This window comes from Lissotriton vulgaris, chromosome 10, assembly GCF_964263255.1.
Source record: "Lissotriton vulgaris chromosome 10, aLisVul1.2, whole genome shotgun sequence".
In the NCBI taxonomy this organism is placed as follows: Eukaryota; Metazoa; Chordata; class Amphibia; order Caudata; family Salamandridae; genus Lissotriton; species Lissotriton vulgaris.
Window position 1 is genome coordinate 495,795,802 of NC_141698.1, and position 1,011,119 is coordinate 496,806,920.

Genomic DNA, 1,011,119 nt, shown 5'->3' on the forward strand with positions numbered 1-1,011,119 from the left:
GGCCAGTGGGTTGGGGCTCTTCCGTAAGGGCAAAACTCTCAAAGTCCAAGCGTGCTTCACCTCCCTAGCTCTCCTCTTGGCAAAAAGGGGGATCGCTATGCACTGGAGTACCCCAAGTGGTCCCCCTTTGGTGGCTTGGGTGGGACCGGTTAAGAAGTTGGGCTCAGCAGAGGAGGACACAATTAGGAGGGAGGAGGCACAAGGAATGCGTATAAAACCCATCTGCATGGAATGGTGCACACTACTGAACCAGTCTGCCAGCATTGGGCGAGTACACAACAGACGGCACAATCCCCGACTGCATCTGAGAACTCCAACTGCGCCTCACAACCCAGGTCCCCCCAGCGCAGAAGAAACCGAGTCTCAACGTCCCTAAGAGTCACAATTCAACTGTGCCTCCCAGAGCGGAGCACTGTGACAGAGCGCGGTGCCGCAACTAAATAGTAAGCCCAACTGCTGGCGAGTCAGTGATTGACCCCAAAACCCACCCCCCCAGCTTATGAAGGCACACGACGACGAAGTTCCCTTTGTCCCCACAGCATGAAGCAGACAAACCAGACAGCCCGACCGAATTCCCCAAGTCTGAACCCCCAGTTCGGCATACAAGCCAGTTCATTCTTCGGCTTTTTACCTCACAACATATCACACTGCTAGACACGCACTACAGCCTATCAAGACCCACATAACATCACAAGATGGGTTCGCTCAAACTACAGTTTCTCTCCATTCTTATTCGTGCCCAGGATCTCACCCCGGCTACTGTACTGTAGTATTTGGCTATCAAGCTCTGATCAATTCTTGCTTTTGTAAGCCTACCTATTGTGAAATAATGAAATGCCAATAACATTGTTTTAAAAAAAAATCAGTGTTGTTATTATGTCAGTAATTTGCCTTGGATAAAAGGCTTCCCACATAAATGCTGTGAGGTCCTTTTTAGCAAAAGGCTGCTGATTAGTTCTTCCTCAATGACAACATAGGGTAAATAGTATGAGTAAGGGGGTAGGTCATAGGTTTCTCTTGTTAAAGTTGTCAAAGTTTCTAAACAGGGCTGCCCTTTTGTCTGTGCATGATGACTGCTATGGAATGCTGATGACATCCAGGTGCTCATGCTTCATTATGTAGTTGTTTTGGATACTTCTGCATGGCACCTAGAACAAAGGCTACGTCTGAGCTACAGCCAGAAAATGATAATAGAAAGGGAGTCACCTGAAATCAGTTCTGAAACCTAAATAGGTGATCCTCATGCCTTGTCTAGAAAATAAGTATAAAAGTGGAACTGTGAAATGATCGATCTACAAGAATGGAGGTAACAAAAAATCTTTGTTTATTCAGTGTCTTATTTCCTAAAAAATGTATAATAAAGTAAATGAATAATAATCTCTGTGAGTTTCTATTCTTCCCTGTTTTTGATGCTTATATGTCTTTCTCTGATTTACTGGGAACAATTCATTCATATTCCAATGACATTCAGTTCAATTTATTATAGTGCCATTCCTTTGCTTGTCGTTCCTTGACGGAATACCTTCTTTGATGGCCCAACAGACTAGGGTCCATTAAAGGAAGGACTTTATATTGTCTACCATATTTAGAGCAAACTCTGGCTGTAAATGACAGGAGGAAACTAGCGACGTGTAGGTCTGTTAGCTTTTTTGTTTTTCACAAATAAACTCCTGCTTTAGGAGTTTGTATTTAAAAAACAAGAGATTTTGGAAACGTTTGCTGGCCTGCCATCATGTCTGATAGTACTTTCTTTCAAATGTTTCATGCATAGACAGGAAATGCCATGACAGCAGTTCCTAATATAGAGGATTGTCAACATGGGCCAGCGACAACTCTAAATTTGGCGGGCAGAAGTCCCCGAGGATGGCAGGTGAATTGTCCTCTGCCATACTGATACAGGTAAGTCTATCCTCGAAACTCAAATCTGGCCCAAATATTTTCTTCTTTTTGTCATGAGATGGGAATGAAACCTCTCAACTAATGCTATGTTGGTCACTTCATAAGGGGCTGTAAGCAATTGTTTCTATTTTGATAAAATCACCCAAAATATTAGACGCCTCTATGTCACAGGGATACAATAGTTCCAGTTCTGGTATTTGATTTTATAATTTATTGTTTTTAGGTGTTTTAGTCTGATTTGTGTCACTGAACTGAAATTTCAATATGCACTGATTTGCTGCAGAAAAGGAGGTGTTCTTAGAGAATTACAAATTTTACAATGCACTGATTTGCTGCAGAAAAGGTGTTCTTATATTATGGAGCTTTTTTATAATCCTATATCTGGCCACATACATTTTCATGGCTCTGTAAACAAGAGCGAGTACATAGCTTTAGAAGAGAAAATAGCATTATCAGTCAGGAGCATTTGTGGAGCACACAACAGCTCAATAAATAGTCTCCCAAGTTCACTATTTTGTGGGCCATGGTTCAATGGAGTGGCATTCTGTGCCATGTCAAAGATTAAAAGATTTGGACATTTAAACCTATACGTTTTATATTAATATTTGTGTATTGTACTGTATGCCTATATACTTCGATGGTTGCAATGACAGAATAAAGTTTGATGACTGACTGGCCTATAAGTTAGTGCCTGATTCTAAGTCTAAGTTTTAGCACTAATGTCATGTCACAAAATCACAGGCTTTGTGACCCAAATTTTTTTTTATCATTAAGTACAAAACTCTCTTTATGAATTGAAAAATTCTTTCGACTAGTAAAATAACTGTTGAGATAGTTCTTGAATTGCAAATAGGAGCATTTAAAAAGGGCTTTCCACCCCCCCCATTGAATTTCAGAAAGGAATTTATTGATTGCTTGTGATTACAATTGCTGTGCTAACGACCCCTAAGTTGAGATGGTAAACTGCTTGCGAAAGGGAAGGAACTGCTAAGGACTCATTCCCTTTGGGAATATTTTTGGCAGCCTTAGGGGGGAGAAGTTTTCCAAAACCAGAAACCTTTGTTTTTTTAAAAGAACCCTACCAGCATTAACGAACACAGGCAGCTTAAAAAAAAAAGCTTTACATTTTGGAATGCAGTCATAGAGATAGTGGTGTTCTGTCTATTGCAGACCACCATCTCTGTGATTACTGCCAATCACAGAGGGTCGCAAGTTGGCACCTACATACGGTATATTAATTAGGCAGGTCATTTTGCAACCCCCGGCTATTCAGTGTTTTGTGAACCAACTGAACAGTACATAGGTCAATTTTTAAAATACTATTTCATTCCCAAGAATTATGTGCTTAACTTGCAAACACTTTTTGAGACTGAAATAATAATAATACATCAGAACCCTAACTTTCATGTTAACTCCTTGTTTTGCAGTTCTGCCTGGTGTAAGTGCATGTTGCAATCTGCATAAGGCATAATAAAACAAAATGTAAGCGGTTTAGGCAGCAGCCAGGTAAATAGTGAGGTTTCTCTACTGGTTACGTTATGCACGCTGTCTACTATTCAGCCAGCCACCAGGTACAAAATACAAATTTTGGACATTGCTGGAGCTACAGGGGTAAAATCATGACAGGAGGCGCTGCCTTCCTGCATTGTCGCACTTAACAGTGCTTTAAACACCCGCAGCGTGGGACATTGCTGTGTTGTAGAGTATTTTAGGACCCTAGTGTAATTTTCCCGATTCATGCTCTTATATAGGTATAATTCACCATATCCTTATATAAGCATAGAAATCATCACCATATTAAGACATAGCTCATGCAGCCCCAATGCGGCATGGCTACTTCCACTAGTTCCGAAAATCTACAACGATTTCTTGGAAAAACCCACCTTCAGCAGACAGGGACTTCCCCCTGCTTGGGTATTGATTTCTCCAAGAACTCATGGAGTTTTCAAAGAACTGAGACCCTTTGATGATGTTACTATGTCCAACCTTACGTCAAACTCGGCACCTTCAAGGTATAAATATGCCCACACTTGCCCAAGCAAAGCACAAGGTGGTTTGGAGCAGTTCGACTATCTACTTGCCCGACACAGCTCGCTAGAGCAAGTGCCGAAGGGAGGAGACCCTCCAGCAGACGCACTGAGAAAGACGCTGTCTTTTCTCCTGCCGAGAAATCCAGCTTAGGTGTTTCCAAGTTCCCCTTGCAGGGTGTTGGGAAATCGTGTCCTGAGACAGAGAGATACCAGACCTCCTTCATTCTAAACCAAGGTACGGAGCTGATTAGACCCTAGGAGAAATCTTGGATAGATTCTTGGCAAAAGAATACTAAACTTAAGCTACACCATACTTACTTCTTCCCTTGTACTAGACCTAGGTTAGGTACACTGGGGTAGGCGTATTTTAGATGCACCAGTTGAGTACTTTTAGTATTTATTATTTATGTAAGTATTGTATGTATTTATGGCTTAGAAACCATATCATGCTTATATAGTATTATTTTAAAATACTCTTCATACTGTCCTCATTGTACTTTGCAACCAGTATTACGATTGTAGCGGTTCATTTCTTCTGTATGAGAAAGAAGACTTTTCAATAAATAACTTTTATTGAAAACGCCCGTCTTTCTATTTCTCTACATCTCTGGTGAAATGAAGCATGCACGATTGCCTGAGTGAAATAACTACCTATTGTTTTCGCGACTCTAGAGATATATTTCTTATTCTTGGGAAACAAAGTTGTCATGTTTATGCGGTTGTCAGAAACTAATCCCTTCTTATTCGAGAAAGTTTCTAGTGACCTCTGAACTAGCTGGCACTCACAATTAAGTCAAATATGTTCGATAGAGACCTAGTCGACCTCAGTCCTACGTCTAATCTACAGGATATATTATTCCAATGCACAGAGCCTATTGGGAATATAGGAACTACACTACATGGCGCCCAACGTTTTGTAAGGCACTAATTTAATGCCTGATACCAGAGTTACTCAGTCGTGCTTTTCACACAGACCCCTTTTTTTCCGAAAAAACTCCAATAGAGGTCTGGAGTGGGTAAATAGGATATAATATCCGCCATAACTAAGTAGGACGAAACTCCTTTGTATTAGTTTTTGGTTTGTTCAACGTTGAAGGATACAGTGTTCCAAAATATTGTGCACCTTATCTTTGTTTCCTTGAAACTTGCTCTTCATAAAAAATGAGGGAAAGTGACGAGGAATTAGCTAGAGCTGCAGCAGCAGCACTTGAACAAAACCTAGACACCACAGGTTTTAATGAGAATGACCCGGATGTTATATACATCCCGGCAAATGTAAGAAAAATCATAACTTACAAACTTATAAATAATGGAGTATCATCGAGAGATGGTAAAGTAATCTTTGTTATAGAGGCAAAAGAATATCGGCAGCCAGCTATACACCACATCCTGACATTGAAAGAATGACAGGTCCAGAACTGTTAGCTCAGCTGAAACAGTTAATTAAAATACATAGACAGTTGGTACAATATGTCAAGCGGACTTTAACAGTCCAACCTTCTGTAAGAATTCCACAGTACATCCCTCACCAGGGGAACACAAACAAAATTACACCACAGACTATACAATCAGTCATTGGCAAATTACCCGCAAAACAGGAACAAATTCCGTTCTGGTTAGCTCAAAAAATTACTCAAATAGAGGCAATATTTCTGGATAGTACACCTCATGAGAAGCACAGGATTTTAACAATCTGTTTACCAATGGGGATTGCACCACATGTGGAGGACTGCAACACTTGGGGTACAGTCTTTGCTTCAATCTACACAAAAACACATGGTGTTCCGTCTAATACCAGACGTCCTAAGACAGATTCAAAATGAATACAGACCAGAACCTGCCTTGAATCCTGGTATGAAATTACTAAAAGATTTCAAACAGGGCTCGGCTATACTATTAGCTAACATTAAAGGTGAAGCAGCATCTGTGGCAATCCGCTAAAAGAAACAGATATAACTGAGCAACCATATGAACTTGCAAGAATTATTGAAAAATCCTATGAAGAACTAGGTAGAGATAGTTTGGGTGGGAAACCAGTAAAACCCCACCTAACAGAAAATCCTGAAAAAGGTTTTCTTAAAAATAATCTCACTACTCCTAAAAAGAAGTGGGAGAGCACTAAACATACACTTCCTAAAGAGAAGCGTTCTCAGTCCAGAGGAAGGTCTCCTCAAACGGAGCCCTCTGAAAAGAGGTATAACCTCAGAAATAGGGATAATTTGAGAAAACCTGATAGATATAAAGATACTGATACATGTTCCTCTCCTACCTTTCAGACTTCCTCTCAGAAATCAGAAAGAAGAGGACGTTCAGAACAAAAGGAAGAACGCGTGAAGTCCAAAGACAAACAACACGTTCAGAAAAATAACAAAACTCAATTCTCCAAAAGGAAGGTAGCAAGTCTAAAAATCAGACATGCCGAGGATCTTGAGGACACTACTCAAGAACGGGGAGTGGGCCTAGACAATGCTAGACAGCGCAGCAGAAGTCACCATAGCTCGCAAGATCCTGAAGGATCATCTGGAGACTTGGGACTTGAATTAATGCATTCAAGTTGAAACTGCCGACACCAGGGTTAGTGTACCCCATAAGTTATATGAAATAACACTCCGGATGGAGGGGGACATACCCAGAAAAATAAAAGCACTCTTTTGGGAGAGGCTCTCTAAGGATTATGATATTATTCTAGCTGAAAAAGACTGGCCACCAAAGTTTGTCAGGGAGTGCCCACATGGCGAAGATATCATTATGCTAGCATTCTCAAATCATATTCCAATTCATAAAAAATACACTTATGCCAGTAAATGGGCAGTAGCCCAGGCTCCAGCATTATATATAAATCATGTGGGATGGGATAAGGACTCTCCTCACCATAAAATCCAGTTAAAAAATCAACCCGCTGCACAGAGGCAGTATCCAGTTAAGCAAGAAGCTAAAAAACAGGTCAGGGAGATCTTAGATCAACTTGAATACCTCGTCTATGAACAATCCTTTGTTTCCTGTCTCCAAACTAGACAATACATATTGTCTAGTTTTTAGCTACAGACACTTAGGGACCCATTAGGATGTCGGTCGGTGGCACCACCGCGGTGGTGGCGGTGTAAAAAACAGCTTTTTCCACCCGCGAGCAGCGGAACTCACGTCCGCAACATTAGCATAGCAATACATAGGTAATTTCCCATCCGCCCCGGAGCACTGTGCACCACCATCAAAGTGCGCCCGCCACCGCGGCGGTGGGAGCCAATCAAGACTCTCCGCCGTCCAGAATGACGTCTGCCCGCTCAAAAAATTAGGATGGCCCAAACAAGTCAACGCACCGCAGCTGAGACACCGCCCAGTTTAAGCAGGCGGAAACATGACAGCGGAGCGAGGTAGCCGAGACCCGGACCTGAACGCCATGAACCCATCCCTCCATATGCACCCGGTGATGTTCCTCCTACGACACTATCATCAGATGGGCCGCCGCAGACGCCGCCGCAGGTACGCAACTACACAAATGCAACACACAACACACAGGCCGACACAGGGTACAATCACCACACTGACACCCTGCTGGGGGTCATAACACATCCACAAGGGCACCCACACATCTCCCACCTGACAACATGGCACCCCTCAGCATCCGGGGCACACATCGTCCACCAACCAGCAGCAACGTCCCGGTCCCAGTCACGTCACCGCCGCGGTCAACACATGCACACAATGCAGAAGGCAGGGCCACTCCAAGGCATGGGTAGGGCACAGACACCACAGGACCACACCACCACAAACCACACTGCAACACACCCCATCAAGTGAATCCCAAGAGGGTATGTTTGTTTTTGAGTGTGTCTATAGTAATGGTGAACAATGTGGATGTCGGCCATAATTAGCAAAAAAGGGTGACATTTCAGTTGAAGAATTTCGTAGATTATTGTATGCAAATTCTGCTTCCCAAAGGAGTTTAGTCCAAGAACCTTGCTTTTTGAACACATAACACCTTAAATATTGTTTTAGGATCTGATTGACCCGTTCGGTCTGTCCGTCTGTTTCAGGATGGAAACTTGTGGAAGTGTTACTTTTAATGTGTAAGGCATCACACCAGGTTTTCCATACCTTTGAGATAAATTGTGGGCCTCTATCTGAAGTTATGGATCGTGGCAAACCATGTAAACGTACTACATGTTTTAAGAGTAGTTGTACAAGTTGAGAGGCGGTAGGAAGTTTGTTGCAAGCCACAAAATGTGCCATTTTTGACAAACGATCTACTACTACAAGGATGGTGTTCTTTCCTTGGTCTTCTGGTAGATCGGTGATGAAATTCATTGCAATATCTTCCCCAACCTGTGTTGGAGTAGGAAGAGGATGTAGTAAGCCTTTTTTACTTCCATGTTCAGTTTTAGCTTGAGCACAGATATCACAAAGATGGACAAAAGAAACTACGTCTTTGTTCCAAGTTGGCCACCAAAAATGTCTTCGTAGTAAGTCTTTTGTTTTTGCAATCCCTGGATGACAAGTCAACTGTTTTGTATGACACCATTGTAGGACTTGTGTTTGTAGACTTTTAGTCAGCACATGTATTAACTTCGAGAAAAAAGGCAAATTCTGAAGAATGGTTCTATTTGAACCTTCTTGTACCCAACGTAGGAGTTTTGGTAGGGGCATAGCTAGTCTTATTTGTTGAAAAAAGTTGTCTGGCATTGTGGTACCAATTATTTGGTTACTAGAAAGCATATTTGTGGGCCTTGGAACACTAAGAGAATCATTTTGTTTAATGTCATATCGTGATAAAGAGTCTACTTTGTTGTTTTTGGTACCTGGTCTGAATGTAATAATAAAATCAAAGTTAGTGCCTTTACACAGCGTATAAATTGTATATTTCGGTGATCAATGTATACTGTCACAGTATGTCTTGCTCCTAGTAAATAATGACGCCATTCTTTAAAGGCATGTGTAATAGCCAAGAGTTCTTTTTCTGCTATTGTATAATGAGACTCTGCCGGCAAAAATGTCTTTGATAGAAAAGCAACTGTAACTGTAACTCGTTATTTTCTGTGTCTTTTTGTGAAAGGATTGCTCCAATAGCGAAATCCGAAGCATCGGCTTCAACTATAAAAGGTTTTTCAGTGTCTGGATGTCTTAGAAGTGGTGCTTGAGTGAAAGTTTTCTTGAGAGTTTGGAAGGACAAATCAGCGTCAGGAGTCCAAACAAACCGAACATTCTTTTTTTTTTTTTTTAATTTTTGAAACCTTTATTGTGCAACAGAAGCATACAGGTACGGGCCTACAACCATTCTGGCCGGCCTCGAAATCAATTTGTAGCACAAAAAGCAACCATAGACCAGCTCAGCAGTCCCAGAGATGAAAAGCAGCAAGTATTCGAAATATTACGTATGGGAAAAGTGACCACCGAGCACAGGATAAATTAGGTTAATTTTTAAAGTATTAGATAAGAAGGATCAGACGCCATTCAATCCACCGAAAGCACACAGTGAGCAATGAGCACAGCAGATTATCAACAAAACGAAGAGTCACAATCAGAAGATCGGCACAAAAAAGATGCTTATCAGGATAAAAGCATATATTAACAGTACATACTGGTCATTACCCACCCCATGAACGTGGAACATCCTAACTAATGTTAGCGGTAAGACTAACAACAAAAATGATAAGCAGCGCTACGCCTAGCCACCATACTGACCCAAAAGAAGAAAGAAAAAGTGAGAAGAACCAAGGAAAGAGAGGAGAAAAATAAGGCCCATAGAAACTGAAACAAAACAAAAAACCCAGCCCCCCAACCCCCCACCCTGCACGCATGCAGAGGCTACGGCCTACCCCCCATCCCCCCTAGCAGTGTGCCTGTCGCCCGAAAAACAGAGGCCCGAAATTCAGATTCAGAGAAGGGAAAAAGGAAAAGGAAAAAAGGTTTAATATAATACCGGAGGAGGGCCATCCCAACAGGCTCCCGGTCTCCCCTTCCACGAGTGTAATCGCCACCCCAAAAGAAACAGTCAACTACTACAATCACTCAGTGCAATAAAAATGGGGGTGAATCATCACTTATTGCGCTATGAAGTGTGTCATAGGAACTCGCCAATCCGCTTCCCCTCCAGCCACACAGACATCAAATATTAGCGAGAATCACTTAGCCCTGACCCGTTCTTGTAAGTCCCCCGTGCCATGTCCGCAGAGGAGATCCCGTCTCAGCAGACAAAGGAAGACAAAATGTCCACGCACGGCAGGGGCGCAACTTGCCAACACAAAATGGACGTCGCCGGCCACAGACAGAGTCTCCCCCACTGAAGATCATCACTCCCAGTTTCAATCCCGAAAAAGCATACCACAGCAGAAATACAGGGGCGAGGAAAGAGGCAGCAGTCATAGGAGGCAACAGTGGCTGAACCAGTGTCCGAGTCATCAGCGGCGCTGTAGCGGACGGGGCCACCATCAAATGCTGGGAAAGGCATCCTTCAGAACAATAGAGACATGTGGGCATTCTGCCCCAGGCACCCACACTGTCCGAGATCATCCATTCCCCTCCGCGTCCAAGTAAAGCCACAGTACCCTCCTCAAACATAGGCGGGGGCTATTCCTCGCGTATCTGGGGGCATCCGAACGCAGTCGCCCCAGTGTGAGCGCAATATCGTCCAGCCTTCCACCAAGCGCTCAGGAGCCATCCCTCCAAGCGGACTGGAAGTCACTCAGAGCAGCAAGGATGTCACTGCGAGACAGCACAGGCTGTATTTCCCACATCGCAGAGCTACTCGGGCCTCGCACTCGCCCTCACGCAGCACTTCAGTGGGCAAGGTGTAGCACTCCGTCTTATTCAGGTACCCATCAGGCGTTTCTAACTGGACAGGAGAACAAAGGCAGGGCAGGGACAAGTCCGGCTCAGGCAGACTACAGCTGGAGTCCCGAGGGCTTCCAAAGGATAAGCCCGAAAAGCAATCCACGACAGTGGCCATCTCCTTTCCGACTCAGCACCAGGCACAAGTGCGGGAGCTGCCCGTGAAAACCGGGCAGGATAGAAGACAAAGCCGACACGCTCACCTTCCGCATTCAATATTAATTCCACCGAGCCACCATGTCGAGGATGCACTCCAGCCGCACCGTGTGACAGCCGGGGCACCTTCAGAAAATTCTGCGCTGGAGTTGCTGCGTCCCGGTGGGCCGACTCTGCCCAGGTCCTGCTGGCCGCCGCCGATGAGTCAGCGCCCGGCCCTGTTTATCAGTCGAGGTCTCGGCTCAGGGTCGTTTGAGGCCATCAGTCCACATCGCAATTATGTCCGTCTGCGAGGCTGGTAGAGACTTCGGAATCGCGCATTCAGTATCTGCGCGCATTCACCGTCGACCCGCTGCCTTGTAGTACCAAAATCATGCGCAGGATCGTCTTGCGGGGCTCGGAGGCTTACGGAGCTGGGAGCCTACACGTCCTTGTCGATCGCCATCTTGGCTCCTCCCCCCGAACATTCTTTTTTAACATCTGGGTCAAAGGAGTAGCTAAAGTCAAAAAATGTTTAATAAATCGACTGTAAAAATTAGCAAGAACCGTTGAATATCCTTTAGGGAAGATGGAGTAGGCCAATCAATCGCAGCTTGGATTTTTCTTGGTGCCATGATAATACCAGATGGAGTGAGTATAAAACCTAAAAATTCAACTTCTGTTGTATGAAATTCACACTTAGAAAGTTTACAGAACAAACCATGTGTTCTTTAAGTAGTTAAAATGGTTTTGACATGTTGGACATGTTCTTCAGTAGAAGAAAAAATTAGAAGATCATCAATGTACGCAATGACAAATCTGTCAAGATAATCCAGAAGGACATCATTAATTAAAAATTGAAATGTGGCCGGAGTGTTGCATAAGCCTAAGGGCATTACGCATTATTCAAATAAACCGAAACGAGTTCGGAAGGACGTTATCCATTCGTCTCTAGGTCTTATGCGTACCAAGTGGTATGCCCCTCGAAGATCCAGCTTTGTATAGATAGTGGCAGAACGCACTTGGTCTAAAAGAACCGGAATCAAGGGTAGAGGGTACCTGTTTTTAATGGTGATATTATTCAAAGCTCGATAGACTATACAGGTACGCAATTCTCCATTGCTTTTAGGCACAAAGAAAAGTGGCGAGGATGCAGGAGACTTGGAGACGAGGCTGCAGGAGACTTGGAGGGTCTAATGAATCCATTCTTTAAAAATGTGTCAAGATATTCTCGAAGATGTTGGTTTTCTTGGTCAGTTAGTGCATAGATTCTGCTGCAGGGTATTTTAGCCCCTGCTACTAAATCAATGGCACAATCATAATCCCTATGAGGGGGTAGACTTTCAGCACTTTGTTCACAGAAGACGTCAGAAAAAGATTCATAAACGGTTGGTAATTCTATGTCTTTTTCGGCTGCCGTAGCAACGTAAAGAGTTGAAACATTGTGAAGAAAAGAACTTGGAGATTCTGTTATCCTGTTCTTTGAACAAAAACATTCCTGTTTGCACCAAAGAGAAGTGAATTCTATAGAACGATTAGCCCAATCTATGGCAGGGTTATGCAAAGTTAACCAGGGTATACCTACAATTAATCCAAATTGAGGTGCATCGATTACATCAAATGAAATGGTTTCTTCATGTTTATTATTCTGAGTATTGCAGATGAATATAAGGTCAGAAGTGAAATGAGTGATCATTCCTGATGTCAATTGTGTGCCATCTACGGCATGAACCATTTCAGGTCTTTGTTTTAAAACGGTAGGTATATTCACTTTTTTAGCGAAAGCGGTGTCAACAAAATTCCCTGTAGACCTTGAGTCCGCCATGACTGTTGTCATCAATTGTCTCTGATCTGTTAACACGAGCTGTACATTTAAAATTAGATGGGGAACTGCTAATTGAAGAGTATTTGCTACAGATTGTTCAGGAGAATACTGTAGACTCGCAGACGTCTCCTGATTCGACCTCGAGTCAACTAGTTTCCCAATTTGCTTTCTGTTTTGTCACGTGGCCAAGATACTTTTGGTTTTAATAAACAGTCTCTAACAAAATGGCCTTTTTTCCCACAATAAAGGCAAAGTCAATTTTTTCGCCGACTTTCTTGAGTGGTAAGGTGTGTTTTTTCTCTGGCTTGGGTAAATATTCTGACATCCGTTCTTCTTTTGTTTCCTTTTCGATCCGCAACTCGATGATCTAATCGAAGGCTAAGAGCTATTAAATCAGCACATGAGCAAGGTTGAGGATCGATTGGTGCTATAAGATCCTTTAACTCATCTCTAAATCCTTGGTAGTATAGGGCAGCTCTCTTGTCTTCAGGCCATTATGTTTCTGCCACTAAACGATTGAATTGCGTAAGATAATGAACTAAATCTTTATTACCTTGTTTTAGTTCTAACAATTCCCTATCTGCTGAACCAGTAATTGTTTGCCTATCGAAGACCTTCTCAAATTCACGTTTAAAATGTATCCAATTATATAACAAAGGATCATCAGATTGTACTAACGGTACAGCCCACATAGCTGCTTCACCACTTAAGTACGAGATTAAAAAAGCAATTCGAGACTGAGCATCTGGAAATGAAGCTGGTTTTACCATAAAATGTAATTATACTTGAGTCAAAAAGGTTTGGAATTTGTTTGGTTCCCCAGCAAACCTCTCAGGTGGGGCTAAAGGAACATGTGTTGGAACGGAGACTGAAATAGAAGAACTAGACCCAGAGGTAGTGGACTGAGAAGGAACTGTTGATGACCCTGAATCAAGACGAGTCTGTAATTGAGTTACTTTGTTGGCTAATGCTGCGGTTTCCTGTCAGCTAGCAACTAGCTCTTTTTGCATATTTGCCAACATGGCACAAAGATCATTCATGGTGACCATCTTTTGAGTATTGCTCGGGAGGAACTAAAGTCTCGGGCGGGTTATTCTGTCAGGATCTTTAAAATGAGTTAGTATGGGGGGCGTGGCTAACAGCCGTTCATGGCGGCAGCTTAATAGCGAGGCTCCAGGAGTGAGGCGGCATCCCCCGGCAATCCTGCACATATATCCGATAAAATATTTACTCTGAAGGGGCGAACCGGGTCGAGGACCGAGTGGCGTCCAGCAGGGCAAGTCTGAACACCATACGACATCGGGAAGTGCTGTAGTGCATTCCTATTTGGGGAGGCCTGGAAGCGGCTGCAGGCAGCGGACTGTTGTACAGCAACTGACCGGGCGGAAGTAGTGGTGCAGTGGGGCCCCAGCGTCGGAAGCCAGCGTCGTAAGCGAGACCACGAGTGAGGCTGGCAACAACAGGAAACAAGCACCATCTGCCGCCAACCGGAAAACCAGTGGAGGGAGCGGACATCACCGGGGGCCCATTGGGCAGACAGGAGGCGGTGAAACGGACCGGAGTCTCAAGGAACGGCGTAATAGTGCTGCACGACCCACACCGGCATCAGGAAGATACCCAGCGGGAGGTCGGCAATCAACAGGAGGGACAGCAGTGCTACCACCCCCCCGCACGGTAACTCGGAGAAGGCATCAAAGTGGGGGCGCACGGCGCGACTTGCAGTGCAAAAGCAGTGGAGCACCGCGAGGGACCGCTGTAACTAATGGACCCAGCAGACAAGGTGCAGGAAGCTTAAATACCGGATCACCGGCACCGGGGACTCGATCTCCCGTATGACACCAGGTGAAACAGCATTGGGCTGGAACGTGCCGATAGCGGGACAGTTTGGGCGCGCAGTCAACCCCGGACAGCAACCTGAAGAGAGGGCAGGAAGCAGCGAGGGCCCACAGTGAGGAGTTCAGATCGGTGAAGGGGCCTGGGGGTCTCAGCTGTGTGCACCGCCCGAAGGGCGGCGAATAATTGAGTGGGGCTGTAACGAGTTGCGGTGAGGTCTTGGAAGAAGGCATAAGGCAGAAGCAGCCATTGAGGACGGCGATCTGGATAGTCGAGCGCGAGTATAGCGCAACGGCGTTACTGGTGGCCACACACCACGGGGTCGCAGCTATATAGGGGCCTTCCCCCCCCACACGAGACGGTAGGGGGGACATTAGTGAGAGCAACACCACTGCGTCAACACAGCACGGGAGGAGGCGCGCTCCCTGAGAACCCTGCCCATGTCTAATAGTGCCTGCCCGCCCTACGTCTAGCACTGGCAAGCAAGGGACTTCAAACGACCCTGCGGCTGCGGTCGGAGAAGAGGGTAGGTGGACCGAAGGAGGGCCCTCAAGGCAAGACGAACGCACAGCGAGGGGGCGAGGTGGATTCAGAGAAGACCATGACGGGCAAGGGCCCTAAACACAATTCAACACAGTCAAAACTCGACAAGTTTGCATATGATAGACTCAACCCTCCCCAGGCGGAACCCCGCAATTCCACGGGGAAGACACCAGAAGGAGAAGGGGCAAAAAAAGCTACGCTAGAGGATGTGATGCGTGCCCTGGCACAGGTACAAGCTACAGTAGGAACCACAGCCACAGAGGTCACCCTGATCAGAGCAGACTTCCAAAAAATGAATGAGAGAGTGAAACAAGTGGATGTGGTGAGGAAATCCTTGGTAGAGGACGTGTCGGAACTGCAAGTGGCAATGGAGAAGATGGTGGCGGAAAATAAATCCCTCAGGGAAAAGATGGACGATCAGGAAGGACGCTCGAGGAGGAACAACGTCTGAATACTGGGGGTTCCGGAATCAGAAGGTAAAGGCGCAATGGACCCCTATGTGGAGGAACTGATTAAAACGCACTTAAACCCCAAGGGACTCTCACACTTTTTCTCGGTGGAGAGGGCCCACAGAGTACCCGGTGGGAGATCGAAACGGGGAGCCCCCCTAAGACCGATCCTGGTGAGACTCTTTAATTTTCGCAACCGTGACACAATTCTGTAGGCAGCGAGGGTGTCTCCAGCCATTCAAATCCAAAACTCCACAGTTGCCTTCTTCGCGAACTATACTGCTGAAGTGGCGCGCCGGAGGAGGACTTTCCGGGATGTCAAGAGGGCGTTGCGGGCGAAGGAACTGTCCTATTCCATGTTATTCCCGGCACGGCTTAGAGTGGTCGCGGAGGACAAGGTCTGGTTCTTTGATACCCCGGAGGCGGCTCAGGACTGGTTGGAGGGCTGGAGGACTGCAGGGCAACCCTGCCGCCCGCACAAGAATACCCGAAACCACCGAGAGAACAGCCAAGTGAGTTCACAGTCGTCAGGCAGAGGTGGTGTAACCAGGTCGCCAACGCATGAATCCATGGGAGCAGAAGAGGGTGTAGAATCCTGAACTCCCGGTGGTAGCTTAAGTGCTGTCCGTTGAAGAATTCTGCCAAATGGACGCACTTGGACACTGGCCTGGGGAGCCCGGAGGAGGGCAGGGATGCCGCCTGCTCCGGAGGACACTCCACCCCAGCGCGCAAGTTAACTGTTAAAGGGATGGGTCAAGCACTCTGCTATGTTGGGGAGGCGGACGGTTGATAGCCCGTTAAGCAGGGAGGCAGGGAGGGGGGAGGTGGGGGTGTTTGTTTAGAAGTTTTTGAAGTTCCACAAGTAAGGTCGAATATCGCAAATAGGTACATGTACTGTTTAGGCCATGCACACAGCGGGTGAACCCCGGGAGTAAGATCCGGTTTCCACTACTTTAGGCGCAAGACTGACCATGCACGACTCCCAACTACATACAACTGAGGAGGGGTCTTTGAGTTCACGGGTAGACCCTATCTGACTCATGTCATGGAACGTAAGAGGGTTGGGTGGTAAGATAAAGAGGGGGTTGATGATAAACGCGGTGAAGAGGCAAGGACCAGCTTTGGTGCTTCTCCAGGAGACACATCTCACCAGGGGGGCATCCAAGACTCTCGATAGAAAGGGATACAGGATGGCGGTGCATTCGGAGTTCACCACGGGGATAAAAAAATAAAAATAAAAAATAAATAAGTTAGTATATAATTTAGGTTCCTCAGGAGCAGTACCCAAAAGCCCACCTTCCAGCAGCTTCGGCTCTGCACTGTTCTGCAGAGGATTGAAGTGGCTAGACGAGGGGAGGTAAGGAAGGGTACTGCGGGGAGGGAGATCTGGAACGAAATTAAACACAACAGGAACACGAGAACTCTGACTTGCTGATGAAGATACCTATAAAGATGTCTCAGGAAGGTTTATGGAGTTGGATTCTTAGTACCTAAAGAAAACTATCATGTTACCTAGAATAATATTGAGTTTCATACACTCAGAATATAATTGCCATGTACATAGTGTCAAAATGCAAGAACTAAGATAGATTCTAATTATAATGCTCATCACATTTAGTCAATACCAATTCTGTGTTTAGTTCTGAGAATTCAAATCAAAAGTTCAAATAATCTGTTTATGACCTAGACATAAATATGACTTAGTATTTGACTGACGTATTGTAGAATACCCAAAGAACTAGGTTGGACAATGATATGACAATTAAAACAGAGGATTAATTATTACATGCATTCCTGTTGAACCTTTCATTGCATTGTTTTCACGCTTTAATTAAAACTGCACTCAAATAAACAATTGCGTTATTTCAATTATAAAACCTTTTACATGCTAGATTTCTCATAGGGCTAATAATGGTGCAATAAACTGAGTAATGCAAAAAGAACCACACAATCAGTTCAATATAGTTTAGGAGACTCGAGTATTAATTCTCTGGTAAAGTATGGCTAAAATGACATCATTTTAGGCAAGACGCGCTGTAAAATGAAAACCGCACGAAGAGAAACGTCTTCTTCTGACACGCGGTAAAATGAGCATAAACGACTTTCTCTCACTCCGCTCGGCAAAGTGTTCTCAATAACTCGCACGGTTTCCTGGGCGTGGCTCCTTATATAGCCCCAGGAACCAAGATGGCCTTTGTTTCACTACGGAAGCTGCAAAGGGATAAAAAAGATTCCAAGCAGCATACAGAAAAAACAAGCATTGGTACAAGCATTGACACCTGTAAATAATACATACAGAAATTAGTACATCAGAACCAAGGGTTTTTTAAGTTAAGGCATTATCAGACAGTATTAGTGTGACCTTAATGTAATTGGAGGACATAAATCCTGACACCCTTGATCTTTTTGGCGGTGGGGGGTCTGCTGACTGGCCAGCGGCGTCAGGGGACTCATCCCTCTCTGTTGGCACAGGGGAGGATGGTGCACTGTCATCCTGCAGCACAACAGGAGGGGGCTGTGGTGTTGTTTGAGACACAGGCCTGTCCCTCTGCAACGCCACTTGCTGGCCCATAAGATCCACCATCTGTCCAAGGCGGTTGTCGATGGACCTCATCAGCAGGATGAGCTCCCTTAATAGTTCATCAGACCGGCCACTTTGTCCCTGGACCTCTTGATATGCCTCCACAACTCTGGTGAAGTGATCCAGGGATGGTGTCCACTCCACCCGAGGTCTGGTGGTGACCCTGGCCCTCCCACCTGCCCTGCTGCCACGGTCCTGTTGCCTCACTACTCTTGGTCCACGCACACGCTCCCTGCACTCCACAGTTGCTGGTGTGGGCTGGTCATCCCCTGGGACAGGGGGGGTGCTGCAGGTGGTACTGGTGGTACTGGTGGTGGTGGTGGTGGTAGTGGTGGCAGTGGTGGAGGCAGAGGCTGTGACTGCAGGGGTCTGCTAAGCTGTTGTTGGTGAAGCAGACGTGGTGGTGGGGAGGATGGGGTCCTGGGACCTCTGGGTCTGTGGCACACCAGATGAGCCGGCCCGTAGCTCATCGTCCAAACTGTCCTGGGAGTCAACATCTGATAGTCCATGTACCAGGGGTGGAGACTGGCTCTGCTGGTTGATGTTCTGGTCCTCACCAGTGAGTTCTTCATCACCTGTGGATTAGATGGGGAATGGTCAGTGTTGTGCACTGTGCAAGTATTGTATCATCTTTATTTCATTGACTGTCTGTACACTACACAATTATGAAGTCTCCACTAGTATTATTGATGGCAACACTGTGTGTAATTTCATAGTGCAGAGGAACATCATTTACTCATATATGTCAGGTGTCGATGCATTGCATGAAATTGTTGCTATGTGTAGGGATGCAGGTCTCACACACACACATCAGGAAGAGTTAAAATGGATACCTACCTGTTAGCTGAGGGAGAAGAGTGTTATGGCTGACACATGCTCCTGGGTGGGGGAGGCCTCCATGCTTCTGGAGTGTGGGACAGGGGGCATGCTGGGAGTAGTGATAAAGGCCTCCCACCCCCGAACAGTGCTCCAATACAAGATGAATACCTACCTGTTAGCTGAGGGTGAACAGTGCAATGGCTGACACATGCTCCTGGTTGGGGGAGGCCTCCATGCTGCTGATGAGTTTGGGGCACGGGGCATGCTGGGAGTAGTGATACAGGCCTCCCACCCCCTAACAGTGCTCCAATACAAGATGGCTACCTACCTGTAAGTCTTTTTGTTGAACAGTTCAATGGCTGACACATGCTCCTGGGTGGGGGAGGCCTCCATGCTGCTGGAGTGTGGGACAGGGGGCATGCTTGGAGTAGTGATACAGGCCTCCCACCCCCAAACAGTGCTCCAATACAAGATGAATACCTACCTGTTAGCTGAGGGTGAACAGTGCAATGGCTGACACATGCTCCTGGTTGGGGGAGGCCTCCATGCTGCTGATGAGTTTGGGACACGGGGCATGCTGGGAGTAGTGATACAGGCCTCCCACCCCCTAACAGTGCTCCAATACAAGATGGATACCTACCTGTAAGTCTGTTTGTTGAACAGTGCAATGGCTGGCACATGCTCCTGGGTGGGGGAGGCCTCCATGCTGTGGAGTGTGGGACAGGGGGCATGCTGAGAGTGGTGATACAGGCCTCCCAGCCCCAAACAGTGCTCCAATACAAGATGGCTACCTACCTGTAGGTTTGTTTGTTGAACAGTGCAATGGTTGACACATGCTCCTGGGTGGTGTTGGGGGGTTATACATCTTGTTAGGCTGTGGTAGAGGGGGTATGGTGTGAGTTGTTGTACAGACCTCCCTCCCCCATGCAGGCCTCCTATGCAAGATGGCTAGCTACCTGTTGGGTGTGGGTGGACAGTGTAATGGGGTTTGGGTTGTGCAAGGGAGTAGTTCTCAGTGTGTTGGTTGCCATTTGTTTATATTTACCAGCCTCTATTCCCCAGGCTACTCCTGTGAGACTCTCAGGATGCAGTATGGCAAGCATCTTCTCCTCCCATGGTGTGAATGTTTTCGGTGGGATGTGAGGGCCACTGCCAGTCATGTTCGCCAGTTGCCAGTTCTTGCTCCTCTACTCTTTGACCACCCTCTTGAGATCATGCCACCGCTTCATGATCTCCTTCTTGGATCTTGGGGTGGTCCCTACTGCATTGACCCTTTGGACTATCCTTTCCCACATTTGTGTCCCCTTCGCTAATGGTGTCTGTTGGACCAGGATGCCAAACAGTTGTGGCTCTACTCTCACTATCTCACTGACCATGACTGTCAACTCACTTTCTGTGAATTTGGGCATTTTCTGAGATGTCATGGTGTGTGGTGGTTGAAGTGTTTGTGGGTGCAGGTGTGTGAGTGGGGGTTGTGGTGTTGGTGTGTGAGGTGTTTTGTGTGCTGGGGGATTGTTGGTGCTGGTGGGATGGTGGTAGTGATAGTGGTGGTGGATGTGTGTTTGTGCCATGCTCTTTTGCCTCTCCTGTCAGATGTGGTGTATGGCCTTCTCTTCTGGAGGGTTGCAAAGGATTGTGGCCAGTGAAGGTGGTGGTTTTATACTCAGCTGTGTGGGTGTGTCCACGTAGAATTTGGCTGTCAGGTGTTTTATTTTTGGGGGGGGCATGGCTACTTTGATTTATGCAATGTTTGGCATCGCTGCCATGTTTTGGAATCGTCCGCTATGTTTTTCATGTTCTGTCCGCTGCGGTAGCTATGCTGCCGCTCTTCCGCTATCTCGCCCATTCACTCCTGTGTGCGACCGCGGCGGTCGGAAACAGCTGTCCCAACCGCGGGACCCTCAGGGATATCCTAATTTCCCGTGCAATGTCTCCGCTCTCCTTGCGGCGGGTTGTTGCTTTTCCGCTGCTTTTCCGACTGCCGCTGTCGGTATTTTATACCTCACCGCCCAGCGTTGGGTGGTTTTGGTAGTGTTGCTACCACCGTGTTGGTCTTTTGTGGCGGTTCATTCTAATTTGGCTGCCGGTTTATCCGCGGTCCTGGCGGGCGGTTGTTTTCCGCCTCCATGGTGGTCGGGGTGATTTTCCGCCCGCTATCCTAATGAGGCCCTTAAACTCTTGTTGCAAAACTTTTGCAGTACAAAATGCACAGTGCAGCACTGATGAATAACATCGTTCGCAAGAAATATAAAACTACATTAGACATCTCAAACGGTTTCTTCTGTCAAAATATTTCACCTGAAAGCAGGTATTTTACCGCTTTCTCAATGATGGGGACACAGCGACAATTTTGCCATCCCCCTCAGGGATTCAAGAATAGTCCAGGGTTATTTTCAGCCAGAGTAACAGAGTTACTACAAAAGTATGATGATGAGGCATTATCTTATGTCGAGTCGATGACATCTATCTTACAGACGATGATTTGGACGTACACTTGAAAAGAGTGAACACCATAATACTTGGGTTTGCATCTGAAGGGTATAAATAAAATTTTAAGAAATCACGAATTGCCCACCTCAACGTCCTATTTTTAGGATACGAACTTTCAAGTGAAGGCAAAAGCCTGGCAGCAAACTTTCTAGAGAAATGTGCACTGCTACAACGTCCAAAAATGCTGAAAAACCTACAGTCAATTCTAGGTTTCCTGAATTTTGGAAGAACTTACATTCTAAATTACGCAGAAAGGGTTAAACCTCTCTACGAATTAATCAAAAGTGATTTCAAACCAACTGATTGGACTCAAAAACACACAGAAATTTTGTGTTCAGTGTAAACAACATGTTAGCAAAAACACAGTTACAAGCACGCAACAACGTACGCAACCTTGTAATCCAAATCATCCCAGGGAGATGCGGATTCACATACTTAACCTTTAATGAAGGTAAAAAGGTACCAATAGCTTATAAATCACATTTGTACACACAAGCTGAAATTAAGTTCACTTCAACGGAAAAAATTCTGACCGCGGTTCAAACTGCAGTAGCAAAAGAGAGAGCCCTCGCACAGGAAAAACGCATAATGGTTGTTACGCCTGTACCTGACTTAGAGGCGGTAACAAAAACGAGCATTCCAAATGCTAAAGCTTTACATCCAAGATGGATGCAATGGGTTAATTCTCTTGCTGCAACAGACGTTGAATACGTTTTTGACCCCTACTCGAAAACACAAGAATTTCTACAGTACGAACAAGAATTTCCTCTGCCCGTTGAGATTCTGCCTCTAGAACGAATGTCTGATAGAATATAGAAAGACAAAATATCGACCTACAAAAATATCGGAGCAATAATATCGATGTCAACAATATAGACATCCTATCTACAAAAAGGTAAGTACAAAAATATCGGGGGAAAAATATTAATGTCAAAAATATCGGTTTTTTAAAAATATCGTTTTTTTAATTTAAAAAAATATGTAAAATTAATTTAAAAATACTTAAAAATCAAATTAACATAGTACAAAATATATTATATTATTTAAAATGAATAAGTAATATACATATTTTAATAAAAAAGTTAATTAAACATATGCATATAATATATAATATGTATACTTAATAATCAGTTGTAATATGTATTGCAATAACTTATGAATAATTAAAAAATATTATATATTACAAATTCATCTATACTTTTTTTTTTATTGTTGACAGGCTGACGAGGAAGAAGTACATTAAAGCATAAATAATAAAGTTTAACATATATAAATCATATAAAGCATATAATAGAACGAGTAGGCCATGAGGTATTATTAGAAAGAAAAAAGAGAAGAGAGGATAGGCAAACAGAAAAAGAAAAAGTTATGGCAGTTTCTTTTCAGCAGTCATACAGGTTATATTATCCAAGAGATATCCAATATCAGTTCGTGGAAAATGTTTCCCTACATCCAGAAGAAAATAAAATATAACATTATCGCTCTACAAAGGTTCCCCAATTTTTTTCATGCTTTTTCAATGTGTGTATGCCTCTGATGTTTGCTAAAGCTAATTCCATTGAATTTATCTCGGTTACCAATGCCCACCAGTCCCAAACCTTAGGTGTTTCTGAGCTGGTCCAAGGTCTAGCCAGAGTTAGCTTAGCGCAAGACATAAGTACCTTGGCCAGGGCAGCCTGTGGAAAAGAGACAGGGTAGGTGTCTAAAAGAACAGAGGTAGCCGTAAACGTAGGCAGCTGAATCTGTTTCATTTTCAAAACATTTTCAATATCGCACCAGAAAGTCTTAAGATTGGGACACGAGAATAACATGTGTACCAGATCAGCTGCTTCAGTAAAGCATTTGGGGCATTTTGTGCGGTCACTGTAGGTGTAGGTGTTATTAGAGGACCATTTAGAAATTCTTTCCGGGGTGTAATATAGCATACAGGTTGTTCTGAATTGTTGGAGTCTTAGACTAGATGATCGTACTAGTTTATTGATATTTGTCAGGGAACTCTCTATCTGTTTAGATGTTATATTTGAGCCCAATATTCTACTCCATTTGCCGGCCAACGTGATACAATTGTTTGGTTTATAGTCAGTAAGAGAGCTATATGCTTCGCTTATTACAGACTTGTTTTTTAGTGAATATAAACAGGTCCATATATCACATTCAGTGACCTCCAAGATTTGTTTTTTATTAATCAAATAGTCATGTATCTGTAAATATTTGTACCTCATGTTTTCAGGCAGGTCATATAGTAGTTTGAGAGTGTTAAAATCTAAAAATCCTTGTGTTCCATATAAGTCCCCTAAAACAGCAATTCCTGATCTAAGCCAACCACGTGTAGTGCTATCATTAAAAATGCTTGGAAGGCCCGGATTACCCCATAATGGAAGCTTTGAGTGGAAAAAACTAGTGTTACAAAATAAGAGTATATTGCCCCAGATCTTTGTTATGTCTCTTGCGGTCTTAAATTTAACCCTTTTATAGTAATTAGGATCGTTGGTTCTAAACAGAAACATATTCGAGTTCTTGTGGTCCTGATCTAAAAGGTGCAATCTGGGTTTCGGATTGAAGGGCAAACAAAAAAGGCTCCAGTGAAAGGGCAAATAAAAGAGGTGATAGAGGGCAACCCTGTCGGGTTCCTCGTTGGATCAAAAAGTCTGAGGATACCAGCCCCCCCATAGCTGGTGTATGCTGTTGGGTTATCATACAATGCTTGTATGCACCGCAAAAATTGACCCCGAACCCTATTTTAGACAATACGCACCAGAGAAAGTCCCACCCCACTCGGTCGAAAGCTTTTTCGGCATCTAATAAGATCATACCGAGTGGGGTGGATTCGGTCTCTGCAACGTCAAATGCTGTAATAGCCATATTAACATGTATGGTGGTATCTCTCCCAGTTATAAAGCCATGTTGTTGTGGGTTGATGATCTGAGGCATGATAGGAGCCAGTCTTAGTGCTAAAATGTTGGCAAAAATGTTTGCGTCTGTATTTATTAAAGAGATAGGGCGGTATGACCCTCTCTCTTCCTTTGGTTTGCCTTTCTTCAAAAAGAATATTATTTTTGCCCTATTCCAAGATTTAGGTGTTTTTCCATCTGAGCCTACAGATTGGATAACTTTCAGTAGTAATTGTTCAAGCTCGTTTAGACATAGTTTGTATATTTCTAAGGGTATAGTGTCTTCCCCTGCCGCTTATCCTGCAGGTAAGAAGGCAATGGCTTGATGTAGTTCAGCCATTGTTATATCATCAGACAGTGAATCTATCTCTGGACTGTTCTGGGTATCTACAGTGTGGCCTTCGATATATTTCTGTATGTCATCTGGATGAGGCACCACTTCTGGGGTATATAAAGTTCTTTAAAAATCGGCGAATTGTTCTAGGATATCTTGTGGTTGGGTATAAATTAAATTACCAGCCCCCCGTATGTTTGTAATTATGGAGTTTGCTCTGTCCTCGGCGGCTTTATAAGCTAGAATTTTCCCGATTTTGTCCCCCCCCCCTCATATTGTGTTATTTTAAATTTGTGTAAGTTGTTTGTACTTTTCTAAATAAATTTAGTCTTGGTTTCATTTTTGAGTGAGCAAAGTTTAAGACCAATTTCTGTGCTCGTTGATAGGTTATACCAGAGTGCTGATGATAATAGTTCTTCTTGAGTGGTTATTTTTGACATCAATAAATCGTTATTTTTTTTACGTTCTAGATTTAGTCTGATCACATAAGCCTGAGTAAAACCCCTGATGCTTGCCTTACAGGCCTCCCATAACATAGCAGGTGAAGCTGAATTTGTGTTTATATCTATAAATTCAGTAAGATGTAGCTTTAGTTGTGTCATATAGCGTATATCTGAAATCAGATGTCTAGGAAAAGAAATTGGCCGGGGAGTAGCTCTAATATTTGTTGTTTTAAAGATCAGCACTATAGCATTGTGATCAGAAGAGATTCAAGGGCATAGAACCATGGAGCTATTTTTCAGTAAATTGTCGCTTATTAATGCCATGTCTAACCTTGAACATAATTTGTGAGGTGCGGAATAATAGGTATACCCCGGTTTGTTTGCGTATAAGTGTCGCCAGGCATCTTTAATATTGTGTGTGCGACATAGGTCAAGAATAGATGACCTGGTTTTGTGCATCCTTTGATGACTACCAGATCTAGTTATATCTATTCTGTAGTCCATAATACAATTAAAATCCCCCATAATAATAAGTTCTCCCTCCCAATCCAAAAGTTTATTATTCAGTTGGTTGAAAAGAGTGGGATCATCGGTATTGCAACCGTAAACCACACATAGAACATATTTAACATTCTCAAAACTAATCTGCGCTATTGCCCATCTGCCATCCTTGCCACAAGAGGTTTGTATTGTTTCAGCCCTAAATCGTCTATCCTTGAGAATATCAACTCCTCTTATAGATTGCCCAAAAGTGGAGCAAACTATAATATCGTATCCCAGTTGGTTGAGTAGTTTCTTATCCTTCCCCGCAATATGTGTTTTAGATAAAAGGGCAACATGGGGGTTATGCATTTTCAATTCTTCTTTTATCAAACACCTTTTGTTCTTACTATTTAGCCCTGCTACATTCCAGGCTAAGCATTTTATTTCGTACATCTAGGAAGTAAAAGAAAGAAAAAAATATAAACCTTAATTTTTAAGCTTGTCTCAGATTGTCCAAGTTATTGTCCGTAACCACATATCCTCATACATTGCCTACTTCTAATGCTGTTAATATGCAAAAAAATTCTGAAGTCATTTTGTAGATCCACCCCTCAGCCTGTAAACGATTTTTCCTGGTTTTTCCTCCCCCCCTACAGCCCCCCATTGTGCGGAGAAACCCCCCCCTCCCTCCCCCCTAGCTCTTACCCCAGCCGGGGAAGAGCCGTCCCTCTGCATCTGCTGCCGCTGGAAGGGCAGCCTACGTGGCAGGTCGCCTTAAGAGGCCCCTGTCCTCCCTTTACTTATTATTTAGGCAATTTATAAGCAAGTGCATAAAGGTAAGCTAAACATTTTACTAGTACACAGTGCTACATGTAGCATAGAGGTGGAGCAAAATTAGATGGACCCCCGTATAGCCAATGTTGCTTGGGTATAAAGAGTTCTGATAAGAGTTAGTCCTCCAGTGAAGCCAGTGTTTTGAGTTATACTAAGTCTTAGTCTTACTCTTGCCCGCGCCGATATCAGCTAAGTACGCTTCTGCTTCTTTTACATCTGTAACAAAATGAGTACGTCCATCTTTGATAACATTAAAGCGTGCTGGTTCTTGAAGAAACGCCTGACCTCCACTAGATTTAATTGGGTATATTAATTTGCGTAACATCCATCGTCCGTCCATTGTTTCTTTGCTAAGGTCAGAGCGAGCAAAAATTGAGATCTCGCCAATAGCTACAGGGGTGTTAGGACGAGCTCTCTGCCAAATAGCCTGTCGCAGTAAAAAGTTTCCAAAGAAGATTAGAAAGGGGCGTGGGAATTGATTCTCCCTGTTTCTCTGTATCAAAGGAAGGCGATGAGCTCGTTGAATTTGTGAGTCCCAATCCAAGTCAGCTAGGTCAGGGAAAGCTTTCTGAAACAGACCCACTAAATAGGCCCTCGGATCAGATCCTTCTGCTCCCTCCGGTATGACAAAAAGTCTTAGATTTGATTGTCTCTGACGATTCTCCAAATCTTCAATCTTTTGTTGAAGTGTCACGAGCTGGATCTCATGCTTGTCGGCTGCGAATGCTGTTTTTGTGCTTGTTTCTTACAGCATAACCACCCGTTGTTGCAGTTCCACAATGTCCTGTGAAAGCCCCCCAAATTTAGTAGTAAGTTCTTGTAAAGATGATTGTACTTTGCTATTATCCTCCCTTAATTGTAAGTAATGTTCCTGTGCTTCAGCCCGTTGGTTGCCCAATAGTTGCAGTATTATATCTAATGAGGAAGGGTCATCTGTCTCTTGTCTTTGATTTAGTCTCTCTTTACAGACAGTTATTTGTTTGTTTGTCTCCAGACTGGTATAGGAGGGTGAAGATTCAGAAGGGGGCCTCCAAGAGAAGGGGAAGTGATGGTAATCGCTGTTGTTATGGCAGTAGAGAGTGCGTGAGATTGTAACATCTCAACTTCTGTTATAGGTGAGTCTGCTATAGACGATGGTACGTGGTCTGGTGGTCTGTCAGTTGATATATTAGGTGATAAATTGGATGAAATAGTTAGGGAGCAGCTTTCTAGATTAGCAGAGCTAGTGATGTTACACAAGACTTTTTTATTAGATATTAATTCTGTGGGGCTCGCCCCTGATAGTCTCTGTGTCATATTTTTTACTAAACCTTTCGCTTCAATCCATCTTCTTAGTGGACTTTTGTCCTGTAGAGCCTTTATCAATATTTGGCTGTTGCTTGCAATGGATCTGTTTAATGAAGCACCAGCCTTGCCACATTTCTTTGTCCTAGATTTATTCTTCTGTTTGCGCCCTTTTTTAGCTCGTGTTTTTGTTGCATTGCCTGAACAGTCATCCTTTTCCCCCTTCTCTCTTCTCTCTTCTCCCCTTCTTTCCCAGTTCATCCTCTGTTTCAACTTCAAGGTCTTCGAAGGAGCCTTGCTCTGTCGGGTCAGTGTGCTCCACCACTAGCCCATCAGCCTCTGCCTCAACCATTGAGGCAGTAATATCTGGTTCAGTAGGGGGGGGGGGGGTTGAGCCCGTATTATCAATGCACATAGTCTGGTTATCTAAGCTCAGGTTAGGACAAGGTCTGTCTGGCGTTTTGACCTCTTCAAAAGCGACTAGTTCCCTGGTCGTTAGTTGCTCAAGGCTACTGGTAGACCCTTTAGGGGTCGTAGACGTCATAGAGGTATTGCCATCCTGCCCCCCAGCATTAGCTGCAGCATTTACTTTTCCGATCGCTGTGGCTTGGTTTACGCTTGTTGGGTCGCCCCCAGCTACCCCCCCCTCTTGCTGCCATTGATTTAATTTTGGCTGCGGTCTTGACAGCCCTCTGGCCAGTTTTTTTAGAATGCGCGTTTGGGGGTAAATTAGGAGGTCTCTGTACCTGTTTTTTGGCGTCTCCGCTCTCCTGTCGCTGACCTCATCTATACACATAAAATAATAACATAAATAAAAATTAAATAATTATGCAAAACAAATTTTAAAGAATTAATTTACTTTTAATATTTTTAAAATAATTATATACTACATTAACTAAAACAATACAAAAATATTAAGTAACAGAGGGAATAAAAGACTATTCCAACTCCAAAAAAAAACAATAGTAAGGAAAATGGTGGATAGCATAGGGGTAAAAATTACTATTCTCACTCCAGAGAGTGAAACAGTAGGGAAAGTGTTGGATAGCATAGGGGTAAAAATTACTATTTCAAATCCAGAGAGTGCAACAGTAGGGAAAGTGTTGGATAGCATACGGGCAAAAATTACTATTCCCACTCCCGAGAGTGCAACAGTAGGGAAAGTGTTGGATAGCGTAGGGGTACAAATTACTATTCCAACTCCAGAGAGCGCAACAGTAGGGAAAGTGTTGGATAGCGTAGGGGTAAAAATTACTATTCCAACTCCAGAGAGTGCAACAGTAGGGAAAGTGTTGGATAGCGTAGGGGTAAAAATCGCTATCCCCACTCCAGAGAGTGCAACTGTAGGGAAAGTATTGGATAGCATAGGGGTAAAAAATTACTATTAAAACTCCAGAGAGTGTAACAGTAGGGAAAGGTTTGGATAGCGTAGGGGTAACACTTACTATTACAACTCCAGAGAGTGCAACAGTAGGGAAAGTTTTGGATAGCGTAGGGGTAAAACTTACTATTCCAACTCCAGAGAGTGCAACAGTAGGGAAAGTGTTGGATAGCATAGGGGTAAAAATTACTATTACAACTCCAGAGAGTGCAACAGTAGGGAAAGTATTGGATAGCGTAGGGGTAAAAATTACTATTCCCACTCCAGAGAGTGCAACAGTAGGGAAAGTGTTGGCTAGCGTAGGGGGAAAAATTACTATTCCCACTCCAGACAGTGCATCAGTAGGAAAAGTGTTGGATAGCGTCAAAGTTAAAAACAACATACTTATAAATAAATTAATATTTTAAAATATCAAAAGAATTATTTATTAAATTAATCTAAACTATTAACGAATACCAATAAATAATTATTAAAAACATAATGACCAATTTATAATTAATATCCAATACATTATCAATACCCAACTATAAATTTAATAACTACTTAATTACATATCAATTACTTTACACACTATTAAAGCACAAAAAACGCCAATAATAAAATAATACACTTAACATAATTATCAATTAATCAATTAACTAAAATTAATTACCAATTAACTAAAATTAATTACCAATAATCATTAATTAACAATAATATATTTAGCAAAAACAATTAATTATTACTTAATTACATTTAAATTACTTTCCACCCCATTCCCCTATAAACCCATAACCCACTACAGAATATAATTATCAATTAATCAATGAATTAAGGTTAAATACCAATTAATAAAAATTAATTACCAATTAATTAAAATTAATTTATAATCCCTAAAAAATTATTAATTAATTTAGTATAATTAAATTACTTCCCACCCTATTCCCCTATAAACCCACAACCCACTACAGAATATATTTATCAATTAATTAATGAATTAAGGTTAAATACCAAATAATAAAGATTAATTACCAATTAATTAAAATTAATGTATAATCCCTAAAAAGTTATTATTTAATTTAGTATAATTAAATTACTTCCCACCCTATTTCCCTATAAACCCACAACCCGCTACAGAACATAATTATCAATTAATCAATTAATTAAAATAAATTACCAATTAATAAAAATGTATTACCAATTAATTAAAATTAATTTATAATTCCTAAAAAATATATAATTAATTTAGTATAATTAAATTACTTCCCACCCTAATCCCCTATAAACCCACAACCCACTACCGGACATAATTATCAATTAATCAATGAATTAAAATAAATTACCAATTAATAAAAATGAATTACCAATTAATTTAAAATAATTTATCATTCCTAAAAAAAAAAAAAAAATTTGTATAATTAAATTACTTCCCACCCTATTCCCCTATAAACCCACAACCCGCTACAGTACTAAAATACATTTACTTAAATTACATTTCTTTTTTAAATACATATTCAATACATAATAATATACATAAAAATCATATAAAAATCAATATTAGTAATATCTATACTACTTACATCGATATTAACAATATCGATATTAATTACCTCAGAAATTCTGTCCCTTCGATATTAAAAAAATCGATATTACTTACCTTCTATATTCTGTCCCTTCAATATTAAAACATAGATATTATGGTAAGTCGATATTAAAAAATCGATATTTTGTCTGCATACCCTTTAGAATATTATGGCTGTATCATTTATACAGATGGATCAGCACAGCCCCACAGCCCGCGATTGGGGGTAAACAAGCATAATAGAGCTGCGTGCGGGATTGTTAAAGGTCACTGGCACGATGGTAAATTCCGACTAATAGTCACAAAAACTCAATCACTAGGAGACTGTACAGCTCAGCGAGCTGAACTACATGCTTTCAAGATGGCGCTTGAAAATGCCGATCGCGAATTCCCCACACTCTTAGTGTGCGATTTGCATTTCTGCGTTCAATCTTACAACGAACACTTGCAGGGCTGGGTACAAAATGGTTTCAAAAATACAAAAGGTGGCACAATCAAGCATAAACTGCTTTGGGAACAAGTAGTTCAGTTACAGAAAGAACTACAAAAGTCTCATGTGATCCATACACTGAGTCATCAGCGTGATGGCGTTCACGTTGAAGAGAATTCATTGGCTGATGAAGCTGGGAAGGCAGCTGTGCAAACGGCTTCCGTAGCTGCAATCACTCGTTCAAAAACGAAAATAGACAGCGAAATAATGCAAGCTGTCACTGATTCAGTAAAGGACAGTGGAAAAACACTTCCAAAAGGCTTTCCACTCAAGTACTCATATATAACTGATGCAAATAATGTTCCTTTTGCTTGAATCCCTGGAGTGGGGGATAGAGCAATTCCAAACATGGAACATAGATTAGGACTAATCTTAGCAGCACATGAAGGGCTTGCCTCTGCACATGCAGGTGTTTCCGCCACAGTATCATTATTAAAGCAACGATATTGGTGGCCACGCATGAGGAAACAGACCCGAAGCTATGTTTTGGAATGTGAAATTTGCCAGAAGATGAAAGTCTTTACAGTGAAACGTCCAGCACAGACGCCCCTTCTAATCTCAGATAAACCACTAGCGTGCGTTTACCTGGACCACTGTGGTCCCTTACAGAGGGATGGCAACTATGAATATATCATGGTCGCAGTGGATTCATGCACAAGATTCATTTGGATGTGGCCACAACGCTCAGCTGACGCCCGAACTGTTGTAAAAGATTTGCGAGTCTTTATCGGCACATACGCAATCGGCATGCTACATTCTGAACAGGGTCCTGCGTATAGCTCTCGAGCTTACAAAGAGGCCATGGCTAGTTTGGGTGTTTCATTGCGGTACTCAAGTCCATTCCATCCTGAGGGAAATGCGGTAGTGGAAAGAAAAAACTGTGACATAAAGCAATCTATAACAGCTAGGGTATTAGGCTCGGGTGACGGGTGGGTCAAACATCTAATAAGTGCCCAACGTAGTCTTAATAATCTGCCAAGAAATTCTCTGGGTGGAATCACTCCATACTGTTTGGTACTAGAATGATCATCCAGGATCTTGATCGTCACACTTCAGTGGTGGAACAAAAACCCTTTGATATCAAAGACCGTTTGGCTGTTTTACAGGACTTAATTGAAACAAGGAGAAGTCTAAGCAACACAACATAAAAGCCAACGACCACTGAAGAAAAAACCACCTGTCCCAGCAAGGCCTGTCTGGATTCCAAAGATTGGGGATCTGGTCAGAGAAAAGATCGCAGTGAAGAAGGAATTTGGGACTTCTTACAGAAAACCAGTACCTGTCTTAGCAATCCACGGAACACGATCAGTGTTACTGCCGCCCCTTGCTGGAAGAAAGGAGAACAGAGTTGTGTCCATCGACCTGGTCAAACCACATCATGTGGCCGATAATAAGTAGTAGGCCCAGTGGACTCCCAAGATGTAGCAGACAACCAAATCTGGCTACAATCCAAGAGGTTCAAACTGAAAGACTTATCACCTTTGATAAACCTGCAGTGAGAAAAGAAGGACTATGCAATAAAGCCATGGAACTTGTGCCTCTTGAAACCCAAATATCAGTTTGTCAAGAAACACCTGTCTACAATGATATAGCATCTGACTATACCATCATGATAAAGGATGAAGCAGCCCCAGCGATTTCGAAAAATCCGGATGCAATCCCAACAATTGACAGAACTGCCTCTGGCTATTTCATCAACTTTGATACATTTTCTGAGGATCCCAGTGAACCGGAAACAACGTCAGCAAGTAAAACTTACAAAGAAAAAATAACAGAACTCTTTCTTCAACTTGACAAAACATACCTGGTTTCACCATGGGTAGAATTTTGGATTGTGTTAGGTGTATTTTTTCTACTACTTTGGCTCATCCTTGTTTTAAGTTTGGGAAAGGTGACAGATGGAAAATACAGTACAATGGACACAGTAAGTAAGAATATCAACTTGTTCCTGAAGCCACACAAATCATCTCATCGTGAAAAAAGAGACTTGTCATCAGTGAACATCACAGCCGTTCCTATACCAGGTGGTATAGCATGGGACAGAACTGATTATGACATCTATGGCCCTGTAGAGCTGTTGAAGATTCCACATCAATTTAAGGTTTCTTTAAGACTTTGTTTCACCCAGCACTTTTTCACGATGATTGGGACTTTGAGACTGTTAATAACATGATGGCAGACTTAGAAATGCCAGCACAATTCACAAAACATGAATACTTACAAGGTTCATCAAATTATGAACAAATGTATTGTTTTAATCATTATGGTCCTCATTATTTGCATAGATCAGCAAATCCTAGCTAAGATAAAAGATTAAAACAAACCGTCCATATCTAAACCCAAAACTGACAGTAATAGAACTACAGATGAGGAGATAGACGTGACCTTTATTTTACAACAGAACAGAATTAATCCTGATTTAAAAAAAATGGTTAATCTGGCCTACAGACACGAATAACTGTCAAGATAGATTCCTGAACAAAACACAAGGATTTACAATAACCAGGCCAGACCCAAGATATATCCAGAGACAACATCCAGGGATAGTAACAACATACAGTGTAGGAAAATTATGCCTAGAATGGCTACAGAAATCCACACTTTCAGAAATAAAACAACACTTATCTTCACTTAAAGATGGCATTGATTTACAAGACTTCTTACTTGGACCTCGTAAACCACGTCATAAACGTTTTATATCCACCGGTATATACGCTGCTTACAATGAAACTTGGAAAATCTCGCAAATAGAAACTGCAGAAAGAATACGAGAAGTTGATCGTATTAATTTAGAGAAAGCTCTCTCTGTAGTGGACAATGGGTTAACAACTCTGTCCTCCAGAATTTATTCTTTGGACAGCATCGTATCCTCTGCCATTGACATAATGGAACAAGACCTGCTAATGTTACAAATGGTCAGTCTCAAATACGTTCTATAATGCTGCAAGGCTGGACGTTACAAAATCTCCGTTCAGGCTACGTGCCATAGTGTCTAATTAACACCACGTCATTGTTTACTGCATTTAACCTTACAGATAAACAAATCTCTTTGGCACAGAGGGGAGTAGACTATACGGTGCTGAGCATAGAAAAACTGGAAAGATTAGCATTGACAGTTTCTGAGAAACCAGTCATAGAATGGATAATACATGGCACCATCATGATACCAGTGACGATTTTCAAGTTTCAGTATTGTTTGAAACACATACCAGCAGGCCCATATGAAAGGTTGCGTAAAGAATACATTAGTTCGACCTGGGATTTACCATACGCTCACACATGTTGGAGTGGGGGAAAGGAAATATTTCTTAGTGGCAACAATTACAAACATTCACTAAGCGGTACACTTTTGTGTCAAGGTATTAATTTACATGGAGCCTGTGAGGGTTCTTCAAATACCCTTTCTTGCCACACGTACGATTCCCCGGCAGCAGTGATAAATCCAGTTTTTAGGCAGCTATCCAATGGTAGCTACATAATGTTGAATGATCACAGCGGTTGTGAAATGGTGCCAGGTATAGCCTATCTAGTTAGTGTGTCAGCCAGGGTCACTTGTTGTATGCAAGCATTGTTTCCAAAAACGAAGACAGACGGGTAGTTGTCGCTCTGGCCTTGACTGAACATCTCTTCTATTCGAATTTATACTTTAAGCAGAATGAAAACCATTCTTTTACAAAAAACTGTGCCACTGCCCTCGTCCAAAGAGACGTATGATCTACAAGTTGCAAGGTCCTCTGCGGAGATACATGCCCTATTATCAACAAACTGCTTAATACATTTCGCAGAAATTTTAGGTCGTATCTTAAACATGTCTGATACCAGTGGTATGGCACATGTATTTAAGACGATTTTTTAGGGACTGTTAACACCCTTTGAAGCAGTCCTAGGCATTTGTCCAAATTTCGTGCACTCTGTGTTCGGCGGCCTGCCTCTCATTTTTGGACTCGTAGCAGGAATACTATTTTTATTTCTTCAACTCCGATATGGAAAGTTCAGTCACCAGCGATACCCAGATTACCATGGAAAATGCTCTTCTGGCGATGCGGTATCGTGAACGAATAATGCAGATTCTTGGCTTGGCTCTTTTAAGAGATCTGAATACCACATGGTTCCTTTCATTCAGACCAATATGGCAAGATTGCATCTTACCTGTTGTACGACCCCTACTTTGTGGAGAGGAATGCGTGTTAGACGTTTGTTTGACACTTCCATCAGCACTGCCAACGGATGTTGACGCTTTACTGGGTCCGGTAACGGCTCATGCATTGTGTTGTCCCCAGCGGCTACCAATCCTGATGACGGCATTCATTGAAGTCTCACAGACGCAAGTTCCTGCTTGTGAGATTCATGGACCAACAGGCACACAGGTACCATCTACTGAGAGCATTGCTTCTGCGGTTGACGCTGACAGTGATACTTCTCATCTGTGTACAATTGATCTACTTAATGAAGTGGTTCAGCTTTCACCTACTGTGGTAGACGATTTCTTTGCCAGCTTAGATGATTTGATGTTTTCTCCTGACACCGAGAATAACTTTTGAAATTAGCACACAGCGTTCCATGAACTCTGAATTCGACCTTCGCTTTTCAAAACAAAACTTCTAACTTTAGAACTCTATTTTTTCTACTATTTTGATTTCACTTTTTCCAAAATTGAACTTTTTTTTTTTGGCACTAAGTAATCTGCTTAAAGAAGAACTATTCATAGAGAACAAGAAATTCTTTTTTGAACACCTCCGAGAGACAATATTTGGCCTTGTCCTCCAAAAACAATAACAGTTTATTTATTCTGCTATGGAATGGTCTCGACTTTTTCTTCTGTAAACTTAGAGCCATTTCATGAATGTCGTTTCATGATTCTTTCAGACAGCGTTTCCAATGTTGTTAAATATGCTTTGAATGACAGCTATTGCATTTTTAAAATGCATACAGTACAAATGCTCTTTTATGTGTACAACCATTTTCGAATGCATTTTATGTATTTGTGGGTGGGATTATGAACACATGCTTTAGTTATGTTTTAGATGCTTATAGAGTTAGTAATATCAAACATAATACGTGGAGTGGGTGTTGTATAGCATTTAGGACCCTGGTGTAATTTTCCCGATTAATGCCCTTATATAGGTATAATTCACCATATCCTTATATATTCATAGAAATCATAGCCATATTAAGACATAGCTCATGCAGTACTAATACGGCATGGCTACTTCCACTAGTTTGGAAAATCTACAACGATTTCTTGGAAAAACCCACCTTCAGCAGTCAGGGACTTCCCCCTGCTTGAGTATTGATTTATCCAAGAACTCATGGAGTTTTCAAAGAACTGAGACCCTTTGATGACGTTATTATGTCCAACCTTACGTCAAACTCGGCACCTTCAAGGTATAAATATGCCCACACTTGCCCAAGCAAAACACACGGTGGTTTGGAGCAGTTCGACTAGCTACTTGCCCAACGCAGCTCGCTACAGCAAGTGCCGAAGGAAGCCAACATTCCAGCAGACAATCTGAGAAAGACGTCTTTTCTCCTGCCGAGAAATCAAGCTCCAGTGTTTCCAAGCTCCCCTTGTGGGGTGTTGGGAAATCGAGTCCTGAGACAGAGAGATACCAGACCTCTTTCATTCTAAACCAAGGTACGGAGCAGATTAGACCCTAAGAGAAATCTTGGATTCTTGGCAAAAGAATACTAAACTTAAGCTACACCATACCTACTTCCCTAGTACTAGACCTAGGTTAGGTACATCGGGGTAGGCGTATTTTAGAAGCACCAGTTGAGTACTTTTAGTATTTATTATTTATGTATGTATTCTATGTATTTTATGGCTTAGAAACTATATCATGCTTTTACAGTAATATTTTATAATACTCTTCATACTGTACGCATTGTACTTTGCAACCAGTATTACAATTGTAGCAGTTCATTTCTTCTGTATGAGAAAGAAGACTGTTCAATAAATACCTTTTATTGAAAACACCCGTCTTTCTATTTCTCTACATCTCTGGTGAAACGAAGAATGCACGATTGACTGAGTGAAATAACTTTCTATTGTTTCCGCGACTCTAGAGATATATTTCTTATTCTTGGGAAACAAAGTTGTCATGTTTATGCGGTTGTCAGAAACTAATCCCTTCTTGTTTATTCGAGAAAGTTTCTAGTGACCTCTGAGCTAGCTGGCACTCACAATTAAGTCTAATATGTTCGATAGAGACCTAGTCGACCTCAGTCCTATGACTAATCTATAGGATATATTATTCCAATGCGCAGAGCCTATTGGGAATATACGAACTACGCTAGAGCTGGAGGTACAGGAGTGTATTTGATGGGACTTCAAGCCCCAGTAAACATCACACCAGGAGGCGCCACCTTCCTGCACAGTCCCGCTTAAAAGCTTTTCAAAACTGTTGCAGCGTGGGACAATGCTGGAGCTGCAGGGGGTTATCAAAGGGGACTGTAAACACTAGTAAACATTGTGCCAGGAGCTGCCACCTTCACGTTTCATTGCGTGTAAAAGCGCTTTTTAACTCTCATAGCATGTGAATTGCGTGGGCCCTCACGTATTTCACGGGAATTACAGTTTTTGGGAGAACATTACCACATACCAGACCCGGATTGATACGCAGTGCATTCAGCTCAGCAGAGGCCTTCTCCGAGTGGTCTGTATCTTTATTTTGTGATATTAATGAAGTGGAGAAATTTTCTTCATGCCCAGTGCTGGATTTATCACTACCCTTCCTTGTACGTTTCCTTTCATGTTTATAAGTTGTGATAGCACAAGAGATTTGTCCTGCATCCCATTTCTTTCTTCACTGGGATCTTTTTGATGCCTAATTAAGGTTTCTTTATTTTGCTCCCTTACTTCCATACACTATTGTCCAATAACCCGTTGGGGCTGTTCCTTCCGTTCCCCCTGAGGCACCTTCATAGTGACAGTTGATTCCATGTCTAGTTTCATAGTTAAAGGTATCCTGGGACGGATCTCCTGCGCAAGGCTGTTTTGACCTCTCCCAGAATTCCTTCCATATTTACAGGTAGTTGCACTAATCTTTCTTCCATCTCATCACAGGAACAAATGGGAAAGTCTTTGTTAGAACCGGCTGTCTCTAGTTGGCAGAGGTATGCACTTCTGACAAATAGGGACACACCTTTTCTAGTCAGGGCAAGGGGGATCACACCCTTTGATAACCCCTGCTCACCCCCTTGGTAGCTTGGCAGAGCAGACAGGCTTATCTCAGAGGCTGTGTGTTAAGCATTTATGACCACATACAGTAATAAAGTGAATACACTACAAATGGACACGACACAGTAGTATTATAAAAATAAGGATTTTTATATAAGGCTTAGCACAAGACCAAATAACGACAAAAATATACCACAGTCTTAATAAATACTCTTGGAAGGGAAAATAATAGTTCAAATGTAGTTTCTTCTTTAGCACAAAGTCTTTCGTATCAAAAGCAACGCTTCTTCTTTAGAACACAGTTCTTGGCAACAATGTAACCCACACGGGAGTCACACGACGTCGAGGCAAAGTTAATCCAAAGGTTCAGCGTCGACCGCGAGGAGCGCTACGTCGAGCCCGGAGTCGAGCAGACCCCCACAACACAGTACCTTGGAAAATGAAGCCCACGATGATCAGCGGCGTCGAGCAATCCGGCGTCGCGTCGTCGGTGTCGATCAGGCCTCAGTAGTCGTCGATGTCGATGATGCTGTTGCAAGAGTGAGCAGCGCTCACGGCGTCGAGAGGGCTTCGAAGTCGATGCGATCAGCAGCGGTGCAGACACGAGGTCCCTTGGAGCTGGAGCCGAACTCACTACTCACTGGCGTTGCTGCTGGCGTCGTTCGGGCCCGGCGGCCGGCGTCGAGGAAGCGGGACACTGGAGCCGTGACTCACTATGTCGAGCTGGATTCGGCGACGTCCATCGGCGTCGAGATTGCTGGACTCGTTCAGAGGTGCTGGATTCACAGGTTCCAGCAAAGAGCACTTTAAGCAGATGAAGTCCTTTAGCCCTGTGACTTCAACAGGAGACTGGCACTCTTCCAGCCCTTGGAGATTTTCTTAGCAAGGCGTGAGAGTGCACACACAGTTCCTCTCTCCTGGTTCCTTGGCAAAAATAAAGAAGCAATGCAGGATTCCCCCCAGCAAACAGCACACTGGCAGAAGGGGTAGGCAAGTCCTTGGATCAGCAGGCTTCTTGTCCTTGGTTTCAGGGTTCCTTGTCAGAAGTGATCTAAATTCTTGGTTCAGGGGTCCTTCTCTTGTACCCCTTTTTGGCTTTGATCCCTTTGTCCATTCAGGGGAATTTCCCAACATCCTGGGTCTGTTGTGGGTGGAGACAGGCAGAGGCACCTGGCCTATTCACTGAGCAGGGCTGGGTCCTCAGACGCCCAGCAGGAGGTGGAGCCAGCATTGTCACTGGCAGGAGCAGAGCTATCGGCCTCCTGGTAGGAGGTGGGGCCAGGATCGTCCATGGCAGGCACAGACCCATCAGTCGCCTGGCAGGAGGTGGAGCCAGCATTGTATCGGGCAGGGCAGGCTATCAGCAACTACTCTCCCCCTACTCTCAACGCAAATGTCCCACTCATCCCACACTGGCTCATTCAGACCTCTGGAGCCACCCAGCTCCTGTCACACACACACCAAACCAGCAGAAACCAGAAATGGTTAGACAAGAAAATAGCCACTTTCTAAAAGTGCTATTTTCAAACCCAGAGTCCAAAAACTATCCACGCCAACGGATGCGTAATTAAACCCAGAGTTCAGGGATACCAAACTCGACATTGCACTATGCTCCCCGAGCCAGCTAGGATTATAGCATTAATAATCCAGGCAGCCCATTCTAACTAATGGAGAGCAGGTTACCTCGCAATAGTGAAAAACGAATATGGCGGTAATTCACTATTAGGACATGCCAACTTGGTCAGGCCTGTCCTACCTTATACTTACAACGCACCCTGCCCGTGGGCCTACCATAGGGGTGACTAACATGAAGTTAAGGGAAGGTTTAGGGACTGGCAAGTAGGTGTACTTGCGCAGTCAGCGTGACAGTACTAGACCGCACGTGGGACTGGCAATGGCAGACCCTCAGACATACTTTTACTCGGCCGCTCTTGTGGGTGGCACAACATGTGCTGCAAGCCCACGAGCGGCATTTGTATTTACACGCCCCGGCACTCCTGGTGCACTAGACTAGGGACTGACAGTAAACTAAATAAGCCAAACATGGAATTCAATCAATACAGTAATTTGACATCGGGAGCACTTGCACTGTGGCACTGATCAGCAGTGGCACAGTGCCCAAAGCATATACCAGCAAAAACATCGTAAACAGTGGAGGCAAACAGAAAAAATGGAGGAGAGACTCAAGCCAATGATGTCAGGTCTAACACGTGTCTCCTCCAGCTGAAATGTGGGGAGAACTACCCTTCCCCTGGGGAGTTCTCATCACTAAGGCGGAAAAATCTGGACAGACCATCAGCATTGGCGTGATCTGTACCAGGGCGGTATTCCACCGTAAAGTCCATCCCCTGTAGGGAAATGGACCACCTCAACAGTTTTGGATTCTCACCCCTCATCTGCATCAACCATCTGAGGGGCCTGTGGTCTGTCTGAACCCGGAAGTGAGTCCCAAACAGGTAGGGTCTTAGCTTCTTCAGCGCCCAGACCACAGCAAATGTTTCTCGCTCTATCGCACTCCACCTTGTTTCCCTGGGAAGTAACCTCCGGCTGATGAAGGCTACAGGCAAGTCTCGGCCCTCTTCATTCACCTGAGCTAGAACAGCCCCCACGCCATGCTCTGAAGCGTCCGTCTGGACAATAAATTCTTTAGAAAAGTCGCGTGCCTGGAGTATAGGTGCTGTGCACATTGCAGTTTTCAGGGTGTCAAAGGCCGTTTGACAGGCGTCAGTCCAGATCACATTTCGTGGCTGCTTCCTGGAAGTCAGCGAAGTCAAGGGGTGCACAATGTTACCGTAATCCTTGACAAACCTCCTGTAGTAACCTGTGAGACCTAAGAAAGCTCTCACCTGAGTTTGGGTTTTGGGCGGTCCCCAAGCCAGGATGGTATCTATCTTGGGTTGCAGGGGGGGCCACCTTGCCGCTCCCTACTTGGTGCCCCAAGTACATCACAGAACCCTGCCCAATCTGGCACTTACTGGCTTTGATTGTGAGGCCTGCTCTGCGCAGGGCCAACAACACTTCCTGGAGGTGGCGCAAGTGTTCCTCCCAGCTGGCGCTGAACACTGCGATTTCGTCCAGGTAGGCGGCACTGAAATCCTCCATTCCAGCCAAGACCTGGTTGACCAACCTCTGGAAGGTGGCAGGGGCATTCTTCATCCCAAAGGGCATCACCCGGAACTGGTATAGCCCATCTGGTGTGGAGAATGCTGACCTCTCTTTTGCCCCATCAGTTAAGGCGATCTGCCAATACCCAGATGTTAGATCAAACGTGCTAAGGTACCGTGCAGCCCCCAACCGATCTATGAGCTCATCAGCTCTGGGGATGGGGTGCGCGTCAGTCTTGGTAACTGAATTGAGTCCTCAGTAATCCACACAGAACCGAAGTTCTGGTGAAGCACCAGGCGCTGCAGCCTTCGGGACCAAGACCACTGGGCTGGCCCAAGGACTGCTAGAGGACTCAACCACCCCTAAGGCAAACATTTTAGAGACCTCCTCCTTAATGTATGCTCTGACCTTGTCAGTCACCCTGTAAGCCTTGTTCTTGACAGGAGTGCTGTCTCCGGTGTCCACATCATGGACACACCAATGAGTGACACCAGGAACCAAGGAAAACAGATCAGGAAATTGCCCCAACAGGTGGCGACAATCTTGCTGCTGCTCAAGGGTCAGTGTGTCAGAGAGGACCACACCATCCACTGACCCATCTTGCTCTTTTGCATACAGGAGGTCAGGAAGAGGCTCACTCTCCTCCTCCATTCCAGCATCTGTAGCTAGGAGCATGCCCACTTCGGACCTTTCTAAGTGGGGCTTCAAACGGTTGACATGCAGGACCCTCAAGGGGTTCCTGGGAGATTTCAAGTCCACCAAGTAGGTGACATCGCTCTTCTTCTCCACAACCTTAAACGGTCCAGTCCACCTGTCCTTGAGCGCACAAGGTTCCACAGACGACTTGACCCAAACTTCCTGACCAGGCTGCAGCTCTACCAGAGTGGCATTCCGGTCATACCAACGCTTCATCTCTTCCTGGCTGGCCTCCAGATTTGCCTGAGCAAGATCTCTGAAGCGCCGAGTCTGGTTCCTAAAGGCCAGCATGTAACTGTATACATCCTGGGGAGGTTTCCTGGGAGATTGCTCCCAGCCTTCTTTGACCAGACTCAAAGGTCCTCTTACCGGGTGACCATACAAAAGCTCAAAGGGGCTGAACCCTAGAGACTTCTGTGGCACCTCACGGTAAGCAAACAACAGGCATGGCAAGAGGACGTCCCATTTCCGCCTCATTGGTTCTTCAAGACCCATGATCATGCCTTTAAAGGTATGGTTGAATCTCTCAACCAACCCATTACCTTGAGGGTGGTAAGGAGTGGTGAACTTGTAGGTTACCCCACACTCCTTCCACAGAGACTTCATATAGTTGGAAATGAAGTTGGTGCCCCAGTCTGACACCACCTCTCTGGGGAACCCCATTCGGGAGAAAACACCCATCAGTGCCCGTCCCACCACGGGGGCCGTCACTGTTCGGAGAGGGATGGCTTCCGGGTACCGTGTGGCATGGTCCACCAAGACCAGGATAAACCTGTTGCCCAGGGCTGTCTTGGGGTCCAGGGGCCCAACAATGTCAATCCCCACCCGGTCAAAGGGGATAGTGACCACTGGAAAAGGTTGGAGTGGAGCCCTCTGCTTCCTTCCGCTTTTCCCACTTGCCTGGCAAAAGTGACAAGTCTTACAATGGATGTCTACATCCCTTCACATCTGAGGCCAATAAAAATGGGTGACAAGCCTGTCATAGGTCTTGTCCTGCCCCAGATGTCCAGCTAACGGAACGTCATGAGCCAAACCCAGTAGGAAGGCTCTGAAGCGCTGGGGTACCACCAGCACACGGGCTGACCCAGGCTCAGCAGCCTTAGGCTCGCTATACAGGAGGTCGTTCTCCCAGTACACAAAATGTGACCCTGACTGTTCACCTGAGGTTTGGACTGAGGCCTGCTGCCTCATACCCACAAGAGAAGGGCACATCTTTTGTTCTGTACAAAATTCCTCCCTGGAGGGACCACCATCCTGCTGCCAGTGGGTCAGCTCGGGCAGGTCTCCCAGTTCGGCCACTTGGTCCCCTGTGGGCTCCAGGGCATCCCCCTCAGGGTCTACCTTCCCCTGGACCACGGGAACTATGGAGGCTGGTTTCACACGCCTCCTGCCTCTTCTCTTTACAGCTGGGTCCTGGGCCATACTTTCAGGCTCCGGGACCCCATCAACACCCTTACTTGCTGTCATGGATCGAGTGGTTGCACACGCCCACTCTGGCACACCCAACATTTTCAAATGTGTCTCCCTCTCCACCTTAGCCCAAGGGGAGTCTTCTAAATCATTGCCCAGGAGACAATCAACAGGCATGGCGGGCCTTACAGCAACTTGAAGAGTACCTGAAACTCCCCCCCATTCAAAGCAAACCTGAGCTACCTCACACTCTTTCTGGGAGTTGTCAGCAGCTATCACAGGGTAGAATGCGTGGGGAACCACCTGCTCTCTGGACACCAAGTGACACTTGACAGCTGTCACACTCGCTCCGGTGTCTCTGAGAGCTTCCACTCTATGGCCATTAATGGTCACCCACTTCCTACATTTATTAGTGTTACTAGGCAGAGGGGGTGTAGGGACCATTTGCATGTCTCCTAGAGAGACCAGGGACATCTCTGCGGGACCCCTCCCACCAGGGGCAACCATCTCCTCCCCTCCCAGGGCTACATTCACCAACTGGCGGGGGGGTACACGCGGGGGTGCATTGGAATTCTTCATGGGACGCTGGGGATCATAATACCGGTGTCCCACCTGTCCACAAACGTAGCAGGTCAGTGGGCCCCTATGAACAGGTTTACCTGTCGGGCCCCTGGCTTCTTCTCAGGGGGAGGCTGGGAACCTTTCCCTTGGTTCCCTTGGGGATTACTTTGGGGCCCTTTCTGGAACTCCTTCTGTTTTTCCTTGTCCCCCCACTCTTCTGCTGGGGACCCTGCCCACCTTTGGCCGAGTCTCCCACTGGACCCATGTGGGCACTGGTACTGACCCAGCGGTCCGCCACCTCAGCAAGTTTTCTAGGGTTCGATATCTTGCTATCAATAAGGTGCTGGCGCAGCTCTGGAAAACAGTTATTAGACAAATGCTCCCAAGCAAACAAATGATAAAGAGCTTCATAACTTTCCACTTTGCTGCCTTTACCCAACCATCCATGGCTCTGCAAAAAAAAGACACATATTCAACCCACGTCGTACCAGGCAACTTCTTACATTCTCTAAAAGCTTGTCTGTACTTTTCTGGGGTTAGGCCATACCTTAACATTAAAATAAACAAAGAGGGTGCCAGTACTGTGTCTAGTTTCGAAAATACCAACCAAATTGGGTTCAAAACTAACAAAGATTCAATTGTTAGTCGAATATTGAAGCATATCAAATAAATTTATTTCTTTTTGATAGAGAATATTTTTAGGTATCACAACCACAAGTAACAAAATACTTTTCTTGTATATATATAAAAGACAAAAGATAATAAGAGAAATAACTTAGAAAATAGGACGAACAATCCGTGCAGTGAACAAAAACATCAAATCTTTCAGACAGCGGCCATTCCACATTCATACTCATACTCCTTACGAGACATGACAAACACTGTGCATGTGAAACAAAAGACAACACACAAGGGAGTGAAAAAAGGTCAAAGGCAAAGTCAAAAATGATTCAGCAACAACTAAAGACTGTTATTCAAAATACTAAATATCAAACAGTTCTAAAGCAAGATAGATATATACATTTATTTTTAACCATGAACCTAACAAAGAAGGTACATAAGGCCGACGCGTTTCGAATCGGACCCTTTGTCCGATTCTCATCAGGACCAGGGAATCTGAAAAGGAAAAAACGTTTCCTTTAGTATGTAGCACTTTTGTGGAAAGGAGAGTCAGTGACCAAAAATAAAACACAAACACGTCCTCCTACCTGTGAGTGTTCAAAGATGTGTAAATATCAAGGACAAATATCTGTGGACAAAGATTACCTTAGGGTTAGTCATTTAGAAAGACCTACAGTCGTCTACTAGAGCGGAAAGGAAATGTGCGCAATTACCTGCACGTTATCTTTCCTGAGAGACGTGAATCCAAGTTGAAATAAGTTGTAAAGGGGCCATCAGGATGACGCACTCTCTTTGAGGGCTGTGAACACAAGAACAGGCGGAATACGCTGAATCAAAAATCCCGGAACTCGGGGATGTATACAATCATGGGTGGTTAAATGGAGCGGCAAGTGCTGAATACCTGTGAGTCAGAAGGTTGTGTTCAGCCTCAGGTAAATGTGAACAGCAGATCAACGAATGGTTGCCGCAGGCTGTAAAATAATGAAAGCCTGATTGAGCTCTGGGTCTTAGCGACGGGCGCGATAGATGGAAAAACGCTACGTTGGAAAGCTGATTACCTTTTTAGTTCCTCACGCGGCGTGAACCGGACCGCCGCTCAATGTTCGTGCACGCCGTTGCTCAGTCACTGTGACCTTTGGAGGGAGGCAGTCAATAAAAACACGGAAGCACAAGGTTGAGCTGGGTCACATGAGCACAAATGGGGTTGTGGGAGTTGTAGTTCATGGTTGTCAGAACACGAAGAGCATGACATAAAATTTCAGAAAACTCGAGAAACTTCAGACAGTTCGTTCAGTCCATTGATAACTGTATTGAATTTTAAGATGAGGGTTGCCTCGCGTTGACAGAGTTTTGTCTCCATATCGCCTCCCCGCACATCCAGTTCCAATTTGGACAAAACGGTCCTTTTTATGTCATGTTCAGTATGCCCTTCGGCAGTCCAATGATTCACAAGCGGTGCATTAGCAACCGCCTTTCTGACTCTTGATTTATGTTGGCTAATACGCTGTCGTATTTCTTGGGATGTTTTGCCAACATACAACTTTTGGCAGGGACAAAGAATTCCGTAGACAACATTTCTAGATTTACAATTCGTGAACGTGAAATGTCTCCAGAATATGCCGTTGTACGAGAACACATCTCCCTCAATGGTCTTGTCACAGCAGATACAAGTCCCACATTTATGGTGGCCACGGATGGGCTGTAGGCCAAGTAGACTTCTTAATGTGGGTGGTTCCTTTATTGGTAATGCAGCACGCACTAAAAAATTAGCGATGCTCTTTTCTTTTTTGAACGCGAAAAGGGGTGGTTGAAGCAGACTGTCTTCAAGGTGCCTCACTAGATGCCAGTTTTGATTGATGGTTTTCTTAAGTTGGTTGGCGTGTGGGCAGAAAGTAGTAACGCAGACTGTTCTTTCAAGGTTCAGTTTCTTCTTTTTCTCCAGCAGAGTCTCACGTGGGGTCCACCATGCTCTGCGCATGGCACGTTCCATAAGGCGTTCCAGCAGTTTTTGGGCATGATCAAAATACTCATCTTTTACTGTACAATTCCGCCTAATTCGTAAGAATTGGCCAAATGGGAGATTCTGGTGAAGATTTCTATATAGTGTAAAGCCCGATTTCGGTCTGTTGTTTTCCTGAATAAAGTGGTGGCCAATGTCCCTTCCAGTGAGTAAACTTTAAAATCCAGGAACGTGATTTGGTGGGTATTGTAGTTGATGGTGAATTTAATGTCCTTAGTCCATCCATTCAACCACTCCAGGAATTTTTTGAGTTGTTCTTCTGACCCATTCAAAATGAAAAAAGCGTCATCGATGTAACGCATATAGTTTTTATCTTTGAATGGGTTATTGTCAATAATGAATTTCGCCTCAAATAGGCCCATAAACAGGACAGCCAATTCCGGAGCAAAAGGGCAGCCCATGGCCACCTGACTCATTCAGACCTCTGGAGCCACCCAGCTCCTGTCACACACAACCCAAACCAGCAGAAACCAGAAATGGTTAGACAAGAAAATAGCCACTTTCTAAAAGTGCTATTTTCAAACCCAGAGTCCAAAAACCATCCACGCCAACGGATGCGTAATTAAACCCCGAGTTCAGGGATACCAAACTCGACATTGCACCATGCTCCCTGAGCCAGCTAGGATTATAGCATTAATAATCCTGGCAACCCATTCTAACTAATGGAGAGCAGGTTACCTCGCAATAGTGAAAAACGAATATGGCGGTAATTCACTATTAGGACATGCCAACTTGGTCAGGCCTGTCCTACCTTATACTTACAACGCACCCTGCCCGTGGGCCTACCATAGGGGTGACTAACTTTCAGAGTGGTCTTTCAAGGAGAACACCAGCTGAGTGTCGTCAGCGTAACAGGTCACTCTGACGCCCCATGATTCCACCACTTTTGCCAATGGCTTCAGGTATACATTGAACAGGAGCGGGCTAAGGGCAGAACCTTGTGGTACCTCCCAAGTCAATGGTTTCTTGGTAGAAAGGAAGGAGCCCAGCATCACTTGTTGGAATCTGTTCATGAGGAATGATTTGACCCAGGCAAGAGGAGTACCGCCAACTCCCACTTCTTGCAGGCGAATAAGTAGTGTTTCATGGGAGATGGTGTTGAATGCTGCGGATAGGTCGAGGAGGACCAGCATGGCCTCCTCTCCCCTATCCGTGCACTCGCGAATCGACTCAGATACTTCCAGTAGAGCTGACTCGGTACTGAAGTCCGGTCTGAATCCAGACTGGGAGTCGTGGAACAGCGAATTTGATTCTAAATAGTTGGATAGCTGTTCTTGTACCGCCTTCTCGAGGACTTTGGCTGGCTTGGGTAGGAGTGAGATAGGTTGCTAGTTACTCAAACATGTTGGGTCGACACCTGCTTTTTTTTGAATGGGGATTAGCAATGCGTGTTTCCAGACGGAAGGGAAAGCACCTGAATGTAGGGAGGAGTTCCATATTTCAAGCAGGGGGTTAATAACTAGCGGGCAATCTCATTCAGGATCAGCGCCGGGGCTGGGTCCAGTGGAGAGCCAGATTTACATTTTAAAAATAGATTCAGGGCATACTCCTTGGTGAGTGGTTTAAAAGCTGTAAATGCTGTAGTGCAGGTGGTGTCAGGATCTGAGATGGTATCTGTTCGATTCTGTGCGATTGTTGCCGTAATGTTGGCGATTTTTTCCGCGAAAAAGTCTGATAGGTCTTCACTAAGTGTTTGGGAGGGGGTGACGGCTCGGTCAGAGCGGTGGGATTAGTGAACTCTTTAACGATATTAAAGAGGGCTTTAGTGGAGTTTTTTGCGTTAGCAATGGTTTCTGCAAAGTATACACTCATGGTGTTACGTTTGAGTTTATGGAACTCTTTAAGGGCCTGTCTGTAAAGAGACTTGGTTGCAGTGTCATAGGTCCGACGCCAAAGGCGCTCCAGTTTTTTACATTTGCTTCTGTTTTCCCTTAGTTCCATGGTAAACCAGGGGGCTGATGGTTTTGATCTGCGGGAGGTAATGGTCTGTAAGGGTGCGACTTTCTCGATAGCGGTCATGAGGTCTTGGTTAAAGGTAAGAGCCGCTTCATTGAGATCGTCAGTCCAAGCTATTGATGTTCGATTGCTCTAGGGCCGTACATGAGATCTTGTGCCATTTTCTGCCTTGTGTTCTTATGGCAGATTCCTTTTTAGGAGATTGGAATGAAGACACCTCGAATGGAATCAAGAAATGGCCAGACCATGTCAGAGGTGTGGAAGGAAGGATTTTCAGCTTCGTGCAGTTGGAAAAGATCAGGTCAAGGGTGTGTCCCGCAACATGAGTGGGACCGCTTAGACCTTGCGTCAGATTCATACTTTGCATGGAGTCTAGGAGATGTGCGGCTCGACTGCAGCCACTTACATCTACGTGGTGGTTAAAGTCTCCTAAAACTGTAAAGTGAGGGTGTTTAAGAGACAGATCTGCGGTAACTGCTAAGAGTTCAGAAATGGCAGTCTGTGAGGTATTAGGGGGGTTATAGACCAGGATCCCTGAGAAGATGGCTGTTGTAGTGTCCGAGACGGAGAAATATAGTGCCTCTATGGGCCCTATATTTGTGATTTTTCTCGACGTGATCGTCAGGTGAGTCTGTAGGATTACGGAGATTCCGCCTCCCGTCTTGGAACCTTCGCGGCTCATACCTGTAAGGCGGTAGCCCGGAGGCAAGGCAAGGGAGATATTAGGGTTGGAGGAATCTTTAATCCAGGTCTCAGTCAGGAATAATAGGTTCCAGGAAATGGAGGACAACAGTAGCCAAATGTCACTGGCGTGGCATGGTAAGGAGCGACAGTTCAATAATCCCATAGAATATGTTTTTGTGGGGTATCTGACTGATAAATTATGGGGGCCATTTATATGAGGGGAGAAGGAGAACGGGCAGCGGTGACATTTAAACAGAAGAGGGCTCGTCAGAGAGAGGTTGCAGGGTGTAGAGGGAGTACAAGCTGTCTTTCCTAGATCTATTAGCTGTGATCTAGTCCATACCTGTCTCTGTGCGAGAAGGGGAGCTGGCATCGTGGTAGGCCCTTGGCCCGGGACTGGCGCAGACGGGCGCAGACGGGCTGGCCTTAGGCGCGCCCGCTGCGCTCGTCCGCTTCGCGTCCGGAAGATGGACATGATTTATGGGAGATGATGGACGGCGAGGGGTGTGTGGCCTCAGGAAAGGGGCGTGGCCTGAGGGTGCGCCGATAATGGCGGCAGTGAAGTTTGTTTATGCTTCCGCGGCAGCGCTAAGATCCGCTGCGCGGGCTTGTCAGGAGCGTGCTTGAGCCTCGATTCAGTGTCCGGAATGGAGGTTAGGTAAGTGAAGTTTAAAATACACAACACAAACAGTGACTCTAAAAGTTTTAAAAAATGATAAGTGGTCGTGCTCCCGGCTTCTGCCTCAGGAGATTCAGTCCTTAAGTGGCGCTTGCAATCAGTGTCCTTTAAGTAGTCAAGGCGGGGGCGAGGCCTCAGGAAAGGGGCGTGGCCTGAGGGTGCGCCGATAATGGCGGCAGTGAAGTTTGTTTATGCTTCCGCGGCAGCGTTAAGATCCGCTGCGCGGGCTTGTCAGGAGCGTGCTTGAGCCTCGATTCAGTGTCCGGAATGGAGGTTAGATAAGTGAAGTTTAAAATACACAACACAAACAGTGACTCTCAAAGTTTTAAAAAATGATAAGTGGTCGTGCTCCCGGCTTCCGCCTCAGGATCTATGGGAAGGCCGGGGGGATTAGTGCCTCGCCCGAGGGACTCTTGAAACTGAACTCACAATAGAGGTTTGAATTCGACCCCGGGGCTTGCACGTCCCAACTATTTTTTGTCCCGCTAATAATATGTTTGAGAGATGCTCAATAAACAGATTTTTGATTAGAAAAAAAAAGAAGCACAGTGATAAACTTCTCTGATTAACAGATTAACAGGCTATGCCAGTGTTTATAGAAGTAGCTTAGGCCTGAGCAGCAGCAAGAGAAAAACACGGGCTATGGCTGTAGCGTTATCTGAGCTAAAGCTGAGGCTTAGGCTGTGACTCGGGAGCACGCCAGTCCACCCACAAGCAGCACCTAAACCTAGCTGGGCCACCTCTGCAGGAGTCCTTGTTCACACTCTACGCGTTGTAGCTAATACTGCTGTGCTGGGACTCCACTCCTTACCTCTCCTCCTGTCAAATCTCAGGTCTTTAGCGAGTCCTTCGCAAACCTTGCAAGAGCTCGCCTCGTCACGCCCGGTTCGTGCTGAAACGAAACGGACGACTTGCAGCCTGTGGCTCAATCCAGTCCGATGCTCCAGCGCTTTCACTTTGGGCGTCTGACGTCTCTTCCGTGGCAGGAGAGGCAGTCCAGCTGAGAGAGGGGTTATGTTGTATGCTAAAAAGATCACAATTACTATTTCCCCTCCAATCTAAGCCTTTAGGGGAAGTGTCAGACACTAAAGTGGTGATATTTTTCTATTCCCACTCCGATCCAAGCCATATTAGGGAAAGATGTTGTACGCTAAAGGGGTACAAAATGTTAAAATATATTCATAATCTTTTTTAAAAATCATACAATATTATTAATTATATAACAGGTTATTTAATAAATATAATTAATATATAATATATATCATAACTCATATTTAAATACAGAAAACATCAAAAAGCATAACAAATAACTAAATATATGAAAAATACAAACATCTTGAAATGAATTTATACAAAACAATAAATGATCAAAATGATTTGTAAAACCCTATACATTAAATAAAAAATCCATATCTGATTTACTTTTTCTTCAAAACACCTAGAAGTGACATTTTTCAAATAAACACATAGGGCCCGATTCCAATCTGGGATGTAAAACGTACCATCCGTTCCACATGTACACGCTTAGTACGACCGTACGAGTACGATGCCATGCGTGTGATTTCCAAACAAGTCTCACGGAGTGCAATCCGCACGCCCGAGCCGCACTGTAAACAGTGACTCAGCTGTAAAGGGAAAGCGAAACGTATCGACCGACATGGACCCGGACTGGACCCGAATGACACGTACACTCTCTGTAGGAGCGTACGAGTATGATACAATGCATGCAGAAGGAAAACGACTTGCACAGAGCAAAATCCCGAAGAATGAGACGTACAGGAAACAGTGACTACCATTGAAAAGAGCCCGTCGCGACTGACGCATACGCAGACGCTACAACAGAGCACATCGTGAGTGAGACAGACTCTGAGTACCTCTCAATTGCCCCTGTCAGCGTCATTCTCAGTCAACTGAACATCTCCATCATGCACAACAAAACCTACGTTTAGATCCTGAGAAAACGAATCAAACAAGCAATGTGCAAATCAAGAAAGAAATAAGAAAAAAAAATCATGAACAAAGACACACCCACAACTCCACCTACATTAAGGCCCAAAACCACTACCATGATCCTTTGCCATTTTCAAACACATCACAGCAAAGAAGACAACTACACTGCACTCTGAGCCACACCCACAACTCACTCACCACACAACATCCACACCATTATCATCTCCTAAACACACTCACAACAAGCAAGAGAGACTGACATCCACTCACCCTCACTTACACCATTAAAAATACACACATCAATCTCCACAACCACCCAGCACCATGCCCCCAAAGAAGAAAAGTTGACAGATAGTGAGTTGGTAGTCTTGGTTGATGAAATACTCCGAGTAGAGCCACATTTATTTGGAACCTTGGTCCCACAGACCCCCATGTCACAGAAAACAAAGATGTGGGAGAGGATTGAATTTACTCCCTTCCTGGATCACCCTCGACGGTACTCACCACCATTGATCCTGACCAGGAAGCCATCACGGATCCCCCAGTTACAGGCCCGGATACGTCTCCATTAATGGAACAAGAGCCAAGCCCGACACACAGTTGATGTCATCCACCAGCGGTTTGCTCCTCCTGATCGTCTCTCAGCACTGCCCACGACCCAGTCCTGATGAAGATCCTGAACTAACTAGGATCGAAATGCCGTTGACTTTCCAGCGCAAATATAGGCGCAAGACACAATCCACTTGGAACCACCGTGGACCAAATATTTCACTGTACATTTACTCACCAGTCACTTCGCGCCACCCACGCTGTTTCACATTGTCACATGCGTCGCTATTTTGGTTTTCACTGTCACACCTAGAGCACCACGTACAATTTGGGTTGTTTTTCATCTTTGTGATTTATATACTGCAGTGCTGCAATAACTGCAAATTATATTTCTGTCTCGCTTTTAAATATTTGTACATAAAATGATGCCTCTAGCACATGTCAGAATCATATAGAGTCTCCTTGCTTCCTTTCGGATAATGTTTTTTGCATATCTCTGCTAACTGCCTTCTATTAATACCAGTTGGGATACTATTTTTCTTACATTATTACACCCCAATCCCAACACGGTTGACGGGTACCCCACTCCTGTTTTATCTACAACATCACAATGCTCAAGCATCAAATGACATTCTGGTAAACAAAAATAGACACCTGTTTCTGACAATGTAGGACAATGCAATCTACATACACTCATCATGATGTGCAGTGGCAACTGTAATGTGTGTGAACCGCTGATGTGTACAGAAACATTACATACATTGTGTGTCTCTTCTATCCACAGGGGATGCTGGGGACACAATTTATTTTTTGACATTTGTACAGCGCTCTGTTACCCGTGGGTGTCCTGGCGCTAAGTGTCACTCCTGAGGAAAGGTCGGGTCCGGGATAAGTTAGTGAACAGCCAGGTCTTCAATCCCCTTCTGAAGGCCATGAGGTCAGTCATCTTCCTGAGAGCAAGGGGCAGGACGTTCCAGGGCTTGGTTGCGCCTAGTACAAAGCTTCTTCCTCCCCAGCACACTCTCCTAATGCGAGGCACTGCAATCAACCCCAAATTGCCTGATCTAATGTGTCCAGTCGGGCAATACCAATAAAAGTACTGCCGGAAGAATGATTGCCCCAGGCCCCGTAAGGCCTTAAATACTAGGCATAGTGCTTTAAACACAATCCTTTTTCGCACCGGGAGCCAATGGAGTTTGACTAACTCCTGGGATACGGGGCATATTTTGGAATGCTAAGAATGAGCCGGGCTGCAGCGTTTTGCAGCACCTGCAGTTTGTTCAATATCCCATGTTGGGCACTAAGAAACAGACTATTACAATAATCCAGCCGTGCCAAAACCAGGGTAGTGACCACTGTTTTTCTGTCACTACCTGGAATAAATGGCAAGATCATGTGGATGGGTTTAATTAAAAAAGCAATAGAGGAGGACAGCGCATTAACTTGTGGTCGAAAGGTAAGTTGATCATCGATCAGTACCCCCAGTTTTTTTACTTTGACACAGGAGTGGGCGCAATGCCCATCTGCTCTGGCCACCAGTTTGGGCTCCAAAAGTTAGTATTTGAGCCAAACACTATAACTTCAGTTTTAGCTGAATTCAATTTAAGGCAGTTAACCGCCATCCAGTTTCCGACCGCCAGCATGCAGTCCTTGAAGTTCCTTGCTACTCCTTCTTTCATCCCTGGTAGTAAGGACACCACAATCTGGGTGTCGTCAGCGTACGAAGTAAGATCAAAGCCAAAGGCCCGAATTACTGGGGCCAATGAGCTGACATATATACTGAACAGCGTGGGGCTCAGCGACGAGCCCTGAGGAACTCCACATGGCAAGATGAAAGGTTTCGATTCAAAGTCGCCTAGAGCCACGCTCTGGACTCTGTTGGACAGGAATGCTTTAAGTATGTTGAACGCATTTCCTTGTACTCTGCATGTCTTCAAACGGTCAAGTAGGATCCCATGGTGGACCGTGTCGAAGGCCGCGGAGAGGTCCATTAACACCAGGGCAGCCCTACCTCCTGCATCGGTCACCGCTCTAATCTCCTCCGTTGTTTTGATTAGGGCAGATTCCGTGCTGTGATTGGCTCTGAAGCCATGTTGGGAGGGATCCAGTGCTTGTGTAGCCAAGAGAAAGGAACTTAATTGGGTATTCATCACCTTTTCTATTAGTTTGGCTGGTAGAGGGAGCCTCGCTGTATGGCGAAAGTTGTTTAGATCCCTAATATCCAAGTTTGATTTTTTAAGTAGGGGCAGAATAGAGGCTTGTTTCCAACAAGATGGAAAGCCTCCTGTCATGAGCATATGATTGAAGATGGTCACCAATGATGCCACTATAGGACCTTGGGCACAGCGACAGGGCAAGGATCCAACGGGGCACCTGATCTTTTTTGCCCTACAGTAAGCTCCTTTCGATTTTCTGGAGTGTTCGCCTGGCAATTCGAACTCTCTAGGCCGGAAAAGGCTTTGAAGATTGTCTCCACTTTCCCTAGAAAAAATTTGGCAAGTTCCTCACATAATTCAGGGCTAGCAAGGGTGGCCGCAGATATAGGGGTGGCTAGAGCGGAAACTGTTATGAAAAATTCCTTTGCAGAGTTCTTGGTGCGTTTTATGCGATTAGTGTAATAGTCTTGTTTTGCCATCCCCACCGTTTTTTTGTACAATAGGAGGCTTTGTTTGAGTAGCTTTTTGTCACTATCCCTGTAATCCTTACGCCACAGCCTTTCTAGTTTTTTTACATCCCAACTTTTGATTTCTTAATTCCTCAGAAAACCAAGGGACTGAGGGCTGGGCCCTGGCCAGGAGGCGAAGTTTGGGTGGAGCGAGGATGGCACAGGCCTTTTCGATCCAGCTTGTATGAGCGAGGGCCGCCGCCTCAACCTCTGATGGAAGAGGCTCCTTAGAGGAGAGCAAAAGATCTTCCAGTGCTCGTCCCACAACAAGAACAGAAGAGGAATCCCAGAACCACACTCTGGATGAGCCAGAGCTCCCCGGTGTGGATGCCTCCATGTAATCTTCAGACGAGGATGAACGACCTGCACCTCCGGTGTGGCTCCACTTCCAGCACAGGCAGCTGCAACATCGGCACACCCTACTACCACTCCTGGACCACCTGCAAACACTTCAATCACCCCTGCTAACACAGACAGACCAAGGCAACAGGACAATGACGGCACAGGTACACAGGGCAGCCAGGAGCTGACAGACAACAACACCAGTGCCAACACAGACAGGGGCCCAGTGTTGTCTGTGCCTGCCAGGGCAGGTCCTGCCGTGTGGGTAGGGGTAGTGTGAAGGTGGTCAGGTTAAGGCCACGGCCTGCAGATGGGGCTGGACTGCAGGAAGATCCGCAGTTGGGATGCATCAGAGATGCGTACCAGGAAAGCACCAGAGGATTTGGCCAGGTTGTGGGGATCCTCAGGGAAATACAACAACAGCAGGCTGCATATCATGCCAATATGGACTCCCACATGTCCCAAGCGGAACAACACATGACCCGGATGGAGTAAAAAATTGACAAATTACAACACCTTACGGCGGTGCATAGGGACATACTGACATGCCTCCGCCAGATAGCCAACAACATAACCACACACCTCTGTGTGCCCACTACATCAGTTGCCACTACATCTCCAACTACCACAGGGAGGGAGTTGGACTCTGGCAGAGAGTCCTCCGCACCGCAGCAGCCTGCACATGAGGGTCCCCCTGAGAAGAAGAAGAGGGGTCGTCCGAAGAAGGACAAGTAAGGGGCAGATGGCCATGCATACCCACCAGGACATGACTACCTTTACTAGACATTATACAATGTGTGCAAAGCATTCACCTTGTTGACTGTTGCTAAACTCCCACACATGTGAAGGAGGGTCTACATTGTACCAATGTTCCAAAGGACTGGGGACTTTACTTTAGATTTTTCATCAATCAACACTACCAACTGCACTGTGAGCTTTGGATTCCTATTGCACTGTACAGCACTTTCACTTACGTATAACTTTCCAACACATGCATGTAAATAAATTCACTACAACACAATACATGCATCTGTTGTGACTGAAACCTGGTTTGTGTCATTGAGAGGATGACCTGTGAAAATATGTTGGCGCATGGAAACTACTGCAGCTATGTAAACACAGTCATGTGAGTCATGGTGATGTGACACATGTGAGTTAGACACCCCACTACGTAAACACAACACATACTTCCCATGCCCATCTAGCTCATGTGAACAGAAAATGCAGTGGGATGCATGTACACAACACCAATTCTGAGTCTGTGGCAAGCTGCCCACAGGTACAGCATACAAATGAGTGTTGGATGTGTGGGCACAGACAAAACACATTCCAAAGTGATGCACAGGTTTATTACAGCAGCAAAGGTCATAAGTCCTCAACATATGGGAGGTAACCACACGTGACAGGGAGCACAAAGTCAGCCACTGGTAAACCATGTAAGTCATGGGGTGTGTGGTAAATCATGGTTAGGACAACAGCAGCCTGCAGTTTGAAACATGAATATGTGATTTGGTGGGTCACACGTGACAAAACAACAGCCATAGGACACTGTGGAGCACAGACTGAAGGAGAGTAGGATCTGCTTACTATGGTTACCCCCAATTTTTGCTGGTGTTTCACAGTTTTTCAACTTTAGTCTGGCTTAGTCCCTGCTATCCAGGACCCCAGCCTAGCTGCTTCCTCTCTAAAATGATTGCATGTACTTTAGGTACACTCCAGTTTGGTTACTGGGGTATGTTTGTGAGTCCCTTGTATATGGTACACCAGGTACTAAGGGCATAGGTACCCCAGAGGCCTACCATGGGCTGAAGCATGTATCGAGCTTTCCCAAAGTTGTGTATTGGGTTACTTGTAGCTCAAGCCCCAAACACCATCTGTACCGAAGATTGTGGGCCTACACTCCACAGGTATTCCGTGAGCCTGCTTCGAGCATTTCCGCTTGAGGCCCCTTTGCGATCCCTGGTCCGTCCACTGGTGTGTCCCTACAAAGGTAACTCTACTTTTCCATGGGCTTCCCTGGTTGCTCCAGACATACCCTGACTTCCTACCAAGTGGTGAGCCCCTCAGACCTTGATGGTCTGCACCAAAGCCAATTTCTGCTTTCTGCAGGGGTTGCTGTTGCCAAGGCTTGTTGGGTCCAATCCGGAAACCGATATCGCAGCACTCAACATCCTTCATGGGACAGCTTGTATCCATAACCTGGTTGTCGTCGACGCCTCCAGGTCCTCGTGGCTGAAGAGTCAAGCTTCATCTTCTTTACCTGCAAACACCCGTCATCGGTGGGCATCCACCTATCGTCTTCTTGGTCACTGGCAAGTAGCCAGAGCACTTGTGCTCTCTCGACTGGACTACGCAAATGCCCTCTACACCGGCACTCCGGATTTTTTGATCAGGAAATTACAGGTAGTCCAGAACGCGACGGTGAGGCTCCTGTTTAATATCCCTAGGAGACTCAGCGTTCGCAAACAACTTAGAGAGCTCCACTGGCTACCAGTGGCCCAAAGAGTGCTCTTTAATGCCCTGGTCCTTGTGTTTAAAGCCCTACATGGCCCTTGCCCCTCCTATCTTAAGCACAGATTTGCTTTCTACCAGCCGACCCGCCAGCTGCGATTTGCCTCCCTCAGATATGTGGTTATTCCCAGATTCAAGAAAGTTCGACTGGGGGGGCAGTCTCTGACGGTTTGTGCAGCTCAGCTGTGGAACAACCTACCTGAGGCCTTAAGACACTCGTCAAATCTTGCTAGCTTTAAAAAATTGCTAAAAACTCACTTATTTATGCAGACTATGTAAGCTTTCCCTTGCTCTAGCTGACACCATGACCTTTTCATCGCGCCAGGACAGTTTCGACTAACAGCGCGTGCTACAAATAAACATATAACATAACCCCGACTCTGTCCCCTCTGCCTTCAGGTTCTTCTCATCTTCTTTCCAGGCTCGGATCACACTGGACTCTTTCCACTTGGATGCCAGCAGCACTTTGAAGCAGATCGCCATTGAAAATGACGACGAAACCCAACAACAAAAGACACCTATGCACCTGAATTCCATGGGTGAGGTAACTCGAGTTCTCCGGTGCTCCCATGGGTGTTGATTCTAGAACCTCCTAGTTCTAAAGGGGTTTTCTCCAAGTCCTCTTCTAAGTGCCCCTAAAATTCCCCGTAGAAGTTAATGGTGATTTGCAGCTCTGTTTAGACACTGCATGCGTTCCCCGTGGGTCCCCTGTGTCACTACCTTGGGTGGTTCCTGGTGGCCCCAGCGATTCTACAAGCTCTAAGCCTTGTCTCTATGTCAGTCGTGGTTCTTATACCACTTTTTTAATATATGGTTTGGTACGCCCCTAGGGCTCAACGTATATTGTGCTAATTTACTGTGTGCTATTAAGTTTACTAAATGTACTTTTGCCTCTAGCCTCACAAAGGGACTAGAGGGATGTGTTTAGAATAAATACATATATTTCATATATATACCTTGTGTGGTTATCCTTTCATTTGATCATTCACAAGATTATAGACTGGTAAAACAAGTTGATTTACATTCCTCCAAGACGTAGCCTGAAGGCTGCTCTCCACAGCCACCACTAGGATAGCTTTCTATTAAGGTTGTCTTCAATATACCATCAATAAGGGTCGTTTGGACTGGTGCAAGGTGCCCACTAGAATAGTGGATATCATATGCCAGGCCAACTTCTCACACAGACATACAACACCATTAGAATCACTGAATGACAGCGTACATCTACAATACACATGCCAGACACTAAGCTCAAGATACCTGGACACAACGCAGTTAAAATCACAGCACTGTTTGGTAGTATATATCAATAGTAGGACACATCACTACAAGCAGCCTGTCAATGAGCACACAGACACACTTAAGCAGCAACATTGCAAAACCTACACAAATCAGCCAATTACAAAACATAGGCAACATATCACACTACCATGTGAAAAAGTTGTTGATGAGCTGTGGTCATACATTCCCCTCACCCTCATTATCACTGGCAACATGTCCCAGAGCAGGATCCTTCATGGCAGACGGCTGTTGGTCATCATCATCCAGGATGAGGCAACTCCTTCCTCACTGCCAGGTTGTGGAGCATGCAGCACACAATCATGATTTTTCACACCTTGTCAGGGCATTATTGGAGGGCACCTCCGGTCTTTTCCAGGCAGCGGAATCTGGTTTTTAGTAGTCCAAATGTCCGCTCTATCACTCTCCTGGTCCACCCATGTGCCTCATTATAACGGATCTCCGCAGGTGTAACAGGGTTCCTGAGGGCGGTCAGCAACCACGGCATGTTTGGGTATCCAGAGTCACCTACATACAAACAAACAAACATTCAATGGGTTGGAGAAGTGGGTGAAACTCTAAAGTTACCAAAACACACAAGGGAAACAGATATTACACACCAACAAGCCAGGCACGCTGGTTCTGCAGCTGTGTCATCATGTTTGGTATCTGACTCATCCTCATGATGTAAGCGTCATGTGCAGAACCAGGGAAATGTGCAGACACATATGAGATGGTCATGTCTGGCAGACATACCACCAGGGCATTAATAGAGTGGAAATATGTTCTGTTCCAGTATGTCTGCTCATGTGCCTGTGGTGGTACCAAAGCAACATGTCTGCCATCTATTGATCCTATGACAGGTGGCATTCTTCCCAAGGCATAAAAGTCACTCTTAATTGCAATGAATTGTCCTGGGGTTGGGATGTACTGATTCAGGAATAACAACATTGCCTCCAATACATCGCGACTGAACATGGTCTGCGACATCCCACCAGCACTAGCCACAGTGTACTGGAAGGTACCGGTGGCAAAGAAGTGCAGGGCTGCCATCACCTTCACCTTGGAGGTCAGCGCTGATGGATATGTCTGGCCAGGTTAAAAATGAGGTGCCAACTGCTCCGCCAAATCCTCAATTAGTGACCAGGTGAGGTGGTACCGCCGGATGCAGTCACGTTCATACATGGTTGCAAGGTCTGGGAACGGTCTAAGGACAGCTAGTTTCCTGCAGTACATAGGTGAGCACAGAAAGCTTGTCAGTGACCCTACATATGTGGTGATGACCATGCACAATATCACATGCAACTTCAGAACAAGACACAATAATCTGTTGTGTGTGCTGTTGGCCATGGACAACAATATCAGCTATGTGCCCCTCAAATAACATCTCAGCTCTACGTGTTCACACAACAAGTGCTAAGCTGTGCTGTGAACAATCAATGTGGTCTCTCCCAGTGCATCTTCACACATGTCATGTACCCAAAACACACCTCAGTGACTAGGACAGACAGATGTGTTGCCCACATGACCGGTGTTTAGCTGTCACACACACAACTATCTTGTCTTTCCACAAGGGCACTGACAGCGCCATGAAACCGCTCGGTGTAAGTGCGCTTTAGAATTTTTTTTAACATTATGTAGCATCAGATGTACATGTAACAACAAACCCGCAAAACACACATGATGTGCTACCAGATTGTTGCACAGGCAAAAAATGAATGCCTGTGATAGACAGGCACAACAGCGACTCATGTCAAAAGCACATGGATGGTGATGATGATTGCCAACTACCACAAATAATCAGAGACATGTGGGTAGCATAATATTCACATACCCTGCATAAACACCACAATGTCAGCTGTGGGACACCCAGTGACACACAGTCCTTTTCACATATGAGTCAGGGTGTATGTAACATGTCAGCACACAATGGGCACCTAGAACTGTGTACATGCCTCGGGGTGTGATCTACACAGTTGTAAATGACAGTGGTGATGTGCATACACACAATGGTGTCTGTCCCCATCACACCTTGCAAAGCCTGGGAGTGTGTGCCACTAAATGCAACATACATTATCCCAAGTGGACCCACATACTCACACAGGTAATACATCCTGAGATGTCACATCATACACTGTGTGACAGGCTGTTCATATGCTGTTGAGCAACTGAGTCCATGGTAAGGTATTGTGTGTGTAGCCTCACTAAGCAATTGCCTGCAATGGTGACCGATGCGTGTGAGTTCCCAGGAGATGTGTCGTCCACCTAGGGACCAATCCGTTGCCACAACCATGCTATTGCCTGCAGTGGTGACCCATGTGTGTGAGTTCTCAGGAGACGCGTCGTACACTGACTGAGCGAGACGTGCGCACGCATAGGCTTTTGCTTGTAATGGTGACCGATGCATGCGAGCTCTCAGGAGACGCGTCGTACACTGACTGAGCGAGACGTGCGCACGCCTATGCTACTGCCTGCTATGGTGAACAATGCGTATGAGTTCTCCGGAGACACGTCGTACACTGACTGAGAGAGCCGTGCAAACGTATTGGATAATGGATGTAATGGAGATGGACGCGGATTTGATCGTTGTAAGAATAGTGTCCAAATAAAATTCAGTAGGCTCCCTACAATAATGTATCAACAGCAATGGTATGATGTAGTTGAATTTTTGAACCATGCAGGTGGCGTGTCGAGACCTATCACATAGGTCGCCTGGGACAGATCTAACTCTGCAACACAGATATAAGACTGTTTGTTCCCCAGAGACTTCACTTGCCTGCACCAACTGCTACAGCATTACATCTCCGCTACCACTGCTGCTGTCTCTGCATCCTCTGGCTTCAAGAATGGCACATACTGAGGAGAGAGCCTGAGCCTTCACCAAGGAGGAGAACCAGGCCCTGGACAGCCTCCTTCCACAGTAGAGCAAGCTGTGTGGGAAACCAAGGGAGCAGGTGAGTGTGCAGTCCACTGTCTTCCAAATTGTGCATTGAGTCTGACTAGCACTATTAGCATTGTGGTCAGCAATGCCAAGCATGCTCACTGAGTGTTTGTAACTCTCATACAACTTTGTGGATACAATTACTGTACAGGTGCAGTGATGCCAATGTGTACATTTTATTTCTTGTGAGACTGTTCATGCTCAGTTTCCAGTTTGTTGATGCAGGCTTGCACACAGGACAATGCCCATGGCCATAGTTTCTCTACCTGTACACATCATATTCCCTTTTGATGATAAACATGTATGGTCAAATGTGTGATGTACAAACATGTTGAATGTGTAGAAATGGTGTCTTACATTGTCACCCTTACAGGTTGATGCCCATCACAAACAGGAAATCTGGAAGTCCATCGTACGGGCAGTTCGATCAGTGGGGGTCTACCAGCGCCACACCCACAACTGTCAGAAGAGGTGGCAGGACCTTCGTGGCTGGACCAGGAGGATTGCCAGGGTCCAGCTGAAGCTATTGCCTCCACGCTGATGAGGTGGAGGACGGACACTGACCCCCCACATGCTGAGGATTTTGCCAGTGGTCTTCCCTGACCTGGATGGGCAGTTGAAGGCCAGACAGCAGGAAGGAGGGGGTACATTCATTCCTCTTTGGTGAACTATGGCTAACATGCTATTTGCACTCCCTCAGCCTCCGAACACTCCCACCATTCGTGTGTCTACTGAGACCACACTAATGTGGACACATTTTGTGAATCCCCATTCTCATCTGATGACCAGGTGTGGGCCTTTTGGTGTCTGAGTAGTGTCACTAGTGCTGTGTGTCCTTGCTGTTGTCCAGGGATAATGTTTAGGCAGGCATCTACTACAGGTGCCTTGTTCTGTGCTTCATGAGTGTGGCAATTGCTTGACATGTGTCTGCACATAGACAGCTGTCTGACATGGACTCTGTGTGTGCAATACAAAGGTGTTGTAATTGCTGATCTGAGGTACCATACGTGTCAGAGGGATTTAGCAGCCACACATGCATAATGTGATACAAATGTTGGTGCCTCTGGTTGAAGAATGTCATGGTTGTGACACATGCATAGCCACCTGCCTACTGTTTCTGGTCATCACCTGTTGTACATGGACCAGGACAGGTATGCCAACTCCGCACAGATGAGACACTCGTACCTCCCAATCCTGGCTGTCAGCCAACAATGTGAGCATTCTGACATGTGCAATGGGGTGTCTGCCTCTGTATCATTATGGACTGGCATAGCTTCTTTTACTTCAAGAGTATTACAATGTTCGTAACGGTTTGCCTTATGATATGTGGCTGTTGTAGCAGCGCATGGGGCAAAACATAGGTGTGTAATTACTTGAGTGTGCCTAATGGTGGATTGAAAATTACAGTGCAAGCTGCTTCACTTTCTTCCCAACAGGCTGTGATGTGTCCATGTTTACTGATTTGTGTTAGCACAAACTCAAATGTCTAATTTGGATACCATGTGATCATCTGATTCTTGGTGATGTGTGTAGCAGGGGCTGTACATGTGTACTTGAAAGCTACAGAGTTTGCATTGCCTGCTAATGCATTGGTGTGACACACTGCACACAGTTGGTTTCTGTATGCACTGCCCCAGTGACAGGAGACACCACAGACTTATTGACCAGACATGCCTGTGGCATGTTGTGCCACATGCAAATCAGGATACTGCAGTATTGTCAGTTTTCCTGCATGCACTCTGTTGTAGCATTGACTATCATGACATGTGGCCATCATAGTGTCTTGGAATGGAATCATATCCATAAGGTTAACAGTGTCTTTGGCCATCCCATTTCCGGACACATGTACAGACACACTGGAGAGAGATGTGATATGTACGTAGTGACACATTACACTCACAATCCTTGCAGATCTGACACCTGGCCCTTTGTGGGGCATGTTTGCACATATACTTAGTGACATCATACATGCACCAGACGGATGTGTACATCCCCAGGATGGGTACTTGGGACATGGTTGACTGGCAGGATGACATGTGGCTTGTTCACATATGTCACCTGCTTGGTGATGTGCTGCGATTACAGTCATGTGTCAGCTCAATATAGGTGACAAATGTGAATATGTTTTTCTTCAATGTTTGCAGCAGCATCAACGACTACAGGAGGAGACAGCTCCATGGACCAAGAGGAGCGGCAGAGCCAGACTGTGTCTTCCGCAGAGGAGCTGGAGGGACCCAGTGGCATAGAGGGGGAGGGGAGCCACACTGAGGAACACTCAGCTACAACCACCTCAGCTGAGGACTGATCCAGTTCCAGTGATGACTCCCTTTTGGAGGCAGGTGTCAGCAGCCCCAAAGCAATAGCTAGCATGTCTGTCCCCGCCACCACCACCATCTCTACCTAACCAGCTGCTCCCATCCCTGATGTCCGTGGAGGCTCCCGTGTTAGGGAGCATGTCTCTTTCAGTCCAGACACTGCACCCCCTGCCACCGCCACCCCTGCTGCCCTTAGTGTGGAGTCTGTGGACCTGCTTAAACAGATCCATGTGGGGCAGACATTGATGCTGACTGTCCTCCATTCTCACACCGGTCTGTTGACACAATTGGTGTCCTTCATGGAAGGCAGCTGATCAAACATGTCTGCTCAACAGCAAACCATTCAGTCCATGGCCTTCTCACTAACAGCAGCAGTGTCCTTCCTACAACAGGCCCTAACCCCTCCCCCCTCTGCCCCATTCACAATGCCCACTACTACCTACCCAACGCACACTCACACAGGCACAGGCAAGCACATCATCAGACCCAAGTCGCACATAGCGATGCAACACAAAGTCTAGATGTGCAAGCACGCATACTCGGGGGCCTGACAGCACACACACACAGGGGATAAGGCACAGACACACAGACAAGCATCCATAACCACTCAACAGTCCTCAGATACCCCTCCCTCCAAAACCCCTTCCCTTGCCTCACCTGCAACACCCACATCCCAGCAACTCTTCCTCTGTGACCTTGGTCTCTTCCCCAGTGCTTCATCTGACCCCACTCACAAGGGGAAAAGCTGGTCACCACGTACAAGGGGAAGTTCCCCTGCCTAACGGACACCCTCCCCCAGGTGCAGGGACACTGAGGCCCCCATCCGCAAATCCCCCAGGAACAGGAGGAGCAAGACCCCTCCTAATTCATGCACCACCACTCCTACAGTTCCCCCGCACACCGATACACCATCCCAAAAGTGATTAGGCCCTCCTCCCTACCACATGCACTTCACCCCCACTTCACACCCTCAGCCTGTTCCTGTGACTTTTGTGGAATCCGTGTACCCCCTATCCATCCTGCAAACTTCACCTTTGCCCCAAGACACTGCCTTCGACTATGGGACTGCAGTGGAAAACCCATCTGACTTGGGCACTGCTGAGGTGACAGTACCCACTATGTCAGACCACCCCACTGCACTTGTCACTGGCACTCCTGCACCCACCACCCCTCACCTGCCCCATACTGCTATCCCCTGATCTTGTCCCTGCGGTGCCTATGTAGATTTCTTCATAAAAGAATTTGTACCATCTACAGCCTGCTATGTAAGGGACAGCATGGAGATGATTAATTTAGTGGAACACTTCCCCTATGATCCTGCAATTCACACTCTCTGTACTATGGACGTAGAGTCGCTCTACACTAACATCCCCCAGACAGCGGCTCTCCTGGTCATTCAAAAAACCCTTGATTCACGACCACGTCCACACAGGTTCCCCACTATTTTCATCTTACAGCTCCTTGAGCTATGCCTGTCCAGGAACTACTTTTTGTTTGATAACATATACTATCAACAAATAAAGGGCACTTCGATGGGGGCTATTTTTGCCCCAAATCTGGCAATTCTGTTTATGGATGCACTCGAAACCAGCAACATCCTAACAGAAAGCAATCCTTTTCACCCAGGAATAGTATTATGGCGTCGCTACATAGACAACATTTTCCTCATCTGGAACCTTGATATTCCTACATTGCATTCATTTAATCACTGGCTTAATAATAACTGTGCTGACCTCAACTTCACTCTTGCTTATGACAAAAACCAAATAGCCTTCCTAGACCTAACAATTTTTCATCACAATAGTGAATTACTAACACGCCTTTACAGGAAGCCTACAGAACGAAACACCCTCCTGAGCTATGATAGCAATCATCCCAGGGCCCTGAAAGACTCTCTGCCATACTCTCAATTCCTAAGGATCAGGCGTAACTGTTCATCCAAGGCAGACTACTTTAGGGAAGCCATCATCCTTGCTAAAAAACTAAAACTTCGGGGCTACCCCAGAAAACTGATTAAGACAGCCTCCGAAAGGGCCTGGTACTGCCCTCGAGAGGTCCTCCTGACACCAAAGACAAGGGACAAAACAGAGAGAATAGCCTGTGTAACCACCTTCTCCCCTGTATCCAACAAAATTCGTAAGTCTATCCTCAAACATTGGCCAGCGCTAAACGCAGGCCCAATACACCTAGAGAGACCACTCTTTGCCTTCAAAAAAGTAAGAACTTAAAAGACCACTTGGTTAGAGTGGCCTTACCTGCCCCCACGACTAGAACAACAATTGAATCTAACTGGGGCTCCCACCAATCTTGGGGCACGTTAAGTGTGGCTGTTGCACGGTATGTGAGTTCACGATTGAGGCACGCAATTTCAGCCATAATGGTGTGACAGTAGCAATGAAAAGCTTTACCAACTGCAACAGCTGTAATGTTATTTACGCAATCCTGTGTCCCTGCCCCAAAATGAACGTGAGTCAGACCACTCAAAAAGCGAAGACTCGCATATGTCAGCACCGTAGTCGCATCAGATGTGGGACCCCTAACTCACCTCTTGTTGAACATTTCGCGGAATTCAAGCATACCGCTGATGACATGAAATGGACAATTCTGAAGGCGGTAAAGCTCCCACAAAGTGGAGGTAATCTGGGACAACTACTAAACCAAGAGGAACTAAAGACAATCATACAATTCAACACTATCCACACAGGACTTAACAGAAGTGAGGATTGGACAACCCTCCTATAGCATTCATACCAACAAAAACATTGGCGCAACTTTGTACGATTGGCTGTTGCAATAAGTACTTGGACCCAGACATAGCTTCAACATCCTAAATGTTCTCTGATGTATTCTTGATGTATTTCAGTTTCGACATCCAATATGTATTTTTGATGTAATCGTGATATAATTAATGTCACGTCCCAAACACTCCCTTCCCAGCACAAAGTCACATTTTGGCACTAAAAACTGCACCTTCGCGCCAATTGGCAATGCTTTACCATAGCTCTTAATCCTCCCATTAGCGGCCACATCACTGGCTCCATAAAAAAGCGAAGCAACCCTGGACCCCTAAGGGCCCCCACAGGACCGGACTGGCAATTCCGGGCACCGGGCAATCCCCCGGTAGCCTGGACGGGGTGGGGGCCAGTTTGGTAACAGGGGGCCGGTTTTGTTTTGCTGGGGCCGATTTGGAACCTGATGCGTAACCGAGCAAACAACGTGCAGCTGCTGGAGCTGCACGCAGCGTCCGGGACTGTCTGTGTCCGATGTGATGTCACTCACCTGATTTATTCTATTTATTACAACTGCACCTGTGACCTCTGACCTGGGTTGGGTGGGTACATAGTGATGCGCGGAGCGCAGTGACGTGTACTCTTAGTCTGCGTGCCGCGGTACAGTCAATCACGATTAAGGTGGAGTCTGGAGACAGCGCAAGCGCATTGGGGTCGCGCTGCGCAATACAGATAAGGCTGGCATGGAGCGGAGTCAGGCTTGAGTCTGCGGCCCGGCGCCAGCAGGCCGCAGCACGCAGCAGAAGGTAAGTGACAGGCCATCACCTGCGTGAGTTTCCTGCCCATGCTGGTGGGGGGGTTGTTGGGGTGAGCGTGATAATTGCGAACGGGCCGCAATTTAAAGCAAAAGCAATTAGGCCCCATGCCTACCCATGATGATCGTCAATGAGGGATTGGGAGAAGGAGCAGGGATGAGTAAGCAAGATTGGAAAATATTTTCCTCATATAACAGGGATCTTTTTTGCGCGTTACGCATATTACACAAAAAGTATTTCATCAGTCATCAACGTGAACATTATACGCAAGGGCATTCCTCGCATGCAAAATAACTTAAGGCACCACCCAGAGACTGGTACAAGCAGAAAATGTCTTGCGGCCGCCCACAGCTTCCCAGAAAAGACTTTCTTTGCAGGTCCCCACAGCTAAGCCCAGCTGTAAATCCGCGGGCGATGCCATTACAGTAAACTAGTTCAACAGTAGTGATGTTGCATATATTGTCCTTTACATACATTGGATCCTTGCCCTCTTTATTTTCCTTCCTCCTTTTTTAGGATTTTTTTTAAGCTTTCGCTTTGCCTTGAAATTTGGAAACAAAATATTCAGAGTTCTGAAAATATCCAAAAACGTAAAATATTCCTGAATCTGTGGTAAAAGTAAAAATAAAAAAAATCCCAAATGGGGTTTCCACTTTCCTCGAACAGAGATGCTGCATTTCTCACCCTCTTGGGACAGGCTCAGAATACACTGTTTTAATCAGTTTAGTAATATTGTTTGGTTCGGCTCATCTCCATGTCTTGAGGCAATGGTTGTACTACAGGTTAGATCTATACAGACTTGAATCCTTGTATTATTGCAAATCATGAAGGTCCGATCTGTGAACTCAGTACCAGATCCCAGGTCTTTCAAAAATGCTGGGGCGCTTTACTTTTGGATGGACTAGCAGCTTCGTAATGATCACGGGCGACGGTGTTGGGCCCTTTCTGATGTTCATGCAAATGAGGGCAAAATGAATTTTTTGGGCCCTTGTCACCCACTTTAATTTCGAGAATCATTGCGATTGCGTTGTAGCGACACACTCTGGAGAAGGCACTGTGGTAGTGAGGGACGTGATCGCTTTTTCATATATTGAGCCACCACTAACGCACAAACACAACATGATGCAGCACCCAGACTGAACAAAGCTTCCTCTCGCTTCCACTTATGCCGCCAACCTGACCCTCTTTCTCTCTCCCATCTGGTCACTCTGCACATGGGACTCAGATTCCCTTCCTTACTTCCTGACCATAACCTATCACCACTTACACCCTGCATCATCTCTTAGCACAAGCATGGGTTCATTTAAAAGACTTAAAAAGTCTAACAACCAGATGGCCAGTAACACCGAAGAGCAGTAGTAGTATTTGTAAACGGAGCGACATTCTAGTCTATTTAGGAATATCCAAGAGAGGTTTAAGTAAAGGGCGTGCATCCAGAACTGAGTTATGTAAGCACTTTCAAACGCAATTATCAGGGAAAGGAGGCGCACTGAATTAATTTAACTGTCTACTCTAGGATGACGCAATTTGATCAAGGTTCCAACTACACACTGTGCAGCGCAGCCACAGGACGGTTATCTCATCCATTCCCCCGTACAATACCAAAGAAATTATTTTTTTTAAGAGCTAAGTCAGGACAGTGTATTAAGTGAGACGCATAATTCAAAGCAAGCACACAAAGTCTTTCTAGGAAAAAAGATACAAAGTGAAGTTAAGAGAATGCAGGTGACTGGACTTTTAAACTGATTCCACATTTCTACAAATGATACATATGACCGGACAGGTTTTACTTATGGCTTCTTGTTGTCCTGGGGCCGTTCCTTTCTATGACGGCTGGATAAGAAAAAGTCACCTAAACATGTCAGGCACCCTTTACTTCATCATAACATTAGAAGGGCTTAACACATTTCTTTCTGAAGCCACATCAAACCATTGTTCAGCAATAACGATGATTTGCAGCAATTGAATGGCTTTGCTGAATACAGAAGGGATCTGCACTGTTTTAGAAGTTATTTCTATACACACATTCCAAAAGGGGGGCTTGGGGGAGGGCAGCCGACCCCTGGGAGGTCTCCTCCCCCGGGCTGTTTGGGAGGTTTGGGTAGGGGTCTTTTTCGAGCAGTTTCCATTTGGGCTTCTTTTGGGCTACTTTTGGTTGTTTTGGAGCCCAGCCTATAAATGGGTGGGGCTCCTCCTCCCGGGCACCATTTTAGGATTAGGTGACCTGGTGGCCGGTTGGTTTTGCAGCTAGTTTTTGTCGGTTAGCTTTTCTAGGTCTTTTCAGTCTCGAATTTGTAGGCATTGTCTATTCAGGTTCGTGATGGCTGGCGAGGATTATCGTGTGCTTGAAGTGATTCGTCTGCTTAGCGAAGCGGGACGCTTGGATTTGGTTATCGGTGATCGTGAGCAGGTCGAGCCTCAGCGCCCCCAGCGTGTGGCGTCTGCTAGGGTGTCGGCGGTTGTGGCGGCATGTTATTCTCCTAAACGTCGTCGGCAGGAGGCGGTAAGTGAAAGGGGCCGCTCCAGAACTAGGAGAGCGTCCTCGGGTGTGAGGGCGCGTTGGGGGAATGGTTCGGGGCCTTCTGAGCCTGCGGGTGGTGTGGGACTTGCTGTTGTTGGGCCTGGGTTGGTGGGTGATTTTCAGATGGTTTCGGGTGATTTATCGGCGGTAGCAATACGTGGCAGAGCTGCTTCAGCTCCTGTAGTACGAGGTCGTCGTGCCTCTAGACAGCGTGGTTGCACGCGCCGCTCTGCCTCGGCCTCTGCGGTGACGGTTAGTGACGTCATCGGTGGGGGAGGGGCGGAGGCCATTTTGGAGCGCGAGGCATTGGCGTCTCGACCATTACAAAGCGGTCAAGTTAAGGCTGGGTCTGAGGTGTTTTCTCATCAGGGTCGTCTCAGGTAGGCTGATTTTTCGCCGCCTGTGGACGGTCAGAATGACATTTCACTCACGCCTTCTCGCATACAGAAAGTTTCTTATCCTGCAGGTCCTGAAATTGCTGATTTGTCTGGAGATTTTGGGGGTGCTGCCGCAGATTTGGGTCAAGTTAGCCCTTTATTGTTTTCCCCTTCGGTCTCTGTTAGGGGTGAGGGGGTTTCTATATGCAGTGGTTCAGTGGGGGAGGGTGAGTGGGCCCAGATGGGGGGTTTTGAAGGAGTTGGACGTGTTGAAGGGTCTTTTCCTGTGGGGGAACCTTTGAGTGAGTGTCAATCTGGAGTCAGGGTTCGGTCTTGGGGTGGTCTGGAGGTCTTACCAGCCTTGAAGGAGGGGTTCGGGGACGTCTCGGTCTGGCAGAGGAGTGGGAGCCTTGGGGGTTTGCCTGCTATGTCTGGTGAATTACATTTTCCAGGTTTGCAAGTGGGTGGGATGGATAGGGTTTCGGGTGCCTTTGGGGGGTCGGGGGGTTGGGGGTTCAGGGTCCCCAGGTACAGGGTCCGGCTTCGGAGTTTATTCAGGCTTTGTTGGATTGTAGTACGGATGAAGAGGAATGCGCTCCTTCCCCCTCTCCCCCTCGGCTGAGCGCTGTTCTTAAAGGGAAACGCCCTGTTGGTTCTGTTGTTTTTCAGGAGAGTGGTCGGGGTTTTGGTAGAGCGGCAGGTGTTTTATCTTCGGTTCCTGGTGTGTTATGTAGTAAGGGACCCGGCACATCAGTCCGGCCTTTTTCTTTACAGGTTAGAGATCGGCCTGGAGCAGCGGGCTTGGTAGGGCGGCAGGCAGCCCAGTCACGCCAAGGTGAAGTGCGGGTGGAGCCTTGCGCGGCACGTCCCATACCATCGAGGGATCCCGTCGTGGCCAACACAAGCAGGTTCAGCGCGACCTCGATGGCCCCAATGAGGGACGTCACCACAGGCAGTGTAAGTGGGTCAAGCGCGACCTTACTGGCCTCATCGAGGGATTTCAGCGCTGTTCGTGAGAGCAGGTCACGCACGACTTCTCTTGTGCCACAAGTTCTTCGAGGTTCTAATTTGGTTTTGCCGGCTGGAAAAACGGTTGTAAGTGGTAATAGCGGAGGAGGGTACCGGCGCGTACAGTCGGCCTCCCCGCCACGGTCACAGTTGAGGGCTGGTAAGGCCCATGGAAGTTCACAAACGGTTGCAAATGTTCAGAGTAATGTGGTGTTGCCTGCTCCTCCCCAGTTAGAGGAGTCTTTAATTCTGGATTATGATGAGGATAGCCCTGAGGAGGGCGAGGTGCGGGAAGTTGTGTCCGGGGGGGGGCATTCTCATGTCTCTCGTAGTATGTTACAGGCACCGGTGGTGCAGAGTCATGCGGAGTTATCCAGACCACGAGTGCCCGGCCCCTCGGTGAGGGCTCCTCGGAGGGCGGATGACGGTTTGCGTACAGCATGGAGGACGGAGCCCAGTCAGCCTCCTTTGTTGCGCCCAGGTGAGAATGTCGAACATCATGTGCAACCTAAAATAGTGTCTGTTGGGATTGGGGTGGATTTGGTTTCTGGTGGAAAGGATGGTAAGTTTTATGAGGGTCGTATTGTAAAGGACCAAAGTGTGGGTACGGCCGATGAGGATAAAGGAGTTAGTTCAAAAGTGGACAGTGGTACTTCCACAGTTGGTTTGGATGCCCCAAAAAATGTTTTGCATAGTAAAGAGTTGAAGATCAGAAAATTGCCCTATATGGGTGTTACCAAGCCCTTGGGGGCTCATTTCATGCTTAGCACCAAGGAAAGGATATGGAATGGTGAGTATGTGGAACTGTTGAAATTATTACACAGGGAGGTCCGGGCCAAAGAAGGCTCTAAAGAAGAGGAATACGAGTTGGCTAAGCGCCCGAAAGTTCCTTTGAATATAGAGAACTGGACGGCGGCCTTTTTAATCTATGCCAGCGTCTATTGTGAAAAGTTCCCTGAGCGCTGTGTTTCCTTGTTTAAATATATGGATGTTATTCGAAAAGCACAGATAACGAGGAATGATTTTGCATGGGCGCAGTATGATGAAGAGTTCAGGGCACGCATGGCCTGGGACCCGGAGGCGAAATGGGGGGAGTTAGACACAGACCTTTGGCAGCATACTATGGGTTCCTCTGCTAGTGGTAAGACTATTTTTACTGCTAGTAGTTTGCCTTTGGTTTATCGCCCATTTCAGACGCGACCCACCTGGGGAGGGGTGGGGGCCAGTTCGCCAGCACAATCCAGTTCAGGCACATGTTAGGATTTCAATAAAGGGGCGTGTACTAGAGAATTTTGCAAGTTCCGGCATGAATGTTCTCAATGTGGACGGAAAAATCACCCCTTGTCGAGATGCTGGGGTCCTAGGCCTTCCGGGGGTCACCAGGGGCCACAGCAGGGGTCAGGATCTTATGTTGCACCACAGCCACCTCCAGCTCCCAGGGGAGGGAAATTGTCATCTGGCACTGGGCCCAAAGGCTCATACGCCGGTTAATGTTCTTCATCTGGCTGCCACTTTACAGGACTATGAGCCCGCTGAGCGGCGGGCATTTTTATTATCAGGTTTCCGGGATGGTTTTCATCTGGGTTACGAGGGTCCTAGATTGAGGCGTTGGTCTAAGAACTTAAGGTCTGCAAGTGAGCATCCTGCTGTGGTCCAGGACAAGTTAAATAAGGAAGTGTGTGAGGGCAGAATGGCAGGTCCTTTTGATGATTGGCCTTTAGAGAATTTGATTGTTTCCCCTATTGGAGTGGTCCCCAAAAAGGAGCCGGGGCAGTTCCGGCTCATCCAACATTTGTCTTGGCCAGAGGGTGGGTCGGTGAATGACTTTATCGACAATGAAGCTGCCTCTGTGTCCTATTCTTCTGTTGATGTGGCTATGGCATTGGTGGTAACGGCAGGCCCTTCTGCTTTGATGGCAAAATGCGATATTAAATCGGCATTTAGACTGCTTCCAGTCCATCCTGAGGACTGGAGTCTTCTGGGTATCCATTTCCTTGGAAAATGGTACATGGACAAAGCATTGCCAATGGGTTGCTCTATGTCATGTGCATTGTTTAAAACATTCAGTACGTTCTTACAGTGGTTTTTCACTCAACAAAGTGGACATACGTTGGTCACACATTACTTGGATGATTTCTTTTTTGTGGGTGCGGCAGATTCTTTGGACTGCCAGACTGCTCTGTCAACGTTTCAAACGCTTATGGCTCATTTGGGTATGCCACTGGCTCCTGAAAAGACCATGGGTCCTTGCGCGACCATGTCCTTTTTGGGAATTGAACTTGATTCACGGACCATGCAGACGCGTCTACCACTAGACAAGAAGCAAAAAATGTTGGAATTGGTGGGTGTGATGTTGTCTAAGGAGAAAGTTTTGGTGAGGGAGGTTCAAGTTTTGCTGGGTCACCTTAATTTTGCCTGTAGGGTGGTCAGGGCGGGCAGAACTTTCTGTAGGAGGTTGGGGAGGGCTCTCTCTGGTCATTACTTGCCACATCACCAAGTTCGTTTGTCAGCAGGAGTCAGAGAGGATTTGCGTATGTGGGTCACTTTTTTGCATTCTTTCAATGGTGTACCTTTATGTAGGGAGGTGGACTGGTTGTGGGATGTTCAGATTTTCTCTGATGCGGCTGGCAGCGAGGGTTTCGGTTTGTACTGGCAAGGAAAGTGGTGTGCACAACCATGGCCCGAGAGTTGGAAGAATGGAGGCAGGAGCATTGCATTTTTGGAATTGTTCCCGGTTGTGGTGGCAGTTACTTTGTGGGGCCAGGATTTGGCTCACAAGAAGGTTCTTTTTCGAATTGACAATATGGCTGTGGTTCAAGTGATAAACAAACAATCTGCTAAGGACTTGCAGATCCTCAAACTTATCAGAGTTTTTGTGCTAGGTTGCCTTAAGTTTGACATTTGCTTTAGGGCCCTACATGTTCCTGGTGTGGACAATGACATTGTGGATGCTTTGTCTCGTTCACAGTGGGAGAGATTCCGTGGGCTCGCTTCGGAGGCAGACGAGGAGCCGACTCCCATGCCGGAGCATCTGTGGACGGTAGGCAACACAGGGTTGTTCAATTGGTTTTAGGTTCTTTGGCTCTGTCTACTAAGTTGGCATATGAGTTGGCCTGGAATGAGTTTTTGGCTTCAGGGGCCTGTAAACGGGAGACTCTTTGGCAGAGGTCTGAAGATGTGGTTCAGTTCATTTTGTGGTTAATGGATAAAGGCTTATCCAGGGTTACAATTGCTGGTAAGTTAGCGGGTGTTTCTTTCATGGGTAAGTTGTTATGGGGCTATGCTCCGTCGGCTGGGGAATTGGGTAGGAGAATGTTGGAAGGGTGGTCCCGGGAGCAGGGTAGTGTTCGTGCGCTCAGGTCCCTTTTGTCTTGGCAGAAGTTGTTCAATATATTATCTGTGTTGCCTGTGGTGTGTACGGATCGGACGGAAGCTTGTCTTTTTTCCACGTTGATGGTATGGATGTTTTTTGGAGCGTTTCGGGTGTCTGAGCTGTTGGGCAATAAAGTTTCAAAAGGTATTTTGTGGGGGGATGTTCAGTTGTCGGTTCGGGGTGTTCATATATGGCTGTCTCATTCTAAGACGGATCAGAGGAATTCGGGCAAGGGAATTTGGCTGGAGGCGGTTTCCCCCCCGGAGACTTGCCCTTTACGGTGGGCTCATTGCTGGTGGGAGCTTTCGGGTGGGGTTCTTGAGCATCAGGTTTTTCGACATTTGGATGGGTCTGTGGTGACCAATTATCAATTGCGCATGGTTCTGCGAAAAGCGCTGCGTCATCTTGGACTCGATGACACTTTATATGGTACACACTCTGTCACGATTGGGGCTGCAACTGCGGCCTTTAACAGGGGTTGGTCGAGGGAAGACATCATGGGCTTGGGGCGCTGGACTTCAAACTGCTTTCAGCGCTATGTCAGAAGGGAAACTAGGGGAGCGCTTGCATCTGCTTCTGTTTTGCCTCTCTGATACTTTTTTCTTTTTCAGGTTCTGTGGCTGGTCCTCGCGCCGAGTTCTTAACTGTGTGGATCGTGGGGCATTCGTTCATAAAGAGAGCGCAACTTCAAGCTCGTCTGAGTTATTTTGGCTCAATGTTGGGGATTAATGATCGTTTATTTAATATTGTTTGGAAGGGGAAGGGGGGTATGTTGTGGAAAGACTTGATTCCAGCCCTCAATTCTTGGTTGGTAGGAGGGGTTTGTCCAGTTGTTTTGGTTCTCCATCTTGAGGAAAATGATTTGGGTTTGGTTAAGGGTGTTGTTCTCCTTCGTGCGATGAAAAAGGATCTTTCTTTGTTACATCAGCATTGGTCAGGGTGCCACGTCTTGTGGACCGAGTTGATCCCTAGGAGGGTTTGGAGGAATGCTGTGAAGCCAAAGGCCATTGATAAATCTCGTAGGAAATCCAATCTTGAGGTTTCTCGGTTTTGTAGGGATTTAGGTTTCGGGCGTATTGTGCATAGTGATATTCGGTACGATGCAGTGGAATTTTTTAAAGGCGATGGAGTTCATTTGTCCAGGATGGGGATGGGTTTATATCTCCTTGAGTTGCGAGAAGTACTGTCTCGCTGTTTGACGATTCAGAATTTTTGGGGTGAGTAGAATGTTCTGTTGGTGTTTTCTGCTTCTTGTCTACCGCCCCCCCTTTTTTTCCCCTGGTTATTTGGTTTCTTGTTTGGATGGCAGAAAGGTGGGGGGTCTTTCCCCTTGGGCCATTCCCCCCCACTGCTTTCTGGGTGGCGGATTTTTTTGGATTGCCAGTTTTTGGGCCATGATTGGACCCGTTAGTTTTGATGTTGGATTTGTTGGGGGAAGTTGTACAGGTTGAGTTGGTGTTCGGAGATATGGGTTGGGGGATCTGGATCGGCTTGGGATGTAATTGGGGTTTTGAGTTATGGCTTTGGGAAATGTTGATGTTATAATGTTGTTGTGGGATTGTGGTATGGTTTGTTATGTGATTGGGTATGTACGGGTGGGGGCGGGTTTGATGGAGGGTGAGGGGCGGGGGCGGCTTTTGGGGGTTTGAAAATATACAAACAAATTTGGTAAGGTTTTAGATTGTTAGGCTGTTGCCGAGGATATGTTTTTGTAAATGTGCACCTGTTTCATTAAAGCGGCCTTTTTCACACTCTTTCGGTTTCTTGGTCTGCTCACTCTCCCCCACCCCTCCCTCCCAAGGGGGGCTTGGGGGAGGGCAGCCGACCCCTGGGAGGTCTCCTCCCCCGGGCTGTTTGGGAGGTTTGGGTGGGGGTCTTTTTCGAGCAGTTTCCATTTGGGCTTCTTTTGGGCTACTTTTGGTTGTTTTGGAGCCCAGCCTATAAATGGGTGGGGCTCCTCCTCCCGGGCACCATTTTAGGCTTAGGTGACCTGGTGGCCGGTTGGTTTTGTAGCTAGTTTTTGTCCCTCCCTCCCTCCCTCCCTTATTTTCTGCGATGTTTTTCTGTCTTCCTTCTTTTCTTTTGCATTTATTATTTAATTTGGCGGCTGGTTGCAACAGGTGGACATAGGGGTTTTTTCTGTGTTGTTATCTTTGTCGCTTGGAACAGGTGCGGGCGGATTATTTTGGATTGCCAGTTTTTGGGCCATGATTGGACCCGTTAGTTTTGATGTTGGATTTGTTGGGGGAAGTTGTACAGGTTGAGTTGGTGTTCGGAGCTATGGGTTGGGGGATCTGGATCGGCTTGGGATGTAATTGGGGTTTTGAGTTATGGCTTTGGGAAATGTTGATGTTATAATGTTGTTGTGGGATTGTGGTATGGTTTGTTATGTGATTGGGTATGTACGGGTGGGGGCGGGTTTGATGGAGGGTGAGGGGCGGGGGAGGGTTTTGGGGGTTTGAAAATATACAAACAAATTTGGTAAGGTTTTAGATTGTTAGGCTGTTGCCGAGGTTATGTTTTTGTAAATGTGCACCTGTTTCATTAAAACGGCCTCTTTCACACTCTTTCGGTTTCTTGGTCTGCTCACTCTCCCCCACCCCTCCCTCCCAAGAGCATAATCGGAGAAGAAATGTCAAAACTGGAAACCTCGAAAGCATATCCCATTGGAGCACATAATGATTAATAACTTATAAGCCACTCTGAGAGTCCGGCAACACTAGTAGTCCTACTCCCCCTTTTGCAGGCAGCCCTTCTGTTCCTCCTGCCTTGGGCCGCCGCCCCAGCAGTCAAGTAAGTGTGAAAGTGTGCAATGTTTTATGGAGGTGCTGGCTTGATGTGGAGGGCGTAGAACACCCACACTTCACTAAAATGAGGTAAAAGTGCGTTTTAAAACTATGTGTATGGCCTCTTTCTAACTCAGGAATAATCCTCTGATCTCTCATTTGCGGGCTCACACAAATTTATTTTTCCATTCTACTTATGTTGTTATTGACAAAATATGGTCCATGCCATGCTGACAATAACTGTAAACTCAACTTCCAATCCCAGCTTTCCCTCTTAACAAAAATGTGTGTTCCTGGGCAAAAATTGTTTTTATGTGCGGAGCTTTATGATCTGCTGCAATGAAGCGGTGTTTTTAGAAACAAAGTTGGGTAGGCTGTTAAGTGCTATATGTAACAAAAGCAGACCATTCAGTTAAGCGCATGGACGCATTTTACTTTATAATGTTTTTGTGTGAAAGTATGGCCTTTTAAACATCCAAGGTATCCAGGCACTGGATTGTCCAGTGGGGATTAAACAGTCCACCTAATGACTTTTTTGTTTATTTTGTAATGAATTTATGAGCGTTGTGTAGCACATGGACACTATTATTTTGCTCCCAGGACGTACGTTTTGTCTGCCTTCCTTTTTAGTTCTGCAATCCACAGAAGCCCTACATATACACACTTTGCCGTGTTGTTGACAAATTTAGTTAATCTCCTTAAAAGTTTGTGTGTTTAATAAAGAGCAATTTTCCAGCAAGGTTGCGTCCGAGCACTAAAATACCCTGACAAGTTACAGCGAGGACAACACACACACAAGGTGGGCATGGTGCAATGCCACTTGGTAGGCATACGCCTTTTGGTGCAAGAGCTTTAAATTCTTTAGATGTATTAGTTTACAAGAGTAGTCCACTGTGCCTCGCATCGCTTTCGGCGCCTTAAATTACAAACATGAAGCAGCTTTGAAAAAGTGTGTTTTACCTACTAGCCCCGAAATAGTTATGAGTCCCAGGCCAGTGCAATGCCCACAATAAGCAGAGGGTTCTGGTGTAATGTAGCAGTAGGCATTCTTGGGGCACAGTTGTGCAGTGTGCAGCCTGCAGTGAAAAGTACCCACGAGCGCAGTGTGCCAGGCAAGTGAGTGCGCGCAGCACCAGCACCAGCACCTGCCTAAGACTTTAATACCTCTGGGCACAAGAAGCAAAGCTGTGAAATTTTCACCCGAGTTCTAATTCCAGTTCCCAAACTTGCCTTTATGGTGTGATCATAACCATGAGCTAGCCTCTCAAGTGCTAAAGGAGTGCTTAGAAAACCGTAATGACCAAAACGAAGCACTGTGCACTCACTACAAACTTGACAACCCTGGAGCTTTAAACTTCTTTATTTGACGAGGGCAGAAGACAGACACGAACAGAATTCTGTCTGAGGCACCAAACAAACCCATCTTCGACAAGGAGGAAGGCTGCACCCCTTTAGAGGACTCTCCCCCAAACCCCCTTAGTAGCAGTTGGACGCGCACGCTGCGGTCGCGCGCTAGGCGCCAGGTGGGGGCTGGTCTGGCAAAATTTGCTAGGGCTGCTTTCAGTTCCCAGTCCGGCCCTGGGCCCCCATCACGTCTCTGCCGGATGCCCAATAAAAAGCCTGCAAACCCATTTTGCGGAAGCGATCCGGCAAGCACAGCTCGCTATCGGCAAATTGACATCTCCTAAACCACTCGGTAAGTCCCTCTGCCACTGACCCCTGAACGAGCACACTCTGGACTCGATCTAATCACTTGTTTTTAATTTTAAATTCCCCAGTGGATTAGTCATTCAACTGACCACGCTCCCACAGACGGCGCCATTGTACACGCCGAGCCTCGGAAATAATTAATTCTTACAATTCCCCACCAAACCACGTACTAATTACGTTCTTCTGTCCCTACAGCGATGCAACCGTCGCATCATGTACCGTGCTAAATGCACTCTGCATGGAAGCGTAGCCCTGGCTGTGCCCTCTAATGTCAACGAATCGGAAACTCAACTTCCCTGACGCCTCGTTATAAATAACGGTAAAACGAGATGCCGCATATATCTCGATATGCACAATCACTCTCAACTCGTTTTAAATATCCTTTCCTTTTCGACAGGGACTCCATAACTGCACCACAAATCGTGTGGTTTGATGCAACCCTCCAATTACTACTCCGGCCAACCATAATTGAACCCCCCAATTCAATTACAAGTGGTAGGTCCTTCCCCATTCAGTAATTACTTGCAATACCACCACTCCGGTCGGGTTCTGCACGCCCATGCACCAAACCGGCGGCAACTATCCTACCCTGTCCCACCACCGGACCTGTGACACGAATTCCGCCTTACTCCTCACAGCACGGCGCCACGCCAAATCACTACTGTGCGCCCCAATAGACCGCAATCACCGGCACTCGCAGACCATTCCTCAAAACACTGCGGCCACCTCACAAAATTGGTATAAACATGTGAATTGTAAATATTTTATATTTTTTATAAAATTGTGGTTTCCAATCTATATGCACTGAATGCCCACGCCACCAGGCAACACCCCTCACTGCGGATCCGAATACTGTAAGTAAAGAGCTAGCGCTGACTGTCACTCTAACCCTTCTCAAATTGACTGCACCTATTTTTTGCTTTCCTCCCTGTTTTTCCTTAACAGGCGTCTAAAAAGTCACATTCAGGCAAAATCATTCTCCAAGTCCTGAAGATGATCCCCTTATAAATTGAGCGTGGGATCGAAACGTCGACTCGTTTGAGTAACCATACATTTTACCCCATTCCATTATTGTATGTATGGTTAACTCCAGGACACACTGCCAATTTAAATTTATGACAGTGGCCTGCAAGCTCACCCTGTTTGCCTGATATCTCTTTCACTCTTTGACATTCTTACTTTCCTCTTTTGTACGGTACAGGACTGTGCCCTACTGTAACCTTAATGTTTGGTTGTGATTTGTACTCTTACCTTAAACGATTTATTTGATCATTAAAAATTCCCTGTCCGGCTGGACAAGGGACTGTGAAATATATAGTAGCCCATTGTGGTCTATATAATTTTGTTTACCCTTATTTTCTTATGCTGAGGACCGCTTGTTTCCTTTATAAAAACGCAAAGGAACACAGCACTGCTGGGACCCAGCAGCCAAATGCACCTTCCAGGAGCTGAAAAGCAGGTTCACTACAGCTCCCATTCTGATCAGCTTTTTATCGCGGAGGCCGATGCCTCACAAGATGCTCTAGGGGGTGTATTGTCGCAAAGAGACACAGGAACAGGTCTCTTGCATCTTGTGCCATTCTATTCCAGGAAACTACAACCAGCCGAACGCAACTATACTCTATCTGACCGAGAGCTCCTGACCATCAAGACAGCATTCGCAGAGTGGCGCCATTACCTGAAAGACGCCAAACATCCGGTGCCCATGCACACAGATCACAGGAACCTACAGTTCCTTTGCTCAGCTCGTGCCCTCACATCCAGACAACTACGTTGGACTCTGTTTTTTAACAAATAGGATTTCCACATCACGTACCGACCTGGTAGGGAAAATGCCAAAGCCGACACGTTATCCTGCCTTGGGAACACAGATGAAACCGTGTCTGTCGCTGAGCCAGAACCAATCCTCCCTGGCCATTGTTTCCAGGGTGTGGTTCTTTCCTCTGACTTCCTTTCCCAGCTCCATGACGACATACATCAGGTGGATCCATCTGCCTTGGCAGGACACCATGAGGGCATAACCACACAGAACGGATTTTTGTATAAAGAAGACAGATAATACCTTCCGCAGGTAGCCCGCCAACAGCAAGCCCTGTACATGTGCCACGACCATATACTGTCCAACCATCCAGGCTATCACAAAACCGTGGACCTATTAAAGAGACGTTTCTGGTGGCCTACGTTGGAAGCAGATACCCAAGCCTATATTGCCCGTTGCGCTGTCTGTGCCCAAGGAAAGAACACGTCAGGGCCTTCTGTTGGACTGCTACATCCCATTCCTGTTCCTCCTTGCCCCTGGCACACCATCACCATGGATTTCGTTGTGGAACTGCCAGCCACTGCATCTGGTTACACCACTGTCCTTACCGTAGTGGATCACCTCACTAAGATGGCTCATTTTGTACCTCTAAAGAAATTGCCTTTGTCAGCCAAACTTCCTGTGGTTTTTCTACAGAACGTGGTTTGATTGCATGTTATACATAACAGACCAGGGTTTGCAATTCATGTCCCGCTTCAGGACTGAGGTGTGCACTGCCATGGACATGGATGTAAGCCTGTTGTCCGCGTACCACCCCCAAACCGACGGTCAAGCCGAGAGGACAAACCACACTATGGAGCAATACCTCTGCTGTTTGCTGTTGGTAGTGTATAAGGAGTGGGTTGAGGTACTATGGATGGTGAAATACGCATACAACAATAAGCATTCTGCCATCGGGATGTCTCCCTTTTATTGTCTCCAGGGGAAGCATCCTAGAACAACACCATTGGAAGAACCGCAGAACAGACCCTTGCCCACGGTTCAGGCATACCATGCCAGGCTCTGCGGTCTCTGGCAACAGGCCTGATTTGAGCTGGCCAAGGCCAAAGAGGCCTACAAACAACACATGGACGACCACCGGAAGATAGAGCCCTCCTACAAGAAGGGAGACAGGGTATGGCTCTCCATTCGAAACCTCAATATGCACGGTCCCAAAAAGCTTTTGCCCCATTTTGTGGGACCTTATTCTATTGAAAAGGTGATCAACGCGGGTCCATGAAACAATCTTTGCCTCCACAGATGAAGATACATCCCGTCTTTCATGTATCCCTTCTACGTGCCGTGCACCCTGGGTGCTCAATATCCACTCCTCCTTCTCCGGTCCTTAGGGACAATCACGTTGAGTATGAGGTCCGGGCTATACTGGGTTCCAGCTGTACTAGGGGGAGGCTTTTCTACTTGGTGGACTGGAAAGGGTACGGTCCGGAAGAGCGTTCCTGGGAACCCCTGTCCCATGTACGTCACGCTTCCCGATTGGTTTGTGCCTTCCATGTTCGTCACCCGCTTAGCCCTCACCCTGTCACCCCTGTTTGAGATGGCTGTTGTGGTTCAGGGTTCTGTCCGGGTGGTTTCCTGCCCCCCTTCTTCTGGGTTCCTGGTGCGTGTGTATTGTGAGCACTAGAACCTTCACTCGTGTGGAAGCGAGTTGCTGATTTCCGCGATGCCGGCGGTTAGCGTTCTAGCCTTCCGTGACCGGAACCATCATTGCGTCTCAGCGCTTCAAGTGGGATCAGCATAACAGCAGTGGTTCCCGCTGGGTCGGCGCTTCGTAATGACACCGTAACCTGGACCAGAGCATTCTGTTCCTGCCGCTGTTCCAGGTATTTCAGAGGCCGTGCCGGAGCGCTGCCTCATTCTCTGTTGAAGACTTTTTGTTATGTTTGCCTACTTGCGCCTTGCAGGAGCCTTGCTTCCCCTGCCACTGCGCACGCACTATGAAACCTCAAGGCAGCTAATGTGTGTTTGGGCGGAGCTTTCTGGGGGGTCCGATACCAGGTCCCTGATCGCTCTGAGAGCTCTTCTGTTACTCCGCGCTGGAGCCCTTGGTGAGCATCATTCACCGCGCAGGAGCGCTTGTTATTTTGGGTCAGAGCTGCCCTTGGCACATTGGTAAAAACAACCCATACGTCCAAACATTGCACACACACATACAACTCATTGCCCAGAGCTGTGGCATACCGTCCACAGAACTGCCGCCAGTCTGAAGATTGCCTGTGCAACGAGAACAACAGACACAATGGCAGCTCATCCCGGGCACATGCACAACACCTTTCATGTGGAACTGTACTGTGCATGAATGCTGCATCTAATGAGATCACTGCCAATGGCAGTGTTGCGGATCAGTTTCAGTCTGAGTTTCCGACTTGCGTATGTCACATGCATCCAGCCCTGGTTCCACTGTCGATCATGCACATTCGAGTGGCCCATGGAGGTCGTCCTATCCAACGCAATGGTAGCTGAATTGGATTATGACTTGACTGTGCACCCCCTGTTGGCCCATGAACAAGAGTGTCACCGGGATACCCATGCATGGGATGCCTTGAACTTTGGTGTATGTGCTTGTATTTGTGCATGGGAGATTGCACAACTCCTCGTGTGCAGTGACCACATCGAGGCGCTCCCCTAATGGTCTGTGTTGCGGATTGGTGAAACTGCGTGGATGGAGCACATCTGCCCAGACCAGTTAATGGATTGCCTCTCCCTCGTGTTCCTTGAACTCGACAACAACGTACTCTTGGAACAGATTGCCCATGAAGCTGCGCTCGCATTCATGGACGACTAACTACGTTCCTGCTGCCACATCTGATTGTCACCCACAGCACAGGTCTCCACACCTTGTTGCATCTTGGGAAATGCTCACATAACCCACAACAACAGTGGACATGTCTGCCTTCACCTGTACAAGGTGATGCAGTCCCATGGGCGAAGCTTCACAGCTTTTTTTGACAACATTCCCAATTTGGCCATACTGCTGGGGGAGAGCACACACATGGCAATGTAGTACGACATGTGACCTTGTAGGACCCTTTCACCTGCTCACTGTCAGCAGAGCAGAGAGTTGGCCCAGTCCGTGGTACAGCACCATGCAGATCCCATGGGCTGTGAGGCATGTCCCCTGCCATGGGGCACTGAGCATACGCCAAATAGCACATGACTCATCCAGCAAGGAAAGGTGGGCTGAGCGCGTCGCCATCTGTAATGATTTGTGTTCATTTTTGTCTCCCCATTTCTTGCATCTCAACATGTTCCTATGCTGCCTGTAAGTGTCTTAAGCATTGGTCTGTATGTTGTGGCCCTTTCCTTGCCCGTACTGACACGCACATGCTAATAAAGTCTACGCAACTTCACTAGTGTTCAACTGTGATGAGTTTTGATTAGAATGACAAATCGTGTGCCTCAATGAGCATTGTCCGTACACAGGGAGGGACTGACTGACGCCTGTACAATGGGGATGAGTCCCTATCGACAGCTCCACCTCTGAGCCAGACATTGTGTTTGGGACAGTTGCTAGTAGACCTGTGCACTTACGTGTCTTCGGGAATGTGAGTATGGTGTCCAACTTCTGGCCATGAAGAGCAATGTTATCCATCTAAACAGACTGTGTCCATACAGATGTGTGTGAGTATGTATGCAAAGAGACATTCTGTTGTCACATGTGATGAGGGTCACCACTTCTGGCCTGCTACCGATTTTGTCATTTCTACACATAGCCCTATTTAATACATGGACGTGGGGCTACGTTGGGGGTTGCGAGATTGTTGTTCATGTGCAATGAGGCCACAGCTAGTTCACACCTTCACAGTCATCAAATTGGCCATGTGGCTCAGGCTCAAACATGCGCATTGATATAATTTATCAGGGTGTACCTTTCAGTGCAATCAATGTACCTACATTCATACATACTTTTATACTTGAGTGAACATAGACATGACACATCTGTGTGATTTTGAATGTTTTATTCGGTTCAGTTCATACGTCTTTTTTTTCGAGATATTCCATCATAAAAGACAATCATAAAAACACTCTACTCTTGACTATATACAACATGTTCCCTACATAATAATAAAAATATTAAAACTAGTTGATAAAACCTTGTATACATATGTAATTTCAACACACAAATATTCACTACGTAGAGAGTTGGACATATCATACAAACTCATAAAACATGATTACATTTGCGATTAAAGAGGTACTAGATATATATTACAATTAAAAACAATCAATTTATCAACTCTCATATGGGTATCTGGCTCTAATTATCCATGCCCACCCCAAGAATGTTGCTACCGCTATGGTCACAATCTCTGATGAGTTGGTCCTTAAAAGCCATAGCGCCTCCAGTCCCACCTGTGTTCTCAATTTAGTTCATATCGGTTTTAACCATTTTCTCTGGGGGGCTAGATAAGCGGGGCAAGCAAAGAAAACATGACCTATTGACTCCTTTTGGTCCCTACACCAAGGGCAATACTCTGAAGACTGACCACGCCATTTATTTGTAAAAGACCTCAGGGGTAGCGTCCCGACCCTAAACTGGTGATATAGCTTTCTATCGCTACTCCTAGTGATGGCATCCCAATATTCCTCCAGTGAGGGGTCGAGCTTGTGGTCCAGAAACCTACCAGTCAAAGAGGCGGAATCTATCTGGACAACAAGTTGGTGTCTTACGGTCGCCCAATAAAGTGCTTTAAATTCCTTTTTAGAAGGGAAAGCATTATTTCCGGGGGCCAACCACAGCTGACTAAGGCCCATGTTTCCCAATATAGATTTCACATTTCTGAACCAAGGAAGATTACCTGATCCCACAATGGATGTAAGATCTAAAATTCCATTGGCAAAAGGTGCCAGTTCCGGAGTTGTCCATATTTTCCTCCACAGTGCTACCATCCTAAGCTGCGCCACATCATCAATGGAATGACAACCCAAGTCAAGTAACAGGGGTTTCATAGGGCTAGATTGAGGAAGACCGACCAGATTGCGAAGGAATTTATTTTAAACTCTAACCAACAAGGATAGGTCCGAAAAGCCCCATAAGTCCGCACCATACAGGATTGCTGAACTTATTTTAGCATTATATATTTTTAGTGCGGGCGCTATCCTTTTAGTTAGTGAAGTTCTTTGTTCCTTATTAGGCACCCTGTTAGTTGGGCAAATCTTAAACAGAGTGCATCAAGCTGCGGTTTCCATCTAAGCCTATTTTCTAAAACGACCCCTAAGTAGGTCATAACTTCCACCTGCTCTAGCTCGATACCATTCATACTGACATGACCCATCATGTTTTTTGTTAGTACCATGAATTTAGTTTTACTCACGTTGACCTGATGGTCATTATGTTTGCAGAAGTCCTCGAACTTATTTAATGCTATGTGAAGTCCCTTCTGAGCTTTAGATAGGATAAGGGTGTCATCCGCGAAGATAAGGAGTGGAAACTTTATGTCACCGAGGACAGGGGCATCAGTTGGTGTGTCTACGAAGTACTGCATGACTCAGTTGATAAATAACAGAAACAGAGTCGGTGCAAGAACACACCCCTGGTGAACACCACGTGTAACAGGGAATCGCTCAGTAGCCTGCCCCTGCCTACCCCATCTAACCCTCGCAAAGTTAGCCTCGTGTAATCTTATTACTAGATCCAAAAGTTCACGCGGCATACCCATATTTCCTAGGTTAGCCCATAACTTGTCTCTTAGGACGTGATCGAAAGCGGACTTGAGGTCTACAAACGCTGCATAAATAGTTCCTCCACCCAAGAACACCAGCTTCCAGTATATCAGAACAAATCTAAACACCTGGTCGATTGTACTAACACTCGATCTAAAACCAGCCTGCATGGGAGATACAATATTCTCGTTATCCATCCAGACCTGGATTTTGGCCAACACCATCCTAGCTATGATTTTCTGGATTGCATCTATTAAGCTGATGGGGCGAAAGTTCCCCGGCGCCGAACGATCGCCCTTTATGAATATTGGTAGTATTTCGGCCCCTCTCCAAGATTCTGGGATCCGAGCCCCATTCGCGATGGCATTGGTTTCTGCACTACGGACTGTCTACAGCCCAAGTCTAAGAGGGCCTTTAATAGGTTTCCATTCATCCGTACACTCACATAAAAGGAGGCACCCATCTCTGCGGAGTATAAGACTGTTTTAGGAAGATACCCCACTTCCATCGGTTCTTCAGTGGGCCTTTTCTGGGGGCACATTCTGGCGATATGACCCCATCCTCCACATTCGAAACATTGCGCGCCCCTCATGAGAGGGGAGTCCATTCTGAACGGTTTGGCCTTCAGGTGGTCCACCGTGGGCCTGGTCTTCTTCTCCACCCTCTGGGGGGGGAGTGCCCTTGTTTGTTTTCTCCGTATCCCATCCTATGCCACAAGGCTGGGCCCTGGCATAATTAGCTACCATCTCTATGGCTTATTCTATTGTAAGTCCTGAATGCTGTCTCAACCACCTTTGGGTGGCAAATGGAAGAGCCTCCATAAATTGTTCGATATAAATTTTGGCCATTACTTCCTCCTTGGTGCTGGTAGTGGGTCTTAGCCACTTGTCCGTGGCCATTTTGAGGCGGAAGAAAAGGGTTTCGGGTTTTCGCCCGGGGTTCCTCGTTCCTTACGAAACCGGACCCTATATACTTCTGCGTCAAGGCCCAGGTGATCTAGAACCACTTCCTTGATAACATTATATGGGGTGTTTCTCAGTGGATTCGGCACTTGATACGTGAATTGGGCTTCGCCTGTTAATAACGGGGCTAGGAAAAAGGGCCATTTGTCCTCAGGCCACCCTAATGCTCTGGCCGCTCTCTCAAAGTTTAGTAGGAAGCCATCAGGGTCCTCCCCATGTACGTATTTTTGTAGGGCAATCCCGGAAGGGTGAGGAACATGCGTTCGGGTCTCGGAGTCGGTAGCTACTGGAACGTGGGATATGGGCACGGTCTTCTGGATGTTTTCCATATGGGCTGAGATGGTGTTTTGGAACATCTCTCGATCAGCCTGGGCGGAGGTTAGCTGTCTCTCCACTGCCCACTCCAACTTTTCTTGTCCCTTGATAAGGTGTTGAATGATGGTTTCCATCTCGGGGTTGCAGATGGACTGGGATAGAGATGCCACTTCTGACACCAGTTGTTGCGGGGGCGTGGGATGCTAGGTGGAACAAGAGGAACTGACACAGAACCCTTAAATGTGCTTTTTAACGATGGCTTTATTTTCATGAACACTCTTCTCTGGAGGCTGGTGAATCTCTTTCTGGTGAAGGCTGCTGGATCGGTTCTGGGATTCTTTAGGGTATCCAGCGTATAGCCGGTCAGGCCCTTTAAATCCCAAGCGTAACTCAGCAGAGTAGTGGGGAACGGGCTTCCCGGATGGTATCTCGTGTCGGAGCAGACCCCAAAACAAAAGAAACAAAACATAAGGGTTAGGACAGCCGTCCTATTTGCTCGACTCCCAAAGGGACCGGGAGTGAAGGAAACCGGGTGTTCAAGTGTACTTCCTGTTGGAGCCAGGCTCCTCCTGTGGGAACGTGGCGGGGCGACTCGTGGGGTCGTTGGCCTCCGGGCTTGCTGGAACTGCCACGGAACAGCCGGTCACTCGTCTCCTCGTCTCCTTCGTCCTCCGATGTATCTCGCAATGCTCTCCTTTCTCCTCGCTCTCTCCTCGCCTCCTCGGAAACGCTGTTCGTCGTCTTCCGGGTTCCGTCCTCTCTTGACGGATCGTCATTCACAGAGGGAGGAGTCTCGTCCGGTCGGTGTTCCCAGTTAAAGGCGCCGGTGTCCTTTTCTTCTTCCCAGCTCCATGCGTGTTGATCGTCCTGCTTCCATTCGGGGCTTTGATGAGGTTCAGGCTGCTGCTGCAAGGGGACACAAATGGGTGAAAGGGGCTCGGTGGACCACCAGTCCTGTTGTGCTTCGGGACCCTCTGGTGTGCTGCCCGCCCCGTCACAGCATGTTAACCTGCAATTTCGACCTGGTAAAATAAACCTTTTGTCAAGCCTAAACCATCCTTTTTAACACATATAAGTCCCCCCTTGGGTAGGCCCTCAAAAGCCAAAATGGCAGGGTGCAGTGTATTTTTAAAGTGGGACATGTACTTAAAACGTTTACATGATCTGGTAATGAAAAACCCTTAAATTCGTTTTTCAGTACTGCAAGGCCTACCCCTCCAATTGGATATCCTTGGGTTAACTTCTTTCATTTAGTAAGTGATAACTTCAAGTGGGAGCATGTCGAGTTTGGTGTCCAAAGAATTGTAATTGAAAGCCCTCTTTAATGGTGAAGTTGGATTTTAAGTCACAATTATGAAAAACTCCACTTTTAGAAAGTTTGCACCAGGTATAAATATTGGATCCTTAGAGACCCAACTCTTCAATGTATCTCTGGACTTGTGGAAGTCTCAGACGGTCTGCTGTGCTCCCCTGTCAGAAGGACTGTTACTCTTTTGTACTGTTGCCCTGCTGTCTGAGCAAGAAGGACTAACCTACATATTGATCCAAGAACCACCAGAGAGACTCCAAGGGCCCGTTGGCTGGCCTCCTTAGCAGAACCCTCAGGGACAGAACAGGCTCCAACCACCTTAAACTAAACCTGGACTCAGCTTGCTGTGAGTCTTGTTCCTCAAGTGGTGCCACCTCAGTCCTGGACCCTTGGAAGTGAACCTGAAGGTGCTCTGCCAGCCACGCTGTGATCATGTGGGCAGACCCGACTCAGTTCAATGAATCTCTTTGCAGCTTCAGAACACCCACTGCCTGATGCATCCCCAGCATGGACTTTGCATCGGAGCCCGCAGTCTGCTCAACGGATCCTCGACGCAGGCCTCGTATCGCAAGCCCCTCATATATGGCATCCTCATTTATGATGCAGGACCTCTCTTCACAGTCTCATAGCACCTCAGAACCACTGCTGCATGACACATCCTTAAAGTGGGATCTCGCAACACTCTACAACCAGGATTTAAGGTACTCTTGTTCAGGGGGCCTCACTTGGTCCCAGTATTCGGCCCACACTTCATTGCGGTTGGCCTGAACTTGTGATTTTGTCTTGGTCCGGCATGAACAGATAACAGTTTCTGCTTAGTGCTTCAAGGCGCTATTTTTATTTAAACTTTAAAATAAATTGTATGCCTCCGATTCTACTATTTGGACTTTTCAATCAATCAATCAATCATGGACATTTGTATAGCGCGCTACTCACCCGGTAGGGTCTCAAGGCGCTGGGGGGGAGGGGTCCGCTACTGCTCGAAGAGCCAGGTCGTGAGGAGCTTCCTGAATGAAAGGTGATCCTGGGTCAGTCGAAGGTGGATGGGGAGGGAGTTCCATGTCTTGGCCGCCAGGTAGGAAAAGGATCTTCCCCCAGCGGTGGCTCTGCAGATGCATGGTACGGTGGCCAGGGCGAGGCTGGTCGATCGTAGCTGGCAGGTGGGTGCGTAGAAGGTCAGGCGGTTGTTGAGGTACTTGGGGCCCAGGTCGTGGAGGGCCTTGTATGCATGGGTGAGGAGTCTAAACGTGATTCACTTGTTGACAGGGAGCCATGGCAGGTCTCTCAGGTGACCGGAGATGTGGCTGTGTCGGGGAACGTCCAGGACGAGTCGTGTGGAGGCATTCTGGATGCGCTGGAGTTTTTTCTGAAGTTTGGCTGTGGTTCCGGCGTAGAGGGTGTTTCCGTAGTCCAGTCGGCTGGTGACGAGTGCCTGGGTAACCGTCTTCCTGGTTTTGGTGGGGATCCATCGGAAGATCTTACGGAGCATGCGCAGGGTGTTGAAGCATGATGATGATACGGTGTTGACTTGTCTGGTCATCGAGAGGGAGGAGTCCAAGATGAAGCCCAGGTTGCGTGCGTGGTCCATTGGCTTGGGAGTGGTGCCCAGGGCAGGGGGCCACCAGGAGTCGTCCCAGGCGGAGGGCGATGATCCCAGGATGAGGACTTCCGTCTTGTCTGAGTTCAGTTTCAGGCGGCTGTTCCTCATCCACTCGGCGAAGTCTTTCATCCCTTCGTGTAGGCTGGTTCTGGCGGTGGCGGAGTCGTTGGTGAGGGATAGGATCAGCTGGGTGTCGTCGGCGTAGGAGATGATGTTGATGTTGTGTTTGCGTGCGAAGGCTGCGAGAGGGCTCATGTAGACGTTGAAGAGGGTTGGGCTGAGTGATGATCCTTGTGGTACGCAGCAGATGACTTTGGTGGCCTCGGATCTGAATGGGGGAGGCGGACTCTCTGGGTTCTTCTGGCAAGGAACGAGATGATCCACTCTAGTGCTTTCTCTTAGACTCCGATGTTGCTGAGGGGCTGCACTAGGGTGCGGTGGCAGACAGTGTCGAATGCTGCAGAGAGGTCTAGGAGGATGTGGGCCGCTGATTCCCCTTTGGTCGAACAGGGATCTGATGTCGTCAGTGGCTGCGATGAGGGCGGTCTTGGTGCTGTGGTTGGCTCGAAAACCGGACTGCAAGGGGTCGAGGGATCAGTTCGTCTCGAGGAAGGCGGCAAGCTGTCTGTTGATGCTCTTCTCGGTGACTTTGGCAGGGAAACGGAGGAGCGAGATGGGGGGTAGTTCTTGAGGTCGGTGGGGTCTGCAGTTGGTTTCTTCAGGAGGGCGCTGAGCTCGCGTGCTTCCAGGTCTCCGGGAAAATGGCGGTGTTGAAGGAGGTGTTGATGACGTCCCGGAGTTGGGGTGCGATGATGGAGTCGGCCTTGTTGAAGACGTGGTAGGGGGAGGGGTCGGTTGGTGATCCGGAGTGGATGGTGTTCATCGTGCGGGCGGTGTCCTCGGTGCTGATCGGGGTCCAGGGGCAGAGGGTGGTGGTGGGGGGCATTGGTTCATTGGTTGGGTGCGTGGTAGGTGCGCTGAAGCTGTTGTGTATATCGGCGATCTTGCAGTGGAAGAACGAGGCGAGTGAGTCGCAGAGGTCTTGCGAGGGGCTGATGTAGTTGTTTCCGGAGCTGGGGTTGGAGAACTCTTTGACGATGCTGAAGAGTTCCTTGCTGTTGTGGGCATTGTTGTCCAGTCGCTCTGTGAATGCTCTCTTCTTGGTGGTGCGGATCAGCTGGTGGTGTTTGCGGGTGGCATGCTTGAGGGCAGTCATGTTGTCTGTGGTCTGGTCGTGGCGCCAGGCTTTCTCGAGGGTGCGGCAGTTCTTCTTGGAGTTCTTGAGTTCGTCTGTGAACCAGGAGGCTTTCTTGCTGCCGGGTCTGCTGGGAGCGTTCTTCAGTGGTGCGAGGTCATTTGCGCAGTTGGTGAGCCACTGTGTGAGGTTGCTGGCTGCTTTGTTGGGGTCCGTTGTGCTGGCGGGAGGGTTCTGGTGGAGGGAGGTGGTGAGCTGCTGGTGGTGATCTTGCTCCAGTTTCTGCAAGGAATCTGTTGCGGGTGGTGGTGGTGTTAAGGGTTAATGTGTGGTTAGGGGTTCATGTTATGCAACAGAAAGCTTGAACAGATAAAGGCTATAATTTGTACAAAATCTTGCAGAAATACAGTGGTTTCTTGTTGTTTGTAATTGTGCATTTACCACTGCTTGATTGATTTGCTTGCTGAAGAAATTATTGTAAGGTTTCATAAGAATACGTTGGTTCACAACACGTGTAAACTGTCAGGGGCTTTACGCGTGCAGCATGTGCTTATTTACATACCAGCAGGTATAAAAGCCGGCTCGGCGCTCGAGACGACGCTTCACTTCATCAGAGCTTCAGCACGAACATCAACGAGAAGACCTGTTGCCGCGTCTTGGTTCCTGAACTCCGGGTCCCACCGCATCTTGTTTCCTGATTTCCAAACCCTCTCTGAACAGTTTCCTGCCTCCCGCTCCCTTCCTAACGGCTTACCTGATTTCCCGAAGACTCCGGACGGCGTTTTCGGCTCTTACCTTTCCCGGTGATTCTTGGACGGCTCATCTCCCTGCACAGAGCGCGTCATCTTCTCCTCCCGATTCTTTCTTCTCCGCTCCTCGATCCAGTGCGTCTTCTCCGGCCTGAATTCAAGTAAGGTTTCCTTAACCCCTCAGCTCCTGTGGAAACAGAAGAACTTAGTTAACTTTGCATTGCTCACCTAGAAAGAGGTTATTTCACGGTGAGGAAAAACTTTTGACATTTCTTGACATTTGAAAATCGATCGAAGGGTAAAACAACTTGGACTCAATACTTGAAAGCAGAAGTTTGGTTTATGTAAAAACGGACAATAAGCATTGGAACATTTAAAGAAATGAATGTGAATATTGTCTAAATAAGAATCAGTGTTGTGAGATAAACAATAAGCATTGATAGATACAAGAGTCATAGAAGTAATTAGGCATCTTTAGGGTGCAAGATATTTTCCTTGTTGTTTTCTTTATTTATTTTCCAGATCAGAACCCCCAATCCAGAATAAAACAACAACAATTCAGGTATGCCGAGTTGTTGAAAACAGTTGAAAGTTATTACTAATACACTAATTTTAGATGATACTCTTAACTATTATTAGAACAGTGCTTCATGAATGTTTATTCTAATTTAAGGATTTTCAAGAAAGGAAGAGTAAGCCAGGGCTGAAAACAAAAAGGTATGTTTAACGTGAATAATTCATAATCACTGGTTAAAGTAAAATGACAAGCAAATATATTGATGTACATCATAATTCGCACTGCAGTTAATGAAGGCCCGGCACACTTATCTGAGAAACAACGCGGGATCAGAAGAGCTCCTGTGTTTGTCTCTTTGTTTCTCAATCCACTTCCCCTTTTCCCTTGCGGATAAATTGAAGTACTCAAGAGTTCATATCCTTGGTGCTTTGGTTTGTTCGAGGGGGAGTTGGGGGTTTGCAGCAACGAAAGGAAACAACCTCAGCAGTGTTGTGGTGAAAGCTCAACAGGTGGGTCGTTGTTCTTCTGAAGCTGAAGTGGATGCAGCTGTGGTCAGTCCAGTGGAGTCTGGTGAAGTGGCTGAAGGAGATGTGCTTGCTGGAGGAGAAGACGGGGTCAAGCATGTGGCCGGAGTAGTGGGTGGGGGTGTTCACCAGTTGCTTGAGTCCGAGGTTGGCAAGGTTGTCCAGTAGGGTGGTGGTGTTGCTGTCCTTGTTGTTCTCCAGGTGGAAGTGCGTGGTCCCGGGGATCTGTAGATGAGTGTACCTCTGAGGGTGGTCTTGGGATCGGTGTGTATCTGGAAGTGAAGGTGTTCGGCGACGGTGAAGGTGTCTTCGGGGTGGTCGTGATGTGGATGGTGTTCTTGTGTACGATGGCGATGCCTCCTCCATTCTGGTTGGTGCGGTCCTTCCAGGTGATCTTGTATCCATCCGGGAATGGCTATGGCGATGTCAGGCGCTGAGGAGGCGTTCATCCAGGTTTCTGTAAGGAAGGCGACATCTGGTGATGTTGGGTCGAGCAGGTTCCAGAGTTCGACGGCGTGTCTGTGAACGGAGCGGGTGTTGAGCAGGATGCACTTGAGGTGGTTGCTGCTCGGCTTGTCGGGTGCGGTGCAGGTCTGGATGCAGGTGAACTTGCAGGTTTGGCAGGTGAAGGGTCCGTGGGTGCGTTTCGGGGTGGCTCGGCAGCAGGCGGGGTTCCGGCCAGGTTTGAGTGCGTTGAGGGTGGTGGCGTTGTAGGTCCGTCGCGTGGGCTGGCATCCTCGGGGGCTAGGGGTCCTGGCGCTGGGCGCGGTCTAGGCGCAGACGGGCTTGCCTTTGGCGCCCAATCAGCGCGCTGATGCGCGTGAACGCTGCGGGTATGCGTGGGCTCCGTCATATGTGGCGAAGTGGGAGGGAGGAGCAGCTGGGAGACGGGAGCGTGGTGGCGAATGGGAGGGCTACAGAAAGGCAAAACGGGGCGGGCCGCAGGGGAGCAGCGGCAGGGAGGGTGAAACGAGCGGGAAAACAATGGTCCTAGGGCGGCGGAAGAACAACAGATGCCAGGGGCGGCAGCAGGACACTGTGCAAAGCAAAAACAGTACAAAAATACAGTTAGGAAATGACAATAAACTAATCAGAAGGAACACCTCAGGGTCAGCGGCAGTGGCAGCGGGGGACACCAGGCGCACTCAGAGTGAGCCGCGCGGTGCGAGGATCGATCGGCCCTGGGCAGGGTCAGGTCACAGCTCTCGGCCGCGCGGACAGCTCTCTAAATATCAATTGGGAGGGAGGAGCAGCTGGGAGGCGGGAGCGGGGTGGCGAATGGGAGGGCTACAGAAAGGAAAAACGGGTGGGCCGCAGGGGAGCAGCAGCAGGGAGCGGGGAGCGAGGGGGGTGAAACGAGCGGGAAAACAATGGTCCTAGGGCGGCAGAAGAACAACAGATGCCAGGGGCGGCAGAAGGACACAGTGCAGTGTCATTTTGGTCTCATATCACGTATAACATTTTACTCTAATTGTCTAAATTGTTGTGGAATTTTTCTTGTGTTGTGTTGTGACTTTATTGCTGTTGGTAGTGCTACATAAATAATTCACACATTGCCTGTAAGTTAACCCTGTCTGCTTTCGTGGCAAGCTACCAGAGGGTTAAGTAAATGTTAATTTGGGGTTTGCATGTGGTTCACCCTGACAGAGATTGTGGTTGTTGCTTGAGAAGGGTTTCACCCCCCTCAACTCGTAATCCAATCATCAACATTGGTGTTCATTGGTGACATTAAGACTTGTGTTTGTGCAGTGCCATACAGTGATTGTGTACACTAAAATCCCAGATAACTAATTGACACCAATTTGAGTTTTAAAAAATTCATCTTGATTGTCTTTTTCCGAATTCACTCTCATTCTACCTGCCTATATGTGGCTGCACCTTCAAGAATGGAATTTTAGCTTATCAACCTATAGAGCTACACCGTGGTTCAGCTCAAGTATTCTGGAAGGAGAGGGGACACCCAGCTAAGAAGAACACCCAAAAGCTGGAGCTCCAACAGGCACTGAGGGCCTTGGCAGAAGTCCACCAATCACTGGTTACAGCAGATAAGGAAGATGATATGGGGAGAAAGATGAGGACCTGGGAGCAGGTACTGAAATGCAGCAATCGGGAGGGGGAGGAGTCAACCCCTGCATTGGAACTCCCTGTCAGAACAGAGATCAGTTTGTTCTCACCAGGCATGTCCATCCCTAGAGGCGCTGGTGGACAGAATGGCTGAAAGGGGAGTTCGGGTTGCAAAGGGCCAAGCTCAAGCTGGAAGCAGAACATAGGAAGGCTGAGAGAGCCTTGGCAAGGGAGAAGGCTGATGCTGAAAGAGCCTTGAAGGAAAAGAGACTAGCCATAGAAGAGAGAAAAACTTCCCATGAGCAAAGTCTCGGAGAGATGGCCATCAGAGCTAAATAGGTGGAGTCCAACAATATTGGTGGCAGCATACCTGCAGTTCCCTCTGGTGACAAACAGGTCCTCATTCCAAAAGATCTGGTGCCTATCTTTGTTGTGGGAGATCACATTGACAAATGGTTTGAAACCTATGAGGTTGCTCTTGAGATGAACAGGGTCCCTGAGGAGGATTGGAGAGCCAGTATCTGGAGGCACATACCTAGCAAAGGGAGGGACACCCTAATGGCGCTAGAGAAGGGGGGCAGGAGGAGATTTCCCCCCTATAAAGAACTCCCTTGCCAGAAAGTACGGCCTTGCCCCAGAAAAGTACAAGCAGAAGCTTAGTAACAGTCAGAAGCTTCCCAGTATGTTGTGGGTGGATTGTGTAGATTCCTTTTTCAAGGCAATGGATGGTTGAGTGAAGGACAGTGAAGTGAAAGATTACAAAGATCTGTGCAATTTAGTGGTGAGAGAGCACATATTTCCCATCCCCACCTGAACTGAAGAAGAGTAAGTTCCCTGACCATAAGTCCTCAGGGAAGTGCACCTCTGTGTGCTATGAGGGCCAACAGGTTGGGCACTGCAAGGGTGATGCCATTTGTCCAAAGCGGGCACACCCCCCACACTGGTGGGAAGACACCAGGTTTGGTGAGTGTAGCGCTTGGGGAGGAGATTGCCTTAGTTAGTATGCAGGGTAGTGAAGCGGTTACCCTAATGTCTCTGGGTGATGGTGAGATGGTAACAAAAACCAATATGCCTACCAATACTAACGAATAAAGGCAGTGGGTCACCATCCTTGGGCAAAGGGTGGAAGCTCTAAGTTACACAGGAGCCAGCGTGACAACCGTCAGGTGTCATGTGGTGTCCTCAGAGCAGACGGTCCCTATTATAGTCCACCAGGTAGTAGTGCCTGACGGCCACAAGAGTCACTATCCAGTAGCTCTGGTTCACATTGGATGGGTGGTCCCAGGTTTCATCCATGCCTGTAGATTGTCTGTGTAGTAATGACCTGGATCACACCATCTGGAAAGAGGTAGAGCTCTGGTCTTCCCTGGAGAAAATGTTGGGGTTGCCTTAGTGGCTGTGCTTGAACTCATGGTCCATGGCCACTGAAAAGGGTAGTCAGGAGGACCTGGAAAAATGACCCAGGTACCTGCCAAGAAGTGGAAGGGGAAGGGATGCGGGAACCCCACTCCTGACACTTCCAGGGTCCGGTAGGAGGCAGAACCTGAGAGTGAAACCCTGGAACCTAGAGGGGAGGACACCGTCACCCTGGGAAACCTATCTGAACTGACCAATTGCCAGAAGGAAGCATGTCCCACCAGGGAGGAATCCTGCAGAGTGTGAAAGGAGTGCCCTACTCTGGAAAGCCTAGGCAGCTGGCGACACCTCTGGTGACCACCTGATTTGCTGGGAGAATGGTCTCTTGTATAGCTAGCCTAATGTTCCTGAGGCTGGTACAACTTGTGTGTTGGTAGTCCCCCAGTGCTACAGGGTCTTCCTACTGGAGCTGGCTAATGATGATCCCTGGCAGGTCATCTAGGACAGGACAAGATCTTTTGTAGGCTTGTAACCCACTTTTATTGACCCCAGATAAAGATGGCCTCAGATGCATTCTGTAGGTCATGTCCCACATGCCAGGCCAGTGGGAAGTCAGGAGGGAAGCACAAGTTCCCTGGTTCCACTTCCAGTTGTTGCCACCTTCTTTGAAGGGGTGGGCATCAACATTTTTAGGCCTCCAGACCCCAATATACCTCTGGGTAACAGGTTCATCCTGGTCTTGTTGGACCATGCCACCAGGTACCCGGAGGATATACCTCTGAGGACACTGGCTGCGCCCAGGGCACTGATAGGGATAAATGCCCATGTGGGGTTCCCCATGGAGGAAATATCTGAGAGCATAAATAAAGTCCATGTAGGACGAGTATGGGGTAACATATAGGTTCTCCACACCCTATCCTACCCAACCCAAAGGGTTGTTAAGAGATTCAGCAAGACCCTTACAGGCATGATCATGGGTCTGTCAGAGACCCTGTAGGCGGAAATGTTTGCATACATTGAGGCACCGCAGAAGGGGGTTGGATCAACCAATGTTAACTTCTGTACGGGCACCCTGTCAGAGAGCCTCTCAGCCTGGTGAAGGAGGGATGAGAGCAAACTCCCAAGAAAGCCCCACAGGATGAGGTTAGCTACATGATGGCCCTCCGTAGCCAAGTTTGCTTTGTTTCCTCTCTATCACATTTGTATCAAGGTGTGAGCCTCCCGAGAGTTCCCAGCCAATTATACTTCAACATGGAGTACACTTGGCTGGGAAAGGAGGCCTGATGACCCCTTAAATCAGTCTTTTAGTTTGGGCCCAGCTGGAATTTAAAATAACAAAGCCCCCCTCACACTTATACGTTGCGGCTCTGAACAAAAGCAGACAATTTGCAGGCACTGCTGAAAGTATCCTGGTGTATGAAAATTACACCTAGACTAGTTCAGCATATTTCAGTGAGGCACTATTTCTGGCAGGATAGACGGTGTCCACAATGTGAAAACAAAGGATGGACACCGTCTACCCGCGTGCACCCCTGACTTGTGCCCTGGTCCTAACAGTAAAACTTCCAATTTGTCATTTTATTTTGGAAAAGCTAGTATCCCCATTGGTTAGTACAGAGATACATGCTGCCATTGCAGTCCAGCTAACTTCTGAATGGGAGTACAAGAATGGGCACTTCAAGGTATCAAATTATTTGTGGCATTAAACCTGACTTCAATCATTCAAGCAGCATTTGTAAAGCGCAAAACTGCCACCCCTAAAGGTATCTAGGCGCAGAGGCTACTGTGTCTCAGTCGAAAAGCCAGGTCTTGAGTGTCTTCCTGAAGTCCGTCAAGGATAGTGCTGTTTGGAGGTGTTGGGGCAAATCATTCCAGGTTTTGGCGGCGATGTAGAAGAAGTAGTGGTCCCCGCTATGGCTGTGACGGAAAGTGGGGGGAAGGCACGGGAGTGAGTAGGAATGCAGGTGTCTGGAGGGTTGATGGAATTTCATTCAATGGTTGATGTAGGGGGTTCCTTGATCATGGCTGGCTTTGTAGGCATGCGTGAGTATCTTGAACTGGCATATCTTCTGGATGGGAAGCCAGTGGGGGTTTCTAAGGTGGGGGGTGATGTTTGAGCATTTGGGAAGGTCCAGTATGAGTCTGTCTGCAGCCTTCTGTATGGTCTGGAGTCTTCTGAGGAGATCGGTGGGGATGCCGGCATAGAGAGCTTTGCCGTAGTTGTAGAGTGATGGTCTTTCTCGTGCTGATGCCAGAGTCAAATTTAATGTCACTTTTAAGGTAAGGCCACTTTTAGAAAGCTGCCAGTTTGTTGCTCATGTTTATCCGGTGGCCTTTTTCAACCGCTGAACACCAACACAGCCTTCTGCCCTCATGGGGAGTTGTGTAAATGACTACCCTGCCCGGGAACAATAGAAGGCTGCAGCAGAGGGAGAAGTGACCTCCCCCTCGAAGGAAGTCACAAGAGTTTTGCCCAAGAGGCGATCTTCAATGGAGAAGCCACCTTTGGTGGGCAAGTGAGGATTACACCCAAAGAGGGCTGTCCCTTTGTTCAGGTAGACAGGATGGTGGGGGAAACAGAGATGGAATACCAGTTGCCAAACCAGTTTTTTCGTGGCTGTTTAGTCCACATGTATCCACATCTAGGGTGGGCTTCCAAGCTTCTAACATCCATGGAAGGGTTGAGAGTATGCAGACTAGTTCACTCTGGGGTTGCTAAATGCCACACATAGCCAGAAGTCGTCACAGAGTGGGGATCTTTGTAGCCCATTTACTAGTGACCGCATCATACCCCCGGGGGCACTTTCTGGGCATACATATGACACCCCTGGCACCCTGAACCTCAGATCACATCTGGACTGGAGAAAAGATTGAAGAAGGCCTGCCCTGCTGACCCCTGGACCTGGCAAGAGAGGTTACATCAACCGCCAGACTGCACCTGCTGCTCCTTGGGTTAGTGAAGAGAAGACTGTGCCTGTCTCTTGAAAAAGTTAATTAAGAACTCCAGATGGACAAGTTGAACTCTATGGGTCAGTCAGCTGACCCCCTTGTTCCAGCACCAGGGCCATAAAAGCTGAAGTAGCTCATCCTGGCTAATGAGTAGCCACCTGCAAGGAATCACCGCTTTCCAATGACATATAGTCAAGAAGACCACCGCTCAGGACTCAAAAGTTACTCCCATGTCTGCCAGACTCAGGATAGTCATCAGAGTGCAAAATTGTTGCCCACAACAGACATTAGCCCTCACCAAATGAAACCGTTTTGACTAGAGGTTGGTAACCCAGCTGCTTCTGGGCTTCTACTAGCTCAAATAAGATTTCGAAGACTCCGACTCCTATGGCTAAAGTCACCCCACCTTACCCTTGGACCAAGGAATAACCCCCGGAAGGCCTCTATCGACCGCACAGCATTCAGAGCATCTTTCAGAATCCTGCATCCTCAGCATTAGGTCCTCTCTATTTAAATCTCTAGGAGATTTTGTGTAAAGTGTGGAACTGGACTCAAGACTTCTTTGGTAACCATGTAACTGCTTACATACTCCTTACTGGCCTTCCTGACCTTCTCCCTGTCAGAATTGGTTGCCTCGTCCGGGCCGCAGTGGCCAACAGTGGCCAAGCACAACTGTTTTTATAAACTGGTGTTGTATTTCTTTTGTGTTGTGTGACTTTCTTATTTTGTCATTTGGAGCTTCTAAATGCTTTTCACTAGTTCCTTTGTTTAAGCATTGCTGCTCAAAGCCACAGCGACCCAATGTTGAGGAAGAGATTTTACAAACGAGCCTCACTGGACCCAAGAAGGTTTCATGAACGTATTCCACTTAAGGTTGCACAACCACACAATATAATGCACCAGCATCCGCACACATACAAAGTATGTAAATTCAACATTTTGGTTTCCGATATTTTCATTGCAATATTTGTGTATCACAATATTTTTGTTCCCAATATTTTGTCATACAACTTTTTCTCTTGCAGTGATAAAGCAATGTCTTAAGAAAACTTAAATTTTCCTGTGGTGATAATGCATAATCCACCTCATATTCATCAATGCACCCTTCACCTAACACTGTGCTGCCGATACCAATGGCACCATCACCACTCACAACCTAAATGTCCTCAACCCCATAAGCCACTGAAAGCAACATGTCACTACCAGTAGAGGCATCCTGCAGTCATCACTAAGTTCTCCTGGGCCTAATCCCTCTACAGACCTACAACCCTTGACTCGCTGCCACCCCTGGCGTGCATTTTCACTCCCTCAATTTCTTAGACATCTATTTTCTATCTTACAACAAGCATAGACCAAAAACATAATTCATAATGAAATAAACAAACTTATCGAGGCAATAAACAATCATCCTTCCAACATCATCTTTAGTAAAGGATGGTCATTCCACTGATGTGGGTCTACATCTCTTCTCATGAAGCAGGGACCTGCTGCTTCCTTCCACCATCAACCACTTCAGAGAGGAGAACAACCTTCTGGAATGAAGGGTTTAGAAAAAGCAGATCTGGAAAATAATTACGGTTTCTGCAGAGATAAGCTTGTACTAGAAAAAACCTTGAATCAAGTCAAACTGGACAAGATTCAGAGGAGCAGAAGAAGACTTCCAAGACGTAGGCAAATCCTGACAAAGTTGGTTCAAGGAGGCTCTTTCTCAAACAAGGAATATGCTAGGGAATCAAACTGTAGATGTACCAGAAACAGCAACATCCTTCTCTTTATAATGCCTAAAGAGTTATGACCTAGAAAAGAAATGCGTTCTGGCAGGAAGTAAGATTCAGATATCTTAGTTTGGAGTTTCCTATCAGATATGGTAACTTCAGGACATCAGCTTGTCACCTCTCAGACACTCGTAAATCTGTGCTCCTTTTATTTAGGTAGTTGTAGTCTTCTTAGTTCATTGTAACTGAGCCAATTGGATCAATACACCTGAAAGGGCTGTTCTGGAACTTTTCTAGAGGCACTCTCCGATGGGTCTTTTAAGCAGCATGAAAGGGTGAAGGGGAACAAATCATTAATACATAGTCAGTTTAGAAATGCTGCTTCCTAATATATAATAACCAAAGGACAATTAAGGAAGGTTAGTTAGATGTATTGCAAAGCCAAAAATAACTGAACATAGACACACCTCAACACGAGGGTATAGAAATACAATGGAAACAGCATAAAGCCAAACCTACACACCCACTTCAGATGGTGCAACATAAGCTAAGACTTTTAGTTCGAGAAGGAGGATACAGGCAATCAAGATGCAAGAGTACAGATTTCCCTGCATCAAGGGGTGGTGAATGAATAGCATTTAAATATATCCCTGCTCTATCGCTATGATGGCATCCCTACGTTAATGACTGAGCATTTCGAATCAGGAGGAAAGTTGTCAGTCGTGGAGTCTTCCTAAGAAGTCTCTCCACTGCTGAGATGGGTCAAGCAGCTTTAAACCACCATCACAAGAAGAAGTGTTTGTTCTGAGATGCTTCCTCTCCAAAGGGAAAAAGATGTGAGCTGCTATCCCTAATTCCAACAACCAGTTATCCACAGCTAGGATTCCCATGATGCACTTCTCGCACGTACTCCACAATAGGTACAGTCTTGAGCACACTTTTCCATGCTGTTCTCCATGACCATCCCTTGCAACAATTCGTTCTTGGTTCCCGTGCCTTCTCCTGTGTGAAACCGACTTTTTTCCCTCACCGCATTCAAGCCATGTAATTGTAACTTCTTTTCTCCTTTCCTGGCTGATTTACAAAGACATTACGCAAACAAATGATGGACGGAATGCTGAATAAATCATACATTCACCCACAGTCAAGAGATCTGGGTTACATCCATTGTTCTTTTGCTCACCATGCCACCCCAGTTTAGACGCAGCCATATTAAAATCAGTCTGACCCTGTGCTTCATGGGAACAGTCCAGACCGAACTGCCAAGCCAGGTCCTCCCTGGACCGGAAACAATCATCCTGGGACCAGTTTCTGGGTATTACACTTCATCAGCCAGGCTAGCTTGCATCTAATGGCACATAGAGCAAGGGACCCACGTCTGGTATACCCATCCTACTTAGGGTGAAAAGTGCTATGCAAACAAATGATGGAGGGAATTCTGAATAAATCATACATTCACCCCCAGTCAAGAGATCTGGGTTAAATCCATCGTTCTTTTGCTCACCATGCGCCCCCAGTTTAGACCCAGGGATATGCAAATCAGTTTCGACCCTGTTCCTCATGGGAACAGTCCAGACCGAACTGCCAAGCAAGTTCCTCCCTGGACCGGAAACAAGCATCCTGAGACTGGGTTCTGGTTAATACCCTTCATCAGCCAGGCTAGCTTGAATTCAGTGGCACATAGAGCAAGGGAACCATGTCTAGGCAAACCCATCCCACTTAGGGTGAAAAGTGCTACGCAAACAAATGATGGACGGAATGCTGAATAAATCATACATTCACCCCCAGTCTAGAGATCTGGTTTAAATTAATCGTTCTTTTGCTCACCATGCCACCCCAGTTTAGACCCAGGGATATGCAAATCAGTTTTGACCCTGTGCCTCATGGGAACAGTCAAGACCGAACTGCCAAGCCAGGTCCTCCCTGCTGCTATCCCCAATTCCAACAACCAGTTTTCCACATGTAGGATTCCCATAATGCATTTCTCGCAGGTTCTCCACAATAGGTACAGTCTTGAGCACACTTTTCTATGATGTTCTCCATGAACATCCCTTGCCATAATTTGTATTTGGTTCCCGTGCCTTCTCCTGTGTGAACCCGACTTTTTTCCCTTATCGTATTCAAGACTTATAATTGTAACTTCTTCTCCCCTTGCCTAGCTGCTTAAACAAAGACATTAGTTTGCCTAGGAGAATGCTTCTTCACCTGTAATGCAAAATGTGAGAAAGAACAGCTTCCACAATGCACATGAGACTGACAACATTAATCCTAAAACGACAGTTTGTCAGGGGTTTACATTTCAGGCCTACAACTTTAGCTAACATAAGAGCGTATCACTTAAGCACTATGAGTTTGCATAACTATTTTTCATTTCAACTAATACATTTACTAATTATAGATAGTATCATTATTAAACAAATTTAGTACATGGGGAGTGTCAGACGTCACAACACGGTCCCTTCATGTTAACGCTTCTGCTAGTTACATTTATTTCCTGTCTTAACTCTTCATACTACTTGTCAGTTAACTAAAATGATGTCACGCAGATACATTAACGCAGTTCACAACTCAAACACTCACAAAAAACAGGATTATAGGCGGGTGCGCTCTACGCGTAATTATGATGCACCCCTACAAATGAGTAAAATGCAATGCGAAATTTCCACTCCATCACACCTGATAACAATGATCTGCAAATGCAAATCCCGGAAAACAAAAAAGTGGTGTCACAGTGATATGGAACCATCAGGTTACCCTAGGTTATTAGTAATAGCATCAATTATATATGGTGCTTAAAAACTGCAATTAATTGAATACAATTAATATGTTGAAATTAGAGTGGTTTTAGGAGCACTGTGTACTAGAGTACGATATCGTTAGTAACATGAAAGCAGCTAAGCAAGTTACAACAAAAGCGAAAATATAAATGCTTGCTCTTTCAGTGTGCTACAACATAACATTAAGTTGGCAGGCCTGGACATGAACTAACCACAGAAGGCTGATTGGCTTCACCTTCCGGCATTGTCATTTTAGCTTCATGTGTCTTCTTGGTTTAAGATTTGAAGACAATAGCCAGGGTCGGACTGGCCTATAGTGCATTCCTGCAGTGCAAGAAAGGCCAGTCTGACAGGTTAGTGTGTAGCTGTTTATTTGCTGTTTGTGGGCGAAGGGCTGGTTTTTATTGTTCATTTCCCTGGAGTGGGGTGGAGCAGAGTTGGGTAGACTGGAGTGTGGTAGATTGAGTGAGAAGTGAGGTAGATTGGTGTGGTAGATTGGAGTGGGATAGATTAGAGTGTAGTGGGGTAGATTGGGGTAGACAGGGGTGGAATGGGAAAAACTGGGGTGGATTGTGGTAGATTGCAATGGGATAGATGGAAGTGGGGTACTTTAGAGTGGGTCGATTGGGTTAGATTGGAGTGGAATGGAGTGGGGTAGAATGATGTGGGGTAGATTGTTCCAGGGTGAGGTAGATCTGAGTGGGGTGAAATGGGTAGATTGGGGTAGAGTGAGGTAGAGTGGGTTAGTTTGAAGTGGAGTATAGTATATTGGATTAGGGTAGATTTGGATGGGGTAGATTGGAGTAGGGTAGATTGGTGTGGAGTGGGGTAGGATATATTGCAGTGGGGTGGATTAGGGTGGATTGGGTGGAGTGGGTTAGATTGGACTGGAGCAGGCTAGATAGGAGTGGAGTGTGGTAGATTGGAGTGAAGTGGAGTAGAGTAGATTAGTGTAGATTGGGGTGAAGTGTGGGAGATTGGGGTAGAGTGGAGTGGTGTAGAGTGGGGTATATTGGGTGGAGTGGAGAACTATAGATAGGAGTGGAGTGGGGTACATTGTGGTAGATTGGAGTGGGGTAGATTGGGGTGGACTGGAGTGGGGTGGATTGGAGTAGAGTGGGGTAGATTGGAGTGCAGTGGAGTTCAATAGATTGAAGTCGAGATTGGAGTGGGGTAGATTGGAGTGGAATGGAATGCTGTAGATTAGTGTGGGGTAGGCTGAGATAGATTGGAGTAGATTGGAGTGGAGTGAGATAGATTGTAGTGAAGTGAGGATTGGAGTGAAGTGGGGTAAATTGGAATGGAATGGGGTCGATTTGACTGGGGTAGATTGGAATGGAGTGGGGTAGATTGGAGTGGAGTGGTATGAATGAGTTTGATTGGGGTAGATTGGAGTGCATTTAAGTGGAGTGGGGTAGATTAGATTCAAGTGAAGTGTGGTAGATTGGGGAAGATTGGAGTGGGTGGGATTGATTGGGTTAGACTAAGTGGAGTGCAGTCGATTGGAGTGGAGTTGAGTAGATGTGGGTAGATTGGAGTGGAGAGGGGTGGAGTGGAGTGGAATGGGGTAGATTGCAATGGGGTAGATTCTAGTGGAGTGAGTAGAGTGGGTAGATTGGATTGTAGTGGAGTGGCTTAGGGTATATTGGAGTGGAGTGTGGTAGACTAGGGCAGAGTGAGGTAGGGTAGACTGGAATAGAGTGGAGTGGAGTGTGGTAGATTGGGGTAGGTTGAAGTAGAGTGGAGTGGAGTGGGGTAGATTGGGGTAGCGTAGGGTGGGGTAGATTGGATTGGGGAGGATTAGAGTGAGATAGGTTCGATTGGAGTGGGTTGGTTTGGAGTTGATTGGGATAGATTGGGTTAGATTGGATTGTAATGGGTGGAGGAGTGGTGTAGATTGGAATAGATGGAGTAAATCGGAGTGGGGTCCATTTTTGGAGTGAGGTAGATTTGGTGGAGTAGAGTTGAATAAAGTGCAGTTGTGTAGATTGGAGTGGAGTAGATTTGGGTAGTTTGTAAATTGGAGTGGGGTGGACTGGGGTAGATTGGAGTGAAGTGGAGTGGACTGGACTGGGGTAGACTGGAGTGAACGGGCTAGATTGGAGTGGGGTAATTGGTGTGGTGTGGATGGGCATAGGGTGGAGGGGCACAGAGTAGAGTGGCATGTTGTATCACGGATTGAGTGGATTAGAGTGGAGTGCGTGGTGTGCAGTGGCGTTCAGTGGCATTTCGTAGAGTGTCTTACAGTGGAGCAGGGTAGAGTGGAGTTGAATGCCATAGAGTGGAGTGGAGTGTCATAGACAGGAGTGGCGTGGGATAGAGTGGAAGGGCATAGAGTAGACTAGAGTGTAGTAGAGTGGAATGGTGTAAAGTGGAGTGGCATAGTGTGGAGTATGTATGGTGTATGCACTGCCATTACAGACAACCCATTTTCAAATGAAATGACCATTACATTTGTACTGACATACAACTTTACTGCTCACAAACGATAATGTGTGGAGATGTCATCGCCTAGTGTATCGTATTCAAATAATGTTTCCACCACACTTCAGAATTACAAAAAAAGTGTTTCATTGTACTTTCCTAATTCTGATATAATGTGAAACATTGCCACAGTTTATTTTTGTTGTGTGCTAGAAAAAATAACATCCTACATGCTCTCCTCTCACATGGGTACTCGGCAGGATTGTCAAATAAGTTCTCTCACTTTGAAGTCAGGGAAAGTAAAGTAAACACCAAGCTCTTTGCAAGACAGAGCCTGCCATTAGACCTCTGTCTTAGAAAGTACCACAAATATGACAAAATAAGAGCAAGATTTAAAGGCCTGTTTACAGAAAGCGAGTTCTCGGAAGGATACAGTGAACAAAAAATGCTCATGGAGGCATGAACTCAAGCTGGACAGCCTAAAGCAAATAAAGCCAGCAAATAGAAAGAAAGAAACTGTGAGTTACAAACCACAAAGCCAATAGTATGTAACAGGCGAAATGCATTCTCAGGGAAGCTTTCAGAATACCCACAAGAAGTCGTAAGCAAATTAGACGGTAGGCTTCGACCTAAAAACGAGCAGTCAGGGCCTGTACCATACTGTAGTGTCCTGCAAGGACACAGTCTAGTTGTTTTCATGTGACCTCACACTGTGCATCCACCCACCACAGACGTCACTGGGTCAGGTGACGCTGTTAATAAAAGAGGCCGAGCGCACGTGCTCGTGACCAGAATAACCATCCACTAACTGGTGTCTGTGTCAGTCCTTTTATATACCATGTGGACCTAGGGCCCCATCACCACATTGGCGACGAGGGCGGACGCTAGCCACGCGTGCCGCAGCTGAAAAACCCCGGAAAAGAAGGAGGGAACTGCCCGTGCGAAGGGCACCCCCTGGGCAGGCGGCGGCAGCCGCCGAGAGGCCTGCAGGGCGTGTGCCGAGCCCCTTGGCCTGAACGAGAATGAGAAGGTGACCGGGAGCCCACCCCGCACCTCTCAGGCCTGCTGAAGGCCGCCCTGCCGTGGCGGTGCCCCCAAGAGGATACGCGGACCGACCGGAGCCCACCCACGTCAGCCGCCACTCATCCCGTCACGAAGAGACCTTCGCGGAGCCCACCCGCGTGAGAAGAACAGGCCCGTTGGGCGAAGGTGAGCCCGTGACCAGCACCGAAAGCGGAGTCCACCCGCAAAGGTTAGGAATGTATAATTGCGGCTGCCAGCTAGCACCGCCGAAAACACGTGCAAAGCGGAGCCCACCCGCTATAAACTGTACACGTTGCCCCCAGCAGTGTGAGCGGCTACTGCCCTTAATAAAGCAAGGCCAGAGGAGCCCACCCGCGGCCTGCCTGCATCGTCCCCCACCCCGCGCAGCGTGTGAGTGTGAAAGGCTGCCGGGGTAGAAAGGATCCAGAGGGGAGCAGAGTGAAGGATGCATGGGGCCCGCGGCCGCTAGAAGCAGCGTCAGCAAAACCCCCCCTGTGCGGTGCCTGCCGTGGGGAAAAGACAAAGAAAGCGGGCAGGAAGGACGAACAATAGCGCCACCGCTGCCAGCGGAGAGATGTACCCTCTCCCCGCTACCTCTGAAGGAGCAGATAGCGACCGGCAGCGTGTGGAGAGCTGCCGGAGCTAACACCCACAGCTGAGCCCACCCGCAGCGGTGGAAACACAAGCTTTTCCCATCCACGTGGGGAAAGTGAACTGCATCTGCAGCGGCGCAGCGAAGTAGAGCAACCGCATGGCCCCACCCGCTCTGCCAGCTCTGACCCAGGGAGGCCTCATGGAAGAGAACCGTGGCATGTGAAGTGCCTGCAGCGCCACCAGGCCGACCCGAGCAGCACCGCACCGGCCACGAGACACGGAAAGGAGAAACTGGAAAAACTACCATCCCTGGGCAGAAATTCCCTGAACCAGCTACACACAGGGCAAACCCAGGAGGGGCACCAGTAGCGCTGCCTCAGCCGGCGTTCCCCCCCCCCCCCCTTCGCACCATAGGCACTGAAATGCTTGTGCCCCACTGCCCCCATGCTTAAAAACAAAGAAAAGGGGGGCGTGGCCAAGATGGCGGTGGAGTAGGACGCTTTTCCGTGCCGCTCCGGCGTCGATCCGACATAGCATCTTATAGCACGGTCCTGAGGGAGCGATTTCGCTTTAAAAGTGCTGCAGAAGTCCCCCTGGCATAGCGGAGTGGTTTGGTGCCGTCGGTGGAGCGGACGGGCATCAGGCTCGACCACGAGACCGACTGAGCTCTGAGGCCTGCACGACCCCGGTCTCTCTTGGGTCCTGGCGGCCGCTATGGGAAGAGGGCAGGCCTCCTGAGATCCCGCCCAGGAGCACCAGCGCTGATTGAAAGAGGAGAATTGCACCGTGCCGACGAGGCGGCCGATCTAGCTTCCGGTGCGGCTCGGAGTGCTTGAAGTTTCTGGCCTGTGGCGTGGAGCGAACCCACGAGGCGTTGAGGCGGAGGTTTAACGGCGCCCAGCAGTGATTATCGAGGGGAGGCCCGGTGACGCCCGAGCCCCGGCCGGGCTGCGTACGCCGAGTGCGGCTGTGAAGAATCGGCAACAGGTGGGGCCCTGAGCTTGACTGGTGGTGGAGAGTGGTGCCAGATTGGCGGTGGAGATCGGTGGGCCGGGCGAGGGCGGATTGGCGTGTGAAGAGGACGCGGCCTACGGGATAGCGGCGGCATTCCTGCATGGCCGCCACAGGATTTCGGGCCGTCCGTACTCTTGTGCATCAGCCTTGGCGCCTGTGAAGCCTACAAGCACGTGCGGAGCGGAGGCCTGGGCCGCTGTGTGGGTAGTGTGAGTGATTCGGAAGCACTACGGCCTATAGCTTGATGCTTGAACTTTGGGATCGAAGGCCTCGGCTCTGGACTGGAGCGGGCGGCAGGACCCACCATTTTGATTGGTCTCGTGGCGCCTGAGAGGAGCGCTGCCCGCCGCCATGTCTAACACGCTGCGCAAGAGGCGCCCGGGGAAGGATGGCGCTTCGAAGTCCTCCCAGCAGCCGGCATCTCCAGGGGCTAGTGGCTCGTCGAAGCAGTCGGACGATAAGGCGCCGGTGACGAAGGCTTTTATGTCCGAACTTTTTGCCTCCATCAAGGAAGACATCTCCGAGCTCCGCGCACAATTGGCATCCGACCTACGGGAAGTGCGGAGGGACGTAGATGGTATAGGCGAGAGGGTAGCGACTCTAGAGGACCATGATTTAAGTGTGGCCAATGACGTGCACCTGTTGCAGCAGGATATCATCCGCCTCACCGAACAGAACCTGGACTTGCAGACGCACACAGAGGACCTGGAAAATCGTTCCCGCAGGAACAACATCCGCATTCGAGCTATGCCATGGGATGGTGAGGCGGGCGATCTGCGTGGCTATGTTCAAGAGTTGTTCCTACAGATATTGGATGAGGAGGATGTGCGGGAAATTCAGATGGACAGAGTACATAGAGTGGGGTTGCCTAGACGAGGGGGGGGCCCCCTCCTGACATTCTCGTCTGTGTCCATGATTTCCAGGTGAAAGAGCGCATCCTCCGCAAGGCCAGGGCCATTACGTCGTTGCAGTTCAGGGATCATCGCCCTCAGCTGTATCAGGATTTAGCGGCGTCCACGCTGCGGAAACGGAGGGAGTTCCGTCCAGTGACTGCTTTTTTGAGGGAGTGTGGCATTGCTTACTCCTGGGGACACCCTTTCAGAATCATCTTCCGGTGGCAGAACCGGCTCGCACAGATTCGCTCACTCCAGGTGGCGAAGGACCTCCTGGGCCTGGAGGATGTACCACCCTCACAGGGAGCATCCGCTTCCCCCTCTCGGAGGCCCCACCGCTCGTCTTCCTGGCACAGAGTGGGCGCTTCCCCTGACCGGCGGCGGCCGGATCGCACTACCAGCTTGCAGGAACGGGGCAACCCAGTGGCATCGGTGGCCTCGGCTACCCTGGCAGATACACAGCAAAGTTCCGGAGCAGCGTGACCTCTGTCTTGATGATGGATCGACGCCGGAGGGGTTTCGGCCTTCTGGTCTGGGGGTATGGATGTACTTTTGGAGGAGACACCCTTGACCGTGGCGGCTACCGTATTGGTCCCCCTAACCCACTTCCGGAATGGAAGGCCCCTCGCAAACTTTGATCTTCTGGACACGATGAGTACTTTCTTCGAATTCACATTTTTGATTCTGTTCTTGCTATTGGTTTTTTCTATGAGGGGGGGGTTGGGAGTTGGGGGGTTTGGGTTGTTGGGGGGGTCCCATGACGGTGGAGAGGGGGGGTTGCTGAGTGAATGGTTGCTGCTGTGTGTGAGGGATTCGGCTCGGTGTGGGCAAGCTGGTACTGTGGGTAGGATTGCTATGGATGTGTGGGGAGCTTTGGGCTATGATGGGGGAGAGTAGCGGACCCTTTGGAAGTTCCCTTGATCGGAGGACGTCTGACTACAGGGGTGGGGACTCCTAAAGTGACAGTAGAGAGTTTTGGGGTCCATTTCTATTATGCCGATTAGCATAGGAACCTGGAACGTTAAGGGTATGAATTCGCCGCAGAAGAGGCAGAAGGTGTGGAAATATGTGGTGGATCATCAACTTGATGTAGTGGGGTTGCAGGAAACCCATCTGGCACGGAAGGATGAGATGCGGCTGCGACATAGGGCGTATCCCATTATCTATAGGTCTTCCGCTGCCACGAAGCATAGGGGGGTGGCTCTCCTTTTCCGAGCTGTGCTTCACTTTCAACCTGTGGAGGTGCGTAACGATAAGGAAGGCCGTTGGTTGATGGTCAAAGGGCTTATTCAGGGTCGGCTGTGTACTTTTGTGGTGGTGTATCTACCCAACGCTGGTCAGAATACGTTTTTACAGGATTTGTTGCTGAAGGTCGGAGACTTTGCGGAGGGGCATCTGTTTTTGCTGGGGGATTTTAATCTGGTATGGGACAAGGAGATGGACAGCTCAGGGGGACATAGGGTGGGTACAGGGGTGTTTTCTGCGTCGACGCAGCGGGAGGTGGGGGAGCTGGGGCTGGTTGATGGCTGGCGTTTTTTCCACCCTACTACAAAGGATTACACGTTCTTCTCCCACGTACATCATTCCTATTCCCGTTTGGACTCCATATTTCTTAGCCAATCACTGCGCGGGGACGTGGTAGATGCCGCCATTCTTCCAATATCCGTTTCGGACCATAGTCTGTTGGTGCTTAGTCTTCGCTGGTCGCCGCCCGGTGCGTCGCAACGGAAGTGGTACTTCCCGGCATCGGTGATCAGGGACGATACATCCAATAAAGCCTTGCGACTTGACATTAGAGAATTCTTTGATCTTAACCCCCCGTCGGACACCTCGCTGTCGAACACGTGGGACGCCTTTAAGGCTACGATCAGGGGCACGTGTCTGGGACTCAACTCGCAGCTCAACACCTTGCGGAGGAAGGAACGTGAGGCCCTGGAAGCTGAGGTGGTCGAGCTTGAGCGAGCTCACAAACTCAACCCCTCGAGGGTGACCCTCCGACCGCTGACAGCGGTGAGGGGCAAAAAAAAGGCGCACTACGCCAATAGGGCCGAGCTTACGCTCTTGAGACTGGGGCGACAATCCTATTCATGCGGTAACAAGGTGGGCAGGCACTTGGCGCGGCAGCTGCGGGATAGGAGAGAGCGAGAATATATAGGAGGGATCAGAGACGCTGCAGGTGTGCTGCAACATCGGGACGAAAAGAAGGCAGAAATTTTTGGACGCTTTTACGCCGAGTTGTACACGGGAGATAACCTGGAAGCGGAAACACAAAGAGAGTTCTTGCAACGTTTGCCTCTACCTCGAATATCTAAAGAATGGAACGAGTTATTGGAGGCGCCAATTTCTATTGAGGAAGTTCTCTCCGCTATCAAAAATCTGAAGCTGCACAAGGCCCCAGGTCCGGATGGTTACACCGCGGTCTTTTATAAGACATATGCTACCGAGCTGTGTGACTTTCTCGTGGCTCTCTTTAACGATATGGCGTCGTCCGCAACATCCACAGGGACCCTGGCCGAGGCGGTGATCACGGTCCTGTCGAAACCAGGGAAGGATCCGGCGCAATGTGCTTCCTTTCGCCCCATTGCCTTACTTAACATCGACGCAAAATTATATTCGGCAATCCTGGCGAGCCGCTTACAGGATTTGATGCCGGCGATCATCCACCCAGACCAGTCTGGCTTTATTAAAGGACGCCAGACCCACGATAATACTCGTAGAGTGGTTCACCTCATCGAAAAGGCGGACAGGTTCCGCATCCCGGCTGTGCTTGTGGGCCTGGACGCGGAGAAGGCCTTTGACTGAGTAGATTGGGGTTTTTTGTTTCACACGCTAACGGCTTTTGGCTTTTCTGACAAATTCATCACTATGGTGAAGGCTAATTTTTGCAACCCACGTTCGAGAGTGGCAGTGAATGGCCAGCTGTCGGAGTTCTTCCCACATTCAAGAGGCACCAGACAGGGATGTCCCCTCTCTCCCCTGCTGTTCGCGCTCAGTATTGAGCCTCTAGCGGTGGCGGTGAGGGAACATGAAGGCGTGAGAGGCATACTGTTCACAGGAGAGCAACACAAGATCTCGCTCTTCGTGGACGACATCCTGTTTTCGGTGGCGGACCCGGCAGGTTCCTTGCCTTGCATTAGGGAGATTCTACTTGAATTTGAGGATGTGGCGGGATTTAAAGTGAATTATGGCAAATCATATATCTTGAATTTGACTCTCTCACAAACTGACGTGGCTCATGTGCGGACGTTGATGCCATTGGCGTAGGCAGCCGGATCGATAGTTTATCTGGGAGTCCACCTGACCCCGACGGTGGGCACACTGTTCGCGGCCAACTTCCCACCCCTCTTGACGAAGACCCGGGCCGAATTGGAGAGGTGGAAACCTAAATTCCTGTCCTGGCTAGGTAGGATACACGCGATCAAAATGGTCCTTCTCCCCAAATATTTGTACCTATTCCAAGCCCTGCCTATTCCGCTGGATAGCGCCTACTTCCGGCAGCTTAAAACGCAGATACTGCGATTTGTCTGGCAAGGAGGCCGAGCCCGACTGTCCTTCACAGTCTTACGCCGGCCTCGGTCGGAGGGTGGAGTGGGCCTGCCGGACCTGCATCTCTATTATAAGGCTGCCCAATTGAGGGTAATGGTGGAATGGTCGCAGCAGCTATCAGAAAAACATTGGCTGCATATGGACCGGAGTGTGGCTGGTCGGTCCATTTGGGATCTGGCCTGGAAACCGAAGAGGGATCGCCCCTTGAACGCCTACATCAGTACCCCCACGGGTACTACGCTGAAGGTCTGGGATACCCTGGCTACTGATGAGCGGTGGACGACTTTCCAGTCTCCGTTCACGCCCTTGCATTTCAATCCGGCCTTTCCACCGGCGCTTAGCGAGGGGCCCTTTGACGCATGGAGGGAGGGTGGGTGTAGGGCATTAACTCACCTATTTCATGGCTCTGACCCGTTGACCTTTGCTAACTGTATACGGGACTATCAGGTGCCACAGACCGATAGGTATCGACATGTCCAATTGCTACACTGGGCCACGTCTCCAGGGATACTGGAGGCAGCTACGAGACCTCCCTCGAAGTTCAAGGCTTTTTTGCTGCGGACGTCTACCATGAAGGGAGTCATCTCCTTCCTATATCAATTACTGCTTCAATCCGAACAGTCACCTAGACCACGCTATATAGAGCAGTGGGAGGAGATGGTGGGGAGGGATGTTACCGACGCCGAATGGTCTGTGCTTTGGAGGGATATGACCCAATTTAACCACTCGATCCATCTTAGGGAGGCTCACTTAAAGACTCTCACGCAATGGTATTTATCCGGCTACCTCGGATAAGTGCTGGAGGGGATGTGGACTCTTGGGGGACTTCCGCCACATTTGGTGGGACTGCCCGGTGATTAGGCCTTACTGGGACGAAATTCTCTCACATATCAAAGATATCCTTCAATACCCTATAGAGGACTCTATGGCCTTTGTGCTGTTGGGTCTGCGAGACCCCGGCCTTGAACACCAGACGCGATCTGATAAAAAGATTCTGTGGTTGTGCTTGGGGGCGGCCAAGCTCACGTTGGCGGCAGCGTGGAAACGAAAGGAGGCACCAGCGATTTCTCTTTGGCACGCGAGGCTCTGGAGGCTTTTGAGCTTAGAAAGAATGGCGGACATCTTCCTCAGTAATTACAAGAATTTCAAGCATGTGTGGGGTCCCTTGGTAACCTTCCTATCTAAAGGCTTGCCGTCGGCTGTTTGCCCAGCATCATTGAGATCTCTGCATCTATTCCAAATTTAGTGTGGCTTCTGAATGAATGTGGTAAGTGTGTGTCACCGTCATGGGGGGGGGGGGATTGGGAGTTGCATTTTCTTCCTTTTTTTTTTTTTCTTCCTCTTTGAACCGAGGTGCTTGTTCTCGCCGAGTGGTGCATTTGAATGGTTTGTAACAGCCTGAAGACCTGCTTGCTATGGGACAGCCTGACTTCATAAGGCTCAGCACCGATGATGCTTTTCACTTATTACTTTCCTTCCTGCAGGTACCTGGACTGATTGGCTTGATTTCCCTTCTTTGCGGTGTGGCACCACCATCGTTTTAATTTGGTTTATTCCTCCTGCGCGGGAACATGTGCTTCTTTCCTGTGTTTCTTTTTGTTCTATGAAAAATAAAAATTTTACAAAAAAAAAAAAAACAAAGAAAAGAAAATAGGACTTACCTGACGTCCTGCTCCTGATGTCTAGAGTCAGCAGTGGCTCCAGCCCACTCCTGCACAGTCCATGAGAAGCAGGTCCTGCAAACTGGGACAGTAAGAGAAATGGAAGAAACTCAAGTAGAAAAGAAGCCTGCTGAAGCAAAGCCTAATCATACACTGCCATCTACTGGACACTGGGTGGTACTGCATCAAAGAACCAAACAAGCCCATGACAAGCCAAGAAAAGGAGTACAGGAGGAAAGCAAGCCTGCAGCGACGCGGACGGAGACTGCGACCAACACTCATGGCAAAGTAGCAGTGTGGTGACGCCTGGTGGCCACAGGTGCTCACCACAACTGCAGCGATGACAACAGCACCACGCTGGCCAGCAGCAGAGAGTCAAGACCGTCTACCGCAAGCAGCAAGGTTCAAGGACAACCGCGGATGGTACACGACAGCGTTGAAAGTGAGGAAGCGGCACTCAAGGAACCAGATGCGTAAGTGCGCAGAGCTGCACGCCACGTGGCGACAAGACGCCACCACAAGGAGGGAGAAGGGTGCATGAAGTGCCATAGAAGCCAGTAGACAAGCCACATCCACACCTGCAAGTTTGTGCTGCCGCCACCACAACGACAATAGAAGCATCCAAACCCCAGGATGAAAAGAAAAGCTGCCTTGGACATTGAGGACGGCTGCATTCACGGAATAGTGCGCAAGTGTCCTGTTACCCCACGGCACTCACAGGGAGTCTACCTTTTCTGACAGTGTACAGGGCCTGGCAACAGAAAAAAGGCAAAACTAAGGCACAGTAAGTACCACCACGTACAGCCAAGGATACACTAAGGAATGTCCTGCAACGCCGACCGCACTGATGCCATGACACTACTCAGAGAATAGGAGAACGGACGAAGCACAAGAACACAGCCACGCCTGAATGACGCCACGTCAATTCGCAACCTCCTGAGGACAAAAGGAGACGGCGCAGGAACGCGCCAAAAGCGTAGAAACACGCCACAAGGCGCGAGGGACACGCCAGGAGTGCAAGAACTCCACACCTGCACGCCAGGACAGCAAAGCACTGCACCCGGACGTGCCAGGAGCGCCAGAAATCAGGAGCACCAGAAATCAGGAGCGCCAGAGTGACGCTGCACAGCGACACGCTAACGCCACAGGACAGCGCACAAAGGGCCCAGAGTGAGGCAGCGACATCTCACAGCAACCAGAGCGCCATCATCAGCAAGCATGACGGCATGCCCTAGTGAAGGTACAAGGAGTGGTGCGGAACCCTCCACAGCGCCGACGCAGCGCGCCACCGCTAAAAGCATGAAGACTCACGTTGAAGATGAAGCCGACCCACCAAATGGTCACACCCAAGCAAAGGAGCCGACCCGCCGAATGGTTGCACCCAAGCAAAGAAGCCGACCCGCCAAATGGTCGCACCCAAGCAAAGAAACCAACCCGCAAAATGGTTGCGTCCAAGCAAAGAGCCGACCACCCAGTCTGCTCGCCAAAAGAAGAAGCAACCGAGAAGATTGCAACGACCGGTCCAGTCACAAGAAGAGAAGATCACAGTGTTGGAGAGCCATGCCCAGACCAGAGAGAAACAGATGGAGTGCACGCTGCCTGGAGATTACTGGTTGGGAAGACCAAGACAGTACGGTGACCAGATCGCTTCGCGAGATGGAACAGGGAGAAGAAGGGCGCAACGCCACAAAGAAAGGGAAGAAGACAAGAAGACAATTCGCCAGAGAATTGCAGAAGTGCCACTGAAGAAGGAACCGTAGAGCCAAAGAAACCCGATGACCAAGGAAGGGTTTCCCGATGAAAAGCAAAAGAAGTGATTAAGGAAAGGGAAGATACGACGGCAGGTCTAGTCACCAAGCCAAGTGAAGACAGTGTCCCACCGCATGGACAAGACCAGGGAAAATACATGTAGAGGGCCCACTACATGGAGAAGCCTGGTTAGAAAGAGCAAGCAAGAAAGAAGACTGGACCGCGTTGAGAAAGAGAACGAAGAGGAAGAATGGAGTAACACAACATCACTCCACAGAGGAAGAGAGAGAACCACATTCAGCACACAGGAACATCAGTGCTGTCCAAGGAGCATCGCACCATCCGTGTGGATCCCAGTAATCCCAACAACCTGCATTTGAGGAGACCAACCACTGAAGAACCGTATGGGTGCCCCGTGAACCTGAAGCTTGCCGAAGCAGAGCATACCCGAGCACTAGACAATCCACCCTTGTGGACTACACAAGACTCGACTGTAGCCCGGGCCAAAGTTCCACAGCGACACGCACAGCCCACACGGTCACGTGGCAGTCCAGGGGACAAGGGCCTCGGAGGAATTCCTGTGAGAGAGGAATCTGTATGGGAGAGGTGCAGCAGCGGCAGCTCCACGACAGGCAACAGGAAGCACGAAGGCCCCAGGCGAACACCTGGCACCGAGAAATGGTCTGAAGAAGGCACTGAACCCATGTCCTAACGGCAAGACCATCCTGGCAGATGACATCAACACCCCGAGGGCAACATGAACGACTTGGCGGTGAGTCAGTTGGCAGTTCCTCAGCGACGCCTTTGCGCGGCTCATGCGAAGCCCCGCGCGGTCCACCGGGTCTCATCGTGTCCAGCAAGAGGGTCCTCCCAGCGACTCTAGTAAGAGAAGAGTCCAAGCAGGAGAGGCCAATCTTCGAGGCTCCAGTGAGAGAGGAGTCAGGCAAGAAAGGCAAGTCGGACGTTACTTGGCCGGCAGGAGGTGTGAAAGCATCAAGATCAGCAAATCCAAAGAAAGACCTCCAAGCGTTGTCATTCACCGGACTCGGAACACCGGCGAGAGCCCTCAAGGGTCAATCCTATTCTGCTCCAGATACCCCAAGTGTTTAACAATGTACATAAGCGCAGCAAGACAAGGATGATCTGAAGTACACCGCCGAGGTGAAGCTCATCTGACTGACTTTGTAATCCAGGAACTTTCAATATTCTCCCAGCCGATCGCCTGAAGAAAATCTGTTGGGTTTGTAAATTTGTTTTATTCTGTTTTTCTTGAAGGTTGGACATTGTGTTTTCTCTTCCCTGAACTTTGGGAGGGATGTAGTGTCCTGCAAGGACACAGTCTAGTTATTTTCATGTGACCTCACACTGTGCATCCACCCACCACAGACGTCACTGGGTCAGGTGGCGCTGCTAATAAAAGAGGCCGAGCGCACGTGCTCGTGGCCAGAATAACCATCCACTAACCGGTGTCTGTGTCAGTCCTTTTATATACCATGTGGGCCTAGGGCCCCATCACCACACATACCTTGTAAAGCACCTATACAGATTGTCTTTACAAGTTGACAAATGCCCTGATTTGCAAATATGGGCATTTTTAAGCCATCTGATTCAGTATTTGGGGGCCACTTTTATTGTGATGCCCCGGCCTACTTAATGTGTCAAGGTTAGTCCTGGCATTTTACAGAACTTTTACACTTTAGCACAAACCTACCACAACCAATATGAAGTTCAGAGCTTCTTGGCTTCAGGACAGTAGAGGGTTTCTGCTGGGAGGGCAACTTTAGTATTCTAACGGCAGTCCCGAAAAATGTTGGGAACGTTCAAAACTCGCCAAGTATTCTAAATAAAAAAAGGCTTGAAAAGTTGTAATTTTATATTTCTGTGAAGTGGTGCCCTGACACTACTCACGGCAAAAATCTAGGGATACTCAAATTCCCAGTATGCATCGGGTGATCAGCTAAAAAGCCAGGAAAAACTGTGGAAAGTCACACTTGACTTTTTTCTATTTACATTGCCAGTGTTTTTTTACTTGCAACAAACGAGGGATAACCCTCTGTATCGGAAAAATGAATAACCACAAATATTGGTGGACGGCAGTTAATCGTAGGGTTCTTAGCGGTTGCTGCTCGGAAGCAGACATGTTGACTCCAGGCACTGAGGCGCTTTGTGACACTCTGGACCCGAGGTTTCATTAGCAGAGTGCATTGCGAGGGTAGTTACTGCAAATAGCGCCGCCTTAATTCAAAGCATGCTGCACCGAAGCCACATTTGTCCTTCGCGCCTTTACTGCTCTTAGAAGCGTTGTTTTCAATTTTTACAGCAATTTTTGGTAAACCGGTGAAATGCCACCTCCTTGAAAAGCAGGAATTTAACATTTCAACCTGGCCTTGTTTAGAAGCCGTGTCAATTTCGAATCACTTGACCAAGAAACGTGCAATCTTTGGAGCAATTTCTGTGGGGAAATTGGTAAGTTTTGACACCTTAGAAGAAATAACAATGCTATTAATAATTTTTCATAAATAACAGTTCGGATTGAAATGTCTCAAACAATTTGATTGGTTCAATTAACTTGAGAAAGACTCGTTTCTGAAGGTCGAACTTTCTGGAGCCGGATGGTTAGGGTGTTGTGTAAAGCATTATAAAAGACTTGTGGCATGACGAATTAGGCAGTCGAATTAGTTTACTTACTAAAATATGTTAAACCGCACAAGAGGGTCACTTATTTGAAAATCTATGGCTTTCAGAGTTGTTTGATCAATCGAGTTAAGCAAAAAAAAAGGCTTGCCAACAGAATGCATTCTGGGAGTTGTAGTCTTGATTTTGTTCAATTGCCTTATAATTGACGACAATCGTATGTTAAAATGAAAGGAAAGCAATGCCTGCTAAATGATTTTTTAGGGTGATGGGTAAGACATATTTTGGGACCCACTGATTGTCACAACTTTGAATGTATTTACCTTTTCAGTTAATTCATGCCTATATGAGGGCAAGCAATAATGAATAAATCTGTGTCAGAAATGTGACACACAGATAACACCTCAATTTGCACATCGCCCACTAGTGAAATAGTGCAAAAAGAAAGATTGAATAAGCATAGATAAACTAATGTCTTGTGCTAGCATCTACATTTTTTGTCTTGCGATAACATTTTACCTGCAATTCAGTTTCTACCTCGCCTGTTCCACCATTTCGGTTCCAATTTAAGGCGCATGCAACATTGGGTTCAAGGTCCCCATCGTTCAAGTGCACCCGTTAAAATAATCTTCCTCACTTCTGTCTCTTTATCAAACTCACTCCGTCTCGCTTCCAATTGTTCCCACTGTTGCACGCTACTTACCCCACCTCGCCACGCTTTACCTTTCCGTCTGCGTCTTTTCTCCTCTAGTATATGTTGTCTATTATCTCTCTACCCAAGTGTACCGCCGCTTAAATGGCTCTACTTCTTTCTCTCTATACCTCACTAATCCTCTTCTATGTACCTTGCCTCTCTCTATAACCTCTACCCTCCACTTCCTTCACCTCTTTCTTTGCTCCTCCTCTTTCTCTACCTCACCTTTTTTTCCGGATTCTCCCCTTTCGCTACCTCGCCTCTTTTCTCTGCTTCGCCTTTTTTCTCTCCTTTGCCTCTTTCCTCTTTCTCTCCTTTGCCTCTTTCCTCTTTCCTCTTTCTCTCGCCTCTTTCCTCTTTCTCTCCTTTGCCTCTTCCTCTGCTTTGCCTCTGCTTTCCCTCTTTCCATGCTTTGATTTGCCTTTCCTCTTTCTCTGCTTCGCCTCTTTCCTTTCTCTGCTTCGCCTCTTTCCTCTCTCTCTGCTTCGCCTCTTTCCTCTCTCTCTGCTTCGCCCTTTTCCTCCTTCTCTGCTTTGCCTCTTTCTCTGCTTTGCCTCTTTTTCTGCTTTGCCTCTTTCCTCTCTCTCTGCTTCGCCTCTTTCCTCTCTCTCTGCTTCGCCTCTTTCCTCTCTCTCTGCTTCGCCTCTTTCTCCTCTCTCTCTGCTTCGCCTCTTTCTCCTCTCTCTCTGCTTCGCCCTTTTCCTCCTTCTCTGCTTTGCCTCTTTCTCTGCTTTGCCTCTTTCTCTGCTTTGCCTCTTTCTCTGCTTTGCCTCTTTCTCTGCTTTGCCTCTTTCCTCTTTCTCTGCTTTGCCTCTTTCTCTGCTTTGCCTCTTTCTCTGCTTTGCCTCTTTCCTCTTTCTCTGCTTTGCCTCTTTCCTCTTTCTCTGCTTTGCCTCTTTCCTCTTTCTCTGCTTCGCTTTGTCTCTTTCCCCTCTCTCTGTATCGCTGCTTAAATGGCTCTACTTCTTTCTCTCTATACCTCACTAATCCTCTTCTATATACCTTGCCTCTCTCTCTATAACCTCTTTTCTCTGCTTCGCCTCTTTTCTCTGCTTCGCCTCTTTTCTCTGCTTCGCCTCTTTTCTCTGCTTCGCCTCTTTTCTCTCCTTCGCCTCTTTTCTCTCCTTCGCCTCTTTTCTCTCCTTCGCCTCTTTTCTCTGCTTCGCCTCTTTCTCTCCTTTGTCTCTTTCCTCTTTCTCTCCTTTGCCTCTTTCCTCTTTCTCTCTCTCCTTTGTCTCTTTCCTCTTTCTCTCCTTTGTCTCTTTCCTCTTTCTCTCCTTTGCCTCTTTCCTCTTTCTCTCCTTTGCCTCTTTCTCTCCTTCTCTCCTTTGCCTCTTTCCTCTTTCTCTCCTTTGCCTCTTTCCTCTTTCTCTCCTTTGCCTCTTTCCTCTTTCTCTCCTTTACCTCTTTGCCTCTTTCTTCTTTCTCTCCTTTGCCTCTTTCCTCTTTCTCTCTTTTGCCTCTTTCCTTTTTCTCTCATTTGCCTCTTTCCTTTTTCTCTCATTTGCCTCTTTCCTTTTTCTCTCCTTTGCCTCTTTCCTTTTTCTCTCCTTTGCCTCTTTCCTCTTTCTCTCCTTTGCCTCTTTCCTCTTTCTCTCCTTTGCCTCTTTCCTCTTTCTCTCCTTTGCCTCTTTCCTCTTTCCCTCCTTTGCCTCTTTCCTCTTTCCCTCCTTTGCCTCTTTCCTCTTTCCCTCCTTTGCCTCTTTCCTCTTTCTTTCCTTTGCCTCTTTCGCTCCTTTGCCTCTTTCTCGCTCCTTTGCCTCTTTCTCGCTCCTTTGCCTCTTTCTCGCTCCTTTGCCTCTTTCTCTCTTCTTTGCCTCTTTCTCTCTTCTTTGCCTCCTTGCCTCTTTTCTCTCTCCTTTGCCTCTTTTCTCTCTGTTTTGCCTCTTTTCTCTCTGTTTTGCCTCTTTTCTCTCTGTTTTGCCTCTTTACTCTCTGCTTTGCCTCTTTACTCTCTGCTTTGCCTCTTTACTCTCTGCTTTGCCTCTTTACTCTCTGCTTTGCCTCTTTACTCTCTGCTTTGCCTCTTTACTCTCTGCTTTGCCTCTTTACTCTCTGCTTTGCCTCTTTACTCTCTGCTTTGCCTCTTTTCTCTCTGTTTTGCCTCTTTTCTCTCTGTTTTGCCGCTTTTCTCTTCTTCGCCACTGCTTCACCTATTTCTCTGCTTTGCGTCTTTCCTCTTTCCTCTCTCCATGCTTTGCCTCTTTCCTCTTTCCCTTCCCTGCCTCTTTCCCTGCCTTGCCTCTTTCCTCTTTCCCTGCCTTGCCTCTTTTGCCTCTTTCCTCTTTCCCTGACTTGCCTCTTTCCTCTTTCCCTGCCTTGCCTCTTTCCTCTTTCCCTGCCTTGCCTCTTTCCCTCCTTTGCCTCTTTCCCTCCTTTGCCTCTTTCCCTCCTTTGCCTCTTTCCCTCCTTTGCCTCTTTCTCTCCTTTGCCTCTTTTTCTCCTTTGCCTCTTTTTCTCCTTTGCCTCTTTTTCTCCTTTGCCTCTTTCCTCTTTCTCTCTTTTGCCTCTTTCGCCTCTTTCCTCTTTCTCTCCTTTGCCTCTTTCCTCTTTCTCTCCTTTGCCTCTTTCCTCTTTCTCTACTTTGCCTCTTTCCTCTTTCTCTCCTTTGCCTCTTTCCTCTTTCCCTCCTTTGCCCCTTTCCCTCCTTTGCCCCTTTCCCTCCTTTGCCCCTTTCCCTCCTTTGCCTCTTTCCCTCCTTTGCCTCTTTCCCTCCTTTGCCTCTTTCCCTCCTTTGCCTCTTTCCCTCCTTTGCCTCTTTCCCTCCTTTGCCTCTTTCCCTCCTTTGCCTCTTTCCCTCCTTTGCCTCTTTCCCTCCTTTGCCTCTTTCCCTCCTTTGCCTCTTTCTCTCCTTTGCCTCTTTCCTCTTATTTGCCTCTTTTCCCTTCTCTGCCTCACCTGTTTTGCTGCTTCGCCTCTTTCCTCTTTCTCTGCTTTGCCTCTTTTCTCTTTCTCTGCTTTGCCTCTTTTCTCTTTCTCTGCTTTGCCTCTTTTCTCTTTCTCTGCTTTGCCTCTTTTCTCTTTCTCTCCTTTGCCTCTTTCCTCTTTCCTCTGCTTTGCCTCTTGCTCTGCTTCGCCTCTTTCCTCTCTCTGCTTTGCCTCTTTTCCCTTTCTCTGCCTCACCTGTTTTGCTGCTTCGCCTCTTTCCCTGCCTTGCCTCTTTCCCCTTTCTCAGACCTTGCCTCTTTCCCCTTTCTCTGCCTTGCCTCTTTCCGCTTTCTCTGCCTTGCCTCTTTCGCTGCCTTGCCTCTTTCGCTGCCTTGCCTCTTTCGCTGCCTTGCCTCTTTCGCTGCTTTGCCTCTTTCCTCTTGCTACAGTCTATGACTTCTCATCTTGCCCCTGTATCATTCTCCTGATTATCTCACCTCTCAATTTGTATACCTTTGCATCTAGCTCTCTCTAAATTGCCTCTCTTTACCTTTCCTGTTTGTTTCCACACTCCTCTGCGTACATCCACCTCCTTTTTCTCTCTACATTTCCACCTCCTATCTATTTGGAGACAAGAGAAAGACTGAAAGGTAAAGAGGGTGGCATCATAAAACAGCCAATGTAGAAGGATCAGTGAGGTAGGGATAAAGATGAGATAGATTAGGTTGTAAAGGGATGTAAGTAGACATTTGAGGTAGCCAGAAAGAAAGCTACAGAGACCTGGGAAGAGATGGGTGAAGTAGAGAAAGTGGTGGAGAGGGGATATGAATATAGGTAAGATATATCGAGTGAGGTGCAGTGAAGAGTGAGTTAATCGGAGGCAGAAAGAGAAGTAGAGAGAGGGTTGGTACTGTCGGCTAGGAAGAGAGATGAGATAGGTGAGGAGAGAAACAGAGGTAGGGAGTGGTGCAGGAGGGATAAAGAGCGAGAGAGTCAGAGATAGAGATACACAGTGAAAAGAGAAGAGGTTGAGAACAGACGGAGGTGAGAGAGAATATTTTCAAAGGACCATTGCCCACATTTGTCATCACTTAGAATGGATCTGAGTCCCGATTTGATATCTGTGGTTTCCGGGGACAATGAAGAGGTGACAGTGTGCTCATAACCGAGGGGCGTAAGATCGACTATTGCTTGTAAATTTTATTCCCCAACTTTTAGGAATAGACTTTTAACAAGGACCACCTTAATCTGGGATCCATTTTTCATTTTCTTTCACTTATCTCCCCTTTCTTCTCACTGTCTGTGAGACTGTGAACTCTCTCTGAATCAGCTGGTTCTCTTGGGGTTTCTCCCACAAAGTTTGCTCATCCACTGTGTTAACCCCTTCCATGCTTATGACGAGCCCCAGCCGTCATGCACTACGGTGCTCGTGTGCTGATGACAGCTGGGGTTCGTCACGGCCCGCCCCTGTTCGTGTTGTTTACAGCACACCAGGGGAATCGCGGCCTCATGGAAGGGGTTAAAGGTAGTATGGCTCCTCTTCTATGAAGTACTCAAACTTTTCCAGGTATGAGATCCCACCCCTCCTTTTTGGGTCTCATTTAGGGAGTGCTTGTGTTGTCGCTTCGAGACATACTGTATTCAGGATATGGGCATTAAGCTCCGCCCATTTTCCACCCAAGCATTTTATTGGATCCTTTCAGTATGTTTTGGAATTGTGTTTATTTCATTGTTTTTTTGTTTACTAGTGCCTCTTTAGTACCTCCTTCTCTTTACTGGTAACTTCCCTTAAGGTCCGCCCCTTTTACATGAGTCCTTACTTTGTATGTTTGATTAACTGTTGCTGATAACTATGTATTTAATTTATGCTTTGTTTGTAGTTGCGCTTTTGCTTCGCCCAAATCATATTTTCTAACTTTATTTTTTCGTTTTTACCATCGTGCAATCAGCGCTTTCATTATAGTGGCCACATCCTCCTTATGTGCACACTGCGTTTGATATTTAAAATGGCAGTTTCGCTTTCGTTTTCTTCTGCGCAGCTCACCAAAAACAACTTTTCACACATTATTTTATTCATTTATACAGCGCAACATGCCGCACTTTCACAATAGCGGCCACACACCTTGCTTTTATGCCAACCGCGCTTGAACTTTAAAGTGGTGGCCGCGCTTTTGTTTTCTTCTGCATGGTTCGCCAAAATCAATTTTTCCAACAGTCTTTTGTTAATTTTTACTAGTGCGCCATGCAGCGCTTTCACGTTAATAATATCTCCCACGCGCCTTGCTTTTGTCCTGGAACTGAAGCCAGCACTCACATTTATTACTGGGTCCTCAAGCACACTAAAGTACATTTCTATCTAATTAAAATATTTTTTAAACTATTTTTAACATTAAAAGCAGAAGTGTATTTAACATACTCACACTTTCGTACTACCCAAGTATCAGAGTTGCGGCCTTGCTTCCTCTTACGCAACTTTTCTACGGTGCTGCTCCATGTACATTAATTCGTGTTAACACCCATTTTAGGTTGTTGCTCCATGCTTCGTTGTGCTATATATACTGTCCCTTAGTTTTTTTTGCCTACAGACCTGCGAGTAAAACAAGCATTGTCTTTTACAACGCCAATAGCTCTAACTTTCACCAGTGTGTAACCTATTGCATTGCAAATGCCTATTCTATTTGCTAAGGTTTAGTTGCTCGTTTGTGTTCCCTGTTAGAAATTGAGAACTGACAACAAGCACCAGAAGAAGTAAACCAGGGCTGGAAGACCTGCCCACACCTGCTGTGGGCAGTGCTTAGTTTGTAAAAGAATAAGTGACAGTGTCCAATATTTTGTTTCAAGAACCCTGGCCAGCACTATTGAAGGTCGAGGAACCGAATGCCAATGCTGCCCAGTCTTAATTCTACCTTATGCCTCTTGAGTTTTTTGAGGGAAAATAAATACTGTCCACAAAAAATTTGTGCCAATGGGCCCCACCTGCGACCACCAGCTCAAATTAGGCACTGGCCATGGGACAACACTTGATCACTGCTTTACATTGTACTGCAGTCCACCAGTGACAACTTTCTCATCTATGTTCAATTTCTCCTTCACACTTAGCCGCCACGGTCTCCTCATATCATGCATTGATTGTCCTTTTTAGGTAAAAGCCCACTGTTTTGTAGGACTTCATAGTTTTGATTTTAACATTAGCAACATTTGCCCAAAATCCCACTACACACTCGTGTTGGTTTAAAACTAATAGCAAAAACTGGTTGAAGGTGTTGCACATGACATAGGTTCCTTTGCAGGGGCGTAGCTTGGTCAGTATGATTGGAAGGTATAAACTTTAGATTTCTCAACAATCACATTGGCATATCTTATTAAACTACATTATGAGAAGCAGCACAGGAGTGGGGCTTAGGAGGCGGTGGAAAAAGAGGCGTGCGGATTCAACAATCAATCAATCTGCGATTTGTAGAGCACACTAGTCACCTGTGAGGGTCTCAAGGTGCTGGGGGCAGGGGGGTTTCAGGCAGCTCCGGTCATTCGAAGAGCCAGGTCTTGAGGCTCTTCCTGAATGCTTGAAGTGTCAGGCTTCGTCTGATGTTGAAGTGGAGTTCGTTCCAGGTCTTGGCTGCGATGTAGGAGAAGGATCTTCCTCCTTTTATGGCTCGGTTGATGCGGGGGATTTCGGCCAGGGCAAGGTCTGCAGAGCAGAGGTTTCTCTTGGGGGCGTAGAAGGAGAATCGTTCTTTGAGAGATTGGGGTCTGGTGTTGTGGAGGGCTTTGTAGACGTATGTGAGGTTCCCCTTTTTTTTTCTTTTCTACGGGAGCCAGTTCAGGTCTCGTAGGTGCTGGGTGATGTGGTCATGTCGGGGGATGCTGAGGACGAGTCTGGCTGCGGCGTTCTGGAAGGTCTGGAATTTGTGGAATAGAGATTTGTTGATCTCATAGTAGAAAGCATTTTCGTAGTCCAGCCTGCTGGGGATGAGGGTGTGGTTGACAGTCTTCCTGGATTCAGGGGATCCATTTGAAGGTCTTGCAGAGGGTGTTGAAGCATGTGGAGGACAGCATTTGTCTGTCGGTTCATGGTGAGGGAGGAGTAGAGTATGATGCAGAGGTTTCGGGTGTGGTCTGTGGGTGTGGGAGGGTTGCCAATTGCAGGGGGCCACTAGGTGTCATCCCATGCGGAGGGGGTGGATCCGAGGATGAGGACTTCCATTTTCTGTGAGTTTCGCTTCAGGCACCTGAATTGAATTGAATTGAATATTGATTTATATAGCGCGATTGCTGCCCAATGGGCGTCCAAGCGCTGGGCATGTGGACAGAGCTGGACAGTGCCGAAGAGGTTAGAACTCGGTAGACCTTGTAAACAGAAAGGTCTTCAGTTGTTTGCGGAAGGAGAGCAGGCTCGAGTTGGACCGGAGTTGTAAAGGAAGTGAGTTCCACAACTTCGAGGCGTTCAGAGAGAACATCCTGCCTCCGGTCCTAGCTCTCCTAACTTTAGGTACCACAGCCAAGAAAGCCTCCGCAGAGCGAAGATTTCTACGTGGGTGGTAGTGGGTGACTAAGTTGTCATTGATTGCTGGGCCTGTCTTCCAGAAGGCCCGGTGGGCAATGCAGAGTGCCTTGAATGCCACTCTCTGCCTCACTGGCAGCCAATGCAAGCTTTTTAATCCGGATCTGACTGACTGAGTGCGTGGGATCTGTAGCAGGGTACGGGCTGCACAGTTCTGTACCACCTGTAACTTTCGTAAGGTCGTCTCAGGGGCTCCCACGTATAGGGCGTTGTTTGAATCTAGCCGGGACTGAATCAGACCTTGTACTGCCACTTTTTTGGCTTCCATTGGCAGAAGGGGTAGAACCTTCCTCAGTGTTCTGAGTAGGCCAAAACATGTGGCAGATAGCTTAGTGGCCTGGGTGGTGAAAGAGAGCCTTTTGTTCAGCCATACTCCTAGGCTTTTTACACTTTCCTTAGGGGTAGGAGGGGTGCCCAGACAGGAGGGCCATAGGGAGATGAGTGGCACTGGTGATACTGGGCCCAGGAGCATGAGCTCAGTTTTATCTCCATTGAGTTTTAGAGAGGAGGATGTCATCCACTCCTTGACATCTTCTAGACATTTCATCAGGCCTTCCGGGGTTTGCCAGTTGCCCTCTTGAGCCAGAGAAACCACTAGCTGGGTATCGTCGGCATACGATATGATTTTAATACCGTGCGGTTCGACGACCCCCGCCAGTGGTTTCATGTATATGTTGAACAACGCAGGGCTTAAAGAAGAGCCCTGCGGCACCCCACAGCTCAGTGACTTGCTGGTTGACACTATTTCCCCGTCAAAGATCTGAAAAGATCTGTTGGTCAGGAAAGAGTCAAGCCACCTCAGTGCATCGCCTGTTACTCCGATGTTACGTAAACGGTTCAGCAAGGTGGCATAGCTGACCGTATCAAAGGCTGCACTTAGGTCAAGGAGGATCACTGCCACTGATCCTCCTTGATCTAGTATCCTGCGTGATTCTTCGGTAACCACTAACAGGGCGGTTTCAGTACCGTGCTTAGGTCTGAAGCCTGTCTGGGTCGTGTCCAATAGCAAGTTGTTCTCAAGAAATTGGACTAACTGGGTGTTTATATGCTTCTCCAGGACCTTGCTTACCCAGGGGAGTAGTGAAATAGGACGGTAACTGGAGTGATCTTCTGGATCAAGATTTGGTTTCTTTAATAGTGCACGTACCATGGCTCTCTTCCATACAGTGGGCACTGTACAGGAGGAAATGGAGGAGTTTAATAGATCCAGAATTACGGGAAGGGTGGCTTGCCTGGAGCAAGATCTCCGGGGGAGCTGGGTCACGAGGAGAGCCAGATTTGACTTGGCTTGCCAATTGATTAAGGGTGTCAAGGTCTAATGGGGGGAAATTTTCAAGATTTGGCTGTCTGAGGGAGTGGGGTGTCTCGAAGATGTTTGGTCGCTGTTTCTAGATTTGTGGCTGCTATCGGGAAGGAGGAGTGGATGTGTGTAACTCCTGCTGCTCATCCAGGATGCAATGTCCTTAATTCCTTCCTGGAAGTTGTTCCTGGTGATGTTGAGATCCTTTTGGTGAGGGAGAAGATGAGCTGAGTGTCGTCGACATAGGATACTATGCGGAGTCCATGTTTTCTGACAATAGTTGCGAGGGGGGCCATGTATATGTTGAAGAGCTTGGGGCTGAGGGAGGATCCTTGGGGTACTCCGCATCTGATTTCTCTCGGTTCAGAGAGGAAGGGCAGGAGTCTTATCCATTGAGTTCGGCCTCAGAGGTAGGAGCGGATCCAGTCTAGAAGGGTTCCCTGTATGCCGGCGTCGTGGAGTCTGGAGGCTAGTGTTTGGTGGGAGACTTTGTCGAAGGCTTCTGAGAGGTATAGTAGAATGAGGGCTCCAGTGTGTCCTTGGTCGAGGAGTGTGTGGATGTCGTCCATGGCGGATAGGAGGGCAGTCTCGGTGCTGTGGTTGCTGTGGAAGGGTTACTTAAAACACAATATTCAAACTAACGAACTTTTAAGGCAGACCCGAGGAGGAGAGCTAGAGTGAGTCTATGTGTGCTTTTGTTTGTGTGTGCATGTAAAAATCCAGGGTGAAATCCGACAGACTACCCACCATACCCCCTGAAAGCTTCTGCCCTCAACTATTCACAACAGAATAAATTTTTAGGGGGGCTTAACATCCCCCCAAAATCTATGCCCCTGGTCCTTGGAAGTCATGTTAACTAGGCACCTTAGTATTTCGTTAATCGTTGTGCAACACTTCTCCAATTCTCGGGGTCCTCTCTTTTTTAAGTTTCCCCACATTGGAAATGATGTTGCCACCTGACTTTGAGTCACCTGCACACCAGGGTTCCACCTGTACTTTAAACTTCGAAATCGCTGCTATCGGGTGTTTTACTCCCGTTGGTTCAATGGTGGTGGACAGACTACAACACACAGAATGGACTATGTTGCAAAATGAATGCCTTGTTCTGGAATATGGCTTCCTGATGACATGGAGTGAGCTGGCAACACTAATTGGAACTGTAGTGAAAATAGAAAAAACTCGTAATCATCATCAATGTTTGTTTCAGGGGCTAACCCCATATAACAGGTAACAAATATGTACAATTATGAATAAAGAGATATTAAAAATGCGTTTCCGAAATAAATACAGCAATAAGTGTGTGTCTACTAAGCATTGCACAATGTAAAGTCACATCCTAATCTTTGCCCAGCATCAAAGCTTTCCTTCCTCCAGCACCAAGAGGCAAAAATAAAGCATGCCACGCTGTACACAGAGGGACTGCTTATGCCCTCTTGTAGGGCAACTCTGTGAGGCACACTGATCACACTAAAAACCGGTACAATCGAGTGGGGCGTGGCTAGCTGCTCACTGAGAAGGCTCCGGTGAAGAGGTGACCTTCTAAGCCAATCCGTAAATTTATCCTGCGTGCATATGGACGGCGGGGGCTCCCGCTGAAGCCGGAGACCGAGCAGCAACAGTTGAAGTGGCTCTGGTCAAAATCAGACGACAGGAACTGAGGTCTACTGCAGACGCACAGAGCCGGCCTGCTCCGTCTACAGAAGCCGGTGCCTCGATTTTGGCGCACACCCGGGCGGAATCCGGAGAGGCGGTGCGGCCAGTATGACGGTGGGAACGCCCACTGTCCATCCACCTACAGCGAAGGGGGGCCCGAACACGCACGGAGGCGACAACAGAGCCGCAGAGCCAGCCACAATAATCTGAGGTTCGGGCCCTGCACCAGGGGAGCGAGGCCTACGTGTTGGAGAAGCCGGGGACTGGATTTATTGGGTTCTCCGGGCCCTCTCCACACAGGGACTAAGAGAGAGGACAGAAAGCCGGCCCGAGTGGCAGAGGCACTGCAGAGGGCTCCCCCCCCGGGGCATTTTCCCGGCCAACTGACACGATTGCTGGTCTCGGCAGTGAGGACCCGAGACACGAGGGGAACATTTGATTGTAAGGCCTGCTGACCGCCTTAGAATCGGGGCCTGGAATTTCGGCCAGCACTGGAGCCGGACTTCACCTGGTAAGGGACATCCACAACGCATCCCCCCCCAGCGCCGATATGAGGGCTCGATAACCCCTCAGTTGCATTACATTAACACTGGCAGGAGAGACCTGGGTTTCCAGCAGAATGCTATCCTTTTAAGACTGCTGCTCCCTGGGTAACACGACCGCGAGGCCTGGGCGAATAGAGGGACGCCACCTCGCCCCCCCATTTTTGACTCATCTGCCGGGGGTCCTGCGGGGAGTGCGCCACAGCAAGCGGGGGCCATCACTCTTCAGGGGACCGCAAACCGCAAACAAATCCACAGCGGCAGGCGGGGTCACGTGGCAGACCCCACCGACAACTCTATTCGCCGCCATGTCGGGCAGAGGCCCAGGACTCAAAACACGCAAGCCAGGCTGGATAAATACACCTATGGGAAGGACTTTCCACCGCTGCAGGAGGGGAAGGACTCCTCGGGGAGGGCCAAAGGAGACAACACTTCCAAAAAAGTGACTCTAGAGGACATAATGGCGGCGCTCACCAGCGTACAAACCACGGTGGGTTCCATTTCCGCCGCTGTGTCCCTACTGCGGGCAGACCTTCAAAAAATCACAACCAGAGTTGCAGAGGTTAAGCAGGTCACGAAGACCTTAACTGCGGACACGGCTGCGTTACAGAAAACAGTCTCGCGACTCGAAACGGAGAATAAAATACTGGCCGAGAAACTGGACGACTAGGAAGGGCGCTCGTGCAGAAATAACATACTAATTTTGGGAATTCCGGAGCGTGAGGGCCTCCAGGCGATGGATTTATATGCGGAGGACCTACTAAAAACCAGGCTCTCCACCTTCTTTTCTGTGGAGCGGGCACATAGAGTACCAGGTGGAAGGCCTAAACCAGGGGCGCCCCCCAGGCCGGTGCTCACGCGCCTGTTCAATTTCCGAGACAGAGATGTCATCCTACAGACTGCACGAATATCCCCGCAAATTCGTCTGCACAACTCCTCGATCTCTTCTTCCCTGACTATACTGTGGCAGTCTCACGGTGCCGTCGCAGTTTCTTGGAGGTCAAAAAGGCGTTGAGAGCCAGATAGGTACCTTACTCAATGTTATTTCCAGCAAAACTAAGAGTCGTGGCTGATGGGAAGACGTGGTTCTTGAGACACCTGAGGAGGCCTATGACTGGCTTGAGGGATGGCGGAAAGCGGAGGGACCCCGTCGCGGAAACAGAGGTCAACGCCGTCGGACCGACAACGAAGAAGCAAACAGCCAAGAATATCATCAATCCGAAGGGGACAATTCGCAGAGGGTGGATGCAGACGGCCTCTGCAATGGATGAACCGGACCTGCGGAACGTGAATTGTAACATGGGCACCGGTTTGTAAATAACATGGCGGACAAGCCGACTCTGGACACCGGGCTGATGCGGGCCCTGCCGGATAGGGAAGGTTGCACTCTTCCCGGACTTCTTACCCCCTTCACACAAGTACACTGTTTTGGGTTGGGATGGAGCACTCTGCTATGTTGGGGTGGCGGGCAGTGCGAAGTCCGTCGGGCAGGGAGGAGGGTTGGACTTTGGGGTTGGGTAGTTAAGGTTTTTTGTTTCTTTGTTTTAGTTCACATCGGAAATGACACTATAGCGTGGTATGTGCGGACTGACAGATCCTTACATGACATGACTGGGCTACACACGCAAACACTTCCCACAACTCCAATGGCGACACACACCCCACTAGCTAACGCCCGGGATGAGGCCCCTGAGGTCCCAGTAGCCCTTCTCACACTGCTCACGTGGAACGTACACGGATTAGGGGACAAAGTTAAGAGGGTTGGTACTACGGGCCCTGAAACGTCAAGCACCCACATTAGCACTCCTGCAGAAAACCCACCTCACAGGTGCGGCATGTAAGGCGATGGATAGGTGGGGGTTCAAGATGGTGGTGCACTCCGAATTTTCATCAGGGTTTAGATGAACGGGTATCTTGCTGCGAAAAAACTCTCCCTTTATAGTACTACAAACAAGACATGACGATCAGGGGAGGTTTGCTGCAGTACAGGGTCAGTGAGAGGGTAGACTCATTCATGTGGTGTCGGTATACATCCCCCCCCCGGCGCTACACACGGTGGCATTCCCAGCCCTCAGTGAATTTTTGCTGTCTTTGCCAGAAGGTGACCTTCTTATTGGAGGGGATTTCAATGCCACGATGGATGCCAGGGTAGACCGACAACCAGTGAGGACCTTGACACCGGGGGTCTCCCGCCTACAGAGCTTCACAGAAGCATTGGGACTGGTGGATGCATGGAGGCATGCGCACCCAGTGGCAAAACAATACACATTTCACTCCACGGTGCACAACAGTTTGTCAAGAATAGATTATTTCCTGACCTCCGAGACCAGTCTACAACATATAGAACACCTTGATATTGGGCCCAGGGGTGTATCTGACCATTCACCAGTTGTGTTAGTCTATGCTTCTCATCACACTTCCCGCAAGTGACTTTACCCTATTTATCCAGGGTACCTAAAGGTCCCGCAGGTGCGTAAGGAACTCCGCAGGACCACCAAACACTTCTTTACAGAGAACGTGGCCTCGGTTAGCTCTCCGGCTATTCTGTGGGAGGCCTACAAGACAGTTCTCAGGGGAGAAGCGATAGCCTCCATCACGGGACACAAGCGTAGGAAGCGACAAGACTTCGCAGCCTTGGAACGGGAGTTGAAAGCAGCTGACACTGAGCATACAACTGACCCAACCCCCACATGGGCACACACCCTCCACTTAAAGCAACAACAATACAGGGAACACCTGAGGCACGAAACGACGATAGCCCTTACTGCGACCAGACACAACATTTATGAAGTAGGAGATAAAGCAGGGAAGTTGTTGGCCTGGTTGGATAGACGGGAGCGTGGCACCAGGACTATAGCGCAACTGCGAACTGCTGAGGGCCATCTCACGTCGGACCCAAGGGCCATAGCACAAGCACTAGCTGGACATTTCCGAGCGGTATACCCATCGTCCTTGAATACATCAGAGGCTGAGGCAGCGGCCTTTTTAAAAGACACAGCAATGCCTGGGCTCACGCCGGAAGCTTCTTTGGAGCTTGAGACAGATCTCACGGCAGAGGAGCTACGCACTGCTATCAGATCGCTACAATCGGGTAAAGCACTGGGACCCAACGGGATCCCGATAGAACTATACAAACTTATGGCAGACCCTCTTTGTCCACACCTACTTGATATGTTCAATGACAGCCTGGGGAGAGGGCAGCTGCCTTTGGATCAGAGAATGGCCACGATCGTGGCTATTCCAAAGCCCGGGAAACCGCTCTCTGAGTGTCTCTCCTATCGTCCAATCTCGCTACTCAATGCAGAAGCAAAAGTACTGGCCACTGGCGATGTCCCAAGACTCTTATAAATACTTGGGTATTCATATAACGACAGACCCCGCGGCCTTCCTCGCCAAAAATCTTGCGCCTCCCCTGGAGCGCTTACGAAGAGATGTGGCGCACTGGGAATCTCTCCCCCTGTCACTGTTTGGAAAAGCGGCAATATTTAAAATGATGGCCCTGCCCCGGTTTTTATACGCGCTAGAAAACACGCCGTTTCCCGTACCCTTGAAATATTTTAAACAAATAGTAGCGCTGGTGTCCACGCTCCTGTGGGGCAACAAGCCTGCACGCATTGCACAGGCAAAATTGCACCGCAGTTGGTACAACGGTGGCATTGCACTTCCCAACGTTCACTTATATTACTGGGCTGCCCACCTCAAAATTATCAACCAATGGATACACGCCCCTCAGGCAGATCCAGCATATATGTCCGATAGGGCGCAACTGGGCATGGGAAATATGTTGGCGGCCCTGTATAATAAAAGACAGGCAATGAAGCTAGAGGAACCGACAAAACACACAGCCATGCTGTGGTACGCAGTGCAAGCGCGGTTGGGGTGGAGGGAGACCATCACCAAACTTACCCCTCTTTGGGACGCAAAGCAGTTAGGGACACTTAGGAGCAGCAGGGGCTTTGAACAATGAGAACATAGGTATATCCACAGTGGGCGACCTATGCACAAGGGACCGGTCATCCTATTTGATCAGCTTAGACAACAATACGAGCTTGCACCTACCGAAATATTCCGCTACATACAAATTCGCCACGCACTCATGGCAGTACTACCACAAGATGCAGACATACCTGAGGCTTTCCCCCTGGAAGACAGACTACTCACAGATTTCATGCCAAAACGCGCCATATCATTCACCTATCGCAAATTGGTTAATAACTTACCAGACCCCACTGCGACATTAAAAGATAGATGGATGGCTGACATTGGAGCCATGGACGAGGCAGAATGGCAGGAGGCACTAGCCTCACCCAGGGAAGTGGGAATCCCGGCAAGACTCAGGCTTATTCAACTAAAAATCTTACACTGATCCTACCTCACCAGGAGCACGCTTCACAAAATAGGCAGGACACAACATCCATACTGCCTTAGGGGATGTGGGGACGAGGGCTCATTTTTTCATACAGTATGGGATTGCCCACTGATAACTGACTACTGGCGGAAGATCCTGCGATCAATATCCCAGACTGTGAGTGTCTCCTTGCTGCCTGAGCCACGTCGATGCCTTCTCAATATAGGGGAACCTAATGACTTATCACGGCATGGACCAAGATGAGCGACATTGGGCCTCATGTGAGCTAAACGGAACATAGCGCAGAAATGGGGGGCCACTAAATTACCATCGTTGGAGGCTTGGTGTAGGGACATGTACGTCAATATGCTAACTGAGAGGACTCTCTACATGAATCGGAGGTGCCCCCGAAAGTGGACCAAAATATGGGCAGCCAGGAACACCTATAGGGGGGATATTTGTGATCCAATTCCTGACTCTGATGGCGATAGTTTGGAAGATGAATCAGGAGAAGACTAATGAGGTGGGGTTGGGAGGGAGCAATTTGGCTTATAATATGAACAACTGGGGAGGAATAGGGGAAAATGAGGATTTATGTCAAGATCGACTCAAACTTACTGTAACCTTTGACGATGTACAAGCTGATTGTCTCACCGACGTTATGATTTTTAAACGGTACAATCCACTTTTTCTGTTGTGTAATCAATGTGGGAAAACATTAAGCGAGCTTCGGTTTTTCTCTGAAGGGTACAAATGAGACACAGATCAAGGGAAGACCTAATACTGGATGCTGATCATTTACAAGTAAAACTATTTGTTATACGGTACAGCACACAGGCCCCTGCAGTATGTGAAAACAGAGTGTGCTCTTCCTAGATGGGAAACTAGGTCTAACAAGTGTAGGGAAGTGCTCCTTTTAGGAGCAAGGGCACTCGCACACCCCGAGAGGTGTTATGCCTCATCATCGGGCAGCTCCTCGTTGGGCTGGCACTGCAATGCCCAATGGGCCGCCCAAGGGGGTTCTTTGCCAGAGACCTTCTCCTTTTTTAGCCGATGTGTATTGCATGGATACATAGTGAAATGTGAGTGGAATGGGTGAAGGTGAAGTGTGTTAAAATTGACTAAATGGATCCAAACACAGTTTTATTACTAGAGTCCCATTGTCAAGGATAAAAGTGTGGTGTGAGCGTAAAATGGAAACAACGTTCTATTTAGCTACAAAATTAGTTAATCGGAGAGGTCAACATGTTTCATGCCTATTACAGTCCCTAGTGGATCATGCCATTTTGTCAGGACCAGGACAACCTAATTCTACTCGTCACAGGGATCGGTAGAAGTGTATGTCTTGTATACTTTACATAGACCTAAGGAACGTCTCTTGGGGGTAGACCTAGAGAGAGGGGAACAAAAAGATGCAGAGATGGCATTAAAACAAGTGTTCATGGTTATATATCAAATCCATGTAAAATCCAAACAGGAAGGGAGTATTCGGCAGGAGTCTGATAGCTGAGTTGCATGGGGATGAGATATATATATAATGACTTGTACTATGATAATGATGACAATGCTGCAAACTCAAAAAAGAGTGCAAATGTTGCTATATATATATATTTTGTGTAATATCAAAAGGTCTCTTAAGGTGGTCTCCCCTTGGGTTCACAAAAGACCATACCACATGAGATTTAATTCCACTTCACCTTGCTGAATTGAACCATCACCAAGTGGTTGCATGTCCTCTTGCACTTCCAAGTGCTTCATAACACATTGTTTGTGCCCCCAGGCACAGAGAAAGTGTTAAGTCACAATTACCACCAATTAAACAATGTCTGAGGCCACAAACGTTATAAATCATTCAGATACAGATGTGTCTAAAAAGTCAGAGGTTGCGTTTAAATATGACTCATTCACATTTTCATTGTGTGCTTTATCTCCTTTTGTAATATTTTTCTTTTGCAATATCTGCTTTTAAATGGAATTGAACCCCGACACTTGGGTCATTAAACCCTGACCAAAGATTATATCTCTTACTCAAATAAGCAAGTCAAAACATGAGCATGCACCTTTTTGCTATATTTGATAATGAATTATATATAATATTTCAATATTTGAGCATTTGTTTGGCGCATACTTGTTTTGGCATTTTTGTGTATTGTTTTGAAGTTTAAACAGTGAAACTGTTTAGTTTGGGTATTCCCCCGGACTCCGTGAGCCGGTCCCTGGATTTCAGTACTGATTCAATGGAGGTCCACAGAAGTCAAAAGTTTAATAACCTCTGCTTTAATGCATTTTACAACAGAAGCACTTTCAAAATTGCAGAAACAACCCACCAAGGTTTCTCAAGATAAACCGCTTTAACAAAAGCAATAGTAATACCACAAATAAAAGACCCGGTTATCTCAGAGGTTTAACAACCCTGCAAAAAAGAAGTGCTGTGTAGCTTTAGGAAAGTTTTTTAGGTCTCTCCTAGGCAGCGCGCATGCGCTGCTCTAGGAGATGACCTTTAGAAATTGGTCATCTCTTTTTCAGCGCTCTTGCTTGTTCTAGCATCCATCTTGCGGGAGCGAGCAGCAGCGAGTGCGCGAATTGAAAAACACGGATGGTCCGTGCGCCGCTGCTCGCTCTCGCAAAGGGTATGCTAGCACAAGCATGAGTGTTTAGCACAAGTGCTTTTACAGCTTGCATCTGTTACCCTGACTGCTTGTCCTCCAGCTGTGAATGAAACACTAAATACTCGTTCACAGTTCGCCTCTAGAGCCTGCAATATACTTGCAGCTGGGGCACCGTTTCACAGAGATGTGAGATTGACCCAGTTAAGTTGGTTCTGCTCAGGATAAAAGGAGGCCGTTTGCACATATTTTGCACATATTTTTCTGGCTTTAGAGCCCAATGGCTTTTTCAGAGAAGTGTGAAAGTGGCCCCTGCTCTGTGTGTTCATGTTGGATATTTGTCCCCGTCCACCTGACAGTTATTTATTAACACCTCAGATGCCACATTGACAGGCAGATTCACGTTAATGAAAAAGCAAGCATACACTTGGCCATAACTATACAGACTTTAAAGTATTGTGGACATTGCAGGCAATTAACGCATATGAATTGGGCACAATATACTGTTTTGCTTCTTTGCAGTGTTATCATAAATTGCTTTACCAGATTCAATTGCACATGTTTTTAGGCACCAGGATATGAAGTGATTTTCCCTAAATTATTTATTTATTTATTTATTTATTTATTTTATTTATTTATACCATTTATAAAGCGCACTGTTACCGAGCGGTGTCCTGGCGCTGAAACGATATGATGTCTCCCCAAAGTGACTGTCGGTTTCTAAAGGCCGAAAAGCCAGGTTTTGATATTTTTCCTGAAGGCCATCAGGTAAATTATCAGACGTTGAGCCGAGTCTCCAAGGCCGGCAGCTCAAGCTGCTTGGCCGCATCTCCTCCCCTGCAAACAGCATTAAAAATATTACATTTGGGGGGGGGGCGTAGCCAAGATGGCGAGCGGGTAAGTGGTGTTGCTTTGTCTCCCTGCTCGTCGATGCCCGAATTGCCCTGAGACTGAGTTATTCACCCCCTTATCGAGCGTCGGGAGTAGAGGAATTGCTCCCCAGCACGCCTGCAGCCTTGTAAGAGGGAAATTGGAGCTGGGGACCGAACGCTTCCCCTGAGCAGAGCAGGGCGACATGATCGGAAGAAAATGATGCCCGGACTCTGGTAGAAGCTGGCGCCTGGCAGGCAGAACTGGGGGCCGCCACTGAGAGTGGCATTGGAGGTGCTGCGGAAGCCGACAGGCGAGTGCTTACCTTCATTGCTTCACAGGTGGCTCCACCGAGTGTGAAGTGGGGTTTCTGCCCGCGTGTGAGCCGGAGGGTGCGGAGACGCGGGAGCGGCCTGGGGCACGCAGCGAGGCCATTGCCAGGGGATAACAAACTGAGTCGCACCACGGAGCAATGGTCAAGAGACAGGTTGGCGCTTCACGGAGGAACCGGCTGCCAGCACCAGGAGATCTCTTCTCCCTTCCCCTGCGGTAGTGGCGTCTGGAGAGCTGAAAGTGAAGGGGCATAGCACCTCTACGGACGCCTAACACCCCCAGCTAGACGCGACCAGCGGTAAGGGGTGTCTTGAGCTTTTAAGAGCCAAAGCTGCAGGGGAGGATTTTGGCAAGAGCAGTTGGCTGGTTCCCCTTCCGTGTAGCGGGCTGTGGTTGGGCTGCAGAGCCTTCACTGGTTTTGCTGCAGCAGAAGGGAGGAGTGGCAAGAGGTCCGGCGGACCATGGGCCCTCGATGGGGACCACTCTTTGAGACTGCATTTGAGGCCCAGACTAGGCTGGAGGCGTGGTGGCGGGCGCTGAGGACCAGCGATCATGAGGGCAGAAGATTGAAGGGGGCGCAGGCGGCGTCGTGGCCTGGGCCTCTTCCATGACAGTCTTGGGAGATCTGCCTACACTTGGGCTTGGTGGATTTGATCCTGTGGCAGTTCCTGGGCACGCTCCATAGGGGTAGACTGTGGGTCTCAGGGGGCACCGCGTGGCCGGTCCGCGGGTCCCCTTCGACCCCATTAGTGACTCTGCGGAGGGAGGCACTCAGTGCCCGGAGGACCCTGAGAGCCTGGCCCCCTCCTTTCGAGGTGCAGCTATCGGTCACTTTCGACACGCAGTGACTAGAGTCGAGGAGAGGCCCTTGAGGCCCTGAAGTGGGTGACGGGAGACCATCTCCCCAGGTAGCGGTGCAAGACCCCGGCCCCACTCTGCACCCGAGAAGGACATCCAGTGCAGTCTCCTTTGGGCAGTTATTCCCACTACTTTTCCATAGTGCTGTGGTAGCAAGGATCTCACAATGCGCCTCACTAACGCCACAGGTTTGGAGGGGCCCTCACTCGGCGATTTGACCTGCCCAACTGAATCCACTGGAGGGGCTGGCCTGTCAGAAGCCATGTCAATGCAATGAGGAAAGAAGGAACGTACCTTGAAGGAGATGTTATCTAAACCTTCCCAGGCCAACGCCGAACCGGAAGAGGTTGATGCCCCATAACTAAATCCTTCTTGGAGAAATTATTCAATACTCTCTGTGAGGACTTCCAGACCTGAAAAGTGAGGTGGCGGGGGAGGTCCGTGAGCTCCGGCGGGATGTGGGCTCCCTGGGTAACAGGGTGACAGCCATTGAAGACCAGGAGCATTCCAAATGCGAGGAGGTCTCGCAATTGCAGCAGGAGGTGATCCGCCTGCGGGACCAACAACTAGATCTGCAGGCCCACGCTGAAGACCTCGAAAACTGCTCTCGGCGGAAAAACATCCGAGTATGTGGGGTGCCATCTGAAGCAGACGGGTCTGACATCATCCAGTACCTGCAGGGCCTGTTCCGCGAGATTCTGGCAGCCTCCCCCGAGATGGAGATACGCATAAATAGAGCACAGACCTAGGACTCCGCCGCCGGATATACTGGCCTTCCTCCCGGATTACTCCTTGAAGGAGCGCATCATCAAAGAATCTCGCCTACAACACCCTGTCCGCTACCATGGCCATCACATCACTTTGTACCAAGACCTTGCTGCCAGCACACTGCAGAAACGGAGGGAGTTTATAGACGATACGGCACATTTGAGAGAGAAGTGGGTGGCATACTCCTGGGGGCATCCCTTCCGCATAGTATTCAAATGGAATGGCACACTTCAACAAACTGACTCGCTCTCCGAGGCCTGTAAGATGCTGGGTCTACCACCTCCGAGCCCGGAAACAGAGAATCTATTGAGTCAACGCCGGTCCCCTGCAGGCTGGCAGATAGTGAGGAGAGGGCCATCTGCAGGGGCCTCTCAGGGTCCTGACTCATAGGCAATGGCGCAGGAACACAGAGATGCGCTTGCCATAGTTGTCCAAGATGCAACCTCCCAAGATGGTGTTTGAGACAGACGGTGGGGATGTGTACACTTTCGGGGCTTGAGGGGCGGGCGGGGGAACGAAGGGTACTGTTGAACCACTCATGCCACAAGGTGCCCTGGGACACCTTTTTTTTACCACGAGCACACTGCCTTTCTCAGTGGGCTAGGACACTTTGTGGGGGGAAAGAGAGCAGGGGGGAGCAAGGGTAAGTGGGAGGAGGTGAGGTTCTATTTCTCAGCCTACGGACACGGGCTCAGGAATGGCTTGATTATCTTCCCTTGATATGTTGGAATCTGAGTTAACCATCCTTACCCTTCACGTTAAAGGCCTGAATAGCCCCAATAAGCGACGCTCAATACTGTCATACTTAGAAAACTCTGGGGCGGACCTCTGCCTGTTGCAGGAAACGCATTTATTGGCACGCAACTGGCATAGAATGAAGGCTAGAGCATTCCCCTATCAATATTTTTCCTCCACACCCAATAAGAAAGCGGGGGTTGCAACTTTAGTGTCCAGACACTTTAAAGGGACCGTGGGGGACAAGGTAGCGGAACTAAAAGAGCGGTTGCTCACACATAGGTTTTGGATTAATGGGCTGGCTCTCACAGTGGGGGTTATCTATGCACCAAATACAGTTCAGGAGGCTTTCCTCCGAACCGCCTTGTCCGCGGCTCTGGAGACGCAGGATCGATTCATTTTGGTAGGGGGGATTTGATTTAGTAATGGACACCCACAATGATAGATCTGGCAGCCGGTACTCTGACGGGGAGCTCTCCTTGGAGTGCAAGCGCTGGTTGCAGGAAAGGGGGCTCGTAGATCTATGGTGCTCAGCACACCCCCAGACCTCACAATTCTCCTACTACTCACATGTGCACCACACCTATGCCAAGCTTGACCACTTTTTAGGCTCCACAGAAGTTCAGGGGCAGGTAAAAGATGTCTACATCACAGCGGAGGCACTTTCAGATCACGAAGCGGTGGTGGTGATACTAGCGGAACCCCGGGTGGCTAGGCCGGCGGAAGGGTGGAGGTTGCGGAAAGCTATGATACACAAACCGGCAGTGAGGGAGCAACTCCTTGGTCGCATTAAAGAGTACTTGAAGGTTAATGATACTCCGGAGGTTTCCATTGTCACGTTATGGGGGCACTTAAGGCGGTTGTGAGGGGTGACCTAATTGCCATAGCGGCTGCACAGAAAAGGGAGCGAAGAACAGAACGCGAGGAACTCACGGCTCAAGTGCTGGCATTGGAGCAAGCCCATACTCGGACGGGAGTGCAGAGAATTTGGCGGCGACTGAAAAATGCTGGTGTCCTGCTGGCGGGGCTCGACTTGGATAAAGCTGAATATGCGGCTCTCCGCCTTAAGCATTCATATTACATGGGGGGGGGGGAAACAAGGCAGGCCGCCTGCTGACTAGCAGATTGAGAGCACAGACGATACAGGCCAAGGTAAAGGAGCTCGTGGGACCGCAGGGTATTAAAATACAAGGCGATGTAGAGATAGCATGGGCCTTCTACACAGGGGACCCCCCCAGCTGTCCCACAGGTTGATCCCTATCTTCAGGGTGTGCATACTACGGCGCTCAGCCGGCACAATGCTGAGAAACTCTACAGCCCTATTCGCATTGAAGAGGTCATAGGAGCAATCTCTCACCTTAAACCATTAAAATCGCCGGGCCCGGATGGATTTTCCGCCAGGTTCTACAAGGCCTTTTGCACAGCTACAGCGCCAATACTCGCCAGGCTCTTTAACTCCTTCACCAGCCCAGGCACAATTCCTCCAGAGATGCTCACAGCATTGATAGTGGTGCTTCCCAAACCTGGCAAGGACACCACTAAATGCGGCTCCTATCGGTTGATATTGCTGCTTAATGTTGATCTAAAGTTATTTACAGACATCTAGGCGGACCGTCTGGGACCCCTTATGCCTGCTATAATTTATCCAGATCAAGCCGGATTTATCCAAACCCGGCAAAGCAGCAACAATACTAAACGTATACTCCATCTCATTGATAAAGCCCACTGCACTAATATGGATGCTCTCCTCCTCTCGGTGGACGCTGAAAAGGCGTTTGACCGGGGTGGACTGGTGCTTCCTGGACAAAACCTTGCTTCACTTCGGTCTGGGGGAACGGTTTGAGCGTGGGTCCTGAGCTGCTATACTAAACCTACGGCCACTATTAGAGTGAACGGGGTAACCTCCACACCTTTTGAGATACAGCTGGGGACCCGGCAGGGATGCCCGCAGTCACCCCTCCTTTTTGCTTTATATGTTGAACCGCTGGCCCAAAGAATCAGAGACAATCCGAACATAGAGGGTATCCCTTTTGGGGGAGAACGGCATACTATCACCTTTATGCCGATGATATGATCTCCTCCTTGGAGTCTCCAGCACATTTGCTTCCTGCTTTTCTGAAGGCGTTGGAGGCTTTCAACCACGTCTCAGGCCTTCGAATTAACGTGGTGAAGTCGTCTATCCTAACATTCTAGGACTTGGGAAATTCGCCCCACGCAGCACATCATACGCGGGAATACCGACATATCCCTCCATCCCCTACTTGGGCATTGACTTGGCAGCCTCTCGGACCCAGACACTTCATCTTAATTACTCCAAGCTTCTTAAGCAATTTACGAAAGACTTAAATGACTGGCAACGCCACTCGTTCCCTCTACTGGGGAGGATCGCAGCGATCAAGATGTCCCTTCTCCCTAGGGCACTATATCTCTTTCAGACTATTCCAATCTGGCCGCCTGTGGGAGTCCTACAAACGCTACAAAGGGACCTTAATCAATTTATATGGGGAGGCAAGAGACCCCGGTTACGCAAAGACTTGAGTTACCTAAGGCCAGACGAGGGGGGATTGGGCATCCCTAACCTCCGGAAATACTTTAGCGTGGTGCAATCGCACTACTCGGTGAAGTTGCAACGACCTGAATCGGAGAAAAGATGTTTTTATGGAAGAAAGGGCGCTAACTAAACTACAATTAAGGAAGGTCCACTTTCTCAAGCGACTGGATTGACCTCCTAACTTACGGGTCTCTCCCATTACACAAATGGTATTGAGGGCCTGGGACTGCGTGGTGGAGTGGCGGGGATTGATAACATTTCCCTCCCCCATGACACCCTTATTCGACAACAGAGAATTTCCCCCAAGTACGGAAGCACAGGCATTCTCACTCTGGAGGAAGTCCGAGTGCACATTGGCTGGCCACTTTTTCGACCTACAGGGCATGCTTCCCTTTCAAGAACTGCGAGCGGCGTATGGGCTCCCCGATACAGAGTGCTTTCGCTATTTCCAACTCCAACACTGCCTTCTTCACGCTGAGGTCCATCCCAAAGTAGCGAGGAAGCTAACTAGGTTTGAGAAATGGCTATACACCAAAGAAACTGATAAGAAAATGATCTCAGAACTCTGATATGCTTCGACCCAAAGCCCCCACAGAATCCACTGCAGGCCAGCGGAGATGGGAGAAGGAACTGATGAGCAAAGAATGGTCAGACATTTACTACCAAGCGAACCACACCGCCCGCAATACGGCTAGCAGGGAGGCTGCAGTTAAAGTAGCTATGTAGTGGCATCTGACCCCGGCTCAATTGCACAGAAGAAACCATGAGCGGAGTCCACTCTGCTGGCGAGGCTGTGGTGAAGAGGGCACTCTGTTGCGCTTACTATGGGACTGCCCTGAAATGGAAGAGTATTGAAGTTCTATCCTTGACGACATTGACCGCCAATTCAACACAGTGATACCGCACTTCCCGCTGTAGACTGTGCTGGGCTTGCCCAACCCCCTGACATACCCACTTCGATAGCGACGAGGAAGACAAATGGGTTTAGCACTGGGAGCTGCCACCCAGAACATCCTATCACACTGGGGTTCCTCCACGAAACTGACACCCCTGGGGTGGCTTCACAGATTATGGTATACTATAGGCATGGAACGCTACACGCCTCCCTATCTTACACTCTGGCCAGCTTCACAGATTCTTGGCAGCCACTGCTCTCTTTGCTGGCTCAGGACATGAACGAGATCACATGCCCTAAATATCTCGGACTTCTCCGACTCACCAGCTCGGACGTCCCGACAGGACGAATCGAGGACGCTCACTGATCCCTATGATATATCTCACAAAGACAGCAGCGGCACACCAGCTCGGGGTAGGGGAGGGGGGAGTTGTTCTGGGGGAGGGGGGGGATCGGAGGACTGTTAATTTTGTAAAAGGCATTGCACTATTCAATATAACCAATTGTTCCATTTGACACTGCTGATCTGACGGCATGGGAGTGGACCTTCATGGCCATGATTGAAGAGTGACTTTCATCAGATGGAATGGGTCTTACATAGGGCCATGGGTACAACGCTGTATTTTTGCTTCTCTTGATTGTTGAATGTACCATTTTGCTGAAATGCCAATAAAATACAGTGAAACATACAAATATTACATTTGTACCGAGTAAAATACAATAGTGGCTCATAGAAATAAACTCTAGCAGGCTCCTGTAACTTTGTTTCAGTTTGATGCAAGTTTGCACACCGGGATGCATTCTCAATTCTTGATTATTCTAAAATGCTACTACCAGTCCCCCAGAATTAATTTCCCTTATCTATAGCGCAGTACAGTAGTCGCTCATTAGCTGCTTATGATTTCTTAGTTGTGGGTGCAATATTATAATCCAATTCACATAAATCATTCAATGTGGTGATGTCCCCAATGCTTAAATCCCAGTCCTCACCCACTGTAGGTGCTCGCTATTGTTGTCATGTGAGCCTTTCACTTGAAATGTACCCGGTGTGAGAGGAAGCTTGCAGTTCTTGTACCTTTGCTGGATCTGAGTACAGGGCTTTGGAGGTGTGTGTTTGGGGTGTATATCAATAGGTTATACTAGCAGTGTCCATGCTATGACTTTGCCTTCTGTGAAGGAAGCCTGCCATGGCTCTGTGTAGGAGGGAAGCTTGTGCACTGCTGTTTGTGGTAAAATGGTTCTGTGGGTGAAAAAAACAAGAACTGCTACTGTCAGTGCTGTGCCTGAGTTGTGTGTGAGGGAAGCTTGCACAGTTGAGGGAGTACCTGTGCTGTGTAAGGAAGCTTCACCGACTGTGCCCCCTACTGTGTCCCTGTTCTGTGTCTCAGTAAAGCTTTTGCTGATGCCATGTTGTACTTGTCCTGTTGGATTCTGCTCACTATTCTGCAGTAGCTCTGTGTATGAGTGAATCTTGCTTTGCTGCTTCCTCTGCTGTCCTTGTTGTGTGTGTAAAGTGAAACTTGCATCAATATTTAAAGGTGGGTGAGCCAGTGATGGCCTAAGAATGACTCGGGCCAAATGATTCTTGCTCCCCATTGGCCAGTAGGACTGTAGAGCCATTACCAATCTGTGCCACACATAGTCTTTAAAAACCTTAAAGAAGTTCTGAAAAGAAAGACATGCAGCATCCTGCTAAACAAAGGGTATTTGGCAAGTACATACGTTCCCTTAGCCTCACTCCAGAGAAATTGAAGTTTACATGCATAACGAGCAAGAGTAGAAGGGGTTGCATTTCATATATTCCCATTTAATGTACAGAATCCCCACAATTGTAGCCCTTTTCCCCAATTAATGTACACCTTTCAGTTGCTTTCTAGCTAGATTGTGCTATACAAAAACAGTGCTTAATTTGACCAGGTGGTAGCCGGTGGGTGCCACTGGCACTCCTTTTTGGGCACATGGACTTATTTGTCCAAATCAGACATTTGTCAAGAGCAACAGAGGGGGAAAAGAGCGGAAGAGAAAGACGGAAAATTCATCACAAAGAGAGAGAGAGCAGGAACTTGCAAAAGTCAGATAAAGGGTCAGGGAAAACCTGGTAGTGGATTAAAGAGGCATTAGGCAGATTCAATACTACGGAGCCCTAGTGTTGTGCGCGCCAACATTTAATTGCTCAGGCCTTACGCTTCTGAGCAGAGTTTAAGGTACTAGTACTCATTCTTTTACAAATTAAGCACTGCATAAATACATCTATCTATCTATATACACACACCCCACCCCCCTCCATATATATCAAATGTTTGTATCTTAACCCTTTCGATGCTGATGACGAGCTGGGCTCGTCATGGTGCACAGTGGTCGTGTGCTGATGACGAGCCCAGCTCGTCATAAAACAATGAAAAATAGCAATTTCCAGCACAGGAGGGGAATTGCCTTAGCAGCGAAGGTGTTAAGACTGCACCCCATTGGGACCATTGAACACAAATTCTTGCTGATTTATTTGACTCTAATAATGTACTTACATTCTCCCCAAATTGTTTTGTTTGTTAAGGAAGAAGAGGTCATTCATATTAACATATAAATATAGTGTTGGATGTTTTTATTATGAAAACAACACAGATGTGCATTGGCAGTTGGTGAACTTTAAAAGTGGTGGGGCAGAAATACTTTCCCCGAATAAGACCGAACGAATGTGCAAGACGTACTTCCTTTCAGAGGGTCCGGGAGTGTTGATGCCTTTGAGAAAATGTTGACACAAAAATCAGAGCTAGTTGGTGCATTTTATAGCACATACATTTTTTAGATAAAAACAGAGATTCTGAGTGGCACTAATGATATATTCCAACGATAAGCGTGGCTCAAATCCACCCGAGTGACTTACCGCACTCACCTATAATTACCAAGTAAGAAGTCAGCCGGACAGTGGAGAAGAATAAACAAAGTATTTTATTAGGCCACAAACTCCCATATGAGAGGGCCCTGTCTGACCTCACCCCTAAGAGTGCGCCGAAAGGACGGACTCATCTCATCACAGCAATACATTATAACATGGTACAGCAAAGTAAAACACGCCCATACTGGAAAAGTACTGGACCCCGGAGAGGGTGAACAATGGCCTCGCACAAGAGGCATCTGCACCTGCAATAGCAACATTTGGGTATCTCTGCCCAAGGCCGCGGAGCCGGGCCTCAGCATCTCCAGCGCATGAGAACATTACTGATTAGGTTTTTGTTATTAGTTTCGGTCACAGTTAGCTAAGAAACGAAAACTGCTGCGTTCAGGGTTTTTCCTATTCCTACGGGAGGGGGAATGAGCGAGTGCGACTCCAAAATGGTGGCACACAAGCTAAGCTAAGAAAACTGAATAACATCACACGCATACATGAATAATGATATGGAGAATATAAACGTAAGTGCATAAATGAATACATCATTAGTTAGACACATTATGCTAACTCATAAATGTAAGTGGGCGGGGCATCGGAAAATGAAACCTATCAGACCCTCCTTTTAGCATTATGTGGCTAACATGGGCGTAGCCTTTATTAGCTAAAAGATAAGGTCTTTACACATCATGCTAGTGACGGGGAAACATATCAATCAAAAACATCATCATCAATAAGCATCAACCAGTGAACATCATGGAGCTCCATGTCATTAGAAACAGGATACTGGCGTGTCGGTCTTTTTGGAGATTGCAAATTACTGGCACACATGGAGCAACAAGGGGGAAGGCAATAAACACATAGGCAACAAGTCAGCAATATACCCACTACTCCTAAAACACCCATCAAAATCTTCCAGCCCCAGGAGGAGAAAACACCCCACAGCCATTTCTGTAGTGACCAAGTACCAGTGTCCTGAAGTTCAGTCGCTACTCTATGAAGTTTCTGTACAGCTAAGTTAACCGTGGGGGCCGAGTCAGGAATGTACACACAGCAAGACGTCCTGATGACGCGACAGGCTCCACCCCTATCAGGAAGAATGACGTCAAGCACCATCCTATTCTGAAACGTAAATAATCTCATAGCCTGCATCTGAACAGACATATTAGCTGCAATGTCTGCCTCAGTATTCACTACTTTCTCCATTACCCTTGACAGTCTCCGAATAGCCCTACTGTTAAATATGGGACCCCAGAATGGTAGTAGACCCTTAGAAAAGTCTGTCCATTGCTGCAAAGAAGTATCAGTCTGATCCACATCCTCAACTTGGTGTGCCCTCCTTTGACGCTGTCCAGGCATTATAGCAAACCGACGATGAGTCTTATGATAGTCTGAGGGTGCTACATAGACAGGAGGAAGCAGGTAGGTCAGATAGCACACCCCACCCCAACCCTCAGGCAACCACAGGTATCCATTATCTCCACAAACAAAGTAAATATTCGGGGGAGTGACCAAAGAAGGACTAAAGAGCAAGCAAATCGAAGCAGTCACATTGCAAGAACTATTCCCAACCTTTATAGGGCCCCTCCCCAGGATACAGAAGAATGGTGAGGGCCCAACAACTGCCAGGGGCACCAAAGAATGACTACTACCATTTGTTGCAGGAGGCTGTCCATAAGCCAGAGAAGAGTTCAACTGTAGAAAACTCTCCCTAACCTTGTCAGTGTCGTTAGGAGCCACAACTCGTCCCACTTTCTTCGAGCATGTTTCCAGAAATGTCTGATCGAAACGTCTGTCAGTAAACAACTGTCCAAGAGAAGGGGTGGCATAGGGCGTACTCGCATTGTCAAAGTAGATCCTCTACTAGGTAATCGAGGATCTAGAAAATCAGGTTGTTGAAAGAATTGCACCATGCCAATTAAAGTATACCATCCCACACAACTATTCACAGGAGTTAAAGGGAGTGCCAGCAATCTATCCTTTTCATAGGCAGCAGAAGGTAGCAACCCACAAACCCAACAATCTGTCACATTATACACAGCATGGGCATGATGTAGAGTCTTGATAAAAACATTATCACGGTAACCTTTTCACAAACATTTTTCACCATAATCAACAGTAACCATATTGTGCTCGGGAAGGGCAGAAGTGGTAGGGATAAACATATGAACAGGATAGGCTTTATCTAAGAAAAACAGTATTCCAAGAATTATTAGAAATACAATGATGAATATCACAATGGCCACGATTTTTCCTTTTCGTGGCAGGGCGAACCATGGAGAGTCGGGTTCTGGTCTACGAGGAGCTGCAAAAGGCTGCTCCTCCTCAGGAATGGGACGGCCAAAGGGGTACATGTTCCCTAACGAAAAGTCCAAAACTAAACTAAAAAAAAGGTAATCAAACAGTCACAGTCACACCGAAGCCGGACAGGGGGTTCTTCACCCTCAGAAGGGATCTTCTCCCTGTGTCCGTTAAAGCCTCACAGGTAGGTTTCTATTGTTCGTTACCTAATCCCACGACAGAGTCGCACAGCTTTTGCAACTCAGGAGCACTTAATCCGGGCCCAGGCGCAATCCTAGTGTCCCATCTGACAATGTCTCGACAGTGCACCAGGGCTCTTCCAGCAGTCCGTCCCTAACACTTAACTATTCTTCAGCACAGTTCTCTTCTAAGTCCCTATCTCAGCCCTTCTTCCAGTGCTCAGTACTCCTTTCTTCCCTTCCTGGGCCTCAGATAATAACGAGTGCTCCCTCGCACTTCTGGATCTGTGAACAGAATGGGGGGCTCAATGGCAGGGGACTTATCCACTGATGTTTGCTCACTGTGATCAGGAGAGGCCTCACCACTTGCAATCAGAGTCGGCCTCTTCTCCTTTTGATCCGGCTCCTCACCTCTCAACGAAGCATCTGAGAAGGGTATGTACTGAGGAACTACTTCACCTTCGTCATCAGCGACGCCTTTTCTCACCCATTCGTCATATGGCAGTGGCAGTGGGACGCACTTCACGTGGGACGCATGTGTCCACGCCTTGCGCCCCTGGATCCGGAGTGCGGTGCGGGTGGTGAGGAGAACTTGCCTCGGCTCCGGCCACCTTGGATCCAAGCAGGACTTCCGCTGGTACTTCTTAACGACAACCCAGTCCCCGGGTTGTATAGTGTGTCCTTCCCCCTCCGGCCGCGGCTTCAGGGTGTCTGCTACCTACCTGCTGATGAACACAACGGAGATCTTTAGTCAAAGCATACAGGTAAGCTATCAACAAAGGGTATTCTATTTCTGAGAAACATTTAGGTCTAGGGACACCCAACACATTGGCTGGATGGCCGAAAATGATCTCGTGGGGTGAGACACCTGTCGTAGAATTGACTGTCACTCTAGTGGAAAGCAAAGCCAGGGGGAGTGCGTCTGGCCAACGTAACCCTGTACTCTCTTGTATTTTGGCCATTTTTAACTTCAGAGTCCTGTTGAACCTCTCTACCCAACCCGCAGCCTGGGGGTGTCGTGCTGCATGACACTTCTGTGATATCTGTAGTCCCTCACATATCTTTGTCATCAATTTGGCATTAAAAGATGTGCCGTTGTCAATCCAAATCACCCGGGGCAATCCGTAGCGAGAGAAATATTCCTTTATCAACATCTTAGCTGTTGAGCTAGCTGTACAATCCTTAGTTGGGAAAGCCTCCACCCACCTACTAAAGGAACATACCACCACCAGGACGTACTTAAGGTTATTGACTCTCTCCATTTCAATATAATCCATTTGGATCACTTCAAAAGGAAAAGAAGGAGGAGCAAAATTGCCAACCGGAATAGGTGTTCCCTTTCCAGGATTATGTCTTAAACAAACCATGCACTGCTGCACTAAATGGGTTGCCATCTTGGAAATGTTCTTATTACTCCACACTGGGTCTAGTAATTTACATATTCCTTTCGCACTAATATGAGCTGGCCCATGAGCCATTGTCATCACCACTGGGAGGACATATGCGTCCGGGCGTAACCGTCGTCTTTTGTCTGACACATCCGTCCAACACTCATCCAAGTCCAACCGTCCCCCACCATCCTTCCATGTCCTCAACTCATCCTCAGTCGCTTTTTCTTGTATGTTCCGCACACTTTGTCAAGTCAAGTCAAGTCAAGTGATTTATATAGCGCACTACATACCCAGAGGGTCTCAAGGCGCTAGAGGAAGGGTGGAGAATTACTTGTGGAATATCCAGGTTTTAAGCTGTTTTCTGAAGGCTAGGTGGTTTTGAGTAAGGCGGAGGTGAATGGGAATGGAGTTCCAGGTTTTAGCCGCTAAGTAGGAGAAGGATCTTCCCCCCATGGTGGTTTTGTTGATGCGTGGAACAGCAGCGAGGGCTTTGTTGGAAGAACGTAGCTGGCGGGAGGTGGTGTATAAGGATAGTCGCGAGTTGAGGCATTCTGGTCCAAGTTCGTATAGGGCTTTGTGTGCGTGGGTGAGGAGGCGGAACGTTATCCTCTTATTGACGGGGAGCCAGTGAAGGTCTTTCAGGTGACCGGAAATGTGGTCTTTGCGCGGAATGTCTAGTATGAGTCTGGCTGAAGCGTTTTGGATGCGTTGGAGTTTTTTCTGAAGTTTTGCGGTGGTACCGGCGTACAGGGTGTTTCCGTAGTCCAGGCGGCTTGTAACCAGTGCGTGGGTGACCGTTTTTCTAGTTTCGGTGGGGATCCAGCGAAATGTTTTTTTGAGCATGCGAAGAATGTTGAAGCATGATGATGAAACGGCGTTGACTTGTCTGGTCATCGAGAGTGAGGAGTCCAGGATGGCGCCCAGGTTCCGTGCGTGGTCCGTTGGGATGGGTGCTTTTCCTAGGGCCGCTGGCCACCAAGAGTCGTCCCAGGCGGAAGGGGAAGTACCTAAGATTAGGACTTCTGTCTTTTCCGAGTTCAGTTTTAGAGGGCTGTGCTTCATCCATTCGGCTACTTCTTGCATCCCTTCATGTAGGTTAGTTTTGGCGGTGGTAGGGTCTTTGGTGAGTGAGAGGATCAGTTGAGTGTCATCAGCGTAGGAGATGATGTTGAGGTTGTGTTGGCATGCGATGGCCGCGAGGGGGCTCATGTATATTTTGAAGAGGGTAGGACTGAGTGTTGATCCTTGTGGCACGCCGCAGATGACTTCGGTGGCCTCTGACTTAAACGGTGGGAGGCGGACTCTCTGAGTTCTTCCGGCAAGGAACGAGGTGATCCAGTCCAGTGCTTTTCCTTGGATTCTGATGTTGTTGAGGCGTTGTATAAGGGTGCTATGGCAGACTGTGTCGAAGGCTGCGGAGAGGTCAAGGAGGATGAGGGCGACTGTGTCTCCGTTGTCCAGTAGTGTTCGAATGTCGTCTGTTGCAGCGATGAGGGCGGTTTCGGTACTGTGTTTGGCTCGGAAGCCGGACTGTGAGGAGTCGAGGGATTTGTTGGTTTCGAGGAAGGCGGCGAGCTGGTTGTTGACGGCTTTCTCAATGACTTTGGCCGGGAATGGTAGGAGCGAGATGGGGCGGTAGTTTTTGAGTTCGGTGGGGTCTGCTGTGGGTTTTTTCAGAAGGGCGCTGAGTTCGGCGTGTTTCCAGCTTTCCGGGAAGGTGGCGGAGTTGAGGGAGCAGTTGAGGATGTCTCGGAGGTGGGGTGCGATGATGGAGTCTGCTTTGTTGAAGATGTGGTGGGGACATGGGTCTGTGGGGGATCCTGAGTGGATGGAGTCCATCAGGCGAATGGTGTCCTCAGTGGAGATTGGGTTCCAGTCATAAAGGATGTTCAAGGGGGGTTTAGGTTCGGAGGTAGGTTGGGTGGGTTGGTCTCCGGGTTGGTTGTCGAAGCTGTTATGGATGTCGGCGATTTTGTCGTGGAAGAATGAAGCTAGGGAGTCGCAAAGGATTTGAGAGGGAGTGATGTCGTTGGAGTTGGCAATGGGGTTGGTAAACTCTTTGGCGATGTTGAATAGTTCCTTGCTGTTGTGGGCGTTGTTGTCTAGTCGGTCTTTGAATGTGGATTTCTTGGCTGACCGATCAGTTGGTGGTGTTTACGGGTGGCGTTTTTGAAGGCGTCTCTGGTGCTAGTGTTTGGGTCTTTTTTCCAGGCTTTCTCAAGGGAACGGCAGAGTTTCTTGTATTTCTTAAGGTCATCGTTGAACCAGGGGGCGTTTTTGCTGCCTAGCTTGATTTGACGTTTTTTCAAGGGTGCTAGGTTGTCGGCGCTGTGGGTTAGCCATTGTGTGAGGTTGATGCTGCTTGGTTAGGGTTCGACGAATAGGCAGGGGGGTTTTGAAGAAGCGATGTGGAGATCTGGTCAATGGTGATTTTGTTCCAGTTTCTTCGCAGAGTTGATTGGGGGTGGTTGTGGATTGTGGTCTTTTCGTAGTTAAAGTGAACGCAGCTGTGGTCCGTCCAATGGAGAGCTGTGGTGCGATTGAAGGAGATGTGCCTGCTGGAGGTGAAGATAGGGTCGAGTGTGTGTCCTGCGTAGTGGGTGGGGGTGTTTACAAGTTGTTTGAGTCCGAGGTTGGCGAGATTGTCCAGAAGGGTGGTGGTGTTGCTGTCGTTGGTCTTTTCCAGGTGGAAATTGAGATCTCCCAGTAGAATGTAGTCCTCGGAGGGGAGGGCGTGTGGGGTGATGAAGTCAGTGATGTCTTCAATGAATTGTGTACGGGGTCCTGGTGGCCTGTAGAGGAGGGTGCCTCTGAGTGTGGTCTTGGGGTCGGTGTGGATCTGGAAGTGAAGATGTTCAGCGATAGCGAGGTTGTCGTCTGAGCTGGTTGAGACGCGAATGGAGTTCTTATGGACGATGGCGATGCCTCCTCCTGTTTGGTTGGTGCGGTCTTTTCGGATGATCTTGTAGCCGTCCGGGATGGCTATGGTGATGTCTGGAGCTGATGAGGCGTTCATCCATGTTTCTGTTAGGAAGGCGACGTCTGGAGAAATGGTGTCTAGTAGATTCCAAAGGTCGATGGCGTGTCTGTGGACCGAGCGGGTGTTGAGCAGGATGCATTTTAGGTGGTTAGTGTCGGATCTCTGTTTGGTGTTTGTGGATTTGGTGTGGGTCTTGGTGCAGTTGAACTTGCAGGAGAGGCAAGTGAAGGGTCCATGGGTGTGTCCCGGTGCAGCTTGGTGGCAGTTTGGTGGGCGGCCGGGGTTGAGGGCAGTGAGGGTTGCGGCGTCGTATGTAATGCGGGTGGGCTGGGGATAGCGGGGGCCAGGGGGTCTGGCGCTGGGCGCGGTCCAGGCGCGGACGGGCGTAGACGGGCTTACCTTTGGCGCACCTTCGGCGCGGCCGTAGCATGTGGACGCTGCGCGTTGAGACATCTGTCATAAATGGAGAGTGGAGGGGGCGGAGCGTGGGAGGGGCAGCAGGGAGGCGGTAGCGTGGGGGGAGGGACGGGCTGGGGGCACAACAAAATGGCAGTAACAAACAAGGTAAACACGACGATACCGGGGTCAACAACAACAGTCAGAAGTTCTAACAATGCAAAGCGCAGGTCAGCGCAGGCGATATAAACTCAGCACAGAATTAAAAAAGCAGCAACGTGGAGCACAGCGCTACGATACCAGGGGGCACAGGCACTGGATCGCAACTTCAGCAGCGAGGAGATGCCAGGGGCCAGGAGGGAGCGACCACCTCTGTCGAAGACAGGCTGGTCACAGAGGAGCGCCGGACCGATATTCAGTTATCCAGTGGGTGGGAGGGGCAGCAGGGAGGCGGTAGCATGGGGGGAGGGACGGGCTGGGGGCACAACAAAATGGCAATAACAAACAAGGTAAACACGACGATACCGGGGTCAACAACAACAGTCAGAAGTTCTAACAATGCAAAGCGCAGGTGAGCGCAGGCGATATAAACTCAGCACAGAATTAAAAAAGCAGCAACGTGGAGCATAGCGCTACGATACCAGGGGGCACAGGCACTGGATCGCAACTTCAGCAGCGAGGAGATGCCAGGGGCCAGGAGGGAGCGACCACCTCTGTCGAATATGAACATGTCAACGTCCGGTACCCACCTAGCTGGTCCTGCCACAAACATTTGTGGGAGTTTTGTCCTATCTGTCTCCTTAGCTGTCTGATCTGCAAATGCATTGCCCTGTCCTACATCATCCACCACAGCTTTGTGTGCACTACATTTGATCACAGCCAGTCGTCTGGGAAGTGTCAATGCTGTCAATAGTCGTAATATCAATGGACCATTCTGGATCCTTTGTCCGTGTGATGTCAAAAACCCTCTCTGTCCACAGTCGCCCATAACTATGAGCCACGCCAAAGGCGTATTGGCTGTCAGTGTAAATATTCACGTCCAGTCCTTCACTCAATTCACACGCTCGCATCAATGCTAATATTTCTGCAGCTTGGGCTGAGTGGTACGGGACCCTAGAAGTCTCCACCACTGTTTTCAATATTGTGACTGCGTATGCTGCAGTTGAGGTTCCATCCGCAAGTTTAAAACAGGAACCACAAACATACAGCTCCCCGTCGGGATCATCTAGGGGGGGTGTCCGTTAAATCTATCCTTCCCTTCGATTCCTCCTCTGTCCGAAACAAGCAATCATGGACTTCATCATCCTTTTCATCTGAAGGGATGGGTAGCAACGTGGCTGGGTTCAAAGTGGCACATCTTTTAATCGTGAAATGGGGTGCGAATAATGTGAGCTCACAACCAGTAAGACGAGCACTAGTTAAATGCTGCGTCTGCGTTTTGTTCAATAAAGTGTCCACAGCATGCAGTACCATTACTGTGAGATCAGAAACCAGCACAAGCCCCGCCAATTGTCTAATTGAGACCGCAGTAGCCGTTGTAGCCCTTAGACAGCTCGGCAACGTTCTTGCCACATTGTCAAGCATAGCAGAAAAATAAGCACACGGTCTCTGTTTCCCTCCAAAACATTGAGTTAGGAAAGAAAACGCGCAACCTTCCGTCTCATGTACATAAAGCACAAAAGGCTTCTGGTAATCAGGAGTCCCCAAAACAGGTGCAAAACACAAAGCAGTTTTTAGTGACTCAAAAGCTTCTTGACATGCTGGTGTCCAGGGTAGGGGTTCGCGCACCTCCTTAGTAGTCAGATACAGAAGGGCTTTGGTTAGTAAGGCATAATTTGGTTTCCACTGGCGACAATACGAGGTTCTGCCCAAAAACGCGCATGTTAGGTACAGCCATGTTAGTTATCGCCTTGATGCGCTCTGGTGTCAACCTCCTTCGATAGGAGATGACCTAAGTAGGTAACCTCCTGTCGACAGTATTGAAATTTAGGAAGGGACACTTTGTGTCTATTTCGACTCAAATGGTGCAACAATTTAACCGTGGCATCTCGACACCCATCTTCGGTGTCAGACGCTATTAAAATATCATCTACATATTGCAATAAAACATTGCCCTCGGGGAGTTCCAAATCATCCAATTGAGCCTTCAAAGCCTGACTATAAATGCTGGGGCTCTCGGTATAGCCTTGAGGAATTCTACAAAATCTGAAGCTGCGGCCATCCAATGAGAATCCAAAAAGATGACGGCTGTCAGGGTGTACCAGGATACTAAAGAAAGCATTTTTCAAATCCAAAACAGAGAAATATCTGGCAGTGGGAGGGATCATGGTCAAAATCATTGTAATATCAGAGACCACCGGATATTGGGGTTCAACCACCTTATTAATGTGGTGTAAATCAATCACAAAACGATAAACATCAGGTGCACCATCACCTGCATCAGCAGAGGGTTTTTTAAGAATCAGTAGAATGGGGCTATTACAAATGTTAGAGGCTGTCTCCTCCACTACACCCAACCATATCAAATCCTGTATTATTTGTAGCAAAGCCATTTCACCATCCCTAGATATTTTATACTGCGGTATTCGGGGCAATCGAGCTCCCACCTTAACCTTGATGGACACAGGGGCAATATCCACCTTTCCCACATCAGTATCACCACTGGCCCACAAAGTCTCCGGAATCCCCACAAACTCAGCTGGAAGAGGCTTGTCTTTAGAGAAGCACTGTTGCGCACGCGCGACAGTAGGACCCAAAGTGACGTACACACCGTCCAGAGAACAGTAAATGGTGGAATGCAATCTCTTCAACAAATCCAAACCCAGCAAATTCTCGCCACAATTCGAAGTCAAAAGGAAAGGATAGTCAACGGTGAAAGGACCAATCGTAATTGTTAGAGGCTTAGAAATGGGGCTAATTACCGGAGTACCTGAGAACCCAACGGAAAAATTATTCCTGCCAGACAAAGCCGCCCCTGGGACCTGAGAACGTGCTACAGAACCTTTCATAGCACCCGTGTCCACCAAAAATTTCTGAGGAGACCCCAACAAATCCGCAGTCACATAGGGTCCACGTTGATCAACATCCACAGAAACTGGTCCCATGCTCTGTCCTATGCTGTCCTAGTTATGGGAGAAGCCAGTCATGTCATCCATTGCGTATGCGTCGTTGTAGTACTGTCTGTCTCTGTCACGGTGACCCTCAGTTTGAAAATGTTGTCGATCCCTCTCTCCGTCAAAGCAATTTCTCCCTGGTCGCCTTTCTTCATCAAACAATGGCCTCACACAAGAGGCATCTGCACCTGCAATAGCAACATTTGGTTATCTCTGCCCAAGGCCGCGGAGCCGGGCCTCAGCATCTCCAGCGCATGAGAACATTACTGATTAGGTTTTTGTTATTAGTTTCGGTCACAGTTAGCTAAGAAACGAAAACTGCTGCGATCAGGGTTTTTCCGATTCCTACGGGAGGGGGAATTGGAGAGTGCGACTCACATGCAGAGAGAAGCACTCCAAAATGGTGGCACACAAGCTAAGCTAAGAAAACTGAATAACATCACATGCATACATGAATAATGAGATGGAGAATATAAACGTAAATGCATAAATGAATACATCATCAGTTAGACACATTATGCAAACTCATAAATGTAAGTGTAAGTGGGCGGGGCATCGGAAAATGAAACCTATCACCAATACGTTTGCAGTCTCCACTATATGCCATGGATGACCCTTCATATCCGGGAATGGCAGTATTGTTGTATTCCGCTTTAGGTGTCCGTATATAGGCTTTCCTGAAACATGTCCTTATATAGGCACAATTCGCATTGCCTTTATATAGGCATAAGAGCCCAGTCCTTATTTAGGCATTAGCCACGCTATCCAAATACAGGCATGGTCACCTATATTCGTCCACCCCAACGTCACAACTAGTTCTTAGAAACCAGACCCTTAGGCTCGGGAGTTCACCTAGCACAGGAGTATTGATTTCTTCAAGAACTCATTTATTGTGCATGAACCGCTATTCCTTAAGGATTCGTTCCTGACGTCTTCCTCTGCCCGACTTTACGTCAATGCTAACATTCCAAGGCACCTACCAGGTATAAATATACCTTCCCTTGCCCAAGCAAGTAGGAGGAGACTTCGACTTTAGAGGAGCTTGTGTCCCGGCCTGACAAGAGACACTGTCATCCCTGCTCACAGAGAATCCAGCTACCAGTGTCCTGACTCCCTTTGCGGGGTGTTAGAGTTCGAGACCCGGAAAGAGATTCCTACCTCTCCTTCTCAATGTATGGAGTGCACTAGAACCTAGAGGGGCTCTTGGCATACCTGACTATAACATACCATACTATAGAAGACATCACCTACTTCTTACCTTGTACTACACTTCGGTTAGGTACATTGGGGTAGAACTACTTAGAGTAGCATCTCATGAGTACTCGCATTTTTAGCTTATGTTATTTATGTATATGAATATATGTGTCATAGCTAAAAGATAATGCTAGTTCAGTATTATTTATTTCTACTGCTTACGCTGTACATAATATATCTCGCATACTGACTTACGATTGTAACAGCTCATATCTCTTACACGAGAAACAAGACTATTCAATAAATCCTTTTATTGAAACGCCCGTCTATTCTTTCTGTGTAACTCTGAAGAAAGTAAGCATGCACGATTAACTGAGTGAAACTGTTATCTGTTGTTTCCACGATTCTGAGAGTGTTCCGATTCTAAAGGGAAACAAAGTTGTCATGTTTATGCGGTTGCCAGAAACCACTCCCTTCTTGTTTACAAGGAGTTTCTAGTGGCTTCTGAGTTAGCTGGCACACAATGTGCAGAACCTATTAGGGAAATAGGAACTACACTACAGTATCTCCTTACAAATGTGCAGTTTGTTGAAGATGAGTCCCTGATGAGGTGGTGGTGTTGAGGCTGAATGGATAATTATGCAAGTGCTTTCACATGTGACTATAATGGACAGGCAAATATTTTGTGCCATTGGTGTTGGGGCCAAATGGTTTATTTCCCTGTTTCAGCCCTTCTCTCTCTCTTACCTGCCTTAACCCTTCTCTCTCCTCCCTCCTTTCTCTGCCTCAGTCCTCTCTCCTTCCACTACCTAAACCCCCTCTCTTTCTATCCAGCGCGGCGCCAGCTGTTGCATGCCTAAACACTTATAAGGTCCCAAAGGCGAGACCTATTAGCTATGCCAATGCTTGTTTCTGTTTCAACCAGAGGTAATGTTGAAGCTTCCACTCTTCCATTCTGTGTTGTTTCCAGGGCACAAGTTGTGGGCACACATGGGTGGACAGCATCCACCCACTATTTCCACAGGGTGAACGCTGTCCACATTTCCAAGAAGTTGCGCCTCACTGTAAAATTGTCGTGTTTATATCTAGGACCCTAATTCGATATTCCCGATTTATGCCCTTGTGAGGTTATAATCAATAATATCCTGATAAAGGCATAAGAATCAGATCCACATTCAGTAATAGCCCATGCATTCCAAAGCACAGCACGGTTACTCCCATCAACTCCTAGAAAGCACACCGCGTTCTTTAAACAAACCAAGCCTCCAGCAGCCCGGGAAATCCCCCCTGGTTTTGTTTTGATTTGAACAAGAACTCCTGAAGTCCAGAAAGAACTGTTAGTTCTTAGTGACGTCTTATGTCCAACCTTACGTCAAACCCGGCACCTTCCAGGTATAAAATACCAACAATTGCCTTAAGCAAACACACAGTGTTTTGGAGCGGAGCTGGCATCTACTTGCCCGACAGCCCAGCTGATGCGAGAGCCCACGGAAGCCGCCCCTCCTGTTCGACGTACTGAGAGAGACGCTGTCTTTTTCTCCAGCCGAGAAAATCCAGCTCCAGTGTTTCCAGCCTACCCTTGCGGGTTGCTGGGATATCGAGTCCTGAGGAAAGAGATCCCAGACCTCCCACATTCTATTACCAAGGTTAGGAGCCGATTAAACCCTTAAGAGAATTCTTGATGCAGATTCTTGGCAAAATAATCTTAACCATCTTAACTTAAACTGCTACTTACTCATCCCCTCCCACGTATTAGGCTTAGGTCGGGTACACCGGGGTAGGCTTAGTTAGAAGCACCAGTTGAGTATGTTAGTCAATGTATTTATGTATGTATATATTTTATCCATTTTAAAGTATCATATGGCTAAGAAACCATATCAATGCTTTTACAGTATTATTTCATAATACTACTTTTACTGTACGCACTTTACTTTAAGTATTGCAATTGTGGCAATCTATTTCTCTTGCATGAGGAAGAAGACTGCTCAATAAATAACACCTTTTATTGAAAACGCACATCTCTCTATTTCTCTGCATTCTGGTGAAACTAAGTATGCACTGCTGACTGAGTGAAATAGCTGTCTATTGTTTTCACACGACTCTAGAGATACACTCTTATTCTGAGGGAGCAAAGTTGTCATTTTTATGCGGTTGTCGGAAACTGAATCCCTTCTTGTCTGAGCCAGGGAAGCGAATCCCTCCCTATTCATTCAAGAAAGTTTCCAGTGACCTCTGAGCTAGCTGGCGCAACCTAAATTAAGTTTAACATAGTCAGTAGAGACCTAGATGACCTCAGTCCTACGTCTACACTGCTGTTTATGTTATTCCAATGCGCAGAGCCTATTGGGAAAATAGGAACTACACTACAAAATATGCTTACATCGTGCCGGTGTAATGTGAAACACCGGTACATATTCATCATTGCGCCTGCACATTATATGTTTTTGATCCGCAGCAACGTGCAGGCGAGGAGGGGGCTCTAGCTACGCCCATAACAAACGCCAAATTTGATGGGTCATTGGGATTCCTTTTGTTCGAGTCTCCTGGCTGGGAGCTCCCACCTGGACAAGGTGCGGAACCTCCGTTGGAACAGAGGAGCATCACCCCACTTAAATTCACCCCCAAAGAAGGAAAATTACCATTTTATTTTTCATCCTCCCATCCTGACGCTCTAGCTTTTCAAATTACGCATCTCTTTTTGGCCAGCCGTCTTGCGACGACCAGCCACACATGCACACTTCGAAACATCTAACCCAGCTGTGATAAGACATCTGGGTCAGAGTAAGTGCAGGACTCCAGTGTCCTTGGGAGCGGTGATTGAGGCCACTCCCTCCAATAAGGACACTGCTCTCACTGCTTGAGAGCAGTGCCAATATTGCTGCCCGGACTGCAGCATCCAGTTGCGATTGAGAAGAGATTCAGAGCTTAAGAAGTGGGAGGTTGTTGGTTGAGGTAAGATTTTTTTTTTTATTATTAAAATATTTGCAAGCACCCGGCCCACCCCTCATCCTGTATATGCTAGCCACCACTGAACTAGTTCCAAATACAGTGGCGGGGAAACTAAGGTACACACCCTGTTAGCACTTCACACATAATTGAGAGACAAGCATTTGACTTTGTTCAGTCCCTTTATAGGAGCTATTCATGCACTGTAAGAATGTCAGATGTCTTGCCCTTTCCGAGTATTTACATAAGATAAATTGCATTTATATCATGCTATATCGCTTATTACCTCTGTCGAGGCATTGTAATCTTATCTTATCTTATTGTTTTGGTAAAGCGCTACAGCTGCCCCGGCAATGAGGCGTCCCGGCGCTGGAACCCAGATCAGATCCTGAGCGTGGAAAGTCCATGGACAGAGGAAGGTTTACAGGCAAGGGAATAGAAAAGTTTTCACTGCTTTCCGGAAAGCAGATAGGTTGTCTATCGAGCGAATATGATGTGGTAGTTCATTCCACATCTTGGCTCCCAGGAACCTAAAGGATCGTCCGCCCATGCGGCAGAGTTTTATGCGTGGGACGCAAAGAAGGTTTTGGTTGGAAGATCTTAGGTTCCGTGACGGCGCATAGGGAGTGAGAAGGGGTTGAAGCAGAGGGGGGGTGTTAAGTTTGAGAATTTTGAAGGTCATGATGAGGGTCTTGAACTTGATTCTGGAGTCAACCGGGAGCCAGTGCAGTTTTCTGATGGTTGCTCTGGCTGAGCATCTGCGGGGAAGGCCGACCAAAGTTCTAGCGGCCGAGTTCTGCACGCGTTGGAGTCGTGCTAACTCACATTTGTTGGCGCCAAGAAGGAGTACGTTGGCATAGTCTAGACGCGAGAGGATGGTGGCTTGGATGATGAGTTGGCGGGTCTTTGCGTCGAAGAAGCCTAGTATGTGGCTAAGGCTTCTCAGTAAGCCAATGCAGGTGCCGGCAACTTTCTTGGTGTGGGCTCGAAAGTTGAGTGAGTCGTCCATCCAGACACCCAAGTTTTTCACTAGGGTTTTGGGGGGAGGGATGGTACCAAGGGAGGATGGCCACCAGTGCTCATTCCAAAGGCTGGTGTTTTTGCCAAGGAGAAGCACCTCTGTTTTTCCGCCATTAAGTTGTAAACAGTTCGTGGTCATCCATTGGGCGACCGCAGAGAGTCCGTTTTTAAAATTAGAGGAAGAGTTGGAAGGTCCGTCTGAGAGGGCGATGGCCAGTTGTGTATCGTCAGCGTACGATACCAATGTCAAGCCCCATTCTTTGGCCACTGCCGCCAGAGGCTGAACATAGAGATTAAAAAGAGAGGGGCTTAACGCAGAGCCCTGCGGGACTCCCTGTTCAATAGGGTGGGGTTTAGATAAAAAGGGGGGGGCAGAAACTCGAAAGGACCTGTTCTCGAGGAAGGATCTGAACCACTCCAAGGCATGGCCAGTTACTCCAAAGGTCTCCAGACGCTTAAGAAGGATGACATGGGATACCGTGTCAAATGCCGCGCTGAGATCCAGAAGGATCAACGCAGCACTTTGACCGGCATCCAGGATCGTCCGGAGGTGCTCTGTGGTGGCTAAGAGAGCAGACTCAGTGCTATGGCCTGGTCTGAACCCATTTTGTGATGGGTCCAGAATGTTGTTTTTGACCATATGCTGGGATAGAGTGCTGTTGACATGCGCTTCAGCGAGTTTGGAAAGCCATGGAAGCAGGGAGATTGGACGAAAATTCTCCGGTTTAGATGGATCTAGGGTGGGTTTCTTGATGATAGGCGAAACCCACGCTTGCTTCCAGGCAGATGGTACACACGCTGAAGTAAAGGAGAGGTTCAGGATGGCGGTTAACGCTGGTAGGAAGAAGTCGAGTGACTCTAGGAATTGAGCCGGGCGCATGGGGTCTGCGGGGGAGCCAGATTTGACTTTATTGCATAATCTGATGAGGATGTCTTTGGAGATTTCTGGGATGTAGGTCAAGGTCGAGTAGCTAGGAGAAGCAGAAGGATTGCTGATGGTATTAGGGTCGTGCTGGGGGAAGGAGGTGTAGATTTTCTGTACCTTGTCAACGAAGAACCTGGCAAGTTCTTCGCATTGTTGCTCAGAGGAGATAGTAGGGAGGGGTGTTTTGCTGCTCTGTAGTTCTTGCACGAGTTTGAAGATTTCTTTCGCTGGGGTGGGACTAGATTCAATTTTGTCGGCGTAGAAGGCGGTCCGTGCAGCACGGATGGCTTTGTGATACGATTTCTGTAACAGAAGGTATTTGGCTTTGTCTTCTTTGTTGTATTCCCTACGCCAGAGGCGTTCTGCCTTTTTGCACTCTTTTCGTAGATTTTTGAGTGTCGTTGTACCAGGGGTTAGATGGCGAGTTACGACCTTTTGTCCATTTAGCAGGGATGAGACTGTCTAGTCCGCCCGTAATCCACTCGTGAAACGAGCTGTAGTTAGCGTTGATGTCGGAGTTGGAGTCAAGGTGGAAATCCCCTAGTGTCTTGTGTAGGTCCTCTTGAGACAGTTTATGCCATGGTCTTTTTAGACGGCTGGTCGGTGCCGTATTGTGCCTGCTTTTGTTGACCGGAATGGCCAGTTTAATAAGGGAGTGATCTGTCCATCCCATAGGAAGGGGTGGCTCTGAGGTGAGTTCTTCTAAGTTAGAGAAGACTGGGTCTAGGATGTGGCCAGCTAGGTGAGTTGAAGTGGAGATGAGGGGGTTGAGTTGCAGTGCAGAGAGGTCTGCAAGGAGTGTTTTGATCGTAGGGTCGTTAAGTAGATCAAAATGGAGATTAAGGTCTCCCAGAATGGTAAAATTGGGGTTTTTGGTTATTAAAGAGGTTGCTGACTCAAGGAGGGCCTCGGTGAATTTTGAAGAGGGGCCAGGTGGGCGGTAGATGTAGAGACCCGACACGGTGAAGTTGGGAGTTATGATAATTTTGAAGTTGGCGCATTCAGAGTCTGACAGATCTTCCTTGACAAAAGAACAGGAGAGCGTTTTTTTGTAGATTATAGCGAGACCGCCTCCTCTACCCTCTCTGTTGATGGCCGACATCAAGTAGTCGTCTGGTAGCATAAGATTGGGAATGGTGGAGGTGCCATCGCGAAGCCATGTTTCACAGAGGAAGAGGATATCTGGATTTTCATCCAGTATTAGGGTGTTAACCTCAAGGTGGTGTTTGACTAGTGATCTAACATTGAGGTGGAGTAACGTGATGGAGGTGGTTTTGTCCGGACCTAAAAGCTGTCGGATGGCGTGGGGTTTAGTAGTGGAGAAACTGCAGGTTTGGCATTGTAGGCAGGTGAAGCCGGGCTTACCTGTAATATTAGCGCAAGATCTTCCGGGGTTCCAGCTATGAAGCGTCTCACTACCGTAGGCTAGGGGTGGTGATGGAATTAGGCCAGGGGGTCTGGCGAGAGGCGATGACTTGGCGATGACGGGCGCAGACGGGCTTGCCTTAGGCGCTCCCGCTGCGCTTCCTATACAGGCACATATCAAGGAAAGGAGGGGGTGTGGCCTGAAGGGGGCGGAGTCAGCGCGCACGCCTGGGAGATTGGCGGCAGCTGAGAAAGCGCGAGGTGGGCGCGTCAGCTCAAGGGCAGCTGTGCGCTGAAAGCAATGAAGGCGCTTAGGTGAGTGTTGTTTTTCTTAAAAGCACAAAAAACAGTGACACCACACAAAGTAAGGAAATAGTAGTTTTTCAAATTTTAAAATTATCGAGTACCTCCAGCTCCCGGCTTCCGCCTCAGGACTGGGTCAAGGGTTTATCCGTTGCCGCTGGGAGTCAGCAGTTTAAGTACAGCCAGCAGGGGGCGTGGCCTGAAGGGGGCGGAGTCAGCGCGCACGCCTGGGAGATTGGCGGCAGCTGAGAAAGCGCGAGGTGGGCGCGTCAGCTCAAGGGCAGCTGTGCGCTGAAAGCAATGAAGGCGCTTAGGTGAGTGTTGTTTTTCTTAAAAGCACAAAAAACAGTGACACCACACAAAGTAAGGAAATAGTAGTTTTTCAAATTTTAAAATTATCGAGTACCTCCAGCTCCCGGCTTCCGCCTCAGGACTGGGTCAATTCAAATACCACTATTTTTTTTTATAGTGTTACTCATCCCAATGCAGGGTGTCTGAGAGCTTTACATCACACGTACACATTACATATACAATAAATCATATAAGTTTGTATATCAATGTACAAGATATGTTACATAAGGCAGTGGGGGTTACAAAGTGTAGAAGTAACATATCATCATTCATAGCTCACTGTATTAGAAGGATTACAATGCAACTGCAAGTAACATAAGGATCTCTGTGTTCAAAGCAGTAACCCACTTGCATATCTACATAAAATAAAATGTGGCATCTGCATGTTACATAATGTGCTTTGCAGGAGGAGCATTAACTTTCTATGCTACTTTGAACCAAAACTGGGTTTAGACAAAACACAGAACGTTCCAACAAGTTAAATAACCTCCAGAGTTATCTTATTATTATTCACTCAGATTTACTGGGAACACATAGATCTCTGCAGCAGGTACCTAAACCCGATAAGATATTTTAAAATTTAGGCTTTGCCAAGCAGAAAATATTTACTGTTTTCCCCTTGTTGCTAATTTCTTTATGACAGACTTTAAAAGAAATAAGTGTATAAGTTGGTGTGGGCTGTGTCACTTTTCTGGCACAATCCTGATGCAATATCTATTTTGGGATTTAAAGTGCCACACAAATCCTGTTTGTGTGGCTTTGTTAAAAAACAAAACAAATGTAAGCCTGTACAATGCCCTGTTTTACATTTTCTTATGGCAGGTGGGCAATACATGGGTGGTGCTTGGGCGTAGGTTTGCACCAAACTGGCGAGTCTACTTGAGGCTGGCGTAACAAGTAGACATATCTGTATTTCTCTTAATTATTTCCTCTGCAGCACACATACAAAGAGGAAATAGCCTCCTTGGATAGTTTTTGTGTGGCTTTGTTAAAAAACAAAAACACAAGGCAACCCATTGCGGTATTGTGTGTGAGGCATTACATGGGTGGAGCATTGGCCTTTCCGTACACCCACCCATGTATTTTGTGTACAAATAATATACACAGTCTTCTTATGAGCAAGCACACTAGCTTTCCTTGGATCAGCTCTTGAGTTCTACTTCCCTGTAAAAGGATTGAGGTTATTCCCTATTTATGTGAAGCAACATTTTACCAAGGCCCGCTAGTGAGTTCAAGTTTTAGAAGTTCCATGATGGCTTTCAGAAAGTCAAAGTGCCTCTGTGCTATAGAGGGCCAGTCAGATAAAGCCTAGTATAGGCTTCCCAGTATTCAGTGTCACCCACATTCGCTGGAGTGGGTATCTGGACTGCCCGGCACTTTTCTGCACCCGGCTGTGAGAAGACTGTATGCTACAGTAGAGGTAGCCACGCCCTCCTCCACCTGCGAGATAAGCCTCTGAATCTGGCAGGAGGCCTTCGTTCCTCCTGGATTGTTGGGGAGTTGAATCATTGCTCTTCCTACACGTGTAATGACTTGCTACTCCTTCACAGTTGCACACTGCTCCCAGGTCACCGCCCTCTCACTTCACCATGGCCCACCTCCAGGTCACAGCAATGCGTAGGGTCACAGCCCTCTTCTTGATAGAGCAAAGCACCAGGGCGACACCTGTCATACAGAGGTCATGGGCAGCACACAGGTTTTCCGCATTCAATTTGTACGATTTCACCACTAAATGGATATCTCTTTATTTCTTCTATTCCACATTAAAGGTCAATGTTTTGTCTTTAATTCTTGGCTCATGAGGTTAGAGTGTTGGTGGCAGGCAGAAGCCACATGAAAGTCAAGTTTCAAAAGCATACTATATATGGCCTAGTTTATTATTATACTACTCCAAGGTGGAGGGAGTGAGAGTGATATTGGGTTCGTTCACTCACCTTTCCAAACGCCTAACCATACCAAAAGAACAGGATGGAACCCCTACTTTGCTTAGCCTATCTCCCCATAACAGACCAAGGGGATAACCCTATGGTATTGAAAAGACTCTCACCCACTAGAATTCCAAGTGGTATGCTTCATCATAGATTCCTCGTCCAGATACCTAGTGTTTCTGGGTGAGCTTGCCCTTGGTAGCCCAGGAAGCTCTTTGGTTATTTGGTGAGATCCTAGATTTAAAATGGTCTAGAGCGCTCAAGAGTTCATTTAATTTTTAAAGGGCACCCAGACAGAGTTAAAAACAGGTGGTTAGGAACTAAAGAAATCAGCATCCTCTGTATTTCTGGGTCAGCATGTTTCATCCATCACATCGGTGCCTCACAGGGCTTTAATCAGGGCCTCACAAGGATTTGTTTACATTCAATTGTGAAACTGCTCTTTACTATGCTCATACATGCCATACATACTACCCATTTGGCCCCTATGTTCACATTTCTTTAGTAGCATCCTGTTCAGTGCTACATGAGGTTGAGGAGTCAAGCGGTCCTTATAGTCCAACATTCATCACACGTCTCTTCCCAGTCATGAACCTATTTGGTTCCTCTTCCCCCGCATCCTAGTTCCTTATTATACAAGAAGCCGATTAAATCTAACACAAGAGATTTATTTTGGATCACAGAATTTGGTTTCGCTTGGAAGCTGTGATTGATCCCAGGTTCTCTGCTTTCAGATTGTTCGTTTCAGACATTAGATGGACATCTCTTTATTTCTCCTGTTTTACATCAAAGGTTAATGCTTTGTCTTTAATTCTTGGCATATGAGGTTGAAGCGTGGGTGGCAGGCAGATGCTGCAACTGGGCACTTTTCACTTCTAGTAAGGGTTGCCTTGCATCATACTGCTTGCTCCTCCATGACCCAAATAGTTCATTTTTTAGCAGAAGTATCTAAATCTGTCACACCACAACAAAAAATGATTTCCAAACATTTGAAATGATGTGCTTTATTTACCAGTTCCAATCACTAAATGTTGAAGAGCTCGTTTCCTTGATAGGAAGTCGGGTTGCTTTTTTGTAGCTCTGGAAATTAGTGCTGGATTTGGCTTTGTTAAATTTTGCCAAGTTGTTAACCTGCTGAGGTACTTGCTTTTTGCCTTTCACCTACTAAAATGCAGCGGTGTTGCTAAGTTTGCAATCTACTGCATTATAACTGAATAACACCTTGTTACTTTTTTTGCTGTGATGCTTTTAGGTCTGGGAGACTGGTGTAATACAGAGTTATGCTAAATGAAATGAAAGATTGTGTGCTTACCTAAGGATGGCTCCTTCAGGATGAGGTTACAGGGAAAGTGAGCCCATAGGTTAGTGGTACTGTAAACAAGTAGATCAAGTAGGTCCTCTCCGGTGCACCATGTAGGCAGTGAACCATTTCTAGGATGTGCAAAGTTCTTATTAGCGTAGTCTAGTTTAGATTCTGAATACTGACCATAGTTTGTGGTATCTCTTGCTGTAACTGCATCTCCGACGTGGTTAGCATTTCTTTGCAAACTAGTAATATGTCCTTCTTTTTTTGAAAGTGCTAGATGGAACTGGAAATGCATGTGCTTTTTTCTTGTGAATTACCTTTGAAACCATTTGCTTCTCATCCCTGGATACTGTGTGCCTTACTATTACTTTAATGTGAACCTGATATTTATGGTCCAGTCTTTATATGTGCATTCTGGTGGTACTGATTCCAAGGTGATATCTCGGGTTGCACTGGTAAATGTCAGGGTAGTTTTGATATAGTTATGCCAACAATAAGAATATGAGAGATGTCTACTGATAAATGTGGAGGTGACATTTTGTGGGGCAGTGTGTCATTTGTAATAACATAAATGCAAAGCCTCAAACGTTTTCTTAGGGCCCTTTTTATGAATGCTATGGTTGCCGTAACTTATTTCTTTCACAACCATACACTTGCTTATTCTTGCAAGTTCTTTTTCATCCCTTTTTCTGCCTTCATCATTGTTTTTTTTATCTCTCTTTCTCCTTTCTTCCCTTTCTAACTTTTTATCTTGCTTGGACCATTGTCTGTTGGTGAAAAATGAGCCCCAATCTCCTATAATGAGTGCAGAAGGGTAAGGTGAAGTAAGAATACTTTACATAGGAGAGCGGTCTCACCTCTAGAGAGCGCAGGTAGCTAAAGCAATCGCATCTACATGGAAATGTGCTGCATTTGGTTGAGTAGGCAGCGGTGGAGTTAGTTTGTTCAATCCTTGGGTAAAGGAGGATTTATGCTGACAAAAGGCAACATTGTTTTATGTCTAGCTTGCAAAAAGTGAGTCACTAATGATAGCCTTCTAAACATATCCTTGAGGTCTTAAGATCTGATGTCACTTCTTGTAATGCCACTTCCTGTAAAGTCATGGCTTGTGATGCCACTTCCTGTGATGTCAATTCCTATGTTGCCACACGTGATGTCACTTTCATGTTGTCTAACTAGGTTAGTCCCATCCACTTCTTTTTTTAGGACTTGTGCCCTGGTTGTTTCTGTATCCTGATTTCATCGTTTGGATGCACCCTGAGAAAGGAGAAGTAAACCCAATCAGATACAAGCAGCACAATGAGAACAGGAAAGGGAATATTTTCGATCACTATTGCGCTTTATCTTTGTTTGTCCTTAACTTGCACTTTTCAACTACTCTCAAAGAAGCTTGCCTGACACATATTGTCCCTAACTAGGGTGACGAGAATTTTAAAGCCAAAAACCGGGACATTTCACGAAAATAGAAGGACTACAGTTTTACTTCAAGCGAGCGCACAGAATGACAGCGCTCTTCAGCGGAAAATTACATAACAGGCAGTTAGAGCATACATAAAATGCAATTTTGAAACCCAGTAACTTTCCTGTTAATTAAATTGCTTTCTTGAAACAACTGCTAACTATCTCCGCTTTGTAAAATATTAAAAAGCACCTCCCACAGTTGTCAATCACCCTTCTCTAAAAACCAGGACAGAAGCTACATTTCCTGAAATCTGCTGGGACAGCAGGTGAAAAACCAGGACTGTCCGGGCAAGTCTGGGATGCCTGGTCACCCTATCCCGAAAGCCCCCTGCCTCCAAGTGTTCTTTCCAGCCGCTGGCTCCTCCCTTTCCCTCTTCACCTTCAAGCGGAAGTGATCATTGTCTCTTGTTTGGGCACAGATCTTTCTCAGGGTCCAACAATCCTTGATATGGTGCCACTATCTGACAAAAGGGAACATAAATGTGTTTAAGAGACAGAAAGATAGATTCAAGACACATTATGAAGAGCCTGAAGATGGTGTACAAGTATTGGTGCACACTGTAGGCCACAGTCAAAACTGACAGTCACTAGCTTGGATATGCAGAATTCTAGCTAACGGGAACCTATGGAATTTGCAAATCTCTGTGATTATATTGGTAGATATTAAGAGTTTGTTCCTTTATAGTTAACTTTGAGCAGCAGCCAATACTGCTTCTCACACATTTGCACAGGATTACAACCTTGAGTTTGAAGGTTCCAGTTGTATTCAGATTGGAGTCAATATTTTGAAAGTTGATAATAAGGTGTTTTTGCAGCAGTTTTTTTTCCACTTCCTGTTGGGCTTAATTAAAGGCCTCAATTAAAGGGCCATTAAAAATCATTATGTTGTATTTTCATTCTGGGTGGGAGCTATCTGGAGCCTAACACCTAAACGGCGTCCCTACAGTGGAAGATATTACATACTGGTGTGCTTATCAAGGTCACACCAAACTTTCCCAAAGACCAAAGTAGACAGGAGTTGGGGATTTTACATGAAAATCTGTCCACTACTGGGACCATCTTGATACAGAGATTTCACATAGACAAATACATTTTCTGTGACAGAAATCTTGAGGAGACTTTTGGATTTTCTTATTCGGATTTTGCTTTATAGCCTTGAAAAAGTCCAGGAGGACAAAACACGTGTCGGCTGCGGTGGTTTGGACTTGACTGTGTGTAATTTTGCCTGTGAAGTAAAGGAAGAATTGAACTTTTATGGACTGGATCTGAACATTTCGACGGCACATTACTTAAGAAGAGATCGACTGTCAGATATTGGACTACTGTATGCTTGAGTGCTTTTTTTTCTCTTTGGACATTGCAACCACACTTTACTTTGTGAAGTGTGGCTGATTAGCACCGAAGATGACTCGACGCATAGCACCACTCAGGGCACAAGTCCTAAAAAAAGAAGTTGGGGGGACGCTCAAAGTTAGATGGTGTCCTCGGAAGTGATGTCACAACAGGAAGTGACATCACGAAAGATAGTCCCTTCTCATTACAGGGAGTCCTTCACTTTGACCATCTATCGCCCCTCCGCGCTCAGGGCCCGGCTGGCTGACTTAGTGCATCATATTTTTTCAGATTTATTAAATTAGTAGAATAATGATGCATATTTAAAGTGCCAAGAAACGACTGGTGTGTGCTTTACACATGGTTTTGTTATAGAGCCCCGCGATCTCACCAACTGTTGCACGGTCGCATTTATTGGTGTCTCTCCATCTCACTGGTTGTCCCGGAAGAGCTCCGGAGCCTCAGGCATCCAACTCTTCTTCCAGGAAAGAACTGTGAGGCAGTGGGGATGACGTCCACCTGGTAAAAACCTGTTAAAATAAGTCGGGGGACGCCGTCCTCCTGCGTGGTACCCCGACTCGTGCCCTGGCACCACTGAACACATATACTATGGACTTTGTGGTTTCTATTACAGCCAATAGTTTTTGATAAATGTGCAGTTATTAAGGCTCAGTCACCATGCTTGTTCTGTATCACTAGGTGCCAACACAATGGAAGGAAGGCAAGACTGTACGCTTGTTATCACTTCACGAGCTAAAAAGAAACTATGATTTGGAGGCTGTTTATTTTTTTTTACTTTGTTCAACCTGTGTATGTCAGCTATAGGCTTGTGCTGTCAAAATGTCAACTGTATCTGTCTGTATGAGTAATTACACTTATAATGATTTAAATCACACTTGTTAACTCCTTCGCTGCTGATGACGAGCTCAGCTCGTCATCAGCCACGGTGGTCGTGTGCGGATGACGAGCTGAGCTCGTCATGTAACGCGGCTTTTAGAAAAAAGCCGCACAGCGCAAAATTAACCGCCGCACGCATGTGGTTAATTTGTTTTAGATCTACTCACCCAAGTGTTGTGTGTCGGAGCACTTTTATATCTCACACACACACACACATTATAAAGAGACACTGAATTGTACAAGCGTGTAAATCAATGTACAAGCAGTTTTACCTAATTAATGAAGGCTACCAGGTGTATGAGTCATATATCATCCCTACTGGTAGGCAGTTTATGCTAATTGTGTTGATCTGGAAGAACACAATAATTTAAAATGTAAGTTAGCGGCTAGGTTGTCTGTAATAATAAGACATAATTACTACTCCAAAGAACCATTTTTTGCACTCTTAGACTAGTGAATGAAAAAGAGAAACAAATAATATTCTAAACCTATGCCTTGCGATTTGCATGCAGCTACTTGGTGTTGGCTCATAGCTCACTGAATTATGTTAGGATTGTAACTTATGTACTGAAAATAGTAAAATGATCTCTGTGACAATAGCTTGAACAGGCACATTAACTCTCTGTGCTACTTTAAGACAAGTCAGAACTGTGACGAGACAAAACGCAGATCTCTCCAGGAAGTGCAATATCAGAGTTATCATAATCCTCTCAAAAAATTCCTGTACACAAAGATCTCTACATCAGGTGATTTAACCATGTAAGATATCTTAAAATGCAACTTGTTTGTGACCAATTATGAGATTCACTGGCACGTTTGTACTTGTTAATTTCTTTACAGCAGAGTTTTAAAAAAGATCTATGTTTACTCTCAGACTCCACCTATCATGACCCTGCCCCTCGTGGCTCCATCCACTTTCTGCTGCCACATCTTGACTCCGATAGTAGAGACTTTGTTTTTAAAAGCTGAAACAACCTAAAAATGGGGTCTGGAAAATAATGTTTCACTTTTTAAAGAATCAGAAAATATATCTTAAATGAATTTTATCCTTTTTCTATTAAATTGCAATTTGTATATTTATACTTTATGGTTGTGATAAACCAAATAAAGTTAATTTTTGACTGACTGACTCCCATGTATAGGATCATGGAGTGGTTTTCCCCATTTCCAGAACCTGGTATGTTGCATTAACAAGGGTGACTAACTATGAGATAGAGTTTTACTATGGGCCTTAGTCTAGTTGGTTTCATCGAATATTAATGCTCCCATAATTCATAGTTGTTAAATGAAACAAGCGGACTCTGATCTTGGCATCTATCGGCATGGAGGGGAGTGATTTGGCAAGCCAAAATCCAGATCCTATCTTAAATGTTACCAATGAAACTCTGGAAAAGACCTTAGATTACCATAGAGTTTCTGGACTACACCGGCATTCTATGATGTTTGTTCCATTTTGCAATGGTGTGGTTATATTGACTTTTAATGGCATTTCACACACGCTTCCGCTTTGCACTTAGCTAAGACCCATCTCAAACAGCAACCAGGTGGTGTTTTGCCAAACCACATAAACTGACCTATTTCTGAACCACTTCTCCTACTGATGAGAAGTGCATTTCCTTGTGACTGTTTCACTATAGCTGTGAGCTGCTCCACTTTCCAAACAGTGACTTTCAGCAGCCCCCTAGATTTCAGCCATTAGCACTGAGGATTCTGGTACTCGTCAGTTTACTTTTCCCATACTGGACATTGGCTTAGACGTCCCAGCATGCTCGGTGTTGTTGACTGAAGAAAGCAGGACTGTCAAAGTCACTCTCATAGCATGTTACTCTCGAAAGTTTGGTGACTTGATGGCTTCATGTCCCGGGGACACTACTTTCCTTTCCTGGTCTTTGCTCTGAAATATCACTCTTCTCAGGTGTGTTGATCAACTGGCTAAAAAAAAAAAAAAAAAAGAATAAAGACGCCAGTTCTCAGAGTGAAATTGTAATTGCAATTTTGTAGCGCTTGCTACCACTGACTAATAGCTTTTCGGCGAGTAGCATGCTACTCCGGAACCCAAAAAGGATTAGTGGTGAATTAGTATAGGGAAATATGAAATTAATTTGAGCGGAGGACCTGTGAGTTTATTTGGCTTGAGAAACAAGATAGTGGAGGGATAGTAGAGGGAAGGGTTTGCGTTTATATAGTGTGTACTGCCCCTAATAAAGTGTTGAAGTGCTTTTTTGGCCAGTAGCATGCTACTCCGGAAGCCAAAAAGGATTAGTGGTGAATTAGTATAGGGAAATATGAAATTACGTTGAGTGTTGGACATGTTAGTCTGTTATTTGGATTGAAAATGGACAGTGGAGGGATACAAGAGGGAAGGGTTTGCGTTTATATAGTGCTTGCTACCCTTGAGGCATTGAAGCGCCTTTTGACTAGTAACCAGGTACTCTGGAACCCTCCAAAAAACGGGTGTGTTTACTCAAAACCCCAAACTGGAAATGTTGTGTCCCAGTGACATGCAGTCCTCTAGTCACCCAGTTCATGGAGGGTACATTACAATCCTCTGTGGGTGGGAAGGCTTCACTTATAAATGGAAGCCCCTCGTCGATGTTTACCATGTTGGATGAGTGTCTAGAAAGTCACGAGACCGTTTACAGTTTAAAAATGTGAAGTTGAACTGTAACTACCGGACTCCTCTCTCAATTGGGCAAAGGTGTATTAAAACTCACTCAGGCAAGAAGGTCCTTCTGGGTTCTTTAATTATTCATACACTGTTTTAACTATTTTTTTGCAGCAGCTTAAAAATGTTGGCGAAGAAGTGCTCTGGATTTTTTTTTTTAGACTAAAGATTTTGAAACCAAGATCGGCATTAAAAGGGAAATCACTCCCGATTGTGTCTGTCGAGGGAATAGATCTTCATCCAATCCCTACTGCAGCTAAGCATGGAGCATTGCTGACTACGAGGAAGTAGGACATCCTACATTACTGGAGTATAATCTAGGTCACTTCAAAGCTAGCTTTTTAAATGACTAAAATAGTTTCACTGCACACTTTTCGTTAACGCTTTTTTTTTTTTTTTTTTTAACAAAAGCCATGGGTACCGCGATCTGTTGCCCGGAGTACAGCAAAGATCTGCCGGACTGCGAAAACAAGTTCAAGGTACGTGTTCGGTCGAGGTGTGCGATTTACGTTTGATTTTGAATTAATTTCACCTCTTTGTGGAAGGAATGTAATTTGTAGTGTCAAGAATACCCTAAAAAGACACATTATTGCTAAATAAGAAAGTGCATTCAAAGATGTTAGGAAGCTGCTCGTTTCTTTCCGCGGCCTTATTTCAGGGCATGGAGAGCGCCCCAGCTGGCAACATTCTATTTTGCCTGGAGCAGTGAAAATATTGTAATTGTTTTAGGTCTTATGTCTGGTGGCATGAATGCTCTATGTCAGGACATCGACTCCCCCACCGCCCCCACCACTTTCACTTTAACCCTTGCATGACCCTAAATTGCCCCTGAGACTTGTAAACTGGGCAGAAAAAGACTTGAACAAAGAAAGCTATATTACAATAAATAAAATGTGTCCATCTAATTCAACCTATTTTTAGCAAGAGATTCTTCTCGTTTGCTTGTGCATAAATAGCTCGCTAACCTGTGAGTGCTTGGCTTCAGACTGTTAGAGCCTAACCTTTAAACCCTGTCTCAACCATAGCTCTACTGGGCTCTGTTGTCAATAGCGACTTCACCACAAGCCGTGGTGCTTGATGGGATAAATAGAAGTGGGTTCCAGCCAGGACTTGGGTTTTCAAATATTTCGACCCAGATGCAAAAGAGTAGAGTTATTTTTTCCAGAAGCATACTTTCACACATGCGTCGTCCACACCACTGTTGGTCAACGTGGGTGCAGGAGGGCAGGTTTCATGGAAGGTTTTCACTGGACTCCTCCTTTTCAACGGGTGAATTATATCGTGGCGCCACAATCTTGAGGTGGACATCAAAAATAATGATTGATAAAGGTTCGGAGGGTAATTGGAAAGCAATAAGTGGGAGGGGAAAAGGTGACGACGAGCAGGGTAAGGAATATGGTAGTTTGAGGGCAAATTGGAAAAAATGAGGGTTGGGAAGAGGAGGTATGGAAGCAGCCAGGTCAAAAAGAAAAAAACCTATTAAGAGGGAAGGGATAAGGCTTATATGGTAAATGGTTTAATAAGAAAAAGTGAAAGTAAAGATGAAAGTAAAAGTTAGAAAGGGTGCCCTCTCCAAGATTTTTTTAAATGAGGGAATTCTAAGATATATCTTGTATTTAAAATTTAAAGACACTGAATAAAAAAATAAAATAAAATAAATCCCTTTTAAGCATCTAGCCTGTCTGTTTTTAACATCTGGCTAAGTGAGTTCCATATGACCAAACCCCGTACATATCGCGTTTCATTGTTTTTTAAAGGAGTGCAATGTTGCATTTTTTATTATTAACTCTAGTCTGGCTGTATTTATTGTAACTATTTCAATTAACTGAATCAATAAGCATTTTATTCATTCGTTCCTATAATTGATGTGTGTGTACATTGTCTAACGGTTATATTACACTGGCAAAACACATTTTCTTTTTCTGTCACTAAAAATATATTACATGGAATTTTGGCGCCACCAAGTGTCTGTTATAACTATTGCAGGCAAGCTAGACACGTTGATTTTGCGCATTCTTGTTTCAGTTGTAACGTTAAGCATTACTGTCCACACATCCACCTTTCTGTAATGTTCAACTTTCTAACGTTGGGTTCTTAATTTTTAAAGGTCACGAACATGGACGACGAGGGCAAGAAGAGATGTTCAGGAGAAATGCACTTTACAGACACTGATCTCATTTTCTATCTAAAAAGGGGCGGCTTTGTTAAATGGCCGTACTATTCCCTGGTTCGCTACGGATATAACTCCAAAGTGTTTTCCTTCATCTGTGGCAGCAGATGTCAGACTGGGGAAGGTGCGTATGTTCGGTTTTACAGTCCTAGATTGAAATTTACTTAAGAAAATCCCATGAAACTTTGTGCAGGCAGTTGACTACTTATTAAGCAAATGACTGAAATAATGCATAACGATTAGCCGAGATGTTTCCAAGACCGTACAGCTAGTGACTTTTAATGTCTTTTTTTAAACCCCTAACCAGGAAGGGCTTAAACATGTGGTAATCTAAGGAGAAGTAGTGCAGATGTAGTATGCTTCCTTCTCTCCGCAAGATCTACTTTTTCCCCTAGACATGTCAACTCGGGGCGTCTAATACTGTCTAATTTTCCAACAAATCCTGACAACGATTGATATTTTTACTGTTGACAGACATTGCTGAAGGTTTTGCTCCGAATGTGCAGGTGGTGGACGCTCCCATCACTTTTGGGGTCTGGGACTTATTCCTTTGACACAGAGCAAGTGAGAGAAAGGCAGAAAAGGAGAAAGAAGGATGAAAACTTGAAAAGAAAGATAGGAAAACGGGGATAAAAGAAAACATAAATAAAAAATGAACCGGCAATTGAGTTGAAGATACAGGAAGTGTAGGTTGGTGAAACCAGCAAGAGTGAGTTGAAGATACAGGAATCGTAGGTTGGTGAAACCAGCAAGAGTGAGTTGAAGATACAGGAAGTGTAGGTTGGTGGAACCAGCAAGAGTGAGTTGAAGATACAGGAAGTGTAGGTTGGTGAAACCAGCAAGAGTGAGTTGAAGATACAGGAAGTGTAGGTTGGTGAAACCAGCAAGAGTGAGTTGAAGATACAGGAAGTGTAGGTTGGTGGAACCAGCAAGAGCGAGATGAAGATACAGGAAGTGGTAGATTGGTGGAAACAGGAAGTGTAGGTTGGTGGAAGAAAAATACATTAGGTGGATCTAGGAAGCTTTGACGTTTGCCAACATTTGAATTCCGAAGCTCCGGTGGGGACTGCTTAAGAAAATCTTTAGAGCCCTGTACTTAGCATTATAAATATAATTTTTTTTTAAATTAGGCTCCCTGGCAAGAGCACTGCAAACATATTATGTACCCTGATGAAGTCAAGCCTATTGGTTTCAATTTAAATTCAGCATTCATAAACTCGATATTTGTGCAGACGCACTCCCTAAGAGAACCCAGCAAGCACTGTAGGTGAGAGGCTAGTAGGGGGGTAAAATGTATTCAATGGAACTATTTGCCCTGCGTAAAACCATGTAATCTTTTGTCAAGAAATGCAAGGAAAAGATATTGCTTTGAAAGAAGTGAAATCTGTATTTTTCCGCTATTGGGCTCTTTATGAGCATGTTTTTATTTTGCAAAGCTCTCAATTTTCTTAGATCCATGTGTCAGTAGCTCAGTACATATTTTCTCTTTGCATTCTAGCACTTACAGTGGTGTTTGTCGAATTACAAAATAAGAATGCAAATTAAGAACGTGATTTTGATGATACACTGACACGTGGAGCTGGGAAACATAAGAGTTGTGAGGTTGTGATCAATCTCTAAAAGGTGTATTCAAATCCTTTATTTGATGCAGAAGGAAGCCCCACCCCTAAGATCTGCAGTAGTTTCGGTTAATGTACCATTGTATTGCCTGTTCTAAAGCTTTAAAGAAAAAGGTAGAAGGGGTAATTTTGGTTGGGATGAAATTATGAGCAATTTTTAATATAGTTTGGAGAAATTAACAATAATTAGTTACAGAGAAGCACTAACATTTTAAAGAGTAGGGTTATGAGAGGATTAAAATATAAGAAATATCCAGAGGAAGACTTGAGGTTTGGGACAATCAGTATTTGTTATGTTTAAAGACCAGTGAAAGGTTCTGGATTTCCTGTTGAGTACTGCAAGGCTTTCTTTACTTTACTGCATAGGAAAATATATGCATATTTTTGTTTTACACCAACTTTCTTTCAACTAGCCAGGATAAAAATACTTGAGTGGCTCATTAAGAGGTATATTTATTTTTACTGGCTCTTTCAAGATTCTTTTGATCAGGAGACCTATTCAGAGCATTTAATATGCATGCAATTCAGAAACTTGACCTTTAAAGCAAATCAAGCAAAGGAGCAATAATAAATTCAATATTTTATTTCAAACTATAATTAGTAACCAGAGCAAGCTGAGCCCCATACCATTCCCTAAATCTAAGCATTAAATCACTCCCTTTTCAGCACTGAAAGATGAAAATAAATCCCATCCCTTTTCTAAATTGCACAGTGCAGTGGTACATTCTCAAAAATAACTCTACGTTGTCTTAAAAATCCTTTTGGCTCACACACTGTTTACAAGTTATATATAGTTGATTTCACAATACTATGTTCATCAATTAATCAGTTCTTTAAAATTGTGCACTTCACACGTCCGTTCGTTACTCCAAATGTTGGACTACACAAGTCATTTATTATGGTTGTTCACACAGCATGTTCTTTCTTCCCAGTAGCCAACACGTGTTTCGTCGAATACATAGACTTCATCAGGGCTACAGTTGTAAAAAGAAATAACAATATAGGAATTCCTAGCTTGGCATTATATAGTACATTACAAGGCAACAACCATTGCCACCATCAATCGTTGTGGGTTTTCCTTAATGAATACGATCATAGTACACAATAGTATTCATATATTTATATGTATATGAGCAGGCATGCAACTGGTTAGACCACCTAGTGTTTGTGTCAATCCTGAAATCGACCCAAGTCAGGGTAGTTATATTAGTTTCATAAATTCATTGGGAAACATTGTAGTAAAACAGTTGTTGGCACATGCAGCGGGAAGGTTTATAACGTTTATACAGTTTGTAAGGCACATTTGTGAAGCTCAAATAAGTGTAAATCACGAGGTCAGGCTATTTTAAAGTTGTACACACATAAATTAGTAGAGGTAAAGTAATACCTTAGAACCACATGCAATGTAGGAAAGTAGGATCTGCTTCTTATGGTTACCCCCACTTTTTGCCTGATGTTGCACTGTTTTTGACTAGTCTGACTGGAATCCTGCGAATCAGGACGCCAGTCTATCTGCTTTCTCCTTAAAATGTTACGCATGTTGTTGGACTTGGCCCTTTTGGCAGGTACACCCCTAAACTTTTTGCTTTTTAATATGACTTGGTGTTAGTTGTTTTTGGCTTTTGCGCACTTTAACCCTGTGTCCCAGTGTAAAGTGCGTGCGCAGTCTGAGTGCGTGTGGTGAGATTGGCCTGCCCTCCCATAGGAATGCATGGGAAATGTGTGTGTCCATGGTAGTCCTGATGTGTGGGGAGTGCAGGGGCGAGTTTGGTATGTGCAAACCCGTGAGATTAAATGCTGCGCGATGGTGTGCGCATATTTAATGTGTCTAGTGTGGAAGTGCCATTTCTAGAAGTTGGCATGTCTGTAGTAAATGTGAATTGACTGTCTGGCTTGTGATTGGCTGGAGCTGGCTGGTGTGCCTGGCTCTAGGAGTCAGGATGGGTCTGCCCGCATGGTGAATGGAGAGATCTGCATGTTGATGAGAGGGAAGAGTGCACCTGGGACCTGAATAGGGCTGAGCCTTCCCTACAAAATGCTGGCTCCGCCCCCTGTGGTGCGACTTATGTCCTTAGCCTGTCCTGTGAATGGGGAGAGGGGCTGAGCACAATAAAGTGCTCCAGAACCAGCTGCGTCTGGTTCTCCCCCTGCCCTGCAGCCTAAGACAAAGGAAAAATGTGTATAAAAAGGGGCTGTGACCCCATGCAAGCTGTTCTCTCTGCTCCTGACTAAAGGGGGGCCTGCTGCTGCTGCTGGGCCCCAGGAGGACTGCCACTGGGGATTGCCTCCCTGCTGGAGGGCCCTGTGAGCTGGCCCCTGGGCCCAGCCTTTGCCCCCCTACCTTCTGCAAGACTTTCTGTGAACTTTTCTGCCAAGTGCTTCTAGGGGCGGAGGAGCACTGTGTTGTTACCCCAAGAGGACTGCTGGGGGCCTGCAGCACGAAGCTGCACCATGTGGGATTCCCCCCGTGGCCCCTTCCGTGCAGAGTCCAATCCTGCAGCATGTCCGCCAATTCTTTTGACCTCCTCAAGCAGGTGCCTACCCTGCATTCTGGCCGTTTATTTTCCCCACTGGATACGGGTGCCACCCCGCTTGGTTAACTGCTTTGGTGGCGCAGGTGCCGACCCCGCAGTGCTTGCCGCCGTGGGTGTTCACTTGCGAGCCGGTGCCCACCCCGCAGATTTGCCGTGTTGATATCCCTATCGGGTGCCCACCCCGCCAGGGACTTTGTGTTACTGAAACGGGAGCCTACCCCGTATTGCCACCAACCTCGAAGAAATCACTGCCGCCGGCCCAGGAGGTCCGAGGCCGTGAAAATCCTGAAATCAACACCGCGGACCCGGAGTCCGCCTGCGTCATCGTTCTTGCCGCACTGTGATTGGTCCTAGCAGGAGAGGCTGCTAGGCAACCAAGGAAGCTTTCCCCGAGCTCACCGCCGCAGGTCCAGGAACCCTAATACGTCACCGATCAGCCGCGCTGGGATTGGCCCAGCGGGAGGAAGAGGTGCCCGGCAATTGGAGGTGCGGCTGAGGAGCCACGCTGTAATTGGGCCCGACTGAGGAGAGAAGCACCACGTGGTCGGGGGATCGACTGCGGCGCCGCGCTGGGATTGTCCCAGCGCTCGAGGAGGACACCGCAGCCAACGATCCCAGAGGGAGCAGCGTTCCCTGGAGCTGCCCGGAAGACACAGCTTCCTGACCCCGCGTGTACCAGGTAACCTGCCCTCAGTTGTGAACTGAGGCCGCCACGGGGGAAGGGAGCCACAACGAGAGAGAATCACCGCTGTGGGGGCATTTGGGAAGAGCATATTTTTACCGTACCCTTCCACAAGTTGGAAGGCAGAGTCTACAGCCATACACCATTTCTTGGTGATTCGGAGCCCACGAGGCTCCAGCGTGGTTTGGGGCATATTTGTTGTAGAGCCCACGAGGCTCCCAGGGGCATTGGTGCATTTAGAGCCCAAGAGGCTCCAAAGATTGTGTGAAGGGGCATTTCAGGTGGCAGAGCGGCCCCGGTTGGCAGCGGGCCGCTCCCACAGTGTGGCAGCATTTTCTTGGTGACTTAGAGCCCACGAAGGCTCCAGCGTGGTGAGGGGGAGGTTGTTCCTGCAGAGCCCAGTGGCTCCCACATGGTTCTTGCCGCATATGGTGCATTACAGAGCCAGAGGAGATCCAGGTGGCACGCTGGTGCCAGGATCAGTTTCTACAGCTGCCCAGCACTTAGTGGGCAGCTGCAACATTTAGGTTGTAGCCCTGACTCTGCTGGACAAAGGGCGTTTGAGCCCCTGAGAGGCCAAGTTGGTCTAGCGTTAGTAAATGTGATTCTTGCGCAAGGTGATTACCTACTGTGTTCACACTGTTTATGCCTAATGTGATTTATGCGTAATGTGCAAGACCTTTATGCTTGTTTTATACCTTTAAATGTGTTTATGCTGAGGAAGTTGTTTTGCCTAGTATAGGTTATGATAGTGAGTTCATGGTTCCCAGCGTGATATATGCCTAAGGTGGGTAGGCTTGCGTAGTGTGTACCTACCTTTTACCAGTGGTTACTGGTTGTGTTCTACAAGTGTTATTGTGTGCTAGAGTTATCCTAAGTGCTATTTCTAACGGTGGCCCATGTGGCCCTATCCTGTGTATGTAATCCCCTGTAAATATTGCCCAGTGGCAGTTGGCACAGTGTATCTGTGTGATTACGATCTAATGCGTTTATGGTAATACAAAGGCTATTTTTATATATAACCTTGTGTGGAGTTCCTTTTTCTGGTGTGCCTAGTGTGTTGCTGCTGTGTGTGTGTTGCGCAAACGCTTTACACATTGTCTCCGGGATAAGCCTCACTGCTCGTGCCAAGCTACCAAGGGGGTGAGCAGGGGTTATCTTGGCGTGTAACTCCCTTGCCCTGACTAGAGTGGTGGTTTCTGCCTGGCTTTGGAGCAAGCCTTACCCAACCAGAAATCCCATTTCTAACACGTTATTAGACTTGGCACCATTGGCGTGGGTCTCCCTTCCATTTTTGCTGTTGCCTCATGTTTTTTTGCTGGTGTTAGATGCTTTGGGAACAGTGCCACTGCTGTCCAGTGCCACAGTGCAAGTTCTCCCTATTGTAAAATGATGTATTAATCAGTGGTTCCATGTTTGGCTATTTGGTTTACTTGTCAGACCCTAGTACAGTGCACTGAGTGTGCCCAGGGCATGTAAATCCAAATACTACTGGTGGGTGTGCATCACTGGTTGTGCCACCCACAGAAACAGCCTTGTAAAATGTGTCTAAGGTCTGCCATTGCAAAGCCTGCGTGCAGTCTAATACTGTCATCCTGACTTGGCAAGTGCACCCACTTGCCAGGTCCTAAACCTTCCCTTTTCTTCATATCAGACACCCCTATGGTAGGGCCAAGGGCAGGGTGCCTTGTAAGCATAAGGTAGGGCAAGCCCTGATGTGTGTGGCATGTCCTGATAGTGAATTACATCCATTTTCGTGTTTCACTATTGCAAGGCTGCCCGTTCTCCATAGGCCAGAATGGGCAGTTAGATTATTACATTCTTATAATCTTTACTGACTCGGAGAACATAGGGGAAATTCGAGTTTAGTATGCCTGGACTCCGAATGATAAAATGCATATTTTAGTGACGTTGATTTTAACATTCTGTGTTTGAAAATACCACTTTTAGAAAGTAGGTATTTTTTTGTGTAACCTTTCAAGCCTGCCTCTGCTAGGTTGTGTATTCCTTGTCTGGAGTTTGTGAGTGATAGGGCTGGGGGATTCCAAGAGACAGAATGAGTCAGCCCAGTGGTGAATAGAGAGATCTGCATCTAGATGGGAGGGAGGAGTTGCACCTGAACCTTGAATAGGGCTGTGCCTGCCTTCCACAATGCTGGCTCCACCTCATGTCTCTGCCCTGCACACTGAAAGAAGAGAAGGAATCCTGTCAACAAAGTGCTCCAGGGCTGTACTTGCCTTCCACAATGCTGGCTCCACCTCCTGTGGGGCGTCTGATGTTCCTGCCCTGCACTGTGAAAGAAAAGGAGAAGTCTGGTAAACTAAGTGATTCAGAACTGGTATGGACTGGACAAAGGCCTCTCTCCCCTCAAAGAACAAAGGATTTTAGGGTATAAATATTTTGACCCTGATCCCATGAAATTTGATCACCTTTGGACAAACAAGAAGAAACCTCTGCTGGGGAGAGGAACATGAAGAAACTGAGGAGAGACTATTCCTAAGCTTAAGTGCTGCTTAGGGGATTGGCCTGCAGTGGTTGCCTTACTGCCAAAGAGAGGAGAAAGAACTTTGTGTACTTTGCTTTCAACTTGTGAAGTATCTCTAAGGACTTGGAAAAGAGCTTGCCTCCTGCTGAAGTCTCAGGGACAACAGACTTCACCCCCCAACTCCCCAGAGTTCTTTGGAAGTGCCTGGTGCTGTTTTGGGCCTTCTGAGGGACTGCGTGTCGTAAGGAGCTGGAAGCGCGACTCAACAAAGAAGAAGCGTGTCACCGTCGCTGCTGCTGCCGTCGCACTTCTGAACAAGGGTGTCGCCGCTGGAGTTGTCACACTGCACCGCATCGAGAGAAGCGTCTCGCAACAAAGAGGAAGCGTGTCGCCGTCGCCTCTGCCTGCCATCGCACTTCTGAGCAAGGGTGTCGCCGCTGGAGCTGTTGTACTGCACCGCATTGAGAGAAGAGTCTTGCATCGAGGAAGAAGCCCATCGTCGTTGCTGTTGTCACACTTCTGAACAAGGTTGTCACTGATGGAACTGTTGTATTACACAGCATCGAGGAAATTGCCTCGCATCCCCAGAGAAGCTTGCCGCCGTCGGAGCTGCTGCCGTAGCATTTCTGAACAAGGATGTCGCCGCTGTAGTTGTCGCATCGTGCAGAAGCTTCACACAAACGTTGGAGAAGAGTGTCGCAGCTGAAGCTGTTGCTGTTGCATCGCTGAACAAGGGTGTTGGCGCTGCAGTCCACGCATCGAACCGAGAACTTCTCGCCTCCCCGGTGAAGCGTGCAGCATCTGGAAGTTCTTCATGTCTTTATTTCTTTGCACCGGAACTTTGCCGCATTTCCATTGCTGCAACATTACTTGTTGTGGAAGCGCAATGAGTCGTAAGGTACATTGACGCAAAGTGTTGCATCTTAAGAGCTGAACTGAACTAAGCTAAAACTACCATCTTAAAGTAACAGTATTGTATATTTTTGTCGTTTATGGTCTTGTGGTAAATCTATATAAAATATACTTAGTTTTGATATAAAACCATGTGTGGTGTCCATTTGTAGTGTTTTCACTGGGTTGCTGTATGTGCTAACAAATGCTTTACACACTGCCTCTGAGATAAGCCTGTCTGCTTGTGCCAAGCTACCAAGGGGGTGAGCAGGGGTTATTTAATAGTGTAATCCCCTTATCCTGACTAGAGGCAAGGGTCCCTATTTGTCACAAGTACCTACCTGTGCCAACTAGAGACCCCTAAATCTAACAATGTGTTTATACCAAAACCCACTGAAATTGCCCCTTTGACATCCATGTTGGCTATCCCAGAAAATGACGGTTCTGAGCCTGATGTCATCTCAGAAAATGATGGTTCTGAGCCTTATGACCCAATGCTACATGTGCTAAGCTGGAATGTCGCTGGCTTGGCTTCCAAACTAAGTAGTGATGAATGGGTCAAGATTGTAAACAAATATGATATCCTTCTGTTTCAAGAGACTTGGGCACCATTAGAGTTATATCTTGAAGGGTATGAATGCCTTAATATTACCTCATCGCCCCCCCTAAACAAGGGAGACCTTCGGGTGGTTTATCCATCTGGGTGAGCATTGCGTCGGGTGGCAGTGTAAAAATCCCCAGCAAAAATGCTACCTTTCAAGCCTTGATTTACACACAGGGGTCTCGATTTGTTTTATTAATTTTTATAATAATGATTTTTTAACAACGCCTAATATGAATTTTGTCAACCTTTTTAACTTTATTTCTGATATACTTAATTTTATAGGAACTCAAAGACTTGCAGGGATTTGTCTGGGTGGTAATTTCAACGCAAAGATTGCAGGGGGAAATATCTCAACTCCCCTCTATCGCCCTCTGGTCAATCCATGCAAAAGGGGGTTTGAGTTACTGGACCATCTATTAAATAGTAGTCTTTCAAACGTAATGGACATCGCAGCTACAAACAATGAGGATACCCCAATACCCACTTATAGAGGTCATGGCTGCGCCTCAACAATAGATTACGTTTTTATAATGGCCACACTAGAAGACTACTTAGTTAAAGCAGAGGTTAAACCATCCACTTTTGGGGATCATAACCCAATCTCAGTTTTATTTAGGGTGCCTCCTGACCTGATCCTAGAAAAGAGATAGGGACCGGTAACCTAGAGTCCTCCACAGATAATTTAAGGGTCAAATGGAAAGGTATCGATAACAGCAGTGTGTTTCAAAAAATGTTAAAAACCCATCGATCACTCTGTGAGACTTGTCTTTCACCTGTTGATCCTAATCCAGAGGCAGTCTCTGATTTAGTTCAAATATGTGCAGGCATTAAAAAACTGATCTCAAGACCTGTACTTGCATCCAACTCCAACCCTAGGTGGTTTAATTGCACTTGCTCCTGGGCAAATAGAGAGCTTAGAGCTGCTCTCTCAGCTTCCCTAGGGATTTTAACCTCATTAGATCACTGAGGCATGTTTACAAAAGAGTGACTAAGCAGAGGAACGACGATATCCTAAAAGAACAATGGAATAACTTGGCTTGTCCTGCAAGATTTAATAACTCAAATTGTTTTTGGGCAGCTGCCAAGTCACTGAGATCACTGGGCAATACACTCACTCTGTTAAGTTGTAACATAACGAGTGAAGCTTGGGTAACCCATTTTTCCAATATATATGCTGCTACATCCCAGTGCGAAGATACCATTGATAATTTCGTTGCTACCCGAAATCATATATCAATATCAGAGGTTGAGAACGCTATTAACCAACGTCTAGGTAACAATGCCCCTGGCTCAGATGGGCTCCCCATTGATCTTCTAAAATTTAGGTCAGAGTTCTGGGCCCCTCTTTTACTTAATGTTTCTAATAATCTGACAATAACTAAAATCCCCAATACATGATCTAAATCTGTTATCGTTCCGATTTTTAAATAGGGAGACACATCCAACCATAGTTGTTACAGATCAATTTCCTTAATAGATAATACCCTTAAGATATTGGGGAGGGTACTATTTAACAAAATCAGAACCTGGGCAGAGGAGGAAAATATTTTAAATAGATGTCAGCTAGGTTTCCGGTGTAATCTTGGAACAGTGGAACAGTGTCTCAACCTTAATTTGCCATGATCTCCATAGCTGAGATATTGAACGCCTCCATTGAGCAGGCCACAGTTCCTGCTCTATGGAAACATGCTATGGTCAGTCCTCTACTTAAAAAGCCGGCCGCAGACCCTATGATATTGGCCAATTATCGTCCAATTTCATTACTGCCTGCCTTTTCAAAAATCTTGGAGAGGCACATCCATAAGGCACTTTCAACCTATGTGGAAAATAACGAGCTTCTTCATCCGTCCCAATCTGGGTTTAGGAGTGGTTATTCCACCAAGACGGCCCTGCTCGGGGTCACAGAAAAGATCAGGGAGCTCATGGATGACGACCAAACGGTAGCATTGGTCTTGTTGGATCTAAGTGCGGCCTTCGACACCATTTCTCACTCCACACTGCTTGACAGGTTGGGGGAGAATGATGTTGAAGGCAAAGCACTGGAGTGGATTAGATCATACTTACCCCTCCGCACTTTCCAGATCTCCTCTTCGGAGGCATGCTCTGAGGTATTCCACTCTCCTCATGGTGTGCCACAGGGATCGATCCTGAGCCCTTTGTTTTTTAATTTGTACCTACGACCATTGGCCAATCTTGCAGAAAATGTTGGTCTTATTTTAATGACTTATGCAGATGATTCTCAAATCCTGTTTTCACTTTCCAAATCTGACTCGTCTGCTCCATCTGCATTAAAAATAGGCCTTCAGGAAATATTTAGTTGGATGTCAGCTAATCAACTTAAATTAAATGGGGAGAAAACAGAGGTCCTCCTTTTAGGGAATAGTAAAGACCTCTGGAATGATCCCCATTGGCCATCGTCATAAGGTAAACTTCCTCCTCCAGCCTCTCAGGTCAGAAACCTTGGGGTCATCATAGATGACAGCCTATCTATGACTCAGCAAGCCAACAACGTGGCAGGCATATGTTTTACCATTCTTAAATGGCTCCGCAAAATTGTCTGGATGCTACCACCTACTACCCAGAAGACTGTAGTCAATGCCTTAGTGACATCTCGGCTTGATTACGGTAACATCTTGTACCTGGGCTCAAACAAAGCAGTAATAAGACGTCTGCAACTGGTGCAAAACACTGCTGCCAGACTGCTTTGCAGAATCCCTAGATCCGCTAGGATCACCAAACATCTTAGGGACCTGCATTGGCTCAGGGTTGAAAACCGGATTCGTTTCAAAACCCTGACCTACCTATTTAAAATCAAAGCTGGCACTGCCCCCAAATACCTACAGGACCTTGCTAAGCCCTACCTCCCCAATCGCAGTCTTCGTTCTTGCACTGCTGCGAACTTTGCGGTACCGAGGTTTAAACGGGCTAGAATAGGCGGGAGATCATTTTCCTATTTGGGCCCAACCCTGTGGAACACATTACCCATTCATATACGCAAGGAGGAAAGCTATATGAATTTCAGAAAAAGTGTAAAAACCTGGTTGTTCGACAAATAAGTGCTTTAAATGCTCTCTATCCAGTTGTGTTTTGTGTTTTGCTGGTCCGCGCCGGGAAACCCTTTGTGGGTAGCTGTGCGCCTTACAAGTGTTATAAAATAAATAAAATAAATATAAATAAATTTGATCATCGGTAAATACACCATAGCTCAACACGGCCCCATCTACCTTGCATTCATTGACCTTAAGTCAGCCTTTGATTTTGTTAATAGATCTCGGCTCTGAAAATGCCTTTTAGACTACGGGTTGGTTGAGGACATAGTGCACGTTTTAGCATACTTACACAGGGATCTAAGGGCACAGGTGAGAATAAGCACGGATGGGGCAGTTTCGGGGGACATAGTGGTCAGAAGAGGCGTACGGCAAGGGTGCGTCTTAGCCCCATTCTTGTTTATTTTATATATTAATGAGTTACATAATATGTTGTCTGACCTGACCACAGATGTCCCAATGATTAATGGTAATAAACTGCCAGCCCTTTTAAATGCGGTCGATGCTGTTTTAATGGGTCGTACACCCAATGCTCTGCGTATATTAGTTAAAGGTTTTGTCGATTTTATGAATGGCCTGAACCTTTGTACAAATTTTAAGAAATCTTTTTTAATGTGTTGTGGTTCTAAATAATGTCTTATAAAAGCTATTACATCTGGTTCTAAAACCTTGCTACGCACACGCACTTTCCCATATTTGGGTCTACAATTTTCAGACAATGGATCTTGGGCACCCCATTGGGTATAGGGTCGGAGCAAATTTTTAAAGGCAGTTGATTCAATTTTAAATCTCCCCCAACCAAAAAGAATTGAGGTAGTGTTGTCCCTACTCAAAATCTCACAGTGTGTACCCACTATAACATATGGGGTTGAAATCTGGGGCTTTATAAATTCTAAAAGCATCCAGGTCGAAGAAAATAGATTTTTTAGGAGAATATTGGGGATACCTATCTCTTCTTCATCCTTTGTCTGCCATAATCAGCTAAAATTATCGTACCTGGAGGATTACATTAGGTCCTGCCCTGCCCTGTTTTGGTTGAAGGTTTGGCAAAACCCGGCAGCCTCGTTAACCAGGGAAATTATAGTCGACTGTTTAAAAATGCGACAAGGGAGGTGATATAACGTGGCTTGGAGAAGTAAAGGCAAGTCTAACTAGAGTAAATCTTAGACACATTTTTCATAAACTAGACCAGTCAGATGGAATTAACAAAAAGACTATTTGAGAAGCTATATATAAATATTATGGGGACATAAGATACGCACGAGCTCTCTAAAGCTTCCGTCAAACGTTATATATCAATGGTAGACGACGGAGGCCCTCCCTCTTATTTACCAGTTAGTTACCTTTTAAGGGATATTACCAGCTATAGATATTGTGTTTCCCCTTAGGCTTTCAACCTAATATTGAGGAATTGTCCTGCCACTGTGGCAATTTAGGTAAGCAATCCATGTTGCATTTTCTGTTCTTTTGTAATTTTTTATCAAAAGTACAGTAAGTATCTCTTGATTCAGATTTTTAGGGCTAATGGAATAACGGAGTTCAAGGTTGCCTATTGGACTATCCTTCAGCTTAATGGGGAAAACTTAACACTGCGTGTCTGTACATTTTTTAAAATGGCCATTCGTTCACGCGCTTCTATGAACCCCTGATAAGCAGACCAGATTGTATTACATGCACTTTTTGCTTCTATGCTGACATAGAAATATGTTCTTTGGTTTTTGACCTGATACTCAAATGTATGGAGTTTTTATTCAATAGCTTATTTCCCCGTGCTGCTATTCTCCCCCAAAACCATCTGCACTTTGCACTTTGGCACTTTATCATATGATGCTGCTATATATACAATCTGACACATCTGTTACAACTTTATGATGATTTATCGAACTGTTTTTATATAGCTAAAGCTTTGATGTATGTTTTAAACCCAGACGATGTTTTATGTAAATGTGTAAGTGATTAATTTTGTGAGAATTGTTTGTGCTTTTTTATGGACACTGTATATCCGAATAAAGATTACTGAATAATAAAAATAATATATGTGTTTGGCATATGAGAAGTATTCCAAAGGAAACCAGTGCAACACTTACCTTTTTAATCGTCCATCGGTGTGACAACAATTGAGATGTCATCAGTGATGTCATCAGTGATGTCACTGACCATGTCATGAATGATGTAATATCTGACATCATCAGCAGTGGATTGCGGGTGCGCGAAATATAGTTAGTACAACTAACTATATAGGAGCAATTTCAATGGTTTTTTAAATGCTAATACCTAACTATAAATGACCTGAAACCTATGGTTTTTTCAATGAATTTGCAAGGTTTTTTAAATGCTAATTCCTAACTATATATGACCTGAAACCTATGTTTTTTTCAGTGAATTTGCAAGGTTTTTTAAATACTAATACCTAACTATATATGACCTGAAACCTATGGTTTTTTCAGTGAATTTGCAAGGTTTTTTAAATGCTAATACCTAACTATGTAAGGCTTGAAACCTATGGTTTATTCAGTGAATATATATTTAATATTATATATATATATATATATATATATAATGTTTATTTTCAAGTTTTTTTTTATATGATTACAGGGGCCGCGCACCGTGAGCGCTCCGTAAACACACCGTAAACGCTCTGAGCTCTTACCCCGACAAATTTTTTAAGTTTCTAAAACATATCTACGTTTTTAACGTAGATTTTAAAGGTAGACAATATCTGCTTAAATGTAAAAAAAAATGTAAACAACTTTTAACAGTATTACTTTTTTGAGTAGTAACAAATTTCGCGAGGGTACGTCACACGTGCACGCAATGTAAGAGCACCATCCGCGCACCATAAATGCTTCGAGCTCTTACCCCCGAAAGTTTTATGAACTTGAAATCGTTATATCTACATATTCATTGCACAATATAAAGGTACGCATTATCTGGGATAATAAAGAGCATGTTAGTTTAAAATTTTAAAGACCATATATAACTTTAGGCAATTATAAATCTCGCAAGGGTGCATAATACAAAAGATTTAATTGGTTTATAATACGTCCTACTCCAATTGTTAAAGACCCACCCATGTTCATCATTCTTCTTAGGCTTTCAGAGAAGCAACACCTTTTTTCTACAGCTCCTAGCTACAGAAAAATACTTCCAAATGGCTGAACATCCAGACTCTGACCATTCTACTAATGAAGACTTTGTTGAAGAGGACCCTCACCCAAGTAAGAAGAGGGAGTCCATAGTCTGGAAATTTTTCAGCTTTCCAGAACATCAAAAGAAGGTAAATGCACCACTGGTCACCTGCAAGATCTGTGACACAGTGTTATCAAGAGGAAATCCAAATAAGAAATATTCATTTGGAACCCACAGCATGGAACGCCATGTAAAAAATATACACCCCAACAATTGGAGTAGAGCTGTGGTGCAAAGATCTCAGGAGGAGGACTCTTCTCCTAGTACATCTACAGCAACAACCGGAGTACCACCAATGTCATCTTCAATGTTGGCGAACATTCAGCCAGAACTGAAAAATGTAATGATGCGATGATCCATTAATTCCATGTCCAGTGTTTCATCCAAAAAATATCCTTCATGTTCTTCAGGATTTGGTTCATCTATAGGATCAATAAACGTTGCTGTGATTTCGATATCAAATGACTCTACATTTTCTGCCATTATCGAAGTTAGTGTACTATTAAAAGAAAGAGAAAGACAGTGAGATGTTGCAGGGTAAGAGTGAGATAGGGCAGAGAAAAACTATTAAATTCTATAAGAAGAGTTACTACTGTGTAAAACACACACCAGAAATTGAACACCAAAAATTCCACACAAGTACCTCAGACACTATAGTCACAAAATGGCCGTATTTCCCTGGACAGTGTATAGTATCAAGCAAGAATTAGAAATATAAAGCACTGCATCTGATGTTGCCCTACTCAATCCATAAGTATAACAGAAAAACATTAAATAACTAACAGAAAACATTTTTCCAATTAATTTAAAGTGAACAAGAGAGTTCTCCTTACACATTAACAACTCACCTTCTAGAAAACTGTTGTACAGTAAAATCTGTCTCAATCTCACACTTCAGAAGTATACCTCAAACACTAAAATCTCAAAATGGCTGTGTTTCCCTCTCATTTTTCATACATATTCAAATACCCAGTGTTGGACCCGGCCCATTAGGCAGGTTCACCCCTAGACTTTTTGCTTTTTCCTAGCCTCTTTCTGGAACCTGGTGTTGGTGATTTTAGGCCTCTGCGCACTTTTTCACTGTGGTACAGTGTAAAGTGCTTGAGCTCTCTGTATAGGTGTGGTGAGTGGCCTGCCCTCCCATAGGAATGAATGGGGAATATGTATGCCCATGGTAGATTCCTGATGCGTGGGGAGTGCAGGGTCGAGTTTGATATGTGTGAACTCGTGAGAACGAATGCTGCAAAATGATGTATGCGGCATGACTGTGTCTAGTCTAGAAGTACTACTTTTGAAAGTTGGTATATTTGTGTAAGTTGGGTCTGGCGTGTGATTGGCTGGTGAGCCTGGCCCAGGAGTGCCTGGACCTGCTGGTGGATGGACTATCTGGTTTGAGTAGGACAGGGTCTGGAGGGTCTGCAAGGCCCCGGAGGAGGGGGTCTGAGTCAGCCGTAGATGAACGGCCCCTCTGCTGTCAGGGATGGGAGGAAAGAGCGTCTGGTGGTGCCGGGCCGTGCCTGCCGCCCACCCTGTTGGCTCTCCATCCTGACGGCCCACTGTCACCTCTGGCCCTGAAGCTGTCAGGAAGACGAAAACCAGAAACATTCCAGTACTCAGGGCCCCTTGCACGAAGTACTTCAAAGGCATTTCTGTGTATAAGAAGGGGCTGTGTCTCCTTCCAGGTTGTTCTTGTTCTTGCTCTTGCGGCTGACTTGGATCTACCAGGGGTGGGCGCTGCCCAGCCCCTGGATGCCCGGATTCCTGGACTCCTGGGGGACCCTTCTGCCCTGCCTGGGCTGAAGGGGGGACTTGGCTTTGCCCCTGGGGAAGCTCTGGGGCCATGGCAGCATGGAGAAGCTGCCTTTTCCTGTGGAGAGCGCTGGAGTTGGTTTCTAGCGCCTGGAGGCGCTGTGCTTCGCCTTGAGCGCCTGGGAGCGCTCTGCCTGCTGTCTAGCGCTGTGGAGCGCTTCATTTCCCCCAAGCGCTTGAGAGCGCTGTCGCTGGACTTTCTAGTGCTTAGGAGCGCTTTTGTGCTCGCTTATAGCGCTGGAGGCGCTGAGGATTCCTGGCCGTATTTACTTAATCAATTACGAGTGCCCACCTCGATCTGCCGCGGAGAAAAACAACCCACGAAGGGGCCGCGACCGGATTGGCCGAGACCTGGGGAGAGCCGTGCTCTGATTGGTCCTTGGACGGGGGCCTGGTCCAGGAGCCGCGCTGTGGTTGGCTGACTCCTGGAAGCTGCTTGCATGACGTGGTGGGGAGCCGAGGAGGAGGAAGGACGCATGGTGGCCGGGAGAGAGCTGTTCCCGCTTCCCCCTGCCTGGGGGAAGCTCTGATTGTCGTTGCCGGTCTCCTGTGTGCAGAGGGAGACCGGAGATTCCCCTGCCGCCAGTGGAAGCCGCCACATTGAAGCCGGCGGGAGGAGCCGCCGTCTGGAGGAGCAGGCGGGGCTCCGGCGGCAGGAGCAGAGAGCCCTCGCGTGCAGCCGCCGCCCCAGGAGACCGGTGAGTGGGGTTTGGGCGTTTGACCGGCCGTGAGACGCTGGTGAATGTAGGGCGGCCCCAGATGGCAGTGGGCCGCCCCCACGTCGCGCAGAGCCTGTAGAGGCTCCCACAACCCGGGGGCAGTATTCGTGACAGAGTCCCCCGTGAGGGACTCCAACGAAGCGAGGAGGCTTTGGGCGGCCCCGCTGGGCAGAGGGCCGCCCCGACGATCGCGGGGCATATTACTTGGAGCCCTGTGAGGGGCTCAGGCCCGCATGTTGTTTAGTGAGCCTGTTGAGGCTCAGAAGGGCGTTTTCCTGATTCGAGTCCCCTGTGAGGGACTCCAACTGCCTAAGTCGTGTTCAGAGCCTGTTGAGGCTCTTGGGGGCCATGTTAGTTAAGCGGGGGCGTCGGGGCATATTGTCGGTGCTCGTCCCCTCCTGCCTGGGAGAAGCTCGTGTCCAGAGTCCGGCGAGGCTCATGGGGGCACCATTGTTTTAAGAGCCTCTGTGGCTCCAACGTCTGGGGCATGTGCTATGCCCAGAGCCTGTGTGGCTCCAGCAGTGGCGCAGTTGGCGCCTAAGGGCCAGTGAGGGCCCTGGCGCAGTTTTGTTCTTCTCCAGGTGCCCAGCACTTTGTGGGCACCTGCCACGTTTAGGTTTTTTTTGTACTTTGAGACTGGCACCCTGACATTGAGACTCAGGGCGTCTGAGCCCCAACAAGGCCGTTGGCCTAGGGACTGCCACAGGTAGTGGCTTATGTGAGTTTGCGCAATGGTATGGTTATTGCACCTCTGAATGTGATCTCTTGCATCATGTGTTATTCCTGCACCTCTGAAGGTTTTGAGGCCTCATGTGATTTTTTGCGCTATTGCTTTACTCTTGACACCTCTGGATGTTTTATGCATTATGTGTCTTTCTTTTCATGCGCTGCACCTCTGAATGTTTTAGTCATCATGTGTCTTCTTGCGCTGCACCCCTGAATGTATTTTATTGCATCATGTGCTCTGTTCTTAAACACCGCTGAATGTGTAGGTCTATACATCATGTGTTTTCTTTCTTTACTACTCCTCTGAATGTATATTCATGCATCATGGGTAATGTGTTCTGATTTATACCCCTAAGTGGATTTTATCCTTAGGTGGTTGTTCTTTCTAATACAGGGGGTCCTAGTGAGGTCCTGGTTCCCTGCGTGACATGCTCCTAAGGGGTTTAGGGTTGCGTAGTGTGTACTTACCTGTCCCCAGTAGTTACTGGATGGGATTCATAACTGTTACTTTGTGCTACAGTGATTTTATATTCTTTTATTCTAAGTTCTGACAGTATTTCATTTCTACTAAGTGCTGATTATGACAGTGGCCCATGTGGCCCTGTCCTGTGAATGATCCCATGTGAATATTGCCCGTGCCAGTTGGCACCATGTATATGTGTGATTTTATCTGATGTGTTTTTACAATACAAAAGTTATTTTTACAATAACCTTGTGTGGAGTCTCTTTTGTGGTGTGCCTAGTATGTTGTTGCTGTTGTGCGCTGACGCAAATGCTTTACACATTGCCTCCGAGCTCAGCCTAGACTGCTCGTGCCAAGCTACCAAGGGGGTGAGCAGGGGTTATCTTGGCGTGTGACTTCCTTGCCCTGACTAGATTGGTGGTTTCTGCCTGGCTTTGGCGTCAGCCTTAGCCTACCAGAAATAGCCAATTCTAACACCCAGCCAATCACATTTCATCACACACAAAATCAAAATCAAAGTAACATTTTAATTGGTTCAAATTATCAACACTTTCAAACTCACATAATCTTCAACCTACCCCCAATGCTCTCTACCAATTACCATACTAATTCTCCACAAAACACCTACTTAAACCCAAAGGTTAAAGAGTCATCACTCAATGTTGCACTCAACCAACATCTAAACACTGAAACTTGTTATTTTAATGTATTTCTATTTTGTCTTTTTGAGCCACAGTCCGCGCACGGTGCGCGGACCCCGCGATTTAAAAAACTTTTATTTTTTATTTTTTTCAACCTTCGGGGTCCTTTACAGACCCCATGACAAAATCTAGGGGGCTCAGGAATCTCTACACTGCCTCCTTGTCAACTATTTCACTTCTGTTTACAACCACTATCATCTGCCACAAAAACAAGATGGCGGACAACACTTCCTCATTTCGACCGACTGGAATGTTGACAGACGTCCAACAGCCAATCAGAATTCACAGCGCGCACGCTAATGCAAGGACAGTGCAAGGATGGAGCATGCCCGGGCGCGCACCGTGTCCCGCCCATAGATATATAGTTTGAAAAAAGTCAATTTTCTCAACAATTACTGGAGGGATTTTCACCAACTATACAAAAGGCACTTCTGCATACCAGGCTCTACCATTTTGCCAAGTTTGCAGTAATTCCATTCAGCCGTTCGGGCTGTAGCTGTGTCTAAAGGTCCAATGGAAAATTGCATTGGACTCAAGTTCACATTCAATTTTCTCATAAACTACTGGAGGGATTTACACCAAACATACAAAAGGCACTGCTCCATACCTGTCCCTACCATTTTGCCAAATCTGGTGTAATTCTGTTAAGCCGTTCGAGCTGTAGCCTTGTCCGAATGTCCCTATAGAAATTAACATGGGGAAAACAAGTTTTGGGACCCCCCTTTTTTCTCGGCCCCCGCTTGACGAATCCCCTTGAAACTTTCAAGGAAGGAGCGGAGCGCAACAAGGCAAATTTAAGGAAAATTACAGGCAGATCCCTCAATCGGCGCCAAAGTTGTTCCCAATAGAATGTTCAGCTTTTCCTATGGTAACTAGGTCCTAACTATATATACCTACTGGCTATCGCCAGTAGGAGAGAGATATATATATATATATATATATATATATATATATATATATATATATATATATATATATATACAAAACCATAGAAATTCGCATACATAGTTAGTTGCCATAACTGTATATCGCGCACCCGCAATCCACTGCTGATGATGTCACATATTACATCATTCATGACATGGTCAGTGACATCGCTGTTGACATCACTGATGACATCTCAAATGACATCACTGATGACATCTCAAATGACATCACTGATGACATCTCAAATGACATCACTGATGACATCACTGATGACAACATCCAGTGACTGTATGTTTCTGTAAAGTTAAAATATGAAGAATGAGTGGATGTATAAGTGTTTGGATGAAGGATTTAGTAGGTGCATGACTGACTGTATGAGAGAATGATTAAATTTGTCTCACTGAGTGCATGGGTTAGTGACTAAACAGTTTTAATTTGTGCATCATTATTTCTGTAGTTCTGTAAACTGCTGCATGTGTTGATCAGTAGCTATATGAGTAACTATATGGGTTATTGATTGGTTGCCCAAATATTTGTATGGGAGAGTGAGTGTGTGTGTGTGTGGGGGTGGCTGGGAGGTATGTGACTCTGTTCATAGATGTGTGAGCAGTTGATTCAGTAGATGTATGGGTTCAAAAGTGCATGTGGAAACAGCTGTATGGGCGGTTGACTGTGCATGAGTGTATTGGTGAGTGATTTGATTTCTCAGTGCTACATGTCAAAGTAAGTACATTTGTAAAACACAGTACATGGAGGGAGTTGACATATATAAATAACTGTGCATAAGAGCCAGTGAATGTGTGAGTGGCTGTATGGATCATTGTGAACTTGTATCAGTGATTGTTTAAGAGAGTAAATATGTGTTAGTATATGTTTGATTAAGTAAGGTGTGTATAACTGTATAGTTGAGGAAATGGAGGTGTGATTGATTCTTTGCATGACTGACTAGGTGTGTGAGTAACTCCATGGATGAGTGACAGTCTGTGAGTGTCTGTTTACACTGATTGTATCTAAGGTTATATTAGAGTCTGAAGAGGTTCATCGTATTATCACATGAATGATATCATCAGTGATGTGATCAGTAATGTCAAATGAGATGTTATCAGTGATTTCATCAGTGATGTCATTTGAGATGTCATCAGTGATGTCATCAGTGATGTCATTTGAGATGTCATCAGTGATGTCATTTGAGATGTCATCAGTGATGTCATCAGCGATGTCACTGACCATGTCATGAATGATGTAATATGTGACATCATCAGCAGTGGATTGCGGGTGCGCGATATATAGTTATTGCAACTAACTATGTATGCGAATTTCTATGGTTTTGTGCGAGTAAATTAAGGTTTTGTAAATGCTAATCCCTAACTATATATGGTCTATAACCAATGGTTTTTTCAGTGAATATATATATATATATATATATATATATATATATATATATATATATATATATATATATATATATATATATATATATTCTTCTTTAAAATACCCTTACCTCATGATTTGTACTTATTTGAGCTTCACAAATGCGCTTTACAAACTGTATAAATGTTATAAACCTTCTGGCTGCATTTTGCCAACACCAGTTTTACTACATTTTTTCCCTCTGGATTTATGCAACCAATATAACAACCCTGACATGGGTCTATTTGAGGATTGACACAAACACTGTGGTGTAAGCGGTTACATTCCTGCTCATGTACATATAAATATATGAATACTATTGTGTACTATGATCGCTTGCAATAAGGAAAACTCACGACAATTGATGGTGGCAATGGTTGTTGCCTTGTAAAATACTATATAAAGCCAAGCTAGGAATTCCTATACTGTTATTTCTTTTTACAATTGTATCCCTGATGAAGTCAATGTATTCGACGAAACACGTGTTGGCTACTGGGAAGAACGTACTGTGTGAACAACCATAATAAATAACTTGTGGAGTCCGAGATTTGGAGTAACGAACTGATGTGTGAAGTGCACAACCTTAAAGAACTCCTTAAATGATGAACATATTATTGTGAAAACAGCTATATATAACTTGTAAACAGTTTGTGCCAATTGGATTTATATGATTTTGTAGAGGACCCTCCTGTCAGGGTTCCTAAATGTGAATGAAGGGTAAACATTCCTCCTTTGTGGGCACCACTCTTTACCTTCTGAACCTGAAAATATTGTGTTCTCTGCCAGGTGAGTGCTGAGAATTCCTGTCTTTTACCCTTCTTGTAGCTGTAACTCTTCCTTGTGCACAGTATAAAACTAGTCGAAATTCACATTGTCTTAGTTCGGCAAGCAGACCAGCTCATGTGATTTGTAGGAAACTGGAATATTATGTGGTATGGCTGGGTAGCCTTAGCATGTAATGTTATCACAATACCCCAGAGATAGTCCTTGGATTCACACTACTAAATCCTCAGCCCAATCCTAGTAGAGACTCTAAGAGCAGTCAGGCTTTACTAGAGGAACATGTGTTAAGCTTTTCCTAGTACCAACATAGACAATAAGTAATCGGCACAACTCATGAGAAATCAGACACCAATTTATAAAAATAGCATTTTATCTTCATTTAAACACCAAAAAAACAGATTTGCATATATATAACTGGAGTTGTGAACTTTTGAAGCAATATTAAATCAGTGCAGTAAAATACATAGGCAAAATAACATTGCAGACAATGACAAAATCTACTAGTGACAATCGGTCACTTGCAGGGTTGAATTACTTGGAACCCTTATAGGGGTATGATCATGTGGTCCCCAAGACCAGGCCACAACAGTCAAATCCATTTTACCAAGACCATGGAGTTTGGATGCAGAGTTGTTCTGGCTGTCATTGGTACTGAAGAGGAGCGGCGGTTGGTGCGGTTTTTACCGCTTACATGGCGCTGCAAGAAACAAACTGACAAAAAACACAATAGGTACACAGCTGCTGACATCGAATGATGTTTGCCTAGTGTTCTCTGTAGATGCAGTATCGAGTGTGGGGGTCAGTTTACGGACGAACTTTGGCAGTGGTAAACACAATGAAAAGCTTCTGGAACTTCCCTTGGCCCGGGGGAGTAACGTAGTGGCCTGAAACTTTGAGTCCGGTGAGTCTACAACACCCACAATGCACTGGACCACCTGGATTTGGGCAATCCCTTGGAGGGCCCAATGGCCAGCTATTCTTGGATCCATGAAGATTTTTACCTGCAGTTTGCAGGGGACTAGTGCCACTTGTCTAGGAGACACTGAGGCACTTCTGGCTTCCACAAGGGTCCCTTTCTAAGGGAGTGTAGGGTTTTAGCTAAGGACGGGGGTTGTTCACTCCATTCCAAGTCTGTTGCTTCAGGTGAAAAGTATCCTTCTTTTGCTTTGTGCTGGTGGGCAAAGTCCTGTTGTCAGCAACACAGGTTTACTCATGGTCTTTTTTGAAGTAAGTTTTTCAGATCTAAGGTTCTGGTGTCTGGGTGGTCCCTTAAATCCTAGGTTTAGATTTAGGAGTGTGGGAGCTAGTAGCCAATGAGCAGCTAGTCTGCCCCTGAGGTGACCACATCTGGTGTAGTAGGCCACCTTTTCTAGCCAGAACCCACTATTTCTGCCCTCCTAAAGATGGCAGAATTCTATTATAGGTGTACAGATTAGGTAGCTCACCCTGGAGCTTGGGCCAACCTTTCTGTAGGTGTTCACCTCCTCCATACCTAATTTCCCTGGGTCAAAGGCAGGGCTGTGTCCTCCTCAGGGGGCAGCCCAGATGCATATCGAAGGTGGTGCAGCCTTTGAAGCTCACCACTCTGATGTATCACTTCACTAGCCTTCTGGGGAAAGGGAGGTGTGAACTCCTTCCTGCCCAGCCTTTGTTCTCGACTACTGGAATTGATCCCACTGCCTGGCAGGAGGTCAGAATCCTGGCTTGGCTGCTGCAGCATGCAGACATGCATGGGCAGGTCAGTCAGAGCACAATGAAGCTGGGGCAACCAGGTGGGTAGCCACTGAGGTGCCACCTTGGTGCATGCCAGCCTTCCTGGATTCTAGATGCGTGTCAGGGGAGAGCAGGCACATTGTTTAAACAACCTGGGTCTGCCAAGGTGCAAGCCCCACTGCCTATCACATATAGTGTACTTTAATGGTAAAGACACCTATAGAGACATATAAGCTTGTACCTACATGTCAACACTATTAATATACTGCACCCTGCATCCTGAGCATAGGAGGCCTTCTCTAGAGGTGACTGACAAATACTAAAAGTAGTGCATTTGGCTGTGCCACACATGATGGGGGGCATTGTTGAGTTCTAGCAGTTTACATTGCTCCTACAGTCTGCAATGGCAGGAGTGCTGTCAGTAGTTTGCTTGGGTCAGATCTCTTGACTGGGGGTGAATGTTTGATTTGCTCTGCATTCCGCCCATCATCTGGGTGTATTTTGCTTTCTCGCTCGAAGTGCTTTGGGTATGCCCAGTAATGGGTCCTGGACTCACTGTGCCACTGGATTTAAGCTCTCCTGGCTGGTGAGGGGTGATGCCCTGAAACTGGTCCCAGAATGCTCGTTTCCAGTCCACGAAGGACCTGGTTTAGCAGTTCGGGCTGGACGGTTCTCATATGTCTGGGTCTAAACTGGGATGGCATGTTGAACAAAATAATGATTAATCTAACCCAAATCTCTTGACTGGGGTGAATGTTTGATTTGCTCTGCTTTCCGTCCATCATCTGTGTGTCTTTTGCTTTCTCATCCAAAGTGGCACAAAACCATGCAGCAGTCCAGTGGATCCCTTTAGCACCTATGCCCCGGGTATCCCTGGCACAATATACTGGGGATTTATAAAGGGTTGAAGTCTGTCAATTGGGATTGCCAATTCACACATAACAGTTTTTGGAAAAGAGCTCTGGCACTGGACCCTGGCGACCAGGCCTCAACATTGTCCGAGTCGAAAACCTGCATCTAATAGTTCAAATGGGGCAAAAACTGGGGGGACATCAACAAAAAGCCCTGTTTTCTTACATGACTGTTTTACAGGTCAATGTTGAATTCAACGCCTGCATTCCCTCCGTTTCAGACAAAATGATGCATGAGTAGAGCACACATGAGCGGCCTACTGTATTTCTCTAATTCAAGAAACACTTTTAAAACAAAATAAACATTCTGTTTAAAATTCTACCAAACCCATAGGAATCGCAAAGTGTGCCATCATTTCTGGAATTAATAGTGTTTCTCAATGTGGAGAGGATACATGGAGGCATTTAGTTTTCTAGATGATCTAATGAGTTATTCAACGCAAAAGCAATTGCCAAACCTGTGTTCATATTGAGTGACCTATTCCTCTTAATGAAGGAGGAATTTCTCTTCACTTAGTGTCTGCGACCTGTAAAGGAACAAATTGGGGAATTCGTTCATATTCCCCACCTCCAACTGTTGCAGCTGGCACTTGGGAAGCTGATTGGACAACTTTGGACTCTAACAGATCACCCCATTGCCTTTTGTATCCTCTTAGTTCTTTCAAGCAAATAAATCCACCAGAAAGCAATATTTTGATGTTCTGCTGTACAAATAGAGTACAGCTACATAGTTAATTGAAAATAAACCTCTAGGAGTTACTAGAGATCCCTCTGGGGAAAATAACTCTAGGAGTTACTAAGCAGAGGACTCTGTCTAGAAATAATTTTAAAAGAAGCTAAATCCAAATAGTTTAGCACTTGGTCAGGCAATATTTTGTACAGCAACAAGTGATAGCTGCTCCTGGCCAGTGAAAAATTTCAATTTCTAGTATGAATATCAACAAATTAGTGAGCAATCCAGGTAGAAACAGATAGGTAATCAGTCCGGGAGGTGCTGTATAGAGGGTTTGCCAATTGGTACCAGTCTAAAAATTTTCCAAATGATGAGTAATGGTTCAAACTTGGAACTCAATAGCTTGGATAAGACTCCCAATCAACTGCACAGCTCTTTCCCTCATATATACATGTCTTTGTCTGCATCAGATAGAATTCCTTCTTCTTTTTGTGTTCCCTGCCAACCTCCACCTCCCTTCCCAACCTGATGCCATAAACGTGGAGGTCATGTCGAAGCTTCCGGCATGGATGCAACAGCTGTTTGCTGCTCCGATGCGCCCCCCCATCACTCTCTTGGTTCAGAGCTTGAGATTCCTATACTCCAACCGAGGGAGGTGTGACACTCCTGACCATGAAGCAATTTCATTAATGATGCAATCATATCATTGGCAAGCCCGACCCATGAAACCACATCCTAGTTTCCCTGGGAGCATGAAGGGAAATGAAAACAGCCCTGTTTTCCAAACTCCAAGGAAATTGTACCAAAAGGGAGGTATCATTGGATAGTTGAGAAACTCAGATTTTATGCCCACACCCAGTTTGGGCACAGATTGGTGTCAAAACCCCCTACTCTATCTCCCAGGCAGGGCAAAAGGAATCTTTTTTGGGGTGGGGACCTGACCTTTCGCATGGTGGACAACCCCACCCCATAGCTTATTTTTAGGCAAATTATCTACAGTGTCTAGTGGGCTTTCTGGCCTCCTCCCCCTTCCCCCAGGCGGAAGACTGGGCAGTACATTGTCCCTGCTGCCCTGTACCCCTGACCCTGGCCTTGAAAGGACCAGGTGGTCCTGCTGCTGAGGCGGTGGTCCATGACAATGTCTGTAAACCATACCCCTTTCAAAGCCTGAAAGGGGCAGAATTGTTGAGGATACTGCTGCATGTGCACACAAAGGACAAGGGAGCATGCTGTGGCCCTTCTTTCTTTACAGTGCTCCAGTGACGAGTCTGCTTTGTGTACAAAGAGACCAGTACCGCCAAATGGCATATTGATTAATGACACCTAGGCATCACATGAAAAACCTGTGGATTTTATTCACGTGTTGCGCTGAAGCACTAAACTGATACCAACTGCCCTGCTTAATAGTCAGTAGTGTCCAGTCCTAAAAGAATGACTTCTCCGCATTTTGGCCAGCCTTAATGATGTGTGCTAGATTGGGCAGTCAGCAAGATCTCACAGACCGCTTCCCAGAATGCATGAGAGTATCATCCATGGAAACAGCTAGCATTAGCAGAAGGAAGAGCAAGACCAGCAGAGGAAAACATATTTTCCCTAAATGCCTCCACTAATTTCGACTCCCTATTGAGAGGAGTTGTAGAAAATAATTTCGGGTTCACCCTACTTGTATATGCTTGGACAACTAGGTTATCTGGACTTGGATGCTGAGGGAGGAAGCTAGGGTCACCTGGAGCAGGTCTGCGGCATCTGGCAAACCACCTATTTAATGGCAGGCAAGAACAAGGCTTGGCCCAAGTGCCCATTAACATGTCTGTGAGGACCTCATTAAAAGGCAAATGTGGCTGTCCAAGCCTGGCCAGGCAGCAGAACCTCTGTCAATATGTTAGTTGTATGTCCTATGCATAATAGCTACAAGTCTCAAACTAAAGCCACATGCTTGACCACTGCAGCAAACTATGCTGATTGTTCAGTCAAGGGACCAGAGGGGCCACACAACCCTCTACCACTGGCCTTTTGTAAATCCATTAGGAGGTTGTCATCATCATAGTAGTGGGACACTTCATCCCCAACATTTCCATTGTCATTGCCTAGGCCATGTGGGCTGCAATCAGAATCCAATCCAAAACGTTTGTGAAGTGCTTGCTGGTAACTCCTAGGTTAGGCAATGTCCTCTCTGAGTCTAAATGAAGTGAGAATGGTTGTTTCAGGTCCTTTGCATGTGACTTTGGTTGTGGTTGTGTTAGATGTGATTCAGCATCAGAAAAAACAATCTTGTCCTCCTCTCGCGTTGCTAGCATCAACGTGACAAGAACCAGGCTAATCTTGGTACTGGAATCAAATTCAGGTAGGGCAAGGGCCCTGGATTTGGGTCAGGAGACGCAGATAGCATTGAGGATGAATCTGCCCAGAATAAGACTGGAAGCCTGAAGGCACACCAAAGAGAGACGGAAGGGGGCAGATAATCACAACATGGTTTCTTCAAAGTCCTCTATCTACTGCAACATTGCTGATGGAACTGGAAATTCAGGATGCATCGGGATAGGTAGGCGAATCAGTTCCTTGGTAGAAGACCAAGGCCAGAAGTCACCTTAACTGCCACACAACTTCTCTGATCGTGAGTGGCGGGATAGGTAATAATACTAATTAGTTTTCTTGTGGTTTTTTTGGGACTTCGGCTTACTGGAGGATTACCTAGCAAGGAAGATTTTTCGTTGGAACAAACTCGAAAGCAGGAGTGTGTCTGTACTCTACTTTGAATGGGAGTGGCAATGTACCACAAGACTTCTCTTCGTGCTTACAAACAGAGTTTGGCTTGGCAGCTCTGAATTGCTTTGGGGTTCATCCAAGCAAAGTCTTCACCAGACTTAAAACCGTGCAATGACTCTAAACACCAAAGATATGCTACATGGGGCTCTGTCAGTCCCTAGAAGGCTTAAATTCTGTAGGTTTCGTTGAGGACATGTTTTTATTCACACAGTGGAAAAAAATTTGAAGGAAAACGTTTGTTGAGGTATAGGTTTGGGGATGCTCGAAAGGAGCCGACATCTGCACACAGGGCGGCACTTATGTGTGACACTAATGTAACTTCTGGGGCGAGATGAAGCCAGTGCGTAATCTCATGATGCCACCTGCTTGCACGCATTAGCAATACTCTTAAAAATCTCTGGATCCAGTTTGGTGCCCAGGGGTATTCACAAGGCGAGGAACCTGCTGTCCTGATCTTACCAAATGAAATAAATAACATACATCATTGCCAAACGTGATTGGTGTTTATTAACTACTAAATGTTTGTGTGCACATATTTCACTCTCAAACAGCACATCTCATGTGCTACTTCTATGTGTGTTGTGCACAAAGGTCCCATACTTCCAACTCCCTCGAACACAGGGTTGCGAAATTCCTCCACCTTCACACCACTTACACACCTCATGCCTCATGCGATAATCGCTTATGAGCAAGTAGTGATGAGAAATGTTAGGAGTTTGATCTCCCAAAAGAAGTACATTAACTCTAACATCTCCCAGGGAGAACGCAGAGCACTAATATCTTTGAAAGTGAGTAAGGATATAGTGATAAAATCAGCGAACAAAGGTGGCGCTATTGTGATTCAGAACACCTCTGACTACATATCTGAGATAGAAATGCAAATCTCTGATGGAGTCAGTTACACCAAACTTACTTCTGACCAAACTTACTAATGACCCAACTTAAGAACTTGCTAGACTCCTTAAAAGGACCACGGATGTTGGACTTGAGGAGGGATACCTCTCTGAATTTGAATGCAATTTCCTCAACAAGAAACAACGCAGAAAAAATACGATTTACACCCTACCAAAGGTTCACAAGTACTCTCTACACCCCCCTGGTCGTCCAATTATATCGGGCTCTGACTCCATCCTGGAACCACTGTGTAAATATGCTGACTTCTACCTTAAACCCTGTGCCGAACCAACTAAGTCCTACCTTAGAGGCACCATGCAAACAATTCGCCTAGTAGACAAATTGGCCTTTGACCCAACAAAACAGTTATTGGTCACTATGGACATTGTGTCCCTTTAAAGTAGCATACCCCAAAAACCTTGTCAGGAAGTTATACGGGTGGTCTTAGACAACAGACCCCAACCCCATCAGGTTCCCACTAATTTCATCTTGACTCTACTAGAAATCGCAATGATGAAGAATTTCGTCATCTTTTAGGGAGATTTCTTTTTGCAAACCAAAGGTGTTGCAATGGGCGCAAGCTTTGCACCAGACCTAGCCATACAAGATCTTCAATGAGAATAATCCATATTGCAACAACATAACCCTTTGGAAACAATATATTGACGCTCTACTCTTAATTTGGACTGGCAATGAAGTACAACTCTGATGGCGTGTGTCTACCAAGAGATAGAAACAAGAGTGTGCAGGAGAAGTGAAGGTTTAAATAAAGTCTGCAAAGAGAGGGCTATGGCATTGATGTCTCTGGAATATTTTATCTGGCGCTGTCACCCTGTCGAATGAGGCGTCGTGAATAATAGGCGATCTACCTAAGTGTGATGTGTTGAAGGACATGTGGCCTAGTGGAGGACAGTAGAAGCTGTTTTCTACTGTAATAAAAGTGGTCAGTGTCACAGATGTGTCCCATTGGCTAAACAACATACTCAGGAACTAGCAGATCTAAGTGTAATCTTAGCTTCGCCATGTAAACAATGGTTGTGGTTTTTGCAAAAATTACAATCTGCCTGAGCCACAGGATACCCATCTCTCAAAGCTAGGGATTTACGGTCATAATTTGATTAAGTTGCACGTGGCTAGTAAAATATTGGGTGCCTCAAATATTTGGGGTGCATGAGGTGTGCCGAGGTTATAGAAGCACTGGGCTGCAAATGGGATTATTTGACCATTTTGCTGGGGGTTAATATGGAATACTGAAGTGTATGGTGGGCTCTTGTTTTGCCAGGGTACAGAGTTGTTACCCCTTCACTGACTCCCCTTGCCCTGGAAACCTTGTTCTGTATGTAAATAACTGTTGCTGCTGGTGCATAGAAGGGAGGGGCAATATTTGCAGTAATAAGTGTCTGTCTCTCCACGACGCTACTCTGCGTTTGGCGCTTTACGGCTACATAGCTCTGACAAAGATGAGTCTTAATGTATTATTGAACCGCCTCTGATTTATGAATTAAAACTTAAAATTATTATATCCTCTGTGGATTTTGGCAGGAAAAAATGACATGATTTAATCACCACTAGTCCTGCGCAGCCGTATCCCAAAGAAAACGGAAATCTAAAGTAATCCTCCCCTCGCGAAATCCTGGACGGTCTGCCTAAGGTAACTTTAACTCACGCCCTTGCCACACACTGGTAATTATCCCACATATTACATCACTCATGACATCTTCTATGACATCTTTGATATTTTGCCCTCGGTATTGGCATAACTCCATTTTCTAGCTTCGATATTCAGGGACATATCCGTGCCACCAAGTCAATGTGACATTCTGAAAATAAGTAAGGCCAATTCTAAACAAAATGATGACTCCAAGACAGAGCCCAAACTGCAGAGAGAAAGAAAAGAGTAATACTGAGCTTGGACTAATGCATGGAAACTAGTAGCAAAGATGGACAAGGTCCGTTATCTATAGATAATTAACTATTGAAGAACAACGTTGAAGAATAACCCTGCCTACCTTCTAGGTCCAACACTGCATTCACTCATGACATTAGCTTCCCTGTATCTCTGGGGAAGTCAACGCTTCGCTGTGGAGGCCTAAATACAGCATATCACCTACTTTCTAGTTACTGTGGAAGTAAGGAGTCAAACAGTTCAAAACCATCTTACTAGGAGCAAAAGTTTGGAAAAAGAGACAAAGAGATGCAAAAAAAAAAGAACCACATCAGAAACTGGTTAAAGGAAATGGTCACTTCAACTGATTGTGACCGTAAGGCTGAGGCAGCTCACATTTTACCAGCTCTTCCTTTCCTGTTTTATATCACATCCTCCATTGCCTTTGATGGGCACTGAGCTGGTCTGCAGTAATTTTATGGAGAAATATGTTAGTTTCTTTGTGTTTTTTTAGTGCCAAGGATAAGGCATCGCAGCACATTTTATGTCATGTTTTAGAGGTTTGTACTGATATCCATTACTATATCCTCACAGTACAATATTAACATCTTTTTTGTCATTGCTCAAAAATAGTGCATCATACAAACCTTGGAGGAACTCGTTGATTAGCTGGAGGTTTACGGGCAGTAAAAAATATACTCCAGCAAGATGTCGGGCTGTCTGCCTTCGTCCCAGTCTGGAAAGTCTCCTGCACCCGGCCAACGGTCCAGCAGGAGGGGTTTGGTTGGCAGCGCTGGGTGTGACAGCCACGTTGTGAATGGCACCAGCTTGAATGCGAGCAGTATCCCGCCCAGTGTTGCTAGATCTCGCGGCGCTTTTGTAAAAAGCGGTGCCTTTTTGCATAAGTGAGGATTTTGCAATTTGTTTTGCAAATTGGGAAATCCTGGAGGGTCTGCTTATTGCTGGACGACCTAGTATAACGCATCTGAAGAAATGGCTTGAAATTGTTGAAGATGATGGATGGGGGGGGGTAGCAAAGAGCTATCTTAACGTTGAACGTTAATGTTCTCAGAATTAAAGGCATGCCGAGATTGGTGATGAGATATCTAGAAGAAATTCTGGCTCACATTATCCTATTGGAAGAGTCTCATCTAACGGCTAGTGAGAGTAGACTAATTTTTCTAAATTAGGATGGGTGGAGAGTTATGCAGTTTCGGACCAGGCAGAGCACTGTAGGGGAGTGGCGATTCTAATAATGAGGGGAGCTCAGGTAGGTGGGTTCTGACAACTCTGATGTGTGCGGGAATTGTATCCAAGCCCCCAGGACGAGACGGGCTCTCAATGGCATGCTTCATGACATCGGCTTCATAGATGCATGGGGATTTTTAAAGGGCCCAAGGAGGGGCTACTTTAAACAGTAAAAAAATATGGAAACTTTTCTAGGTTGGATTATTTCTTTGTGGATAGAGCTCTGGTGGGCAAAATAAGAGGTCAACCTGCTACAGAGGCTCATCTTGGATCATACTGCAGTTAGTATGTCTCTTAAGTATTATGGGGACAGACATAACGCAAGGTGGACGTTAAAAAGTGCTATCCTAGATCCTGCCATTGTCTCCATCCTAAAAAAAGCCATTGTCGATTTTCCCCCCCGTCTCACCTCTCTGCCCCCCACCTCCTTTACCGCTAATTTGGGATGCTTTTGATGCCTATATTAGAGGGGTTTTGCAAAGTCAGGCACACTTAAAAAAAAAAAAAAAGGTTGCAAGAGCAGAATTTAGTAGATTGGAGGAAAGAGTGGGGGTCTTGGAGGCCGAGATGCAGCAGCAAAGTTTGGAGCTTGACACGGATGGGGAGAGGTTATTAAACCAGTTGGAGGAGCTAAGGTTAAATTACAAAATCAAATTGGATACGAAGTGTAGAGAGCGTTGGTAAACCAGTTGCTTGAGACAATTTGAATATGGGGAGAAAGCGGGGGCATTGCTGGCCTGGAAGGCGAGGGTTGAGGAGTCTAGGAATGACATCAGGGAATTGGTCGTCAACTCGCAGAGAGAGGTTTCGAATAAGGTTGAAGAAATGAAGGCCCTCTTGGTCTCTCCCGTTCTCTAAACTATACGCTGAGGAGGCTTACCTACACTCAGAGAGGCTTAGAGATTGGTTGAAAAGTGTAGAGCTTCCGGGGCTCACAAGGAGGGTAGAGATTGTTTGGAAGCACCAATACCAAGGGGGGAAATTAGGGAGCACCTCTTATGTATAAAGAATGGGAAGGCTGCTGGTCCGGATGCAATTCCATCAAAATTCTCCAAGCTTCTAGTAGAGGAGATGTGTTAGAATGGGAACCATTATTTAACTCAATATATCAAGGGGGCAGGGTCAGATCCCAAATGTGTGGAAAGAGGCCACAATTGTGTTGGTTTTAAAACCTGCTAAGAATCAGGCAGACTCCTATTGTTCAATCTCCCTGTTGAATGCAGATTATAAAGTCTTCACAAGCATCCTGGCATTGAGATTGGCTAAGTTAGTTCCCCAGCTGATTCATCCGAAACAGAAAGGATTTGTGCCAAAGCGGCAAATCCATGAACTCACGCAGCAGTTGGCTGGAATTATTGACCTTGCCACGATTCACTCGACCCCTCTGGCCGTGAGCACAATAGATGTGGCCAAGGCATTCGACCAGGTCTGCTGGGCATACTTGTGGGGGATCTTGGACATATTGGGATGTAGCCCCTGTTTCATCTCTATGATTCAGAAACGTTATCGTCTCTTTTGTTTGAAATCTATATTGAGCCATTTGCACAGCTACTCAGAAGAGACAATCAGGTTATCCCTTTCTTCTCCCCCTCTCTTAGCAGTAAGATTGCACCATACGCCGACAACCTGATAATTTATGCATTTGTACATCCGACCCAGTTCAAACTATAGCGTGGAGAGACTGACGGCTCAGTTTGTGGACTTGTCCGAATACTTGGTGAATAACTATAAGTTGGAAGCAATGTGTTGGAATATAGAAGGCTAGAGGGGAGGGGGAAGAACGGGTAGAGATAAAATATCTAGTAATTGTTATTGTCAACCCTAAGGATGAAATACCATTATATAACTTGAAAAGGGTGGCAAAGGAGGTAGATGCTCTATTGTCTAGATGGAAGAACTTGCCATTAACAATATAAAGGCATGTGAATTCCTCAAGATGTCAATCCTTACCAAACTAACTTACCTTTTTCATTCAATCCCCCTAACATTTCGAAGATCAATTATTGATCAGATCCAGGGGAAAATAACTAGCTTTATATGGGCCTCTCGCAGGGCAAGGCTGGCATGGAAAAAGTTGAGGCGCAGGCTTGAGAAAGGAGGCCTGGCCCTCCTGGGCCTGAATTGGTATTGCATAGCTTTTCAGTTTAAAAACTTCTGGATGCTACTGAGTAAGCCAGACTGTTCAGTGTGGGGAATGCTTTTATCAAAAATTATCAGGGAGTTTGGAACTACTGGATTTTTGTATAAGTTTTGAGCCCCGAAAGTTTTCAAAAACATACAATTGAAGGTTCTAAAGACAGCATTAAACCTTTGGTGCAGGGTGAGCAAGATCCTGAGTATTAGATATTATTCCGATTTTGCACCTATATGAGATTCCCTTGTGTTAGACCTGACATCATTGGCTTGAGTCTCTCCTCCATTTTTTTCTGTTTGCCTCCTCTGTTGACGATGTTTTTGCTGGTATATGCTTTGGGCACTGTGCCACTGCTGATCAGTGCCACAGTGCAAGTGCTCCCTATGTTAAATTACTGTATTGATTGAATTCCATGTTTGGCTTATTTGGTTTACTGTCAGTCCCTAGTCTAGTGTACCAGGAGTGCCAGGGCTTGTAAATACAAATGCTGCTCGTGGGCTTGCAGCACATGTTGTGCCACCCACAAGAGCGGCCTAGTAAAAGTATGTCTACAGGTCTGCCATTGCTAGACCTACGTGCAGTCTGGTACTGTCACGCTGACTGCGCAAGTACACCTACTTGCCAGTCCCCAAACCTTCCCTTAACTTCTTGTCAGTCACCCCTATGGTAGGCCTGAGGGCAGGGTGCATTGTAAGCATAAGGTAGGACAAGCCTGACCAAGTTGGCATGTACTAATAGTGAATTACAGCCATATTCGTTTTTCACTATTGTAAGGTAACCTGCTCTCCATTAGTTAGAATGGGCTGCCTGGGTTATTAAGGCTATAATCCTAGCTGGCTCGGGGAGCATGGTGCAATGTCGAGTTTGGTATCCCTGAACTCGGGGTTTAATTACGCATCCGTTTGTGTGGATGGTTATTGGACTCTGGGTTTGAAAATAGCACTTTTAGAAAGTGGCTATTTTCTTGTCTAACTATTTCTGGTTTCTGCTGGTTTGGTGTGTGTGTGACAGGAGCTGGGTGGCTCCAGAGATCTGATGAGTCAGTGTGGGTTGAGTGGGACATTTGCATTGAGAGTAGGGGGAGAGTAGCTTCTGATAGCCTGCCCTGCCTGATACAATGCTGGCTCCACCTCCTGCAAGGCGACTGATGGCTCTGTGCCTGCCATGGACGATCCTGGCCCCACCTCCTACCAGGAGGCCGATAGCTCTGCTCCTGCCAGTGACAATGCTGGCTCCACCTCCTGCTGGGCGTCTGAGGACCCAGCCCTGCTCAGTAAATAGGCCAGGTGCCTCTGCCTGGCTACACCCACAACAGACCCAGGATGTTGGGAAATTCCCCTGCATGGACAAAGGGATCAAAGCCAAAAAGGGGTATAAGAGAAGGACCCCTGAACCAAGACTTTAGATCACTTCTGACAAGGAACCCTGAAACCAAGGACAAGAAGCCTGCTGATCCAAGGACTTGCCTACCCCTTCTGCCAGTGTGCTGTTTGCTGGGGGGAATCCTGCATTGCTTCTTTATTTTTGCCAAGGAACCAGGAGGGAGAAACTGTGTGTGTACTCTCAAACTTTGCTAAGAAAATCTCCAAGGACTGGAAGAGTGCCAGTCTCCTGTTGAAGTCACAGGGCTAAAGGACTTCATCATTTGCTTAAAGTGCTGGTTGCTGGAACTTGTGAATCCAGCACCTCTGAAAGAAACCAGCAATCTCGACGCCGACGGACGCCGCCGAATCCAGCTCGACATCGTGAGTAACGGCTCCAGTGTCCCGCTTCCTCGACGCCGGCCGCCGGGCCCGATCGACGCCAGCAGCAACGCCAGTGAGTAGCAAGTTCGGATCCAGCTCCAAGTGACCCCGTGTCTGCACCGCTGCTGATCGCATCGACTTCGAGCCCTCTCGACACCGTGAGCACTGCTCACTCTTGCGACATCATCGACATCGACGACGACGCCGTATCCTGCTTCGCCTCGTGAGCGCTGCTCCTGCCTGACATCTGTCGACGCCGCTGCAGGTCGCCCCGACTCCGAGGCCGGATCGACGCCGAAGACGCGACGCCGGACATCTCGACGCCGCTGATCATCGTGTGCTTCGCTTTTCCAAGGTACTGTGTTGTGGGGGTCCGTGTGACTCCGGGCTCGACGTAGCGCTCCTCGCGGTCGACGCCGAACCCTTTGGATTAACTTTGCCTCGACGTCGTGTGACTCCCGTGTGGGTTACATTGTTGCCAAGAACTGTGTTTTAAAGAAGAAGAGTTACTTTTATACTAAAGACTTTGTGCTAAGAAGAAACTACACTTGAACTATTATTTTTCCTTCCAAGAGTATTTATTGAGATTGTGGTATATTTTTGTCGTTATTTGGTCTTGTGCTAAGCCTTATATAAAAATCCTTATTTTTATAATACTACTGTGTCGTGTCCATTTTTAGTGTATTCACTTTATTACTGTATGTGGTCATAAATGCTTAACACAAAGCCTCTGAGATAAGCCTGTCTGCTCTGCCAAGCTACCAAGGGGGTGAGCAGGGGTTATCTAAGTGTGTGATCCCCTTGCCCTGACTAGAGGAGGTCAGTCCCTATTTGTCAGAAGTGTATACCTCTCCCAACTAGAGACTGCCAAGTCTAACACCTTGGCATCCCAGAATGTATGAAGGATGGGCTGAGTCTTCCACTAAGTCTGGCAGGGACTACTACCTGGGAGGAATTGATGACCATGCACAGGGTATTATCCTGGGATGTCTTGCGAGCTTAAACCGGAGATTCCCTATCAAGGTTGAAATATGTGCAGCTGCCTTCCTGGCTCACGATTTCGGCTAGGAGACCGGGGTGAGTGGGATTAGGAATTTGAGTCCTAACTCCAGGATGTGGGATCCAAAAGTAAGGAGGTCGCTATGTGGTACTGGAAACTTCTGGAGGCTGAAGACAAGAATAGCATGTCCCCATATCTGGTGTAGGAAGATATTTTCCAGGGAGTGGGCCTACAACCAATATGGCAAAACTCTTTGAAATGATTGTATTTGGTGGTTAAGCCAGAAAATCTCAAGCAATATCACTTGTTCACTATTAACAGATTATTTTGAACCCCCCAAAAGATTGTGAAGTGTGTATCTTAGCCCATCCTCCAATGTAGAAGGTCTGATCTCCTAAGAGCTAACCAAGAGCATGTCTTTTTCACCTGTCCTGGGATTAAAGCATTCTGGGTGGACTTTGAGAGTATCTTAAAGGACATCCTGGTGGTTACTAGAACATTAAGCCACTTATTGGTGCTATTGGGGGTGGATATGACTTTATGTAGTCCATTGAGCAGGGAGCAAAGAGGCCTCTTGTTATATCTGATACTCTTAGCTAGGAGGGAGATCTGTAAACGCTGGATGTATCCATCTCCCCCATGCGTTATGGACTGGCTTAAAGTGGTAAATTGGACTTTTCTAGATATTGAATGCAAGTCTGGAAGATCGACCGAGGTATGGACTGAGTTCATCAGGTGGAGTGGAATCAAGTAAAAAGTTCCGCTAGAGCAAGTGGTCCTATGATTAAACCAAGGCACCGCCCTAGACGATGGTCTGGTAGGCTGGGTCAGTGCGGTGGGGCCTAACATGAATGCAACAGACCACGAAGCAGATAGTAAGAGTAAAGCGACCTGAGACTTGCAGACGCAAAAAAAAATCATACCATTTGCAATTTCCTTCCATGCACCAATAGGTGTTGGCACACGGAATTTCAATTAAGAAGGCTCTTTTAATCAAGGCATTAGTAGATGAATCCTAGTAAGAGTAATACAGTAGATTATGTATTTCCCATTGTTCCGTTTTACACCTGTAGAATATTTACCGTTCATTTAGAGTGGTCTTGAGCAGAGGAAACATAATAGCAGAATCTGTGAATAACTCTGTAGTTTCCCAGTGGTCAGATTCATGGAGAACCTACTAAGTTCAGGAGTATGACTTTAGAATTTTGTGCCCCAGGTTTGTGAGATGCTTGTGAATGAGCTGGTTTAGAAGAACTGTGCGAAGTGACTTAGGCTAATGCTGACTGGTACCATGTCAAATCTCAGTTATGAAACTGGGTGACCATTTTTTCTACCATAAAGTGGTTTCACATGTTTGAGGGACATGCATGCAAACCCAAACGCTCCCACTTTGTTTTTCAATGGTGTATAGATGCGGGTAAGCCAGCAGCTGCACAGAGGGAACCCAACCAGTGTTCAGACTCGGCCCTAAGAACCAAAACACAAGCCGCTCTACCAAAAAATGTGACATCAAAACGAAATAATAACCCTCATGTAAAACTATTAGAATTCTTTTGCTCACATTTTGCAGTTATTTTTAAGTTACAGCTGTGCATGTATAACCACACATTGTAAGTACACATAAATCCTTAACTAAAGTTAGCCTGAAAAAAAAAAGAAAAAAAAAAAAAGAAATCTAAAAATCCTTAAAACATTTGTTTAGGTTTAGTGGTTAATCGTGTGCAAGTGTTACATTATATCACATTCATTTATGACTGTTTTGAACAACTGTAATTAATGGTAATGTTTCCAAACAAAACTGCATTGGTGAGGGGGAGGGATAGTGCGCCTGGTTCTGTTGTGGTTTGAGAGGGGCGCATGGCAGGGCTCTACTTTAGCATGGGTCCTCCTGAGCCAAACCACAGCTAGAAATGTGTCTCAGGCCTTACTTAGCTTGTCCACCCTAATGGCTTACACTGCAGCTCGGGCAACAAAATGGAAACTAGAAGATGTATTTGCTCTAGTTATGTGTTTGTCTAAGAGAGAAAACGTTGTAAATGACACTGTGAATACCCATGGGCTTCATACACTGCCTGTTGTTGAATTGCAGGGATATTTGCCTTTCGGTGTGACCATGCTGAAGAGATGTTTGAAGTGGTGCAAACCTTTATGCACCGGAATCGGATCAGTGTGATTCAAACATCGGAGACGGAAAACCTGGAGTTCGAATCTCCCCCAGGTAGGGAGTACCTGATTCTATTAGTTTCCGGGTTTCGGTAAGAAATCGGGCTTCCCAGCACCAGCGCTCTCTCAATTCATGAAAGAATGTCCTGAACATTATAGGGGTGAGAGAAGTGACGTAATTAGGGTTTAGGAAGACATCTCTGTCTTTGGGTGAAGTGAAGGTGCGCAAATATGCAGACATCGGTTTGTAGATCTCTGCAGATACTTTATAAAGAATGTCCTCTGAGTTCAATTCAATTCCTCAACACTCATTCACATAACTGTATTACACACTCCGTAGTCACCTCCTCCCGCTACTATTGCACTCTAAATAACCCAAGTATTGGCACAAAATCTCTAAAAATGTACAAATAAAAACATTCTATGAGTTCCAAACATCATAGTCACTTTTGCATATTAAAAACACATAAACAATATCATGTGGGTAAACAAAATAACATTTAGACATAAACAAAATATCCTACGAGAGTTTGTGCAGACAGTACTCTTTGTCATTAGATGCCACAATTGGATGCCGTTTCACAATTTTGTATCCTATACACCCCATTAGTTACCACATATTAGTGACCATCTAAGGTGATAGTACAGCAATTACATTTGTGGCCCAATTGGTTGCGTCAACGCGTTTCGAAGGTTTTATCTTGTAACACCTTCTTTTTCAAGACCGTAACTTTTACTCCCGTCTTTGTATAATCCAGAAATACAAATGGATGCAATTATATTACAATTCACATCTTTTTTTTTTCCATGTGATTATGTCATGTCCCTATCTGTGGTATTACCCATATGATTGTCCTCAATTAAAAATAATAATAATTCTTCGACATTTCTCAATATAAATCAAATTACATGAGTTCATAAAAAACATTCTGTGCCAATACCTCTACTTCTATTGCCTCATCTCATTCATACCACTCATTATTTCTATACTTTTTCATTCCGTTGCTTATACTGTAGTCATGGGCCGTCTTGAATTCAAACACATATAGGTGTAATACCAGTGTTGAAATAATCAACTGGATTAGTCAGCTGGATTAATAGACTCCTCTATGGACTACTTCTACTTCTATGGCTTATATCCTTTTCCATTCCATTACCTTTGTTTTAATTCTGGCCCGCCTTGAGTTAAGATACATAAATATAATGCCAGTGTTAAGACAATCATCTGGCTCAGTTAATTATGTTAACAGACTTCTCTGGAAACTACCATACAGGCTTTTATCAATATAGAGACTCACACTTACTTTCTGTTATTATTTGTGTGGTCCCCTCTTTCCCACTTATTGCGATGTTCTTCTCAATGTTACTCTGCTCTGTGGGAACAGATCGACAAGCTGTATTATGGTCATCTTCTCTCTGTTCTAGGCTCATTTGAAGCTTTTATATCTGAAGCCCCTACTTACTAAATTTAATGGCGACGTGTGTCCCCAATTCAGGAAATCCTGTCCTTCTAGCTGGCACTCGTGTCTATTGGGTGACTGCCCTTTAGCTGTAGAGATTTAAAATACATTGTTTTAGTCCCCTATATTTTTGTTGTTACTACCGTTACTCTAAACCACCCAACATAATGCCGACCTTAATTAAAAACCGCTTTAATATCCAAATTGATCCGCAAATGTTTCGTAGTTTAAAATTTAATGGTGGCTGTTACGCACACTCTTCCTTCAAGGAACACCCCTTATTTACTTCCGGGTTCCTAGAGTATAAGGAGATAAATATGGAGAGTATAAGGAGATAAATATGGAGATTGGAGATTACCATTAGTATTTTCTTAGACACTCAGTTAATCTTTACTCAAGCCTCGCAGAGCGGTTTGCATATTGATTTCCAGCTCTGCCAACCGTTTCCTAACTTGTCTCCCTGAGCTCTTACCTCTAGTCAATACGGCGTCTTACTGATTTGTATGCACGCATTTGTTCAAGCTAATTATTAATCTGAAAGATCACAATAAGTGTATCAATAATATTCGAGGGGCATCTATTTCTTTACAGAGAAAAATAACATTATGTAATTTGCTCCTTGTTGGGGTATACTCTAGTAAAATGATGTAGGTATAGGTCAAGTAGTATTTTCATACTTCTAGCCTAATGTCATTAAAAATGGACAACCCTCTATAGATTAACCCCGACAACACAGTGGGTGTATGCGGGGGACGGCTGGGGGCCATCCGAACCCCTTCCACTCAATAAATCGCCAGCACCGCAGCAGAATTTGCGCTGTGGTCAAGGTTTTAAGCATTAAATTGTACTATGTTTTTAACAGTGTAAAGTGTATACAGTTGTGTGATTGGTCGTTACAATTGAACCAACTCCTCCTACTTATGCCTGCCAGGCACCTGACCGACGAATGTGTGTGACAGCACCAGGACATATTATTTAACCAGTCCCCTGCTCAGGCAATGCTGGTTGCACCCTGGACGTAATATGTGGAGGCTGTAACAGAACAGATCCTTTCTAGCAAGCTCCTTGATTATTCAGCTTGTCCGAGGAAGCCATCTAGACCACAAGCTCTTGGGACGTCATCATGATCTTAAAGACACAGGACAGCTGAACTAAAAGTGTTTAAGGACGTCTCCAGGCCATTTCACCAGTGGAACCGGTAGCACATGCCACCAAACTTACTGCATGACTGGGTGTAACCATCGCACCCCCAAACATGCACTGCCCACAAAATGAGTACCACAGAAGGAGCTGTGTCACCTGGATGCATTACTGCCACTGGGTGTATCCAATACTCACAACAGTCATGCAGGAATAGCAGTTGTCTCAGTGGACTTCCTCAACTGCAATGTTTGACTAGTCGTATATAGATGGCAAATTAAAAAAGCAGGGTATGCTTCACTAAAGGGCTCCTGAGAACCTGTGAGAATTCTGCTGCATCCTGGAAAGGTGCAAAAAACTGAAAATCTGGTATCCTGTGGGAACAAATGGTTTAGTAACTATGCAAATGAAAACACTGAAAGGTGAGCAGCTACTAGGATAAGGGTCTCCAACCTTTTCTATAGCAAGAGCTACTTGAGTTCAATCCAAAATCATGCGGATCTACTAATATTATTAGTGTTGTTTAAACAATATTATGTTAGTGGCCACCCTATGCAAGACTCCCAGTGGTGATTGCCTCAGTGCATCAATCAGCTATGCAAGGAGGCTTTTACCAACTTATAATATAGATATATTTAAGAAATTCCACAGTTTTTCTCCAAACATCATCTTAAGAGCTCAGAAAATGCACACATTGTCATCTTTAATACACACTTCTCAATTTTGGAATGCATATGTTGAATTATCCTATTAGCCTTTAATTTAGTAGGCTGGGCTGCACATAGGAGTGCTACTGACAGCTGAGTGAAGAACTACCAGTAGCTCATGAGCTACTCGTTGGAAATGCCTGCGGCATATACAGTTGATTGCCCACACAGAGCAAAGGGAAAGCTGAAATAAAGGAGGAACACTGCATTACAGAAGAGGCCAGAACGGAGGATTAAACAGGACCACATAGATTTGAAAAAGTTGGTAGCAACAGTGGGCAGGGATAAATGCAGCAGAGCAACACAATAAAATAGAGCAATATGCAAGTGCGCCAGAGGCAGTTTGGGCACAAAGATCACAACCAGAGTGGTGCATATAGAAAATCACACCGGAACCTTACTCTGCATAAATACGCCAAAGTCATTAACAACTTTAGGTCTGCTGGGCAGACACTATTTCTATTGAACCTAATTTACTCAGAACTGACTTACTGAATCTAGAGACCAGGAGGCTGGGGCTACATTGGGGCAGTCAAAACCTGATGTCATGGAATTGAAAAAAAGAGTCAAGACACATTAAGACCAGGACATTTACTGGAGCTCAGAGCAGAAGATGGGGAAGAGATGTTGAGAAGAAATAACCTCAATTTTCTGGGATTTCCTGAACGAGTGGAAGAGCCATAAACCAAGATGTTACTGGAAGGGTGGATCATAAAGGTCCCAAACCCATGAGCATTTCTGCTGCCTTCTCCATCGAGTGGGCGCATTTGGTGTTATCATGGTCTCCTGCACCACCACAAGACCCATAATTGCAAAGCTATTGAACTACTGGGATCGAGACCTAGTACTGCTCAACATCAGGAAGAAGGGGAAAACCCAATATGAGTGCTGACCGATTACAATCTTCCCTCAATACACATAGAAGGTGTAAGGACTTTGGAAATCATTCTAGGGGATGGAACAAAAGCTTCCAGCTGTGAACCTGAAATAAATGCAGCAGTACCCTTTTAAACTTGGAATCATACACTGAAGGCAGATAGCAGTTATTCAGTGATCCAGAATTGGTCTGTGAATGGATGGAAATGTTGGACAGACTCAAACACAAATTGATTAATAGAAGTTCGCAGGGTATGGGGTAACTATGACTGCAGCTATCCCCTAATTGGGTTACAGTTATATGTTCGGGTGCCAAGGATCAGAGACGCAATACCCTTACATCCCTTATCGAACACTCCATAAAAAAATAATGTACACACTATGATCCGGCACTCCAACCAGTAAGATAAACTCTTATAATAAACACATTTTTAGAGATGAATCAGCAGGTCGTGGTGTAACTTCTTTATTCAATGTTCTTTTCTTTCTTTAAAAATTATGACACGGAGTAGGCACCACGACCTGCTACTTCATCTCTGAAAATGTGTTTATTATAAGAGTTATATTACTGGTTGGAGTGCCGGATCATTGTGTGTAAATCAAACACAAATTGAGACAATGGCAGAAAATGTAAGATAACCTTGCTCTGAACAACAGTAGTGTTCCCCCAGATTAGTGGTTAGGAAAGATTGGACATTGGGAACAAAATGAGCACAAGCCACAAACAAAGAGGGCCTGGGCTATACATAGAAAGAACCACTCAAAGAAGTGTGAACCTCTGCCGTGAGATACTGGGAACGAGCCTTACCATGTAGAATTATGAGAGCAATTAAGCTGTAGGCTACGACACAGAAGGTTAAGTATAAGAATAAAATATGATTACAATTATGTTAACTGAGGGGACAGGGTGCGACATGGTTAGAGTCCAGCATGCTGACGCACTGTAGAGTGTAGAAGCTCATGCGGAGAACTGGTATTCGAGTCTTGTAAATAACATTAGGACATATTCTCAAATATCTTGACTCTACCTGTCATTGATGTAGATTGAAGGACCTCCAGCTGGGCTGAGCTACACAATGCTGTAGCGATTTCTCTCTGTGAAGTTATAATTCTACGGGTATGGAAGAGAAGAACAATTGACTTGTGTAGGAAAAGAAATTTCCTACCTCTGCATTGGGCTTGAATAAGGAACCCTGAATCTGGGGTGTTGGCACGTTGTGGTCTAGTGGGAGATCAGCACCCCCTGTAGTCATGAATTCCTCAAGGGATATACTGGAAATGCTACCTTTTTTACTTCCATCACCAACTGTCCAACTGTGATTATATGTCATAGGATTATAGTTGGGGATGGAGGCGCAATAGGTAGAAATAGAAATGTATTTTCCCACACAACAGTGTGTTCTGTAGGTCGCTTTAGAAATAAGGATTTTATTAGACATGACAAAGGTCCCCGGCCATTGTTTGGCACTAGTGTATGCAGAAACATGTTGGGTTGATCAGGATGAATTGGTCATTGCACTTAGGCTTCATCCACCCTTTCTGTCTTTTTAGTTATACTCAACCTACCCACTATTAATGGTATTCCTGTGAGTTTATCTCAATATATTTTTACTCTATCTGGAATCCCCTTTTTATCCAATGGTTGCATTATAAAGAACTCCAATGTAATGAGGGTGGACCCGCCTCTGTAGAATAATCTTAACAGGGTGGAGTGAGGTTGCTGATGATGAAACATGTCACAAGATGTGCATGAGGCTTCCTTATCCAGTATAACTGGCATACTTACCTATTTTAGGATTTAGGAGGTAGTTTCCAAGCTGGGTACAACCTTCATCTCCATTGCATTTTTTTGTGTGTCTCTTATTTGTTTATGGATATGCAATGGTTGTACCTCCATCTCGCCTTTTGTTCAAGAGGGAGGTTGTACCTGGCCCAGTTTGCAGAGCCATAGTCAGGCTGGCCCAGGTGATCAGAGGCATATGACCCCAATCCCCTAGGTGGAAGACAGTGGCCCCTCCTTTCCCGTGACTTCCGAATACCCCTGAATGGATGTGACACCCTAAAACCAAATTAAAACCAGGAATGACTACTGCACTGAAATATATAATAGATAGAGTGGGTCTGGCACGTGCCTTGAGAACCCCTGCACCCTACAATGAAGGAATACTATAATTCTCTAATATATCAGGCTGTATGTTAGTAACACCTGGAGATCAATATACATATGTGCATGCCATATACCCACGGATGGTTTTTGCCTGATCAATCACTGTTGTACATCACAAACTGGATGACCACCTAGTGAAAGTATACCAATGTGGGTATTAAAACCAGACGTGTTACAGGATAGGGCTCACCTGGGTAAGATCATAGACTTGATTAACCATTACCTTTAAACTAGCTGGAGCATGACCATCAGCAGGGCGACAAAGTTCGATGTAGTAACAGTGGTACTGAGGATGGAAAGCATGACTTCCATGTATGGCAACACATTTTAGCAGGACAAAACACAATAAATGACAGTAATGACCAAAAGATACCGTGCCAGTGGGAGTTCACATAATGGTCCAAACATAAAACTGTAGGTGTTCCTTATATATTTGTAGTCCAATTCATTTCTTCATTCAGAATACTTGAGCCAATGTCTGTTTTTCACAAAAGTTTTTATTCTTCGTATAGAATATTCTCAGCCCAGGCCATCGTGTTTCGTCCAATAAAATGGATTTCATCAGGGATTCTAGTAATAACTGTAGGAACGGGCGCGGCGGACACCATGTCGTGACTAGACATACGCGAGACGGATATAGATTTCGGATAATATCAGCATAAACATTTCCATGAAGTCTTGGATTATAAACCCTGCACGTTCAACTAACCACGAGTGGCTAACACCCAATGATTTACGGACATAAATCCACATATTGATGAACCATTTGGCCCACTCAGCACTCTTTTGTGATTTTCGAACAAATGAGAAGAGGACTGTGCAACTCTCATTAAGTGGCCTGGGTTGATAAGAGCCACAGCTAGGTTTGAACATTCGTCTTTTCAGATACTCCATCTCCTATATTTTAGCATTTCAATACATTTTTATATATTGGTCCTGATGAAGGTAGCAAAAAGAATGTATGTCCCACCGAAACCTACGTCGACCATTTCCTTCTGGAAATCCGCTCAGTGAAGACCTAATTAGACAACTGTGACGAACATGTGAGACAACTAAACTATACAGAGATTTTGACACATTGTTGTAATTTAAGAAATGCATTTATGAAATGATCTTCAGGTTAAAAAATCTGTTTACTTTCTTTCACTGCCGGACTCCCATGGTTTCTGATAAATTGTACTTTTACTTCACATTGTGTATGCTAGGTAGAATGAGTGGTATGGCATGGAGTGAGTATTTTGTGGTTATGCATAAGTGTGCTAGGGTATAGTAGTTATAATGATTGATCTGTCTTTGACTTTATTTTTGTTAATTCTGTTATGGGAATGAATTTCATTATCTAACTTTGCTATTTGTGAATTTTTCATGTTTATAAATGAATTCTTATTCCTTTTGAAAATGAAAAATAATGAACAAAAATAATATGTTAGTTATCCAAAAGCTATTGCTATTTCTACATGTATTTCATTATAGAAAAGTAAATCTTTCCTTCTTGTGGGGTGCATTCAAGCCGTTGGCTATTCTTAAAAGAAATATAGGTCAGCTAGAGGCCTTCCTACAGTTATTGCTTGTTTCTTCCCCCCTCCTCTTGGACCTGAAATCAAAAACACAACACTCTGCATCTGTGCTCCATCAATCTTGGCCTAAAGCCTTTTTGCAACATTGCAGTGTCTTGGGTAAATTTGAGCAGGAGCTAACTCTTAATAAACAGGTAGCACAAGTAGCAAAGTTGATTATAAATGAAGACTAGAGACTCCGGAAAATTACAGGAACTGGTGCAGGTTAGAGACACCTGGGGGGCACATGAGATAGATAAGAAAAAAAAATACTGCAGACAGAAACTTTACTGGGAAGGGGACAAAAAGAGCAGACTGTCTGTTTTTAGAGGAAAGAACAACCACACATAAGAAAACTATGGATCAGCCTGAGAAATGCCAGCAAAGTAGTCATACAAACTGGCATAAATGATACCTTAGAACACACTTAGATAGAATGTAGTCAACCACAACAATTGTATCATGACATTGTAAATGCATTACTAGATTTGCACTGCCTAAACTCAAGTAGGAACAGAAAGAATGACTAGAAGCTAACTTGGCTAAAGATGGGGTTGTGACTGAGATGCAAAATATGCAGAAAGACCAGGTAGTGATGGCTTCCTGGCATACTTACATCACAACTGCCAATGTATGCCCTGAAAGAAACTCCTGGTAGGGATAATAGATGAACAGAATGACAAAATACTCCAGCATACCTTGGTGAAGGCCCTAATCAGAATGGAACCGTAAACGGCTAGAGTCCCAACTGACTGCATCATATCACCCAGTATCAAAGATAAATAGTGATATTCAGTAGGACATTAGCGAATACATTGAGGTGGTGGAGAGCCTTGTGAGATCTAACCAGTGTGGTTTTGTACTGCACACAAGCACTACCCAGAATCTAAGACTTATCACACACGTGATGCATTTCCTGGTACAGGCAGAGAAATACTATACTATCTGTTCTTGGCGTAGTAAAAGCCTTTGACACAATGGGATGGATATATGTGTTGAACTTTGACATGACTGGTTTAGACCAGGCTTTCTTCCCTGGATTAAGTAATGATGCTCACATCCAGTAGCTAGAATGAAGACTGGCCAGCCAGTGTCCGAGTTGGGAGTTACAGAGACTAAAAAGACAAGGCTTCCTTCCTGCAAAGAAGCGCTGTTCCTGTGTTGTTGCTGTCTGGCCACTTCGCCACACCTCGCGGCCCCCGCTTCGCGGGAGCCGCTCGTAGGCTTAGACTCTCTCTGGGGAACATCCTTTCTGCCTCCCTTCAAGTGCTTTGAGCACCAACGCGCCCCTTGCAAGCTGTCATCTGGTCAACAGGGGTAGAGGCGGGACTGCGAGGACCAGCATTCCTAGCGGCGTGGATCGGCCGCAGCTGGTCCTCTTCCCGCCCCCTCCTCCTCCTCCTCTTTAAAATCTGTGTGGAGTGAGTGAGCCTTGGGACCCTTCCTGCAAAGAAGCGCTGTTCCTGTGTTGTTGCTGTCTGGCCACTTCGCCACGCCTCGCGGCCCCCGCTTCGCGGGAGCCGCTCTTAGGCTTAGACTCTCTCTGGGGAACATCCTTTCTGCCTCCCTTCAAGTGCTTTGAGCACCAACGTGCCCCTTGCAAGCTGTCATCTGGTCAACAGGGGTAGAGGCGGGACTGCGAGGACCAGCATTCCTAGCGGCGTGGATCGGCCGCAGCTGGTCCTCTTCCCGCCCCCTCCTCCTCCTCTTTAAAATCTGTGTGGAGTGAGTGAGCCTTGGGGCCCTTCCTGCAAAGAAGCGCTGTTCCTGTGTTGTTGCTGTCTGGCCACTTCGCCACGCCTCGCGGCCCCCGCTTCGCGGGAGCCGCTCGTAGGCTTAGACTCTCTCTGGGGAACATCCTTTCTGCCTCCCTTCAAGTGCTTTGAGCACCAACGCGCCCCTTGCAAGCTGTCATCTGGTCAACAGGGGTAGAGGCAGGACTGCGAGGACCAGCATTCCTAGCGGCGTGGATCGGCCGCAGCTGGTCTTCTTCCCGCCCCCTCCTCCTCCTCTTTAAAATCTGTGTGGAGTGAGTGAGCCTTGGGACCCTTCCTGCAAAGAAGCGCTGTTCCTGTGTTGTTGCTGTCTGGCCACTTCGCCACGCCTCGCGGCCCCCGCTTCGCGGGAGCCGCTCGTAGGCTTAGACTCTCTCTGGGGAACATCCTTTCTGCCTCCCTTCAAGTGCTTTGAGCACCAACGCGCCCCTTGCAAGCTGTCATCTGGTCAACAGGGGTAGAGGCGGGACTGCGAGGACCAGCATTCCTAGCGGCGTGGATCGGCCGCAGCTGGTCCTCTTCCCGCCCCCTCCTCCTCCTCTTTAAAATCTGTGTGGAGTGAGTGAGCCTTGGGACCCTTCCTGCAAAGAAGCGCTGTTCCTGTGTTGTTGCTGTCTGGCCACTTCGCCACGCCTCGCGGCCCCCGCTTCGCGGGAGCCGCTCGTAGGCTTAGACTCTCTCTGGGGAACATCCTTTCTGCCTCCCTTCAAGTGCTTTGAGCACCAACGCGCCCCTTGCAAGCTGTCATCTGGTCAACAGGGGTAGAGGCAGGACTGCGAGGACCAGCATTCCTAGCGGCGTGGATCGGCCGCAGCTGGTCTTCTTCCCGCCCCCTCCTCCTCCTCTTTAAAATCTGTGTGGAGTGAGTGAGCCTTGGGACCCTTCCTGCAAAGAAGCGCTGTTCCTGTGTTGTTGCTGTCTGGCCACTTCGCCACGCCTCGCGGCCCCCGCTTCGCGGGAGCCGCTCGTAGGCTTAGACTCTCTCTGGGGAACATCCTTTCTGCCTCCCTTCAAGTGCTTTGAGCACCAACGCGCCCCTTGCAAGCTGTCATCTGGTCAACAGGGGTAGAGGCGGGACTGCGAGGACCAGCATTCCTAGCGGCGTGGATCGGCCGCAGCTGGTCCTCTTCCCGCCCCTTCCTCTTGTTTTTCCTTCATAGCTTGTGTGGACAACGCGCACGCGGGACGCGCGCGGGGCAACGGCCGGGGCGAAGACCGGGCAAAGAGCGGGCCGTTTGAGGCCGTTCGAGTACGGCAGAGTCCGGCCCAGGCCCACTCCCCCTGGACGTTCTGAAGACCACCCAAAATGCCATTAAGATCAGGGAAGGAACGTACTGTACAAATCAACACATCTAATGGTGTCGTCTCTGGCCCCTTGGACGCTTTTATCACCCGGGCCACTGGCATCTTAGAAAAGGAAATTGCCATGGTTGAGAAAAGGCTCTCAATAGACCTGATTAGTGGAAAACGATCCTCGCTGGGGGCTTTAGCTACATCTGTCTCCCCTGCACCATCTGTACCCCATGCTGCCTTCAATTGTGTCCATACCACCTCTACGGACGCAATAGTCCATATAGAAAATATTGGGGGTAGCCTGTCCACAAGAGACAAAATAATGGAAAAAAGGCTTAGTATTAACGACTCTAAAGATACGCAGGAGATTGGGATGGTGGATAATGACTCTGTGATTAATGAGGAGCAGGTTTGTAGCCAATTATCCGGAACTCCTCTTCTTAATCAATCCAATATCTCTAATCCTGTTGTAAAGGCTAATTCACCTATATCCAACTCTGCCCCCAATACCAAAAAGAGAAAACGGGATTCTAGAATGTCAGGGGAAAGAAATATGACACCCAATAAAGCAAATACAGTCCAAGGGGAATGGCGCCAGGGGCCCGAGCCCCAAACCTGCTAAAACCCTCGGTGCCTAACAATAATAATATGCTATGCCCCTCACTTTTGGCTTTGGGTTCCTCCACTACATGTCCCATGTGCCTCAATAGTGATGAGGCTCTGCTGGCAAAAATGGAGGCCATGTTTAAAACACTACTTTTACCAGTCCTGGAGCGGACTAGGCTCATGACCTCAAAGATCGATAGTATGGAGGGTCTGATCCAATCAAACCACGCAATGTTGCAAGCATTGTGTGGCTTAAATAATAAGGGCACTGTTAATGCACCAGCATCAAGTAAGGCACCTAATAAGGTTACTAGTAAGAATATGGAAAACGGCAAAAATTCCCTCAATAAAACGACAGGAATAAATAACACCATAGCTAAAGGGGGTCAAAAAACCAATACCTCTTCTACCATCTCTTCTAAACCAGGTGTTAGTTCTCAGACTCAGATACTAAAGCCCCAAACGAAAACAGAGGCTAAACAAAATATGGTTGGGCGCCAACACATGGGTCCTCAAATACAATCTAATATAAATCGTCCTTCACCAATTTCTTCAAGAACTCAAAATACTGCTTCTACCAGTCGCAGGGAGGGGGGGCGTAAAAGGCCAAACATCCCCAGTGTTGATCTTCCACCCGAAGCGGCCTTACACACCATCGTTTTGACAGGCGTAGCACCATTAAAACCAGGATCTAGGGAATCATATGGTGACCTTCGTAATAAAGTCACCTTTTGGCTGAACAAAAATCGCCCGCTACCCCCCTCCACTCCTACGGAGATATTGTATGTGAGGAGAGTAGATTGGGTGGGGCCTGAGGCTAAAGATCTAGAAGGAGACTGTATCCTTATATCGTTCAAAGACTCATGGGTAGTAGATGCTATTAAACGAGTACCCAGATTTGCAAGGCAGGGGGATGTACAAACACTAGATTTATCCTACTTCTACCCGCGCAGGCATATACCCTTCCAATCCTATCCTCTGTTCCGTAAAGGTCCTGCTGCAAGACATCCCATGGTACTGACCCCGATTGACTGCCAGCGCCCCTTTCTCTTTAATCATTTTGGCCCCCTTTCTGGCTTGGAAGCTATAGATTGACTTAACAATCCCTTTAGCGAGTCTCCGACTGGTAGTGTGATAGCCCAAGTCCCCAGTGATTATAACGTGGTATGCCCAATTCAACTGACCAATCTAGTTGACGGGGAGGGAGGCCGAACATATCTGCCAAACAGCCCTAGACCACACGTAGTTACCCAGGGGTCCCACATCGAGGAGAAAATCACTGCCCCGGTAGACTGTGTTAAGCATCTAGTGGATAATGATGATATAGGGGCTGCTCATGGATCTGTACAGCCCTTACACTCTTTGTTGCCAGGCAATTTGAATGACCATCTAAAAATTTTGTCCTGGAACATAGCGGGTATTAAGGCAGGCCTTGTGTCTGCGGATTGGTCAAGTTTTATGGACAACTACGATATTATCCTGTTGCAGGAAACATGGGCAACGGAACCTGTCCATAAGCTGGGCTATACTAACTTTTTCAAACCCGCAACTAAAGGAGGTAAAGGGCGGGCCGCAGGTGGCTTGTTAATCTGGGTGAAACAATCCCTGGGCTTTTACCCAACAGAGTTCCCAGTGGAGAATCAGGATCTGTTATCCATTGTTTTAAACAAAGGGAACAAGCGAGCTATGAATATTATTAACATCTATGCTAGAGGCCTTCCTGGTGGTCGATGCCCACCCCTGTTGAACCTTGTTGATCACATGATAACGAAAATGGTCGGAGGTATTACTACCATCATTGCTGGGGACCTAAATTGTACTATAGAACCTGTGCTAGATATGGGAGACACATGGACTATGGTAAATGATTCTGCTTGGGGTATTCCAGACTTACAAGTGGAGAAGATGGCTAAAGCTACAGAGGCTGCAGTGTCCTGGACGGCCTTTTGCTTACAAAATGGGTTCAGGGCATGTAATGGCCGCTCTGCCTCTGATGCGAAGGGAAAAAGCACTTTTGATAATGGCCATAGGCAAAGCCGCATTGATTATATTTTACTGGACATGGAGCATTGGGCTCTCTTAATTGATATGGTAGTTTTAGAGCGCCCGGAAAGCGATCATAACCCACTGTCCCTATCGATGAAGACACCGGATTTAAATAGAAGGGAGGAACCATCTGCAACCTATACAGGGGATGTCCTACTTACCAATGATAGGAGGAGATTGAAGTGGTCACAGGTTATAGAAGATGAATGCTTATTAAATAATATCAATGTTGTAGTAGGAAATGCACTTAATGAAATGTTGCAAATAGATATGTCGGGGGTGGAGATTGGAGCTGCAAATAGTGTGATGGGTGTTCATATTAAGTGCTTTGACAGCTTAAAATCAATGCTATCCAAACCATGTAGGAAAGTTGTTACTAAAACTAATCCCTTGCCCCAAAAATGGTATAACAAGGACTGTAGAGAGGCACATACAGCTCTCATCTCTGCCATTAAATCTCGGGACATGGTTAAAGTGAGAGCTGCTAGACTCCATTACAGAAAAACCCTTAGCAAAGCCAAAAGGGAGTGGGAGGATGAGTTCTGGTCAGATCTTTTAGAGGCATCATCCTCTAATAACCAGAAAAGGTTTTGGGAGTTGGTTAAATGGGGCAAAAACATCGACTCTTCTACACCCGGAAATAATGTGCCACTCGAGGATTGGGTATCATTTTACTCGGCCCAATTTAGAGCTGGGGACGATGATACTTCAAATCCCTCAGGCAATCCACTCACGCAGACCCCAGAAAGCGGGAAACTCATCTTTACGGTTGCTGAGGTTGAGCTGTCATTGGCACTTACTCTCCGAGGCAAAGCCCCCGGTATGGACCTAATCCCGGCGGATCTTTTTAAATCTAATCCCACTTTTTGGCTCCCGTATATCACTAGAATAGCTAATACTTTGGCACTTGGAGCTACAGTCCCGAAATCCTGGAAAGGGGCAGAAATAGTTCCAGTCTATAAAAAGGGTGATAAATCTATTCCAGCAAACTACCGCCCTATCAGTTTAATCGACACGATTCAAAAGATAGTGGCGCGTATGGTTTTGGGAAGGGTCCAGGGTTGGATAGAAATGGAGAACATCCTGTCCCCCATGCAGGTGGGCTTCAGATCGGGAATGAGCACCATAGATCAGGTTTTTAGATTCTGCCTGATCTATTGGAAGGAGGTTTGGTTAGGTGGTGGTAACATCTATGCTGCATTCATTGATCTGAAGTCCGCCTTCGATCTGGTGCCCAGGGACAGGTTGTGGGGTGTGCTGGTAACTTTGGGATGCCCACCCGAATTATTGGACCTTATTATAAGACTCCACGAGGACAACTTTGCGAGGGTGAGGTGGGGGGGTCAGGGACAAGTCACAGAAACTTTCCCCGTAACCCGAGGCGTCCGCCAGGGGTGTGTCCTGGCCCCTACCCTGTTCCTCCTTTTTATCAACCAAGTTGTTAAATTTTTCTTGGATACTCCCACTGATGCCCCAATGTTGGCAGGGATGAGGTTCCCGCTACTCATCTTTGCAGATGACACTCTAATCCTCTCTAAAACACGCAGCGGACTACAGCGGGCTTTGGATCGCTTTGAGGAGTTTTGTGCCATCAACAACCTGGTAGTCAACGTGGGGAAAACAAAATTTATGGTCTTCACAAAAAACCACCCAGTCCGAAGTTCAGTGAAGATGAATGGAGTAAACCTTGAACAGGTTGATACCATGACCTATCTAGGGGTCACCCTTGATAGCCGCCTGAGATGGAAGGATCAGATCAATATGCAACAACTCAAACTTGCCAGGCTTACTGGCTGTCTCGTTAAAGAGCAGAAGGAATCAATCACTAGACGGGTCCTGCCGGCCCTTAAGATCTATGATGTTAAAATCTCTACAGCCATCTTATATGGCGCAGATCTATGGGGTCATATGGACTTGTCTAATCTGTATAAAACTCAATGTAGATTCCTCCGAAACCTAGTGGGCCTTCCACAGTCTACACCCTCGCTCCCTCTCTGCCTAGATCTTGGCACCCCCCCCCATAAATGAAATGGCAAGATTTAGGTTAGTGGCATTGTGGAGACGAATATGGACATCCCCAGACTTATTCCTTTTTGCAAAGGAATTGTCAGAAGTTAGGTCCATCAGGGGTTCAGGGAAAATACCATGGCTCATTGCTGTAAAAACAATTCTGATAGACATGGGCTTGGAACATCTTTGGTCATCCCCACAATCTAATCCCTTCCCACCTAAAGATGAATTTAAATCTCTATATTGGGCCACTACCCGCCTAAAAAGAGTGATGCTGTCCAATAAAAATGACCTCACAGGCAGGTTTCTAACATTCAAAATTGACCTATTGAGAGAGCCATACTGGGATGTTATTTCCCGACCGCTAGATAAGAAATTGTACCATCAGTTTAGAGTGGGCGCTTTGCCATTAAACATCTTTCTGAACAAATGGTCCACAGGGATATCACCTTATTGTATGTGCTGCTTAGGTCATATTGAGTCAGAAGGTCACTTCCTTTTTGCCTGTCCTAGGTATGGAGCACCTCGGAAAAAATGGCTAAAACCTCTGTTCCAAAATTTACCATATAAAACAGCAATGGAAGCCATACAGGTGCTCAGGACTAACACCTCAGAGGTCTTTGTGGTAGCCTTGGCAAAGTACTTGGGCTGGGCTTGGCTCCTTAGGTTAAAAAAGCGCTCGTCTCAGCGCCAAGTGCAAAAGTCGTTCTGCTATTTGCCATAATCTGTTTAGTTTAAGTATACACCTGTTAAACCACCCTACGACTATGTCCTATTAACTGCATTCATTGTTCGCGATCTAGAACTGTAATCCTAACTTTTTAAATATTTTTTGTCTTTTCCTATTTTTTTAAATTCTACATAAAATATTCAGGTTTTTTTTATTCACTAATTGAAATTTAATCCTGTTTTATTCACTTGTTAAGAAATGCTCTTTTGTTTGTGCACTTATGTATTTTTGTGAGTGTCTAAATAATAATTATGTTCATTGATTTCCTTTGGATATTTTAAATGAACCAGTTATATTCTTTTGTATTTTAATATGTCTTTTATGATTGCTAATAATCGAAATAAAGACTTTAAAACCTGAAACCTGACAAGGCTTCTCTCACTAGATTAACCCCTGCTATTTGCAGTGGTGTTGGAAAAACTTGGTTGCAGATTGATGTTGGTGCTGGGAATAGAGAATCAGAGTAGAGACACACACTTAAACGTACTCACTCATTCTGTCTCTGGAAACACAATACACTTGTATACTTGCGCCAACCAAATGAATCAATGACTCTCCTGCTGTGAGAATTAGAATGCTTCCGTTTTGTGTTGGGACTCTGCATTAGTTGGGAAAATTAAAAACATGTTCATGCTGTTGGTACATATTGCAGTGGGAGACTGTGGAGAACTAGGAAACCAGACTAATGGAAGGACACATGAGCAGATCATACAAGAGTTAGTTGTGATCAGAGTTGGTACTCCAACTAAATACACCTGTTTAATCAAGCAAATGGGGAGCATTCAGGAGAGAGGGGTGAGGAAGAGCATGAAAAAAGCCTCCATTTGTGCCAGAAGCTGATATATGAAGCATGAAATAACTCAAACGAATCCGTCAGGACATGGCGGTGTCAAAATGGAGAGTAGGCGGCTGCAAAACAGTAGGCAATCCATACCCCATTAACACCTTTGTTACCTTGCAGAAAGTTTGGACAGTTCTTCCAATGCTTGCAGGTGGTGAGGGAAATCTGCCCTGAGTTCCCAGAGGATCTATGGACCACGAAACCTAAATAGACATGCTTGAACCGGATACAAGGAGGACGCCTAGTATTCCACCTATCGAGCGCATTAATAGCTGGGAAAGGAAAGGAAGACCTGGGCATGAAATAGCATTGGGAAGTGGACTGTCAATACCAGTTGACTGACAAAGACCGCAAATTGGACTGATTTTAAGTCAGAAAAATACAGAGCAATGTCAGGTCGTAGGAAGCAAGATGGCGGAGCAGAAGACCTAAACATTATTCAGGTCAGAGCTGGGATATAATGTTACTAAACGTACTAACCTTAAGATCATTTTCACCATGGGATTGTACAGAGAAGGAGGGTAGACTTGGCAGTAGGGTGGGGGGGAAGGGGTGGGGTTGTGCATATCAAATGGAGCTTTGGGTCCCCTGTTTTGCCCAAAAAGCCCAAAGGCCACTCTCCCCTACCTGCCACAGCAGGAATTTCTCATCTGGAAAACCTCACATCTACTGGAAGATTTTAAATGGAGTCCAACTGTGCCAAACATTCTCCCCTATGTTGGAAATCTGTTCTATGAAAGTTTCTAGCTCCCCCATTGTCGTAGTGCCTTGGTTGCCCTGAGCTGAGTGTTGTACAACAGCACCTTGAAGTTCATAATATGTCCAGTTTACATAATACCTGTGTTTGTACTAAATTAGTGTTGCCCAATTGAATGCAAAGACACTGTTAATAAAGCAGAACTACCTTTTTAAATATATATATATATATATATATATATATATATATATATATATATATATATATATATATGTATATATATGTAGAAAAATAACCCTAGTTTGACCTCATAAGCTTTAAATGCATATGTGAATGAAAATATGTGAAGTATATTGTAGCCAAAGGGCGACTTTTCATTTCATTCAATATTCATGTACGGAACGTTCGACTTTAAACATGGTGCTTTGGCAAATGTCTCGTTAATTGTAAAGCCAAAGAGAATTATTCAGCTTTCGTCAACAGACCTGATCATGTGAGTTCATTAATGGGACTGAGCCATGAGGAATGTGTCTCATTTGACTTTCTAATGAGAAATAGTAAACCAGCCAGGCACCTACTTTTAGGTGGATGGCTTGCATAGCGGAAGCGTCCCTCAATATAAACATATTAAAGTGTTCCAAATAGAACTATTGTAGAACTCCTGTGGTCTAGACCAATAACGGCTACCTTGACCTCTGGTGGTCTTGTTTTTTTTGGAGCTGACGACCTCCAGAAGAGTGAAACCAGGCCAGAATCTCGGGTGCTTATATGATGCTTTACACAGAATATCAGCCCCACTCATCCCGCCCTAAAAATCCCACCCTTTAATAAACTAAGGCTGATTGCCGACCATTCACTAGAGAATATGTATCTGTAGTAGAAAACAGTGTTACTGAGGGGGGTACTAAGTGTCTGGCACCAGGGAGTTTAAGGTTATGGAGAAGCTGTTTAAAAGTCTGACATCAGTGCAACTGATCTGTAGCTGATGCATGTGTCCTGATGAAATCCATGAATTTTAAGTTTGGTACGTTTCCAAAAATAAACCTACATTTCACATAAACGTACAGCAATTACATACAACAGTTATCAAAATTACAAAATGCTCTGATGCTAGTGTAAACCACACCGAGCCCCACAAATGTACTTAAAACATTCATTTTTTTAATGGTGATTCAAAAGTGCAAACTTAAAGCAAAGCTGGAAGTACATAAATTGATTGTTACATGGACTGTAGTATTTGCTGTCTCTCCATTTGCCTCCTGTCCAAAATTGTCATTCCGTTTTTCATCCCGATCTTGTCTCAGCTACACCGGTTCCAGCAACCAGATTACTGCATCGATCTGGGGAATATCCCTCCTTTGCCAATGCTGCTTCATCCGAAAGGCCTGAACTGATTGGAAGGGACAATCGTTCAAGGTGTTCAACACTGAGGTCACCCATCTCACAAGTAAGTGAGGTATATCTTCATGGCTAATACCCGTCTTGATAGAGGAACAATCACCAACAGCAATTCAATGTGTGTATTTTAGTAGAAGAGAACGTAGACTACCGGTCTGGCTACATTTCACTAGGATGTCTCCTCTAGTCCTGTCCAGCATTTTCTTCCAGCGAATTTGTGCCTCCTATCTCTGTAGATCTCTGGTGGTATATTTCTCTATTTCTTGAACAGGTTCTACCCTCTGCAGTGTGTGTGTGTTCTTCCCCTACTAAAGGGTGTTGGGCCCTCTTGATGAAGAATAAGAAGTGCACTAGTCCTCCAAGTTCTAGACCACCACAGTCTCTTGACCACAGAGTTATGACCCTGGTCATACCGTTTTCAACTGGATCTTCCCCATGGGATCTGAAATGAGTTGCTGAGGAAAGCTTCCACCCCTTTATCTCAGATTGGTCCCTTCTATGGGTAGACTCCACGTTTGTGACAGCCCTTTATCCTAGTGATAAGAGGCGAGTAATAGTGATGCCATTTCTTTGGAATATTCTTTTTAGGTCTCGCCTACGCAGTGCGCATGCGCTGCATAGTAGACTTTTAGCTGTCGTGCAGCTCTTTTTCAAAGCACATACTTGTGCTTGTGGCAACATACGCCTTGTGGAAGTGCGCAGTGGCGCGTCACAAGCACGAGTATGTGCTTTGAAAAAGAGCAGACAGCTCTTGCCAGCGCGCGCGCGCACCACTCGTGGGTGCACCCCTCCGCCTCTCTCTCGCGCTAAACTTTCAGCGCAAGGCGCGCGCTTGTTTTTACTGCATGCTCGAGTATGTGTTATATCCCATTTAAAAGCTCACATCATTACCATTAATTGATGTTATCACTGTATTTTTGTGAATGTTAAACACCACTCAGTGCCTCGGACTGCATTTTCATGGACATTAAAAAAGCAGGGGTTGAGCGGCCTGGGAGACTCGCTTATTCTAAGATTGCACATTCTGATCATTAACTGTGTTAATTTTAGGATCTGAAAATTAATTGCTTGTTTTCATTCTTAGTTCTGAATACATTAACACCAAACAAATAAGGCGCTTTCTATCCTCCAGTGTCTGAGATGCCACCCGCTTTCAAGGGAGGGTGACAGCTTGCAAACTCTAGGGGCGGACATCTGTGTTTCTATGTTACCTCCCAGAAATCATCGCTTCTCCTTAATTGTACCAGTGCTCAGGATAAGGTCACGCTATTTTAATTTATGCACTGGGCTGCTTGAGTGTATCACTGTCTGCCACCACTGGATCCCATAAACTACCGGCAGGCTGTGTTCAGCAGGATAGTGTGTGAGCTTAAAGTGTCTCTTCCATCAGAAGCAGGCCTTGCTGACACAAAGAAAGTTAGAGTCCAGGAACCTGTGACCATGCCAACACCTCTCCGTGGTCTCTGAGCAGCAGCTGAATGCTTACAAACCCATGTGAGCTTCTGGAATAATTTAACTCTCAAGGGCTCAGCAGTGCTGCTGGCAATCGTCAATGAAAGCCGCTGTAATATGCATGACAATTTTGCCACATGTGGTGATGTGGAAAAATTACCTAATTTGCATTAGTTTAACATATTATACTTGACAGTGCTGCTACACAAATACATTAATTCACTTCATGCAGTCAATTCATTCCTATCAATGAGCACATTACAACCACAACTGGACGTCGGTACTAAAAAGGTGCAAGTTCATGCAAAAGTGTTACCTTAGGAACACTGTCATCAGGTGGCAAACGTACAGGTTATAATATCCGAAATTTCTATAGAATAAAACTAAGTTTTACATCTATCTCCACGGAGATAATAACAGCACACTGAGCCCATAGCATTCGTTCAGTAAACAAGCAGTGGCATAGCCAATAGGTCTCGCCTTTGGGACCTTAAAAGTGCTTAGCCATGCAACAGTTGATGTTGTTGCATGAAGGATATTGTGCTACATAACTAGACACTTATAAGGTCCCAAAGGCCTATTGGCTATTTCAATGCTTGCTTGAAGTGGCTATGGTATCAGATGTCAGCAGGATTTTTGATGTGGGAGGCTTGCTTTTCTGTGTTTTTGGAGCCTTTCGTCCTCTGATCATGGTCACTCCTACCACAACCCACTACTTGGTCATATCCCCAGTCCTAAAATCCCTTAATTGGCTACCCTATGAAGCTCTAATTCAGTTAAAGATTGCTGTTCTGACACACAAAGCCCTTCACCTCAATACTCCCAGTTACCTTGCTCAAAAACTTGAACTATCCTGTGGATCTAGAGCCTCGAGAACTGCCACTACCTTTCTCCTGAAACCACTTATCCTGAACAAAACAAGAACTTGTCACCGAGCCTTCTCCAGCGCAGCACCAAGGATTTGGAACTCTCTTCCACCGGATGTACGCAGAATTTCTTCAAAGATGGCTTTCAAATCGGAAGCTAAACGATTCCTTTTGAACAAATGTGTACCCTAATATGGATGCTTTCTCCTGCTAGGATGTTGAGACTGCTTTTGTTATTCCTCTCATTCATATTGTAAAGCGCTCTGTTCTCCCTCGGGATCTTGTTTGCGCTATATAAAACTTTATAAATAAATAAATATTTAAGGATAACACTTTGCTTCTCTGTGGAAGCTTCCTTCATTCTGTACGCTGCTATATCTGCAGAGCATTGTTCAGAGTCTCAGCTCCTAGTGTTGCTTCTGGTTGGCAGCTGCAATCTGTTGGGGCAGGACCACCTACTGTTTTCTCCCTCTGGCCCCCACAACCACTGCCACATCCAGTGATGCTCTAGCCTATCATCCCCCTACTACACCTAGAGCCACTGCTGCCAGGGAACTGTTGAAGCCCCTCTACAATCTTCTCACCTTTCTTAGGTCTCAACTAGAAAGCACATGCGCTGTCTCTGCGAGACAGTGGGCTACAGTTGTCCCACAGGCTTACTATTTGTTAGTTGCAACGTCGCTCTCATATCCTTCATTGCAGTTTGCCATGGCATGCATTCGTCATGCCTCTCCTTTTGTTTGGCCCACCCCTAGAACATGGACCAAGTACTTGTGCCCATCCACTGCTCAGTACTTTGGAGCTGCTTTTTAAATTGTGTTTATGCACTCCAGAGGAGTGCTTGTGTTTTCACTTGCTCCTTTCCCCACTCGTGTTGCTTCTTTTCTGTCGCACCTACTCCTCCGCAGTCCGACCTTTAATTGCGTTTAAGAACACCATACTAGTACTTGGGTTCGGTTCCTATTTCTTTTATAATGGCAAATAAGCAAATGCCACTGACTCGATGTTTCTTCCCCCAACTCCACATCCTCCTTCTCAGTAGCTGTTGTTGCTTCTCCTTCGCACTTGGAAGCAGGAGAAGCAATCTGAAAAGATTTTAAAATGAGAGTGGTTTTGAAAACTAGGGCCCACTCCCCATAAACCCTGAGCAGTCTACTGGCAACTTTCAAAAATATTAGTGTGGGGGCTAAAAGACAATGTACAAGAAGAAGCAGCTTAAATTGGCAATTGGAGCCCATGGCATTATGGGCATTCAAATAATCCCTGGAAAGGCTTTCTCGGCATTGCAGTTATGGGCTCATGAGAAATGAAGCTGATGTGCAGTGAAACAGAATTTGTCAATGTTGCAGTTGTTCGCCTGCAGCAACACAGATTTTATGCAAAGATACAAAACTACACACAATGAATACATTTTATTTACAAAATACCCATATTTAAAACAGCTGCAAAGCACTTGAACCTGGATGGTTGGGGTTTACTTCATGTACCTGCAATGGGATAAATGTTTCCTGGGCTGGAAAAGTATTTCACTTTTCAAACAAATTGCCTACACATCTGCTCCTCCATCTTTATGGCACTGCTTCTCCTCTTTCCTCCACGTGCTACTGCTCCCTGTCCTCATGGCATTGCACTCCAATCTACCTTACTCCACCTCACTTGAAGCTGCCCCAATCTACCCCAATCTAACCGACCCAACCTACCCCACTCTACACACTCCAATGTGCCCCGCTAAAATCTATTCCACTTCCATCTACAACACTTCAATTTACTCCAGTCTACCCAATCTACCCCAACCTACCCCAACCTACCCCACTTCAATCTACATCAATCTAGTCTATCCCACCAAGTCTACCCCAATCTACACCCCAAGCCTACTCCAATCTACCACACCCAATCTAACCCACTTCAGTCTGCCCCATCTACCCCGCTCCAATCCGACCCAACTACTTTTCCCCCACTCCAATCTACCCCACTAAAATGTACACCACTTCAATCTACACCACTCCAATTTACTCTAATCTACCCCACTTCAATCTACCTCAACCTACCACACTCCAGATTAATCCTATCCAACTCCAACCTCCCCCACCCCAATCTACCTCAATCCAAATCAGGGGAGTAGCCAGGAAAAAAACATATCCCCACTTGAAGTACACACTGAAAGTCTTTAAGCGGGCTAAGCAAGCCCATACATCCCTATGAGGCTGTGGGGTTGTCATGTACACCCTTGAGATTTTTAAATTGGGGCCAAACTGTCCTTCTGCTGAGCATTCCTTCGCATAGGCTGTTAGCAAATGACACACAAATGTGTGCAGAGAACTACGCAACAGATGCACTAACTCCCTGAGCATATATGATTCATTCATTTTTGTCTTTGGTGACAGTTGCTCGCACCCCTCCATCCACCTCATTTCTCTGTGTTGGCCACATTTTCCCCTACTCTAGTATAACCAGAGCCTCCTCTCCGAAGGCCTAAGCACCTCCCCAGACCTGCATTTTAAACTTACTTAATACAATGTTCCCAAGTGGACACACAGCGGACAATGAATACAAAATATTTTAAAGTTTAAGCTGTGTCTAATAATTTAATGCATATCATATACCAATTAAATCTGTATGGATAAGAAGAAAATTGCAACATGAGAACCCATTAAGCTATTTTGTGGCATCTGTTCAAAAGCATCAACTCATGAGACTCTGAATCTCATGTGTTGTTGGGAGGAAATGGTTTTACCTTGCATTCAATGAAATAAGCGAATTTCTCTTAAGCTGAAAAAAAATTAAAAATATACTCAACAAGAGCCAGTCCATTGACCACTTCCAGAATTCAATTGGGAAATCCTTTTCAGTCACTTTTGTATATTATTATTCACACCTCTGTATAACTAGAAGTATTGTGAGCTGTGCCCCCCTTAGTAAGGCATGTTGATATACACATTCAAGCTGCTAACCGTAATTTATATTTGTATGTTTTCTTAAAATGAATTAGGTTGAGCAAGAACAAATCCCATGCGAAACAACATTGATGAAACCTACATATGTCTAGGGCAGGAGTGTCAATATTATATCCAGGAGCACCAGATCCATGCCATCTTTTGAAGATAACCACTGAATATATAAAAGAGTTGCATTGAGATTTACTTTAGATATCCTAAAAATCTTCCGTAGATCCAGTTCCTCCTGGATTTACATTGGAGACACCTGGCTTAAAAAGGAAAGAAACTGTCTTGGTTGCAGTCTAATTGTTACCATCAGGCAAAACCATATAAAATAATTTCTGAAGAGGGAATTTCATCATTTGGCAATGACGATTTTTGTAACCAGAAAAATGAGGCCTACTTTTGTTCATGAAATGTTGCCAATTTGTTATGCATCTCAGTGCAGAATTGTGGTTCATTGGCAAAGTTAGTGATAGAGACCCAGTGTTGTGCAAGCATTTAGGCATCTAAGCCAGTTATCAGTGGATTGGCAGAGGTTTGTGTAAGAGTTTTACGCACTCAGGTCAAAATCCCTGAAAATGTCTTCTTTTCTTCTTTAAAGGCTCCCTCTCATCCTCCCTTCACTCTCTTACCCTAAATGTTTTTGTTCATCTTCGCCTGATTTATTTCATTATAGGTAACCATTCTTTAAAAATCTGCAGAGGGAGACAATGCTGCATATTTAGTAATAGCAATATGTATCTCAAGCCAAACATGCCTGAGGAGACAGAGTGTAAACTTCCATCCCCGAGTCTGCGCTCTGATGTAGCACGGAATTGCAAAAAAGAGATATTAAGAGTGAGTTCCTGTTGCAGGCCCATGGTCTCACCCTGTTTCCCTAGGCTGCCTGCCAGTGATAACAAGCGCTGATCGCGTGGGGTGCAGGACCATCGCCTGTTTGAAATGTGCCTTTATCACACAGTCTGCTGTGCTGCGGATGCCACCAGACCAACGGGGCATCAGCTAAAGAACCCACCCCACACTCCAGCTGACGAAGCGGGGGGTTTCACAACACAACTGTTCAAAACTACCCCACTAAAACACACATCACTTCAATCTACACCACTCAAATTTACTCTAATCTACCCCACTCAAATCTATATCAACCTACCCCACCCCATACTACACCACCCAACTAACCCGAATCTACCCCACCCAGTCTGCCCTGACCAGCCTACCCAGATCTACTCCACTCCAATCTACCCAATGCAATTACCCCACTCCAGTTTACCCCACTCTACCCAACTCCAATCTATCCCAATCTCCCCCTCCCTACCCCACTACAATCTACACTTCTCTACCCCACTACAATCTACCTTTTTCCAATGTACCCCATTCAAACCCCTCCACCTCAAATGGCCCCGCTCCAATCTACCCCTCTCCAGTCTTCCCCATCCATCCTACCACAATTTACTACATCTAATTTACTCCAGTCCAATTTACTCCAATCTACCAATCAATACTACCCCAATCTACATTGCCCCACTCTACCCCATCCCAGTCTTCCATACCCAACCTACCTCAATCTACCCCATTCCAATCTACCTTAGTCTACCCCACTGCAATCTACCCCACCCAATCTACCCCATTCCAATCTACCCCATTCCAATCTACCCCTCTCCAATTTACCCCACTGACCCCACTCCAATCCACCCTACTCCACCATGCTCTACCCCACTCTGCCCGCTCTAATCTATTCCATGACAATCTATCATACTATCCAACTCCAACTACTCCATCCTACCCCATTCAATGTACTCACTCCAATTTACCTTAACCTACCCCACTCCATTCTACCTCACTTCAATATACCCCTCTCCCACACTCCAATGTACACCACTTCTACCTACCACACTCCAACCTACCCCACCAATACTACCTCCAATTTACGATCTACTTCCACCAATCTACTCCTACCTGTCCTAATACATCCCACCCCAATCTACCACAACCTCTCAACCCAATCTACCCCACTCCAATCTGCCCTAATCTACCCCATCCCTTTTTACCCCACTCTAATCTACCCCCACTCCAATTTACCGCACACCATTCTACCCCCCACCCCACCCAATTTTAGCCTTGCTGAATAGCAGCCACACATTGCCAAAGTCAATAGCTCTTGCGTAGGCTGTGCAGCTTTTGGTAGGCAATTTTGTGAACATCATATTAGAGGGGCTTTGTCTTACCACACGTTAGGAGCCAGGAGTACATGTTTTGATTTGGTAGAAGTTGTGCGCTTACACTAAGTGCTTTCCTTCCACGCAGCTGTGATCATTCTGTTTAGTTATTCAGCATCCTGAAGTTGAACTTTCAGGGCCACACACAAGACATTCTAAAGCTATTAAAGTGACTTAGATAACTGGGAAATGTATGATGTTTTTTCTTTGGCAGAAGCACAGATCCTTAATCTACATGGCAGCACATTCATAAGCCATATTATTGGGATATCTAATACCTGCTACATCCATTCAGATTTCAATAGCTGGTTTCCTTGGTCTTTCAGATTCCATTATTTCTATTTGTACCCTCCGATTCATTAAATGAGCCATTCGTTTTGGATCCCCAGCTTCCGGAAATCGGTCTCTTTGCTCAGGGAAATCAAACATTGAATCCTCATGATGCTGAATAAAATTAGCATATTCTCAGCCTGATTGTGTGACAGGACCCGGGACGGCCCATCGCTGCCTGGGTGGGAGCCTGGGCTGGAAGTGAGTTGGCTCAGAGTCCTTGATGGTGAGTGATTTATTATTCTGGGGGAGTCCTGGGCATTCTGCGTCTGTTCTACTACAGCATTAATAAGGGCCCTCTCCTGCAACACAGTGGAGGGTCCAAGCATCCCCCATGCTTCTGCTGTCCTGTGGTAGAAGTTGACTGCTTTATCCTGCTGGTGCGGGGGGGTCGGTGGCAGCACTGTGTCAGGCTCCGCAGTGGAGGACAGACCCAGAATTAATCCTGACTACTTGTGCTTCTCAAGGCTTCCTCCTGGCCTCCCTGGGTAAATTGGCTGGTGGCAAGAAGCCCAAAATATCCTAATGGATCCTTGACACGTGTGGAGTCCCTCCAGTGGAGCAGTAGCTACTATGCCCTCTCAAGTGTGGCCAGCTACCATGGTGTCTGGTCTGGGGCCTGGCTGACTGCATCTGGAGAATCCTCATCAGCTCTCGAACAAAGGACCCACCAATTCTCTGCTGGCGTGTTTCTTGGTCTCTGATGTTTCAATAGCCATCTATGGGCTGAGATAAGCATCCTGCATTTGAGAGACCGATTAAAATGGACAGGTGCACTACCCCAGCGTCAGAGGTGACCAAGTCCATTGGGGATCAAGGATCATCTCAAGCTGCCCAGAGCCCACGGATGCCAACACTATACTTAAGGCCGTTCAAGCCTCGTGCTTGGCACTAGATTTGAGGTGGGGTAGACTTGTCTCTTGGGTGAACAAGAAGACCTGAAGACCTGAAAAAAGTAGTCTACAGGGTTGCAGGAATGGGGCGGGGGAGGGCGGCACATCTCCGAGGTAGATAATTCTGTACATGAGCTCAAAGCCATTGTTGCCCACCTCAAACCGCAACCTAGTGGATTGCCCAAAGGACACCAAACTGTGCAAGGAAGAGCAACGTGTGCTTTATAGGGTTTCCTGAAAGATCAGAGGGTTCTTCCACAAAGAAATTTCTTGTGCAATGAATCCCCTCTTGGATGTCAGTGGATAATCTTTCATCCTGCTTTATTATCAAATGAGCACATTAATCTCTGGCTGCTAATCCCCTTGGGAATGGGCAGTGGAAAAAAGACCCTTGAGAAGTAACTCTCTACCTTCTCAGGGGATCGTAGACCACAGTGTCCCTGGTCTCGAGTGAACCTGACTTCAGAGACGCAACAGGCTCAGGGGCTCCCGAATGAGGGTGGGCGCCCCTAAGCAGTAGTCTGACTCATCAGTCAATACAGATCCATTAGGAGGCCTGAAGAAATCCTGTCAGACTGCTCCAAATAAATACTGGGTGACCTCACCAGCGACAACAGCTACTGATGGCGGGAAGTGGTGTGGTTCTCCCTCTGGTGCTGGAGAGTTTACATTTTCAACATGGGTTACTTACCTAGACTTTGCTTTTGCATGCTGCCTGCAAAACCTTGTAGTCACATGATGTTCTTGTCTTGGAGGGGCCTATTGGATTACTATAGCTTCATCTGTCTCAGATTAGTTTAGTCTTCTTAACGTTGGGATGTCAGATGCTTCTGGGGTGGAAATGGTGGATTGGATGGGAGTTGTGATGTAGGCGGTTTCGCATTTAGGACCAGATACATCAAGGCAAAAGCCAGTCACAAACGGGCAGATTCTCAAAATCTGCCCCTTTGCGACCGGCATTTATGCATTTGGGATGCATCATCCCAAATGCAAAAATCACAATTGAAGAAATCGCAAAATAACGATTACTTAAATTGCGATTGCATTTAAGGAATCACAATTTGCGATTCCTTCAATGCCATGAATTAAAGAGAATTGTGATTTCGCAATTAAGAATAGCAATTTACCGTCAAATGAAAGGTGATGGTAAATTGTGATTTCTTTGAAAAAAGCACCAAAGTGCATTCTTCAAAGTCCCATGTTACACACACACATGCCCTTGGGACTTGCGTGTGCGTAACATGGGTGCACATATCTATTTGAGGGATGCAAAAGGGTGTCTTTTTGACGCCTTTGCACCCTTGAAATTGCATGTGCAATTTCCTATTCATTCCTATGGGCCTGTAGGCCCATAGAAATGAATGGGAAGTCATTCCTTAATTGCAACTCGCACTTTGCGAGTCGCAATTAAGGAATGTTTGGGAATCGCTATTTTTTAAGCTATTCCTACATGCATAGGCTTTTGCGATTCCTTAATAATTGCAACTAAGCAATCTCAAAAGCCTAAATTGATGCAAGTGCCGCTTGGATCTGTTGACCATGGTTCTGCTTTCACTACAGTTCTGCCCAGTAACAGATTTTTCTGCAGGTACATGGTTGGGAGACCACAGCCTCTTAGAGGTTGGGCTAAAGCACGGATTACTCACTCAGCTATGTATGACTAGAGAGGTATGACGTGGAACGTTAATGGACTGAAAAACTGGATTAAGAGAGGGTCAGTCCTTGGTTTCATGAAATGTAATGCACTGGCAGCCTTGTTGTTACAGTTTTTACAGTTTGAAATCTTTATTTCGACCAATAAGGTCATAAAAGATATACACTCATCACAATAAAAAGAAAAATAAACATTACATCAAAACAATGATTTTTTTTTTAAATTGGTCTTTGCAATATGAATCAAGTTATCTAGAATCAATTACCATCTAAAATTTAAAAGAACATATTTAAGAATCCACGTCCAGTTTAAGGAAGCGTGAACGTGCGTGCCACATTGCCATTAAGTACTTAGCCATTGCAAACACTATCTGTGGGGAAAGATCAGTCTTTAAGATTCTGTACGCAGGTAAGAAGTTACTAAATCCCAAGTTTTTGAGGAGGGGGATAAGCCAGTATTTACTGATTTTTTTGGTAAGGCTCGCAGAAAAGTACCACATGTAAGTCATTTTCTTGGGGGTGCGCGCATGCCGGGCAGCGCTCCGTGGTCGGGGGCGAAGACCATGAACTTGTAAATGACCTTAGAGGTAGGGTACCATGCCTCCACTGCAAAAAGAGTTTCCTAGCGAGCGCTGGACTCATACCGTCCAAAACACTTTCAAAAGAATAATAGTCTTTGTTTTGGATGAATAAGTTTGTCAGGGACCCCACCCGCGTCTCATTCACGGCAACAGTTAGCTTTAGGTTGTAGTAAGCCTTTGATAGTTCTTTCCGTGAAATCTTAATGCTTTCTTTTGCTGGATCAGTCCAAAGTTCTGGTAAACCAAGGATCTCAAGTGATCTTTTTATATAGGTTAGCCATGGAATAGAACTAGCGTTTGGTAGGTTTAAAAACTCCTGAAGCTCAGTCCTGTATTTAATGAGATCAATGCTGCTCCAGAGTCGTCGCCAGAAGGTTAATGGCTTGAGTCCCAATTCATCTGCAATTGGCCTGATGTCCAGATCGAGTCTCAAAGGAAGCAGCAGCGTACTTGCGGGAAGAGCTACCATCTGCCTGATAAATTTATTTTCTGTGGTCATCAGTTTTTGAGCAGTGGTGTGACCCCACAGTTCGCCCCCGTTTGTTTTTTGGGCATTGATCTCAAGTCCCCTTTCCGTGCAGAATTCTAGAAATCCATCCAGTACCCTTTGGATTCCCATGGGGGATTTCAATAGCAGCAGGGTATCACCGCAAACATGATAGCGGGACCCTGCTGCCATCCAATTTAGGGGCATCAATATCTGCAATCCTGGACAGGTGGGCGATTACCCCGTTCACAAAGAGGCAGAACAGGGTCGGTGCAAGCACACAGCCCTGTCTCACCCCTCTGTCAACAGGGAATCTGTCTGTAAGCTCCCCATTCCTGCCACACCTGACACGTGCAAAGTTATTCTGGTGTAACTTAATTAAGATGGATAGGATTTCTACTGGGACACCCATATCCACCAGGACTCTCCATAGTTTTGGTCTTGGGACCAAATCGAAGGCGGCTCGCAAGTCCACAAACACAGTGTACAAGCTGCCGCCCTCGATTAGTGCAGTCCTCCAATAAATGAGATTCAGGCAGAATATTTGGTCGGTTGTAGATATCCCACTTCTAAAACCTGCCTGATATGGACTCAGAATAGCATATTCCTCCAGCCAGGTCTGGAGCTGATCTAATATAAGTCTCCCAAAAATCTTCTGGGACACGTCTATGAGGCTGATGGGCCTGTAATTGGCTGGGAGCAGAGGCGAGCCCTTCTTAAATATAGGAACAACCTCTGCGCCCAGCCAAGTACAAGGCACATCCATGCCCTTCAGAACTTCATTAAATAGTACCAATAGGTAGGGGGGCCATATATCAGGCTCCTGTTTAAACAGATCACCTGGAAGACCCTCCAAGCCTGGCGCTTTGCCCAGTGGCAGTCCCGCAATCGCTGCTCTGACCTCCTTTTCTGTAAAGAGGTCCCCCTCTAAGTAATTTGTGACAAATGGGGAAGAATAACATTTAGCCCCATTTTCCTCTGTGTAGAGGGACTGAAAATGTTCCTGCCATACGCTTGGTGCGATATTAGGTTCTATTGCCGGTGCTAGGTCTTCGGATCCCGTGTTAACGATACACCAGAACTTCCTGGAGTCCCTAGTGGCCAATGAACTAGAAAGTTCCTCCCACTTATTCTAGTCCCATTCCATCTTAGCACTATTGACCATTTTCTTGTTTGCCCGTCTTCTAGACTGTATCTCTAGTCTACTTTTACCCTCTTTAATAGAAAAGAGAAGATACCCTTTGCCTTGCGACATGTTGCATTGTACCATGTAGAACGGTGGTAACCAACGCCTCTAGTATGAACATTGGAAAAGAGATCTATCGCCAAGGTCCTAACAAGTGCCTCGTGTAACAACCACAATGTGTTATGGGTTTCCCCTGAACTTGCTTCCCCACTAAGGATTCCGACTTTTTCTAGTGTTGGAATTATTCTTGTGTAGAGGCTGGATAGTTTTTCCCTACTGGCTGCCAATTTTTCCCACCTTACTCTCTTTCTATTGTTCTCGAGAAGTAGGCTAGGATTTGGATTCACTGCCACCAGAGCATGGTCCCTACCCTCCTTGCCAGGGACAGCATAGTCGAATTCCAGGGCGTTGTGGCCACTATCTGTTCTGACCAGCACCCTAAAATCAATAATATGCTGCCACGAGGACAGTTGAACTAGGACGTAATCTATTCTTGACTCCCTGCCCGCTCTGTTAAAGGTATATTTACTGGGATTGTCAGATTTAGTACGGCCGTTACACGCCCTAAGTCCATGTTTGAGGGTTAGGGCGGTAATCTGTAGAGCGAGTGGGGTCCATGCTCTAGGGGGGGAAGCTACCGTTGGGGGAACTAGCCATCTAGCATCCTCTTCTAGTGAGGACCCATCCAGGAGGCCGGCAAGAGGCTCGAAGTGTGAATTGAAATCCCCTCCCACCACGATTGGGATCCCCGTGGGTAGTTCATTGAGAAAATCTGAGAGTTCCTCAATGGTGGTCGATTCTCGTGCTATGTTTACTGGTCTGGAGTAAACATTTATCAAGACGAGTCTACGGGAATTTGTCCAATCCAGCTGCACAGCTAGAATATCTTCTGTGGTCAGTAGGAGTCGCGTGGCCTGGCATCTCAAGTGAGTTGCCACCCATACTGCAAGGCCACCCGAAGGGCGTCCCCTACCTCCCCATTTCGCCGGAGTGTAAAATGTAGCAAAACCCAGGGGAGAGTGCTCTTACCTCGCCCAGGTTTCTTGGAAAAGGCATATGTCTTTAGAATCAATAAATGATATCCAATCCAGTTGGTCCAACTTGTTTCCCAGGCCTGCCACATTCCAAGAAAGAATGTTCAGGAAGGGCGGCCTGTGGTTTGCAGATGGTACTGGAGAGGGAGCGTGGTCGTTTGAATTGGCAGTGGCCATTGTTGCTATGGTCGTAACTCCTCTTAATTCTCCTACTTCCCTGTAACTATTAAGGTGGTTAATGGTGGTCCTATTTTGTTCGCTTATATGGTTCATTTCTCCATTCTGCCTGGGCGCTGTCTTAATTTCATATATATAGCTACAGGGTGTGGTGGTTCCATCGAGACCCTCTCTATGGCAATGGTGGTACTTCTTGCCTTAAGACCTCACCTGTCTATCCACCATTTCTAGTTCGCCTTATCTGTTAAATGTTAAATGTGGGAAAGTATGTTGGATGGTGGACTCTAGGACGATATTCTCTTCTGTTTCTTCCACCCCAGCCACCTCCCCTACCATGATACGATTCCCACCCTTCCTCCTCCAAGAATGGTGTAAAGATTGGTTGCTGTTGGATTGTGGGGTAGTTGAAGTTTGTTCTCCCACTGTGGTCCCACCCAACCCCCTTCTCAGGGAGACTGCCCCATCTCTCGGCATCTCCCTCATAATTCAATGGAGGATAGAAGAAAGAAAGGGGTAGTGACTTGATGTTACTCTCCTGGTCATCCGGGTGCCATCCACAGATATAGGCGGCGGTCCTGGGATCTCTAAAATTTATCAGAACACAATCCCCATGAATGGTTTTCTTTGAGCTGCCTACCCATGGAACCCTTCTAACCATTAGGACCTCACTAGTTATGCCTTGGGGTAAAGGTCTGTACATGGGTAGCCCGCTGACCACCTTATTCCTCAGGGAAGCTGTTGATTCTCTGTAGGTGGTTTTCAACTCCGGGACCCCCGCTAGAATTACTGTATAGGGGCTGGCCTCCGGAGGTAAATACACAGCTCTAGGCTTTTTAATATTCCTAGGTGCCTCAACTGTTGGAGATGTTAGTTTGTGTGAGTCATTAGGGACCTGTGCATTGTCCTTGATACTGTTTGGGTTGGTCTGGAGGGGGGGGAGCGGTGGATGTTGGGTTGCGGGAGTATTAGGATTGTGTGCTTTGGCCTTGGGTAGACTTGTCGTGGTTGGGGGAGGGATGGGTTTAGCCTTTTGTGCCACAGGGGCTGGCCTATTATCTTTTCCAGCGTTTGTTTGGGGATCCCTTTTGTTCTTTGTCTCTGTGCCCCCTCTGCCACCCCCACAATCTGCTTTTAGACTGTCAGCTAGTTGGACGGTCGATTTTTCTATGGATACTGGTCTAGCTTTCATCTTAATTAACCTTGCTTCTAAAGGACTTAGTAGAGATCTAATAAGAGTGCCTATATCTCCTAGCGTAATATCTTCACTAGAGGTATCAAGGGTGGCTTTAAGCGCCCAGGAGGGAGGTGGGGTCGATGGAGAAGAGTCTCCAGGTGCGGCACAAACACACGCCGCTAGTAATCCTGGGACTCGCAGTCCCGCTGTAGCTTCCGCCGCCCACCGTGATGGTCCTTCTGCTGCCTGGGGCTCCGGTAGGAAAGCACTCCACAAAACACTCTGATAAACAAAGTCCGACCCACACAACTTCGAGCGGCGCCCGCGAAGCGGGGGCCGCGAGTCGTGGCTTTAAGCGCCCAGGAGGGAGGCGGGTTGGATGTGGAAGAGTCTCCAGGTGCGGCACAAACACACGCCGCTAGTAATCCTGGGACTCGCAGTCCCGCCGCCCACCGTGATTGTCCTTCTGCTGCCTGGGGCTGCGGTAGGAAAGCACTCCACAAAACACTCTGATAAACAAAGTCCGACCCACACAACTTCGAGCAGCACACAAAACTCACCTGTTGAGTAACAAGTGCCAGTTTTTGGCCAGGTATGGCTATGATAGAATTTCACGCTGGCTACATGAATGGCTTCAGGAATGTCACCATCATTCTGCCACGTCTTTACCACGCATGCCTTTACCACAAATTTTGTTGGAGAGGCATGATTAATAAATTCATATGCATGGTAAAGATGACTTTCTAGCCCTAGCCCTGAGCCCTAAAACCTGGTCCCCAGCCCTGAAAACGACCCGACCCCCACCCGTAAAAGCACCCAGCCCTGCCACCTTGAGCACTGAAACCGACCCCAGTCCTAAAAACGACCCCAGCCTTAAAAACACCCCAGGCCCCCAACCTGAGCTGTAAAGCTGTGTTCCACCCTAAAAACCACCCTGACAGCTGCCCACCCTGAGCCCTAAACCCCAGCCCTCAGGTCAAAATTTACCCAATCCCAGCCCTATTCGAAAAGCTGTGTCCCGATCCTTCCTGTTCCTGTTCCTTCCAGTCTCCCTGACCATCCACTCTGAATCTAGAGCGCTGACAGCCTAAACCACGAAAATGCGTGGAAAAGGCAGATGCATGGTAAAGGCAATCGTGGTAACGCTTGCGCTGTAACGGAACGCGTGGTTCTGTCCGCGTTGTAAATGTTGTTTCCATTCTGAAAATGTGTTTGTACTTGTGTTGGTAGTTTCATACTACCTTTGGTCTGAAAAGTCTAGCGAGAGAGAAAAATAAACACTCAGTGTCACTCAGTTACAGAGTTAGTTATGATTTCATCACATTCCTCATAAGAATGGCATGTATTGAATCTTAAATAACATTGGACAAAACTGTACAAAACTTTATAGATGGCATGAAGCCGTTGATGTTCCAGACTTGGTGTGTATTGATTAGCCTCTTGTTAAACACTTTGCTTTTTATAAATTGCATGTCACTGATTTCATACGTCCAGTACTCAGACAACAGAGTCAACAAGTTTAACCACCAAGATATGCTGTGGTTGAGTCTCAACACCTCCTTATATCCTCAGCACATAAATAAGATGCATCTAGTCTTTCAACAGTCCACTTTCAAAGCCCCATTGACTGACAATGAAATGAGTCTTCTGTCTCTATGCCAGTCGTGTGGCACTTATGGCATTAATGAAGAATGTACTGGGGAAACTTATACAAACATGTTAAATGTTCTCTGAGTGTTCATCATAGGAGGTTGAGGAAGAAGAGGAGAGTGATTATTTCATTGCATTTCCAAGGTCAGAAACGTTTAACTAAATGAATGGGATGAAAGTCATCTGCATGGCTTGGAAATGGCTTACCATCAAACCCTCTCAGATAATTGGCCTATACCTGTGTTTCCCTCTCATGAACTAAACAATCATGTCCTTTAGAGGTGCTCCATCCTTTTGCTTTTCTGTTTGGCAGGGTTCTGGTGATAGGGGGGAGCACCCAAAGTGTACTCATTTGAAGTGAGATATACTACTAGCCCATCAACCCAGGCTGCATGATGTCCGGTCTTGTCGTGTTCTAATCTAGGACCCCGTTCAATACTGTGACCTTATGCCCCAATACGGCTATAATCCATGTATACCCCTATAATGGCATATACGATCAAGAGCAATATTTCAGAAACTCGTCTCTGGCCTAACACGATCAGAGCCACATTTCAGAATCTCTTCCTCTGCAGCTCATTAGAGCAAATGACACAGCAGAAGCTACTATCTAAGATTCCTAGATTACACTCCGAGTTCTTCAACAAGATAAAACTCAGCAACCTGGGAAAACCCCGCTTGCTATGTTTTGATTAGTAATAGAACTCTAATGAGCACTGAGAGACGATCACTTCCTAGTGACATCTTTATTGACGTCTTATGTCCAAAAACTTACGTCAAACAAGGCACCTTTCAGGTATAAATATTACCAACGTTGCCTTAAGCAAACGCTGCTGCCTCAACGACATCAATGATAGCGATGGTGTGGTGAACATAGGAGCAGAACAGCTGTCCCCTGCAGAGCCCAGCAGATGCAAGCTGCCCACGGACGCTGCCCCTCCTCCTCCTCGACGCGCTGAGAGAGACGCTGTCTTTTCTCCTGCCGAGAAAATCCAGCTCCGGCGTTTCCAGCCTACTCTTGCGAGTGACTGGGATATCGAGTCCTGGAAGGAGATACAAGACCTCCAACATTCTATTTCAGAGGTATGGTGTTGACTAAACCCATAAGAGAGAATTCTTGAAGCAAACCTTGGCAAAACCAACTTAACTAAAACTGCTACTTACTTACTGCCTCCCAAATATTAGGCTTAGGTCAGGTACACTGGGGTAGGCGTAGTTAGAAGCACCAGTTGAGTACGTTAGCTAAATGTATATATGAATGTATATATTTTATTCATTTTAACCATTGTATGGCTAAGAAACCATATCAATGCTTTTACAGTATTATTTCGCAATCCTCATTTTACTGTACGCACTTTTTATAATAACAAGTCTTGCAATTGTGGCAATTCATTTCTCTTGCATGAGAAGAAAGACTGTTCAATAAATAATACCTTTATTGAAAACGCCCGTCTCTCTATTCTCTGTACCTTGGTGAAAGTAATCTGCACAAACTGACTGAGTAAAATAACTGTCTATTGTTTCACACGACTCTAGAGATTGACTCTTATTCTAAGGAGCAAAGTTGTCATGTTTATGAGGTTGTTGGAAAACTGAATCCCTTCTTGTCTGTACCAGGGAAGCTGATCACTTCCTATTCAGTCAAGAAAGTTTCCAGTGACCTCTGAGCTAGTTGGTAACAAACCCAATTAAGTTTAGCATAGTCAGTAGAGACCTGGAAGACCGCACTTCTACGTCTATACTGCTTTTTATGTTATTCCAATGCGCAGGGCCTATTGGGAAAATAGGAACTACACTACAGTCTTTGTAGATTAATACTGGATGGGCACAAGGTGTTCAACTGGTACCTCTCAGGTAAATTGCCTATTGGCTGTTTAGTGCTCCAAACTCTGATCTCTTGCCTACATCGTGTATGGACATTAAGTATGTGTTGTTTATTGATACATGGTGAATGGTAGGTCAACTTTAAGGCCAGGGATGTACTTCACAAGTTAGCGTTCATCCTTCAACAGTCTGTCTTAGTCCATGGTCACATGGTAGCCTTTACATAATGCTACGTACACATCTATGACATCAGTTGTGATTGGTGGATGGGAATAAATTGCCAGTGTATTCCCTTAGTTACATTAGGTGTAATCCTGCTCTAGCGAAACCCAGGGATATCCTGCTTCCTACGTTGTTACTGGTATCCGAGGCAATGAGAACAGATGGAGAGTCCTGTCTGACCCGGAACCAACAAAACAACCTCTACAAATCCATAGTGGTCGGACATGTGATTCTTGACTTCAGAATCCATCTACAAAACGTTGTGCAACTAAAGCACTTTTCCAGGGTTGTACTGCCGTGAATGCAAGATTTGAATACTGATTCATGCCCTGGATAATGCCCCAAAGCGTTTTGGATCACCCTTTAACATGCAACTCTTACTTTATTTTTTAATAAAACTTTATTAAACAGAGAAAAAATTTCTGAATACAGAAGGAGGAACAGTACCGCAATTATAGATAGACATCATTCCTTCGATGGACCACTGTGGTATGACAGGGAAAGTGGGGACTCAAGGTGTTAAAGATTCTTTGAGGGCAGGGACAGTAGGTGAGACACAGATGTTTCCTCTGTGTACATTCCATTTGTCCCAAATTGCGGACCACTTTCTGGGACATCCTGTGCAACATACACTATCTTTTCTCTAAGCATGCATAAATCCATGTCCGCCTTCCAGGAAGTCAAAGTAGGCTACTCTCCAGAACCCCACAGCCGAGCGATGTTATGCAACCCTTTCTTGTGCATGGTTGATATTGTGTGAACTATGTGGAAAACACATGCAATCATGTTCAATGGTGGCAATGGGCTCTAACCATTTGAAGGAAAACGTATGGTTCAGCTTAAGCATGTTCGCCCTAAGTTGGCATGGTAAGCCCAGAAGTGGGTCCCTTGCTCACTTTGCCACTGGATTCAAGCTAGCCTGGCTGATTAGCCAGAAACCGGTCCCAGGATGCTTGTTTCCGGTCCAGGGAAGACATGGCTTGGCAGTTCGGGCTGGACTGTTCACATGAGGCACAGGGTCTGACTGATTTGCATATGGCCATGTCTGAACTGGGGTGGCGGAGTGAGATAAAGAATGATGATGGATTAAACCCGGATCAGTTGACTGGGGGTGAGTGCTTGCAATGTCCAACACTCCGTCCATCATCCCCTTTTGTTTTGCTAAGCATGAAGAGAAGCAGAGCGTTTTATGAGAGATAGATCTGCATTTTCAAACACGGCCCATCATCTTGGTGGTTTTGCGTGGTTGGTAAGTGGTAGGTTTATTGTCTGGCATGTATGAAAAGTATCATGTTAAAGGTTCAGCTCCAATTGTGCAATCTTGAAGGTGAGCTATGCATGGAGAATGTCAGAAAAGTGTAAAATAGATGGAGACAAACTTGTGGACCATCTTCTAATCTGATGTAAATAAGATCCTATGTGTGGGAACGGCAATGACAACCCCTTCAATATTAACCGAAGACAGGTCATACAATAGGCCAGACTCCTTTTATTGTGTCCATAACGCCTGAGAGCCTTCAACAGGAGACTGTGATTCTATCTGACCATCAGACATACAAACAATGTGATGGGTGGGCTAGTACCATGCTACTAAATCAATAACCTTGCTTGCATTTCTTAGTGGCTGACTCATTTGCTCCACCAGTTACTCTTCCCATATCATAGCAATCATTATTGGGTATTAAACAATTTAAATACTTTCTGAAGAAAGATCTATACTACAATGACTGCTCACCAGGTATTAGCCTATTTCTGCAGTATATTAACTTGAGTTCTTGGAGAGAACTTTGGAAATATCAAAATAGTTGATGTTACATGCATAAATTTGCTATATCATAACGAGTTTTTGAATAGTGAATCTTCAAAAATAGAAATCAGCACTTAAAATGTTTCTCTTATTGTGATTAATATAACTGTAATCGCAAACATAAACACATTGGACATATGCAGCTTGCAAATATGAACCCAAATAGGGTTATAAAGAAAATATATTCATATGTTAATGCAAGTCTTTATTTGAATTTGATAGACATTACACACCAGCCCTATTTCTGAGAGAATATACTTAAGTGCTATTTCTTAGAAAAAATTCTCATAGGACAAGAGATCTGAATTTAATAGTCAATCAAAAGACACCAAAATATAATGTCCAGTTCAGAGGTTATCATGCTTAAAAAAACTTTATTTTCACCTCAAAACGAACGGATGCACAGTTCAAACATGAACTGACATGTGTATGCCCAGATGTATGTATGCCCAGATGTGTGTCCTGTGCACATGACACCCAACTGATGAGCCCTAATTTGGGCAGAACCGGTCTTGGTTGGTTGTGTTCTGGTTGAGGGAAGATCTGTTCAGTCAGTTCAGCCTGGACTGTTCCTATTGGAGCAGGGTCAAGACTGGTTTGCATATGACTGGGTTCAAACTGACTAGGCATATTGTACAAAGTAACGACGACTGGGATGCCGTCACAAGTAATTACCAGCTGCTGAGATTAATGCAAGCATTCCATCCACCACTTTATGTATACTTCATGTTGGTTTAAAGACATGATTGGTGTGCCTTTCAAGTCAAGGAACAAGTACCCTACCTTGCACTTCTATGGGCAGGGCTAGGCATTTTCTGACCCGTTTGATTAAAAATAAAACAGTCATTACTAATTTGCAGTCTGGCATCCAGGGCATGAGTGCAAGTCTGTATACTATGTAGGGGACATTCCTATTCAAACATTGTCTACATGGTTTAATTAAACTCCCCAATTCAGTGCCTCTGCAAAGTCCAGTCCAGAACCACAGCACCCATTTAAACTACCCTCATTCCCATCTCATTTTTACAACTCCATCACGACCTCTTCCAAACCCCCTTCGACAAAGTCTTTACAAACCCCCTTATCCATATGCCAACAGCCCCACAATCAAACCTTCGTTCCCCACAAGCTCTCTGATACCTTCCACTAACCCTCTGATCCCTTCCACTAACTACAGAGTATATAGGCCCGGTACCACCAGCTCTTGGGATCCCCTTGCTGTTCACAGCCCCTGAGCTAGTGTCATTAGTCATGGAAGCCTTGCTGGTCCACACAGGCTCCAAGAATCCTGTAGTTCTATAAGCTCATCTGGCCTGTTTGTCTCGCTCTGTAGTAGATTTTATAGCCCTCTTCTGGGCCTCAGAGTGTCGTGTTCTTATCTAGGACCCTAATTCGATATTCCCGATTTATGCCCTTGTGAGGTTATAATCAATAATGTCCTGACAACGGCATGAGAATCAGATTCATATTCAGTAATAGCCCATGCAATCCAAAGCACAGCACGGCTACTCCCATCGACTCCTAGAAAGCACAACGCGTTCTTTAAACAAACCAAGCCTTCAGCAGCCCGGGAACCCCCCCCCCTGCTTTTGTTTTGATTTGAACAAGAATTCCTGAAGTCCTGCAAGAACTGTTAGTTCTTGGTAATGTCTTATGTCCAACCTTACGTCAAACCCCGCACCTTTCAGGTATAAAATACCAGCAGTTGCCTTAAGCAAACACACGGTGGTTTGGAGCAGAGTGGCCAATTACTTGCCCGAGAGCCCAGCTGATGCGATTGCCCACGGAGGCCGCCCCTCCTGTATGACGCACTGAGAGAGACGCTATCTTTTTCTCCAGCCGAGAAAATCCAGCTCCGGTGTTTCCAGCCTACCCTTGCGGGTTGCTGGAATATCGAGTCCTGAGGAAAGAGATACCAGACCTCCCACATTCTATTACCAAGGTACGGAGTTGACTAAACCCTTAGCAGAATTCTTGATGCAGATTCTTGGCAAAACTATCTTAACCAACTTAACTTAACATCGCTACTTACTTGTCCCTTCCCGAGTATTAGGCTTAGGTCAGGTACACCGGGGTAGGCTTAGTTAGAAGCACCAGTTGAGCATTTTAGTCAATGTATTTGTGTATGTATATATTTTATCCATTTTAAGTATCATATGGCTAAGAAACCGTATCAATGCTTTTACAGTATTATTTCATAATACTACTTTTACTGTACGCACTTTACTTTACTCTAAGTATTGCAATTGTGGTAATTCACTTCTCTTGTATGAGAAAGAAGACTGCTCAATAAATAACACCTTTTTATTGAAAACGCCTGTCTCTCTATTTCTCTGCACTCTGGTGAAACTAAGTATGCACTAATGACTGAGTGAAATATCTGTCTATTGTTTTCACACGACTCTAGAGATATACTCTTATTCTGAGGGAGCAAAATTGTCATGTTTATGCGGTTGTCGGAAACTGAATCCCTTCTTGTCTGAGCCAGGGAAGGTTATCCATCCTTCTTCATTCAAGAAAGTTTCCAGTGACCTCTAAGCTAGCTGGCGCAAACCTAAATTAAATTTAGCATAGTCAGTAAAGACCTAGATGACCTCAGTCCTACGTCTACACTGCTGTTTATGTTATTCCAATGCGCAGAGCCTATTGGGAAAATAGGAACTACACTACATGGCGCCCAATGTTTGCTAAGGCGATAATCTAACGCAAGACAATAGAGTAACTCAGTCGTGCTTTTTCACACAGAACCCTTTCCCCGTAAAAACTCCAATAGACGTCTGGAGTGGGTGAAAGGTTAATATCCGCCGGAACTTAGTAGGATGAGAATCCTATGTATTAGTTTCTGGGTTTGATCAACGTTGAAGGATACAGTGTTCCAAAATATTGTGCACCTAATCTTTGTTTCCTTGAAGCTCAATCTGCAACAGAAAACTTTCAGTCAGTAAAATGACAGAAAGTGACGAAGAAAGGGAGCGAGCAAGACTAGCAGCTCGACTCTTAGAGGAAGACACAAGTCTTCATGAAACTGAACCGGATGCAATACTCATTCCGGTCAATCTAAGAAGAACTATAACTCTAAAACTTATAGAAAATGGTCTGACACCGCGAGGTGGTACAGTCATATTCGGGATAGAGGCATACGAATATCGGCAGACAGAGGTATTCTATTCATGGATACACTTTGCAGCAGCACACGCCACAACAAAATACTTCCACTATTACAAAATAGAGGATCCTCCGGATGAATACACTCCTTTCGAGGAGATTGAAATCCCACTAAAATACCAAGACCACCTGCTCTGGTTTAAAGGCGCCCTAAAACATAATAATCACATCACCAGGCTTGGTCCACTAGGTATACCAGGAGCAACGTGGCCGGTTCTAGCCAGCTACACACCACATCCAGACATTGATAAAATGTCAGTTCCTGAACTTTTAGCTCAGCTAAAACTCTTAATTAAAATACATAGACAATTGGTCCAATATGTCATGCGGACCTCAATAGTCCAACCGACAATTAACATTCCACAGCAGACCCCTCACCAGGGGACCATAAACAAAATCACACCACAGAACATATTCATGTCTTGGTAAAGTACCCATAAAACGGGAACAAATTCCATTTTGGTTAGCACAGAAATTTACTCAAATAGAGGCAGTATTTCCTGATACTACGCCTACTGATAAACACAGAATTCTGACTATCCGTCTCCTAATGGGGATCGCACCACATGTGGAGGACTGTGACACTTGGGGCACAGTCTTTGCTTCCATCTACACAAAAACACACGGTGTCCCGTCTATGGCGGTCATACCAGATGTATTAAGAGAGATTCAAAACGAATACGGTCCAGAACCAGCTTTAACTCTAGGTATGAAATTACTAAAAGACTTCAAGCTAGTCTCGGCTATATTACTAGCCAACATAAAAGGTGAAGCAGCATCTGTGGCGATCCGCCAAAAACTGAAGGAAACAGATATAGCAGCCCAACCATTGGAACTTGCCAGAATCATAGAAAAATCATATGAAGAGCTAGGAAGAGATAGTTTGGGTGGGAAACCGATAAAACCCCAACTAACTGAAAATCCTGAAAAATCATTTATTAAAAATAATTTAAAGACTCCAAAAAACAGCTGGGATGGTAGTAAACAATCCAATCCCATGGAAAAATGTTTCCAGTCCAGAGGAACGTCTCCTCAGCGTAGAGAGAGATCTCCAGGTCGAGAAGACAAGTCTCCCCAAAAGGAACCCTCTGAAAAAAGATACAACCTTAGAGATAGGGATAAAATAAGAAAACCAGACAGATATCAAGATGTTGATACACGTCCCTGTAGATCATTCTCACTGAATCCTTCTCGATCTTACTCACAGAAATCGGAAAGAAGAGGACGATCAGAACACAGAGAAGAGCACGCCAAGTCCAAAGACCAGGAACCTGCTCATCAAAGTAAAAAATTACAATTTCCCAGAAAGAAGGTAGCAAGTATTAAGATTAAACATGCAGAGAATTCTGAGGACACTGCTGAAAAACGGAGAGTGGGCACAGACAATGCTTGACAGCGGAGCAGAAGTGACCATAGCTCACAAGACCCTGATGAATCTTCTGGAGACAGTGGGCACGAATGTATACATTCAAGTGGAAACTGCAGACACACGAGTTGGTGTGCCCCATAAGCTATATGAAATAACATTACGTATAGAGGGAGATAAAACCAGGAAAATAAAAAGTCTCTTTTGGGAAAAACTTTCAAAAGGCTATGACATTCTGTTAGCTGAGAAAGACTGGCCACCAGAGTTTGTCAGGGAGTGCCCTCATGGCGAACAAATGATTATGCCTGCCTTCTCGAATCATATCTCGATTCATAAAAAATGTACTTACGCAAGAAAATGGGCAGTAGCCCAAGCTCCTGCTTTATACAAAAATCATGTAGGATGGGATGAGGACTCACCTCACCACAAGATCCAGTTGAAAAATCAGCCCACTGCACAAAGGCAGTACCCAGTTAAACAAGAAGCTAAAAAACAAGTCAGGGAGATCTTAGATCAACTTGAATACCAAGGGGTGATCGACACATGCACCTCTCAAATGAACAATCCTTTGTTTCCTGTCTCCAAGCCAGACGATTCATATCGTCTACTTTTGGACTACAGACACCGAAACTCTTGTTGTAAAACATTTGCAGTGCAAAACTCACATAGTGCAGCACTAATGAATAACATTGTGCGCAAAAAATATAAAACGACACTAGACATCTCTAATGGATTCTTCTGTCAAAATATTGCACCAGAAAGCAGGTATTTGACCACTTTCTCAATATTTGGATCGCAAAAACAATTTTGCAGACTCCCACAGGGATTCAAGAATAGCCCAGGATTATTCTCAGCAAGAGTAACAGAGTTACTACAAATTTATGATGATGAAGCATTATCATATGTCGATGACATCTATCTCACAGATGATGACTTGGAGACTCACTTAAAAAGGGTGAACACCATAATACTTGGACTCGCCTCAGAGGGTTACAAATTCAACTTTAAAAAGTCACGAATTGCCAATTTAACTGTCCTATTTTTAGGTTATGAATTATCAAGTGAAGGCAAAAGCCTGGCAGACAATTTCTTAGAGAAATGTGCTATACTCCAAGCACCAAAAATGCTGAAGAATTTACAATCACTACTAGGTTTCCTTAATTTCGGAAGAACATACATTCTAAATTACGCGGAGAGGGTTAAACCTCTCTATGAATTAATAAAACAAGATTTCAAACAAACCAATTGGACTCAGAAACAGACAGAAATTTTAAGATCACTACAAACAGACTTGTTAACTAAAACAAAATTGCAAACATGTGAGAACACACGCAATCTTGTAATCCGAGTCATCCCAGGAAGATGCGGATTCACATACCTGACCTCTAACGAGGGAGAAACGGTACCTATAGCTCACAAATCACATTTGTACACTCAAGCTGAAACGAAATTCAACTCCACAGAAAGAATTCTAACTGTGGTTAAAACTGCTGTAGCAAAAGAAAGAGCCCTAGCCCAAGGCAGAAGAATATCTGTTTTTACAGCAGAATCAGCCCTTGAGGCGTTAACAAGTCCTCATAACTTGATTAAAGGAGTATTAGATCCAGAATGGATAGAATGGGAAACTTCTTTTGCTACAGAGGACGTTAAATACTATTTTGACCCAAATCTGAAAAAACTAGCTGATCTAGTATATGAACGTGAATATCCTCTGCCAGCTGAAATTCTGCCTCTAGAAAAATATACCTGCGTAATCAACATGGACAGATTCGCACAACACTACGATGTAGAAAATAAATCCTATGATGCAGCGTGCGCGATTGTTAAAGGTCGCTGGCGCTCTGGAAATTCAAACCTATGATTACCAAAACAGAATCACTCAGGAAATGTTCAGCTCAGCGAGCTGAAATAAGAACGTTAAAGATGGCGCTTGAAAATGCCGATCGCGAATTCCCCACACTAATAGTGTGCGATTCGTATTTCTGCGTCAAATCCTATAACAGTGACATGCAGACATGGATCAAAAACAGTTACAAAGATGACACAGGTGCCACAATAAAGCATAAAAAGCTTTGGGAACAGGTAGTTCTTTTACAGAAAGAACTACGAAAGACTCACGTAATACACGCATTGAGTCATCGACGTGATGCGTTCACGTTGCAGGGAATTCACTGGCTAACAGAGTCACAGCGGAAGTGGTTCACCCGGCTTCCGTAGCCACTAAAAAGCATCCAGAAAAACAAATAGATGGGGAAACCATGCTAGCGGTAAAAGCCTCATTAAAATGCGATTATTCAGCACTACCTCTCAACTATCCACTCAGTAATACAAACATAATTGATGCATACTCCGTTCCGTTTGCTCGAATCCCTGGAGTGGGGGGATAGGTAATTCCAAACACGAACCGGAGAATCTTATTACTACAAGAAGCACATATGGGGTTGGGTCTGAGGCACCAAGAGATCCTGAAATCTCTGATGGAACTACAATCGGAGTACTGGTGGCCGGGAATGACCGTAGATATTTACTATTTTGCAAAGAATTGCAAGGACTGCAACAGAGATCGCAGTTTTGAACCGATCCAGCCTGTAGCCCAGATACCACTATTAGAGAGCATTAGGCTCTCTATATAGCAGAAATCCAGTCAGAGAAATGCGTCCCCATAATAATTAAGACTGAATTCACTTAAAATGTAGACCCCAGCACTCGGCTGACGCCAGAACTGTTATAAAAGATTTGCAAATCTTTATCGGCACATACGCAATTGGCATGCTACATTCTGATCAGGGTCCTGCGTTTAGCTCTCGAGCTTACAAAGAGGCCATGAACAGTATGGGCATCGCATTGCGGTATTCTTCTCCATTCCATCCTGAGGGAAATGCGGTTATGGAAAGAAAAAAACGGCACATAAAGCAATCTATAACGGCGAGGGTATTAGGTTCGGGTGATGGGTGGGTCAAACATTTAACAAGTGTCCAACATAGTCTTAATAATCTGCCAAGAAATTCTCTAAAAGGTCTCACTCCATACGAACTATTGTTCGGAACTAGAATGCCTATTCAGGACTTAGATAGTCATACTTCAGTGGTAGAAGAAAAAAGCTTTGATATCAAAGATCGTTTGGCTGTTTTACAGGATTTAAATGAAACAAGAAAAAACCTGAGTAACATAAAGTTGAAACAACAGTCGCAATCCACTGAAGAAAAACCACCTGTCCCAGCAAGACCTGTCTGGATTCCAAAGATTGGGGATCTAGTCAGAGAAAAGATTGCGGTAAATAAGGAACTTGGGTCTTCATACAGAAAAGCAGTACCTGTCTTAACAGTCAACGGAACAAGATCAGTAGTACTACCTCCCCTTGCTGGTAAAAAGGAGAACTGAGTTGTATCCATCGACCTGGTAAAGCCACAATCATGTGGCCAATAATAAGTAGTAGGCCAAGTGGACTCCCAAGAAATAGCAGAATACCAAAGTTTGCTACAATTCAAGAGGCTCATGCTGAGAGACTAATCAAAATTGAAAAATCTGCAATGAATAAAAAAGGACTATGCAATAATGCCATGGAACTTGTGCCTCTTGAAACCCAAATAATAACAGTTCATCAAGAAACACCAATCTACAATGATGTAGCTTCAGACTATTCTAATGAAACAAAGAAAAAAGGCAAAAGCAAATGAAAATCCGGAAGCAATTCCAACAATTGACAGAACTGCATCAGGCTACTTCATCAACTTCGACAATTTCTCTGAAGACCCAAGCGAACATGAAGAAACGCCTCCAACACAAAGTTTTAAAAACAAAGTAATTGAACTTTTTCACCAACTGAAAGAGACCTATCTAATTTCACCATGGATTGAATTTTGGATTGTGTTAGGTGTACTTTTCCTCCTGCTTTGGCTCATCATGGTTATATGTTTGGGAAGATTCATTGAAGGAAAATATAGTACAATGGACACAGCAAGTCAGAACATCAACTTGGTCCTAATGCCACACACATCTTCTCACATCGAGAAAAGAGAACTGTCATCAGTGAACATCACAGCCATTCCAATACCCGGTGGGGTAGCATGGGACAGAACTGATTATGACATTTTGGGCCCGGTCAAGCTTTTAAAGTATCCCCACCAGCTCAAGATTTCATTAAGTGACTTTGTAACACCTAGTACTTTCTCTGATGACTGGGACTTTGAAAACATTAATAATATGATGTCAGATTTAGTAATGTCAGCAAAATTTACATAATAAGATTACTTACAGGGTTCGTCCAATCATGAGGAGCTTTACTGCTACAACCATTATGGTGATCACTATTTGCATAAAAGTGCTCAACCTAGAAATGTTTTTTCTTTTAACCAGTGGGAACACTGTCCAACACCACCAAAAGGCAGTTCAAAAAAGTTTTCTGATAGATTCCAATACTTCTCAGGACTTAATAACAGTGACCCAAGAACGTTTTATTTTAAAATGTCAAATAGAACAGGAATGAAAACAATGTTGACAAATACAAAATTGATATATTCAGAAACATTTTATGACAAAATATCTACATTAGGTTTCGAAATTTGGAAAACACCATTGAAACAAAAACAATCTGGGGTTCCAAAGATTGGCAAGTACAAGGCCTAGAATCACTGTTTAGGGCCTGCATGATCCCAGAACAAATGATTTTCTTGAATGACACAAATCAACAAACTACTTGTCTTGGCCTTGCTGAGATAAAAGACATGAACACACCGTCTATTCCAAAACCCATGCCTGATAGTGACAGCACTACTGATATGGAGATAGACGTTTCTAATATTTTAAACCAAAACAGAACACATACTGATTGGAAAAAGTGGTTGATCTGGCCAACAGACACGAATAACTGTCAAGATAGATTCCTGAACAAAACACAGGGGTTCAAAATGACCAGACCAGACCCTAGATATTTCGAGAGACAACATCCAGGGATAGTTACAACATACAGTGTAGGGAAACTATGCCTTGAGTGGCTACAGAAATCCACACAGGCTGAAATTAAGCAACACTTGATTTTACTTAAAGATGGTGCTGACTTATGTGATTTCTTAAAGGCACCACGCAAACAGCGTCAAAAACGTTTCATAGCGGCCGGTATATATGCTGCATACAACGAAGCATGGTAAGTAATGCAAATTGAAACTGCTGAGAAAATACGAGAAATTGATCGTATTCATTTGGAAAAATGACTTTCTGTTGTGGACAATGGGTTAACGACTCTGTCTTCCAGAATATATTCACTGGACAGTATTGTATCGTCTACCTTTGATATAATAGAGCAGGACTTACTAATGTTACAACATGGTCAGTCTCAATTACGTTCTATTGTACAGCTTGGATGGACGTTGCAAAATCTGCGTTCAGGCTACGTACCATGGCGTCTAATCAACACAACGTTATTATTCGGTCTCTTTAAACTTACTGATAAACAAATCAGTTTGGCACAAAAAGGAGCAGATTATACAATCCTGAGCATTGAAAAACTCGAGAGATTACCATTGACAATGTCAGAATGACCTGTCATTGAATGGATAATACATGGAACGATTACAATTCCGATAACAACTTTCCAGTTTAATTACTGTCAAGAGTATATACCAGCAGGCCAGTATGAAAGGTTGGGTAAGGAATACATCAAGTCAACTTGGGATTTACCTTATACACACAGATGTTACAGTGAGGGAAACAGAGGTACTTCTTAGTGGTAAAAATTGTAAAAAATCACTAAGCAGCACCCTTCTGTGTCAAGGAATTAATTTGCATGGAGCCTGCGAAGGGTCTTCAAATAACCTTTCATGTCACCTGCATGGAACGCCTGAAAAACAGATAGAGCCATTCTTCAGACCAGTTTCAAATGGTAGTTATATTTTAATAAGTTACCACAGCTGTTGTGGCATGCTGCCAGGAAAAGCCTATCTGACAACTGTAACTTCCAGGGCCATTTGCTGTATGCAAGTATTCTATCCACACAGCAATCCAGATATGGGGGCTGCGTTATGGCCTCGGTTGAATATCTCTTCTATTCGAATTGATACTTTAAGCAGAAGGAAGTCTATTCTTCTACAAACAACTGTGCCTCTAACTTCATCAAAAGAAACATATGATCTGCAAGTTGCAAGGACAACAGCAGAGATGCATACCCTTTTATCAACAAATTGCCCCATACATTTCGTAGAAGTGTTGAGCCAAATCTTAAACATGTCTGATACCAGTGGCATCGCACATGTATTTAAGACAATTCTTTCAGGACTGTTAGCACCCTTTGAAACAGTTCTGGGCATCTTCCCGAAATTTTGTCCACTCTGTCTTTGGCGGCCTACCCTTAATCTTGGGACTCGTAGCAGGAATTTTATTTTTGCTTTTTCTGCACCGATATGGCAAGCCAATCCACAGGCAAGACTCTAGCAACGATGGAAGAAACGATCCTAGCAATACGATACCGAGACTGTATCACTAAGGTCCTCGGATTGGCCTGGCTAAGAGATCGAAGTACAACTTGGTTTCTTTCATTCAGACCGATCTGGAAAGATTGCATCATACCTGTGCTTCGATGTCTGCTATGCGGAGAAGAATGCGTGTTGGACATCTGTCTTACACTACAATCAGCAGTACCAATGGATATCGATACTTTGCTAGGTCCGGTAACGACTCATGCATTGTGTTGTCCCCAGCGGCTACCGATTCTGATGAAGGCATTCGTTGAGACTTCCCCACTACGAATAGGTGGCGGAGAAGTACGAGAGGAAAGCAGCACAGAACAGGTACAGCCTTCTGTAAGCATTGCTGATCCTAACATCAATGATAGCACTCTCGCAGAAAGCTGCACAGTGGCAGCATTTTCATACTTGGTTGAACTTTCACCTGATGTGGTAGACCTATTCTTTGCGAAGGTGTCTGAAAAAAATTTCTCTCCATCCAACGAGAATAACTCTTAAGAAAAACAATGAGCACACAGCTTTCCCTGCACTCTGAATTGGGCCTTCAGTTTTTGATAAACAAAGCTACAGAAAATATTTGGAACTTTTCCCCTGAAAGCGAAATCATTTTTGCCCATTTTTCCAAAATATTTACTTTTTTTGGCACATGGTACTCTGCTTAAAGTAGAACTATTCTTAGAGAACAGAGCTTCTATTTTAGGATACTAGAGACAATATTTTACCTCAGCCTCTAGCACATATAACAGAAATTTGTATGAATATGTGATGAAATGGTCTCGACCTTCTTTTCTGTATTTAGAGCCATTTCATGTGTAATTTTTGCAATTCGTGTAGCTAATATATATATATGCATTTCTCTGAATGATAACACTGCTTGAAAAGCGTACAGTACAAATACTAATTTCCGTGTATTTACCGTATACCATTTCAAATGCGATATGTATTTTGGGGTGGGTGGAAAAAAAACACATGCACCTTTGAATGTTTAATATTGCTTAGTTTTAGTAATGATGGACATCAATTCGTGGAGTGGGTGTTGTGTTCTTATCTAGGACCCTATTTATGCCCTTGTGAGGTTATAATCAATAATGTCCTGACAAACCCGGCACCTTTCAGGTACAAAATGCCAACTGTTGCCTTAAGCAAACACACGGTGGTTTGGAGCAGAGCGGCTATCTACTTGCCCGAGAGCCCAGCTGATGCGAGTGCCCGCGGAAGCCGCCCCTCCTGTCTTTTTCTCCAGCCGAGAAAATCCAGCTCCGGTGTTTCCAGCCTACCCTTGCAGGTTGCTGGCATATCGAGTCCTGAGGAAAGAGATACCAGACCTCCCACATTCTAATACCAAGGTACGGAGTTGACTGAACCCGTAGGAGAATTCTTGATGCAGATTCTTGGCAAAACTATCTTAACCAACTTAACTTTACATCGCTACTTACTTGTCCCTTCCCGAGTATTAGGCTTAGGTCAGGTACACCGGGGTAGGCTTAGTTAGAAGCACCAGTTGAGCATTTTAGTCAATGTACTTGTGTATGTATATATTTTATCCATTTTAAGTATCATATGGCTCAGAAACCGTATCAATGCTTTACTGTACGCACTTTACTTTACTATAAGTATTGCAATTGTGGCAATTCACTTCTCTTGTATGAGAAAGAAGACTGCTCAATAAATAACACCTTTTTATTGAAAACGCCTGTCTCTATATTTCTCTGCACTCTGGTGAAACTAAGTATGCACTGATGACTGAGTGAAATATCTGTCTATTGTTTTCACACGACTCTAGAGATATACTCTTATTCTGAGGGAGCAAAGTTGTCATGTTTATGCGGTTGTCGGAAACTGAATCCCTTCTTGTCTGAGCCAGGGAAGGTTATCCATCCCTCTTCATTCAAGAAAGTTTCCAGTGACCTCTGAGCTAGCTGGCGCAAACCTAAATTAAGTTTAGCATAGTTAGTAGAGACCTAGATGACCTCAGTCCTACGTCTACACTGCTGTTTGTTATTCCAATGCGCAGAACCTATTGGGAAAATAGGAACTACACTACAGGAGACTGTCCGAGATTTCTGCAAGTACTCAGTTCAGTTCTGCCAGCCTCACCCATAAGAACCCATATGCTCCTCTCTTTAAATGCTGTTTACACTTCTTTTGATTTAAGACCTCATCCAGCCCAATCTGTCAGCACCGCAACCTTTCACCTGTCCCTCAAACCTTCAGGTACCTTCTTTTTTGCCAGCACTTAGAGCCTCTATACCAGTGCTTAGGCCTACCCATTCATTCATTTTCAGTGCCAACTCTTCAGCAACTGAGGCCCTCAGCTGACTGTGAAAATATATTTTTGGGTTATCCTTAGCTAGCCCTAAACAGACACTTGGCTAGATCACCCATGTTGGTCTTGGCATTAAGACCTCCCTCCAGCACTCCCTCAACCTTCAACTTGCCCTGTTGTCCTCAGTTGCTCACATGTTCCAGCTTTCACTCCCCACTGTCTCCTTGTCCCCAGACTTGCTGCTCTTCAAGAGTCCGTTTGCCCTTTTGTAAGTCTTCAATTACTCACATGTTTCAGCTTTCATGCCCCACTATCTCTCAGGTCCCCAGCCCTGTACTCTTCAAGATAACACTTTTGCAAGCCCTGAAAAACCAATGAACCCAACTGTTGCCCCTTCATCATCACAGAAAGCCTACTATGCCTCTCACAGCATCAGAATACTTTGTTCTGATTTTTCTATTAGCTCTAAGAGCCCAGACTGCTACTGTATAGTCTCTGCCAGTGTCACATGTCTTCCAAGCATTTCCTCAGATTTAACCTCCACAACTACACCCATTTTCTAATTCCTCTGACAGCCAAGAGTTTTGCAGAATGTCCTGCCAGTTTTGATATTGAGCACCTGTTTGATGGCATTCACCACTTCTTCCACATATGCACCTCTACTACCCTTCAACTTGCCCGCAGAGCTCTGCCTAGAACTGATTTAGGGCTGAAGCTACCTCTACTAACCTTGATTATCAGTGCTACCACAGCTGGTAGGGCCCTTTGTTGCTCATAGTCCCCCTGTAGGTCATCTGATACCATCAATGGTTCTTACTCGAGTTACTCCTGCTCGTCTAAGCCTTCTTCTATGTTTGAGCTCCCCTTTGCGGATTTCCACAACCCTTTGACTACCTTTGTTAGCCACTAATAATTTTTATTTTCTTCAGCCATCTGAAATTTCCAACTGTTTCTGCCATCCTTCACAGACCACAACCCTTTTCACTCATCCACATTCAGTCTCCTCTGCCAAGTACCTATCTTTCTGCCACTGATCCACCCTGAACCACTATGCCAGCATCAGACAGTATCTGCTGCTACTCCGAGCACCAGAGCTGACTGTATTTGATTTTTATCCACTTTGCATTCTGTGATATTTAGGTCCATTCTTACCATCAGTGCTTTAAGTGGCCTAAATGGGTGAGGGTCTCCAGCGGTTGACATCATAGGAAGCATGACGAAGAACACTTTGAGAGGGTATCCTACTACATATGATGGAGAATCATATAGGTTTCTTCCTCTGCCAAATCTTCTGTCTCCTCCTGATTGTTTTGTATGTCTAGGTATTGGTCTTCTAACTGATCTTGTTTCAAGTCCTTGTTTTTTGGGTTGTTCTGATCTTCCTGGGCTTCCTCCTCTCACTAGTCCCCTGGCCCTGTTCCCCCCTCAGTATTGATTTCTAAAATGTGGTGCTCCTGATTATATTCCTTCCTGACCCTGGTCTTCCAGCCCTGCCCTTCCCTGGTTCTTCCTGGTATTGGTTCTTCAGCTCTCTTTTACCCCTTGTCCTGGTCCCACTGATACTTCCTATCCTGATCCTGCTTGTCCTATCCTTGCTTAGCATGGCACTCTTAGTCCTCCTGATGTGGGTCATTCTGATGCTCCTGGTCTTGTTCCATGTAGTTCCTAGTACTACATCCTGTTCGTCCTCTTAGCCTTCCTGGTTCTTCTTGTCCTTGTCCCGGTATCCCTGGTCTTCATCAACCTGGTCCTTCTACACTAGTTTTTGGTTCTTCTGCTCCACTTGGTACTCCAGATCCTGATCCTTTTGGCTATGGTCTCGTGGTTCCCCTGTCCATGGTGTTGCATATGCTGATCCTTCTAGCTTGTCTAATCATTGTCAGTCTGGTCCTAATATTCCTAGTCCACCTGCTCCTGATCTCCTTAAACCTCCTCTATCTGGTCATTATACTCCTGGTCTTGAACGTCCAAGTTCTCCTGCTTCTTGTAATCCTAGTTATAGGCTAACTCGTCCTCATAGTCCTTGTTCTGGTCATCCTGTTACTCCTGGCAATCCTGTCCTAACTACCGAGCTTGGTGGTTTGGCTCCTGCTATCCTTGTCCTAGTTCCCCTTGCCTTAGTCCTCTTTACCATGCCTTTTGCTGTGGTTTGCAAGGCTTCTGCTCCTGATCCTCAAAGTCCTTTTCTTATAGTCTTCCTCACCCTGGTTCTGGTTTAGCTTGTTGTGGTTTTCCTATTCCTGTTCCTTGGAGTCCTTGTTTACCTGCTAATGTTGTGCCTCCTGGACTTGATCTATTTGCTCTTGGCCTTCCTTGTTCAGAGATGAGAAGGCCCAGTCCACTTGGTCCTGGTTCTCCTGGCCATCCTGGTCCTTTGAGGCCCAAACTCTTCTAAACCTTCCTTGTCCGCTAAACCTGGTATCCCTTATCTTGGTCCTCTAATCCTCCGATCCTCCTCATTTGGTTCGTTTGATGATTCCTGGTACCCCATCTCCTGGCTCCGTGGTCCTCTGTGACCTGGTCCTCTTAGAGCTTATTCTTCTGGCTTTGGTTACCTCGCTCCCTGGTCTGATCATCCTGGTTCTCTATGATCTGGTCCTCCTGGCCCTACTCCTATTGCTGGTTTTCATATTTATTTTTCTTCGCATACTTTTGTGCCTACTAGATCTAATCTTCCTAGTTCTGGTTCTTATAGTGGACCTTGCAATTCTAGACCTGATCCTCTTAGTCATGGGTTTCTTGGTCCAGGTACTCATGACCCTTCTTGTTTTGGCCTCTCATGCTGGTAATCAGAAACCCTGTCTTCTGGCTATCTTAGCCCTTTGTGGACCCTTGAGCCCGTGCGTTTTTTGGTTCTGTTTCTTTCTGCCCCTCTTGACCCTGGTTACCTTGTGCTGATTTCCCTCGCCCCATATTACTCACCTCCTATTCCTGGTATTGCAGTGCCTGATCCTGCAGGTCCCCTGGGTCCATCTGGCCTCTTGTGTCCAGCTGGAAGTGCATCTACTGGTCCTTTTGACCCAGGCTGTTTGTGTTCAGGTGCTCCAGAGGCTGCTCATTTTAGCCCTAATCTTCCAGCCCACACTTTTTAATTTTTGTAATCTTTTTGGATTTATATACCACGAACTAGACCCGAGACATCTGGTATCGGAGCGCTTTACATGAGCACTAGTTTCGTTACAGTAGGACACATTCATTTTTGTTAGGCACGGAGAGATTAAGTGATTTGCCCAGAATCACAGGATGTTGAGCGTCATTGCCGAGACTTGGTTCCCCAGCTTCGAGGTCGACTGCTCTAGCCGTAAGGCTACATCATCTCCACACGTTTCCATCCTCCATGGGCTTTCTGGCTCTTGTTGGGCTTTTTAACATTTGGTCCTTCTCACTCTAGTTCTGCTACACCAGGTTCTGGCTGCTCTGCTCCACTTGGTACACCAGGCTCTGGTCTCCCAAATGCTGATTTTTTTAGCTTATGTAGCCCTGTTCCCAGTCCTTCTGGTTCTGATCCTCTTAGTCCTCCTTGGTCTGGTCCCACTGTTCTTCCTACTCCCTGTCCTCCCTATCCTGAGTTCCTGATCCATCTAGCTAATTACCCTCCTGGTCTTGATTTTCACAGCCCTCCTCAATCTGGTTCCGATTCTCCTTCTCCAAGTTTTGCTTGTCCTCCTGCTGCTTGTCCTCATGGTTCTGCAATAACTTGTCCAGGCCTACTGCGGATCAGCCTGGCTTTCCTCAGTTTGGATTGTCTAGGACCTCCTGACCTTGCTAGCTTTAAAACTTCCAGGTCCTGGTCTTCCAAGTCTTGGTCCTTCTGGTAGTCATTCCCAGATACTCCAACCCCTGGCCTCCTGTTTCACAGGCTCCTGGTCCTAGCCCCTTTCCTTTTCCTTACCCAAATTCTGGTCCCGCAGTCCTCCTGGTCTTGATCCCCTCGTTTACCTACAACCCATTGGTTTCCTGTATCTTTCTGTTCCTGCTGCCTTGGTCCATGTAGTCCATCTTTTCTTAATACTGGTATTCCTTTGAATGGTCTTCCTGCTCTGGCCTTCTGGGTTGTCCCATTGGCCTTGGTTGCCCTAGCCCTTCTCATCCCCATGGTCCTCTTACTTCATCCTAGTCTTACTATTCCTCCCGGTCACCTGGTTTGCCTGTTCCATGCAGTCCTCTCTGTCCTGGTCCTTGTAATGGTGTCCTTGGCCCAGTGGCTCTGATCCTCCTGGTTCCCATGGTGTGGGCCACCCTGGTTCAATTAGTCCTTGTCACCCTGGATTAGGATTGTCCTTAATCTGACCCTCCTAGAGAAGTCCTGCTATCCCTGGTCCTTACCTCTTGTGGTCTTCCCGTTCCTGGCCATTCTGGTTTTGGTCTTCTGTGATCTGATCTTTGTGGTTCTGATACTCCTGACCTTCTTGTCCGCTATTATCCTGGTGCTGCTACTCTACTGTCCACCTAGATTTTCTGCCCCAGGTCATGTTTGTCCTCATACCCTGGTCTTGAATGGTGCTCAGAACCTTTCTAGCCCTGCAGGCAAAGGGCCTCCTTGTCCTCCTACCCCTAGTACCTCTGGCTCTGCTCCTCTCAGTCATGGTGTCCTGCTCCACATTCCCCGATTATTTTCATTGTAGTCCCAACACCCCTTGTCTTGTCATGTTTCTCCTGGTCCTGCTCCTTGGCCTTTTGTTCATAGTGCCCTCTGACCCTGCTCACCTATTCCTCGTTATTAGGAATCCCTTGACTTTCTAGTCCTTGGCCTCATGGCTTTGATCTTACTAACTCTCCTGGTGGTTCACTTCCTGGGCTCAATCGTCATACTGGTCATTATCTTCCGCCTACCAGTACTACTCTTTCTTTTGCCAAGAGCAATGCACAATGACTTTACCTGAATATAGCATCCAAGGCTATATATTATTTTTGACTTCCAGATTTTCTTTACAAACATGGCTGTTGGACAGAAATGAGCACCCAGTTGAGACTGGGCTCAGCCCACTTAAAACACTGCTTAGCATGTTAAAAAAACAAAAGTACAATTCCAAAGACAATTTGGGCAGGCAAATAAAATGTAAGTGTGGTTGAAGGGGGAGGCTCATGTCATAGGACCACTAAGTATCTATGCATGAAATCCACTCTGGTCGGTGAATAGTATGGATGGCAGCTTGGTTAATAGACACTTAACCTTGTACATTGCCCAGATTGCTTGCTTACCTCCCCCCTGCTTTCATCTCCCCTGTTCCACAGTAGTCCCATTACTGTATCCCCACTCCTTTTATCCCATGCAATTTCTACAAAACACTATTTTCACAAAAATCATGAACTGCCTTATGTAAGTGCTCCTCCCTTTATGTCCAGTTGCTACTGGCACAGATCAGGGGTGGCTGGGCGGAAGGCGTGTCGGGGGGGGGTAAATAAATCAACGTATCTCCTCGCCGCATCCCACGTCCCTCCTCTGTTGTCTCTCCCGTCACAGAAACAGAGCACCTAGGAATCACCCAGGCTGCCATAAGCCAGTCTCAATGCTGCAAAGCAGCGTTGTCATTGGTCAGAGCGCTCTGGTTCGGCGCTCAGGCAGGGCTTGGGAGCCTTGGCATGTTCTCCACCCAGGCTGTAATGCTGTCTGGATTGAGAACATTCAAAGTGCGCATGACTGTTTGGCCGTCCCAAGCCTTCCTGCAAAACATTCATGCGCACTTACATAGTTCCACCACTCCTCTCACTGCTCTGAGAGCAGAACATCCCCGTCCGCAGAGCATCCACAGCAGGAACAAATAAAATGATAATAACGAGTCATGATTTCATTTTTCCTTTATTCACACTGCTGCAAAACAGTTGGGTGACACTCTTTCTCCTAAGCGGACGAGCCGCCACTGTTTGTGGGCTAGATACCACCTGTCTCTCTGCACTCCTTGTTTGCTGTTGATTGCCGGCTGCTGCTATCTTGCCAGGACTAAGCTACTAAGCAAGAAAAATTATTTGTAAACAGATCAAAATAAGCACATGGTTATAGATAAAGAAAAAAAATGACCCCAGTCCTCGAAAATCAAAAGGAGGTTTATGAAATAAACATTTAGGTAACCAGCATTGAAAAATACTTTTTCTGCTTTGCAGACAAAACTTTAAAGAGTCATGTGCAAAGAGCAAAATACTCCATTACTGCAGCACACAATGTATATGCACGAAGCTTCTAAAGAAGTATGATTTCTACATTTTTAAATTTATTTTATGCATATGTAAATGTATTTATTTATCATTGATTTTACTGCTTTTATCTGTAAGCAATTTAGCTTAATTCATGTATTTGCTGATGTACACACTTTCGTATATTTTAATATGCATTTACTTTCCTGCACGCCATTACAAGATGGCCACCATCCTGTTGGTGCCTGGAGTCCCTTTTTTGTTTGTGTCTGGCTAAATAAAGATCGTATCCAACTATTTACCCACACGCTTGTCAAATAGTACCTAATCTCTGCTATTTAGCCTGCAGCTAAGAACTAAGTTTAAGATATTTAACCAGTGACTGGACAAATAGTGGAGATTACATACTATTTTGCCAGCGATAAATAGCCACTTCCAAACTGTTCCTTTCAGGCCATCTTCCAGCAGTTGATCAGGATATTAAGATGCAGCTAGATGTGTTGATTACAGGATATTGAGTATCTAAAGGGGTACTGGTGATGGTTAAGTAAACGGTTGACATTGTTTCTTCATTTCTACTTATTCGACAGAAGCTGATGAAAGAGGATAAAGTAGATCACCTGCTCCTGGAACCAAGGTCCATGGTGAATGGTGGAGCAGATCCTCCTGAAGATCAGAGCTTCGTAGGACATCGGCTTCTTATTGAACAGTACCATGGGCTGACGTGTTCTCCAAGACCCCAAGCCGAAAGAGAGGAGCTGCAGACCCTTGAAAGCAGAACAACCACAAGAGACTCCAACTGCACTTTTTGGGACACTGGTTATGACAGTGATGAACGAAGAGATGCATCTTGCAACAGAAAGATGGGTTACGAGAACCTTCCTGTTTCAAAGTGCAGAAGACACTTTATAGCGTCTGTCAGCAGTTCAGACTCTCAGACCTACAGCATCGCTCAAAGGCAGTCTGCCCTGCTTAGCGACGACAGCGTGCCTTCCTCACCATCAATTTTTGAAGAAAAACTTGATTTAGGACATAAACCTCCCTCACCTGTAAATATCTGCAACAATTCAAAACGAGCTTCTCTGAAAGCCAGTTCCTCAGCTCAACTGTCCTTGAGTAATCGTAGCTGTGCACCTGTATATTTCAACTTTGATATCCGACATCCAGGCCTAGAGGACAAGCATCTAAACTACATTGAGGTGGAGTTGGAAAGTGGCTGTGACTCAGACAACCCCCAAACACCGCAAAGTCCTTCTTCAGGTTCTCCAACAAACCAATTCTATTCTGAAGTAGACATTGAAAAAACAGCAGCCTTAGCTTGTATACGTAGAAATGTGCCCTTGGATGATGGCACCAGAAAAACCAGACACAGCCATCTGCCAATATGAACTTCATATATCACAAGCTAAGTTCTGGTCTATAGGCTTTTTAATACATTTCCAATACTCTTTATAAAATCTAATTTGATCAAGGCATATATGGAGCACAAATATATTTAAAATAATCTAGATCATTTTGGAGCATATCATACCTGGGTGGCTTTAAAGACTATGTGGCCAGGGTTTCAACAAATAATTATCCTTCTTCCCCCCCTTAAACATATTGCCACAAATGATGTTTGTATTATTACTATCATGCACTGTTACTGCTGCCGTTGTCATCTTGGGATGATGGGGGTGTGGGGCAGGGAGCTTGGGGGAGCATATCTTGAGTAAGAATATCTTATTTGTAAACCTGGGACAATTTTTGTGTTTTTAAATATATCTGCATTTCTGTGGGCTCTTATAGTATGATATTTATCTCTGGAACATATACTACTAGTCCTACATTTACGACCTTTGATCTTCAGGCACTTTTATACTTTCTATTGTGAGTTCTGGGTGCCAGTTGCTGATTCAGTTTGAGTCACAAAGTCAGCAAATTAATGTGTAGCAGTGAGCCCGTGCCACAACCATCAACAACAACAACAACACAACAGCTATGACTGACTAACAAAGATGCCAAATCAAACAGCTGTTTGGCACAGAAATTGCAAATATAGAATAGCCTAGTAAGACTAAGGTAAATGAGCTGACACATGCAGTATTTGTAAATATAACAATGGTAACGAGCGAGCTGTTAATTTCAATTCAACTGTTTCTAAAGCATTATGGGAAATTAAACCTCCAAACCATGCTTGTTGTTGTATTTCGTTTTATGAATGCAGATAAAAACATCTGACTTATCAGAGGTAAAGTGAGTGTGTTGTATCAAGTTTGTTTATTTAATTTAGTTCTCGATTGAGAACAACAAATATATATTTTTTTTAATTACTCTTAAAATAGTAAAATGTCATTCTAGTACAAAGTTCAAATAGATTTAAAAAATGTAAACATGTTGTAAAGCACAAATTCATTAGGAGGTGCCTTACGAAGAGGAATCAGTTTCTCAACCGAGTTAATTTTACATTTTGTTCGAATTGGTTGTGTAAACCTCTTTCTAGCTAATGCAACAGTAAGATTTGGACAAATGAATAACACATGTTCCAAGAATTGCACCCCGCCTTTACACAAATCACCTGAACTACTAGCTTTTTCCTTTGGGAAACGCTTAAAGGTGAATGATTTTACAGGAAGTATCCAGAGACGGAGTAATATAATGCTTCCCCTGACTCCATGCTTTAAATTAAAATGAATATACTGCTGCATTTTCATATACACAATCGTTTCAGCTTGTTGTTTATACAATGGCAATTTGGACAGTATTGGATGTCAAGATCGAAGCTTAACCTTGGTGTTAAATATTCTAAAAACAGCTTCAAGTGAGCGTGAGTCCAAGATTGCAACAGGTTAATAGTAACATTTGATATTTTGAAAGCAATAGATACATTTCTACAGAATACATAATTTGGCGATCCTTGTTCAAATATCTCTATTTTTAGTAAGGATTGTAGGATTCCTTGGTCCGCATGGATAAGGTTATATGCCCATCTTAAAATATTAGTAATGCCTCTGGCCTAAGAACTGACTAATGAAAGTTCAAGACGAAGAGCTTGTACCAGCACGCCTTGTGACATCTTAGTCAATGTCCGGAGGACTTTCCCTTCTTTCAGATCCAGTTGTTTCCATTGGCTTAATTGAATATATTTTAATACATATGATAGTACTCGTGGGAACTTAGAACTATATACTTGAAGAAGAGAAGAAAAGTGCCTTTGGCCAGTGGAGGAGTATAATCGTAGGAGTGCTCCCAAGTGGATATCAAATTTACAGCCCAAGTTCTGCAGGTGAGGCAAGTTTTGTAGAGATTATGAAAAAAATTCTCCCTAGGTATGTGTATTCCTTTACAACTTCCAGCGGTTTTCCCCCTAAAGTACAGTTGTATTTAACATATTGTTTCCTTCCTGTAAACTGAACCATTTTTGTTTTTTGTGATATTTGATATTAAATAATTTTCTTCAGTGTATGTAGTAAGTGCTTGCAAATTCCTTTGAAGACCAAATGGAGTTTGATCTAAGATGACTACATCGTCTGCATATGTCATGGTGTGAATTTTATAACCTGCGATTTTAGGTGGAAAATTGCTAACCTGTTTGAAACTTTCCGGCAGGTCACTAAGATATAGAGAGAACAGTATGGGAGCTAGGAGACACCCTTGCCGAAGACCGTTAGGTGTAGCTATTGAGCTAGTAAGACCCTTCTCCCTCCCCATTTGAACTTGAGACCATGTCCCTGAATACAATGATGTTATTAAATGAAAGAGATTATCCGGAATTTCCATTTTATGAAGTTTTCTCCAGAGCATTGCTCTGTCCACCCTGTCAAATGCAGTCGTAAAGTCGACGGAGACTGCATACACAACCTGAGACTTTAAGGTGATATATTTATCAATTATTGTTTTCAGCTCTGCAATTTTGTCAGTAACAGAGTTTTTTGATATAAATCGAGCTTGATTTAAGGGAATAGAACCTGCTGAAAATGCCCACTCTTTGAGATGTTCTAAGACAGATGCCTCAAAGGTTTTCCCACTTGCGTCCAGGAGAGCTATCGTCCGGTAGTTGCAGGGGAGCAGCCTGGAGCCCTTCTTATAGATTGGAATTAAAATGCTTCCCTTCCAAGATTTTGGAATTTCCACAGTTTCAAAGTTATGGGAAAAAAAGGGGAGCTAAGAAATTGCTCCACTCTTTGGGGTTGCTTTGGAGGACCTTAATTTGAATTTGGTCCAGTCCCATTGCTGCCGACGTTCTTTACTTTTTTATATAGTGTTCAATTTGAGGAGGAGATGGAGCTCCGTTCTCTAACATTTTTCCTCCCAGCTTGCTTGACATTAGAGTCAAACTTTCCGTCCTCTCATCTAATTTATATAAGTTGGTTAAGTATATTTCCCATTCTGATGGGGGGGGGGGGGGGGACTGGGATAGCTTATAGTGATTTTTGTGCCTGTTTCTTTGGCAATTATATTCCAATTGGAACGTTTGCTATTTTGTTTTGCTGCTATCTGTATGTCCACCCATTTTTTATCCTGTAGATTTTTAAGATTTTTTTCTTTATCCCTCCTGAGGCGGTTTTTTAAGTTGTTAATTTTGCATTGTCTTTTATCAGAGAATTAAAGAAATTGTGCCCTTATTAGTTTATTTAATTCAGTTGCACGTATGTCTAGGTTCCATCTTTTGTTTTTTTCTGATCTTGGCATTTGTTATTTTAGATTATCCTGCAAGGCTTGTAACAATTTATTGGTGACTGCCTAAAAATTTGTTATTGGATTTGTTGAGTGAATGATCTGTAATGGTTTTGCCATCCCGATTACAGAAATAATTTTGTTAAGTGTTCTCGAATTTCACAGCCGCCCTTGGACCTGGTTCACCAGTACTGTACTTTGTAAATACATGATGTGCCTTGGATATGTAGGTTCCGTTTAACACTGTTGTTAAATGTAATATTGCATGATCACTTCCTAACACAAAATTAATATTTAGGTGTGAAGCTGATCCGAACTGATCTAGACTACAAATCATATAATCGAGTATTGAAGTATTAAAATTGCCTTTTCTTGTGCAGGATGCGGAAGTTCTCCTTCTATGTTGCCATTTATTTTTACTCCATTCAGCATTGGAAGTAGAGATAAAATAATGTTCCCTCTTTTATCTGCTTTACTTCCTGTGGGAAATTGTGGAATTAGGATTGCCAAGTTTCTTCTTGTTTGCCATTAACCCATTTTTCAAATAAGTCGTTAGATATTTTCCCATTTAAATCCCCTGTTAGGAAAAATTACGGAAAACCTTGTCCTTCTACCACCTGTTCTATTCCCTCGAATATTTCTATAGCTAGTGCAGCCATTTTAGAGCCAGGGGGAATATAAACGTTAAACATGAGGAGGATATTCAAGGTATCCAAAGGGTCGATACTGAATTTGACCTCGATACATTGAATGTTTATTGAACACATTGGGATGATTTCTTGGTCCCAATTAAAGTCTTTGTTAAGAAGAATTGGTATTCCTCCTTTTGCATGCCCCCAATCGACCGGTTCTGCTGGAATGTCATACACGAAATATTCAAGGTGGCCAAAAGTTGTTATTGACTACGTTTCTTGTAAGGCCAAAATCCCTGGTCGGTCTTCCGTAATTAGTGCTAATTTCTCCCGGGTTTTTCCAGCTATATTCCAGGAAGAGATGGTCAGACCATTATTAAGAAGGGCTTTTATTTTCCTGATCCTGTTTGTTGCTGTTTAGATTCTCCTCTATCCATGACCATGTATTTTCATTGATTGTAATTTCCTTCTTTTGTGTATTTTTGTTCCAGCTTCTCCATTCTCCATTTGTAATTGAAACTGATATATTTTCTTTAAAGAAATTTAGAGGGTTATTTGTGCCAATTTGCCTTCGGAACAAATGTGATTTTCAAATATATTAATTTCCTCAGGTTTATCATATCTTTGGGTTTCATTATTTGTTACTGGTGCCAAGTCAAATCCGTAGTTATGTAGAATCTCACTTTCTTTTAATATTATTCCTGGTATCACTGGAGACCAAAATTCTACGATGGCCGTCGTGGTTTTAGATCTTTCTGGGAAGACTACTAATGTTATTTCGTTTCATGATAGAGAATGTAGTGGCTGTATCTTTTGAAGTAGATTTATTATTCTCTCTCGGTTTAGTGGGACATCGCCCAAGGGGAATAGATCTGTAATTTCCAGGCGGCAAGGTAGAATCTTCTACGACTGAGTATACATCTTCCCTATAGATAGGTTCCTTGCCTGGATGTCCTTTTGAACTGGCGACTCTATTCCAGTTGCTATAGCTAAGAAACTTGGGGCCATAGGATTGAGTTGATTGGAATTTACCTTTGATTTTTTATTGAAGAGTTCTGCCAGATTTTGTACTATTTCTTGTCTTTCCTCTTTTTTTGAGGACATTATTGCAGAGGGTAAGGTATTCAAAAACCTTGTCTTCTGGACCTTCTGCTTTGCAAACTTTCTTATCGCCCTTTTCTTTGCCCTTTGTCGACTGATCTTATTAAATAGCCTCTCTTTTTTCGATATTTCTGGGCCAGGGGAGAGTAAGGATGGAATTGCAGAGGTTTATATTTCTTTTTGTTTGGACACTGGAGTGATATTCAGATTTGGTAGGGTTTTTGTTTTTTGTTGAGTGAAAATTGGATAATATGCAGTGACCGATGGATGAGTATTGACCTTGTTAGGTTTGCTTGAAAAGTTTTCTAAGGGAATAAATTTGATTGAGCTCATGTTTTCCCTTATTTGCTTTTTGTGCACTCCGACCCATTTGAGTTGCTGTTTCTTTCTTTGGCAGAGAAAGTTCTCCTGTTGATAGAAAGACATTTAGTTTAAGGAGGTTTTCCGCAGTTGGTTCATCTCCTTTTACTGCTAGTGGTTGTGTTTTTAATTGTTGTTTCCTCCATTTTTTTCTGCTAGATATTTTAACATTCCTAATTGGGTATCCAGCATCTGATTGGAGTTTTCAACAATGTTCCCAAGATAGGAGAGAACTGACTCCAAAATTCTTTGGAGTGTAAATGGGGCTTTAGACACAGGAGTATATTCGTTAGAGGATTCTATGGTCTATAAAAGTGAAAAATCTGGTGAATGAGCAAGCGTCCCTTCAGGGTCAAATGTTTTTTGTGGGGTGCTTTTCTGGATTATCAGTGGCTCCTTTGGAACATCCTGGCAGAAAACCAAATCCTTGATTTTAATATCTGGGTGGGTGACATCGAAGTCTAGAGCTTGCTGTTCTTTTGAATTTGCTAGTTCTAAGTTTGTGGAGTTACTGATTAATTCTTCTAAGAATCTGGAGGTACTGTTTAAATCTTCCTCAAATCATTTTTTATTTTGAGTGAAGTTATTAGTGTCTGCTACTTTCTTTTCATCATGTTCTGTAAACACTTTTTGATGTTCACTTTGTGTTTTCCCCTGTTCCTTTGTACTTTGTTTTGTAATATATTTAGTTATTCCAGGATTCACTACAGAGTTTCCTAGACGGGCCGTCTTTCCGACACTCCTTCGTATGGATTGTTCCGTTCCTAATCTTTTTATGAAAATTGTTTGTGATCTCAATTTTTTTATACGCCATTTTGCGGAGCGTGTTCTAACTGTGGATCGTAGCTCCTGACAATGGTCTCTTGTGCAAAAAAGCAAGATTTAGATGGCAATAGCAATGGACAAATAGCCGTAGACAGGAGGGGAAAGCCAGAGAGCAGGGCACGCTGGGGAGCCGCAAGCCACAGCCAACCTAGATGGGCCGCTTCCGCTGACTCACCTGGGCACTCGCTGAGCAGCCGCTACTAACAGTGGCCACTCTCTCACACTCCCGAGTTTACCTTCTGTCCCTGCCATTGCTGTTATCCTCAAAGTCCGAAAGTGCCTGGAAATCCAGGAGTAGTGATGTGCTCCCTGCAGAATATAAACAAGGGGCTCTCAAGCACTCCAAAGCTCCATGCTTGCTGACCCCCGTTGCGGCTCCTCAACTCCTTGGCTCACCTCACGCAGCTCCCCTGCTGAGCCGCGTTCCTCCACTCCACTCCTCAGCTGCTTGCTACTCGCTGCTTGGCTCAGCATTTGAGCACCAATCTGATGGCAAATAGTGGTTTGCAATGATGATTTGCTGGTTTACTAGTACTGGAATTTTGAACCGGTGTTTGGTATTCAAGCAAGAACCAGTTGAGCTTGTTGCAGCCCATAGATAAAAGGTATAGGATCCAGATGCCCTTAGAGCTAGTAGGGCCAACTTGGTGATAAACTAGTGGTGTCCACACTCACCAACAAAAACAGAGAAACCAGTGTTCCTGTATCTCAGCTGATCCCAAACTGCAGCCCTCAAGCGCAATTACTCCAGCTCCAAAGGAGTTGATCATACAAGGTGACTGTGGGGAAATTGTGATGTACCCCTACCCCCGCAGCACTGCTCACCGCTGTTGTTCTCTCTGTTTATTTAGCTCAGTGTCCTCATGGTCCTCACAGTCCTCACCACCGAGCCAAATAGCGTGCTCTCTGTTCCGCTCTGCTCTTCAGAGGCTGTGGGACTGTGGGGCAAGCAGGCAACAGACTAATGTGGCTCCGAGGCTGCTTTGAGACTACTCGCCCATTCAGGCTGTGTTCTGTGCTAACTCTGCCTTTCAGACGCTTTCCTTCAGACACTGTGGGGCAGGCTCTATGAGCTCTGTGGACTCTGCAGGGCTTCGCATTTGATCTGGCCGTGGTCCGTTTCTGTCACCGACTTTTCTGCCCCTCTGCATGACACAGCACGTCAGCTGAACTTCCCTCACACGCCTTCTTACTGCTCGCTTTCGCCACCTCTATCGCTGCTGTTGCAGCTCCGCTGCTCATGCGGCATGGATCCCGCGGCTCACAGGCTCCGCGGGGCACTCGGCGCGGCTCGCGCGGTTTACCGGCACACGCAGATCGCCATCACTCCGGCTCACGCGGCTCTTCGGCTGCTGCTGCTGCTGCTGCTGCTCCTGCGGCTCGCCCGCTACCTCTCCGCACCGGAAGCAGAAACCAGTTGGCAGAAAATGCACATGCAGAGTGCGTAGTAGATTAAAGTACAACCACCAATGATGGTTAGTGGTCATTATCCATCAATAAATTAGCATTTATAAAGCTCAGTATTGCCCCCTTTGGGTATGTGGGCACTGAGGGTGCTGTGTCTCTGTCAAAAAGCCAAGTCTTTGAGTCTCCATGGAATCAAACGGTGAAATATGTGCCCTGTAATGTCTTGATCTGAGAGCTGATCATTGAAATGCTGCACAGAAAAAGTAAGAGGGGAGTGGCTGAACAATGATCAGTATGGATCTGTGTAGGGTTATATGTTAAAGTCCATAAGGAGTTGCCATACCCTAGCAGCAAAAACATAAGCGATTGAGGTACAGTTCGAAAATTTGCAGAGGCTTTAGAAACTTCATTCTCTGTAGAAGTCTTATCTGATAGAAGGCTCCTTTTGCAAACGTATTTATGTATGAATACAATGTTTAGGTGGTTTTCAATGATGAGCCCTATTGATTTGGCATTCTTCACAATTGGGGACTTGCAGTCAAGTTGTTGCATTCATCTGGTTTTGAACTTGGGTGTTACTGGGGGCGGGGTGAAATCAGGAGAAATCCCTTTTTTCTGAGGGTAAAGTTTGAGATAGTGGTGTCAGGCAGGATGTTGCAAACAAAACAGGTGATGGACCGAATGTGGATCAATGTCACACATTCACCCCAGTCAAAAGATCTGGGCCCAAATCCATCGTTTTTTTGCACCCCACACCACCCTGGGTTAGACAATGGCGATATGCAAATCAGCTCTGACCCTGTGCCCCATGGGAACAGTCCAGTCCGAACTAAAAAAGCCATGTCCTTCCCAGAACGGAATCAAGCATCCGAGGACCGGACCGGTTTCGAGGTAACACCTCTCATCAGCCCGGCTAGCTTGACTCCAGTGGTGTGGAGTGCCTGGGACCCACGTCTGAGCATCCCCAGCGCACTTATGGCGGTATTGCAAACAAAACAGGTGATGGACCGAATGTGGATCAATGTCACACATTCACCCCAGTCAAAAGATCTGGGCCCAAATCCATCGTTTTTTTGCACCCCACACCACCCTGGGTTAGACAATGGCGATATGCAAATCAGCTCTGACCCTGTGCCCCATGGGAACAGTCCAGTCCGAACTACAAAAGCCATGTCCTTCCCAGAACGGAATCAAGCATCCGAGGACCGGACCGGTTTCGAGGTAACACCTCTCATCAGCCCGGCTAGCTTGACTCCAGTGGAGTGCCTGGGACCCACGTCTGAGCATCCCCAGCGCACTTGTGGCGGTATTGCAAACAAAACGGGTGATGGACCGAATGTGGATCAATGTCACACATTCACCCCAGTCAAAAGATCTGGGCCCAAATCCATGGTTTTTTTGCACCTCACACCACCCTGGGTTAGACAATGGCGATATGGCAAGAGTTCTGACTAGCCTCTCTTTGTCTTCTGGGTTTTCAAGTACAGCTGAGTGTTGTCAGCATATAGGTGAAATGAGTTTGACATTTTGTAATGTAGTTGGTGTTCACGTAAAGCGTTCCAATGGCTTTAGGCTGAAGGGCCGTGTAGGAAGGTGGATATCTGACTATATGGTTACCCCAACATTTTGCCTAGTGTTTAGCTGGTTTTTTACTTAGTCGGCCTGGGATCCTGCTATTCAGGGCCCCAGGCTATCTGCTCTCTCTATAAAATGGACTCCATGTACTTTAGGTACATACTTGATTGGGTATTGGGTCACCTCTGTGAGCCCCAGTATGGTGTACCATAGGTACCAAGGGCATAGGTGCATCCAAGGCCTATCAGGGGCTGCAGCATGAAATAGGCCACCCCTGGCTGGCTATCCAAACTGACACCACAGGCTGATCACTCAGCTTGGGTAAGGTGGTGTAATCACCCCTTACTTAGATATAGTATACCTATATCTACCCTTATATATAGACACATATATACCTATAAGTCACTCCTATGGCAGGCCTTGACAATCCTGAAGGCAGAGTGCTTGGTTTTATGTGAGAGGGTGCTCTAGCATGAGCTGAGCCCTTCTGCAGCTTTCGGAACCACCTCCTTATAGCTGTTCTATGATATAGCCATACCATATACTCTTAAGTGCAGTATAATGCTCACGGTTAATGCTAACTTTGGTTTGGCTTTATCAAAACATGTCGTGTAAGGTGTCAAACACTTTGAAATACTACCCCACTCCCAGTCCTGCCGGCGGGGGTAGCATTCCACCCTTCTAGAGGGAGAAGACATGTAGCTACTGCTTTACCCGGTTAAAGTTAAACAGAGCCTCAGCATCACATAATGGATGCTGCTGCCACAGACACAAGTCTGACCTCCTACAGCTGGGGGAAACTCCGGCAAGGGAGGCTTGGACAATAGGTTTCCTGTTGAGGGAGGTGCTAGCACCTCCCCAGACAGCCTGTATTGTATTGGGGCAGGGTGGGTTGAATGGAAAGATGCTTTTCCAGACACTACCTGGGGCACACAAGGTGCTCCATGCATAGACCGGTTCAAACCAGTTGCTGGGGCACTCCAGCCCCGCTCTGGCGCGAAACTGGACAAAGGGAAAGTGGTGTAACTACCCCCTTCTCAGGGTCCACCCATAGGAGGACCTAGCAGGTAATCCAGCCCCTAAAATCAGTATAAAGATAGGAGCTGAGTCTAGAGACTTTAGATTAATCCTGGAAGAAACTTTGATACGATCTCTTGGACCTTCGACGTTCTATATATCGACTAGAAGACTGAAGACATCTCCCTTGTGGTCAAGGAGTGACCACCCTGTGCACACAGGCACCACTCGTAACTTGCTGGTTTGCTTTGTCGGCGCTCCTGCCGGAACCCGAAGACTCAGCTACTCAGGAGCTGGACTTCCAGACTTCTCTGGCTCCGATCCACATCCACAGCAAAACTGAGACCCGTGGTGGACACGAGAGACGTGGGACCGGACACCCTGAACATCCTGCATTTTGCTAACAGTGCAACTACCGAGGCATCCTTGAAGTTGTGCACTGGGGTTTGAGAAGCCCCAGACCCGAGCGCCATTTGCACCCAAGCTCAGCCCTCCACACTCCACGAGTGCCGCGTGGGGCCTGCTCCTGCATTTCAGCTCGACGCGTCTTCCCGGTTGCTAGCCTGTTGGCTAGTGAGCCCTCCAAAGACGAACCTTTGAAACTAAACTGCTTTCCTGGTTGCTCCAGGCTTGCTCCAGCTTCCCTCCAAAGGAGAAGCCCCCCAGACCTTGCTGGTCTGACTCAAAGCCAATCTTCACTTCCTGCATGGGTTGCGGTTACCAAGGCTTGTTGGGTCCAGTCTGGATGCCGACACCGCAGTCACCTAGATCCTTAGTGGAACAGCTTGAATCCTGCTCCTAGTTGTCGTCGACGCCTCCTGGTCCTCGTGGCTGCAGAGACAAGCTTCACCTCTTCACCTGAATCAACTCGACATCACCTGGTTCCTTTCTGGTCACTGGCTTGTGACCAAGACTCTGTCCCCTCTGCTTTCAGGTTCTTCTCATCTCCGATCCACCCTTGGATCCACCCAGACACTTTTGCTCTGGTCGCCTGAAGCACTTCTGTGCAGATCTCCATAAAAAACATCGACGAAACCTGACACAAAAAGACACCTATGCACCCGGCTTCCCTGGGTGAGGTAACTAGAGTACTCCGGTGCTCCCGTGGGTGTTGACTCTCGTAGTGTCCTAGCTTAAAGGGGTTTTACCGTAGTCCATCCGGAAGTGTCCTTAATCAGTCATTTTGTAACTTCTACGTTCTCCATTATAAGTCAATGGTAACTCGCAACTGTGTTTAGACACTGCACGCGTCTCCCAAGGGTCTCCTACTTCCTAACCTTTGGTTGTCTAGTGTAGCCCCAGCGATTCCCTAGGCCTATTCCCTAGTCCTGAGGTGGTTCTTATACCACTTACTTAGTATATGGTTTGTGAGGCCCGAAGGGCAGAACTGTATTTGTGCAACTTATAGTATGCCTAATGAGTAACTTGTAATGTATTTTGATCTCTGACCTCATAAAGAGATCAGAGGGGTTGTGTTAGTAATAAATACATATATATTTGATATATACCTTGTGTTGTGTCCTTTCATTTGGTACTCAAGGGATTATAATTAGTAAAACAGCTTGCTTTACATGCTCTCTGAAGTTTTAGCCTAAGACTGCTGGTCCATGCTACCACTAGGATAGCTTGTTTATAAGGTTGACTTTACAACCACCATCAATAAGGGGCGTTTAGACTGGTGCAAGGTGCCCACTAGAATAGTGGACATCATATGCCAGGCTAACTTATCACAGCCGAGTTTGTACTATTTTTTTTAAATACAAACTACGCTCTGATCTGAATCCCATTTCAGATCGTTCAGAAAAAAGTTCTCTCCGTGGTTCTTTACTGATTTGCTTTGCAGCTTTCCATAACTTTTGGTATAAGGGGAAGATTCAATTGTGGGTGGGAATCAAGTGTGACCTCACTGACTTTTAGAAAGTCTGGGTCTATCCCATGGTACAGCAAAGGATTGATTGCAATAGTCTGCTGTGGATCAAATGATGTGCTCATGTCTTTCGTAATTTTTGCTTGTACAGGGTCTATACAGTGAGAGGAGGTTTGATCTCAGAGATCATGTTATCCGGACTGTCTGCATAATCTCTTTGAATGAAGGCTATTCTAGTGGATTTGCAAGTTGGGGATTTTTTGGGGAATCTGTATCAGTGATTAATCTTCTCTATGTTTTGTTTTAAAGAAATTGTAATTTTCCACATATGTTTTGTGATTCAGAACGAGCTAGTACTGACTGAAGGTTGTGGATGATTTTAGTCAAACAGCTTCCTGCAGCATTTTTCTTTTGCTATGGTGATCTGTCATATGAAAGGCTAGTTTGTCTTTTAATATTTGTTTTTTGCAGGGCTTTAATCTTAAGTGAAGATATTCCAGATTAATTTTAGATGCATTTCCACACTAGATTTGTACTACTGTTTAATAATTTATAAGTACTTTGGGGGTAAATTGTATCATGGTTTTATGATTTTAAATAAAATCAAATACAAGTATTCTTTTCTTAAAAACCAAAATGAGGTACAGACCTCTGCTTATGCTTTGAATGGCTTCATGCTACTTGACCCTTGGTTAGAGTTTCTTTTACTGAAGACTCTGACAGCTAACACGTCTCTAATTTGACCTTTGTTCAATGCTTCCTTGTCTACGTTTGTCTCAAGGCAGTGTAGGGAGAGATAGCGTGCTCATGTTTACCTTAGAGAACCATTTGATGAAGTTTAACACTCCATTCTTTTTCCTGATTACATTCATTTTTATTATAGAACTAGTTATCTGCTTTATATGAATCTCTTTAGGAGTTTCAGACTCATTTTGTTTGTTCTGTATTTCTATATGATGACATTAAGGCTAGTTTATATTGATTTGTTTCTAAATTTATAATTAAATCGTACTAATGTCGGATTTAGTTGTCACATGGATCACTGTGTGACCACATTGGTTGTACTGTATTTAAATTCAATTGTTTGTTTTCTTCCTCTTACCTCTCAAGCTGCTAGAAAGATCATCTGGTTGAGTGGGGATGTCTGAGTGGGACCATCTCTCTCAAATGTAATAGGATAAAATGTGTAATAGGAGAAAATGTAATTGCCAGATCTGACCTAGTTGGTGGGCTCCTGTGCTTAAATGAGATTTATGTTTCCAGGAGAGTCTGGCTGATGTCCTTAAAATCTCCTACCTAAAGCTTTGTTTCTTAATTTTTCTGAAGGTTGAGGTTTCAGTACAATGGTTTTTGAAAGGCCTAGAGTAGTGGCCCGACCAGGCTCGGGGTGACAAATGTAAAAACAACAGTTGATGGACAGAATGCAGAACAATGCCATACATTCACCCCAGTACAGAGATCTGGGCTTCAATCCATCATGTTTTTGCTCGCCATGCCATTCCAGTTTGAACCCAGCCATATGCAAATCAGTCTTGACCCTGTGCCCATGGGAACAGTCCAGCCCGAACTGCCAAGCCAGGTCCTCCCTGGACTGGAAACATTATCTTAATCATCTTTTTTTCTTCATTGATTTTTTTCTCTTCCTTGCCCCTTGGACTACTTATACTCATTTGCCTTGCTCCATTTCCTTCTCTCTTTCTACCTCTCTAACACACCTTCCACCTCTTTCTGCCTCTCTATAGCTTTCTTTCGAGCGACATAACTTTTCTCTGTTTACTTTCCCTCTCTCCATACCTTGCACATCTTTTTACATCATCTCGAACTCTAACCTCTTCTCCCTAACTTCCTGCATCTTGCTATAGAGTTCTTTTTGTATATCAGGCCTTCTCTTGTGTCCTTCCCTGTCCCATTTTCTACCTAGCCAATGAAGTGCACACACATAAAGAGGAGAAGAGGTGCACCTCAAGGAAAGAGAAATTAGGGAAAAGAATATCTTAACTAATGGAACAATGAAATCCTCAGAGCAGCACCTTGATTTTCACTGCAGCAGCAAGAACACCATTAGTGAAGGTGGATTACATTTGAAATTACAAACATTCAGCCACTAAACAATATCAAGCACTATGTGCATATGTCTTATTTTAATATTATGCACTAGTCCACTAAACCTCTAACAATTCATCTTTAGCAAGTTTTTCCTGTAATAGGAGTAAAAAGCGAACTAGACACTAGATTCCACATAAAATGTTCTTGTATCAAATAAAATAAATCTAGATCTGAATGAACAATGAAATGATTTTCAAGCTTTCTTGTGTTACTATTTGGCTAGCAGAGACCCAGCTACTTGAATAAGCCTTTGACTGTTTTGCACACCCTCATATCTGAAGAGTTAACTGATAATTCAATATTGTTCGGCATCATGAAGGCCTGAATGAGATGAAGGTGGGATACATTAAAAATTGTTCCAAACACAGGGGCCACAAAATGGCCCCGCAAACCCTTAAGATGTTGCTGGAGCTACCAACTTTGAAACTGGGTAACCAGATTTAAGTCCCTGCCTCGAACCAAAGCCCAGTGATTCTTGGCCAAGCACTTAATATCCTGGGCCCATAAATGTATAATGTAATCTTGTTCTCATGTAAAGTTTTCTAAAGGCCTTGGGCCAAATAGGCGCTATATGAAACAGCAGTAAATAAATAAAAAATGGTATTTCAGCTAGATGATGCAAATGCAGATTAAAATCACCTAAACTTGTGGGGAATAGTCTTAGCCATGTTTGTAAGAGGACAAGCCAATAAAAGTTGAGACAGGACTGTGCTTATTGGACCTTACCATCAAAAATACATTCATTAAGTATGTAAGCTGCTGTTTACCATTCACATTGAAGATTTCATTGGTATTGACATTTCACTTGAATCAACTGTGACCCAACTTATCTGTGACTTTAGAAAGGCACCCATTGAGAAAACAACCTCTTGACATCTTCAAATGAGTATGTTTTAATCAGAAGGCTTAGATGTTTGAGCAAATGTCTATTCCCGTGCTGCTGGCCAATTTGTAACTAAACTCTGCTGGTTAGTCAGTGGACACATAAATAGCAGAGGTTATTTATTATTCAGCTGACCGATGAGGAAATGGTATTTAGGACACAAAATGTAATGACCTTTTTGTTTGGTCTTGTCTACCCGTGAAAAGGTCTGCTTGTAAAGGACTTTTTGTGAGCTTACCAAAACCTACAGTGTATGACCTACATAATGTTCACTATTAGTTGACAAAAAGACCGTTTGTAGCCTATAAAAAATGTACAGCTGGCTTACAGCCTATACAAGACTTACCATTGGTTGCCCTGCGAGGTTTTTTATTTTATCCCCATGCCTACTCCCCGTTGCTGCCCCAGCTCCTCCTCCATTGCCCACCTCACTATCCTTTTCAATGTATGTATATATATATATATATATATATATATATAGATATATATATATATATATATATCTATATATATATATATATATATATATATATATATTCACTGAAAAAACCATAGGTTATAGACCATATATAGTTAGGAATTAGCATTTACAAAACCTTGAAAATTCACTGAAAAAACCATAGGTTATAGACCATATATAGTTAGGGATTAGCATTTACAAAACCTTATTTTACTCGTACAAAACCATTGAAATTTCATATATAGTTAGTTGCACTAACTATATATCGCGCCCCCGCAATCCACTCCTGATGATGTCACATATTACATCATTCATGACATGGTCAGTGACATCACTGATGACATCTCAAATGACATCACTGATGACATCACTGATGACAACATCCAGTGACTGTATGTTTCTGTAAAGTTAAAATATGTCTTACATATTGAAGAATGAGTGGATGTATAAGTGTCTGGATGAAGGATTTAGTAGGTGCATGACTGACTGTATGAGTGAGTGATTAAATGTATCTCACTGAGTGCATGGGTTAGTGACTAAACTGTCTTAATTTGTGCATCATTATGTCTGTTGTTCTGTAAACTGTTGCATGTGTTGATAAGTAGCTATATGAGTAACTATATGGGTTATTGATTGGTTGCCCAAGTATTTGTATGGGAGACTGAGTGTGTGTGTGGGTGGCTGGGAGGTGTATGACTCTGTGCATAGATGTGTGAGCAGTTGATTCACTAGATGTATGGTTTCAAAAGTGCATGTGGAAACAGCTGTATGGGCGGTTGACTGTGTGCATGAGTGTATTGGTGAGTGAATGGATATCTCAGTGCTACATGTCAAAGTAAGTACATATGTAAAACACAGTACATGTGAGAGTTGACATATATAAATAACTGTGCATAAGAGCCAGTGAATGTGTGAGTGGCTGTATGGATCATTGTGAACTTGTATCAGGGATTGTATAAGAGAGTAAATATGTGTTAGTATATGTTTGAATAAGTAAAGTTTGTATAACTGTTTAGTTGAGGAAATGGAGATGTGATTGATTCTTTGCATGACTGACTAGGTGTGTGAGTAACTCCATGGATGAGTGACAGTCTGTGAGTGTCTGTTTACACTGATTGTATCTAAGGTTATATTAGAGTCTGAAGAGGTTCATCGTATTATCACATGAATGATATCATCAGTGATGTGATCAGTAATGTCATCAGTGATGTCATCAGTGATGTCATCAGTGATGTCATCAGTGATGTCATTTGAGATGTCATCAGTGATGTCATCAGTGATGTCACTGACCATGTCATGAATGATGTAATATGTGACATCATCAGCAGTGGATTGCGGGGGCGCGATATATAGTTAGTGCAACTAACTATATATGAAATTTCAATGGTTTTGTGCGAGTAAAATAAGGTTTTGTAAATGCTAATCCCTAACTATATATGGTCTATAACCTATGGTTTTTTCAGTGAATTTTCAAGGTTTTGTAAATGCTAATTCCTAACTATATATGGTCTATAACCTATGGTTTTTTCAGTGAATTTCATTGGTTTTTTAAAAGCTAATATCTGTAGCTGTAAAATGTATTCTTCTTTAAATCCCAAAATATATTTTATATGTTTTTTATTAATTTTTTTTTAAAATATTTTTTTATCTTCGCTCCCGGTTCGCGAACTGGAAAGCTTCTCGTTAGCTCATCTTGATGCCGCGACCTAGTCCGCGAACCGGTAAACGTTCCGTTTGCGCAACTGCCGCGTTAGAAATCAACATTGTGACGCATCGCGGAAGCGCGACGTATCACGTTGTCGCGTAATGCGTCTTATGATGCGCCGCGTTAGCGCTCCCGGAAGTGCTCCGGACCGCGAACCGGAAGCGATTCGGGGCGCGGCGCGCACCGCGTAACGTGAGCGGAACAGGTCATGTGACTTGTTTTTAAAACTTTTCATTGGTTCATTTCACTTTTGGTTTCCAAATGATGTAAGACTAGGTCATATGACCTAAAAATAACACTTTTCATTGGTTTAGAACTTTTGCTTTTCCCAAATGATGAAAACCCCTCCTTCTTTCCTCACTCTGACTTTCATCTTGGTGAGAGAAAGACCCTTTTTCATAGTTGAGCAATGGCTTCAGTAGTTGCTTCAGCTGGTGCACCCCCACCACCACTTTCACCTCCTCATGGGAAGAGAGGTCCACCACCACAGTTCATCACCAACACAGAGGAGGAAGAGGATGAACTAGAGGAAGAGGAGACAGAAGGACCACAGTTCTTACAAGAGGTGCCCCGTGTTTCCCATCGGAAAACCAGTTTCATTTGGCAGTTTTTTTCACTCCCTCGAGGGCAGAAGAAAGTAAATGCTAAGTATGTCACCTGCCTCATTTGTAAAGACAAGTTATCAAGTGGCACTGATAAAAAGTATAGCTTTGGGAACTATACCATGCATCGGCATATGAGCAGGTGGCATCCATTGAACTACAGCCGTGCAGAGTTGCGTGACCTGCAGGATAATCCAACAACAACTCCTGTGGCCAGGTCAACTTCGCAAATATCGTTGACAGGAGCAGAGGCACGGGAAACCGTGCCAAACATTCAGCAGAACTTTTTACATATGAAATTAACCTGTTTGTATTGCGGTGCATTGCTTTCATGTGGTAACATGAGCATATCGTTAATGAACGTTGCTTATGAAAATCATAATTGCCCTAACCGCCCCAGACAGTAATTTTTTTTTTGCTCCTGTTGAGCCCTTTTCAATGCCTGTTTTTTGTTGTTTCCCCTCCATCAAAAACAAAAGAAAAACATAAAACTGTTCAAAAAATACAAAAAAACTAAAAAATGTTCAAAAAATAAAAAAAAATATAAAACAAAAAAAACAAAAAAAAAGTTATTTTCAGAACTACCTCCCCTTTCAAATAAAATTGCTAGAATGTTTAGCACTCTGGCAAGCTCTATTTCTTTTGGTTCGCTTCCCCGTTCGCTGCCCGGTTCGCGAACTAGGAGCGAACCAAAACATTTTTTTAAAAAAAAAAGAAGAGTAAGTATAAGGGAAGTAAACAGAGAGTAATGTTAAAAGAAAGACAGCTATAGGGAGTAAACCAGAGATACTGTTTAATAGATCTATTTACCGACACAAATATGGAAGAGGGAATAATTGCGAAAAACAAAATGGATAAGGAAGTAAAAGAAAAAAAAGAGAGTAGAACAATAACACAGAAGAGTTTCTTGGAGAATGTGAGTGAATGTTTAAAATAAGATTAAAACATGTGGAATAACAGAGAGAAAAAATAGAAAACAGAAAAGAAAAAATAACAGAAAAAGATTAATTGAAACAGCAAAGAAATGTAAATAACATAGAGCCATATCATCAACATAGGCAATAAAAGTTTTGCAGCTTTTATCAGCAGAAATATGTTGCCAAAGCATTCTAATTAGCTTGATACATATGGCCCCAAGTGAGGCCTGTCTTGCAACATGGTGCATCTTTTTCATCACTGCTGCATCGGTTTCATGTGGCACAGTTTTAAAACAGCATAACACATTTGCCTAGATGCATCAATTTGTAATTTTGACGCCTCATAGCAAATCTTTTGCACCGCCACTGCGTCACAAAACTGACGCACAGTGGCGCAAAAGAGGCATACACATATCATAAATCTGTCCCTAACATTTTAAATAATTAATTCAGGATAACGATAAGGTGTGGTCTCTCCAGAGGTTTGTTTAAGGTGAGGCCTACTCAGGGTTTCAGATCAATTTCACGCTTGTTGAAGAATACAGAGGAGATAATACATGTGAAGGCCTACCAATGAAGTAAGTCATGTCCACTTATTACATCATTCATGACATGGTCAGTGACATCATCAGCAGTGGATTGCGGGTAGAAAGAGTAGAAAACATTTACCTTATAATTCTTGTTAACTTTTTCAATTCTTTTTTCATACTTTCAATCTGTGAAAGAGAGAAGAAACATTTCAAAAATATTAAAACATGTATTTAAAAATTAGAAAAGACAAGGGAAAAGGTTCAAGAACAAACAGTTTTTCAACAACTTTGACATTTACAGAAGCCTCTGCTTCTCTACGTCCCCTACACAATCCTAAAGATATATATATTAAACAAACAGTATCTTGATGCTGATGAAGTGAGGCCTATTTTGGAACATGGTGCATCTTTTGCACTGCTGATGTCTCACAATAGTGATGCAATAGCAGCGCAAAAGAGATGTAAAGCCATCATAAAATGGTGTCTAACATTTTAAATGATTGTTTCAGGATGCAAATAAGATGTGTCCTTTCAAGAGGTTTCTTTGAGGTGAGGCCTATTCAGTTTTAAAAAAAAACAGTACCCAGAAGTGCAGCACTGTAAGCATTAACTTCGACACTTACAGAAGCCTCAGTTTCTCCATATCTACCTCACATTTCTAAATGTATATCATAAGTACAAAAAGTAGAACATTAATTATACATGTTAAATGGTTTATTTTTGCTGTTCTCAGAATGTATCAAATTTCACTTAAATCAGTGACTTGAAGGTATTCATCATGTAACAGCGGGGAAAAAAAACCACAATCAAAATGATTGTGTTTAAAAAACCCATACAACATAAGAAATCTGAATTCAAAACTCCTTAAAATTAACTTACTTTCCATAACGTCGAAGGATGTCCTATGAACAGCGTACACTCTGTTGTGCTATTAATATTTTCAGCACGCCACTTTCTGAAAGAAAACCTCCATCGTTTTGAAAAATATGTTACATACAATAAAAGACTTCTCACATTCTACCACATGTTTCCACTTGGCCAAATCATGTTGCAGCGATTTACAACTCTTGTAATTCTTGTAATCAAATCCCGTCATTTTCTATTTTCGCAACTTTCAAAAAGAAAACATTTAAGATTACTTTCACAATCCTGGACTACTAATATCTTACCCTTCTTGCTCACTCATGTTCTACTTTTCCTATGACACTGATACTGCTTACTATGAAGCAGACTTACTTGCATCAGGTTCATATAGTTGGATTTTTAAAATGACATTATAATTAAAAGTTTTGGACCAATAATCTAGACAGCATTGCAGACTTACATTCCCTCTACTTCATGAACCTTTTGCAATTCCTCAGAGGAAATCCCGAGATTCTTTCATTAAAATTTTGGTTTTAAAAACACCAGGTAAGAATTTTTAAGGTCAAACGGCAATTTTTTTTTGAAAGTTACAACAGAATCGTTGCAGAATGACCAGCCGTTTCTAGACTTTAAATAAGCTGTGTAATGTCCTGATGCTGTTGAAGGACCATTGTGATAGATAATTGCTACAGTTACAAAAGTCCTTCCTGATATTGACAGCTGAGAAGCAACAATTTTTTTTATTAAAGTTGACAATTTTGATCCATCAGGCCTACATTGTTGGATCATTAAAATGACATACTGGCCATATCTTCGTATAAATAATGTTGACATAATTTCAGATTTACATTGGCTACACTCCATGTTATGATCAGCTGCATTTACTAGCTTATTAAAGGAGACTGATTTACTGTCTGGCAAAGTTAAATATATAAATCTTTCTGAGTCTACACTAGTAGTACTTGATACCATACAGTTCTCGCAGTCATGCTGCCATTGATAAGAAAGCCCAAACAGGTGATCTACATCTACACCCTCATCTTGCAATACATCAAGCATATACATTAAAAACTCCTGACAATCCTGCTGATTATTTTCAGAGAAGTCTGTTTGACCTGAACATTCGTCTAACAGATAACGAACTTCAGACACACTTTCTACTTTTGTTCGATCAGTGCTACATTTATCTAACACAGAATTCAACAAACAGCATAAACTTTGTTCCGAATTGATCACAATCTGTTCTTTTAAAGTCTCTAGTGAAAAGAGAACATTAACCACTACATTTGCATAGCAGTTGACACCAGAACTGTTTTCAAATTGAAAGCCGACAACATCTTCAACAGAATCCGTTTTCTTTCTGCTTACAATTTTCGGTTCATCGACTTTTCGGCTTTTTGCTACAACCTCCCTACTATTACTGATATTTCTTCGTTTACGGCCTACCACACGTTTCTCAAACAAAGGATATTGAGGCAAATGTGGCGCATACTCTCTTCTTAACCTATTGTATTCCTTAACACAATCTAGATCCGCACAAATGTTTGTGACATCACAATCAATCAAGTACAATCCCGATAAAGTTCTAACTCGTGACAATGCCACATATGCCATACCCTCCTTGAACACAGAACTGCCAATATTCACCAATGCACTATCTACACTTAAACCTTGCGATTTATGGATTGTCACCGCATATGCCAAGCAAACAGGAAACTGCTTACGGCGAACATATAAGTCTTTAACAAGCAGAAACCTAGCAGAACAACGAGCAATTATCTGTACTTCCTCAATGCCATCAAATTTAATTTTTAAAAATTCAATTCCATCTCTACTTCTGTATTTCTCAAAATCACCAACATTACCCATTGATCCATTTACCAGACCTCTTTCAACATGTAAATTCCTTCTCAAAATGATTCGGCAATTTAAGCACACATTCAAAGTCTTTTCAAAACCCGCTGTTTTAGATATTGTCTTCTCTAATGCATCCAATTTTGATTTCAAATTCTCAGACAAAATAATTGTGGATCCCATATGCTCTATTCTGTCAATAGCTTCAAGTTTCACAATCTCTTGCTTTTCTAAATTCAACATTTTGTTGTTGAAGATGGCACATTCTGCAAGAGTTGGCATCAAACATATTCCGGATTTCTTCTCAGTAATTTTCTGAAAAATATTCTCAGGCACAATGTCTTGTTCTGGATATAAATTTGACAGTAATCGTGCATTTAAAGCTTCTTTCCCATGCTCGGTCACTTTTCCAATTCTAATATCTTGTAGAATATTCTTGTAATCTTCATCCTTTGCCTGACGCATATTTTCATGCAGCTCAGCATAATTGAAGTTTAACCATATATTGACGTTGCCAATGCTTCCTAGGCACTTCCTGGTATCTTCATGCGTGAGTATTTTGAACACAGGTTGTCCTTTTACTGGTGTCAGCTGCAGAAGATCTCCGAAAACAATGATGTGTTTGCCACCAAATAACACATCATACTCAGTTTTGAGAACTTCTTGCATTCTCAAATGCACAAAGGTAAGCATGACATTGGAAACCATGCTTACTTCGTCAATGATAAGAAGTTTCATTTTCCTCAAGACTCTTGAAACTTCACAACAAGCATCCCCAGATAACTTGTGGTATTGTAATTTGTTGTCATGCTCCACTGGCAGCATCAGTAGACGATGCAAAGTAATACCTTTAATGTTATGTGCTGCCAGTCCAGTAGGAGCGGTAACAACACAAGACAGCGATGACTCAGTCCTTTCCTGCAAATAACAAGAAATTGCTTTAATAAGGAAACTTTTTCCAGTTCCTGCTTCTCCACTCACGTACAGTCGGACAGGCTTCAACGACGTACATGAGCACTCTTTCTTCTCATGACTTAATCCATGATCAATTTGCTTGGTAACTTCGTCATATATTTTCCTCTGCTCAACGTTGAGTTGTTTTTCCAAGTCTTCTAAGTTAACCGCATCCTCCTGAGCATGTGCCATGGCTCTTTCCACTTCATTCATAGCAGTGGCAGCTTCATTTTCGATAATAGGTCCTCCTAGTGGACCCTGACTCAATGAAACAGAACTCTGACTGTCCTGAGAACTGTCTCTGGCAATCTCGGCTGCAATCGTTGCTTCCTGCTCAATTTCCAAAGTCAACATTTCTTGATATTTGGGAAAAGCAGGACATTCTATGGTCTCCTTAGCAGCAGTGAAAGAGTCTTTGTAACAGAGGAAATCTCCAAGCAGTTCCTCTTCTGCACGCCAAGGCTTGAAAAGTTGCAAAAGTGCTAAATAGAAAAACTCCTTTTTTCTGGAGATTCGCCACTCAATTTTCGATGGTTTACTAATTGGCATTTTCTTTGCTTGACCAGACATCCCTCACTTCCAATTACAGCATACACTCCTTTCTCAATATCTTCTTTGATGTTCCTCTTGAATATATAATTTTGTAGAACCTCATATAGACAAACATTCTCAAGGTGACTGCTTCGATTTGGATAATATGTATCCAACATGTTGGTCTTCAAAATGTCGGTACTGTTTGGTTCCTTTTCCGCCAAATACTCAATTTCCCGGACAGGTTTTAGAACTCGATTTCGCGTTGCAGCAATACCAAGACTCGCCCAAACGATACTCCTGGATTTGGCATAGAGACTTGCTGAAGACAACCGGTCAGAACATTCGTAAGCTCCGATTTCTCGATGCGACAACATCTTCAGACTGAAACTGTACAACTTCTTGCTGAGGCTCTTTTCATGGGAAATGTCCTCCCACATATCCTTCAATTCTGTCTTTTCTTTTTTGGTGATGTAAGATGTCACATACCGAGCCACAGCCATACAGTTGTCAGCCACAAACTGTATATCCATGTTAGCATTCCACATGGACAAAATCACTGGGTTGTAGTCGTTGATGTACTTGGACTCTTAGTTCCTTTTCAAATTGTATGTATTTTTGGGTGATTTCCTCGTCACATTATGTCGCAGAGAAGACATCAAACTGTTCACTCTTCCTTTAGAAATCACCGGTCGTGGAAAGTTGAAACGACATTTGGTGTAGAACTTGTCCTTGTTTCTGAATTTACGACGACAGTACTTTCCACAACGATGGCTTTGGAAACGTAGAACTTGTTCTCTTAGGCTTTTCTTCTCCGTTGCGTTTGGAACAGCACACGTAGAATACTGTTCTATGAAATTCATCACTAAGTCATCCGGATCTGTTCCAAATTTAGGTGCATCCTTGATCCACAGCAACATATGTATATGAGGAGCACCTCTTGCTTGGTACTCCTTTCTCCAGAAGAAATCCAACACCTCTCCAAGAGGTGGATTCTTCTTATTTGTGATGAAAGACATCATAGCTTCAAATCTATGATTGAAGTACCTGCATACATTCACTGGATCCAAAGAACACAGTTCTCCAGGTGTCTTGAATTCAATGTTTTCAATATTTCCATTTGCCTCTCGTAGAAATTCAAGTAAGTCTTCCCAGCCATACTCGGCACAGCTCATAGTGAGGAACCATGTTGGAGTTCCTAAGTTCCTCAGCATACATTTTAAATCACCATGACGACGGTACCAGTACTCATTAGTACCACGCTGACACGCCATGAGATTAATTAGGTGAGAATCCAAAATACTGTCTTGGACATTGACTTTATGCATAAAGTCACTTGCCGAGATGTTTCGCATCTGTATACCACTTTTTAAGATGTGGTTCACTGCATATGACAGTCCAGACAGATCGCTTTCAAACAGGAGATGAAACAAATAGGGAATGCATTGACGAAACCTAGGATCTTCTGCATACAATCGTAAAGTCCGGTATTCAGACGCAGGAATTTGATGAGGTCGCTCATCATATCTTCCTCCTTGACCTGTTGGAAATAGCTGTGGGAAACACCGAGCTTCCAAACTTTCCTCCCAAACACTAATGGGACTCCCTTTGGCTTGTTTCATTTGAAACAACTCAATAGCATTCCCCATGACTTCCTTGGAATGCAAAGGATGAACACTATAATGTTCATATATTTCTTCACTTTTAGAGGCCTCTACTTTCTCAATTTGGCCAGCACACAAATCGCTATCCTCTTCATCACTTACTTCTTCTTCTGCAACATATACATTCTTATAGTACTTATTATTTTTCTTCAAATACAATGTTGCCTTTTTGACTTTCCTAACATCCACTAAATCTTGCCATATTTTCTTATTCTTTGTCGGAACCCCATTAACCAAGATAACCAGAGGTTCCTCTTCCACTTTTTCTACTCCAATTGTGTTAATGTTTTTGTTCAAATCTAGAGGCAAATAAACAACTCTTCCCTTTAATCCTCTCTGTAAATCTGATGAAGGCAACTTCCCTGTCTTTGGCTCCATTCTTACAATAGCCTGAAAGGGATGGATACTTTGAATCAAAATAGATTCATAAGTATTTAAATCCTTTAATTCAGAAGGAATCTCAACCAATTCCAGATTATTATGAACCGCTCTAGCAGGCATCTGGTTTTGGTTTAATTTGTTACAACAATAAGTACACACACGTTGATCCGATCCCAAATCAAAATAATTTTCTACCATCAAGTATGTGGCAAAATCCTTCCATTCACTATTATTTTCCCTTTCACTTTTTGCATATAAATCCACTAACTTAATCTGATTCTTGTAATAAGTGCGTCGACAACACACACAAGTGAAATTAGGCCTCTCACTTGATTTTATCTGAAACGTGGCAATTTCCTTCTGAAATTTATCTGTACTGGAAACCTGTACATTATCTTCAACATTACCCTCTACTTCTGGGTCAATTTGAACATTCTCATCTTTACTTCCAAAGTAACAAAACTCAATTTCTTCACAAATATTCTTGACATCTATTTCAGAACCATGCAAAAGAGAAGCACATAATTGTTTAAGCATAATTGCTGGACTCTTAGCATGATACAACATTCTCACTATTTTCCTCACTTTATTATGATGCACTGCTAGCATCCTGAAATGATGAAAAACACTCTGGCATACTCTCCTGGAAAGACAAGCCAGTGAATGACCACGCAAACCTGTCATTTGTCTCACTCTGCAAGGATCTAATTCTTGCAACAACTTCATTTTCTGCTTCAAACTTTTGTTATTAAATGTCCGTACAAAATCACAAAGCAAATTGATGGAATCCTGTCGCACACTGCAAATAGAACTACACTTCCAAATGTACACAGGACCCTTAGGACGTCTTCCTAAAACCTCATTACCTAACACCTCGTCTGTCTCTGTTGTCACAAGTTTTTCTTTTTCAACTGGACAACCATCCTTCACTTCATAAGCTCGACCACTGGTGTCAACTGCAAACACCAAATCATTATCCTGAAAATAACTCTCCTCATTAAAAAATGCCTCACAACTTGAACTATGCATCCATTCTCCGGAAAAAACTTCACAAAAGTTACTACGATTTACTACTCTCTTCCATCTACTATTTGATTTGAAATCAGAAATTACCTTGTTTAGTTTCCTAATTCTATTGATTACCAAAATAAATAACTTTCGCTTAATTTCAAAAGCATGATCAATAATATTCTCTACATTTTTCTTCTTCTTATAAAATGCCACTTTCTGTTGGCCTTTCTTAATATTTTTTAATAAATTAACTATTATCCTGTTGCGGAACATTCGTTTTCGAATGTCCCTAAACTGTTGTTTCCTTCTACTATCATGCACAGAGTTATCTCTTGCTCTAGCAGTAACATTTTTGATTGGTCTTTCCTTTCCATTTAAATTGCTTCTCTTTTTCTGGACTGAAACATTTTTTGTTGAAATACTTTTTTTACTACAAATATTTCTTAAGAATGATTTTGTGCTCTTACCCGGAGCTTTCTTGGTGATTTCACAAGTTTTTTGGGTTGAGGACTGCTGCAATAATAGATGATCCTGCTGTCTTTGACGTTTCCTAGCCTTTCTAATTCGATTCTTAGTTGGCATTTTTCAAATTTTGAAATGATCTGCAGTTGAATCTGTGTAAAAATAAAATAAAAAATGTTATTAACCACTATTACCAAACAGTAAATAAATAAGTCATCAAAAACTTAACACCCTACTTATTATTTAACATAGCAAATCTTTTGCTACACCTATCATAAATCTCTCCCTAACATTTTAAATGATTGATTCAGGATGACGATAAGGTGTGGCCTATCTAGAGGTTTGTTTGGGCCCAGATCTTTGGACTGGGGTGAATGTGTCATTGATCCACATTCGATCCATCACCTGTTTTGTTTGTTTGAGGTGAGGCCAACACACGGTTGCAGATGAGATTTTCGCTTGTTGAAGAAAACAAAGGAGATAATACATGTGAAGGCCTACCAATGAAGTAAGTCATGTCCACTTCACTCTTGAACAAAGGGCAGACCTCTTTTGAATCTGTGGTCAGACCTAAACTTCATCTGCACAATGTCATTCATAAACTTAGGAAACACTAGTGATGCAATTGAAAAATGTGGAGTTTCTTTTCCTCATTTCAGAATTACATCACCTGTGTTTCCTCATTGACTTAAAATGTCCTTAATACACATGGAAGCGTTTTTTTGATTGCCCTTGCACCATTTGTGGGTCATTTTTAACATGGCTATGTAACTCCCATAATCAAAATCTAAATTTGCCAAGCACAGGTGGGAGCATATTTACAAGAAACTTGCCCCATGCAGAAAGCTCTACAATTTAAATGGGAAAAATAACATCATAGCCACTCAAATGCCTTTTAAATATGCTCCAAACAATCTATGAAGTTCTAGCAGTACATATCCAGAAATGTAATTGATTTCAAAAAAAGTTTTTGAACACAACATATAAATCAATTGTATACCTACATTCAAGATGAAATGACTGAAAATGTCCTTGAGACACATGAAAGCGTTTTTTTGAATGCCCTTGCACCATTTTCGGGACATTTTTAACATGGCTATGTAACTCCCATAATCAAAATCTAAATTTGCCAAGCACAGGTGGGAGCGTATTTACAAGAAACTTGCCCCATGAAGAACGCTTTCCATTTAAAAAGGGAAAAATAACATCATAGACACTCAAATGCCTTATAAATATGGCCCAAACAACCTATGAAGCTCTAGCAGTACATATCCAGAAATGTAAATGATTTCAAAAAATCATTTTTAAACACAACATATAAATCAATTGTATACCTACATTCAGTTGGAAATGACTGTAAATGTCCTTATGACACATGAAAGCGTTTTTTTTGATTGCCCTTGCACCATTTTTGGGACATTTTTAACATGGCTATGTAACTCCCATAATCAAAATCTAAATTTGCCAAGCACAAGTGGGAGCGTATTTACAAGAAACTTGCCCCATGAAGAACGCTTTCCATTTAAAAAGGGAAAAATAACATCATAGACACTCAAATGCCTTATAAATATGACCCAAACAACCTATGAAGCTCTAGCAGTACATATCCAGAAATGTAATTGATTTCAAAAAATCGTTTTTAAACACAGCATATAAATCAATTGTATACCTACATTCAAGAGGAAATGACTAAAAATGTCCTTAAAACACATGAAAGCGTTTTTTTGAATGCCCTTGCACCATTTTTGGGACATTTTTAACATGGCTATGTAACTCCCATAATCAAAATCTAAATTTACCAAGCACAGGTGGGAGCGTATTTACCAGAAACTAGCCCCATGAAGAAAGCTCTTCAATTAAAATGGGAACAATAACATCAGAGACACTCAAATGCCTTATAAATATGGCCCAAACAACCTATAAAACTCTAGCAGAACATATCCAGAAATGTAATTGTTTTCAAAAATCGTTTTTAAACACAACATATCTGTTCAGCTTACATGAGAGACCATGGAATGGGCTCCATGTACAACAATAACTTGTGTTACTGCATGCCAGAATGCTACACCGAATATGCAATTACAATTTCTCAAAGAAACAAAATCTATTTGTATATCACTTGAGACAAAGCCACATTTTAAAAACACAGCTTTCTTCATCATTTTCTCCTTAAATCATACTATTCTCTATCTAAATTAAATAAATCTTTTCTCACCTTAGCAAATACTTTTTGAGTTTCAAAACAGTCTCAGAAATACTCCAAATTGTCTTCAGCAGAACAAAGAGGATGCACTCCAGAGGCTGCAGCTATAGAAAGCACAGAAATGCTGAAATTCATTACACATATTTCTCATATTAGCCAATCATAACTCTTCCCTCACTTTTTTCAAATCAAAACCCTTCCCCCCCTCTGCCCTCTCTGCCTTTTTTGCTTAGCAACCACCTCCTGAAAGACCTCTCATGTTTGCAAGTTCACACAACAATGTTTCAATTGAACTCTGAACTCTCAGTGCACCTGCGTATCCAGTGCAATCTTTCATTAAATGTTTTTTCCTTGACCATTCAAATTACATCTTTCAAAGAACACATCCATACACCCTAACTTTCTGTTTTCAGAAATGGAAATGCACCAATCACTGCTAATGAATCATTAGCACTGGAAATCCACAGTTTTTTTTCTTTACAAACTCCTACTGTTTCAACTGCCCTTTCATTACCACACTTCATCTGACTGCAGCCCAACCTTCTCTCACCATGTTTAATGTCTGGATTGTTGGACATAGTTACATCTACTGGGCTCAAAGGTATGCTGAGAACAGAAATGTACCTAACCTCAATTTACAAGATGTGGAAATTAAGTGGTTGGGCCAAAGAGGATTAAAATGTCACCAATTGATACCATTGGTGAAAACCTTTATGCATTTGCCAAAACCTGACCTGTTAATTGTGCACTGTGGAGGTAATGATTTGGGCACTTTGACTGGGGTAGGTCTGGAAATGCTTTTAAAGGACACCTTTGAGCAATTAATGGCACTTTTTCCTCAAACTGCCTTGGTATATTCCAATATATGCCAAAGACAGAAATGGAGGTGGTCCAACCAATTTTGTCCACAAATTGAGAAGTCGAGGAAGCATGTAAACAAATCTGTTTCAGCTTACATGAGAGACCATGGAATGGGCTCCATGTACAACAATAACTTGCGTTACTACATGCAAGATATCTACAGAGGAGATGGAGTTCACTTCTCAGATGAGGGCAACAGAATTTTCATTTTGAATTTAAGACTGTGCATTGGTACCTACTTATAAGTACCAAAATGTACCATAAACCCAAAAGCTCTTCTCAGAGCTACCCTACATCTGATCACTCACAATTATTATTTTTCTCTAACTTTTTTCTCTAATTTTCAACAAACTACGCTCCCCGGAGCGCTACCCGGTACGCGAACTGGAAGCTAACCGCGCAAAATTAAAAAAAAAATGTTTTTTTCCCGCACATATGGTCCTCCTCAGCCACCCTCAGAAAACCTAGGGGGTCAAGATACATCTACCGTGCCCCCTTCTACCCATTCTGAACATTATTTGCCCTCCATCTTGTATCTTAATTCGAACGAAACACAAAATGGTGGACTCCCGTTACGCTGCTGGTTTGCGGACCGGAACGCATACCGGGAAGCGGACCAATAAAAAAGGTGGGAAAGTAATTCACAGAAAAACGACTGGAGACACTCTCACCAAATATACATTAGCTCATACTACATAACAATCCCTTTCATTTTCACAAATTTGATTGAAATTCCATTTAGCCATTAAGCCTGTAGACCTCTCTAAATACCGTGAGGTAAATTACTTCACAAAACACATCTGAAGTGTTGGAATTAACAACCAATGAAAATGTTACTTTCATTTTCTACTTTTATTACCTGACATTTGATTGGTTATATACCTGAATATATATAAAGGAAGAGAAGAAAACACAGCCATTTTGACTGCTACTTCTTGTTGTACATTACATTTGAATTGTTACTAAACACTTCAACTTGTTTGTGAAGGTAAGTTGTTATTTTTAAAACTGAAGTATATTGTGCACTATAACTTAATATGGTAAACTTTTTCTGATAGTTATATACTATCCCTCTGTAGTAGTTATAGATTTAGATAGACTTCTCTGTTATAGTTATGGATGGAGTTAGGCTTCTCTTGGTTAAATCACATACACTTTTTTATAGTCCTACTTCCACTCTGATACTATACACTGCCAAAAGATAAATTCACTGATAAAAACTGCCTATCTAAAATTAATCCCAACAGTGCCCTATCTCTACTAATATATATTTTTTTAATCCAAATTTCAGGCAAAATGGAAGGCGAGCAGCAAGTTCAATTTAAAATTGTACTGCAAGAGAGCAGCCAAGGAAACATTGATGAAAATCAAAATGAATTTATGGATGAAAGTAGGGACCAGGAACTACTGCAATGTGTGGAAGCAGTGGATAACCTGCTTAAAAATGAGGACATTTTACACCCTCATAGACTACAAAATATATTCAATGACAATTACGAAATTTCTGACAATGAAATGTTAGAAAGTTTAATAAATTATGAAACACAATCAAAATAAAAAAAAATGCTTAAAAAAAAATAAAATAAAAAATAATCAACAAAAACAACAAACAATTAACATACAGTATTTGAAAAGTCTATCATTCTTTTTTTTTCCTTATAGTACGCTGCCCAGAACGCTTTCTGGTTCGCGGACTGGGCGCTCACCACGCAAAAAAAAAAAAAAAAAAATTTTGTGTGCCCTGCTGGGCCCTTTTAAAACCTCCACATAAAACCTAGGGGGTCAACGAGGATCTACTATGCCCCCTTATGGTAATTTCCCCCTTTGTTTTGGCCTCCTCTTGTCTCTCGATCCTACCGAGAGACAAGATGGCGGCCGCTCCGGACTGTTTAGAATGTTGACAGACACCAGAGAGCCAATCAGCTTCGCATCGCAAAGTTCCGTTACGCGAAAAGTACGCGAACCGGAGCGCTACCCGGAGCGCTGTTACAGATATATATCTTTTTTTGAACGTTAATTTCTCAAAATCCACTGAAGCACATATATTGAGACCTAGCAAAGGCACATCGGGCTAACACTCCCTACAATTTTGCCAAGTTTCGTGCAAATCCATTCAGCCGTTCGGGCTAAAAGTGAGGCCAACCGCCCTATGGAAATTAACATGGGAAAAACGCGTTTTGGGACCCCCCTTTTTTCTCGGCCCCCCCTTGACTAAACCCCCCCAAAATTTTCAGGGGCTGCTCAGAAACAAAATGTGCCATTTTCCTGAAAATTTCAGCCGATTCCGTGCACAAACGCCAAAGTTATTAGACATAGAATTTTCAAAAATCCCATAGGGAAAAAATCCTAACTATATATACCTACTGGCGACCGCCAGTAGGTTATATATATATATATATATATATATATATATATATATATATATATATGTAAATGTAATTTTTGTGAGGGCTACGAAACTAAACTTTTCTTTACCAATCCATCTTTTGAAGAAAATAAAAAGCCACCTGCATAATTTCCTTGGTGCACACATAGGGTGACACATGTCTATGTTTGAGTGATAATGCATGTGCACGCATATGTCCTCGCATATCATATGTGAGCATAGTTGTCATAATCAGCCGCAACAGCTGCAAGTAAGAGCAGTGCAGCCGGCTTAGGGGGGGCGATTTTGAGAGTCAACTCAACGGAAAATTAAATAAATACTTAATTTATTTTTTCTCATGGTCGTCTCTCGAAATCCCCCCCTGCCGGCCCTACCACTCTTACCTGCTGCGACTGGTCATAATGCACACATGTGCCAATGAAAGGACATGCCCAGTGACCTAGTTATTTTGCCTTTTTAGTTTTTTGACTCCTGTTTCACAGTATCAGCAAATGATGTCTTTTGCCGATACTGCACAGTATTGGCAAAGTTCAGGGTGTGAAATGTGAGTCTTATTGACCTTGCCAATGATTGCTTAGTATGTGCAATGCGTTAGGCCAAATAGAGTATAATGTTTGTTATTTAACCTACTGTCGTGTAAATAGCAAATAAAATACATTAATTACCCCATGACTGACTAAATAACCACCTCCTTTGTGTAAATATCTGAAACTTATGGGCTGTGTAAACCCCCAACCACATCATTGGGGAAATTATCATATTGTATAATCAGTCCCCACAAATAACCTCCCTCTAATTATATCTGAATTTCTGAAGTCTGATCTGATTAAGATGAGCACCATCTGGGCAGACCGAAGCAAGGGTAGGTGCCGCAAGTAGTGGACCCTGTGAAACCTCCATGACTCTGTGCACCATTCCGATCTGACCCATGGGGTTTGATCTCTATTACAAATAAGTTGGACAACCAGCGATATGAACCATGAGTCGGTACCACCCTGCTAGAGGGGAACCACTTGTCTCTGAATATTATTTGGGGGAGGTCACTCATCCTCCATTCACTATTCTAGGGTGGGAAGTAATTTAATTGTAATTAAGTAACTATTGAAATTATTTTTGTGTATTGATGATTAACTTATTGTTAGTTAATTATTAATTGTTAATTTTTGTATTACTTACATTTTGGCTATTGGAAATCAATTGGTTAATTAATTATTAATAGGAAATTAATTTTTAATAAATAGGTATCGGTATTTATAATTAATTATTAAATATTTTGTAATTAATTTTGATAATTTTTTTAATGTTATTGATAATTTATTTGTATTTAAATATTACATCATTATTTTCCCTACTGTCCCACTCACTGGAGTGGGAATAGTAATTTTTACCCCTACGCTATCCAACGCTTTCCCTACTGTTGCACTCTCTGGAGTGGGAATAGTAATTTTTACCCTCCCACTATCCAACACTTTCCCTACTGTTGCACTGATTGGAGTGAGAATAGTAATTTTTACCCCTACGCTATCCAATGCTTTCCCTACTGTTGCACTTACTGGAGTGGGAATAGTAATTTTTACCCTCCCGCTATCCAACGCTTTCCCTACTGTTTGCGCTCTCTGGAGTGGGAATAGTAATTTTTACCCCTACGCTATCCACCGCTTTCCCTACTGTTGCACTCATTGGAGTGGGAATAGTAATTTTTACACCTACGCTAACTAATGCTTTCCCTACTGTTGCACTCACTGGAGTGCGAATAGTACATTTTACCCTCTTGCTATCCTACACTAAAAATATTGAATCTTTTTTATTAATGTTAAGTTATCTATGTATTAAAAAATGAAAATGTATGTTTTTTTATAACTTACATTTATTATTCATTACTTTTAAGGTTATTTAAGTATTTTATGTTTTAGTTAATTATATTTATTATTTCATTAATGTTACATTACTTTTAAGACATTTAAAAAATTCGATATTTTAACAAACTATATTATTTGCAATGATATTTTGGATTCAATATTTTTGTACTTAACTGTTTGTAGATAGGAATTTGATATTTTGGCATTCTATATTTTGTCCAATATATTTTGGCAGGTCGATATTTTGGCATTCTATATTCTGTCAGTGATCCCAAGCGTAGTAACCGGCATTACAAGAATGGTGAAATGGATAAACAGTTCAACCATTATGGCGTTATAGTGATTATATGAGAATATATATCATACTTATACTCCTACTTACACTATCGAAAGCATATTGGGAGTACCCTCTGCCAGATCCCTTGGGGCAAACAAACTCTCCATACCTGTGTTATAGATGTATCTGTAAGCCAGTCTGGTGTAGAACAGGCCGGTGTCCTCAGCAGGATAGAGTTTAGAGTCCGCAGGACGGCATCTCAGTCACAGACCAGATTTCCAGGATAATCCGTAGTAGTGTTCCTCTGACGAATGTAGCCCAAAGGTGGTTTATATTATCAAAGCCCTGTTCCGATCGCACTGTGTCTGAAATGCAACACTGATGTGATTGTTTGTCTTTTCAATTTAGAGCTGTCTTCAACTGGACAACCAAAGCAAGGGCAACGTGCTCAGTGTTCCTTTCCCTTGGCCAGAGTGTACAAATGTCGTGATAAATTGCTTATGAAGCAATGTGCTGCAAGCAGAATACTTTTAAAGTATGTTATCATGTAATTGCAATGCGTGTAAAAAATGATGTAAAAAAAGATGTAAAGTTTAAACATGTAGTTCAAAATGGGCCATTTCGTGCATGAGCCCTGTTAAACCTTACAACGCCCACTTGTTGGTGAAGGGAGGCTTTCACTTCAAACTAAACTTAAATGCTAATTTTAAAAATCAAACTTTATATATATGTAAGCCTAATATTTACAAAATCAATATAAAATGCACTTTAATAATAAAAGTGAATGAAAGCCGTACCAATTAAAACACATATCCAGTGCACACTCGAAAGTGCACAAGAGACAGGGGAATACAGGCCGTATGCAGTATAACCATATAGGTCGAAAGGACAAAGACCAGTTGTGATTTAGTTCCTGAAGTATAGACACTCCAAAGTACTGTATCATGTGCTCATGACACAGCAGGACATGTGGTAGTTCCATCACCATTTGGCCTCAAGGCGGAACATCTATTGTGGAGCAACAAAAATAAGACCAAAATCCCAACAACCAGGAAGAACACTAGCCATATGCCTCCAAATACACTAGAAACCAAAGAGTGTATAAAGCACAGAATTACTCCAAATACAGTCGGGAATGTACTGAACAACCCAGACCTAATAGCTTTAAAAAAGTGTACCACACTCGCAGTATTTGAAGCATTAAATGTGCAGTGCACAAGTCCACCAAAAAGGTTTGTGTGCAGTAATGATTGTATTTCAGAGGAAGACCTTGCTACTTGGATAATAAATATCTCCCTAGCAGATATTAACACAATGTCCTTTTGAAACAATAATGTTTTCAGTCTACTTAACTTATCACAGTTCATGTTAAAAATAGCTATTGAAGGCAATACTGTCACTTCTCTGACTGTACGTGCAGGTGGAAATAACATGTTATTACAACCGGTCACAACCCTGTATACTGTACCACAAATGGTACTCCCGGTTTAATCCCACAACAACCTTGGTCATTCCCTAATGCCTCATATCTGCCTCCTTGAAAATGTTTCAAACCAGATGTAAAATGAAATGTAGAAATTGGCAGTGGGCTAAATCTGTGGATTAACAATATGGCAGATGGTGTCTCAGCTACTGTAGAGGGAAATTTTTCCAAAGGCTCTATGCTTAACAGTGTGTAAGGTGCGTCTTTTTTTCACCATTATTTTCTGTGAGCGTGTTAAATTATAAGACAAAAATAAGTCTGTCGTGTTCAGTTATTTCTATGAAACGCCATTTAATCTCAAAATAAATATGCACTGTCCAATTTATTTGCATAATCAATCTAAGCTGACTTTGCTCTTGCTGGAGGAGGGACTTGTCACTTTGTATGATATTGATTGCTAATGACACAATGTTATTGAGAGAATAAATCAATGTGGTCATGTCTTTATCAACAATAGCCAAAGACTTTTCCAAATTAGCCCTGTTAATTTCTCGTAAATGTTCAGCAGCTTCCTGCTGGAAAACTTTCCAAAGTTAATCTTATATGGCATATAGAAAGTATTTAGGATGTGGTGAACTAGGACTGAACAAGAAATCTTGTACATCCATGTCATCAGAAAGTAGAGACCAATCTTCCTTAACTGCAGTTAAAGCTGAATGTTGTAACCATTGCTGACTTAACTTTCATACACTGTAGGTAGTAGCCATTCCTGAGTGTTGTCTGCATAGAACGTGGGTCTGGTCTGCTTCCTTTGAAACCCTTTGAGGTATTAAAAAAACATGAATGATGACCATTAATATCCATTGGCCACATTAACCATCCATCTGAGCCTGAAAGTGAAGAATTATAAGTACCATTCTGTACATGCTGTTGAGCCATTCCTCTGTGTAATTTGTAAAGTGTTACCAATTGTCAAAAACCTGCAATACAGGGAAAGTTTGGTGTATTCATGTCTTTAATTTTAGCCAAACCCAGGCAGGTAGTTTGCTTTACTGTTTTGTGCAGGAAAATCATGTGTCTTTGTATAAGACAAGCTAAAAAAAGGCTCATTGCCCTTGACTTGCCAAATTCTTGTTCCACAAATTGATTTTAACGCATTCCAAAATTCATAACCTCGTATGGACAAAATTCATAAGCTTGTATGGACAGTTGGGAAATAAATTACTCTGAATTGTTACATTTTGTTTGGATCAGCATATTTTTCATCACTCTGGAAGGGTAAAGTTTAACATAGTAAGACACTGGGTCTAAGGGGTTGTTGCCAGAAAAATATGCAGACTTCTGCAGGAATGTTTTTGAGCTAGCCAATCGTAGTGTCAGGAAATGTTCCCATTGTGTGTAATTAAATACTGCATGTATAGTACTAGCTCCGTATACGTAGGGCTGCGCATAATGATAATGAAACATTTCACCATAGTTAACAGACCTAAGGTACATGTTCTCAGTTTAAAGTACAGTATAAGATTCTAGTTTAGACAACATTCATTTTTCTGTAGTGAGATACCAATCATCAGACAGACTGCCAGGAGTAATAACATCACCCATGCTAACTTTAAATACATAAGGAATTTGCAATGTGTTTGTAGGACCAAAGTATCAAATTTGACCTTATCCTAAACAGTTCCATTAGGGATGGGAAATGCAGAAATGTTCACAAGGGACAGGTCTCTTCGCACTTTATGTGATTCAGAATGAGGCTCCAAAACCCCAGCTAACAGTTCAACAGCAGAAACATGTAGGAGGTAATATCCATTTAGGAGCAACAAGAAAACTGTAGCAAATCCAAACCAAACGAAGAGAAAAGCAGTGAAATAGCAATCCAAATATATATCCAAGGGGGAATCAGGTAAGTCTGTTTTAGCCAAAAAATAATTGCATAAATCCTGTGTAATGGTGTGTCTGACGAATCTGAAGAAAAGTTATCAATATCGGCAAAGAAGCTAGAGGCAGTCTGCAAAAACAAGAACCTCACATTGGATGCCAAGGTGTAGGATTCCTACAAATGAAGTAGGACGGTGTATCAGGACAATCTATTTTCTACTAACTAAACTATCTGTAAAGCGCTCTGATAACCTTTTAGTGTCCAGTTCGCACTATATAAAACGTTATAAATAAATAACATAAATAACCAAAGCAAGGGCAATGTGCCCAGTGTTCCTTAGCCTTGATTAGAGTGTACAAATGCCATGATAAAATGCTTAAGAAGAAATTATGTGCTGCAAGCAGAATACTTTCTAAGTAAGTTTTCATGTACATGAAAAGCATGTAAAAGGTTTCTGGTTGTGGAGATTCACCCTGTGACTTTTTTTCTTTATTTTTTTTGTTTTTACCTGGCACTTTTTAGAAGATTCTTATGCCTGTTTTAAGTTATCGTTTTAAGAATTACCCTTAAGTTGTTGTTTATTTGGTCTGGCTCCCAAATTATCTTGACCTACAGATGTACAGGTTTCTCAAACATCACCATCAATCAGATTGATTACAAGTTATTAATTCTTCAGTCTTTAAGCATTTATCCACCCTAAATTTGCCATCAAGATTTACTAAACCAGGTTAGCCTCAGTGAATGTCCCCTTGTTTTGTTTTTTTTCCACTAAATCAGGTTAGTGACCTTCCATTTCACAGTTTTTGCAGAAGTTTCAAGGCCTGTTAAGAGTCGTTCATTTCTCAAAAGGGGGGTATTTCTGATATTTTTATCTTTACATGGACTTTATCTCTTGGTTTTGCTTGCAAGAACGTTCCACTAGAAATGTCACACATTTGGAAGTGCAAAAACAACAATTGATGGACGGAATGTTGCACAATGGCAAAACATTCACCCCCAGTCACAGATCTGGGCTTAATCCATCGTTATTTTGCTTACCACACCACCCCAGTTCAGACATGGCCATATGCAAATCAGTCTTGACCCTGTGCATCATGGGAACAGTCCAGTGCGAACTGCCAATCCATGTCATCCCTGGACCGGAATCAAGCATCCTAGGACTGGTTTCTGGCTATCAGCCTTCATCAGCCAGGATAGCTTGATTCCAGTGGCATGGAGAGTACGGGACTCACGTCTGAGCATACCCGTCCCACTCGGGGTGACAAATGTAAAAACAACAATTGATGGACGGAATGTTGCACAATGGCAAAACATTCACCCCCAGTCACAGATCTGGGCCTAATCCATCGTTAATTTGCTCACCACACCACCTCAGTTCAGACATGGCCATATGCAAATCAGTCTTGACCCTGTGCCTCATGGGAACAGTCCAGCCTGGACTGCCATGCCATGTCTTCCCTGGACCGGCATCAAGCATCCCAGGACCGGTTTCTGGCTATCAGCCTTCATCAGCCAGGATAGCTTGATTCCAGTGGCATGGAGAGCACGGACTCACGTGTCAGGATTGGCAGCAGCGCAGGAAATAAGAACGCCACTAACCTTGTTCTTGTGCCAAGCGGAGACGATGTCTGATGCCAATTCCCTTAATTCCTCCCTACACGACCCCCAGCAGGGAAATAAATAAATACTCTGCCTGAATTCGTGCCCGGAGGGAAAAAAGGGAAAGGAGAAATGTAGGAGGAGGAAGTAGTTTTGGCAGTAATCCTCTCCAGGACTCTCAGCGGCGTGGTAACTCTCTTTGTTGGCTCTGTAACACCTTCAAGGCTGTATGTAGGGCGATAAAACACACAATTACCCTTATGTTCTGTTAGGCTCCTCACACTGAATATTATTAGCCCAATGCTCCCACTCACCACAGTTTATCCACGTTAATCGTCGTATAAATACGAGCTTCAAATCCCAATCAATAGAGAGTCAATGACTTAAAACGTTTTAGTCCCCAAAAGAAATGCAGGAGGCAAATACTGCAGTGTGATTAAACAAAAAGAGTCTCGTGAAGAATGAAACGATTCTTCTTCTCCTGGCGTTGTTATTGACACAACCCGGGGACTGAATTCGCCACAAGGATTTTCCTTTAACTTCCAGTAAGGAAAATACTGTCTTGGTACTTTAAGAATAAACTTCAAAAATAGAAAGAGTAATTCACTTTCGGCACATCCGCACCAGTTTCTCTTTCCACAAAAACCTCACTAAGACTACAAGCATTCACACCGAACGCGTCTGACTCCCAGACGCGTTACAAGTTTAAATGCCTTTGTTTACTCACGTGCTGCCCAACGCGTCTCCGCGCTTGGAACAAACGCCGCGGCTATTCTATCTGGCGAGGATCAAACAAGATTTCAGGAACCAAGTTCAAATAACAATAAAGGGATGAGACCGCACTCCTTTCCTTTACGCACAAGAGTTCATCATGACTACCCTCCGGTAATCCAGGGTTCGATAACGAGGTACTTTTCCACGAGGCTTGGTTCTTCACGCTGGGATCCGGCGGGGAACACCATCCGCCCTTCCACTCTACAATACAGGATAATTGACAAGCACCTTACTCATGCATAGGAGGGGCTTAAGACTCCCGAGCATACCCCAAGGCAGTCTGGTAGTTGTAGTTCGAAGGATCTTTCCCGTTTTCTCTGCATAACAGGAATTCAGTCCCCTTGTCCTCATAATCGCTACATCACGTCTGCCACACATTTGGAAGTAGCATGTCAGTTGTGCATATAAATTTCACACATACGCAATCTGAAAACTTGGAGGCTATGCCTCGCCTGCTTTAAAGACACACAAAACCTCACATATTTCACAACTACAAGCAGTTCTCAAAAAGACTGTCCAATCAGGTGGAAGCAAAATGAAACTATTCTATACTCAATCGGTTCTCAAGGTTTCTCATAGTACAAGTTTGTCTCTGCATCCTTCAAACATATCCTATCTGTAACAACATGCTGCATTTGTGAGGCTATCCAGGTGCTGGAGCAGAAACGTAGGCTGGCGGTGCTCTTAGTTGAACAGCCAGGTCTTCAGTTTCTTGGTGAAACTGAGAAGTGAAGTACAGTCTTCATGTGGTGAGGAGGTTTATTCCAGCTCTTTACGGCAAAGAAGAAGGCATGTTTTCATTATTTGCTTCTGCAGATGCGGGCGACCCATGGGAGGGAGAGCAAGGTGGAGTGTAGCTGCCTGGAAGGTTGGTAGAGTTGAAGTACCTTGTTGAGGTAATCTTGGGCGGAGTTGTGGAGGGCTTTGTAGGCATGGATGAGCAGCATGAATTGTCAAAATTTTCGGATGGGTAGCCAATGTAAGTGAGGAAGGGAGTGATGTGATTGCTTTTGGGGATGTTCAGGGTGAGTCTTGCGGCGCTGTTTTTGTGGTCTGGAGTCTTTGCGTGAGCTGGTTGGACATGCCGATGTAGAGAGCATTGCCGTAGTTTAGGATACTGGTTATGAGGGTCCGGGTGACAGTACATCTTGGTTGCGTGGGGAGCCATTTGAAATTCTTGAGCAACATTCTGAGCATAAGGCAGCAGGAAGCGAATACAGCATTGACCTATTTGTTCATCATGAGTTTGTTGTTAAGGATGATGATGAGGTTTCTGGCTTTGTTTGTGGGGGTGGGCATGGGAACTAAGTCAGGTGGCCACCAGGAGGAGTCGAAAGGGGAGCTCTTGTTTCTGAAAATCTGGATCTCCATTTTGTCCACGTTGGGATTAAGGCAGCACTCTTGTAACCAGTTGGTTACGTTGGACATGCAGGAAGTGAAATTGGTCCTGGTGGTGGTGTTCATGTAAGTGAGGGAAAGAATGAGCTGAATGTCATCTGCACAGAAGACAATGTTGATGCAGTGGGCTCTTATGTTGCAACTGAGGAATGCCATGTACATGTTGAAAATGGTTGGGCTGAGGGAGGAGCCCTTGGGTACTCCACAGAGGAGCTTCTTGTGTTCGGAGGTGTAAAGAGGTGAACTTGACTCATTGAGTATTGTTGGAGAGGAATGAGGTGATCCAACTCAGGGCGAGATACCTTCTGAGTGCGGCTTTGTTGGCATCTCTAGAGCTGTTGTCTCTGCAGATTCTCCATCTTCTTTCTAATGTTTGCAGTAGCGCTTGGAATCTCTTAGCTCTTCCGGGTTATGCTTGCACATGAGTTCTTATATGTCTGATTTTCTTCATGGGAGCCAAGGTGTTGGTGCAGTCTGAGATCCAGTTGTTGAAAGTGGATAGCTGGTTCTGTAGGTCACCATCTGTGAGAATAGGCTGATTGGATCTGAGGTTGTGGGTCCAGTCTGCTTATGTTATGTTGTTCCAGTTGAGACTGATGTTGATGGCTAGCTTTGGTTTGCTGAAGTGGGGTGTGCTGATTTAGAAGTGTACGATGGAGTGGTCCATCCATGTGAGCATGGTGAGGTGGTTGAAGATAATCTTGTTGCTAACTGTGAAGATTGGGTCGAGTGTGTGTACAGCGATGTGAGTCGAGGGGGAACATCCTTTTCAACGCGGATGTTACCCCGAAGTGCTTTTACAACGCGTCCTTTACAACGCAAGTCGTAACCACGACTTGCGCTGGAGGGCGCTAAAGGATAAAGAATAGTATATTTACTATTCCAACACCTTCCCTACTATCCACGGGGACTGGTGTTAGAATAGTAAATTATACTATTTACTATCCGCTCCCAACAACGCAAGTTGTTGTAACGACTTGCGTTGTTAAAGACGCATTGTAAAGGCACGAGTTGAAACGGTACGCGTTGTACCGTCATACATCCTGAGTCGAACCTTGTATGAGCTGTGTGAGTCCAATGTTTCTGAGGCTGTCTAGGAGGACTGTGGCACTGCGGCCTGTTGGGTCATCAAGATGAATGTGATGGGAATGATGAAGCTGATGAGGAGGTTACTAACGGTGGGGGTCCTGGTGGTCGATAAGCGAGGGTTACTGAGACAGTGGGAGATTGACCTCTTATAAAAAGTAAAATGCATATCACACAAATCAAAATTACTCAATAGGCTCTCAAGGTTTTCCACAACGCAAGCTTGTCTCTGCATCTTTCAAACTTGCACTATCTGTAACAAGATAAGATACATGGACTAGTCTGCACACTACGGTGTCTCTTAAATGCGCCATTCATTAAAACTACATTACACGATAATTACAAAGAAAATAAAACATGTCCACACATGGGAAAGAAAGAAAGAAAAAAGTTTTTGGTCTCTGTGCACACTCTTATTTCAAAAGTTTTCCTTGAGGTATATGTGATTTTTTGTTTAGCGCTACACGTTGTAACACGATGCCTATTCGTGTCTTTTATGAAGGCGGATTATGTGAAAGTTGACTAACTTCCACTAACTGTGCGCTGAAGTTTAACTTGAAACTTTGATTGTTTCTTCTCCTAATTTATCTCTTTTTGACAAAAGTTCATGACTCCATTTTTTCAATCAGTTTTGGTTTTTATTGATTTTTCAGTTTTCTTAATTCATTATCAAGAGTTTTATATATCAATATCGTTGAATAATCAATATATATCCATTATAACTCTGCCCAATGCATTTCGGGTCAGATCATGTGACCCTTCGTCAGGGGCCTGTGAAAAGACGAATACAGGACCTTAGCAATCATCATTGTAAAAAATAAAATATTTGTGCACATATATACAAAACTATAAACAATGCTAATATACACAATTGAAAACGTTTTCATGCAACATTTCAAAGTTTATACGAGCGGAACAGTGAATGCAGTAGTGTGACGGTAACTAAGCAAAACTGGGTGTAGTCAAAAGTTGGGTAAAGCATAGGGCGAAGATTATGGAAAAGGGCTCCAAAGTAACGAAAATGCACCCATGGGGATAGAGAACACTTACGTGAGTTAGAGAATCACAGTGGTCACAATCGTACCGGGCGGGTAACCAAGGTTGGTCTCGTGGATACCGGACGGGTAGAGGGAAGTTACGCGCGGTAGTGATTTAAAGAGCAGGCAAGGTTCCGATCACATGATCATGTTGACAATGGAAGTCGAGGAAAGACTTCTCAATTGTATTACGTACTTAGGATCGAGAAAAACAAGTAGTTTCAATTAAATATCTAGGGTAATGGCGTTAAAGTGATAGAGTGAGATAAATGAAATAAAATAAAATAATGCGGCGTAGGACAATTAATCGACCCGAAGTAGGGGTACCGATAAAACTAGGGAAATAGAGAAAGGACTAGGTCAAGAATGCACTGGTGAAGGGTAAGAACTAAAAATAAAAATAGGACTACTCGAAAAACATAAAAAATGTTCAGTGTATACAATGTGTAGCAAAGCATTCATGTATGAATAATTAAAACATAATGACTATTGAATCCATTGCTATCATGGATGTCAACAATGATGAAAATCAACAGTAATAAAAGTCTTGTCACAATTACAAATGCCAGTGCGGGCATCAAGCTCATTGATCATTAGTTATCAGGGGTTCAAGGACGGGGTTAGAATGGTCCTTATATGATGCCATTTATAGGAAACATGAATATTCGATCCGGTCATTCATTCCGAATGGCTGAAGACTGTTCAATTTCTTGATCCAAAAGAATTCGGCTCTTAGTCTTTGTTTTGTGGGGTTTTGGAATACCGCTGTGGAACCCATCCTGGCTTTCCCTGTGAGGCGTCCACTCCTGGGCACCCCCAAGGTGAAGGCCAGGCATCTTTAGCGTTGTGGGGGCCGTTGTGGAGATTACGCAAGCTATTGCCCAGAGTTGCAGAGTGGGACTCCATGATTGGAATAGGCACCGAGGCGAGAATTATCAGGTCCGTGGAATTTTTGAGCCCAAGACCTGCTGAGGCAGGGAATTGAACCCTGGTTCCGGGCGAGACCTCTGCAGTAGGGTCTGCCGCTCTAACCATTGAGCCACACTTCTCCAATAGAAATTAGAATGTCCATGTTGTGCAGCAAAAATAACTACCAATGTTAACTCCTTTTGAAATTCGGGCCTACATGAGCTATAATAAAAGTTAAACATGAATAAACATAGTTTCTCTCTACAAATTGCATTAGCATGACTATGTTTGTATCAGGTTAATGCAAAGATTTAAAATATAGAAAAACGGCCTCTAATATATACAAGTGTTGCAAATAGTTCATATATTATCTTATAAAGCAGCGTAACCCATGCAAAAACTGAACACAAGTGAATGGAGCACAAGTTAGAAAGCACAGCAACTGGGTGCCACACAACTGGTCTAACATTGAAAGGCACCTGTGTATTCACAATTGCACACTTAAACAGCCCACACGGTCTCACAGTTTCTGGAGCATTCTCCGACTTTCAGTGCCACAACCACTAAAGCCAGAAAGTTCCTAGCATAACCATGCTCTATTTGTGTCCCAGTCACTAACGGCTGGTAATCTTGTGCTCCAGCCACAGAGGCCCAGCAATACTGCCACAAGCTTACCACGCGTGCATACCTTTGTGCCTCAGCCACCAAGTGGAGGCAATTTTACATGGGAGATAATTAAAAAACAGCAAATTTTAGTATTAAAACTACCAGTCTCTTGTGTGAATTAGGAGAATTATGTTTTTAACGGCTCTACTTCTGGTGATCACATAAGCACTGGCAGACTGGCATTGCTATACTGAAATTATAAAAACAAAACACAGGTTGTCTGAGATAGGAATCAAAACATTGTCTACTACGGTAATCTGTGGAAATCGATGTTATAATATACTTGCCTGCAGGCCAAACCCAGTGTAATAACAATCTGTCCCAAAAAGGTCTAAATTCTTTACTGTATGGTTTTCACATTAAATAATTCAGGCATACTGCATTTGATATATAACTTGTCATAATAAACAGGTGAAACCTATGCATCTGACATAACTTTTTTAAATAAACCAATTAGGCCTACAACCTTAATCACTGGCGAGTTACCATAACCAACTCAGGTTTATGTTTATTGAGCATAAACTGTGCATCACAAACACTGTTTTTCAGCGGACACATGCAGCTTGTGTAAATCCTCTAAAAGGAAGATCAACCTATGGGAAGAGCAAAAGTCCCTATCTCAGTACTGCTTCTTAAAGCTCTTTTTCTGTTGATCACTTAAAGATAGAAACAGCAGTGCTGTCAATGCAGAACAAAAAATGCAGGGTATGCTAGCCATTTATAACACCCACATGGGTGGGCGGAGTCCGTTAATAACATACGTTCAGGCATTTTTTTCCTTTGTCGAGGATGAGAATACCTTGTAACTAATGGCTGTTATGAGTATGAGTCAACGCCTCGTGAAGGGTAATGAGCGCTATATAAATGAATTTACAACACAATAAGGAGAATGACTGGGATGAGTAGGAGGTTGTGAGAGTATTTCTTCAGCCCTGCCAAGTGCCAAACATCACTGGTTGGACTAACACATTTAGTGTCATACCCGCATCACTACACAGAATTTCAATATTACACAAATTGCTCCTGACTCTTTGCTGCAGCATTCATTGCTCAAGGCAACTAAGACATCTGAAGCAGATGTCAGTTCCTCAAGCAGTGGAAAGCCAAGGTTGAAGAAAGGTGTAACAGTTGCTATGGATATAGCAGTCCTTGCACAGTTGTAATCATTTATCGTTTCAACTTAGTGTCATGCACAATGAAAAAGGCTTAAAAGGCATCTGTTTAGGTCATAATGTAATCATTCTCCCTGAGGTCTCCTCTTGGATTAGCACCGGGACACACTCTAAGAAGCTGTGGGCTTTATAATCTCCTTCATTCATTCATTCACATGGCTGAAAGGGCAGCCTCATTGTGATTTGGGCCTTCTGTGCTGCGACCAGGCTGCCTGGCATAGAGCAGGAAGATATGGGCATTTATTTGATTGTTTCCTGAACAAGCTGGCAGGACAGGGCCCGGATCATCAGACTGGTTGTCTGCACTTGGACGCTATAACTAAAAGCAGCTTTGTAGGTACATGCTGCCACCCATGATACTGACACTGCTCAGGCTGACCAGAGCCACCCATGGCAATGCAAGCCCTCCTGTCCTGTCTCCCTGGTCAAGTTCCAGGCGAGGTGAGCAAAGCTCTCTGGGTGTGGCACTGCATTCTCACCCCGCAGTTCTGTTGCCTTCCACTATGAAACCTGGTTGCATGGGAATAAATGGTGTACAATTGCTGATTACAAGTCACATCTTTAATTCTCTTGCATTCACAGAACAATCCTTGGAATTCAGTTGGGGTTGAACATATTCCAATCATACATTCATACCCAATGCACTTCGGGCCACTTGGCCCTTCTTCAGGGCCTTATATCTAAACATAATGAGAACATCATCTGTTACAAATATGTACAATGTGCCGAGAACTTTCAGACACCTCGAAGGGAGTGGTAATTGTCTAATATTCCATGCTTAAATGCTGAATTATTGTCTTGAAAATACCGTCCATGAAGTGAAAGAAAAAAGAATGTGTGAAACGAAAGAGGAAAAATTAACTCACTCTGTAAGCAGAATAGGAAAGAAAGTCATAGAACCTAGATCCCAATAATACACTTTACGAGTGTATAAGTATCCAAAATGGTGACACATGCATCATTAAATGCAAAAGTGATCGACCACCTGATAATGAAATACCAACTCACTGAATATTCACACCTCCGTAAATCAGCTGAAAGGTAACAATGTGGAAAATGTGTGTGCCCAGCATATATATCCTCAGATCAGTCTTGTCTAGACTCAAGTCAAGGTTCAGTGGTCCAGGGTGGGGAGTGGTGTGGAGTGAGGAGAGAAACATGATATGGATCCTGAGGCAGTGGCACTTCAGTGACCAAGTGTGAGCAGGAGGGGATTGAGGGCCTAAAGTGGAGTTTGCCCGTGACCACATTCAACAAAGCCCATAGAGTTGCCACCTGGCAGTTTTTTATCGGTATGACATATATTTTAATTTCCCAGTCCCAGTATAAAAAGTAGGAAAATTACCTAAAGCCAGTACGTTTTTCCCTTATGTGTACATACATAAAACAGAAATTAGAAGAAGAAAGCGCTTTAAAATGTGTTCTGGAGATGCCTAATGAGCCCGGACTGATAATTAAAGTAAACAAAGAAAGAAGGGCCATGCTCAAAATTAATATAGACAATGTAATTTAAAGTTCTAATTTAATTGAATTTAAAGTTCTATTTAAGTTCTATTTAAGCATGTCCGGGCCTTAGTAGAAACTTAAAATGTGAACACAAATGGCTGGTATTTCTCTTTGGGAAAGGCGGCAACCCTACATGGGCATGAGATGCACAGAGTGTTGTTTGGTGATGCACGCTCAACACTGTCCATGTGAGATACAGTATGCAGTTTTTTGATAGCTCCTTTCAGCAGTTAAGTGCATTTAGTGGATGACCCCATGCTGCACTTTCTAGTAGAAGTACACTGTGGATTTGCTGCTGTAAACTTGAACATCGTTCAGGTGAGGTACACGTTCAATTTTTATATAACTCCTTGCAGCATGGGTCAGGCAGATTAAAGTGGGAACTTCTTCTCAATAATATGTCGCTCAAAGGGTCACATATGTTGCAATGAAATGTTTTTGAAATTGCATCTATATAGCTCTGTCTACACCTTATGAGGCATTGAAGCGTTTTTTCATGCTGGGCAGCAAGCTGCTCCAGAACCCAAGGGTAGTGGTTAGTGCAGTGATGATTGGCGGTTAGTGGGATTCACCTTCTGCAGTCAAGCAAATTCCCACACATGCCAACATTTTAGATGAGGAAAGTGAGAGATTTTAAATAAATAAGCGAGATAATGTATTTCCTCCCTGACTTCAAGGGAAACGGAGGCAATTTCAGGAGGGAGGCAGCCAAAAGAAAGCCATTTTTTGGTTTAAAAAAATCGAACTGCTCCTATAAGTTAATTAAAATAATTGAAATCATTACAAAGAAAGTAGTTGCACTTAGCAAGGAGCAACTCTAACGACCTAACATGCTCCAGCACTAACCCAGAGCTCATCAGTAACTCGTCAGTACTCAGCAGAACTCATCAGTAACTTATCAGCGGAAGAGTACACAGAGTGGCCAGAGTACACAGGCATACTCAGACTTCACTTCAAGTATTTCAAATAGGACACGTTGAAGGACAGCAGACATTACGCAAAAATGGCTGAAAAAGAAGCCAAGAACCTCAAAAGACTCAAAGCTGACCCACCAAATCCAGACTCACCGACTAAAGGCAAACGCGATATCAACGCCACAATGGATACTATATTAAGCAAACTGGCCGAGGTACATGACCTCGCAAAGTCAACGAAGGAAGAAGTGTCTGCAATTAGACAGGACATTAGGGACACCAATATCCGACTAACCGAAACGGAGAACAGAATTAATCAACTAGAAGACACAGAGGCCAAAGTGTGCAAATCTCTCAAAAACCTAACGATTACAACGGACTCTCTAACGAAACGTCTGTCAGGAATTGAAGACCGAAACAGGAGAGGCAACCTAAACATTTTTGGAATTCCTGAAGGAGAAGAAGATCATTCAAGCTCATGCATCTCTTTCTTGGAAAGCTGGTTTGCACAAACCACTAACTTGACCTTCAATAAACCCTTAGAGTTTGACAGGGCCCATCGGGTCCCAACTAGAACCATGCCAAACCATAAAAAACCAAGACCAATTGTATGTAAACATCTCCGCTACGTATTTTAGAAAATATTGGGGGCCCCTGCCTTAAAGGATAAACCCTGGCAAGGAAAAGACTATTTTTAGAAAAAAAGGAAAGTTAGCACCGGATTTTGTGCATATTTTAGCACATCCCATAGACGCCTATATGTGTTCAATATAATTCAACTGACACTAATTATTTCTGATTATATTTTATTTTATTAAAAATATTATTTCTTTTTTCTTATTTCTTATATCTTATATATTGTTTTTTGTTCTGTGCGAATTATCAAATCTTAAATACATTTCCAAATCTACAATTCATTAGATACAACACTTTTGTTCCCAATTATATACAGAAAAATTTCCTTCAACGAGTTTCGGCAGTGCCTTCCTCAGGAATTCTGTATATATTCTGTATCAATGATAACTACAACATAAAAACAGTGTCAATTAATTGAATACCACTTCTATACATAATCAGCGTCAAGTGGATTGCTATCTTTTTACAACTGTACACAATTTATGTCTTTATTATGATCGACAGTCAACAAACCCAACCGGTAAGGCCTGGCCATTTACTCAAATTGATATCTGTATTCTTACTTCATATTCAACTGTATGCTGTCTTTCGACATATATACATATATTACATATTATCTACACATTCCATTTCCTATTTACAATACCAAATAACAAACCACCACATACATTGCTGTACACCTTATTTCCAACTTATTCACACTATGTACATACATTTTGAACAATAAATATATATAAAACATAGGCCATTTAATGCTATACATGAAACCGTATATTGGTATTAAGGCTGTTGTACTGAGTTTCTTCACTATCTCATAATCTATATACAGTTCCGTGTTTTTAAACCAATAGCTTTTCATAAGTCCAAAGCACAAGTATCTGACTACAAGCGGCATGGATTTTAAAGACATATTGTCTATCTAAAATAACCAAGTTAAAAGCTTGAGAGCTACATGTCTCTTCAATTTAGTTTATAGCCTGTGTATGAGACCCGAAGCTTTTATCTAGTAGATTAAACCAGGCATTCAGTTGAAGTTACAGATTTCTGTAAGCTGAAAACGGGTTGTTAATACCAATTGTAATTACCTGAGCATTAATGATAAAGAATCCGACTCCACAGTGGGCCAAAAAACGCCTTTGTTACAGCACGTTTAAAAGTTTTTATTCTTATTTAGCCAGGGTACGTGTAAATATTAACATCATATTGGTATCTAGTAGACAAATAAAAATAAAGTAAAGATCCTATTAGTGCTATGTATGTGAGGATGTCAAAGACCTGCGTTGATGATTTTAGTTAACCATATACATACCTATGACGTGAGAATACGGATACTCCTCACTACGCAAAAATTGCCATTAAGAAGCTGGACTTTTAATATTCCTGACGGCCTTGGTTCCTTGTTCAAGGTATAAACCAAGGTGGATAGCACTATTAGTATACCTAGTTTCCAGGGGACTCATATTATTATGCTGTGTCTCTAAATTAAGTGAAACTGAATTACCTGTTGATCACTCAGTTGATGGTCATTAGTCCAAGGTTATTTCAAATTCAAAGCGTGAAACTTTATTGTTGTATGTTTCACCTGTAAAGGATACAATTGACATCAACTATAAGTCCATATGAAACTGATTCCTACCCTCTGCTATCACCTCACGTAAAAAGTGAATTCTAATCTATGGTACATTTAGCAAAAGGGATTTTGCGGCTTGTAAACATATGCGTAGGACAATTGCGTACATGCGCTGGCATTAACATAATGATCATAGTTTATGGAGGCCCTCAATAGGTGGAAAAAGAGGCCGTAATGTAAGACACATAAGCTTGCCTCCTAAACACTTAAAGTTTACGTGTTGCTTCTTGAAAAGATGTAGGTTGTATATATCCGGCCAGACAAAAAGATGTAAATCGTAACGGCAACTGGCTCCTACACCGCCTAGATATGGATATGCCGCTTATATCAACAGTATCCTTAACTAGGGAGTTACTGAGCGTCCTATACGCATATCAAAGCATCATGTCTGTTACCCCTTTATCTATATGAAAACTACAAAAAGGTGCGTTTACTTCCAGCTGTATGCCATGTAAGTCGTATTATTTATATAAAAAAAGAATTCCTCAACTTGAAAGTTAATAGCCACCATATATACACGGAACTACATCGTATCTATTACCCAAATGTCTAGCACAGCGAACCGCCAGTGCACGCATTCAATTATTGCTTATTAAAGGCTCTAGCGTCTCTAGACATTACCGCTTAATATCTAACTCGCTTACTTGGAAATTGATGGATTAGCGTCCCGTGGCATAGCTGCGTATCGGCGTCTCGTTCCATGTGTATTGCCCTACTACGCCTTTTATTTAAAAAAAGTCTATGATTCTCGCGTGACTATATGTCCCTCCGCGATATCTTCTTTATTCACAATAATACAGGAAGCGCTGTTTCTTAATTAAGCCACAACGCCGCCATCTTGAGACGGAGTTTGCAAGTTAATAGGGCTGCATTTTTGACACGCATTTTGTGTCCAAATAGCAGCGATTTTCAATATTTTCTCCAAGTATAAATTTACACACGTTGTTTATATAAAGTAATCAATAACATGATATGAGAAAATCCTAAATTGTGTCCCAATTCAGGTCTATTCAAATTAGGTTCCTAATTTAAGATCATGATTTCTATTATGTTGCGGGGCTAAAAAAAGGAGAAAAAAAAAACCAAATTCACAATCCCGAACGATGCTTTTCGACTAAAAGCTGTTCTAAAATCCTTCCAAAAGCATAATATTGTAAACAATTTACTCAGATGGCAATATGGTTAAAGTTGAAACTATCGTTATTAGGATCTTGAAAATCATATCCATTAAATAAGGACCTCTTTATCATATGTAAATTGTAATTGAAAAGAGCCTTATAATTAGGACAAAAACATTTGGTCATGATAAGCGACATAATGGTTATTTGAAGAATATATATGTCAGATACTTGTGCGCATTGGACAGAAACATTCATGGATCAAATTATTGCTTGGTTCCATGGGATTTCCAAATTCAATCCATTTACTGCTGTACCCAAAACAAAGATCCAGTAAACTTCACGCATCTTTCAAATTTTTTCTTGGTCTAATCCTGTTCTAGAGTTTATTCGTTCTAGGATATACCAAGTCATTTCTTCTGGCGCGTGGTTCAATTCTAAAATCATCAACGCATGTCTTTGACATCCTCACATACATAGCACTAATAGGATCTTTCCTTTATTTTTATTTGTCTACTATATTCCAATATGATGTTAATATTTACCCTGGCTAAATAAGAATACACTTTTAAAAGCGCTGTAACAAAGGCATTTTTTTGCCCACTGTGGAGTCGAATTCTTTATCATTAATGCACAGGTAATTACAATTGGTATTAACAACCCGTTTTCAGCTTACAGAAATCTGTAACATCAACTGAATGCCTGGTTAAATCTTCTAGATAAAAGCTTCGGGTCCCATACACAGGATATAAACTAAATTGAAGAGACATGTAGCTCTCGAGCTTTTAACTTGGTTATTTTAGATAGACAATATGTCTTTAAAATCCATGCCTCTTGTAGTCAGATACTTGTGCTTTGGACTCATGAAACGCTATTGGTTTAAAAACACAGAACTGTATATAGATTATGAGATAGTGAAGAAACTCAGTACAACAGCCTTAATACCAATATAAGGTTTCATGTATAGCATTAAATGTCCTATGTTTTATATATATTTATTGTTCAAAATGTATGTACATAGTGTGAATAAGTTGGAAATAAGGTGTACAGCAATGTATGTGGTGGTTTGTTATTTGGTATTGTAAATAGGAAATGGAATGTTTAGATAATATGTAATATATGTATATATGTAGAAAGACAGCATACAGTTGAATATGAAATAAGAATACAGATAACAATTTGAGTAAATGGCCAGGCCTTACCTGTTGGGTTTGTTGACTGTCGATCATAATAAAGACATAAATTGTGTACAGTTGTAAAAAGAAAGCAATCCCCATGACGCTGATTATGTATAGAAGTGGTATTTAATTAATTGACACTGTTTTTATTTTGTAGCTATTATTGGTACAGAATATATACAGAATTCCTGAGGAAGGCACTGCTGAAACGCGTTGAAGGAAATTTTTCTGTATATAATTGTGAACAAAAGTATTGTATCTAATGAATTTGTGGATTTGGAAATGTATTTAAGATTTGATAATTTGCACAGAACAAAAAACAATATATAAGATATAAGAAAAAAGAAAAATATTTTTAATAAAATAAAATTTAATCAGAAATAATTACTGTCAGTTGAAGTATATTGAACACATATAGGAGTCTATAGGATGTGCTAAAATATGCACAAAACCCGGTGCTAACTTTCCTTTTTTTCTAAAAACATCTCCGCTACCAACATGTCGAACATATTCTTGCTTTCATCCATAAAAATAATCATATTCTCTAGAAAAAAATGCTAAATGTTCATATCTCAAGACTACAGTAAAGAAACTGTGGATACTAGAAAGGGGTTTTAGCACCTCGGCCAAGACTAAGAGACTTGAATTACCAGTTTGCCTTCGGGGGTCCAGCAAAATTCTGTGTAATGATTCAGGGATCCCCACACTTCTTCACAGACCACTTACAACTGAAGAGATTTCTCGACTGTCCCAATGATCCTTCAATGGACACGGCAGCCTCCGGATCTTCAACATTCTCTTAAGCCTTCTTTTAACAAATTCCTCCAGTAACTGCCTAAGACAATTCTCAACCTTCGTAATGCTCAAACGAATATCAATATGTACTCTTCAAGGAGCTCTTCTATCTCATGTTTGCTGCACGTCCATAAATTGTTCTTATGCAAGTCTCTAATCTACCTTGACATACTGATGTAGTTTTGTCACAATGTTGTAATGTAATGCTGTAATACAGTTGTGTCATAAGGTCACAGTCAATTTCAAAATGATTAGGTCTAGATGTAATATTACAGTTTCACTGACCTTACCATGCATTGCCAGACATTACCTAGCTCTACCTAACCTACCTATCCTTACCTAGCTTACAAAGCCTTATCGGGCCATACAAGATGACCTTCACTGACCAACCTCCTCATTACTCTTAAGTGACGTTATCTAAACAAATCCAAATATATCTGAAGCACAGTATACGTATATGCCTGTACGTCCCTGACATCTATTCTCGACGTTGAATATAGCTCAACAATTCGCTTGGTTTTGTTTAAATAGTTAGAACAATCTTTTATTGTTCATTAGTAGTGTAATACGTAGTGTAATACGTAGTATAGCGCAACGGTTAAGTTTTCCACTCAATCTATTCTATGCCAGACTGCCAAAATGCCAAGATGCCAATATGCAAACTTATGCAATGCAGAGCACAGAATGGCAGAAACAGTAGAAAACAGTAGAAAATACATAGACTAGCAGTACATCAAGTATTGCAATAGTCTACATCACATCTTGCTTAAACTCAGTTCTCAGTTCTTAGATTCTGAAGTCTTCCTTTATTCCCTGCACCACAAGTCACCATTATGCGTTCAAAATATTTTACCTGGCTCCCTTGGGAGGGGAGCTCTCTTCCCTTGTCACCACGCCAGTCCTCTACTTTCGGGGTAGGGGGGCTAGGGGTGAGGGTGGAGTGTTTTAGATCTTGTTTTCCTTATCTTTATTTGCTGTTTTTGCCATATTTGCCTTTTTTTCTCAAGTGCCTTGCCTCTTTCCTCTTGTCATGTTTCTTGTAGTAACTGTTGCAGTGTTAGCCCTTCACATACAGGTGATACTTCTTTGGAAGGTACTACTCTGGAAGGTATGTCCTGTATACACGAAGCAAATGATGTTTCCTCTTATTTAGGTTCCAGGATAAATTATTCAAGTACATGGTGCTATTTTTTAGTATATAATGCTACTCTATTAATTTTCTATGCAATGTACCTATTAATCCTGTATGCGATGTGCGGCTAGGATTATCCTGTTTGCAAAAAATATAACAAAGAGAACAACGCTCTGAATGGTAGACAATGTTACATGTTACAGAAAGCAAATCAACTCAGTGTAACTGTGTCCACTAACTTCACGGCAAGCACAAGTGAATAATGTATTCTCTTCCCACATAGTGAGTAAACTTCATACACCCCATAAACAGTTCAAAACTTACTAAAGAGTTAAAAAATCAATAGCAATCTTTTTAAAAGAATTATGATGTCGCAAAATTCTCCAGGTACTTCAAGCCACAGTAGCCTAAAGATAGTCTCACTGAATGTTAAGGGCTTCAACCACCCTATCAAAAGGAGAATGATCCTAGACAAACAAAAGGGAGACATTTTCCTACTATAGGAAACAAAGATTGACTCCAAACAGTTTAATTCACTTAGAAATGGGTATTATAGTGACGTTGCTGGCTCAGGGGCAAGCATATCTGATACTAAAGGGAGGTGGATCACAACAAAATTGACCAAGGACAACACCGAATTTTACAATACTAATATTTATGCACCCAACAGATGTGGTTTGGACTTCTGGGAGGACCTAAGTAAACAAATTGACACAATCCCAGACACTGCTATGCACATACTAGCCGGAGATTTTAACCTGCCCATGGACCCGGCTTTAGATAGGGACTCACACTGCTCTTTTCGCGCCAATAACTCCCACAAAGCCCTTATAAATCTCTACACGGCCTCAATTTGATAGACACATGAAGGCAACAAAACCCCACTGTGAGAGAATATACTTTCTACTCATCTCCACATAACTCCTACTCACGCATTGATTACCTGCTTATATCAAATAACGCCATAAACAGGATCAAACAAACCTCAATAGAACCAATGGTGATCTCACCCCACTCATGCATTATCCTATCCATTTCTGACCCAAAGCCTTAAAAAAAACAACCTCTTTGGAGACTCAACAACGAAGTCCTAGAAAAAGAATCTCATAGACAATTAATTGATAGCGCGATACAGAACTTTCTTAAATTTAACAGAATAGGAGACACGTCGGACCTAACAAGGTGGGAGGCATTGAAGAGCGTTGTCAGAGGGGAGTTCATTACAATTAGATCTGCCATGAATAGGGACACCAACAGTAATCTTGAGAAGTTGGAAAGAGAGGTATGTTATGTTAGAGGAAAAACATGTAATGTCCAGAGATTCACTAGTCCTGAACGAAATAGTGAGGAAGAAATACGAGTATAATAAAATATTCAGTGATAGAGCGGGAATTTGGTTCACTAAACAGAAGAGCATCAGGTTATGTGAATCCAACAAAGCAGGAAAGAGCTCAGCCTCATACTTCAAGTTTAAAATGCAAAAGTACATGATTAAAAACCTAATAGACAAAAATGGTATGGCTCACTCTGACCCTGACAAAATTGCGGAAACCTTTAAGGATTTCTATAAAGACCTGTATAGTAAGAACCAGGATATAAATAACACAAAAACACTGGAATACTTAGATGAATGTATATTACCTGCCCTCTCTGAAGATGAAAAAACTGAAATAAACAGCCCCATTCCTATATCAGAAATTGAAAGCTCAATAAGGACCCTGAAAGTAGGAAAAGCTCCGGCACCTGATGGGTTTGGTGCCAAATTCTACAAGTGCTTCTCCTCTACATTGACTCCTCCACTGTTAAATCTGCTTAACAAATTTAGTGACTCTGGCCAGATTAATGGGACACCCGCAGAGGCCATTATAGCCGAAATTCCCAAAGAAGGGAAGGACCCTAGGCTACCTAAAAACTACAGACCGATTTCACTAATCACCCTAGATTGCAAAATTTACGCTATGATCCTCGCCAAACGGCTTCAATTTTTTTTACCCAAACTCATTCACCCGTCACAAATAAGGTTCTTAAAAAACAGACTATCAAGTGACAATACTCGCATCCTCGCTCATGTTCTAGAGAAAGCCAAACTCACTGACTCACCAACAGTCGCTATTACATTGGACACAAAGAAGGCTTTCGACAAAGTTGACTAGGCTTACTTGGAAGCAACACTAGACAAATTTAATTTGGGTGAACATTTTAAACGCATGGTAATGGCACTATATTTTAACCCATCGGCCAGTGTAGGAGCGGGAGGATGCCTCTTATCCTCCTTAAAACTACACCAGGGCACAAAGCAAGGCTGCCCTCTCTCTCCTTCTCTATTCCTCCTTGCAATTGAACCTTTCCTTTTCTACCTTAGGAACAATCAACAAATCACAGGAATTCGCTTCAACAAATGTACGGTTAAAATTACTGCTTATGCCGACGACGTGTTGGTTGTCTCTGAGAATGCAGAAGCTGCTATCCCCGCACTTATGTCCTCAATCAATGACTTTGCTAGAGTATCTCAGTACAGGTTAAATAAAGATAAGATGGAGGTGAAACTCCTGAACAACCGTGGAGGAAAAGAAATTATGGGTAACTCTGGTCTCTTATGGCAGCATAAGTGCTTTAAATACTTAGGCTTGGATTTCACAAAGGACCTGATCACTACCCTTCAGACCAACAAGAATGCCATCTTCAAAAAAATTTCGGCTGGTCACCTACATTTTTAACATGGTGGGGAAGAGCTAAGACATTAAAAATGATGATTACTCCTCTTGTCAACCATCTAGCCAGCATGTTACCGATTACATTCTCAAATGATTTCCTATGTAAAATCTATAAGCATTTTAACACATTCCTGTGGCAAGGTAAGAGACCCAGAATATCTATGAAAAAAACTTCAATTACCAAAAGACAAAGGTGGTCTGGGCCTTTCGAACTTCAGGAACTATCAAACCGCGTATCTCTGTAAACAGGGATCTAACTGGCAGCTTCCGCTGACTGATTACACACTAATCTGGTTGGACAGAGAACGATCAATCATCAACGATATGCCCTTGCTTGCTCTCTTCACCATGGATATATCCTCCCTTCCTCCCTCAAAGTACATTTTGCTCAATACTAAAAGAGCCATGCTACGACTGGAACACCTCTCCACAATAAAAACTAATAAATCAAACCTGTCCTCTCTCTGGCACAACCAGAGTATAAAGATTGAAGGAGGGATGTTCCATTGGGAGCATTGGTCCAAAAACGGCATAAATCTAGTCAAAGACCTCTATGAGGGAACCCTTCCCTTGTCTTTCTTCACACTTCAGTCTTGACATGGACTACATCCGATAGATTTTTATACATTTTTAAAACTAAAATCTCTCCTCACGGCGCGCTCTATCAAACCCTCCGACCCATCAATACTCTCAAAGATGTCATAGCTGCTAAAGTCAGGACACACAGTCTCTAAAATATATAAACTCCTATCACCTCAACCTCACAAATCTCAAAAGAAATGTGAAGATAAATGGGAATCAGAAGATAACTCTAGCAAAATTCCATTTGACTGGGAAAAGATACACATCGCCCCCGTTTCGAATAAAATCTCCCCAGTACTATCACAAACCAAAATTATGTTAATAAATAGGACATATTGGACACCCGAAAGGATTTTTAAACTTAATCTCAGTTAGAGTCCCATCTGCCGGAACTGCAACTCTCACGTCTGTAATGGCCCATATGCTCTTCAATTGTCCTACACTAAAAGTGTACTGGGATAAGATTTATGAATGTATAGGCAGGACTTTCAATGTAACCCCTCGTAGGGAATTTTCCTATGTTATACTAGGCGCTCTGGACCCTAGAATCACGGACGTAAATGACCGTTACTTGTTGGATCTTATGGTCACTTTAGCGTGTAAAATTGTTTTAAATAAGTGGAAAACTCCAAAGAAGTCTCATTTAAGATGTGGGAAGAATGGTTATCCTTACTAAGAGGAGTAGATAACGTTGCTCTTCAAGCCTCTCCATGGCGTGAACCACACAGGAAAATGTGAAAGTCCCTTGATGTCTTCTCTTTCTCATATGACCCTCCGTGAAAAGGAGACTTATTTCCACATATCGTAATTCTTAATGTAGACTTTATTCATGGTGATACTCCTGTACTGTGTTATACTTATCACCAATACAGTTGTGTAGCCTGTACTTGCTTAATACAGTTGTACTGAAGTATACTCACATCCCTTCTTATGTGATAACAGATGCTTGTCCAACACCGACTCCCTTTTACACTAGACAATTCTTAATGTTTGCGTTATTTATAATGATATTCCTGTACTGTATCGTACTTTCCCCTACTGCAGCTGAACAACCTATACTTGCTTATAATTGTACTGCAAAGTGCTCGTACTACCACTTGTGTGATACCTATGCTTGGCTAACCGCTTGTACATCACTGCGACATCAATGGACTCACCATGGCAAGGCACTTGAGGAACCTACCTATTTACTTAGTTATTTATTATTATTTTCTTTGTTTACTTTGTATTCTGTGTAATTGTGCATATCAGTTTGCAAAATGTAATAAAAAAAGATTTGAAATAAATAACAAATCAGGAGTCTCCTGCCTGAATCTGGTCTCTTAGCATGTATGCATTCCGTGCAATTATTCCAGTTTCTTTTTGTTAGATTGAAGGAGTAGGAGTTATTTGTGTGAACATTTTTTTGGGGGAGAGGTTCTGGGGGCACTTGTGGGAAGGTATGTGACTCATGATTGGTGGGATTAATAGATGAGCTACAGGATGTTAGGTATTGTTAAGTTGCAGGGATGACATTCCGAGGAGGAGAGTTTGTGATCTTTCATATGATTTGTGGGAAGTTGCAGAAAACCAGTAATAAAGGTTAAGGCAAACATGTGACAAAATAGGTTGTGCTCAGGGAGAGAAGGCATGCAGAGGATGGAAGGGGAGGGCAGTTTGAAGGAAAAAGAAGAGGCAACAATAAGAAAATGTAAGTAAATGTCAGTTTTTCAAGTCACATTTTAGGTATATGGGGTTCTTTTTGTCAGATAGCATGCAATTAGATAATGCAAGAGTGTAGAAAGAAACTACATTATTTGCATTTGAAAAGTGCTATATTAGGTATTTTTGACGGGCACTAGAATTAGGCAAATTGCCTCTCCACTGCTAGGCTATTGCTAGACCACCACTCCAGGCAGATAAGCCAAAGAGCTCAAGGGTTAGAAGTGAAATGTAATGGCTGGATGCACATGTAGCGAAATATCGAGAGCTTTAGGCCGTGCTCATATAAAGCAGGAACCTCAAGGTTGTAGCAATGTAAGAAATATATATAGTAATGAATGCAAACAGAAAATTCTGGAGCAGAGTGCTTCTGATGTTCGCCCTCAGGCAGGGCTTTCAGTGGGAAAAAAACTGGGGGTGCTCTAAAAGGGACGGGGCAAACCTCGAAGGGGTGTGGCCTATCTAAGTAGGAGAGTGGTCCAAATAAAGATAACTAGTGTAGCAGTACCCCCTTCTCTGACAAGCCGTCAGCTCTAGGACTCCTCAGAGCCTCCCCTCCGCCCCTTCTGTGTGGCAGCCCAGGCAGAGACAGCTTCCCGGGCACGCACACAGCTGCACCCGAATACTTCACAGGTCTTTAAAAGACCATTTGCCTATTAATGATTCTTTGTCGTTTTTTCACCCCTTCTTAGAGCCCCTGCATCTCCATACTTCCTACTACTGTGCCCACAGGCGTTTTGTTCAACATTGCAAATGCTCCCTCCTCACCTTCGTCGCCCCGTGGGTATACCAGTGGGTGCTTGTCGCCAGGACACTGAATAGGCCCCTCTGTGACTTTAACACTGGCGGTAAACACGCAGAGAGGCTTGTGGTGTTCCAAACAACTGGGCGATGCTGCAGGCCAGCGTCTCAGGGCACAAAATCAGCCTGCTGTTCTCACTGGCAAAATAGGGCAGTCACATCCTGGTTATGATACGGTCACATAAAATTTCTTTCTTTGCAAACACGTTTGTATTATTTCATTTCTAACTTTTGTTTTACTGGACTTTTACAAGCAAGTTTCACATGATCAGAAGTAAAGAAGAGATATCAAAATGTAGGCAGTTTCTCAGACGAAGTGGTTTAAGCTGCTAAATGATCCCACTTGAGTTACCATTCATCGACACAATGGTGCGATGAAAGCGCACTACCAAAGAGTTGTGGGCACTCTAGTTGCGCCTCTGATCGAGCTGGTGTAGGGATGCCAGGGGTACTGGGAGCTGGGAGCGCATTAGCTTGATTTGCTTAAGCAGTGCATGCGCATGCTCACCCGAAACACCAACAAAAACCGGAACGTCTGGCCACCCTACCTTTGAGGCCTGAAAATAGAGCCCCCTAGAGACCCCTTTTGAGGCCCCCAAAAAACAACAGGGGTGCTCAGACCCCCACAGACCCCTTCCCCCCCACACACACACCTAAAGCCCTGCCCTCAGGTATGCCTCAAATAATTAATTATAAAAGGATCTATTTGGATGTGTCTCGTTTGGCATGGTACAAGAGGAAGGTTGAGACTAGCTTCCCCAGACTGTGGCTGGAGGGTGGCAATCCAGATTTTGAGTCACTCATACATGCACTGAAACCATGAAATGTCACACACAAACTGAAAACTTGCCAGCTATTAGAGTTGGGCGAGCCAACAAATTATTAGGGCACATTTATAGCCCTGCACTGAGAAGTACATATTAAAAGTTATACAGCCAGATTCATGAAGCTACCATTTTGCGATTAGCAAATAGCGAAAAATAGCGTATCGCTATTTGAGAGTCGCAAAATGGCATTCATGATAAAATGCGGGGAAAATTCGCAATCGATCGCAATTGGCGATTGCGATCTAGCCGCAATCGCTAAATAATCGCAGTTTTGGCAATTTCCCATGCCGAAATTGCGATATCGCAAATAGCGATATCGCAATTTGCGATCTCGCTAACTGCGAGATCGCAAAAACGAGAAGTCGTATTTCGAGCCCACTGATGACATCACAACCAGGAAGTAGGCTCACCACACCCACAAACAGAACTCAGAGCCAGGGAGTGGCAGCAGGAAAGTGAGGAGCTCCAAAAGCAAGACCCTGCAGCACCCCAGCCTGAAGGAAAGTTTAGAAAGATGTCCCAGGATGCAGCAGGGAGCAGTGGGCAGGAGAGGAAGAGGAAAATGACATTTTCTGAAGCTGAATTGGAGTATGTAATTGAGGGGGTGTGCAATGACTATGGCAAGCTGTTTGGGAAAGACTCTCGGAGGGTGCCAGAGCCCGAGAAGCGCAGGATCTGGCAGCGCATCCGCACCAAGGTCAATTCTGTCGGTGTCACCCAGCGCTCCATTGACGACATCAAAAAGCACTGGTACGACCTGAGAGGACGTTCCAAGGAGCGGATTTCTTTGAGGCTTGGGGACCAACTGGGCACCGGTGGAGGGGATGCATTAGCCACACCTAACACCCCATTGGAGAACATGATCGAGGAGACCATAGCGTCAGCAGCCTGCGTGGGGGTCATTCAGCTGGACTCCTCTCGACCCAGCCAACAACAAAGTCAAGGAAAGTGCCATGCGACTGCGACCCAGTCCCCTAAAAATGCCCTTACGTCCTGAACTAGCAACATGACATTCCCAAATATGCAGACCAAGCTCACCAAAAAAGCCCCATTCCATTGTGGTACTTGTAGTGTAATCATGATCCCGCAGTCAGCCCAACAGTGCCAGAGCACTCATTGCTAAGTCTAACCAAAACCCAGTCAGGGAAAGCAAGGCTGCGTGCATGTGTTAACATTTCCTGCGCAAGACACATCACATTAATCATGCACCCTTTCACATTACAGGTGCAGGTGATCAAGCCAGCACGGACAGCGATGCGCTACACATCACTGAGAGCCCGGAGGACACTGAGGGTGAGGGACAGTCCTCCCAACAACCTGGCACATCACAGCAACCAGCAGTGCAGCCAGCACCACCCACAGCACCAACACCCCGTGCCAACAGGGCCACCCCTGCAGCCACTGCAGTGCAGCCACCACCACCAACACAACCACCACCCCGTGCCGCCACAGCAGTGGTACAGGCTCCACCACCAGCGCCTCGGAGGCAGACGAGGCACACACTTGGTGGCAGGTCACAGACCAGCGCACAGAGGCGCCAGCAGCGCCAGGGCCCAGCAGGCACCGGCAGGGCACTAGAAACACCCGACCCAGGCCTGGTCATTGAACGCCGCATGCTGGCGGTGCATCGCACGCAGGCACGCCACATGGCAGCAATGCTTGCACAGATGCAGGCAACTGGACAACATATTGCCCAGATGACAGCAGCTGTGAGACAGAACAACCAGCTGCTTGTATCCCAGCAGGACATGACCCGTCGACGCCACCACCAACTACTGGCCCGCCTATCGGCCTACACTAGGTCTAATCATGTTGTTGGCCACGCCACATCTCAGCTGGCACGACGGTCACTTGCTATGCAGGCCCAAATGGTGCAGTGTTGTCAGGATGTGGCCAGGTCACTCGGCCTACTCACTGCAGCTGTGCTTGGCAGACAGGCCACTGGCCAGGAAGAAGCAGAGGGGGGTGACGACGCAAGTGAGGCTGCGTCGACCAATAGCAGTGCCTCCTTACCACCGTTGCCTGCACCTCGCCGCAGCAGCAGGCCAACATCAGGAAGTAGGGCCAACACCGTCCCTCAGGATGCGGAGAGACGACTTGGGGCGTCTCGTCGTCAACATCGCTGAGGACTGTAAAACTATGAGGGAGGCCATGCAGTCGACCCCTGCAAACCCCCTACCCCAGCATGGGGAGGTATGGAGCAATACACTCCCCCTCAGACAATTTGTTACTTGAAGGCCTATTTATTGTGATGTAACATTAAAGAAGGAAGGTCAAACTTCATACACACTCATGTCATTATTTCATTCGTCATGCATGGGTGCAGTGTTGTGATAGTGGTATGTGTACACTAGAAACAGTTTGTAGTGATGTGGTTGCGGCGCCTGTGTCCTTCCGCAGGATCTTCTCCGCGGGCATGACGTACATGTGGAGGTGGCTGGTCGTCCCCTTCAGATTCACTGCCAGAGATGTCGACAGGTATCCGGCGCTTGGTTGCCATGTTATGTAGTATTGCGCAGACAGCCACAATGCGGCAGCACACTGCTGGACTGTAATACATGGCCCCACCTGTCTTGTGCAGTATGCGGAACCTGCTCTTGAGCAGGCCAAATGTCCTTTCTATGCAATTCCTTGTCCGTATGTGTGCAGCATTGTAACGCCGTTGCTGGGGTGTGGCAGGGTTGAAGTAAGGGGTCAGGAGGTATTCACGGAGGGCGTAGCCACTGTCACCTGAATGAGAGGAGCAGATGGTGATTGGCTGTGCTGCGCAGTTACTTCATAGCAATGTGACATTGTCGACAAAGTGCACTTACCAAGTAGGTGTCCTTCCCCAAACTCTCCCCTGACCAGTCGTGAGTGGAGGCCGCTGTGCCGGAATATGAAGGAGTCACGGGTACTCCCTGGGTACTGGGCCACAATGTCAGTGATGTATGACTTAGCATTGCAGACCATCTGTATGTTCAGGGAGTGGTAAGACTTTCTATTGCGGAACATATACTCTGTGGCAGCTGGTGGGCAGATGGCGACGTGGGTACAGTCTATGCATCCAAGTACATGGGGAAAATGGGCTACATTGTAGAATTGTAGCTTGGTCAAGTCCAATTCCTGTTGGCTCGTGGGAAATTTGATGTGACGGTGTAGCTGGGTGAGCATGGCGTCAACGAAAGTGTGGAGGCAGCGTGACATGGTGGGCTGGGATATCCCCCCAGCAGCCGCTACTATCCCCTGGAAACTCCCGGAGGCCAGGAGGTGCAGGCTACACAATACCTGCACATGTGTAGGCACCGCATTGGTACGGCTTGTTGGGTGCTGCATCAGGGGGTCAAGGTCCTGTATTAGCTGCATTATCATTTCCCCATTCAGCCTATATTTTGCATATATCTGCTCTCTGGTTTGGCCCAGCAATGTGACCCGCTGGAGGAAAATCCTGTCCTGGATCCTGCGTCTCCTCTGTGCTGCTCGCTGTAGCCTTCGACGCCTCACCACCATGTACATTCCTGGCATTGTGGAACTCCAAATGCTGATGCTGAAAGTCCTTATGTGTGATTGGTCAGGCCTGAACTTGTTGCTGATTGGCCAACGGTTTTTCAAATGTAATTTTTTCATGGCTTTTATGGTTACCACCTGCTTTGAGTTGTCCTTAATTTGCGCGGCGCAAACAGTGATTTTTGGGTTTTTCGCTATTAGCGATTTTTTATGAATGCCGATTGCGATTATATAGCGAATTCGCAATTTATTTCGCAGAATCCGTGGATTGTCGCATTTTCCGATTCGCTAATGCTCGCCTACCGGGATTCTGCGATTTTTATTGCGAATTCGCTATTATGTGTTAGCCAATTCGCTATTTTGATGTTGAATGCCGATTACGTAAATTGCGCCCGCAATTGCATTTTCGCAGCGATTGCGTGCGCAATTTCACTTCATGAATCTGGCAGAATGTTTTGTATCGCTTGTAGTTTGAACTCAGATGTTCAAAAGTCTTTTCATACGCGATGATGAAGAAAAAAGAGTTTTTGTGAAATAAAATATTTGCCTAAGATCACACATTTTAAACGTGGAAGCTGTTATATATGCAGGTTTGTGGTTTTCACGCAGTACAAATCAGCCATAAATGGGTATCTGTTTGTCTTTCCTTATGGTAAGAGTTTGTTTTTAGCTCTTAGGGCATTCTTCTGCAGTTTTTTATATACTCTGGACAAGCGCACCAGTTAAATTACACAAGGTTGCATTGTTTCTAGACTTGGGGATATATTATGTGATTTACTCAGAATCATGGGATATTGAGCCAACCCCAAGACTCAGAGTTCAATGGTTGGCAACTCTGGCCTTAAAACCACATCCCGGGAAGAAGGATGGAGGCAGATGCCACATGAAAGAAAGCTCGTCTCCTTATGGGCTCAAGGTTCCCACAGTACCTGGAACAGAGGCAGGTTTCAGGCTGGAACCTGTCTAGAGTTTTCAGTGGTTCAGTGGCTCGCCCCAGTCTATTGAGAATGCTCAGAAGCTGCTAAGTTTCCAAGGTCCATACGTGATGTGCTGCTCTAATCCAGTTTTAAAATCCCTTGCCGTCAAGGAACCCTTGCCCGTGAGAGGTAGGCAGCAAGATACAATACCATATGTGCTATTAAAGGCAATGAACGAACTACAGTTCCAAGATGGCGGCTTTATCTTCACTTACGGCAAGATGTTCTTAAATTGTTAGCATTCCGTAACAGTGCGTAGCCAACAGAATCTCAAAGCAATATACTGTTTTAAAAATATGTCCCATGGAACAGTAAACCGTTTACAAAGTTTAGAAAAATGTGATCCCCACACACAGTGGTGAATAAAGGAATCAGCACGTAAAGCTGCCACGTGCAGTCCTGTTTCTATTTTCATAATCTCTCCGTTGCTAGCGGGAAGCATCACCCCATTGGCCCATGTGCCAGCACAGGTTGCCGATGGAAACGGAGAGCAGACTAAGCCGGAAGCGGTGGGATTTGTGAGGTTTAAAGAACGCCGGTGCGAAGGCGCTCGTCTTGGCAGTGCTGGTCTCGGTGTGCAGGAATGGAGGTCACCAGGAGCAGTGAGTGAACGACGGCTTCTTTCTAGCCGCAAACTGCGCTTGCGCAACTGCCAGTGTCAAAGTGTCCAAAACCACATTGAAAGGGTCATGGATATATTATAAGATAATGCCAGCAGTTGCCACTACCCGACGTTCAGCTCTAAGAGTTGATTGGAGCACGAATAATGTTATGTAAACTAAGTCATGCCAAGCTGAGTTTATAATCAATTATGCATGCCCCATGAGAGCTGTAGTGTCAGGCAAAAAGATAGAAACCAAACGTATCACTGTGTTCCGTGTGACCAAAGGAGCCGCTGTGTTGTAGTGGTAAACGTGTCCACTGTTGATATTTTGTCCTATACAGCTATAGAAGCGGTTTGGTAATATTTTAGGAGTTATAAATTAGTAAAGCGGTGAGCTAACCTACCTAGTGGGGCGACTACCTGTTTGTTGAAAGTATTTCTCGGCGCAATCTAATGCCATGTCTGTTACAAGACCATCTTGTTTGGTGTTTCAGTAGTAACGCTCAGTTCGTGTTAAAGGCATCCACGGAGCATAATGTGTGTCCTAAATTGTAGTCAGAACATGGTATATAGAGCGTAATACACTCAGAAGAGGTGCTGAGATGAGCCTAAGAAAATGCTTTAACGGTATTGTTGAGACTAAATGCATAACACCGCATTAATGTAACTGGTAACTGTTGTGGCAACAGCTCTGTCTCGAGGGTATACCCTTTTTAAAGCTGTTTTTCTTTTACCTTTATTTAAGTCTTCCTGCTCCTTCAAAGGCCTTAGTTTAGGTCTCGATGGCTAAACCTTGCAAAATGGATAGGGTGAGAGGTCTTAGCTCTTGCAAACTAATGTAATATTTGCAGTGTCTATTCAAGAAGCGAATAACCAGTGGTAAATTGATAAACCGGGTTGTTTACTTTTCAGAAATGACCTTGCTGGCCCTCCTTTGAGCTCAAATGAACAAGCAATATGTTTGCATCTTTACACACTGATTTAACCGAGGCAACATATTGAATATACCACCGGTTTTGATGCTCTGCACCTCCGCATCTTCAGGCCCAGTTTGTTCAATGAAGGAGACTCCCCAACGCATCAGCTGCTAATAGGAAAGGTGCCCCTTCTCCCTGACTAACTATTTGGTGTATTTCACCCATTGCTCTTCTGCATTTACACAGGTTTCGAGTACACATAGGCTCTTTACTCTCCTTATCTGAATCAGTCTCCATCAGTAATCTCTCTGCAGGAGTGGCCAATTACCCTGGACTATGGCAACTAGGCACCACTTATGACCAATATTTTCTGTCGCTGAAACCTGACACTATTGCAGGCTTATTGAATTGCCAAGTACCTCATTCTTAGGCATTGACTTTAAGGCGGTTGCGTTTTGAACAGTCCAGCTTCACATGGGAAGGTGCCACCGGTGTAGCACATCCAATACAGGTAAACAAAAAACAAGTAGCATGCACAAATTGTTCATTTTATTTCTTAAAATAAATAAAACGTGTATTCTCTTTATACTGCATACTAAAATGTTCAAAAGCGGAAGCGATATTGTTCCGCTACTGAATGTGGAGCAAAGGTCTGGGGGCTCTTAGAATGTGCTAGGCCCATTAATTAAGGCGGCAGCTGGGACGGCCGTTGTGCCGTTATTAAAGCAACATAGCCTACGCAGTTTATGATTTAAACAGAGTATCCCATTCAATGCAATATTCAGCACTTTTTTAATTTTGTTACACAAGCCCGAGCATCAGTATTCATTTCAAAAGTACTTTATTCGGTTTTTTTTTTATATACAAAACCATAAAAGTTCATATTACAATAAAAATAGCATTCCAAGCTACGAATAAAATGTTTACAAAACGAAATACAGCATGTGGGGAACCCCCAGTTCATGACAGTAATAGATTTGCTATTGCACTTTGATAGAGAAGCAGAGTGTAAGGTGTTTAAGTCTTAATAATTCTTACATGTCCAGGCATTTTCTATACTTCATAGTACATTTTAAAAAACCCGCCACGTGGGGTATAATTTCTGGGTTCAGCATTTGAAGATAAAATAGTGCAGGCCGGGTTTGTACAAAGTTCATCCTTTTTAAAATGGGTTTAACCTCTTCCCTGCTGATGACGGAACCGCTCAGTCATCAGCTGCGGTGGGGCTGTGCTGATGACGGAGCGGTACCGTCATGGCCCGCCCGCCGCTCATGCGCGGCGCGAATTCCGCGCCTGCGCTGAGTGTTCTATTGAGCGGGCGGGGCCACGACGGAACCGCTCTGTCATAAGCACAGCGCAACTGACGCTGGTGACGGAGCGGTTCAGTCACCAGCATGCGCCCGCCGCTCTTCCGCCCCGCCCCCTTAGCACTGTGGCGGAATAGCTGCCGCAGTGAAGGGGTTAAGGTAAAAGATCCTTGGGAATTCATAATATTTACAAAAAAACATGTAGTGAAGCAGATCCTGTGGAGACTGAGAGTTGCAGCCACAGGGTGCTAACACCGTCCCCATGTGACAGCCCCTGGGGACTGCCAATAAAAGATGAAACATGTTAAACCTGAACCTGATTAAAAGAAAACGGTCATATGCTGGTATGGACCAGAATAAATATTGCTCCTCCACAGGCGAGGTTTTTAACAAAAGGTGGAGGCGCACACTAGGCTTCGATAATTCCCTGCCATCTCTATCCAGCTTTTTGCGGGTAATAAAAGACTGTTTAATGAGTATAGGATCGTTATTAGTTATACCAGCCGGGTTTAAAAAAGATCTAGTCGCCCTTCTTTACGGAAGGTGTCTTAAGATAGCTCAGCCAGGGAATTTTGGACATGTTGTCTAGCCTAAGGGTTGCTTTTAGCAAACTATGTGTTAGCACTAGATGTTTGTTGAGCCAACATTGCAACCAGAACAGAAGAGGGCGCAGTGACAGTGTCACATAAAAAAGGCATGCCTATTTCTTCATGTAGTGATAAGTTAGGGGTTCCCTGTGGGACACATAAGAGTTTTAATTTTTTTTTATTTTCGGCAGTCTAGATTACTATAACCCCAGATTTCACTCCCATAAGTAGCTATAGCTCTCCGTACTACTTCGTTAAAGACTTTAGTTAGATGTTCTGCCCATATACCTGGATCCTCCTTGTAAAGGGCAAAAGGGATACCGTTTGGACCGGGTGCGCCATCCTATTTTTTTTTTATTAGGTTAGCCACTTGGATTTGTTGTTTCAATTTCATTCTTCAATTCTGGGTTTGATGTCTCCTTCCTGTTGCAAACATATCTTTCCTTTATTTTGCAATCCGGATTTAAATGGTTCCCCAGAAAATTGACCCATTCGGTCTGTTAGTACAGATGACACAACTGTTTTATCCGGTCTTACTAGGCTATTTATCATTTTCCAAAACTTCCTAGTGTTTTTTTTATTACTGGCATGAAAAATGTTTGTCCACAGGTCATGATTGGCTTTAGTTTTTCATTGAAATTAGTTTCCTCAGATTTTTATTTAGTGATTTTATGGTGGTTAGTATTTCTATGTTGTTTGGGAGCTTGGTTAACTCTTCCCTGAGTTTGTTTTGCAACTGTTTCATTTTGCGAACCATATATGACAAATTAATTTTTTTTCTCCCTTTTTTCTTTCCGTAATTAATTATTATTCCTTGATTCTATGGAGGCATTATGTGGATCAACTATTTTTCAGGTAAAGCTTACCCAGTGATCAATTGCTGACCTGGAGGTTTTTCCTTGAAAGTGTTCCTTTACTAGCCTTTGGGCTAGTTCCCTGGTACGTTCTTTTGTATTTGGCTTCCAAATTAATTTCCTGTAATTTATGGTTCCGACCTGCACTTCCGTTGACCAACATAATTGATGTTTTGTGAAGCATCACAGAGAAAACAAGTAGTTTCATTTTCAGTGGCAGCCTACTCGGAGGTTCTTGAACTCTTTTGCAATCACATGGTACTCTGGTAATAAAATTGGTATATTGTTAAAAACTGAAGTAAAAAAATGCACAGTAATACTACCATCCTAATAAAGAAGATACCACCTGCCACTGGCAGTGTAATTTAATCTGCTTTTCTATCTGTACGGACAGTTTATCTATTGAGGGCCTTTGTGTCACTGGGTGTGATCTCCTTTCATCTATGTATATCCATTTCCAGGTATTTAAAATTCCATGCATCAATTCAGGTGTCAAGAGAAATACTTAATATTTCTTCCAGTTAATATTTTGTCCTGTTATTTTCCATAAGCGCACTTCCGTTTGCAACAGTGGAAATAGATTGACCTCTTGTCTCTTTACAAATAGCAATATGTCATCTGCATATAATGAAATGGTTAGTTTTGATTAGGGCTCCCAGTTTTATGGTATTTATTTTTTTGCCATTTCCGTCTGTATTTATACATATGCATTTTTTGGGCTTTTTTCTGTATTTATCCGCATTTATTTTTGCCACAAGCAAAAGATGACGCTACAGCTAGTATTTTTCCACATTTATTTCAGTCCCCCAAAACAAATGTGCAACTGCTTGTACACAGACACAAGAGCCGAGGAAACAAACTAAATGGCAACGAACTCAACACACACTGATCGCAATGCAAAAGGGACACCACATGCCAGCAGGCCGCAGAAGCTCATAAAGGATTAGTGGTGAATTAATATGGTGAAATATTAAAGTAATTTCAGTGGTGGATATGAGTCAGTTATTTGAAGAGAGAAGGATAGCGGAGGGATAAAAGGGGGAAATAAGATTTGCATTCATATAGCACTTGTTCCCCCTGATGGATGTTGAAGCGCTTTTCTGGCATGTAGCACGCCACTCTGGAACCTATAAAGGATCAGTGTTGAAAATTAGTATAGTAAAATATTTAGTTTGAGTAGTGGATATGTTATTCAGTTATTTGGGTAGAGAAGGGTGGGTGGGGCCTTGGCGCACTTTCTTTGTTATTTAAAGGTATGGTGTGCCTGCTGTCTGCCTACTCGGGTTCTTTGCTCCTGAATGTGTAGGGAGATAAATATGTATATGCAGTTTCAACTGTACTCAATCTCCCTCCCACACAAAAACTGACAAGTACAGCAATTTCCTCTTGATAAGAGTGGCTCAAATCCACCCGAGTGACTTACCGCACTCACCTATAGTAATTCTGTAGGAAGTCAGCCGGACCGTGGAGAAGAATAAACAATAGTCTTTATTAGGCCAAACACACTCATATGAGAGGGCCCTGTCCGACCTCACTCCAAGGAGTGCGAACGAGAGGACTGACTCTCTGCATCACAGCAATACATTATAATGCAACACAGTTCATTAGGGTACGCCCCTTCTGGAAAATTACTGAAACCCAGACCAGTGAACAATGTCCTCATACAGCAGGCATCTGCACCTGCAAAGGATACATCGCTATCTTTACTCAAGGCCATGGAGCTAGGCTTCAGCGTCTCTGGGGCATGAGAACATTACTGATAAAGAGACTTGTTAGTTTCGGCCACAGTAAGCTGAGAAACGAAAACTGCTGTCTTAGTGAAATTCTCTATTCCTACGGGAGGGGCAGATGAGCGAGTGCGACTCGCAGGCACAGAGGGATACACAAAATGGCGGCACACAAACTAAGCTAAGGAACTAATATCGTCACACATACATTTGAATAATAAGGTAACAAACGGGAATAATTCAACACGTGTATATATACGTACTCCATCAGTTAGCCATATGATGCTAACTCACATGAGAATGGGGATGGTTGGGGCATCGAAAAGTGAATTCAATACTCTAAGGAGTACCATTTCTGTATACATATGTGCCCTCTTTGGGAGAGTTCCACCAACCACAATCTGAATCAAGACGGGCCAATTAAACTCACAAATCGCTTTTTACTGGCTTCCAGTGCAATTTGAGTGTTGCGCTTTTGGACATCTAGAATAGGAGCAGTAGGCATCAGAGGAAAATCAATATTTGAATATACTTATAATAGTTTGAATAACTATGCAACTAACACTATTTGAATTTCAAAAGAAATGCATTCCAAGATTCCTGCGGAGAAATGGAACTGAAACCGCTCGTCCACAACTAATCTGGTCTACCGGCTCCAGGGATTCTTGCATGCTTGCGCTAATCATCAAGGCTACCCTACCCCATGATAAGTGAGGAAAGAGAGGAGGAGCAGCAGTGTGCTGGCAGGTCGGCTAAAATGTCCCCAGTTTTGATTTTAATAGCCGATGTGGTAAGTGAAATACATCTCTCCCCACAGCCAGGCACATAGGTATAATCAACTGCCCACACACACATCTTAAATGAGAGCTCACTTGGGCAGCCATTTTTATATTTATAAGGGATTTTTCAGAAGACCAGCAACGCAAGACCCATGGGAGACTTTGCCCTTTGCCACAATACACAGCCCCATACCGAGACACACATGGAGAATGTCTCATAAACAGTATTACCTCTACAACTACTTCCCAGCGCGGACACATACTACCTGACACAGAGGCTCAACTAGAGTCAAATTTCGGGATGGGGGCTACTGGGGGGGCTGATTCTCCTGGCAATATGCAGAGCGGAGATGCAGGGACAAAGGGGTGAGAAAACACAACAAAGCCTCGTTAGCAAGTAAATGGTCTTTTAAAGACCGGTGGAGATCTCGGGTCCTGCTGTGTGTGCCCGGGGAAACTGTCTCAGCCGGGCTGACACACACGAGAGGGAAGGGGGGGTTGGGTCTGACGCTCTTTGAGCCTAATGGCGTTGCGCGCCATTAATCTGACCCCTGAGGCCCCAGAAATACACTTGACAAACAGATGCTGAATTCAACTCTGGGATGAAGCAGGGCAGCCGGCAAATTTTACCAGTATTTTGCAGTTTTTACATATAAATACAGACAAAGGAAATCTTGTTTTCGGTCTGTATTTATATGTAAAAATCAGTTTAGACGGAAAACCTGAAGCCCTAGTTTTGATGTATCAAAATGAGATTCTGCCATGTTCCCTAGTAAGAAAGGCCATGGGTTTCATTGCAAGTACCACTATTAGGGGTGACAGAGGCCACTTCCGCCTAGTTTCTTGCGTTACTCCAAAGAGAGCGAGACACAACTGTTAATCCCGGCTGTGGCAGTGGGGTCTACGTACAATAGTTTGACTTTTCTCAGAAAAGGGTTGACAATGCCCACTGCAACCAAGAAGTATAACATATTGTGCCATCCCAAGAAATCAAATGCATTTTTAGCGTCTAGTATCACTTATACAGCCAGGAGGTCTGCATCCACCTGATCTGCGATAGCATATAAGGTGTAGATAATTAGCAGTCTTCCAGGTATAATGCCTGTCTATTCTGGCAAGACAAGATCTCTCATCAGCGGTGGTAGTGGAATTCGCACCTTGACATTGATATTAAGTAGGGGGTTGTGGTTTCTAGAACTGTATTAAGTGAATCAATCTCATGTGTAGGTAAAGCTATTATAGCACCACTACATGATCCAGGAACAGCATCTCTCTAATGATTCATTGTACATTGTCAGTATTTAAAATGCCTATAGGACCTTATAAGCATTCTAAAACTCAATTTTCAGCCCATTAGATTCGGAAGCTTTATATGTTGCATTGCCAGGTCGCATATGACCTCTTTCTTCAATCGCAGGCTCAGAGGAGCAACCAGGCGTCCCCGATCATCCCTCTCCAGCCGTACCAGTTTTGGGCCTTCCATATGTTCCTGATCCACTGGCACCTCTGCAATAGATACAAGTTCAAAATACATTGTAAATGCCCCTAGTATCCCCAGTAAAAATGTTACATGTTGGCCCTGCTTGTGATTTACTGCAGCAACCATAGTATGTTGATATTCCCTGATCAGTTATGCCAGCGTTCGGCCTGTGCACTCACCCTCCCAGAATCTCCTGGCTTGTACATATTTCCCAATGAAGACCACCTCTTGTTCTGTTGAGTTATTAAACGCTTCTGTAGCTGCCTTCATGGCTACTAATATACTCTCATCTTTTGGGGGATCTTGCTATGCCTTCTCTAACCTTGACAGCTGCTTTCCGCTATTTTTCAAGAATGGACTGGAGCCCCCTGCCTGTTTCGATATGGCTTCCTCACTGATCTTTATCTTAAAGATTAACCAGAGTGAATTCCAAGTGTGCCACACTGCCCACAAAACAGTTAAAATTGTTATGACTGTGGCTATCTCTTGTCTAAAGATTGCGTCTCACAGTGCATCTGATGGGAGCAGCCACTGCCTTGATAAGGACAGCTTGGCATGTGCATTTTTTTTACATAAAATGTTTGAGGCTGCAGCCCAGTTTCCCTTCCATTAACATCTACTGGATATGCCTAAACTGCCTCCAGCCTGTCCTGCTCTCCAAAATAGATTTGCTGTTGACTTCTTACACACCTTAAAGAGATGTTACATTTAGGAAACAACATTAAAACAACTTTAGAAATGTACTGAAAAAAACAAGTTATAGGGGCTTTATAGTTAGGAAATAGAATTTAAAAATCTTTAGAAATTCACTTATTAAACCAAAGCTTACAGGGACTTTATAGTTATTGTCAGATTTCACTCGTATGAAAGCAGTGAAACTCTTCAGTTATAATTACCTGAGCTAATTATAACTTATGCCTCCGCACTGCTTATGACCTCTCATATTAAATCACTCATGACATGGTCCGCAAATACTCTGAGAGAAAGATAAAGCTAGGTCTCTTGCAATTGTTTTTTCCTAAAGCCCCTGAAGTTGACCAGGGCCCGACTCCAGGATAATTGATATGTTTACCCACAGGAGGGGGCGTGCTTGGGAACCTGTAATTAACTCCTTTATTTGCCTGGGGACCCCATCCCCTGGGCTTACTCCTTTCACCCGACCCTGTATTCCAAAACAATGGTGAGGGCGGTGTAGTTGCACTCCTCTCCCCCCTCTTTCAGCGGTGGACATACTGCTCAGTGCCCATGTTGCGCTGCGTCCAGGAGTGGGCTCCCTGGGATGCCCCGGAGTGGATAAGTGCAGGGTGCGCTTATGGGACCGAGCAGCTCTAAAAACAGAGGAAAAAGCAACACAAAACCTGAGGCTCTCCTCGACACAGCGGGCGAGCTGCTAATAAAATATTCAGTGGTCCTGAAGGTGCGCCCCGTAATGCCTTGCAGGGCTAGGTCATTGACAGTTTTGCGCTTGTTTCTCCATTTGTGTTGGCCCCAGGATGGTGGGGTCACCACAAACTGGTTTAATAAGTATGGGGTAAGTTGCGGGAGAAGCGCAGTCTCCCCTGCAACAAATGGAGGATTCCCCACCCTAAGTTGGGTAGGACATAAAAAGATGGACCTCACTAGCATTTTCTTACTTTTTTCAAGCATTCCTAAGGCTGTAGATTTTGCTCTATAGCCAGGAGTGTTGCACGCTCTACGGGCTGTCTGTGGATGTAGTTGTTATGAACTGAAGGTGGTGAAAAGAAGGGTATGTCTTGAAGCTCCCTCTAGGAGCCAAGTTGATTTGCAATGCAGTGTCATAATGTGGTGCCCTCTAGGGGCTTTTATATAATTGCGGTTTCATGGTTGAAAATGTTTAAAAAGTACTCAAACACTGGTTTTACTTATTATAGCGATTTTAGTGGTTCACATTCATAAATGCATCCATGCAGGATTAATATTTACAAGGACATTGTAATTGGGAAATACCATAAAAAAACTGTAGAAGTTCACAAAAAAAAACAAGTTACAGGGGCGTTTTAGTTAGTACCAGAGTTTACTCACACACCCAACCATAGAAATGCAGCCATTCGTTATACTTATTTCAATAAACTAGAACTCGTGCCCTAAGGTGACTATAACTTGCACCCTTGCCATGCATTACTAATTAACCCAAATATTACATCAGTCATGACATCTATGAGATAATTGAAAATATCACACCAATATTTGCACTACAATTGATGAGAAAACAAACTGTGCATGACAGTGGTGCGAGTTATAGTTAACTTAGGGCATGAGTTATAGTTTTTTGAGATAAGTATAGCTGTAACTACTGAATATCTATGGTTTTGTGTGTGTAAAATCTGAGCCTACCTAGAACATCCCTTTACTTTGTTTTTTTTTCTACTAAAAGATATATATTCATTCACTGGAAAAACCAAATGTTACAGGTATGTTTTAGTTAGGGTCAGATTTCACTCGTACAAAACCAGTGAAATTCGACAGTTGTAGTTACTGAGCTAACTATTACTTATGTCCCCACAATGCTTTGTCTATGACCTCACATATTACATCACTTATGACATGGTCAGTGACATTACGGAGGATAATATCCACAGAACCACTCATGCCACCTTTCCCACCCCATACAACCTATGATATGCCCACTGAAGAGGGCACCCTGGGACATAGTAGGAGCTGGCCCGGACAGGGGTGGCGATCCCCAGGGCCACGTTGGTCGCAGGAAAGGAGGGGGTTGGTGGCGGCGGCTCACCTTAATATTTGCCCCAGGGAGGAGATGGTCCATAGGCGGGGGCGTGCGCCAGCATCAATTTGTCTAAAGTCTTAGGGAGGTGGCGGCCCCCAGGGCTGCGGGGTGGGGTGCCGGAGGACCTCCCCATGTAAAAAATAATTAATCCCCTAGGAGGTGGTGGTCCCCGGGGCAGCGAGGGAGGCTGTACGGGCCTCCCCTGCATTCATTGTCAAAGAAGCCCCTGGGAGGTGGTGGGAACTGGGGCAATATTAACCTCCAGAAGGTGAGGGTACGTGTGTGCCCCCCTCCCTTATTAAAACAATGCCCTGGGACCTGGTCCACCCGGGAGCCGATAATTAACAAAGCGTGGAAGGTTGTACTTGGTGCTTTTTTTTCTTTTTCGGTGGGATCCGCGTATCCCGCCGATAATTAAAATATGCCCTTTTTGGCCCTGTGGGACCCCCTCCCCCTAAGAGGCATTGGGGGCCCCACAGGGAAAAGTTGTTTCTGTGACTCTGTTCAAGCTGAGTCACAAGATGGTTGCAAACAATCTCTGGTTTGAAGTGTTGGCAGCCAATCAAATCTAAACACTAGATCGGGATGGGCTGTGAACCCTTTGCGTCCAAAGATGTATATCGTAAAAACCTTTAAATAACTCTGCAACTACTGAACAGATTTACACCAGTTCAGAAAAAGATAGTTTCCTGGACCAACAGCTACCATTCTGCCAAATCTGGTGTATTTCTGTTCCGCAGTTTGGGCTGTAGCCTTGTCTAAAGTTCCTATGGAAATTAACATGGTGAAAACAAGTATTTTGGACCCCCTTTTCCTCAGCCCCCACTTAATGGCACATCCCGAAACTTTCAAGGCGGCAGCTGAATTGAGCATCAAATGAGTTTCGAAAATTATGTGAGATTTCTCAATTGATGCCAAATTTATTGATAAATGAAAATGCTCTTCCTATGGAAACATCCTAACTTATAACCCAGCAGTCAGTAGTTCTAGGAGCTGTATGTCCATAGACATAGCGGTTTTGATTTGCTAATAACTTTAGCCTCGTCGCCCAAAAAGTTAATCCAACTCAACTCCTTCCTGTAAAGTTATGGGGTGATCCATCCAACGGTGGCAGGGAAAAAAGGTGGTTCTAAAACATGATTTTTCCCATGCACTTTCCATAGACTTCTCTAAACAAGGATTCAGCAAAAACTGCTGAATGGAATGACACCAAATTAGGCAGGAAGACAGATCTTGGCCCCCAGATGGCTTATTGTGATTTGGTGTAAATCTGTTCAGTCGTTCTTGAGCTATTAAAGGGAAAACATTGTATATTTTGGCAGTTGGGCTCTCGACAGTGTGAAATAAAAAACTGAGCCCTACGATTAAACAAGAGGCCAGTTTGCATCATGAGCCTTCACTCTTTCAGGAGTGAGAGGCTCCTGGGAGTCTCTGGAGCGAGCTGGCTGTTGAAATGTTAGAAATGAAATGCCCCATTACTATTTACTGTGAAAACTTGGGTGTTGTGGAAATTAAGTAAAAAAAATCTATATAGGGGCAGCAGAAAGGCATGCTGTCGCCCTAGATATAGAGAGGTGGTTTTAAGCGTTAAGTAATGTGAAGAAAATAAATGTATACTGTCACACATTTTTACAATCTCGTGGGACCGTGAATAGTAAAAAGGAGAACATGTTATCAATACACTTTGTAGGAATGCATATTGTAGTCCTTGTGTAGTGTAAGAGTACTGTGATTATTAGAAGGGTAAATCTAATGGAAAAAAAAGTTACGATCTTGTGAGACTCTTGTGGAATTGTGAAAAGGAAGGAGTAGGTTATGTTTGCATACACTCTGCTATGCACACTTGTTACTGTATGACAGAGTCGTTCTGGAAATGGTGTTTATCAGACTACTATTTGCAATCATTGGTTTGGATAGTTGTAAGTAGAGTTAAGGCTCATCCAAATAGCCTACTACGCACAGTCATCAGAGAGGTTGGAAAGGAAAGGCCATTCCCTATGCACCCCCATCATTACAGACAGGTCTCACCAGAGAGCCCAGTCCCTTCCTACCCCCTGCTGCACACCCCTATTGTTAAGAGACCGGTCCCAGCAAAGAGCCCAGTCCCTCCCCACACCCTACTACACACACCTATCATTATAGAGAGGTCCCATCACAGAAGCCAGTCCCTCTATACACACTACTACGCACAGGAGAGGCTAGTCCTTCGACACACCCTAATATGGATGCCCGTCATCGGAGAGAGGTCTAAAAGGAGAGAACAGTCCCTCCACACACCCTACTATGCACACTGCCATCTTTGAGAGAGGTTCCAAAGTAGAGGCTGTCTCCCTCCATACCCTACTATGCGTACCCATCATTACAGAGCGATCTCAGCAGAGGCCAGTCCCTCTACACATCCTACTACGCACACCTACCATTACAGAAAGGTCTCAGCAGAGAGGCCAATCACTTTACAAATGCTACTATGCAAACTTGTCATCTTAGAGAGGTATAAAAGGAGAGGCCAATCCTGCTCCATACGCTATGTACACCCATCATTACAGAGAGGTCTCAGCAGAGATGCCAGTCCCTCTACATACCCTACTACGCACACCCTCTAGTGCAAGAGACACCTAAAAAAAAGATTGCTGGTTATCGGAGTTATAATAACTTTGCAAATAAAGAATTATTATTGAAAAAGTATCTGTTTAATACTCTCACACTGTACAAAGATTTTGCAAACTGTGAACCATATCCTGTTATGTTACAATAAAAAAATTATTCTTTTACTAAATTGTCAGAACACATATATTGTCATTCTACCATACATAGACTCACAAAAAGAATAAAAAACGTAGAAATTCACCGAAAAAAGTTAGGTGTAATGTCTATTTTCACTGAAAACCCAAAGGTTAAAGTAAAGTTATAGTTAGGTGAATTTGTCAACATCAATCTAACATTTTGAACAAAACAAAACCCACAAATTCACCAGTTAGCAGCGCCGATGACATCACCCAGGAATCATTTTCACTCATGGCTATATTGATTGCTATGGCTTTACTCGTAGCATAGTTCAAATAAACAGTCAACCACAGATATATGGGAAACCCTAATTGAATATGGGGTTAAATCTGTATACAACTGTTGAAAAAAGCAAAAACAGTGAATGACAATTCCAAAACAAATGCCCTACTACAGACAGGTTTTATCTGTATCAAATCCCTGATACACTGAAACTGCATTAAGAAATAAAGTTGATATCATTAGAGTACACTCTAAACAGTTCTTACTCTATGGCAAGAGTTTACTTTACAGCACGCTGTTTGCAAACACTGAAACGTTCATAAAAATACACCACAGACTATTTAATATCTACTAAGAATAATGCACATACTATGCAACAGCGGACAAAAGACACTATTCACTCAAAATAACCTAGATCTGAAGGTGCTAAACATTCTACTACCTGCACTGCCCATTCTATGGTGAAAACTTTACAGATAGTTCTTCTGAAGCGAACCAAGCAAACATACATTGGTTAGTACCTGGAGCACACAGTCTTCTATATAAACTAGAAATTGTCATGCATAGACTGTTCTCTTCAATAACTCAAGGCTACTTACAATACCTAGAATGTAGTAAGTAGAATCTTTGCCCTGCTCGAAACGTTTTCTACAGTGCCAAATTCTTATGTGGAACATAACACACGTCTTGTCACCTGTACAAAAAATGACTGTTGAATACGAAGATTTATAACTCGTTCAATACCTCTGCACAGCTATGAGCCATTAGGAGGACATGCATTCTCTAAAAACTTAAACCCTTTAGCTGGACTCAAACTGTACAACATTAAGTGGAAAAGTAATATGGTAGTTATCCACCACACTCTAAACTCCAAGACAAACAAGCGTACTCTGTGGGTGTCGAACATGTCATTAGTGTTATGTGAAGTTATAAGCAGTGCATGGCAGGGGTGCAAGTTATAGTTAGTGCTGCTAACTATAACAGGTGATTTGTTTTTTGTTTTGTTTGTTCAAATGTTAATGTTCAAACTGACAAATTCACCTAACTACAACGTTAATGTGGCCTTAATTATATTTTGGGCCATGGTTTTCTGTGGTAACTTTGCAGTATACCATGGTACATGGCGATGACAAGCCGGTATATAACTGGGTAATGGCTGTTTTTAGAGACTGCAAAGGCAGCCATATTTTTTTTACCACACTTTGGCTGTGTCCAGTGTGCAGGCCTTGGTTATAGGTAGTTAATAGGTCCCTACCTATCAATACTTTGTTTGAAAGGTGGTAATAAGTAGGGGGATTTCATATATATATATATATATGTATGTATATATTACCTACTGGCGGTCGCCAGTAGGTATATATAGTTAGGATTTTTTCTCTATGGAACTTTTGAAAATTCTATGTCTAATAACTTTGGCGTTTGTGGACGGAATCGGCTGAAATTTTCAGGAAAATGGCACATTTTGTTTCTGAGCAGCCCCTGAAAATTTAGAGGGGGTTCCGTCAAGGGGGGGCCGAGAAAAAAGGGGGGTCCCAAAACGTGTTTTTCCCATTCATTTTTCCATAGGGCCTTTGGCCTCACTTTTAGCTCGAACGGCTGAATGGATTTGCACGAAACTTGGCAAAATTGTAGGGACTGTTAGCCCGATGTGCCTTTGCTGGGTCTCAATATATGTGCTCCAGTGAATTTTGAGAAATTAACGTTTAAAACAGATATATCTGTGACAGCGTCCTGGATAGCGCACTAGATCGCGTACTTTTCGCGTAACGGCGCTTTGCGAAGCGAAGCTGATTGGCTCTCCGGTGTCTGTCAACATTCTAAACAGTCCGGTGCGGCCGCCATCTTGTCTCTCGGTAGGATCGAGAGACAAGAGGAGGAGAAAAACGAAGGGGGAATTTAATGAAAGGGGGCAAGGTAGACCCCTCTTGACCCCCTAGGAATGATGTTGGGGTTATTAAAGGGTCCCGTGGGGAAAATAAAAAAAATTAAATTTTTCGCGGTAGAAGCGCTTCCCGGTTCGCGAACTGGGTAGCGAATCGGGACACGAAACGGGAATTCGCCATTTTGTGTTCCGATTTAATTAAATTACTAGATGGATGAAAAACGATGTGAGTATTGGGTATAAGGGGGTACGGGAGACGTATCCTGACCCCCTATGTTTTCTGAGGGTGGTTGAGGAGGCTTATATATGTTGATACTTGTCTTCCAGAGGTTGCGCGTGAGCGTTTTTTTTTTTTTTTTTTTTTTTGCCGCTTGACTTCTGTTAACGTTCGATTCGAAGGAAATTAGGAAGTGTTGATCGCCATTTTGACACTGCGAGTAAATATATTGTAAAAAATAATTGTTATAAATTAATCCTTATTGATAAACATTGTCTGCGCCATCTTGCTTTTTTTCCAATGCAACACTTTTGTCGTGCACGGCAGCCATTTTAGATGCCTTGACCAGACCCACTCTCTGCACGCCGCCGATCCTCAGCATGGCTCCCCACCCTTGCAAGCATCTCCCCCACCCACTGGTCACCCCTGCTCTCTCTCTGATGCATGGGCCATAAACTTCCCCCCATCTGCGCTGCTCTTCCCTGAGTATCACACCCTGTGCCCGCCCGACACCTCCCTTTCACCCTATTCACTACCGCACCCTCTGACACTCCTCTTCCTCGGTGTCCAATTGTCCAGGCCGGTTCCAGGCTATCACCTAGCCCTGCAGATGTAGTTTATGGCCCCAGCTGTAAAGAATCACCCCTCTTCAAAGGAGTTACAGTAGATCAAGGCCCCCACCCGATGAGATCCGTCACACCACACGCGTTCCTACTATCTGATAACCATCCTGTATTGTGCTTGGGGAGGGGATTCTCACTGTGAGGGTGTGTGGGTCCGAGCCTGAAGCGGAAGATTCCAGGGATGCCTCTTTGTACATCAAAGCTTTTACAATTATGTGTCACATTAAAAATATATAGCACTCCAACAAAGTAGTAGGATTATAAAACTTTAATAACTTATAAATATATACAACGCAACAAAAACAGTAAATACATTTAAACATTTTTTTGAAAAAAGAAGCAACAATGGTCAGTAGCTGTCTTTTGTGCGAATAGTCCCAAGGCAGCACAACGTGCTGAGTTCTGGACGGCACCCAGGTGATGTCACCTGGGTGCCGCACTGGTTTTGGTATCCTACAATGCTGCTCCGAAAAACGGCGTGGGGCGCCCCGGGGGGGGGGGGGGGGAGGAGGAGGCGTGAACGGGCCTCCCCAGGTGGAGGCTCGTCTGCTGTAGTGGGGCGCCCCTTTACCGTTTCAGTTGCCATTCCGCCCGCTTTTGGTACACTGTGCCAAAATCCGCCATTCAGCTGAGTTGCGCCCACTCTTGCGGTTCAGCGATAGGCGGCTGCTACAGGACTCTCAAAATGGCGGCAGGCTCTTTCCTTTTTGGGCCTGGTCCACTAAAATGGCCCTGGGACACCTTGGAACTCGGACGCTTGTCTGCTCGGTCTTGGACCCCATTCTCGAAAGCATCCCATGAGCCTTGAAGATTCTACAAAAGTCTTGGGGGCCCCCGACTCCTGCAGGCTTCCGGTGGGGAGCGGCTGCCATGATTGCTCGCGGAATGACCACGACGGAGCCACGAGATGGTGGTGCTTTCATGCTGACGCCAGCTTCAGTCTGAAACATCCAGAAACAAGGTGGGGCTTTCATCGTTTATCAAAATAAAATGTTCTAATCCAATGAAAAGTGTTATTTTTAGGTCATATGATCAAGCCTTCCATCATTAGGAATCCAAAAGTAAAATGAACCAATGAAAAGTTTTATAAACAAGTCACATGACCTGTTATGCGGCATAGGGCTATAAAAAGCGTAGAAAATCCGTTGGCACGTGAGGCGTCGTCAGTAGCGGACCGATGTGCGAATAGGCCGAAGGCAGCACAACGCGCCAAGATCCGGATGGCACCGAGGTGGTGTCCAGCAAGTTGCCGCACTGGTGTGGCCGTCCTACAATGCTGCGCCGAAAGTCGGCGTGGGGCGCCCCGTTGGCCTGTGAGGTCGCGTCAGTCAGTGGGGGCTGTTTGAGGATCTGACTGCATTGCGAAGCAATGTGATGCTGTGCGTCGCCCCCAAGATGGAGGCTCCTCGGCTGCAGTGGGGCGCCCCTTGGAGTTTCACTCGCTATCCAGCTGAGTTGCGTTCGCACTTGCGGTTACAGTAGGCCGAAGGCAGCACAACGCGCCGAGATCTGGATGGCACCGAGGTGGTGTCCAGCAAGTTGCCGTACTGGTGTGGCCATCCTACAATGCTGCGCCGAAAGTCGGCGTGGGGTGCCCCGTTGGCCTGTGAGGTGGTGTCAGTAGCGGACCGATGTGTGAATAGGCCGGAACCAGCACAAGGTGCCAAGATCCGGATGGCACCGAGGTGGTGTCATAGTTGAGAGTTCTGAGCAGCGCTTGTAACACTGTCTGAAGCTTATTTGCACCTGCTGCAGCTTCACTATTGCCCTGGTGTGGCCAAAGATCGCCCATGACATAGGCGGCCGGCTCCCGGGGTCCGGCGGAACTTTTTTCCTTTTCCTTTCTGCATCTTGTCCCACAATCCGTTTGACCTGAAGACACGACCAGGTCCCTGAATGTGTGCAGGGGGACGTTATTGATTGAATCAAAATGGCGGCTTCACACAAAGCTGACTCAAGCGTTGCTGCTGATGCTATACAGACAAAAACAGGTTTTCAGTTTGTACAATCTTCTGGATTTTTCCATCCAAAATGGCGCCGGTATAAATGGGACTCGTAACTCCTTGTTGTGTACTGGTTGCACAACCTTGATATCACAAGATACGTATGCAGTTTTGAAGCACATGGCGGGCGGGGACGAGAATTGATTGAATATTTCGACATCCCTATTGATATTAAGTTCTGATGTGTTATTGATTACTGTACTATTGAAAGTTCGAATTAACGTCACCCATGGTACTTGCCCGCAAATGTATATCTAGATAATTTTATTGTAAGTGGCACTGTCTTATTTTAATTACAAAATGTACGTCCACCGATTCCGCAACTGTTAGACACCTTAGTTCTTGCAACCTAATGGCCCGCTCGTTACGTTCCTCTACAGTGTAAATGTCTCCTCATCATATACGATTCCAGTTTGCTCCGTGGCCGGCCCACGTGGTTATAGGCCCGTATTTGTATACTGACATTTTCACAATAAAGGTTTTTAAAACAAAACATGGTAGTTGTATTTACATTGGTAAAGTTTTTAATTTTAGTCACTGTTTTCGAATCAGTAAAAGGCAAGTGAAATAAAGCAGTCCAATTACATGACGGATAAAAGGTATAATACGCAGGAACGCAGTAAAGATAAATGGTCAAGGGCTGTTGTGTTTTCTACTCCTGCAACATAAAGTGATCAGTAAGAATCTGATATTCAGGCGTATCGGCGACTAAGACAGCAGTCCGAGCCTCTTTTGCTCAACGTCTCCCTCATGGGACGAAGAAACGCCCTTTTTCTCGAAAAAGGAATATATTTTACTTGCAGGACAGTTGTAAATTTTCCGGGAAAGTACATTAGCCTGGAACATTATAACCTATATGTTTAAAAAAAAAATGTTCGAAAGCAATAAAAAGCGTAATTTTAAGCCTTTCATCATTAGAATAACAAAAGTAAAATGAACCAATGAAAAGTTTTATTAACAAGTCACATGACCTGTTTTGCTTACGTTACGTTCGCGCCGCGCCCCGGATCGCTTCCGGGAAGCTGCGCCTCGCGCACCGGAGCACTTCCGGGTGCGCTAACGCGGCGTCATATAACGCATTACGAGACAACGTAGGTCCAGAATATAGTCAAAATGTCTCCACCAACCAGCGGTCGGAACACAACCCCTTTCAGCAGTCTAAAAAGTTCTGTTAAATGACAACAGAAGGGACAGGCAACAAGAACCTTCAGTCAAAGAGGGGAGGGCAAGTTCTTCTCTACCGGGTCACGTTGGGGCGCTACCGGAACTGATGGAATTGGTAGTCTACAGTGTTTCTGGATGTTTCAGACTGAAGCTGGCGTCAGCATGAGAGCACCACCATCTCGTAGCTCAGTCGTGGCCATTCCACGAGCAATCATGGCAGCCGCTCCCCACCAGAAGCCTGCGGGAGTCGGGGGCCCCCAAGACTTTTGTAGAATCTTCAAGGCTGAGGGGACGCTTTCGAGAATGGGGCCCAAGACCTAGCAGACAAGCGTCCGAGTTCCAAGGTGTCCCAGGGCCATTTTAGTGGACCACGCCCAAATCTGAAGAGCCAGCCGCCATTTTGAGAGTCCTGTGGCAGCCGCCTATAGCTGCATCGGAAGAGCGGGAGCAACTCAACTACATGGTGAGCGAGACGCTGTAGTCGCAAGAGCGGGCGGTAAACAGCTGAATGGCGGAAGAGGCACAGTATAGCAAAAGCGGGCGGAATGGCAACTGAAACGGTAAAGGGGCGCCCCATTACAGCGTGTCTTCAGGTCAAACGGATTGTGGGACAAGGTCCAGAATGGAAGAGTCATCAAAAGGCAAAAAGTTCCGCCGGACCCCGGGAGCCGGCCGCCTATGTCGGGGGCGATCTTAGGCCACACCAGGGCAACACGACTTCGGGAGAGGGCAGGAGCCAAGCGCCCCCTCCCAGTCCGCGCCACCACACCGTATGTTGAAAATCTGAAGCCATCGTTCTACAAACTCTCAACCAGCCTTGGATGGAAAAATCTTGAAGAATGTACAAACTGAAAACCAGTTTTTGTCTGCATAGCATCAGCAGCAATGCTTGCTATCAGAGTGCATGAGTTTCATGCTCGATCGATTGAGCTAGCCGGATCAGGCAACAAAAAGTATAAAATAGTTATGTAAATAGTTATTTAATAAAATGTTTTACCCTGTTACTTTGCTGGTGTGTTGTATATATTTATAATATTTGCATAGAGTTTATCGTTATTTTGGGCGGGGTGGGTGGCGGAGCCGAGCTGTCTTGCAGCCATCATGGTGTGGAGCTCAGTTCATCTCACTAGTTTCGTATTTCTCATGAAGGGTTGTTCCTAATGTTTCTATTTTAGCGAGGTCAAAAAGACATCCCATTAGTGGCCTACTGATTTTGCTCGATTACTTTTGTTTTTTTACACGATTTTTCACTATCTGCAAAGATTAAACAGAGTATTGCGACTCTGTGCTTGTTTGTAAATAGAGAATGAACCAAAGAGAATCAATTCTAAAACAGTAAATGCTTGGATAACAATCAATCAAATGGAGAGACAAGCAGACACGACAGATTACAACGGGGGCAAAGGCCTGCGTTAACTACCCTTCACTATCTGCAAAGAGAGAGTACTACTAAGAGAAAAGAGGGGGGGGCAGCGTTCAAAGCACATCAGCGTGCATAAACACGAAAATGTTTTTACCTATCACGTACTTGACATTTGACAGCTTTTGATATTTGCTATTAAAAAACCATTGAAATTCACTGAAAAAACCATAGGTTTTAGGCCATATATAGTTAGGGATTAGCATTTACAAAACCTTAATTTACTCGCACAAAACCATTGAAATTCGCATATATAGTTAGATGCAATAACTATATATCGCGCACCCGCAATCCACTGCTGATGATGTCACATATTACATCATTCATGACATGGTCAGTGACATCACTGATGACATCTCAAATGACATCACTGATGACATCTCAAATGACATCACTGATGACATCTCAAATGACATCACTGATGAAATCACTGATAACATCTCATTTGACATTACTGATCACATCACTGATGATATCATTCATGTGATAATACGATGAACCTCTTCAGACTCTAATATAACCTTAGATACAATCAGTGTAAACAGACACTCACAGACTGTCACTCATCCATGGAGTTACTCACACACCTAGTCAGTCATGCAAAGAATCAATCACACCTCCATTTCCTCACCTATACAGTTATACACACCTTTCTTAATCAAACATATACTAACACTTATTTACTCTTTATACAGTCACTGATACAAGTTCACAATGATCCATACAGCCACTAACACATTCACTGGCTCTTATGCACAGTTATTTATATATATATCAACTCTTACATGTACTGTGTTTTACATATGTACTTACTTTGATATGTAGTACTGAGAAATCCAATCACTCACCAATACACTCATTCAGACAGTCAACCGCCCATACAGCTGTTTCCACATGCACTTTTGAACCCATACATCTAGTGAATCAACTGCTCACACATCTATGCACAGTCACACACCTCCCAGCCACCCCCACACACACACTCACTCTCCCATACAAATATTTGGGCAACCAATCAATAACCCATATAGTTACTCATATAGCTACTGATCAACACATGCAGCAGTTTACAGAACTGCAGAAATAATGATGCACAAATTAAGACAGTTTAGTCACTAACCCATGCACTCAGTGAGACACATTAAATCATTCCCTCATACAATCAGTCATGCACCTACTAAATCCTTCATCCAGACACTTAAACATACACTCATTCTTCAATATGTAAGACATATTTTAACTTTACAGAAACAGTCACTGGATGATGTCATCAGTGATGTCACTGACCATGTCATGAATGATGTAATATGTGACATCAGCAGTGGATTGCGGGTGCGCGATATATAGTTATTGCATCTAACTATATATGCGAATTTCAATGGTTTTGTGCGAGTAAATTAAGGTTTTGTAAATGCTAATCCCTAACTATATATGGCCTATAACCTATGTTTTTTCAGTGAATATATATATATATATATATATATATATATATATATATATATATATATATATATATATATATATATAAATATAATACCTACTGGCGGTCGCCAGTAGGTAGTTATAGTTAGGATTTTTTTCAATGCAAAATCTCAAAATTCTATTGTGAATAACTTTGGCGCCGGTTGACGAATCTGCCTGAAAATGTCCTCAAATTTGCCTCGTGGAACTCCGGTCCTTCCCTGAAAGTTTCGGGGGGATTCGTCAAGCGGGGGCCGAGATAAAAAGGGGGTCCCAAAACGTTTTTTCCCCATGTTAATTTCCATAGGGCGGTCGACCTCACTTTTAACCCGAACGGCTGAACGGATTTTCACCAAACTTGGCAAAATTGTAGGGACTGGTATCCCGATGTGCCTTTGCTATGTCTCAAGATATGTGTTCCAGTGGTTTTTATGAAAATTAACTTTGAAAAATATATATTGGGCTACATTGGGCTATATATATGTTAGAGCCCCAATGTAACCCAATGATGGCCACCCGAGACAAAAAAAAACAAATGTAGCCCAAATATCAGCCAGATGTAGCCCAACTATAGCCCAATGACAGAATGTCCCAGAGTGTCCTAAAGAAGAACTAGAGCGCTAACAGTCTTACTTATGACAAAAGTATGGCACACCTGAAGTCATCTTGATTGGAATAAAGTGGTAACACTTAAAACATTTAATTTCCAAAGGAACAAAATGAGGGGGTTTATTTTGCCATAGAAATTATGATTAGTGCTGAAAAAAGAAAAATTAGGGCACATTATGAGTGACTTTTCAAATCCTCTTATATTTCATTAAAAAAATTCTGATATTCAGGCTCCCAAGATGGCCACCAGAGACAAAAGAGCCCAAATGTAGCCCAAATATCAGCCAGATGTAGGCCAACTATAGCCCAATGACAGAATGTCCCAGAGTGTTCTAAAGAACAACTAGAGCGCTAACAGTCCTACTTATTACAAAGGTATGGCACACCTGAAGTCATCTTGATTGGAATAAAGTGGTAACACTTAAAACATTTAATTTGAAAAGGAACAAAATGAGGGGTTTCATTTTGCCATAGAAATTTTATATATATATATTCGCTAAAAAAACCAAAGGTTATAGACCATATATAGTTAGGAATTAGCCTTTAAAAAACCTTGGAAATTCACTTAAAAAAACATAGGTTTTAGGCCTTATATAGTTAGGAATTAACATATAAAAAACCATTGAAATTCCTCCTATATAGTTAGCTGGACATTTTATTGATATAAAACCAATGAAATTCGACATATAGTTAGTTGCACTAACTATATATTTCGCGCATCCGCAATCCAATGCTGATGATGTCACATATTACATCATTCATGACATGGTCAGTGACATCACTGATGACATCATCCAGTGTCTGTGTGTTTTTGTAAAGTTTAAATATGTTTTACATATTGAAGAATGAGTGGATGTATAAGAGTATGGATGAAGGATTTGATTGTATAAGTGAGTAAGTATGTGTTAGTATATCTGTGAAAATGTAAGCTGTTCTGTGTTTAACTGTATAGATTAAGAAATCAAAGTGTGATTGATTCTTTACAGAACTGACTAGGTGTGTGAGTAACTCCATGGATGAGTGGCAATGTGTGAGTGTCTGCATAGGTGTATGAGTGCATATAATAGTGTTGTAATGATGAGTGAGTGTATGTACGAGTGACCTTATGGGTGAAGGAATGAATGTGTGTAGACGTAGGAATTAGTGAGTGCGTATGTAGTAAATGGTATTGGTGTGTCAATAGTTTCAAAAATGATACTTTGTATTTTACACTAGGTGTAACAGAAGTTATATTAGAGTGTAAGGAGGTGCATTGTATTATCACATGAAGTATATCATCAGTGGTGTGATGATTGATGTTAAATGAGCTGTCATCAGTGATGTCACTGACCATGTCATGAATGATGTAATATGTGACATCATCAGCATTGGATTGCGGATGCGCGAAATATATAGTTACTGCAACTAACTATATGTCGAATTTCATTGGTTTTATATCAATAAAATGTCCAGCTAACTATATAGGAGGAATTTCAATGGTTTTTTAGGTCTCGCCTTTACCATTCCGCAGGAATGGGAAATGGGGAGAATTCAAGTCGGCTATTTTCTCTTCAAACCAAAGGGCTTTCAGCCGCGGTTTTCTTGCAGTTCACGTGAATCACGTGATCAAACATGCACGAGCATTCACGTCCAGGGCTTCTCCTCCCCTAGCAGCACTCCTCCCACACCAGCAACTCCCCCCTCCCACACCAGCACCTCCCCTCTCTCTCCCCGCAAACACAGCATTGCCCTAGCAGCACTCCTCCCACACCAGCACCTCCCCTCTCTCTCCCCGCAAACACAGCCTTGCCCTAGCAGCACCCCTCCCACACCAGCACCTCCCCTTTCTCTCCACGCAATCACAGCCTCCCCCTCCCACACCAGCACCTCCCCCCTCCCACACCAGCACCTCCCCTCTCTTTCCACGCAATCACAGCCTCCCCTTCCCACACCAGCACCTCCCCCCTCCCACACCAGCACCTCCCCTCTCTCTCCACGCAATCACAGCCTCCCCCTCCCACACCAGCACCTCCCCTCTCTCTCCACGCAATCACAGCCATGCTGCACTGCCGAGCCTGGGCTTTTCCAGCTCTTCCCTCCCACTCTCTCACTCTCCCGCCCCAACCCGACTTGTTCTTGTTCTTAACTGCAGATGTACGAAGCGCCGAGCCAACTGCACAGAAAGAGCCAGTCTCTTTGAATAACAGTCAAAAAGAGCCACAAATGAAAAACAGATCCCTTGAGTCATCTGATCACGTGCAGACGAATGACCGCTTTGGTTTCAATGACCTCGCTTTTTTTTTTGGGTTCTTGTTTGTGCGTAAATATTTGAAACAAAACAATGAAGCAATGGGAAATGGGGGAGAATTCATGTGCTCCATCGGATAGTCAAACCACCGCTTTTTTCCGTGGCGTTTTCTTCGAGTGCACGTACAGGCACGCGCATTTGGCCTATACACTTTCATGGCCATCTGGTCCTGTTCCTAATGTCCCTCCCCCCTCCCCCAGCACAGAGCGAGCATCGCGGCCGCACAGCACATCAAAGGGCTTCTCCCAGCGTGTGCTGTGCAGCTTCTCCTCCCCTAATTATGTGGCCGGCCGTACTTGTGTTTCCTGGCCGCTTCCCGGCCGATCAACTTGTATCAGTTTGCTTACATTACCATGGTTTAAGGCACACATAATTTCCTGTATCATGCCTTGCACTCCCTACCTTCTCGGGACATTCTTTGCACTTGTAATCATAGCAAACAAGGCTACTTTCGGATCAGCTATGGTCAGACAGCTATCTTCTTCGCTGTCCTTGTTTTCGACGTTTTATGTTCTCTTCCTAAGCCTTACATCAGTGACGGCCCTTCGCTAGCCTTGCACACCAAAGCCTGTGATGTCACTTATATCACAGTTGTTTGAACTACATTACCTACCCATGCCACCTGAATTTGGCACACATTTTATATTCTCTTGCTGGACATCTCATGCCGTATCGTTATTTTTACTCTTCAATTTCCACACCTGGCATTACTTTCTTTTCATGCCTTGCACCATTTTGTCAACGCCACTCACCCAAGCAACACCACTCACACACGCAACACAACTCACCCACGCAATGCCACTCACACACGCAACGCCACTCACCCACGCAACGCCACTCACCCACGCAACGCCACTCACCCACGCAACGCCACTCACACACACTCCGCCACTCACACACGCAACGCCACTCACACACGCAACGCCACTCACCCACGCAACGCCACTCACCCACGCAACGCCACTCACCCACGCAACGCCACTCACCCACGCAACGCCACTCACCCACGCAACGCCACTCACCCACGCAACGCCACTCACCCACGCAACGCCACTCACCCACGCAACGCCACTCACCCACGCAACGCCACTCACCCACGCAACGCCACTCACCCACGCAACGCCACTCACCCACGCAACGCCACTCACCCACGCAACGCCACTCACCCACGCAACGCCACTCACCCACGCAACGCCACTCACCCACGCAACGCCACTCACCCACGCAACGCCACTCACCCACGCAACGCCACTCACCCACGCAACGCCACTCACCCACGCAACGCCACTCACCCACGCAACGCCACTCACCCACGCAACGCCACTCACCCACGCAACGCCACTCACCCACGCAACGCCACTCACCCACGCAACGCCACTCACCCACGCAACGCCACTCACCCACGCAACGCCACTCACCCACGCAACGCCACTCACCCACGCAACGCCACTCACCCACGCAACGCCACTCACCCACGCAACGCCACTCACCCACGCAACGCCACTCACCCACGCAACGCCACTCACCCACGCAACGCCACTCACCCACGCAACGCCACTCACCCACGCAACGCCACTCACCCACGCAACGCCACTCACCCACGCAACGCCACTCACCCACGCAACGCCACTCACCCACGCAACGCCACTCACCCACGCAACGCCACTCACCCACGCAACGCCACTCACCCACGCAACGCCACTCACCCACGCAACGCCACTCACCCACGCAACGCCACTCACCCACGCAACGCCACTCACCCACGCAACGCCACTCACCCACGCAACGCCACTCACCCACGCAACGCCACTCACCCACGCAACGCCACTCACCCACGCAACGCCACTCACCCACGCAACGCCACTCACCCACGCAACGCCACTCACCCACGCAACGCGCAACATTTACCCTCACCCCCTCATCCTCACACACACACTCACAACACTCACACCCTCACTCATACTAAAACAGTCACGCTCAATCACTCTCACACACTGTCACACACCCTCAAACACCCAAACACTCACATCCACTCACCCTCACACCATCCAAGTCCACCCTCCAACTACACCCTATAACTACTATACCACCCTACAACTTTACCCTCCAACTACAACTCCACCCTCAAACTCCACACATAAATAACGTTAGGCAACATTTATTTTAATACGTACTAATCAGATTACACACTTGTAGCTATTCAAAAATGTAAACGTAATGCAACGCAAGGACAGTGCAGCAATTAATACACAAAAATGAATAAAGGGATTGTAAAATAAAACATTTCTTTCACAAAGATCATAAATACACAAAATAATACAACAATTTAAAAGTGGACAAAGCGAGCTAAAGGAAACAAATGCACAACATAAAGCACTTACTAAAGTAAGGGAAAATAAACCATTAAACTATGCCAGCAAAAATCAAAAACGCAAACAAAGTGCGCAATCACAAAAACACGCGACTCTGGTGTTGCTCTAACTCATGCTGCTGTTGCACGAAGTGTTTCGGAGGTGCTAAGTGCACAACAACAGGAACAACCTACACCAAAACAGCATCAAACAGCATCAAAAGAGCACAACTCAACAACACAACAACACTACTAACCACCACCCCAACACCACGATTCAACACAACATTATCACTCCGCAACAACACATTAACACAATGCACCAACACAACAACACTCAGCACATTAACATTGTCACACTGCAACACTACAACATCGCTCAGCAACACCACAACAACAACCAATAACACCACAACACCACTCTCAAGGACCACATCATCACTCGCAAACACCACATTAACACTACAAAGCACCACACCAACACTCCAAAATACAACAGTACTCAGCACCATCACAACACCACTCTCCATCACCACATGGACAAAACAACAACACCACAATGATACTAATGTTTAAAAATTAATGCGGCTGTGTTGCTAAGTGTTGCTAGGCTGCTGGAAAGTGATGCTGCATGTGTTGTTAGCTCTCGCCCTCAATATACCTATCCAACTATCTATATCAATCACAAATTAACAACAACATCTATACAATAATAGCATTACACCACATTTCAATAAATAATAAACAATTCAATGCATTCATGTAATAATGGACTAAATAACACGGCAAAAATAACACCTACACAATAAGATCTTGCTAACACATAAAAAAACTCTTGTAAATTACAATTAAAATACCATTCCTGTACATACGCCAATAAACAAAATCAATTTACACCCAAAATATGCACTTGAAAAAAGGGACAAAAGTAATACACTCATGTTATTAACAATACAAGACCAATACTGTACATACGATACCTGAAATAATAACCCAACACCTACTTAATATATACCGATTCTATCGAAGCATGACAATACTTTAATACATTACATTATTAATAATTAACAACTCGGAAACAAAGGGAAATACTATTAGCAAAAACAAAAAAGTACACAAAATCAATAAATGCATAAAATACACACTTTGACTATACCTTAAAATCAATACATTGCTATACATTACATAAAATTACATTACATTTCACATTCACAATTTAGAAAGTTCAATACATATTTAATAATATACATACGATAACGTAAACAATGTTGCGATACACAAAAGTATAACATTAATAATAAACTGTAAAAATTAATCAAATACATCTCTACATAGTCTATAATACTTTCACATCATACATTAAATAGTTGTAAAAAAAAAACCTACCTGTCAAACGACGCCGGAAGAAGACAGGAACAACACGCCTTTCCCCCACGAAAGTTCCCGAACAACTGGGGATTTCCCAATTAACGCACGTCAAACGCAACGCTACGTCACCAAACGTAGCCCTGCGATTGGCTAAGGATTATGTCATACATCAAACACATTCAGAATACACAAAAAAGACTAGAACGCTAAACACTTAACGTAATTCACGTAAAGGAAACACATAGCGCCCGCCATTTTTATTTCAATAACACTTCATACACAACGTTAAAACAAAAAACATTACAACACATAACACATACTTAAAAATAAATACATACAAAGACATGTTAGAATAAAATACATACATGCAACACAATAACACTCACACATCAAATCTTACAATTGCTATAAAACAACAAACACAAAGCATAACGCAACAACATATAATACACTACATAACAAACATATATACAAAACTATTAATACACACCATCACAAAAACACAACTACTCAACTATGCAAAACACAAACAACACTCAGCACCAACACATCAACATCTCTGCAACAGGACAGCACCACTCACAAATAATCCAGCATTACATGCAACGCCACACACACATGCAACGCCACACACACATGCAACGCCACACACACATGCAACGCCACACACACATGCAACGCCACACACACATGCAACGCCACACACACATGCAACGCCACACACACATGCAACGCCACTCACACATGCAACGCCACTCACACATGCAACGCCACTCACACATGCAACGCCACTCACACATGCAACGCCACTCACACATGCAACGCCAGTCACACATGCAACGCCACTCACACACGCAACGCCAGTCACACACGCAACGCCAGTCACACATGCAACGCCAGTCACACACGCAACGCCAGTCACACACGCAACGCCAGTCACACACGCAACGCCAGTCACACACGCAACGCCAGTCACACACGCAACGCCAGTCACACACGCAACGCCAGTCACACACGCAACGCCAGTCACACACGCAACGCCAGTCACACACGCAACGCCAGTCACACACGCTACGCCACTCACACACGCTACGCCACTCACACACGCTATGCCACTCACACACGCTACGCCACTCACACACGCTACGCCACTCACACACGCTACGCCACTCACACACGCAACTCCACGCACACACGCAACACCACTCACACAAGCAACGCCACTCACACAAGCAACGCCACTCACACAAGCAACGCCACTCACACAAGCAACGCCACTCACACAAGCAACGCCACTCACACAAGCAACGCCACTCACACACGCAACGCCACTCACACACGCAACGCCACTCACACACGCAACGCCACTCACACACGCAACGCCTGCAACGCCACTCACACACGCAACGCCACTCACACACGCAACGCCACTCACACACGCAACGCCACTCACACACGCAACGCCACTCACACACGCAACGCCACTCACACACGCCACGCCACTCACACACGCCACGCCACTCACACACGCCACGCCACTCACACACGCCACGCCACTCACACACGCCACGCCACTCACACACGCCACGCCACTCACACACGCCACGCCACTCACACACGCCACGCCACTCACACACGCCACGCCACTCACACACGCCACGCCACTCACACACGCCACGCCACTCACACACGCCACGCCACTCACACACGCCACGCCACTCACACACGCCACGCCACTCACACACGCCACGCCACTCACACACGCCACGCCACTCACACACGCCACGCCACTCACACACGCCACGCCACTCACACACGCCACGCCACTCACACACGCCACGCCACTCACACACGCCACGCCACTCACACACGCCACGCCACTCACACACGCCACGCCACTCACACACGCCACGCCACTCACACACGCCACGCCACTCACACACGCCACGCCACTCACACACGCCACGCCACTCACACACGCCACGCCACTCACACACGCCACGCCACTCACACACGCCACGCCACTCACACACGCCACGCCACTCACACACGCCACGCCACTCACACACGCCACGCCACTCACACACGCCACGCCACTCACACACGCCACGCCACTCACACACGCCACGCCACTCACACACGCCACGCCACTCACACAGCCAATAGGTATCGCAGTAGGAAAGTTGGAGCCATTACAATTGCAAATAACAATGCCTTTTATTTTTTTATCATTTTTAAAACATAAAGGGCTTTGTCATTTACAAAACCAATAGCTCCAACTTTCCTACTGCGAGACCTATTGGCAACGCCAGTGCTTGTTATATGTTAATTCCTAACTAAGGCCTAAAACCTATGGTTTTTTAAGTGAATTTCCAAGGTTTTTTAAAGGCTAATTCCTAACTATATATGGTCTATAACCTTTGTTTTTTTTTGTGAATTTCATTGGTTTTTTAAAAGCTAATATCTATAGCTCTAACATACATGAGGAGCTATATATATGGTGTTACAGCGGCGCCTTATGAGTGGGCTGGTTTTGGAATACACAAAGCATAAAGTAAGCGCCACCGTACTCTCATGCTAAAGTGCCTGAAAATTAAAATACACATTTAGTTAATTGACAAGGAACCACGCTACACAGTGTCTTTTAAAAAGATTTGTCCATTAGAAATAATTTCAAACGCAAAGTAAGCTCACAAGCTGCTGCACAGTCTGCCGGTGTTTGACCTCTGACCTCAGCTGTTGAGATAATTATCTCGCTTTCCGGACAGCATATGTCACACTCCCAATTCAGTTTACCAGTAGCAAAAGGGACAAGGTGAAAGCCACAGCACTACGAGAGTCATTTGCATCCAGTGAATGACATTCGACTTCAATGTCAAACTCCCAGGGCGTGCTCCAATCTTCCAGGACTTCCAGTCCCATAATGCATCTCTACCGGTGTAGAAATTTGACAGCTTGCACAATGTCTGCCTGCATGTCTTACATGACTGGCAGCATGGTGAATTCAGTCCTGACCAGGCACATGATCGGGGTGGGGGGGGACCGATGAACAAAATGTCAGTAAGCCAGGCAATCCTCACCGCTTCAGCGTAGGCATCAGCGGTGCCCAGTCACCAGATGGCACCACCATCCAGAGCAAGGCATTTCTCACTGCGGAGATGCAGACCCCAAATAATTTCAAACGCAAAATTTATCGGAGCCCTCCCCAGCCTGCGTTACTCACCGGCTGCTCTGCGGGCGGGCTCCTCGCTTTCCCGGGCGGTGGCTGGACTGCGGCGGGGGCGGGCACCGACAATGTGCCCCGCGCCCCCCCGCCACTGCTCCAGCCTCCCTCTTGGTCTCCGGGGCTCCCTCGGCACAGGGGAGCCCTGCACCTGTCCGTCCCGCCTCCTCGTCGTCCTCGTCCTGGTGCCGGCGGCTTCCTTCTCTCCTCAGGGGCTCCCTCAGCACACGGGAGCCCCAGCCGCAGACGACGCTTCTCTCTCCAGGTGGCAGGGCTCCCTCCCATCACGGGAGCCCTGCAGAGTCAGCCGCCATCTCCCTTATTCCCCCTCGCGGCGGGGGCGGGCATTTCGGCCAGCCACGCTGGGATTGGCCGGCCGGCCCAGGCACTTCCGGGTCGCCGCGGGCAGTGCGGCGGCCCGATTTCAGGCAGGCAGGTGGGAGGGTGCACGCACGCGTGCGCGCCTATGGATATATAATTGAAATTAAATGCAAATTTCACAGCAAATACTGGACGGATTTACACCAATTAAACAAAAGCGTAATCTGCGAACCTGTCTCTTCAACTTTGCCAAATTTCAAATAATTCCGTTCAGCCGTTCGAGCTGTAGCCGAGTCTAAAGGTCCTATGGAAATTTGCATGGGGAAAACACGTTTTGGGACCCCCCTTTTATCTCGGCCCCCACTTGACAAACCACCCTCAAATTTTCAGGGAAGGAGCGGAGCGTAATGGGCCATCTTCTTTCAGAAATTCACGTAGATTCATTAACTGGCACCAAAGTTATTCCCAATAGAATGTTGGTGATTTCCTATGGAAACTAGGTCCTAACTATATATACCTACTGGCTACCGCCAGTAGGTTATATATATATATATATATATATATATATATATATATATATATATATATATATATATATATATATTCACTGAAAAAAACCATATGTTTCACACCAGTTATAGTTAGGTCGAAATTTTACACGCATAAAACCATTGAAATTCCCACGTTATAGTTAGTTGGACTCACTATAACTTGCGCGTGCAATGCACTGCTGATGACGTCACAAATTACATCACTCATGACATCATTCAGTGAATGTGTATCTTTCTGAAAAATAAATATTTTTTATATATGTATATCTAAAGGTTGATGGAAGAATAAAATAAATGTCTAAATGGATGTTTTTTTATGTAAAATTGATTAACTGACTTATTAAAAGTATCTTAGTGAATACATATATTAGCGAGTAATGTTTAAATATTTAAATATCTGTATCTGTGTCTCACTTTGTGTATAAGTGGCTGCATGGGTTGGTGAGTAACAACATGAGTGTGTATATGGGTTGTTATTTGTTTTTTTCAGTATCAGTGTCAGTGTCTGGTTCAGTGGGGGATATTACTTAGAGCACAGATGCATGAATGAGTGACTCACTATTTGTATGTATTTTGAAGACAGCATGTGTGCAAGACTGTATGGGTGGATGATTGTGTGTATGGGTGGGTTAGTGAGTATGTGTTCTTATAATTGATTGTTTAAGAGAGTAAATATGTTTCCGTTTTTGTAGAAGTATGTGTAGTGGTGTGTATATAGCAGTATAATCAAGTAAATGGTTTTTTGTTATTTGCATGTGTGAATTTGTCTGTGAGTAACTATATGGATGAGTATTAGTGTGTAACAGGATGTATAGGTGTATGAGTACATATGATGAGTAAGTACATGCATGAGTGACTATATAGAACTGTTGGTGAATGAGTGGATGTGTATGTAGATGTTGGAATTACCTAGTAAGTTGTTGTAATTGGTATTGGTTTCTCCTTTTTTAAGAAAATGTTAGTTTCTATTTTTGAATGTGTGTCAAAGGTTATTTTATGCTGATAGGAGGTCTGCCACTTTGTCACAAGGATGTTGTCATCAGTGATGTCATTTGAGATGTCATCAGTGATGTCATCAGTGATGTCACTGACCATGTCATGAGTGATGTAATATGTGACGTCATCAGCAGTGCATTGCACGCGCAAGTTATAGTGAGTCCAACTAACTATAACGTGGGAATTTCAATGGTTTTATGCGTGTAAAATTTCCACCTAACTATAACTGGTGTGAAACATATGCTTTTTTCAGTGAATATATATATATATATATATATATATATATATATATATATATATATATATATATATATATATATATATATATATATATATATATATATATATCCTGAAAAAACCATAGGTTTCAAGCCTTATATAGTTAGGAATTAGCATTTAAAAAACCATTGAAATTGCTCCTATATAGTTAGTTGTACTAACTATATTTCGTGCACCCGCAATCCACTGCTGATGTCACATATTACATCATTCATGACATGGTCAGTGACATCACTGATGACATCTCAAATGACATCAATGATGAGTTCTACACGTTTGTTTTCTGCTTTCCTGTGCCTGTCTACTGAGGCATAAGATGGCTGCCAACAATTTGTTTTGGAGTGTTGACCGACATTGGCAGCCAATCAGCATGCAGCTCGCGCAAGCTAAGGTCCGCGCAGGTGCAAGGACGGTGCGCGCACGGGCGCGCACCGTGTTCCGCCCATAGATATATAATTTGAAAAAAGTTGATTTTCTCAACAATTACTGGAGGGGATTTCACCAATTATACAAAAGGCACTTCTGCATACCAGGCTCTACTATTTTGCCAAGTTTGCAGTAATTCAATTAAGCTGTTAGGGCTGTAGCTGTGTCTAAAGGTCCTATCAAAAATTGCATTGGGCTACATTTCACATTCAATTTTCTCAAGAACTACTGGAGGGATTTACACCAAACCTACAAAAGGCACTGCTCCATACCAGTCCCTACCATTTTGCCAAATCTGGTGTAATTCCGTTCAGCCGTTCGAGCTGTAGCCTTGTCAGAATGTCCCTATGGAAATTAACATGGGGAAAAACACGTTTTGGGACCCCCCTTTTTTCTCGGCCCCCGCTTGACGAATCCCCCCGAAACTTTCAGGGAAGGAGCGGAGCGCAGCGAGGCAAAATTAAGGAAAATTACAGGCAGATCCCTCAATCGGCGCCAAAATTATTCCCAATAGAATGTTCGGCATTTCCTATGGTAACTAGGTCCTAACTATATATACCTACAGGCTATCGCCAGTACGTAATATGTATATGTATATGTATAGGGATTCAAAGTGGGGTGACCCTCATTTTGATCGTGCTGGAGGACCGGCTTTGTTGCAGGTACATAAAGACACGGAGCATTGGGCACGAATAATAAGCACTGGACAGTGTAAATTAATTAAACCCACTATGTTGGATGCAGACATGATAAAGAACTTTGATATAAAGGCATATGGATGTCACAAGATTCCATGCAGTAAAATGTTCACTGAAATGCACCATGGGAATTGAAGTGTTATATAACTGTCACGTGACTTAATTGAAAAGGCGCGCACGATTGCACTTTGCATTTACATACTCCACCTGTGATCAAGGCAAAAGGTTGCTGAAACGCGTAAGGAGACGGAGTTTTTCATTGCGCTGCTGTACCTGGAATTAACCACATCGCTGCTGTGGTTATTTTTCCCCTGTGCTGGTGCTGTGCTGGTGTCATGACGAGCTCAGCTCGTCATCAGCACAGCTAAACTGTGCCTCATGACGAGCTGAGCTCGTCATGAGCATGGAAGGGGTTAAAAAGCTTTTCTCCGGTATTGAGCCTCACTGTTTTGCTTGGTGTGTCAAAGGATGGGTTTCCCCCAGGACCATTGTTGTGAGGCCGCCCTGCAGGGTCTTGGGCTCCTGCGCCCGGAGGCATGTTTGGATGTATATATATATATATATATAATATAGCAGTAATTACACAACTTTGTGAAAGGGCCACAATGACAGATATCACTAAGTTTAAACACCATAGAATTTAAAAAACAACTTACCCTACTTAACTGCTGTACCCCAAAAAACTATCTCTGCATCATAATATATAATTCTGCCAAATTTCATGTAAACCAATTCAGCTGTTTTGCACTATGTCAAATAAAATCTGTGGAAAATGCATTGGTGGAAAAAGATGTTATCGGGGCCCCTTTTATGTTTGCAACCCTCAACTATTCACCACAAAAATGTACATCTAAAAATGTACAAAATGCGAAGGGTCTGGAAAGTTTTTAGGTGATTTGTCAACTGGGTGGAAAGTTATTGGTGAGCTAATATCTGAAGAATTCTTATCTTTGGGAATACTATCTATAACTACAGAGTGGCAATCTGATTAAATGGGATTTTTTTCTTTATCTATTGTATTTTTTATATATTTGTTTATTGGTTTACATGATCAAGTGAACATTAGTGTCTCTTGGTGGTTAATGTAGCATTCTGAAACATTACATATGCAGTCTAGATTATTCTTTGGGCTTCCTGGTTACATTTAGGACTGTACTATATATGAAGGCCAAATGGAATGAAAGGCAATCATTGTTATTGTTATAAAACTTGAGATTATTTTTTCCTTATGGCCAATTATATCCTCCAAAAAGTACTTTGTGTAGCTCACTGATGGGCACTTTTTCATTTTGTTGTTCAGTGGAGTAAGCACTGTTTTTGTTTGGCTAGTTAGGTCACTTATTTTGTGAGCCAAATCACATGCAAAGAAAACTTATGTAGATTAAGATGTATTCTATTTGTAATGTAGGTTTCATTTATCTATAGGTTTCCATTAGCATACAACTATAAGTGGGTCTTTCAGTTTGTGGTCAATCAAACTTTACATATGCAGTCAAGTTTATTTTTTGGGCTTCCTTGCTGCTTTTAGTAGTATTGTGCTACAAGATATCATGAAGTTGAAAAACTGTATAACTTACAAAATACTTAATCTACTTAACTGCACTACCCCACAGAATCATCTGGGCCCCCCAAAATACAATACTGCCAAACCTCATAAAAATCAAGCTGGCTTTTTTCGCACTGCACTAAACACAAACATCTGTAGGAAATGCTTTGTCTTCCAACTCCATGACACACTCCTCCACTGTACTCTACGACACTCCACTTAACAATACTTCACTCTGACACTCTACTCCACTCTACTCCAGTTTCAGTCTAAAACACCCTACTCTTTTGTTCAACACGCCATCCCGCTGTACAACTTGCTGCTCTAGTCTACTGTATTTGACTCAGACACCTCTATATACTACACTGTACAATGCACTAATACTCTTCTGGGTTCCAGTCTACAATACTCTACTCCACTGTACTGTACACATAACTCCACTTGTAACCGATGTTCCCTAGCGAACAAATGGGGGTATCCCTGTAGTTACTAAATGTTTAGAATGGTATTGAGGTAGGAAAAAGAGGAAAGAACCAAAAAAGAGGCAGAGTTAGTACATTCATTAAATATGCCAAACACCGCTTTCTGTCCGGGACTACACAACCCCATGGAATCATGGAGGTTGTAGTTATGTTCAGTACTGTTGAATACTGAATGGAGTTCCTGTGAAGGCATGCAACGTTCAAAGCTTTCAGTACACTCTTTTCGACTAGAGGACTACAGAAATCCCATTGATTCATTGGAACTGTAGTCCAGTCTAAATTTCCTGAGAGTCCGTATCAAAGATGCTGCTGATTAAGGGGGGAGAGGGTTGGGGGTTCCTACCCAGGTGACGGGAGGGCTTCGTAAGTGCAAGGTACGTGTGAGAAGGACTCTGGTATTCACACATGCCTATAAGATCTGCGCTACAATGATATGCCCACAGTGCTACTTTTGAAGGATTCATCCTTCTCGATTAGAGTACCGTGTGGATGTGTAAGTCAGGTGTGCCTACCCACCCCTTCTGAGGCCATGACGAGTGTTTAATTGTGTATTACTTGTCAGAGTATGCAAGTGTAATGTCAGATATCCTGTAGATTTGGGGCATGACTTGTATGTTGTACCCACTTCTGGAAGAGATGTCAGTCCTTATGTCAATGCACGAAGTCCTTAGAGGGTGGAGGATGGGATGCGCCCTTAAGTTTGGAGACAGCTGACTCCAGTATATCTCGTCATTGAGTCCCGATCTATGCGTATTAAGTCTCTAGACCCATCGTTGTTCCTTTTCCAGTAATGTGTGTTTGTCCAGTGCTGTGGACTACTTTTTCAATTACTGTCCATTTAAGACACTAAGCCTATAAAGGAACCTCTACAGAGGATTGCACCTATCCTGTTCTCCCCACAGTTCTTGTAATAAAGGCAACAGCCCTATATGTCAATGTGCACACAATTAAAGTACCCACTGTCAAGGTGCGGTCCTGACAGAACTATACAATTCTAAACAAAAGTCAACTAGTGCACCAAAAAGTACTTATACATTTAAGGTAATCAAAAACTCAGATTCAATTTCAAAGATGGATTTTCAAATCTTTTTTATTCAAAATAGTCAAATGTGAAATGCATATGCAGGGAAGAACAGCCAACGCGTTTCATCCTTCTTCAGGGCTGTAAAGTAACAGTCATGCATCACAACAAACACATACATACATACATACATACATCTATACTACTATAATAAAGGAAGAACTTTCAGCCTTTGAGGCAGGTAAACTCGAGAACCACAGCGCTAATCCACACACCCGATACACCGATACACCGTTGGAATCGTCAGGGTGTGAAGATGGTTATAGGCTATATAAACTGTACAAATATGCGTTATTTAAATAATTTACATTAAAAAAAAGTAGTCCCTTCGAAGTAGCGCCGGCCGCGACCTGCGTGCTGACGTCAGGAGCGCGGGGATGAGCGGCGCCCAGGAGCGCGAGGAGGAGCGGCGGAGCGGTGAACTGAGGAGCGCGGGGAAGGAGCGGCGTCTGAGGTAAGGCTTCATGGGACCCACAGACAATGTCGGGGCAGGCGGGGGTCGGGACAGGCGGGGGACGGGGCGGGGGCCCGGGCTGCTGGTCAATGTCGGGGCGGGCTGGGGCCCGGGCTGCTGGACAATGTCAGGGCGGGTGGGGGGTCACGTCATGGATAGAGCCAAACAGCAGCAATGTCACATCGCTCCAAAAGAAAAGTACACTGTGCTCAATACCAAAAGCCCCAAATAACAAAGGGCACTAATGATCGCGGCGTGGGCCCGGGCTGCTGGACAATGTCAGGGCGGGCGGGAGTCGGGGAAGCCTGATTGCTCCCGGACAAGGTCGGGACGGGCTGCTAGTATATATATATATCACGCTCCAATTCCCCTTGATGTTTACAAGAAGACAAACCGCACTCGGAAGGCAATATAGTAAATCACGCTGATTTTATTGTCGCGGAAGGGGCACACACTGACTCGTTTTGGCGTGCTGCCTTCGTCAGTGTGTTACACTGAATACAGTGTCGACATGTTTTTTAAAGCCGCAAAACATTATTTCGGACATAGACATAGACAAGGGATTATCGCCACAACCTTGAAAGGGCGCGCCATCTTTAAATGACCTCAATGTCATATATTACACTAGTTATCCATATTAAGTGAGATCAAGCCCATAGATGGGCATTTACCCTGATGAAGTCGTGGTACATATGCTATACACTAGTTCATAAGATGAACAAAAAATCAAGCCGTGGATCGGCTAATGTCCCTTATCTTACAAGCCAGTCCTGCCCATCATATTATATTATATCACATTTTGTTTCCATACAATGAAAAGTTACTTATAAATAAAATAGAATTTGAATACGGTAAGTGCAGTAGGTATAACGGCGGGTAGAATGTGGCATGACAACTACGTGTTACAGTAAGCACAGCTAGTTAATCACGCTAGATTCAATCTTTGTCTTAAATCATGGCAGTGTCACCAAACAATCTTACATAGCAGTTCATGTCAGGTTGCAAAGTTAAAATAGACTCAACATAGTTCCTCTGCACTAGAAAGTTTTTTCTTTTTCAAATACAGAGAATGAATTACATCCTATTGCAATCCTAATTTCATAATTTCAAAACGTGATCATGAAAAACAAATCAAATCATATAGGTCTGTCTAGAATTCCAATTCACCTGACGACTGTCAAATATTCAGATATTCAATATACGGAACCATCCTATGTGTTAAGGAAGACTGAGTCTTAGGAGATACATTACAGTACAATTCAAACTAGGTCTCATGACAGCATTCTAGTCTGGCAGTGTCCAAGTTCTAAATACAGTACGGAGGTTAATGTGTCATTTCCCCAGATGGCAAGCCATCTCTTCCCCACTGTTGAGGCCTTTCGGATGTTTCGTTGAGAGGTCTATAATGTATCTCGATTCCAACCTCCGCAATCTTCTTAAGCGGTCACCACCTCTTGCATTGGGGGGCACAGTATCAAGACCGACATATTGCAATTTATTACGATCCTGTCTATGGGCCTTAGCAAAGTGGCGGGCCACTGGATAGGCCTGGTCCGCCTTGTCTATGGCTCTAAGGTGCTCAAGTATTCTCAACTTGAGCTCCTTAATAGTGCTCCCAATATAGCGGAGGCCACATGGGCACTGTAAGCAGTAGATGGCATATTGCGTACTACAGGTGATAAACTTGTTGATGGTCACTTTTCTCCCTGTATCTGTTATTGTGTACGACAGGACCCGTTTACTGCCTGCGCACGCTTTACAGTAGCCGCAGGGGTAAAAGCCTTTTTGCTCTCCTAAGGTGTTAACTCTCTGGGTCAATTTTTCAAAGTGGCTGGTCACTAACATGTCGCCCACTGATCTTGCTTTGCTAAACGTAAGAAGTGGATGGGTTGGTAAGTCTTCCTTAAGCACGTTATCGGTCAGTAGAATGTGCCAGTTTTTATTTAGCATCACTCTTAGGTCTTTAGCCCCTGACGAGTATGGAGTGATTAACCTGAATTTACCTTTGTTATTAGTTTCTTTCTCCGTACGTCTTCCCCGTGTAGGGTTTGTCGTTAGGAGAGTACGTCTTTCTATTTTCCTTACTTTATTCAGAGTCTTTCTCAGCAGTTTTTCGCCATATCCCCTGATTTTAAAACGGGATATACACTCCGAGGCAGCCGTCTCGAAGTCAGAATCTCTAGAACAGTTTCTGCGGAGCCTAAGTAGTTCCCCATAGGGGATGCTGTTGATCAGTTGGGGGGGATGGCTGCTGCTGGCAAAGAGTGTAGAATTGCCAGCAGTCTCTTTCCTAAATAGGGAGGTATGGAGATGTCCTTCTATAAATATTCTCAAATCCAGATAATCCGCTGCCACCGGACTGACTGAACCTGAGAAGTGAAGGTTTACATTGTTTTTATTCAACATGTTTATATACTCATATGCTGTATCACATCCACCATTCCATACGATGAACAGGTCATCGATGTAACGATGCCAGCATATTACCTTCCCCTCTTGTTCCCCAACTTTGCAGCTCCTGGGCACCTGCTCCTCCCACTATATATATTGCAACCATTGAGAGAGAATGTAGCCTTACGGCGAGAGCGGTCGCCCTCGAAGCGGGGGACTGGGTTCGAGTCTCAGCAATGACGCTCAACATCCTGTGATTCCCTGCAAACCACTTAATCTCTTGTGCCTAACAAAAACGAAGATTTACTTCTGTAAAGAAACTGGTGCTCATGTAAAGCACTCTGATAAATGATGTCTCTGGTATAGTTCGCGCTATATAAAACTCCCCCCAAAAATTACAAATTGTTGAATATGGTGGCAGATATATACCATTCTGAACATAGACAAACCACCAAGGAGAGGATACAAAAAACAAATTGGAACACGCAATACATTTAAACACATTTCTGTATGTTAACAAACCTAGATGTCACTATACAATAGTGACAGAACATCGTGGCACGTACATTAGGCACAGACAACACAGTGCAATGTGTGCATAGAAAGTAATTCCAAAAGGTGTGAGATGGTCTTATTGAAAATCAATCAATCATGTCGGAGAACCGATTAAAAACAAAGTAATGCAAAGAAAAAATATAGGAAAAGTTATAAAAAATGAGAGAATTGTAAACAATTAATGCCCTAAAACCGAGAGAAAAAAAGGAGGGAACGGTGGTGAGGCAGGAATACGAAATAGAATATCCCAGTGCAGTGAAAACTATATCACTAGAGAATTAGATAAGGTTCGCGAGATGCAAGGCTAGACCATACCCACCATTCGCTTAGTAATATGTGAATGGTGAAGATGTCACCAATTCTCTCATCCAAATGCGGGGGGAAATCATATTGTTTTTGCGTATTATAAATCCAAGTCCTAATAGAAAAATAAGAATAGACATACCATTAGTTTGGCATATCCACAAGCGTGTGTGCATACTTGGAGATTAAGCCTATCAATACTCGCTAAAAATGGAAGAGTTATCCAGCAATAAGTTTCTCTTTAATAAGAGTCATCGGGTGAGGTCAATTTCTAGGTTAGTTCCATTTAGGGTGACCAAGGGCATGCCAACCCTTGAATCAGCACTTATAGCGAAGAACATAAGTAACCATCATGTGATAATATCCTAATTAGATGGACATACACAACATTAAATTCTCCAGGGTCAGCATATAAAATAAAATGCAGACATCAGAAGCCCAGAAATGTTGCCAATAGGTGGACTTTGTGACCCCAACACGCCTCTACATCTAATCGGGACACAGAATACCATGTGTAATACGCATAACACGGAAAAAAGATATAAAGAAAGAAAAGATATTCTCACTTCTAAATCCCAGAGTGAACAATATTGCTATAGGCATTGCTGTGTGGGTTTAAAGTATGCCAAAATGGAAGGGGGTTCTGGTACTAGTGAGGAGAGAATAATTAAGCATGTTTAAATACCCCAACCAAGGGGAAAAAATCCCAATCCTTCTAAGGGTATAGTATTATTAAATAGGCAAGAATCTCCCCATAATAAGTGCCCATGTACAGCCTGCACTTCTCCGGTACCCTCACAAGGCAGTGAGTTTGGTCGAACCGGAGGGAACAAACCTCTTTGGTTTTAAAGACCATGCCTTGATTGATTAAACAGGACACCTGCGTTGAGGCGTGCCAGAGAGCCGATGGTAGATGTATTGAATGCAACACCCATGAAAACGGGTAGGCATATTGTAGGTGCCCAACTCAAAGCCACAAGTATAAAAAAACAAGCATTTGCAATGCAATAGGCCTCGCATTTGCGAGAGTTTAAGCTGTTGGCATTGTAAATGACAATGCCTTTTATTTCTGTTTTAAAAACCAACATGTAAATAAAAGGCCTTGCCATTTACAATGCCAATAGCTCAAACTCTCCAAGTGCGAGAGCTATTAAATTGCAAATGCCGGTTCTTTAAAGCCATCTTTATTAGCATTTTCAGCACACACTTTCCAGCAGCTTTGCCAGCTCATGCCAGCCGGACAAGCATCTCAATCTGAATAACGCTTCCAACATAATGCCTGATATCATGTTGAGCTGTTTCTGCGCACTCTTGAGTTAAATGTCCTTAAGATGTTAAAAAACAAATCTGACACAAATATAAACCATATCCAAACTTGCAGTGGTCGTGTTCTATATACCTCTTGATGGTGGAAATGTCCCAGCCTCCATGTGATACACGAGCCCCGTACATGCATTCCCCTTGTGTACTAACATGTATCGCCGCTTGGATTCAAGCTCAAAGCATGTGTTTGCACTACATTCCCTCTGCCTCTACATGACAAAAACCTACAGAAACAACCACTTCTGTTATATATAGCGCTCAAACGATACGTGTGCTAGATGAAAACAAAATGATAATTCTCGTTTTAAAACCACCATTCTTGGACAGCACGTGTATCCCTCGATGCACCAGTCAAGCTTTGAAAACACCTATATGGCCTTACTTCAGTGCCTTCCTGTCGCTGCACTCCAGTTACCAACCCCTTGCCTGTGAGGTCTATGGTGTTTGTAAACCTCCCTGCTCCTCGCACGCACTCTGTGAAGTCCCTCCGCCCTCCTGCTAGTTACACAAAACCTGGGCTGACCCTACCCTACCGCTCTGGATTTTGTTGTTGTTGCAGTTTTAATAGCGTGAACTCGGCCTGAAGGTATCAGGGTGCTTTACTTTCATGAGCACCAGTTGCATTACAGACTGATTGCCTGACACATTCATTTCTTGGCACGGAGAGATTAAGTGGTTTGCACAGGATGCTTGAGCAGCCCGCTGAAATTCCGATTGGCCTGCAGCCGGAAATTGATTGCCTCCAGCGTGATTGGGTGGATGGCTTTGAGACGATCAGGGTAGTGATTGGAAGGGACCTAAGGATGTCAGAGGTTAGTTGAGATGGAAGAAGAGGGCGGGGAGTTTGTGGAACCGAATGAAGGCATGTGGCGGGGCAGCAGGTTCTTAATTGTCTGGAAGTTTCACATCACACAGGGAACGTTGCATGCTACTGTCGGGGCACAAGCAAAAGAAAGCAATCGGTAGCGGCGGACGCTGAGACTGTAACGAAGCCTGGTGGGAGGCTCTGTCAGCCTGCGCCGGTGGGAGGCCCCGAGGCAGACTTCAGGCACTTGACACACACACAGGAAATGGGTGCCGGCCTGCAACGTGGACCTGCTTGTGTGCCAATACTGACTGGGCTGTGCGGGGGCCCCAGTGCCAGAACAAAGAACTGATAAGGGTGCCTGCTACTACCGCCTCAACGAAGCTGTGGCTGGAGACTTTTGTGCTGGGGCTGAAAGTCCACGAGCGAGAACACCCACTGGATACAGAGGTGGGCCGCTGGGGGAGGGGGGGGGGGGGCACCAGGCGTGGTCGCGCCTCAGGCTGAAGAGGAAATCTGGATGGCTGCCTGCTGTATCTGTTATTGTTGTAGGAATAATCGTAGCACGTGTAGTCATCAGGACATGCGTGTCCTGCAGTCTGCGTGACATTAAAAGGAGAACGAGTAAGGTAGTCCGTGCACAGTGCACTAACACTGAAACGTAAATGGTACTTGTGCATCGTGCCTGCTTTAGGAAGTGCACAGCTGATTTTGGAATTAGTTTTCTCTACAGTGCCTGTCTGTACTGCAGCTGTAAATGAGGACTGCGCACTGCGTTTCAACAGCAGAGAGAGTGGGGTGGAGGCTAGAGAAGCGATGGGAGGGAAGAAACAGAAGACTCGTGTGATGGCCCATCAGATAAGAGACAAGGGAAAGTGAAAGAGCGCCATGCCTGCATTGTAGGCACGGCGTGAGCGTGCACATCGGCGTGCCCTGCGGCTCATACCCAGTAGCGGCGCCTGAATAAATGTTGTGCGGCTGGCTGGTGTGGGCGGAAGGGGGTCAGGAAATGTGCACACCGCGTGGCTGTACGTGCATGTGAACCAGCTCCAATAGCCCTGCGCGTGCCCATCTCCAGTCCCACTTCCAAAGCAAGTCAGCAACAATAGATCTCGCTGGCAACAGCGCTTCGCACTGCGTCGCCAGCGCTTCGCACTGCCCAAATGGTCTCGCGGAAAAAATAAATATAAGACCAGAAGAAACAAAAATTGTAAATAGTCCCATTTAAAAAAAATTGAATACTGCAAGTAGGTGTACAAGTTAATCAATGGAGTAAAGAACCACTGAAAAAGCCCCTGATGTGCGCCTACGCAAAGCCTGTAATGTCGGCCATATTGGAGTAGTCAAAAGAGCTATATCCACGGGGTAACAAATTAATTAAGTCCAACCAAAGCAGAGTACCATATCCACGGATTAGCCGGTCGGCAATGGTCATGTCAAACATAACAGTCCCACCAAATTGGATAGAGATAATTATCCATGGGGTGAAAGGGATATTGAGCAAGTACCTGGCGTGAGTCAGTGTACAGCATAAGGTGGCGGCAATGTTTAAGTGGTTTTAGGAACATACCCACATAAAGACTTAAACTACAGCAAAACCCTTAGGCTTAAAACTACGCAAAGCAAGGAATATCGACCATATTGGAATGATCTAGGACACGGGGAAGACCATGCTATTTGAGCGCTGTAAATCTAATGCTAGCTAGGTGGGCAGGCAAGATCCTAGTACAACACCACACAAATACCTGTGGTACTAATGATTCAATATATAAACTCACATAGAGTAATAAACCACAAGTAAGTTGTACTCCTGGAAGCCGGAACTTCCATCAGGTTTGAATGTAAATAGAAGGGTGTTGAACTGATAAAAGCGTGGATCAATAGTGATTTAACAGTTGGCATTGGAGTTTCTAATTAATAATCATCCCCCTACAATCGAGCCAAAGAACCAAATAATGAGCACAGGCTAATAGTATCCAATACCCAGAGTGTAAGTCAGAGCAATCCAGTAGTATGAAAAGAAGCAAAGAATGTTTAACAATTGACGTGGGAGTATCTAATCCATAACCATACCCCTACAGGAAGTCCAAAAGAGCCAAGTGGTGGGCACAGAGAAATTGGTCCCATACCCAAAGTACAAGTCAGGGCAGTCCAATAGTCAACCACCAGCCCAAGGTAGATGGGAATAAAGATGACCTGTAAGGCACAACATAACCACTGGGTTCAATGGGGGAGGTAGAGAGTTATAGCCCAAGACAGAGTGCTATCTTTTGGGGGGATACATCATATGTATACATACACCAATAAGATCAGCAAGGAGTGGCATGTATTCAGATAGGAACAGAGCAACATAGGATCAAGTTCTATAAAAATAATGAAGTTCTTTATCAGAGTTGTGGCCATGTTCTACACTGCGTAGTTTACAGATCCAGCCTGCCTCATTCTGTTTTAGGGAAAGTTCCCTATCTCTCCATCTGAGGTTGGGCCGAATGTAATCTATTTCCATGAACCAAGTAGCATCGCAGTTGGCATGATTTTCCCGCATGTGAGAGGTCAGGGGTTACTTTAAATCCCAATTTCTTATTGCACGGGTAAGCTGCTGAATTCGCAATTTTAACGATCGAATTGTGCTGCCCACATCGATTTTATCACAGGGACATCCCAAGATGTAGGTGACTAACTTAGTTTTACATTTGTGAAGTATGTTATGTATTCTCGTCGTTTTAAAACCAAATGACTTAGTCTTAACTTTTTCCAAACTACATACATTGCAGTCTCTGCAGGCGTGGAACCCCCTTATTGTGTTAGACAGCCATGTATCTCCTTTTTGTGTCAAATATAGCTGGGACACAGCCAGTTTCTAAGTGTCTTGCACCTTCTATATGTCACCGTCTATGTTTTGGAGATAGTGTGTTTCAGTCCTGGTATGTCCTGGTATGTCCATGAGTAGATGCCAGCGTCATCCTAAGACACCATGAACCACACTACTGCGAGGGATATATTTTGTGTTAAATGACAAAAGACAAGGTCTAACTCTTTTTTTGACCAGTCTTTCTGTGTGTCACCGCTAGATATTTTGGCCATTCTTTTCTCAGCCTTGTCCAGTGTCTTTGGGGGACAGCCCCTCTTCAAAGAGCAGTGTTCAGCATTTCCAATGTTGGCAGCTAAAGATTATTAGAGCTACAATTTCTTCTGATGCACACTATTTCTCCATAAGGGATATTATTAATAGGGCTCCCGGTTTTCCGTTTAAACTTTACATATAAATACAGACAGAAAACAAGTTTTCCTTTATCTGTATTTATATATAAAAACGGGAAAATACTAGTATATTTTCTCATTAACATCATACCCCCAGCCATCTGGTGTCTCCCCCTCCTTAGAGGGTTAAGAGGTGTCGGCCCAGGATGAGAAAGCTTCCCGGGCGCACCCAAGTACTTCACAGGTCTTTGAAAGATCGTTTAATTGTTAATGAGGCTTTTGTAGTTCTTTCACCCCTCATCCCCCGCCTCTTCACTTTGCCAATTGCTCCCAGCACCCGTCTTTTCCTCGCAGACTGGGTTTTAATTGAGCAGATTCTTTGTTGGAGAGCCCGGTTTGTAAAGAGGATTATACCGAGGGAGAAATAGTAAGGCAGTTGCCTTGCACATAGCTGTCAAGGTTTCAGATTGCTACGTGTGACATCTCCAAAATGTTAGTGTAATAATGAGTGGCATTTAAAAAACTGAGTGACACTTTCTTACGGCCGCCCGAAATCAAATAATGAAGGGAAGGGAAATATATATATCAGAAATGTTACTCATTTGAACAACGAGAAACTCTAAGAACATTTTGAAACAGCTTTAAAGCACACGCACATGAAGCGAAAGGGCACTAACCTAGTGCTCTTGTAACCTGATCCTATCGTAAAACAAATATCTATCCCTGATAATAAAACTTCAATCGTGAGATTAAAACTACAACTCGGACCTTAGCAGGAAAATAATTTGTCAGCTGCTTTCATTTTTTTTACTTACCAAGTCTGTGAGTCACAGTGCTGCAGCTTGGGATATACAGACTGCTGGCCATGGTTCCTCCTAGTCTCTTTGAGTCAGTCCAGTCACGCCCCTTGGCTGCACACAGCTGATGAGAATCAGGATACATTTTACATGGCGACAGCGGTGAGATAAGCTGCAAAGTGGCACATTATCTTTCGGAGTTGTGATAGTGCCTTTTAAAGACATTCAGCTCCGGCTCTAAGACTCACGCTGACCTGAAAGAATCACGGGGGATCCCGCACAACAGGGGCCAGGCAGGCAGGCAGAAAGTGTCAGGTCAGGAGGTGACAGGCCAAGCACCGGCCTCCTCCTGTAATTATTTAACTCGGCGGCACAGGGGCAATTGACTTTTGGGGTCCGGGCGGGCAGGACATTGAGATTCAAATCATTAGTGTGTCAAATGAGGTAAATACCTTCGCACTAATTTTACTTGACCAAGCCAGCGCCACCACTGTACGGGCCAGAACTGATCCATGACGAATGCTCCCACGGCGGTCACGGTTCATCTGGTTACTCTGATAAGTATTCATGCAGCATTCACAAGAGGTATAGCTGCAGGCACTCTCGCTCGGGCGTCGGCAAAATCAATTGACTTATTTATTTTACTGGCACTGCAGCACATTCAACACAAACGGTTTGAGCACTAGAGCAGCAGCGCTAAGTTGCGGCTATCTCAAACGGCACATAGTTATTACCGCCAACCTGGCCCACCTTTAAGTACCCAGTCTCGGTTGCCCATCCATTGGGCAAATCACTGCATTGACTCTCCTGGTTAATGTATCCAGAGTTTGCTAGTAGCGCGCAGCTGAGCCAGCCCCAAGTGGTGAGCAGCGCTGACAGCTTTGTTCAGAGTGGTAACATTGCAGCAGTCCAGTTGCACATCTGATGAGAACCAGCCATTGACCACAACTGGCCTCGACCTGCTGTAATGACCGGGCGATTTGCTGTTAAAACCTGCTGCTCTTTTAACAATAAATGCAATTTTGGAAAAAAAAATAGCTGGTGCGATATATTAAACCAGGCAGTTTACAGTCCACGCCACGAACTGCTTCAGTTACTGCCAGAGCAGTAAGCAAATCTTCATCTAGCCTGGCGAATTTACCAATAACAACCAAGCGCATGTGTGCATTGTCAATTTACATAAATGTGGAAAAATACTAGCTGTAGCGTCGTCTTTTGCTTGTGAAAAAAATAAATGTGGATAAATACAGAAAAAATGCCCCAAAAATAAATGTGGATAAATACAGACGGAAATGGCAAAAAAATAAATACAATAAGACCGGGAGCCTTAATTATTAACCACATGTTTACGATGTGCGCTAGAGGCATGGAGAGTGCGGTTGCAGGCAGTCGCTTTGCGAAAGATGGTGCTAAATGTGTGATTGTTTTCAACACCGAACACGATGTCAAGGAATTCAATACGTTCCCTCCTGTCTTCCAGGAAAATTCTGGGTTTATTGGTGACCAATAGCCCTGTTGGTGCTGAGATGCCTCGTAAATATTCAGTCATTATAGCACTGTGTAATAAGATTTTCATTTGGTCTCTTCAGTTTATTAGGTTTTACCTGGCGAAAGCTGCGCTCTGCGCAGCTTTTTCGCGCAGGCGAAAACCTAATGACTATAGTAGGGGAGACAGGAACGGCCCCAGTCTTCCATTGGCTAGCTCCATAAATGGAGGCTAGCCATTGGAAGACGGGTCTGTCCGTCAATGCCGGACCAGATTCGGGCGCGTTCCCGAGAATTTTTGGCTTTTGGCGACGTCACGCTACGTAAGCCAAAAGCCCTCGGGAACGCCCCCGAATCTGTTCTAGCATTGACGGCACTCGGCGCCCCTTCCACGAGTCCTAGGTTGCAGCTCAGGCCACCTCTTCCTGTGTCCCGCCGCCTCCGTCCGTCCCGCCGCAGCGGGGCCCTGCAGCAGCCTCGGCCACCAGCACTACCATGGCGGGCGCTCTGCCGGGCTCCCGTGAGCTGAGGGAGCCCACTCCTCGGGAAACTTCGCCGCCCGCCTGCCTGAGCTAGAGACGGGACCCCGCGCTGCCCGCGTTGACCCGGAAGTGACTAGCCGGCCAATCCTAGCGCGGCCGGCCGGAAGTGCCCGCCTCACCCCCCCCCCCTCCCACCCCCCCCGCAGCCTGGGGGAAGAAGGAAGACGGCGGCCCAGGAGAAGTATGGCGGCCCACGAGGGGCTCCCGTGGCCTGGAGGGAGCCCCGGGAGAAGCGGAGGACATTGCCGGTCTCCCATGCTGAAGAGGGAGACCGGAGAAGTGCCCAAGAGATTGCTGCCGTCGCAAGGAGCCCCCGCCAGGACGGCGGCCGAGGAGAAGTATGGCGGCCCACGCGGGGCTCCCGTGGCCTGGAGGGAGCCCCGGGAGAAGCGGAGGACGTTGCCGGTCTCCCATGCCGAAGAGGGAGACCGGATAAGTGCCCAAGAGATTGCCGCCGTCGTAAGGAGCCCCCGCCAGAGTGCCCGGTAAGTTAAATGGGCTACCGAGCGCAGCAGCACCACCACCAGAGGCTTGGGGCTCGGAGCCGCACCAATATTCGAGGTAGTTTTCCTTCCTGGCCTCTCTAATAATGCTTTAAACTTCCCGATCGCACCCGCGTTCAGAGACAAGCTCGAGGTTGTGTTTGAGTGGAGTGTAGCGGGAAGGCCGCGGGTTCCTGCAACCTCGCCCCGGTTTTATTATTGGGTGTCTTTGGATAGTGCTGGGGTAACCCGCTTCAAGGCGCAGCAAAGGCCTGTCCGAAGAACGGGGGTGCAGAACTATAGTGAGTACTTTTCTCGATTCGAGATCTCGCCTTCTCAAAGGCCCGGTGAAGGGTGTAGGCCCGGTCACTATAGGAGTAGAGGGCCGTCTTCAGCCCTGAAGAGTTTAAAAAAAAAAAATATCTTAATCTAGTTGTTTAGTAATATTGAATTAGTGTTGGCATCTGCTTCCCTTCGCCTGGAGCTCGTGTGTGTCTTTTGGGGAATGCCCGTGAGTGACTGGCTCGCGAGATGGCTCCGTGGTGCACCCGCGGCCCACCCCCGAGCCTGGGTCACACCAAGGCTCTGCGCGCCTCATGCGCGAGGCAACAGCCCCCCCTTCCTGGGCATTTGACCATGGCATGGCGTTTGTCGGTGATCTGTGGGCTCTTATGGACTGACAGACAGACATGCCAGGGGTAACAACACAACATAGGACATGTCTGAGAGAGGAACTTGCACCAGTGCGAGAGACCGAGAAACTCTGCTCCCCGCAAAGGTGTAAGGCCTCTGATGGGGCCTGGGGGGAACAAAGCTTGTAGGGCAGAGCAGGGCGATGCAAACCACTGCCCCCGGGCAGCAGGACAACTTCTCATGGACACTTTGATGCCAGCTAGAGTCAGGATGGGGCAGATTGAAAGAAGCCATCGCGGTGCCCACTTCAGACATAGCGAAACGCATAACCAGTCAGGCCATCAGAAGTGGCCCGCACTGTGCCAGCCTTCCGCCCTATTCCTTAGATGGTCCGCCCAGGACCCCGTGCGGGGGTGAGTTGTGCCAATCTCGGGACTCCCCTTGGACCCGTCACATTGGCCACCCTGTACCCAACTCAAATTCGTCCGTTTTATAATCTGGTTGTGCATTACTTATAAAAAGCTCTGTATAGATTCAATTAATACACTTTCTGCTCATGGGCGGTGCTCTGGTGGTTTCTAAATTCCACTCTATATATACTTCCTAAAAGAACCCGGATTCCCAGAGCAGAAACTCACATTTCGGAGGACCGAGTTCCCACGTCACCTTTAGAGGTCTCCATTGCGCTTTCGTTCTTTTGAAACCATGTTCAGAGGTGTAGGAATTGTAGCTTTTCAGGCGCGTCTCTTGTTACAGATTTAGCGCAAACAAAGGCTCGGCTTCTGCTAGTCCGGCCTAGAAATACAAATATTCCGGCCCGACACCCTTGTCTGGTCGGCAGAAAGTTTTGCGCCGCGGTGGAGAGGCCACGGCGGAGAGAGGCCAGAGAGGCCACGGCGGAGAGAGGCCACGACAGAGAGGCCACGGGCTCCCTCAGTCCCTGGGAAGACCAAGGCCTCGGAGCAGCCTGGCAGGTTATAGACACACAGGAGACGGGGGGTTGAACTGTTGCCATTGGGGTCATTATCATGAGGTCTTTTGGGGGGCCCTCTGCAAGCAATGGACCCCCGTCCTCATAGGGTGACGTAAGAGGCCCCATGCGCGGCTCCAGGGCACCCTGCACTCCAGTGCCTGGGAACGTTTGTTATTAAAACACCCTAATAACTGTTACATTGGAACACTGATCATTTTATTTTTTAATATGCCCCATTTCTCGTGTTTAGCCTTCTATGAGAGGGTTGTATCTTCACTGGTCTGTTGGAATCTCGTGCCCTCTCGGAATATGGCCTGCCCACAGCACATATAAAACAGCTGCCCCCCCACTGCTCCCCACTGAGACTTGGAAAGCCCCGTGGCTGTATCACCCCGCGATCTGCCTTCATAAAGGTCTGTAATGCCCGGAGTCAGCCTATTGGGTCTCCCAAACAGACCTTTGAATAAAACACACCCTTGAGTCGCGTGTTTCACCCTAATACGGTCTGTAAATGCACATTAAACTCTTCTAGGCAGGTCTGTAAGTAACCACATTCCTGCCCCCTCAGAAGGGTGCCTCTGTGTGCCACCTTTAATGCCCGGAAACAGACAGCAAGCAGCAGGAAGGTGAGTACTCCAACGCACACCTGGAGAGCCGCACATCTGTGCCCCTGGAATGTTAGTGAATATATCTCTCTGTCCGGAAGGGCGTCACACCCTCCCCTGGCCAGAAGGGGCACAGACCGGTCCCACATGGGATGCACTCACGGCCATATTTATCAGAAAGTAAAATAAAATGGTTTATAGAAATCAGACGTTAAAATGGCCCCCTGGAGACCAGTGTGCAACATCAAAGATGCTCACGGGAACAGGGTGGTCACGTTGAAGGCAATAACTGCCCCCCAAACTTTGTGCTCAGAATGTCTGATCTCGGGCATCCGTGTAAGGTGACTGCCCCAGAAGGAATCCCACTTCGCACCCCAAGTCCTGTAGAGCGTGAATGCGGCACTAGAAGGGTCATGGATGGCCTATAAGGCGAGGTCCACTCCACGCCAACACTCCGGGGCATTGTGACAGCGACTAGACTTCAAATGCCCATCAATGAATCGAAGGTGTAAGCGGTGCCAATGTCCTCCCTACCACAGTTCAACCCATAATGCCTGCCCTTCAGTGCCCACGGGTGGACTGTGGGTTCTCTCAATGACCCACACCGTGCGCACTGCAGTTTCATACCCCTATAAAGTCTGAAAATGCCACCTCGAGGCACACAAGCTATTGGCATTGTAAATGACAATGCCATTTATTTATGTTTAAAAAAACATAAATAAAAATAATGTCAAGAGCAATGCCAATAGCTCTAACTTTAACAAAGGCAAAACCATTGCATTGTAAATGCTTGTTTAGTTTGTCTCAATTTTGTGATTGGTGTAAGCACTGTGTGATGTTTGCATCTGGTAGGAGGGATGGGGCTGATGGTATTGCAGACTCTATTTCGCCCGTGTATGCTAGTCCAAGAAGTTCAGTCATTTTGGGAAAGAGGGGTGTCTGTAGAATAGAATTGCGTAGAATGTGTGTCATGGAACACATATAGCCTATGTACACCAGAGCAGATTACAGGAGACAGTATGATTCAGAAGCATAGTTCTCAAACAGGAGTGACTCTGGATCATCGCACTCCGAGCAAGAAGATTGGTCCAGCCACAACTCAACCAGAAGCTGGCAAGAAAAACAAAGCCGCAGAAGGGGTACATATCCCAGCCCCACTTAGCCTCCACCACAGATGTTACTTTTGCCATGGCAGTACGCCCCTCAACACTTTGAAAGGCCCCCTGCAAGTCTATAATATGCTGGACTTTCAGCCAAATCAAAACCAGCAGTATTTTTTTGGGCAAGACGGTAGACGAGGTGCAAGGGGAATTCAGTGGGACGATGGAGGGAAGGACGGTGTGAACACAAGTAGCTAAACAAGGGACAAGCAAGCAAGCACAAGTGGCCTCTGGACCTTGTAGTTGACCTTACAGATGAGGCACTTGCACCCAATGAACTAGCAGTCCTAAATAAGGGCTTGGGATTCCTCCTCACCACTAACATGGCAAATTTAAGACCAGATGCGAACTGAAGAATTCTTCAGAACAATCTGAGTGAAAATCTTTCAAGGAAACCCATGACTGAGACTGATAATGGATACACAAATTTAAGGAGAAATCCAGATTTAATCCACCATCACTAATGATGCCCCCAGAGGTAATTGTTTAAAGAAGCTGTAACCAAGGAGGTGGACAAACTAAATGAGGAGAGACACCTTCCACAATCTCAGCAGAAATGAACAGGGGCTTTGAAATCTATCAATAAAAAGATCTAGTGATCAAGCCAGCAGATAAAGGCGGAACCATCTTCATTTAAGACCTGAATGGATACTGGGAAGCTTGCATGAACTTTCTATCTGATACCAGACATACCCTGTTACAAAAAGACCCTACCAAACACCTACAGAGAACCATCAAGATCATTACGGGTGAAGCCATAGGCAGAGGTTGGATATCTAAAAAAAGAACATGTGTTTCTTAACAATTCAGAACCAAGAACTCCTCAGTTCTTTACAATACCCAAAATCCATAAAGGGAGATTACCCCCACCAGATAGACCCATTATGTCGGACATAGGCTCTCTTCTAGAACCATTATCTCAATACACTGACTGGTTCCTACGCCCACTGGTCACCAAAATCAAATCTTACATTAAGGATACCAAGTACCTTCTGAACATCTTAACTCAAGTGGAGTCTGATCCTACACAAGAGACCATGATATGCCGTGGAGAAGTGTGGCTCACCAGTTAGAGGAGGCAGACCCGGCTGGATGCAGAGGTCAGACCCGGGACCAGGGTTCAATCCCTGACGCGGCAGGGTCTTGAGCTCAAAATGTTCATGGACTCGATAATTCTCGCCTCGGTGCCTACTCGAATCATGGGTTCACGCTCTGCAACTCTGGGCAATAGCTTGCTTAATCTCCACTACGGCCCCACCGTGATGGGATGCCTGGCCTTCACCTTGGAGATGCCAAGTAGGGGTTATCTCGCAGGGAAAAAGCCAGGACGGGTACCCAAAGCAAGCGCCCTGCGACCTTATGGTGAAAGGCGCTATATAAGAACGTATGATTTACGATTTATTTATGTTGAGACCCTATATACAAGTATCCTGCAGGAGGAAAGCCTCCCAGGTGATAACACACTACAGGCCCAAGATTGGATCTGGAACGCACCCATTGATTGGATCATGACATTAGCACATCTAACATTGACAGAGAATGTCTTTAAATTTGAAGATCAGATCTACCTACGACGACACAGAAGTTCCATGGGCAGTATATTCACTCCAAGTTTAGCCTGCATGTATATGAGCTGGTTTGAGGAAGAAAATATTTGGTTGAACAATCCTTATCAAAATGAGGTAGATCTGTGGCTCCACTACATGGATGAAATCCTTGTAGTATGGCATGGTAATTAAAGCACTCTGGTTTTAAAGGATGGCTAAACCAACTTAATTCATACCTTTGCTTTACTATGACCACCAATGTGGTCTCCTTTGCTTCACTTGAACAGTGCGTACCCACCCACGATCCCTGCTGGAAAACCGGTCTGTGGGACAATACCTCAGGATCCGAAGAAACTGCTCAGACTTAGTTTCAAAGATGAATTGAAAAAACTGACAAACTGAGAAGGCATATCTGAAAAGGATCATTGAACAAGCACAGAAAAGAGCCCTCCATACTCCACTATCGGCACTGCTAGAAACTAATGAAAAGAAAGAATTCAACTCACTGATTTGTCACCACTTAAAACCGCTCCTCAAATACCATCAAAAATAAATAAAAAATGGCAAATTCTCACTTTAAACCAATTGTCTTTTAAAAATCCCCTTTTCTCTTTTAAATAGGGACGTACTGGTTCACAGTAATAGCTGGAAAGGCCCACAAGAGAAACAACTCACCGTATGGGACCAACTGCGTATCAAAGGTCATTTTCCACGTGGTTCCTGTACTATATATTCCTTCACCACACAATCCAACACTATTGACCTTGGCCTGCCTACCCCCTGGGAACAGAGACATCACACCAATTGCAATAGCAACAACATCTACATGATTACTCGCTCCGGTGGTCATTGCTATATCGGGATGACAACCAGAAAGGTAAAAATACGCATAAGTGATCATCAAAGTACTATATGATGCAAAAGCACCTCCACGAAGTTAATGGTGCATTATGTAGAGAAGGGACACACTGGCCAAGACATTAAATGGACAGTAATTGAAAAAGTGGTCCACAGCCCTTGCCAAACGCATAAATTACTGGAAAAGAAACAATGATGGGTCTACTGACTTAATATACATAGATCGGGACTCAATGATTAGATCCCTTGGAGTCCCCGGTCTCCAAACTGAAGGGCGCATCCCATCTTTACCCTAAAAGCACTTTACGCATTGACCTAAGGACTGGCGTCTCTTCCAGAAGTGGGTACAACGTAGAAGGCATGCCCCAACTCTGACATCTGACATTACACTTGCAAGGTCGTGACAAGTTCTTTAATCATGTATTACTTGTCAGAATATGCATGGGTTGTGTAGGCACACCAGACTTACACATCCACAGGGTACTCTAACCGAGCAGGATGAAGTCCTCAAAAGTAGCACTGTGGACATATCATTGATGCGCAGAGCTTGTGGTCATGTGTGAATACCAGAATCCTTCTCGCACGTACCTAGCGCTTACAAATCCCTCCCCATCACCTGGGTAGGAACCCTCAATTCCCTGCCCCCTTTATCAGCAGCATCTTTGATACAACACTCGGGCAATTTAGACTTGACTACAGTTCCCATGAGTCGATGGGCTTTCTGTAGTCCCACGTAGTCAAAGTGTCTGTACTGAACGCCTTGAATGCTGCATGCCCTCACAAGAACTCTATTCGGTATTCAATGGTATTGAACAGAACTACCAGCCCCATGATTCCATGGGGTTGTGTAGTCCCGGATATTCAAAGCGACTGGTGCGGGCCTCATTTCCGGAACGCCATCATGAGGTTACACTGCCAGACTGAAGCGGGGCAGCAGATCCGATCAGTGGCATATTTAATTAATGTACTAACTCAGCCTCATTTTTGCTAGTTCCCTCTTTTTTCTTCCTCAATACCATTCCAAATAAGAAGTGTGTGACTACAGGGCTACCCCCATTTGTTTGTTCTCCCGAGAGGCAATAAGTTCAACACAATCGGGCGAGTGAGATCGATTATGGGTGTATGTATGAGTGTGTAGATCTTCCACTAATCATGAACGATAACTTGACTTACCTTGCACACGAGAGAAGCTTTTGTTGTTAATGAGGGCGTCTGCAGTACTATTGTGAAAGTAGACAGATGTCTGGAGGACCAACAGGCATCTACTGCTAAGGCTATCTTGATTGAAATGAGATGAGTATCGCCAATCGCTTTGGCTGTATGAGTGGACATTCTACATATGTATACATATGTAGGAGTATGGGAATCCTAATGAGTAATGTATGAGTAATGCTCATTGTCAGGCACCCTATCATTGATAACTGAGTGGATAATGTAACCACGATACGGGCATGCACTGGGTGTTGCATACCACCTTATGCAATTCAAAAAAAGTAGATGTAACAGATACTGGTATTAATATGGCTTCTTTTAAATTACAGGTTGTCTCCAAAAAGAAAAAAAACTGTAAAAGTAGATGAAGTATATTTTTTGCCCCCAGATACATGTAGTTACATGCATATTATTTGCGCGAACAAGATATCGCGCAGAGCGACCACACCAGGGATGCGATTCTTATCACCCTGAAGAAAGCTCCGGATCTTTCTGGGCCATAGAGTAGGGCTGAAATATGGCAGAACAGAGTCATAGGACCATTATATCCTATCCTAATACCCCATTATATTATTTTTAACAACCAGACTACATTGATAAAGGTATACCATATGCGTAAGCCAGAGATTGTTTTATTCTTTATTCCCCCTGATCTTTCTCCAAGTACTCCCTGGAATATGGTTGTGCCCACCCTGAACTTTAGGAGTCTGGGTGAACCCAATGATGAAGCATGACCCTATTAGTGTGTGACAGTTATAAGAAAATGTGGCTGGAGTTCTACCTGTTAACTCTAGGTCTTCAGATAGCGTTAAGACAGTAGGTGGGCTACTTTGAGTATGTATGTAGTAATTTAGGAGGACGTATCCCTCCTGTCTCTTCCATAAGGTGGAAGTACCTCTTTACCCTCCAGATCTAGAAAAGGGACCCACAATCCCTCACCCTGGTCTTCTTTATATAAGTAGGAGTGACCTCATCAATAAGGGTAGGCAGTAAGAGTGCTTGGTCTGCAGAAGCACAACCTCTGAGTTTAAAAAGTAACTATATGGTTGAGGGTTCTCTTTAATAAGAATTACTTTGTACCCAAATTAACCCTTTTTGCAACATTAGGACAATGAATGGTTCGGGAAAAAATTATAACAGCTAATCTATACTTCCCAGTATGGATGATGTTTTGATGACCGTTAATAGTTTACTGTTCTGTATTAGGATTTTAATTTATAAACTGTAACTAACAAAAGGACCTCTGACAAAAGCGGTAACTCTCTAAAATGTTTTCATTCAATGCACTTTATCTGCATGGTACATGTTCTTCGCAGCAGGTATATTGACCCTTTGCGCTGCCTTCTGCTAGAGAAAACTCTGATTTCTCTCCAGTCAGAAATGAATCACCGGCGTTATCTTGACATATGACATTGCCTGAAAAATGCTGGAGGGAAGAAACGTTAGAGCAGGTGCTTTTAAAACAATATGCCTGCAAACATGGCGCTGTGCCGGTCGCACTGCCCTAGAGCCAGTACTGGTCCGCAGCTGCGCCCTATTAACAAAAGAAATGCAGCAAGTTTAAAAGCACGGCGTGTATTTTCAGATGATTCTGAAAGCACACGTTGTGCTAGTAGACTTAGTGCATTTCTTTTGTTAATAGAGCACCACAAACAATCTGACCAGCTCTGTTAACGAATGAAATGCAACAATTCTACAAGCACAATGTGAGCTCTGTCACCTGGAAGCACAGGTCCTGCTTGTAGACTTGCTGCCTTTCAATCGTTAATAGTGCGTGTCTGCAGGGCAGATGTGTGTGCCTTTGTGAAAGTATTCACGTTAATTGCAATGCATGATGGGCGCTGCGATTAACATGATACTTTCAAAAAGGCATACAATCTCCCCTGCAGCTGCACCCTTTTAACAAAAATGCAACAAGAGCTGGAGCCACTTGCTGATGAACTTGCCTTCTGCTAGTGTTCTCTTTGGTTGGTCTCTGCCTCCGCCGACAGCAACAGGAAATGGCTGTTTTTCGTGCCGCTTGCTTTTTAATAGCGGCAGCATGAACAGTCCTTACAAAGGTGCTATGTGCGCGTTACATGACGCTGCACGCTTGTGGTGACATAGGTGTGCGCGCACCTTACAGGGAACAGTGCTTGTGACACGGGACTGTCAAATTTGAAACACATTTTTATTAACATTTTAAAAAAGCATTGAAATTCAATGAAAAACCAAAGGTTAAAGCTTAATTATAGTTAAGAAAACGTATTATCCCAATACAGACCAAGTTTAAAGTACACAAACTTGAAGAATGTTAAAGTTGTAACTTTCATATATGATTTATCTACCACCTTCAGTTTATTATAATTAGCGTACCTAGTTACACACACTTTTCAGCTCGCTAACCAAACAACCCTAACTATAACTCGCCAGTACCGTATGCTGTGTTCTCACTAATACTTCATTGTACAACACTGTATGGGACTGTCACTCTACTTCACAACCCTGTACTTGACAAAACTGAACTACACAACTCTCTACTGGGCTCCACTCTGTCACTGCACCCTACAACCCTGCTACACTCTATGCCAATCTGCTCGGTGACACTCCACTCAACCATACTCCCCTATTGTTTGACACACCACTACACTGTATAGCTCTCCTCCACTCTATGATAATCCACAATACGACACACCACTCCACTGTCTAACACTTTACTCCACTGTAAGCTACGTCACTCTATTCCACTCCTAAATACTCCACTCCACGACACTCTTTCACTGTAATACACTCCACTTTACAACACTCACATCAATGACACTCTAAACTGCGATTTGAAACACATTTTTATAAAAAAAATAAAATCTTGACATACAATGAAAAAAAACAAAGGTTAAGGATAATTCATAGTTAGAAATACCTTTCTATACGTTTGTGTATCCTTTCTATACAAACCAAACTTATAATATAAAACATTATTAATTGTATAGTTATAATTATTCAATTTATAAGTTGAACACCCCCTTCAAATTTCTGTCTCGCACATCCTAACACGCTCTTGTCACCTCACTTGCCACACTGCATTAACTAGAACCCATGCCTTGTTTATACCCTTGCATACTAAATCACTTGTAGCATGTGAAAGCATAGCATTCATAACAACACTTACAATTTCTCAAATTACATTATTTGACACAACCGTGCATGGCAGAGTTGCAAATTATAGTTGGTGTTCTCTGGCTAGTGAGCTGAAAAGAATATTTAACGTGGTCCGCTAGTTACAATAATTGGATGGGTGATTGATGGTGGTGGATGAATTGTAAATGAGTCATAACTATAACTTTAGAATTTTTAAAGTTTGTGTAGTTTAAATTTGGGTTGTATAGGGAAAATACATTTTTCTAACTAGAACGAGGCTTTAACCTTCTTTTTTAGGTCGAGCCTAGAGTCTGCGCGCATGAGCTGCTCTGCAAGGCAGCCAGCTGCCGATGTGCGCTTTCACTGGGCACACACACCACCAGCCGTCAGTGCACGCTTCCCCCAGGCACACCACCAGCCGTCAGTGCACGCTTTCACTGGGCACACACACCACCAGCCGTCAGTGCACGCTTTCACTGGGCACACACACCACCAGCCGTCAGTGCACGCTTTCACTGGGCACACACACCACCAGCCGTCAGTGCACGCTTTCACCAGGCACACACACCACCAGCAGTCAGTGCAGCAAGCAGGCTCTTCTCAGAATTTCTTGGTAAATGTGTTCGATGCCTGGGAGAGAGTGGGTCGAGTTTCCTTAAACCATGCTGCGTATGCAGGAGCAGTGCATGAACTCCTGTGCGAGTTAGTCATGCTGCCTGGGGCTCACTCACTCCACACTTGTAAATTGTGCTTGCACCAGGCTTTTTCTCATTTGCAAATTTTGGCGCATGCGCACAGCTAGGCAGCCCCCACACCCCTGAAATGACTGCTTCCTACAACCAGAATTGAAACAAGATTCAGAGCAATGTAAACAAGTTCATTTGATGCAAAGAACCCCTTCGATGCTCATGACTAGCTCAGCTCATCATGACCACACCCGTTTTTATTGCTGTCCAGCACAGCAGGGGAAAATCTCAAGCAGGGATGAGGTTGACAAAAACCATGTCCAGCTATTGTAGATCTGGCAACTTAAACAAAACAGCATAAAAAAATAAACAAGCATTGGCATAGCCAATAGGTCTTGCTTTTTGGACCCTATAAGTATTTAGGTATGCAGCAGAATATCCTTGGTGCAACAACACCAACTGCTGCATGGCTAAACACTTATAAGGTCCCAAATGCAAGACCTATTGGCTATGCCAATGCTAGCTTCTGATTCGTAAATAGGCTTCTTAGTCCCTCCTTAGTACTGCCTTGTTTTCATTTGTAACCTCCCTTCAGCTAGTTTTTAATGATGTTCTGTGACATTGCAGCATGCCCCATGCTTTTAGTAATGTATTTATTTTAATTAAAGGGTGGTCCGCTTTAACTATAGTGGCTGCACATATTCACAATGAAGCGCACGCACCACTCGCGGGACAGGGCGTGTTTTTTTTTAGGTCTCGGCTAAGCGCGGAAGCGCATTCTCGCCGAGAACCTTTTGTTGCAGTGTCTGCTTTCCAGGAGATAATCCTGGCCGCGCGCATCTCCTTGGAGGCGATTTGAAACTTGCACGCGCACAAGTACGAGCGCTGTACATGCTTTGACGTGGACTGCAAACCATAAAACACATTTTTAATATAGTAGGTCGTGTTTATATGTGTACGAATATCGAATAATTGTGTCTCCCGACCTCAGCCAACAGTTAAATTATGTTTAACAAAGTGTTCCCATTGGATTCACTTGATTGTCAAATGTCTTTCAAAATAAGTGTACAAAATGGATCAGTGTATAGAATTAGATGTGACAATATAAATAACAAAAGCGACATGCTATCTAAACTGTGAATTAATATACAGAGCACAATTAAAACAGTTCATTTGACACGCTTTCCTAGGTTTGCATTCGAAATATTCATTTGCACTCAGTGTTTGTGGATTTCTATGAAAGCTGAAAAGTGCAAGATGTATGCATACTTTGTGGTTAGTCCAGAGGCTCAACAATGTCGACCTCCCATCATGCCCTGAACAAAACTGTGTCTCCCCTGAAGTGAAACATGAGCCTGCCCTGCCTCCTTTATGCTGTAATAGGTTCTTTCACTGTCTCGGCCTTTTCATACATCTGTTTGGGCGTTACGTGGAACTACGTTCGGATTGTTTCCTTTTGGATGTGCCATAAGTTTAGAGACAGGGTCCTTTCTGAAATACAGAGCTGCATTCAGGGTGCAGCCTGGCTGACCCAATGTGCCCTGTCAGTCCGGGGGCCAGAATCCAGTCAGTAAGGCTGGGGTCTTGCCCCCTGAGCTGGCTTCATAGCGCCATGTCTTTTCTCTCCCCCTCTCTTGCCTCCAGACAGATGTCTCTTCAGCTGCTATGTATTTCCTGGCTCACAAAAAACATCCACAGCAAAGTATGTCCCAGCGCACAGCTGCTCCATGTTCATGGGAGATCAGGGGAAGCCGTGGCAGGATGAGGGGGTGGGGGTGGGGAAAGGGGAAAACCGACAGGACACGTGGGATTTAGCTCCGGGTCTGCACATACCTCATGCGCAGGGAGATAAACTCCCGCACACACGTTTCTTTGCCATGTATTGCTTTAAGCTCCGTAAACGTGTAACACGAGTGCGCCAGCTGGACGACTGTATGGCATGCGTTACAGTAGGGTCTGCAAAGGTAACTGTAAAGTTCTCTGCAAAACCCCCTTTAATTCCCATGTCTAACCCCTCACAGGAGGGCGAGTGCCCTCGGGCTTCACGGCCCATACCTGCATCCCATCTTGCCTTTTCCTGGCACAGATGGAAACAAGCCTTGGATTGTGCAAAACGGCCACAGCTCCTCTTTATTCACATATTGATATGCAAAACATACAGAATATTATTTTAAAAACATGCATAACGTCTTAATTACCCCCACATTGTCTGTAGCTCAAAACCAGCCGTCCTTAGTTGATAACAGCACCTTGTGACAGCACCCTGAGCTAAAGCCCTTTCCCAGCCAGTATCTAGCTCCTCTCCTGCAGCTTCTAGGCTACTACACCATGCTGCCAAGTGTTGTGGGCGGCCCTTCTGCCTGCCCAAGTGTTGTGGGCGGCCCTTCTGCTTACCCAAGTGGTGTGGGCGGCCCTTCTGCCTGCCCAAGTGTTGCCCCCCACACACACACAAACACAACCACACACACTCAAAACCCCATACACATGCAAAAACCCCCACACACGCAAAAAACCCCACACACACAAAAACCCCCACACACGCAAAACCCCCCACCCACGCAAAACCCACCACCCACACACACCCACAACCCCACACACCCACAACCCCACACACACACACCCACAACCCCACACACACACACCCACAACCCCACACACCCACAACCCCACACACCCACAACCCCACACACCCACAACCCCACACACCCACAACCCCACACACCCACAACCCCACACACCCAACCCCACAAACACACACAACCACAACCCCATACACACACAACCACATACACTCACCAGGGGTGTGGAATTTAATGAAATATGTACTTGTCCATGGGACAAGTAGCTTCATAAATCTACTTGTCCTGTAACAAAATCCACTTGTCCATTTCGTGCCAAGTAGTGCGCTGTAAAATAATGGCCACAATCACATTATAGAAGAGCTCTGATAATAGCCTCTCTGGTTAACATCAGGCTAATACTATAGAAGGATTTGACTTTTGGGGTTTTCACCAGCTCTTCTCTAATCTTTTCCCATACTGAGAGGTTTGAAATTTACCGCTGACAACTGCAGAAGTAAAGTTTCTTCCAGGGTTGGGAAAAATGGGGTTGGAGAAAAAGTGAACTTGTAAACACTCAATAGATTACCACTGGGGCACATTCATCTTTTCTCATGCTGAAATGCAATTCACAAATATTTTTTAGGATTACGGTTTCCTGGCCTACTTACGGAAATTCATGTGAATTCATGAAAAACGTAAATCTGCATTATTATAAGGACATATATCATGGGTGTACTTTGGTGACTTTCTTTAACGTTTGAGCCCCTAATTCAATCTGAGTTAACCAAGACCTTTTGTTTTTATTAAAATGCTTTCTCTTCCTATCTATCGGCTGGCTTCATTGTGTGTGACAGCATTTTGCTCTTTTACAAAGTAGTTTTGTTCAGTGCTAGGAATTTCTATGGCAATGTGGCCTTTATGAGAACAAATACTGACTGTCTAGTAAGAACACGCTGGCAAACAGCACCATGCCTACCTGATAATCTCCAGGTAGAGAAAGGAGCATAGAGCAGGCCAAGTGAATAACCAGAAAATTAAAATATTCCCCACTTTGATCCAAAGCTCTTATGCCACCAAGCAAGCGAATAAAATCATTGGAATCCTCTCTAGAATTGCTTTGCCTCTTCCATATAAGCAGCTATCCATTCATCCTTTCACCCACTGATATCTAGCATTTCACCTTTACATTGTCATCCATTCATTCTTTCATCTTTTAGCCTTTCACCAATATGTTCGTCCATCTGTTGATTCGTCAGTCTATCCGGTCATCCATATCCAAACCTACCCATCCATCTCCAACCTAACCATTTCAGCCATCCGTCCATCCTTTCGCTCATTCATCTGTCCACCATCCCTTTCACTTTTCCATCCATCCTTCCACTCATCCATCCATTTATCCTTTACACTTATCCATCCTTTCGCTCCCTAATCCATACAACCTGTAACCCATCCATCCATCCACCTTTTCCTTCATTATAACATCCTTTGTCCATCCACCATCCCTGTCACTCATTCATCCATCCATTTAGCAAGCCACACTTGCACTAACTCATCCTTTCACCTGCGCATCTACCCATCCATCCTTTCACTCACACCCACCCTTTCACATTAATTATGACCCTTTGTCTATCGAGCTGCAGACAGAAGAGGCCCATCAAGAGCACCATCTCTACAGTAGCTGCTAAAGTGGGGCGTTTACGAAGCCACTGTTCAAACCTATCCTTCCATCTCTAAACCTATTGCTCAAACTCATCCATCCTGCCTTCCTTTCACTCATCCATCCTTTTGCTCATCCATCCATCCTTTCACCCCACACATCCTCCTTTTCGCTCATATTAATCCACCCTTTCACTCATCCCTCCATCCATCCTTTCACTCATCCATCCATCCTCCTTTTCACTCCTATATCCTTCCACCCTTTTATTCCTCCATTTGTTTCCTCTCATCCATCCATCCGCCCCATCCATCTTCTGTTTCGCTCATATCCATCCACCCTTTCATTATCCCTCCATCCACCCTTTTATTATCCCTCCATCCACCTTTACACTCCACTATCCACCCATCCATCAACCCTTCCACCCAGCCACCTACCCACCCACTAATTCATCTTCCCATCCATCCACCCAGCCATCCATTCATGTACTCTATATTTCACCCATTAATCCACCCTTTCATTCAGCCATCCACTTTCACCCCATCCATCCACTCATCCATCCCTTCATTCACCCTTGCACTTATCCATCCTTTCACGCATCCCTCCTTACATCCATCATTTCACTCCACTCATGCACCTATCCATCCACCCACTCACTCATTCATCCATGCATCTATTCATCCACCCTATCACTCACTCACCCATTCACCCACCCACCCCTTTTAAATCCATTATGGGCTTTTGTGTGCGGACCTGCAGACTGAAGAGGCCCATCAAGAACTCCATAGCTGCTGTAGTTGCTACGGCAATGTGTTCAAAATGCCCCTGGTGCATGCACAAAGTGAGATGAGGGCCTAGTGCAAGGATAGAAATGGGGGTGGCCTTAGGCCTGCATGAAAGCCTCCTGGAGAAATGTATGAGCTTTAATGTAGGCCCTGGATGACGTAAGTTATGAGAGGCCATGGGGAGCGGGTAAGGGCTGTCAGAGAGGGTGGTGGAGGGTGGTGGGGTGGGATTAGCAGGTTTAGGCACCGCGTGAAACATAAGGTGTACAGGAAAAGCAAAGTAGGTGGTGTACAGGAAAGGCAAATTGCAAAGAAGGGGGTGCACGAGCGCTGTATGAGGCCCAAGAGTGGAGCAGAGATTAAAAGGCAGGGGTCATACAGTTCAGGTCAGAGCAAGGGGCCAAGAGGCAGATAAAGCAGCCTCTTACATGCCAGTGCTGTGAGTGTTCTGGAGCTGCAGAAGCACGATGTTTGTCTCATACTCAAAGAAAATAAAAGGAACAGGGGGGCCAGGGAGCCATACGAGACTTTGGAGCTGGCTGCAACATTGAGTTCTGCTTTATCATGTTGTTTTTCTGTGCTGGGGAAATTAAAGTGCAGGCCCCAGCTTTTGCATTGACCCTTACACTGCCAATAAACTGCTCAGAGCTACTTATTAACATGGCTGTGACCAACCGGGTTAAAAGGCAGTGTATCGGATTACAGATAAGAATGTCTACTTGTCCTTTGGACAAAATACAAATTAAAACCTCTTGCCCTCCTTAGAAATCTAGATGTCTCGGGCGTTGGGAGATAGGAATTCCCCACCCCTGACTCACACAACCACATACACACAACCACAACCACACACCCACAACCACACACACACGCACAACCACACATACACCCAACCACACACACACACACAACCACACACACACACACAACCACACACACACACAACCACACACACACAACCAAACACCACAATAGCAAAACATAGCATAACAAAACATAGCATAGCATAACAAACCCTAACAAAACAAAACAGTTTAGCATAACAAAACACAACAAAACATAGCATAGCGCAACCCCTGCATCACTCGGCGCAACCCCTGCATCACTCGGGGCAACCCCTGCATCACTCGGGGCAACCCCTGCATCACTCGGGGCAACCCCTGCATCACTCGGGGCAACCCCTGCATCACTCGGGGCAACCCCTGCATCACTCGGGGCAACCCCTGCATCACTCGGGGCAACCCCTGCATCACTCGGGGCAACCCCTGCATCACTCGGGGCAACCCCTGCATCACTCGGGGCAACCCCTGCATCACATATGTTCTCTCAATGTTTCAAGCTTTATTACAAATGTCACAAAAAGATGTTAATATTTCATTTCTGTTCTTGGATTTTCATCACAATAAAATACACTGAACATAATCTTCACAAAGTTATTTACAAACGTTTAAGCTATTGCCATTCTAAATTACAATCACTTTTATTTAAGTTTTAATTATTTAAAAAAATTAAAAGCCATTGTAATTTGTAATATCAATACATCCAAGTCACGTAAATACAAAACATGTTGCATTACAAATGCTATAAGTGTCCCATTTGCGAACGTTATAACTATTGGCATTGAAAATGACAAAGCTATTAATTTAGCTATTTTCAAAACCAACACATAAATAAAAAATGTGTCATTTACAAGACCAATAGCTCAAACTTTCATAATGCGAGACCTATTGCATTGTGTCCCGGCATAAGACTAAACAGATGTAAGCCACACAAACAACATCATCCTCCCAATTCGCTTTCTTTAAAACAAAATTTATATGTTATAAAAGCTTCCTTTGTTTTTCACCTTTTGTAACATTACTTGTTCTATTTTGCCACTATTTTATCTACTTCGGACCATCGCCATTATAAATTACAATCACTTTTATTTAAGTATTAATTATTTAAAAAAATTAAAAGCCATTGTTATTTGTAATATCAATACATCTAAGTCACGTCAATACAAAACATGTGGCATTACAAATGCTAAAAGTGTCACATTTGCTAAAGTTAAAAGTATTGGCATAGTAAATCACAAAATATAAATATAAAATGTCATTTACAAAACCAATAGCTCCAACTTTCCTACTGCGAGACCTATTGGCAACGCCAGTGCTTGTTGAGAAGTGATTTCAGATGCTCGCCACTTCCGACTTGTTTGTCCCTTTTCTGTGTTTACCGCTGCACAGCGAGGCTGGAGCAGTGAGCCGTAGAGATGTAGGCACAACACGAGGCGGATAGTTACTTATGTCTCCACCTTCAGTCTGGCCAGGTCGGCCAACCACAGAGCAGTTTTGCTCTGTGCTCATTATTGTAGTGTTGAAATGCTTTGCCATTGATTAGCCCTAAGGGGTGGTCCAACCCCATTGTGAGGACTAAAAATATGGAGTGTAGAAACTGAGCCTTTGATGGCATACGGTGCCCATGTGTTCCCCTTTATTCCCCAGCGCCACAACTACTGATTTCACAATGTGTCGGGCTTATGACGAAACAAATCTTGCAGTTTTCTGGTTTTGAACAAGGAACCTGTTTCCTGATCAGCTATCCTAAAATGTTTCCCATTTCCCCAGAGATTTATAATTTTCGTTTCAAATTATGAACCTCTCCTGCTATCAGTTAAGAATAAATCGGGGTTTCGGTTTGAAAAAAAGGCAGCTGCACAACACAAGCATTTGCAATGCTACAATTTTTTTACATTTTGTTTTGACACAGCTCATCTGGGGTGCTTTTACAAAAGTGTTTGCAATGCAATGGTGTCGCATTTGCGAGAGTTTAGGCTACTGTCATTTATAATGGCAATAGCTCAACGTCTCGTAAATGTGAGGCCTATTTTATTGCAAAGAAGCATCTGCGATTGTCCCTTGCTGCTTTGAAAGTTAAAGTGCACATGGCACGCTGAATGTTGCAGGAAAGCACGTTGTGCCTGCAGTACCAGAAACTCATTAAATAAAATAATGCTTACAGACTAAACATACTGTGTAACATCAAAAGTAAAAGGGCCAGTCCTCATGAAAGGTTACAAATGAAGACCAGTCGGTACTAAGGAGGGACAAACAAGCCTATTACCAAATCAGAAGCCAGCATTTACGAAGGACCGTGACACAAGGCAATGAAAAATATGGGCGGAGAGTGGGCTGGGCTTCAAGTCCATACTCTAATACAGCATGCTTGGATGAGCAACGCATGTGCTGCCCTGGCTTGGCCTTAAATCTGGATGAGACCTCACCAGAGCTTCACCCTTCAACTGCAAAATGACAGGAGCAGTACTCTTCCCGATATTCTAGAAATAATACTGGGCTTCCCCGTTCAGGAGTAATTTATGATTATGATTGTGCCTTTGCTTCATTGGATGAGCCATCCTGTCGGTGCCAACAGACTTGCAGTGGGACCCTCAGGATACCCTGCTACCCTGACTAAAAGGAAAAATAGAGCTTTTCCGCCACAACATACACCAGTGACATTGAAACCATTGGAAAAAGGCACCTAATGTATCAAGTGCTGGTGAATTCAATGAAGGAAACCTCACTATGGAACACCGTTAGGAAACAAGTGGGCTACCTAGGGGGATTCCAGAAATTGGATATAATTGGAAATGGCAAGGTAGGACACCTTGCAGAGCAAAGGGGATTGTTTCTTGGGACCAGCTCCAAAATGAACATGCGGACACAGATATTTAGGTACTTAGAAGTCAGACATGCAATTGCAATGCGCATCCTGAGGGGGTCACAACTGTAAAACTCTGCTCCTCTGGAAAACCAGATACTGCTTGTTCCACTAAGGTGGTAAGAGATATCCCTCATATATAAAATGATAAATAATGAACAGGACCCACTGGTAAATTTGAAAGAACCCTGGGTGAATGATGTGGGACACTTTGAAGAAGGTGAATGGGAGGTGGCATTTAGTTCCCAACGAGAGGTCGCAATAAGAGCTGGTTTTTGGTTGGTCCAGTTAAAGGTATCCCATAGGGCCGACTATACCAGAATCCTTATAGATAGGAAATACTCTAATAAACGGTTCCTGGGGATATGGGCAGCTACATACAAATGGGATTGCCCCATATTAGCACATTTCTAGGGGTAATGGGGGCGAGATTCGGGGTAGTTGTTGAAACAGAGGTGAGACAAAGGCCAATGCTGCATTTACTAGTCCTATTGGTGAGGAAGGAGGGGGGGGGGGGGGCGGGGGAAGATACCCTGGGCAAATGCATAAATCTTTTATCATTTGCAACTAATGGTGGCTAGACGAAATATTGTAAGACTGTTGGGTAAATACAGACAACTGAATGCACAAAAATTGGTCTAACTATTGGTTGGTGCATGTTGGCTGAGAAGAATGTTTGAGGGGAGAGGATGTACCATTAAACAGGAAACTATATGAACGATTCAAAAATCATACAGCGGGATAACCAGTTTTAAACCAGCATTAGCATAACCAATAGGTCTCGCCTTTGGGACCTTATAAGTATTTAGTTATGCAGCACAATATCCTTGGTGCAACATCAACTGTTGCATTGCTAAACACTTATACGGTCCCAAAGGCGAGACCTATTGGCTATGCCAATGCTTGTTTTACTTTTCACCTCTCCTTCGACCCTATTCTTTCCGTGGAGCAGGATGGGCTCTTAGGCGCTGCAACAGAATTTCAGAAAGGAGAGCATTCTCAACTTAAGCAGTAAAAAAAATGAAAATATCACCTTGGGGTGATGGTGAGGGTCGCACTGACTATATAGCGCCCAAAACACTACAGATTGACCATTTGCGAAGAATTAATTGTTTTTTTTATAACTAAACTCAAATACGTCATATTTTGCGACTTGCACCAAATCTTCTTTCACGCAACAGTTTGCAGATTTCCTAAAAATCTGTTCAGTGAACGCTCAACCCACTGAACGATACAGCTCATATGCGCATGAATCTATAGGCCATGTTTTCTTTGCATGTCCTGCGGTAACCAGACCAAGAATGACTTGGCTGGCACCAGTATGTAGAGAGCTGGGGACCTACAGTTTTAACGAAGCTCTTCGTATTTTGAAATCGGACACAAGACCACTCTTTGAATGTGCATTCGCTAAATTCCTTGGCCAATTCTGGGCAACCAGGTGAAGGCTTGTGACTGCATCCCTGAGTGGCAAAACCCAAATGAATGGGAGTTCTAGGACCTGAGAGTCTCCTATATATCCAAAATATTACTGCTAAATCTGGTTTTAATGTGTTTATTATTTTGATTTTATAGTTTAATGCAGTAAAGGGCTCTTAAAAGACTGGTTTATAGTCGAAGGTTGTATATTGTATTAACTCGACAATTGCCAGTTAATAATGCACTTGCATTTTAGTTTTTTAACAAATATCTTTGATTAAGATGGCAAATAGTGAAATGTTGTCCTATTAATCTTCTTTCGTGTTTATATATCGAAATATGAATTATTTGACCCTCCAGGATTGATGTAAGGAACACTTAATTTTTTTTTTAAATTCTGAATACCATGTGTTTGTATCTTTTATGGTATTATAAACCGAAATAAAGAATTAATGAACTATAGAGCCTTTTCTTTTTCAGTCCCAAGGCAGCAGAAGGATCTTCGGCAACCCCACTCATATTGGCAGGCAACCCTACAAAAGTGCACTATTACTCGATGATTTCTGAAGGAAACCAAGTAGAACATGCGCATGTTTTCCTGGTGATACAGTGCTGCATGTGACTGAATGCAGCTTCGAGCTGCTAGCCACAAACCCAATAATGTGGACTCCTAGTCATAAAATCCTTCATAGCAATTCATTCCTGGGGTGAGTTGGGGGGCAGGTCGGAGCACCCCTCTTCGTATCTAGTCGAGAGAGGTGCTTTAATTGGATTGTTGGCAGTCAGATCTGCTGTCACAGTATTGACTTTCGCTCCCCGGGATGATGATATTGAGCTCGCCGAACTTCTCTGGCTGTCAGAAGGGCTGAGACAGGAGAGCCCATGGCCTGGGGGGAGGGGGAGGAAGAGGCGAAACATGTACACCAGCCAAGATAATGTAAAGGAAACATTTCCTGATGACAGTACTACCCCACCCCTCCCTTCCGTTTGGGGGAAAAAGGGCTTTTCCGAATGGAGCCGCGTCTGCTGAAAATTAGTTGTAATGGATAATAAAAGGGCATGCCTGGGACCTGTGGGTGTGCCTGCAAATGACAGCAGAGGAAGAGGGGCTTCCAAGCCGGAGCAGGAATGTTAATATAATGGCAGCAGGTCGGACCCGCAGCTCTATTTGCACAAAGCAAATAATTGCAAGCCCTGTTGCGCAAGGGCACCGAACAGCAAAGCTGCTAGTCTGTGGGAGCTGCGGGCAGAGGCGGACATTTTGGACACGCAGTCCAGTGCGACGCCAAGATAATTATGAGGGCCCTTGTTAGAACACCACGTCCAATACAACCACCTCTCGGTGCTAGTTCCAGATAGAATCATGGGATCAGTTTTAAAACGTGGCTTGTGTGGCCAGAACCTGCTGAGCACAATGCCAAATTATCAACCGTAAAAAAAAGATTTGCTGGCAGAAATCAGAGGCTGGCATATCAGACTGGTCCTTTCGGTGCTTTGTGCACGCCGTCCTGGTTTAAGACGTGCATCTGAAGAGTCCTAGCGTCACACTTCACTCACGATCTAAAATAATATTTTTTTCCGTGCGACTACATGTTTCACGTGAAATAATGGATGTAATCATTTCGAAGCACATGCATTGATTATGTAAAACTTAAATTACTCTCAGTTACAAATAATTCAAATGTTAGTAATAACTACGATAATATGCAATTATTTTATTTGCATGTGCATCTATACAAGGAGGGCCAAAGCCGGGGCGGTCCCAAAGCGATCTACATAGGATGTGTGCCAACAAATGCAACACCATAACAGAGAATGCTTAACATCAAAAGCTCAGAGAACTGGAGAGAAATACCTTAGTGAACACAGGTCACGCAACGATACAAAGAAATAGTTTTAGGCGGCAGCTCCAACAGGTACTGATGTGTATGGCTGAATACTTAACCCTGGCTGAATTGTACAGATTCCATGTCTTTATTGTAAAGTGTACAGAGAAAAAGAAATACAACATTGCAGACACACTTTCCAAATAAGATTTTTCACTTCTCATGTAAAATGTTAAGGTTCTGCGGGATGTGACACGCCGGACAAAATGGCGTTGCCTCCGTTCCCCGTTCAGGAGATGCTCCCACAATTCTCAATGAACGGCTGCTTCCGCCCCCTCCCCCAGGTTAAGGGTATTTGGATCGTGTTCAGATGAAGTCTGTACACTTGATGAGCGTAAAGTGCATTGGGCACTTTTTTTTACCTGAAAGCTTCTCAAGTGAGTGGTGAGCACGCGTCGGTAGTGAAAGTGATCGCGCTGTAAGGGTGCCGCGAGTGATGCGCTTAATGAGCCATGACTCAAAGCCAGATGGCGCCTGTGCGCGTAACGGCACGTGTAACCGCAAGCTTTAGGCCACAAGCAAAAGCGTGTGGTCGGATTTTTAAAGCCCACTTACTAAATGTCTCGCCAATGCAGCGCATGCGCTGCCTCAGGCCAGACCTGGAAAGTAAAATGGGGGTCAAGTACAGTTCAAACAATTAAACTAGGAGATACGGTGGCAGGAGAAAGTAATGATGTGCAACACAAGGGTATAAAAATGTGCAATGTTAATTCATGTGGGCAACCCAAGTGTTCTGTACTTGTTTTTCAATAAAAATAATATTGACTGATTCAACCAAACAAGTAGTTATTGGTGGGTGCTTCAATCTTCAGTTTTGGTCTCATTCAGAAGGATAGACCCTTTGCCAGGTGGTCATACTGGTTTTGCTATATGGGATAATTTAAATCTTTCTGGCAATGTTCTGTAGAAATGAGGTATAGTCAATTGTAGAACAGCTAGATTTGGAGACTGTCAGGCAGCAAATACATTCATGAATTAATTATAACCAGTGATGGATATGCACCATTAATTATTTCATCGTAACAAATTGCCACTGAGATAAAAGCACAGACCAGGGTAATTTGTATTGTTTCTTAAAAATATGACTACTCTGCATTTTGGCGTGTCCTATTATACTTATGTAATTATACTATAGGATTCAAAACGATCTAGTATTAGCTGACCCATATTTATTGGTTTCCTAGAAGAAATTGGTACGTGCACATACATTCTAAAATGTTGCTGTGAAGCACAATCAGACCTAGCTTTGATCATTATTTTTTTTCCACGTCGTCACTTTGAATAGGTGTACTTGGGCAGGCTTGCTATTGCCACCTCACTCAATTTAGCTGAGCTGTCACTCACCCTAGGATTTTTTTCCTATGTTAGCGTTTGTCAAACACTCCGGTAGTTCCTGTATTGAAATTAGTTTTATATCAATGGGCATCACGATTTGCAATGCTTTTTGTCAGCTTTCTCTTCCACACTTTACTTCTACACATAGGTACTGTTCTGTGTCCCAAGCATTTAAGTTTTAATCTAAAATGTAGGATTATAAAAATGAATTGGATGTCTGAAAGGGTGTGCCTTGTTTTATGACATAGGAGCCCAAAACGGATTGTTCATATCTGTGCAATGAGCGCATTTGGACCTTTCCTTTTTAACTGTGCGGTTATATAGTTATGATTGATGTGTTTTGAGCTAGAAGTGGTTTACAATGCCATGAAAATAGTTACTTGCATATGTTTTCAAAGAGTATAGCATGCACTTGTTCTCAGTGTTCGAAAAGATGCTTACGTCATGAATGCCACTGAAGGGACTGTACTAATGACTGCGAGCTGTGTCCTGTTTAACTTTGTGCATATGCTTGTTATCACTTTGTGGAGGGTGAGCAGACATGTCTGCATGAATCTGGTGACCAAAGTTTGATGTTCTTCCAGCCTCATATCTATGGGTTAGGATGATCTTAGTTAACTGTCATGTTAATTTTACAATTTACTCAGTTTTTTTTACTACTTGCAGATTTTAAGGAAAGTTTACCAAAAGTGTATGCTGCAATTGAAGAAGCAGACTTCTTAGCCATTGATGGAGAATTTTCAGGTATTGTTTTTTTTAAACTTCTTTTTATTGTTTTTCAAGATAAGACAACAATTCGACATCTATATCACCAAATACTTTTCAGGTATTGTTGCTTCATTTTACAGACTTAATAGTTTGTGTATTTGTTCGTATGTGTGTTTGATTTATTTTTAGTTGTTAGTATGAATAAGGAAAATCTTCATGATGAGCTGCATGAAAGTCTGAAAGAGGATCAGATGAGCACAAGTAAATGCATATTGTGTACAGGGGAAATATTGACAATATTTAATTGGATTTCACTTCTGTCTTAATTATAGTTGATTGGCATGTTGTGCAGATTATCTGCCACTGTACAGTAAAATTGTGACAGGATATAAGAACGATAAGTAAATTTTACTTCATATAGCTGTGAGCTGAAAGCCTGGACTGTGGGAGATGCCAGAGAAAATAAGATTGTGCTTCTGCTTAATAAGGTTTTTCTACCTTAACAAGTGCTGTGTCACGGTGGGGAGTAAGGGACATTTGCGTAGGTTGCCATCAACGAAACAATGAGCCTAGATTAGTGTGCTAGAGATTAGAGGTCAAGAGCTACTTACACGGTCCTATAGCAATGAACCTTAGATTGGAAAACAGCAGACTGTTAGTTTGTGTACTGCTTATGTTTTTAATGTATTGTTGCACACGTGTTCACTCATTATGATTGATTAAAGATTGGTTGCAATATACTTATGTATTTAACCTTGTTTAGTCACCAAAAATATAATTTCACATGATTGTGTGCTCTGGATAATTACCAAAAACATCATAGATTAATAACTTTTTTGTGTTGAATATGCTAAAGGTTCTAGACCATTCTTATCTAGACAAATGTACACACCAACAATATTAAAGAAACTGCACAGATGAGAGGTGCCCTAGGTGTGACGTCTATCAGAACTTTTATACCTGATGAGATTGCATCTGTAAGAAGGAAATAGGTGAGAGACGTATCGTAGTGGCCCTATGTTTGGCATCTTGAAGGAATTATAAAAGTGCAGGATGCATAGAAAGAAATGTGGACTCTGTGATGTCAACTTTGACACATTTTAACCAATAGTAGTCTTTTTTTTATTTTTTATTAGGGATCAGCGATGGACCATCTGTCAGTGCACTAACAAATGGCTGGGACACACCAGAAGAGAGGTACCAGAAGCTGAAAAAGGTATGTTGGATGCACACTCAAAATATAAGGAACTGTGGTCACATCTTGGATCCATATTTAATAGCATGGGAACAAATGTTAAATTAATAAAAGTTTGGCGTACTAAATCAAAAATACTTGCAATTGTCCTCGTGGTTCATATTAAAAAAACCTTGTCAATCTTATTAGATGTACGCTATACCGAATAGCTGAAGCAGTGTCTACTGTGCATCAGTGAATAAAGACACTTTTCTAAAACCTAATGCTGCTAAGATGGAACGCATGTTCCACCAATCCTTTACACAGCGTGAAATTCATTTTTTTGCTAATGTTACTTAAATGTCTTGTAAAATAGATAGATATAAAGAATCGATTAGTAAACTATCCAAAGATGCAAAATGTAAGCAGAGCAGCAAAGAAGGAAACCACATAGGCATACAAAAGAGAACAGAACATTAACTAGCAAATAGATGTGGTGTACAAAACCAGCAACATACCTACTTTTGTCATGTATCAATGTATGCTTGAGGCCAAAATTAAATTCGACAAATGTAGGACAATCCACTCTCTTAAAGGACTGGTCCGCGGACAGATGTGTTTTAGAGAGTCAGCCTCCAAATGATTAAAAGAAAGTTGTAAACATTCTTCTGTTCCGACCTCTGGCGTGTTAAGTACTTGAGACAATCTTCAGGACTCTATTTGCATATGGTTAACGTTGCTGATCCCTAGTGAGACATTTCAGTCTGTGTAGAAAGGGCTGGATGGGAAAGTACAGGAAGGTCTTAAGATGCACTCAAGTGGCTAAACATAAGAGCGTTCAAGAAGGCAGTTCCTTTGATATGGTGGATAACAAAAGCAAATTGGGAAGGGAGGGGCTGGACAGCTTGCTTACACCACAGCATTCATTGGCCAACTGATTAGTTCCCGATTAACTTACGATATTTGCCAGTGCTCTTACTTGACCCCACTTGTGGCACTTGTGTGTGGTAATGTTTGGTCTATAAAGCTATTTTGTGTCTTAACACGATTAAATGAAAGTTACAGAAACAATACTGCCACATGGTGTCTTTTTATGGCTTATTTTCTTGTGCGGTCTCTTGATTGTCCGCTCTTTCTAGAATGTTCTGATTTTCTCACCGAGCACTTTGTTTTTGCAGCATTCCATGGACTTTTTGTTGTTCCAGTTTGGACTTTGCACTTTTAAGTATGATCACACAGAATCCAGGTATTTGCAACCATAACATCAGTGAATACATATGTATTTTAGGTTGGGTTTCATTTATGCTGATATTAGTTTTGTGCAGAAAGTAGGAAAAAACCAATTTCCTTAGAAATTTTGCTCTATCTACATTTGTTGTGGGGGAAAAATGATTTTTATTACTGCTTTGTTTATCCTCATCAGAACATCTCGAAGTACAGACTGTATTTAATATGTAATGAGCAGGGAACAGACTGAGCTATGTAATAAGATTTTTAGTTTTGAAATCTTTACTTTACCTGTGACCCGGATTTGAAGAGATTACACATAATGTTTTCTATCCAAATGAAAACCTACCTAGGAAACTTTGTATGCATGCAATAGATTACATTGAAAAGAAAACCAGATAGTACATTTTTCAAAATTAAATCAAATTTCTGTTCATCTGAGCTTGATGGTTCGGAAGGTAATTTAGATGTAATTGCAGGTCTACATTTTTTTTGTTTTCAACCGGCCAGTTTGCTACAATGTGCAAATGATCTTTGAGAGGTGCGTTTATACTAATTAATTTTTGCAACACTTTCTTCACAGATATATAATGAAGTCATTTAATTTTTATATTTTTCCGAAGCCTTTCAACAGAGGTTCCCCTGATGTAAAGTTTGTTTGTCAGGTGTGTATAACCGGAATGTTTAAGGGTTATTTTTTTCACATTTACACATTCACTTATATGGCTATTCCTAACACCACGTAGGCTGAACAGCGAAAGAATGTAACATCTTCAACAATTTTCAGTGTTAGTTTGAGCATCGGGTGTAGATTTTATTGATAAAATTAGCAATTGAGGTACTTCATTACTTTAACCTCATCTCACTTGATTTACACCTCTGATGTACAAGTTTTATAAACCTTACCTATATAATTTTGGTTGGCTATATTCACGGTCAACAGTGAGATTATAATTGTCACTGAAAAATAGACCTTAAGACAAGAAAGCAGAAACTTTTAGACTATTGAAGGATCCTCTTTAACTTTTGGGTGAATTTGAAATTTTGTTTAGATGTCAGTAAGCAAGGTTAAGATTGCCTCTTGTGTTTTGCCTAGAGTTGTCAATTGTAGTGCATGATTTATAAATGTTATTATCTCGCTCACACACAGAACATTTCAATACTTGTTGAAGACTATGTGATGATTCCTCCCAACATGAAAATGGTATTGAGCCATAATCTAACTGCTCAGTCATGGATGAGATCTGTGGTAGACCATTCGCACCCTCAAATAGCATATACCCTAAATAATGGTATAAGCACATTTTAAAATTGGGTCCTCTTCTTCATTAACTATGGCAGTAGTCCTTGTCTCTTGTAGTGACCTGGAACAGACTTGTCTGATTAATCAAACTATTGACCAATTTCAAATTTACCGAATCCGACTAAGCTGCTGGTGGTTTGTGCTGCAGTTGAGCAGGTATAGTCTTTCTTTGAGAATCTTTACAATCCAGACTGGCCTCACTCAACACTAAGAAGCACAGTAAGTTCTCTGAATTCTAGACTAAGAACAGAAATTGATCCCAGTTTGTCATTGCTCTTAAATCATTGACCACCCACCCTTATAAATAGATTCCTTCAAGCAGATTTTGCTTGATAGCTCTGGAACAGATCATAATAGTTTTGACAGGTGGCACGTAGGCCATGACTGTTATATTTTTGGTAATAGCCTTGTGGGGTTTAGGGCAACTTAACCCTGGTAGGGAAAGTTATGCAGTCAGATCATACCTGGTGATTGCAACATTTACAAAATGCAACGCCCAGAAATCTGCCGCACATCAGACTGTGGGATAATGCATTAGTGGCTATTGGATTGTTTCACTGGCCACCAACCAGAAAAGTTGCAGTTGTACGTATGACCCTCCTAGCAATCACTTATACAGTCACCCTTTCCTACAGGTGTAGATGGTGTCAGTCCTGGGCTACCCTGTGATCATCCTGTATTTGCCAAAGTTTGGTTTACAACATATTAATTAAAATGCTTTCCTGACGCCAGGTGTCATTTGGAAATTGAATATCCTTCCTGGCAGCTTAATAGGGTCCTTGAAAACACCCCCATATTCAGTTTTGGTTATAAATGTGTAATGTAATTTCAGCTTTTCCCTTAAGTAGGCATCAGGGAGTCACATGTGGACACACTGCACCATATAATTGTACCCTGTAAAATAAAAAAACGACATATTTGGTCAATAATCTAATTGTATGTTGTGTGAATTCTTTATGCCATTTTTCCATTTGTTTTAAAAAAAAACGAACGTGTATGTTATGTATGCATTTTGTTCGTTGCAGAGTTCAAGTATTGACTTTCTGGCTAATCAGGGATTTGATTTTAATAAAGTTTTTTGTGAAGGTAAGTGTTTGTCTTTCAATGACATTACTTTTAAAAAATGTCAGTGTATTTTTACTTTCTCCAAATTGTTTGTAGAATTATATTTACTTAATTCTTACCTAATCCTTATTTGTGTAACTTGATTTTTTTTTTCTTTTTTATCTTTTCGTTTGTAATTTACACATTTGTCCTCCTTATTTCAGCTTTGGCTGGGCAAATATTTTCAGATATGAAAATGTTTGATGCATTATAATGAACTTGTGTAGAAGAAGGGTAATATAGTAACTCTCCCTTCAACCCTAGATGTTGTTTGTACCCACACTAGTGTACACACACCACAAACTAGGGATTTAGAGTAGACAGTCTTCACTTTTAGATACTAGCTAAATTATCACATAGGTCCTGAAGAATCGCTAGTTTAACGCCAGCGAGAAACATGTTGACCAGACAATAATATCTGGAGGTTCTCTGGATCTGGATCTCTGGAAGCATAATATTCCAGCACTCTCCTCTAGAATTATTATTTTTTTTAACTAAAGCAGCGGACCACCTGAATAAATCATTCCCGTTACCCCTAGCTTTATTTTAATTCACTCCACTACGTCTACAATTCCATTCTGGCCCCATACCCTCACTTCATCCATACGGCTGTTGGAAAAAGATCTCCACCAAAGAGCCCCTCAATGAGGTGTTGCCCGTTGGGTATTGCACCGCCGACCCAACGAGGAGCAGGCCCAAATGATAAAGCATGACACCTGAAAGGGTGTGTGAGGGCATTAAATCCAACAAAATGGATCCCCAGGGTTAACCACTTGTTACCCTACCATTTCCATCCGCATCTCTGACTGTATCAACTCCTTTTCCCTTCCCTTTAGGAACAGCACAGCAATCTTTGCATATGTGTATCTTTGAAGGGCACGCTGTAGCTGGACCTTCTACTTTATCCCAAGTAGTAATAGCCCTTTACTCCTCCTTTTGATATCATACAGATTAACGGTGAACCCAGACATGCTGGCTTAAAAGGCTCACCCAGCAAAATCCTTGAGGTGTTGTGCAGAATTTTCAAATGATCTGCAAATGTTTATAAAAGTTTGTGGTTTATGTACATTTGATAGCCAATGATGCAGGGTTACATGCAAAGAAGTCTATTCTTTAGGCTGCCACAGTCTTGCCAAAATGTTTGTGTTTTAACAAAGACATCAAAGAATGTGTTAAATTGTACGTGTATATTTTTACAGTCCTGATGAATTTGACAAGGCAAAACGACTGGCTGGGCTGATCGAATCATTTTGAAATAAAGTGTATGATTTGGAGAAGACTGTCCTTAACATTTGTAAATAATATAAGGAGGATTGCTCCAGAGCGAAGGGTATTGTTGAATATGGGCAAATTGATACAAATTGGAACACTCCTGGTGGGCTTCCTCCCCTTACTTGGAATTTTCGTTAGAGGCATTTGTGAATGACTGTTTACACATGTTGGCTCATTAAATGTAGTCCTATTGGCCTTGACAGTGTTTGTCCTCCTAATGTATTGACTTATTTTCCCCTATTTTCCAATTTTGATTTCTGTTCACATGCTTCATTATTTCCTGCTTTCCAAAAAACGTCTGAAATATGCTTCACATTGTGGCTGCCTGCTGTGTCACTTTATGTGAGCGGGGCAGAGAATCAAAGTAGTTATTCATTTCACTGAGTTATCACTCATTGTTCAAAATGTATAGATTAGGTTTCTAGCTGTCAACGAGAAGGACTTTGGTACAGCCTCAGGGTATGAAGCATCTCATAAATGCTGTAGTAAATTAATGTTCGAGGCATGTGGGCTGCTGAATTCATATCTGTGCATAGATCGCCGCCTGGTGTTGGGTCCGGATGATTGCACATTGTTGTCCTGGAAGAGTCTTCGAAGTATCACGAGATAGGTGGCTCCTCCCCTGGACTACAGTGCGCATGGGCATCGACTCCATCCCCAGATTGTTTTTTTCCGCCATTGGGTTCGGATGTCTTTGGTTCCCTCTTGTCGGAATCGATAAAAATTAACTTAACTTTACTTGAGACCAAAAGGTCTTTAGGACTGGCGTCGGTATTGTCTTGCGTTCGGCTTCGCAACTTTCCTCGGCTTCAAGCCAGGCTTGTACTTCCGCGTGCTTTCGGCGCGGAAGGGCCTAGTCAACGCTCCAGAATCTTCGACCATCCATCATGGAACGAAGTCCATTCAAACGATGTCCGGTGTGTAACTTGAAGTACCCACACATCGACGTCCACCCGGTGTGCAACAAGTGCCTGTCGCCGGACCACGACGAGGCCAAGTGTATGGCTTGTTCAAGGTTCCGGTCCAAGAAAACACTCTAGCTCCGTCGAGCTGCGCGCCTGGAGGCCCAGCAATCTGCACTGGCGCCTACGGACATTTTCGATGCTGGGAAGGTCGAGGATGAAGATATCCAGGACATCTGAGTCTAACCCCGCGTCGGAGGTCGAGGACGACTACGACGCCGAGGCCGAAGATTTCGGTGAAGTCGTCGAGGAGGTAGGGGACGACGACGGGGCCCTTGGCACCATGGAGGATAGCTCGGATTAGGAGCTTCCTCAAACAGACTCCGGGGCCGTTCAAATAAATAAGGCCCAGGTCAAGGGATCGCCTTCGGGCCTTACCCGGAACCTTGTTGTGAGTTCCTCGGCCCCGCCTGCTGGCCTGGCCACGGACATTGGTACCGATTCACTCCCGGTGACACACAAACCGAAAGTGAAATCTACGGTCTCGACGCCAGAGATATCGAAACCGAAAGTGCGCATCGCATTGGTCGGATCGAAGGCTTCGGAGGCCTCGGCACCAAAGAAATCTAAGATGGCCGTCGAGCCGAAGAGCCATGTCAAAATGGCCGACCCGAAGGCTACTACGTCGAAGCCGAAGGTTAAGGGGTCGGACGTGGCCGCATCGGCGCCGAAGACTGTCGACGCCGGCAAGGGTCGACTCGATCACAAGAAGACGGTCGACCCCAAGAGGTCTCTTACCGACCCGAAGAAGCGGCCAGACGACCCGAAGACCCTCTCTGCCCCGCTTCCACACGACAAGGCCAAGGGAGCTGCGCCGAGTGCGTCGACTCCGAGGGGAACCTCGTCTGACTCCACTCCTAAAACAACCGATAAGGACTGTCGACCCGGCGCGTCCATCCGCCGTGTTCACACAGAAGATTACCGAGTCCCTACAGCGCATTCGGGACGGCGCCGCAGCGGTTGAGCCGAAAGACCCTCCGCCGGACAAGCCTCAAGAGAAACCGGCGAAGGCGCCCACGCCGATCCTTTTCACCTTGCCGCCTAAGACTGCGCCGAAGGCTTTCGCTGCTAAACCGGGGGCCGGCGTGCCCGAGAAGGTGTCTTCGACGCCGAAGGCGTCGTTGGTGGTCCTCGGCCCACGGCCTCGACAACTTTCAGAGGACGAGCGTTAGGAACATTTAATCGACGCCGAAACGGGTAGGCTTTCCCTCCTGAAGAGGAAAATCACCCCGGAGCCCCAATTGGAGTCGTACAAGATCCCACTCAAACAGTAGATGGACTCTGCTGGTACTCCAGCCTTGGTGGAGCTCATTTCTCACTCCAATGTAGACGCTGGTGAGGGCGACGGAGGATGAATACAGCTATCCAGTCTACACCGACCCAGAGGATGTGACAGAGCCCTGGTCTGCTGGTGGTGAGCCTGGGGACCCGCATTCTGGGCAGGACCCTCAGCTCTTCTCCGCGAAAACGTCCCCCACTGAGGACTCTGCAGCTTTCAATGCCCTCATTGAGCGGGCAGCGGGCAATCACAACGTCGAGCTGCATGCTGACCCTGTGGACGTCGACTTCCTCTTTGACACCTTTTCTGTCTCTGAAAAGACTGTAAAAACTCTGCCAATGCTGAAGGGTGTTTTAAAGCACGCTGCTGAGGTCTTCAAAGAACCCACCAGGGCGAGAGTCATCAACCCGAGGATCGACAAAAAGTACAAGGCGGCTCCCACAGATCCAACTTATATTAAGGGACAGTTGCCTCTGGACTCCCTGGTTGTCTCCAATGCCCGGAAGAGGGCCAACTCGCAGACTGCGGGTGATGCTCCTCCCCCAGACAAAGAATCAAAATTCTTTGAGGCTTCGGGGAAGAGGGTGGCAGCGCAGGCAGCCAACATATGGCGCATCTTTAACACGCAGGCGCTCCTGGCGCGTTATGACAGGGCACACTGATACCCTAGAGACCCTTTTGCAACATCTACCCGATCAATATAAGGAAGGGGCAGAAATGTTAATACAGGAGAAGAAGCTGATCTCCAACGCTTCCATAAAGTGCGCTCTGGACACGGCTGACACCGCCGCACGCGCGATTAACACTAGCGTTATGCTTCGTAGACATGCATGGCTACGGATATCTGGGTTCAAGCAGGACATTCAAACCACCATCTTGAACCAAACGGTCAACCCAGTTCACCTGTTTGGCCCTGAGTTTGATACCACCCTTGAGAAGATGAAAAAGGACACCAACACTGCAAAATCCATGGGTACCTTGCAGTCCCAGCAGTTTCGGACTCGGTCCTTTCGTCGCTCCAATACTAGAGGCACCTCAAGGGGTCAACTTTCGCAGTCAGCGCAGTTCTACAAAAGCAACACCCAGACTACTTATGCCAACAAGGGTCGAGGTGGATACCGCGGCAACAACGCCAAGGGCAGAGGACGTGGCAACAACAGCTCCAGGTCCTCTACTGCCAACAAACAGTGACGCATTGTCACTGCCCCCGACCATACAACACCGGTCAGGGGAAGACTCCAGCAGTTCCTGCCCGTGTGGAAGTCCATCACCACGGACAGGTGGGTCACAAAGCTTATCCAATTTGGTTATTGTCTGGAGCTCACATCCACTCCACCCAACATGCCCCCAAGGCACCGTCCTATGTCCGCCGAGCACTTGCACTTATTGCAGCAGGAGGTCACAGTCATGCTGCCAAAAGGGGCAATAGAGCTCGTGCCCTTGCAGGAAAGAGGCTCGAGAGTTTACTCCCTGTACTTCCTGATTCCAAAGAAGGACGAATCCCTCAGGCCCATCCTGGATCTCAGGCCCCTCAACTTTTACATCCTATCAGAGCATTTCCACATGCTAACACTGCAGCAAGTTCTCCCACTGCTTCAACAGGGGTACTTTCTGGCAACTCTGGACCTGAAGGATGCGTACTTCCACATTCTGCTACATCCTTCACACAGAAAATACCTCTGGTTCACCATCCAAAACAAGCACTACCAATTCAAGGTTTTGCCTTTCGGGGTCACCACTACACCCAGGGTATTCACAAAGTGCCTGGCGACGGTGGCGGCGCATCTGAGACGTCAAAACATCCACGTCTACCCCTATCTGGACGACTGGCTCATTCAGGCGAAGTCGGCCCAGCAGTGCGCCGACCATGTGTCCCACACCATTCACCTCCTGCGCGATCTGGGATTCTCACTGAATTACCCAAAATCCCATCTCCAGCCCGCCCACATACGGCAGTATCTGGGTGCGACCATAGACACTTTGGCGGCCACAGCCCAGCCCAATTCAGTGAGTCGGCAGCATTCAATCGCTGATCCAAAAGTTCAGACCTCAACACTCGCTTCCAGCAAGAGTGTTCATGCAGTTAATAGGCATGATGGCCTCCTGCATCTCCATTGTCCCGCACGCCAGACTACATATGCGTCCGCTTCAGGAGTGCTTAGCACGTCAATGGACTCAGGCTCACAACCAGTTGAAATACCTAGTATTGGTGAGTGGTCGGGCATACAACTCTCTGCATTGGTGGAATCCACGAAACCTTTACAAGGGTCGACCGTTCCAGGAGCCTGTGCCGGAGATTATCCTGACCACGGACGCATCTCTCCAGGGATGGGGAGCGCATGTACTCCAATACACTGTGCAGGGACTATGGATGCAACAACAGGGGAAGATGCACATCAGTGTTCTAGAACTGATGGCGATCTTCATGGCACTGAAGGCTTTCAAAGTACATCTATGCAACAATGTCGTGTTGATTCGGACGGACAACATGACGGCAATGTACTACATTCAAAAGCAGGGAGGCAGACACTCTCCGCAGCTGTCTCATCTGGCTCAGAGCATGTGGAAGTGGGCCATTCAGAGGAACATATTCCTCATGGCAGAGCACCTCCCGGGCAAGGACAATCAGATGGCGGACCTGCTCAGCAGACACAGCCACCAGATGCACGAGTGGGAGATACATCCATCAGTACTCCAGCCGTACTTCCAAAGGTGGGGTCATCCAGAGATAGACCTGTTCGCCACAAACGAGAACGCAAAGTGCCAAAGCCCAGGTTCCCACACCCACAGTCGCAGGGCAATGCGATATGGATGAACTGGTCAGGCAAATTTGCGTACGCTTTTCCCCCCAGCACCTCTGATACCGCTGGTGGCACGCAAGCTCAGGCAGCACTCGATGACTCTCATCCTAGTTGCTCCAACGTGGGCTCGCCAACCATGGTACACCACGTTTCTAGAACTGTCCGTGGTACCGCATCAAAGGCTACATCTCACACCCAGCCTTCTGACGCAGAGCCATGGCGACATTTAGCACCCAGATCCGCAACAGCTCAACCTGGCGATCTGGCTCCTGAAGTCCTAGAGTTTGGCTACCTAAACTTACCTCCCGACTGCATGGACATCATTCGGGAGGCGAGGAAGCCCACTACTAGAGCCTGCTATGCGGCAAAATGGAAGCGGTTTGTCATTTATTGTGTGAACCACAACATTAACCCGCTGGATGCTTCTATTCAGAACATCATCATTTACCTTTTTCATCTGTACAAGTGTAATCTGGCCTATACTTCCATTCATCTGTCTGCAATGGCCGCTTATCTCCAAAATAGACAGCACCTTTCACTCTTCAAGGTGCCTGCCATCAAAGCTTTTTTGGAAGGCCTCAAACGAGTCATTCCACCACGGACTCCGCCAGCTCCTGAGTGGAACCTCAATGTGGTTCTTACCAGGCTGATGGGTCCTCCCTTTGAACCACTGCATTCCTGCGAGATTCAATTCTTGACATGGAAAGTGGCGTTCCTCGTAGCAATTACATCACTACGGAGGGTTAGTTAATTACAAGCCCTCACAATCCAAGAGCCATTTATCCAAATTCATTCCAACAGGGTAGTGCTCCGCACTAATCCTAAGTTTCTGCCCAAGGTTGTGTCTCAGTTCCACATCAACCAAACAATCGAATTACCTGTTTTCTTTCAAAATCCTGAATCATTAGCGGAGCGGATGCTCCATACCCTTGACGTTAAACGGGCCCTAATGTATTACATTGATAGGACCAAGGATTTTAGAAAGACTAAGCAACTCTTTGTCGCCTTTGCACCACACCACAAAGGTAACCCTATTTCCAAGGCTGGTATTGCTAGGTGGATCGTTAAATGTTTTCAGATCTGCTATCTCAAAGCTAAGCGTACTCTTACCATTCCACCAAGAGCCCACTCCACCAGAAAGTTGGGGGCCTCTATGGCATTCCCTGGAAACATTCCTTTAGAAGACATATGTAGAGCAGCCACATGATCTACCACACACACATTTACTAAGCATTACTGTGTTGATGTGCACTCCAAACAGCAAGCAACTGCAGGGCAGGCTGTTCTCAAGACACTTTATCAAACTGCTGCAGCTGGCACGGGCGGCCGCCGCTAATGGAGGGACTGCTATGTATTTTATGCACAGATATGAATTCAGCAGCCCACATGCCTCGAACCGAATATGCTACTTACCAGTATGCATCTGTTCTTGGCATGTAGGGCTGCTGACATTCATATCGCCCGCCCTCCTCCCCGGCGCCTGTAGCAGCTGCAGTATTCACATATACTCATAGCATGGTCATCATTCACTGAGTTTCACTCCATCTTGGCCACAATGGCTAAAAACAATCTGGGGATGGAGTCGATGCCCATGCGCACTGTAGTCCAGGGGAGGAGCCACCTATCCCGTGATACTTCGAAGACTCTTCCAGGACAACAATGTGCAATCATCCGGACCCAACACTAGGCGGCGATCTATGCACAGATATGAATGTCAGCAGCCCTACATGCCAAGAAAGATGCATACTGGTAAGTAGCATATTCGACTTTAACAATTTTGAAATCCACCAAAGTCTAAAATGTGCTTCAAAATGTCCATGTTTAATTCTTTTAGGAATCCCATATTTAAATCAGGAAGAGGAAAGACAGCTGCGAGAGCAGTACGAGATGCGCTCCCAGTCAAATGGTGCAAGCACCATGTCCTACATCTCTCCCAACTCCCAAAAGACGCCAGTGAATGTACCGGAAGATCAGAAGCAGTTTATTGAGACAGTGATGTAAGTGGAAATCCTACTCAAGTTCAATATGGAGTCTATAGGCTGGGATATCTTGTTAATTCACATCATATTGTTTCTGCTTACCCTTCTTACAGAGCCAGTTTCTGTAACTACGAAAGTTATTGTATATGTGAAATATACAAATGTATAATTAGTTGTGTAACCATTCTTTTCTGGCACTTTAGGAGAAATTGAGTCTGTTCCATGAGAAATACATGTAGGACATAGGACTAGTATGTGGGAGACAACTTTGGAATTTCATCTTTTTGGTTCTACTGATTGGATGTTTGTTGTTACTTTATTTATTAAAAGGTACTTATTTTTCTAAACTTGTGGGATTTTTCTTGCAGTGTTTTCTCTTTATTACGGTTAAGTGTGCTGCATAAATAATTTACACTTTGACTCTTGTTAAGCCTGACTGCTTTAGTTACGCACACGTTAATTTACCCTACAGGTTAATTTGTGATTCACCTTGAGAGAAATTGTAGTTGTTGCTTGCAAAGTGTCATCACCTCCTACCTGAAAATCCAATTTCACTCACATCCCATTTATATGGGGTCAGGGCCATAATTGGTAGTCTAAGCAGTGTATTGAAACCTCCACAAATATTAGTTCAATCTTTGTCTCCTTGGGTTTTTGCTGCTCTGTAACCTATAAAGAATATAAATCTGTAGTAGTTTGAAAGCATTAAAGAAAGGTATTACGTTTTTGTCACCTTAATTCGTCAAATGAAAGCTGGGTTCATGCTCTCTAAAGAATTTTGTCTGAGTCCTAATCTGTTATATTTTGTTTGTTGCCACCTACAATCGCAATGAAAATGTTCCTAGCTCTAGCGAAGGTAAATTTCAATTCTGTTAAAGACACAGATGAGGATTATGCTTTTTCCTTCTTGATTTTAATGTAACTTCAAAACACAGCAGCCATTAAAACACAACTACATTTCCTATGAACACCAGGGAAAGCAACAGCAAAACTGGAGTCCTTTCTTAATGTCCTTGACCAGGCTCCCATAACATCCTATGACTCTTCCTGTTACTCCTTTCTTCGCGCGAATCATGCAATTCTTTCCCATCATGAGTCCTGTTTTGACCCTTTGTTTCCTGCACAGACTGTGTGTCGGTAAACTGATAATACCCAGCTTGTCATACAGTAGTGACAACAATCAGTCCAGACAATGTAGCACAGTGAAACCTTGCAACAACTTCACAGTTCATCTAATCAAAGAAGAGGTCTACATCCCGCCTGGTTGCTGGGTGGGATAATCCTCTCCTCCGTGTCCTTGATAGAATTGAAACTTGCCTCCAGTAGAGCTAGGCAAATTTTCATTCTATGTCAGGACTGGAGGCGAGGATTATGCTCCTTCAAAGCTTACTTACCACCACCTGGTCTACATTCAGCACTGGTTTAAAACAAAACCTCTTAAATGTGGAGTCCAAAGACGAGTCTGCTACCCTCATGAGGTCCTCCAATCATTCACCCAATGTAAATGCTTTTGAGGCCGTTGCTCCCCGTGCAGAATGCACCCCGAGGCCTTCGTGTCAATACCCGCCTCCTGCATTACCCACCTAACCCAGCGTGCTATCGTAAGTGAAGAGACCACCTTGAATGGATTTCTGAGTGCAATCAGTTGTCGTTCGCCTGGCGGACGGACTTCCTCAGTTATCTCTTCGTAGGTCCCAAGACATTTCACCACACAGAGCTTAGGGGATTCAAAGAAGGCTGGATAAGAGATAGAGCGGCTCTTCGACTTGGTACGCCTACTTATTGTAAAGGTCACTCAGACAGGAGAAAAGACTCTAGCCGTGATATCCAAGGCACACACGTCTGAAACCTTTTTGCATGAGATGAGGTACAGTAGCATTGCCGGCTTCACTGAAATCTCTTTCCGAGACAGCAACTGGTTCGGTTGCCATGCCAAAAATACGTTCAAGACCAAATTGATATCCTAAAGGGTAGTATACCACAGTTCTGGTGGGAGAGACAAACCGATCCCTTTCAGTAACCTGCAGACCAAGAGATGTTCGCCCACCGGGGAATGCCCCGCCGAGATGAGTCCGGATAGCATTTTTTGACCGTCCCTCTTCCGCCAGATTTGCAAGGAAATTGAGGACCTGAATTCTATCTGATCCCACTGTATCCACTTCCCTTTGCAAACACCAACATACCCATCATGTCCATGAGGACTGAGACTGATAACGATTCGTTGTGCTGTCAGCCCAGGCTCTGGACAGCAGGAACTCTGCGTGACTCGAAAGGCCTGGTAGTCTCCACCTGTGCCTGTAATCCGCCACGCCATGATGTGTAACGAGCCTTCATCCGCCAAATGGTGAGGCTTGTTGTCTGGATTCGTCAGAATTCGAGGAAAGTGGGGGAGTCTGATTTGAGAAGGCAAAGAAAGTTCCAGTAGAACCGGAAACCATTTGCGACCTCCAAAGCGGCGTTAACACCACGTTCGCCCTCTGCCTGCAAACCAGGGTAGCTGCCCGGGTGATCATTGAGAATGGGAGGAAGGCGCGTAACCCCTCTCCTGGCCCCAGTTCCGGAGGAAAGCATCCGTCACCTTTGCCTGCGTATCCGGCCTCCAGCTGAAGAACCGTGGCAGTTGGTGATCGAGGCGGCACGCAAACAGGTCGACCAAAAAAGGACCCCATTTGTCGGACAGCAGTTGGAAAACTTGAGGGTCCAGCTTCCAGATGCTGGTGTCTCGCAGGTGATGGGAGTGCCAGTCTGCCACTTGATTGTCCTGACCAAGAAGGTATTCGCAGTTACTGACGCCTGGTTGTCCATGCAGACATTCCAGAACTCCTTTGCCATGTTTGCCAAGGCGCGGGATCTGGGACCCCCAGATGATTGATATATCTCACAGCTGAGGCATTGTCAATCTTTAAGAGCACGGAGGACTCGATCCGGTCCTTTGTCCAACATCGGATCGTGAACAAGCCGGCCTTGAGCTCCAGGCAAATTGTCTAGGTGCTGCTCTTGAGGAGACCAATTTCTGCCTGTGGAAAAGTCCCCACACCAGGTGCCCCAGCCTGACCTGCTGGCGTCCGACTCTCACCAAGTCTGGATCGGAACCGAAGATAGCTCTCCCTTTCCAGGCCTCCATGTGACCTAACCACCACTCCTACCCTTCTCTTACCTAGTCCGTCAATGAAACTACTTGCGAGTAAGTGCGGCCCCTCCTTAAATGGTGCGCTACAAGGCCCAATAGTGCAGCAGGCTGGGAAAAATCTATTGTATCGAGGAGGAGAGCAGGCCCACCAGGTGCACGATCTGTCTCAGTAAAGTACGTTGTTTGGCCAAAGTTTGTTGAATCTTGTGACCTATCTTCGTGACCTTCCGAGAGGAAGACTCAGGGAAGAAGAGGTGGAGTCTGTCGAAACCCAAAAGGACCGCCTTCTGTGTTGGGGCAAGGAGAGACATCTGCTCCTTTATCACGAACCCTAGGCCCTGTAACAGGTCGACTGCCAACTGACTATGTGCCTTCAGCCTCGAGGGACACTGTGCTAGGATGAGCATATCATCCAAATAGATCAGCCAAATCTCCTGAGCTTGCAGGAATTCCACCACTGGTTTGAGGACCTTGGTGAAGCACCAAGGGGCTGACTAGAGGCCAGAAGGCAGAGTTAGAAACTTGTAGGCCTGACTGCGCCATAGAAATTGGATAAAACTATGGTTATGGGTAAAGATCAGGACAGTCTGGTACTCATCCTTCAGGTCCAGGCGCACCTTCCAATCAGATGGAAGCAGCATGTCCCTGAGAAGATGGATACCATCCATCAAGTGGCGATATACCAGCCACTCGTTGAATCCCTGAGGTTGATTACCGGCCTCTGGCCCCCATCGGCCTTCTCGACCAAGAGGAGGTTGCTGAGAAAACCCTTGGGGGTATCACCGTTCGACAGACTGCCCCCTTCTGACGCAGAGCCAACACCTCTTTGTCTATCATAGCCATGTCGGGGGAGAAAAAGGAAATGGAGCGGGCGGGCGTATTGGTGGGGGAGGGGTGGGGGGGGTGGACTGTAAAACTCTATTTGAAATCCCTGGACAGTCTGCAGAACCCATGCATCCGCAGTAATGGCCGCCCATGCTGGGAAGAACAAAGCCAACTGCCCCCCCCCCCCCCACCTTCAGCTGCGCTGAGGAAATAACACACTATTTGATTTGTTTTTGTTGCCGCCCTTGTATCCTTTGCAGCCTTTGATGCATTGCCCTCTTGTCTGGTAAAAGTTGTTGAAGCACAGGTTAGCCTTATACTGCCCGTGCCCAGAGCCTTGCCCCTTTGCTTTGGGGCAGGGAGGGAAGAGAAGCGACTGGTGGAGTGGCCCCTGCAACGACTGGGCCCTTGGAAAACCCGGCAGTTGAAGACCCTCAATATTTGTCTGTGCCTTGTCCAGCGATGTAAACAATCCCACAAACTTTACCAATTCTTGAACAAATGGGTCGCCAAACAATCCCCCCTGCACATCCGTTCCTGCCTCCGAGGAAGCCAGGTCCCCCAATTTAGGGTCCACCTTGATCAACAAGGTCTAGAGGAACCTGCTTCCTTATCCTACTTCTCTGGGTAGTCCCCATCCTGAGGCAGAGGTGAATCTGGGCAGGGAGGATCCGAATCGGGAGTGGGAAGGCCCTGTGGAGGTTCCGGAGGGAAAGACTTGACCAGGAAAGCCTGCTTAAGATGCACAAACATGTCCTTGTCCATCCCCTCCTCACACTTCTTGAGGAGGGGAGACCCTGACTGCATCCTCCTGACGGACCTTACACTATGCAGGGACAGAACCATACTGTGCAATCTTTACACACTACTGCAATATTTTTTCTGACAATCTCTGCTCTATAAGGGCAATCAGGTTGTTTACTGCCCTGTATATGTGTTGGTGTCAGTGGCCTCATAAGTCGTCATTCCATTGGAGGTAGGCCAGAAAGTTCTCCTCGTATGTCTCATGCTCCATAGTAAATGAAGGAGGGAAGGTCCTAACGTGAATAAGGAGGCCAAGGTCCAACAAGGAACAGCACATGCTGGGTGTGAGCACTATGGGCTGAGGTGACACCATAAAAATGTGAGTATCCCAGAAGTCACACAATTATTCAGGCACGAGCCTTGGGACACCCCTAACACCCTCACTGTTTTAGGGTCCTGCTGCCCGGGTTAAGGTGTCCCCACTTAGACCACTCTGGCTCAGACAATACTGGCCCCTCCGGGCGTCGATCCCACTGTGCACCGCACCACTGGCTGCCCCAGCGTGGTGTTAGCATCAACAATGCAGGAGAGAGTACAGGTCCAGTTCTTTGCTGGGCAATGACCAGGCAGCCAGGGAGGCACGAGCAGTATCTGGCTGTCCGGAGTGCATTTGAATTCCCAGATTAGAGATGCGTGCCTTGGGCCTTAATGTTGCGGCAGCCCCGCAGCGCCCTCTATTGGCTCTGGACCGCAACGTGGTAATGTTGGGCAATCTCGTTGTGTAAGGAACGCAGTAGCGGTCCTGTGACCAACCGGGTATTTGTAAAGAAACAAGACGCACATCCGGGTACAGTCACGCAGCGCTTCCCTTGCAGTGAACTCAATCACTTGACACTTAAGGGAGAAAAAAGGCCCACTTAACTGGCTGCCGAGCAGCAAAGAAAGAGGAGGAAGAGTCAAAGGATGTTATTGGGGCCTGGTCATGGACCTGGTCTCATACAGGAAGACAGTGATTCAGGCGTTCATAATGTCCAGATTGGACTATGGTAATTCACTGTATCTCGGCCAGCCTGAATATCTTTTGAGCCAACTACAAATGATCCAGAACTCAGCAGCCAGGGCCATTTTCCTGTTGGGTTCTAGAACTTATACCACCCAGCTTCTGTCCTCACTTCATTGGCTTCCAGTCCGGAAAAGAATTCAGTTTAAAGCACTGGCTCTGGTTTTTAAAGCCTTCCATAAGATCGGAGCTCCTTATCTTAGGGAAAGATTTCAGGCTTATCTCCCTCAGCGCTCCCTGAGATCTTAATCTCAACTTTTGATCACCACTCTTAGGGTGCTACGGGCCCAGATAAGGGTAGATCTTTTCACGCAACTACCTCACGGTGGTGGAATAGTCTCCCTTTCGCGATCAGACGCTGTCCTGACGTTCTTACCTTTAGGAAAAGGCTTAAAACGTGGGTCTTTCAGTTGTGAGTCTTTGGCAGTGTTTTGGTTGTGTTTTATGTTAATTGACATTTGGATGTTTTTAACGCTGGGACACTCCAGGGAGTATACCTGCGCTCTATAAATGTGTTAACATAACATAAGAAAGGACTCCGAAATATTTGCTTTTGCTTTCCTGGTGTTCATGGGAATTGTAGTTGTGTTTTAATAGCTGCTGTGTTTTGATGTTACATTAAAGCGAAGAAGGAAAAAGGATAATCTTCGACTCTGGTCCTGATGTAGAATTTCTCTTTTAAGACCCTAACCAGTTGTGCCATCTATAGTTGAGATGGTGAACAAGCAGTGGACCAAGTTGTAAATGTCATTTATCTGATTAATGAGGAGTCGCTAGTACACCATTGTTGGACTTGGCCTTTTTCCCCCAAAATTTTTCGCTTTTTGCCCCCCTAATTTGAATGACTCCCCCATGGTATTAAATATGTATGGACCATGTGTGGTAAGAGTTGCCCTGTTGTAAAATTAAATGTTATTAAATTGTGTGCAGAAAACAATCCCCATTTTAAAAATGTACCTGACTAAAATGTACTGTGTTCTTAAAATGGATGCCATGGCCATGGGTTTTGCCACTGGACTGCCATAGGTCAGCGGTCTAGATAATATTACCCAGCTACCCCTAGCTTTTGGAGGGAAAGCCTGGCACCCAGGGTGCTCACCCCCTCCCCTAGAACCAGTTTAGGCTAGATTTGCCAACATTCTAGAAGGTCCTGGCACTGCCTGGGAGGAGGGTATAAATAGGGAGAAGTGCCACCAGAAAGTCAGTCAGCGCTGGGACAAGGAAGAGAGGGGACCTGCTGCGAGTTGCTACCGCCACATGGGCCTGTGAGCTTGGCCCTGCACCCCTAGAACCCCCCCCCCCACCCCCCCTCTGCTGTCCCCATGGGCCCCTGTCAAGGGAGGGCCCCTGACTAGGTCCCTGTCACAGTTGGGATCTTGAACCATGCCAGCGCCGTGCTGAAAGAGCACTGAGAAGGGAAGGAGCTGATTGGATTCCCTCCAGGAGGTGAGGAGTTTGCCCCTGAGGAACTGCAGTGGGACTGTCTACCCCCTCCGGAGGAGCTGTGGGCCCCCCCTTGGAATGGCTGGGCCGTGTGGAGCCGCCTGGGGAGGATTGGGCCCCTGAGGGACTGTGGCTGTTGTGGCCCCCGGAGTGCTGTTTGCCCAGAAGGGTGAAGAATGGCCGCCTGAGACATGTCTGGAAGACCTGTCTGCCCCTCTGGAGTGCTGTGCACCAAAGTGCTGTGAGGCCTGAGCTGGCTGTGCTTCCCGTGACTCAAACGCTGTAGCCTCCTGTGAAGCGCTGGAATCAAAAGGCGCTCTTCTCTTCAAGCACCATCCTACCCTGCAAGGTGCTGCATTTTGCCCCCAAGCGCTCACCTGCTGTCTCCGGTGAAGCGCGTCTTGTGTGGTGCCGCCGAGCGCCCCAGTTCCCCGAGGCGCTGTAATTTCCCGGCGCTGTCTGCCGCTGTAGCGCTGTGCCTGGAAGCGCTAGCAGTCCCCCTCATCGCAGCTGAGTTTGCCCTGTCAGGCGCGGTGATCTGTCCCGGGCGGCCTTGGTGTCAAGAGAGGGCCGCCGCCGTGGTGCTGTGGGCCGTAACCGGCCAGTTAGCGTACAGTGCTTCGGGAGCCCGCGCTTTCGCCTGGAGCCTCCTGCCCTGTGGAATGCCCAGTTGCGGCGGCCCCTGGTGTGAGGAGAGGGCCGCCGGAGTTCGAAGTGGGCCGCGCTAGGCCCGAGAAGCCAGCCTTGACCTGCCCACGTGACGGTGGCGCCCGGCCGCGTCATTGGCCGCGCCCCCGCCCTTGCGGCACAGCCATTGGCCCTTGCGGCCGCACCCCTGAAGGGCCGTGCACGGATTGGTTGCCCTGCCGGGCAGCAGGAAGAGGCCCGAAAAGCCCCGGGTTCCGTGAGGAAGAGGGAACCCGGGTGAAGCCACCGAGGTCGCCGCTGGTGAGCCGGAGGAAGAGCGACCCGAAGCCTGGGTCCCCGTGTGGAAGGCGGAGGACCCGGGTGAAGTACCGGTGGAAGAGGCGGGGCCGGGGCACACTGTCGGTGCCAGCCCCGCCGCCACAAAAGAAAGGGAGCCCTGCCGTTGTGTGGAAGGACCTGGGTGAGGAGCTAAGCTGTGGCGGGCTCCCACGAGGGAGAGGGAAGCCCCGCGGTGCCACCGCTTTGGACTGAGAGGGAGGAGGCATCGAGGCACGGGTCGGTGCCTGCCCCTCCCCCCGCCTAGCGTGAAGATCTTCGAGGACTCAGCAAAAGGGTGTCAGAACCCCCGGAGAAGACCGCGAGGAGCCTCTGGATCGCCCCCCCCCCCCCCTTTTACAAAGGGGCAAGCACTGCAATGTGGTGAGAGCCTGGAGCTTGGACCTCCCAAGGAGCCCGGTGAGTGGGGCCTCGGCTGCGTGGTGGTTGGGGGGCTGTAGTCGGGGCACAGGGTCGGTGTCCGCCCCAAGGACCGGATTAACTTTCCAGGTGCCCCGTCTGGCAGTGGGCACCTGCAACGTTGGGTCCCAACAGACTGTGCCAGTTGTAGAGGGACCTATATCAAGCCCATAGGGTCACCCTAGGAGCTATGGAGGCTTAGAGGGCGACTTAACTTTTGTGCCTAGGGGACTAGTCAGGTGTGTTCTGCCCCCTGTTACCTGTGTAGGCCTGATACTCCCTCTGCATGGGTACGCCCGAGGTTCTTAGGCCTGGAAGTTCATGCCCACGATGGGTGGTGACTCTGCCCAAGGAGTGCTTAGCCCTAGCCTAACGAAAAGGTTGACGGTTGAGAACAGGTTCTACATCTGATTAAAAGCTTTACATTGACCGAAATGTCATTTCCTCATGTAATTCACTGCTTAATCCTGCTGAAGGAAGTGTTCTTCCCTGGCAAGAGTAGATTTATTCCGGCTTGGTATGTTCCAGTTACCTGTCCAGGTACAATGCGCTTCTGCGCCTGAGGTTCCTTGTAGGCGGATTAACCTGCTGAGGTGTGTGTCGAATGTTAAATGCATTTGGGCTGTTGTGATATAACCACAGGGATGATGGAATAGACCAGTTGGTGCCTTTCATTGCAGGTGTGCCCGAGGCTGGCCTGACATGCTGTTCCAGGCCCCAAGTCACATCCCCTGTTAAGAAGCAAGCCTTTCTGATTTGTTACAGGTGCTCCGGTCTAATATTAAACGTGCTGTGATGTTCTGTTTTCCCTTACAGGGGTTGGGTGGGCGTTGTCACGCATGAGGTGTACTTACGCTAATGTTGCAACTTACCATTTCAGCCAACCTCCTAAGGATGAGAGCCTGAGTTGGCCCCGCCAGATTGGCCCCAGGTCTAGTGTTTAGTTAACCATCCTTTTTCCTTTCAGCTATGGACTATGGACTCACCCCTTTTTGTCCCATGTAAATAATTCCCCATGATGTACTTGGCTCTGGTGCCAGTTGGCGCCTTGTTGTGACTACCACTATTTTGTTCCTTTTTACCTTGCAGGTTGGAGACATCACTAAACTTAATCTTTTTCCAACCAAAGGTGGTGTCGTGACTCTTTTGTGGTGTGATTGATGTGTCGTCTGTGGGTACTGCGTGAATGCTTCACATGTCCTCGAAGTTTGGCCTGCCCGCTTGATGCCATGCTACCCCCTTGGAGATTTGGGTAACCCCCATTTCTTACACCATTAATAATAACTAGATTAATCCACTAACACTGTTTTTTCTACTACCCATTGTAAAAGCACTTCCAACACCTCTTCGGGAGTAATAAGTGCTGTATAGGTGCAATTACCTGACAGTACATTAGTTTCATAGCAATGCACTTTATGGGGATAAAATGGAACATTTTGATCTGCCACAGCGTTCTTGCAAGATAGTCGTCCGTTAAAAATGGGGCCACCATTTCCAGTCTTTGCCTGGGTAGGTTACACCAGAGTGTCTACGTTTTTTCTTGATGTTTTAATTTTCCTCACCGTACAAACATGTGTGCCCAGATGCCCACAGCACTCAAGCTAGGCTGCAAGAATAAATATCGCTTGCATATTTATATTTTGATATGAGCATATAAATGTAAAATATGTATTACAACCAAAGAATACATTTTTATATCAATAACATTCATTTATTGGGCTATACTTTAGGCCCTATTAATCATTCAATCAATTAAAATTACTATCTTCAATTAATACAAAATCAATCATAAAAGTGCAATTTTGCAGCGTGAATCTTTCTGGATTCACTATGCTGTGCATATTCCGCAGTCTTGTGGTTGGGTCCGGATTCGTAGTCTTTTCTTTTTTTTTTTGTAGCCCTTGTGGGCGTCGGCGTCACACCTCCTCGGGTGCATTTCCGGTGACGTCGGCATGCTTCCTGCGGAAGCTCCCACTCCTGGGCGCCATCTTCAGATTCTTTTTTCCGCGGTCGGGTCTGGATCGTTCCCGTTGGGCTCCAGACATTTTTGGAGAAAGTACTGAAAAGATTTGAAGTTGGAGAAGATATTGGAAGAAGAAGACTAAAGAAGACTTCGCAGAACATTGACGAAGAGAAAAGAAGGAGAAAACCTCGAACTTCGACGATCGTAGACATCCACGCGGTCAGGGAGGCCTGAACGCTCGAGGATGGACAACACGCCGTTCAAGTTCTGCCCGAACTGCAGACACAAGTACGCGCAGAAAGACATGCATCCGGTTTGCAACCTTTGCCTACCGGTAGAACACAGAAGCCAGGACTGCAACGCCTGCTCCGTCTTCGCTCAGAAGACACTTCGTGTGAGGAAGAGCCAGAGGGTAGCACACGCCACCCTCGAAGGAAAAGCCCCGACGCCATCGCTGTACGAGCTGGGGATGTCCTCGGAGGAAGAGGACAACGCTGCCGCCGAAGACGACAGCTACCCGGTCGTAGAGACCGATTACAAGAAGACACCTGATAAGGTAGGAGACTCGACGTCCCACAAGAACACAAGAGACTCTGAGTCTCGAAAGTACGAGGGCAAGAGCCCGAAGGCGCCGACGCAGCGACATCTGCCGTCCGCAACCACAAACAGGCCCAGCGGATCCTCGGAGAAGGAGTCCCTAGCGCCGAGAGCTGTTGAACAGCAGAAGGCGTCGAAGATCGTCGCCGAAAGGGACCGATCGACGTCGAGGGAGAAAGACCCTAAAGCCTCGGCGCCGTCCAAGGACCCGAAAGCCAGTTCGACATCCAAGTCATCGACGCCGAGAATCTCGCCGCAGAGCCAGGCGACGAAGAGAGGGGCCGAACGTTCCGAAGCCGAAAACGCGGCCGAGATGGAAAGGAAAAAACGTCGGCTAGAAGCCGAAATGGCAAGCCTCTTGCAGCGGAGAAAAGATTTCGCCGCCGAGATGAGTGCCTTCACGATTCCACACAAGACCAAGCACGCCGTGCTAGATCTGGTCGAAGAGGAAGAAGAACATGTCGACGGACATGGGCCTAGCGACGAGATGGTCGACGACCAGGAAGGTGAAGAGAATCCCTACGAGGATTACAGCTATGAGGAGGAAGAGGGCAGTAGGTTGGACGCCGAGTCGGCCACCTCTGACCCACACGAGGAGGATTACCTAGATGTCGACACCGAGAGCCCGGAAGAGGCGGTCGACTCATACCCCTCGAGGCCCTCGCCGCCGGACGACATCGGGGCATACAACTCGGCGATACAATCTGCTGCAGCTGCTTTCAAGCTAAAGCTCGACGAGGAAAGGCAGAAAGCAGACTTCCTGCTAGAGACTTTGCTCCCAACACAAACAAGAAGCCAATTCCTTCCAATGCTCGAGAGCGTCTTGGCTCAGGGAAAGGAAGCATTCAAAGAGCCCGCAACATGCAAGGCGGTAACTCCCAGAACAGAGAAAGTACAAACACTCCTCAAAGGACCCGGCCTACATTCGGGGCGAGGTCTCCGCAGACTCCATTATCACGGCCACAGCTAGGAAGAGGGCGAGCGTATCCACTACCTCTGGCCCACCACCGGATAAGGAGAGCAAGAGGATGGATCTGGTGGGGAGAAGAATCGAACGGAATGCCGCGACCCACTGGCGCATGGCTAATTCCAACGCCTTGATAAACAGGCACATGTACTAGATCATGGAGGGGCTGGGGCAGTTGGTGAAGGACCTACCACAGGATACCAGGCAGAAGGCCGAAAAATTGATTGAAGAAGGGAAAAACGCGGCAAATTCTTGCCTTAAGACGGCCCTGGACGGAGCAGACACCGCCAGCAGGCTCATGATGATGGTTGTCACGGAAAGGAGACACGCCTGGCTCAGGATCTCAGGGTTCAAACCCGAGGTGCAACACAGTATCCTGAACACACCGTTCAACGGCGAAACGCTTTTCGGAGCAACAGTTGACGAGAAACTCTGCCAACTCAAAAAAGATAACGAGACGGCAAGATCCATGGGGGCATTGCAGTAAAGAGGCAACAAGAGGCACCCCGTCACGGAGGCCCGGCGGGAGAAGTGGAAACCAGCCAGGTACATCGCACCAGGCTTTCCAGCAAACGCACCAGGCGGACTCGCAGGCTCAGCAAGGTCAGCAGAAGCAGTCCTGGCAGTACCAACCAAGAGGTCAGTCCTTTCGAGGGAGAAATGGACGGGGCCAGAATAGAAGAGGGGGGCAGCAGCCCACCTCAAAGTGACTTCAAAGAACTCCGGGTGCCCGACCACAGAAAGGATCCCAGGGGGCACCATGTACGAAGGGGTCAGGACAATCTAAACACCTACGACCACATGACACCAGTGGGAGGAAGATTAAAGTTTTACCTCCAAGAATGGAGGGAAATAACATCAGACAAATGGATCCTAAACATTATCCAATTCGGATACTGCTTGGAGTTGGAGAGAAAGCCAACAATCAGAAAACCAAGGGGAAAGCCACCAGCAAGAGAACAGCTGGCGAGGCTTCAGGAAGAAGCACAAGAACTTCTACAAAAACAGGCCATAGAAAGAGTTCCCTTCAAGGAAAGAAACAAGGGGCTATACTCAACGTACTTCCTAGTACCAAAAGTAGACGACAAAATGAGACCCATCCTAGACCGGAGGTTCCTCAACAAATTCATAAGAACACAAAAATTCAAGATGACCTCCCTGCAGGAGGTGCAACCGCAATTGCAGGTCGGAGACTTCATGGTCACGATAGACCTCAAGGACGCCTACTTGCACATACCGATGAACGAGAAGCACAAGCATATGCTCAGGTTCACAGTCGGAGGAGGCCACTACCAGTTCACAACGCTAGCCTTCGGACTAAAATCAGCACTGAGGGTGTTCACGAAGTGCCTCGCGGCAGTCGCAGCGCACTTACGAAGACAGGGGATACACGTATACCCTTACCTGGACGACTGGCTGGTGAAAGCAAACTCGTACCAGAAGTGCAAGCAACATGCACATACCGTGACAAGCACGCTCATAAACCTGGGGTTCTCCGTCCATTGGAAGAAATCATCAATGAAGCCGGAGCAAGTGAAGATCTTCCTGGTGGCAGAGATCAACACCTTACAGGGCAAAGTGTTCCCCAGCGAGAAGAGAGCAAGGGCACTGGTCAAGGAAACTCGCCTCTACCGGAAGGGACCAGCTCGGACAGTGAGGACTGCGAGCAAGATCATGGGGATGATAGCATCATGCATCCACCTAGTGCCGAATGTGCGGCTCCACATGAGACCCATGCAAGAATGGCTCCAGGAACAATGGTCACAGGCTTCTGGCAGTTGGGAGGATCTTGTGGTGGTGACGCACGCAGTGCAGAAGGAGATGACATGGTGGACCATGGAGAACTTAACAAGGGGAAAGCCTCTAACACCCCCAACTCCGACAGTGACCATCACCACAGACTCATCCCTGAAGGGATGGGGGGCTCACATGGAGGAACTCAAAGTGAGGGGTCTTTGGACGCTAGCAGATGCGACAAAGCACATCAATTACCTCGAATTGAAGACAATCTTCCTTGCACTGAAAGCCTTCCAGACAAGTCTGTACAGGCAAAGGGTGTTGCTGCAGACAGACAACACCACGGCGATGTTCTACATCAACAAACAGGGTGGAACACAGTCGACACCGCTTTCAACGCTGGCACAGGAGATATGGAGATGGGCCATCCCTCTCCAGATAGACCTGCTAGCCATACACCTACCAGGGAAGGAGAACATTCAGGCAGACTTGCTGAGCAGCCAGACATCGGCATCCCACGAGTGGGAGCTCAATGCTCAGGAGAAAAGGTGGCTGTTCAACAGTTGGGGAACGCCATCAGTGGACCTGTTTGCAACACGCCAGAATGCGAAATGCCGAAACTTCGCATCCAGACAACACGAAGAAGGGTCCCTTGGGAATGCTCTATGGATAGATTGGTCCGGGACATTTGCTTACGCTTTTCCCCCGATACCACTGATACACAGAGTACTGAGCAAGTGCAGAGCGAGCAACATGACCCTGATACTGGTCGCGCCACAGTGGGCGAGGCAGACATGGTACTCGCAGATCATGGAGATGGCACAGTGTGCACCCCACAGATTCGGCAGAAGAAAAGACCTGCTGTCCATGCAGAACGGAGAGGTGCTGCACCCAGAGCCAGAGAGCATGAGCCTATTAGCATGGCTCCTGAAGACATAGAGTTCGCACATTTGAGACTGCCAGAGAGCACCCTCAGGGTCCTTCGGGAGGCACGAAGGCCCAGCACACGGAAGTGCTATGTCGCAAAGTGGAAAAGATTCACGATGTGGTGCAGGCGGGAAAGACTACACAATAAAATGAAGGACTCCACAGTGCTAAAATACCAGACGCACTTACTGGAGAAAAACCTCGGCTCGTCCTCCTTGAGAGTTCACTTGGCAGCTATAGTGGCCTACACAAGGGGTGAGATGGACAGAAGCTTCTTCACATCACAAGTTGTCAAGAGATTCCTGGAAGGAGCAAAGAGGATCGCACCACCCAAGCGTGTGCCGCCACCGGCATGGAACTTGAACGTAGACCTGACGGAACTCATGAAGGAGCCCTTTGAGCCACTTCACAAGGCCTCCTTACAGATGCTAACTATGAAAACTGCTTTCCTGGTGGCAATAACGTCCTTACGCAGAGTTAGCGAGCTGCAAGCGCTAACGCTACAGGAACCCTACTTACAAATACACAATGATAGGGTTGTGATGAGGACCGAACCACACTTCATGCCGAAGGTAGTGTCCAAATTCCACATGAACCAGTCCATACAGATACCGAGTTTTTTCCAAAAACCAACCACTAGCGCAGAGCGAGCTCTGCACACCCTAGACGCCAGAAGGGCGGTCATGCATTACATTGAAAGGACAAAAGGACACAGGAAAACGAAACAGGTCTTTGTGTCGTTCGCCAACAGTTACATGGGCAAGGCAGTAACTAAGACCACTATTGCACGCTGGATCGCGCAAACAATCCAACTCTGCCACAAAAGGGCAGGACAAGAACTGGCAGAGGGGGCGCACGTGCCCACTCCACTAGGAAGAAGGGGGCTACAATAGCCTTCCTAGCCAATACACCCATACAAGACATATGCCTGGCGGCAACATGGGCTTCGGTGCACACATTCACGAAGCACTACTGCGTGGATGTTCAGATGAACAAAGAAGCACAAGTCGGACAAAGGGTGCTCCAGCATATATTCAGAAACCAGAGCTCATCTTCCACCCAGCCGCCACAGAAATGAGAAACCGCTACAAAATCTATGCACAGCATAGTGAATCCAGAAAGATTCACGCTGCAAAACGAATAGTTTCTTACCTGTCGGTGTAGTTTTGCAGCTTGAAGATCTTTCTGGATTCACTAGCGAACCCACCCACCTCCGCCAGAAAGATGAGGCTGGAGAGAGAAGAGGTGGTCAAAAAAGAAAAGAAAGAAGGGAGAGAAGTAAGAGACTTTAAGGACAAAGCGGTAAACAATTCTCTCCCAAATAGAACATTGCCATTGCTTCGGAAACGAAAGAAACACGGAAAAAAGAATCCGAAGATTGCGCCCAGGACTGGGAGCTTCCGCAGGAAGCATGCCGACGTCACCGGAAATGCACCAGAGGAGGTGTGACGCCGACGCCCACAAGGGCTAAAAAAAAAAACTAAGAAAAGACTACGAATCCGGACCCAACCACAAGACCGCGGAATATGCACAGAATCCAGAAAGATCTTCAAGCTGCAAAACTACACCGACAGGTAAGAAACTATTCGATCTACATCGTAAATAAAAACTTTAAAAATGAGCAATTCATCAGTATCTGCCAATAAATGGTTTCCTAGTTTTGAGAAACATACATTAAAATGAAGCATGCGTAAAAAATAAGGGGCGACATTGCCTAAAATTATGCTTACGTCAAAGTGGGATTAAGAATCTTTTCTGGTGATTACAATAACATTTACAGAAAAATAGAATATGCAAATCAGTCTGTCGTGCTGAATCATCACATGGGCAATAAGGAAGATCATTTGCGGAGAAAATACCAGCATGGTGGCCCAACATGCAAGAAATATAATTTAGACAAAACCTTAACAAGAAAAATCTGTGCTGTGGTTTTACAAATGCCAAATAGGAGGGTATCTCCCTCAACCTGCAAAAGGCCTTCAATGTATGCCCTGACAACCGTTTTATTACAGTATGCTTCTGTTCTCCCTAAGTCTAGAGTATGTAAGGTGTCTTTCACATACTTTAACCATTGGATGTTCTCTTTATGTTTAAGGGGCAAGCAATCCTGTATTATTTATATATACAGTCCTATCATACCAACTTTGAGGGGATACAAATAGAGGATTTGTTCTGGAAATCGATGTGCCTCCCTATTAGCTGTTCCAACTTTAAATTACATGAAGAGCGAAGTATCCCCTATATTACGGATCTGATAAACGTTGTGCCGATTCTCCTATGGCACTCAATATGGTGCAGAGACACTGTCCACTTACCCAACAAATAATACAGGATTTTTATAGAGAACATAGAAGGATGACAGTTCTGAGTGGTATTGGCGCTTAACACTATATAGGCAAAACAATCTTTGGGTCACTATTTTGGTTGTTGGGTGCCTAGGTATGGGTTGTCATCCTTGCCCACAAATGATCAATAGATCCAAATGTATATACAGTCCTATTACACCAACTTTGAGTATTTCACAAGAAACAATGTCACAATTTAAATTCACAAAATCAATACAGATTGAGATTATATGTATGGTTCGTTTAATCTTTAAGGCTTTCTCCAAGTCTAGCCAACACGTGTTTCGTGGAACTATAACCAGCCAGAAGGCATATAATATACCAATATCGAATATCAGCCCTGATGAAGTCGTGGGTTCCTGCCCATTCGACGAAACACGTGTTGGCTGGACTTGGAGAAAGCCTTAAAGATTAAACAAACCATACATATAATCTCAATTTGTATTGATTTTGTTAATTTAAATTGTGACATTGTTTCTTAATGAAATACTCAATGTTGGTGTGATAGGACTATATATACATTTGGATCTATTGATCATTTGTGGGCAAGGAAGACAACCCATACCTAGGCACCCAACAACCAAAATAGTGACCCAAAGATTGTTTTGCCTATATAGTGTTAAGCGCCAATACCACTCAGAACTGTCATCCTTCTATGTTCTCTATAAAAATCCTGTATTATTTGTTGGGTAAGTGACAGTGTCTCTGCACCATATTGAGTGCCATAGGAGAATCGGTGCAACGTTTATCAGATCCGTAATATAGGGGATACTTCGCTCTTCATGTAATTTAAAGTTGGAACAGCTAATAGGGAGGCACATCGATTTCCAGAACAAATCCTCTATTTGTATCCCCTTTGCATTAACATACCCCCACACTCCTGCACCGTACGTAGCTACTGCACAGGATTTTGCCCCATAAACTTTTCTTAAAATATCTTGGTTTCTTGTTCCCAGCTTTTTTGAGAACTAACATATAGCGTTTGTACTTTTTTCAGCATGGTCCCACGATTCTCTACCATACTCCTCCATGATGCCCTATAATCAAACGTTACCCCTAGATGTGGAAATGACTCTGCCTGTGCCACTTTACGACTTGAGATAAAAAAGGACGATGGCTTACTCAACTTTTGACCTGCGATTAAAACAAATGACTTAGATTAGTTTGTATGAAGATCTAAGCCTTTCATAAAATCTACATAGGTGTTAAATAATTTCTGAATGGACCTTCCCATAATTAAAACTGCATCCTCTGCATATAATAACATTGGCGTGCGCAACTTCTTTATTCCTGGCACATCTACGGATGATTCTAGCAATTTAGACTCCACCCCATTTGTGTACAGCGTGAACAAAAAAGGGGCGAGGACGCACGCTTTATGAACTCCTCTAGTGTCTGGAAACCAACTGGTGCGCTCTCCCTGTAGCCCATACCTTACACATGCTTCGGCTCTCGTATACAATTGTCTTATGAGGGTAATTACTGCCTGGTCTACCCCCATTCCCGTCATAATCCTCCATAACTGTGAGTGTGATACACAATCAGAAGCCGCGCTAAGGTCCATGAAGGCCCGATATCAATTACCTTGCTTAGCATGGGTGTACTTTGTTATAAGCAGGCTCAAATTCAGGCATTGATCTTGCGTAGCTCTACCTTTTCTAAAGCCGTACTGTGATCAAGATGTTACTTGTCATTGCCCATGTCTCCAATCTATTTAATAGCACTCTGCCCATACATTTTGCTGTGCTATCAAGGAGAGATTGGTCTTTAGTTTCTAGGGTCTTGCTTATCCCCTATTTTAAAAATTGGTACTAAAATGGCTTTATACCAGGAGGCAGGAGGTCCCTCCTTTTCTATAGCTTTAAAAGTGTTAGTAAGCAAGGGGCCCCGAAGGTCAGGGCAGTCTGTAAATAAATCTATTGGGGGTATAGATGATACCAGGTGCCTTATTACTGGTATATTTTGCCAGTGCTTCACATATCTCCACATTATCAAAAGTAAGAGTGACACTAGAGGGTGAAACAGGCTCTTCCATTAACCCGAGACTCACTCGTGGAGCGGTAAACATTTTGCAAAAATGCGCCACCCATGAGTCCTAATCCACATGCGGGTCCAAGTTAGGCTTGTAGTTCGCTTTTAAAAATGGAGCATTGATGTTGGCCAAAAATCCCTTGCATTATTTGTGATTGATGCTAGAAGTAATTTTTCCCAGGCTGCTTCTTAAAGTGTCTTTAGTCTGTTCTTCCTCGCCGTAGAGTAAATTTGATGGGCTTGTTTCACAAGTAGGGTTTTTTTGGTACAGACTTAGGTGATCGGTGTAGGTCAGAAAGTACTTTAGTGCAATCATGATCAAACCATTTTGGTCCTTGGATTTATGTGTCCCACAACTCTTAAAGATTCTTTTTCACCTCCCGCAAAAAGATTTTGAAGGCCTCTATCGTAGACTCAGAGTCCTGATTTGGGTCAAGACATATTACTATTTCATTCTTTCTATTTGTAACTACCAGAGGAATAAGAACACTCTTATTAATACCACCCCCCCTTAAGTGTTATCACATTCTTTCTTGCTAAGGTGGGTTTTATATGTGAAAAGGCCATGAATGCCTGGACAGTTCACATGCCAGGATAAAGCCGCTTGGTAGCTAAAACCCAAATATTCAGCTTTCCTATTGTTAAAAGTTCCTCCCAGTCTAGCTGAAGCTATTATAAAATCTATTGAGGAGCTATGTGAAAAGGAGCAAAAACGTTTCTAGCGGGAGACCGGTGGATTCCCATCGAGGGTCCATGAACTCCAAATCTTTTATAAAAATACGTTTAATCATTCAAAGGCTTACGGTACAGAACAGACCCCCGGTTCACTGTGTTACATCTGTAGTGTTTAAAGTGGAAGGAAGCAATTCCATTGTACTTTGTCTGCTCATCAACTTAAGGGGCCAAGTCAGCAGGTGTAGGGGTCATCAGCTCACTCACTAATTCCACCCATATTATGCAATCATCCTCCACTTTCTCATCTGTATGCTCCTCACATAAGAGTGTCTAAATCTTTGAAAGAAAAGTATGCCCGCCTGAGCTCACTTTGTCGGCACAATGGATGAGCTGGAGAGCGACCTTCTCCACCCAAGAAGCCCTGAATGGAAGGTGCCTAGAAAGCATTCCCAAAGAACCCTGAAAGATTAGCAAATTTGGGGGGGGGGGGCAATAGTGGGGCAATAGTGTGGCGATAGCCCATTTTCATAATGGATTCACAGGACACCAATGAAGATATGGACCCAGCCATTGGCTGACCTAGTGACTGTTATCTGTAAAGTGCGGGGCCAGGCCTGTTGCAGTTTACACTACTAGTGGTCTCCTTACCGGGAGGACCCTCTACTTGTTGAACTGTAGCATTGTCCTGCTGTCACTCCATCTTACTGCATCCTGCCCCACCACAACTATGTTCTGTTCTCAAGCATATCACCCCATAACGCACAGATCAGATTTGGCTGGATTCTACCGAAACAAACATTGTTTTACGTTACTGACTGGGCAGACAAACCGGTTATCATAGGGGAGACTTTAATCTGTCATGGATGGGTACCTGGCCAGAACCCAGTGCGCACAGGGAAGTATGGTAGCCCTGTCTGGCCCCAGAAAACCCTACCTGTAAGAATTGGGGCTGGTTGAGGGGTGGTGAAATGGATAACTGCTAACTAGAGATTATTCCAACTATACGGCAGCGCATGAAAGCTATGTGACCTGACTTTAATCCTACTGGAGAAGAGGCTGCTTTTATGATGGTTAGTGGAGTGCAGGATGTTCCAGGGTATGCTAACCATCTCTGCTCATGGACCGCTTTGCTGTGTTCTAGACTTGTCCCAGCCATTAGACAAGAGTGATGCAATGTAGCACCCTTTTAGGTCTCACCTGCCAATGCGCTTGCGCATTGCTGGAGAGAGATATACAGGGCCACCAGCAAATCCTACCAAGAGTTCTTTGGAGTGCAGATTATGCCCAGTGCATGTGAGGCATTCAAGCCCGAAGCTTCGCCAGCGCGTGCTCGGCCTCACTTCCTGCTCCCTCTCTCACTCTCTCACTTTCGTTATCGCTCACACCCCATATGCTCGTCCCCTACCACCCATCCGACTTCAAAGGAATACCGCTCCCCTGCTCCCCCGCAACCGCATCACTTCCTGCTCCCCCTCTTACTTTAGTTATCGCTCACACCCCATATGCTCGTTCCCTCCCACCTTTCCGACTTAAAAGGAACGCCGTTCACCTTCTCCCCCGCCACGCAATGCAAAGAGCTTGTCCTTCTAAGTTTCTTGCATTTTCGCGGCGGCCATTTCAGTAACTTCTCCGTTTCACGCAAATGTTTATTCTTAGTCATGGCTCTTTACAACAAACGGTCTAGACCGTAAACATCTGTGCAGTTAAACAGCTGTGCCTGCAGAAATCTGCCTAACCTTTTGCACTTCTCTTTATACTTTGCACATCGTTGAATGTAGATATTTTTTCCGATCCCAGGGTTACTATGCCCGATTCCAAACTTTGGGTCAATTCGCAATCTGCCTTCCATGACAGAGGTGCAGCGCGGCTTGTCCCTCTCAATTTATTTAGTTGCGAATCAGATGCCGGGGAAATTAACCTTTTATTTCATAAGGTGCAGCCCTTAAAAATACCCGAAAGAACCACAAACGCTCCCTGAATTGGACAGCCAGCAAAGATAATAGGAAAGAACAATGCCAGATTTATTGCTGCACTTGTTGAACTTTTTTTTTTAACCGCGCCTACCACTAGAAGACTCAAGTGGCGCTTCGTGCACATAGCTTTGCCAGAGACTGAATTGCTCTGCACCAGCAGCACTAAGGGTAAGCTGAAACTGAATTGAGCTGCTGTTCAATATTTATGATTTAGAAAAGGGGGGTGGTGATGATAGCTTGTTTCCTTCCCAGTATAAGAATTGGCTTGGTAGTTTGGTCTGCCCTGTTCCCATGATGCACTGGGCCAGGGTCAGACTAATTTGCATATAGCCAAGTTCTGAGCTGGGATGGTGCAGTGAGCTAAAAAACGGTGATGGATAAAGCCCTGATCCTTGGACTGGGTAAGAGTGGTCTGCTTAATTCAGACACTCTGTTCATCACCACCCCCTTTTCCGTTCCCGTTCAATATTTATGAGCAGCATCACTTCCTAGGAGGCAGAATTATCCCCCACCCAATGGAGCTAATAACAGCTGTCACTTTTAATGCAGGACCGCCTAGTTCCGAGTCACACTTCAGCGTAACTTTTCATTTCTCCTCCGTGGGACGCTTGTGTCACAGACGTGACACTCAACTTTCAGCAGACTGGCAAATCTCAGATTACGGCACAGCTCCCTGAATACAAATGCCTCTGAGCGCAGCCACGTCAGCGCTACAAAACACAGCCGGCACTATGTGCGCTCTCACAAATGCCGTCTCACACCGGCCTTCCCCTTCTATGTAGAAGGCTGTCAGTCTCGTGCTAATCTGCACATTTTCTGGTTTAACATATAGCCAAATGTTATGCATAGCATTTATTAGTGAAGATACAATGTAGTGGGATAAAACAAAGGCATAGGTAAAGCATGAGTGTTTGTCAGTTAAGCGTGTTTCCTTTACCTCAGTACGTCGAAGTCATCCACAGGTATTATACACGGCATTCTCACACACAGGACCTCAAACTGGACTGCCAAAGTGGACTGCGCATGCACAGTGACTAGAGTCCTGAACGGCGGCCAACTTAGAGACGGGTCAAAACTTTGCTGCTTGACCGCCCACTCCGTACGTCATTGCATGTTTAAAGTGGAGCTCATCATATAGCATGAAGAAAACTGCAGCCGCCCCCTTCACCTCAGCCTCCAGTGGACCCAGCTCACGAGAGGCCTTCCATCAGTGTGCAGCTTCTCTCGCGCGATCTGTCACTGGAACCCGCATGTCACATTGCCCAAAAAATTTCAGCTTCATGACTGACATGCAGCATCACTCAGGGGCACCACCACGCCACTCAGGGGCACCACCACGCCACTCAGGGGCACCACCACGCCACTCAGGGGCACCACCACGCCACTCAGGGGCACCACCACGCCACTCAGGGGCACCACCACGCCACTCAGGGGCACCACCACGCCACTCAGGGGCACCACCACGCCACTCGGGGGCACCGCCACGCCACTCGGGGGCACCGCCACGCCACTCGGGGGCACCGCCACGCCACTCGGGGGCACCGCCACGCCACTCGGGGGCGCCGCCACGCCACTCAGGGGCGCCGCCACGCCACTCGGGGGCGCCGCCATGTCACTCAGGGACGCCGCCACGTCACTCAGGGACACCGCCACGTCACTCAGGGGCACCGTCACATCACTCGGGGGCACCGCCACATCACTCGGAGGCACCGCCACATCACTCGGGGGCACCGCCACATCACTCGGCGGCACCTCCACATCACTCGGCGGCACCTCCACAACACTCGGCGGCACCACCACATCAATCTTGTTGGTAGACCCGGAAGTCATTGATTACCTAAATATACTCACTACCCTGTTCTTGCTGAGGTCTTTCACAGAATAATCTAAGGTAAAAGAGTAACACCTACAACAATAGAGTTCCAGATAGCCATGATCCTAAAGCTGGGCAAATCCTGAGATCATTATGCCTGTTAAAGGCCGATCGCACTCCTCAACACATAAGCCAAAATAGTCACCAAAATCAGGAAGAATTTAATCTACCTAACCATCAGGGATGTCATCCACCCTGACCGATCTGGCTTTCTCGCCAGAAGGCAGGCCAGTGATAATACCAAGTAGGCCCTACACCTCGGTGACCAAGGTAACAAGGGTAGAAGGAATGTGGTCCCTGACCTCTGTGTAGACCAATACATTGTTTGACATAGTAGGTTGGGGGTTCATAGAAGATATTTGGAGCAGACAGTTAGGAAGAGGTATTTCAGGGGTGGATGATGGAGTTACAAAGCCCCACAAGCATGTGTGGGAGTCAATGGGATGAAATCATTGTGGTTCCCCATAGAGCGGTAGACTATACAAGACGGTCTCCTATTCGCATATCCTTTTTCCCACCTTTATATACCTTGACATAGAGGATCCACCACAACTTGTTAATCCAAGGTGTCTGCTTTGGAAGTGAGAAGTTTAAATTAGCAATGGTCATGGATGACTAGTTCCCTAAACGATCTGATAGTCACTCCCTTTGCTTGTTAGAGCTAGAAGAATTAAGGAAAGTATTGGGCAATAAGGTCAACTTGTCGAAGCCTGCAGGTCTTAATGTCTTCACCCTAGCTCTCTAACAGCTGTTGTCTCTGCATTGGTTCACTACAAAGATCCAGTTCTTAGGCCTTGACTTGTGGAGAGCCATAATTGTCAGTAAGGAGCACAGCCTGTGTAACCTATAAAGCTTCTGTGCAAACTGAACTCCCATGCTGGAAGACCAAGACTCTCTCCTGGCTTAGGTGATTATCAGACCCTCTGCTGAAAAATTCTTTCTCTACCAAACTCTCCCTCTTCACATTGCAAAATACTATATAAATGAGCTCCAGCTTAAGTGCATGTTCTTTCTGTGGTAGAATTAAAAAGGTCTGAAAATGTATGTTGTGCGTCGCACAGGGAGGTATAGGAATGCCCAATCTCCTGAACTGTTATGTGACCCACCTCTGCTTTGTCCTCAGCTGGATACAGACAAAGGCTGGTGCATGACTCTTAGTAGGGGAGGACTACGAGATCCCATGGACTCCTTAATCTGACAGAAAAGCGGATTCAAAATATTCCCCAATCACTACCTTGAACTACCGAGTATTGGGGTAGAATAGAACTACAGAAAGGGTTATCCACCTTCCCCCCTCTTCTTTCATTCTGATTTGGGGAAATATTTTTCCAGGGGATGAGATAGGAAAGTATTCCACCATTGGTGGGAGAGCATGGGCGGAACAGTGGAAGATGTGTGAAGGAGGATAAATGAAACAATTTGAGCTACTTAAGGAAGGATGCTGCCTTTGGCAAGCTTTAGATGGTTTCATGTGAGGCATTGAGTATTACAACTACATATAAAGCGATTGTTGGAGCCCTTACTCCACATACCTCCTATATCTTGACTGAAGAAAAGTGAGGTGTTTCTTAGCTAAATGGACTACTGAATGAATTATCGCTAGGGGAAAGCCTACCTTATTAGGATGCAGGGGAGCGAGAGCTTGGCTTTACAATAGGAGATGACAAGTGGGGCCACATAATCACAGGAGGGCACCATAGCTAGCCATGTTGGCGGTAAAGAAACCCACTTGAAAATACTGCACTTTGACTATAACTCTGTTAGAATGAAGGCCATAGGCAGTGCCCATGAGGCCCAGTGTTGATGGCTATTTGGAGAAAAGGGCTTGCGTACCCAGGTTCTAAACGAGGGCCATTTTTGCAATATATTCTCAAAACGATTAAAGAAGTCGCTGGATCCTAATTCGCAAAATGTCCTGAGGTCATCTTCCTAGCAGCCAAACAATGTGTCCTAGCTATGTGACACAGCGGGGTTCCTGACAGAGATTGCCTGGGTGAGTGGAGTCTGGATCCAAGCAATAGAGAACATTTAGAAAAATGCAGTGCGGAAGGGAAGGAACAGGAGTTTACGTAACAATGGGGGTGCTATGGCAGTGCTTCGCCAGGAGCTTTCGAGAATTAGAGTGACATGAAGACTAATAGCATTTGGAATTCTAGAAGAATCACAACTGCACTCCTGCTTTGCTACTAACAAAGACATTTAAAGGATCTCTAATGAAGTCAATGGCTGGCAGTTTAATATTGAACTTTTAATTTATATTCCTTAACCCAGCTAAATGAATTACTCAGGTGGGCGGAGTTGGAGGGGGAAAAGGGGTTTGGAAAGGGCTTGGAATTCGGGGAGGAAACATTTGGGTAGTTACCACTGTTGTGATTTTAACTTTGATAAAATGCAATAAAGCCTTACTTAAAGGAATTCATCTTTATTTCTCTCAGCATAACAGGTATACAAACCAGTTAAAATAGAAAATGTAAAACTACTTCACTTTATTCTGTAAAGCCGCCAATTACTTTACGCATTTATAGTACTGTTAGACAAGCAGAATGGTATCCTTTGCAAACAAGACAATTGGTACTAGATCATTAGTTTTATTAAGTTTAAGCTAGCTAAATCCACTCCCGCATCATTTAGGAACAGACCAACGAGTAGGAAGTGCCAAGACACACTCCTGTTGCATGCTTAACAAGATCGAAAAGCTCATGATACACTCCCATCTAACCTATACGGCACTCTAGCAGTTGTCTAAATGGAGGGCCTGACTAATAGTGGTCAAGGATTGTTGGAGACCTTGGAGAATTAGGAAGACCCCAATTGATACCCATTGTCCAGATCAAACACCGATCTTAAATCCACAAATTTCAAGTATAGGGACCCCTATTTCGCTGGCTATACTTTTCACAATGTATAGAGCTGTTTTGCCTGGTCGACTGTACCAGTGATATTTCTGATGCCTGCCTGGCTAATAAAAGCTTCTGTAGCCACTCAGTCCTGTAGGCAGTTTTGGAAGACTTTTTCAAGTGTCTTGCTCGTGCTTGTCTTTACAGCGCGAGCATACATTCAAGAATCATGATCCAGTTTTATATAAGTAAATGCAAAGCACATCATGCTCAGCAATTCATGTCTCTGGTTAAGTGTGAGCACAATTCATGTTACTAACTTGAATATTGGTTTTATCATCAGTGAGAAGGTAGAAGATTTGTTAAAAAATGAAGAGAAAAAGACGCTGGATTTGGAACCATGCACAGGGTATGTTTACTACAGTCTATACAGGCCAACAATGCTGCTGTTTTTTCTGCAACCTCTTCTGGGTGTATTTTGGATGTTGGCATTGTTTCACAGTGTAATTAAATATTTATTGTTTGGGTAAAAGATTAAGCATTTAATTTTTATTTCTTGCTATAGTAAATAATAGCACTCACTTAATCTTCAGTCCGGTGAAGGTGTACTTAAAAAATAAAAAATTGAAAGGAAAACTAAATCTAATGGAAAACCCATGTTGTATAAAGCAAAGAAAAACATGGCTAGGCAGAGCAATGTGTTCGATATATTTAGTTATATGATCTGCCAGTAAGATCATGCTGTGAAATTTATTTCTAAATGGTGTTCCTTCTTCCGGCTATTCAACTTAAAGGAATGTAAGAGAAGTACAATGTTTGTATGTATTATTTTGTATGTTTGTATTACTGCAGTCACAATCTCAAATGCTTATCCAGAATTCTCGGACAGGCAATGGGAAGTCTCTGAATTTATTTAGCACTAACTAGACCATTACTATCCAACTTTATTTATTTTTATCAATGTGGCTATTTTAGGTTCTATGACTGACCGATGGACCCCCATGCCAGACATACAAAGTCACTACTCTTCAATGTCTGTTTATTGTTACATTACATGGAACATCTGTGTCGCAAAAAAGTGCAAGATCTACTGGATTTTACAAAAATAGAGCCTAGCGGATGTGAACAGATGACTATTGGCGTGTGGCAACAAAGAATACTGCCACTGCATTCTAGAAATGGGCATGCGTCCCTGCATACTCAAATATTTAAATGTGCAAAGAGTGCAACGTCCTCAAGAACTGCAGTCCTAATTCTGGCTGAATGGTTCCATGTACTAGGCCTTGGAATAACAAATCGGAAGAAGGGAAAACAGCACGAGGAGAAGTACAAATAGGACTAGTATTGAGAAGTAAATTCAAATTTCAATTCCAAAACCACACTATCTTTTGTGGTTTTACTTTAAAAAAAATAATCTAATGTAAAATGTATGCACAAATAAATGTAAAAGCTACAAGATGTTTGGCTTATTTCTCCTCCCTAACTTTGTTCTCACTGGCTGCAGGGTTTCACACACCCGAGCCTGCTAGGCACCAGCTAGTGGGTCTGATTCGAAGACTTGTGTACAAAAACTCCAGTTTGCAGTAGTAAGTTGCATAACTTGGATCACAAGCTCCGAGTGTGTAGAATTTTGTTTTTGTGAATTTGGAGGCTGTACCCATGTGGTGAAATTTCTACCTTCATAAATGCAAGAGTGAGAATATGATGGTCTGATGGGTTGAGTAGAAAAAGGGATAAAGCCATAAAAAATCACTACACAAAAAAAACCTCCTATTTTTGGAGGTAGTCTCATCCAACTGTTTTGCAGCATCTTCCAGACCGTAGACTCCTAGACAAAACTGCTGTTGTGACAAGCACGTTTTGAGAACCTTTCCTATGTGGCAAGGCCGGGAACACCCTTGTATTTTCTTGTGGTATTGGATAAGCAGGTACTCAGCTTGCACACTATCCCTTTGGAGGAAAGAAATGGTATAGTGATCATGTGGACATTTAATCATGCAAAGGTTTTCACCAGGTGGGAAGACTGCATAATTAATTCTTCAAAATCTGTCATGTCACATCTTGCCCAATGTACTCCTGAGATTCTTAATCTAGTTTGAAATCTTCTTTGAATGCGAGAGCAACCTTACAGGAGCTGATTTCTGACTTATCTCAGTTGCTGTTTAATTCAGCCCTTCGGCCTTAGCTAGTTTCTTAATAGAATGACTAGTCAACAAGCCACTGTGCACAGGGTTAGAGAGGAAGAGCAGTAGGTGGAGGAGTAAGGGTGGAGCAGGGAAAGTACTAGTTCAAATCTACTTTCAGGGGCCTACATAACCTTTACAATTACATTTAAAAACTTGAAATGTAATTATCCCAGTAGCAATTTAAGAGTTTGACTAACTTAAAAAAACTAATTGTTACCTTTTGCTACTATACTTAGTAATAAATATGTATTTTGGACACCAACCTGCACATTGACCTTACTCATTGGAGAGATCTCAGACTTAACACCAGACCCTTTCAATTGTTCTGTGCAAAGATCTGGTGATTATCTTTACACAGTGCCAAAAAAAGTAGAATAGGTTGATTCTCTGTCAAAGGAACCCAGTGATGAGAAGAACAGAAGTAGTAAATGTAAGGCGCTTGTTGTAATGTCATTTCTTGTCTTCCTCTTTTTCACCCTGCCTTTCCTCTTTGTCCAGCCTGATTACATTTAGAATTTTATGATGTCACAGAATGTGGGTCACTCATGTGAGTCAGTTGACTTCAGGCAGAGCAGCTGGGAAGCTGCTCCTGTTGGGGCCTTCATACCAACTTACTTACTGGCCTACCTTGGCTACTTACCTTATCACCTCTGTATCTGAACCATCTAATAAACTACAACTTGGAACTACTACCTGGACTCTTGTGGACTTTCATACTACAACAGTGTTCACCCCAGATTCATCTTAGGAAACCAATTAAATTAAACATGCATTGACCATGCCAAATAGGTCTGGCTTATGAATGCACTGTCAAGCCAGACCTAAAAATGCTTGTGCGTTGATTGCCCTCCTGCCATCTGTTCTGCTGCTTCAGAGAAACGCATCAATTATCTAGATGTTTAAGAGACTTGAATAACATTGCAATGGCATGTGTGCCCCTAAAAGTTCAAGCTCATGCAGCTTGATAAATAAACAAAAGGATCACAGCTGTGCGAAGTGCAATCACTTTTTTGTGGAAAAACACAAATTATGCCCAATCAAAACAGATGCTCCTGAATCCTAACATGTAGATGGAACCATAGCCCCTCTCATGAAGACACTCACATAATTGTCTGTTGACAGCTGTGCGGTCAAGCCAGACCATAAAAAGGAACCAATTTTGGGAGACAATTTGGTTTCCCTTCGTTCATCTAGGCCTGGATAGGCAAGATTCTTTTCTCCTTTTCTACTGAGGTGAAAATTGAAAGCTGGCTTTTTGTGTTCATTTGAATGACCTACGATAAACTGAATTTGAATGTCTTATAAACTTGACCTGCATTAGTTAACATCTGTTCAGTATTATTAGCCATTGAATGAGTTGCATAAAGGATGACGTCCGCTGCAAATGAGGTTCATTTAATTGCCGGTGACTGGTCAAGGCTAGAGAAAAAAACTAGAGAAAAGATAGTGAATAAACAAACATGTTTATCTTTATTTACTTGCAAAACATTTATAAGATTGAATCAATGTTGAGATGAGGAATGCTTTGAGCCATCAATGTATTTTGTAAATGTGAAGATTATGTGATTGAAATAATCTCTTCAAGGCTTTTTTTCTTTAATTGTGTAGCATTTTTTTCTCAAATACATAAGGATCAGGGAATTCTCATTACTCTTGTACACCAATTCTCAAGATAAGCAACCATTGATGTAGTGAATGACTTGTTACAATTACATATCAACCTTTTCATTTATAGTGTGCCTCTTGCAATGCATTCCTCAGTGTAGAATATTCTGTACTTATAGTTGTATACCAAATAACTTAACCTTCCTCAATTTTCTTTTCCTTTTAAAGATACCAAAGGAAGCTTATATATCAGACAATGAACTGGAAGTAAGTAGAACATGATGCGTTAATGGGTGATAAATAGTTATGCATTTTAACACTCCTTGGTCTGAAAAAGCACTACATGATGTTGCCATAGAACCCAGCGCACTTGAATAATGTGGACATTTTTATTTTATTAAGCACCTTTCGGTGCAAATGTCAACCTTTAGATGGAGTCATTTGGTGACATGTTTTTAAGGATAGCAACCTATCACTTGGCATTAGAACAGTTTTCAGCCTACAACATGGCTTTATTCCTGGGCATGACTCTGCCATACATACAATAATATTTCTTTGTATGATGCTGGCAATATCTTATGCAAGCCAATTTCTATGATGCTCATGTATGCCTATAAGGGTTTTGATAGTTTTATGGCCCATTTGCTGAGCGTCTTGAAGCATTTTGGTATTGGAAAAAGATTCATTAATCGAATAGTAACATCTGAATATCCTGTTGCAAAAATACTGCTACTTCATAAATACTGCTATCTTTCAAATTTAATAGATGGACATGCATTGTTCGACATCGGCTTAGAACATTATTTACTCCTTATTAATCATTACAAGCCTATAATTCCAATAGATCTAAATGAGGACGAAGTGAAGATTACGGCTTATGGCAGTGATGTGGCACTTTACTCTGTAAACTTTCTTACTGCCATCCCACATTGAGGCAGAGGATGCCCAATATGCCTATATTTCCAGGTATAAATTAATTACCCATAAAACTCCAATTATTCTTAACTATAAGCTAGACTAAACTGATAAATCCATGACCAAAGTGGCTGTATATTTAAAAATTAAGATCTTGAATTGTCAGTGATATTGGTTTAAACTACGAGGATTTGCTTTATGCAAGCATTACTAAAATGCGCCACTGGCATTGCTTACCAGTGAGTATTATTGGATGGTGCAATATGGATAGAATAAAAATTCTCCCCCTATTTTTTTGTTTTGTGCAGTTTCCGTGCGGGTTCCAAATTCTTTCTTGGAGCAGCTAGACTTAGCCTTTGGTAGTATTCTGTTGGGATACAAAAGAGCTAGCAGATCAATTAGATGTTATTAATTTACTTCTGCAAATGGGTAGATGGACACTAAATGATTACAAAATTTATTTTTGGGGTGCAGTGGGACATCACATTCACTCTTTTCACTGAGAAAAGGGCTTAACCTTTCTAACTAATCCATGATTCTGTCCTCCGGCAGTGGAATAGAAATTCCCTTATGACAGTAGGACAGTTTTTTTCCGGGCGCATATTTCGGGCTTTTTCTGATTTACAACTCTACCCAAAGTTTCTTCAAATTCTTACAAATAAGCGATTACTTTAATCGCAATAAAAGTGATTTATGCTTTGATAGATCTGATTTTGTAGAACAAATACACTGATAAACAGAAATTCCCTATTCGAGATTTATATACTGTTATGACAAGTTAAGCGGAGGGAGATCTGGCAGTTCTAGCTGATAGATGGTCTGCTAAATTAGTGAAAACAATGAACCCGAAGGAAATCGAGGATGCTTTTACTTGGCCAGTTAAAAAAAGTGTTGAGGTTGATTCAAGCTGCACTAATTAAAAACTGTTTAACATCGTAAACTTTCTTTACAAGAAACTCACTACTGCTATTATTTTGGCCGAAATATTATGTTTGTTACTGAAATGAGTGTGCCCATCTCGAGCATAGAGATTGTTTATATTGTGATCGTCATGGCACATTTAATCATACACGAGAATGGGGTAATCGGACCCACTATGAATGAGCGGGTGATTGGCATAGATATGTCATTCCTATGAATTAGTTTTCACCGCCACTGTTTAAAAGAAAGCAGACCCACAGGATATTTATAGAAATATGTTGGTAGCTGTTTTTATATTGAATAATTTCTTATCCACTTTTTCGACTTATTTCCTTTATTCTTTCTTTCCTCCGTGCTTAATGTTCTGAAGTACCTAATGCAGTGAATTGATGCAATTTTTATAATTGTTTCTGTATATGCCTAAAATTCTCTAATAAAAAGACAAAGCAACACTATGGGAAGGTGGTGAATTTTTCTTTGACATTGCATGTGATATAGTGGCCAAGGAATTGAATTAAGAACCCAGCGCAAATTTCAAATCCAGCTCCTGCACATGACAAAAAAAACTGCCTATTATGTTGGACATTCTAGTGCAAATAAAAGCATCCCTCTGGCTGTTTTAAATAAAACATTGCTTGCTCTCTAGAAATTGTGAATCTTATTTGCACAATTAATATTTGGCTGCAAACATAATTCAAAACATTCTAATCAATTTTTTTGTTGCTTAAATCTATATTTTTACATTATCCACATTAAAAACAAGCATTTACAATGCAATAGGTCTCTTAGCATTAAAGTTTGAGTTACTGGCATTGTAAATGACAATGCTTTGCATTAATTTTTTTTTTAATTTGCAATAGGTATATAAACATTGTTTGTGAATGGTTAGCTGTTGCTTATGCTAAGCAAAGTTGGCAGTAATATAGAGTGCTAGTCTTGCTTGCTATAAGCATGCTGATTAAAAAAATTATTTACCGCAGGAGAACCTTACCGACTACACTAAAGGGTAATAAGCTACATGAAAATAAAAATATTGCTTAATATGCTAATGTGCTCAGAAGCCAAGGCACAGGAAAACCAGTAAAACAAAAGCAAGTCGAAAATTGTAGTAGGACAAATGCTGCTGTACAAAACCCAGAAGAGCAGCAACACGTCTGCGCCCGAAGCCCAGGAAGTCAAACGGGGTGTTATTTAATCCACACGCCTGGGGCTGATCCCCCTACTTCATTAGGCTACGGGTTGTCCACTATGGCGGGGCGCACGGGGGGCTGAAGGGGGGAGTGGGTGCAGGGCAGGTTGTGGAAGGGGAAGTCTGACAATAAAAAAAACAAAAAAAAACGGTGGCTACCTCTGTACATGAGGCCCCGCTGCCTGCCCCTGAACGCAGGACCAGGAAAGGACCATGTAACTGCACGGCCGGCATCTACTCTTGCGCCCGCGACGGCATTTGAACTTACCCAGCGCAAGAGTCACGCTGTCGGCATCTCACCATTCGACCATCCCCGCGTTCCATTATCTTAAATTGCAGGAACCCTATAGAAATCAGTCTTTCCGCTGTAACCTAACCCAACATAGCGGAGATCTAGAGCCGCCTCACGTGAACTGAAGTGAGAAGGCAGTCACCCGTGGAGGCGGAGCAGCAAGGCCCGTCGCTCTCCCACTTCCCCGCATGTCACGCCCCCAACCCCTATGCAAACTGCTGGGGGAGGGCTATTGTTCCACTGTGGGGGGGAGGGGGTGGCGTGGCTTTCCGCCGCTCGGCAAACACCCGCCTGGCCATGCTGAGGACCCGACCCTCGGCACTGATGCCGGGGTCGGTTGGGCTCTCACCCCTTGAAAACCCGCGGAAGCTACCATACCAGCTGATGGAACTTGCGTCCGGCTTGTTGTGCCAGCGCCGCCGATCAGCGGCTCCCCAGGGACTCTCAATGCTGCCTAAAATGCCATCCGCTGGTGCCTGTACCGGCCATCCCCTGCCCCCGTGTTCGCTTGCCCCACAAAGTCACACACTGCCCCTCAAGGGGCATACACATTAGTCGGGCGAAAGTGCCTGTCCAGAGCTCACACCCCTCCCACATGGCCGAACGTGCCATTGCCCCTCTATACCTGGTACTGCCCATTACAAGAATGTCATGGTTTTTAATTACAGTCCACAAATATCAACATGCCTAGTCTCAACATCACTGACAAAGTGTAACCTGGCCTCGGCAGAAAAACATCAACCCGTATCTGCCCTGCGAAGACTCACAACTCACTTTAAAATGAAACGGGGCCCTTAAATAAATAAATATGTGCGCGCGCACTTGAAAACGAAACCTAGCGTGGGGGCGGGACTTCCGTCTTGTGCGCGAAGCCCACGGAGTTCCTGGTCCGAGGAGCAGTGGTGACTCTGGCTCCCATGCCTGAGGGAAAGCCCCGCAGAGGCGACAGAACACTGGATTGACGGTAAGTGGGCCTTGGGGGGTGCGTGTGTGTGTCTCTGTGTGTGTGTCTCTGTGTGTGTGTCTCTGTGTGCGACTGTGGGGGGAGTGTCTCTGTGTGTGTGTGTGTGTCTCTGTGTGCGACTGCGGGGGGGAGTGTCTCTGTGTGTGTGTGTGTGTGTCTCTGTGTGCGATTGTGTGGGGGGGGGTGTCTGTGTGCGTGTGTGCGCCTGCGTGCAGGAGGAGGTGTGCGTGTGTTTGCGCTTCCCAGGAGACCGCCACGGCGAGCGCGTCGCGTGCCAGTTTGGAATCGGCTTGCGCGGCCAGGAGTGTCTGTCTCCTGGGAAGCACACCCGCCGACAATAGTTTCTCGGCGAGAACGCGCTTCCGCGCGCTTAGCCGAGACCTAAAAAGAAACAGCTCGATGAGAACCACCACCCAAAAAGTGATTGTGCTTAGGGAACGTGAGGGAGGCAGGCAACCTAAACAGCTTGATTATGTTGGAATCGGTCCGTCTTTCCAGTTGAAGATACCTATTTGAATGAACTTTTACCTCCACTTCTGTTCACGTAAGGAGGATAAAGAGGCAAACTAGTGGCAATTTATTGAGTTATTTTGGCAAGAGACACCACAATAGCTCAGGTCGTTTCGGGATCTCAGTCACTCTCCCTGAATCACTATTTTGAATCTCCAGTGATTTTGGGGTCCTCAGGATTATGATCTGATACGGTCTCGTTTAGATAGATAGCAAACTCTTGTTAACGTGGTTCACCAGCGGTTTGCTTACATTGTTTTGTTTAGTTGATCTGTACTGTCTGTTTGCTGGTGCAGAGTTTTTAATTTATTTATTTTTAGTCTGCTGGCATTCAGCCAGGTTCGTGGGCATCTTAATTTACTGGGAGTTCATAGCCTGATGATGGGTTCCACCCATAGGTCTTGCTGTTATATTCTGAATCTGCTGTGGTAGTTCATTTCAGTTTTGAGCTATTTGTTTGTTAAAATATCTGGAGATGATACTTATGATTATTTTAAAAAGGGCCCCACCCCTATTCGCTGGGACTAATCACTTGGTATACCTGTGCCTGAAGTTGTAACCATAGAATGACATGTATAATTCCGTAACGTTAGAAACTGTTAATATTTCAATCTAAACATGTAAAATGGCAATTCCTTGGGCTTTCTAGTTTCCCAGATTGTGTACTGACCATGCATTGCACCTTGATTTTACCAACTTTACATGCACCTACTGCTCAAAATAGAGGCCTCCTATTTGACTGCTTGTGTTGCAGTACACGTTTTTAATTAAGTGCTCTGCTGATTATTAGAGATAGTTGTGTTCTACATCCTAAAGCAAATATTGCTATATTTTGGTCATAATGAAGTTTCTAAGTGAAGCCCATTTTTAACACCTTGGATGCTAGGGGTTTTCCCCTCCTGTGCTGAAAATGCTTGAATACTATAGTTTCATGACAAGGTCAGCTCGCCATAAGCACAGCTCAACTGTGCCTCATGACGATCTGACCTTATCATGAGCATGGGAGGGGTTCATGGTATACAAGATCCGCTTTCTATTCACTTCTTAAAACATGCAATGGAGTGAATGGCTATTATATATCCTCTTTTCCTTCAATACTCAAGCAGCCAATCAGGATAAAGCTGAATAACTAAAGTGGTGGAAGCATTGTAATTACGGAGATCTTGCTTACATCCCCCCAAAAGTCGCTAATAGTGATTTAGTTTTCTCAACTGATCCATCCAAGCTGTCACACAAGGTCACCTACTTTAGTCTGCACATGAATACCGGACTGCTCGGTTTAACAGAAGCTCTCTTCATGAGGGGGTCTCCCACTGCCCACGTAGGATTGTCGACATTCTGCACAGGGGTAATTGTATAATAGTTGGTACAGCAGCAAATTTCTCACATCTTGCTACGAGATCCACTTGCCAGATTACCCACTGGACATAACTCCCTCCAAGCTCACTCCTCCTCCTCACAGGATCCTCTAGGCTCGGCTGGCAGGCAAAGATGGCTTGGGTTCAAGGTCAGGTGCACTTGATTTCCCTGTGTGATGTCATCTCAGGCAGCCGGGAGACTGGCATCCATTATCCCCAGTCCAGGTCACACAAGCCAAAAGAACTCTTGCTGAGTTCTCCACATCGAAGTATAGCCCGGGCTGGTTGTCTGACTCCTGTTAATTTGGGAGCTTACAGCTTCTCTTTTTATGACCCGTTTCCAGACACGTGATTTAGTGTCTCATGCTTTGAAGTTCGTGTTGCAGGGGGTGTGGGCTTTTAATTGCCCACTCTTCTATTCTGTCATTTACCAAGAATGCAGACTGTCATAGTGGGAGTAACTCCAACCCAGATAGCCCCACAACTCAGGCCAGGAGTCAGTTGTGGATCACACCTGAATGTCCTCCTCACTGGTATATGATAAGATATCGGCCTGTCTGTCTCAAAAGGTTAGACAGGCTCCAAGCCTACTCAAGGTCCATTTTCTTCCCGGGAAGTTCCACGGCCCACTGACTAGCGACATTTTCAAAATCAAAAAACTGTTTTGAAGAGCCTGCCCCCCCTGTGTTTCCCACCCAACTCGCAGGAATATAGCAATCCACAAATCTGACTGGGTAGATCCTCCATATGCCTCCCTCAAGACTCTGGGCTTCCAATATGGAATCCAAAGGCTCCCATGAATTATACCATTACAGCATGTACCTGTGTGCTTTACTGCTTTACATGCTAACCCGTGTAGGCAATGGGTGAGTTAAGCACACAGCAGTGGAACTTGACACCAATGGCACCCACTTTAGTGACACAGGTAAACAGGCCTTTTCTCACTATTGATAATCATTACTAAAACACTGTATGCCCCCCACCGCGCTCTTGCTACTTAAAGCTTTGATAAGGGCAGTAGCCCATTACCACTTATGAGGGTGCCCGCCTGGTCTGAGTAATACTTTTCAGACAGGCCTAGGTCATGGCACACCCACATGATCCATGTTTGCCCCTGACCAAAAAATCAGTTACGGGGATCAAGATATTGTTGCAGCTGCAAGGGACTTCTCCATCCCAAAAGTGGTGTTGCAGTAAAAGATCAACCAGTGTGTTGCAGGGATTCTGCACAAACACAGGATTATGCGCAGGATTATGGAGCCTTAGTGCATAGGGAAAGAGTCATCCTACCACCTTAGTACCCATGAGCCCAGGACCAACTAGCTATAGTCTCACTTGCTCTCCTACTCACTCAGAGAAACAAATGATTAGACACCCCAGAACACAACACTCCTGAATCTCTCAGGAATTGCGGTTGTAAGACACACACATGAAATGAGAAGCTGTAAGACGAACCCTTTTGCTCGCACTCTTGTACTTGTCCACAATAAGATGCGACAGACACTAACAAGTTTAAAATGTTTATTTTAACTAACGTGCACTAATATGCAGTATACGTGCCACATCAAGTAGAAAAATACATAATACAAATATGGTCAGCATAGCAGTTAGTCCCTAAATCATGAAAGGAGATGTTATTATGAAAAGACAGTATAACATTACCACCCTCCCCTTGCATAGAAGAAGGATTATATATTAAAGATCTCTGGGCTTTGTCTGCAGTCACCATACCTTGGCCTAAAGATGGTAGATCTACATCACAGGTGCTATCTCGCTGGAAAGGTCCCTGACGAAGTGTGTGCTACCTATTTGTGTATTCCAATAAGAAAAAAGTGTATTGTCCCAAACAGCTGCATTTGTATGTTTTGTATAGGTGCTAAGGCCTGGCCAGAACAAAATAACAAGGGGCATTGTTCGACCTTGCTCACAATGTTCAGACAAAGTCTCAGGAACCTGCAGAGTGTGAACACAGTGATGTTCACACATGTGAAAATGCTCACACATGTGAAAACGCTCATGTAAAAACGGCTATAAAGACAGTTGCAAAAATAGTCTTGTAACGTGTGCAAAGCAGCAGGCAATCTGCAGCGTGCTCATGCTAACTTAAAGAAAACAACAATGTCCCCATGGCCATGTGACAATGGGTTCTTCAAAACATTTTTTTTTTCTCGTCTGCTGCCTGGAGGGAGGGTGAATGTTTAATACTTGATGAACATCTTAGTTTTAGTTTATTGCAATTATATGTATCAACACAGTTAAATTTGTCCTTCAGCGATGCTTAAAATTGATGTCAAATATATTTCCTTTAAAAATCACATTGACAAGTACATAACAAAGCTTATTTTTTGTAATTTAGATATTCCAAAGGCCTCCATGTAGAGACAGTAGAATCTGAGAAGGTAAGCCCCTGTCAAAGCATGAATGCATCATATATTGTGACTGCAAGTGTGATTGTGCTATTACAACACATCTCCAATGTCCCAGAGCTGGGTCCTCTCCAATTCCTTCATTAGATATCTGTAGATGCAACACATTTTCGTAGTCTCGCATTAGGTAATTTCATACTTTTTCATGTTTATTTAATTTCTAAAACGAATGTGGAACTGTTTTTTGCATAAGCAATTGATTGGAATGTTGGGAAGCTAAGTTCCCCAAGGTCTTAATCTCCGTGGTTTTATCATCCTCTACAGTCATGTGATTTATAGACACTGAATTTGGCAGTCATATTGCCTTCCTGAACTATGGTTGCATTTCAAATTGATCATAGTCGCCAAGTATTGAAAGAGATCTCTATTGGTGACCCAATAGCATTCTATGTAAGGCACATTTACTGGTAGTGACCACCACCACAGGCAATCCTTCTAAAAGTCCTGTTGCCTTGCTGAATTCTGAGCTGGATAAGCCTGATAGATCTGCTACTATGCCCTGTATTGAAGGAAGCAAAGTAGCTCACCTAAGGTAGAAAACCTGACTAAGCAGCTGGTTTCTTAGAGTATAGGTGAGCATTGTTGTGTCTCAGTGACCCAATTGCTTTTTCATGTAGAACTTAATGCATGGACTGCTTTTTTGTTTTCTGTTCATAAAGTTACATGGTAAGCCTAGTGGTGTAACTATTCGGTCGCAGGTTACTGTGGGGCAAGAGGGCACATTTTATGGAAATCTATAAGAGACCCTTATGGTGATAAAAATGCTACTTCTCAATTGAAAATCTGTTAATGTCAACCATACATTTTGTGTTGGGATTTTTGGATGTTAATGTTACATGTATATTTTGTGATTTGTATTTGTTGGACTTGGTTAAGTGCAGCAACATGGTCAATTTTTATGGTATGATAGTTGTGGGCAGTCACAAAGTTACATTTTTCTTTTGGGCAACCTAATGGTCCAGTTCCATTTGAGGCTCACAGTTCTGTTTAAAGCCACCTCTTCTACATTGGCATGATTATGAGATACACTTGTAAATGTGAAGCTAAAGGGAATCTCTAGTGTAGTTTGATTCCAGTGTGAATCAGCAACTAGCGGTACTGCTTGTTTGATCACTGGCAGTGCTCTTTCATTGCACATTCCATAATTGTTGATCTACACATTTTCTATGTCCAAAAGTATATGATTATTTGGTAAGAGTAGGAACAACCTGTAAAATACGGTCTCCCTCTCCCTGGATCAGCCAGAGGATATCACTGCAGTAAAAGCAATAGGAACTGGAAGAAGCTTATTCATTTTGAGACTGAGGGGATCGCTCCCCCACCTGTACATCCTTGCAAACGAACCATGCCATACCTATCGACTTTGCCTAACGTACAGCTGTTCTGAGGGGACCAGAAGCAATCCCATACTTAACAATTCAACTGTCACAGTTGGTACACTGAAGCTGAATTCTTTAACTCGATACCCAGCTTATTCAAGCATAGCACCAGAGTAATCCTTGTCTCACACCACTAGTTCTACAAACTTGATTTGCTAATTAGAGCAATCAAACTTTTCTTTTTCACTATGTAATTCATTTATGTGATAACTAACACAGCTGTTTTCATTTAGAATGAACGCTACATCATTATTAGTAAGGTTGATGAAGAAGAACGTAAAAGGAAAGAGCAACAGAGGCAAGCAAGAGAACAGGTATGTGTTGTGGGGTTTGAAAGTAAAATATTTACAAAGCAAGTGTATTACTATTGAATTCCATGTGGGTACAGTGAGGATTATTAAGTGCATTGATGCACTCTGTTAAAATGGGAAAATTGTTTGGTAAATGTTACGGAATACAAGGCACTAAAATAAGTTCAGTCTTCTTTTCAATAAATATTTTCCTTGGTCTTTAGCAAATTTAAAGAATCACCAAAGGAACACATGGGATTTGAGTGTTCCAAAAACAAAAGCAAGTATGGATGTTTGATTATTGCTCCCTAATACAGTTAGAATTAAACCAAATAGGAGTACAAGTCATGAATGGTGAATGAGTTGGGAGATAAAATGAGATTAAAATACAGACTGAAAGTAGGGATAGGAGAACAAAATGTGTGATAGTTGTAATGTGTCTCAATATGAATTAGGTTCTTGCTTGTTTTGGTGCTTCAGAAAAGATGAATGAACTAGGTCCCGTGTTGCTATGATCCTTGTTGCATTTTATTTAATCTAAAATGATTTCAAACTATTATAAAAAAGGTTTGAAGGAGGGCGTGGCCAAGATGGCGACGGAGTAAGACGTGTCTGCGAGCTCCTCCGGCACCCCGAGCCCTTCATAGCTTTGTTTAGCGGTTTTGGGGCGATTTCAGCCCCGGCTTTGACTCTCCTGGGTCTCCTGAGGCGCCCTGCATTGGTTTGTCCCTTCTCCCGTCGAGCTACGACACGGGACGGCGGACTTGGCCGAGGTGTTACTTTGGTGACGCACTTGCTCCGGAGCGGCCTACGGGGCTTTGTCTGGGCGGCTTCGACCCTTGGCGAGAGGGGACTCGAGACTTTGGCTGGCGACCGAGTGAAGCTCTTCTGTGCGTGTCCCCTACATTGGCGCTGTGACGAGCCCGCCTGTGGTTCCAGTGGCCCAGCCGGCAACTATCGCCGTACGGAGGTGACAAGGAGGCGCCGTCCTGTCTGGGGCCTTGCTGGACAGCGTCAGCGGAGAACGAGCGGAGAGGGGGTGCCATCTTGCCTCCTATCTTCGGCATTGGGACATCGCACCATGTCGACGAGGACTCGCCTGAATAAACCGGGGAAGGAAGGTCCAGGGAAGGGGGCGTCTGGTTCGCCCCCTGGCCCTAGCAAGTCACCGACCAAGGACGACGCTGACGGCCCGGTCACGAAGGCTTTCCTGATCGAGCTTTTTTCCTGCATCAAGGAGGGTATCACGTAACTGAAAGCGCAACTGGCCTCCGACCTCCGTGAAGTCAGTCGTGATGTGGATGGCATTGGCGAGCGTGTAGCTACCCTGGAGGACCATGACTTGGGCCTCAGTGGGGATGTCCATCAGCTACAGCAGGACCTGCTCCAGCTTCGTGAGCAGAATCTGGATCTTCAGACCCACTGCGAGGATCTGGAAAACCGGTCCCGTCGCAATAACATTCGAATTAGAGCGGTGCCTTCGGATGCAGACGGTGGGAATCTGCGGGAATATGTGGAGGCTCTCTTTCTACACATCTTGGCGGAGGACGATCGCGATGAAGTCAAGCTGGACAGGGTACATCGGGTGGGCCTGCCGCGTGGCGCGCGCTCGCCGCCCCCGACATCCTGGCTTGTGTCCACGACTTTCAGCTGAAGGAGATGATCCTGCGGAAGGCGAGAGACACTAACAATTTGTCTTTCCGTGGACACAGCCCCCAACTCTTTCAGGACCTGGCGGCCTCCACCCTGCAGAAGCGACGGGACTTTCGCCCAGTCACGGCTTTCCTGAGGGAACACGGGGTGTCCTACTCCTGGGGTCACCCCTTTCGGCTAATCTTCCGATGGCAGAATAGACTGGCGCAAGTGCGTACTGTGGCGGCCGCCAGGGACTTGCTGGGAATGGAGGAAACATCTGCTTCGGCGGACGCTACTGCCTCACCGAGAAGGCGTCGCCGCTCCCGATCCCCGCCTTGGCAGAGAGCGGGCCGACAGCGCACAGCGGAGGGGCCTTCCCCGTCAGCGAGCCAGACTGAGAGGGGAGATGCTTTGGCCTCGGTGGCCCAGGTGACTGAATCGAGCCGAGTGGACAGCTCCTCGGCGGCTTAGGCCCCATCATCAGCGGCCAGTGGGGGCCGGAGGGCTCTACCACCTCAGGTACTCTGTGGGACTTTTCTCCAATGGAGGGTTACCCCGGCCCTGGAATCGGGGGGGGCATTACCTGGGTCTTCTACCCCCGACCCTTACGGTCATGTCTGACTTTCATTGTTCTTTCTCTACTTTTCGTTTTCCTTTCTTTATGGTTTGTTTTTGAGACTCCTGGGGGCTCCGATGGGCTTGTTGGGGATGGACCCCGGTGGTGGTGGACTGGGACCTGGTGTGGCTGTGGTGTCTGGTTTGTCTCTAGAGTTGGGTTGCATTACTGGCAGCGCTGGGTGGGGAGGTTGGTCTCGATGTTGCCTGTTACGATAGGCTCTTGGAACGTTAAAGGCATTGTGCGAGCATACGAGCATACGAGCATTGTGTTGTGCCCTCGCTGCTGCTTGTAGTTTCACTTTCGCCCTCCATCTTGTGTTGTTCTCTCTCCCCTGACCCGCCTCTCTGATCCCGCCTCCCAGCTGACCCTCCCACACACGAAGAACAGTCTCTCCCCAGCCCGTACCTAGCTGTGACCGCCGGGATTCCTTCCTGAACGGTTGCTCCCTCACGCTCTCCTGCCAGATTATTTTGATTAACATCACCTGCATCGCAGCTGAAGCCCTTCGCAGCCGAGTATTCCTGACGGCGCCTGGTATAGTTATTGATTAAATCATCGCGTTCTGAAGCAATTAGTCGCGCTGCGCTCTCAGTACTCCATTTACCAAAATTGAATTGTGCTTGCTGTAGTTGAATTTTATACATCTCGCTCTGTGCCTCATTGCCTGTAAAGCTTACCGCGTTTATTTAAAAGTCAGCATTAGCGCTTCGAAGCTGATTACCGCCTGGCGCTTTAGAATCCTGGTACTTCAATTGTGTTTGGCGCTCTGTGCTCATAACGTGCACTTCTTAGCTGTGTTGTGCTCCAAGGTTGAGAGTCCTAGAATTACGCTGTAGCAGAGGTATTGTGCTGGAATTTAGAGCCTTTGGCTGCCTGTTTACGAGCATTGTGTTGTGCCCTCGCTGCTGCTCGTAGTTTCACTTTCGCCCTCCATCTTGTGTTGTTCTCTCTCCCCTGACCCGCCTCTCTGATCCCGCCTCCCAGCTGACCCTCCCACGCTCCGCCCCCTCCACTGCCCATTAATGCCTGATGCCCCCACGCGCAGCGTCCACGCGCTACGTACACGCCGAAGGTGCGCCAAAGGTAAGCCCGTCTACGCCCGTCCGCGCCAGGACCGCGCCCAGCGCCAGACCCCCTGCCCCTCGAGCTGCCCAGCCCTCCCGCATTACCTACGATGCCGCCTCCCTCCTAGCCTTTAACCCCGGTCGCGCCCCCAACTGCGTCCAAGCAGTTCCTGGACACACCCATGGACCTTTCTCATGCTACTCCTGCAAATTCAGCGGCTCCGACATTTACTCCACTACGACCACTCCACAGAATCCCGACCCCAACCACCTACAGTGCATCCTTCTCAACACCCGATCGGTCCACAGACACGCCATTGACCTATGGAATCTACTAGACACCATCTCTCCGGACGTCGCCTTCCTTACAGAAACATGGATGAACGCCTCCTCCGCCCCAGACATCACCATTGCCATCCCAGAAGACTATAAGATCACACGCAAGGACCGTACCGGCCACACAGGAGGAGGAATCGCCATCGTCCATAAGAAATCAATCCGCATCTCAACCAGCTCTGACGCTAACCTCGCCAACTCTGAACACCTTCACTTCCAGATCCTCATCGACCCCAAGACCACACTTAGAGGCACCCTCCTCTACAGACCACCAGGACCCCGCGCAAAATTCAGTGAAGACATCACGGACTTCATCACTCCTCACGCGCTCCCCTCCAAAGACTACATCCTTCTAGGAGACCTCAATTTTCACCTTGAAAAGATCAACGACCGCAACACCACCACCCTCTTGGACAATCTAACCAACCTCGGACTTAAACAACTGGTAACATCGCCCACCCACATCGCAGGTCACACACTCGACCCCATCTTCACCTCCAGCAATCATGTCTCCTTCAGCCACACTACGGAGCTCCTCTGGACTGACCACAGCTGCGTTCACTTCACCTACAACAAACCAAAACCCACCAACAACCTCCAACCAACTCTGCAAAGAAACTGGAACAAAATCACCACAGACAAGATCTCCGCATCGCTCCTTCTAAACACCCCAGCCCACTCTTCTAACGCAAACGAAGCCGCCGCCAACCTCACCCTATGGTTATCCAACACCGCCGACACCTTAGCACCACTGAAGAAACGTCAAAACAAACCTGCCAGCAAAAAGGCCTCATGGTTTAACGATGATCTTAAGAAGTCCAAGAAACTCTGCCGCTCCCTCGAAAAGGCCTGGAAAAAAGACCCAACTACTAGCACCAAGGACGCCTTCAAAAACGCCACCCGCACTCACCACCAACTAATCCGAAAGGCCAAGAAAACAGCATTCAAGGATCGACTAGACAACAACGCCCACAACAGCAAGGAACTTTTCAACATCGTCAAGGAATTTTCCAATCCCTCGGCCAACTCCAACGACATCACCCCCTCTCAAGCCCTCTGCGACTCCCTAGCCTCATTCTTCCACAACAAGATTGCAGACATCCACAACAGCTTCGACAACCAACCCGGAAACCAACCCACCCTACCTTGTGCTGAACATTCTCCCCCCATGAACACCCTTAACGACTGGAACCCAATCTCCACTGAGGACACAATCCGCCTGATGAATTCCATCCACTCAGGATCCCCCACAGACCCATGTCCTCACCACATCTTCAACAAAGCAGACTCCGTCATAGCACCACACCTCCGAGACGTCATCAACAGCTCCCTCAACTCCGCCACCTTCCCGGAAGACTGGAAACACGCTGAACTCACCGCCCTTCTGAAGAAACCCACAGCGGACCCCACCGAACTCAAAAATTACCGCCCCATCTCGTTCCTTCCATTCCCGGCCAAAGTCATCGAGAAAGCTGTCAACAACCAACTCGCCGCCTTCCTCGAAGCCAACAAATCCCTCGACGCCTCACAATCTGGCTTCCGAGCAAAACACAGCACTGAGACCGCCCTCATCGCAGCAACAGACGACATTCGAACTCTACTGGACAATGGAGACACAGTCGCCCTCATCCTCCTCGACCTCTCTGCAGCATTTGACAGTCTGCCACAGCACCCTTTTACAACGCCTCAATAACATCGGAATCCAAGGAAAAGCACTTGAATGGATCACCTCGTTCCTCACCGGAAGAACTCAGAAAGTCCGCCTCCCACCATTCAAGTCCGAGGCCACTGAAGTCATCTGTGGCGTACCACAAGGATCCTCACTCAGCCCCACCCTCTTCAACGTATACATGAGCCCCCTCGCGACCATCGCCCGCCAACACAACCTCAACATCATCTCCTACGCGGATGACACTCAACTAATCCTTTCTCTCACCAATGACCCCAGCACCGCCAAAACTAACCTACACGAAGGAATGAAAGAAGTTGCCGAATGGATGAAACAAAGCCGTCTGAAACTGAACTCAGACAAAACAGAAGTCCTCATCTTAGGTACATCCCCCTCTGCATGGGACGACTCCTGGTGGCCGGAAGCACTCGGAAAGGCACCCATCCCGACAGACCATGCACGGAACTTAGGCATCATACTGGACTCTTCACTCTCAATGAACAAACAAGTCAGCGCCGTATCCTCTTCCTGCTTCAACATTCTTCGCATGCTGAGAAAAACATTTCGCTGGATCCCCACCGAAACAAGGAAAACAGTCACCCATGCTCTGGTCACGAGCCGACTAGACTACGGAAACACCCTCTACGCAGGCATTACCACCAAACTCCAGAAGAAACTCCAACGAATCCAAAACGCCTCAGCCAGGATCATATTAGACATCCCACGCAACGAACACATCTCCGGTCACCTTAAGGACCTCCACTGGCTACCCGTCAATAAGAGGATCACTTTCCGACTGCTAACCCACGCACACAAATCACTCTACGACATCGGACCAGAATGCCTCAACTCACGACTGTCCTTCTACACCCCCTCCCGCCAACTACGCTCTTCCAGCCAAGCCCTCGCCACTGTACCTCGCATCAACAAGACCACCATGGGCGGCAGATCCTTCTCATACCTGGCTGCTAAAACATGGAACTCACTCCCCGCTTACCTTCGCCTTACCCAGAACCACCTAGCATTTAGATAACAGCTTAAAACGTGGATATTTGACAAGTAATCCCCCTCCCCTCTCTAAGCGCCTTGGGACCCTCTGGGTATGTAGTGCGCTATATAAATTATCTGACTTGACTTGACTTAACTCACCTCAGAAGCGTCAAAAGATTTGGAAATATATTCTAGATCATCAGCTGGATGTGGTGGGCCTGCAGGAGACTCATTTGGCTCGCAAAGATGAATCCAGGCTCAAGCACAGGCAGTATCCCCTGATTTATAAATCATCTGCCACTACTAAGCCCCGTGGGGTGGCACTTTTATTCCGATCTGCCCTTCAGTTTCAACCTATGGGGGTGCGGGGGGACAAGGACGGGAGGTGGTTGATGGTGAAGGGGATGCTCATGGGTAAACTTTGCACATGGGTGGTGGTCTATGCTCCAAATACGGGACAGTATGGGTTCCTTGAGACTCTCTTGATTGGGGACTTTAAGGAGGGAGCGTTGATTGTGCTGGGGGATTTCAACTTGGTTTGGGATAAAGATTTTGATTGTTCACATCAACAGAGGACTGAGACGGGTCTCTTTTCCCCGGAGCTGCGTGACACTTTGTTAAGTCTGGGTCTTATCAATAGCTGGCGCTCCCTCCACCCCCGCACTAGGGATTACACGTTCTATTCACATGTTCACCACACATACTCTTGCCTCAACCATATTTTTGTGCATCAATCTTTACAGGGTGACCTGCGTGATAGCAACATTTTTCCACTTTCAGTTTCGGATCATAGCCTTTTGGCGACGTGCTTGAATTGGGCCCCTGATTCGTCCCCTCATCGCAAATGGTATTTCCCGGCATCCCTCACGCGAGATGAGGAATCCTGCAAGAAGCTTCGGGCGGCCATTAGGGAGTTCTTTGAGCTGAATAAGACTGGCGACACCTCGATCTTTACCTAAGGGGACGCCTTCAAGGCGTCGACACGTGGTACATGCATTCCTCTGAACTCCGCCCTGAATAGGCTTCGGCGGGAAGAGAGGGAGGCGCTGGAGGCGGAGCTGACCACGTTGGAAACTGCACATAAGCAGAATCCTTCTAGAAGGACGCTTCGTCCTTTAGCGGCGGTACGAGGGAAGCTCAGGGCGCATTATAATAACCGAGCAGAATATACTCTTCTGCGCTTACGGCGCCTCTCCTACGCGCAGGGCAATAAAGTGGGGAAGCACTTAACACGGCAGCTCCGTGATAAACGTGAAAGAGAATATGTGGGTGGTATTCGGAACCCCTTCGGGGTCGTAGAACACAAGGACGCGGATAAGGCAGCGCTCTTTGGTGACTTCTATGCTGCTCTGTACTCGGCGGACCGCTTGGTGCCGTCCGCCCAACGAGCATATCTGGAGAACCTGGCGCTACCGCAGGTCTCCAAGGAGTGGAATGACCTTCTGGAGGCCCCGATTACTAGGGAGGAGGTACTCTCTGCCATTCGGTCTCTCAAACCGCATAAAGCACCGGGCCCGGACGGCTATACAACCACCTTTTATCAGACGTTCGCGTCCGAGTTGGGGGACCGTTTGGTGCTCCTCTTCAACACCATGAGGGATGAGGGCCACACCTCGGGATCTATGGCGGAGGCTATGATTTCGATAATTCCCAAGACGGGGAAAGACCTCTCTAGGTGTGAATCCTATCGACCCATTGCCCTCCTGAACATTGATGCTAAGTTGTATTCTTCTATCTTGGCCGCTCGACTTAAGGATCTTATGCCAACCCTCATTCATCCGGATCAATCGGGCTTTATAAAGGGTCGCCAGACCCACGATAACACTAGACGCCTAATTAACCTGATTGAGAAGGCCAAACGCTTTCGGATTCCAGCTGTCCTGCTCGGCCTTGACGCCGAAAAGGCATTCGACCGGGTGGACTGGAACTTTCTATTTAGCACTCTACAGACATTCGGCTTTTCCCCCACGTTAATCACTATGCTCCGGGCCAACTATCACGACCCGCGTTCGACGGTCATGGTGAACGGCCATGTCTCTCCATTTTTTGCTCATTCTCGAGGCACGAGGCAGGGCTGCCCCCTATCCCCCTTACTTTTTGCCCTTAGCATAGAGCCTCTTGCTATTAGGGTCCGTGAGGATCCGGATATTGTGGGCCTCCCCTTTTCGGGGGAACAGCATAAAATCTCTTTGTTCGCTGACGATGTCCTTTTGTCGCTAGCTGACCCCGGGACCTCCCTCCCGCGGGTACAGGCCGTGCTGTCCCAATTTGAGGCGGTGGCGGGGTTTCGGGTGAACACCGGCAAATCGTACATACTTAATCTCACGCTCCCGCCCTCTGAAGTAGAGCGCATCCGACCGCTCACTCCCCTGGCCTGGGCGGGCTCCTCCATTCAATACCTTGGGGTCCAGCTGACCTCTTCCGTCGCCACCCTATATGCAGCTAACTTCCCTCCTCTGCTGTCTCAGATACAGGCGGAGCTGACTCGCTGGAAACCTATGTTTATTTCTTGGCTTGGGCGTGTGAATGCCGTCAAGATGACGCTGCTCCCCAAGCTTTTGTACTTGTTCCAAGCCCTCCCCATTCCCTTGGACGGGGGTTTCTTTCGGCGACTGAAAACTATGATTTTGCGTTACGTCTGGCAGGTGGGCCGAGCTAGGCTTTTCTTTCTTATGCTTCGCCGACCTCAGAGGAAGGGTGGGGCTGGCCTGCCGGACATGCTCCTTTACTATAAAGCGGCACAACTCCGGGTGTTGGCTGAATGGACTCAAATGGAGTCGGAGAAGCATTGGTTGCACATGGACAGGAGTGTGGCGGGGCGCTCTATTTGGGACCTGGTCTGGAAGGCGAAAGGGGATCGGCCTCGCAACGCATACATTAGCACTCCTACTAGCACCACTCTGAAGGTCTGGGACTCGATCTCTCATGACGAGCGGTGGACTTCCTTTCCTTCCCCCTTCACGCCTATTCACTTTAATCCTGCATTCCCGCCGGCTCTGGTTGAGGGGCCCTTTGACAGTTGGAAGGCGGGAGGCTGCCATGCACTTACACACCTGTTTCATGGCTATGAGCCGCTCACCTTCCACAACTGCATGCGCGATTATGGTGTGCCACCAACTGAACGATACCGCCATGCCCAGCTGCTGCATTGGGCACTGTCTCCTGAGGTGAGGGACGCTGCAACGAGGCCTCCCACAGCTTTTGAGTCCTACATTACTCGCACGTCCTCCATGAAGGGGGTGATTTCCTTTCTCTACGATTTGCTGTTAACCACGGCTGTTTCACCTCACCCTAGATACATGGGGTTGTGGGAAGGGCACTTGGGGAGAGACATCTCCGACGCAGAGTGGTCACATCTTTGGCGCGATCTACACACATTTAATCATTCGATCGATCTTAGGGAAGCACATATGAAAACCATGTTAGATTGGTATCTATATCCGTCCCGATTGAAAAGGATTTTTCCTTCAGCTTCTGACAGATGTTGGCGGGGCTGTGGACTTTTGGGGGACTTCCGCCATATCTGGTGGGACTGCCCCATCATACGCCCCTACTGGGAGGAGATACTCTCCCATATTAGGGAGATCCTGGGCTACCCGGTTCCAGATTCCATTGGCTTTGTGCTCCTTGGCCTTCAGGACCCGCTTCTGGAGCACCAAACCAGGGCCGACAAGCACATCCTTTGGCTCTGCCTGGGAGCGGCCAAACTCACTCTGGCTGCCTCATGGAAAAAGGAGGCCCCGGCTCTTTCCCTTTGGTTTGCTAGACTTTGGAGGCTGCTGAGTGTGGAGCGGATGGCAGATATCTTTAGGAACAATTTTAAGAATTTTGCTTTCAGATGGGGCCCACTGGTCCGCTTTCTTTCTCGTGGGTTGCCGTCCGCGGTATGCCTGCCCACTGTACGTGCCTTACATCTGTTTCAAGCGTGATCCGTGCCTGCGTGAACGGTTGTTGTCTGGCCGCCACCATCGGGGGGCGGGGGGGTGCACTGGGGTGGTTGGAGTCTCTGGGTAGGGGGGGGGGTTTCTGTTTTTGGGTGTGCCTTTTCTTTTCTGACAGGGGATGTGGACGATTTGCTTTTATGATATTGCACATTCTGCTGATTCTATTGAGGCCGCACTGCGGGGAGGCGTGCACGGACCTGGTCGACCTAGCCTCTGGATTGCACTGACTTGCCCGATGCCATGCGGGCTTTCCCCTCCGGACCTTTCAGGGGGCTAGACACTCTCCCGAGCAGCATTTTTGGAACTTCTTCATTTTTGCACTATTGCGTCCTGCCCTGTGTGTTGACACTGCTCAGCACTCCATGAACGTTTCCTGCTGCCTGGCCTCTTTGTATTGACCCCTGCGTGGGTACGTCTCTGATTTGCAATTTATGTCTTCATCCCCCCTTCCCTTTCTATTGTTTTTTTGGTTTCTCTATTCTCTTAATAAAATATCTTTTACAAAAAAAAAAAAGGTTTGAAGTAAAATGTTTAGTTTGATTTTAGGTGGTACGTCTTCAAACACACAGGTTGCATTAAAAAGAAAATTCTAGTTAACACTCTTTTGTATGCTTGCTGCCAAAGTCATGTGGTTTTGCAGTAGGGTAAGAGACTTGGTAATGCCTAGCTGTTGAAGTACGCTTTTACTACCAGAGGTAGTATAGCCTCTACCAGTCAACAGTGGGTTTAAGTTATGCCATCTTGTGCTCTACTCTACATTTTTGTGGGTTGTGATGTTGTGGTACCATTGCAATGTATTGATTCATTACATTTCTATTGTGCTCAGTACCCCTTTGTTTATTTTGCACTGGGCTTTCAGGGTTACCCAGAAAATGTTCTAAACGCACTTCTAAAATCGAAGAAATACAGAATTGTCTAAGTTGGGCCCTAAACACTGAAAATGTCCCTCCCTAGTCTTGATCTTTACAGTGTATGCAAAACGTTTTTGATTGATTTCATAACTACCTAGGTGGAGTTTAGGGATGTTTGCGGTTGGCTTGATAATGAGGTGCAAAGTTCAAGCTTTTATACAACCAATGTTCTACTTTGAGCAATCCAGTATTGATCAAGTAGCCAGTGAAGTGGCATAAGTAATATTTAAGTGAGGCCAGAGACTATATCCAGCTTTTTATGCCCTCTGCCTTTGAACATGGCATCTTGGCAGATGCGGTAGTTTTATTCTGGCATTCTTCACTATCCCCTCTACTAGGGCTCATTTGTTAAGATGGTATAGGAAGATAGTTTTCAGTTTAGCAAAATGTTAGCAGCACCTACTAACCACAGAGCTGATTGCTGTCTGAAGCTATTTGCATCAAATCTAACCCCGCAGTGCTTAACCCTGGATACAGTTAAAACATTTTTGTTGAATTGGTTAAAAAATAAAGCCCGGTCAACCACCATTTGATGTAAAACCTCACCTTTTAATGTGTAATACGTTTGAGCAACAATAGTGTCACTTTAGCCGTTAGTCATTTATTTATTTATTTTATTTATTTGCAGAGTTTTATATAGCGCTGGCTAGACCCAGAGGTATCAAAGCTTTACATGAGGATTAGCGATCGTTCTGGTAGATAGAAAATAAAATGCCTTCAAAACAAGATCATTAATTACACTAAATAGCTTATCCATACCGGTCATTAAATAGGAAGGACGCTACCAGAAGATGCTTCAAAGGACTTGATGATGTAATGCAGGTTTCCCTTTACTTTCCATGCGAATCCGTAGTCCTAGTTGCAGTTTTTCTATGTTCTGTGTGAGTTCTCCACATAAGACTATATTATATTACGTCTGGCACTCCAATTTTCTCTCTTTTAACAGTGATCCGCTGTTCATTTGTGTGCTACTTCCTCCTTTAGTGCTTTGTCTAAGGGCACTATTGTTTCAATGAATAGAAATGGAGAAAATGCACACCTTCACTTGCAAATGGGTTTCCCATTTTCTCCATTTCTATTCTCCACATAAGAGGCATACCTATGTGTTTTAAAGTCTGCAAGGCCTTGAGAATGGAATTCCCCATCCATGCATTGCATAAGAGCGGTGAAATAAGGGAAAACATCCCAGGCAGCAGCCTTCACCCATCAATGCGAATCATCTGGAGTTTCAGGATACCTTTTGGGTCTTGGTTGCAACCTTCTTTTTTTTTTTTTTTGCAAAATCTTTTTTATTGCCATTTCTTATTTTCGCACGTGCATCCATTTTGTTCAATTGTATGATACATATACAGGTTTTTATCATAACACTCAGTAAACTGTTACATTCGTATCGAAATATACTTTCACTATCTAGGCGACTTTGTTGGTTGCAACCTTCATTTACAGTTTTCCTGACAGGAAGTGTTGAACATGGGTTTCCTTTGTCTGCATATTACCAGCATGATATGCAGTACCTTAGTGTTACCTCTGAGCCAAATAGCAAACCTGTCATTTGAGTCCTCATTCAAGACCAGGAACCTCCATACATGTGTACGCAATGAGTGCAAGGGGTAGGTCAAAGGATTGGCAAGCCCTGGATAGTGTAGGCCGGGAATCTGGGGATTGTGGTATTGAAGGCCTTATCTATGTTATCTAGAATAAAATACCAAAATCGGACTTGTGTAGGGCAGTGCCGGAGAAGGTAGACCAGGGTGCCCATCCCCCCACATCCCTTACAGCATCTTTCCGGCGCTCTGTGCTCTAAGTGTTGGAGCATTGCCGGTGTAAAGTACCAGTAAAAGTCTATTTTATATGACACATGTGTGCTTGCCTTATGTGGACAGTATGCAGGCCCAGTAGTAAATGTCCTCCCACTCCATGATGGATAGGGTTCTACCCAGTTCAGCCTTTCACCTCTTCTATCCCACTGTCCTGGCCAGTGGTGCCACCCCACCCAGTATAGCATAGATCTCCGTATTAAGCAGTCTGTTAATTTTCTTAAGGAAAACCCTTATTTCACAAGGCATAGGGGGACACTCTGCGTAAAGTCAACTGTGCGCTGCAGCACCCAGTGCTGGATTTATAAATATTAGATGTGATCTGCCTCTTCTAGGTCCTTATAATCCTTCATTTGACGAAATGGGTTTATCCCTTGTGTATCGAACAGGCAGCCTATATGCTTGCAGCTGCCGTCCATCGTCAGAACCCCTCTTGGTGCTTCCCTGGGGTAAGGTCAGGGTTGTCTAATATTGGTGTCTTTAGGGAAGGATGTCAGTCTGGCCTTGGCCACCACTGCATCCCAGATTCTGAATGCAGAGTCAGTCACTGGGGAAGAATAGAGACCCCACGCTCAATGTTTGTGGGGGAGCCAGGCTCTTTCCATATGTGGAAGGCTGCCACAGCCTAGTCCAAAAAGCTCCAATGCTTCTCTGAGGCTGGTCGGCACCATTCCACCAGAAACCATGGGAATTAACGTACGATCATGGAGGCCACCCTCTTGTGTCATGAGACCGAGTAGCTGCCTGTAGAGATTTGGTTTCTTCCCATCACCGATGAACGTGTTGATCCCTAGCGGCAGGCACCATAGTGTGTGTTTTGGTGGAGACAGTGTAAGGACCTGAAAGATATAGTGAATACGAGGGAGTACTGTAAAATTTAACAGCCGCTATCCTACCTAGCTAAGACAGCTGCAGGCTACTCCATTGAGCCTGGTCTGACATGACCTGAAAAGTGATGGCAGCATAGTTAAGTGTTGCTGTCTTGGCCACCAAGTGGGCCAGCTTGATACGATATGCACTCCCCTGCCCAATCAGAAAGAAGCAATGAGTGGAAGTGAGCTTCCTGGGACTGGGCAAGGGATAGATTTAGGATTTTAGATTTTTGCATATTAACCTTAAGCCCCTACACTTGTCCAAACAAATGAAGTTCTGCTACAATAGCAGGGAGGAATTATTCCAGGTTATTGAGGGCAAGAATCACATCATAGGCATATAGGTTGCGATCACCGCCAAAGGAAATTCGTGTAATAGCTGGATTGACCCAAAGTCTTTGTGCCATGGGCTCTATGTATAGGGCAAATAAGAGGGTGGAGAGTGGGCACCCATGTCTTGTGCCTTTCTGGATAGGGAAGGGTCGGGATAGGTGCTGTTGACTCTCGACACCCGTGGTGCTCTGTAGACACTGCCACCCATAGCCAGAATCTATCTCCGAGACTGAATTGTTTCAGAGTCTCAGAGATAGGGTTGATGTACCCTATAAAACTCCTTTTCAGCATTGATGAAAGAAGGGTCTGCCTCCCTTTAGGATTGGTGGATCTTATCCTTCAGATGGAGAATATGTGCGTGCCATTATCTCCACACTGACAGGGGGGATTAAAGCCTACCAGCTTGGAATCAATCAGGCCAGGCATGAGGGGATTGAGGCAGTGGGCCAGGATGCTGGTAAATAGTTTTGCATCTATATTTAATAATGATATAGGTCTATAAGACCAACACACAGAAGAGTCTTTGCCAGCTTGTGGGGTAGCAGAGATGTAAGCCTCCAGCATCGTGTCTGTGATGGATCCAGTATCAGCGAAGGAGTTAAAGAGGCATGTGAGCAGTGGGGCCAGATCTTGGTAGAAAACTTCATAAAACGGACGAATAGCCTGGGAGCCTTCATTGGTTTCAGATGGGCAATGGCCAAAATGACCTGTTTTATCCCGATGGGTCCTTCATAACTGTCAGCATCTTATGGTGAAAGAGGGGTGACTGGCACAGTCACCCTCGGGTATCCTGCAGGGTCGCAGCTTTAACCCTGGGAGATTTGTATAGTGTACTGTAGAAGTCTTGGAAGATTGCTGCAATTTGAACATCCCTGCCCGCTTTGATGCCCGAATTGGTACGTATCACTTTGATTCTTTCTGGGTTTTGGCCCGTAGCCGGCAGGCCAACATCCAGCCATATCGATTGCTTCCTAGGAAAAATGTATGTTTTAGTCGTGCCATTGTGTATTCCGCCCTGTCAAGGTTCAGGTGTTTGAGGAGCAGGCACACCTTTTCCAATCCCCTCTAGGCCTTTGAAGCCCCAGTGTGCTTACGTATGGGCTCTAGCACCTTCTGCTCGAAGGTCATTGACTTCATTCCAGCGATGATTAACAGCTGCCGAGATAACCATCAGCTTCCCTTGGACCACTAGCTTCAAAGTCTCCCATAAGGAAGTTTGATATCTCTCCTCTGTCGTCCCAGGGATAGTTACTGATCGCCTTTCGCAGAGCTTCCATTTTAGATTTGGATTGGAGGAGGCTACCCCTGTGCTGCCAGTGTGGCGATGATCCACTTGTAACACCAGGGAGAGGATGGACATGATCAGCTACTGACATGGGGGCAATATCGACCTCTTTTTTTGAACAAGGACCTGAGCCGCCTGGGATGCTAGAGGTCGATGCAGGCATTTTTTTGTGGGCCGTGGAGTAGTATGTGTCAACTTGCATGTTAGTCTAGAGAAGATGCCAAAAGTCCCCTAGGCCACAATCGGCTAGCCACCAGAGGCCCTTGGTTGAAAAGGCACCGTATTGGTCATAGGTTGGTGTCCATAACTAGGTTCAAGTCCCCACCCGCTAATATTGCAACACCAGTATGTCTTTAGCCTTTATCTGTGGGGAGTGGGTGAGCCTCCTCTAGGATGCATATGTCACTGCCGAAGTGCTCTAAGAGATGGGCAGCGGCTCGTTTTGTCTGGTTGAGGCCTCGTACATTTAGGTATGTCACCTTAAGCTCCAGGAACATGCGTAAGAGGAGAGATCTGGAGCCCTGGGTTATTCCTGTCATGGAGGATTGTGGGTCGGTCCAAGAGCGGGCACTTTGGTCCCATGACCTGTGGACAGATATCAATAGGTTGGGAGATGTGAAGGAGTAAGAGCAAATAACAAAACTCCAACATTGGTTGTAAAACTGATACATTAACAAGCCCATGAAGAATGAAAGGTCACATGGTGGACAAGGACCGATCAGTCGAGCAAGGCACACTCGTCAGAAGGTGTACTGATTCAGTGAGCCCTCCTCCGCCACAGACTTAAGCAAGATGGGCAGTCCCTTGCATGTTACAAGAGGCATCCAGGCCGCTATGGCTAGAGTCATTGATCTCACGCTTGACTTGCTGGCTCTGAATGCTAGACTGTCCAAGACCACCAGGCACTCCTGAGCATGCTTTTTTTGCGACAGGGTGTGGAAGCTTCTTGCCTCTGCCAGCTTATTGCCAGTGTGGTGCTCATATGAGAAAGCCCCTGGTAGAGCCAGGCCTGGAATGGGCAGAGGGGTCTCGTGGACAATTAAGAATGTGACGGGCTTCTCTTAGTGTTTTAGGTTGATAGTTGACCCTCCCATTGCAAAACCAGTCGAAAAGGGTACCTCCATTGATAATACACCTTTTTAGTGTTCAAAAACTCAGTGACTGGTTTGAACTCGTTGAAGGATGAGGAGAGAAATGTGATTTGATGATCACAGAAGTGGATACGTTGTTTGACCCTTGCGTTCCGCATGATGTCTTCTCTGATCTGAAAGTCATGTACGCATGCCAGGAAGACTGGAGGTTTAGTGTTGGAGCCCCCGAGGGTACTTAGTTTACCCTATCGAGCTGCAGTTCAGAGTCTTCGGTCCATCCCAGGTTTGAGCGTAACTGTGCCTTTACATAACCCTTGATGTCAGGGCCCTCGTAACCCACTGGGATTCCCCCGAGGTGAATGTTATTATGGCAGGATCTATTCTCCAGGTCCTCTGCATCGGCCCGTAGTTCATTGTGCTGTGAAGTCGTATGACCTCCTGTCTCAGCATTCCCATTTCACTTCTTGCTGTCTCGTTAATTTCAAAAAGAGGAGACCCATTTACCCACCAAAGAAAGGTCCTCACTTACTGCAGGTCTTGTGAGACCTCTTTTAAGGTCTTGAATGTTCGCCTTGAGGGAGTTGGACAGGAAGCCTAAGAAAGCTCTGTCCACCAGGGCCTACTCTAAATCAGGAGTTTATTCTGAGTCCTACTGTGGGGGTTGCTGTGAGGCCAGAGCTGGATCTTTGGAGGCAGTTGGTGAGGAGCGGGTGAGCATATCCTGCACTGACTAGTCACGCTTGCCCCTTGCTGTTGCCTTGACCTGTGGAGGTGGGGGCATGCTAAATGTCTCTGGTCTACTTTTTGTGGTGGCTGGCCAATTTCGCCATTTAGTGGTCATCTCCGGTGACAGGTCCTCCTTCCAGCAGGCTCCTGGAGGCTCAAGTGCACAGAGGGCCCCACTCACCACCAACAGGGAGACCTCTAGTAGGTATAGAGATCTGGCACATGGGAGCGTTGGACCCGCATAATGCCCAGCAGACCCATACCCTTTTGCCTAGCGCTGCTGCCCTGACTGGTTGATTCAGAAAAGGGGGTGGTGATGAACAGTGTCTGAATTAAGCAGACCACTCTTACCCAGTCCAAAGATCAGGGCTTGATCCATCACCGTTATTTATCTCACTGCACCATCCCAGCTCAGAACCTGGCTATATGCAAATCAGTCTGTCCCTGGCCCAGTGCACTGGTTGAGTCAGCTGCGAGGTATGGAGTGACCGTACGGGGAGTTGAGCATCTTGATCAGCTCGCCTCCTTAAAGGCCTCCCCAATAGCAAGACCGTCCATCGGCAGTCCGAGTGGATTGAATGTTGTTGCCAGCCTGTCCGAGTTTTTGAGCAGAAGCCTGGCGCAGGAGCGGGTTGAACAGCGTGGCCCACAGAACGCGCTCCAAGCCCACCCGTGCCACTCCACCTGGCCCCGTGCCAGGTGAAACACCCCCCTCTCAGCCCCCCCCCCCCCCAACCCGGTCGCCACTTACTGGTTATGGGTGTGAGTGGAGGGGGACCCAAATCGGATAAATATGCTTACTGTCGGACCCAAAGGGGCCCTGAAGAGGCAGCCCAGGACGTTGTTGCTGCAGTGGAAGGTGGCACTGCATGGCCTGCGGCCCCACGGTTCAGGAGGCCACCATCTTGTCTTCCTCGCAGCCGGTTATCCGGGCCATCAGGCTGTGCCCAGATCACTAGAGGTGCCGGAAGCAGTTTGTCGATGGGAGCCGAGCTGCTACCACAGCATGGGAGATGGGCTACACGGAGGTTGCTGGCCCAGGGGCACCATTACCTGCAGGTGTAGATGGCCTGGGCTGCCGAGGAGTGAATAACATGGCTTACTCCGCCGCCATTCCCCCAACATAGCATTCTAATGTTTTTATGGTAACTTTAATTTTAACTTTTGCTTGAATGGGTAAAGCAATAAGCAGATATTTAGTCAAGTGATGTTTTTGATTTTGAGAACTAGGGAGCTGTACAAGAAAATATGGCGGCATTTCAGATTAGTCTTCAAGCCAACCATTACCGCATACACATTTTGACTTTTGCCCTTAAAATCAGAATTTAATCCAACAAGTGCCTCCATTTGCAGCAGGCAGATTGCAATACCATATGGCTTGAATTTAGTTATTTTTATTAGCAGATTGAGTGATTGTGGATTACTCTGCAAAAATCTGGTGTACTGCAAAACTTGATATTTCTTCAAGCGTATTACTGATGCAACTCAGTAATTGAAGCAATGGTGCGTTGAGCACCTATTTAATTCTTAAGTTTACAAACAAAATTAGGTGCATACACAAGGGAAGGGAACTGTAATCTATTTGCTTTCAATACTTGTCTTAACCACCAGTTGCTACAATTGTTTCTGTTCCTGAGGACATAAAAGGAACAGTTTTCTAGTCCATCTATAGTACGCACCTCAATTCTCTTCTTTTCTGTCAGATTTCCCTTTTGCAGGTACTTTTGAAAACTCAGGCATTTATTTTTGGCATAGTTAATATTTTACCCTCCCATCTTTATTTTTTAAAGAGAATAATTTGAACTGATTTATGCAAGATTATAGGATGACCTATATTACTTGCTCTTGCTAGCACAAAAGTAGTTTTCAATTCTGCATAGCATTTATTTTTTTTGCAGCTCCAGGGTAACTTACTATTCCCTGTAGCATTTTGATGGATCACGATTGCTGGTATAGGCGGATCTTGGCTGCACAGATTGAATATATATATTAGAGCGCAGTTGAAATCTGTATTTTGATTTTTTTACTCTTGTATTGGTTTTGTAACTAAAGCAATCTTTTTTTAAAAAACATTTTTACTTTGATTTAACTACTCAATTATTTCATTAGTCATGCTATGAAATACTGCATTTAGCCTAATATCTGTCATAAGGTTGACACACAAAGGTTTATTTAGTTTTTCACTGTTTGCCATAACAAAAATGTTCATAAGCTATACATTTTCAATTTATGAAGCTGTCTTGATTCTGTTTTCTTATTTTTTTATGCTGTCCATTCCAGGAGGAGCTGGATAATGCTGTAGGATTTTCCAGAGTAATCCACGCTATTTCAAATTCAGTAAGTACTTTTTTTTTCATTGTAATTGCATTTAAATAGCTCTTCTTACCCCTGATGTGGTGCTGATGTGCATTTGCAGACTGGTAGAAACCCTACTCCATGGGCATGCTATTTTCAGTTTCGATATATTGGGGTACATAAATCTCAGGGTAATTAATTTGGAATGGCAAAAAAGTACAGACAATGGGAAGGAAATAGTAAACGATTACTGATATGAGGCAAAGTAAATAGGGCTGGGGATAATGGGAAAAGGGAGTAAGTTAAGAGATGTTCAGAGGTTTACCCCCCCCACCCCCTTATTAATTACATACTGTTTTTATATATACATGGATACAAAGCAAGCATTGACCAGTGGGTCAAGTTTTATAATTAAAAATGTTAGGCAAAGCTGTTGGCTTTTCCAATGGTGGGGGCGTCATACGGTATTCATGTTGCCCATTATTCTCACCAAATCTTAAAATATTTTTTTGAACTGTTTTTGAAAAGCAAGAATTTTTGAATAAACAAATCAAAGCACAGCAAGGTACCTGTGAAATGTATCTATGTGTATGAAATAGCAGCTCCAGTCATACAGGTATTGAGGCGGCAGTGCTTTCATTGCCAAACCAATTTGGGAGCAGGAAGGGGCAGTCCCTTTAGAAATTACTCATAGAATTTGACAAAGGCGCTAGTGGACTGTGTGCACTGGCTCTCCCAAGATGACTGCAAAGAGTCATTTGGCCATAATGACTTAAACGTGAATACACAGGGGCCACAATTCAAGATATGTAAACTGTATATTGTTGATTTAAGAAGACTGGAGCTCTCTAGGAAATGGTGGAGACGAGGAAAGTAGGCAAATGAATAGAGGCCCTTAATGCAGCTCCTTAACTATGGTGCAGCAGTGGTATCTCAGAAGCTTATTGGTCCCATCTTTTCAGAACCTCTTTGGCAAAACAGCACAATTGCCTGTTAACGCTTAAAAATGCATAAGTCAAATTTAACCACTTTGATTGTATAAACTCAACAATACCATGCTTCAAGTGCTGTCAACTCTATATCTTGGGGATAGAGACACCTCCATGTAGATATCTTGGGCCCTAAAAGGAATACTGCACACCATACCCTGTTCTGGGAAAATAAGAACTGTCCAGTTTCTCACTCTCATCTACATGGATTCCCCCATAGCCCCTAGAAATAGATGCGCAGTTGTTGGTATTATTATTTTTTTAATTTTTATTTTCAGTGTAACAAACCTACATGTTGACATTTAATACGACCATTACAATATGAGCATTGAAAAACACAGGTATACATGTACGAAATATCAAGGTACAGTATCAAGCATGATATATCACTATTCACATTGTGCAGGTCATTTGTCCCTCAAAACTTATCTTATTCTAGATCTTCTTCCTCATCGGAGCCTGTAACATCCTCCTCCGGCAACGGGTCACATAATTCTCCTCTATATACATTCCATGAAGTCCACACTTTGTTCCATTTGCGAGGACACGTCCTAGTGATATACACCGCCCTTTCTGTCAACATTAGTAGATCATGTTTCTGCTCCACTGCGCCAAGGTGGGTAGTTCTGCTGCTCCCCACTTCTGCGCTATATCTCTCTTTGCTACCATTATGGCCAATGCACCCCATATTTGGCCATATCTGGATAAATCATTCGGCTCCCAAATATTCAAGATACATTTACGTGGCTCTGGTGTTAAGGAGATCTTAAGTGTTTGTGAAATAGTGTGCATCACTTGTCGCCAGTATTCAGTTATGAATGGGCAGTCCCAGAGGGTATGTAGTAGTGTACCTTTTTCGCCACAACCACGAAGACAATAAGGATGTGGTGCTCTTTGTAGTTTGTGCAGTGTGGTTCGAGTGTAGTATATCCAATGTAGCTTTACTAATCTAAACCTAGCCGATATTCCCACCTCCCTGGGGGACGCCAATGCCTCATTCCATTCTGTCATCCATGTCCCCAAGTTCCTCCACCCACCTTGCTCGTAATTTCAGCGTAGGGTCTGACAGGTTATTGATCAGCTTACGATAGGTAAGTGAGGTTGCACTATGTTGCATGTAGTCAGTGAGTAATCTATCTTCTAACAGTGATGATTCCGGGATGTCGGTGTCTATCGGAAATGCCTGTAACAATGCGTGCCTGATCTGCACGTATCTGTTTCAGTAAACCCCAGATCATACTGTTGTTGGAGCAGGGTGAACGGGATCATGGTCCCTTTATCCCATAGGTCTCCCACCATGGATATTCCGATGCTATCCCATTGTGTAAATCCCTTACTCTGTCTCAGCTGCCCCAGCGCCTTAGTGTCCCATGATGGGGATGAGCTTAGTAATTGTTCCCTTCCAACCCAGTTTCGCTTGCGCCGCGTGCCATATTGTGGCTGTGTGTTTCGCGGGTCCTATCAACTTTGCTGCTTGGCCTTTGTTATAGAGCACTGATAGCATGCTATCCGTGCCCAATTGCGCCCTGTTGGCCCTGTATGCCGGGTCATACCGAGGTGTATGAATCCATTGATTCATAATTTTGAGCTGTGTGGCCCAATAATACATTTGCAGGTGTGGCAACGCAATTCCCCCCTTGTACCAACTCCTATTTAGCTTGATGTGGGCTATGTGGGCAGGGCGGTTACTCCATAATAGATTGGAAACCAGCACTGTCACCTGTTGAAAGTATCTCGGTGAGACCGGGTATGGGGTGTTTTCTAGGGCATAAAGAAACCTTGGGAGAGCCATCATTATGTAGAGTGCAGCTCTACCAAGTAGCGTCAGGGGCAATGACGCCCAGTGCCTCACATAGTTTTTCAGACGTTCCAGGGGAGTTTTCAAATTCCTATCGAAGAAGTCTGTTGAGTAGTCAGTGATATATATGCCAAGGTATTTGAAGGAGTTAGAGGCCGGCATCAGCGGGCAGTCTGCAGCAAGGGAGGGCCTTGGGCCCTTCAATACGTATATTACAGATTTCGACCAATTTACAGTGTAACCCGATGTTTTCCCGTGTGCATCACAAAGTGCAAGGAGTGCTGGGATGCTCCTGTCTGGGTCTGTTAAATACACCAACATATCATGGGCGTAGAGCGACACACGATCCTCCCATCCCTCCTTCCAGCTAATTCCAGCAATGGTGGTGTTCTAAGCAATGTCGCTAGCGGTTCCAGGACCAGGGCAAACAGTAAGGGTGACAGGGGACATCCCTGACTGGTCCCCCTTGCCAGCCGGATTGTGTGTGAGATATGGCCATTAGCCGTGATCTGTGCAACCGGATTGGTATACAGGAGGCGTACCCAGGCCATGAATTTAGGGCCAAATCCCATATGGGACAGGACTGCGAATACATGCCCCCACTCCACCATGTCAAATGCCATTTGGGCATCTAAGGAAAGGATTACCGCTGGTTCCTCTAGCAGCGGAGCTCGCGCCAGGACCCAATGCACACGCCGGAGATTGAGAGCAGTGCTTCTATTGGGCATGAATCCCGATTGATCCGGGTGTATCAACAGCGGGAGATGGGCCCTCAATCTATTGGCTAACAGTTTCGCAAGAATTTTCGCCTCCGCATTGAAAAGTGATATCGGTCGGTTAGAGGAACAGTCTACCGGTGGTTTACCGGGCTTTGGGATCGCCACTATCGTTGCAGTGGGTTGATCCAGCGGGAGCTCCGCATTTGCCAAACTCTCCGTGTACGTAGCCAGAAGTGGTGGGCTAAGCGTTTCAGACATGAGCTTGAACCATTCTATGGGGATCCCGTTTGGGCCCAACGTTTTCCCAGATTGTATCACATGTATCGCCAGTTGTATTTCCTCGACCATGAGATGGACTGCGTCAGATGGAAGTGTCTTGACCACTATGTGGCTAAGGGATTCTAATGCTTCACCTTCCGTGACCTCCATCTCAGGGGTATACACTGTTTGGAAGTTTTCTGTGTGTGCACTATCTCCTCTGGGCGTGTCTGTAATAGTCCCCCACTCGTGTGTAGCTGCGGTATGCCTCTGCTGCCTTCCCCTTGTGTGCCCAACCACACCAGCATTTTCCCGTCCTTATCCCCTACATCATAAATTCTATGGGCTGTAGTTGAGATATTATCGACTACCTGTAATCTGAGATGTTCCTTATATTGCTGCTGGCGTAACTGCAGAGTATGTGCAGATTCTGCCGTGGGGTCCGCCATATGGGCCACGTTTGCTGCATGCATTAATAGTTCCAACTCGGAAAGCTCCCGTTGGTGTTACTTTTTGTGCCCCGTTATGGAATCCATTGCTTGTCCTCTAAGGACTGTCTTGTACGCCTCCCACAAAACCGAGGGAGCGGACACCGACCTTTTGTTTTCATCAAAGTAGTACTTAGTTGTTGTTTTCAGATCTTTCTTAATTTTGGGGACCTTCAGATAGTTAGGGTATATGGGGTATATCCTTTTGCGTGTCTTTTCCCTGCTGGAGAGAGTTAACACTATCGGAGAATGGTCTGATATTCCCCTGAGCAGTATCTCTATGCTATCTACTTCGTTCATTCCATTGCCAAGCATCAAGAAATAGTCAATGCGGGACAAACTATTGTGTACTGGTGAGTGATAGGTGTATTGTTTCGTGTTGGAGTGTTTGTGCCTCCAAATATCTGCCAGGCCCATTGCTTCCAGGAAGCTCTGGAGAGTGGAAGGTCCTGTCGCGTGAGCCCGTAACGGGAATTTATCTAACACTGGATCAGTCACTAAGTTAAAGTCCCCCCCAATGATGGTACGTCCCGCTGGGAGATTCAGTAGAAATTTTCCCAGTGCCGGCAGTGTAACCAGTTGAAGGGCCGGCGGTAAACTGACACTATGTTAAGAAGCCGTCCCTCCCATTGTCCATGGATCGCCGCAAAACTGCCTTGGTCATCCACCCAGTGCTGTAAAAGTATGAATGATGCGTTTTTTTTACCAGGATGCCTGTCCCTCTTGATCCCGAGGTATACTCTGAGTGTGCAGCCATTCTGTAGCCTTGCCGGTCTAGTGCCTGGTGTGCCTTCCCTGTGAGATGCGTCTCCTGTAGTAAGACCAATGCTGGGCTTTGACGCTTAATAGCTTGCAGCACCAGCCCCCTCTTGATTTTATCCCCCAAGCCTCGCACGTTGCAAGTGAGTATCTGCAGGGGTGCAACCGCGGTTTGTTGCATTATGCCACTATGGGCGGTAGGTTGTGAGTGTTATGACATAGTGAGATGTTGCAATTGTACCCTGCCATTTCTTCGCCATCAGTGTGATATATCTGCTGTCCTGTTGAGTGGTGTGTGCGTATTTTTCATCGTAATTTGTTGCCACGTGTGTAAATCGAACAATAACATTTGAACCCCTCCCCCCAACCCAAAACCGCCCACCTCCCCAACTTAGCAGAGTGCTTTTCCCTGTCCCAAACCATTGTACTTGCTTGCGGGGGTAAGGAGTTTATTAGCGGCAGCGGCCCATCCTCCCTCCTTAGCTTCTCCCGGTCAGAGCCCAAGGGCAGCATACCCGGTCCAGCAGGTGACAGCCGCCACAGTCGCTTGGTCCAGTCCCTCAGGCGTCCGGTTGTCGTTCGCCATTCTCAGAGCCCACCTCCGATTGATTTTCTAGATTGTCGTGTTCCGATGTTTGTGTCCCTGTAAGGACCTCGTCTGCAGGTTTCAGTGGCCTCTGTTGGTGCGGCGGTGTGCTCCCACTTGTCGCCAGCCCTGCGCGGCTTCTGGCGTGTCGAAAAACCAGGTCTTATTGTTGTCAACTATTCGCAGTCTCGCCGGGAATAACATCGAGTAAGGTAGTTCTTTCGCTCGTAGGGCTTTCTTGACCTCCGTGAAGGTTTTCCGGCGACGGGCCACTTCCGCTGTGTAGTCCAGGAAAAAGGCAAGTGTCGAGTTCTGAATCTTGATTGGCGGTGAGACCTCGCTGCTTGAAGTATCGCATCTCTATCTCTGACCTTGAATAGTCTGGCTAGCACCGGTCGTGGTGCTGCACCCGGCTTAGGTGCTCCGCCGGGTACTCTCTGCGCTCTTTCTACAGAGAAAAAATGCGACAGTCCTTTGGGCTGTAACTTGGTCTTAATTAGTTCCTCGACGTAGAGGTCCATCGCTCGTTTGCCTTCTGATTCTGGCACTCCCAAAATTTGCACGTTCCGTCTCGAGTGCCCTTCCTGATCATCCAGTTTCTCTTGTAGTTGTTTATTTACGGCTTGCATACGTTCAATTGCTTGCTGCAACTCTGAGGTGTCTTCAGCCAGAGATTTCGTGACCACCTCCACCTGTGCAACCCTTTCAGTCATTTTGTGAAAGTCTGCTCGCAATAGGCTCACATCCGTGGAGATCGACCCCCACCGTCGTCTGTACATTGGACAGTGTTTTCATTATGTACTCCAAGGTCACTTTCTTGGCCCCCTCTCCATCCATGTTTTTCCCCGTGGAGGTGCGTCCTTCTGTCTGTGGCGGGTTGCTTTTCTCGTAGGAGTATTTGTCCAGCTTGGCTTACGGCGTGGTATTTCTCGGCCCTCTACCCGACATGTTATCCGTCTTTTCGGCGCCGTAGGGTGCAGGCAGCCTCCCACCAACACTTGCACTGTCCCTGTCGTTCTGCGCCCCAAGCCGCCGCGATTACAACTGCGCAGAGACTTCCTTTATTGAGGTACTGGTACCTCCGTGTATATCACAATGCCACTGTGTCCCGGGTCTCCAGAGGTGTCAGTCCTGTCGCCTTAGGGGTGGTTGTTATGCGCTCAACGCCGTGATGTGGTCACCCTGTATCTTCTTTTTACTTGAATTATTAGGCCCACTGCAACTGCTACAGCCTATATGCAGCCGTCTATCCAGGCCTCATGTACTGCCTCTACGCTTTCTTCCTAGGAGCCCCCGATGTAGATTTTGACCCTGGGCACCTCCGCTGGCTCTTTGACCCGTTTCAGGAACCGGTGTCCCACCCGGGCTTCTCGTATCACCCCGCGGCCCGGCTGTGGGGCACGGGCACTGATCAGTCAGGATACCCCTATGAATGGGCACTTCCTTCACTTCGTGAGGCCCCCGTGCTTCCCGGGTCTTCTGAGTGCTGTTAGGCAGCAGTCTCTTTGCGCCTGCTTACCGGCTGTTTTTGGAGGGGGCAACTAGTGTGTTCAATGATTGTCCCTCGACGAGGGATCACTTGCTGTGTCCCTCGACGAGGGATCACTTGCTGTGCCGATCCTCGCAGCGAGATGTGTGTCACGCCGTCAATGGCGGGGTGCGACCTACGCCCCCACCGCTTCTCAATGTGGCATCGGCAGTTTGACGTCCTAGTCTCCTCCTGTATAGTCCGCGTCTATAGCGGGCCCCCGCTGTCTCTCCGTCGCGGGTCGTGCCTCCTAGATGGCTTTTCTGTTCATTGAAGTCCGGGTTGGCTTCCGGTCGTTGCCCCCGCTTCCGCTCGGGCAGTCCGGTACTCTGTACCGGTGCTGCTGGGTTGCTGTTAGGCCCTCACCGGATACTGCATGGACTCCCAGGCTCCCGGCATTGGATTTTCACTGGGATTGCACCGGACGGTGCCGCCTTGTATCCGGCCCCGGGAGCCGCCCTCAGACGGATTTGTGTCGGATTATGGTACGGATTTTTGATGCGGGCCGCCTAGGTTCCAGAGCTCCTAAGCTTCACAGCCGCCATACTTGGCTGCTAGCCACGCCCAGTTGGTATTTTAAGGCATACAATTATTTATTATTCAATAAGTCTTGTGTATCAGAGTGAAGGTAAACCGTAAAACCTCAGTAGTCTTAATTAAAAGAAAATTAACATTGGGAGAACCCTGAACATATTTTAGCACTCATTCTTCATTTCCTATTCAGTTAGTCTGGTCCCCTGCCTAATATCTACATGTGTAGCCTCATGATTGCTATGTTAGCTAAAGGGTTATTTCTTATTATTTCTACGCCGAACAGTGTAATCGTCCCTGCATAACTTATAAAGTTAGTTGGGTCTGCAGTCTGATAACTACACTTCAGCGTGCCCTCCTTAGCAATCAGTCCTTGTGTGCGACTCTCCCAACTTCTCACATCCTTTCATACTTTCTCCTCTAGTGATCGTGTATGGAGAGAGGATACTCCTGCAGTTTGTTTGCTCCAGAACACTAGCAATGCCTTTGTTACAGAAGCACACCGAAGGCAGGCAAATCTAGCCATTTCTATTTCTTCCAAGGTTGATTAGTTCTAAGCAAGATGGCCTTGTAGCAAAACTCACTGCATGTAGCCCAGCAGCTTTGAGAGAAAGTTTTCAGTTCTCGGTTTTGTTCACATGACTAATATCTCCTCTGAGTAGAATGTCTGAAACTAGTATTGCAATCTTGCATGCATGTTTAGCACCATTCAGAATATTAGTTTTCCAGTTACAATGTCTCTCGTACACAGAATTAGTGCTTTCATGTTAGCATACAATGATGTCTGAGTTATATGTAATGTGTATGTATTATGGAAAAAGCCTGCCACACAAAACCACAGTTTTACAAAAAAAATGTCCTTGGAGAAAAATATTATTCATAACCGTGCCCACCAGTAAAGTACCACCTTCCTTTGACTTTAAGTTCCTGCCTCCTTTACCCTCAACGACCCATTCCCTGAATTGTTACCACCCCCACACCACTTAACTCAATCAACCCACTTGCCCTCCTTGCCTCTTATTGATCTAATGCTTCTCATACTGTCTCCTGCACCTGCAGGTTCTTCTTTTTAGGTCTCGGCCTGCGTAGGCTGTGCTTGCGCAGTCTTGCCGGCGAGATCTTCTGTTTTAGAGTGTGGGGATTGAACCCGCCCCTCTATTCCATTGGCTGGCTTCCTAAATAAAGGCGAGCCATTGGAGGAGAGGGACGTCTGTTCGTTTTAGCCCCGTCTTTTTGGGATTAAGGGGCGTGTTTTTTCATGTTCTTTCTCTCCTCTTCCCATTGGCTGGAATTTTACATTCCAGCCAATGGGAAGAGGAGAGAAAGAAAAACACGCTCCGAATATTACGCTGCGTTTCTCCGAGGCTTTTCTGCTGCACCTCGGAGAAACATGGTGGTGTCATGCACACTCCATTTATTATTAACAAACATTAACTTAGCATGCGGAGTTTGCATACGTACTGTGCAACTCGTAATCAGGGCATGTGTGTGCAATCTTTTGTTTTGCCATGTTATTTTGCTAACCTGTTTCTGTTATACGTGTTGACCTGCGTAGTTTTTTTGCGTGCCTGTTCATGTGTTGAGTGGTCTGTCTCTGTTGCTGTCTGTCAATGTTAGGCCTTGTTAGTCAGTTCCGTAACACTGTTACTTTTTAGTGGGAGTGTCCTTTTGTGTCTACTTGGCTTTGTTGCAACCTTTGATTCCTTTCCTCACCTCTTGTTTGTGCCAGGCTGGAGTGACATCTGCGATCGGTGGCATTCCTTATTGATCGTCGCTGCTTTGTCTGATTCCCATTGTTTTTTTACATAGCTGAGCGCGGCTGAATGATGTAGCATTTCTTTCCTGGTGACAGTGCCTGGTTTTGTGACCTTTCTCATCCGGTCCCAGGTGTTACAGTATTTCCGTATGCGCATCAATTGCCGGCGCGCTGGCTCCCGGGCCACTCAGGACCCGAGCAGTGCCTGGGAGGCACAGATGTACCGGCGCAGATGTGCCGGCGCGCTCTTCACGGCTGCGGTGGCACCACCAAGGAGATTAGATCTCTTCCGAGCCCAGCACGGTGGCGTGGAGGTGCGCGGCGGTGCACGTCACGGCAACGGTGCCCCTTTCATAGGTGAACTGGATGCTCTGAAGGCTGCATCTGGCTCCTAACGACTTCTTCACTCCCTCTTGCCTGATTTAATTTCTCCAGTCACTGCCAAGTTAGGAGATATTATGGACATTTGCGCCCCCACGCCGGGATCGGAGATAAACCCGGGCAGCGTGGATTCTTCCTCCAGGGCCATGCCTGGCCAGGCGGTTGGGTCGGGAGGCACTCAAATTTATGGGCCTGGGCGAATTCTCACTGTGGAGTCTCTTGTCCCCCCTCCCCGCCTCTGGTTGCAAGGGGGGTAGTGAGCTCCAGGCTGCAGCAGAGCGCCCCCCCCGCGATTGATGTTCGCCCGGTTTGGCCAGGGGGTGTGTGGCAAGCTTGAGGGCCATGCGGTTGTGCCCCAGCTAGGTAGGCAGCAACGGCGGGGGCTGTTGAGGTGTTAATGTGGTCTGAGAGCGGATGGCACAGCCTCACATCCTCTCCACCTCACCCTCACACCCTCTCCACCTCACCCTCACACCCTCACCACCTCACCCTCACACCCTCACCACCTCACCCTCACACCCTCACACCCTCACCACCTCACCCTCACACCCTCACCCACCCTCACACCCTCACCCACCCTCTCACCCTCACCCACCCTCTCACCCTCACCCACCCTCTTACCCTCTCCACCTCACCCACCCTCTCACACCCTCTCCACCTCACCCTCACACCCTCTCCACCTCACCCTCACACCCTCTCCACCTCACCCACCCTCTCACACCCTCTCAACCTCACCCTCTCCACCTCACCCACCCTCTCACACCCTCGCCACCTCACCCTCTCACACCCTCTCCACCTCACCCTTTCACACCCTCCCTCTCACACACCCTCCCTCTCACTCAGCCCCCCTCTCACTCAGCCCCCCTCTCACTCAGCCCTCCTCTCACTCAGCCCCCCTCTCACTCAGCCCCCCTCTCACTCAGCCCCCCTCTGACTCAGCCCCCCTCTGACTCAGCCCCCCTCTGACTCAGCCCCCCTCTGACTCAGCCCCCCTCTGACTCAGCCCCCCTCTGACTCAGCCCCCCTCTCACTCAGCCCCCCTCTCACTCAGCCTCACCCTCCCTCACCCTCCCTCACCCTCCCTCACCCTCCCTCACCCTCCCTCACCCTCACCCACCCTCCCTCACACTCACCCTCCCTCACTCACCCTCCCTCACACTCACCCTCCCTCACTCACCCTCCCTCACACTCACCCTCCCTCCCTCACCCTCCCTCACCCTCACCCACCCTCCCTCACACTCACCCTCCCTCACTCACCCTCCCTCACCCTCCCTCCCCCTCCCCCCCCTCGCCCTCCCCCCCCCTCGCCCTCTCACCCTCACGGACATTGCTTGCCTCGGGTGACTACTTCCCTGGATCCTATGCTTCGAGCCTTTGCTGGCTCTTGGAATTATGCTCTGGGGTCTTATGTATGTGTATGTGTGGCTCTGTGTATGTGTGGCTCTGTGTATGTGTGTGTGTGGCTCTGTGTATGTGTGGCTCTGTGTATATGTGTGTGTGGCTCTGTGTATGTGTGGCTCTGTGTATGTGTGTGTGTGTGGCTCTGTGTAGATGTGTGTGTGGCTCTGTGTAGGTGTGTGTGTGGCTCTGTGTAGGTGTGTGTGTGGCACTCTGTGTGTGTGGCACTCTGTGTGTGTGGCGCTCTGTGTGTGTGGCGCTCTGTGTGTGTGTGTGGCGCTCTGTGTGTGTGTGTGGCGCTCTGTGTGTGTGGGTGCAAACGTAATAGGTCTCGCATTTGCGAGAGATTAAACTATTGGCATTGTAAATGACAGTGCCATTTATTTGTTTTAAAAACAAAAATGTCATGAGCAGTGCCAATAGCTCTAACTTTAACAAAGACGAGACCATTGCATTGTAAATGCTTGTTTCCCTAGGATCTAACTGCCAATCTTTGTTATGCAAAGATCTAAAAATCACTATTTTCTATCCTGGATGTAACGTTTCACCTTGCACAATCTTGAACGCAAGAGTCCACCATCCCCATCCCCGTCCTGGAACCTCCAGCTCTCTGGAACCTACAAACTCATCTGCTACCCTGCCCTTGCATCCATTGAGACTTTACCCCCTGAACATACTTGTTTCCCCTCTCTTTGTCTGGAATTTTGTCCAGTTCTTCGGTCTCTCTCTCTGGTTAGCTTGTTTGCTGTTGGAACTCAATCTCCTTTATACTAATCTGTCTTCTAAAGCCTACCAGTTCTGTCCACGTTGTGAACCAGTCCTGTCTGAAGGAAGCAAAGTTAACAGTTTAATCCAGTACCAAGCTGTGCCCCATTATGTGCTAATGGGGATTGGCCTCATAACGTTAGTTCCACCTTCTACTCAAAATTCTATTAGAAGACACAGCTGCCTTTATTCCTCTGGGACCCTATTCCAATGAGGACTGTCTGTTCCTGAGGCAGGCCTTCCCTTTAAGAGAGCAACTGACATCTTGGAGGACAGTTCTCAGAAAGGCCCAAAGGAGTAGGGCAGGCTACCTTGTATGTCTAGGCTAAAGCTTAACAGTAGGCGAATTGAACAAACTTTTTGCAGTTTCAGTGCAGAAAGTGAATGTATTTGGTTTGGCGGCATGTGACCGCCTCCACAGGCCTGTTCGAAAAACGCGGGCGGAAGTCTAGAGTATGCTTTACGATGTTTGCACAGACTTTAGCTTGAACAGAACAAGGGTGTGTCAGTGTGGTTTATTCGTTCGCAGTGCTCTGTTCCTGCTAAGGAGCGCCTTGATAGGACTTACTTTTTAGTTTCTAGCTTTTAGTTGCTTTCTTTGTGTTTGTTTCCATGCAGGTAAGTGACATTCCTTACCAACCAATCAACTCCAACACGCCTTAAGTAACCAGCAATCCGTAACCATGACTAGCATTTAGAGACACATTATGACAAAGTACTTCATGATGGTGCTTTATATAGGAAGAGAGACTGAAGTTGAAGAGACAAAAGAAAATGGTGGGAGCTTGGATGCCATCCATATTGCCAGCTAATGCTCCCCCCACCCTCCACTAGTCTCATATAGCCTGCCAGATGCCTAACATTGTCTCAAGTTGGTCTCTAGTGAACTCTTTGGCCTTAAAATGAACTAGAGATTTCATCAACAAAATTAAAAAATACAGTTCCACAGACTGATCCTTCGGCTTACTTTTACCTCATTTAATGGTCCTTATTTTACAGACCCAAGAAGGCTGGAAGGTCAGGTTGACCTTTCCGGCTGTCAAATCCATGATCTGCACATCTTAGAAGATATAATGAGGAAGCATTAAACATTCCAAGCAATTTTGCATGACTCTAAGGCAATTTAAGTTGCAGAGCATACCTTGTAGGCACCTGCATACATTTACATTACATTTATGAAACATGCTCTGCCAGTTGCACAGCCTAGTGGTGCTGAAGTCTACGTAATTACAATATCGGTGGGTTGGTAGTTTCTCTAGGTTGTGAACATGCATCTGTTTATTTAAAATGCTGACATCTACAGATCTAATAATAATTTGCTGTAGATTGTTCAGTCTTGCTGTTATTTAACACTAAATGTAAGGGTTATATTTACCCTGTTAAAGCACACTCAGTTTAACAGCCTTGGAATGACGAAAGATGGTGTTGGGTTTGCTGGAATTCAAGCTTGTGACCTAAAGGTCACTGATGCCAGCAGCCATCGCTAAACTTGCTGAGCCATCTTACATGCTGAAGGTAAGTGTTGGAGTGAGTGAAGTGATCAATGAAGTCAGCAAGGTCCTCAATGAGTAGCCAAACACCAGTTCTTATGTCTCCTACGAAAAATATCTTGGATGACATAAGATCTACAAGGGCTTTCTGTTTACTTTAGTCAAAATGCCAATCCCTACAAAAATAATCTTTGTTACGTGTTAGGCCAACATTTATAGGTGAGCGTATGATTAATTGAGGACATCACTGCACCAAGAAGCAGAGAAGCTACTCTTCTACAGACCCAGTTTCCTAGGCTGAAACTAAAGCAGTTCTGGTCACAGACTTTGCTCTAATGGCAGCAGCGTTTCTTCTGCCTTCCCTGCGGTACTCTGGTTCCTTGAGCCAGTAACCACTCTTATTATTATTATTATTATTATTATTATTATTATTATTATTATTATTATTATTATTATTATTATTATTATTAGTATTAGTATTATTATTATTTTGAAGCTTATAAAGCGCGGCTACCCCCAACGGGGGTGTCGCGGCGCTGCCGACAACCGATACCAGAGAGATTCAGTGGGAGCTAGATCTCAGAAAAGAACCAGGTCTTGAGTTTCCTCCGAAACAAGGATTCAGTAGGGAGAAATCTGAGATCCAGCGGGAGGCTATTCCAAAGTTTGGATGTGGCCACCGCAAAGGCTCGGCCCCCCATTCGTGCAAGACTGAAACGTGGGGTGTACATCAAGCGAAGATGGTTTGATCTAAGGTCTCGTACTGATTGAGTGACTTTAAGTCTGTGCCTCAGGTGTGCAGGGCCTCGACCATTGAGAGCCCTAAGGGCGATGACTAAAGACTTGAATTGTATACGATGACTCACTGGCAGCCAATGCAGTGTGGCCAGGGATGGTGTAATGGAGTGGCGATATGAAATGTTACAGATCAGCCTGGTCGCAGCATTCTGCAATATCTGTAAACGCTTGATGAGATAAGCCGGGGCTCCCACATACAGACTGTTTGCATAGTCCAAGTGGGACGTGATCAAGGCGTGGACCATCGTCCTTCGTGAATCAAGGGGGTGAAAGGGAACGATCTTCTTAATCATGCGGAGCTTTCCGAAGCAAGATGCCGAGACTTTGTTGATTTGTGTTTTACAGGACAGCGCGTATCAAATAGGAAGACTAAATTACGGGCAGATTGTACTGGGGCAGGGGGGGGATTCAGTTCTGTAGCCAACCATATGTTAGCTTGTATGGGAGCTTTTTTGATTGAAGAATAAGACCTCAGTCTTATCTATATTCAATTTGAGGTTATTGGTGGTCATCCAGGATGCGATGTCAACCAGGCAATGACGGAAATTGGCCATATAGTCATCAGAGTGATCTCTAAAAGCAAACACGAGCTGAGTATCGTCCGCATAAGAGATCACTCTGACACCCCAGGATTCTACCAACTTCGCTAGTGGGGCCAGATAAACATTAAAAACTAGAGGACTAAGTGCTGAGCCCTGCGGAACCCCCATTCCAGTGATTTCTCATGCGGCCTGAGGAAGACCTGTTGCGATCTATCCTTCAAGAAGGATTTCACCCAAGCCAGCGGTGTCCCCCAATACCCACCTCCTGGAGACGGTCCAGGAGGATGTCGTGTGAGACCGTATCTAAAGCTGCGGATAGGTCGAGGAGGACCAACATGGCCTCCTCTCCCCTATCCACACACTCACGAATCGACTCGGATACCTCCAGTACTGCAGACTCAGTACTAAAGCCTGGCCTAAAGCCCGACATGCAACAAATGATGTAGTTGTAAGTATTCAGACAATTGCTCCTGTACCACTTTCTCCAGAACTTTTGCTGGTTTAGGGAGAAGTGAGATCGGCCGATAGTTACTGAGACATAGCGGATCGGCATCCGCTTTCTTCAGAATAGGAATCAACATAGCCAGTTTCCACAACGCGGGGAACAGGCCAGAGTGCAACGAAGCATTCCATATTTCCAACAAAGGATTAATCAGAAGCGGGGCCAGATCACTCAAGATCTGAGCAGGAGCCGGGTCAAGAGGAGAACCTGATTTACAGTTATGGAATAAAGACAACGCGTATTCTAAAGTTAAAGGTTTCAATGAAGTAAACCGTTCATCATGAGTAATTTTATGTTCGAGGCATGTGGGCTGCTGAATTCATATCTGTGCATAGATCGCTGCCTAGTGTTGGGTCCGGATGATTGCACATTGTTGTCCTGGAAGAGTCTTCGAAGTATCACGAGATAGGTGGCTCCTCCCCTGGACTACGGTGCGCATGGGCATTCTCTCCATCCTTAGATTGTTTTTTCCGCCATTGGGTTCGGTTGTACTTTCCTTTACTCGAAGTTCGGAATCAAAACTACACTTTCTAGAGGCCAAAAGGCCTTCAGTATCGTCTGTATTGTCTCGAATCGGTGCCGACAGCTTCTTTACAAACTTTAATCACCTTGGGACGTCGAATCGGGCTGCAGGCCTTCTCGGCGCCACCCGACCAGTCGTCGATGGAACGGAGCCCATATAAAAGATGTCCTCTTTGGAACTCTAAATACCCACATATCGATAAACACCACATTTGTAACAAGTGTTTATCTCCGAACATAAGGAATCCGACTGCCTAGCCTGTGCCCAATTTCGATCCAAAAAGACACTTCGGACTCGACAGGCCGCTAGACTAATCATGCAGAAATAAGCGCCAGAGCCAGACAATATCTTCGGCGACGAAGATCTTGTCGAGGCCGAAGAATACGAACAACTGTCTGATCAGGAATCGGAGCATGACTCAGACTACTACATCGAAGAGGAAGAAGACATCGTCTAGGTAGGGGACGACGAACAAGGGATGGGAGCCGTAGAGGACGACTCCAGTGATGAACCGGACCCAACCGTGAGTACGGGGGGCTATACCTTTACCTCCATGGTTCCACAGGATCGGGTCGAGGCATCGCCACAAGGCCTTAGCCATGATCTCGAAAGACATTCTATAGCCCCGCAATACAGCCCGGCTAAGAATATTCACAAAGAGCCATCTGATCAACGTACTCAGATTGGTGATATCGAAACCAAAAATGGTGGAACACAAAACTAAATCGAAACTGATTGACTACACGGTCTTCGGACCACACCACGTCGAGCCATCGGTGTCGACACCAAAGAAACTCGTTGACAATACAGTCTTCCGGCCGAACTATATTGAACCATCGGCGTCGAATACAAGGGTCGTAGAGCCTAAAACCAGCGACCCTATATCTACTCCAAAACAAAAGGGCGTCGAACCAAAAACATCGGCTTCGACGGCAGACAACACAAAAAAGACTCGATCCAAAGAAGGTTGTCGACCCCAAACTAAAAGGCGACAAACCGCTGGCTTCGCTAAAGAAAACAATCGAGCACAAGAAAATTGAGCCAAAAAAGGCCATCGAACCAACACCAAAGGGTGTCGTTCCAAAACCATCGGTTCCGAAATCGACATAAGGACACAAGGCCATAATCGAACCGAAGAAAACGGTCGACACAGGAAAAACTTCGGCTCCAAAGACACAAGCACTACAGAAACTAACTGTAGTGCCACAAAAAAACATTGGACCGATTAAGTTCGGCCTCCCACCTTCCTCGAAAACCAAGGCGGGCGACACAAAAAGCGGCATCGAACCAAAACAAACTAAGCAAAAGACATTGGCTAAAACAACCACAATTGCCGAACAGGAAGTCCTACATCCAGACCCTGAATCAGTTGAACAGTCAAAACTTTACATTGACCAAGACTCTGGGAAAGTCACTCTCTACAAGAGGAAAATCAGACCAGAGACGGTGAAAGAGACTTACGCTATACCACTCAAAAAGAAAAGGGACTGTTCTACCTCACCTATTCTATTTGAGCCTATTCAGCCAACTAAGCCTAACCAATAGTCATATACACCCATACACTCAGATGAAGAGGTGGATGAGGAATATGATCAGGAATACAGCTACCCAGTAGACACTGACCAAGACAGTCACACTCAACCATGGGCTGACCCAGTACATCCTGGTGACTCTCAACCCATTCCTGATACACCTGCATACCCTGCTAGGCCTTCTCCTACAGAGGACACAGCTGCTTTTAATTAATTAATCGAAAGGGCAGCCCTCCATCACAATGTGGACATACATGCAGACCCTGTGGAGGAAGATTTCCTCTTTGACACTTTTGCCACTTTTGCCACATCAGAAAGAACGGTTAAAACACTACCTATGTTGAAAAGGGTACTTAAACATGCAGGAGACATAGTTAAAGATACCACTAGGGCAAGGGTCATTAACCCAAGAATAGAGAAGAAATACAGGCCAGCGCCACTAGATCCTACATATATTAAGGGACAACTGCCTTTAGATTCTTTAGTGGTGGCAAATGCACGTAAACGTGCAAACTCTCAAACTACTGGGGAAGCTCCACCTCCCGACAAAGAATCAAAAATCTTTGAGGCTTCGGGAAAAAGGGTAGCCGCACAGGCAGCTAACCTATGGAGAATATCTAACACGCAAGACCTGTTAGCTAGGTATGACAGGGCACACTATGATACCTTGGAAACACTTCTCCAGCATTTACCTGATGCTTACAAAGAACAGGCTGAACAATTAGTACAGGAGGGTAAGCTAATCTCGAACGCCTCCATTAAATGTGCCTTAGATGTAGCAGATACAGCTGCCAGGTCTATTAACACCAGTGTTCTGATCAGGAGAGATGCGTGGCTACGCATTTCTGGTGTTAAAAACGAAGTCCAGTCCACTTTGTTAAACCAGCCAGACAACCTTGACTACTTATTTGGTCCAGGAGCTGATACAATACTGGACAAAATGAAAAAAGACACTGAGATGGCTAAGTCTATGGGAGCCCTACAGTCACAGCAACAATCGTCGCTCAAGTTACAGGGGGGCTGCAAGAGGCAACTCATCACAGCAGACTACAAGCTACAAGGAAAACACACAAACCACCTACAATGAAAACAATAGAGGTGGATACCGAGGCAATAACAAAGGCAGAGGACGAGGGAACAACACCACCAGATCCTCTACCTATACTAAACAGTGACTTCTTAGTTCTACCCCCAGACCATATAACACCGGTCGGGGGACGATTACAACAATTCCTACCAGTCTGGGAAAACATCACTACATTTAAGTGGGTAAGGCAAATTATCCAAAATGGCTACTGCCTAGAGCTAACCTCCACACCACCCAACATACCTCCAAAAAACCGTCCTATGTCTGTAGAACACCTCAACTTATTGCAGCAAGAAGTCATCAGCATGCTGCAAAAAGGGGCCATAGAACTAGTACCATTAGAACATCAAGGTACAGGAGTATATACACTATACTTCCTCATCCTCAAAAAGGACTGGTCTCTCAGACCAATATTGGACCTCGGACCCCTAAATCATTACATCTTATCAGAACATTTTCATATGCTCACTCTACAACAAGTGTTACCACTGTTGCAGCAAGGAGACTTCCTCCCAACCTTATTTCCGTATCCCGATACATTCCAGCTCACAGGAAGTATCTCAGGTTCACGCTATTAAATCAACATTACCAGTTCAAAGTCCTTCCATTTGGTGTAACCGCTCCAAGAGTGTTCACAAAATGCCTAGTGACAGTGGCTGCACATTTAAGAAGACCGCATATTCACGTCTACCCGTACCTAGACGACTGGCTAATACAAGCACAGTCAGCCCAGCAGTGTGCCAGCCACATGTCCAAAACAATTCACCAACTGCACAGCCTAGGCTTCACGTTAAACTACCAGAAATCTCACCTTCAGCTATCCCATGTACAGCAGTACCTGGGAGCAACAATAAATACTCCGACAGCAAAGGCATACGCAAACGCTGCAAGAATAAACAGTATGCAGCTACTAATCAAAAAGTTCAAGCCCCAACACTCGCTCTCTGCTCGAGTGTTTATGCAACTCATAGGCATGATGGCTTCCTGCTTCTTCATAGTCCCTCATGCCAGACTACACATGCGTCCGTTACAGGAGTGCTTAGCACGGCAGTGGAACCAGGCTCAAGGGCAATTGAAAGACCTAGTGTTGGTAACCAGTCGTGCATACAACTCTCTGCATTGGTGGAATCCACAAAACCTTTGCATGGGACGACTGTTCCAAGAGCCTGTACCACAAATAGTGTTGACAACGGACGCATCCCTGATAGGATGGGGAGCCCATGTCCTTCAGTACACAGTGCAAGGCCTATGGACAGCACAACAAAAGAAAATGCACATCAACTTGCTGGAAATGATGGTAATTTCTCTGTCAATGAAAGCGTTCAAAGTACATTTATGCAACAAAGCTGTGTTGATCCGGACGGACAAAAGACAGCAATGTACTACATACTGAAACAGGGAGGAACACACTTTCCACAGCTATCACATCTAGCACAAAGCATGTGGAAGTGGGCCATTCAAAGAAACATTTTTCTCATTGCGAAACACCTCCCACAACCAAGTGGCGGATCTGCTCAGCAGACCCAGCCAACAGCTGCACGAGTGGAAGATTCACCCCACAGTGCTCCAACCATACAACAGTGGGGACAACCAGAGATAGACCTGTTCGCCACAAAGGAAAACGCAAAATGCCAGTGCTTTGCCGCCAGGTTTCCACATCCGCAATCGCAGGGCAATGCGATATGGATGAACTGGTCAGGCAGATTTGTGTATGCTTTTCCTCCAGCACCGTTAGTACCGCTAGTGGCACACAAACTACACCAGCATTCACTGACCCTGATCCTGGTTGTTCTAACATGGGCGAGGCAACCATTTGTCACCACGTTCCTCGAACTTTCTGTGGTGCCTCCTCAAAGGCTGCAGCTAACACCCACTCTACTCACTCAGAGCCATGGAGACCTACAGCACCCAGATCCGCAAACAACTGAACCTTGCAATCTGGCTCCTGAAGTCTACCTAAACTTACCTCCTGACTGTATGAACATTATCAAAGAGGCAAGAAAACCTGCAACCAGAGCTTGTTACGCTGCGAAGTGGAAGCGTTTTGTCATTTACTGCAATAACAATGACATAAACCCACTAGATGCTTCAACGCAAAATATCATTTGCCATCTTTTGCACCTACATCGTTGCAATTTAGCCTATTCATCTATAAGAATACACTTAGCTGCCATTGCAGCTTATCTTCAGAACAAACAGCACCTTTCGCTATTCAGAGTACCTGCAATAAAGGCATTCATGGAGGGACTCGAAAGAATAATTCCCCAAAATACCCACCTTCACCTGTCTGGAACCTAAACGTTGTTTTAACCAGACTAATGGGTCCACCATTTGACCCATTGCATTCATATGATTTACAATTCTTAACATGGAAAGTGGCATTTCTAGTAGCAATTACTTCACTTAGAAGAGTTACTAAGCTACAAGCCCAAACTATTCAAGAACCATACATCCAAATACATGCAAATAGGGTACTTCTTAGAACAAACCCTAAATTCATGCCCAAGGTGGTATCCCATTTTCATATCAATCAAACAATAGAACTGCCAGTGTTCTTTCCAAATCCAGTCAGTTCCTGAAAGGGCTCTACACACACTAGATGTCAAAAGAGCACTCCTATACTACATTGATAGAACTAAGGATTTTCGAAAGACTAAACAATTGTTTGTTGCTTTCTCACCACAACACAAAGGCAACCCCATTTCAAAATCTGGGTTAGCCAGATGGATAGTTAAGTGCATCCAAATATGTTACATTAAAGCAAAACGCACCTTAACAGTTCCCCCCAAGAGCACATTCTACACGCAAACTAGGGGCATCCATGGCTTTCCTAGGAAACATTCCTCTAGAGGAAATACGTAGAGCAGCCACATGGTCAACAATACATACTTTCACAAAACACTATTGTGTACATTCAAAACAGCAAGCAGCTGTAGGACAGGCTGTTCTAAAAACTTTTTCAGACTGCTGCAGCTGGCACAAGGGAGAGACTGCTATACATTCTAGGCACAGATATGAATTCAGCAGCCCACATGCCTCGAACGGAATATGCCACTTACCAGTATGCATCTGTTCTTGGCATGTAGGGCTGCTGACATTCATGTCGCCCACCCTCCTCCCTGGTGCCTGTAGCAGATGTAGCATTCAATATTTCTTTGTTAGCATGGACATCACTTACTGTATCATACTCCATCTCTGCCACAATGGCGAAAAACAATCTGAAGATGGAGAGAATGCCCATGCGCACTGTAGTCCAGGGGAGGAGCCACCTATCTTGTGATACTTCGAAGACTCTTCCAGGACAACTATGTGCAATCATCCGGACCCAACACTAGGCAGCGATCTATGCACAGATATGAAAGTCAGCAGCCCTACATGCCAAGAACAGATGCATACTGGTAAGTAGCATATTCCTATTTGGTGATGGCACCCTCTTATTCTGATTGCCGTGATGTTTACAATCTTCTCGTGGAAAAAAATCTGACAGGTCATCACAAAGAGATTGACTCGGCGCATTAGGGCATGCCAGGGCAGGATGATTGGAAAATTCTTTAACAATATTAAATAGCATTTTAGTTGAATTTTCTGCTGTCCTAATTTTTCTAAGAAATGATCCTTCATCGCGGAGCGCTTAAGTTTATGAAAGTTCTTCAAAGCCATTCTATAGAGGGCTTTGGCCGCCGTGTTGTAGGTCCGGCGCCAGGCACGCTCTAATTTTTTGCATCTGCTTCTTTCCCCCCGTAATTCCACGGTAAACCATGGAGCCGAAGGTTTAGATCTTAGGGAGGAAAGGTGCTGAAGCAGGGCGATTTGCTCAATGGCACAAGAGAAAGCAGGCGAGAGAGCCCATTAACCCATGAGGTACATCAGCCCTTGGACTGGGGAGATGGCACGGAGCATGGTGTATGAGGATGACTTATCCACATCAAGCAAGAGTTTACCCTCGCATCCAGTAGTATCAGCCTGCTGACCAAATTAGGATTGATTTGGATAACATGTGTTAATGTCATGTCATGCTTTTGAATGGCAGTGCTTTTCAAGGGAGTGGTGTTACTTCCAGACATTTATTCCGGTGCTTCCTGTCACAGCATGGAATGAAGTTCTTAGTGAAATGTCAGCAGCAATGTCTTTGCGGTATGAAAACTTTTCTAGATTCACATAGTTCTCACATTTACACCATCTTTTAATGAGCGGAATCTTACAAATGTGATCCAGTGAAAATATTTTTTTTAGAGAACAGCATCCTCAGGACCGAGCCTAACCTGTGCACAATATTATACTTTGGCTTTGCCATCTAAAATTATTACTGGTAATGCTAGGGTTAGAAAGCTAGAGGAGTGATCTAGTGTCTTCATTAAATCTGGGTAGAATTGCTGGTAAAATCATTGGGCTCACATTTTGGGTCATGTACAAGTGACTTACTTACAGCAAAGTACTTGAAGCATAAACCATCTCCTTTTTTTGAGATATTTCTAGATGAAATCTGTCCACCGCTAGCGAAAAAACGTTGTACATGAGATTTCGATATGGATCACTTTGCTTCAAGAGTTTTACATAGAGATGGTCCTTTCGACATTCCTCTGTCCATTGTTAACTTTGTAATTGCCTGGCAATTGAGAATAGAGAACATGTAATTTTTATTCTGACCTGCATATCTAACCACGAGGCTGAAGTGGATTTCTCCTACTTGCCTTCGCCTGGATTCCTGTCAGTATTTGCCTACTTTTAGGATTTTACAGTCCAATAATTCCCAGCCAATTTTGTTTGCTGTAAGCAGATAAGTCTATTGTGCGTGGCTAACCAGGTGTTTAGGTAGGCCGCTATAAGTCTTTTTTGCATTTCTTCCTAGATTACATCTCAGTAGTTGTAGGACCTACTAAGGCAGATAATTTCCCTCTGTTTAGAATAAAAGGTTGTGTGCATGTTTTGTTAGTAAAATTGATTTTTAATGCCGCATGAGATTCTAAGGGTATAGATAATTTCAGCAGTTGTAACCATGTTAAACTATTTGTTTGCATTTTATAGCTCTTATTCTATTTTCCGAATTGTATGCTGTTAGGTGGCTTTTGATAGATTAGTTGTAGAACAATGGTAGATTGTTTAAAACAGTATACATACATTTATTTGGAAATGTAAATTATGTTGGTGGGCAGTATATTGATTTAAGAGGTGGATCCAAACATCCTTGTGAACATAGTGGACCCTTGAGGTTTTTGTTGATGTGTATAAGTTGCATAACCTGACCAAGTAGCAATTATCCTTGTTGCTCCTGTATTAGCTGCTTAAAGCACTGTTGTACTGCCAGCTTCGTTTCGGCTTGTGTGTGTGTGTATGTATATATGAATTTTATCATTGTTTATATGTACTATCTGATAGACATCTAGCTGCAGATTCCTTAACTTAGAATATCCCCAGGCGTGAGACTGGATCCGGAAAATCTTTTCCAGCAGCATCTCTGCATCCCGGGGGGCGGCGCCACACGACCCCGCCACACGACCCCGCCCTGACGTTGTCCTCGTACGTGACGTCAGCGAGGTCATACAAGTCCCTCCCGGCACGCTGACACCAGTTTCCTTCTTTTCCACTTGCAAAGCGGATCTGGAGTGAGCTCCTCTGGCATGTTTTCAGGCCTCATTTTCTACGATTCACGTCGGGAACAGTGTGCGATGCCTTCAGGCTTCAAATCTTGTAATTTTCGTTTGTGGCAAATGTCCACGACAGACCCGCATCTTATTTGTATGTGGTGTCTTGGCGAGCACAATGACTCCCCGGACTATGAAGCCTGCCAACAACTGAAACCGAAGTGTCGGGAGCGCCGTATGAAGCTACTAGCAGCACGGCAGTCCTGGTAGGAGTTCTCGCCCCCTGGCCTTGTCGTCTGCGGGTCCCTCTACTGTCCTGTTCCGCCGTAGATCGCCCTCAGGGGTCCGGGCCGTCCTTCTCCACTTGGTAAGGTGAGGCGCTTGTCGCCGAGGTAATCAACCTCCTCCTTTCCGGACGTGTGCTGCCGACGGTCGCCCCACCCCCCAATTCTATCCGCCCTTTGAGTGTGGGGGCGACTTGGGCCCTAATGGAGACCTATGCTATGGCCTTGCAGACCTCCCTTCGGTACTCTCCCATTCCTGGTGCGTCCTCTGGACTTCCTCTTCTTTTGGGGTCTCCGACTGACTCGCCGGTGGGTTCGCCCCCAGCGCCAATTGAGCCCTTGCCTCCCAGGAATGCCGAAGATGTGGTGTCGTTCGGGCCTGGCCCGGCTGGGCCACCTCTACGCTCCACGTTGAGTCGTTAGGGCGCACCTGTGTCCCTCTCTTCGACCCATGGCGCCTTTACCATGCTGCATAGCCCCGCAGGGCTCCCTGTGGCACCGCAGGTGGTTGCCCGCGCTCATAGCCCTGACTTAAGCACACTGCAGCCTTCCGGGCAGGCGGTTACCAGTCCGGCGCTGGGGTCGGTGCCGTCCCGACGCTGGAGCCTCGGCTCCGCCTCCGCTCCTTTCTTCGGAATCTGAGCCCGCTCTGGATGAGGCAGAGCCGGTACCGGAAGATTCTCGCTGGCCCCGGCGACCTCTTCAGAGGGGGAGCTGGTCATAGTTTCGGCACCGGACGGCTCTGACTCGACGCTGGAGACTGCAGAGTCTGCGTCCGACGAGGCACAATCTGCGCCGACACGTGTCGTTTCGACGCAGAGTTCTGGATTCTTCTATGGAGGCCTCTGGAGAGAGTTCAGCGCCGCCCTCCTGCCTGGTGTCACCAGAGGTAGTGCTCCCACTGCCCCCCTTGAAATTTGAGGATCCTCCTCTGGAGCTCCCAGACTCGGCAGGCTGTTGGCCTTCCCAGGAGCTCCGTCAGGATCCTCATTCTTCCATGGGGCTCCCTTCCATGGGGCGTTGGGCGCACCCTCATTGTCTTGGGAGGGTCAGCCTACAACCCTTCCCCACTGACGAGCTGTTTTCCCCTCCGTGGAGGGCTACCAAGGATGGTGCAGCTTTTTTGAGAGTGGTCTCTTCGGCCACCTGCATTTTGAATATGCAAACCCCCTCTACCCCCCTTGTCGGTGAATCCCTTGCTGGAGGTCCTCCACTGTGGGTCTGGCAATGTGGAGCCGCTTTTGCCTTTTTGAGGCTTCCCTTTGATTCCCCCCTTGGGTACCTCGGTCCGAGCTGCTTCAGGTGATCCGGTGGCACGTTCAGTTTTGCACCACCACCCCGCCCAGCTCCACATGATCCGGTCTGTCTTTTCGTGCACCATGATGAGCAGGGGTTTGTGTTGCAGACTGCTTTTCCTTCTGTCACCTCTAATGCTTCCTCCCTCTCGAGAGTCCAAGTGGCTTGAATCCTGGGGTAGGAACGTTTTTGCATCCAATAGTGCGGCCCTTTTTTCCTTAAATACTGTGTGTGTTTTGGCTTAGGCTACCTCTGCCCTGTGGGACTCTACAGTCTCTTTGCTTGCATCCACCTCTGAAGGTGCTCACGCTGATCTCCTTCACTCCATTCGGGATCGCCGCGACCTGGCCGAATTCATAATCCGTTCAGCCTTAGATACTGCGAATTCTTTTGTCCGAGCCATGGCGAGTTCTGTTGCCTTAAGGCGTCACGCTTGGCTGCGAGATAGTGTCTTCCCTGAAAATATTCGGGAACGTTTGGTTGATTTACCCGTTGATGGGGTTTTGCTCTTTGATGCTCACGCCAAGTCGGCGGTTCACCGACGGATGGTGGGCTTTCGCCCTCCCACTTAGATCTTGTTAGGCCTGTCTTCGGTGGTACTTTTTCATTTTGCATCCTTTAGATGCGCTCTGTGTTTAACATAGGCAGTGAGCCTTATGTCTTTTTTTTTTATGATGTCAACGGTGTTTACCCTTTTATTAACATCCCTTGGATGCGTTTTGCTTTCAGTTGCCTGTTGGCCTTCTGTGGGCGTGATCCACAGGTTGCTGTGTCCTCTGCTTGTGTTTCAGCCGGTGGCTCAGCTTGGTAATGTCATTACGACCCGGGGCTCTGTTCATGGGTTCGGTTCGTTGCTGCATTCTTTTGGCCTGGCTTGTTGCCCTAAGAGGTGTCCCCAGCTGCCCTGGGTATGCATACTTCATGTGGGGTACTTGTACGCCATTATATAGCCTAACTTATGTCACCTGAGCATGGAGATCATGTGGAATCTATGCACCGATTGAAGGTCCGTTCGGTGTTCTATGTTTTTTCTTGGTGCCATCTGCTTTCGCCATGGTTATCCACCTCCTTGGAGGTTTCATGGTTCCTCTTCACAAACGACTCATGCCTGCCCTTAATGTGCTAGGTATGGTCCGGCATACTCTTTGTCTACATACTGGTTGCCTTGGTTTCCTCTTCCTACGTCGCCACCTCTTGTCGTGGTTGCAAAGTTTGGACAAGTATTTCCATGTGTGGAGGAGCCCTTCTTAGGTGGTTGCAAGTTGCCATAGTTCGTTCTTGCTTCCACTTCCTGGAGTGATTTTCCAATTGTCATATCCTCCCTTTTTGGTTTTCGATGATATCCGTGTCTTTTGGAGTGTTGGTCTTGGATTCTGAGGCTCTTTCCACCATTCGTTGACTTCGTGTTTTTGGCCTCTCCCTTTGGATTTGCCTACTCTTGTTCAAGCCTCACCTGTGGGACGGTTCTTCTGATGGCAGTGGTCATCGCTTACTGTCTGTGTATATATTGTGGTTATTCCTCCCTTTGGCTTTATGCTGCCCGGTCGGGTGCTCTTCTTTTCCTGTGTAAGCCACTTTAAGATTTCAATGCCGTTTGGCGGCGGCATATTCTACCTGCTTCAGTGGGTTGGGGGTTGATGCTATTGTCCCTCTTTACCCTTTTGGAGTTGGGTGTGCGCTTGCCGTGCTTTCTTTTCCTGCTGGCTGTTTCCAATGCATTGCTCAGGTACTGGCTTGCCTTTGGGCTCTTGCCACTGGCACTTTCGGCTTCCTTTTATGACCTAGTCTGTTAGACGCAGGTTGCTTCTCTTCAAGTTCTTTACAGGCTTGGGTTAATGCACTTTTCGTTCACCATTTTAGCAGAGAGTATTCCTTCTCTCTCTCGCTCTTCTGAGGATCATACTGTTCTACCTGTCATTTATATGCTGGTATGGGGTGGCGCCATTCTGGAATGTTATCGGATATCTTCTATCCTGTGACTTCTGCTCTTCGAGCTGCTGTGGTTGCTGTCGGACTTTCTGCCACGGTTTTTCCGCTTTATCCGTCACCCTGTTGCCGGATCACCTGCCTGGCGTTTTCTATTGTCCTGTCGCATACCCGCCTCCTTTTGGGGTATGGCTGTGGTATCTATTCTAAGTTAAGGAATCTGCGTCTAGATGTCTCTATCAGATGTACAAGTTACTTACCTTTGGTAACGATGTATCTGGTAGAGACATTGTCTAGCTGCAGATTCCTGAACGCCCAACCTTCCTCCCCATTCTGCGTGGACCTTTTCTGGTGGTGTTTTCCACTGGCCTCTTCAGTTGCCTTCGAGTTTTATCTTCAGGGGGTTCAGATTGTTGCACTCCCCTGGGTGCTTTCATATACAGTTAACCTCTGCTGAGGGACTCCTTTTCTCTTATATGATACCTTTGGCTCTCAGTAAGGTTCCTTTTCCTTTCCAGTTCCCTTCCCTTCAGTCTGCTCTCCTGCCCAGGGTTCTTGTCTCCTCTTGGTCATTCTCTTTGAGGGTCGGTTGTGCTCTGTTTCCTACTTCTGTTTTTAGAGGGGAAAGGCCAGTCTGCTCTTTCTTTCCTACAGTGGACTGTTCCTTCTGTGTTCCGTTCTTACTGGACAGTACAGTTCCACATGGCACTATCAGTCTATTTCTGTCTGTTGTAATGTTCTTCCCTTGTCACACTCTGGGAAGGGGGCCCGCTTAGTCTGCGTTGCTCTTTATCAGAGCCTCTACTTATGTGTAGGCGGTGTCTATTCTTTCTTTAAGATGGTGTCTCCCACCATCCCCCTTCCTTATTCACGTAATTTTCATTCCTCGCACACTGATCCCATACTTTGTTATTAGTTGGTGGGTCCGCGTTGTGCTGCTGAAAAGTTTCTCTGAAGAAAACTGACGTCCGCTCGCCGGGAGGGACTTGTAGGACCTCACTGACGTCATGTACGAGGACGACGTCAGTGCGCGGTAGTGTGGCGCCGTCCCCTGGCGCGCAGAGGTGCTGCTGCAAAAGATTTTCCGGATCCAGTCTCACAACTGTGGATATTCGAAGTTAAGGAATCTGCGGCTAGACAACGTCTCCACCAGATACATAGTTACCAAAGGTAAGTAACTCGTACTTTATGGTTATGATTGGCTGAATAAAGGTATCTATGGCTCATTCATAAGTAAACTCGCCAGTTCTACAACATATTGTTGATAAATTAAACGAACTGAAGTAGAAAAAGAAAATATATACTGCAGTCTAAACATGCAGAGGGCATATGCTTTCAATACCAAAACTAGACTTAACAGTAAGTGTCCATATCCTCATGTATTGTAAATAGACTATTGTGTGTAGGTTCAAGCATGGCCCTCCTGTTTAGAACCAAGGTATTAGTGATCTTGCAGTGGTAAAACGATAATACATTTTCGACAACAGGATTCCATAATGGTATTCTCGTTGAGAGGAAGTGGCCACATGGAATGCTGCGTACTGCAGATGGAATGAGTGGCAAGCAAGCAACCAATTAGCACTGCCTGGAGAGCTGCAGTTTTCTGCTAAATACAAAAAGAGGAGCAACACAGACATGAAAAGAGAACTATGGAAGGAGAAAATTCAAAAATGAAGGACTGGCCAACCATTCCTGACACTGAAGCGCGCTCATTTTCATGTTGATGTACACATGATCAGAAAATTCCGTCATTTTCAGGGCAAGTGAGTTCGTGACTGATGCAGACTGAACCATTACCCCATGCAGTTCGTTGTCATGGATGGAAGCAAAGTGTAAATAAGACTTAAATAGACCAGTACTGACCCCAGGGCCTTCAATGTGTCTATAGGGATATATATTATATATGGATGCATGTATTTTTTTTCTTATAGCCAAGAAGACATTCTCCTTAGTATTACAGTTCAAAACGTCTATGGTATTCTGTGAGATTACATGTACCCAAAACCATTATTATGGCCTGTAACATAATGTGATAGCAATCCACTGATAGAGGCCCATTTGCTCTATCTTTTGCTTTTCACAATAAATAATCCAGGCCTACTGCCATTGTAATAACTTTTCATAATAAACTGGCCAAACCTATGGCATTAGGAAAAACATTTCCCTGCGCATCCATCATGTCTGTAGCTGTTAGCATTTGCTTATCACCATCCCCAGCTCAGGTCTTCTGTACTGATCAGAGAACTTCTCACAAGGTAACCATCAAGCATTCAGTCAAAAATTGAAAATGTATACAAAATTGCATTTGAATGAGCCAAATAATCTTTCCTAATGGGGCTTAACAAGGATTCTCACAGTGCATATCTTCTGTAATTTGTCAGAGTAGGTAACCAACTCCGAACCTGTTGCTTAAGGTTTACGCTCTGATTACCTAATTAAGAGGGCCGATGTGCAAATTTGGGTAATGTGCAAAATTGGGATTGTCTGCACCTTTGTAAAACCATGTGAGTCTTAGTAAGACTTTCTCAAAGGCAAATAAACAAAACTGTGCAAGATAAGATTCTAAGTTAAAACGTCATGGCCTATTCAAAAATATAATCATTCTAAAAAGCAATAAGTAGGTAGTTAATTAGGAATCAGCTCACTAAAATGGTCAAAGTATTATTCTACAAGAGGACTAACACAAGGGCCGCCTCTGAAGAAAGTCCAAGAAAAGAACTAATTAAAAAAAATTGTGCAGAGTCTGCTCAGTTACAAAGCCCAAAAACTATTTGCTCATGAGCAAAATAAAATCGCTTTTGAAGTTTCAGTGTGCAGAATCCACATGCACCTCATTGTATGACATAACAGCAATATTGATATATGGCTAAGCATGATACTTCTAGAGACACCTATTTCATCGGGTCGGTTATGCATAAGTAAGGAAACAGCCTTATGTAACAGCAGTATGGCTTGTTTAGATAATGAATGACATGTACAGAATATCTGCAGAAAACCTTGGAAAGTTTGGAAAAAAGGAACATACTGTTCGAGGCATGTGGGCTCCTGAATTCATATCTGTGCATAGATCGCCGCCTAGTGTTGGGTCCGGATGATTGCACATTGTTGTTCTGGAAGAGTCTTCGAAGTATCACGAGATAGGTGGCTCCTCCCCTGGACTACAGTGCGCATGGGCATCGACTCTGCATCTTCAGATTGTTTTTTTCCGCCATTGGGTTCGGATGTACTTTCGTTACTCGGGAGTTCGGAAATAGATTTAAAACTTTCTAAAGGCTTTCAGGGCGTCTGTATTTTTCTTCGATCGGTGCCAACAACTTTATTCCTGTTCTTTCTACTCGGACAGTCCGCGTGGCCTTTTCAACACCAGGGCCAATCGTCGATGGAACGAAGTCCATTCAAGAGATGCCCCATCGGCAACTCTAAATACCCACACATTGATAAACACCCAGTCGGTAATAAGTGTTTATCTCCAGAACACAACGAAGCCGACTGCTTAGCTTGTGCTCAATTTCGATCAAAAAAGACACTTCGGGTTCGACGAGCAGCGAGGCAGACGATGCAGAAGTCAGCGCCTGAGCCAGAGAATATCTTTGGAGACGACGAAGAGGTCGTCGAGCCTGAAGACTCGGATCAGCAGTCGGAGCAGGGGTCGGAACATGGCTCCAACTACTACGTCGACGACGAAGAAGACATCTTCGAGGTAGGGGACAACGATCCAGGCATTGGAGTCGTCGAGGACGACTCCGGCGAGGACGCTGGGCCAACCGTGAGTACGGAGCCCAATATATTCACAGGTTCAAATCCAGAGGTTCGGGTCGAGGCATCGCCGGAAGGCCTTAGCCAAGATCAGAACGTCGATTCTATAGCCCCTCAGTTAAGCCCGGCTAAGAATATAATACAAGAGCCGTCGGTACGACATTACCAAACTTTAGGAAAACCGAAAGTGATAGAACCGAAACCATAGACATCCCATTCTTCGGACCGAAAAAGGTGGATCCGTCTAAGCCGACCAAACAAAAACAGGTCGTTGACCCGTCGGTCGCATGCAAGGGTGGTCTAGCCCAGAGCCACTACACCCATCTTCGCGGTTAAGCTGAAGGCCGTCGAGCCGACGACATAGACGTCAACGCCAAGCAACACAAACAAAGGACTCGAACGAACAACGGTCGTCGATCCGAAACTACAGGTCAACCAACCGAGGCAAGTGCACACAAAGACACTGAAGCCAAAATCAAGGATCGAGCCGAAGGCTCCGACGAACCAAAGCATCAAAACATCACTCCGAAGCAGCAAGAACAACCAAAAACAGTTGGATTGATAACCACGGCGCCGAAACAGTTCATGCAGTCTACTAAAACGGTCCAGCAACCAAAGTCACTTGGACCGATAAAATTCGGACTTCCTCCACAAGTCAAGCTGAGGACGGTCGAACAAGATAGCGGACTCGAACCGACCCAGCCAAAAAAAACAAAATTGGGGGAAAGAGCTACAGCACCTGAAGAACAGGAACCATCAGCTGAGGAACAGTCCAAACTGTATGTTGACCCCGATACTGGGAAGGTTACCCTGTTAAAAAGAAAGGTCAGACCGGACACTTACACAGAGTCCTACAAAATACCTCTAAAAAGAAAGACACTTCAACATCTCCAGTTCTCTTTGAGCCTATCACACCATATGTGCAGGAAACTTATACGTACTCGCCCACACGCACAGATGACTATGGGGAGTATGAGGACAATGACCAGTACAATTATCCAGCGGATAATGACCAGGACATACAAACTCAGCCATGGTCTGACCCTGTAGATCCTGAAGACTCTCAGACAATACCAGACAATACTGCATACCCTGTTAAAACATCGCCTACAGAGGACACAGCTGCCTTCAACGCACTAATAGAAAGGGCAGCATATAATCACCATGTGGAGATGCACGCAGATCCCATTGACGAAGACTTCCTCTTTGACACTTTCAGCACCTCTGGAAAAAAACGTCAAAACATTGCCAATGCTAAAAGGGGTGCTTAAACATGCAGGGGACGTATTTAAAGAACCAACCAGGGCACGGGTCATTAACCCTAGGATAGAGAGAAAATACAGGCCAGCACCCGTTGACCCTACATACATTAAGGGACAACTGCCTTTGGACTCTTTAGTCGTCTCCAATGCACGTAAATGTGCTAATTCACAAACCTCTGGAGAAGTCCCACCTCCAGACAGAGTCAAAAATTCTGGAGGCTTCAGGCAAGAGTAGCTGCTCAAGCAGCTAACATATGGAGAATTGCAAACACGCACGCCCTGTTAGCCAGGTATGACAGGGCGCACTATGACATACTGGAGCAAAACTTCCAACATCTACCAGACCTTTATAAGGAACAGGCAGAATTCCTAATACAAGAGGGAAAGCTCATATCTAACGCCTCCATCAAATGTGCCTTAGATGCAGGAGACACAGCAGCCAGGGCTGTCAACACCAGTGTCCTGCTCAGAAGACAAGCGTGGCTACGCATCTCTGGGTTTAAAAATGAAGTTCAAACCACTTTACTCAATCAACCGGTAAACCCTGACTTTTTATTTGGTCCTGATGTGGACACAATATTAGACAAGATGAAGGACACCGCGACACCCAAGTCTATGGGTGCTTTGCAGTCACAGCAATATAGAGGCAGTTCCTTTCGTCGCTCCGGCAACAGAGGAGCTGCTAGAGGAGCCTCAACACAGCAAACCTTACAATAAAGGCAACATGCAAAACACCTACAACCAAAACAGTAGAGGTGGATACCGTGGCAATAACACCAAGGGTAGAGGACGAGGAAATAACAGCACCAGATCCTCTACCAACACCAAACAGTGACTTCTTGTCACTGCCCCCAGACCATGTAACACCGGTCGGGGGAAGATTACAGCAGTTCCTGCCAGTCTGGGAAAACAGAACTTCAAACAGGTGGGTGAGGCAAATTATCCAGTATGGCTATTGCCTAGAGTTAGTCTCCACACCGCCCAACATACCCCCAAAACAACGTCCTATGTCCGCAAAACAACTACACTTATTGCAGCAAGAAGTCATCAGCATGCTAGAAAAGGAGGCCATAGAACTAGTACCCTTAGAACACCAGGGTACAGGGGTGTACTCTGTACTTCCTGATCCCCAAAAAGGACGGGCATCTCAGACCGATTTTGGACCTCAGGCCCCTAAACCAATACATCTATTCAGAGCATTTCCACATGATCACTCTGCAGCGAGTCTTGCCACTGTTGCGTCAAGGAGACTTCCTCGCAAAACTGGACCTCAAAGATGCATATTTCCATATACCAATACACCCGGCACACAGGAAATATCTAAGGTTTACAATACTAAATCAGCACTACCAATTCAAGGTCCTCCCTTTTGGGGTAACGTCAGCCCCAAGGGTGTTCACCAAGTGCCTAGCAACAGTAGCTGCACACCTCAGAATACAGCATATACATGTATATCCATATCTGGACGACTGGCTAATACAAGCGCAGTCAGCCCAGCAATGTGCCAGCCACATGTTGCGCAATATTCACCTCCTGCACAGTCTAGGTTTCTCGCTGAACTACAACAAGTCCCATCTTCAGCCTGCCCACGTACAGCAGTATCTGGGAGCAACAATAGACACACTGGCAGCAAAAGCACACCCAAATTCTGCCAGAATAAACAGCATTGAAAAGCTCATCCAGAAGTTCCGGCCACAACACTCATTCCCAGCCCGAGTGTTTATGCAACTGATAGGCATGATGGCCTCGTGCATCTTCATAGTCCCTCACGCAAGACTTCACATGCGTCCGCTGCAGGAGTGCCTATCACGGCAGTGGAACCAGGCTAGGGGACAATTAAACGACCTGTGACCAGTCGTGCAGACAACTCTATGCATTGGTGGAAACCACAAAACCTTTGCAAGGGACGACTGTTCCAGGAGCCTGTACCACAAATTGTGCTAACAACGGACGCATCCCTGATAGGGTGGGGAGCCCATGTCCTCCACCACACAGTACAGGGCCTATGGACCACGCAGCAGAAGAAACTGCACATGAACCTGCTAGAGCTGATGGCAATTTTTATGGCAATCAAAGCTTTCAAAGTACATCTGTGCAACAAAACCGTGTTGATCCGGACGGACAACATGACTGCAATGTACTACCTACAGAAACCGGGACGAACACTCTCCGCAGCTGTCGCATCTGGCTCAAAGACTGTGGAAGTGGGCCATCCAAAGAAACCTTTTTCTCATGGCGGAACACCTCCCGGGCAAGGACAATCCGATAGCGGATCTGCTCAGCAGACACAGCCAGCAAGTGCACGAATGGGAGATTCATCCCACAGTGCTTCAACCATACTTCCAACAGTGGAGACAACAAGAAATAGATCTGTTCGCCACAAAGATAAACGCAAAATGCCTGTACTTCGCCGCAAGGTTCCCACACCCGCAGTCTCAGGGCAATGCGATATGGATGAACTGGTCAGGCAAATTTGCCTACGCTTTTCCACCAGCATCGTTGATACCGCTGGGGGCACGCAAATTGCGCTAGCACTCCATGACGCTAATCCTAGTTGCTCCAACGTGGGCGAGGCAACCGTGGTACACCACGTTCCTCGAACTTTCCGTGGTGCCTCATCAAAGACTACGACTAACACCCAGTCTCTTAACGCAGAGCCATGGAGACATTCAGCACCCAGATCTGCAGCAGCTGAACCTTGCAATCTGGCTCCTTAAGTCCTAGAGTTCGGCTACCTCAACTTACCTCCTGACTGCCTGAACATTATCAGGGAGGCAAGAAAGCCTACAACAAGAGCATGCTATGCGTCAAAGTGGAAACGTTTTGTCATTTATTGTAACGACATAAACCCACTAGACTCGTCCATTCAAAATATCATATGCTATCTTTTGCACTTACACCGCTGCAATCTAGCCTATACGTCCATACGGATACACTTAGCCGCCATAGCGGCTTACCTTCAAAACAGGCAGCACCTTTCACTATTCAGAGTGCCTGCATTTAAGGCATTCATGGAGGGCCTCAAACGAGTAATCCCCCCAAGACACCCACCTTCACCTGTCTGGAACCTAAACGTTGTTTTCACCAGACTAATGGAACCACCTTTTGAGCCTCTACACTCCTGTGAAATACAATTTTTAACATGGAAGGTGGCTTTTCTCGTAGCTATTACTTCGCTTAGAGTTAGCGAACTGCAAGCCCTAACTATTCAAGAGCCATTCATTCAAATTCATGCAAATAGGGTCGTGCTTACGACAAACCTTAAATTCATGCCCAAAGTGGTATCACACTTCCACATCAAAGAAACAATAGAACTACCAGTGTTCTTCCCAAATCCACAGTCAGTACCTGAAAGGGCCCTACACACACTGGATGTTAAGAGAGCTCTCCTATTTTACATAGACAGGACAAAAGATTTCAGGAAGACAAAACAGTTTGTTGCCTTTTCATCACAGCACAAATGTAACCCTATTTCAAAAAATGGTTTAGCTAGATGGATAGTTAAGTGCATCCAAATATGTTACATTAAAGCAAAACGCACCTTAATAGTTCCCCCAAGAGCGCATTCCACACGCAAAATGGGAGCATCCATGGCTTTCCTAGGAAACATTCTTCTAGAGGAAATATGTAGAGCAGCCACATGGACTACCATACATACATTTACCAAACACTACTGCATAGATGTACACTCCAAGCAGCAGGCAGCTGTAGGACAGGCTGTTCTCAAAACTCTTTTTCAGACTGCTGCAGCTGGCAAGGGCAACCACCGCTAGGGGAGACACTGCTATACATTCTATGCACAGATATGAATTCAGCAGCCCACATGCCTCAAACGGAATATGCTACTTGCCAGTATGCATCTGTTCTTGGCATGTAGGGCTGCTGACATTCATATCGCCCACCCTCCTCCCTGGTGCCTGTAGCAGATGTAGGATTCAATATTTCTTTTTTAGCATGGACATCACTTGTATCATACTCCATCTCTGCCACAATGGCGAAAAACAATCTGAAGATGGAGAGGATGCCCATGCGCACTGTAGTCCAGGGGAGGAGCCACCTATCTCGTGATACTTCGAAGACTCTTCCAGGACAACAATGTGCAATCATCCGGACCCAACACTAGGCGGCGATCTATGCACAGATATGAATGTCAGCAGCCCTACATGCCAAGAACAGATGCATACTGGTAAGTAGCATATTCCGAACATTCCTTTCTCGAACAAACACCAATATTACATTAGACACAACAGTTGGGGATTATTTTTCAATGATTGTCCTGAAATGAAATAAAACACAAGCATACAGAGAGAAAGAGATTCTTACTCACTTAAAATAAATGTGTGATTCTGCAAATAGCTGTCAATGCAAGCCGACAGAGGCCTAGTCACATTAACTGAATCATTTCTAAATTAGGCATGGTTTCTAATCAGTAAAACTTTCCTACAATCCTAAGTTAAACTCAGATTTATTGACCTGAAGAACACCACTTTGGCGTCTGAGGCTTTCTCCAGCTGGATCTGCGTGCTGATTGAGGTGGTTGGGAGCCTGTTATGTCCCTGTGACTCTGGACAGGAAGCCAACGAGCTAGCCCTTGGAGTAACTCTTGGAGTCCTGGTTTCAGGTGCAGGTCCAATCCCTTTGATTTATGCAGGAGGGCAGCAAGGCAGCAGTCCAGAAAGGCAGTAGTCCAGCAGGGCAGCAGTGTGGCAGTCCTTTCAGCAGCTCAGTAGACCACCTTCCCTGCAGAGTCTCCACAGGTCCAGACGTATACTGAAGAGTTTTTGTCTGAGGTCCAATATTTATACCAGGTGCTTCATTTGAAGTGGGGGGAGCTTCTGGGGGTTTCCCTTTGAAGGTCACAGGTGCTATACACCCTATTTAATGTATGTAGTGCTGTGACCAGCTCCGGCCTCCCATCTTTTCAGTGATGGCCCATCTTGGCACACATAAGCTCTCTATTGTTTGTGCTAGTCTAAGTGGAATTCACAAAGCCCAGCTGTCTGCTACGCCTAGTCATGTGACACAGACAGGTTGCAGGCACTAAATGGCCAAGGCTGGAAAACAAAACTTTCTAAAAGTGGCATTTTCAAAGTTGAAATTCATAATCAGACTTTACCATTACATAGGAATTTTCATTACAATTCCAAAGACTCCAAACGTGAGCTGCCTACCTGTTCTCATTTAGAAGTTACAGCTTAATAAATGAAATTAGGAAACTCCAATTTTATCCTGTGTGGGAGGTAAACCTTGCTGTAATGAAAAACACATGTAAGAGTTTTTCACTACCAGGACATGTACAACTTAAAAGCACACGTCCAACCTTTTAACTATACTAATCCTGCGCTCTGGACTGTCCATGCCAGGGCCTACCCTTGGGGTGACTTATATGTATGTCTTATTGGCTACTGCAGTGGGTGACACAATCCATGCTGCAGGCCCACTAGTAGCATTTGATTTACAGGTCCTGGGCACAGGTAGTGCCACTTTATCAGGGACTTACAAGTAAACAAAATATGCCCATTGGGTGTTAACCAATTCTACCAGGTTCTGCAGACAGATCACAAGCACTTAAGCACAGTTTAGCAGGTGGTATATCCTGCAGAGTCCTAAAAGCCAACAAAAACTGGTTCAGAAAACTGGAGGTTGAAGGCAAAAAGTTTGTGGGTGACCCTACAGAAAGGGAGAAGTTCAACAGCAACTTTTCATAAACTATCGGGCATATAGCCTTTATCATAGCCTTGTCACCATAAACTACTCGAGTCCATTTTCCTGAGTGTAAGCTTTCCACATGGCATCCATTCAGCATACAATCATAAAAGTACAAATGTCTACAAAAATATATTTGGCAAAGCAAAATACTATCTCTCCTAAGTGGCTATTAATGATTATTGTGGTGCATATCTTCTATCACCACAGTATGGGTGGATCTGCAACACCAAATCACTTTCCTACTATGGTAATCTGTGAAATTCATCTTCACAAAATCCTATGTACAGCCTTTAGCACAGTGTAAGAACAATCCATCCTTAAAAGCATATTGTCTTTTAATGAATGCTTTTCACAAAGAGTAAGTCAGGCTTACTGGTTTTATCATAAATGTTCATATTAAACCATTTCAACCTATGAAATGTGACATGGCTTTTGTCATTGAACAGATGGTCTTTACTCTTTACCATTTACTTTACACTTTACCCAACACAGGCCTATTTAAATGCACATAAACTGGCAACCACCAAGCATACAGTTACACAATTACAAATATGTAAAATAGTGCAACTTGCGAACAATATACAACCCCTCTCAACAGTGCCTGTCGAATCATTACAGTGAAATCCCCCAGGTTTTGTCCAAGAGTGCCAACACCAAAGCCTTTGCCGTCTCCGGTAATCGGTGAGATTACATATAACATTCCTGTCTGTGGCTTGTTACACATTGTGATAACCAACCATTGAATACTTACTGCCATGAACATATGTTTTTCGCAATTAATTAGTTAGACCAATTGCCATTGTCCAAATGCTTCAAAATAGGCAGGCCAGACCTGTGGCATCAACTTAATGTTTCAAGTGCATCAAACCGGCCTATAGCTCTTCACCATAACCAGACCTACAATTTTGAGTGTAAGCTTTTCCACCAGGCAAACATCAGTCATAAAATTAGTAAGGCATACAAAATTAGTTCAGCTAAATACTATATCTCCTAAAACAGCCTACCCAGGAGTTTAACATAGCAAACCTTCTGTATCTACAGCAGGGCCACTGGAGGTATGCTGCAGGGGAGGACCAATGTTTGTGGCAGGGTTGACTAAACTATGCTGCAAGAAAAGGTATATTACCCGGCGTAGTGCAGAACATTGAGTGATGGTATTACTTCACTGTTTTGTATTTTTCCACTGTCAGTGCAAAGATTTCACCTCATTACTACTAGTTTAACCACCAAATACAGCAATAGGCAACAGAAAGACGACCAATCAACCTTTAGGAAGGGCTTCAACAGTGCAGCATCACCATATTTTTCAGAGTAACTTTTGATCCATATGAGCTAGAATTTTTTTTGTTACAACCTTCATATTTGCAGCAGGTGTGGCAAATGCGCCAAATCCATAGTGATTCGAAAAACGTGTGGCCACAGAATTGCATAATTTCAGTGGCCCTGGTCCATGGTTTCTCACTGGGTGACAAAAGCCATTTTCTAGTACGTTATCTGTGAGCCGGTCTGAAGACAAGTAATATAGAGAAATAATCCATGCTTAAATTTAATGTTTTTCTCAATACATTTGTTGGACCTAGTGCCTTTATCATGACATTTCATTATAAACAAATCAGGCTTATAGCTATGGTCATTTGTCTACCTCTCTCTCATTGCCAATGCATACATTTTGCTTGTATTGCTCTTTTTGGCTTGTGACAGTCATTTTACTGTAAGCCCATTCATATCTCGTTCTTGGGCTCCAACCAACTGTTGGTTCCCCAAAGACCCTGTCAGTAGTACTCTGAAAGCTCTTTTTTTGTTGATGACCTAGTCGGGCGCAGTCCTTCCCTTAAGCCAGTTCAAGCAATCCATGTGTATCAGTGTAGCGGTGGTCTCTCAAAAACAAAACTCCAAAGTCTAATTTTCATGACTGCTCTCCTCCCATCTGTGCTTCGGTCAGTAATAAACAACGTAAATTATCTAGTTATCCAAGACACTTTAATAGCATTGCAATGTCATGTATGTGACCCTGATACAGAAAAGGGGGTGGTGATGGACAGAGTATCTGAATTAAACAGAACACTCATTTTTAGCTCACTGCACCATCCCAGCTCAGAACCTGGCAATATGCAAATTAGTCTGTCCCTGGCCCAGTGCATCATGGGAACAGGGCAGACCAAACTACCAAGCCAATTCTTATACTGGGAAGGAAACAAGCTTCCGGGGACCGGTTTCTGGCATTACAGCCGTCTTCGGCCCGGCTTGCTTGAATCCTGATGGTGCAATGAGCAAGGGACTCACATCTGAGTATATCCTTCCACGCTTATGGTGGACAAAACGATTCAGAAAAGGGGGTGGTGATGGACAGAGTATCTGAATGCTCTATGCGACCCTGAACATTCAAGCAACTGGATGAATAAACAAAACGGTCACAGCTGTATGAAGGACGCACACTTTTTTTGTGGAAACACACCACTTCTGCCCATCAAAACATTTACTCCGGTCTATGAACCTGTGGGCGAGCCACAGCCCCTCTTCTGGTTGTGCTTCTTAATGCCCTTTTTTCAATCACATAATATCTAACAGCCACTATGAAGCCAGACGTAAAAGGCTGGTTATAGGTAAATAACGTAAATCAACACTGGCATCTAAAAGCTACAAGAAAATAAACCTCATAATCAAATGTGTTTAATTGGCTGCTATAGGGAAAACAAATGGGGAACGCTGAATTGTTTTTTTTTGCTAATGCTGTTTAGTATTAGCAAAAACAAACAAAAAATGGTTATTGCTATAAATGTTGAACAGCACCAATAAATATAAAAAAGTACATTGATTCATAAACAGCATCCATCATACCACAGCTGGCTCACAGTTTCCACACATGCATCACCTTGTGTGCAGACTCCTAAGTAATGATGCAGTGACCATTTTAGTTTATTTCATCGTTCCAAGATGGCAGAGACCTATCATAGAGCAGTAAATGAAAAATGACCAAAGTGCATGTTTCACCAATTGGAAACAAATTTCTTTACAGCAAATTGCAGCTTCCATGCACTCCCAAAAATGTTTTTTGTTTTGCTTAATTTACGACAGTGAGTTTAATCACAGAAGAAGCACTTAACTAATTCTGTGTGGGTGTGTGTTGTCTTTGTTTTGATCCTATGTGGGAGGCGTTTCCAGGTCTTTCGTGATGACACCTTGATTCGGTTATTGTGTTTTGGGACACGATGGAATCGATGAAGCATGGGAAAAAGCTGCAGTCTTTTTTAATTGTATTGAAAAAAAATGTGTTCGTAATTTAAAGCAGTCCTAAAAATTGTAGTGACACAACTTACAGAGCTCACAATTTCTGGTCTGTCCTGTCTTGCCACCATGTATCCAATATTCAGTGAGATTTTCTTGCTTTGACCCCTCTGAGGTATCCCGTATTTCAAGTAATGCAAGCTTGGGTTGCAGTTCTATTCACTCCCCAGTTGCATTCTCCAACAATTTTTTGACTGCCTCACACCTTCGGGCAAAGCCACAGCGTGTATGAATGAACCCTCCATCCCACATCTCCGAAGACACTATGCATCTCTCGCCTTTCTCATTTTAAATAGCAGAGTTCTTGCGTAATATGTTCTAGGAAGATCTTTTATTGGATCAGTCAATAATCGCCTTGATCGCCACTTCTGCGGGGAAGCCCAGAGCGGTTTACTAGTCTTCCTTATCCATTGCACCCCGATCTTGTTTCCAGTGACCCTACAGCCTCACCTGCTGTCCCTGCATATTTCTCATTAATGTCCCGTAGATTAACAATATAGCCCTCAAGCAGATATGCCCAACCAGTAATCTCCTTTCCAATGGGGATTCCTCTTGGGTCTCTTCATCCATGGGTTTGCGCCCCTTGAGCCTGTGCCACAGCTGGGCCTATCTGAACTGCTGTGTTGCAAACATCCAATACACCCTCCAAGTACTGAGATGGGACAATCCCATTTGTGTCCCATACATCTGCCATCACGGAGAGGCGGATGCCGTCCCAACTCTCTGATAGTGTGCGAGTGTCTGTCCTGAGGCGGAGTGTGCGAGTGTCTGTCCTGAGGCGGAAGCCGGGACTGGTGTGTTACCGAATTTACGCCGCTTTTTAAAACTGCACCCTTATCTCTAATTTTGCACTAAAAAACTGTATTTTAAAACGACAATTGCTGGGAATTGATTGATACGCACTTAGCACATGCCCTAACCCACTGCAGTCGATTAAACGCTGCGTGGATACTACTATTTGCCTCTTTTTCCTGGCGACCGCCATCTTGGTAGGGAATCGGGGCGAGCGGTCTAGTGCTCGGCCCCTCACGCATCCGTTAGTATAAAAACACTGCTAAAAGCACTCGTATCCCTGATTGAGAGTGTGCGAGTGTCTGTCCTGAGGCGGAAGCCGGGACTGGTGTGTTGTTACCGAATTTACGCCGCTTTTTAAAACTGCACCCTTATCTCTTATTTTGCACTAAAAAACTGTATTTTAAAACGACAATTGCTGGGAATTGATTGATACGCACTTAGCACATGCCCTAACCCACTGCAGCCAATTAAACGCTGCGTGGATACTACTATTTGCCTCGTTTTCCTGTCGACCGCCATCTTGGTAGGGAATCGGGGCGAGCGGTCTAGTGCTCGGCCCCTCACGCATCCGTTAGTATAAAATGGCCCCCCCCCCATTCAGGGAGCGCAGCGGACGGGCGCAGCGGGCACGCCGGCAGCGCGCCGAAGGCGCGCCTAAGGCAAGCCCGTCTTCGCCCGTCCGCGCCAGTACGGGGCAAGGGGCACGGCACTCTGTGCCTTTATTGAAATACACCGCTACAGAAGTATGCAACATACATGGAGTACACCATCGGTTAGACCAAATCACAAGGAACCGTCTCGACAGTCTAGGACTCCTACAACAACGTGACACATTCCCGGAAATACAAGGTATCCAAAGGAACCACAAGGTAACCATTGCCCCCAACTATATAACCTTCAGAGTGTTTTATTTAAACACACGCTCCCTAGTCAAACACCAACTGGAAATCGTCACCTTACTCTCCTCTGATTTACCTGATATCCTGTTTCTGACCGAGACATGGATAACCCCTGACTCTGCCCCTGATATACTAGCAGCACTCCTGACCGACTATTACATACTACACACTGACCGGCCTTCAGGAAAAGCCGGGGGAGGAGTGGCTGCCATTATCCATCGTAAACATGACTTTACATCTATTGACTCTCTTAATCTAGCTAGCGTAGACAATTTAGAGATTAAACTTGACTCGGATCACACATCACTGATATGTGTAGTTGTTTATAGACCTCCTCAGCCTATGCCACTCTTTCCCATGTCTCTGAGCGAACAGATAGCCAATTTAGCAACCAAGTACTCTAATATCTTGCTAATTGGCAATTTCAACTACTGGTTTGGGGACCAAACCGGTGGACCTCACTCCCTGGAATTTACTAACCTCTTGTCAAATTTTAATCTCACACAACATATCATCAGGCCAACACATAATAAGGGCCATATATTGGACCAAGTCTGGACAACAAATCCCATCATCTCTGCTACGAAGGTACACCCATGTATATGGTCTGACCATTTTCTGGTCACGTTTGACCTCACCCTGGCAATGAGAGCTAAATCCCCCTTGGTCGAGGGTGGAACTGCTAGATGCTGGAAATCTGTGGACCTGTCTGAATTTACAACCTTCTTGGCCGGATCCACTCCCAGTCCAGCCCAGAATGTGAATCTCCTTGACATACAGATCGATGACTGGTTAAAAACAGCAAGCGATCACTTTGCCCCCCCTAAAAAGATCAAAATAAACCGGAAAGCAGAAGCCCATAAATGGTTCTCTCCTGAATTAAAGGACATGAAACTATTACTCCGTCAGAAAGAGAGGAAATGGAGAGCCTGCTATGACCCTGAAGATAAGCTTCTCTATAAACAAGAACAAGCAAAATACAACAAAGCCGTTAAGGTAGCCAAGATTGAATATTTCTCCTCCAAAATTTTAACGTCCACTAACAAATCGAGAGATCTTCTCAATTGTGGATGAACTTTCCAACCCTGACAGAGTTTCACCTAAACCAACTCCCACTCAGGAACTATGTGATAAACTTAACACATTCTTCCTAGAAAAAATCACAGCTATTAAAGCCAGCATCAAGTGTTGACAGTCAGCTGTGATCCCTCCTGACTCCGTCAGGAATACCCATACGATGGACTGTTTCCCTACTATCGATGCAGATTCACTCATCTCCTTGATGTCCAAGGTCTAATCTGGATCCCCCCGGGATTGCTGCCCCCCACATATTATGAGAGAAGTTTTTTCCATTATTCCTCAACCTGCTCTGTCCCTTTTAAATTCATCAATTACTCAAGGCTGTGTCCCAAAATCATTTAAGGATGCCACTGTGGTCCCCCTGATAAAAAAGGTTGGCACCGATTTATCAGAGCCATCGAACTATCGCCCCATCTCCTTGCTTCCTTACTTAGCTAAGGTTTTGGAGGCACATGTTGCAAAATCTTTGTCTGCCTTTATAGAACAAACCGAACATCTAGACCCTCATCAAGCTGGCTTTCGCCCAGGGCATTCAACTGAGATGGTCATCTTGGCAGTCCTGGACGAGCTCCGCAGGGAGGCTGACATCGGTACCCCCCAGGCTCTGGTTCTCCTGGATCTGTCTGCAGCGTTCGACACAGTGGACCATAAGATCTTGTTGGACCGTGTCGAGCGCGCAGGCATCCAGGGTAGGGCCCTAAGTTGGATCACCGCCTTCCTGGAGGACCGTACACAGGCTGTGTTCGCCTGGCAAATTTTACAGCGCCAGCGCTGAATATCACATGTGGGGTTCCCCAGGGCTCCTCCCTATCCCCACATTTGTTTAACATCTATTTACTCCCCCTAATTAAAGCCTTAAAACAGAGGAAAGGAACGACCTTCATCTACGCAGACGACCTGCAGCTCTCCTTTACCATAGACAATTCCACTGAATCAATCTCCAATTTTCAGGACACCATGGTGTTCATCCGCAACTGGATGGATCACAACAAACTAAAATTGAACCCCCGGAAAGACCGAGGTACTGCTGATAGGAGATAGTTGTATCTCTTGGGGCCCTCACTATTGGCCAGCAGAATTAGGGACGTTCCCTAAACCCTCCTCTTCCGTAAAAAGTCGAGGGGTGACTATCGACAAAGATCTGTCCCTAAACACTCAAGTGGGCTCGGTTGTCTCTAAATGCTTTTTCCAGCTGCGGAAGATCCAAAAGATACATCATTTATTTTCCCAGGCAGCACTGATACAAGTTGTGATTGGCCTAGTCTTATCCCACCTAGACTATGCAAACTCAATCTATCTAGGCCTCCCCTTCTATCAGATCAAGAGGCTCCAGCTTGTACAGAACCAGGCAGCTAGATTGATCTATCAGCAGCCTAAGTGGCAATCGGCCAGAGCTCTGATAAAAAAACTCCATTGGCTCCCACTGCTTCAGCGGGCCACCTTTAAAACCGCCTGCCTCACATTTAAATCCCTAAATTGTTATAGCCCAATTTTTATTAACAATCTGATACTGAGGTATGTTCCAACCCGTGATCTCCGTTCCAAACATCAGAATTTGCTGGTGAGCACAAAATTCAAACGCAAACATGGTGGGTGTCGCTTTGGGCATTTGGCACCACAACTATGGAACTCACTCCCAGGGGAAATCCGTTCTTGCCCCGATCTACTTCGGTTCAGAAAGCAGCTTAAGACATGGCTGTTCATACAGGCACATGAGTAACCGTCCCTTCAGAAGTCATGTCAGAACAGTTAACTCACAACTGCTCAAAACAGCGCCATGAAACCTTGGTCTAAGTGCGCTTTATAAATTGGTTATAACATAACTCTGAAAACCTTGCAGTGCCCCACAGGCCCCAGTCTAGTTTCTTCCCATCATGGCCTCTTGTCATTTAATTTCACTGTTCAGTTGGTGCCATGCAGTTATTACCTTTTCTGTGGCCGGCCTCGCTATGGCATCCAACCTCTTCCCTCCCCCAATACAGTGAATGGAGGTATATCTGACCACCCGTTTCCCATCTATCGATCCGTAAGGCCAGGTCGTTCCAGGTTAAGTATGCCCAGTCATTGACAACTCTGACCTGGGATACCTCATAAGATTTGCTGACTTTCAGGAGCGCTGTACCACCGTCTTATTTGGAGTGTTGCAGCATTATCGCCATGTGTGGTGCAGGTTCTGGTTTCAAGTCAGCTGGTAGCAATGCAGCTCCGTTTATTGTATTTTTATGTCCATAGTTCGCTTAGCTGGTTACTTCACCAATTTGAGGTATCTTGTTTAATGTTTATGGTCCTGAGCCGCCATAGGTTGGAGGAACAAAGTTCTCAGTTGGCCAGCGGCATGTAACATATTGCTTACGTTTTTTCATGGCTGTCCATGTGGTGTAATGCTGTGGTGGTGTATTGCTGTGGACTGATGTACTACTGGTAATAGTCATTACCCATACCAGTTTAGTTTTATGTGGATGTAAGTGTTTAGCTTTAAAAGTGAATCTGCAACCTGTATTAACTATAATCAACTGCCAAAGAGTAAGTATTATGGTATTATGATGCGACCCTGACTCCACTGCCCTCCTGGATAACCATGCCAACCTCTGACTGAAGCAGCTAGTCACCACCCCACCCACAAGGCCGGACACATCCTCAACCCCATCTTCGCAGGAGGCACGAACATCCACTTCAGCCACACCTCGCTGGCCCTCTGGACAGACCACCACTGCGCACACTTCTCCTTCAGCAGCACCACCGCTTACAAGCCCACCCCATGCCAGCCACGCAGGAACTGGAGCAAGATCACAAAAGAGGACCTAGTCCACGACCCCCCCCCCCCCCCCCCCTTCCGTCATAACCGATGCCAAATCCATAGCCACAGAACTATACTGCTGGATTTCCAGCTGTGCAGACAAGCTTGTCCCACCACCTGGTTCTCCACCGACCTCCATGAAGCTAGATGCTCATGCTGACAGCTCGAGAAACGATGGAGAAACAGCAAAAACACAGAGTACCAGTCCACCTACAAGCATGCCATGACCGAATAACATCAACTCATAAGAACCACCAAGAGGACCTTCATCAGGAACAAAATCCTCACCCACACTGCCTACTCAAAGGTACTCTTCAACATCATCCAGCAGTTCACCAAACCTCCCAGTGAAGCCACTGACATCACACTGTCCCAGGACCTCTGCAACAAACTCAGCTCCTACTTTCACCTAAAGATCAAGGCTATCTACGACCATTTTAACGAACAGAATCCAGAAACCACCCTTCCCTCCAGCAATGACATCCAGCCCACCATCACCACCTGGACACCGGTCACCACTGAAGACACCACCAGGACCATGAAAAACACCGACTAAGGAGCCTCCACGCCTGTCAGCCGCACATTTTCCACAGATCCGCCACCGTCCTCGAACTCCGCTGCACCATCAACACCACCTTTGAAGCTGTTATCTTCACCGGCGACTGGAAGCGGGTTGAGGTCAAGCCCCTCCTTAAACCCTGGGCCGATCCAAAGGACCTGAAAAAATACTGGCCCATCTTGCCTTCCTTTCACAGCTAAAGTCTCTGAAAAATTAGTTAACACGCAACTAACCACCTTCATCGAAGAGCATGCCATACTCATCGCTTCCCAATCTGGATTCCGCAGCAACCACAGCACTGAGACCGCCCTCCTCGCCGCCACCGATTACATAAGCATGCTGAATGGAGAGGGTGAGAGCTGGTATTGTGAAGGGCACAGTTTAGAGGATGGTAGGGGTCAACCATGGAGGAAAGTTACCAAAGGACTTTTGAGGAGGCAGTCTAAGAGATGATGGGGAGGGTAGTTGAAGATCAAAGGGGAAAGGAGGAGACTGAATCTTAGGTATTGAAGACACAAGGTTTTTGTGTGGAGGGCGAGTAGTAGTGCTGAGGAAGGTTGTATGATTTGTCTGGGTAGTGAGAGCATTGGGATAGGTTACAGAGCTGAAATCCGACAAGGGACACCTGGAACTGGAATGGAAATTACTAAGGAAACAACCTGTAGGAAATTGAATGCTATGGAGTAGCTTAGAAAACTCAACGAAAGACACAGCTTCCAAAAAATACCTCCAATTAATAAGGACTTTTTGTGGAGTCTACCCAGAGCTACCAAGCAGCCCAGTGGAATACTAGGATCCCAAAAATCATCAAGTGATTTAGGTGATCATATTTCTCCAAGAGTGGCTAAAGTAACTCTTGTGGACAGGTGTCCCACGACCACCAAGGAAATAAGTCTGTGCCATCCACTTTTGCAGCCCTGCATGGTTAGTTTGGGGACTTCAAGGAAGCCCCCTGGAGCCACAGGAATCCAGGTATGATTTGTCAGCAGGCCTTGCCCTGGATGACTCCATGGGGCCTCTTCCATTCCTCTAACCCACACATGTGCCCCCCCTCCACATGTGCTACCCTCCACACATGTGCTACCCTCCACACATGTGCTGAAGTCTTCATTTGCTGATGTGGCTCCAGATCCAATGCCTGTGTTTGATGTGGAGCGAACGTAATCACGTGCCTGTTTGATGTTCATTCAGGAGATAACCAAGGTGCAGCCCCCAGGTTATATTTCCAGGCACTACATCTCCTTTGGAACCAACACTACCAAAGGCTGGCAGGCTTATTTGGATCTGTTTTAGACCCTGTATAAGACCTCCTTAGCATTCTGCATGATGACATCGAGGCAGATTATTTACTCCCCCTTTATTACACTGATGCTGGCCTATGTTTTTATGTACAGACTTGCAGTGATCTGGATACCTCCTCTGTGACAGATTTGACCTCCTCACCAGGGGCTCCTATAGATAAGAGTTCCTAGTTTGTTTGTGGTGGTAGTCGTAAGAGTCGCAAAGTGTTGGAACTTCAGCTACCCATACTGGAGACCAAGTCAAACTTATTGGCAGATATTTAGCAGCCAGTACCTGCAGCTGCAAAGTCCTTTCTGCCCTTTAATGAAGCTGACAGACATTGAAGGTGACCTGGTCCAAACTGTGTTTGGATCCCAATTAAGTTGCCATGTGACGAGGTGTCATTTGCCTGGCCCTGGAGACCCATCCTATCCGGCACAGTATCAGACTTGTTAGAGCTTGATGGTTCAGTCTTCCTCAACTCCATTGCATTCCCTTCTCTGCCAGATAGGAAATCTACACACATTGACATGTTTAGATAAGTGGAACCAGAATGCTGTCTGCATGCTGGAGAGCTGTACACATGTACTATTGGTTATGGCCAGCAAGATCTTGCCTGCTGTAACCAAGGAATACAGAAATACTTTTGCACAAATAATTAAAGACTAACAAGACACAGCCACTTATTTGTTGTGATTCTGTCTAGCTACAACTAACCGTTTGGGGCAGGATGTGAGCACCAGTGTGATGATCAGACTTCCTATCTGGATGCCTGATGCCAAGTCATGTTTTATGGACATATTATATGATTGTACCACGCTTACTGGAGAAAAGGCTGGTTCTACTTTGGAGCACTTAAAAAAAAAAACCACAAAAACACAGCAGTTGCAGGGCCTTTCTCCTTAGGGTTGCTATCCTCGATCAGTCCATTCCACCAGCAATATGGAAAGTCCACAGGATACTGTTGTAGTTGTGCTTATCCCTTTACAAAGGCAGCTCATTCAACTGTCTATACAGTCCTTACTGGGTTCCAGAGGATGTGGTGGCAGAGCCTATGGCAACAAGCAAGGATTGTAGCTGTCTTCCCCTTTGTTGCCTGTCGTAACAGCAGCCATATATGCAAGCTCACTGCTCTGACACAGACCACTTACAAAGGTCACTCTGCTGTCATCCCTGTATTTCTCTATCAACAAGCCAAAATCCTTTCTGCACCCAATGCAGCAGATTCCCTTCATCTGGCCCATCCTGGACTCTGACTTTCAAGGTCTTTACACTGCCAGAGAGAGTGTGGGACATTCAAGTTAAGCTCTTGATGTTTCAGACTCACTCCTGGGTTCTGGTGCAGACTGTTCATAATTCTCTTGGACTGTTGGCCTGCTACATCCTGATGGTCCTGCATGCCCATTCGCACATGTGGACTCTTCTATAAAACCTCCACCTGTAGTGCGCCCAGCCCTGGGGTTGCCTCTTGGGCAACATCTGTATTTCCAATAAGGGAGCCTGGGACCTTCACTAGTGTCTGACTAAAGACATCTGGTTTGTGGCAGGCAATTACCATAAACCATTAGCTCACAGTACAGAATTATTAATTGCTTTCTTGGCAGGGATGGTCGCCTGAGGGAGGTGGAAGTCTGGGGTCTCCGGTGCAGAAGCATCATATCATTTCCTTGCAGCTTTGTGCCATTCGATTAACTGGGAGGGCCTTTCTACCATCCCTCAAGAATAAAACGAACCAAGTGCTGGTTGCCCGTGCAATGCCATGTGGTATTGAGTTAAGAGTCAGGTGGTGTGTTGTTGCAGGTGGTGTACCGGGAAGCAAGGACTCTAGTGGCGTCTCGATCTTCAAGGGATTTCTTCCTTTGTGCTGGCTGAATATCGGGAACGGGGGCCTACACTCGGCAGGCATCTGGAAACCATCTATGGCATCTGCATCCCAAGGTGTGTTTTAAGGTGCCTTCCCACGGTGGGACTTGTATGGGTACACCTACTTGCCACCATTCAGAACTCAGGCCAGAAGAGGCAGAGAGTGCAGTCATTGCACTGCATTGAACTTGCAGTGCAATGACTGCACGCTCTGCCTCTTCTGGCCTGAGTTCTGAATGTTTGGTTTGACTGAGTCCAGTTCATCTCATTATCCCACGTTTGGGCTAGGAGAGTGTGGTACTCTGACCTCTTGAGCATTTTTCCTCTGGTCCTGCGACTTCTTAAGGAGGACCTTCTGTGTCAACGTGGTGCAGTTCTGCACCCTAACCCTCAAGCCTACATCTTGGTGCCAAATGATTTGGCTGAACCAACTAAGTGGGTGTTACCTCTTTGCAGAAGTATTAGATCTTTGCAGTTTGGTGCCAGGCTGCCAATGCCTCCATCTAACCTTACATTTGTCCTCACATTATGGACTTCCATGCTCGCCAAGCTTCTGCAGTTTTTCTATAAGATTGCGGACCATTAAAGCCAGTACCTCTGCTTTCCTTGCCATTGACCTACAGATGCTATGAGCGCATTGTTGATATGTTAGACTTGTGCTGTCTCTCCGCTGAAAGGGGTGTCTTCTTTCCATGAGGGACAATCTGTCTCACTCCCTGATTTTTTTCTCTTTGCCACATTCCTCTAAGGAGGAACAGAGGTATCCCTGGACCTAGTTTCTCCCCAAAAGCACCCTTCTTTCTGCCACAAATCACTGAGTGAATGAACAACCTTTTATTGGTGGTGTTGAGGTTAAGGAAGGAATGTCATGTAGTTCATAAAAATACAAAGGTTCTGCTCGTTTAGACAACATAAACTAAGAGATTGATGTCTATACTGATTCCAGACACCACCAAATTATATGTTACTCTTTAGACCAGCTAGTTCAGTGCCACCATAAGCCCCCTAACCTTACCAAGGAGCGAATAGTTTCTGGCAACTAGCGAACATGACAACCCTTGATCCTTCAGGGATCGTGGAAATAGTACAGTGCTTTTCACTCAGTCAATGGGGCTCACTTAGTCTCAGAGAGATACATAGAATAAACGATGGTGATGTTTTCAATAAGTATTTATTGAACCAGCATCATTCTAGTACAGAACATGTTTGCTGTGACAATCATTAGACAGAAAAAAATGTATAAGATTGCAAGCATCAACAGAGTAAATAAAAGGCAGAATTCTACCATTGTGCTAAAACAGTGAGTATATGCAGGCATATATATATATACACATGGCTGTAATCAAGTACACTCCTTCGATGTAAACCCTACTTAAGTGTACCTAGCATGTATGTGGGTGTAAAGCCAAGAATCACCTAGGAGAGAGCCAACCCCATTACCTGACAAGAGGGAATGAAGGACCCCATATTGGTCTTGAGTTGGACACCACGCAAGGGATGTCAGACCACTGCGTGCAGGGACCTCAGCGTCTTGTCACCGTGGAAGCTTCTCCTCTTCCTATCTAGTCCTGTTATGGTTCTTTTATACCATAAAGATAGCCTCGGGATTCCGTACTCAATCAATATGTTGTGAGTACAATTATGTAAATCAGCCTAAATCAATACCTGCAATTATGCAAAGTAGTTATTTCACCCTAGGATGAAGTGGCCATTACATTTATATAGAGTATATTAATCCTGTTATGTACATCATGGGCAGGGACTTAGCTAAGAATCCTCATGCATAGTAAATTCGGCTAGTTTCAAAGAAACATATCAACATTCAGTACATAACTGCGTAAAAGGTCCGTGCTAGAACAGTTATGCAGAGTAAGTTAAGACAAATGTAGGTAAAAGGTTGTATATCTAACTAGGCCTAGATTAGGATACACTGGGGTACATAACTTGTCCAGATGGAATCTCTGTGCATAAAGATTTACCGTACTGTGGCACATTCTACAAGAGCCAGGGTAATCACCACATCACTGGTGTGGAGAGCACTGGTATTGTACCTCTTTGTGTGCTATATGGGTGTCAGTCCATGCCTTTACCAGGCATTACTGCCTCTGTTCCAGGGTGTGGAGGGAAAGCCATTTTGGCCCCTCAGTTTTAATGGACTTCCTGATATGAAGTCTACCCCTGAGACCATCTACCTTTTTGATTGGTATCTATTCAAAAAGTGAGGAATCTGTGGTTAGACGTTTCCATCAGAAGAACAAGTTACTTGTCTTCGGTAGTGCTGTTTCTGTGGATACCCTAACTCCACATTTCTCCCTGTTCTCTGAAGTGGGCCAGAGTCCTAAATATATCACAAGTTTGTAACGGCACAATATAATTTTTTGAGAGCAGTCATGGCCATTCTACATCGGAGGGCGTGGGGTAGGTTAAAGAAAGTGAGGTCAGTATGCATGTATGGCACGTATATATGGCTCTGGGCTGGAGGCAATATGAAGTTGCTGTGGAGTCTGATGGCTCCACCTACTGGTGCACGGGTATTGTTGCTAGGAAATGTTTTAGATACAGGCTAGCACCTGGGAGGAATTCAGAGTATCCTCCAGAAAGAGTTTTATCAGATACTAGCAGCCCGCCCCGGCAGAAGGGGGCTGGGGGCTGCATCTCAGCAGGAGAGGCGCAGCAGAGCGGCCGGGAGCAGCAGAGCGTACTTAGTGTTTCCTTGCTCCGGTTTTGTTGGTCCTGGCCGCGTCTGCCCATGCTCGTGTCCGCTGTTTCCCCCGACGTCCCGACTTTGAGTAAAAGGCTTTCGAGCACTTGTGGCCCCCGCCCGTCTCTCGGTGCGCTCCCACGGCTGCTTCACTTACCTCAGCTGCCGCTCCTCCCCGCGCTGCTGACTTTACCGCTCCACTGCTCCTCCGCTTCTTGCCGCTCCTCACCGCTTGTCCGCCGCTCCTCCCCGCGCTCATGTCCACCGCTCTTCCTCTTGCTCCTGAACGCCGCTCCTCCCCGTGCTCCCAATGTCATCACGCACGTCGCGGCCGGCGCTACTTGCAAGAGCCTACTTTTTTTTTTTATTCCTAAATTTTTTAAAGAACGTATCTTTTTTTATTTTTATATAGCCTATGTCCTTCTGCTTGCCCTGAGGTTTTCAAAGATGTCTTGGATGTTTGCATTGGTGGTGTACTTTTCGAGTTTACCTGGCTCAAAGGACACAGTTCTCTCTTTATAATAGTAGTATTGATAAGTAACCGGCTCATTTCTACCAGGCAAACGAAAATTATCAGAAAAACTTCACAAGCACAGTGTCAAATTTTGTGTTTTCGAGCTATGGAATAGGGTTGTAGATTGAGTGAGTGGAGCTTAAGAAAATGACATTGTGCAAACGGTGTCTGGTGGTTATGCATAACGTACTGTTCTTTGGTGCAGCACACTGAGCGGAGATAGGGGTTCACAGGGATTCAGAAGGGGCAGATGTTCCTCAACTGTTGCAGTGCTTCAGTTGGAGAAACTGAGTTTTTATATTCGCCTTGAATGGTGGTGAGGGTGCAGTTTGGGGGAAAGCGGATGTCACTGGTGGAATCCCAGCAACCTGAAGGGCTGAAACTGGCACCAGGTACAGGAGGATTTGGGGCAGACTGGTGGTTGGCAGATGTGAAACTACGAGTAGCTGAATCGGTTTTTGATGTGGTACATGGAAAAGATTCCATGTATTTTCTTCAATACCAGGTTTAGCACATGGTACAGGTGCTGCAGTTGGAAGGTGCCAGATAGCATTTTGTCAGTAAGGGGAAGTGTGTGTCTATCTGGAGAGGTTGCCGACAGGAATGTGTCAGCTTATGATTTCTCTGTAAACGATCTAGCAAGGCACCACTTGACACATTTCACTTGCTTAAATCAGAGTGGTAGTTGCTCTATAAACTGGATGAACCCTTTTCAGTGATACCACAGAATACTGAAGTATGAGAATATTGAACACATTTAATCCAAGGCCTCCTGAAGAAGAGACTTGGTCGGCACAAAATGCACTGGGGCTATATAAAAAGCATTGATTCAATTAAATATAATTTTGAAAAAGAGGACTTTCATCAAAATGGTAGTCTTTTTATTGTCTGTATGCACTATGACTAGATGTGTGAAGCAGATGTAACTTTTTAAAGTGGCAGCACAATTTTAAAAAAGTGTTCAGAAGTAAGTGGGTTTGATTTGTGGAAAGATTCATTTGATCTTGCCACAGAGGAAAGCATACAGGCTTAGGCCGACTAGGAGGTGGTTTCCTCAATACTGGTGCTTTGGGTTAGTGGGCTGGAAAGTGGAGTCTTGCCTGTTTCAGTACTTTGTACCTGGATGCTGTGTAGTTCTCAGGCTGGAAGTGGAATCCATTGGCCTTTCAGCCAGTTCAGGGTGGTGATGAAAAGCTTGGCATGGAGAGATGGCAGAAGCATTAGCTATGTTTTTAAGGAGGTCAGCAGTAGAGGGTGGAGTAATGAGGAAAATATTATTCCTTTGGGTGTGATGTCAAATTTCAAATGTAGCTATTAAGTTAACCAATGCAGGCATGCAGTGAGAGAATTGGACTGGATCAAGGACTCCAAACAGTGGGCCGGCAACAGGTTGACAGCACTTGAGGAGCTCCTGTGGACAGGTATGGGTTGGGCAGATTAAGGGGGAAAAAAAGAATGTAGCACAAAGTGTGATGCCAAAGGTGTTGAGTACAATATGGGGTGAATGTTTGCTGAATGCAACTGAGAGGTTTAGTACCATATAACATTTTTTAAGCATGATAATTCAGAGACTTGGCAATTGTTTGTGGGTATTTAATGCTTTCCCTCTACTACAAGTAATCTGTACTGGACATTCAAGACTGTGCCTAACCAGGCTCGACTTCTAAATGTTTCCACTGTGTTTGGAAATTTTGAAACTTTCCATTGGCACTTGAGACCCAATTTACATGCAGTGGTGCACTTTGTGTTATGCTATCTAACATGTGTTATCAATAGCTGGGTAGGGTATGTTTGTGCCCCAGGAATATCAGGACTGAGCCTCTACCAAGTAACTAGCATCAAGTTCACATGTAAATACGTGGAATTAAAGATGACTTTTTGCTTTTCTAATTTTTTGTTTGAACATTCTTCTAAATGTACATTTTAGTTAAACTCTGTGACAAATCTTATATAATTAATTTTGCTTTACTGTGCCCATAATGCATGGGCGTTCGCAATCCTGTATTCACTTTAAAAGGTACTATTAATACTACTACTTTTAAATTGAGTAACTTTTTTTGTTCAAACTGTATAACTTATTTTCACATGGCAATTTCACATCATGTAAAAGTTAAATACATAGAGTAAAAGCGCACTTTGTAGTTCTTCAAGAAACTTTGTTTAATCAAGTGCTGTGCACTTCCTACCTTAGGCTAAACTTGTAGTCGGCCACAACATGCTGTTGGACGTCATGCACACCATTCATCAGTTCTTCTGCCAACTGCCTGAAGTAAGTGGTACATTCAATTTCATATTGTTCAAAGTAGATTGATTTATTGCACAGTATGCATTTTGTTAACATGTATAATATTCTGGCAAAAGCAATGAAGTGCAATTCAAGCTGGCTCCAATACAAACCTCAATGTGGATCTAGTGTTGAGGTAGCACAGAATGGTATCCGTTCTATTGAGTGACAGGACTGAGAGCTTTCAGACAATACTAGAGAGTGCAAGTAGTGATGTGTATTGAAAAAAATTCTTGCCCTTGCTCACAAAAATATTTCGTGGTAAGAATTTACGTCTTTTCCAGTCGTAGGTCTAGTAGATGGGTGATCAACCATCACTCCTCCAAATGCTCCGGTGCGTGGCAAAAAACACAGAGGGTAAAGCCACAAGTAAGAACAAGGCATCTGAAATTGACATGCAAGCCATTCAGTCTTGAACATGGATTGGCTCTGTGGAGTATTGTACGGCATGTGGTCTGTGATTCGGCAGGAGATGTCTGTAGCAAGACCGTAAAAAAAGAAGAAAGGTGACTGCATGTGCTCCTCCCTATTGGGAGGCATGTTCTTTCCTCTGTGCTACACCTGTATTTATCTTGCTACTTTTACTCTGTTTATTTTGCCAACCACCCATTACACCGTAATTCAACCATCTGGCATAACGTTTTTAGCTGCCGATATAAAGAAAACAAACTTTTTTTTCACTACTTTTTAATTTACTTTGTAATGTGCTCACAAACTTCAAAAATAGCTAATTTTGTTGTTGCAGGTTTCCGAAGCATGTTTTTAGTACATCTGGATAACAAATGCACATTTAAAAAGAGAAATCACAATTTTAAAGTGAATAAATATACATTTCTTTGTGTATATATTTTTACCAGCATCTTCAGATGAAAAGAACATTCAGCTGGCAGGGACTGCCATAGAAATTACAACCCAACATGGGTAAAATGCAAATGGTAGTTTCAGTGATCAAATCATGGAAGCGTTGTAAAATAGCTGTTGGACCACAAGTAAACTGGATCCCTGTTTTCACCAATTATCCTCTTGCCTTCCGCAAACCCCAACTGATGAAAGACATAAATGCCCCATCCCATGTGTCCTAAAGAAGCAAACCTGGTGATTTTAAAGGAGTTGTTTAGAATGCTGTAGCAAAGAAAAAAAATGTGAGGCTCTGCAGCCATGCCAGTCAAAGAGAAACAAAAGGGGGATGATGGACGGAGCGTTTGAGCAAATCAAACACTCACCCCCAGTCAACTGATCTGGGTTTAATCCATCACCATTCTTTATCTCACTCAGCCACCCCAGTTCAGACATGGCCATATGCAAATCAGTCTGACCCTGTGCCTCATGGGAGCAGTTTAGCCCGAACTGCCAAGCCATGTGCAGTAGTGTGGCTCACTGGTTAGAGGCGGCAGACCCGAGAGCAGAGGACGGCCCGGGACCAGGGTTTGATTCCCGACGCGGCAGGTTTCTGGACCAGGGTCAGCGGACTCGATAATTCTCTCGCCTCGGTGCCCACTCTGATCAGCGATCACACTCGGCAACTCTGGGCATAAGCTTGCCTCATCTGCACTAACGGCCCCACCAGACCGCCGGGGATGCCTGGTCTCACCCTGGAGATACCCATTAAGGGACCATCTCTCAGGGAAGCCAGGAAGGGTTTCGCAGCGGTCGAAGCGCGGAGATACTCCTCCGCGAGTCGATCCTAGCGCTATATAAACTTGCAATTAATTTTAATTATATATGTCTTCCCTGGACCGGAAAAAAGAATCCTGGGACCGGTTTCGGATTCATAATCCTAATCAGCCAGGCTATCTTGAATCCATGGCCAAGTGAGCAAGGGACTCATGTCTGAGCATACCCTGCCAACTTAGGGCGAACAAAGCGAAACATAGAAGTCAAAGAGGCCCAAGGCAATCCAGCACAGTGAAAGGGCTGAGTTAGGAGTGCTGCCGCTCAGCTTAACATATAATGGTTTCCAATTGACATTCTGTAGTAAATGAGTAATGTTCATATTACTGATCTAACGTCCATTGCAAGTATGGTCCTCAAACTGATACCACTGAGTAAGTGATAGACACATTGTCTTCTCCCAGTAATAAGTCCGTCAGTTTTGCGGCTCCTAGGCATTGGATAATCATAGGACTTTCGAGTGAGGTGACTAAACATAAGTCGGTGGACTTCAGACACTAGAGCATCCCTCCTGGCAATGAGGGAATCTTTTAGCCTAAGATGCTGTGTATTCCTCCCACAAGGGATGGACAGCTGGGCACTCCCACCATGTATGAGCCACCTCTTCCTGTGCTTTGCAACCTCTCCAGCATCTAGAAAAGGCATTGTGATACATGTGATGTAATCTGTGGATAGTGTAGTGCCAACCGTACCATACTTTGTAGTATATTTCCCATCCCAGATTTGAAATGGAGGAGTGTACATCTCTGGCCAGATTGGACCATAGTGAAGCTGCTCAGACTTCAGAAGATTAAATGATTTCTTGCATACCAAAATGTCTTGGGGGCAGCATTGCCATACATATCAGATCATTCTACAGCTCCCCTCCCTACATTTGTGAATGTTTTGACTCTCCTGGACAGGTGTAAAAGTTGCATGTAATCATTGGGAGTATAAGAGGATCGCGGACCACTCCCCTACCAACTGTAATAGAGCCGCTGTATAATAGTGGGGAGTATTTGGAGTAGCCAGACACCCCCTCCACCCCCAACTTGGTTGCCAGTAATATCTAAGACACTAGGAGCCTTTTCCCTTCATATGAAGGACATCAGTAACTGTTGGATTAGTTTAAGTTAGAGTCCAATCTTATCAGGAGGGCTTGACGGAGATAAGGAAGACTTGGGAAGACATTCGTTTTTATTGCGTTAATCCTACTTAGCAAGGCTCAAAGTTCGGGAGAAAATCTATGACCGCTGAGTGAGTTGCTCAGGAAGCCTAGCATTAGAAGTATGTCATGGGTGTACAGTGAGATTTTACATTATTTGGCCCAAATATGATCCCTGTCCCTGCTAGAGATATCAGAATCAAACAGGGTAGGGATTCTATAAAGAGGTCAAACAGAAGTGATGACAGGGGCTTTCCTGCCTGGAGCCCCTGGAAAAAGCGAAGGGGTCAAGACAACCATTCAGAGTGACCAAGGCTGTGAAGTTCCCTTAGTTTGAAAAGATCATCCTCAAAAACAGAGCTCCCCCGTCTGTCCTTTGAAGAGAGAGACTCAGAAAAGCACCATCCACCATGTTGAAGGCATTCTCTACGTCTAAGGATAGAAGGATCAGTGGTATGTTCTTGACGGAGGCCTTCATCAGGTGGCTGGCTGCCCACATTTTTCTGTGGGTTTGGCTTTCCTCGACAAATATGCTGTAGTCCGGGTTCACCACAATCAAAAGCAACTAATTGAGGCGGGTGGCTAGGATTTTCGTGAATAGCTTTGTGTCAATATTTAAGAGGGCTATTAGGTGATAGGACGCACTGCGCTGGCACCCTTATTGGCCTTCGTAGGACTGCAATAACACCCCCCCCCCCCACCCCCCCCCTTAAAGTGCCTGTGCCTGTGTCAGCGCAGTGATTGAATATGGCTTCAAGTTTCGGGGATTTCTTAAATGCGTATGTTTCGTAAAATTGGGCCGGGAGGCCATCCGCGCTGGGAGTTTTAGTAAGTGCAAGGGTTTTCCTACCTTGTTTGACCTACTTGAGTTGAATCCGGCCCACTAGTGAATCCCTCTGCAAGTCCATGAGCCTGGGCCATTGTACCCTCGCCTGAAAGTTGTCCTGACTGCTCCGAGCAGGGGGGGGGGTGTTATCCAAAATTGAGATTAGCATAGAAGTGTCGGAACACTTCAGCCCTTTCTGCATTATCACCCATAGGCACCCCAGGGTAGTCCAGGATCTCTCTAATGTACTTATTTTTCCTTTGTCATCTCAGGTCCTTCAAAAACTGGCTGCTCACCTTATCCCCATGACATAGGAGTGTTTTATTAGGTTGAGAAGGAATTACGTTCACATAACAAATCAATTTGACCTATTTCATCCCTCATTATTAGGTCCCTTAACAAGGATTGGAGTCTCGAAGTGCAAGGGCATATCAGTGTCCCCAGGTCCAGCTGGAAGAATATAAAAGCATGGTTTGAGATCACTACGGGCCCAATCTCCACCAAGCATATCATTCCCATTAGGATAATGCTCAAGAAAATGTTATTGATACTGGACTGGGTATAATGGACATGGGTGTAAAAGGTATAGCCAGCAGTTGTTGCATGTGTTTCCTGCCAGGCATCCCTTAAGCCTAACTCTTCCAGGCCCTTCGTCAGGCGTTTTGAAAAAGCTCCTGCATGTGTCCTGCTCCCTCCTTACCTATACCTTTATTGGGTCTCACACCATAGTCAGTAAACTGGCAAGAATAATCTACTGGAGCCAATCCGTTCAACTCTTTCAAGAACTGAAAAAGTTACGTCTTGTGCTGAACTTGGTCTGTAAATTGTGGCAAACGTGATGGGTCGCCCCTCCAATGACCCAACCATAATGAGTTGTCTCCCATCTCTGTCCACTTTAGTGTGGAAGCTTAGAAGAGGGAAATTCCATTTCAGGAAGGTTGCTGCCCTCCGTTGCTTGGTAGGGGTGAAGAGTAGTAGGCTGTTGGATACGCATTGTTTGTTTACCATGGTCTTTCCATTGAAGAGGAGTCTACTGGAAGCAATTATCTGGGTAGGACTCCCGAAGGTTCTGTCATATGACTCCCCTTTTGATGGATTGCTTCAGACCCGTGCATTAGGCATGACTATCTGAAGCATCTCTGGACCAGAAGTAGAAGCTTGAATGAGATGTGTGCCTTAAACTGCATAAGAGCATCTTTGTGGTGGACGTTGTCCTACCCCCCACATTCCTCCAAAAGAGAACCAAGAATAACAAACCATGAATTACTCAGTGGTGAGGAGATAGCTGACCCCCCAGAAGGGTTGTTTGACGGTGCCATCTGCCCCCAGTATCACCTGTCTGAGCCAGGAAGGCCCTCCTTCCCGACAGTGCAAAGACCCCCAGACTAGGTATCTTCCATCTAGGTTCAGCCAGACGACTAGCGAGAAACATGTGGGTCTCTGCCCAGCTCCAGCTCGGCTAGGCATAAGACTGTATTGGGTAATATCCTTGCCTATACACTGATGAGAGCAGGGAAGGAGGGGGAGGTAGCCCTCTGCATCTTGAGGGAGGAAAATTCTCTGCAAAGCCTTCTAAAGCACCTGCGTGCAGATGACCCTGAAAGGGTTGCAACAAAGGGCCCCCCGCCCCCTCCGACCTCCCATTCCCATGCAGCCTGTACATCATGCAGCAAGCACTCAAAGGTGCAGTACTGTGACAGACAGCATAGCCCTGCTTGCATGTCCGGAGTAAGTAGCAGGATTGGAGCTGGAAGCTGTTCTTGATGCCCTGGGCAACAGGCATCAGTTTGCAGTCCAGCCTTCTAGGATGGCTCCAGTCCATCAGTTCCATCCTTTAAACTCTGGGCTCCCGGGGGCCATTCTTCATCCCCCACTCCATAGTCTGCCAGTTCCCATTACGGCTTCTTTGATGGCTCCAGTTAGAGATACCTCTTTGCGGCTAGGGACCTAGACCCCGAGCTCTCCAGCGTAGAATTTCTGGGCACGTCCCCCACAGCCAGTTACAACAACGCCATCGCCCTTCAGACCTCTATGATGACATGCTTGTCCCCTAATCCAGAGGAGACCAAAAGGGTATGTCCACCTGTATAGTATGCCCCCCTCTCAGAATTTCTTCTTGAGTTTTCATATCTGCTTAGTGCGGCAAAGTAAGCCGGCAGACGTCCTGGTAGAATGTGCAGGAGTATCTGTAAAAACTGACATCCCCCTACCTTTTCAGCTTTCTGTAGAACTTTTTTTCAGTAAAATTGTGGAATTTAACAAGCACATCTCTGGGTGTTTGTTGTTGGGCATATAGCTCGGAACCAGCATGATGCACTGTGTCTACATGTATTTTTGGGTGTCGATTGCTCAGAAGAAAGTATTCCTACTAAGTTTCGAGATTTGAGTCCGGAATCTCTTTGCTTACTCCCCAGAGCGTCCAGTAATTCAAGTCAAGTCAAGTCAAGTCAAAAAGCTTTATTTCGATAAAATGTCATTATCATAAAAGCAAGTTAAAAAGAATTGATAGTTAATAATAAAATTAGTAGTACATATCCAGTTAATAACAAAGAGTATAACATTTACTAGAATTAATATTGTTTAAAAAGAAATTAAACAGAGTATTTAAGCTTTCTGGCTCGAATAGCCCAAGCCCAGAATAAAAATTTTGCTAGGGCACAGGCATAGGGTACATAGCTGTCCGAAACAAGTATCCTAATTGCCACATCATGGCTCCTAGTTCCCAGTTGCCGGCACAAGTTCTTCAGCCACGCCCTTCTTGGATTGGCATATTCCTTGCAGACAAATAAGAAATGGGCTAATGTCTCTGGGTGGGCTAAACATGATGGACACAAGTCAGTTTTGTCTGTGCAGGATTTCCATGTTTTGGTGAAAGTATTCAATGGCAGAGTACCCGTTCTAAATTTAAAATACAAGGACCGGGCAAACGGTTTCCCGATTATGTCTAGGTAGGGTTCTCGCCTGGGACGGTCTTTAAACATCAAAAAGTCCTCTGTAAGCCTGCCAATGGATGTGCTGGAATGCCTTTGGGAGAAGATCCAATCCCGATAAAGGTTTTTAAGTACTTGTTTTGGAGGAGAGGTTCTGCTTGCCCAGGAATCCAATAGGCCCAAGTTCGACAATAAGGTTTTCATATCTGTTAGCCATTTGACTCTGGCCCAGTGTGGTGACGCCATTATTTCTTCCAGACCTCTGGCGTAGGCACTGAGTTCCTCTACCCGCCAAATACGGGCCCATAATAGGAGGGGACGAAATTTCGCAATTTCGCCAATCTGGGTACAGCCAAGGTCCATAAATGAGGGTAAAAGTGGGGTGCTTTGAGGGAGGGACATTATTTGTCTACAGAAATTGTTCTCAGATTTTTGTAAAGCTTGAGAAGATGCAAAGCCCCAAAGTTCAGCTCCATAAAGTGCAGAGCTGACACCCTTGGCAGCGTAGATCTCTAGGACTGTTCCTATTGGTTTGAACGAACTGGAACGTTGCTCCCTTAATAGGGCACCTGTGATCCTTTTATGGTTCAGCAGCATCTTATCTAGATGGGGAGTCCAATCCATTTTGTCTGAAATGCGTATCCCTAAATAATCAAATACTTTTACCCTTTCCAGGGACTCGGTGTTTAAAATAGGGGAACGCACTTGCTGTTTAGGGGGATTAAGGACGAGGAATTTTGTTTTATTGGTGTTTATAACCAAGCCTCGGTCAGTACAAAAGGATTGGAAATTGTCCAAGAGTTTCTGTAGTCCCATTGGGGTTTTGGAGATTAGGAGCGTGTCGTCCGCGAAGAGGAGGGTCGGTATGCGTACCCCCGCCAGGGATGGTTCGTCGGATGGAGATTTAAGTAAGTGCTCAACCACCCCATTGATGTACAAAGAGAAAAGGGTGGGAGCCAGAACACATCCCTGGCGGACCCCTCTCTCGACCGGAATACAGCCCGTTTTCTCCCCTCCAGAGCCCCACCTGATTTGGGCAAAGCTGTCCTGATGGAGCCTAACTAGTAGGGATAGTAGATACTGTGGGAGCCCCATGTTGGCCAGAACCTTCCATAGCAAGTCCCTGGGGACAAGGTCAAAGGCAGTCTTTAAATCGATAAATGCGAGATAAAGACTGCCCTTGCCTATCACTACCACCTTCCAGTAGATCATCATAAGCCTAAAGGCCTGCTCTATCGTTCCAGTGCCTACTCTAAAACCGGCCTGAAAATCGGTAAGTATTTTGTTTTCATCTACCCAGTTGAGTATCCTGAGTAGAATGACTTTACCGACAACTTTTTGGCTTACGTCTAGCAAGCTAATCGACCTATAATTGGACGGATCATCCCTAGGGCCTTTCTTGTGGATGGGAACCACCTCTGCCCCCTTCCATGACACGGGAATGGGGGCACCCCTACAGATGGCAAGAAGGAGGGAGTGGATTAATTTGCCCCAATTAACACCATCGGATTTTAGCAGGTCCCCGGGGATGCCATCTGGTCCTGCAGCTTTTTGTGGAATGATGGAGTTAATAGCATATTCTACTTCCTTCAGTGTAAAGTCAGGATGGCTAGGGAGAAAAATATAATCAGTGTAAGGAGAGGATTGGACTGACCCTTTTCCAATCATATCGTTTTGGCAGGAATAAAGTTTGGAAAAATGAGCCTCCCATACCTGGCCCGGAATGCTGCAGGTTACAAGGTCGCTATCCGGTCTGTTTCGTGCCCTTATGGTGTCCCAGAAGGATTTAGTCTTTTTTCATACTGGCTTCCTTAAGGGTTAGCCAGTAGGTATCCTCCCACTCCCTTTTAGCTACCTGTAAGGCCTTTTTATGGTCTCTTCTGGCAATTTGGATTAGTGGGGGGGGACTTCCCTTTGACTGCCTCTATTAGGCGTGATTTGGCCTTCCTGCATATTGCCAAATACCAATCGTGTTTGCCTTTAGGTTTAGGTTTCTGTTTCCCTGAGGGCAATTGTACCCAAAAGAGGTCCCCAATAGTTTTTACGGCAGCTTCAAAAATAGCGGTGGCCTTGTCTGCTGCTATAGTTAGATCAATAGAGCCAATTTCGGCTTGCGTGCCCTTAACCACTTCGTCTATTGTGGATAGTTTGTCGGTGTTGCACATAAACTTACTCCACTTTAGACGCCTGCCACAAGTGGCGACAGTAATCCCCTGTGGGCGGCTAAGAGAGACTGGCAATACTTCAATGTGCCAAGGATTTTTTAGGGATAAGGAGAGTGGGTTATGGTCGCTCTCTATGGTATTGGTAATAACCATGTCGTTAACATGGCTCCAGAGGCCCCTATCCAGCAGAATATAGTCAATCCGTGTGCATTGACCAACTCTGTTGAATGTGGGAGCACCCAGGAGGTCAGATCGAGTGCGACCATTGGCAGCTCTTAATCCAAACTCCAATGTGAGTGCATTTAGATGGATTGCACTGCGAGTCCAGCGCTTGATGGGTGGGATAGAGAGGGTAGGGATACCCCATCTACTATCCTCTTCTCCTAGATCTGGAATTCCTTCTAGGGGGAGTGGTTCATATGTACAATTAAAATCCCCTGCTACTAGGATGTGTCCAAGTCCACTCTGCTCTCCCAACTGAGCCTCAAGCTCCATCATTGTGGGTGAAATACACCCATTTTTTGTTCCCCTGATATAGACATTGTAGAGGTCAACCGTTATACTTTCCCGTAGACCCAATAGGGAGACACCAAGAATATCCGGGGTTCCTGCCTTCTTAGTAATTATCCTACAGTTAAGCAGGATACTTATCCAAATAATAAGCCCCCCCGATGGCCGTCCCTTCCCTGCCTTGGATTTTACTGCTGGTGTAAAAAAAGTGACAAACCCCACCCGGTGCAGTGGCTCAGTGGCCCATGTCTCTTGAAATATACAGATTTTGTGGGCATCAACCAGGGCATTCCACTCCGGGAGGCCTAGTTTCCTTGAGATCCCAGCAAGGTTCCAACTAAGGATTTTTAACTCGCCATGTGCTGAGTTCCGTCTGGAATCACAGTACAGTGAGATGAATCTGCACTGTCCCTAATTAGTGTAGGTGGTGACACCTCTAAGTTTGTAGGGAGAGATGTACCCAGCGCTGCATCCTTCATGTCGATATTTGCATGAGGGAGGTTGGTATCTAAGCCTCCCTTAGGAGAAAGTCAATCAACCTCATCCAATACACAGTACCTATTTGGATGGGCAAACTGTGTATAGGAGGGGTTAAAGGACAGGGATAGAGACGGATCCTGCCATGGCTGTTGCCAATGGTGATTGGCAGTGAATGGTTGCTGAGGAAGTTGCTGCCACTGCTGAGTAGATTGGAAAAAAGGTGGTAAGGGGTTGAGAGGTTGTTGCCACTGGGGGCCAACATGGTGCGGGACAAAAGGTGGGAAGTTAGGCGGCTGTTGCCAGTGGTTAGGGGCATATTGAGGGGGACGTACAGGCCCTTGGTTACTTGGAATAATTGGGCGGTGGAAGTTGGGTCTTGTCGAGTTGGGGAGGAAGTAAGACAAGGGGAGTGGTTTGATCTGGGTGGCAGGACCGCTGTTAGGTGCATTACAGATGAAAGTCGCAGCCCCCACATCCCTAAAATTAACAGTAATTACATCCCCTGGTATTGTTTTCTTACTCCTACCCACCCAATCCCCTCTACGTACAGTAAGAATTTCCCCGCTCATGCTACTAGGCAGTGGTTTGTGTATTTGAAGCCACTGGGCACATTTGTTTCTTAACTCTACGTAGGTCTCTTTGACTCCTTCCTTCAGTGGGGGGACAGCAGTTAACACAACCACAAAAGGAGAAACTTCTGGTGGCAGACTAATAGACTTATAGCGGGTCTGCCTTGGCTTAGGAGCTTCAGAGTTATTGGTAGAGTCAGAGGCTAGGGTATTCGTAGGTTTCCCTTTGGGATCCGTGGTTTGGGAGGTGTTAGATTTGGTACCATCGGCTAATTGCTGCACGGATGAAGGATTGCTCACCGCTTTTGTATTGGGAATAGGTGGCGGTTGAGCAGGGTTGTTCCCTAGATGGGGAGAATGTGATGCAGCTTGGTCCTTGGAAGATGGGAAGATTTTCGCTTTATCAGTTGTGGGCTTAGTGACCTTAGCTGACAGTTGGGGATTGGGTGGTGGTTCTCTATACCCTTGTTGCTGAACAGGCCCAAGCTCATTAATCTTGTTGGGCCATTTAGTATTAATGAGCGATGTTAGCCTATCAAGTTTAGAGATCAAGGGTTTGATTTGGGCCGCAATTGTAGCTTCAAGATCATGCTTAAGGTCGGTGACCATGTTTTCGACTCAACATGGGATGCCAGGCGCTGTGTGTGGAGTAGGTGTTACCAAATTATGGTTACTAACTTTGGCTTTGGTCTTCTCCTTAGGTTTAGGCTCCTTAGTTTTAGACTTAGTCACTACTTTTATGGGGATAAAAGCAACCTTTCCCCTGGAATCACTGGGCACGTGAGGGGTCGACTTGGCAGTTAACCCATCCAGGCCCGGCTCCGTCTCTCTGGGTGTCCGACAGGCTTCTAGGTCTGGGGTCGCCTCCAGATCCACAAAGGACGGGTCCGACTCCGAACAGGTAACTGACAAGTCGACAGCACTCGGTACTGTAACAGTGCCTATGGTGGTCAAGGGCAAGGGCAAAGAGCAATTGTTCGAAGCTTGCTGAGAGGGTGAATTTGCATTTGCAAGGGAGACCAGGGAAGAACGCTTGGCATTCATGAGGTCCAGGGAGACTCTTTTCTCTAGGAGTACAATGCTCTTGTCAATTGTCTCATTTACCCGTGAGATGAAAAGGTCAATGGGACCAGTCACTTGCGCTACCTCCGCAGCGTTTTTGGTACAGCTTCTTGTTTTGTGCCGCATGGTTGGCGTTGAAGATGAAAATGCTATACCAGGTGTTAGATGGCAGTGGCCTCAAGGAAAGTTAAGTGACAATCGGCCTACCTGGATGGTGGTTTCAGGGCGATGAGACAGGGAATCAGGGCCTGGGCCGTCCTCTGCCGTCCTTGAACGGCCTTAAACGGCCCGCTCTTTGCCCGGTCTTCGCCCCGGCCGTTGCCCCGCGCCCGTCCCGCGTGCGCGTTGCTCTGAACGATGTTATAGGAAGAGCAGGTGAAGGGGGCGGGAAGAGGACCAGCTGCGGCCGATCAGCGCTGCGCTGCACGCTGGTCCTCGCAGTCCCGCCTCACGCCTTGGGGTCCAGCTGCAGCCTCACACAGGTCGCGTTGGTGCTCTTTGCACTTAGGGAAGTCCAGGGATGATGGCAAGCAAAAGTCCTCAGCCTGCGAGCGGCACCCGCGGAGCGGGGGCCGCGAGGCGTCGCTTGGCTTGGCTTACAGGAACGAGAGTACGCTAGGAGACAGCACTCTCTGCAGGACGCTTTACTGGAGGAACCCGGGCGGTTCACACACCGCGATGTTTTTGACGGGTGGAGGGGCGGGAAGAGGACCAGCTGCGGCCGATCAGCGCCACGCTGCACGCTGGTCCTCGCAGTCCCGCCTCACGCCTTGGGGTCCAGCTGCAGCCTCACACAGGTCGCGTTGGTGCTCCTTGCACTTAGGGAAGTCCAGGGATGATGGCAAGCAAAAGTCCTCAGCCTGCGAGCGGCTCCCGCGGAGCGGGGTCCGCGAGGCGTCGCTTGGCTTGGCTTACAGGAACGAGAGTACGCTAGGAGACAGCACTCTCTGCAGGACGCTTTACTGGAGGAACCCGGTCGGTTCACACACCGCGATGTTTTTGACGGGTGGAGGGGCGGGAAGAGGACCAGCTGCGGCCGATCAGCACCGCGCTGCACGCTGGTCCTCGCAGTCCCGCCTCACGCCTTGGGGTCCAGCTGCAGCCTCACACAGGTCGCGTTGGTGCTCCTTGCACTTAGGGAAGTCCAGGGATGATGGCAAGCAAAAGTCCTCAGCCTGCGAGCGGCTCCCGCGGAGCGGGGGCCGCGAGGCGTCGCTTGGCTTGGCTTACAGGAACGAGAGTATGCTAGGAGACAGCACTCTCTGCAGGACGCTTTACTTTTTCAGTGATTCTCAAGATCATCCAACTAACTTTCTTTTTTAAGGTGCTCCACCAGTGCAGCACATCATGCTGCTGTGGTGGATTGAGTGGAGTCCTCGGAAACCGGGGACTATGCAGCGCACAGCTGTAAGGTAATATTCCTCAATCTCTGATAACTCAGTGTCCAAGAAAATGCTTTGTTTATTTAGTAAACAAAAATTATAGTTCTAATTAAATCAATCAATAGACATGACATTAGAAATGCAACATTGTACCATGTATTCTATTCAGTTCATGAATGCATCAATGAAAATATTGTACATGACAATCGATAGTTGCGGTTTTTCAAAAAAGAAACACTTCCAGAATAACCCAATGCATTTCGGGTCTCTTCTGACCCTTCCTCAGGGGTGTAGAAAGTATTCACAAAGCAAGAGTTTCAAAGTTCAAAATTCTCAGGGAAGATTCAGGTTGCGAATCTACAATAAAATGCGTATGAAGTTTCAAAATCAAATTGCATGTGTTTCAAAGCAATACCAACAATGATTACAGCTTCTAGAAGTCACACTCATGATGATCTCAGGGTAAAACTTGCACTTTCCAATACTCAATTATAAACCAACAAGACCCGTGATCTTAAACCCAAGGTGCTCAATTAATGATTTTGGAAAAAGTGCCAAGTAGTCATTGAACCCGAAACTATGTAAAATAAAGGTGACAGGAAAAGATGTGAAAAGTGAAATAGTACTGGGTAATGCCTCTGTGTGAAAAGCAAAAAATCCTAGTGTACTAGTGCTGGTGAATGGAAACAGGCATGCCAAAAGTAAACATGAAGTATTATATATACCGCCGAGTCTCCAGCAAGATGCTATGTTTCAAAAGAATATCTTCAACATAATCGGTCCGTTCTGTAGTTAAAAGACAACAGTGGTACACCAATAGGTCACTAGAGACACTAGTCTGTCGGAAACTAAGTCAACGGAGGAAGAAAGAATGTCTACATACCCTTCACTCAAAATTAAATCCAGACTGTAATCCAAAATTAAAGGCATAGCAGCGTCCCTGTTGAAGAATATGTATCAGTGTTATATGTGACTCTGCGATAGTGAACGAGCTAATCTACAATCAAAAAGGGACCGGAGTCTCCTTCTTACCCCCAACAGTAGTGAAGGTATCGTAATCTGCTATCCAATTAATAACGCCAGGTTCGTATCGTCTTCTGAATCTGCAAATTAACGAACAAGCGGGAATCATGATTGAAACGCCAAGCGCGTAACTACCAACTGTTCCCCGTAGCGTCGGAAAGGCACGTACCTAGTTTTTCCTGTTACTCTCCTGCTTCTAAAGTCGTCTCCAGTAAACGCGGTGAATGCTGGTCTGAAAGACGGCTTAAAATGATACGCGGTAAACGTGACTCACAGTAGAAAGAGGACTATAGTGAGTTAGTCCATTCCAAAATGGCCCCTAACTGAAAACGAACGTGCTAAATGTGCTGTATGTATAACCTTATCCAGGGGAATCTATGCAAAAATAAAATTTAAATAATTATTAGATTCAAGCACTCACTAGTAACAAAATCGGGTAAAGAAATAAGAGGAAGTGTAATAAATAAATCAAAGATAGAATGTAGGTGTTGGGTGTAAAAATGTCAATTGATATTGTAAAATGCAATTTGCCCCTTACAATCTAATACACATTCAATTTATAAATAACATAACAATTCATAATGGTCATTCAGACCCCCTGGGATTATGGTCCCCAGTTTTTTTATCCAAGTTGTTTCTTTTCGGGCCAGAGTGGTATTGATGTCCATACCCTGGTGTGCAATAATGTGTTCTAGAACAGTGAAGCGAAGTTGAGGAATGGTATGTGTGGCATTTACCCAATGTGCTACCAATGACTAATTTAAATTTTTGTTCCTGATAAGACTTTTATGCTCCACTATCCTAGTCTTTATTTTTCTACTCGTTCTGCCTATGTAAACTAACCCACACGGGCATTTTATAGCGTAGATGACATTTTCAGTCGTGCAATCAGAAGTATGTTTCAAAGGTATTGGTATCCCTGTCCTGGGATGTGGGAAAACCTTTCCTGTGATTACATTTCCACATTGTCCACAGTTGTGACATTTTCTCATGCCTTTAAAATTCTTGGGATCCTGTCGATTAGATGGTTTTTTCAGCAACTCACGTAAATTGGATGCCCGAGTATGAGCAAATAGCGGTGGTTGAGTGAAAATGTTTTGATAGTCTGGTTCATTTTCTATCAACTCCCATCTTTTACGTATAATGGTTTTAATCTTGGGTGCTTGTGCTGAATATTTTAGTACTAGTATCTCTCCCGTGTGTGCAGACCCACCCACATTATTCATAGCTGTGGTGGATTGGCCAGGTTCTACACCCTCTGCCTCCAGTATATGCTAGCGCACCGAGTCTCTGATCTCTGTTTAGCTGTTTTAGATCCTAGGTCCAAGTGTAAGTCTGTAAGCCCTTTGGTGAAGTCTTGTTGAAGTTCATTCCGGAGTTCTGCCTTAAAAGTGCATACACTCTCCAGCAGGTTTTATTTTGTATATCATGGTGGAGCTAGGCTCAAGAGGAAGGAGTCTCCGCTTTTAGGAGTCTTGTTTCGCGGCTGAGGTATATCCAGGTAGTCGAGGAGACCACCACTGTGGGATTTCTTGCGAAGCATAAGGGAAGCCACCCCGCTGTCTTCTAAGTGCTGACTACCTCTCACTTGTCAAGGAGGCATCACTGGCCTTCAATGGTTTGCCCACGGAATGTGTATTGTGACACTCTGAATACCTCGATTCCACTGGAAAGGGTCTTTCTCATAGGGGACAACTAGCCCACAGCACCATAAGCCCCATCGACCTCTATAGAGGTGTCTATCTTCCTGGACAAGGGAGTTGTGGCCAAGACCTCAGGGAACATAACGGTGCAGCTCCCCCTGTTGCAGACTCGCAGTTAAAAGCAGAAAACTAGCTTCTCCAGTTTATTTTAAAAAAACTGAAAATTCCTACAATATTAAGAACTGTAAGACCAGTTCTTTTTATGATTTATTTTCTCAATATAAATTATTTTAGAAATTTACAATAAATAATTCTCAGACATGTATATAAATGTGAGTTCACTAAAAGTTCAGCACCAAAACAAAAGCATATCCTACCACTTCAAGTCAGTCAAACACACTCACACACTCGAACACTAAAATAGAAAGCATACATGCTAAACATTAAAAACCGGGATATCCGTGTAGTATCATTTGCCCCATATACTATTCCCATTCATAATTTGCTATCCTTTTTTTTTTTTAGTTAAGAGATCGTAATGACAAACTCCCAAACCATATACTCTTTATGGCATTACTGCACTTACAATGTCTTAAGAATGGAATTGGACACTGTAGGGGTACAGGGCTCATGCACATGTACCCTCACCACTGGTATAGTGCACTCAGCTAGAGGGGTGGCTTACCTATGCCAGATCAATGGTTTGTAGGCATGTGCCATATCGACTCTTCGCTTTGTTCTGCACCAAAACACGCAGCCTGCAATGGCAGTGTGTGTGTAAATGTACAGGGCTTCTAAGGGTGGCGAAATAAGTGCTGCAGCCCTTGGAGGTCTTCCCTTGTCACAGTGCCCTTGGTAGCTATGGTACCTTTTACAAGAAGCTTACATGTGGCCAGAGAGTTGCCTATTGAGTTTTGCAACAGCACAGTTTTAGGGAAGGAAAATAGGCCCTGGGGACCTGGTTGGCAAGAACCCTGGGCCCACTCAGTCAAATAACATCAACATTAGGCAAAACGTGGGGGGCATCCATGCAGAAAGGGGCACTAGCCTACACATGATGACTGAAGTTATGGCAGGAAAGGTACAAGTAATCACTCAAAGGTATTGGAGTTTTCCTAACACTTCTTTCTGTGGAGACTGCATTAGAGATATTTTTTGAATAGTGATCTTTCCTATTCTAAAGCTAGTCCTCTAAAATGTAAGCTGAGGGGCCTTCAGCTTAGTTTCTTGGAAAAATTAGGTTGCCCATTGCACTCTTGAGGTTTCTGAAATTTTGCCCTAGCTAATCTAGTAGCAGACATAATTGATTTTGCTGTAGTGTTTAAAAGTTTCTAGAGTTTCAAAAGGGGCACTAAGCTGCTAGACAGATTTCCATACTGATAAGGCTTCACTAAGTATGCATTATAATGCTGTTATCTTCCTTGAATGTTTCTATCTTGATTACCAGTTGATTGTTTTGATTAATTGCTGTTGCCTTAGAAGCTTTTTACCATACGATACAGCAGTTTTATAAAACTTGTATGTCAGACTGAATTGTAAGTGGAGGATGCAGACGAGTACCTTGAAGGATTTGGTTTGAGCCTCTATGGAGGGAGCACTACCTTGATTGGATGACGTTGATAATTACATCTTGTCAGATGTCCAATATGGTTTTCACCCTGGCCGTTCAACAATGGTTCAATACCTGAACCTTTTTATGATTAATGAATAAGTATACAGTTGCCCGTTCTGGCACCATCTTTCTGGCATTCTTGGACCTCTCTTCTGCATTTGATCCCTGGGGGTGGATATGGACATAGTCCTATTTCTTCAAGATCTCCACGGATATACTAAGACAGCTGTACGATATGCAGGTGATCAGAAGGTCTCACGCCAGTTCCCCATTAATAGCGGCTTCCGGCCCGGGATGCATGTTTGCTGTACATTAATGACCTGGAGAGGACCCTTTTGGATACCAAGGCGGATTTTACCCAGGCGGGACGGCGCGGTCTCCCAGTCCTGCTGTACTCAAACAATGCCTTTTTTATGGCTAGGATTGAAAGGGGTCTGCAAGTGCTTTTAAACTCTTTGTTCAATCTATGGGGGAGAAGGACCTTAAGGTTTTTAACTCTAAATCTTTCATCATGCAAGTAAGAGCCAGTTCAAGCAGGCCTTATAACTTCAATATGGGGTCTACTTCGATCCCAAGGGCAAGTGCTTTTTCTTACCTGGGGGTATTGATGGATGATAAAAAGAAATGTGGGCCTCAACTTACCCACATAAAAAATTTACCTAATCAGGAAGTATGCAGCTTTATTTGACTTTGCTGCTAGATAGGGAAAAAGACCGGTATGTGCCATATTTAAGCTTTATAGCTCTTAAATGCATTCCTAAGGCACTATATGGCAGTGAAATATGTGGGTACACTCGAGATGACCTTCAAATTGAGGAAACTAAGTTTGGGAGACCGCTTTTAGTCGTTCCTCAGGGTACCCCCCTCTTTCAGTGTACATGAGGAGCTTAGTATGACATATATCACTGACCTGATAGCTTATCTCCCTGTGTCTTTTTGATTGAAAATTTGGGCTGATGAGGGGATAACTTAAAACAAGGTGATCTTAGAGGTTTGCCGGGCCCTTGATCGTGCCTCTACTGTGCCATTGTTAAAATACATTGAGAGAAGTTAAACACGCCTGTGGAGAGTACTTTTTTTACCAACCCTGAACAGATAAATAAGAGGGTTTAGAACTTTGTAAAGGCGGCCTTCTTTGTGCAACAGACAACGGCAAGGGAAAAGAAGCTCCTGAGCCCACTGTACGGCGCTTCGTTATGCTAAAAACCACTGACGGTTGAGCCGTACTTACTCTGGTTCATAAACACACATGATAGATTTTTACTGACCAGGTTTCAGTTTGACCTTTTTCACCTTAGGGGTCAGAGTAAGGGTCAAAGCCTGTCGTTCTGTGGTTGCGATGGTCAATCTCCTCAGGATATGGTCCATTTTTTGATGTTTTGTAGTTTTTGTTACTCCCAGAAAGTCCTTTTTAATTCCGATTTTGAAAATGGTGAATTTCACACAAGTTCATCCAGCTTTAATTTTCTTAAAAATGCTTATGGGTAGCACTATTTTTTACGTGGTCAACTATTTAAAATCTGCAATACGGCTTAGGTCTAGTTGTGATTAACCAGCCTATATTCTTCTGATACCTTTTATGGCACCTTGCACTTAATATGTCATACCTAATCTGTTTGATTATATCTTATCGCATGAGTTGTGATTGATGGTACTAATGTCGACGATTCTCTTATTTGGTATTGTCGGTGTGTTATTGGGACCTCTGTATTTATGGATTTTTGTTTAATTAGTAATCGTTTACTTGGTTTGTCCTCATGAAGATTGTTTATTACATTTTATTATTCTGTTGACACCTTGTTTGAACCTAAATATGAATATGGCACAGTGCTTTGTCTGAGTTAGATGGTGGATGACTGGTTAGGCGGTATCATAGAGCCAAGATTTGTTGATGAGCAAAATATCCAAATGATTCACTCGCCACGGTTAAACGATTTCAAATTGATGGTTAGCTGAAGAACTTGGATCGCTATGGCGCTGATCACTCTGCCTTTATGAATGAGAAAACATTACAAGGCCAGCACAAATTATATAATAGATTTATTTGCTGACACTTTTCTTTGCTAGGTCTCACTTGCTGATACCCAGGTGAGAAATCATGAGCATGTCATATAAAGTTAACCATTCTATTTGTGATACATTTGACTTGAATAAATATTAGGCCTACTCATTTGTTGTGATCTGCTTTAATCTGTCCTATGAAGTTGCTTTTTTGAGCAGTGTTGGCATTTTTAGATATAAAAAAATGTATAGATGTAATTGAAGACTTGTGCAATTGTGAGGTGTGGAACTAGAGAAAGGTGATATTGTTTGCATCATCACCGGCCATTCTCAATGCTGTCATGTGTGGTCTGTCATTAACCCTGCAATTTCACCCCTGAACATATCGTAGTCTCTAAATGGATCTCTTGATGGACGCCGGTGGTTGTCCTTGGAATATGTGACCTTTATTTCATTAATTTTGTGATTTAAATACTCAACTTCATTTGTGCTCACCTATAACTAAGTGTTCCTTAAAGAAGTAATTTTTTTTTTGTGTACTCTAGGAGCTCAATGAGTTTAAAGAAGTGACAACCTGCGTCTTCCCCAGGTAGGTTTTGAAACAGACTGCTTGAATTCCATCTTAAATGCCAATGGTTTCTGGAAAGGCTAATCTGTTCATCTAGCCGCAATACTACACTCGCGCATTTCAAGTGTGATGTTTAAAAATGAAGATTTTAAATGATTCTTGATCCAACTTAAACATTTCATGGCAATGAGTGCCCAATGATTATTCTGCAATGAAGTGCTCAGCTTTAGTATGTAGTTCCCTGAGTTCACAACAATTGCAGCAGTCTTCAAAGTACATTAAAACCTTTTAGACAATTGTTGACCCATGCAGCTATTATAAGTTGTCTTATGCGCCATGGAGGCGCTGGCCAGAACAAGAAGTAGCAATGGTTGACTGGACTAGAAGGTAAAGGATGTCACTGAAGCATCGAGGTGGTGTTTAAAAGGTTAGGGTAGCGAGATGGATGTAGCTAAGTGTGTAGACAAAAAGGATATGGTGATGAGGCAGCCTCTTCTGAACTATGCAGTCTTCCAGTTTCCTGTCTTCACTTGATAAATATATGCTTTATTCTTTCTTTGTGTTCTTTTTTTTTTTTTTTTTTTACCATCTCTCCCAAACCCAATTTGCTTATCTTTGTGTCTCTCAATTGTTTTGAATTGTGTTCATGTCAGAACAATGCAAACCTGTGGTGGTCTGAAATTCACTGAACCTCAGTGACCTATTTATTCTTTGATGCCTTTGCTTGCAAGCATTGTACCTTCCTGCCTGTTTTTTCTCCTTTTGCCATATGAATGCCTGTCATGATCTTATTATTTTCTTGTTTTGATTGGCGGTCTCCAGTTTCTCTATTGTTTTGTAATGTATTTCGCAGGCCTGGCGATAGTTCTCCAGATGAGAACTAGAAGATAAGCCTTTCCAGAACTTGACATATTATGTTTAGTCGATGTATATGACACAACTTGTTACCTATGCGGGTATCCAGGTGCTAAAGCAGGACCATGGGCGAGGCGGAACTCCTAGTTGAACAGCCAGGTCTTCAGATTCTTGTAGACGTTGAGAAGCGAAGGAGTTATCATGTGTTGCAGAAGTTCATTCCTTTTCGAGGTGATGAAGGAGCTCCCGTACTGTGATGAAGGAGCTCCCGTACTGTAAGGGGTTAGGTTTGGTCTCTGTGATTGGATGGTGAACGCCTTGAGCATTGATTATATTGGTTTATCGAGGCCCTAGGTTACTGACTCTTTTTGAGCAGGAAACCTCTTCAGTAGCATATGCTTGTGTGACTCACTGCATAGTGCAATTGGGCTTGGCTGTGTAATGCGTTTGCCTTCTTGGATTATAGGTGTATTGTAGAAGCCAATGCTGCTTGCGTATACCCCACCAGTGCATGAATGAGCGTTACAGCAGCCCAAAACCAGTTGAGCACATATCATATGAAGTAAAATAAAGGAAAATGCAGAGCTGTTTATCACTACTAGAATGGGGAAAACCATAAAACTGCATGTCTGTCTTTTAGACTTCATCATCCAACACACTGCTACGCTCTGCGTCCCATAACACAATAACCACACCACGGTAGTCATCACACATGACATGGAAATGCTTCCCACAAAGGACCAAAACAAAGACATTCTTTCAACCACACACCCTACATGGTGTACTGTGCTAGTCATGTAGGCAAGCGCTTTGGCGCTCCCCACATAGGCAGCAGTAAGCGCTATATAAATTCTCAATAAAATACTGTACAAGTTGACCAAAGGCACATATCTGGCCCAGAGTAATTCACTTAAAACCATGCCACATCAGAGAAGTTAGTTTGTGCCAGTGAAAAGCGCAGGTTCAGGCTCTGCTGTCCAGGGAATGACAACATTTACGGGTTGACGTTGACTTCCAGTTCATTAATGTTAAACCTGGCTGTGGAATATTCCAAGTGTACTTGGACTCCTTGATCTTTCTTACGAACTTTGATATTTTCGGTTGATAAAGATCAAAGTGTGGCGCACTAGAAACACACACACAAACAAGCACTGGCATTGCCAATAGGTCTCGCAGTAGGAAAGTTGGAGCTATTACAATTGCACATAACAATGCCTTTTATTTTGCATGTTAAAAACATAAAGGGCTTTGTCATTTACAAAACCAATATTTCCAACTTTCCGACTGCGAGACCTATTGTGCACTGCACAGTGTGTGTGAAAGTGGCACTGCGTGGGTGAGTGGCGTTGAGTGTGTGTGGCGTTGAGTGTGTGTGGCGTTGCGTGTGTGAGTGGCGTTGCGTGTGTTAGTGTGGCGTTGCATGGGTGAGTGTGGCGTTGCATGGGTGAGTGTGGCGTTGCATGGGTGAGTGTGGCGTTGCATGGGTGAGTGTGGCGTTGCATGGGTGAGTGTGGCGTTGCATGGGTGAGTGTGGCGTTGCATGGGTGAGTGTGGCGTTGCATGGGTGAGTGTGGCGTTGCATGGGTGAGTGTGGCGATGCATGGGTGAGTGTGGCGTTGCATGGGTGAGTGTGGCGTTGCATGGGTGAGTGTGGCGTTGCATGGGTGTGAGTGGTGTGTGTCTGAAAGTGGTGCTGTGTGGGTAAAAGTGGCACTGCGTGGGTGTGAGTGGCGTTGCGCGGTTGAGTGGCGTTGCGCGGTTGAGTGGCGTTGCGCGGTTGAGTGGCGTTGCGCGGTTGAGTGGCGTTGCGCGGTTGAGTGGCGTTGCGCGGTTGAGTGGCGTTGCGCGGGTCAGAGGCTAAATGTAGCACAGGGAGACCTCCAGCGGTAAGACAATCAAAAACAACTTAGAAAACATTTCACAGTATGAAAAGATCAAATTCATGAACAAGCGTGATACACCTCAGCTAAAAATCATGATAAATAACAACACACATTAGAAGTGAAACTGCAAGTACAGAAGGACCAGCTTTGCTTGTTTAAAACTCAGAGGCAAAAGAAGAGGACATATGTACTTATGACATATGCTCTCCCACTTCAGGCAGATGAGTATGACAAATGCTCTCCCACTTCAGGCAGATGAGTGTAATGTGTAAAGCGTCTTGTGGAGCAACCATGTCACATGAGCAGATCGTGGAGTCTGAGAATGGCAGCCGAAGCAAATACAAACAAGAGGAATGACTGTGAGGCGCATTGGTGTGAAGCACAGCAATGGGCTTCTCCTCCCCTAATTAGGTGAGGAGAAGCCGTTTCGGGAAACTGAAAGTGCGCCGGCCATGAATAATTAGGGGAGGAGAAGCCCTTTGATGTGCTGGGCTGGCTGGCCCTGAATGCGCGTGCATGTTATCACGTGGTTCACGTGAACAGCATGAAAACCGATAGGTCGCGAGACCTAAAAATACCTTTGTTGAATGATTTACGTGCAAGCCTTGAGTGATGGCCACAAACTTTGGGTTCATCGTTGACTTTAACATGCAATGTCTCAACTGGTGCAAGGGAAATGGGAAATGCCACGGAGGAACACCATGTTGCCCCCTTTCTGTGGCTGCACTACGATGTTAAGGACTCTTCTGAAGGAGCTATGGTCCAGAGGGCTAGGCATCAGGGTCAATGTTCTGGACACGGAGCTGCAATGGGTCTGACTTTATTGTTCACATATTCATTGGTACTACATGCCTTACTTTGTGTTGATGGTATCAGATAGCCGTCTTCGAAATGTAAGTCAAGTAAGGGCCAACCCTAATAACTCCTTTTATGTGTAGGACTTTTTGTATGTTACCGAACGTTAAAGGTATCTGCTCTTATGTGCGCATTTTCTTTTGTATTTCTTTTATTAACACAGTAAACAAGCTTCAGATATAAGCATTTGATCATACATTTGTAAAGAGCAAGTCTCAGGTTGACAATGTTCAGACAATATAGCACATTAAAAGCCAAGGAGAATCGACGTAAACACCATCCAATCACCCCCGACTCCGACTCCAGTCCCATATTCTCTGCATATTTTAAACCGGTTTCTTTGTGGGGAGCATAGTTTTGAATAAGAGTACTGTGACCGGTTTTATTTTCGCAAATAGGTATGTTCCAGATTTTGCAGAGTTTAGCACCCACCAGCTTTGAATCATTGGTAATCTGTAGGCCGCAGGTTGTATTGTAGCATTTATTTAGCTCCTATTTCCTCTATTTGGGCAGTAGCAGCACATATCACATGGATAGCAAGCTTCACCATTTAAGGTGTGCTATTGAAAGGGAGCTTTTTGTTTTGAGCTTATGAGGGAAGTTCATGTCTTGCATCATGACCACCAAATGGTAGTTCTTGTTTTATGAAACTCATTGCCTGGCAAGTGTTGCATTTCCTGTGCAGTGGTATTCAGATCCAATTGCGCCTTCAAGGCTGCCGTTCAGGCCTCAAAGTGAGGCAGGAACAAAGCACGATGCAGGCAGTAGAAGGCAGACATCTTGGTTCTCTGTAGGCAGGCTAACACTGCTCATGCTGGGCGTAAGTCAGGCGCTTAATTTCGTCGAAGATACGCTCCAATAGTCAGCAGGAGCAGCAGGTTCCTATGACGGCGGACAGAAGTAAGAGGGTTGAAAAAGCATAAAATATCAACATACCGATGATAGGGTACTAAAGTGAAAGCCAGGTCGGAAGCTACTGACAGTGTTTGAGAGCTACCAGTAGTTTGCGATCAACCTGTTGGGAACCCCTGGTATATAGCAACAAAAATCTTACCTGTAACTCCAGTTCTCCAACGTTTTGGCTTTCAGTCTCAAAGTTGGAACTCTAGAGTTAACTCTGCCCTATGCTACATCTAAATATAAAGGAGATTGATCCCACACTTCCCCAGATATGTCTCACCTACTATATTGCCACCTAGATGCTGTGGCAGTAGTATCTGATCCATTCTACTATGTTACGAGAGCTTGAATAGCCAGAATATTCCCTACACACTCAATGTCAAGTCAAGTCAAGTCAGAGAATTTATATAGCGCACTACATACCCAGAGGGTCCCAAGGCGCTTAGAAAGGGGAGGAGGATTATTTGTCAAATATCCGCGTTTTAAGTTGCTTTCTGAATGCTAGGTGGTTCTGGGTAAGGCGAAGGTAAGCGGGGAGTGAGTTCCATGTTTTAGCAGCCAGGTATGAGAAGGATCTGCCTCCCATGGTGGTCTTGTTGATGCGAGGTACAGTGGCGAGGGCTTGGCTGGAAGAACGTAGTTGGCGGGAGGGGGTGTAGAAGGACAGTCGTGAGTTGAGGCATTCTGGTCCGATGTCGTAGAGAGATTTGTGTGCGTGGGTTAGCAGTCGGAAAGTGATCCTCTTATTGACGGGTAGCCAGTGGAGGTCTTTAAGGTGACCAGAGATGTGTTCGTTGCGTGGGATGTCTAATATGATCCTGGCTGAGGCGTTTTGGATTCTTTGGAGTTTCTTCTGGAGTTTAGCGGTAGTGCCTGCGTAGAGGGTGTTTCCGTAGTCCAGTCGGCTCGTGACCAGAGCATGGGTGACTGTTTTCCTTGTTTCGGTGGGGATCCAGCGAAATGTTTTTCTGAGCATGCGAAGAATGTTGAAGCAGGAGGAGGATACGGCGCTGACTTGTCTATTCATTGAGAGTGAAGAGTCCAGGATGACGCCTAAGTTCCGTGCGTGGTCTGTCGGGATGGGTGCTTTTCCGAGGGCTTCCGGCCACCAGGAGTCGTCCCATGCAGAGGGGGATGTACCTAAGATGAGGACTTCTGTTTTGTCTGAGTTCAGTTTCAGACGGCTTTGTTTCATCCATTCGGCAACTTCTTTCATTCCTTCGTGTAGGTTAGTTTTGGCGGTGCTGGGGTCATTGGTGAGAGAAAGGATCAGTTGAGTGTCATCGGCGTAAGAGATGATGTTGAGGTTGTGTTGGCGGGCGATGGCCGCGAGGGGGCTCATGTATACGTTGAAGAGGGTGGGGCTGAGTGAGGATCCTTGTGGTACGCCACAGATGACTTCAGTGGCCTCGGACTTGAATGGTGGAAGGCACTCTATATCTAAACACACTGTTTTTTATTAAATTTCTAAGAGCCATTGTCATATTCCTTTTTGTGTGTTCTTTGAGTGAGGGCCTATCTGTATTGCCATCCAGAACGCAATTGAAATCCCCTTCCCACATTGTTGGTATATCCAGATAGGGAGTGCTTCCTCCAGCAGTATCCAATAGAACAGCTTCTTGTCTGTATTAGATGCATATAAATTCATAAAGGTTCTCTTTTCTCCATACAACAGTCTATGCACTAATATGTATGTACCGGTTATTCCTGCTTTAGAATAGGCAAGCCTGAAAAGCACCCTGGTGGCAGCCATATGGACACTCCTCTAGCATTCTTTTTTAATATCTTTATTACATTTTTTATTAATTTCCTGATACAAGCAATCTAAGCATTTATACATGGTGCACTTTTTACAAAGTCACTGTTACTATGTCGCTATATCCACAGTTCTAGGTATTAACATCCCATGTCTACAGCACAAGCAGCATCTGTATCCCAGGAGTTGATGTGCTATTGCGTATTAGCGTGGGTCCCTGCAACCCACACATACTGTTACCTCTAATTGAGCAGCAGGGCTTGTTTATCCCATGTGACTCTACATCAGTGATTAACCATATGCAGACATGACAAGTGTTAGAGATGCAAGGCCCATGCAAAGTTTTAGCATTCTTATCACAGTAGACAGTAGTGCATGGGCGATGGGAAGTGAATATCATAACGGATTGCAAGATATCTTAATTTTTAGCATTTTAACCACAACCAAATGATACAAATGAGGGATAAAGGAAAAGCCAAAGAAAAGGAGATGTCTGATACTTGAATGAACGTACTTCTAGTGTAATATGCGCCTTTCGAGTGAAGTCATTCCGGGGGCTGTGTACATGGCGGATGCAAGGTACTTGTCCTGTATTGTGCTTAGTCCCATGGGCACTAAGGTATCTCGTGTTTGAAATTATGTCTATGAAATATTATGATGGAATGTGGGGTAAATGCCCAACCTGGCAGCTACATCCAAGACGTCTTATAAGTAAATACCATCAGTTCCACCCCGCCATCACATTAGGCATCATCTCCCGCTTGCTGCGTGGGAGTTGTGTGCGACGCAGCATTAGTCTGTGTAAGGGATTTCAGAATGTCGTCCCAGTCCTGCGCGGTCGGAAACTTAAGAAACCCAGCCTTTTCTTTCCTATGGAGAATGGTGCTCTGTCTGCGCCAAGATCTCTAGGGATTTTAAGCAGTGGGGTACCTCCGGAGGGTTCTTATGTTTCCACCTCTTGGTTATCAATCTTTTTGCAGTTATTAGGCCCAAGTCACGAAATCTAGAGCTTACTTTGTTAGCTTTTGTCACTTGTAAAATCCCAATATACAAACCTCCCACGTGTTTGGTACCTCTGAGTTAGTGCTGCTAGTGAGTGTTTCCGGTATTGCATGCCAGTAGGACAGAAGAAGGGGGCAGGACCACAGCATATGCAGTAGGCCAGCATCCAGAAGATGACATCTCAGACAGTCAGAGGAGGTGATGTTGAAATATTTATTTATCTTGTCTGGCGAGAGATATGCTCTATGTAGTATGAAAGTTTGTATAAGTATAAACTGTGAATTGCATGGTATGTGTGGCTTGGCTAAGACACGTTCCCATTCTTTATCGGTCCAGGGTCGACCTCTGTCTTCAGTCCAATGGACCCTCCTCTAGCATGACTGGAATATGGAACCTAATACAATTTGCCTCACACGTCTAAACCTTATTCACTTCAACCGGGAGAGAAGTAATGGTACTTGTACCCCATGATATCTCAGAAAAGAATGGACTATTGTTTAATATACCCTCTGAAACTCCTAACATTTATTGTCCGCAGTCGCAGCATTTTCTCCGGTTCTGCAATGTTACCTTTCTTTGTCTATTTCTTCCACCTCTGCCCTTTGAAGACCTAAACGATACCCAGAGGAATCAATTTAATAGTTGTTGTGCATGCATCTCTCCCAACATAGTATGCCCCGGATCAGAGCCATAGCACACTATATCTGATCCATGTACTATAACTAATATAATGAGTTCTGCTGAGGGAGCTGGACCTTCAAGAAGTTGCTTGAGGTTGTCAACCTTGTCGCTCGCGGCTGCCCCTTTCCGGCCCTCCCCCCAACACCCCCACACCCCCATTGCTCTTTTTTGTTAGAATCCTGGTAGGATTAACTTCGCTTTCCATAAGAACTGAAACTTTAGAACGCTTCATTCAAGGATTAGAACAAATTAACTACAGTGGGAGAAAACTCCAAAAATGAGTACATTTGCATACTTTTCACAGTTGTACTAGCAGAACATCCGCATGCATCCTTCTTGATTCTCGTCCCTTCTCCTTTCTTTGTGCAACTCGTTAACGTTATAACCCCACCCCTTTTAATTCCTCTCTATTGCAACATAGGTTTTACTGACAGTAAAGTTATTCATGCTTTGAAAAGGTTTTAGTCCCTGAAGTTATTTTCATGACTATTAATTATGCATCGGTTTTCTAAGATAAGTGTATTGGAATCCAGACTTGACTTTGTACTTGAAATACGATTGTGACTTGTTGTTAGACTCAACTGAGCTGCTCATTACTGTCTGAATCTGCATTGGTGAAAGTATAAATTCGTTTCATCATTCTGAAAGCAAAATACTTAATTACAAGAATGCTTTCTATTCTGTAAATTTGGACGTAGCAAGCAACTTTGTCACTGACAAATATTAATTTCTAAGAAATATAGGAAGGCCAGGCAAGCAGTGTAATTAAATTGAACAAGCTTGACCGGACCTCTCCTGTGTTTTACCTAGAACTGCAGCCTTTATTGGTAGCTCAGTAGAATTGTCTTCTGCTTGCTTTCAATTATCAACAGAGAACTTGAGAAATCCATTTGTTGTACCAAAATTAAGGAAGCGTTTACGGAAATAAATGAATGTTTTTCAGCTTTTTAAATGGACAATTAAATGTTTTTAAAGTTTCTAAATTATTCCTAATATTTAAATTTGAAATTGTTTCACAGACTATTGGACACAAAGCTGATGGCAAGCACACAACCTTTTAAAGTAAGCCGTTCAACCATTTTTTTTAAACCTTTGATCAATTGGTATCCACAGTAAAGTGTTTCATTAAAATGATTGTGATTGTTTTGTCTGTCTGCCATCATGGATCTTCATTATTCTATGTTTCATTCTTGGTTTGTAAACCAGAAATAGTTTTACTCAGTCGTATGCACTACTAAAACACTGACTTTGCAGGCGAAGGGTTGTTGCTAGTGACGTACACCCACATGTGATTAGTTTAAAATGCATTAATGTGGTGTGCTTTTCCATATTTTCAGCTGACCTATTATGTTATCTGACTTCATGTGACTGGAATCTTGTATTTAGAAGGGCCTGGGCAATATAGGCCAGCGGCTATTACCTAGAGTGTTTTCTAACCGAGACTGTACGGATTTGCTAATAAACCATTGGTTTCAGCTTCCTCACAAGGTGGTCCCTTGTTAGCATCACATGTCACATTGACTTGTAGTTTTAGGCTGGAAAGATAAAAGGCTTCAATCTCCTTTTATGCTGTTGCATCAAAATCTTTCATAAATATGCATGTCTGGGCCCTATAGGGTTTGAGCTTTTGAAGAATGTAAATGTACAGGAATTTATATAGCGCAAATCACCAACCGGTTTCTAAGTGCTTGCTTAGGGAACCCGTCCTGCTATTCCCCTGTGAGATAACCCCGGCAGGGTATCTGCAAGGTGAAAGCCAGGCATCCCGCCGCGAGGGGACGTTGTGGAGATTAGGCAAGCTATTGCCCAGAGTCGCAGAGTGTGAACCCGTGAATCGAGTAGGCACCAGAGCGAGAATTGTCGAGTCCATGGACCTTTTAGGACTCAAGACCCCACCGAGCTGGGAATTGAACCCTGGTCCCGGGCTGACCTCTGCTTCCAGGTCTGCCTCCTCTAACCAGTGAGCCACACTCCTCCACAAGAATGCTTGTAGGACAACAGTGTCTGTTTTTTCCATTATAAGTTGTCAGTTTTGTAGGTGCATGGAAGTCTGGTTGGTCCTCTAACCAATGGTATTGTGAAGGAGGTATTTAGGAATGCCTCTAAACCTGGCAGTTTGGGCTGGACTGTTCCCAATGGGGGCAGGATCAAGATTGATTTGCATATGGCTGGGTCCAAACTTGAATTGCATGGTGAGCAAAAAAACGATGGATTTAGGCCCAGATCTCTGTACTGGGGTGAATGTACGACATTGTTTTGCATTCTGTCCACCAATTGTTATTTTTGCATCTAAACTAGAGCTAGCACTCATTTGCCCCTGTGTCCAGGCCCTTTGGTCTCAGTTGTATGGTTTCTACGTTGTGGTCAATCAGCTTGTTTAAGGTTTCTGAGGTATTGAAACATGTATTGAAATCTCTCAGGTTTGAGTAATGAGTGTTAACTGGCTACTTGTTCTGGGTTTTTGTTGGCAGTCTCCAGATTCAGTGTGGTGTTGCATGAGGTGTAGCAAAATTGTGGAGTTGCCTAATGTTTGCACTCCGTAATGGGCAAATGACAACCCCACGCCTCTTGGTACGAGCCTTCCCATTTGTCTTTTTTAAATTTTAATTTTTAGTCCTCATCATCTTCAGCTTCCATTTGTTTTAGAAACGCTTATTCCAACCACCATTTTTCATACCACATTGCCCAGTTGCTGACATTTTTTTTATTTGCGGATATGCCTGAGGCCACCAGCTATTCAGCACTCAACCGGTGTGATTATGGACATTTGAAATTCCTTGCCAAAACAAAATAAACCATGCTATGTTTTCTGATGTGATTTAGGGTAATATTTGCTATCTATCGAACTAATTTGTATAACTGAATTAAGCCAGTCTGTAGTCTCTGGGGCCACAGAAGAGATCCACTTCTTAAAATTTCCCTTCAAGCCAATAAAATTAAATACACCATTAGCCATTTCTTGAGCGGCACTTAAGGTTGCAAAATCTGTTTCTTCTAATCCAAAGAAAATTAGTTATGCTTACCTAGATACTATACCCAAACACTACTTACATAGTTTCAGCTACTTTCTTCCAAAAGGTAAACAGAATGGCGCACATTGCAAGCATATGTAGGTAGTTTTCTTTTTCTAACTCCACAGCGCTTACATCTAGGTACCTCAGCAGAGAATTTAGCCAGTCTGTCGGTGCTCCAATATATCCTATGGAGGGTATAAAAGTGATTTCAGTTCATAAGTCTTTATTTTCGAATATTTCATCTTAAAAGACAGACATGGAGATAAAAAACATCATAAAACACACCAAGTTAAAAAAGCATTGAATTAGGTCTATATATGCACATAAAACAATTTATACCAACAATAAAAGGTGTTGCAGCATAAGATAATACATCATGTAGTGGTATATAAAATGTGGTACCCTAAAAGATATAAACAAATCAGGACTGTACTGGACCAGCCCATGGCTTAGTGTTTAGCCCTATGATCCACATCCAACCGAGTCATTTTGCTACAGCAATTACTAATGGTTCCCTTGTCAGTCCTAAGGATCCTTAAAGCCTTTAGCACCACCCGTGTACCAATATTTTGACAAATAGGTTTGAGCCATTTTGTTTGAGGGGCTGAGTAGGTGGGACATACAAAGAATATGTGGCCGATTGATTCCTTTTGGTCAATACACCAAAGGCAATGTTTGTCGTCCTGACCCTTCCAATTTTTAGTAAGCGTTCTTATTGGAAGAGAGCCGACCCTAAACTGATGGTATAACTTCCTATCACTAGACCTAGTGATGGTGTCCCAGTAGTCTTTTAAAGATGGATCAAGTTTATGCTCAAGAAACATTCTTGACAGGGAAGAGGCATTTGACTGTGCAATGTATTTTTGTCGGACTGATACCCAATACAGGTCTTTAAAGGCTTTTTTTGATGGAAAAGGGTGATTAACCGGATCTATCCACAGGTTGCCTAATCCCATATTCTCTAGAAGCATTCTTACTTTTTTAAACCATAAGATGTTACCCGAACCCACAACAGATCTAACATCCAGGATTGCCTTGGCAAAGAGTACCAGTTCGGGGGTAGTCAAGATCCTCCACCATAAAGGCACAGGTTTATAGCGTGCCACATCTATTGAGTGACATCCTAAGTCCATTAAAAGTGGCTTCAATGGGCTAGAGCAAGGAAGACATGTTAGATTTCTTAGGAATTTATTTTGAACCCTAACTATCGGGGTGAGGTCCGCAAAACCCCAAGGTCCGCGCCGTACAGAATCCCTGAACTTATCCTGGAATTGTAGATCTTTAGAGCAGGACCTATCCTTTTTGTCAGCAAAGATCTCTGTTCTTTGACTAAGCACCCCGATAGCTGGGCAAACGTTTTTTTAATTTCAAATCTTTTTTATTGAGCAAAAACAGAAATGATAACGGCCATAAGGCATCAATAGAGTTACATTCGTATTGGAGTAACGCCGTGGTCAAGCATGGATCAGTGCATATAAAACAAAACATACATACATACAGTAACGGAAAATAAAGCATAATGAAAACTAGAGGGTAACAGCAGACCGGATCTGTAAGTGAGACGAGATGAATGAGTTGAATGAATAAATAAATTGATAAACAAATAAATAAATAAATGAACAAGGTAAACAATAAAATATGCCATCATTGCAATCTTTACAGTTGTGCACAGTTCCGTAGAGCTCTCCATCCAAGTCTAGTCAAATAATACCAGGTATACTTTGTCATCCCTGCACATTGTGTCTAAATCTGGTAAGCCCATATGGGCGGGATATAACCATTATAATTCGTGCATCGGGCAACCCCACATTTACTAAGTGTTGATCTCATTGGTGGTGTATCATGGTGGCTCGAAAGTAAAGGAGGCCTGGTCTAGAGAAGACCATAGTTTTTTGTTGGTAACCTGCCATGGTGATGAGTGAAGAGCGGGATTGTCAGTGCCCCTAATGCAGGCTAGCCATTCCCTCCAGGCATTAAAAGAGACCTCAGACGCTGATTTCCAATTGCATAGGACTACCTTGCATGCTAGTGTTAGCAGGAGATCCAGGAGCTGACGGTCATGGTCCCCCTTTAGTAGTGGGTCTAAAGCCCCCAGGATAATGTAGATGAACTCCCTAGCAGGATGTATGTCAAACGTGTGCCCAATGTAGTCAAAGATTTTAGTCCAATATGTTTGGAGCATGGGGCAATCAAATAACATGTGTGGAAGGTCACCAATATCCGAGGAGCAGTTCCAGCAGGTCGGTGTGTCTCGTAGGCCAACCTTAAATAATCGTTGTGGGGTCCAGAAAGCCCTGTTAAGGATCATATATTTGGTCTGTGATAGTATCGGCGAGACCTTATGTGTGAGTGCTGATGCATGTATCTTGACCCAGTCTATGCTTATGCCAGTATTATTTGGTTCTGATTCCCATTTGGCTTCGTTACGCCTCATCGATTTGTTGGGTGTTGGTGCAAGAAGTTTATATATTTTTGAGACAAAATGTCCAGAGGATTGAAAGTGAGGGAGCATAGATTTTAGCCAAGGCATCGCTAGTTTGAACGTTCTGCTAGATAAGGTTGACTTTAGCTTCAGGAACGAGTAAAAGTCAATCGGTAATAGGGAGTGTCTAGCCTGCAGAGTTGAGAATGGTAGTGGCATGTTATTTTCGTGTAGATCAACAATTATATTAACACCTTTTTCAGACCAGTGGTCCCATATTATGGGCGATCTGCCAATTTTGATTGACGGGTTACGCCACAAGGAAGCAGATGAAGAATTATGGATCTGTAGACCAGTTTTGTGATTGCGATCTAACCGCAAGAGAGCCCTCTTAGTATTAGGTATGATGTATTTAGAATTCGTAAGGTGTGAGAGATCCATTGTGAGTACAGCAGAGAGCGGGGCCTTTCCGACAATGGATTTCTCAATGTCAATCCATAAGGGCGTATAAATGGGGTCTTCGGTAAACCAGGAAGCTCCTTGTCTGCAGAGAAAGGCGGTTTGGTAGTTTCTGAAATTTGGTAGACCTAAGCCCCCTTTAAGCTTTGGCAATTGCAGTTTCCTCATGGCAATTCTCGGTTTCTTCCCTTTCCACAGGAAGTCCGTTAACGACTTCTCGACTTTATGTAGAAAATCCTCTGAGAAGGTCATGGGGAGCATACATGCCATATAGTTTACCAAGGGACTGATCATCATTTTTTAATGTTTCCGCCCTACCCCACCATGAGAAGAACTTGGGGGACCAGCCATCTAAGAGTTTTTGTATTTTTTTGTAGAGTATCTCCTCATTAATTTTTAGGGTGGTTACCAAATCCCTTTCAAATTCCAGACCTAAGTATTTAAAACTCTTCGGTTGCCAGGTCAGCCCGGATTCGCCCAGGATGTTTTTATCACACAGATTGTTTAACGACTTCACCTCAGTTTTATCCTTGTTTAGGGAGTACCCAGATACACTTGAGAATTCTTCGATTGTGGAGAGTAGTGCCGGTATAGCCTTATCAGCTTTTTCACTCATGACCAATACGTCATCAGCATAGGCCGTGAGTTTGATTGTACAGCCTGCGAACTGAACTCCTGCAATTTCAGGGTTTTCCCTAATATAGTACAAAAAGGGTTCAATTGCCAGGAGGAATAAGGACGGGGACAATGGGCAACCCTGCCTAGTGCCTTGTTCTAGACTAAAGGAGGAGGAAAAGGCGCCACCAGCCCGTACTCTAGCAGAGGGACAGGCGTAGAGGGACATGACTAACCTAGTGAATAGGGGACCCAGGTCGAATTTGTGTAGTACAGCATTTAAATAAGTCCAGTCAACTTTGTCAAACGCTTTTTCCGCGTCTAGTGTGATAGCCACGGTGGGCGTGGATAAGAATTTCGCTTTTTCAATAACGTGAGCCAGAATTCTCGTGTTGTCGCTCAAAAGCACAAAAGGCTCAAAAGGCCTACAATCAGCCCTAACATAGCTGGGCTCCGGAAATCACACTGGCAACCAACTAAAAACATTTGTGGGCCTTAGCAGACTTTACAGCACACCTTCAAGTCCAGCAGGTGTCTTCTCACGTAGACCAGTCCCAAGGACCAAATTATGTGGGGTGATTGACTAAATTATGTGGCAAGACAAGGCAATGAATTCTGAACAATGCTGCACATTTTGTGATAGTATTACCTAATTGTTTTGTCAATTTATCCCCATTATTACCATCTTGGACCCAAATACAGCAATAAGTAACAGAGAGATGACCAGTCCATCTTTGCGAATGTCAATATGTGTTGCTGCGTTTTTAGTGACTTTGGATCCGTTTGACCTAGAAACTTTTTTTTATATTTGCCAATCATTCAGTATATTATGCTTTATATTGTACACATGACACGTCCATAATTATGCAAAAAAGTCGCAGCAGCAAATCCTTCGAGTGGCTCTTGCCACAGGGCAGTCCAGCAGTGTCAGAAGCTCTGGCCTCAAAGGTCAATGCGTGGGCCTCTTTTTGGCTGTTTGTGGGTCTGTTTATAGTCGGGTTCCCGGGTTTTTACTGTTTATTTCACTGCTGCAAGCACAAATGCATGCTTTCTCACGTTTTCTGACAATTTTGACAACTCCTACGTTTACTGCATCACTGCCTGGTATATAAATGCCATCTCTGTACCTCAAAGTGCACCCCCCAGGAGAACCAGTGACATAAAGTCCAGCAGGATCGTCGCGATTTCAAATACACCACTTTCACTCACAACTCAGAGCACGTGCGTTTTGAGCCCATAGGACTCGAAGGGCTTCGCATACCCCACACTACTTCTAATTCAACATTACCTACCTGGTGCATAATACTGTCACATTAGCAGCTTCTGTCACAACAGTTTGCAATTAATATTATTCATCATCACTTAATCGAGATATGTACTTGTGTCTGAATTAACTCTGTGTTGCACCTTTTACTGCTTTTATTGGTTTAAAATATTTAAACAAAAGATTTTTGCAACCACAAGATGGCTGTAGATCACCATATAATCAAGCCTCTATCATTTACAAAACACATCTGCCGTTTATTAGGTCGAGTTTACTCGAACCTATTGTTGTCAACCCAAAAGCTGACTTTTTACGATGCGGCTTTTCAAAAGTTTGCGTGAAATCACGTGACCACAAGCTCCGTGCACGAGCTTGCATTTCCCCACAGTCTTCCCCCTGCCAGCAGAATTTGCCACATTAAAGGCTTCCGCTGCCCCGCCGTCACTTATTCACGGCCGCAGGCCGTGACTTCAAAGGGTTCCGCTGCCACGCCCCCTGCTTCACGGCCATCTCTTCCCCAGCACCTCCCCTCTCTCTCCCCTAATTATTCACTGCTGGCCGGCCGGCACATCTAGTTTTCCACGGCTTTCGTTTTCCAGTTGATTGGTTGCTTTGCTAATGCTTGTTTACACTGTTCCTTGTCGTATTGTGCAGTTTTGTATTATTTCGCCGATGCACACGGCTTTATCATCCCACGTGGCAACGATGTTTATTGCGCTTTTCACAATGTAAAGAGTGCTTCATACAAACTTTCTCCATCTCGCCGAAGCGCACAGCTTTATTTTTTTTCGTAGCACTAATGTATTTAAATTTCGTCCAATTAGCTCGGCTTTCTTAATATTCGTGTGCATTGCACATTTATTCTTATCTTTATTCACATCTACCTGTTCATTTCATTTTGCTGGGGTTTGCATATATTTTTCTGGTTTAAAAACTTGTTTTTATTTGCTGCCTTGGGACCCTTTTTGTGCAGATGTGCTGGTGTCAGCGACCAAACATCCATAACCACAAGTAATGTTTGATAAAATCATCCTTACCTCTAGGTGGAGTTTCCCGTAGTCGGACGGAAGTTCTGCCTTTTCTTCATTGGGATCGCTCTGTTACTGTGTTATAACATTTGCGGTTCTCGTGTGTCACGACAGGAGGCCATTTCACGGCTCTCGCACTATGACTTTTCACGCTGCCTCCAGCGAATCTACTACGTGCCAAGTCACATTTCAAAACTTCGGGCCATTGGTTGTGTTTGCCGTTTATATAGCAACGTCCCTCACAACCATTACTCGTTGCTGGCTTTTCCTGTTTAGTTTTACTCTGATGCGCACATCGTATTTGCAATTTAAAGGGCGCATTGTGCAATTCTACATGATTTCACCGATGCATGTGGCTTTATCGACCCATCTGATGTTGATCACAACCATTACTCCATGGTGGGATTTCCTTGATTAGTGTTCAGCTGATGCTCACAATTTATGTACACTTTAAAGTGGCGCATCATATGGTTTTACATGATTGTGCTGACAATGTCTATTTTATTTTTTACACTGTTCCTTGTCGTATTGTGCAGTTTTGTATTATTTCGCCGATGCACACGGCTTTATCATCCCAAGTGGCAACGATGTTTATTGCGCTTTTCACAATGTAAAGAGTGCTTCATACAGACTTTCTCCATCTCGCCGAAGCGCACAGCTTTATTATTTTTTTTCGTAGCACTAATGTATTTAAATTTCGTCCAATTAGCTCGGCTTTCTTAATATTCGTGTGCATTGCACATTTATTATCATCTTTATTCACATCTACCTGTTCATTTCATTTTGCTGGGGTTTGGATATATTTTTCTGGTTTAAAAACGTGTTTTTATTAGGTGTTATTAAGGAACATGCAATCTGTAAATCCTCCTCCTTCGTTTTTAGGTCACCCTCACACCCCCTCACCCTCCCAACCCTCTCACCCTCACACACCATCACACCCTCTCCCTCACCCTCACACCCCCTCACTCACTCACCCTCATACACCCTCATCAGCATAGCATAACGAAACATAGCATGGCATAACAAAAAAAGCATAGGATACACAACCTCACAACCCTCTCACCCTCGCTCACCCTCACTCATCCACCCACCCTCATCCACCCTCCCTCACTCACTCACCCACCCTCACTCACCCTCACCAGCATAGCATAACAAAACAAAACATAGCATAGCATAACAAAACAAAGCATAGGATAGGAAAACATAGCATAGCATAACAAAGCATAACATAACATAACAAAACACAACAAAACGTACCATAGCATAACAAAACATAGAATAGTATAACAAAGCATAGCAAAAATAAACATAGAATAGTATAACAAAGCATAGCAAAACAAAACATAGCAAAACACAACAAAGCATAGCATAACAAAGCATAGCATAACAAAGCATAGCATAACAAAGCATAGCATAACAAAGCATAGCATAACAAAGCATAGCATAACCAAGCATAGCATAACCAAGCATAGCATAACCAAGCATAACCAAGCATAGCATAACCAAGCATAGCATAACCAAGCATAGCATAACCAAGCATAGCATAACCAAGCATAGCATAACAAAGCATAGCATAACAAAACATAGCATAACAAAACATAGCATAACAAAACGTAGCATAACAAAACATAGCATAACAAAACATAGCATAACACAACAAAGCATAACAAAACACAGCAAAGCATAGCATAGCATAACAAAACATAGCATAACAAAACATAGCATAACAAAACATAGCATAACAAAACATAGCATACCAAAACATAGCATAACAAAACATAGCATAACAAAACATAGCATAACAAAACATAGCATAACAAAACATAGCATAACAAAACATAGCATAACAAAACATAGCATAACAAAACATAGCATAACAAAACACAACACAACATAGCATAACAAAACACAACAAAACATAGCATGACAAAACATAGCATAACAAAACAAAACAAACCATAGCATACATAACAAAACATAGCATAACAAAACACAACAAAGCATAACAAAACACAGCATAGCATAGCATAACAAAACATAGCATAACAAAACATAGCATAACAAAACATAGCATAACAAAACATAGCATAACAAAACATAGCATAACAAAACATAGCATAACAAAACATAGCATAACAAAACATAGCATAACAAAACATAGCATAACAAAACACAACAAAGCATAGCATAACAAAGCATAGCATAACAAAACATAGCAAAGCATAGCATAACAAAGCATAGCATAACAAAGCATAGCAAAGCATAGCATAACAAAGCATAGCATAACAAAGCATAGCATAACAAAGCATAGCATAACAAAACATAGCATAACAAAACATAGCATAACAAAACATAGCATAACAAAACATAGCATAACAAAACATAGCATAACAAAACATAGCATAACAAAACATAGCATAACAAAACATAGCATAACAAAACATAGCATAACAAAACATAGCATAACAAAACACAACAAAGCATAGCATAACAAAACACAACAAAGCATAGCATAACAAAACACAACAAAGCATAGCATAACAAAACACAACAAAGCATAGCATAACAAAGCATAGGATAGCAAAACAAAACATAGCATAGCATAGGATAGCAAAACAAAACATAGCATAGCATAACAAAACATAGCATAACAAAACATAGCATAGCATAACAAAACATAGCATAACAAAACATAGCATAGCATAACAAAACATAGCATAACAAAAGATAGCATAGCATAACAAAACATAGCATAACAAAACATAGCATAGCATAACAAAACATAGCATAACAAAACATAGCATAACAAAACATAGCATAACAAAACACAGCATAACAAAACACAACAAAGCATAGCATAACAAAACATTGCATAACAAAACACAACAACACAGCATAGCTTAACAAAACATAGCATGGCTGAACAAAACAAAACATAGCATGGCTGAACAAAACAAAACATAGCATGGCTGAACAAAACATAACAAAACATAATAACAGCAAAACACAACGTAGCATACCAACACAACAAAACATAGCATAGCAAAACAAAGCATAGCATAACATAGCATAGCAAAACATAGCATAACAAAACAGCACAGCATAGCATAGCATAGCATAACAAAACATAGGATAGCAAAACAAAACATAGAATAGCATACAGTAGCACTCAGCACCACCACAGCATCACTCAGTGGCACCACATCATCACTGAGCTCCACCACAGCATCAATCTGTGCAAGCATTAAACAACTGGTTCAAATATGTTATCTCAATGTTTCAAGCTTTATTACAAATGTAACAAAAAGATGTTAATATTTGACATATGTTCTTGGATTTTCGTCACAAAAAAATACACTGAACATAATCTTCACAAATGTTATTTACAAAAGTTTAAGCTATTGCCATTATGATTTACAATAACTTTTATTTAAGTATTAATTATTAAAAAAATTAAAAAAACATTGTTATTTGTAATATCAGTACATGTAAGTCACGTAAATACAGCACCTATTGCATTACAAATGCTATAGGTGTCACATTTGCGAGTTATAACTATTAGCATTGTAAATGACAAAGGTATTAATTTCGCAATTTTCAAAAACAAAACCTAAATAAAAAATGTCATTTACAATACCAATAGCTCTAACTTTCCTAATACGAGACCTATTGCATTGCAAATGCTTGTTTCTTTTGAACTTTACCTTCTCTTATACCGTGGTTTCTTATTCTTCTAGGACATAATTAACAACACATCCCTTGCTGAGCTGGAAAAACGATTAAAGGACGCTCCGTTTAACCCTCCAGAAGTCGGTAAGATGCACGTACTGATTTTTTCAAAAAGTTGAGAAAAACATATTTTTTGTTAATGTTGCACACCTAATTGCCTGAAAGGCTAATAACCATTTTACCTTTTTCTGCGATGTGTCTTGCTGTTTATCTAATACTTGAGGCCTCCTGTCCCAGATTTAAGGTTTCATATGAGCACCCTTTCCTAATCTCTCGAATTACTTCAGAATCCCTGCATTATTTTGAGGCAGCTGCCCGCAGCATCTAGAGAAAAGGTGCCTATAGTGCGTTAAATAAGTGTTCTATTCACAGTGGTATAATTTGTTTAAAAAACGATATTTGATTTGAGTGTTTTATACAGTTTAACCCGTCGCTAGTAATCACAATAATCACAAAGCTGTCTTTTAATTATACCACGCTTTTTGCAGTTTACTGTGGTTTTAAAGTGAAACTCAACTTCTATTATATTTTTACTTCCTCATTTGTCGTATAACCTGCAGACAACTAAATCGTCTTGGCTAGTCTCTGAGCTGCGAACACTGAAAGCCATTCTTAATTTCAAGACATTCTATATTTTACAAGACAAACCATTTCACCTTCGTAGGAAGTGCTGTAGTTCCATAACCGTGTGGAATAAAAATGGTTCTTCCCACTGTCGTGGGAACTACTTGCCGAACAAGCATTCAGACAATTGATTCTGTCAAATCCATTTGATAAATAAGAAAAAAAATATTTTATTTAGTCTGTCCAGGTGTTCCGCCACTGTAAACTGAGGTATGTTTTAATATCCAGGCAAGTATGGTAAGCTCAACACTTTGTGACCCTTAACCCTTGGAAGGCCCTTTCTGCAATTTATTAATGAAACTACAGATATCACGGCTCCTCCAAAGGGCAGATAAAGATGGATCTCCTCTTTCAAACAGACCCGATAAGTGGAACGCCACGTTCAGAACGCAACTTCACATATCCAAAACTACGATTACTCCACATAGCTTCAAACTGATGACCTCGACCACCAACCGCTCTGCATGGAGTAGGAGCTAGTCTGTGACCATCTCTCGAATGGCACAGTCCTGATACAGGCTAACAATGAGAACCTAGATATCTTCGACTCCCTCTTCCCCTCACTCCGAAACGCCTACTTGTACGCGCTACTTTCTTCCCTGACCCACTATCTACCCTCGGTCAACATGTCCGTCCCCTCCTGAGTCACTACCCGCACCTCCGCCCCCACGATTTGTGATCTCCAACTCCCAGACGAACGTCGCTCTCAGCTTCCCCCTCCCCAATACAGCTCCAACAACATCATGACCCTGCCCTGCCAGCATTGAACACTAACTACACTACCCCACCCGTAGGCATCAAGAGGATGAAACCATGGCATGACACACTGGACCCCTTACCCGGTGTCCCTAACAGAGGCAGCATGGACAACACAAGCAGCAACAGGCACCAAAACACACACGACCTCCACCTCACGGGACGACCCTATGCAAGACGCCCTCACCCCGCCCTGGAAAACATGGCGCAGCGTCTCGAAAGCCCAGGCAATTCCCTCCCAGGGCTCCCACTCTGACCATCTCCCACAAACTAACGCGCCCTATCGGGTCCTTAACCACCCTCGCGACCCTGATACAGAGACACATAAGAACTGTTACAGAGATCCCGACACAGAGACCCATTAGAACCAAAGCTGCAATGTCCTCCGAAGAAGCAGCTGTTCTAGCCTCAACGTAAGACTCTCCCCCCACAGCCTCTCCAAGATCCAAGTGATCACAGGTGTTGGAAGAGATTACCCTGTCCCTAACCCCCCCAAGACCCCCGCCCTTCCTCACCACAATACCTAGGTTACCCCCTCCAGAAAGAACCTCCTCAAAGAAGGGTCTTCCACCAACTGCATGCTCATAAACTGCAGATCAACCCCCAAGCATACAACTGAGATAGCAGAAGCCATCCTCTCTCATAACATAAACATCGCATTATCACCGAGACTTGGCTAAATGAGCTCTCCTCACCAAGCTTAGATATGCTTGTGCCCCAAGCTTTAATATTATCAACAAAGACAGAAAAGATCAACGAGGTGGAGGTGTAGCTATCATACACAAGGACAACATTGCCATTGTGGAAATGGACACCCTCAAGTACAGCTCATTTGAATGTCTGACCACCAACATCAAGATAAAGGACAATAGAGCAATACTCTGCCATTTTCTCTATCACCCCCCAGGCAACACCTCGGCATTCGGGGTACACTTCTCCGACTTGATTGCCCACTGCTCACTCGGAGACTCTAGCAACTTAATTCTTGGCGACTTAAACCTACGTTGGAATGAATAGAACTCGCTAATTCAAACCCTAAACAATGTTCTCTGTGACAACAATCTATCCCAACACTGCTTAGACTAGAGGAAATGCTCAATAAAGGAGCAACCTTGGATGCCATTATCTTTCAACGAGACGCCCCATGGACTTATCGGACCACCGCATCATCTTATTCCACATCAACCAAAAAGTCCTATCACAGCCACCCGTGCAAGACCCCCCCACTTCCCCCCCCCCCAAATGGGCTAGAAACCTAACCCTGATTCCCCTGGTCATCCTAGAAGAAAGGATAAGCTTGCTCCTCCCGAGTGCCAACGAACACCTCACCACAACTGAACTCACCTCGCTCTACAACTCAAATATGGTCGACATGCTTGATCAACTAGCCCCCTGAAATTTAAAAAGATCATGGTTTAACTCTGACATCAATTCCTAAAGGAGACCACTAAGAGCCACAGAAAGACTCTGGAGCAACAATCCTACCATTATCTTCCGCGAACAACTCGGAGCGGTTCGCAGGAAGTACAACAATCACATCAAGAACAAAAAAAACCCGTTCTTCTGCACCGCGCTAGACAGCGCGAAAAACAGACCCAATGAGCTCTTTAACATAATCAGGCAACAAACCTCCAAGCTCGCTATGTCCTCAGTACTGGCTCGCAAAGAACTGTGCGTCAACTTCCAGCGCCTTGAGACCCTACGGGTATGTAGCGCGCTCTACAAGTGTCACTGATTGATTGATTGACTTCGCCAATTTCTTTTTCTGACAAGATCACCAAGATCGAGCTCTCACTGGTCACCAAAAACACCCCACCCACCAATAACACCCCACCCACCAATAGAAGCATGTCCGGGGCATAAGATGATGCACCCAAACCCCCTACCAAACCCTGGTTACTCTTCCACCCCATTCAGGAAGCAGAGGTAGTCAAATTGATCTCCACCTCCAATCCCTCATCTCACGTCATAGATCCTTTACCCCCCCCCCCCCCCCCCCCCCCAACTGACCAAAGAGCTGAAACTCCCTAGCCCTGCTCTGGTGCAAGATCATAAACAGCTCCCTCTGAAGCGGAGTCGTTACTGACTGCCTCAAAGTTGGTCAAGTCACACCACTGCTGAAAAAAACGGGCCTTGACATAAGGGACCTGAATAACTTTAGACCAGTTTCTAACTTACCCCTTCTATCCAAAATCCTGGAAAGATGCATGCTTCAGCAACTAACCCAACACATGCATAGTATCAACCTCCTTGACTCACATCAGTCTGTCTTCAGAAAAGGCTGCAGCTCTGAAACCACGATCCTCAACGTCATTGATGATATCCACAAATCACTTGATTTGGACCATTGCTGCCTCCTCAATCTCCTAGACCTTTCGGCAACAGTCAACACGGTCGATCACAAACTTCTCATTAGGGCCCTTAAAGAAAGGGCCGGACTTGACGAGGTGGTCCTTCACTGGTTCTCCTCCGTCCTACATAATGGCACCCAAAGAATCAAAATCAAAAACTGTACGTCCGACCTACACCCAGTCTGCAGGGGAATCCCCCAGTGTTCAGTACTCTCCCTGCAACTTTGCGACATTTACATGGAACCCCTCACCACCCTACTCAAAAAAGCCAACATTCCCTTCCATCTGTATGCAGACGATACCCTGATTTACTTGGAAACCTCCATCAAGGACATTCAAAGGCTCAACGACCCATTGAGAGAAGTCCACCACTGGCTGTCAAATAACCACCTCTAACTTAATCAAGACAAAACTGAAATACTCTGCTTCTCTAACAAAGAGAAGCCCCAAATTGCAGAATGGCTAAAAGCTATTGATGCGCTCAAGGAGAACCTCACCCTGGCTGACTCTGTGAAGTCACCAGGTATCATGCTGGACTCACAACTGGACATGACCAAACACATTAAGAACTCCGCTAAAAGTGCCTTCCTTAACCTGAAGCTACTGAACAAAATAAAACCTTTCATCCCGCCCAATGATCTCAAACCAGCCACCCAAGCATTGGTGTTGTCAAGACTAGAGTATGGGAATGCAGTCCTCTCAGGAATAGCAAAATCACAGCTTGCTCTCCTCAAAACAACTCTCAATGCGGCAGCCAGAATAGTCACCGGAATCAAAAAATTTGATCACATCTCACCTGCACTCAGAACTAAATTGGCTCCCAGTTGAAATGTGGGCAAGCTCCAGAACAGCCTGTCTCTCACACAAAGCCTTGCACACCGGCAAACCGGAATATCTGGCTTCCAAACTCAAAAGAAACGGTCATACCAGGAACCTCAGAAGTTCGAGCACTCTGCTACTGATTCCGCTGATAAAAAACGGCCCGGTCCTTCACCGGGAACACACCCAAAATCTGGAACTCTATTCCCCCTCACATCAGAACTATTCCATCTTTTGCAAAATTCAAAAGTCAGCTCAGTCTTGTTCCTCGACTGTTCCCTAGAAAACCGATGGGAACAGTCGGTACGCTGAAGCAGACGCCTCACACCGTTATGATACTGTGTCCTCAAGACTTCTACCCCCGCCTCGCCCCTGAAACCGTTCTCGTCACTCCTCCCCTTAAGTGGAGCGCTACTCAGGATAGTAACTTTCCTTTAAGGCAGGCTTTCCAAGAGCTCAGCACCTCATGGCTACGCTACGAATTGGAATTCTCAGTCCATGACCCATACTATTAATGTATTGTTGTTTTCTGCAATGCAACTGATGTAAAGCGCTCCAATACTCTTGGGTCAGGCCAGCGCTATATAAAACTTAATAAATAAAATAAGCATGTGCTGTTGTCACACTTTTAAATGCATCGGGAGAGCAAATCTTACTATTAACTGTAGGAAAGTGCCATTTTCTGCATGGTTAACCCCCATGTTTTGCCTTGACTTGATGTGCCCTGGGACCCTGCAGGTTCCCAGCGCCTGTGTGATTTCCCAAACCTATACCTTTGTTCCCACAATTGGCACATCCCTGGCCACAGGTAGGCCCCTTGCAAAAGGTACCATGGGTACCAAGGGCACAGTGACCAGGGACGGCCTCAAATGGATTCAGTACCTACTGTGCCACCCGTCGTGGCCCTGTACCTTATCACCCACACAATGCCATTGCAGGCTGCGTGTGTTAGTGCAGGGAAAAGTGAAGTAGACATGGCACACATCCCTGTGTGCCATGCCTGCAACCCACTGCCTGAGGTAAGTCACCCCCTAGCAGGGTGCACTAGCCCACAGGTGAGGGTACAGTGGAATGATCCCTGTACCCCTACAGCAGAGGTCTTCAAACTTTTTTGCTCTGAGTCCCCCTTACCCAAAATATTTTGAAGTCAGGCCCCCCTCCAAATTGTTATGGAATGTCTTGGGTAATTGTGAGGTTTTGGGCTGAGCGCAAGGACTGGGGCTCAAGAGATAATATCATGGGCACTTTTTCAGTAGCTCATACTTCACACTAAATGTGGATGTATAAAAGAGCAAACCCATACAAACTGAATTAAACAAAAAACACTACTCCCATTAATTGAGGTCCTCATGCTCTTGGGTCCCAATGCATTTTCGCCTAATGGTCGCTGTAGCCACAAATAGTAGGTGATTCCCTCTGTCTCTTTAACCCCTTCCCCACCACATCTGCCCTACACTCCTTTCTTGAAACAGATTCTCTGTGCCTTACAGAAAAAAAACGAGCGCCCATGTGTGAACCACCTCTTCCCTAATGCTCTCTTCATGTCTTGTTGTAAAGTATAAGACCGTCTTAATTGTGATGCAGTGGGTCCTTCACACTCCTGGGCCCCAGTGCCACTTCACTTGCTTCACTAATGAAGCCTACTGCCTTGCGAATCAGTAAGTCTTCTCTACCCCATGTTAAAGTCCTCCTCCCATCCTCCTTTCTGCCATCTCCCTGAAGCCTAACGCTAAGGTGTGTCCACTGCTCCAATTATTCTCTCTTGGGCCATTGGTCTGATGCTGGAAACAACACTGGCACAGCAAGGGCGGACTCAGCCCTAATGCATGAACGGAATGAGTAAAGCAGCAATAATAGGGGTTTAGTTCGGCCCTCACACCCCTGGGTCCTGGTGCCACTGCAGCACCAATGATACCTACTCTTCTGCCCATTCCACTGGCTGTTATTTTCAGGCCTGACACCCAAAGCAGACTATCTGCCCCTTTGTTTTGAAAAAGGGGGACAATATCCACATTCTCCCCCATAGCTTGTAAACTGGACCCTAATGCTAACCAGCAAAATGGATCCCCACCCTTTGTGCTAGCGCCACACTCATTATTGGTGTGCATTGGTCCCTTGCATGTTTGTCCCAGTGCCAATTCAGCTGCTGCACTAATGGTAGTGGTGGCCAGAAAAATGAACCTGCATTTCTGAACACCTTCAGGCATCTGAGGATTGGGGGGGGGGGGGGCTATGCATGGTCTATTGCCCTCATTTCCCCATGCCCTATCCAAAGGCATGGGTATACATTTATTCACGTTGGACCCAACCACTACTGGGTCTAAAGGAGTGGGAGAGGGTTTGCCTAAAGGCAGGAGACCATTGTTTGTGCTCTCCCTTAGAATACAGCTTCCTCCAAAGAAACAAATAGGCCCCTATGTTACAAGCCCAACCTTTTTAGGGCCTTTTACACCTTATAACGAAGGTGTTCCTTCACTGAGGAATAGCTCTAGCTGCTCTGTTCTTCCAATACTATGGACGAACTCAATTGTGCGAAAAAAAAATTGACGGGATGGCCTTGCGCACCTTCCAGGTGTCAGGCTTCATCATTGGCCATCCCACATTCGCCAAAGAATCCTCAAATGGCAAACCAGCCCATATTAGGGCTGTAGTTAGGGCTGTAGTCCAAGCATTAGCAGGAAACTGAGGAGAAAAGGGAACGGGTCCAATAAAAATCCCTACCGCCTACCAGATCAATTTTAAACTGTATTCATTGTTGGAGGAGGGGTGAGTAAAAACTAAAAAGCTAGGACAGTGGTATGGTGCTAGTTGTCCGGTTTTAATCAATAAGGTCTGTTAATGAGGTAGACATGATCCAACTCCCCATCTGCACATTGGGGGTCCCGGGCTTTCTTAAGGACCGAATTGAACCTTATATGTCTCTACAGTGCTTCTCTATTAAATGCGAACGGACTACATGCATTCAGTACCCGGTTGACACTCTGTCCAATCCGGGTCCTTTTGTGCCAGGAGGAAACTAGAAGACAAAGATATATAGTTCAATGAACACAATACAAACAAACATTTATTTATTTAAAAGTTTTATATTGTGCTGTCTAGACCTGGAGGTATCAGAGCGCTTTGAATGAGTATCCGACAATAATTGCAGGTTACATCTTTACAAAGGTTACACAGTTATTAGAGCATGGCAACATAGTGACAAGTTAGGTTCGGGGAGTTGGGGGGGGGGGGGTAAGAGCAGGGGAAGTAGACAGAGAATGGAGGAGGGAAAGAGGAGGGGAGGGCTAGAGACAGGCATGGCAAGAGGAGGGGTGAGGCTGACGGGGACACAAACCGGTAGACGAGTAAAAGCTGCGCCCAAAGTCCAGTAAGCTGTGATCCCAGAGGGAGTGGTATCATTTCCCCATCTCTGTTGCAATAGGCTCCCTAAGCGCAGTGGCCTCTCACAGAGGAGTCTCTGAGACTCCAAGGCCTACTTACTGTATCCTTCCCCAAAAAGGGGGGAGGGAGTGCTTTGGCAAGGGGTGCTATACCATACCTCAAATGTGAGTGGCTCCCTTGGATCTGTGGACTCTCTTAGCAGGTACCCTGATACTCCAGCGTATATATCTTGGATCTTTCCCCATCAAGGGGAGAAGAAGTGCTTAGTCAAAGGGCACAAAAGGACGGGGCTAGGTTGTGTAGTGGGCAAGGGGAAAGATTCAGGTGAGAGGGAATAGGAGCAAAGGAAGTAGATAAAGAACGAAAGAATTCTGAATGGGAACAGATAGACGAGGATAAAGCAGAGTAACAAATACGATGGGGGGGGGGGGGCGGGACGGGGAGAAACTGTGCTTTAAGTCCCGCTGGGTAGGTGACGGTCAGGGGATGAACCAAGGCCGATCTCCTCAATAGCTGAACAGAGCTGCTCCACCAGGCGTCGGACATAGTGCTCGGACTCCGCTGTCAGGATGGAGATCAGGAGGTTGTTCAGAGATTGTCATTGTGCGTTGATTAGGTGGTGGTCGCTTCCACCCCTCGTTCACCTCTGCTCCTTTGCTGCCTCTTTGGTCTGTTTACTCTGCCCCAGGGTCCTAACAGGCGCTCTGGTCCCAGGCACATTCTCTACCTAGTGACTGTAGCAGCGAAGAATTGCAAGACCTTGTTATTTGAGGCTCTTTTGGGTGGCATAAGGTGAGCGCCGTCCGGTTAGCCACCGGCCGCCCTTTGTTCTTCCGGTATCGAAGGCGCTTTCTCATCTGCAGATACCCAGAGGGGCAAATTAGGTGGAGGAGGGAGAAAAGGACATGAGGTTGTCTACCTGGCCACTCGGATCACAATTCACACATTAACGAAAAAGGAATCTTTTCAGAGTGGCCAGTGAGTTAAAAAGAAAAATCATGTGTGGACTACTTACATACCAAAATGTAGTCGCCCATATAGAAGTATTGTGAATAATACATGTGTTCTAACACACCCATGTACATTCATGCTCAACTTTTAAAACATACATTGTTTGCTTTGTGCCTTTGTCAAGCCCCATCTCTCACACACCATTACAGTTTGACCTTTAAGACCTTCACCATATCAAGAAATAAAAAATACACACACACACACACCCACACACACACACACACACACACACACACACACACACACACACACACACACACACACACACACAGATCTTACCCTGTATAACTAGATCATGTCCCTCGTGGAGGAGGGAGTTCCTGTTGTCACACTCTAGAAAGGTTTCAATGTTACACGCGCTCAATGCATCAAATTTCATGAGAAGCATAGAGAAAGTGCTGCGCAGTTATGCACAAATGGAGAGGGGCGCATGCAATCTATGCGGCTTACTTCATCAAGGATCTCCCTCACCGGATCACCTGCAGTTTACTCTATCGTCCTCCCGACACTACCGTCTCCTGTGCGTCCACTGTAATCCTGAGCTATGACGTCATGGAACTGCGACGGCCTAGGAATCATGGGAAAAGTAGTCCTGAAATTCCTAGCTCACGAACAAGTGTGTAGTCCATTATAAGGAGTGTGCCAGTGGGCCAAAAAGCAGTGCAAGGGGCTAGATATTCTGGAAATATTGTACGCTTATAAGATAGTGGAGATCTTTGTTCAACATTAAATATGAGGCTTTATTACCAATACTTCCTGTTGGGAAGGCTAGGTTTCATGGGAAATGTAGTCCCAGGATGCAAAGCTCATGTAGAAACATCTTGACTCATTTTACATAAGCTAAATTATGACTGTCTTTTCTATCTCTTACGGTAGAGAGGGACGTTTAAAAGGAGAAGTGGAAACCTCTGTTTCATCACCCCACTACTTGGGGCAAGTTTGGTCCGAAATGCTAGGCTTGTCATCCTATACAGACCATTTCGCAAACAGCTAGGTATTGGGCTTGGCAACATGAGAAATATAATTGAGAGGCTTTTTTATAGACACAGGAGTATGGTTCCTCATAGTATTCCAGCCCTGTTATCAGTGTTTGGCTAGTCTGGCTAGGTATACACCCGTTACAACGCATCTTTTACTCCGCACTACCATTACAACGCGACTTTTACAACGCATACCATTACAACGCATTGCGCTGGGGGGCGCTCTAGGATAGGGAATAAGTATAATTTACTATCCAACACCTTCCCTAGGGTCCACGGGGACTGGAGTTAGAATAGTAAATTATACTTTCCACTATCCAGCACCTCAAAGCGCTATGCGTTGTAATGGTATGCGTTGTAATGGTCGCGTTGTAACGGTAGGTAGTTGTAATAGTATGCGTTGTAACATGGTACATCCATGCCTGCAACCACCTAGATCAGGCACCAAGCATTACAATGGACACTTCTCACAGGAGACTGTAGCTTCAGAAGGAGTATAGGGAGACACTGCAGGTCATCTGGCGAGGGAGGTCCTTGATGAAGTAAGCTGCACAGGTTGCATGCGCTCCTCTCCATTTGTGCAAAACCGCACCACCATGCGGCTCTTTCTCTATGCTACTCATGAAGTTTGATGCATTTAACGCATGTAATGTTAGAACCGTTTTAAGTTGTGACTACAGGACTTCCTCCTCCACCTCTCCATGAGGCACATGATCTAGTTATACAGGGTAAGATCTTGGTGTGTGTATGTATGTGTATATATATAATATATATATATATATATATATATCTATATATATATCTCAAACACCCAGTCCTACTCCAACGAAGAAGTGGCGTACACATGGCAGGTAGGTATCAGGCCTAATTTATTGTGTTCAGGTCTCCCACGACCCCCTAGCAAAGGAGAGACACGTTTCTCCTGCGCAGCAGGCTTTCTCAATCTGTTTGGCGCCACACAAATTAATCAATATATAGCCCTCCCCTATCATTCAGGCATCAATAAATATAGAGAACAGACTGCATAGATACAAATATAATTGGCTAAAACAGACTAACATGGCATAAAACTAAACTGCCTAATGCAGAGAGTATGTGTGTATGTGTGTGTATATATATATATATATATATATATATATATATATATATATATATATATATATATATATATATATATATATATATATATATATATATTCACAGAAAAAACCATAGGTTATAGACCATATATAGTTAGGAATTACCATTTACAAAACCTTGAAAATTCACTGAACAAACCATAGGTTATAGACCATATATAGTTAGGAATTAGCATTTACAAAACCTTATTTTACTCACACAAAACCATTGAAATTCGCATATATAGTTAGTTGCACTTTTTTTGCAATTTTTTGAGGGAACGAATTTATCAACTATCATGCTGAAGAAGAGTGTGGGGAAAAAAAAACAAAGAGGAGGACTAAGAGGAAAGAACAATCAGTTCATAAATACAATTGCTTTAAAGCATGAAGTGCTTTTCCACGCATTTAAATAACTCATATTAGAACATACAAAATATCTACAGAGGAGACGGTGTACATTGAATTTTAGACTCTTCACTGGTACCTACATGTTGGTACTTGCATCACCCACACAACACAACAGCTCTATTCAGAGCTACCCTACCTCAAAGCACTCTAAAATATTATTTTACTATTTGCCTTGGTTTTCCCCTTGTTACGCTTTACGGAACGCTACCCGGTGCGCGGACCGGGCGCTAACCGTGCGAAAATTTAAAAAATAAATTTTTTTTGTTACATATATGGGCCTCCTCAGCCACCCTCAGAAAACCTAGGGGGTCAGGATGTCTCCAGTGCCCCCTTATACCCATTCCCAACATTGTTTATCCTCCATCTTGTGACTAAATTCGTCCGAAACACAAGATGGTGGACTCCTGTTACGCTACCGGTGAGCTACCCGGTTCGCGTACCGGGTAGCGCTTCTACCGCGAAAAATCGAAAAAAAAATGTATTTTATTTTTTTACCCCGCGGGGCCCTTTAATAGCCCCCATCAATCCTAGGGGGTCAGGAGGGGTCTACCTTGCCCCTTTCATTCATTTCCCCCTTTGTTTATTTCCACCTCTTGTCTCTCGATCCTACCGAGAGACAAGATGGCGGCCGCTCCGGACTGTTTAGAATGTTGAGTCACCGGAGAGCCAATCCGCTTCTCCTCGCGAAGTTCCGTTACGCGTCTGGTACGCGAACCGGGGCGCTAACCGGGACGCTGTCACACATATATATATTTTTTTTAAGTTAATTTCTCAAAATCCACTGGAGCACATATCTTGAGACCTAGCAAAGGCACATCGGGCAAACAGTCTCTACAATTTTGCCAAGTTTCATAGAAATCCATTCAGCCGTTCGAGCTAAAAGTGAGTCTAACCGCCCTATGGAAAACTCAATGTTAAAAACACGTTTTGGGACCCCCCTTTTTTCTCGGACCCCGCTTGACAAAACCACCCCAAACTTTCATGGGACGCTCAGAAACAAAATGTGCCATTTTCCTGAAAGTTTCAGCCAATTCCGTCCATCAACGCCAAAGTTATTCAACATAGAATTTTCAGAAATCCCTATTCAAAAAAATCCTAACTATATATACCTACTGGCGGTCGCCAGTAGGTAATATATATGTATGTGTGTGTGTGTGTATGTATATATGTATATATGTATGTATGTATGTATATGTGTATGTATATATGTATGTATGTATATATATATATATATATATATATAACATTTCTACGGCAAAATGAAACCCCTCATTTTGTTCCTTTGCAAATTAAATGTTTTAAGTGTTAACACTTTATTCCAATCAAGAAGACTTCAGGTGTGCCATACTTTTGTCATAAGTAAGACTGTTAGCGCTCTAGTTGTTCTTTAGAACACTCTGGGACATTCTGTCACCGGGCTATAGTTGGGCTACATCTGGCTGATATTTGGGCTACATTTGTTTTTTTTGTCTCTGGTGGCCATCTTTGGGCTACATTGGGCTACATTTGGGCTCTAACATGTATATAGCCCAATGTAGCCCAATATATATTTTTCAAAGTTTCGTAAAAACCACTGGAGCATATATCTTGACATAGCAAAGGCACATCGGGCTACCAGTCCCTACAATTTTGCCAAGTTTTGTGGAAATCCATTCAGCCGTTCGAGCTAAAAGTGAGTCCAACCGCCCTATGGAAAACCTAATGTTAAAAACACGTTTTGGGACCCCCCTTTTTTCTCTGCCCCCGCTTGATGAACCCCCCCCCCCAAAACTTTCAGGGGACGCTCAGAAACAAAATGTGCCATTTTCCTGAACATTTCAGCCAATTCCGTCCATCAACGCCAAAGTTATTCAACATAGAATTTTCAGAAATCCCTATTAAAAAAATTCCTAACTATATATACCTACTGGCGACTGCCAGTAGGTAATATATATATATATATATATATATATATATATATATATATATATATATTACCTACTGGCGTGTCGTAGGTATATATAGTTAGGATTTTTTGTCTATGGAACTTTTGAAAATTCTATGTCTAATAACTTTGGCGTTTGTGGACGGAATCGTCTGAAATTTTCAGGAAAATGGCACATTTTGTTTCTGAGCAGCCCCTGAAAATTTGGGGGGGTTTCGTCAAGGGGGGGCCGAGAAAAAAGGGGGGTCCCAAAACGCGTTTTTCCCATGTTAATTTCCATAGGGCCTTTGGCCTCACTTTTAGCTCGAACGGCTGAATGGATTTGCACGAAACTTGGCAAAATTGTAGGGACTGTTAGCCCGATGTGCCTTTGCTAGGTCTCAATATATGTGCTCCAGTGGATTTTGAGAAATTAACGTTCAAAACAAGATATATATCTGTAACAGCGCTCCGGGCTGCGCTCCGGTCCGCTTACTTTTCGCGAAACGGAACTTTGCGATGCGAAGCTGATTGGCTCCCCGGTGTCTGTCAACATTCTAAACAGTCCGGAGCGGCCGCCATCTTATCTCTCGGTAGGATCGAGAGAGAAGAAGAGGTGAAAAACGAAGGGGGAATTTAATGAAAGGGGGCAAGGTATACCCCTCTTGACCCCCTAGGAATGTTGTTGGGGTTATTAAAGGGTCCCATGGGGAAAATAAAAAAAAAATTATTTTTCACGGTAGAAGCGCTTCCCGGGCCGCGAACTGGGCCGCAAACTGGTAGCGAAACGGGAATTCGCCATTTTGTGCTTCGTTTTAATTAAATTACTAGGTATAAGGGGGTGCGGGAGACGTATCCTAATCCCTTATGTTTTCTGAGGGTGGCTGAGGAGGCTCATATATGTTGATACATGTCTTCCAGCGGCTGTGCGTGAGCTTTTTTTTTTTTTGCTGCGTGACGTCTGTTAACGTTCGATTCGATGGAAATCAGGAAGTGTTGTCCGCCAATTTGTCAGTGCGATAAAATATTTTGTTATAAATGAATCCTTATTGATAAACATTGTCTGCGCCATCTTGCCTTTTTTCCAATGCCACAATTTTGTCGTGCACAGCAGCCATTTTAGATGCCAGGCCGGTCCCAGGCTATCACCTAGCCCTGCGGATGTAGTTTATGGCCCCAGCTGTAGAGAATCCAGACATGCCAACCCTCCCGATTCAGGCGTGAGACTACTGATTTCAGTGCTAGTCTCCCGCCTCCCGATTTCTGCAAGCAAAAACCCGGGGGCATATTACCAACAACTAGCGATAATTTTTGTCTCTAACTTGTTTAGAGACAAAAATTATCGCCGCACATAGGCAATTTTTATCGCAGATAAACCTTGCTATTAGCAAGGTTTATTGCAAATGCGATAAAAAACGGCCGCAATGCATGAATATCGCTGAAAAGTCAGCGATATTCATGCATTATCAAGCAAATGCTCTTAGCCATGTTATCCACCTCCCATTGGATAACATGGCTAAGAACTGCTCAGGGCAGGTGTTAGCTTTTGGAGATATTCGCGCTTAGCGCAAATATCTTCAAAAGTTGGTAATAGGAGATAGCGATGTTAGGGACTGTTTCCAGTCGCTAACATCTTGGCACGCCCACTTTGCATGTCATTAGTGATAAATATCACTGACATGCAAAGCGGGGCCCAAGATGGTCGCTATCTCCTTTTAGCTGTCACTAACTGGTGTTAGCGACAGCTTGGTAATAGGGAGATAATTTTATCTCCGCTTTCTTGGCTTTTAAAGCCAAAAAATCGGAGATAAACCCCCTTGATAATATGCCCCACGATTCCTCGGGGGTTTCAGCTGACAAGGCTTGGTATTGTGTTACGTGGTAATTCTTCCAGGAAACGTCAGAGGGTCGATGCAGGGGTTCTAGAAGGGGTGATAAACCATTTAAGCCTCATGAACAAGCGCATGGTCTTTTAAAGATCTGTGAAGTACTCGGGGCGGCGGTGTGTGTGTGTGTCCTCTTTCAGGAGCGGGCGGGGGGGGGGGGCACTGCCAGCAACTTGCCAGGCCAGGCAGTGTTCAACACTTGCATCACCCTTTCTCTGCCTGCTATTGCGCTCCATGCTTCGGAAAGGTAAGAAAAAGAACGTGCATTTGAGTTTGAAATGTCCGATCCTGTAGCAGTACACTTGCAAAGCCCACACATGACAATAACCCGATTCAAGGCCCCATTCACCCGATTTTTTAAAAATATATAGCACTCCAACAAAGTAGGATTATAAAACTTTATTAACTTTTAAATATAACGAACGGAACAAAAACTGTAAAAACATTTAAACATTTTTGACAAAAAAAAGCAACAATGGTCAGAAGCTGTCTTTTGTGCGAATAGTCCCAAGGCAGCACAACGTGCTGAGTTCTGGACGGCACCCAGGTGATGTCACCTGGGTGCCGCACTGGTTTTTGGGATCCTACAATGCAGCTCAGAAAAACAGCGTCGGGCGTCCCGGGTGGTGCGGGGGGAGGCCTCGTCAGTAGCGGTCTGTTGTGCGAATAGTCCCAAGGCAGCAGAACGTGCTGAGATGTGGATGGCACCCAGGTGATGTCCAGTAAACTGCCGCACTGGTTTTGGTATCCTACAATGCTGCTCCGAAAATTGGCGTGGGGCGGCCCGGGGGGGGCGTGGGGGAGGCGGCGTGAACGGGCCTCCCCAGGTGGCGGCCATCCAGCTGAGTTGCGCCCGCTCTTGTGGCTACAGCGTCTCGCTCACCATGTAGTTGAGTTGCTCCCACTCTTGCAGTGCAGCGATAGGCGGCTGCCACAGGACTCTTAAAATGGCGGACGGCTCTTCGGTTTTGGGCCTGGTCCACTAAAATGGCCCTGGGACACCTTGGAACTCGGACGCTTGCCTGCTAGGGCTTGGGCTCCATTCTCGAAAGCGTCCCTTCAGCCGTGAAGATTCTACAAAAGTCTTGGGGGCCCTCGACTCCTGCAGGCTTCCGGTGGGGAGCGGCTGCCATGATTGCTCGCGGAATGAGCACGACGGAGCCACGAGATGGTGGTGCTCTCATGCTGACGCCAGCTTCAGTCTGAATCATCCAGAAACAAGGTGGGGCTTTCATCGTTTGGGAAAAAAAAATGTTCTAAACCAATGAAAAGTGTTATTTTTAGGTCATATGACCAAGCCTTCCATCTTTAGGAAACCAAAAGTAAAATGAACCAATGAAAAGTTTTATAAACAAGTCACATGACCTGTTATGCGGCATAGGGCTACAAAAAGCGTAGAAAATCCGTTGGCACGTGAGGCGGCGTCAGTAGCGGACCGATGTGCGAATAGGCCGAAGGCAGCACAACACGCCGAGATCCGGATGGCACCGAGTTAGTGTCCAGCAAGTTGCTGCACTGGTGTGGCTATCCTACAATGCTGCGCCGAAAGTCGGCGTGGGGCGCCCCATTGGCCTGTGAGGTCCCGTCAGTCAGTGGGGGCGGTGCGTCTCCCCCAAGATGGAGGCTCCTCGGCTGCAGTGGAGCGCCCCTTAGCGTTTCACTCGCCGTCCAACTGAGTTGCGTCCGCACTTGCGGCTACAGTAGGCCGAAGGCAGCACAACGCGCCGAGATCCGGATGGTCACGAGGTGGTGTCCAGCAAATTGCCGCACTGGTGTGGCCATCCTACAATGCTGCGCCGAAAGACTGCGTGTCCAGCTGAGTTCCGGTCACTTTTGCGGTACAGTGACTCGAACGCGCCGAGATCCGGATGGCACCGAGGTGGTGTCCAGCAAGTTGCCGCACTGATGTGGCCATCCTACAATGCTGCGCCGAAAGTCGGCGTGGGGTGCCCCGTTGGCTTATGAGGTGATGTCAGTAGTGGATCGATGTGTGAATAGGTCGGAACCAGCACAAGGCGCCAAGATCCGAATGGCAAGTCCTGGATGTTGAGTGCCATAGTTGAGAGCTCTGAGCAGTGCTTGTAAGACTGTCTGAAGCTTATTTGCACCTGCTGCAGCTTCACTATTGCCCTGGTGTGGCCAAAGGTCGCACATGACATAGGCGGCCGGCTCCCGAGGTCCGGCGGAACTTTTTTCCTTTTCCTTTTTGCTTCTTGTCCCACAATCCGTTTCATCTGAAGATACGTCCAGGTCCCTGAATGTGTGCAGGGGGACGTTATGGATTGAATCAAAATGGCGGCTTGACACAAAGCTGACTCAAGCGTTGCTGTTGATGCTATACAGACAAAAATTGGTTTTCAGTTTGTACATTCTTCAGGATTTTTTTTTCCATCCAAGGCTGATTGAGAGTTTGTAGAAAAATGGCTTCAGATTTTCCACATACTACTCTTCAACATTCTTCCTAAAGGTAACAATGTGAGACTCACTAGGAGAACGGCTGTTTATCTTTCCTTTCAAAATGCTGCCAACAATATTTTCTGAATGGAAGACACCATCTTGTAGCATAAAGGGCCGAAAGGGGTTCTGGTCTGGCCAATGGTTGGTGGAGACATTTTGACTATATCCTGGACCTGCCCGGCCTCGCCCAAAATGGCGCCGGTATAAATGGGACTCGTAACTCCTTGTTGTGTACTGGTTGAACAACCTTGATATCGCGAGATATGAATGCAGTTTTGATGCTCATGGCGGGCGGGGACGAGAATTGATTGAATATTTCGACATCCCTATTGATATTAAGTTCTGATGTGTTATTGATTACTGTACTATTGAAAGTTCGAATTAACGTCACCCATGGTACTTGCACGCAAATGTATATCTAGATAACTTTTTTGTAAGTGGCCCTGTCGTATTTTAATTACAAAATGTACGTCCACCGATTCCGCAACTGGTAGACACCTTGGTTCTTGCAACCTAATGGCTCGCTCGTTACGTTCCTCTATAATGTAAATGTCTCCTCATCATATACGATTTCAGTTTGCTCCGTGGCCGGCCCACGTGGTTATAGGCCCGTATTTGTATACTGACATTTTCACAATAAAGGTTTTTAAAACAAAACATGGTAGTAGTATTTACATTGGTAAAGTTTTTACTTTTAGTCACTGTTTTCGAATCAGTAAAAGGCAAGTGAAATAAAGCAGTCCAATTACATGACGGATAAAAGGTATAATATGTAGGAACGCAGTAAAGATAAATGGTCAAGGGCAGTTGTGTTTTCCACTCCTGCAACATAAAGTGATCGATAAGAATCTGATAATCAGGCGTATCGGCGACTAAGACAGCAGGCCGAGTCTCTTTTACTCAACGGCTCCGTCATGGAACGAAGAAACGCCCTTTTTCTCGAAAAAGGAATATATTTTACTTGCAGGACAGTTGTAAATTTTCCGGGAAAGTACATTAGCCAGGAATATTATAACATATATGTTTAAAAAAAAATAATGTTCGAAACCAATAAAAAAAGCGTAATTTTTAGGTCATATGACCAAGCTTTTCATCATTAAAATAACAAATGTAAAATGAACCAATGAAAAGTTTTATTAACAAGTCACATGACCTGTTATGCTTACGTTACGCGCTGCGCGCCGCGCCCCGGATCACTTCCGGGTGCGCTAACGCGGCGTGTCATATAACGCATTACGCGACAACGTAGGTCAAGAATATAGTCAAAATGTCTCCACCAACCAGCGTTCGGAACACAACCCCTTTCAGCAGTCCAAAAAGTTCTGTTAAATGACAACAGAGGGGACAGGCAACAAGAACCATCAGTCAAAGAGGGGAGGGCAAGTTCTTCTCTACCGGGTCATGTTGGGGCGCTACCGGAACTGATCGAATTGGTAGTCTACAGTGTTTCTGGATGTTTCAGACTAAAGCTGGCGTCAGCATGAGAGCACTACCATCTCGTAGCTCCGTCGTGGCCATTCCACGAGCAGACATGGCAGCCGCTCCCCACCAGAAGCCTGCGGGAGTCGGGGGCCCCCAAGACTTTTGTAGAATCTTCACGGCTGAGGGGACGCTTTCGAGAATGGGACCCAAGCCCTATCAGGGAAGCGTCCGAGTTCCAAGGTGTCCCAGGGCCATTTTAGTGGACCACGCCCAAATCTGAAGAGCCGGCCGCCGTTTTGAGAGTCCTGTGGCAGTCGCCTATCGCTGCACCGCAAGAGCGGGAGCAACTCAACTACATGGTGAGCGAGACGCTGTAGTCGCAAGAGCGGGCGGTAAACAGCTGAATGGCGGAAGAGGCACAGTGTAGCAAAAGCGGGCGGAATGGCAACTGAAACGGTAAAGGGGCGCCCCACTACAGCGTGTCTTCAGGTCAAACGGATTGTGGGACAAGGTCCAGAATGGAAGAGTCATCAAAAGGCAAAAAGTTCCGCCGGACCCCGGGAGCTGGCCGCCTATGTCGGGGGCGATCTCAGGCTACACCAGTGCTATAAGACTTGGGGAGGGGGTCGGAGCCAAGCGTCTTCTCCGAGTCCGTGCCATCACACCGCCCCTTGGGGGCCTCCGTCAAGCGGTTTAGGGAGGTACCATATAACATTGTTTTCAAATGCAGTCAGGTCCACAAACGACCCTCACTTACTTTGAGAATAGTGAAGCTGCAGTAGGTGGAAATAAGCTTCAGACAGTCTTACAAGCACTGCTTTTCTAAACATTTTTTGATTTTTTTTGTAATTTTTGCACAGTTTTATATATTTTTTTGTTTTTGATGGAGGGGAAACAACAAAAAACAGGCATTGAAAAAGGCTCAAACTCAGAACTCTGAACTATGGCACCCAACATCCAGGACTTGCCATCCGGATCTTGGCGCCTTGTGCTGCTTCCGACCTATTCACACATCGGTCCACTACTGACATCATCTCATAAACCAACGTAATGTAAATAGTTATTTAATAAAATGTTTTACCCTGTTACTTTGCTGGTGTGTTGTCTATATTTTTAATATTTGCATAGGGTTTGTCGTTATTTTGGGCGGGGTGGGTGACGGAGCCGAGCTGTCTTGCAGCCCTCATGGTGTGGAGCTCAGTTCATCTCACTATTTTCGTATTTCTCATGAAGGGTTGTTCCTAATGTTTCTATTTTAGCGAGGTCAAAAAGAGATCCAATTAGTGGCCTACTGATTTTGCTCGATTACTTTTATTTTTTTACACGATTTTTCACGATTTTTCACTATCTGCAAAGACTAAACAGAGTATTGCGACTTTGTGCTTGTTTGTAAATAGAGAATGAACCAAAGAGAATCAATTGTAAAACAGTAAATGCTTGGATAACAATCAATAAAATGGAGAGACAAGCAGGCACGACGGATTACAACGGGGGTAAAGGCCTGCGTTAACTACTCTTCACTATCTGCAAAGAGAGAGTACTACTAAGAGAAAAGAGGGGAGGGGGGCAGCGTTCAAAGCACATCAGCGTGCATAAACACGAAAAAGTTTTTACCTATCACGTACTTGACATTTTACAGCTTTTGATATTTGCTATTAAAAAACCAATGAAATTCACTGAAAAAACCATAGGTTATAGGCCATATATAGTTAGGAATTTGCATTTGCAAAACCTTGAAAATTCACTGAAAAAACCATTGGTTATAGACCATATATAGTTAGGGATTAGCCTTTTCAAAACCTTATTTTACTCACACAAAACCATTGAAATTTCATATATAGTTAGTTCCACTAACTATATATCGCGCACCCGCAATCCACTGCTGATGATGTCACATATTACATCATTCATGACATGGTTAGTGACATCACTGATGACATCACTGATGACATCTCAAATGACATCACTGATGACATCTCAAATGACATCACTGATAAAATCACTGATAACATCTCATTTGACATGACTGATCACATCACTGATGATATCATTCATGTGATAATACCATGAACCTCTTCAGACTCGAATATATTCTTAGATACAATCAGTGTAAACAGACAGTCACAGACTGTCACTCATCCATGGAGTTACTCACACACCTAGTCAGTTATGCAAAAAATCAATCACACCTCCATTTTCTCAACTATACAGTTATACACACCTTACTTATTCAAACATATACTAACACATATTTACTTTACTCTCTTATACAATCCCTGATACATGTTCACAATGATCCATACAGCCACTCACACATTCACTGGCTCTTAGGCACAGTTATTTATATATGTCAACTCTCACATGTACTGTGTTTTACATATGTACTTACTTTGACATGTAGCACTGAGATATCCATTCACTCACTAATACACTCATACACTCATGCACAGTCAACCGCCCATACAGCTGTTTCCACATGCACTTTTGAACCCATACATATAGTGAATCAACTACTCACACATCTATGTACAGAGTCACACACCTCCCAGCCACCCATACACGCACACTCAGTTTCCCATACAAATACTTGGGCAACCAATGAATAACCCATACAGTTACTCATATAGCTACTGATCAACATATGCAGCAGTTTGTAGAACAACAGATATAATGATGCACAAATTAAAACAGTTTAGTCACTAACCCATGCACTCAGTGAGACACATTTAATCACTCACTCATACAGTCAGTCATGCACCTACTAAATCTTTCATCCAGACACTTATACATCCACTCATTCTTCAATATGTAAGACATATTTTAACTTTACAGAAACATAGTCACTGGATGTTGTCATCAGTGATTTCATCAGTGATGTCATTTGAGATGTCATCAGTGATGTCATCAGTGATGTCACTAACCATGTCATGAATGATGTAATATGTGACATCATCAGCAGTGGATTGCGGGTGCGCGATATATAGTTAGTGGAACTAACTATATATGAAATTTCAATGGTTTTGTGTGAGTAAAATAAGGTTTTGAAAAGGCTAATCCCTAACTATATATGGTCTATAACCAATGGTTTTTTCAGTGAATTTTCAAGGTTTTGTAAATGCAAATTCCTAACTATATATGGCCTATAACCTATGGTTTTTTCAGTGAATATATATATATATATATATATATATATATATATATATATATATATATATATATATATATATATATATATATTCTTGATATGGTGAAGGTCTTAAAGGTCAAACTGTAATGGTGTGTAAGTGATAGGGCTTGACAAAGGCACAATGCAAACAGTGTATGTTTTAGAAGTTGAGCGTGCATGTACATGGGTTTGTTAGAACGTGTATTCACAATGCTTTTATATGGGCAACTACATTTTGGTATGCAAGTAGTTCACACGTGATTTTTTCAAACACACTAGGCACTGTGAAAAGATTCCTTTTTTCGTTAATGTGCGATTGTATTGTGTTCATTGAACTATATATCTTTGTCTTCTAGATAGTTTCTTCTTGACACAAAAGGACCCAGATTAGACTGAGCTTCAACCGGGTACTGTATGCATCTAGTTTGTTCGCATGTAATAGGGAAGCACTTTAGGGACATATAGGGTTCATTTCGGTCCTGAAGAAAGCCGAAACCCCTAAGGGACCGTTGGGGGCTGAAACATGTTAGCCTGGTTAATAGGCCTGCTTGATTAAAACCGGACAATTAGCCCCATAACAGGGCTACCATTGTCCTACCTTTTTTTGTTTTTATTCATACCTCCTCCACCAATAAATAATATTGAACTGTTAGGCCGTAGGGATTTTTATTGGACCCCCTTCCCTTTTCTTCTTTTCTACTTAGTTTCCTGCTAAAGCTTGGACTGCAGCCCTAATATGGGCTGGTTTGCCACTAGATGCATTTTTGGCGAATGTCGGATGGGCAATGATGAAGCCTGAACCTCGGTGGTGTGTGAGGCCATCCTGTCAAAAAAAATCAGCACAATTGTGTGGGCCCATAGTATTGGAAGAACAGAGCAGCTAGAGCTATTCCTTGGTGAAGGAACACTGACATAAGGTGTAAAAGCCCCTAAAAAGGTTGAGCAAATAACATAGGGGCCTGTTTGTTTCTTTGGTGAAAGTTGCATTTATTCTCCCACTTGCTCTGCCCACGGCTGCTGAAGTGGGCGAAGAAAATAGTCAACAGTAGTGGAGATTTGGCTTTCCTCTGTGGCCCGCCATATGTTGCTCCAACGGGTAATGGGCAGCTTATAACGGTCTTAGCACCTGGTTACAAATTGCGAACAGTGCACAGCTGCCCTGTTCCCACGTGACAGGAAATATCTGTGAGGCCACAGAGGAGCAATGCAGCTCAGTTAACATGGTCTTAGATGCCCGGGAGTCCAGGGATGCACAAGATTACCCTTAACCACAGAAAACATGTTCAGACAAGGCCAGGCCTGAAAACACCATTGTGCCAGTGTGCTTGACCTGCACCATCACTTCACTGACTGGACTTTAACTCCTGTTTTCTGCATTTCACCTAGCGAGCTGATGAAACTGAAATGGGACATTTACTGCTTTATAAATACTTATTGTCTGTGTGCCCTTTTCTCTCGTCATGTCTATATGTAGTGTTTGGGAGCTTTTTAATATTCTAGAATTATTTTATTCTACTTCCCATTAACTCGTTTTGCTTTTCAACAAATTTATTTGGAAAAATGACTGCAGAGATTTTTTTTAAACCCATCACAATATACCCACTGACCTTGGAGTTTTCTTTTGTAAAAGATAAACATACCCAAGCTACTGGAGTCTATCTCTTTGACCCCAGACAGATTTGAGGCTAGTGCAAGTCCAAAATAAGTAGCGCATTTGAAGAAAAAAAAGGCTAATGTTGAATTACGTGTTCACCAAAAATGGTATGATGTCATTTACCTCACATCACCTATTGTTGGTATCATTTGCAATGCATGAAGGAGTTGCTCCTTTAACTAAGGGATTATTTTACCTTTGAGAGTTTAAACTGAGACAATAGCATTTTATTAATGTTTAATTTAACCCTTTAGTTTCCAGGGTGTTACTAACCTTCAGTAACAATGTATCTGTAAGAGACATATATTAGTTATAGATTCCTTACCTTCGGATTACCCCCAGGCGTCAGACTGGATCCCGAGAATTTTTCCTCAGCAATACCCCTGCACGTCGGTAGGTGGTGTCGGTCGACTCCGTGTTCGGCGTTGTGGTCGCCGGGATGATGTCGCAGTGCCTACTTAGACTCCACCCCTTTGTGCTGACGTCAGTTCTGACACGACTTTCCATGCCAGAATCACAGAGCCATAAAAGACAATGACCACTGGTGTGCTACACTAGGGCCTTATAAGGTTGTTCCTAACCCTAGAAGTCAGTTCGCAGAGCGGGAAGGATGGGTGGGGCGGTAAGGAATCTATAACTAATGTCTCTTACAGCTACATCGTTACAGAAGGTAAGTAACTTGTTAATCTGAAAGAGACTTTTAGATATAGATTCCTTACCTTAGAATAGATACCCCAGCAATACAATCACCGGAGGAGGGTCTGCGAACCAAGTTAACACCAGAACATCCTGGAGGACAGTATGGGCAAAGTAGCCGTACCTCCGGACTTGACTATCCAGGCAGTAATGTCTGGTGAACGTGTGCATAGACGCTCATGTGGCTGCCTGGCAGATATCGATGAGTGGATCTCACGGCGACAAAGCATCTAGGAGACACAGGAAAAGCAAATTATTGCGTAAAATCGAGCCGCTGACGTATGTTTTTTATAGCACTAATTGTTGATCACTGCCCAAACATAAACATGATATATTCAACCTCCTTACTGAAAAAGGTCCTAGTGCCCTTTTTTTAACCGAGACCTGGTTGCATGACAGCGCCGGCCCGGATGTTGCTACTGCCCTCCCCGATAACTACGCCATTGTCAGAATAGACAGGGACAAACAGGTAGGGGGTGGGATAGCCATCATTTTTAACCGAGAACTGAAATGCACCTTGGAACCTGTACCGGTCCCAGACTGTGAAGCAGGTCTTTTCAAAATCTCCTTGAACCCCAATTTTACAATGTCAGGCCTTCTGATCTATCGACCACCAGGCAATTCCTCTCAATGGGTATCCAAATTTGCCAATCTCATTACTCCCTACTACATGTCATCAAGCAACTTTTCCTTGTTGGGTGATTTAAATCTGCACCTAGAAGATCCCACCATCCCCTCATGTTCTAACCTTTTGGAAGACCTAAAGGCTCTAAATCTGTCCCTGATAAATTCTAGCCCGACTCACATAGCGGGCCACCTGTTGGACCCCATAATATCCAACATCAGGGAACTCAGTTGTATTGCCACCATGCCCACTGGCTGGTCCGACCACCATCTTATTAATTTCAGTATTACTTTTCCACCCTCCCCCAGCTTGCAACAAAATACCGACGCTTCCTACAGGAAAAATTGGAAGTTAGTAGACATTGAAGCACTAAACTCGGCACTACAACAAAACCCTCCAAGCCAAAACTCCAACATGGATTGCTTAGCAACTGAAGCGTATAACTGGCTTAGCAATGCAGCTAACGAATGTCTGCCTTCTACTTGCACCAAAGGGAGCAGACATCGCCCTCCGGCTCCATGGTTTAACAATAGCCTAAAGATTGAAAAATCCGAATGCAAAGCATTAGAACGCAAATGGCGTAAAAATTACGACCCCAATGCTAAAAGAAGCTACCAAGAAGCCAGGAATCTTTATCACACGGCCTGTACAAAGGCAAGAGCTGCTTTTGTCTCAAAAACTATTGTTGAAGCAACCAACATGCCTAAAACTCTCTTTTCTAAAGTCAAGGAACTGGCTGGCGCACACACCACAGCTGCTGCACCCCCATTAAACACGCAACAATGCCAGGCATTAGCATGCTTTTTTACTGAGAAAATTGATAAAATCATCTCAGACATTAAGGCAAGAAATTCTGTTTCAGAACCTTCCACTCTTTCTGACTCAATATCCACCTCTCTGGATGGAAATTTACTGGAATCCTGGCCTGATCTTTCAATAGATAAACTGAAAGGAATCCTTAAAACTGTTAAATCCGGCTCACCCAGGGACCCCATCCCTATCAAAATCATTAAAAAATTGGATGACCACTCATTGGAGATCATTGCTAATCTCCTAAACTCATCCCTCAACCTCGCTACTGTCCCAGCCTTATGGAAGCATGCCATGGTGACACCCCTTCTGAAAAAGCCAACTGCAAACCCAGAAATACTGGCAAATTATAGACCTATATCTCTGCTCCCAGCTTTTTCTAAATGTCTAGAGAGACATGTACACTCTGCTTTAGCCACTTTTGCAGAAGAAAATTCTCTACTCCATCCTTCGCAATCTGGCTTCAGGGCCGGCTTCTCCACAGAAACCGCCCTGCTTGGTGTCACTGAACACATCAGAAAGCTTCTCGACCAAGGTCAGACGGTCGCACTCGTGTTATTGGACCTAAGTGCGGCGTTCGACACCATCTTCCATGAAACTCTTATTAAAGAGCTGTATACAAATGGTGTACGAGGAAAGGCTTTGGAGTGGATCAGATCTTTCCTGGCTAACCGAACTTTCCAGATCGCATCTTCACGAGCCGTCTCAGACACCCTGCCTGCATCGCATGGAGTGCCCCAGGGGTCCATCCTAAGTCCTTTATTCTTCAATATGTATCTCAAACCCCTGGCCGACCTTGTTGAACAATCCGGTCTAACGCTTATGAACTACGCTGACGACTCCCAAATCATCTTCTCCCTATCTGAATCTTGTCCTCACTCCCCTTCGTTACTTAAGAAAGGACTATCAAAAATCTTGAACTGGATGACAACAAACCAGTTAAAACTAAACGGCGACAAGACGGAAATACTGATTTTGGGAAAAGATCAAGATCTCTGGAATCCCGTACATTGGCCTGATCAGATGGGCGCTTTCCCTACCCCGGTGACCCATGCCCGTAATCTGGGCTTTATACTGGACAACTCCCTATCCATGAACAAACAGGTCAGTAAAGTAACCAGCCTATGTCTCACCATAGTTAAATGGCTGAGGAAGATCCTCTGGATGCTGCCTGTGTCAACGCAAAAGACCGTAGTCAATGCCCTTATTACATCAAGGCTTGACTACGGCAACATTCTGTACTTGGGCGCAAACAAATCTGTGATCGGACGACTACAGGTAGTGCAAAATGCAGCGGTCAGGCTACTCTGCAATATTCCTAAGAACTCCGGAGTCTCGATCCATCGTCGGAATCTTCACTGGCTCAGGATCGAAAGTAGAATCCGCTTTAAAGCCCTGAATTATATGTTCAGAATAAAAGCAGGAACAGCACCAAAATATCTCCAAACTCTTGCCTACCTCTATACCCCCAAGAGAAACCTCCGGTCGCAGACGGCAGCCTGTTTCTGCATACCAAGGTTCAAACGAGCAAGAACAGGTGGCAGATCCTTTGCCTATCTGGGACCCTCCCTTTGGAACACGCTCCCCCCCTGTATCCGAAAGGAAGAAAATTATTTTAGGTTCAGAAAGCTTGTTAAGACCTGGCTGTTTGAACAATAAACACTAAACAGCCACCTCCCTCTTTCTGCCCTCAAACTAGCTGTGCCTAGGCGCCGGGAAACCCTTTTTGGGTAGCTGTTGCGCCCTATAAATTGATAAAATAAATTGCTGCCGTAGCTCTAGTGGAATGAGCGCGCAGCCCCACTGGCGGTTCCTTTTTAGCCAAAGCATAATGAATCTTGATGCAAAGGTCTACCAATCGAGAGATGGTATGCTTTTGCAAAGCCCTACCTTTTTTGACACCCACATAGCCAAAAAAGAGTTGATCATCCACCCGGAACTCCTTTGTGCGGTCAAGGTAGAAAGACAACGCATGTTTTGAGTGCAGACGGTGGAGTCTCCTCCTCCATACAAGGGTGCGGAGGCGGGATAAAGGTGGGCAAAGTAATAATCTGCCCGATGTGAAAGGGAGTGACTACTTTTGGTGAGAACGAGGGTCTCGTTTAAAGCACCACCTTGTCCGGATGGACTGAAAGAAAGGGAGTCTTAGTAGAAGAGCCTTAAGCTCACTCACTGCTTTGTCGCTGGTAGTTCCACTAATTGATATCTGCCAGGTGGCAACGTGGGCTTCTATGAACACGTTCTCCAGACATTACTACCTGGACAGTCCAGTCCGTAGGGCTGGCTACTTTGCCCGTTCTGTCCTCCAGGATTTTCTGGTGTGAACTTGGTTCGCAGACCCTCCTCCAGGGATGGTATTGCTAAGGGAAGGAATCTATAACTAAGTCTCTTTCAGATGAACAAGTTACTTACCTTCGGTATCTATGTGTCTGTAAGAGACATATATTAGTTATAGATTTCTTACAGCCCCACCCATCCTCCCTGCTGTTCGACCGGGCTTCTAGCGTTAGGGACACCCTTATAGGGCCCTAGTGTGGCGCACCAGTGGTTAGTGTCTTTCATGGCTCTGCGCTCTTGGCGTGGAAAGTGGTGTCAGAATTGACTCAGAGCGCAGAGGCGGCGTCTAATTAGGCATCACTGGGTCATCCTGGCAACCACAAAGACGGATGTGGAGGCGACCGACGTGCAGGCGACCGACGTGCAGGGGTATTGCTGCCCTTCTCCTTGATCAACCAATCAGAAAAGACTACTTCTCTACACTAAGCCATTGGCGCATGTGGTGGCCAACGGCCATATCTCCAGGAACTTTACGATGGGCTGTGGCATGCGCCAGGGGTGCCCGTTGTCGCCCTTGCTCTTTGCGCTGGTTTTGGAGCCGTTGGCAGCTTGGATCCGACGGGATCCCATGGTTAAGGGCCTCAGCTGGACAGCAACGTGGGAAGACCGCATATCGCTGTATGTGGATGATATCCTTCTCTACTTGACCCTCCCCAGGTGCTCAATTGTAGTGCTTCTCAACATTTAAGAAATTTTCGGACGGGTTTCGGGGTATAATATCAACTGGTCTAAGTCGGTCTTATTTTTCCTCAGGGGCCCTCTGCCACGGCTTCCGATGGATTGCCCATTGAAAATTACTGAAGAACCCTTTAAGTATTTAGGGATTTGGGTGACGCCTAATCAAAACTCCTTCTTCCCCCACAATCTGGAACCCCCGCTTGACCGCTTTTGGGCAGATGTGAAACATTGGCACTCCCTGACCCTTCTGAGTAGAGCGGCATTGTATAAAATGATGACCCTTCCCGACTACTATATGTCCTCGAGAATGCCCCTTTATCTTGACACCCCGAAATACTTCAAGGCAGTAGATGCGCTGATCTCTGGCCTCCTCTGGGGCAGTAAACCGGCACGTATATCTAGTCTAAAACGGGTCAAGAGCTGGTATGATGGAGGGATTGCCTTCCCAGATATCCAGTTATACTATTGGGCGGCTCAACTGAAGATTATAAATCATTGGCTGCATGCCCCTCAGGACGAACCGGCATTTAAGGCAGATAGATACGATCTTGGTGAAGCTGGTGTGCTTGCCGCGCTCTGATAAGAGGCGCCTCAGCCCTGATCGGCCCAATGGCGCACAGTTAAATTATGGTATGTGGCTCAGGCCCGGCTTAAATGAACAGACACAATTACTCAAATGACGCCGCTTTGGTCGTCTCGTCAGCTGGGAAACCTGCGGAATAGTAAAGGCTTTGGAGCGTGGGACCTGATTGGGATCTCAACGGTTGGGGATCTATGGAAACTGGGCAAAATTCTGACATTTGCGCAGCTTAGGACCCAGTATGACTTGGCTCCTACGGAGCGCTTTCGCTACCTGCAAATACGCCACCCCCTGGGGTCAGTACTCCGGCCTAGTGCTGATATACCGAATCTACTCCACTTGAGGATAGGCTCCTAACAGAACATATGCCCAAAAAAGCAACCTCCTTTGTGTATGGTAAGATAATTAATAACTTACCAACCCCACCCTGAAACTAAAAAATTCATGGGCCACTGAGGTAGGAGAGTTAGATGAGTCGGATTTGCAGACTGTGCTTTCCTCTCCCCGGGAAGTGGCTATACCCAGACTTAGGCTTGTACAACTGAAAATACTGCATCGTGTGTATTACACTAGGATTACTTTACATGCGATTGGAAGAGCCCCACACAAATATTGTTTAAGAGGGTGTGGGGAGGAGGGGTCATTCTTTCACACCATCTGGGATTGCCCCTTAGTGGCCCCGTATTAGGCCAAGGTCATGAGGACTATATCACAGGTGGTAAAGGTATCGGTGACTCCGGAACCTAGGTGTTGTTTATTGAACATCTGGGAACCAAATGATTTAACGCACTCCACACAGGATTGGATGACATTAGGCATAATGTTTGCTAAAAGGAACCTAGCCAAATTCTGGGGATCCCCAACGGAGCCTGCTGTCAAGGATTGGTGCAGCGATCTAGACTTTGCAATGATGGCAGAGAGGGCGGTGTACCTGAACTGGAAATGTCCGCGGAACTGGGTCCGTCTATGGGGTGCATGGAACGAATACAGGGGTTATTTGTGTGAGCCACCGGTGCTGGACAGCGAGGATGATTCGGATTAGGGGTGGAGGGGAGATGCGGATCCTTAACATTACGCTGAGTACTTTCGTTACCATGATTATGTCTACTTGTCAATTGTATTCTCGACTTGCATGTTTCGAGTGCTAATCGCTATATGCACACTGTAAGATTATTGTATGCCCTATGTTTTCTTTACAAAATAATAAAAATGGTTTTAAAAAAAAGACTACTACTTATGATTGAGAGCGAAGATCAGACTAGATTCTAAATACAGTACAGAAGCCTTGAAGCCTGATAACGTGCCTCATGAATGAAACACTCTTGTTGGCTTTAGCCCATTCTAGATATGCAAAATGCCTCCGAAGAGTCCGTTTATGTAAATAAAGGTGGTGTGAATAGAACTAAAACTTTGCAATTATACGGATCCTTAGTAGATGCCATCAAAAAACAAAACAAAAATTGTGTTTTCTACTCTTTTTATGCAAACTTTCCTCAGCGTGGGATAGACATGCATTTTAAAGTGAAGATACAAAAACCGAACTGGTCTCTTAGCAAGAGATTGCATTTCAGGTGACCACACATGGCTTTACTTGTAGAGTTTTCAGGATCGGTCTGGGATCTACGAAAGTGTAATGATTGAAAAGCTGGTCTAAAGTTGTTTTGTGGGGACCATAGTGGGAGCAATAAGCTCCAAATGCCAGCGTACTCTTTGGTATATGTACATTGTACATCCGGAAGTTTTGAACTTTGCTGGACTTTAAATAGTTACTATTTTTCAGCCAAAATAACATAGTCCTTGTATCCGTTCCATCGCGGTCGGCCGGAATTTGTGCCTTTGTCCCAGTCTAGCGTGACCAGATACCCACGTGTAGTGTGTTCTGCTTCTTGGTGCTATGTTTGCTTAAACTTTTAAAATTGCAGATCTTTGGTTCTCATGATTGGATTTTTGTCGTTTTAGTCTAATTTTATTTATGAAATTGTACTCTATTTTTCAAACTTGGTGTGGGATTTTTTGTTGTGTTTTCAGTTTATTACTGTTTGTGTGCTGCATAAATAAATACTTAACGCAGTGCCACTAAGATAAGCCTGACTGCTTTTGTTCCATGCTACCAGAGGTTTAAGCGCAGGTTAATTTCCACAGGTTAATGTAGTAACTTTTCTGGTTCAAACTGGTTGTTGCTTGAAAAGGGATTTCACCCCCCTCCATCAAAGACATTTCCTACCCACATTATGAAATCAACTTGCTTACTAACATACACATTCATATTGCAACCAAGTGGTGTCTGTATTGACAGTAAATGGTATCACTAATCAATGCAGTTTGTCTGATTCTTCTGATAATTTTGGCTGTGGAACTGGAATACATTCTGCATATGTTTCAAAGTTAATCAGACTTTGGAATAATTGCCAGAATCACAAATTGAGCTATTATTCATAAGTAATTGTAACAAAGATTGTCTTCACTTGTTTGTCCCTATTTTGAGAAAACAGTTTCTTTCAGTGAATATAGACTTCTGGATGAGCCCAGTGAGTCAGATTCTGATGAGCCATACTCTGTAACAAGAGGCGGTATGTATATTTTGTGCCATTGATAACAGTATTTAACAGAACGAAGTTCACTGGTTAGGAATTTCAGTTCCAGGGACAAAAGCTGCTTAAACCATTGGAATACTTTCTGTACCGCATCTAAAATCGATTAACAGGAGCAGATGCGAGCATGGCTGTGACGGTCAGCTGCTCAAGTGTTTTTACAATGGAAACTTTCACTTTAGAAGAGGACAAGGAACTAAAGGGTTGGCACAGGGGATTTGAAATTTGGCAGGGAATGTATGTAAGCGATTCATGTATCAAAGTTGGCAGATGCTTCTTTGAAAACCCACTCCGAATTATTCTGCTTGATATGTTGGCTGTGGAATAGTTGATCATGTGTTACCAATGTAGACTTCCGTCTGCTTTAGAAAGGCAGCACGTTTCCCACATGACTGCAGATGCCCAAAGATGTTTATAAGCAGGTGTTTTATTGCTTAATCACTCAGTATTGTTAACTACATTGCAATCACAGATTGGTTACCAATTTGAGCTATGGCATTGTAAATTACATTGCCTTTTATTTTGTTTTGGCTTTTATAACATAAATAAAAGGCATTGTCCTTTACAACGCCAATAGTTTAAACTCAAATGCAAGACCTATTTCATTCCAAATGCTTGAAGGCATCACTGATTTGCCCCCTTCTGTCTCCCATGGCCTTAAACAAGCCAGTGATCCCAACTGTGTACGAGAGACTCTCCTGCAGTAAGAGACACTCATTTAAAGAAAATAGTGCTTACAGACTTAAGAAGACGTACTGTGTAACAACCAAAGTAAAAGGGTCAGTCCTCATGGGAGGTTACAAATGAAGACAAGGCGGAACTAAGGAGGTACTAACAAGCCCAATAACAAATCAGAAGCCAGCATTTAAGAAGGACAATGACAAATATGGGTGGAGAGTGTGTGGGGCTTCAAGTACATACTCCAATATAGGATGGCTCGCATTGCAGCGCGTGCGCTGCCCAGGCTCGACCTAAAGAGGGAAAATGAACCTAAAACCTACTTCCCTTCCTGGCTTCCTGATAGCTGATAAACCGCAAAAACATAGGTGGCTGTGATCAAAGAAAAGCTGTCTTACAACCCGCTCTAGTCCGCAAACAAATTAGGCTAAGGTAATAGCCCAATTTATTTGTTTGTTGAGTTCTCTCAAGTCCGGGTGACAGGTCAGTGCTACATAATTCACCAGGAATATAAATAAATATTACATCAAGTCATTGCGCACATTTTTTTTTTTTAATTTTTGGAAAACCTTTATTAGACATTATAAGCAAACAAATACGGGCCTACAACCCACCGGCCGGCCTCGAAATCGTTTGAAGCACATCAGCAAGCAATTGAGCGACTCAGCAGCATATCGAGCAGAACACGATTAGTCCAAGTTACACTGTAACGAGATGCGCCGCCGAGAGGTAGGAGAAGTGAAGGTTTAATTTTAAAATTTTTAAAAGGTCCAAAGTAATAGGAGTCAAAAAGGATTAGAGTCCAAACAATCCGTACCAGGACCGAAATGGGCAGCAATTTGCAGGAGCATCATCAAGCATTATCAATTTAAACATGAGGCTGGTGGCAAATAAAACAGGAGAGAAAGCGATCAAACATTATATACACCCCAGCCACTACCCACATCGTGCCAATCCACCCCTTGACCCAAGGAAATAAGAAGAAGAAAGAGGAGAAGAAGAAGAAGAAAAAATAAGGCCCATAGTAACTGAACGATCGAAGAAAAATACCCCCCACCCTACACGCATGCGAAGGCTACGGCCTACCCCCCCCCCCCAGCAGTGTGTCTGTCGCCCCAAGAGTACCCGAAATTCAGAAGCAAGAGAAGAAGGAAAAGAAAACACATAAGACCGGAGGAGGGCCAAATGGACGTTCAAAACAATCAGCGTTGTTACCCTGGGCCACCCGTCCCCGGACCCCGACCCAATACCTGACCAACATTTAACTCCCAAAATGTCCGTTACAGTCCCAGCGAAGCACACAACCGGGTACAGCCAAAAGAGAGAAACATCCTTATCCTTGTCCCCTGCGATCCAGCAAGTCGACGGAGTCCAGATCTAAAACAGCCATCGTTGACGAAGAAAGCGAAGGTGAGGTCCACTGCAGCACACGATGCCAGCCGCCAAAGTCACACCGCCACAGAGCCAGACGGTGAATGCCCATCCAGAAATTGGCTACGCACAACCGCAATGCGTGAAGGGCCGCCAGCAAAAACAGCAGTTGCAACTCCAGGATGGACCGGTGGGACCCGCGAGGAAGCCCCGAAGCAGTCGTGCGGCAAGGCGCCCAGACACAAGTCCCCAGTGTCCGCCAAGGACCGAGATCTCCACACACCCCTGCAACAGTACTGGATAGCTCGGCAGCAGCGACATCACTCTCATCCAGCACCATCAAGTCCGTCTGAGCAGGTTGGCAGTCACAGACAAGCACCGGGTGTGGCGAGGTGCACAGCACAGAGGGCGCGATATGTCCATCCAAGGGTTCTGCATTAACAGAGATATCCGGTTGGCATTGCAGGTTCAGGACCATGGCACGCATAGCTCCACGGAGGTCTGTCAGGGCAAGCATAACATCCACGAGGCTGAGGGATACCGCAGGAGGAGAGGGAGCTGCCGTCCCACGCACCCCGGGCTCGGGATCACGTCGCAACCCCCGAGACTGGACGCCTTCGGCCATCACCTCAGCCGCCCACCAGTAGCCGGCCCCCAAATGTTGCCGCTCCGGGAGCACAGCAGCAAGACGGTGCCCGTCGCTCAGTCCCCGGCGTCAGTGCAGCACTGTCCACTAGGAGCACGCCAAATGGCCGCCGAGCGCCCAGATCAAAATGGCTCCCGGCGCAGTTCTGGAAGACAAGAAGATGTCCGGGGCCGTCCACTGGCTGAGGAGAGGGCGAAGCCTGTCGATCACGGTGAGAAACCGAGTCCGGCGCCAAGGCGTGCAGGACAGGGCGGCACGCTGCAGCTGGAAAAGCAATGCGGGAAAAGATTTGTCAGCCGACCCCGTCCTGCTACAATGTCGGCTGTGGCTACAACGAGGAACGGCAGCCTCCAGAGAACAAAGACCCAGCCGCAGCGCTGCAACACTGTAGCAGAGATCGGGACTCCTCGCCGTCTCTGCCACCAGGATCGCGCCGGAAAGAACACCGCTGGACACAGGAGCGCCTCGCGGATCCAGGACGCCGACAAGTGGGCAGGATGATGAGCAGGATATTCGGCGTTTCGGGAGATGGACGGAAGGGTCGGCGGAGCCGAGGGATCAGGCGGCCATCATGGTCGCGGGCTAGGCTCCTCCCCCATTGCGCACATTTAATTCTGATATCCCCTGCCACTGCAAGCTATGTCAATATTGCATACAATGATAAACAGCGGTATTGTTTGCGAAAGACTGTGCTTAACTGTCATCGTGGAGTGGGCCATATATACATTTGTGGGGGTGTGATCATTTTATTTTTTAATTGAGCATTTCTAAACTAATACATATAAAATCCAAAATCACTTCTGATTGCTGAATGGTCAAGTGTAAGAAGGGCATCAGTTCATGATGCTGCAGGAAAGTAAAAGGATTCATTGTGGTTACCACTGGTGGTATTGAAACATTTTCAAAGATTATTATTGTGTATTTTTCTTTTGTTAAAGATTTTCGAGCATGCACGTTTTCTACAACCTTGCATCTTTTACAAATCCACACCCTACCATTCCCTATCAGACTGGGAGTACTGGTGATTTAGAGTATACAAGTAAACATGCCCATAGGGAAAGCGTAGTTTAATGTTAGAAGCTGGCTTTGTATATACTATACTAAAATGAGGTATAGTGTGCACAGTCCAGTGCAACCCCAAAGGTAGTCAGAGGTAAAAGTAGATGATACCCTTACTCTCTATTTGTGGTAGTGTGGGCGAGCAGTAAGGCTTTATCAGAGGGTAGGGTTAAGCATTTGTTGTACACACTCAGACAGCAAATGTCACACACTCAAAGACTAAACTCATACCAATTTGTTTAATTAAAACATATTTAGTTATATTTTCTAGAACCAAGCCAGCCTGGTACAGGTAAGTGTAAATGGTACATTTCAAGCCAAGTTGAATAATGCAAGCTGAATTAAAATGACTTGGTTACAGGTTTGTAATTCTTTTCAATACAGTGGAAATTACCGTTAGGTTACTTTTGAATACTTTTCAGATTACTTTATGGATTACTTGTTCTACTCCGTGTGATATGCCTAGATATCACACTGGGACATTTCCTAGAGAAAAGGTTAGTTAAGCAGTTTCTAGTTATTTGCAGCTGTTAAAGTTATCATACAAAACCAACTCCACATTAGGAACAATTTTCAAAATAAAATGATCGTTTAACAGGTAAGTACTTGGTTGTGGGAGTTGGTATTCTGGGGTTAGAACCAAGATTCCCAGGGTCAAGGATGCACTCTTGAAACTCTCAGTGGCACTAGGGTGGCTGGCTGCTGAGTGCTGAGGCCCAATGTTATTCAATGGGGGATAGGGGGCCTCTGGTTGATGTCTGCTCACAAGCAGGCCACGAGGTTGTGAGCAAAGCTCCTGGTGTTCGGCTTAGAGCGAAGGGGGATCCGAGTTAGCACCAAGAGTGCACCCACATGGGTGCAGGGTGTTTTGGTATCAGGTGCCCTGTTTTTAATGGGGATTCTCTGGTTGCAACAAAGACTGCTGGCTCATGGACGAAGATCTTCCGGAAGTGACCACCGGTTGGAGAGGTAGGTTGGGATGCCTGGACACTGTTTGTTGGGCCACCTGTGGCCAAAGAGTTGGAATTGGCTTTTGTTTTTAATGCAGTTTAGGGAACTAACTTAGGCCCTGGGTACCTCTTTGGCAGGAACACAGGGCACACTCAGTCAAAGTAAATCAGCAGTTTAGCGGAAAGTAGGAGCAACCATGCAAAATGAGGGCACTTTCTTACATTAACTTCATTGTTTACTGTCCTAACTTCAGCCAATGAGGTGAATGCACACCCAACTCCACTCCATCTTGAGGCCACCGTGGTTGAGACTTCAAACTCAGATGTGTGAAGGAGTCCCTGGACAAAGCTGTACTCTGTCGTCATAAGAAAGGATTGACCTTTGATTATTTTTGGGCACTTGTCAGTTTTTTCATTAAAACTGACACACTATCTTGCTTGTTAAGTAATGCATACATTTGGCACATAACTCACATGACCGGAGGGAAGAGGCTAGTTGTCTTCTAACTAAGGTTACCTGAAGTTAGTTGCAGATCTGTATTAGCTTTCACCAGCTCACTGCATGTTGGACTCCTCCATCAGAGATCACATGCCCAAAGTATGACCACATGCCCACCTCCTCCTGAAACAAATTATTTTTCTCAGGATAACAAGACTACCCTCTAAGACTGTCGACATTTTGTCCACCAGCCTTTGACCACACACAATATTGTCTTGTAGTGCTGCACCTCCACCTAACATAATATTATTTACTTGTATGAGGTCTGAGATCTCTTCATATGTCACATCTTCTCCCCTGATTCATGTTAAAATTTTAAGAGGAAGGAGCATTGTTTGCGGATTCTAATATCATGGCCTTTCGTACTCATCTTAGTATTCCTTTCCCTCACCTTTATCCCACAGCTGTTGGCTAACATTGTGGGGTACATGCACAATTGATAGCAATTTTTCCATTCTGGAGACAAATGGGATGGTTTCCTCTGTAAGGACAGCCAGTGGTGAATGCCTCGTCAGTTTCCCCTGTTAGGAGCTGTGTTACCTGGTTACTTGAAGGTTTGATTGTCAATGAAAAAACAGAGAGAAATGGGAGCTTTGTAGTGCAGTGGTATCTTCACAGTGGGCTGCTTTTGGTCAGCTTTGCAGAATTGTCACCAATGTTATCCTATACAATTTTTCATAGTCTGTATTCGAAGTTTTTCCAAAGTTGTTAGTGTAAGGCTTATAGCTGACTTGCATACTTATAGTTTAGCTTGTCCAGGTTTATCTATTATCCAGTTCCCCACCTTTGAGTAATGTTTTTTTATTGTTGTCTGTGCATGAGTATGTATAGAGTGGCAGTGTGCTTGCAACATAAGCCTACCTGACACGGGCCAGCTATCAAATATTAGAATGTTCTGTGAGGCTAGCAGTGTGAATGGAATTTTGGCTGTTTTAACAGAGCTGGGTAAAAGAACAGAAGATGCAGGACTTATTTTATGATAAACTGGTGGACAAGTCGGAACAGTAGACTGAATAAGAGAAGTGTTTGAGCGCATAGCCTGAGTCCATGTTAAGGTCTGGAGTGATTAGACCACATAAAGTTTAGGTTGTCTAGAAAAATACGTAATATGCTACGTTTCCTAATCCCCTGCATCTGCACAAGAGTAAACCGGAAACATGCACCTGCTCTTTTCATTAAAGCAATTTTGGTTGAAGGAGTTTAGTTATGCAGTTGTGGGGATATCCCTAAGTCACTATGGCACGAAATGTGTAGTGCTGTAGTTGCCACAGTAAGATTTGAAGGAAGAAAAAATGAAATCCCTCTAACTGCAGTTCAATGGGTGGGTTGATTAGAAATGTGTGCAATACAAAGTAGACCATCTGAATTTTTACTCGCACCCGGTGAATCACCGCAAAGTTGAAACTGTGTTGGAGCCTTCACTGTGAATCTACAAATTGCTGATTGGACGAAATTTGATGACAGGAAGAAAACATTTTTATTTCACTCACCAGTTACAGAAGATCTTGCATCATCTACCAGACATTTTGTAAAGTGCGGAACTGAGAAACCTCATCCCTGTGATTAGAGCCACTTTTGGATTATGTCATTGCTATATTTTTTTAATGGATTTATATTGGTAACAGAACCCTGAAAATTTTGTTTCAGAAGAGTGTAACATTTAGATGGGGAAATGGCGATGCAATGAAAAGTTAAATGTGTAAAATAACTGATTTTGGGAGCTCCTGCTTTGGCAATATTTTAAGATGTTTAGTTAGGGATGATGCCAGTTCATCCTCCTTACGAGCAAGTGTTGGTGAGAATGGTAGGGAATATAGAACGTCATAGTGTTTGCTTAGGGAGCCTAGAGGTTGCAGGAATAAACATTGTCTTGGCTATTGGTCATTTCTGACCAGAAGATTTATTGTAAAGAACACATTCTGTTTTTTCATATTGATGGGAAGTGCCCGGAGTAAGAAGAAAATTAAATTAATCAGGCAGTTGTCCAAATATAGTAATGCCACTTTGATATTGTACATGTGGCAGATTGCTTGTCTTGAATTTGAAAGTGGATCTGTGGGTTAGTTTTCAAAATGAGCTAGAGATGGTTATTATGGAGGTTAAGAGGGCAGGTTGCTTGTGTGGAATGTGATGGAGCTGTGGATAGTCATAATGTGAAGGTGTAGTGCTTCTTTTTGTAAATGATTTATCTAACAAGCGTCCGTTGGACTGCTGACTACAGCCTTTTTAGAAGATTGTGGTTCAAAGGTTTCTCCTCAATCGAAATTGATCAGAGTATGTGAAGGACAGTTGGGAATAACTAAGTAAGAACATCTTGCACAAAATCTATTAGCAACTTTAGATAATTTTTTAAAACATTTTTATATTGAATATTAAGCACTTTGATGTGTACCAGATAATAGGCATTCAGTGAGATAAAGCATAGTCCTACATTAAAGGCGATATTCGAGGCATGCTGTGAGTGAAGAGATCACTCAGAATATTTAAGTTAAATGTTTTATTTTAACAGTGGTTCAGAGTTAAATATTTCTTGATGGACTAGGCAGAGAGACTTAAAGGTGATTTCTTTTTTGCAACAGGGAGCCAATGTAGTGTACGTAAGGCAGAGGAAGTTTAGTCATATCTGGGCAGTCCATGGGCTAGATTTGCAGCAGTATTTTGGTTGCATTGAAGCTTATTCACCATGCCCTGCGGATCGGCCAGGAAAAGAGAATTGCAGTAATCGAGCCGACTAAGAATAGCCGTAAACAAAAATTTGGGCTACTGTTCCTAAAGAGAAAGTTGAGATGTCGACAGGTTGTGCAGGATTCGGGCATATGCAGGGTGGCAGTCAGCAGGACTGTTTCATATTGCCCTCGCACATCCCAAAGGGATGACATGCTTAATCATAGGGCTATTGCTCCTCGTTCGGCTGGCGCTTCAATGACCAACGGGTGGCCGAAGGGCCACTTTGGCGGAGATATGCCGCAATGATGAAAGCAAGGTAGTTAGTTGGGGGGAATCTCATGAGTGATGCCGGTTGAGACTGGTCAGGGAGGCCACCAACTACTTTTAATAACTGGACTGCTCTCTGGTTTAAAATCGTTATAGGTTAGCGCTACCAATGGGGTCATAAAGTAGCCTGGTAGTCTGATGTGAGTTCCCTCTTTAGGGTCCAACTCTAGTCACTCAACATATTTCGCGCCCTAGTCAGGAAGATCCCATTGGTAGCACTTACCTATAAAGGTTTTTAACCTGACAGGGCAGTCCAGTAATTAAAAGTAGTTGGTGGCCTCCCTGACCAGTTTTAACTGTCATCATCACTCATGAGATACCACCCCAACTAGACTGTAACTTGTATTCATCATACTTCATACCAATAAAGGATCTCTGGCAAAGTGACCCTTCGGGGGACCCGTTGGGCATTGCAACGAGGAGCAATAGCCATATGATGATGCATGACATCCCTTTGGAATGTGTGAGGGCAACATAACAGTCCTGCTGCCTGCTACTGTGCATGTGCCAGAGTCCTGCACAACCTCCTGCAACAAGAGAAAGCAGGATGTCCGCTGCAAAGGCTAACTGCCTGTCTTTCCAGCGCCAGGTTTTCATTGAAATGGAAGCCAAGACTTTTTATGGATGCAATGGACGTGTAACCCCAGATTTCACACCCAATATTAGCTATAGGGATACACATGGCAATCTTCGTGGAAGTCAGCAGTGCTCTAAATGACCATTTAAAAGGTCATTATATTATTTAACAGCAGTTAGGGTGAGAATCGAGCAAGACGCCCAAGTAAGAAATAAATTCTACCCTACTGTGTTGTCCCTTTAACATGAGATTTCTTATGATTAGTCGTAAGATCTTGACTGTCTGGAAATCTAAAAGTCACTGCAAACCCCTTGCTGTACTGGCAAGGAAGAGTGCATCGTCTGCATACAAAGGGAAGGCACCAGTCGACCACCTATACATGGAACATCCTACCCCAGTTCAATTAAAATGGATTCTAGACGTTTGATATAAAGAAAGAAGAGAAAGGGGACCGGGATACAACCCTTACGGACCTCTCTTTTCAGTCTAAAGTGATTTGTGCACTCTTCATTTGGGCCATACGTCACTGAGGCCATAAGGCCGTTGTACAAATCTCGCAAGAAAGCGGCGAGGGCAGGCTCCACCCCAAAGAACCCCAGCATGGCCAGGAGCTTAGCTCTGTTCACTCTTATCAAATGCCAATATGAGGTAAATTAAGGGCAAGTGAATTTACCCCTCCCCCACCCTTGCCTTGGTATTCTTTGTAATTAGCAGATGTAAATTGAGGTTTTGCTTAATGGTACCCTGGCTTTGTCTAAACCCGTATTGTATATCAGACCAAATATTTTGGTCATTTGCCCATGTAGTGAGGTGATTCAAATGCTCCAGGCATGCGATTTTCACCTCAAAGTCCACCAGTGAAATGGGTTCATAACCATCTGGGTACACTCTATTCCCCATTTTAAATACCAGCACAATTACAGAGTGGAGCCACGAAAGCGGTAGAGAGCGACGAAAGCGGTAGAGAGCCACAAGCGGCAGCATTTCAGTGCTTTGTTATCAGGGGTACCTATAGGTCAACTTGAGACTTGACCAGGTCTCCAGAGACCCCATCTGGTCCAGGAACCTTTCTTGAAGGAGTAGACAAGATAGCATTTCTAACCTCCTCCACCAGAAAGTAAGCCTCAAACCTCCTGAGTGCAGAATGTAGTTGGGTCCATACTCTCATTACCTTAAATAGCCACAAAATGATCGCACTGGTCACGAGCCGCCTGGACTACGGAAACACCCTATACGCCGGTACCACCGCAAAAGTCCAAAAAAAACTCCAACGCATCCAGAACGCCTCAGCCAGACTCATACTAGACATCCCGCGTAAAGACCACATCTCTGGACACCTGAAAAACCTCCACTGGCTCCCCGTTAACAAGAGGATTACTTTCCGCCTCCTAACCCACGCACACAAAGCACTCTACGAACTTGGACCCGAATGCCTCAACTCACGACTTTACTTCTACACCCCCTCCCGCCTCCTACGATCCTCCAGCCAAGCCCTTGCAACTGTACCTCGCATCAACAAAACCACCATGGGAGGCAGATCCTTCTCCTACCTGGCAGCTAAAACCTGGAACTCACTTCCCACTCACCTTCGCCTCACTCAGAACCACCTTACATTCAGAAAGCAACTTAAAACCTGGATATTCGACAAGTAATTCCCCACCCTTCCTCAAGCGCCTTGAGACCCTCTGGGTATGTAGCGCGCTATATAAATCACTTGACTTGACTTGAGCTGTGATAGTTCAGGCCTGAGCTGACAGCTGCCCAGAGCTGAACAGTGAATGGTTCAGGACCCCCCAGAAGGCTAAGCTTTCCTGCGATTCACTAGCTTCCAATCGGTTCTCCCATGCCTCTTAAATGACTCATTATTTACGTGCCATCCTCACCTTTTCCTGAGTATGAAGTTTCTTTTTCAGAATTGCTAACAATTCTTTGAGCCCGGGTGCCCTTATTATCCAAGAGTTTGCAATGGCGTGGAGAAAGCCCCACCCCTGTCCTGGTCAGGACAGGCTTAATAAACCAACAAATATTGGAAAAGGCTGCCAAAATACAGGCAGCAGTGGTGTTCACATGTAAACAAGTTAAAATATCAGATTGACAAGTAGTGACCAGGTTAAAGGTGAATTCGACCGGGATAATCTGATCTGTTGGTATGACTTCCTTAAATTGGTGCCCAGTATCCACTGGCATCACGATCCTCTAAAAGGTGGCAACAGGATTATCGTCACTGCATATGTCCCATTCTTCCTTTAAATCTACAAAAGAAAAAATAAACATGACAAAACAAAAATATAATCAATTAAAGAGCTGGTGCCCCCGCCCCTTGAATGTTGGTATCCTCTCTTCGAGGCTTGATTCTCCCTAGTTAAACAGATTAACTAGATTGTAATCTGAGATCAAATTTAGCACATCTCCCTGCTGGGTGTGTTTGAATGGCACCTACCTGGTCAATATTTGACAATGAGTTACCGGTATCACCCATCATATAACAGCCCATGCAACGGTGCGGATTAAAATCCCCAATCAACATAATCCTTGTCAAAATAAACGAACAATGTGAACAAATGTCTAAACTTTAAAAGATCCTTAACATCTTGCTCATTATAGAAGTTCACAGTTGGCGCCTTATGCAATCAAACAAACACCTAAAACATCAGGTGAGTTAGAGGTAATCGACTATAATTTACAGTTTAGACGCAGATTAATAACCATCACAAGCTCCCCACCTCAGCTCAACGATGGGTGGAAGAAATGACAGTGGAGGCAAACGTCACATATCCATCTAGGTGCAGATCTCCCCCTTTGTGTTGCAGGTCTCCTGAAGGCTGAAAATATCATCCTCAAAGTGTTTTACTGTGAATCCCTGCAATGTTCCAGCTTAACATGGTGCCTTGAAGGTTCCACAGTTTCTTCCCTGAGGATTAAAGGTCAATCAGTCTGTCATCTAACTCAGTCAGTGGCTCAAAGCGATTGCTGAGGTGCATACTAGGACCCTGTCCCTGATGAGCCCACACACAGTCTGCCCTGGATGATGATCTCTTTGAATTGGGACTGATCAAGATCTACCCTTGAAGTCAAGCAATATGTAACTTTGTTTTTGAGCTGCTGATGACTTTCAGTTCCCTGCCCTTGAGGGGTCATTGCCAGTAAATGGGGGTGGGGGTAGAAAGCCTCAACAGGACGATGGTGTTCCCTTCCTGAAAGCCCAGGAACTACACTCTGTGTTATTACAAAGAGAATTCTACCAGTGGAATCACTGGGCTGGGTTGCATGTGAAACTGACTGATCATTCTGTGATAATAGAGTAGCGTTGGCTATGTTTCCGGCTATAATGCAGGCTATCCCTGCCCATGTATTGATCTCTAATGAACAGGATGGGTAGAGATTGCTAAGATGCCTCTACGATGGAGCATTAGAGACATTATGGGTAATGTTTGGTAAAAGTCAATTACTCAAGAAATTCGTTATTTGCTTATGGATGAACCAAGTTCGAGGCATGTGTGGCTGTAGATAAACATGCTTAGCATACTTCCCCCTCCCCCCCCCCCCCCCTGCCCCCCCATCTAGTGTTTGGTCCAGATGTGTGCAATTTGTTTTTCTTTGAAGAGGTTTTATCAGTCACGAGGTAAAGTGACTCCTCATCTCAATGATGATACTCGTGGGTATTGGCTCCATTGTGATATATTGCTTTCTTTCCACCGTCTGATTCGGACGTGTTTGGCGTTCTGGATCTGAAAGAGACTATTAGATTCCTTACCTTCGAATTACCCCCAGCATCAGACTGGCTCTGGAAAAATCTTTTCTTAGCAGTACCCCTGCGCGTCGGTAGGTAGTCGGTCGTTTTCGGCGTTGTGAAGCTGGGATGATGTTGCGGTGTGTACTTAGACACCGCCCCTGTACGCTGACGTCCGTTCTTCCTTTTTTCGCGCCAGCCAGCACAGATCCGGAGAGAGCGTGCCCCATAGTCACTTTTTGACTAACCCTTTTTAGAGTTTTGTCGACATATGTCAAGTCCCTCGACTCCTGGTAGCATGAGGAATGTCCCATTTTTGGACCAGCTTCAAGCCTTGTGACTCCTGTCACAAGCTGATATCTGTCATGGATCTGCACCTAGTGTGTCTCTGGTGCCTAGAGCGCGACCAAGAGCCAAAGTCGTACTTCGACTGTGTGGCCATGAACCCGAAGTCTTTGCGGGAGCGGTCCCGAAAGCTTCTGGAGGCCCGGCAGTCTGCTCCTCAACATCCTGGTTGAGAGGAAGGTCTCTGGACTGGTGCGGAGCCACCACCACTCGTCATCAGTGTTCCCACTCCTTGGTGAAGGCGAAGCAGCATAGTCGCTCTTCGCCTTCTTCCCATCTATCAGCTGACGTGACGCAGGACCTGGAGCAGCGTTGCTCTCCAGCTCCTTCTTCGGAGCCCGCTTCTGGGACAACTCCACGCTTCCCTCCCTTTCTTGGAGATGGAGCGTCCTCTACACAGGTTTAAGCTTTCTTCGAAGTGTTTCATGGCATCTTTGAGCACCCCGACTCCGCCGGTGCGCTTTCGGGCCCGCGGACTTGGCTGAGGGCCCTGGGCCTTCGAAGCAGACTGCTTTGGTGCTGAAGGGCCCCTGAGGATCAAGGCCTGGTTCCGGATCGGCGCCAGTCGACCTCACTTTACCCTCCCCGGTGCCAATTCTAGTGACGATGCCTCCGTGATGTACAGTCCCCCCCCCCCCCCCCCCCCATAGGCCCGAAACTGGGCCGTGTCCAGAACTGCTCTGAGGAAAAGGAGCCTCTGAGAGGGATTCTGTTGACCCTTTGGCAGATCAGCTTGAAGAGCCGGACTGGAGAGAGGAGTTGGGTGATACCAAGGTCTGGATACCTCCCCAGACCTTGGTATTCTTTCTCCACCTATCGTGGCTCTGGAGGAGGGATCTTCCTACGCTGTTGTGTTGCATAGGGTGGCTGAGGCATTGGGCCTTGAGCTTCCTACGGTGGCAGCCAGGACTAACCTCTTGACTGAGGTGCTTCAGCCGGCAGCAGCCTCTTCGGAGACCCTGCTACCTTTCAATAAGGCTCGCTGACACCCTTCTGGGCACTTGGTTGAAGCCCAGCACAGGGGCTCCTGTAGACAGGATGATTGCCAACGCCACCATCTGGCCCCAGGTGACCCACTTTTTCTCCCCCACATCCTACCCCCCGAGAGCTTGGTGGTCCAAGCCTCTACCTCAAAAGGTGCATTCCCTACAGCTCCCCCAGGTAGGCAATCCAAGATGTTTTCTTCCGCCAGCTTAGGACTGCGGTCAGTGAACACTACATGTCTCTTGAGCTGTTGCACAACCGTGTCCCAAACACTGTGTGTGTAAGTGCTGCCATAGTGCCCGAGGGGGCCCGGGCCGTGCTCAACCGCGCTAATGCCAAGGGTAGAGACTCAGCAAAGCTCACAATCTAGTGTGGGCTGGATACCGCTGGCTTGCTCGGTAGAAAGATTTCCACGTCGATAGCCCTTAGAGACTACGCATGGCTTAGGTCCACTGGCTTCTCTGGGGATGTCCAATCTACCCTTTTGGGCATGCAATTTGATGGCCCTCGCCTGTTTGGTGACAAGGCGGACAACGCGCTCAAGCGTTTCAAGGACTCTGGGGCTACAGCCAGATCCTTGGGGCGAGCAGCAATCTCTCGCCCCATGCAGTCTGTCTTTTGCTCCTTTCGTGTCTACGGATGAGGTGCCCCACCACGTTCCGCCCAGAGGCACAGGTCTGCACAAGCTACCTATCCTGTGCGCAGCTGGGGACGTGGGACAGCATCGTGGGTCTAGGGGCCAGCGGGTGGGCCATTCCACCAATGCCCCTCTGCAGCAGCCTCCAAACCTTTCTAGTCTAACCTTTCAGGGCCACCAATTGCCAGTGGGTGTCAGGATCCGCCATCACCTCTCCCCACTGGCGCAACATCACATCGGACAGGTGGGTTTTGGAAATAGTCTGAAGGACCTACTCCCTCCCCTTCGAGAGTAATCCTCTCCATGCCACCTATACCATTGCATTTGAGACTATTATCTGTCCTTTCTCCATCAGGAGGTTACGGCTCTCTTGGCCAAGGGAGCTGTCTATCGCGTCCTTGTGCCAGAAGTTGGTCCTGGTTGCTACTCCCACTACTTCCTGGTAACCAAGAATGACAAAGTCCTGTCATAGACCTCAGGGACTTCAATTGCTTCCTCCGGAAGGAGAAGTTCCAAATGCTCACCCTAGCTCAGGTCTTGTCTGCCCTCGACCCTGGAGACTGGCTGGTAGCATTGGACTTGAAGAAAGCTTATTTTCACATCCCTTTCCTGTGCCCACCAGCGATACCTACGGTTCACGGTAGGCCACGAGCATTTTAATTTTACTGGGCTCTCCTTTGGCCTTACCTGCGCCCATCAGGTGTTACATAAAGTGATGGCGGTGGTTGCAGCTCATCTGAGCAGATCTAGGGTTCCAGTCCGCCCCTATCTCGACGACTACCTGTTGAAGGCGTGCTCGCCCCAGGCTGTCATCTCCCACCTCCAGACTACGGCGGACCTCTTGCATTCACTGGGGTCCACAGTCAACGTACAAAAGTAGCACCTGAATCCCTCTCAGAGGCTCCTTTTCATCAGAGCAGTTCTGGACACGGCCCAGTTTCGTGCCTATCGGGGGGAGGGGTAGGGACTGTACATCAGCTGCAGTGGTGGCTCACTAACCCAGATTGGGTCAACAGCAGATCCCTCTGCCTTCTCCAACCAGAGTTGAGTGGTGACAGATGCGTCACTCCTGGGGATGGGGCGGCCACATGGGTGAGGCAGAGATCAGAGGCCTCTGTTTCCCGGCTGATTCCGGGCTCCACATCAACCTTCTGATGCTTCAGGCGATTTGTCTTGCACTGAAGGCATTCCTTCTTTCTATCAAAGAAAGAGTGGTGCGGGTGTTTACAGACAACACCACCCCCATGTGGTACTGCAAAAGCAGGGCAGGCGGGGTTGTGGACCCTATGTCAAGAGGCTCTTCACCTTTGGGCAATTCCGGATCATCAGGGCATATCCCTGGTGGTTCAACACCTGGCAGGTTCCCTGAACACCAGGGTGGATGTACTCAGCTGCCGGTGCATGATGGATCACAAATGGCGTCTACACTCGGAGGTGGTGCAAGGTCTCTTTCAGCAGTGGGGAGAGCCTTGGTTAGATCTTTCGCCACAGAAAACAACGCGCAATGTCAGCAGTTCTGTGCGTTGGAGTTTCCAAGGCGGCACTCGCTCAGCTACGCTTTTCGTCGGGAGTGGAATTGTGGCCTCATGGATGGCTTTTCGCCTGTACCAGTTCTACCCAGAGTGCTGAAGATCAAGCGCGACCAGGCCCAAGTCATTCTTGTTGCTCCGGACTGGGCACGAATTTTCTGGGACCCCGCGCTCTTGAGCTTGGCCATCAACCCTCCAATCAGACTGCCTCTTCGGGAGGATCTTCTGTCGCAGCAACTGGGGACAGTCCTCCACCCAAACCTGTCCAGTCTCCACCTCCTTGCGTGGAGATTGAGCGGTGACAGTTGTCGGCTTTTGACCTTCCTCCTGAAGTTTGCAACGTTATCTTGGCAACCAGGCGTCCCTCCTCAAAAACGGTATACCCCTGTAGATGGAACAAATTTGTGGCATGGTGCACAGCTAATGCTGTGGATCCCCTTTCTGACCCTCTTTCAGAGGTTCTCCTCTTCACTCTTTGGCCCCTCCGGGCTCTGCTCTGGACACTCTTATCTTATCTTTCGGCCATTTTGGCCTTTCTTCGCCTTCCTGATCAGCCTTCCCTTTACAAGTCCCTGATTGATAACCGCTTTCTAAAGGGCATTACTCATCTTTCCTCCTTCTCCCTTTGTAATGCCCCAGTGAGACTTGAATTTTGTCCTCACTTAACTTATGTGTGCACTCTTTGAGCCACTACATAATGGTCCTCTTCGTCTCCTTACTTTGAAGACTACTTTCGTGCTTGCCATCACCTCTGCTCGCTGGGTGAGTGAGTTTCAGGCGTTCTTACAAACTTCAATTTTTTGCTGTTCATCCATACAAAGTCCTCCGTACTAGGCCCTCTTTTCTGCTCAAAGTGGTTACCCCTTTCCACATAGGTCAGACCATCACATTGTCCATCTTCTTCCTGCCTCTGCACTCTTCATAAGAGGAAGAGAGACTCCGCTGTCTGGACCCAAAACGTGCGCTGTCTTTCTTCCTTGACTGCACTAAAGACTTCTGGGTGGATGTTCAACTCTTCGTGGGTTATGTGGGTGCTAAGAAAGGTTGGGCAGTGCATAAACTTACCATCTCTCGAGGGGTTGTACTATGCATTAAGATCTGCTGTTCTTTGGTTAAAAAGGAACCTCCAGCAGGTCTGCATGCCCACTCTACCAAGGCCACTACTGCTTTGGGATGTGGAGTTCCCTTACTTGACATCTGTCAGGCAGCCATGCGGGCATCCTTGCATGCTTACCATGCATTACTACCTGGACAGCAAAGTCCGGAGGGACAGCTTCTTTTGACTGCTCTGTTCTCCAGGACTTTCCGGTGTGAACTTGGTTTGCATTCTAAGGTAAAGAATTTATAACAAAGTCTCTTTCAGATGAACAAGTTACTTACCTTCGGTAACAATATATCTGTAAGAAACATATTAGTTATAGATTCCTTGCCACCCCACCCATCCTCCAAATTATGCAAACTGACTTCTAGAGATAGGAACTGCCTGGCAGGGCACTAGTTTTGTGCACCAGTGGTCAGTGTCTGGCCTGACTTTTGCTTCTGGCTTGGAAAGTAGTGTCAGAACTAACGTCCACAGGCAGGGTCGGTGTTTAAGTACACACTGCGATGTCATCCCGGCGACCACGACACCAACAAAGTCGACAGTATCCACCTACTGACACAGGGGGGTACTGCTAAGAAAATATATCTCCGGATCAAGTGACACCTGGCATAATTCTAATGTAGGGAATCTATAACTAATGTACGTCTCGTACAGAAACATCGTAACTAAAGGTAAGTAACTTGTTGGAGGACGCTCCGGGCTCTCTTCAGTTGTTACTTTTCTCCATTTGTTTGTATTGTTTGTGATAGTTTCCATTCTTGGGTATCGAAATAAATACTGAAAATCTCGCTGTCGTATTGGAGCGCTTAAATTGCAGCTTTCGGTCTTGCCCGTTCAGGGGCCTATTGTTTCTACCATCAGCTTCAATCCACAGAGTTGCTAATTGAACAGACTCCCTTTCGTTTTTCCCCCTCGAGACGCAAAATATCTGAGGACGTACCTCAACTTATGTCTGTCTCCAGATCAGAGAAGAAGACTGTGAAGCTTGTCGATTGCACCATTGGCTGCATAGCCGAAAAATGCAGTGCAGGGAGATCGAGGCTACTCCCAACCTCTTAGGGCAACAAGATGTCGAGTAAGGGGAAGAAATCATGGAAGCTTTGTCCAGCCAAGAATGTGCATTTGATTCAGACGGAAAGAAGTCTCCAATCGAAGACATTTCTCCTGGTCAACATACCGTGAATACATATGCCCCTGCAAAATGTATTATGACTCTTTGGAACGAGTGAATATACAGCCTCTGGGCCTCCATTGCCAAAAGGCCATGGAAGGCACCAAACATCAGATATGTATCTCCCACCCTTGGGCTTGGCTCCGAAAATTGTGCCCAAATTACCACACTCTGGTTTGGTTCGACCAGCTACGGATTCCGAGCCTTTCAACAAATTCCTCGGCTTCCAGCACCCCACTGCCCGACAAACCGGTTCCAACTGATTTTGTGCACAAAGGCAAGCGCTCTTTGGCACTGAAAGGCAAGACCCGTTCGGGACTGAAAGAAAAATCCACTTTGGCACCGAAAAAAAGCTCTACTTCTGCACCCAAGGAAAAACCTAGTTCGGTTCCGAAACCTGTAATCTCCCCAACAGACTAGCCTACAGATCCAATTCTCCAGGTTATTCAGGAGCGGCTCAATCCGAGGCTAAAGACAATACATATCCAGCCTTAAATTGGTCGAATAATAGCTAAAGGTGTACAGCCTCAAACATCTCAGCACCAGCTTTCTTTGAAGAGGCCATTAATATCTCACCACCGCCTTAAAAGAAGAGAAAGGACATATCCACCAGTCCTGTGAAATTTTCTTTACCTGTTTTCCACAACCACCTCCTCTACCTTTTTCTCCACCACCACCTCAATCATACACTGGTACAGAGGACATTACACCACAGGGGTCTCCACAATCTCCTTCCTCAACCTACAGATCCCTGGGACAACTATGATGTCGATTTGTGGTAAAGTATGATCTGCTTTTATGGTTACCACCTCTTTTTGCTTGACGTAACACTGTTTCTGACTTCAGTCCTGCTAATCAACATCCCAGCCTTTGTGCTTTCCCCCCACAATTGGTATGGTAAGTACTTGGGTACATCACAGTTGGATTTAGCCCACGCAAGTCTCACCAGAATCCAAAATATTCACACTGTGTTGCACAAATTCCAACCCAATCGAAGAATAACAGTCAAAACAGTTTTGCAGCTCCTGGGCATGATGGCATCCTGCATTCTGATAGTACCACATGCTCGGCTGCACACACGTTTGCTGTGAGAATGTCTAGCATGCCAGTGGTTGCAATCACAGGGTCACTTACAGAATATAGTGTTGATAGACAGCTGCACTCATTGCTTTCTGCAGTGATGGAACACACATTTGTCAAAGTGGCTATCTTTTCTTGACCGTTACCCAGATCATTCTCGCAGCGGATGCATCCCTTTTGGGCTGGCGTGCTCATCTACATCAGCTAACAGTCTTTGGGAACCTAAACACCAGGGTCTCCATATAAATCACCTCGAGCTACAAGCTGTTCACTTGGCATTGAAAGCATTTCTACGTCACCTCATAGGCAAGGTTGTCTTTGTCTGCACAGACATGACAGCCATGCTCTATGTACAAAAATAGGGAGGGACGCTCTCTACAGTTGTCACACCTATCTCAGACAATTTGCCAATGAGCAATACGTCACAGCATTCACCTGCTAAAGTAAAACCTTCCTGGAAAGGATAACTAGAGTGATGACCTTCTCAGCAGTTCGCGGCAACAAGTCTACAAATGGGAACTCCACCCTCCAGTCCTTCTCCTATACTTTCACAGGTGGGGGTACACATAGACCTCTTCGCAACTGCACTAAAATTCCCAGACTTCGCCTCCAGGTAACTATACCCTCAGTCCAAGGGCAGTGCTCAATGGATGTACTGGTCAGGTATATTTGCCTATCCTTTTCTACCTCCCGCTTCCATTTTTAGTTTGGAAGCTCAGGCAAACGTCTCACCCTAGTAACACCCACTTGGGCTCGCCAGCTATGGTTCACCACGCTACTGGAACTATAACTAGTTCCCCACGAGAAGCTTCCTCTCCACCCAGATCTTCTCACTCAGAACCATTGAGAAATACAGCACCCAAACCCAAAGGAACTCAAACTTGCGATTTAGTTCCTGAAGTCATAGAATTTGCTTATTTAAATCTCCCATCAGAATGTACGAACTTTCTTAAGGAAGCTCGTGGACACAACTAGAGCATGTTATGAGGCAAAATGGAAACCGTTTTTCTACTGTCATAACAAAAACATTAATCCACTTGACCCAACAGTAAAAAACATTCTTACCTTCATTTACAGACCTCTGGCCTTGCTTATAAATCTATAAGTCTACATTTAGCTTCAATGGCTGCCTACTTGCCAAATCGGCAACAACGGTTTGTTCAAAGTACCAGTTATTAAGGCGTTTATGGAAGGCCTTAAGAGTAATTCCACTTAGTTCCAACTACATGGAATCTCCATATTATACTTACTAGACGTATGGGTCCACCATTTGAACCCTTGCACAAATGCTCCATATAATTCGCATCTTGGAAGATTGCATTTCTAGTGCCCATTCCCTCACTTAGGCATGACGGCCAGCTCCACGCTTTAACCTTGGAGGAACCTTTCTTCCAACTACTTAAAAATAGGATAGCTCTTGGACAAACCCAGAATTTCTTTCAAAGGTGGTTTCATTTGTCACCTTAATCAGTTGAACTACCGATTTTCTTTCCACAACCATATTTAGTTGCAGAAAGGACCCTTCATACACTGGATATCAGAAGAGCTCTTATGTACTATATTGACAGAACTAAACCGTTCTGTAAAACTAAACTACTTTTTATTTCTTTTTCACCCCCCACACATATTGGATTTAGGCATTTCTATATGTATAAATAAATGCATTCAAGCATGTTATGCCAAAGCTTAAAGAACTCTGCCCACACCACCTAGGGCACACTTGACTCATAGGAGCATCCAAGGCTTTCCTGTGCAGTATCCCAAAAGCCGATATCTGCAAAGAAGCTACATGCTCTACACCACACACTTTAACTAAACATTATTGTATTGATGTTTTAGGACGCCAACACGCTAATGTAGGTCAGGCAGTGCTACTTACCTTTTCAAACTGCAGCACCCGTAGGTTAGCCACTGTTGTTTGGGAGAGACTGCTTTGCCGGCTTATGTCTATGCTAAGCATGTGTATCTACAGCCACACATGCCTCAAATGGATTGTTAATTACTCTGTAGACATCTGTTTATGGCATGTAGTGCTGTAGATTCACATTGTCACCCTCCTCCCCAGACACCTGTGGCCGTTGCAGTTCATTTACATTATCTTACTTGCATGGACATCTTTACAAACATTTATTTTACTCGTCTGTGGGAATACAGTCAAACAATGGAGCCGATGCCCATGCTCATTATCACTGAGCTTCGAAGAAAAACCTGCACACATCTAGACCCAACACTAGATGGCACAAGTATGCTAAGCATGTGAATCTACAGCACTGCATGCCACAAACAAATGTCTACTGGATAAGTAACATAATCCTTTATCCCAATTTTCCACCACCTCCCCCATTTTAGCAATTTGTATAAAGTGCATCAAAGACAGTCAATTTGAGTTTCCAGCTTGAGGAAGAGACCTTGGTAGCTACATGGTCCCATAGATGGTACAGGATCTTGGGCAGGATTTGTAGTCTTTGCCTCACTGATCAGCCAAAGTTTTTGCTTTTCACTCTGGTACCTTCTATATAGGCGCTCTGGTATACAGATTGTCTTGCTGTCGACATCCAAAGTGCAGTTTTCTGGCACAGCCTCTTTGTTAGGGCTGTGCAATGAGCAACATATATTAGAAGCACCCTCAGTTGCTGCTTTAATGTGCAGAACCCCTGCTTGGTTTCTTAAGGAGACTTCGTGATGGCCCCCACTGCATTATTAGGAAAAGACAGAATGCTTTTGTTTGTTCTTGGCAGTTTATCCGCCACATTTTTTGAGTCCACTTCTTCCCTATGACTGCATTGGCTTTGGTGATTAAGTGCTTGCTTCGGTGCCAAAGACCGGACAAAATAGAGATGCCTCGTCAATTAAAACAAGTACAACCTAAGGTATTTTTTTACATGACTCCCTGCTAAATCCTGCAGGAAAAAGGCAGGTGTCAGGAGGGTGGCTCGGCCTCTTCCGAGCTATGACTGGCGTAGATGAGCCTGCCATTGGCCTGGACTTTGCGTTTGTCCCGTGCAGCTGGCAGCGCTGAGCTAAATAGCACTACAGAAGGGTCATCTGCTATTCCCCCCCCCCCCCCCCCCCTTCTGTAGCAATGTTGGCTAGGGCAGGTAGTGCCCAGCAAGCTTTGTCTGCCCTCAGAACAGCAAGGCATTGCTGGTGCTAAATAGTGCTACGGGAGGGTCTTCCTTTGCTCCTCCCTGCCCTGCTACTGGGACAGGTAGTTCCAGCAAGCTTCGTAGGCTGGAGCTAGTAGACTTTGTTGGTTTACGGATGAAGTCTGAGCAGTTTGTTCTTTGGTGTTTTTGAAGCATTAACGCTTTAAATACGTAATGTCATTCTTCATTGTTTTGATTCTCTCTTCTGTCAGTGTATATTATCCTTCCTTCTCTCTGAGGTGGCTCTGACTTTATCCATTGATTGTTATCTTAGTTTTTTAGGGAGTTTGACTCTGGTCTCCCTCTTTGACAGACCCTCCCAGAGAGTTCTGGGCTGAAAGGGGAAGATCAAGTGACCTGTTTTAATTTGGATGAGTTTGTTTTTGAGTATCAATTCTGAGAGTAAATACCTTGTTGACGATATTCTTAGATGGGTAAGCCAAAATCTGTGTAATGAAAGTTACCAGTAAGTAAATCAGAGCAGTACCAGTGGACAAAGTGAAAGCATGGTCCCATTGTGTCTTAGGCCTGAGAAATAGCCACCATTCCACTTGTCAATTAAAAAATGCCAACTTAGGATCCCCTTTCCAGTAGGGTTTGCCATTATATATATTGATCTGGTAAAAGACCATTAATGTTGGGTGACACTGGTAAGTCACCAACAAGTTTAGAATGTACGTCAGCAATGATTGTAACCAGGGCCCTTTGGTGTACTGCAAAGGTGCAACAGATATGGCTTAGATGGTACGGGTGGAACTGAGCAAGCACCCTTCTAACATTTATACCTTAGCTTTGTCATGTTGTGCATGTTGATCTTAAAGTTCGCAAGTGGAGTTCCACGGTTTAATTTAGTGTTTGCAGTGGAACACTTTCAGATATTTTGGTTCTCATATAATGTTTGATATGGTTATCATGTTGGAGAAGGGTGCGAATTTAACAGTAATGCTGCATGAAACCAATGTCCCTGCTAAGTTTGTTCTTTAGGTTTAATGCCCTATGTACTTGCATCTCTTTCAATACGTGCATCCAAAATGAATAAGGTCAAAGTACCAGTTTCCAAAGTTGATTAGATCAAAGTTCAAGATCAATTTTAAAAAAAAGACCAATCAAATATAACAAATGAAATGACAAGTTACTATAACTTATATGTTCAATTTAGCGAACTAAAAATTAATTTTGCCAGATTCAAAAATGTATAGAGCAATGTGCGTGATAGTCTGGAAAAATATGGGTAAAAGACATTCATGCTGATCTGCATGTAAAAGAAATCTCTTAAATGCGTATGATTTAATTTGCTTCCTTCTAAGCATCACTGTTATAAATACATATTTTGCAAATTGCATGTAGTTTTGACTCATCAAAGTGCAGAATAAAAGTAATTAGTAACAAGTAACTTATTGTCCCTTTCACTCTTTTTCTACTTGAGTTCCAATGTGTTATTTAGGTTTTAGGATATCCTAGAGCAGTGGATTGGCCTACTGAACCAGGGATAGAACAGGAATCAATTTTTTTTTTAAATATATACATATATATATATATATATATATATATATATATATATATATACGTTCTTCTGTTAAGCAGCATGTCAGGCTTCCGTAATCAAAGCATTTTCTTTCTTTCTGTATGATAACCAATATGAGTATGTTATACTGAAGATATAAATTTGAACTTATCTTAATTTTGCGGATTGCCAAAACTGATGTTGCTCCCATAGGCCTGCAACCCTTCCCCAAATAATGCCCATCTGTTTACAGTCCTACAGAAGCCAGATAAGGGGCTTCCAAAGAGAGAACAGTAAGGATACTAGAATCAGTAGCCTTACGGCTAGAGTGGTGACCTCAAAGCTGGGGAACTGGGTTAGAATCTTGGAGGCGACGCTCAACATCCTGTGATTCTGGTCAAATCACTTTGATCTCCCCGTGCCTAACCCAAAAAAAAACAAATTGTGTCCATTTGTAAACAAGCATTTACAATGTAATGGTTTCGCCTTTGTAAAAGTAAGAGCTATTGGCATGTAATTCACAACATGTGTATTTGTGTTGGTTTTGAAAACAGATAAATAAATGGCATTGCCATTTACATTGTCATTAGAGTATTCTCTGCAGTCCCTAGCACTCCATAGCACTCCCTAGTCACTCTGCACTCCCTAGCACTTTGCACTCCCTAGCACTTTGCACTCCCTAGCACTCTGCACTCCCTAGCACTCTGCACTCCCTAGCACTCTGCACTCCCTAGCACTCTGCACTCCCTAGCACTCTGCACTCCCTAGCACTCTGCACTCCCTAGCACTCTGCACTCCCTAGCACTCTGCACTCCCTAGCACTCTGCACTCCCTAGCCACTCTGCACTCCCTAGCACTCTGCACTCCCTAGCCACTCTGCACTCCCTAGCCACTCTGCACTCCCTAGCCACTCTGCACTCCCTAGCCACTCTGCAGCACTCCCTAGCCACTCTGCAGCACTCCCTAGCCACTCTGCGGCACTCCCTAGCCACTCTGCGGCACTCCCTAGCCACTCTGCGGCACTCCCTAGCCACTCTGCGGCACTCCCTAGCCACTCTGCGGCACTCCCTAGCCACTCTGCGGCACTCCCTAGCCACTCTGCGGCACTCCCTAGCCACTCTGCGGCACTCCCTAGCCACTCTGCGGCACTCCCTAGCCACTCTGCGGCACTCCCTAGCCACTCTGCGGCACTCCCTAGCCACTCTGCGGCACTCCCTAGCCACTCTGCGGCACTCCCTAGCCACTCTGCGGCACTCCCTAGCCACTCTGCGGCACTCCCTAGCACTCCCTAGCACTCCCTAGCACTCCCTAGCACTCTGCAGTCACTCAGCACTCTGCAGTCACAGTCTTAGCCATCGCGCCCATATACAGCGTCTTCTGCATCCCTGAAGAAGAAACATATAGTTATCACAGTACCAATAACTACACAAATTAAGGTGGGTGAATGACATTTAGCGAAAGGACTACGCAGCCATTTGTTGAAAGGAAACACGGATGCTTCTGCCATGGCGCAGGGACGAACTTTCGCACAAAGCGGATATGATTTCTAAAAAGGATGATGGAAATATCTGTACATTTATTGATGCAAATATACAAACCTGAAACATTTATGTTTGTGGCTAAATGGTGACACATACGCGATACAGTAAGCAATTCGACATTGAAGACACAAGTATCGAGCACTCTAATATCAAGAGCTTGCACATGCAGCTTCCTATACAACATTACAAAGTGCAGAGCACGTAAGGAGAAAGGGCAACGGGCCTGCGATAGCAACCACCGGGTGGAGTCCCTCCGGCCACAAGAAATAGGCGGGTGCATGCAAGAGCGAGTACGAAAAAGGAAGACATTCCATTAAAAAAATGTGTTTAAGATTGACGTGCAACACATGCTGTACCAGTAGTACGAAAATATATTGTGTAGTTAATTAAAACCATAATACAAAACGTTTAAAAGGCACGTTAAAGAAAGAGCAGAAGAGTACGTCCCTGTGATACCGTCTAACGTGACTAACATGCTGTGTGTTTAACAGAATGAAAACCTCTGGATTAAACTTTAATTGGAATTAGCGGTTTACGTGTGCAAGCTTAGGTACCCTGGTTCTTTGTGAGTCGGGTGTCCCTTGTTGTCCTTACTTGCCTCCTCCGTCAACAGGGATGATCTGTGGTGCTGCTGCGAAAGGTCACCGCTAAGGCATGTGTGCCCCCTGGTCGGGTGCCGTAAAGATGCAGCGCCTCGTGCCTCCAGGGTGGTGCTGACGTTCAACTACTTTTTTTCCCTCTCTGATGCTCACCTCAGCAGGCTCCCTCGCGCCCGGGAACCTAAGGGGGCCTTTTGATGGACGGGCGAATTATCCTTTCATAAATGTTTACCAGGAATGGTTGTGAAAGGAAACCGTACATTGATGACCTGCCAGGGAACCTAAGCGACCGGTTCAGCCTCAGAGCCTCACGTGAGAAGTCCGTGTCTGCTCTGTGTGTTTTGTGACTTCACTGTTTTGAGAAGGATTTAATGCATCTTGTCAATCTCCTGGCAGTTCATTCGCAGAAGAAGTGTGTGTTTTATTACATGCTTAGTGATTTGATTGATTTAAAAAGTCCCTGTCAAAACCAACTGGCACCAAAGTCTTTTTTCCACGTGTCTACGTTGTTTGCGGCTGTATTGATGGGCGAATGAATTCCTTGTGTACTTGTGCAGGGGTTGATACAGAGGAATCCAGCTTGTCTACCACCTGATGGGCTAAGGGCCGAGAAACTGAATTGCCACCTTCAGCAGCAAAGGTTTCCCTGTGAGCAGGTGGTATTCATGCCCACTTGGAAACATTCACACTTGAACCACGCTGAGATGTGTTGTGAATGAAGTACAACTGGAGTTGTGGAGGAATGTGGGCTTGACCGGGGAAGGGTAATGGCAGACTCACCTTCCCATACTGTTTGTTTACACCACAAAATGTGCACCTCCTGGTAAAGTGTAGGACATCCACTGATAAGATTATCTAATACATTGGAACTGGTTCAACAAGCACTGACAAGGCCAATAGATCTGATTTTTGTTTGAGTCTTGACCGAAATATTAACAAGGAAAGGCACGGACAGCGGGAAGGAGGGCAGGAAAGGCACGGACAGCGGGAGGGGGGTGGGAAAGGTACGGACAGCGGGAGGGGGGGGCGGGAAAGGCACAGACAGCGGGAGGGGGGGTGGGAAAGGCACGGACAGCGGGAGGGGAGGGCGGGAAAGGCACGGACAGAGGGAGGGGGGCGGGAAAAGCACGGACAGCGGGAGGGGGGTGCGGGAATGGGCACACTGACAGCGGGAGGGGGGGCGGCGGGAACGGCCACAATCAAAAGCACTCACCTGGACCTGGACTTCCGGCAGCGGTCGGCCGTGGAATGACCAAAAGAAACATGGACGACCAAAAAAATAAACCCCGCCCACCGCCGCACTGACGTGATAAAAGGGGCTGGATGCGAAAAAATCACAGCAACGCCCACGAGTCGCCTCGCAGAATGACGGACGCCTTTCTCTTCCTATGGCTAGCCTCCATTTATGGAGCTGGCCAATGGAACAGAGAGCGGGACTTTTGTCCATACTGGTGAACAAAAGTTTTCGCCCTGCGCGAATGCTGCTGCGCAGCGGATTGCGAGGCGAAACCTAAAAAACTGGTGCTCAGGTAAAGCGCTCTGATACCTGATTTCACTGGTCTAGTTTGCACTACATAAAACTCTTTAAAAAAAAAAATACTAATATCAAGAAAAAAACCTGATACAATGAAACTCCTTATTATTGAATGAGTATGAAAACAAGAGGTGTGCTTGAATATTTGGGCATCTGTGAAATCTATCCCTCAGTAACCCCCTCGCCACGATATATCAAATCTAATAAGAATTTATCTAATTACTTTTACAAGGTTTAAAACTTAACCATGCCACTTACAGTTCTTAATGACATGTGCTTAAGAAGAATGAATTGACATTGGATTACAATCTTGAATATGTAGACACTGGCAATGTGTTACTTTTTGCTGATTAACCAACCTATGACTATTGATTTTATTAAATTAAGTTATCCTTACCTAGTGTCCTTGTACAAACTTTTGTTTTTTCAGTAAGTGCAGAGGGGTTTCCTAGTTATGATACGTCTTCAGAACAGCTTCATGAAGCAGGCTATGATGCTTACATAACTGGGCTATGTTTCATCTCTATGGCCAATTTTCTAGGTAATGTATAAAGCTCGCAACTAAGTTAGACCTCATGCTTTGTTTGTGGCTCCTGTTCAACATATGACCCACATTTTCCTTTTTTTCCTGATTGTTTTGTTTTAAAGGGTCATTCCTCACTCCTCCAAAATCCCACATATCCTGTACATCAAAACTCATTGGACCTTTTTTCAACAAGTAAGTCTTGTTTCACTTAATTGGGATATATCTTTTATATTGAGCTTGTGATCTTCAGGATGTTATCAACTTTGGCATTGTATGCAGCTCTTAATGGCTAGGTTTCTTTGGTTTCAAAAAAGGGCTCTGACATGCACAGTACGTTTTTGGATTCAGATTAGCATGGAAGCATGCTGAGGGGAATGACCTTCATTGCCACCTGTATGTCCCAACAAGCAGAAAGTATTGAAAGTTTGGCATGTCCACCCAGCTCCTCAAAAGACTCCAAACCTTAAGAAGCACCGCAGCCAGACTCATTCTGAACCTCCCCTAACAGACTAGCATTGCCCCTCACCTCCGATAACTCCACTGGCTACCCGTCCAGAAGAGATGCCAGTTCAAGAGCCTCACACATGCATACAAAGCTCTGCACAACCAATGACCTTCCTACACCAACCACTGAATAAGCTTCCCCTCGTCCATCACAGCCACAATGGGGGCTGCTGTTTGTCCTACATTGCTGCCAAGACCTTTTCAGTACCTGACATACAAGGTTTGTCAGTACTTGGCATTCGCTTTTCTTTTAATGTTTGTTTGTTGCCGCTCTGACTGGTTTGTCATTGCACATTTCTGATCTCTAAAAAGAGCTCTGAAAACATCATTTTCACAAAGTTGTGCTAATTGATTATCATATTGAAAAAACCTATTTGAAATAGCCAAATATGTCCCTTCTTAGACCAGTAGTTGAATTAAGGCTTTAAATGTTCTTCAATTGTGCTGGAAGTCAAGATTCTGACATTGTTTTGTTTCATAATCGATATATTTTAATGGATTTTAGTTTATTGTAATTGCTCATATAAAACCTTCCCTTGGGCATGTTTTTGAATCGACATTGAGACAGGCCCCTGTGATCTGTTAATGGTGGGGCTGGAGCTGGATGAAGAAACAGAGGAGATGCACTGGGGAAGTTCCTCGTTGCCTGCCCCTCACCACCTTCTGCTTTAGGATTTGGAGATGTCACAGGATTCTATTCCGTGCTGGAAGAAAAAAATTGGCATATTCCTTACCACATCAAAGACTAACCTACTGCTACTAAACCGCAAATGCTGCTTTTTCGGTGGCATGAGACTCAAGATTTTTAAGAGTATGAGAATACTCGATGGCCGTCACCTTTGTTTGCTATAATTATTACTCCTAGAAGCAAAAAGCAGAACATTTAGCGTATTCAATGAAGCACAAAGTGACACTTCACTAATTTATATTTATTTCTTTGTTATAGATTGTTTCTCATGAGGGTCATGGACATTCCATATCTTAATCTAGAAGGACCAGATTGTAAGTTAACTAATTTACTTTATTTGCATGCTGTTTTATTAGTGCCACTGCTTTAATGTTTGCTGGAGTGCATGCGCTGTTGCAAAGAGATGGTCTTTGTTCAGCATTTTCTCTTTGAAATTGTGAGCACTAATTTCTTCCTGCAGAGTCGGAGAATTGATTAACCCATTCCTCCTTGGTACTCAGCAGGAAGTTCATGCATTTCACTTTTCCCTTTGTATTTTGTGCTTTTACACATATTCTCTGAAATGTAATACTGTATTTTAATTCAAGCACATAAATGTTAGGTTTGCACTAACCATGTGTAGAAGATTCATCGGATGCAATGGTTTCAGTCGGTCACCGGTCTAGGACTGGAGGCCAGTTGTAGAACCGGGGAAAGGGCACTGGGATAAAAGATAACAAGATACAGGAATCTACACTTTCTCATCTCTTTTGAGGTCAAGGTGGATGTGAAGGTTGTAGTGGATCTCTATAAGATAGAGATGCCTTTACTAACTTCTCATTGGAACACTGAACATAACTTGTAATTGTGAGGTGATGTCTATTAGGAATATTGCTGTATAGCCAACCCTCGATGCGTTGACAAAGCTAAACATACAAAAATTGATTCTTACTAAATGCAGGCAGAATTACACTTCTCTAAAAATTTTAGAATAACTGCCTCAAATTTTGCTATACGACCTTTTATGGAAATTAATATAGTTTCTACTTTACTTATGCAGAAATAGAAAATAAGGAACATCAAGATCTTGTGATTCCCACAATTAGCAACTTCCAGACTGAAAATCAAAAAACCTTATAAACTCTCCTGGGCTCTCAATATCTCCCCTTTAATGGCTAGTCTGCAAACGAAATCTGTGTGGTCCTCTCTCCCTGTACGGATGTTCAGCCATTTTTAAAATTGTATCACTGCCCCGTATTTTATATCTTCTCCAGAATTACCCATACCCCATTCCGCGTACATGGTTTGCACAAGTAGCAGCCATTCAAAATAAATTCATGTGCAACGGTGGGGCGGTCAGAGTGGCGCTCCGCACATTTACACAATCCACATATTGCAGCTTGATAGCCGCAGTGGATGTGTATGCCTATTATGTAGTGCCCTATGTGATGGTAATAAACGAATGGTGGTACTGCTCCTCCCACAGATCCAGCATGTTCGGCGGAACATGCTGCTATGGATCGAGTCCCACTCCTACATTTATTATACAGCACAGTTCGCCCTGAGCATTTACTATCGGCCATCAGAGTGGTGATACAACTCTGGCGGGCCAAGACCCGACAGATGGGCTGGAAGGGGACGCTTAGTCAAATGACCCCCTTATGGCAGGGCACATATCTCTGCTCTGTATCAGCATTAACAGGATTCAAAGGGTGGGAACAAGTCGGTATCTCGACTCTTGGCGACGTAATACGCGGCACCACCATGAAATCTTTTCAGCAATTACAGATTTTGATCTACATAAAACACAATTCTATAAGATCTTTCATCTCCGACACGCACTTAGTTCCCCTCCACACGCTAGAATCCCTTCCTGAGTTTCAACATTTGGAGGGGCGACTGCTTACCGAGGATCTAGGACCCCACAAGATCAAACAGGTCTATTAGACGCTGACAACCCATTCACCCACCACACTAGATAAGACAAGGCTTGCATGGCATGCAGACATATCTGAACTCACTGACGATGATTGGGCCGAAGCCATCGCCAGCCCTAGGGGTGCGGCGGTGTCCGTGCGCTTTCGGCTTATCCCATTTAAATATCTACACCGCGCATATTACACTAGGGTACGTCTATGGCGGATGGGGGTTATTCAGTCCCCTATATGCCTGAGGTGTGGAGGGGAGGAGGGGTCCTTCTTACACACTGTTTGGAGCTGCTCGGCGCTACAGCAGTTTTGGCGCCAAATTCGTTTGTGTCCCCATGAGATGCTGTCCTGGGATCTTCCGCTCGACCCTCGCCTTTTCTTGTTACATTCCACAGAAGATTTAGGGGGAAATAGGTATAAACAACACCTCTTGTGTTTAGCTCTTGCAGTGGCCAAAAGGTATATAGCCCAAATGTAGAAGGCAACATCACCCCCGAACCTGGGCAAATGGAAAGCTGAACTAGACAAATGTATGGGGGGGTGAGATTGCTATTTTCGAGGCCCGTGGATGTCCTGCTAAACACCGCAAAATATGGACTAGATGGGCGGATTATCGCGGTATCAACCTAAGCTGTAAATTCCTTACCTTCGAGTAATCCCCAGGCATCGAACTGGATGTGGACGTTTTCGAGCAGTACCCCGTGTGTGCTGGTAGGTGGTGTTGGTCCGCTCGGTATTGGAAATTACATGCATGGTGCCTATATAGATGCCACTCCAGTGGCTCCAGTCCGTTCTTTTCCTTTTGCGCCATTCAACATATATGTAAGAGCTACCCCAGTCAATTTTTTGAATAACCTTTTTCCTCTACTTTTTGAGAATTTCTTCTATTGGTATTCTAGGAATGTCCCCCTAAGAGACCATTGGGGTTCAAGCCATGTGGTGCCTGTCACAGGCAGATATCTGTGACAGACCCACCCTTGGTTTGTTTTTGGTGCTGCGAGCGGGACCATGATTTCAAGATCTGAGAGGACTGTTGTGCCATGCACCTGAAGGCAATGAGGGAGCATTCCCACAAGTGCCTTGCCACCTGACGTTAGGCGACTCTTCGATGATCCTCATCTCGCTTACGTGGAATGCCCCTGGACCTCTCATAGAGCCACTACCAACAGTCCTTATCCAGATGAAAGTAATCTGGTATGTTCCCCCCGCAAAAGTCAATAAACAGGTCATAGACTTCTCTGCACCCATCCAAGTCCATGTGTGAGGGGCAGGAGCATTGATACTCTAGCCCGCAAGTGGGTCTGCTCCGCACCTACCTGATTTTCCCAGAGCGTCCCCCGTTCAACTGAAAGTTCTAGGAGTACATGCACTTCATCTTTGCGTGGCCTGGCCCCACCCCTTAGAGTTTCTCTGGGCACCACCGGTGCATCTGGGGCCGCCACTAGATTCCAGCTGTCGAGTCCCTTGGATTCGGAGCAGCTTCACCTGCTCTCGTATCAGCACTTCTGGCCCAGCACAGCTGACACCCCACTGCAGTGTTATCCCCATTGTTAAACCTGACTCAGACATGGAGCGAACCGGGGGTCATGGCCTCAGAGTTAGAGCCAGCACCTTTCATTTGACAGTACTGGACGAGGTGACAAATCGGAGAGGTCAGATGACACTTATGGATACCAATATCCCCTAGGCGACACAGAGGACAACTCGTATGAGAAACTGGCAGATGCCTGTGGTTTAAATACCTCACTAGAGGCTGGCTATGAGGGAGCGGGCCTGATTTGCAGTGGTGGTGCAGAGGGCGGCTGAGGTCTTGGCAGTCAAGCCAAATGTCTTGGAGGTGCTTAATCCGGACGTTGCCCCTAGCAAGCCTTTACTCCAATGAATGAAGCCCTTACAAATGTCCTCCTTGGGGTCTGGTCAAAGCCCTCAACAGGGGCTCATATGCACAGGACAATTGCCTGCTGCCATTGCCCCTCTCCTGTGGACCACAGCTACCTCAACTAGCACCCCATCCTGGAGGGTTTGGTGGTCCAAGCATTTACTTCCCAGGTCAATTCTGGTGTGTTCTATACAGCTCCACTGGATAGGGAATCCAAGACTCTGGACAGCTTTGGAAAGAGGATGTTCTTTGCCCAGCCTAGCACTGCAGTCTGTGAACACACTGTGCCTCTTGGGCCAATACACCCATACGGTTTGGGATTTGGTTGCGCAAGAGCTGTTTATGATCTCTGACTAGGCCCGCGCTCACTGTCCCAGGCTTAGCTGATGGGAGCGATGCAGCAAAGTTCACCATTAAGTGTGACCTAGACCGAACACTCGCTGGGCAGAGTGATTTTGTAATATGTGGCAATTGGGCACCATGCCTGGCTAAAAACCACTAGTATCTCAGGGTTCAAGCCTCATTCATGGACATGTCTTTTGATGGCGCACGCATTTTTGTTTAGAAAGTGGATTAAGTGCTGGAGCTCTTAAAGGATAGCAGAGCTCCGCCCAGGGCCTTGGACCTTAAAATGGCCCCTCGCCAAACCCAGTCTGCCGTTTGTGGCTACGGAAGGGGCTCCCAATCATATTCATTCCCTCCCAGCCTCCGAAGCCTACAGGCTGCCCACCCTTTTTGTAGCAGAGGGTGTGGTTCCCACAGACCATGTTCGAGCAACTAGCCTCCAAACACCCTTTAGTTTGCCCTCATACCACCATGAGCATCCAGTGGTGGGCAGGATACACCATCACCTGTACCACTGGCAGTCGATTACATCTGAGAAGTAGGTTTTACAAATTGTCAAAAAGGGCTACTCCATCTTCTTTCTGGACATCCCTCCACCCATGCCACCCATTTACGACTGGCTGATGAAGGACAGTCTCTCTTTGCTCCGACAGGAAGTGTTGACTCTTAGCCTAGGGTGCCATTGGTAGGATACCAGCATCAGAAGTAGGCCATGGTTGCTATTTCTGGTGCTTTCTGGTGCTTTTTGGTGCCTAATAAGGCCAGCGACCTTTGTCCTTTCATAGACTTGCACCATATCAACTTCTTCCTGAAAAAGGAGAAATTCAAAATGCTCACATTGGCTCGACAGGGGCACTTGGCAAACTCACCGGGGCACACGCTGGTCTGCCACTGCTGTTGGTCTCCGGCCGCCGCTTCCTCCACCATGCGGCAGCCGTGAGAGAAACTACAGCCCCCAGCATCCTTGGCGGTGACACGCCCACCGGGAATCGCGCCTGGAGGAGCTGAAAAGGCAGAGGTCGCACCCGCCTCGCGGGACGCGCGCGGGCATCGCCAGGCGAAGCCCGGGCAAAGGGTGGGCCGTCTTTGGCCGTCCGGGACCGGCAGGGGACGGGACGGGCTGCCCCCCTAAGAAGCCACAATGGGTAAGCGCAAACAACTTTGTAATGGGGGCCAAGTGGGCCAAGGGAACAAGAAGACAAAGATCCCACGACAAGCAGACACTATTATATCGTATCTTACGTCAGCCGTGGGGGTGATCACAAAAGAAATTGCAAACGCTGAAAAAGAACTGGGCTTAACAGCTTCGGTAAATGAAGAAACAGGCCATCCTGAGGAGGGGGTTACACTCGAGCCCATAGGTCAACAGCTCGAACCTCAGTTGGACCCCAGCCACGCCTCACCACTAGCAGCGGCCCCAAATGAAGGTAGCCAGGGACCTCTCCAAACCCAGGAGGATTTACAGACCATATTAACCCACTCGGGTAAGGGCAGGCAAACTAAGAAGTGCAACAGGAAGACTAAGCACATTAACCGCATATCGGAGGACATGGAGGATGATCTGGTCAACAGGCTAAGCTCCAAAATTGAAGGGCTCATTAATTTGCACCTAGAACCGGCTTTGACTAGTATCGCCAAGGATATCATCGATGTTCTTAATACGTGCGTAGCTGGACTGCTAAGGAAAAGTGCTGCTCTGGACAATATTCCAGGACCACAGACTTCGCACCAAGGGAACACGGTGCATAGCGACACTTCAATTACACACCCTAATATAGCACATGTACCTGTTGTCACTACTGCCCGAGCTGGGCCGGTTCCAGAGGGGGATGTGAGGTCCTCTGTTCTTGAGAGCAGTAATGTAGTAAAGCAACATAAGTCTATCCTGGTTGGCCAACAGTACTGTGGTAAGGATCCTGGCGTGATGCCATGCCAATTCAACCTACATCTCCCGCCACAAGCCGCCCCCTTAGTGGCTGTCTTAACAGGGGTTCCCCCACTTAGGAAAAATGGATCTGAAAGCAACCAAGAGCTCATGGAAAGAACCAAAACATGGTGCAGTAATTATTCAAGTGGAAATACTGACATAGCTGCCAGTATAAATATGGTTAGAAGAGTACTTTGGGTGGGCCGACAAAGAAAATCACGCGAAGGTGATTGTGTGGTAATCAATTTTAAAACCGGAAATATAGCAGACCGCCTCTTATGGGACGGTTCTGAGTTGTCAACCCCCGGCCTTAGGCCCCTCCCCCTTGGGTATTTTTATCCACCCCCTCAAAATAGGGCATGGCTCCTAGCTGCCCCAGTGGCGAAAGCACACGCACCGTATATAAACGCAAATAGTTGCTCACAGCCAGCGCGAGAAGGGGGGAAATCCACTCAGGGCTACAAACACAAATACTGAGACTCAAAACACAACGGGGTGCACATTAGGAAATCGTTTCTCTCCACTCTCCGGTTTGGAGGAGAACAATTGACTAACTAATACCCAGGCACAGGCACCCATAGAGAGGTCACCAGCTCTATCCTGCGGAGTTTTGAGCTGAAATATAGCTGGCTTAAGGGCCAAAAAGGGTGATGAAATCTGGGAGAGGTTTTTAAAGACTTTTGACATATCCCTCCAAGAGACTTGGGATCCCCTAAACCGTTTTTCTTTGGACGGTTACTGTCAGTTCAGTATACCAGCAAAACGAAGCACTGCAGGGAGAGCGAAGGGAGGGCTGATTAGCTTGTTCTCCATAGAGTTAAAGGGCTTGCTCTTGCAACTTGAGACCGGTTGTCAAAACTGTTTAGTAGTTGAACTTTCAGTCTCTGACACCAGGAAAGTTCTATTTATTAATTTTTATAATTCTGTCGTATTTGCTAATAATCTAGAAAGGTTAGAAAAATTCCTTCTAACCTATAGTCTGAAGTCAAATTGCTTTGAGATCCTATTGATGGGAGATTTTAATATCCACCCCTGTGAAAATCTCTGTATGAATAACGCGTATGAGGGCCCACCGCTCTCTATAGCGTCTCACTTCGAACATACTAAGCAGGGGGAGGATTTGGATCTTTTTTTAGCAAATTGGAACCTCCGAGTCAGGATGTGGGGAGGTTGAAAATAGGATCCTGACATTCAAGGGGAAATACAAGGGTACAATCATCGATTTATATATTTTTAACATCATTCATGTTACCTCATGTTTTAAGATATTTTAACGAGGTTTCCACCTATAGTGACCACAATCCGGTGATAATTGAATTATCACCTGGCGATCCATTAACATTTAGGCCCACATCACAAAAGGCCTTGACGGAGGTGGCCCTAAAGGACCAGGGGAGAAGACTAAAATGGGCCAAAGTAGCCCCAGAGACCCTCTTATCTGAAATTGTATCTAATGTAGAGGTGGAGGTAAATACTTGTCTGGATTTTGAGTCACAAGGCCCTGACACTATTAACGCATTTAATAACATCTGTGTACAAATGAACCAAAGACTACTTGTAAAAGGAAAACAGAAACCGCAGACTGGCAAAAGATGGTTCGATAAAAACTGTTCACAATCACACGCTGCCCTCCTTAAGGCTTTAAAGACTACCCCCAGGGACAGGGGGCTCATAGCAAACCGGAGACTTGCATATAAACAAGCATTAACTGCAAGAAAACGGGAGCTACGGGATGAAGCCTGGACAAAACTTTTGACACCTGAAATTTTAAAAGACAGTGGGAAATTTTGGGCTACTGTTAATCAGCCACTGTTCACGAATGATGACAATTCCCCTCTTGATTGTAACATCATGGATGAGGTCTGGATAGCCCACTTTGAAAACATATACAGACTTCCTGCCCATGGACAAAAATCTGTACCTAATTTGCCCGAAAACACCTTGTCCCCGTTAGTTTTTGAGGTGTGTGAGGTAGAAAGGGCAATAGGGGAGATGTCAAAGAACAAGTCTCCCGGGCCTGATGGGGTCCCAGCCGATCTGTTTAGAGCTGCCCCAAATTTTTGGTCTAAAATCCTAACCAATGTTTTTAATTCTGTAGGGCCAAATATTCTGCCAGCCTCGTGGGTCACATCGATTTTATTATTCCGATTTTTAAAAAAGGTGCCAGGCAGGATCCCTCTTGTTACAGACCCATTTCCTTAATCGATTCTTCGGTTAAGGTGCTGGGCCGTGTGGTCCTGCATAGACTTAGTGAGTGGCTGGATGGGAAGGGGGTGCTCTCAAATGCACAATATGGTTTTAGATCTAAACAGAGTACCATTGATCAGTGTTTAAACCTCCATCTTTTAATTAATAAGCATACAGCTGCTAAGGAGGGGTCTTCATACATGGGATTTATGGACCTCTCCTCTGCTTTTGATCTCGTCAATAGGTCGAAGCTCTTGCACATACTTTTAAGCATGGGAATTGATCTACCTTTAGTACACTTTTTAGCAGATTTGCACTTGGGCCTTACCGCCACAATTAGAGTTAACACTGAGGGGCGATGCACTAGACACTTTAAGTCAGAAAGGGGGGTTAGGGGTGCATTCTTGCACCCCTGTTGTTTACACTATATATAAACGCCCTAGAGTCACAACTGGGGGAGATTTCTTTGGACATCCCACGTATAGGAGAACTGGTTATACCAGTTCTCCTTTATACGGATGATGCCGTCCTCCTGGCCCGCACTAGGGTAGGCGTGAAAAGGCTGTTAGACGCACCTGGAAGCTTCATGGAGAACCTTGACTTAAAAATAAATGCAAAAAAATCCCAGGTCATGATCGCAGGGAATGTGAATCGCAAAACTAAAATCAAAACTTTCTTCTGCAGTGGGGAAGCTGTCTCCAGGGTGCCCACTTTTCCTTACCTGGGAGTCGTCTTCAACGGAAAGGGTAGTTGGCGCCCACAAATAAATACCCATAGCATGACATTTGCTAGGACCGCCTCAGCATTAATGGGATTCTCAAAAAACCTTGGGGCCAGACCAGTTGAAGCCCTTTTAAAGGTTTATAAAGCTAAGTGTTTGGCGGTTGCCATGTATGGCTCTCAGATCTGGGGCTATACCCCTCATGCTAAAATACAGATAATAGAAAACAAATTCCTGAGAGGAGTTTTAACTGTCCCACAGTGTACCCCCACTTTTAGTATCCATACTGAACTAGGGGTTGGATTTGTTACAGATCAAATCAAAATAGCACCTTTGATACATTGGTTAAAAACCTGGTTAAATACAGAATTTTCCCTTAATCATATCATTCTTAAAAAATTGTATAGCGCTGGATAACGCTAACAAAGTCCCATGGTTGTCCTACATAAAATCTGGTTTCCAAAAAATAGGGCGTTCAGTCCTTTTTTCCTCACCTGAAACTATAACTAAAAAGGATATCGCTCTGACAAAAAATGCCATGCTGAACATACTATCATTAGAGCGAGATGATGAAACCATTCGCAAGAGCCAACTATGCCTTAGTTAGTTGTCCAGGCCCCAAACCTTATCTGATTTTAGTAAATAACTCATACCATCGGTACCTCCTAATCAGATTTCGGTTCAACCAGATACATTTTTCCTTGGTTTTTTTTCAAACTTGGTGTTCCCCCAAACGGGCTGATCCCTGTAAATGTGATCATTTTTCAGTACAGGATACTTTACACTTTTTTATGTTCTGTGACCGATACCAGGAGTGTAGGAGGAAGTACTTGCTTCCCATCCTGAGGGAGGCGGGATTTACACAGGTTAGGCCAGCTTTGCTGTATTTACAACAACTAAATTCACCACGAACAATGTTTCATGTCGCCTGTTTCCTGGTTGCTGCTATCCGTATCAGGAACAAGAGCACCACTCCTTCATTGACCTCACATAGTCCAGAATAACACATTTTTTTCTCTTTTTACAATTTATTTGAATGTACAGCATAATTGTTAATAGTTTTAAAACGTTTTTAAGATTACTCTTATGTATGTGCCAAAAGAAAGTAAAATAAGTATAAAATGTATAGGATGATTTTTAAATTTAATATGAATGAATTTTTTTAAAAAGGTGTAAATTAATTGTTTTGTTATTGTAATGATTGTACCATGACCTTTTATGATATTAAGTTATCGAATAAATAAATTTGACTGACTGACTGGCTCGAGTACTGTCTGCCCTGGTTCCGGGAGACTGAATGGTAGAATTGGATTTGCAGGGCACATACTTCCATATCCCCCGCCCTGCCTGCCCATAGGCATTACCTGCGATTCACTGTGGGCCAAGAGTAAGTTTGGTTGCTGTGCTCCCATTTGGCCTTACCAGCGCCCCTTGGGTGTTCAACAAGGGAATGGCGGTGGTTGCAGCACATCTGCAGAGGTCAAGGGTTCCAGTCTTCCCCTACCTTGACAGTTACCTCCTGAAGGAAGGCTCGTCCAGGCAGTCATAGCCCATCTTTAGACTACGGCAGACCACCTGTTTTTGCTGGGTTTCACTATCAACAAGCCAAAGTCACACCGTCCCACTCTCAGATGCGCTCTTTCATCAGAGCTGTTCTGGGCACAGTGCAGTTTCGGGCCTATCCTCCTGAGCAGTCAGGCTAGGTTATTCAGGCTGTGATGCAGATGTGTCAGCCTCTAGTCTGGATTTTGGTGAGATAGACTCTGAGGCTGTTGGGCCTCATGGTCTCCTACATCCTACTTGTAACACATACCTGCTGACATATGCAGGCACTGCATTGGGATCTGAAGTTCCAGTGGGCACAGCATCCGGGTTAATCATATGGTCCAGATCTGGGAGGGAACTGCAAAAGATTTGCAGTGGTGGCTGACGAATCGTGAATGGGTCAGTGGCTGTCCTCTCCTTTCCCCAACCAGAGCTTGCTGCAGTGACAGATGAGTCACTCCTGGGATAGAGCAGCAATCTGGGCGAGGTGGCTATCAGAGGACTCTGGTTTCCGGCGGAGTCTGGGCTTCACATCAGATGGTTGCAGCTTCGGGTGATCCGCTTAACATTGAAAGCCTTTCTTCCTCCGATCAAGGAAAGGCTGGTGCTGGTGTTCACTGAAAACACTATTGCTATGTGATACTGCAACAGACTGGGTGGGGTGGCATTGTGAACTCTTCAAGAGGCTCTGTGCCTCTGGACATGGCTGGAACGCCTTAGCATTTCCCTGGGGCGGGTTCTCTGAATGCAATGGGGGACTAACTCAGCCCTCAATGCCTAGCTGATTTTGAATGCTCTCTCCTTCCAGAGGTGGGACAATGTCTCTTCCAAGAGTGGTAATAGTCTTTGTTACCTCTGTTAGCCCCCGCTGAGAATATGCAAAGTCAGCAATTCTGTGGGCTGGAGTTTGAGGTGGCTCTCGCTCAGTGACTCATCTAGTGTAGAGCTCTGCCTCTTTTATGTTTTTCCACCCATACCACTCTTGCCTAGATTACCTAAGAAACTACCATGCCCAAATCATTCCTGTGACTTTGGGTTGGGCACTGAGAATATGGTATCCTGAGCTGTTGAACATGAGCATCTGATCCCAATCAGGCTGGCATTTTGGGAGGTTCTTCTGCCGCAGCAACAGGGAAGGGTGATGCACTTGAATCTGCACACCCTCCATCTTCATGCTTGCAGATGGAGCGGTGACAGTTGACAGCTTTAAACCTTCCTCTTGAAGTGTCTGTTATTGTGGCATCCAGGCATACCTCCATGTCGGTATACGCCTGCCCCTGGGATAAATTTGTGGGACGGTGTTCACCTAGAAACATTAAACTTCTCTGCACCCATTTCTCAGGTTCATCTGTTTGTTCTATCCTTGGCCAGCAGGACTCGGCTCTGGGCACAGTTAAGAGCTGTTTATCGTTCATTTTTTAAGTTTCCAGACCAATCTTTCTTGTTTCAGTCACATGTTCTGTCTAGAGTTCACAAAGGTTTACAACACATTTCTCCTTGGGCCATTTTTTGTTCCCCAATGGGACTTAAATCTGGTCCTGACCTTTTGAATATGTACGCCCAATGAGTTGCTGCACAACTGCCCTTTCAGGTGGATAACCATCAATACTTTTTTCTTCATGCCATTACATTGGTCAGGAGTGTTGGTGAATCGCAGGCACTCTGTGCGCCCTCCGAATACCATCTCCCCGGATAAGCTGGTACTCCGGACACGTGCATTGTTCCTCCCGAAGCTTGTGACTTCTTTTTATGTAGGTCTGAACCTCACTTTGCCTACCTTCTTTTCTCTGCTTCATCCTAGTAATGAGAAGAGGCTCCATTGTCTGGATCCAAAAAGAGCGTTCCATTCTACCTTGATCGCACAAGAGTTTTGGTGGATGAGCAACTCACTGTAGGGTACATTGGGGGCCAAGGAAAGGGAAGTCTGTGCAGAAATGGACCATCTCAAGATGGATAGTACTCTGCATTAAGTCCTGCTATGCACTGACCAAAAAGAAACCCCCCTCAGGGCTGGCATGCTCTTTCTTCCAGAGCCAAGGCTGAGACCACTGTATTAGCTCACGGAGACCCTGTCCTGTACATTTGTCAAGAGTAACATGGGCATCTCTGCACACATTTACCAAGCACTACTGCCTGCACAGTCGGGTTTGCTGTGATAGGTACTTTGCCCGTTCGGTTCTGCATGACTTCCTGGCTTAAATCTGTTTAACAGACCTACCTTAGAAGAGGTTGTGCTTGGGTATCTATTCTAAAGTAAGGAATTTATGGCTAGAAGTCTACATTAGACAAAAACGTTATCTTCAGTAATGCCTTATCTGGTTGAGACTATCTAGCCGCAGATTCCTTATGGATCCTCCCTGCTGTGCAAGCTAATAAGTTTGAGGGTGACCCATGGAAATTCACAGCAGTGTTAGTCTTCATCATGGCTCTGCTTTCCTGGTGTAGAAAGTCATGAAAAGGAGCAGAAGCTTACGTACTGGGGTGGGGTCTATATGGGCACCGTGTACATCACTTCTGCCATGGACAGTGCCAATAATGCTGATGGGGAGCCGAACGGTGCAACCTACTGGCGCACAGGCGTTCTGCTCAAACATCCAAATCCAGTTTTACGCCTGGAAATAATCTAAGTTAAGAAATCTGCGACTAGACGGTCTCTACCAGATGAGACATTCCCAAAGATAATTAACTTGTTAATTCTGAACATCTTGAACACCTGATACATTTGGTTAGTGGTGGCTTTTAGAGAAGTATTGGTGCCCAAATTGTGATCTGGAGGCATTGGCGTTTTAATAAATATGCTTTCACTCTGTCAATGTTTGCAGCATTTATGGGAAAGTTCTTTTTGGAAAATTGGGCAAAATGTGGCTTTTAACTATCCCTTCAATCAGGTGTTTGCTTTTGATCAGGTCTACCATCCTTTATAGATTCCTATTACTCTTCCTTTTACCTAGTTTAAATTGCATTCTTTGTCCATTGTTCCTATCTATCACATGCCTGGACTATTCTGTGATAACTTTGACCCCCTTCATAATTACTTGCTTCCCCTTTTTTCACTTACTTTTCTCAGACCTAAAATTTCACTTAAAGAGCACACATTACTGAACTCCTTTTCTTGTCATCTTAGATTCTGATCAGTTCTGTCAACTTGCTATTCCCCTGCCCCCTTTTCTGTACCTTACATCTTTGCGTCTGCCTCGTCATCTTTTCCTGTTACCAGCGCAGGCCATTGCCAGTCTAACGTCCATCTTTCCTTTCTGTCTAATGCTGTCTCCACCATCGTTGATGATGCTCCCTTGACTCTTCCATATACTCCCTCTTGAAAACCACCCCATCCGTGCATCTGCCATCTTCCTTGTACCCCTTGCATGGGTATTGAGCACAGATATATCCTCACTTAAATCCTCCTACAGCTCTTCATTGTTGATGTGGGAAAGTGCCTCTTTTATACATTCACCCCCATTATTTACCCACTTGTAATGATAAGCTTTTCATTGGAAGTGCACTGGATTCTGGCTAACCTGGCCCTAGTGCAAGTGCTCATTCCCTAAAAGCTACACAAATGGTAATTGTAATCCAATTGGTAAGGAATTTGGCACCCTTGTAATATTCTGGTAAATGTTAGATCTGGTAACTGGAGCATGGGTTCGAAGGGCTGCAGCATGCATTACGCCACCCAAAGGGACCCACACTCAAACTAAAGGCCAACCGCCGTTGCAGGATGCATGAAATGGTGCAATCAACTTACACAGAAATACATTTTGAGGACATGTACTAGGCACTGGTAATTAAGAGTTACCCAGCTACATGATGACTTCACTTGAAAGTACTGGTGTTTGGTATCAAACATTTTTTCTTAATCTGTACTGATGCCAATATCAGTTTTTTAGGACCTTAGAGGTGCCCCCTGTAGCCCAATTAGTCTTAGTATGTTGGCTGACTGGGCTTTCTGGCCCCCTGCAAATGAGTTTTTTGAGGCCAGGAACAATGCCTGCTCATCAGGTGTTCTCGCCTCCTCCAGCAGGATAGCTAGCAATTTAGCATATTAAGGGCAGGGGCATCAAAGCCTCCGCCACCTTTGATCTGCAACCCGGCTTCTCCCACCCAAACCTGGCGTGTGCCACCCCTTGCCATGTAGACCATTTGGCACCAGAGCAGGCAGGAAATTAGTTATTCAGGAGGCAAGTTTCACCCAAAGGCCAGCTACAACTCTAAGGTGGGCTACCAGAAGTGAACAGCCAGAAAAGGTTTTCACCATCTTGTTTTCGGTGAAATAGTGACTTCTGGGTCAGGGTAATGCCCACTCCTCACAAGAAGTGGTTATGTAGGGTGTGTAGTTACCCTAGGGGTAGGTAGCTCGTCTACTACCTTGTACTCCCCTATGCGCTCCTAAATTGATTATTCTGATAGATACATCTGCCAGTGGATTCCTCACCTTGTGAATATCCCCCTTGCGTCAGCAACATTCGGAAATTCTTTTTGTAGCTTCATGCCGACGTGGACTTGGACGTCTTAGAGACACGGCATCGCTCGCGACTCCGCTGACGTCACTGAGGCCTACAATAGGCCCACGCCGGCGTGATGACACCAGTTCCCTTTTTTCTGCGTCGTCGACGCTAACGGTTTCGGGATACTCAGTAGCCTTAGGTAACCCTGTTACTATTTTCCCTGTTTTCTTGTTTTCTTGCTTCTTTGTCTCCCTAAAATGTCGGCAAAGAAGACCGGATTCAAGCCGTGCAGTGAGTGCGGGAAGATAATGTCCATAACGGATCCGCACCAGGACTGTATCTGGTGTTTAAGCTCCGACCACGACGTGGATGAATGTTCATCTTGCTGAAAAATTAATCCAAAGGCCCTGCGAGAGAGGGAAACCAAGCTTCTTGTGGCGAAGCTGAAGGCCGGCAAGGGTAGGAAGACTTCAAGATCCCGCTCGAGGAGGACGAAGTCTAGGTCGAAGTCAAGATAGAGATCTCGAGAGGGGTTGGCTTCGAAGTCCTCCTCGGACCATGCTTCTAGGTCGCATAAGAAGCACAAGAGAAGGAGGCATGAGTCTCGACATCATTCGGGTGAGAAGTCGGGCTCGAAGTCGAGGTCGCCCAAAAAGGTTTGATCGAAGGTGATTCCGTCGCAGGAGAATTCGGATCGGGAAGGTGAGGCCTCTCCTTCGGAGTCGCTAGTTCAATCTCCAGCTCCGGCTTCTAATCAGTCTCCGATGCCGTCACTGGCTCGAGAGTAGGAAGTCCCTGTGAAGGAGGAAGAATCGGCACCTGTAAAAGAGCCGGATTCGATCCCACCTCGAAAGGTTTGAGGGTGTTCATCCACCTTTTCCTGCACCAGGCCAAAACCCATCAGCGTTCCTGAACGCTATGTATGGCGTATTCTCAAGGGCATGGTACCCCTCTATGGCACCTTCGGGTCCCATGGGTCCACTGGCAATCAATTTGGGTGTTCCACACTCTTATGCTCCGGCTCCGTTCATGCCAGCCCCGACGCTGCCGTGGCAGTACCCGGCTCCGCCGAGGTAGTCACCGGCTGGGCCGAAGTCGACGACTCCAGTACCGGCGTCGCCCGCTCCAAGCAGACCTCTGGAGCTTCCAACTGGTCCATCGGATTCGATACCGATGTCGGCTCCGTCGGAGTCGATGGTGGATCCGGCTGCGAGGCGTGTAAAGGAGAGGTCCAGGAGGGAAGCACAACACCTCATGGAGGAACGAAGGTACATAGTTTCATCCAGACATGGAGGAAGGTGAGCTGGATGAGGATTGCCTCGAAGAGCTGGCTGATGCTAGTGGCCTAGATTTTTCCCCAGAGTGGGAATTACCATCAGGTCCAGATGCGCCTTCGTAGGACGTCCAGCCACATCATGTGGTGATGAGGAAAGCAGCAGGTCTTTTAGATTTTACATTACCAACTGTTGAATTTAAGTCAAATCTGCTGACGGAAGTACTTCATTCACCGAGCTCAGCAGTGGAGCCGTTACTCCCATTTAATGAGGCTTTAGATTAACTGAACCCATTATGGAGGTGTGGAAAACGCTGCTTTCTGCACCTGCTGTATCAAAGTGTGGAGAGGAGATATAGGGTGGCACCAGAAGACCCTGCCTTTTTAACATTTCACCCTTCTGAAAGCCTGGTGATTCAGGCTGCGTGTTCTAAGAAGACAGTTGGTGCTTTTCCCCAAGTGCCTGGTGACAAGGAGGCTAAGAAGCAAGATCAAGTGGCCAAGAAGACATTCTCCTCCGCAAGTATGGTGTTAAAGTCAACAAATGCCACTTGTCTCATGGGGAGGTATGTGCACGCACTTATGGACTCAATGCGCTCGTTAGTTCCTAAGATCCCGGATGACTGCAGGGGTGACTTTGAGGAGGTGTTGTCTGATACTCAAGCAGGAGCACGACAAGTTATCCAAAGCGGTCTAGGTACTGCTGATTCTGTGGCAAGGATCATGGGCCCTGCGGTAGCCACAAGAAGGTCAGCTTGGCAAAGATCCTCGGTTTTTTCTGCAGACGTACTGGCAGCACTGTTGGATCTGCCATTTGATGGAGTTGGACTCTTTGGCAAGAAGGCAGATACAGCCTTAGAGAGGTTTAAAGACAGCAGAGCAACTGCTAAATCTCTCTGGGTCTTCAAGTAAGAGGTTCAACGACCAGGAAGTTCAGAGGATTTGGACCTATAGACAAGGTCAGCAGCAGCAGCAGCAGCAAAAAACCCTTGTATAGGGTATATACATACATACATGTGGGTCCGGTGGGAGGTCGGCTTACCTACTTTCTACGGGATTGGGAATCGGTTACATCTGATCTTTGGGTTCTCAATCTCGTAGAAAATGGGTATGCCGTTCCCTTTCGGGAATTCCCTCCCAATTACCCTCCTTGCCAAGGTTATTGCACAGAGGAGCATCTGTTACTTCTACAGGAGGAAGTACAGACTCTGTTAAGAAAGGGTGCGATAGAGGTGGTCCCAGAGCAGGAAAGGGGTCAGGGATGCTACTCCCGGTATTTCCTGATCCCCAAGAAGGATGGCAGACTTCGTCCAATCCTGGATCTCAGGATCTTGAATCTCTATCTGAAACAGGAGAAATTCAAGATGCTCACCCTTGCACAGGTTCTTCAAGCGCTGCTGGAAGAGGAGTGGATGGTGTCGCTCGACTTGCAGGATGCGTATTTTCACATACCAATCCTGAAGTCGCACAGGAAGTATCTCCGTTTTACGGTGGGGTCGCAACACTACCAGTTTGCGGTCCTTCCTTTTGGAATTACTACTGTGCCTCGAGTCTTCACCAAGGGGATGGTAGTGGTGGAAGCACATCTCAGAAGGTCGGGGATCCCGGTATTCCCTTATTTGGACGACTGGCTGATCAAAGCAGAGTCTCCAGAGAAAGTGCTCCAACATCTGCAGGAGACAACCCAGTTGTTGTACAGGTTGGGTTTTTCAATAAATGTAACCAAGTCTCACCTGGTGCCCTCCCAGTGCAACCTGTTCATAGGTGCGGTACTGGACACAACTGTGTGTCGTGCATTCCCTCCTCCTCAAAGGATTTGTGACATACAGGAAATGATTCCTTTATTTTACGGTGGAGCGGTTGTTCCAGTCCTGAAGGTCTGTCGCCTGCTCGGTCTGATGGCTTCATGCATTCTGTTGGTCAACCATGCACGCTGGCACATGAGGGCGCTCCAGTGGTGTCTCCGCAGGCAGTGGTATCAACACAACGGGGATCTCAGGGAGTCAGTGAGGATCTCCAGAGAAGCTGCAGCGGATGTGTCTTGGTGGGGCGTGGAAGGCAACCTGTCTCAAGGGAAGCCTTTTCATCTGCCTCATCCGGTGGCCACAGTAATAGCGGATGCATCCACTCTCGGGTGGGATGCTCATCTGGGGGATCTGGAGGTCAAGGGTCTTTGGTCTCCAGAGGAAAGGTTGCTTCACATCAACCTTCTGGAATTGAGGGCGATAGGTTCGACGCTCAAGGCCTTCCTCCCTTCCCTTCGCGGTCAGTCGGTTCAAGTCCTGACGGACAACACGACTGCGATGTGGTACATCAACAAACGGGGAGGAGTGGGGTCGCAGTGTCTCAGCAAGGAGGCACTGCGGCTCAGGTTCTGGGTTCAGGACCATCAGATTTGTCTGATGGCAAATCATCTGGCCGGGGTTCTGATAGTTCATGCAGACAATCTCAGTCGGCAGTTCTCGGCCGACCACGAGTGGAGGCTCCATCCAGAGGTAGTTCGCGACATCTTTCAGATGTGGGGAACTCCTCGGGTGGACCTGTTCGCCACTCATGAGAATGCTCACTGCCCGTCATTCTGCAGTCTCCAGTATCCAATGCAAGGAGCCTTAGGGGACGCGTTTCAGTTGAGTTGGGGAAGTCAACTCCTTTACGCGTTTCCTCCCATACCATTAATTCCTCGGGTTCTGAGGAAGAATCGCCAAGACCGGGCCCAAGTCATATTGATCGCCCCTGATTGGCCAAGAAGGGTGTGGTATACAGATCTTCTCCACCTCTCCTCTCACCCGCCGCTCCGTCTCCCTTTCAGGGCAGACCTCTTCTCTCAGATGGAGGGGCAGGTTCTACACCCCCACCTCCAGACATTATACCTTCATGCCTGGAGATTGAACGGGGCAACCTGAATTCCTTTTCTCTCCCACCTGATGTGGTGGATGTCATCTTATCAGCCAGGCGTGACTCCACTAAGTCCATCTAATCATACAGATGGTCAAAATTTGTTGCATGGTGTGGAGAGAAATCTATTGACCCTTTGAAAGCCCATTTATCTGATGTTCAGTTTGCTCTTTCTCTGGCGCAGCAAGGGCTTGTTGTTGCCACAGTTAAGGGCTATCTTTCAGCGCTGTCAGCTTTTCTCTGCTTGCCAGACCAGCCATCTCTTTTTAAGTCTCCTGTAGTTTTAAGGTTTCTGAAAGGCCTCACAAATAAGTTCCCTCCTACTCCTTTTATTGTGCCTCAGTGGGACTTAAATCTTGTCTTGAACTTTTTAATGGGTGCTCCTTTTGAGCCCCTTCACAAATGTCCTATGAGGCTTTTGACTCTAAAGACAGTCTTCCTCGTTGCAATAACCTCAGCAAGGAGGGTAAGTGAGCTTCAAGCTCTTAGTTCCAAGCCCCCTTTCTTGACCATTCATGCTGATCAAATGGTTCTTTGGACCAGGGCTGCTTTTTTACCTAAGGTGGTGACTCCTTTCCACCTTGGTCAATCCATTACCCTCCCTACCTTTTATCCTCCCCCCTCACCCTTCCAAGGAGGAGGAGAGATTGCATCGTCTAGACCCTAAGAGGGCGGTAAGCTATTACATGGACAGAACGAAAGACTGTCGTATGGATGACCAGCTCTTCATTGGTTTTGCTGGTTGTGAAAAAGGAAGAGCGGTCCATAAAAGAACATTGTCAAGATGGATCGTCCTCTGCATTAAGATCTGCTACTCTTTGGCCGGTAAGGAACCACCAGAGGGTATATAGGCTCATTCTACAAGGGCTAAGTCGTCAACCTCAGCATTGTCTAGAGGTGTGCCTGTAGAGGATATTTGCAGGGCCACAACTTGGACCTCCCTCCACACTTTCGTGAAGCATTACTGCTTGGATACCGAAGTGAGGAGGGAAGGTCACTTTGCGCGCTCTGTCCTCCAGGACTTCCTGGTTTAGAAGAGTAGACACCCTCCTCCGGGAGTGCGGACTGCTGTGGGACTCTATTCACAAGGTGAGGAATCCACTGGCAGATGTATCTATCAAAAGAACAAGTTACTTACCTTCGATAACGCTTTTTCTGGTAGATACAGTATCTGCCTGTGGATTCCTCACAGACCCACCCGCCTCCCCGTTGTCCACTCTTCTATACCAGAGTTACTGTAATGTATTTACTTCATGGTCAAGAAAATGTTATTTCAAATGTTTTACTGCATCTGCTTCACACTGTGTGTTACCTTGACTATTGTGTACTGTGTATACTGTGTATATATCTACTGTCATTGGTCCGTCCTTGTGCCTCGAAGGCACGGAAAAAAGGGCGGAACTGATATCATCACGCTGGCGTAGGCCTATTGTAGGCGTCTGAGTAGGAGTCGCGAGCGATGCCGTGTCTCTATGACTTCCAAGTCCACGTCGGCACGAAGCTACAAAAAGAATTTCCGAATGTTACTGACGCAAGGGGGATATTCACAAGGTGAGGAATCCACAGGCAGATACTATATCTACCAGAAAAAGCGTTACCGTAAGTAACTTGTTCTTTAGGTGTCCCCCTGAAATCAGGTCCGCATATTTGACTTCCTGGGCACTGAAGTGCAAAGGGAACTCAGCAAAAACAAAGGACCTGCACAGAACCTGGCACCAAACCCTGTCTTGCTGCTTGCTCCTTAACAAATGCAAGCACCTGACTCATCCTGCAGCTGTGCATCCTCCCAAACAATTGGAGGACTACTCAGCACTGTGACAACCAGCTTGGAGTGGAGAAGCCATCCGCAGGCACCGACTTCATCTGTCCAGTTCACTGTGTTGCTGGCCATCGGTCCACCGAGGGAGCACCACTTTAGGAGGGTGTCTCAGTGGCTTTAGGGGGCCAGCCCTGTCTCTCAGCCGAGTTTCGAGACGCTAGACCCTCCAGGAGCCCCCCATTACCAATAACCTGAGTACCAGGGCACTTGCACAAGCTAAGACTTGTTTCGCGTCCAGCCCAGACCTGACTGCCTTGGAAGTCTTTTTACACATCAAGGGACATCAGGACAGATTAGACCAACACCCAGAGTGGCACTGCTCCTTTTTTTTCTCTTGTTTGCACGTATTCTGACAATCTCAAGCGCTTCAACTTGAGTAGCCAGCCAAGCACCTCTGCACCAGAGCTCCACAGCCCGGGTCCATGATTTCTGACTGCTTCCCCTTGGTCTAGGGGTCACCACGACGTGAGCAGAGTCTTTGGGTTTACCTGGACTTGCCCCCAAGTCCCCCCGTGCGGCCTTTCTTTCAGGCCCAATTGACTTTAACTGTGTAGCATTCGAAGTTACTATACCGACCATCCCCTCTGCACCCGGACATACCAGGAAGGAAAGTGAAACTGCAGGTGGTGCTTTGGATTGTGGTCCCCTAGCACCTTAAGTCTCAAAGTGCACCTCTGAACTCTGCTGACAAGTATCTGTTTCCTAAGTGTGTTTTTCTCCCGTAGGATAACATTGTAGCGCTTGAGGCGCATGCCTCAAAAAAAAGTATTTGAGCTATTTTTCCATTTCCTCCTAAAATAAATATCTGTTTGTACTAGCATTATTCTATCGATCTTGGTGTCTAAATTCATATAAACAGCTTAATTAAAAAAATGTGGTTTCGGATTTCTTATTAAGTGTGTGAACCATTTGTTGACTGGGTGTGTGTACACCAAATTCTTAACACTTCCCTCTGATCACCCTAAGCTGCTCGACCACACTACCACAAATAGAGCACTTGGGATTATAAATTAAACCCTGTAAACCATATAAGGTAGTCTTGACTTTTTGCATGCTGTGCCTTTACAGTGGCATCACTACATAAAAGTCCGACTTCCTACAGTTGAACAATACTATTTTGAGCAGATAACTTTTCTTCCCGTCTTGACTGCTCTTCTCCCTATTTAGCTGCCTTCTCTTGTCCCGACCTGATGACTCCTCCATCCTCAACTGTCTACTTCTTACTTTGCTGCCTACTTGACCTCTAAAATAGACAGACTTTGATTCATGTCTCCTGCTTTGCCATCTCTACCCTAGTTCCTGTCCCCAGGCTGAGAATTCTGATAGCTATTTAGAACATTTCTCACCTTTTAGAATGTCCCCTGGCATCAGCCTGGATCCTAACGATTTAAAACTGCATTGTTTCAGTGTGCTGATAGGCAGTGCCGTGTTTCTCTGTGTTGACTTGGTTCAGCCCTAGGGATGATGAACGGAGCTGCATATAAATACCATCCTTGTGTGTTGACATCAGTTCCTTTCTTTCCACGTCTTCGTGCATGGATCCAGAGCTAGCTTCTAATCTGTGCTTGTTGAATTGTCATCATCTGGTGGTGGTGTACGACCAACTGGAGAGCCCACCTTCAACAGCAAGTTGTCGAGGGAGGGGAAAACTGGAATCCACAATCCTGTAAAGTGGGCTGTGACTATTTCCATAAGTTTCGTAATCATCCGAGGTTCCGCTGGTGAGGCTGAATGGGAGCATGGTAAATTGAAAATGTTCCTGGCCTACTCTGAACCGCAAGTAACATCTGTGGAGCTGCAGAAAGAGGATGTGAAAGTGGGCATCCTGCGTATCCAAAGCCACTATCCAATCATCTGGATCCAGGGCAAACAGAACCTGGGCCAATGTTAATGTCTCAAATTTGCCTTCCGCAAGGTGTTCAGAGCACAGAGTTCTATAATGGGATGAAGTCTTCCATCCTTCTTTGTCACAAGGAAGTAGCAGGAGTAACAGAGACAGTCCATAATTCCTGTGTCGAAACCCTGTCTGTGGCTTCTTTGGCCAACAGATCCTGCATCTCTTGAAGAAAGATGAACAGTTGCGTCTCTTTAATCAATTCTGAGGTGCACAGAAGCTGCAGCAGGTTGGAAAGGAATGACCGGGCATAGCCCTGTTGAACAGTCCGAAGGACCCATCAGTCTGAGGTAATATTTTGACACCCTTGAAAGAAATGTCTGTTCTTGCTGGGTGTCTGTTGTGGTGGTAAGTGGGCCTTGATATGGTCAGTCCGCAAACCACTGAAGTAGACTCCAAAGGAACAAAACTGCTTAGGAAAATTGTCTTGCAGGACTAGAAAAGTCCAATTAAGACTTTGTGGCCCGTCGCTCTTTAAATCGTTTCAGGGCAGAATTAAATATCTCGCCAAACAGATAAGATCTAGAGAAAGGCATATCCATTAGTGATTCCTGCACATCTCCAGAGAAGCTTGTGGAGCTCACCCATGTGTGACAACGAAGCGACACAGTAGTTGAAACTGCTCTGCCCAATCAATCCTTCATGTCCAGCCCTGATCGTGTAAACTATTTGGCAACACCCTGACCATCCTGGATAGCTTGGGCCATTGAGGCCCGAAATTCTTAACGGACCGCTAGCGAGATCTTGCTGGCCATGTCCCAGAGTGCATGGGAATATCGTCCGAATACACAGCTGGCATTGAATATCCACTGGACAAGGAAGGCCAATGAGAGAAGATTGGTTTCCCAAAGGCCTCGTATTGCTACGACTGTCTAATCTGGACTTATGAAAGGTTTGGGTTTTACTTTGCTGATGGAAGCTTGAACCACCAGACCTTTTTTGTGGATGACAGGGGTGATTTTGTTAAAGAATCAGGGTCTGTTGCTAGTCCGTGGCATCAGATTACCTGCCTACTTGTGGGCATGAACAATGCCTAGACCAGGTTCATAGTAATGTGTAAGTCAGGCCATCACTGAATGCCTTGGAGGTTGGAATGAAGCCTGTTTAGGCTGTAGAAACTCAGACAGAATGTTTGGTTGGACTTAGATAGCTGGATGCTGTAATTTCCATACCTTTGCTGCTAGTACTATCACCACAACAAAAGAAGCACTCTCCTCCATTGATTGTCAGAGGAGGAAACCAACCATGTATTAGGGGAAATTCCCAACCCACTGGTCTCCTGTAAATTCATGTAAAGGTCATTATACTGTGTAGGTAAATCATCCCTATGATCTCCATTGTTCTCTCCGAATGCTTTTTGACTCCTATCTGAGTCTGAACCAAATGTTTTTGAAGCACCGGGGGTGGCTCCACAGTTACAGCAGTGTTTTGGCTGAATCACATAACTTGATCAAGGCCAAGATTAGTTCAGCTCTGAGTCCGGTGTAACTATTGGCATGGAGTCCTCTCCTGGCACCAGTGACGTTGGGGCTTGCGTAGATTTCAGTGCCAGAGTGGAAGTTGACACCAAAGCCAGTGCAGTACTAGAGATGTACAGGAGGCACAGATGGCAAAGACAAAAAATCAGCCTGTGGTAACCCAACTAGAGGCCCAAAGGTTTGCCCTAGACAGCATGAGGAGGTCCAAAAATATTCAACATGGCCTCTCTAAAGTCTTCAAGTCTGCTGCAAAACGCTGGCTGCATCAAGATCCGCTGCAGAACCAAGCCCCTCGGTGGGAGATCAAGAGGCACCATGACATCCTCATGATGTCTGATAGAGTTGCGGTACGGGGTTGAGCCCTGCTTAGCCTTCTCTAAAAGCTCTATCTGAAAAAACATTCTAAAAATACCTCGTCCTTAAGGGTCCGCTTAAATTTTTTTTTATTATAATAAATCCATGAAAAAAGTCCACCATGGAGCCCTTTGGGTAATGCGCTCTCTACTCATCCTGGAGCATGACCTGATGATGAAGCCACTTTGGTGGGTGAGAGCCCGTGCATCTAGGAGAGGTGACTTTGGTAGTTCGTGATTGTAGGACGCTGGGTTTCTGTTGCAATAACCCCCCCCCCCCCCCCCCCCCCCCCCCCACACTTTTAGCCGGACTACTGATGGACTTTGACTTGATGTGCCCTGGGTCCCTGCCAATCAGGTTTCCAGGGCCTGTGTTCTTTCCCAAAAACTGTACCTTGTAACCCCAATTGGCAACTCTCTGGCCACATGTCAGTCCCTTGTAAAAGGTACCATAGGTACCAAGGACACTGTGGCCAGGGAAGGCCTCTAAGGGCTGCAGCACTTGTAGTGCCACCCTTAGAAGTCCTGTACCTTTAAACCCACACTACTGTTGCAGGCTATGTGTTTTGGTGAAGAACAAAGTGAAGTCGACATGGCACACAGGGACGTGTGCCATGCCTGCATCCCACTACCCTGGCATAGGTCAGCCACCCCTCTAGCTGGGTGCAGTATACCAGTGGTGAGGGTACAGGTGCATGAGCCCTGTACCCCTACAGTGTCTAGACCAATTCTTAGACATTGTAAGTGCAGTAAGCCATTAAGAGTGTATGGTGCTGGAAGCTTATTACAAACTCCACAGCACCACAATGGCTTAACTGGGAAGTTTGGTATCAAACTTCTCAGCACATTAAACCCACTCTGATGTCAGTGTGGGATTTAATGAAAGATGCACTCGGAGGGCATCTTGGAAATTCCCCCTGAAAAACGACCAGCCTCTAGTGGGTTCCCTGACTGGTACATGTCAGCTTGTCACCACGAGGCATGTTTCTGGACCCCTGGGGTGGGAGCCTTCGCTCCCTGAGCCCAGAAACAGACTTTCCTGGGCGGAGGTGTTCACACCTCCCCCAGAACAGGAAGAGCCATCTGTGGTAGGGGAGCTTCAAAGACCTTGTAGCCTTTGTAATGCGACCCCCAGCCTCTCCTGCTAGCAGGAGTGTGCCCCCTTCCTGTCTCCTCCTTTTTGTCGGGAATGCAGGTGGGAATAACAGGCCAACCCAGAAGGTGTGCCCACCTCCGCCAACCTCAACCCTCAGGTGGGGGAGGCGAGGTAAAGCCCACTTTTCAGTGCCCGCCATCTTGCAGATGCCAGGCACCTCCCAATCAGTATTAGGGGTTGTGCTCACTCCCCCACGTGGGGTGAGCACACCAAGGGTGTTGTCACCCTAAGGTCAATACACCATTGGACACTGAACTCGAGAACCGCCAGCCCCCCCCCCCCTAAATACAGTATTTAGGGGCAGCCTTGAACCAAGAAGACAGTTTCCTGCAACTTACAAAGGACGAAAGAAGATGCCCAGCAGCGGAGACTGCAGAGAACTGACTTGGCCACAGCACTACTGGCCTGTCTGCAGTATCCAGAGATCCTGTGGCCATAATCACCTTGTCTTGCAGCCAGCGACCTCCATAACTCCGGGGAGGAAGGACTGCCTTCAACAAAGACTGGATTTCCTGTTAACAGCAGCTCTGTTCAAAAGAAACTCCCAAAACAGCCTCCGACTGCTGACTACAAAGAAATCTGATGCCTGGAACCACCACTACACCTCTCGCCTACGGCCCGAGTTAGAGTGGCCCACTGGTCCCAGAGAGGTCCCCCAGCACTCTAGAGTCTGAGTCCACCGTGGGTTGACCACTCCAGGACTCCCTGACGTCACCTGCAGCCTCTGCACAGTGTACAAGAAATGCTTAACTCTACTCTCTGATAAAGCCTTACTGCTCGCCCATAGAGAGTAAGGTGTTATCTACTTTACCTCTGCCTATCTTTGGGGTTGCAGTGGACTCTGCTCACACTATACCTCATTTTGGTATAGTATATACAGAGCCAGCTTTCTACAGTGATGTAAATGAATATTCTCATGGGTCATACACGGATTGTCAGCCAATTTGAATTGAGTATTTTGTAAAACTGTGTCCACATGCATGACCATGACATGATGGGAGTAAGGGCTACATAAGGCGTCCCCAACATTTAGAGTAGCAAGAGCTACATTTATTCCAGGAAATCCATTTTGAACTACTGAGTTATAAATGAATTAGATAACTGCACAAAAAGAGCAAGCCACTAGAAGACCCAGTTGTGCCATAGTCACAAAACAAAACATCAGAAGAGGTGTACTGGGAAAGTTGAATCTGTGTGGTCCCCAAGGACGTTATATCTCTTTACTTTTACGTATGAAACTTGAGTTTATAGTGCCTCACGTAGGTTTGCGGCCTCGTGATCATGAAGCACATGGGATGACACTATTCTCATTAAGAGAAATAGGTCAAACATTTTTTTAATATCTGGCCAATTACCTTAAAGTCCATTAATAGATATCCAAATATTGACCCAGTCTTAATGATCAAGATTAAGAACAGGTATATGTAGTCTTCATAGCCCTACAGGTAAACTTATCACTGCAGCCACCCCAATACTGGAAAGATTACCCCTGAGACAAAGACACAACACAAATTAATGCGGAGATAGTTTCACGAAGTTAAGTACCTGTAAAAAACAAAAGGAATAAATTCAATGTAATAACGAAAAATAAAGGAAGAAAATGAAAAGTGAAAAAAGAAAGAAAAGCATAGGAAGAAGGCAAGAAAGGAAAAGAAATAACCGAGGACAGAAGGGAAGGAGGAAAGATGGATGAAAGAGCAGAGGGGTGGATGAGGAGGAGGGAGGGAAAAAGATGGGGAAGGAATCAAAGGAGAGGAAAAGTGAGTAAGCAAAACGTAAGAGGAAGTGAGAGAAATGGTGATTATGAAAAATGAAGAAAATAGCTAAACCAATAGGAAGTGAGAGAAAAATAACAAACAAATTGAAAATGAGAGCGCAAAAAAGAATGAAGGAGAAAAATAGGGAGAAAGGTAAAAGAGCAAAAAACAGAGAATATTGAAAATGAAAAAGTTAAAGAGCAAAATAGAATTTATTGCACCTCTCCTCCAAATGTGACTTCCATTGATTTTAGGGAAATAAACTTCTCATGGATACAATATTTTTTCATGACGAGGTTTCCATACAATGTGGTTTGATGTGAGCCATTTATTTATTATTTAAGGCTGCTTATAAAGCAGCATTCCTGGATGGTCACTATTGTAGGCCTCATGCCTACATATTCCAAACCAGCCCGATGGACAGGGAGCTAAAGGTACAGGTAGCTCACGACCGATCTGTTGGAGACTCCTGGGTTAAATTTCATCACGATGACCTCATTGTTATGCTAGTTAGTATTTTCGAAGCCTTTAAAATCTTACCTCTTTTTGGTCGCAGAATATTGGCAAGTATGGTACATACTGTCTGGCAGGTAATTTTTACCTTATTACGGTCCTTCCCCTAAGTAGCCCTTCCCCTGCTAAATAGCTCTCAGCCCCAGTGCTCAACTTAAGATTAATATAGACGTTTTTGATGCCTTTGCCACTTCTGCATCTGTGTTTTCCTACTCTGCCAGTCCCTTATGTGTGTTTGTGTCGGGTGATTAGAAATATTTTCTATAAAGCTCTATGGTTTCCTGCTGTCACCAGTCCCGTTTTTTGAGTCCTTTTCATCACCTTTTTCATGGGCTGTATTTTAAACCTCTTCCTTCAAATTGGTATTATATGCTGTAATGCTACACCGTTAACCATGTCAGTCTATTGACCCTCTGCAGCAGCTGTCCTCAAACTGTCTCCTGTGTAAGTAGCAGTCATTTGAGCGAGTTTTGCTGAGGAAGTCTAAATAAGGCTCTATAGGAGAACTCAACAAAACTTTGTGATCCGTTGTGGCTGGTGTATGCCACCTCACCACTTGCTACTAACAGGAAACAAAAATGTCTTCTCCCAAAACACCTTTATGGGATCCAACAGTGCTTTGTTGAAAGTAGGCAGAGGTTCCCAAACAGTTAATGGAGGCTTTCCGTGAGCATAACAGAAGTGACCGTAGTCAAGGAAACATCAGTAGTCTTATTGATTTCAGGAAAATTAGCTTTTCTTTTGTAGGACGCAAAGAATATATTATGTTATTCTTGCATGAAGTGACAAGCCCACTTACACTGTGCAGGCATATATACTGAACTGCATCAACATTCTCTAGACTTTGTCGGCCACTCCTTGGTGAAACTATGATCTATACATCCAGAGCAAATAAAGTGGAGCGAAGTGGAAAAACTTTAAATCGAGAAAGATGTTCCGCAAGAGTTTCAGCATCAATGCCAGCTGTCCTTTTCATTGCACTAGTCTAAATCCATCAAATATATATATCTTTTTTTAAACTATTTTGAGTTTGTACAGTACCCATCCATCAAATAATATTTTGTCAGGATTACAGCAGTTGGCTCGGACATCAGTGGTCTGCATTGCAGCCAGTGTAGTCAACAGGCCACAGGCATAGCTGCCAACTCCGTGTCGGTTTAACTTTTGCTAAGTTTGATGTGCGGTACAGAATGAACACCATCTTATGACTGCAACGTTTGGCTGGCTCCAGACTAGTCAAAGTCTAAGTACCCATGACCACAATTTGTAGCAAAGAGTGCACCAAATGATGTAGGCCTCAATCTATGAAGCATCAGCAGAAGAGGAGAAAAGCAGACCTAATAAGTTTAACCTACAGCAAACCGGCTCTGAGGAGGAAGTAGACCATGCTGGAGATAAAGAACGGTGCTGCCAGCTGCTCTTCAATAGAAAACCTCTCCTTCTGGGATATTTCCGGAGCTTTTGGTAACCAGGAGATTTCTCATAAAGAAAATCCCTTTTGTAGAGCGGATTATCCAGGGAATGAAAGTGTGAACCGGAGTCTTCACATTTTCAGGCCATGGCCTCCCTTTAGGCAGTAAAATGTCTTAACGAGGCCACACTTGAGACGCCTAGATGAGCTGTGCTGCAACAGGAGGTAACTTTCATTCACTGTGGAGATCAAAGATGGATATGATCTTCCTGCAGGACTGGCACAGCTTAAAACCATGGACATTCAGTGACCCGATTCTCCTCCCAATAATCCCCTTCCCAATCACCTTAGAGCAACAAACTTTAAAAGACATTTTAGGGTAAGCTGCTCTGAAAACAAGAGATCTTAAGCCATTAGGTAACTGAGGGAGTTCCACATTAGTCTGAAGGGCACTAGAAACCAGCATTTGCAATGCCATAGGTCTTGGCATTTGCTAGAGTTTAAGCTTTTGGCCTTGTAAATGACAATGCCTTTTATTTATCTTTTTTTTTTCTAATTGACACACAAATAAAAGCCATTGTCATTTACAATGCCAATAGCTCAACTTGAACACCACCCGCCCCTCCAGGGAGCTGGTCCGACAAATTTGACCGGCAGCTTTGGGTTCCCAGTGGCTGAAATACTTTGAGATAGCATCAACTTAAAATGGGGGTACATTTTAAGTGTCCATATCTGTTCACAGTAAATCATGCTGCAGAACAGTGGAAGCTAACTTTGGAGGGAGTGGGGGGCGGGAAGTGTCACTATAGACGAGGGGACCTCTGTTCCAATGAATTCTTGATGTGAGACCCTTATCACCCTTTCCTCACAACATCTTGCTAGTACCACCGCTCCCCCAAAACCTCATTATATTGTCGGCTGTAGTGACTGTTTAATTGCCCTTTGGTCTCACTTTTCCATCAGAAGGCAGCCTGGGTTGGGTTATAAAGGGGCCCTAATTTGGCAGCAAGAGCGAGAGTGGGGGAGTTAAACCGGGATCAAAAAAGTTGCGTACAATACCACTCTAAGTACACTAGGAATTGTATCTACCCGTCTATGGAAAATGAGAAGGTGGGGCGAAAGACGGATAGAGCCTAAGAGGAAATGTGAGTGAGAAAAGCAGAGGGAGGAGAGGCATATTTGGAGAAAGGGAGTGACAGAGTATGTGTGAGTGAGAAAGGGGCAGAGAAAGGAGAAGAGGGAGCGATTAAAAGGGAGGCTGTGAAGTAGTGAAAGGCACGTAAATGAAGCAGCCATATGGGGAGAGGCAGTTGGATAATGGAGACCCAGGGTGCCTCGGCGACGGATTCACAGAGGGGCTGACAGCTGTGTGAGAGAGAGGCCCAAGCCTGCGGCCTCTCTAATTATTTTTGAAGGGTTAGGGCTTAGGCACATGCCGATGGCGCAGGAGCGCGACAGAGGATGCCACAGAGATGGCGCAGCATCAGTGGCTGTAGCATGGCTCTCGTGCTCGGGGAGGAGGGGGCAGGAGAGGCAGACAAGTCCCAAGGCTGCCAGACTCAGTCGGCAGAAGACAAGCAGATGAATTGCTCTTTCTGCCTGGCTGCTCGGGTGGAAGAGACGCTCCGTGGCCTGGAGTGCCAGTGTGTGACAGTCTTATGGCAGGAAACGTTGTGGTGGGGGCGTGGATGAGGGCCTTGCATGCAGACTAGCAACACGGTGTCTGCAGCTGCAGCGTTGCCTGCACGCTATTGGCTGGGAAGCTAGAAAAGACCGGAGTGATGCGCGCGCTCGTGTGAAATCTGACAGATGGCACACTGTGCGCCACGCCGCTGCTCGTAACCATAAGCTGTCCGCCTTAAAAGTCCATAGCAATTCCAAAGTGTTGTTTTCTTAGGGCAGCGCATGCGCGCTGCGCTACGCTTGACCTAAAAAGGGAACTCATGCCAAGGAGCAAGGTGACGCCTTATGGCCGGTGAAGTAATTGATTCGCAATGTCTTTATTTAGCACCATTGGGGAGCTACTGCTTTCAGTCAAGTTTCCAGTTCCAATTTGTAGCACGGAACATATTCAAAGATGAAGAATCAGCATTAAAAAGCGTCTTTTAAGGGCTGATACCCTCCCAAATTGATTGTCCTTATCACTAGCTCACAGTAACAAGACTATTGACACTAAAAAATGGTTTGTGTTCAAACATGTGTTCCCGGTCAGCACAACTGTTAGAACATAAGCCAATCAATTTCACATGCTCCAGCCACTGACTGGTTACAGAGTAGACCGCCCAATCTTTTGCAAAGGTAATCTGTTTTTATCAAGGTGTCATTATGTGAAGGTTATCTACTGTTACTACCTCAACAAAGAAAAACTATGATTTCAGTAGGATATGTCAACTCTACTGAAAAAGTCGAACTCCCCTCATCAGCCCCATTGTAACTGCGATCTATGAGAACCCATTAGATACAAGGCTAACCAAGGGCTACCAGTCCTCAGCAAAATTGAAACCAAGAAAGAGCTGAGAATCTGAGTTTGTAGAGGGGTGTCAGTGGGCAGACTCTTGAGACCTGCCCTTGCCTTATACACTGGTCAAATGAGTCCTCTAGCTATAATTACGATTCTGAAATAGGAGAGCTCCCCCCTTTTCCTAGTGTTTTAGTGAGTGTATTTGCTCCCTCGTTTGTGGAAATGGATTTAGTTTGATTAAGGAGAGGAGCCAGCCTACTTTTATGCAGACGTTCCTGTAATGCAGACTGAGGCAGAAGTGGCTGTGATGGAGTAGGTGGTCCCACTGGTATACCTTATATATTTTCAGTACTGAGAAGACCCACATGCCTTTATTTATGTCCAGTGGTGGTAATTCTGGGCTAGTCTTCTCCGGAGAGGTCTGAGGTTGGTGCCAGATGTATGCAGAAATCATTGGGTGGTGTTGGCCTCAGCTAAGGCAAGGTGAGAAGATTTAGTAACTCCTGTGAAAAATTTCCTCTCCACCTTGCTTCCTTAGTAAGCGGAGAGTCGAGACAAAAAGGCCTTTGCTGGCTAGAAAAAAGGGTCTGGTAACTGATGAAGGGGCTATTAACTTTCAGCTGAGCCTCTGGCGCCCAGCCAGAGGACTTGATCCATGAGCGCCAAAAGCTGTGCTTAATCTGATCTGGTGTTTGCAGGTTCTTACACAGCAGGAGCCAGGCAGGTGGCTCTAAAAAAGAATCCTTAATAAAATGGTCTGTGCCAAGATTGTGACTTGCTCGATGACAGGAGCAGGTGGTTCTCTCTGAATCAGGGTGACGCGGCAGGCAGCATAAACTCTTCCCTAGTGTGTTGCACTGGAGAAGATGGAAACAGCATATGGACACCGGGGAGCAGCTCCATAGGTTTCTCTTTGGCTTTCAGCCTGACAACTGGTCCATCCATTGAGGAGTCCATGGTAAGAAGCTTTGGATGTATACAATATATCATATGGCTGCTCATGGTTCATAGGTTAAACGTGCCTGCCACAGAGACTTCTTCCCCAAGCAGGGACTGCTGATGCGGACGGTTTCTAAAATAACAGTGCACTACTGGAAACTCCTGAGATTCTAAAAGCTGGCTCAGAGAAATCAGTGCAAGCCTTCATGCTTCTTGAGAAAAGGGACTAGCTGAGCGAGTGTAGGAGTATGGTGCACTACAGGTGTCAAGTGACCTACCAGCAAAAATGGAGCATGGTTTACAGGGAAGCTAACTCAGCAAGGACTGGTGGTACTGCTTGTTTTTGCACCACTTGTGTTTTGAAATTGGCTCAGAGGTTGTTGATGCAGTAGTTGAGGCTTGCCTCTTATACTTCTTCCTACACCAAGGTTTAACATAACGTGTATTTAGAAAGTGCAAGTTTACCTGCGGCCATCTTGCCGCTGAATAACAGATATTTGTTACCCAACTCAATGGTACTCATTTTAGTGACCTAAGAAGTATGAATGGCTGAGTGGACCCGGCAGGATCTGAACCTGTGACCATGAGGCCATCAGACCCGACCTTGTATGCTGTCTCATTGGCCTCATTCTCAACAACCAACTCTGCAGCAATGGGCATCTGCAGGGGTAGAAGAGGATCAGGAGAATGGGCTTTGTGAGTGGGACAGCAACAAGTTACCCGCAGAAAGAACTGGGCTTTTTCCCCTAGAGCATTTCTCGAAAGCAGTAATAGACTTATCCTAGAACAATGTGCGCATAAAGAGATTAACTTGAACATTTGGCGCAATAGCTATGCAGCATATTGCTCAGAAAGACTGGCTCAACCCTCCTATGTAACGGCTGCTGGAGGCCTGCATGCCATGACGAGGAGCTGGAATGACATTGTGACTATTCCTCAGAGATAGGCTAAGCACTGGGCCCATTGAACTACAATATTTTTGCACAGCTGTTTTAGACGTATGTCACATCCTTGTTATGCCTGCACTTTGTGGGTAAACTCTCAACATGCCTGACTACATTTAAGGGACCTTCTTGCAATCAATGAGCAGTTGACTGTATGGGCAGAATGGGATAAAGTATATAATGATGACAGGCCTTATAAGGCTGACCCTGCAGCTTTTTCTGTGAACACTGGGTGTGGGTTTGTGAAGAACATTGACATAGGATTTTATGGTGATTTCACAATAACTTGATGGACATGCCATTAATCAGGTATGAGGTTTTTGTTATAGCTGATTTTCCATGTAAGTGTTTAAAACTTAGTGAGGCCACGAAGAGGTCTGTTTGGTCTCCCCTGCCAAGCAATGTAATGGTCTCTCTAGCGGCTTATTAAAGAAAAGGCAGCCTTCTCCACTTGTCCAGTCTCCCCCGCAATCCCATTGCCAGTGCAGGGATAAGAGTAGGTCAGGAGATGGTAGCACCAGTAACTACAGTCTCCTTTCTACAAAACTGCTTTAATCAGTTCTCCAAGTTGCTTGGTCATGTGCTTGGGGAGGGACAGATGTCTGTGTATCTGGCTTAAGCCTTTGCTTTTCTGAAAATGCTACAACTGAGTCCTCCATCTTTCATTTCTTACCACTTCCCTGTCTTGAAAAAGGATGTTCACGCTATCCTTAAAATCGCAGTAGAGAAGGTTTAAGTCACAAAAGGACCTGGGCTTTTCCTCTTATTTTCAGGTCCCAAAAAGTCTAAGATGGTTCAGCCTATGTTGGAGCTCAGATTTCTCAAGAAGTTTTGGATGAGAAATAAAATCAAGAATCTGAAAGAAACAGGTTAGTATTAGATTCCTTACCTTAGAATATCCCCAGGCGTATGACTGGATCTGGAAATTTTTGCATAGTAGTACCCCGGCTCGTCGGTAGGCGTCGTCTGTGGCTCCGCGTCTGTTGGCGCCGGGATGACGTCGCCGGAGTACTTAGACGCCGCCCTCGCGCGCTGACATCAGTTCTTCTTTTTTCCGCGCCAGCAAGCGCCGTTCCGGAAAAAGTGGTACCCTTAGTCAATTTTTGACTAAACTTTTTTGATCCTTTTTGATCCTTTTTCGAAGTCTATCGACTCCAACGGTGCCGGTAGGGATGCTCGGGTTCAAACCCTGCGCCGACTGCGGCCGACTGATGTTGGTTACGACCCCCATTGCCAGTGTCTTCACTGTCTGGCCCTCAACCACGACGACAAGGCCTGCTCCGACTGCCGGGCCCTAACGTTCAAAGCTAGACTGGAGCGGTCAGCAAGCGACTCGAGCTCCGGCAGTCGGCCCCGCGCCGCTCGAGGTCCCGGTCCGCAAGGAGGTCAAGGGACCGGTCGTGGGGTCGGGGCCACCATAGCTCCGGGAGTCGTCATCGGTCTTCAGGCTCGAAGTCCTCAGGTAAGGGACACAAGAAGTCGAAGAGACGTCATCGCTCTTCTGACTCCGCGTGACTCGGCTGGGAGTTCGGGCGACACCGCCCTCGCGGCACCGCCAGAGCTGCAGGCGTCGCGGCCTGCTTCATACCAGTCGGTCCAAAGGCAGAACATGATGCCGGAGTAGATCGAAGACTTCCTCTCAGCCATGTAAATGTAAATGTGTGTATACTTGTAAAGCGCACTGTCACCTAGAAGGTATCTTGGTGCTGTATACCTCTGTGGAACCCTTCCTGGCTTTCCCTGTGAGATGCCCCTTACTGGGCACCTCCAAGGTGAGGCCAGGCATCCTAGGGCTTTCGGGGCCGTTGTGGAGATTTAGCAATCTATTGCCCAGAGTTGCAGAGTGGGACCCATGATTAGAGTAGGCACCTAGGTGAGAATTATCGAGTCCGTGGACATTGAGCCCAAGACCCTGCCGCGTCGGGAATTGAACCCTGGTCCCGGGCCAGACCTCTGCCTCAGGGTCTGCCGCTTTAATCGGTGAGCCGCTCACTCCTCCGTCTGGCTCCACGGCGCCTTCGGGCCCAGCAGCCCTGACTGTGGGCCCCAGCGGGTCGGGTGCTCCGGCCTGACGCTGTCAGGTGCTTCGGTCCCGACGCCGCCGGCAACTTCGATCCCAGCGCAGCAGGATCTGGTTCCGGGTCTTCACCGGTCGACCTTACGACCTCCCCGACGCCAGCCCCCAGGGAGTCTCCTCCGGCACCGCCTCCCGGCAGCGCCGTCCCTGATCCCTCCCTTGATTCGGGTCCGCGCCGGACCGGGCCGCTCTCGACGCCGATGAGGCGGCGCAGTCCCTGATCCCTTCCTCGATTCGGGTCCGCGCCGGACCGGGGCCGCTCTAGACGCCGATGAGGCGGCGCAGTCCCTGATCCCTTCCTCGATTCGGGTCCGCGCCGGACCGGCGACGCTCTCGACGCCGATGGGAGATTTCTACTTCTATGACCCGGCCCCATCCTTTGGCCCTGAGTTTCAGGAGATGGGTGGCGAGGGGGATGGAGAGGGCTCTGAGCACTCTCTGGCACGGAAGTGCCTGTCTTATCAGGACTGGACAGGTGAGCTAGGGGAGGCCAGTGGTCTGGACACCTCGCGGACACTGGTTTTGTCTCCCCTCCTACCGTGGCTACGGAGTAAGGGGCTGCCTATAGTGTGGTGCGGGTGGCCAAGGCCTTGGGCCTGGAGCTCCCCGTCGCGGCCGTGAGGACTAACCTCCTCACTGAGGTCCTTAAACAGCATGCAAGCTCGACCGAGCCTCTGCTGCCGTTTAATGAGGCCTTGTCTGACATTCTTCTGGGCACTTGGTCCAAGCCCGGTACAGGTCAGCCTGTAGATAGGAACGTGGCCAGACGCCACTGCCTGTCTCCGGGTGACCCTTGCTTCCTATCCACCCACCCCACCCTCGAGAGCCTGGTCATCCAGGCATCTAACTCCCAGAGCGCATTCCCGTCGGCTCCCCCCGATCGGTAATCCAAGAGGTATGAGCAATACGGGAAAAAGGTATTCTCCTCCCTGAGTTTGGGGTTGCGGTCAGTCAACACCACGTGCCTCTTGGGCCGTTACACCCACTCTCTGTGGGACACGGTCGCGGACGTGCTGCCACAATGTCTGGAGGAGGTCCGCGCTAAATTCGCCCAAGCCCTTGCGGAGGGTCGAGATGCGGCACGGTATTCCATCCGGTGTGGGCTGAATACCATGGACTCACTGGGCAGAGCGATGGCAACGACGGGGGTGATTCGTCGCCACGCCTGGTTGAGGTCCGCCAACTTTTTGGCTGATGTCCAAAACACCCTTATGGACATGCAGTTTTATGGCTGTCACCTCTTTAGCGACAAGGCAGACCATGCGCTTGAGCTTTTCCAGGGCTACGGCCAAATCCTTGGGCCTCTCTGCCCCGCGCCAGCAAGTGGCTGTTTTTCGCTCCTTTCGTGGCCAAGGAAGGGGCGCCCCTACACGTCCTGCCAGTCATGGGCCGCAGACTACCATCCAGCGCGGTGGCGGACGTGGAAACCGCTGTGGTGGCGGTCAGGGACAACAGTGAGGCCAGTCCACACCTCCCCCTGCAGCATCCGCCTCAAAACCCTCCTAGTCTGTGCTTTCAGGCCCATGTGACGCCAGTGGAGGGCAGGGTTCGCCATCACCACTTCCACTGGCGCACTGTCATTCGGACAGGTGGGTGCTGCAAATCGTCCGAAGGTGCTACACCCCCCCCCCCCCCCCTTCGAGGCGACCCCTCCAGCCATGCCACCGCCGAACCACCGCATGTCGGGGGATCACTTGAAGCTTCTACAAGAAGGGGGCCATCGAGCACGTTACTGGGCCAGAAGCAGGGTGCGGTTGTTACTCCCACTACTTTTTGGTACCCAAGAAGGCCAAAGGGGGCCTATGCCCTATCTCGGACCTGCGGAATGTCAACGGCTTCCCCTTGGAAGGAGACGTTCAAGATGCTGACACTGGCTCAGGTCTTAGCTGCCCTGGACCCAGAAGACTGGATGGTAGCGTTGGACTTGCAAGACGCATATATTCACATTTCCGTCCTGCTGGCCCACCGGCGTTAACTGCGGTTCACGGTCGGCCACGATCACTTTCAGTTTACCGTGCTCCCCTCCGGTCTTACCAGCGCCCCACGGGTGTTCACGAATGTGATGGCGGTAGTCGCAGCTCATCTGCGCAGGTTAGGGGTTTCGGTCTTCCCCTACCTCGACTACTGGTTGTTGAAGGCGGGCTCGCCCCAGACAGTAGTCAGCCACCTCCAGACTACTGCCGACCTCCTGCACCTGCTGAGGTTCTCCATCAATGTGCCGAAGTCACACCTGTGCCCCTCTCAGAAGCTCCTCTTCATCGGAGCGGTTCTAGACTCTAGAACAGCGGGTTCGGGATATTCATGCTCTGATTCCGATCTTTCAGCTGTTATATTGGTCTCAGTCAGGTTGATGCAGCGGCTTCTGGGGCTGATGGCCTCCTGCATCCTTCTGGTGCATCACGCCAGGTGGCTGATGCCACCTCTGCAGTGGGACCTGAAGTTTCAGTGGGCCCAGCATCAGGGTAACTTGTCTGACCATGTCTTGATCTCGGAGGGCACTGCAAGACAGTTGCAGTGGTGGCTCACGGACCACGATTGGGTCAGCGGCAGATCCCTCTCCCTACCCCAAACAAGAGCACGTAGTTGTGAGAGACGCGTCCCTCCTAGGTGGGGAAGGCCACATGGGAGAGGCGGAGATCAGAGGCCTCTGGTCTCCGGTGGAGTCCCGGCTCCACATCAACCTTCTGGAGCTGCGGGCGATTGGTCTTGCACTGAAGGCATTCCTCCCCTCTGTGCGGGGGAGTGCAGTGCAGGTGTTGACGGACAACACCACCGCCATGTGGTACTGCAACAAACAGGGCGGTGTGGGGTCATGGACCCTATGCCAGGAGGCTCTGCGCCTCTGGCAGTGGCTGGAACATCAGGGCGTGACCCTGGTGGTTCAACTCCTGGCAGGCTCTCTGAACGCCAGGGCGGAGGAACTCAGCTGACTGCATGATGGATCACGAATGGCGTCTGAGCTCGGACGTGGGGCAAGGCCTCTTTCAGCGATGGGGAGAGCCTTGGTTAGATCTATTCGCCACAGAAGAGAACGTGCAATGTCATCAGTTCTGCGCTTTGGAATTTCCAAGGCGGCACTCGCTCGGTGACGCTTTTCTTCGCGAGTGGAGTTGCAGTCTGTTGTACGCCTTTCCGCCTATACCACTTCTGCCCAGAGTGCTGAAGAAGATCAAGCGCGACCGGCCCCAAATTATCCTTGTGGCTCCGGACTGGGCACGAAGATTCTGGTATCCCGAGCTACTCAGTATGTCAGTCGATCCCCCGATTCGTCTGCCTCTTAAGGAGTACCTTCTGTCGCAGCAGGAGTGGACGGTCCTCCACCTGAACCTGTCAATTCTCCACCTCCATGCTTGGAGATTGAGCGGCGACAGTTGAGTCCATTTGACTTTCCTCCTGTAGTTTGTAATGTGATTCTAGCAGCCAGGCATCCCTCCACAAAGTCGGTATACGCCTGCAGGTGGAACAAATTTGTGGCATGGTGCACAGCAAAGGCTGTGGATCCCCTATCTGCCCCTCTTTCTGAGGTTCTCCTCTTCCTTCTTTCTCTTGCGCAGCAGTGCTCTGCTCTGGGCACTATCAAGGGCTACCTTTCTGCCCTTTCCGCCTTCTTAAGGCTACCTGATCAGCCTTCTTTGTTCAAGTCCCCGATTGTAAATAGGTTCTTGAAGGGCATCACTCATATGTTCCCCCCCTGTTCATTTCGTGATGCCCCAGTGGGACTTGAACCTGGTTCTGACTTACCTGATGTGTGCTCCTTTTGAGCCGTTTCATAACTGTCCTCCGTCTTCTTACTCTTAAGACTGGTTTCCTGGTTGCCATCACCTCTGCCAGGAGAGTGAATGAGCTCCAGGCTCTTTTATCCAAGCCTCCCTTTCTTTCTGTCCATCCGGACAAGGTTGTGTTGCGGACAAGACCCTCTTTCCTGCCCAAGGTAGTCACAGCCTTCCACATCGGGCAGGCCATCACCTTGCCCACCTTCTTTCCGCCTCCACATCCCTCTGAAGAGGAAGAGAGGCTACACCGTCTGGACCCAAACCGTGCGCTCTTTCTATTTAGATCGCACACGCCAGTTCCGGGTGGATGACTGTTAGACCTGTCTGGCTTTTTGACGTAGTCCCTCCGCATTAATATTTATTTTGTCCCCTTTTTGCCCCTCATACCCTTAATAATTTTTGTCCACTGACCTTTTTATAGGTGTTGGCCATAGGGATAGGTGTTCTTTTGCCCCTCATGGTTTGTCACCTCAGGCCTAGAGGCCTGTTCTGTCAGGAAACTCCTGTAAGTCACAAAATGGAGGGCCCTAACTGTTTCCAACTGCCACACCTTAGTCAGCCCCATAGCCCCATAGGACCTTAGGCCTTCCAGAACCTTCTGGACCCTACTGGACTCTGTGGGGGTTGTCTATATAAGGGCAGAGGTTAGGAAGCCATTTTGTGTTGACCAGAGAGTGGAGGAGTGAGGCAGTGGTGAAAGGAGGAGGACACACTGGGAGCAGTTAGTTTGTCCCTGTGACAGACAGCCACTACAGGGAGACGTTCCCCCTTCTACCCCTGACCAATCCCTCCCAACCACCTTCTTCTACTGAAGAAATTGTTCCATCTGAGGTGGAAGCCCCCCCTCTACACTTGAGCCCCATTGACCCCTGTCGGGACGCTCTGCTTAAGGACTTCCTTGACTTCCCCCTGGCAGTGTTTCACTCACCAACGTTGTGGAGAAGACCGCTCTAGCCCAGTGTTGAGCCCGGTGTTTGGGAAGGACAGAAGGCACTGAGGAGGCAGGGGCCAGAAGAGATCGGCGCCGGATTTGGTCTGAGGAGGCGCTTTGGAAGTGAAGGGTGCCGGTTTTATTGGAGCGGCGCTGTTCTCGCCGTCTGCAGGACCCCGGGGGCACCGGCCGCGTCATCGTGAGAAATCCCAAGGTTTGGGAGTAAGGGAGCGCTACCGCGCATGTCTCAGGCGTGTCCACTTCTGGGGACAGGAGGGGCCTAAGATCGAGCAGGCCCGGAGGAGCGGCGTCCTTACTGCGGAGCCTGCGCAGAGGAAGGCGGGAGCGGAGGCGGGCTGAGAGGCGGAGTAACCAAGGAGCTTCGCGCATGCCCAGGTGATCAGCGCGACCCCCGGTCTCAGCGCGGTGAACCTGAAGAGAAGCGCCGGGAGTTTCCCTGGCAGCGGAGGCAGCGGGAATTCCTCTCTTCGGCTTGAGCGCCCCACTGTGAGGCAGGCGCGAGCAGGAGGGGGTACGGAGGAGCCCGGCAGCCGGCCGTCTACAAAGATCTCTCTTCCCCGCTTGAGCGCTACCAGTGAATTCAGCGCGAGCGGGAGAGAAGAGAAAGGTGCACCGGGAGGCTGGTGATCTTTGTCAGCGCTGAGTCCTCCCTTGCCCCGGTTAAGCGGATTTTCTCCCTGACACGATAGAAATACCGGTCTACAAGTAAGGAGTGATACACAAAGGGGAGGGGAGCAAATCTACACGAAGAAGGGAATAAAGAGTCCCTGTCAGAGGGTGGAGCTACCTCAATACCTGAGAGGCAACAGTTAGAAAACAACATTAAAAGTGGAGGGAACTAACAGGTGTAAACTGTTGAATCGAATTCAGATCGTTTTAATGGTAGTCTCAGTAGATAATTCAACTGCCAGGAATTAGCAGTGAGGGAGGTTGGTGCTGTGGGAGACCAGTATTGTGCACTGCATAGTAACCTTTTAAAGCTGATTCTGGAGTCTCATGAAATGCCTAATTAATGTTGGTCATTGAGTTTAGATAACAAATTGGAAGTGTTATTATTAATTTGATAAGTGTACTGTATTATTGAACCAGGTTAACATCTCTGGAAGTGGAATTTCTGATTTAAAGACAACTGAATGAAATATAATTTGGAATCTAACTGATAATTTGCTTAGAAGTTTAAGAAGTTTAATTACTGAAACTACAATATCCTGAAATGTCCTAAGCTGTAAATTTTGACAACAAAGAGAGTATTATTTTTATAAAGCAGTACTTATTTTTCTACATTTTTGGTGTAGCGTTTTCTTTTTGAGTGCTATTGCGTGGTTTTACTGTTGGGTGGTTTGCAACCTTTACACTGTGCCTCTGAAATGTTAGTCTTGCCCTAGGCCAGGCTACCCCAGTTCCAACAATGACCAACTCTTTGTTGGTTACGTGGGCACTAAGAAGGGACGGGCGGTGCACAAACGGACCATCTTTGGTGGGTCCTCTTGTGTATCAAGGCATGCTACTCTTTAGCTAAGAAGGAGGCTCCTGTTGGGCTGAGTGCCCATTCAACTCGGGCCACGGCAGCTACTACTGCCCTGGGTCGGGGAGTCCCCTTGCAGGACATCTGTTAGGCAGCTAAGTGGGCCTCGCTGCACACGTTCGCAAGGCACTACTGCCTGGGCAGCCAAGTCCGGAGGGGCTTCTTTGACCGTTCCGTCCTCCAGGACTCTCTGGTGTGATCATTGGTTCGCAGACCCACCACCGGGGTTGGTATTGCTGGGGTATCTATTCTAAGGTAAGGAATCTAATACTAACCTGTTTCTTTCAGATGCACAAGTTACTTACCTTCGGTAACGATATGTCTGTAAGAAACAGTAGTTAGTATTAGATTCCTTACAGCCCCACCCATCCTCCCCGTTCTGCGAACCGATATCTAGGGTTAAGGTCATCCCCTTTCAGGGCCCTAGTTTTATGGCACCAGTGTTTTTTATCATGGCTCTGCGTTTCTGACACAAAAAAGCTGTGTATAAGAACTGACGTCAGCGCTCTAGGGAGGCGTCTAAGTACTCCGGCGACGTCATCACGGCACTAACGACGCTGACGGATGCGGAGCCGCAGACGACGCCTACCGGCGCGCAGGGGTACTGCTACGCAAAAATTTCCGGATCCAGTCTGACGCCTGGGGATATTCTAAGGTAAGGAATCTAATACTAACAACTGTTTCTTACAGATATATCGTTACCGAAGGTAAGTAACTTGTGCAATTGGCTTAAAGGCTTGCAAGCATTGAATTTGCATGACTAAATGGTTTCTTTCTGCAAGATGCCTACTACAATACCTAGTTTGCAGGCTTCATAGTTGACCTAATCGCCCCCCCTGAGTTATCACCTAGGCTTGGCTAAGATGGCAACTTATCTGGCCAGGTGAAGAGTATACATATTTATTTGCTCAACAGGCTGATAAAGGTGAGCTCATGCCAACTGCTGTCCTATCTCATTGTCCTTGACAGGCAACTCGTTACACCAATTGGTGCTCTCAAACAATATTCAGGAGCAGAACTTTACATCCTTGAAGCACCTCTTGTTCCTTGGTTCAGTGCTGGAGGCATTAAGATGTCCTTTCTTCCATATCAGAATATTTGAGAAATGCAGACTATGATCATAATAGTTCACTCAATGTGTCTCCTCATCTAGCTCTTAAAGTCTTTAGACCCTAAGAAATCCTGGTGTGCTGTATCTTACTGGGACTTTGTTTAGTTAAGAATAGTCTTACTGTGATGCCTTCTACAACAATGTTTGAGTAGGTCAGAAAGAAATACCTTTGGTTTAGTGGTGATCTACTCTTCTGTCTTAGTTGGTTTTTTGATGTTCGATGCATGCAGCCAACCAGAGGCAGTTAATTCTTTTTTCTCACACCATACCGGTCAGCAGCAGTGCTATGTCATCTCCATTAGATGATGAGGTCACTTAAGAGCGAAAAATCTGATAATATTGGTAATCTGTAACACAGTATCTGAACACACTTGAGTTTGAGGACCGGTTGATGCTGAAGACCTTTTTGCTGTCTATGAAATGAAAAGCAAACGCTTGTAGCACTACAACTATGTATTATATAAAAAAAGCTAGTTGAGGTGTCTGTGTGGGAGCCCTCAAGCTTTGGGTATTTGGCTTTGTTAAATCAGGTTTTGTTGATAACAGGCAATGTAAGGGAGAATTCTCTGAGCAGACTAAATATGGCAAGCCATGAATGTTAATAGCACTGTCCCATAACTGGCGTTATTTTTGCTCAGTGGCACAATCGGCAAAAGTCTGATATTTCAGCAAAATGTGAGCTCCTTTATGCCCTCAAGTTCTCTCTTCAAAGGCCCTTAGGGGGCGCATTTCAGATTCTGTGAAATTTAGGCCTCCTCATTCATTTTCTTTGTTGATTTCCCATGGGTTTATGAATACTAGAAGCAGGGAATTGAGCAATGGCCATCCGTATGGCACCATACTGGCCATTGGGGTACTAGTGTTTAACATTTTTGGAAGACTGTATTTATCCTCAGATTGTTACCACAGAGGGGATCTCTTCTTGAAGAAAGCTGACCAGGTTCAACACCTGAATCTTTGCTGTCTCAAATTGCATGTCTGGAAATCGAAAAGGTATCTTAGATCTTTCTGACTTGCATTGACTGGTGCTGAAATAAGTGGTGCCAATGCCATCTACTAAGTCACTGTACTTGTGGCACTGAGCTCACAGATCACACACGCAACCTGGGCTTCATCCTGGACTCCTCCCTCTCCATGACCAGACAAGTCAACGCCGTCTCCTCGTCGTGCTTCAACATCCTGCGCATGCTACGGAAGATCTTCCGGTGGATCCCCACCGAGACCAGGAAGACGGTCACCCAGGCCCTTGTCACCAGCCGCCTGGACTACGGCAACTCCCTCTACGCCGGAACCACCGCCAAAATCCAGAAGAGACTCCAGCGGATCCAGAACGCCTCAGCACGACTCATCCTGGACATCCCCCGCCGCAACCACATCTCCGGACACCTGAGAGACCTGCACTGGCTCCAGGTCAACAAGAGAATCACCTTCCGTCTCCTCACCCACGCATACAAAGCCCTACACAACCAAGGCCCAGGATACCTCAACAGCCGCCTCAACTTCTACGCTCCCACACGCCAGATTCGATCGACCGGCCACACCCTCGCCGCCGTCCCCTGCATCCGAAGAGCCACCACAGGGGGAAGGTCCTTCTCCTACCTCGCCGCCAAGACTTGGAACTCCCTCCCGACCCACCTCCTCCTGACCCAGGACCACCTCGCCTTCAGGAAGCAGCTCAAGACCTGGCTGTTCGAGCAGTAGCGGAACTCCCCCCCCCCCCCCCCCCCCTAGCACCTGGAGACCCTCCGGGTGAGTAGTGCGCTATATAAATGCTTTGATTGATTGATTTCTTGGTGTGCATTAGAGCTTATGGATCCTCAATTAGGTAAGCTTTTGTAAATTTTGAGACTGTCTTGTCCAAGCAAGATCTAGAATTGGAGACCGTGATAGGTCATTTGGCAACAGAACCCTTTTTCTTGTCTTAACAAATCAACCTTCATTTAGTCCGCAGTTGTTGTCTGTTTTCAGATAGGATTTAATCATACCTTCCGTCTTCACTTTGCGATGCAAAATAGGTTAACTCAGCTTAATTTTGACATCTCAAGTAGCTTGTCCTTTGAACCACTGCACAGTTTTATGAAGTTGCTGATTTTGAAGATGTCCTTCTTTATTTCCATTACTTTTGCATGAAGGATTGGTGAACTTCATGCTTTCTCTGCTAATGCCCTTTATGCATAGTTTTCCAGAGAAGTTGGACCTAGGCATTCATTCAGTGTTTCTGCCTCTCTTCAAATGCCTCAAAATGATTACTCTTTCTACGCTCTCGCCCCTCCTTTCTACTTATCCTTCAAGGATGAGGAGAAGCTGCAACGGCTGGATCATAGGTAGGCTTTGTTTATGTAGATTTGATGAAGACCTACATTTGAATGACAAGCTATTTGTTGTAGGTTTTGTAGGTAAGAATAAAGGGAAAGCAATTAAAAAAGCAAATTTTTTTGCTGGACCGTTCTCTCGATCATGCTCAGTTTTGCACTGTTAAAGAAAGTCTCTCTGGGGGCATTTGAGCGCACTTCACCAGGGTGAAAGACCGCCTTTTTGTCGTAGTCTAGAGTCCCTGTTAATGATTTATCATGAAGTGTCTGGGCATTATACACACATTCTCCAATCTACACCTAGTAATGGATCTTTAGAGAAGAACTTTGCTATAATTTGCATAAGGAATGTGAAAAACTAGGTTTGGTGAAAGATTTTGGGGTAGAATAACAATGCTGGGCAGATGGAGTTCTGTGCAGGAGGTTTTGCTGTCATGACGTTTTTCCAAAACATTTTATTTACGTAAATCGCAGTATGATAGTAATAGAACTGTTCTTTGTATTTTCATTTAACCATGGTTAACTATTTTTAAGATGTTGGGTTATTGCCCTTCTGAATTTTTGTTTTAGCCCTTTCACATCATATGTTTACTAGACCATTTACTTTTCTCTCATTGCGACATTGTATGGCCAAAAGGAATTGCATGAGAGTGACCTGCTACATCCCGGCATGTCCCCTTCCTAGCTTGTGTAAGCGGAATAAGGTGCTCATAGGAATACCCTGTCTACTTTCACTGGACATCCATGACAAGAAGTTTTTTTTTTTTTAGCAACAGTCCTAATCATAGGATTTACTTTGTGGTACAAGGATGGGCACTGGACATAAAATGAATACGCTATTAGATTTTTACACCTTCTAAATTATAGTGGTTTATTATTTAATACATGATTCTATGCAAAGTGACAGGTTAGTCATTGACCCTAAAGCTTGCAGTTACAATGAAATATATTACTAAACGGGAGGGAAAGAAGACACCAAACTGCCTATATCATTCTAATTAAGCTTTTTAATATGAAATAAATACTCTGCCAAGATGGTAAAAGCAGTTTTAATATTGTGTGCTGAAGCCCAACACACGTATATGCCTTTGGTTTGTTAGAGCATTAGGTGTCTTGTTCAGGAACCCAGCATGTCATGTTCTTCTGTTGGACTTTTCTCTACTGTCTATAAGCTCTCCATCGCCCATTAAACTCTTCGAACAGATGCGCAAGATGCTTATGATGTTCTGCTCCAAATGTTATGATTATATCTCGGGAACTCATTGGTTGCAGCTCTGACACTGATGTATCAAATCAGAAATGCATCAAGCATTAACTAAGTCAATAGGCCACACCTATGCAAGAGCTATTGGCTTTGTCAATATGTTTCAGCGATCTTGTACACCTACATGGCTGCTGTTCAGCATGGCTAAAGGTTAGTGACGTGGAAGGCGTGGCGTGACGTAAAGTGGAATGTGAAGAGTAGAGCGTTGTGTAGTGGAGTCGCGTAGAGTGATGTACATTGGAGTGGCATAGAGTGGAGTGTTGTAGAATGCACTAGCTTAGCGTTGCAGAGTATTCAGCAGCGTATAATGCAGCATCTTAGAATACAGTGGCATAGATTAGAGAGTTGCATCGTAGAGTGCAGTGGCACGTGAGTGTAGTGGCGCAGAGTGGAGTGCTGCAGATTAGAGTGGCGGAGAGTGCAGTGGAGAAGAGCACAGTACTGCATAGTAGAGTGGCTTAGAGTTCAGCGGTGTAGAGTGTATTGGCATAAAGAGCACTGGTTTAAAGTCCAGTGTCAGAGTGCAGTCTAGATTAGTGGCGTACAGTGGATTGGCGTAGAGTGCAGGGGCGTAGAGTTGTGGTGCAGGGTAGAGGCAGTTGTGTAGAGTGGAGTATGCATGCCATTACAGGCTACACATTTTCAATTAAATTGACAATTACAATTGCACAGACATACAGTTTTACTAATAACTATACAGTTTACGTATACTAGTACAGTTATTTTAAATGTTATGCTAGAAAGAAAACCTTTCTTACCCCCAGTATCCAGCAAAATTGTTTATATAAAATCTGACTTTGAAGTCGGAGAAAGAAAAGTAAACACCAAGCCATCTCGGAAGACAGAGCCTCACATTTGACCTTTGTCTTTGAATGCACAGCAGATGTGACGAACTGAGAACAAGATTTACAGGCCAGTTTACAGAAAGGAGCATTTGTGGAAGAATACGAGGGGTAGTGTGAAAAGCTTTGTTCCTTGGGATGGACAAACTTGCTCTGGGCAGACTACAACTAAAGCCAGCAAATAGAAAGCCAAAAAATTAGTTAACCAGAAAGCCAATGCGAAGCAACAAATGGGATGCATTCCCAGGGATGCTTTCTGAATGTCCCCAAGATTTCTTAAGCAGACCAGACATTCCATAGCTGAAAAACATATATGTGAATGTAATGGAATTTCAAAAAGGTTAACTGAAATGTGATTGGCTGCAAAGCATACTTGGATGAATGCAATCAGAATTGAAAAGATGTCAACTGACATTCTTTGGCTGCAAAGCATAAATTAAACAATCCATAGAGTGGGGAAAGAAATAGGGATTAAAAGAGTTATTTTCGTCAATAGGCTGCGAGATGCTTGTCAAGACCATCCATAGACAAGCTGTAGTGCAACATGATAAACATGGCACTTGTCAAACCCTTAAATCTACACATGGCCCCTGCAAAATCCAGCTTTACTTAGTAAGAGAAACCAATAGGAGATGATTGGATGACAATGAATGAGGAGCCCGAAAAGCCTTTTATTGGCGCACTTTTCTTCTGAGATACGTGGGACCTATATTATATAGCACTTTATATGCAATGCTTCAGGCCTTAGAAATGCATCTTTGCTGAAGCCAGCATAAAATGGAGTGTGTGCCAAGGTGACCTTCCACTGGAAGATTTATAATCCCGCAAGCGTCTGCATTTTGAAGTAATTGAAGCATTTTGCTGAGATAGTTAGGAAGGCATAGATACAGGAGTTACTGTAATCCAAGTAAGAAGTTCTCAAGTGGGTGATGTAAAATTTTCGGTCACTGCTAATTATGTACAGTATATGTCCTGCACTGTAAAGGCCATCTTTATTTTATCTCAGCTATGTATACATGTATATAAGGGTTTTTTTCCAGAGTTACCTGGGAAAAAATACAACACTAAATCTGTACACGCCATTCAATCTTCTTTAAATAACGTTCGCAATATGACCCGTCCATACCTTGGGGGTTTATAGATTATACTTACTATATCACTTTCTTTCCAGGGACTGTTTTTAAGTAGTGTGAATTACACTCAAGGCTGTGTTGTACTTTATATACCATGTTTTAAGTCATGCCAGACCTTTCTTATATTTCAGAATATTTTTTTAATTTTGTTTACCAGTGCAACCAAAACGAGACCATGTTCTTCATGTTTCGTTTCCAAGAGAGTGGAAGACTAGTGATTTGTACCAACTCTTCAGTGCTTTTGGTAAGTCATGAGAATTCCCATTATGGTTTTTAAAGAATGTTGCAAGTAGATTGAAGCTCTTACTTAAAATCTGTTCACAGATTCCAGTGCTAGTGTGATAAGTATAAGCATCTGATATCCTCCCATCTCTTAGAAGGTTGCTTTGATAATTTTTTCTCCCAGTTGACATAGTTACCAATAGCCGTGAAGTAGTTGATTAAAAGACTTATTTTGAAACCATATTTTCAATTTTTTTCAGTTATGCTTTCTTGTTCTTTAACGTTGATGCTTTATGCAAATTCTGTAGCAATATGTAAATTACTAGAAGTAATCCATGATCTTTACCTTTTTGTCTGTGCTGCTTGATCTTTGTATGCGTATTTACCTATGAATACATTTCCTTGCTCAAACGACAATAACTAGCTGATCTTCACTGCTTCTTATTTGAGTTTTGTAGTTGTGAAATTGATAATTTCTTGAAAATTTGCATTTCAATCTTATGATTTGTAATAAGACCCATTTGCCAATAATGTTACATGACACAGGTGATGGTAACTGCATGTCTGCATTTGCACAGTCTCCTGAATATGAACGTGGCAAACTTTATCTGCTTGCCTCCTTGTCTCATCTTTTCATGTGCCTTTCGTTATGGAACCACTAGCTTTTTATTCTTATGCCCTCACCCTTTGCTTTGACACCTGTGAAGGAAGTACAACAATGTTAGTGTGAATATGATTTATTGAAAATGCTATCAGGTTGGCTAATCTGTTAGCTAAAATCTTTGACTAAATCTTAGAATTACAAATAATTAGACATATTGACAAGAATGAGCCTTCGCTCTTCATTTGTCCTCAAAAGCATAGCAATAGAGGGTTCTTTCATGGGAAACGCACTGGCAAGTCATCTCCCAAAAGAATTAATCCTGGAAAGAAATTGGAGACTGCGAGAAGTGGAGAAAACGTTGTAGAACTCTGAAAGTATAGTCAGGACCAACAGCTATCCCTACCACGTAAAAAGCTTGAATTGCCTTGCTAAGTTCAGCCAAAGAGATCAAAGTTTCAAGCTAGAGTCTTGAGTTAAACTTTGCTGAGATTTGTTTTAGAAGGCTTTGAGATGGATAGGTTCAAGTGACGTCCACTTATGATTTGTTTGAGAAGCATTCTAATGGTGACAAGCGGGTTCTGTAGTTTTAGAACAGGAATATTGTCCTGAAATTGTAGACCATGCTCCAGTTCTGTAGTAAGAAAAATACGGTAATCAGCCTTGTGTCTGGCTCGAATGTCTAGTATGGTGTAGTTTAGTGTTCCCCTAATGATTGCTTCCATCCTTACATCCCAAACCACACTAACGGACGCATCATTGTCTGAGATAAAATCTATTGGCCCTTTGTGTAAATAATCAGGGTTGTGGATCCTAAAACAAAGCCCTGTCATATATCCATTTAGGAGGAAGGACGTCTTGGGCACACAATGCTTGAGATAATTCTAATGTGAGAGGATTATGATCTCCTCTTGTCTCCTTCTGATTTACTTTTGCCAAGTTTCTTCCAGTCAATTCTAGCTCCCTTGGAAGCCCAAATAAAACCATTCAATTCTCCCTGCAGTTTCCTGAGCCATTCTGCTCTGAAAATTAGTGGAATTACGTTAAAGATTAAAGTGAATTTCTGGAGTATCACCATTTTTATGTTGGTCCTTACAAGAATTGTAAGGGGACAAGAACCCCTTGATAATTTTAATCTCTACCATGGGCCTATCAATGATTATTTGGGCTATTTTGTCCAGATACTTTACCTAAATCCCTAGATATCTTATTTCCTTTTTTTCTAGGGGGCTGTCAAAAAGGGTATTCCAGGTCTTTAGTTCCGTTTTTTGCTGGTTCACTAGGTATCATGAGACCTTGCTGAAATTGTTCAACATTTGCAGAATAGCTTGAAAAGAGCTTGTAAAGTCCTGGGTATTTACATACCATCAAGTCATCTGCATGTAGTGCCACTTTTTTCACCCAATCATTATGTCTAAATGGAATAACTTCCAGTTTTTTCTTACTCTGCTCGCTAAGGGCTCAATGTACAATTGAAAAAGCAGGGCAGACATAGGGCATTCTTGCCGTGTGCCTCCTATATTTATCTGCGTTGTTTACCATTGATCAGTATTCTTACTGTTGCCTCTTTGTAAATTGAGTGAATTGCCCTTAAGAATTCCTCTCCCAGATCATATTGCTTCATATAAGAAAGGCCAATTTATTCTGGCAAACGCTTTTGCGGCATCAAATATTACTATCACTAGGGGAGAATTTTCCTTCATTAGCCATATCTATTGCGCCCACTAGATCGTGAGTCGGCTCATGCAGCTGTCTGCCCTTGATAAAGCCCTTTTGATATTCATGCACTTGTCCTTCGATCACCCTCTCCAGCCTTTTCGTTAATAGAGCTGTATATATCTTATAATTGCTATTTAACAGCTAAATCGATCGGTACGATTCACAGCATTTGGGATCCTTATTTGGCCTTAGAATTACATAAATTGTTGCTTCCTCCCATGAACGTGGCAGGACCTGGCCTTTAGGGAAAATACCCACCAATAAACTAGTTAATACCGTGATGAGTTCATCTTTTAATACGATATAGAGCTAATTTGTTAACAAGCCATGGCCTAATGCTTTCCCTTTTTTCAGTGCTCTACTTGCCCCTTTCACTTCCTCCATGCTTATCTTTTTATTTAGGTATTGGTTTAATTCAAATTCAAGTATTCGTAAAGTGTCTTCACTGAGCCAACCTGTGTGTTTTTTCAAGGCTTCTAAGTCATCTTTATAAAGATCTTGGAAAATATTTTCAAAGGCCAGTTCTATTTCAGAGTCCTCTATACACTTTTTACTGGAATCTTTGATTTCTTTAATGTTTCTAGTTGCTTTTCACCTTTGTTTTCCAAACGAATAGTTTTCCACAGCCCTCGCCATACTCCAAATTAGCTACCTAGCTCCCATTTTTCCCATATAATTTCTTCCAGATAACCTGCAAGATCGCTTCTTGCGATTTTATTTTTATTTAGTCTTACTTGTTCTGGAACATTACCATGATTATCTAAATCTCTTTGATCTCTTAAATTTTCATTTCCAATTCTCTTAATCGAACCTTTTCTTCTTTGTTTGTGGGCTGTATAACCTATTACTGTCCCCATAGTAAATAATTTATAGGTGTCCAGTACTACATGTAACGGGGTCAAGCCGTTGTTAAAAAAAAAAAGTAATAATAATTTCAGTTGGTTAATTATGACTTGATCCATTAGAATTGTCCTGTTTAAAGTCTACCTGGTAGAGCCTAATATCTATTCTAGATTAAGTTCTAATCTTACTGAGTGATCTGATAGATGTTTATGGATGTGTATCATATTTTTAACTTCTTGGTATAGTCTAATATCTACTAAAAATAAATCGATCCTGTAGGCATGGCTATATTTTTTGTTTTGAAAGATAAAGCCTTTATCATTACCGCCCTTTGTCTCCAGATATCAATTAATCCCAGATCTTTCATTGGCTGACACACTCTCCCTTTCATCTTGAGGGAATTAACCATAGCTCTTCAGGTGGATTTATCTAGGATACTATCTAATGTGTTGCAGTCTCCTCCTATATGAGTTGTAACCTCGAATAGCTGACAGTATAACTCTTGGAGGGACTCTAGGTCCTCCCGACGCCCACTGTCGGGAGGCCACACCCCTTTTTCCTGCGCTACATAAGCCGCGCTGACTGAATAGCGCGCGTTAGAGGAAACTGACTCCTGAGGCGAATAGCCGGAAGAGACGCTCGCTTTAAAAAAAAAAAAAAACTTGAAAAAATTGCATTTATTGATTTTACCTTGTTGCTCACTGCTCCCTGGGCACTCCCCAGAACCCCCCCCCCCCCTCCCTGAGACTTGCTCGATATCCCCGCACAGCTGGTGAAAGCGCTGCCGCGGGTTGGAACACAAACTGCCGCCATTTCCACCGCAAGCCCACAGGCCATGCCCACTGTCGGGAGGCCACGCCCTCCCTCGCCCCTACAAAATATGTGCAATTGTCGGACATGCAGCGGACGCGCCGCCAGCACGCCGAAGCCGCGCCAAAGGCAAGCCTGTCTGCGCCCGTCCGCGGCTGGCCGGGGCTAGGGGCCATCTCCAACACCCCACCCATGGACACAAACAGGCACTATAGCCTCGATACCCTCTACCAGTTGAGGTACACCGATAAAAACAAATGCTGCCAAGCATTCCATCCCTTGGAAATCATCTTCAGCTCCCCTCAGACGGATGAGCTGCGGGAATACCAAATGCTGCTGCTAAACTGCAGATCCCTACCCAAACACAGTCTGGAGATTTCAATGCTGCTGGATGAGCTCATGCCAGACAGTCTTCCTAACTGAAACATGGCTCACCCAGGACTCTGAGCCTGACCTGGTCCAAGCACTTATACCAGGCTACCAGATCGCCCGCCTGGACCGCGCCCAGGGAAAAGGTGGGGGGCTCGCCATCATCTACAAAGACGTCTACACCTGTGTACTTTAGAGCCCATCGCTGACTGTGAAAGTTTGCCATTAAATTCTCCCCTAACAAAAGCTACACTGGCATCCTCAACTACCGCCCCCCCGGAGCGCTCACAGTTCCCCGCTGCGCTGCCTTCTATCGTGGCTGAACTAACTACCTGATCTGCGAATTTCACAGTATTAGGCAACCTCAACATACACTTCGACAATACACAGGACAATGTCGCCAACGAGCTAACGGCTAGTCTAGCGACAGTCGAATTAGAACAGCTTGTCCCCTCCCACACCCATATAAAGGGCTACTTACTAGATCCCGTATTCAGCAACTGCCCACAACTAACAGTTGGCACTCTTACTCGTCTCCCATGGACTGACCACTTCCTCATTCCACTCACCTGGACCAAACGTAAGTGCGCTCCATCCCCCCCATCTCCCCCTCAGAACGAGGAACTGGTCCAAACTCTGTCTGGAGAAATGGGCCTGCGATCTTACCAAAACTAGGCCTGTACTCAACAGCGACCCCTCAAAAGGCAACAGCGAACACAACAGCTGGATCATGAGTTCGCTAGTTTCCATACTACCCCCTCGTACCACCAGATCAAAAATACACCATAAAACAGCCCCCTGGTACTCGAAGAGCTTAGAGAGAAAAAACAAACCTGCAACAGGCTAGAAAGGAAGTGGCGCCTAAGCTACACTGCCACGGACAAAGCCACATACAGAGAAGCCATCAGAGCCTACAAGTCAGCAATAAAACTGACTCAATCGGCCTACTTTGAGAATAAAATAATGGCAGCCAAGTGCAAGCCCAAAGAAATTTACCGAACGGTAAAAAGTCTCACCACGCTTCCCCTCAACCGTCAACCCCATTGAACCCCCACGATGTGACGATCTAGCTGACTTCTTTTTCCTTAAGATCAACAACATCTATACATCCTTTCCGAATACTGAAGCGGAACCATCTCCCAAAAGCCCTCCCCCAGCAATAGAAACTGAGGTATCTCTCCATAACACCCTAGCCTACCTCCCACAGCTAGACTCAGTAACACTAGACTCGCTAATGCGCTAAATAAAATCCGGCTCACCCTGTGATCCTGCGCCACCGAACACACTGATCTCGGTTGGACAGGTAATCCTCCCCACACTACTGGAACTGCTGAACTCCTCGATAATAACCAGCACAGTCCCACTAACGTGGAAACATGCCAGGGTACGTGCACTCCTGAAAAAACCTAATCTCGACCCTGGCAACTTCAACAACTATCGACCCATCTCACTACTCCCCTGGGCAAGTAAACTCCTCGAAAAACACATTAACACCTGCCTAACTAAGTTTTTCGAGAGCAACCATCTGTTGGATATTACCCAGACTGGCTTCCGTCCCAAGCATGGCACGGAGACGGCCCTGGTAGCAGTTAGAGGAGGCAAGGCGGATCTTAGATCAGGGAGGAGCAGTGGCAGTGATCCTCCTTGATCTGAGCGCCACATTTGATGCAGTGAACCATCAAATCCTCCTCCACGCCTACTAAGTCTGGGAATATCAGGAGAAGCCCTAGCCTGGCTTAAGTCCTTCTTAAAAGACTGTACTTTCAGTGTCTTCGAAGGAGCTTCAGTCTCCTCAAGCAAGCCTCTGGGGTGCGGGTTGCCACAGGGCTCCTCACTTAGCCCCACGCTTTTTAACGCATACATGAGACCACTGGCAGAGATTGTCCGTCGGCATGGCATCACGATCATCACCTATGCGGACGACACTCAGCTAGTCGTCTCCCTTACGCACAAGGACAGCCAGCAATCACAGACCAACCTGATTCCCTGTCTGGAGCAGGTAAAGAGCTGGATGACAAGCTCATGCCTAAAGCTCAACGGGGACAAGACCGAGCTGATGCTCCTCGGCCCTCTGGCCCCTTCCACCCTAGAGCTTCTGTGGCCCCCTAGCCTAGGCGCCCCCCTGCACCCAAAGATAACATAAAGAGTCTTGGAGTATGGCTAGACAAATCCCTTACATTTAACACGCAAGTCACTAAATTGTCAGCAACATGCTTTGGTCTGATTAGACAGATGAAAAATATCCTGCAACTCCTCCCTTTTGAGGCAAAACAGGTAGTCATCCAGGGCCTAATCCAGTCTCGTATAGACTACAGCAACGCCCTGTATTTGAGGGCTCCAGAATACTGCCTAAACAAACTTCAGCGGATCCAGAACTGCGCTGCACGCACCCTTCTTGTAATTCCCGCAGAACCCCTATAGGGCCTGGTCTAAAAACTCTGCACTGGCTCCCTGTTAGGGAGAGGATTAAATTCAAGGCCATGTGCATCACTCACCAAGCCTTCTGGAAATCTGGGCCGGCAATCAATCACTCCTTGATCACCCCCTACCATCCCAAAAAGAACTCCGTTCATCGAAAGCCTTCTTAACTGTTGTCCCACAGATACGAAGAGCCAGATCAGGAGGCCGCTGCTTTTCCTATAACGCATCCAAGTTATGGAACTCTCTCCCCCTCCATCTAAGGTCCAACCCTAACCTACTCAACTTTTGCAAACAACTGAAAACCTTCCTTTTTAACTAAAAAATGTCTAAATAATCTCACCCCACCAGCGATCCACCCCAGCAGAAGTTTCCTTTACCTACCAGCGCCTGGACACCTTAGGGCAGCTGTTTGCGCTTTATAAAACTCCATTCAATTCAATTGGCCCATACTATCGTACAAAAGTAACCCCCTCTCTGGAAATCATAACATTTGCTATTAGCCATTTTTCCCTGGCTCAGCAATGAAATCTCCCAAGATGGCCTGAGCGGAGTCTTTAATCAAAATGACTACCCCCTTTATGCAACATGATTGATTAGTGCGTGCAAAGTGGTTAATCCATTTTTGTGTCTCTAAAATGCTATCAAATTGCTCTCCTAGGTTTCTCCTGTAGTATTATTATATCACTATCTGACTGCTTTAAGGAACTCCAGAGCTTTTCTCCTCCTATTTTACACTCTAAGGCCATTCACATTCCAGGTCAGAACCCTCAGAGCGGAGTTTTTACTTGTCTGTCACTGTATTCTACTATGTTGTCATGTGACCCCCCCTTGACTTCACCAATTTCTCTTGCATCTTTTTTATTGCAAATGAGGAATCCCAAAAAAAAGGGAAAAAATCTCCAATATGCTCCCCACTCAGTGACTTCCTTCTCACTCATCATCTAGCTGCCTCTGCCACCTCCCCTACCCTAGGGAACTCTACAAATATCCCTTTCGGTTATTTCATTATTACTAGTTAAGCCCTCCTCCTTCCAGGGTCTGTCTATACTGCGCTTTCATCAGTTTTACTCTGTTTTAAACCTCCTTTAACTCTGTAATATCGTACATTTTGTTACACATTCTCAAAATTGCAGGTAGCTAGAGCCGGGCAGTGAGGCTCCTAATGATCTAAGTTCTTGAATGTGCTTTTCCATTTCACATTTCTATCCTGTCACCCATTTGATATCCGATCTTATAGGGAAAGACCATGCATCTTTCTTGAAATCACCCGCTTTTAGTGCCACTGATAAGATCTGTGCCTTTGAGTAACATTTCAAATTGATGAATATCCTTCATGGGTATTAACTGTTCTGACTTTTTGTGAAAGGATCTCTATGGATCCTCTATATCTGCTTCCAATTTGTTAGGGGCAGCAGATGGGCTTACCTCCTTTAAACAGTTTGATCATGAAACCTCTGAAATCTTCTCCTTCAGCCCTTTTGGTGGTGATTAGCACTCTTACGTTTTTCTAGGGATTCAACCTTATTACGTAGCTTCCCCCCCCTCATCACGATTGGTTTCCATCTTTGTTTAGCTCTTCTAAGGAAGATTTCATGGTTCTCATTCTTTCCATTAAATCATTCCTTTTACCCTCTAAAGTGTCAGACTCGCAGATAGAACACATGTCTCTTCGAGACAGCGCATGCGCTGTCTGCCTGAGACATAAAAATAGGTTCAGTCGAAAGTCCACTGATCTCACCTTGCTTCTCTGAAGCCAGTGGGCATGCTCCACTCTCAGTTCAAGGTTCATGGATCTTTCACACAACAGATTAACTTGAGATGCTGTATCTGATCTTGTGCTGTTGAGATTTTCTTCTCCACCCCAACACTCACTCTGTTAACTTTTGTAGATGTTTTTGCTATAATTCTGACTTTACTCCCATTGCTCCCATAACGTAGCTTTCGTAGTATCTCTATTTTCTATCTGAGTTTAGGATTCCTGCAGCCAACACCTTCCAATTTGGCAGTGGTGTTTTCTCTAATGCTGCTCTTGGCCTAGGGTGTTTACTTACACATTCTATTCTGAGCATCAACATGTTTTTCCAGTGCTTTACTTCAGCTTATAAATGTATCCCCCTATTTGTTTATTGATTTTCTTGAAGATGACAATTCGGGAGTGAAGTAGGCCAAAACCAAAGTTACATGTAGGGTTTTGGAATAGTTAAATAGTCCCGGACCGTTGCATCACAGTTTTCCTATTTTCAGTAGTTGTGTTCCATGAAGACTCCCAAATTCCCTCACTTGTTTTAGAGTGTAACATTAATGCAGAATTTCAGACCCTACTGTAATGTACTGTCCTGAAGGTTAAGCTACCCTTAAAATATTGACATTTAAAGCTGACCTCCTTTAAGATGACTGACCAGGTCTTTAACGAAAGTAAATCATTTGTGAATGTGTATCTGCTACCCTTAATCAAAGTGATATTAGAGAAACTGTTTGCAAGAGAAATTTCTACTGGATACCATGTTGCACATTTAAGCTGTTTAGAATTTATCAGAGGAGGGCAATAAAATTGGTTAGAAAATTAAACGCTTCTGCCTGTTCTGAGCTCTTCACCCACAACCTATGGTGACCTGTGAAATGCAGAGTAGGCTCTGAACGAATGCAACAAGCCCTGAGATGGGGTTGTTGAATGGTGCCCCAGTTGCCACTGGAGGTGGATACCAGAGCATCAAGATCCCAGTGAATCGCCACCAGTCACAACATTGTCATCAAGACCTGCTGTGACTAGACGTGTGGCAGTATTTTTTGTTCACAACTCTTTTGAAAATAAGTCTTTGGATGCCAGGCCCGATTGCCTGGACTAGAAGCAGAAACTCATAGCTCATCAAAGATTGAGAGGCAAAAATGCAAGTAGTATGTGGAAAACTTAAGGATCCACTTAGAAGAAAGGAGTAATTTTATGTTTTCGGGAAAGACTGCGGTCTGGAAATTGGTGTATAGTTACCTGGGAGCAGAGATATAGTTTCCTGGCCCCTGCACATTTCAGATAGTCAACTCTGCTTTCGGTTTATTCACTGTTTGGAATTGCACTTAATGCAAAGCTGACCATGACTAGAATTCTTACTCCGTTTAATGATGTTGCCACTGTGACAGTTTGCTATCTAAGGGACTCTTTTTTAAGAGATAGTGAAATTATGCTCACAGGGCACCCAACCGAAAAATTGCATGAGTCTGATTCTGCAACAGATTGTTTCCTTAAGACATTTCTATGATGTGTTAAAAAAATGTTCTGCCTTTAGTGGGCATCTTTGAAGTGATTGTGTCTTCCCAGGGTACATGCCTCCCTGTTCATTACTACTTTGCTCTTGAGCTAGCAGCCCTACCAGCACATAAGTATATAGCAGGTGTAGTAGTGTTGTGCATCTAAAATGGCGGCCCAGTATATTTTACTTTAACCCTCTTAATTTGCAGCATTATGTAAATATTTTATCAATTGAAGTCCCAGAAAACGTTAATACCCGTTTTGTAGCCTAAACGAACAGCTATTCAAATTGTAGGTGCATTCTTTTTTTGGGAAATATTTATAAAAACTCTTTTCTCTAACAGAGTCCCGCTAACGTAATGTTTGCATTTGTTGTGCACACCCCATACCACAGATGTTGACAGCCTCTTTTTGTTCTATATTTGAACTTGGCCAGTAACAGGATGTTCATCCTTTATTTAGAAACATCTTCGGACTTTTTAAAGCTGTTGCTGGCAGGGACACGTAATGTGGGTGAAAAGTGAATCAGTCAAAACAAATTACCCATGCGCTGAAGAGGGCTGTTTGCAGGAAACATCAGCTGTATATATATGTACAAGTTTACAGACCTCTGGTTATTGATTTCAAAATACGAATTAGATTAGTTGATGTAGATGTCAACTTTTAAAAACAATCCCGATGTATTCTAAAAGGTACACATGCATATTGAGGTCCCATAGACCACTTATAATTGGTTTAATGAAAGTAGATTCTTGAAGTTTGATGAATGCCGCACAATGAAAAAGATGCAGAAAGTGCACACTTTGCATCAGTTGCCTGTGTTTTCGATATTATTAAACGGTGTTGGTGTTTTGACAGTCCAGCATAATAGTCAGGAGTTCATAAGTATAAAAAAAATTGATATCTGTATTTTTATAGTGCACTACTCACCTGTTAGTGTATCCAGGTGCTCTCTAGCAGATGTGAATGGCCCCTGATTACTCAAAGCCAGGTCTTCAGCTTCTTGTGAAAATCAAGTAGAGAAGACGGAGATGTGTGAGAGGTTGTTCCAGTCTTTAGAGGCCAGATAGGAGAAGGTGCTGTTAATGTTAATGTTATTTGCATTTGTAAAGCGCTACTGTTACCAGAAAAGGTGTCCTGGAACTAGGGTGAGGTACCTGCTGATAGACGCTGAGAGAGAAGACTGTATACTTGGATTCTTCCTAATTTGTGAAGAGCCATGTTTTTAGGTTTAAAGCATTTTTTATTAAAACGAAAAAACATGGGGAAGGGGGGTAGGAGGTCAAGGTTACATACAGTACAATGAAAAGAAAAAGAGACATGTTGCAGCAGTTCTGGTCGAAAGGGGGAAGGTCGGTGGTCCAGGAGGGGAAGGGAAGGCATCAGCTGTAAGGCAGTAAGGTAGTGCACACAACCCTCCTATATTCCCCGACCTCCCAACCAAAGCTAAGAGCGAGTAGCGTCCTGCAACACAGCAAAACACAACGCACTCCCTCCAAGCCCCCCGCCCCCAGAAAAAGAAAAGAAAAAGAGAAGAAAACAATACCCCAACATCCCCGTCCCATAGCCCGCAGTAGAAGCAACCGCCCCAAACAGCCTACCCCCAACCCCTAATCCCCCCAGCCCCATCCCTCCTAATCCGCCGGGGCTGCCGGTGGCGTCAGCCTAAGAAGGCGCAGGTACCTCGGACATGTGAGCTCCCGGAATTCTGTGGACAGCAGTGCCAGGAAGGGGTGCCAGAGCTCCTCAAACTGATCTACATTCCCAGCCACTGTAAGCGACATCTTCTCCATACCCAGTACCTGCCAGAGTCTATGTAGCCAACCAGTGATGGAGGGGGCCGTGGAGGTGCGCCAGTGGACAATGATCTTTTGGACCGCTGAGCCTAGCGCAATAGCAATCTGCCTACCCCTGCGGGACTTCAGCGGGTACATTAAGTCGTTGGGAAGGCCTAGCAAGACATACGCCGGGAAGCGCGGCAGCTCAATCTCAAAGTGTCTATCCACCTCATCCAGAACCTCTTTCCAGTAAGCAGTCAGTACCGGGCAATCCCAAAGAATGTGCGATAGAGTACCCTCCTGTCCGCAGCCCCGCCAACATCCCTTGTCGGTGAGTTTGTGCATCTCATAGAGCCTTTCCGGGGTGTAATACCAGTAGGTGGACACCTTAGTAAAGGTCTCCGTCAGCCCAGTGTGGTATGCAGAGTGCCTCGCCCGATATGCGATCTTGTCCCACTCCTTGTGGCTCAGGGTCCTGCCCAACTCTCTGTGCCAGCGCTCTCTCCCCGGATTATGGAAATGAAACGTCGGGGGTTGGAGAAATTTATATAGATCGGAAATAAGCTTGGCATCCGAGGTCCGGGTCACTAGCCACCGCTCGTAAGGAGTGATGTGACGGGCTGCGACGTCACGCACCTGGGGTTGGAGAGCCCAGTGGCGGACCTGCATGTAGCGCAATCTGTCTACCTCCGGCAGACCAAATTCCTGTCGAAGTTGCTGAAAAGGAAGCACGCCCTCCGGCCCATAAATCTGAAAAAGTGCCCTGCAACCCGCACTCACCCAGTGGGAAAAGGCTCCCGGCTCTAAGCCAGGAGTAAAGTCCGGGTTACCAACTATGGGTGTAAACGGTGATGGGAAGGTAGTTAGCTCGCGGAGCTCGCAAACCGCATCCCACACCCGCAGGGGAACCCGGGTGACAAAGGAGGCGTAGAGGTTAGCCGGGCGATGTGCGCGCCGCAGGAATGGAACCTCCTGAAGGGTACGTCCCGCTACCGCTTGATCCTGGAAGAGCCAGTGCTTGTCAGATTCCCATCTGCTCCATTCCACCAAGTATCGGAGTTGCGCCGCCTGAAAATACTTCCGGAGATCCGGGATACCAAGACCCCCGCCTCCGGAGCATGCGTGGAGAGAACTCTCTTCATCCGAGGCCTGCGGCCTTGCCACACGAAACGGGAGATGTCAGCCTGCACTTGCTGTATCCAACCCACAGGGGGCTGGAGAGGTAGAGCGCGAAAAAGGTACAAGATCTGAGGCAGCACCGTCATCTTCACCGCTGCGATACGGCCCAGCCACGAGAGCAGGCCCTTGTTCCATCGGCCGAGTTCCTCCTTAATCTTCTTGCTAAGGGAAGAGTAATTTGCTTTGACCATTTCAGGCAGCGAAGGCGCCAGCAGGATCCCCAGGTATGGCACCGTGGATGAGGACCACTGCATGGGGAAGAGACGCTGAAGGTCTCTCCTGGTGTCCGCGGTGAGCGACACGTCCAGGGCAGCCGATTTAGCCATATTCATTTTAAAGCCGGCCACGCGTGCAAAGGCGTTCAGTTCCTGGACGCAAGCAGGGAGTGACCTCCTGGGGTCATCCAGGGTCAACAGGACATCGTCCGCATAAAGGCTAACAGTATGGGTATACTGACCCATCTTAACCCCAATAGCGTCCGGATTATCGCGTATCCTCTGGGCAAACGGCTCCATGTAGAGGGCGAACAAAAGCGGCGAGAGGGGGCAGCCCTGTCTCGCACCGCGCTCAATGACAAAACTACTAGAGCTGTGCCCATTGACCCGTACCGATGCTGATGGTCTTTTATAGCAATTGAAGACCATGGTGCGGAACTTCTCGCCGATTCCCAGTTTCCCGAGAACCAGCTCAACGTACGGCCAATGAACTCTATCAAAGGCCTTCTCCGCATCGACCGACAGTAACATCCGCTCCCCCGGGACGCGCGAGGCCTTTTCTAGTATATGTGTCACCCTCTTGGTGTTGTCAACTGTCTGTCTACCGGGTACAAAGCCAGCCTGGTCCACCTCCACCAGGCCCGGTAGGTGCAGTCCAAGTCTGGCCGCTAGGATCCCCGTGTAGAGCTTAAGATCAACCTTCAGAAGCGAAATAGGCCTATAAGAACCACACAGGGTCCGGTCCTTCCCGGGTTTCGGAATAACCGACAGTCGCGGAAAGAAGGTCCGGCGGGATAGCCCCCGGTTCGGAGAAGGAGTTGAACAGGCGAGCCAGGATAGGCTCCACTGTGGAACAGAAGGTCTTGTAGAACAAGGCCGTGTAGCCATCCGGGCCCGGGGCTTTACCGTGTTTCAATCGTGCTATAGCGGAGATGACTTCCTCCACATGGATGTCCTTCTCTAGGTGGTCCGCTTGGGCGGGCTCCAGCACCGGGAGGGTCACAGACTCTAGATAATCCTCAGCGTCCCTCGGCGAGGAGGGTTCCGCGGCATATAACGCCTCGTAGAAGCTACGAAAGGAGTCCGCCACCTCCGCGTCACCGGAAACAGAAACCCCGTCTGCACCCACTAGCTCCTTCACCACATTGCGTTGCTGCGCAGCCCTGAGCCGATGGGCCAGGAGCTTACCGCACCTGTCCCCGCCCGTGTAAAAGGCATGCTTCAGACGCAACGCCGCATATTCCGCTCGATCTAGGTCCAGTGCCGAAAGGAGTTTCCTCGCCGCTTTCAACTGCCTCCAAACTCGAGGAGCCCCTGTTCAGCGGTGAACCTGCTCAAGTTCCCTGACCTGCGCAGTCAGTTCGTCCCTCTTACATTGCCGCTCCCTGTTCTCGGCCGAGGAGATGGAGATAAATTCCCCCCTGAGGACCGCCTTCAAGGCCGCCCACTGCGTCGCATGAGACGTGTCGGAGTTGCCGTTGTGGACCAGATAGTCCTGACTGACCTCCTCCACTCGCTTCACGACCGACTTCTTATGCAGAAGAGTATCCCGAAGCCGCCACGACCCTCTATAGGGGGAGGCCGCCGGCCATGCAAAGACGCCGGAAACCGGTGCATGATCGGACAGGGACAGGACCCCGATGTCCGCCGCCGTGGCGGCCGTGCGTAACGGTCCACTCACCAGGAGGTAGTCCAACCGCGAATAAGTGCGGTGCGCGTGGGAGAAATAGGAATAGTCCCTATCGGTGGGGTGCATAGCGCGCCAGAGGTCATGCAGATCCATCTCTGCAATCCGGTCATGCACCACGCGGGAAAGCTCCCCCGTCTGTGGGGAGCGCTGTGCAGACCTATCCATAGCAGAGTCGAAGACGATGTTCAGGTCTCCCCCCAAGACAACATGGCGATCGGGCGAGGCAGTGACGTCCACCAACACTGATTCCAGGAAACGATCCTGGTGATCATTCGGGCTGTAAACGGAGCCAACCGTGAAGGCAATACCCCCAAGCCGCATGCGATACGCTAGGAGCCTCCCCTTTTGCTCGGCATATTTGTACAATACCTCGCCCCTGAAAGTGCTAGCTAAAAGAATGGCTACGCCTGCAGTCTTGGTCGCTGCCGAAGAGAAGAATTGGGTGGGGAACTTGGCAGAGCGCAGCCTATAACAATCTTTGGGTAGCAGATGAGTTTCCTGCAAAAGGCATATGTCCGCTTGCGTCCCTTCTAGTAAGGATAGGATCGCTCTGCGCTTCACGGGATTGTTCAGACCCTTAACATTAAGGGTCACCACTTTCAACGATGGCATCTCCCCCAGGGACTCGAAGCGCTGAGCAGCAAGCGAGGGATCAGCGGAGGGGGCGCGCGGGGTAGGCGCGCAGGGAAGGCCAAGACCGGCCTCACGCGTGCTTGGGCAATATCGGACGGGACCCCACCAACAACAAAACAACTCTCAAGCCCTCCCAGAACCAACCCATGGCAACTAGCCAAAACCACAAACAAATAAAAACACCCCATTGTCTCAGTCCAGCCCAAGCGGGCAAGTCTGTAGAAACCAATCAAGTGGACGTTCAGCCACTCACCTCCAACCGTTCCCTCCCAACCCCCAGCCCCAACCCAGCATCGTAGAGGCTAAGCATCTCTCCCCCCGGAGTGAAGTTAGGCCGTCAAGGCCACGCCGTTGGATTCAGGCAAGGTCCTGACAGCCGTTCTCAGGGCTTCCTCCATATCCGCCCTGATGGTAGGGGAATCAGGGCGACTCGCAGTCGCCGACGATTGTCTCCTCGTCGATCTCCGCCGGCTCCGTCTCTCCGAGCGCCTCCATGTGGGCGTCGCTCCGCCTTCCTCCGTGGCCGTGAGTCCCAACACCCCGCAGATGTCTTGGAGGGAGCGCAGCTGGTGTAACACTCCGTTCCATCTAAAGATGAGGCGGAAGGGGTGACCCCAGGAGTAGGGCGTCTCGTGCTCCCGCAGAAAGTCTGTAGCAATCCGGAAGGACCTGCGCTTCTGCAGCATGATGGCGGACAGGTCCTGGTAGAGCGCCACAGGCCGCTCTCTAAAAGTTAAAGGCTGCTTCCTGCGGGCCTCTGCCATGATGCGCTCCTTCAAGGGGAAATCAGGCAGGAACGCCAGAATGTCCGGTGGGGGTGCTGATGACTGGCGCTGTCGGCCCACTCTATGCGCTCTATCTATGCGGATCGGGAATTCTGCATCTTCTCCCAAAATCTCCCGGAACAAGTCCTGTAGATAGGCCACCAGATCCGTCCCCTCGTCCGCGGATGGGACACCCCGCACCCGGATGTTGTTCCGTCTGGACCTGCTCTCGAGGTCCTCAGAGTGGGCCTGGAGCTCGACACACTGCTCCCGGAGACGGAGAACGTCCTGCTGGAGATGGACTATCTCCTCATCACGGCGCTGGGCCGCCGTTTCCACCGTGTCAACACGCTCGCCAAGGCCCTCCACCTCCCTGCGCACTTCTCGGACCTCGGTGGCTACTTCCTTCTTTAGCGTCTGGAAGTCGTCCTTGAGGGAGCTAAATAAGTCCTCCATAAAGGACCTCGTGACCGGCGGTTCGCCTCCAGTTGCTTCTGCCGAGGCCCGGGAGGACCCCAGCGACGGCTGCGTCCTGTCCCTCAGCTGCTGGGCCCTGCTGAGCATGTCCGGCAGAGTGCGGTCACCCCTTTTCGAGCCTCCTCTCCCAGTCATCGTGGCCGCTGCAGTGGGCAAGGTTCAGGGCCAGCAGCCGTAGGTGCGTCCAGTCGCTCGTGGGCACCAGATGTGAGACCCTGCCGAAGACAAAGGTGCTGCGTCACAAGCGACAAAATGGCGGCTCAGGCCGGGGCGAGACAGTCGTTGTACCGACCAGGGTGGCAATCGGGGGCCAGAGTCAGGGTCTCTCAGCAGCGCGCCCCTGGGGAAATTAGGTCAGGAGCCAAGGCGAAAGTGGGCATCCGCCCGCCAAAGGCACGGGTGGAGGTCGCCAGCTCCAGCTCCTCAGGGAGAAGATGGCGGCAGGGCGGGGCCCGGGAGAGCGGCCCGGGCTGGCGAGATCGCCGGTGACCCCCGGGGCACAATAAGTAAAGAAAGTCCACAGCCAGTGTCTAACTGTTTCGCCAGCGGGTCCGCCCAGGTCGGCTGCCGCGTAGATGCCTCCGTCCCTCGCCACCAGGTCCGGGGTCCACGCCACACCATGCACAGTCGTCGGTAGCGAGTGGCCAAAGCGCCAGCTAAGGTCCAGGGTCCGCTGCGTGTCGGTGGCACCGGCCACGTAGGCTTCGGCCGGGGGGTGCTGTTATTCTCCGGAGCACGTCGGGGCCGAACACCCGGGATCACCAGCTTTCAGCACCAGGCCCAGCCGAGGCGCCTGGACAGCACTGCAATACGCTCCGCATCCCAGGCTCTCCTCCGGGCTCCGGACTTTGAGCAAACTTTCGGGGTACTTCCCCCGGGGCGATAGGAGTCAAAGTAGTATCAATAGGTGCACCAGGAACTCCGGCACAGCCCTCTCGCCCGCAAAGCAGCTGCGGGGGGAGAGAAGCGCAGAAATCGGGGCTCGAGCTGAGCCGGGCCGGAGGAGCTACGGGAGGAAGCGTCCGCTCACCCCGCCATCTTGGCCACGCCCCCCCAAGAGCCATGTTTTTAAGGCCTTTCTGAAGGCCATGAGATTAGTATGATGTCTTAATTGCGATGGAAGGAAGTTCCAGGCAATGGCCGCATTAGCGACAATGCTTCTGCCGCCCCAATTGGCTTTCTTTGTCCGATGAGTAGCCACAAATTTGGCCTCGGATGAGCGGAGAGTTCTTTTAGGTACACACCATTTGAATTTTTGCTTCAGGAATTTAGGTCCTGTCCCATGCAGTGCCTTAAAAAACAGACACAGTGCCTTGAATTTGGTGCGCTTCCTCATAGGCAGCCAGTGTTGGCCTTTGATTGCACCACTAATTGATGCATGTTTAGGTGTTCCTGAGAGAAGTCTGGCGGCTGCATTCTGCAGGATCTGAAGCTTGTTCATTAGGCCTTCTTGTAACTTGAGGTAAAGGCTGTTACAGTAGTCCAGTTTAGACATCACTAGTGCTGTAACTACCGTTTGTTGTGCTTCTTTGGGAATTAGTTTTGTAACACTATGGAGTGAGGTCCTGGGACGTGAGGGCAGCTGGACCAAATAATTCATGTACACAAAAGAGTTGCTGGCCCCACACTTCACTTTTTATCTCCAAGGCTAAGAGAAACAAACCAATCCTAGTCTTATGTTTGTTGGGTATATTTATTTTTATCCCTCTGAATTTATATTTTCACAATACTGCTTTTATTTTCCCGAATGAGAAAGACCGCTGTACATTAAATATACATTTACACATATATACAACACCATTTTACATAACATACATACACAATAGATACAAACTTCTTCTGTAACTCACTACTTTATGCACAAATAATTGTTTGCACGATAATTGTCAAGTAATAAGGGTTTAACAAAAAAACCACAAAAAATGAGCAAAGTCTTGCTAAAAGAAAGGTCAAATAAGACTTTGAGATATTTAATCAAAGTCACAATTAATGCAATCCTTTTTTCCTTTCTTTATGCCGACGTGTTTCGAATCCGGTATTAGCAATTGCCAGATTCTCATCAGGGCTCTGTTGTTTTGGGTTGTCTTATCTTGGACGGGCGGTCCCGCGGGTCCACTTCTTTTTGTAATAACGAGACAAATTCCACTTTGTTTATTTGGGGGAAGGAATCTCCTCTTTTCTGAATGGGCGTGTGAAGACTTCTAGTCTTGATGTGTAGCATTAGACCCGATCTCGATAACTTCATGCCGGGCGCCAAGCTTCTTTTGCTGGACACTTTCTCCCCTCAACACGCTGCTTTCACCAGCGGTTCATAATAACGCGGCTTTCCTGTCGGTTTCTGCACCAAAGCAGAAATGCAAACAAGCTGTCTAGATCTCGAAGTTATCGAGATTGGGTTGAATGCTACACATCCAGACTAGAAGTCTTCACACACGCCCATTCAGAAAAGAGGAGATTCCTTCACCCAAATAAACAAAGTGGAATTTGTCTCGTTATTACAAAAAGAAGTGGACCCGCGGGACTGCCCGTCCAAGATAACAGACAACCCAAAACGACAGAGCCCTGATGAGAATCTGGCAATTGCTAATGCCGGATTCGAAACGCATCAGCATAAAGAAAGGAAAAAAGGATTGCAATGATTGTGACTTTGAATAAATATCTTAGTCTTATTTGACCTTTCTTTTAGCAAGACTTTGCTAATTTTTTGTGTTTTTTTGTTAAACCCTTACTACATGACAATTATCGTGCAAAGATTAATTATTTGTGGATAAAAGGTAGTGAGTTACAGAAGAAGATTGTATCTATTGTGTATATGTTAAGTAAAATTGTGTTGTATATATGTGTAAATGTATATGTTCGAGGCATGTGGGCTGCTGAATTCATATCTGTGCATAGATCGCCGCCTAGTGTTGGGTCCGGATGATTGCACATTGTTGTCCTGGAAGAGTCTTCGAAGTATCACGAGATAGGTGGCTCCTCCCCTGTACTACAGTGCGCATGGGCATCGACTCCATCCTCAGATTGTTTTTTTCCGCCATTGGGTTCAGATGTCTATTTGTTAACTCAAGTTCGGAATCGATAAAAACTTTCCCTTTGGCCAAAAGGCCTTTAGTTATCGTCGGTATTGTCTTTGCGATCGGTGCCCAGTACTTCTTCCAGCTCGTTCCCCGAGCCGGACATCGAGAGGAGCCGCGTGGCTTTTCGGCACTGAAGGCCCGGTCGACGCCAGAGGCCTTATCGACGATCCATCATGGAACGGAGCCCGTTCAAGAGGTGCCCCGTTTGCAACTCCAAGTGTCCTCACATCGATGTCCACCCGGTGTGTGCAACAAGTGCCTGTCTACGGATCACGATGAAGCCAGCTGTATGGCTTGCTCTCGGTTCTGCTCCAAGAAGACTATTCGCCTTCGACGCGCAGCACGAAAGGAGGCCCAGCAGACGGCACCTGACCCGGTGAAAATCTTCGATGCCGAGGAAGATGAGGGAGTCTAGCAGGAAGTTCAAGAGAACCTGTCTGATCCTGCATCGGAGATCGACTCTAGTTACAACGCGGATGTGGAAATGGTCGATAATGAAGATGTAGTCGACGAGGCAGGAGACGACGATAAGGCCTTTGGGGCCGTGGTAGATAGCTCGAGCGAGGAGCTTGGCCCACTCGTTGGTACAGGGGCCGCAACAAAAACACTCGATAAGGCTCAGGTCGAGGGATCGCCACATGGCCTTACCCAAGATCGTACACTTGGTTATACAGCCTCGCCCCAAGGCCCGGCTACGGACATTTCTACCGAGCCATCGGTTGACCGATTGAAACCGAAAACGTCGGCTACGCAACCGAAAGCACTGGACACTAAATCGAAACCAAAAGTGCGTATTGCTTTGGTCGGTTCGAAGACCTCAGAACCATCGGCACCGACATAACAGAAGAGTGTTATCGACTCAGTGAGGTCGCTAAAGGGTGTCGAGACTAAGACCGGGGCACCGAAGAAACTGGTCAAGGACGTCGACCCGAAGAAGTCGGCGCCAAAGGCCGTCGACACAGACAAGGGACTCGGAACTCAGAAAGTTCTCGATCCTAAGCGTCGACCCGACAAGGCTAAAAGCAGTACAGACCTCGGGTCCACACCCAGCGGTGGCTCGAAGGAACCTGTCGAGTCAACACAGCCATCCGCCTCCTTTTCGAAGCAGGTGTCGGACTCGCTAAAACGCATTAAAAAGAAGGCTACCACTGTCGGACCGAAGGCTACTTCACCCCCGAAGCCGGTCAGTAAACCTCCAAAATCGTCGGCACCTATCTAGTTCACTCTGCTGCCGAAAGTGGTACCTAAGGCCTTCGCCCCTAGGACGGCTGTCGAAACTACCAAGAAGGTGCCCACGGGGCCGAAGCCTACAACTGCGGAGGTGGCCACTAAGCATCGACAGCCTCCGCCTGAAGATCAGTCAAGGCAATTCATCGACCTCAAGACGGGTAGACTTTATATTTTTAAGCGAAAGATCGCCCCTGAACAGCCTATGGAGTCATATAAAATTCCATTAAAGAAAAAGAGGGATTCTGCTACGTCACCTCTTCTCTTTGAACCTATAGCACCACATGGACAAGACACTGCCCCTATCTCACCCACATACTCAGATGTGGAGGCAGGGGATGGTGACAATGAGGAGTACAGCTATCCTGTTGACACTGATCCTGAAGATCACACTGAACCCTGGGCAGACGCTGCTGACCCAGTAGATCCACAAACTGCCCCAGACAGTCATGTCTATGCTGTTAAAACCTTGCCTACTGAAAACACTGCTGCGTTTAATGCACTTATTGAAAGGGCAGCAAAAAATCATGTCCAGCTCCATGCTGACCCTATTGAAGAGGATTTTTTGTTTGACACCTTCTCAACCTCAGAGAGAACTGTCAAGACTCTACCAATGCTAAAGGGTGTCCTAAAACATGCTGGAGACATTTTTAAGGAGACCACAAGGGCGATAAGCCCCAGAATTGAGAAGAAATACAAACCGGCACCTGGGGACCCTACGTATATCAAGGGACAGTTGCCGTTGGACTCTGGTTGTTTCCAGTGCCCGGAAGAGGGCGAACTCGCAAACAACGGGTGATGCTCCTCCCCCTGACAAAGAATCTAAAGTGCTAGAAGCATCAGGGAAAAGGGTGGCAGCTCAAGCGGCCAATATCTGGCGCATCTCCAACACACAGGCACTCTTAGCCAGATATGACAGGGCTCATTATGATACACTTGAAACCCTGTTACAACACTTGCCAGATGAGTATAAGGAGGCAGCAGAGATGCTAATACAAGAAGGGAAACTTATATCAAACGCATCTATCAAGTGTGCGCTGGACGCAGCAGACACCGCGGCCAGGGCAGTTAATAAAAGTGTGATGTTACAGCGACATGCCTGGCTGAGACTCTGCGGTTTCAAGCCCGAGATACAAACCACCATACTGAATCTGCCTGTTAAACCTGATCACTTATTTGGCCCAGAGGTGGACACCACCTTGGAAAAAATAAAAAAGGACACTGACTGCAAAGTCTATGGGGGCTGTACAGTCGCAGCAGGTCAGGGGTGGTTCCTTTCGTTGCTCCAACAATAGAGGAACTTCCAGGGGCCAGCTGTCCCAGCAGACACAATATAGTAAAGGAGGCACGCAGACCACCTACCCCAAACCGAGTAGGGGTGGCTATCGTGGAAACAGCACCAAGGGCAGAGGTCGTGGAAACAACAGCTCCCGATCCTCCGCCACTAACAAACAGTGACGTCTTGTCACTGCCCCCGACCATACCACACTGGTCGGGGGGAGACTGCAACAGTTCCTGCCGGTCTGGAAATCCATCAGTACAGACAGGTGGGTGAGGCAGCTTATCCAGTATGGTTATTGTCTGGAGTTAACATCCACTCCACCCAACATACCCCCAAGACACCGTCCTATGTCCACAGAGCATTTGCAATTATTGCAGCAGGAGGTAGTAGTCTTGCTGCAAAAAGGAGCCGTAGAGTTCGTGCCTGTGGAAGAAAAAGGTACAGGGGTGTACTCGCTGTACTTCTTGATCTCACCAAAAAAGGACAGTTCCCTCAGACCCATACTGGACCTCAGGCCCCTAAACCAGTACATTCTATCAGAACACTTTCATATGCTCACATTACAGCAGGTTCTACCGTTAACTCAGTCAGGGAGATTTCCTCGCAACAATAGATCTGAGGGATGCATATTTCCATATACCGCTACACCCGTCACACAGAAAATACCTCAGGTTCACCCTTCAGGATCAGCATTATCAGTTCAAGGTCCTCCCTTTCGGAGTGACGACGGCGCCCATGGTGTTTACCAAGTGCCTGGCGACGGTGGCTGCACATCTACGGAGACAGAACGTTCACGTCTACCCTTATCTGGACGACTGGCTTATCCAGGCGAAGTCGGCCCAGCAGTGTGCCGCCCACATGTCCCGCACCATTCACCTTCTTCACGATCTGGGGTTCACACTGAATTATCCAAAGTCCCACCTTCAGCCCCCCCAGGTACGGCAGTATCTGGGCACGACAATAGATACTCTGGCAGCCAAAGCACAGCCAAATTCAGTGAGGATCAACAGCATGCAATTGCTGATACAACAATTCAAACCACAACACTCGCTTCCAGCACGAGTGTTCATGCAGTTGATAGGAATGATGGCCTCCTGCATCTTCATAGTCCCGCACGCGAGACTACACATGCGTCCGCTTCAGGAATGCTTTGCACGTCAGTGGAATCAGGCTCACGGACAGTTGAAAGATCTAGTGTTGGTGACCGGTCGCACGTACAACTCTCTGCATTGGTGGAATCCACAAAACCTTTGCTGGGGCCGACCGTTCCAGGAGCCTGTGCCACAGATTATTCTGACAACGGACGCATCTCTCCAGGGATGGGGAGCTCATGTACTCCACTACACAGTGCAGGGACTATGGACAGCACAGCAGAGGAAGATGCACATCAACCTTTTATAACTGATGGCTATCTTCATGGCGATGAAAGCATTCAAGGTACATCTGTGCAACAAGGTTGTGTTGATCCGGACAGACAACATGACGGCCATGTACTACATACAGAAGCAGGGAGGTACACACTCTCCACAGTTCTCATCTGGCTCGGAGCATGTGGAAGTTGGCCATTCAGAGGAACATCTTCCTCATGGCGGAACACTTCCCTGGCAAGGACAATCAGATGGCGGACCTGCTCAGCAGGTACAGCCACCAAATGCACGAGTGGGAGATACATCCATCAGTACTCCAGCCGTACTTCCGGCAGTGGGGTCATCCAGAGATAGACCTGTTCGCCACAAAGGAAAACGCCAAATGCCAAAGCTTTGCTGCCAGGTTCCCACAGTCGCAGGGAAATGCGATATGGATGAACTGGTCAAGCAGATTTGCGTACGCTTTTCACCCAGCACCTCTAATACTGCTGGTGGCACGCAAGCTGAAGCAACACTCGATGACTCTCATCCTGGTCGCTTCAACGTGGGCACGCCAACCATGGTACACCACGTTTCTAGAACTCTCCGTGGTACCGCATCAAAGGCTGCACCTCACACCCAGGCTTTTGACGCAGAGCCATGGTGACATTCAGCATCCAGATCCGGAAAAGCTCAACCTGGCGATCTGGCTCCTGAGGTCTTAGAATTTGGCTACCTCAACTTGCCTCCTGACTGTATGGATATCATAAGGGAGGCAAGGAAGCCCACCACTAGAGCATGTTATGCGGCAAAATGGAAGCGGTTTGTCATTTATTGTGCCGAACACATCAACCCGCTAGATGCATCTACTCACAATGTCATTTGTTATCGGTTACATCTATACAAATGCAATCTGGCCTATGCTTCCATTCGTATACATTTGTCTGCAATTGCAGCTTATCTCCAGAACAGGCAGCATCTCTCGCTTTTCAGAGTGCCTGCCATCAAAGCCTTTCTGGAGGGACTCAAACGAGTTATTCCTCCCAGACACCCACCAGCGCCTGTATGGAACCTAAACGTGGTCCTCACCAGGCTGATGGGTCCACCTTTTGAGCCTCTCCACTCATGCGAAATTCAATTCTTGACGTGGAAAGTGGCTTTCCTAATAGCAATCACATCGCTACGACGAGTTAGTGAACTTCAGGCACTAACTATCCAGGAGCCATTCATACAGATTCACTCCAACAGGGTGGTACTCCGCACTAACCCTAAGTTTCTGCCTAAAGTGGTTTCACAGTTCCATATCAATCAAACTATAGAACTGCCAGTGTTCTTCCAGAATCCTGAGTCAGTGGCAGAGAGAATGCTCCACACACTAGACGTCAAAAGAGCTCTAATGTACTAGATAGATAGGACAAAAGATTTTAGGAAAACAAAACAACTGTTTGTTGCCTTTTCGCAACACAAAGGCAACCCATTTCCAAAGCAGGTATAGCCAGGTGGATCGTTAAGTGCATTCAGATTTGCTATCAAAAAGCCAAGCGCACATTAACTGTTGCCCCGAGAGCCCACTCCATGCGAAAGTTGGGGGCCTCCATGGCTTTCCTTGGAAATATTCCTTTAGAAGACATATGTAGAGCAGCCACATGGTCTACCACACTCACATTTACAAAACACTAATGCGTAGATTTGCACTCCAAACAGCAGACAGCTGTAGGGCAAGCTGTTCTAAAAACACTTTTTCAAACTGGTGCAGCTGGCACAGGCGGCCGCCGCTAATAGTGGGACTGCTATGTATTCTATGCACAGATATGAATTCAGCAGCCCACATGCCTCGAACTGCAAATGCTACTTACCAGTATGCATCTGTTCTTGGCATGTAGGGCTGCTGACATTCATATCGCCCGCCCTCCTCCCCGGCGCCTGTAGCTGCTGCAGCACTCAGAATTACTCTTAGCATGGTCATCACTTACGGTGTTACACTCCATCTTTGCCACAATGTCGAAAAACAATCTGAGGATGGAGTCGATGACCATGCGCACTGTAGTCCAGGGTAGGAGCCACCTATCTCGTGATACTTTGAAGACTCTTCCAGGACAACAATGTGCAATCATCCGGACCCAACACTAGGCGGCGATCTATGCACAGATATGAATGTCAGCAGCCCTACATGCCAAGAACAGATGCATACTGGTAAGTAGCATATTCGTTAATGTACAGTGGTCTTTCTCATTCATGAAAAGGAAAGCAGTATTGTGAAAATATAAATTCAGAGGGGTAAAAATAAATATACCCAACAAACATAAGACTAGGATTGGTTTGTTTCTCTTAGCCTTGGAGATAAAAAGTGAAGTGTGGGGCCAGCAACTCTTTTATGTACATGTCTTTGGGAATTAGTGGCATGATTTTTTTGCAAGCTCCAGGGGTGTTAGCTGTCGAGGATGCTACTGAGTTTACTTGATCCTTAAAGCTGAGTGTCGTCTATCCAAATTCTTTACTTTCCTGGTCGGGACTGGTAATTGTCCTAGAGAACTCGGCCAGCAATTGGGTGTCCAAAAAACTGGATTGTTCCCAAATAGTACTACCTCGGTCTTACTAGAGTTTAACTTCAGTCAGTTTTTTGCCATCCAGTTACCTAATGCGTACATGCAATCATGGAATGTGGCTGCTGTGTCTTGAAGTCTTTCTGGTTGAATGGCAACTACGATTTGGGTATCGTCTGCGTAGGATGTTAAACTGAAGCCATAGAATTCAATGAGGGGCGCGAGGGAGGAGACATACACATTAAACATTGTCGGACTGAGTGAAGATCCTTGCGGACTCCACATGGCAATGAGAAGGCATCTGCCTCAAATTTGTTTAGTTTGACCGTTTGGGTTCTTTCCGAGAGAGAGGATTTTAAGAGTTTTAGGGCATTGCCCTCTATTCCTTTCTCAGCTAATCGGTCCACCAATAATGCGCGGTGGACCGTATCAAATGCGGCAGATATGTCCAACATGATGAGGGCCGCCCTGCCTCCTTGATCTAAAGTAGCTCTGATTTCTTCTGTAGACTTAATTAGGGCAGTTTCAGTACTGTGGCCTTCTCTAAAACCATATTGGGTGGGGTCTAGGGCTTGAGTCTGATTAAGGAACTGGTTAAGTTTTTTATTCATGTCCTTCTCTACGTTTAGCTGGGAAAGTGGGTCTGGATATGGGACTAAAGTTATTTGGATAATTAGGCTCCAAATCGGGTTTTTTCATCAGCGGCAGAATAGAAGCCTGCTTCCATTCCCTGGGAAAATATCCTGCATTGTATATATGGTTGAATATTGAGGTGAGTTTACACGCCACTGTGTGACCAGCTAATTTTAAAACTTCTATCGGACAAGGGTCATAGGGGGAACCTGATTTAGTTTCAACCAGCAGATTGTAGGTATCCCCTTCGGAGAGAGGGCTGAAGATGGTGAATTCAGGGTTAGAATTTGTTTGAGGCTATGCTATAGCTGGCTTGGCTGAAATTTCCTTAGGTAGATCTGAAAATGTTGAAAATATAATGTTGACTTTGTCATAAAAAAGCTTAGCTATTCTATTGCATAGATCTTAGCTTGCCGAATAGCTGGGGCTTTGTGTGAGCCAGATCGTTCCAAGTTTTGAAGAGTGTTTTGGGAGAGTGCGGTCCCGTGCTCTCCTTTTGTGTTTGCGTGGGCTGTGTGCTAGTGAGAAATCAGCTGAGCCGAGGTATCTGAATGGTTGACAAGAAGGAATGTGACTGTTAAGGCTCGTGGGTCCAATGTTTTGGTGAGCTGTGTAGGTTCTTAAGTTTAAAGCATGTGCACTTGTGTATTAGGAGTCAGCGGAGTTCCCTAAGGCATGGCATGGGAAGTTGAGGACTAGTCTGGCTGGTGCGTTTTGGGCTGTCTGCAGTCTTGTGAGCCGGCTGGTAAAAGTATTAAAACCTGTCCTACTGAGAGTGCGTAGCTGGTGCCACTGAGAGGGAGTGGATACTGCATGTGCTTTGCTCAGTGATGATAGTCCACATAAAGTGCAAACTCATGTATGTGCCACTCCCTCTTCTGATGTCATTGTGGGTATGTCAACAATTCTCATTTAAGGCATTGGGGTAAGACTTTTGGCCGTTATTGTGTACGGTTTGATAGAACATTAAGTGCAGAAGATACAGGAGTTATTGTAATAATCTTTAAAGATACATTAATGATTTCTCAATATCTTCCTGACCCTTTTTGAGACCAGTATGCGTAGTTACTCTTTTTAACATAACACCATTTTTTTATAAACATTGCGTCTAATGCATGTTTTTTAGTGTTTTTCTAGCTCTTTGGGTGCCTCAGATGATTTGTAGATTGAGGATCTTGACATTCACAAATACCTCCTCTGTCCTCAGATATAAATTAATGACTACAAATCATGTATTAGTAACCCCAGATTCCTCACCTTTAGTATGTCCCCAGACACCAGACTGGATTCTGAGAATCCTTCCAGCAATGCCTGCATGTGCCATATTGCTTCACAGTAACTCCTCACCGCCCCAGAAGGGACGGAGAGGAACAACATAGAAGTGCCATCCCTGCACAGTGATACAAGTTCCTTTCTTTCTGCTCTCTTTGATACAAATCCAGAGGTCTGTTCCCAACTTTATCAGTCTTCCGACGACTCAGAAAAACTAGAGAACAATGTTTTCACCGAAAAATAGAGTATTTCTGCTGTACTGGAGGTGCAGGAAGCACATGTTGGTAATTGATCCACATGAGAGATGTACTCATGGCGTTTGGGCTGTGGTCACAACTCTAAACCTCAAGGCGTTTCGGCACGGAAAGCTAAACTCTACGTCGCTGAATATAAGAGGCTGTGGTCAAAGCATATGTTCTGCTCCAATTACAAGTTGTTGAGTCGCAGGCCCTGGTCATGAAGCCACTTTTGCAAATGTCCACTCCGCATTGTCTTCCAGCAAGGTTAGGTGCAGGCTTAAACCTAGGAAGGCCAAGTGTTACTTGACCCTATCCTTCCACTGGAATTCTAGCAAAGAGGCAAGTGCATCAAGATAAAGATTGCACTCCCCCGATGTCTTCTGCAACTAAAACGATCCTTCAATTGGTCTGAGTGCACAGAGTTCCTTGAGCTATCAACCCTGCTTCAAATAGCCTTCAAAGAGGCTGTGCTTTAGATTTTGGGTGCTATTCAGACTTCCTTTGGTATGCCTCTGGGCCTCACAGAGCTACAGGAATCTCCAGATGCACTTCTGCTGGTGGGTCTGCTCCCAGCATCATCTGCCCCTTTGGGACCGGTCTACAGCTCCAGTACTTGCTTCTACTCTCGCACTGAGGTTCACATAAGTTCTTTCTGATGCCACTGATTGACCTGATCCAGACACTGCTCTGCGCCTCTATCATGCTATGATACTACGAAACTGCAACCAGGTGTTGTGCAACCTCTCCCTCATTAGCAGTACCAATAAAGGATGTATGCACTTTTTGGCTCAGAGTTGGACCCAGTGCAGGAGGGAAGCACCTCCTGCACTGATGGGGTGACGAAGTAGGCGGAGTTCTGCTCTTTATTATCCAATGATGCCTTGTACTTGGACTTACAAAATGCCAGTGGGTGAAGACACATTTCCTGAAACAAAACTAACTCTGTCCTTGGGCGAACCTCAGAAGAAGTGCTTTGTTTGCAGGGCAGCTGAAACACTAGAACTAGAGTTGCCCACTATGTAGAGGAAAACAAATATATTAACTGAGATTTCTAAATAAGGACCAGCTTCTTCTGAGCCAGTGCATTTAATAATGCCCTTCTGCCTACATGGTGCAAGCCATGCCCGCCAGTGAGTTGACCTGTGACGAGGCAACGCAGGCAGGCTTTTGGTGATCCAAACCTAACCAAGCATCCTACTCTATACAGCCTGATTATGCAAACTTCAACAAGCAAGGCCAATCTGAATTCCTTTCCGACCAATTCTCTGGTTAGGGAATGGAAGACTTGACACTTTCAGAGTCTAACCCTCAGATTTATCAATTCAGTTTGTCCTTTGGCGAGCTGCATCTTTGTGGCATTCCTAAAAGTTCTTAGGGCCTCATTAGCTCAAATAGTGCATGATCGCCCGTATGCAGCCAGGTTGTGCTCAAAGCTGGCCTGAACAATACAGACTGTTTCCCTAACACCGTGTGCCCCAGCTGTGTGCTCAGAAGGCACATCTAGATCTGATCAACTGCCTTTTCTAGAGACATGCAAGTATTTATAATGACCATGACATTCGACGGCTCTGAGTTCTTCACAGAAAAGTCTGATTTGCTGCTGGAGCAATTAAAGGGCAGTCAGTCCATTACTATCTCTGTTGACACCACCAGTACAGTAAAGTCTGAGGGAGTTTCGTTAGCTAGATTACACACAACAATGGCTCTCACCCTGTACTGCTGCAACCAATCTAGTCCTTTCTTGGCAGTGGATGTATCAATCTGTTGAAATTGTTTAAACCAGCAAAGGCAGCATTCCTGAAAGATTCCCTACCATGTGGCAGTGACTTCCAGTCTGATTTAGTTTGCCCTCTCTGGCACGTCTGGCTGGGAGGAGGCAGAATACAGCATTTCCTCCCTTACTGGAGATCCATCACATCTGACAGGTTATTCTTTCAAATTGTTCAAATGGACTGTCTGCTCTTTATTTCCTCATTTCCTGCCCACCTCACCTTCCTCCCACACTGGAGAGACTTTCAGATGCACATTAAGTCCTGATGCAGCGGATCAACCTTCTGTTTGCTCAAGGGTGCCATTGAGTGGGTACTGGACTTGGAGAGGGTGTGTAAGCATTCTGCTTGCATTACTTCTCGTTCTGAAGGATCGGGCTCTCATGGCTCTTTAGGACCTCTGCCCATTGAAAACCTTTCTGAGGAAGGACATGCTCAAAATCCTAAATCTGGTTCAGATCTGTGCATCTCTGGACACCGTTTACTGGATGGGATCCTTGAACTTAACGATGTGTATTTCCATATACCCGTACTGCAGTCCCAAAGGCGTTACCTGCTGTTCAGGGTAGGCCAGAAACACTTTCAATTTACTCTTTCAGTTTACTGTGCCCCCCTTCAACCTTACCTCTGCCTTTCCGGTGTTTGCATAAGTGATGGTGGTGGTGACTATACATCTTTAGAGGTCAGCAGTATGGGTATTCCCATACCTTGATGACTGACTGCTCAATGTTACATTGCTATAGTCAGTCCTGGGCCACCTCCATCGACAGTCAAACTGACATGGATTATTTGGTTTCACTGAGACCAACCTGAAGTCGTACCTGACCACCTAGGCAACAAATTCCATTAATTGGGGCATTTCTGGACATGGTGGCATTCAAGGCCCTTCATCTGCTGCAGCCGGTCCTCTATAGTCAGAATCCACACTGGGTTTTGAGAAGTAATCCTCTGCAAGTTCTTAGCCTCCTGGCCTTGTATATCATTCTTATTCTGAAATTCAGCTGGCATACGCAGGCTCTGTAGGCTACCTTCACATTTCAGTGGACTGCCTCTGTCGCTATTCAGATCTGGGAGATGGACTGTGCAGGATCACCAGTGGTGATTGGCAGACACCAAGCGGACTCTCAGAGGGCCTCTTCATCCCCGCCAAGAATATATCGTAGCAACGGACACTTCACTTCAGGGTTTAAAGGCCACTTGGGATGGTTGCAGAGCAGAAGTCTTTAGTCTTTGGCAGAGAGACTGGTTCTAGCTATCTTCTTGCACTTCAGGTGATCCGACTGGCCCTAAAAGCCATCCAACAAAGGGCGGCTGGTACAGGTCCTCGAAGACAACATAATCACCTTGTGGTAGTGCAACAAAGCAGGCCAGAGTGGCGTGCTGGACTTTGTGCCAATTGCACAATCCCTATAGAGGTGGCTGGACCAGTAGAGCATCTCACTCGTCACCCGCTATCCAATGGGTTTGTTGAATGCCCTGTAGATACTAAGCAGGTATTATCTGGTGGCCCAGTACTGGTATCGCCATGCCTTGCTGGTGAGGGAGTCTTCTATCAATCGGGTATGCCCTGGCTCGATGTATTTGGTAAACTAGAATGCACTATGTGAACAATTTTTTTCAATGGAGTTAATTCCAAGACTTTTATTTGTTAAGTGAAGCATTCCTACAGAAATAGGATTGACCCCTGTACCGCATTCCCACTGTTATCCCAAGATCTGAGGAAGATCAAGATAAACCGTCCCGTAAGTCATTCTCTTCATCCTTACTAGGACACAAGAGTGTGGTGCTCATAGCTGCTGAGTCTGAATTATTTTCCTCCAATCAGGCTTCCACTTCTTGAGGACCTCCTGTCTCAACAATAAGTTAGGGCCCTGCGTCCAAGTCTCTGTGTTTTAAACCTCCAAATGTGGAGTTTGTTAGATGACAACTAAATGTGTGACTTGCTGACCGAGGTAGTTGATGTAATCCTTGTGGCTAGGCACCCTTCCATGAAGGTGATCTACATTGAGCCCTGGAACAAATTTGTTGCTTGGTGTGATGTTCATAAAACAGACCCAATACAAGACAAACTTTCTAATATTCTTGCTTTCCTTCATTAGCCCAGCAGGGCGTCTTTGTGGTGGGCATTGTGGAGAAGTGTGGCTCAATGGTTAGAGCGGCAGACCCTGATGCAGAGGTCTAGCCCGGGACCAGGGTTCAATTCCCTGCCTCAGCGGGTCTTGGGCGCAAAATTCCATGGACCTGATAATTCTCGCCTCGGTGCCTATTCCAATCATGGAGTCCCACTCGGCAACTCTGGGCAATAGCTTGCTTAATCTCCACAACGGCCCCCACAACGCTAAGGATGCTTGGCCTCCACCTTGGGGGTGCCCAGGAGTGGACGCCTCACAGGGAAAGCCAGGATGGGTTCCACAGCGGTATTCGTACAAGCGCCTTGAGACCCTTGCGGGTGAGTTATCTGAGTTTTTGTGACTTTATCTAATTCCATAATTGCCAGGAGAGCCGCCATTCAAACAGGGACACCCTCTGCCATACTACAGATAGGACACAGTGCCCCTGTTTTGCAGCAGCACACCTTCAAATTGGTGTGCTGGAATTAAACAATGACAGCGTTCTCTATTACCATCACTTCACTGCCCCAGGGCAGCCTTCGAACTCACACCTGCCTGGGGGAAATATATTGCCTGCACTTCTAAGGGGGATAGAGATCCCCATGCAGGTCTGTGCAGTAAGCGGGAGGACCATTAAATACCCTTCCCCCTTCCCAGAGGGCTGCCCTTAGGATGCAATGACTGTGTGCCAACTTTGTGGCCCACAGTGAATGTGCCTCCTGACTGCCACTTTGCCCGTATGCCTGGAAACATAATACGGAGCAAGAACAGAAGCAAAGTGTATACCTTGATTGCATGAGGCCACACCTCCTTGCAAATGTAGGAATCCTCTCTTAAGATGGCGTCGGCACTGTATGTGCACTGGTGCTATCTGTGTTAATGGAGGGCTGCACAAGCATCTGCGATCTCTTCTATATTACTACACTGCCCGGGGGTAATACTAAAAACAGCTGCACACGTCCTTTTTGTCCTGGGACGCTGCATGTAATATGGCTCCTGGAAATAAAGTTACATACAAAAATTGTTTAAAACGATCTACAAATTTTTCAGAGACCTAGAAAACCAGGACTATATTCCAGTTAGGGTTATACCATCATAATGGCATAATTGTTGCCTTTGTAGATGCTCTGAACTATCTCATGGAGATGATGCATGTGATAAGCATTGCAGTGCTGGTTATTAAGAGATTATGCCTGTTCAGAATATCAAAATGGCTGGATCCACAGAGGCAAGACCTCTTTAGTGGGCCGCCAGATCAACCACTTTGCAAACACCGAGCTCTCCTGAACAATCATCAAATGATCCATGTAGTTGGTTTGACCTCAATCATTGTTGAGAAAGAACAAGACCGTGTAAAAAGTATTGTTTCACAGACTTCCAGTGGATGCTTGCTGGGAGTTCAAGGGCGTATTTAATTCTTAGAGGCCGCCATTTACTTGCACCAAATCAAATCAGAAATAATCTTACGCTATACCTTGCACCAAGACGTTTGAAGCTTGCAAGATCAACTTTCTCATCCAGGGTTCTTTCCACCTCAACCGTGGGAGTCAGACCTATGGACTAAATGATTTCTTCCCTTGCAACCTTCAAAACTAATGACAACTTGTTGCAATCTTCATTTGAAGCTCTGTTATAATCTTTCTCAGGCACTTCAGCATAACAACTAGAGTGATGTGGTAGAGTGTAATCTGAATGTACCTATTAGTACTATTGCTATTCTTACACGCCTAACCGTTATTTTCGCGTTAATGGACTAGGACATTTCTGGCTGTGCTACAGATTCATAGGAAGTTTGTGCCACTTTCTAACAGCAGAGGTAATGACTTCTCAAAGCCGTAAAACGTTAAAGATACACATCACAGTATCACGAATGCTCATCTCTATCTTGTGCGTGTGGTAAATAGTTGCTGATTCTGTTAGTTTGTCCTCCTTTATACATGCGTTATTCTGCAAGCAAGAAATAATTTCGAGCTTGCTGCCGTGGCATGCATGGCCAATCAGAGTTTGCAGTAACTGACTGGAACAGAGCCTGCGTGACATGTAGTTGGGAAATCTATTCATTGTACTAAATACTTTTTGTTCCAGAAAGGCATGAATGTCCCTGCTGAGCTGTCTTAAGTTCCGCCTGCCAGACTGCATTTAGCTGTCTGTAGGCGAAAGCTTCTTGTGGACCATACCAAACAAGCATTTACAATGCAATGGTCTAGGCATTATTAAAGGTAGAGCTATTGGCATTGCTCATTACTTTTATTTTTATATTTTAAATCATAAATAAATGGCATTGTCATTTACATTGCCAATAGCTTAATCGTTAAATAAATGGCATTGCCATTTACAATGCCAATAGCTTAATCGCTCGCAAATGCATGACCTATTGCATGGGTCCCAGGGAGAAAGCACCACAGGTCCCAGGGGAGGGGAAGCACCACAGGTCCTAGGGGAGGGGAAGCACCACAGGTCCCAGGGGAGGGGAAGCACCACAGGTCCCAGGGGAGGAGAAGCACCAGAGGTCCCAGGGGAGAAGAAGCACCAGAGGTCCCGGGGGAGGGAAAGCACCACAGGTCCCGGGGGAGGGAAAGCACCACAGATCCCGGAGGAGGAGAAGCACCACAGGTCCCGGAGGAGGAGAAGCACCACAGGGCCAACGGGAGGAGAAGCACCACAGGGCCGTGGGGAGAAAAAGCACCACAGGTTCAAGGGGAAGAGAAGCACAGGCCCCAGGGGAGGAGAAGCACCAGAGGTCCCAGGGGAGGAGGAGCACCACAGGTCCCAGGGGAGAAGAAGCACCAGAGGTCCCAGGGGAGGAGAAGCACCAGAGGTCCCAGGGGAGGAGAAGCACCAGAGGTCCCAGGGGAGGAGAAGCACCAGAGGTCCCAGGGGAGGAGAAGCACCAGAGGTCCCAGGGGAGGAGAAGCACCAGAGGTCCCAGGGGAGGAGAAGCACCAGAGGTCCCAGGGGAGGAGAAGCACCAGAGGTCCCAGGGGAGGAGAAGCACCAGAGGTCCCAGGGGAGGAGAAGCACAGGTCCCAGGGGAGGAGAAGCATGGGTCCCAGGGGAGGAGAAGCACAGGTGCAAGGGGAGGAGAAGCACGGGTCCCAGGGGAGGAGAAGCACAGGTGCAAGGGGAGGAGAGGCACAGGTGCAAGGGGAGGAGAAGCACAGGTGCTATGGGAGAAAGACCACATACCCCAGATGAGGACACAGACCACAGGCCTCAGGGGAACAAAAACACAGCCCCCGGAGGAGGACAACTAGCACATGCCCCAGGTGAGGAAAAGGACCAGGGAAGGAGAAGGAACAGGGTTTCTATGGGTTAAGAAACACTAAAGGTGCCAGGGGAGGGTAAAGAGCAGTTGGCATGCCACAGGTGGCACCTGACCAGAGGTACGAGATGTCCCACTGGCTGGAGCTAGTGAAAAAGGCACAAGTCCCTCTGGTGTCAGTGGTGTGAAGGTACCCACGGGAGGTGTGGGGGAGATAGGGTGGTGTGGAGGCTACAAGTCTCACGGGGAAGGAGGGCATCAGGCCAGAAGTGGTGAGAAAGGAGACAGAGCAAGCAAGGAAGAGTCGGTTTAAAAAAAGATAATATTTCCCTGGTTGAAGATACAATGACCACGGGTGGGGGGAGGGGGTGCAATAAGCGGCACATCACTGTGCTGTGTACACCAGGCATGTCATATAAGGCTCTGTCACCAAACCCTCAAGCACAAAACATTCTGACCCCTTCCCCGTCATATTGCACGACTCCCAGGTGACAGATATTCCACATATAGGTTCATGAGAACCCGGTAGCAATCTACGACCCCCTCCCCCCCACCCCCTTAATAGCGCTTCCATCTCCCCTCCCCACTCTCTTAAAAAGCAGAGTTCTCCATACCTGTGCCCCCCATGGTGCGGGCGCGCGGGTCCCTTGGATCCAGGTGTACGCTAGTTCCTGGATCATGGATCCGGTCAGATCTCCTGCTGGCGAGGACAGCTCGAAAGGGCAGGAGAGCGAGGTCCTCGGAGCACAGTAAGGTACTCTGTGCTTACAGGCGACGGTGGGTCCTGTACCTACAAGCGAGTGGTGGGTGGGTCCTGTATATACAGCCGAGTGGTGGGTCCTGTGTCTACAGGCGACTGGTGAGTCCTGTGTCTACAGGTGACTAATGGGTCCTGTGCCTACAGGAGATGGTGGGTCCTGTGCCTACAGGAGATGGTGGGTCCTGTACAGGCGAGTGATAGGTCCCGTGTCTACAGGAGAGTGGTGGGTCCTGTACCTAGAGGCAAGTGGTGGGTCCTACAGGCGAGTGGGGAGTCCTGTGGCTACAGGCGAGTGGGGAGTCCTGTGGCTACAGGCGAGTGGGGAGTCCTGTGGCTACAGGCGAGTGGGGAGTCCTGTGGCTACAGGCGAGTGGGGAGACACGTGTTACCTCTGAGTCCAGCTGAGTATTAGGTCCTATGTGTACTGACGAGTGCAGGGCACGCTGGGTCCTTGGTGTACGAATGAGTACATAATCCTCAGCGTTCAGATGAGCGTTGAATCCTCTGTATCCAGCTGTGTGCAGGGACTTCGGTGTACAAACGGGTGCTGGCTCCTCTGCGTACCGATCAGTACAGAATCCTGTGTACAGATGGATGCTGGCCCCCATGTGTACAGATGTGTGCCAGACCAGCGGTGTAGAGGGGGGCGTAGCTCCTTCTCTCGGTACAGGTGTCTTCGGCCCCCCTCCTCCAGGCGCACATGATGCGGTGTAATGTTTGATTAAATATTGCAGCTGCCTCCCTGCTCCGTACCTGTGTGCTCACTCGCCTGCCTCTGGCAGGTGAGCCAGGGAAACGCCGCCCGTCCCACACTAATCACATCCTAGATCGGAACTCAAGCCACCTCAATCCGAAAAGGAGCCCCGCCCACCCCACACCGGACCCCACCCTGCGCGATGGTAGCCCCACCAGACCGCCAGTGCATCCCAACCAGAAACTCGAGAGGTACCATGCTTCAAAGAAGCAGCGCACATATTTGTGTTTCATGTTGCATTCTGGTAGTTGTGGTTCTGTACCTGCAAAGGGAGGAAAGAGACCTGCTAGGACCAGAATTAAAATAAAGTCCCACACGCGAGTGACTTGACCCCAAACTCCAGACATGGGAAAGCTCCCTGACGCGGTAATGCACTGAGACCTGGCACGACTAATAGTGCCAGCACTTTTCACATACGTAATCGACACCACCAGCACTGCACTTCTCAACAAGGATGCAGCACCTTTGGTATACCTTCACCAAAATGCACTTCAAGGTTATGTGAGAGGAAGAAGCAGGGTTAAAGTGCAATGCAGAATAGACCCCCCCCCCCCCGCCCTCAAAAAAGGGGCCCACATATGCGGATCGCGCCTTTCTTGAAAAACATTACTAAGTGTTTAAAGTATTATGAAAGGAAAGAGGGGGGGTCTAAAAGAGGCATTTAACGCACTGCTGTCAGGAGTCTTTATGGAAGGTGACGATGGGGAACCACATCTGCATATGTGAGGCCGCTACTGCTCAGGCCCCGCCCCTTCTCAATCTGCATACATTAACAGGCCGGCCCAGGAGAGACTGGGAATGACAGCCCTGCCCCTTAGTCAAGGGAGGGGGGGGGGGGTAAGAATGGCCCATCAGCCTCTGGTGAACCCGCTGAACAGCCCAAATCTGCCCCCATGCTGCCCTGAAAAGCGGCCCCCATGCTGCCCTGAAAAGCGGCCCATAGCTGCCGCTCACACCGGCCCATCGCCAGTTGCCCCGTTTACCCATCCAACCCTGGGAATAAGAGGCCACGCCATTGGGCTGCTATAGAATCAGTAAGTGCCAGCACTTCTCAGAAGGTCCGTCGAATCTCCCGAGGGATGGTACTGGCACTTGTCTTCTGGAATATTCTAACGGGCCTCTCACAGCAGGGTCTGGAGAAAGCGCCAAGAGGACAAAACAAGGTGGCGGAAGGGGGCAGTAAAGGCGGGCAGAAGGAGGAACAGTGACCAGATTATCTGTCAGACGTTGCAGCTTTTCCTGTGCGTAGAGTAGGTGCTGCATGTAAAATAGAAAGGAGACAAACAAGGCGGCGGAAGGGGGCAGTAAAGGCGGGCAGAAGGAGGGTAATAGTAAGGAAAAGGGAGCGGGCGGGGTGAGAAGGACGGGGAAAGGAGGTACAGGAGAGCTGTAAAGAGACAAGAGAGGAGAGAGGTGCGCTACACAAGACCACGTTTCTCCGAGGCGAGTCAGAAATGCCACGGAGAAAGCATGGTCATTTTCAGATTCGGGGGCGTGGTTTTCGTTCTCTCCTCTTCCCATTGGCTGGAAGGTAAAATTCCAGCCAATGGGAAGAGGAGAGAAAGAAAACAAGAAGGCAGCTTAAAAAAATGCCCCCGAATCCGAAAAAGACTTGTCTTGAACAGAGTGACGCCCCTCTCCTCCAATGGCTGGCCAGCATTTACTAGGCCAGCCAATTGAGAAGAGAGGCGGGTTCCAAGCCCACTCTAAGAAACATTAAATCTTCGGCTCGCCCACTGCTACGCAGTGTGACGGTCCTCGACCTAAAAACCTAGAGGGCTTAGAGAATGCCCAATGCACCATTGACTTGCTTCATTGTCACTCGTTTGCTTGTTCCATGGGGTTATTCCTTTTGACACTCCATGAGGATTTACATCTGTAGAGGTAAAGGCACACACAAACATGTAAACCTGCTAGGAATCCTTTCATAGTTTCTGACAGTTTTAGAATAGGTCTGTTTCATAGTAAATACAGGTTCATCACTGATTCACCTTTGTGAATAGGCTCCTGTGCGTTTCAGTGTGGTTTGATGGTAGAATTGGGAATATGGTATAACCCTACGTGGTGGTGCTGTAACATTAGTTTCAATACCCTAAAGTCAGGGTGATTGTGTGTCTAGACTAGAGTATTTAGTGTTGTAACGTATCGGAACCCTTAGATGTTCATCTCTCTGGTCAGTTTATTAATAAAGATTCGAATCTGAAAAGTGAATTTGGAATCCAGGATGATCATGACCTACATTGGATTTAAGACTGCTGTTTTGTATTTGGTTTCACTGTGACAAAACAAGGGTTTGCGTGCCTACAGCACACTTTTCAAGGCCTTCTGTCTCTTAGTAGCAACAATATTCTATTAATGTAGGCTTCTGGTTAGCAAAGCTGTCTCTACAACTAGCTGTATTTCCTATGTCCGTTTGAGGATCCTTTGCAAAGAAGACACTTGAACTGCGTGCGATATTTGCGAAACTCCTAGGGTTTAATAGGGCCTTTAGATTGCCATTGCAAGTGAATATGCTCTGCCAACTATCATTTTATTGCATTGTAAACCTATTTGAACGTTTAGTTTTACGCAAATGCTCACCCTTGTGCAGTTTATAGGCAGGCTGAGAATTTTCTGAATGGTGTGACCTATATTTGGCTTACGTGCGTGCCTCAGTTGTTACCACAGGAATTGCACAACACAGTTTGAGGTAAACTTCTGTAAATGTTTATAGCACTTTTTTTATTCCTATTTAGGCAATATTCATGTGTCCTGGATTGATGATACATCTGCATTTGTCTCCCTTAGTCAGCCTGATCAAGTTCAAATCGGTAAGCCTTTTCATAATTCAGCTTTCTGCTTGATCGCTATACTTTTGTACAGTTTTAATTTACTTTTTATGCTGAAAGCTCATGAAATACACCTTGCACTATGCTAATTCGGTTATTCAAAACCACATTATAATATGAACTAACCGGTTTGCTTTAATAAAATTGTTATTCCAATTACATACTTAATACTTTAAATATCTTTACGGAAAATACTAAAAACAAAGTGACTGCTGATCGGTTTTCTCTGAAAATCACTAACAACCCTGTCTGAGATGATTTATTTTAATCCCGTTATAATTTATCAATGTGTTTGTCAAAAACTACAGAGTGAATTTTTGTGTTTACTGAGTCACTGCGCATCATCGACTTTGTAACTGAATTGGCTTTTCTGTAACACACAATGTAAATCATTGCAGGAACTCTGAAAAATCAGGAACGTTCTGCTAATACCGTTTATTCTCTAATTTGCAACTCGATCGCTCCATGGATTAGACAATTTAACTGATGTTTACTTCATTGTCTGACAGAAATGATTAATAAGGATACCGATTGCATGCTATCTGTAGCATAACATTTGTTTAACCAGTGCTTAATTTAAAGTATAAAAACATTCATCTGCATTGCAATAGGTCTCATAAATGTGAGACCTATTCCATTGCAAATGCTCGTTTGTCAAAGCACCCATGCGGCGCTTTCACTTGAATGTTGGCAGCGCACCTTTCCCTAGAGGAGACCCATCAAAAGAAATTGGCGTGGCAGGCATTAAAGTGAAAGCGTAGAATGGGGCTCTTTTGCAAAAAAAGGATTTGTTTGTCATGTTGAGAGACAAATATTTTTTTTGTGTAAAAGTGCCCCATGTCATGCTTTCACTTGATTGTCTACAACGCCCATTTCTTTAGATGCGGCTCATATAAAGAAAGGTGTCTGGCTGATATTAAAGTGAAAGAGCCGCATTAGGCGCTTTAAAAAAAAAACATTTGATAAAGAAGCGCGGCGGCTCTATTAAAAGCAGCCCGTGCAGGACAAATAAAGAAAGGCATGTGTCCATTGCAGAAAAGCACATCGTGTCCGGAGTAGTAGTAAATAATGAAAGAAAATAGTTCTCACAGACTAAACATACCATGTAACCATACAAGTAAAAGGTCAAGTCCTTATGGGATGTTACAAAAGCAGACAAGGCGTTACTAAGGAGGGACTAACAAGCCTATTAAGGAATCCGAAGCAATCATTTAGAAAGGACAGTAACAGGAGCCAATTGAAAAGATGGGCGGAGAGTTGGCAGAACTCCAAGTCCTTACCTGAGAACAGCATGACTTGCAGTGGATGCGCTGCCTAGTCCCGACCTAAAAAGTAAGCACTCTTCTTAGGAGGCCACTTAAGCCTACACCACCCATTGCCAGCACAACCACTAACCATCACACTGCTAAAATTTTGACAATTCAGGCTAATCTAGATTTCACAATTCTACAAGAATGGTGTGGCGGCAGTTATTATCCATTGTTTACATACATTGACTAAGCACTGTTCTGTGCCCATCTCAAAATTAGACCGACCAAACCACCATGTGGTGGAGTGTCATTAGTGCCTTTGTGGAAAAGTGTTGATGCCTCCAACTGGAAACCACTGCCTCAAATTAAGCTCTGTGTATAACCCATACCAATAGATGTGCTTACGAGTAGCATATCCAGTATGCCGTGGGCCCTACTGCAATGAAGGAAATGCCCTCCCTTGCTGTTTGAATTCTAAAATGAAGCCATTATCAGTGTTCAGTAGGCCACTCATGCCTCTAGTCATTGATGTCACTGCACCTGCTGCACAAAAGGAAGCTACACCCCTTGTGATTACTGAATTTAGCCAGAGACTTGTATGCGTCTATTCCATAATGCGTCTATTCCATAATTGTCGTACTTGTTGGTCACATAAGAACCTTTCGAATATTTATTGGGTATTTAAGAACATTGCGTTCAGTTTAACCTGGGAGAACCCGATCGTGAGATATGAAAGAGTCATGACTGCTGTCAGAATGTTGGGAAGAAAGATGAAAGGTGATAGCGCCACCCCCAAAGTAATACTTCCTAATGAAATTAAATCTCTTAATAATAAGATAAATAGGTTGATCAGATCCCAATTTTTAGACCCATGGCCGTCAAGACAAAAAGAGATATACAGATTAAAACAGGTCCGGAAAAGGAAAATAGCTGCTGATCGTAGGGCCACTGAGGATGAAAAATGGGTTAACCCTAGGGAAGTGGCACTCTAGGGGATAGTAGCAAGTACTGGGCATTGATTGCCAAATATTGTGACAGTAGAGTAAAATCCCAGCCCATGTTGATCTTTGAAATTGAATGGTCTACTTATATATCCCTATTGTACGCCCCAAATCCCTTAGATGCCGGGAATGAGGGGTTCAACAAGTCAAATTTTTCGTTAGAAAAGTCAGAAGCACCATTAATGAGCGATCTTGAGGGATACATGTAGGGGGCGAGATTCTCCGGGGCAATGGGGCCGGATGACGTCCGTGTAGCCATAATAAAAAAGGACTGTGGTGATTGGGCAAAGATGTTACATCCGCTGTTCGTCCATTGTTATAAGTTTGGGGATATCCCTAATTCCTGGAAGGGCAGTATAATACTACCTCTATATAAGAAAGGCCCTAAAAACTCTCCCGCAAGCTATAGGCAAATCTCTCTTCTGGACGCAACGGGAAAACTTTTTACAAAAAGCATCCTTGTCCACCTGCAAGAGTGGGTATTTGGTAATAATTTAATTCCCCTTGAACAGTCTGGTTTTCGGAAGAATAGTGGCACCCTAGACAATATCTCTGTCTTACAAACCCTAATAGATATATATCCTATGGCTCGGAGGCTTCTGCTGGATACAGTTTTCATTGACTTCTCCACAGCGTTTGATAGGGTAGATAAGGGGACGCTGTGGAGGAAATTGATAAGGATGGGGATCCCAGGGAATTTGCAAAGAGTAATAATTGCTCTCCACTCTTCTACCTGGACTCAAGTTCTGTTAAGGGGGACCCAAGGTCTATCAAAGAAAATCCCCACCCACAACGTGTTGAAGCAGGGGTGTCTATTGGCCCCTTTACTCTTTTCAATCTACATAAATGACCTTCCAAGCCGGGTAGGGGAGAGTAAAGGGGACCCTCCACAAGTGGGTGATCTAAAATTAAGTTGTATGCTGACGACGCTATCATCATGGACCTAACCCCAATTGGGTTGCAAAGACTTTTGACGGAGTTGGTCAGGTACACTAATGAATATTTTTTTTAAATAAACACTTCTAAGAGTAAGGTGATGAATTTTAGTCAGAAAGGCTGTAAGGTTAGACGAAATCTGAAATGGTTTTTGGGGGATGAAAATATGGAAATAGTGACATTTTATCCTTATTTAGGATTTTTTTTTACAAATAGGTGTTCCGCTAACAGACATTTAGATCACTGCAAAAGTAAAGCTATTTCACAAGCATCGGCAATTAACCGCTTGTATAAGCAATGCGGGAAAAGACATTTTTCACACACTATTGCAGTGTACAAAATAAAGATTCCGCCGACCTTGAATTATGCATGTGAAACAATTGACTAATGTGAGTGGGCTAAGTTCGAGAAAGTGGAAGGTAAAATTTGGCGTCAAATATGTAACTTGAGTCACGCTGCGTCAATCACGGCTCTTAGGCTTGAATTTGGCCTTCTCTCAACGTATATTTTGTCATTGGCGGGGTCTTTAAGATGGTGTGAAGCCTTGATAAATGGTCAAGAAAATCTATTAAGGCTAGCATTGCACAAGGAAATTTTTGATAAACTATTGTGTAAAAGTGTTATTTTTAGAAATTATTTAAAAGCTTTAAGCATTTTTTGTTTTAGATTTAGTAGGGGCAACAGCTTTACACAAAACAGTTTTAAAGCAATTAATTTAAAAAACCATTTACGCGATCTCACGAGAAAGATCTGAAAATATGCAGAGGGAATGGCAGACTGGACTGCTTAGCGGAGAGCTCACTTACTAAAAATCCTCAACCGTACGTTCTTTGGAACCTGAAACATGGAGTACGCAGAGTGATTCTACTCCTCAGAATGAATTTGTTACCGTTGAGGATAGTAACAGGAGCTTGCGAGGGTATCCCCAAAAATGAAAGACTTTGGGATTTATGCAATGGTGGCATCCAAGACTTCAATCATGTTTTCATTGTGTGCCCAGCACTTAGTTCAATACGTCGCAAATTTCTAAGGCATGGTTTTTTACATTATAAAATTTTAACAGCAGAACAGGCACGCAATTTTCTTCTGTATCCCCCATCAGAACAGATGTTTTAAGATTTTCAGCTTTTTTAAAGAATTTTTAAATGTATATTAGAAGTTAATAAGTAGGGTGATCAGTGGATTATGTAGTGCCTTGTATAATTTCCCTTGTTTTAGCTCCTTTTGAGCATTTTAAACATCCTTAATTTGTTGTAACATATGTTAAGTAACAATCATTTATTACTGTGTTTGACAAATTTTGTTTGCTACTTAACTTTTGTATGCAATTTCCGATTTATTTTGGCTATATTGACGCTAGATCATCATTCTGGTCCTTGTCCAGAATTAGGGCATCTATGCACTAGCACTTTATCTTAACACTTTCACCTTCAGTAGCACTTTACAAAATCATCTGTTAACACTGTTTTCTGTCCCCGACACAAGTAATGTTTTAATTGTAACCGTATATTGGATGAACCATACACAATTTCTTAACTATATGCTGCTAAAATGTAATTTTATATTAGATTAGATTGTTTTATTAAATTAAGAAGTCAACAAATAGTGCTCCTTTCCACATAACGATTATAAGAATTCAGTCCCCCTGAGTCACGTATTTAATGATTAACAGAGATTAGTCCCTTCAGGGAGAAGGTAATTTTAGGAAAATAGTTTTTTTAGAGTATTTATTCCTAACTAATGTTAAGGGTTTATTGAAAAAATTTATTATGTACTGTGTGTAATCTAGGCTAATTGCAGGGTGTAATCTTTCGGGCTTATAATATTGGCTTTTATGAATTAATGTTTTATTGTAATGTTATGTGGAATTCTTCGGAATTCGAAATCATAATAAAATTGAATTGAATCATAAGATTACTGAATTTAGCCAGAGACTTTAATGTGTCTATTCCATAGATGTGAATTTGGGATCACCAGATATCAGCTGCTACCTATTTATTTCCCTTTCGTTCCTTTAGCACTAACCTGATTTACCCTGATCTCCGCATGTATATAGTCAGATGCAGAACAGAAAGTAAATGTGGCCCTAAGATAGTTTATTTCTGCAGTTCTACAACTAATATTTCTGCAGTTCTACAACGAATGAATAGTCAACATTTCTACATCTTGCAACTAAAGAGAAGGGTTTTTTAAAGGTGCATGAAATTGGATCTTTAATGTGTTTTTAAATATTGCGCTTTTGTAATGAAATGTGGTTTGGAAGTATTTCCTGTCACTTGTTTTTTTTTTTTTTTTAACCATAGTAAAACCTCACATGAAAGTCTCATAAGATACTAGCTGGACACTGATTCTACCACAAATATCTCTCAGCTAGACATTCCGGTCTCTCGGAGTGATGCACTTGGGAAAAAATAAAGTTAAGAAGTGAAATGTTACAAATTTTGCAGGTGCTATTAATATTTTGGTAGACTGTGTTTATTTGCATCCAGTCTTGAGTAGTATAACCCCTTAACTGTAATACAGCTCTGGTTTGATCCTATTACTGTACACATTATTTGTTGAACCTGCCCTTCTAAGACTTGCATGCGCTTTTTGTCCACTTATCTATTTTGGATCTGGCACCTTTTGTTGTGGGTATTATAAATGTATTGGTAATTTTTTTTAACCATTTGTCTTAATGTCGTTATTTCGGTTGCAAATGATTTTAAATAGATCAAATTGCTTTTCTTTGACTGCAAAACCAGTAAAATGGCTATTATGGATTTTAAAAAAATGCAATAAACATTTAAAAGAACTATTTCATGCAAGGGTCCTGCCTGGTACGAAGAGCCACTGGGCAGTCTATTCGAAGTCTAGAAAAAGAAAACTTAGGGCTCCGTATGAAACGAGTATATTTACACCTTTGGAGGCATTGATGGACAGCCAGGAACAGTGGGGGCATTATTTATATTTTAAGCAATCTGCTAGTCCGTTTATAGTGAACCGTTCTGGTCTTTTGTGGAGCATTGGGAATCCTGACCTGCCACAACTTGCCTAACAGAACAGTACCTTCTGCTGAGAAGGGGTGAGAAAAATGAGCCAAACGCAGCACGTGCAAGTTAGGGAGCCACCTAAGAACGCCCATAGTGTCTTATACCACTCACCTTCTTGTGGCTACACTTTCACTTGGGCATGGTCAGGATGGGTTACCCAAAACCTTAATTTACACTGCAGCTTACAACAATTAACATTTGCACATCTCACTCTATAGGAAAAATAAGTGCTTCCACACATAAATCACTACATACATTTACTAGAACTGGGCAGTAACGTGCCTCCTGAATTTGTCCTGGTAGTTGAATATCAATCAGTTGCTTTCAACTTTTGTTGCGATCTGGGGATGCTGACCCGCCAAATTTAGGTGATTCTCTTTGGGTGAACCCAGTCTCCAGCAGAGCAAAGTATTCTATTAGGGAGCATTTATTTTAAGAGCAAAGTCCCTCTTCTCGCATCAAATCCAATTGACTGAAAAAAGGTTATCCCTGGAGCTCGGGCCCCTTGCCTTGCGGAAATCCCCGGCGGTGAGAACGTCAAGGCAGTCTGGTGGAAGGGGCAGATGGGAGCTCCAAGGAACTGATGCAGTGCCTGGCAACATTAAAACAGGAGATGCGCTGTGACCTGGGTGGGGTCCCTGCAACACCCGATCAAGGGAGTGGGGTCATGCGTGACCAAGATGGACAAAACATAAACCTATGCAATGAGGGTAGACGGGGGCTCATTGCTGGTCAGACAGAGATCGATAAGAGGGGTAGTGAGCATGATCAGCCTCCAATGGTCCCCAGTACGATTTTGAGTTCTGGGATGGTTATTACAAGGTCAAAAAAGTTGTCGAGCATGAAAGGTAGTGAGAAGCCAACAGAGAATGCTGCGTCTCCACATACAAGGGGAGGGGGGTTGGTAATAAGGCCAAACAGCCCAAGTACAGGCGGAAGATGGTTCCCACTTGCAAGCCCTGTAAGACACAGTCTAAGAATGCTGGTATGAGTACTGAGGGTAGCCCCAAGCCCATTCTTACAGGGGATCCCTGCATCAATTTGGAGTCAGATGATATTGGAATGGAGAGCGAGAGTGATGTCTGGGCCACGGTACAGTGGGCACTGGGCCTGGCACTTAAACCTGTGATGGACAAATTGGAGTCGGTCGAGACAAAATTGGTGGAACTTGCGGGGTTGGATAATGACAATATCAAACCCGCAGAGGGGGACCAAATCGCAGATGGTACAGACAACACACAGTATGGAAGTACGGATAATGTGGGGTCACAAACCAAGGCACAAGAGGGGGCGGGCATTCAAGGTAGACAATGGGCCAAGCAAGCACCTAGTAATAATGAAAAAAAGGACAAAGGCAAGAAACATGTGAGTTACTGGCAGATAATCGGGGCCCACCCCCTGTTTCCCCCAACCCGAAGGATAAAAGGAGTGACCCATTAAGGAGAGAGGTTGATCTGGGCAGGGGCTCCTCAGTAGGTGTGTGGGGGTCTCTAGGTTTGGTGCGTTTGGACCTCCCTCCTGCCTCTAGTCCTTATAAAGCAGTTCTAGTTGGTGTGCCTGCTGCAAATGAAAATACGGTCGAAACCCCGCAGATGCTAATTAACAAAACCGCTCATTGGCTAAATAAGAATGTAGGGTTTAGGATGGAAGATCACAGACACTTCTTAATGGCCAGAAGAGTGGCTTGGCTAGGGAAGGCAAGAAAAATATTTGAGGGGACTGTGTAGTAGTACTTTTTAGATTCCCTAGATTGGCACAAGAGGCCCTTTATTCATTTAGGGGTCAGTCCTGGGAGGAACGCTCCTTTATTGGATTATTGCCACTGGGGTTCTTCTATAGACAGGTACTAAATGCATCAACCGGTGAAGAACTAGAGGGACCCTTGGTAGGACCACACAGGGAAGGCGAGGGGAGGGTATTCCTTTTAAACAATAGGTACACCCCATTGCCTAGTAGAAGAATTCTCAATGAGGTGGACTGGGGGTGGGGAGATCCCGAGGTGTTCTCTAAGCAGAGTGCAGGAAAGACCCAGGGTAGTAGTAGGTGATTTAGTGGGTCATGGGGTGGCACCTGAAATACATCTCCATCAGGCCTGCTCAGAAGGGACTTGCTTGGCTATAGAAGCCGTAGAAGTCGGGCCAAGCCCCATAAGGACGTCTCAAGTTTTTTGTTCTGCCTCTCACCCCTCTCATTCACCTCTGGAACAAAATTATGGGAGGTTGAAATTAGTATCCTGGAATATAGCGGGTCTTTTAGCTAAATTTAAGAACCAGGAATGGAGCCAATTTATTACAGGGTTCCAAATAATCTATCTGCAGGAAACGTGGGTGGTAGACTGTAGTACCTTCCATCTTGCGGGGTATAAGTGTTTTTCGGTGCCCGCACGGAAGTCACCTTCAGGGAGGGCAATGGGAGGTTTAATAACATTTGTGGACCTTCAGTTGGAGGGTGCATAGAGTATTTTAAATTAGACCTCGGACCATATGTTGGCTCTTAGGTTGAATAACAATGGCCTCAATTTAATATTGGTTAATTTTTATAATGCCCCACTACCATATGTGAATAGGTCTAGAGTTGAGGAGCTGGACGCGATGCTTAGCTCAGGAGTAGGGCAGAAGAAGGGGTCTGTGGCACTGCTGCTGTTAATAGCGGGTGACTTTAATTGTCACCTGTGCCCTAACCTAATACCCGTTAGAGGAGATTGGTCCCTATGTACGATATGTGAGGGAGCGCAACTTTGAGCATGCTAGGGAGGGCAAGGAGTTAGGTAGGGTCTTGAAAAAACACGCTCTAGAACACACCATGGATCTGGTAGCCACAGCGAGAGATAGAGTTGTTAACCCCACCTTTAAGGGGAGGGGGTGCAGCTCTGTTATTGACTATATAGTGGTGTCCAAATTGTTTAAAGAATGGATAAGATCAAGCTAAGCATATTTAGTGATCATAACCCCTTAACACTCCTGGTCACAGGACTAACCTCTAGAAAGGCCCAAAGAGGGGCGGAGGTTGGCATTATTGAAAGGGTGACGGACCAGGGTAGAAGAGTAAGATGGTCCAAGGTGGATGGAGAGGCCTTTTACAAAACGCTCATAAATGAAGGGAAAGATCTCATAGGAGAATGTTTGGACCTCTCGGTGGAGGGGACCCCCTTTGGTGAGGTCTTTTGAGGCAGTGGCCGGATTAGTAGATAAGATATTGCTTACTACCACACATGGGGAAGTAAATGACAATCCCAGGTGTTTCAATAAAGATTGTTCCCGTGCAAAAAAAGAATTGAAAGCTAGCTTAAAAATAACCCAGAGGGACAAGCTAAAAGTTGCAGAGTGCAGGCTAGCATATAAACAGGCAGGTAAATGCAGGAAGACTAACCTTCAAGCACAAGCTTGGGGAGATTTAAGGGAGGCAGCTGAAAGGAAGGATATGAATGCATTCTGGAAGATAATAAATAATTCATGCTTTCAGGATGCTAATATACCCGAAATTGGCACTAATATATTGCCTGAACAATGGTTAGATCATTTTAAAGGACTGTATAATCATGCAGAGAATAGTGCACAGTACGTTGAAGGCGGTATAAGGTGGACTTCATCGATAGTTTTTACGATGGAGGAAATTGTAGTTGGTATCCAGGGTCTAACACGAAACAGAACACCTGGGCTGGATGGCATTCCCCCGGATCTTTTTTTAAGTAATGTGGAGTTGTGGGCACCAATTCTTACGAGGGTGATTAATTGGGTGTAAGGACCTCTTTCTAAATCCGAGGGCAATTACTAGCCAGGACAAGAACAGAGTGAAGAAGATATTTGTTAATTACGTAGCCTCTCGAAGAGAAGTACGGGAACGGGGCAAAAACGCTGTTCGCGCTCATAGCCTGTTGAAGACCTGTGAGGGTATGGAACCCTACTTAGCCCTTATGTCAAATGCGCAGGATAGATTTTTAATCAGGCGTTTTAGGCTCACCTTTTTACATCATTTACTGGCAGATCCGCCAGGTTTTACCTTAGCTGTCGAGCAGAAGGGTACCTGTGGTTGCACTATCGGTCCCCTCAGGATACCCTTCATTTTGTATTATTGTGCCCATTTCATTCATTTCCAAGGCGCCGCATTTTATTAAGCATTCTAAAACAGGCCAAGTTTAGGCAGGCCAGGGTTGCCTTATTATTCTTGCAAATGGCCAATGACCCTAGGACGTTGTTTTGTATTGTGAACTTTTTGAAGCTAGCACTTAAATTAAGGAAAACAAGAGGATTCTGATGAAATAGGTTTTGTTTTTATAGGCTTTCAAATGTTTGTATGGAAAAAACTATTTTTAATTTATTGTGAAAACTTTTTTTAAATATCTATGCACTTGTATTATTATGCACTTTTATGGTATTTTTTAAATGCCGATTAAAGTATATGATTGATTGATTATTAGGGAGCAACCTGTTACACAAAATTCCCTTTTACATGTGTCCCATATGAAGGAAAGCATACCAGACCAGTCCTTTGTTTAAATGAAGCGCAGTGTGGTATAGGGCTACTGTGATAGAGTGACTAGACCATGCTGCTTCAGTGGTACAGGAGGCGCTCTGGTATAGTGGCAGGGAGGAAACAGCAAAAGCTACTCTAAACAGAAGGTGGTCTACACTAGTACACACAAATAGACATTTGTTACTGTTTTCAAACATCTTTTTGGCTTATGGAGAAAAACCTGTACAGAAGCACTTCATACTTATTGGAAACTGCCTAAGATTCAAGTGAAGCACAGGTACTACTGGGGTAGTTGACTTCCTGCCAACATCCCAGAATTTGGAATTTGAGAAGGCAGCTTGGTACTATTTTTAGGTCAGGAAATGCTGAAAACTTCGCTAAGAATACATTTTGCCCATTGCTTACCATTGACAGTGTTTTATAACTCACATGCACTTGCTTTCTGTTTGCTGGCTTTGATTGTTTTAGGCTGTTGAGCAGGAGTCTTTGTCCCTCCCCGTGGAGTATAGCCTGTTTACCACCTCTCCGACTTGCTACTTGCATTCTTCCACAACTGCTCGCTTCCTTGGAACTTTTTCTTTTCTTTTTCTTGAGGCACTCCACAGGTTTTCAGTTGTCTCCCTTGAAAGCTAGTTCTGGAAGAAGCAAACCTGCTGTATTACTTGGAAGAGGTCTCTTGCCTGCTATCTTTCTGCCTTACTGATTCTACTTATCTTTCCTACTTTCAGTTCATCAAGCTCTCGTTTTTGTGAGGAACGATGTTCTGTCAGTGAGCTTGTTTGTTTGGGTCCGTGCTCTTTACTAATAGCATAAATAAATCCTCTTGGTGAATTTCATGTCCATGCTGTAGGGAGAGGCGAGGGCTCCTCTGCTGTGGCTCCCGCTCCCCTCCCAGCAGCTGCAAAAATAGAAAATTAAATTGAAAAACTGGTTTATCATTTTATTTTTCTCTCCCTGGTGAGTCTTGGGGGTGGGTCATCAGGGTAGGGGGATGGGGCAGTCACGGAGGGAGTGTTGCGCACTGGGATTCAGTGTGCATGACGGTTTGGCTGCCTGTCTCAGGTCGGCCAAAGTGCCATGAGCACTGAAGGTGTCTCCAACCCCTGCTGCATTGCTGGCTTGGCGACAGCAGTCACAGGCTCTCGGTCTTCCTGTGGGCCTGCAAATCGAGGGCGCTCAAGCCAATCCTGACACTGTTTTTATGAATGAGCGCAGCTTTCAGACTAGCTGCAGGGAATTCTGGGAGTCTGTGCTGGCGAGGCGATGAGCAGTGGTAGGGCAGGACTGGCAGGCAAGATTATTTTTTGTGTATTTTGTTGTTAGTGGACATCAGCTGCTTCTAGCCGTAAGTGCTGAAGTGCCCTAAAATAACCATACTTTAGTTCAGAAGTGAATGCGCAATAAATAGGTCTTTAAAAAATTTTTTCTTCCCATTTTTACTGTGCATTCAGTGTTAGGCTCTGTCTACCTAGGGAGGTTGATGTTTACTTTTCTTTCTTCGACTTTAAAGTAAGGGGATTAATGTGACAAACTTGTTGGATACTGGGGGCGGGAAATGTTGCAGGATATATATTTTTTCTAGTACGCAACATTTATGCCCGTAAATTAATTGGATAAATATTTCAGAATATATTCGGATTAGGAAAGCACAAATAAATCACTTTTTTTTGTAATTGTAAATTGTGGTGGAAACCAATATTTTATTGCTATCAAAACAAATCAGTACACTAGGTAATGCAGATTTCTACAAATCATTTGTGTGCTGTGTAGTTTTTTCATTAAAACTGTATGTTTGTGCAAATGTAACTGTAATTTCAGTTGAAAATGTGTTGTCTGTAATGTCTATCCCATCATGGATATTCCCCTCTGCGCTGCTCTGTCCCCCCTCTCCCTGAATCCCCCTCCCCGGTTCCACTTCACTAACTTTTAGCCTTATTGAACAGCCGCCACGATGGTGTACAACACGGTTAAAACGCATTGACAAAGACAATATCTGTTCTATAGATGAGGCCTGTTGACTTTTCCATTGATTGTTTGTTGACCTTTTCTTCTAAAAAAGATCCTCGCCTGGCACTTTGAACATTAATGACAGAAGTGGAGGCATCACTTTGTCCTTCCAAAGGGCCTGTCTTTCACACGGGGCGCCCCGTGCTAGTTGACACCTCCACTAATACAATCAGGTACTTTCCTGCCTTATAAAACGTGAGAACACAAATGCCTGGTGAGTGTTTCTCCGCGTTTAAAGCTATTGCACTGAGTGCAACTCCCTCCATTCTTCTTTTTTCAGATTAGACAGCCCTGCTTCACAGTCTACCACTTCCGCAATTCCTGTTGCCCGTTGTACAGGTAATTTGCCCCGTTTTGGTATTTGTGGAAATTCAGAGAGGACTCCCTAAATTGTGACACTATTATTCTGACACCCCCCCCCCCTTTTTAGGTCGAGCCTGGAATACGCATCCGAAGGATGCGGTCCAGGTGGAGAACTATAGCTAGCTGACTCGGGGGAATGAAGGACAAGAAAGTGCCACGCCCTTCTCCTCGGCTGGATTTCACTGCGTGCACACACAGCCACACGCATACACAGCCACACGCATACACAGGCACCCCCCCCCCCTCGCCGCCGCACCTACACACACACTAGCGCACCTACACGCACACACCGAGACCCCCCCACACACACACCAGCGCACCTACACACACGCACACATACATACAAAGACCCCCTCCCCCGCCATCGCACACATACACACAAGCAAGCGCACCCCCCTCCCCCCTAGAACTAAGCCCCACTTACCGCCATTCGGGAATCTCCCTCAGGCATGGGAGCCCCGCTCTCGCACTCCGTGGGCGCGTGCGCGGGACTTCCGAAGACGGAAGTCCCGCCCAAAGGAACTGGCTCGTCCGACTCATTGTGAGAGGAAGTTAGGGAAGTTTCTCTAATGTTCTCTGGGGCTTCCTAGCCTTGTCGTGCGCTTGGAAGCTAGGCGGCTGGTAGAAAGGGGGTGGGTCTTGGGGTGTTTAACAGGGGCTGATGACGGAAACATTCAACTGTAGGCCAGAGATGGAGGCCGGGGACTCGCGGACCAGAAACCCCGTTCTCCATCCTGGCACCGATGACGCCAGCCCCCCATTACCCTGCCCTTGCCCAGGAATCCCAGAGCAGACCCCTTCTCACAGCCTCAGTCACCCCTGCTCTTACCCAAGAGACACTGCAGTTTATTTTTTTCTCATTTTTGCATTCAGTGCTGCACGACCTTTTGTCGTGACACGGAAAAGACGCCCTGGGACCGAAATCAGGAAGTTATTTCACTGAGTGAAGCGAGGGTAAGTCTGGAGCCCGCATCGGATCTAGAACGTGCAGGAAACAGGCAGGCTGGACGAGCCCTGGGGAATAGGCTGACGTCACATGCTAGTTCCTCCAATGGCTGCGCAGAATTGAAGCAGAGGGGGGGGGGCATCGGCTGACTTCATATGCTAGTTCCTCCAATGGCTGCGCAGAGATGACCCTGTGTGCTCACTGTACCCCAGGGCATTCCATAATGACTTTGGAAATAGTTCCACCCAGGGGTCTATTGTTGGTAAACGGCCTATTTCTCTGTATAAATGCCGGAGCACAGCCTGAGGGAATGATAACAATGAGCACCACTGCACTGAGGCCCTTGACCGACACCCACTCTTTACACCCCTGCAGTTATCCCGGCATCCCCCACCAGCTCAAGTAGGCATCGTCTCAAAGCAGACACCCCAGGCTGCCCCATGTCTAGTGTAAGTTTTTAACAAGAAGCCTAAAGCTTTGCTTGCCACGTTATACATTTAGGACTACAGGTCCCAGAAGGCAATGCGGCATGGGCCTTCTTGGGATCTCCAACAGCAGGACGGAGGGGTTGCCTCTATTTAACTATCTTAATATAAAATATACAGCAGAGGTCAGTAAAACACCAGAATCACTTTAGCATTCTCTAGATTCCAGTTCATAGAAATTGTCTTCAAAGAGCACCTGTAGAGTAATATTTTTTTCTAATCTTATATTTTCAGTGATATGACCACTGAAGGCACAGATTTTATGTTTTTCCCTCCCTTCTGCCCGAGAGATGCTATGCTGATTCATTTATAATGTCAATTTACCTCTGCTGTGTGAAAGCCAGTGCTTGTTATATGTTTGTATCCTGTTGCATAGAATGTTCCTATGTTTGCCTTGATTGTAAGATTTTTGTACACTAAGTCATAGGGTTGTCGTCTGAAACGTATGTGTAAATGCAGTGAAACCTGATGGAATACTTTACAGGTATATGTCTGTGTGTCTAAAACCTCTGTAATATCTTTTGACGTAGCTGTTATAATCCCGAGCATGTAAAATCTGTGTGATGTCAGGCGCATAGCCTTCTAAAAACTGTGTACATTTGTGGTGGAGGAAAGCTCTGCTGCCAACTCCCTGAGCCTGTACTTTAATATATACTTCTGTTGTAACAGACATGAAACCTGAGGGATAGTCTTGCTGTCAGAACTTTGACTCCAGATCGTCTCGCTGTCCAAGGGCTTTGTTTTTCCTTTGTAACCCATCTTTTCCCGCCCCCAGCCGCCTTAGCTACACATGACTTGGCAAAGTTATCACCGCCTTTTCATCTGTCAGCAATTAGATTTGTATTTGAATGGAGTGCTTTGCAGCATGCTCACAGCGTAGCCAATTGCTGTTTATTACTGGGTCGATCTGGGTGCTGTGAGTGAATGAATGACCAGATAGGCGCAAATTATCTTTGTACTTGTTTCTTTAGCAGGCGATCGGAACAGGACAGCAGAGGAGCATAGGCAGGGCAGGGATGGAGGCGGCAGCGGGGCTCGGAAGGGGAGGGAGGGAAGGGCTAGGTCGGAGCAGAAGACATGACTAGTTAGTGCATGGGGAATGCATGATGCTGCTTCGGTTGTATTTTTGCACTCAGTCACACACGTTGTTAAATTATCAATGTATACTGCTTATTATTGTGTGTCTGCTCTGCGGATGCTGCACCCGCGGTGCACAATACCGACTACTGCTTGGAAAGTTGTCAGCTTCCGGTTTTTAGGGTCTTCGTTGGGACGTATTGTCTCTGCTGCTGTTTTGTGTGTCCTCGCTAAAGGACATGTACTGTGAAAATGCAAGTGTTTCATAAGTGTGTCAGCTCTGTGGGTCCGTCTTTGCTTCTATCCCAATGACAAAATAACAAGTGTGTGGACTTGATGTATGTGTGTGCGTGTTTGTGTAACATAATTTGCGTTTGTGCATTTGATGGCGTTTGTGTGCATTAAGTGGCATGTGTGTGCGCATTTGAAAATGTGGGTTTGATTAGTGTATATGTGCCTTTAACGGTGGCTGCATGAATGTGTATTTTCGCATTTGGTGATTTCTGTGAGTGAATGTTATGGTGTGTTCGCATCCATTCATTCGTGTATGGTGTATTAGGAGATGTATATATATATATATGTGTGTGTGTGTGGGTGGGGGGGGTCGGTGCTGTGTGCTGTTTCAAGGTGTTCTTGGGGTAAACCGGGTTAATCTCTGTGTAGATGTTCGATATTTGAGCTTCTTTTCACCGAGTTGTTGTGTTAATGTGTGCATTCATTTCTTGTGTCCGAGGAAAGGAATAGAGTCATGTGGTTTGTGTGTGTTGCTTACGGTCTGTCTGGTAATTCGTTCATTTTATTTTTCCTCTTTTGCTCACATTTATCACCTCTTGCTGGCCTTATTGTAGTTTTTGCTCTATTTTGTTCCTCTTAACTCCCATCTCCCTTTCTCCCCCTATAGTTTCCCACTCGTTATATGTGTAAGTGGGGGCAATTTCATGGCTTATGGGGAAAACTCCTAGCTGAAGGGACACTTTCTGACTCACAGTGGCTGTTACAATTCTGTGGGCCATGGTGCAATTGTATGAGCTTTGTGGAGGAATTTTGTATTCCTATACATAGAGCTTCATGGCTCACACAGTCTTCCGTGGCTAGTTCATGTTTTATTGACAAAGCCAGGCCTGCGTCTTTTTTTTGTTGTTGTAACTTTCCACTGAAGTAATTTTACATCCCCCGTTTTTCACCCATGTCTGTGTCTTAATGTCTTAATGCTTTACTGCTATAACTCTAAAACCCTGGTGGGCTTTGAATTGCTTATGACTTTATCAAGTGTAAAGGGGGCCTGGGGCGTTAATGACTTTGTGCACGTTCCTCTCCAATCATTCATCCATCCATTTATTAGGTCGAGCCTGAGCAGTGCATGTGCTGCTCTGCGAGCCATGCTATATTGGAGTATGAAATAGAAGCACCGCCCACTCTCCGCCTATATTTGTCATTAGCTTGTTGTCTGATGTAAACATAAAGGCGCATGCGCAAGGAGTTGGGCAACGCATGCTGCTTGTTACTTCTGCTGTTCTATATAGCGCTAACAGAAGCGGAAGACATGGAGGCGCATTACCCAAGCCGGGAGCATTCATTTTTAGGCACGGGATAGAAGTGAGTCATTCCGAACCACAGGATGTCAAGACTCGAACCAGGCTTCCCAACTTCATAGTCTGAAACTGTAGCCTTTCTGCCGCGTTGTATCGGCCTATTCTGGAGCTTTTGTTGAAGTGCTTCTGTTTTGATGAGTGAGGGCGACATAAGAGGCCCCAGCCCGCCTCGGTTCACATCCAGGGTCATTCTTGAAAACTCACAGTGGAAGCTTCTCCCAGCCTCAGCTCTTTGGACCCGAGGCCATGAGGGACGCGTGTCCAAGCTTGTCCCAGGAAGGAGCGCCTACCCCAGAATGGCAACATCGGTGATAAGATGGTTTCTTTCTATTCGCAGCCAACTGTGGGGTTCCTTCCACCCCTCCACCCGAGGGTGCAGCCAGCAGGGCCAGGGCAGAGCGCCTGGGGCGAGCAGACTTCTACCGAAAGCAGGAGAGGCTCCTGCCCTCCGGCACTTCCCTGCCCCCCCCCCCCCCCCCCTTCCCCACCCCTGCTGACAGCTCCTGTGGTGCACTTGACCCAGGGGTGTCCAACGCAGCTCCAAAAGGGCGAAAAGCATGGCAGACTTCTACCCAAAGCAGGAGAGGCTCCTACCCTCCGGCTCTTACCTGCCCCCCCCCGGGCTGGGAGCTCCTGTGTTGCACTCGACCCAGGGGTGTCCAACGCAGCTCCAAGAGGGCAAGAAGCATGGCAGACTTCTACCCAAAGCAGGAGAGGCTTCTACCCTCCGCTCTTCCCTGCCCCCTCCCACCCCCCCCCCCCCCCCCCTTGCTGGGAGCTCCTGTGATGCACTCGACCCAGGGGTGTCCAACGCAGCTCCAAGAGGGCGAGAAGCATGGCAGACTTCTACCCAAAGCAGGAGAGGCTCCTACCCTTCGGCACTTCCCTGCCCCCCACCCCCTGCTGAGAGCTCCTGTGTTGCACTCGACCCAGGGGTGTCCAACGCAGCTCCAAGAGGGCGAGAAGCATGGCAGACTTCTACTCAAAGCAGGAGAGGCTCCTACCCTCCGGCAATTACCTCCCCCCCCCCCTCCCCTGCTGAGAGCTTTTGTGTTGCACTCGACCCAGGGGTGTCCAACGCAGCTCCAAGAGGGCGAGAAGCATGGCAGACTTGTACCCAAAGCAGGAGAGGCTTCTACCCTCCGGCTCTTCCCAGCTGATGTTTTCATAATGAATACACTAATGATGCTCTCCACATGTGCTTTTCAGGAAGAAAACACCCCCTAATCTTCACATGTTGCTAATATGTAGGAGTAAGCAGTCTATTTACAAAGCTTCCCTATTCACATTAACCAGAGTCTAACTCCTTATTGACAATGGAACACTCAATGTATTTCCCATTTCTAAGCCGAATAGCCTCATAAAAGCACTTAATGATGACAAATGCACATAGGCTAGGTTCTTTCCATGCGTGTCTCGAGATGCTATGGCATCGCCATTTCTCTAGAGCTTTTTTTTTCAGCTAATCGTTCAAAGCACAGATGCGTTTATTTTCTTCACGGGTTTAGTATTGTGTGGGATGAATAATCCAGACACAATGGTGTGGGTCCCTCTGACGAAAGTGACTAGTGTAGGGACACGTGTGAGGAACTTAAAGTGTTTCTGATAAGACTTTCGGCCGAACTATGACGTGAGAGCTTATTTTTTTCTTCACTGGACTCAGTGTCATTTTTATACTGTTTGCGTTTTTTTGGGGGTCTTTTTCAATAATTGGGCAGCCCTCACAACATCTGCCTCTGCAGGCTGCAGCACACAGAGGCGCTACCTCAACTCCGGTTGCAGCCAGTGCTCCTGCTCAACACCCGCCTTCTTCACTTTGAGGCTGCTGCTTGGCCATGGACGAGGGGAGGAGGAAAAGGAAGGACCTGTGAACTTCCCCAGGACGCGTGTAAGGTAAGCAGCCCCCAAAACTCTTCATGGGGGAAAAAAGTTGTCTTTGTTTAAATAGTGCTTCTGTTTTCAGCTGATCCTCGTTAGTTTGCAAGCAATTAATGAACGCCACAGCATCACTCGTCGCCACCACAACATCACTCAGCGCCACCACAGCATCAATCTGTGCAATCATTCAACAACAACTGGTTCAAATATGTTCTCTCAATGTTTCAAGCTTTATTACAAATTTCACAAAAAGATGTTAATATTTCACTTCTGTTCTTGGATTTTCGTCACAATAAAAAACACTGAACATAATCTTCACAAAAGTTATTTACAAAAGTTTAAGCTATTACCATTATATATTACAATAACTTTTATTTAAGTATTAATTATTAAAAAATAAATTAAAAAAAGCCATTGTTATTTGTAATAGCAATACATCTAAGTCACGTAAATACAACACATATTGCATTACAAATGCTATAGGTGTCACATTTGCGAAAGTTAAAGCTATTGGCATTGTAAATGACAAAGCTATTAATTTAGCTATTTTCAAAACCAACACATAAATACAAAATTTGTCATTTACAATACCAATAGCTCAAACTTTCCTAATGCGAGACCTATTGCATTGCAAATGCTTGTTCTAATTATTTCACAGTAAAATTGTACCCAGTCCCTGTCCTGAGGAGAACCTATAATCGTTTCAGGTTCGAAACGCGTTGACCCCCAGCATGTGACAACAAAGAAGTGTGCAGCCAGGGACACATTCATCCCACTGGTGTGGGCCCTTGCGTGAAACCAGATTAAACATTTAGTCACAGGTTCCGTGTGACAGGCAGGCAATTGTTTTCCACTTCTAATTCCGCCTGGCCGCTGGTATTTCAGCTAAAGGACTGGTCTTTTTTCCTTTATGTTGTATATGTCTTTTGAAAGTAATTTATTTAGGTTTTATGCACTGTATTCTAAATTGTACTTTGGTGTCATGTGAATGTTTGAGTATTTAGTATTCATTTTTGTATTTAGTGAATTTTTTGTGCACACAATTGCTTGTTTTTGCTTGTGTCCGGACTGCTTTTTGACTGTGGTTTCTTTTTGATGTCATGCCTACATGAGCTTGAAACTTGTTTTAAGAATTAAAATAAAAGTTTTGCTAAGTAAATGGTTTTGTCACGCAGTACTTAAGGGCTGTGTGAGCCCCAAGTTGAAATTGAAATATCCAGGCTAGCTACTGTGTTCTGTTTTGCAATTATTGAGGTCCAGGCTGGCCTGTTTGGTTGGACCCAAAGCCTTTTTGTATACACGTTGGAAGAGCGGGCGGCTGCTCGCAAGGTTCTTTCGCACATAGACATCTAAATCTGTGTCGTTTTTGTGCATTAATTGCAGTCAGACGGTTCCGCCTGATAAGTCCAAAATGGCTGAAAAAGACACCCTGTCTTTCAGCGAGGACCACATCCAGAAACTCCTCTCTAATTCCACTCTTTTTTCATCAGTTAAATTATGCAGAGAAACTCATCAGACTTCGAAAAAAACATGTCAGGACAGAACTTCATGGCCATTTTTTACTTGCGAACCTGAGAGCAGGAACGATACCTTGGGGGCTCCAGATCAAGAATGTACCTGTTATATTCACAGATGATCCCGTCTATCGCAAAGGCTTCAGTTTTATTAGCACAAAATGCAGCAGAGATTTGATGGTGCACACTGTGGAAACTGCCCAAAGAATCTTAAAAAAGGAGGAAGAAGAAATTGAGCAACAACTACGAGCTATCAAAGGCAATCATACTGAGCTCGAGGCAAAAACTCTTCTCGAAAAAATTGATAAGGATTTGACTACATTCAGGGATAATACCATTAATTTCAAAACTACTAAGTTTGAGAAAGATCAAAAGAACTTTAACATCGAAACAGTATACCCCTATCTCAAGGATGAGTTTTATACGAGGTCAGATTCCATCAGGTACCTCAACACGAATCAAGGGAGATCTAAAAAAAGATTCATGACATTTTCTGAGACCTCCTCCTCAGTCAATGGAAGATTCTGATGCGGGCGAGGGCCCTTCCAACTGGAATGAACAAAATAGGAACACTCCAACAGCAGAAACGTACACGATTCAAGCCACAGTGGGAAATGACGACACACAAACAGCATTACAAGTCGTAGGACCATCTTCCATCATTAACATCTCAGAAAAGATTCTATCTCAAGCTGAAAAAGAAGTTTTGGAACTAGGCCTTTCTTTCGTCCCCGGAACAGCTATGGATTTCACCAAAATAAAATTGGAGGTCATGGAAATCTTTAGAAAAATAAGATTAAGATGGTTCTTCAGAGAATCTCCGGACCAGGTCTCTACGGAAGCCTCTGGACTTCGCAACAAATCGACATTCTGTCCTTCCAACCATAATATCTCGTAAAACATCATTGCTTTCGAACGTTCCGTCATGTCATTACTGAACTTACTTGAGAAGAGACGCCCATTCGTACCTAGAAACATCACTAAGAAACAAAGAGAGGCCATATGCGAGTTGAAGAATCAGCAGGAGGCCATCATAAGGCCTGCAGGCAAAGGAGGAGCTGTGGTCCTTTGGTCCAAGGAGTTGTACAGAACTGAAGGAAGAAGCCATGTCTATAATCAAGACTGGTATCGCCGGATCACACATGATCCCACAGCCCAGATTCTGGAGGATGAGTGCTCCGAGGATATGTTGCAAGCTCGGACTACACTACTGACAGTGGTTCCAGTATAAAAATGTGTACACAGGTTTGCAAAGTTTAACAATATGAAGCTACGTATAATGCTCCCAGAATGCTCTATGATCAGATACAAATATTTGCAGAAGCTTGAAAGTAAGGTTGATGATTCTATGCTTCCTAAAGAAAATATTCACAAACAAATGCAACTAATAAAATAAAGGTTCTGCTAAATTACAGTGAAATTGAATGCACAATTTCTTGGAAGCATCAGTTATAAATGTGTTGATAAATCATAGTATTTCCATAAAGTATTCATAGTGGAAAATCAATGTAACCAGTTTCAACAAGATTATGGGACACATGAAAATAAACCAGCACTGGCAAAACCAATAGGTATGATATTGGTGGTCAGCCTTTTGGTTTTGTCAATGCGTGTCTTGTTTTGACATGGTTTTTGTAAAACCTTTTTGTTGTAGGAGCTGCCGGGCCCTCGCTATTATAACAAGCATTTCAAATGACAAAAAATGTGTTGTGGTCTCAAAGCACACATTCCAACAGCAACTCCTTGCAGTGACAAAACTTGGTATGCTGAAATGCTTCTTTCGAAAGAGCACATTGCTGTCACTGTGAAGCCAGCCTATATAGAAGAGGTTAACTTTAAATAAAAATAAAAGATCTTGGTTACCACCAGATCTAATTAGATGCCCAATTCTTAATGAAAGTCACAAAGGTACATCCATGGTATGAGCCTTGTATTAGTGCATATTTACAGCTTTCATGAATTCAAACACATTTATGGAAGTAGGCTTGTAAATCATACTCCTAGAAAATATTTGTGAACTCTGTTTTTGCACGAGCAATTATGCATGTGTAGACCGGTTTATGCGAAATCTGTTTAGGGTTTACATGTTCACTTTCCTTCCAACCACATTTGTCCTACACTGGAAGAAGTTTTACTTCTGCCTTTGTCAAGGAGTAAATTCCCAACCCTACTCCTTATGGGAGAAGATTTGAAAAGAGCTGGGGAAATCCCAAAACATGCAAATTAGTAGGTTTGCACAGACTTAAAGGGACATTCCAACCCTGGAACTATTGCGTACCGCTACCTCAACTCCCAGTTTGCTGATCTGTGGAAAAATAAAGTAATTCAGATATTCAGTAGTCAGATCTTGTAGAATGAGCCCTGGCATAGTCAGAGAGGTTATTATCGGAGCTCTTATATAATGAGATTGCTGCCATAATTTGTCGCCGCACTACACTGCATCAAAATGACAAGTGGATTTTGTTACAAGGCAAGTAGATTTAAGAAGCAACTTTTCCTATGAACCAGTGGATGTTTTATTAAATTCCACACTGCTGTACCTAGAAATGAAATTGAGGAGACAGAGTACTGTTTTGGTCAGAGATAGACTAACTTTTTACTTGTGTTCATCAAGCTGCAATTGATATAATGTGTGTTATACAGAATGGTGGATTTTCTGAAACAGTGAGGTTCTTAACCATGTTAACATGGAACACGTTTCTACATGTATTTGGATATTGGTGAATTTCAGTGGTATTCAATTGTGCATGACAACCATAAGGTCGCAGTTCCGGAGTTTTTATAAAGTAATGTCAATTTGGGTACAGGGTACCATATCATATATCTAACTACATGTTTTCAATGATTTTGTAAAAATACTTGAGTCCTAAGGCCAATACCTACAAAAGTTCTACAAGTCTTTTCTGGGGAGTGGGTGCCAAAGGGGAGGTCGACAGGAGGAGTGTCCACTCGAATCCCCTACATATTCCTCTGCAGCTGTGGTCTTAAAAACATTGATAAGTTCTCCAGCTAAGGTTGTCTTCTGCTAAAGGGATGTGGGTTTCATTTCCCTACCAACAGAGAAAACTGTGCCAACTAATTGCTGGTGCTCCAACATATCAGAAAGGGCTATGATCTCCCCTTTCGGTCCACTCCCCAGGACAGCCTTCCATCTGTATCAAAGTTCTCTGTGGCGCAAGCCTCACTTTCGGAGGTGGAATCTCTTACCCTGTTGCACATGAGGGGCCCAGAAGTGGTGCTGTTGAAGGACACAGTAATTTGCTCTTTGATCCCTAGAAGGACCAGTGGGGCAGAGTCTTCTGAACTGCATTGTTCGGGCGGATAAGTTCAAAATACTGTCGTTAAGTTGTTTCCTTCTGGTCTTCCAATCCACATGCTTGGATGCTGTTTCTGGATCTTTTGATGCTTTTCTTTCCATCCGCTATTGCTTTCTGCATGTGTTGCACCAGATTCACAATAGCACCCCAGCCCTACCAATTTGTGGTTCTTCCTATTGGTTTCATCAATCGTTCTTGAGTCGCCACCAAAGTGTTGGCTGTAGTGGTAGCTTATTTCCGGAGATGCGGAGTTAATGAACTTTGGTACCTGGGATGACTGGCCAGTTAAGGCAGGGCTGGTGCACTGGTCCTGGGATACCTAGAGTGCACTATAGCTCTCCTTCACTGTCTTAGATTCTTAGTCAGCCATCAGAGGTCCCACCTCCTTTCTGTTGGACAAGACTTGTATGACAGGCTTTCTTCCGGCTCAGAGGATTTCATATATTTTGGATGAGATTCAAATGTTTCGGATTCATTCTGATTTTACAGGCGTTGCACCTGCTATGCTGAATGGCCTCTTGCAACCTGTTACCGCACAACAGATGGCAAACTAGGGCCCTTCAGTGACATTTTAGAAAACACAATTCCACCTCACAGGAGGCTTTTAGCTCTTGTGGAGCTCTTCTGTCTTTTTGAGACTCGATTGGTTGGAGTGCCTCTCTTTTCTCACTGTGCGTCATCCCTTCGGTCCTTCAAAGTTGTAGGTCACAATTGTTCAGGATGTCTCCTCACTAGGTTGGGACACTCACCTTAGGAAAGTCATGGTACAAGGCCTTTATCTGGACATCTTAAGGTTATTTTTTTTTTTTACACCACCACCATACATCAATAGAAAATAGCATTGTGGTTTATTGGGCCCGGTTTGGAAAGCCATGGCCATTTTCCTGATGGCTGCCTATCTAGCGGACACTCTGAACAGGAAACTGGATACCATGAGTTACCAGTCACTGTATGATCATGAATGGAAGTTGCATCTCAAAATGAGAAACGCAATTTTCTGCCAGCTGATTCATCTTTATGCAGATCTTTGACACAGCCCGAGAAGGAAGTACCCAATGCTCTGTGCCCTCACTTATCTCCAAATGATACCCTAGTGAGACTCCTTACTATTCACCTGGTTGGAGGATCTGCTCTATACCTTTCTACCATGCATACACTCAATCGATGGCAAGTGAATGCGTGAGGCAGAAGATTACAGTTCAACTGCCCTATCAGTGCTGAACCAATGAATGAAATAACATATACTGCTGATGAACTTACAACCGCAGATTCCTCACCTTTAGAATATCACGAGGTGCCAGACTGGATCCACAAGCTTTCACAGCAGTTCCCCTGTGTGCAGCTACATGTTTACTTTGTTCCTGCCACAGAAATGATAGCACTGAGCCGTATAGCAGCGCACATACTGCGCACCAGTGTTAGTTTCTAAATTTTACTTGGAATGCAATCGGGAACTCCACTCCTTTTTGTCAGATTGCCAGAATCTTAATTAAATAGTCATTTTTTGTGGAACAGAAACATGTCCTCTCCTAAAGCTACAGGATTGAATTTATGGTGACTGTAAAACAGATGTCGTTGATGTACCTAAGTAAGGTATGCCTTTGGAGTTTTGACTTGGGGCACGACTCCTAGTCATATGTAAAATGTGCCCTCATAAATTCAGAGATGATCGTGAACCAAGATGCAAAGCTGTACGATGCTGAGCATTGAATAAGGGGATGCAAGTTCTACTCTAGGTTGAGGTTGTAGTCCAGTCCCTGCTTTCATGGCCATTCCTGCAACAGGTCTTGGTCATCTGGTAAGTCGAAGTCCAAACGGAAACGCAAGAAGACCAACTGGTACTCATCCCCTTCCTTCTACTCTATCATCAGAGAGTTTGTGAGGTCGTGAAAGTACTTTTGTCTCATTCCTGATCTCAGATTAAGCAGCACATTTTACCCTTAAATGATCCTCCTGTTCCCCAATTTCCTGGCCTCACAGCAGCAGATTGAGGCCTTTAAGAAGACAGTTTGCACATTTTTGGCACTTCTCTGGTTACCTTAGGCATGCGTTCGGGACCCAAGTATCCTCAAGGGCCTCCAGTCAGGTTATCGCTGGCAGATATGTCCTCCGCACTCTATGCTTCTTGAACACACCTCAGGTTCCATACTGACTCCGCAGTAGTCTTTCACTATAGCTCCACAACCTGTGCCGTTTCCTTCGATTTTGATGCCATTCTAATGGTGCCTGAGGGGGACCCTTGGCTGATGTCCAACTCAGAGCTGCATTTATCTCTGCCCTGACAGAGATCCTGTACACACCTCATTTTGATGCACCTGGTTCCCCAAACCAATTCAGACAAAACACTGACTCCACCACAGTGTCTCACTCAGTTGCTTCTCTGGCTTTTCGGTTCAGACTGTGGTTAGAGATTGCTGCCATTAGATGACGGAGATGACAGGTTAATTTTCTCCGCATTATGATGGCCACTTCTATGTGGATTTTAAGGAGGCCTGTGAGCTAGATAATTTCCATGATAGGTTTTTGCCCCACCACCCCTACACCCACTACCACTGCCTTCTTTCTCCCCAGCAATCGAGGGAACAAAGTGTTTCCTTTACTGTGGTGATTAGATGTGTTGCTCAAGTTCTGGATCTACAACTTCCTTGTGTGGTCAAAACTCATGTTCTTACAACCTGGTAAAGCTTCCTCTGAACCTTTACTGCCATTCAACAAAGCCAGATCTGATACATTGCTGGACACCTGGTCTCATCTTTGCTCTTGTCTGCCAGTAAAGACAGGTGACCAGCCACCAAAGGCCAGCTTCTGGCGATTTATTTTGGCTCAACTCTGAAGAGTCTGGTAGTCCAGTTTCCGCAAAGTAAATCTCAATTCATTTCTTATGACCCCATTGAACGGGGAGTTAAAGTGAATTGAAGCATTTGCTAAACAAATGTTTTCTTAGACCAGCTTTGTTTTAAGGCTCATCAATATTAGTTGCTTACGGGGACATGTGACATGACTGGTGAGATTTTGCAGGTGGTACCTAGAGAATTTAGGCTCTCTGGCACTGAAGATTTAAGATGGCCCAAACTCTGCTAAATATGTGATTCTTGCTGGCTTGGACACTACAGATTGTTTAAGGCATGCATTTGACACAAGCATGGTTCTCTGTCACCATTTTTAGATGAGATCCACAATCTTTACTGGAGATGTGCGGGCATTCCTTATGGATACCAAACACACAAAATGTGATGGGAGAAATGCTTGCAATTTGTCTAAACCAATGGCAATTGCTTGCATTAGCATTCCAACCCATCCATCTTTTGCCCACCATTCCATCTGTTTGGACTCTGACATCAGTTCTGACGGATGTATGATGCTACATCACAAACGTTTTCACCGCAAGCATTCACATCGCCGTCTTTACATCGCACACACATTCACAATGCACGCTGTCACACCGCAACCCATTAATTCGCTCCACCATTGAAATGCATACAAAACACAATCACTACGCACATAAACACCCCGCATGCTTTAACGTCGCTTTTTTTCCCCGAAATAACACACACTACCCCCAGCATGTCCCACACATACCCCCGTCCCCCTAAACCTGAACTCCTCAATCCTTAATAAGTACCTTACACTATGGCCCCCTGACCTGACCCTTAACCCGAAAACACACGCTTATTTTGAGTAAGAACCTATTTGCGTTTTACTTTCCCCAGCATTTAACAATTAAAATGTACACAACTGTTCGTGTTGTGCACCCCTCGCTCCAAGAAAACAAGCAATGAACAGGGGGCGGTTGAAACGTCATCAGAGGTAAATTGAAATAACATTTGAAACCAATCAGTCGTTGTCTCAGGTAAGGTTTAAACCAATGTATACAAGACCCCTCTGTAGCTGAGCTCTGTCTGCCAACAAAGGATCTGCCTTGTGTAGCTATACATTATCCAACATCTGCAGAGCTACATCTGGGCAGATCAGTCTAGGTGTGGGGCTGGGAATGGGAGGTGTTTAAAATCCTATGGAAAACTGGTCAACTACGATTCAAGCTTGATTCTGCCCAAGATTTGTCTGGCAGAGCTGGTCAGCCATGAATCTACCTGTGTCGCACTTAATAGAGCTGGGCAGGAAGTTTCCTGTAAATTATAAAATAAGTACAACTTCACACGAGCAACTTCAATGTTGTCGATTTTGCATTTCTATTTTTCTTTCTCCGTGTTTTGCTGTTGTTTCGCTTTGTGTTTGTTTTTTGATTGCATATTTGGTCACATTTGGAAATCCATGCGTTTTTCCATACTTTTTCCTGCGGCTCTCATGACACCTTTACATGCATCGCTCCCCCTCCCCCTGGTAAAATGTTTCCGAGTGCCCATTTCCACTTTCAATGCACATGTGTAGGAGATGTTCTTGTTATATGTTGATACAGAAAAGAAAGGAGCTATGCAGATTGAAATAATTACAACACATTCGGTCTCTTTTAATAACCCCCGAACAATTGCAGCGAATGCGTTTTAAAAGCATGCGTTGTAAAAGCCTGTGCGATGTAAGGGGCCGCGTAGTAATGGCCCGCGCCGGAACATCGCTTGCGATGTAAACGCATGCGATGTAACGCATGCGTTGTGATGGGTTTTCCCCATTCTGACATGACTTTCCACTCTTGAAGCGCAAAGACATGAAAGACACTGACAACTGGTGCGCCACAACTAGGGCACTGTAAGTAAGCCCCTAGCCCTAGAAATCAGTTTGCAGAGTGAGGAGGATGGGTTGGCCATGTAGGAAGGTAGGATCTGCTTTCATAGTTTCTTCCACTTTTTGCCTGGTGTTATGCTGTTTCTGACTAGGATCCTGCTAATCAGGACCCCGGTCTCTGTGCTTCTCCTACTTGGGTAAACCTCAGATTGGCTACGGGTGTACCCTTGTAAGTCCCTAGTATATGGTACTAAGGTACCCAGGGCATAGGTAACCCAGGGGTCTTCCATGGGCTGAAGCATGTATTATGTCACCCATGAGAGACCACTCAAAGTGTGACTCCAGGCCTGCCATTGCAGCCTGTGTAAGCTGGTGCTAGCATTACTTACGACAATTCTAGGTTCCCCTATATCTGAGGTCACTGAACTTAAAACCTATAAATCACCCCTAAGGCACACCTTTCAATCCTGAAGGCAGGGTGCTCGCCTCTGTGTGAGGGTCCCCTACAACCTATTGAGTCCATTCTCCCGGGTTGAAAGTGCATCAGCCATTACGATCTATAGTGTGGCCATGTGTTAGTATGCAATTTCCGTCTTTAAACTGACTGTAACGAACCCTGGCTTGTTTGGTATCAAACATGTTGGAATCACGATGTGGGGGTTTGATTCCATGCACTGTAAAGCTCCTCTGGGAGGCCCTCAGTGCTCCCAGTACCAGTCTTCCAGAACCGGACAGCAAGCTAGGGCTACTGCCAACCAGAGAAATGTTTCTCCCCTCCTGCTGCTGAGCCAGACTCTGGTCCTCGAAGGCAGAACAATAGGTGTCCTGTCAAAGGCCACCTCCCAGACAGGATTTAGTGTATTATGGTAGGGTGGGGGTGCTTGCCAGTGTCACGGAGACTGCTTGAAGGGCACATTTGGTGCCGTCCTTGCATACTCCAGTTAAAACCAGTTCAGGGAGCCATTGGCTTCCTCTCAGGCACAAAACTGGACAAAGGACATGGAAGTATCCTCCCCACTGTCCAGCCCCTCCTCTGGGAGGGACCCCTGAATTGTTCCAAACCTTTCCTTAGGATACTTAAGGGTGGGTGGGTCCCTATAGTCGTTGTGGGACAAGATTCAGATCAAGATACCACTTTATCTGCGACCGTCTGGGCACTATGGACTTTGCTGGACTCCTCTCTAGGCATAGAGACTCCAACTGCGAATACACCTACTTCTCCTGGTCTCTTCGTCTTGCTCCTCTGCTGCACCATCTGTGCCTGTGCTCCATACAGGAGCCTCCCAAGACACCTTAAGAAATCTCCTTTGAAGTGAATTAGTCACTTCCCTGCTTCTGCATGCACCGCAAACAAGCTAACTGGTCTGCTGCTCTGCCTGGGCTCCCACGGACTCTGAATGGCTCAGCAACACCGGTGGTGGTTCTACAACTCCCTTGAGGACTGCACTATCTTCTCTCCGAGTTTGAGGCCAGTCTTCCTCATCAGAACCGCAAGAGCCAAACCTCTGTGCACCGCATTGACTTGTTGTTGCACAGGCTAGTTTGCTTTCTTCCTCAGATCTTCTGGCTCCAAGTAGCCTCAACCATCTCCTGTGACCAAGATCTTCGTCCTCACCGCATCTCTTGCACTGTCAGCCTGCAACTTTGGTGAGCTGCTCAAGGTCCTCTTGCGACTCCTGTGACTTTGGCCTGTGGGTCCTCTTGAGGGTCTTCTTTGATTCCAGTGGGCTCCCCTGATTGCTCAGGGCCTACTTCAACTCCCCTGCTTGTAGCGAGTAACTTGGACCGTGCTAGTCCCGACACTGCACCTTTTCAGTTTGCCAGGTTGTTTGCAGTTGCCAAGGCTTGTTGCTGTTCCTGACAGAGATGGACCCCTCAACTCTCAACATCCGACATGGGACAGCCAGTGAATGGCTCCTGGTCTTCCAGAGTGTTGCCTGGTCCACACAGCTGCAGATCCATGGTCACTGTCGACTTTACTGCAACACCCGACATCGGTGGGCATTCGTCTTCCGTGCCTCCTTGTCACTCCTGAGTGGCATAGACTCTGTCCCCTCTGCTTGCAGGTACTCATCTTGAATCCACCTTTGGGTTCCACTGGACGCTTTCACCTTTTTGCCAGCGTTATCTTGCTGAAGTCCCCCATTGAGTTCGATGGCTTTTTCCGATGCCACTTTGCACCTATTTACCTGGCTTCCCTGGTGTAGGTATCCTGTTTCCTAGGGTATCTGGGGGTGAGGTGGCTCTCAAACATTCTGTCTTACATAGGTTTTTTTCTGGGTCCACTAGGAAGGGTCCTTCCTTAAAATTGCAACGGTGACTTACCCATTGACTTGAATTGAGCACGTGGTCGTGTTCCCACTCTGCACACGGCCTCTATGGGGTTCCTGGTTACTTACCTTGGGTGGTTCCTTGGGTCCCCAGCACTTCTACGTTTTCTGGGCATAGTCTTGACTTGAGTTGTGGTTCGCATACCACTATTTTAGTATATGGCTTGGGCTTCGCCTGACGACCACTGTGTATTCGTGCTATTTACCTGTTTCTATTGAAATGTATTCTCTCTGATTAGGAGATATCTGTATGTAGTAGTGAGTGCCTTATAATAAATACATACTTCAATACATAAACTGTGGTTCTTTTTCACTTAATCTCGATCTATAAGATTATGTTCTGGTAAAGCAAGCTGCTTTACACTCCTGGACTAAGCCTGAAGGCTCCTCTCCACAGCTACCACTTCGAGAACTTTCTTACTAAAATCACCATAAGGGTCGTCTGGATTGGTGCAGGGGGCCCACTTACATATGTGTGCACCATATAGCAAGCTAGTTTCTCACATCAGACACCTCTGATCTCCGCCTCTCCCAGATGGCCGCCTCATCCCAAGAGTGACACATCCGTCACTACCGTTAGATCTGATTGGGGAAGGAAGAGGGATCTGCCTCGAACCCAATCTTGGTTTAACCACCACTGCAGCTGTTTAAACTGGACTATGCAAGGTGGGCACCAAATGTGCCCTTCAAGCAGACTGAGTGGCTCTGGCAAGCACTCCCACCTGGCCACAATACACCAAACCCTGCCTGGAAGGTGGTCACACCTCCCTGTTGCAGGATACCTATTCTGCCTCCCCCTGCTTGAGCTTGGCTCAGCAGCATGAGGGCAGAATCGTGTCTCCAGGCAGCAGCCATGTTGTGCTGTCCAAGTCTAGAAAACTGGTACCGGGAGCACTGAGCGCCTTCCGGAGGAGCTCCACAGAGCATAGAATCATACCTTCCACACCATTTACGGTGTGGGGGTATGATTCCAACATGTCTGATACCAAACATGACAGGGTTAGTTGGTTACAGCCAGTTTAGAGATGGTCATCGCTTAATGACGCATGACCACTCTATGTATCGTAATTGCTGATGCACTTACAACCCGGGAGAATGGACTCCGAAGGTTGTAGGGTGTCCTGCTCATTCAGGGGAACCTTCACACTTAGAACCGAACACCTTGCATTCAAGATTGAAAGGCCTACTTTAGGGGTGACTTTCAGGTTTTAAGTACAGTGACCTTCGATATAGGGAAACTTACCTTTTATTACGTGGTGCTAGCAGCAGCTTACACAGGCTGCAATGGCAGGCCTGTGGTCACATTCTGGTTGGTCCCTCATGGGTAGCTTAATGCATGCTTCAGGTCATGGGGGACCCCTGGTGTACCTGTGCCCTGGGTACCTTAGCACCATATACTAGGGACTAATAGGGGTACACCAGTGTCCAATCTGGGATGTGCCTAAATACTTACCATACCAATTTAGGGGAGAAAGCAGAGAGACTGGGGTCCTGGTTAGCAGGATCTCAGTCATACTAGTCAGAAACAGCATAGCACCAGGCTAAAAGTGGGGGAAACCATAAAAGCAGATCCTACTTTCCTACATCTGGTCTCCGGTGGAGTCTGGGCTCAATATCAACCTGGTGATCAGACTTGCACTAAAGGCATTCTTTCCCACTCTCAAAGGGAAAGTGATACAGGTATTAACAGACAACACCAGTGCCATGTGGTAGTGCAACAAACAGGACGGGTGGGGTCGTGGACCCTTTGCCGGAGGCTCTCCGCCTCTGGATATGGCTGGAACATCAGGGCAGGACCCGGGTGGTTCAACACCTGGCGGTTTCTCTGAATGCCAGGGCATACTAACTCCGCTGTCTGTGCTTGGTCGATCTCGAATAGTGTCTCCTTTCGGAGGTGGTACAAGGTCTCTTTTAGTGGTGGGTAGAGCCTTGATTAGATCGGTTCGCCACTGAAGAGAATGTGCAATATCAGCAGTATTGCACATAGGAGTTTTCAAGGCAGCATTCGCTCGGTGATGCGCTTCGTCACAAGTGGAACTGCGGCCTCCTGTACGCCTTTCTGCCTGTACCACTTCTGTCAGAGTGCTCAAGAAGATCAAGTGCGACTGGCGAAAGTTAGTCTTGTGGCTCCGGACTGGGCACGAAGCGTCTGGTACCCAGAGCTTTTGAGCATGGCCATCGATTTTTTTGAACAGACTACCCCTTTAGGAGGCTCTTCTATTGCAGCAACAGGGCAGGGTTCTTCAGTCGAACCTGTCCATTCTCCACCTCCTTGCGTGGAGGTTGAGGGCTGACAGTTGACCGCTTTCGACCTTCCGCCTAAAGTCTATGATGTCATCTTGCCATCCAGGCGACCCTCCACTAAATCGGTATATGCCTGTAGATGGTACAAGTTTGCGGCATCGTGCACAGCAAAGGCTGCGGATCCCCTTTCTGCCCCTTTCTGAGGTGTTTTGTGTATACTTTCTTTGGCCAGCAGGGCTCTGCTCGGGGCACTCTCAAAGGTTATCTTGAAGGTGATCTTGCAGCTATCTCTGATTTTCTTCGGCTGCTAGATCAGCCATCCTTGTTAGTCTCCTATTAAGGGCATAAGTCACCTGTTTCCTCCATCTCCCTTCATAATGCCCCAGTGGGACTTGAATATTGCTCTCACATGTCTTATTTGTGCTCCCTTCGAGCCTCTTCATAACATTCATCTCCGGGTCCTCCCTCTGAAGACTTCCTTGTTGCCCTCACCTCTGATTGAAGGGTGAGTGAGCTTCAAGCTCCATCTTCCAAGCCGTTTCTTCTCTGTGCATCTGGACAAATTGGTGCTTAGAAGAAGGCCTTTATTCCTTCCTAAAGTGATTACACCATTTCATGTAGGACACCCTCCTTTTTCCCACCTTCACACCCTTTCAAGGAGGAGGATAGCCTCCACCCTCTGGGCCCTAAACGTGCGCTGCCATTATGTTTTGTCTGCACAAAAATCTTCCGGGTGGATGATCAACTCTTTATTGGCTATGAAGGTGCCAAGAAAAGCCGGGTTGTCCAAAAACGTACAATCTCTCAATTGGTTGTCCTTTGTATTAAGATCTGAAAATTCTTTCACGAAAAGGATCCTTCAGTAGTGTTGCATGCTTACTCTAATAGGACTACAGTAGCAACCACTGCATTGGCATGCGAATATCACTCGATGTCTGCCAGGTGGCAACGTGGGCATTTCTGCGTACGTTTACCAGACACTATCCGGACAGTCAAGTCCGGAGGGACGGCTATTTTGCTCGTTCAGTCCTCCAGGAATTTTCTATGTGAACTTGGTTCGCAAACCCTCATCCGGGTATGGTATTGCTGGGGTATCTATTCTAAGGTAAGGAATCTACAGCCAACCGTCTCCATTAACCTCCCCACCCATCCTCTCCGCTCTGCAAACTGATTTCTAGGCATAGGGGCTCCCTTACAGGGCCCTAGTTATGGCGTACCAATGGTCAGTGTCTTTCATGGCTCTGCACTTCTAGTGTGGAAATTCATGCCAGAACGGACGTCAGCATGCAGGGGTGTGTCTAAGTAGGAACTGCAACGTCATCCTAGCAACCACAACACAGACTATGGACGCCGGGGCTACCGACGCGCAGGGGTATTGTTGAAGAAAAAATTCTCCAGATCTATACTGACGCCTGGGGGAAATTCTAAGGTAAGGAATCTACAACGAACATGTCTTTACCAGATACATTGTTACTGAAGGTAATTAACTTGTTCTCCAGGCTGGATCTTGAATGTTGCAGTAGCTCTCCTGTGCTGATACAGTGCACCTTGGTTTCTTACTGCTCTCGAATAGACCCATATGTAACATACCGGAGACATGCAAGCAGCCACCCAGCACACTGATGTCAATTCCTTTTTTTCTGCTCTGGCCTTTGACCTGGATTCAGAGTTAATGTCCTTACAACAGTTCCTCAAAAATATTTTTTTCCCATCGTTTTTTTTTTACAATAATCGTGCTGAAAATCTCAGGGGGGAAATAATGTTGCTCCTGGTCATTAAGCATGTCTGTTTCTGGTGCCTGGGGTCCAAACATGACTCCCAAGTTGAGTGAGCAGTGTAACCCATGTACACACCTGCCATCAAGAAGTAGGAGATGAATCTCTTCATGGTGCAGGCTTGAGGTGAACTCTAGGCTAATGGTCCAGATCCAAGTACTAGTCTTTCAACAGCAAAACATCGTAGTGGGTACAGCGAAGTACAAGTCTTTCAGTAAGAAGCACAAGAAATGTCACAATGAATTATTTGGCTGCTCAGCTTCTTTGCTGCTAAAGAGCTAGTTCTTCCAGTCTTTGGCTTCATGCCCCAAATCTGGGCTCAGCATAGTCTTATTAGCCTGTATTCATAGAGCTAAATCTGGATTTGGCACTGGTTCTAGGCCTAGGGATTTGCTTGAGTTTTGGAGGTTTCAGCCCTGACACTGACCTGTACAATTGCAACGTTCGCCCATGCTATGGTGGCTCTCTTAAGCTCCCCTGGTGTCTGCGGGCCCCAATGATCGTTCTTATTCCTCCAGTCTGGATTCTACTGGTGGCTCACCTCCCTGGGGCCAGTTAACTCAGTTTTCTGGATTGTTAGATTTTTGATGGGTGAGACCAGAAACAGCCAAACAGATCCTCCATTCAGTCCTGGGTGCAGTGTTTTTAGTGTCATGATCTGCTTCCATTCACCTCTGTCTCTAGATGCCCTTTTTCTGATTACTCGGGTGATGTCAAAGACAATCTTTTGGACATGCTCTTTGACGGAGCTTGCATCTTTTTTGTGCAGGCAGTATCAGCAGTGTAATATTTCAAGCAAGGTGTGGCTATAGCGCGTCCTTTTAGATTGGCATCTTCTGCTCACCTGTTTTTTCACTGCATATTGCCCCACGTTCTAAGGCGGTTTGATGATGCCCTTTTGATGGCAGTATTTGTCCCAACCCTTTTAGCAGCTGAACAAATTATTTTGGCTGTCAGAGGACACAGCTGAGATAAGGGCTGCCAAGGATAGCAGCAGTCCTCTTCCTTTCTGCCCACCTTCACTGGCACAGCACCAATTTAAATGGCCCTAAAGGACCAAATGCATCACCGAGGACTATTGTGTTTTCCAGATTGTCAAACAAGGTGAAGGCTGGTATTCCAGGACTTACGTCCTTCCATCCATCCCAGTCGCCTCTGATGATCATACTTGCGTTCTGTAGCAAGCGGGTCTCATTCTTGAACAGAATTGATTGCTTTCATTTCTTGTTCCCACGAAAGATGGCCGTTTTTGTCCATTCTTTGTTTTCTGAATGCCTTCCTAGGCAATGAAATGTTATATTTTTGCCCTTACATAGGTCCTTTTGACAATGCAACTGGAAAAATGCATGGTGTCATTTGACTTGCAGGATGTTTATTTTTATATACCAATCCTCTAGTCCCACAAAGTACCTGCTTTTTTAGTGTGCTTTACCAACTATCACTTTGCTGTCCCACTGTTTGAGAGAGCTTCTGCTCTTCTACTCTTATCAAAGCCTATTTTAGCGGTTTGGAACATATTTGTAGTTTTAGAATCTCTGTATTCCCATACCTTGAAAACTGGCTGCTGAAGGAGGTTTTACCACAGCTTGTGTCAGACCTCGAGCTATGTGATATTTGAGCTGTGGTTTTCAGGCAACCTTTTTAAGTATCAGCTTGGGCCATCTTCATCAGTGTGGAGCTGGGTACTCTTCTTGGAAGGTTTCCCATCTCGCCTGCCAGTTTAGGCCATTAAGGTTACGATCCTAGAGGAAGCTCTTTCAACCTGGAAAGTCCTGCACCTTTTGAGCCTGCTCGCATTGTGCATCTCACTGGTGGCTTCTGTGGTGCCAGCATTGGTAAGTCCTCTAAAGACAGCTTTTAAATTTCTCCAGAAGCAATTGTGGTGGTCGCTGGAGACAGACAACCTTGCTTGCGGGAAGCCCTTCTGCCATCCAGGAGCAGTGGCCATGGTGATGGATGCGGCCTCCCTAGATGGACTGGTCGTCTCAATACACTAGGGACCAGTGACCTGTAGTCTCCCACTGAGCAGAAATCACATGTAGGCCCAAGTTTTGGGCAATCTCCCTGGTCATTACAGCATTTCTACCTTCCTTCTGCAGTCAGTTCCTGATACTTAACTTGCAGACAGTTTGTGGTATTCCAACAAACATGGTGGTGGGATGGTTGGTGTCGCTATGTTTGAAAGCGCTGAAGTTGAGTTCAGTTAAGCATGTGATGTCCGGCTGGTCGTGAACATGCAGGCAGATTTTATTTAGTATCCTCTTTCAAACAGGTGTCTTCACCCGAAGGTGGCTCGGACCATCTTAACTCGCTTTGGCAGCCCTACATTTGACCATTTTGCCCCTTAACCTCTGTCTGCAGTTCTGCACACTACAGAGTTAGGACACATGCACTGATCTTAATTGCAAAGGACTAGGAATGCATGTTGCAGTACTCTGATTGCTCCACCAGTTTGTGTCCTACTCTTCAACTCTGGGCATTGCTCTAAGTGCTTTTAACCTGCCTACTGAGGTGGTGGACATACTCCTGTCTGCTTGTCGCCCCTTTACCAAATTTGGGGATAGGACAAAGTAAAGGGTTATACTGTCCAGCGCAGGGAACAAAATTCATTGTAAGGTGTTAAAATACAAAAAGATTATGAAATTCTATTAACAGTCTGTGCAAACTTGTCAATAGGTAACATCATATGGTCTCTGAGAGATGGTCATGGGACTACTGTAGTTCTAAGTTAGTATTTGTATACTGCAGTTTTTCAGTCTCATCAGCCTGCGTCTCGACCACTGATGTCATGGCGGGGGTACTGATGTCAGTGTGGCAGGGTAGTTCTTTATAGGGGTGTCTGATGTCATATCCGGGGTGGCACTGATAGAGCGCGCAGGTCACCTGACTAACTTTTATTACCAAATCGTGCACACTTGGGCCCATAAAAATAATTTCTCATTTATAAATTAATCAGGTAACCTACACACTATTATCAGTAATTCAGTTTTCACTTCTTTTCTATTTCCGTGTACCTGACTTACCAATCCTCGTCACAGGTACCTAAGATCACAATAGATCAGGGAGATAGCTGTGGTACAAATAGACAACACAAATACCATATACACATTGAATGATGTTTATACTGTTATAATAACCACAAACTCAAGAAGTTTTCAAAACCTTTATCTAATCATCATTATAATATGCCATGAACCACAGATTTACACAGATCGAACTGCCTATTACTAGAATTAGAAATATCATATAGCTATGAATAAGGCTAAGAATCATTTAGAAATCGGAAAATAAAGGGAAGGAAAAATAAGGAACACGCTATTTTAGATTAACAGACTTTCACAATTTCACTAAAGGCGGGTAAAGAAAGGGAACATACTAATCAAAGTATACTTTCGAAATTCACTAACGGTTCAGAGGAAACAAAACTTTAGGCTATTTGTTTATCCAGATGTACTTATTTTCTATAGGTAGGGTAAGAATGGAACATAAACTATATATGCAAACGATTCAGTATTATGACTAAAGGTAGGGAAAAGTGGAACATGCTAATAGACAATAATGCATTAAAATCTCATTTATAGAAAGTCAGGGGAGAAAAGGAATGTATGCAATTATGCTTTATTCGAGACTTTAGGAAGGGAGTTTGGAAACAAACACCCACACTGAGTTATATTTACCTATGATAGGTTGAAGACTAACCCTGGCCACGGGTCAGTTGGAAAAGGCGGGAAAGGACCCTCAAGGACTTAGGCTGCCAGTAGGCGAGCAGGTACAGCTCATGGACAGTCAGGACAGGATAACCCCAGGGTTTGGTTCAGGACCGGGCTCACCAAGGGGTATGACCAACACCTGCAGCTTCGGTTGCAACGCCTGCGCTTCTCCCTCTCTGCAAGGAATCTGCCAATAACCCAGATTGGGTTCTCGAATCTCCCAGCAACGTGCTTCGCCAGCACTTAAGGTTCCCAAAACCCCGACTGGGTTTGTGGAAAATACGGACAGAGTGCTCCGCAGCTCTCTATATCAGTCACCTATAGAGTTTGTTGAATCAGTGACAGGTCAGCTATTCGGACAAGTCAGACAAATTCTCTAGCTAAACCTTGGCTAGTTATACTGTTTTTCAGGTCAGTGTACCACCCGCCAATGTTGCAAGTGAAAGAATCCCCAAGTTCTGATTGGTCAAAGGAGGAGGTTAAGTCATCACCACCTAATTTTTAGACTTTCTCAGGCTTAATATTCAATTTTGTACCCCCCCTTAAATTCTAACTTCCCATGACATATGATTTACAGTGAACAATAGAGTATACATAAGTTAATACAACTGTATCAAAATTAGATACAAGTCAGCTTTGTCTTGCTGGGTAACAGGTCGATTCCCAGGAGCATCTTGGCTTTGGCTGCCAGCTGGCTGGGTTCCACTGCTGCATGACTTTCTTTTCCCTCATCACATGACAAGTACCATACGGGCTCTTCAAGACGGAGTAGCAAGCGCCTCCCAGGCCCAAAGAATACAATAAATGAAAAGCAAGCGAAAACAATTTAGAAACACAGAAAAAATGAATACACTGTATACCATAATTGGCTATACTACACCCCTTACTTTATAATAACTATTGCATTAGAGTAAGTGCAGAACAAATGGCTTTGCAAAAGCGGCAATGCAAGCTAGGAGCATATGAGAAAACAAAGCAGCCATTTTAAGCGAATTGCGCATGAGCAACAAATTCCCTCCAGAACTGCGAGTGCGTCACATCACATGGGTATGACCGACGCATGCGCAGACTAAATTCCCGCAAAGCAGCAACCATTTTAAAGGCAAGCGTATTAAGTTTTAGAAAACACGTAAGCATGCTTTTCTGGGACAACCCCATGTAGTGTAAAATGCGCAATATTAGTAAGACAAACTGATTACAAAGTTACGGTTATTTGAGGTTCTTGATACAAGCAAGTCGCTTAACGTGCGAATACTTGCTCCATCAGCTCTAGGAGCCCAACAGCTTTGTCATCTTCCCAAATCCAGCCTGGAGGAAATTCAAGAGGTGTGGAGTCTGGAGGTAACTGAAGTAGCCACCCGAAAAATAGCTAGCACAGGTAGGTCACTTTGTGTGTTCGTTGAAGCTGCTTGGGGTTCATCATAGGAACACTAGATCAATATCTTTAGCATGTTAGATGCGTCATTCCAGCGTCTATGGAGGGCTTTCATTGCAATGCACTGGAGACTTTTACAGATTTTCTTTTGCTACGGATGCCCTCTGAGCTCAGCTGCCACACATGCCACACATGCCATGCTTTCCTGATCATCCCCGAAGGACCACAGTCACAGCCGTCCCTCAAGCTCTTGCACTTCATCACTCCTGCTCAGTCTGCGTGGTTCTAGTGAGTCCTTTCAGAAGGCTTCACCTTGCCTTCTTCAGGTGCCAAACATCATGGTGGGCTGTATATCAGCTGAGTGAAGCAGGAATAGATTCTGTACCTTTCGGCTGCCCGTTTCATTATAGTCCTAATCGCCATAGTAACACACACACTTTGCGTAGTTTCTTTTACTTTGTACCTTCTGACTTCAAACACTTCTTTCCCGTTGCTTAGGCCTTCTTGCTTTTGTTTTGCTTTAACTTTCTTGTTTGGCAGCTGTGTGACAAGCTTACACTATGGATCTCTGTGTCACAAGCTGCAAGGGATCCGTATTGACAAGATTGATATCCTCTTAGAATGGGGTTTGTACTAACATACATGAAATGCAGTATGTTTTGCACTCCTTATAGGGAACATTTTAATTGATGTGACAACGATCATGGACTTCCTTATGAGAGTGGTAAGGGGCCATTATTGATAAGTTTGTTATCCAGGGCGTTCATTAACCAATAAATATCACTTCCTTGATGTTCAAAATTCAGTAAAAGGCGCATTTTAATTGAGGAACATCGCTTTAGCGGCTAACATAAAATTAGGTCTTAACAACAGCAAGGAAAACAGGCATTTTGACAAAAGGCATCCCAAGGCACGTCTGTATGCTTTTCATTTTTGCCTTACTGTATGTGAATTATGTGTTGAAGATTTGTAAACAAGTTTCCTGGAGATGGCGGCTTAAAAAGATATACCATCAAAACACGCTGGTGAATGTTGAAAACTTACCTTGCGCCTCATATGTATTTGGAATAAGGAATTGTGTCCTATTAAATTGTTTGCTGAGAGGGGCTATTAAACGTTTAAGGTGTATTGTGTCTTGATTTTAACCTTATTTGTCTAATAGTATTATTGGGATTATTGGGGCTGATAAAATGTACATAATTATATAAAAGAGGTTTTCGTAGTCCCCCCCCCCCCCCCCCCCCCCCCCCCCCTCTCCCACTAGGCACAGTATTCTACGTAAATGTAGTCTGTTTTTTTTGGTCTGAGGAAAGTTATGCTTTTCGGTCTTCTAGAACACCCCGTCACCTTGGCTTAAAGGAATAGCTCTCAAATTGGTTAGCCTGCCCTGTTACTTTTCCCAGTTTTACCTTTTCAGGGACAGGACAAGGCTTCGGCATGCAAACAATTACTGGCCAATCCAGTCTGACTTCAGTGTTAAAGGCCAGACATGCATGTAGTACTCCTGTGTTTGCAAGAGTTAAACATTTAAAGCCAGGCCTGCTGGCTTTCCCAGTGATTATTCTAAATTGTGCACTTTCTGTTTCTAAGAGATGTAAATAGAGGTTGCTATTATCCGGTAGATGGGACTCCATTTTCAAACCTCTGAAGGGTGGAAGGCTGAGTGAGTTAACATTGTCAAAGTTCAATCTTCTAACGTCCTCTGCATAGGAGTTGTTGGCGTGGACTGCTTAGCTCTCAGATAGTCTTTCCTATCATAGGTTTCCCTATTTCCACGTCTATATCCTCCTCTTGCAGAGCAGTTTATTTGTCTAATTTTGCTGTTCTTAATATGATGCAGTCCCTGTTTATCAGTATAATACTTATAAGCCAAATCTTTTCATTAATGGTAATAATGGGTAAAGTACATCTTTTAATACCTCAGATCTCATCTTTTCGAATGTGTGAATGAGTTCAGGGGTAAATCTACGCATAACCAAGATGTGTCTCGGAAGTTATAAATGGAATCAACACCCCAGAAAATGTCTGTGGCCGGTCCATCTTGACGTGAACGCGAGATGCCAGAGCAAGAGTCCGGGTGTCACATCTAAGCAGAACTTTCCACGAGTGGTTCTGGTTGGCCACACTCCTCTTGAAACGGGGAATAGGTCTGTTAAGTATGGTTAATCTCCAAACATCTCTGCTGCCACCTCTGCTTTCTGTAACAACCCTGGACATGAACAGTGGTCTCGTGTCAGTAAAAAGGCCATGCTTGATGTGCTCCCATAATCATTTCTAGTTCATTCATGAATATAGTTTTTTGCACAATAAAAAGGTGTCGTGCATGAATCTATACAACTGTACATTGGCATTTCCTGAGCCAGCCCACGGTTTGTTGAAAGCGTTGCTGCTGGCTATAGCATCGTTAAAGACTGCAAGAGCTGTATCGTCATGGGTCTGGCTGTGTGATAGTTCAGCTTATACCAATTAGTAGCACCCATTTAAATGAGGACAGGGGAGAGTTTTAAATGGGAGCTGACATATTTACGTGGAGCTGAAATCGGGCCATTCTGCTGCTTGCCTTCTTGTTACCAGTCAGGTTATTTAGATGAGCCGGATGGGCACCAACTGCGCAAGATTTGTTGGCAGCGGATATTGTTAAATTGTTGTGTGCGTTCGCATCCTGACACGAGATACTGTCGCGGATTTGCTGCGTGTCATATGATCCTGGAATCCACGAGGATTCCAGTTCCTGAAGATTGCCTGTGCTGGCTCTTCGTGCGCCGGACCCCGGGAGAGCAGCTGAAGCAGCTCATGTTAAGGCGTATTTTTACACCGCTTACTCGGGCTTGTGTATCAGCTGAGATCCGTCCTGGTTTCGTTTAGGCGCTTTGTGTGTGGAGAGTTCCCAGCCAATAGAGAAACCTTTCATAACTATTTCCTCTACTGTGGATTCCAAAAGGTGTCTTAATGTCTGGATGTCCTTGCATTTTTTAGGTGTTTGATTAGTGGGAGGCGGCTTCCTGTTGTCAATATTGCAACTTTGTCGTTGTGCTTCAATATAATACAAACATTTCAACTATATGCAGTGCTTAGACAGGAAATACAGAAGTGCAGGTACCCTGAACCTGACAGTACTGTCCCATTAAAAGCTCAGAACACTTTGGGGCGCACTCACCATAAACAAACAAGCGCTGGACATGATAATGGGGTCTGGCTCATAAATGAAAGTGCCTTTTTTGTCATTGATGGATTTAGTCACTCGATAAGTCATCATACATACACCCTGTCACTCATATTTGCACACATGCATTTATTCATCCATCCGGTGATTCATTCTTTCATTAACCTTTTGACACAACATACCACACACAACCTCAACAACTCATGCAAGCTAAATCAGAGGAATACAATTAATAGCAAGAAAATATGGCGCCACCACTTTTACAACCGATCTCTTGGCCATCTTATAATAAGGCAATGATGCACTATGGACAACAGCATTCCATAATGGTCTCCTGATTTAGAGGAAGTCGACATGTGGGATGCAGTGTACATGTAATGAGCAGCAACCCAGTGACCTATTAGTGCTGCCTACACAGATGAAGAATCCTCTTAAACATTAAAATAAAAAGGGAAGCAAAGAAATGAGAGTAACTATAAAAAGAGAAAAACTGAAAACTAAAGGTCTAGCCAACAAGCAGGGGCACTGAAGCACTAATTTTCAAATGAATCTACATCTGATCAGAAAATGCTGTAATTCGCAGGGCAAGAGAGCCAATGACTGATGTGGACTGAACCATTACCCCACACAGTACGCTGACATGGATGGAAGCAGTGTCAATGACATGGACATCCAAAGGACCTCTGTGGCTGCATATGTGTATATTTGTATATTTGTGCATGTGTATATGTATGGGTATTAACGTGTGTGTGTGTGTGTATATGTGTATATATATATATATATGTATGTATATATATGTATATGTATATATATGTATATATATATATATATATATATGTGTGTGTATATATATATATATATATATATATATATATATATATATATGTGTATATGTGTGTATACATATATATATATATGTGTGTATATATATGTGTGTGTGTGTATATATATATATATATATATATATATATAGATATATATAGATATATATTGATATATATATATATATATATTGCTCAGAATTCCTCGTATTTCTAAAAGAATTACCGCACTCACGGGGGGCGTTTAGCAAACTTCTTTATTTTCTTGCTGCTAGAACAAACGTGTTTCGGCGTCAAGCCTTTGTCGGTGTTCATGACACCGCGAGTGTGGCATGCTAATAAAGTTTTTACACATGCATAGCAATCAAAAAAAGGGACAAAAACCCCTATGCAGATCGTGAGCGCCATATTGGAGTTCTTAACATCGCATAGCCAATGCACATCAGCATTAAATATTGTTTGCATAATCGCGCTAATGGCATCCTGTTGTAGCCGAGAATCGGCAAAACAATTAATCCATATTTACACAATACAAAGGGGTATAAAAACACACTCTCGCCGTGGATCGGCTTATGTTCCTTAATAGACAAATGCTAACATGTAATTTCTGCGAATCAATGCTGTGGAAACTCCGCTGAAACGCGTCATGCTGACAAAACGGTGGAATAAAGCACTTTGAATAACCTCTATAGCACTTTTGTGGTCCGTACCGGTTTAGTTGCCAAGACAGCAGCTGAAGTCCAGGAGTATTGAAAGAGTATATATATATATATATATATATATATATATATATATATATATATATATATATATATATATATATATATATATATATATTCACTGAAAAAACCATAGGTTATAGACCATATATAGTTAGGAATTCGCATTTACAAAACCTTATTTTACTCACACAAAACCATTGAAATTCCATATATAGTTAGTTGCACTAACTATATATCGCGCACCCGCAATCCACTGCTGATGTCACATATTACATCATTCATGACATGGTCAGTGACATCACTGATGACATCACTGATGACATCTCAAATGAAATCACTGATGACATCACTGATGACAACATCCAGTGACTGTATGTTTCTGTAAAGTTAAAATATGTCTTACATATTGAAGAATGAGTGGATGTATAAGTGTCTGGATGAAGGATTTAGTAGGTGCATGACTGACTGTATGAGTGAGTGATTAAATGTGTCTCACTGAGTGCATGGGTTAGTGACTAAACTGTCTTAATGTGTTCATCATTATGTCTGTTGTTCTGTAAACTGTTGCATGTGTTGATAAGTAGCTATATGAGTAACTATATGGGTTATTGATTGGTTGCCCAAGTATTTGTATGGGAGACTGAGTGTGTGTGTGGGTGGCTGGGAGGTGTATGACTCTGTGCATAGATGTGTGAGCAGTTGATTCACTAGATGTATGGTTTCAAAAGTGCATGTGGAAACAGCTGTATGGGCAGTTGACTGTGTGCATGAGTGTATTGGTGAGTGAATGGATATCTCAGTGCTACATGTCAAAGTAAGTACATATGTAAAACACAGTACATGTGAGAGTTGACATATATAAATAACTGTGCATAAGAGCCAGTGAATGTGTGAGTGGCTGTATGGATCATTGTGAACTTGTATCAGGGATTGTATAAGAGAGAAAATATGTGTTAGTATATGTTTGAATAAGTAAAGTTTGTATAACTGTATAGTTGAGGAAATGGAGGTGTGATTGATTCTTTGCATGACTGACTAGGTGTGTGAGTAACTCCATGGATGAGTGACAGTCTGTGAGTGTCTGTTTACACTGATTGTATCTAAGGTTATATTAAAGTCTGAAGAGTTTCATCGTATTATCACATGAATGATATCATCAGTGATGTGATCAGTAATGTCAAATGAGATGTCATCAGTGATGTCATCAGTGATGTCATTTGAGATGTCATCAGTGATGTCATTTGAGATGTCATCAGTGATGTCATCAGTGATGTCACTGACCATGTCATGAATGATGTAATATGTGACCTCATCAGCAGTGGATTGCGGGTGCGCGATATATAGTTAGTGCAACTAACTATATATGGAATTTCAATGGTTTTGTGGGAGTAAAATAAGGTTTTGTAAATGCGAATTCCTAACTATATATGGTCTATAACCTATGGTTTTTTCAGTGAATTTTCAAGGTTTTGTAAATGCTAATTCCTAACTATATATGGTCTATAGCCTATGGTTTTTTCAGTGAATATATATATATACATACATATATAAACATATATCATCTGTATATCTATATAAATACAAACATAAATGCATGCATACATATACTTATATGTATACAGATGCATGTTATTTACATGAAAGTTGAAAAAACACTAATAAAAGCAAAGCTAAAAAGCCACCTCATTACAAACAGAATGGCTTTAACTTAAACGAGGGCGAGATCTATTGCATTTTCAATGCTTGTTTACTTTGGTTCCATCAAGAAGGCATTCAGATGTGTCACACATTTGCCATAAATTCTGAATGTTAGCACTCTAGTTGCACATTAGATCACTGTAGTAAAGCTACTGCTCACCAGGGACGTCTGCTGCTGGTATTCAAAGTGCATGTTTCAGTCTGCATGTCAGAATTTTTTTAATGAAATAGAAGAGGATTTGAGAAGTCACTCAAAATGATCCCTAATTTTTCTTTCTGAAGCACTAATCATACTTTCTATGGCAAAATTAACCCCCTCATGTTGTTCCTTTTTAAATTAAATGTTTTAAGAGTTACCACTTTATTCCCCTCACGATGGCTCCAGGTGTGCTATACCTTTGTAATAAGTAGGACTGTTAGCGCTCTAGTTGTTCTTTAGAACACTCTGGGACATTCTGTCATTGGGCTATACTTGGGCTACATCTGGGTGATACTTGGGCTACATTTGGGCTCTTTTGTCTCTGGTGGCCATTTTGGGAGACTGCATGTCAGAATGTTTTAATGAAATAGAAAAGGATTTGAGAAGTCACTCAAAATGTGCCCTAATTTTTCATTCTGCAGCACTAATCATACTTTCTATGGCAAAATATACCCCCTCATGTTGTTCCTTTTTAAATTAAATGTTTTAAGAGTTACCACTTTATTCCAATCAAGATGGCTTCAGGTGTGCCATACCTTTGTAATAAGTAGGACTGTTAGCGCTCTAGTTGTTCTTTAGAACACTCTAGGAGGCTGCAGTAGAACACAAAGGAATCAACTGACAGTCTCTGTCCTTGTTGGATGTACATGTTTTACTGAGAATGTCAGACTTCATTTTCACATGACTGAGAAAGATAATGTGAATTTACAGAAAATATGCTTCCAGTTTAGCTTATAGATCCCCTTCCAAACCACTGTGGGAAAATCATTAGATATTAGTTTTCTTTCAAACAATATTCATGATATCACAGCAGAAGGTTTTTTCACATGGTAAAATCACCTTAGAACCCACCACAATTCCTAAAACGAGTATGGTACCATCAACAAATGATTTATAATGTAACTAAAGTCCTAAAACCCTCTATTAACTACAATGCTTTTTAATGAGGTGCTATCATGTATATTGGTCCCAAGATGGCTGCCAACACTTCTTGGATGAAGTGCTGACAGCCAATCGGATCAGATGTGTGGTTAGGCTCCGCCCAGATATATATCTTTTTTTGAACCTAAATTACTCAAAATCCACTGGAGCACATATATTGAGACCTAGCAAAGGCACATCGGGCTAACAGTCCCTACAATTTTGCCAAGTTTCGTGCAAATCCATTCAGCCGTTCGAGCTAAAAGTGAGGCCAACCGCCCTATGGAAATTAACATGGGAAAAAAAGTGTTTTGGGACCCCCCTTTTTTCTCGCCCCCCCCCTTGATGAAACCCCCCCAAATTGTCAGGGGCTGCTCAGAAACAAAATGTTCAATTTTCCTGAAAATTTCAGCCAATTCCGTCCACAAACGCCAAAGTTATTAGACATAGAATTTTCAAAAATCCCATAGAGAAAAAATCCTAACTATATATACCTACTGGCGACCGCCAGTAGGTAATATATATATATATATATATATATATATATATATATATATATATATTGTTTACCAATCCAATTCCTTCGGATGCAAGGAAGGCACTGACACCGTGACTTAAACTCAAGAAAATATTTTAATCCAACATGCCTTACAGACGCGTTTCGGCGGAAGCCTCCGCCTTGCTCACTTAACTCTGCTGTGAATGGCATACATTTTTATAACACATAACATGCTGACACATCGTGGGCTCGGTCATATCCAATGATTGGCTGTTGGTTGTTATGACAACAGGTGAGTCATGCATGAACATACTATTTACATAGACACAGAAGAGTCTGTAGTTTTTACGCGCCTTGCAGTAGAATAGTCACACGTTATTTAAACTACTGATTATTACTCACAACTAGGGCATTTTAAATTGTGAACACATTGTGCTAGTGCGTAATATCTGTAAGTGCAGTTATTAAATTAAATCATATATGCGCGTATGCCACAATTATTGAAACTGGTCACTGTTAGACTTGTATTCACTTGTCATTGTGCTACGTTATTACGTTAAACCAGTCAAGTAATTTTGCTACATTACAATTACCATGGTATTTAAAGAAAAAATAACTATTCAAGGTAATGCTACCTATGACATTATCTCCAAGTGGACATAATTACCGCTGAGCAAAATATTACGCAAAGAAAATAGTCATATACGTTTCTAAGTTTCAAATGTGTGACTGTGGTTCTATTTACATACAGATATAACTGTGTCAAAATTAATGTATTGAATCATAAACAACCTTAGGCGCTCTTAATGTGTCCCAAATACAAAATTAGGTGTATGTTATATATATACAGAGTTAAAAATTGAAATGGGAATGTCTTGTCGGGTAGGGCTCAGCTAAGGATTTATAGGTGGACAGTCATAGCTTCGTCTGAGTTTAATCCATTCGGGATTTTTGAATTCAGCAGGATTATGTATCGTGACTCAAGACGTCTTAGGGCAAGTCTGCGATTCCCTCCCCTTGGATTTTTTGGTACGCTGTCAATCACATAATAGGAAATGTGTTTGATATTCCCATCATGCATGGTATTGATGTGTCTGGCCACAGGGTACGTTAGGTCATTGTTAGTGATAGCGCGCAAATGTTGCAATATCCTCACATGTGCTTGGTGGATAGTGCTTCCCACATAGCGCTTACCACAACTGCAGACCAGTACATAGACGGCATATTCCGTTTTACAGGAATAGCCGCCCCTAATGGTGTAGGGTTTGTTCCTGAATGGTACTTGTACCTCCTTCATGTTGAGCCCTTGTTTGCAGGCTTTGCACTTAGTGCATTTCTTAAAGCCTTTCTGCGGTGGGGGCCACGTGACTGGTTTTCTTAGTGTAGGGGAATTACACACTAGTTGGTCTCGCATGGATTTTGCCTTTCTAAATGTTATGCTAGGCCTGTTCCCACTCAGTTGTCCTATCACAGGGTCATTCTTAATCAAGGGCCAATGTTTCTGCAGTATCTTTCTGACCTGGTTGTGGTACATATTGTAGCCAGTAATCATTCTTGGGGGGTTACCAGTCACACTCGCGGGTGTGGTTTCGGTCTCCAAACCTTTGCTAAATAGTAAATCCTTTCTGTTTTTGGTGTTGCACTTGCTTTCAGCTTTTTCGAGGGTTTGTGGTCTGTACCCTCGCTTGCTTAATCTTTCAAATAGATCTTTTTTGGCCTTGGTGACTCCTTCCTCCGTACTGCAGTTGCGCGTCATGCGCAAGTATTCAGCATAAGGAATAGATTCTTTTAACTTAGTGGGATGAAAGCTTTGTGCATGAAGCACTGCATTTCCCGCTGTAGGCTTCCTATAGGTTCTGGTTTGGATTTTGTCATTCTGTACATACATCTCTATGTCCAAGAATTGGATCACTGCTTTACTGGTTGTACTGGTGAATTTCAAGTTTAAGCTGTTTTCATTCAGATCTTTGGCGAATGCCTCCGCACTCTCAATGGTACCCCTCCATAAGATAAAAACATCATCAATGTAGCGTTTGTAAAGCACCACATTGTGTGACATCTCCACCTCATGCTTGATGGCCAGAACCTGCTCCTCCCACCAGCCCATATGCAGATTAGCATAGCTGGGGGAGAAGCAAGTGCCCATTGCCGAACCTTGCAATTGTTTGTAGTGCAATTTATCAAATAAAAAGGTATTGTTATTAAGGCACCATTCTACCATCTGTAGTAACATCAACGTGTGTTGGTACAATGCTATTGGGCGTTTATTGAGATAGTATTCCAAAGCCCGCAACCCGTCTGTGTGTCTAATACTGGTGTATAAAGCTTGTACATCCAATGACATGAATACAAAATCCTGTTCCCACTGTAAATCGTATACATGTCTTAAAAAATCACCACTGTCCTGTATGTAAGCCGGGAGTGCTTTAACAAAAGGTTGGAGAAAATAATCTACAAAAGTGCTGGTATTTTCGAACAAACTCCCAATGGCAGAAATGATTGGTCTACCGGGTGGTTCCTTAGGGTCTTTATGTATTTTAGGTATTAGGTATAACTGGGGAGTGGTGGGGTAATCATTCTTTAAGAAAGCTAGTTCTGCTTTACTTATTAGACCAAAATTTCTCCATTTGTATAACTCACAGTGATACTTCTCCTGTATACCTACTATGATGTTAGGGCTCACTCTACAATAACATTCTTGATCAAGCAATTGCTTCATTGCTTGTTCATTATACATTTTTAGTGGCCATAGCACCACATTGCCACCCTTATCAGACCAACGTACAACAATATCTGATCTAGTTTGTATTTTCGCCATAAGTGCATTGTACTCAATTCTCTTGTTGTGCTCTTTCATGCAAAATTGGCGTGTACTTAGTGTAGAAAGTTCTTTTAAGTCTCTGATGACATTTTCAGAAAAGAGGTCTAGTCCATCTTTGAGCAGTACAGGCATAAATATCGATTTTGGTTTGAATTTAGTTTCAACTGTTTGATATGTGCTTAAGCCTGCCGCATTTGCTATTTCTCCCGGTGTTAATTGGCTGAGGGATTCTTCAAATTCAAGGGCATTCAAGTCTCCTAGTACCGCCATGTCCGCAATACTTAGGGTTTCAGCAATTCCTTGACCTGTGTTTTCTGGGCACGTACTTTTACTAGTATTGTTTATAAAGTGTTTTCGCAGTTTAAGTTTCCTCACAAATTGGAACAGATCTATTCTGGTTTGGGTGTAATCAAAGTTGGTTGTGGTGCAAAATGTCAATCCCAGTGATAGAATTTCCGTTTCTCTATTAGTGAGTTCCAGATCAGTCAGATTGATAACAGTGTTATCTAAATTTCCCATTCGTGTGTTATCCATTATTGTTTCCTGTTTTTTCTGTATTTGGGTTTATATATATATATATATATAGATACACACATACATATATATTTATTTTTATATTACAATGTGCTGAAAAACGGCTAAAAGGAGATTATAGAAATTATTATAGTCGGACTTCTCCCTTCTAGGGTTTGTCAGGGCACCATCCAACCTTAAATGCCTATTGACTTTAACATATGCTTTTCTAAATCAGTAGGTCAGGCTTACTGGCATTATATTAACTTTTCATTATAAAAAATCCGGCCTATAACGTTTATTGGGTTTCCCCAATACCAACTTAACCCACTATGTTGGTCAATAACCTTCCCACAAGGCAACCATCAGGTACACTGTAATAAATGTACAAACATGTACAAAATGCAATTGTCAAAATAATACACTACTAAGGATTACCAAAGTGCAAATTGTCTATCCCCGTGGTTTGTTTGGGTGGGTCACTATTATCAAAACCCTTCCCTACTACTGTAATCTGCGAGACTCCATATAACAAAACTACCGACAGGCTTAAATACACTGTAATAACTCACCCGAAAAGCCCTTTGTCTTTAACACATGCTTTTCATAATAAATTAGGCCTACTTGCTTTGTCATAACTTTTCATAAAGAATTTAGATCTAAGGAATCTGACATTATCTTTTCAAGTTAATCAAGGGCTTAAGATTCAACAATGTCTTGACACTATATACAACACAGGCCTTCTGAAGTGCTCATAATCTGGCAATAATAAAGCATACATTTAGAAATTTACAAAAATGTACAAACGTACAGTTGACAAAACAATATACAATCCCTCTGAGTAGGGGTTATTCAGAATCCTGGCAGTGAAATTCTACTCCCAGGGTTTGTCAGAGTGAGTGATCAAAACCCTTGTCTACTATGGTAATCTCTGACATGAAATATAACCAAACACTTTTCTGCAGTCTGTACCTTTTTTAAAAAGGTTTTATTTAAAGTGTTGGCAATGTGACAAATATTACGCTTAGCGGTGTCTTGAACGACATAGCACATACATCACGAATACCGTTACAGTTTGAGGACACAGCACAAAAAAGGAAAGCACATTTGCGCGGTCTTAGGAGGGGCTCTGCCCCGCCCCCCTCCCGGTGCCCTCTCCCGCACCCATCCGGAAAACAGTACATTTCAATAATGAGTTATCAAAAAAGGAATAGCAGAGTTCAGTCTCATATTACATAATGAACATGGAGGAGCATATGTCTTGAAGCTGGAGGCTCCGCAGTCTGTCCATCGAGATCCGAGGATAGTCGCAGGTAGGTGGTGGCGGTCTGTACCTTAATGTGATAAACATCCACTGTTGGCGGCCTGGTGGGATTACTGTGTGTTTTGCGAAATAAATAAGGCAGACCTTTGTAATAACTTTTAATGGGCAACAGGCCAGACTTAAGGCATAACCTTTCTCTGCACACCAATTAAACCTACAGCTGTTATCATTGGGTTGTCACAATAACCAACTCAGGCCTCACACATCATACTCTACATTTGCATGGGGGCTGCCATATGGATCAGGAATGGCACCCCATGTATTGCTTTAGAACAGCGAATAGATGTTAATGGCACATATGCTCTAGTCCACGGTACGCTAGATGGCACTCATATAGTGTTAGGCAGTATATATACGCCGATTTTTGAGCAGGATAAATACTTGGGTGCCTTAAATACAGTGCTTGTGGACTCAGTTATCCCTGGATCTTAGGGGGGATTACAATGCAGTCTTGGATCTAAGATTAGATCCTTCTCATCCCCCACTGCAGGGGATGATCGCCAGGAAGCAAGCAGCCTCCCTCCGTGACTGGGCAGAGGGTTGGTCGCTAACTGATGCATGGAGCATTAAAAATACAGAATGCTGCAAATATTCATTTTACTGCCCCCCCTCACATGCTCCACACGCCAATCGATCGGCTGTTTTGCTCTCTGACCCTTATTGCTCAAATCACACTCGCCACATATTTGGGGAAAATGATCTTGAACCACAACTCTTTTGAGATTACGTTCTCCTGGGGTACGATCCCACCCCATTCCCAATGGAGGCTATGTCTTCAACTGCTTGAGGACCCAGTGTTTCGCACTATTATGACCACAATCATTACTAACTAATTAGCTGAAAATGCATACACAGCGTCCTCACGCCAAACAGAATGGGAGGCGTTCAAGACTGTCGTGAGAGGGGCTGCTATTAGTACAACAGTGGGGGCCCGCAAATGATTAACTGAGTTAAGGGAGGTGGAAGGTAAATCGAACAATCTGAAAGAGACTATTCATTATAGATTCCTTACCTTAGAATTACCTCCAGGTGTCAGACTGAATCTGGAGAATTTTTTCTCTTAGCAGTACCCCTGCGCATCGGTTGGTGGCTTTGGTCGGCTCCGCGTTAATCGTTGACGTCATGATTGTGAAAATGCTCGTGGCCTACTGTGAACCTTGTCCAAGAGAGCCTTAACTTTGACTGAGAAGGGCCAAGTGATCCTCCGTCAAGCGATGAAGTGTTGCTGGCATGGACAGAGGGGTTGTCTTGAAGGGGAGGGAGTAGCCCCTTTGGACTATCTGCAAAACCCACCTGTACGTCGTGATGTTGTGCCAGTGGGGGAGGTGATGGCGGATCCTGTTGCCCATTTGCAACTGATGGCCCTGAAAGGTCTGTCTAGGAAGGTTTTGAGGCAGCCGCAGGCTAGGCATTGGTGGACTGGCCCGCTCTCTGGCCCCCGGACTCACAACCCCAGCTGCCCAGAGTCTGGGTGGCTTGTTTGGCCCTGGGTGGAACGTGGTGAAGGCACCCATTCCGTTCATGCTAAACTGCAGGTACTAGCCCGGAGCACCCCCAAATACTCCCCTAGTTATATGTGACCAACTGAAAACTAAGCAGCTACATGTGCACATGTACTTATGATAGAAGAGAGCTTAATATCTCTATACGTGTGGACTGGAGTGAGGTAGGAAGGGAGGGGAGGATGTAGGGGTGGGGGTTGGGGGATGGTTGGGGATTGTTTTGATATGCAGATTGATAGCATTTCCCACTCAGTGTGCAATGTTTTTGACACTTTAACACTTATTTATGGACTCCACTGCTAATGCACAGGCATTCACGTTGTAGTACACTGATGCTGGTTACCCCTCTGGGGCCAATGAAATGTACCCAATGACAGTATATTCTTGACATGAGATGTTACTAACGAAAATCAAAGTATGTTTAAAAAAAATATATACATGCAGGCAAATGATATTGGGCATAAAGGTTCAGAATGCACCAGTCAGGCCTATAGCTGTCACCATAACTAACTCAGTTCCGCAGTTTTGCGCGAAAGCGTTCCCACAAGGCAACCACTGAGACAGTCTGAAAAATAGGAAGATGTACAAAAGTACATTTGGCTCCGTATAATAGTATCTCTTCTAAAAGGGCCTAATGGATTCTGACAGAGCAAACCTTTTATATGCACCGTTTGTAACAGAGTAATAACACCAAAACCTTTACTTACTATGGAAATCTGCAAAATTCCATGTACAAAATACCGGTCTGTAGACTAATGGTATACAGACATAATATCGACAACAAAAATATCGAGGTAGTTAAATATCGAGTTGTAAATATTGACTAGACCGAATATCGATAAGACAAAATATAGACTACAAAAATATCGAATAGAAGGACAATAATATCGAATCAAAAATATATAATGGACAGAATATAGACAACAGAAATATCGAGGGACAGAATATAGACAACAAAAACATAGATGGATAGAATATAGACGACAAAAATATCGAATTTTAGGTAAGTAATTAAGATAATTTATGGTATTTAATTTTTGCGTAATATAATTCTGGAGCGGGTTGTGGGTTTATAGGGGAATAGGGTGGGAAGTAATTTAATTATATGTATTTAAATATTTTAATTTATTGTCATTTATGTACAATTAATTAATTATTAATTGGTAGTTAATTAAAATATAATTGGTAATTAATTTTTATTAACTGATTAATTGATAATTATGTGATTTTTATTTATTTTCTGGAGCGGGTTGTGGGTTTATAGGGGAATAGGGTGGAAAGTAATTTAATTATAATTAAACATTTTAATTTATTGGTATTTATGTATAAATGTTAATTAATTATTGATTGCAAATAATTAAAATATAATTGGTAATTAATTTTTATTGATTGATAATTATGTGAATTTCATTTTTCTCGAGCGGGTTGTGGGTTTATAGGGGAATAGGGTAGGAAGTAATTTATAATTAAATAAATATATTTTATTTGTATTTATTTACAATTGTTTATTTTTTAATTCGAAATTAATTAAAAAATAAGTGGTAATTAATTTTTATTAATTGATAATTATGTTAATTTTATTTTATTTTCTGGAGTGGGTTGTGGGTTTTTAGGGGAATAGGGTGGAAAGTAATTTAATTATAAATAATTTAATACGTTTTTTTGTATAGTTATTTATTTAGATTTAATTGTAATTTAATTTGTAATTGGTAATTACTTTTTAATTGGTAATTATTTTTTATTAATTGATTAATTGATAATTAAGTTAATTTTATGTGTATAATTTTTGTAGTCTGTTGTGGGTTTATAGGGGAATTGGGTGGGAAGTCATTTAATTGTAATTAATTAAATTCATTAATATATAAATTGGTATTTTGAATTAATTATTTTTAAATGTTTTAATAATTATTTGTAAATATTTTGTATTCATAGGTAATTATTTTTTAGTAATATTATTATTTTTTTTAATTGAATAATTATTATAAGATCTTAAATTGGGAATTTGAATTAATTTGTAATTGGTATTAATATTTAAATTATTTTCAAATATATATGAAGTATTTTCTTTCCTTACTGTTGCACTCACTGGAGTGGGAATAGTAATTTTTAACCTCCCTATATCCAACGCTTTCCCTACTGTTGTACTCACTGGAGTGGGAATAGTAATTTTTACCCCTACACTATCCAATGTTTTCCCTACTGTTGCATTCTCTGGAGTGGGAATAGTAATTTTTACCCTCCCACTATCCAACGCTTTCCCTACTGTTGCACTCTTTGGAGTGGGAATAGTAATTATTACCCCTACGCTATCCAATGTTTTCCCTACTGTTGCATTCTCTGGAGTGGGAATAGTAATTTTTACCCCTACGCTATCCAACGCTTTCCCTACTGTTGCACTCTCTGGAGTGGGACTAGTAATTTTTAACCTCCCACTATCCAACGCTCTCCCTACTATTGCACTCTCTGGAGTGGGAATAGTAATTTTTACCCCTACGCTATCCAACGCTTTCCCTACTGTTGCGCTCTCTGGAGTGGGAATAGTAATTTTTATCCTCCCGCTATCCAATGTTTTCCCTACTGTTGTACTCACTGGAGTGGTTATATTAAATTTAACCCTCTCGCTATCCTACGGTAAAAATAGTTTATATATTTTGGTAATGATGTGTGTGTGTTTGTGTGTATATATATATATATATATATATATATATATATATATATATATATATATATATATATATATATATATAGTTTCACAAATTGCCAAAGCTTTAGAATTGCACTCTACATCGGAACAATCGGGCAACATCACCGCTTGCAACCCCTGGTTAATTCAAGTGCCTTACGCGTTTCAGACATAAATTGTCCTTGATCACAGGCAGAGAGACATCGAAATAGAAGGCAAAAACTGTTGCTTTTCAACCCCTTTATTGGCTTCAGATAGAGCCTCGTGATCTCGTCATCTCACAGAATGGCATTCTGGGAGCAGCAGGCTTACCATTTTGAACAGCGCCTCTATGCTTTCCCTGTTGAGCCCACTAGAGGCTAAATTTGTGTAAATATATTTGGAGTGACATTGTGTGTTTAATTGAAACTACGAGGCTGGTGAAAAAACTGCTTTGTATGTAAAGTTACATTAATTATTTAATAATTTTACATTTATTTAATAATTTTAAGTATGTTTAAATTAATTATATTTATTATTATATTACTTTTAAATTAATTTTAAGACATTTAAAAAATTCGATATTTTCAGTCTATTTTTTACAATCGATATTTTGGAGTCGATATTTTTGTACTTACCTGTTTGTAGGTAGGCAGTCGATATTCTGGCATTCTGTATGTTTACCTCGATATTTTGGTAGGTCGAAATTTTGTCCGTCGATATTATGTCAGTGATCCGACTTTAATATAACGTAATTATTATCCACACTTAAAACCTATGGACTTTAACCTATGCTTTTCATAATAAAAGTTGGGCCTAGTGTCTTCATCATAGTTTCATATTAAACAAGCCGGCTTATAGCCATGATCATTGGCTTGCCACAGTAACTAACTCGGTTCTGCTGTTTAGTATAAACTTTGCCACTAACAAAAAAGTTGAAAACAAGCAGTCTATATAGTGGAAACACCCATTTAGGCCAATCCATTCTTGCATTCATGTAAACCAACAAGTCAGTGGAACCTAAGCCCCTCTCTCAGTAGTACTGTTAACGTTCTTATTGGTTGATTAAATAAGGTTAGGCGACAATTTCGCTGTCAATCCAGACCTAAAAATACATGTAGATTAGTGTAGCCTTGACAATTCCATGCACTGTCTTAGATACGCAGCTGCACTTTGAAGTCTAAAGTTAACTATGGAAGGGAAGGGTGATGGGATTACAATACATTCCTCATGATTGTCATCCTCTCGTCTGTGCTGCTGCCAGAGAAAAACATTCAAATTTATCTAGTTATCTAAAACACTTTAACAGCCTCACAGGATCCTGTGTGGCCCCTGAAGTTCAAGCTCAGGCAGCTGAATAAATGAACAAAATGACAGCTCCATGAAGTGGAAGCAGACAACGTCTGCCCAATATAAACATGTATCCCTTGCTACTTGCATGCAGTCGAAGCCAAAGCCCCTCTTTGTAGTACTCGTGTAACCAACTTTTTAGGGTGATCACATAACATGTGGTGACAGCTGCGCTGTCAAGCCAGATCTACAAAGCAATAGTTAAATGCAGAAAATGCTTATCTTTTCGTGAAGTGCATCATGAGTTAAATCCACATTCAGTGCTGCTTTAATTAATATGAAATAATGATGCAAAAGGATCACATAAGTAGTGAGCACCTCATTTCTCCACTTTCTGTATCCAGAGACTGTATGTACTATCCAATGTACCTTGCTGTTTTGCCACCCTGACCAAATTTTGCAAGTCCTTGTTGTTTGTACACAGCACTTGTACATAAAAACAGCCTAATTTAATTTAGTACTTCGTTCAGGATCACTCAATTCTAACAACTTTTCTTCTATGCCTTCCTCCAGCCCCCCAAATAAAGTGATGCGTCTCCCACTGAAACCTTCACCATCGCTTAATGTATGCCTGTGGTTTCAGTTGCCATTGGTGGGCACCATCACTCCTTTACAGGAACTGGATTATTTTTCAGTCATCAGAAGAGAAGGGCTGAAAGTGGAACAAAAACATGTTGAAAAGAAAGATGAGAAAACAGTATAATGAGAAAAACCAGGGATAAAAAACAGAACCTGGAAATGTGATATAGAAGCAGGAAATGTACGGTTGTGGACATAAAAGGATGAAGGTGCTATTCCGCAACCCCAGTATTTAGTAGCCGGCTTCTATAAAAAACACATTGGAAGTGCAATTACTATTTTATAAATGAAGCACTAGCTTTCACTAGTTATTCCTCTTCCCCACCTAGTTAGGCATAAGCCAGTGCAATCTGTCATAATTTGAAAAGCATGTTAATTGTTTCTTAGATTTGTCAGCCTTAGGGAGGCTTTCCCCCAAAGTTTTGCCTTACTCCTCCATTTTTGCTGATCTTGTTTCTTTTGGCCTTAGGACTCTATGCACTTCACCACTGCTGACCAGTGCTAAAGTGCATATGCTCACTACCTAAAACGTGGTAAAATTGACTTGCATCCAATAGGCACTTTTATTTTACTTGTAAGTCTTAGTAAAGTAGGACTACATACATGTACCTTGGACCTGTAAATTAAATGGTACTAGTGGGCCTGCTGCACTCATTGTGCCACCCACTTAAGTAGCCCATTAAACATGCCTCAGGCTTGTCATTGCAGCTGGTGGGAGCATTTTTAAACTGCCATTTCAACCTGGCAAAATAAACATTTTGCCAGGCCGAAACCTTCCTTTTTGATATAATGAAGTCGCTCCTAAGGTAGGCCCCACATAGCTCATAGGGCAGGGTGCAGTGTATTTGAAAAGTTGGACATTTATTTTAAAATTGTACATGTCTTGGTACTGAAACGCTTCAATTAGTTTCACTACTGCAAGGCCCGCTTTTCCCGTAGGATGGCATTTGGTTGCCTTATTAAATTTAATAAGTGATGAACTTTAATTTGGGAGCAGGTAGAAATATTGAGGTTGCAGTCTAAAGCATTCTAATTCAAAACCCTCTTTGATGGTAAAGTTGGATTTTATGTCACAATTCTGAAAATGCCCCTTTTAGACCCATTTGGTGCCTGTACAAATGAACTGTAGTGTAGTTCCTAGTTTCCCACTAGGCCCTGCGCATTGGAATAACATAAACAGTATTGAAAAAGGGGGAATAGGTGTTGACAGAATGGGCCATCTCGGACTTGAAAGGAAGGTGGAGCTGTCACCTACCACATTTACACATCACAAAGGATTTCACAATAGTCTTTTGTGCCCACAAACAAGCTGGGGCCAATGCAGGCAGGAAGGAAGGAAATCTCAAAAGCCTTTGGCAGTGGAAACCTCCAGAACCTTCCCCTACTTTAAAGCTGACAACAAGCACAAATATTGGTCCATCACACCCATCTTGGCACTAAGCTGGACTGACCATCTGGCTTTAGGTTTCTCTGGAGTTATTCCGAAACTAATAAGCCAGCCCCAATGCCGTAGGAGTTCCCGTAGATCCTGGAGGAAAGTGACATTAACAGCATTTAGCTCGGCGTATACTACCCCGTCATTTAACAACTGTGCGGATAGTGACACAGCATTGGAAAAATCGGAGGCCTCTTTAGCTAAGGCCCTCGACACCATCGCTCCACTCAGGGTAGTCACAATCCGGGAAAGGGCTGCTCCAGCCCCATGGTATTCAGAGAGCCTTAAGAAAGAAAAAGCAGTTTGTAGAATCAGGGAGAGGAAATGGAGGAAAACAAAGTTGGAGGGGGATGAACTGTAGTGTAGTTCCTAGTTTCCCACTAGGCCCTGCGCATTGGAATAACATAAACAGTAGTATCGACGTAGAAGTGCGGATCTTCCAGGCCTCTACTGACTATGCTAAACTTAATTGGGTTTGTTACCAACTAGCTCAGAGGTCACTGGAAACTTTCTTGACTGAAATAGGAAGTGATCAGCTTCCCTGGCACAGACAAGAAGGGATTCAGTTTTCCAACAACCGTGCAACATGACAACTTTGCTCCTCAGATTAAGATTCAATCTCTAGGGTTGTGTGAAACAATACAGTTATTTTACTCAGTCAGGTTAGTGCAGTTTACTTTCACAATATGTAGAGAATAGAGAGACGGGCGTTTGTCAATAAAGGGTTAACATTTATTGAACAGTCTTTCTTCTCGTACAAGAGAAATGTATTGCCACAATTGCAAGACTTGTTATGATAAAAAGTACGTACAGTAAGATAAGTATTGCGAAATAATACTGTAAAAGCATTGATATGGTTTCTTAGCCATACAATGGTTTAAAAGTAATAAAACATATATACATTCATATATACATTAGGCTAAAATACTCAACTGGTGCTTCTAACTACGCCTACCCCAGTGTACCTGACCTAAGCCTAATACTTGGGAGGGGAGTAAGTAGCTTTAAGTTAAGTTGGTTTTGCCAAGGTTTGCTTCAAGAATTCTCACTAAGGGTTTAGTCAACACCATACCTCTGAATAGAATGATGGAGGTCTGGTATCTCCTTCAGGGGGAACTCTGTATCCCAGTCACCCGCGAGGGTAGACCAGAAACGCTGGAGCTGGATTTCTCGGCAGGAGAAAGACAGCGTCTCTCTTCAGCGCGTCGAGGAGGAGGGGGGACAGCGTCCGCAGGCAGCTGGCATCTGCTGGGCTCTTCGCAGAGGACGGCTGTTCAGCTCCTAGTTTCACCACACCATCGTTCGCGCTTTAGCAGCGATAATGGTATCCGCGGCTTCAGGCAGCAGCTTCATCGAGCGATGGGCAACAGGCTGCAGCAACAGAACATTTGCTTAAGGCAACGTTGGTAATATTTATACCTGGCAGGTGCCTGGTTTGACGTACGTTTGCTGGACATAAGACGTCAATTAAAGATGTCACTAGGAAGTGATCGCTATCAGTTGCTCATTAGAGTTCCATTACTAATCAAAACACAGCAAGCGGGCATTTCCAGGTTTGCTGAGTTTTTATCTTGTTGAAGAACTCTGAGTGTCAATCTAGGAATCTCAGATAGTGACTTCTGCTCTGTCATTGCACTAATTGGTTGCAAAGGAAGTGGCAGAGAAAACTATTCTGGAATGTGGCTCTGTTCGTGTGAGGCCAGAGATGACTTTCTGAATATTGTACTTGAACGGTTATGCCAATATAGGGAATAAATGGATTTATAGCCGAATAGGGGCATAAGGTCACAGTATCGATCAGGATCCTAGATAAGCATGCAACAGAACTGGCCTACAGAACAGCACAATACAGATCCATCATATATGGTTAACATGGAAGTTGGTACACCGAAGTAATCCCTTGGGCCCATGTAAAAACCATCTTGGGCACATGTTTCGGTATGATGTGAATGCTGAGAAAAATCTTCCCTTGGATTCCCCTTTTAGCCAGAAAAGGCCTTATACAGGTGCTTCTAGTCACTAGATTAGATTATGGAAATTCGCTGTAGGTAGGGATTAGGGAAGACTTATTATCAAGGTTGCAAGTTGTCCAAAACACAAACAGCGTGTCTAGCCCTTAACAAACCCGTAGAAACTCAGTCAGTACCCCTTCTGCGACAATTGCACTGGCTCCCTATCGGGAAAAGAGCAGTCTTTAAGCTCCTGTGTCTAGTGTTTAAATCACTTCAGGGGATGGATCCCGCCTATTTAATGAAGAAATTAGAACCATACATTCCTGTGCGCCAGCTTAGATCGAGCAGCCGAAATCTGCTCCGCACTGTCAGGAAATCCAAAATGGGCGGTCGTGCCTTTTCTCCCCTAGTCCCAGCCCACTGGAACGGACTGCCAAATTATATTCGAGCTTGCTCCAATCTGGCACAGTTCAAGAAACTGCTGAAAACCTGGTTGTTTCAATGAGCATTTTTTAATATTGTGTCTGATACTCCGCCGCAGAGATCACCTTGGGGATGATTCGCTGCGCCATACAATTTTTTAAAATAATAATAATCTCTTCAGTGCACCTTTGAACCTGTGGAACACTGACTGCTGTGCTGCAAGGAGGACAGCTACCCTGCTGCTTGAGTGAGGCGGAATGGACCTGCACCTTAAAAAAACGACCACCAGAGTGACTCCAAGGCTAGCTCTTTTTCTTCCTGTTAAGAGCCTTAGGGCTAGAAAAGGCTCTGCCCACCTTGACCTCTACACTTGGGCTCTGCCTGTTTGGGAGTCTTACCCCCAAATAGGGCCACCCCAGTCCTGTACCCTTGGAAGTTGGTCTGAAGGTACTCTTCCAGACCAGCTGTAGTCTTTTGGGTAGACCCGATGCAGCATGACACATCTCAGTACAGTTTCTGGGTTGGAACAGCTGTTGCTCAACACATCACTCATGTAGAACCTTGCATCATAACCTGCAGCTCTTTGGAACCGCCACTACATAACTCCTCTCCGACATAGGGCCTTGCATTGCAGCCCACAACCAGGTTTTAATGTACTATGTTAAGCGGGCCTAACTGGCTCCCTGCATCTGGCCTGCGCTCCTTCGTGGTCGGCCTGAATTTGTTACTTTGTCACCGTAATCTTTAAAATTGCATATTTCTGGTTATACTGATTAGATTTTTGTTGTTTTGTTGTCAAGTAATTTATCACTCCAAGTCAAAGGAAATCCCTGGAAAAGCAATTCTTTTCTCAATATTGCTACGTCACATACATCCAGAAAGTTCTAGTAGGAAGAAAACGTTTTATATATAACACCAACACTAAGATGTGACGTTTACACTCTTTTCATTTTGCATATACAATGAAGAGGAATATTTCATTACATCACAGATTAAAATTTCAGAAAAACCTTCTGAAAACATCCATAGTTAAAAACATGTACAATATATCACATTAAAATAAATGTTCACAATATCTCATTAGACACAAAAAAAGTTTATAAAAATATATATATAAAAACAACCTATTTGTCACTTATCACAATACATTATATAATCACAGTACATTATAAAATCACATTACCCCTTCTCTCAGTAGCTTCAAATGGTCTCGCTACACATTATATTGGTCCAATAGCCTTACAGTATTTTCTAACGGGAACTACAGTATCCAAATTTTTGTATATCTGTTATTCCCTGGGGCTCTATTTGGGTTCTATTTATCAATGCGTCGACGCGTTTCGGTGTTGTACCACTGATACAGTAACACCTTCTTCAGGACAGGACAATTCAAGGGGATCACCGTTTCCAATTTAGGTATCCTTTTCGTCTTATTCTGGAAAGAGGGGAATACTCTCCCAACCCAGGAGTAAACTCTTCTCCTATGGGGCTCTATCGAGGATATTCGCTTTCTGATTAAAGGATTAACCTTTAGATTAGATATGTGGTCTAGGTTGATATTCCTGTCTCACTTTTCTTTCAATCCAGTTGTTTTTAGTGTGAACCTTTGAGTAAAGCACATAAGTCAGACTGGACGTCTTGTTTTGCTATTTTTTTTTCTTTTTTCTCCTTTTGGTGGGAGCATGTGGACTTCTTTATATCCGCTACCGAAATCTCTGTATTTCAGAATTCTTGTATAACGAGGGATAATGTAGTCAGGTGCTATTTCCAGTTTCGTGGTCTGACTTTTCTTGAACTGGATATGCTCTGATTTTTCGTGGATCTGTGCGTCTGCCTCGTTTTTTCCTTTTTGAAGGAGAAAAAAAAAAAGACTAGCAAAACAAGATGTCCAGTCTGACGTATGTGCTTTACTCAAAGGTTTACCCTAAAAACAACTGGATTGAAATAAAAGTGAGACAGGAATATCAACCTGGACCAATTATCTAATCTGAAGGTTAATCCTTTAATCAGAAAGCAAATATCCTCGATAGAGCCCCATAGGAGAAGCGTTCACTCCTGGGTTGGGAGAGTATTCCCCTCTTTACAGAAGAAGACGAAAAGGATACCTAAATTGGAAACGGTGATCCCCTTGAATTGTCCTGTCCTGAAGGTGTTTCTGTATCAGTGGTACAACACCGAAACGAGTTGACGCATTGACAAATAGAATCCAAATAGAGCCCCAGGGAATAACAGATATACAAAAATTTGGATACTGTAGTTGCCGTTAGAAAATACTGTAAGGCTATTGGATCAATATAATGTGTAGCGAGAACATTTGAAGCTACTGAGAGAAGGGGTAATGTTGTGAATTTATAATGTACTGTGATTATATAATGTATTGTGATTAAGTGACAAATAGGTTGTTTTTATATATATATTTTTTATAAACTTGTTTTTTTTGTGTCTAATGAGATATTGTGAACATTTATTTTAATGTGATATATTGTACATGTTTTTACTGATGGATGTTTTCAGAAGGTTTTTCTGACATTTTAATCTGTGATGTAATGAAATATTCCTCTTCATTGTATATGCAAAATAAAGAGTGTAAACGTCACATCTTAGTGTTGGAGTTATATATAAAACGTTTTCTTCCTACTAGGGCTTTCTGGATGTATGTGATGTAGCAATATTGAGAAAAGAATTGCTTTTCCAGGGATTTCCTTTGACTTTGAGTTTCGACAGTACCCTGTTCCCTGGAACTCAGTGGGGTCTTCTCTCTCTTAGAAACTAGTCAAGTAATGTATTACATTTTACTTTGTTTTTCTAAGTTGTTGTGAGATTTTTCTTGTATTGTTTTCTCTTTATTACTGTTTAAAGTGCTGCATACGTACTTAACATCTCTCAGTTAAGCCTCGCTGCTTGTTTGCCGCGCTACCAGATGGTTAAGCACAGGCTCATTTGAGGTTTGCTTGTGTTTCACCCTGACAAGAATTCTGGTTGACTCTGGTTTAGGGTTTCACCCCCTCTCTCAACCAGCAACCACATTTCCTTCAGTATTACATTGTTTTTCGCCATTACAGCACTTCCTAAGTGTCTAACGGGACTGTATGTGTGATCCAACTTATAGTCCTTGAGGATATTTGTGTTTTTGATAGATACTTGTAACCTCAAATCCTGCACTTTTAGAATATTTCCCAGGTGCTAGACTGGATCATAAGGTTTTCATAGTCCTGCTCCTACGCCCCTCTAGGTGGTGCCATGCAGCTCAACATTGAATCTGTTCTGCCCCAGATGTCACTGAGCAGACCAGTATATGAGACATTCCTGTGCCCTAATGTGAGTTCCCTTCTTTCTGTGCCTTCGACATGGATCTGCTCTCACTTTTTCATCAGTTTGAGTTTTTCAAACTTGTTTCCAGTGTGCCAGGAAATTATGTCCCCACCTAAGTCTACAGGGTTTAAACCATGCAGGAGCTGTAGTAAACCTATATCTGTGATTGACTTGACCAAAATGTGCCTCTGGTGTTTGCGATACGACTGTTTGAAGAATTTGCCCTCTTGCACCCAAAGGTGATCTGGGACCTTGAAGTGAAGCTGTACATCACTAAATATCATAAGAGGCCACAGAAGTTCTGCTCCTAAGTCCGATCCCACAATAGATCCTCTTTGCGGTCAAGGTCTTGCGGTAAGTCCCACTGGAAGTGGAAATGCAAGAATGTGAAGTATGGCATCAAGGTGCCACTCTGACTCGCCCCCGATCTCCAATTCAGGAGATACCACATTTTGTCCTGATATTCCCCAAGTTACTCGGACCGTTGACAACTCCACAGAAAGTCAAGTCTTATGGAAGCTATGCTGTGTATTTTTGGCACTCGAGCTCCCTCTGCCAGACCTATGGGAACCAAGGATCCACAGGGGCCTCTAGCGGGGTTAGATCCGAGGACTCTTGACAGAATACACCTCTTTATCAATCTATTGGAGTTGCGGGACATCTGCCTTGCATTGAAGACCTTCATACTGTCCATCAAGGAGAGGCTGGTAGAGGTTCTCACGGACAGCACCACAACCATGTGCTGCTACTATAAGTAGGGTGGTATTAAGTCCTATGCCAGGAAGCTCTGCGTCTATAGAGGTAGTTGGAATGTTTGGGCAGTCCCGGATTATGAACCACCTAACAGGATCATTGAATGCCAGGGTGGACGAGCTGAGTAGTTGGAATTGTAGTCACACCCAGAGGTGGTACAGAATGTCTTCTGAAAATTACAACATTGGACTGATGTTTTTGTCCCTGAAAAGACAGTGTGTAAAATTTTGCATATTTGAGGTCCTGTGAGAGGCCATGGAAGGACTTCCCAAGGAGATAAATTTTAACCTGGGTGAGTCACAAGACTCGTATATGCCGTCCTGCCTCTATCTCTCCAGAGTTTGGAAGATGAACCGGAATGACCAGGCCCAAATCCTTGTAGTGGCCCAGGGTAGGGCTTGGAAAGTATGTTACCCGACACTTTGGAAGACAGACACACCTGCTCAGATAAGACTACCACTTCAGGAAGATCTTCTGTTGCAGCAGCATGACTGGGATCTCCACCTGAAGCTGTGCAATTTACACCTACATGTGTAGAGACTAATCGGTGACAGTTAACAGCGTTTGACTAGCCACCTGAAATTGTGGCAAGCGTCAGGCTGCCAGGCATCCTTCCGCTAAGTCAATGTACCCTGGGTGCTTGGACAAATGTTGCCTGGTTTGGCACCTGCAGGACAGATCCTCAGCAAGTCAAACTCAGATGTTTAGTTTATTTTATCTTTGCCCCAGCAAGGCCTTCTGGTGAGCACTATTAAAAGTTGTCACCCTTTTCGTCTTTCCTGCATTTACTGGACCAAACAGTCTTAGTTCAGATCACCTGTTGTGATTTGGTTTCTTAAAGGTTTACCACGTTTCCTTAACTTTTTGTGATGCCACAGCGGGATCATAATTTGGTCCTTACTTTTCTCGTGTGATCCCTTCGATCCAATGCACTGCTGCTTGAGTCTTTTGACACTGAAGACTGTTTTCCTTGTCGTGATCTCTTAAGATTGTTGGGTTAGTGAGCTCCAAGCTTAATTGTTGCAACCGCCCTACCCCACCAAGAGTGCCTGTTCTGGACATCTGTCAGGCTATGACGTGGGAGTCGGTGAGCATGTTCACGCAGCACTACTGACTTGATGACTAGGTCTGACGAGGCATTTCGCCTTTTTGGTCATGCATGACATTTTGGTCTGAGCCTACTTATTGGGAATTTCTAATTTTGTATCTATTCCAAAGGTGAGGAGTCTGAGCTTAGAAGTATCCAGCAGAACGAGACGTTACATGTGTGGTAACGCTCTGTTTGGTGATACTTTAATTGCAGATTCCTCACTGCCCTTTCTCCTCTCCATTCTATGGAGTGGTCTCCTTTTAGCACCTAAAAAAGGCCCCAGATTAGAAATTTGAACACGGGTACCTCCTGTTATTTTGTACTCCGCTTCCTGGACTACAGAAAGTCATGCAAAAAACTGGTGTCTATGCTAGGGGATGGCGAATATATGTAGCGCAGCGCAATTCAGAAACCTCTGGTGTGAATTGGGGTCTACGTGGAGATGTCTTGCAAGGCTCAAATAAATAAGGTCACCTCTGCGTGCTTTCGTAGCTTCGCATGATTCGTAAAATTCTCCTTTTTTACCCATGGATACTGGTAGGACCATTATTCACGCCCTTACAACAGCATACCTGGAGCATGCGAATAGCCTGAATGTGGGAGAACCAGCCTATTTGGTGAAACGCCTGCAGATTGTTCAAAATGCGGCGGCAAGGATGATATGTAACCTCCCTTATCGTCGCTCAATTTCTCCTCACCTAAAAAAGTTACACTGGCTGCCTGTGACTAGCCGCATACAGTTCAAATCTCTGGTGCTGGCATTTCGAGCAATGAAGGGTCAAGGGCTTGCTTATCTAAGAGCCAGGCTTAAGCATGCCCATTCTAATCGATCACTTAGATCGAATCATCTGTGCCTCATACACACTCCCCCGATTTCGTCGCTCCAGAATGGCCTGCCATTTTCTCTAGGTATGATTGAATCTGAATGCCTGTTTCGGCGCAATTTAAAAACCTGGCTATTTTCCAACCCTTAGCCACGCTGAGAGACTTACTGCAGCCTACCGTCCGCAGCGCCGGCACACCCCCGTTGGGGGTAGCTGCGAGCTATATAAGCCTCAAACATAAATAAGTAAATGGTTGGCACCAACTAGTGGCACTGCTATGACAACTACCAGATCCAGTCTGTTGGCTGAGGAATATTCTATAGGTGAGGAATCTGTGTAAACATTAGAATATCCACCAGAAAGAACGTTATCAAAGGTAATGAATGTTAGTTTTCACTTTGCTATAAAGTGGATTTCATAAACAAGGACTTCATACGCGAGTTTGTTGGAGTAACTGAATATTGATAGTTGTCTCTGGAACATAAACTTGAATAGATTGAAGCACTTCAAGTGTGTGAAGCCCAATCGACATTTAAATACAGTGTTCTTGTGACAGAAACAATACATTAATGCGCACCTCTTAGGTGTTACTGAAAACCACAAGACCTGTTGTCAGCTAAATAAATTGGACCTTTGCTTCCATTAACCTCCCTTCCTTTTTTAGTCTGTAAGATATGTCATGCCCGACAGGGGTTTTCTTTTTATGTCCCTTGTTGGAAAAAAAACGTAGCTTGCCAAAAGATGATTTTAAGCGATTGGCATTTAAAAAGTGCAACTTGCTTCTGTAAAGTCCTGCAATGAAGCTTGGTATTTGGTAGCTGTAAAGTAGTGAAGACTAGTCGCTTCGTTATGAAGCATGTTTATTTCCTGAGACTCTTAATAGTGTTTTACTTCTTGCTGTTTGTGAGTGAATGGAAATATCTCCTCCCTGTGGCCAATTTTGGAATTGGTCCCATGTTTTCCAGCATTTAGCGCATACACATCCATGTAGTTTTTACCCTTTCGGTGCTCATGACCGAATGGTTCCGTCATGAGCACCAGTCCTCATGACGGTACCATTGCGTCATGTGCACAGGCGCACAAAATCCCTCTGCTGCAAACAGCCCACTAGGCACTGACTTTTTTCGCAAAGTGTCTACCTGTGGATTTTGGGTCCTAGCGCAGCCGGCAACTAGGGAAACCTAGCTTACCTGTTCATTTTTGAAAACTAGATGCCAAGGGGAATCCAGAATGGGGTGCTTTGTGTGCCTCCCACCAGGTTCTGTTACCCAGACTCCCTTGCAAATCTCAAACCTAATTAAAAAAAAAAACATTTTCCTCACATTTCTGTGATGGAAAGTTCTGGAATCTAAGGGGAGCAACAAACTTCCACCAACCGAGCATTCCCCCAAGACTCCTGATTAAAATGGTACCGCACTTGTGTTGGTAGGCCTAGTGCCAGCGACAGGAAATTTTCCAAAACGCAATGTGGACGAGTAAGCCGGAAATAAAGGTGGGTGGGGTTTAGCCAAAATTGAAGAATTATAAAAAGTGCCTGTAGTGAGAGGTACAGTACAGGCACCGAGCAGAAGTAAACTTGTTAAGCATCTCCACCTTTTTCCCAATTTCTAACCTAGTAAAGAAATGCATTTTGGAACACTGGGCAGTCTTGAATACAGGTGACATGACACTTGAATGCCCCCTTTTTGCTTTCCACAAAAACAGAAACATTTAAGATCACCTGGTTGGAGCAGCCTTACCCACCAACTAAACTTAACAGTCCCTAACTGAAATGTGGGGTCTATCCCCTAAGTTAGGGCATTTCAAATGTGGCGGCTGCAGTGTTTGTCATTTTCCTATTGAGAGCAAGAAATTCACCTTTGGCAACATTGATGTGATATTAAATCACTTTTCCAACTGCAAAACAAACAATGTATATATGCTATCTTATGCCCATGTAACCGCATTTACATAGGTCAGACAAGTAAAAAGATTAGAATCTGTATCTGCCAAAATCACAGTCGAGTGAGATGTCAAACACCCAACGCTCCATTGGTTGAACATTTTGTGAACCAGCAACACATGGTGGACGATCTGAAGTGGCAAGTGATTAATGTGATTCAACCACCACCACGAAGCACAGACATCAGCACGATCCTTAACAAAGTGAAATTAAAATGGATCCTGTGCTCCAACAGTCTGCATACTGGCCCCAACCGTATGGAGGATTGGACCAACTTGATCTAAAATTATATGCTTGTAATTGAACTGCCTTAATTATCTGGTCGATATCTCACTTATATTTCCATGTTTCTCCAAATTCTGTAATTATCTGTTTCCTTATGTGCTCTTTGCCTGTACTGTACCTCTCACTTCAGGTACTTTTCACAATTCTTCAATTTTGACTAAAAAAAAAGTCCCCCCCACCAAGTTTCTGTTTTATTCGCCCTCCCATTTCCATGGTTTATCTTCCATTGATACTGCCCAGGGCACCTGGGCAGGATTAGGTATTGATTAATTAAATTATGTACACGAGACAGCCCTTATTGTAAACTGTGAATTGTCATTATCACCTCGGATCTAAATTTACTGATTGTGGGCAGACCTTTACTCATTTCGTTTTGTGATCCTTGTATGTCATTTATGCGTATTTGATTGCTCTTTTTATGCAGCTTTTGTGTAATTTTCCCCTCACAGTATTCGACTCTAGAAATCAGAGTCGACTGTCAAAAAGGACTCAATATTTTTCAGCTTGACACCAACACATTACCTTTTTAATTGTCTCTTTACATACGCTTTCCCTATCCCGTTACCCTTCCTTCTCCCCTTCAATATAGCACCACCATTTTACTGGGTAACACCAAGATTCACCTGTCAACCATTGTGCATGCATGCGGACTGAGCAATTTCGCACTCATTCATAAATGTGTGGATAGCCCGGTTACATGTAGGCATTCGGCTCACTGACAGTGATTATTTTGGCATACCGCTCGTGTTTTCAAATAAGGTAAGGACCGGTTCCTCCACTCTCTCTTGGATTTCCCAGTTATTGGCTCTACATTCGTCCTAATGCTCGATGGCAATTTTTGTATTCCCTGTACATTTCTACATTTCACTGCCCTGGTATCAACTGGATGGTTTCCTTGCCCCGTGACCTTCCGCTTATTGGCAGGGGCAAATGTACCCCTTGTAAGTGTATTCCATTTTTTTATTATTGTTATTCTACCATGGTTGTGCACAATTCTAATGTCAGCATATGTGCACTTTTAGGCTCATCGTCTCATGTGCCCTATCTTGGATGGATTAAGGTTAGCTGTCGGTTATCCCGGATTTGGCCCTTGCCCATAGGGTGTGCTCAGCGATTAAGTGTACGTGTCTTGGTTGCCACCAATCTCCCTCATTCCCTTCATCACACTAGGCTTAGCATCACAACCCTGTTCACTTGTCTTCATTAGTATCCACCGAGCACTATATACAATGTTATGCTCTCACATGTCCTTAATAATTTTTTACCATGTTTGTCACTTTTTCGCATTAGATAATTTCAGATTTTGCACTTATTGTGATCGTCCGCCAAACCTCCATCTAATCCTCTTTTTCTCCTCCTCTTCCCCCTTTTTCTTTCCCTCCCCTTTTTTTTTCTCTGGCTTCACACGGGCCTTTTCTCAGGCTTTATTCCTTTGTCCTGATGATGATCCCCCCCCCCCCACGCTAGTGGGGATCGGAACGTCATTGACACTACGTCTTGACTCCCATTGCTTTTGTCTTGACTTTCGTGGAGCACAAGATGTCTTTTATATCATGACTATTGTAAATAAGGAAATTGTTGTTAAAGTTACTATATTTATGCATACATGCCTGAGGTATCGGAATCTGGTGAATTCCAACCCAGTTTTTACCCACTGCGCTTTATTGAATAATTTGTTTGTTTGTTCGTTTAAATAAATACTTATCCATTTTGATTGTAAAACTTAGCAGATCATTATGTTCTGTATAACATTACCTATACATACTTGAAGAGTAGCGACATTTTTTTTAATCTCTCGGCCAATTGTTGAAAACCCTAAAATGCATGCATAGAACTTGATAAGTTATCTTTTTGTTTCTTATGACTTTCCATCTGAAGTTTTATAGTTTCTTGTGGCTGCTGGACGTCCATCCAGCACAGCGGTTCTATTTCGCATTTGGTCTAGATTTGCCACTTCATGCCGTCGTAAATAAAGCCTTCTATCCATAGCAACAGGGCACGAGTCGGGGGTACACGCGGGTGGACGCTGTCCACCCTGCCAAGAAATTAAGCCCCACTGAAAAATATGCTTAATTAGCCCCTGTGTAATTTGCAAACACTGGGACACATTCGCTTTCGATCCGCAATAACGTGTAGACGGGGAGGGGGCTTTCTCAGTTCAGACTTCTGCTGGCCCCATAACAAAGTCCGAATCTGAGGGGTCATGAGGCCTCCTTTTATTGGAGTCTCCTGGCTGGGAGCAGTCAGGAGCCTCACACCTGATGCAATTGAAGTGGGGGGGAAACAAAGGCTCACGCCTTGTTAGCACTTCACACATACTTTAAAGAGGCAACTTTTCACTTTGTTCAGTCCCTGTTTACAAGTTATGCATTTACTGTAAGAACGTCAGCTGTGTTGGTGAAGCATTCCTGGTAAGTGAATTCTGGACACAGGGATGCCATTGAAATGAAGTTTATTCCAAGATAAAGATCTCATCCATCAGCAAGCAGAAGTCATCAACAACTGACCAAATGCAGAACCTTCGCAGGCTTAGAACATCATGACATGTATAACATTCCGAATAAGAACTAACATTGAGCATTAATGAAAAAACATACTTAAGCAACTAAATAAATAAATTACCCAATTTAGTGAATACCACAGTTGGTCTTTCCCTGTATTTACACAAAATAAATGTAATTTATATAGTGCTTACTACCCATGAGGAGGCGTTGAAATAATTTAAGTACCGCTATTTTTTTCTTTTAAAGCACTATGGGTAGAGGAAGTTTATGCAGACCAAAGGCAACATTGTTTTATGTATAGCTTACAAAAGTGTGAATCTTCTCCCTAAATCAGGAGGGTTTCCCTATATACTCGAAATATGCTCAAGTGTACTCATGATAGACATGTTAAACATATATGTGAGGGCTTAAGATCTGATGTCACTTATGTCACACGCTGTGATGTCAACCGTAGTGATGTCACTTGCATTCTGATTAACCAGGTTAGTCCCCCACTTTTTTTTTTTTAGGACTTGTGCCCTGCATAGCAAGCACGTTTATCTCGCATTGTGCTGGTTGTCGTTGTGATAACACAAAGAACTAAAGATAGGAGCTGTGCGTGGGACACCTAGCAGCAGCCGAGCCTTGTATGTATCCCCGTAAGCAAGGTTCTACATAGCTGCGGTTTTAAAGTGACTTCAAAATGGTGCCCCTAATTCCTTTTGCATGCTCGTCAAAACACACTGCAAAACACACAGAATTCATCAAACAACTGAGTGGAACACACAGCAGTGTATTCATCATGCTGGTAATACATTTTCGTTAACTGCAACGTGGCCTTTTTATATGAAAGTTGAATATTTGCTGTTAAGGATTTAAAGATGTTTTTCCATAACATTATTTTAAAAATTGAAGTTAACGGTGTTTCGTTTTCAATCCGTTTTAGTTAAAGTAATTGCATTTATTATTACTCCATAGTGTGAGATGGTATCATAAGCGAAGCATTCATTAGTCATGCCTTAGCCACAGAACATGTTCCGTTAGACATACTGCAGCTCCACTGTGGCCATCTAAAAGGCAGTCCAGGACAGGTACAGAGGCGAGCATACAGTGACCAGCCCGAAGGCTAATATGGCCTTTTTCTGATCCACCTTCTGCCCGGGGACAGCTGATAATTATAGACTGAGGGGGCAGCGAACTCTGCAGCTGGGGAGAGGTATGTGGCCAGGCTCCAATGGAAGGCTGGGCCTGCTTACACAGGCCAGGCTTTGGAGTTAGGCGGACGGGCACTCTGTCACCCAACCTTACTACAGGTGCATGCTGTCCCTAGGACACTTGGAATGGTACTGATGCCATACCCACCATGTTTGCGACAGGGTAAGCATGGCCAGTCTCTGAATCAGGCTCTCAGTCATTTAAAGAAGACTCCCAACGTGGCCCAGGAATAGAAGGCGAGAATGCATATGGACCTGTGTGGTTTTAGGTGGAACTTTATAAAAAGCATAGCTATGTTTCTTAATGAAGTTGAAGCCTGTTTTTAGTGTACACCTTTTTATGAACGCGTCTGGCTTTGCTCTGAAATATAATCATACATATAACCATACATATAATGCATGTCTGGTAGTGTTTTACTTTTGCTCATGCGACATAAGCATTGCTCAATTTGTATGTAAAAGAATAAAGTAATTGCCAGGCCCAAAATTGTATTGAAAGCCCCCGGTAGGTGCTGTCGAAGGCCATGCTGCCTGCTTAGTCCTGACCCTACCTCATGCCTCTTTATTCCAGGCACTGCCTCCCTCTTTGGGTCACTCCTAAGTTTTCCCTTTCCACCCCTGCTTTCTCCCTTTTTCGCTGTTTTTCCGTCTTTCTTTTCTTCCTTTTCCCACTTCTGTGTTCTCTTGTTATGGATCGGATTGTGTTGGAAAAAGAAGTCAGTCACCAACCACTAGCTCAAATGAAGCACTGATAGACAAGTGGCTTCTGTTTCAGTTGTGTTGATAGACTATCCTCACTTGTGGTGGTTGTTTGTAATCTGCCCAGTAACTGACTGCTGGAGAGCTGGGTTTGCAGATACTAGTTTGCTTTGGCATTTGTTAACTGTGCCAAAAATTGGACTGAAGTCAGGCTTAAGGATTGCAGTTGGAAGGTGAAAATATGTATGCTTTTGTGTTTTCCTAAGATACAACCGTGTTACTAGAGTGTCCATGTGCTAAAAATAAGGGGAAGGTAGAAAGGATTTGGCTTCACGGGGTCCCAGGATAGCTCAGGAAGGAAGGTCAAACCTATTTCTCGAAGCACAGTTAAGTTTACCCCAGTTGCTGATCCATCCCTTAATTAGCGCCGAGACGAGACGCCCACGGGTATTCGCCGCGCTCTACAAATGTCAATAAATAAATAAATAAATAAATTGTCCTGGCAAATACTGATCTTTTTAGAATTGAACATTTGGAGTGGGGATGTGCTTTACTGACAGCGCTAACGTGTAGCACAAGTTTCATGAACTTGTTTCTGGTGCATAGACTCCAAGGGCTCGTTAGTTTGAGTTTCCAGAGCCCAATATGGTCTCAAAACTAGCTGGGCATCAAAATACGACAGATCAGTTTTGCACTCGAGGACGGTTCTGTCACCCTAACACTGTCACAACCCGTGACAATAATGCCCACAATATAGACGACGGAGTCACGGACCATTGCCCCCTGGCAGGATACAGACCCCTCCACCCACCCATACTTGGAGTTCTCTGGTGTTACCGGAACCGTGACTGCTGGGTCTGGCAGCTCGAGTTCCGGTTTTACTGGGGGTGGATCCTCGCCCACTAAACCTGCAAGGCAGGGGTCTGGGGCTGCAGGTCAGACATGCGGATTTTCACCCGTTATTCCCAGGCAGCCATAGTTAGTTATTGTCCATTTACGGGACTCTGACTCGTAAACTTCTGACGCCCGATGACCCGGTCAACTCTTAATAAGCACATTAAAAAGGAAAAAATCACACTTGTAGGACGGACAACATCCGCAAAAAAACGTGCAATTTTTTATCAAATTTTCAGATCATATCACCTTATTTTACTGTATAGTATTAAGTAGTTAACATGATTTAAAAAAAACAAAACCAAGCGAGCACTTTATGCCGGTGCATTTCAGACGATAGCTGTTTAGAGTCTAAAGTGTTCCAGGCAGTTCAGCTGGAGCCAGCAGAGGACACCAGAGGACAGCCTGTAAATGTTGCTGATTCATCTGTTCCTGTGTTGGCTTCAGGCCAGCGCTTGGCTTGCAGTAAACGTCTGAGAGCAGCAAAGCTGCTGGGACTCGAAAGAATGTTGGTAAATTGTTGCTATGTGAAAAGCAGGCAGTGTCTTTTTTTTTTTAAGAATTTTATGTGGGCCCAAACCTGCTTGTATATAAAAAAAAATGCCTCCTCCCTGCCGGGAATCAGAAGATGCCAGGTTTACCTTGGATCGGAAGCCAGGGGACTAATTTACCAGAAGAAAGTTATTTGCAGATTAGTGAAAAAGAATGGCTAGATCGTCCTGCTGAGTGGATTAGTGCAACGCAAACAAGTTAACGAGAGATTACCAATTTTTCCAACAACTTAATTTCGGATTTGGAGTGAGCCTGAAAGCTCTGTCATCTGGCACGTTTACAAAGTGAGCCTGCTGGTTGAAGTAATGATATCTTGATGAGAGGAAATCCAGGAATCGTCTGCTTGCCAGCACTATAGAACGTAGTGGCTGAAGAATTAAATTGTAATGGCTTCAATCAACCCATGTAGTGGTTTGTTCCCCCCCCCCTAATTTTATCTATTTTATAACTCAAATTGGTCAGCCCCAAAAAGTGTTTTTATATGTTTAGCTTCAATGGTTTATATAATCCGAAAGAAAAAACCCTTGCGCCTTACAGCGCAAATTTTCCCATCTGCACTTTGCTTTCACTGCGCCACTGTAAGGTTACCATTTTGAAATTAGATGTACTGTTCAGCATTTTAAGACTCACTAGTGTTTCCTTCTTTTTCCATTCGAACAAGAATTTATTCTTACCAAATTAACACAACATACACTGGTTTACCATTAAATGCTAATTGCATTATAAAGGAATGCCAAAAAGGGATTGGTGCATTGCTTGACTTAATCTCAGCCACTAGTAATTACGAGGGGCTGCATTCCAGTCTGTAGTTTTTGCACACTATGGCAATCGGACAAAAAACAATATTATGATAGTCCTCCTTACTTCCGCTCCACCAGAGCAAGTGCAGCCTGAACTGTTAGGCTAAGTCCTCTCAGAACCAGAACACAAGCGAGTCCGGGCAGGATTTCAGCCTCATCAGTAGGGCTAGTTTGTTCCAATGGCTTTGTGAGCACAGGACCCATTTCTCACCATACTTATTGCACTGAGTAATAGAACAAATGATGGGTCGTATGCTTGGACTAATCCCTGCCATTGGTAATGACTTGCGCTGTGTTACAGTCCATTGTGTGTTTTGCGCACCATGTCACCTGAAACAGGAAGCGGCCATATGCAAAACAGCTTAGGTCCTACACCAATGTTGAAGAGGGGGGATTTCTCCCATTGTTTCACCAATAGGGAGGCGATCATGACGGATTGTCATTCTGCTGATCATCAAGGGCTTCCCTATATCCTTTCTCTCTTCAATGTTTCAGTGATTATTAAGATTTAGATCTACAATAAGATCCACATTTGATAATATAAATGTCCAATACAATCGATATGCCTGGCAAGAGGATTCTCTTGTCTGGTCGAAATGCCAGTTTAAAACTGCTCACAGGCTTCAGTGGCAGGCCTGAGGCATGTTTTCAGCCTACTTACGTGGGTGCTGCAGACCCCCCCTAGTAGAATGTAATTTACAGTCCTGGGTACATGTACTTCTTTACTAGGGGCGTATAATTAAATTAAATGTGGCCATTGGGTGTGAGCCATTGATACCATGCTTTATAAATGACCACTTTCACTTCAGCACTGGTTAATGGAGATAAAGTGCACAGAGTCCTAAGGCTAGCAAAAACAAGATCAAAGCGCAAAAATGGATGGAAGAGGAGAGCAAAAAGTTTGGGGGAAGATCACCCTAAGACTAACCGGTCTAACACTACTTTAATATATGGATCTTGTTACCTGTTTATATAATGGCAGCTCGATTTAAACTACTTGAGTGAATGCTAATCTGTCTTGCCAGAAAAAGATAAATCTGCTGAAGATCGATGATATTTGCCCATCTCTCATCAATACGGACGCCAAAACATATGCCATAATGCTTGATAGAATCTAACTTTGTTATTGCAGCAGAAAGTTATCTAACAAGCAATATGGTTTTATACACAGGAGATTACTCGAAAACATATTAACGTGACTTTAACCATGTTCAATGCTGCTAGTTAACCAGCAGAGCAGGCTGGTATGATTCTTCACGACGTAAAAAAGGCGTTTGATAGAGTAGCTTGGCCCTACTTGTGAACAGTACTAGCCAAAAGAATTTTGAGCCAAGATTTGTAAAATTTGTACAAAATTATGCCAACAATTCTGTAGCTAGAATGGTGGTGACAGGGAAGAAGCCTGCAAGCATACAAATTAAGAGAGGAACTTTAATGATCGCCAGTTAAAGATAGCTGCATATGCAGATGTGACTATTTTTACCAGCAATGTAGAAACGGCTATTCCTGCGCTAGAAGAGATTGCCAGACAACATGGTAGCATTTCGAACTATTAGTTAAATACCACAAAAACATATGTTCTAATACAGTAATTTGAATAAAGCTCAATATACAAAATCCAATGTTGGAAAATACTTGGGATGTGTATCCCCTTTTATTTGAGATTTTGCATTCAAACTACCACTTGCTCTTAAACAAAAAAGCTGTATTGAAAAGGCGGGATTGGCTCCCTGTATCTTTACTTGATAGATGCAATCTCATCAATAACGATCTTGCCCAAACGTTCATATTTATTTTGCTCCTCCCAATGTAGATTCCATTAACCTTTTTTAAACAGCTGGCAATACACGGCCCCGCCATAGTTCTCAAACTCCCAGGAAGAGGGAGGCTGGTCAGTACCTTAGTTCCGATTCTACTATTGGGTGTCCACCGGCAATATACTTTCTATCCTGCGGTATATTTCACAATGACATTACTACAAATATATACTTGATGTATTTATTTGCTAATACAAAGGGCTGCCTACTCTGGCATGCAGACCCAACTATTTCATGTGAGTTAAATTTAAGGTAGCTTTGGATGCCAGAAATATTTTCTTACAGTGGGATAATATTCTAACGCTTCCCTTACTTATATAAATCAATTGGAGTGCAAGCATTACCCAATTAGGAATTAGTTTTAGGCAATATATGGGTACTTATGATGATCTTAAAAAGGAGTATTAGCCTCCTAAAGAAAGATTCTTTAAATATTTACAAATTATGGATTATCTAATGAAACCAGAGTGAGGCTGGATAAAATTGAGATAATGGAATTTCTAAGCAATGTGAAAGCTGCTACGAATACAAATGTAGATGTTTGAAACAGCAGTTACCATGCTGCAATAGTCTGCTTGCAAAGAAATGGACTACAGCATTGAATCTCCCAATAATAGCGGAGATAATAATCCAAAGGTATAATCGAGGTTCCAAATATCTACGTGAAGCTAAATTACTAATGCAGCAAAATATGACCCCCCATAGGTTATATTTTACACCTAGGAGATTACACTCCTTGAACGACACTATTTGCTCCAGTTACCATAGATGCTTTGAGGAGACAAGCAAGGTTCATAAATTTGCTATCTGCACGATTATTAGGAAGCTCTATAGGGCGATTACTTGGAAATTATCTAAAATAAACGGTATTGTGATGAAACACAGAACCTAATTAATTATTTCAGGAGTTTAGCTGGAAGAGTATATACCACCTGTTCGTATAGGATTCAGCTTTGTGACAGCCATTGTAGCAAAACTCGTGATTGCAACTCATTGGAAACATCGGAACTCATCTGAATATATATACACGTTGGTGGCAACAAATGTGTACTATATATGAGATTGAGTTGGGATTTAAAAATTAAAACAGAGCTGGGAGGTTGATGGGATTGCAAGTATAAGACACGTTTCCTAGGACTGAGGGTTATAGGCGAAACATTTATTAGATTTGTACTAAATAACCCTTTTGACAAAATGAATTGGGTCTATTTACTGTGCTTATATACATTTTTATGTTTTCCTTTCCTAAAAATATATATATACATTTGTATATTGAGTGCACTAACGAGCATTTCCATGATTCAGGGATGCAAAAAGAATTTGCAACATAGATGCGCAGTCCTTAGTTATGCTTGAGTACAGCTTTATTTGGGACTGAAGCAGTCTTTCATACTAGACTTTATAATCCATGTTCTTTTCCCATGCCCTAGCCCATCTAAATGGTAAATGAAATGGCCCTGAGAGCATGTTGTAATACCCACTATTTGACAGCTCATCTGCAGTTAAATGCATCGAATAATACAGGGTTTTAACACAAATCCCAATCTGACAAATCCATCATATAGACTGTTTCTGGACCTTAAATTTGTTTAGTATTCCATGAGAGCCGCTGATTTCTAGATGTGCCAGCCGCATACAAGTTTCTTAATTGTTTTTCATCTAAGGCTCTTCATGGACCTTCCTACATAATTGTGTGGCTCTTCATACAAGGCTCAATTTTGTTAGTACCTGCAGTGTTCCATTTGATGAACCTTTGTTTTTGGTTGCCTTCCAGATATTGGATTGCCACAGATTTTGGAATAAAGAAAAGCTTCAGTAATGGAAAGGATTACATTTTAGGGGAAATGGTCATTCTACCAGTTATATTTCAAATCCCTGAAATAGTCTAAATCTATATACACCAATGTGTTGTCCTATACCATGAGTCTTGATTTCGAGGTAGGACTATAATTTATCCTGCTGTTGGCAGAAAATCTACGCCTTAAAGCTTGTAAACTCATTTTATGTAAGGCTGCTTAGTCTCTCACCCTGTATATCTTTTTGTTTATTAGTCGTTGAGGCAGCTGGGATTTGTCATGGATCATTTTCCTTATTAATCCAGACCTGCTTTGAGTAGGAACTCGTCAAATTTAAATATCCTGTTATAATGAAGGCTGTAAGGAAATGAAGTGTGGTTGTGCAACCTCACTGTGTGATATACTCCCGAACCCTTTCATGACTCCTGGATTTTGTCTGTCAAACCTGCAGCTCAACCCTGGGTAGCTGTGCTACTGAACAGCAAGGAACACAAAGGATCAAGTATAAAGCATTTAAAGAGCACCAAAACAATTGAAGTTGACACAAAGCTCAAATCCGGCACCAATTTATAAAAATAGATTATTTTTATTAGAATTTAGACACTAGAACAAAAAAGATCCACCGGAGTGTTCCGGAGATGTAGATTTTACAGGCAGTGATAGTGATTTCACTCAACTATGAGCAACCTTTGTAAAGTCAACGAATTGGACTCTTAGAAACGTTTTTAGGAAAACCTGGATAAGTGTCAATGCGGTCTGTTCGGAGTACTTGGGGCGACAAACTCCAGCAAGGAGCTAATCAGGGGGACCAGCAAGCTCCTCAAGAACTGTTTACTTCACAGAAGCAGTCCTTCAGCAGTTCCAGGCATTTTATCTGCGTTGCAATGAATTCCTATGGAAGAGGGATGCTGAAGTTACCCTGAGGATGTTGTGGATACAATGCAGTCAACAAGGGTTTTCCCACAGAGACTCATCAGTCCACAAAGATGGGGAGGGGTCCTGGTTGCACTGTCGATGTCCTACGAAGTCCTCTCCAGTCTGACCAAAGCCTAGTGGACTACCAGTCACCTGTCCTTCCTGGGTCGTTAACTTGCCTTCTGAGGGTGGTAACAGCTCACCGATTGCACTCCTGGGTTCAGCGAACTCTTGTGTAACTCTGTGCATCAGATCTTAGCCCTTGGTGCTGCACAGCAGCTGTGGTAGCAACTTGAAAACTTTGTGCTACCAACATGCCCCAGCAGGCCTCTTCAGCTATTGTGTGTCCCTGTGCAGTGAACTGGAAACCTGTCAGCTGGCCCTTGGAGTACTCTTGGCTTGACTAGGTTCTGGAGACCGCTTCTCCTTGAGCATGAAAGAGCAGGCACAGTCCCTCTCTTCGCTAGCCAACAGGTGCAGTCTTAGTCATTGACGTCTAGGTTTGCTAGTCCCTCAATGCAGTAGGGCAGACCTCCTTCAGCCCTTCCAAGTCGGTAGAGATCTGAGTTATGGGTGCCAGTGGTGCCCTATTTATTGTCAGAAAATGCCCTCTGGGTAGGATGCAACTGGTATCCAATAGGCTGCCAAGTTCCCTCCCAAGGATCACTTCCTGGAAAGTATTGCATCTGGCTATCCCAGGAAGCATTCCCAATCCCAACATGACAAGACCCCTTTTTTTGACCCTCTGAGCTCCTTAGCTCACCCCCAGAAGTTTGGTTACCAAGGGCCTACATTCCCTGGAAAAAAACAGTTTGACAACTGGTTCTCCATTCCTGTCCCCAATGCCAGCCTATCTGCCTCAACAATAGAGTGCCCCTCTCCTAAGTGTTACCAATTTGCCCTCCACAGGCGGCTTCTCTTTAGAAGATCGCCTTTTGGGCTAACACCCCTGTGGCTTCCTGCAGGAGAGAGGTAACACCTCCCTCCCATGCAGGCCATGCCGCAATACTCCAGAATGATAGAAAGCTGTCTGCAGGATACGCTCAGTGTACATCCATCAATAAACAGGCACTGGAAACCTTGGGCAACTGAAGTGGCAACTTAGAAAGTTGCACTTTGCCCAACAGTGACATTAAATTCGATGTAGCCATTAATTTGGATATAATGCACTGATGTATTTTTGTTTTAAAATGCCAACCAGTACTAACCTTAATAGTCCCATTCAGTAGTTAGCACGGCAGGGGTGCCAACGTGTATCTCTGTACTTGCCAATGAGGCTACTAGCCTTTCCACAGTAAAAACAACAATTTTGGGTTTTACCTGCTAAAACATGTAAAAGTGCATGTACCACCTTTTAATATACAGTACCCTACTTTAGGGCTTGTTCGACCTGCCATAGGGGTGACTTGCATACATTACAAAGCATTTGCAATGCAACAGGTCTCGCATTTGCGAGAGTTTACGCTATTGTCACGGTAAATGACCATGCATTACATTTGTTTTAAAAACCAACTCATAAATAAAAGGCATTGTCATTTGTAGGAGAGCATCTGCTTCTTATAGTTACCCCCACTTTTGCTGATGTTTCACTGTTTTTCGACTTTAGTCTGGCTGGGGGCCCTGCTATTCAGGACCCCAGCCTAGCTGCTTCCTCTCTAAAATGATTCCATGTACTTTAGGTACACTCCAGATTGGATACTGGGGTACCCTTTGGAGTCCCTAGTATATGGTACACTAGTTACCCAGGGCATAGGTACCCCAGAGGCCTACCAGGGACTGCAGCATATATCATGCCACCCGTGGGCAGCCTTCCAAAATGACACCACAGGTCTGCTACAACAGCCTGTGTAAGGTGGTGTATGCACTCCTTACTTAGATATAGGTTCCCTATATCTACCTTATATCACTGCACATATAAACCTATCAGTCACCCCTATGGCAGGCCTTCTCAATCTTGAAGGCAGAGTGCTGGGTTTTGTGTGAGATTGTGGCCATGCATGAGCAGGGCCCCTCTGCAGCCTTCGTAAACTATTCTCCGGGGTTGTTCTGTGATGCAGCAAGACCATATACTCTTAAGTGCATTATAACCTCATAGTAAATGGCTGCAAGGAAACATGTCGTGTTTGATGTCAAACACCTTAGAATCATACCTCCCCGCCAGTACTGGCGGCGGAGATATGATTCCACCCTCCTAGAGGGAGAAACATGGCTACACTGGTACACCCGGTACCAGCTTAACAGAACCCTGGCATCTCAAAATGGATTCTGCAGCCACAGACACGAGTCTGGCCTCCTGCTGCTTGACAAAACCCCGGCAGGGGAGGCCTGGACAATAGGTTTCTTGTCACAGGGAGGTGCAACTACCCCCCAGACAGGCTTTAGTGTATTGGGGCTGGGTGGGTGCACTCCAAGAGTGCTTTGAAGTCTGCACTGGGGGCATATTTGGTGTCCCTGTGCATAGCCCAGTTCAAACCGGTAGCAGAGGCTGCCAGACCATGCTCTGGCGCAAAACTGGACAAAGGAAATGGGTGTAGCCACCCCTCTTTCCAAACCCTCCCATAGGTGGGTCCCCAGAGTTTGTCCCACCCCTTCCTTGGGTATAAAGTAGGAACCCCTGACTACATGGACTTTAAATTTACCTGTACGAAACTCTGATACTGAATCCTGGAACTTCGAGGATCTACATGGCGCTAGATGACTGAAGGATCTCCCTTGGAGTAAAGGAGTTACTCCTCTGCATGGAAGGCACCAAATACTCATCTAACTGGCTTGCATCTCCGAAGCTCCCGCCGGACTCCGAAGAATTTACAACACAGGAGGTGGGTTCTCAGACTACACAGAGGCCAACCCTAGCTCCCAGCAAAGCTGAGACCCATAGCCCTCGTGGAGACCGTGGAACCTTAACCCCTGGACACACAGCACATTTGCAAGTGCATGTGCTTCTTGACGATCCTTGAGGCTGTGCATTTGGTTACTTGTAGCCCAGACCCCGAGCAGCAATTCCACTGAAGATTACCTGTCTACACTCCACAAGTGTTCCATGAGCCGGCCCTTTGTGTTTTCTCTCGAGGTACCTATGCGATCCCTGGTCTGTCGACCTGTGGGTCCCTGAGAAGGCAACTTTAACTTCCCTTGGGCTTCCCTGGTTGCTCCAGACGTGCCCTGACTGTCGCTTGGGGAGTCCCCTGGACCTTGCTGATCCACACCGAAGCATCTTTTATCTTCCTGCGTGGATTGCTGTTGCCAAGACTTGTTGTGTTCAACCCGAGCCCCGACGCCGCAGCACTCGACATCCTTTGTGGGACAGCTCAAATCCAGCTCCTGGTTGTCGTTGGCGCTTCCAGATCCTCTTGGCTACAGAGTCAAGCTTTACCTCTTCGCACCCGACACCGATGGGCATTAGTCTATCGTGCCCCTGGTCACTGGCAAGTGACCCAGACTCTGTCCCCTCTGCTTTCAGGTTCTTCACATCTTCGATCCAGGCTTGGATCACACCGGACACTTTTCTTCTTCACAGCAGCAGCACTTTGCAGCAGGTCGCCATGGAAAACAATGACTATTCCCGACACCATTTGACACCTATGCACCCGGCTTCCCTGGGTTAGGTAACTAGAGTACTCCGGTGCTCCCGTGGGTGCTGGTCCTAGAACCCCTTAAGTCTAAAGGGGTTTACTCAAAGTCCTCTTCTAAGTGTCCTTAAAGTTTAAATTTCCAACCACGACTTTTCCCATAGGAGCTAACTGCGCCCGCGGCTGTGTTCACACTGCACGCGTCCCCCGTGGGTCCCCTGTGCCACTTCCTTGGGTGGTTCCTTGGGGTCCCAACAATTCTATGTGCTCTAGGCACTGTCTAGACAAGTTGTGGTTCTTATACCACTTTCTTGATATATGGTTTGGTCTCCCCCTGGGGCCCAGTGTATATTGTGCTATTTACTGAAGTTCTATCGTGTTTAAATTGTGTATCTGGCTCTGTAATCTCATAAAGAGAATACTAGAGTGTTTAGTAATAAATACATATATTTTATTTATACCTTGTGTGGTTCTCCTTTCATTTAGACATTCAAGCGGTTATAATCTGGTAAACCAAGCTGCTTTACACTCCTTCAAGACTTAGCCTGAAAGCTGCTTTCCATAGCTACCACTAGGATAGCTTTCAATAAAGGTTGTCTCTAAACATATCATCAATAAGGTTTTTTTGGACTGGTGCAAGGTGCCCACTATAATTAGTTGACAGTATATGCAAGGCCAACTTCTCACATAATTTACAATACCAATACCTCAGTCTTGTAAATGCAAGACTTATTGCATTGCAAATGCTTGTTTTATATTGCATACACATGGTGCAAAAAAAAACAGATGTCATGTTGAGACCTAAAAATGGTGGCTATATACTTCCAATAAAAATGTTTAATTACAATAAAAAGAATTCACCATTGCAAATCGTAATAATACAGTACAGGTGCTTCTTAGCAGACCAGTGTATTAGGAGCGTGCATTGAAACTATAATTTAGCTTTCAAGCACAGAACAGGAAAAGATGATTCTTAATGATGCACAGAAAAATAATTATTGGCTTTGAACCTTTCTGAAAATATATATTTGAACACACAAGACTAAAAAATAAAAACAAAGAATGGAGGGGAGGCTTTAAGTGGGCCAGGCCTTGAACACCAGCAGGTTCTTTGGTGAAGAAAAAAAATCGTAAGTCTGCAGCAGTCCCACCCTTCACTGCCTTTAATGTAACTTCAAAGAGATTGGTTATAGTTCTTTCAAAGTCTCACAATTTTAGAACTGAAGCATTTTCAATATTATATACAACCAAACCATAGTTGTTGCTTTTTTATCTTATGCTACTAACCGCCATTGACAAAGCCAATATTACTGGCTTGCTGTAGGTGTTATGTTACTTGTTGTATTATAACTGTGGATGCAATGACAGAAGCAGCAAAATACCAGTTGGGCGTCACACTATGCTAAGCACCGTTTTTTTTAGCTACTATTTTTCAAGCCACGCCCTTAATTACAATTGCCACGCCCCTTTGAGAGACTCTCTAGTTTTTTCATCGCTCTTAAAGCCTTAAATGGAGGGAGGCAGTTCAAAGTATTTCATTGGCCCACCTATCCTGGCCCTGAAGCGTACATCTTTTTAGGCCAGAGGTGCACGTGTTGACGCAAAGTGCATCGCCTACAGTGCAAGAGAGCACTTAAGTGAGCACCATGAATTACCCCGTGTTGCCTGCTGCGTTGGTAGAAGCAACATTTGATTTGACATTTGAATAGAGCAATGAATAAAGAGGGCTATTCCAAAACCACTTTATATGTATGCTAGTATTTTTTTATTCATTCATTTTTTTATTTAATTATACGAAGATGGCTATCTCTAGACTAGGATGAAAAAGGTTGTGTATGAATCACGAAACCTAAGAAATACAGCAAGGGACATCCTGGTTAAATCCCTTGAAGAGAAACGGCATACCATCACACGTCCTTCAAATCTAATGGCGTATATTTCTGTTTCTCTAAAACTGCAAGTTATTCATAAGTGTCGAGCACCAGTTGTCTCCAGATTTTGCCACTTCAGCATCCTTAGAATCTCCCCATCTCCCTCCAACCTCAACACCGCACCCTCCCACCCTAGTCTTCACTGCTTCACTTGACGGAAACAATTGGGCTTTGTCTTGCAATAAAACTTGTCCCAAATACCTACGCAATCCATTCTCCTGTTCTGTGGAAGGAAAGATTGACGGGCCAGCTTGAAAATATATTTGACATCGATCTGGTTTCCCTCACCACCTTTCAATTCCAGGAAAAGAGCATTTGGAACAAAATAAGAATACAAATAAGCATGTAGTGAAGGGCTCGCCCTGTTGCCTAGGCCTCGAGTAGCAACCAACCAAGACAAGAACTCTCCTCTCCTCCATTTACACACACGCGTTCCCCGGGCTGGCTCTGCTGCTTAACATATTGTGGTAAACCGGATTCTAGTGCCTACAGCCTGTGTTTGTGGCCAGCAGCGCTATACTGGTAGGACAGTCGTGCAAGCCACATTCATTAAACCCACCTGATGTTGTGTAACAGCAGCGGCGTCACCAGAGGCCACGAGACAGAGGGGGGAGAAAAGAAGGTGGTATGATTTTTTTTTTTTTTTTTTTTTTTAAGAGAGTTAGCAAGGATGTGCCTTAATGGCTAAATGGGACGACTTTGAAGCTGGGGAACCAGGTTCGAGTCCGGCAGGAGGCTCAAACATCCTGCGATTGTGGACACATTACTTGATCTCCCCATGTCATGTTTAAAAATAATAAGAAATTAAGGAGTCGTCTGTTTAAAAATAACAAATGAAGGAGGCCGTCTCAAAAGTGCTGCTAAATAAACCAGTTGAAAAGCAGCACCAGGCGGAAAAAAATAATCGTTCTCTTAAACTAACAGAAAACCATTGCAAGGGTAACTATACTGTACTTAGCTGATGCTCCTTTGCTGAACAAGGGAAGTGACTTTTCGGCGGCTGTACCAGTTTTGAGGCAATAAAGAAGAGCGACCTGGAGTTTGACCAATGGTGAGTAGCAGGAGGGAATAGAGTGGTATTGATCAGATGAGGCCTTTCAGACAGCGCATGCGCGCTGATGCTCGACCTATAAAGCAAGACCTGGGCTTTGCCATTACTCTAAATGGCAAAGGCTAGTTAGCACTTTTAAAGTGCCCTTCCAGGCTGCAGTGACGGATTGTGAGCTCGGTTTTACCTTGTCGTATTCATGGGGGCACAAATAGAGCAGCGTCCACAAGAGACACCTCAACCTACCTCTAGAGCGATATACTAGGGATGTGCAAGTAAGTTAAGCTGTGCCAAATGGGGACAAGCTAATTAAACAAACACCATATTAAGGGTCAATGCACATGCACACAGATCTGTTTGGCCTGATTTAATGCATTTAAGAGCCATTAAACCAGTGCCTAGTAGTAAAAATAGGCAATAAACCTGCAAAAAGTTAGTTTCCTTACAAAGGTCATATTATTGTAACTTTACTTAGTCTTTGAGCAAGGACTACAATAAATGATAATTTTAGCTTGGAGCGGCTGTCTTTTTATCTCTCGCCTGGGTGGGCAGCGCACATGCGCAGTCTCGCTGGCGAGATTTTATGTTTTTAGGAAGCTTTAAGTATCAGGCTTTAAGCCCCACCCCTCTTTCCCATTGGCCGGCGTCACCGTTTATGCTAAACGGTGGTCAGCCATTGGGAAAGAGGTTTGTCTGACGTAGACTTTTCTTTCTGTTCGACGGCCCACTTGGACGGGCTCGTCTGACTTCCTCCCGTCGTAAAAGCTTTATCTTTATGGGGCCATGTGTATCAAACACCTGGCCCCATAAAGACAAGCTTCAGCGCAATCTCTCCCTCCCCTTCTTTGCATCTTCCTTTCGCTCTCTCTCCCCTCTGCCAGCCCCCTGAAAATTGGTATCATATTGCACAGACAGCGTCTCTGGTTGCGGCCAGTCAGCTGTTCCCTTCCCCTGTTTAAAAAAAAATAAATTGTAAAATACTTTAAGGAAATGCTTTTAAAACGCGCCTTAAGGTGGGCAGTTTTGTATAAAGTGCGTGTTGAAAAGGCGTAGCTGCCCTCCTGGAAGGTTAGGAGAGCAGAACCCTTGACCTCACAGGCGCTCCAGGAATGACGTCATAGAGCTATATAAATAGACTGCTCCATGTGAGGGCCGGGTGACGCCGCAGATTGCAGGGCAGCTGTGGTCGTGATTGCTCGTCCGGCCTTTTCTCTAAATTTGTGATCGGTAGATAAGCACTTCCCTCCTCATCGGAAGCACTTTACCCAGCCGGGAAACACAAAGATGAAACAGCGCCTTTCACGCTCCAGTCGAGCCCGTCTCCAGGCCTTTCTGTGGTACCGTGTGCTGTGTCTCAGAGCTGAAGGGAGCGGGGGGATACTGGGGGCACAATCCAGACAGGGGGCACAATCCAGTTCCAAGTGGAAGTCCCTCCAGCCACAAACGAGCACGTCGAAAGACACTGGAGCGGCCCGCCCAGGGCCAATAATGGGTGGTAAAGCCCTCGCCAGGAAGGTGGAATGCTGTATTAAAACTCTTTAGGAACTTCCAATTTTTACTGAATCTTTCATTACCATTCTAGGGCCCTGCTTTGGATTGAATCCCGGCAAAGGGGCTTGTGTCCTTGCGTGAAGTACTTTCGATGTCTGGAGCATCGTTTTATAGAGCCCTGCTCGCCAAAGAAAGCATTTCAGTGGCGAGTTAGTGCAGGCCATAAGTTGCTGCTTCCCACATGAGTAGGATATCACTTTTTGTCCCTGCACTCTTGAGATCGAATGCGAGCGTGACCGATTCAACCTTTCATCCTTCTAAGGCTAATATATTGGTAAAATTGTTCCCTACAGCGCTGGTAAATAAAAATTACACTTGTAAGATCTATTGAAAGCAATGTATTGTTACGTTCGCAAATGTATGTTTGTACGTCACTTACAGATGAAGTAAAATACTGGTTTAGGTAGGTCTGTGGATTTCACAAACACGTGCCCCTGCTTCTGTTTCAACGTTTATGGATGCAGTGAAGCCTGCAACTTTTATGGGGCTAATGCGCCCCTTTTTTCATCGGTGATTCAGAAAAGGGGGTGGTGATGAACAGAGTGTCTGAATTAAGCAGACCACTCTTACCCAGTCCAAAGATCAGGGCTTGATCCATCACCGTTTTTTAGCTCACTGCACCATCCCAGCTCAGAACTTGGCTATATGCAAATTAGTCTGACCCTGGCCCAGTGCATCATGGGAACAGGGCAGACCAAACTACCAAGCCAATTCTTATACTGGGAAGGAAACAAGCTACCGGGGACCGGTTTCTGGCATTTCAGCCGTCTTCGGCCCGGCTTGCTTGAATCCTGATGGTGCAATGAGCTAGGGACTCACATCTGAGTATACCCTTCCACGCTTATGGTGGACAAAAATGATTCAGAAAAGGGGGTGGTGATGAACAGAGTGTCTGAATTAAGCAGGCTTGGTGCTGGGATGGTGCAGTGAGATAAATAACGGTGATGGATCAAGCCCTGATCTTTGGACTGGGTAAGAGTGGTCTGCTTAATTCAGACACTCTGTTCATCACCACCCCCTTTTCTGAATTCTTTTTTCATCTGGACAGCTGCTGCAATTCCCACCTTTACTTATTAACTCTCATCCTGTTCATGCATCATTTAAGAACTGGCTCCTTGGAATGTGGGCGGCTGGTCCGACCCAGCATACTGAGTGGAACTCAGCACATCAGGCTTCACGCAGATCCAGGCGTTTCTATATGGCAGCCCAGTGCCACAGGCTCTGCCCTCTGTCACCAGGACGGTGCTTCTGGCCTAGCGCACGGCCCTACGTCCCGTGAGGTGCGACCGGAAACTTACTCGGCAGACGCCACTCTGGCATGGGTCCTGGATGCAGGAGGTCTCGTCTTTGCAGGGTTTCAGACGCTGCGACCTCATCGGGATTTCACTGCTCGGAGATATATGGGTGGGGGACCACATCCAATCCTTTGAGGGATCTGCAGCAGCACCACGCTCTTCCCCACTCCCAGTTCTATAAGTACCTACAACTCAGACACGCCCTTCATACACATGTCTCACCCTCTGTCTCCCTTCCGGAGTTCAGGAAGCCCTATTTAAAGCCCAGGGATGCCCTGAAATATTTAGTAAAGTGTGGGGTAAATGGTTTAATATGCTACCACTATGATGATCTGCCTTCATTTTATTTTATTTACAATTGCATTTACTGTATGGACTGCCACGGTCAACCCTGAGTGATGATCTGCTGCCAATAAATTTCCATGTTGTTGCAAATCCAATAAAGTTGATTATCAAAAAAGAACTGCCTGCTTGTATAATCCACGCTTGCGTAACTTAGATAGTCGTGGTTGGTTTCTGCACGAAAATTTCAGATTTTTTGACTTTGTGATTTGTGCTTACTTTATTTTGGAGTAAAGCCGGGTTTTTTTCACTTGCCAATATTGTGCCTGGAAAAACATTTGTGACTCGCCCCTGCAGGAATTTTAAAAGGCTTGTGAGATGGACGACATAATTAACACAAAATATAGAGTATTGGTAGAACACATGTACATGCAGCCAGTATCCGAGAGAGGGCGCCAGGGAACGCCGCGGTTGAAGCCGGGGAGCCGGCTGGCCCGGCCTGTTGGGAGACAGCTTCCAGCCTCCTTGGAAAACCTTTCGAGGAGATGGAGGAGGGGCGGCCATGATGTAAATAAAAGCTTCCAGCTGTGCAGCTTCCCAGCATGGCGTGAGGTAAAGAAAACTATTGGTGCAGGCCAGATAATGGTGTTCTTAATCCTCGAGAAAATACATGCCTACATCTAAACTTTGTTGGTACCGAAAAATACCCAGAGTAGGGTAGGAAACGTATGCTGGTTGGAGGTAGCACAGGCTACAATTCGAGGTAGAAATAGTAACCCCCAATTTTTTTTTTTTTTTTTTTACAGAAGTTGGATCCGCATTCCCCTTCTGAAAGACCTAGAAAGAGGTGTCGTCACTTTATGCCCCATCACTGTGGTTGCTCAAATTTGTAAACATTGTCAATTTGTGCCCCATTGCATAAACAAAGTGCCCCCACATCCACTCCCATCTCTTCCTAGCCTTTACACCCCCTGCTTTGAACCAAAGGATGCTCTCCAGCACTGATCTATCATAGCGGATTGAGGTGGCTGGGAAGGCGCCTTTGTGCTTCCTTGCTTGTTGAAAATTCCAGCAGGAAACACACCAATAAAACTTTAAAAACATATTAATCCAACACAAATTATTCACTCGCTGAAAAGGATAGTTTTTAAATGAATCTACCAGGGCGGAGTCATTCGTTTAAAACGATTTTCATTTTTAGCCTTGTCTAAGCTTAATTTCTCCTTCATCAAAAGCATGTACATGAGTTACAGAAGTAAAACAGTTTTTTCGCTTTTCTATGTGTCATTACCTTTGTGTTTTTTTTTTAACTCATGTGAGTTCTGGGTGTGACATTACTTTGTCTAACGTCACTCTATGTATCATTACTGCAAATTAGTTCCCCGCTATTTTACAGGACTTGTGCACCTTGTTACTGGATAATTCTGTCACCAGCCTCGTTTCCAGTCCATACTTTTGTTGTACATAAATTAAGTAGGCAGCAGGACACGTCTTCCAGTAGTTAAGTTGGATTTATTAAGTTACAAAGAATAAGATAAGACAGCAGAGCACAAAGGCTCACAGCTGTAAATGCTTGGAATATGCATTATAAACCGTGTGCCCACGACGGGGTCCATATTTTGCCCCTATGCCTTCCTACAGCATTGCTGGTTACTCAATTCAAACACAAAAAAGGCAGAACATAAAATGTCTGAAAATCTTCCTTTTCATATCTCATGTTATATTGCTTAAGTCAGTATGTATCAAAAAGCTCCAATATTGCACCCATTAAGGTTGTAGGAGCTAGATCAATTTACAACAACTTTCTGTTCCCTTTGCAGATTGTGGGAGGTGTCGTAGCGAAACTGAAAACAGTAGTTCATAAAAGGAAAAACACGATTGGAAAAGTGGTGTCCAAATATAATGTATGTATCTTGCAAACATGTCCTACCAAGAATACATCTACTGCATAGGGGAAAGTGACCCCATCTCAAGTGTGGCATGTTTGCACTTGTTAGTCAACACAAGGAGATGATGGACGGAGCGCTGATACTCTTCAGACACTCGCCCCCAGTCACAGATCTGGTTGAATCCATCATCATTCTTAACTCACTTTGCCACCACAGTTCAGACCCAGCTATATGCAAATCAGTCTGAACCTGTGCCTCATGGGAACAGTGCAGCCCGAACTGCCAAGCCAAGACTTCCCTGGACCGGAAACAAGTATCCACGGACCTGTTTGGGGCAACCCCCCCTCTCATCAGCCAGGATAGCTTGAATGCACTGGCAAAGTGAGCAAGGGGCCCACGACTGGGCATACCCTGCCAACTTAGGGTGAACAAAGGAATCACAAGGAGATGATGGACCGAGCACTGAAACGTTTCAAACACTCAATCTTTGCAGTTTTTAGTTCACACCAGGATTTTATGAGCTGCTACATGCAGTCCTAATATCAAAAGTACAAGCCCCAGACTGAAACCTGCTCTTATATAAAAAGCCAGGATTCCTTAAAGGTGCTAAACTATATGACCAACTGGAATCCAAACGTACTCTCATAGAATGTTTGCAGTGCATAGTAAGAAAGACCGATATCTGCATTTGTATATTTTTCCATATTTCTCTTTGAATTTACATATGAAAATGTTTTTCTATTTGGCGACTTTGTCGCCTAGACTCTCTTAAAAGATCTGAGGCACTTCCACACCCAATCTGCACAGTTACAACAACATTGTAAGCTCCAAAGCTAAAAGCCCAAGTTGGACATAGAAAGCCACTGAGAATGTGTGATTACTGTTACACAACTGCCAAAGCAATAAACTCTTCAAGTCTAACAATGCATCTAAAACCTGCCTAACCCTCCTGTGCATAACTCCACAGACAAGTGCAATACCAGTAAAAAAAAAAGCATTTAAAATGCAATAGATCTCGCATTTGCGATAGTTTGAGCTATTGGCATTGTAAATGACAACGCCTTTTATTTGTGTTTTGAAAACTTGCAAACGGTGTGTAAATATGCACTTTGTACTTATAGAAGCAAGACTGGCAGTAAAAGAGGAGCAGTTACTGCCAGCCTTGCTTCTCGTAAACAAGGACTATTAACACTGCTTGCACGTTTTTAAAACACATAAATAAAAAGCATTGTCATTTACAATGCCAATAAGTCAAACTCTCACACATGTGAGACCTATTGCATTGCAAATGCTTGTTTTAAACCTTATTATGACCCCAATATCCAAGGGATTCCAGAGAACTTTTCCTTGCTTACATGATTGATTTTGATTAAAGCAACTGTGGCTACACTTTCTGTTAGTCTACCTTTAGTTGATGTCCTAATTGCTGGGCTACCGAAGCACTCAAAGCCAAGAAGGTCAATATGTTCAAAGCTCCATCTCTGCTGGTTACGATTGATATCCAAGATAGATAAATAATTCAGAGTCCTTCTTAATATTTTAAGGGTTTCCAGCCAGAGTATTCTGTGAACAAACTTTTAGGGTGGTAGTTTTTTCATTTTTTAAAATCCTATTATGCATGGGAATCATAAGTTAGACTAAACGACTGGTTCTTTGGGTTCCCATAAGTGGGAATAATCTGCTCACTTACATGTCTAACCCTAACTTTTAGATAAATAGGGTTATTGCTAATTCATCTGTGGTAAAAATAAATAGGTGATTCTAGTACTACTGCTGCTATAGAGCTGTATATTCAATCATGTTCATAGATTTCAGAATATGTTGTGGCCTCTTTGGTGGCTGAAGTCCGTTGAGTGCATTCTTGCTTTTCACTAGGCAATGGCTCAATGGATGCAATCTTAATAAGGGTGTTTGTTAATAGATTTAATTCAGGGATGGCCTTGAACAATTTATACATCTGTTTAAGGTTTAAAAACGGACCTCCTGCGATGCATTCTGCAGTTAAAAACATAGTATCATTCAACTCTGATCTGTAAATGCTTGGAATATGCATTATAAACCGTGTGCCCACGACGGGGTCCATATTTTGCCCCTATGCCTTCCTACAGCATTGCTGGTTACTCAATTCAAACACAAAAAAGGCAGAACATAAAATGTCTGAAAATCTTCCTTTTCATATCTCATGTTATATTGCTTAAGTCAGTATGTATCAAAAAGCTCCACTATTACACCCATTAAGGTTGTAGGAGCTAGATCAATTTGATTTTGTGTTACCTGTAAAATAACTTGAGGCTTTGGCGTGGGAAACTTGTACCACAAGATTAAAAGATGGAGTATAGCAATGGTCGGGTTGTTTGGATCTGCATTTCTTGAAGGCAACCCAACTGTTGAATTTTCTTATCCTCCTAGCTTTTTATTTGAGTAACTGTTACAAATTATGGACTTTGCAGTGAGAAGCTATCAAAGTTCTCTGCTGTTGCCATTATCTCATTATAGTAGTCTATTTTAACTAACTATTCCTTAAGATTCTCATTGAATACTGCCTGGATGTTAATTTGATAGACTTCTAACTTCAGATTCCATACCTTAGATTATTCCTCAGGTGTTAGACTGTATCCGGAAATATTTGGTGAGCTGTGTCCCTATGATTCGGTAAGTGGTGGTGTTTGACTGTGTGGCATTGTCCATGTTTGAAGCAACGTGCGCGGTTCATGTATAGGAGCCACCCCAACATGCTGACATCAGTTTTTTCTTTGTCATTGTGCAGATCCCGAAAGAGCTACCACCAGTCACTTTTAGACTGACCTTTTTTCGACCTTTTGTTAAAACCTTTTATGAGACTTTCTCCTGGTGTGCAGGTTGTCCACCAGAATAGCAGCACCGGTCACCAGCAGATGTCAGTTACGGACCCACCACTTGGTTTACCTCTGGTGTCTGGAGCGAGACCATGTAGCCAAGACATGCAAGGATAGCTGCACCATGTATTCCAAGGCGCTGAGGGGGCAGTCACTTGAGCTCCTCGCCCCACAATTACTCAGCGATGCTCCAGGTCTCGGTCACAAGGAAGGTCCTGAAATCATTTGTGACGTTGTACCCGGAGATTGTCATCCTATTCCAAGTCTCCAGTGAAGTTTGGTAAGTCCCACAAGAAAGACTTAGAAGAGGTCACAAAGCCATAGGTACTTGAGGTATAGCTCTGTGGTGGAGCCTGCACCTGGGCTGTCACTGCGTCTTACTGAGTTTTCGGTAGCCAGATTGACCCCCACCCATCTGAAAGAACTTTGAGGACATGCACCCCCCCCTCTGGAGCCCCTTTAAGGTTCCATGGGTCCATGGTCTTCTGCCAGCAGGTATGCCACCAGTCTGGTCCCAGGGATCCATTAACTGATCCATAGTGTCGCCGGTCAACCTTCCCCGGCGCCTGCTCCAGGACTGATGCCCAGCTGTGACACTGCCCCCATCATCCAATATGGAGATAGATGGGTGTCCCCATCTGTGTCGACCGGAGGCAGACTCCCCGTATCGCCAGTGCCTTATTATTGACAGATCTGGATTGGGTGACTAGTGTGGGTCTGTCTACACCTGGTATGAGGCTCTGGCAGATGCCAGTGCCTGGACACCTCCCCAGGCACTGGCCTTATCTCTTATCAGGGCTAAGGAGGACAGTAACTCGTTTGCTATGGTGGTGCAGAGTGTGGCTAAGGTCTTGCACCTTCTGCTGCCCTGTGTCTTGATGCTGTGCTTCAGCCGGGAGTTGCCCCAACATAACTATTACTCTCATTTAATGAAGCTCCTATAGACATCCTTCCCAGGGCATGGTCCAGTTTCCTCACACAGCACCCCACGTTGGAGAGATTGGTGGTCAAGGCCTCCACATCCAACATTAATCCAGCAGCATTCCCTACTACTCCACCAATAGGGAATACAAAAGGCTGGATACCTTTTAGGAGAGGATGTTCTCTTCTACCAGCCTTTCACTTGCATTTGGTGAAGACTGCATACCTCTTGACCAGACTATGTGGGAACTATGTGGGACAGGCAGCCAGAAATCAGGCCAGTCCACCCACCCTTCAGCTTCAGTCTCCATACCCCTTACGTTTGGCCTCTGACCTTCATTGGCATCCAGTGTAGATCAGGATACCCCATCATCTGTACAACTAGAGGTCAATGACATCCTACCATATTGTTTTGCTGAATTTCCAAAGGGGCTACTCCTTCCCCTCTGTGACTAACCCCCCTCTCATGCCATCCTCTTACGACAAGCTGATGGAGGACACCCCTCCTCGCTCCATCAGGAAGTGTTGGCTCTCTTCGCCAAGGGAGCTATAGAGAGGGAACCTGCATCAAAAGCTTTCTGGTCCCAAAGAAGGACTGAGGCCAATGTTCTATGCTAGACCTTTGCCTTCTCAACCGCTTCCTGAAAAAAAAAAGAAATTCAAGATGCTTACGTTCGCAGAAGTCCTCTCCGCCCTACACCCGGGAGTTTGGATAGTAGTGTTGGATATGCAGGAACCCTGTTTCCACGTCCTCATCCTACCTGCCCCCAGTCATTACCTGCAATTCATCATCGGCCAAAAGAACTTTGTGTGCCGTGCTCCCCATCTACCTTACTAACATTCCTCGGGTGTTCATGAAAGTGATGGCCCTGGTTGCATCTCATCTAAGGTGGTCAAGGGTTCCAGTCTTTCCATACCTCAACGATTGGCTATTGAAGGAGGGCTCACCCCAGGCAGCCTCATCACATCTCAAGACTACGGCAAACTTTCTGCACTTGCTGGGGTTTACTATCGACGTCCTGAAGTCACACCTGACATCCTCTGACGCTCCCTTTCATCCAAGCAGTTCTGGACACATTGCAGTTTTGGGCTTAACCTCCAGAGCGCAGAGCCTAGGATATTCGGGCTATGATATCAATTTTTCAGCCTCTATTCTGGATTTTGGTGATAATTACCCTGAGGTTGTTGGGCAACATAGGCTCCTGCATCTTGCTTGAAACGCATGCCTGCTGGCATATGCAGATTCTGCAGTGGAACCTGAAGTCCCAGTGGGCCCAGCATCAGGGGAATCTCTCAGACATAGTCCAAATCTCGGAGGGAACTGGATAGGATCGGTAGTTGGGACTAATTAACTTCGATTAGGTCGGTGGCAGACCTCGCTCCCTTCCCCAACCACAGCTAACTGTAGTGACCGATGCATCACTCCTGTGCTGGGGTGACCATGTGGGAGAGGTGGAGATATGAGGACTCTGTTCTCCAGCAGAATCCGGACTCCATATCAATCTACTGGAGCTTTGGGTGATCCGATTGGCACTGAAAGTCTTTCTTCCTTCAATCAGGGGAATTCTAGCACAGGTGTTTACGGACAACACCACTACCATGTGGTTCTGCAGCAAGCAAGGCGGAGTGTGTTCATGGACCATTTGTCAAAAAGGACTGCACCTCTGGACGTGGCTGGAGCACCTAGCCATTTCGCTAGTGGTTCAACACCTGGCAGGTTCTCTTAACGCCAGAGTGGATGAACTCCGCTGACGGTGCTTAGTTGATCTTGAGTGGGAGTGGTGGCTTCAACTTGAGGGGGCACAAGGTTTCTTTCAAGAGTGGGGAAAACCTTAGTTTTATCTGTTCACCCCTGCCGAGACTGCACAATGTCCTCAGTTCTGTGTGCTGGAGTTCCCGGGATGCTCTCGCTCTGAGAAATGTTGTGGGGCGCCGGCTCCTGGTATGCCTTTCTGCCAATACCTCTCCTGCCCAGAATGCTCCAGAAGATCAAGAACGACCGGGCCCAAGGCATTCTTGTTTCTTTAGAGTGGGCACGGAGTCTGGTATCCAGAGCTGTTGAGCATGGGCATTGGTCCTCCGATAAGGCTGCCTCTTCTGTAGGATCTTCTGTCACAGCAGCAGAGCAGGATCCTGCACCCTAACCTGAAAATGCTTAGCCTTCATGCGTGTATATTGAGCAGCGACAGTTGACAGCTTTTGACCTTCCTCCCGAAGTCTGCAATGTTATCTTGTCTGCCAGGCATACCTCCACCAAGACAGTGTACGCCTGCCGTTGGATTAAGTTTGTGGCATGGTGTGCAGGCCATCATGTTGATCCTCTATCCACATCCCTTTCCCAGGTTCTTATTTATCCTTTGTTTGGCCCAGCAGGGCTATGCTCTGGGCATGTTAAAAGGTTACCTTTCTTCTGTTTCTGCAGTTCTGTGGTTGCCAGATCAGCAATCACTTTTCAAATACCCTTTTGCTCATAGGTTTCTAAAAGGTCTTCATCACATGTTCCTACCAGTGTCTTTTTATTATGCCTTAGTTGGACCTAAATCTGTTTCTTACATTTCTGACGTGCTCTCCCTGTGAGCTGTTCCAGAACTGTCCGCTCAGACTTCTCACCATCAAATGGCCTTCGTAGTGGTAGCATCTACACAGAGGATCAATGAGCTTCAGGCGCTCCCTGCCCTTCCTCCATACCTTACGTTTTACCATGACAAGCTGGTTCTTTGAACTAGGGCTTCTTTCTTACTGGAAATGGTTACACCTTCCATGTGGGTTAATCCATCACTCTGCCTACCCTTTACGCTCCACCTCACCACTCTAAAGAGGAGAGACTAAACTAACTGGACCCCAAAAAAGCATTGTTCTACCTTGATCGCGCTTTTGAGTTCCAGGTGGACGATTAACTCTTCATAAGGTATGTAGTTACCAAGAAAGGGAAGGCTGTGCGTAAGCGGACGATCTCGCCATGGATAGTGCTCGGCATCAAGATCTGCTACGCACTGACCAAGAAGCAGCAGCCAGAGAGCTTGAATGCTCATTCTACCTCATCCAAAGCTGCGACTACTACGTTTGCTCATGGAGTTCCTGTCCTGCATATCGGTTAGGCTGCAACGTGGGCTTCTTTGCACACGTTTACGAAGCACTACTGTCTAGGCAGTCTGTTCCGGCGAGGCAGTCATTTTGCACATTCGGTCTTGCAGGATTATCTAGTGTAATCAGTTTCTCTGCCCCGCCTCCAGTGAGGTATTGCTTTGGTATCTATTTTCAGTTAAGGAATCTGCATCTAGAAGTCTTGATCAGAGTAGAGACTCTATCTAGCTGCACATTTCTTTCTGACCCACCTATCCTAGACTTTCTGCTACCAGATCATAGAGTTAAGGATCATCCCTATAAAGGCCATAGATTTCCACACCAGTGGTCAGTGTTCCTCATGGCTCCCCGCTGCTGGCGTGGAAAGTTGTGAACGAAACGGGCATCAGAACTCTCGGGTGGGCTTATATAGACTCCACTTACATCATTTCTGGAGCCAAAGAAGCCATCTTCTGGTGCGCAGGGGTACTGTTTCCAAAATTCAGAATCCAGTCGGACGCCTGGGGAATATTCTAAGGTAAGGAATTTGCATCTAGAGTCTTACCAGATGAGGCTTTAATGAAGATAAATGACTTGTTCTTCATGAATATCCTTGTTGACAAGGATGGAGTATGATGCATTTGTGCTCTCATTGAAATGGTTGTAAAATATTTTGAGAAAGAAGCTAGTACATCTGTTATTTTGAGGGCCTCTGTTATATTAGTTCTACTGGTCAGATGATAATTGCATTCCAAGGACGCAAACAGGTTTCAGGGACGGTACAGGCATCCTAACCAATTTAACAGCACTAACGCTATTAGCCAAAAAAAGACAAATCTAAGAACAATAGTTTGTTCGCCTGTTTTGTCGACCGTAAGTCTGCTTTTGACAGTGTGCCCCATAGAAGACTATGGGAAAAACTGGACAGTTGGGGTGTCCCAACAAAGTTATTTAACGCCATAAGAGAACTATATACAGGTAGCTGGATGCCGGTAAAAATAGGGGACCTCTCAAGTATAACAAAGAAAATAGACACCCACAACGGATCAAAACAGGGGTGTGTGCTAGCCCCCAGCCTTTTCAACTTATACTTATCCGATTTCAAAGATGCTCTCCTTGAAGCCAACAGCAATCCACCTTCATTAGACAACAAGGAAATAGGGTGCTGCCAGTATGCCGACGACATTGTGCTATTAAGCCAAACTCCAATTGGATTGCTACGTGGAATGGGTGCATTAGTCAAGTACATGGAAGAGCAAGGGCTAGAATTAAATGTATCACAAACAAAGGTAGTAGAGGCTAGTGGATGCCAAATTCAAGAAATATACATGGCACTTCGATGGAAAAAAATTAGAGGTAGTTGCTTCATAAAAATATCTTGGATTCAAGGTCGAACAAATAATGAGCTACAAATCACAGCTCTCCACAATGCGGACCAAAACCCCAAAACTTCTATATGGCTTCAAACTAATAAAAAAGAAATTAAGCGGTCTATCCCACTGCAACCTACTGTCTGTTAAGCTCGCACAGCTAATGCCAACAGTGACCTATGGAACAGAAATAATGAGGGGTTGTGAAATCCCAGCTTTAAACAAAATACTAAGAAAAGTTTATAAAAATGTTTTTCATATTCAGCAAAGTACATCATCGGCCATCTGGAACTCCAGCATTGGGAAAAGGGCCTTTAACAAATGAATCAATTCAACAATAAAACTTCTGTCGCATTCGACAGTTGAGAACATTTTATTACAAAGACGTTACGCCTGGACGGTGATCAGCTCGTATGGTAAAATGAAACCTCAGGAATATTTATCTGCTTATTTCTCATTGGCTTTAAAACATCAATTTATGAGATTGCGTTGTGGCATGTGGGAAACAAAGGATCTCATCCCTTCATGGAAAGATCAAAGGCACAACCGAGACTGCAGACTGTGTGACTATAAACATGAATCTCTCCAACATATTTTCTGTGCATGCCCAAAGTTATTACAAGAAAGGATTTCATTATTAAAATAAATATTTAAGATGAACATTCGTACAAGTAGAGAAGCAGTAATCGCCTGGCTAGGAGGGACCTCAATCCCCTAGTCTGTGGGGGGGTAAAAAATGTAAATCTGTATTTAAAGGAAATAGGTCTAAATCCTGTGGAAACCCAAATTGGTTCTTAGAATTACTGAAATACAACAAAACAACTTGTAAAGAAATTGTGCTGTCTTACAAAGGTTTTTTTTTAATTATAATACAGTTTTCTCAATTTTAACAGGAATTTTATTTCTGGTCAGATGAATGTGAAACAGGAACTAATTGTTTTAAAATTGTATTAATGCTTTTTTATTATGATGACTAAATGCTGCACAACATGTTGCTTGTTGTAATGGGTTTTCCAAAGACCGAACACTTGAATAAATAAACTTGAAACTACTAGTTCTACTTATGATTTCTTTTAAATCCCCTCTAAAGTTCTCCACCACTGATTGTATTATATTCAAGTTGGTTTAAAGGTTATCTAATATTGAAGATCCCAAACATGAGCCACAGATTTTTTTTAGCCTCTCCTTGAGGCCCAAATGATTATATTAAGTTTGATCCGTTTATCAGTTGAGGACATTTGGTCTTAGATTTTTCCTAAGGCAGTAACTTGTTTGTCCATTGCAATACATTATTTTGACAAGCCAGGGGAGCTTACATTAAGAGTAGTGTTTAGTTCATATCATGCTGATGATTAATTTCGCAAGTCATGTCTACTAAAAAAAATGATTACCTGTTGATCAGATAGGCGAGGAATACTCAATAGTCTTACACAAAATAAATGTTATTTAGGAATATCTTGAGCTGACTGAATTTTGGATGAAGAGTGAATTATTTATCTTGTCAGTAGTAAGCCTCATCCTTTTCTGTTTCCACCGCACTCCACTGCATAATTTCCTTGTTTGCTTAGTTGAATAGTTTGATTGGATTACTTTATCCAACAAAGGAGGTCCCATGCTGGCCAGAGAATCAGCAGATAGTTAGATTTGACAGCCTTGGTGTGGGCTTCTTGAAAACATTTCACCTTCTTCCCTCCTGTTTGCTGAAATTTGTTTTTGTTGGCTTTAGTTTTCTGTGCACTTTACCACTGCTAAGCAGTACTAAAGTTCTTGTGTGCCCTCCTTCAAACTTGGTAAAATTGGCTTAAACCCTATTGGCATATTTAATTTTGTTATAAATGGAAGTATAGAGGCGGCACACCAGAGTCGTGTCAGGCAGGGTCGTTTATTTAGATACGACGTAGAAAACCCAACCATCGTGGACGGAACCAAACGGGCAACTGACGACCGTTGGACCGAACACGAGACATGTCACCAAGTCAGCAGCGCGAGCACAGCGCGCGACAATGACAGTGACGCAGGGCACAGGGCGAATACAACACATCTCTTTTCCTTAAACAGAGAATAAAAAGGAAGCAGTAGAATACACAAGTCAAAAGCTTCACAGTAACCTTCTGCGGAGAAAAGGTGAAACACCAAAAGGAACAAAGCAGAATAGAACATGTTACCTACACTTGAGAATGCAGGACAAGGTAAAACAGGCCATTCAACCCCACATCCTCCCTTAAGCAAACGGAATTACACATAGTCTTTCAAATAGGCAGGAGCAACCTTACTGCGAATAGGTCTACAAACTTTATCTGCAACCACATTCTTAGAAGTTTGAGCTGAAGGCACAGATTTAACCCTTTTCTGGTAAAGTGCTACCCTGCGGAGGTTCCACGTTTGACCATTTTGCAACTTCACATAATTGTCAACTACAGACTTGACCAGGTAGGGTCCCCTGAACTTGTTGAACATCCTTTGATTACCTCCAGGTTTAACTTTTACCAGGTCCCCTTCAGCTATTTTGGTAGAGAGGGCTTTACCCCGAATGTCGCCTCCCACCTTGTTCTTTTTCTCATGTAGCCAAGTAGGAATGAGTTTCGTGCCTGGCACCCTCCCCCTCATGAGTTCAAAAGGTGTTACAGACATGTTGCTATGAACAGTTGTGCGGTATGCCCACAGCATTTCTTTAATTTCCTTCTGCACAGGGCGTCCTGACGCTAAGGCGAGCTGCATAGTGCCCTTAACCAGCCTGTTTATTCGCTCACAAAGTCCATTCCCTTGTGGGTTGTAAAGCGATGTACGCAAATGCTTTACTCCCAGAAAAATAAAGTAATCCTCCATAATGGCAGAGGTAAGCTGCGTGCCATTATCCGTTAACACCATTGAGGGAATACCCTCACGCCGAAATATCTCATCAAGGGCCCTGACGGTGGACTCAGCAGTAATGCTTTTCATGAAAGCAACCTCAACCCACCTTGAAGAAGAATCCACCAATACCAAGGCGAACTTCTCAGCATCAGTCAAGTCATGAAAGGGGCCTATAAAGTCAATGCAGACTTTCTGCCATACACCATCGTCTGTGATAATTTTCCCCATGTCACCTTTGCCCGCACAAACCTGCAACCTCTTTTCAGACTCCTTGCAGGGCTGGCATTGCTCAACCCAACTCCTCACCTGTGCATCTAACCCCGGCCACCAGAAATCAGCTTTGACCCGTTTGCCAGTAAGAGTTTGGCCTAGATGGCCCTCATGCGCCAGGGCAATGATACGGGGTCTGAGGGATACCGGAGGTATGTATTTCTCACCCCTCACAAGGATATGCTCCCCTTGTAAAGAAATCTCATCTTGTAACTGGACATAAGGCCTAAGAGCAGGTGAGACTGTACTTTGCCTTGACACCCCTTCTTTGCACATCTTGGATAGGCCAACCATAACAGGATCTTTCCCCATTTCCTCAATCCATTCCCTCCTAGATATAGAGCTGGGTAAGTCGCTTTCTAAGTCATCCAAAAACGCGACCACACTTTCGGTCACCAACTCCTTAGGCGACACTTTAGTGTCAGGTAATCTAGATAGGCAGTCCGCTACACTGTTGCACCAACCAGGCAAGTATTCCACACTATATGTAAACTCCTGCACACTGACAGCAAGCCTCGCTAACCTCCCAGAGCAGTTCCTAATCCCCCCAGGGGCTAAAACCTTCAACAGGGGCTTATGGTCTGTTCTGAGTGTGAAGGTGATACCCCACAAATACACCCTGAAATACCGAGTTGCCCACGCAGCCGCCAGTGCTTCACGCTCTATGACCGAGTAATTCCTTTCAGTCTCAGTCAGAGAACGCGACGCAAAAGCAATGGTGTTCAGTTTGCCACCCCCTTTTTGTGTTAGAACGGCACCAATCCCAACAGAACTGGCGTCAACAGTAAGAATGGTGTGATATGACTGCACGAAACTTGAAAGAATGTTAGCATCCAATATGTTCTGCTTGATCAATAGAAAGGCATTCCTCTGATCTGCACCCCAAGTAAAACCTTTCCCTTTTCGCAAGATAATTCGCAAGGGTTCAACCTTTTCTGCAAAGTTCTTTACAAATTTCGCATAGTACTCAACCATGCCCATAAAAGACCTTAGTTTGTCTTTGTCATCAGGTTCAGACACATTACATATAGCACTTACTAGGTCTTTTTTGGGTTGTATGCCACGGCCAGATACGTGGTACCCCAGGTAGTCTACTTCCTCCACAGCAAACACACATTTTTCTCTGCGCAATGTTAAGCCTGCCCTTGAAAGAGCAGAGAGAACTTTGTCCAGGATAACATCGTGGTCACCAACATCCAAACCATGAATCAGGATGTCATCCTGGAAAAATACTACCCTTTCAATGTCTTTGAGTACGTCTGTAATGATCCTTTGGAAAGCGCTTGCTGCAGAGCAGAGACCAAACGGAAGTCTTTTGAATTGGTAAGTTCCTTCCGGAGTGATGAACGATGTGAACTGCTTTGAGTCCGGATGGAGCTTAACCTGGTGGTATGCGCTGCGAAGGTCCAATTTTGAAAAGATTTTGCCTCCACCCAAACTCAGGACAATCTCATTAATGTTTGGAAGCGGAAAGTTATCCATTATCACGGCTTTAAGGCTCCGCATGTCCACACAGAAGCGCAAGGATTTGTCCGGTTTCTGTGTGATAACCACAGGACTCAACCACTGTGTGGCCTCCACAGGCTCAATTATGTCATCCTCCAATAATTGCTTGATAACCTTTCTGACCTCATCTCTTGCAGAAAGGGGTATCTTCCTAGCAGTATGTTTCACAGGTGCTACACTTTTTTTTGTTTTGATAACATGTTGGTAACCAATGGCCTCCCCCAACTTCTCACTGAAAATGCTTTCATGCTTTTTAAGAATAACCACTAAGTTCTCCTGTACTATATTGCATGCTGCACTCTCAACTTCAACACACATAACAGGTGGATCAGCTCTCGGGTTCACCCTTATGTTGAGCTCGTATTGGTGTAGCCACCCTAAGATAGCAGGGCCATGTGGGGACACATAAACTTTCCCCTGGGTGACTCTCCCTTTGAACTTAATATTGCCCTCAAAGTATCCAAGGACACCAATGCTCACACCTTGGCAACCCCTGTAACCCCTTAGTGTGATGTCAGATTTCACTAAAATAGAACCAGTGCAAGCTGAATTATACAATTTCTTAGGGATGATTGTGTAAAGCGACCCTGTATCCACCATTAAATTAACAACAATACCATTCAATTCAAAATCTGCTCTAGGCCGAGATAGGACAACATCCTCAGTTGACTCCAAGCTGCCAGCAGACGTAATCATCATTACTTCCGCCTCATCATCAGTAATTTCGCTCTCAACCATAGCAACCTTTCTTGAGCCAATAGTTCTACACATCCGTGCATAATGCCCTTTCTTCCCGCATTTTAAACAATCACTGGACAAAGCCGTACAATTCTTGCAATCGGCTAAATGAAAAGGACTTCCACACCTATTACAAGACCGTGTAGTCGGTCTAAACTTGCTTGTACCACTTTTATTAAAAGAGGTTGTGGGTTTCCCCCCCTTATTTGTCTGTTTCCCTTGTATTAAACCAATGCTCTCTGAAGCATCTGCCTGTAAACTCGCAACCTCCTGACAACTATTGTGTCCCAGTTGTATTCTTTTAAGCTCCTTCATACACCTATCGCTTTCTTCAGCGACTTTAGCAATGGTAATTGCCTCAGTAAGGGTGGGGTTTTTAGCTGCCCACAACTTTTCCTGTGTTTTTTTACTAAAACATTGCACAATTAACTGATCACGAATCATCTCATCTTGTATGTTCCCAAACTGACATTTCATAGAGAGTTCCCTTAGCCTAGAGACAAATTCATCTATTGTTTCATTTTCCTTTTGAGGAGCAGTATAGAATTTGTGTCTGCGCATCACAACATTTTCTTGCTTAGCAAATCTAGTGTAAAGTCTAAACAGAGCATCTTTGTACACATCATCAATGTCAAGAGGCGGATTTGGCAAATATTTAAATACTCTTTGTCCCTCTTTACCTAGGGCACCCAGAAGTAACGCTTTCTTCCTGATGGCAGAAAACTTTGTACCATCCAAGGCTATGATATAATTTTCAAACGCCTCACACCAGTCATCCCATTCCATTGAGGGTTCACCAGGGGCACTAAGAAAAGGGACAAGTGCTTGAATAGCATTACTCACATTCATAGTGAATACCCAAAAGTGATGCACAAAACACAAAAGAGGAAAAGTTAAACAGGATAAAATTTTGCACACTCAGTAAATTTCACAATGTCCCAATTTAAAGTGTGTGTGTCACTGACGCTTAGGTTGAAAGAAGCTGAGTAACACACTGTGACGAGGTCGATTTTAAAGTGTGTGTGTCACTGTAAATTTGCCTTCCTCCAAGACGGTCGTCTTTATTGACAAACGTTTTGTGGCTGCGTGACACACAGAAGCGAGTTTGCTTGTAAGTGAGTGTGTCACTGTAGGCAGAATTGCGCTGAAATCTGCTCGAAATGCTTTTCCTTAAGGTGTGCGTTTCCCCTTTAATTCGTTCCTCCCTCCGAGCAGTGGGGCTCACTTGTGCTGCCTTTCCTTTAAGCAAAGGCTTCCCCTTTAAGCAACGACTTCCCCTTTAATACAGGAGGCACCAAGGGGCGCTGTCGCCTGCGTAGACCGGCTGAGGAGGAAGAGTTAACACTCCGTCAGGCTTGGGGCGAAGACAGTTTTAAACGCGGTTCCCTTCACGGTGAGCGATTTTCTGACATACCTTCAGGAGAGGCTTACGTTATGCTTCGAAGGCTTCCTCTTGTCAGTGAAAATCTCCTCTGGTCGGGTTTCCTTTCTCGCGTCGTCTTTTCTTTCAAACTCTGTTTTTCTTCCTCGGATCACCCTCCGCCTCCGGCCGTCGTCAAAGTCGCCAAAATGTTATAAATGGAAGTATAGAGGCGGCACACCAGAGTCGTGTCAGGCAGGGTCGTTTATTTAGATACGACGTAGAAAACCCAACCATCGTGGACGGAACCAAACGGGCAACTGACGACCGTTGGACCGAACACGAGACATGTCACCAAGTCAGCAGCGCGAGCACAGCGCGCGACAATGACAGTGACGCAGGGCACAGGGCGAATACAACAAATTTGCTTATACTTCTCTAGTGAAGTGGCAGTCTGTGTATCCAGAGACTGTATATTAAATGCTACTAGTTGTCCTGCAGAATGTATTATGCCACCCACTTATGTAGCCCTTTAAAACCAGCCTCTGGCCTGCCATTGCAATCCGTGCGCAGTTTTAAACTACCAAAAAAAACCTTTTGCCAAGCCTAAACCTCCATTTTTAGTACATATGTCACCGCTAAGGTAGGCCGTAACCAGCCCATAGGGTAGAGTACATTATATTTACAAGGTAGGACATGCGTTTTCAAGTTTTACATGTCCTGGTAGTGAAAAACTCCCAAATTCGTTTTTCACTACTGTGAGGCCTACCTCTCCTGTAGGATAAGATTGCTGTATCACATTTTAATGAGTGATAACTTTTGATTGAGAACAGGTAGAAATCTCATTTTAGATCTCAAATGAATTGTAATGTTAAATACTCTAATGGTAAAGTCTAATTTTAACCCACAATTCTGAAAATGGCTCTTAGAAAGTTAGCATTTTTGTGGTCTAACCATTTGAAGCCTGTCATGCGGCACTTGACTGTGAATAGTTGGCCTTTGTGTATTCCTCTTAGACAGTGAGAAAAAAGGGGAATAGGTGTTAGAAGGATGGGGTCATCCTGCCAGAATGGGTGGGGTGGATCTGTTCCCTGTCCCTCTTAAATTTCAAAGGACTGCCTCAAGCACACTCCGAAAGAAACTTATCTGAAAGAAACAGGTTAGTATTAGATTCCTTACCTTAGAATATCCCCAGGCGTCAGTCTGGATCCGGAAACTTTTGCGTAGTAGTACCCTTGCGCGTCGGTAGGCGTCCCCGGCGGCTTCGCGTCTGTCGTCGGCCTCGTGCGCCGTGATGACGTCGCTGGAGTATATAGACGCCTCCGCGCGCTGACGTCAGTTCTTCTTTTTTCCGCGCCAGTTAGCGCAGATCCGAAGAGCAGTACTCCGGTCTTTGACCAAAGTTTTTGAATCTTTTTGATATCTTCTTACGGTGCCGGTAGGATGCCTGGTTTTAAGAACTGTGACGACTGTGACCGCACGATGTCGGTCACGGACCATCACCGACTCTGCCTCCGGTGCCTGGGCCCCGACCACGACGTGGACGCCTGCGTCGATTGCCGGGCCTTGTCGAATAAAGCTAGGCGGGAGCGGTCCCGCAAGCTGCTCGAGCTCCGGGTGTCGGCCCCGTGTCGAGAGCGGTCCCGGTCGGCCGGAGGTCAAGGGAGCGATCGAGGGAGCATTCGCGGAGCCGTCACGAGCGCTCCGGGAGTCGTCACCATTCCTCTGGGTCCTCAGGTAGGAAGCACAAGAAGTCGGGGCGTCATCGTACCCCCGACTCCCCCCGACGCTCGCGCGATGCGGCCGGGGGTTTGGGTGGCCCCACCCCCGCGGCTCCGCGTGAGTCGCCGACGCGGCCTGCTCCATACCCTGCGGTCCCTGGGCAAGGCGCGTCGCCTGAGGAGATAGAGGCGTTCCTCATGGCCATGAGGGCACTGTCTCCGACGACGGGGCCTACGGCGCCTTCGGGCCCTGTGGTCCCGTCCGAGGGCCCTAGCGGTTCGGGTGCTCCTGCCTCAACGCCGTTGGGTGCTCCCGCGCCGCCGACGGCTCCGGCCCCGGTGCCGCAGGGGCCTTCAGGGTCGACGCCGGCTGGTCAACCGGCCTCTCCGGCGCCGATTCCATCGGGCTGCCCCTGGCGCCGCCCCCGCGCGGCGCCGGCCGGCGCCGCCCCCATTTCCTCTCCGACTCCGGACGCGGAGTCGAACTGGCGTGGCCCGACGCCGAGTCCGACGGCGATGGGGCCTGTGGACCCCGGGTAGCCGGTCTACATTGTTGATTCCGAATATGGTGAGGATGTAGATTACGGAGAGGAGTGGGAGGGGTCTGAGGACCCTCTGACCCGCGAGTGTCAGTACAATGTGGACTGGAGACTTGGGTGAAGCCAGTGGTCTGGATGACTTCTCCAACCCTGGCTTTGTCTCGCCTCCTACCGTGGCTACGGAGGAGGGGGCAGCTTATTCAGTGGTGTTGATGAGGGCTGCCAAGGCCTTAAACCTTCAGCTCCCTGTTGCGGCCGTGAGGACTAACATCCTCACTGAGGTACTCAAACCGCAGTCATGCCCACAGGAGCCACTGCTGCCGTTCAACGAGGCCTTAACTGACGTTCTTTTGGGCACGTGGTCCAGGCCCGCTTCAGGTTCGCCTGTTGATAGGAACGTGGCCAGACGCCACCGTCCGTGTACGGATGACCCCAAGTTCTTGTCCACCCATCCCACCCCAAAGAGCCTCGTGATCCAGGCCTCGACTTCCCAGACCGCATTCCCGTCGGCCCCGCCCGACCGGAAATCTAAGAGGTACGACCAGTATGGTAAGAAGGTCTTCTCGTCCCTGAGTCTGGGACTGCGGTCTTGCAACACCGCATGCCTCTTGGGCCGCTACACCCACTCTCTGTGGGATACGGTCGCGGACCTGCTGCCTGAATGTCCGCCGGAGGTACGGGCTAAGCTCGGCAAGGCTATGATTGAAGGCCGAGACGCAGAGAGGTACTACATCAGGTGTGGTCTTGATACGACCGACTCACTGGGCAGAGCGATGTCCACGACGGTGGCGATTCGTCGCCACGCCTGGCTGAGATCCGCCAATTTCTCGGCAAATGTCCAGAATGCATAGATGGACATGCCGTTTGATGGCAGTCGCCTGTTTGGCGACAAAGCAGACCACGCGCTGGAGCGCTTCAAGGACTCCAGGGTCACGGCCAAGTCCTTGGGTCTCTCGACCCAGCTCCAGCAAACGGGTTCGTTTCGCTCCTTTCGTGGCCAAGGAAGGGGCGGTCCCACATGTGCTGCCAGCCACGCGCCGCAACAGACTTATCAACGCGGGTGGCGGCCGTGGAAACCGCCGTGGTGGCGGTCGGGGACAGCGGCGAGGTCAGACCACACCTCCCCCGCAGCATCCGCCACTAAATCCTCCTAGTCCGTGCTTTCAGGCCCATGTGACGCCGGTGGGTGGCAGGGTTCGCCATCACCTCTCCCCCTGGCACACAATAACATCGGACAGGTGGGTGCTGCAGCTCGTCCGAAGGGGCTACTCCCTCCCCTTCGAGACTACTCCTCCAGCCATGCCACCGCAGAACCACCGTGTGTCGGGGGACCACTTGACACTTCTGAGGGAGGAAGTTACGGCCCTCTTGGCCAAGGGGGCCATCGAGCGCGTTCCTGGGCCAGAAGTAGGACGTGGTTGCTATCCCCACTACTTTCTGGTACCCAAGAAGGACAAAGGGGGCCTACGTCCTATCTTGGACCTAAGGAACGTCAACGGCTTCCTCCGGAAGGAGAAGTTCAAGATGTTGACATTAGCTCAGGTCTTGGCTGCTCTAGACCCGCAAGACTGGATGGTAGCGTTGGACTTACAGGATGCGTATTTTCACATCCCCGTCCTGCCGGCCCACCGGCGTTACCTGCGGTTCACGGTAGGCCAGGAGCACTTTCAGTTTATCGTGCTCCCCTTCGGCCTTACCAGCGCCCCACGGGTGTTCACAAAGGTGATGGCGGTGGTCGCAGCCCATCTGCGCAGATTAGGGGTTTCAGTCTTCCCCTATCTAGACGACTGGTTGTTGAAGGCGGGCTCGCCCCAGACAGTCGTCCACCACCTTCAGATGACGGCAGACCTCCTGCACGAGCTGGGGTTCTCCATCAATGTGCCGAAATCACACCTGTGTCCCTCTCAAAAGCTCCTTTTCATCGGAGCAGTTCTCGACTCGGCGCAGTTTCGGGTCTATCCTCTGGAACGGCGAGTCCAGGATATACAGGCCTTGATTCCCATCTTTCAGCCGTTATCCCGGGTTTCAGTCAGGTTGACGCTGCGGCTACTGGGGCTGATGGCTTCCTGCATCCTTCTGGTGCATCACGCCCGGTGGCGGATGCGGGCTCTGCAGTGGGACCGGAAGTTTCAGTGGGCCCAGCATCAGGGCAACTTGTCCGACCATGTCTTGATCTCGGAGGGCACTGCGAGACACCTGCAGTGGTGGCTTATGGACCGCGATTAGGTCAGAGGCAGATCCCTCTCCCTTCCCCAACCGGAGCATGTTGTTGTGACGGACGCGTCCCTCCAGGGCTGGGGAGGCCACTTGGGAGAGGCAGAGATCAGAGGCATCTGGTCTCCGGCGGAGTCCCGGCTCCATATAAACCTGTTGGAGCTACTGGCGATTCGTTTGGCACTGAAAGCATTCCTCCCCTTTGTCAGCGGGAGTGTGGTGCAGGTGTTCACGGACAACACCACCGCCATGTGGTACTGCAACAAGCAGGGCGGGGTGGGGTCGTGGACCCTTTGCCAAGAGGCTCTGCGCCTCTGGCAATGGCTGGAACGTCAGGGCGTGACTCTGACGGTTCAACACCTGGCAGGTTCTCTGAACGCCAGGGCGGACGAACTCAGCCGTCGGTGCTCGATGGATCACGAATGGCGTCTGAACTCGGACGTGGCGCAAGGCCTCTTTCTGCGATGGGGAGAGCCTTGGTTAGATCTATTCGCCACAGAAGAGAACGCGCAATGTCATCAGTTCTGCGCGTTGGAGTTTCCAAGACGGCACTCGCACGGCGACGCCTTTCGGCGCGAGTGGAGTTGCGGTCTGTTATACGCCTTTCCGCCTATACCACTTCTGCCCAGAGTGCTGAAGATCAGGCGCGACCGGGCCCAAGTCATCCTTGTGGCTCCGGACTGGGCTCGAAGGTACTGGTATCCCGAGCTACTCAGCATGTCAGTCGGTCCCCTGATCCACCTGCCCCTTCAGGAGGACCTTCTGTCGCAGTAGCAGGGGACGGTCCTCCACCCGAACCTGTCCAGCCTCCACCTCCATGTTTGGAGATTGAGCGGCAACAGTTGAGGCCATTTGACTTGCCTCCTGAAGTCTGTGATGTGATTCTCGCAGCCAGGCGTCCCTCCACAAAGTCGGTATACGCCTGCCGGTGGAATAGATTTGTGGCATGGTGCACAGCAAAGGCTGTGTATCCTCTTTCTGCCCCTCTTTCCGAGGTTCTCCTCTTTTTTCTTTCTCTTGCCCAGCAGGGCTCTGCTCTGGGCACTATCAAGGGCAACCTTTCTGCCCTTTCGGCCTTTCTGAGGCTGCCTGATCAACCTTCTTTGTTCAAGTCCCCTATTGTAACAAGGTTCTTGAAAGGCATCACACACATGTATCCTCCTGTTCCGTTTGTGATGCCTCAGTGGGACTTGAACCTGGTTCTAACCTTCTTGATGTGTGCTCCCTTTGAGCCACTTCATTCCTGTCCTCTCCGTCTCCTGACTTTAAAGATGGCCTTCCTGGTTGCCATCACCTCTGCCAGGAGAGTGAGTGAGCTCCAGGCTCTTTCTGTCAAACCTCCCTTCCTGTCCATTCATCCAGACAAGGTGGTTTTGAGAACTAGACCTTCTTTCCTGCCCAAAGTTGTCTCTGCTTTTCACATCGGGCAGTCCATCACCCTCCCCTCCTTCTTCCCGCCTCCGCATCCTTCAAAGGATGAAGAGCGGCTCCATCGTCTGGACCCAAAACGTGCGCTTTCATTTTATATGGATCGCACACGCCAGTTCCGGGTGGATGACCAACTGTTTGTTGGCTACGTGGGTGCGAAGTAGGGACGGGCGGTACATAAACGGACCATCTCTCGGTGGGTCATTCTGTGCATCAAAGCGTGCTACTCTTTGGCTCGGAAGGAGCCTCCTGTTGGGCTGAGGGCCCATTCCACTCGGGCCACGGCGGCTACTACTGCCCTGGGCCGGGGAGTCCCTTTGCAGGACTTTTGCCAGGCGGCTACGTGGGCCTCGCTGCACACTTTTGCGAGGCACTACTGCCTGGACAGTCCAGTCCGGAGGGATGGCTTCTTTGGCCGTTCGGTCCTCCAGGACTTTCTGGTGTAGGATTGTATTGGTTCGCAGACCCACCACCGGGGCTGGTATTGCTGGGGTATCTATTCTAAGGTAAGGAATCTAATACTAACCTGTTTCTTTCAGATGAACAAGTTACTTACCTTCGGTAACGATATATCTGTAAGAAACAGTAGTTAGTATTAGATTCCTTACCGCCTCACCCATCCTCCCCGTTCTGCGAACTGATACCTAGGGTTAAGGACATCCCTTTCAGGGCCCTAGTTTCAAATGGCACCAGTGTTGGTTCTCACATGGCTCTGCGTGTTCTGGCGCGGAAAAGCTGTGTACAAAGAACTGACGTCAGCGCGCGGAGGCGGCGTCTATATACTCCAACGACGTCATCACGGCGCACAACGCCGACGACGGACGTGGAGCCGCAGGGGAGGCCTGCAGCCGACGCCTACCGACGCGCAGGGGTACTGCTACGCAAAAGTTTCCGGATCCAGATTGACGCCTGGGGATATTCTAAGGTAAGGAATCTAATACTAACTACTGTTTCTTACAGATATATCGTTACCGAAGGTAAGTAACTTTTTCGACACCAGGCTATTATCACCCTCTAAAGCAAAACCAAAGGGGATGATGGACGTAGTGTTGTACATTGCAAGCACTCACCCCCTGAAACCGGTCCCAGGAGGCTTGTTTCCGGTCCAGGGAAGACATGGCTTGGCAGTTCGGGCTGGACTGTTCCCATGAGGCACAGGGTCAGACTGATTTGTATATGGCCATGTCTGGACTGGGGTGGCGGAGTGAGCTAAAGAATGATGATGGATTAAACCCTGATCAGTTGTCTGGGGGCGAGTGTTTGCAATGTTCAACACTCCGTCCATCATCCGCTTTGGTTTTGCTATTATCACCATATAGCCTGGGCAGGGGAACAAAGGACACTTTCTGAACCAGATGTGGTAGTCTAGAAGGTTCTCCCACTTAAAAGGATGAAACCATGTATAAATGTTGGACCTCCTTTCCACTCTCCAGTTCACTCCTGGGCCTAAAATAGACCCCTAGAAGGACTTCCTTGTACATTAGACATCTGTTAGGCTGCAACGTGGGTGTATCTGCACAAGTGCGCAAAGCACTACTGCCTTGACAGTCGGGGTGATGCAGAGGCCACTGTGCCTAGTCTGTCCTGCAGGATTTCCATGTTTGTGTCCTCTCCCAAGACCCTCCACCATTAGGAGGCACTGCTTGTGGTACCTATTCTAGAAGTGAGGAACCTGCGATTATAAATATCCATTAAAAAACAAGTTACTTCCCTTCAGTAATGCTCTTTCCAGTTGACACTCTAACTTCAGATTCCTCACTGTTCTGTGGAGAACACTTAACACCTCAAAATCCCAAGTTCGAGGTCAGCACATTCTAATGGACTATTTGTTATACTCGGTGTCACAGGGCTCAGAAGTAAAAAGATTATTAAACTGACTTCAGCGCCAGGGGTGGCGCTTATATATGGCTTTTCTGTGTCACGTACCGGCGGTTTTGCCTTTTTAAATCGAAAAATAAATGAGGACTGTTGCCCTCAAAAATAGCGAGGCCAGGAAAATGACCTCTTTCCTTGCCCCCTACCCCCACTTTCTTACGGGCTAGTTCACACGTTATGCATATTTAAAAATAGGTTGAGTCGAAATAGTACAACCCCTTAAAGTTCTAAACCTAGCCATGCTGAAGAGTTTTGTTGTTTTTTTCAGTCATAAGTGTGGTAGATTAACAGAAGGCGTGTGTATTCCGTTTATAGCTAATTCTACAACCAAACTCTTTAACTTTCATACTTTCTCAGAATTTCTGCTTTTTTATGTTATTCTTTAGATCAGTTTGTTAACATTTTTTCCACTTCTTCATACTGAGTTTGAGGATTTCATCTCGGCTGTTTTTTGGCCTACTGTTATACCCACTTCTAAATATTTGGCAAGGTGATTATTGCTTAAAATTATAAAAAATATTTTTTCCTGGTAGCTGTGAACACGAGCCAGTATGCTGAAAGTTATCGAATCCAGACATATGCTGATTATGTGGTAAAGAAACAAGAGGAAGCAAAAGCTAAGCGAAAATGGAGTGAAGACAGCTGGAAAGAGATGGAAAGGAAAAGGCTAAAAAGCCAACATGCAACATACGTTCCCCAGAGTCAAAATTTCTACGGGAATAGGTGAGTTTTACGTTTTGGGTGTTGCTTTGTCATAAGTGCAAAAAATTAAAAACAAAATGTTTATTGCTATTGTTATACTTAATATATAAACTGACCTAAAACCTGAAATGCACCTCGTTTGGGATGGTGGTGTAGAGGGTACCCATTGAGAAATTTATAGAAGGTTCTGTCACATTTTGTGTCTGTTGCGTTTTCAACTTGTGAATACCCAGCTACTGGTGAAAATGAACATTACTTCTACAGTGGTTGCTTCAGTTTTGTCTCCGCATTGCACATGCATGCACAGCACACCCCTTCCCTTCCCTTCATGTATGAACTCTTCGCTAGCTCCCTTTTTCCATCGTCCAGTGTGGATCAGAACTGCTTCCCATTTGCTCGGGTAATTCTTAATTCTGTAGTTTGCCCCTGACGCCCTTTAAAATTGATTGTTGTGAATTTTCGGATGTTTTCCCTCCACCTTCTTCCTTGAGCTTCCGTAGATCATGATTCAGGGCCTTGGTAATGGCCCGGTACTTTGTACCAGTTTGGCCTGCTACATGCAGCTCTCCACTGCTATCCTCCTCATGGAGAAGTACACTCACTGCAACTAATCAGGTAGTGCAAGTTAACATGGGAACATGAAAATACCTTGATGCAAGACCATATTCCTCCGGGCAGCAGACAAACTTTATCTTTTGAAACTTCCTATTCCTTTGAGTCAAGAACATTTGCTCTACTGTACTCTGAGCTCCAGGGACGCTGTTTCACTGTAGAAGTAACCAAGACTGAGTGAAAGAGCGTGCAAGGCTTTCCATCTGGGAGTAGAACATTTAACCAAGTCTCAGTTCACTAGGGTGAGTCTCTCTACCTCTCTCTTCGAGCCATTTCTTTGGTGGTTCCAACCTAACTAGGTTACTCCCCTCTACCCCTGCTTTTGATCCCTGCCCCCTACACCATGCCGCCTGCAGATCTGAGTGGAGAGCCCCAATTAGCAAGCAGAGCACCTCATCACTAGAAATCTAAAAAGGCCAGCCTTCCCTAATAAGAAATGGCATAAGCTCCCCTTCCACCACCTGTGAAACACAGGAGAAGCAATAGCACATAGATGCACTGGCCCCTGCTGAATTAGCCTCTCAGGATATGCAACAGCAGCATTTTTTTTGGGAGATCACCCGGACACTGAAGGTGTACTGCATCCAGGTTTGTCAACTTTCACTCTCCCTGCCAAGCGAGATCTTGGTGGAACAGACATTCATGCTGGTCTACTCAGTTCAACCACTGTAGTGTCACTGAGTACTCTGTCTCCTCAGGACTAGTTATTCTTTAGATTCTCTCTTGAATGAACCCTTTTGAGGACAGTAAACTCCATGACAACCAGGTCAGTTCTGATCCATTGGACCGGAGTCAGCAGGACCAGGAGTTCCCAAAGCCCTGTCTGCTTTCATTGTATACCTTTTTTCTCCAGTGATGCCCTCAACCCACATATCTTAACAGCCCTGCAGTGCAAAACTGAAAGTAATGTAGCCTGCCATGATCACTCACCCTCCACTGCAGACCCTGCCCACTCATGTGCATTCCCAGCATCTCTAGTGCGGCTCCTGTTAACACTAGGGTGCGTCCCAAAGATCAACCTCATGCCCTGCTTCCCTGCCTAAATCAGCACTTATGGACCACCAGGACTCCTGGTTCAGTTGCCAGGCCCAATATCGACCTTTCTTGCTCAGTCTAAAGGGAGGAATGAGGTTTCTAAGAATCTGTGTCTTGAGTGAAAGAAAAACATGTGCATCGACCCAATAACTGGTACTGGTGCACTAAAACTGCATCCAACCATATCCAACCATATGCTTCAATAATTTCATAGCGAAGGACTTGGCAACATTGCCCATTGATGCAAAATGCCCCTGGCAGAGAATGATGGCGTTTGTGGTCAGGTGACAGTAACAGTTCGTTTTTTAATGCCATTCCCTGGCAATTGTGTGTCATTGAGCAGTTCCAGATCTGCATTTGGTGGGTTCGTATGGATTTGGCACCTTCTAGCTCTGCCAAAGAGAAAGCAGAGGAATATTTATGATCAAAATAAAAAATGGATGGTGTGACTCAAGTGCTTGGATGGTCCTGAATTGCTGTCTCTACACATTGTTCGGCTTGAACATATGGGTTCTAAGTAGTACATCAGGACTGAGGTACAAGAAGACATTGCAGAGGTTCTTCCATTGGGCGTTTGATAATATCAGTATTACCACATCACGGGAATCATTTTTTATCTGATAGACTTCTAGCTGCAGATTCCTTACTTTAGAATATTTCCCAGGCATCAGACTGGATCCAGAAAATCTTGAGCAGTACCTCTGCACGTGGGTAGGAGGCGTTGATCGGCTCTGTGGTGGAGGCATCCATGCGGGAAGTGACATGTGCAGTGCCTATATAGTCACAACCCTAGTGCGCTGACATCAGTTTTCTTTCCTCCATCAGCACAGATCCGGAGAGCGGTATCTCAGTTCATTTTTAGACTATTTGTTTTTCTACCTTTTATCAAAATTCATTTGAGCTCAGCTTCCAGTGTGTTGTGCGGATGCTTCCTAGAAAAAAAACTTGTGGTGTTTAAACCCTATGGATCTCGTCACAGGCAATGTCTGTGACAGGCCCCCACTTTGCCTTTGGTGCCTGTAGCCGGGCCCTGCCTCCAAGCCTGCCCTGATAGCCGAGACATGAAAAGTTCAGGAGCGCTCCCTGAAGCTCCTGGCCCCCAGATGACTAGGTCCCCGTTGCTAGGAAGGTCTCTGACTCGCCCACGGACCCATTTCCATCTTTTGTGCCCCAAGTGATTGTCCAGTAAGTCCCACAAAAATTCAAGAAGTCGAAGCGCTCTTTGACTTCATAGTGTCAGTCCAAGTCTTTGAACAAGGCATGGGAATGCCAATCTAGGCCCCACTCTTTTGCGTCGGCTGCAGACCCTGAGTATGGGTCTGCTGCGTTCCGCACCTCCAAGAACTTCTGTGAGTGACCCCCCCCCCCCACACAGCAGCTGAAAGAATTTTATGAGGCCATGAGCCTCATATTTGGGCAGGCCAACCCCTCTACCCCTCTGTAGCCTGATTCCAGTGTGCTGTTCTCCCTCTGCTCTAGTTGGGCCCTTTGGATCTGTTCCTGTATCCAGAATCTCTCCAGTTGTGAATCTGCAACCTTCCCCGGAACACATTCTAGTGGCAGTGTTCCCTGCGTCACTAATGTCGTTGTTATACCCAACTCCGATACGGAGCCAGACTGGCGTCGCCTGACAACCGCCGACTGGAACGTGACCCTCAGTTGGAGACAGTGCCTCCCTTTACTGATAGGCACGGTGAGGAATACAATTGGGTCAGATCTGAGTATCCTTCTGGTTAACCCGACCCCCTGGAAGAGCTTGAGGATAACTGGTATGAGGAACCAGACACTGGCCTTGTCTCTCCTGCTAGTGTGGCTAGGGAGGAAGAGGCATCATTTGCCACAGTCTTGAGTGGCGCGGCCTAGGTCTTGGACCTTACACTGCCCTCTGTGGTGGTCCGGACAAATGTCTCGACAGAGGTGCCTCATCCAGGAGTAGACCGAACCTCTTCCTTTGAATGAAGATATCTCTGAAGTCCTGCTTGGGGCATGTGCCTAGCCCTGCACATGGTTTCCTGTGCACAAGACGATTGCCTTCCACTAATGCTCTGCTCCTGGGGACCAAGCTTTTCTTACCTTGTGTAGGAAAGAAGGATCTGCTTTTATGGTTACCCCCACTTCTTGTTGGTGCTATGCTGTTTCTGACTAGCCTGACTGGGATCCTGCTAATCAGGACCCCAGTCTCAGTGCTTTCTCCCCTAAATTGGTATTGTAAGTACTTGGGTACATCCCAGATTGGACACTAGTTTACCCTTATCAGTCCCTGGTATATGGTACTGAGGTACACATGGCATAGGTAAACTAGGGGTCCTCATGGGCTGAAGCATGCATTATGCCACCCATGGGGGACCACTCAAACTGTAACTACAGGCCTGCCATTGCAATCTTATGTAAGCTGGTGCTAGCACCACTTGTGAAAGCTATAGGATTCCATGTATCTAAGGTCACTGCACTTAAAACATATAAGTCCCCCTAAACCAGGCCTTTCAATCCTGAATGCAGGGGGCTGTGTGTTATAAGTGTGAGGGTGCCCCTGCATGAGCAGGGCACCCCTGCAACCTTCGGAGTCCGTTCTCCCGGGTAAGTGCATCAGCCATTACGATACTTAGTGGCCATGAGTCATTACGCGATCATTAAACTGATTGTAACAAACCCTGTCATGTTTGTTATCAAACATAGCTGGAAGAGACTATTTGTTATAGATTCCTTACCTTAGAATTACCCCCAGGCGTCAGACTGGAGCCAGAGATTTTTTCTTCAACAGTACCCCTGTGTGTCGGTAGGTGGCGTCAGTCGACTCCGCGTCTGTCGCTTGCGTCGTGTTCGCCTGAATGAGACACCGCCCCTGCGCGCTATCAGTTCTTTCTTTTTCTGCGCCAGCCAGTGCAGATCCGGAGAGAGCGGTACCCATAGTTATTTTTTTACTAGAGTTTTTTCGACTTTTGTTGACTTCTTTTTTTGAGTCCTTCAACTCCTGGTGCACGGAGGGATGTCACATCGACAGACCGGCTTCAAGCCTTGTGACTCCTGTCACAAGTTGATGTCGGTCACTGACTCACATCTCATGTGTCTTTGGTACCTGGAGCGGGACCATGACCCGAAGTCGTGCTCCAACTGTCGCGCCATGAACCCGAAGTCTTTGGCGGAGTGATGCCGAAAGCTTCTTGAGGCCAGGCCGTCAGCTCCGCGCTGTTTGAGGTCCCAGTCGAGAGGGAGGTTGCAGGAAGGGTCGTGGAGTCACCACCATCACTGTTCCTCGAAGTTATCACCATCATTCTTCATCGAAGTCTTCGGGTAAGTCTAAGCACAAAAAGAAGGCGAAGAAGCACAGTTGCTCTTTGCGTTCTCCCCATCCGTCGGCCGTCATGAAGCGAGATGCGGAAGGCCACCGTCCTTTGGCTCCACCCGCGGGGCCTACTGGAACGGCTTCGAGCTTCCTTCCCTTCCCTGGAGCGTCCCCTGCCCAGCTTCGTCTGTTTTTTGCGAAGCTCTCGACTCTATCTTTATTCAGTCCAACTCCGCCTGTGCCCCTTCGGGCCCGCGGACTCGGTTGGGGGCTCTAGACCTTTGATGCCAGCGGCTTTTAGTGCTGCAGGGCTCCTAGGGATCCAGTTCGGTCCCGGTCGACCTCCTCCGGCACGATATCTCTGACGACACCTCCGCCGCTTTTGACACTGGTGTGTCCCTGACCAGCAGTGACCCCGGCATTCCCCTTATTTTTGCAACCATGCCTGTACCGGCACCGAGCGACTCTGGTACCGGCGCCGAGCAACTCTGGTACCGGCGCCGAGCGGCTCTGGTTCGGCGCCGAGCGGCTCTGGTTCGGCGCCGAGCGGCTCTGGTACCGGCGCCGAGAGGCTCTGGTACCGGCGCCGAGAGTCTCTGGTACCGGCGCCGAGCGACTCTGGTACCGGCGCCGAGCGACTCTGGTACCGGCGCCGAGCGACTCTGGTACCGGCGCCGAGCGACTCTGGTACCGGCGCCGAGCGGCTCTGGTACCGGCGCCGAGCGGCTCTGGTACCGGCGCCGAGCGACTCTGGTACCGGCGCCGAGCGACTCTGGTACCGGCGCCGAGCGACTCTGGTACCGGCGCCGAGCGACTCTGGTACCGGCGCCGACGGACGCCGGTACCGGCGCCGACGGACGCCGGTACCGGTGCCGACGGACGCCGGTACCGGTGCCGACGGACGCCGGTACCGGTGCCGACGGACGCCGGTACCGGTGTCGACGGACGCCGGTACCGGTGTCGACGGACGCCGGTACCGGTGCCGACGGACGCCGCTACTGGCGCCGTCTGCTACTTTTGTAGCACTCTTCTCCCCTGTTTTTCCTTATCTCCCCGAGTGCTAGCCAGAGGAAGGTGAGGAGGACTGGGAGGGGTCTGTTGACCCTTTGGCAGATCAGCTCATGGAGCCAGGCTGGAGTGAGGAGTTGGGGGAACTCGTTGGTCTGGTTACCTCCCCAGACCTTGGCATGCTTTCTCCCCCTACTGTGGCCATGGAGAAGGGCGCCTCTTAACCTGTGGTGTTGCGTAGGGTGGCATAGGCCTTGGGCCTTGAGGTTCCTATGTGGCAATCTGAAAGAAACAAAATATTCCTTACCTTAGAATTACCCCTAGGCGTCAGACTGGATCCGAAAAGTTTTCGTCAACAGTACCCCTGCACGTCGGAAGGTGGTGCCATGCGAATCCGCGTCGGACGTTGGCGTCGTGGTCGCCAAGATGACATCGCAGCAGCTACTTAGATGCCGCCCTCGCGCGCTGACGTGAGTTCTTTAGTTTTCCGCACCAGCAAGCGCATATCCGGAGATAGCAATACCCCCACTCACTTTTTGACTGTGTTTTTCTAGTCAATCGACTCCTGGCACAGTAGGAATGCCCGGCTTCAAGTCTTGCATGGACTGTCAGCGCATGATATCGGTGACGGACCCGCACTGTGTCTTTACTGCCTGGGGCGTGACCACGACCCCAAGTCGTGCCCCAACTGCCTGGCCATGGCGCCGAAGCTTTTGTGGGAGCGGTCCCAAAAGTTGCTTGAAATCCGGCAGTTGGCTCCGTGCTGTTCAAGGTCCCGGTCCAGTGGGCGGTCGAACCACCACCATCGTTCGTCGGGATAGAAGTCTTCGCACTCTGCGTCAGGTAAGACGAAGCACCACAAGAAGTCGAAGAAGCGCCATCGCTCTCAGACTTCCCCTCGCCCGTCGTGCGACGCGGCTGAGGGTGGTGCCTCCCCCGTGGCTCCTGCTGAGTCTTCGCAGTCCCTGTCGGCCTACCTGCCCTTCCTGGGTTCGTCTGCGACTCCGGCCCACCTGCAGGTATTAGTCAGCCATGGCTCACCTCTTTGGGCCGTTAGGCACCGCGGGCCTGACTGGGGGCCCTCTCCCATTACTGTCGGCAGATCTGGCTCCGGCACGGCGCTGCAGGGCCTCCTTGGATCCTGGCATGGATCCCGGTCAATGCCGGTTGACCTTGTGACACCTCCAGCGACGTCCACCCCACCGGCGCCACCTCCGACAGAGGAGCTGGGGGATGCCAGTGGTCTTGCTACCTCTCCTGACTTTGGCATGATAACTTCTCCTACCGTGGCTACGGAGGAGGGTGCAAGTAAAGCAGTGGTGTTACGTAGGGCGGCCGTGGGCCTCCACCTCAAGCTCCCTACAGTGGCCGTCAGGACTATCCTGACAGAAGTGCTTCAACCGGCGGCTACCTCTGCGGAGCCACTGCTGCCCTTTAATGATGCACTTTCGGACGTTCTTTTGGGCACCCGGTCCAGGCCTAACACAGGGTCTCCTGTGGATAGGAATGTGGCCATGCGCAATCACCCGGCCCTAGGCGACCCCCTTCTCCTTTCCCAACACCCCACCCCTGAGAGCTTGGTTGTCCAAGCCTCTGCATCCCAGAACGCATTCCCTACCACACCACCGGACAGGAAATCCAAGAAACTGGAACAGTTCGGTAAGAAGACTTTTTCTTCTGTCAGTTCTGGACTGTGGGCTGTGAACACCCTGCATGCCTCTTGGGCCGTTATTCCCACTCTGTGTGAGATACGGTGGCGCAAGTGCTGCCTCCGTGTCCGGAGGAGGCCCGGACAGTGCTCTCTCAAGCTATTGCTGAAGGAAGGGATGCAGCAAAATTCACAATTCGATGTGGCCTTGACACTGCCGACTCACTGGGCAGGGAGATTTCCATGACCGAGGCGCTCCGTCGCCATGCCAGGCTGAGGACTACTGGTTTCTCTGGGGATGTCCGGAACACCCTGATGGACATGCCCTTTGATGGCAACAAAGCAGATAGTGCGTTGGAGTGCTTTAAGGACTTGTGGGTTACGGCCAAGTCCCTGGGCTTTTCTGCCACACGCTCTCCTCCGCCTTCTGCCACGGAAGGGGCACCCTGACACGTTTGCTTCAGAGCCACAGGCCTGCGCAACAACAGTCTCAGCGCGAATGTGAGGCCCGCCGAGGTGGGTCGGGGGGCTAGAGGGCGGGTCAGTCCACCTCCACCCTGGCCACCACTGCCTTCAAACCTTCCTAGTCCGGTTTTTCAGGCCCATCAAATGCCAGTGGGCGGCAGGATTCCCCATCACCTCCCCCACTGGTGCACCATCACTTCGGACAGGTGAGTTTCACAAATAGTCAGAAGGGGTTACTCCCTCCCCTTCGAGACTACCTCTCCAGTCATGCCACTCCAGTTCCACCGCGTGTTGGGGGGGATCACTTGGCACTTGTTCAACAGGAAGTCGTGGCACTCTTGGCCAAGGGTGCCATCAAACGCGTTCCTGCGCCAGAAGTAGGACGTGGTTATAATTCCCACTACTTTCTGGTGCCCAAGAAGAACAAGGGCCTGCGTCCTATCTTGGACCTCGGGGACGACAATCGCTTCTCCGGGGGATGAGAAGTTCAAGATGTTAACTCTGTCTCAGGTCTTGTCAGCCCTTGACCCTGGAGACTGGATGGTAGGGTTGGATCTGCAGGACGCATATTTCCATATTCTCGTCCTGCCGGCTCACCGGCGTTACCTGCGGTTTAAAGTAGGCCACGAGTACTTTCAGTTTATTGTGCTCCCTTTTGGCCTTCCCAGTGCCCCTCCGGTGTTCCCGAAAGTGATGGCAGTTGTCGCAGCTCATCTGCGCAGATCAGGGGTTCCAGACTTCCCCCTATCTCGACGACTGGCTGTTGAAGGCGGGCTCGCCCCAGACATTCGTCTCCCACCTTCAGACTACAGCCGACCTCCTGCATTTCCTGGGGTTCTCCATCAATGTGCTGAAGTAGCACCTGATTCCCTCTCAGAATCTCCTCTTTATCACAGCGGTTCTGCATACAATGCACTTTCGGGTCTATCCTCCTGAACGGCGAGTCCAGGATATTCAGGCTCTGATTCCAATCTTTCGTCCTCTATCCTGGGTTTCGGTCAGGATGACCCTGAGCCTGCTGGGCCCCATGGCCTCCTGCATCCTGCTGGTTGATCATGCCAGATGGCATATGCGGGCTCTGCAGTTGGATCTGAAGTTTCAGTGGGCGCAGCATCAGGGGAACCTGTCCGATTACGTCCAGATCTCGGAGGGCACTGCACAACAATTGAAGTGGTGGCTCACAAACCGGCATTGGGTCAACGGCAGATCCCGCTCCCTTTCCCAACCGGAGCACACAGTGGTGAGGGATGCGTCCCTCCTGGGATGGGGCAGCCACATTGGAGAGGCGGTTATCAGCAGGCTCTTGTCTCAGGCGGAGTACAGGCTCCATATCAACCTTCTGGAGCTCCGAGTGATCCCACTTGCACTGAAGGCATTCCTTTCCTCTGTCAAGGGGAGAGTATTGCAAGTGTTCAGAAAATACCACCGCTATGTGGTACTGCAACAAACAGGGCAGGGTGGGATCGTGGACCCCATGTCAGGAGGCCCGGCGCGACGTCTAATCAGTGACCACAATGCCAATGACTGACGTGGAGCCGCATGACTCCACCTTCTGACGTGCAGGTCCACTGCGGACTAAAACTTATCGTATCCAGTCTGACGCCTGGGGGTAATTCTAAGGTAAGATATCTATAACTAACTGATGTTTCTTACAGATATATTGTTACCGAAGGTAAGTAACTTGTGCGTCAAGACTAATCTCCTGACTGTGGTCCTTTAGCTGGCAGCGGCCTCTTCGGAGCCCCTGCTGCCATTCAATGAGGCCCTCACGGACATTCTTCTAGGCACCTGGTCCAGGTCTAGTACACGGGCTCCTGTGGATAGGATGGTTACCCTACTCCACAGCCCGACCGACGAGATTTTCCTCTCCCATCACAATACCCCTGAGAGCTTGGTGGTCCAAGCCTCAACATCTAAAGTCACATTCCCTTCTGCTCCCTCAGATAGGGAATCCAAGAAGCTGGACCATCTTGGGAAGATGTTTTCTTCCGCCAGTTTCGTGTAGTCCCTATAGAACTTATTTAGGATCTGTACATTTAGACAACATACACTGCAGGATTGGTGTCAGTCTGATTCTAGACACCCCCACTGGGTATGTTGGCCTGTGTACCAGCTAGCTCAAAGTACCACTGGGAACTCCTTTTACCAAGGAGAGAATAGTTCTTGGCAACTATCGCACTTAACAACCCTGATCCCTCAGGACCGTGGAGACCATGTACTACTTTTTGTTCAGTCACTCGTGCTCACTCAGTCTCAGAGAGTTACACAGAATAAACGATTGGGAAGTTTTAGAATAATAATTTATTTAACAGTTGTTATTCTAGTGTAAAATAGGTGCGCTGAAACAACCAATAGGCAGTAACAAATATAAGTGATTAGAAGCACTAAAAGTAAAAGGATGGTAAATCTCTACCATTTTGCTATAACCATCGATACAGGGAAGTATATAAAATACATAACAGATGCGTACTCCTATGATACTACCCTAACTAGATGTACCTAAGTGTACCTAGCATGTATGTAGGTGTTAAGCCAAGAATCCCTCTAGGATAAAGTCAACCCCATTACTTGAAGTGAGAGACTGTGGGACCCCATCTTGGTCTCGAGTTGGACACCCCGCAAGGTTTGTTAGACCACTGCGAGCTGGAGTATCTGTAGGCAGGAACCTCAGCGTCTCGCGTCAGTTTGTGTCACCAGGTAAATCCTGATCTCCTTTACTTGTCTCAGGAAGATGTGATGTTTTTATACCCAAAGGTCTCCCCGGAGGTTCTACCTTGCTGTGCCACCTGTCGGATTTAGGATGATGCCGGAAATGAACTTTATACATAGCTATTATACAGGAGATGGTAGTCCTGCTGAGTTTCCAAGAATCCTCAAGCATAATGTTTGAAGCCTTTACCAGGGAAAATCCTGCTTTCTCTGCGCAGTCGTATCTTGGCAAAAGGTCGGTCCCTAAGAAAAGTTATGTATGTAATGTTGGAAAGAATTTAGGTGAAGGATTACGATGTGATGTGAGCTAATATTGGGGTACCTATATGGAATATAACACCAGTTTAGGACTGCAGTCTGGGAACACCGCATGTCTCTTGGGCTGCTACACTCTGTGTGGGATACGGTTGCGCAGGTGCTGCTGCAGTGCCTGGAAAAGGCCCAGGTCACACACTCCCATGTGGTCGCAGAAGGGAGAGATGCGGTAAAGTTTGCCATACGCTGTGGGCTGGACACCGCTGACTCGCTGGGTAGAACGGTTTCTATTTCAGGAACTCTGATGCTACGCCTGGCTGAGATCTACTAGCTTTTCTGGGGATGTCCAATCAACCCTTTTCGACATGCCCTTTGATGGCAATCGCCTGTTTGGCGACAAGGCAGAAAACATGCTCCAGCGGTTCAAGGACTCTAGAGCTATGGCCAGATCCTTGGGCCTCGCTAACACCTCTTGTCCTGCGCAGTCTGCCTTTTGCCCTTTTCGTGGTTACGAAAGGGGTGCCCGACCACATTCCGTTCAGGGCCACAGGCCGGTGCAAGCTACCCAGCCTTAGCGCGGCCAGGGACATGGAACCCACCGCAATGGGTCTGGGATCCAGCGGGTGGGCCAGTCCACCAGTGCCTCCTCGGCAGCAGCCTATAAGCCTTCCTAGTCTGACCTTTCGGGGCCACCAGTTACCAGTGGGCATCAGGACCCGCTATCACCTCCCCCACTGGCACCCCATCACGTTGGACAGGTGGGTTTTGCAGATAGTCCGAAGGGGCTACTTCCTCCCCTTCTATACTACCCCTCCCTCCATGCCATCAACACTCCATTGCATTTCAGAGGATCACTTGGCCCTTCTCCGTCAGGAAGGTATGGCTGTCTTGGCCAAGGGAGCCATCGAGTGAGTCCCTATTACAGAGTAGGTCGTGGTTGCTATCTCCCACTACTTCCTGGTGCCCAAGAAGGACAATGGCCTGCGTCCTATCTTAGATCTCAGGGACGTCAACCGCTTGCTGCGGAAGGGGAAGTTCAAAATGTTGATGTTGGCTCAGGTCCTGCTTGCCCTCAACCCTGGAGACTGGATGGTAGTGCTGACCTTGCAGGACGCCTATTTTCACATCCCCGTCCTGCCTGCCCACCAGCGTTACCTACAGTTCACGGTAGGCAACGAGCATTTTCAGTTTACTGTGCTCCCCTTTGTCCTTACCAGTGCCCTTCGAGTGTTCACGAAAGTGATGGCGGTGGTAGCAGCTAATCTGCGCAGATCAGGACTTCCAGTCTTCCGCTATCTCGAAGACTGGTTGTTGAAGGCGGGCTAGCCGCAGGCTGTAGTCTCCCACCTCCAGACTATGGCGGACCTCATGCATTCGTTGGGGTTCACTATCAACATGCTGAAGTAACACCTGATTCCCTCTCAAAAGTTCCTTTTCATCGGAGCAGTTCTGGATACAGCACAGTTGCTGGCTTATCCTCCTAAGCAGCGAGTCTGGGATATTTGGGCTCCGATACCAATGTGTAAACTTCTATCCTGGATTTCGGTGAGATTGACCTGGAGTCTGCTGGGCCTCATGGCCTTCTGAAAGTGGACCATGCCAGGTGGCACATGCAGGCTCTGGTATTGTGATTGGGAAGGGTTTTTAGTCAGGGTAGAGAGGGCGCACTGCTAAATGTGGACGCATATAGGTCTGGAAATCTTGAGTAGTATCTTGATGCAAAAAGGGTGAGCGGATAAGTCCTGTAACCCCCAATTGTGTGTCAGCCTAGGCCGGCACACCAAAACTTTACAACGGGATACCCTTGCACACAACAAATATAAATAACACAATGTGTCTGTGTGGACATTTGTACATTTAAGAACAAAGCCGGAGGATAAACAAGAAAATCATCAAATTGACCGTGAAAATTGCAGTGTTTTAATGTTCTTTGGAGCAATCCAGCCGACACGTGTTTCGTCGCAATTGGGATTGTTATCCCGCGACTCCTCAGGGCTATGAGGCAAAGAATAGTCTCTAGGGAAGTCGCTCTGCCGGTGATAATTCCCACCCGGCAAAGCCCAGGACTCATAGGGCGATATGAACGTACTGAGGAAGTGCAATCAGATCCACTGTGTATTTAAGAAGTTTCCCTTGGTCCTAGAAGACTGATGTGTATTTGTCAACGCGAATAAGTCAGTGAAACGGAGTTCAACATCAGATGTAATTCTATATCTGTCCAATGTAATTTCTGGGGAGTATGCCCAAAAGTCGGTGAGGTTGGTATTGAACGGGAGTGGATAACTCCTCGTATACTATGCGCTGTTTTTTTACAGGGAATGTGTGCCAGTTTCAACCTCAAACGTTCCATGTTCCGGATGGGGACCAACATCCGGAACATGGAACGTTTGAGGTTGAAACAGGCACACATTCCCTGTAAAAAACGGTGCATCGTACACAAGGAGTTATCCACTCCCGTTAAATACTAACCTCACCGACGTTTAAGCATACTCCCCATACATTACATTGGACAGAGATAGAATTACGTGTGACGGTGAACACACATGCAGGCTCTGCAGTGGGACCTGAAGTTCCAATGAGCGCAGCATCAGGGGTATCTTTCTGATGTCGTCCAGATCTGGGAGGGCACTACACACCATTTGCAGTGGTTGCTAACAAATTAGGATTGGGTCAACGGCAGATCCATCTCCCTTCACCAACCAGACTTCACACTGGTGACAGATGAGTCTCTTTTGGGATGGGGCGGCCTCATGGGAGAGGCCGGGCTCCACATCAATCTTCTGGAGCTATTGGTGATTCGTCTTGCACTGAAAGCATTCCTTCCTTCTGTCAAGGGAAGAGTAGTGCAGGTGCTCACGGACAAATCCACCGCTGTGTTGTACTGCAACAAAACAGGGTTGGGTTGTGGACCTTATGTCAGGAGGCTCTTCGCCTTCGGACATGGCTGGAACATTCCTGGTGGTTCAACATCCGGCAGACGCATTGAATGCCAGGGCAGACTAACTCAGCCGCCAGTGCATGACGGATCACGAATGGTGTCTTAACTTGGAGGGGGTGCAAGGTCTCTTTCAGCAGTGGGGAGAGCCTTGGTTCGATCTGCCGAAGAGAATGTGCAATGTCGGCACTTCTGCGTGTTGGAATTTCCAAGGCTGCAGTTGCTCGGCGACGCTTTCCGTCGCGAGTTGAATTGGGGTCTTCTATACCACTTCTACCCAGAGTCCTGAACATCAAGTTCGACCGGGCCCAAGTCATTCTTGTGGCTCAGGATTGGGCACGAAGAGTCTGGTATCTCTAGCTATATACACATGGTAATCGATCCTCCGATCAGACTGCCTCTTCGGGAGGATCTTCTGTTGCAGCAGCAGGGGACGGTCGTCCACCCGAACCTGTCCAGCCTCCACCTCCTTGTGTGGAGATTGAGCAGCGACAGTTGACAGCTTTTGACCTTCCTCGCAAAGTCTTTAATGTTATCTTGGCAGCCAGACGTCACTCCACCAAAATGGTATACACCTGTAGATGGAACAAGTTTGTGGCATGGTGCATAGCAAAGGCTGTGGATCCCCTTTCAGCCTCTTTTTCGGAGGTCCTCTTCATTCTTTCTTTGGCCCAGCAGGCCTCTGCTCTGGGCACCCTGAAAGGCTATTATTCGAACTTTCTTCGCCTTCCTGATTAGCCTTCTCTTTTCAAGTCCCCTATTGTGAATATATTTCTGAAAGGCATTACTCCTCTTTCCTCCTTATCCTTTCGTAATGCCCCAATGGGACTTAAACTTGGTCTTAACTTACCTTGTGTGCTCCTTTCGAGCCGCTACATAATTGTCCTCTAAGACTCATAAGCTTAAAGACTGCTTTTCTGGTTGCCATCACCTCTGCTCGCAGGGTGAGTGAGCTTCAGGCTCTGTCTTCCAAACCTCCCTTTCTTGCTGTCCATCCGGACAAAGTGGTCCTTCGGACCAGGCCCTCTTTTCTGCTCAAAGTGTTTACCTCTTTACACAAAGGTCAGACCATCACATTGCCCACCTTCTTCCCACTTCCACACCCTTCCAAAGAGGAGGAGAGACTCCACCGTCTGGACCCAAAATGTTCACTGTCCTTCTACCTTGACCGCACTAAAGACTTCCGGGTGGATGATCAACTCTTTGTGTGTTATATGGGCGTCAAGAAATGTCAGGCAGTGTATAAATGTACCATCTCTCAATGGGTTGTCCTATGCATCAGGATCTGCTATTCATTGGCAAAAAAAGGAACCTCCAGAAGGACTGCGCGCCCACTCTTACAGGGCAGCAGCCGCCGCCACTACTACTTTGGGACGTGGAGTTCCCTTACTTGACATAGGCAAGCCGGCCACATGGTCATCCTTGCACACGTTTACAAAGCATTACTGCTTGGACGTCCAAGTCAGAAGTGACTGCTTTTTCGTTCGGCCTTTCTGTTCTCCAGGACTACTGGATCCGGAGACATTTTTTCAGAGGAGTTACCCCTGTGTGTCGGTATATGGTGTTAGTCAACTCCGCATCCGTCGTTGTGGTCGCCACGATGGCGTTGGGTTGTCTACTCAAACACAGCCCCTGCGTGCTGATGTCCTTTCGGCCAAGACTTTCCACGCCAGAAGTGCAGAGCCATGCAAGACACTGACCACTGATGCACAAAACTAGGGCCCTGCAAGGGAGTTCCTAGCTCTAGAAGTCAGTTCGCAGAACGGGAAGGATGGGTGGGGCAGTAAGGAATCTATAACAAATGTATGTTTCTTACAGATGCATAGTTACCAATGGTAAGTAACTTGTTCACATGAAAGAGGCCATTAGTTATAGATTCCTTACCTTAGAATAGATACCCCAGCAATGCCAACCCGGGAGGTGGGTCTACCTACTAAGTTCACACCAGGTAGTCCTGGAGAACAGAATGGACGAAAAAGCATTCTCTTCGGACTTGACTGTCCAAGCAGTAATGTTTTGTAAACTTGTGCAAGGATGACATGTGCCCGCCTGGCAGATGTTAAGTAAGGGAACTCCACGTCCCAAAGCAGAAAGCTACGTCCGAGAATAGCAGTCAAAAACCAGAAGGTCAGAAAGCAAAAACTCAGGGGAAACATGCCAGAAGATGCCAAGTCTAACACCCACCATCTGGCGGGATCTTTAAACGTTGCCTATCAGTTTACGAGTGGTGCTTACACTTGTAAGTGGCACAGGGTATCTTCCACAAATAAGGAGAGCCCTGACTCTATCTGTTTGCCACCGCCAAGAACCCATGATGTCAAAACCATTGTGCATTGGCATTCCCAAGTCAGATTTCACTTGGATACTCCATCTGCTGGCATAGGGGATTGGGATTCCTATACACCTGTCCTCCCTTTCCTCTCCTGCTTAGAGTGCTGAAAAAGTTTGAGAGACTGGGCCCAAATCATCTAGTGGCTCCAAACTGGCAGAGGAAAGTGTGGTACCTTGAACTTCTGCCCATTAGCACATGTCCTCTGATTTGACGGCCCCTTTGGGAGAGCCACCTGTCACTGCAGCAGTCTTGCACCTGTGCCTTCACAACCTGTACCCCTATGCGTGGAGATTGAGCTCTATCAGTTGATTGCTTTTGATCTCCCTCCAGAAGGGGATAATGTCGTCATGGCAGCCAAGCTTCCAACCAAATAATTTTATTCAGGCCACTGTTTTCTTTGTCTGCTGGCCATTCTGTGACATTGCACCACTGAATACAGTTATTGAATTTTCTTCTGTTTTGTCATTAGCCCTGCAAGGCCCTGCTGTGGCAAGTTATCTTTAGGCCCTTTCAGTCTTCTTACGTTTTCCAGATCAGCCTTCCCTCTTCAAATCACCTTCACCACCACTGGCACAAAGTGCTAAACCATTGGTGATCTATACTGTGTCTTCTGGCAAAACCCCACTGACCAGTGTGAGAGGTTTACCAACAATCTTGTAGATCAGACCGCAAAACCAGTTAAGTCACTCCCAATAGACAGGCAACAGCAAGAAAGTATGGTCAACTCATGGAGAGGAGAATCCTATGATCAGGATGGCGAAAAGGGAGGTTAACCACCTGGTGTGCCCTCAAAAGGTCACCCATGGATCTCACTATCCTGAATAAGCTAAGGGCCTCTAGGAAAAAATTTAAAAAAGTAGAATGTCAACTCCAAAGGAAATCCCAGAATTCATTCTGGGCTAAGCTGCTGCATGACATACGAGAAAACAACTCTGACTTTAGGTGAGCTGTAAATGTGATTGGCAGAACCGTTCTGAGAGTAGCCATGTCCAATATCCCTGAGACCACCTGGTGCCAATTCTTGAGCATTTACTACAACCTAAGGCCTCTGGAGGAACAACACAGGCGCAAACTAGACTACCAGGAATACTCATCACAAACCTCACAAAGGGAGAGGGCCCCAGTCTCAGCCTGGTTCACATTTAGCCCCACGACAACAGAGGCAAATTCACGAGGGCCGCAGGGAAAATGCACCAGGTCTGTATGGCATTCCTCCAGTAATCTACAAGGAGGATCCATTGTTCTGGGCTGCTCAACTTGTCCTGGTCTTCCATACTGCCATTCTGCTTGACCGCATCTCCCTCTCATGGAGGGACAATCCTCACACCAATACACAAATAGGGGAGGGACATGGACATGGGCAACCCTGGAAACAACAGCCTAATCTCTTTAATTGATAATGAAGCAAAATACTCTTCTGGAGTTCTATAGAGGAACTACAACATTTTGGCTGGGGCACATTCCATTATTCCTACGAATCAAACCAGCTTCACTAAACAAGGCAGGACCACAGCCAACATTATGCGCTTTTGATGCTGACCGATGTTGCTAAAATTAACAAATACCCCTTCCACCAGGGTTTTATTGATTTTAAAGCTGCTTTCTACATGCTGGATCGGGGCAGGCTCTGGAGGAAATAGGCAAATTTACACATTCCACATGGTCCGTTAAGAGCCCTGGAAACACTACAAACAGATACATGGGTCAAGATCAAGGTAGGGGACAGCTCCCACTTAACTAGCACAATCAAAATAATGCAAGGCTTGAAACAGGGATGTCTTGGCCTCAACCTTGTTTAATCTATTCTTCGCTGACGTCACGCCCTGGCTAAATGAGGTGAACTCACCTGCCCAAATTGGGGGGTTTTCTGCGCAGATGATTTAGTCCTTGCAAGTAGAACTAAAATCAGGCTACAGCAGGTTTTGAACGAAATCCTTGCCTATTATCAAAATAGTGGATTGACCGTTAATAGAAAGAAACCTAAAACACTAACACTGCAAGGTTAAACTGCACAGAAGCACACATGGTGCCTGGGGGATGAAAGAATCAAAATGGTAAAAAGCTTCAAGTACCTCAGAGTTTGCTTTAATGGGAATGGAAGTTTTATTGACCAACTGGAGGAAATTAAGAAGGGCAAATCCTTGGCCTTTAAGGATGTCTCTGTAGAACAAGCTAAATGGCCTTGCGCTTACCCCGGTCTTGAAGGTAGCACAAGCCAAAATGCTTCCCACCCCGACATAAGGGAGCAAGGCGCTCGGGGACAGGGTCAGCGCCACTCTGGTCCTTAAATTATACAGGCCAATTTTGAAACAACATCTGAATAAATAGCCTGCACGAATAAGGTTGGAATTTGGCATTCCCAAACAGTTAATGGCTCGGAATGTGGCGTTTGTGTCCTGTTGTAATAAGTTCAGCACGGCTCCAGAAGGCACCCTGGGTAGCCACCTATGGCAGGAACTGGATTCTGTGTCGAGTTCCCCAGCATAAGTCTTATCTAAACCAGGCTCAGACTCCACTCTTCTTTACAGACGCTTGAGATTTAAATCTTGGCCAACTGTTACTCAAACTGACAAAATCCAGTGTACAGCTGTTCTCTGCTTGAGTTAAGATATACTGTCTAAACGCAGCCATGGGTGAATGGCACTTCAAAATTGCACCAGGCTAAAACCACTAATTACCTAGGAGAAATCTAAGACTTATGCCTGTTATGCATGCAAAACAAGGGAAGTACGTAAATCTTTATCGTCGTTAACGTTTTATGCCTCTGCTGCACCAGATCGACATGAGCTTTTGTGCAGGAAGTGGAGAAACCAAGGCATAATGTCCTGCAAGAATGCTATGCTGGTTTGCTTCGAACCCACGTACATCAGCTTGAATTGTGCCATGATCAAATTCCTACAAAGATTTGAAAAGAGGACAGAGTAAGGAGCTACCTGCAGCAGAGAAGCAGGAACATCTGAGAAGTCAGTATATGAGCACTTAACACCCTCAAACAACATAATCACCCATTGCAAGGGTCAATCCAAAAGGCCAATCCTCGAAGGAGGGACCAATAGAACCTTATTTTATTGTTGGTCTTAAAGTTTTTAATTACCAATAACTTATTTCAACACTTTTATGGTCTTTGTAATGCCCCATCTGTATAGAGCTTGCATTTTACTGCTAAAGTAACATAAATCTTTTTTAAATTGGTTTACATTCACCATACTGTTAAGAAACGGACTACATACTGCTTGGCACAGGTGTTTTTGCATGCATTGTAGTGCAAATGTTTTTATTAATCATGCAATAAAGATTTACGTACTTGCCTTGTTTTGATGCATTTTGTTTAAGTGGTTGATCCATATGTGCCCACCAATAACTTTTGTGATTCTGTATTAGGATCTAATTTGATTCTCCCCTACCTCACGTGCACTCCTTTAGAGTGCTTGCACAGTTGTCCTCCTTGCCTGCTCACCATCAAGACAAGTCTCCTCATCACCATAACATTTACCAAACGAGTGAGTGAACTTCAGGCATTGTCTGTAGCACCACGTAATACATCTTTCTTCTCAGACAAACTAGTCCTCCGGATGAAAGCCACATTCCTGCCTCAAGTAGTCATGCCTTTCCAGAAGTCCATCACTTTGCCAGCTTTCTATGCACTACTTTATCCATCTTAAGGGGACGAATGGCTCCATCTCCTCAACCCGAAAAAGGTGCTTAGTTTTTGCTTAGATCAAACAAGAGAGTGCCAGCAGTATGACTACATTTTTGTTTGGGTCTCTGGAGCTAAGAAAAGCAGAGTGGTGCAAATGAGCAACATCTCTCGATGGATTGCGTTATGAATTAAGATCTGATATGGACTGGCTAAAAAGCAGGACCCAGAAGGCTTGTGTGTGCTCATTTTAAGAGAACAAAGGCTGCTACCAGTGCATTGTCAGGTGATGTACCAGTTCTAGACATTCGCCAAGCCACTATTTGGGCATCCTACCAAACGTTCACGAAACATCTGCACCCTGCTATTTTGGTTTCTATGCGCTTTGACCAATGCTAGTTAGAAGCTGATATCAGCATGTGAATTTAGTGGAGATATAGTAGCCCGATCTCCTATTTGGGGCAGGACAGATCATATGCCAAGCCACAACACCAACCACAGACTCACAAGGGAATTGCTACAAAAGATTGTGGATCAAGTCTGGCAATTAGGGAAATTCACAAGCTGAGGAATCTGCAGTTGGGTAGACTCTACAAGAAAAGGTGATACCAAAGGTAAGTAACTTGTTATGCAGAAACGTGCGGCTGTTGAAAAGACTTAATCCAGGGGTTTATGGGGAAGGGTTCAGAATGTTCCTTTAAGCCTTAAATGTAGGATCATTGAATTATTTGACTGAGTGAGTAGTTGGATGGTTCTAATCTGTGGAATAGGCATTTTCCTGAAGCTTCGGTATACCGACCCTTAATTGATTTTTCCAATAAATGGTTTTCCTGTACGTTTTCTCTTTAGGTTTTGGCTCATAAACCAGCATGAAACCTACATTGTGCCTCCTATCACCTCCTGTGAGCAACAAGCTGATAGTGTTGCTCAATATCAGTGTCCCTTACCTAGGTACAGTAGTACATGGTTGTTTTGCACAGTTTTACAAACCTTTCTGCTGCACTTGGTTGGAGAGGTGTACTGGTCTTTACTATTTGAACTTGCATCTCGTACACACAGCATTTGCTGTTATTGAAGTTGCTCTCACCATTTTTATTTCCTGCACTTTTCACTTTGGGCTTTGGATAATTTGTTATCATTTCACTTTTTCTCCAGTTTATCTTGTCATGATCATTAGTGACCTTTATTCACATCAATCCTGTTGAATACAAATGCGAAGTTATTTTTAAGTTAACAGTATCATTTTACATTTTACTTTGCCATCAATGACCTCTGGGTGATCTATGTTAAGTCTGAAATCTTCATTACTCCAGTATTGGAACTTTAATAGTCACATGCTTGAATCATTCCCCCTCGCAGAGATGAGTCCCTGTTATATTTATAAAAGTAATGTCATAATAGAAATAGAAGTTAAAGGCCACAGCCCTCATTATTTAGTAACATATCCAAGTCCTTATTTAAAAAAGGACCAAACTTAAGAAACAACCTATCAGCTGACACCACCCTCTAGAACCTTCCAGAAAGGAGCTGCAGTCCCTCAGATGTTTATAAGCTCAGTGCATACAAAGAAGAAACAGAGGTTCAAGTGAGCCGTTCTAAGATTCCAATACTGGAGAACTACAGTTACAGGTAAGTAACTTAATTCTTACTCCTGTTTTGGAACTTTCATAGATTTACATGCTTGAATCCGAATAAAAAGCACTTATTAGCACATTTAGTTATATATATCAACCATACATATACAGTTGATTGGTCTTGCAGAAGGATTTTGTTTTATCCAGATAAAACTTCAGGGAGCGTTTCAAGTCCAAAGAACGCAGAGCTCATTCAGCTGCTGTTTGAGGGTTTGGAAATAAAGATTTTAATACAATTTGTTTGTTAAGATGAAAGTCCGAGGGGGCCTTAGCGATACATTTTGTGTAGGTTCGTAGGATCACCCTATCGTGTCTGAATTGCAAAAAGGGTTCTTGTATGGTTGAAAGCTTGAAGTTCACTAACTCTTCTTGCGGATGTAAGGGCCAGAAGAAGATTATTCTTCCATAAAAGGAACTTAAAGTCGGCCACATTTGCAAACTTCAACATTAATGGTTTGTGCTTTCACCAGAAAACATTGGTGCACACTTAACTTTTACATTTGTGAGCCGTCAAGCTGGTGTTGGTTTTCTTTACTCCATTACAGGGCAGACAGGTTTAGGTTTTAATGGACAATATCATTATGTGGTACTTGAACAGATCATGTGGAGGGTGCTGTCCTCCCCTGTGCACAAAGGCACAAGTCTTCTACCTGTGGACTGTAGACAGAGGAATTAGTCTGTTAGTGAGCTCATCTGGCGGTAAAGGAGAATGAGAAAGCAGACTCCTGCAAATCAGGATTGCCATCTTCTCCCAGTTCTGGCTCTGTTTTGGGCGATATGTGGTATGCCTTGTGAGAAGTTGGCCTGATATGTGATGTCCACTATTCTAGTGGATACCCTGTATCAGTCCAAACAACCCTTATGGTGATGGTTGTAAAGTCAACCTTATAGACCAGCTCTCCTAGTGGTAGCATGGACAAAGCAGTCTTAGGCTAAACTCAAGAGGGCATGTGAAGCCAGCTGTTTTACCATATGTAACCCCTTTAATACCAAATGAAAGGACACCACACAGGTTATATATAAATATATATATTAATTTCTAACACAACCCCTCTGAACTCTTTGAGGTCAGAGGCACAAGCACATAACAAGATACTCAATTATCATACAATAAGTTGCACAATATACAGTAGTGCCTAGGGGCACGTCAAACCATATACTAAAATAGTGGTATAAGAACCACGTCACGGACAAAGGTTAGGCCTAGGGCCTAAGGAATCGCTGGGGCTACACAGTACTACCAAAGGATAGGAAGTAGGAGGCCCACAGGAGGCGTGTGCAGAGTCTTTACACACACGCAAGTTACCATAGAGTTATAATGGGAACAAAAGAATTGGAAACTAGTTCTTTTAGGTCACTTCCGGATGGACTAGGAGAAAGCCACTGAAAACTAGGACACTAGGATAGTTAATACCCACAGGAGCACCGGAGTACTCGTGTTACCTCACCCACAGGAAGTGGGTGCATAGGTGTCAGTGTGTCGGGTTTCGTCGCTGAATCCTATGGAGCCTGGAGAAAAGATGCTGCAGGCGACCAGGAGAGAAGTGTCCGGTTGGATCCAAGGGCGGTTCGAGGATGAAGAGTACCTGAAAGCAGAGGGGGACAGAGTCCGGGTCATTAGCCAGTGACCAGGAAGAAACCAGGAAGAACCCAGGCGATGTCGCAAAGCAATCGGATGATGTCGTGAAGCTTGTATCTGCAGCCACGTGGACAATGAGGCGCCGCAGACGACCAGGAGTCTGGCACGGACTGTCCCAGGAAGGCTCTCGCTGTCGGTGGTGTCGGCTTCCGGATTGTAGTCAACAAGCCTTGGCAAAGGTAACCCACGCAGGAATCGAAGATGGCTTCTGGATCAGACCAGCAAGGTCTGATGGGCTTCTCCTTTTCAGGGAAGCAAGGGCCAGCCTGGAGCAACCAGACCAGCGGTGGAAATTCAAAGGTTCGTCGTCACAGAGGCCACTAGCGAGCGGGCAAGTGACCGGACAGACGCGTCGAGCAGGAAAATGCAGAAGGGCCCCACGCGGCACTCGTGGAGTGTGGAGAGCTGATCTTCGGTGCAGATGATGCTCGGGGCTGGGGCTTCTCAGTCCCCAATGCAGAACCTCGAGGGTGCCTCATAAGATGCACGGAAAGCAATTCGCAGGCTTTCCAAGATGGCTGGTCCCACGTCTCTCGTCGCCTCCACGGGTCTCAGCTTTGCTGTGGATCGGGCTGAAGGAAGTCTGGAAGTCCGGGTCTTGTCAGGCTCTGTGCTCGGGCTCCGGCTGGAGCATCGACAAAGCAAACCGTTGATCGCTTGATGGTGCCTCCTTGCACAGGGTGGTCACTCCTTGACCACAAGGGAGATTCTTCAGTCTTCTATCTTCAGGTAGAACGTCGAAGGTCCAGAGTTTTGTTTCAAGTTTCAATCCGGATGAATCTAAAGTCTTTAGACTCAGCTCCTACCTATATACTAATCTAAGGGGCTGGATTACCTGCTAGGTCCCTCCTATGGGTGGGACCAGGGAAGGGGGTGGTTACACCCCTTTCCCTTTGTCCAGTTTCGCGCCAGAGCTGGGGCTGGAGTGCCCCAGCAACTGGTTTCAACCGGACTATGCATGGGACACCTTGTGTGCCCCAGGCAGTGTCATTTCTTTCAGCCCTCCCTGCCCCAATACACTATGGCCTGTCTGGGGTGGTGCTTGCACCTCTCAAGACAGGAAACCTATTGTCCAAGCCTCCCTCGCTGGAAGGACTCCCAGCAGCAGGAGGTCAGACTTGGGTCTGTGGCAGCAGCATCCATTTTGTGATGCTGAGGCTCTGGTTAACTTTAACCGGGATTAGTAGGAAAAACAGGTCTTCTCCCTCTAGAAGGGTGGAATGCTACCCCCGTCGCCAGAACTGGCGAGGGGGTAGTATTCCAAAGCGTATGACACCTTACACGACATGTTTTGATAAAGCCAAACCAAAGTTAGCAATAACCGCGAGGATTATAATGCACTTAAGAGTATATGGTATGGCTATATCATAGAACAGCTATAAGGACATGGTTCCAAAAGCTGCAGACAGGCTCAGCTCATGCTAGAGCCTCATCTCACATAAAACCAAGCACTCTGCCTCCAGGATTGTTAAGGCCTGCCATAGGTGTGACTTATAGGTATAAATGTGTCTATATGTAAAGGTAGGTATAGCGATACTACACCTAAGCAAGGGGTGATTACACAACCTTGCCACAGCTGAGTGATCAGCCAGTTGTGTCAATGTGAGTGGCCAGCCAGGGGTGGCATAATGCATGCTGCAGCCTCTTGTAGGCCTTGGATGCACCTATGCCCTGGGTACCTATAGTACACTGTACAGGGGCTCATAAGGTGACCCAATGTCCAATTGGTAATGTACCTAAAGTACATGTATTGAATTTAGAGAGAGCACAGCTGGGCTGTGGGTCTGATTAGCAGGCCCACAGCCACATTAAGTCGAAAACCAGTGAACCAAAAAGCAAAAACTGGGGTGACCATAGGAAAGCAGACCCTACTCTCCTACATGCCTCAGATATTTTGCCACCAATGAATTTTTTTTACCCAAGTTCTCACTCAATATTTACCTACCAAAACCATTTCAAAGGCCAGGTGTAATCTGACATGTATTTTCCTTCCTTATTAAACCCTTCAAATCCAATGCATGCCTGTCAGCTTAAGTTTCTTCAATGAAAGTTAGCATCTTTGCTAACCTTCACTTCAGCCAAGGATTCATGCTATTTAGCCACCTTACCTGCCTGTTAGAAGGAAAAGATGGTTTCGAGTTCGGCTTTCTTTGAGGGGGCGTGGTCAAGATAGCGGAGTAGCAGCAACTTCTCAGAGCTCTGCTCGCCACGGCCGATTAAATCATCTAAAATGATGTATCCGAGACCCCATACACCATAGAAGGGGTGCCCGTTACTTGGCTCACTGGCGAAAGTGGCAAGGGGGACGACGAGAGATCGAGGCACCCCCTGAGAGGTGTAGAGGCGAGACGAGCGAGTGGTCTGCTGCCATGCCGAAGCCCTATTGAGTGAATCCAGGAGAGCAGGAGCGCTTGGCGCTGCCATCCGCAGCTGTAGCGGCATGGGAGGGTCCCCTTGTGAAGTGATCAGGCGGCGAGGTGCGGCCTGGCAGAGGACAAGAGCAGCTGGAGGTGACAGGGGACCAATGTGGCAGACGAGCCGAGATCGGGCCTACTGAGTGAGACGACGGGGAGTTGCCGGAGGCGAGCCCAGGCTGGAGGCGGGGCACAACTGCAGGAGGGGTAGGCGACGACCCGGCCACCTGACGATCTGAAGAAGAGCAGGCCCTGACACACACGTGTAAATTTACAATTTACACGGTGAGGGTCGGGCCGCAGACACGCCGGTCCCTTTGAGGTGAGGCCGGGTGCGCACAGGAACAGAGCGGCGGATGCCGGGCGGAGGGCTAGAGTGGAGTGCCTCCTCAACAATCGCAGCGGACCTTGGGGGGGCGATTCCCTGGCTGTCTTCAGGACTGGCCATAATATAAACGGGAGAGGCGTGAGCTGCGGCGGCTCTGGGCAATTGTAGAAACTGCATGAATGCATAATGGAGCTCTGAGGCAGACTGGGGGTCACTGCGGCCATCTTAAGCTGCAGGCTGGATTTGGGACCTTTGGGCCTAGTTAATCACCTACCTGGGAAGGCAGTCCGACACCGGTGACTCCTGAGGCTCGATGGTGGCGGTGTAGACCACCGCCTGCACAGAGTGCTGAGATGAGGAAGCCCAGGACACGATCGTAGAACTACCTGTGGATGGTCTGAGCCGGTGCTCCGGGGCCTGAGCTGACTAAGGGAAACCCCGGACGAAGGGGGGAAAAGTGTGAACATTGGCCCATTTGTGAATCATGGCTTGGGCGCCTGGGCAGTCTGCTGATGGAACCTCAAACGCACCCACATACGTAGTGGTGGATAACAGCGGCCTGCAAGAGCGTCCTGTACCGGCTCGTGTGGTCTATCCCCCGGCCGGTGAGGGGTCCTAGTGGACACAACTGTTAAGGCAAGGGAGAAGGAATTCATGTGACATAAACTAATAGGGAAAAACCAGAACCAGGCCTGCTCCCGAAGCAGATCTCCCTGACATCTATATAGGTGGCCCGCCAAGATGTCCACCCACCGGGCGAGAAAGGAGCCCACAATCCAAGATCTCCTGCAGAAACCAGGTTCTAACAGAACAGAAGCTCATGGTTCTGAACAGATACCGTCACAATCCCTAGAGAAAGAAACAGGTTCGGGACTTTAATCTAGTACCAGACTCACAATTGGAAGATCTTCACTACAAATGGGACACTCTGGGTCATTCTCGGATTCTGTGATACAGAAACTGGAGGAGATGGTACTGACGGACGCCTGGAGACATCGCTTTCCCAGCACTAAGGAGTATACATTTTTTTTCAGCGGTCCATCAAACCTATGCGCTGATAGATTTGTTTTTGGCTTTCCTGCAGGTCACAAGGGACACACAAGAGGTCACGATAGGGACTGCTGCTCTCTGACCATTTGCCGATTTCCCTGAAGCTACACCTAACCGGAGGACTCCCAAGATGGGGATCGTGGAGACGAAACCACAAACTGCATACATATGACGCTAACATTAAAGAGCTACGAGCAACAATGAATACATGTTTAGAGATCACTGATGACGGCTCGGGTCTCCCTGTTATGGGATGCACTGAAGGCAGTCATACAAGGCCGTTTACTAGCTATTGCCACCTTCTTGAATAGAGATAGGAGAGATAAGCGGGAACACTTGGAATCGCAGATCAATGAACTGGAGAGAGTGCACCTCAGTGCAGGAGTGGTCCAAATTAGACAGCAGCTTAACGCTGCAAGACAGCAGTTGAAGGCCTTGGACTACGACATTGCAGAATATTCTCTCTTGCGCACCAAGCAGCGCTTTTACAAGGGGGTAAACCAGTGCGGGAAGCTTCTGGCAAATCTGCTTCGCCCCCAAACAAAATACGCCTTATTGTAGGGATCAAATACTCCCAAGGCGAGACCGTTCGATCAGACTGCGACATTGCTGCTACTTTTGAGACTTTTTACACAGATTTATACGCTGCTGACTGATTGGATCCGGTGGCGGCCTCTGCGAGATGCCCCGTGGCTTCCCTCCCATCCCTGGATGCAAGCTGTTAGACCTGGCACCTTGGCGTGAGTCTCCCTTCCACTTTTTGCTGATGTGCCTCCGATGTTTTGCTGGTTTTCCGATACTCAGGGCACTGCGCCACGGCTGACCAGTGCCGCAGTGCAAGTGCTCCCTACTGTAAATTGTACATGCGATTGGTATCCATGATTGGTTCATTGGATTTACTGTTAGTCCCTAGTAAAGTGCACTAGGAGTGCCGGGGCTTGTAGATGCCAATACTGCTGGTGGGCCTGCAGCGCTGGTTGCGCCACCCACCGAAGCAGCCGTAAAGATGTGTCTGGGAACTGCGACCGCAGAACCCGCGTGCGGTCTCGTACTGTCACGCTAGCTCGGCAAGTGCACCCACTTGCCAGCCCCCGAACCTTCCCTTGACTACATATTAGTCACCCCTATGGTAGGCCTGGGGGCAGGGTGCGTTGTAGGTGTAAGGTAGGACAAGCCCTGATGTGTGTGGCATGTCCTAGTAGTGACTTACAACCAAAACCGTATTTCACTACTGAAGGCTACCTGCTCCATTAGGCCAGACTGAGCTGCTGGAATTATTACACCCTATAGTCCCAGCAGGCTCAAGGAGCATGGTAGCGCGCCGTGTTTAGTATGCCTGAACTCAGGATGATAAAATATTTCTTTTAGTAAAGTTTATTTTAGTATCCTGGGTTTGCAAATGCTACTTTTAGAAAGTTAGCCTTTGCTTGCCTAACCATTTCAGCCCGCCTCTGCTGGTATGTGTATCTGACTGTCTGGGACGTGTGAGTGACAGGGCTGGGAGGATGACAGGTGGTGAATGCGCAGATTACACCTTAGTGGGAGGTAGGAGTGGCTCTTGACTCTGGATCTTGCTGTGCTCTGCCACCACAATGCTGGCTCCACCCTCCTGGGGAGCGTCGGATGATTCAGCCGACACCTGGCCCAGGAAGGGCGAAGCACCATCAACAAGGTACTCTGGCTGCCCCTGTCCGCACAATGCTGGCTCCACCTCCTGTGGGGCGTCTGATGCGCCTGCCCCTCACACTGAAAGCAGAAGCCGGAGTACACCCGCCAGGGTACTCGAGGACAGAGTGGCTATGCAAAGGCCCCCCTGGCCTGCGAGAACAAAAGAAATGCCATATAAAAGAAGGAGCCCTGCTCCTTGAAAATTAGATCCTGTTTGGGCTACAGAAGGAACTCTGCCCGACGAGAAGGACCGGGAAGGACAAGGAAGAGTGCTGTCTCTTGCCTGTGTCTGGTGCCTTGCTGCCGAAGGAGAGGAAAAAGGAAAGACTACGAAAAGACTTTTGCTTTACAAGACTTTGTGCCGAACTCTGCTAAAAGATCTCCAAGGGCTTGAAACTGAACTTGCCCCCTGACCAGTGCCCCAGGACCAGTGGGCGCTACACCCTGAAGAAAGCAACTGCGTGTGCTGCTCCTCGTGGCAGTACCGACGGAGGAATCTCCTCCAAGGCAACAACATCCACCTGACGACCGGGGCCCAGAGCAACAGCGAGAGCAAAGTGAGGACCAGCCGCCGCTGGCTCGAACACCGTGACCGCAACTGCACCGGGAGCCCGAGAGCAAAGCGAAGGAGGACCCGTCCGGTCCGAGCTCTCGAGTTGACTGCGCAACGAGCAGCCAATCCACTTGCAAAGACGGACAGCCGCCCTGTGAGAATCCCCTAGGTCGGTACCTTGCCCGACAGCTCAGCTGTGAGCGCACAGCTGCACCGGCACTTGGCTGGGTACGTCCTGCACTTGAGGACCGTACTGCCACTTGCCGCCACCACGCAACCGCCGCCTCCAGGGTCGGAGCGGACGACGAGGAGAGGACCCTGCCGCCACAGAACACCGCTGCCCCGGATGACCCGTGAACTGCTCGGCTGAGATCCGCAACGAACAGCGACACCGGGAAGGCAACGCGACGTGGGACAGATCCCCTGGGAGCCGCCTGCTCCACAAGAACTTTGTTGAACTGAGCAGAAGGCCCTAAAGAACTCTTATTGCTAGAACGAACTGTGGCAACTTGAACTAAGTAACTTGGAACCGCTATTTGAAAGCCTGATAACTGTATTCCTAAGCCTGCTTGAAGTCTATATAAAGATATATATATTTTTACAGAATACAGTCTGGTCTCATTGTGTGGTGGGTTGGTTGTGACGGTGTAATATGGCAAGTGTTTAACCCTATGTGCCCCAAAGATTAGCCCACGACTGCTTAAGCCACACTACCTAGAGGGTAAGCAGAGGTTGTCTGGAAGGTAACCCTCAGCCCTGACGAGGAAGAGAGAGTCCCTGCTTGTCGCTAGTGTTGCACTGCGCCAATTAGAGCCTCCCCCTTCCTACACAAGCAAGTTGGATGCAGCTATCCATCTTGATGAGGTTCTACTAGCCGTCCGGGGACTCACTTCTGGGAATGCTCCCGGGGGGGATGGATTCTTGACTGATTTTTAAAAGACCTTCGCTTTCGACTATGCCCCAGTGCTGGTCCATCTTTTTAACTTTTAGCGACACTCTCAACTCCAATGATGACCATGGCAGAGGTGGCCGTGATACCCAGGCAAAGACCAGCTGAAATGTGCATCCTACCGCCCCATATCCTTACTAAATGTCGATCTGAAAGTCTTTACTAGTATACTACCAGCTAGACTGGCGCCCCAGATGCAAGGACTTGTGGACCCAGATCAATCTGGTTTATCCTGGAGCTTAACTGCAGCGATGGCACATGGCGTATGTGTCACCTCTTGGACAAAATGCAACGTACTCCGCAACCTGTGTTGCTTCTCTTGGTGGAGGCCGAGAATGCATTTGGTCCGGTCCACTGGCCATACCTGAAGCAGGTGCGCTATAGATTTGGGATTAGAGACCGATTTATAAGATGAGTAGACTGCATATACAACAACCTATGTGCGCGGATCAGGGTAAATGGGGTTGCCTTTCAATCTTTTCGGATCAGGAAGGGGAATCGGCAGGGGTGCCCTTTTTTGCCTCTGCTCTTTGCTCTCTATATGGAGCCGTTCGCGGGGAGAATTCAACCAAACCCTGACATCTCAGAAATTAGGATGGGTGATCGAGAGTATTAAATATTGCTCAATGCGAACGACTTTGTACTCTTCCTTACGCAGCCACTGGTCTCCCTGCCCTCCTTGCTGGGTGAAATTGAAACCTTCACCCAGGCATCGGGCTTTAAGGTCAACATCCAAAAGACACAGCCCCTTAGCTTGACCCTCCCTAAAACTCAACAATACCAATTAGCGATGCAGTTCCCATTTACGTGGGCTTCCGAAGGCGTCCCATATCTAGGGCGGCGTATATCCCCCACACTCAAAGACTGCCCAGGTGAATTATTCAACACTTTTGGCTGAAATCCAGGGCGGGGGATGACTCCTAAATTGGAAGAGGCACACAATGCCGTGGCTGTTAGATTGACGGCCATTAAATTGACCCTTTTACCATGTATACTGTATGTAATGCAGACACTCCTGCCCCGGCTGGTGGCACAGTTGCAGCATCTTACCTGGGGTTTTATATGGGGAGGGAAGAGAGCACAGATGGCACGACACCTGACATTTAGGAGACAGTAGGATGGGGGCTCGGTGTTCCACACCTGGAGCGTTACTTTCAGGCAGCACAATTGCGATACATGATCAAGTGGTATAAAATGGAGTCAGAGACGCACTGGTGTTTTATTGATCGCTCGATAGTGGGTATGCATGTTTGGAAGGTGCCTTGGCTCCCTAAGCGGCACCGACCGGTCTGAGTATGTATCTCCGGTCCTGAGGACCACCCTTGGGCTGTGGGACAGGGTGCAAGAGCTGTGTGGCTTCTCAACCTCTATCACCTCTGACTTCCTTTATATGTAACCCAAATTGCCCTCCGGCAAGAACAGGAACAGATACCTCCATTGGCAAGAGGCCAACTGCAAAAGAATTGGAGATCTTTTTGACGGAAAGGGAGTAATGGAATTTACCTGCCTTACCTCAGATTTTGGACTTCCCAAGAACACATACTGGCAATATCTTGCCCTGTGCCATTGGGTGATCCATGCACATGTGTACCCTCATGCTAGCCGCCCCCTCTCGGATATATATAACTTTCTGAATACACCTAGACCGAGCAATTAAATCCCCTGCGCAGCGCTGATGGGAGTCTGAACTCGAACACTTATTCTCCCCTAGAGAGTGGCACAATATCATCCATAGAGCTAGGGCCTCCTCATGCAGCACCGCAGGCAAGGAAATGTTCATAAAAATAGCGCACTACTGGTATTACACCCCCGCTATGGTTGCAAGATGGAAACCGGGAGGGGATGGTCTATGTTGGCGCAGATATGGAATGCCTGGCACCCTCTCACACATTCTTTGGCATTGCTCGAAGATACAACCATACTGGGATTCGGTCCTACAGGACATAGATACTATCTGCCATACGGACATACCTCGATTCCCCAGCTATACACTGCTAGGACTCCCCAATGCCCTTAATTATCCTATTAAATCCTGTAGAGGGAGAGTGATTACCTTAGCACTGGGCCCTGCCAAGCAAGTGATGTTGTCCATATGGGGAATTGAGAAGGTTCTCACCCGACTAGACTCACTACACAAGGTGTGGAGACGGGTATGGAAAAGATCCCGGTGTGCCTCACACACCTCAAATTCGACAAATCCTGGGGCACTACAATAGAATTCTTATCAACAGAGTTCGTAGAGCTTACATGCCCGAGATACCTCCGGGTCCTCCGACTCACTAAAGCGCCTCCCTCCAAGGATGACTAAACACACACATGACCGAAACCCCTACTGTGGCTACAGTATACATTGCCGAGATACATCCTACTCCCAAAGCTCGTAGACCTATCTCTCTTCTTCCTTTCTGTCCTTTCATCTTGTTTGAGTTGAATCTTTCTTATTGTTCCCGTCCAGCCACTGGATGTAGGAGGTGGCTATCGTTATCTCTGCACTCCTAAAATCAATAAAATCAATAAAAAGATATAAACCATAAAGTTTGGCTTTCCTTTTTGACCAAAGTAGTGTCTGATCTTCATGTCTCAGAGGGTATCTTACCTACTTTCTTAACTCCTCATCATCCATGGTTAAGCATTTCCCATAGTTGGAAACAGCACCAATGTTGAAAACATAGGTGTTTAAATTTAGGGTACACATTTATTCTGATAGACACTCCTTAACCCCGAGTCCTCAACTTATAATACTCCCTAGGTGCCAAACAGGATCTAGAAAGCTTTCACCAGCAGGCGTCCTGTGCGCCGCTGGGTGGTGCTGTGCAGCTGCACGTCATCTCCATACCGCCCTGGAATTAATGGTGCAGAGCTGCATCACTGTACCACTCCCGCACTCGGACGTCCATTCCTCTTTGTGTGGATCCTGTATTCTGCTCCCACTTTTATCAGCCTTTTGACGACTTCTAAAACAGGAAATCCAGTGTACTAGATAACTATGTCCAAATACTAACTATTACGTGGTGTGTGGCACACTGAGCTTATGCTGGTTTGGCTGTTTGTACAGTGTTTGTTAGACTTAAGGTGTTTCTTGGGTACCGATGGGTAGCTCCCTCTGATCCAAGGGAGTTGAAATTTATAAGTTAAAACAGAAGGCAGTGTCACCTGAATGACGCTGTGCCCACTTGGCACTTCTTAAACTCGGTCTCACGTGTTTCAGTTCCTTTGTAATAGACGGGTAAATGCAAAAAAGCAAATTCTTAGTCCTTTTGTAGTTCAAATGTTAATCTTTAATTTTTTGATTACATCCATTCCATTGTTCCTTCACAATGTTGGGAATTTGTTCATGTGTATATACAGATATACAAGTTATGACTCCTTTGTGTGCATTGATCTATTCACAAAATCACATCCCTATGCATTTCGGGACAAAACGCCCTTCATCAGGGAATAGGTGAGCGATCTGAAAAGAATAAAATAAACATACTGTATAGTACAGTAACCATGTCAGTGTACTCTTCCACAACCTAGTGCAAGGTTCAAAGAGGTTTCGTGCTTGTGCCTTGGTGGTAAAAGAGATAGTGTGTATGGGTGAATTAACCACGTAAGAGTGAAAAGTACCATCAAGTAGACACATGCTTGTATTGTGCTCGTGAAGCTGTCGAAATGGAGTTCGCCGCAGAGGTGATTAATGAAGTTGTTACCGGATGGTTAAACTTGTCATAGCAAGACTTGTCGGTAACAGCTGCGTGTACACTTTGTGAGAAAAAAAAGCGTGCATCTCTGTCGAAGTTGGTGTCCGTGAAAAAGACGTGAAACTTAAAACCACGTAAAGTTGGCATTGTCGGAAAACGGGTGGCGAGTGCCGTGCAACACGAATGGCGGTGATAATGGAAATACCGAAAGCGTAATCTTAGCTTATACATGTAGTACTGGTGTACTATTCTCGTTCGTGGTTCTTGATGTGTGTGTGTGGAGTCGCCTTGTGTTAAATACGGGTTTCCTGGATAGTGAAATCGAAAATGGACAGAAACGTGTCGGCCATCTTAGAAAGGTGTTGTGGTGCAATAATACATTGTGGTGTATGCGTATAAACATAAACACTACGAATTTCCCAGATGGTGAAAACCGAAAATGGACAGAAAAGTGTCGGACATCTTAGAAAGGTGTTTTGATACAGTAGTACAATGTGGTGTATTCCTAAAAAAATAAAAGCACTATATAACCTCGATGAATGTTTGAAAAACAAATATATGCTGGAAAAATAATAAGTGAATAAAATGAAGCATGAATGACTGTTTCAGATTAAAGGGGGGGGGGTCCCTGATTTCCATTTGTATTACTTAATAGCACAGTGCTGCTATGCCTACGTCTGGTTTCATGCTGATGCCCTTGTCCTGTACTCTAAGCCGGAGGCCGATCTAGTGTTCCCCCGTTCCCTGTCCGCTGTCCTACCTATGGGATTCCCTCGACCCTAAGATATTCAAACAGTTTCTACCACTTGCTGGGCGTGGGATTGCTCGGGCTGGAGAGCCTCTATTCTCCAGCTTTACCCCTCCCTAACCCTTACTGGCTGCCGATCACTGGCGAAGGTCTGGTCCAGCGTACATTGGGAAAGTTTGGCATTGGTATGATGGGGGGATCTGTTTCCCAAAGGTTGTGTTTTCTCTGTGTCTGAAGAGGCCTGTTTCGCGGATCGCACCTTTATGGACACCTTTGTGCTGAAGCGTATACACTCAATGCTTCGCTCACTTTCACTTAATTTCCTGCGGCTCCTGAGCCCACTCCCTTACTAACATTATTACTGCAGAACCCCACTGGCTCACACTTGGTTTTTTAAACTATACAAACAATGCGGGCGACCAGACCAGTGTCTGACGCCAGGGTGCATGAGGTCTGGGAGGCGGACTTGGGCGGGCCCATTACTGATGACCAGTGGGAGTGGTGTTGCAGAGCCACTAAGGAAATTTCGCTAAACAGCAGACACAAGCTGCTCCACTTCAAATTTCTGCGCAGAATGTATCGCACACCCGTCCGTTCTCTTAGAATTGACCACAATAGACCCCATCACTGACCCAAATGCTTAGCCCTTTTTGCGGATTTTGCCCACCTTGCTTGGACCTGCCCAAAGATACATAAATACTGGTCCTTGGTCCACTCTACACTAGGGGATATTCTGTTCATGCAGTTACAACCTATCCCTGAGATGGAATTGTTAATGTATGTTGCAAACTTTCCCAAAAAGATTAGGAAATTGGCGGCCCTGTTAGCCAAACGCGAAATTGCATTATTGTGGGGAAGCAAGAGGGCGCCTACTTTACGGGCGTTGCTCCGTAGTATGGCTTTTTGCAACATAAACAGCGAAGAGTATTCCACCCTGGTCCCCAGAGCTTCCCATCTTATAGATATTTGGGGGCCATACAGAACTTACATAGCCAGGAAGCAGGCTGAGCAGGAGACACCATCGACTAATGGCATTACCCCCAAGGGTGTCGGTTAGACCTTTGCTCTGCAGAGGGACTGAATTTCTGTGTTGCTTCTATGTATCTTGCTGAGATGGATGTGTCCCCATCATTGTTGTTCAATTATTACAATGATTGATGTCGCTCTATAATCACACCACTTTTTTTTAACATTTTTATGTATGATGATGTACCCTTGACGTTGCCATACTTTGCTTTTCTCTTTGTAATATTGTATGTAACCCTGATACACGATAACTCCTCTGCACAGGATTTGTTGTAAAAAATGCTGCGGACTGCACTACACTGTTTCATTTTTTGTTATTTTGCAAAAATGGAAAAATAAAGGTTTTAAAAAGAAAATGTTCGGGCAGGAACATCTGTCTGCTGATCTGGTTACTACTTCTGGAAAACCTCCTTACACAGCAGCAGGGCCCTTCACCTGAATATCCACAATCTACACCTTCATACGTGGTGATAGAGAGGCCTCTGTTAGCGAAGTTTGATCTGCTAGCCGAAGTGGTAGATATCTTTGTCGCCAAGTGCCCCTCCATTTACCCCAAGTTCTGGAACAAATTTGAGGCCTGGTGTGGAGACTGCAAGACTGACCCTTTGCAAGTCAAATATTGGATGTTCTATTGATCATTTTGCCTTTGTCCCTGCAAAGCTTTGCTGTGGGTGCTTTAAACAGTGAGTTCTTTCAGGTTTTTTGCGTTTACTAGACCAACCATCTGTGTTTAAATTGCCTATTGTGCTAAGGTTTATTAAAGATTTGACACACATGTTCCCTCCCGAACATTGTTTGATGCCACATTGGGACCTTAACTTGGCCTTGACGTATATCCAGTGTATGTCCTTCGAGCCGTTTCACAAATGCGTGTTGTTTTTCAAGTCTAAAGACTCTCAACCTCATTTTGATCACTGTGACATGTCATATGATTGAACTACTGGCACAGGTGTAACTTGTATAAACAATGAGATTCTATCAATGTGAAGAGGTGATAATTTTTATGATGTTTTTATTCTTATGGGGTCCGGTGAGGTACTAGGCTCTCTCTTGATTAGAAAGATGAGAGCACAGTGTGCTTGTTAAAATACCCCTCACACACTAAAAAGTCCTTTAGTGTCATGCTTCATCATAGGGGTCTTCCCATCCCTATAACGGGGCGGGCGTGCTGCGACCAAACTAACTACGCGGGAGCACTTAAGTTGTGACAGAGGCTATGTGTAGGGGTGTCAGTGAAAGTGTAGGGACCTAACAAGTGAGTGCAAGAAAAGATACAAAAAAGTAAAAATTCCCTGGCTTAGTAGAAAAATATATTTTATTCACTTCTCAAGCTGGGAACGTTAAAAAGGGGATTGTGAGGTAGAGCAATAGCTTATTCAACATGTTTCGTAAGCAGTCCCCTACTGCTTACTCATCAGGACCATATTGTGATCCCTACTACTAATAGCTCAGTTCTACAGATGTATGCCTACTGTCCTACAAACAATGCAGCAAAAATAGGCTGACTGTTTGGGCTTCAGGGCTTGAGCTGGCCCGTGTGAAGCATGGTAATTTACAATGAATACCAAAAATATTGACCTATTGCGGTCTCTGTAAAGGAAAAGGAGAAAAAGAGAGGAAGAAACCAACATAAATGCGTGATTTACACATCAATTCGACTGGTGACACAAATTATTCATGTGGTCATGTAACACAATGGTACGAAAGCGCCTTGTTCATAAAAGGCGATTGTTTGGCCTTTTGTAATAAAATAGGCAAAATCAGTACACCTCTCATAACTGGTTAGTTATTGCCAGATATATGCTATGGAACCCTCGTGATGATGGGGTTCACGTATGTCTCATCACACATACAAGCAATCGCGACTCAATACACTCAAACACACTATCTAAATGGCAGAAGTGCAGGAGACCCTCGTTCACGTTTAAAAACAATGGTTATATTGACTATAACCTTTGAAATGGCATTATACGTACTCTTTTCATTAGTTTTCAATGCCCCATGAGCTTGCAGGCGAAGGGTGTTCAGCGCGGTTGACTGCAAAATAAAACCGCACCCGTATATCATTTACGGATCGCATCCGTGATGTTACAAGCCCCTGTGACCCATTTGTTAAAGACTCGAGGTCAGAGTCTATTACTTACATCACCGGCAGGAGAACGTTTCCTTATTCCTACCCCCGTGCTGCTCTGAGGACTGCCGGTCTCATGTGTTTAGCATTGTTAAAAGCACTTCATTTCCGCATTGTCATCCGCGTGTGTGCACGGCAACTTTGGAAAAAGCTAGAGCGCTCACCCAAGATGGCTGCCGCTTATCGGCACAGTGGGGTAGAAAGATAGGAAGTCTTTCTACCATTGTCATTTCAAGACAAAACATTTGATTCTCTAAGTTTATCGGCCACATTTGGGGGTCTGGTAATTACTCAGAAATGTAAATGTAAATGTAGTGTATTTTATATAGCGCACTTCTACCCGGAGGCCTCGTAGCGCTGTATTCATACCGCTGTGGAACCCATCCTGGCTTTCCTGTGAAATGTCCACTCCTGGGCACCCCCCAAGGTGAAGCCAGGCATCCACAGCGCTGCTGGGGCCGTTGTGGAGATTAAGCAAGCTATTGCCCAGAGTCACAGAGTGGGACCCATGATTAGACTAGGCACCGAGGCGAGAATTATCAGGTCCGGGGAAATTGAGTCCAAGAGCCGCCGAGGCGGGAATTGAACCCCTGTCCCGGGCCAGACCTCTGCATCAGGGTCTGCCGCTCCAATCAGGATCTAAGGAAATCATTGATGGGGTCGTAAAAATATATACAGAGGGCAGAAAATAATAACGGATGCCATTCAGATGAGTAGTTTTTACGGGGCGGGAGGGGAGAGTATTGACCCACTGGGCAGGTGATTTTGACCAGATATTGGGTTGTCTTTTATTGACGAGATGAGTTCATTATAGCTGTCCCCAGGGTATGTCATCGTTCAGACCAGTTTTGTGGGATTGGATGCGAAACACCCATCTTTGTTCTTTTTCTAGGAGAAAATTTTCGTTGCTGACTTGTTCTATCACAGTCCATGAAATTTCCTCAGGTTTATGGTTCTTTTCCAAAAAATGGTTAGTGAGTTTTGTGCTTGATTTTCTGCATTTTATAGTGCTTTTATGTTCGCCTATCCTGATCTTTACTGCTCTGCTTGTCATTCCTACATATTCAAGTTTGCAGGGACAAGTGTTCAGGTACACGACATTGGCACTATTGCAGTTGCTAAAACTCCTCTGTTCCCAAACAGTACCATTGTTGAAGGTTAGTTTCTTACTCTTTTCAGTTAGACAGCAGACTTTACATCCTCCACATGGATGGTGGCCTTGTACAAAATTTGGATTTTTTTGACCATTGGTGTTGTTGAATTTGGTTCTTGTGTGGACTAAAACATCTTTTATGCTTTGTGCTTTTATGTGTGAAAACATAGGTTTCGGTATCTGCAGACCGCCACTATTTAAAATCTTCCAATTTTTGTTGATGATTTTCGTCACTTGGTTTGAACTGGTATTATACGTGGTCACACAGATAGGTCTTTTCTCCTCATCCCTTGGTACTTTTTCTTCCAAGAGTCTTTCACAGCAGTTTTTCTTGGCTCGTTTATATGCCTGATCAATGATTCGGTTGGGGTACATCCGTGCTTCTAGTTTCTTTTTTAGGTCTTTTGACTGTGGTTTGAAGTTGCCAATCTCTGTGCAGTTCCTGTGGAGGCGCAGAAACTGACCATATGGGACCATATGGGAGGTTATCCCGTAGATGTTTAGGGTGGAAGCTGTTATACATTAAGAGACAATTTTTTTAAGTGCTTTTGAAGTGGGTTGTGGTCATTAATCTCCCATCTTTGGGAAAGATGTTCAAGTCTAGGAAAACCAGGTTGCTGTTGGAGGTGATGCTCGTGAATTTCAGGAAATCATCTTGAAGATTCAGCCATGTTAGAAATTGTTCGGAGTTCCTCTCATCTCCATCCCAGATGATAAGGATATCATCGATGTATCGTTTCCACAACTTGATATTAGATCTGAAAGGGTTGTTGGGATTCAGTATTTTGGTCACCTCTAGATGGTGCACATAGAGTCCAGCTATGCTAGGAGCAAATGTGCTCCCCATGCTGGTACCGTGTTTTTGTAAGTATAAGGTGCCTTTATAATCAAAAAAGTTCTTTTAATGCCAGAGAGCAGCACTCCATCACCACATTGCGCGGTGTCTGATATTCCCAAAAGTCTTCAAAGAGTACATCTTCGATAATCTCCAAGGTTGCATGAAGTGGCAGGCTAGTATTGAGACTCTCCACGTCACAGCTGATTAGCAGCTGAGTGTTTGGGTCGAAGGTAACCTCTTCGAGCAGATTCAGTACATCTTTGGTATCTCTAAGATACGTAGATGTTTTTTGAACCATGGATCTGAGGAAGGCGTCCGCAAATCTTGAGACTGGTTCTAAAATAGACCCGATTCCAGAGACGATGGGTCGTCCTGGGGGATTCTGCAGGTCTTTGTGAATCTTGGGTAGGGTGTATGGATATGGGATTTTCAGATTCTTTTGACAGAGAAATTCCCCTTCCTTCTTGGTGATCCAGTCATGGGATAATGCCTCCTCCACCATTGTACCGATCTTGGTTTTTATTCTTTCGGTGGGGTCCATGTGAAGGACTTCATAGTTTCTTTTGTCCTGTAGCAGTCTCATGCATTCCTTGTCATATTTTTCTATATTTTGTATGACAGTTGCACCGCCCTTGTCGGCTGGCTTTATTATGACTCCCTTGTAGTTGCTCAAATCTCTCAATGCTTTTCGTTCTTCATTGGTGATATTTTGGAAGATGCGTTTGTCTAGAGGGTTAATGTCTTCAAGTTCCCTCATTACCACTTTTTCAAAAGTTAATACTTCAATTGGAAGAGTGTTGTCCATCGGAGTGAACCTAGATTTAGGTCTTAGATTAGTATCTCCATGTTCCGTTTCATCCTCCTGGTCTTTAAAAAAGACTTGCAATTTCAGGTGTCGCATAAATTCTTGTACCTCTTTGCAGTGGTGGAACTTATCCATGTTGGCTGTAGGCACGTATCCTAGCCCCTTCTCCAGGACTCTTTTTTGCGGGTCTGTTAGTTCAGTATCAGAGAGGTTCACCACCAGACTCATTTCTGGTTCCTTGTGGCGCCTGTCATGCTCCTTGTTGATACCCGTGGGGTTTCTTCCCCTCTGGTATTCCAATGTACCGTGGTGCCCCTCCGTTTTCTCCCCTTTGTCCGTCCTTGGCGTGCCCCTAAAAAAGGCGTTGATTGATCGAAGTAGCCATAGTCTTGCTGTTGGTATCCCCAGGTTGGAAAAGGCCCCTGCGGGTGTTGGAAGGGGGCTGGGCCATATTGTTGTTGTGGGGGATACATCATGTGGGGATGGAAATTGTTCCATCCTGTTGGGCCACGGTAGTTGGGTCTGCGGAAGTTCCTCCTATTTCCTTGGTATCTCGGACTTTTATTCCGACTGGAATTAGAGCTATTAGATCCGGAGTCAGATGATTCATCATCAGTGGTATTTTCATTAGTTGATTTGTAATCATCTTTGATATAGGGGTAGATTTTCTCCTTTGTCCACCGACTGGTGTCTTTTTTCAGTTTCTCATATTTACTCTCTTTGAGAGTGGTTTCGAACTCATTCAATGATTTGTTCATTTCATCCAAATATTTTTTGATGTCGGCGGGAGATTCATAACTTTTTAGACTTATTTCTATCGTTTGTATCTCAACCTTGAGTTCGCTAGCCAACCTGCTTGCAGTCTTTATAATGAGCACGATCCAGTCTCTGGTACATCGCCATGAGATTTTGGACCAGTCGATTTTGAAAGTTTTATCATGTAGGAAAATAAATGGTTCATTGCGGACTACGAGACCAGGAACTGCACAGACATTGGCAGCTTCAAACTATAGTCAAAAGACCTAAAAAGAAACTAGAAGCACGGATGTACCCCAACCGAATCATTGATCAGGCATATAAACGAGCCAAGAACAACTGCCGTGAAAGCCTCTTGGAAGAAAAAGTACCAAAGGATGAGGAGAAAAGACCTATCTGCGGAACAACATTGGAGCTGCTTAATCCGCGAAACAACTTATGGATATTACAATCGCGTCAAATTTAAGATGTTAATGAACTCTTATAAAGTTTTTCGCCATATCAGGAAAATCTTTGGAATCGGTAGACTTAATTTTTACTCCCCTATAATCAACAATAACAACTTACCAGCTATATTTAGCTCATCCTACCTGTCTGAATGGTACAGAGTAGGGATAATTAAACTAGGGGACCTCATATCAGCTAGGGGGATTGAACCCTTTTCAACTTTACAGACTAGATATAAAGTAAAAAGTCAAGATTCATTTAAATACATGGCTATTTACGACTACCTCTCTAGGAAAGTGGGAGGAACCAGCGGATTCGCTGAGGTTGAGCTTATGAATACTCTCCGGAATAACACTACTGCTCGTATTGGAAGTGTTTATCAACTACTACATAAGGAATCCCCAGACCATCTAGAATCCATTGCTACTAAATGGCATACCAACCGTGACTCCCCTCAAAGTGTCTTTTTCAACTCGTTGCGACTATCTCAACAAATTCTAATTTCTGCCAAACTACAGGCACAACATTTTAAAACTATATTTTTCCTTTATATGACCCCTAGCAAAATTTTCAAGTGGGGCTCTGGGAAAGGAACATTATGTCCACGCTGTTCCGAGGTAGGGGCGGACTCTATACATATATTTGCAACTTGTCCAATCATTGATTCCACCCTACTTAAAATACAGAACCTACTTGGGGAAATTACTAACCAACCAATCCTCTTAAATCCTACGATTATTCTTCTGGGTACACAATATGACACTTTAAGAGTAAAAGAGGAAGGACTGATTTTTATTGCAATGGCAGTCTGGAGGATCTGTGTGGCCTCCGGATGGCTAGATTCTGAGTCTCCTTCCTACGCACAATGGTTGGCTAGATTAGTTGCTACATATCATCTAGAAAGAGCCGTATATGCCAAGAAAGGAAGAAGGAAAAGGTGAACTGGGCTTGAAGTCTGGGGTGCTTTCTCCAAGTGGATTGATCAACAAGGGCAGGGGGATCAAGAGACATAGGAAGGGAATCAGAAGCTATTACACTCTTTTTTTTTTTTTTTTTTTTTTTCCAGGCACACTGCTTTGTTATTATATTTCTTCTTTTTTCTTGGTTTCTCTTTGTTGTAACCTTGTACCTGTTCCACCGGCTTTTATCGGCTGTGAGGGGTGGGGGGGTCCTGAATTTTTTCTTTCTTCACTCCTATGTTAAGAAATTGCTTTTTGGGAAAAAGCCAATAAAAAAATTTATGAAAAAGGAAGAAAAAGTACCAAAGGATGAGGAGAAAAGACCTATCTGTGTGACCACGTATAATACCAGATCAAACCAAGTGACCAAAATCATCAACAAAAATTGGAAGATTTTAAATAGTGGCGGTCTGCAGATACCGAAACCTATGTTTTCACACAAAAAAGCACAAATCATAAAAGATGTTTTAGTCCACACAAGACCCAAATCGAACAACACCAATGGTCAAAAAAATCCAAATTTTGTACAAGGCCACCATTCATGTGGAGGATGTAAAGTCTGCTGTCTAACTGAAAAGAGTAAGAAACTAACCTTCAACAATGGTACTGTTTGGGAACAGAGGAGTTTTAGCAACTGCAATAGTGCCAATGTCGTGTACCTGATCACTTGTCCCTGCGAACTTGAATATGTAGGAATGACAAGCAGAGCAGTAAAGATCAGGATAGGCGAACATAAAAGCACTATAAAATGCAGAAAATCAAGCACAAAACTCACTAACCATTTTTTGGAAAAGAACCATAAACCTGAGGAAATTTCATGGACTGTGATAGAACAAGTCAGCAACGAAAATTTTCTCCTAGAAAAAGAACAAAGATGGGTGTTTCGCATCCAATCCCATAAAACTGGTCTGAACGATGACATACCCTGGGGACAGCTATAATGAACTCATCTCGTCAATAAGAGACAACCCAATATCTGGTCAAAATCACCTGCCAAGTGGGTCAATACTCTCCCCTCCCGCCCCGTAAAAACTACTCATCTGAATGGCATCCGTTATTATTTTCTGCCCTCCGTATATATTTTTACGACCCCATCAATGATTTCCTTAGATCCTGATTGATTTCGGAGTAATTACCAGACCCCCAAATGTGGCCGATAAACTTAGAGAATCCAATGTTTTGTCTTGAAATGACAATGGTAGAAAGACTTCCTATCTTTCTACCCTACTGTGCCGATAAGCGGCAGCCATCTTGGGTGAGCGCTCTAGCTTTTTCCAAAGTTGCCGTGCACACATGCGGATGACAATGCGGAAATTAAGTGCTTTTAACGATGCTAAACACATGAGACCAGCAGTCCTCGGAGCAGCACGGGGGTAGGAATAAGAAACGTTCTCCTGCCGGATTTAAGTAATAGACTCTGACCTCGAGTCTTTAACAAATGGGTCACAGGGGCTTGTAACATCACGGATGCGATCCGTAAATGATATACGGGTGCGGTTTTATTTTGCAGTCAACCGCGCTGAACACCCTTCGCCTGCAAGCTTATGGGGCATTGAAAACTAATGAAAAGAGTACGTATAATGCCATTTCAAAGGTTATAGTCAATATAACCATTGTTTTTAAACGCGAATGAGGGTCTCCTGCACTTCTGCCATTTAGATTGTGTGTTTGAGTGTATTGAGTCGCGATTGTATGTGTAATGAGACATACGTGAACCCCATCATCACGAGGGTTCCATAGCATATATCTGGCAATAACTAACCAGTTATGAGAGGTGTACTGATTTTGCCTATTTTATTGCAAAAGGCCAAACAATCGCCTTTTAAGAACAAGGCGCTTTCGTACCATTGTGTTACATGACCACATGAATAATTTGTGTCACCAGACGAATTGATGTGTAAATCACGCATTTATGTTGCTTTCTCCCTCTCTTTTTCTCCTTTTCCTTTACAGAGACCGCAGTAGGTCAATATTTTTGGTATTCATTGTAAATTACCATGCTTCACACGGGCCAGCTCAAGCCCTGAAGCCCAAACAGTCAGCCTATTTTTGCTGCATTGTTTGTAGGACAGTAGGCATACATCTGTAGAACTGAGCTATTAGTAGTAGGGATCACTATATGGTCCTGATGAGTAAGCAGTAGGGGACTGCTTACGAAACATATCGACTAGGTAGTAAGCTATTGCTCTACCTCACAATCCCCTTTTTAACGTTCCCAGCTAGAGAAGTGAATCAAATATATTTTTCTACTAAGCCAGGGAATTTTTACTTTTTTGTATCTTTTCTTGCACTCACTTGTTAGGTCCCTACACTTTCACTGACACCCCTACACCTACACATAGCCTCTGTCACAACTTAAGTGCTCCCGCGTAGTTCGTTTGGTCCCAGCACGCCTCGCCCCGTTATAGGGACGGGAAGACCCCTATGATGAAGCATGACACTAAAGGACTTTTTTAGTATGTGAGGGGTATATTAACAAGCACACTGTGCTCTCATCTTTCTAATCTTAAGAGAGAGCCTAGTACCTCACCGGACCCCATAAGAATAAAAACATCATAAAAATTATCACCTCTTCACATTGATAGAATCTCATTGTTTATACATTTCTGCTAGGAGGGTGATTCTATCAGTACCTCTACGCTTCCTCTCTTGTTTTAGAACAGGTGTAACTTCCCTACACTTCCTTTTTGTCTGGACAAACTGATACACAAGACTTTAGTGACATTATTGCCTAAAGATGTGTCTTCCTTTCTCGTTTGGCAATCCATCGCCCTGCCAGTTTCCTTCGATCACTGCCATAACCCATCGGAAGAGGAGGCTTCATTGGCTGGATCCCAAAGGGCTTTAAGCTTTTACGATTATAGTACCAAAGAACACGGTGTGGCCAACCAGCTTTTTTTAGGTATCTCCGGGGCGAAGAAAGGAAAGTCTTTGCAGGACACTGTTAAAGTAGATAGTCCTCTACATCAAAATCTGCTATACACTGCCAAGAAGCAGCACCCAAAAGGTCTGAGATGCCATTCCACAAGGGCCAAGGCTTCTGCCAAGTCGTTGGTACTCAGAGTTCCTGTCCTTGATATCTGCCAGGCTGCAATATGACAAAGCACTGTACTGCCTTGACAGCCATGTTTGTAGGGATAGACATTGTGCCCTTTTGGTCTTGCAGGACTTTTTTGGCTTGAGTTCACTTCAGACTCTCCGCCATGGGGAGATAATGCTTTGATCGCTATTCTGACATGAGGGATCTGCGGTGAGAAGTAACCATCAGAAGAACAAGTTACTTACTTTTTATAACACTCTTTCTTGTTAATAGTCTACCTTACTACAGATTCCACACAACCCTCCTATCTCCCCATTCTGAAAGGTTCCAGATTGGGTATCTGCACACTGCTACTACCAGTTCAGAATTGCGGTCTGAGGACGTGGAAGGAGACAAGCTAGAAACTGATGTCCAGATCTGTCAGTGCACTTTACTGCTGTAGACACTCAATCACTTCTTGTACCTCAAATTTACTGTATGTTTCGTTTTTGGTCTCGTAACCTCGCTGCCTTCCCATTCGGTTTCTCTAAAATCCCTATTGCTCCTAATCCCCACTTACCTTTGACCCTGGCTAAGCGCTCCATGTATTCCAGTTTCCAGTGCATACTTTAACAGATATTTCTGTACACTCTGGGCTCCACCACTCAAATCCTCAGCCCTGATGCACCTCACCCAGCTCCTCCTTTTTCAGGTTCCCTCAAACACCTTTTACTATTTTTGATGTATTTTCTACCTCCTTTTCTCTGTGTTTTAGTTAAACATGAACCCCCTTTTTATATTTTTAAAGCTCCTTTCAGAACCTCAGCTTCTTAACATATTCATCAAATATGTTTGGAGCTTCTTCATCTCTGCAGCAAATATCTTTTGCTATATTGGTGTGCAAATTCCCTTTCACTCTTAAGTAATTCCCATATCCCATTTTGAGTGTTCTGTGCCCACTTAGCTGCTCTTTTTTTCTTGTGATTCATTACGTTTTTTTCAGCTGTGGCTACCCTCAAATTCTACCCTCAAATTCTGCTTGCAACTACTGTGGTTTGTTCAGCCCCTCTTTGAAAGTGTTAACTTTACAAATTGTCTGACGCTTTAGGCATCCATCTCGCATTACCACCATTTTCTCATTACTACTGCCAAAAACCGACCATGTTTGAAGACTAATCAATGCATTGAAATATACTTTTTGTATATATAGATATATATCTCGATGGTTCCTCACCTATGTAAGAAACTAGCATGGCTATGCAAAGTTATTTCTGTTCGTGATTTGTTTCTGTACTTGTATGCTTACTAGCTCCCGGCTGGGTGCATTATCTGCGGTTAAGGGTATGCTATGTGTTCCTCTCACATTTTGTTTTTGTAAATTCTCGTATGATGTTTGGTGCATACATTCCGGTTTAAGAATCCATTGGTTTTGGAACCACCGATGTAGGGGTAAACCTATTAACTTTGGGGGTGAACTGGGAAAGCTGTTGCGGAGCTATGTATTGTGTGGTTGGTTGTTATTTCGGTACACTGTGAGTCAGCGTGTGTGGGGAGGGGTTGGGATGGGTCGATCCGACCTGGTGGGTGGAATTGCCCGATGCAGTCCTTTTGCATTTCCAGCTCTAGGCGTCTGGGTTTGGTCTTGCATTATTATCCGTCGGTCTCAGGGGGGATAGGGGTGGAGTCTGTGATTGGGAGGCTATCTGTGATTCCATTTGTGGTGTTTCGTGGGTGAATCGGTACAATAATTTTGCCCACTCCAGAGATATGGGATGTTTTCGTATTCCCCTCACTTCCTCATCTCTTAGTACCTCTTCTTCTGCCGCACCTCATTACTTCATGGCCCCTATCCAGGCTTCCTCGGGGGGTCCCGCCGGGGCCCTCCAGTTCATTATTATACCCCTTTTTGCTAAGAGAATGGCTAGGGAGGCGAAGCAGTACTGAACCTTTTCGGTTTTTCTCTTGCAGCAAAATTCCAAGGGCACTGGCTTCCCATGATGACATGGTCAGAATGTTGGTCATCTCTCAGTGTTCCGTGTATTCTGTCCCAGTATTGCTGAACAGCGGGGCAGTCCCAAAACATATGTTTGAAGTCTGCCTCAGGAGTCTTGCAGCGGTGGCAGAAGAACTGTCAGGATAAAAACGGTGATGGCGGTGTGGGGTTAGGTATGCCCTGTGTAAGATATTAAATTGAATATTCCTGAAACGCGCATTTCTGGAGACCCTTTTGGGATATTCTAGGGCATTTCCCCACTCTTTATAGTTAAATACCTGTCCCGTTGCGTCTTCCCAGGTCTACCGTAGTGAGTCTAATGGGCAGAGGATCAGTTCCCGAACGGCTTTGGATAGCCACGTAACTAAATGTCATCCTGCCCCCCTATGCAGCACATTGTGTATCACCAGGTGTGTCAGGGGCTCCCCTTCATTGAGGTCCCAGTAGGGTTGACTGCTGTCTAGTAGTTGCCTGTGTAGTAGGAACTGGGCCGGGGGTAGGTCATAGTGAGCGGCCATTTGGGCATATGTTCTTAGCCGTCAGTCTTCGAACAGGAATTCCATCTCTGTGACCGAATGATCAGTCCACACCTGAAGGGCTCGAGTGGTATAGTATTTATCATTTCAGGGGAAACCCTACCAGCTGGAGCAGAGGTGAGTAAGGGGGTTTTCCCCTGGAGATACGATGAATTTTCAGCATGCACGTTCGGGCTATGGAGACTTGCATAGGGTAAGTGCGAAGAGGCCTGGTACCTGGCATTAGTAGCCTCTGGATTGCTGGGAGGGGTATCTGACCCTCCTTCGTTATTGTTTCTCCTAAGTGACGCTCCGCTGTCCAGTGTGACAACCACTGGAGTTGAGCCACCAGGAAATATACCTCAAAGGACCGAGCTCCTAGCCCTCCCTGATTTGTAGGCAAGTTTATTGTGGTTAAGGCCACACTGTCTACCGCCACCCCAGATCAGTGTGGTTAATAGTGTGTCTAACTCCCGAAGGAAAGGGCGCGGCGGATCACTGGGAGATTGGTGAAGTGGTAGAGGAGTCTGGGGACCATGATCATTTTTGCAAGGGCTACTCGTCCTATTGGGGCGAGATGCAGTGTCTTCCAGAAGCCTACCGCTGCGCGTATCCCCGCTAGTACCTTACGGTGGTTGCCTTTGTACAGGTCCTCAGGTGAAATAAACAACTGCACTCCCAGATATCCAGGTGCAGAAGTTCTCCAGGCGAGCATGTGAGCTCCGACAGATATGTTGAGCGGGGCTAGATGAGGGCTCAGTGGATAAATTGTAGATTTGGCCCAATTGACTGAGGCCAGGGACCTCCGCAAAGTCTCGCAGCGTCGTCCATACTGGCATGAGGTCACTTGTGAAGTCCCTGATGTATATCAAAAGATTGTCTGCGTAGAACGATACACAATGCACCGTGTCTGCTATCGGAATACCCCAAGTTTCGCCCTCCTTTCGTAGCCTAGGGGTTCTACTGCTAGGGTGAATAGGAGGGGGGACAAGGGGCACCCCTGTCTAATCCCGCTTTTGACCGGGAAGGAAGCGGAAATATATTTACCTATTCTCACTCATGAGGTTAGACCTTTATAGAGGATTTGTGTATATTTCATCAGGGTAGGCCCTACATTTGTTCTACAAAGTGCGGCGAATAAGTACGGCCATAGCAAGGTACCAAAGGCCTTTTCAAGGTCTAGGATCAGACACGCTGTGTTAGGAAAGTGCAGTCTCGTACTGTTTAGAACATGAAACAACCTACGTAGGTTCTGTGAGGTATTGCGCCTTGGAACAAAGCTGCATTGATCGGGGTGGAACAGCGGCACAAGGATCTGGGTGTACCGGTCCGCTAGGATTTTGCCTAATATTTTACAGTCTGCGTTTAGCAGCGTTATTGGTCTGTACGAGGCGAGGAGCGTTGGGTCCCTGTGTGGTTTGGGAAATGTAACCAGAATGGATTTCCTGAGGGAGCCTGGGAGCTCACCCCTGCCCAACGCATCCTCATACATGGCTACTGCCTGGCGGATCAGTTGGGCTGAGAAGATACTGTAGTATTCGAGCGGGAAACCGTCCATACCTGGAGCTTTGTGACGGGCCAGTGTTGTGATTGCGTGGGTGACGTCTGGGGATTTCATCTTTACTTCTAATGCTTTTTTGTCTGCGGGTGGTATGCGGGGAATAGGCAATGGGTGGAGAAACTTGGCAATCGCGTGTTGATTTGCTTGTGCAGGGGGTCGATAGTCGTGAAAAATGCGTAAAATATCTATTTGCGATTGCTGAAGGGTCCCGGTCTTATCGAGTATTTCCGTAATCTGTTTAACATCAGTGTCTTGTTTAGCTATCCAAGCCAGGAGTGTCCCCACTCTACTGCCCTCTCTGTGCACTCTGGAGGCGTATGCCCGGAAGTTGTATTTGCCTAAATCTTTCATTGCTTCCGCATGGAATGGTTTGGCCGCTGCTATTTGGCCGGGGGTGGCTCCACCAGCATCTGTTCTTCGTTAAAGCCGCTAGCGCCATCTCCGCACTTTGCAGGGATATTTCGAGTGTTCTACGTACCCCCACTATTTGTTGTATACAATCCCCCCTGGCTGCGACTTTGAATGCATCCCATTCTATTAGTCTGGATGTCGCCGTGCTGGCGTTGAGGGTGAAATTCTCTTGAATGTGATCCCCGTGTTCGTGGCAAAACGCCTCGTCTGTGAGGCATTCTCGTGGCAGTTTCCAGGTGGGCACTGGGGGGTGTGAGGCCTCCATCTGAGGGTCCGTATGTGTGTCATGACCCGATAGTACCCTGCCCAGATAGTCTATGTTGTACTCCCAGGAGCAGTTTTGTGTAGCAAAGGAATGTCAAGTTGCACTCGTAGGTTGTGTGGGATGAAGTGGAAGGAGTAAATTCTAGTGTCTGGGTTCCGCTCCCGCCATGCTTCTACCAATGCCCAGTGTTAAGCCCATGTTTGATATTGTTTCGTCTGCTTGTGTGCTGGTGAGTGCGCCGTGGGGGAAGGGACCTATCGAGACGGATGTCTAGAACACAGTTGTAATCACCCCCTAAGAGCCACGGGACCGAGGTGTATTGGGTTGTCACCCCTGTAAGGCGTCTCCAAAACTGGTCCTGGTCTACATTTGGAGCATATATGCTCCCTAACAGTATTGACTGACCTTCCAACAGTCCTTCTGTCAGGGAATAGTGACCCTCTTTATCTATGATACATAACTGCTCCCTGAAGGGGATCCCAGGTCGTATCCAGATTAGGGCGCCCCTGGCGAATGCGGAGTATGTGGTGGCGCAGATAATACCCCGCCATTTCTTACGTAGGCGATCCACCTCGATTGCGGACAGGTGCGTCTCCCGTAGGAGAGCTATCTGTGCTTGTTGCCTCTTTATATATGCGTAGATCGGGCATCACTTATTTGCTGTGTGCATGCCTCGATGTTTATCGTAATACATTTTCTATCCGTGTTGGGGATCTTAGTGGTCATGTTGTTTGGTGTTTACGGGAAGGTCATGTATTTGCAATGTCCATTCACCCCCTCTCGGCCACTCCCGCCAAATGTCAACCACCCACTTACATCTTACAATTCCGCTATTTTGCTCCGCTGAGGGAAATTGGGAAACTTGAGATGAGGAAACTAAACCTGAACAATAGGGTGTCTTCACAACTTCAAGGAAATGGCTTTGGGAATGATATGTCCAAATTGTACTTCATGTACTATCTTTAGTTCGTTATTTGTGTGGGGGGGGTTGCACAGCTCCTCTAGTTGCTGGCGTCTGTCACCCGCTCTGTGACGCTGAATCAGATGCCTAAGGATTCCCCCTCATCATTTTCCATCTGCAACGTTCCAGTCTAATGTGTCGTGTTGTGCCGTTCTGGATATTTGGTTGTGGTGTCCCATGCACTCATAGCAGTGTCAATTGTCTGGGAGCTAATTCCGTCATGGACGGTGCACCCAGTGGTCACCTCACAGTCGAGCGGATATTATTCCAGTGTGTCTGCCATTTGGGAGGTCACTATTGGAGGTGTGACTGAGCCGTCTCCGGAAGTATGGGTGTCACTGGCTTCCTCTTATGAAGTGAACAGATGGGGGGGGGGGCTTCTCACCATCCGAGCTGTCCCCTGTCGATTGCACTATCGCTGCTGCTTGCAGTGCTCTTCTGTGCTCCGCTTCAATTTGTTCCAGGTTGGGAGTTCTTCGTGAGGGAATCAGAGCGTGGGCTCAGTTGCCAGTTGCCTGAGGGTGATTTTTTTGTGTTGCCGTCTTTGGCAGCCAGTGGGCCGATGGCTTTGTGTGTTTCTGTGGTTGTACAAAACAAAAGAAGAGTGTCTTATGTAAGGTGTCTCTAAAGAGAAACACAGAGGCAAAGACTGTGAGGAAAGACTATAGAAAGATACCCCCTTGTTGACACATTGGAAACCTTCAAGGGTGTTATGAGAAGCCCTCACTCACCAACCTGGTTGGTGACATGCTTCATCATCGGGCCCACCAGGAAAAGCCGAGTGCCTCCCTGGTGTGCTACAACGCCAGATGGCTGCGGAGCTGGATTTCGTGACAGTGATGTGAAAAGTGATGTTAAAAATGTCCAATACTGTACCAATCAAAGTGATTTATTTACTGGTCAGTTTAGACATGGTTAAAAAGGTTATGTGTGGAAAAACTACACCAATTAGGATGGGAGTTTCCACTTAAAGTGGGGTCAACATGTTTCTGCCCTTCATAGGTGTAAGTATTACTTGGGCATTCGTCAGGACCGTGTAGCGTGTACCTTGGCGGTATGGGCGCGCTAAGGCCCACCCTAACCAAAGGACGTGAAAGTTAAAAATTGTGCTATGTGTAAAAAAGTGCAAAACAAAACACAAACCACAAGTTGTGATATTTACCTCCACTCAGAGGAACCTGTATAGTCTGGGAAAACAAGAAAGACAAACATACATGTATGACAAAACATATAGTTAATGTTTGATATTTTATGGTTGTCAGGACAGTCGCTGTGCTTAAAACGCTATAGATTGGTCTAAAGATAGACCTGGTGCCATAAAACTATTTTAGTGCCAGAAGCGCTGTATAGTTGCCACAGGGGCATTACAGGCGTGAGGACATGCACTATGGCGAAAGAAATGCAGGCCGTAGGACACCGCGGCTATATTACAGCACTCTTGGATAGCGATCAATAGACCAATGATTTTGGCCTGAGGTGCTAACTCCTTCACGTTGTAGGGTGACACACAAGTGATAGATTGAAAGATCTCACTTGTGTAGTAAAAGATCCACGCCCCATGGGTCTCGGGAGGGGGGTTGAAGCGAAAATGGCAAACCCTGTAAGTAAGAATAAAGGAAAGAAAAGCCTCGTAAATTTGCGCGGCTGACAGAGGTGACAGACAGGGAAATTACTTAGCTCAAGGTTACTGATGCGAGGAATCTTACGCCCGCAACGCCCCGCACCCGCTTGGCACCTAGCTTCTCCTGCTCCGGACCCTGTGGATGTGGGTCTCGGCGCCGGGGATGCTGATATGGAGTGCCGGTGGTTGTCCATTCCTGACAATCGTTGCTCCACCCATTCACTTGCCTCCGCAGGGTCAGTAAAGAAATGTGTGGCTCAGTCATGCAAGATTTTGAGACGGGCAGGGAAAAAGGGCATATTGTATGTTCTTTTGGGGCAGTGTTCTTTTGACTGCCAGGAAGGTGGCCCTTTGTTGCTGGACAGCTCGAGAGTAATCCGGGAACAACATAACTTGCTTGGCTTCCACCTGAAAGCTGCCTTTTCCGTCTAGCAGCTTGAAGAATAGTGTCTCTGTCCTGGTAGTGGAGCAGTTTCAGCAGGAACGTTCCAGGCGGCGATCCCGTTTGCGGTTTGCAGGTCGCAACCCGGTGTGCCCTCTCTATGGAGGAAAACGGGGTTAGGTCTTTTGTCTGAGTGAATGTTTTAATCCATGTCTCAATATATCGTAGATGGTTGGATCCATCTGACCCCTCCTGCAGATTCAGAATGCAGATATTACTTCCAGATAGTCTATCTTGTTTTCCAGGGACTTTACTCGTAACTGCAGGTCTTTTATGGCATCCTGGTGCATCTGCACGTTCAGTTCTATGGCTTGGAGTGTCTTCTCTCCCTGTTTTACTTTGTCCACCAGTTTTCTATGATCATCTCGTAGAAGCTTAAGGTCCGTGGCTAATCCTCCGAATCGGTTTTCCATTGTCACCCTTGAATGTTCAATTGCCGCTAGAACCTGGTCCAATTTGTCGGATGTGGACTCTGCTCGGGAGGGCACCCCCTCCGAGTGGGTAATCCTAGGTTCTGGGGAGATCTACCTCAGATTTGCCGGTACTTGTGGTGTCCTTGTTATGCGTTGGCGCCCCATGTTTTTTTTATATCCGGTTGCTGTCCGCAGGGAGGCCTGCGAGTTGCACTCAGTCGGCTTGTGGTTGACTGACAGTGTGTACTTATATGTTGTCTACCCGATGTTTGTTGGTGCCCGTGTTGGCCGGTGGGGGCTTACTTGTCCGAGGTGGTGTTGCTGGTGTGAGCGCTCCGTTGGGGCGTGGTCCGGATAGGATGGGGCTTTGGGGGTCAGGCAATGCTATGTATTTCGCTTTGTATGGCTGGATTCCACCACCCTCAGGCCGCCGCAACCCCTGTTGTGCTGCTCCCAGACAGTGAGTCCTGATGTCTCAGGGGTACCCCCCTCTACTTGATCCTCTTCCGTGGTCCTGGGTTTCCCTGTTCGCGCCTCGAATCCCAGCGCCGTGATGGAGGAAGGCTGCTTGTTAGACGGGACCTGGAGGGTCGGCCGAGGACAAGGGGAGAGGTCTCCGGGGAGAGCCGTCTCCAGCGATCGTACAGACTAGTAACTTCCCCCCCACAGATGGACACCACACAAAGATAAAGTTTAACGTTCTTTATAAGCAATCTTGAGGTACGATAGAATGGTACAAGGAGGTCAGGACTCGGGGGGGTCCCCTCGATTCTAGTGTCTTGGTTAGGGAAATGGGGTAGCGGGACAGTCTTGTTACCAATCTGGTAGTTACGATGAGATGATGGGTAGCTCACAATCCTAGAGCTTGGTGTTCTAGGTGGACGGGCCGCGGCAGCGCCAGCAGGTCCCGAGAAGATCGTAGGTGGCAACGGTCTGCGGCAGCGCCAGCAGGTCCCGACGAAGATGGTAGTTACAACGGGCCGCGGCAGCGCCAGCAGGTCCCGACGAGGATGAAGGTTGCAGAGGGCCGCGGCAGTGCCAGCGGGCAGGACGACAGTTCACAAGGCAGGGCTGCGGCAGCGCCAGCAGTCCGTCAAGGATGAGTTCTTCTCGGTGTCTCTCGACTCCAGGATACAACTGCCTTCCTGCTCTGGAGCTGCCCCAGTTATAGGTCTGGTGCCCTTTGATGTCCGGACCCTCGCACTTGGAGGTCGGGAGGTCCGGGATGAGGGAGTCCAGACACCCAGCAGGGGGGTGGAGCCAGCGCCCGAGGAGGCTGGGGGCGATCGGCACCTGGCGGGGGAGAGCCATTGACACTTCTTCCTCCCATTGACCTGCCAAGTGGTTCGCTCACCTCCTGGGTGGATGGTGGTGCCGGGATGTCGGGGCCTGGCCAGGCCCAGGGTTAGGGTCGAGTTGAGGCCATGCGGCCTCGTGGTGCAGTGTCCAAAATGGCGGCCGGGCCGGGCAATGGAGCTGGCAGTGGCCCGGCCCAATGATACAGAGATGTCCGGGGGCAGGAGTCCCGTCGGGGACGGGGTGCGGGTTGCTTCTGTGGGTCGCACCTGGAGGGCCGATGTCCGGGCCCTGTCATGCGGGGAGGGAGCGAGTCCTTTATGTGGCCTGTCCAACACTGCTGCGTCTCGGGTGTGAAGGGGGCGTCACCCCAGTGGAGTGTTCCACCTCAGCTTGGCCACAGCGCGCCTCGTAGTCTGACGCCGCGTAGTCAGGGCTCAGGGGAAGAAGCTGAGGCTGCCAAGTTCAAACAAGGGGGGAGGCCGTGTCAGGGAGAGCTCTTACTCACCTTGAGCGGCCTCTCCAGAATTCATATGTCCAACAGTTCCTCTTGAAACCCAGAAAAAAGTAGTCCAGGCGCTAATAACATCTCGCCTCGACTATGGCAATGTTCTCTTCCTGGGTGCGGGCAAAGAGGTCATTCGAAAACTACAAACGGTTCAGAACATGGCAGTCCGTCTCCTATGTAACCTACCCTACAAATCCTCCACTTCCTTGCACCGTCGTAGTCTTCACTGGCTAAACATTGACAATCGATGCAAATTCAAGGCTCTTTGTTTTGTACACAAAATTAACACTGGCAAAGCCCCCCAGTGTTTGAAATCTCTTATTCATCCGTACCTTCCTTCCCGCACTCTCCGTTCATCTAGCCAACATAAACTTCGGATCCCCAGGACGAAAAGAGCTAGAATGGGAGGTCGATCTTTTGCTTTTCTGGCCCCATCCCTGTGGAATTCTCTTCCTCTTTCCATTCGGACGGAATCCAACTATCTAAAATTCAGAAGGGATGTCAAAACGTGGCTCTTTGATCTTTAATTTCTGCTACTGTACATTCTCCTTATTGGTTTAGCGCCGGGAAACCTCAGGGTAGCTGTGCGCTCTATAAAATTAAATATAATAATAATAATAATAATAATAACAGTTGTTTTCCGATGTTATGGAAGAGTCCGATCTGACCCTGGGCTGGGGTGCGCAGTGGTAGCAGGCACTGGTGAGGTGTGGTCAACTATTCCTTCTGTAGCTGTCTGGATAGGCCGGGGATCCAAGCTGCAATCTCTCGATCGGGTATCTTCCGTTTTCCCGGACCCCCTGCCGTGAGGGGGGGGGCGGCCTCTGCGTCCGCCCTGGTTTGGCCGCCGCGCGCCTTGTGGCCTGACGCCGTGCAGACGGGGCGCAGGGGCCCAGAGGGTGAACCGAAGCTTGTTGAATTTAGTAAGGGTAGGAGGCAGAGTATGGTAGAGCTCTCTGTGGCCTTGATTCGCGCCGCCGGAATACCTGCGGTTGCTGGTTGTCCCGATGGTGGGGCAGTGTTAGGCGCTGGCTTATGGTTGCGGAGCGTCGCTGTAGTCTGCCGCCCTTCAATTTTCTCCGGTGTGTTCTAACCCACCTCGCATCTCGAGTCCCAGCGCCGTGTGGGGAGAGGACGCTGTGTTCGGATGCGGATTGATATTGAGGGCCGCTTTGGGTAGGCCCCGCTGTGGCCTCCGGTGTGTTCTAACCTCCCGCCGCGCGCCTCTAGTCCTAGCGCCGTGCGGGGGGGGGGGGGGCAGACGCTGTGTTTGCGTGGGGGTTGGTGTTAGGTGCAGTACCTCGTGGTGAGGGGCCGGCACTAGCTTACAATATCGCCGGCACTTCGGGTGGGCCCCCTGAGTGGTCGCTGTGGCTCCGGGTTGGCTCTAACCTCCTGCAGGGCGCGCCTGGAGTCCTAGCGCCGTGCGGGGGGAGGACGCTGTGTTCGGGTGCGGTTTGGTGTTAGGTGCGGCACCTCTTGTTGGGGGGCCAGCAATAGGTCACAATATCGCCGCTGTGTCGGTTAGGCCCCATTACTGGTCTCTGGGGCCTCCTGGGTCTGCGCCATCCCCCGAGTTGCGCTATCACCTGCTGTCCCCGGAGCTGCAGGGGTGCTCGGAGGGGCCCTCGTCGCATTCCCCTCAGTCTCGCCAGGAAATGCCAGGTAGTGTCAGGGGACCCCGAATTAGGTCTTGTGCTCCTCCCATCTCCACTGCGGGTTTTCAACGATCGGTGAACGCCGCTATGTTGGCCTTGTTGCCGGATTACCTGGGAGGTCGTGCATGGCTCGGGTATCACTGCTCTGTCTTCAAACCAGCTGTCAGTAGGTGCCCAAGAGAACGTTGTCGACTCTGGTACAGAGTTCAGCGGGATTGGAGGGGGTTATGGCATGAATAATTATGGATTGGGCGGGTCGCTGGACGGAGCCCTAAAGAGGTACGCCTGCCATTTTAGCCGGCTAGGCCACTCCCCCCGTAAACCCTGTCACTAATTACGATAAAACGACCTATGCACATGTGTACAGACTTTTATGAGGGCTTTTGGGAAGAGGGTATAGTAAAAGTAGAAGGTATTGCTTTCACTATCTTATATCATTGATATTTTACTCCACTTAGCAAGTACGGAATGGTCTGTACAGGGACCTTGAGTTTTATAATCCAAGCCTTATCCATGCTGTTGGACTTAAATCCTTAGAAATGCCACCAGTTGTGCCTGAGATTACTCAAGCACCATGTCCTCACTCTGGGTGTGGGATTACTGATAATCGTATAAGATATTTTTCTGAGATCAGAAGAATCCGACAGATTTGTATCCTACTGTCTTTTGTTTAATGCTGCATTATTAATTTGGTTCCAGTTTTACTGCCCCCAGTATTACCGGAAAGAGAAGCATGAGCCCTATTCAAGAGGAATCTGCTTCTGACGAGCTGAACGAAGGAGAAAACCAAGATGGCGAGCTTGACGCCACAGCCGATGGTGGAGAATCTGCTCCAGAAAAACGGAAGAGAGGCAGAAAACACAAAAGAATGAAAAAAGATCCAAATCCAGCAGGTACGCAATGTCCTGGGTTTCCTATGTGTGAACCAGATGACCATTTTATTATGATGGGCACTAGCCGAATTTAAGTTTATTATTCAGTGTTGTATAGCCTATGCTGGCATGGAATTTGGATTCTTTTGTGATAAATATTTTTGCAATTGTGATGTTTCAATACTAATTATACCAAACAGATTAATGCCTTTGCCTGAATATATGCAGATTGCATTATAAAAAATAAGCTTTTATTTTTTCATTTGCATTCACTTTCCAGTACTTCCCTTATGAAGTACCTCCTTTTTGAAAGTTTATTGTACAGTCTTGCAACAGAGTTATGGCGGTCTGTTGTGTTTAGGATGCATAACAGGCGTGGCTTAGTTTATCGAGCAGTTCCCTTTAGTGAAACAACTGTCAAAATTTGTTCTAGATGTGAAAAGTCAAAAAAATCATATCAAAATTAATCAGAACTGTGAAAGTGTGTAGTGTATTTTTAGAAAAGGCATTAACCATTGCTTAATTTAACAAAAAAATATTTGGGGCCTAAGATTTTCTGATGGCATTGCAGGCGTGGCCCACTGTGCGGACTTCAGCACTCCTTCCTCCCCTACTGTTTTGTTCCTTTCTCAATCATGGTTCCTGTTTCAACTATTTTGTTCTATTGTGCTGCTTCTGAAAGAGACAGCTATCTGCAGATTCCTTACCTTAGTACTACGCGGCGTCAGGCTGCATCTGGAAGATTTTTCTTAGCAGTACCCCTACGTGCTGGTATGTGGCGTCGGTCGACTCCGCGTGACGGTGTCGTGTTCGTCGAAGTGACGTCCCCATTGTCAATATAACCACCACTCCAGCACGCTGGCATCCGTTATATTCTTTCCGCGCCAGCCAGTGCAGATTTGTCAGAGCTTACCCCCCTATAATTTTTTGACAGACTTTTTTCTACTTATTGTCGACTTCTTTTGGTGTGCTAGGGATGTCCAGCAAGAAGACCTCGGGGTTCAAGACATACGGCACTTGTCACCGCGCCATGTTGGTCATGGACCCCCACTTAGACTGCTTCTGGGGCTTGGAGCATGACCACGACAGTTGTGTTCAGACTGCCGGGTCATTGCGCAGAAAGCTTTGAGGGAGGGGTTCCTAAAGCTGATCACGGCCCAGCAGCCGGCGCCTCAGAAGTTGCCCCGCCAGTCTTGGTCGAGAGAAAGGTCAGAGCACCACTCTGGTGGATCGAAGTCTTCTTCTTCCAAGCTGTTAGGAAAGAGGCATCACAAAAAGCACAAGCAGTCGAAGTGTGCTTTGACTTTACTTGTCCATCACGTAACAAGACAGCGGAACCTCTGTGTTAGAGACCTCGCTCCACAGAGCCTGTACCTGGGTCGGCTCCGCATTTTCCTCCCTTCCTGGGGCTGGGAGCGACCCCTGCCCAACTTAAGGAGTTCTGACGCCATGTGCACCATATTCGGGCAGCCTACCCTGCCGTCGTGCCTTTGGGCCCTGCAGGTTCGGATAAAGAAATCCCCGTGGGCTCCGCGCCGTCGCCTCAGGTGCCGCTGCCTCCTACTGCACCGGTTCCCAGGTCCTGGACCTACGTCACTTCCACCTCCACAGTGACTTTCCCCGCGTCCGCAGCAGAGCTCCTCCCCAATCCTCATTCACGACGACACGGAGCCTATAGTGTGTCCATTGACGCAGAGACCAGAGCTTTACGTCTCCATACTGTTTAGCCTGCCCTATTCTGATGGGTTAGGAATGGATGAGGAGGATTGGGAGGGGGAGCAGGACCCTTTAGTAATCCTGCAGTCCCAGGACATGTACTGGTATGAGGAACTGGGTGATGCCAGTGGCCTGGACATTTCCCCAGTTTCTTGCATGCTTTCTTCACCCAACCTGGCTATGGAGGAGGTTGCATCATTTGCTATGGTAGTGCGTATGGCTGCGGAGGTCTTGGACCTGCAGCTTCCTATGGTAGCAGTCAAGACTAAACGTCTTGGCAGAGGTCCTGCAGCCTGGTGTCTCCATTTTGGAACCTTTGCTTGCTTTCAAAGAGTCCTTGACGGACGTTCTTCTGGGCACTTGGTCCAAGCCCAGCACAGGGGCTCCTGTGAAAAGAACGATTGCCCACTGCCAACTCTTTGCACCGGGTGACCCAGTTTTCCTCACTGTACACCCCACTCCGCAAAGCTTGGTGGTTCAAGCTTCCACTTCCCATGGCGTGTTCCCTTCTGTACCCCTGGACAGGGAATCCAAGAGACTGGAAAGCTTTGGAAAGAAAATGTTCTCTTCCACCAGTCTAGCATTGCAGTCGGTGAACACTGCATGCCCTTTGGACCTTTCTTCCCATTTAATATGGGACACGGTTGCGCAGGTGTTATCCAGAGTCTTGGAGGAGGACCAGATTCTACTTTCCCAAGCCATTTCAGATGGGAGAGATGCAGCAAAGTTCACCGTGTGATGTGGCTTGGACACGACACTCGCTGTGCAGAGCGATTTCCACGACAGTGGCTGTACGTCGCCACGCCTGGCTGAGGACGTTTGGTTTTTCAGCAGATGTCCAGGCTAATCTTATGGACATGCCCTTTGATGTCTATTGTCTCTTCGGAGACTAAGCATATGCTGCACTTAAGCCTTTCAAGGACTCATAGGCTGCGGCCAAGTCCTTGGGCCTCACCACAACATGCTGACCTGTGTCTGCTTTTCGCTCCTTTTGTGGCTACATAATGGACTACCAACCGTGCCAACCCTATTACAGCCAGAGGGCCTCGCAAGTTCAGCAACCTCTGCAGCGCTGTGAACGTGGTTCACCCCGACGTTGGGAGGCCACAAGTCGAGACAAGCCATGCCACCCCACACTATCCCTCCCCATACTGCAAAATCCTCCTAGCTCAAACCTCCGAGATCACTCTTGGCCAGTTGGTGGCAGAATACGGTTACATCTCCACCACTGACAAGACGTCACCTCGGACAGGTGGGTGTTGCAAATATTCGTCCGAAGGGGCTCCCTTCAAGACTACCCCTCAATCCCTGCCTCCAGTGTACAATCGACTGACAGAGGATCCCATTGCCTTTCTCTGCGAGGAAGTAAAAACTCTCCTGGCCAAGGGAGCTATAGAGTGGGTTCCCGGGACGGAAATAGGTGTGATTGTTACTCCTGCTATTTTCTGGCCCCAAAGAAGGACGGGGGTCTTCGTCCTATCCTCTACCTCAGAGCCCTCAACTACTTTCTCAAAAAGGAGATGATCATGATTCTAGCTCAGGACCTGTCTGCCCGGGAGACTGGATGGTAGTGCTGGACTTCTTGGATGCCTATTTTCATATCCCTGTCCTGCCTGTCCATTGTTACCTGCGGTTTACTGTGGGCTAAAAGCACTTTGAATTTGACATGTTCCTTTTCGGCCTCACCAGTGCCCATTTGGGGTTCACAAAGGTGATGGCGGTGGTTGCTCCCCACCTGCAGAGATCATATGTTCCAGTCTTCCCCTATCTCGATGACTGGTTGGTGAAGGCGGGCTCATCACAAGCAGTAGTCTCCCACCTCCAAACTAGGGCGAACCTTCTGCATTCGCTAGGTTTCACTATCAATGTGCTGAAGTCGCATCTGATTCCCTCTCAGACACTCCCTTTTATTGGAGCGGTTCTGGACACAGTGCAGTTTTGGGCCTATCCTCCCGAACGGCGAGTCCAGGATATTCAGGCTATGGTACCTATGTTTCAGCCTCTATCCTGGATTTTGGTGAGAATGACTATAAGGCTGTTGCGCCTCATTGCCACCTGCATCCTGCTGGTGGACCATGCATGGTGACACATGCATGCTCTACAGTGGGACATGAAGTTCCAATGGGTGCAGCATCTAGGAAATCCCACCGACCTGGTTCAGATATCAGAGGACACAGCAAAAGATCTGCAGTGGTGGCTGACAAACCGCGATTGGGTCTGAGGCAGGTCCTCTCCATTCCCCACCCAGTAGTGACGGATGCGGCCCTTCTGGGATGGGGTGGGCATCTGAGGGAGGTGAGATCCGAGGACTACGGTCTCTGTTGGAAGTCAAGCTCCATATAGAACTTTTCTAGCTTCGGGCAACCTGATTGGCACTGAAAGCCTTTTTACCGTCCATCAAGGGAAGGCTGTTTAAGGTGTTCACTGACAACACTATCGCCATGTGGTTCTGCAACACAGGGCGATGTGGGGTTGTGGACTGTCAAGAGGCCCTGTGTCACTGGTCTTGGCTGGAACAGGGCATTTCCTTGGTGGTTTAACGCCAGAGCAGACAAACTCAGCCGAAGGTACCTTGCGGATCAATAGTGGTGTCTCCATCCGAAGGTGGTACAAGGTCTGTGTCAGCGGTGGGGAGAGCCTTGGTTAAATCTGTTCACCTCTGAAGAGAATGTGCAGTGTCAGCAGTTTCGTGCTTTGGAGTTTCCAAGGCGGCTCTCGCTCAGCGACACGCAGGCCTCCTGTAGGCCCTTGCGCCCATACCACTCCTGCCCGGAGTGCTCAAGAAGATCAGGCGCGACCGGGCGCAAGTTGTTCTTATGGCTCCTGACTGGGCACGGAGAGTCTGGTATCCTGAGCTTCTGGCAGTGAGCATCAATCCTCCGATCAGGCTGCCCGTTCGGGAGGATCTTCTGTCGCAGCAGCAGGGGAGGGTCCTCCACCCAAACCTGTCCACTCTCCCCATTCTTGCGTGGAGACTGAGCAGCAACAGCTGACATTTGATCTTCCTCCCGAAGTCTGCAAAGTTATTCTGAAAGACAGATGTCCCTCCACGAAATCGGTATGTCTGCCGATGGAACAGATTTTGTTAATATTGTACAGAACTGTCTATTGACCCCTTAACTGCCTCTGTCAGATATTCCACTGTTTATCCTTTCCTTGGCCCGGAGGGCTCTGCTTTGGGCACTTTGAAGGGCTACCTTTCGACCCTCTCAGCTTTTCTTTGGCTGCCAGTGAGAAGCTAGCTGGGTATATGGTGGCAGGAACAGTGTCCCTAGAATCAGAGAAACTTATTTTGATAATAGGAATCTGAGCAGGATACTCCCTCTTTACCAGGAGGGGGATGATAACGATAAATGGATCACTGCTTTGGAGAAGGCCTGCAAAGTTCAGAGGGTCCTCAAGAACAGGGGGCAGCTAACCTGTGACTCTCCTTTGCTAAGGATGGTAGAGGTAAGCTCCTCACTGTTAGAGAAGAGGATTCTGACAATTACTCCGTACTGAAGAGTGCTCTCATAGATGGGTTTGGCCTAATCACTGAGCAGTATATGATTAAGTTCAAAGACACCCAGAAGGCACTCACCCAGTACTGCGTAGATTTTGTAGACCATGCTATTTAGGCTCTGGAATGATGGCTTCATGGATCCAAGGTACAGGACTATGAGGGGATTGTACAATTTAGCACCTTGGCTGCTAAGGCAATTCCCCTCCTGTGCTGGAAATTGCTATTTTCCTATATTCATGACGAGCTCAGCTCGTCATCAGCACAGCTCAACTGTGCCTCATGACGAGCTGAGCTCGTCATGAGCAGGGAAGGGGTTAATCATGAGGGAGCACATCCTTAACTGTCAGAATCAACTTGAGCACCAGTACCTAGTGGACTCCGATCTGACCTCTCCCCAAGAATTGAGAAAGAAGGCAGCAAGATTAAGCAGAAGAACTATGGTAATGGAGGTGACCAGAAAAAGAAAGATTTTTCTAAATCCAAGGATAAGGGTGGGAACAAAAAGATAACGTCTTCACAAGGGCCCCAAAAACCTGCATCTGGGGGTGAGTCCCAAAGTTCCAAGAAAGGCAAAAAGAAGCACTGGCGATACATTAGTAAGATAAAGACCCATTGGATAAGGGATGCTGATTGTCCAAAGGCCAAGGAAACTCCTACTACCATTACCCCCAAGGCCCCCTCTCCCCCTAGCACAAGTACAATGTGTAGTACATCAACCAAGTGATTAGTGGGGTAAACCTTGGGTTCTGAGAACTCCAGCTCAGTCTGTTCTAGTCTGTGATGGTGGCACATACCTTGCCACCTTACTAGTAAGGTGGCATTAACTTGGGCAAGTACAGACAACAGCCTTTGATCAATGGAAAAGAAACAATGGCTTATACGGACACAGGTGCCAGTGTCACTATGGTGACAAACTTGTGTCTCCTGACCAGATGATACTTGGGATAAATGTACCAAGTCACCGACGCTAGCAATGTCAGGAGTGACATTCCTTGGAAGTTGAGAACCTCAGCTGGGGAGGGGGAATTGGCCCTAAAAAGGGTGTTTTATTTCCAGACCTACCTGTTGAATGTCTGTTGGGCAATGATCCAGATACTTCAGCCTGAGCTGAAGTAGAGTTCAGGACTCATGCAGAGATGATGGGCATTACTGCTGGTGTCTTTGCTGTCACAAGGGCTCCGGCCAAACATCTCGGCAGTAAAAAAAACCTGGATCCTGGAAAAATGGACCTAGTGACCCCCCATTGAAGGGACCGGAAGGGTAAGGCTTTATCTTCCTCTCAAACTCTCAGTGAAAATCAGCCTCCTGAGTGAGATTATCTCAGCCCCTGTGAAGGTACTGTCCCAGAGGAACTTGGGCCTGACCAGGCAGAGTTCATGGGGGCAGTGGGCTCTTCCAGGGCTGACTTGAGTTTAGAGCAGCAGACCTGCCACTCTTTGAACCCCTCAGACAGCAAACTGCTGCTGAGGAAGCAGGGAATATCAATGGGTCCCATAGGATCTATTGAGAAGCTGGGCTTCTGTACTCTGAAGGTACAGACCCCAAGCCTGGTGCCACCAGGAGGTTGGTAAAACCCTAGAGGTTGAGTTGACCTCCTCTCCCTAGCACAGAATATTCCTCTTGCAGGACACTTGGGGCAAAGCACGACGTGGAACAGGCTTGTCCTTCCATTTCACTGGCCCCATATGTCTGAAAACACCAAGGAGTTTTGTCGCTCCTGTGCCGCTTGCCAAGCCAGTCGTAAGTCAGGTGGCACCACAAAGGCCCCCTTAATCCCACTTCCAGTGGTCAGGGTACCCTTTGAAAGAGTGGGGATCTACATTGTTGGTCCCTTGAACCCTCCAACTGCATCTGGGCACAGTTACATCATAGTGGTGGTGGACCATGTTACTAGGTACCCAGAAGCTACTCCCCTTAGGAACCACTACACCTCCTGTAGTGGCCAGTGCCCTCCTGGGAATCTTTTCCAGGGTGGGCTTCCCTAACGATGACTTAACAGACAGAGATACAAACTTCATGTCTAGTTACATCCCCGCCATGTGGAAGGAAAGTGGAGTCAACTACAAGTTTACCACACCCTACCCTCCACAGTGCAATAGGCTTGTTGAAAGGTTCAACAAGACCTTAAAGGGTATGATTATGGGACTCCCAGAAAAGTTTAGGCAAAAATGGGATGTCTGATTACTCTGCCGCCTATTTTCCTAAAGAGAGGCTCCTCAGAAGGGGGTTGGCTACAGCCCATTTGAGCTTCTGTTTGGATATCCAGTTAGGGGTCCATTGTGTCTAGTGAAGGAAGGCTGGGAGCAACCTCTCAACCTTTGTAAGCAGGGCATTGTGGAATATATCCTTGGTCTGTGTTCACGCATGGCTGAGTACATAAAGAAGGCCAGCAAAAACCTGGAGGCCAGCCAAGAACTTCATAAAGCTTGGCATGACCAAGAGACTGTCTTGACTGTTTACCAGCCAGGCCAGAAAGTGTCGGTGTTGGAGCCTGTGGCCCCAGCAGTTCTTCAAGACCAATGCAGTGGCCCCCACACTATCCTTGAACAAAAAGATGAGGCCACCTTCTTGGTGGACCTAGGAACTCCAAGTAGTCCCCATAGGGTACTTCATTTGTGCCTCCAGAAACCTTTTGTGGACAGGTCTGACATTGGCTTGCTCATGGCAACTGATGAGGGGCAGGAGGAAGAGAGTGACCCTCTCCATGATCTCCTCTCTCCAAACCCTGATGAGGGGTCAGTAGATGGAGCACCCTTTGCAGGCAGCCTCACTTGATTGCAGGCAAGTTCTTTATCAGACCATGTCAGGGATTGCATCAGGACAGAGGTCCAAAAGTTGCTGTAGTTGTGGTCATTGAGCTTTCAGAAAGCTCCCGAGCAAGTCCAGTAGTCCTTCTACCTAAACCTCACACCAAGGGTGGATAAAGATTGTTTTGTGTGAACTACAGAGGCCTCAATGCAGTCACTATGAGAGGTGCCCATCCTATTCCAAGGGCAGACGAACTGATAGATACTTGAACTCTGCCAAATTTGAGTACATTTGACCTGACTGCTGGCTACTGGCAAATCAGACTTGCTGAGGATGCCAATCCAAAAACAGCACTTTCAACCACTAGTGGGCATTATTAATTTATTGAGATGCCCTTTGGTTTGAAGAATGCACCTGCCATAGTCGGGAAGACTATAGTGTAGCCTATCTAGATGATATTGCTGGCTTTAGTTTCACCTGGGAGGATCAATTGGACTACCTCAGGAATGTTCTGGAGGCCCTGCAGAAGGCAGGCCTTACTATCAAGGCCACCAAGTGCCAGATAGTGCAGTGGAAGGTTGTGTACTTGGGCACATGGTAGGTGGATGCCAGGTTTAACCATTGGAGAGCAAAATCCAGACCATTATGCACTGGATTGCTCCCACTACCCAGACTCCGGTCAGAGCTTTCTTGGGCCTGACTGGGTACTGCAGAAGATTTGTAAAGGTATATGGGTCCATTGTGATTCCCCTGAATGATTTTACATCAAAGAAAATGCCAAAGAAAGTTCAGTGGACAGTAAACTGTCAAAAGGCATTCGATGACCTTAAGCAGGCCATCTGCTCTGCTCCCATCCTTCAAAGTCCTGACTACTCTAAAACTTTCATTGTCCAGACAGATGCATCTGAGATGGGGGTAGGGGCTGTTTTATCACAACTAAATGCAGAAGGCCAGGATCAACCAGTAGTTTATATCAGCAGAATATTGACCCCCAGGGAGAAACGTTGGCCAGCCATTGAGAGGGAAGCTTTTGCTCTGGTCTGAGTCTTGAAGAAGCTGAGGACATACCTGTTTAGCACTCACTTCATTGTTTAGACAGACCATAAACCTTAAGCCCCTCATCACACGTTAGTGATAGATTCTTTACCTTAGAATTATCCCCAGGCGTCAAGAGGTTAGTCCTGACGGCCACCGTAGGGAGCTCGAGGAGGAGCGCCTCAGCTGCTCTACCAAACACCACAGAATATGTGTCACCCTCTTCCATAGCCCCATTAGAAGGGGACAGTGTGCCAGGTTCTGGAGTAAAATCCATGTCGCCTGCATCCTCCAAATCCTCTTCCCAGTCCGGGTCTAACTCGCACTGGGCTGAAAGAGGGTCCTCAAACCCCTCCCAGTCCTCCCCTTCCTCCCCAACCTGCCGGGCAGGCGGAAAATAGGGAAGCGGATAGAGAAAGGGATAGAAATTCCCCATCGGAGTCTGTATCAGCGTCGATTGACACCGGTCCGGCGCAGTCTTCATGTCGGGGAAAAATGCAGGTGACTGCGTCGGCCACGGAGACGGCTGAGGCCGGGGGTGGTGCCGTAGATGTCGGTGGATGTCGTACGAGGCCATCCAACATCGGCATGGATCAATGGGAGTCTCGCGACGTCAAGACCGAAGTCGTTGACAACGACGGGGACGAAGAAGAGCGAAGTCCTGTGACGGGGCCGAAGTCGCCGACGGACCCGGGAAGGGCGGGTAGGCAGTCAGCAACTGTGCAGGCTCCGCCAGAGCTGCGGGGGTGGCACCACCCACACCCTCTGCCATGTCAATTGACAGGCTAGGGGAAGGCGAAGAGCGACTACGCTTCTTCGACTTCTTGCGCTTCACCTTACCTGACTCAGAGTGCAAAGCCTTCGGCGAACAATGGTGGCGGCTCCGCGACCGGTCCCTCGACCTCCCACAGGACAGGGAACTTGAAAGGCACGGAGCCGAATCCCGGGCCTCCAGCAACTTTCAGAACCGCTCCTGCAAGATTTCGAAGATATTGCCCAGCATTCGGGGCACGACTTGGTCGCGCCCCAGGCAGTAGAGAGACTCACGGTGCGGGTCCGTCACAGACATTGTGCTGGGACAAGCCACGCAAGGCTTAAAACCGGGCATCCCTATACACCAGGAGTCAAAGACAAACAACAGAGACAAAAGTCCCAAAAATATCTCGGTCAAAAAGTGACTGGGGGGGTAACGCTCTCTCCGGATCTGCACTTGCTGGCGCGGAAAAAGAAAGAACTGACGTCAGCGCGCGTGGCGCGTCTAAGTAGCTCCAGCGACTTCATCTCGGCGACTACAATGCCAATGACTTACCCGGAGCCAAACGACAATGCCTACCGACTCGCAGGGGTGCTGCTGACGAAAACTTTCCGACTCCAGTCTGACGCCTGGGAGTCATTTTAATGTAATGAATCTATCACTACTAATGTTTCTTACAGATATTTTGTTACCGAAGGTAAGTAAATGTGCGACTAGAGCTCAGTTCAGGGCTCTCGATACAGAAAAAGGAGCATATGCACTACTTCGACAAATACTATAAAGAGGGCTGTGGACCTGGAAAGCTGCTAGTGTGAAAGTTCACGGCTGAAGTGAAGCAAAGGGTCTTAGTGGGAACACTGCCACGGCGTGTGACCTTTGCATTTCCATGCACCTGAAGGGCATAAGGGTGGGCGAAGCCAGGTTCATTTTGGCCAAGGTCAACAGGGCGACCCGAAGCAGACTCCCTCCCCAAAAGGCAAGTCACTTTCCAGAAACCTGTCTCCTTAGTGCCTCACCAAAAAAACAAAGTGGTAGGAAGGAGAAATCCTTTATCTCCACGGAAGAAGCCAGATTTCACAGACCGTTGGCAGTCCCAGTTTGGTTTGCCCGCACCAGATACCTTCTGGATATCACTAGAACCCCTGGCAGATAAAAAGTTATAGCTAAAGTTATTGCTGATGTCATGCAGGTCGAGGTCCTCTAGCCTGCTATGCTAGATCTTTTCAGGATGAACTCACAAACTGGGCTACTTTCGAAGGTGGAGGTCAATTCCTGTAATTTGGCAATTCTTGTGGTTCTGATCCCAATGCCCGACAAGAGATCATATCTTGGTCCTCTAGGTGTTATGTCTACTGGGCCTCATGGCCTCTTGCATCCTGTTTGTACCTCCTAGGATGCTTGAGTCCGGTCCAGGTAAGACATGGCTTGGCAGTTCAGGCTGGACTGTTCCCATGAGGCACAGGGTCAAGACTGATTTGCATATGGCCACGTCTGAACTGGGGTGGCGTGGTGAGCAAAATAATGATGGATTAAACCCAGATCTGTGACTGGGGGTGAATTTTTTGCCAATGTGCAACATTCCGTCCATCACCTTGTGTGATTTGATGTTCGCCCTATGTGGGAAGGGTATGCGGGACCCGTGCTCACTACGCCACTGGAGTCAAGCTATCCTGGGTGAAGACGGCTGATAGCCAGAAACCTGTCCTAGGATGCTTTATTCCGGTCCAGGGAAGACACGGCTTGGCAGTTCGGGCTGGACTGTTCGCATGAGGCACAGGGTCAAGACTGATTTGCATATGGCCATGTCTGAACTGGGGTGGCGTGGTGAGCAAAATAATGATGGATTAATCCCAGATCTGTGACTGGGGGTAAATGTTTTGCCAATGTGCAACATTCCGTCCATCACTTTGTGTTTTGCTGTTCATGCCAGATGGCAGATGATGACTCTCCGGTGGTGTCTGGAGTCGCCTAGGGAACCTCTAAGATCCGGTACAGGTCTCATCTGGTGCATTGAGGACTGCATTGGTGGATGGACCCCTCCAGTCTCTTGAAGGGCCTCCCTTTCTGTTCCTCATCCCCCTCCCTCCACCTTTTGCAAGCTGAAGCTGCCATCGTTACTGATGTCGCCTCTGGGCTGGGGTGCTTATCTAGGTGCAAAGATGGCGCAGGGCCTATGGTCTGTGTCTGATTATTACATCAACAGAGGTTACGGCACTTATGTCGAGAGGAGATTTGCCTATGGAAATAGGCACAGCGATGGCGAGTCTTCCCAGAGGGTCACCCTGCTGCAATCTGCCTCGTGTGAGGGCAGAGGCTTTGTAGATACTTTAATTTGTGCCTGCAGTATGCATTTCTCTGATCCGTCCATATCCAAACTAGTGCACAAACGTTCCAGGGGATCGGGCGCTGCTGGTTCTGATCTCCTTAGACTGCAAGGAGGATTTTGTACAGTGATCTGTTGGCAGTTACACTTGCAGCTTTCTCTGCTTGTAGCAGTGATGAGCATGCCACACTGTGACCGGCCCTGGGGTAATCCCAGACCTTTGGGGTTATGTTCGCGTCTCGTTGAGTGTAGTGTTTTTCATTAGTTATGAATATTGGGGGCATTTTGCCATTAGACAGACTGAAGTCTGCGCCTTTTGAGCAATGGTATGGAAGGGGTCACCTGTCCTCACCCCAACTCCCCAATCGTCCTTTCGTATTTCAGCAAAACGTGCGCAGTTAACCTGACGGTTCCAGCCTGCAGATTGGCGCCATCAGCCCTGCCTCCAGCAAATAACGCCCAAATGGCAAACGGAGGCTGGTCACAAACTGGCAGAAAGTTGGGGACTAACGTCAGCCCCCGCCGTTTGTTTGTAAATATCGGGGTGTTACTTTAGGGATTATAAATGGCACGAATCCTCCTGACTGCTTGCACTCCGGCCGGGAAGACTGGCCAGAGCTGGGCACCGATGCCCCTGGGCCTGCTTTAGATCGCATCGTTGTGATGTGAGTGATGGCACACGACTGGTTTACATGGCGGTGGGCGCCTGTGAAACCTCAGCTCCCGCACAGGCATTCCATCCGCCTCACGTGAGCAGCGGCCTGACCTGTGAGGATGAATGATGGCGTTTCCAAGCACACTGGAATACCGTTGCTTACCATAAACAGGCGTCAAAAAGCTTTTATAGAATTACTGATCGCTTTACCTTAAACCTGGAGGGTGGTGTATCACCTCAAAGGGGGTTGTTTCTATACGTTCTGCTCATTATTCAAAGCAGCTCTGAGAGAAGCTCTGACAGTATTGGCATGCACTGATGCCAAACCCACATGCACGGATGCCACCCCCTGCCACCTAACTAGGGCACGAGGGTGCTTCAAAGCTCCTCGAGGTCCATTAGTGTTCTTTAAGCGCGGGACCGTTATTTGCATGTGTGACTGTTCAAGCGAATTATTTCACAATTTGTTTCTGGCATCCAAAAGAGTAGCTGGTATCGCAATATATACGAACAAGCATTGGCAAAGCCAACCTTTAAAAAAAAAAATATTAGTCTAGGGGTTACATGATGGGTGTGTTTGTATGTGTATGGGTGGTCAGCAGATGGGTGTATATAAGTTTGCGGGTTAATAGGAGTGTCAATTCCTAATATGGGTTGGGGAAGATAGTTTGGTTAAAGAGGAGTGGATTTGTGATTGAAGTTGAGTGGGTGGTTGTGGGAGTAAGTGGCCTGAAGCGTAAGCGTCTCTCCAACTGATTGCAGTGTCTCCGGGAAAGTAAGGGATGCTTTGTGGAACATCAGGGCTCTGCTTAGTAAGGTGTGGTATCTTTTACCAACTTATTGGTGTCCCCGAAAACGACATTGTAGTTTTGAATTGGCCAGTTGTAACTGAAAAGCTGCTTTTGATTTGCTTATAACTTTTGCACCATTTTCACCAATTGCATCCTGCCAGAAAAAAGTCTAATGTAGGTTTGATATTGTAAGTTTGGTGCAGATCTGGCTGGGTGGAGAAGGGAGCTCTAGCGGAGCGGGGTTGAATAGCATTACACCAAACATGGCATGAAACTAAAACTTTATTCAGAACACTATCTTTGCTTAGTTTGTTTTAAATACCTTCAGCGGTTTTCGAGAAACTATAGTAACAGTCAGAGACATCTGGACCCATATTGCACAAACCTGCGTTTGGAGGAGGGACCTGATTTCCTTTCCGTGTCCACAACTGAAAACTGAGTTTGCAAACCTGTCTGATAGGCAGCCCACAACAGAAAGATTTCCATTTCAGCCAATGCTACATGAATGTGGGGCATTGTACTCGAAGACAAAAGTAAAAGGCCATATAAGGGGGTAGGTTTGGCACACCCTGACCCTCTAAGCCCATGTGGTCGTGCGTGGTTGGAGGTTCCCATAAAATCACCCATGTTTCTGCAAAAATAAAGTGTATGTTGCTGTAATTTTCATGCATTCTCCTGCATGGTCTGTGGTCTAATAGCACGGCTCTGGGTTTAATGAACCAGGATCTAGATCTGTGGACTTCAATCGAAGGCTCTTAGACACTTGTTGGCGCCCAGCTTGGGTTCTTTGGCCCAGGAGCTAGAATGGTGATCCTTGGAAAGACCAATGCATGTTTTTTGGTCTTGCAGGTCTCATATCCACCACTTAAATTACTTTCATATTTCAATGTACTAATTCAACAATAATCCTTTATGGGTCCCGGAGTAGCGTACTACTTGCCGAAAAAGCACTTAGACACCTCGACAGAGGTAGTAAGCGCTATATAAATGCAATTACAATACAATAGACCCAAATTTAGGCTTTAACTATCAGGAACCCATGAACACTCTAATTAATGAACAAAATTGGCAGTGTAGACATGTTAAGACAATAGGAGACAAAGCGTTAGATTGCAAACAAGTAATAAGTTGTCCTGGAATCAGTCTTAAGAAAGGGTGTTTTTAATGTTCAAGAGAACCAGCTGACACTTGTTTCGTCGCATCTGTGAAAATCTTCCCGCGACTCCTCAGGGCTATGGCAAAATGTAGTATCGTGGGTAGAGTCGCTCCGTCTGTGATACTTCCGACCCGACAGGGCCCTTGACTGTTTAGCAATGAAAAGCGGTGATTGGAGGATTTCTATTAAGTTTAATCTTCGTAGTATGAGATAAAGTAGGGTGCCGGCACACAGTATGGAGAGCAGTTTTCGGATGTACCCGTCTGATCTATTACGGTTAACTGCCTCTGATTTTTATAATTTATCGCTCCGACAACCAGAAAACCTGTGGAGACACACCGATTAATAACTTCAAATCTTCCACATCAATACTTCTCTACGTTCTTGGAGTGTCCTACGTTGTATTCACTCACCCTACTTTATCTCGCACTATGAAGATTAAACTTAATAGAAATCCTCCAATCACCGTTTTTCATAGCTAAACATTCCAGGGCCCTGTCGGGTCGGAAGTATCACTGACGAAGCGGCTCTCTCCACGATACTACATTTTGCCATAGCCCTGAGGAGTTACGGGAAGATTTGTCCCAGACGCGACGTAACACGTGTCGGCTGGTTCTCTTGAACATTAAAAACACCCTTTCTTACGACTGATTCCAGGGCAACTTATTACTTGTTTGCAATCTAACGCTTTGTCTCCTATTGTCTTAACATGTCTACACTGACAGTTATGTTAATTAATTAGAGTGTGCATGGGTTCCTGATAGTTACTGTATACAGTGTCAGCTCCGACTGCCACTACACTGAGGGGTTATAGGGCTTATCCCCTCACCCAGTTTTGCACCTCATAATCTACTAAGAACTACGAATTAATACTGTGCTAATAACCCAGCTGTGCGCCCTTTTCTAGAACCTTACTAAAAACCCTTTCTTAGACCCTCAAATTTAGGCTAGGCAAACTTGAGTGGAAAAAGGCTTAAAATACACATCCTTCTTTTAAAACAGGATTTTGAGTTGGGTTTGGACGCCTACCGAGGTTGCACACAGGGCCACACTTGCCTGTGGGAGTTTTATGCAGGCCCGAGCCCTGCAGGCTAACTCCAGCTGTGGATAACCCAAGACCATTTACAGTTGGGTTTTGCCACTTGCTGTAGAGAGTAGGGTCTAGCAGGTGGCAATCCCTGCTGCGCACAACCTAAGGCAAGGCAAGCCACTAAGACCATCCTTGCTAATGGATGGTGGATTCAGGGCCAATCACTGTGGCCATCACCTGCTGCCAAAGGATGTGCACCAGGCTAGGTGGATGCTGATGGTAGAAGAGGCGCAAGCCATATGGCCATACTTGGCACTGGGAGGTGTACAAAGTACTAGGCCCTCCTCCCAACCCCCACTGCATGCTGCCAAAGCTTACTGGTGTGAATATGTAGATTCCATTATTAAAATACAGTACATTGAAATGTGTTTGTAATTTTGAGAGCTCGGGCCCCACACAGGAAAAATAGATTTGGCAAAGGCAGGATGGTTTGTCAAGAGTCTGTGGGCTTTCAGGCCCACAAGCTTACGTCATTGAAAAAAATTCTAAATTGTTTTTAAAAATACAATTCATCTGATAGACGTCTAGCCGCAGATTCCTTAACTTAGAATGTCCCCAGGCATCAGACTGGATCGGGAAAACTTTACACAGCAGCAGCGCTGGGTGCGGCGGCGCCCGGCTCCACCCTGACGTCGTCCACGGACATGACGTCAGCGAAGCCATATATGCTCCTCCCGGTGCGCTGACATCTGTTTGATTCTTTTCCACGTCTGAGCGCGGATCCTGGAAAACAAGCCGTTCCCTGGCCTGGTTTTTAGCTTTCTCGACACCCTTGGTGTAGTGGGAGCAGTGTGCAATTCCTTTCGGCTTTAAAGCTTGTGAAGCCTGTTCGCGTCAGATGTCTGGCACTGACCCACAACTTATCTGTATGTGGTGTCTCGGCGTGCACCATGACTCCAAGGACTACAACGCCTGTCAGTGGATAAAACCAAAGTCCTTAAGGGATTGGCGTAAGAAACTGCTGGCCGCACGGATGTCCGGTCCAGTGCCCTCCCGTCGCCGCACTTCCTCTCGGATCGGGCTCGTTCCTGAGGTCGTTCCCGCGGCCGCCGTGTGACAATAGGTAAGCGCAAGCACAGGCGTCGCTTATGGAGGTCTTCCTCCGATATCCGTGCCGTTGCCGCCCATTCCTCTCGTACTGTGCCAGGTAAGGCTGCATGGCAGCCTCATCCTCCATACACTCCTTGTCCAGGAGTAGGAGCAACGCATGCCCAAATGGAGGCTTATTCTAAGGCACTCCAGGCTTGCTTTGAGTCGCCCCATCTCCCTGGTGCTCTTTCAGGTCCCACAGAGGTAGCAGGCACTAATGCCGGGTCCTTGTCTGCGGACGTTTTCCCTGCACCGGCTGCGTGTGTCAATTCCGGAGCAGACGCGATGCCGACGAGCCAGGGCCCCGAGCACAGCCCACCCAGTCTGTTAGTGCATGGCCCTGATTGGCTTCCTGCGCTGACGTTGGAGACAGCGCCGCCGATGCCGGGTACTGCACCTGGCTCAACATTGACCCTGGCACCTCGTGTTTCCACCTGGCAGTTTAGAGTGGGATCGACATCGGTAGGCGTTCCGGTAGAGTCCCCTGTGGAGTTCGACGACGTCCAGGCTACTCCGACACCGCGTTGATTGTCGCCTGTACCGACGTCGATTCCTCTTCCCTTGGTTGAGGTTATTGCTCCTCCCGACTCATCGGGCGGCGATAGGTCTCCTATGTGGCGTAAGTCGACGCCGGTACTAGCGATTACGCCTCATCTTTTGCAACATGCTTCTTCTCTGAATTCCCCCCAGATCACCAGCCCATGGTGCAAGTACCCAGTGTGGCCTGGCCTTCAGGTCAGTCTCCAGCTCCTCCACTCCTAATGTCTAGTGGCCGGATTAATCTTCAACCGTCTTTTACCGATGGTTTGTTCTCACCTACACAGACGGCAACTGAATCTAGTGTTGCTTTGCGTGCGATATTCATGGGGTAGCTGCTGTACTCTTTCAGCCTCCTGTAGTGCCTCTACTTTCTGATCTTTCAATGGATCTGCTCTACTTGGAGCCTATTGAGGTAGAGCCTTTGCTGCCTTTTGAGGGCTCTTTATTTGACATCCTGCGTGGCACATGGTCAAGACCCTTTTCCGGTGACCATGTTGATCGGGCTATTGCTCGTAGGCACCGCCCTGCTCCGGGTGATCCTCTTTGATTGTCTTTTCACCCAACAGCTCAGGGCCTAGTTGTTCAGGCAGCTTTTAATCTACAGTCTTAACCCACATTGGCGTTGTTAACTCCCACCTGGGAGCCCAGGTGGCTGGACGATTGTGGTCACTGGGTTTTCGCCTCTGCCAGTGCGAGCATCCGGGCATTAAATACGGCCTGTGTGTTTGCGCATGCATCCTCAGCTCTTTGGGACTCAGTTGAGAACCTTCTCCCGTCTGTTGCAGAAGGGTCACAGGCAGAATTGCTTCGTCTTCTACTGCATGGCAGGGGCATGGCACAATTCTCCCTTAGGCCTTCTCTTGATGCAACTGACTCTATAGGGCGGGTTCTTGGTCTCGCTGTGGCTTTACGCCTCCATGCTTGGCTGCGCGACATGTGCTTCCCAGATCATCTTCAGGATGCCCTCAGATCTGTCATTCAATGGGGTGAATCTTTTTGACCGCCATGGAGATTTGGTGGTCTCCTGTCTCTTGTCCGGTCTGCAGTGAATCTTGGTGCCCTATTCTCGGCCTTATTTTACAGTGACAACCTATGCACAGGTTAGTTATACTGCCTGGTTAGTGTTTATGGCTGGTTAGCCATCTCTATGTTCGTTCAGTACAGCTGTTTGGCTGATTCTCTTATTTTTACGGTCATCTGACTGTGTGCTTAGCCCATGAGGACACCCCTGCAGGGGATTAGCCTTACCCTATGTGGGGTATTTTCTGGCATTGGGTTCTGCCTTTGCCTTGGTAAGCTCCTATGGAGTTTTCCTGCGGACATCCTGCTGGGAGTCTCTTGCCTGTTTCTACGATGCTCCTTGTGTAGTGTTGCTCTATTGCATGTCTAGGTTAGTCTATCGGCACTGCATCGGAGCCTAGCATGGATTCTGTGCTGCGCTGTGTCTGTCGGGCAGCCCTGGCAAAACACCTTGTTGTCAAAAGGTTTTTCACAACTGACACCCTATTTGCCGCTGTGCGGCCTTCTTCTTATTATTGTTTTTTTATTGGTACAGATTTGGACGTGCTGTCCATTTTGGGTTTGTCCTCCAAAGCAGTGGTTTAGCAGGTGTTCTCTGCTGTGTGTGGTCAAGGCCTCCTTTAAGCCGTTCTCCTACTACAATTTCCATATTCCGAATTATATTTTTTTATCATTTTTGCACACACTTCCTATATTCTCAGTTTTTTGGCGATGGCTCCGCCTTCTAACGCAGAAGTTTCTCTGATGAAAAGTGACGTCAGCGCGCCGGGAGGGGAATATATGGCTCCGCTGAGACCATGTCTATGGACGACCTCAGGGCGGAGCCAGGCGGCGCCGCCCCCCGGCGCGCAGAGGTGCTGCTACGGAAAGTTTTCTGTTTCCAGTCTGACGCCTGGGGATATAATAAGCTAAGGAATCTGCTGCTAGACTATGTCTCTACCAGATACATCGTTACCGAAGGTTAGTAACTCGTTGTTCTTTACATTTAATATCTGAAAGAAACACGTTAGTGATAGATTCCTTACCTTAGAATTACCCCAGGCGTTAGACTGTATCCGGAAAGGTTTCGTCAGCAGTACCCCTGAGCGTCGGGAGGTGGCGTCGTGCGGCTCTGTGTCCGTTGTTGGCGCCGGGATGACGTTGTGGCAGCTACTTAGACGCCGCCCTAGCGCGCTGACGTCAGATCTTTTTCTGCGCCAGCGAGCGCAGATCCGGGAAGCGCAAGCCCCCAGTCACTTTTTGACAGTTTTTGAGATTTTTTTCTCTCCATTTTTTGGGTCGATAGACTCCTGGTGCAGAGTAGGGATGCCCGCTTTTAAATCCTGTGGGGCCGCATAATGTCGGTGACGGACTCCCACAATGTGTCTCTACTGCCTGGAGTGCGAACATGACCCCAGGTCGTGCTCCGACTGTCGGCCCAACTTTGCAGTAGCGGTCCCGAAAGTTTCTGGAAGCCCAGCAGTCGGCTCCGCACCGTTCGAGGTCCCGGTTGAGGAGGAAGTTGAGGGACAGGTCGATGAGCCATCATCACCACTCTTTGGGTTCCAAGTCCTCTAACTCTGGGTCAGGTAAGTCGAGGAAGAAGTGCTGTTGTTCTCAGACTTCCCCCCTCTCTGGTCGCGCAACGTGGCTGAGGGTGCGGGCGGTACCACCCCCGTGGCTCCGGCGGGGCCTGCGCAGTCATCCCCGGCCTACCCACCCTTTCCGGGTCCGGGAGCCACTCCGGCCCAGATGTAAGAATTTCTTGCAGCCATGGCTCCTTTTTTGGGCCGTTGGCCCCCGCCTGTGCGCCTTCGGGCCCGACTGGGGGTCCTTGCCCCTTGCTGCCGGCGGCTTCGGCGCCGACAACTTCTTCAGTCCCGGGTTTCAGGACCTCCTTGGATCCAAGCCTGGATCCTGCTCAACGCCGTTTGACCTTACGACTCCTCAGCCGGCGTGAACTCCACTGGTACTGCCTGTGACGTCGTCAGGTCCCTTGGATGACTTCGGCCCCAGTTTCAGCCCCAATCTGAACACTGGCGCCGGTCCGGCTTTGTTCGATGCCGATGGAGGATTTCTATCCCGTTGTTCAGCCTCCATCCTTTTGACTTGTTCCTCAGGCCATGGAGGAAGGGGAGGACTGGGAGGGTGCTGAGGACCCTCTCACACAGCAGTGAGAGTTGGATCAGGACTGGCAGAAGAGTTGGGGGATGCCAGTGGTCATGAGCAATCGCCTGACCTTGGCTTCCTTTCTCCTCCTTCTGTGGCTTCGGAGGAGGGGGTGACCTTCAATGTGGTGTTGAGTAGGACAGTCGAGGCCCTTGACCTCGAACTTCCTACGGTGGCCCTGATGACTAACCTCCTCACTGAAGGGCTCCAGCCAGCGGTAAGCTCTTCAGAGTCTCTGTTGCCGTTCAATGAAGCACTGACTGACGTTCTTATGGGCACTTGGTCCGGGCCCACCACAGGGGCTCCTGTGGACACGTACGTGGCCAGACTCCACTGCCCAGCTCCGGGCGACCTCTGTCCACCCACCCTACCCCCGCGAGTTTAGTTATCCAGGCCTCTACTTCCTAGAGCGCATTCCCTACTACCCCTTTGGATAGGGAGTCCAAGAAGCTGGAGCATCTGCCAGCTTAGCCCTGCGGTCGGTGAACACTGCATGCCTCTTGGACTAGTTATTCCAACTCTGTGTATGATACGTTTGCACAAGTGCTGCCTCAGTAGCCGGAGGAGGCCCAGACACTGCTATCCCAGGCTGTTGCTGAGGGGAGGTATAAAGCAAAGTACACCATATGGTGTGGACTGGATACCGCGAACTCGCTGGGCAGAGCGATTAACACTATCCAGGCGCTCCGCCGCCTCGCTGCAGTCCACAGGCTTTTCAGGGGATGTCCAAAACTCCCTTATGGACATGCCCTTTGATGGTAGTCACCTTTTTGGCGACAAAGCAGATCATGCGCTGAATCCTTAGGCCTTTCCACCACACGCACGGCCACTCCCACCTCCGCCCGCAGCATGCACCTCAAAGCCTTCCTAGTATGAGTTTTCAGGCCCATCAAATTCCAGTGGGCATCAGGATTCGCCATCCCCTCCCCCACTGGCGCACCATCACATCGGACAGGTGGGTGCTGCAAATTCTCCAAAGTGGGCTACTCCCTCCCCCTTCGAGAATACCAATCCAGCCATTCCACCTCAGTACCACATCATTATCCTCAACTTCTGCAAGAGGAAGTTACGGACCTCTTGGCCAAGGGGGCCATTGAGCGCTTTCCTGTGCAAGAAGTAGGTTGTGGTTGCTATTTCCACTACTTTCTGGTATCCAAGAAGGATAAGGGCCTGCGTCCTGTCCTTGACCTCAGAAACGTCAACCGCTTCCTCCGGAAGGAGGATTTCAAGATGTTGACACTGGCTCAGGTCTTATCTACTCTAGACCCTGGAGACAGGATGGTAGCATTGGACTTGCAGGATGCATATTTCCACATCCCCGTCCTGCCGGCCTACCGGCGTTGTCTGCAATTCACGGTGGGCCACAAACATTTTTCAGTTCACCATGCTCCCCATTGGCCTTACCGGTGCCCCTTGGGTGTTCACGAACGTGATGGCAGTAAATGTAAATGTCATGGTACTTATAGAGCGCACTGTCACCAGACGGTCACCTTGCGGTGTCGCCTATTCGGCTTCCTGGCGCTGATACTCATACCGCTGTGGAACCCCTCCTGGCTTTCCCTGTGAAGTGTCCACTCCTGGGCACCCCCACGGTGAAGCCAGGCATCCTTAGCGCTGTTGGGGCCGGTGTGGAGGCTAAGCAAGCTATTGCCCAGAGTTGCAGCGTGGGGCCCGTGATTAGAATAGGCACCGAGGTGAGAATTAACAAGTCCGAGGAAATTGAGCCCGAGACCCCCCGAGGCGGGTATCGAACCCTGGTCCCTGGCCAGAGCTCTGCATCAGGGTCTGCCGCGCTAACCATTGAGCCACACTCCTCCACCGGTGGAGCAGGTGAAGAGGTGGAGTGGTGGACGCAGCCCATCTGCTCTACCCCTATCTCGACGACTGGTTGTTGAAGGCGGGCTCGCCCCAGACAGTAGTCTCCCCCCTCCAGCCGACGGCCGACTTACTGCATTTGCTAGGGATCTCCATCAACTTGCTGAAGTCGCACCTGGTTCCCTCCCAGAAGCTCCCTTTCATCAGGGCGGTTCTGGACTCTACGCAGTTTCGGGATTATCTTCCTGAGCGGCGAGTCCGGGATATTCAGGCTATGATTCTGATCTTTTGGCCTCCTTTCCGGGTTTGTCAGGATTACCCTCCAGCTCCTGGACCTGATGGCCTCCTGCATCCTGTTGGTAAATCATGCCAGGTCGCCTATGTTGGCTCTGCAGTGGGACCTGAAGTCCCAGTGGGCACAGCATCAGGGCAAACTGTCCGAACACGTCCAGATCTCGGAGGGTGATTGCAGTGGTGGCTCATAATCGTGATTGGGTCAATGGCCGATCCCTCTCCCTTCCCCAACCGGAGCGCACAGTGTTGACGGATGCATCCCTCCTGCAATGCGGTGGCCACATGGGAGAGGCGGAGAACAGTTGACTCTGGTCTCCGGCAGAGTCCGGGCTCCACATCAACCTTCTGGAGCTTTGGGCGAATCGACTTGCACTGAAGGCATTCCTTTCCTCTGTCCGGGGAAGTGTGGTGCAGGTGTTCAGGGACAACACCTCTGCCATGTGGTACTGCAACAAACAGGTCGGGTGGAGTCGTGGACCCTATGTCAGGAGGCTCTGCGCCTCTGGACATGGCTCGAACATCAAGGCATTTTCTTAGTGGTTCAGCACCTGGCAGGTTCTCTGTTTTCCAGGGCGGATAAACTCAAACATCGGTGCATGATGGAGCACGAATGGCGTCTGAACTCAGACATGGCGCAAGGTCTCTTTTGACAGTGAGGAGAGCCTTGGTTAGATCTATGCACCACCGAAGAGAACGCGCAATGTCAGCAGTTCTGCGTGTTGGAATTTCCAAGGCAGCACACGCTCGGCGGCGCTTTTAGTCACGCGTCGAGTTGCGGTCTGTTGTCCGCCTTTCCGCCTATACCACTTCTGCCGAGAGTACTGGAGATCAGGCGCGACTGGGCCCAAGTCATCCTTGTGGCTCTGGATTGGGCACGAAGATATTGGTATCCCGAGCTACTCCACATGACCATCGATCCCCCGATTTGACAGCCTCTTCGGGAGGATCTTCTGTCGCAGCAGCAGGGGACGATCCTCCACCCGACCCTGTCTAGACTCCACCTCCATGCATGGAGATTGAGCGGCGACAGTTGACAGCTTTCGACCTTCCTCTTGAAGTCTGTGATGTCATTTTGGCAGCCAGGCGTCCCGCCACTAAGACGGTTTACACCTGCAGGTGGAACAAATTTGTGCATGGTGCACAGCAAAGGCTATGGATCTCGTTTCTGCTCCTCTTTTGGCGGTTCCTCTGTTCCTTCTTTGTTTGGCCCAGAAGGGCTCTGCTCTGGGCTCTATCAAGGGCTATCTTTCTGCTATGACGGCCTTTCTCAGGCTCACTGATCAGCCCTCTCTTTTCAAGTCCCCTGTTGTTAATAGACTCCTTAAAGGCATTACACACATGTTCCCTCCTGTTCCTTTCTTGGTGCCTCAGTGGGACTTGAATCTTGTTTTGACCTATTTGATGTGTGCTCCTTTTGAGCCACTTCACAACGTTCCTCTTCGTCTTCTAACTTTAACTTTAAACACTACCTTCCTGTTTGCCATCACCTCTGCCAGAAGAGTGAGTGAGCTCCAGGCTCTTTATTGTAAACCTCCTTTTCTATCTGTCCATCCAGACAAAGTTGTCCTACGAACACGTCCATCTTTTCTGCCAAAGGTTGTTACTGCCTTTCACATCGGGTAGACCATCACTGTGCCCACCTTCTTACCACCTCCCTCTAGAGAGGAAGAGAGGCTCCACAGTCTTGACTCAAAACGTGGGCTCAATCTATCTGAACCGCACACAACAGTTCCGGGTGGATGAACACCTTTTTGTTGGCTACGTAGGCACCAAGAAAGATCGTGCTGTGGACAAGTGGATCATCTCTCGTGGGTCGTTCTGTGCATCAAAGCATGCTATTCTTTGGCTAAAAAGGAGCCTCTAGTGGGGCTATGTGCCCATTCTACCAGGGTGACGGCAGCCACTACAGCTTTGGGACATGGCGTCCCCCTGCAAGACATCTGTCGGGCAGCTATGTGGGCCTCGTTGCACACTTTTACTAAGCTCTACTGCCTATACAGCCAAGTCCGGAGAGACTGCTTCTTTGGCCGTTCTGTTCTCCTGGACTTTCTGGTGTGATCTTGGTTCGCAGACCCACCACTGTGGCTTGGTATTGCTGGGGTATCTGTTCTAAGGTAAGGAATCTGTCACTAACTTGTTTCTTTCAGATGCACAAGTTACTTACCTTCGGTAACCATATATCTGTAAGAAACATTAGTTAGTGATAGATTCTTTACCACCCCACCCATCCTCCCCTCTCTGCGAACTAATTAATAGGGTTACGGTCATCCTTTTCAGCGCCCTAGTTTCATTGCACCAGTGATCAGTTTCTTGCATGGCTCTGCGTTCCTGGCGCGGAATGTCAGTGTACAGAACTGACGTCTGCAAGGGCGGCGTCTGAGTAGCTGCCGCAACATTATCCCGGCGACCACGACAGCAACGACGGACACGGAGCCGCACAACTCCACCTTCCGACATGCAGGGGTACTGCTGACAAACTTTCCGGATCCAGTCTGATGCCGGGGGGTAATTCTAAGGTAAGGAGTCTATCACTAACTTAGATATATCGTTATCCAAGGTAAGTAACGTGTGCTTCGAGGCAAGTGTGCTGTAGATACACATGCTTTGCATACTCCTGCCATCTAGTATTGGGTCTGGCTATTTGCAAGTTGTTTTTCTTTGAAGAAGTCTTTTCCATTCACAAGGTAAGGTGACTCCGGTGTATAGTCACACTGTGCATGAACATCGACTCCATTGTTAGATTTCTTTCTTTCTGCCATCAGGTTCGGACTTGCTGAGATCTGGTTCCAGATCGTTCGTCGGGAGCCCTTCGGTTCACAACCCACTGTACCCGCGTCGGTATTGTGTTGAACGAGTTTCCCACCATTTGGTTGTTGGAGCGAGAATTCCAACTGTGGCTTTCGGGCTTAGCCCGTTTATTCCCTTCTACTTGAACAAACATTGAGAAATATGCAGATGGAAGTGATTCGGTTTCAGTTCTGCCCTCTGTGCCACTCCAAATATCTGCGCACCAACCTTCACAAAATCTGTAACCCGTGCCGGTCTCTGTAGCTCAAGCAAGACTGACGCCTATCCTTCATTTCACTCTAAAAAGACCCTCCAAGACTGTCCGGCTCGACGGAAAGAAATACAGTTCCCGGATATCAAACAGGAAGAGATGGACGAGTCCTCAGCAGTAGGCCTTCTCTGTCCAAGATTCCAACTCCAAGCTGGAGATAGAACTGCAGTCCCATGATGTTTAAACCGGTTAAGCTGCCATGAGTACCAAAACCCCTTTGACCACAAAAGCCGCTTCCACTCAACATACGGCTTCCAGGCCACCACTGTTATTTTGCCATGGAAGGCACAGAGAGTCTGCTTCCAATGACCTGCCCTCTAGCTCTGCACCGAAAGTGCACGTCAAGCCCTCTGGCTAGGGCTCGAGTTGAGATACCACACCTTCGGAATCTAAAACATCAGTTCCAAAAGACAAAAAGGAGAAATCCACCTTGGCACTGAATGTTGGCTTCAAAACAGAAAGGTGCTCCTTAAAATCCTCTTGAGCCTTTTGTGAAAACCAAGCAACAAAAGCTGGATCCAAAACAAAAGAAAATCTATATCCATACAGACACTGGACGTATTACAGCAAAGCCAGTGATACCCTATGTCCATTTTCCTTTTGGAGGATGGTATTAAATCCCTCTAAAAAAGGAGTACATGGCTACTAGCCCTCTTAAACCCGTTCCTCATACCCCCTCCACCATATTCATCAGTGCCTATTATACCACCTTCAGACACTCTCTAGACATCACACCACAGGGCTCTCCTTGTACAAATTCTGATGTAGGGGCTGGGGTTGACACTTAGGGACAACAACCACCAGATCCATGGGATGATTATAATTTGGATCCTCCTACAGACAAAGTTCCTGATCTATAAACTGCTAAGCCTTCCCATCCTGTTGACAACACTTCATATCAGAAGTTAATTGCCAGGACAGCCACGTACGTATAATAACACCCAGGGTAGATAAAAAATATAAACCCCCACCTTCTGACCCAATTTTTATTAAGGTCCAGCTTCCTTTAGATCCCTTAGTTGTGTCCAATGTTCATTATAGAGCAAATACACAAAGTTCAGGTGATGCACCACCTCCAGACAAAGAGTCAAAGTTGATAGATGCCTCAGGCAAAATAGTGGCTGCGCAATCAGCCGACCATTGGTGCATAGCCAATACACAAGGTATTTTTGCTAGATACGACAGGGCTCACGGGGACGAAATGGAAGACTTTCAACAATATCTCGCAAAGGAGCAAAGAAAAAGAGGGCAGTAACTAGTGCAGGAGGGAAAACTAATTTCAAATAACTCCCTTAGGTTAGCGTTACATGCTGCTGATGCTGCAGCCTGAAGAGTTAACACCAAAATTCTCCTCAGAAGACAGGCATGGGTACGAATCTATGGATTTAAACCAGAGGTACAACACATAATACTTGATGCCCCATTTGGCAAGGGGACATCTTTTCGGCCTCAAATGGATGAATGACTTGAAAATAATGAAAAAAGACACAAGTGGAAAAATCCATGGGAGTTCTACTGTCACCCTATAACGGAGGCTCCTTTCACTGCTCATGTTAGAGGGGAGTCTCATAAAGTCCCTCAATAGATACCACACATCTTCCTATAAACCTCAAAATCAATTCTCCCCCTCTAGAAGATTTTACAAAGGTGGTTACGTAGGAAACCATTTCAGAGGTAGAGGTACACCAACATGTACTTGGGTAAGGATGCATATTTTCACATCCCTATTCACCCAGCACATTGCCAATGCCTCAGATTTGTGGTAGCCAGGAAACACTATCTATTCAAAGTACTCCTATCCAGAGTAATTACTGCACCCAGAGTATTTACCAAATATTTAGCAGTAGTAGAAGCTCATTTAAGAAGACTCTATGCCTGGTTGAGGTCCACTGGTTGTTAGTGTGATTTCTAAGCAACGCTTTTGGACATGTCCTTTGATGACCGTCGCCTGTTTGACGACAAGGCAGACAACGCATTCAAGCGCTTCAAGGAAATCTAAGGCTATGGCCAGATCCTTAGTCCTTGCTTCCACCTCCAGCCCAGCGCAGTATGCTTTTTGCCCCTTTCGTAGCTACGGAAGGGGTGCCCTGCCATGTTCCACCCAGAGCCACATGCCGACGCCAGCTGTCCAGCCTCGGTGCGTCCGTGGTTTGTGGATCCCACCGCCATGGGTCAGGGGGTCAGCGGGCAGGCCAGTCCACCAGCAGCCTCCAAACCCTACTAGTCCGGCTTTTCAGGCCCATCAATCGCCAGTGGGCAGCAGGATTCGCCATCACCTCCCCCACTGGCTCAACATTACATCGGACAAGTAAGTTTTGCAGATAGTCTGAAGGGGCTACTCCCTCCACTTTGAGACTACCCCTCTATCCATGCCACCTCAATTTCATTGCAGGTTGGTGTATCACATGGCCCTTCTTTAGCAAGAAGTTACGTGTCTCTTGGCCAAGTGAGCCTTCTAGCGCTTTCCTCTCCCAGAAGTAGGTTGTCGTTGCTATTCCCACTACTTTCTGGTGCCTGGAAAGGACAAGGGCCTGCGTCCTATCTTGGATCTCAAGAACATCACGGAAGGAGAAGTTCAAAATATTGACACTGGCTCAGGTACTGTCTGCCCTCGACCCGGGAGACTGGTTGGTAGCATTGGACTTGCAGGATGCTAATTTTCACATCCCCGTCCTGCCGGCCCACCCGCGCGATCTACGGTTCACGGTAGGCCAAAAGCATTTTCAGTTTATCATGCTCCCCTTTGACCTTACCAGCGCCCCTCGGGTGTTCACGAAAGTGATGTCTGTGGTCGCAGCTCATCTGCGCAGATCAGGGGTTCCAGTCTTTCCCTATCTCGACGACTGGCTGTTGAAGGCGGGCTCACCACAGGCAGTCCTCTCCCACCTCCAGACTACAGCGGACCTCCTGCATTCACTAGGGTTCACTATCAACGTGCCGAAGTCACACCTGACTCTCTCAGAAGCTCCATTTCAGCAGAGCGGTTCTGTAAACAACACAGACGAGTCCGCGATATTCGGGCTATGATTACTATCTTTCAGCCTCTATCCCGGGTTTGTCAGACTGACCCTGTGGCTGCTGGGCCTTATGGCCTCTTGCATCCAATATGCGGGCTCTGCAGTGCTACCTGAAGTTCTAGTGGGCATAGCATCAGGGAAATGTGTCAGATTATATCCAGATCTCGGAGAGCACTGCTCCACAATTGCAATGGTGGCTCACAAAACCAGGATTGGGTCAATGGCAGATTCTGCTCCCTTTCCCAACCAGAGTTTACAGTGGTGACGGATGCATCCCTTCTGGGGTGGGGCTGCCACATGGGAGAGGCGGAGATCAGAGGCCTCTGGTCTCTGGCGGAGTCCGGGCTCCACATCAACCTTCTGGAGCTTCGGACGGTTCATCTTGCACTAAAGTAATTTCTTCCCTCTGTCTGGGGAAGAGTAGTGCAGGTGTTTATGGACAACACTACTGCAACAAACCGGGCGGGTGGCAAGAGGTTCTCCGCCTTTGGATATGGCTGGAACATCAGGGCATATCCCTTTTGGTTCAACACCTGGCAGGTTCTCTGAATGCCAGATCGGACAAACTCAGCTGCAGGTGCATGATGGATCACGAATGGCATCTTTACTCTGAGATTGTGCTAGGTCTCTTTCAGCTTTGTGGAGAGCATTGGTTAGATCTATTCGCCACCGAAGAGAACGCGCAATGTCAGTAGTCGCGTTGGAATTTTCAAGGCGGCACTAGCTAGGCGACGCTTTTCGTCGCAAGTGGAGTTGCGGTCTTCTATTCGTCTTTCCGTCTATAACACTTCTGTCCAGAGTGCTGAACAAGATCAAGCGCGACCAGCTCTAAGTCATTCTTGTGGCTCCGTATTTGGCACAAAGAGTCTGGTATCCAGAGCTGTTGCAGATGGCCATCGATCCTCTGATCAGACTGCCTCTTCGGGAGGATCTTCTGTCTCAGCAGCAGGGGACGGTCCTCCACCTCCTTGCGTGGAGATTGAGCAGCAGCTGTTGACGACTTTCACCCTTTCACCCGAATCTGTAACGTTATCTTGGCAGCCAGGCGTCACCCCACTAAAATGGTATACCCCTGCAGATAGAGCAAATTTGTGACGTGGTGCACAGCAAAGGCTGTTGATCTCCTTTCCGCCCCTATTTCCGAGGTTCTCTTGTTCCTTCTTTCTTTGGCCCAGCAGGGCGCTGCTCTGGGCACTCTTAAGGGCTATCTCTCAGCCATTTCAGCATTCCTTAGACTTCCTGATCAACCTTCTCTTTTAAAGTCCCCTATTGTAAATAGATTCCTTAGGGCATTACTCATCTCCTCCCTCCTATTCTTTTCATAATGCCCCAGTGGGTCTTGAACTTGGTTCTGACTTTTCTTATGTGCGCTCCCTTTGAGCTGCTACATAATTGTCCTCTCATACTTTTAACTTTGAAAACTGCCTGCTTGGTTGCCATCACCTCTGCTCGCAGGGTGAATGATCTTCAAGCCCTTTCTTCTAAACCTCCTTTCCTGGCTGTTCACCTGGACAAAGTTGTCCATCGCACTAGGCCTTCTTTCCTTCCCAAAGTGGTTACCTCTTTCCACATAGGAGAGACCATCACTTTGCCCACCTTCTTTCCGCCTCCACATCCTTCTAAAGAGGAAGAGTGGCTCCATAGCTGAATCCAAAACATGCGCTTTACTTCTATCTGGATCGCACAAGACCATTCCGGGAGGATGAACAACTCTCTTTTGGCTATGTGGGCTACCTGGGTGCCAAGAAAGTTCAGGCTGTACAAAAAAGGACCATCTCTCGATGGGTCATTCTTTGTATAAAAATCTGCTATTCCTTGGTGAAAAAGGAACCTCCAGTAGGGTTGCGTGCCCATTCTACCAGGGCAACAGCAGTTAGTACTGCTTTGGGACGTGGAGTCTCTTCATGACATCTGCCAGGCAACTATGTGGGCTTCACTGCACACGCTTACTAAACACTACTGCCTGGACAGCTAAATCCCAAGAGAATGCTTCTTTGGCCGTTCGGTTCTCCAGTACTTTCTCGTGTGAACTTGGTTCTCAGGCCCACCTCTGGGGTTGGTATTACTGGGGTATCTATTCTACGGTGAGGAATCTATAACTGTATCTTTCAGATGAAAAAGTTACTTTCCATCGGTAACAATATACTTGTAAGAGACAGATTAGTTATGGATTCCTCACCGCCCCACCCATCCTCCCCGTTCTGCGAACTAACTTCTAGAGTAAGGGAATCCCTTTCAGGGCTCTAGATTTCGTGCACCAGTTGTCAGTGTCTTGCATGGGTCTGCGCTTCTGGTGTGGAATGTTGTATAAAGAACTGACGTCGGCGCGCGAGGGCGGCGTCTAAGTAGATACCACAACGTCATTCCGGCGACCACGACGCCAACAACTAACGCAGAGTCGACAGACGCCACCTATCAACATGTGGGGGTACCGCTGAGGAAAGAATTCTCCGGATCCAGACTGACGCCTGGGGGTAATTCTAAGGTGTGGAATCCATAACTAATCTGTCTCTTACAGATAGATCGTTACCGAAGGTAAGTAACTTGTTCTACAACACCACACTGAGGAATCGTTCTCATGCACTTCCTGCATGCTTTCATGCTTCTACCCATACCCAACTTGCACCAGACCAACAGCACCCAGCCCTCCACTCACTCATACAGTCCTGCAACCAAGCACACAACATTCCACGCTTGCATTCATGCAGCTCAACAACCGCTCACTCAGAGACCCGTTGCACGACAATAACCTTTTCTTTTTAAAACCGTTTTTATTGCAGGATAAGATGCAATTCACATATGTACAATATTACAACCCCACGGGCATCGCCTCGCCCGGCTTTCTTCAATGGTAAGATATACACAGCCATTTAGCCCACAACCGGGGGGTCGGGCTGCGTCAGTCAACGGGTCAACCTGCTTGCCATCGTACACATATGATTGCTGTTTCATTCGGAGTAATCAAACCTGCTTTTAACATTTTCCCCTACGCCCCTCTAATCACCCCTCCCCCCCTAATCCCTCCCCTTCTGCCCGACTATCCACCAACCCCAACTTAATCTTAACCCTCCCCCCGAGTGCTCGACCCTGCGCCTAAGCTCTGCCTCAAAGTTCCTGTGTGTGTGCAGTCAGGAGTGATAGTGTCGTGGTGGGAATGTGCAACTGGTTAGCGATTGGGTACTACTACACTCGACTCGGAGAGGCTGTCTTCATCTTCTAACGCGCTGTCCCTGAGTGCCTGCACTAGCATCTCCCATTCCATGGCCGCTTCCAGCGCTTTATCTTCTGATCTGCGGCGGGCCAATTGATACCTAAGCGTGCTCTCGCTTGCAGCCCATTTAAGCATTTTGTTAGTCTACCTTCGCAGCGTTGGGCATCGTTTCGACTTCCAATTCCTCGTTAGTTCCCTTTTAGTTAAGATCAGACCCATATCCACAAACTTGCTAGAAATTCTGTTCTTGGGCGTATGCGGGAACCAGTGTAATAAGCCCACAGCCTTGGAGATTTGTAATTCCTGGTCAGTAACCGTATTCAAGGTCTCAATAACCTCCCTCCAGTAATCCCGCAAGTGTGCGCAGCCCCAGAGCATATGGCCCAGGTCCGCCCCCACTGTATTGCACCTGGGGCACGCCGCATCCACCACTCCGAAGTACTTTTCAATCCTCCTGGGTGTGAGATATGCCTTATACAGTACATAGAAGTGTATCAGCTGAAAACGGGCGTTCCTTGTACTCTTTCTCGCCCGCCGCACTATCTGTGCCCATGTGGTATCGGGGATCTCAGTCCCCAGTTCCAGCTCCCACGCCTCTTTCAGCGTGGTTAGGGGTTGCACCGTTTCACGTGACATTCGCGAATAGAGGCACGTCACTGCCTTGTACGTACCGGCCACCATCATGGTGTATTGACAAGCCATTGACGTTGGGGGCTCTTGAGTTCCCTCCTCCCAGTGTGCCTGCATCGCGCGCTTTATAGCTGCGTGCATTAAAAAGTCCCCCTTCGGAAGGTCAAAGCGGTCTTGCAGCGTTTGGTAGGGGATCAGTTCCCCGTCCTCATATAGGTCTCCCAGTATCTGCAGTCCAGCCTCCTCCCATCCCTGTAGCCTCGACCAATCGCCCCCATGCGGGAGCGTCGTTACCATACCGAGGGGTATCTCAGGCGCATACATGCGTCGCACCCCGGCCCATTTCTGCGCTCGTTTCCAGCAGAGTCTGTACATCTGCTCTTCCAGCGACAGATCCCTAAAACAGTTTTTGCTGTAAAGTGATGAAGGCTTGTACATGGCGGGGGGTGCTCGCCTCCCTGTCCTCCTCCGGTCCACGGTACGCCCGCGCCGCCTCTTGCGTGAAGGTCTGCAGCTGCGCAGCCAGGTAATATTGCTCAAAGTCGGGGACCGCCATGCCTCCCTCATCCTTCGGCCGGAGCAGCGTTGTCAGAGCAATTCTGCACCTGCCCGTACCCCAAAGGAAGGAGATCAATAAAGATCTCAACTGTCGGAAGACCGACCTAGGTATCCATACAGGCAGCACGCGGAAGTAATAGAGAAGGCGCGGCAGGGCTATCATTTTTACCAGGGATATGTGTCCCGTGACCGATAGCGGGAGAGTAGACCAAAATCTCATATTACCACGTAGCGCCCGTATACAGCGACCTACGTTGCCCTCTAGCAGGTACGAAGCCTTGTGGTATATATACACTCCCAGATACTTCAGACAATCCGGCGCCCAGGCCAACTGTGTACGGATGATAGGTTCCTGTTCACCGTGACGTAACGGGAATAGGCACGACTTAGGCCAATTCACCCGCAGCCCAGATAATCTGCCAAAGGCCACCAGTAGTCTTTCCGCCCCCTCAAGTGCCTCCCTCGGGTTTTCTAGATATAGCACGAGATAGTCTGCATATAGCAAGACAAGGTGTGGTTGTCCCCGATAAGTCAAGCCCGCGAAGGAAAGCCCCTTCCTGACTTACGCCGCTAAGGGCTCAATCGCTAAAGCGAACAGCAGGGGAGATAGGGAACATCCCTGCCTGGTGCCTCGGATAACTGGGTATGGGTCCGACACAAGGGGACCCACCCGCACCCGTGCAACCGCCGAGGCGTATAGGACTTTCGTCCAACCTATGTACCTGTCCCCAAGGCCGAAGTGTTGCATAACCTTGTATAGGTACTCCCACTCCAGGCTGTCGAATGCTTTTACTATGTCGATCGACAAGACCACCGGCGTGTGCGTGGCAGGCCACTGTTCCCCCAGCAGGCGAATCAATCGACGTATATTAGCAGTCGTATTGCGCGCTGGAATGAAGCCAGACTGGTCATTGTGGACCAACACAGTCATGTGCTGCAGCAACCTGGTCGCCAAGATAGTACTCAGGATTTTGTAGTCCACCATCAACATGGATAGTGGCCTGTAGGAGGCTGGATGTTTGCTCTCTCTACCCGGCTTCAGGAGCGGAATCATGAGCGCCTCGCACATGGAAGCAGGCAGCCCCCCCCCCCGAGCCTTAGCTTCGTTGTACACACGCCTGAAGCCTCGGGGCAAGTAGATCAATATACTTGCTATAAAATTCGACCGGAAGCTCATCCAGGCCCGGGGTTTTGTTTCTGGCCATTTTCTTCACTGCACTCCTTATCTCTCCCAGTTCTATACCCCTGCCTAGAGCCTCCGCCTGTTCTGGTTCCAAGCACGGCAGCTGCAGGCCCTCCAAGAAAGCGGTTATCTCCGTCTCCCGCCCCTCGAGCGCCCTCTCGTAGAGCGTCTCGGAGTACTAGCGGAAGCGCTCCAAAATCTCCGCCTGGGTGTGGCGGACTAGGCCGTCCTCCCCTTCAATGGCTAAAATAGGGTGGCTTCGTCTTGTGGGGTTGGCCAACCAGGCCAGCAGCGTCCCCGCTTTATCGCCCTCCGCGTGCGCCCTTACTGAGTAGGATTTATGGTCGAAACAGCGAAGCCATTCCATCTCCACAGCCACCGCTTCCTTGGCAGCACTCACCGTCTCTTGTAACTCCGGGCGGTTGGGGCGCTCCTTCTCGGCAGCGCGCAATGTTATTTCTGCTCTGTCCAGATCGTCTAGCAAAGATTTACGAGCCCCCGTGTATTTTCCTATACAATGGCCCCTGATAACTGTCTTAAAGGCATCCCACTCATATGCTCTAGTCGATGCCGTGCCCTCATTCTCCTCGAAATAGAACGTGACCCGGTCCCCCAGCGCCTCCCTGAGCACCAAGTCATCTAGCGTGTCCGGCCTCAGTTGCCACGTCGAGACCCGCGAAGTCTCAGTCATCCAATTGAGGGTCAGCAGTAGGGGATTGTGGTCAGAGATCGTGCGTGCAAGTTATTCTGAGTTGGATACCGCCGGTAGCACCTGTGAGGAGCACAAGAAAGTGTCCAGGCGTACATGGAGGTCATGCAACCCAGAATAGAAGGAATAATCCCTCACCGTTGGGTGGTGCACCCGCCAGGCGTCCTGGAGTTCCCAGCTCTCCTGCCAATGCACCCTGCGCTTCGCCAGCCGGTGCATAGGAGACGTCCCTAGCGGAGGATGAGATCTATCCAGTTCCACATCGATCACCGAGTTGAAATCCCCTCCCATTATGATGGGGCCAGCTAAAAACCCCGCCAGAGCCCCAGACAGTTTGGTGAAAAAGGACGCCTGGTCTGTTAGACGCATACACACTGCAGAGCGTTATGTCCTTGCCTTTCAGTTTCCCTTCCACTGCTACAAACCTACCCTCCGGGTCTATGATGTGCTTATTGGCTTGAAAAGGAGTCCCCGCCCGCACCCAAATCAGCACCCCTCTGGCGAATGCGGAATATGTGGTGTGGAATAATTTTCCCCTCCACCTTCTCTGTATCAATCAATCAATCAATCACGCCATTTGTATAGCGCGCTACTCACCCGGGAGGGTCTCAAGGTGCTGGGGGAGGGGTAGGTTACTGCTCGAACAGCCAGGTCTTGAACTGCTTCCTGAAGGAGAGAGCGCTATACCCTCTTGTTTCGTCAGATGTGTTTCCTGCAGCAGCGCTATCTGCACCCCTCTCCGAACCAAGTATGCATGTATTTTGTGCCTCTGTGCCATCGTGTGCAGACCCCTCACATTCCAGGTTAAACACTTCACTTGTCCATTATTAGCCATAATCACGCATTACACTGCAAAGTCCAGTAGCGGCGTTCAGCCTGGCACACAGGGTCACACTCCCCCCCCCCCCCCCACCCCACCTCCCCCCCCATCCCAACTCAACAGAACCCCGCTTTGAGCACCCCCAACTACTCTAAGCTCCCTCCCCCCCAGAACAGGGCCCAGCCTAGCAAGTGCAGCTCCCATCCAAACTTGTTGAAGACCTAGCTTCCTGCCCCCAACAACACGACTATCTCGCAGTCGACACTACGGTGGCCTTATGGGCCCGAAAGGCGTTGCTCCACTCCGAAGGTGGTCAACCTGGTCACAGTACTTCCAGCCCATGATCCCCCCCATGCAAGTCCAGCGTTCCATCCCTTTCTCAGTGTTTGTCGCCATTCGCCAGCAAAGGCACCCCCCAGGCACCTTACCACCCCGACATGGGGCATCTCCAGTCTCATTCATCCATAAGGCCTCCGGACGTCTGTGGCGTGACGTCCGGGCCCTTACCATTGTTCAAGTCCGATTGTTCTGCTTCTGAGCCAGTAACTAGGCCCTCCGCCTCCGAGCTGTCGCACGATCTGGATCTCGTAGTCCCCGACAGTTCCATTACCGCTTGCAGCGCGGCCTTTCTCTCGCCATCAGTCTGTGATTCCGTCGGTTTCTTGGCTCTCTGTCGGCGCTTCCGGATCCTCTGTGATTTTCTAGTCGGCTGCTGGGTTCGTTCGTCCTCCGCCCTGTGCTTCGCCCCATCGGTGCCGGCTTTGTACGTGTCCCACCACGCCCAGGAGTCTGCCGAGTTGTGAAGAATAGCGCCTTATCGTCCACCACCACCCTGAGTTTGGCCGGAAACGGAAGTGAATACGTCAGACCCTCAGCTCGAAGTTCTTTTTTGAGCGACAAGAACAAGGCTCGTAGTTTCTGTGTCTCGTACGTGTAATCAGGGAAAAGCGTCACCCTGCTATTGTCCACCTGGAAAGGACCCACATCCCCTGCCCGTTGTAACAACCAGTCCCGGTCCTTGTAATGCAGCAATTTTATCACTACCGGGCGGGGCAATTGGCCCGGTTTAGGAGGACGAGCCGGGACCCTGCGTGCCCGTTCCAACGTGAAGGGAGAAAGGCCCTCTGGTGCCACCTCCATCCTCAGCCATTGTTAGAGGTATCCCACCATATCGTCCCCTTCTTTCTGTTCCGGAAGGCCCACTAAGTGCACGTTGTTGCGCCTGTTACGGATTTCGGCATCCTCCGCCCTCCTCTCCAAGGCCTGGATGCGGTCCAGTGCGTCTCCTAGTCTCCCCTCCATAGTCTTGTGCTCGGGCAGTATCTCCTTGAGGGTGTTTTCCGCAGCTTTGACCCTATCCTTCAGTTTGTAGTGGTTGGCTCGCAATAGTCCCAGGCCCGTTGCCACTCAATATCTTGCTGTAGCGCTTCCTTGGTGGCTTGTATGGCTTCCAGGATGCAATTTTGCAGCTGCTGCAGGTCCGTCAGGGATTGTGGTGGGCTTTCCGCCTCTCCCTAGCTCGCAGCCTCCTCCACTTTTCCCCTAGGTTTCCCCATTTCGTTCACCAGAGAAAACTTCGGAACTCTCTTCGGCCACTCAGTGGAGGGCGCCTTCAATATTCAGTGTCTGAAATCGGCAGGGAGCGCCGCAGCCTGATCAGCGTGGCAGCCCAAGCCCTCGCTCCATCACCAGCAGGCTCAAGTCAGCTCTGACCCCAGGCCACCAGACCCCTCGGAGAGAGTGGGATTCAGTTCACCAGTGCAGCCTCCGTTGGCTCCAGTCGATGTCGTCCCGGAGTCTTCTGGTCTTCCGAACCCGGTTCCCTCTCGCTGGTGTCGCTCCGGCGACTAGGCCCGCACCTCGAACCCTCAGTGGGGCGACAACTCAGGGGAGTCGCTTCTCGCCTCGTCGTCGTGGAGTTCAGGACCTCTCTCAGGATGCGTCCGGATGCGTGCCCAGTGCGCCTCTGAGCCAGGATGTTCTCGCCTCCCGCACCACTGTTAGGCGCGGAGCCCTCTGCGGCCCCTCTGTGCCAGGGCGGCCGCCATCTTACGCTCCTCAATCTTTGTTCGTAGGAGACCCGACATACCCAGGCTGTAGGTTTGGCAAGCTCCCCTGCTCACAGCACGGTGGAATAATCAGGCGGGCTCAGGTGGCAACCCCTTCGTCTCAGGCCGTCCCCCCAAAGAGTCGCTAAGGGGACTTCGCCATCAGGGGCTCGAGAGCCAGCTCCGGACGCCGTCTTGTTCCATCGCTCCTTCGGCGCTTCCTCGTGCTTCTCACGATTGCGTCGCCTGGGGGTCCGTTGCTGTTCAGGTGTCCTTAAGTGGTCGAATGATGCACTTTAGGGTGGATTTCGTGCAGTTTGTCAGGATAAAATCGGGGATCGGGAGCGGAGCTCTGGGCTCACGCCGCCAGTCCGCTCGGCATCCAAGCCACGCCCCCCCTTGCACGACAATAACCATGACCTCCTTTTTCTCACAGAAACCTGACTGAACCTTGGATTGGCACCTGACATCGCCACAGCCATCCCCGAGCTACAGGATTAACATGCAAGTCTGACTCTACAAGACCGGAGGAAGAATCATAATCGTCATCTACAAGAATATCATCTGCTGCATCACATCCATAGGCATTATAACCTCCAATCTGGAACACCTGTTGTTCAACCTTCACATCACGGCCAACTTCACAACACAATTGTGGACTTAATCGCACCACTCTTTCTCAATGCTAGCAATTGCATCCTACTCGGAGACCTGAACTTCAACCTGAAAGATCTTAGTCTGATGAAAAACAACAGCAAAAACTGGAGTGAAAATGGAGAATGAACCAAGACAATGCAGCAAGGCATGCATTCAAATTCGCCGTAAGACACTACCACCAAATGATCCAGACCACTAAAGGCACCGCTCAGCAGGCCACACTGATGCCAGCACCAAAGCACCAATAAAAGGGAAGTAATCTTCGCCATTGTGAAAGACTCCACTTCCCCATTGGCTGCCTTCCACTCAATCAACCCCTCTTGGGACCTTTGCAACAGCCTCTCTCAAATCTTTAGCAACACAATCACTGCCATCTACAGCAAATTCAGATTGCAACCAACCCTGACAGACCTCTTCAAACTCCTCCCAATCTTATCCAAAGACCAATGCTGACCTGTCCCATCAACACCTCCCGGCACCGCCCCCCACCCCCCCAAGCCCCCCTCCGAAGTAAACTCTGCCATCATGAAGTCCATCCACTCCGGGTTCCCTTCGGACTCCTGACTCCACCGCTCCTACTCCAGTGGACTGCAACCCATCAGTGCCATGCTCCCACCCATTACGAATGTCTCTGCTGCTTCCACGATCTTCCCAGATTCTTGGAAACAGTCTTCTCATCACTGAATAAACTTTCTGCAGTCCCTTCAATGCTCACCAACAACAGACCTGTCTCCCTGCTGCCATTTTTGGTCAAGGTATTAAAGAAACTCATCAACAGACACCTCTCCAACCACCATATACTTGACCTCATTCAGTCTGGTTGTAGACTCAACCACAGCACAGAAACTGCCCTCATCACTGACAATGACATCTGCATTCATCTGAACAGAGGCGTTGTGGCTGCCCTCATCTTCCTGGACCTCTCTGCAGCATTTAAGTCTCACACCCTATCCTCATCCAATGTCTACACAACATCAGAATCCAAGGACAATACTCCAATGGATCTACTCCAGCCTTACTGAAAGGATTGAGCCAGTCAGCCTGGCATCATGCACCACAGATGATCGCATATGCAGAATTCTGCAAGGAGATTTTATCGCACAACTCCTGGGATCCTACAATAGAATCAGGGGTTTGCAAGGTGCACAAGGAGTCAACAATTTTGAACAATCCCCTAGGAGAAGTGAGGGAGGCCGTTAAGTTGGAAAAATGGGCCTGCTTTTCCTTAATTACTTTTGCTTTGTAATCTCTAAGGAGGAGTTTGTGCTTTTCCCTTTCCCTGAGATCCCAGCTCGTTCGCCAGAGTATTTCCTGCTTCCTACAGCCCTGCCTTAAGAGCCTAAGTGTTTCCGAGAACCAGGGGGCCGAGGGTCTCTTCCTAGCTGAGTAGCGGTATAAGGCAGGGGCCAGGAGATCCACTGCACTAGCAATGGAGTTAGAAAGCTCCAGAGCAGCGGCACTGACGTCCCCCAAGGGGGTAGTCCTGGTATTGGCCATAATGGGGGCTAGGGTATCATTGGAAATTCTCCTATAGTTCCGTTTTAGTTCCCTTTTCCTATGGTCGCTGCACAAACACATAGCCTTTCACCACAAAACTATAGTGCTCCCGCGTAGCTCGTAGGTCGCAGCCCGCCCCGCCGAGGGACAGGAAGACCCCCATTATGAAGCATGACACTAAAGGACTCATAGTGTGTGAGGGGTATTTTAAAAGCACATAGTGCCTTCATCCCACCGGTTAGATGAAGATCCAACCTCCCTTTCAAAAATATATTTATAAAAAAAACCTTAAAAATAAACACTTGCACTTTTTTCTTGATGGGGTCTCTTAACACCAGAGCGACAAAATCTGCCATTGATGCCTTGTAGAGCATGAATGAGCTCTCCATCCAGAGGGGGGTACAAGGTCTCTTCAGAGATTGGGGCGAAATTTGGTTAGATTTATTCGCCACGGCTGAGAACAACCAATGTCCACACTTCTGTGCTCTGGAGTTTCCAAGGTGGTTCTCACTTGGAGATGCATTTCATCTTTAGTGGAGCTCAGGCCTTCTGTGCGCCTGCCTGCTACCATCAATCCTGCCCAGAGTTCTCAAGAAGATTAGGAACGACTAGTACCAGGTCATTCTTGTGGCTCCAGATTGAGTGCAGAGTATGGTATTGCGAACTCCTGATCTTGAGCGTTGTTGTTCCGATCAGGATACCCCTTTGGGAGGCTTTCATGTCACAGCAAGAGAGCAGGATCCTGCACCTGAACCTGCGCACATTCCTCCTTCATGCAAGGAGATTGAGGTGGCGGCAACTGATTGACTTTGACCTCCCTTTTGAAGTCTGGCAGCCAGGCATCCCTCAACTGTCAGTGGGACAGATTTGTGGCTTGGTGCACTGCCAAACATGTTGATCCCCTCTCTGCACCTTTGTCTAAAGTCTTGTTTGTCCGAGGTGATGCTGTTTATTTTATCATTAGCCCAGCAAAGCTTTGCTTTGGGCTCAGTTAAACGGTATGGTTCAGCCATATCCGCTTTCTTACGGTTGCCGGATCAGCCCTCCCTGTTCAAGTCACCAATTGGGACCCATTTCCTAAAAGGACTCCAAGATATGTATCTCCAAAACTTCTTCATCATGCCCTAATGGGACCTTAGATTGGTTCTAACATTTTTGATGTGCTCTTCCTTCGAGTCCAAACACAGATACCCTCTGCGTCCCCTGACTCTTAAAACCATTTTCTTAGTGCTAATTACTTTTACCAGGAGGGTTAGTGAGCTTCAGGCACTCTGTGCACCCTCCGTATGCCAACTTTTTCCCCAGAGCTGTTCTCCACACCTGTGCCTCTTTCCTGCTGTAGTTGGTAACACCTTTCCATGTCAGGCAGAGCATTATGCTGCCAACGTTCTTTTCTCTGCCTCACCCTTCTAAAGAGGAGAGACTTCATTGACTGGACCAATAATAAGCATTTTTGTTTTACATTGATCATACCAAAGAACTCCGAGTGCACAGTCAACTTAGTTTGGTTCGCCGGAGCGAAGAAAGTAAAAGTCAGCTCCATCATGACATGCACTTTGCCCTTTTGGTCCTCAAGGCCTTCTTGGTCTAAACTGTTCACAAAAACCTCCAATTGCAAGAGTATCTATTCTATGGTAAGACGTCTGCGGCTAAAAATCTCTATCAGATGAGCAATTTACTTACTTTTGTTAACTGCTTGTTTGGTAGAGACTATTTAGCTCCCATCCTTCCCACTTCTGCAAACTGATTTTATTGGTCTAGAAGGCTCCTGTAGGTCCTTAATTCCTTCACACTGGTTCATTGATTTTTTAACATGGCTACATGCTTCTGCTGCAGAAATTTAATGAAAAGAAACTGGGCAGCACGCTGGGGTGGCACCTGTATAGGCCCTGTGCATGTCGCCTACCTGTGCACAGAGGTAGTGCTTGAACGTTTTCACATCCAGTCTGACGCCTGGAGAACATTCTAAGATCAGAAATCCGTGGCTTCATAGCCGTTACCATATAAGGTGTTACTGGAGGTAAGTAACTTGTTCATTTTGCTCCGTCATTTCAATCCTTTACCCATGTGGGAGCTCAGAAAAGCAGGGATGGAACTCGTATCACTCGCGCACAGTGCCATTAATTCTCTGCTCCATCATGCAGAGACATGGGACTCTGTCAAGGGCCGCATCTAGCACCTATGACTTTGCATAGATTAAAAAAATCTAAATCCAGTGTGGCGCCTTACGAAAGGTGTTCCTTTCGGGAATCTGCAGCAGCTTTTACATCCATTAGAAAGAATTTCACCAAAAGTGACTAGTCCCTCTTGCACATTCATTATTAAATATGGAGTTCTTATTGGTTTAAATTACTTTATCTGTTTGTTTCCCACTAATGTATTCTTATCTCTTTTTTCACAGAGAGCAGCAGTAGTAGTTCTACAGTCCTCTTTGAAGTTCCAGACACGTGGTAGTCAAAACTTTACATACGAGAAGTGAAAAATATTTAAAGAAAATATCAGTTTGCACCACTTGGGAGGCGACAAATGGAATAAGCATGAAATGTCAGCTGTTGGTTCCTAAATATGTGTGCTTTTGTATGCAACATATGATATTCTTCCATGCAAACCCCCATGCCCTGTATACTCGCACACACAGCGTCCTAATAAATTGAGCACTCTAATGACATTTGCTCTTACTTATAGCACAGTAGGACTTATCATGGGTACATCCATGTTTTACTGACTGCTCTTACTTCAAGCCTAGTCTGGTTCTGTTTACAGAGATCACTCTCTCCTGTTTTGGCTGCACTCTTTTTCAAGAACTGCGGCATGACTGATTTTAATTTCTATACCTTACGTATAATCACAGTCGCACAGAGTTGTTTTGAAGCAGTAAGTGATCACAGATTCAGATTTGACCCTCTACATGTTATCACTTTGTTCCCACCAAAGTGCGGGTAGTGGTGCTGCTGAAACGTATCGGTGAGCACTAATCAACAGATCTGTATGTCATCCTGAACAGACATCTTATTTCGGTCATGAGCATTTAGCAAAACTGGCATGTTCTTAGCCTTTGCTGCAAAGTGAATGAACCCTCCAAAATGAACGAATTTGACAAAGAACCACATTGTTTATGCTATTGTGTCTGCACTTTCGTTTTTAAGGAAGTGTGTACAGTATAGCGCACCTTCTTGTTCAAATAACTTCTTAAGAATGTGGGCATTTCTTTGAATGACTGGCGTTTAAAATGTATAGGATGTCCTTTCTTGACTTCTAGTTCGCATAGCCACCAGAAACCAAACACTGAAATTCTCCATGCAATATAAAAAAAAATAATTGAAAACATGGTGCATCTCCTTAAAATACCTGGTTAATATAAAAAGAGAAACCTACTCCTGTTTCCTGAGTACTCATCGTTTTACTTTTGTGTAATGTATAGTAACGTTTGTGTTTTATAAGGTGAACTGCACATTTGTTCTAGTCAATATTGTGAATAATTTGTTGTTTTTAGGTTTGACTTGAAAAATAAGACTAGTGTGGTTTAGCTAACCTATGTCACACTGGTTACACAACTATCACGAACCAGCATTGTGATGTCCCTTTGTTATGGACTTTGATTTAACCTGTTTTTGGTGTATAACTAGTTAACCACGTTGTTTTTTCCCAAATATTTCCTGCCCCATCAATGGTTACACATAAAATATTGGTATCTGTAAATGTGATTTGATATACCCCTCACCAGCTTTTATTTCCTTAAATTATCACTAATTCTACTTTTCCACAGGATTTCTGGATATGTAAATCTAGAAATCTGTTTTACATGTTATAATTTTAAAAAATTACATTGTATAAAATTCTGGAGTATTCTAGTTGCCATAAGGTCATCGGTTACATTGTAAGACGGTAGGGGTGTGGCTTGTAAGTTATCACTGTCTTCACTATTTTGTTTTTTATCCGTGTAAGTCTATGGAACCAGACTGTAACTGACCTGCCGACTGCACTAGCCCCTGTTTTGTAAAATGGATCTACTTTGGTAGATTTATTGTGGAAAACGTTTGATATTTAACTTTTTGTATCATGGAAATAGGAAAAAATCAAATGTATTTCCATAAAATGAAAATTAAAGAAATTTTCTAAGATTTAGTGGGCTCTTTGTTTCATTTATTCTTCTATTACACACTGTCCTGCATCACTAACAAATAGGAGAGGATGTTCCATAACCAAGCGATTGACCACAAAGCTGGGGAACTGGGTTCGAGTCTCGGCAGGGACACTCAGCATCCTGTGATTCTGGGCAAATCACTTAATCTCCCCGTGCCTAACAAAGTGAATGTGTCCATCTGTAAGGCAACTGATACTCATGTAAAACACTCAGATACCTTTGGGTCGAGTTTGCGCTGTATAAAACTTGAAATTGGAAGGAAATGTGCCAAGTAATTTAAAACCATTTTTTCTGTATGCTGAGTATGTCGTACACCTGACCTCTCTGTGTCGTGCCACCTAATGGTGGGACCAGAAACTGCCCTTTCTGCGGTCACAGTTGAACCACAATCAATCATGAGTGGTGCTAAAGTGAGATCATGTGGCCGAGCCCCATTCCCCAGCATGGCTTCCCAAATTTGCCACTTCCCTTTTCCACTGTTTGCCTGCATTTTGGGTGCTTATTTCTTTTCTGGAGAGTCCACATGCCACCTTATGTTTGTTACTGTTTAGTAGAGCTTTTTTATTCATCCTTCCTTAGGGAAGCTCATGCTGTAACGTTCAGGGCTTAAGGCATGTGTGCTTTGACACAAGCAGGTAGTTCTAATGGATAGCTCTATCTGCAGTTTTCTCATCTCTTCGATCTCCTCAAGGTACTAGACTGGATTTGTAAAAGGTGAAATTGCTCTGCAGTGCCAAGTGGTGCCACAGCTCTTATTCAACCCCATGATCCTCTGCAGATGTCATCATGGAGCCAAAAATGACAGCACACCGATGTGAGGTCCTTTTTTCGAAGTGGATCAAGAGCGCGTCCAATCAAACAGTATTTATATAGCGTGGCTTAACACCCTGAGGGTATCCAGGCACTGAGGAGAGCTGAATTTTTTTTTTTACAGTGTATTGACAGTGTGCCTCCCCAAAGATTTCAGCTTTTGATAAACTGTCATTCCTACCCCAAACATTGCTTTAAGACAACCACAATGTCTGTCTATGGTACTGGGGGCCCAATACGATTATAAGTCATGTGAAAAGTGCAGCTGTATACACGCCAAAGTGAAAGAATGGCACCAGTCTGCGTCAGACATCTGAAAGAAACACGTTAGTGATAGATTCCTTACCTTAGAATTACCCCCGACCTCAGACTGGATCCGGAAAGTTTTCGTCAGCAGTACCCCTGCGCGTCGCTAGACACCGTCATGCGGCTCTGCGTGCGTTGTTGGCGTCTTAGTCACCGAGATGACGTCGCTGGAGCTACTTGGACGTGTCCACGCGTGCTGATGTCTGTTCTTTCGTTTTACGCGCCAGCAAGCCCAGATCCGGAGAGAGCGGTACCCCCATGTGTTTTTGACTGAGTTATTTTTGGGACTTTTGTCTCTGTTTTTTGTCTTTGACTCCTGGTCCATAGGGATACCCGGTTTTAAGTCTTGCACGGCTTGTCCCCGCACGATGTCGGTAACGGACCTGCACCGTGAGTGTCTCTACTGCCTGGGGCATGACCATGACTTCGAGTCGTGCCCCGAATGCCAGGCCATGGCTCCGAAAACTTTGCGGGAGCGGTCCTGAAAGTTGCTAGAGGCCCGGGAGTCAGCTCCACGCCGTTCAAGGTCCCGGTCCCGTGGGAGGTCGAAGGACTGGGACTGGTCGTGGAGCCATCACCACCATCTTTCGACAAAGTCTTTGCACTCTGAGTCAGGTAAGATGCAGCACAAGAAGTCAAAGAAGTGTCATCGCTCTTTGCCTTCCTCTAGCGCAACACAGCTGAGGGTGCGGGTGGTGATACCCCTATGGCTCCGGCGGAGCCTGCGCAGTTGACGATGGCCTACCCGCCATTCCCAAGTCTGTTGGTGACGCCGGCCCAGCTACAGGACTTTATTTGCCATGGCCCGCCTTTTTGGCCCATCGGGCTCTGGCGGCACGCCCTCGGGCCTTGCGGATCCAACTGGGGGTCCTCGCTCCTCTTCGTCACCGGCTCCAGCCTGACGTCATTGACTACTCCGGTATCGACGCTGCGAGACCCCCATGGATCAATGCATGGATAGGGCCTCCACCGACATAGTCTACAGCACCACCACTGGTGGCCAACGCCTTCCCTGGCTTCTACCCTGACGTGGAGACTGCGCCGGACCGGTGTCAATCGACGCCAATGGGACATTTCTACCTCTTTCTCCATCTGTCTCCCTCTTTTCTGCCTGCACGGCAGGTTGGGCATAACTGGGAGGGGTCTGAAGCCCATCTTGCCACCCCAGTGCGAGTTAGACTCGGACTGGGAAGAGGATTTGAAGGATGCAGGTGACCTGGATTTTACTCATCCGGAGAATTATTTAGGGTAGTAACCACCTTATCCAACCCTCCGACGCCGCCCCTAGAGACCTCTCAAGCACTGACCGATGCCTTGGCTAGCTTCTTTGAGGAAAAAGTCAGTTCCATCTTCCAGACTTTTTCACGTTCTAACCCGCTACAACCTGTGACGTCTCCCTCTACCAGTAACTCACCAACCTTTGTATCCTTTCAACCGGTAGACAAAGATCATATTCAACGTCTAGTAGTCAGCACCAAATCTGGCTCCCCCCGGGACCCCTGCCCCCCTTCCATTCTTAACCGCATACCAGAAGCAATCTCCCCTTCATTAGTCACAATATGTAATGCCATGTTCTCCACGGGAACATATCCGTCTGTCTGGAAAGAAGCAATAATAAAACCATTGCTGAAAAAACCCACTCTAGACCCTCTTATACCAGCAAGCTACAGACCAATTGCTTGTCTCCCTTTTCCAGCTAAGATTTTTGAGAAATCCATGAACCAGCAGCTGTCAAAATTCATAAACACCAACAACTTGTTAGACGATACTCAGTTCGGTTTCAGGCAGGGACATGGGACTGAGACGGCACTACTGAAAGCCGCTGATGAAATTAGAATAACTATGGACAAGGGAGGATCAGCTGTCTTGATACTCCTAGATCTCTCCGCTGCTTTTGACACGGTCGATCATATCACTCTGATCGACCGTGTCGCAGCCCTGGGAATAGGAGGAACGGCCAAAGACCTGATTGCCTCATTTCTCGTCAATCGGCCACAGATTGTCAAAATGGGTAACTACACCTCCCAGACCTTTTTTCTCCCATGTGGAGTCCCACAAGGTTCCTCGCTAAGTCCGACGCTTTTTAATATCTATGTATCGGACTTGGCGAGGGTGATAAAATCTTATGGCATTGCATTGACCACATATGCCGATGACACGCAACTAGTGCTATCGGTACATGACAACGGAACCAGTGTGGCAGCCAATTTCCGGGAAGGTATGAAGGCAATAAGCTCCTGGATGTCATCAAATTGCCTCAAGCTTAACTCTGATAAAACGGAGGTGATGACATTCGGGAGCTTGAAACCAGCATGGTCCCCACAATGGTGGCCACCGGAGTTGGGTTCCCCCCCCGAACCGGTGACTAAGGTTCGTAACTTAGGAGTTATCTTTGATAACAAACTGACCTTCCATCACCACGCCAATACTGTGACATCATCTGCATTCTTTATACTTAAAAAAATCAAGAAACTTCTCCCATATCTTCCTCAATCCGCGGGCAAAACTCTCATTAGTACACTGGTGTTCTCCAAAACGGACTATTGCAATTCCTTGCTTCTCAATGCGCAGGAAGGAGTCCTTAATAAATTCCAAACCATCCAGAATGCGGCTGCAAGAATTTTACTTTCAATCCCCAAATTCACCTCAGTATCCCACCGTCTCAAAGAACTCCACTGGCTTCCAATCAGAAAGCGAATAAAATTTAAGGCTCTTTGTATAGCTTACAAGACCCTAAACTATCCAGGGCCTAAATTCCTAAAAATAGCTCTTCATCCTCTGGAGCACCGCAGAACACTTCGATCCTCAACTACTTGCATGCTGTCTGTCCCTCGGACAAAGAAAGCGACTTGGGGAGACAGGTGCTTCACTACAGCTACTGCCAAGTTATGGAATACCCTCCCACTGCACATCAAAACTGCCCCCACCCTCATTAAATTCCGAAAGAGCCTCAAGACATGGCTTTTCTCTTCTGTTTAACCATTCTCATAGAGTAAGAGTTCCTTGAGCAACAGCGCCGAGACACCCGTAGGGGTATTTGCGCGCTTTAAAAATAGCAAGAAATAAATAAATAAATAAATAAATACTCCAGAACATGGCACACTGTCTCCTACCGTGGTTATGGAGGAAGGTGGTACATATTCTGTGGTGTTGCATATTGCAGCCGAGGCTCTGCACCTCGAGCTCCCTACGGTGGCCGTCCTGAGTAACCTGACAGAAGTGCTTGGCCGGCGTCTTCCTCTTCGGAGCCTCTACTGCCCTTTAATGTCGCACTTTCGGACGTTCTTTTGGGCATCTGGTCTAGGCCCAACACGGGGGCTCCTGTAGATAAGAACGTGGCCCAACGCCATCGCCATACCCCGGGCGACCCCATTTTCCTCTTCCAACACCCTACCTCTGAGATCTTGGTTGTCCAGGCCTCTGCATCCCCAAGCAAAATACCCTTCCGCACCACCAGACAGGGAATCCAAGAAACTGGAACAGTATGGGAAGAAAATATTTATTTCCACCATTTCAGGGCTGTGGTCTGTGAACACTGCATGCCTCTTGGGCTGTTATTCCCATTCTGTGTGGGACACAGTTGCGCAAGTGCTGCCCCAGTGTCCGGAGGAGGCCCTAACAGTGCTCTCCCAAACTTTTGCTGAGGGGAGAGACGTAGCCAAGTTCACAAATCATTCTGGCCTTGACACCGCCGACTCGCTGGGCAGAGCGATATCCACGACAGTGGCGCTACACAGCCACGCCTTGCTGAGGAAGACTGGCTTTTCCGGGGAAGTCCGGAACACTGATGGGCATGCCCTTTGGCACTCGCCTTTTTGGCGACAAGGTAGATAGTGTGTTGGAGTGTTTTAAGGGCTCACGGTCTAGGGCAAAGTCCTTAGACCTTTTGGCCACGCGCCCTCCTTCCGCTTCTGCTTTTTGCTCCTTTCGTGGCCAAGGAAAGGACACCTAAACACGTTATTTTCAGAGCCACAGGCCTGCGCAGCAACAGTCTCCGCGCACCTGGGGATGTGGGACCCGCAGAGGTGGGTCACGGGGCCAGCGGGCGGGTCAGTCCACCACCTCCCCTGCCGCCTCTGCCTCCAAACTTTCCTAGTCCGGTGTTTCAGGCCCAAAAAACGCCAGTGGGTGGCAGGATATGCCATCACCTCCCCCACTGGCATACCATCACCTCGGACAGGTGGGTTTTGCAGATAGTCCGAAGGGGTTACTCCCTCCCCTTCGAGACTACCCCTCCAGCCATGGCGCCACAGTGCCACCGCATGTCGGAGGATCACTTGCCACTTCTCCAGCAGAAAGTTACGGCCCTCTTGGCCAAGGGGGCCAATCAACCTCGTTCTGATGGAAGAAGGAGGTTGTGGTTGTTACTCCCACTACTTCTTTATTCCAAAGAAGACAAGGGCCTGCGTCCCATCTTAGACCTTCGGAACTTAAATCGCTTCCTCCGAAAGGAGACGTTCAAGATGCTCACACTTGCTCAGGTCTTGTCTGCCCTAGACCCGCAAGACTGGATAATAGCGTTGGAATGCAGGGCGCTTATTTTCATATCCCCGTCCTGCCGGCCCACCGGCTTTACCTATGGTTCACGGTCGGCCACGAGCACTTTCAGTTCACTGTGCTATCCTTTGGCCTTACCAGCGCCCCTTGGGTGTTCACGAAAGTGATGGCGGTGGTCGCAGCTCATCTGCACAGATCAGAGGTTTCAGTCTTCCCCTATCTCGACGACTGGTTGTAGAAGGCGGGCTCGCCCCCGGCAGTCATCTCCCACCTCTAGACTACGGCTGACCTCCTGTATTTGCTGGGGTTCTCCATCAACTTGCCTAAGTCATACCTGATTCCCTCTCAGAAGCTGCTCTTTATCGGAGCGATTCTGGACACGGCGCTGTTTTGGGTTTGTCCTCCCGAACAGCGAGTTCAGGACATTCGGGCTATGATTTCGATCTTTTGACACTTGTCCTGGGTTTCGGTCAGGATGACATTTAAGCTACTGGGCTTCATGGCCTCCTGCATCCTGCTGACCAATTATGCCAGAGGGCATATTTATTTATTTTATTTATTTTTGTGATTTCTAGAGCGCCTGGTGACCCGTAGGCATCCCCGCGCTATAAATCTGTGGAGACCAGGAGAGGGGAAGAGGGGGAGAATTATTTAGGAAACAGAAGGGTCTTGAGTTTCTTACGAAACAGGGTGTGCGAGGGTTCCAGACGAAGGCTGTGAGGGAGTGCATTCCAGCCTCTGGAGGCATTAACCGCAAAGCGACAGCCGCCGGTTCGAGCCTTCCTGAATTTAGGTACAGTGGCCAGATGTTCGGCGTCAGAGCGGAGGGGTCTGGAGGCTTTATATGGGGTAACCATGTGTCTTAGTGCGGCTGGGCCAACTCCATTGATAAGCTTGTGGGTGGTACATAGGGCCTTAAATTCTACTCTCTGGCGGACAGGAAGCCAGTGTAGGGCTTTGAGGGCAGGCTTGGCTGAAACTCTGGGGGGGAGGTTCATAATGAGCCTGGCCGCAGCATTTTGGGTGCGTTGGAGTTTGGCCAGGGTGTGTTCCGGAGCCCCCAGATAGATGGCGTTGCTGTAGTCGAGCCGGGCTAAGACAAGTCCCTGGATCAGTAATTTCCTGGATAGCGGGGGGAGAAGGGGCAGGATCTTACGCACGGATCGCAAGAGACCAATGCACGTGCCAGCAGTCTTGGTCGCCTGCGTCTTCATGGTTAGGTCGGGTTCCAACCACACTCCTAGAGTTTTGATCTCCTTTTTAGGTGCGGGGATTTCGCCAAAGGAGTCAGGCCAAACTGAAGGTGGGATGGACGTCCATTTGTTGCCCAGAAGCATGATCTCGGTCTTTGCACCGTTCAGCTTCAAGGCCGAGTCACACATCAAGGTATGGATGTCCTGAAGACAGTTCAGCAGGCTGTCGGGATGGTTATCCAGGTGAGACAGGGAGATGACTAGTTGAGTGTCGTCTGCGTAGTTTATTATTTTTATACCATAGGGGGCCACTACGTCCTCCGGGGGGGCATAAAAACATTAAACAGGGTGGGGCTGAGCGACGACCCCTGGGGAACTCCGTTCTTGAGAGGAAGTGGTTCTGATCGGGAATTACCGTCCCACACCTCAAAGGAGCGGTTGGAAAGAAAGGATTCAATCCATGCTCGCGCTGTGCCCACAATTCCTGCCTTGGCCAGGCGATGTAATAGGACACGGTGATCCACCGTATAAAAGGCGGCACTTAGGTCCAGGAGGATCACTGCCACCGATCCTCCTGAGTCTAGAATGCCCCTTGCCTCCTCGATGACAGAGAGGAGGGCCGTGTCCGTGCCATGGCCGGGTCGGAACCCGGTTTGGGATTGGCGCAAGAGATGGTTGGTCTCAAGGAATTGGGACAGTTGCGAGTTGACTAGCTTTTCCGCCATCTTACTGATACAAGGGAGCAGCGAGATAGGGCGCTAGTTAGCCATGTCGTCCGGGTTGAGTTGGGGCTTTTTCAACAGGGCCTTAATGACTGCATTCTTCCAGTTGAAGGCACCGTGCCTTCCGACAAGGAAGTGTTGATAAGGTCCTTGATGATAGGGGCTATATTGTGAGATACCTTTTTTAGGAATCTAGCCGGGGCTGGGTCGAGGGGGGAGCCGCTTTTCATTTTCTCCAGCGTGGAAGTGACTTCAGAGAGGGAGACTGCTCTGAAAGTGTCCAACTGTGGATTGTTGTTACCGTCCGCTATGTCCGAGATGGAAGGGGGGCTAACGGTGGGTAGGGAGTCCAATATCCGCAAGATTTTAGAATCAAAATAGTTGGCCAGATCCTGACTTCTGTCTGGGGGGGGGGGGGGAGGGAGTGAGAAGAGGGTGATGTAGGGATGTTCATTAGTTCTTTGACTATCCGGTATGATTCTTTGGAGGAGTTTGTCGCGGTTTTGATTCTATTGTCATAGTATGTCGCTTTGGCTGACTTCAAGGCAGTTTTGTAGCATCTTACTGCCTTGTGATACAAGTCTTTGTTACTGTGGAGCCAGTCTTTCCTCCACACTCTCTCGGCCTTTTTACACTCTTTACGGAGCGTTCTGAGGTCGGGATTATACCAAGGTGCGTGGCCCTTGATCTTATTTTTGACCTCTCGGTTTTTAAAGGGGATGAGGCTGTCAAGGGAGGAGGAAATCCAGTCTCTGACCTGGGTGTCCGCAATGGCGGGGTCGGCTGTAAGACTTGGGGTGGTGGCATCCAGGGCCCGGGCCCAGTCTTCCACCGAAAGTCTGGCCCAGGATCTGTCCTTGGTGTAGGTTGGAGGTTTATGGGGTTTTTTAAAAGAACCTGGGAGGAAGATCGAGACCAAGAAGTGATCTGTCCACGGAAGGGGGAGGGAATTAGTAAACAGAAGGGAAGGGATGTTCGAGAACACAGGGTCCAGCAGATGTCCTTTTGAATGCGTGGCTCCTGAATTAGCCAGGGAGAGGCCGAGGGCGCCCAGATCACAGATTAGGTCAGATGCTCCTGTGTCGAATGGGTCATCGAAATGGATGTTGAGGTCACCTGTAATCAGGAAGTTAGATGTTAGGTGGGCCAGGGATGAAACGGTTTCCAGAAAAGCGGCGGAGAAGGGGCCGAAATGCCCTGGGGGCCGATAGACCAGAAGGCCCGACAGGGAGTTGGTCGGGGTAAGCTGGAGCGAGAAGTGGCAGCTCTCCGACTCCTGGCTCTGAGTCTCAGTAGATCGACAGGTGAAGTAGTCTCGGTAAATGATGGCCAGTCCGCCTCCTCGACCAAGAGGACGGGGTTGGGACATAAGGAAGCCCAGGGGGAGGGCTGAGACTATGTCGGAGTTAGAGTGACCGGTGATCCATGTTTCGGTTAGAAACAGTATATCTAACTCGTAATCGACGATAAGATGGTTTATGAGTAGGGCGTGCTTGGGCAGCGATCTGCAATTGAGTGTCGCTATTTTGAGGCCCGGGAGCGAGGGAGTAACAATGGGAAGGGATAAATTTCCATTTTTGCAGGTGTTGCATCCAGTGAAGGGGTCGTTGGGGTCGGATATGACATGGCAGTTGCTGTTTCTAATAGGTCTGAGGCTGAGGAGATCTCGACGAGAATAGTGTCTCCTTGTGGCGGTGTGGTCCGGCATAGTGTCTGGCCCTGTGCCCGGTCGTGCGCGGACGGGCGCAGACGGGCTTGCCTTAGGCGCGCCTTCGGCGCGCACTCGTCGCGCCCGCTGCGCTCGTCCGCTGCGCGTCCTACCAAGGCACATGATTTATGGTAGTGGGACAGGGTATTAGAGGGGGCGTGGCCAACAGAGGGGGTGTGTCTGTGGCGCGCCTCGCGCTCGAGGATGGCGGCTGATGGAAAGGGGGTTCGTTGCAGCGTGTAGCGCTGTTTTAAGAAGAGGCAAGGAGTGCAGGTAGGAGGGGGGAGTTAAAAGGGAGTTAAAATATGTGGGCTCTGCAGTGGGACCTGAAGTTCCAGTGGGTGCAGCATCAAGGGGACCGGTCCGAGTACGTCCAAATCTAGGAGGGCACTGCGCAACATTTGCAGTGGTAGCTCACGAGCCAGCATTGGGTCAGCAGCAGATCACTCTCCTTTCCCCAACCGGAGCATACAGTGGTGACGGAAGCGTCCCGGCTGGACTAGTGCGGCCTCATGGAAGAAGTGGAAATCAGAGGCCTCTGGTCTCTGGCAGAGTCCAGGCTCCATAACAACCTTCTGGAGCTCCGGGGGATCCTACTGTAATCCGCCTCTCCTTGCCCCACTGCTACCTTCGCCGGGATCAGAGCTATCCAAAGATTCGGCAGAAGTATCTGAGAACCCCACCAGGTTCTGGCGTCTGTTATAGCGGCCCCACGGGCGGCTGTTTTGATAGCGAGGATATGTTTTATTAATATAGAAATCCTTCTGTAGGTAAGGGTAGGTGTTTACTATAGTTCGAGGCATGTGGGCTGCTGAATTCATATCTGTGCATAGATCGCCGCCTAGTGTTGGGTCCGGATGATTGCACATTGTTGTCCTGGAAGAGTCTTCGAAGTATCACGAGATAGGTGGCTCCTCCCCTGGACTACAGTGCGCATGGGCATCGCCTCCATCCCAGATTGTTTTTTTCCGCCATTGGGTTCGGATGTGTTTCGGTTCCCTCTGTCGGAATCGATAGTTGTAAAACTTTTCTAACTCGAGACCAAAAGGTCTTTAGGCTGGGCGTCGGTATAGTTTCGTTCGGGTTTTGTCTGTTCTCAGCTCCGAACTCTTGCTACCCATCCGCGTGCTCTCGGCGCGGACGGGCCTACTCGGCGCTCCAGACATGGAACGGACTCCGTTCAAAAGGTGCCCGGTGTGCACCTCCAAGTATTCACACCTCGATGTGCACCCTGTGTGCAACAAATGTTTGTCACCGGACCATGATGAGGCCAGGTGTATGGCCTGCTCGAAGTTCCGGTGCAAGAAGACTCTCAAGATTCGTCGGGCCGCTAGACTCCAGGCCCAGTTATCGGCAACCTCGGCGCCCCCGCCGGACGACATCTTCGAAGAATCTGTTGAAGACGACGATGTCATGCGGGTTTCGGACTCTAGCCCCGCGTCTGAGGGGGATGCCTATGACGCAGGAGACGAGGACTTTGACGAAGCCGGCGACGAGGTAGGGGACGACGATGGGGCAATTGCCACCGTGGGGGACAGCTCGGAGGAAGAGCGTCCCCAGACTGACTCAGGGGTCAATCCCCTTCATGCGGCCCAGGTCGAGGGATCGCCTTCGGGCCTTACCCAAGACTTCGTTACTAGTCCAGCAGCCCCGCCTCCGGGCCCGGTCACGGACATTTCTAAGACGCCACTCCCGTTAACGAAAAAGAAAGTGAAGCCATTGGTATCCACTTCTCCGGTTTCGAAACCGAAAGTGAAAGCTGCACTGGTGCAGAAGGCTCTGGAGGCGTCGACTTCCAAAAAATTCAAAATGGCCGACCTGAAGAGCCGTGCCAAGATGGCCGACCCGAGGGCCTCGGGGTCGACGCCGAAGACTAAGTCGACCGACTCGGCCGCGTCGGCGCCGAAGATGGTCGGTCGATGACCCGAAGAAAGCTTCGAAGAAGCGTCAAGGCGATTCCACGGCTCCGCCCGTCGGGGACAAGGACCGTGAAGTGTCGGCTCCGAAGACGTTGCCTCTCGCCGACCCGACTCCCGACTCGGGGAGATCGCTCGAGCCGGTCAAGCCCTCCGCGGCCTTGACGAAGAAGGTCGCGGAGTCCCTGCAACGGCTTCGGAAGGACGCTGTGGTTCCCGAACCAGGGGATGTGGTGCCGAAGCACACAACAAAGCCCACAAAGGCGCAAACGCCTATCCGCTTCACCTTGCCGCCGAAGTCGACGCCGAAGGCTTTCGCTCCGAAGCATGGGGCAGGTGTGCCCTCGAAGCAGGTCTCGACGCCCGAAGCGGCACTGGTGGTGGCGAAGCCTCGGCTCCAGCCGCTTGCAGAGGAAGAGCGTCGAGAGGTCATCATCGACGCCAATACCGGAAAACTGTCTCTCCTCAAAAGGAAAATCACCACGGAGCCGGTGTTGGAACATTTTCGCATTCCTCTCAAAAATAAGAAGGGTACTGCGGGTACTTCGGCCCCGATCGAGCCTGCCTCTCCACAAGCTTTAGAACATTCGCCAACGCGTTCCAACGCAGGGGATGGTGACGATGAGGAGGTCGAGTACAACTATCCGGCGTACTCGGATCCGGAGGAGGAACATGAGCCTTGGTCTGCCGGAGGCGACCCGGACGACCCGCAATCGGGTCAGGAACCGCAGCTCTTTGCTGCAAAGACCTCACCGACGGAGGACTCGGCAGCCTTCAACGCTTTGATTGAGCGAGCTGCAGCTAACCAGGAGGTCGAGCTGCACTCAGATCCTGTGGATGTGGACTTTTTGTTTGACACTTTCTCATTGGCTGAAAAATCTGTCAAGACATTGCCAATGCTCAAGGGAGTGCTAAAGCACGCGACTGAGGTCTTCAAAGAGCCCACCCGGGCGCGTGTCATCAATCCTCGCATTGACAAAAAATATAAGGCAGCGCCCTCGGATCCAACATACATCAAGGGACACTTGCCACTGGACTCGTTGGTGGTATCCAACGCACGCAAGAGGGCGAACTCGCAGACCACTGGTGACGCTCCTCCCCCAGACAAAGAGTCTAAAATATTTGAGGCCTCAGGGAAACGGATTGCTGCACAGGCAGCTAATATTTGGCGAATCTCAAACACGCAGGCCCTACTTGCACGCTACGATAGGGCTCATTATGACACCCTAGAAACACTGCTGCAACACTTGCCTGACCAGTACAAGGAGGCAGGGGAAATGTTAATTCAGGAAGGAAAGCTCATCACAAACGCTTCCATTAAATGTGCGCTAGACGTGGCTGACACAGCCTCCAGGGCAATCAAAACTAGTGTGTTGCTGAGAAGACATGCATGGCTTAGGATATCAGGTTTCAAACCGGATATACAAACAACTATCCTGAACCAAACAGTTAATCCTGACCACCTGTTCGGCCCTGAGGTGGATGCGACACTGGAAAAAATGAAGAAAGACACAGACACTGCTAAGTCTATGGGGGCCCTCCAGTCTCAGCAGTTTCGGGGTGGTTCCTTTCGCCGCTCCAATACCAGAGGCACCTCAAGGGGTCAGGCATCGCAGTCCACACAGTATTATAAAAGTAATACCCAGACCTCATACACCAACAAGGGTAGAGGTGGCTACAGAGGCAACAACATCAAAGGCAGGGGACGTGGAAACAACAGCTCCAGGTCCACCACCGCCAACAAGCAGTGACGCCTTGTCACTGCCCCCCGACCACACAACACCGGTCGGGGGGAGACTCCAGCAGTTCCTGCCCGCGTGGAAATCCATCACCACGGACAGGTGGGTCAAGTCTCTTATCCAGTACGGTTACTGTCTGGAACTTACTTCCACTCCACCAAACATACCTCCAAGAAGCCGTCCTATGTCCGGCGAGCACTTGCACTTGTTGCAGCAGGAAGTTCAGGTCATGCTGCAAAAAGGGGCAATAGAGCTCGTCCCACTGCAAGAAAGGGGTACAGGAGTTTACTCTCTGTACTTTCTAATCCCCAAAAAGGACGGATCCCTGCGGCCCATCCTGGACCTCAGGCCCCTCAACTGGTACATTCTCTCCGAGCATTTCCATATGCTCACGTTGCAGCAGGTACTCCCTCTGCTTCAACAGGGGGACTTCCTGGCTACGTTGGATCTAAAAGATGCATACTTTCATATCCCCCTGCATCCTTCCCACAGGAAGTATCTCAGATTCACGATTCAAGACCAGCACTACCAGTTCAGGGTTCTGCCGTTCGGGGTCACCACAGCGCCAAGGGTCTTTACGAAGTGCCTGGCGACTGTGGCGGCGCATCTACGACGCCAGAACGTCCACGTCTACCCTTACCTGGACGACTGGCTCATTCAGGCAAAAACAGAACAGTGCGCCGACCACGTGTCCCGCACCATTCATCTCCTGCACGATCTGGGATTCTCTCTGAACTACCCGAAATCCCATCTCCAGCCCGCCCATGTACGGCAGTATCTGGGCGCGACGATAAACACTCTGGCAGCCACTGCGCAGCCAAATTCAGTGAGAATCGCCAGTATCCAAACGCTGATCCAACGATTCAGACCTCAACACTCGCTTCCAGCGAAAGTGTTCATGCAGTTGATAGGCATGATGGCCTCCTGCATCTCCATTGTCCCGCACGCGAGACTACATATGCGTCCGCTTCAGGAGTGCCTAGCACGTCAGTGGACTCAGGCTCATGGGCAACTGACAGACCTAGTGTTGGTGAGCGGTCGGGCATACAACTCTCTGCATTGGTGGAATCCACAAAACCTTTGCAAGGGCCGACCATTCCAAGAGCCTGTGCCACAGATTATCCTGACGACGGATGCTTCTCTCCAGGGATGGGGAGCGCATGTATTCCACTACACAGTGCAGGGACTATGGACACTACAGCAAAGGAAGATGCACATCAATGTGTTGGAACTGATGGCAATCTTCATGGCCTTGAAGGCGTTCAAAGTACATCTGTGCAACAAGGTCGTGTTGATCCGGACGGACAACATGACAGCCATGTACTACATTCAGAAGCAGGGAGGCACACACTCTCCGCAGCTGTCTCATCTGGCTCAGAGCATGTGGAAGTGGGCCATTCAGAGGAACATCTTCCTCATGGCAGAGCATCTCCCGGGCAAGGACAACCAGATGGCGGACCTGCTCAGCAGGCACAGCCATCAAATACACGAGTGGGAGATACATCCATCAGTACTCCAACCGTACTTCCAAAGGTGGGGTCATCCAGAGATAGACCTGTTCGCCACAAAGGAGAACGCAAAATGCCAAAGCTTCGCCGCCAGGTTCCCACACCCGCAATCAAAGGGCAATGCGATGTGGATGAACTGGTCAGGCAGATTTGCGTACGCTTTTCCCCCAGCACCTCTGATACCGCTGGTGGCACGCAAGCTCAGGCAGCACTCGATGACTCTCATCCTGGTTGCTCCAACGTGGGCTCGCCAGCCGTGGTACACCACGTTTCTGGAACTCTCTGTGGTACCGCATCAAAGGCTTCATCTCACTCCCAGCCTTCTGACGCAGAGCCATGGCGACATTCAGCACCCAGATCCGCAACAGCTCAACCTGGCGATCTGGCTCCTGAAGTCCTAGAGTTTGGCTACCTCAATCTTCCTCCCGATTGCATGAACATCATTCGGGAAGCAAGGAAGCCCACTACTAGAGCTTGTTATGCGGCTAAATGGAAGAGGTTTGTCATTTACTGTGTTAACCACGATATTGACCCGCTAGATGCTTCCATTCAAAACATCATTTGTTACCTATTCCACCTGTATCAATGCAATTTGGCGTACTCTTCCATCCGCATTCACCTGTCTGCTATGGCAGCATACCTCCAGAATAGGCAACACCTGTCACTTTTTAAGGTCCCTACTATCAAGGCTTTTCTGGAAGGACTCAAGAGAGTCATTCCACCAAGGACCCCACCAGCTCCAGAATGGAACCTCAATGTGGTTCTTACAAGACTGATGGGTCCTCCCTTCGAGCCACTGCACTCTTGTGAGCTTCAGTTTCTGACTTGGAAGGTTGCTTTCTTAGTAGCAATTACATCGCTACGGAGGGTTAGCGAGTTGCAGGAGCTCACCATCCAAGAACCTTTCTTCCAAGTACATGCTAACAGGGTTGTGCTCCGCACTAACCCTAAATTCTTACCCAAGGTTGTATCTCAATTCCATATGAACCAGACAATTGAGTTGCCGGTGTTTTTCCAAAACCCAGAGACGCTGGCGGAGCGGATGCTCCACACCCTTGACGTTAAAAGAGCCTTGATGTACTATGTGGACAGGACAAAAGATTTTCGCAAAACCAAGCAGCTTTTCGTTTCTTTTGCCTCACACCACAAGGGAAACGCTATCTCCAAAGCTGGGATCGCTAGGTGGATCGTGAAATGCATTCAAATCTGTTACGCTAAAGCTAAACGCACTCTCACTATCCCACCAAGAGCCCACTCCACCAGGAAGTTGGGGGCCTCTATGGCTTTCCTAGGTAACATTCCCTTAGAAGATATTTGTAGAGCAGCCACATGGTCTACCACACATACTTTCACTAAACATTACTGTGTAGACGTGCACTCCAAACAGCAGGCAGCTGTTGGTCAGGCTGTTCTCAAGACACTTTTTCAGACTGCTGCAGCTGGCACGGGCGGCCGCCGCTAATGGAGGGACTGCTATGTATTCTATGCACAGATATGAATTCAGCAGCCCACATGCCTCGAACTGCAAATGCTACTTACCAGTATGCATCTGTTCTTGGCATGTAGGGCTGCTGACATTCATATCGCCCACCCTCCTCCCCGGCACCTGTAGCAGCTGCAGTATTCATATATATATATATGATCATAGCATGGTCATCACTCACATACTTCACTCCATCTCTGCCAATGGCTAAAAACAATCTGGGGATGGAGGCGATGCCCATGCGCACTGTAGTCCAGGGGAGGAGCCACCTATCTCGTGATACTTCGAAGACTCTTCCAGGACAACAATGTGCAATCATCCGGACCCAACACTAGGCGGCGATCTATGCACAGATATGAATGTCAGCAGCCCTACATGCCAAGAACAGATGCATACTGGTAAGTAGCATTTTCATTATATAAGGACGTGAAACTATATAATATAGAAAACACCTACCCTTACCTACAGAAGGATTTCTATATTAATAAAACATATCCTCGCTATCAAAACAGCCGCCCGTGGGGCCGCTATAACAGACGCCAGAACCTGGTGGGATTCTCAGATACTTATGCCGAATCTTCGGATAGCTCTGATCCCGGCGAAGGTAGCAGTGGGGCAAGGAGAGGCGGATTACATCAAAATTCAGCTTTTTTAGTGCCCAGACCCACCGCAACGCGGAAAGGTCAAGAAACCCCAACAATGGCACAACCCACCTGGCGAGCGCAGAACTCGCAACAACTATTACCAGTGGTGAGTGTAGTACCAACTCTCCCACAGAGAATTGACAGCATCCCAATCTTTAACCATTCTAAACACACACTTGCACAAGAAGAGCTATCATTACTTATGAAAAGCCTTTCTTTTGTGCCCACAATTCCACCTAATTACATGAATTTACAAACTGAGCTTATGAGATTCTTTAGACGTATACGCCTACAAGCCTTCTTTCAGTTACATCCTACATCAGAAAGGACAACCAATACCCCCTTCCGACCACCTTCCATCTTTTCTCCTTCTGCCAGCATGATTCCCACTGAAGTAGTTACATTCGAGAAGGTTATTTTGAAGGAACTGCAGAACTTCCAAAATAAGAAAATGTTTATTCCCTATAATATCTCTAGGGAAGAGAAAAATGCCATCTCCCAACTCAAAGCCAAGGACAATCTCATAATCAAGAGCGCCGACAAAGGCGGAGGCATCGTATTACAAGAAAAAACTGCATATATTTCAGAAATAATGCGACAACTGGAGAATAAAGAGCACTACAAAAGACTGAGTCATAACCCTACTAAAGAAATACAGAGCCTAATACAAAAAATTACAAAAGAAGGCCTTGAGGCAGGATATCTATCCAAAAAAGAGTACAACTTCTTAAATGTCAAAACGCCCAGAATCCCGGTAATATATACGCTGCGCAAAGTGCACAAAGATGAGAAAAACCCTCCAGGCCGTCCCATTGTTTCAGCCTGTGGCTCCATCTTAGAACCATTGGGATCTTATGTAGACTTCTTTCTTAAAGACTTTGTCCCCTCAACGCAATGCTACATAAAGGACTCGATGCACATGATCAATATGATCGAGCACCACCCGTACAACCCAATGATTGAAACTCTGGTTACTATGGACATTGAGTCACTTTACACTAATATCCCGCAGACCACAGCACTCATAGTGATAAAAAAGATTCTGGACTCACTACCTCGACCCCAATCTGTACCTAGCATGTTTATCCTTCAGCTTCTAGAAATATGCCTCACAAGGAACTTTTTCCTTTTTGATGGCAATTTCTATGAACAAATTAAAGGGACTGCCATGGGCGCAATTTTTGCTCCAAATTTGGCGATACTTTTTATGGATGAGATAGACCAATGTAATCATCAATCCCACCAATCCTTTCCTCTCAGGGATAAAGTTTTGGCGCAGGTATATCGATGATATTTTCATCATTTGGAATGGAAGCGACCATTGCCTGCGCCAATTCTTACACTGGCTGAATAATAACTGTCTAGGGCTCACTTTCACCATTACCACCAATAATGACTATTTCCTTTTTGGATCTAACAATTTATCACAGCGAAGGCTCCTTATTGACACGTCTCTATCGTAAGCCCACCGAAAAAAACACTCTTTTGGCCTACAATAGTAACCATCCAAGAGCACTACGCGATTCACTCCCGTACTCGCAATTTCTGCGAATCAGGCGGAATTGCTCCTGTAAGGATGACTATTTCCGAGAAGCTGCCACCCTAGCATCCAAACTTAGGGAAAGGGGATATCCAAAGAAACTAGTAAAAAACGCTACCAAGCGGGCCTGGTATTGCCCTAGGGAAGCCTTACTCACACCGAAGGAAAAGACTGACTCTAAGCGCATAGCTTGTGTCTCGACTTTCTCACCAATTTCCAATCAATTGAGAAAGACTATTCTCAAGCACTGGCCAATACTAAACACAGGTGTCCTCTCCATTGAAAAAACAGTTTTTGCCTTCAAAAAGAGTAAAAACCTCAGAGACCACCTTGTGAGGGCTGCTTTACCCAATTCTCTACCTCCGGCTACACTTGATAATGTATGGGGTCTGTCCCCCATTGTTGGGCATGCTAAATGTGGTGGGTGTAATAACTGTGACAGCACCATAGAAGGAAAAAGTTTTACCTTTAACAATGTTACCATACAATGTCGTTCCTTTTCCAACTGCAACACTTGCAATGTCATCTATTTAATCCTATGCCCATGCCAAAAAGTGTACATTGGACAAACCAGCCAGAAAGTAAAAATTGGCATTGGGCAACATAGAAGTCGCATCCGGTGAGGCACTCTAAATGCACCTCTGGTGGAACATTTTGCAGCCCAAAAACATTCTGACAGCGATTTGAAATGGACTGTCCTGAAAGTACTGAGACTCCCACCGAGAGGTGGCAACATGGGACAGTTACTCAATAAAGAAGAGCTGAAGTCCATCATACAGTTCAACTCTATCCAGGATGGCCTCAACAGAACAGAGGATTTGACTAGCCTAATATAAGCTGGCTATCAATGGTTTTCTTCCTTCTGCATGAGCCTATACAATTGTCTGTGTTCAATTTTAACCTTTCCAAATGTCAGTTGTTTGTAAATAGCTTGTGACTTTGTTATCCTGAGAACCGCATTTTTGGTATGTGCTCCTTTTATATCACCAGTTTGTTTTTCTGTGACCTCTTATGTCAGAAACCTCGTCCTATATGCACCTATCTCACTCACTCGCAGGGTTGGCCATTCCAAGATGGCGCCCAATATCGGAATCACTGTCACTTCCGACTAGTCCTTTTTCACTTTCCATCACCACAATCACGGACCACATTAGGCGCCGCTGCATGCCGACACTCAGCACTAGGTCATTGAGCCTCCAGACGGGACCCCATTCCGGCCCCACTACGAGCATATTACGGTAAGCCTTGACTTGATGCACTACCCTGGCTCCCACGAGAGCCCGTCTCAGTCCAATATGCCTTATGTGCGCCCTCTATATCCCTCATTACAGGCTCGCACGGAAAAGGCCCACGCTATTGAGCGCCCTGCGGAGATCACAAGCCGCATTTTACAGTAATTACCTGCCTGCACTCGCCGCCTTCACCTTCACCATTACTCACTTCCAACCTTCAATTGCTCATGTTTTTTTCACAGGCTAAACTTCAATTGAAGTTCCCCGTCAAGCCCACGCTAGAGACGCTAGGCTTCAACGGTAATAGTCTGTTCTTTCACGGCACTTAACTCGCCACCTCGGCTTCACCCAGTAGGTCCTAATTTCTAACCAAACCACTCTTTTCCAGGTCCAAATTGAACCGACAGAACTGGGTTGATACCAATATCTTCCCTGACGCCGCGCACAAAACTGCTAGGCGGAAACGGTAAACCCGGTAACCCTATTCCATTTTTATTTACTTAAACCGGTTATTCGCAAAGTTTATGATAAAAATACCTTCTTATAGGCATCAGCTACATCGGAACCTGAATGCCAACTGAAGTGTTTTCAGCCACGTCCGGCCCACCTTGCCTCGCTCGTGGTAATTAGAAATTCTTATATTAAGGTTAAACTCACAACCTTAACGACCTTCTGGCCAACACTCCCCCACCTTGTCATTTTTTGCACAAAGCACCATGTATCCCGTCACCGAGCACTACTTTCAATGAGCAAACGCGGTATGTCCCACTTTACTCGGTCATCTTCACACTCCAAATACGAGCACGAGTGGTTACTGACTAGCTGTGTAACGAATTGATGTAGAATTTTCATTTCCCTTTTCCTCCCTGTTTAAACCCTACAGGCTCACTCGACCAATCAGGCAAAGCTCATTTTAGTCCTGAAGATGATCCCACTATATTGTTGGAGATAGGGATCGAAACGTTCGTTGACTGTTTTGCAGTACTGCTCGTTTTATGATTTGCAATTTTCACGGCAGTTACTGTGGGTTTGTGCTTATTCAAAAACTGTTTGCATTGCATTATAAGCCACCCTGCTCTCCTTGTTTGCCTGTAAATTCTTTTTCTTTTTCCTTTGTATTGTCTTCCTCTGACTAGGTACAGGCTTGTGCCCAGTTACTAATGTGCGACTTGTCTCGCCCTATTCTGTTTATACTAAAAAATTGTTTTCCAAATAAACGCTTCTAGGTCCGGCTGGACACTGAAGAAGGAAAAACAGTCTTTATCTCGAGCCTGTGAAAATTATTTCTCTAAGTATCACTAAAACCTAGGACCTTTGTAAAATAAAAATATATAATTCTGGCAGCCAGACATCCCTCCACTAAATTGGTATACACCTGCAGGTAGAACAAGTTTGTAGCATGGTGCACAGCAAAGGCTGTGGATCCCCTTTCTACCCCTCTTTCAGAAGTCCTTTTGTTCCTTCTTTCACTGGCCCAGTAGGGCTCTGCTCTGGGCACAATTAAGGGCTACCTTTCTGCAATATTGGCCTTTCTCAGGCTCCCTGATCAGCCCTCTCTTTGCAAGTCCCGTTTTGTAAATAGATTTCTCAAAGGCATTACCCTCCTTTTCCCTCCTATTCCATTTGTGATGCCGCAGTGGGACTTGAATCTGGTTATTTATTTGATGTGCGCTCCTTTTGAGCCCCTTCACAACTGTCCTCTTAGTTTATTAACTTTGAAAACTGCTTTCCTGGTTGCCATCACCTCCTCTAGGCGCGTGAGTGAGTCTTTCCTCTAAGCCTCCTTTTCTGACGGTTCATCGGCTAAGGTTATGCTTCGCTATCGTCCTTCCTTCTTGCCAAAGATTGTCACTGCCTTCCACATCGGGCAAACTATCACCATGCCCACTTCCTTTCTGCCTCCGCACCCTTCCAGAGAGGAAGAGAGGCTCCACCGTCTGGACCCAAAACGTGCACTCTTATTTTACCTGAATCGCACACAACAGTTCCGGGTGAAAGACCAGCTCTTTGTTGGCTACATAGGCGCCAAGAAAGGCCGGGCTGTACACAAGAGGACTATCTCCCGCTGGGTCGTCTTGTGTATCAAGGCCTGTTATTCTCTGGCTAAAAAAGGTACATCTGGTGGGGTTGCGCACACATTCTACCAGGGCGACTGCAGCTACTGCTGCATTGGGACATGGTGTCCCCCTGCAAGACATCTGTCATGCAGCCACATTGGGCCTCACTGCACACTAACTAAGCATTATTGCCTTGACAACCAGTCAAATTCACTTTACTCGATTAATTAAAACCATAAAAGTATACTACGAAAATGCACTACAAGGAAATTTACAAGAAATATTAAATAAACATGATCATCACGATTTATCAAAAAATACATAATTAATTCATTAATATACAGGATTAAAAGGTGAAAATCTCATACAAGTCCTGACACCAGATGCATATTATTAGCAGTACTTCCTTTCTTCTGAATCCTGACAGCCGCGTTTAAAAAACTAGCTATATTAAAAATTTCCCATGTATTGTTTAACATTTGCAAATAAATGAACGCTGGTCTTGCATGAGTAAAACCTTTGCCTTTTAAAATAGGTATAATAAAACGATTACAGATATGCAAAAAATATTCACAAAATAAAACAAAGTGCAGAGAATCCTGAGTAGAGAAATTGTCACCGGTACATACATGTAAGTCCTCCAGCTTTTTCCATCCCTTTGGCTCGGCAAAAAGCAAATGTAGTTGGTTTAACCTAAATCGAACCAATAGGAAGCGATGGTGCTGGTTAGACACAATGGTTAAGTCTGGCTCAATCGTTAATGATGTACATATCAACTGATAAGCCCGAACAGACGGTTTGCTCAACTCATTTTGCTCTCTATCACTTTGAGATACCTGAACATACATACATTTTTAACCCACAATTTGTCAGCTTTTAACAATATCTCCAGGGAACCAAAGAGCTCAGGTCTGCCTAAATAAGCTGAAGTCCTTTTGACATAATTTAACCATGGGATGCTACTTGCCAAGTCAAGGGTTAAACAGTCACGAATGATAACATGGTTCATCTCCAGCACCGGGTTTGTCCAAATACTTATCCATTTGAGCAGAGGAGCCATTCCAATGGTGTCTGTTATATAACCTATGCCCATTTCGTGATGAATAATATAGGTGGATGTTTACGACGGTACAGCTAGCAAATTTCTTAGAAATTTATTTTCTACAATTTGCACGTTCCCAGCGTTTCTGTAGCCCCAACGTTCTGAACCATAGCTCGCAATAGCCAGACATTTAGCCCTGTAGATATTTAACATAGCTTGTATGGGTTTAGAGCCCAATCTACGAGCAAAATCTAAAACCACAACAGTTGATCTTGCCATTAAATTTCTTTTGGCCTGCATTTGTTGGTTTCCAGGAACCCCTTTCGTCAAATAACACTCCCAAATATGAAAATGACGTTACCCGTGTGAGATTGTTTCCCTCACAATCGTGACTTTTACATTTCTTTGGCTTGGCCCCCATGATCATAATGTGGGACTTAGAGATATTTTTACATCCTAGTCCAAGGACTTTATGAATTAAGCAAATGTGGTTAAAAGCTGCTGTAGGCTGTTCGCCGTTCTAGCTAGTAGAGCAGTGTGATCCACATATAACAGTGCCAGAATTAACCTCTCTCCTATATGTGGAATATCACTACGAGCACCCGATAAAACAATTTCAAGATTGTTAATATATGAAGTGAATAACAGAGGGGCCAAATACAGCTCTGTCTCACTCCTTTAATTATATGGATGCTACGTGATAGGTTCTCTTTGATCGAATCGTACTGTGGCGCCCAGATGTTGATGCAGATCTGCCAGAAAATTTATGATATTTTCATCTAATCCTAATTTGAAGAGCAGATGCCATAACTTGGACCTGTTCGCTCGGTCAAAAGCCAAAGAAATGTGTCCTTCGCAATGGTATATTTCCCGGTCAACAAGAGCAAGTTAGGGCACTGATCGGTGGTACCTCTCGCCTTCCTAAAACCATACTGAAGCACTTTCACAGAAGAATCGATCAAAGATATTGGCCTATAACAGCACGGGTCACTTCTAGAACCCTTTTTAAAAACTGGTACTGTCACGGACAACGAACAGGATTTAGGTAAACCCACTTTACAGGCTTTATTAAAAACATTGGCAAGCAGTTTGGACCAAAGGGGTATGTTTAAGAAGAGGTCAGCAGGAACCCCCTCCGGGCCAGGGGCTTTATTTTTAGACATTTGGGCTATAGCCTTTGCTACTTCACTAACTGTAAAGATTAGAAGATATTACTTACCCACATAAATAGTCCCTCGGTTCGTTTTCTCCCCGGTCCCCATATACAACTTTAAAATGATTGTACCAATCCTCTTCAGGAATATTACCCTCCAACATACCACTTTTACAGTCAGAGAAAGGTCTAACGCCTTGAGACCTTTTTGGTGATATGTGCGCTATATAAGAATTTATGACTTATGACTGACTTATGACTTAAAACAAATATGTGAGGGTTAAGTGGAGGGGAAAGAAAGGTGGAAACACAACACAAATAGAAAGATGTTTAAGAACCCTCAATCACCAACCTAGTGGTGACATGCTTCATCACTGGGTTCCCACTGGAAAGACCTAATGTCCTTCCAGTGTGCTACAAGGCCTGTTTACAGCAGAGCTGGTTCTTGTGTGTTGAGGTGGTGAAAAAGCCAAATTGTGCTAAGTGAGTGCAAAAAGGTGTTAAATATAAAAAGTGCGAAGTCGTGACTGTCAACTATTTTATTAATAGTCCAACTAGCACTGATTAAAAACAAATATGAGTGGACTCATAGGGTTAGTCTCATCTATTAGAGACCCCTAGTCCTCAGTGAATACTAAACAAATTTGGTAGACATGTTTCTGCTTTTAGGAGCCTGAGTCGCTCCGCTTTCTTCAGGATCAGTTAGTGTGATCCTCCGGTGGTCTGCACGCCCTAAGGTGCACCCTATGAGTCCACTCATATTTGTTGGACTATTAATAAAACAGTTGACAGTCACGACTTCGCACTTTTTATATTTAACACCTTTTTGCACTCACTTAGCACAATTTGGCATTTTCACCACCTCAACACACACAAGAACCAGCTCCGCTGTAAACAGGCGTGGTGGCACACTGGAAGGACATTAGGTCTTTCCAGTGGGAACCCAGTGATGAACCATGTCACCACTAGGTTGGTGAGTGAGGGTTCTTAAACATCTTTCTGTTTGTGTTGTGTTTCCACCTTTCTTTCCCTTCCACTTAACCCTCACGTATGTTTGAGGTTGCTTTTTGTCCTTTCACTCTTCTGTTGTTTAAAAATAATTTAGTAGGGGCAAGAGAGTGAATAGTCATACCCTTACTCTCCTGTTGATTGTTTGTGACTTATGACTTATTCACTCCACTCCAAAATTTGGCTCAAACACCTCAATAGACGTTAATTCCATAACAGCATAATTTTTAATCTGAGTTTTACGAGTGTTTGTAGCTAATTTATACTCTTTCCTACAATCAGCAATGAAGGTCTTATCTTGTGTGCTATTTTTTAGTGCACACATTAATTTTTGATGTGCAGCTGAACTGTGATCAAACCACCTTTCTCCTTTATTTACGTGTTCTTTGAAGGGGTGTGAAAGATCTTGTGCCACTTGCCTACTCATTTTATCATATGCAATTAAAACACCGTCTCCTGCCTCACTATCACAGCACAACTCCAATTCTGGCCCTACTGTATTGGCTAATCCAATACAGAAATCTGCAGGAATGACCATACTCCACTCAGTCTACGACCCTGATCTATACTCTTAATTACTGCAGTGGAAACCCATTTATTAACCTCCAAATTAAGGCTAATTCCCACCCCCCAAAACCAGATGTATAGGATTGTGGTCACTAAATTGAGACCACAAGGCTGTATAATCCTTGACAAATAGTTCGAGAGCGGTATTTATAAAAATGTCGATAGTTGTACCGTTTCTCCTCCCTTTAAATATTGGGATAGGGTCTAGATCACCTAAATTAGATGGATACATGAGGCCCAGATCTGCTATAAATTGCTCCAAATATTCACCTTGTATGGTATGTTCAAAGTGAGGCTCGGGAAACCTGTCGGGCTCTAAACAATCAAAAATACCACATTGCTTATGACATGGATGTATATTAAAATCCTCTAAAATATTAACCGAATAAGGCACAGAATAATTCTCCCTATAACCCTCTAAGTAGGTCTTTAGGTTGAGCAAGTGTTCTGTGACTGTAATCCTATCAAATGAATTAGTAAGTAAGTAAGTTTATTGCTTGATTAATTAAAATCTTAGCAGTACACACATCAATAAAAAGTGTATAAAAGGATACATGTGACGTTATTTCATATTGTCTTAAAAAAAGAAAAAGAAAAAAAAAGAAAACAGCGTGATGGATATGCATTAAAATCGACCAATTTTCTGGTTAAAATTACATACAGTTTGTTTGTAATGAAGGTATAAAATTTAAAAAAGAAGTAAGGGTAAGTCCCCGTCTGGGGGTGACGCCAGTATCCATAGTTCTAGTAGTCTATTGTTTGGTCGTGGACGACTGCCTCAGGATCGGAACGTAGTGGGAGTCAAAGAGAGTTGCCGGAATAAAAGAGCTTGGGTGCGCGCAACTGTGCTCAGGCTGCGGCGAGGAGCTTTGTTTGGGCAGTTTTCATGTAGCGGACGAAGCTGCAGGTTAATTTAACGTTGGCCCCGCTGAAGCACGCCTTCACTGCCTGTCTGCACGTCCGGATATGCATTTCATTTATATGCGGTTTTAGCAGTTCTCTCCTCTCCCGGTCTAGGAGCTTACATATGCATAGGAGATGCAGCATATCTTCTTTGGTTTCGCCACATAGTCTGCATTGTGTAGATGTGAATATACGTTTCCAGGGGGGCAAATGTGGTTTGACAGGAAGGATGCCCATCCTCAAGGCCAAGAAGCCTTCTTTTAAAGGCCCGTAAAAGCTGGTCTTGAAGTACGGTTGTGGTGAGCATTTTGGATAGCTTTGTATCACGAACCAGCTATGGGCCCTCTTATTTAGACATTCTTTATCATTTGCGGTGGAGACGAGCTTTGTTGACTTATTCACCAGGTCTTTTACGGTCTTGAATGGGAGTCCTGACTCCCATATGTTCTCCAGAGCTAACAAGCTGATCCCTGATTGGAGGTAGTCTTTGGCCATTGAGGCATGTTTCCTTGAGATTTCCTTCCATAGGAATGAGTTCAGCGAGCCCGCCTCTGCACTCTTTATTTTATACCAGCTCTTTACATACGCGGCCTTCCTGCTTATTCTCTCGTTTACTATTCCAAATTCGAGGCGTAGTTGGGCTGGGGAGGTGTATTTAGGAAGCTTGAAGATTATTCTTAAAGCTTTAGCAACCGTTTTATTGAGGGTTTCTTCATCCGACCCTCGCAAGGCCTCGCTGCCGTATGTGAGCGTGGGCAGCAGCTTTGCGCGAAGCACTTCAAGCAGCGGGAGCAGGTTTGGTCCTGCTATTTTGCTTTTAAGATTTTTCAGGGTGATTGCTAAGATGGTTCCTCGTCTCTGAATCACCTCTTTTTGTTGGTCATATGTCCCATTCTTATCAAAGATAATTCCTAGATATTTGTAGTCGTGGACGACTTCAAGTTCTCTCTCACCCAGCTGCCATTTCAGTCGCTTTTTTGGGTTGCGCTGGTTTAGCACCATTATTTTTGACTTTTCTAGGTTGATATCTAGCCCGTTTTTTGAGGCGTGGTTGTTCGTAGTATGGAGCAGGTGTTGTAAGCCGACTGGGGTTTGGCTGAGTAAAATCAGGTCGTCGGCGTACAGTAAATTTGAGAGAGGGAGGCCTCCCAGGTTTGGTGCATGATGGTTACAGTTATCTAGGTCAGTTGAAAGATCAGCCACGAAGAGGTTAAATAGAGTAGGAGCCAAAACGCACCCCTGCTTTAAGCCTCTGGAGGTTGGGATCCGCCTGGATACGATTGTACCACTCCCCAGTTTTATTTGGACCCATGTATCGGAATGAAGTAGGATGAGTTGATTCAGAAGGGGGGGAGGGATCCCCCATCGTACTAGCTTTGACCATAGCTTTCCTCGATCTATGCTGTCAAAGGCAGCTTTGTAATCGATGAAACAGACAAATAATGGTTTTCTTGCTGCTTTTGTCCAATCGGCTAAAAGGGAAAGAGCCAGGATGTTTGTGGTGGTCCCCAGGTTTTCCTGGAAGCCTGTTTGGTTAATTGGAATTAAGGCCTTTTCCCTTGCCCATTCCCGGAGGTCGGCTAGAATAAGTCCCGCATAGTACTTGGCCTCGATGTCAATGAGGGCGATGAGCCTGTAGTTTTTTGGTTCACTTTTACATCCTTTTTTATAGATAGGCGAGAGGATTGAGCCTTTCCAGGATTCTGGGATTGTTCCTGTTGTAGTAATGTTGCCAAAGAGCTTTTGTAATGAGCCAGACCAGTACTTTTGATCTTGTTTGTATAACAGTGGGGGCAAGCCGTTTGGCCCGGGGGCACCATCTCGGTGGCTGTGCTGTATTCTGTCCTCGATCGTTTTTAGGGAGGAACTAGGTGGTAGATTATTCCTATAAGGGGTGGGCCGAGATAGATCAGCATGGAGCTCAGCTGGTTTTTGCAAGTTGCTTTGGGGGCCTACATTAAAGTAGTGTTGCAGATAGGTTGTCCAGACGTCCTCCGTTATGTAGGAGTTGATCCTGGGTGCCGATGGATTTTCGATGCTCTTAACCGTTTGCCAGAATCTGGCACTGTTATTCATTTTGGCATCATGGAGTAGTTTAGCCCAGAGTGATTCTTTGAATTCCTTTTTTGCGCGCCAGATGATTTTCTTTTTCCTTGATCGAAGTTTTCTTAGTGCATCTATGGTGCCGACAGTAGCGCTGTTTTGGCGAATAGAGCGAATTGCTCTGTTTATGTCGCCCCTTAGGTGTCTTAATTCGGCATGCTCACTTGATGACAAGTGGGTGCACTGGTTTGTTCCTGCCCAGATGCTTTGTTCTGGCTGAGGCACTTTTTGTACTGATTGGGTGACAGCAGGTGGGGCGGGTTGGCCCATAGCTTTGGTAAAAATTTCCCAGGCGTGGACGGTGCTTCCTTCGGTGAGTTTGATTTCTTCCCACGTTGTTTTTGCAGCAGCTGCTAGCTTTTCTGGGTCGCGTATTTTACAGCGGATTCTCCTATGTTGGTATCTCGTGGTCTGACAGGGTTCTGAAATTGCGTGTGTTGTGGCAGTGCCCTGGATACCTAGAGTGAGTTCTTGGGGCTGATGGTCACTGTAATCGGACACCCCAATCCTGAAATCTTTTACTAAGCCCAGAAGTGGGAGGGCGACGAAGGTATAGTCGATTGCGGTGTTGACCGCGTTTCTGTGGAAAGTTGGGGCTTGAGGTCTGTCCCCTGGCATGCGGCCGTTTAGTGCTACCATTGAGAGGCTTTCCAGTTCTCTGTGCAGATCTTTCGAGATCTTTGTTGGTTTGCCCCACTTGTAGTTATCCTGGGAGATGATCCCCCATGCTCGGTGTTTATCGTCGTCTAGGTTGCAGTCTCCTGTTACCTCCCCTAGGAACATGTTGAAGTCTCCTGTTAGGATATAGTTTGAGCTTTCGTCCTCCGTTATTAACCGGGTAAGTTCAAGTATCAACTGCTTTGCACCAGTCCTCTTGCCTTGGGGGTGGATGTAAGTGTTTACCAGAGTTATGTGTTGTTGGTTACTTTGGCCCCGCATTTCGAATTGGATTGCCATTGTTTCAAGGGATGTAATGTTTTTGGTCGTGTATTCTTTCCCTGCGGTTATGGCTGCAATCGAGGCGTAGACGGTTAGTCCTCCTTTGCAATGGCCATAGATCGATTGTCGAGCTGCAGGGAGGTGGTAGGTCTTGTAGCCTTGGAGATGTGAAGGGTCCTCCAGCCAAGTTTCCTGTAGGAGAACTAAATCAAAATTTTGAAAGTATAACAGTAGTGAAGGGTCGTTGATTTTCGTCCCGAGTCCATTGATGTTCCAAGAGCAGAGTTTTAGGTTTCTTTCCTTGTTTCCCTGTTCAGGGTTCGGTCATGGATTATCAGTTCTGAGATTTATTGTTTTGGATATCCAAGACCAGTCGGTTGAGGGATGGGTTTCCTCTAGCCTCCTACCCCTCCTAGCTGTGAGGCTTGGACCATCTGGGCCTGTGACCGAGGTGCTGCGGGCCCCCTTGAGAAATGTGTTGCACTGATTTCGTTCCGTCGAACTACTTAATGGTCTCTTATTGGAGTCAAGTTTGTATTGGAGTAGCGGGGTCGGGTATCCGACTGGTCGATGCTGATACACTCGAATCCCCCATGCTTCTAGTTGTGCGTCTTCGCTGAGAATTCTTTCAACTAGCTCCGAGCTTGCCCATTCGGTCTTGGTAACCTCTTGGTCCGAGAGATGCTTGAAGGTTTCAAATTCTACGGACAGCAGGTCGTGGGTTTTAATCCCGGCCAAGCTTCTGATTGCTTTTAGAATTTGGAGGATGTTACCACGATTTAGGATGTCCCTTCTGCCTTTGGACTTGTACTCTGGGACAAACAGAATTATTTGTGAGGTTGCTTGTTGAGCTTGGTTAGCTAGCTTGCTGATGCCTAAGGACTTGTAGCCTAGTTCTTCAGCCTGAACATTTGTTTGGATTTTTTCTGTTTCGTTTTCGATTCCGTGAGTTCGCTCCCCGTTATGAGGGTGACCATCTATGTCGATGATGGTGGTTCGGTTTGCTTCAGTTATTTCTACTGGATTTAGTTGCGCAGTTGTGTGTTGATGTTGAGCAGTATCACATACTGGTGGGGTTCTATTCCTTTTTGTGTCGCCACTTCCGATTGTGCTAGACGTTTTGCTGCAAGTCGCTTTATCCTGAGGATTTATTAGGTTTTGATTGAGGTCCTTGGGGACATTGACTCCAACTCGTGCTTGGCTTCCTGATGTCTGGGTGGTGATTGGGCCTTGATCTGGCTGTTGATTTTGTGGCGTGTTAGATTCTTCTATCTTCTGCGGAAGGGCATTCTGGGTGTTTGGTACAATCTGAAAGTATGATTTAATAGGTGAGTTCTTGTACCTCCCTTTCCTCCTTTGCTTCCTTCGCTGCTTGGAGGATTGTCCTTTGTTCTGCTCAGCTTTGCCTTCCAAGGTTGTAGCTTTATGCGTAGTTGGGTGGCTGATGGTTGCTGCAGCTGATTCCGGATAATTTCCCTCGACATTCCTTGGGGGTTATAAAGGGAACGAGTTGGTTACTGGGTGGGAAGTTTTCGTTCCGGTTTCCGGATATTGGCCAGCCTCGTAAGGGGTTTGGGCCATCGGGTGTGATGCCTCTTCCTTTGGTCTTTCCCCTTGACCTTTGCTGAGGTCAAGAGAGTTACAGGTGCTGGGTGGGTTGAGATCTTGAGTGACGGAGTCTTGCGCCCCTTTATGTGTCCTTGTTTCGGAGACGGTTTGGCTGTTGGCTGCTAGTCCTCTAGTGCTGATGTTAGCGCTATCAAGCTCGGGCTTTGTACTAGAGCCGATGGTTTTCAGATCGGTGAGGAGGTCACTCATCACTGTGGGTAACGTGGCAATTTTTTCCACGATTAGATGGCAGGTGCAGCTTGGTGGAAGGATAGTTGCATCCCGTTGGGCCCTTTCAATAAAGTTATTCATATCTGAAAGCTTGCTGTCAATGCTGGTAACGTGTAGCGCAAGGCAGTTGAGAATATTAAGCTGGATATCCATTTTGTCTGAGTGATATTCCAAAGCTTTAGTGGAGAGTTGCATGGTGTTTAGAAGTGAGGCCCATATTCCTGAGTCGCTCGGCGGAGTGTTTGCGTCGGCCTTTTTTGAGGGACTTCCCAATCCTTGTGGGGCCACTTCCTTCTTTTCCTCAGATGTATAGGTGGTAACAAGATTTTCCCATTCTTCCTTTGTGAGGGAAGGAAGATGTGTGCTTCCTGCAATTATGTCGTTCTGGTCGCCCTCTATGTTTGTCGTTGTAGGGAAGTGCGTAAGTAGGGGTACTTCGGGGTGAGGTTCCTCTGTAGTGGACTTTGAGAGTTTGTAATTTGAGCTGTTTCGAATGGGTAAGTAATTCTCTTTCGACGGTGTAAAGGCAGTGTCTTTCTTGTGGGCTTTACGGTCCTGTTCGTAATTATGTTTATTGGATTTGTTGGGTTCTTGGTTGCATCCGGTAGAGTTGGAGAGATAGGATTTCAGTGGTTGTAGAGAAATTGGCTCTCTGGCTTCCGTTGTGTTAGTTTTGTCTGCAGATGGGGGGGTCGGGTGCCCTGTAAAATGAAACACTTCTGGCACTGCAGGAGAAGAAACAGGAAATCCCATAGCTCGGGGGGGGGGGGATTTATGCTGGCGATGAAGTACTAAGATTTTAGGCTCTAAAGGCAGCCCAGATGGATCTGCTGGTAATTCCATTTCATGTGCTTGGTTAGACTGGAGACCTGGTAGAACGGGTAAAGCTAGTGGAGCTGATGAGCGCGTAGTTTCGTCGCCTGGCGGGGCCTCTTCTGGGGCACCCTCTGTTGTTTTTTCAAGTTTAGTTATGGGGGGTGTGTTGAATGTCAATGTTTCCGTTGCGCCTTTTAAGGACTCTATGTTTAATTTGGTCGGTGTTTTAAAGTAGTTATTTCTTCTCTCCCCTAGTTCAGTTGATAAGGTGTATATGCCGGTGTCTGTATCAAGTTTCGCCGATGAGGCAGAAAGGTACCCGGATGCCCCTTCTGGTAGCTGAGGGTGCAACGGGGAGGGGAGATTCAATTTGTTACAGGTGTTGAGGTGGAGAAGCGCACCTGCGTCTTTAATAAAGGAAAGTTTTGAATAAATTTTAGGTTGAAGTAATTTTTTCCCTTGGGGCGCAGATTTCTTCCAGGTAGTCTCTTTTCCTACCTCGCTTGGATCTTGAACTAAATCTACTAACAGGATATCTGGCGTTCCTAAGTTGGCGGTGATGGCCGCGCGGGATGCGTTCTCCCGTCCAGTCGAGGTGGTCGGGGTGGCCGGAATGGTCAAGGTTTGTGTGTTATTTCCCAACGGCTCGTTTGGGACCTTAGGGTTCCTTGTTTTACCTTTTCTGATTTTACTAGTGGAGGTTGTGACTTGCCTCACCTTGCCAGACCTCATTATCAGCTTGGCACCCTGTGCGATGGGGTTGGTGGGTCAGGTTGGGAAAATTGGCAGGTCTCGGGTCTCGAGTGATTCGTCCTTTGCGTCCTTTGCTGGCTTTCCCCTGATGTCTTCCTGGGTGTTGAAGGGTATTTCAACTTTGCGCCTCCTCCCAGTTAGCAATGGATTGGGGATTTTTGGCAGTGATGCTGATTGCTGATTGCAGTTCCGACAATTTTACTACTCCCTCTCTTGCCCTGGCTCAGCCTAGTTCAGCCTATTACGGCCTGGGCGGTTCTGGCAGCGCCTCAATACTTCTCTCGTTGCCGCGACTCCCCCTCGGTGCTTCCCACCTTGCCACCTTGCCACGGAGCTGCTCGGGACAGGGCGGTGATTCGGCGTAAAGGTTTGTAATCGCCCGTCACTTCGCGCAGCTCATGGCTCTCCCCCCGCGGTTTTCCCGAGCTGCTTCTCCGTCTCCGTCACCCTCGCGGCAGAGGGGCAGATTTTCGCGGCTCCGTTTTTTGCTCCCGTTTTTCGGGACTCTCCCGCGGCTTCCCGCGCCTCCACCGATCTTCCCAGGTGGGGGGGGGGGGGGGGGGGGGGGGGGACAGAGCAGGAGTGAGGTTGCAGGGCTCACCGTGTTGCGTTTCTCGGCGTCTCTCTATGCAGTGGCTGGCTCTGCAGGCAGGCTCCGCTCCGCTCCGCTCCTCTCTGCTGTCTGGCACTGCTCTGGTCTGCGGCAAGATTGCAAGCCCGGAGTGGATCCTCGGCTCAAAGGCACTCAGTGCTCAAGCACGGTGTCAATGCTGGAGAAGAGTGACAGAAAGATTCTGGGGTATCAAATTAATTATAAAAATTCACAATTAAAATCCTACTTGAATTTGCTGGGATGATCTCAACAACTAGACAATTTGGTAGTCCAGTTTCTAGCTTAAAGTGACTTCCAGCGACCTTTAGGGCGATCAGAGTAATCAATCCACCTTTTGATCTTCCCATGTTAGATGGTCTAGCTGGTTCAAAATAGGATGTGAAACCATCAAACCATAAAGGGCTATTTTCTTCCCACGATTTCTAAAGCCCAATAACATCATAATCTTTTAAGAAGAGACCCCAATTGTCGTCCTCAATTTGATTTCTTAGCCCAGCAATGTTCCAACTAAGTATTTTTACTGTTGGGGTATAACAGGCATATGCTTCCTCTGTACGTCTAACTCCTCCACCCAGATAGGTGAGGTGGTGATTAGTCAGTCATTGCCATCTAGATGTGAAAGGGCACTATATCTATTCAAAGTTTCCAACCCACTAGTAGTCGAGCCGACTCTACTGCAACCCTGTGTGGTTAGAGGGAAAGTAGAAGTACCATTAGCTAAATGTTGGTCTTCTATGCAAGAGGATCTGTTCTCCAAGGTTGGTCTATTACTCGGCCTTTCAAATGTTTTAGGGGGATAAAACACCCATTTATTTACCATCAAAAAGACATCCTGCTACATTATTATTATCAAAATTAACCACCACACAATCTCCCTCAGTGTTTTTGGGGCAATAACCAACCTGGGTCAATAACCAACCCAATCAACACGTTTTGCCATTATAACATGGGAAGACGCCATTAGACCACCCTCAGAATGTCTAGTGCACCAAAATTTTACTTTATGGATTAGATCTTCTGTAGTTTCCCTTGTTTTAACTTTAAGTTGCGGTACCCCAATAAGGACTGCGACCAATGGAGTAGATTCCGGAGGCAAGTGGATCCCAACTTGACTCATCAAACCACTTGAATTGGGCAATTGGACCTTCAAGTTGGTATCATCCCTTCGATAGCGTTCTAAGTTGCCTGGTTGAGCCAAAATACTGCTACCTTCCTGAGGATGATCGACAATCTTCCGGGGGTCAGGACCAGGAATTCTAGGACAAGCTACACTTGTAACGTACCCGATACCCAAATTTGTAGTACTATTTAGGTTACTATTCCTGCTGGCTACTTCATGCTGGCCACTTTTGCCATTATCATGTTTGCTGCCTTTTGTAACATTCGTAGATGCCCCACCTGCTCCACCCGCCCATTTATTCTCAAAATTAGACTATTTCTTCATGATTCCATCCACCCCATATTTCATACAATTAATTAATTCCAGTCTCAGTGTTTCAAATAGTGTCAATATGGGTCAAAATTATATCCATAGGAGTGTCCATGGGTGTAGCTCCAGAGGGAGCAGGAGGTCTCTTTGTGGGATTCAATTGAGTACCAGGCACCACCTGGGGATCAAGGGCTTTTTTAACGGGACCTTCCTTGATACCCTTAGCACTTTTCTTTCTTTTTTTCCTTATTGTGGTCCGGGGCTGTGCAATTAAGGAGATTGATGGTGTGTTAACAGTCTCCAGTGACAGTCCCGAAAGTGGGGGCGATGTGGTAACTATCCCTTGAGTGGAGCCTTGAGACCCTATCAAATTATCTGTGGCATCCTTAGCAATGTCCATCCCTGATGTGCTGGGGGCTAACAATGGTAAAGTATTGGTATTGGCAGTCTCGCCCCCCATTCCCAATTGTGCTTCTACATTATGTATCTCTGAAGTAATTGCCCCAACAGCACTCGTTAGGTAGGACATTATTGAGGCACAATTATGGGGAATTTTAGCTTTGCTCTTGGGCAAGTCATTAAAGCACGTTGTTTTGCGCTTACCCATGTTAGGTCCTGGACGTCAGAGGGCTGCCCAGCCTCTGTCAGCCACCCAGCGGCAGCCCTTGCAGCAATACAAGCGCCTCCAGGCGCTGGGGATGACTTGGTGGCTCTGCGGGTCAATGGCCCGAGTTACAGCATTGGGACTATGGTCCTCTCTCCCCCAGCTGTTAGATTGCGGCAAGTATGGCTAGTGTGGCTGAGGCTGAGTGTGGCTGTGGTTGAGACAACAATTCTGTATCCCGTCAACAAGCTTTCATTATAGTTGATATGACAAGAAGACTGATAAGTCAAGTCCGGATAGACAGCTTCTTTGGCCGTTCCGCTCTCTGTGACTTTCTGGTGTGATCTTTGTTCGCAGACCCACCACCGTGGTTGGTATTGCTGACGTATCTATTCTAAGGTAAGGAATCTATCACTAACGTGTTTCTTTCAGATGAACAAGTTACTGACCTTCGGTAATGATATATCTGTAAAACATTATTCTGATAGACACGTCTAGCAGCAGATTCCTTAACTTAGAATACCCTCAGGCGTCAGACTGGATCCGGAAAATTTTGCGCAGCAGCATCTGTGCGCGCTGGGGGTGTGGCACCATATGGCTCCACCCTGACGTCCATGGACGTGACGTCACTGGAGCCATATATGCCCCACCCCGGCGCGCCAACATTAGTTTTCTTCTTTTGGAAACAAACAGTTCCTGGCCTAGTTTTGGGCCTTCTCTGCACCGCTGGTGTCTTACCAGAACAGTGTGCAATACCTTCCGGGTTCAAAGCCTGTGAGACCTGTGCGCGTCAGATGTCTGGCACTGACCCGCACCTTATTTGCATGGGGTGCCTTTGTGTGCACCACAATTCAAAAGACTGCAGCGACTGTCAACAGATGACACCGAAGTCCCTACCGGAACGCCGTATGAAGCTGTTAGCCGCACGACTGTCCGGCCCATCCTCTTCTCGTCAACGCTCTCTCTCCCCAGAGGGGGCTCTTTCCCGAGGCCGCTGCCACGACTAGCGGTCTAAAAAAGGTAACTGGGGCCACAGGCGTCCACTGAGGTCCACCTCCCGTAGGCCGAACGCTGGCACCCACTCCTCTCGTAAGAGGTCTGCTAAGGGCGCCCGGAGGTCACCTCCTCCATACCCTCCTTATTCCAGGAGTTGGAGCAACGTGTGCCAAAATGGAGGCCTACTCCCGGGCTCTTCAGGCCTAATTCAAGTCCCCCTCTCCCTGGCGCGATTTCGGGCCCCACAGAGGCAGAGGGTACACAGGCTGGGCCCTCGTCGGCGGATACTTCCCTGGCCAGGGCTGTGTGCACCGCCTCCGGAGCCAACGACGTTTGGCCGGTGCCCAGACCGTCCTGGTCGCTCTAGCACACACTGCCAGTCAACGCATAAACCTGTGCGGCTTCCTGCACGGACGGCGGAAGCGGCGTTGGCGACACCGGGCTTGACACAAGGCTCACACTGCCAGTCAACGCATAGCCCTGTGCAGCTTCCTGCGCTGATGGCAGAAGCGGCGTGGGCAACGCCGGGCCTGCAGCCGGGCTCCACGTCGGACCTGAAGCCGGGCTCGACGTCCAAACCCAGACCCGACTCTAAGCCTCATCACACGTCTGGGGCAACTCATGATCTGATGCCGGTTGACGTCCAGGTAGCGTCCCCAGTGGAGGCCCTCGACATCCAGTCGACTCAGACACTGCGCCCACAGACACTGCTGTCGAGGCATCCATCGCTGCCGGTGTCCATATGTTCATAGACACCTGCGTCCATGCCTGAGGTTGACCTCCCTCCAGATTCCTCGCTTCTGACTCCTCAGCGGTGTCAGGCGACACTGGTATCTGCTGCAGCCCTTACGGAAGCTGCTGATTCCCATGGTTAGGGGCCACTGGTGCAGGTCCCTGGTGTGGTATGGCCTTATGGTCGATCCCTGGTCCCATTTTTTATGGCAACTGTGAGGCTTAGTCTCCAACAGTCTCCTATAGATGGCCTCTTGTCCCCTCCTAGGGTGACCACTGAGCTAGGGGCCGCCTAGGCGCAGACTATCAACAGGGCAGCTGCTATCCTCTGCTTTCAGCCTCCTGCAGTACTCCTCATTCCCGATCCCTTAATGGATCTGTTTCATCTCGAGCCTGTTACCGTGGAGCCCTTGCTACCCCTTGGGGGTGCTTTATTAGAAGTCCTTTGTGGCACATGGGCACGCCCTATTCCGGAGCCTCGGTTAATCAGGCCATTGCTAGTAGGCACCGTCCTGCCCCGGGGAATCCACTTTACCTATCCCTCCACCCTGCTGCTCAGGCCCTGGTAATTCAGGTGGCTTTTGGGTTACAAGACTCCTCCACTTTGCCTTTCTTTCCCCCCACCCTGGAATCCCGGTGGCTGGATGCATGTGGAAGACAACATTTTGCTTCTTCTAGCGTTTGCATGTGTGTCCTCCACACTCTGGGACTCCCTGGCTAACCTTCTTCCTTCCTTTCCGGAGGATTTGCGCTTGGAGTTTCTCAGCCTTGTCCTTCACGGCAAGGAGATGGCATGTTTTTCAATACGCTCCTCCCTGGATATCAGACTCTGTGGACCGTGCTCTTGCACAGTCGGTGGCTTTGCGCCGCCATGCCTGGATGCACGTCAGTTTCTTCCCTGATAATATTTGGGAGAGCCTCCAAGACATGCCCTTTAACGGAATAGACCATTTTGGGCCCCACGCGGTTTCTGTGATCTCCAGGCTTCTGTAAGGGCTACCGTAATTCTGCCGTGCCACTGACTGACTTTCTTCCTGGTTTCAGGTCTTCCTTTACGGCCCGGTTTTTGTCAGAGACAGGTTGATGTCTGTATTGTATCTATAGCCGTATGGCTGGGTTGTTTTTGTTTTCTGGGTTTTGCCAAGAGGACCCCCCCCCCCTTTTTGCCAGGGGTTGACCTTTGCCCTATGTGGGGTATTGGCTGGTGGCAGGTGTCTGCATTTGCCTTTGTACGCTCCTGTGGAGTTTTCATTGTGGGTATCCCTCTGGACTCATATACCCCTTTACTGCGTCCCACAGGGTCACAGCGCTCTATTATCTGTAGTGCTTCGACTCCTGGTCTATGCTGTGAAGTATCTACCTCGCATGGCCTGGCAGCCTGCTTTTTGCACATGGTCCGTCTTTCGCGCCAGCCCCTTCAAGTTGTGCTCGCCAGTAGGGAGTTGCCGTGGGCCTCTGTTGTACGTTGGTATGGCCTTTTGGCTTATTCCCCAGCAGTTTTCTCCACATCCCCCCTGCTTCTGCTCAGGGATTTCTACATTCTGCTGCCATTCTTAATGTGGTACAAAAGGGGGTGGTGATGGACGGAGCAGCTGAATCAATTAAACACTCACACCCAGTCAAAGATCTGGGTTTAATCCATCACCGTTCTTTAGCCCACTCTGCCACCCCAGTTCAGACATGGCTATATGCAAATCAGTCGGACCCTGTGCCTCATGGGAACAGTCCAGCCCGAACTGCCAAGCCATGTCTTCCCTGGACCGGAAACAAGCTTCCGAGGACCGGTTTCTGGCATTCCAGCCGTCTTCAGCCCGGCTTGCTTGAATCCAGTGGCAAAGTGAGCAAGGGACTCACGTCTGAGCATACCCTGCCACACTTATGGCGGCCAAAAGCGGTACAAAAGGGGGTGGTGATGGACGGAGCATCTGAATCAATCTAACACTCACACCCAGTCAAAAGATCTGGGTTTAATCCATCACCGTTCTTTAGCCCACTCTGCCACCCCAGTTCAGACATGGCTATATGCAAATCAGTCTGACCCTGTGCCTCATGGGAACAGTCCAGCCCGAACTGCCAAGCCATGTCTTACCTGGACCGGAAACAAGCTTCCGAGGACCGGTTTCTGGCATTCCAGCCGTCTTCAGCCCGGCTTGCTTGAATCCAGTGGCAACGTGAGCAAGGGACTCGCGTCTGAGCATACCCTGCCATTCTTAATTGGCAGACATGTGGAGCCGGTTCTCCTTGAACTCCGCTCTTCCTGGCGTCTAGGACCCGTGAGTTGGTCCTGAGTACTCCCTTGTTAGGTTCGTCTTTTCTTCTAACTTTCCTGTGTGGGGACTGTTCTCTCTACCGGACCGGAGGCAGACGCTGCTTATAGCCTAGACTAGTTCCACTTTCTGTATAAATGCGGGTACTTTTGAGCGTACCCTAGTCCCTGGGTTTGGCCAGGTTTCGGCATCTTCTTGAGGCTGTTTCTGCGCCATGATCTTCCTAATGGCTTGTGCAGGCTTTCCTGCCTTGGCCTTGTCCTCTTACATCCAGATCTTCTCTGTTTTTTGTGGCCTGTTGCCTTCTTGCTATTGTGCACTCAGCTGTTCCTGCTGTCTTGCTTCCTGGTGCTTTTCTTTTATGGTACTACAGACACCCTCTGGCCGCGTATGAGCGTCCCTCTGGTTGTGTATGGGCATCCTTTCAATGCTCTCACAGATGTCTGGCTGGTGAGGGTCTCAGCAGTACTCTTCCTTTATGGTACGGGACGCTTTCTCTCCATCATACCACTTACCAGTCTTTTGGGCCCATAGGTTCAGTTCTACTTCTTGCGAGGTGCTGAACTCCCTTTTCACGCCAGTTTCTTTACTGAGTGTGTTTTTTTTCCATATCGGCCCTTGCTGGGCAGGGGTCAGTAGCCTGCTGCCTTCATATCTTTACAGGAGCAGGTTCAACAGTGTTTTACGCTGTTCGAGTTGTTTAGCTGGGGCTAGCTCAGACTTGACATCTTGGATACTGCGGATCCTTCATGCCCCTTTGCACGTCTTTCGAAGTTCGGCATTTTTCGCTCAGGCACCAGTGTTCTGGCTTGGTGTTTTCCTTCTCTCATTCCCTCTACATATGGGGGTTTTCGTGTTATTCTGGATGGGCTGTGGTGCCCTAGCCACCTCTTGATTCCTGCTCTCTTCAGAGCATAGGGGTCTGGTGGTTGGCTGTGCTGTCATTTCTGTCCCCACTGTGTTTCGCCCTTTGGTTGGCAACACTCTTTTGGTCATGTTATTGACTGCTAGGTTCTCTCTGGACCTTAGTGGGGTTCAGTCGCAGTCCCGCCTCCTCTAGGGGTATGGCTTTGGTATCTATTCTAAGTTAAGGAATCTGCGGCTAGACGTCTCTATCAGATGAACAAGTTACTTACCTTCGGTAACTATGTATCTGATGGAGACATAGTCTAGCCGCAGCTACCTTAACGCCCGCCCGTCTTCCCCATCCTGGGACAACCCTTTGAGGTTGGGCTTATTGGGCTTCCTGCCTTCGCCTCCCTTTGGGGGGGTGACGTCTTCTCTTCACTCCAACTCACAAGGCTACATTCTGTTTCGTGGCTCTGCTCTACCCATCCTTGTGATTGGATGGTATGCTCATATGCCATTTCTACCCCCCCCGCCTTTCCTTTCTATCTTTTTTTTTTTTGTTTCATAACATTTTTATTGCAGATTCACAAGGAGCCACTAACAGTCTATCAGAGATCACAGTTATGCATCACAGTTGGCGCTACTCACAGCCGGCTGAAGGGTACACGGCCATTTAGCCCACACCCCGGACGTTGGGCGGCAATTATGATTAGTGCACTATATTTAACAAGTATTTACACAGATGTGAGCATTCAATGGGCGTTCAGAGTTTCTGCTTTTTGTTTACTTTTTTTATGCTGAAACCCCCCCCCCCCCCCCCCCCCCCCCCGGTTAACTGTAAAACACAACTTTAAATCCTTCAAACATACATATACGAAAAATTGCAGCAGTTACACTTCTTTTCCCCTCCTCATCCCTCCAGTACCAGCCAAAGTAATTAGCAGTTCAAGGCCCGCATCTGCGGGTGTCTCACGGCACCCTGCAGGTTCCCTATGGTTCATTGTATCCCAGTAATCCCTCCTACAGCCCCCCGTCCAGCCCATGATAGTGTCTCCACTTTATCCACACTCTACTGAATTTTTTCGGGCATCCCATGGCCTTATAGGTTACCCTCTCGGCTGCCATATAAAGGTCTAATCCTCTCCTCCACTCCTCCAGGTCTGGGGGCTCCGGCGCTCCCCAGTGTTTTGCAATGTCTCTTTTGGCCACAACCAATGCAAGGACCAGAAAAGTAAGAAGTGGGCGAGTCAGGTCAACCTCGTTTGTCATGCCCAGCAGTGTCAGCTTGGGATCCTGAGGGATCAAAGCCTCCAGGACCTCTAATTCCCTAAATATCTGGGTCCAGTACGTTTGTATTACGTCGCAAGTCCATACTGTTTGATAAAAATCTCCCTCCCCTGATGGCATCGAAGGCATTGTGGGTCCTCTACCTTCCCCATTTTGCACAGACGCAACCTGTCATAGTAGGTTCTATGGAGTATATTGAATTGGATGAGTCGTAGTCTAGACTTGATTGCCACCTCCCGGGGATGCATCTCCCAGTCTAGGTCCTCCATTTCCCCTACTTCCGCCTCCCATGTGTCCCTGAGTCTTGTCAAATCTCCCAACATATGGTTAGTCAATGTTTTATACGTCAGGGAGACCGCCTTTCCCGTCATCTGCTCTTGAAGGAGCCTCCCCTCTAGTGGTGCATACTCAGGGATATCTGTGAGCGTGATGTTTTGGGCTATCCAAGCGTGTCGTAGTTGGATATATTTGAACTGCTGCGTATTATGCAATCCAAACTCTGATTGAAGGACTTGGAACGATTTTAACTCCCCTTTGGCTATTACGTCTCCTATGGTGGAGATGCCAATATCGTCCCATCTTTGGAACCCGCGTAGTTTATTAGGTTCCGCCAACCATTGGCAGTACCACAACGGTGTCTGCCGTGTGGGCTTCTTTTCCCAGCCCATGCATCGTGTGGCCCTCGTCCATGCAGTAAGCATTATAGACGTGGCCGGGAGAAGGAGTACCCTTCTAAAATTCCCATCAAGATAACACAATAGGTTCTTAGATGCCAGTTTAGTTCTCTCTAGGACGTACGTCGGGTGATCTGCCGGGACATGAAACCAGTCATTAATTGGAGTCAGATGTTCTGCCCAATAGTAGGCCTCCAAATTAGGGAGCGAGATCCTTCCACTATATTGGTGCCTCTGAAGCGTGGATAGGACCACCCTGGCATGTTTGCCTAGCCAGAGGAAGGATCTCAGATCCGCATGGATCCTGTTGAAGACCGCCACAGGTATTGGATAGTATTCATTTTGTAGGGCGTATAGAAATTTCGGCAGTGATCATTTTGTACATGGCCGCCCTACCCAGGAGTGTCAATGGGAGCTGTCTCCAGCGGTCCATATCCGCCACCGCATTAGTTATAATCCGTTCCAAATTCCTTTGGAACGAAAGGGTTGCATCAGTAGTTATATAGATCCCGAGGTATTGGAAGCCTTCTACGGTTGTCAGCAGTTCCTCTGGCAGCCTCCCCCACTGATTGCGTCTCCCCGGGTCATAAAGTACAGATTTGTGCCAGTTTGTTTTGTGGCCCGCCATCCCCCCGTACCGTTCTAGTTCTCGGAAGAGCTCCGGCACAGTGGTCTCTGGCTTAGTGATATAAAGCAAGACATCGTCCGCGTAGAGCGAGATCTTTTCTGAATTCAGGTCAGTACCGTTCCTCGTAAAGCTTTGAATGTCCTTGTTGTGCCGGATTCTGGCCGCGAGCACCTCAATGGTGAGCGTGAAGAGCAGGGGGGACAAGGGACAGCCCTGTCTGGTACCTCTCTGAATTTGGAACTCACGTGAGAGCATCCCGTTCACCTTAGCCCTCGGGCTAGTGTAGAGAAGCCGGACCCATTTGATAAACTTTGGCCCGAAGCCAAACCTATGGAGCACTGCAAACAGGAAGGGCCAGTGGACCGCGTCGAACGCTTTCTCGGCATCCAGGCTTCCTTTCTATCATCAACCGCTTGGTCTCTTGCCTCCCCTGCACTCTAGCAGTTGCAGTCTGACAATGCTGCATTCGGTAGGTCCCTTATTCAGATCTGACGTCTCCTTTTGGGTGATGCCTTATGCTGGGTTCTGGGTTCCTGGGTTCTGCGCTGGTTGTCCTTCACTGTCATATATTGTGGTTGCAGCCTTTCTGCTGGCTGCTGTGATGGTTCACCGAGGAGCTATGGTTCAATGGTAAGTCTTGTGCCTCTGGTGGCACAGGTTCACACAGGCCAAGGATTCGAATCCTGCCTATGCTCTGCATCTTCTGGCTCTGGGGAAGGTTTTGGACTTAAACAATTGCTGGGGTCCCTCCCAGAGTGGTTCTCTGTTCTTTTCCCTCCCTCAGTTTACAATATATGGTGCCTGGCACTGTCTTTCTATGGTGATTTTCACCATACCTTGTTTTTTCTTTTTCTGCAAACTGTTCCCATATTTTCAGTTTTTGGTGGTGGCTTTGCGTTCTGACGCGGAAAAGTATTTTGACGAAAACTTGTTGGCGTGGGCATATATAGCTCAGCTGACATCACGTCCATGGACTACATCAGGGCGGAGCCGTGCGGCGCCGCTACCCGGCGCGCAGAGGTGCTGCTGCGCAAAATATTCCCGATCCAGTCTGACGCTTGGGGGTATTCTAAGTTAAAGAATCTGCAGCTAGACTATGTCTCTACCAGATTCATTGTTACCGAATGTAAGTAACTTGTTAGTTTAGTGATAGATTCCTTACCGCCCCACCCTTCCTCCCCATTCTGCAAACTAATTTCTAGGGTTATGATCATCCCTTTCAGGGCCCTAGTTCCAATACACCAGTGGTCCGTATCTTGCATGGCTCTGCATTCCTGGCACAGAAAGTCATGTACAGAACTGACGTCAGCATGCTTGGGTGCGTCTAAGTAGCTCCAGCGATGTCATCTTGGCGACAACGACGCACACGGAGCTGCATGATGGCGCCTACAGACGCGCAGGGGTACTGCTGACAAAAACTTTCGGTCTCAAGTCTGACGCCTGGAGGTAATTGTAAGGTAAGGAATCTATCACTAACTAATGTTTCTTACAGATATATTGTTACCGAAGGTAAGTAACTTGTTCATTAGGCCCGCAACCTCTTCAGGTCCTGCTGCTCCAGATTTCGTTCTAGTTCGTTTTCAACAGTTAAGTTGTTGAAACAAGCTGCTTCCAAGGACCAAACACACACAAGAAGGATTTTTCTGCTCAGTGTCTCTACTGTTCAAAAAGGAGGTCTTCTAGTCTGTGTCCCCTGACGACTGCCTCAACCTAGTTCTTGAAGCTTGTATTGGTTGAGATGAAGCTGGCACTGGACCCCACTCCAGAACAGGAACCCCCTACTCCTTTTCTTGAGTTTCCAGCATCTAGCACTGACCTAGCTTAGTGGGGCTTTTTCCCAGGCTATGCTGTCCATATTCTGCTGTATTCTGCAGCTCCCCCTGGTGTACTTCTTTATGGCCTCTGACTGAAATTCTGCTGGTAGATCAAGCCTTGGCACCATCTGACTCCAAAGTGCTTGATTTGCCCAATGCCTCTAGTACCACCTTTGGATTCTTACTGAAAAATATGAAATATCCTATAAACATTTAGCTGCAGATTTCTTACCTTAGAATTATCCCCAGGCATCTGACTGGATCTGGACTTTTTTTTGCAGTACCCCTGCGCTCTGGTAGGTGGCGCCATTCAGTTCTGCGTCCACGATGGAAGTGGCATACGTAGTAGCTAAACTGACGCCACCTCACTGGGTTTGGCATCCGTTCTTTCCTTTCCACGCCAGATAGTGCAGATCCATGAAGAGCTACCCCTCTGCTACTTTGACTGGCTATTTTAGGTATTTTGTTTACTTTTATTGAGAGAAAATCCTTTCTCCTGGTATGACAGGTATGTCTCCCAAGAAACCGGGTGGTTCCAAGCCATGTGGCGCCTATCACAGACCTATGTAATATGAAGTCTAAGAAGTTGAAGAGGTCTCCAACTTCACCGCGTCCGTCCAGATCTATGGAGGAGGGAGTGTCAGCACGCCAGGCTCATCACCTCGCAGAGCTCAAACCAAGGTCAGATCTGCACTTCCCAAGCTTTACCAGAGTAACTCCTGCCCAACAGCATGAGTTCTGAGAAGCCATGCACCTCAATTTTGAGGTGCCCAACACTCTGGAGTTCCTTCGGGTCCCATGGGTTGGGAATTGGCCCTTATTGGAATCTCGCCAGCAGGTACACCCTCGGCGTCAGTCATGCCTCATAGATTCAATGCTGAATCTAGAGCAGTTCTATTAGCGAGACCGAGATGACCTCCGCTTCCTGCTCCCGTGCTGACACCTCCAGCGTCATCGGCACCCATTTATTTATTTATTATTTCAAAAGTTTTCTATAGCAAGAACGTAACCAGCGAGGGTATCAGAGTGCTTTACAGTTTATACATCAAGAAGGTTACAAGCAATCAAAACAGAACCAACAAAGCGAAAAATTCACAGACCTGTAAAGCCCGGCATTCTCATGACCCTGGCAGCTGGGCCACAAATCAGCAACTATGACCTCCATATCGAATGGAATAACCAGTCTGAGACAGAAATTTCTTCACAGGAGGCCTTTGACTTCTTTTTTTTTTTTATTAGAACAGTGGAAGGATCCACCCTTACTTCGGGGGGAAGGAAGTTCTAAATCCTCTGTGCCATACCGTAGAAAGTCAAATTAGCTCACTGAGGTTTTACATTTGTCTTCTTCAGTAGTTGAGCCCTTGTTAACTTTTAATGAAGCCTTGAGTGAGCTTATTCTTGAGGTATGGAGGAAACCACTCTCTTCTCCTCCTGTGTCTAAATCAGTGCCAAGAAGGTATAGGTCAGCTTCAGGGGATCCACGCTTTGTCTTCTCATCGGTCTCCAGAAAGTTTGGTGGTACAGGCGTCCTGCTCTAAACAGTCATCGGGTGCTTTTCCCCAGGCTCCTGCTGACAGGGTCGCTACGAAACTTGAGCAGTTGGCTAAGAAAGTCTTCTCATCTTCCAGCATGGCTCTTAAATCTACCAATGCTACCGTGTTTATTGGGTTGTTATATGCATTCCTTGTTGGACTCTGCTAAACAGTTAGCACCCAAGTTACATGATGAAGAACGGGGACATTTCATGGAGGTTCTGTCTGATGCTCAGGCTGCTGCTAGACAAGTTATTCAATCCGGCCTGGATACGGCTGATTCGGTAGCCAGAGTTATGGGTTCCTCCATTGCGATCAGACGGCAAGGTTGGCTTAGATCCTCTGTTTTTTCCTTAGATGTTCAAGCTACTCTTGTTGATTTGCCTTTTGAAGGATCAAAGCTTTTCGGGGAGAAGGCGGATTCCGCCCTTCAAAGGTTTAAAGACAGCAGTGCTACGGCGAAGTCTTTGGAACTGCAAACCCAATCAAGGGGGCTTGGTTATAAAAAATATTGTGGATTTGCAAGGTCTTCCTTTCGTAGCTTGCGACAGCCACAGCAACAGCAAAATCTGCTCTATAAGTCCTATAGAGGAAGAGCCAAGGGTCACCAACGTGGGTCTACCCTCAATCTCTCCTCCTCCTTTTCTACCTTCCCTGCTCCCACTGGTAATGCAGTAAAGCAGCCCTGGATCATTTAGGTCCTGTAGGGGGTCGGTTGTCATTTTCTGCAGGGTTGGAAATCGGTCATGTCAAACCTTTGGGTTTTGAACCTTGTAGAGAATTGATACGCCCTTCCCTTTTAGGAATTTCCTCCACCTTACCCTCTTTGTCTAGGTTTTTGTTCAGAGGACCATTTAGTTCTACAGAAGGAAGTTCTTGTGCGCTTACAGAAAGGTGTGATAGAGGTGGTCCCGAAGCGCGAGAGGGGTCAGGGATGCTCTTTACGGTATTTCCTGATCACCAAGAAGGATGGCAGGTTATGTCCTTTCCTGGACATCAGGATCTTGAATTTTTACCTAAAACAGGAGAAATTCAAAATGCTGACCCTTGCGCAGGTGCTTTAGGCGCCGCAGCAATAGGACTGGATGGTGTCGATCGATTTACTGGATGCGTATTTTTACATTCCCATCCTGAAGTCGCACAGGAAGTATTTCCGTTTAACGGTGGGGTCACAGCACTACCAGTTTGCGGTCCTGCCGTTTGGTCTTACTACTGCACCTCGAGTCTTCACAAATGTGATGGCAGTGGATGCGGCTCATCTCAGAAGGTCTGGGATTCCAGTGTTCCCTTATCTGGACGACTGGCTGCTCAAAGCAGAGTCTCCAGAGATGGTACTTCATCATCTGCATGTAACAACTCAACTGTTGTTCAACTTGGGTATTCAAAAACGTGACCAAATCTCACCTGGTGTCCTCTCAGCGCATCCTGTTCATAGGGGCGGTACTGGATACTACTGTGTGTCAAGCTTTTCCTCCTCCTCTGTGGAAAAAGGTAGGGCCGATGTCAACCAAGAACCTTTAAGTATTGCCCGGCGTTAACCGCCTCTCATACCACTCGAATCTATCAAACAAAGAGGCAGGCGCTGGAGACTGGAAGGCAGGAAACAGGAGTTTATTCCGACGGAGCAGAACACATCAAATCAGACAACAGGGTATCTTCTCGAGATGCTCTAACCGCATCTCTGAAGCCTGGCCTCTTATACACAGGTTTATGGCTTTATTACATAAAACACATATTTGCCAACACTTTGATGTACGGAAAGACATCCTCGGAATCCCCGCTTCAGACCCGTTCCCACACACATTTACAGTAGAAGTCCCCACCCCGGTCTCAACAGGTGATGACTGTCGCGCAGCTGGACATTCCGCCGATTCCCGGAATGTGTGCAGCTGATCGGATCCCATGGAGTGGGGGCTTTGATCAGTTGTGGATCCTTTGATGAGAGAAGCTTCCTACTGTATGGGGGCAATAAACTGCATCCGCAGGGCCAGGTGGCGGCCTGGGAACGAGCAGGAGAATCGGGCACAGAGGAAAGGGGGTTTATCAAAGGATACGAGATCATGAAAGGGATGGAGGGAGGTGTTTTGCTGGGAACGGGATGTGGTTCCGAGGCAGGGTTGCGCTGAAGGGGAGGTTTATGGCCCAAGCATGTGAGAGCGGGGGGCTGTCAGCGTGTGGGGGGATGCTTGCGAGGTTAGAGGGGTAGAGAGAGACGCGCTGGCTATCGGCAGTGGGCAGAGAGGCCATGGCATTCAAAATGGCTGCTACTTACGCGCACATACAAGCCTGAAAAGGGACAAGATGCCGCCGATAATGTTGATGTTGCAAACTAGATTTTAACACCTCCAAGAATTCTCGACATTCAAGAGATGATTCCTTTGTTTCACAATGGAGATGTTATTCCGGTCCTGAAGGTCCGGCTGCTCTCTGTTTGCTTCCTGCATACTGTTGGTCAGTCATGCTCACTGGCACATGAGGGCACTTCAGTGGTGCCTCTGCAGGCAGTGGTATCAACACAACTGGGGTCTCAGAGAGTCAGTCACGATCTCCAGAGAAGCTGCAGTGGAGCGGATTTGAAGTCTGGTACATCAACAAGCAGGGAGGTGTAGGGTCGGACCGTCTGTCGAGAGGCTCTGCGACTGGTCCTGGGAACAGAACCATCAGATTTGTGTTTGCAAATCATCTGGCCGGTGTGCTAAATGTTCGTGCGGACAGTCTCAGTCGGCATTACTCAGCCGATCACAAGTGTAGGCTTCATCCAGAGGTGGTCCATCACATCTTTCAGATTTGGGGGACTCCTCGGTTGGACCTGTTTGCCACTCACGAGAATGCGCACTGCCTGTTATTCTGTGTTTTAATTGAATTGGAGCTCACAACTCCTTTACTCGTTTCCTCCCATACTCTCGATTCCTCGGGTTCTGAGAAATAATTGTCAAGACCAGGCCCAAGTCATATTGATCGCTCTGGATTGGTCAAGAAGGGTGTGGCACATAGATCTACTTCACCTTTCATCGCACACGCCGCTCCATCCCTCTCAGGGCAGACCTCCTCTCACATGTGCAGGTTCTACA

The 1,011,119-nt window shown here is 45.9% G+C and overlaps 2 protein-coding genes across 3 annotated transcripts; both read left to right on the forward strand.

Annotated features, from left to right (window-relative positions):
* Positions 1-120,567: 120,567 nt before the first annotated feature.
* LOC147685445 (fibroblast growth factor receptor substrate 2-like) lies at positions 120,568-280,748 on the forward strand. The gene is made up of 6 exons (XM_086939785.1): positions 120,568-120,815; positions 177,914-177,981; positions 179,610-179,796; positions 219,320-219,448; positions 238,602-238,744; positions 279,164-280,748. The coding sequence occupies exons 2-6, from the start codon at positions 177,916-177,918 to the stop codon at positions 279,959-279,961; spliced, it is 1,323 nt and encodes a 440-aa protein (XP_086795911.1). The 5' UTR covers positions 120,568-120,815; positions 177,914-177,915; the 3' UTR covers positions 279,962-280,748.
* A 66,181-nt stretch (positions 280,749-346,929) lies between these two features.
* PARN (poly(A)-specific ribonuclease) lies at positions 346,930-962,126 on the forward strand. 2 transcript variants are annotated; one of them, XM_086941353.1, is made up of 25 exons: positions 346,936-347,068; positions 422,595-422,672; positions 423,773-423,852; positions 424,989-425,056; positions 425,621-425,702; positions 427,366-427,426; positions 435,593-435,755; positions 462,591-462,656; positions 466,267-466,305; positions 474,544-474,586; positions 476,226-476,306; positions 495,855-495,911; positions 552,080-552,157; positions 571,736-571,779; positions 580,710-580,752; positions 592,230-592,305; positions 652,584-652,694; positions 652,802-652,871; positions 654,130-654,185; positions 702,867-702,953; positions 742,685-742,759; positions 859,534-859,723; positions 880,471-880,572; positions 917,765-917,958; positions 960,403-962,126. In XM_086941353.1, the coding sequence occupies exons 1-25, from the start codon at positions 347,050-347,052 to the stop codon at positions 960,453-960,455; spliced, it is 2,016 nt and encodes a 671-aa protein (XP_086797479.1). In that variant the 5' UTR covers positions 346,936-347,049; the 3' UTR covers positions 960,456-962,126. The 2 variants fall into 2 exon arrangements, with proteins under 2 accessions (XP_086797480.1, XP_086797479.1); XM_086941354.1 differs by lacking the exon at positions 880,471-880,572 and having other exon boundaries at positions 346,930-347,068.
* The last annotated feature ends 48,993 nt before the right edge of the window (positions 962,127-1,011,119 follow it).

Excerpts from the sequence above, each read along its gene's own strand:
- LOC147685445 (XM_086939785.1), top strand. The coding sequence starts at position 177,916 with ATGGGTACCGCGATCTGTTGCCCGGAGTACAGCAAAGATCTGCCGGAC. Across the intron at positions 177,982-179,609 it reads ACTGCGAAAACAAGTTCAAG|GTCACGAACATGGACGACGA; the intron begins GTACGTGTTCGG and ends TAATTTTTAAAG. Across the intron at positions 219,449-238,601 it reads GGAGTTCGAATCTCCCCCAG|CTACACCGGTTCCAGCAACC; the intron begins GTAGGGAGTACC and ends ATCTTGTCTCAG.
- PARN (XM_086941353.1), top strand. Across the intron at positions 425,057-425,620 it reads TATGATCACACAGAATCCAG|ATATATAATGAAGTCATTTA; the intron begins GTATTTGCAACC and ends CTTTCTTCACAG. Across the intron at positions 474,587-476,225 it reads AGACAGTAGAATCTGAGAAG|AATGAACGCTACATCATTAT; the intron begins GTAAGCCCCTGT and ends GTTTTCATTTAG.